General features: G+C 45.4%; 2 protein-coding genes and 1 pseudogene across 3 annotated transcripts in view; 1 reads left to right on the forward strand and 2 right to left on the reverse strand.

Annotated features, from left to right (window-relative positions):
- The window catches only part of TSTD2 (thiosulfate sulfurtransferase like domain containing 2), a 210792-nt gene extending 183477 nt beyond the window's left edge, over positions 1–27315 (forward strand). Inside the window, exons 8-10 of the mRNA XM_086961849.1 lie at positions 11505–11663; positions 25656–25794; positions 26856–27315. Coding sequence (XP_086817975.1) covers positions 11505–11663; positions 25656–25794; positions 26856–27091 — 534 coding nt within the window. The 3' untranslated portion in view covers positions 27092–27315. The remainder of the gene's footprint in view (positions 1–11504; positions 11664–25655; positions 25795–26855) is intronic.
- Positions 27316–92230: 64915 nt separating this feature from the next.
- On the reverse strand, positions 92231–93528 carry LOC147727937 (protein lin-7 homolog B pseudogene; annotated as a pseudogene).
- Positions 93529–151339: 57811 nt separating this feature from the next.
- On the reverse strand, positions 151340–877009 carry TMOD1 (tropomodulin 1). Of its 2 annotated transcripts, XM_086961851.1 has the most exons (11): positions 876455–877009; positions 666325–666496; positions 449804–449960; positions 326022–326141; positions 280621–280710; positions 274598–274728; positions 271158–271265; positions 268286–268429; positions 215644–215788; positions 167017–167075; positions 151340–152360 (listed from the first exon to the last, which is right to left on the reverse strand). In XM_086961851.1, exons 2-11 carry the CDS (start codon positions 666442–666444, stop codon positions 152358–152360), a joined length of 1077 nt encoding a protein of 358 aa, XP_086817977.1. In that variant the 5' UTR covers positions 666445–666496; positions 876455–877009; the 3' UTR covers positions 151340–152357. The 2 variants fall into 2 exon arrangements, with proteins under 2 accessions (XP_086817977.1, XP_086817976.1); XM_086961850.1 differs by lacking the exon at positions 167017–167075 and having other exon boundaries at positions 152153–152360; positions 876455–876568.
- Positions 877010–1153433: the final 276424 nt, after the last annotated feature.

The raw sequence follows: 1153433 nt of genomic DNA on the forward strand, positions 1-1153433 counted from the left end.
AATCCAGCACTCCCGGGAATATTTCATGAGTGGGGTGGGAAACAATGGGCCAATCTAGGTATTGTAAACCTAGGAGACTTATACAATTCCAATGGTCTTTTAACATTTGAGAGACTGAAGCTTATATATGATTTAGTAGAGGGTATGCGATGGAAGTATTACCAGATTCGTGATTATTTAGTACGAAAGCTGAAACTTATATCTGAAAGAGACACGTTAGTGATAGATTCCTTACCTTAGAATATCCCCAGGCGTCAGACTGGATCCGGAAAATTTTGCGTAGCAGTACCCTTGCGCGTCGGTAGGCGCCGTCTGCGGCTCCGCGTCCGTCGTCGGCGTCGTGGGCGCCGTGATGACGTCGTCGGAGTACTTAGACGCCGCCTCCGCGTGCTGACGTCAGTTCTTCTTTTTTCCGCGCCAGCCAGCGCAGATCTGGAAAAAGCAGTTCCCTAGTCATTTTTTGACTAACTTTTTGGATCTTTTGATCTATTTCGAAGTCTTCACGACTCCGACGGTGCCGTTAGGGATGCCCGGCTTCAAGCACTGCGATGAGTGCGAACGCCTCATGTCGATTACGGATCCGCACCGCCTGTGCCTGACGTGTTTGGGCGTCGACCATGACGACGAGGCCTGCTTCGACTGTCGAGCCCTCTCGAGGAAGGCCAGGCGGGAGCGGTCCCGCAGGCGTCTCGAGATCCGCCAGTGGGCCCCGCGCCGTGTGAGGTCCCGGTCCCACGGGAGGTCGAGGGACAGGTCGCGGGGGCGGAGCCGTCACAGCTCCGGGAGTCGCGCCACTCCTCTGGGCCCAAGTCGTCAGGTAAGAAGCATAAGAAGTCGAAGAGACATCATCGCTCTTCCGACTCCCCCCGACGCTCGCGCGATGCGGCCGGGGGTTCGGGTGACACCGCCCACGCGGCTCCTCAGGAGTCGCGGGCGCCGCGTTCGGCTCCATACCCCCGGTCCCTGGGCTGAACGCGACGCCGGAGGAGATAGAGTGCTTCCTCATGGCCATGAGGTCCCTTTCTTCTCCGACGGGTTCCGCGGCGCCTTCGGGCCCAGCGAACCCGTCTGGGGGCCCTAGTGGGTCGGGGGCTGCGACCCCGACGCCGTCGGGTGCTTCGGCCTCGACGCCGCCGGCGTCTTCGGCGCCGGCGCCGCAGGGCTCCACGATCCCGACGCCGCCGCTGCCCTCGGGCTCGGCGCCGCAGGGTTCAGCGGTCCCGGCGTTGTCGGTGCCTTCGGGCCCGACGCCGCAGGGTGCCGTTCGGCCCTCGTCGGGCGCTGGAACGTCCCCGGTGGACCTTACGACCCCCCCCGGGGTCGGTCCGTGTGGTGTCCCCTCCGGCGTCGGCCTCGGCCGACGCCGTCCCCAATGCCTCCTCTGTATGGGTTCCGGCGTCGGGACGGGGCCTGTCGGCGCCGATCTCGACGCCGGTCGGGGAATTCCATCCCTATGAACCATCCTCATTCACTTACGACCCTGAGTCTCAGGAGATGGGGGAAGAGGAGGATTGGGAGGGGTCTGAGGACCCTCTGACAAGGGAATGTCAGTCTAACATGGACTGGACAGGAGACCTTGGGGAGGCCAGTGGCCTGGACACTTCTCCAGACACTGGATTCGTCTCTCCTCCTTCCGTGGCTTCGGAGGAGGGCGCAACATATAGTGTGGTGTTGATGAGGGCTGCTAAGGCGTTGGGCCTTGAGCTCCCGGTCGTGGCCGTGAGGACTAACCTCCTCACTGAGGTCCTTAAGCCGCAGTCATGCTCCATGGAGCCTATGCTGCCGTTTAATGAGGCCTTGTCGGACGTTCTTTTGGGCACTTGGTCCAGGCCCGCTACAGGTTCGCCTGTAGATAGGAACGTGGCCAGACGCCACCGTCCGGCTCCGGGCGACCCATGTTTCCTGTCCACCCACCCCACCCCGAGAGTCTGGTTATCCAGGCCTCTAACTCCCAGACCGCCTTCCCGTCGGCTCCCCCTGACCGGGAATCCAAGAGGTACGAGGCCTTTGGCAAAAAGGTATTCTCGTCCCTTAGCTTAGGACTGCGGTCTTCCAACACCGCATGCCTCTTGGGCCGTTACACCCATTCTATATGGGAAACGGTGGCGGAATTGCTGCCAGAGTGTCCGTTGGAGGTACGGGCCAAACTCGGCCAAGCCCTAGTGGAGGGCCGGGACGCAGCGAAGTATTCAATCAGGTGCGGACTGGATACAACTGACTCGCTGGGCAGAGCGATGGCTACGACGGTGGCGATTCGACGCCACGCCTGGCTCAGATCCGCCAACTTCTCGGCTGATGTCCAGAATACCCTCATGGACATGCCGTTCGATGGCCGTCGCCTCTTTGGCGACAAGGCAGACCACGCGCTCGAGCGCTTTAAGGACTCCAGGGCTACGGCCAAGTCCTTGGGCCTCTCGGCCCCGCGCCAGCAAGTGGGTGCCTTTCGCTCCTTTCGTGGCCAAGGAAGGGGCGTCCCCACGCGTGCCGCCAGCCACTCGCCGCAAACTGTCGTCCAGCGCGGCGGCGGCCGTGGAAACCGCCGTGGAGGCGGTCGGGGAGGCAAGCGGAGCCAGTCCACACCTTCCCCCGCAGCATCCGCCTCTAAACCCTCCTAGTCCGTGCTTTTCGGCCCATGTGACGCCAGTGGGGGGCAGGGTTCGCCATCACCACTCTCACTGGCGCACAGTCACTTCGGACAGGTGGGTGCTGCAGATCGTCCGAAGGGGCTACTCCCTCCCCTTCGAGACGACCCCTCAAGCCATGCCACCGCAACACCACCCCGTATTGGGGGATCATTTGCGGCTCCTGCAGGAGGAAGTTTCGGCCCTCTTGGCCAAGGGGGCCATCGAGCGCGTTCCTGGGCCAGAAGTAGGTCGTGGTTGCTACTCCCACTACTTCCTGGTACCCAAGAAGGGCAAAGGGGGCCTACGCCCTATCTTGGATCTGAGGAACGTCAACGGCTTCCTCCGGAAGGAGAAGTTCAAAATGCTGACACTGGCTCAGGTCTTGGCTGCCCTAGACCCAGGAGACTGGATGGTAGCGTTGGACTTGCAGGATGCGTATTTCCACATCCCCGTCCTGCCGGCCCACCGGCGTTACCTGCGGTCACGGTAGGCCTCGAGCACTTTCAGTTTACCGTGCTCCCCTTCGGCCTTACCAGCGCCCCACGGGTGTTCACGAAGGTGATGGCGGTGGTCGCAGCTCACCTGCGCAGGTTAGGGGTTTCAGTCTTCCCCTACCTAGACGACTGGTTGTTGAAGGCGGGCTCGCCCCAGGCAGTCGTCAACCACCTCCAGACTACGGCGGATCTCCTGCACAGGCTGGGATTTTCCATCAATGTGCCGAAGTCCCACCTGTGCCCCTCTCAGAAGCTCCTTTTCATCGGAGCGGTTCTCGACTCGGCGCAGTTTCGGGTTTACCCGCCCGAACAGCGAGTCCGGGATATTCAGGCCCTGATTCCGATCTTCGGGCCGTTATCCCGGGTTTCGGTCAGGCTGACGCTGCGGCTTCTGGGGCTGATGGCCTCCTGCATCCTTCTGGTGCATCACGCACGGTGGCGGATGCGGGCTCTGCAGTGGGACCTGAAGTTTCAGTGGGCCCAGCACCGGGGCAACCTTTCCGACCATGTCCTGATCTCGGAGGGCACTGCGAGACAGCTGCAGTGGTGGCTCATGGACCGCGATTGGGTCAACGGCAGATCCCTCTCCCTTCCCCAACCGGAGCACGTAGTTGTGACGGACGCGTCCCTCCAGGGCTGGGGTGGCCACTTGGGAGAGGCGGAGATCAGAGGACTCTGGTCTCCGGCGGAGTCCCGGCTCCATATCAATCTGTTGGAGCTGCGGGCGATTCGTCTGGCACTGAAAGCATTCCTCCCGTCTGTCCGAGGGAGTGCAGTGCAGGTGTTCACGGACAACACCACCGCCATGTGGTACTGCAACAAACAGGGCGGTGTGGGGTCGTGGACCCTATGCCAGGAGGCTCTGCGCCTCTGGCAATGGCTGGAACATCAGGGCGTGACTCTGGTGGTTCAACACCTGGCAGGTTCTCTGAACGCCAGGGCGGACGAACTCAGCCGTCGGTGCTCGATGGATCACGAATGGCGTCTGAACTCGGACGTGGCGCAAGGCCTCTTTCTGCGTTGGGGAGAGCCTTGGTTAGATCTATTCGCCACTGAAGAGAACGCGCAATGTCATCAGTTCTGCGCGTTGGAATTTCCAAGGCGGCACTCGCTCGGAGACGCTTTTCGTCGCGAGTGGAGCTGCGGTCTGTTGTACGCTTTTCCGCCTATACCTCTTCTGCCCAGAGTGCTGAAGAAGATCAAGCGCGACCGAGCACAAGTCATCCTTGTGGCTCCGGACTGGGCACGAAGGTACTGGTATCCCGAGCTACTCAGTATGTCAGTCGATCCCCCGGTTCGTCTGCCTCTTCAGGAGGACCTTCTGTCGCAGCAGCAGGGGACGGTCCTCCACCCGAACCTGTCCAGTCTCCACCTCCATGCATGGAGATTGAGCGGCGACAGTTGAGGCCATTTGACTTGCCTCCTAAAGTTTGCAACATCATTCTGGCAGCCAGGCGTCCCTCCACAAAAACGGTATACGCCTGCAGGTGGAACAGATTTGTGGCATGGTGCACAGCAAAGGCTGTGGATCCTCTCAATGCCCCTCTCTCTGAGATTCTTCTCTTCCTTCTTTCTCTTGCCCAGCAGGGCTCTGCTCTGGGCACTATCAAGGGCTATCTTTCGGCTCTTTCAGCCTTTCTGAGGCTGCCTGACCAACCCTCTTTGTTCAAGTCCCCTATAGTAAACAGATTTCTGAAAGGCATCACTCATACCTTTCCTCCTGTTCCTTTCGTGATGCCTCAGTGGGACTTGAACCTGGTTCTAACATTTCTGATGTGCGCTCCCTTTGAGCCACTTCATAACTGTCCACTTCGCCTTCTTTCTTTGAAGACTGCCTTCCTGGTAGCCATCACCTCTGCCAGGAGAGTGAGTGAGCTCCAGGCCCTCTCTTGTAAGCCTCCTTTCCTTTCAGTCCATCCGGACAAGGTTGTTTTGAGGACTAGGCCCTCCTTCTTGCCTAAAGTGGTCACGGCCTTCCACATGGGGCAGTCCATCACATTGCCCACCTTCTTTCCGCCTCCGCACCCCTCGAGAGAGGAGGAGAGGCTCCACCGTCTGGACCCAAAACGTGCGCTCTCGTTCTATCTGGATCGCACAAGCCAGTTCCGGGTGGATGATCAACTCTTTGTTGGGTACGCGGGCGCTAAGAAAGGGAAAGCGGTGCACAAGAGGACCAGTTCTCGATGGATTATCATGTGCATCCAGGCGTGTTACTCCTTGGCTAAGAAGGAACCACCTGTTGGGCTGCGGGCTCATTCCACTCGAGCCACGGCCACTACAACTGCCTTGGGCCGAGGTGTGCCCTTGCAGGACATTTGCCACACTGCTACGTGGGCTTCGTTGCACACGTTTGCGAGGCACTACTGCCTGGACAGTCAAGTCCGGAGGGATGGCTACTTCGGCCGTTCCGTTCTCCAGGACTTTCTGGTGTGAATATTGGTTCGCAGACCCACCACCACGGGGATGGTATTGCTGGGGTATCTATTCTAAGGTAAGGAATCTATCACTAACGTGTCTCTTTCAGATGCACAAGTTACTACATGTGTAACGATATATCTGTAAGAGACATTAGTTAGTGATAGATTCCTTACCGACCCACCCATCCTCCCCGTTCTGCGAACCGATATCTAGGGTTAAGGTCATCCCCTTTCAGGGCCCTAGTTTCTTGGCACCAGTGTCGGTTTTTGTCATGGCTCTGCGCTTCTGGCGCGGAAAAGCTGTTGCTAAGAACTGACGTCAGCACGCGGAGGCGGCGTCTAAGTACTCCGACGACGTCATCACGGCGCCCACGACGCCGACGACGGACGCGGAGCCGCAGACGACGCCTACCGACGCACAAGGGTACTGCTACGCAAAATTTTCCGGATCCAGTCTGACGCCTGGGGATATTCTAAGGTAAGGAATCTATCACTAACTAATGTCTCTTACAGATATATCGTTACACAAGTAGTAACTTGTGCGATAATACTGGACTCCAGTATATGGGATTGTATATATCAAAGGGAGAATAAATTGATGGTTAGCATTGGTTATAAAAGCTTTAACTCTCATAAGGAAAGTGATTGTGGAAGAATAGCTGCACGTTGGAGTCAGAAAATGAGGTATAATATATCGGCCAGTACTGTGTCATCTGCACTCAGCGGTATTTGTAAAGCGGTGCATTCATATAATCTAAGATTACAGCAATATAGAACTATCTGTTTTTTATATTATACTCCTGAAAGAATATCCAAGTGGGCATCAAATACGACTACTAGCGATCGGACTAAGTGCCCGAAATGTGATCTGGTGGCAGCTGATCTGCAACATATGTTTTGTCTTGCCCAATGTTGGGAGAATTCTGGCAGGTGGTGGTTAAAGTTTTATCACAAAAATTAGATGGACCCATCTTGTTTACAGCAGTGGATGTATTAATGGGGGGACAGAATAGAGACTCTAACCAGATGGATTTAATAACTATACTACTGACTTGTGCTAGATTAACCATAGCCCGGGCTGGATCTCAAAATTACCACCTGTGGTGCTGGAATGGTGGGGTATGGTCAAAGATATACTTAATATGGAGCTTTTACTCGCTAAAGCTAGGGGGATTCGATCACTTTGCAAGATGAAAAAATCTAGGGAACTTTTATGTAAAGCTTGGCCTCATCTTGTATTTTATTATTTTGTATTATTACTCTTTTGTTGTATCTTACCCATCGATGTTGGATAAGAAGAATTTGTATCATTAATGCTTATTATGCTATACTCAATTTTTGTTCATGATAAATGACCTCATGTTAATAAAAATATTAAATAAATAAATAAAAACAAATGAGTGGTGAATTGGACTATAAGGCCATGTTCTAAATAACAGATATTGAGCAACAGTGTTTCTGGATGTTCTAGGTCAGAGAGATTTTTATAATTTACAATTATATATTGTTTTGTAGGAATGAATCCAAGGTTCCTGTGTTATTCGCTCACTTGATGGGAGTCACAGGATATGGTAGGCTGTATCGCACCAACCATTTAAGTTGTTGAGCACTATATTTCACATTATTGCAGTAGCGTTGTTGTACTGACCCTGACGAAAGCATGGATAGAAGTAATCCATGTGGCTGAAACATGTAGACCTGCCATTTCACCGCATATGACAGTTATTTTTTCAAACTGTCAGCGCTCTGTTTTTAGACTTGACACTAGGATAGTGTTTATTAAAGTTTCCGCAATATCCTAGTAGCCAATTTTAACATTTGCACTATATTTTTTTCACTTTATTGCACTGCAAACCTTCAGCACCATTGATCAAAACTGGCTAGTGGCTGTACCTATCACTGGGGTACAAAGCAAGCATAGTTTTGATATCATTTCTTGCTGGCTGCACAAATGGTGCAACCAATCACAAATCCCAGATGATGAAGTGTCGCCACTTATGTGGGCTGATGGAATTCTTTTCTACTTAATGAATGCTCTCTCTTCTCTTTGACTTAGGCATTTTAGTTTCTCTGTTAATCTGTCTTATGGTTTCCAGACCGGTAGGTTCATTGCGTTTTTTCGGTTGTAGAATGGGGATAGAACACTACCTGGTCTTTAAAAATAGATATTCCCTAGGACCCTCTGATTAAGTTTTTGTGTAGGTGTACACACGTTCCACCTTATTATGGCATGCATTGTACTCCAAGGTGTATAAGAGCATTTTTATTGCATCTTTACTCACATGTATATTTCGTCATGTTTCCTTATTGTTGTATGTGCCCCTTTAGAGGGGGTTTGCATTTGAGCATGCACGTATATAAACTGATTACCGTTGTCTGCCTACTGTGAGTGGTTTAATGTATTAAGAATGGAATCTAGCTAAACAAATACAACAGACGTATTATGTATTTTTATTGCACACAGAATTTGTTGAAAATAACATATTTTCCAGTACCGTGACTTTTTGCGTATGAAGTTGGACAATTCCTCCAGCATAGAATTCGCAGAGCCTAAATCACACTTTAGTGGCTGTTAATGTGTCTGTGATAAATGCTGCTGCTGTCCGAGTCCTTCTGATGTGTAGTGGTCTTCAAATGCTTGTGGTACCTGTTTGTTGCTGACAGCAGGCTTGTGATGGGCACACGTTTCATCTTTTTTAATATTTTGATACCTGCCATTTGTAGGGGGATCAATTAATTTTTTCTATGTTATCTTTTTTGATGACGCTCAGTTTCACTATTACTCAAAAACAATAAAAAAACCATGCAATGCGGGTTAGTAACAAAGCCACATCATAATCATTCTTTACTGAATCTTATATAGTGTGCCCCATTCCCAATAACGTTTTTTGATTACTTGCTTGCTTTTTATTGTTCAGCAACTTAATGAAATTGAATGTAGTAAAACCACACAATAGGTGCATATGACATTAAGCAAAAACAGTTTCCACTGAGAACACATCTTTTAATATGTATACATTTATTATTGCTTCTAGCTGTTTTAGTTTTAAAAGAGCACTATAACATGAAGTATACCATATCATTTCCAGTGAAATTAATTGGAACACCTGTGTTGTCCAAGTTAGTGTACAATTGATTGGTTCCTGAATTGTTACTTTTATAGTTGAGATTTAACGTCTGAAGCCTCAAGTTGAGAGAGGATCATTGTCCCATCTCATTTTTAGGGCTCGCCTGCTGTACGCATGCGCATAGCTGGCAAGCTCTTTAGGGGCTTAAATAAGCTTTATCTAGACTGGCGATTGACTGGCGATTTGATGCTGTGCCCGTGCGCTTTTAGGTCAATGCGCAAGCGTATTGACCTAAAATGCGCGTGCACATCATCAAATCGCCAGTCAATCGCCAGCAGCACTCCTCTCCTGCTGCTTCACACCCTCATGCCGCTCTCCCCGCTCCGCCCCCTCCCCTGCCCGCCGTGTCGCATTTCTCATCCCCCCTCCCCACAGTAATGCCCTCAGCCGGCCGTACTTTCACTTTGACGGCCGTGTTTCTCCTTGTCTCTCGTGTCACCAGGCTGTGTGTGCTGCCTCCGCGGGCACCATGATGTAACCCCACTCTCACAAATTACATTATCAAGGACGTTTGTTACGGTGCAGAAAGTGTGCATATAACAAGTACAACACTCTCACAAATTATAGAAGCAACTAATTAACTAATGTTGCACAATTTTATTAAGAGCTTTAGAAGAGTGTTTACTAACGAAGTTTAGGTATGTCACTTTTGTGTAGAGACCATTTTATTCAAATGGATGCTATTTTTGTTCTGTTCAAATTACTCTTGCTCATTACCCCCTCCCAAGCAATGTCCTGGGAGTTTTCTCTCCCCACAGTTTTCACGGGCACAGGACACTGTAAAGGAATTGGTTATTTTCTTAAAGAGCATGTATTGTTAACGAAACTTTTCAGTGTTCCTTATGTAACTTTCTAAAGGGAGTTCCGCTGGAAGTTCAGATGCAGGGTTACTAGCTCACTAGTTAGTCTTTGTTAGAAAATGCTTCCTATTATTTATATTCTTATCCATTCTGAATCTGTAAAGGGCTGTTATTAAAGTTTTGTTTTTTAATTGTATTTTAACTTATTTATTGAGTTTATATTTGTCTGTCATGTGCTTTTATGGTTGCAAAATACCGAATAAAGTATTTTGAAATGAAAAGGTTGAAAAAATAAATAGGCAGTCCAGAGAAATGTAGTAGATGTAATGAAGGCTTAGATACAGAGTTAAACAGACAGAGACCTTAGCTAGTGGATGTTGAGGGAGCCACCACCACATCCACCACCTCATCTACCACCTCATCCACCACCTCATCCACCACCTCATCCACCACCTCATCCACCACCTCATCCACCAACGCATCCACCACAACCACCATATCCACAACCAACACATCCACCACAACACCACCACATCCACCATCACCACCACCACATCCACCATCACCACCACATCCACCATCACATCCACCACCACATCCACCACCACATCCACCACATCCACCATCACATCCATCACCTTCACATCCACCATGACATCCACCACCACATCCACCACCACATGCACCACTTCCACCGCATCCACCGCATCCACCACCACCACCACATCCACCACCACCACATCCACCACCACCACCACATCCACCACCACCACCACATCCATCACCGCATCCACCACCACCTCATCCACCACCTCATCCACCACCTCATCCACCACCTCATCCACCACCTCATCCACCACCGCATCCACCACCACCGCATCCACCACCGCATCCACCACACCCACCACCATCACTTCCACCACCACATCCACCACCACTTTCACCACATCCACAACCACCACATCCACCACCACCACATCCACCACATCAACACCACATCGACCACCTCCACCACCACCACCACACCCACCACCACCTCCACCACCCCCACCCCCACCACCACCACCTCCACCACCACCACCACATCCACCACCACCCCCACATCCACCCCCACATCCACCACCATCACCACCACATCCACCACCACCACATCCACCACCACATCCACCACCACCACCACATCCACCACCACCATATCCCCCAGATCCACCACCACCACATCTACATGTGTGTGGCTCTGTGTGTGTAGGTGCAAATGCAATGTTCTTGGATTGTCGTCACAATAAAATACACTGAACATAATCTTCACAAAAGTTATTTACAAACGTTTAAGCTATTGCCATTATAAATTACAATAACTTTTATTTAAGTATTAATTATTTACAAAATTAAAAGCCATTGTTATTTGTTATATCAATTCATCTAAGTCACGTAAATACAACACACATTGCATTACAAATGCTATAGGTGTCACATTTGCAAAAGTTAAAACTATTGACATTGTAACTGACAAAGCTATTAATTTTGCTACTTTCAAAACCAACACATAAATAAAAAAAGTGTCATTTACAATACCAATAGCTCAAACTTTCCTAATGCGAGACCTATTGCATTTCCAATGCTTGTTTTTTTTGCTGTAGGCACCACACGTTTCCATGTGTGCTGGGAGAAAGGGTGAAGGTCAAGGAGGTGTTTGCGGCGTGCCACTTGGATTGACTTTAAAAGCAGCACTGTAGTGTGTTGGAAAGATACCATGTAATGTGGAAGCTCATTCAGTGGAGGTGGAAATTGTAGTGCCTCCTTAAACAGAAAGTGTTTCTCGTTGACCCGACTCAGAAGATGGATGTATCCTGATAATAGTTGCTCAAACTGAAGAATCATCTCCCGGATCAGTTTGAGAACAAATAATCCTATCTACTTGAGTTTTTGCCGTCACATTAATTCACAATGAGGCAAAGGTCTCAAATTTTCTTCTGTGTTAGCAGTTTTATTTCGCCACCAGTGCTTTTTTCAGAACACTGTTTTTGCTTATTTGCACTAGGGAAAGTTCCAGAACTGCATAGCTCCAGACATCAGAAAATTCAGCTACTTTCCCAACTATGTCAACCAAAACTTGGATCTCTTCAAGAACAAGAAGGTGCTGATGTATTGCACTGGAGGGATCCGCTGCGAGCGGGCCTCCTCCTATCTGCGGTCTAAGGTGAGACATGTTCTCTGGACTAGTACAAAGGAGAAAAGTAATTTTTTTAATTCTTGAGATTTTCTGCATTTATCACGCCATTCGGGTAGGTCGCTTTAGCAGGCACTTTGTAAATGACACCGAAAGTTTTAAATAAGCATTCTGTTTCTTTATTTCTAGTTAAAGTTTGCAATGTCTTCCCAGTGTGGTTCCACATATTAGGACTGTGCGGAGTTCACGGAGTTTCTTTTTTTTTTTTTGAAAAACTTTATTGTGCAAACATTGCATTACAGGTATGGGCCTACAACCACAAGGGTCGGCCGCTAGAACATGTGAGGCATTTATGTAATTCACAAAGCAGCGACCGCTCTTTCGTGGTCCAACTTAACACACTATACCTTTTCGGCAACGCTGGAGGTAGGCAGGATATAGAGATTTTTAATTTTTTAGAAATAAAAACGAGAAAGAAAAAAAGACTCAAGGCGAAAGATGTTATAAACAATGTCAAGTTCTGATGGGGGGGACCCACAGTACCAAATAACGAATCAGGAGGCATGAAAAATACTCGGGGTGGGGGCAGTGGGGAAGTCAGACAATGGGAGAAAAGGAATAAATCATTCCAGGAACCTCCCGATCAGGGGGAAGGTGGAATGTCCAAAGTGTCTTCGAGAGGGGGTGTGCAAATGTTCCCTCTGTAGGCGTTCCACTGACCCCAGATTTTACTCCGCGCCCTAGGCTTGCCCCTAGCCAGATATACCGTCTTCTCTCTAAACATGCACCAGTCCATATTCTCCTTCCATGCCGACACAGTGGGAGGCCGTGGGGAACCCCACAACTGCGCAATATCTCTTTTCGCAATCATGTTCCCCAGTGCCGCCAACCGGGCCTGGGCAATGTTGTAATCATTCGGCTCCCACACATTCAACAGACATCTACGAGCCTCAGGCAGCAGAACAACCCCGGTAACACACTCCATGACCGCGTGCACCCGCTGCCAATACGCCGCCACCTCCCGGCACTCCCAGAGGATGTGGAGAAAGGTAGCACTCATACCACATCCACGCCTACACAACCCATCCAAGGAAAAACCCATCGCAACCAAACGAGGACTCGTAACATATATACGATGAAGAATCTTGAGCTGGACGAGACGGAGACGGGCCGGAATGGCGACTTCTTTTGGGGAGGATAAGGCGGCCTGCCAGTCCTCGTCGTCCAACTCCAACCCGTTTTCGGACCAGACCTCTCTGAGACGCACAAGAAGGTCTGCTTGATTGTTGATTAGTTTCTTATAGATCAGGGAGATTGTACTATCGGGCAAATGACCATCAAGTATACGGTCCTCAAGTGGGGATGAATCAGGAACCGACTCACCAGCTGTGATGACAGACAGTAAAGCGTGGCGGACCTGCACATACCTGAAGAACTCTCGATCCCCCAACTCGTACTCACTTTTAAGTATCGCAAAGGTCTTCACCGTGCCTTTCACCCAAAGATCACCCACTCTGCTGATACCAATCATGTCCTAGTTCTCAAAACCTTTCGTTGTCCAGAGGCATCCCAATTGTTCCGATGCATACAATGGGGTCGCTTGCGTCAATCGATCATTCCATCCCATAGCCGCATTTGCATCCTTCCACACACGCACCGCAATCTTAGTGGGTCCCGTGAGGTTTCTCCCCGCGGTCCGAGAGTAGAGTGCTCTATTGAAGTTACCACCAGGCAACTGATGTTTGTCGATCTCGAATGCAGGAGCCTGACCGGGTTCATACGTGGCATGGTTGATGGCGGACAACTGAGAGGCCCAGTAATACCTCCTGATGTCTGGGAGCGCGATGCCCCAGTCATACCAGGGGAGAGTGAGCTTTGCAAGAGCGATGCGAGCACGACCGTCCCAAACGAGCCTCCTCTGCAAACCTTCCACTTCCCGAAAGTACGCCGCCGGAATGGCGTCAAAAGAATTTTGAAGCGCATAGAGAAAGCGAGGCAGAGACATCATTTTAAAGAGTGCCGCTCGACCAAGTGGCGACAACGGCAGTTTACGCCACCGAGCCACGTCCACCTTCAATCGTCGGAGAGGAGGGAGGAGATTGTGCTCATAGCGGGCAACCGGGTCCAACGATATATAGACTCCCAAGTACTTGAAGCCTGATTGCGAGATTTGAATGGGAAACCTACTCGGTAAGGGGGGAAGGCCGCCCGAGATAACATACACACACGATTTTGACCAATTGATAACCAGGCCGGAGTTCTTGCCAACAGAAGTGAGAACATCGAACAGGACATTAAGGGATTTACGAGGGGAGGTAAGGTATAAAAGGATATCGTCGGCGTACAACGAAACACGATCTTCAAAATCGGGGGACCACTGGATGCCCTTTATCGACGGCTCCCAACGAAGCCAGGCTGCGAGCGGTTCGAGAGCAAGAGCAAAAAGCAAGGGGGACAGCGGGCATCCCTGCCGCGTACCCCTCCCGAGAGCAAAGGACCAGGACACTCTGCCATTGACGACGACCTGAGCCAACGGATCCAAATACAAAAGTTTAACCAAACTAATAAAGTCCGCACCGAAACCAAACTTCGCCAGAGTGGCCCAAAGATATGGCCATTCAATCGTATCAAAGGCCATCGTGGCGTCCAAGGAAGCCAAGATGGCCGGCTCTGATAGAGACTCCGCCCTAGCGAGAACACCGTGTAAGCACCGTAAGTTAAGAGCAGTGTTTCGGTGCGGAATGAAACCGGATTGCTCCGGGTGGATCAGGTCACAAATTACAGTGATTAAACGATTGGCAAGGACCTTGGCAAGGATCTTAGGCTCGGCATTCAGCAAGGAAATAGGCCGATATGACGCACAGCGATCACGAGGCTTGCCCTCCTTAGGAATCACAACTATAGTAGCCAAACGCTGATCATAAGGGAGGGCGCCGAGGTCACGTGACTCCCTGAACATTGCGCGAAGGTAGGGCGCAACTTTGTCCGGGCGCAGTTTATACAGTTCGATAGGGAGGCCATTAGGGCCCATGGCCTTACCAGAACGGAGGGAACGGATTGTGGTGGCAACCTCATCCACCGACAACGGGGCCTCCATGCGCTCTCGGTCCTCCTCAGACAAACAAGGCAAAGCAATGTCCCGCAGTAGCAAACGAGAGTCATCTTCATCTCTGTCGGACACCGGGGAGTAAACCACACGAAAATAATCAGCAAAGCATTCCACAATCTCGCCAGGGTCAGTCACGTACACACCATCCGAAGTCTGTATCACGGGAACCACACGATTCGCTCTTTCCTTTCTATCAAGCCATGCGGTCAATTTGCCCGCCTTATCACCAACATCGTACAATCTACCCTGCTGTTCCCTAAACATTGTCTTGGAGGCATCCGTAACATGGGATTTATAATCAAACTGCTTCAAACTAAGGGCGTGGAGTTTCTCCCGGGTGACGCCTAATTCCAGGTCGGCCTCCAACTCAAGTATTTCTGCCTCCAGACTCTCAACCTCCATATGTCGGGCCTTCTTGGTCTCAGCTATTAAAGATAAGGCCTGACCACGAATGACAGTTTTGAATGCCTCCCACAGGGACACAGAGGACGAGACCGACCCCTCATTTTCCAGGAAGTAAGAATCTAGAGACTTTATCAGGCTACTACGGGTCTTGGGGTTGCGCAAATACCATGGATTGATAGGGGCGATCCGCCCCGCAGCGTGTATCCCCGTGTCAAAACTAAGCCACAAAGGAGAATGATCAGAAATGCCTCGGGCCAAATGTCTGATCTCCTTGATGTAGGAAGACTGGACCGCGGGCATAAGGACATAGTCGAGCCTGGATAGACTCCCATGAGCTCCGGAGTGAAAGGTGTACTGACATTGCGTCAGGTGCATTAACCTCCAGCAGTCCACCAGGCCGAAAGTGTCTATGAACCCCCCGAGCCAAGATTGGGAAGTGGGAAGTGTCCTGGGAGGGTGGCGATCCGTACTGCCTGAAAGCACAGAATTAAAATCCCCACCCATAAGGAGGAGACTGTCAGGGAGGCCCAGCATCATTCGGCCAACATCAGAGAAAGTAGAGGTCTGGAGACCCGGGGGAATGTATACAGTAGCCAAAGAAAGAGTTTTACCCTCCCACCTACCGGTGATAGCGGCGTAGCGCCCTCTGTCATCAAGGATAACATTATCTATATCAATGGGGAGAGAAGACCGGATCAGAATACCAACCCCTCTGGAACCAGTGGTAAACCCCGAATGAGCAACCAGTCGGTAACCCCACCTGTTTAAAGCATGACACACGTTTCCCACCAAATGCGTTTCCTGCAGGAGCACCACATCAGCAGACAAACGACTCAAATATTGCAACACAACACCCCGTTTGATACGATCCCCCAATCCATTGACGTTCCATGAGATCAACCTCGACCCATTACCCCCCATCCCCACAAGTAATGCATAGGTCACCCCACCAAGAGCCGGACCCCTGAAGCAAGGAAAAAAGCAATTTGTCGGCTTGAGAGAAAAAAACACACACCGAACACCCCATCCCACCCCCCAACTAACTATCGTTACAACTCCCCCTCCCTGCACCCCTGCAGTAGACCAAAAAGCCACCCCAACATGCAGTGTGCCTGTCGCCCTAGGAACCCCACTCTACAAAAAGACCCCGGAGGAGGAAAGAGGCCCGTCGCCACCCGCCACCCAGACGTGGACCGCAATGAAACATATTAGGAAAAGAAATAGAACCCAGCTGAGAAATGTCTAATGTTCGGAGGTCAGGGACCGAAAAGTCACTTCCGCGTAGGCTCACCACCTTCGGCACCGCCAGGGTGCTCCGTCCGATCACCTCGGCCAGGTAGGGTGTCCAGCCAGTCACTTGCAATGTCCGGCCGATCAAAAAAGAAAGTCCGCTCCTCATACTCCACTCGAAGCCTAGTTGGGAAAAGCATCGCATACTTCAAACCAAGGTCCCGAAGACGTCTTTTTACCCCCTGGAAAGCCATCCTTTGTCTCTGGACATGCTGAGTAAAATCCAGAAAGAAGTTGACAGAGGAGTTCTCAAAGTTTACCGGGCCATGAACTCTCGAAGCCTGCAGGATAGCATCTCGATCTCTGAAGTGGAAGAGTTTCGCAATGATGGGCCGTGGATGAGCGCCCGGCTTGGGCTTTCCACCCGGCACACGATGTGCACGCTCCACTGCAAAAAACTTACTGAGTCCAGAGGGAGAAAGATGGTTCAGGACAAGATCCTCGACCAGTAGATCTACCGAGTGAGGCTCGGGATTTTCCACCACACCTATGACGCAAATGTTGTTGCGTCGCGCCCTGTTCTCAAAATCTTCTAGCCGATGGGACATCAAGTCATTGGCAGATTTCAAGTTACCGACCTCTGTCTGAAGTTCCGACACATCGGTCGTGAGGCTGGAAGTCTTCAGATCCAATGACTTCAGCCCTGATCAAGGTGACATCGATGGTGACTGTGTCGATTTTACGAGCCAGTGCCTCATATTGCTGACCGATGGTCTCCTTCATATTGGAGATGGCGCCCATGATGTCTTGCAGGGACAGATCAACAGGAGCGGACGGGTCCTCTTTGGCATCCTCTGGGGTGCGACTGGAGAGTCCAGGGGATCCTTTTGGCTGAGTGTAGCGGTCGATGACATTTGTCTGGACCAGTCCCCCACGAAGAGATGTCTTTGTCTTTCGCTTCTCAGCGTCACCCTTACCAGCCATGTGGAAGATGCGCCCCAGAGGGGCCCGCGAGACCTGGTAAAAATGGCCGCCGTCAGGCCGGGCACAAATAGACCACAGAAGCCAGCACGTATTGCCAAAACAAAAGCACAAGAGTGATCCAGACAACTGCGGAGTTAAGGCCGTGGTTGCATTAGATGGAAGCTGGAATGGCCCCAAGCCGAGGGATACGGTCTCACAATCAAACCGTGTCGGGATCCAGAAACGAAACCGAAAGTGGTGATGGTGCTACTGAGGAGACCCCACTGCCGTTGTTGTTCGACTCCGTCCCGGATCCAAGAGTCGCCCGGTCCCCGGCTCGCCTCCCGGTGGGCCCAAGAAATTCAGATCAATGCAGTTTTGGTTACCCAGGTCCGATAAAAGTTCTGAAAAGGGTTAGGAACTCAGCCGAGGTTCATCTCAAAGAATCCGTCCGAGAAATCAGGATAACATCAGGATAGATTGCGAAGGGTGGCGAGGGTCCGGGGAGCCCTGTGCTCACGCGACCATCTTGGATGCGCGCTAAGTTACTCCTCCGAGTTCACGGAGTTTCGCTACGTGGAACTCCGCAAAGTGACCAAAAAACCCACAGCGCTACGTGGCGTTCCGCAAACGCCGGGGTGCATTTGGTCATGCCGTTCACGTTGATTTTCAGTGCCGGGAATTTGTCCCACCCTGTAAAATCAGTGCGAACGGCACCATGTTCAGCGCAAGAGGGCGCTGCATCTTTTCTGCCTCTCGAGTAGATTTTCTACCCGAGTAGCAGCTTTCTCAATGCGAATGGAAGGTTTGTCAAAGCGGCCATCCGCAACTGCCCGCGTTGAGAAATCCGACTGCCCACGTTGAGACGGGGGGTGGATTTTCCTCGCTCTCCAACTTGACGTTGGCGAGCACGAGCAAAGAAAAAATTGAAGCAGAGTTTTTGGGAACTCCAAGTGCTTTAACTGGTCGAAGCCCATAATTGGCGAATGCGCAGACTTTATGAAACATGATTATGAAGTACATGCATGCGTCAGAAATGTAAGTAAAATATATTTCACCATGGAAATCACAATATTCAGAACAATAGCATGTGTATGACTCAGGTCTTTCTACTTTATGAAAATATCTGTAAATTCTAGTTTTTTGTAAAGTGGGACTGTCAGCCAGAAGGGAAGGCTGGCACTGAAGTGATATTTGTTCTTCTCCTAATTTGAGTGTGTTTTAATCCAGAAGGGGAGATGCGTTTGCTCTCCATCCATTTCATGCCTGGTGATCCCAGGTTAATCATGTCGACTTTATATTTGTATGTCGTTGACTGCACTGTAAACTGAGAGCCCTGAGTATTTTCGATGGGATAGCATGATATGCCAATAAATTCAATTATTGTTTCTAACTTCTTTAGAAGTGCCCATATTCATCTGCTTTTCTTTCACTTGGAGATGATTAACTGATTTAAATTGGTGAACAGAGATTGTAAGTGGATAAACCTCGACCTATCCTGTAGCCAATCCCTTTTTCTTTAATTCTTCTTGTTTTAGTTTTATATTCATTTACATGGCTCAGTGATCTGTTTTGGTCCTCTAGCAAGTAAATACGATCTTGGCCCACAGCTTTATTGCTCCACAGATGGAGATAATGTAAAGTCACGCTGAGGAAAATAATGTCTAGCTACCATATAGGTTCACTGAGCTTTATGGTTACAACAAACCAAATACTTGAGTATCCATCTACTGTTAGGAATACATTTTTACTGCCCAGGCCATGATTTATGCTTGAAGGATTTGCTTGGTAATATACTATGTGTAAAATGAATGGGCTAATATTCCCAAATGGCTGATAGATGAATCATTTCCACTCACATAAAAACGTTCCCCACTGAAACTCAGGTTTTTGCCTTGTGTACTACTGTTTAGACTCCTGTGGTAAAATTCTGTGCAATTGCAGTCTGATCCATGCAGTGAGCTGATTTCCTGTTAACCATTTTTGGTATTTATTACTCTAAATGTACCTTATGTTGCTGACATCCTTGACACCTACTGTACTTCATGTTAATAATGGCATTTCAGAAACTGTAAAGGAGGGCAAGGCGCATTGCGCAAGTGTTTCTTAGAAGGTTGATGTATGATTATTTGAGTTTTTTGATGAGTTTTTTGAAGATTTTTTGGGTGCTCCAACAAGTGGCGTAACCGTCCCAATACGCCGTGGATTGATGGCTGGTTGAGTGCGTTACGGGGTATGTAAACGCATCCTTGTATTTGGGCACACCGTCTGGTTTGTCATGAACACGACAGACTCCTTTGAGTTTCAAGATAGGTTGCTTTTATTTTCAATTCAAGTTTTTCATTGTTCACTTGGTTAGGTTTTGCAAGTTCATTTTATCCATATTGATGCTTATGATAAAGTTGATTCAAAACTGTTGTTTCACACAAAACAAATGCTCCAATGCATTTCGGGCAAGAGAAGCCCTTTTTCAAGGAGCGCTGAAAACATAATGGTAAACGCCTTTAGAATGTAGAACTAACTCAAAAAAACACATGTATGCTCAAACATTACATTTTGGTATTTCTTCTGGTGTACAACCCATAAGTAAACATGCTGGCTTGGTTATCTGGTGGCGTGTGAAAAATGTACCTTATAAACCATTGGGACTGTTTTTGGGGTGCGATTATTAGAAAAAAAAGGGAAAGGTAATGAACTACATAAGGGTTGTGCAAGGGGATGTAAAAGAACACTTACGTCCGGGTCGTTGGTTTGTTTAGTGAAAACCTAAGCGAAAAAATGACAGAGGGGTATTATCAATATTTGTTTCAAGCCAGACGTGGCGAAACAGCATTTTGATACCCATCGGGGCCCCGACTTACTTGTAGGTTAGCTGGGTGCGTACGAAACGTCACAGATGAATCGTCGGCAGCTAGGATGACAGGAATCTATTGCGGAGTTACCGCGGAGTTGGATATGAAGTATCCACTGGCGGAGTGAAACGGAGCCATGTGACGAGTCATGTGGCTCGGAGATAAACATGGTGAAAGGACTGAAGGGTGAAGGGGATTATAGGTGGCCATGTTGGAGTGGGGTAAAAAACCGAAGTTGATGACGAAAGAAAGGATTAATATGAAGGATCATGTGTGAGGAGAGAACCAATTTTATAATACCTAGGGTTAACAGAAAGCATACAGAAGCAAATATTTTTACACAGACAGTAATAATGCTCAAGGTAATGCTGCCAAGGGGCAATGTGTGGAAAAAGTACCTAACAGGGTACTATAGAAATGCACTTAGTTCAATTCGGTCATTCAGACCGTGTGGCTTCATCGCCTGAAGCCTGTAGATCCAGGCGGTTTCACGTTGAAGGAGAACTTTATTGTTGTCTTTACCTTCATTTTTGCAAATAGTCTCAAGTACCATGTATTTTAGTTGAGCCACGTTATGGTTGAAGTCATTGAAATGGATTGCTACATTTGATTTCTGATTATTTGTATGGATATTTGATTTGTGTTCGTTGAGACGAACTTTGATTTTCCGGGTAGTTTTTCCCACGTAGATCATACCACATGGGCATTTGAGAAGGTAGATGAGGTTGGAGGAGTCACACGTGGCATCTGCATTGAGTTTAATTTTGAAACCTCTCATCTGGTGATTTATACTGTTTCCACGGATGACATTGTTGCACCTATTGCAATTATGACACGGACGTTTGCCAGTGTGTGACACCTGTTCAGATGGTGGTTTGGATAGTAATTCTTTAAGGTTTTCCGTCCTTGTGTAGGCAAAAAGCGGAGGTTCTTTAAAAAGATTTCCAAAGTCAGGCTCCGACGACAAAATGCGCCAATGTTTCTAAATGATGCTTTTGAAGGTTTTACTAGCTGTGGAGTATCTTGATACTAGTACTGTTCTTTTGTTATCTTTTTTGGTAGTGGATCCTCTGAGGGCTTCCTCTCGTGAAATGTTGGAAACTTTGGTAATAGCCTCATTGAGAGTTTCTTGTGGATACCCCCTGCTTTGGAATCTTTTGCCCATTTCTTTCATTTGGCTGATGCACACATCTGGATTTGATACGATTCTTTTGACTCTTAGCATTTGACTAAAAGGTAAGCGTCTTTTCAACTAGTCCTGGTGGAAGCTAGTGTGATGGAGGGTGTTGTTGCGGTCAGTTGTTTTTCGGAAAAGATCAGTTTCTAGACCTGTTTCTGTGATTTTTATCTTGACGTCAAGGAAAGTGATTTCTTTGTCGCTCATGTTCCATGTGAGTATGATGCGATTGTCTTTGGTGTTTAATGAGTTTAAGGCCTTCTCGAGGGTATGTTGCGTGTTCTTCCAAATGAAGAAGAGATCGTCAATGTAGCGAACATATAGTAGGAGGTTGTCAGACCAGTTCGTATCGGTATATATGTATTTTGATTCAAATTCACCCATGTACAGGTTCGCATATGTCGGTGCTGCACAATTGCCCATTGACATTCCGGACATTTGTAGGTACCATTGTTGCTCATATACAAAGTAGCTGTGGTAAAGTGTGTATACCATTAGTTCCATGAGAAAAGTTTGAAGGGATTCCGTGATGTCGCTGTTCAGTAAGGCGTTTTCAATAGCCTCAATTCCACCGCCATGAGGAATGGAGGTGTAGAGGCTTTTGACATCTGCGGTGCAGAGGATCAATTGTTCATCGTTGGTGATGGTAATTTCAGAAAGTTTTTTTAAGAAATCAGTTGTATCTTTGATATAACTTTTAAGCTTGGTGACAGATGGTTGTAGGTAACTGTCAAGAAATTTCCCTATTGGTTCATGGAGGGACCCTCTCGTGGATACGATGGGTCGGAATGGGGGTTTCGTCAGATTTTTATGGATCTTTGGTAACATGGTTATCGTTGAGCTTCTGGGATGTTCAACTACCAGGAATTTTTTGGTGCGATCATCGATAATGCCGTCTTCATGCGCTTTGGTAACTAATCCTGTAAGTTCCATTTTATATTGGATGGCGGGGTTTCCTCCAAGGGGCATGTATGTTTCAAGGTCAGAAATATGTTCGTTAACTTTGTACTCATACATGCTGGTGTTGAGGATGACAAGAGCACCCCCGTTATCAGCTTTGAGGCATTTTATGGTGCTGTTGCCAGCGATTTTCTTTAGGGTGTCTTTGTCTTTCATCGTGATGTTTTGTCGAGTTTTTTTGTTGAGATTCAGTTTTGAGATGTCTTGCCTTACAAGGGTTTCAAAAGTGTCTATACTTTTGTAGCTACATGGAGGCATATTGGAACTTGTCGGCCGTAGGCTCAGCAATTGATCCATTTTGGTGTCAGTGGCAGGTGGTATGATGTTTTCAAAGAAATGTTTTAAGCATAGTTTGCGAGTTAGCTTAAAGGTGCTGACTTCCAGCTCTAGTAAATTTGTGTTACTTGTGGGGATGAACGATGTACCTCTTTGGAGGAGTCTGATTTCATTGAATCCCTTCAAACTTTTCTCATGGAACTAATGGTATACACACTTTACCACAGCTACTATGTATATGAGCAACAATGGTACCTACAAATGTCCGGAATGTCAATGGGCAATTGTGCAGCACCGACATATGCGAACCTGTACATGGGTGAATTTGAGTCAAAATACATATATACCGAAGCAACTGGACTGACAACCTCCTACTATATGTTCGCTACATTGACGATCTCTTCTTCATTTGGAAGAACACGCAACATACCCTTGAGAAGGCCTTAAACTCATTAAACACCAAAGACAATCGCATCATACTCACGTGGAACATGAGTGACAAAGAAATCACATTCCTTGACGTCAAGATAAAAATCACAGAAACAGGTCTAGAAACTGATCTTTTCCGAAAAACAACTGACCGCAACAACACCCTCCATCACACTAGCTTCCACCAGGACTCGTTGAAAAGACACTTACCTTTTAGTCAAATGCTAAGAGTCAAAAGAATCGTATCAAATCCAGATGTGTGCATCAGCCAAATGAAAGAAATGGGCAAAAGATTCCAAAGCAGGGGGTATCCACAAGAAACTCTCAATGAGGCTATTACCAAAGTTTCCAACTTTACACGAGAGGAAGCCCTCAGAGGATCCACTACCAAAAAAGATAACAAAAGAACAGTACTAGTATCAAGATACTCCACAGCCAGTAAAACCTTCAAAAGCATCATTTTGAAACATTGGCGCATTTTGTCGTCGGAGCCTGACTTTGGAAATCTTTTTAAAGAACCTCCGCTTTTTGCCTACACAAGGACGGAAAACCTTAAAGAATTACTATCCAAACCACCATCTGAACAGGTGTCACACACTGGCACACGTCCGTGTCATAATTGCAATAGCTGCAACAATGTCATCCGTGGAAACAGTATAAGTCACCCGATGAGAGGTTTCAAAATTAAACTCAATGTAGATGCCAAGTGCGATTTCTCCAACCTCATCTACCTTCTCAAATGCCCATGTGGTATGATCTACGTGGGAAAAACTACCCGGAAAATCAAAGTTCGTCTCAACGAACCCAAATCAAATATCCGTACAAACAATCAGAAATCAAATGTAGCAATCCATTTCAATGACTTCAACCATAACGTGGCTCAACTAAAATACATGGTACTTGAGACTATTTGCAAAAATGAAGGTAAAGACAACAATAAAGTTCTCCTTCAACGTGAAACCGCCTGGATCTACAGGCTTCAGGCGATGAAGCCACACGGTCTGAATGACCGAATTGAACTAAGTGCATTTCTATAGTACCCCGTTAGGTACTTTTTCCACACATTGCCCCTTGGCAGCATTACCCTGAGCGTTATTACTGTCTGTGTAAAAATATTTGCTTCTGTATGCTTTCTGTTAACCCTAGGTATTATAAAATTGGTTCTCTCCTCACACATGATCCTTCATATTAATCCTTTCTTTCGTCATCAACTTCAGTTTTTTACCCCACTCCAACATGGCCACCTATAATCCCCTTCACCCTTCAGTCCTTTCACCATGTTTATCTCCGAGCCACATGACTCGTCACATGGCTCCGTTTCACTCCGCCAGTGGATACTTCATATCCAACTCCGCGGTAACTCCGCACCAGATTTCTGTCATCCTAGCTGCCGACGATTCATCTGTAACGTTTCGTACGCACCCAGCTAACCTACAAGTAAGTCGGGGGCCCGATGGGTATCAAAATGCTGTTTCGCCACGTCTGGCTTGAAACAAATATTGATAATACCCCTCTGTAATTTTTTCGCTTAGGTTTTCACTAAACAAACCAACGACCCGGACGTAAGTGTTCTTTTACATCCCCTTGCGCAACCCTTACGTAGTTCATTACCTTTCCTTTTTTTTTCTAATAATCGCACCCACAAAAAGAGTCCCAATGGTTTATAAGGTACATTTTTCACACGCCACCAGATAACCAAGCCAGCATGTTTACTTATGGGTTGTACACCAGAAGAAATACCAAAATGTAATGTTTGAGCACACATGTGTTTTTTTGAGTTAGTTCTACATTCTAAAGGCGTTTGCCATTATGTTTTCAGCGCTCCTTGAAAAAGGGCTTCTCTTGCCCGAAATGCATTTAGCATTTGTTTTCTGTGAAACATAACAGTTTTGAATCAACTTTATCATATGCATCAATATGGATTAAAAGAACTTGCAAAACCTAACCAAGTGAACAATGAAAAACTTGAATTGAAAATAAAAGCAACCTATCTTGAAACTCAAAGGAGTCTGTCGTGTTCATGACAAACCAGACGGTGTGCCCAAATACAAGGATGCGTTTACATACCCCGTAACGCACTCAACCAGCCAATAATGGCATTTCAACATGCTCGGCATGTTCTTCAGCGGCTCACAGTATCAGTATTTATGATTCGTTTCGGAGCCTCTTAAATTCTGGGTTCAAGGTCATATCTTGTTTTTTATTATTCTTTACAGTCTGTCTTAAACTCTGAATTATTATGAATAATGCCATCTTGACAAAGATTCCTAAGCCTACCTAACCTACAGGAGTTGTTGATTTATTTGTCATACCATGGAGGCGCGCCTGTTGTTCAAAAGTATGCGTTGTTGCACTCTGGAATGTTTATCAAACTGTAGAGTCAAATGCCTTTTTACCAACAGTAACTGAAATAAATTGTTTTACTCCATTATAAAACCCCCTGAGAGAAGAATGCTCATTTAAAAATGTACATCTGTTCTCTCTGGACCTTCACTAGTGTCCGCTTCCATTTTAAATTGTGTAATACTCCAGAAGTGCATAGATCGTTTTAAGCCTGAGGACTTTATTTTGCTGTACAAAATGTAACCGTGCTATTGGGGTTCCCCCCCTTTGTCAAATAGGCAGAGTGCCAGGAAGTGTACCAGCTAAAGGGCGGCATCCACAAGTACCTTGAACAGTTCCCTGATGGTTACTACAGGGGCAAGCTCTTTGTTTTTGACGGGAGATACTCTATCTGTTCAAATGGGGACATCATTTCAGGTATGTTTTTCCAGTCGGACACTAGTCCTTTTCCAATTCTCAGGCTGTTAGTCGGTTTTTAACGGCAGTCTTTGTAGTATGAGTCCAGTGAAACATCTCCGAGTTTGCTAGTTATGTAATAAAAAATCAAAGTGTACATTGTTTTGTAAGGATTTCATTCTAACTGGTCTGCACCCTCACGTGGTAATTTCACACCCACCAAATATTGTACACCACCAGGTGTCCAATTACTACTCCATTCTGGGTTGCTCCTCTAGTAATGAAACATGACCTGCATAACCGTCATTTGTGCATCCGATTTGTGCAAGTCTACCCCTTTGATCCGTTTTTCCCTTTCATATTACATCCGTGTTTTACTTGCACGGTATGGACAAAACACTATAGGCATGTGCTAAATAGATTGAAACTCCAAATCCCGATTTGGGCAAAACATGAGTTTGTGTCCGAATTGGGGCATATCGCCCTGTCAAAATGAATTTCTCATAAAACAGTTGTTGGGAGGTTAATCATCAAGAAATATTTAGTAAACCTGTCTTTTCCTGTGAGAAAGTTCAACAAAGCTATTTAAAAGAAAGTTAAAAAATAAATATGGCTCCTGAATTCATAAAGTAAAAACATGAATCCATGGTGGGTGTCAAACGGCAAGAGCGAGGCAGCTGTCAAGCTCCCGTGATTTTCATGGAGTACATTTAAGGAAAACAATTGCAATATAGGTGAACATGAATACTCTTGTCCTCAATATGAGATTCCACCTTTTTGACCGGATAATTGTTTACAGTGTATTGTTATTTGTATAGTTATAATGCCAAGTTTTATATTTAGAATGTATTATTTTATTATCATATCCCTTCCTCCTCCTTAAATCTTTAATTTCTTCCTCGGTACTTCTTTAGTATGTCTTTGACAATACTATTTCTATTTATTATCTGGATTACATATAATATATATACTAAATTGTGTACATATTACATTTATGACTTTAGAAATGCTCAGTACCTGCAGTTTAACCTGCTCATCTGGTTGTGTTTTTTGTGTGTTCTATCGCTTTCTCTCTTTCCCAGAATGTCGATACTGCAGAAGGCCGTGGGACCAGTATACACTTTGTTCGACATCACGCTGCTGTCAGCTGGTGCTGGCCTGCTCCTCCTGCCAAGATAGAGGTTTCACAGCATGCTGCCGAGTCTGTCAGAAAAAAACAACCCTTTTGTCTTCCACTCGCAATGTACCTGATCAAGTATTGAAGGAGCAATGCGAATGCACTGACTTGCGGCCACAGGTGCCTATCGAACCTCTATAATCAGAAGCTGTATCACAGAGTTTAAGATCCCAAGAGCACTAAACTCTAATGACTTTGATAACCATGAGGCCCTTTGAGTCTCCCAGAAGAAATCTTGGTTCCAGGGCGCAACATTATGTGACATTATCCTTGACATATTTTATTGGTTCAAGTGTTTTACCATCTTTGATGTTTCTTAAAAAATAAATATTGCTATGTTCTGAAATAAACAGATTCCTCACGTTCTTTTTGAAATATTATTTTCTTCTTGAAGAGATACAGTCAATCAATGCTGCCAAAGTCCAGTTACCGGGAATCAGAATTGAAGGCTGCATGGTCTTTGCTGCAGTTGGTTATTTGCCTGCAGCACTTTTCATGATCACACACAAGTGATAATTTCATCAGCCTCTTCTTTGGTGTATATTCTGGGACGAATGCTGTCACAGGTGTATTGATGAACATAATTAAAGGTTCTCATCTCTTGTTCTGCTTCAGTCTCAGAGATAGTAAGTTTCGTATCTGAACACAGAGAGTTGGTTGCAGAGATACAGTTAAGGTCTATCTTTCTAACAGTTACAAATAGATGCAAGACTTTCATGGCAGGTTACTAAGATATCTGCTGCTGCCTTTAGATAACCACTTCGACCTGCAGACGTCCATGCCAAGCAGAAGTAACGAGTTGGATTGGTAGTGAGTGTCCAGTGTCTTTTTTAGGGCTTGCCTGCTGTGCGCATGCGCACAGCTGGAAGCTCTATAGGGGCTTATCCAGTGTTTAAACACCACTGGCGATTCCACTGGCGATTCCTTTGAGTGCATGTGCTTTTTAGGTCATTGCGCAAGCGCAAGCCCTAAAAAGCACGTGCACAATGCCACCAGCCATCTGCCTGCCTGCCTCGCATTACCACATCAAAGGCAGCCGTCCCAGGTCATTTGTCACCTCCTAATTATTCACTGCGTGCCGGCCGTATTTCCAGTTTCGTCTCCTAATCTTCCCGCCCCTTGCTGCAACAACTGTTTATGCTCTGCTTGAAAAGAAACATGGAATGCATGCTGTATCCAGGACCACGAATTCCATGCTTCTTAAGAGGGCTTTTTTGAGTTTTAGTTTAAGTACTGAGTGCACTGTGTAGTAGCTAGCTAAGGAGCAGTTATGTTGCCATGTGCTGTTGCCGTGCCCAGACAACATTCATATATATTTTCTTTCCTTTCTGCACACATTGTTGCGATTTATTTTGCCCTGCTACTTATCATTTTCTAAGCAGACCTTCAAATTCGTCATTCCTTAAAATATAGTGTAGCTTCGGTATTAATTAAACACCGACAGGTTTAACAAAACCTTCTCTCAATGCAGATGTTAACAAACAAACCTCTCTCATTTACGGTTCGTACTCTTTTCTTTTCTGTGATTTAGTTTTCCTGCCAGAATAACGTCCTACATATTTTTCTGCATGTATCTGTTGGAACAGTAGCAAGCACTTGTCATAATTTATCCAGCATCGTTAAAGGATAGATTTTTTTTGTTTTGAGAGTTGTAATTTCCGTTAAGGCTCCCACCACACAGCTTCACCTACACAGCTCCACCAAGGCACCCACCACACAGCTCCACCGAGGCACCCACCACACAGCTCCACTGATGCACCCACCACACAGCTCCACCGACACAGCTCCACCGATGCACCCACCACCCAACTCCACCTACACAGCTCCACCGATGCACCCACCACACAGCTCCACCGATGCACCCACCACACAGCTTCACCGAGGCACCCACCACACAGCTCCACCGAGGCACCCACCACACAGCTCCACCGAGGCACCCACCACACAGCTCCACAGATGCACCCACCACACAGCTCCCCAGATGCACCCACCACACAGCTCCACCGATGCACCCACCTCACACCTCCACCGATGCACCCACCACACACCTCCACCGATGCACCCACCACACATGCCCCCACTACACATGCCCCTACCACGCAGCTCCACAGATGCCCCCACCACACAGCTCCACAGATGCCCCCACCACACAGCTCCACCGATGCACCCACCACACAGCTCCACCGATGCACCCACCACACAGCTCCACCGATGCACACAGCTCCACCGATGCACCCACCACACAGCTCCACCGATGCACCCACCATACAGCTCCACCTATACAGCTCCACCGATGCACCCACCACACAGCTCCACTGATGCACCCACCACACAGCTCCACCGACACAGCTCCACCGATGCACCCACCACACAGCTCCACCGACACAGCTCCACCGATGCACCCACCACACAGCTCCACCGATGCACCCACCACACAGCTCCACCTACACAGCTGCAGCGATGCACCCATCACACAGCTCCAGCGATGCAGCCACCACACAGCTCCACCGACACAGCTCCACCGATGCACCCACCATACAGCTCCACCGTTGCACCCACCATACAGCTCCACCGATGCACCCACCACACAGCTCCGCCGAGGCAACCACCACACAGCTCCGCCGAGGCACCCACCACACAGCTCCGCCGAGGCACCCACCACACAGCTTCGCCGAGGCGCCCACCACACAGCTCCGCCGATGCACACACCACACAGCTCCGCCAATGCACCCACCACACAGCTCCACAGCTGCACCCACCACACAGCTCCACCGATGCACCCACCACATAGCTCCACAGATGCACCCACCACACAGCTCCACCAATGCACCCACCAAACACCTCCACCGATGCACCCACCACACACCTCCACCGATGCACCCACAACACACCTCCACCGATGCACCCACCACACACCTCCACCGATGCACCCACCACACATGCCCCCACCACACATGCCCCAACCACACAGCTCCACAGATGCCCCACCACACAGCTCCACCGATGCACCCACCACACAGCTCCACCGATGCACCCACCACACAGCTCCACCGATGCACCCACCACACAGCTCCACCGATGCACCCTCCACACAGCTCCACCTACACAGCTCCACCGATGCACCCACCACACAGCTCCACCGATGCACCCACCATAAAGCTCCAACTACACAGCTCCACCGATGCACCCACCACACAGCTCCACCGGTGCACCCACCACACAGCTCCACCTACACAGCTCCAGCGATGCACCCACCACACAGCTCCCCCTACACAGCTCCACCGATGCACCCTCCACCCAACTCCACCGATGCACCCACCACACAGCTCCACTGACACAGCTCCACCGATGCACCCACCACACAGCTCCACCTACACAGCTCCACCGATGCACCCACCACACAGCTCCACTGATGCACCCACCACACAGCTCCACCGACACAGCTCCACCGATACACCATCACACAGCTCCACCTACACAGCTCCAGCGATGCACCCATCACACAGCTCCAGCGATGCAGCCACCACACAGCTCCACCGACACAGCTCCACCGATGCACCCACCACACAGCTCCGCCGATGCACCCACCACACAGCTCCGCTGAGGCACCCACCACACAGCTCCGCCGAGGCACCCACCACACAGCTCCGCCGAGGCACCCACCACACAGCTCCGCCGAGGCACCCACCACACAGCTCAGCCGTGGCACCCACCACACAGCTCCGCTGTGGCACCCACCACACAGCTCCGCCGTGGCACCCACCATACAGCTCCACCGATGCTCCAACTAAGCTCCACCAATGCACCCACCAAACAGCTACACCGATGCACACACCACTCAGCGCAACCACAGCATCACTGGTTCAAATATGTTCTTTCAATTTTTCAAGCTTTCACGCTTTATTACAAATCACAAAAAGATGTTAATATTTCACTTCTGTTCTTGGATTTTCGTCACAATAAAAAACACTGAACATAATCTTCACAAATGTTATTTACAAAAGTTTAAGCTATTGCCATTACAAATTAAATAAATAATTAAGTATTAATTATTTAAAAAAATTAAAAGCCATTGTTATTTGTAATATCAATACATCTAAGTCACGTAAATACAAAACATGGTGCATTGCAAATGCTATAGGTGTCACATTTGCGAAAGTTATAACTATTGGCATTGTAAATGATAAAGCTATTAATTTAGCTATTTTAAAAAAAACACATAAATAAAAATAGTTCATTTATAACACCAATAGCTCAAACTTTCCTAATGCGAGCCCTATTGCATTTCCAATGCTTGTTTCCCTTTTATCACCTTCCCCTATTTCAAATACTGGTCCCCATTTTCTCGTTGTATGTGAAGAGAGCACCACTCCTACTGGATTCCGAGTACATGGTTAGTGGTTTCTGACAGATATGTTATCATTCAACCTCAGCAACATATTCTTATTTCACTATGTCTTGGATATTAGATGTTGTAATGTTAGAGCCGGAGATCTATTCACTGAAGTTTGAGAAAAAGGTTCTACAGTCAGAATTAAAAGTAGCGAACCAAGATATTGTTAATATATTTAAAACAGAGAAGAAAGACACTAGTTAAATGCCATTTTTTGCAGAATCCAAGAGCACTCATTATTAAACATTACTGACTCCCTTACAAGAAGGCAAGCTTTTTTGTACTTTTGAGTTAAAAAAAAAAAGAATAATATCTTTTTATTGTTTGACAAAAAAGAAAAAAAAATCGACATGGCATAAATGACAATCGGCAAGAAAGACAGTCATAGTGTGAGAACACATTAGTGACGATAGCAAAATAATATACATTACACAAATAATGACAATTTATCCCTTGAGTTGGGTCAGGGGGATAACAGCTCCTCCTCCTCTATATGCGTTCCACCCAGACCACACTGCGGACCACTTTTTGGGCATCTTCCTGCCGTGTATACCATCTTTTCTCTGAACGTGCACCAGTCCAGACTTCTCTCCCAGGAGGCCAAGGTAGGTGGGGCCTCTGCTCTCCACTGCCGGACTATCTCTCGTTAGGCCACCATAGTCCCCAATGTGGCCACGGTCCTCTTCATGGTTGTTAAACCAGTGGGATCCCACATGTTCAAGAGGCATCACTTTGCCTCCGGACGAATGGTCTTATGTAACATTACCTCATGTATCTCCCGCCAATACTGTTGTATCCGGTCGCATTCCCAAATTATGTCGATGAAGGCACAATGGAGCCTGCAGTCGCCCCCGTCACCCCTCCCCATATGAACTAGTTGTGGCCCAGTGATGTATGTTCGGTGGAGTACCTTGAGTTGGACCAGTCTCAGACATGCCGGAATGGCAACCTCCCTGGGTGAGGCAACCGCCTCCCGCTACTCCTCGTCATCAAATTCTAGGCCATCACTCTCCCAACACTCACGCAGACGCCCAAGAGGATCTGGGGCATTGGTAATCAATTTCTTGTATGTTAGGGAGATCGCTTTTTGGGGAAGGTAGCCGTCCAGTAAACGGTCCTCTAGTGGTGATGATTCTGGGGGGGTCGTGCCTGTCTGTAGGTTATTGGTTATTACGTGCCGAATCTGTGTGTACCGGAATAATTCTGTGGTGGAGAGTTCATACTGTTGCTGGAGCGTGGCAAAGGGGATCATGGTGCCCATAATCCACAGGTCACCCAGACGAGATATGCCGATCAAGTCCCACTTATTAAAACCCTTCGTGGACCAGAGGCTACCCAGCAGTTCCGAGTCCCACAGCGGCGTAGCCAGTGTGAGCTTACGGTCCCAACCAAGGCTCTTAGTAATGGAATGCCAAATAGCCACAGAATGTTTGGTGGGGTCTGTGAGGGAGAGTCCCCGGGGGTTGGAATATAAGGATCTGATAAAATTCCCCTCAGGTAGTAGCCACCTCTCCATCTTAAACGCAGGGTCTTCTGGTCAGCGATACATGCACTGATTGATGGGCACTAGATGGGACGCCCAATAATACTTACGAATGTCAGGGAGACTGATGCCTCCATCATACCAGTTAAGGACCAGTTTGTTAAGCGCTATTGTGCTGGGACTGGATCTGGATAATTTTGTAGGGTGTAGAGTAGCCGCGGCAGTGACAGCATTTTAAATTGTGCCGCTCTGCCCAAAAGCAAAAGCGGTAAGGCCTTCCAACAGGACACATCTCTCCTAAGGCGCTGCAGGGGCGGGACAAGGTTACGTTCCTCCCTGAGTTTAGGGTCCGTGGTAACAAAGACCCCTAGATAGCGGAAGCCATTCCTCACTGTATGCATTGTGCAGTTTTTCGGTGTACTTGCCGAATGGTGTGAAAATATCCAGCACACATATTAGGGATTTTTTGCGGGATGTTAAATAGAGGAGGATGTAATCCGCGTAGAGCGAGATTCGGTCCTCCCAGCCGGCCAACAATCTCCCTGCCTCCTGGCAGGTCGCTCCACGCACCGCGTAGCTTCACCTGTTCGGCGCAAGTGCTCCCAGCCAGCTCCTGCCACTGCGTCAGGGTTCGAAGCCCGCTTAGGCTCTGCTCATCGTTGGTTCTTTTTTTGTGATTGTTACTATACTGTACTGTATATTTGTCCTGCATTGTGTGGGTTTTAGCTCATTCACGTTTTGTTCCCCCACTGTCCCCCTGACCTCTGCTCTCCCTCGCCCCCCTCCCATCCCCGGTTCCCGCCGCTGCATCCCCTGCCCCCGCCCCCTCGTTCCCCCATTGGCAACCCCGCTCCAGCCTCCCAGCTGCACCTCCCTCCCACCTCTCCAGCTATGGGGGCCGTTGGCGCGCCTTCGGCAAGCCCGTCTGCGCCCATCCGCGCCCAGCGCCAGAACCCCTGGCCCCCGCGAACGCCACGCTGCCCGACTCCGCTACGATGCTAACACCCGCCAAGCACTCAACCCCGGACGAAAACACACCTGCTTCCGGGTCTCCCCGAAGCGCACCCACGGACCCTTCTCCTGCCGGAATCGCAGCTTCACCAGCATCCGGCCCATCAAACCTCCAACAAAAGAACCCAACTACCTCAGATGCATCCTCCTCAACACCCGCTCCGCCCGCAAAGATGCCGTCGAACTCTGGGACCTTCTCGACTCTACCTCCCCAGACGTCGCCTTCCTGATGGAGACCTGGCTGAATCCCACCTCAGCCCCCGACATCGCCATAGCCATCCCGGAAGGCTTCAAGATCACCAGCAGGGACCGTACCAACGGTATTGGAGGAGGAATCGCCATAGTCCACAAAAACACCCTCAGAGTCTTGACCAACACCGACGACGCCCTCAGAACCGCCGAACACATGTACTTCCAGATCCACACCGACCCCCACACCACCCTCAGAGGAACCCTCGTCTACAGACCCCCCAGACCCCGACCACAGTTCAGCGACTCCATCGCCGACTTCATCAGCATACACGCCCTCGCCTCCACAGACTACATCCTCCTCGGGGACCTGAACTTCCACCTAGACAACAACAACGACACCAACTCCACCACCCTGATCGCCAACCTCAGACTTAGACAGCTCTTGACAACACCAACCTACGCCGCCAGCCACACGCTGGACCCCATCTTCATCGCAAGCCCCCACGTCTCCTTCGACCACACCACCGAACCCCACTGGACTGACCACCACTGCATCCACTTCACCTTCAGGAAGCCCACCACACACCACCGCACCCAACAAATGCCCTGACGCTGCTGGAGCAATGTCACAGAAGACCAGCTAACCAACACCCTCGCCCAGAGCCCACCGGCCGACCCCGCAGACCCAAACACCGCCGCCCGCAACCTTAGACAGTGGATCGACGACTGCGCCAACACCCTCGTCCCGCTCAAGACACCCTCCAACAACCACACCAGCAAGAAAGCCATCTGGTTCACCGAAGACCTCCAGGCCTCCAAACGAACCTGCCGAAAACTGGAGAAGAACTGCTCCGCGAACGAACACTGGACAGCTACGCAGCCCACAAGAGCGCCACACGCAGACACCATCAACACCGACAAGAGGGCCTCCTTCAAAAACCGCCTGGATAACAACGCACACAACATCAAAGAGCTCTTCAACATCGTGAAGGAACTGTCTAACCCCAGCTCCAACACCAACGATGTCCTGCCTTCGCAAGACCTGTGCTATTCACTGGCCACCTTCTTCCACCGCAAGATCGCCGACATCCACAACAGCTTCAACGCCACGATCGCCCCGACAACCACCGCCCCCACGACCACCACCTGCACCAACCCCTTGCTATTCTGGACCAGCGTTGATGACGAGGAAACCAGCGAGACCATAAACACCATACACTCCGGATCACCACTGGACCCATGCCCCCACCACATCTTCACCAAAGCCAGCCCAGCCATCACACCCCATCTTCGGAAAGTAATCAACACCTCCTTCGAGACAGCAACCTTCCCAAAAAGCTGGAAGCATGCCGAGATCAACTCCTTACTCAAGAAACCCAAGGCAGACCCAAAGGACCTCAAGAACTTCCGACCCATCTCCCTGCTCCCGTTCCCGGCGAAGGTCACAGAGAAAATCGTCAGCAAACAACTGACCTGCTTCCTCGAGGAGACTGGGTTCCGCAGCAACCACAGCACCGAGACCGCCGTCACGGATGACATCAGGACCCTGCTTGACAACGAGAAACAGCAGCCCTCATCCTCCTGGACCTGTCTGCCGCCTTCGACACGGTCTGCCACCACACACTTCGCATACGCCTACATGACGCCGGGATCCAAGAGAAGGCCCTGGACTAGACAACATCCTTCCTCTCCGGCAGAACTCAGAGCGTTCGCCTCCCCCTTCCGCTCAACGGCCACCGAAATCATCTCCGGCGTACCCCAGGACTCTTCCCTCAGCCCGACGCTGTTCAACATCAACATGACACCCCTCGCCTACGTCGCCCGACAGCACAACCTCAACATCCTCTCCTATGCCAACGACACCCTCACCAAAGACCCTCACACCTCCAAGACCAACCTCCACGAAGGAATGAAGGCCGTCGCCGAATGGCTGAGGAACAGCTGACTGAAGCTGAACTCGGACAAGACAGAGGTCCTCATCCTCGGCACCACCCCTTCAGCCTGGGATGACTCCTGGTGGCCTGCAACCCTAGGAACAGCCCAGACACCCACCGACCATGCACGCAACCTAGTTGTCATCCTCAACTCCACCCTTTCCATGACCAAGCAGGTCAACGCCGTCTCCTCATCCTGCTTCAACACTCTCCGAATGCTCCGCAGGATCTTCAAGTGGATCCCCACAGAGACAAGAAGAACAGTCACCCAGGCCCTCGTCACCAGTAGGCTGGACTACGGAAACGCCCTCTACGCAGGACCGTCGGCCAAGCTCCTGAGGCGATTGCAACGCATCCAGAACGAGTCAGCATGTCTGATCCTCTACATCCCCCGCCGCAGCCACATCGCACCCCACCTGAGAGACCTGCACTGGCTCCCCGTCAACAAGAGGATAACCTTCAAGCTCCTCATCCATGCACACAAAGCTCTCCACAAGACCGGCCCAGCATACCTCAAAACTCGACTCAACTTCTACACCCCCACCCGCCAGCTCCGCTCCGCCAGACTCGCCCTCGCCACAGTCCCCCTCATCCGAGGAACGACCACCGGCGGCAGATCCTTCTCCCACCTCACCGTGAAGACCTGGAACACCCTCCCCACCAACCTACGACAGACCCAGGACCTACTGGCCTTCAGGAGACTCCTCAAGACCTGGCTCTTCGATCACTAGCAGGACCCCCCACACCCCCAGTGCCTTGAGACCCTCACGGGTTTGTAGTGCGCTTTACAAGTGTTATGATTGATTGATTGATTAATAGATTGATTGATTGATTGATTCCACGAATCATTGGGTCCGCGCGGATCCAGGCCGCCAATGGCTCAAGGGCGAGGGCAAAGAGCAGGGGGGACAGGGGGCACCCTTGTCTGGCCCCGCGGTGCAGCTGAAAAGTGGCAGATCGCTTATTATTAACTACCACCTGAGCCATGGGTGTCGAATAAAGAAGTCTAATCCATGACATGAAGACCGGCCATACTTTTGTGTTTTGTGGTGACTCCAATCATCTCCCTAGTAACTCCAAAGAGGTTTTTTGAGATCCAAAGAAGTTTATATTGTCTTAATCAATGTCAGTTATGTTTCTTCTGTCGACCTTTGCCTCTCCTTGATGATCAAACTGAAGAATCTTTTGTTTTCCTATGCTTAGGTGTGAATGCAGCAAATTGTATTATTCAGTTAGTAAAGAGAAACAATCCTGTGGTATATACTTTTCTCCCTAAGCAATTAGGCAGTATATGAGGACCTAAATCAAAAAATGAGAAAGAAGACGTGGACAGAGCTTGTTTATGTTGTGGCAGGTTCTGTCATTTTGTCAAAGATTGTAGAAGTAAAGATAGATTGTTTTAGAATCAAGAGTCTGTGACATTAACCACAGAGAGGTAACAGATGTCAGTAGTAGTAGTAAATATCTTTATTCGATTTTGCATTAAAACCATAAAAGCACATCATATACAATTCATAAAAGAGAAGAGAAAAACATTTTGAGAAGAACAATTGGTTGAGGAAACTGAGACTATCTGTCTTAAAGGTCTGGGTTAAGTTGCTGAAATATATGTGGTGACTAGCAGCTTAGTCCTGGATGTAAATCCGGGGGCATCCCCAGGACTATATCATTTCACTCGGATGACAACCATATATATATTGAAGTTTGGTAAAATGCATAATACTAATACCATTTAAAATCAGATAAAATGTATGCTAAAATTAAGATATTCACAAGTATAAAAACAAGTTAATTTGTACTATTTTGCAATGACAGTTTGACCTACGCACGCCATACACCTATAAGCGGTTTGTGTTACACCTCTTGCACATTTAATCAAGTTAATGATAATAGCATTTGCATGATATAGATTCCATCAAGTATAAAACATGTAAGATGCCTTCTACAATATTGTCTTTGTCTTCCTATCGCTATAGATCCTTTAGCCTGACCTAATTGGTTTTATTTGTGAGTTTTACTGTCCTGCTTCTTATGGTCCATAGATGGAGCAGGTATCTAGATAGGGCGAAGACCAAGTATTCTGAAGTATCACTTTTCAGGATTCTAGTAATCTCATTTAAGCAGGTTGCTGCTAGAATCCGGCAAATCGGGATTCGCCATGTACTTCTTGTCTCTTGGTACATGGGACAGAAGTAAAAAAAAAAAATTCTGACTTGAGTGCTGAATCACACACAGGGCAACTGGGTGAAATATCAACCCCGTTCCAGTTGCTAACTAAACTATCAATTGGTAGAATACCATACCTAGATTTTAGGTATAATATTTTAGCAAGGGGCGGCTCTATTCGATTTAAAAATTCCTCGTGTAGCATGTTATCTTTGAAATTGAAGAACCTACATGTCAATTTACCTGCAGAACTTTTATTGAGCCAACTATCCATGACGTGATTCTAGTAATTCTTTTTAAGGTGATTTACCGATCTTCTTTCAATTTATCTGAGGGTAAGCCACAAATCAAACATGCCAAGTTTATTCAACCATGTCTTGATGTGGTTGAACCACTCGATACTCCCTTTCGTGTCTAATAATAGTAAACCTTGAATTGACTCTTTCAAGGGTAGTGTTGAATCATTTGCCCATATGCGGATCCAATAGACTAATGGTCGGAGAGCAATTACATGAGTAATGCTCCTCATTCCTAAATCTAGGCGCATGGGTGTGAGTGGTGCATTTCGGGGAAGTTCCATTATTTATCTGATGAAATTATTTTCAACCTTCTTAATGGCTGCTACATTTACATGCCCCCATAGCTCTGCGCCGTACAGCGCTGCCCCTAGTCCCAGTGCCTGATACACTTGGGTGACTGGGATCGGTATTGCACCGTTACATCGCAACTTTTACAACGGGAGTCTATTACAACGCAACTTTTACAACGCTGGTTCCATTACATCGCATGCCTTTACAACGCATGACATTACATAGCAGACGCTATTACAACGCATACCATTACAACGTAAGTATATGTAAGTATATAATTTTTTTATTTTATTTAATATTTTATTAATTTAATTATTATTAATTATAAATAAATATATTTATTTGTTTTTTTATATTATAAATTAAATTTATTAATTTAAGTAATTTTAAAAATAAGTATGAGTATAGGAGTATATGTTTTGGGGTACTGAGGTATATGTTTTGGGGTGTTTGGGTATTTTTAGGTTTCAGGGCTGGGTGTGGGTTTTGGGGTACAGGGGTATTTTTAGGTATTAGGGCTGGGTTTGGGTTTTTGGGTACAGGGGTATTTTTAGGTTTTAGGGCTGGGTTTGGGTTTTGGGGTACAGGGGTATTTTTAGGTTTTAGGGCTGGGTTTGGGTTTTGGGGTACAGGGGTATTTTTAGGTTTCAGGGCTGGGTTTGGGTTTTGGGGTACAGGGGTATTTTTAGGTTTTAGGGCTGGGTTTGGGTTTTGGGGTACAGGGGTATTTTTAGGTTTTAGGGTTGGGTTTGGGTTTTGGGGTACAGGGGTATTTTTAGGTTTTAGGGCTGGGTTTGGGTTTTGGGGTACAGGGGTATTTTTAGGTTTTAGGGCTGGGTTTAGGTTTTGGGGTACAGGGGTATTTTTAGGTTTTAGGGCTGGGTTTGGGTTTTGGGGTACAGGGGTATTTTTAGGTTTTAGGGTTGGGTTTGGGTTTTGGGGTACAGGGGTATTTTTAGGTTTTAGGGCTGGGTTTGGGTTTTGGGGTACAGGGGTATTTTTAGGTTTTAGGGCTGGGTTTGGGTTTTGGGGTACAGGGGTATTTTTAGGTTTTAGGGTTGGGTTTGGGTTTTGGGGTACAGGGGTATTTTTAGGTTTTAGGGCTGGGTTTGGGTTTTGGGGTACAGGGGTATTTTTAGGTTTCAGGGCTGGGTTTGGGTTTTGGGGTACAGGGGTATTTTTAGGTTTTAGGGCTGGGTTTGGGTTTTGGGGTACAGGGGTATTTTTAGGTTTTAGGGCTGGGTTTGGGTTTTGGGGTACAGGGGTATTTTTAGGTTTCAGGGCTGGGTTTGGGTTTTGGGGTACAGGGGTATTTTTAGGTTTTAGGGCTGGGTTTGGGTTTTGGGGTACAGGGGTATTTTTAGGGTTCAGTTTTTTAAAAAAAACCGACTTTAAATAAATTAAATAAATTAAATTAATTAAATGAAATTAATTACATTATATTATTTACAATTTATAAATTAATTAAATTACATTAATTAAATTAAATTAATTACATTAAATTAATGTCAATTTTAAAATTAATTAAATTAATAAAATAAAATTAAATTAATTAATTTATATTATTTACAATTTATAAATTAATTAAATTACATTAATTAATTTAAATTAATTAATTTAAATTAAATACAATTTTAAAATTAATTAAATTACATTCATTATAATAAATTAAATTAATTTAATTATATTAATTCCATGTTTTAATGTAATTTAATTCAAATTAATTAAATTATTTTAAATAATTTAATTTAATTACAATTTATAAATTAATTAAATTACATTAATTAAATTAACTTAATTACATTTTTAAATAAAGATATACTTATCTATACTTACGTTGTAATGGCATGCGTTGTAATAGTATCTGCTATGTAATGACATGCGTTGTAAAGGCATGCATTGTAATGGATCCTGCGTTGTAAACATTGCGATGTAACGGTCTGCGTTGTAAAATAACGCGTTGTAACGTCATACATCCCTGGGATCAATGGTCTGAAGCTTGACTTTTTTAACTTTTTGCATAAGGCCGATCCCACGTGTTATAGTGAGAATTGGCTTTTTTGTATTTGGGGTGACCACGATAGTGTGTTAAAAAACCTCACCGCCAGATAGTCGAATTGTTTAACTTCCTCCAGCACAGTTGAGCCCAGTTTTATACTTCAGTTAAAAGACTTATAACTATTAAAAACCATGAATTTCGTTTTTAGGTGCTTGAGTTCCAGCCCCTGTTCTTCGCAGCCCCTCCCAAATTGGTCCACTAAGTTTTGAAGCCCCATCGAGGACCTTGAAATAAGCAGGGGTGTCTTAGTGAAGTAGTGTGGCTCACTGGTTAGAGGCGGCAGACCCGAGAGCAGAGGACGGCCCGGGACCAGGGTTCGATTCCCGGCGCGGCAGGTTTCTGGACCAGGGTCAGCGGACTCGATAATTCTCTCGCCTCGGTGCCCACTCTGATCAGCGATCACACTCGGCAACTCTGGGCATTAGCTTGCCTCATCTTCACTAACGGCCCCACCAGACCGCCGGGGATGCCTGGTCTCACCCTGGAGATACCCATTAAGGGACCATCTCTCAGGGAAGCCAGGAAGGGTTTCGCAGCGGTCGAAGCGCCTTGGGACCCTACGGGTAAGTAGTGCGCTATTTAAATGCCTATACATTTACATTTACACATTCTGCAAAGAGTAGTGCAGGCGCCTCACATCCTGCAAGCTTGGGGGGGGGGATCGCCCCTGAAATTTCTTAGCTGATCAGTCAGGCCATTTATGTAAAGTGTAAATATTGTTGGTGCCAAAACGCATCCCTGCCTTACTCCACGGCTCACCCCTATCCGGTTAGTTAAACCTCTGTTGTTACCCCATCTTATTTGGGAATAGTTGTTTGTGTGGAGTCTAATAAGGATCTTCAAAAGGTTTGATGGCATCCCAAGGTTAGTCAAAGCTGTCCAGCGTTTTCCCCGTGGTACTAAATCAAACGAGGCCCTTAGATCTACAAACACCATGTATAGAGAGCCAGCCTTTACGTATTTTTGCATATTTCCACAGGATTAAGAGGAAGCGAAGCATTTGCGATATATAAAACTTTATAAATAAATAAACTGATCAACAGTGCTTGTCTTCTATCGAAATCCTACCTGCAGGGGTGATAATAAATCCCCCTCACAGATCCATTCATTAACTCTCTTCAGCAATTACAGACAGAATATTTTCTGTGCTATATCGATAAGACTATTCGGCTTGTAATTTATCGGATCGCTTTTATCTCCTTTTTCGTGGAAGGGCACGACTTCCGCGCCCAGCCATGTATCTGGTATCTCTGCTCCTCCCAGTATGAAATTGAAAGCGTAATTTAGGATCACACTCCATATTTGAGGTTCAGAGAGATAAAGGTCGCTCAGTATTAGATCTATGCCTGGGGCTTTCCCCCACTTCATGGTAATGATTGCCTCATGAGTTTCATCTCCTGAAAATGAAAGACAGGCAGTGTCAGCTCCCTGGAAAGAAGAGTCCTTCGGTGCTGCCTCACTTTCCTCTGGTCCTGCATATAGTCTTGACAAGTGATCCTCCCAAACCTGTGGGAGGATGTGAAAACTGTCTTCCAGAACAAAGCTTTTTGTCCCTTTTGCAAAAAGGTGGCAAAAATCTGAATACTTTCTAGTTTGAGCCACAGCAAGTAGGTCTTCCCACTGCCCTTTATGCCAATTCCTGTGTGCCTCGTGTTGGGCCTTTTTGTAGGCTCTTCTACATGAGCCCCCTCGCGGCCATCGTACGCAAACACAACCTCAGCATAATCTCCTACGCCGACGACACCCAGCTGATCCTCTCCCTGACCAACGACCCGCCTCCGCCAGAGCCAACCTGCATGAAGGGATGAAAGAGGTAGCCGAGTGGATGACGACCAGCCGCCTGAAACTGAACTCTGACAAGACGGAGGTCCTCATCCTGGGCTCTTCACCCTCCGCCTGGGACGACTCCTGGTGGCCTCCCGCCCTGGGCACCGCACCCAAACCGACAGACCATGCACGCAACCTGGGCTTCATCCTGGACTCCTCCCTCTCCATGACCAGGCAAGTCAACAACGTCTCCTCGGCGTGCTTCAACATCCTACGCATGCTACGGAAGATCTTCTGGTGGATCCCCACCGAGACCAGGAAGACCGTCACCCAGGCCCTCGTCACCAGCTGACTGGACTACGGCAACGCCCTCTACGCCGGTACCACCGCCAAGCTCCAGAAGAGACTCCAGCGGATCCAGAACGCCTCAGCCAGACTCATCCTCGACATCCCACGAACCAGCCACATCACCGGACATCTGAGAGACCTTCACTGGCTCCCCGTCAACAAAAGAATCACCTTCCGCCTCCTCACCCACGCACACAAAGCCCTACACGACCAAGGCCCGAGCTACCTCAACAGCCGGATCAACTTCTACGCTCCCAAACGCCACCTTCGATCAGCCAACCACGCCCTCGCCGCCGTCCCCTGCATCCGAAGAGCGACTACAGGAGGAAGGTCCTTCTCCTACCTGGCCGCCAAGACCTGGAACTCCCTCCCGACCGACCTGCGCCTGACCCAAGACCACCTCTCCTTCAGGAAGAAGCTGAAGACCTGGCTGTTCGAGCAGTAGCGCCCCCCCCCCCCCCCCCCCCCCCAGCGCCTTGAGACCCTACGGGTATGTAGCGTGCTCTATAAGTGTCACTGATTGATTGATTGATTCTATAAGTAACAATGGGTTCTCTGTGGCCAGACTTTATTGCATCCATCAAGGACAGACGCGCTGATTTACAATTACCATTAAACCACACATTTGAATTAGACCTTGTGGTTCGATTCTTACTAGAGGTTTTATTAAAAAAAATATTGATATTATTTAATAAAATCCTGAAAGCATCTACAGTCGCCTGCAACTCCATGTTACTAGGCCCTAAGGACACCAAGAAGTTGGCAACAATGGTGTACATTTTTGACAGGGACTCAGCATTGTTCTTTATTTGTGGCCATTTAATCCTTTTTTGTTGTTACTAGTAACAATATAATCAGGAGGTTTGGCTCCCCAGATGGACAACGGGAGCAAAATACCTCTTTTAATTCTAGAGAGAGGGCATTGTGGTCACTATCATCCCTCTCTAGAACCTGCATATCAACAAGGCTTGACCATAGTTGTATGTCCATCAGGAAATAATCTAATCTTGTTTTAAAATTCACCCACTTATAAGTATGGTGTAGACCGAGAACTGAGATCGAGCGGCCATTCACAGCTCGTAACCCATGTTTGTAGGTAAGGGAAGCGACTTCGAGAGCCACTTTAACGTTCTTAGCTAGCTTCTCGTGGCCCAAGGATGGAATGCCCAGTTCCATGTCTTCTTCATCGGTGATATTTTTGGTAACTTCTAAGGGCTTGAATGTTACATTGAAGTCCCCTGCTATTACTATATGATGGAGTGCCCTTCCTTCTCAATTATTTTATCTAGGTGCGCAATAGTTGTAGAATCTTGATGTTGTGAGGCAAACCTATTGTAGATATTCACCAGTAGAAAGGACCTCTTCGAGCGGGTGTCTTTCAGGATCAGGGTCATTAAGTTAGAATTATCAAAATCAAGCTTGCTGATATGAATCCCAAAATCAATTTTAATCCAAATTATTAGACCACCAGCTGGACAACCCTTTTTTGATGGAATGACTTCTACACTGTAATTGGTGAATCCTACTCTGTAAAATTGGTCGACTGCCCATGTCTCCTGGAAGAGGCAGATATCATAGCTGTCTATCAACCTCCCCCAGTCGTCACAGGCAATCTTCGACCTTAATCCCGCTAGGTTCTAGGACAACTACCTGAGTTCCCCACAATTCTCTCTGGTTGATTGCTGAACCCTTCCGTTGTTAAATGCCAATTGGTTTGTTAAATGGGGTTGTATAGTTACTACATTCAGGGACTGTCTCCCCTCAACGCTAGCTGTATTAACCCCTGATGGTTTGTTCGGGATAGAGGGGAAATTATGATGCGTGGTTGAGATAGCGCTGTGTGGAAACAATCACTCAACCCGTCAGATGTGCCTGTTCGTAGGGGCTGCGTTGGTAATGGCTTGGGCATTGCTGTTGGTGATGTTAGTTAATGAGTGCATCTGACTTTGGCCAATGCCGGGAACCTTTCCTGGGGATGAGAACCTGATCTGGATTCACGAATTGGTTAAAGGCAGGGAGCGTTGCTCCAGATTAACCAATCCCATGACCAGGTCGTTAGAGACCAGATCCAATTCAATGTGGTCAAAATCTAAGTTTGTGGGATTCTGGATATCGGATCTTATGATAGAGTGACAATGCCTCACCTGCCTAAACCAGTGGATGGCTTTGTTCTACAAGGCGTCCCTTGACTCTCTCTGGTCATTGGTCAATTTTGGTACGTTTGTCAGGTACACTCGCTACTAGCCTCCTTAGGGTTACTTTTAAGAGATCCACCTCCCGTGACCAATCCCTCACCTTCTCTGTGTGAATAGTTAGGGACAGGATCCCTTGGCCCAATGTTACCAAATAGAGAAGCTCTTTAGTTGGTCAATTCTCCAGAAATGCCTACCACGGGGCCCACTTTGCCTCTAGTCCCTCCCACTCCATAGTAGCAACCCGCCTTGGTTGAGTTGTAATCCATTTTTGAATAATCTAAGATATTTCCTTTGGTGGGCAACAAGGACATGGGTGCTTGTTGGTGTGTTTGGAGGTTGTAATTCATAGTCATGTGCTTCTGACAATTTGAGGCTCTAGAATGCGAAATGTGGCCCCTACTCCTGCTTCTTGCACGACTGGTCTCCTCATTATTGTTATGATGAGGCATACATCTGTACTCAACACCCTCACCTACCCCTTGAGTTATGCTGCGGGGGTCGTACTTGAATAGATTGTGCTGGGGTGCGTGCTGTTAAGCTGATCTATCAGGCCCCTTATGAGTCCTCTAAGTACAGACACTTCAGATGTTAAGTCCTTGACATTTATCTTGAGCTCATATATTTCGGAATGTAGGACTTCAATGCCTCCATTCAGCAGGACTTCCACTCCCCCTCCAACAGACCTAACCGCAAAACAATCCAAGCGGGGACTGGTGACCTTTTTATTGTTGATGTCAATATAATCTATGTCTTTAGTGGCCAGGGGGTCAATGCGGTTAGATCATGCAATATTTCCTCCGCCATATTCTTGGGAGCAGCGGCAGATGGAGACTGGGTCTCTCGACTTACTTCCTGGTGCTCTTGGTTGTTTGTGTCGCTGGTCGGTGCTTGGCATGTTACAATATCCTTTGGTAATGGACCTGAATGTGTGACTTTCCTCTTAGAATTCTTTTGTGAAAAGATAAATGCCATTTTGGGGCCCGCTAGAAGATTCTTGTCTTGGCCACTTAACAGGCTCTCTCTACTTCCTCAATTAACAAGTCAATATCGTCTACTACACAGTTAGCAGCAGCGCTTACTGGTGGTCTTTTAGCCTCCTTTATTGCTCCATTTGGACTTCCTTTGGCCTTGCGTTACCCCATCCTGCTGTGCTCTACCCACTTATCGGTACATACACTTCCAGTTCATTAACAAAAAGAATAATAAGACAGGGTACCTGGATGGTGTCACAGTGCTTGTTTTTCTTGGTCCAACTCGTGAACGACACCTCAGAGGGGTTGCCAAGCCCTGCCTCGTCCTGTCTTCGCCTGGCCCCGAATTGCACGTCACGCACTGCAGGACTCCTGGCGATTATTTAGGCCCCTTTGTCATTTAGGTTTCCCACAATACCTCATATTGTAATGAGGATAGCTCCCAACATGAGGCAAGTACAAGCAGACTTACTATTCCTGCTGAAGAAAAGATGGACATTGGTACTCCTATGCACCCAACTTTGCAAACACCAGCTTACTTACCAACCAAAAACACTATTTTTACTGAAAGTATTGCCCTTGGTCCTACACCTCACCAACAACTGAAGATTTTGTCATGGAATGTGGCAGGGCTAAATAGCAAAATACCACTTCCCCACTGGAACCAATTTGTGGAAGGATTTGAGTCTGGTCCCACTATACAAAACCGGTTATGCTTGATTTTACTCACCTGCAACCTCCATAGGGAGGGGGCACCCGTCTGGGGGTCTGATTACTTGGGTAAATATCATCCTCGATTGCCGAACTATCTTCCAAACAAGCTTGAGCTTAGATATTCTGTGGCTAAGCATTAGGGGGCCAAGGGGTGGATCTATAATTTAACTCTTCAATGTTTATTCAAGAGGGACAAAAGGGGGCAGGCCCTCACCTACTATCTCAGTACTGGAGGAATGCCTAGTTAATTGCTCACCCCACGCCAGAGTGGTGGTTGCAGGAGATATCAACTGCCCATTTGAACCCCTGGCTAAAGAAGATCTAACAGGAACTGAAGAACATGTTAATAGATGGGCAGTCCCCCAACTAGACCAGCCTCCAGTCAAGAGATGGACAAAACAGGCACTCCAACTCAATGCCATCACTATAGGCTATGGTTTGAAGGCAGTTAATGGCAGATCACCATCAGATAAACATGATGCTAACACCTACAACAGAGTCTATTGCCGTCCCGATTACATTTTCCTTGACGTGAAACTGTGGGGAGAACTGGTTGACATGATAGTGGGTACAACCGAAGAGAGCGATCACAACCCTTTATGTTTAACTTTGAAACCTCTGTGGGAGGCACCTTATTACAAGTTGAGCAACTTACCACTGACAACTACCAGGGAGGCAATCCCCTCAAACTGCAAAAAGTTTTTGAAATAGCGGAAGGTAACCCTGCACGACACAAAGATTGCTGGTAATAAACACGACTTCGCTACAGGTACACTAGAGCTTCAGGCTGCAACTCCTAGCGTAACCAGATTGGAGCAAGTTCCTAGGGTCCACTTACACCCTGCCAATCAAATTAGCGCATACTTCCAAGTCCCTAGCCCAGGCAAAAAATCTAGCAACAACATTAAGAAGCCATATTCGTGGTATACCAAAAATTGTGGGCAAGAAAGATCGATCCTTGCTGCAGCTATTAAAGATAAGAACCAGTCCCTTATAAAAACTGCTATTAAATCTTACAGAGCAGCTCAGCGAAAGGCAAAGTTAGAATGGGAAGAATCGCTCTGGCAACAGCTTAAGGAAGCATGTTCATCCAAAGATGCTGATCTGTTTTGGAAACTAGTCATCTGGGGGAGTAAATCACGTGCATGTTCACCTGTAAACCATATCTTGGGCCAGGCATGGCACAATCACTTGAGAAAGCTCTATTCAATGCCAGAGGTTACCCCGCTGGTGGAACCGGACTATTTAAACAGGCCCTTTGTAGAAGTTGAGTGTTTTAATCTAGTGGAGATAGAAGTTGCAATAAGCAAAATAGTGCCCTCTAAAGCAGCTGGACCTGATGGCTTGCCAGGTGAACTCTTTCTGGCCGACCCTCCTAACTGGGCATTTTACATCTTACTTCTAGTAAATGCAATAGCTAATTATGCCCCAGTCCCTTAGTCATGGAGGGCCGCTGAGGTGGTCCCTGTTTATAAAAAGGGAGTTAGGGACGACCCTTCCAATTACAGACCCATCAGCCTGATTGATGCTATGCAGAAGGTCTTCAAACGAGTCCTTCTCCATAAGATACAGTCATAGACTCAGGATTAAGCCATCCTCTCCCAGTACCAGGCCAGCTTTAGACCAAAGACTGGGACGATGGATATGGTATTTAGACTCCTTCTTATATATTGGACGGTAGTAGTGATAGGCAAGGGCAGCCTTTATCTTGCATTCATCGATTTAAAAACTGCCTTTGACCTGGTCCTTAGAACCGAGTTGTGGACAACACTTTGAGAGATGTGCATCCCCCCTTTGTCCTTAAACTGTTGATTCGGCTACACGAGGGCAATTTTGCCCAGGTCTGATGAGGAGTGCAAGGACAACTAACAGAACGCATCCCTGTCGATAGAGGAGTTTGACAGGGCTGTTTTCTAGCCCCAACCCTATTCTCCCGGTATGTGAATGGGGTGGCTAGCTGTCCAACTCTGGGGGGCAACAAGGTACCAACCTTGTTGTTCGCTGATGACACCCTGTTGATATCTAAGACCCCAGCCGGGTTACAACGCCTACTCAATAGGTTCCAACTTTTTTGTGACAACCTGGGGCTGGTCATAAATAGCTAAAAAACTAAAATGATGGCCTTTAATTGTCACAAGTGGTATAGGAGCAGGCCTCTGCTGGGCGGGGCATCCCTAGAAAGGGTAGACACCTTTAATTACTTAGGTGTCAGACCCTCCGATAAAATGTCTTGGAGGCCCCACTTAGCAAAGATGCTGTTGGTACATAAACAAGTGGCTGGAGCAATAGGGAAATAACACTGTTTTTCACACACTAGGCCAGTAGCTCCTGCCCTTTAAGTTCATGACGCCAAAGCAGTCCGCTCTGCTGTTTACAGAGCAAAGGTTTGGGGATTTGACAAGCTCAATGACCTATGTAGATCCGAGCATACATTTTTTAGAGATCTGGTGATGTTACCCAAAAACGTCCCTCTTATTCCTCTACTGTTGGATATGGGCAGGCTGTCGATTGGGGCTGTAGCTAGGTTACGCCCATTGCTCTTCTGGGACCGTATTAGGCAGACTCCAGAACTTCATCCCTATGCCAAAGCTCTTACCGAGATTACCCGCCTAGATACTGGCTGCAAAATAGGTTGGATTTCCAATGCTAGAAAAATGCTGCCAGCTATAGGGCTCCAAGCTCATTGGGAAAAGCATGAACCCCCAAGGAGAGACGCAACTCTATTGAGAATGGGTGGACCAACAGGAAAGCCGTGAACCTAATGTGGGCAATATAACAATGGAATTTTATTCACATAAACAAACTAGATGTCTTGAGCCCTTTCTTGACATAATCCAGGTCGCTAGGGACAGGATGTTGTATGTACATTTTAGGTTTAGAACTCTCCCTGTCAGAGAGACCACCGCGAAATGGCACTCATGTAATGGGACATCAAAAGATTGTCCATGCTGCAGAGCCCCGATAGAAAGCATTGCCCATGTAATGTTCGCCTGCCCGGCATATAACACCTCGCGGGCCAAATGGCTAAAATTGATTTGTCAGCAATTGGGCACGCGGGATTACCTACATCCCTGCGCATTCTTAGGTCTGATTCTAGACCTCTTTTTGCTTGTTGCGTAGCAAAGTTTCTTGGCCTGGCATGGCTTACCAGATGGAAAGCCCTTTCAAGAGCGGCATAGCTTTAACTTGAATGAGGTTTTTACGAAATTGTATAACGATTCAAAGTCTGTCTGGGCAAATTACAAAAATACAATACTAGATTCCATGCACAAGCACTTTATTTGTTAATGTTTGCAGTTACTCCAGGAAAACACAAATTATCATCCGTTGAGCCTAGAAATGTGATTGATTTAATGTCTGTCGAGGTTTTCGAAGCTAGGGATGGAACCACCTGTATTAGTTTGAGAATGTTATAAAGGTGCAAGTACCATAAGTAAACAGCCACAGGGAGTCCCCGCAACAGCAGAACCTATACCTGCACAATTATAAAGGTGCAGTATTGATAGTAAACCTAAATAATAGTGATGGCTAGCCTAGATGAATCTGGGCCCAGTTAATACAAATTTAGAAACAATCCGACATACAATAGCCCCATCATCAAATATGTTGTTAACTTTGGAGGAAAAGGGAGATGCCTGTATATCTCAAATCCTTAGTACCCCTTGTAAAACATGTTTTGCCACAACATATCAATTTAGAAAGAGACATGATACACTTAACCTAGGTGTTAAAGCAATTTAGTCTGAATCTTCAGCGGGTTTGCGGTTTCTGCATTTGTTTTCTTCCCAGGTGGCCTGCTTGTGCATTATTATAAATCGGCAAGAGCTTTATATTTTTTCCTGAGATCTTATTATTGTTCTTATTTGATTCTGTCCTTATGTGTGATAATGGTTTCGTTGTTCCTCTGATTTTTGGTGGCCAGACCCTGCACCTTTATAATGTTTTCTCTTTGTTTGTTTCTTGCTTTATGCAATTTCTTCTGCTGTTATTTGACCTTTTAGATTGTAGAAAAGATTGGCTGATATCTTGGGATTCACTGATGTTCCATGCAGACTTTATGGCTTGGGAAGTTGTGCCATTAACATGTCCACCGTAGTTTGGGGTGGATATCCATCCTGCTGGGGCTCTTCCTTCTTTTTTCTGTCATCATATCCCTTTACTCGTTTAGGGGGTCATATAACCACCCATTTCAGGAACTTGCTCAATATTCAATTGGGGATCTTTATTGTACCAAGGTGACTTAATGTTTTTTAAGTTCTTTATATCAATGTGGACAGTGCATCGTGGATAGTAGCTAGTTTGTTTACCACCAGTGCACATGTACAGTCTATAATCATTGAAGTAGTATATGCTTGCACATGCATAATCAAATTAATCATTTAATCCAACTTCTGGTCAATTCCTAATACTGAGGCCACCATTTAGTTCAATAGATTGATTTGAACATCCATTTATTTGATTGATAAGTTAAGGCGTCACACGTTAGCTGCGATGTACTGAACAAAATGTCCCGTTCTGTCCTTGTGTCTTTCACTGCTGATGAGTCATGTTGTAAGGAATGGTTTGCAGGTTGACCCCCCTGCTCTTCTTGGGTTTTTGAGAGGTTAGCAGGATATCCTGTAGAGGTTCTGAGTTCACTAGATCAAGTTCTGTTGGACCAGGTCCTTAAGGAGTTAGTGGTTTGGGGCCCATTGCTCGTGTTCACTTCTTAAATTCTACTTTTACTTCAATTGGAAGAGGTTCCGTTCTTTAGTAAAATTGCTTTTGCTGTTAAGGTGACACTGATATTCACAACAGAAGTTCCAAATCAGTGACTGGACCCCCTGCAGGCTCTTTGTTCTCCTCAAGTTTAGACTCTGACATACACAATATTGGACCTTCCCCAGATTCTAAATTCATTTTGGAAGATTGAGCCTAGCTACTGGGGTTTCTTATCGGTAAAATAGGATCTGGAAGGGAGTTAGGGTCACGTGGAGTGGAAAAAATAATACCGCCTGGATCTTTTAAGAAGTCACATTTTTGTTTAACTTTTAAGGATTTCTTGAACATGTGGGCTACCGGTGAAATTATTGACTGATTTTCTCTTACTGGTTTAGCTTTTATGCAGTTGCGAAGGTTGACGCCTTTTTCTTCCTTTTTGTCAAGATGTCCGACACCCTTTAACGTACAGACCTCATGACCTAGTTGTTTCAGATTACACACAGAAAATTATTCCTTTATTCTTATAAGGTGTTAAGGCGAACACAATTGAGTATATTGTGGAATCCTATGGTGTGGATATCGTCACATACGCTGACGATACCCAATTAATAATCCAACTCGCCAACAACCAGCCTGAGGAAGCCGCTAACTTTTCCAATTGTATGCGGGCTGTGGCAGGATGGATGAACAGCAACTGCCTCCGCCTAAATGGCGATAAAACGGAGTTGTTGGTGGTCGGTAAGTCACCCTCTACCTGGTCGCAGGACTGGTGGCCAACGGAATTGGGGCCAATCCCCCGCCCAGCAGAGGTTGTCAAAAATTTGGGAATTATGATCGATGCGGAGCTTTCCTTCAAGCAACAGATTAATAAAATCACTGGAAAATGCTTCGGAATATTGAAAACCCTCCGCAAAGTTCTCGATCTGCTCCCCTTCGGTGCCAGGAAGAAACTTATCCATGCCCTGGTCACGCCACATTTGGATTATGGTAATGCCCTTCTTCTTGGCCTGAGCAAAAAAGGCATTCAACAGCTACAGGGTGTCCAAAATGCCGCGGCCCGCTTGGTACTCAATCTCCCACGCAGGGCATCCGGTAAGACAGCATTGCGTAAACTTCATTGGCTCCCTATTGTGGAGCGCATTAAATTTAAGGCATTATGCATGGCTCATCGCATTGCCCAGGGAAAAGGCCCCAACTATCTGCAAAGACTCCTCACTATCCATCGCCCCACCCGAAATCTCAGATCCGCCGGAGTGATGTTATTCCAACTTCCCCGTGTTCACAAAACCAGAATGGGAGGTAGCTCCTTCCGTTTCTTGGCTTGCAAACACTGGAATAGCCTTCCCCTAAACCTTCGTATGGAGCCCTCCGAAACAAGATTTAGACAATATTTAAAAACTTATTTCTTCCCCAAATAAATATTACCCGAGTACTTTCTGTCTCATCTGGGAGTAGTAGCATTTCAGCGCGGGGACACACCGTCATAGGTGTAACCAGGCGCTTTATAAATGGCCTTATTATTATTATTTTTATTATTATGTGTCTAGGGGAGCTCTCCTTAATGCAAGCCTCACTGAGTCTCACTGGGCTGCTACTGTAAGGTTGGAACTATGTCCTTGTGGTTAGAGCTAAATCACTGCTCCATCCCTTCATCGCCCAATCTTCCCCCTTAATCATTTTCGGTGGTAGCCTTTATGAAGGGAGCTGTGGAGGTGGCTTATCACTCACCAGTTTGCTGAGCGTCTTCTCCACTTCCCCCCAGAGCGAAATTCTCTATGTTGACTGCATTAGAGACCAGCCTCATAAAGTCAGGGGTAGATTCAAGCTGTATGAGGTATACTTTCAGAAATAATTTTCCAGTGACCTTACAGTGCCCCTTCAGGTTACAGAGACGCTATTGTGTTACCAATCCAATCGAAACAAGCTTTATTCAACACTTTAGTCATAAAAGCATGGTACATAGATATTTCGTTACACACAATACAAAGCATGATTATAGAGCCTGTTTGTTCAAATTAGGTCAGATAATCATAAAAAACTAGTTTTAAATAAAAACTTTAAAAAAAAACAATATATACTTAAAAACAGGAACATATATGGGATTCACGTCCAAAGGCACACGAAATTTTAGCCACAGATAATTAATCAAAACACTTTGATAGAACTAATAGCTACTTAAATAGTATATGGCTATAGATCCCCTGGTACATGTGCAAAACGAACTATGGGAAATACGCCCATATCATATAGATAAAAAATGCGACCTTATGGCCCATTGACCTCCCTAGGAATTTTGCGACTGCTATAGTAATAGGAGTGACGTGTCGGTGCGTAGTATTCTTTCAGCTTCTTCACTCCTTCTAGTGCCCCAGCAATTTACTAATAGGCACCACCCTTGCTCGTCGTGGGGCAGCATATGCTGGACAAACAAACAGTAAGTGTGCCAACGACTCCACATGGGCCACTTGTTATCACCTGATTTGGCCCATCTGGCAGTGAAAGCTCTTAGTGGTAATGAGCCCACCCTAAATTGGAAATATAACTTTTGATCATGTGGTTTAGGTATTGTGTCCCAATATTGTTCGAATCTCCGGGTTAATTTTATTTCCAAAGATATTCCTGTAAGCGAGGATGACTCACTATTACTCAGCGTTTTGTGCATTACCATCTCCCAGAAGTTTTCTTTTAAGATCTTTTTTTCGGTGGGGGAAGCGAGCACTACTTGGGTCATCCCATAGCGCTGTCAGGCCAATGCTTATTAAGGTATTGCTAACCTCTTATAGCCATTTGATTTGATGGAAGTTATCAGCCTTTATTATATCCATAAAGCTTGCAGCATATGATGCCAATTCAGGTGTACTCCATATTCTAAGCCAGTATAGCAAAGGACGTAATTTTGCAATACCAGCCAAGGGTTTTCTGCCAAGATCGTAGAGTAAGGGACACACTTGGGTACTTTGAGGGAGGTTGCTAATCTTGCGTAGGAACCTATTTTCTACTATGGTAAGTTTTGACAAATTCTCACACCCCCATAGTTCTGCTCCATAGAGGGCTTAGCTAACCTCTTCATATTGTATACCTGGAGCACCCGACTAATTTGTTTTGTGAGTGAGGTGTTATACTCCAATTGGAGCACTCCCGACAGTTGTCGATGCTTTAGTGTTTCCAGGTGATTTTGTTGGTTCCATTTTAAATCACTCTGTATATTAACCCCCAGGTAGGTAAACACTTTTACTTGCTCCAAAGGATGATTGTTCATTAAAATACTACCTTTAAATGCTCTATGTGGGTTAAAAGACATACATTTTGTTTTTCGACACATTAACTTCCAGACCCCGCGTGGAGCAAAACTCCTCACAAAATTAACAGGGCCCGCTGAAGACCACTTGGGGTCTTTGAGATAATCAATGTGTCGCCAGCGAACATTAAAATAGGGATTTTTTCACCTGCTAATGTCGGGGCATCAGTAGTGGTAGATTTCCTACAATTCACTATTCCGTTGATAAACAAGGAGAATAGTGTAGGTGCCATAACACAGCCCTGGCGCACACCTCTCTCCACTGGTAAATCACTAGTAACCATACCCTGAGAGCACCATCGAACTTTAGCATAATGCAATCTGATAATGAGTGTTAGCAGTTAGGGAGGCATCCCCAATTCCTGCAGGACCACCCATAATTTAGAGCGTGGAACAAGATCAAATGCTGACTTTAAATCGACAAAGGCAGCATACAAGCTGCCCAGGACCACCGTCTTCAAGTGCAACAAAATAAAACAAAACATCTGGTCGATGGTGCTAGTGTATGCCCGAAAGTCAGCCTGCAGGGGGGATAAAATACTATGATCATCTATCCACTCCTGGATCTTGTTAATAATTAACCGCCCCATTATATTTTGCAGGGAATCCATTAGACTCATGGGCCTATAGTTAGTTACCTGGTTGAGATTTGTCCCCCTTTTTAAAAACAGGGATCATTTCTGCCCCTTTCCACAAGTCAGGTACTGGAGCACCTTTGGCCACAGCGGTAGCCATCAAAAGAATGTACCAACACCATCTAGCTTTATCATAAAGAAACATGTCTGCAGGAACACCATTTGGTCCAGGTGCTCTGCCACCTGCTACTGACCTAAGTGTTGCATTGACGTCGGCACTACAAAAAGCCTCTTCTAGATAAAACAAGTAAGTAGGTTTGACCAAGTTTGTCTCAGTGGGGCTACGGGCATATGGGGTTTAAAATGATCAACCCGGGGGGCGTGGCCAAGATGGCAGAGTGAGCAGACGTGCTCTGTCGAAGCTCCCGCCGCCGGCCGCTATTTTTAGCATTTTCACAGCAATTGTCCCGACCCGAGCACTTCCCTGGCGGGCCTGAGGCCGGCGTTGCCGCGGGGGTGTGCAGGACAGTGGCGCTGCCGGTTCCCGGCGTGGAGCCCCGGCTGACCCGGCCCGGAGACTTGGCGGCTCCGACGGCCTAAGGAGAGCGGTGCTTTGAATCGAGGCCGCAGGGGGCGGAGCCCGAACGCCGACTCGAGTGCTCCTGTGCTCGGCGACTGCAGCGACAGCAAGCCCGGCCCGCGCTGCAGAGCGCGAGGCCCCCGTGGTCCCTTGTCGGGGGCTTCTGCGGGCTTGCTGCTCCACCCTGCCGCCCGACGGAGCGCCCTAACGGCTGTGGACAACAGCGGAGCCGACCTGGGGGACGGGCGGAGGAGCCCGAAGGAAGGAGGTGAGGAGCGGAGGTAGACGGGCGCCCCCCCCCCCCCCAGCCCAGCGGACCTACCCTACAGTGCGGGAGCGTCGGGGGGGCAGAGGAATCCAGCCGGACCCCCCCACGAGCGGGACCGCTGGCGGCGCGGCGAGGCAGTCGATAGGAGCGGGCGAGACCGCAACTCGCCTGCGCTGGACCTGGCCGCGTGGCCCTCCGCTGCCGCCGGTCACCGCTGGCGGCACTGCACCCATCCGTTGCCAGGACTGCGAGTTAGAACACCCGGTGGGGGAGGTGACGGCCTATCGGCCTGAGGGACAACGAGGAGACCCGCGGGGACCCTCGCACGTGGCGTGAGCCTGAGAAGACCTTCTGCTCTGTCCGCACCGGCGGCGCTGCCTCCGGGGCCACCAACGCCGACAGCCACATACCCAGCGAACTCGGCCCGCACCGGGGTGGGCGAGGCCCTTGTCTGGACGTGGCCTCTGCAGACCTGCCGCGCTCTCTCACCCCCTGGACAGTGCAACACTGAGAGCCGCGGGCGCCATCTTGGGCGGCTGCCCGCTCTGCCTGGTCCTCGCTCCCTCCCTCACCGCTGGTCCCGGCGACCCTGCTCCCATCACGCGGCCCCCGCCGAGCGCTGCTGCGGCTTCGGGGGGCAGTGACAACGCATCAGTCAACGGGGAGGCAGCAGGCTTGGAGAAATAAAGAGGCACAGCCCCGTGGTCCGGGCCCTGTGGGTCCTCTCGCCCCGACGGCCTCGCTGGTGGTCGCCTGGGTCCCCTAAGGGCGATCCCCCGCGCTGGGCCTGGCACCCGCCAGAACACGGCACCCACGCGTCACACAGGAAGCACTGGTCGTCCCGAGCCCGGAGAGACACCCGCGAGGCCTAGGGGACTACCCACGGCTGGCAGAGGAGGAGGTCGACGGACGCGGCTGGGGGCCCTGAGGGGGCATGTCTGGCGGGAGACCCAAGAAAGACCGCACTATAAAGGATCTTTTCACCCCCACCGCCATGGGGAAGCGGAATGGCCCCGCGGTGTCCAGCCCCCGTGGAGACACAGAAAAGAAAACGGTGGCCGCGTCGCCCCCCGGAGGATCGGACCCTGAGGGCCCGGTCACACGGTCTTTTCTGGAGTCCCTGTTCACCGGTCTGAGGGAAGACATCCATGCCCTAAAGAAGGAGCTCCAGGACGAGATCAAGGAGGTCCGCCGCGACACCGATGCCATAGGGGAGAGAGTGGCAGACCTGGAGACGAAAAGCGACGCACGAGACACCGAAATAGAGGCCCTACGGCAGGAACTGGCCCGCATACATGACCAACAGGTGGATCTCCAGACGCACGCCGAGGACCTGGAGAACCGCTCCCGGCGGCATAACATCAGGATCAGAGGAGTGAAACTGTCCCCGGACACGGAAGACCTCTTTCAGTTTACGCAGGGTCTCTTCAACCACATTCTGGGCCGACAGGCGGACGCCCCCTTGCGACTGGACAGGGCCCACCGGACGGGTCCGCCGAGGGCCGACGCGGCTCACCCAGCAGACATCCTGGTGTGTGTGCAGGACTTCAGGACAAAGGAGGAGATCCTGAGCAAGGCGCGCCAGTTGGAGAGGATCACCTTTAGCGACCACTCCCCGACGTTGTACCAGGACCTAGCCGCGCTTACACTGGAGAAGCGGCGCACCTTTCGACCAGTGACAGCGGAACTGAGAAAACGCAACATCTCCTACAGCTGGGGGCACCCCTTCCGTCTGGTGTTTCGGCTTGGCAATGTACTTCATCAGCCGCGTTCCCTCAGGGACGCCTGCCGCGTACTGGGCCTAGACAAGCCGGTGGTCGACGACGGATCACCGGGAGAAGGGGCCTCCAATGAGGCTGCCCCAGGACGCTGGCAACAACAACGGCGCAGACGCAAGCCGAGACGCCCCGCAGCTACTGAGATAGAGGAGGGACAGCGGGCTGCGGTGGAGACCGTGGCGCAGGGCCTGGCGCAGGCGAACAATGGCTGACCGCTGGGAGAGCGACACACTAGTTCCAGAGGACATGGTTGGGTCGGGCTAATCTAGTCCGGCGGCGGGGGCGAGGGCAGAGTGCTTTTTGGCCTTCCCGGATGGAGACTCTGACTCTTCGCCTACGGCGGAGTGCTAGGGGTGGGCCGACCTGCTCGCAATGTCGCCACTGCTCCCATTCCACGGACTTACTTTACCACGGGTCCAGTGGCCTCGTGACTGGACCTGGGACAATGTTGGACCAAATTTCTTTACCAGTTGGGGAGGAGGGTTGGGGGGTGATGCAGGAAGGGGGTATTGGGCGGGAAGGGGTTGCACCAAGGGAGAGGGGGATCCGGGAGGAGGGGGTTGCTCCAGTTGAGCTGGGGATGGGGGGGGGCAGTTGGGGATGGGGGGGAGTTGGGGGATGAGGGGGAGGGGCGGGGGGGCTCTCCTTGTCCAGGGGATTCTAACACCACGGACGGAGTCGGTAGGACTCCCAGCGCAGTATCTTCCACGGTCCGTTGGCCCGCAGCCACCGCCTCCGGGTGGGGATTGGCATCTTCCTTATTACCCCAGACATGACACGACACCTAACAGTGCTCTCGCTTAATGTGCGGGGTCTAAACAGTCCGAACAAGCGCAAGGCGATACTATCCTGTCTCGAGCGTTCCAAGGCAGATATCTGCCTACTCCAAGAAACACACCTTGTTCGCAGCGACCAGCACAGACTCAAATCGCGCGCCTTTCCCTGGCAGTTCTTCTCCTCATCCCTGAAGAAAGCAGCCGGGGGTGGCGATTCTAGTGGCTAAATCATTCGAGGGGAGGGTCCTCCAGAAAGAAGCTGAAATTAAAGGGCGGCTTCTGCTTTATAGCTTCCAGATTGCAGGCCATACCTTGCTGGTGGGTTCAGTCTATGGCCCGAATGAGGGGCAGGAAAGATTCTTACATACGGCACTAGAGACCGCTACGTCCACCACACACACTCACTTACTACTGGGTGGAGACCTCAACATTGTATTTCATAACACGGCAGACCGCTCAGGCCAGAGATCCGGGCAGGTGGGGGCACTCACAGCGGCAGGTCACGCACACATAGCAGACTTGGGCCTCATAGATTTATGGCGACACACACACCCCCAGACAACAGCCTACACGTATTACTCGGCGGCGCACAAGACGTATGCGAGGCTGGATTATTTTCTGTGCTCCTCTCAACTGGCGCTACAGGTCAAAGAGGTGGAGATACTGCCAGCCGCGCTATCGGATCACTCCCCAGTGGTAACGACACTTCGTGTGGGAGCCATGCCAGCTCCGCAACAACACTGGAGGCTGCGAGATGGCCTCTTGCAGTTGCCCGACACCCAAACCCGACTCACAGCCGCGATTGACCACTTTTTGGAACACAACGCCAATGATGACACCACAAAGGCCACTCAGTGGGCAGCCCTCAAAGCGGTCCTACGCGGGGAACTTATCTCCATAGCCACCGCCAACAACAGAGAAAGGGCGCTAAAGCGTGCCGAGCTTACCCAACGGGTGGCGGAACTGGAACAGATGCACCAACGCACAGGGGCAGCAAGGGCATGGCGCCAATTATGCGCCAAGCGGAAAATGTTGGCAGCTTTGGATCAAGACGTGGCGGAATACGCCGCTATGCGCCTCAAGCACGCCTATTACACCGGAGGCGACCGCTGCGGGAAGCTTCTGGCGAGCAGACTACGGGCGCAAACCCAACGGCAACAGGTGCGCTCTCTCCTGTCGGCTAATGGCGGCCAGATTACGGAGGACGCGGCGATTGCGGCAGCCTTCGGCAACTTTTATGCGGCGCTATACGACGCGGACCACCTGGACCCAATTGCCGGCCCGACCTACTTGCAGGGTGCGGAGCTCCCCACCCTCACCCAAGCCCAAGGGGACTTTCTGGAGCGGCCCATAGGCCTGGAGGAAGTCATCTCTGCTATTGCCCGCCTCAAAGTGGGGAAATCCCCGGGACCCGACGGCTATACTGCGGCCTTCTACAAGACCTTTTGCCAGCAGCTTGCCCCCCTCTTGCGCGACCTGTTTAACACCTTTGACACGCCTGGTGACATCCACCCGGACCTGCTAGAGGCGTCTATCTCTGTAATTCCCAAACCGGGACGTGACCCGGCGGCATGTGGCTCATACAGGCCCATCTCGCTGCTGAATGTAGACTTGAAGCTCTACACTGGCATACTAGCGGGCCGCATTGCACCATACATGCAGCAGCTGATAGACCCTGACCAGGCGGGCTTTATCCCCCAACGGCAGACCAGCGACAACACCAGGCGAGTGCTGCACCTCATTGAGGCCGGGTCGCGCACCAAACCGGGCTGCATGCTCCTCACCATCGATGCGGAGAAAGCATTCGACAGAGTGCACTGGCCCTACCTCGACCAGGTTCTCCGCCACTTCGGATTTGGGGAGAAACTCCGCCATCGCATCTTCAACTGCTACCGCCGGCCCAACGCCACGGTAAGGGTGAACGGTCATACCTCCCCGAGATTCGACATTGGCAGAGGCACGCGCCAAGGCTGCCCTCTATCGCCGCTCCTATTCGCACTGTATATGGAACCGATGGCTCAGAGGGTGCGGCAGCATGCGCTCATATCTGGTATCAAATTTGGTGCCGACACGCACAAGATCAGCCTGTACGCTGACGACGTTTTGCTGTCCCTCACTGACCCGATGCAATCCCTGCGTGCTCTCTTTGTGGAGCTTCACACCTTTGCCCTGGCCTCGGGTTTTAAAATCAATGAAGCGAAATCCGAAGCCCTGAACATCTCCCTAAGCCCGGACGTGGTGGCTGAGATTAAGTCCGAATTCAAAATACAATGGTCAGATGCAGCCGTCCCGTACCTGGGCGTTCGCCTGGCTCCCACTGTCCGGGGTACGGCGCAAGTCAATTATGAAGCACTCACAATCAAACTCCGGGAGCAGCTCCGGCGTTGGAAGCCGCTTACATTGTCGTGGCTAGGCAGAATTGCCGCAGTCAAAATGACACTGCTACCCCAGATCTTGTATCTGTTCCAGACGCTCCCCTTAAATCCCCCGACGGGTTGGCTTCAGCAAACCCAATCGGAGCTGTCGCGATTCATTTGGAATGGCCGGCGACCGAGGTTTAAGCATACTCTCGCCACTCTGCCCCCGGCGAACAGGGGGGTCGGTGTGCCCGACCTCACCCTGTACTTCCAGGCGGCGCAGCTGCGCACCTTCGTGGAATGGTTTCAACTGGAGTCCGGCAAGCACTGGCTCTTCCAGGACCAGGCGGTGGCCGGCCGCACCCTTCAAGGCGCGCCTTTCCTGCCACGCCGACACCGGCCCCCTAACCTGTACGCCTCTGAAATCACAAGCACCGCCCTGAGAGTGTGGGATAGAGTGGCAGTGGCCAGGGGACTGACCACCTTTCCCTCGCCTATGACCCCCATTTTTGAGAATCCGGACTTCACGCCGGGCTTAGACGTCGGAGCGTTTACGACGTGGCGGACGACGCCCTGTAGAGCGGCGGGACACATGTTCGACCTCAAGGGGGTCCTCCCGTTCCAGCAGGTCAAGGCGGACTACGGTGTGGCCGAATCGGAACGCCTACAGTACCTGCAGGTGCGGCATTGGGTGCTCCACCCCTCGATCCAGCCCGGGGCCCAACGGCACCTCACGCCCTACGAAAGGTGGCTGCTGACACGCACCTCGGACAAGAAATTGATTTCGGACCTCTATCAACAGCTACTTCTCACTCAGGCACACACGTACAACGCGGGTCAGGCCAGGTGGGAAAGGGATCTAGGGCGGCAGCTTACTAGGAAAGAATGGGAGGGGGTGTACCACAGGGCCAGACACTCGGCACACCACACCGGGCTCACCGAGACACTAACTAAAGTAGCCACATACTGGTACCACACCCCTGAGAGATTGCACCACTGGGATGCCCGAGTGAGCGACAGATGCTGGAGGGGTTGCGGGGAACTAGGGACACTGGAACACTTGCTATGGAGCTGTGAGGCGCTTCGCCCCTATTGGGACCCTATCCTGGCCCTCATAGACGCACATCTAGACACACAACTGCCGCGCTTCCCAGCATACATTATTCTAGGCCTCCCGAACGCCCTCATGTATCCTCTGAAGTCCTGGAGGGGACGACTGATCGCACTTGCGCTAGGGGCAGCGGTCCAAAACATTGTGGCCCACTGGAGAGCAGTTCAGGCTCCACAACAATTGGGGTGGCTCCACCGGCTCTGGGCGATCCTGGGAATGGAGAAACTGTCACTGGCAGCGGCGGGGAGGGGAGCGGACTTTGCGGAGCTCTGGCGACCGTTCCTCGCCCTACTTACCGGGGAATTTCGTGAGGTGAGCTGCCCACGCTACCTGCGTCTGCTACGCCTGGCGGAAACACCTCTCCCAGAACCCAAGACACGCGCCCACAAGCGTACAGGCACAGCGCGCGCAGCACCACTTGACGGTTAATAGACGACAATAGCTGACTGATTATCCCCGGAATTGGACAAGGAGAGGGGAGGGTAGGGGTGGAAAGGGTAGGGGGGTTGTTTACAGTTCTTTGTTTCTCTCAGGTTGCACTAGTACTACATAGCTTGCACCGCTGTAGCACCTCTTATGACGCGGCCGGCCCAGTTGGGTTGTAGGCGGCTTGCTGTGTTAACAGACAATGTGCCCGCTGGCCTTGTGATGGGTGTCAGTGGGGTCGCTGACTTAGGCCTCCCCGGTGTGGTGACGGCCCCTATAAATATCTCGGAGGTGCATATTGTTTGCCTATGCTCAATAAAAGATTTAATACATAAAATGATCAACCCAATCTTCCTGCGTTACCTGGTTTTGTGGCTGTTGCGGTGGCCCTCCTCTGTCCCACTTTACTATATTTCAAAAGCACTTGATATCACTCGAGGCACAAGCCTCCTGAAGGCCCTGCCATCTTTTCTCATCCCAAATTTTCTTAGCCTTTTTCTGGGTACTCCTATATATTTGTCTAGCTAATAGCCCTCCTGCGGGCTCACTTGCTTTAATAACTTTCCCTAATGATTCAATTGCCGTCTACATTCCTTATTTAACCAAAGGCAGACTTTCTGATTTATAACTTTTTTAAACTTGCACTGCTTTATAAAATATGTATGCAAAAGGGCAAAGAATGTATTAGGATTATGAGTAGTAAGCTCAGGTACTTTAATAGTAGCTACGCTAGTCTGTAGCTCAGTTAAGGCATGGTCGATATCCTTGGTAATACAAGCTATAGATTTGGGCTTCTCTACTATCTTCACCCATTTTAGGCGTCTCATATCATTATTGGGGAGAACATCGCAAGAGAGCAATTCGCTCCCAATTTGTATGGGTGCCTTCTGCCGCAATAATCCCAAAGTCGCACATAAGGGGTTATGGTCGCTCTCTATCCGGTCCCTGACAACCATGTCTCCAAGAGTGTGCCATAGTTTCAAGCTAATTAATATATAATCTATGCGACTGGCACTAGATCCATTATTAAATGTCAAATTCAAATTTCAAAGCTTTATTCGATTATTAAAAACAATCATAAAAGCGTACAGTGTTAAAATACAAAATAAGATGCAAAACATACGACAGATATTACAGTTGATGAAAACAGCTCAATTGGTAACAAGGTTAAAACACCAGGCTTTTCCTATGAGAGACAGCTTTTAGTATAAAGGTAGCGGTAAAAAAACAGATGTCCAATGAATCAAGTGCAAATAACAGTTTCAACGCTTGGGCAGTAGTAAACACAGAATATTTCTTAAAAACAGGTTTGAGGTAGTAGAGACGAAGGTGCAAGTAAAAAGGGCAAATGAGCATAAAGTGCAATGTGCTTTGCTTAGTTAGGCCATCACAGGGGCAGGCGGTTTGGCTATACATTTTCATCTGAGGAAAAGCCACCAGATTATGGGCAATGCCTAATCTCAACCTAGTGAGAACAAACTGGTGAGATTGCTTGGTAATAGCTTTTAAGTACATAGGCATGCCCCTGTCTTCCAACATGTTAGAATAATAAGATACATGAGTTGACATGAGGCTACATTGGACCCTACGCAAGTTAGATTTGGTCCCTAGAAACACATTTTTAAATTCCTTTTTAGGTACAGTGGCGGCACAATAGGGGTCATCGAAAATATCAAGATTAAAAATATCACTGTAACAGGATGAAACATAATTTAACCAGGGGATCTTACGGACATTGACCAACCAAAGACAATCTAAGATTATCTGCCTAGTAAAATCAGCCTCATCCTTAACCCAGATTGACCTCCAAACCATAAGAGGTCTCATTCCTGTTAGGTCTGTAAAATAGTCCAGAACCACCTCTCTATGGCTCAGATCAGTGGATGCCGAGGAGGGAAGGCAAAGGAGTCGTTTAAGGAACTGGTTCTCTGTAACTTGCAGATCCCTGTGGTTACAGTAGCCCCATATACCTGATCCATATAGAGCAATGGATACACATCTATGCCTATAGATATTTAACATGTCAGGAATGCGCCGACTACCTAGTTTGGATGCAAAGCGAAATACTCCGGAGGAGCTTTTGCCCATCTTAGCATTCACGTTTAAAATCTCGGGTGCCCAAGTCCCTCTATTATTAAAAGTTACACCGAGATAACAGAATTTGTCCACTACCTCTATTCTGTGATTGTTAAAATGAAATGATTTAGAAAGTTTCATCCGTTTCCCGCAGGCCATAATAAATTTCTTAGAATTGTTAATTTTCAGTTTTCTCCCCTTAATAAAATCATAAAAATAATTCATAAGGTTTTGGAGTCCATTCGGGGTGCGCGAGAGTAGAACCGTGTCATCAGCATATAGCAGGACCAGCACAGGATGACCACCAACCTGCGGGGAATCTGCCTGCACCCTCTTCAGTTCGGACTCCATAGAGTTTATAAAAAGGGAGAAAAGCAACGGGGCCAACACACAGCCTTGCCTTATGCCTGAGTTAACCCTGATTTTCCCAGTACATTCCCCGGCCTGGCCAAAGCGGATCTGGGCTGACAGTTTATTATAGAGTCTAGCCAGGAAGTATATAATTGCTGGAGGGGCTCCCATTTCCAATAAAGTGGACCATAACAGAGTATGATCCACTAGATCAAAGGCACTTGAGAGGTCAGCGAAACAGAGAAATAAAGAACCCTGTTTCGCTTTGGTGTATTTCCCGATGATAAGGTCGAGATTAATACACTGCTCTGTTGTCCCAAGGCCCTTACGGAAGCCATATTGGGATTCTGCTAGGATTTTGTTGTCCTTCGCCCATTCCTCAATTCGCATCAGTAGGACCCTGCTCATAATCTTGAGTGAGGAATCCAGAAGGGAGATAAGGCGGTAGTTCTTAGCCTCTCCTCTATATAAATCGGTAGGATTATGGATTCACTCCAGGTAGATGGTGTACTTTCCCTAGCTGAGGCATTAAACACCTGAGTCAGGAGCGGGCTCCAAAGTGCCAAGTTGGATTTTTACAGGTCAACCGGGACCCCATCTGGTCCCGGTGCCTTCCCCCCCTTACTCTGTCTAATGGCAGTTTCCACTTCATGAATAGTAATACCCAGGGATAACTTAGGTTCATACAGGGGGGAGGAGGAGCTAGCACAAACTTCCCTGGCCGGGTTAAAGATTTCTGTAAAATGTACAACCCAGTTCTCTTCGCTAACCTGAGCTGATAATATCGGGAAGTCTTCCTTTACAAGAAAAGAGTTGTTGACCGTATTCCAGAAGAGCTTACTGTCATGCAGTACTGCTGCTTTAGTCAAATCATCCCAGGCTTGCTCCCTTAGCTCATGTTTTCTGCGTATTAAGTGCTTTTTGTATGTCGTTCTGAGGGAAGTAATGGCCACCATATCTCTGGGTTGTTTAGAAAGTGCCCGCTTAAGTTCTTGGAGGGATTTGGTGCACGCACTATCAAACCAACCAACACTTTCCTTCTTTTTTAGGCCTTTGGTGATGGTAAGGGTTCTTTTTATGATAGAACCTAATTCCTCAAAATCGGCTATAATGCACTCAGAAGAAGCCTCTGGATCCAAACATTTGAGTATTGCCACAGACCCCGCTCCTACAATTTTATGCTGCAGCTTCTCAGAGTTATCCACACACCATTTGATACGGATGCCATTCTGCCTACAGGGGGTTATATCTTCTACTATTGTGCGCTGGATATTAACCGGGAGCCCCCAGACGGAAATCAACATGGTGATGGCATTATGATCACTACTTCCAAGATCTGCAACAATGGGAACCGTACAAAGTGGAACAATATGTACAGAAACTAATAAATGGTCGATAACAGAGGCCATATTCGATCCTACAAAAGTCGGTACTGAATTACCCTCATCGTCTGCGGCCGGGGAGTGTATCAAAAGATCCAGGTTTAACATAAGAGAATTGAGGGAGTCACCATATGGTGAGTGTACAAAATGTGCCCGATTTTCCCCGTTATCCCCATCATACCCGCAAATTGTAGTGAATGAGTGGGGGCAGGTACGAATATTAAAATCCCCTCCCCAGATTATGTCAAAGGGTTTATGAATGCCTTTACAGATATTACTCACAGCTAAACCCAACTCATCCACCACAGAGGTATTTGAAGCATCGAACAAGTTGTTGTAATGGTTAATCAACAAGGTTACATGACCTCTTTTGTGTTCCAGGCTTAAAATTTGCGAGTGGAAACCCACAGTCTGGTGCAATTTTACGAGAACAGGGAGATTCACAGAAAGTAAAATAACTAACCCCCCTTTGGCCCTACCCATATTTGACCTTTGTGCCGGGTTGTTATATGACACGAATCCATCGAGGATGAGATCAGTTGTTACCCATGTCTCTTGTAGACATAAGACATCAAACTCCGAAAGGATTTCGCTCCAGCAACAGGACGACTTTTGCCGGCTCCAGCCAGCAATATTCCAGCTGGCAAATTTGAAGCCCAGGGTACAGGGGGCTGGTTCAGAGGCATCGGGTACACTGGAGGGTGTCAGTGATGGAATAATGACAACAGAGGGGACCGTAGAAACGGGAAAATGGGGAGGGACAAGGGGGTTGACTCCCTGGGGAAATGAATGCACCGGAGTATGTATTTGCCCCAAGTCTGTCTGATGGGGACCTTCCATTTGCCTCCCGCAAACCCTTTTCCAGGCAGATGGAGTTAATTTGAATGGCTAGATCTGTCCATTTTTTATGGGTACAAGCTCCAGCTTTGGGATGCCCCACTGTGCATTTTCCTCTTCTGTGAGATGACATTCCTCATTAGCAAGGGGCTCAAACGTCCAATTAGAATCGCCTGCAATTATAACATTAGAATCTACTAAGTATAGATCAAGGAGATCGTCGAGAGCCACGCGAACTTCTGACTTCTTCCCTCTAGTTCCCCTCATATAAATGTTGTAGATATATACGTTCTCTTGTGGGCCCATATTCAATCTTAAGGCCTGAGTGTCATTACTCTTAGTTGAGAGCTCCTGAATAATGTAGCCTAATTCTTGGTGAACCCAGATTATCAGTCGCCCTGAAGTTTGGTCTTTTGCTCCTCTCATAGCTGGGATGTAATAATTTAGATAACCTGCACAGTGGTGAGGGTCCACTTGCCACGTTTCATGAAAGAGGCAGATATCATAGCAATCTATGAAAGCATACCACTCATGAGATGATAACTCAGAACTCATCCCTGCGATATTCCATGAAAAATAGTGTTCCCCTTTGGGAAACATGACAGGTTGACAATGGCTCATTTAAATCGTAAGGAGATGTACCACTAGCCTCCCGCTGGCTCTCTAAAAAAGTTGGAGTCGTGATTATGGTGCTTGAGAACCAACCAACATCTGTACTTGGAGGCTTAATGATAGGAGGGCTACCCCTAGTGTTTATTGGGACTCCACTGGGTCCTTGATGTATTATAGGGGCTCCTCTGAGTCAATTGTTACTCTCTAGTGTGAAGCGTCCTATCTATCTAATAGGCATCTGTCTGGGAAGATGTCTAGGCTGGCTACTCGTAGGAGATTGTCTACACTGAATAGAAGACGAATCAGGAGACCTGGGTTCGAAACTCGAGAGCAAAAAGATTTTCGACCCGATCCTCCCTTTATAAGGTAAGCTCAATGCAATCTAACTGATGAACGGGGAAGTAAGCCTGCATGCCTTGACAATGTCCTCCCTAATTACAGAACGGCATCCCCTTACATGCCGTATCCAATTAATGGCTTTATTGGTCAGGGAATCCGCATTTTCTGTGCCTCTGCTGGTGTCATAGTTAGGTACGTTCACCATATAAATTCAATGGGTATTAAGCGCATTGGTAGCATTCTGTTCCACCCGCCCAGTTTGGGTACTACACTGTGGATGTTGCGACTGGGAGGAGTGAGTGTATCTGTCATGTATTGACTGGTCCCTTGAGGTTTCTACACTACGGTGATTATTAGGATTATCTGAGTTAGAATAAGGCACATGCTTAAACATAGATGGTAATGGTGTAGGCTTTTGGGGCTTAGCCACCAGGGGAAGCAGCGAACCACCATTATGGTTACCAACCTTGGAAAAGGGGGGCTGTTACTCTTCCAGAATTAGTAGATTGACAAGGTAAAGAAGGATGGCTCGCCATGTTGTTAACACATTCTATGCATGAGGACGCCCTTTGCGATAAAAGTCTAACCATAGTGGAAGAATCCTCAATCGTTGCTTTCATAATCCCTATTTCAGACCGAAGCGTGTGAACCAAATGGATCATATCCTGAGAGTCTGTAATATGGCTTGCTGCTACCCCTATGCTACTAACTGGAGAAGACTCGGTGGCTGGGATCTCTCTTCCCCCTCAGTTTTAGGCAGTTCCGACAAAGCCAAGAATCTCCGTGTGCATGTGATTGTGGGGTCGATTTGTTGAGGATTCATGCCAGATGGATTAGTAGGGGTGTCACCTATCCTCAATAAGCCCTGTTTTCCCTCAGCGTTAGTGGTAGTGGGCCCTTTTTTACATGTTTTGAGAAACATAGCAGAATGGCGGTGTGGACTTCCATTAGTGAGTTGGGTAGATCTAGAGGGAGACTTATCTCTATCAGATTGCACACTTGGTTCGGCAACTAGTATATCCTCACACTCACCAATGAGAGTATCAATACGGTCCAAAACACAATTGCTACCTGCATGTTTAACTACCTTCCTAGCCTTTTTCCCTTTGCTACCCATACCAGTACCACCACCTCTACCACCGCCCCCACTTCCTTCCATGGTCTTCCTTTTCCCCATTCTTATAAGATATAAGACCAACTCTATATATCTGCAGATGCTCTCCCGTCTAGCCTGCAACCAAACTTAAAATCGAAATGTAATTTGGCATATAAACACTCCTTAAAATAGAAGCAATACAAGATGTTTTAGAGTTCGAGTTCCAGCACTTGTCCTCCGCTAAGAGCTACAATTTAAAACAAGAAGCAATTGGAGGAATACAAACGCTCAGTACCTCAACATCCGATGGAGTCCATAAAGCGATCTAGAACCCAGATGGCAGGTGAAAGAGAGGTGGCCCTGCCCTGCCTCTTCCTGTCAAAGACGGGCAAGGACAGTCCCAGGCTTTGCTCGGGCGCGTCCGAGCCCCCAGAGCTTTTTAAAGTGCCTCCAGGCGCTGACGGGCTGCTGATGGCGTCTGTGGGGCAGCAGTGCAGCCTGAAACCTGTGTAGGGTGACCAATGTCCGTAAATTTCACGGACGGTCCGTAATTTGGACCTCATGTCCTTTGTCCGTGAGGATCCTTTTTACGGACGCCTATTGTCCGTAATTTTGGGCCTTGCAGGGAACAGAGCTGTTCCCTGCGAAAGGCCTCAGCTCCCTGATGGGGCCGCCTCGCACTCCTCATCGGAGCAGAAGAGCAGGCCCCCCCGCCCATTGCCATTCTGTCTGCGGCTGATTGCCACATACAGAATGACAATGGGCCAGTTTAGGCTCTTACTGCATGTGGTGCCTCCTCCTGCCCTGGTCTAGGTCGGGGAATTCTACCTCTTCTGGGTTAGGTCTTGCATCATAGTTATTTTCCTGCAAGCCTGGAAAAGGTCGACTGCTCTCAGGACTACTGAATGGTAGGAGACAGAAGGAAGGCATTGCGTCTTAGCAGCCTGGAAGCGGCAGGTACAAGTGCTTCACAGGGCAGGCGCACCTTTTTCTTTAAGAAGAACGTCTAGACATTGGGGGTTTGTGCCCCATCTCACGGTGCTTTTTGTGCATTTCTTCCTATTACCCCTGGTTCAGCCACATGCTCATAGATGCCATGTCTACTCTGTATCTATGCCAATATTCTTTATGACACAGACCTGTCACGTGGAGTAGCCCTCTGAGTTGGGGAGCTGATGAAATGTATCTCTGGATGTTGTAACTCCATAGGTTAGGTCATGGCCTCACCTTCAAGGTGCGGTTTGATTCTGACTTAGGTGCTGGTTGAGAAGGCAGTGGTCTTGGGGCCTCCCGTGTTCCTGCTGGGGGCATGTACTGTGAAGTTATGGAGCACAATGTTGGGTGTTAATGGGCAGGCAATTATTCGAACTATGCGTGATTTAAAACAAATTCACACAGTCAATTGAACAAATATGCCTTGGTGACAACACAATGGGCATCCAGCTATATCGTGACTTGTTTTCTAACATGGTAAGATTATGACGAATCTGCTGTGAAAGTGATGGAAGTGGTGTTTATGCCCTATGATGAGTGCGTGTAGTTTTTATTCAAAGCTTACCTGGTAGTGGTGCATAGTGTGGCACACTATGCTAAGAACAGATTTTTAGCTTATGTGTTTTAAGCTTTCCCTTAATTACATCAAACACCCCCTTCGGAGAGACACCCCCAGGTTTTTCATCCCTCTTAAGGCTCTGGAAACAACACTGTCACAGTCACCTCGCGTCCTGGAACTGTGCATCATGCATGACTCATGACTGCCAAGTTTTCAGATTGCCTATGTGCAGAGGCATAGTAAACCTTTCCCCACCACACCCCACCTCAAACCTTGCTTTAGGAACTACAGCGAGGATGAAGTTCTTGATGGGCCTCTTCTGTCTGCAACTGGATGGGTGGGTGGATGGCTGAAGGATGGGTGGCTAAGTGAAAGGGGAATGGAGAGAGGGTGGATGGATGGATGGATGGATGGGCGGATGGGTGGATGGAAGGATGGATGGATGAGTAAAAGCATGGATGAATGATTGACAGAATGGATGGGCGATTGCATGCATGGATGAGTGAAAAGAAGAATGTAAAGAAGGATGAGTGAAAAGTGCATACATGAGTGAAAGGGAGAGTGGAGTGCTGGAAGAAAGGATGGATTGATAGATGAGTGAAAGGGTGAATGGGTTGGCGGATGAGTGACAGGGTGGATGAATGAGTAAGTGAAAGTATGGCTGAATGGATGGATGGGTGGAAGGGTGGATGGATGAGTGAAAGGATGGTTTGGCTGAAAGGGTAAATTGTTCGATGGATGAGTGAATTGGTGTATGGGTGCAAAAGTGGATGGATGAATGAAAGGATGGCTTGGGTCAAAGGATAAATGGATGGATGGTTGAAAGGATGGAAAGGTAGAAGAGTGGATGAATGAGTGAAAGGATGGATAGGGTGGATGGATGAATGGATGAGTGAAAGGGTGGATGGAGGGATGGATGAGAAAATTATGCAGGGAAGGATAGATGATGGATAGGTGTGCAAATGGTTGAACAAGTTTGGATATAGATGGGCACACAGATGGAAGGACAGAATGATTGGTGGAAGACTGAATGATGGATGAAATAATTAATAGATGAAATTTTGAGTGACACCCAACTGCTACTTGAATGTTACACTAGCAATTGTAAATGTTGCATGTTTTGTTTTAGTTGTAAGGTTTCAGGGAGAGCCTCATAGTGCCATAAGCTGTGCTTGAGATGTATATTGTGTTTGTAGCAATAGGCAAGGCGTCAAAAATAAACTATGTAATAGTGAATCAACAGTGCATTCTTTAAGAAAGCTGTATGAAAAAGCTCCTTAGTGACTTCCATCAGCTTGTGCAACTCTGCGAAGCCCCTAAAAGCAAAGTCAGATTCCATATTTTAAGTTCCACTTGCTGAGACACCCATAATGCGTTCCTTATAGTGGGTTCATCACAGCAATCCTCTCTTTAGTTCACCTATGCGTGCCACTTTACATCTCACAATGTCACTCAGATATGAGATGCTAGTGACAAAGTCTATCTGAGCAGATCTTCCTGACCACTTCTCTCACCAAACATGCCTGCTCAGGACCATGAGTTGTATACAAAATATCAGACTGGACATCCAAGTGCAGTAACTATATAAACAGATTATTATCATATGAAATACCACAAAAGACCTGCATAGTTGCTCAAAGCTGCGCACATACCGAAAAAACGTGAAGTGCATGATTGTCTCAACCTAATATAAAACTTATTTGGACTTACACTTAAGTGCTTGTCTATTTACTTACTTTTATGCTATTGCGCAACTTCCTCTGATGTGTCTGTAAAACTTACTTTTTGGCCTGAATTTTGACCTTCTGTCCTGAATTTTTACACTTACCGTCCTGAATTTTCACCCATGCCAGTCACCCCAAACCTTTGGTCCTGCAGCCTTTCCTGGCCCCCGGTCGCGGCAGTAATGATGGCAAGGAGTTGGGTTTCCCACGCAGCAGGAGCCCACAGTGCTTTTTAAAGTGCCTCCAGGCGCTGACGTGCTGCTGATGGCGTCCATGGAGCACCAGTGCAGCCTGGAACCTGTGGTCCTGCGGCCTTTCCTGGCCCCTGGTCGCGGCAGTAATGATGGCAAGGAGTCGGTTTCCAGTGCCACCTTCCAACACAATCCTGATGGACAAAGGGTGTCCCAGGGACGTCGTGCGGGGCACAAGCACACCAGAACTGGCAGTATCCATGTCCAGAGGGTGGACAGTTGAGCTGAACAGCAAAATGGCGGTGGATCCAGGTAAAGTGTGGTTGTTAACTCCAGTTTCCAGAGTGGGTACCCCCAAAGTCTTTGACGTAAGTGTAAAAACACACTTCTCGGAGCCACATCTGGTAAGTAATTAGAATTTATTTATGGAGCAGAGAAACAACATGCACCTCGCCAGCTGACCAGACCCTAACAGTCAAGTCTGGAATCTCGCTTGGTTGAGGTAAGATACTAGAACATACAGAGATTCTGGAAGACTACTTAAAGGTCAAGGAAAAGGGAAGACTTAATGCTAATGGTAATTTTGACGAAAAAATAATTTACAACCGTCTTCCAGAGAGGGCGTTAGAAAGTGCTAGCTGCCCTATGGGTCTATATTGCTCCAGCTACTATTCCCTGGCTTAACATGTAGTTGTAATTGAATGATGGCTGAGGCTATGTGGTGACTGGGGCTCCGGGTACTGTGTCAGCTTTGGGCATCTCAAAGTAAGTCCCACAGTGCTAGACGGAGCTGGCGCCGGCCATCTCACTGCGTGCATGCTGCACTGGTGTAATGCTGGCCACTTCTACATGAAACAGGAGATTATGCCTAGTGTTTCATTTGGCCAACCCTCACCATCTTCTTGCTGACAGCTGCGGGCGTGGGGTTGTCACTCTCCTGCAACCCCTGCCTCAGCACCGCTTCAGAATCAGCCTGTAATGCCTCTTGTGCCTCGTGTTAAGGGAGGTGAGCCCAGGATTGTAATGCCTCTTGTGTCTCGTGTTAAGGGAGGTGAGCCCAGGACTTCACCCCCAATTGGGGCTGGCTGCCCATGAGAAGGGTGTTGTCCCCAGAAGCAGCCTTGTGTAGCCTGGCATTGCCGCAAGGTCAAAAGCAGAACTGACCTCTGCTGCTCAAACCCCCTTCAACTAAACCAAGCGCAAATCGTGACCATGGGGCAGGAGCCGGGAGCGGCAGAAGCACTTCTTTGTAGCAGCAGTGTGTGGCGTTAGCATTTCTTGACTGTTTTCCAGCTAGCAATAGCAGAATACAGTAAATTGTGAGATTATTTTAGGGATTCAGTTTAAACGTTGTCAAGCACATCTTTGCATACCTCTGTTAGACAAAATTGCTCATTCTTCATTGACACTGCTTAAAACAATCTCTGAAACTGTATCTATATTTCATACAAGCTTCACCCTAAAATCTACATGCTGCCTGACCTTACAGAAAATGGTGGAGCTACCAAGTGTGGCAGTATATAGATTAGCAGATATAATTTCCCATGTTCTGTATTGTTCTTTCTCTGGTGCCATGGCTAGAGACAAGCACATGGTCATAATTCTATGTTTGCCTCAAAGGATTGTTTTGGGATATATATTGCTTCTTTTTGGTGTTTTCTGCATTACCCAAACAGGGATTTCTTCCCAAATTATTGGGAAGGTTCCCTAATAATGAGGTAAGGAGAGGCTCCCTTCAGCATAAGCACTTGGGAGTTCCTTACGATGGCGTAACGAGAAATACCCCCGCCATATTATGTTGGCGGTATCGTGGCGGACGCAAAATCCGTCCGCAGCTTTTCCCCAGGTCGGCAACCGTTCCAATTGCCGGCCGGGTGGTGCTAAGCCAGTAATACGGTGGCGGTGCCTAGCATATTACGATGTTGGAGGTATACAGGCCCTTGGGCTGGTGGGGATTGGCAGTTGGGGGCCTGTTGCGGGACCGCAGGGGGGGTGAGGGGGTACACTTGGGGGGTACCCATGGTACCCCCGGCAGTTCCCTGCATCAAGTGGCAGGCACTGCGTGGTGCCTGCCGCTTGGTGCAGGGAAATGCCAGGCATGCAACTTTGACATTGCGGTGGGTGCTGCTGTAAGCAGCACCAGCTGCAATGTTAAAATGAAGAATGCAACCACCATGGTGGCAGTCGCATCTTAATTTGCGATGCAGGACCACCGCATGTATAGTGGCCGGTCCTAACACTGCGAGGATGGCAGGCGGACTCAGGTCCGCCTGCCATCCTAATAGGCCCCTTAGTTCTGTTTTGTCCCCTTAGGGCCAATTGGATATACAGTTGCCAGAGGAGGTCCGGGAAAAGACTAAGAAGAGTCCTTTAAAAAAAAAAAAAAAGTTTTAGGTTGCTCGAGCGCGCCATTCAAGATAGCTGCCTCCCACTGAGCAGTGGCAAAATATGCTCATTATGGACAATTTTATGGTAATTTAAGTCTGGCATTTTAAACTGACAACAAGGTTCTGAGAGGGAGTTTTCTCTGCCCATTAGCTTTTGGTGCCTCTTCTTCAAGATTGGCTGCAGTTACAGAGGTGAGCTGCTCTCCGGTGTCCTGGGAGCTCGTGTTGCTGGAATTCCTGTCAGAAGGGTGGAGTGAAGGTCAGGAAAGGGCGCAGCTGAGACCTGGACCACTCCCACTGATGGTTATAGCTGCTGCACTGTGATGATTTCGGCAGCATTTCACTCCTGTAGTCATATTACTCATGTAATATTGTTCTAACTTGCTCCTTCATTGTTATTATTTTCTTTTAACCCCTTTGATGCTCAAGACGAGCTCAGCTAGTCATGAGGTATACCTCTAGGGTGCTCATGACGAGCTGAGCTGAATATCTTCAGCATCCATGGTGTTAAATATGGATGGCAAGCAGTCCCATAATATGTTTACCAAATGAAAACAAAACCTTTCTCCTCCACCTGTTAAGTTTAAATTAGTGGATATTAAGGAGCCTTCATTATCTACTTTGCTGGAGGAGTTACAAGCTGTACGTTCAAATACTGACAATACTGCGGCTGAGATTAAAAATGTAAGTAAAGATATGGCTGAGGGGCGGAGCTAGCCAGCGTCGATGGCGGACGCGTGAGCCTTCGGCTCCTCGCAAAACCCCAGAATTATCCTTCTTACCTATCCTTGCTATGCTCGAAAAAGCAGTAGCTGGCTCCAGAACATCTGCTGGCACCCCCGGCTGCGATTGAGAACCTCTTTAACCGACTGCGGGCGAGCTTTCCTGGTCATTTTGGGGTATTGTACCCGGAGGCGCGGCAGTGGCGGACTAGGCCGAAAGCAGCGCACTATCCTGGAACAGAGGCCGGGCGACGTCACTGGACGTGCGGCACCAGCACTGGCAGTTGTCGGGCTGCGTGCGAACTGTCTCGCAGTTGGGACATCTCTCGGATCGAACCGTCCTCTGCTTACTATTCGACAAACACCCCGTGAGAGAGGGGCCTGGAGACTTGGCGGAGCGGTGAAGCAAACAACTCCGGAGCCCTGCGCCACGAGGTGGGGCGGTCACTGGCTCGGTGCCGCAGCCTGATCGACACTCAGCGGTCCCGCACGGCTCTACCGACCGCACCTATCCTGTTGAGGGCTAGGTTGCTTGGGGCAGGCAGTGTGGACCTGGCCGTCTTTGGAACTGGGAGGTTTTGAGACTTGTGAACGGGAGGGTTCTGCCCGCCATTGCTGTCGCCATTTTCGGCGCACCGGACACTTGACTACTGGCAGCAGTGTATCGAGAGTCAGCGAAGATCCTGTCATTGCCTGATCGGTAAGCCTGCTGGTTCGGTACTATCACACGTCGGAGACTACAATGGGGAAGAACGATGCAACCCAGGGGAAGATCTCCTTTGAACAGCGCCGTCTGAAAGGATCGGAGGTGACGGCGCCGGACACGTCGCCGAAGGGAGCTGCCGCGACGTCGACCCCGGCGCCCACGGAGATCCGGGACATGTTGGCTGCAATGGAGAAAGGCATTCAGGATAGCATTGCAGCGGTGGGCACCAAGATAGACGCTCTGTCCTACCGCATGGATCGAATGAAGGAGCGAGTGGACAAGCACGCGGAGCGCCTAGACATGGCGGAGCGCCGGCTCACTGAGGCTGAGGAAGCCCAAATGGAGTGGGACAAGGAAAGAAAGCAGTTCGATAGACTCCTGACTGTTATCAGGGACAAAACGGAGGACTTGGAGGCGCGTTCCCGCAGATCCAACCTCCGTATCACAGGAGTGGCGGAATCCACGCAAACGGGGAAGATGGAATTGTACGTGGAGAAACTGCTGAAACTGCTACTGGGTGAAGAGGTCTTTTCCCCCATGTTCATTGTGGAACGCGCACACCGCACATTGGGCCCACATCCTCAACCTGGCGCACCACCTCGCCCCATAATCGCGAAACTGCTCAACTATCGCGACAGGGACACTGCATTGAGAGTGGCGAGGGAGAAGGGCAAACTCCAGCATGAGGGCATGAATATTTCCCTCTATCCGGACTTTACAGCCAGGGTGCAGGAAGAAAGACGACAGTTCGCGCCATACAAGAAGCAACTCCGTACTCTGGGCCTGTACTATGCGATGCTGTATCCCGCCAAACTCCGGATCAATACTGGTGGGAAGTCGTATTATTTCACGGACCCGAAAGAACTTCATAAGTCCCTCAAGAACTGGACACGGGAACGGAAGGAGACTCGACGTGGCCAAGAGGACGAGGCCGGCTCGACATCGAACCTGGAGGAACAGGACTAAGGGCTGTTGGGGTGAGGATTGGCACTCTACACTGCAGAAGGTTCATGGGTCCTGACAACATGTACGCTCCAGCTTTGCAGAGGCGTTTGCCTTATTGTTTGGGGATGACAAATTGGTTGAACAATGGACTCGTGCACTGCTGGTAAGGTGATGTGAGCATCGGGGGAGAGCACCTCGGACAAGCGGGGCAAGCCCGGGGGGGGCCAGTTTGGGTGGGAAAGGGTCATACCTCTTGACATGCTTTGAGCACTGACACTCGAATGGGGCTGGAGGGGGCGCTGTACAGACATTCTCTCGGAACAGTTCGTGGTGTACTATATTGGTGCGCTCTGCCCTGGTGCCTTTGGTTGTCTTACTCTCTGAGGGGTTAGTGTCGGACTGTTGAACACTACACCTGTTGAGGGTACATGGGGGGGGGGTGAGAGGGGTCTGTCTGACCAGGTTGGGGGAGGTCGGCTGTGGGTGGGTTGATGTCCTAGGGGTGGGAACTAGACTTTGGACGGTTGGGGAGTATGATTGCTTGGGGTTGTTTGTGGGGTTCGACTGCGAAGTGTGTGAATTGCAGTGTAATGCTGTGCCTGTTCGGAAGCGCCCACTGGCGACTTTGAGATTATGTGACCTGCTGTGTCCTGATTTGCCTATCCTCAATGACTATGCTCTGAAGAACTTTGGTAATGGCTGATACTACGCCAAGTTTGCATGCACGTGCCCCGAGTGACCTGAATCTAATGACCTGGAATGTACGGGGCCTGAACGACTTCCGTAAAGTGAGGAAGGTCCTTAACTATCTCAGTAGACACCATGTAGACATAGCTCTGCTGCAGGAGACACACCTGCCACTCTCCAGCAGAATGCTAAAGTCCAGGGGTCTGGCCGGGAACATAGTAGCTGCGGAATTCACTACACATGCCCGTGGGGTGTTAATTTGGGCCAATCCTTTGTCACAGCTGCGGCTCATTCCTGTGCACTCTGACCCGGAAGGTAGATACGTCCTGGCGAGATGTGTGAGTAGGGGGATGGACTTGCTGATAGTGAACGTTTATGGCCCTAACTATGATCACCCTGAATTTTACGCGACTCTGTCCGCTCTGGCTAGAACATATGCACAGCCTTGGATGTTGTGGGGCGGGGACTTTAACTTTGTGTTCGACCCAGCTTTGGACCGCTCTGCAGGCCCTAATCGGCGACCAGTGGCCTCGGCCGCGAACATGGCAGCTGAAATGGTCAAATCTGACTTGGTAGATGTCTGGAGGGAGAGACATCCAAAGAAGGGTGGGTTTACACATTACTCAGCATTTCACGATGTCCATACTAGGATAGACTACTGGTTGGCGCCTCCCCTGGTACTAGGTAACATTAGTGCATGCTCAGTCCTCCCACACACGCTTTCGGACCACTCCCCTATTCTTCTCCGCCTCGCTACGACCAGGAAGGGGATCCCAGCCTTCACGTGGCGGTTCCCGCCTTTTGCGTTGCTTGATGAGGCTTTCAGGGGGGAGCTTGCTGAAGATGTAGAACAGTACTTCGCGACGAACATAGGCACTGTGGACGACTTTTTCACGGTCTGGGAGGCGTTTAAGGTCTACATCAGGGGGGTGGCGATGTCGAAACATTCTAGTGTGTTAAGATCCATTCGGCGGGACCTCGCTACTCTGGAGACTAAGATAGCGGAGCTTGAGGCTAGGCGACTGCAGCTGGGCGGCGATGCGGAGGGACAGGAGATCTCCCACCTTCTGTCCGAGTTTCAGGTGCTGGCGGACAGGGAGGTCCTCTATATGGGCAAATACGCCACAGCTAGACAGTATGGGGAGGGGGAAAGGCCTGGAGCGTTGCTTGCACGCATGGTCCGCAGCACAAGACGCCCACTAGTCATTGAGGAGCTGAGGACTCCGGAGGGAGACACCGTGACGGACGAGGAGCAGATACTAAAGACGTTCAGGAGATATTACACAGATTTATACCAGTCCAAAACACAGGGAGTGGAGAGCGAGATGGATGACTACTTAGATCATATAGCCATGCCGTTCCTCAAGAACTCGGATAGGGAATTCTTGATGGCCCCCTTCCACCAAGATGAAATACTAGAGGCGCTGGCAGGTATGCGCTCGGGAAGCGCGCCGGGCTCGGATGGCCTCACGGTTGATTTCTATAAGGCCTTTAAGGACTTGCTGTTGCCACACTTGGTCACCCTGTTCGATGCCATCTGCGAGAACGGTGAAATGCCGACTACCATGGGTGAGGCGCTGCTCATCACTATACCTAAACCGGGAAAACCGCCCGATCTTTGTGGCTCGTATAGGCCGCTCAGCCTGCTCAATGTCGATGCCAAGATTTACGCTAAGGTTCTGGCCACTCGACTGGCCCTCTTGGTTCCTGGGTTGGTCGCTCCGGAGCAATCCGGATTTGTCCCGTGCAGGAATCTAACTTACAATATCCGCACAGTGTTAGGCGCGATGCAACATGTCAAGCAGGAGAACAGAGCGCTGGCTATCTTCCTTGACATGGAAAAGGCATTCGACTCGGTTGAGTGGCCCCTTATGGTCTGCGTGTTGCGTAAACTGGGCCTGGGCGAGCAGTTCCTGCAGCGGATTGGGGCGCTTTACCATCGGCCCTCTGCCAGGCTGCGTCTGGGTGATAGAGTGACAGACCCGATAAGCATTGGAAGGGGCACGCGACAGGGCTGCCCCCTGTCGCCGTTGCTTTATGCACTGGTGTCGGAGCCCTTGGCGTGTGCCATGCGGGAGTACCACAGCCTGGAGGGTATTAGCTTCCCCACTTATAAAATAGGGATATCGACTTATGCAGATGATACGTTGCTGTACGTTAGAGACCCGGAAGTCAACTTGCCCGCGGTGCTCCGCGAGGTGGTCCGCTTCGGCTCGCTGTCGGGCCTGAAGGTGAACTGGGATAAATCGATTGCATTCCCGCTCACCCCGGTGACACGACCGTTCGCTATGGAGTACCCATTGCAATGGTCCACCGACTCGGTTCGCTACCTGGGCATCCGCCTTCATACGGACCCTGAGGTCCTAGTCCCAGACAATTATGGGGTGGCTTATAACAACTTGGTCGATGATGTGGATAAGTGGATCAGACTCCCGCTCTCCCTTTCAGGTCGAATCGCTCTAATGAAAATGGTGGTACTTCCCCGTTTCCTGTTTCTCTTCCTGAATTTGCCTGTGGTGTTATCGAGGGCCTTCTTTCGGCAACTCACCTCGGTGTTGGTGAGACTGGCCTGGGGGGGCAAGCAGCCCAGAATTAGTTGGACGACTCTGATACTCCCTTGCGAAATGGGGGGACTGGGAGCACCAGACCTAGAACGCTATTATAGGGTCGCTCAAGCGTCGCATTTACACTCGTGGGTGCACGGTGAAACTCGGACCCCGCACCTCATATTGGAGCGGCTGTTTGCAGACCCGCTTCCTCTGCCGGCAACTGTTTGCCTGCCCACAGACCGCGCGATTGGCCGGTTGGACTCGCTGAAGGCGACCAATCATGCCTGGAACTGCTTGGTGAGTTCTCGTGGCTGCACATTGCTGTACTCCCCACTGCTGCCTGTGGAGTGGGCCCTTTGGCTTGATCCACTAGGTGAGAAAGGAGTGATTAAGGCCTTGCGATCTCTTGGTATAGTAAAAATGGAAGACTTGTTCGAGGGCGGCATACTTAAATCATGGGGCCAGTTGACTGTCGCTGAGGCAGACCACACCCTGCCACAAAAATTCCAATATCACAGGCTCCGCTCGGCATTTCGTGAAATACTGGGCCCAGACCTGGGGGAACCTGAGGAGATCCCGGAATTGACCTATATACTTAAGTCCACCTCTTCGGCGAGGCTCATCTCACAGCTTAACAAGCTGGGAGCGACGCATCAGCGACTGCAGCCGTCAAAGGCCAGGGAGGCCTGGCAAGCCGACCTCCAATCCCCCATAGATGACGGGATGTGGCGATACTGCTGCTCCAGCACGCGTAAGATATCCCTGAACGGCAGGCACCGCTTGGTGCATTTCAAATATTTACAGCGAGTGTACTATACTCCTGAGCGCCTTCATCGCTATGGTCTCTGTACTTCGGCTGACTGCGAACGTTGCCGTACATCGGTAGCAGATTTTTTCCATTTAGCATGGCAGTGTCCTGGAGTGCAGGCGTTCTGGGGAGAGGTCTTTGCGGAACTCGATCAAATACTAGGGGAACCCCTACCTCGCACTCCTGCCCTGGCGCTTCTCGGTTATTCAAAGCCACTAGCCCCGGGACTACGTCGCCTGGTGGACATGGCGCTACTTTTGGCAAGGCGGGTGGTTGCGACGTGCTGGATGCGAGGACCCCTCCCCACGAAAGCTAGATGGTTGAGGGACCTACAGTACTGTTGCACCCAGACAGAACTGTACAGCGACCTGCTCCCGCCCAGAAGTAGGCCCAAGTACTTCTGGGATCTTTACAAAGAGCATATACAGAAGGGAGAGGAGGACAGCTCTGACACCACAGAGGCGGTGGAACTGCAGGATAGAATAGAGGAGCTCGATGCTGACACTGTTCACTGTGGCACGGGGGAGGGAAGGAGTGGGGACGTTCCTGGTTAAATGGGGGCGGCTGTGAGAATCCGGGGATGCATTGGTGGGGGGCTACTGAGGAAGGGCTGTTCTTTAAAGGGGGATGGGCGCGGGTCACAGGGTAGGAACACTCGGGAACTTGTTAGTTGGGACAGGGTAGGCGGACACACAGACACACACTAGCGGGTGGGGGGGGAGTTTGGTGGGAACTGTTTATTTTCTTGTTGTCGCCTCGATGTTAGATCGCTGTATTGCACTTCCACAAGTTGATTGCCAGTTGCAGCACCACACCAGCATGTAGCTTGCGATATGATCTCCGAATTGGCACAGTTGTACTGCTTATACATTACCTCGCCGCCGGGCCCCCGGGATGCCGGCACAAAGGCTGTGTACGAATTACTATTGGCTGTTTACGAGAAGTTGGTACTGCATCTGAGGGTACACTGTGTTCAAGTGTTACAATTGGTGGTGTCAATGGCTTTGCTGTCAATAAAGGTCTTTTGAATATAAAAAAAAAAAAAGTAAAGATATGGCTGGTCTTTCCATGAAGGTCTCTGACAAAGCTATCAGAATTCAAGACAATTAAGTTAAAATTGACCATCTTCTACCTATTGCAGCCAAATTTCACCAATGAATAAATTACTGCTGGATTTGGAAAATCACAATAGACAATATAACCTTCTAATTTTTAATTTACCAGAAGATGTTGAGGGTAATTGCTGCAGGGTTTATTTAGAAAACCTACTTCCCAGTCTTTTACGTATTAAGCTTCCTGAACAAATTGTGATTGATAAGGCGCACAGAATCCCTTCTCATTGCAACCCAAGACAAGATAAGCCATGTCAAATGATTTACAAAGTTTTACGTCATCACCATTTAATTTTGATACGAAAGGCTTCCAGAGATATTCCTTCAATAGTGGTCAATGGGAATAACAATTTTATTCATCAACACTTTGCTAAAGATACGGTCAACATTTGTAAGGAATTTGCAGATCTTCCACCCAGGCTGAGAAATACTTGTTATAAATGTGGTTTATTTGATCCGTCCACTATGCAAATTTCGAAAGATGGGTCTTCTAAGTCTTTCCAACATCCTGAGGATCTTCGCCGCTTTTTGGATCTGCAGTCACAGTCATCTATAGAAACAAATAAGACTACTACCGGACTTTATTGTTGCTTGTATTTTTGTTGCTAGCATGTTTAATTGATTAGAGTATCTTTTAAGGGAATGTTGAGTAAGTCTTTCTTAGCATGCGTGTGTGCGATTCAGGGGTTCTATATATGTTTGTAAGGTGTAAAGTCATTATTTTTGTTGTTGGTTGGTGTCTTTTGTGTCTTATATATATTGATATTTAAGCTACTATTCTTTTTTCATTCTATCTTATCTATATTTTTTTCAAAACGTTGAGTGTTATTGTCTCATTTAATGTTAAGGGTTTACGGCACCCTGTTAAAAGCACTAAGGTTTTAGATTATTTAGCTAGGCATAAAGCAGATATTTGTTTAATTCAAGAGACTCATGTAGATGATAAAGTGTTATACTATATGAATAAAAAATGGGTAGGGGCTGTTATTTCATCTCCGGCTCTCAATAGGAAAAATGGGGTAGCATTTCTTTTTGCAAAACAATGACATGTTCAGATTTTACATAAACGTTCTGATTCTGATGGTCATTTCATTATAGCCAATATAAAAATTGACAATAAGGTTTTCCACCTATTTAATGTTTATGGGCCTACTAATGATGACCCTGATTTTTGGTCCAGATTTACTTCAAAGGTTCTAAAATTGTGTAATGTTCCTCTGATTATTGGAGGGGATTTTAATCTTGTATCTGACCCATTACTGGAAATAATATCCCAAGCTAAATTTCGTCCTCCAAAAGCGTTTTTCTCTCTCAATTTTTTTTAATACTACCGAAATGGTTGATGATATATGGCGTCTGCATAATCCCACTAATAAAAAGTTTACTTTTTTTTCTAATCCTCATGATTTCTATTCTAGGTTGAATTATTTTTTAATTGTGCGTAATCTAATTTCCTCAATTTCTAATCCCACTGTTCAGAATATAGATATTTCTGACCATGCTTTAATATCATGCATTTTATCTGACGACCAGTCAACATAAACAAGGTCAATGGCGTATAAATATTAATATTGTTCTTAATGACAATAACAAACCTAAGCTTTTATCTTCTATTCAAGAGTATTTTTCATTCAACACTGAAAACTCCAAGTCTACTACTAACTGATGGGACGCATTTAACACATATATTAGAGGTGAAGCTATTTCCATTATGGTACATGAAAATAAATGATTTAACACTAAAATTGAAGAATTGGGTAAACAGATAGCTAAATTTGAACATCTATATATGACCTACAACAACCTCGAAAATAAGGTAAAATTACAGAAACTTTGTCATGAACTGAACTCTATTTTAAGCAATAGAACTGGAATACAGATTTCTAACAACAAAGCTAAATTTTGTTTTAGTGCTAATAAATCTGGTAGGCTTATAGCTAATTACCTCCGTATGAAAAATGACAAAAATCAAATTAATGCTATTCCCTCTCCAAATGGTTCAATTGCTTTATCCCATGATGATACAATTAAGGAATTTATTAAATATTATTCAGATTTATATAATAAACCACCTTCTTCTGATACAGTTCTTATTGATAATTTTTTGGAAGGCTGTGGTCTACCTAAAATCTCACAAACCAATAGAACTAAATTGGATCTCCCTATTACGGTAGAGGAAATCATTTCAGCTATCAAATTGCTAAAATTAAAGAAATCGCTGGGTCCTGATAGTATTCCTGCAAAATTTTATAAAGAATTTTCATCTCACCTTTCATCACACCTGCTTTCTTTGTTTTCACATTTTAGTAATACAGGGTCTACTTCAGGGTCCCTTACTGAAGCTCTGATTATTGTCCACCCGAAACCAGATAAAGACCTTTCTCTGGTTACCAATTACCGTCCTATTTCTTTAATAAATGAAGACTGTAAACTGTATGCTAAAATTATTGCGACCAGGTTAGCTTGCATACTTCCTTGTATTATTCATGTGGAGCAATCTCGACCAACTCCGACGATACCCTCAGCACCGCCGAACACCTGCACTCCCAGATCCACACTGACCCCTACACCACCCTCAGAGGAACCCTCATCTACAGACCCCGACCACAGTTCAGCGACTCCATCGCTGACTTCGTCAGCACACACGCCCTCGCCTCCACGAACTACATCCTCGTTGGGGACCTGAACTTCCACCTCGGGAACAACAACGACACCAACTCCATCTCCCTGATCGACAACCTAGCCCAACCTCGGACTCAGAAAACTAGTCACAACACCCACCCACTCCGCCGGTCACACACTTGACCCCATCTTCTCCACAAGCCCCCACGTCTCCTTCAGCCACACCACCGAACTCCACTGGACCGACCATCGCTGCATCCACTTCACCTTCAAGAAACGCACCACCGCACCCAGCAGATGCCTCGCCGCTGCTGGAGCAAAGTCACCGAAGACCAGCTAACCACCACCCTTGCCCAGAGCCCACCCGTCGACCCCACCGACCCCGACACCCTGGCCCCCAACCTCAGACAGTGGATCAAAGACTGCGCAAACACCCTTGCCCTGATCAAGAAACCCTCCAACAGTCACACCAACAAGAAAGCCAGCTGGTTCACTGGAGACCTCCTGGCCTCCAAGCAAACCTGCTGAAAGCTGGAGAAGATCTGGCTCTGTGAACGAACACCAGACAGCCACGCAGCCCACAAGAACGACACCCGCAGACACCATCACCTCATCAGATCCGCCAAAGGGGCCTACTTCAAAGACCGCTTAGACAACAACGCGCACAACAGCAAAGAGCTCTTCAACATCGTTAAGGAACTCTCCAACCCCAGCTCCAACACCAACAATGTCCCACCCTCGCAAGACCTGTGCGACTCGCTGGCCACCTTCTTCCACCGCAAGATCGCAGACATCCCCGACAGCTTCAATGCCACGACCGCCCTGACACCCACTGAGACGTCCGCCCCCACGACCACCATCCGCACCAACCGCCTGCTCTCCTGGACCCACATCAACAACGACGACACCATCAAGATCATGAACACCATCCACTCCAGATCTCCGTCAGACCCATGCCCACACCATATCTTCAACAAAGCCAGCACATCCATTGCACCCCATCTCCGGAAAGTCATCAACACCTCCTTCGAGACAGCAACCTTCCCGGAGAGCTGGAAGCACGCCAGGATCAACGCCTTACTCAAGAAACCCAAGGCAGACCCCAAGAACTTCCGGCCCATCTCCCTGCTCCCATTCCCGGCAAAGGTCATCGAGAAGACCTTCAACGAACAACTGACCCGCTTCCTCGAGGAGAACAACATCCTGTACCCTTCCCAGTCCGGGTTCCGCAGCAACCACAGCGCCGAGACTGCCCTCATCACCGCCACCGATGACATCAAGTCCCTGCTGGACAATGGAGAAACGGCGGCCCTCATCCTCCTGGAACTGTCAGCCGCCTTTGACACAAGCTGCCACCACACACTACAAACATGTCTCCACAACGCCGGGATCCAAGGAAAGGCCCTGGACTGGACCACCTCCTTCCTCTCCGGCAGAACACAGAGCGTCCGCCTTCCCCCCTTCCGCTCCAAAGCCACCGAGATCATCTGCGGCGTATGCCATGGCTCATCCCTCAGCCCAACTCTGTTTAATGTCTACATGGCACCGCTTGTCTGCACGACCTCAATTTCATCTCCTACGCCGATGACACCCAGCTGTTCTTCTCCCTCACCAAGGACCCCCACACCACTAAAACCAACCTCACAAAGGAATGAAGGCCGCGCTGAATGGATGAGGAACAGCTGACTGAAGCTGAACTCTGACAATATGGAGGTCCTCATCCTCGGATCCACCCCTTCGGCCTGGTACGACTCCTGGTGGCCGACCGCACTGGGAACCGCTTCAACACCCACCGACCACGCACACAACCTAGGGGTCATCTTCGACTCCACCCTCTCCATGACTAAACAGGTCAACTCTGTCTCCTCCTCCTGCTTCAACACCCTCCGCATGCTCCGCAGGATCTACAAGTGGATCCCCACAGACACAAGAAGAACGGTCACCCAGGCCCTCGTCAGCAGCAGGTTGGACTTCGGAAACGCCCTCTACGCAGGAGCATTGGCCAAACTCCAGAGACAGCTCCAACACATCCAGAACGCCTCTGCACGCCTGATCCTCGACATCCCTCACCGCAGCCACATCACACCCGACCTGAGAGACCTGCACTGGCTCCCGGTCAACAAGAGGATAACCTTCAAGCTCCTCACCCACACACACAAGCACTCCACAACACCGGACCAACGTACCTCAACAGACGACTCAGCTTCTACACCCCCACCCGCCAGCTCCGCTCCGCCGACCTCGCCCTCGCCACAGTCCCCCGCTTCTGAAGAGCGACCTCCGTTGGCAGATCGCTCTCCTACCTCGCCGCCAAGACCTGGAACACCCTCCCCATCCACATACGGCAAACCCAAGACCTGCTGACCTTCAGAAAACTCCTCAAGACCTGGCTTTTCGAGCAGTAGCAGCATTCCCCACCCCAGCGCCTGGAGACCCTCACGGGTGAGTAGTGCGCTTTACAAATGATATGATTGATTTATAAAAAAGAGACGCTCGACAAATAATATTAGACTATTTTTTCGCGCATTAGATGCTGGAGCATTACTGCCTTTTCCTGCTGGAGTTCTAGCATTGGATGCAGAAAAGGCTTTTAATAAAATTCATTAGCAATACCATTATCGCACCCTGTTTGCTTTCAATTTTGGTTCCTTATTTATTAGTGTGCTTTCAGCACTCTACTTTAGTCCTTCTGCCAAACTTTTTATTAATGGTCAACTCTCACAGATGGTTTATCTTTTTAGAGGAACCAGGCAAGGCTAAAATTGTCTCCATTACTTACTTTTTCTTATTGCAATTGAACCCCTATTAATTGCTATTAGAAATTGCACAGAAATTGAAGGCCTTCAGCTAAGCAAAGTCCCTATTATAACGTCAGCATAGCCTGATGATAATCTTTTATATATTGCTAAATCTGAATCTTCCATTCCTCCATTATTGAATTTAATTGATGTTTACTCTAGGATTTCAGGTTAAAAACGTAAGACTAACAAAACAGATTATTTTTCCTTTATATATTCGCTGTTCAACTGATATGCTCACTAATAAAGATATTGTTTGGCAAAAAGATAAACTTAAATACTTAGGTTTTTTATTTGACTTTGAATTTTGAATCTACTTTGGCTTATATTAAGGTTAAACTTCAAGAGTGGTCCTCCTTGTGTTTATCCTGGTGGGGAAGAATAGATGCAGTTAAAATGATTTTGGCTCCTAAACTGTTCTATCTTTTTTCAGTGATACATATTCAATTCCCTCTTAAATGTTATACGACTATCGATAACTACTTGTATACATTTATTTGGAATAATAAATTGCCTCAGTTAAGTTACAAAACATTACAATTGTCTAAACTCAATGGAGGGTTTGATTTACCTGATTTTCTAAAGTATCATAAAGCCTTTATTTTAAAACAAAGTATTTATGTTTTCAGCATTTATATCTTAATATTTCACCTACATGGCTTCGTACTAGACAGAATTTAGTATCACCTTTTTCTCTAGCTACTTTGCTTACAATGTCCAATTCTTCTGCTTTTTTGAAGAAATCAGTAATGTTAAAATCTACTAGATTGATTTTACATGATTTAGATACTGTTTTCCAAGGTCCTATTTCTAACACTTTGAACTTAACGATGTTGTACAACCCATCATTAAAATGAGTTTGTCACACACATTTTTGGAATTCATGGAAAAGAGCGGGCATTTTTTATTTTAAAGATATTTGTTTTATAATAATGCCTTTTTAAGTTTTGAGGACTTGAAACAAAGATTTTATCTGCAACCATCAGATATTGTTAAATATTAATTGCTATATAACTCTATTCTGGACTCCTTAACAAATGGCTTTCCTTCCATTGTTTCTTCCGAGTTAGCAATGTATCTCCAAACAATGGTGTATTCTTCCCATGTAGTGTCATTATTATATAAAAAATAAATATTTCTGATGGAGGTAATATCAATTTTCTTTCTACCTTTTGGAATGCAGAATTAGATTTGTCTTTATCTTTGGACACATGGAGAAAGATTTGGTTGAGTACTTTTTCGGGTTGGTTGCTTGTATCATTATATCAAACTTCTATCATCCACTTCCAAATCAACACACCTCAAGTCAATACCCCTACCTGGTTCAGCATTCTAAGCCACAGTTAGGACAAAATCATAGCACCATGGAAGCAGACTGGCTCAGCGCCCTCAGCACAGATCAATCTCGCCCCACAGACAACCTCTATAAGGACATCAACAACTCAAACAACTAGATCAAGAACTGCACGGACTCCCTAATGCCCATCAAATCCAACTGGCATAGTATATTATGTTGTTATGTTATGTTAGTATGAATTTGTAGAGCGCACGTTCACCCCAGGGTTTCTTGGCGCTGTGTGCCGCTGGGGAACCCGTCCTGGTTTTCCCTGTGAGATGGTCCCTATTGGGCATCCCCAAGGTCAAGTCAGGCATCCCCGGCAGCGAGGGGGCTGTTGTGGAGATTAAGCAAGCTATTGCCCAGAGTTGCAGCGTGGGACCCATAGCTAGAGAGGCACCGAGGCGAGATTTATCGAGCCCGCTGACATTGGTTCCGTACCCTGCCGCGTCGGGAATTGAACCCTGGTCCCGGGCCGACCTCTGCTTCTGGGTCTGCCGCCTCTAACCGGTGAGCCACACTTCTCCACTTCTAGTAGATCAAATGAGCAGGTCAGCTGGTACACAGAACACCTCTGAGACGCCAAATGACACTATGCACAGCTAGAAAGGAAATGGAGAGCCAGCCACAACACCACCGGCAGTACTACCTACAAGGCTGCACTAAGAAGCTATCACCAGCAACTAAGAGACAACAAGATAAAAGCACTAGTGACATCGAAGGAAACTCCAACTGCTGCAAGGAGATCTTCTCGATCAGTAAGGATTTGATCTCGATCATCAAGGATTTCACCCTGCCCTCAGTCAATGTCAACAACATCGCTGCCTCCCAACATCTCTCCAACAACCTATCCAAATTCTTCCACATCAAAAACACAAGCATCTACAGCAAATTCACACAAGAACCCAGCCCCAGGGAACTCATTGCTAATCTACCCACCACCAACAAAGATGGCCACCTGACTGAATGAAAGACCCTCACCAGAAATGCAACAGCAGCAATCATGCAGACCCTCCACTCTGGGGCCCCACTGGACCCATGCTCCCATCCCATCTACAATCTGGGAACATTTCCAACCACCATGCTGACTGTTGGATCTGGAGGTCTCTAGTTGGCAATGGTTATCACCTTTGTCCAAATAGGGACCCTTACTTCTAAGTCAGGATAAGGGGATTACACTCCTTGATAACCCCTGCTCACCCCCTTGGTAGCTTGGCACGAGCAGCCAGGCTTATCTCAGAGGCAGTGTGTTAAGCATTTGTGAATATACACAGTAATACAGTGATAACACTACAGATGGACACAACACAGGTTTTATAAAAATAAGTATTCTTTATATAGACTTAAACACAAGACCACAAACGCCAAAAATCCACAATACTACACTTAAGAATACTTACAAGATGATTAAAGTCTCTTAGTTCAAGTTGATGGTAAATGCGACAAAGTTCTCAACAAAGTACCTGGATGCGTAACGCAAAGTGAACATAAGGCTCGCGAAAGGGGAGATGTGTCGGTTCCATGACCCGGGGTAATGCTTGCGCAGAGTAGGGGATTCGTCGTGAGCCTTACCGGTGTGGAGGTGATGCGTAGATTCTCGCCCTGCGGGCCCGTTGCTGTGCGGAAGATGGCACCTTGATGCGATGATCCGGTTGCGATGCGAGAAGATGGCGCCCTTGATGCGGCGATGCAATGACGATGCAATGACACCCTGGAAGCCTTGCGACGGCTCTGTACTTTGGAGCCGCGACAGGCCCTGCGACACACTTCTCCGGTGATACGATGGCGACTCTCACGATGGTGTCATGCTTCTCCAGTGATGAGACCGCAGACAGCTTCGATGAATACACACTTCCAGGGAGATGCGGCGACGGCTCGCTTCTCCGGCGTCGCGATGATTTCATCTGCGGCGGCAACACGCTTCTTCTCGATGCGTCGCGCTTCCAGCTCCCAGCGGCACGCAAGTGACTGCAGTCAGAATTCCCAGCAAGGAAATTCAGGAGGGAGCTGGAGGTGAAGTTTTTTGTCCCTGAGACTTCAGCAGGAGGCAATCACAGTTCAAGCCCTTGGAGAATATTCTGTAGATGAAAGTCCTTACAAAGTTCCTTCTCCTTTCCCTTGGCAATGAAGCAACCACTGCAGGCCAACCCAGCAAACAGCACACTGGCAGAGGGGCAGTCCAAACTCCTGCAGATTCTTTGGTTCTTCTCCTTGGCAGAAAGGTTTCTTGTTCCAGAAGTGATCTAATTTCTTGGGATCAGGGTCCCAATATTTATACCCCAAAATTCTTTGTTCTCTGAAGGCAGAGAGGCCTCTACCTAGTGCAAACCAGTTCCTGAGCACTTTGCTTACATGACTCTTCTCTTCCTTTCACTGTGCAGGGCAGAGACATCAGCCGCCCCACAGGAGGTGGAGCCAGCACAGGGGAGCGAAGATACAGCTCTGGAGCACTCTGTTGACATGATTCCTTCTCTCCTTTCACAGTGCAGGGCAGAGACCTCAGACTAGCCACAGGGGTGGAGCCAGCATTGTAGAGGGAAGGCCCAGCCCTATTCAGGTCCCAGGTGAAACTCCTCCCTCCCATCTAGATGCAGATCTCTCTATTCACCACTGGACTGCCCCAGCCTGTCTCCTGGAATTCCCCAGCCCTGCCACACACAAACCCTGACAAGGAATACACAACCCAGCAGAGGCAGGCTCGAATGGTTAGGCAAGCAAATACCTGCTTTCACACGCACGCGCACAGAAGCTGTAGTACAAGATACACTTCAGTATACTGAAGATAATATATTTACGATGATCAAAACATAGATGGTCAGAGGAAAACGGCATGTAAAAGAGGAGCAACTGAGGAAAGATGAAGGGAGGAAATAGCTGAGAGAAGGTTAGGAAGTGTGGAGAGATGGTGCAAAGGAGGCAATAAAGAAAGGATAAACAGGAAAAGGAGAAAAGAGAGACACAATAAGCAAAAGTGAAAGGAATGAAAAGAAGGAATAAAGAAGTAGAGAAAGGAGAGAAAACAAGGAGTAAGACAGAATTGGAGGAAAGAAGGGATGATAGAGGGAGTAATTCAATCAAGAGACAAAAATAAGGGGATAAGAGACATTGGAATGTTGAAATAGAGGGCCAGATAAAAGGAAGGAAGAACCAAAAATGATTTTAAAATAAGAGATACAAAAAAAAGAATGAAAAAAGTAAAAATAAAAAGTACATGAAATAAACAATTGGTGGCTTGAGAGAAAAATAAAAGCATGTATGTGGATGGAAGAACTATTGAAAAGTCAAGCAATAAACAAATACATTCCATCTTTATAAACCAGTCTTTTGCGTCCTGGAGGATGACAGAGTCGGCCCTCTTGACCTTCGGGCTGTAGGGTGGTGAAGGTTACCCCCTAGATTCCAGAGACGAGTAGCTGTTTTGCTGCTGCCGGCGTCGTGCGGTCCTCATCTTCTCAAAGCGTGCCTCCATCTCCTCCAGGACCTTGGGAGTATAGCGTACCACTAGCTTCACTGTGCCCTGCGCAGCCTTAAGTAGTTCCACTGCCTTCTCGTGCTGCTCTCCTTCCACACTCACGCCATTGACGGAGAGCAACTGGTCTCCTCTCTTCAACCCTCCGTGACGGTCGGCAACTCCTCCAGGAATGATGCGAGAGATGTAGATGGGGGAGTTCTGCTCTTTGCCTCCCATGATGTTAAACCCCAACCCTTCGTCGGTTTTGGGGAGCTCCACCACGCGCGGGTGGGCATGGCATTCACTGGCAGCAAAGGCGGCAACTGTAGCCTTGGCTGTAGCATGGGCACGTATCTCTGCATTGCCAGAGACATCCAGGGTGTCATACAGCTGCTCATAAACCTCCCTTATAGCTGAGCAGAACTTGCTCTGCAGGAGTCGCTGAAGGGCTTGCAGTTTTTGGGGGGGCACCTCTCCATTCCGCTGCAGTCGCTCCAGCAGATCTATGGCTCGGGCAACATCTGTCCCTTGCATCTTTCATCACCTCCAAGCCCTGGGTAGAGGCACCTCCAGGAAGAAGGGTCGTGACAAGAGCAATTCCCGCACATGTCATCATCCATTCATTCACCCATTCGCTTTGCCGCACCCCGCTCCCTCCTCCCCGACATACACCCACACCCTGCGATGCTCACCCCTCTCCAGATCTGCTTTCTAAAAGTGGTATTTGCAAACACAGAATATTAAAATAAACTTTACTAAAAGATGTATTTTATTTTTCTAAATTCAGGCATACTAAATTTGAATTTCTACCGTGTTCCCTGAGTCAGTTAGGATTATAAGTATGTAATAATATTAACTGCCCATTCTGGCCTATGAGAACAGGTAGCCTTCAATAGTGAAAAACTAAAATGGATGTAATTCACTATTAGAACATGCTACACACATCAGAGCATGGCCTACCTTATACTTGCAATGCACCCTGCCCTTGGGCCTACCATAGGGGTGTCTAATATGAAGCAATGGGAAGGTTTAGGGACTGGCAAGTGGATGCACTTGGCCAAGTCGACATGGCAGTGCTAGACTGCACACAAGCCTTACAATGGCAGGCCTGAGACACATTTTACAAGCGGCTTCTGTGGGTGGCACAACCAGTGCTGCAAGCCCACCAGCAGCATTTGACTTACAAGCCCTGGGCACACATGGTGCACTTTACTAGGGGCTGACAGATAAATCAAATACCCCAAACACAAAGAAAGTGGGTTTGCTCAATTTGATCCGCACATCTACTGACTCTCCATGTCCATAGACAAATTGTTTTCTTATATTCCACTTGGGGAGAGGTGCTCATAAATGGTGTTTTACACCCACCCACTGGGGTGTTAATCAATCTATGGATCTGAGGAATCCAGACTTAATATTATATACACTACACCCGAGCACACCCAATCATTATTTCTATAATCCAATTATAGCATGTATCACATGTTGGCACATAGCAAGGAGAATCCTTTTTCATCATAATACAAATTCCAGAGAAGTCCTTAGTCCAATTTCCTGAGATTCAACTCCAAAAAGTACTCTTTTTGGAGTTGAATCTCATCACCGTGGAGGCGGCGTCACATGGTTTTAATACATCAGGTAAATTAGTTAAAAATCCAAACGAATAAATAAAAGCAGAGAAGTGAAAAAATGTAATAGCCTGTTAATCACAAAACATCCCTTCCTTTCTATATATCCCTCAAAGGTTTATCTAATAACTGAGCACTAAATCAAAAAGTTGGATCAAAATAAAGAAAAAATAGATCAATGACGTATAAGAGATGAAAATTAAATAGATAATAGGTATGTTGAGACCTTGCTTTGGATAAATTCTCTTTCCCTTTTTTTCGATTTAATCAGATAATTAAAAGTTTTTCATATATTTTTTTCAAAAAATACAGATTCCTTTCATTATTTTAAACGAACCTTAAGGAAACCACCAGCTTCACAAGTCGTTTCTGAGCTGCTTTCAGCTATAGGTAAGCAGAACAAATGATGTTAAAAATTAGATACTATATCCTTCAAATAAAAAACAAAAAAAGAATAATAAAATTAAGAACAAGGATATTTCCACAAGGTTAGAATGTTTCAGGCAGCTCTACTAGGCCCATACCTTTCCTTCTATCAATCTCCATATCAACTTCCAAATCTACCTATCTCTCTGGCTACTCTGGAGCAAGTTGGCTGGTTATTCAAACAGCAATTAGGCTGAGATTGAAATGGAATTATTACACATCTCTTACCACAAGAGACAAAGCTACACTATCATGCATATGGTATATCATTTTCGTTATCAGTATACCCTTAATGCTTACAACCAAAAGATAGAAAGTAGTAGAAGATGTTTATTAAAATGTGTACTCTGTTTCCGTTATCAGTATATCCTTAGAACTTATAAACAAAGGATAGAAAGCAGTGGATGTTTTTTTGAAATGTGTATCGTTGTTTATATAGTATCATGTTTCTATTACCTGGATCCGCCTTAATGTATTACAGCAGTAAGTTTGAAGTAAATTATATGCCTCTCATATTTCTGCCTACCATTTGTCAATTTAGATGTATCTCAATAAGAAACAGTAATATGTTTGATGTAAATCATGTACTCTGCATATTTCTGTTTATCATCTTCCCGCGGACTACTGGGTTCGTGAGCTATAGTAGAGGCTATTATCAACCCTCGCTCTCATCCTCAGAGCGTTATTGTTGCCTGAAATAACAGGACAAAAAACCACCCCTTTTTTCCCCCTTCCTCTCTCGCGCAGTTTCCGCAGTTTTTAACCGTAGTATATCTGATGCAATAACTTGATACATGTAATAGGAAGTAGTTACAGCCTTGTTTATATTTATGTACTAAAGTATGTTTTTATTTCCAGGGAGTGTATTCTGTCTTGACAAAGGCGCTGGACGCCGAAACGCGTTGACATTCAACTTGACACACCACTTTTTCGGAATTTGTAAAAGAAATTTGTAATAGAAATTTATGTGTCTTTTATTACGTTCTCCTGTTTATGAATTGCATTTTTACTTTGTATTGAAATATATGCATTTTTACACTGTTTTGTTTAAAAATAAAATTTATTTAGTATATATATAAGTAGTATAATTTTTATTGGAAACTGCCCCCCCCCCCCCTTTTCACCGTTTTTTTGTCCTGTAACCATTGTGTAGGCACTTTAAGACTTCCGCCTAGGTTGTTTTTTCCATTGTCCCCGTGGAAGTAACCTCCTACTGATGAAGGCTACAGATTGGTCTAGGCCCTCTTCATTAATCTGTGATAGAACAGCTCCCACACCATGCTCTAAAGCGTCTGTCTGAACAATGAATTATTTTGAGAAGTTGGGTGCCTGAAGCAAGAGTCCCGTGCACATGGCAGTCTTCAGGGCGTCAAAAGCCTTCTGACAGGTGTCAGTCCAGTTCACTTTCTTAGGCTGCTTCCTGGAAGTCAGCTCAGTCAAGGGTGCAACAATGTTGCCATACCCCTTAACAAACCTCCTGTAGTACCCTGTGAGTCCTAAAAAGGCTCTCACCTGTGTCTGATTCTTTGGGGGTTCCCATGCCAGGATGGTATCAATCTTGGGTTGTAGGGGCGCCACCTGGCCGCTTCCTACCTGGTGGCCCAAGTACGCAACGGAGCCCTGCCCGATCTGACACTTACTTGCCTTGATCGTGAGGCCTGCCTTGCGCAGTGCCATCAACACTTCCCAGAGGTGCTGCAAGTGTTCTTCCCAACTGGCGCTGACCACTGCAATGTCATCCAGGTAGGCGGCACTGAAATCCTCCAGTCCAGCCAACACCTGGTTGACCAACCTCTGAAAGGTGGCAGGTGCATTCTTCATCCCAAAGGGCATAACCCAGAATTGGTAGTGCCCATCTGGTGTGGAGAATGCTGACCTCTCCTTAGCCCCATCAGTCAAGGCAATCTGCCAGTACCCAGACGTCAAATCAAACGTGCTGAGGTACCGTGCAGCCCCTAACCGATCAATGAGCTCATCAGCTCTGGGGATGGGGTGTGCATCAGTCCTGGTGACTGAATTGAGCCCTCTGTAGTCCACACAGAACCGGAGTTTGGGTGTGGCACCCGGCGAGGCAGCCTTTGGGACCAAGACCACTGGGCTGGCCCAAGGACTGTTTGAGGACCCAATGACCCAATTTCCTCCTTAATGTAAGCCCTAACCTTGTCAGGCACTCCGTAAGCCTTGTGCTTGACAGGAGGACTGTCGCCAGTGTCTGCATTATGGACGCACCACTCTGTGACACCATGAACCAAGGTAAATAGATCAGAGAATTTCCCCAACAGCTGGCGACAATCTTGCTGCTGATCAGGGGTCAGTGTGGCAGAGAGGCTGACACCATCCACTGACCCATCTTGTTAGGTTGCAGACAGGAGGTCAGGAAGTGGCTCAGTCTCCTCCTCCATCCCATCATATGTCGCTAGGAGCATGCCCACTTCAGACCTTTCTAAGTGGGGCTTTAAGCGGTTAACGTGCAGGACCCGCAAGGGGTTCCTGGGAGACCGCAAGTTCACCAAGTAGGCGACATCACTCTTGCGCTCCACCACCTCATATGGACCGGTCCACCTGTCCTGGAGCCACAAGGCTCCACAGGGGCCATGACTCAAACTTTCTGTCCAGGTTGAAGCTCAATCAGAGTGGCATTCTGATCGTACCACCGCTTCATTTCCTCCTGGCTGGCTTCCAGATTCGACTGAGCGAGATCCCTGAAACGCCAAGTCTGGTTCCTGAAGTCCAGCATGTAACTTTACACATTCTGGGGAGGTTTCCTGGGAGATTGCTCCCAGCCTTCCTTGACCAGACTCAAAGGTCCTCTTACTGGGTGACCATACAAAAGCTCAAAGGGGCTGAACCCTAGAGACTTTTGTGGCACCTCACGGTAGGCAAACAGAAGGCATGGCAAGAGGACGTCCCACTTACGAATCATTGGTTCTTCAAGACCCATGATCATGCCTTTAAGGGTCCGGTTGAATCTTTCAACCAGCCCATTTCCTTGTGGGTGGTAAGGAGTGGTGAACTTGTAGGTAACACCACACTCCTTCCACAGAGACTTCATATAATTGGAAATCAAGTTTGTACCTCGGTCAGACACAACCTCTCTGGGGAACCCCACAAGGGAGAAGATCCCCATCAGTGCACGTCCCACCAAGGGGGCCGTCACTGTCCTGAGCGGAATGGCTTCCGGGTACCGGGTAGCATGGTCCACCAAGACCAGGATAAACCTGTTGCCCATGGCTGTCTTGGGGTCCAGTGGCCCCACAATGTCAATGCCCACCCGTTCAAAGGGGGTACTGACTCAGGAAAAGGTTGGAGAGGGTCCTTGTGCCTCCTTCCACTTTTCCCACTTGCCTGGCAAGTTTGACCGGTCCTACAATGAGTATCTGAACTCTTCCGCATATGGGGCCAATAAAAGTGTGAGACAAGCCTTTCAAAGGTCTTGTTCTGCCCCAGATGACCAGCTAAAGGAACATCATGAGCCAAACCCAGTAGGAAGGCTCTGAAGCGCTGGGGTATCACCAGCACACGGGCTAACCCAGGCTCAGCAACCTTAGGCTCGCTATACAGGACACCATTCTCCCAGTAGATACAATGTGATCCAAACTGATCACCTGCTGCCTGGTTTGTGGCCTGTTGCCTCAACCCCACAAGAGAAGGGCACTTCTGCTGCTCTTCACAAAATTCCTCCCTGAAGGGACCCCCTTCTTGCTGCCAATGGGTCAGCTCAGGAAGGTTCCCCAGTTCAGAAACTTACTCCCCTGTAGGTTCCAGGGCATCCCCCTCAAGGTCTGCCTCCTCCTGGACCGTGGGAACATTGGGGGTTGGTTTCCCGCGCCCCCTACCTCTTCTCTTTAAGGCAGGTATCTGGGCCATACTTTCAGGCTCCAGGGTCTCTTGAACACCCTTAGCTGCCATAGACCGAGTGGTCACACATGCCCACTCAGGCAGACCCAATATCTCTAAATGCGCCTTCCTCTCCACCTTAGCCCAAGGGGAGCTTTCTAAATCATTGCCTAACAGACAATCAACAGGCATGGATGGCCTCCCGGGGCGTGGCTAGCAAGCCATGATGGCGGACGGAGTCTGCTAGAGCTCCGGTGCCGCCGGGAAGAAGAAATCCTGATAGACGCTCCTGGGGGGCAAAATACCGCTTCAGAGTAGAGACGCTGGCCCCGTGAAGCCCCCTGAAGACTCAGCGAAAATTTGGAGGTCCTGGGAGCCGTGGCCGCCGAGCGACAGAGAGAGAGGAGCCTGCGGCCTAAAGCCACGCTACGGGCCGGGACCTAGAGTGGCGGGCACGCCCGGACTGCTAGACGCCGCCCGCCGACCCTGACTGGAGCCGCCGCGGAGGAGCTGCCCGGGACACGTCCTTCCCCAGTGCAGAAGGCAACGACAGGTACGGGGGAGATCGCTCGAGTACAGGTGGAAGGACCGGGAGGATCTGTGGGCGATCTTTGGTGCCCCGCGACGTGGAGGGTAACACCGGTGCGGCTTGGGCGGAACTGGTCTGGGAACGGCGGCCGCAGATATCGACCTGGTGCAGCATCGGAGGGGTAGAACGCGGGGGTGCGGCGGAAGGAGTGAGACTGCTTCTTCCGCCTTCCCCCCCCCCACTTCCCCCCTCCCCCCACCTGGGGCGAGGATCGCCATGGGCTGCTGGGACTGGTGAGACGGGCCCGTGTGCCGTACCCTGAAGCATGGGAGATGGACACCGATGCCTGACGCCACGGGCCTGAATTGCCGCCGCGCTGCGGTGCAGGGTTGAGTGAGTGTAGACCGCACACGCACTGTGGGTGAGCCCCTCACGGTCACTCGAGGGGAAAGACACTGGACGCTCGCGGCGGCCCACAGAGAGAGGATCCGGCCAGATTTTACACTGGGAGACGCCTACTCACCGGTGGTGTCTGGGAACACGAAACAGTGGCGAGGGCCCGAGAAGGACAGACGCTGAGGGTGGAAGACACCCCGAACCGGGCCTGCTCTCGGACTCGACTCAAACCCAGAGTGAAGACACCATGGTCCAGAAGGGGGCAAAAGTGCTAGATGGCAAAGACGGAACATCGGCCGGACACACACTAGAGTCTGGTCCGGACGGATCCACACAAACGATGTTACACTCAGCCTTGCCTGGAGACCAGCAAATGGACAAACTAGACCTGATTCTGCAAGAAATCAGGGACTCCAGAACCGCAATAGAAACGCAGATGGGAACCCTTTCCACAAATCTCTCGCTACTAAAAGCTGATCATGACAAATTGGCGGACAGAGTCAAAGACCAAGGGGTAACACTAACGGACCTCACCCCGACGGTGGCAGAAAACACCACCTCCATCCAACAAATACAACAGCAAGTGAAGACCCTAATGGAACGCGTGGAGGATGCAGAAGGCCGCAATCGACGCAAAAACATCCGCGTCATTGGGCTTCCGGAACGGAGTGAGGGACCCCGCGCAACGGAATTCATGGAACAATGGTTCTGGAACAACTTGACCTCGGAAGAACTGTCGCCATTCTTCTGTGTGGAGAGAGCACACCGAATCCACACTGGACGGCCGAGACCGGGACAACCGCTACGACCACTGATTGTCAAAATCCTCATCTACCGGGACAGAGAGATACTATTGCAAAAGGCCCGGGAGAAGTCCCTCATTGAATATGAAAATAGGCGCATCTCTCTCTACCCGGACTACACTAACTTAGTGCAAAAGCAACGGTCATCCTATTTTGAGATAAAAAAGAGGCTCTAAAATGCTAACCTCCGATATCCCCTACTGTTTCCAGCCCGCCTCAAGATGATACATGACAATAAAACCCACTTTTTTGAGAGTCCCACTGACGTAGAGGAATGGCTGGAGGTGATGGAGATTGAGGAGAATCCGAGTTCAACCCAGAGATCGTCGTCTGGCGGCTCCAGGGACAGCAAAGATCATACAGGAGGCACTTCCACCACGCAAACTACGAGACAGAAGCAACAGAAACCCACTAAATCCCAACAGAAAGAAGGTCAGAAAGATGCAGTCGCAATGGTGGGCTCCTTTCGGGAAGAGCAGGAAATCATCAATACAGACACTGAAGACAGTACAATACACTCGGACTCGGAACACAGTATGGTACTGTTCCCGACTGTGACACCATGAGCAGCAGATGAAATCTTGGATGCTGCTCAGGAGTAACTGCATGGACGAAGGGGCCCGAGGCCCTGGGAACTACTAATATCCTTTCTAAGTTGTATTGATTGAAGCGCTGGGGGGGGTGGGTGGGGAGGAGGGAACCTGAGGCAGGAGCATTGGCCCTTGTTGCACCGTTTGTATGCTGAGGTCCAGCTTAAAATATGTTTTATTTACTACTTGGAAGGTGCGATTGGTGGACCTCACAACCCACACTCCTGCAGAAAGGTGAGACACAGAGAAACGGAGGCGGGAAAACAACCCCCTCGGAGGATACCAGCAACAGACACTTTTAGAAATGACTTCCCTGGCGGCACCGTAGAGCCGGCGGCGCAGAGCTGTGAGACTCTGTAAACAAGGCACATGCGTAGTCGCACCCCCAAAGGCGTATGCACCGCAAATTGTTTAGTTATGTTCTGCATTTTCTGGTTCGGCACAGCAACGTTCCTATGCTGCGCCTATAGAGTTCGAGTTTGGGGTGGGAGTGAAAACGTCTCCTGGCTAAGACTGATAACACACATACTACACTGCACAACACTGGCAGTTATGGCAGCTGTAGTCCAGTATGGCTGACACCAAAGGACAATATAGGCTGGCTACCTGGAATGTACGGAGACTAGGAGCAGTACAAAAACGACACAGAATACATGTCTTTTTACTTCGCCAACACGCCCAAATAGTATTTCTACAAGAATTGCACCTAACACAGGCTGAGGCACACTCATTACGGAAAAAGTGGAGAGGTACTATTTTCTCTACAACGTACTCCGCCTTTTCCAGGGGGGCCACCATATGGGTACGACACAGCACCCCATTTGTAGAACTGGAGAGGAGGGTAGATGACCAAGGGCGTTATATACTGGTGAAAGGCACACTAGACGGTACACTGCTGGTCCTGGGCAGCATCTACGCCCCGAACTTTGACCAGGACAAATTCTTAGCAAACGTGGGCTGGGTCTTACCTGATTGGATAGACATCCCCTGGATTCTAGGTGGGGATTGGAACATGATCCTAAATGTCGACCTGGACAGGTCACATCCCCCCCTCCAGACGACAGGAATACACAAGATGGCCGACTCCTTTAGAACCTGGACCCAGGGATGGGGACTGGAGGACGTATGGCGCACCCTGCACCCAACACACAAGGAATATTCTTACTACTCCCCCCGTTCATGCCCTGCATACCCGCTTGGATAGAGTCTTGTGTACCAAATCCCTATTGACTAAATGTATGTCCTCAGACTACCTGGCTAAAACCTTCTCAGACCACAGACCACTGACACTCTACCTACTCTGGGGGAGGGTACCACCACCAGTGCCCACCTGGAGACTTAACCCACTGCTACTGGAGGATGGCCCATTCCGCAAGCACCTGTCGGATACTCTAAATAACTACTTCAGGGAAAACTGGGACACTGCGTCCTCGAACCTACTGGTATGGGATGCCATGAAAGTTGTGATAAGGGGAGGCGCTATTGGAAGGATGGTAGGGGCCAGACGGGAAATCCCCAGGAAACTCTGTGAGATCGAAGACCACCTGAAAGATCAAGAGACGGCGGCAGGAGTAGACCCCGGACGCAAGGGAGACTTACAGTTATGTAACATAGAACACGCGGAAACTGAGAGTCATTGATCACAAGGACAATCTGAGGCGCCAGCAGGCGGAGGCAGACAGATCTGGAACCTTGCTAGCTCGCCTGGTCCGTGACAACCCCGAAACCCCAGTGATTACGAAAGTTAGGGACGGAGAGGGTAGAGAGGTGTCCACACAATCGGGAATTAATACTGCATTTAGGGTTCACCTGGAGAGGCTATATGCCCCTCCCCCAGAGGGGGGTGGAGATGAAACGATGGAATTTCTGAGAGACCTCCCGATCCCAACCCTGACCCGGGACGAACAGACTGAGCTGGACGGACCCATTACGCAGCAGGAAATTAAAATAGCTATTGGCTCTCTTAACCGGGGCAAGACCCCCGGCATGGATGGCCTACCGGTAGAATTTTATCAGACTTACTCTGCAACGCTAGTACCCATTTTAGAGAAAATTTATAAGACAGCTTACAAAGTGGGTCACCTGCCTGCCACGACGATGCAGGCCTCAGTGATCTCCATACCAAAAACCCGGTAGGGATACCCTTGACTTAAGTAATTACAGGCCCCTCTCAATGCTCTCCACAGAGTATAAAATACTTAGCAAAGCTATCGCTATGCGCCTACAGTCCCGTCTCCCTGCCCTAATACAACCAGACCAATGTGGTTTCCTCCCGGAGAGGAGCACTTCCCAGAACACGAGGAGGCTCCACGCCCTTATGTCGGCCACGCCAACAGACTTTCCCCAGGCCGGTTGCATCGCCTTAGATCTCAGACAGGCGTTTGATTCCCTGACATGGGATTTTATGTTCGAGGTCAAACGACGGTTTGGCTTCCCGGACTCCCTGATCAAATGGATTTGTCTGCTGTACACGAACCCAACGGCCAGAGGGCGCACAGGCAGGTACATTTCAGATAGCTACGACATCTATAGAGGCACCCGGCCGGGCTGTCCACTATCGCCTCTACTGTTTGTTCTGACACTCGAATCTCTAGCGATAGCGCTCCGGACCCGAGCGGGCGAGGTGGGTATCTCCATAGGGGGAGCACATAATTTGATATCAATATATGCCGATGATATTTTAGTGTATCTACGGGATCTGAACGGGAACCACTCAAACCTGGCGACTATCTTTGCCCAATTTGAGACCGTATCTGGCCTGGCCATTAACCCGACGAAATCCCTGGGCTTCTATTTCCGAGAAGGGCAACGACCCCCCCACATACAATTCGGCGACTGTCGGATTCACATAGAGCCGACTGCATTTAAATACCTAGGTATCAACGTATATAGACGACAGGAAGACCAGATTGAGAGTAACCTGAGGAGGGCCATTACTGGCCTCCGAAGTAGTGTAAACTTTTGGACATCCCTACCACTATCTGTCATGGGTCGGATAGCAGTCTCAAAAATGGTCATGCTCCCTCGTATACTGTATTACTTTGTCAACCTACCGGTCCTCCTCCCGCAGCACATATTCACTACACTGAACACGATCCTAATCACTCTCATCTGGGGCCCTGGGAGACGGCGAATAAGCCTCAAAAAACTACAACTGAGCACTAGACAGGGTGGCCTCGGTGTACCGGACCTACGAAGCTACTACTACGCAAGCCAATTGCAGTGGCTGTCACGATGGGTGGTGGGCAAGAATCTACATGAGATTGATTTCACTCAAGAACAACTAGCACGGGGAGAATTGCATTCCCTTCTGTTACCCAGAGCCAAGATTCCCCGAGACTGCCACCCCCTGCTACATACTGCCTTAATGTGCAGGAGGAAGGCATTGATATACACGGCAGGGACCACACCCTATGCAGATAACATTCCCCTGTTAGGGATAGCAACAGCGCAAGGACGTCTAACACAATGCAGGTTACAGCCCTGGGCGGAGGCGGGAGTGGATAGAGTGGGAGACCTGTTTGGAGACGACACTATACTAGACCACGCCCCCTTCGCACAGACAACGGGAGCCCCAATGAGACTGTACTTCCTACATGCCACAGTGACGCATTACGTACGCCGTACATGGGCCCCACAACGTAGGAAACCAGCACAACATGAACTAGTGCATCTCCTCCATTATATGGGGACAGGGGGACACTTAGTGAATGGCTCTATGTGGGCATTAGAGAACACGCTGCTCTGTCTCTCAATACGCTCAGGGACACCTGGACATTGGACACGGGAGAGGCTATGACAGACGGAGCCTGGAAGATTGTCCTAGAACATCACATAAGGGTATCCAGGAACGTAAAATTCAAATTCCTTCAGGCTATGATACTGCATAGAGCATATCTTACCCCGCAAAGACTTCATAGGATGTTCCCTGCTTCCTCCCATAGATGTCCCCGGTGTCAGGGAGAGGAGGCCAACCTTCTCCATATGCTGTGGGCGTGCCCGAGAATACACAGTTATTGGGGGACAGACCGACATACCCTACACACTATCACAACCCTGCAGATCCCGGAAGGGGCACTGCCTTGCCTGATAGGTCCCAGGAAAAGGACCAAGAACCACAAAGCGCAGCTGAAGTTCTTAGACTTAGCATTCCTGTTAGCAGCTAGGGTCATAACTATGAGGTGGAAATCAGCCAGACCCCCGAGTGTAGAGGTATGGCGGTCCGATCTGCTAAAGTGGGGCAGGGCAGAAAGTGTGGTCCTGCGCAGAGAGAAGGAGAAAGGTCTCCGGAAGCATCCGAACACACAGGACTGAGAGCGGATGCTGGTGGAGATAGAGGAAGAGGACCTAGAGATATCACAAGAGACTACCCCGTGACCAGAAATACAAGATGGGGGGAGAGCGGACCACTGAACGAGGATAGAAACGTCGGAAGTACAGGATAGACAGCCACTTAAAACTGCAGCACTGGATAGAACACGGCTGTCATGCCAAGAGTTACAGTGCCTAACTGATGGAAAAGCTAGGAGATGGGGAGGGTGGGGGGAGGTTGGGAGGGACAGAGTTTTGTTAAGAGGCGATAATGTAATACAAATGCAATGTATTTCTGGTTATAATAATGCTGAGACAACCTGCAATAATGTCAAAGGAGGGAAAGTTACTTGTCCAATTGCCGGAAGTTAAAGGGAGAAAATGTGAAAAGACTGATAAGTATAAGTGTAAAATGTAATAACTGTCACAGTCATGAATAAAGAGTTTTAAAAAAAGAAAAACAGGCATGTATGGCCTCAAAGCTACTTGAAGAGTACCAGAGACCCCTCCCCCCACTCAAAGGGAACCTGAGCCACTTTGCAATGGCTCTCTGTGTTGTCAGCGGCAACAACGGGGAAGAATGCATTGGGGAATACCTGCTCTTCAGAGACCAAGTGACACTTGACTTGCTCCTGTGTCTCTGAGAGCCTCCACTCTATGGCCATTGATGGTCACTCACTGCCTGTATTTTTTAGTGCTCTCAGGCAGCTGAGTTTTAGGGACCATTTCAAAATCTCCTAATGAGACAAGGGACATTTCTGTGGGACCCCACCCACCTTGGGAACCCATCTCCTCCCCACCCAGGGCTACACTGGCCATCTGACGGGGTGGTGCACGGGGTGGCACATACTGTCCTTTCTGAGGGCACTGGGGATCATACCAACAGTGTCCCACCTGCTTACACTGAAAGCAGGTAACAGGCCCCCTATGAACAGGTTTACCTGTCGGGGCTCCTGACTTCTTTTCAGGGGGAGGCTGGCAACCATTACCTTGGTTCACTTGGGAATTACTTTGGGGACCTTTTTGGAACTCCTTCTGTTTACCCTTGTCCCCCCCAATCTTATGCTAGGGACCCTGCCCACCTTTGGCGGAGTCTCCCACAATACCCTTATGGACCCTGGTACTGACCCAGCGGTCCGCCTCTTCAGCAAGCTTTCTAGGGTTAGTCAGCTTGCTATCAATAAGGTGCTAGCATAGCTCTGGAAAACAGTTAGCAGATAAGTGCTCCCTAGCAATCAAATCATAGAGCGCTTGAAAATTATCAACATTGCTACCCCTCACCCAACCATCCATAGCTCTGCAAAAGAAAGACACATATTCTACCCAAGTGGTTCCCTCCAGTTTCTTACAATTCCTGAACCTCTGTCTATAGAGCTCTAGAGTTAACCCATACCTTGTCATCAATGCTTCCTTCATGTGGTGATAAGACATCCTATGCTCACTAGGTAGGTCTAACAAAGTATCCCTCCCCTCAGTCAGAAAGCGGCCCCACAACCCCGCTCCCCAATCCTTCTCAGGGGCCCGGTGGGCCAACATTGCTATCTTATATGCTGCAAACCACTGACCAATGTCTTCACCTTTGTGAAAATCTTTGATGACATCCTTGGGAATATGTTAAGTATGGGCGGAAAATCCGTTTCGCTCGCGGATTTTGCGGATTTTCGGTAAATTCGCAATCCGCGAGATTCGCGAATCTCCCGCAAAATCCGCAAATCGGCGAGCAGCGGATTTTATGGCTTGCTCGCACTGTTCGCGTGAGTTCGCGGCTTCCCAGTACAACTTCGCGCCCCGCGAATAAGCGCTAAATTGCAGAAATACGATCTTAGCAAAACTGAAACTACTTACCAGGTTCAAAAGTTCAGGCTCATCATTAGTAGCCATTTCCTGTAGTGCTTCCTGAGGGGCCCCTCCAGAGTTCAGTTGCCTACTTGCAACTATTATGTGACCCTGCTCTGAACCTCAGAATAGTTACACATATGCCTCAAAGGTCCTGAATTACAGCTAAGGGAGACAAGCAGGAGCCAGGCTGGAAGTTCAAATCCATTAATCAGCCCCTAATTCATTATTGTCAGTTGGGGCCGGGCAGGTGTTGTAACTAATTTTGCAACAATGAAAGCACTTAGCAAGTGCAAAAGATCACTAATCAGGAAGCACTAAGGAAGCAGGTGCCAGCTAAAAAAATATTCTGTGACACATTAATCAGCCCCAAATTAATTCAGGTCACTTGAGGCAGGGAAGGTGTGCTTTGCTTTGCCACAATAATGTACACTGACTGGACAACCAGAGGGTGCTGTGATGAAACAGAGGGTGGCATGGGTGGGCCAGAGGGTGGCATGAGTAGTCAGAGAGTGGCAGTGGTGACAGAGAGTGGCAGTGATGAAGAAGAGTGTCCCAAACAGGCTGGACACGTAGAAACAACAAGTTCGCAAAACTTGCGACCCGACAGGTAAGTTCGCGTTTGCGAAATTGTACAAAACCCTCGCGAACTGGCAGAAACCCGCGCGAACACAAAAAAAAAATCCGCAAATTCGCGAGAATTCGCGGATTTTGCGAATTGCGAGTTCGCAAATCCGCAAAATTCGCGAACACGAGATTCGCAAAATTCGCCCATGCTTAGAATATGTACACTGCCTTCTGAAGGCACAGATGGTTAGCTGCCACGAGAGGGATTGATTTCTAAGCCCTTGGCCTTGATCTCTAACTCCCTCAACATTCTCTCATGCTCCATTCTCATTCTCTCCCTTTCCAAAGACAACCTGTTATTCTCTGTTTCCCTCTGACTCTCCATCTTAAGCTTAACCAACTCCAGCTTGTGCGCCCTATTTCTCTCCCTGTCTTCCAACTCTCTGGGGGACAGGTATTTGGAAGAGATGCTGCTGCCAGGTGGGGACAGCACCCCTCCCCTGGCTGGAAACACTGGCCTATCAATTTGCCCATCTGCATCACCAACAGGCTCCACCAAAAGATCAGGGACATTTCTGGCTACTACCCAGGCCCTCAGCGCCTTTTGGTAGTCTTCCTTTTTAGAAATGCCTGGTGTAGCAACTTTCAATTTCCTGCAGAGATACTTGAGCTGTTTCACAGTGTAGGTTTCCAACCTCTCTTCCTCAAAATCAAGATCCATAGATGCAACAGATGCTGGTATACTCATGGTAGTAAGAATTGTGAAAAATTAACAGTGCAAGGAAAAAGGATTCTAAAAAAAGGTATAGAGACAAAATATCGACTCCAAAATATCGACTGGACATAATATCGAGTTTTAAATATAGACTGGACAAAATATCGACTGGAAATAATATCGACTACAAAAATATCGTTTTTCAGGTAAGTGAAGTAATATCGACTGTATAAAATATAGATAGCAAAAATATCGATTTTTTAATAATATGTAATATTTTATAGTGTATTTTTATGTAATAATATGTGTGAATAGTGTGTATTAATGTTATAAAATATTTTATTAAATGAATTTTGTTTTTATAATAATTGCGTAATGTAATTCTGTAGCGGGTTGTGGGTTTATAGGGGAATAGGGTGGGAAGTAATTTAATAATAATTATTTAATTAATATATGTTTGTTAATATTTTTAATTAATAATTAATTGATAATTAATTAATATTAATTAGTTAATTAATTAATATAATTTTGAACATATTTTGTATTAGTAAATAATTGTTAATTAATTAATTGTAATTAGTTAATTACATTAATTAGAGTACATTTTTAATATATATAATTTTGTGTTATTTTTAAGTAATTAATTTGGAAAAAATAATATTAATTATTAAAATAATTACAGCTAATGTTCTAATATATTTACTTTATTGTTATTGTTAATTAATAATTAATTGGTAATTAAATAATATTGATAAATTTTGGCTAAAGGAGCATTTTTAGGGTTCAGGGTCAGTTTTCAGTTTTTGGGTAAAGGGGCATTTTTAGGGTTCAGGGTCAGTTTTCAGTTTTAGGGTAAAGGGGTATTTTTAGGGTTCAGGGTCAGTTTTCAGTTCATGGGTAAAGGGGTATTTTTAGGGTTCAGGGTCAGTTTTCAGTTTTAGGGTAAAGGGGTATTTTTAGGGTTCAGGGTCAGTTTTCAGTTCATGGGTAAAGGGGTATTTTTAGGGTTCAGGGTCAGTTTTCAGTTCATGGATAAAGGGGTATTTTTAGGGTTCAGGGTCAGTTTTCAGTTCATGGGTAAAGGGGTATTTTTAGGGTTCAGGGTCAGTTTTCAGTTCATGGGTAAAGGGGTATTTTTAGGGTTCAGGGTCAGTTTTCAGTTTTTGGGTAAAGGGGCATTTTTAGGGTTCAGGGTCAGTTTTCAGTTTTTGGGTAAAGGGGTATTTTTAGGGTTCAGGGTCAGTTTTGGGTTTTTGGGTAAAGGGGTATTTTTAGCGTTCAGGGTCAGTTTTGGGTTTTTGGGTAAAGGGGTATTTTTAGGGTTCAGGGTCAACAAATAAGATTGTAAAAAATTATTTTTATTATTTTCATTTATTATTTAATTATTATAATTTAATTTAAGTCGTTTTAAGTATATTTTAGTAATTAAAATTTAATATTAATTTAATTTAACACTGTTTTTAATAAAGTCGATATTTTTTACATCTATATTATTGTTAACGATATTTTGTACTCGATATTTTTGTACTTACCTGTTTGTAGATACAAACTCGATATTTTGACTGTCGATATTTTGTCCACGATATTTTGGCAAGTCGATATTTTGTCCCTCGATATTATTTCAGTGATCCCTAAAAAAAGTATGTGGTCGCGTTTGGTCTGCACTCACTAGTAGTGTACACCAATCAGTGTATATGAAACACAAATGCAAAGTCCAAATCCTCACAGTTGCCCACCAATGTTGATCTGGGGGTCTCTAGTTGGCAATGGTTATCACCTTTGTCCAAATAGGGACCCTTACTTCTAAGTCAGAATAAGGGGATTACACTCCTTAATAACCCCTGCTCCACCCCTTGGTAGCTTGGCACGAGCAGACAGGCTTATCTCAGAGGCAGTGTGTTAAGCATTTGTGAATATACACAGTAATACAGTGATAACACTACAGATGGACACAACACAGGTTTTATAAAAATAAGTATTCTTTATATAGACTTAAACACAAGACCACAAACAACAAAAATCCACAATACTACACTTAAGATTTTCTTACAAGATGATTAAAATCTCTTAGTTCAAGTTGATGGAAAATGCGACAAAGTTCTCAACAAAGTACTTGGATGCGTAACGCAAAGTGAACAAAAGGCTCGCAAAAGGGGAGATGTGTTGGTTCCGTGACCCGGGGGAATGGTTGCGTCCTTCCTCAATGCTTGCGCAGAGTAGGGGACTCGTCGTGAGCCTTACCGGTGTGGAGGTGATGCGTAGATTCTCGGCCTGCGGGCCCGTTGCGGTGCGCAAGATGGCACCTTGATGCGATGCGATGATCCGGTTGCGATGCGAGAAGATGGCGCCCTTGATGCGGCGATGCGATGACGCCCTGGAAGCCTTGTGACGACTCTGTACTTTGGAGCCGCGACAGGCCCTGTGACACGCTTCTCCGGTGATGCGATGGCGACTCTCACAATGGCGTCATGCTTCTCCGGTGATGCAATAGCAGACAGCTTCGATGAACACACGCTTCCAGGGAGATGCGGCGATGGCTCGCTTTTCCGGCGTTGCGATGATTTCAGCTGCGGCGGGGACATGCTTCTTCTCGATGCGTCGAGCTTCCAGCTCCCAGCGGCATGCAAGTGACTGGAGTCAGAATTCCCAGCAAGGAAATTCAGGAGGGAGCTGGCGGTGAAGTCTTTTGTCCCTGAGACTTCAGCAGGAGGCAAGCACAGTTCAAGCCCTTGGAGAATATTCTGTAGATGAAAGTCCTTACAAAGTTCCTTCTCCTTTCCCTTGGCAATGAAGCAACCACTGCAGGTCAACCCAGCAAACAGCACACTGGCAGAGGGGCAGTCCAAACTCCTGCAGCCTCCTTGGCTCTTCTCCTTGGCAGAAAGGTTTCTTGTTCCAGAAGTGATCTAATTTCTTGGGATCAGGGTCCCAATATTTATACCCCAAAATCCTTTGTTCTCTGAAGGCAGAGAGGCCTTTGCCTAGTCCAAACCAGTTCCTGAGCACTTTGTTCACATGACTCTCCTCTTCCTTTCACTGTGCAGGACAGAGACATCACCCGCCCCACAGGAGGTGGAGCCAGTACAGGGGAGGGAAGATACAGATCTGGAGTACTCTAATGACGTGAATTCTTCTCTCCTTTCACAGTGCAGGGCAGAGACATCAGACAAGACACAGGGGGTGGAGCCAGCAATGTAGAGGGAAGGCTCAGCCCTATTCAGGTCCCAGGTGAAACTCCTCCCTCCCATCTAGATGCAGATCTCTCTATTCACCACTGGGCTGTCCCAGCCTGTCTCCTGGAATTCCCCAGCCCTGTCACACACTAACCCAGACAAGAAATACACAACCCAGCAGAGGCAGGCTCAAATGGTTAGGCAAGCAAATGACTGCTTTCTAAACGTGGTATTTGCAAACACAGAATTTTAAAATAAACTTTACTAAAAGATGTATTTTGTTATTCTGAGTTCAGGCATACTAAATTCGAATTTCTACTGTGTTCCCTGAGTCATTTAGGATTATAAGGATATAATAATCTTAACTGCCCATTCTGGTCTACGAGCACAGGTAGCCTTCAATAGTGAAAAACGAAAATGGCTGTAATTCACTATTAGAACATACTACACACATCAGAGCATGTCCTACCTTATACTTACAATGCACCCTGCCCTTGGGCCTACCATAGGGGTGTCTAATATGAAGCAAAGGGAAGGTTTAGGGACTGGCAAGTGGGTGCACTTGGCCAAATCGACATGGCAGTGCTAGACTCCACACAGGCTTTGCAATGGCAGGCCAGAGACACATTTTACAAGCAGCTTCTGTGGGTGGAACAACCAGTGCTGCAAGCCCACCAGCAGCATTTTACTTACAAGCCCTGGGCACCCATGGTGCACTGTACTAGGGGCTGACAGATAAATCAAATAACCCAATCATGGAATCCAATCAGTATATGAATTTAACATGGGGACCACTTGCACTGTGGCACTGATTAGCAGTGGCACAGTGCCCAAAGCATAAATCCAGCAAAAACATATTAGAACCGTGGAGGGAATCCGTCAAAAATGGAAGGGAGACTCATGCCAATGATGCCAGGTATAACATTGACCCAAATCATCAACACCTTCATCACATCTGGCGCTATCCCAAATAGATGGAAAGTTCCAGAAACCAACACCCTTCTAAAGAAGCAGACAGCCAACCTGAATCAACAGAGCAACTTTCAACCCTTTTCCCCTCAGCCAAAGTGATTGAGATAGCCATCAACAAGCAATCCACAACCCACCTTGAACTTTACCATCTTCTAGACTGCACCCAATCAGGATTAGAAAGAACCACAGCTCTGAAACCGCACTCATCATGACCACGGATGACATTTGAATCCTCCTGTACTGAGAAGAAGCAGCGGCCCACATCCTGCTCGACCTCTCTGCGGCCATCAACACTGTCTCCCATAACACCCTCATCAGAAGACTATTAGATTGTCGTACAAGGATCAGCTCTCAAATGGATCTATTCTTTCATCACAGGAAGAACCCAAAGTGTCAGACTGCCACAATTCACATCAGAGATATGAAACTGAGATGTGGAGTTCCACATGGATCATCTCTCAGCCACCTCCTTTTTACCATATACATGACATCGCTCACCAACATTATCCAATCACAAGACCTCACTGTTATCTACACGGATGACACCCAACTCATCTTCCCCCGATGATCAAAGCAATTTTTAACCAACATACCCAATTGCATGACCATGGTAGCAGACTGGAGGCGAACCAATGCCTAAACCTCAACTCCGACAACACAGAAGTACTGGTCTTCGGAAAAAAAAACTCCCCATGATACTCCCCCTGGTGGCCCTCAGAGCTAGGACCAACACCCACACCCACAGACCATGCAAGAAATCTAGGGATCCTACTAGATGACGAGCTCAACATGACTGCTTAAGTCAAAATAGTGTGCATATCCTGCTATCACATCCTACGCAAGCTAAGAAAGGTCTTCAAATGGTAGTCTGAAAACACCAATCGGACCATCACACAAGCACTGTTCACCAGCAGGCTGTACTACAGCAACACTATGCCGGAATCTCCAAACTCCTACATGGACTCCTGATCATCCAGAACACTGCTGCATGACTCATACTCAACCTCCCACACCACACCACACCACACCCACATCACAGGAAACTTTACTGGCTCTCCATTGACAAGTGAAGCCAATTCTAACTTCTCATGGACACATAGAAAGCCCTCACAACACAGGGCCAGAATACCTGAATAGCCACATAAACTTTCAGCAACCAATCAGACATTCACGCTCTGCCTCACTATCACTTTCATACATTTCCTGCATCTGCAAAACGAAAACCGGAGGTCGCTCATTCTTCTACATTGCACCCACGACATGGAACGATCTTTCTCAACACAACAGAGCCTCCTCTTCATTTCTTGAATTACGCAACAAAGCACCTTGGAGACCACACACCTTTGCACCTACCCAAGTGCCTGGATACCCTCTTGGGTGATGAATGCACTATATGAATAAATATTGGTAATTCTTCTTCATCAGTTGATTTACAGGCCATATTTCCTTAGTTGAAATGTTATCCCTACTTCCAGGCAGCCCAACATCTGTACTATGGTTGTCATCTTGCCATTAGGATCCCAGCTCATGGAGTAGTAGAGGCAGTGTTAAGTGCAATAATCAGCAGTCCATATAGGCAAAGAGTGTAGCAGGTCCTTTTGAATAAGAACCTCTGGAAAATGTTATCTGTTTCCCATTGGGGTTGTCCCAAAGAAGAAATCAGGGGAGCTCACCTTCATTCATAACTTATCTGCACCAAAGGGACAATGTGTTACTGATCCCATTGACCCTGCTCTTTGCTCATTTAAACACGCCTCTCTAGAATAGGATATAGCTATGGTTAGGACTTTGTGGCTTGTGGCTCTCCTGAAAGTGGGCGACATTGAGTGATGGAAGTAGCAAAAAGGGATGCCAGGAGGCCTATTGACATTGGCAAGCTGGTGGACAGCCTTATACGGGGCATTTGGGGTTCAAAAGCTAGTTGCTAAAGCAAAGAACAACAAGGAGGAAGAATTTACATAGACCTCTGTAGAGTCTCTGAGTACCAGTGTAGCACAGTAATTACACTGTGGGAGTGCAAAAAGATTCACCCACTGGGTTTTGCTAAGTGACTATTTCCGCACACTATCAGGGTTCGACTATCAAGGTTCCAGTTTAGTAGGGTCCAAGCCTAAGTACTAGAGAATTTAGGGGTTGATCCTGATGATTTCAGCTCAGTCTTCTTTCAGATTGTGGCAGTCATGTCAGCAGCCAGATATATCATTGAGTCTGGGTTGGTACAAAGAATCTTTAGATGAAGGGACAATTTTTATAAAAGCTATGTACGCTTAGACATGATTTACTGGAGCTGGCCATGTTCCATTGTCTTCTGTGGTGCATTACTAGGTTTGATGCTAATCTTTGTTTTCCCTCCAATTTAGGTGTGATACCTATCCCCAAGGTCATGGTCACTGGGCATTCCTCGATCTGGTGAGCCCAAAAGGCATTTTTCTAGTTAGTTATGAAGCATGCACCTGGGAAGTGGGTTTTAAAATGAGATTGATTGATGAGGGAGGCTTCTGCATCGAAAAGGTGCAGCAGGCTGTGGAAAGGACTTTAGTAAGGGGACTTACGCCACTTGCCTTGGTGATTATACTTCTTATTATAATGACTTGCTCTAGCATGGTTTGTGTGACTTAAATGATCTGTTGACGGCTGAGATATCCTGGTTGCAGCGGACATATCCTGAAGCAACCATAGCATGGTACATAGGAGAATTTGGGGGGGGGTGGTTCCTCTTTTAAGGTACTTATGAATCAGCTAAGCATGTTCTGGTTTCTCAAAACAGACAGCCTGAAGTCCACTCCAACCAGATCCATGAAGGGAAGAGTCTTTTCACTCTGATTAGGTGCTCCTTTCACAAAAATCCAAAAAGATATTTACCCTTTCCCTGTTTTTGTTTGCAGCTCAATATCTAGCATTGTTCGGGGGAGGCCCAATGGTAGGGAAACAGTTGGCTGTGGCTGTGTGAACTTATAGTTTGCAGTGACACTTCTGATCACCTTGGCAACTCACATCAAATATTTCATATAATTGTCTATTCATTTGGACCTCAAGATGGGCGTTGGAGCTTTAACTCTTGAACGGGCACTTACATGGCTGTTTCTGGCCCTCGATGTAGCTCGGTGTTCCATTCCTGTGTCCTTGGGGTGGGGAGAGATGTGGTCTGTGCTCGAGGACAAAGTTATGGTCCGGTTGCCCGGGACTATCTCTCTGTCGGGTCCTCTAGTGGATACTTGTAGTATGGTTGTTTACGTATGCATCTGTGTGGGCCTTACTCTTCCTTCAGGTTAGCCGAGTAATCACGATTCTGCCGGGTCTTCATAGTCACAAGTGAGACCCAAAAAACATAAAAGAATGGGAATGGGTGATCGTCAGGATTTCTTATGTTTAGCTGACTTTGATGGGGAATTAATACTGTGTATGAATGTAAAATCTTTTGAAAAAAGGTTTTATGGATTATTTTGAAATGTTTTGCCCCTAAAACGTGTTTTAATCATATATGGCCTCAGATGTTTTTCTTAAACCATAAAAAGGTCTTGGATCAAGTTGTTGTGTTGATTGTCTTTGCTCTCGGTCACCTCTATGCTGAGAGAGGCCCCCTGCTTATTTTGAGTTGCTGAGCAGTGGTAATGTTTTCTGAATTCATGAGGAAACTTTGCAGTTGGACTAGATTTTATCAGAGAAGAGATATATATAGCTGTTCATAGCTGCCAAATATCAAACCCCAGCTCCTGCCAAATTTCATACAAACTCAAATATAACACCTCCATGCAACAGACTATCGCACATTATTCTATTTCGAAACTTCAAAAGCAGAGATCCCTTTCAATACCTTATGTCTGAAAATGCTCCAGTACAATCTAACTGCATCTTGAATTTCTTCTTTCTCCTCCTGCGGAAAGAATTGGTCAGTGTCCTCCTGGGCTAAAGTGAACGTTTTCCCCTTCTGCATTCAACTTGTTAGGCTGTGTGACCAAGGCCTGAAGTCCATTGTCAGCATTCTCCTACTGCCTCCCAATACGGAGGTTATGGAAGATCCATATAGTGTGTTTGATGTGAATCTGCTGCTGCTTTTTAGATGCTCTTTCTCTATCCTGCTTTAAGCTTTGCCAGAAATGTCACTCTTTTGCTCACTGCTTTGCCTGGGCCTCTCATAGTGAGAGTAACGACCTGCTAAAGCTCCACTTGCAAGGTCAGGTCCTCGAATTTCAATTTCTCTGTGCAGAAGATTCTGTACAAAGCCTCTCAGCTCATCACTCTCAAGGTCAGCGTGCGCCCCCCTCCTCGAGCCTTGAAAAGCCCCGGGGACCTATCCCACAGGGCCAAAATTTATTAAAAGGGGAGGGAACGTGTTGCCCCCTTCCCTCCCCAAGCCAATAGTGGCCCCAGGGACCCCATTCCTTGGGCCCCCTAAGGTGGGGCGCTCACAGTGCACAACTTTGGGTATCGCGAGGGGAGACTCATAGACTCTGCAGCCTGGAAGCTCCCATGCATGCACCCATCCTGGGTGCGGCAGGAGCAGTATTTTCCTCTGGTCCTGCCAGGTGGGATCAATCTTAGCTCTGCTGCCCACCTGATGGAAGCATTTTTGCAGCTCCTGCTAGGTGGAAGCATACAAGTCTTCCCTGTCTGCACTCTCATAGGTAGGGAAACAGTGTCCCTGGGGTGGGCTTCCCGGGACACAAGCATTGAGCTAGCCCTTGGGATGGGGTCCTTGGGGTCTTCCTAGGATCGGGAGGGAGGGGCAATGTGCCCTACCTTTTAGGTAAATACGGCCCTGGGGGATGGGGTCCCTGGGGCCTTTCGAGGCTTGAGAAAGGAGACCCCAAGTAACGGTAACCCCCTCTTTAATTATGTTAAGGCCCCAGTGGATAAGGCCTCTAGGCATTACAAGGCTCAGGTAGGGGGGTAGAACATGCCTTCCTGTTTATAAATGAGCGGCCCCCAGGATATGGAGTCTCTGGAACAATAATTGCTTCTGGGAGGGGGGGGGGGGGTCCCATGCACACCCTCCTCCCCATAATGTAAAAAAAATAGTTTGACCTCAGGCCCTGATCCAGCTTGGGGGTCATTTAGATATAAAAAAAACAGCTGCAATTTGTTTTTTTCTGTGCAGTAAAAAAGGAATATGCTACTTACCAGTATGCATCTGTTCTTGGCATAGAGGGCTGCAGAGTGGTACATTATGAATAGATCGCCATCTGGTGTTGGGCTCGGATGATTGCACTTTGTTTTTCTCTTGAAGAGTCTTTTGTATCTTGGTGACTCCTCCCTTGGTTGGTAGTGCGCATGGGCATCGGCTCCATCCTTAGATTGTTTTGCCATAGTAGGGTTAGATGGAGTAGTATAGTAGAATACAGATAAGAATGCCCATGTAAGTGTATCTAAATAAGATAATGTTGGAACAGACAAAGGTTTCCGGGGAGGCTGGGAGGGCATGTACCACTCTGCAGCCCTCTATGCCAAGAACAGATGCATACTGGTAAGTAGCATATTCCGTTCGAGGCATATGGGCTGCAGATGGTACATTATGAATAGACTATACAGCAGTTCTCTCCCTAGCGGTGGTCGCCCGTGTCTGTTGCAACTGTTTGAAACAAGGTTTTTAATACTGCTTGTCCCACTCTAGCTTGTTGTGTTGTGTGCACATCTACACAATAGTGTTTTGTGAAGGTGTGCGGTGTAACCCAGGTAGCTGCTTTGCATATGTCATCTAGTGGAATGTTTCCCAAAAATGCCATAGATGCTCCTAGTTTACGTGTAGAGTGAGCTCTAGGAGGAACAGTTAATGTTCTCTTTGCCTTTAAGTAGCATATTTGAATGCATTTTACAATCCATCTGGCAATGCCCGCTTTGGAGATGGGATTGCCTTTATGTGTAGGAGAAAACGCAACAAATAGTTGTTTTGTCTTTCTGAAAGTTTGTGTCCTTTCTATGTAGTACAATATGGCCCTTCTAACATCCAGTGTATGTAGGGCTCTTTCTGCTACCGTTTGTGGTTTTGGAAAGAAAACCGGTAATTCCACTGACTGATTGATGTGGAATGCTGAAATTACTTTTGGTAAGAATTTTGGGTTTGTTCTAAGAACCACTTTGTTTTGGTGTAACTGCATAAATGGTTCTTGAATCGTAAAAGCCTGCAGTTCACTTACTCTTCTAAGTGACGTGATAGCTATGAGGAATGCCACCTTCCATGTGAGGAATTGTATTTCACACCTATGCATAGGTTCAAATGGTGGCCCCATTAGTCTGGTAAGTACTATGTTGAGATTCCAGACTGGGGAAGGTGGTCTTCTTGGTGGAATGACTCTTTTGAGTCCTTCCATGAAAGCTTTAATTGCTGGTACTTTAAACAGTGAAAGATGTTGCCTGTTTTGTAGGTACGCCGCTATGGCTGCGAGATGAACTCTGATAGAGGTATATGCTAAGTTACATTGCTGCAAGTGTAGTAAATAGCAAATGATTTGTTTAGTGGATGCGTCCAGAGGGTTGATGTGCTTACTGTTACAGTGTATAGCAAACCTCTTCCATTTTGCTGCATAGCATGCTCTGGTGGTAGGACGTCTTGCTTGTTTAATGATTTCCATGCATTCTGGAGGTAAATCTAAATATCCAAACTCTATGACCTCAGGAGCCAGATCGCTAGGTTCAGTTGTTTGGGATCTGGGTGCATTATTTCTCCATGGTTCTGTGTAAGATGCATGGGTAATAATTGTAGCTTTTGATGTGGTACTTGTGAGAGTTGTAGCAGCGTGGTGAACCACGGCTGTCTTGCCCACGTGGGTGCCACTAGTATCATTGTCATTGAGTGTTGCTGCAGTTTCCGAACCAGTAACGGAATTAGTGGTAGAGGAGGGAACGCGTAAGCAAATTTGTTGGACCAATTTATCCATAGTGCATTGCCCTGGGACCGTTGGTGTGGGTACCTGGATGCGAAGTTTTTGCATTTTGCGTTCTGATGATTGGCAAACAGATCTATCTCTGGTTGCCCCCATTTTTGGAAGAATGGCTGCAGTATTTGGTCGTGCAGCTCCCATTCGTGTACCTGTTCTGACTGTCTGCTTAGGATGTCTGCTATCTGATTTTGAACTCCTGGTAGGTGTTCCGCTAACAGGTAGATCTTTTGAGGAATGGCCCATCTCCATATGTCCTGTGCTAGTTTGGATAGTTGGAGAGAGTGTGTCCCCCCCTGTTTTTGAATATAATACATTGCAGTCATGTTGTCTGTTCTGATCAGGACTGCTTTGCCTGTTATTTGTATTTGGAAAGCTTTTAGTGCTAGAAATACTGCTAATAATTCTAGGTAGTTGATGTGCAGTTTCTTTTGCTGCACACTCCACTTCCCCTGCACTGTGTATTTGTCCATATGCGCTCCCCATCCGGAGAGCGATGCGTCCGCTATTATTATCACTTGTGGAATTGGCTCTAGGAACGACCGTCCCTTGGAAATGTTTTCTGTGTTCCACCACTTCAGAGAGCGATACGTCCGGTCGTTTACCAACACCAGATCTGTAATCTGACCTTGAGCCTGATTCCACTGTGTCGCTAGACACTCCTGTAGTGGACGCATTTGTAGCCTTGCATGTGGTATTAGCAGTATGCAGGAGGACATCATGCCTAATAGTTGCATAAACACTCGTGCTGGTAGTGAGTGTTGTGGTTGAAATCTTTGTATTAACCCTACCATTGTCTGTATCCTGATTGGGTTGGGGTATGCTATTGCCTTTTCTGTGTCTATCGTAGCCCCCAGGTATTGCTGAATCTGGTTTGGTTGCAGGTGTGATTTCTTGTAGTTCACCGTAAACCCTAGGTGGTGCAGCAATTGGATTGTCTTCTGTGTGTTGTGAAGACATTCCTCTTTTGACTTGGCCTTTATTAGCCAGTCGTCCAAGTATGAGAAGACATGTATTTGTTGTCTTCTTAGGTGTGCTGCCACCACAGCTAGGCATTTTGTGAACACTCTCGGTGCTGTTGTGACACCGAACGGAAGGACTTTGAACTGATAGTGTTGTCCTTCTAAAACAAACCTTAGGTATTTTCTGTGGGCTTTGTGAATTGGGATATGAAAGTAAGCGTCTTTTAGATCCAGTGTAGAAAGAAAGTCCCCTTTCTTCAGTAAAGGGAGTACTTGTTGGAGCGTGACCATGTGGAAATGCTCCGAATTTATGTAAGCATTGAGAGGTCTGAGGTCTAATATTGGTCTTAGGGACCCGTCTTTTTTGGGGATTAGGAAGTATAGAGAGTATACTCCTGTTCCTTGTTGATCTTTTGGGACCTTCTCTATCGCATGCTTTTGTAGAAGTGCTAGTACTTCTTCTCTTAATAATGTCAGATGATCTTGACTCATTGGACGCTGTTTGGGGGGGATGTTTGGTGGGGTAGCTGTGAGTTCCAGGCAATAACCATGTTGGATAATTTGTCTCACCCACTTGTCTGATGTGATGTTTTCCCAGACAGGTAGGAACTGTGCTAGACGTCCCCCGACCGGTGTTTTGTGGTCTGGGGGGAGTTCTATGAAGTCACTGTTTTGGGGTTGAGGCGTTGCGGTTGTTATTATTTCCGCGGCCTCTACCCTTGTTGTTGTTACCTCTGTAACTTCCTCTTGAATTACCCCTGGGTGATGTTGGTGTGAAAGAGGTGGGTTGCTGATTTGTTCCTGTATTCTTTGAGCCCCCTCTATAGGTGGATCTACGAAAGGAACCTCTTTGTGTTGGCTGTTGCAATGCTCCCATTGACTTAGCCGTTTCTGTATCTTTTTTCATTTTCTCTAAGGTCTCATCTGTGCTTGAACCAAACAGTGTCTTTTGATCAAATGGTTTGTTCAGTAGTGCCGTTTGTACTTCCTGTTTGAATCCTGAGATTCTAAGCCATGCATGTCTCCTCAACATTACACTGGTGCTTATGGATCTTGCTGCAGTGTCTGCTGCGTCTAGGGCGCACTTAATGGAAGTATTAGTTATTATTTTACCTTCCTGTATTAACTGATCTGCCTTTTTCTGATGTCCCTTGGGGAGATGTGTGATGAGTTTTTCTAATTCATCATAATGTGCCCTGTCATAACGTGCGAGTAATGCCTGTGTATTGGCTATACGCCAGCTATTTGCCGCCTGTGATGCTACTCTTTTGCCTGATGCATCTATTAATTTTGACTCTTTATCAGGTGGAGGAGCCTTTCCTGTAGATAATGAGTTTGCTCTTTTACGAGCGTTTGAGACCACCAGCGAGTCCAGGAGTACATGTCCTTTATTAAAGATTGGGTCCTTTGGAGCCGCCTTATATTTTTTATCAATTCTTGGGTTTAACACCCTAGCCCTCACTGGGTCTTTGAATATTTCTTCTGTGTGACTGAGAAGACCCTTCAACATAGGAAGAGTACCTGATGTTCTTTGTGCATTAGGTAGCGTCTCTAACAGGAAATCCTCTATTTGGGGTTCTGTATATATATCTACCTTATGATATTTTGCTGCCCTATTAATGAGCTGCGCAAACCCTGTGTTATCATCAGGTGGTGAAGGCTTTGAGGGATATAACTCTGGGTCGTTGTCTTCATCTGACCCTACGTCATAATTTTCCCATGGGTCCTCCTCATCTGGGATGGTTTCGTCATCCCCTTGATGTTCTCCCTCCCCTAGATCACTGTCTACATCAGACTGAGGTGTAGATGGTCTTGGTGTGGAAGGTGTAGGAATATTTGGCATATTGTGAGGAATAGGAGAAGAGGGTGTGACTTTATGTCTAGGAGAAGTAGGAGGAGTTGTATTTGTCCCCAGTGTTCTCTTTTTTGAAGGAAGAGATTTATCTTCTGTCTGTTCATTCTTTCTCTTCTTCGTCACAACTTTGCCAGTTTGCGGATCGATAAACAAGATCTTTTGTTTGGGATCTTTCTGTTGCTCCTGAATCGGTACCGAAGGCCCTGGTTCCGAAAGGTGCTTATGTTTTCGATCGTCAGTGTTCGGTGCTTTCTGCACCGAGTGTCTACTCGATTCCGACTTCCTGGGTATCGAGTGAATCTTGGACGACGAACCATGTTTATGTTTCGACATGGAATGTTTCGGTACCGAGCTTTCCCTTGTATGTAGCCTCGGTGTCGAAGTCGATGTCGCCCTTTTCTCGGATCCGACATGGTGGGAGTCCGAGTGTTTCGGTTTCAGTTTCGGTTTCGTTGCCGGGCCCGAGGGCGGGGCGTCGGAAACTTTTTTCTGCGGTTTGACCGGGCTCGAAGGCGGGGTCGTTTTTTCGGTAAGGGGACGTCGTCACTCACGGTTTGTTGCTCGTTGAGTTCTTCAACCTCCGACTGGTCCCCTTCCGACCCCGACTGGTCCTCTTCTTCTTCCATTAGCTCGTCTCCGAACAGCTCCGGGATCGCCTCCGACTGCATTCTTGAAACCTCGTGTCTTCGAGCTCGACGATTTCTAATCGTTAGCTTGGAGGAGAATGCTGCGCAGGCTTCGCAGTCCCTGGATTCGTGTTCAGGCGATAGACAGAGGTTGCACACCTCGTGTAGGTCCTTGTGTGGGAACTTAGCACCACACGTTGGACATTTCTTGAATGGAGTCCTTTCCATGGACTCCGGGCTTGACTGCGTCGAGAAAGTTCTCCTGTTCGTCGACGTAGGTCTAAGTTTTTTCTTCGATTTTGAATTTGCAACGCGTCGGAATGGAAATGAAACGCGTTCGATAACAATACCGTCGAATTGGAAAGGGAATACGCGCCGATTAATCACTTTTCTCTGAAGTTGATCTGGAGCGTCTCGATCCTCATCCGAACCCGATGGCGGAAAAAAACAATCTAAGGATGGAGCCGATGCCCAACCAAGGGAGGAGTCACCAAGATACAAAAGACTCTCCAAGAGAAAAACAAAGTGCAATCATCCGAGCCCAACACCAGATGGCGATCTATTCATAATGTACCATCTGCAGCCCATATGCCTCGAACACAATTTTCCCCAGGACTGTGTCCCTCGAGGACCCCCTGCAAGGTCTATTGGGGCAGGGTATCATTACAGAGCTTCCTTCAATTGTCTTTTTGTAAACTTTTTCAGGACAGGTGACTAAGGGCCAGATGTAGGTAATCCCAGTTTACCGACTCTTAAATAACAAATCATACCGATTCGGTATTTAAGAACAGGTAAATGGGATGTATGTAATTTTTCTGTAAAAATTACCGAATCGGTAAGTTTGGGCAATTAACAAATCGGTATTTACCGATTGCACCCCTCAATTGGATATGGGTGCACATGTTGCAGACATACATGCCCTAAGGGCATGTATGTCTGCAAGATGGCACTGTTGGAAAAGCAAAAAAAATGCTTTTTCAAAGGTTTTCATTATTTACCACTAACTTCTAGTTGGTGGTAAATAACCAATCCTTAACTGAGGAATGCACTAACTTAAGTGCTCCCTACATCCTGGATTAGGTAATTTACCGAATTGGTATGTTAAGAATTCGGTATTTTACCGAATCCTTAAATTACCGATTCGGTAAAATACCGAATCCTACAAAAAATGCCACCTACATCTGGAAAGCCCAATACCAGTCGGTAACGACCGAAATTCGGTAATTTTGGCCTACCGACCGGTATTAGGCGACCTACATCTGGCCCTAAATCCCCAAGTCCTGTAATGGATCCTGCAACATTTCTTTTCATGTTGCAGCCAGCCAATCAGAACGCTTGTTATGAGAAAGCCCCCTCAGCCAATCAGAAGGCTTATATTTTTTTTAATTCAGCCCAACTGTCCAGATAAACAAAGTCTGTAAACCTCAATTTCTCAAAACTACTGTTTGGATTTACACCAAATCACAAAAAGCATGCTTTCGGGACCAAGATATTGCTTCCTGCCAAAAGTGGTGTAATTCCATTCAGCCAAGTTATAAGTGATGTAATATGTGAGGTTATAAGCAGGGCATTGCGAGGGGCATAAGTTATAGTTAGCTCAGGTAACTATAACTGCTGATTTTCTCTGCTTTTCTATGAATGAAATTTGAGCCTAACTATAACGTCCCTGTAACCTTTAGTATTTTCTGTGAATTTCTATGGTATTTATTATTCTATTTCCTAACTATAACGGCAGTGTAACCTTTAGTTTTTTTCAGTGAATTTCTCCATTTTTTTAAAAACTACTTCCAAATTATAACATCCTTGTAACCTTGGGTTTTTTCTCTGAATTTCTCTGGGTTTTTAACTACTAGGTGTGCTTTCCGAGTGGTGGAGAAAGGGGCGGGGCCTCCGACCAGCTCTCAGCGATCCCACTCCTTAGGACTTGTTGCTGGTAACAGGAGGGCTTTGTGGCCCCCAAGGGCCATCAGCATCCAAAGGGACTTCGGCCACCAACATTTGGGGCACCAGGAGTTGCGTTTGCAGAGTGGTGGAGAAAAAGGGCGGGGTCTACATTGAACTCTCTGCAATCCTGCTGTGTGAGACTTACTGAAGGTAAAAGGAGGGGTTGTTGACCCCTAAGGACCCTCAGCAGCCAAGGGGTCTTCATCCCCCAACAAGTCGTGCTCCAGGATGTGCATTTGCAGAGTGGTGAGGAAAGGGGGTGGGGCCTCCCACGAGCTCCCAGCAATCCTGCTGTGTGTGACATACTGCCAGTAACAGGAGGGGTTCTTGGCCCTGAAGACCCTCAGCATAAAAGAGGACTGCATCCGCCAATCAGTAGTGCACCTGGAGGCACTTTTGCAGAGTGGTGGAGAAAGGGGGCAGGGCCTCCGATGAGCTCCCAACAATCCCACCCTGTGGGACTTACTGCCAGTAACAGGAGGGGTTCTTGGCCCCCAAGGACCCTCAGCATACATGGGGACTTCATCCCCTAACCAGTAGTGTGTGAGGAGCTGCGTTTGCAGAGTGATGGAGAAAGGGGGCGGGTCACAGATGACCTCTCAGCAATCCTGCTGCGAGGGACTTACTGGAGGGGGCTCTTGGTCCCCAAGGACCCTCACTAGCTAAGGCAACTTCATCCCCCAACAAGATTGTGCCAGGAGGCCCATTTGCAGAGTGGTTAAGAAGGGGGGATGGGGCCCTCCGGCGATTTCTCCCGGGGATGGCTTTTTAAAAACAATTTTAGGGGGAAGGGGGCCACGTGGCCCCCCTTACTGGGCCAATTTCGACCCCATCCCCCGGGGCCGTGCTTTTTTTTTGTCAAAGGTGTGTTTATTGGCATTTTTAAAACTCAGAAAAACATGCGACAATCCCACACAGCTTCCCACGCAGGGGGAAGAGTAGGAATCCAAACTGTGTATAGTCCAGGACCTCTGGGTGTAACTTAGAACAAGGCCAGTGGCGGCCGGGTCATAGCAGGATCCACGGAGCATGGTTTGGACCATCTCTGATCAGGCATTTAGTAGAGTTTAAGACCCATTAGAAACGTGGATCGTCTCTGAGCAGAGGTCCCATGAGGCCTGGTCTGTCCTGCCGCCATGCCAACATAGAGCCATCTCAGCAAAGTGAAGGAACGCCAGTAACCATAGTCTAGGAAGAAACCCCCCCCCCCCTCCCTCTAAGCCCCCAAACTACCTCCCCACCCTCCCAGTGGTGGTAGCATTCCGATGGGTAAGAATTTGTCTGAATAGAGCACTAATCACATTTGGAACAGATGGAGGGATCGAACATTGGGTGGGCACACCGCAGACGGTAGCCCGGAGGAAAGAAACCGAACCAGAGGGCCCCAGCGAAATTCAAAGTTTTTAAAATCATCTAGAAAGATGTCAGCCATTCTTTCCATATTCAACAAGCGCCACAGTCTCGCATGCCAAAGGGAGCTCTCCGGGGCCTCTGTCTGCTTCCAAGCCGCAGCCAGGGTTGTCTTGGCTGCTCCTATGCAGAGCCACATTATCTTCTTATCCGCTTTCGTCTGGAACTTAAGGATTGGGTCTCTAAGGCCCAGGAGGATATGAGCCAGTGAATCTGCTATCGGGTACCCTAGGATCTCTTTGATGTGAGATAGTATCTCATCCCAGTATGGACGGACAATCGGGCAGTCCCACCAAATATGACAGAAGTCCCCCAGCAGGCCGCACCCCCTCCAGCACCTGTTGGTAGAACCAGGGAAGATCCGCTGTAGCTTGGATGGGTACATGTACCAGTCCATCATCGTTTTCAGATGGGCCTCCCGGAGTTCCACCGAGTGGTTGTGTTTTGCTATATCAGACCACAAGTGGGACCATTCAGAGTCAGTGATATCTCACCCCAGTAGCCCCTCCCAGAGGGACATGTAGCGGGGTCTAGGGGATATGGCAGTAGACAAGAGGAGACCATAGATAAAGGAGATGACTCCTCGCATCGCAGAGGTCTTTGATAAGAAAGTTTCAAAAGGCATGGGGGGCCTAGTAGCTAAGTCTCTCATCGACGGGGACAAAGCCCAGTGTAGGAGCTGGGTATGATGGTATTGTTCCGTCCTCTGTACCCCATAGTCCCTCATACAATTATCAAAAGTGAGTGTGGCAGAACCATGAAATAAGTGCGTAAGCGCTAGGCAGCCCCCCTCCCTCCAAGCATCGAAGGGGCCCTCGAGCGCCGCCAGTGCCGCCGGTGTGAAAGCAGGGTTAAAGTGTATAGGTGTAAAAGGGGAAGGGAATGTTGTCCATCGGTCATCCCCCGACACCGAGTCCCAGACTCTCAGGGTGTTGCGTGTTTATCTAGGTTCCTGATCGATACTGTGACCTTATGCCCCTATTCGGCTATACATCCATTTATTCCCTATATTGGCATAACCGTTCAAGTGCGATTTTCTGAAAAGTCATCTCTGGCCTCACACGAACAGAGCCACATTCCAGCATAGTTCTCTCTGCCACTTCCTTTGCGACCAATTAGTGCAATGACAGAGCAGTAGTCACTATCTGATATTCCTAGATAACACTCCGAGTTCTTCAACAAGATAAAAACTCAGCAAACCTGGAAATCCCCGCTTGCTATGTTTTGATTAGTAATGGAACTCTAATGAGCAACTGATAACTATCACTTCCTAGTGACATCTTTAATTGACGTCTTATGTCCAGCAAACTTGCGTCAAACCCGGCACCTGTCAGGTATAAATATTACCAACGTTGCCTTAAGCAATGCGAGCTACTGTTGCTGATGCCAGCTGCCTGCAAGACCCCGTGTTGGTAAATCTAGCACTCTGTCGCTGCAGCCTGCTGTCCCTGTGGTGGTGAAGCTGCTGATACCATTATCGCTGCTAAAGCGCGAACTATGGTGCAGTACGCTTAGGAGTTGAACAGTCGTCCCTCTGCGAAGACATCCAGCAGATTCCAGCTGCCCGCGGACGCTGTCCCCCCTCCTTCCTCGACGCGCTGAAGAGACCCGCTGCCTTTCTCGTGCAGAGAAATCCAGCTCCGGCGTTTCCGGTCTACCCTCGCGGGTGACTGGGATATCGAGAGAGACCCCTGAAGGAGATACCAATCCTCCATCATTCTATTCAGAGGTATGGTGTTGACTAAACCCTTAGACGAGAATTCTTGAAACAAACCTTGGCAAAACCAACTTAACTTAAAGCTACTTACTTACTCCCCTTTCACGTGTTAGGCTTAGGTCAGGCACACTGGGGTAGGCTTAGTTAGAAGCACCAGTTGAGTATGTTAGCCTAATGTATATATGACCGTATATATGTTTTATTACTTTTAAACCATTGTATGGCTAGGAAACCATATCAATGCTTTTACAGTTCTATTTCGCAATACTTATCTTACTGTACGTACTTTTTATAAATACAATTCTTGCAATTGTGGCAATACATTTCTCTTGTACGAGAAGAAAGACTGTTCAATAAATGTTAACCCTTTATTGACAAACGCCCGTCTCTCTATTCTCTACATCTCGTGAAAGTAAACTGCACTAGACTGACTGAGTGAAATACATGTCTATTGTTTCACACGACCCTAGAGATTGACTCTTGATCTGAGGAGCAAAGTTGTCATGTTGCACAGTTGTTGGAAAGCTGAATCCCTTCTTGTCTGTGCCAAGGAAGCTGATCACTTCCTATGCAGAGAAGAAAGTTTCCAGTGACCTCTGAGCTAGTTGGTAACACAACCCAATTAAGTTTAGCATAGTCAGTGGAGGCCTGGAATATCCGCAGTTCCACGTCGATACTACTGTTTATGTTATTCCAATGCGCAGGGCCTAGTGGGAAACTAGGAACTACACTACAAGGGTAGTGCTAGTGGGGGTACTAATGTAGGCGTTTTTGTGCCAGTCTCCTTTGGGCTTCCATAAGTCCCAGATTGTCCTCCCTGTCACGCTCCTGTCCATGTGTAGCCAGTGCTTTTCCGAGGTGGGCTAGGACCATTCTACTAAGACTCGGAGTTGAGCTGCCTTATAATATAGATGTATGTCGGGTAACCCTACCCCACCTTCCCTGCTCGGATGTCGCAATGTGGCAAAGGAGAACCGCGCTCGACCCCCTTGACGAATGGAGCGGAGCATCATCGTTTTAACTCACCGGAAAAAATCCCCTTCAAGGGCGATGGGTAAAGTCTGAAAAAGGTACAGTAGCTTGGGTAGAAGAGTCATCTTGCATGAATCCGACCCAGCCAAGAGATGAACATAGGCTTCCAGCGGGCCAGGGATCGTTGAATTTCGGCGAGCAGTGGGGGGAAGTTTGCAGAGTAAAGTTTGCCCACCGTGGGAGTTAACTGGATTCCCAAGTACGTTATGGAAGAGGTGGACCACGGAAGGGGCGTGAGCGGCTGGAGACGGGTGACGTCAGCCAAGGAAAGAGTAAGATTAAGGACAAAAGATTTCTCAAAATTGACCTTAAAGCCCGCCACCCCCTCGAAGTGGTCCAGGATCGTCTGTACTCGAGGTAGAGAGCGAGCAGGGTCCGCAAGCGATAGCAGGATGTCGTCCGCAAATAAGGTGAATTTGTGCTCCTCTCCAGTGAATGGGATCCCCTTAATAGCCGGGTCCTCCCGTATTGCCACAGCTAGCGGCTCAATGCTCAGGGCGACTAACAAAGGGGAGAGGGGACAGCCCTGTCGCGTACCCCGGGAGTGCGAAAAGAAGGCTGAGACAGCACTGTTATCTATGGTCGAGCACCTTCGGGTAGTTCTGGATGCAGGTCAAACGGCGGCGCTTGTTTTGTTAGACCTAAGCGCCGCCTTTGACACGGTCTCCCATGACATTCTCCTGCAACGTCTTGAGGAGATAGGGGTGATCGGCACTGCACACCAGTGGTTCCGTTCGTTTCTCAGGGATCGTTCCTTCTGTGTGGCATCCCCGCCCTACCAGTCCAAATGTCACCCTCTGTCTCTTGGGGTCCCACAGGGTTCCTCACTGAGCCCCACGTTGTTTAACATCTACGTGAGGCCGCTGGCTGAGGTTGTGAAGCTCTGTGGTATGACCATGGTGTCGTACGCAGATGACACCCAGCTAGCGGTCACGATCAGCGGGGACTCTGGGGTGGATGCCCCAAGATTCAGAGAAGGACTCAGGGCGGTGGCTGGTTGGATGACGTCCAACTGTCTCCAACTAAACGCCAAAAAAACGGAGGTGATGATCTTTGGGAAGCGGACGGACCTATGGGGAGATACTTGGTGGCCCTCTGAGCTGGGGCCGACCCCCACTCCGGTTGCGGAGATCAAAAACCTTGGTGTTTGGCTGGACCCTTCCCTCAACTTCGTTGGCCACACCAAAAGGACGGCGGCTTGCTGCTTCGGCATCCTGCGCAATCTGCGCCCTGCCCTTAAATACTTCGATGCCGCAACTCGTCAATTGGTGGTGCAAGCAACGGTTTTGGCGCGGTTGGACTATGCCAGCTCCCTTTTTATAGGATTAAGCCAGGCTGAGTTAACCCGACTTCAAAGAGTGCAGAACGCTGCGGCCAGAGCGATCGTAGGTCTTCCTAGGTTTTGCTCGGCCGGTCCATCTTTGCGAGCCTTGCATTGGTTACCCGTTAGGCAGCGGATCCACTTTAAAGTTTTGTGCCTTTCCTTCAAAATTCTGAAGGGCCTATCACCTCCCTTACTGCACCAACTCTTGCGCCCTTACATCCCGGGCCGCACTCTGCGCTCGCTAGACCAAGAATTAGCGGTAGCCCCTCGGTTCAAACTCAGTCGGGTGGGGGGTCGCTCTTTTAAGGTGCGGGCAGCCGCACTCTGGAACGCTCTCCCTTTGAAACTCCGGACCTTTGGTGACCTGCTCTCCTTCCGCAAGGCCGCTAAAACTCATTTATTTTCTGAGCTTTGTTAAATCCTTCACTCCCCAATTTCTTAATAATTATTTCTGTTCCCCAGTTGTGTTGTGTTCGCCACCTTGTCGGTGCGCCGGGACGCTCGTTCGCTGGAGCAGCCGTGCGCAATACAAATAGCACTAACATAACATAACAGAAGCGTCCATTGACAGCCAAGCTGTAGTTGGCTTTGAGCATCGTCAAAAATTTGGTTGAGAAGCCAAATGCAGTTAAGGTTTGGAACAGAAACCCCCAGTCCACCCTGTCGAATGCCTTCTCGACATCTAGGCCCACGAGTACCGCCGGGATTTTGAATTTGTTGGCCTTCTCAATCAGGTGTATTATTCTACTGGTGTTGTCGTGCGTCTGTCTGCCCTTTATAAAACCGGATAGGTCCGGGTGTATAAGCGCCGGCATTAAATCGTGGAGCCTAGTGGCGAGGATGGACGAGTAGAGTTTGGCGTCGAGATTTAGGAGGGCAATTGGCCTGTACGAGGAGCATTTAGAGGGGTCTTTCCCGGGTTTAGGGATGACCGATATGGTAGCCTCTGCCATGGAAACTGAGGTCACTCCCTTCTCCGCCATGCTATTAAATAGTTGCGTCAGAAAGCTGACCAGTTCAGAGGCGAAGGTCTTGTAAAATACGGCTGTATAGCCATCCGCCCCGGGGGCTTTGTGGGATTTCAAGGCCTTAATGGCAGCAAGGACCTCCTCTCTAGTGAAGGGGGCAGTGAGCGTCTCGTTCCACTCCTTTGATACCTGGAGCAGCGGTAACGTGGACAAGTAGTCCCCTTGCGTTTCGTAATTTAGAGTCTCTCCCACTTACAGTGCCTCATAGAAACCGCCAAATAGACCCGCTTTGACTTCATCATTGTGCGTTAGGACCCCATGTGCGTCCTTTATTCCCCCGATATATTCCTTCTCCCTTTTTTCTCGGAGCTGCCAGGCCAAGTGTTTCCCTACCTTGTTCCCTTGGGTGTAAGAGAGGCGCCGTAATTTCAGTAGTGTGTATTCCGCTCTATTGTTATAATGAGCCTTGAGTTAACCCCTCACTGCCGTCAGTTGTCGCAAGGTCAGTCTGGAGGGGGTTTGTTTATGAACCTGCTCAAGAGTAGAAAGCTCCTCTTCCAATTTCTCCCTGTCTTGTCTCCGTAGTTTGTTAAGGGCTGCATTAAGCGCTATACAGCTGCCGCGTATGGAAGCTTTGAAGGCATCCCATGTGTTAAGGACCGATGTATCGTTGGTGGGATTTAGGTCCAAGAATTCGTTAATGGCCCTTCGGAGCTCGACGCAGGAGGCCCTGTCCCGGACCAAGGGGGCCGGAAAGTACCATTTACGGTGGACCGTAGAGGCTATTTCCCATCGTAGGCAGATAGCGAGCAAACTGTGGTCAGAGACCGACAAGGGAAAGATCCTGGCCTCGCGCAGGTCTCCTCTAAGAGATTGGCTCAGGAAAAAATGATCTAGGCGCGAATAAGAGTGGTGGACGTGGGAAAAAAGGTATAGTCCCGTGAGTGTGGATAAAGAGAGCGCCAACCATCTACTAGCCCCATATCTGACATTATCTGCCGAGTATCAGCGGAGAACACGCCTGCGTCGGATCTCTGGTGAGGAGTACAATCGATATCCTTATTCCATACCAGGTTGAAATCTCCCATCGCTATCAGTGGCCCCTCGACAGTGTCTAACACCGTCCTCCACAGTTCCTGGAGAAATCTATTTTGACCCACATTGGGGGCATACAGAACCAGGAATGTGCATAACTTGCCCCTTAGCTTGCCTTTAACCAGGAGCCAACGCCCCTCTTTATCCCCCCGAACCTCAAGAGGCTGGAATTGTAGGGTTGATCGGAACAGAAGGGCAACTATCTTGTGTTTTGTAGTAGCTGAGGATTTGTAAATAAGGGGAAATTGCTTATGTTTGAGGCGCGACTCATCCGATCATGTGAGGTGAGTCTCCTGCAAACTCACTATGTCTAGGTGGTGGTCAAGTATGTATTTCCAGACCTTCTGATGTTTATGGGGGAAGTTCAACCCTTTCACATTCCAGGACACCAGTGTGATCGACATCAGGGACAGAATACCAGGTCGTGCTCAGCATTGGGGCGTGCGCTAGTGTCCTTCTCATGCGCGGGCCAGTCTCGCCCCATTCCAGTCTTGCCTCTCCCCAGTATGCATGCCCCATGCCGGCAAGTGTTCAGCCCCCTCATCAGCCAAACCGAATCGCTCCACATACATTCCCAGCTTGCATACCTGGCTACCTCCAATCCTCGAGGCGTGTTTGTAAACAACCCTTCGCTACCACCACTGCCCCACCTCCCCACCCCTCCCCCTCAACCACCCTCCCCTCCCCTCCCCCCCCAACTCCCACAAAAACTCAGGCTTAGCCAGAAACAGCAAATGAAGCCAACAGAAGGACCCCCAAAGGGGGGATCCGAGTGAGACCGTAAGGGTCGAAGTTTATGGACGTAGTCAATCTCCTCCCTTATCCCTCCATGGGGTCCCTCCTCTGGGGAGGGCATAGAGTACCTGTGAGATCTGGTGGGGTCGCGACCCTCCGGCGCCAGCGGTATCCACTCTCAGGGGTTCAATCAGCAGGGGAATCATCTTGTGTCGTCGCCTCAGTCACTAGTGCCACGGAGGCGACTGCCGTCCCCCTCTCATGAAGGCTTGTAGACGGGTCTGGCTTCTTTGATACCGTGTTCCGGCCCACCTTCTGCCAGGCCGGAGAGTGCTGTCGTCGTCTCTCAGGGGAGCATGTGTCCGTGGGTGCTGCAGCAGACTCTTCTAGGCCAAGGATCTCCATGGCCACAGCTAGGGACCTGACTTGGACCAGTTTGTTCTTCCAGCGAAAGATGATGCGAAAGGGGTGGCCCCAAGAGTAGGCCACATTCTGGTCACATAGGAAACTGGTGACTGGCCGGAACTCCCTTTGTTTTTGCAGAGTCGAAGCTGCTAGGTCTTGGAATAACTGAGGACGATGGTCTCGAAACTGCAGGGGGCCGGCTTCTCGCGCCTTCCTGAGTATGTGTTCTTTCAGTTGGAAATCATGGACGCAGACCAATATGTCTGGGGGAGGAGCCTTCGAGCCCCGCGGCAGCCCCACTCGGTGGACCCTGTCCAAGCGTATCTCTTGAAGTTCTTCCTTGCCCAGAACGTGTTTAAAGAGGTCCTGCACATACCCCACAGGTCCTTGCCTTCTCTGGCCCAAGGCACCGCCCGAATTCTAATGTTGTTGCGGCGCGACCGGTTTTCCAGGTCCTCGGCATGGGCCTGGAGGTCTAGGTTCTGCTCTATGAGTCGGAGGACATCTTGTTGCAGATGATGAACGTCTTCTGCCCTTCCCACGTCGTGTTCCTCTAGCGTCGCCACATGTTCTCCTACTTCGTCCAAGTCTCTCCTCACCTCACGCAGATCTGTCGTCAGCTGCGAGTGGAGCTCTGATATGTCCTCTTTAATGGCCTTGAACAATTCGACCATGAAGGCCGCGGTAGCCGGTGCGTTATCATCCCCTCGAGGGGGCGACTTGCTGGGCCCAGGTGGCGTCGTCGGTGGAGCTCCCTTGGGCAGGCCCTCCTTGCCGGGTTTGTCCTTACGCAGTCTGCCCGCCATGTTAGCAGCTCCAGAGTCCCTGCGATCCGGGCAAGGCCTCGCTGTATCCCTCTTTCCGGCCTTGTCTCTCTATGACCTAGACAGTGACTTCTCCGGCCTACCACAGCCCAGGTTCTGCGTCGGTGCTTCAGACCAAGTCACCCAGGTCCCGCTGCTCTTCCGCTCTCCCCTGTCCACCGCGCCGGCCTGCCGCTTCGCGCCTTCCCAGACTGCGTGGCTCGTTTCTCCAAGCAATGGGGCTTCGCAGTGTCAGGACGCCAAATTGGGCTTTAGTGGGGTCTAGCCCATCGGTCACCAATGCTCACTGTCGCGGGGATTAAACCAGTGCACCTGGGGACCGCTGCACCTCCTTGTAGGCCGCTCGGGATACGCTTCACTCAGCTGCTCATCTACGTGCCCTCGTCTAGGTAGGCTGCACGGGGACAGCTCACTCAGCCCACCGACCGTGCTAGGCCTCAGGCACGTCCAGGCCCCAGCCGTCTCGCGGCCCCCTTCAGGCAGATCTCTTCAGCAGGCACTCAGGTTGGATCGGGGCTCCCGCTCTGCACTCTCCCACCCGGCAGTGCTCGCCCGTTAGTTCCTGGTGGGGGCACAACTCTACCTCCGGCCGCCCTCGTAGGCCCCGAAGCCGTCGCCTCGGTTAGTTCCGGCCCCAGCCTTCCCTCGGTCTTGGGGCCGGCGCACTTTCCTCTTGTGGGCCGCTCCAGGTGCAGACACCGTGGCACCCGTCTCCCCCCGCCACAAGTCGCAGCAAGCGATGGTGTTCCGGCAGCCAGCAAACGGGCGGCAGTGCTCCGGGAGGCAGTCTGGTTCAGAGATCTCACCCGCCTCTTTTCGCGCCCAAGGGCAGTCCAGACCTCCGACTACTGGGCAGGCCGCGCCGCCAATCTCAGCACTCCGGGCACCGGAAGCGATGAGAAAGCCACCAGCGGGACATCCGCGGCAGCGTGGAATCAATCCGGACGGCCGTATGGGTGAAAGACGGCCCGAGAGGGTGCTTCTCAATGCTATGCAGGTTGTGGCGCCGGAGGAACTCGGATACACGTCCTACTCCGCCGCCATCTTGGCCACGCCCCTCAGCAGTGCTTTTTTGCAATGGGGAGGGGAGTGCCGCATCGCCTCCCTTCCCTGGCCGATTTCAGCCCTAAGGACCCATTCCCCGGGACCCGGCCTATTCGTACTAGAGGAGGGGGCCATGGGATACCACCCAAGGACCCCATCCCTGTCCTTTTTTTAAAACATATTCTTAATAGGGGCGGGGGCCATGGGGCCCTCATCCACCAGGACCTGACCATTTAGAAATGGGGTGAGGGGCTGCCCGGCCCCCTAATCGGCCCAGGGACCCCATCCCCCAGGGCCTGGACATCTTTCTGTGGGTGCCCCCAGGTGACCCACTCTCCACTGGGACTGCAGGGGAGACTGAAGGCTCTTGTGGCCCTTGCTGGCTCCCCACCTCCTGCGGGAGTCAACAGTGCTTTCACACATAGGAAACTGCTGGGAATTCAGACCCCTGTGTGTGAAAGCAATTAATCTGTTTCCCTGATTGCTTGACAGCGGGCAGAGAAACAGATGAATGCTCCGCTTCCAGCAAGCAACAGCATTTCTCTGCTCTCGCTTCCTGGAAGGGGAGTATTTGCTGTGACTTGGTAGGAGTGGTAAAGCTCCCACAAAGCAACAGCAAACACCCCAGGACAATACAAGAGTCAGCCCTGAGGGGTGGAGGTCCCAAGGGCAATGTATGTCTCTAGGAGGGGAGATGCACAGCCGCCCTCCTCTCTTGGATTTGACCATGGGTAGGTGGTGAACACGGGCTGCGGGTGGGCCAAGTGGCCCTGCCGGCATCCATATCCGAAAGATCACCAACATCCACGACAGCTTCAACGCCACAACCGCCCCAACAACCAACAGCCCCACGACCACCACCTGCACCAACCGCCTACTCTCATGGACCAGCGTCAACAACGAGGACACCAGCAAGATCATGAACACCATCCACTCTGGTTCACCGCTAGACCCATGCCCTCACCACATCTTCAACATGCCAGCACAGCCATCACACCCCATCTCCGGAAAGTAACCTTTGAGACCGCAACCTTCCCAGAAAGCTGGAAGCACGCCGAGATCCAAGCCTTACTCAAGAAACCCAAGGCGGACCCCAAGGACCTCAAGAACTTCCGACCCATCTCCCTGCTCCCTTTCCCGGCGAAGGTCACCGAGAAAATCGAAAACAAACAGCCGACCCGCTTCCTCGAGGAGAACAGCATCCTGGACCCGTCCCAGTCCGGGTTCTGCAGCAACCACAGCACCAAAACCGCCCTCCTCGCCGCCTCCGCCGTCATCAGGACCCTGCTTGACAACAGAGAAACAGCGGCCCTCATCCTCCTAGACGTATCGGCCGCCTTTGACACGGTCTGCCAGCCCACACTACGAACAGGCCTACACGACGCCGGTGTCCAAGAGAAGGCCCTGGACTGGACCACATCCTTCCTCTCCGGCAGAACTCAGAGCGTCCGCCTCCCCCCCTTCCACTCCACTGCCACCGGAATCATCTGCGGTGTACCCCAGGGCTCCTCCCTCAGCCCGACGCTGTTCAACATCTACATGACACCGCTCGCCCAAGTCGCCCGACAACACAACCTCAACATCATCTCTTACACCGATGACACCCAGCTGATCATCTCCCTCACCAAAGACCCTCACACCGCCAAAACCAACCTCCACGAAGGAATGAAGGCCGGCGCCGAATGGATGAGGAACATCCAGCTGAAGCTGAACTCGGACAAAATGGATGTCCTCATCCTCGGCTCCACCCCCTCAGCCTGGGACGACTCCTGGTGGCCGACAACCCTAAGAACAGCCCCAACACCCACCGACCACGCACGCAACCTGGGGATCATCCTCGACTCCACACTCTCCATGACTAATCAGGTCTCCGCCGTCTCCTCATCCTGCTTCAACACCCTCCGAATGCTCCGCAGGATCTTCAAGTGGATTCCCTCCGAGACGAGAAGAACAGTAACCCAGGCCCTCGTCACCAGCAGGGTGGACTACGGAAACACCCTCTACGCAGGAACGTCGGCCAAGCTCCTAAGACAATTGTAACTCACCCAGAACGCCTCGGCATGTCTGACCCTCGACATCCCCCACTGCAGCCACATCACACCCCACCTGAGAGACCTGCACTGGCTCCCCGTCAACAAGAGGATAACCTTCAAACTCTTCATCCACGCACACACAGCTCTCCACAACATTGTACCAGCATACCGCAACAGACGACTCAACTTCTACTCACCACCCGCCAGCTCCCCTCTGCCAGCTACACCCTTGCCACGCTTCCCCATATCCGAAGAACGACCGCCGGTGGCAGATCCTTTTCCCACCTCGCTGCTAAGACCTAGAACACCCTCCCCACCAACCTACGGCAGACCCAAGACCTACCGGCCTTCAGAAGACTCCTCAAGACCTGGCTCTTCGATCACTAGCAGCACCCTCCCCCCCAGCGCCTTGAAACCCTCACGGGTATGTAGTGCGCTTTATAAATGGCATGGTTGATTGATTGATTGATATTTTAAAGTGCCCCGGGGAGGTGGGGGTCTCCGGGACTTCGGGTAGGTCTGCCAGGCACCCACATTAATTTCAAATAAAGTCCCAGAGAGGAGGCAGTCCATGGGGCTACTGGGGGGCGTGCAGACCTCCTGCATTATTTAACTATTGTTTGCCCCAGGGAGGTGGCGGGCCCGGGGTGAGGGGGTGCCGCATAGGCACCACCCCACATAATTAAAAGCAGTGCCCTCGGGATTTTGCACACCCGGGGGCTTCTTTCAAAATCCATGGACCCACCCACAATCTCGTGGCAAAATTGACCCAAAAAATATTTTCTATCCCCCAATGGGGGCCCTAGGAGACCCCTTCACTAGTCCTAGGATGTCAAGGTATTCCTACCCTGTCCCTCTTACTATATTTTTATGTTTTTGTGGGATTCAGCTCAAGCAGAATCCCAAGATGGTTAACAAAACTTCCTGGTTCAATGTTGGCAGCCAATCAGATTTCAACACAGGGACTGCTGTATCCGCGGAGGATCGGTGACCCTATTATCAACAAATTTGAATTTCCCTTAATATTTCTACAACTACTGAACAGATTTACATCAAATCACACAAAGCACGATCTGTGGACCAAAAGCTAGCTTTCACCAAATTTGGTGTAATTCCATCCAGTAGTTCAGGCTGCAGTCGTGTCTAAAGGTCCTATGGGAATTGACATGGGGAAAACGCGTTTTGGGATCCCTTTTTTTCCCCAGACCCCCACTTGGCGAACCACCCCAAAACTTTCCAGACAGCAGCTGAAGCAATGGCAATTTTTTTTTAATTTCATGAAGATATATCAACAGACACCAAAGTCACCTTTTTGATAGAAACTAGGTTCTAATATATATATCTTTCTTTTTTTGAAAACATAATTTTATTGTCATATTTGTAATACAGCACAGGGCCCTGACGTCCAGGGGGCCTGTCACAATAAACAGCACATCAGCAGCAGCAAATGACATCTATTCTGTAATATAACCATAATAACAATGGGATGATCAGAAATCTCCACCACCCTCCCACTCAACTACCCCCACCCTCCCTCCCCTCCCCTCCCCGCCCCCCCAAACCCCAACCTCCCTTCCCCCCTCTCCCTACCCACCCCCACTCGTCGCACAGCTTTCACAAGGCCCAGAACGACACAAGAAAAGAAAAACCCACAATGAACATGTATTCTGCCACACACACGATCGGGCACTACCAAACCACTTAACTTGTCCTCTCCCTCCTCCAGTCACCCCAATACAGCCCCTCTCACACATCTTGAGGAAGGTCATCTTGTTCCACAGGCGGCTCCAGCCACACTCCCCTGTAATCCGCCCAGCGTTTCCAAATTTTAAAATGTTTCCGAGGGCAGCCCCTGGCCAGAAATATTGGACGCTCCAGACCCATGTAGAAATCCAATCCCCATTTCCAGACCATCAAGTTTGGAGGACCGGGGTCCTTCCACCCTTTGGCTATGTCTCTCTTGGCAGTGACCAAGCCCAGCATCAGCAGGTGTCGTTTATACACATTGGCCCCCACATTTTCCATAACATGTAGGAGAGCAACTAATATATATCTTTCTAAAAGAAAAAGAAAGGTGTTGAAGCCAATTCTGGGAACAGATGATTTTATTCCATAACTTTAAAGTGGCAGCGTGCATGTCAAGCCATTGTCCTTACTCGATTCAGCTCAATCGTGAGCCATGGTCAAAGGTGAGGCAGGTTGCAATTGTTGGGTTATGTTATGTTAATTTAACTTATTGAGTGCACGAATACCCGGAAGTGCCTTGGTGCTGAGACCAAAAGTATGCCTCGGTAATCAAGATCTAGTCCTGGAACAGCCAGATTTTAAGATTCTTGAGCTTGCTGACCTAAAATACATTGGGAGTGTATTCCATAACTTGGCCCTACCATTACCAATGCTAGGGCCCCCCATTCGGAGGTGCGAATTCTGGGAACCATCATGAGCCTAGCGTCAGTAGAGCATAGCTGTCTAGCAGGATGCTACCAATGAAAAATACTTTTTAAGAATACTGGTACCCTGTTATTCAAGGCTTTATAAGCTAAGCATAGCGTCTTAAACTTTACGCGACTTGCTACAGGTAGCCAATGAAGTTCCTGATTTTCATTAGAAAGTGACGCGTATCTGGGCCGATTCAATAGGAGTCTTGCGGCTCAATTTAGTACCATCTGCAACATTTTTAGATGTTGTAAAAAACATGTGACTTAAGTACTAGCTGCAATATGTCACTACAACAACCAGCATGCAAGTTGAAGCCGACCTGCATGGGCCTGTTGCTCCAACAATGGAGGAATCGTCTGAAAGTAATGTTTGCTGGAGTCTGGCCTGCTTGTCTCTATGCCACGAGTTGGATTTTCCCTGCACTTTGGCGAATTAAGGTGAGTATGGGAGAAAGAAGCAGCTTGTGGCTGCTGTCTTTTAGTTTGGGATCTTAATGTTTTGCAAAGAGACTATTTTTATTTGGCACATTGCCCACAAATTGGATTTAATGAAATGCACGCAATCACTTTATTTTACATCACTAGGTTTGTAAATGAAATTAAAAATACGTGTGGTGTCAAGGGTGGCATTTAACCTATATTTTGGAAGTACTGCAAGTATTCTGACATTGACAATCTATTTCAGAGGCCTGCTGGTTGTTGTAGTGACATATTGGGGAAGAGGTGTGGCACAGCAGCCACGGAAGAGGTGTGGCGCAGCGGCCATGGCAACTGACTTCGGAACCCGGTGGCTGGCGGGTCAATCCCTGGCACCGGTGACAGATTAGCCCAGAACCATGTGACTCTGGGCAGTAGCTCACTTTATCTTCCCGATGGCCCCCAACGCCTTGACACCCACGGATAATTGTTTGCGCTATACATATACTGGACATTTACATTTATGCTAGTACTTAAGTCACGTGGTTACCGAACAAATTGTAAACTGCTTCACCAGTGACCACGGCTCACGATTGAGCTGAAATAGTCTATGGCTTGACATGCACACTGCCACATTAAAGTTATGGAATAAAAGCATCTGTTCCCAGACCTGGCTTCAACACCTTTCATTCCGTTGAAATGACACGTGCGCTCCATTTCATGGCAAGTTGAAGCCACCCTGCAGGTTACCTTCCAGTGCAAAGTAAATCCCAGATCACCACTTTGCACCGGCTTGTGTCAGTTTTGGTGCGAAGTGCTGCTAAATTTGGCCACAAGTGCCGAATGCTTGCAGTACAGGTATTGCCTTTGATGGTAGTGAGCACCTGTGATGATTTGAGTTGTTAGATCTTCTATCGTAGCTCTGGCACTGACAGCACTTGGGTTACTAAGAATTCTACTAACTCACTGGTTGTGACAGTATGTAAGTTAAAAGGCTTTCGCTCCAATAATAACTAAGGGACTGATTTATATTTTGGAAGTCTGGTCGGCCTCCCCCAGGGCGACGGTCGAAATGACTCCATTGCCTTGAAGGAGGCCCCAATGACGAAATTTGTAAATGTCAGTCTAGCCGGTGGACATGAAGGAGCTGTACAGCGAAGTTATATTTGAAAAATAAGGCGAAGGGCAAAGGGAGAGAAGGGAGTGTGACAGGGACAAACATAAAAGGTGAAATTGACTGAGAAGTGTAAGGGAAGGGAACAGGGACAGGAACATGGGCATAATCAGAAGATTTGGAAATGGGATATTGTAACGACCGGATTTTCGGACCAGATGGAATCAGCTCCTAGGAGCCCCTCTAACCCAGTCGGAACGTAATCACCTCCCTCCTTAGAATATATTTACAATGGGTATAGCTATATGTATGTACATCTCGTACCTAAGGATGGGGCAAATAGCAATAAACATGCATGGATTTTCTACAATATCCTATTCATACCAGCTAGTCTCGCGGCCACTTAGGCCCAGACTAATCTACCCTGGGGCAGGTCTGATTATGTACCATTACACACTGATCTCTCTCAGTGCTCACTCGACACGCAATCCGGCGTGCCTACACACGGGCCTGCAGTCCCAGTGCTCTCATTCACTTATCCGGTCCACAATCTGGCGGACCTACACACCGTGTCCCCCTGGTGCTCTCATTCACTTACAACACGATCCACAATCTGGCGGATCTACACACCGTGTCCCCCCGGTGCTCTCATTAACGCCGCGTACCAACGACAATCACTTTCCTATGAACACCTATGGAAGAAATCTCTCATTGTCTACTCAGGATAATACTTCAACAATATAAGTTAGTGCGGCTTTCCAAATTGAAATATGTACCTTCTACTCTTGGCATCAAACGTTCCCTCTCTCCCTCATTGCTCAGTCACTTCTTACCTGATCGGGATTCGCATCCGTTCATGCAAACAATGTTTGACTAGAAGACCAGGTGACCCTGATTGAACAAGAATACAAGGCACATGTCGGTTCACTAAGAACTGGGGTATTTTTATTACAATGATTATAAACACAATACTATACGATAGCATATATATTCTGCAAAGAAAAGTGAAAGGTTAGAATGTGCACACTATAGGGGAAAGGGCGGAGGTCACCTTATTAACGTGAAGTCGGGGTTCAGCAGTCATCTAGGTTCCCTTCTCGTCTGTGTCTTGGCTCGTCTCGGAATCACACCTTAGCAGTCACGAGTACACGTCTGCACCGCTATGCTCGATCTCCTCTGCTTCCCTCCAAGTCACTGGAACCTCTCTCGTTATTAGCTGCTGTCTCTCTCTCTCTCTGTCTCTGATCGCTATGCGCTACTTCTCCCTCTTCTTCAATCTTTCTCAGAGAGTCTCAGTTTCATGATCTTTCTCAGACTTCAAAATGGCGACTGTCTGCCTGGAAATAATTAATAGCATAGATGCTGACGGCTAGCTGCCGCCTACGGACTGACTGACTCATTGCCTAACACTTTCGATAATATCGAAGCCTGTCCCTTCATGGAAAGTTACGGCCAGTAACCTGCCGCCCACCAAATTCTTGTACCTTCCCGTACCAAGGACACGTTCCCAGCCGGCCGGCCTGAAGTTGTGTCTTCGGAGTGGAGAAAAATACAGTCTTTCGATAAGGGCCAGCCTGAGCCGGTTCTCTCCAAGCGAACAACATTTCGAAACTAAAATATTACACTTGACCTAGAAAGCCTCTCAAGCTGCCGGGCAAAAAGCAAGATGGAGTCTCTCCTGTTTGAGGCCTACAAGGCCCGAAATAAGCATAACTCCATAGAAGGTATACTAACACTCTTGCAAAAGGACGGATCATCACTAATACTAATGAATCTATCCCCTAACTTAAGTTTATAAGCCCTGATCTAAGGAAAAGGGTACGAAAATGCACTACTGTGCCTTATGGATAAGTCCTGTTTATAGTTCTAATCCCTGTACTAGAAGGGTAATAGGCTGGAGTCATCTTCCATCATTCTCCCTCCAAAGAGGGCCGAAAAAGTCGGTCAGAACAGATATGTAAAGATGAACTGGAAAATCTAGATGTGGATGCTAAGATAAGACACAATGTTGACCATCCGCACCAACCGCCTGCTCTACTGGACCAACATAAACGACGATGACACCATCAAGATCATGAACACCATCCACTCCGGTTCTCCGTCAGACCCTTGCCTGCACCACCATTGCACCCCACCTCCGGAAGGCCATCACTATTTCCTTCGAGACAGACACCTTCCCGGAGAGCTGGAAGCACGCCGAGATCAACGACCTACTCAAGAAACCCAAGGCGGACCCCAGAGATCTCAAGAACTTCTGGCCCATCTCCCTGATCCCGTTCCTGGCGAAGGTCATCGAGAAGGCCGTCAACAAACAACTGACCCGCTACCTCGAGGAAAACAGTATCCTAGACCCATCCCAGTTCGGGTTCCGCGGTAACCACAGCACCAAAACCGCCCTCATCACCGCCACAGATGACTTCAGGACCCTGCTAGACAATGGAGAAACTGTGGCCCTCATCCTCCTGGACCTGTCAGCCGCATTCGACAAGGTCTGCCACCGCACACTACGCACACACCTCCATGACGCTGGGATCCAAGAGAAGGCCCTGGACTGGACCACCTCCTTCCTCTCCGGCAGAACACAGAGCGTCCACCTCCCCCCATTCTGCTCCGAAGCCACTGAGATCATCTGCGGCGTACCCCAGGGCTCATCCCTCAGCCCAAAGCTGTTTAACATCTACATGGCACTTCTCACCCACGTCGCCCGACTGCACGACCTCAACATCATCTCTTACGCTGATGACACCCAGCTGATCCTCTCCCTCACCAAGGACCCTCATACCATCAAAACCAACCTCCACTAAGGAATGAAGGCCGTCACCGAATGGATGAGAAACAGCTGGCTGAAGCTGAACTCAGAAAAGACAGAGGTCCCCCTCCTCGGCCTGGGACGACTCCTGCTGGCTGACCGCACTGAGAACAGCTCCAACACCCACCGACCACGCACGCACCTAGGGGTCATTCTGGACTCCACCCTTTTCTTGACCAAGCATGTCAACGCCATCTCTTCCTCCTGCTTCAACACCCTCCGCATGCTCCCCAAGATCTACAAGTGGATCCCCACCGAAACGAGAAGAACGGTCACCCAGTCCCACGTCAGCAGCAGGTTGGACTACGGAAACGCCCTCTACGCAGGAGCCTCTGCCAAACTCTTGAAACTGCTTCAACGCATCCAGAATGCCTCTGCACGCCTGATCCTCGACATCCCTCGCTGTAGCCACATCACACCCCATCTGAGAGACCTTCGCTGGCTCCCCGTCAACAAGAGGATAACCTTCAAGCTCCTCACCCACGCACACAAGGCACTCCACAACACCGGACCAGCGTACCTCAACAAACGACTCAGCTTCTACACCCCCACTCGTCAGCTCCACTCCGCCCACTCGCCCTCGCCACAGTCCCCCGCATCTGAAGAGCGACCTCCGGCGGCAGATCATTCTCCCACCTCGCCGCCAAGACCGGGAACACCCTCCTACGGCAGACCCAAGACCTGCTGACCTTCAGAAGACTCCTCAAGACCTGGCTTTTCGAGCAGTAGCAGCATCCCCCTCCCCCCAGTGCCTTGAGACCTTCAAGGGGAGGTAGTGCGCTTAATAAATGCTATGATTGATTGTTTGATTGATTGAAAGAAGATAGTCAAAGGAAGAAAGGGAAAAAGGCAGAGACAGAGCAAAGCAGAAGTAGGAGATACAGGGTATGGCAAAAGGTACACGGAGTTGGGAAATGTGAGACATGTGGCATAGTCCTGAATGCTGCTTGACTTACCTGTTCATGCAGCTATTTATTCTGTTTAGCTATTCCCTGAAACATCTACTTTTGGAAGATGTACGTGATGACTTCCTCTGGTAGGGCAAGTCTGGGATATGACTCAGAGGTGGCTCCAGTCGCCATATTTGACCATCTTAATACACATCAAATTCTGCCCCCAATTCCAGGCCTTGTCAGCTTTGGGTCGCTTCCCACCCAGTGTATTTGCTATGTGGGAGCTGGCTGGTTACTTGCTCCAATAATGCCTACTAAATAGTTACTCTGAGTTTCTGAGGGGCCTGAGTGCGCACTTCTAATAGTGCTCAAGCGCACAGATCAAGATGATCTCTGTCTCCTCCTCAATGAAATTAATTTCCGTCTTGAGCGCCTTAAAGACAGACCATTCAGTCACAAGCCTCCATTGCTCAATATTCGGTTAACTGCAGCTAGAGGGGAAAAGGCCCAGCTAAGGCTTCCTGTTATCTACTATCTCATGATTTCACCCGTTACCTGTTGCATGGTCTGCACATTTATTACCACAAAATAAAGATCCACATGTGACTAGATCAGTGTGGATTTTTCCTTTGTGTGTTACCTGTCACTGTGCATACATCTAGGTTGAAGTTCATAACCCTTTGTGACAGCCTTTTTTTATGGTAGTGAAATCTGTGCACAGCTTTCTGACTGAAAATGTACATACTTTGAAGTGCGAGTGTGCATCTTCGACGAAATATACGTGCACATATTCAAATAGTAGGCCTACAGGTGACTGGGGTCTATCATGAGAGCTGTTCCGCACTCATTCTTTTCTGAAATGTACATGCAATTACGCTTAGACTTTGGAAACAAAACGTAGATTTCAGCTAATCTGGCTTACTGAGCCTCTCACTAGGGTAGGTTCACTAACATTTTGTGCTGGTTTGCCTCACAAAAGTGGTGTAAACCTGAGCAAAATGTTTATTTGGAATGTACTTTCCAGATCAAAATTTGTTTTGCGCATGCAAGTGCTTGTAAGTAACTCAGCTTTACATTACTTTACGTCAAGGGGATGGTCAAAAGGCGTTACATGGGTGTTCTCATGCAAACAGCCATGTTTTTTTTTTACCTAAACCCATATATAACTAACAATAGTACGCAGGCTTTTGCACCAACACGTTTTTGAAGCAGGCCTTAAAAGGACAAATTGTGTTATTTCTGCAAAGGTTTCAGACGTGCAGCGTGCTGTACTGTACAGCACACATCCAAAGTGGGAAAAGTTTAAAAGTGTGTCTAGGTTTAGCATTTTGTGTTGGAAATGTACCCTTTCAGGACAAACCCTACACTAGACATGATACAGAAATCTTTGCACAATGGTGCCAAGGTGTGTGTTTGTGGAGCTAGGCAGCCTAATTGAGTGTCAGGGCTAGAGAGAAAGCGGGTCGGTGCCATATCTTAGCAAATATGGCATTCTACTACTCTCTCCCTAGTGCTGGCACACAATATGGCCACCTAAAGCCACACACACACACTTATGCACCACGGTGCAAAGGTGTCTACATTATGTCTAGCATAAGTTTGGTGCTGGAAGGGTACCCTTCCAGTACAAAATACTTTGCCTAGACAAAGTCGGAAAAGTTAGAAGAAATAAAAACACTTCTGCTTTTTCCACCTGCCTCAAATAGGTGTTATTTTTTGGTGCAAGACCCTTTTTTACTATAAACAGGGTTTTCCTTAAAAAAATCATGAGGGTTGCACGGGAAAGCCCATGTACCAATCATGGAATGACCTCATGATCCAAAGTAATGCAAAGCAGCGCAACATTCTAGCACAAAACATGCTTTGCGCTGGGAAGTAAATTCCAAATAAACATTTTGCGTCGGTTTGCATAAACCCGGTTTAAAATATTAATATATCTGCCCCAAAATGTTAAGTCCACAGCTGTAAAGTGTGAGAAACTCACTCACTGAGAAATAACTAACAATGTAACACGGAAAGTTCTAGGCACATGGATTTTATTTTATTTTGAGCGCCCCTGCATAGATACGTTTATCCTTAGAGGTAAATCAGATCTTTACAGCAGCACTGAATTCGCTTGTTCAGAATAGATGTCACTATATGTATGCTACCTTTCAAAAAAATAATTTTGTGGGGCGTGCAATGGTTTACGATCCATAAATGTTCTTTAAAAAAATCACCTACATTGCTAAAACTATATATATTTTTTCATTCTTCTGCACCTGATACATTTTTTGGATCTGGTGTTTTTCAAAGTATTGTGCAACCGTTAGGATTTTTTCTTGGTATTTGCCTTTAAAAGCGGTTGTTTTTTAACACTTGTTTACGTTCTATTGCCCACAGAAATGCTCCTTTTTCAGATTCTTAACGCTAAAATCTATTTCAAGTTTTTGAAATTCGGAAACTGCCAGTTGAATGATTACTTAAAATACATAATGTTCAATAAACACGAATGAGCACAAAAAGGCGCACCTTTGGTTTCTGCTAGAAATCATATACAGTTGAAACCAATGAAGATGAGAGTTTGTGAAAAATGATCTTTAAGTTTTGGAATTACTGCCAAGTGATGTGTATGTCCGTCTCCTTTAAGGTCAGAAGTGGCCAGCTGGGTTCTCCAGCACACCACGAAGAAACCGTTATATGCTTGCCGTACACGTTTAAAAAAAACAATACAAAACGAAAAGGTGGTGATGTCCAATCGTCGTGGTGAGGTTCATAAATAATATAGGATTTTAAAATGGCTAGAAACAGCTTTGAGGATTTTGTCTAGGAGGGTTATTGTGGTGCTCAAGCTACCTTTGATTTTACGTGTAGTATGTCTGTCACTCTAAAAGCAAGCGCTTAGAAACGCCTACAATAGCAGTTGAAAAACCATCAGGAAGTCCTGACGAAAGTGCTCGCATGTGCGTAGCCACCATCATCCGTCCACTTGCCCAGGACCCGTCTGCTCTTTGCTCTGCTTGATCTTCCCACTTCAGTTTCTTTTTTCCAGCACCATCTCTAGTGACCGCCACAGCACAACCCCTTGAACCGTGTCTGTTTTCATTTTTCTGTGGCTAGACCGTGGCTAGCTAGTTCTTTCTTGAGAGGCCCTAAGCATTGTGTACCATTTTATGCCCCATTGCGTCGTTTTTCGGATCTGCTGCTATGGTTTGGGGCCATGTGATCACATTTTTTTCTGAAGCACCCTTCGCTCCCTCTTTGGGAATACACTGAAGTGCCACTTCACTTGATGAGAATACCTTTAGGTCCGTCATCTCTGCATGCGTTTATAAGGAGAATTTGGAGTGTCAGAGCAGGCTTTTCCACTACTCCTTCATGGGCGAGAATCCCGAGCTGCTGTTCTTGGCCTTACATTTAGCATGTGTCTTAAAGCCGCTTTGTCCTTTCAGGGGCAATGTACTGAAACGTTAGAGCATTACAAGTCCATGGTCCCAGAGATTATTAATGCTCCAGCTTCCAGGAGCTCATCATTTGCATTGCCTTGAGCCCTGACAGAACCCTGTGTATTTGGGGCAGCACCGTTCTTCTAGGTCCAAGAGAGCTCAGTAGGAGGCAACAGGCTCCTCAGTGGTACCACAGAAGCCTTCAGCACTTTCAAACAGTCCAAGACTGGCTAGATCGGGTCTTGGAGTTCACCCCTTAAATTGGCCTTTTCTGTGGTTACATTGGCCTCTACATAAAGATAACTGTAGACTCTGAAAAGGCTAGAAGGGAAACCAGCTGACGGGGTTTGGCATTTATATTGTTCAGATTTCGCAGTAGTCCTTTCCTCCCATAAAATTTAGATGGTTCGAGGATGAGGCTTACAAAGGTAATCGTCTTTCGGAAGATTCCTGGATGAGCTTTTACAAAAGCCCCGATGCTCCATTCTCTTCATACCTCAGTGGGATGGCTCCAACAAGTTGAAGCCTCTGAAAGCTTTATTCATGTGGTCCAACCTTGACTGCCCTGACCTGTCCCAGGGGAGGTTCGGTCTCCAGGCTCCACCGGTCTCAGGCTCTTTCCTTGAGAAGAGAGGATTTGGAAACATGGTAACCAGAACCATAAGACAGAGCTGGGTGAGACAGTCATCCCTTCAGATATTTCAGTGGACAAGCTTCAATGTGAATTACGCAGTTGTGCGTGTGGACTTCAGTGTTTGACAGATCTTAGGAGGTGCCTTTGTTGCACCAGTTCCTTTTACATTAAGAGACCAAGTGAGCTGAGGAGGAAGGTTTAGCAGAATGCAACCCTTTGCCTCAACCAAGCTAATGCCACATTCATGCTAGTGCGATGCCACAAACACATGCAGCAAGGTGTGCGGACATCGCTAAATTAGAAACCTTAAGGCACCCCATCTCTGGAGCCCCATAAAGCAGCGCTAGTCCTTTCACTAGCGTAGTGTAGAACGAGAGGAAGTCTATGACGATGACTACAGTGCCTCTTTCCCTTATTTCTTCCAGGCCTTAGCTCAAAACGTCGTTGTGACTCCATGTTTTGTTCTGACATCCCCAGCAAAGGGCTTGACTTTAAAATGTCTTTCGTATCAGCATTCCCGCCAAGATAAATCCACAAAAGACAATAGCAGAAAATATCAGAGGGCCCTGAAAAAGTGATTTGTTTGTCATTGACCCAGTAATCCATGACTCAGCAGAAGCTGGTGACATCCCCACTCTTCAGATTGTGCTTTTCTGTGAAGGTGACAATATCCTCCACAGTGATATTGCACCAGACACAGTTTAAGACAGATGTGCTACTGGTCAAGGCTTACATTTCTCCTGATAGGATGTTCACAGGACTGTATTTTGGTCAAGCAAATAAATCTTTGTTGGTTGGAGAAATCCAACGGCTTGGGTCCCCTTCAATCAGCCGTACCCAGAAATGTCTCTTAACTCGGACTCCTTGAATGCATACGCAGGATACTTTGAGGTACTAACAGGTTCAGAACCTAAGGTACCCGGCACAAAGAGTGCACAATACGAATATAATGCCCATCTTCATAGTGCTGAAGGCATTCTTATGAAGGCAATAGGAAAAGAGGAACCTAGTCTTTATGGACCATGCCACTGTCATCGCATACATCAACAAACAGGATGGGACCTAATGCTAGTCTCATTGCAAATTCTCTATGGGATATGAACTTATATTTTCGCGCTACAGTGCAGAATTGTTTATCCAATCTATTTGTTTGAAGTGCAGAACAATCTGTCAGACAGGTTGTGCAGGCCTGAGTCTTAATCCCCATGAGCAAGTGTTTCACAAGGTGGTGGTGGACAGGATCTTAATAAGTGCTGCTGCCAGGTGGCTCCTCCGCTAAGGCGGATGAGCATCGCCCCATTGCTAATTCAACAGTGTACAAAAGAAAAAGAAAATGATAATAACATAACATTATTATAATTTCCTTTTTCTTTGTGGAGCACTGAGCCAGGTGGGGGTTCCCTGACGCCAAACAGACAGAGTGAGGAGTGGTTTACACTCCTCTAAGTGCACATGATAGTTTGGCACTTTAGGGCTGGTCAAACCATCATGCCCACTTGGCATGTTCTCCATTGGGCTGTGTTGCACAGCCCCGTGGAGAACATGCCCGGTCTCCACAGGCACAGCCTGAGCGTCCAAACAGGACCCTCAGAGCAATCACGACGCTGCTCCTGCAGCTTTGTGATCGGCTGGGAGAGCCCACATGCCTGGGTGATTCCGATGCTTCTTGCAGATCTTGAGGAAGAAGACGGAGGAGAGACGTGTGGCAGTGCGGTGGCGAAGGAAAAGGTAGGTTACTTTTTATTATCTTTTTTTAATCGCACCCCCATTCCCCCTGCCTCACCACCCCTGTTCCCAGGCGGCCGCCACTGTTTAGAGGACCTCAAGAAACGTGTGTCTGCACAGTTACAAAGGGACACTATCCCTATGAGAGGTATTCCTTTAGGACTCAATGGGAAGGTTCCTAAATGCCTGACTTCTTATTCCTAATATTGTCTTTCATCCACTAGTGTCTGAACAGAAATTCAGAATAATTCTCATTGGTTCCTAATGTCCAACCAGGTTCTGGAGGTCATGAGGTACGATTGTTGATTGAATGATTGATTGAAGTGGGGGAAGATCCTGCCAAGCTTGCTTACCCGTCAGGCCTTTTTTCTTTGCAGGCACCGTGTGGGCTGCCTTTTCTGTTGTTAATGAGAAGTATATGCAGAGAGGTATTGCCTGAAAAAATACTTCAGCACCTGAGCAACCCCCATGGTTTTGCTACTCTCTCCACCATCTGGTCCTGGCTATGCCTAGAGTAGGTTCTCCTTCCCACATATGGGCAAAAGGGGGCAGAGCACGCTGGAGTAGGACCACGTTATTCATTGGTATGACATATGTACCCCTAGTCCATCTACACAACCTTCATCTAAGAGACCAACTCACAACTCTTTCTGTGGCATGATGTTCCATCAAGTTAGTGGGAGAGAAAAGGCACAGAAGAGCTAAGATCAAGCAGTGGTTGTGGATTTATAGCCACTGATCTGCTCCACCTTCCTGACTGGCTTTCACTGCTGTAGCAGGTGCTTCCGGCACCCTCCTCTAATGGTGACAGAAATCCTTTGCTTATGAAGAATAGAATTGGCTAGAAGCACGGAGATCTACAGTAATTTGTACCCTTTTGTCATAGAAATGAATCCAGTTTTATAATTGGGAAAATAGTGTGGTGTTCCACAAAAGAGCTTATTTTGTAGATTGTTAAATAGTGTTGCATGATGGGTCTTTCCTTCAGCTCTCTCCCCACCTCTTAAAGCAAGGCACGCTAGACTGAGAAAAGACGAGTAGACAGATCCAGGAAAAAACTTTGTCTTCAAGGAAGGTATCATGAGCCATATTTTGAAATTTTCAGCTACATTTTCTAGTTAAGTTAAACCTCTGCAGTGCACAAGGATGACGCAAAAATGAACAGAGCCATGACAAATGTTTGGTGCTCCCACTTTGCTGCTAGGATTCCACAGTCTGGCACAAGCTATCGGTGCAAGGTGTCCTGTTCCAGGGCGCAGTCTCGTCACACCTCCACTCGGGGCTACACCCCAGTCCGGCACTTGGGATAGATGGGACCACTTAAGTCTGCAAGTCTTTTCTTCCTCACTGAAAAAAAGGAAGATCACTTAATTTTAATAAACAATCATATCAACTTGTAGTTTCATGCGTGTGTCTCAGTTTGTGTCTTCTGTGCCTATAGTGTTACATTTTCTGGTGCTCATATGAGGTGACTGACCTTAAAAACATCAATAATTTAGAGGGGCTACCAATTGAATCTTCCATTTTTTGGTCCTCGAATTGCTGGAGGACTGCCCAATGCTAATTATATAGAATAGAAACCTAATCTACTGAGCAATTTTACATTGATTGCTCCAACAGTTTTCTTTTTTTGCAATCATGCAATACAAAACCATGGTCAACACTACTATCGATAAGTGACATTAATCATTCTTAAATATGCATTTACACTAAAACACAGATGCAGAATATTAAGACCAGCACGGTAGAAGAACAGGAAGCAGTAATAGATAAAAACAGAAGACGAAAGACATTCAAGCACAAAAGGAATTGTGTTGAAAAGGAAATCCTCGCCATTCTAGAGCACACAGAGGAGAGTTTCTCCCAGAGGTCCCCCTTAGAAAGTGCAAGGCCAGACGTCAGCTGCGTGATTGGCATTGTGAGGACCATGGTTACATTTGACTAAAAGTATTCCACTCAAAGCAATCTGTCACATCAATTTAGTTGTTTCTCATCTATCTTTTGGAATATTTGCCAAGTCATGTTCACCTGTAGAAAATTTCTCCAATCGTCCACTTATCCATGATCTTCCCACACACATATCACTATAGAAGTGTTTTCTAGATAAGGACGCGCACCCTTTAGTCAACTTCTGTTTTAGATGTATCAAGTGCAAAGTCATCTCGAGTAACACTTTTTTTGAAAGTCTTCCTATGTGTGTGTTTCAGGAGCAAAACTTAGGCTTTGCCATTTAAAAGAAGCTATTAGTAAACATAGTAAGAACATTTAAATTGATGTGATGAAAATCTAGATAACTAAGCTGTAGTTGGTGGCTCTTCCCCAGAGGGTGGGACAAAGGAAATAATTGACCAGGGTGGTTACCAGTGAAATTCGTGGTGGGGTCCTCATGGCCACTGATGATGGAATTTCATTCCTGGCTTTTGGTGGCCATTCATGCTGGATTTCTAACTAACAACAGAGAAATTATGCACATATATCAGAACACCGTACGAGTGGGTGTATGTGCTTACTGTGATCGTTTCCTGTCTCAGCTACCATTACGCTGTTCGTAATCTGGGGTGGATCCCTCTATCTTTTTGTGTCTTGCTTTGCTGAACAATAACTAGTCAGAGTCCAACAAGTTTCGCTTTGGCATAAACTCCATTGGAAAAGAAGAATCTGATCTAATAGTTGTGTATAGAAGCCAGATTCTCATTTGTGCTGATTAGCAAAGTGGGTTCCTCAACCCTTCACATTTAAAAGCTCACTGCTACTCTCTGTTTTACAATGGTGTGTACACAAATATGGCATTTCTGCTCACAGTGCAAGAAATGCACTTGGCATTTTTACACTACCACTGGCTTTTCCATGAATGTCCAGAACATCTAACTACTAGAAACTCCATAAATGTTCCCTGCCGTAGTGCACTTTACAACATCGAGGTACCTTTGCTCAGCTATTGTGCGCTTCAAGCGAGACAGCGTCAGAAGTCCTTATAGTGCCCTTCCTAAGGCTCAATGGAGTGGAAATGTGGCAACAATGTCTCACAATCCTTTCACGTCCTGAAAGACTTGTACTGGTTGCCTGCTTATGTGCAAATGCAGAATATCACATCAACGCTGATTCATGCAATAGGTAGCCCAGGGAGAAACACCAGCCTCTTTATGGTTTCTCCACTTTTCAGAAAATAAAACATGTGGCAGGTGTTTTTTTCGTGGTATAAATATTTGTATTTATGCATCATAATTGTGCACAAAAACAATTCACCTCTGGTATTTCTAGGTGACTATGTTTGAGATACTCGAGCCATGAGACCATTGGAACCATAACACAATGTCTTCCACCTTTACCACTGCACATCCCAGCTCTAACCAACTTAGCATGTAGTTTGTAAAGTATCACATTAGTAAACATTAGGGTGAAGCCATCTTCACCCGAATGTTTCAGTTGCTTCCCATTTTTCTATTCCCATTAGCCACAAACTTAAAGTACAACTCTAGACCACATATGTTTTTAGAATGAATACATTAATTACCAAATATCACTCATACCCACCAAAGCATCACACTAACCCGCCTTCCAAGTGCTGTAACGTCCGTCTTGCATACAGGCCTTGGCACCTAACAGAGCGCTTCCTTCTGCAGATTCCGCTACTTCTTACAGGCCAAGGACCAAACATCTTTATTATTCTCAGTCTTGCACTACCTCTCCAGTGACTTCATTTAGGGGTCACCAGGGGTCGCTGTATGCCTCTTGGCCTTCCTTAATTGAAGTGGTCTGCAATATTGTGTTTTATTTTTTTAACTTGAGTGGGCTCACGGCATCCAATAAAGATGGCGTCTTTGCGAGTGAGTCCCAACTCATTTTAGCTTGGAGAAGTGGGTTTACCTTTTCTCTCACTATGGGGTTTGAGTGGGACAGTACACAACAAGCATGTGTTGTGCATCCTTTCATACATCACTGTTTGTTCCTTCTTTTCTTTTTCTACACCACCTAAAACTTATATTTGACACTTATTTAATTTTTTCACAGTCTTGAAAGTAACCAATGATGAAAAACGCGAGCAAAGTGGTGAGTACCTACCAGCAGCTCCCTTGGTGATGCTTACATGGGTTACTTTCAGACCTTTCACACATTTCTTTTGTATACACTAACATGTAGGGGTACAAGTGAGGTGGATTGACAAACATTTAAATTTGGACACTAAGGTCTGGCTCCTAGTGGCATTCTTCAGAAGCCAGCTTTGTTTTGGGTGGAGATTTCACTACCCTGCCCTTATGACCCTTGGAAAGATTACGTGTCCGTGTACAATCAGGTCTTTTTTGATATATTGATATATAGGAGTGGAGTGCCACCTGATTGGTAATTCCCTCTCATGCTCCTTATTGTGGATGACTTCCTTTGCGACCCCAAAATCCGTGCCAGGAACAGAAACAGCTCGTCCTTATGGTCAGTGGTCTGTAGGCTAGTGCTTGCTGTCCTTGATGTCTTCCTAAACTAGAATTGTTTTTTTAAAACTTTTTTAAAAAGCAGCACCAATCCCATTAATAAACATAAGCAGCTTTAAAAAAATATATATATATATGTTTTGAAATTTGGAATACAAATGTACAGACAGAGGTTTGCTGTTCCCTGCAGGCCTTCATTCCTGCATTTTTAGTCGATCTCAGAGATTTGGGGTCACAAATTGAGAATGGCCTAATATATATTGATAAGTCGGGTCATTTTGTGATCCCCCGTGAATGTACAACTCTCGATGCAACATATTAGTACATAGTAGGCATTGCAAATTGCAGCCCGTTCGCAAACCAGTTGGTGCGCAAATTGCACAGCTCTGGTATGTGAATAGGAACAGTTTAGCAGGGCCATGATCCGTTACCATACTGTGTTCATGAATGGTGTGATACTGTGCCTCTGAACAGAGCAGCGTGCTGCTGTTCAATATAATCCGGATTACACTGCAATGACACTGCGCTTTGAGCTATGCTTGACAGTGCCCATCCCACACACTTATGTCAAAGAAGTCATCAACTTTCCCTTTACCGACATTTAAAGGGCAAGAAGGAAGTTCGTTTTATAGGATTGAGTGTAGTAAACCATATTGTCTACCTAAAAGCCCTATTTAAAAAGAAAACCTAAAGGTGTGTGTAGGAGAGTAGGGTCTGCAATCCTATGATCACCCAGATTTTTTGCTTTTGTTTCACTGGTTTACGACTTTCTCTGGCTGTGGGCTTGCCAATCAGACCCACAGCCTGGCTGTTCTCTTTCTAAATTACGATATGTACCCTAGGTGCATTTACCAATTGGTACTGGGCCACCTTATCAGACCCCGTAACGCAGGGCATGGGTGTACCCAGGGCCGCCAGGGGCTGCAGCATGTATTATGCCACCCCTGGCTGGCCTCCTAAATTTGACACAACTGGCTGCATGACAGCTGGGGCAAAGTCGTGTAATCACCCTTTGCTTGGTATAGTAGCTCTATATCTAACCATACAATGGACACCCGAGTCCCTATCAGTCACTCCTATGGCAGGCCTTGACAATCCTGAAGGCAGAGTGCATGGGCTCGTGTGAACTAGGTTCTGGCCCGAGCCGAGCCCGGTTGCAGCTTGCGGAATCAAGACCCAATGGCTGTTCCATGATAACGCGTACCACATCGGTAACTTCGGTGTCGCGTTATCAAGGCATGTCGAGTAAGGTGTCATACGAATCGGGATGCTGCCCCCTCACCAATTCTGGCGACGAGGTTAGCATTCCGCCCTTCTAGAGGGACACGACATGTACGTAACTGTGAACCCCGGTTAAAGTTAACTAAAGCCTCAGCTCCACAAAATGGATGCTGCCACCACAGACACGAGTCTGACCTCCTGCTGCTGGGAGTCCTTCCAGCGAGGAGAGCTTGGACAAAGGGTTTCCTGTCGAGGGCGGTGTTCGCACCGTCCCAGACAGGGTTTGTGTATTCTGGGTAGGTAGGGCTTTTGCGAGAAGGTGACTGCGGAGTGGCACCCCGGTGCTCACTACGCATCTGCCGGTCAGAACCAGTTCCAGGGGCACCAGCCCTGGCCTGGGGAAAGTCCGGCAGGGGAGAGGGGTGTAACTACCCCCCTTCCTGGTCCCACCCTTAGGGCAGGACCTAGTCATGTACCCACCCCTTTCTTTAGGATAAAGACCGGAGCGGGGACCCTTCCAAATTAGATCATCTTTGAATCAAGAACTACTTTCTACGAAAGGACTTCGAGACTCTTCTCAAGATTTCTCCCTTGTGACTAAGGAGTAGTCACCCTGCATCAGCAGGCACCATCTAAGAACTCTGCGGTTTGCTGCAAGTCCTTCCTCAAGGATCCGACGGCCCAGCTCGACGAGAACCGGCTTCCCTGGCACCTCTGACCTCTACCCACGTCATCAGCTCAGCTGTGATCTGTGGGTGTGACGAGACCTCGAGGGACCGGCCATCATCAAAACCTGCACGCTTTCTTAACCAGCACGACCATCGAAGTAATTCCCTGGTGAGTGCTCTGGGGTCCGAGAAGCCCCGACCCTGAGCCGCTCCAGCACCGAAGTGCAGTCTCCCAGCATCTCCACGATCTGCGTGGGGCCCTTCTGCTCGCTGCTCAGCACGTTGTCTGGTCACTAGCCGCTGGCTTGTGCCCTTCTGTGACGACATCCGACAATCAACACTGCTGGTCTGGTTGCTCCAGACTGGCCCTTGCTTCCATCTTTGCGAGAAGCACCCCGGGCCCTCCTGGTCCACTCAAGATGCCATCTTAGGCCCACCACGTGGCCCTGAGATCTGCCAAGGCTTGTTGCCCCATCCTGGGCCCAGCGACGCCGACAGCATCATCCTTCGTGGGACAGCTCGCACCTCCACCGTGGTCGCCGACAACGCCTCCTGGTCCGTGAGACTGCAGAGCCTAGCGTCGCCCACTCGCCTGGTCGAGGTGACGGCCAACCGGTGCCTTCCTGGTACCCTCTGACTACTGGCTAGTAGTACGAACTTGGTCCCCTCTGCTTTCAGGTATCACCAATCTCTGATCCAGGCTTGGATCCCTACGAACTATTCATCACTGGTCGCCGGCCAGCAACTCCTTTTCTTCCGGCTCCTGGCTCGTCAGCGAAGACCCCGACGCCTGTAAGACTTGTGCAGCCGCAGCCCTCGTGGCTAGGTAACTCGGCATTTCGGTGCCTGCATAGCCTCTTTACTCTAGGGTCCCGAGTCCCTCGCCTCCGACTTGCCTTATCGGGTCCGCCCGAGACCTTAAACTTTCCGTGTCCTCGGACACTTGTTTTAATTGTGCACTTGAAGTATTTTCCTAAGAGATTTGGTTTGTGCTTAGTACCCTGTCCTCATAAAGAGTCCAGGGCTGTTGTGAATCTTAATAAATATCCTGTTTATTTTCATAACACTTGTGTGGTGTCCTTTCACTGGGTGTTCAAGGGGTACTTGTGTGGTAAACAGCTGGCTTAACGCGCCCTCTCGAGTCTTTAGCCTTAGACTGCTCGTATCCACGCTACTAGGATAGCTGGTCTATAGGTTGACTTACAACCAAACACCATAAGGGTCGTTGGAACGATACATAGCGGTCGCTAGAATAGCGAACGTTGCATATCGGGCCAACTTCTCACATTGGTGAGCAGCGGTTGGGATTTGAGCTTGCTGTTGTTTTACCACACGTATCCTAAGAATATCTTGTTGAAAGATCACATAAGTACTGTTAGTACATATAACTAAAGCTTAGAATACTCTGAGTTCTACTGAACCAGCTGTTGTAGCTCCTCAAGGCTTAGCACACCTTGGCTGCAACTCTTAGCAAGGGAATAGTAGGTAAACACATAGTGTAGGTAGGTGCATCACTTACACCACACTAGAAACAGTATGTCGGACAAAGGAGGAAACTCTGAGTCTCCCCTTGTGTCAGTTGACCCTCCACAGGTCATCCCTTCGAGATATACTGTGCTGAGCTTCAAGGAGTTAAGACAAGTGTGTCACTCCAGGAAGATCAAGCAGGGGTCTAACCCCACAACGTCCTTTCTGATTGGTCTCTTGGAGACTTATGATGCCAGAAAAGCTGAGATCCTTCCCAGCTCTTCTAATCCAGAAGGAGACATGCCTCCCCTCGAGGGAACCAGAGACGATCCTGACCTCATCCACCTCGCAACTGAGAACGAAGATGTGGAGGATGATGAGGATGAGGATCCCTCTGGGGATGAGGTAGATAAGGGACAGGTAGAAGTCGTTAGACTAAGCAGGTCCAACTTAAGCAAACATGACAGTGGTACTGGGGGACCCCTGGGGCCACTATCAGGTCAGCTTAACATTGGGAATGGACGAGCCCGATCTCTGTCAAGAGACTCTGGCAGATCCCTTCAAACCAATGGCTCTCACAACTCTTCTCAAAGAGGGATGACGTCCCCTCAGAGGAGAGTGTACGAAGCTAAGGAAAGGGCAGCTAATCTGAGGATTGAAAGGGAAGAACTTGCCCTGGCCAAAGAAAGGCTTGCCTTTGCTAGAGAGCAACAGTTAAGTGGGGTAGTCCCCACTGGTGGCAGCAATGTACCTAGCAATAGGGAAAGGAGTTTTGATACGAAACACCTTGGTAAGATAGTGCCCCCCTTTAAACAAGGGGACGACATCCACAAATGGATAACTGCTTTGGAGAGGGCCTGCACTGTGCAGGGTGTTCCCCAGAGTCAGTGGGCAGCTATCTTGTGGCTCTCCTTTGAAGGAAAAGGAAGAGACAAGCTCCTCACCACAAGGGTAGAGGACGCTAACGATTACCAAGTCTTGAAAAATACACTCGTTGAAGGGTTCGGCCTAACCACTGAGCAGTACAGGGTGCTGTTCAGGGATACCCAGAAAACGCAGTCTCAAGATTGGTCTGACTTTGTCGATTGTGCCACTAAGGCTTTTGAGGGCTGGTTGCTGGGCAGTAAGGTTACTGATTACAAAGGATTGTATAATTTGATGATGAGAGAACAAATTTTAAACAATTGTCAGAACCAGTTGTTGCATCAGCATCTTGTCGACTCGGATCTGACCTCTCCCCAAGAATTGGGAAAGAAGGCAGACAGATGGGTTCGTACAAGAGTTAAACAGAACCAGGGCCAGAATCAAGGTGGTCAGAAGAAAGCAGACCAGAAGGGTAAAGATTCTAAGGGGGAACAAAATGACCAGAAGTCTTCGACAGGTCCCCAACAACCCAAAGAGGGTGGGGGTCAGGCTCCCCAAAAGAAGAAAGAAGGCCAATCCAAAAGATGGTGCCAGTACTGCAAAAGTAAATCTCACTGGTTTAGTGAGTGCACCAAGAAAGGAGGAGGGCAGGCTCCTGCCACTGCAGCCCCTAAGGCACCTGTGCCCCCTAGTACAGCCAGCAGTGGTAGTGCACCTCCCAAGGGTTTAGTAGGGTTAACCCTGGGTTCTGAGGGGCGTGACAACTTAGTTGGCACACTCACTCAGGCTGTCCTTGTCAGTACAGGGGACGTGGACGTGTCCCCTGACGTAAGTCCCAATACTTTGGGCAAATACCGACAGACGCCTTTCATAAATGGAAAGATGGCTCAGGCCTATAGGGACACTTGTGCCAGCGTCACCATGGTGACGCCTAACTTTGTGGACCCTGGACAGATCATGCCAGGTACGGAATTCCTGGTGACCAATGCAAGCAATGTCACTACCAATCACAGTATGGCAATTGTAGCTTTCTCCTGGGGAGGGGTAACTGGCCAAAAGAAGGTTGTAGTTAGTTCAGACCTCCCAGTGGATTGTTTGTTGGGCAATGATTTGGAGTCATCACAATGGTCAGAAGTGGAGCACCGGACTCACATGGAAATGTTAGGCTTGCCAGCACATGTGTTCGCTGTGACCAGGTCACAGGTCAGGAAATGCCCCACTGAACAGGTGCTGGATCCTGGAACAACGGACCAGACACCTCCCAAGAAAAAGAGCGGTAGGGTTAAGGCTGCGCCTTCCCCCTTGCCCCAGGTCGTGGATCAAGTCTCAGAGGAGGCTGACCTACAGGAATTGAGGGAAACTGAGCCTAGGGAGTTCGAACTTGATCAAGTTGAATTCTTGGGTTCAGGGGGACCCTCAAGGGAAGACCTGGGGAGGGATCAGTTAGACTGCCCTTCTCTTGAACCCCTCAGACAGCAGGCTGCTGCTGAGGCTGCTGGGAACGCCACAGGTACCCACAAGGTATACTGGGAAGATGGACTCCTGTACACTGAGGCAAGAGACCCCAAGCCTGGCATGACCAGGAGGCTGGTTGTACCCTTGTCTCAGCGTGGTTTCCTACTTACCTTGGCCCACGAGATTCCCTTAGCAGGTCACTTAGGCCAGACGAAAACGTGGGACAGGCTTGTCTCACACTTTCACTGGCCTCATATGAACGAAGATACCAAGGAGTTTTGCCGCTCCTGTGTCACTTGCCAAGCCAGTGGTAAGTCAGGTGGCACGACAAAGGCCCCCCTTATACCAATGCCTGTGGTGGGGTGCCCTTTGAACGGGTGGGGATCGACATCGTCGGTCCCATGGAACCACCAACAGCATCAGGGCACAAGTTTATACTGGTGGTAGTGGATCATGCCACCAGGTATCCTGAAGCTATTCCCCTTAGGACCACTACAGCACCTGTTGTGGCAAGAGCCCTAGTTGGAGTATTCTCCAGAGTGGGCTTCCCTAAGGAGGTCGTCTCCGACAGAGGTGCAAACTTTATGTCGAGCTACTTAACTGCTATGTGGAAGGAGTGTGGTGTCAACTACAAGTTCACTACACCCTATCATCCACAATGCAATGGGCTTGTTGAGAGATTCAACAGGACCCTGAAAGGGATGATTCATGGACTACCGGAAAAGCTTCGGCGTAGATGGGACGTCCTGATCCCCTGCCTCTTGTTCGCCTACAGAGAAGTCCCACAGAAGGGGGTTGGCTACAGCCCTTTTGAACTTTTGTACGGGCATCCTGTGAGAGGACCCCTATGTTTGGTGAAGGAAGGATGGGAGAGACCTCTCAAAAAGCCTGCAGCCAACATAGTGGACTATGTGCTTGGCCTCCGCTCGCGGATGGCTGAATACATGGAGAAGGCATCTGAAAACCTTAAGGCCAGCCAAGAACTCCAAAAAGCTTGGCATGACCAAAAGGCTGTCTTGACTGTTTACCAGCCCGGACAGAAGGTGTGGGTGTTGGAGCCAGTGGCCCCAGCAGCACTCAAGGACAAATGGTCCGGGCCCTACACCATCCTGGAGAAAAAGGGAGAGGTCACCTACCTGGTCGACCTGGGAACTCCCCGGAGCCCCCACAGGGTGCTTCATGTCAACAGGCTCAAGGCATATGTCGACAGGAAGGACATGAGTTTGCTCATGGCCCTAAATGAGGGACAGGAGGAGGAGAGTGACCCTCTCCCCGACCTGCTCACTCAGAATCCTGACGATGGATCGGTAGATGGTGTTGTCTTTTGTGGCAGCCTCTCCGAACATCAACAGAAAGACTGTAAACAGGTTCTTCAGTCTTTCAGACATATGTTTTCTCTAACACCCAGTCAGACCGATTGGTGCACCCATGAGGTTGACACTGGTGACAGCTTGCCCGTCAAGAGTAAAATCTACCGGCAGCCTGATCACGTTAGAGACTGCATCAAGAGTGAAGTGCAGAAAATGTTGGAGCTGGGAGTCATTGAACCCTCGGATAGCCCTTGGGCTAGTCCCGTAGTTCTAGTGCCGAAATCTCACACCCCGGGCGGTAAGAAAGAGATGAGGTTCTGCGTAGACTACAGGGGTCTCAATGCAGTCACTAAGACTGACGCCCACCCAATACCAAGGGCAGACGAGCTTATCGATAGATTGGCTTCGGCCAACTACTTAAGTACGTTTGACCTGACAGCTGGGTATTGGCAAATCAGGTTAGCTGAGGACGCCAAGCCTAAAACCGCATTTTCAACCCCTGGTGGGCATTATCAGTTCGTGGTGATGCCCTTTGGTCTGAAAAATGCACCTGCCACCTTCCAAAGGTTGGTGAATCAAGTCCTTACTGGGCTGGATGACTTCTGTGCGGCGTATCTTGACGATATTGCTGTCTTTAGCTCCACCTGGGAGGATCACCTGGTCCACCTGCGGAAAGCGTTAGAGGCTCTGCAAGCAGCAGGCCTCACTATCAAGGCCACCAAGTGCCAGATAGGGCAGACACAGGTTGTATACCTGGGCCACCTTGTAGGTGGAGGCCAGGTTCAGCCACTGGAGAGCAAGATACAGTCAATCAGGGACTGGGCTCCTCCAACCACCCAGACTCAGGTTCGAGCTTTCTTGGGCCTGACTGGATACTACCGAAAGTTTGTCAGGAACTATGGTTCCATCGTGACACCATTAAATGAACTGACAAGTAAGAAAATGCCAAAAAAGGTTCAGTGGACAGCGAGCTGTCAAAAAGCATTCGATGACCTAAAGCAGGCCATGTGCACGGCGCCTATCCTCAAGAGTCCGGACTACTCCAAACCATTCATTGTCCAAACAGATGCTTCTGAGTTGGGTGTGGGAGCTGTTCTTTCTCAACTGAATTTTGATGGTCAAGACCAGCCCATTGCTTTTATAAGCAGAAGGCTGACCCCTAGAGAGAAGAATTGGTCAGCTATTGAGAGGGAGGCCTTTGCTGTGGTTTGGGCCCTGAAGAAGCTGAGGCCATACTTGTTTGGCACTCACTTCAAGATTCAGATCGACCATAAGCCCCTCTTATGGCTAAATCAGATGAAGGGTGAAAACCCCAAACTGCTTAGGTGGTCCATTTCCCTACAGGGGATGGACTTTACAGTGGAACATAGACCTGGTACTGATCATGGCAATGCCGATGGGCTCTCCAGATATTTCCACTTAGAACAAGAAGACTCACCTGGTCAAGGTTAGCTTATTGTTCCGACGTTTGGGGGGGGTCATGTAGGAGAGTAGGGTCTGCAATCCTATGATCACCCAGATTTTTTGCTTTTGTTTCACTGGTTTACGACTTTCTCTGGCTGTGGGCCTGCCAATCAGACCCACAGCCTGGCTGTTCTCTTTCTAAATTACGATATGTACCCTAGGTGCATTTACCAATTGGTACTGGGCCACCTTATCAGACCCCGTAACGCAGGGCATGGGTGTACCCAGGGCCGCCAGGGGCTGCAGCATGTATTATGCCACCCCTGGCTGGCCTCCTAAATTTGACACAACTGGCTGCATGACAGCTGGGGCAAAGTCGTGTAATCACCCTTTGCTTTAGGTATAGTAGCTATATATCTAACCATACAATGGACACCCGAGTCCCTATCAGTCACTCCTATGGCAGGCCTTGACAATCCTGAAGGCAGAGTGCGTGGGCTCGTGTGAACTAGGTTCTGGCCCGAGCCGAGCCCGGTTGCAGCTTGCGGAATCAAGACCCAATGGCTGTTCCATGATAACGCGTACCACATCGGTAACTTCGGTGTCGCGTTATCAAGGCATGTCGAGTAAGGTGTCATACGAATCGGGATGCTGCCCCCTCACCAATTCTGGCGACGAGGTTAGCATTCCGCCCTTCTAGAGGGACACGACATGTACGTAACTGTGAACCCCGGTTAAAGTTAACTAAAGCCTCAGCTCCACAAAATGGATGCTGCCACCACAGACACGAGTCTGACCTCCTGCTGCTGGGAGTCCTTCCAGCGAGGAGAGCTTGGACAAAGGGTTTCCTGTCGAGGGCGGTGTTCGCACCGTCCCAGACAGGGTTTGTGTATTCTGGGTAGGTAGGGCTTTTGCGAGAAGGTGACTGCGGAGTGGCACCCCGGTGCTCACTACGCATCTGCCGGTCAGAACCAGTTCCAGGGGCGCCAGCCCTGGCCTGGGGAAAGTCCGGCAGGGGAGAGGGGTGTAACTACCCCCCTTCCTGGTCCCACCCTTAGGGCAGGACCTAGTCATGTACCCACCCCTTTCTTTAGGATAAAGACCGGAGCGGGGACCCTTCCAAATTAGATCATCTTTGAATCAAGAACTACTTTCTACGAAAGGACTTCGAGACTCTTCTCAAGATTTCTCCCTTGTGACTAAGGAGTAGTCACCCTGCATCAGCAGGCACCATCTAAGAACTCTGCGGTTTGCTGCAAGTCCTTCCTCAAGGATCCGACGGCCCAGCTCGACGAGAACCGGCTTCCCTGGCACCTCTGACCTCTACCCACGTCATCAGCTCAGCTGTGATCTGTGGGTGTGACGAGACCTCGAGGGACCGGCCATCATCAAAACCTGCACGCTTTCTTAACCAGCACGACCATCGAAGTAATTCCCTGGTGAGTGCTCTGGGGTCCGAGAAGCCCCGACCCTGAGCCGCTCCAGCACCGAAGTGCAGTCTCCCAGCATCTCCACGATCTGCGTGGGGCCCTTCTGCTCGCTGCTCAGCACGTTGTCTGGTCACTAGCCGCTGGCTTGTGCCCTTCTGTGACGACATCCGACAATCAACACTGCTGGTCTGGTTGCTCCAGACTGGCCCTTGCTTCCATCTTTGCGAGAAGCACCCCGGGCCCTCCTGGTCCACTCAAGACGCCATCTTAGGCCCACCACGTGGCCCTGAGATCTGCCAAGGCTTGTTGCCCCATCCTGGGCCCAGCGACGCCGACAGCATCATCCTTCGTGGGACAGCTCGCACCTCCACCGTGGTCGCCGACAACGCCTCCTGGTCCGTGAGACTGCAGAGCCTAGCGTCGCCCACTCACCTGGTCGAGGTGACGGCCAACCGGTGCCTTCCTGGTACCCTCTGACTACTGGCTAGTAGTACGAACTTGGTCCCCTCTGCTTTCAGGTATCACCAATCTCTGATCCAGGCTTGGATCCCTACGAACTATTCATCACTGGTCGCCGGCCAGCAACTCCTTTTCTTCTGGCTCCTGGCTCGTCAGCGAAGACCCCGACGCCTGTAAGACTTGTGCAGCCGCAGCCCTCGTGGCTAGGTAACTCGGCATTTCGGTGCCTGCATAGCCTCTTTACTCTAGGGTCCCGAGTCCCTCGCTTCCGACTTGCCTTATCGGGTCCGCCCGAGACCTTAAACTTTCCGTGTCCTCGGACACTTGTTTTAATTGTGCACTTGAAGTATTTTCCTAAGAGATTTGGTTTGTGCTTAGTACCCTGTCCTCATAAAGAGTCCAGGGCTGTTGTGAATCTTAATAAATATCCTGTTTATTTTCATAACACTTGTGTGGTGTCCTTTCACTGGGTGTTCAAGGGGTACTTGTGTGGTAAACAGCTGGCTTAACGCGCCCTCTCGAGTCTTTAGCCTTAGACTGCTCGTATCCACGCTACTAGGATAGCTGGTCTATAGGTTGACTTACAACCAAACACCATAAGGGTCGTTGGAACGATACATAGCGGTCGCTAGAATAGCGAACGTTGCATATCGGGCCAACTTCTCACAGTGTGTTGATAACAAAATCAAAGGTTATTTTTGGGTTAATACGTAAACATGTTGGGGTGACTTTCCCCTTCAATTACCAGGTTCTGCCTTATTAACATGTTTAAATCATTTTTTTTAGATGGGGGAAAATATATTTTTGAATTCATGCCCATTAATATTGTGAGGTCTGAACATAATAGAAGAATACACTCTCATTTGTGAGAAAAGCATCTGATGTATTTGAACCGGAACTATCAAAAAATATATACACCACAAACTATGGCTGCTCGTAAGTGCTACTTTGAAAACAGATTTGTGGTTTGCGAAAATGTGCACCTCGTTAAATGTTACAATTCCATTAAGCCTATTTCAAGGTTTACTATCCTCACATCATGTTGACATTTCTGAACCATTGGCTAAGTGCTCTCGAGACTAAGCGATTTTAAAACAGAGCTGTATCAAGCCGAGAAAAAAAAGAAACGCCAAAACGTAGCCATAGAGAAGATTACACAAATCTGAAGGAGAAACAGGCAGAAGATACAGTAAAAAAACATAGAGCCAGGAGGTGGCAGTAGAGAGCACCGCCAGTGAGCCAAGACTTGGTAAGCTTGTGGTCAACAGACACGTAGAAAAATCTGTCTATACTTATACATCATCCCGTTGCAGAGTTGAAACTTTATGCCATGGACCGTCAGACCGGTGCATACGAGCTGTAAACAAGAACTAAATGAGAACACTTCTTGAACAAGGACGTGAATGCCAATGTACATTTTTAAACAAGAAAACAGTTTTTTTTAACACAGCACAAAACTGACACAAATACATATATGTGCATCTTATTTCGGACACTACCGTTATAAATCAGGCTAGCATCATTTATTTAGAGATCAAGATGGCCCGAAGCTGTGTCAGCTAATATAGTACCTGAGCTGTAGATCACCAGGCTGCTGGGCTCATACTACCTTCATTCTGCTTCAAAGGCAACATGCACGCACTGCGCTGGCCAATGAGGTCACACGGGTTAGCCCCAGGGCTACGTTAGTGAGGTCACCGTGGAAGCTGTTAGGAGTACCAGTGTCCGGGAGAGCAGCAGCACTGTCTGCTTGCCAGGAGCAGCCTGGGGTGCTTCCAGAAGCCCTGGCAGATGCCCTTGTTGCCCCTGCGCACTGTGAACATAAGCTATGCAGCAGTGCCTTTGAGAGGGGGCCATTTTATGTCGGATGCTGGCAGAGGGATAATTCAGGGGAAATACTTCATCCCTGTGGTCTTGGCGCTTCCACAGCGCATGCTGGAGTGATGATGGAAAGGGAACAAAGGGTTGTTTGGGCCTGATCTGGTGCTGGTATTTATACACCTACTGTGTGATGGCTTGGCAATGAGTACTTTATATCCTGAAGCAACATGAACATTGGCATCATGCAAACATCACTGTTAATTCAATCTTCTAAAGCCCGAGCCCTTAAAATCACAAAACCAAGGGTGATTTATTTCCTCTGGTTGGCATATGGTTGGCCCCTTTCTAACTGTATAGAAACAAATAGAGAGATAGGGAGATTGAGAAACTCTCTCTTATTCCCCGGTTTAAGGCTATATAACAACAAAAGAGAGGTTTACGTATGTCTCAGAAGCCACAGAGACGGAGTCAACTAAAGAATGTACCAACCAGCCCAATTTGGGAGGATAGGAAAGCCCTCACACACTGACCTAGTCAGTGTCATGCTTCATCATAGGGCCCCACCTCGGAGGTCGAATACCTCCTTGGTGTGCTACGACGCCAGGAGACTGCGGAGCAGGTTTGTGTGATTAGGCGTGTAGTGAAAGATAAATTAAAAGTGTCTAGTGGGTATCTCAAAAAACTTTATTGATAGATCCCTTTAGCACGATTTAAAATAGGACTTATGTGATTGAATTTAAAGCCAAGAGTAATGGGTTGGTTTAATTCAAGTTTAGATAGTCAGTCAACATGTTTCAGCCTTTAATTGGTTTGAATTTACCTCGGCATTCGTCAGGACTAGTGTAACCCCGGTGGTATGGATTCTCTAATCATCCACCCTACCTGAGGACGTGAAAGTGAAAAAGAAAAAAGGTGAAAAAGTGCAAACAAAAAAGGGGGTGGACATTTGTCACATCCCAAAAATCCTGAATTAGGATATATCTGCACCTGCGGGAGAGAAAAGACAGACACACACAGACATACAAAGATGGACATTTTTTTCAATAAAGGGTATGAATTCAATGATCTGTCTTAAGGTGCTCCGTAAAGTGGCGATGCAGTGTCTATTTAATTAACACTCAAGTTAACACCATCCATATAACCCCAAGGAGGATTATACCACTAACAGTAGGAAGTGAGGTGTCAAACAGTGCTGTACAGCAGTAAAAGACTGTGTAAAAATACACATAGGGAATGGGGGAGGTTAAAAATGGCTAGGTGATGGTAAACACTATGAGAAGTCAATGGACCAAAGGTCGGGTGACATACTCAAGTGTATAAAGCCATATTAGAAGTTATTCTCACTTTAAAATTTGGCGCTAAATGCACCATGGGTCTCGGGAGGGGGGTAGAAACGTCCCTGGCACATCCTGTAAACAGAAAATGAATCAGATAGAAGAGCCATCAGTTAGCTTGTTACTTACCTCAGATCTTCTAGTTACGTCTTCCACAAGTAAATTGGCGCGTTGCACGGGCAGACGTAGCTGACTTACGCCCTCAGCATTTGCTACCCTCTTCAGCACCTAGCTTTAGCTCTCGACCGGACCCCGACGATCTAGAGCCCGGTCGATCGATGTTTTTTAAAGGGCAGTTGTGTAATTGAGCCCGCTTCCTGGTGGGCATGGCCTGGTTGGAAGCGAGGCTCGGAGCGCATAAGATGCGTCCTGCGCATGCGCTAACCTAGCGGAAAAGAGGCTTGGATCACAGGTCCAATCCGAAGTGGTAATTGGATGTTGCCATGGATATCTGTTGCGAAGCGGCTGATAGTGTTGTCGAGCCCGCTTCCTGATTCAGATAGAGGCTTGGAGTGCGTGAGAGGTCTCACGCATGCGTTACCATGGTAGGAACGAGGTTTGGAAGATAGAACCAATCCGAGTAGGGCAAAAGAGTGTTACTATGGAAACCTGTTGAGTTACAGGACACTATTAGCAAACGGATTTACCGGATGTCAAATGCTGCAGAAATCCGCATATATTGTCAATTGCGGAAGTAAATAAGCGCATATAAATTGGGAAAGTGGTGTGCAGCAGTAAAGAAAAATTATGCAGTGTACAGATATCCGAAGACTAGCAAAGCGAACCAAAATGTACAACGTCCCCACTACTCAATGACTATCGATACCAGGTACGTCATCTTAGCAGGGTTTACTGAGCATACATGGTATTCAGTGTAGATAGACCACATCATCCTGTCTGTGCTTTATTTCTACAGGTCCGATAGATTGAGCAAAATCCCACGACAACTGGGTCATTAGTAGTATATTAATCTTTGCAATTGCGATAGATAGAAGATTAATCATTGATTATACATCCCAATTATAAATTAGATGTGTCATACCCTGTGTTATTGGTTGTGCATCGTTATTCATGGAGCTAATGTAACTGCCCCACGTATGGGTGAACACACATAGATTTACTGCAACCAATCAGTGTGGTGTCTCATATCTCAGGAGCGAGAGTGACAGCATATGATAGACTAAGTTTAAGGCTGGTTAGGTATTAGTGTCTAAGGACTGTATTCCAAGGAATATCATCATTCAGTCCTTCAACGTTAGTACCAAGACGGTAAATCCACCGTTGTTCTTTTTCAAACAACCTGTTCGTAATGTTGTTTGTGCCGGTGACTGTTTCAATGATCGTCCATCTCATGTCATTAGTCGTGTGATTACTGGAAAGAAAGTGTCTGCTGAGCTTTGTGGTTGTTTTTTTGCACCTAATATTGCTGCGGTGTTCACAAATCCGCTGTTTGATTTTGAGAGTGGTCATACCTATGTATCTGAGGGCACACGGACACGTGATTAGATACACCACGTTCATTGAGTTACAGTTAGTGTGTGACATCTGTCTCCATACTTTGCCTTCTTCCAGATTAAGTGTTCTTGAGGTCTCTGTCAAATGACATACACTACAATCTGTGCAAGGGTAATGTCCTGTGACTTGGGGTAAACCCCAAGCCTCTGTGATTGACGGGTCTTTAGGAGGGATTTTTTCTTTGGGACGAGTATGCACCAAGGCGTCCTTAAGGCTGCGACATTTCTTAAAAGAAAATAAAGGTTTTTCCCAATCTCTTTTGGTAGACTTGATGATCTTCCAGTGCTTATTGATTGTTTTTTTCATTATGTTTGACAGGCTATTAAAGGTTGTAACACACGTCAGAGGTATTTCGTCTGAGGCAATTGGTTTATCTTCCAATAGAGCACTTCTTGGTTGATTTCTTGCCCTTTTGAACCCTTTATTGAGAATTGCGTTGGGGTAGCCCCGATTTTGTAGTTTTACAGTTAGTTCCGAGGCTTGTTCCTTGAAATTGTCAAGGGTGCTGCAATTACGTCTCAGTCTGAGGTACTGTCCGCATGGAAGATTTTCTTTCAACGGGCGAGGGTGGAAGCTGGTGAATTCTAGTAAATTGTTTTTCGCAGTAGATTTGCAATGATTTCTTGTGATCAGGTTTGTACCAGCAACAGAGATTACCACATCCAAAAAAATGATTTCAGTTTGCTCGAAGTGTGAGTAAATCTTAGATTGTGATCAAGAGTATTTATCCAAACTAGGAATAGTTGGAGGTCTTTGTCACTACCAGTCCAAAGTAGTAAAATGTCATCAATGTAGCGCTTCCATAATAATATGGAAGCAGCAAAATTGGTGGAGGTTGGTAAAATATGTTTGGACTCAAAGTCTGTCACATAAAGTCCGGCCACACTGGGGGCAAATGTACTGCCCATAGATGTCCCCGAGCATTGAAGGAATAGTTGGTTTTTGAAGGAGAAAAAATTCTCTTTTAGTGCTATCGTTGCACCCTGGATGATGAACGTCTTCGGAGTTTGGTAGTTCCAATCTAGTGCATCCAGTGAGGCCTCTAGGACTTTGATGGTATTGTCCTGTGGGATACTGGTGTAGAGACTTTCAACATCTAATGTTACCAGTGTGATAGAGTTCTCAGCAAAGGTGACATCGGTTAGGAGTTGTAATAGACTTTTAGTGTCTTTCAAGTAAGTAGGTGTGGATTGCACAATTGGTTTTAGAAAATGATCACGGAATCTGGAGAGGGGTTCCAACAATGAACCAATTCCAGATACTATGGGACGACCAGGAGGTGGAAGCTTGTTCTTATGCATTTTAGGCAGTGTGTAGAAATACGGAATTACATCACTGCTGCTGTCTAAAAAGTCTGCTTCATTTTTGGAGATGTAGCCAAATTTTAAAGTGAGAATAACTTGTAATATGGCTTTATACACTTGAGTATGTCACCCGACCTTTGGTCCATTGATTTCTCATAGTGTTAACCATCACCTAGCCATTTTTAACCTCCCCCATTCCCTATGTGTATTTTTACACAGTCTTTTACTGCTGTACAGCACTGTTTGACACCTCACTTCCTACTGTTAGTGGTATAATCCTCCTTGGGGTTATATGGATGGTGTTAACTTGAGTGTTAATTAAATAGACACTGCACCGCCACTTTACGGAGCACCTTAAGACAGATCCTTGAATTCATACCCTTTATTGACAAAATGTCCATCTTTGTATGTCTGTGTGTGTCTGTCTTTTCTCTCTCGCAGGTGCAGATATATCCTAATTCAGGATTTTTGGGATGTGACAAATGTCCACCCCCTTTTTTGTTTGCACTTTTTCACCTTTTTTCTTTTTCACTTTCACGTCCTCAGGTAGGGTGGATGATTAGAGAATCCATACCACCGGGGTTACACTAGTCCTGACGAATGCCGAGGTAAATTCAAACCAATTAAAGGCTGAAAAATGTTGACTGACTATCTAAACATGAATTAAACCAACCCATTACTCTTGGCTTTAAATTCAATCACATAAGTCCTATTTTAAATCGTGCTAAAGGGATTTATCAATAAAGTTTTTTGAGATACCCACTAGACACTTTTAATTTATCTTTCACTACACGCCTAATCACACAAACCTGCTCCGCGGTCTCCTGGCGTCGTAGCACACCAAGGAGGTATTCGACCTCCGAGGTGGGGCCCTATGATGAAGCATGACACTGACTAGGTCAGTGTGTGAGGGCTTTCCTATCCTCCCAAATTGGGCTGGTTGGTACATTCTTTAGTTGACTCCGTCTCTGTGGCTTCTGAGACATATGTAAACCTCTCTTTTGTTGTTATATACCCTTTCTAACTGTACCTGTCAGATGAAACACTGAATTGCAATGTTACTCTGGGATCAACAGTGACTGATATTGTTTTAAGCATTTATAGCCATCATTTATATCCATCACCTTGTAAATGTCATATTTGAGTGTCCATACATTTTAAAAAAAACTTAAATAGCCACATAAGGGGGCAGCGTGGGCATATCCTGACCCCCAGGTGTAGGTGAGAGGACCCCAACTGCCCCCTACCATGTAGTTTAATAATGCAAAAAACTAGAATTGTGCTGCAGGGCCAGGATTCTCCTCTCATGCGCCCCAACAGGCACCAACTCCTGAGTTTTTGTGTTCCAAAGTCTGTGGTCTTGGTACTGAGGTTGCGGATTATGAAACTCGTTTACCTATGTTTGGTAAACCTCAATAGTCTGAGATCTTTGGGTACCAAGTTCAAGGACTATGGGTGCCATTTTTTGTGTGTCGAGTTCACTGCAGTAAACTCAAGACCTGAGACTATAAAACTTGTGGATCCACGATGGGTCCTCTTAGATGTCCGCGTTCACTGTTCCGAAAGCATGGACTCTAAAACTCTTGGATCGTTGTTGGGTCACCTTCGATTTCATTTGCTAGCCATTCTAGGTGTGTGAGGTCTACGGACTTGAACTCAAGAATGTAGACCACGTACTCGATATGCCTAGCAATGAGAGTGGGATTTGTTCTGATGTTTGCGGACTTCCAGCCAAATCCATGGACTTTTGGGAATTGTGTGCTACTGGTTGGTTGAAGTTGTTATATTCTTTCACCATATCGGAAAGTGCCCGTTGCTCAACCATTTTGTGAAAAACAGGACACTTGTTCAGTTCACATAAAAAAGCAGTGCTGCTTGGACACTTATGAATGGGTAACATGGCTGAAGAGCAGGCTCCTGGACCTTCTTTTGAAGGTCAGGATGAGAAAAATATCTGTACTGGAGGAAGGATGAAGGAGGAAAAATACCTAAAGGCTCATTGCAAGAATACATTTTACATATTCCCCTGGGAAAAATGAAAGAAAGGCCAGGAGGGTCACATGGAAGCAATGTGATCTAAAATCCTTATCTCAGCATATTTGCACTTTTTTTGCATGGAAGGCAGAACTAACATCTGATGTGGAGAGACCACTCCCAGGACTGGCAATCAGAAGACTGAAAATAATTACAAGAAATTCCCTCAGTGCAAACAAATGTTTAAAGTTTTTAGGTCGTAATGTGCCACAACAGTTGCAAAAATAGAAAAATACCCCCAAAACACTACCACCTCAAGAATATAAATAACAAAAGCCTAAAGCAACAACACGTTCTTTTAAACCACCAACAAAACTTTAAAGAAAGACTATCTCTGTTAACTTCAAGGACCCGCACGAGAGCCCACGACAGGTATGGCAGGCACCTATGACCAACCCTGCTGTGCAGTGGGGCTATCTCTCGTAATAGGTTGGGAGTGGGGTCTGGTCATAGGCACATAAAGGCTGCACCCTAGTGTATAATTGCACCATGGACATTTCATGCATTAACGGGAACCACCATTACAGCGCTCCTGCCAATGCATTGTCACTTTGCAGGACAAACACGACGGGCCGTATGTCAAAGTTATTTTTTTTTCCAGAAAGAAAATCCCAAAGCGGGATTTTCTTTTTGAAAAACAAAACAACACACATAGCCTACATTGCCATGAGAGTTTTCTTCCATGGTGAGTGCAGCATCCAGTACTTTTCAGTGTTCCTTTCTGGCCATGATTTTCCTGGCAGTGACAGGCATTGAAAAACATGTATGTGTCTGCCCAGCTAAACTAGGTGGGCAAACATATAGCCAAACCTCCACCGCACTTACTCCATCGAGCTGTTGTAGGAGTTTGACCACAAAATTTAAATCAGGCAGGTGGACCATAGCTTTGGCAGGAAGAGAACTCTGTCTCTATTGCCACGGAGTTCCCTCTCCGCAAAGAAAATCAGGTCTGATATGCCAATACACTTTAAATAGGGTGGTCAGGGCATCACAAATCCTCCAAACTATAAATGATGGCATTGGTTGGGCCATCTGTCTCTGACACCTGCACTAAATGTTTATGTAGCAAATTATCTGCTGTACTAACCACCCTTTAGAGAGCTTAGCTTGCCTAAAGTTTTCTAACTAACAAACATTTTTTTTATTGTTTCTTGTCCTTGTTATCAAGTAATAAGCATATGGCATACATTATCTTATGAGATTATACAGCTTCTATCTAGAATGGTTCCATACAATGGTATTGCAGGAACATGTCATCAAAGTCATTAATGCCAAAATGATAATTTGCTCCTAAAAGTTCTGTGCGCGACTCTGAATTGAAGTTTTAAAAGGTTTTAAATTGTTACAGTGATTGGATAAAAAAATTAGAGATTTAAGAAAAATGGTTTTAATTTTTTTTTTAAACGCACAAATATCTGTATCTTGTGGGCCTGCGAAGAAGAAAGTTATTTCATTTGTAATAATAGTTCTTGGAATTGTCCTCCAGCCGCTAGCACAAATGCACTTTACTTAAAAAAAAATCTTTGCACAATTGTACTTTAATTATTGATTAGCAAAGGTACTTTTAATTCTTGCTGCTAACTTTTCAGTATAAAACTGTATATGTGTTCTAATGGCAAAAATAATTTTCCTAACCTACTGTGTTTTATTTTTTATTGTAATGATTTTTCTTAATCAACAAATAAAGTAACTACTACTACTGCTTCCATACAATGAGTATCATCATCCTCGATAACTACCTGCAAAGCGTAAATAAACGTGCATGAAAAAAAGAGGGGGGGGGGTTACGTACACAGTATGCCTTCTACACGTCAGAATGCAAACCATTCCTAAATGTCATTATTTAACTAATACCCATTAACTCCACCCCACCTCCCCAGGCTCAGTTGTAATATTGCTACATACAGAACCAGTAGTGCCTAGCTACTCTTAACAATCTCAGTTTTCCATCTACTACTGAGTATGTGGAACATCAGAGGCATCATGGGGTATGTTGTTTTTACATGCTTTTACCCTCGTCCCAATCTAGGGAAATTGCATTTTTCCTTAGGCCGCGTGCCTCCTCTCTACTCAGCGCAGCGCTTTCAGCTTCTGCCCACCTGATCAGTTCGCTATGCCACATGCGTAATGTAGGAGCACTGGCTGACTTCCAGCGCATGGTAATGGCCCATTTTGCAACAATGAGCACCAAGTCCAAGAAGCGTAGCTGGACCTTTTGTGTCTTCTTACGTCTGCGGATACCCAATAAACACTCCAGTGCTGCGCCTTCCACCGAAAGGTGAGTAGCATCTTCAATCAATTTCTTAACTCCTTCCCAAAACCCACCTAGACGTGGGCACACCCATAATATATGAAGTGGACCTGCCTCTGGCATTTTACATCAGGGGCATTGATGGGCAGTGGCCGGATAAATTCTCTATGGCCTATGCGGTGTCAGGTAAGCTCTATGTACAATCATACATTGTATAAACTTAAACTTGGCATTGCGCGGTTTCTTCCGCGGGTATTCCAATATGTCAAACCATTCTCTGTCCGTTAATTCCCGTCCTATGTCCTCTGTCCACTGCGTTCGAGTGGAATCTAGAGGGATTCCTGCATGGGCACGAATACTAATATAGAACCATTTAATGAGATGGCTGCCTTGTCCCATATAATAAAGAGCTTTAACAAACTCATTCACTTGGGGTTCCTCTTGTTGTGGGGACCACTGTCTCTAAACATAGTGCAGCACAGCTGCATATGCTACATATAGCGTGTTAGGTGCTCCTGTGCCATGTGTAAAGGTATCATGATCCATAAGTGACCCTTCACCAAAAAGTGCCCCAACAGTCTCCACCCACGCCTCCAACCAGGGCCCAAGTGCCTGTGTCGTCAGCCTGCCACTCGCCAGCGGTATCCCCACTAGTGGGATGTTATCAGCATAAAGCGAACCACTAGCTGTGTATTTCAGGGCCTTCTTCCAACACTGCAATGCGGTATGTAGTAGAGTGGACAGTAAAGGGGGGGATGGTTTGTTATGGGGTAAGAGTGGAGCGTGGAGTACTCCCTGTTCTATGTGTCTGGATGTGTATCCGATCTCCTGCAGGTTACGACCTGCCATCCAATAGGATAACCACTGCAGCTGGCATGCATAATAATAAGCCTTAAAGGTAATTTTGTTGGGGCGTGTCTGGTGCGCTCCCACCTCCCTGAAAGTATCAAATTCCTGTGAGCTGACGAGCTCGGGAGCCTGCACCTTCATGCTGTGAGTGGAACTGGTCCTGAGAGATAAGGCAGCATGCCCTGCAATCTATTAACTTTGCTTTTTTTCCCTACTGACGATTGAGGAATCATGAAACACGTGTCTAGGGATACGAATTGAAACAAATAATACAGCACTGGCTATGAACACTTTGAATTGAACTGAGCGAGAAGTAATGAACTACATGAACCATCATGCTAAAGGTAATTTCGTTGGGGCGTGTCTGGTGCGCTCCCACCTCCCTGAAAGTATCAAATTCCTGTGAGCTGACGAGCTCGGGAGCCTGCACCTTCATGCTGTGAGTGGAACTGGTCCTGAGAGATAAGGCAGCATGCCCTGCAATCTATGAACTTTGCTTTTTTTCACTACTGACGATTGAGGAATCATGAAACACGTATCTAGGGATACGAATTGAAACTAATAATACAGCACTGGCTATGAACACTTTGAATTGAACTGAGCGAGAAGTAATGAACTACATGAACCATCATGCTAAAGGTAATTTCGTTGGGGCGTGTCTGGTGCGCTCCCACCTCCCTGAAAGTATCAAATTCCTGTGAGCTGACGAGCTCGGGAGCCTGCACCTTCATGCTGTGAGTGGAACTGGACCTGAGAGATAAGGCAGCATGCCCTGCAATCTATGAACTTTGCTTTTTTTCCCTACTGACGATTGAGGAATCATGAAACACGTGTCTAGGGATACGAATTGAAACTAATAATACAGCACTGGCTATGAACACTTTGAATTGAACTGAGCGAGAAGTAATGAACTACATGAACGATCATGCTAAAGGTAATTTCGTTGGGGCGTGTCTGGTGCGCTCCCACCTCCCTGAAAGTATCAAATTCCTGTGAGCTGACGAGCTCGGGAGCCTGCACCTTCATGCTGTGAGTGGAACTGGTCCTGAGAGATAAGGCAGCATGCCCTGCAATCTATGAACTTTGCTTTTTTTCCCTACTGACGATTGAGGAATCACGAAACACGTGTCTAGGGATACGAATTGAAACTAATAATACAGCACTGGCTATGAACACTTTGAATTGAACTGAGCGAGAAGTAATGAACTACATGAACCATCATGCTAAAGGTAATTTTGTTGGGGCGTGTCTGGTGCGCTCCCACCTAACTGAAAGTATCAAATTCTTGTTGTGTGCCCCTGTGAATGTAGAATTCTCTGGAAATATGTTTCCCGGATCTGACTCTTGCCGTTGGAGCTGCGTATAATAGCCTTATCCACTGGACATATTCGTGGGGTAAACCGAAGCGTGCTATAGCTTCGAACATGTATTCCCATTACAGTGTGTCCAGTGCCTGTCTCATGTCTAATGATATGCAGCCAGCACGTGGGTGTTGTGCAAGATCTGTAGAGATAATCTGATGTAATCTGCGTATATTTAGGGACGTGGTCCTAACTAGTATAAATCTGCATTGATCTATTTGGATCAGCTTATTGAGATATGGTTGAATTCTATTAGCTAACACTTTACTTAGGATTTTGTATTCAATGCATAGAAGAGACAGAGGGCGATAACCCGACATATCTGATATATCCCTACCGGGCTTGGGCAGCGATATCAACAGTGCTTGAGCAGTGGTACAGGGGAGATGTCCTAGTTCAAGCGACTTGTTATATATCACCTCCAGTTGTGGTATTAGTATTTCTGAAAATGTAGCGACAAATTCTACCGGCTGCCCATCCGGGCCCGGTGACTTATTACGCGTGAGCCCACCTATTGCTGCCCTGATTTCCAACCTAGTAATGGGTCCCGCCAGGACCTCCTGCATACCCCTCGGTGTCTGTGGGTATGGCAGTTCCATGAGGAATTTGTCTGTTTGGGACCCCTCCGAGCAGAGCGGTGCACTGTATAATTTTTCGTAGTTTGTACTGAAGGCTTCATTAATGTCATATTGCGTGTCTGCAGTGCCCCCCCGGAGGTTGATAGAGCTAATAATAGTAGTGGGAGGGTCTTTCCTTATTAGTTTCGCCAAAAGGGTTCCCGTTTTGTATGCGTCTGAATGCCGCATTTGAGTATATGACCTATAATCTATCAATCTGAGAGTTTCAAGCAGTTCTGCATGTAGAATACGTGCTTCCTGCAGTGGAACCTGCTTCGTGGGGTCGTCTGCTGCTTCCTGGTCAAATTTTGACATGGGGTCCTCAATGTCCTTCAGATTCCTTTGTGTCTCCTGCCTGGCTACCACCGTGGCACTAATTGCTGTTCCCCGTATAACCACTTTTACTGCGTCCCATTCGACTAAGACTGTGGAGACAGTGTTCCGGTTTTCTGTAAAATAATTTTGAAGTGTTGTGGAGAGCGTGCTGTGAAACACAGTGTCTTCGAGCTATTGGGTCCATAATCTCCATGTAGGAACCGGGGTGGGTATTCTGCCCCAGCTAAAGGACGTCTCCAAGGCGTTGTGGTCAGAGAAAGTTTTCACCAGGTTAGTAGTGTAAGTCACCTGGTCTGCTATGGAGTGGGAACACACAATCCTGTCTATCCTGATATGTAGGTGATGTACCGGGGAAAAGAAGGAGTATTCCTTATGTTGTGAGTTCCTAAGCTGTTGTGTCTCGGTTTAGATACAGTATATAGGTATGCCCTTATATAGGCACAATTCACATTGCCCTTATTTAGGCATAGAAATCCAATCCTTATTTAGGCATTATCCATGCTAACCAAATACAGGCATGCCACCTACATCCGTCCATCCATGTCACAACGAGTTCTTGGAAAACCAGACTCTTAAGCCTTTAGGACTTCCCCTTGCTTGAATTGTTGATTTCTCCAAGAACTCATTTATTATGCATGAACATCTATTCCTTAGGGGTTCATTCATGACGTTCCTCTGTCCGACTTTTACGTCAATACCGGCATTCCTAAACTCCTTCAAGGTATAAATATACTTTCACTTACCATGGCAAGTCACGGCTGCATACTTGCACGGCTCGCCACGGCAAGTTCGGAAGGAAGTTGAGTCCCCGCTTGATGCACTGACCAGACGCTGTCATCCTCCTCGCCGAGAATCCAGCTCCAGTGTTTCTGACTCCCCTTGCGGGGTGTTAGAGATCGAGACCTAGAAAGAGATTCCAAGCTCTCTCATTCTAAGACAGATGTCTTCAATCTGTGGGGCGCGACCCCCAGGGGGGCCGTGGAGCCCTGGGAAGGGGGCCGCACATTTCCCAGCCTCACTTTACCTGATTTAAAAAAACATTTGCTTGGAAAAGGAGAACGGTCCTGGGTCAGCTAATTTCGATTGTTTATAATGCTTCTGCGGAGTCTCCTGTTCTGTGAAAGGCTTTTGTATCAGGGTGCCTGGCCACCTGAAAGAAATGCAAATATGCCCCATTAGTTAGTCTGGAAATGTAAAGGGAGCTTGAGACCGGTGAATCACTCCAACCTTTGTGATGACAAAGAGTTCTTTTTTGAGAGGTAGTGCAGAGAGTTAACAACTGGGCTGTGAAGTGTTTGCTTTTAATCATAACTGAAGTTACACAGCCCTTAGTACCCCTAAGAAGGTGTTGAAGGGAAAGTTATTTGCTTTACATAAGCCCTGGTATTCCTAAAATCTAAATTTTGGAAGTACCATTATATTTAAAACTATTTATACATTTTGTATTAGTCTATATTTTACTGCGGGTAATGCAATGCAAGTATAAAATAACGACTTACATACTCACAGTGCTTTCTGTCACAGGCTGTGATCACGTAGCACTAAAAATTCACTACTCTCCACTGCACCAACCAAGATTGAATTCTGTGTCTCTCTGGTTACACACAGATCTATGCAGTGCATTAACTAATAGAGGTTTTATAATGTACTACAGCGCATTTCCCACTGAGTAACAACTTTGTACATTTATTTTTAATTTACACTGCCCATTAATTTTATATGTAGGTACCTGATGGTGAAAGACCTAAAAAACATACAGAATATTTGGGGGCTTATTTATGAGAGGCTTGCGCCACCAGAGCACCAGTTTCTTTTACGCTCTGGGGCGCAAGCGTCTCAACCATACCTATGAGGTGGCGCAAAGTCACCCTGCATGGCTTTGCATGGCCTCATAGATATGGAATAAGACAAAGCCGGGCAAGTTGCTGCCTGGCCTAACTCTGCATCAAAGAGGTGTTCCATGTGCGCTGCGTGGGTGTTCCATGTGCGCTGCGTGGGGGTTCCCACGCATCACTCATGGATTGTGATGCTGGCCCATGTTTACAAAGTCACTTAAACCTGGGGCGGCACCAAAAATGTAGGTATCCCCAGTGAAAACATTTCTCCTCTTGTTTTCCTCTTTCCATGTGTGCTGCATTCTGCACCTCACATAGAAAGAGGAAACTTCTCTCGGGATTACTTTTGTGAGGGAAGGTGCCCTTACTGCACAAAAACAATCCTGCTATGTTGGTGCTAGGCAGCAATTTGTGCGCCAACGCAAAGGGAAACGATAGGAATGCCCCGTATTTCATAAATATGATGCATTCCTGCCCTTCCACATTGGCATAGGGCAGTGCAGCAAGTGGATCTGCAGCGCTGACCAACCCCAATTCCTCATAAATTAGGCCCTTTTTTTAGCTACACCTTTGACCACGCCCCCACGCTCACTGACTTTTGGTTTGCCAAACACTGTTTAATATTTCCCCACTGTAAAAATTTATTTTGTGTGGGAATTGGGGGCGTTTACGATTGTCGATGATGAGGAGTACCAGTTTCTAGAAATTTTTATCAGGAGGGCGTCCTCACTCCTAAAAAAGTTTGACAAGTGGGTCTCAGCATCAGAAAGTTTGAAGACCCCTGTTCTAAGGTATGGAGCAGACTAGAACCTAGAGGGAGTTTTGGCAAATCTTGGCAACACCAATCTTAACTATACCTAAACTAGACTATAGATAAACAGCACCTACTTCTTACCTCATACTACACTTAGGTAAGGTACACTGGGGTAGAACTAGCTAAAAGCACCTGCGATTATTCACATTTTAGCCTGTGTTATTTATGTATGTATTTTTATGAATATATGTCATAGCTACAAACCATGCTATTGCAATATTATTTTATCTTACTGCTGACGCTGTACGTATTATACTTCGCATTATGTCTTACGATTGTAGCAGCTCATATCTCTTGCACGAGAAATAAGACTGTTCAATAAACCCTTTTTATTGGAACGCCCGTCTACCTATTTCTGTGTAAACTCTGTAAAAAGGAAGCATGCACAACTGACTGAGTTAAACTGTTATCTATTTTTTCCAAGATTCTGAGACTGTTCCGATTCTAAGGGAAACAAAGTTGTCATGTTTATGCGGTTGTCAGAAACGAATCCCTTCTTGTTTATTCGAGAAGTTTCTAGTGACCACTGAGTTAGCTGGCACACACAAGTAATTAAGTTTAATGTACTGGATAGAGACAAACTGACATCAGTCCTATGTCAAAACTATAGGGTATATTATTCCAATGTGCAGAGCATATCATGGATATAGGAACTACACTACAAAGCCTCCATGTATCACTAAGGGACCAGCCCTCCACCCAATTGCATAATGCTTCTGCCTGTTTACTGGCTCCTGTGTCTCCCAAGAGGGGGTGTGATCTGTCCATATTGACACCCATGACAGTATTACAATCCTCCCCTATTATCCATGGATAAGTTTCCCATCCAGCCAAAATCGAGTTCAAGCCTGCAAAGTATTTATGTTGATCGTGATTTGGAGCGTAATTATTCCCAAGGATGACCGGCACTCCATCTAATGTGCCATGTAGGAAGATGCATCTTCCCTGTGTAGCCACCCTCTTTTACTGTATGATGAATGACACCCCTCCCCTTGTCCAGATAGTCACCGCCCGGCAAAAGTAGAGTAGTTTGTGGAGATGACCTGCCCTCTCCATTTCGTCCTAATTTTTGTGGCTTCCACTTCCGTCAGGTGCAATTCTTGGAGAAAAAACACATTTGCTCCCCGACATAATAGTTGTGCGTGTCCTCTATGTTTTTAGGTTGAGCTGACCTAGCATTCAATGCGAAAGCATTGAATGCTGTCAGCAAGACAACTAATGTTACCCGTATTTGGGAATGTGGACACGAGAGGGTGCACGAGCGCAGAGCGCAGATTTCACCTCGTGGGCGCGCACATCGCTGTGCCCCTCTCGTGCCTCATTCCCATGCGCAAACACACTCCACACTCACGCATGTGCACATACACAGCCACACAACACTGCATACACACACGCAGACCCACGCGCACACACACAGACACATTCGAACACACGCGCGTACACCCCCCTCCCCTCCCACTCACCGGGCTCTTTCGGCGTGTTCCGTGTCTCCTCTGCAGCGCTGGTCGGGCACTCACCGGGCTGTTGCTGGGGATCGGGCTCCTCTCTGCGGCAGTCTCGTCTCGTCGCGGCACCAGGGGGCAGGACTTCACTTCCGGGGCTCCCTCCAGCACCTGGGAGCCCCGCAACACTCTGGCTGTTTTGCTGTTGGGAGCCCCGGGACTCTCCTCAACTCATGGGAGCCCCGGGCTGCGGAGAGGCCATCAGTCGGCCGGCTTCACTTCTTCCTCGGTGGCGGCGGGCGGGACTTCCTGCCGGATTGCAGGCCCCGCCCCCGTCTCAGCCAAAAGTGCCTGACTTCCGGTTTTCACGGAGCAGGGCTGCGGCGGTGATTTCTTTCGGGGGCAAGAGAGGTAGGCACCCTCGAATTAAAATATAATTATATATGCGAGGTGGGCACTCGCAAAGGACCTAAAAACGGGCCCCGTAAATAATTAGATAAAGTGCACTCGGGGCAAATGCCGGGTGGGCACCGTCTTGGTGACAAAGCGCTCTCAAGCGCACAAGCATTTTTTTTAATTTGAATTCAGTTTCTCTTACTGCAGGCACGATTTGCTTTGGCGTCTTTACCGCTCTCCCTCCCGTTGTTTTCCTTGTTTACCCCACCCTCCCTCCTCCCTCCCGTTGTCAGTGCCTTCTCACTTCGGTGGAGCATGTGCACTTTTTTTTTACAAATTATTTTGGAATATCTTCCGCTAAGCTTGACACGCTGTTAACTGTCGAGAAGTAGCGCTGCAAGGCCCTGTGGACACGGTTCATGTGCTTTGTACTGCTGACGCACATTCTGGATACCATGGCTCGCGGCTGCACGTGCCCAGCTTTACCGATCGGGACATACACATCTTTGGGTCACGTGGCTTCTGTGGGTGAGTTACCCCAGTTGGCGTCAGATATGTGGTGGCTTCTGAACATCTCCATGATAAATGACTGTTATTCTTTTTGGATTATTGAGAGCGTCATCCTGTCTTTAAAATGTGTTGGTGTCGCCCAAAGGGTGGGTTCTTTGAGACACTGCTGGGTGCCCAGAGCGTGGCATTGCTATGTATGAAGAGGTGTCTTGGTTGAGTCTCCTGGACTGACGTGACTCTCCCTTTTTAGCTCCTTTTCCATGAAGAACTGTTGGATCCCCGGACCGCATGGGACTGAGTGTTCAGTGATTGTGACACGTGATTGACAGAAGAGAGTCCAGTTAAGTCTCTTCAGTGAAATGGGGATTTTATGTCCCCAGTGATTGCATTAAACTTGTATAATTGAGGAAGCATTCAGTCTTTACATCTGGATTCTTTTTGGGAGAGTGCGCAGCAAGTCTGTACATCAGATGGACAGACAGCATGAGTGATCTTGGCAGAAGACGCTTTCACTTCAGCACCAGGAATAGAGAAGTACATGTTCTCAGTGCACATTCTCTCGGCTGGAATGAAGGTTGATTCAGAAGTGACAATTTTGAAACACTGTGTTAACAGGTCTCAGGTGTAATCCCCTGCTCCAGAGGCCCAGTGGTGAGCACTTTGCTGGATAACGAATGTTGCAGGAACCCTCTGCTTCCAGCCTATTTGTAATCCACGTTCATCCCTTGGTGACCGGTGATGTTAGTACAGACACGACAGAGACAGCCCTGTGGAGTGAGCAGCACAAGAGCCCCACTCAGGGGGAGTCAGAAGCCCCCCTGCCTCCCCCAGGCATCCTCTGTACAACCTCTGGTGTGGGCCTTGATGCACTGCCGACAATCCCAAAACTCAACCACTCCCCTGAGAGGGCGGTGTCTCTGGACATTGCAGACACACAGGCAATTTTCAAAGAGGGTGAGGCTGGGAGTTGTCATGAGTGTGAGGCTTCGCTGGCATTATTTTCTCCAGGTACGGCCATCCGACGTCAAACCAGACCGGGAAATGGGACGGTGGCGGCTGTGAGGACAAAGATTACAGAACAAGCATTTGCAAAGCAACAGGTCTCGTTTGTGTATGGAGCCCAACCCATGGACATTCCAAGTAACAAATGTATACTTGTCAAGTGCCTGCATCCTAAGTTAACCATACCTCCTTTCTTCTAGGTGGTGGACCTTGCAGCATTATGGGACATAACAATTCCATTGCGCCAGAGCCCTGTAACCCCAAAATTTAAACACAATAACAGGTCTCACTTATAAACTAAACCAGGCCAGACCAAACAAAACATCCGTTGAATTAATACATAATTAACTGTAGCCTTCGCAAAGTGGGGACTGGCAGCCACAGCCATCATGTAAAGAAACATGCAATCAAGACCTCCTGCGAGCCCGAACAAATACTGCCTAGCATTACATTTATCAGGAAACTTACATAAAACCAGAGCAAAAAAAGGGATATATTAGTCCTGGGGTGTGTACGTCTGCAGCACCTTCATCCACAGAATTTTCTAGCATTGCAGATTTCTCAAGAGGGTTACAGCCCCAGTAGGTCATCTGTCGTTTGAGGTGTCACTGAAGGAAAGAGTGTTAAACTGTTCTCAGAGTCTGAACTAACCGTACTGCGTTCCGATGATCCCAAGTTCCTGCAAGAGGAATTGTCTCTAAAAGTGTTTGCAGTTGCCAGCGCCAACTCCTTGCTTGCTTGGGCCTGTGTCTGTGTCGGGCCAGGAAATGACGATGTACCTGTGGGTCCGGCTGTCCATTGAGATCGTTGATATCTAATTTTCCCAGGACCACTTGGCGGGTTCGGAAGGGATTTACCTGAAAGCTGCGTAGGGTCCATAACCTCCAGCCATTCTTCCACATCTTCCGGACTTTCAAAGAAGTATGTCTTCTGATCAAATATGATCTTCAAACATGCAGGGAAAAGTAGAGCATATTTGAGGTTCATGGTGCCCAGCTTTCTCTTCACATCTTGGTATGAGGACCTCTGAGACTGGACCATTAGCTTGTAGTCGGGGTATAGTGAGATCTGACAATTTTAAAATTGAATCTCTGTCTTTTCTCATGCTTTTTGAAGTAACAGATCGCAGTCTCTATAGCTGAGGATTTTCACTTTCAAGGGTCTCAGTGGGGCCCCCATTCTCGGCTTCCCAAAGGTATGCGATGCGCCCTCTCAATGCAAAAGAAATCATAGAGACCCCCCGGGGCCACATGCGTGCAGAACCATTGCACCATGTAAGTGGTTGCCTCCGTTGCCTCAGTTCGCCCCGGTAGCCCAATGACACTGACATTATTACGCCTTGCTCCTCCCTCAGCATCTTCAACCTTGTCCATCAGTCCCGTGACTTGTTTTTGGAGGACCTGGATTTGTTTCATATTGTCTTTATGTTGTGGCACTAAGTCCTCTAGGGTGGAGTGAGATCCTTCACTGCGTCCGCTAGTTTGTTATGTTCTGCCTTGAGTAGGGTAAAACCTGTAGTGAGGGTGCCTATCTGCTGTTCTATGGCTCTCCGGGATTCTTGCACCTCTTTGAGTGGCAAGCCCAGTTTGTCCGGGGCTCCCGTGCCGCCTATAGGTGGGAGGGTATTAACTGATTGCATACTCACAGTTGAGACTCTCTCATCCATGTCCTGGGAGTTAGCGGTGGCTGCCTCCTGTATTTTCCCTTTTAAGAGACCCATGACTCTGTACGAGCACTGCTTGCCACACACCTCCACTGTAATGCGTAGCATTAACTATTATCCAAGCGGCTCCGCAGCAGCGAAGATGGCGGCCCGGTTCCAATGCGCAGCGTGCGCTCTCCTTCCCCCTGTCGCTGCCAGGGCCCTAGAGTAGATGGCTGGCGGAATCAATCCTACTGGCAGGCCCGTTGCATAGATGTAGTCTCGGTGGGACCCACCCTCAAGAAGCCAGTGCCAGTGTAATCCGCTGTAGGGGCTGAGGGTGCAGTAGGAGTTCATGATTATCTGGTCTCCCCATGGAATCGCCAGGATCTATGTTTCGGGTCCAACTTCAGCCAGTGATCAGCATACACCCGAGGATCACCTCCCATACCGGGGATATTGGCGGCTCTCCGGTCAGTTCTCAATGCAGGGGGGAGGGGGAGAGAAGAAGTCGTGGTGTAGTATCCCGCAGCAGTTTGCACTGCCCTTCTCCCAAAGTGCTGGTTGGTGCCCCCCAAAAGATCCCACCTGCAGGCCTTACCAGCGAGAAAATCAAATTCGGATCCTGCCTCTGCCCTCCGTATTTATGCCAGGCTCCAATCATCCCCCTGATATCCCCAAGATGAAATGGGAGCGTGCCGCTCTCTTTTTTAGGCTGTGCTGAGGGATACAGTCCGGTCTGCGCCCATGGGAGAATTCCCCGCTTGAACTTCCACCCCCTCTCCTTCAGGGCTGTTGGAAGGAACTGCAGAGGGAAATGGTCTTCAGTCCACAGTCGCCCTCTCCGTCACGGGCCACTGCGGTGTGAGCTGCCAATCTATGGGGGGAAAGGTGCTCCAACGTCTCTTGGAATCTCAGAAAGCGAGCAGCACCCACCAGCAAGGGGCTTGCCACTCGCATTCGCGGGCGATGCAGGCCCTCCCCCGATGCTCACCTCTCTCGCCGTGACGCAGCTCCGGCCGGTCGGGAGCACTCACAGGCTACACCACAGGATCCAGGCTCGAGAGCCAGAGAGCCGCCGCTGCTCCGCTCGGGGTCAGTCCTGCGCCATCAGGTCTTCCACATCCACCACTCGGATGATTCTCAGCAACCAAGTGGCAGCGCAAGGTTCGTCTCAGGTCTTGCCTCCTTAATGCGCAGCTACACCGATTCTCTGTAGCCAGCAGCCGTCCCCCAGATCTGCTTTTTTGCCAGAAATCAGCGCGGTTTCGACTTGCAGGGGTTGCCGCTAGTCGTTTTCCTCACTCCACCAACCTGGTACAGTGCAACCAGGTCTAAATTCTGTGTTTTATTCAGGATAATTATGCTTGGGCTCCGGAGCTTTTATAATCCGGGTCTGCCATCATCGGGGCTAGCCACGCCCCACCAAGGTTTCTAACTAAATACATTTCTTACTTTAGAAAAGAGAAGAGGAGTGGTTCTGATGTGTCTGTTGTGTTTGGAGGTATTGAATGAAGTATGCCTCTGATACAAGAGTGGCTGGCATCCTAGCAAACCAAAACCAGAGGGTAGAGTTGGTTTGGGTAACCGCTGGAAGTACCAACGCATTTTCTACAGGCAACTTTGATAACACTTTTCACCACAGATGTTTATTGGATGAATACTCAAGAAGGTTGGTTTAGACACCAACCTGGGACCACAGGAATTTAACCAAATCACGGATCAGTGGAGAGGAGGATTACAGATTCCCAAATCTGAAGGCATGCTACAGCAACTATCGGAGGCTGTGCAAAAAAGGATAATTTCTGCTTACTCTGGTGTACTTGGGGGAATGCAGTGGGTCCATGCCACAAAAAACACATGTCCACATAAGGGCTTCAAGGACCAAATAAAATAAGGATCAGAGATGAAAGGAGAAAACAAATGTCTGAGCTGGCCCTGGAAACTCAACCAGGAACCCATAGGGGAAAGTTATCAGCAGATATCTGGATCAAAAATGGCAGATCCCCTTCCCAAGGGATTATGAACTAGGAGGAGGCATTAACTGATAGCAACTCCACTAATAAACCAGACAGCTGACAGTTCAGAGTCACTTGCTTTTAAAAGAACTACTGGACAGTAAACTATATACTTGCCATAAATGCAACAGGCCACTTACAAACACTTTGACCACTGTAATGGAGGAGGAAAACCAATCCCTGATCTGATTCATCTAGGAATACAAGTATAAAATTACATACATGACTCATTTAGCTGATCCAGCTGTCTGGTGAATGACATATTATCCATCGGCCAAGTCAGGGAATTGATTGGGCAAAGTTATGTGGCATTACCTTAACCACTGGCTATTATGTTGAAGGCAAGGGCGGATTATGTGGCAGCTGCCATTCCATGTAGGCTACTGGCATACAAGCCTAGTAGATGGAGAACCAGCTGCTCAAGTTCAACAGTTGCAGACAGGGATGGGGAATCCTCCTCATCCATTGATAGAAGTTCTTGCCTGAGATACATGTACTTCCATTCAAGCATGTGAAGAAGGCCTGAGAACCACGACCATCTTTGCAAATGGAGGGATCAAGCTGGTTTGTCTACCAGAGTAGATAAACGAAAGGCATAAATAGATGGGTGGAGTTTGGCCACAAGCAAGATGGAAGACTCCGGTTGATGTGCTTGACCCGCCCAGCACCTTCCTGCTTATAACTGAAGACCTTCGGACTTCTGGTGTCAGCTGAGTAGCGGCTAAGCTTTGGAGTGTGTGTGGGCCTGAGCGGTGCCTTTTTCGAGGAAATTCGGCCGGCGAGCACCCCAAACTGTGAAGGTGTTGTATAGCTGGACGCAGCATAGTCTGCTTAAGGGCCCAGCCGCGGTTCAACATCACCCTTATAGCTGCTGCAGCGAGTGCCATTGGTTCTTCGATCTGCATTGCCTCTTAGACTCTGATAGATACGAGGTTTCAGCTGCAAGATGCATCCCAGCCGGCAGTCGCCTCGCACCACTAGTTTAGGCCTGGAGGCCCCTACTGTTCACAGTACTTACTCACTGATGACTAGAGGCGGATGCGGTTCCTCCATCTATCTGCTCCAGACCATAACCACCTATCACACATATTGAAAGCATGATGACAGGGCATCTTCCTAGCTGGTATGGCCAGTACCTGATTGTCTCTGGGGGCGAGGAAGGACTACATATCTTTTTCTGTGCCCCATCATATTTAGTGTACCTCATTACTGTGTTGGAGACTTCAGTGCCAGAACAAGCATTGATCTCGGTATACATGAGACAAGGTCATTGGCAGAATTCTACGCTGGTCCTGATACATACTATACTACAGTTAGGATCTTGGTCCTTATCACATGTGCTGGCCATTCTATCCCTTTTAGACAATTGTTATGGTCTAGGTCTTATGCCTGCCCTGTCCTGTTCGACTGGGCCTAGCAGCAGTTCTGAATGTCAAAGGGGAAAACAGTGCATCATCTCCTCTTTACAGACGTTGTGCCAGCAAGGAAAATCACCCTCCACCTTTCATGACTAACCTCATAATGGAGTAGATAATGAGAGAGCTCACGGATATCAAATCAACCGTGGACTTGGGGTGTGTCTTGGAAGCATAGCGAGCTAGACGCGGAGTAGAGCAGCTCCTGCCCACACGAGTTGAAATCCTTCCTAATCCTGGCAGACTGGTGATTATCCCCCACAAAAGGGGGTCGGAGCCCCCCCTGGTCCCGTGCCTTATTATCGTACGCGTAGTGAATTCGCAGCGGACCTGAACACCAATCTTTCTTCCTGGAGGAGCTGGCGGCCGGGCTGCGGACAACATGGCGCTCCCGAGATCAGCCTGACTCCCTGCTGTGGGCCGCCTGTGCTGGGTCGGCCCCTGCTGTGCGGTCCGGTGCAGCGGGGCTACCGGCGGCCCGACGATCCTGAATTGCTGCACTGGGCCCTCTGGGACTACGTAGGTGGAGGTCGGACCCTAAGTGAGCCTGAAAATAGCGGCCTGGGGCAGCCCCCGGGGCCGGATGCGGCGCGACCCCGGGGTTTCAGTGGGCCATGGTAGCCCCATGTTGTGGAACTCCTTTTTGGCGGCATCAGGACCCGTGGCGAGGCGCTCCTCAGACCGGATTGCACTCTTGGCGGCCCCCTTGTGAGAGACCTCTGCGGGGAGAAGCGACGGCCTTGTGCCTGGAGGCCCTCAGGATCGGGCTCAGACGGAGGTACCAGCACGGGGGGAGTGTGTGACTGACGGCGCCCGGGGACGTGCTAATTGAGGTCGGGAGGCTTGAGCAGGCTGCCTCTGGCCGACGCTGTTGGAAGGCTCGCTGAGGGAGGATGGCAGGTGACCCCAGGTGTTACGAGTGGCCTGGCTACTGGTTGTCTGGCAGTGGCCCTCGGAGGGTGGAGGAGCTGCTGGAAGGGGCTGATCCTGGACCCCTGAGATAGCCGGGGTGGGCGGACACCGCCTTGGAGGATGTGGTGAGGACCGCTATAGGGAGACAAGACAGAGACACGGGGACATAGTTAGATCCCCTGCGGGACAGCGACTCTTGCTGCGGCCTTGGGTGGCCTAGAGGCCTGAGAGGATGGGCCCCGTGGATTTTCCTTGGTTGAACACCGACATATTGCCTCGGGGGCTGAAAATGGTGAGTGGCATACACAAAGACTTCCCGGTTCTGGCCCGGCACACAGCAAAGCGCATTGCCAGGGACAGCGGTGCGGAACTCTGGTGAGGGCTTCCGACAGACCCGAGCTGACGATGGGGAGGGACAGATCCTTGCGTGGAGCGCAAATAAATAAAATGATGCAATACACAGTACCAGGACCTTCATCTATGGCGCGCAACAGGCCAGACCCTGAGCAGGGACTGCCGCGGGGAGCAGGGCCCAAGATAAGGCAGACATCCTGGAGGCCATCAGGGACTCACGAGTGGCACTAGAATCGAAAATGGACGGCATGGCGATGGACATAAACTACCTGCTCCTGGATCTGCGGAAGTTGGCAGACCGGGTCAGTACCACAGAGGGAGACCTGACCTCCCTGCAGACGGAGGTCCAACACCTGCAAGCGACGGTGTCTGCACTGCAAGAACATACCTCTTGTCTTGAGGATAGGGCAGAAGATGTGGAGGGACGCTCACGGAGGAACAACCTCCAGTTCTTGGGTTTTCCGGAGAAGGCGGAGGGACCGGCAGCGGACTTATTTCTGGAGGAGTGGACCGGCACCGCTCTGCCAGGCCTTCGACTCTCCAAGATGTTCGCGATAGAACGGGCCCACCAATCCCTGGGTCCCTCCTCACCAAAACCTGGGGCGCCGCCTCGAACCCTGATCACACGCTTGTTCAATTTCAAGGATCAGGATGCGATCCTGCAGTTCATCCGCAAGAATGGCCCCCGAGGTTCGAAAACCAGGAGATTCACATCTACTCGGATTACACCAAAAAAGTCCAAGACTTACGAAAGGACTTTCTAGGCATTAAGCAGAGGCTGCGAGAGCTGAATATCAAATATAGCCTAATGTTCCCGGCTCGCCTCTGAGTACAATATACTGACAAGGTCCACTTTTTCAATACCCCGCAGGAGGATGTGGAATGGATGGACTTGTTAGGTCAGGGGGGCAGGATATACAACACGGATGGCAGGAGCAGAGGAGGCGGAGCGGCAGACAGCGGAATTGTCCCACTGGAGAACACTGTCTCAAGTCGTAGGGGGAGTCGGATCAGGGTCGCATCCTGGTGGGGCCGGATGGCACCCTGAGGGAGGAGTTGGGGAGCATACCAACTCAGAATCAGTTCTCCCCCTTTACCTCATCCAAGAAACTCAGTCGGAACCTCAGGGCAAAGCTGAACCGAAAGCAGGTGGTTCCTGAGCCGCCTGCATCTGTTGAAATGGTCGGCAACTGTGGGATGGTGGGTCAATGAGTCTACGTGGGCCACTGTGAGTAGGGACCCCATCAGAGGATTGGCCCGGACTTGTTGTGAAATGGCAGGAGGAGATCTTCATCAAGGGGGACTGTATGAGGGGGGGGATGAGACCATCGGGGGTGAAATGCTATTCCGCCACTAAGCAGTCTAGGCACTCCGACTGCAGTGTGCTGTGTCGGCCTGGCAAGGTCGCTGGTCGGGCGGGGCCGCGCGGCACAAGGCAGTTTGGCTGTACGACGTAGACAGGGTAGTACTTCGACTGACTGTTAGTGTTGCCTACAAGGTTGTGGGGGGGTTTCAGGGGAGGGTGGTGGCCATGGGGCGGAGTCCTGTGTCTTCAGACCACCGTTGGACTGTGAGAATGAGGTTCTACTGCCTAGGGGTGGGGGGGATTGTTTCCACTGTTCTGTATTATTGCTATTGTTCTTTGTTGGGGATGTTTTTATGCCGGGTCACCGGAGGTCATGAGCGCTTTCGAAGGGAGGCGGAGGACCCCCGACGATACGCCTTCCAGCTCATTCCCTGTCTCCCCCCGGGGGACATGAGTGCCTAGTAATCACTATTTATGGCAGGCGATCAGCAGGCTTACAAGCTTATAACATGGAATGTTAGGGGGCTTAACAATAGAATTAAGAGAGTTTGGATTGCGACCTATCTCCGGCGATACAAGATAAGTGTGGCTTTTTTACAGGAGACACATCTCTGGGGGGATTGCCTGAAGTATGTTCAGAGGAGGTGGAGGGGCCAGTTTTTTGCAACCTCCTATTCGGGGTTCGCCAGGGGGGCACTGGCGTGGGTGGCACAGGGGGTCTCCTTCAAAATGTTGAACTGCTATCCGGACTCAGAGGGACAAAACGTAGTGGTGGAGGGGACATTGGATGGGAGACACCTGTGCCTAGTGAATGTTTATGCCCCAAACGCCGATGATGGGGAATTTCTGGGTAAGGTCCTGGGGAACCTGGAGTTGGCGCCTGATGTAGAACTGATTGTGGCTGGAGACTTCAACTGTGCCATTGATGGGGTTCGGGATAGACACCCTCCAAGACCAGACGCTAAACCCAAGACTCGCGCTGCCATGCAGCAAATGCTTAATAATTATCACTTGCTGGACATATGGCGACACCGTCACCCGGATAGCCGGGTGTATTCTTGTTATACCCCGGCGGCTAATACTTACAGTAGATTAGATTATTGTTTCGTACCAGAAGCGGCAGCCGATCGGATTTTAGACACGCAGTACCTATGCGCCCGATATCTGTCTGACAACCCCCCTATGCTGGTGGCCTATAATTTGGGCCACCCGAGCTCAAAAATACCATTGTCGAGACTTAATACAGAAGCGTTGACAGACCCGGTTTTCAAGGAAACACTCACGAAAGGGTTGGATGGCTACTTTGAAGAAAACTGGAACACGGCTAGTTTAAGAGCGTTTGAATGGGACGCAAAGAAAGTGTCCTGTGAAGAGGGGCGCTTCCTGCTTAAAACTGTGTCATTTCAATCGCCTGCTGTGCGCTTTGGCTGTGGTATCGTTGATTAGCGCTTCTTGCTTAAAACTGTATAATTTCAATTGCCTGCTGTGCGCTTTGGCTGTGGTATCGTTAATTAGCGCTTATTGCTTAAAACTGTGTCATTTCAATTGCCTGCCGTGCGCTTTGTGTTCCGCTTTGATTGTTGCACTGCTCTGATTCCCAGCGCGACTTTCCGACCTGTAAAGTGTATTCCCCCCAAGCGCCCTCCATTTTGTTGTTGTTGTGCTCCTACCTAGCCCGCCCCGCCTCCCAGCTGAGACGCCCTCGCCCCTCCCCCTCCACTATCCATATATGACAGTAGCTCCCGCGCGCAGCGTCCACGCGCAGCGACCGCGCCCAACCCGCGCCGAAGGTGCGCCAAAGGTAAGCCCGTCTACGCCCGTCCGCGCCTGGACCACGCCCAGCGCCAGACCCCCTGCCCCACGCGCTGCCCAGCCCCCCCGCATTACCTACGATGCCGCCACCCTCCTAGCCCTTAACTCCGGTCGCGCCCCAAACTGCGTCCAAGCCGCTCCCGGACACACCCATGGACCTTTCTCCTGCTACTCCTGCAAATTCATCGGCACCGACAACCTCTCCGCTACGACCACAACACAGACCCCTGACCCCAACCACCTACTATGCATCCTTCTCAACACCCGATCAGTCCACAGACACGCCATTGACCTATGGAATCTACTAGACACCATCTCTCCGGACGTCGCCTTCCTAACAGAAACTTGGATGAACGCCTCTTCCGCCCCAGACATCACCATTGCCATCCCAGAAGATTATAAGATCATACGCAAGGACCGTACCGGCCACACAGGAGGAGGAATCGCTATCGTCCATAAGAAGTCAATCCGCATCTCAACCAGCTCTGACGCCAATCTCACCAACTCAGAACACCTTCACTTCCAGATCCACATCGACCCCAAAACCACACTCAGAGGCACCCTCCTCTACAGACCACCAGGACCCCGCGCAAAATTCAGCGAAGACATCACGGACTTCATCACTCCTCACGCGCTCCCCTCCAAAGACTACATCCTTCTGGGAGACCTCAATTTTCACCTTGAAAAGATCAACGACCGCAACACCACCACCCTCTTGGACAATCTCGCCAACCTCGGACTTAACCAACTGGTCACATCCCCCACCCACATCGCAGGTCACACACTCGACCCCATCTTCACCTCCAGCAATCATGTCTCCTTCAGCCACACTACGGAGCTCCTCTGGACTGACCACAGCTGCGTTCACTTCACCTACAACAAACCAAAACCCACCAACCACCTCCAACCAACTCTGCAAAGAAACTGGAACAAAATCACCACGGACCAGATCTCCGCATCGCTCCTTCTAAACACCCCAGCCCACTCTTCTAACGCAAACGAAGCCGCCGCCAACCTCACCCTATGGTTATCCAACACCGCCGACACCTTAGCACCACTGAAGAAACGTCAAAACAAACCTGCCAGCAAAAAGGCCTCATGGTTTAACGATGACCTTAAGAAGTCCAAGAAACTCTGCCGCTCCCTCGAAAAGGCCTGGAAAAAAGACCCAACTACAAGCACCAAGGACGCCTTCAAAAACGCCACCCGCACTCACCACCAACTAATTCGAAAGGCCAAGAAAACAGCATTCAAGGACCGTCTTGACAACAACGCCCACAACAGCAAGGAACTTTTCAACATCGTCAAGGAATTTTCCAATCCCTCGGCCAACTCCAACGACATCACCCCCTCTCAAGCCCTCTGCGACTCCCTAGCCTCTTTCTTCCACAACAAGATTGCAGACATCCACAACAGCTTCGACAACCATCCCGGAGACCAACCCACCCAACCATTTGCTGAACATTCTCCCCCCGTGAACACCCTTAACGACTGGAACCCAATCTCCACTGAGGACACAATCCGCCTGATGAATTCCATCCACTCAGGATCCCCCACAGACCCATGTCCTCACCACATCTTCAACAAAGCAGACTCCATCATAGCACCGCACCTCCGAGACGTCATCAACAGCTCCCTCAACTCCGCCACCTTCCCGGAAGACTGGAAACACGCTGAACTCACCGCCCTTCTGAAGAAACCCACAGCGGACCCCACCGAACTCAAAAATTACCGCCCCATCTCGCTCCTTCCATTCCCGGCCAAAGTCATCGAGAAAGCTGTCAACAACCAGCTCGCCGCCTTCCTCGAAGCCAACAAATCCCTCGACTCCTCACAATCTGGCTTCCGAGCAAAACACAGCACTGAGACCGCCCTCATCGCAGCAACAGACGACATTCGAACTTTACTGGACAATGGAGACACAGTCGCCCTCATCCTCCTCGACCTCTCGGCAGCATTTGACACAGTCTGCCACAGCACCCTTTTACAACGCCTCAATAACATCGGAATCCAAGGAAAAGCACTTGAATGGATCACCTCATTCCTCACAGGAAGAACTCAGAAAGTCCGCCTCCCACCATTCAAGTCCGAAGCCACCGAAGTCATCTGTGGAGTACCTCAAGGTTCCTCACTCAGCCCCACCCTCTTCAACGTATACATGAGCCCCCTCGCGACCATCGCCCACCAACACAACCTCAACATCATCTCTTACGCGGATGACACTCAACTTATCCTTTCTCTCACCAATGACCCCAGCACCGCCAAAACTAACCTACACGAAGGAATGAAAGAAGTTGCCGAATGGATGAAACAAAACCGTCTGAAACTGAACTCAGACAAAACAGAAGTCCTCATCTTAGGTACTTCCCCCTCTGCATGGGACGACTCATGGTGGCCGGAAGCCCTCGGAAAGGCACCCATCCCGACAGACCACGCACGGAACTTGGGCATCATCCTGGACTCCTCACTCTCAATGAATAAACAAGTCAGCGCCGTATCCTCTTCCTGCTTCAACATTCTTCGCATGCTTAGAAAAACATTTCGCTGGATCCCCACCGAAACAAGGAAAACGGTCACCCATGCTCTGGTCACGAGCCGACTGGACTACGGAAACACACTCTACGCAGGCACTACCGCTAAACTCCAGAAGAAACTCCAACGAATCCAAAACGCCTCAGCCAGGATCATATTAGACATCCCACGCAACGAACACATCTCCGGTCACCTTAAAGACCTCCACTGGCTACCCGTCAATAAGAGGATCACTTTCCGACTGCTAACCCACGCACACAAATCACTCTCCGACATCGGACCAGAATGCCTCAACTCACGACTGTCCTTCTACACCCCCTCCCGCCAACTACGTTCTTCCAGCCAAGCCCTCGCCACTGTACCTCGCATCAACAAGACCACAATGGGAGGCAGATCCTTCTCATACCTGGCTGCTAAAACATGGAACTCACTCCCCGCTTACCTTCGCCTTACCCAGAACCACCTAGCATTCAGAAAGCAACTTAAAACGTGGATATTTGACAAGTAATCCTCCTCTCCTCTCTAAGCGCCTTGGGACCCTCTGGGTATGTAGTGCGCTATATAAATTCTCTGACTTGACTTGACTTGACAATATGTGTGGCCACGGAGGTGGGAGTGAGGAGAGTGTTGGAGCTGGACCTAGCGCATCAGGAGGACCGCTTCGAAGTTCTGGAGGCGGCCCACCCCACAGACCCAGAAGGACCGACTAAGTGGACGGAGCAAAGACAGAAGGTAGGGAAGCTATGGGAGATATTGGGCAAATATAACAGGTCCACTAGCAGACGTCGGTGGTACACTGAAGGGGACAAAGCAGGGCGCCTACTGGCACGCCTGATAGGGAGGAGACTCAGCCCTCCCAAATATTATCCCTTAGGTCCGCTCAGGGTCGGGTGGTCTACACCCAACATTAGATAAACACGGTCTTTGCCGCACACCTCAAGAAAATATATTCTGGCCCTGCTTTGATCCGGAAAGCCAGGAGTCCTTGAGGACGCCTTTCCGGGGCGAAGAGGTGAAGGCAGCGATCGCACATCTGAAAACAGCTAAGTCCCCTGGTGCAGAAGGCCTGGCGGTGGAACTTTTTAAGGAGTTTGGGGGGACCCTGGTTCCCCGGCTCATTGAAGTAGTCCTGGAGGCTGAAGAGACAGGTATGCTGCCCGCCTCCATGTGTGAAGCATTGATTGTGATGATCCCCAAGCCAGGGAAGGATCCCTGGCTCCCGGCCTCTTTTAGACCGATATCTATTCTTAATATCAACCTGAAGATTATTAGCCAGGTTTTAGCGAACAGACTGCTTCCGTATCTTCGACAACTGGTGCATGACGACCAGTCTGGTTTTATCCCAGGCAGGAACACGCTTCTGAATATCCGTCGCCTGGCCCACATCATGCAGTCCTGTGAAGAGGGGCGGGGAGAGCACTCAGGTATTTCTCGACATCGAACAGGCATTCTATTTGCTCCAGTGGGAATATCTATGGCAGGTGCTGTTAAAAATGGGGCTGGGCGAGGGATTTGTGAACTGGGTGAAACTCCTTTATACTGGGCCGACGGCTAGGGTCCGCATGGGCATTATGTCTCGGACACCTTTTCTATAGCTAGAGGGATGTGACAGGGGTGTCCACTGTCCTCCTTGCTGTTCGCCCAAACGACGGAGCCATTGGCGTGCCATCTTCGTGGGGTTCTACAGGGGAGGGGTATTCGGGTGGGGGCTGTGGAACATGTAATATCACTGTACGCGGACTATGTGCTGGTACACCTGCGGGAGCCAATGCATTTGATTCCGCTATTGATTACAGTGTTGGGCCAATTTACAGAGGTCTCTGTTCTGTATGTCAAAAACACCAAATCCCAACTATACCTAGTGGGGTCTGCGACTGAGCAAGGCAGAGTACAGCTCCCCGAGATGGGGATCCATTGTGTGCCCGATGTGTTACACTATCTTGGGATTTGGATAAGCAGGGACTGAGGCGTTTTTTATGAACATAATATGGGGAGGATCCTCAGAAGTCTCCGGGGCAGTACTGAGTTCTGGAACACACTTCCACTCTTGCTGATGGGGAAAATTGTCCTTATTAAAATGGTGATATTGCCACGATGTCTTTACACAATGCAAGACTCCTTCTTCGAAATCCCGCACCAGGTTTTCAAAGACCTTGATTCGCTGCTCCTGTACTTACTTTGGAATGTCAAACGCTGTTGGGTAAGCCTGGAGGTCATGAAAAGCACCTGGGGTAAAGGTGGCCTAGAAATCCCTCATCTTGAACTTTATTATTTTGCATCCCAATTACAGCACGCAGTGGCTTGGTTGGACACGGACCCCTCATGGGAGTGTTCGCTCCTAGCCTACACTTACGGGGACCGGCAGCTGGGCGCACCTTTGTGGCACTCAGATGGTCACCAGAAGCAAGGCCCCCCACTAGGTGGATTATTGGTGGCCGTCTGGGCCAGGGTGATTAAACAAATTATCAAAGTGAAAACATTCGCCCCGGAGGCAGATTTTTGGTTGATGCCTCCTTTTGCGCGTATTGAACGTGTAATGTCCGTAGACAAATGGAAGGCAGGAGGCTGTCTTATGCCGATGGATCTCTACCCAGAGCAGCAGTTCATTACGTACCAGGAAGCAGTGGAATCCTTTGAGTTAGGCACAGGGTAATTCCTACAGTACGCCAAGATAGCAGCAACGTCACAGCAAATATGGCCTACGTTTCCGGACGCCCCAGAGCACACACATATCCTGGTCACGTTGATTACCATGGTGGGCGGGCGGAAGCTGGTCACGCATCTGTATAGGGCTCTTAGGGAAGACAGGAACGGTGTACCTCTTAGGCTGGAGTGTAGATGGCAGGAAGTAAGCCAACAGGAGATAACGCCACGGGACTGGGAGAAGATTCACAAGGGAGTCTGAAAGGTGGCAGTCTCCAATAGATTTAAGCAGATCCAGTACAATGTGATCCACATGACGTATCTATCTCCCAAACGCTTACAAACCAATGACATTTCGAGGGCCTCATGTTGTCCCAGATGCCACTATGACCCGGCAGATTTCACACATATGGTATGGTCACGCCCGACGATCCAGGGATTTTGGGTAACAACCCTAGAGGACCTGCACAGGATCACAGGTTGGAGGGTGGCTCTGGAGGTATGCACCTGTATCCTGGGACTGATCCTCCGAGACCCTAAAAGCAAAATCAGTAGAAAATTCAATAGTATTAGGACTGGTGACGGCCAGACGACGAATAGCAATCCACTGGTTGACACAGCAGGGGCAACTACCAGCACGCTGGAAAGCGGATACGAAGGAATGGGCACTGGCGGAGGAGGGGCACATGCGTAGTACTAGGAGGGGCGCTAAACTCCCAGAGGTTTTACAGGCATGGGGGTTAATGGTCCAGGAGATAGACGGGGTCGCCCCCGGCTCTACACAGGCGACTGCCATGGGAGATAGTCCGGATGGAACAGAGTCCCCCAGACAACAGGAGAGGCGGGAGGATGCCCCGACCTGAATGTTTGTTCTCTAGGCCTTGGGATGGGGGGACCCGGTGGGAGGGGGGGGGGGGTTAAGTATGGGGGGAATTTGTTCACAAGTTATCAAATTACGAACGTGACACATGTTTTGTTTACATTTTTTTATTAGGGTTTTTTACATTTCCAAGATAGGTCACTGAACAATCAACATGGATGTTATCATTACATGACAATTACAACCAACGTGACACATGTTGATGATGCTTTCACTGATTTAGGGTTTGATGGACGCTTCAGTGGACACTCATATTGATTTATTAACCCCGGACCAGGGAATGTCTTGCTCACTGTATGGAGTGGTAAGTGTGATGTAACTATTTTCAGTTGTAAAGTATGTCAAGAAAATTGCAATAAAGACATTTTAAAAAAAACATATACTTGATGCATGCAGACAACAAATTTACATTTGCTGTCCTGAAAACTCCATGAAAGGATTTGAGCTCCTTCAATGCGCAACTGGATGGCACAGTTCATAAAATGGAGGCCACGGAGGAGTGGCTGACTGTTCTGGAGACCAATCCTAATGTTGGTAGTAAGGTGTGGAAGTGAAGGATCGCAGTTGAAGGAGCAACATTTGTTTTCTCTGAGTGCTGGAGGAGATAGAAGAGAAGACCATGGACGGCTTTCTCACCACTTTTCTTCCAGAGCTCATGGGTCTTACCTGTATGCCCTAATTGGAATTCCAGAGAGTGCACAGAGTTCATATCAGGGGACACACATGACAAAATACCCCTAGACCGATCGTCGCATGCTTTCATTGGCATCAACAAACCCGCCAACTAATTAAGCACTGCAGCATATGTCATAACGCCCTATATAAAAAGATACCAGGATCCATATTGCAGCTGTCTTTTCTCTTGAAGTGCATCAGAAGAAATTCCTAACATGAGACTAAACCTTTGGAAGCTAGGCACGAGCAATGGCCTTCTGGAGCTGTCTCCCATGTTGCTCATCATTGATAACAGACACAGAGAATTTGAGGACCCAGATGAAATGGAGCATTCTCTGTTCTCTCTTGACACAAATGCTATGGACTCCTCAGCACTAGTGAATAAACCACACATCATGGAGGGACAAAATCTGGCCTTTCCTCAAAATCAACACCCTATCATTATTGACGCTTCCTCGGGGGGAGAGAATGCTCAGAGATGGCATGAGCCAGGTCACCAGTGGCCGCAACAAATTGCACTCCCCCATTAAACCCTAAGCATTTCAACCTCTACCTGATGTTTCTTGATGTTTACCTCTTATAATGGCCCTATATCATGTGTTATACCTTAGGGACTTTATGAGAAGCTGGCCTGGTATATAATGTCCACTAATGTAAGTGGGCACCTTGCACCAGTCCAGACAACCCTTATGGTGATTTAAGGGGTCTTAGACAACCTTAGAAAGCTCCGTATATGGTAGCTGTGGAAAGCAGTCTTCAGGCTTAGTCCAGAAGGAGTGTAAAGCAGATTGTTTTACCAGAAAGCAATCTTGTAGTATAGATTAAGTGAAAAAAACACACCAAGTATTTGTAAAAATATGTATTTACTATATAATACTCTCTAGTACGTTCCAATATCCCCAACACAGAGATAAACACAATGCACAAAATACTTCAGCAAAGAAACACAGTAAATAGCACAAAATACACAGTAGACCCTGGAGGGGAACAAACCATATACTAAGAAAGTAGTATAAGAACCACGACTCAGATCAAGACAGGGTCGAGAGAACACAGAAGTGTTGGGACCCCAAGGAACCACCCAAGGTGAGTAGATAGAGACCCCTCGGAGAGCATGTGCTGTGTAGAAACACGACTGTGTGCTACGTACAACTCTATGTGCAAGTCGCGGTTGGATTTTTAAAGATTAAGGACCCTTCCCAGTGGACCCTGAAGAAACCACGTTGAAAACAGAAGGTTGGAGAGCCACCCCACCCGTGGATACCATGCTAACCACGTGACCACCAGGGAATCCGGGTGCATACGTGTGAGGTGGTGTAGGAAACCGTAGCCGAACCCAATGGAGGACTTGAGGAAAGTGCCGCTGTGGAAGAAGTGTCCGGTGGAATACCGGGATGGATTCTTGATGAGAAGTACCTGCAAGCAGAAGGGACAGAGTCCATGTCACTCAGGAGTGACCAGGAGACTTGGAAGATGAATGCCCTCCGATGTCTGGTGTTGCAAGATGGATGACAAGGATCTTGACTATGCAGCTGTGAGGACCAGGCGATGCTGAGGAGGACCAGGAGCCATGCACGAGCTGTCCGACAAAGGATGGTGAGTGCTGAGGGGTCAGTGTCCGGTGGGAGCACCAACAAGCCTTGGTAAATGCAACCAACGCCGGAATCAAAGAAGGAGCAACGTCAGGAATCAGCAAGGTCCAGGGGACACACCAACAGCACAGGAGTCAGGGCAGGCCTGAGCAATCAGGGGAGCCCAAAAGAAATAAGTGTTACCCTCGAGTGAACCCACAGGTCAGAGGGACTAGGATCGCGAAAGGACCTCAAGCAGCTCACCAAAAGATGCAGGCCAATGTGGTGTGGCTGAAGATTCTAGTCAATGGAGGTGCTCGAGGTTGGGGTTACATGGAGCCTGAAGATCTTCTTGGAAGGAAGCCAACAAGACTTTACAACTGCAAGTTGGACGCAGTGCACCGAGGTTCAGTTATTGCAAGCCCTACGAGTATAATGGCCTCAAACTTGGTGAGAGGGCAGGCCTTGAGATCTGTGGAAAACCACCACCTGTGTTGCAGAGCCTACGGAGTCCAGAGGCGCTCAGGATCTCCAGATCGGTCGACTCAGTTACGGTGCCAGCGAAAGCAGAGGAGTGACTCTTTCACTCCAAGGGAGATTTCTTTAGGTGTCTTTGATGCTTCACGGGCCTTGGAAGGTTCCTGTGTGATGCACAGGCACAGACGAAGCAGCAGACTGTAAGCAAGATGAAGTCAGGCCCACACGAAGTCCAGCGAAGTCCAGAGTGCCCAGACGGTAGAAGTACAAGTTGTGTCTGATTTGAATCTTATTCTACGACGAATTTGGGACTTACACCCAGGTAAGCCCTTAAGTACCCTAGAGAAAGGGTTGGAAAGATTCAGGGGACCCTAATAGGGGATGGTCTGGACAGGGGGGGGAGGTTACTCCCATGTCCTTGGTTCAGTTTCACACCAGAGCGGGAGCCAACGACTCCCAGAACAGGACTATGCACAGGGACACCAAATGTGCCCCTCATGCAGACTTTCTGGGGCTGGCAAGCACACCCACCGGGTCTCAATACACCTAATCCTGTCTGGGAGGTGGTCACACCTCCCTGTGACAGGATGCCTATTGTCCCACCTTCCTCTACTCGAGCTTGGCTCAGCAGCAGGGGGGCAGAAATATATCTCTGGTCGGCAGCAACCATTTTGTGCTGTCGGGGTCTAGAAAGTTGGCACCGGGAACACAGAGCCTAACGGAGGGCTCTTCTTGTGCTTGGAATCATACCTCCCACACCGTTGAAGGTGTGGGGGTATGATTACAACATGTTTGATACCAAACATGATAGGATTCGTTGCAGCTGTTTTCGAGATGGTCATCGCGTAATTAGGCTGTGCTCCTCTATAAAGTATATGGCTGCTTCACTGACAACCCATGAGAATGGACTCTGTAGGCTACAGGGGTGTCCCGCGTTATGCAGATGTACCCTCTAACTTATAACTAAGCACCCTGCCTTCAGGATTGCAAAGGCCTGCTATAGGGGTGAATTATAGGTTTTAAGTGCCTGTGACCCTTAGATATAGGAAACCTACTTACACAGGCTGTAATTGCAGACCTGTAATTCCATATTGCATGGTCTCCCATGGGTGTCATAATGCATGCTTCAGCCCATGGAAGGCCTCTGGGGAACCTATGCCCTGGGTACAAGGGTACCATATACTAGGGACTGATAAGAATACGATTCAGAAAAGGGGGTGGTGATGAACAGAGTATCTGAATTAAGCAGACCACTCTTACCCAGTCCAAAGATCAGGGCTTGATCCATCACCGTTATTTATCTCACTTCACCATCCCAGCTCAGAACCTGGCTATATGCAAATCAGTCTGTCCCTGGCCCAGTGCATCATGGGAACAGGGCAGACTAAACTACCAAGCCAATTCTTCACCAGAAAGGAGACAAGCTACCGGGGACCGGTTTCTGGCATTTCAGCCGTCGTCGGCCCGGCTTGCTTGAATCCTGATGGTGCAGTGAGAAAGGGACTCATGTCTGAGTATACCCTGCCACACCTATAGTGGCCAAAACGATTCAGAAAAGGGGGTGGTGATGAACAGAGTGTCTGAATTAAGCAGATCACTCTTACCCAGTCCAAAGATCAGGGCTTGATCCATCACCGTTATTTATCTCACTGCACCATCCCAGCTCAGAACCTGGCTATATGCAAATCAGTCTGTCCCTGGCCCAGTGAGTGCATCATGGGAACAGGGCAGACTAAACTACCAAGCCAATTCTTCACCAGAAAGGAGACAAGCTACCGGGGACCGGTTTCTGGCATTTCAGCCGTCGTCGGCCCGACTTGCTTGAATCCTGATGGTGCAGTGAGAAAGGGACTCATGTCTGAGTATACCCTGCCACACCTATAGTGGCCAAAAACGATTCAGAAAAGGGGGTGGTGATGAACAGAGTGTCTGAATTAAGCAGACCACTCTTACCCAGTCCAAAGATCAGGGCTTGATCCATCACCGTTATTTATCTCACTGCACCATCCCAGCTCAGAACCTGGCTATATGCAAATCAGTCTGTCCCTGGCCCAGTGCATCATGGGAACAGGGCAGACTAAATTACCAAGCCAATTCTTCACCAGAAAGGAGACAAGCTACCGGGGACCGGTTTCTGGCATTTCAGCCGTCGTCAGCCCGGCTTGCTTGAATCCTGATGGTGCAGTGAGAAAGGGACTCATGTCTGAGTATACCCTGCCACACCTATAGTGGCCAAAAACGATTCAGAAAAGGGGGTGGTGATGAACAGAGTGTCTGAATTAAGCAGACCACTCTTACCCAGTCCAAAGATCAGGGCTTGATCCATCACTGTTATTTATCTCACTGCACCATCCCAGCTCAGAACCTGGCTATATGCAAATCAGTCTGTCCCTGGCCCAGTGCATCATGGGAACAGGGCAGACTAAACTACCAAGCCAATTCTTCACCAGAAAGGAGACAAGCTACCGGGGACCGGTTTCTGGCATTTCAGCCGTCGTCGGCCCGGCTTGCTTGAATCCTGATGGTGCAGTTAGAAAGGGACTCATGTCTGAGTATACCCTGCCACACCTATAGTGGCCAAAAACGATTCAGAAAAGGGGGTGGTGATGAACAGAGTGTCTGAATTAAGCAGACCACTCTTACCCAGTCCAAAGATCAGGGCTTGATCCATCACCGTTATTTATCTCACTGCACCATCCCAGCTCAGAACCTGGCTATATGCAAATCAGTCTGTCCCTGGCCCAGTGCATCATGGGAACAGGCCAGACTAAATTACCAAGCCAATTCTTCACCAGAAAGGAGACAAGCTACCGGGGACCGGTTTCTGGCATTTCAGCCGTCGTCAGCCCGGCTTGCTTGAATCCTGATGGTGCAGTGAGAAAGGGACTCATGTCTGAGTATACCCTGCCACACCTATAGTGGCCAAAAACGATTCAGAAAAGGGGGTGGCGATGAACAGAGTGTCTGAATTAAGCAGACCACTCTTACCCAGTCCAAAGATCAGGGCTTGATCCATCACCGTTATTTATCTCACTGCACCATCCCAGCTCAGAACCTGGCTATATGCAAATCAGTCTGTCCCTGGCCCAGTGCATCATGGGAACAGGGCAGACTAAACTACCAAGCCAATTCTTCACCAGAAAGGAGACAAGCTACCGGGGACCGGTTTCTGGCATTTCAGCCGTCGTCGGCCCGGCTTGCTTGAATCCTGATGGTGCAGTTAGAAAGGGACTCATGTCTGAGTATACCCTGCCACAGCTATAGTGGCCAAAAACGATTCAGAAAAGGGGGTGGTGATGAACAGAGTGTCTGAATTAAGCAGACCACTCTTACCCAGTCCAAAGATCAGGGCTTGATCCATCACCGTTATTTATCTCACTGCACCATCCCAGCTCAGAACCTGGCTATATGCAAATCAGTCTGTCCCTGGCCCAGTGCATCATGGGAACAGGGCAGACTAAACTACCAAGCCAATTCTTCACCAGAAAGGAGACAAGCTACCGGGGACGGGTTTCTGGCATTTCAGCCGTCGTCGGCCCGGCTTGCTTGAATCCTGATGGTGCAGTGAGAAAGGGACTCATGTCTGAGTATACCCTGCCACACCTATAGTGGCCAAAAACGATTCAGAAAAGGGGGTGGTGATGGTTGCATATAGCCAGGTTCTGAGCTGGGATGGTGCAGTGAGCTAAAAAACGGTGTTGGATCTAGCCCTGATCTCTTGACTGGGTGAGAGTATTCTGCTTAATTCAGAAACGCTGTCCATCACCACCCCTTGTTGTTAAATATTTTGTCCACCCTAAGCGTGGAAGGGTATACTCAGATGTGAGTCCCTTGATCATTGCACCATCAGGATTCAAGAAAGCCGGGCCGACGACGGCTGATATGCCAGAAACCGGTCCCCGGAAGCTTGTTTCCTTCCCAGTGTAAGAATTGGCTTGGTAGTTTGGTTTGCCCTGTTCCCATCATGCACTGGGACAGCAACAGACTAATTTGCATATAGCCAGGTTCTGAGCTTTGATGGTGCAGTGAGCTAAAAAGCGGTGTTGGATCTAGCCCTGATCTCTTGACTGGGTGAGAGTATTCTGCTTAATTCAGAAACTCTGTCCATCACCACCCCTTGTTGTTAAATACTGATAAGAATACCCCAGTATCCAATCTGGGATTGTACATAGTTACTAACATAACTGTTTAGGGAGAAAGCAGATAGGCTGGGAGAGTGATGACCATGCCGTGGTGCTCCTTGAACTAGATTGAGGACATCTTACCTTCTTCCAAACGCTGGAGAATGAGTCTCTCACACTATAGAATGTCCGTGGATAGACAAACCTACGAACGACCTCCGTCAGTAATTAATGGTTCACTTCCTCATCTCAAGATCTTTGAGCAGCAGGGTAACCTATCTTAAGAGCGAACATTATAAGGGGCTCAGCAGTGTGAAAATGGGAGGTTTGCAAAAAACAGATACAACTGAAAGGAGAGTTGCGCAACATCATCAGGAGATATGAGAACCATCCCACACCCGGCCTAATACACCAAGTGGAGATGGCTAAGTATAACCCAAACTCCTATTTCACAGCACAGGCTCAATTTGCTTTGTTGTGTCTAAAATGGTGTCAATATGAGCAGGGATAAAAGGCATCCAGACCTCTGGCAGTGCTATTATGCCAGTGAGAGGCCAGTCAAGGCAATTCGGCCGTGCAAAATGAAAGCGGGAGACTAGTAACACAAACTTTGGAGATTGCGGAGAAATGTGCTTGTTTCCTTGGTAACCTTTACTGATCAGAGGCGCCCGATAATTTCCTATGTGAACAAGACTTCTTTAATGACCTCTGGCCATGTACTTTGTCAGAGGCAGGTAGGTTGCTCTTACAGGGGAGATAACAGATGATGAGATGTCAGAGCCCATTACCGATCTATCCAATAACAAAGCACTGGGGGACGACTACTTCCCAGTCGAATTTTATAAGATCAAAAAATAATTGATGCTGCCCCCACTTCATAAACTCTTTAAGTAGACTAAAGATTCTGGCACATTGCATTATAAAACCAGACAAGGACCCCACAAAGAGTGGAAGCTATTGTCTGATATCGCTTATCAACGCGGACATGAAGGTACTTGTAAATGTCTTAGTGACCCGACTTAAAAGGTCATACCGAGCCTGATTCATGCTTCACAAGAGGGCTTCGTACCAGGTTGCTCATCTCATAATTATTTGCGTCTCTTAACGAATATTCTGTGGTACATATGCAATGATCCTGAAAATCAGCTCTTTCTTTCATTGGATACAGACAAGGCCTTTGATCGGGTTGAATAGGGGTATCTGTTCCGCACGCTGAACAGAGCAGGAATTGGTCCCAACTTTCGAAAAAGATCTAATGACTTCTCCTACAACACAGACTTAGTGTGGGAGGCATGTATTGAGCACCTTACCTATTCACAGGTGATGCAAGACAATGTTATCCACAGTCCCTCTTATTTTTCCTATTGGCCTTAGAACCCTTAGCAACTCCCGTTCGCCAGTCTGCTCAAATTCAGGTCATTTTAACAACTGAGGGCTCCAGTAAAATACTGCTCTACGCTGATGATATCTTGTTGACCCTTAGTAACCTGGACACTTCAATACCACACCTAATTTCATTTGCTGATGCTGTCTATGTTTAGTATGTTATAGGCAGGGGAAAACCCAATAAACCCTTCTAGGCTTGGGCGCTATATGATTAAGGTCAGAGTATGCTGCAAGGGACTTATTTAGAAAATTGTCAGTATGATTCATGAGTTGTACAAGTGTAACACACTCAATTGTATCCACAGGATAACAGGCTTAGTACACAATCAAAATAAATTAATGTAAGGTAAAGAGAGAACACACAGAGAGAAAGGTATATTTGGCAAATTTATATTTACTAACACAAAATTGGGGAGATGAAAACAGACAAATGAATTGGAGCAAAAGTCATGAACAGAGATAGGTAATTTTTTGTATCTACAGCTCACAACTGAGAACATCAACTCCTCATGGATAAGACAGACAACCAAAGTTGATTAATAAATAATGGTTGTAAGTTTGTGCCAGAGCAACATTTCAGGAGATGATGAAGTGTCGACGTTTCGGTCTAGAGGGCAGTCGTCATATAGACCATCATCAGGACGGAATATTTTCAATGCTGAAAAGACTCCCTGGAATTTTCGAAGAATGGCCGTATTGAAATGGCAGAAAAAGGTTGTCTGTCTTATCCATGAGGAGTTGATGTTCTCAGTTGTGAGCTGTAGATACAAAAAAATTACCTATCTCTGTTCATGAGTTTTGCTCCAATTCATTTGTCTGTTTTCATCTCCCCAATTTTGTGTTAGTAAATATAATTTGCCAAATATACCTTTCTCTCTGTGTGTTCTCTCTTTACCTTCCATTAATTTATTTTGATTGTGTACTAAGCCTGTTATCCTGTGGATACAATTGAGTGTGTTACACTTGTACAACTCATAAATCATACTGACTATTTTCTAAATAAGTCCCTTGTAGCATACTCTGAGCTTAGTCTATGTTTAGTGGCTGAAGGTCCACACTTAATAACTTTTGCTTTACAAGGAAGACCTCGGGGTTAAAAGGCCTAGGTATCCTTATCAACAAAGGTCTTGAAAATATGGAGACTGATAATTTACAACCTCCGACGACAAAGATGGAGTGTACATTTTACGCTGGTATGTCCTCCAGATCTGTTTTTGGGGCAGAAGCTGGTCGATAAAGATGGTAACAGCAAACAGATTTAATTATGCTTTCGGCACATTGCCACTTACAGTCCACACAAATGTGTCCCGTACTTTAAACAAACGCATTAAATAAACGCATTGAGACGTTTGTATGGGCAGGCAAAATACCTCATCTCAAATCGGTACGAATATATGCAGATACTTGAACCGGAGGTCCGAGACTCCCTGACATGCACTAATTCTATCTCGTACATCATCTCTCACAACTGGTCCTTTTCTTGGCACCTGCTGATGACCAAGCAATCTTGGTGGCCTGGGAATGCACATCGCTGTAGGCCCCAAAGACCTGGAGATACCATATGATAGTAAGGCCTCTAAGTCTGATCTTTGCCCCCTACTCTGAAGGTTATGTGGGTGACGTAAAAAGATCCCATAGGTTATTGAGAATAGATGGCTTTATTCATAAGAATGCTCCACTTTGGTCCAATGAGGGCATGCCATCGGTCGAAAGATAGTAAGAGGGCCAGTCTGGGAAGAGAAGGGGATGCAGATGTTTGACTATCTCCTTATGGGAGATGCTTCAATTATACCTGGTGCTGCCTCAATCGCAATTATTGTGGTACTGGCAGATCGGCTACAGGGTAATTTGGGATGGGATCCTATTCTTCTTTCCGAGTCCCTCCTCTTAGAATATATCAGGAAGTGGGCACTCTGTAGGATTACTGTATCCAACCTATATCAGATTTTTATTGACAACTTATACTAGAATTATACACGTCTGCTGGTTAAATATTATTGGCAGGAATTACTCGGATTGCTTACAGAGAAGAGAACTGGAAGGAAATCATGGAGTAGCCAATTAAAATATTCCTTTTTCAAGTTTATACATACCTGGTACCGGTCCCCTTATAAACGCAGGGCTAACCTACTACTGACTGATGCATATTAGAGGTGCCCTTGAGAGGGCTGTGCACTCTATCATATACTGTGGTCGTGACACCACCTGCCCCCATATTAGCTAGCTATCTGGAGGATGCTCTGCAATACTAACTCTATCCCTTTGATAGCTTCTTCCAACATAGCCCTTTTACATGACTTCATGGACATTGAGGACATCACCTCCCACTGGCAGAGATGGATGTTGAGAGCCTTAATGACTGCTATGATAGTACATTGCACCATCGGCACTCCCAGCAGGTGCCTACACACCAGTAATGGGTGACCGAATTGTACTGGCTGGCCACTAATGAAAGGCACATATATATGATTCAGGATCAAATTGAATCATTTGATAATGTCTGCCAGCCTTTTCTGCGTCTTTAGGAACCTTAGAGTGATATATCAATGACGGATCTTACATACAGTATAATCATAAACAAGGAATTCTGCATCCAAAGATGTATTTACCCCGCAGGTGTCTCTGGGGGTTGGGCTGGATGGGCTATACCTGGGATATTTATTCACTGTCCTATTGATCTCACCTATTGCGGGTTTATGCTCATTGTTTGGTTGATGTCTGGTGGGAGGAGATGGAGACAGGATATGACCTGGAATGGAGGGACTACATAAAGCACAGTGTCAATTATAGGTGCTGATATTAAGCTAATGCCCTACTGTGTTACCTTTGTTATTGTTCCATTCATTCTACTATATCCTGTACACTTTAGGCTAGTGTGCATGTGCTAGCTCTGCTACTCTATTTCGTATGTAAACCTGTTTTCGCTTATACGATGGAATTGTATACACTTATATGGAGAACCAATAAAGAAATTATCAAAAAACGAAAAAAAGTCATGAATAAATCTCCCAAAACAAACCAGGATGAGACCACCACCAAGTGTACTCCATGTGGGTGGAGGAGCGTCGCCCCACTGCTTTCTCGCAGTGCGAGAAGCAGAAACATAAAATGGTATTATAAATATCATTTTATGGTTTCTAAGCCGTTCTGTCTGGGGAGGGGTACGAGGCAGGGTTGTCCCTTGTCGCCGCTACTATTCGCCCTGGCCCTTGAGCCCCTTGCTGCATGGATATGGTGGGAGCCTTCGATGAAGGGTATTCGGTGGTCCCCTGACTTCGAGGATCGTATCTCGCTCTACGCGGATGATATCCTGCTTTATCTAACATCTCCCCGGAAATCGCTGATAGTTCTATTCGATGTACTGACCTCCTTTGGTAAGAATTCTGGTTTGGTTATAAATTGGACCAAATCTTGTCTTTATGTACTGTGGGGTGAGGTCCCTCCTCTCCCACTGGCTTGTCCCATCCAGGTGACGTCTTCGGGGTTCAGGTATCTCGGAACTGACATATCGTTAGACCCGGTGGCTCGTTATGAGCATAATTTGATCCCCCCGTTGAATAGGTTGAAATTGTACGTGGCGGGCTGGGGTAAGCTCCCGCTTTCGCCGCTCGGCCGGGCTGCGCTCTTCAAAATGATGTCTCTGCCACGGTTCCTCTATGCACTCCAAAATACCCTTGATAGAGTTCCGGCTAGTTATTTTCGTGCAGTGGAGGGCCTCCAGAGGAAGTTGATTTGGGATGGTAGACCCCGTATTGCGCTTGCGAAGCTGACACTCCCTTGGTATGATGGGGGTATTGCTCTCCCTGACATTAAGCGCCATTATTGGGCGTCTCAACTGAGTGCTATTAATCATGGCATGTATGGTCCATCTAACCCTGCGTTCACTATGGATAGGTGGTTGTTGCCGGGGGGTGATTATAATAGAGCTCTTTACTCAAGGTCAGCTGGTAGGGATCTGTCGGGCCCTACGAAGACCACTGTGCGTCTGTGGTATCATGCAAATAATGCGATGGGATGGAAAGACCGCATGACGTTGGCTACCCCGCTTTTTGCCTCTGAGAGACTTGGCAACTTGTGGAAGACCAAGGGGTTTGAGAAGTGGGACCTGATAGGGATCAGTAAGGTGGGCGACCTCTGGGTGAAGGACCGTATTTGAGGCACTGAAGACAGAGTTCCAATTGAATGATAGGGAAGACTTTCGATATCTTCAGATACGTCATGCCTTGAAGTCTGTTTTTTCAGAGGGTGAGAAGATCCCGGAGTCGTCCCTGCTCGAGGATAGGGTGCTGGACGCTCATGTGCCGGACAGTACTATCTCCTTGATCTATAAAAAACTAATAAACAATAAGGCGGACCTACTGGTTCAGCTCCGGGACTTATGGACCCAAAATGGCTTAGAATTGGACGATGAGGACTGGCAGTCGGCGATCTCTTCTCCTAAGGAGGTTGCGATTCCGGCACGTCTCAGATTAGTGCAGCTCAAGATACTCCACAGGACCTACGTTACAGGCCCCCGTCTGGTTAGAATGGGATTTTCTGAAGGTGGTTTGTGTAAGCGGGGTTGCGGGCTCGTTGGGACATTTCTCCACATTCTCTGGGAGTGCCGTGATGTAAATGTTTTCTGGAATGAGGTGCATAAAATTATGGAGGAGGCCACGGGTATTGGCCACCTACAGTTGAAGCATGGAGGGAGAATATGGATTGGGCGATGTTTAGGGAGAAAACTGTTTACGTGGCCCGGGGGCGACCCCGGAAGTGGAACAAGATATGGGGTCCCTGGAACAGTTACCGTGGTGGCATCTGCACTCCCCCCGTGTCAACTAACACTGATGTTTCATTCTCCCCTTCACCCCACGTTCCTACCAAAGTATCATCTTAATGACGCACTGACTTGTTTCTACCCATCTCCCCCCCCATCCCATTGCCGATTGCATATGATTCTGTATACCCTGTTCCTCCCTCGCTTGAATTGGTATTCTGTAAATGTTCCTTATTGCCTTGTTTGTTTATAATTTTCAATAAAAAGAAACAAAAAAAATAAATAAATATCGTTTTATGTTTTTGCTTCTCGCACTGCGAGAAAGTAGAAGGGTTTGGTTGGTTGGGCAGTCCTGCTCGAGGGTAGGAGTGGCTTGCCCACTCCGAGGGCGCTGACAGTTTGGTCGGCCCCAGGGCCGACCAAACCAGTCATATGTACGCTCCCTTTTCTCCATGTAGGTTTCATGCAGCCTACCTATTTTGACTTTGATATTTTGGTAATTCTATATTTTGAATTCGATATTTTGTGTAGTTACCAGCATGGTATGGGACCTGCCCTACAAGGGAGGCCTGTGGTCTCAGAAGCATCTCAAACCACCTAACAACAAACTGCATCGTAGAAAGAGGATCCAATCTCCTTGATGGATATCCCTGTTTCTAGTGAAGAGAAGGCACTCATCAGGCTTGTGTCCAGAGTCCCTCCCTTCATTTGATGGTATTGTAGAGGACTAAGGGAAGTTCCATCAGAACCTACAATTGAAGAGGGCCCTGAGAAATTGATGACACAGTCACATCCCTGGAAATAACTCTTTACCTTGCAGTTATTCGGATAGCAGCAATGGGCCATGTGCAGCTGCTGAAGTACCCTAATGGAGCTAAAATGTTGGCAAACTCTCAGACAGCTACACTTTCGACAGCCATCTGCACTGATAATGCTTGTCCACCACGTTGAACCGGAGGAAGTTCAAGTGTTCCCGAAGGATAGGCATATGACAGTAAGCGTCTTGCAGACCACAGAACATAAACTATTGTTTTTTTGAAAAAAAAACCTGCTAGGACCTGCATTAGATTTAGGGCCATATGTAGGTAATCCCTATTTACCGATTCTTAAATACCGAATTTTACCTATTCGGTGTTTAAGAATCGGTAAATAGTATGTAGGTAATAATTCGATAAAATGAACCGAATCGGTAATATTCAGTATTACCAATTCGGTATTTACTGATTCGGTAATTCCCATTCATTCCTATGGTCCTGGAGGCCCATAGGAATGAATAGGAAGCCATTCACTATTACCAATTCGGTAAATACCGAATCGGCAATAGGGGGAACATATTCAAGGGTGGCAGGGTGTCACATTGACACCCCGTTGCACCCCTGAATCGCGCATGTGTGCATATGTGGCGCACATACATGCCCTAAGGGCCACATGGCACTGAAAAAAAAGCATAAAATTGCTTTTTAAAGGGTATTCAGTATTTACCACCAACTTATAGTTGTTGGTAAATAACGAATCCTGAATGCAAAAATGCACTCACTTGAGTGCCTCCTACATAGGATTTTAGGATTCAGTAATTTACCGATTCGCTATTTTAAGAATTCGATAATTTACCGATTCCTTAAATTACCGATTCAGTAAATTACAGAATCCTTGAAACCTGCCTCCTACATCTTAAATCCCTAAATACCGGTAAGTAACGGTGAAATTTACTGAATTTAACCATTACCGACCAGTATTGCCCCACCTACATATGGCCTTAAGTGTCTTGATTGTTTTAAAATGGGAGAATGCGATTAAACAATATGAGTTTACATTTTTTATTAATTGAGGTTTGGTTTCATGTTGTTAGACAGTAAAAATAACAAAGAGAAATAAAACAACCATGTGTGCAGAGCCTTTTCCCAAAAATGTGGCGCCTAGCTTCACTGCAGATACTTGTTATCTATTTTTTATCTCGGAGCCAGATTAAATAATCTTAGATATGTTTTTATGCCTACTTACCCAAGTCATTGTTATTCATCATTGCATTTGATGCCCGAAGTCGTGGGCCTTGCTGTGTAAAATGATATCCAAATTTGAGGAGTGATGTGTTTTTTTCCAGCATGCTTGCAATTTCCATTTCAACCTTGTTGCCCAGAGGTTGGCTCTTTGTGAAGAAACAGAAAAAAAAAGTTACATGAGTCATCATGCAGTGTATTTTGAATCGAGGCAGATGACAGGACATGGAGTGTGCTCAGGGCCGGACTGGCCGTACAAGGCATCGGTGTTTTCTCTGAGATCCTGGAAGGGTGGGGGGCGGTTTTGTTACAGGGGACGAGTTTTGCAGCTGTGCTGTAACATCAGCCCCAGGAACAAAGGCAGCAGGCGAGCATGATCCACTCACTTTCGTTTCCAGCCCTGGGGCCACAAAGTGTTTCACACTTGCACTACCCCCTCCCCCAACAACCCTTGTAGTGGTCAGCCTCGCTCACTACACTCCGTGCGGGGGCTAGTCTGACAACATTGCCAGGGCTACTTTGTGTTCTCAGTTTGGCCCTGAGTGTGCTCAGTCAGAACACCATGTGTTTGGAATGAGATGGTTTGAGTGGTGCCTACTTTCATTTTCACAGTTATTAGAAAGATTAACATCTTCTTGGAGACGAATAATGTACCGTGAATTATATGAGTTAAAGAACTCCCTGCGGTACATTATAAGGATATTTCAAGTCACCAATGAGTTCCATAACCATATAGAGGAACAAGGCTGAAGGCTGAGTTCCTTTATAAGGTTATGGAACCCCGAGGGGACATGCAGTAGTATCATATACGCCAGTGGGTCAGACCATCACCTTTCCCACAGACCTCTTAAAACCTTGGTGTGTAGTTCTGCCATATAAAAGAGCGAGCATGTTTGCAAACATGAAGACTAAAAATAAAGCCTCTAGTGAAAAATTGAACACATCAAAAACCTGTTAGATATTTGTTGCTAACAGATACTCGAAACAGTTTAATACAAGTCAGATTAAAACAAAAAAACTGCAATAGCTCGGTATATGTAGAAACATGCAGAATGATTTCTCTAAGGATTCCAAAAAATAAACATGCTCTCTCTGCTTGTCATTGTAAGCTATTAAAATAAAGCAGAAGAAAGAATACCAATATTCCCTTTTATGCAGCGGCCTTGACCTGCCTTTCACCTCGGCTGATGTTGCTGGCAGCATGGCCAGCAGGCATTGTGACTGTAGAACTCAACCGAAATAATTTAAAATAGTAGCACTCTGATGTCTCAGTGACTGAGTGTCACAAGTCGCTGATTATTAAGAAATTAAAGACTGCTGTTCACACAGGGATTATAGAATCCAATGTATTATAGCATCACAGCATGTTGGAATCAAATGAGTAATCCAAGTATTGTGTTATACTGTAATTTGTAGCATAAAAAGTGCTATGTAATTTCTATTGTATACAATTCTTAATTTGATTGTGATGCTTTGCAGCTCATATGAGTTTACGTTTGTACAGCCTCTTCCATTCCATCAGCTGCTGACCCTGTGTTCCAGAGCCTTGTTTTAGAGAACATTGGGAGTTGCTGGAGTGGAAGGACCAAGTCACGAAGCGATCCATTATGCTGCACTTAGGTGTTTCAATTTAGAAGAAATACTTATTGGATTACTATGGATTCGTACTTTACACCAAAGAGCTTATCGTGAACAAGGGAATATGGCTCACAACAGAGCTCTTCATGTTTTCAAACACATCTCGATTTCTCTAAGCTCACGCACAGCATCGTAACTGTAGGAGGTAGTTGCATAGGCTGTGCTGTCTGCATTTCATGCACTAATTAAGAGATTTTCGGAACTAATGTTTGTGCTGTAGACAGTGGCGTAACGAAACTTGAGGGGGCCCTCCTGCAAAGTACACGGAGGGGGCCCCCTCCCCAACACCTACCACTTTTGCTGAGGGGGCCCCCTGGAGCTCTGCACTCTGGGGGCTTATGCTACTTCACTGCTGAAGAAAAATAATCACTGAAGTATTGCCTAATATACATACAAACGTTGCAGAAAAAAGAAATAGGGCATGCACAATTTACTCTGAATGTGGGATGCGAAGCACGATTGGGTATTTTCAACAAAGTGAAAAATTAACATTGCCATGTTAACAGAACACTGCTCCTCCAAAGGAAGCATGGGATTGAAGACATTTGGGTCTTGCCGTTTGTCTGCTTTCATAGTTCCCAGCAAGCTGTAATGGAGAATGACTTTTGCAAAAGCCATTTGTCAAGTTTTATATGTGTCGCACACCATCCGGAGACACCGGACCCTCCAATAAAGAAGCATTAATAAATCAAATACCCTTGTAGGCCCCAGGCTGACATATGCAAAATGTTGCGAAAGTAAGGCTTATTTTATGATGGGTGTAAGGTTCGTGGTGGCTAGAGTCTCGCAAATGGAATGCAAGCAAACTCGGGGCCCAGGTCCCTGAATAAAAGCAGCACCCACTACAGAGAACTGAAGAGAAAACATAACTGAACTGTTGTAAATAAAGGTAGCGTAGTCCTTGTAGTTCCTGTAAGCTCTTTATTCATGTAAGATGGCAAGTTAAGAATAAGAAAGGGAAACCCCACCAGGAGCAGCCTCCTGCCGCTCAGCCCCTCATCCAACTGACAGTCTTACACACTCAACATTCCAACAAGCTCTCACACCAACATCCTATGCTGAGCAGCAGGAATAAATATAACATGAATTCAACCAGTGGTCGAAGTGGGGGAAAAAAAGTAGGGGAACTGTGGGGCAGAGAATCAAAGGGCGGGAATAACCCAAGGTTTGGGCCAGTGGACGGAGTCAGAGGTGTAGCCAGAAAGAGAAGGCCAACCCAATTTCTAATATTTGTTTAGCATTTCACTGACCAGTTACAGCTTATTACATTGTTTAATCCAACCAATGGATGCATTATGTTTATTAAAGGTTTAATATGAGATATTGACATTAAAATACATTCACAAAGTGGGATACATTTCCAATGTCCCACATACACTCAAAAGAGGAATCACAAGCTATCCGTCATGCCAGAACTTAGCAAGCAACGTGCACAAATTAAGCACTCAGGGACGGAGAAGTGAAAGGCATTGGCAGCGAAGGGGGGGCATGTAAGGAAGAAAGGCTGAGAGCGGTGATGCAGTGAAAGGGGGAGAAATGGTGACAGCATGGAAATGAATGAATGAGAAAGTATGATGGAGAGAGGAGTGAGTGGAGATACGGCAAAGGAGAATGAGGGGAAATGAACAGGGAGGGCGTGAAAGAGGGTGGAACATCGTCCTTATAGAAGAAACCCGATGAGGCTAGGGTGACCAACTGGCATTGGTGCGAATTCAGGACGGTGAGTGTAAAAATTCAGGACAAAGGGTCAAAATTCAGGACACAAATTCAGGACAGGAGGTCAAAATTCAGGACAAAACTTTAGGACAATAGGTACGTTTTACAGACACATCAGAGGTCGCGCAATAGTATATAAGTAAGCCCAGCCATTTCCAAACATATTCAACCATTTGCAAACCTATCCATCATGCATCCTTCCATCTATCATTTCACTCATCCATCCCTTCATCCATCCCCTCATCCATCCTTTCACTCATCCTCCATTATCCATCCATCCATCCACCCTTTCACCCTATCCATCTGTACACTTATCCATCCACTCTTCATCCCATCCATCCATTCACTCATCCATTCAGTCATTTACCCTTTCACCAATCCAGCCATCCTTTCACTTACTAATCCTTCCACCCATCCACTCTTTTAGTCATCCATCCATCCACCCTTTCTCTCTCCATCGACCCTTTCACTTAGCCTTCCTTCCATCCATCCATCCATCCATCCATCCATCCATCCATCCATCCATCCACCCATCCATCCACCCACCCATCCATCCATCTACTCATCCACTCATGAATCCATCCATTGCCCCTATCACTCATCCATCTATCATTTCACTCCTTCACACATCTATTCATCCTTTTGTCCATCTACCCTCCCTTTCACTCACTCATCCATCCTTACACCCACCCTTTCACTCATATGTCCATTCATTCACCCTTGCACTTATCAATCACTCAATCCATCCATCATTTCACTCATCCACCTACCCCCATCATCCACCCACCCACCATCCACCCACCCACTCATCCATCCTTTCACCCACCCACCATCCAATCCACTGATCCATCCTTTCACCCACCCACCATCCACCCACCCACTTATCCATCCATCCTTTCACCCACCCACTCTTCATCCATCCATCCATCCTTTCACCCACCCACTTATCCATCCATCCATCCTTTCACCCACTCTCCATCCATCCATCCTTTCACCCACCCATCATCCACCCATCATCCATCCATCCATCCATCCATCTGTCCTTTCCCTCATCAACCATCCATCCCCTCATCATCCATCCATCCTTCCCCTCATCATCCATCCATCCTTTTCCCTCATCATCCATCCATCCATCCTTCCCCTCATCATCCATCCATCCTTTTCCCTCATCATCCATACATCCATCTGTCCTTCCCCTCATCATCCATCCATCCTTCCCCTCATTATCCATCCATCCTTTTCCCTCATCATCCATCCATCCTTTTCCCTCATCATCCATCCATCCTTTTCCCTCATCATCCATCCATCCATTCATCCTTCCCCTCATCATCCATCCATCCATCCTTCCCCTCATCATCCATCCTTCCCCTCATCATCCATCCATTCCCTCATCATCCATCCATCCATCCTTTCACCCACCCCCTCATCATCCATCCATCCACCCTTCCCCTCATCATCCATCCTTTTACCCATCCCATCATCCATCCATCCATCCTTCCCCTCATCATCCATCCATCCATCCTTCCCCTCATCATCCATCCATCCATCCTTCCCCTCATCATCCATCCTTTCCCGTCATCCATCCATCCTTCCCCTCATCCATCTTTCCTTTCATCCATCCTTCCCCTCACCCATCCATCCATCCCATCCATTTATCCAGCCCCTCATCCATCCATCCTTCCCCTCCATCCATCCATCCATCCTTCCCCTCATCCATCCATCCTTCCCCTCATCATCCATCCATCCTTCCCCTCATCATCCATCCATTCCCTCATCATCCATCCATCCATCCATCCTTTCACCCACCCCCTCATCATCCATCCATCCACCCTTCCCCTCATCATCCATCCTTTCACCCACACCATCATCCATCCATCCATCCATCCGTCCTTCCCCTCATCATCCATCCATCCATCCATCCTTCCCCTCATCATCCATCCTTTCCCGTCATCCATCCATCCTTCCCCTCATCCATCCTTCCTTTCATCCTTCCTTCCCCTCACCCATCCATCCATCCCATCCATTTATCCAGCCCCTCATCCATCCATCCTTCCCCTCCATCCATCCATCCGTCCTTCTCATCCATCATCCTTCCCCTCACCCATCCATCCACCCCATCCATTTATCCTGCCCCTCATTCATCCATCCTTCCCCTCCATCCATCATCCTTCCACTCATCCATCCTTCCTTTCATCCATCCATCCTTCCCCTCACCCATCCATCCATCCCATCCATGTATCTTTCCCCTCATCCATCCATCCTTCCCCTCCATCATCCTTCCCCTCATCCATCTTTCCCCTCATCCATCTTTCCCCTCATCCATCATCCAGCTACCCTTCCACCCATACATCCAGCTATTTACATTTTCTCTCCATCCTTCCCCTCACTCATCAATCCATCTATCCTCTCTCATTATCCATGTATTCAATCTTTCATTCATCCATTCACCCTTTCACTAATTCATCCAGCCATTCACACATCCCTTCACTTACTTACTCACCCACCTTTCCATATTAATTTTGAGCTGAGCCCTTTTGAGAAGAGGCCCATCAAGAACTTCACCCTCGCTGCAGGGGCCGTTCCAGGACTGGGACAGAAGCCACCCAGGGCGGAGACAGGATCCACCACAGGGGGGGACAAGAGCCATCACAGGCGGGGGTGGACTGGAGCCACCACATGGGGGGACAGGAGCAGGAGTCATCAAAGGAGAGGGAACGTGATCTACCAGGGTGGGCACAGGGGTGGGCATGCAGTATTCTAGTATCATCTTGGGCTTCTCGCCCCCTCCTGCACAAGACAACGAGAAGACAGACTCTCTGACCAAAATGCCATCCCCACTGTGATATACTTTATACAGTACTTACAGGAGATACTCTAAGAGAACTGATTGAACTGATTGTCCTCCATACTTTGTTAATCAGTGTGGTTGCGATTGTGCCATTTCTTTATTGTATTACATTATGCATGTTTGAAGAACCGAGGTTTGCTTACAAATTAGTGACAGTAATTAAGCTCGGTGAAGAGAAGCAGGTGCTGCCTCGGTGTAATCAGGGGTGTAATCTGGCCGAGTCTCGGATGTTTGGGGCCCTGGGTAGAAATGGAATGTGTGAGCCCCCGTCTAAATAACAGATACCAGACGCATTCAGGGCTGTTTGCATGTGAATGGATGCCCCCTGCTCCTGAAGCTGCAGCCCCTCCCTCTGTCACCTTCAAGCACCTCTTAACAGCTCCTCAAGGGCTGGAGGTGTGAGGGTTGCCATCCCGCTGTGCCTCTACAGTGCTGCTGGGGGTCTGAGCTTTGGAACAGCCTCGGAGTCAAGAAGGGAGGTGGGGGCAAGCTGTGCCCGGTTAAAATTATGGACAAATGGCGTCCGTTAAAGAATCCTTCACGGACAACGGACAGACAGCCAAAATTACGGACTGTCCGTGAAATTTACGGACGGTTGGTCACCCTAGATGAGGCAGGATCGGGAATGGATGAAGTACAGCGGGTGGGGGCTGGCTTGGGAATCCTGATCCTGGTGGGGTATGGGGCAGCTGGAGCTTGGCAGGAAGCTGGGGCGGGGTGAAGCACGCACTGAGGTAAAGGGAGTGAAGGAGAATGAGGCGGGAAAAAACATTTCATGGAGGGAGGGAGGCAAGAGGCTATTAATGAGGGGAGCGCCTGGCAGAAAAGAGGAAGCATAACACAGAAGAAGCATGGTAGGGGTTGGAGAGCATGTCAAGAGGTATGGAGGAAGGCGTCACAGACTGTAGAAGGGTGTGGGAGCATGACATGAAAGGGCAGGGAGGGACTGAAATGCAGGGTGCGCTACGAAATTCGTTTTATTTATTAAATTGTTTACTTACCTTCAATTATCCATACTGCAGTTTTTAGCACCCCCCACCCTCCCCTCCCCCGCCCCACCTCTCCACCCCACCGAAACTCCCTCCACGGGCCGTGGCTGGGTGTACCTTCCTGAACAAAAACAATCCCGCAATGTTTTCCTCTTTTATGTGTGCTGCAGAATGCGGCACACATGGAAAGAGGAAAAAACGAGGAGAAATACAAATATTTCTCTTCATTACACCTGTTCTGGGGAGTTGTAAGGTTTTGGCACTGCCCCAGGCTTATGTAATTAAGTATATCTATGGCAGCGTGAAAATCCATGGGTGTTGCCTGGGAAAACCCACCGCAACTTCCATGGAACGCCTCCTTGGCACAGATTAAGGCAATGTAGTGACTTGCGCTGTCTTACTTCATATCTATTAGGCTATGCAAAGCCACACAAAGTGGATTTGCTTGGCCTCATAGTTTTGATTGAGAGGCTTGCACGCCGGAATGTCAAAAAAAGCGATGCTACTGCGGGGCAAGCCTCTCATTAATAAGCCCCTCTTAGTGTTAGGGGAGCCAGTGGGTAAAGTGGGCTGACCCATTGTATATGCTGTGGTGGGTGTAACCAAAATGTGATTGTCAATTTAACAGAACAATGGATAGAGCCTGCAGACCAATAGCCCCTCTATGTATGTATATTATATATAATGTTGGAAAAATAATAATCTGGCAAGGCAGGTAAAGCTATCTCAAAGGCCAGACCTAAAATTTGTAAAACATGGTTCATCACCAGTGCCGACATTCTTGGTAAAGCAGAAGTCAGTGCATATACTTCTGTGTGCGGTCTTATGCTCACTCTAAGAAATGCACCACAGCATTGAGTAGTGGGACGGATGCACCATTTGAAGGGATCATTCTGTTGATTTTAGTTGCATTTTAGAAAAATGTGGAATAAATAATTTCTTGTCATAGAGGATGCTGATGGAAGACTCTTTCAAGCTCTTACGGTCTGTACATATCATATGTCTTATTTTTTTAGAACAAAATGTCCTTACAAAGTTATGAAGGAAGTTAAGGAATAACATGTATCCACATTTGGTTTTTACAATTAGGAAAGCTCATAAAATGTCCCACAAAAAAGAAAGAAGAAGCATATGTGTTCTGTGTACATTTTGCAAAATTTGATATGAGATAGATATGGGCCTTTCATATTTTATTAAAAAATGTCAATCAACATAATTAAAATATGGACCTGTCATGTTCAGGGTACAATTTTTCCCAACCACAGATTCCAATTCCTTACTTCAAACTTGTAACTACAAAATCTACAAAAACACCTACCTTCGAAAATTAGAACTACTCTGGCCAACGAGTTTGTGCCCATCTAGCGGCACTCTAATGATGAAAGGAGTGGATTTAGCTATGTACAAAAAACAATCTTTAAGATGACTACCTGTCCCAAGGGATTAGCATTAGCGTAGCCATACATCGACCACAAAAACATGTCTGTACTTTTAAAATGCTCTCTTCTCGTCTTGCACCGCAGTGAGGTTATGCCTTCTTAACAGTATGTCCCAGCTTTGAATTACATTTTTTATCAACTGTATTGTCGTTTTGTATGCATGGAAATCGCAATCTGGCGGTAAGCAGTGAGTGTGAAATTAACTTTCCCATGGTTGTGGTCAAACAGAAGATATTTTCACCTTGAGCACCCAACAAGAATACTAGCATTTGAAGCAGCAGGGTGCCTCTGAGTATGGCTGTTTTATGTCACAAGTTTTCTCGCCATAACTTCGGTTGTGGGTTCAGGACCACCAGGCATGAAGCAATGGGCCACTCCCCCTATATCCCTTCCAGCAGGAGTTGGGACCTCCAAACACCACCTTTAGCCTATTGAGGGAAAGGTACTATCTAGTCATGACCCCATAGGCATTTTCTCTATGGTGTATACAGACAGAAGACGCAGCAACCCTCTTCCAAATTGCCAGCCAGGTCTCGTTCGTCATTTCCATCTCTAGATCTTTTTACCAATTCAGAGTATATGTGTGTTTTGTTGGAGGCCTAAGTTCCTGGACATAGTGACATTGCCATGTAATGCCCTTACACCTTAGTCTATTAGTGACTAGAGGCTTTGTGAGGAATAAGAAAAGGGAAAGTTATATGAGTCCTCATGTAGTCAATTTTGGACTCATTCAAATGATAGCACATGGATTAGGCTCAGTCAGAGCACTGTGTGCTGAGGGTGTTGGGAATAGGATGGTTTGAGTGGAGCCTACTTTTATTTTCGACATTATTAGAAACATTAAAGTCTTTATGGACATGAATAATGGCCCATGAATTATAGCATGGTAGCATGTAGAAATTAAGGGAGTAATCCAAGCAGCCTATCCTGAAAGAGGGAAACAGGCCCGCAATAGTGCACATTTTGATAGAAATCGGGCTAGCTCCATGCACATAATCGCTAACTATACGAGTTACTTGCATAGGCTGTGCTGTCTGAATTTCCCGCAATAACTCAGAGATTTTCTGAGCTAATATATGAGAGAGAGCATGCTAATGTGGAGAGGTTTTTTTTCTTGTATTTCTCGTTTGTTAACCCAATGTAACACCTGAATTAGATGATGGTCATCTTCCCTAGTCAAGTCAAAACTGACGCTGATTGCTTCCCATGTAAAAAGATTGTTTTCAAAGAGATCATCTAGCAGTGGTAGACTAGTCTGGTTCCGGTTGTAGAAACCAGGATCTATCAAACCTGGTTGTAAATCAGTGTTATGTGTTAATGGAGTCATTGAGGAGGGATAGGATGTGAAGCCCTCACTAGCTGTTGCAGAATTGTAACACGTTTGATGCAGTCTTAAGCAATGTGTGTGTTTTAGGTCGGGCTCTGGAGGGGGCCATAGCATGCAGTGGCCATTTTCGGAGCGGCTGCATGGTGTTGCGAGCTCCGCTTATGAATCAGCGCTTGTTGTGACATATTCCAGTCAATTGACCCCTATCACTGTCTGTTCCACTCCTGGGGCTTCTCTATATTTATTCTCGCTCCTGTTGGCAGACTCCTGACGGCATTGTGGGCTTTGGTGGAGTCCCGCTCCAGGAGCCCAGTGGGGATCTGCCATCATGGGTCCCAACCTTGGCCATTTCCACTTGAATTATGTTTTTATTTACACAATAACAGGCATTTCTGGAGTGCCTTGGTCCTCAAACATCTTGGAGAAAGTGGTGCTGACGCAACTTCAGATGTTCCTTTAGAGACATGAAGCAGTAGAACGGCACCTGTGTATTGTATATCTAGGTTCAATCCTTCGGGATTTCATCGTTTAACTGGAGCAACAAAACAATCTTTTTGAGGTATTTTATTGACAATGGGTATATGGAAGGTACTCTGATGGAAAGTCAAACGTTAGTTCCCAAACCTTTAGTCCACATGCTTTTACTCTGTTGACTTTACTCCTCAAGCATTTACTCCACAGTTTCATTTAAAATAACAGTAAGTGTCTTTACAACCAGAGTCTTTACTCCTCAGACATTTATTTTTAGTTCTGCGTTTTTTTGCTTTCTTAATACTATATCTCTATGTATATATTCACTGGAAAAATCAAAGGCTAAAGTAACTTTATTGTTAGGAATTGTGATAATATCTTACTTTACATTAAAAACACCCTGGAAACTCACTGAAAAAAACAAAGGTTAAAGTGATATTAAACTTAGGTAAAAAGGCCAAATAAAACATACCATTTTAAATTAAGAAAATCAGCGAAATTCAACCGTTATCTCAAGTAACTATAACTCATGCCCTAAAGTAAATATAGCTCACTCCCCGACAATTCATTTCAGATGTTGCAGCGATGTTATCAATGATGTCATAGAAGATGTCATGAATTACGCAATGTATGAAATAGTTTGCAGTGCACGGCGAGGGCACTAAATTCTACAGTCCAGTGTGGCGTGAGGTTTGGTGCAGGGCTTGGCCTTGGGTTTAGGGCGGGGTGTTGCTCTCCTGAGCAGGATGTACGTGGTTGCTGTGCTCAGACTTCCTGCATTTCAAAGGGTATCCTCAGTGCTTGCCCACCTCCTTCCTGACCTCTAAGGGCATCATGCCCTGTAAATGCAGTCAAACATAGGAAAGGGGGGATGTTAGGCAAAGGGGGCACTCCCCACCCAGAGGCTGGCACTGGGAATAAAAGTGACACCTTCAGGACCTTTTATCAGAATACTCCTGTCCCTGTGGGAAATTCAGAAGAAGGACTGTTCTGCTGTTTGACAAGGAAGATTGGCTCTCTAGAACTGGCTTCAAGGGTCAGGTGGGTGACAGCGACACAACAAGTTCCAGAGGCCCACCTGCTTCTGTCCAGTTAACCAGCACCAACATGACCTACCTGGACCTGCCTGAGCCCTGCTGCTGGCCTCTGCTGGAGAGGCACCAGGAGGTGCCCTGCAGGTTCTGGAGCCTTAACTGACATCAGAGTGTACTCTTCCTGAACACCAGGTGAAAAATACAGCAGTTTGGGCTCCTCACAACCGCGTCATGAACTCTTTGTGCTGAACAACTGAGACAACTGCCAATGCGAAGCTCCTGCGAGACCTCTATGTTGTGTCAGCAGTGACTGCCTGTGACAACCTCCAACATGAAGCTCCAGCCATGGCCGTCTCTCAGCGCCAAAACAGTGACCATCTGTGACAGCTGACCTATTCATCACACTGACAATGACCTCCGTGGGGCCCCCGCCAACATAAATAGCAGCTCCTTGCATGGACTTATGAAGGTAACTCTTTAGTAAGATGAACCTAGTCCCTGTATCCAACCTGCATCCCACTACTGTTGGCCTGAGCTTGTAACTTTCGCCAGAAGAATCTACACCAGGCCATAAACATTGAAAACGTAATGCAATAAATAAAACAAATCCAAAATGACAAAAATCCAAGAAGTAGAACTTGAGATATGATGTTTTAAAGAATAAACTGTAAAAAAGCGCTTGCAAGCAATAATCGCTTACTTGGGTTATCTGGTCGCGCTGGACTGTGAAAAAGTCCAAAGTTCAGGCTGATTGTGATGGAGCGCAGACCGGATACAGAGACCCAGTTGGGCCTGCTGAACAAAAGTAACTTAATCCTGATTGCGTTGACGAAGGTGCAGCTGAGCGATGCATCAGTGTTCCCAGGTAGTAGGGGTGATGCGTCAATTTTCTCCAAGCAACAGCGTTGATTTCAAAGGTGATGCGCTGGTTCCAGCATGTGTCCGGTCTGTGACGAGGTGCTCGGTTTCTTTACGCAGTAGAGGTCATATGTCGATCTTCTCCAGGCAGGTGGGCCAATGCTTTGGATCCAAAGCAGCGGTTCTGAAGGGTATGCACTGGTACCAAGGGTGATGTGTCGGTCCTGTTTCTGTAACAGCGGCGATGCGGAGATTCTGCTCATGCAGCAGAGGATACGTATGATGGAGCAAACACCTTAGGCCAACATCTAAGGGTTCAGGACTGGGGTGGCACCACATGGCAGGGCAGATTCACAGATTGCAAAGTCCAGGAGGGATGAAAGTCTTTTATGTCCCTGAGACTTCAAATCAGGAGGCAAGTCAGCAAGCCAGACTCACAACAGGGGGGGTATGCAATCCTTTGTGTGTGGACAGGACTCCGCCTATTCATGTGTAAGTGTGAGACTGTGCCCAGTTCCTCCCTCCCATCTCCCAGGATGTCCCACCAAGTCACTCCTAAGCTCCTTGTAGCTTTCTAGAGGGAATACACAAGCCCAAGTGTCACTCAACCCAGACTGAACAGAGACAGGCAGCAGGCACCAAATGGCTAAAGTAAGAAAATGCCAACTTTCTTAAAGTGGTATTTTTAGAATTGCAATTTAAAATCCGACTTCACCATAAGTTCTGATTTTAAATTGTGATTTCAGAGACACCAGACTAGGAGGTCCTCTCTCTTACCAATTGGAAATCACACTTATAAAATGTAATATATAATCCCAATGTTATCATACGGGAGAGATCGGCCTTACAGTAATACAAAATTAATTTAAAAGTTTTTCACTACCAGGACATGTAAACCTTAAAAGTGCATGACCTACTTTTAAATACACTGCATCCTGCTGTTGGTCTGTCCAGGGCCTACCTTAGGGGTAAGTTATGTTTATAAAAAGGGAAGGTTTAGGCCTGGCAAGAGGGGTATCTTACCAGATTGAAATGGCAGTATAGCTGCACACACAGCTGCGCACACAGGCTCTGCAATGGCAGACCTGAGACTACAGTCGCTCTCCCTGGTGAGGGAAACTGGGGCTGCGAGCGAGAGAGGAATTGTAAAAACGGAATAGGCGAGCTGTGTTCCGAAAATCAGCGCGTTTGTAGCGTCTTGTAATAATTTTAAAAATGGTCTCATTTTATCTTTGGGGGTTTTAGCTAAAGGGGAATTGATTTTATCAGGCACTCTGACACCCCTACCACATTTTACTTACTTATTCTTCTGCTTCAGCCCAGCGGTGGGCGCCATCTTGAGTGTGGCAGGTGGGGACAGTGCTCAAGTCGGGCCGTCCTTCCCGCCCTTCTGGTGTACTTAACAGAGCCCTTTGCAGCGCTCGGTGCCCTACAGTCGCTCTCCCTGGTGAGGGAAACTGGGGCTGCGAGCGAGAGAGGAATTGTAAAAACGGAATAGGCGAGCTGTGTTCCGAAAATCAGCGCGTTTGTAGCGTCTTGTAATAATTTTAAAAACTGTCTCATTTTATCTTTGGGGGTTTTAGCTAAAGGGGAATTGATTTTATCAGGCACTCTGACACCCCTACCACATTTTACTTACTTATTCTTCTGCTTCAGCCCAGCGGTGGGCGCCATCTTGAGTGTGGCAGGTGGGGACAGTGCTCAAGTCGGGCCGTCCTTCCCGCCCTCCTTCCTCCCTATAAAATGTGTAAGCCAACCAGACGGCGCAGCGGGCTGGCGCAGCGGGCGCGCCGGACGCGTGCCGAAGCCGCGCCTAAGCCAAGCCCGTCTGCGCCCGTCTGCGCCAAGATCGCGCCAGGCGCAGGACACGATGCCCTCTTTCCCGCTACCATTAGGTATGGCTTTGATGAGCTACGCGTACTGCAAGATACAGCGGGAGTTCATCCATGCAAAGGTAGGGTCCCTACTGATCTTTTGTGGGGCCCATTTTCATGCCGACATTGTAAGTGGACGTCTTTGGTCACCACCCCCAGAGCACCCAAACCACTGCCCATACCAAAGAATAAGCCCACTACTTTCAAGGGAGGACTTATTAATGCCAGGTCCCTAGCGTGCCACGGTCAGGACATCCATGACCTAATCCTACATCATGGCTTGGATGCCCTTTTTATAACCGAAACCTGGCTCAATGACTCCTCTAACCCAGATCTGGTTACTGCCCTCCCCCCAGATTTCACCATCTTCAGGCGGGACAGACCCATCGGGAGAGGAGGAGGAGTTGCCTTTATTATTAAAAAATCTTTTGCCTGTCATACCTTTGATCTGGGTTATCTTAAGAACGGTGAGGGCCTAGGTTTTTCGATTAGAATTAATGCCTCCACCTCCTTCTCTGGAGGACTTATTTACCGCCCTCCAGGTAATGCTACCCCTTTCCTTGACTCTCTTGATGAGGCCCTTGGGTCATTCGTGACTCATTATCCCACTTTTACTCTCCTTGGCGACCTGAATCTCTACTTGGAATCCTGCATGGACCCCCACAACATTAGCTTTCAACAGTCGCTAAGCATTTTTGGTCTCTCCCAACTTATTTCTTCCCCAACACACCTGGCTGGCCATATGTTAGATGGTATTTGCTCCAATCTGACAACCTTAACCACGTCCCCCCCGATTCCTCAAATCTGGACCGATCATTATTTTATCCCTTTTTCCATAATGGAAAAATCCTCCACGTCTTCCAACGCCAAGCACTCCTCCCCTTCTTTCTCCACCAAGTGGAAGAAAGTGATCGAACGCATCAAGTCAGATCCCCAACCCTTGGAACCTGCCCCTATACTAGTCGGAGATGTAATGTCCGACTCTCGTAATTTCCATATCTGGATTGACCAAATTGTCTCTGACAACTCGGGTCCAAACGCCCATCATCCAGACCACCGCCAAAGAAAGCCCAATGCTCCTTGGTACACCCAGTCCCTCACGGAAGACCATCTCCTTTGCAGAATCCAAGAAAGGAAATGGAGAAAAACATATGATGAAGCCTCTAGACCACTTTACATACAGCAGAGGAAATTATATCTCTCCAACATCAAGGCTGCTAAAAAAGAATACTTCACCAAAGCCATAGAGGATGCACAACAAAAACAGCAAACCATCTTTTCCATAGTCAAGTCCTTTACCCATCCTAAAGCCCTTGTACCCGAAATTCCCCCATCCCAAACTTTATGCAATCAAATTGCTGACTTTTTCACAGATAAAATCACCAATATTCAGAAGGATTTCCCCAAACCCACAATTACTACCCATGAAGCTGCCACAAATTTATTCACCCTGGCCAATTTTCCGCAAATTTCTCTTCAACAAACTCAGAAGGCAATTCTCGCCTGCAAATCTGGAGCTCCTACAGACTCATGCCCCCCTAGTATTCTTCATCATCTCATTGAAGCTGTAAACCCCACAATTAATGCCATCATTAATGAATCTTTCACTTCAGGCATTGTACCTGATGATTGGAAAAAGGCCATTGTAAAACCCTTAATGAAGAAGCAGAACAAATCCCCCACTGATCTCACTAATATGCGTCCGATCTCGTTATTACCCGCCTTAGGTAAAATTGCTGAGCAATTAGTGTACGGGGAGTTAAAAACCTATGTAGAAAACAACCAGGTTCTGCACCCACAACAATCAGGCTTCCGCCCTGGCCACTCCACCGAGACTGCCTTGATAGAATTATCAGACTCTATTAAGTTCTTGCAGGATGAGGGGAGACAGGTTGTACTCATCCTGCTTGACCTAACAGCCGCGTTTGACACCATCTCGCACGCCATTCTTATCAATAGAATGCGGGAGATTGGTGTGGCAGACACTGTGCTGGCATGGTTAGTTTCGTTCTTATCCAACAGATCACAAACGATTGCATTAGGCCCCTATAAATCCAGCGAGAGATCTATCACATCAGGAGTTCCCCAGGGGTCCATACTCAGTCCTCTTTTTTTTAATATCTACATGGCCCCTCTCCTTGCAGTGAGCGAATCCCATGGAATCCTCGCCACATCGTACGCTGACGACACTCAATTGGTCGTCACTATTGATAGGAAATGTCCTGATGCAGAACTTAGATTCCAGAATTGCCTCTCAGAGGTCTTTTTGTGGCTGAACAAAAATCATCTCAGATGCAACAGTGCAAAGACTGAAATAATACCTCTAGGAAAAGATGTTTCCTTCTGTCCAAAAGACTGGTGGCCTAAAAATTCAGAAGCCCCTCCGAGCGCTGTCTCTTCGGCACGCAACCTTGGTATTCAATTTGATACATCCCTTTCTTTTGATGATCATGTTCGTATCACTGCTGGATGCTGTTTCAGTCTTATTAGATCATTGAAGAAATTCTTCGACTTCCTCCCCATTACAGCCAGAAAATCAGTCGTGGTTGCTTTAATTCTCTCCCGACTCGATTATTGTAATGGATTGATGGCAGGAGTGAAGAAGTCCACCCTTAGAAAACTTCAAAGCATCCAACACGCCGCTGCCAGACTTGTGCTCAGACTTCCCAGAAGGTCCTCTGCCTCAGCAGCCCTCAACGTCCTTCATTGGCTACCACTCCACAAAAGAATCTTGTTCAAACTTTTACTGACTGTATACAAAGCTACCAGGAAAACTGGTCCCCTCTACTTCTCCAAGCGTTTCACTTACTACAATCCCTCACGCTGTTTAAGATCCTCAGGAACCAATCTTGTTACAATTCCAAGATTCAAGTTAAAAACCAAGGGGGGAAAAACCTTTTCCTTCCTGGCTGCCAGAGCCTGGAACAGCCTCCCTGTTAATCTCAGGCAAGTTGAAACTGAATCTCATTTCAGGAAACTTCTGAAAACCTGGGTGTTCCAGCAATCTGATACCTCAGTCCTAGCAGCTATATGATCTATTTTACTTCCTCGTTTCCACTATCTTCTGCTTGCTCAGCGCCAAGATGCTCCTCCCGGAGCGATAGTCGCGCTTTCCAAAATTCCATAAATATCAAATTCCATAAATATCAAATGGTTTGAGGGCTACTTATTTGGGTGGCACAAGCAATACTGCAGGCCCACAAATAGCATTTAATTTACAGCCCCTCGGCACATGTACTGCCCTTTACTAGGGACTTGTAAGTGAATTAAATTGACCTCTGGGCGATGCGCCAATGTTACCATGTTTAGAGGAGAGAGCACATGCAATTTAGTACTGGTTAGCAGTGGTAAAGAGCTCAGAGTTCTAAGGCCAGATAAAACGAAGTCAGCCAAAAGTAGGAGGAAGGCAAAAGGTTTGGGAGTGACCCTGCAAAGAGGGCCATTTTCCATCAGTGCTGTTTTAAAATTTAATTTTTGTCATTTTGGTGTAATTTAATTTATTAAATTATGCTCTATTTTTCTAAATTGGTTTGGAATATTTCTTGTGTGGTGTTTTCACTTTATTACTAGTTGAGTCCTGCATGAAAACTTGGCACATTGCCACTAATTTAAGCCTGCTGCTGCTCAGGGCCGTTTCTAGGTGTTTTGCCGCCCTAGGCGAGAATTGAAAAATGTCGCCCCCTCCCTTTTTCTACCATCACTCTCTTCCCCTGTCATCCAGGCTAGAAGAATAAATGCATTAGATATAAAATAACTTGTATTCAACATTAAATAATAAAACACATCAAACATTGAATACCTAAATAAGCACTATTCATGATATTTGCAGGGGTGTGGAATTTAATAAAATATCTACTTGTCCATGGGACAGGTTGCTTCATAAATCTACTTGTCCTGTAACAAAATTCACTTGTCCCTTTGGTGTCATGTAGTGCAGCGACAAATTATGGCTGCAATCTCATTATATATAGCCTCTCTGATTATGCCAGGGCTCATACCATAGTAGTGTTTGAATACTTGCAATCCCCTTATGTTACCATGTTTCTGCAGATCAACATACTGGGGCTGAAGGTAGCGGAAAGCAATATTTTCAGGGTTAGAATGCCCCTTTGAGTCTGTGCAAAGCAACTAACTTGCACGTTTTAAGGGTTTTCAACAACTCTTCTCTAATATTTTCCCTTACTGAGAAATGCTGGAAATGTATTTAGTATTTCTTACCCTACTCCTGCAAATTCTTGAGAATTCACGAAAGCCGTATAGCTGCACTTAATGCAAGGACATATACCAAGGGTGCACTTTTGAAACTTTAATATTTGAGCCCCTGATTTGGTCTGGCGTTGACCGTTGACCTTTTACGTTTATTAAAATTCTGTCTCTCTATCGGCTGGCTTCACGAGGAGCATATTGGCACAAAAAGTAATTTTGTTCAGTGCCAGTAACTGTGTCAGTGTGTGCTTTTTGAGACCAAAAACAGTTTTTCCTTTTGCCAATGTTTGTTATAATGGTGAGGACCTGGTAGCTCCCACACCAATAAGGTTTTCCAAAACCATGCCAAAACAATTCACACATTGACAAAACTAAAAAGCTGACCACCAATTTCAGACCCTACTGGCATTGCCAATGCTGGTTTATTTTTGTTTCCCATAATCTTATTGAAACTGGTTACACTGATTTTCCATTGTGAATATTTTTGGGAAATACTAGCCTGCCTCAACACATGTTATTAAATGATGCGGCAAAGAAATGGTACCTGAAATTTTGCAGTAGTTTAGTGAAATGTTTTTTTCTTGCTTTCATTTTTTAATGAACATTTTATTTTGAAAGCAAAGAATCCTCAATCTTGCTTTCAAGCTTCTGTAAATATTTGCATCAAATCAGAGAACATTCTGGGAGCATCATACATAGCCTAATATTTCTAAACTTTGAAAACATGTGTATACATTTTTATACTGGAACCACTGTCAGTAGTGCAGTCTAAGCTTACAACATTTACTCAGAGCGCTAGATTTTAGTACTCAACTGTGGGGGCAAGAGAGGGCATTTTTTCTTGCAAGCAATAGGATCCAAGGCACCCTTGATATGCCACATCTAAGAGGAACAAAGGCTAAACTTTTATTCAAATAAATGTTGCACCAAGCTATCCAGGGGACTGACAACGCAGTCACCAAAACATTAAGCCACTCTACGGTTGTTTGCGCTATGGATTGTGGTCACATCTCCAGCCGAGCCACCAGCCCTGCCTCTGTATACTTATCTGTTCTATGGTCTGTGATCAGAACTCTAGGCTGGCCACTGTATGCTTGTTTGTGCTCAGGCCTGTGGTCACAACACCAGGACGGCCACTGTATGCTTGTTTGTGCTGTGGTCACAACAGTAGGCTGGGTAAAAGCAAGCAAACCCCTCATACCAAGTGGACATGGTTGTGCATACAAACAGCTACAAATTCCCCAGGGCTAAAATTAAAACTGCTGTCTGCAAACCAACATCAGCCCTTACCTCTTCATTCTACACCCAAACCTAGCACAGTATGTAGACGTCTGCTCTCTTGTGGCTACATCAACTGAAATTATTTGGGATGGGAGAATCTGTAGGGATGGCTGTACTTTTGCATACAGTGGAGTTTAGGAAATGGGGTCAAAAGAGAAACAGGGGTACTTACCAAGGAGACAAAGGCTTTACACAAATACTGAAAAGTGAACAGCGCCTTCCATCATTTACACTAGTGTCTACTGCAAGACGTTATTGGACTTAGCTTAATGCTGTTTAATACATGGACATAATTTGGGTGGGGGGGCTCAAATACAATGTGGGTGTTGTTCTGCCTGTGCTATGAATCTGTTGAGGAGTTTTGGTCAAAGATGGGTGAAGGTTGGTGAATGTTTGTTGGAAGTGTGCATACTAGCCCCCCCTATCATCGACCATACGACCATCTGATTGTCAGTCTATTCATTTCAACACACTGAGTGTAAGACGAGTGAAGTTAGGTGTTTAGGGTGGGTGATCCCATTGAAGCTAAAAGAGGTGACTTTAGGGGGGTGACACAGGTTTGCGGAATGGCTAACCCCTTCCGAAGTCTGCAGGAAGTACTAGGAAAGAGTGACGATAATTCAAAGTCAGAGGGCTCCCTTCAATTCAGGGCCTGTTGTGTGGAGTGCCAATACCCTGTATGTCCTTTGTAGGGTGTCCCACCCAAGCACAGTCTAAGACCTTTCCTTCAGGGATACAGGCTAGACCACAGTGGAGTGATGACTGCTCCACAAAGTAGAGGCCTCGGGAGGCCGAAGCAAAGGATCTCTTCCTCCTAAAAGGGATAAGATGATGATAGGCGATGTTTGAAGTATGTTGGCAGACCTGTTTGCATCAACCTGCGGGTGCACCTTAAGTTTCTACCATGCACTGTCCCTGAAAATATTGAAAACGGAATATGTACCACCTATGGCGTTTGCATCGAAATCAGATTGGAAACCACGAGAGGCCACCAAGAAACAGCAGGTCTACAACCACCAATGGGAAACTACCTAGAAAACAAAATGCCTAGTTGTTTATGCAGCTTCAAAGTTCACTAGTTTTTAAGCGCCCTCAGATTCTGCCTACCCTTCCAGGATCCAAGCCAACATTACACAACAACATGGCCGGTCACCAGACCGCATTATCAAGGGCTTACCTTTGCACTTACAACCAAGAGGCTGCTGCCCAAGAGAACACAGTAAGTAAAGCGCCGTACTGCCAGCTTCACCCTCACTGGATGCTGCCCATCAACATGCCACCAGCCTGCACTATGCAGACAAAGCTATCTCCAGCCAAGAAGCCCCTCCGGACATTTCATAAACACTCTCCCAGCATCATCACACACATGTTCACAAGTCTCACTAGGAGTGCAGAAACTAAAGCCACGGTCCTTCCTTCCTCCACCTCGGGCCTCTACCCCAAACTTGCCAATGGTTTGGAACCAAGGGCCTAGGCGAGGGCAGAGCAGTTGAGATTAATTTCACAAAAGTATACCCACTACCAGTGCTTAATTTGTACACAAAATAAGTGCCAGGGCCCTCGCCGATGCAGATGGAAGTTGGAAGATGTATCCACAATGGGCAGTGCCATTCCCCATTATGGAGGTGAACAATTTTTGTCTGAAAGGTCAGTCTTGCTGTGTCTTCCCAAGTGTGATGAGAAACGTGTTCCGCTGTATCTAAACTGTTAGGTTCTGTAGTGGGTAGGATCGATAGCAGTCCTCTAGTAGTTATTCCATTCACTCACCTAAGAGATGGTGCAATCACAATTGGTGGAATTTCCACCTGTAAATGCCCTGCGCTGGTGTTACCTCAAAATATTAATTCTCTCTCAGTGCATGGCCTTATGTCTGGCGGTCACAGATGGTCAGCTACGAAAATCCCTTATGTACGGAAAATTCCCAGGACTTCCTGTATTCACTAGCAAGACCCTTGCCTCCTGCCTTTTTCCAGATGCACTCACTGTGCTATCTTGGATCGCCAGAAGTTGGGGAGCCTACAGCTCTGCGTTGCTGAGGCGTGTCTTTTCTTTGAATTCTGTACTAAGACGCCGCGTGGATGCAATTTGACACATTACTATTTAATAGCATGCCTATGTTGTGAAGATTTCTACGATTCTACGATTTACATGTACTTTTACTTTATGTGTTGTAATTCTGACAGTTACTTTAAGCAAATAAACCATATGTCTAATAGAGAGGAATTCTGAGATGATACTGTCAACGTAGATCCTCGTTCTGGTATCAGGGTGATTGGATTGGAGGATGCCACATTTGCTTTGATAGCTTGAATTACCTGAAGCAATATCTGCCTTGCCTGTTTAAATGTATGCCTGCATTCTGATCGTTGCTGTTTTGTGGTGGGGGGGGGGCTATTATATTGAAGTCAGCAAGTGCTAATCTGTTCCGGACGAAGAGTTCTGGTAGCCCCTCCTTCCCTTTTTTGTTTTGCTCTGAAGCATGAAGGGGTGACCCTCAGGGGCCCCTCAGTTTTGGGGGTGAAGAAAGGAGAGGAGGTCGTGGTCATATTATTTATGTTTGCTAACAGTTATTTTTCTTCAGTACACGAGGCATTGACTTGGGTGTGTGTTCTTGTGCGGACAATGAGAGGCATCATACCGACTTTGCCCTCGACGATCTGGCCCACGGTGATTAAGGAGGCAAGAGACATTTGCTGTTCCCGTCTGCCACTACTATAGGGTGCGCTCTAAGCTGCGCTGCGCAGCAGCATGTACAAGCAGCAGGTGCGCATGCACAGTGCACTCCACTCAGTGCTACTGCATGCATGATTTTTGCCGCCCTCCCAATTGTGCCGCCCTAGGCAGCCGCCTAGTCCTGCCTAATGGCAGAAACGGCCCTGCTGCTGCTGTACCAAGCTACCAGAAGATTAAACACAGCTCATTTAGTGACTTTTGGGGTTCACCATGATAAGAATTGCTTATTATTTAAATGGGACTTCCCTCCCTTTCAACTGTCCAAAATGGCCGAAGGGGAAGGAGCTCTTCTTACGAGCTCCTGAGGTAAGGGATAGCCATCAGCTTTAAATCCCTGTTTAACCCAGCCCATCGTCACTATCGATTGACACGGGCGACGTGACAAGAATCTACACAAAGAATGCATGCAAAAATCTAAATGATTAAGGGCTCACTGATCGATCCTGTACCTTTACAGCGTGAAGAACCTTGGTCTCAGCATCCCTCATCGCTAGCCTCGCTCGGAGGATCCTGGCCTGCGGGGCAAGACAGATTTCATCTGGTAAATCCCCCGTAAGTGTAAGCTGATGGTTACAGGGGAAATGGAAACTGGAATGCAAGAAAAAAACTAGAGGTTGCTGGAAGGAATCGATATATTGCAGTACTCGTTGTCCCGCGGTGCTGGGCCCTCGCTGGCGATCCTGGACCGATGCGCAGAGCAGACCATTGTGGTGGAATCTACTAGCAGAGACTGCTTCACGTCCTCGAGTGGTCTCCCTGACTGCGAGAGACGAGGATTGGTAATGACACCGTCGGCGGAGACCTTGTGGTAAACTGGTCGGCCAATACCCTTTGTGCGGCCCCCTGCACCTGGGTCCCAAGACGGAAGCACCCCGCAGTGGATGTTTGCGAGGTGAGTCAAAGGTATTGATATCTGCAGGAACGGGGCTGCCAGAGTCTTGTGGTGCGGCCTCCTGATCCATTGTTCCAGGCCTGAAGGCCTGAAGCACCCCGCAACAGCTGCCGTACAGTTGTGTGGCCCCCTACACCCTGGTCCCAAGACTGAAGCACCCCGCAGTGGATGTTTGCGAGGTGAGCCGAAGGTGTTGATGTCCGCGGTAACGGGGCTGCCAGAGTCTTGTGGTACGGCCGCCTGATCCATTGTTCCAGGCCTGAAGCGCCCCGCAACAGCTGCCGTTCACACGCATATCGTAGGAACGGCTCTCCTCAGCCCCTGCTGGGTCCTCGCTGCCGGCCCTGGCCTCGCTCGCCTCAGCATCTGGATCCAGGGAGGAAGATGCTTGTTTTGGACCGGCTGTGATTGACGGAGTTCTGCCGGCTCACTTGGGACCTCAGCATTTTTCGCGTTGCCTGGATCCCTGGAGGGAGGCTTTGTTTGTTTGTTTCCCGGGCAGGCTTTGAGCACCGGAAGACTGCCGGCTCTCCCGCGGAAACCACTGTGACACCTGACTTGGCTCCTGACCCATGCTAACTGTGAGTAGACACGCTCTAGTGGTGCTGTTTGTGAGCACAAAAATCGCAGGTTTTTATATTCTAACTCTAATCTTAGGGAATCGTGACTCTAAAGAAAGTGTCCTTTAAATGCAGAGGGAAGCCATTTAACCTCAAACCACTACCCCTCGTTACTTTACCCCTCGTTACTTTACAACTTTTAAAATTACTGAACTCCTGAATCCAGCTACCCACTGTTTACATTGGTGAGGTCTCCCACAACCCTGGCAGCCATCTTGTAATGGCTACTACCCCTCTCGCAGCAACCTCTATAGTCAGCTCTCTACTACAGTGGTCATCTTGTAATGTTCCCTAACAATTTGGGCAGCCATCTTGTAACGGCTAACCTATACATATTCACAATCTTACAATAGATCCACCCAATTTGATTGTCAATTGCTAACACCCACTAACAGGCACCAAGCAGCGGACATCTTGTAACGGCCCTAACTAACCTGGCAGCCATCTTGTAATGGCTAATGTATGTATATTTTCAATCTGACATAAGTTTCACTTACGTTGAATGTCAAGTGCCAACACCCTCTTAGATGTCACAATAACCAATTGATGACAGCTCTCATTCCTTTACTTTATTTTACTGTTGCTCCTCACTTCCCAAAGGAATCTCACATCATGACTGGACCAGTCATGATACAGGAAAGAAACAGCACCTACTCGATTCAATACCCTCATAAACTTTCAAAAAATGCCTTGAAAACCTTCAAACACAACCTCCTCAGAAAAAAACCCTGATACCTTATCCCTGGATCACTCCTACAATGTCAAAAAGGCATTATAATCAATAACCTCTTATTTTTCACAAGAAAAATAGCCAAATGGCGATCAGCCTTTCATCAGCTACTAGCCATTCAAGACCATAAAAACATTCCCTACGGAACTAGGATTACAACAAGTCCCACACAGAACCTCAGAGCCTCATTGAATATAACATCCTACAAAAATTGCACTGTTCTTATTCAAGCAGCTAACAAGGACCTAGAACTTTTCGACAAATACTTCTCCACCCTAAAAACCCACACCCTCAGCACACTCACTCCCTCTCAGGTACTTACTACACCCACCACCCCTTCCTCTACTGAAGTTCAGAGACCACCCTCTTCACCCAGGCATGAGGATAGAGACACCACCAACTCTCCGCCTCAGCACACATTGCATTGACACCCTCTGCTACCTCACGCTGCACTTCTCTTCCACCCCTTCCTTCACATAGATCTGTGGAAAGAAGCAATGTTAACTCTCCCTCCTTTCCACGCTGCAAGGACACCTCCATATACCGCAAGCTGCACTTCTCTGGACCTTAACATTACCCCCTCCGCACCTTCCACTCCGGAAGAACATTGACCCCTATTACTCAGAACTGATGATAGAAGCAAGAACTCCATCTCCCTATCATGTACTGCACCGACACCCTCAACATCTTCAATATCAGGCAGCACGTCTAGGAATCCTACTACTACCCTTACTGCCCATTCTTCTCTGGAAGAAAATCGACCACATCCATCACCTAGAACCAATGAACGAGGTAACAACTCTCTCTCCTTAGCATGCACTACTCCGATATCCTCATCATTTTTTCGCAACACTATTCCAGACCCTACTACTACTACCCCCACCACCCTTCCCTCTCCTGAAGAAAACCGACCCCGTCGTGCACCCAGATCCAGTGAAAGAATAATTAACAATTCGCCCTCATTAGTACGCACTGCACTACCACCCTCAACTAGAACTACCATGAGAACCAACATTTATTCTACTCCCTCTACACCCTTTATCCTGTCTTCCCCACAACATCAACAGACGGAACAAGACTGTCTCAAGACCTCATACTGCACCACTAGAAACCTTCAAAACATTACCCTAGAAATCAAAACGATCTTACAATTTGCTGAAAAATCTCTTACTAAAGTTAAGTATCTTCAAAACTTGCTAAAGACCGCCGACAACGTGACAAAACATATCCCCCTGCCTCTAGACAATCGATACTTGCTCACGCCCAACCTCTCCAATTCCATTGCAGACCAGGAAATACAAACCTTATTACGGCTGTACGAATCTCCTCCAGACCATGTCTTAGACAATGAGGAATACGCGATTCGCATAGTCTCCATCAACCCTTGCAGAACATCACATCCAATCCATAGAGGAATAAACTGGAATAATCTTCACTGTATAACCCCAAACCAAGATAACCAGGAGCCTAGTCTAATGAAGCCCTCAAACAAGATTTCTTGCCTTCTACTAAAGTGCCGCTCAGCCCCTAAACACGCCTCTGACATTGCCGACCTCATCCTTAGTCTTGTACCTGGCCATTTTTGGCTGGTTCACCCCGAAACTTTTTGCTTTTTCCTAGCCTATTTCTGTAACCTGGTGTTGGTGATTTTAGGTCTCTGCGCACTTTTTCACTGTGGTTCAGTGTAAAGTGCGTGCGCTCTCTGTGTGTGTGGTGAGAGTGACCTGCCCTCCCATAGGAATGCATGGGGAATATGTGTGACCATGATAGTTCCTGAGGCGTGGGGAGTGCAGGTCCGAGTTTGGTATGTGGGGACTCGTGTGATTAAATGCTGCTCAATGATGTATGCGGCGTGATTGTGTCTAGTGTGGAAGTGCCACTTCGAGAAGTTGGCATGGTTGTGAAATTTGTTTCTGGCGTGTGATTGGCTGGAGCTGGCTGGTGAGCCTGGCTCCAGGAGTCAGGATGGGTCTGCCCCGGTGGTGAGTGTTGAGATTAGCATGCTGGTGTGAGGGGGGAGTGCACCTGGGACCTGAATAGGGCTGAGCTTTCCCCATACAATGCTGGCTCCACCCCCTGTGGTGCGTCTGATGTTCCTAGCCTTGCCAGTGAAAGGAGTTCCCCATAACCAGTTGTAGCTGGTTCTCACATTGCCTGCACCCTGCTAGACAAAGGATTTTGCTGTATAAAAGAGGGGCTGTGACCCCATGTTAGTGTTCTTGTTTCAGACTTGATTCCTGCCAGGGGCGTGCTGCTGCTTGGGCCCAGGTTAAGGCTTGCCTCCCTGGGCCCTGCCTAGCCCCTGGATACCTGATGGACCTGGATGCCTGGAGGATCTCTGTTTGCCTGGGGTCCCCTGTGCTTCACTTTGCTCCCAGGACCTTTGTTTTTGAGATCCAGGACTTAGTGGGACCCTTCTGGTGGTAGGGGTCATTCCCTGGGGGGCCTGTTGGTCTCTGTGCCCCCCCTAGCGCCTGGTGAGCACTTTATTCTCCATTTATAGGCAGAGCGCTGTGGTATTCCCTCGGGTGGAAGCGCTCCTGCCCTTGTGTGTGCCTCGCAGGTGCCTACCCTGCATTGCGCCCGATTCGCGTTATATTTTAATTTAAGGGTGCCACCCGGTTTATTTAATTAATTAACGGGTGTCCACCCCGTTTATGCTTTTATTTTATTCCACGAGGATGCCCACCCCTCATTGTCCCCTGTTTTAAAACACCGCCGCAGCACCGGGATTGAGGACGCCGGCAAACAGGAAGTCAGGCAATGTTCAGCCTGACGGCGGGCGGGACTTCCGTTTTTGCTAAGAAAGTCTCGCGCCCGCCACCGGCACCAGGGAAGAGAAGGAGGAAGTCCAGCGAGTTGGCCATTGCGGGGCTCCCGGGAGCCGGGGAGAGCCCCGCAGCTATGGTGAGCAGAGGCGGAGGGGGCACGAGACTACCTCCACCACGGGCGAAGAAAAGAAACGGCAGAGCGATGCTGCTGCCCCGCCAGAGACGTGCTGCCGCCTGCCAGAAGGAGCCTCGCCGGAGGAGAGCAGCCGGTAAGTGAAGACTGGCTGGGGGGCTCCGGGCTTGTGTGGCAACGTGTGGATCAGGCACAGCATTGGGTGCATTTAGGGCGGCCCCGGATGGCAGTGGGCAGCCCCAGCGTTGTGCTGGCCATCTTCCGGGGCCGAAGGCTCCACGATGGCCCATAATTGTTTTAAAGAGTTCCTGTGAGGTGCTTGCGAGGGCCATGTTTATTTGAAAGGCCCCAAAAGTGTCCGTGCTGAGCCTGTGGCTCCAACTCGTGGCATACACTTTTCTTTAGGAGCCAGTGTGCTCCCTGGGGGCAATGTTATTTGTAGAGCCTGTGGGCTCCAACGATGGGTATGTTTTGTGTCAGAGCCTGTGTGGCTCCAGCAGTGGGCGCAGTTTGCTCCTAAGGGCCAGTGAGGGCCCCTGTTGCAGTTTGCTGTTTTCCAGCTGCCCATCAATTAGTGGGCAGCTGCACCGTTTAGGCGCCAAGGGAGAGAGAGTCCTTGAGAGGGACAGAGATGGCACAGTGGTGCCAGGCCTGCTACAGCTGCACAGGACTTAGTGCCAGCTGCAACGTTTAGGCCCTGTTGTTGTTTCCAGATGCCCAGCACTTAGTGGGCAGCTGCAACGTTTAGGTTTGCACCTGTGGCGCACCCCTGACTGGCGTTGCGTGGCAGCGCGCCCTGACATTCTGGACACAGGGCATTTGAGCCCCTTCTTGGATGGCCAGTTGGCCAGGGGGCTGATATGTGATTTCTGCGCAATGTGATTTTACTATGTTTAGAATGGTAATTGCCTAATGTGATTTTTGCGCAATGTGATGTTACTGTGATTGTGAGGTTATTTTACCTGTGTAGGTTTATGTTAGTGAGAGTTTACTTCACTGTGAGTCACGCCCCTAAATGTGAGTTATGCTTAGGGGGAGAGTCTAATGCAGCGGTCTTCATTCTGTGGGGCGCGACCCCGAGGGGGGTCGTGGAGTCCTGGGAAGGGGGTCGCAGATTCTTCAGAGTGCAGTTCCTGGCATTGGGCTGATCGAGGGTGCTCACGGGGAGGCCTAATTCCCACCGAGGTGTGAAAAACACCAACGCCTCATTAACAAGTAAAAGGTCTTTTAAAGACCTGTCAAGTACTTGGGTGTGACTGTGTGTGTGTCCCAGCTGGGCTCACATACACGAGCTGGGGGGAGCTGGAGAGGCGGGGGGGGAGGGCTGGGGGAGTGGCTGTAGTTTAGCCCTTTGAGTTCAATGGATGTTGCGCACCTGGAGCTGTGGGTCCCGTGACACGTCCCCCGCCCCCAGCAGGGAGGCACAGAGATGCCCTCCCATGAGCGGGAAAGAAGAAGGAAGACGACACAGAGAGATACTGATACCCCCCCCCCCCCCCGCCATGAGAGAGGCACAGAAAAGGTGGGTGGATGAATGATGGGTGGATGGATGGATGAAAGGCTGAAGGATGGATGGATGTGTGAAAAAGTGGGTGGATGAATGATGAGTGGATGGATGGATGAAAGGCTAAAGGATGGATGGATGGATGTGTGAAAAGGTGGGTGGATGAATGATGAGTGGATGGATGAATGAAAGGGTGGATGAATGATGGATGGATGTATGGATGGAAGATGAAAGGGTGGATGGATGAAGGATAGATTGATGAAGGATAGATGTATGGATGGAAGAATGAAATGGTGGACGGATGAAGGATGGATTGATGAAAGGGTGGATGGATGGATGGATGTGTAAATAGATGGGTGGATGAATGATGGGTGAATGGATGGATGAAAGGGTGGATGGATGGATGAATGAAGGATGTATGGATGGAAGGATGAAAGGGTGGGTGGATGAAGGATGTTTGGATGGATGTGTGAAAAGGTGGGGGGGATGAATGATGGGTAGATGGATGGATGAAAGGGTGGGTGGATGGATGGATGATGAAAGGGTGGATGGATGATGGATGTATGGATGGGAGGATAAAAGGGTGGATGGATGAAGGATGGATGTATGGATGGGAAGATGAAATGGTGGATGGATGTATGAATGGATAAAAGGTTGCATGGATGAATGATGGATGGATGTGTGAAAAGGTGGGTGGATGAATGATGGGTGGATGGAAGGAAGGGTGGATGGGTAAAGGATATATGGAAGGATGAAAGGGTGGAAGGATGAAGGATGGATGTATAGATGGAAGGATGAAAGGGTGGATGGATGGATGTGTGAAAGTGTGGGTGGATGAATGATGGAGGGATGTGATGAGGTCTAACAGGCGCATTTATGGTTGTCAAAAGTTGATGATGAGGAGTACCAGTTTCTAGAAACTTTTGTCGGAAGGGGGTCCTTACGCCTAAAAAGGTTTTACAAGGGGGTCTCGGCATCAAAAAGTTTGAAGACCTCTGGTCTAATGTGTTTAGACTAGTGAGAGATTGCCTACTGTATTTTTACCGGTTAGGCCCAAATGTGAGTTATGCGTAATGTGCTAAGCCATTATGCCTGTGACACCTCTGAATGTGTTTTTATGCATTATGTGTCTTACCTACACCTCTGAATGTTTCTATGCATCATGTGTAATGCTTCTGATCTATACCCCTAAATGTATTTTATTCTTAGGTGGTTGTGTTTTGCCTAGTATAGTTTATACTAGAGAGGCTATGTGTCCATGCGTGATCTAGGCCTATGGTTATTAGTATTGCGTAGTGTGTACCTACCTGTTACCAGTGGTTACTGGATGTGATCTTTAATTGTTATTTGGTAATACAGTTATTCTAAGTGCTATTTCTACTAAGTGCTGATTCTGACAGTGGCCCACGTGGCCCTGTCCTGATGTAAATAATCCCGTGTGAATATTGCCCGTGCCAGTTGGCACAATGTATATTGTGTGATTACTATCTGATGTGTTTTGACAATACAAAAGTTATTTTTATATAACCTTGTGTGGAGTTCCTTTTGTGGTGTGCCTAGTATGTTGTTGCTGTTGTGTGCGTGCAGAAATGCTTTACACATTGCCTCTGGGATAAGCCTGTCTGCTCGTGCCAAGCTACCAAGGGGGTGAGCAGGGGTTATCTTGGCGTGTGACTCCCTTGCCCTGACTAGAATGGTGCTTTCTGCCTGGCTTTGGCATAAGCCTAAGCCAACCAAAAATAGCCAGATCTAACATTGTTGGCCAGCGGTGAGGATTAGGACTTGTGTTTGCTCAGTACCACAGCGACAACTGGCTACATTACAAAACTCTGCATTTAGATAGTCACATGTTTGGGATTATTGTTTTTGATTTTGTTTTTCCTCAAGAGTGTCATTTTCAAATGGTGTTCCTGCGCTTTTATGTTTAGTGGCAGAAGAGAGAAAATGACAGGGTGGGACGCCAGTACAGTGGGAGGTTCCCATAGGTAAGGAGTCCCTTGCTGGGTCCAGTGCCCAATCCCTGTTCCTGTCCCCAGAGGTGTGGGTAGATGGAAGAGAGGGAGTGTGGAGGAGAAATGGCTAGCTCGGGAGGGTGGTTATCCCCTGAGTGTAGTGTGTGTGTCTGGATTCCCCAGTATGGTAGGATCCAGTGGTGGCAGCTAAAATGTGTCCAATGCGTGAAGTCCCATTCCCAGTTCCCAGAGTATGGTGCCTGGTGCTCAGTAAGAGGGGTACAGGTTGAGAGTCAGGGGCATTGAGGAACGGTCTCACCAGTCTGGAGGGGGAGTGTGTGGATGAGTGGTGTGTTGAACTGGAGGAGTTGGTGTGAGTTTTTTTTGGTGATAAAAGGAGCTTGCACTGGATGAGTACCTCTGGTGGTGTGCAGGAGGTCCTGCAGAGGCACTGGACGAGAAGGTGGACGTCTGGCGGTGTGCTAGATGTCTTGCAGAGGCATTGGGGAGTGATTCTAAAAGTAGTGGCTTGTGTATCTGATGATCCTGTGTAGGGGAAGAGGTTCATGTGTAGCCCAGCTAGGTCCCAGTAGAATGGTAGGAGTGTAGGGGCTCACGTCCTGTCTCAGTGGAGGCGGAGTGAGTGTGGGACGGTGTGTCCCACGTTGGCCCGAAACCCTGTCTCAGGGCCTGGAGGATTCCCTAAGAGAGCGCCAGGTCAGAGGCCTAGGCTGTGCTTACAGGTCATTTGAGGAGGATCTTCCTGTGTCTAGAGGACGGGGAGTGTCTGTAACCAGAACTCCGGCGGTCCTGGTGTTGGGCAGTACCACTCCTAGTGGAGGGTGCAGAAGTCCTGGTTCGCTGGGCATTTGACCGTCTAGAGTGCTTGACCATTTGTGGGGCCTCTGGAGGTCGTTCCCCGAGGAGGGGGAGGCCAGGTTCAGGTTCAGCATGACCTGGAGGGAAGGGCATCTGTAATCCGTGTTCTGACCGGTTTTGGCTTCCAGGGGTACCGCTCCAAGGTGGGAGGGTGCAGAACTCTGGAAGGGGGTGCAGAGGGATGGTGTCCTTACCTCTGACCCCGGTGCAACCTGAGGGTTTAGATCCTAGGTTGGGAGATTGGGAAACTTCCAGGTCAAGAAGGAATCTCTGCCAAAGTAGATCAGCTGAAGAGACTGAGGGGGCTGCCCTTGCTGTGTGATTTGGGGCTCACATGCAGTTTGTTGTTTCCACTAAGGTAGAAGAAAGGGGATTTTGCTGTGTGCTATGTCCCCCCCACCTGCTTGAAGAGGGACTGTGCTGTGTGATTTGTACCTCCGAAGTGAAATAGTTTCCAGATCCCAGGTAGTAGACCAGTTGATGGAGAGAGGTCCTGAACTGGTGGGAGAGTTATGTTCTGGTGGGTGCTTCCCTGGGAGGGTGCGGAACCCCAGAAGTAGAGGTAGGGTGGGGCATTCTTGCCCGTGACCTCTGGTCAGCCTGAGGGTGTGGACTCTAGGTTGAAGGATCGGTGGTAGTTTGGAGCTACACTGAGAAGGAGAGTGGAGAATGGCTATTGTGTGCCAGGGTTTACTGCCCCCCACTCTGTGAAGTGGTAAGGACCTGTGACATCTGGATGGCCTACAGCCTGGTCCTGGCCGTGGACGACTAGAGAGTACCAGTGGGGTATCCTAGTTGGACCAGAGAGCTCTTGTTGAGAGAAATCTTTGTGGGTTCAGAGTGGCGTAGAACCGGAGGGTGTCCCTGCCGTGCGGGCCCGTGTCCGTGTTTTGTCGCCCAAAGCAGGGAAGCACATCAGTGGAGTGATTGGTCTACCCTGCGTTTTGGCTGGAAGGGGTTTGTGTTGGACCTGGCCCTTTTTGGCAGGCTCACCCCAAAACGTTTTGCTTTTTCCTAGCCTATTTCTGTAACCTGGCGTTGGTGATTTTAAGTCTCTGCGCACTTTTTCACTGTGGTTCAGTGTAAAGTGCGTGCGCTCTCTGTGTGTATGGTGAGCGTGACCTGCATTCCCATAGGAATACATGGGGAATCTGTGTGACCATGGTAGTTCCTGAGGCGTGGGGAGTGCAGGTGCGAGTTTGGTATGTGCGGACTTGTGTGATTAAATGCTGCGCAATTATGTATGCGGCGTGATTGTGTCTAGTGTGGAAGTGCCACTTCTAGAATTTGGCATGGTTGTGAAATTTGTTTCTGGTGTGTGATTGGCTGGAGCTGGCTGGTGAGCCTGGCTCCAGGAGTCAGGATGGGTCTGCCCCAGTGGTGAGTGTTGAGATTAGCATGCTGGTGTGAGGGAGGAGTGCACCTGGGAACTGAATAGGGCTGAGCTTTCCCCACACAATGCTGGCTCCATCCCCTGTGGTGCATCTGATGTCCCTAGCCTGGCCATGAAAGGAGTTTCCCATAACCAGTTGTAGCTGGTTCTCACATTGCTTGCACCCTGCTAGACAAAGGATTTTGCTGTATAAAAGAGGGGCTGTGACCCCATGTTAGTGTTCTTGTTTCTGACTTGAATCCTGCTTGGACCCAGGGGAAGGCCTGCCTCCCTGGGCCCTGCCGAGCCCCTAGATACCTGATGGACCTGGATGCCTGGAGGATCTCTGTTTGCCTGGGGTCCCCTTTGCTTCACTTTGCCCCCAGGACCTTTGTTTTTGAGATCCAGGACTTAGTGGGACCCTTCTGGTGGTAGGGGTCATTCCCTGGGGGGCCTGTTGGTCTCTGTGCCCCCCTAGTGCCTGGTGAGCGCTTTGTTCTGCATTTATAGGCAGAGCGCTGTGGTATTCCCTCGGGGAAAAGCGCTCCTGCCCTGGTGTGTGCCTCGCAGGTGCCTACCCTGCATTGCGCCCGATTTGCGTTATATTTTAATTTAAAGGCGCCACCCCATTCATTTAATTAATTAACGGGTACCCACCCTGTTTCTGCTTTTATTTTATTCCACGATGGTGCCCACCCCTCATTGTCCGCTGTTTTAAATCACCGCTGCAGCACCGGGATTGAGGACGCCGGCAAACAGGAAGTCAGGCGATGTTCAGCCTTACGGCGGGCGGGACTTCCGTTTTTGCTAAGAAAGTCTTGCGCCTGCCGCCGGCACCAGGGAAGAGAAGGAGGAAGTCCAGCGAGTTGACCATTGCGGGGCTCCCGGGAGCCGTGGAGAGCCCCGCAGGTATGGTGAGCAGAGGCAGAGGGGGCACGAGACTACCCCCACCACGGGCGAAGAAAAGAAACGGCAGCATGATGCTGCTGCCCCGCCAGAGACGTGCTGCCACCTGCCAGAAGGAGCCCCGCCGGAGGAGAGCAGCTGGTAAGTGAAGACTGGCTGGGGGGCTCTGGGCGTGTGTGGCAACATGTGGATCAGGCACAGCATTGGGTGCATTTAGGGCGGCCCCGGATGGAAGCGGACCGCCCCACCGTTCTATTGAGAAAGATACAGAGCCAGAGGGCTCCAACGATGTGCGCAGTGCCAGGGGGCATGTAGGGCGGCCCCGGATGGCAGTTGGCCGCCCCAGAGTTGTGCTGGCCATCGCCGGGCCCGAAGGCTCCACGATGGGCCCATAATTATTTTAAAGAGTCCCTGTGAGGTGCTTGCGAGGGCCATGTTTATTTGAAAGGCCCCAAAAGTGTCCGTGCTGAGCCTGTGGCTCCAACTCGTGGCATGCACTTTTCTTTAGGAGGCAGTGAGCTCCCTGGGGGCAATGTTATTTGTAGAGCCTGTGGGCTCCAACGATGGGTATGTTTTGTGTCAGAGCCTGTGTGGCTCCAGCAGTGGGCGCAGTTTGCTCCTAAGGGCCAGTGAGGGCCCCTGTCGCAGTTTGCTGTTTTCCAGCTGCCCATCAATTAGTGGGCAGCTGCACCGTTTAGGCACCAAGGGAGAGAGAGTCCTTGAGAGGGACAGAGATGGCACAGTGGTGCCAGGCCTGCTACAGCTGCGCAGCACTTAGTGCCAGCTGCAACGTTTAGGCCCTGTTGTTGTTTACAGCTGCCCAGCACTTAGTGGGCAGCTGCAACGTTTAGGTTTGCGCCTGTGGTGCACCCCTGACTGGCGCTGCGTGGCAGCGCGCCCTGACATTCTGGGCACAGGGCATTTGAGCCCCTTCTTGGATGGCCAGTTGGCCAGGGGGCTGATATGTGATTTCTGCGCAATGTGATTTTACTATGTTTAGAATGGTAGTTGCCTAATGTGATTTTTGCGCAATGTGATGTTAATGTGATTGTGAGGTTATTTTACCTGTGTAGGTTTATGTTAGTTAAAGTTTACTTCACTGTGAGTCACACCCCTAAATGTGAGTTATGCTTAGGGGGAGAGTCTAATGTGTTTAGACTAGTGAGAGATGCCTACTGTATTTTTACCAGTTAGGCCCATATGTGTGTACCTACCTGTTACCAGTGGTTACTGGACGTGATCTTTAATTGTTATTTGGTATTACAGTTATTCTAAGTGCTATTTCTACTAAGTGCTGATTCTGACAGTGGCCCACGTAGCCCTGTCCTGATGTAAATAATCCCGTGTGAATATTGCCCGTGCCAGTTGGCACAATGTATATTGTGTGATTACTATCTGATGTGTTTTGACAATACAAAAGTTATTTTTATATAACCTTGTGTGGAGTTCCTTTTGTGGTGTGCCTAGGATGTTGTTGCTGTTGTGTGCGCAAATGCTTTACACATTGCCTCCGGGATAAGCCTGTCTGCTCGTGCCAAGCTACCAAGGGGGTGAGAAGGGGTTATCTTGGCGTGTGACTCCCTTGCCCTGACTAGAATGGTGGTTTCTGCCTGGCTTTGGCGTAAGCCTTAGCCAACCAAAAATAGCCAGTTCTAACACTTAGCATGAACATCGACATAGTTATCCTCACTGAAACATGGCTCAAGGAATCATCTTCAACATATCTTGACCTTCTGGTCCCCCATATTTCAACATCATTAGATTAGACTTAACCCACAAAATAGGCGGAGGCTTAGCCTGCATACATCGATCTGACCTCACCATCTCAAAATTTCACTTGGAACTCCTGAACTCTTGTGAATACCTTTGGATCTTTGTGAACTCACCAAGTAACCACTCTCTTAAATTACATATATCCTACCATCCTCCAGGACAAAACATAATTTTCACAGAACAACTTATGGAAATCATCAAGGCAAACTCGTCCCCTCACTCGAATGACATATTCGTTGGTGATTTCAATCTCCACTGGGAGAACACACTGGACAAGCAGATCAACACCCTTAAAACCTTCCTTGCTGACCGCTCCCTGATCCAAGCTGTCTCTGAGCCCATTCACTCAAAAGGTGCCACGCTAGACTGGCTCATTTCTAAACTAAATACTATTGAATCAATCTCAATTACCCCCTGTGACTGGTCAGACCATCACATTATCACCTTCCAAATCCCTTCCTGTAACAAGAAAATCCTCCCACAACAAATTAAACCTAAGCAATGGATAAGATACACAAAGAACATCAACTGGAACAAGCTTGCCTCCCAATGTGAGAAGGCTCTTATCCCCCCCCCACAACATAGGAGACGTCACTGCCCTCACTGATCACTATAACTCCACGATGACCAAAATATTCGACCAAGCCGCACCGCCAAAACTCAAAAGAATTCCTGACAAAGATTAAAACCCATAGTTCAGCGAAGCCCGAAATGAGGAGAGATGCAAACTCAGATCAACTGAATGGAAATGGAGGCAACACCCCTCCCCCTAGCTGAAACTACTCCGAAAAGCAAGAAAATCATACAATAAAAGTATTCTAAAATAAAAAAAAGACTTCTTCAAATCAGAACTAGACAATGCAAAAAACAGGCCCAAAAAACTCTTCGAAATTCTGAATCAACAATCAAACACATTGGCCAAATCTTCACTCTTAAGATCAACCTCACAGCTAAGTAGTGACAGCTTTTCCACTTTCTTCACATCAAAAACAAATTCTCTCCAACTTGAACTCAATATGGCAGCAATCAACTTAGCGACCCCAGAGATCATTCAAACCACTAACCTGGTACCACTTAAGCGATCTCTACCCAGGAATAACTCTCACTGGTCCAACTTCAAATGTTATGATATCAATGATATCACCAAAATTCTAGCAACTACCAAACTCAACAACCACTTTAATAACCCTGTCCCAGCAAAGTGCCTACCCCACATCTATCATATCATATACCCTCTCTGGATCAAGATCATTAATGCCTCGCTATCACAAGGTCACATCCCAGACTGCCTGAAATCTGGTCAAGTTACTCATATCCTAAAAAAACCGACAGCTAGCAACTCTGACCCCAACAACTTCCGACCAATAACAAATATTTCCCATGCTAGCAAAGGTCTTGAAAAAATGTGTTCAGCAACAACTGAATTTACACATCACAAACTTCAACTTATTGAACATCCACCAATCAGGCTTTAGACCCGGTTATAGCACTGAAACAGCCATCCTACATACAGTAGAGAACGCTCTGTTAGCTCTTGACTGCAATGAAACATGCTTGGTAGTCTTGCTCGACCTCTCATCAGCCTTTGATACGGTCAACCAAGACAAACTTCTAAGAAGACTAGAAGACAGGATGGGCTTCTCGGGCACAGTCCTTCTATGGTTCAAATCCTTTCTGGAAAATAGAACACAATCATTCATGACCGACAATATCCTTTCTCTTTCTTCACATAACCTACTAGGAGTACCTCAAGGTTCTACCTTGTCACCCACACTATTCTGTCGATCCACTCACTGATCTACTACAGCAGGCGAACATCTCCTACCACATGTCATGGACGACACCCAACTTTACATTAAAATCACCTCCATTGAAATGATAAAGTTAATTAATCTTGCTCTCGAAAAAAACGTACAATGGCTAACGACTAACTTCCTCAAGCTAAATTCACCAAAAAAAAAATTCTTTTAATCCCCCCCCCCCAATAACTCACAAGAAATAAAGGAATGGACCAAAAGGATCACTGCTCTGAAATGCACGCCAACGTTGGTAGATTCCACAATATCACTTGGAATCACACTAGATAAGAACCCTAACATGCAAGCTCACATTAACTTGATGGTGAAAAATGCCCGCTTTCACCTCAACTATCTCAGAAAAATGAAGCCATTTATCGAGATCCAGGACCTCAAATCTGCAGTTCAGGCCTTAGTCATTTCAAGGCTGGAGTACGGTTGTTCCACCCTCTCAGGGCTTCCCAAAATCTCTACCGCACCCCTAAAAGCCTGCCTCAAAGCCACAGCAAGACTCATTGCAGGATCAAGGAAATTTGACCACATATCGCCACTCCTGAAGGCACTCAACTGGTTACCCTATGAAGCTCGTATTCACTTACAGAGTGCTTGCATTACTCACAAAGCGCTACACCACAACACCCGCAGTACCTAGCCCAAAAACGTACAGTATCTGGAGGAAACAGACATTATAGGAGCACAGATAATCTACTCTGAAACCCGCAAGGTTCAACAAGACTAAAACCTCAAACAGAGCATTTTCGGGTGCGGTGCCAAGAATTTGAAACTCTCTTTCGCCATTCGTCAGAAAAATCACCTCGACGCCCCTCTTCAAAAAGGAAACAAACAAAACAGGTGATGGACCGAATGTGGATCAATGTCACACATTCACCCCAGTCCAAAGATCTGGGCCCAAATCCATCGTTTTTTTGCACTCCACACCACCCTGGGTTAGAAAATGGCGATATGCAAATCAGCTCTGACCCTGTGCCCCATGGGAACAGTCTAGTCCGAACTACAAAAGCCATGTCCTTCCCAGAACGGAATCAAGCATCCGAGGACCGGACCGGTTTCGAGGTAACACCTCTCATCAGCCTGGCTAGCTTGACTCCAGTGGTGTGGAGTGCCTGGGACCCACGTCTGAGCATCCCCAGCGCACTTATGGCGGTATTTGCAAACAAAACAGGTGATGGACCGAATGTGGATCAATGTCACACATTCACCCCAGTCCAAAGATCTGGGCCCAAATCCATCGTTTTTTTGCACTCCACACCACCCTGGGTTAGACAATGGCGATATGCAAATCAACTCTGACCATGTGCCCCATGGGAACAGTCCAGTCCGAACTACAAAAGCCATGTCCTTCCCAGAACGGAATCAAACATCCGAGGACCGGACCGGTTTCGAGGTAACACCTCTCATCAGCCCGGCTAGCTTGACTCCCGTGGTGTGGAGTGCCTGGGACCCACGTCTGAGCATCCCCAGCGCACTTATGGCGGTATTTGCAAACAAAACAGGTGATGGACCGAATGTGGATCAATGTCACACATTCACCCCAGTCCAAAGATCTGGGCCCAAATCCATCATTTTTTTGCACTCCACACCACCCTGGGTTAGACAATGGCGATATGCAAATCAGCTCTGACCCTGTGCCCCATGGGAACAGTCAAGTCCGAACTACAAAAGCCATGTCCTTCCCAGAACGGAATCAAGCATCCGAGGACCGGACCGGTTTCGAGGTAACACCTCTCATCAGCCCGGCTAGCTTGACTCCAGTGGTGTGGAGTGCCTGGGACCCATGTCTGAGCATCCCCAGCGCACTTATGGCGGTATTTGCAAACAAAACAGGTGATGGACCGAATGTGGATCAATGTCACACATTCACCCCAGTCCAAAGATCTGGGCCCAAATCCATCATTTTTTTGCACTCCACACCACCCTGGGTTAGACAATGGCGATATGCAAATGAGCTCTGACCCTGTGCCCCATGGGAACAGTCCAGTCCGAACTACAAAAGCCATGTCCTTCCCAGAACGGAATCAAGCATCCGAGGACCGGACTGGTTTCGAGGTAACACCTCTCATCAGCCCGGCTAGCTTGACTCCAGTGGTGTGGAGTGCCTGGGACCCACGTCTGAGCATCCCCAGCGCACTTATGGCGGTATTTGCAAACAAAACAGGTGATGGACCGAATGTGGATCAATGTCACACATTCACCCCAGTGCAAAGATCTGGGCCCAAATCCATCGCTTTTTTGCACTCCACACCACCCTGGGTTAGACAATGGCGATATGCAAATCAGCTCTGACCCTGTGCCCCATGGGAACAGTCCAGTCCGAACTACAAAAGCCATGTCCTTCCCGGAACGGAATCAAACATCCGAGGACCGGACCGGTTTCGAGGTAACACCTCTCATCAGCCTGGCTAGCTTGACTCCAGTGGTGTGGAGTGCCTGGGACCCACGTCTGAGCATCCCCAGCGCACTTATGGCGGTATTTGCAAACAAAACAGGTGATGGACCGAATGTGGATCAATGTCACACATTCACCCCAGTCCAAAGATCTGGGCCCAAATCCATCGTTTTTTTGCACTCCACACCACCCTGGGTTAGACAATGGCGATATGCAAATCAGCTCTGACCCTGTGCCCCATGGGAACAGTCCCGTCCGAACTACAAAAGCCATGTCCTTCCCAGAACGGAATCAAGCATCCGAGGACCGGACCGGTTTCAAGGTAACACCTCTCATCAGCCCGGCTAGCTTGACTCCAGTGGTGTGGAGTGCCTGGGACCCACGTCTGAGCATCCCCAGCGCACTTATGGCGGTATTTGCAAACAAAACAGGTGATGGACCGAATGTGGATCAATGTCACACATTCACCCCAGTCCAAAGATCTGGGCCCAAATCCATCGTTTTTTTGCACTCCACACCACCCTGGGCTAGACAATGGCGATATGCAAATCAGCTCTGACCCTGTGCCCCATGGGAACAGTCCAGTCCGAACTACAAAAGCCATGTCCTTCCCAGAACGGAATCAAGCATCCGAGGACCGGACCGGTTTCGAGGTAACACCTCTCATCAGCCCGGCTAGCTTGACTCCAGTGGTGTGGAGTGCCTGGGACCCACGTCTGAGCATCCCCAGCGCACTTATGGCGGTATTTGCAAACAAAACAGGTGATGGACCGAATGTGGATCAATGTCACACATTCACCCCAGTCCAAAGATCAGGCCCAAATCCATCGTTTTTTTGGACTCCACACCACCCTGGGTTAGACAATGGCGATATGCAAATCAGCTCTGACCCTGTGCCCCATGGGAACAGTCCAGTCCGAACTACAAAAGCCATGTCCTTCCCGGAACGGAATCAAACATCCGAGGACCGGACCGGTTTCGAGGTAACACCTCTCATCAGCCCGGCTAGCTTGACTCCCGTGGTGTGGAGTGCCTGGGACCCACGTCTGAGCATCCCCAGCGCACTTATGGCGGTATTTGCAAACAAAACAGGTGATGGACCGAATGTGGATCAATGTCACACATTCACCCCAGTCCAAAGATCTGGGCCCAAATCCATCATTTTTTTGCACTCCACACCACCGTGGGTTAGACAATGGCGATATGCAAATCAGCTCTGACCCTGTGCCCCATGGGAACAGTCCAGTCCGAACTACAAAAGCCATGTCCTTCCCAGAACGGAATCAAGCATCCGAGGACCGGACCGGTTTCGAGGTAACACCTCTCATCAGCCCGGCTAGCTTGACTCCAGTGGTGTGGAGTGCCTGGGACCCACGTCTGAGCATCCCCAGTGCACTATTATAGTTCGGACTGGACTGTTCCCATTGGGCACAGGGTCAGAGCTGATTTGCATATCGCCATTGTCTAACCCAGGGTGGGGTGGAGTGCAAAAAAACGATGGATTTGGGCCCAGATCTTTGGACCGGGGTGAATGTGTGACATTGATCCACATTCGGTCCATCACAAGTTTTGTTTGCAAATTCGCCATAAGTGCGCTGGGGATGCTCAGACGTGGGTCCCAGGCACTCCACACCACTGGAGTCAAGCTAGCCGGGCTGATGAGAGGTGTTACCTCGAAACCGGTCCGGTCCTCGGATGCTTGATTCCGTTCTGGGAAGGACATGGCTTTTGTAGTTCGGACTGGACTGTTCCCATGGGGCACAGGGTCAGAGCTGATTTGCATATCGCCATTGTCTAACCCAGGGTGGTGTGGAGTGCAAAAAAACGATGGATTTGGGCCCAGATCTCTGGACTGGGGTGAATGTATGACATTGATCCACATTCGGTCCATCACCTGTTTTGTTTGCAAATTCGCCATAAGTGCGCTGGGGATGCTCAGACGTGGGTCACAGGCACTCCACACCACTGGAGTCAAGCTAGCCGGGCTGATGAGAGGTGTTACCTCGAAACCGGTCCGGTCCTCGGATGCTTGATTCCGTTCTGGGAAGGACATGGCTTTTGTAGTTCGGACTGGACTGTTCCCATGGGGCACAGGGTCAGAGCTGATTTGCATATCGCCATTGTCTAACCCAGGGTGGTGTGGAGTGCAAAAAACGATGGATTTGGGCCCAGATCTTTGGACTGGGGTGAATGTGTGACATAGATCCACATTCGGTCCATCACCTGTTTTGTTTGCCTCTTCAAAAAGGAAGCAAAAGCATTCCTGATGAGCAAATTCCTCCCGTAAAATCCGCATAAACACCAGGCCAGCTTCAACATCTAACTCGTCTATACTCCTCCTCCTATGATATCTTGAAGATAAGACTTGCACAAGCTCCATTTGACTCCTTATCGCGGAGCTGTTCTCTACCCTACCTTTATCCCCCGAACTTTAGCATGTTTTTTGATGTCTTATTTGCGTTGTTTCTGTTTGTTTTATGGGTATCAAATGTTTTTTTCATCCCTTGATCACTTTGTAAAGCGCTCTGTTACCCTACATTGGGTCTGGTTCGCGCTATAGAAAACTTTATAAATAAAATAAAACTAATAACCAAATTTCTTACTCTGCCACAAAAGCACCCTAACCACTTTACTAAAAACCCAGCCCTTAACCTGAAATCACCCTTACACACCATTTAGCCCTAAAATAATCCATACCCCCTTTACCTCTCCCCAGTCCTTATAGCCAAAAGAAAATTGTGAAGTAAAGCATGCGAAGTAGAAACTGCAGAGTAAAGGTCACATACCAATGTGATGTATGAAAGCAAAGCACCTACCTGTGAGGCTCAAACGGACACAGGGAGAAGACTCCCCTCTGGCTGGTTATACAGCGGCTTCAATTTCCCAAGGACTTCTTTTTTGTTAGTAATGTACCCTTTCGGACGTCCCATTTTTGAGGAGGAGCAGCCCTTTGCGGCTCCTCGTCCTAATTTCTATGACCCTGTGTGGTCCTCTTGGTCCCTTGGAGCCAGGATTGTTTTTGTAATAATATGTCTGACTGCTTTAATATTTGCATTAGTTATAATGTTTATTCTGCACCAAAAACGTTTTTCTGAGCAATTGACTACTATTACTTTGCCCTTTCCTTGAAAATATTAATAGATACTCTAGCCCGTATAAAAGGAACACTGGAAAAGTCTATTGAAAATGTTCTTTACATAGAATTGGACTAGATGGTTCTAGGATTTGCTTTTTGCTTAGGGATAGAAAAACATTGATAATTCTGTTTGTGATAATAATCATTACTCTCTTATGACCCAATGCTTTGTTCCCTTTGTACTCCTGCTTATACTTTATATATACCCGCTTAATGAAATATTTAGAATGAAAAATGCCCACCTAGCAATTGATTAGAATATTGATGAATTTATGAAAATAAATGTGCAACATATTTTCTATTTTCCTACTAAATCATAGGAATATCTTTAGCTCATGCTAAAAGGACTATCTGTTAAAGATTGCAAGAATCGCTGTTAGCATGAGCTGAAAGCCATTTTGTACTTGGCAGCCACCTTACTTAGCCATGTGCTTGCTATGTGCTTTCTCCGTCTTCCAGAGCCTTGCAAATGCTCAGAAAGGCCTAGCTGATAGAATGCACCTGCTCCTAGGATAGAACTGTCAGGCTGTTCTTGCTTATGTAAGGAGAAATGTCTCTCCTCCAACTTTTTTGAGCAAGCACATTTTGTATACCCATATTAGTCAATTTGCATGCTGGTGTGTGCCAGGACCTCCCCTTTGTTTTATGCTGACCAATGCAACCTATGCATATATAAGGTCCCTGTTCTCTGTACTCCTTAGAATGCCTCCTTCAGTGGGCAGAGGGAACCGTATGACGCAGTCTCCCTCACCTGAGGTTAATAAATGCATTATTTTTATATTACAGCTTCTGTGCCAATCTCTTCTTTGTTGGTTAAAACGACTAGGTGTATCAGTGAACCCCTTAGGAGGTTTATATTTCTTCAAGATGGTCGCCATACTGTTTGTAAAAATATTAGAAATACGAACTAGCGGACCTTCGACACATACAGTATTGGGTATGCCTGATAATTGGAATATTTGAGGGCTAATATGAGATTAAGTTCAGAGAACATACCATGATTATATATAATTAGTTACGAACTCACGGTGTCTTGTGAAAGCATATTGTTTCCCTCTATAAGATGGCCGCCACGGTTTTTTATAATAAACGCAGCTATACTGCAGGCGAAACTTTGCAATTTTTTTTATGGTTTTGTAACATTAGGAAGTCCAATCCAGGTCATAGATAAAAAGAGATCAGTGAACTTGGTGTTCAAAAACGTGGTTCCGATATGCTAAGCCCCTTTAATATTAAGTGTTCTCACTTTACAAGATGGCTGTTCCGTTTTCAACCCATACAAGGGATGGAATTGCGGCAATTGCGGCAGGTCACCACAGGTGTATTCAGTTATGATATGCCGTCAGAACCTGGCGATGTAGGCATAGGGGCTTGAGAAGAAGCCCAGAACAAGTCCCTTTGTCAAACCTTGATGGAGGGATAGCGATACGGGCGGTCGTATCCATTTCTGCTTTTAAAGGTAAGTAACCCGCTAAATGCAGGATGGGTGTTTAGCCTTAAGATAATTTATAGATGTACTCTATATTTTAATAGAATATAAATTAAGGGAAATTAAAGAATTAAAATTTGGTTAACATGAAACCAGCCGGGGTGACAGTGATTTTAAAAATTAACAAGTTGCAATCACTGAGTCCCTGAGGAAGAATGTACAGTCCTCTACAATATCCAAAATAAAACGGAGAGATACAAAGATGTAAGTAAAGGATTTATTAACACTCATCCTTCCATTTCCCTTTAGAATCCAATAGATTTTTACGGTCGTCTCACTATTTGGAGACAGCAGAGTTCCAAAACAAAGGCAGGAAATCTAATACGTTTGCATTATGAGGTATACTTCAAAATTCACTTTGCATTTTGCACACTGAATACTAACTATACATGTTCTCCACAGTAATAGTTGTTTTATTTTTCATAAATAAAAAGCTATCCAAAAGCATACCCTCCTGGACTTTGCGAAACAACACATATTGCGTTTTGCATTCTCATAAACTTCAATCAAGGTGAGAGATTGTAAATAGCTCCATCAAGGTAATTTGTTTATAAAACCCTTATATGAAATTCTTAAGCTGAGGTTTTTATGTTACAGTACAGCCGCCACACTGATTAAGTCTCCAAGAGTACGCCTTGATAAAGTGACAGGATACTGCACAGGTGGGCTCATGTATTTTTATTTTGAGTTCTTTATCACACGCAGGGTGAACATATCATTAAAGTTCTAATATATCTCTTGTAGTACAATATTCTGTACCAATACTGTAAAGGAGAACGACAATTCAGTAGTACATGTCTTTGCAATTAAGAAATACAGACGGTACTGGTGGGTTTATAAAATCTAGAATTTTGTTTATCCATTTTGGATATAATAACACGGAATGATTAGTGGTTTTGATTCAAGTGTAATTATGCTCCATTTTTAGAATCAACTACAGTGTCCTCGAGATTAATTAAGAAGACACTTGGGAAGCTGATCCCCTCTGAAAACCTAATAAAATGATTCAGGGGCTTCCGGATTATGGCTAAAGGTATGCCGCAATTATGTTCACTTTTAACTGTCCAAAAGGGACATGTTAACTGTGTGGCACAATGATGTATAGTGCTGTTTATTTTTTTTTTAAAAAGCTGAATTAGTAGATATTGTGAATAACCATAAATTAGCTTATTAAGGTTATGTTTCTGAGTTGCTAAAATGGTATCTTGTAAAAAGGGAATGTTACTTGTTTATAATTTTGTCTCTAATATAGTTTTTCATATTGTTCATTAAGATTAGCGCTGCCACACTCTGTGCCTGACTGTACCCCCGAGCTCGCCTCCTGTGGTATCGTATTGCCTGCTGATCGCTGCTAAAATAATTTGTGTGCCAGCCTGTGCATCGCGTATTGCTGATGATCGCATTTGCTGCTGCTAAAATTGATTAATTTGTGTGCCAGACTGTGCTTCACGTTTCTGCTGCCTGGATTATTTTCTGTGCCCCGATCTCGCCCTGCATCACCTTGTTGTTGTTTGGTGCCATTTTGTTGTCCCAGGCCGTCTCCCCTCCCCGCTCCCAGCCGCTGCTCCCCCGCGGCCCCACCCCCGTACCCTACAGCACCTAGTATCGATCCCCTCGCCACTCGCCACCCCGCTCCCGCCTCCCAGCTGCTCCTCCCTCGCTCCGCCCCCCTCCACTATCCACTTATGTCAGAACAGCCTACACGCAGCGGACGCGCCCCATGCACGCCGAAGGTGCGCCAAAGGTAAGCCCGTCTACGCCCGTCCGCGCCTGGACCACGCCCAGCGCCAGACCCCCTGGCCCCCGCAAAGCCCACTCCACCCGCATAACGTACGACTCCGCTACCCTCCCAGCACTCAACCCCGGTCGTCTCCCAGACTGCTACCAAGCTGCCCCAGGACACACACATAGACCCTTCACCTGCCACTCCTGCAAGTTCGACTGCATCAGGACCCACACCAAATCCACATACTCCAAACAGAGCTCCGACACTAACCACCTGAAGTGCATCCTACTCAACACCCGCTCGGTCCACAGACACGCCATTGAACTTTGGAACCTACTCGACACCACATCGCTGGATGTCGCCTTTCTTACAGAAACCTGGATGAACGCCTCATCAGCGCCCGACATCGCCATAGCCATCCTGGCCAGCTACAAGATCATCCGAAAGGACCGCATCAACCAAACAGGAGGAGGAATCGCCATCGTTCATAAGAACACCTTCCGCATCACGACCAGTTCCGATGACAACCTCACAACCGCCCGATGACTCTCTCACAACCGCCGAACACCTTCACTTCCAGATTCACACCAACCCTAAGACCACACTCAGAGGCACCCTCATCTATAGACCCCCCGGACCCTGCACACAATTCAGCAAAGACATCAATGACTTCATCAGCCCTCACGCCCTCCCCTCCGAGGACTTTATTCTACTGGGAGACCTCAACTTCCACCTGGAAAAGAACAACAACAACAACTCCACCACCCTTCTGGACAATCTCGCCAATCTCGGACTCAAACAACTCGTTGACACCCCCACCCACTTTGCTGGGCACACGCTCGACCCAATCTTCACCTCCAGCAAGCACATCTCCTTTAATCACACCACAGCTCTCCATTGGACGGACCACAGCTGCGTTCACTTCAACTACAAAAAGACTACGACCCACAACCACCCACAACCAATTCCCCGGAGAAACTGGAATAAAATTACCACCGACCAGCTCTTCACATCGCTTCACCAAAACCCTCCTGCAAAATCATCGGACCCAAACCAAGCAGCCACCAATCTCACACAATGGATCACCCTCAGCGCTGACGAATTAGCACCCCTGAAAAACCATCAAATCAAGCAAGACAGCAAAAAAGCCCCCTGGTTTAATGATGACCTTAAGAAATCCAAGAAGATCTGTCGCACCCTCGAGAAAGCCTGGCGAAAAAACCCAATCACTGACAACCTGGCCACCTTCAAGAACGACACCCGCAAACACCACCAACTGATCCGATCCACCAAGAAATCAGCATTCAAGGATCGACTCGACAACAACGCCCACAACAGCAAAGAACTATTAAACATCGTCAAAGAGTTTACCAACCCCACCGCCGGCACCAACGACATCACTCCATCCCAAGACCTCTGCTACTCTCTAGCCTCGTTCTTCCACAACAAAATCGCTGACATACATAACAGCTTTGGAGACCAGCCCACCCCACCTACGTCCGAACCAAAACCCCCCTCCAACAACGTTTACGCCTGGAACCCAATCACCACTGAAGACACCATCCGCCTGACGAACACCATTCACTCAGGATCGCCAACCGACCCATGTCCCCACCACATTTTCAACAAAGCAGACTCCACTATCGCACCCCATCTTCGAGACGTCATCAACTGCTCCCTCAACTCCGCTACCTTCCCGGAAAGCTGGAAACACGCCAAACTAAGCGCCCTCTTGAAGAAACCTACAGCAGACCCCACTGAACTTAAGAACTACCGCCCCATTTCGCTCCTCCCATTCCCTGCCAAAGTCATTGAGAAAGCCGTCAACAATGAACTCGCCGCCTTCCTCGAATCCGACAAATCCCTCGACCCTTCACAGTCCGGCTTCCGAGCCAAACACAGCACCGAGACCGCCCTCATCGCAGCAACAATTCAAACATTCAAACTCTACTGGACAACGGAGAAACTGCTGCCCTCATCCTACTCGACCTCTCCGCAGCCTTCGACATAGTCTGTCATAACACCCTTATACAACGCCTCAGCAACGTCGGAATACAAGGAAAAGCATTGGACTGGATAATCTTGTTCCTCGTCGGAAGAACCCAGAGAGTCCGCCTCCCCCCTTTTAAATCAGAGGCCACCAAAGTCATCTGCGGCGTACCCCAAGGATCTTCACTCAGTCCCACCCTCTTCAACGTATACATGAGTCCCCTCGCACCCATTGCACGCCAACACAACCTCAATATTATCTCCTATGCAGACGACACTCAGCTGATCCTATCCCTCACCAAAGACCCAAACACCGCCAAAACCAACCTACACGAAGGGATGAAAGAAGTAGCCGAGTGGATGAAGAACAGCCGTTTAAAACTTAACTCGGACAAAACGGAGGTCCTGATCTTAGGATCATCCCCCTCCGCTTGGGACGACTCCTGGTGGCCACCGGCCCTGGGAACCGCACCCATACCAACGGACCACGCACGTAACCTGGGCTTCATCCTGGACTCCTCCCTCTCGATGACCAGACAAGTCAACGCCGTCTCATCATCATGCTTCAACATCCTACGTATGCTCAACAAAATCTTCAGTTGGATCCCCACCGAAACAAGAAAGACGGTCACCCATGCACTGGTCACAAGCCGACTAGACTACGGAAACACCCTTTACGCCGGAACCACAGCCAAACTACAGAAAAAACTCCAACGCATCCAAAACGCTTCAGCCAGACTCATCTTAGACATCCCCCGCCAAGCTCACATTTCCGGCCACCTGAAAGACCTCCACTGGCTCCCCATCAACAAGAGAATAATGTTCCGCCTCCTCACCCACGCACACAAAGCCCTCAACGACCTAGGACCCGAATACCTCAACACGCGCCTGTCCTTCTACACCCCCACCCGCCAACTTCGTTCGTCCAATCAAGCCCTCGCCGCCATTCCACGCATCCAAAGATCCACCATGGGAGGAAGATCCTTCTCCTACTTAGCGGCCAAGACCTGGAATTCCCTCCCCACCCACCTCCGCCTCACACAGAACCACCTCACCTTCAGAAAACAACTAAAAACTTGGATATTTGATAAGTAAAACTCCCCCCTCCCTCAAGCGCCTTGAGACCCACTGGGTGAGTAGTGCGCTATACAAATTTAAACTTGACTTGACTTGACTAACATCGAAACGCTGTGTCGACAGTTTGTTCTTTCTTTTTTAACAATGTATTTTATTAAAATGTTTATAAATTGATGAATGTTTTTAAAGGTATGCAGAAACACTGTGATCTGGTTAATTGTTTGTGGTAAATTGTCCAATACTATTGAATAAAAATTATTTTTGTTAATAACAATAAAAAAATGTTTTTTTACATAGCATTCCCTTTCAGATTGTATGATTTACTTTTATATATATTCTTAATTTTGTGTTTCTTAGATATAGGTTTGTAATTTAGCAACCTGAAAATTTAGTAAATTTTGTCTAGATCACATATTATTGTATAATATCTCATTTCGAGCACATTCACCAGCCTTTCCACACAACTACAGAGTTAGTGATATTCTTGGTGGACTCCATTTGAATTAATGAAGCCTGCACAAGGGTGCCATATGGGCATGACGGCCACCATTTTAAAACCATAGATTCTGTCTTAGGATGCTACACGCACGAGGCATACACCATCTTGAAATTACATATATTCACAGAAGAGCATTTTTTTACTCTTTTCTGATCATACTGGGGGTCAAATAAATTGGGACACTATGACTAGTTTTTAGAAAATGGGATGCTCTTTAATTACTAGTACGCCATTTTTCTTTTTTTTCTTATCTCTGTGGATTGATTGCATTTATTTGTTTTTTAATTATAGAGAAAACATTATATTGTAAATGAAAGCATCAAAGAGATTACGAAATGCATATTGTCCAATTTAAATGTTTGCGTAAAAATCATCAATGGAAAACAATGACATATACTGAATTTACATTGATTTTCTTTGGAGAAAGTTAACTAGAATATATCCTATTTTGTCACCCTTAAAGCAATTAGTTTTGTAGCTGCATAAGAAGACATGAAGTGTACAACCCATTGCAGATTCATATAATCACAGCAGCTTCTCATGCTCAATCAATTAAAGGTGGTTGTTTGTGTTCACACTACCAATACTTCATATCTGAATATATGGAACAACAGTAGTTATTACACCCTTCCCAATCTGGTTTTAGAACATGTGTCAGCACAAAATCAACTCTTGTTGAGGTTTTGAATACCATTAAACTGGCAATAGATCAGGGTAAGCAGGTTGCTTTGCTGCTCCTCGATCTACACGCAGGTTTTCACACTATGTCCCACCCCATTCTGTTACAACAATTAGGAAATATTGCTGTCTGTGGCTCCGCATTGGCCTGGATGCACATATTCTTACTGGACCATAGCCAAGCAGTTTGGATGGCTCCCCATTCCTCTGAACCCTAGTCATTTGAGTTTGGAGTCCCCCAGGGCTCGGTATTGAGTCCTACATTATTCAATGTGTATATGACACCTCTTGCGGCGTGCAGGTGGTGTCGTACACACATGACACTCAAATTATCCTCAAGCTTGATTGGAACACTCTTGATGCTTTGAATAATTTCTAGACTTGCCTTTCAGCTGTGTTCCGTTGGATGCACCTGAGCAATCTTCAGTGCAACACCAGCAAAACGGAGATTCGGTTATTTGGTTCTCCTCCCCTGGTGTAGGATGGCTTATGCTAATCTAGTCAGGTTCCCCTAGGGGTGAAATTAAAAAACTTGACCTCATTTGTGGCTCAGTTCAATAGCGTTGTGGCCGTCTGCCATGGTCTTCTAAACTCACTAAAGAAACTTTTGTATCTGCTACGTGTGCAGTATCAGAAAAGTATTGTCCTTGAAATTGTCACACCCCAATTGGTCTGCTTTGGGGTCTTCCTGCATACCCATTGCAGTTAGTTCAGAACACCGTAGTTCGGCTTGTATTGAATATCCAGCCGCATTGGAAAGAGCAGCATTGACATCCCATAAAGGAGATAGTCCTGTTTGAAGGGCTCATGCTGACTCGCAGAGACTTTCACCAAAAGGGGCCATGCTATCTGAGGAACAGGATCAGACCATATATTCTGACTCTATCCTTACGCTCCTCAGACGCTTTGCTGGCGGTGGTCCCCAGAACTAAATGGAAAAAATTAGGTGGTTCCTCCTTTTTCATTCTTTGCTGCCTCCGCATGGAATTCAACCCCTTGCAACTGCAGGAGTTGAAAAATTAACAGACCTTTAAGCGCCTTCTTAAGACCTGGTTATTTAACAAAGCATTTAAGTAATTGTGTCAGCTCTGATAATCAGCAAACTTAGAAGCGGCGGGATACTCTGCGAGTAGCTGTGCCTTCTATAAACTTGATGAATAATTGAATGATTGATTGAATACCAAAGGCCTCCTTTCATTATTATTGTGGCTTGAACATGTGCTCAGCAAAGTCACAACATTTCGATCTGACAATCCATTCACCTGAATGTGTACCTTTGCCTAGATCATAATCAACAAAATGATCATGTATACCAGGATAATTGATTTCTTTTGTTTATTCAAATAATTAAACTTCCGGTGCCGTACAATTTATAATGAAAGCTGTCATCATGCGTTATTTTCCATCGACCACAACACAAGTCAATACTGTGCACTGTAGACTGGCAATTGTTTATGATATTGGAAAGTGTCGGATATCACTGAAGCGTATATTTCTGCCACCCATAGCATCAAATGTAATCACACACAACTAAGACCTAAGCAGATGGTACGCCCTATGTAGGTGAACTAATTTAGTCATTCTTAGAATATGCTATCAGTGACATAATGCATAGATCTATGGGAAAAGAAATATTGTTATAAATGTTCTCAATCTGAATATATAAATTGTTTTCCAACTGGATCAGAAACTCCATTGTGAGTGCAGCCTTCTCCATCAGATTATATATTTTCCATATTTTATGTTTTTTGTTGAATGGGACTGTGGTATGTTTACCAGAAGATTGTTAGTTCATTGAAAACTGATTGTTTTCGATATCTAATTTGTGCTGGCTATCAATCTGAAGATGATAGCGAGCACAGTGTTGGTTCGGTTATGCACGGTGTATCAGTCTGCACCTCACCTGGTTGTCGATTCTCAGTTCTTCCAGCGATGTGTTGTACTGAAGAGCCTCAATCAACGCCAGAACACCCATCCCGCTGATGAAGTTTGACTCAACATTCAGGCTTTTCAATGAGCTGTTAACTTTTAGCATGTCTGCCAGTGCCTTAAATGACATAAGGAAAATGCAGTGATGACATTGTCAACAAATCTAGACATCTATATCTTTTAGAAAGCGATAGGCCTCTCAGAACTTTGACAAATTCAGTTTTGTACAACTTTTCATGTCACAATGGGAGTACAAACCATTCTCTGAAAACAGTGGACTGCAGCGGTTCAAGTAGCACACTCTGTAAATTGCATAAGAGCCACTTGTTTTCTTTGAACTCTTTACTCCGGCAGGATTGCAACTCTGCTGCTGCATTTTATCTTTTTGTAAATGTAGATGGAGTTAGTCTCCTTGCAGCATTGACTTCATACATTTCTCCTCTACTGGGACCATACCGCTCTTCATACCTTTACTGGCTCTCTTCACTTTACAACGAATCAATGTAGTTTATTGCTTAGTTTAAAACATACTGTGTACTGATTATAACAGTATATTGACGTTTTGAAACTAAGTAGCTGGAATAAAATTCAAAACATGCCAATTATGACTTGTATAGTTTTACATTTAGTTAACATTATTGTGGTATGCTTCTGAATTGTAAAATCAGGTAAATAGATCGACAAACACTATCACAATTTCGTTAAATAAATGTTTATACTTCATCACATTTAAAATGACTTTTATATGAATCTTGCAACAAGCGCTCTGAATTTCTGGACGCAGTGCACTCTAAACATCTAATTTATATTTCATCATTAATGCTATTTCATATGTCATATTTTTTTTTTAATAAACACACATAATGCCACAAACGTAACAAGTAAACAGATTTCTTCAATCCTCAATGAAATATTTACATGTGCACCTGTTAACATGTCTTCCCAACTGCTTTAATATGTAGGACCGATAAGCATCTCATCAACATAAACTGTGGCTGAGAGAGCCCACCTCTCACTAGGCCAGGGGTACTCACAAACAGTTTCCCAGGGGCCGCAAAGTTTGGTCTATGGTGTGCCCGACGGTCGCACTGATGCCAGCGGGGTGTGTATGGGAAACAAGCACACATGTGTGGACATACCCACATGCATCCTCCGTACGCACATACTGCTATCCATTCAGAAGCACACATGTACTCATACTCATACCCCTGTGACAAGTAAATAAGTGCACACTCGTGTGCCTGGCATACATTGGCTCAGGAAGCGCGGCGCCTGTGCATTAGCGCATATAAAGCGACTGGCTGCCTGACCCTGACATGGTGGTGAGTGTCTGTCAAACTGACCTCTGCTCAGCCTGCAAGACACTCATCATGCGTTTGGAAAAGAGGGTGTCCCGCGGAGGCACTGACAAGCCTCCACAGTTGTGTGTACTCCTATTATTCATACTGAAAAAAATAACTGCATCAATAATTGTGTCTTTGCCAAGTCACTTTAAATCATCACTTTGATTTGAGCTACTTCTACCCTTAAATTATCAAATGTTGTCAACAAAAAAAAACGATCTTCCTGCTACGAACTTCGCTTCTGATTGGCCCTTTTCTCTCCTGGCACCTTTTGCTCTATTTCTCTGCCTTTCAAAATAGGTTTCTTAGCCCATTAGCTCAGTCTGACAATATGCATATATGCCCTGACCAGTTTCCCTTTACGATTTCGCTCAACTCATTTCAGTTCCATTAGCGATGTTTAGCTCTTTTTAACTCATTTGTCTACAGAAGTAGCTATTTTTGATTTTTTGATTTTGCCTGTTTGTCATTAATGTTATCCTGACGCAATGCTGGCTGCGCAAGAAATTCTCGAAATAATACCACATCTTTTCAAACCTGGCACTCTTGAAGTGTTGTCTGTGATGTGCTATGTGCTGACCCGAGTGGTGTTCTTTCTGTGAAATGGATGCTTCTGTTTTGGCCAGCTTACAGATAGCGTCCATATCTCATGATTCTGTTTGACCCTGTTACAGCACTGGGCTGAGCGCCTCAATACACGTCTGCTGTTAACTCCTTCACAACCGGCAGCTTGATGTAACTACCGAGGGCCCAATTCACACAGAGCCTCCGCAGTCGAGGCGGAATCTCCGCGATGAGACACTGCAGAGATTCAGCCCCACGAGTGTGTAGGCTACTCCACAACTGCGGAGGGTCTTTGTGAATCGTGCCACCAGTTTTTTTTGTCCCGATGAAGACATTGGCTGGAAATATGGTAGTGTTAAAATGTGTTAACCCTCCGAGATTTGGCACAGAATTTGTTGGAATTATCTTTGGATACGAAGAGGTTGAAAGGGAATTGGCTAGTCTGTTTACGGGTTTCTATGTCAGACAACAATAATACACTTGTGCCACCATTAACACATTTGATGGTGTTAATATGGTAATTGTGTTGCATCAGACTCACTTACATTAACAATAAATAAAGTTTGTGAAGGGGCACAATTATCCGTGAAATGTATTTCCACTTAGTTTGGGCTTCAGTTACATATGTTAAAATATTTGGTGTGGACTTCTGATACTAAACTAATTGATAAACATCCTTCCCTTCTCAGCAAATCTGCAACACACAGCTTTAACCCTAAAACCCCATTCCCAAGAAATGACCCTGGTGGCGTAGAGCCATATACACGTTTCACAAAACTGGTGCTTTCGGGAGAGTATTTGTGACTGCACTTGCAAAGTAATTACATGTTTGCCAATCACTGTAAATATATAAATTTCTACTTCTATAAGTAAATATGGACACCCGATGAACGCATACTCTTCACATTAAAAGTGATTATTTAGGCACACACGACTTACAAAAGCAACAGGATCATTGCTCCTTGTTCCTACTAAGCTTAATTTTTTAACATAGCTGTTTTTCTTCATTGATTCTGCATAGGCTTTTAACGTTGGTATTGGAATGTTCTGTAAGAAGAGACAGGAAATAGAGAATAACGACAGCATATCAAAATGTGTAATAACGTTTCACACCGTACAGTCACATCAAAACAATCTGTTTTCTTCAAACGGAGGAAATTTTGATTATCGGTGTATAACCCATGCGGCACCTAAGTAGCTTTTTAAAAATGAGCTGTGCACATATTTTAGCTAGGTCTAGGGTGCGAGTATGTCATTACCCAGTCTTTCTGGGACCGTTTTGGGACTTAACGCAGCACAAATGATTAATTGGAAGATTTTTTACAAAAAATCTTTTATTGTGTTTTTCAGAAAGACATAGAAAATGAAATGTACAATGACTGTTTCTCACTCGTTGCCCCATTTTCTGCATTACATAGCGGTATTAACTTATCTTAGTCACAAAATCTATATGAAAAAGTGAAAAAAGGACTTAAATTATTGAACCAAGCGGGCATATTTTTGACCATGTGATAATATGCCTAGTGACTTTATGAACTAAAGGAGCTATGGGAAAATCCAATATTCCTAGGTCACTTCAGAATCGTTCAAGAATTTTATACTGATTTTAGGAAACAATTAATGGGAGAGCCCATGAGCATTAGCATCAATATGAACATTAAACGATAAGCTGAGCAGAAAATGATGACTGAATGCAATTAAAAAGATTTAGGGCCTTATTAAAAGTTAGGCTTGGAGGTTCAACTACTGTATTACGAGTAGGTCGGTTTGGCTTTGCGAAGACCGCCGCTTGACCACCGGGACTGCAGACCGCTGGGTTTGCGATCAGGGGCAGGCATCCACCATAGGTCAGTACAGGGGAGCTGCATCGCCTTCTGTATTATGAGTTGCCTGTCCACAAGCGGACTGTGGGGATCGGACCGCCTGTTTCAAGGAGGCGGTAATTAAGGATTTTAGGTGCATACTCACCTCTTTATTCTTCTTCCAGGTAGATTCCTTCATGGATCCATTTCTCTGGGTTCCCCTTTCACGACAGGATCTTCAAGCCGAGGATTAAGACCCTGTTTGCGGTGATGTACATGTGAGTCCTTTACAAACCATATACCCTTTGCTAGGACTGCCCACATATGAGCATATCCCCAGTAATAGGTATATGGAATTTTCCACCCGAATCATGAATATGTGTGCATCCGACACATCTGCAGTCGAAATGCACACCCAGGCATTAATATATTTGTGAAAAGTACTCACAACCACTGCAAGATCCCTGCCTCCACATCGCCGGCCCCATGGCCAACTCATAATACGACAGTCTTTAGACTGTCAGCACAATGGGCTGCTGGCAGGTACGGATGCGTTCCTGCGGCGGTCGGCCCGCCAAACTGGTAATAAGGCAATAGTCAAATTAAGTGGATAGCGGGGCAGTGCAAATCTGGGGACAAAAAGTGCAGATATAAATATTTCTTACCCAGGCTCTTGGTTACAATCTGAACAAAATTCAGTCCAAAATGTTAATTACCCCAACATTTAGAGCCAGATTCCCATTTAGGCAGGGTCTTCATCAGGACTATTGTAAACAAGCATAATGATACAACATGCCATATAGTCTGCCAGAAAACAGATTTTGTCTAACGGCAGCCTCTAAAATGGTATATGAACAAAACATCTGATAAAAAAATTCAGGAGGCAGAAATATCAGAGAATAAATATTGTGATACACAAATATTGTGATGCACAAATATCATTGACAAGAATATCATTTTTGAGGTAAGTAAATATTTTTGAATAATATCAATGTCTTTAATATCTTTTTCTACAATATAGTGGTAAAAATATAGTTTTTTATTATTTGAATGCATTTTAGATGGTACATTTATTTTATGTGTAACTATTGTTATATAAAGAATATTTTTTTAAATATAGCTTGTAATTTTAAGTGTTTTTAATAGCAATTTATAGTGTTGCGGTTTGTTGGGTTTGTAGGGGGATAGGGTGGGAAGTAATAATTACTTAACGCTTAATATTGATTAATTATTTAATTGATTTCTATTATGTAATTTATGGAATACTTCCTTATTTTGCTTGTATTTTAGTTGTGGGCTGCTAGGTTTGTAGGGGTCTAGGGTGGGAACATAAATAATAAATAATTAATAATTTAATAACAATTTCTAAATAATTATTTAATGCATTTTTAACTATGTAAAATATGGAATACTGGATTATTGGGCCTCACATTTTTGTTGCAGGATGCTGGGTTTGTAGGGATATAGAGTGAGAAGTTATTTAATCAGTAATTAAGTTATGATTCATTATTATTTGTAAATCCGTTATTTAACTGAATTTTAAGTATTTAAATTATGGACTTTTAAATTATTTTGATTTTATTGTAGTTGCAGGCTGTTAGGTGTGTAGGGGTCTAGGCTGGAAAGTTAATTAAGTAATAGCTAATTAACAATTAATTATTAATTGCTAACTCATTTATTTGATTTTAAATATGGGAAATATGTAATACTTATTTTTAAAGTTATGTTTTAGGTGCAGGCATGATGCACATGCATGATGCACAAACTTGTGTTGAAACGTTGTAGTTTATGTTATTGTAGTGAGAAAAATGTTACCAGACATGTTTTATTGGCAACCAACATTCAGAAACAATACCACACCCCCAAACATACCTCCCAACCACTCACACTGTGTTCTCCACCTAATAGTGTAGATACACACCATTTCTCAACCTAGTTGAGCCGCTTGTAAGAGCTAAGTGTAGATTGCACTGCGAAGCATATGCCATCCCTTGCCACCTGCATATGTCCACAGAAATGTCAGCCAATGAGGAGACACATTTTGCAGGTTTGTCCTGCAGTTATGCTTCTGTCCGGCTGCTCATTCAGAGACACTGAGGGACGCCCATTGTCAGCACTTTAGCGCCCCATAGGTTTAACTCTCAGTCCCCACTCAATTCTCACACCTTCAGACCGAAATGGGCTGTAAAAGAGGTGCTTGTAGGTGGCTGAGAGGAGGAGCTGTGGCCCAGGAGAAGTCTGAACAAAGCAGCTTCTGGGGCCCTGAATAGGACACGTTGCAAACTAGAGGGGCCTCGCACATTCCTTTTCGGTCCAGGGACCCAAAAATCCCAGAACCGACCTTGCTCCCATCCAACTGAAGGGGTAGACTCCGCTGGAAGGCAGATATATCTGCTATTGGTGTGTTCTCATTGTGAGACTTTTATGGTCAATGGCGGCGATTTGGGCAGGGGCAAGAGCCTTACGCCGCAATCTTGGCTTGTGGGAGACCACCCACCTCACTGAAGTCATCTTTAAGCTACATTTCTCTATGTGTGTTGTTCTGTTCATTCATCATACTCACAAAAAATACATTACCTTGATATTATTGAGATTGACTTCCTCGAGGTCAGGCTCATTGTTCTTTACTTGTTCGAGTGTTTCATCTACGTCTGTGGAATTAGGTTCTTCGTCAGGAACATGTTTATATTGAGTAGGCTGAATAACACCTGAAAGACAAAAGCGGGTGTGCACAATTGAGCAGTACTCAACAGACACAAGCTTTTCACATGCCACATCCCAGAGTTTTTGTATGTAATGCCTTTTGCTGATGCCCTCCAAACCTTTAGAATGACGCAGTATGTTTTTAAAAGCGATGCGCACTTCCACTGCAAAAACATGTTGAGACTCAGGAACATTCTATTTTTTTCATTTTGGAACTTTCCTCAACTACAAGTAGGGTCAAAGTTGACAGAGGTTCAGTTGAATGGCAGGAAGCTGTTTGGACACATTTAGATCAAAGCTAAAGTTTATGTCATTTTATGAAGTTTATTTCAGTACTTTGGTTGCAATCTCCTGTCTCCTTGTGGGAGTACACAACAGTGCTGCCTAGAATCATCTCAGCTTGTCGCTGGCCCCGTGGTTGTCACAGATTTGAGGCCTCACTCTCTTGGTATACTAAAGGAATGTCGATCTAAGTCCTTTCTTTTAGTGTGTAAAAACCAGTATTCAGGTACTTATTCTACCCAATACAATAAGTGTTTGTGAATCAATATCCATCTCAATTTAACAGTCTCTAAGCTTGTGCCTCAGTTGCCCTCAGTATATTACTAAGCGTAATGAGTGTCAGTTAATAGTGAAATGTCATAACTATAAATAACAGTATAACACATATAAAAATGATGAGTACATAATGTATGCACAGTCATTAGTATTAAAACAAATATGTTACTTAATAAATATCTGCATACATTCTTCCCTGTAACTCCCTAAATTAATAAATAATTAATGCATTCCTAAGAGTTGTTTAAAAATGATCGATAATCCTCTCGTAATACTCGAAATTGCTTAAATTAATAATGTATTCAGTGTAAAACCAGAGTTCTATATTTAGCCTCAGGCTAAATAAAGGCAAGTTTATCCTGTTTCTTACCAAGACATTTGTAAGCGCTTTTTGCAACAGAGATGTCCGTGCAGAAAGCATCGAGGAGGGAAATGTTTGCGCATGTAGTGCTTAAGTTGAGCGGTAGTTGCAGGTCAGGCCCACTGGCACAATTTATTGGAAACTGGGAACTATTTTTAATCACCAGATTTGACCCAGAGTAATAGAGACAAACGCAGCAAAGGGGAGAAAGGAAGTGGAAGAGTAAGATGGAAAAATGGTAACTAAAGAAGTAAGCAAGGATATAAAAGAGTGAGATAAAGGGGCAAGGAGAGTATATTGGTGGAAGAAAGGGGCATGAGGTGAAATCAAGACTATGTGGCCTTGGGGCTCGATTCACAAAGGTAAATGTGGCATCCTACTGTTGCTAGGTGCCTCAGAATGTACTTGATCAGAATGTTATCCTATGAGTTAGAGGTAAGTCAGTTGAAGCCTGCCCTTGCTGCTGTTTAGACTGACTTCATGGATGAGATCCTTATACTACAATAAACTTATATTTCTTGGAATCTTACTTCTGAGTCAACCCTCTATCTTACAGTAAACTTAGACCCGAAGTCTAAGTTTAGACATAAAATTAGACCTGAATTCTAAGTTTAGACCTGAAGTCTAAATTTAGTTCTAAAGTCTCTCTTTAGACCTGAAGTCTAACCTTTGACCTGAAGTGTAAACTTAAACTTCAGGTCTAAAAAGTTTAGACTTCAGGGCTAAATTTATACTTCAGGTCTAAACTCAGAGTTTAGGTCTAAACTTACACTTCAGGTCTAAACTTAGATTTTTTTCCGGTATAAACCTAGACTTCAGGTCTAAAGTTAGACTTCAGGTCTAAAGTTAGACGTTAGGTCTAAACGTAGAGTTCAGGTCTAAACTTAGACTTCAAGTCTAAGTATACCTTTGAGAATTGGGCCCTTGGTATTCATCACCCGAACATTTGACACCAGTGCGATTTTGGGCCCCGGCACATATTCTTTCACAAATGAAACACTCCCTTCATCACTTGTAATCCCAATGGAGCCAGTAATTTGCATCGCAGGCTGCATCAAGATTGCCAGCCCACTTGTAATCAGACCACACAATGGTATTTCCTAGGATCCAAGAAGATAAGAACCCGTCTGTCTAATAGGAAGAGTCTTTATGTAATCAAACTGCTTTAAATATCCAAGACCGTCTAATATTAAATTTGTGAAAGAGTCACCAGTGAAAATTAGGTTAATAAATGACACCCAAAGCACTTAAAAAATATATTCTTGGTCTGCTACGCGAGTCTAATAAGCAAGTAATACTTATTTCCAAGAGTGCTTAGTTTAACACGAAAACACCAGAATACCTCACAAAACCAGCTTCAAATTTTGGTGAGTGCTGAATTTTTACCTTCCAAAATCAACTCTGTAGTCACCAGCCTCAGCCTCTTTTATATTCTAGTCACTGTTTTTAACTTACAAGAAGACAGAGCCTGTCTCGCTTAGATTACCTTACATGGTACATAGAGGTGCCTCAAAAAATGGTCATATATGCCCACATCCTCACTGCATTCCAACGTGGTCACTGAGATCTAGCACTGCTAAACTGATTATACAACACCTATTTAAGACAAACACAAAGATAAAGCCACTGATCCATGAGCCATGAGCGCGCATCCAGAATCACCTAAACTTGAACTCAGAAGGCTACCCAAGGAAAATAATTTTATTTTTTCACTTGATCTCAATTTAAACTGTAGTTTGGAACACAAAGGATCCCAGCTCCACACAGGGTGTGTATAAGTGGATTGAGGTGGAAAACTTACATCAAACAATTTTATCATTGTGTAAGTATTGTGAGCCAGTTAGAACCTAGCCATTGTACAATAATATGCAAGGGAAACGTTACAATCTATTCGTGCTTTTGCACAAAAAGGCCAATACGTACTGAAGAAAAATGGTTTAAGGATTTTATGGAGTTGTGTGCTAACATAATGAATAATGGACACTTTAAGAAGGCTTTGAAAGACAGGCCAGTATGTTTCTTTTACAAGAGAGTATTCCAGTTTAATGTTCTGGCACTACCTTTTGTTTGACAATAACAATATATTTTACTTGACTTTACTTTTCAAGCATTTGATTTTAAATTGGTTGTCAAATGACATGCACGTGATCCTTGATATGGATAGCCTTCTGGTTGGCTGATGACAAATAGTTGTCTGATTACACACCACTTGACAGTGGGCCCCACAAGCAACAACGGCTCAAATTAAACACTGTGCGTAGGGCATGCTGTGGTAGGGCACAGTACAAGCATTGATTAAAAATATTATTATTTAACAGTATTGGTGTAGAATCTGTCTGTCAATTCATTATAAGTTAATATGGCTAAAACAAAAGTACTAACGGAACATACATCACAATGAAGGACTCAATAGGAGCACAGGGGTGCAAATTAACTCAAAAGCAAATTGTTTAAGACGTAGGAGCCAGGCTCATGGTCTTTGATCTTCATTATATTCTTTGTTGAGTATTGCTGAGTAGGGAGAGTATATTACAATTTTGATCTACTTGTTCGCTGCTCCTAGAGATCAAAGATTCACCTCATGCACATCTGATTGGGGATGTCTTATACCTTGTAGGTGCATTTATTACATTCAGTGCGGTTTCATCCCAAGTAATGGAATGTTCAATTTATCATTGGAGGGTACATAGTGTGGCATCTGCTGAAGAAGTCCCTTTCTTGATGTCTCAATAAATCCTTTATGTGTGATCGTTCTTTGCTCCTAGATAACACTATATTTCAGATTGCTTATTGTTTTGTCCAGATGGGACTTGCTATACCAGGTTTGGCTGGAATGCTCCTTTTGGTATATTGTTGAAATTATTTGCATATGGTTCCACCTTCTTAGTAATGGCACAGACAAGCTAAAACCATGTACTTCTGCTTTCAGCACATATTTGTAATGGTCCATGTCTTAAAATTGTTGGATACAACAATAAGGCTTGTGCTGCTCAAAGACTTTATCTTCTGACTTTAGTCCTTTAAATCCCAATCCATTACAAGCGTACACTTCTGACACCTCGCAGGACCTTAGGGGAGGTACTTAGAAACTCACAGGGTTTCAGGCAGAGGCCAACAACAGGGTGCATTCATGGGTCAATTGTCATTGACCAGCTGGGCAGTTGCAGGAATGGCCTCTTGTAGCTTTTTGTATTCCTGTAGCTTGAACAGGAGGTCAACCTTCTGACTCGTGAAGTCCACTTCTTTGTCCTGGGTACACAAGGAAGCATGTCCAGTCCTTCAGGGTTCCTCTCAGGTCACAAACACCAGGTCCAGTTCCTAACTATTCTCCTGAAGTCCAGGAGTGTTCTGAAGTGGGTGCTTGGAAGTGCCATTTTATGTCTAGCATGTGCTAGTGGGTGGGAATGACTCTTGGGCAATAGGATAATTGTTCTGACCCACACAAAAACGTAGGCTCTGGGGACTATGACGAGTGTAGGGAGTGCATTATGGTAATTCTAGTGTCCTCCCACATCTAACTCTAAAACCCAGTTTGCATCAGCCATGATACCCACAATAAACCAGGAGACAGACGCTGGGTAGAACAAAAGTAGGGTGTTAGAACAACCTCAAAGCGTATACATAAATATTGTTTTAGTATCCTGTCTCCCTTCCTTCCTTGTGCACCCCCAGTGTTATACGTAAAACCCAGAGAAAGAAGTCTGGTAGAACAAAAGTAGGGGTTTCCAGCAACCAGACCATGGATACACATGAATTGTTTTGTCTTCCTGTTTCCCTTCCTTTCAAGTGCATCACAAAGAGTTATATGTAAACCCAGCAGACCTGTCCAGCAGGATTTGACATTGGAGCAGGATGTGACACAGTATGTCAAAAAGGAAGCTCAAAACCCCACCTTGCATTTTTGTGAAGGTCCATAGGAGTAATTTCTGCCCATTCACATCAACCTACTGGTTGCTCCTGTGAGGTATTCCACACCTTTCTTACACCTATTCAAATGCTATTTACTGGATGGTAGAAATTTGCGAGCAAATGCAAATTAGCCTCCAGGAGCTTCAGGCCGGGTAAAAGTAACCTTATGAAAGTTACCTTTCCTAAATATTTATTAAAAAACAGAGTTTACCATTCAATTGGATTCTTAATCACTATTCAAATAGTTGTTTAATTATGTTTATAGCTAGTCCCATTCCTGAGATACAGAATTAGGATGTTAATCTATACTCTGGTTTTCTACATAGGACAACTAGACCTGTTACATTGAAAAATAGCGTTTGGGTGCTAGTCACTGTAAGGATATGTTAACATAGCATTTCTATGTGTCAGACTTTAGAATAACATGCAGCGTGCCTTGTGGACTTCAAAGTCTACACGGTGTCACTTAATAATATTTAAAAGAGAGGTTCTTACCTGTCAAAATGGTTTAAATTTAACTGGTCGATTTACAGTATTTAAACTTCAGCAGCCAAGCTACATTAGTAGGCCTGAAGCCATGTTTGCAGTTCCACTGTAGTGGTGGCACAATAGGTGCCGCAGACCACTAGTGACATTTAACTTACAGACCTTGGGTAAATATCATACCTGTACTAGGTATGTCTTTGTCAGCAAATATACCTAATAGGAATATGACAATCCAACCATCTGTAAAGGGAGAGCAAAGGCAGTTTACCACTAGTTAGGAGGGTTAAAGTGCAGAGTTCCAAAAAGCCAGCAAAAATATTGGGTCTGACAAAAGGCAAAAAAATATGGGGCAACTACCGCGAAAAAAAAGAAATAGAGAATTTCCTACATTCCTCATATATATTAATGCTTATGTTGTTTGACTTATTTTCTGAGGGTTTAGCATTCAAGTCAGTTTGTGAACATTGTCATTCGTCTACTCGAAGGTCAAGTCATACATAAGGTGCATTGTCACTGTTTACTCTTGCAGAATAACTAAAAAAACATTGTTACTCACGTAAAGGTGACTATTTTTAGTACTCACTGTGTAGACCTTCTTTGTTGACTATAGTGCTGCTTGCCAGAGCCTCGTAATACTGTTGGTTGCTCATCAAAGTATGCATGCCAAGAATAGCTTGGGAAAGAGAAAGAAGAGGGTTAGGGCAGAGTTAGGAGAAATGTAACTACTACTAAAAAAAAGATAGCCTTTGAAAACAATATGTACATGTAGAATAGGCTATTAAATACCAGCAGCACCTCATCTTTTCGGGCATGTGGGGCTCCACCCTCTTTATTTTTTGCCCCATGACATATTCAAATTTGTTCACCGCAGGCTTACTAATGCACTGAATGTGCAAATTTGCCTTACACCTGCAAAAAACATTTGCCGGGCTGACCATCTCACAGCTCTGAAGTCTGTGAGGTCATCAGCCTGGCAAAACCATAACCGTGGGGCAAAACTCCACCCCGAGAACGTGATGCTAAAGTAAACCCCGGGCTCAGAAGCGTGAAGCCCTGCAGCACCAGGTGCTACTCGTCTATCAGGGACTGGAGAGCGATCTCACTGTAATGTTGTGGGGTCTGGGCCCACACACTATGGGAATAAGGTACACAGACACATCGGTATAGTACTGGAAACTTGCCCAGGGCACGCATGCCTCGCCTCTTTTATTGGCAGGGTCACCTGGCCGGTGTTGCCTGTGATGGATGGGTGTGAGGTGAGTGTAGAAATTAGCCCTCAGAGAGTGGCTGGAGGCACAGTCCTTGGCAAACACTAGACCGAGTGCAGCAGGGCTGTACATCCTTTCTAAACATTATTGGGAAAAAAACAATTAGTCAAACTTTTGGAAAACGGAAAACAACACAACAAAACACCATAGAATCTCTTCAGGCAGTCTGTAGGACATCATGAATGGCCAGGTGCAGCTGGGAGCATCTGGCATCACAGCATGCATCCAGAGTTTAAACAGAGGACTCTGGGAACAAAATGCGGTGTGGATGGAGTCCGGATCTCGCAATCACATGTCTGTGGGGTTACAGTACACCTGGGCGATGATGTTCGGTCCTGCCTGGTCTCACTGTGTAAGAGTCTATTTAGATAGTTCACTTCGGGGCTGCATCAGGAATGTTGAGGGAGTGTGCTGCAGAGGTTACTTTAGAGGTTCCCTGGCTTCATTAAAGGCAAACCCGCCAAGACTGGGATGACAGTGCTGTAGAACGTCGCCTCCCTCTGAGACTTCGGTGCCTCCCGGTACCTGTAGTTGGAGCAGCTTCATACTCATCTCTCTTGCCAGGATCCCTCACATAGAAATTCCCTTGAGGCCCTTGCCCCTTGGTTGCCACGGGACTGTGTGGGCTATGCAGGGCCTCACTTAGGCCAAGCAAAGGGGGTCGCTGTGAAACTCCCAACAGAGCCACATCTGAATCACTAGTACAATCCCAAGGTTAGGAGATGCAATGGTCGGGTGAGCTCTGTTCAGCAGGACTCAGGTGCACACGGGGTCTAACAGATGGTCTCTGAGTGATGAGTCTCTCATGGTGCCAGGAATGCTTCACTGGTCTCCCGATGTTTTGCAGGCGTCCGGCTCCACTCTGGTGGTGAGATGCTCCTTCGGTGGTTTTGGTAATGCACCTGGTAATAATGACAATTTTTCCATCTAACAACTTGGGCTACATGTGGCGATGTCTTGCTTGGAGTGAGTATGACTGGAGGGACTCTGTAGCTGCTTTCAGTTCTTCTTCTTCTTCTTTGGCATGTGTAGTTGCTAGGAAGGAAGCCATCTATGTCAAGCAGCTGGTGGCAGGTGGCTGGACAGTCGCACTGTGAAACGTGGGACAGATATGCGTTGGCGCATGCAGGCAGCTTATGTTCAGTACTCCCACTGAGCTGCTTCCAGTGACAACGCTGCACCCCATTGTCTGGCTTGCATTGATGGATGCCCTCTCTGATAGTGACACAAGTCCTCGGTCTTGTCGCTCTTCTCCCTTTCTCCTGTACACCTGTGGTCGTCGAGATCTTCTGCGTGACGGGTCTGTCACATACCTTTCTCTACTCTTCTCCTTCACACTGTGGCATCCTGCCACTCTCTTCTTCTCTTTAAATCTTTCTCAATGTGATGTCAAGCCAAGTGCTTCTCTACTTCTGACCAGTTTCCTCACATTGATGTGGCGTCATGCCACATGTCGCATGCTTGATCCACATAGACATCTCACTGGTTGTGTCCGGTTCATAGGACTGTATCTCTTCTTTGCTGCGGACCTGTTGCAGGTCTGTCCTGTCAGTAGGATTTGACTCTCCTCTCTTAGCGGAATTCTCACAGTTACAGTCCCTTCCTTTGGGATCGTCTTGGTGCGCCACTCCCTCAAAGGAGGGTCATCTTCTTTCCACCTCCACTCAAGGGTGTAGTGCTTGCGCCTCGAGGCTGCACCATAGTGGTGATAGGTCCTGTCGAAGTTCAGGCGGGCTTGGCAGGATCGGTTACTCCATGTCACATTCGTACAGATGAGGCAATGGTGGCCATTCGGTGCTGGGGTGGCCAGTTGTTGGGGCCTCTGTTCAACTTTACTTCTCGTTTCTCAAGGGCTCCTGCCCGTGCTATCCGATTTTTAGTGAAGGCCCTCTGTGCATCTCTGACCTCATGCTCTTGGTCTCTCGCCTTACGCAGGACACAGGATGCGTTCTTGTTAGCGTGTGACCCATCATACAGTGGTGGGGCTAATAGTTTTTCTGTGGGCGCCCTCTGCTTTCACCTTGCATGCTCGTTCTTCTCTCTTGTAGTTGTGGCCGTTCACCACTAGGGGGCATGCAGCACTGTCTTCTCACTTGCGGTGGTGGCTGACAGGGGCTCAGGGTGTGCGCCTCTCCCATCAGGGACTTTCCTGCATCACATGTGGCCTCTGCTCTCTGGCCAATGCACAATCAACCTTATTAGGGGGTAATGGAACTCAGGGCCTTGTGTAGGGTCTGCACCTTCTTTGCTGCTGTGCTTTTATCTTCTTTTTTGGGCACTGCTTTCTTAGGCTTTGCTGCCCTTGGCCTCACTGTACTTTTGGCAGTTTCATTGGCTGAGTTGATTTGTGCTTCTTGGGGCTCTCTCTCTGCAGGGGTTCACAGTCTTTCTCCTTCAAAAGAATAGGCAGCTTAAAGGGACAATCTCTTTCTGTGGTGCCTTGCCAAAACACAAATGACTCTTATTATCCAGTGGTGGCACTAGCAGCACATGCCCGCTAGGTGGCGCTGCAGCCACCTCTACTCTGAGGTCGTGGCAGCTTTTCTCATTTGTGGGCCGTGCGGCACTCACTTGCTGATAGGGGAGGCTACCCTCTGGCGTATGTGGAACTAAGCAAAGTGAGAAGGGCTTTGAGGCACTGTCACTCATGCTGGGTGACTTTGTCATTTGCAGCAACTGTCTTTTTTTCTAATTTTAAAACTGCTGGTATGCAAAGCTTCTCTTCCAGGCACTCAGAGCCGGTTGTGGCGGCAGTACATGACTGCTACATGGCACTTCAGGCATTGCAGGACTCCAGGGAGCTGTGTTGCGCCGAGTGAGGTTGCTCCCTCCAATTAGGGTGTTGCTCTCACAGCAAGAGAGCAACACCCTGGTTGGTCAAAGGAATTCCAGGCTCCAGCTTCCTTTTTCTGTGGAGGTCCGTAGTGGAGGACATGGCATTCGCCCGTAAGATCTTATTGTTTTTTTTTTCACATGCCCGCACCCCTCTCCCTATGGATGCCAGGTGCTACTGACTGCAGAGTGAGACAGCGAGGGCAATGGGCACTCTGGGCGCTGTGCGCGGCACAACAGGTTAGTTTTCAGCACATTAAACACCCTCACCCACGCAACACCCCCTCCTTTTAAACCATGTGCACTAGAAATATTTTTGTTAACATTTGCAAACAATGCAGCAGATGATGGATTGTGCTGTGAGTGTGCAGATTCACTTGTGTGCAGAAAATGCAGCTTCCGCTCACTTTGTCTCGCTTCTGTTCCAAATCCTCTGAGTCCATGGGCTGTTTCCATTTTATGTATTCCAAGTCAAAACGGTTGGCCAAAAAGACATGCACACTTTAAACATATGTGCATAGACAGCCCACCCTCCTCCCTGCTGCTGTCACTCCACCACACCTGCAGCGACAGTAAAGCTGCTGTGGCACCTGGACAATGTAACCCCTAGAAAAATAAATGGGCATGCCAACACATTGAATACTCAGTGTATAAATCATGTGAACCTGCCACGTCCCACTCCTGCCCCGGCCAATGCAGTGCCCACAAGGACTGTTGTGGTGTTGGCAGGTGCACTCTTGATGCGTCTCTCATTAGGGCATTGTAGGAGGCAGACCGGTCTCTATGAATTCCCCACACTCATCGTTTGAAATTTGTTCTACTGTGTCCAGTCTTACAATAAATATCTCCACTATTGAGGCCAGAATGGGTTTAGAGATTCAAAAGGTTGCACAATAGTGGCAGAGCTGAAAAAAGGATTGGAGTATTTTTTGTGTGCCAGTACTAGGGCTTTTAGTTCTGCCAGCTGTGCTATGCAATCTCCTAGAGACTGCATCTGAGTATTGCTAGGACAGAACTTGCCAGCCCACATACGTCCTTTTACAGTCGTAGATGCAGCGCTGTATTGCTGTTTACTTCCTACGGCAGGCTGAGCAGATCCGTCTGTGTAAATTATGTATTCATATTGATCTAAAGGCATTATTTAATTTGGAAGAGGATATTCTTGTTCGTACTGCAGGAATGCTTGTGTTTTTAAGCACATCCATGCTACAGCAATTCCTCCTCTGTGCTGCAGATCCATGATTTCCATTGTTCATGACGAGCTGAGCTCGTCATGAGCACACAAGCAGTGTACTGCATGACGAGCTGAGCTCGTCATGAGCATGGAAGGGGTTAATGTAAAGTCAAACTTGTAGTCTACATCTGTTGCAGTGAGAGAATTAGCCTTATGTGTCCATGTTGGATGCAGTGCTTTTGCATTAGGAACGCTTGCTTTCGTAGCAGCCTCTAAAGTTGGTTCTAGAGTCACTACAATTATTTGTTTCCCCTGAGCTAGTGCCCTTTCTCTCACTATATAGGTCTGTACTGCTGTCAGTATCTTTTCAGTTGATGCAAAGTGCATTTCAACGTTTGTGTACAAATGAGATTTTTATGCAATGGGTACAGTTTAGCCTTCATTGAAGGTTAGGTAAGTGTTCCCGGAGTGACCCGCGATTACACTGCTCACCAAGTTTGTGGTGTTTACATGTGTGTAAATGTTTGGAGGTTGGAGAAACGCTTGATAACTCATATCCCAAAAATAGAACATTGAAGTGGGCAATTTTATTTTTTTTTAAGTTACATTTGAAGCTCATGGTGATGAACCCCAAGATTATGTTGTTCACCCTGTGCAAGGGATCTAATTATTAATCGTCCGCCAGATAAATATCATCTACATAGGACAAGGCCTTCTCATCACAATTTTGAAGTAACTCTGTTAATCTTGCTGAGAATAACCCAGGGCTATTTAGATACCTTTGGGACAGTCTGCAGAATTGGCTCTGAGAGCCGAGCACTGAAAATAATGTAAAATGTCTGCTTTTAGGCACTATTTTTTGGCAGAAAAATCATTTGAGATATCTAATGCTGTTTTGTATTTTTTCCGTATAATGTTATTCATTAATGCAGCACTGTGTGCATTCTGTACTGCAAATGTCTTTGTGCATGTGTTTAAATACATATAGTCTAAAACTAGATGGTATGAATTGTCGGATTTCATTACAGGAAACAAAGGGATTATTCCTAGGGGAGGTGCAATTCTCAATAACACCTTAGTATTCAAGTTGATCTAAGATCTTCCTGACTTGTTTCTTTGCCTCATGTTTTTTGGGTACTGCCTCTGTGGTGTAGGAGTATTTTTGGCTGGGATTTCATGGTGAGGTGACTCTGAATCCCACCCTACATGATTGCGGTAAAGTGTGAGAGCTAGCGCTAATGCCCACTCCTGCGCATATGTATGTTTGAGTGAGTCTGGAACGAGGTCGGAGAAAGCTGGTAAAATACCTCTTCCCCTTTGGGCAATCCATGATAAACTCAGGAGGCCAATCTCTTTCAGCCAAAAGGATATCGTATCTAAAAGTCAGGTTCTCCCAAAAAAGACCCTTCACTTTTCTGGGTATGCCCCTCTCCATTTGAAGTTTTATTTTGTATAACTGATGTGGGACACTTACCCTAGTATTAGGTGTTTCCACTGTGATACGTTAATTCAACGCTGCTGTCACCAGAAATACCATCAGGATCTGGCAAGCTATTGTTACTTCTGCTGCGCTGATAGCATCATCAGAGCCCATTCCCCGTTCAGTAGTAGAGTTCTTAGTAGCCTGAGCATTTGGTATTTTAAGGCCAGCTACTTTCTTCTTTTTAAATTGAGGTTTACTTTTAGGTTTATCATCCTGTTGGATAATGTAGTCTGAAGTGCAATGTGTGTCTCTTGGCTTTGCCCGCTATTTTGATCTGCGTTCTGACCGTCCTTCCCTCTCTGAGTTTTTTGATGAACCCTAAAAGGAACGTGTATCAGTATCCTGATACCTGTCAGGTTTTTAATATTATCACGGTTCCTAAGATTATATTTTCTATAGAGGGCTCCTTTTGAGGAGACCCACCCCGTTATTGTGATGCATTCTGCGTATTATTTTTTGATTGTTTGTTGTCCCATTTCTTTTTAGAAGAATCAGGAGCTTGCTATGAGTTGTCCTTTTCCAGATTACTCATCAATTGTGATTTCACAGGTCTAGCTCCCAAATTTCTCTACCCAGTAAAGCTTAGGTGTTTTTGATAATATTAGGCAGTTTTCGCTTCTGATGTGCAGGAGTGCATTCCCTCAGGTGTTGGCATATAGCCACTGCTGCTGCCTCTCCTTTTGTGTTGGCTAACATAATTGTCGATACCTGGGCAAAATTGCATATCAATTTAATTCCTAATTCCAGGGCAGGTTCTGCCCCATACTCATTCTGTATTTGTTTCAATACTACTTGCATGACCATTATTGAGGGGGTACCATGAGTTCTGGTGTAAACGGCAGCGAAAACTGTACCCAAGTGGTACAATCCTCTATCGGGGAAGCTATTCCAATTAGCAAGCAAATAGTCAGTTGTTACATTTACTTAGGCTTGATATTTCAAAGTGTTTTCTTTTACTCATAGTTCTAATTCTTTAGGAATGTTCTAGTAGAATGTCAAGCTGCATCTTGGGCAATTGGACTAGAAACTTTGTACAGGCTCAGTGCATGTTGCTGTGCTGCATACTATATACATTAAAATGTTAATATTAATTATTTGAATTTGGAGTTCTTTTATCAGTATTCTGTGTTTTTCTTGTGGGCCCTTATGTAGAAATACAGTCTCAAGCTGAGGTATTTTCTGTGCTATCCAGAATGGCATTTGCTCATGTCTAATGGGCATTCTTCCAATAATCATGTTTAGAGTTTGGCGGATGGTTTTTGCTGCGGTCCCTTGTGGTTGACCAGCTTGAGTGACCCTTGAAGATTGAATTGTAAGTGTTCGCATTACGAACTGTGTAAGATTTCTGTATAATTTTTATTATTTCTCTGTGAAGTGGACATAAGTCTGCTGCCAGCAATGTATCAATCTCTGGATATGGTGTGTAAGAAACTAGGACCAGCCAAGTTGCCCCATCTTTGCTGAGCGGACCGAGTCTCACTTTATCTGTGGTATGGAAGAGGGTGCCTTTAAACCAATTTATATGATCTTGATAAGTTTATTTATTTGCTTATATAGCGCCGGACTCGACCCCCGAAGGGGTATCTCCACGCTTGAATTGCTGATGTTGCCAGAGTCGCTGATGGTGCCAGATTTAGTGCCTTTAGAAGGTGCAAATGGGGAGCTATGTCTCACAGAAGAGATATGTCTTGAGTGCTTTCCGGAATGATAGAAGATTGGCATTTTGTCTCATACCAAAAGGGAGTTTATTCCAGATGGAGGGTCCTATGTATGAGAGTGCTCGGCCGCCCTGCCTGGCCTTCTTAATGGGGGGAATTTTTAGTAAGGATTGGTTGCTTGATCGCAAGAGACGTTCCGGTTTATGGATTTGGAATTTCTGAGTCAGGTATTGGTGACCTGATCCGTGGAGACTCTTATGTATGATGCAGCAAATCTTAAAGTTGATTCGCTGACGTATGGGCAACCAATGGAGCTGTTCCAGTAGGGGCCTAGAAGGTGTTCTCGAAGGAACATTGAGGACCAGCCTGGCCGCAGTGTTTTGGGCCACTTGAAGACGGTTGAGCACGTATTCATTTGCTGAGATGAAAAGACCATTGCAATAGTCCAATCGACTTATTACAAGGACCTGGACAAGGGTATTTCTGTAGGCGTCTGATAAGAGGGGAAACACCCTTCTTAGGAGACCGATTGTCCGGAAACAGGATCCTGTCACTAGGCTCACGTGTTCTTTTAGAACCAGGTCTTGATCCAGTCTTACTCCCAGATTTTTCACTGATTGCTTTGGGCAGGGAACAGGTCCTAGCTCTAAGGGCCACCAAACCGGTGACCATAGGAGATTGGCTTTCCCGAAGAGCATGACTTCTGTCTTGCCGACATTACACTGGAGGCAGTTGGAAGCCATCCAGGTGGATACCACTCTCATGCCCTCGGCAAAGGAGTTCTTAATTTCCGGGGTGAGAGTCTGGAAGGGAAACAAGAGCTGGGTGTCGTCGGCATACGACACAGGAGTGAACCCGTATGCTCTCACAATGTCAGCAAGGGGGGCCACGTACACATTAAATAATGTGGGGCTTAGACATGAGCCCTGTGGAACCCCCTTGGTGAGCTCCCTAAAGGTGGAACATTAGGAGCCCAGGCTGACGCTTTGTGAGCGGCCAGTGAGAAAACTCTCCAGCCAGGACAGAGCTACGCCTCCAATTCCAGCTCTCTGCAAACGGCCAAGAAGGATCTCATGTGACACAGTGTCGAAGGCTGCAGACAGGTCTAACAGCACCAGAATCATAGAGCCTCCTCTATCCAGTGTCATCTTGATGTTATCTGCCACGGAGAGGAGCGCAGATTCGGTGCTGTAGTTGGGTCTGAACCCAGATTGAGAATGGTCCAGACCCCCTGTGGCCTCGATGAATTTTGACACATGTGTGTTCACATGCTTCTTGGCCAGTTTGCTTAAGAGCGGCAAAAGGGAAATGGGGCGAAGATTGGAAAGGTCTGTCCATGGCAAGGCCGTGTTTTTTTACGGATAGGGTTAACTATTGCTTTTTTCCAGTCTTGTGATATTTGTCCTTCTTTAAAGGAGAGATTAATAATTGTTTGTATCATCGGGCAAAGTAAACTGCTAAGTGAAGTCATTATTTTGGCCGGGATGAAATCTGACGGAGAGCCTGTTTTGATGCTACTTATCAATGACAGGATTTCCGTATGATTGGCTTCAGGAAAGACGGTCAGCTTAACTTGACTATTGCTGGAGGGTGTCAAGATGCATTCGGCACTGTCCCTAGAGTTATTGGCCATAGTAATTTTGTCATAGATAGCATCTATTTTATTTTCGAAGAAAAGAGAAATGTCGTTACATAGGGTTTGGGAGAATTCATCAGGACTCTCACAGGCTGAGGGTTTCACAAAAGTCTGTAGGATCCTGTACAACTCTCTTGAGGAGTTCCCGGCTTCTGCTAGCTGTGATGTCAGGTTATTTTTCCTGGCTAGTCTGATGTTTTTATAATAGGAAGATAGATCTTCAGAATGATTTTTCCTACTGTCTTCAGTATGGGATTTACTCCATACTTTTTCTAGCCTCCTACAGTTCTGCTTTTCTATTCTGAGCTCTTCCGTATACCATTTCTCCTGCTTCGATGTGGGGTGCTGTTTCATAAGTTTCAGCGGTGCTAGGAGGTCTACTGATTCTTTTAGTGCAAGATTATATTTAGAAAGAGCAGATTCTACATCATCTGTAGCTATTATGTGAGGTTCTTTCCAAACTTTCTGGATCTCATCTAAGGTGACCCTATGCCATTGTCTGCGCAATATGGGGGGAGCAGGGGGTTGTTTAGCAGGTTTGGCTAAGCCGGGGAGGGTGAATGCAATTAGATAATGGTCTGACCAGTTGACTCGGGTCGGAGGGTGACTACATATAGTAGGGCCGTTTGAAAAAATTAGGTCTAGAGTGTGTCCCCCTGTATGAGTGGACCCATTATTCTGCAAGTATGAGTGGACCCATTATTCTGCAACTGAAATCCTATCTGGGCAAGGTCCGATAGCAGGGACAGGGTGTCTGGGTGGTCAGAGATATCGGCATGAAAATTAAAGTCCCCTAGTAGGAGAAAGTTTTCTTTAGCTTTAAGATGTTGTGCTATAAGCTCGGTTTGTAAAGTTAACAGGACTTCAACGTCCTCGTAAGGGAATAGTCTTCTGGTGGTTCATCTGGAGTATAAGTATGAAACATATGTGTAAGTGCATGTGCAGTTGGAAATTTAACCCAAGAATAGAATACCTCTGTTCTGAATGCCTCATGTGCCTCAATCACGAAGGTTACGGTCCCACTCAATGATGTGACCCCATAGTCTAATCATTTCATAGAAAGTGCATGTCTGCAATTTTCTGGAATGTTAATAGCACATTCCTGCTCGGCTTCCTCTGCACTAGTACCACTCGTACTAGAGTCTCTAGTCAGACATTATGAGAGGACATTTTTATGAAAAAGAGATAAGGTTTATTCACAATGTAGGGAACTATAATCCTTCAAGCTTGAACAAACCAACAGCTAATACATAGCATATACCTACTCAACTGCGGCAGATTTTTCCCTTCCCACTCCAGATGTCGCTGGGTAAATGTGAGTAGGGGTCTCTTTGAAAGCACTACAGAACTACTCAGATTTGACTGTTAAATAATAACCAAACCAATGTTGGTGGCGCTATGTCGAGTAGTTCCTAAAAATACATAGGATTATAACGTTTAGACAACATAAACTAAGGGTGTGGTGTCCAGACTGATTCCAGACACCCCCAAAGGATATGTTAGCCTTATGACCAGCTAGAGCTCACAGTGCCACCATAAGCCCCCTAATTTTACTAAGAAGTAAATCGTTTCTGGCAAGTATCAAACATGACAACACTTGATCCTTCAGGGATCGTGGAAACAGTGCAGTATTTTTCGCTCAGTCAATTGTGCTCACTTAGGGGCTCATTACGATGGTAGAATGATCACCACTGCTGGGCCTGTGGTGGCGATCGTTCTGCCACCACAATGAGATTTACCCACGTCATTTCAGGATGGCGGTGGGTATCGCGGTGGATGCAAAGTCCGTCCGCGCTTTTCCGCCGGTGGCAATCGTAACGATTGCCTGGTGGGCAGAGCAGGGCCCCTAATATGGTGGTGGTGCCTAGCAGGCACCGTCCGCCATATTATGATATGGGAAATGGAAGGCCTTTCCATGGCGGTGCTGCCGCCATGAAAAGGCTGGCGGGGATTGGATCTAGGGGCTCGTTGCGGGCCCCCCTTGTGTCTGGGGGAGGTGGGGTGCACTTATTTCACTGCACCAAGTGGCAGGCACTGTGTGGTGCCTGCCATGTGGTGCAGTGAAATGCTAAACATGCGATTTTAACATCGCTGCGGGTGCTGCTATCAGCAGCACCCGCCGCAATGTTTAATTGCAGAATGCGACCCCCATGGTGGCGGTCGCATCCTAATTCATGGTGCGGGACCGCCGCATGTCTGGCAGCCGGTCCAAACACGGCAGGGATGGCGGGCAGACTCAGGTCCGCCCTTCATCCTAATGAGCCCCTTAGTCTCAGAGAGATATACAGAATAAACAATGGGGACATTTTCAATAAGCATTTATTGAGCCAGTGTCATTCTATTATAAAACATGTTTGCTGCAAAAATTATTAGACAGAAACAGACATATAAGATTACAAGCACCAACAGAGTAAATAAAAGGTAGAATTCTACCATGGTGCTAAAACAGTAAATATATGCAGGCATTACGATCGAGTTATAAATATCTATATCAAAAATATTGGTAATTACAAAAATATAGAGAAAAAACATATTGATGTAATTAAAATAGTTGTACAAAATATCGTTTTAATATATATATATATATATATATATATATATATATATATATATATATATATATAAATAAAATAATTATTAAATATATTAAAAAATAACATGAATTTAAAAAAAATTGATTTAATACACATTTTAACAAATTTAACAAATAAACTTAATTTGAAAAAGTTAAACACACATATATAATAACAAATAGATAAATATATATGTATATATATACCAATAAAATAAACTCTATAAAAACATTCTAATTAAATTAAAACAAACTATTTAACCATTTTAAGCTTAGTAAACATTATTTTTCAATTAACAAATATTAATAATTGAAAATATTATAATTTCAAATAAACAAAACATGATTTAAATTATAACTCTACAAAATTAATTATAATATTTAATACGCATACTATTCTCACTACAATTTGAACAAAACTATGCAAACTATTAAAATAAATATATAAACAATTTACCACTACCATTTAGCACAACACATACATATTAACACTAGATAAAAATAAAAATTACCAATCTTCCTCCAATAAATGCAACAGTAGTAAAAGTGATAAATTACACATAGAAAATATTTACAGCATCCATTCCAGCTAATACAACACCAAGGACTCTATTAAAGAGCAGATGGTTAAAATTAAATAATCCCACTCCAGTCAGTGCAACAGCAGGGACAGTGTTGGATTGCCGAGGGGTAAAAATTACTATTCCCACTCCAATGATTGCAACACAAGGGAAAGTGTTGGATTGCAGAGGGGTAAAAATTACTATTCACTCTCCAAGGAGTCCAACAGTTGTGAAAGTGTAGGATAGCCGAGGGATTTAAATTACTATTCCCACTTCAATGAGTGCAACAGTAGGGAAAGTGTTGGATAGCGGAGGGGTGAAGATTTCTATTCCCACTCCAGTGAGTGCAATCGTAGGGAATGTGTAGTAAGGCGAAGGGATAAAGTGTACTATTCCCACTCCAGTCAGTGCAACAGTAGGGAAAGTGTTGGATAGCGGAAGGGTACAAATTGCTATTCCCACTCTGTGAGTGCCACAGCAGGGCAAGTGTTGGATTGAGGCGGGGTAAAATTTACTATGCCCACTCCAGTCAGTTCAAAATTAAAAACAAACAAAATATCATCAACAAAATAAAAATATTTTAAAACAAAATAAATAAAGATATATATAACTATGCAAGTACCCACATAGACCTTTTGAAATTTATAAGGATTCTGAAGCTAAAAGACTATTTCGCCAATAGACCACATGATTCAAGGCAGAGGATAGATCAACCTAGCGTAAGTTCCCATACAATAGGGGAGGTACATGGGGTACACTGTCTCAAGACTCTGAATGATGGTAAAAGTCTGGATATTCCCATGCTGCCAGGGGTTCTGAACATTTCACAGACCAGTACCATAGATAATGGCCTTCGTCCACAATCTAAATTTGTTCCAACACACTCATACCATCGGAATACTGATCTTTTATGATAAAATCACTCAGGACCTCTACGATTTAGAGAAACCTAAAAGGTTCACTCCTAAGATGATTTACAATATCACACCGGCAGAGAAGCAGGCACTTAGGAGATTGAATGAAGACAAAAATATCGTAATTAGGGAGGCCGATAAAGGCGGGAACATCGTCATAATGAACCTCAGTGATTACATGAAAGAAATCACGCGACAACTAGAAAACAAGTCCTTTTATGGGGAAATGCCCCACAACCCTATTGCAGAAAGTAATAAGTTGATTAATGCCCACATTAGTGAATGGAAGGAAACAGGACTCCTCACCGAAGACAAATTTAGGTTCCTTTGGGTAGAATGTCCATCTTTCCCCTGTATCTACGTACTTCCGAAAGGTACATAAGGGTGGACAGTTCCCACCTGGAAGGCCCATAATATCGGGGGTGGGGTCTCCCACAGAAAAATTGTCACAATTTGTGGATGCGAAGTTACAGGGTTATGTTGCCAACCTGCCTTCCTATGTGAGGGACAGTAAAGATATCCTCTCCAAACTAAAGGACTTTGAATGGTCTGATGACCTGTTTTTTGTAACTCTCGATGTGGAAAGTCTTTATACTTGCATCGACAAGGACCACGGCATCAGGGCAATTCGATCATTTCTGGACAGAGATGATGCTGCATTATTTGACTTTGATGAGATGATTATCTCTATGATTATGATCATCCTCACCAATAACTATTTTTTGTTTGACAAGCGGTGGTTCCACCAATTACGTGGGACCGCGATGGGCTCCAACTTTGCTCCTTCGTACGCCTGCCTCTTTATGGGGTGGTTTGAGAAGGAGCATGCTTGGAGCAGAGGTGCCTCCCCCTGGACCAATAACATCGTGTACTGGGGGAGGTACATAGACAATGTTATCTATCTATGGTCTGGAACAGTGGGCCAGCTTAATCAATATGTCACTTTCCTTAATAACAACAAGTACAGCGTCAAATTCACAATGACATATCATAAAGACCATATTAACTTTCTTGATATTCAATTTTACATCAAATCAGGGAAAATAGAAAGTACGCTCTTTCGGAAGGAAAGTGCGTGCAATGCAGTATTACATGCCACAAGCGCACATCCTAAATCCGTGATCAATAACATCCCTTATGGTGAAATTACTAGAATCAGACATAATTGTAGTGAGGATCTGACTTTTAGCACTCACATCAAGGAAACTGTTGAAAGATTTACCAGACGGGGCTATGAACATAAGATTCTCAAAAAAGCTGAGAATAGAATCTGCAATATGACTAGGGAAGTGTCCCTACAGGATAAGACCAAAAGGGATAGTGGGAACCCTAAAGCCAGGTTTATCACTCAATACAATGCACACAGTGGGGATATCTTTAACATATTTCGCAGGCACTGGCATCTACTGACCGAGATACTTGGCCTCAGGAAATCAATTGAGAACAAACCCTCTATTACATATAGGAGAGGTAAGGCCTTGAGAAACACACTCTGTCCTAGCTATGTTACAACCCCTAAGACTGGTGATACTTGACTACCGGCGAAACCTAAAGGTTTCTTTACTTGTGGCACTTGTAATATCTGCCCAATAGGTAAGAACAAAACCCTCACTTTCAGTTATAACACTGACAAGCAATATAACATTGGTTATTTTATCAATTGGAATACAACTCATGTAGTGTATGTACTAGGCTGTAAATCCGGGATCATCTATGTGGGTAGTACGATTCGCTGTCTCAAATTCCGAATACAAGAACACAGACGTGCCATTAAAACCAGGGATACTCGATATCCAATCACGGAACACTACATGAAGGAACATCCAGACGATCTTTCTTTCCGGTTCCATGCAATTGACCATGTCCAAATACCCATAAGAGGAGGAAACAGGGAGTTGCTTTTGAGGCAGAAAGAATCACAGTGGATTTGTAATCTGAGGGCGATTGACCTAGGACACAATACGGATGGGGAGATGCATTATTTCCTATGATATGATACGTTGTTTTCTTTTTGGGCCATCACAAACTTGATATGTTGAATCTGTACGTTCATTTTTCAGTTTCATGGGAGATATAAGAAAAGACAGTGTTGTAAAATAATCTGGCCCTGAACTTTGGAATAACTCCCCTCCCTCTAGAGTAACCTTTTTTGATACTGAAGACCTATAAGGACAAGAACTGCGCTGGGCTCAGCTCTGTTTGGTCTTTATTTAGAAAAAACTATGTTTAGTAAACCAGATTAAACATGTGAAATCGCATATATGAAGTTGAGATGTGTATGTCTCACTTGGACTTTAACCCTTTTGGAGACTTAAAACCTATTAGGATAGGAACTGTGCTGGGCTCAGCACTGTTTGGTCTCCATTTAAGAAAAACATATGCTTAGTAAATCAAATTCACAATGTGATATCTCTCATATGAAGTTGAGATATGCATGCCTTATTAGGATTTTAATGCGTTTTTTGTTCATACCTGTTTATTATTATTGTTTATTGATTATTTATTGTTTGATCTTTTGTTATTTGTCAGCTATGTTGGGTACATATGTTTGTTGTTACCTAACGTGCTTTACATTATGGTTTCCTATTCCTCTTGTTGCTGGAACTGTTTTTCTGTTCTTCTTCAATCATCTATTCCTAACTCTCACTAGATGCTTGGGCCATACACTTAACATGAAATGCGGTTCATCATATTCAGCATTGGCTGCTACGTTTTCAGGCTTTGTGTTTTAATTGCTTTTTCACAGTATTTCTTTTCTTTTTGTGGCTTATTGTGGGACCCTATACATTCTTTTGAAATTAGTGTGGATATTACACTTTCTTTTGCTTTGATGCAATGTGTATACTGGAGAAGCAATCGTGTCCTTTTAAAAAAAATGTAAATAGTGCACCCGTTTTATTACGGAGATTTCTTAATTGGTTCCCCATTTATTGTTGGCCTTATTCTCATCAGGGCCTGGTTACACATCCTAATAGCGCTAGCATACAATGTCTAGACGCTTCGGGAACATTACACGTTCCGTTCTTTGCCGCGCTACATTTAGAACTTTCGTTTTTTCTGCACATTCCAATATGGCGCAGGCGGTGGGGACGACATCCTTGCATATGTTGCGGAACCAGGATCATAACGGAGGCGTCACGTGAGTACTGTGAGTATATTTTAACCAGCGAGGCGGCAATGGCGGTTTCTTCAAATTACCGCTTTTCCGGACGTGACCGCGTAGAAATCAGGTAAGATGACTGTATTGGGTCTTTTCGGCTCGTTGCATCTTTCTTTGTAAACGGCAGATATTAAGTGCGGGGTCACTGCTGGCTCTCCGATTGCCTAGCCGCTTTGTAACTTTTAAACACATAGGCAGAATGGGCCCCCAGGGGCACTTGGCAAAGCCAATGTCCCCCTGGGGGATTTCGCGCGAGGGACGACCTCACGCGACCTGATTGGGTGGTGGGAGGGGTTAGGGTCAAGTGAAGGGTGGGGAGGGAGGGGACGTCACTCTGAGCGAGTGAGAGGAACGGTGGAGTCGCTTTTTGAGGCGCTGCTGTCTTCTATTCTGTCAGAGCTGTCAGTCACTGTTGCGAGTGATTTTCGACGGAATTTCCTGTCAGTTACCGAAGCATGTCGTCTGAGGAGATTGCCCTTGAGGCAGTGCGAGCTTTGGTGGCGGTAGGGCGGAGCGACTTACTGAGGCCCGGCGCTTTCGACGATACATCTGTGGTGAAGCGTCCACGTCGATTGGCAGCAGAAGGGGTGTCTCGAGCGGTGGCGGCTTGTCAGTCAGCTCGCAGCGATCGCCATGAGGAGGACAGCGTCATGAGGACGCCATCGGCGAGGATCAGGAGAGCGCGCTCGACGAGCCGAGGAGGTCGGGGTAAGAAGCAGCCGCCCCCGCGCTCGTCATCAGCCCCAAGTGAGTTCAGGGGGGGCCGTAATGTCAGTGTGGCATCCCTTCGTCGTAGAGCTGGCAGGCGAGGAGGCAGCGCTGGTGGGAGTTTTGACACGCGCGTGTCTCAGGTCCAGCTGATAGAAGGAGAGGCTGACAGGGAGTTTGAAGTGCAGATAGCGTCGACATCCCAGGAGCCTTGCGAGGCGGCGCCACGTCCCAGCATGAGGGCTGCATCAAGTCAACATGTGGGGGCAGCAGGGCAGCAGGCGAGGGGCAAGAAAATCGAAATAGCGCCAGATTTAGATGCTGCCAGGCGGAGTCAAATGTTAGTGGACTATTCCAGCGATAGCGAGGCTGAGGAGTATGAGCTTTCTGGAGTTGAGGAAGGCGAGGAAGTCGAGGGAGGCGCATCTGACGTCGATGAGCAACACCAGCTGGTTGAGTTCGAGGACTGCCAGAACATTCTTGTTCCTCGGCCTAGGGGCCCCCCGAGACAATTGGTGGAGGAGGATTCTAATGTTGATTTAACATGTGATTTTCAGTTTTTACAGGAGGAGCAGGGGTTGGGTGGTGTGAGATGGAAACCACCAGCAAGGAAGTTCAAGGGTGGGAGGTGGGGGGGCATGGGTGACAGGGGTGAGGGCAGGCAGGTGCAGGAAGCCACTTCAATGTTCCCAAATGCCAGGCCCCCGCCTGGGTGTCCTGAGGTGATTCATAGCATGGGGTCTGCGATTCCACAAGGCCAATGGGTGTGGGTGGAACATACAGAGCTGCCTGTGCCAGACAGGGCGGGTACTTCATCTACTCAGGTGGCAGGTAAGTATGGTGTGGGCCCTCGCTCGAGCGGCGAGTACCTTTCTGAAGCTGCTGGTCTGGTACCAGATGAGCAGTTCTGCTATTCTCAGGCGGCGCCGCAGAGCGCTGTGTTTAGGGGGGGGGGCGAATTTGAGAGGCGGATCTGGTGCGGATTTATCATCAGCGACTGGGTGCTTTGCACGGAGGCCTGAGTCTGAGTTTCAAAGTGCTTTTACTAACTTGGCGTCTGGCAATAGGCCAGGTAGGAGTTTGGTAAGGTCGGAAAGTGAACAGCACCTGGAAGGTGATGATGGTGATTATGATAAAGAGAATGATTATGGGACAAGAGGTGGTCTGTCTCATGGTGGTAGAGCTGGGGCTGGGAGGGGGGAGAGGAGATTAACTTCTGCCAGTGTGTTACAGAGTTCTGGAGCGGTTCTCTCACCGGCACACGGGATGCAAGGCGGACGTCATCGGCGTGACGGTCTGGAAGACTTTCGACAACGGGCTGCGCAGTTACAAGCAGGTAAGACAGACTGGTGGGCTGCGTGGACACGGCCGTTGGCTGGTGTTTCAGGTGGGGCGCCTGCAGAGGGTGGTCAAGTGAAGGTGGAGGTTGGGGACGGCTCGGGTTCAAAGCAAAGTGAAAATATAAAGGCAGTGTCAGGGAATGGGGGGAGGCCGGGATATGACAGCCCAGGTTCATCGGTTACTGGTTCAGAACAGAGTGATTTGCCTAGAGTGAGTGGTACGAGACTGCCTTACATGGGAGTATCAATGCCATTGGGCATACATTTGTCAACCAGAACTAGGCAGCGTATTTGGGATCATGAATATGTAGATGTGTTCAGGCTCCTTCATAGGGAATTGCAAGCAAAGGAAGGTTCTAAAGAGGAGGAGGCTGAATTGTCCCGCCGTCCCAAAGTGCCTAAAACAATAGAAAACTGGACAGCGGCCTTTTTGATATATGCCAGCGTATACAGTGAACGATACCCTGAGAGGGCGGTTTCGCTGTTCAAATATTTAGATGTCATAAGAAAGGCACATTTGCAGGCAGGGGGTTACGCGTGGCTGAACTATGATGAAGAGTTTCGGGCGCGAATGAGTTTATTCCACGATAAGCCATGGGGGGAGGTTGATCAGGAGTTGTGGTTGCAGTGGATGTCAGGTCATTCTTCTGCCAACACGATCCACACAGCCAGTGGGTTGCCGATTCCTTACCGGCCCTTTTCTCAGCGTCCCGCCACACAAGGGGCAAATGGCGTCGGACGTGGACAGTTGCCCACAACTGGAGCATGTTGGAGCTTCAACAGAGGTTCCTGCGTGCGCCAGTATTGTAAATTTAAACATGAATGCTCCCAGTGTGGGGGCAGACATGCTGTCTTCCAATGCTTCCCCAACCAACACCCGGGAGATCACGGGAGGGGTCAGAGGGGGGGGAGAGGATCTGTGCCGCCTCTTATGCCAAAAGGCGCCTACTCCAATTAGGTTACAGGCCATGTTGAGCGCATTGGAAGCTTACCCTGATGTGGAAGGAGCGGCCAAGTTGTTTTGGGGGTTTCGGCTCGGCTTTAGGATTGGTTATCAAGGCCCCAGAGTTTCACGTTGGGCTGATAACTTGAAGTCAGCAAAGGAGATGGCGTCGGTGGTAGAGGTGAAGTTGTTGAAGGAAGTGGAATTAGGCAGAGTAGTTGGCCCTTTCGAATTTTGCCCCTTGCCAAATCTAATTGTGTCGCCACTTGGTGTTATCCCGAAGAAGGCAAAGGGTGAGTTCCGCCTGATACATCATCTGTCTTGGCCGGAGGGGCTTTCAGTTAACGACTTCATTTCCACTTCCGATTCGGCAGTGACATATGCGTCAGTGGATGACGCTTTGGAATTGGTGCGCAAGGCAGGGGTAAGAGCTGACCTTGCAAAATGTGACATACAGGCCGCTTTTCGCCTTTTGCCTATTCATCCAGCCGATTTTGGTTTGCTGGGTATGTACTTTGCAGGAGAATATTACGTGGACCGGGTATTACCCATGGGCTGTGCTATCTCTTGCTCACTTTTCGAAACGTTTAGTACATTTTTGGAGTGGTGTGTAGTCCAGCGCTCAGATCACGCAGCTGTATGCCATTACCTGGATGATTTTTTGTTTGTGGGCAAAGCGGATACGGAGCAATGTACTAAAGTCTTGGCTTGTTTCCAGGACTTGGCTAAAGAGTTTGGTGTGCCTTTGGCGGAGGACAAAACGGAAGGGCCAACGCCTAGGTTGACCTTCCTGGGCATAGAAATAGACACAATAGAGATGGTGGCCCGTTTGCCCAGAACAAAAGTACAAGAGATCAGGTCTTTTTTGCAAGAAATCCTGGGAGCCAAAAGAGTGCAGCTGAGGCAAGTCCAGAGGCTTCTGGGCTATTTAAACTTTGCTTGTCGAGTTGTCAGGGCAGGCAGGACGTTCTGCAGGCGGCTAGGCTTTGCTATGGCTGGGGCGTACGGATATATGATGTTACAACGCGGACTTTTACTCCGCATACCGTTACAACGTGGTTTTTACAACGCGGATCATGTAACAACGCATGTATTTACAACGCATTTTTTTACAACGCAGGCACCTTTACAACGCAGACCATTACAACGTAAGTATTGGTAAGTATATATTAATAAGAATAATATAATAGTAACTTAATTTTAAAAGTATAATTTAAGTGTAATTTAATGTAATTTTAAATAATTTAATTTCCGTTAATTAATTTAAATTTAAATTAATGTTACTTTATTTTTACCATGTACCCCTGTACCCCAGAAACTCTAAACTGACCCTAAACACCCCAAAAAAAATAAAGTAATTTTTTTAAATATAATTAAAATTAATTGTTGTAAATTTAAAAAATTATAACTTTATTTTTACCCTGTACCCCTGTACCCCAAAAACTCAAAACTGACCCTCAACCCCAAAAATAATGCAAAGTAATTTAATTTAATTTATTTACTATTAAATAATTTAATTTAAAATTAAATTTAATTTATTTTTACCCTGTTCCCCAAAAACTAAAAACTGACCCTGAACCCTAAAAATACCCCTTTACCCAAAAACTAAAAACTGACCCTGAACCCTAAAAATACCCCTTTACCCAAAAACTGAAAACTGACCCTGAACCCTAAAAATACCCCTTTACCCAAAAACTAAAAACTGACCCTGAACCCTAAAAATACCCCTTTACCCAAAAACTAAAAACTGACCCTGAACCCTAAAAATACCCCTTTACCCAAAAACTGAAAACTGACCCTGAACCCTAAAAATACCCCTTTACCCAAAAACTAAAAACTGACCCTGAACCCTAAAAATACCCCTTTACCCAAAAACTAAAAACTGACCCTGAACCCTAAAAATACCCCTTTACCCAAAAACTAAAAACTGACCCTGAACCCTAAAAATACCCCTTTACCCAAAAACTAAAAACTGACCCTGAACCCTAAAAATACCCCTTTACCCAAAAACTAAAAACTGACCCTGAACCCTAAAAATACCCCTTTACCCAAAAACTGAAAACTGACTCTGAACCCTAAAAATACCCCTTTACCCAAAAACTAAAAACTGACCCTGAACCCTAAAAATACCCCTTTACCCAAAAACTAAAAACTGACCCTGAACCCTAAAAATACCCCTTTACCCAAAAACTGAAAACTGACCCTGAACCCTAAAAATACCCCTTTACCCTAAAACCCAAAACTGACCCTAACCCCTAAAAATACCCCTTTACCCTAAAACCCAAAACTGACCCTAACCCCTAAAAATACCCCTTAACCCCAAACATATAACATTTAAAATTTAACTATATACTTACCAATACTTACGTTGTAATGGTATGCGTTGTAAAGGTACCTGCGTTGTAAAAAAATGCGTTGTAAAAACATGAGTTGTAACAGTATCCGCGTTGTAATGGATGCGTTGTAACAGTAGTGCGTTGTAAAAAATGCGTTGTAACAAGTGCACACCGGGGCGTACTTGCCACACCATCACATACGTTTGACAGCAAAAATCAAGGAGGATTTGAGCATTTGGCTACGATTTTTGGACGATTTCAATGGCGTGTCCATCAATTTTGTGTCAGAGGACACGGTCTGGCCAGTGCAGATATTCTCGGACGCGGCTGGGGCCTTAGGTTTCGGCGTGTTCTGGGACGGAAGGTGGTGCGCAGAGCAGTGGCCGGCACAGTGGTTGCAGCAGGGCCGCAGCATTGCTTTTTTAGAATTCTTTCCCTTGTTGGTGGCGCTGCAGATTTGGGGTGAAGAGTTCAGGGACCGCTGCGTGTTGTTTCATATCGACAACATGGCGGTGGTTTTTCTGGTGAACGGGCAGCGGGCAAAGGATTTAAAGGTGTTACAATTGTTACGGGCCTTCATGTTGCGTGTTCTGCAGCTGAATATTGTGTTTAAAGCCCAACACATCCCTGGTGTCAACAATTCAATTGCCGACGCTTTGTCTCGTTGCCAGTGGCAGAGGTTTCGGGATTTGGCACCTGGAGCGGACCAATGCAGAACACCGATTCCGCCGAACATGTGGGACCTGGGGAATTGAGAATGGCAGAGTTTGCGGAGCAGTCCTTATCAGAATCCACGCGACGCAGCTATCAGCTGGCATGGTCTGGTTTTTTGAGTTACACTGCACAGCACGGCAGGGATGGTATGGCAGTGCGGGATGAAAAGTTTATGTGGTGTTTTGTTCTGAATTTAATAGACAAAGGTTTGTCGCCTTCAACCATTTCAGGCAAGTTGGCAGGCATTTCATTTTATAGTCAACTAGAATTGGGGTGTGAGGTGCAGAAAGGCTTTCGTTTGCAGAAAATGCTGAAGGGTTTTGGGAGATCCTTTGGGCAGGCAAAGAAGTTGAGGGACCCCATTACGTTCGACTTGTTACAAAAATTATTGGGTGTGTTGCCCTCCTGCTGTTATGATGAGTGGGAATGGTTTCGGTTCAAGTTATGCATGATATGGTTATTTTTCGGTGCATTTCGGATATCAGAATTATTGGGGTTACGAAATCAGGAAGGGATCCGTTCATCTGATATTGTTCTTTTGGGCAATGGTGTGTTGCAAATCACATTGAGAAGGTCAAAGACAGACCAGGCAGGAAAAGGGATGTTGGTGCGCCTGGGCAGGAGTGGGGTGAAGGGTTGCTGCCCGGTTGGGGAATGGGAGGCATTTGTGGTTTCAGGGGTATTTCGAGAGGGTGGGATATTTTGCCATAAAAACAAAACACAGTTAACTTGTTTCCAATTCTTAGCGGTCTTACGGAAGGCATTGACTTTTGTGGGTGAAAATTCGCACTGTTTTGGGACGCATTCGTTCAGAATAGGTGCGGCTACAGAAGCGGCAAAGTTGGGTTGAGGGGCAGAGGAGTTGCAGCGAATTGGTAGATGGAAATCAAATTGTTGTTTTAAATATGTTCGGTTATAAAAAAAAAAAAAAAAAAAAGTTAGACTCATTGCAGAAGTTAGTTAGTTAATGTTACTTTTTCCATCACAGGTCGAGTGGCGGATTTTCCTCGAAAAAAGAGGACCTGGATTGTCGGCCATTCTATAGTGAAGTGGGCTGCGAACTTTGCCGAACAGCAGCTGTGTGGGAGAGGGCTGGGACTATATGGCAATGACCATGAGGTGATTTGGAAGGGCTTAGGGGGGATGAAATGGGGAGAGTTGTTTTCGGTGCTAAACAAAATGGCTGAAGTGTGGGGCATCCCAGATCTGTTGATCCTACATTTGGGTGAAAATGACTTGGTGGAGTGTTCAGGTCTTGCTTTAATCAAACAGATGAAGCTGGATTTGGCTGTGATTAAGGATAGATGGCACGGGGCCAGGGTGGTGTGGACAGAATTTCTGTACAGGAGCCAGTGGAAGGGTGCTAGGGTTCATGCAGCTGTTGAGAGGGCCCGCAAGAAAGTTAATAAAGCATTGAAGACATACTGCGTGGCAATGGGAATTACGGTCATTGCCCACGAGCATTTTAATGGCGAAATGCTGCACTTGTTGAGGGAGGACGGGGTTCATCTCTCTCAAATGGGGCAGTCATATTACTTGATGGAACTCAGAGATACTTTGGCCAATCTTTGGTGTGTCGATTTGTGGTGCTCCAAACCAAAGAAGTGAAGGGAAGAATTTGAGGATGAAAGTTTTCCTTCACAGACATTAGGTATTGTCTTGAGCGGACTATTTCTGCATTAGGGGAGGTTTTTTTTGGGTGGGGCAGGAAAACTCAAGGGTTTTCCTGGGTGGCGTGTGTGATGGGGATTGGATAATCTAGAGCGGATTCATCCTTTCTCTAAGGGGGAGGGCTTGGGAGGGTAGGTGGGGAAGAGATGGAAAAAGAAGAAGGAAAGCTCAAGGATGGTATCAAAACAAGTTATGTTATCGGAAAAGAAAGAATTGGGAAAAGGAAATGGTTATATGAAAAAAGGTTTGGAGAAATAAATAAAGATAAAGTTTGTTGGAAAAGTTATGTTGCGGGTCTGTCTTTGGCTGTCCTGGTAATAAAGGTGACCTTTTATACTATATTCAGAGTTGTGTGAGAGTCCTTATTTGCGCGATGGGCCCCCAGGGGCACTTGGCAAAGCCAATGTCCCCCTGGGGGATTTCGCGCGAGGGACGACCTCACGCGACCTGATTGGGTGGTGGGAGGGGTTAGGGTCAAGTGAAGGGTGGGGAGGGAGGGGACGTCACTCTGAGCGAGTGAGAGGAACGGTGGAGTCGCTTTTTGACCCACCCACCCGCCCTGATTTCAACAAATCAAGGGTAGGTGTTTTTTGTTGTCTGTCGTGTCTTTGTGTTGTTCAGATAAAAAAAAAAAAAAAAATAACAAGCTGCAATGGAAGGTTTTCACAGCTTGATAATAAGTCAAGCATGCATGTTTACCTCTTGATTCAGGTCAAAGTGTCAAGATGTCACCTCAGGACAACTCGGGCAGATTCTTTTGTTGTCTTGTCGGCGTGTGTGATGGGGATTGGATAATCTAGAGCGGATTCATCCTTTCTCTAAGGGGGAGGGCTTGGGAGGGTAGGTGGGGAAGAGATGGAAAAAGAAGAAGGAAAACTCAAGGATGGTATCAAAACAAGTTATGTTATCGGAAAAGAAAGAATTGGGAAAAGGAAATGGTTATATGAAAAAAGGTTTGGAGAAATAAATAAAGATAAAGTTTGTTGGAAAAGTTATGTTGCGGGTCTGTCTTTGGCTGTCCTGGTAATAAAGGTGACCTTTTATACTATATTCAGAGTTGTGTGAGAGTCCTTATTTGCGCGATGCTCATGCGTACGTATTTGTCGTACAATGAGATATTGTTGGCAAAAGGCTAAGGGAACTGTTTTGTCCACTTAGTCTTTTCACTAGTTAAATGTCAGCTCCCAGGTGTTTTATTAATGCTAGCTATCCAATGGCCGTGCCGCTTTTTATATTTATTTTTCCAACTTGGAGCCAGTCTGCTTGCATTACAGAGCAGCGCTGTTACTGTGTTAACAAGGCTTTGATACTCGTGGTCCGACTTACATATGGTTCGGTTTATATTCTATTTCAGCCTTGTTTACTTCTCTAACAAGCCTTTTCTATAAACATGGGTATCCCGCAACGAGGCACTTATTTGTGTGCCTGATCCCCATATGTCCACGTCTACATATTGAAATATATGGGGGCACAAGGGTCAGGATACATTATCTGGCACCTTTGAATTCTATATGGCGCTATTTTCCCGGTCCGTCATATTGATAACAGGGCACTCTGGGCATAGGATATATATGACTTCTGTACACCAGCAGACTGTACTTGGTGTGACAGTATCTATCTCAGATTGTATACTGCTTATGTAATTCGCATGATTTCGTGCTTTTTTTCTTAATAGTAAATACCCACAAGACGGGGAGGACCTTACCCGCATGGTGATAAGGGGTTATACATGCCCTATCCCACTTTGATCTTTGCTTATTTGCAGGTAATGAATTTATATTTTTTATATTTATTGTATCAAGATGAATGAATATGACATAAGGGCTATATGGTCATTTATATGGAATATCAAACTTTTGTCTGCCCTTTCTCTGTTACTAGTGCTTACCCCCAGTTTTATTGTACTGATCCTTTCGTGTTTGATATGGTTGCAGTCCATGCTGAGGATCCACTTTACTAAACAGGTTTGTTTGCAACTATTGACATCATATGTGTATGTACCCCTTTAGTGTTATGTCGCCCTTATTTGTCCAGGTTAATATTTTTTCTTATGCTTCTATATGATGTCTCCATTTTTGTTTTTTGGCACTTGTGCCCTCAGTATATGGCCCACTGATCAACCTAACTACTATCTTGATTTAACGACTAGCAGCTTTGGGTGAGCACGACTATGTGGCATTTTTTAGATATTTTGCTGATATTTGTACTTTTTAGGTCGAGCCTGGAATTAGCATCCGAAGGATGCGTCCAGGTGGAGACTTCTAGCTAGCTGACTCAGGGGAATGAAGGACAAGAAAGTGCCACGCGCTTCTCTTCGGCTGGATTTAACTGCGTGCACGTGCACCCACATTCACGCATGCGCACAGCCACACACATACACAGCCACACGCATACACAGGCACACACACATCCCCCCGTCGCCGCCGCACCTACACACACACCCCCTCCCCCCCACAGTCACACACACACACGCATACACACAGACTTCAAGACACATACACACACGCACGCTCACACACATACACAGCCCCCCGCCGCCGCACGCGCGCGCACACACACATGCCCCCCGCCCTCGCAGCTTAGCAACAAGGCAAAGCCCCACTCACCGGCTTCCTTGGTGCGGCAGCTCTCCTCATCGGCAGCTGCAGGGCCCGGCAGCAGGACTCTTCCTCCCTCCTTCGGCACCGGGGCGCAGGGTAGGCTCCTGCCTGCTCCGGTGCTCCAAACAGCCGCGGCTCTTCCGTGGGAGGCGGGGTAGGCTCCCGCCCTCCTACTTCCTGTTTCCGGTTGTCCCGCCCGGCCTGCCTGACTTCCTGGTTGCAGGCCGGCGGCGATGTTCCGTTTGTACCGGGCTCAGGCCCGCACCATCACGCTGCCTGCTGCAGCTTGCCACGGCCCCTGTGCTGTCAGCTGAGCTGCCTGCCTTCCGCCTCTGCACTCAATTAATCATTGCACCGGGGTGCAGGCAGCTACTGGACGGCCCCGCCGAGCAGCCCTTAAGCCCTGAAGTTCCACCGCGTCGTCTGCAGTAGTCATCTCGAGTCGCCTATAGTTGAAACCTTCTTAGGATGTCAAATACTGCGCAGCGGGAGGAGCAGCTGAGTGCACAGCTAGCTGAGGTACATCATACACTTTGCGCTTGGAGCACCGCCATAATCTACCAAGCCGCTCTGATCCTCACGTGAAAGGCTGTTTTGATGAGAGAGGGACCGGTATGAGGGCTGATAGAGCCAGAAGTAAGTGACCAATGTGAAGCTGGAGGTGTCATAAAGTGGGGGGCTCCCCTACTGAGGTTGGGTCAGAGGGAGGGGCAGCCAAGGTGAGACAATTAAAACGAGACAACCTGGGGCAGCATACAGGCCTGTAGGGCTGCGGGGGAATACCAAAGTGCTCTGTGGAAATGCACCAAGAAATAGGCATAACCTCCTAATGAGCACGCTAAAGCTGCGTGGGGCCTGGGAGCACTGAAGTTAAAGCATCCTGAAGGTGCCCCTGCAAGGCATGTATATAAATTACCTGCAGTTTCCGGACAGCACCGTTCCCCATTTGTGTGTGTTAGTTATTGTCTGCATATGCTTTTATTATTAGTTTGAAATCCTTCACTCCTTCAAGGTGCTCATTTTTATACAAACAAAACTTAACTACTGCATAAAAAAAACATTGCCATTTACAATACTAAAAGCTCAAACTTTTCTAATGCGAGACCTATTGCATTGCAAATGCTTGTTTGATAATGTGTCTGGATATGTTTTGCCTGTTACTGAGGCGGGTCCTACCTGGCACCACTTCCACTTGTATTTGGCCCTTGTATTCTATCTGAGTGGCATTTAACTTGATGGGGTGGTTAGATTTTCTCTCCCCCCTTGGGCTAGTCTGAGGACCGCTAGGGAAGGGGTTTTGGTTCCTATGTGCATTGCGGAACCTCCCAAAAATTATTTTTTCTTTTTCCCATGTTTTGTTTATATATAGAATATTATTTTTCTCTTTACCTACTTGGACTGTGACTCCCTCTACCCTTATTTGATGCCTTTTTGACTCGCTGCTACCTGGCTGACCACGTCTCCCTCAATAGCTAGAAAGTGAGGGGACAGATTGTCTTTCAGCTCGTAACCGGTCATGTATCTGTTTTATCTATTTGTGTATGCCATTGCTATGTGGGATTAAGAATGTTTGTCGTTTTCTATCAATCTATTCAGAAGTTTACTTACCCACAACGTGGATGGTATTAGTGACTTGCGTTTCCTTGACTACTCCATGGGAGGCTGCTAAGCAATATAGGTGAGTCCAGTGATTGACTTTGCCGCGTGGTTTTGTGGTGCTTTGCAAAGAGGCGGATTTGATGTTTTTTTTCTCTGTCGACATGAGGTTCCTGGAGACCCTCTAGTTCAGAGGTCTTCAAACTTTTGAAGGTTGAGCCCCCCCAGCTGATTTTTTTTAAATGCCGGGCCCTCCCACCACCTGACAGAAATTTCTGGAATCTGGTACACTACATAATCGACCGCCACCCACATATCCCGGACCATATCTGGCAAATAATGTTCAAAACAATGAGTGTTTCCTCCTCCATGAATTCCCTCACTACCACTCACCAACAATGCACCTCATCTCTCTATAGCACCTTTCTGGCAAACATATAATTTTTTTATAGTGCTACTCATAGTTTCATCAATCTCAGGAGCATATGTACAAGCCCCTATAGACACCACACCGTCACCTTTTACGATGTTGTGGTGGCGATAGGGGCATTGCCGTATTTACAAGGCAGAGTTAAGCCACTTAACTTGGCTTAACGCTGCCTTGTAAATAAGGCCCCCTTTCATGCTATGCTTAGCGTGAAAGGGTGGGCAGTGGGTGTTGCGGTGGGCGTTCCACTGCAACAGGCACTGATTTTGATGTTGCGCCCTATTTACAAGGGCAGCGTAAAAGTGAGGCAGCGTTAAAAGTAAGAACAGGGAAAACCTGGTCTTAAACTGGCGAAACTAGGAGAAATGCATTATTTCTCCGCATTTTTGCTTCATACATGTGTGCTGCCTTGTGCAGCACACATGGAAAAAGCAAAATGCCTTGTATTTGTAATGTTTAAGAAAACAAATCCATTTTGTGATTTCTGTGTGTGCTGCATTAAGCAGCACACATGGAAGTGGGACAAATGGCATTTAAAGATTGTTTATGTACAGGAAGGTCCCCCTCCTGTACATAAACAATCTTTTCCCTGCACCCAGACACCCTTGCACTATGGTGCAAGGGTGTCTACGTTGGCGCTACACTGCTAAGTATAGCTCCAGCGCAGGGGAAATGCAAGGCTGCACCATATTGTTGTAAATATGGTGCAGCCTTCTTTTTCTGAAGTGGCGGAGAGAGGCATTAACCAATGACTGCTAACGCCTCACTCCACAACTTCCTTGAACATATGCCCCTCAGTTCTTTGATCTGCATGGTACACCTGCTTTGTAGCAGGCACATTAACCCTCTGTGCTGTGAGGGTGGAAGGAGTGCTCATGTGAGTGCACAGTGAGGTATGCGACAGTGTGAGAGTAGGGTAAGTGGAGTGACTGCAGGGTGAGGTGACCATATGAATTTGTGTGTGCATGTTAGTGCAGAGTGGGACTAATGAATGCATGGGGGATTGTTTAAGTGAGATTGCAGATGGAGCAGTGAGGGGGACAGGTGAGTGAAGTGTCACATGAGTTCAGGGTTGGTAGTGTGCTTGTGTGGCTGCAGGTTGAGGTTTAGGGAAAACCGCGCAAGTGCATTGTGAGAGCAGAGTGATCACTGAGTGCATGGGGGTCAGTGTGAGGGAATTGTGATCGCTGTGTGTGCAGAGTGAGCATGAAAGTGAAGGGCGAGATGAGGAGCAAGTTGTCTGAATGCAGCGTGCATTCCCAGACACTTGCAGTAACTCAGCACGCTATTGAAGGCAGCACAGGGTTTCAGATATGTTAAACTATTGCTATTGCAATTATGGCATTAACCAGGGATCAAGGGTGGAGGAAATAAATACTGGGCTGATCTTGCAACAATAATTCCAGTTTTATGATTAGGGTTGCCAGCTAATTAATTTGATGTCCCTCATGGTACAAAAAAAAGAAGTCACCTAAAGCTCTATTTTCAGCCTTTCTCTGTGCCTACTCTGAATAGCAAATATAAATAGAAAGCACTTTGAAATGTGTTTTAGGGCTGATTGAATGATATGACTGATAATAAAAGGGAATAAAGACAGAAAAGTAACATAAATGAATGCATAATTCTTTATAACTCATATTTAGTGTCAAGAGAACCAATTTGCAGGCTGTTTAAACACCTGACTGGGATTTGTCTTTTGGCAACTTAAAACCCTTTTAGCCCTGTGGTCATTGCTCCTGCTGGTGTAATTTAAAAAGCAACATTGTCACCTTTCTGGGAAGAGCTGTCCCTCCCTGGACGGGCTTAAATTCCTAGAGCTGAAATGCTTCAGCTGCAGTGGGAGGCAGGAAGCCTTCCCTGCTAAAACTGAAAGCAAGTAACAGACATTCATTTCATATGCAGTGTGAGGTAAGGAGTCTCCTCTGCTATGAAATCTTCGCTTTCAGTTTTAGCAAAGGGGGCTCCTTGCCTCCCACTGCAGCTAAAGCATTTCAGCTGTAGGAATTAACCAGGATAGCCCCCCCCCCCTAACCCCGTGTGTGGCAGCCTGATGAGACAGCTTCCCGGCACGCACACAGCCCACCTGAGTATTTCACAGGTCTTTAAAATACTTTTTTCTTGTTAATGAGGCTTTGATGGATTTCACCCCTGCTTAGGGCCCCTGCAGCTCCACTCTGGTTTGTTCAAATCAGGACAAAGGTGAGATTTTAGTGTGGAGTGCGTGCCCCCCCTAAGACGGTGTCACGACCCCCAGGGGGCCCGCCCCACAGATTGAAGAACTCTGCTGTAGTTCTATACATATAACTGAATGATGTACTAACTTGCCAGTTATTAGTCGAGTAGTTGTGCTCCCTGGTTGTCTCTTCTCTTTTTTTCTATTACCTTCCCCCCTCCCTCCCTTTTCCTCTTCTTCCTCCCCTTTTCCCTCACCCCTTCCCCCCGTTTCCTCTTTCTTTGTTCTTTTTTCTCTTTTTTCATGACTGATATAGTCTCTATCCTTTTCTCTGTAGTTGCAGCCTAGTGGTGGTTATTGTACTGACCTCTCCCATGTTACTACAATAACCAATGATAACAGATTTGATCTCCTGTGTTGTCCAGTTTTTGTATATTTTGTACAGTTTGTATATAGCTATCAATGTATTTTACCTGTAGTTTTGTCACAAATTCTGAACTTGTTTTCGTATGTATGTATGTACTTTGTACTTAGTGGTTTTATCTCTGTTTTTTCAGCCCTGACGAAGTTCCTACGGGAACGAAACGCGTTGGCTGAGGCCTTTAAAGATTCACAATAATAAAGGAACTTGTTCTAAATACCACAACTTCTCCGGACTTCTTAATTTGGTGCACCATCCTTTTGATATACAACAGTAGGGAAAGTGTTGGATAGCGGAAGGGTACAAATTGCTATTCCCACTCCATGAGTGCCACAGTAGGGAAAGTGTTGCGGCGGGGTAAAATTTACTATGCCCGCTCCAGTCAGTTCAAAATTAAAAACAAACAAAATAAAAATATTTTAAAACAAAATAAATAAAGATATATACAACTATGTTAAAAATTAAAAAAAACAAAAACATATTATAATGTTAAATACACATCACAAATAGCACCAAATACTATATTAAATAAAATCAAAAATACTTTTCAAACAAATAAATATTTTTTAATTAGACATGTATTAACAAAAACATTAATTATATCAATTTAGTTTCTTTACTTCCTATCCTATAACACCACACAATTCACAAACCACATCTAAAATTGAAAAAATGTACTTGCATAATTAACATAATTATCAATTAAAGAAATATTATTAATTAAAAAACGAATTTCAACACATAAACATGAATTGACTTCCCACCCTTTATCTCTATAATCCACACAACTCACTCCTGAAATGAAACTGTAAAACATTTAATTACACAATAAAATGTTATTTTCAATTAAATAACTGATAGTATTTAACAACTAATTATAAAGTAAGTACAATTAATGTACTTCCCACTCTTTACCTCTATAAACACAAAACCTAAACACCCAAAATAATAAACAATTACCAAAATTATTTGTCAATTAATTAATTGATAATATTTATCAACTAATTATTAATTCATAAAAAATAAATGACTTTCCACCACTTACCCTTAAAAACCCCACAACCCACACTTAAAATTAATTACACAATTTCCATATTTAATTTTCAATTAATTAATTAATATTAATTTCCAACTAATTATTAATTAAAAATAAATACCTTCCCACCTTTTACCTTTATAAACCCAAAACCCACATCCCAAAAAATATAATTAAACAATTAACAACATTAATTATCAATTATTTATTAACTAATTATTAGTTAATTAAAAATACATTACTTGCCACCCTTTGCCCTTTTAAACCCCAGAACCCGCACCTAAAAGCAAAGTACACAATTACCATAATTATTTATCAATTAAATAATTATTATTAATTAACAACCAATTAATAATTCATTAAAAATAAATTACTTTCCACCTTATACCCCTATAAACCCCACAACCCACACATAACATTTACCCCCCAAAAGTAAAAACACAATAAAATCTCAATTAAACAAATATGAATGAATAAAAAATAATAATTAATTTATTATAATTAAATTACTTCCCAACCTATTCCCCTATAAACCCACAACCCTCTACAGAACTAAAAAATGCAAAATCTAATTAAATACAATTACTAACTACTAAAAATGTAACACATATATTAAAAATCAAACAATACAAAACAAATGCATCACATGCATTTAAAATATACACTAAAATACATAACACTAATTAAAAACATCGATATTTCAAACAACTATATTTTTGCAAACGATATTTCTTACCTTAAATTCGATATTCTTGACCATGATATTCTTGCAGTCAATATTTCTGTGTCGCAATATTTACATCTCGATATTTGTGTAAGTCTACATTTCCAAATCGATATTCTGTCTGAATACCGATACATTGCAGTAATCAAGCGCACTCCTATGATGCAAACCCGGTCTATGGGGTCGATTACGATCCAGTTCGGAAGATCTCTGAATCAGATTCGGGTTTGCAGAATCTGATTCGGAACTCTTGTTGCCGACCGAATCATACACAGTTCCCAACGACCGATTAGGATGCCCATAAACCAGCAGGGCTATCCGAATCGGTTCCGAAAGGCATTTGGCTAGGTCGAGTCTTCCGGAGCCGAATCGTACAGCTCTATGGACTCGTTTTCCGAGCAAGCGATTACAATGACCGGTTTGGACAGCCGTTCCGAAACGGCTTCTCTGGAAGGAATCGGCTGCCAGAATCTGCCTTTTGGGGCCCGTAGTAGGCCCTCCTTCACCTGAGGCCCTTCGAATCTGATGCATATAGGGTACCCAAGGAATCCCCCCTTCTAACCATGCAGAGTGTGGCAGGCACCATGGGGTGTCTGCCACAGGGTGCAAGGTTTTCCCCAACCACCTCTAACTTCAATGGGAGCCTGTGTTCTCCTTCGGAACACAGGCTCCCATTGAAGTCAATGTGAGTCCGACCGAATCGTATTCGGAAGCAAACGGATACATTCAAATTGCTCATTCAGACTCACCCGTCTGAGTCGTATAGAAATCCTTCCGGGACCGATTTGGTAGGAATGCTCTCCGGACAAGATCGTAATCGGCCCCTAAGTGTACCTTAGAGTACCTAGCATACATGTGGGTGTAAAACCAAGAATACCATAAAAAAGAGCCAACCCCAATACCTGCTGGGAGAAAACAACGGACCCCGTCTTGGCCTCGCAAGGTATGTCAGACCACTGAGTACTGGAGCTTCTGCAGGCTGGGACCTCAGCATCTAGTGTCCGTGTGGAAGCTTCTGCTCTAGTTCCCCAGTGAAGATGTGGTTCTTTTGTACCCACAAAATACAGTCAGGGGTTCTACCTAGACATTATGTATAGTGAACATTTCGTCCAAGGATGACGTTAGCGGTGACTTTTGTACAGAGTTATTATACAGAAGATGGTAATCCTCCTGTGTACGTCCTTAACAGGGGATTGGTGCTTGAGATATGATTCTAGAAATCCTCATGCATAATAAATTAGACTAGTTTCGGAGAAAACGGATCAACATTTATTCAGCACATAACCAGGTAAAAGGTCAGTGCCAGAACCGTTATGTAGTGCACGGTAGGAGGAATGTAGATAAAAGGTTGTGTAGCTACCTAGGCCTATATTGGGCTACATTGGGGTTCATAACACTTTGTTTAAAAATGTGTATTTTTATATTATTTTTCAAATGCATTCAGCAGAGTATACACTACACTACACTCCTGTATAGTAATTTAACTGAGCTAATTTGAAGCCTTAGCTGCAGAAACGAAATAGTGAACATCACAGCACCATTTAACTTCTGTTCTTGGCATTGCCTTTGCCACCTCTGAGGCCAGGGATCATGAAGGCAGTGCCAGAGATCACAAGGAGCATGCCAGTAATATCCATGTCCACAGCCTCTTAATCCACTACTCCCTGACGCGTCAGCCCCATCCCCCATTTACCAACTGCTAAGAAAAGGTCGCAAATGCTATCAGAATAGTCCCTCGGATCAAGGATAGCCATGCTGAAAAGGATATGGTAATTGTGGGTCTGCATGGTTAGTCGTTATTTTGGTGACCCCCTCCCCTTGAAACAGCACAGTCCAGGGGAGGAATTGTTGACCCTTGTAATTCCACGACCCCAGGATTATGCAATGCTTAATCAGCCCTACACTGGCTAATCTGCTCTGATTGTCTTCATATGAAGACAAAGTTGGCACACAGGCCCTCGTTTACAGAAGACAGAGAGAGTGTAATACACATTTTGTTAACTATGTGATGAGCGCATTTCCTTTCATTTAATAGATATGATTTAAAGTCATGTGGCAATATTGCATTGTAAAATGTGATAATGCCACTCCCTGTTAGCAACAGCAGAACGCTAGCGCTAACTTTGTAACTTTAAATGCTGTAAAACATGTGGAATCACAACTTTTGCACATTTTTCCCGAAGTAATGCTAAATTTGCTGTACTATCACGCTTACCAGTTGAGGTAATTACTAAATTGTGGTCATACTGTGAATATACCAACGTTCTCTAGATCAGAGCCACCCTGTGAATATGTTCTGCCCAATGGAGGCAGTAGTATGGTACCTGAATATCAAATTTCATTTAACCATAATATCATGGCCAAAGTATTATGACTGACTGTGAATAAGAAAATGTGGAATATAATATTGATGGAAGGTATGCCATTTTTGTATGTATTTAAACATTATTTAAAATATTGTTTAGCAGAATATAGTTGTATTTGCTATAGTTAGTTTTAAGGTTGTATAGTGATTGTTTATTAATAGAATATGAATTAAAAATATATATCTTTAATTATTTGTTATGTTATCATTTTTTTGGTTGTCACATTTATTTATTTCTATTTCGATGGGTTATGGTTTATTTGGAAATTAGGATGGTAGGTCTTTTATATAAATGTGTCTGGGGAATGTAATAATTTACTTCAATTTTTGAAAATTATTACATTTTATTTGTTAAATTAGATTTTAATATGCCTTATTTTGTACATAAACAATTATTTTGAGGTTTGTAATTATTTTATTAATTTCTTGGGTTATGGAGTTTATTCGAGGGTTCAGTTGATAGTGTTTTAATGATATGTAATTTCTTTACGTTTTTAGAGGTACAAATGTAATTTTAGTATTTTTTTATATTAAATAGGGCTACGTTTTTATGCATGTATATTTGGGTGGTCAGTGTTTTCAGTTTTAAAAATAATAAGCCACTTTTCAAAGAAACTGGCAAGCTTCATGACAAAACCGCTTTAGGGTAATGATAGGCCAACTGTCTCACTCCCTATACTGAAACTGCCATTTGAGAAACATGGGCTTTGTCTGCTTGATTGCAAATTGCCATGCTAAGGAACACGTCACTGCTCTGCAGTTCAAAGGTAATGTGCAGGTAATGTTGACCACGGGTGCAGCTGAATCTCAAAGATGGGGTGCTTATTGGGGAGAAGCTGCTGCCTCACCAATATTTCCAGGTCAGCCGAGTAGATCCCAGTGTTATGTGTGACACCTTCAGCCAAAGCATGTTTTACATCAACCACATTTCACGGTCTGCGATTCTTACCTTGGATTTTTATTTGCACCCTCATATTTGTAGGGTTTTTTCCAATTTGAAATCCAGTAGGCTCATCTTGTCTCATTACCTGATTTAACTTTGCAAGCCGGGACCAGTAGTTTCTTCTTTCCCGTTATATGTATAGGTGTTGCTGTTTCACTTTTCTAATGTGCATGCATTTAAATGACCCAACGTGCAACATGACATTTGTTGCAAATGCCAGGAATGTCAGAAAGAGTGTATGTGACATGGGAACAGTTGCTAACTGCAACACCTTCAGCCGCCACCGTGGGCATGTATTGAATGGAAATAATCCCTGGGACAATCATTTTGTTTTCCTGGCATCACAATTATAGCAGCTATCGTGCCCAGGGTCATGTGTGACCGCTTCATCTTTTCCTGGATTTTTTGGCCAACACCAACAGTACTTTGTATACCTGGTCTTTTAACACATACAATCAATGTAAAAAGTGAAATTACAACTCCCAGAATGTAAGGCTTTAATTTCAGGACTGACTGAAGGGTATTGCATATCACACAGGCCCACTCAGATGTGATGAAGTGACGAAGTTGAGATTAATTTCTAGACTTCTTCTGTACCCAGTCACCAGTGTAGCAACTAGGCCACTCTGCTTTATAATAAAATACGAGGATTTATTAATGCACTTCCTGTTTTCATTTAAAAGTCTATAATCCAGTTATTTCTCAAATATCACAATAGGGGAAAAGTAATTCGAACTGGGCCCGGGTCATATGAGACGCATTTTTTCCAGCTCAGCTTTGAAGACTTAGGGGCCTATTAGGATGGCGGTCGGACTTTTTCCATAGCGGAGATTGAGTCTGACCGCCATGCGTGCGGCAGTCCCGCACATGGCATTATGATGTGACTGCCGCACGCAAGGCGGTGATTGGGTCAGACCTCCATGGTTCCAGGGGTCCTGGCCATTAAATTATGATGGGCCTGTTACCGCAGCGGTCGCATTCCGCAGCGTTAACATTGTGGCGGGCAGTGCTGGCAGCAGCACTGCTGCGTTGCGAAAACAAGCATGTTGTGCATTTCACTGCACTACGTGGCAGGCATTGCACTGTACCTGACACTTGGTGCAGTCCCAGTACACTCACACCCCCCAAACACAATCCCACCAGCCTTTCCATAGCAGAGTGACCGCAGCGGAAAAGCTGGCTTCTGCATGCATCCTAATCCAGACGGCAGAAAAAACTAGGCACCAACACCATTTTAGTGGTCCAGCTCCGCCCGCCAGGCCAGCGGGTGGATTGCTACCGACGGAAAAGTGGCGGATGGATTTTCACACAGCCACGGTCACCACAGCCATCATAATCTGACCAGCAGTTTTCAAGGTTAAGGTCGCGGTGCAGAGGCCACGCCGACCCGCGGTGGCGATCTGCCCACCATCGTAACAGGCCCCTTACTATTTTAAAAGTGGAACTGTTTGAGACATTGGGATGTAGATTGACTGGGATATGACCTCTAGTCAAGCAGCAACCGCAATCCTAGTCAAGGTAAGGAGCAGGCAAACCATAAATTAACCTGTGCTCACTCTCTGGTCGCATGGTACTGAGCAGTCAGGCTTCACTTAGAAAGTAGCAAAATAATGGGGCACCCTGTATTCAAACAAGGGTAAATAAACTACGGATAAACAAGTTTCCTACAAGGAAATCATTTTGAGAATGATTTGACAAAAACAGGTTCAGTCATGGATTTCAAAGGTATGAAAGAATACATCAAACATTTTGGTAACAACTGAAGAAACACGTACAACCAAAGATGCAGATGTTTCGGTTTTGTATTTGAACAATTGGATTCAAGAGACTGATCATCGTGCTGTAGGTGCTCCAAGTGACTGTGTAGTGAGAAGTGGAAATCAGTGAGCCTTAACAAATAATGGAAAAAGTACAAGGATAGATAAGTATTTACAATATGTACAAATAGCCAATACTCATGGACTTTAAGACTGAAACAATAACAAACACAATGATCAGAGCATTTGAGTTTGAGTATCCAACAGTGAATGATATGGGTAGGCCTATGAAATGTTGATGATTCAACCCCTACTTAGACAAATCATCTCAGGTTTTCATCAGGGCAGACATTTGGTAGTCACCTACAGAGCAAGATTTACAGAAGGTCGGTCTCAACTCAGTGGGAAGTCTGACTGGGCAAATGGAAGACACAGGGCAAAGATTTCTTGATCTCACCATCAAAACAGGGAATGGGGTACTGTACACATCGCTATTCAGGAAACTGACCGATAGGAATTCCCTTTTGATGCACTCTAGCCACCATCACATAGGACTATGCAATAACCTTACCTATCGCCAGTTTCTTAGGGTACGTAGGAATTGCTACAAGAAGGAGGATTTCTTCTGAGAATCTGATTTTCTTATTTCCTGCCTAGTTGAAAGGAGATACCCCTCATGGTTATTAAAAAGGACCAAAACACGAGCATGGTATACCCAAAAGAAAACATTTACTCAACCCCAAAACACACACTGAGACTGAAGGTCACATGGTCTTTGTAAGCACTTCAACACTGATAGCAATGCCATACACAGCATAAGTTTTAAACATTGGCACTTGGTGTTGATCCTTGCAGTGGGGGAATGCTCCGGTCCTGATCCACACAGAAGCGATGATGCGTCATTTCTGGCGAGTGAAGAGCTGTGGTGCAGAGATTTGTCATCACAGTTGAGGATGCCGTCAACTGAGATGCAGAGACTTGTGCAGTAGTGGACATGAAAGTGAAAAGTTCTTGTCTCGCAACAGGAGCGATGCACTGGTTCCAATCCACGCAATGGGGGTGGTGCGCCGGTTCAACAGAGGATGCGTGGGTTGTGGTGAATCAAGCACCTTAGGCCTCACTTCCAAGGGTCGAGCACTGGGGTGGAGCCACTGGCAGGGCAGACTCACAGATGGCAGAGTCCAGGTGCAGAAGCAGGTAAATTGTAAGTCTTTTATGTCACTGAAACCTCAGATCAGGAAGCCAGCCAGCTATCCCTTGGAGTCACTCTGGGATCAAGTGATGCAGGTCCAGTACCTCTCACCCAGGCAGGGGTGCAACAGGCCAGCAGGTCAGCACAGCAAAGCAGAAGTCGAACAAAGAAGCGGTCCAGCAGAGTGGCAGTCCGTTCCGCAGCATAGCAGTTCTTCTTCCTGGCAGAGTCTTCACAGGTACAGAAGTGTACTGAAGTGGTAGTGTTGGAGATCCAGTACATATACCCAGTTGTGCCTTTAAAGTAGGGGAGACTTCAAAGACATGTCTTTGAATTTCACAGAGGTCTCCTTTCCTGCCATTGCTCCTGACTCACCACAGGGGAGTATGCAGCCCTTTGGGTGGGATGGGTATGCCCTGACGTGGGTCCCTTGCTCACTATGCCACTGGATTCAAGCTAGCTTGGCTGATGAGGGGTAATACCCAAAAACCGGCCCCTGGATTCTTGTTTCCTGAGGACCTGGCTTGGCAGTTCGGCTGGACTGTTCCTATGAGGAGCAGGGTCAAGACTGATTTGCATATGGCTGGGTCAAAACTGGGGTGGCATGGTGAGCAAAAGAACAATATATTTAACCCAGATCTCTTGATAGGGTGAATGTATGATTTATTCAGCATTTCATTCATCATTTGTGTGGGGACAGGACACAGCCTATTCATGTGTGAGTGAGACTGAGTCCAGCTTCTTCCTCCTATCCTGCCATGGTAGCCCATCAAGTCAGGCCTAATCTCCCATTGCCTGTGGCTATCTAGGGGGAATACACAAAGTCCAGCTGTCATGCTTCCTAGACATGCATCAGAGACCAAATGGCTAAAGTAAAAAAAACACCAACTTTCTAAAAGAGGCATTTTCGGGATTGCAAATAAAAATCTAACTTCACCATAAATTGCGAATTTAATTTGTGATTCCAGAGACACCAAGTTTGAAAAGGCCGTCTCTTCAATTGGGAATTACACTTAAAATATTTAAAAAGGCAATCGCAATGTTATCCTATGGGGAGATACGCCTCGCAGTAGTGACAAACAAATTTGAGAGTTTTTCACTACCAGGACATGTAAAATGTAAAAGTAAATGTACTGCCTTTTAAATACATTGAACTCTGCCCAGTAGGTTGTCTAGGGCCTACATTAGGGGTGACTTATATGTACAAAAAGGAATAGTTTGGCCTGGCTAGATGTCTATCTTGCCAGGCCGTAATGGCAGTGTAAACTGCATACACAGACTTTGCAATGGTAAGCCTGAACCATGTTTAGAGGAAAACTTAAGTGAGTGGCACAATAAGTGGTGCAGTCCTACTAGTAGCATTTGATTTACAGGCACTAGGCACATGTAGTGTACTTCACTAGGGGCTTATACATAATTTAAATAGGCCAATTAGGGATGAGTCAACATTACCTTGTTAAAGAGAGAGAGCGCAAGCACTTTATCACTGGTTAGCAGTGGTAGGTTTTATGATGGAACAATGACTCCCTAAATCATGCATGCCTTAACAATACGGTCTTAACAACGATCGCATCTTTAACACGCATGCCTTTACAACGAATTTCATTGTAAAGGCATGATTGGTAAAGACGTATGCAAGATTAAGAGCTCACCCAGCCCCCCCTGCCCTGAGCCCTAAAGCCGGCACACAGGCCTGAAATCTACCCGCCCCAGCCCTAATAACTACCTGACCCCCTACCCTGAGTCCTAAAAGCCTTCCCCATCCCAAATAACTACCCCAACCCCTGCCCCTCCCCCACCCTGAGACCTAAAACTGTCCCTCCAGCCCTGAAAACTGCCCTTACACCCCGCCCTGAGCCTAAAACTCACTCATCAGCCCTAAAAACTACCACGACACAAGCCCACCACCCTGAGCCATAAAACCTGCACCCAGCCCTAAAAACTACCCTTACCTACCACCTCCCGGCCCCAGCCTTACTTTCCAAGCCGCGTTCTGGTCCTTCCTGTCCCAATCCTTCCTGTTCCTCTCCCTCCCTACTTGCGTGAAAACGGCAGGCGTGCTTAAGCTTGCATTGTAAATGCCGTTTCCTGCAGAGGTAGAGTGCACAGTGTTCTAAAGCCACCAAAAACGAGGTCAGAAAAGTGGAGGAGGTAGGCAAAATGTTAGGGGAGAGGAAGACAACCCTGAGGTACAGGTTCCTCACAGGAGCAGGTTCCTCACAGGAGCTGGAGCAAGATCACCGCCAGGGCCGGACTGGCTACTGGGCAGTTTGGAATGCTGCTGAGCTGGGGCTAATTCGTTGAGGGGAACCTGTGTGTACTAAACGAAATTCGTTTTGTTTTCATTATTTCGAAGTACACCCAAGTCTCCATGTATGACACCAGCCCCCACTGCAGTAAAATCTTCCAGCAGTGCGTCAGCATTCCAAACTGCCCGGTAGCCAATCCGGCCCTGATCACCGCCGACCAGCTCACCGCCTCCCTCAGCCAGAACCCACCTACCAGCACACCGGACCCCAACGAAGCAGCCCGCAACTTCACGCAATGGCTGACCGCCTGCGCCGACGACCTCGCACCACTGAAGAACCCCCCAGCAAACCCAGAAGCAAGAAGGCCCCCTGGTTCACCGACGAACTCAAGGACTCTAAGAAGACCTACCGCACCCTCGAGAAATCCTGGCTCCTCGACCGGACCACTGACAACATGACCACCTTAAACACGCGACCCGCAAGCACCACCAGCTCATCCGCACCACCAAGAAGAAATCACTGAAAGATCGACTGGATAACAACGCCCACGACAGCAAGGAACTCTTCAGCATTGTCAAGGAGTTCTCCAACCCCAGAACTAGCAACAATGACATCACCCCTTCACAAGATCTCTGCGACTCCCTCGCCTCGTTCTTCCACCGCAAGATTGCCGACATCCACAACAGCTTCGGCACACCATCCTCGCACCCAACCGTCGAACCAACGCACCCCACTGCCACCCTCCCACCTGGACCGCAGTGACCACCGAAGACACAGCCCGCACGATGAACACCATCCACTCCGGATCTCCGACTGACCCCTGCCCCCACCACATCTTCAACAAGGCCGACTCCAAAATCGCACCCCAACTCCGAGACATCATCAACACCTCCTTCAACACCGCCACCTTCCCGGAGAGCTGGAAGCATGCCGAGCTCAGCGCCCTACTGAAAAAACCAACAGTGGACCCCACCGACCTCAATAACTTCCGCCCCATCTCGTTCCTCCCTTTTCCTGCCAAAGTCATCGAGAAGATCGCCAACAGACAGCTTGCCACCTTCCTCGAGACGAACCGATCCCTCGACCCCTTGCAGTCCGATTTCAGAGCCAACCACAGCACCGAGACCGCCCTCATCGCAGCCACCAACGACATCCGAGCCCTTCTCGACAACGGGGAAACAGCGGCACTCATCCTCCTGGACCTCTCCGTCGCGTTCGACACTGTCTGCCACTGCACCCTAGTCCAGCGCCTCAGCATCACCGGCATCCAAGAGAAGGCACTAAAGTGGATCATCTCATTCCTAGCTGGAAGAACACAGAGTCCGCCTCCCCCCGTTTCGTTCCGAGGCCACCGAAGTCATCTGCGGCGTCCCGCAAGGATCATCACTCAGCCCCACCCTCTTCAACGTCTACATGAGACCCCTCGCAGCCATCGCACGCCGACACAAACTCAACATCATCTCCTATGCCGACGACACCCAGCTGATCCTCTCCCTCACCAGAGACCCCGACACTGCCAGAACCAGCCTCCACGAAGGGATGAAAGACGTCGCCGAGTGGATGAAGAACAGCCGCTTGAAACTGAACTCAGACAAGACGGAAGTCCTCATCCTTGGACCATCACCCTCTGCCTGGGACAACTCCTGGTGGCCCCCTGCCCTGGGCACCGCCCCCAAGCCGACAGACCACGCACACAACCTGGGCTTCATCCTGGACTCCTCCCTCTCCATGACCAGACAAGTCAACGCCGTCTCCTCTTCATGCTTTCACACCCTCCGCATGCTCAGCAAGATCTTCCGATGGATCCCAATCGAAACCAGGAAGACGGTCACCCAGGCCCTCGTCACCAGCCGGCTAGAGTACGGAAACACCCTCTACGCCGGATCCACAGCCAAGCTACAGAAAAGACTACAACGCATCCAGAACGCCTCCGCCCGACTCATCCTAGACATCCCTAGACGCAGCCACATCTCCGGCCACCTGAGGAACCTGCACTGGCTCCCCGTCAACAAGAGGATCACATTCAGGCTCCTCACCCACGCACACAAGTCTCTCCACAACCTGTGCCCCAAGTACCTCAACGACCGCCTGACCTTCCACACGCCCACCCGCCAGCTACGATCCGCTAGCCTCGCCCTTGCCGCCGTACCACGCATCCGAAGAGCCACCGCCGGAGGCAGATCTTTCTCCTACCTGGCGGCCAAGACATGGAACTCCCTCCCCATCCACCTTCGGCTGACCCAGGACCACCTCGCCTTCAGGAGACAACTCAAGACCTGGCTGATCGAGCAGTAGCGGCCCCCTTCCCCCAAGCGCCTTGAGACCCTTCCGGGTGAGTAGCGTGCTATACAAGTGATATGATTGATTGATTGATTGAAGGTTGTCAGGTCTAACAAACTGCATGTCCAAGAATGCCAAAATGTGTTGGCTAAAATGCTAGGACCAGTCAGGATACGACCTTGTGCCTTTTTTGGAGCAGGTTCCATAGGCTGCCATTTGTTCAATCTCCTCCCAATTCCTGACTATCACACAACTGATTGGTAAATCATGCCCCCCTTAGAAAAGCGTCTGTTCTAGCAATTGCCGGGGTAGGAATGTAGTCGTTTATTTGCCTTGAATCTGACAACTTAAGCTTATTTGCCAGGTGTCCCAGTATCAAGTGTGGCCACCATCAGCAAGTACAGGCTTTATAGCCACCAACCCTGTGCATGCTGGGGACATTTAACCCCTTACTCTTGGTAAGAAAAGTGAAAATACAAGACTCTGCACTACAGGATGAACTGAAGAGATTAGTGAAGACTAGCCGAATGTGTCACAAGTGACATATGGAAAATTGGCAGCTCAGCTTGATTTACTGATTTAGCTTGGCTTGTACACTATCTGAAATTAAATACATTGCTTGTAGGCAAAAAACACTTGTCGGGGCTTTTGCATTGATAACCAGTAAGAAATTATGCTCAGTAGCACTTTTAAATGTTCGCATTTATCTCCGAATTGTAACTATTCCAAGCCTGCACAAACATTAAGCTAAACAATGCCTTGCAGATTTCTGAATCATTGTATTACTTTTATGTACTATCTATTTTATCCTCATTAAAGAATACTACAAATGGTAATTGTGTTAATGTTCTGATTATACTTTGTAACAAGGAGTACCATAGTATAGATTGGACCTTAATCGTCTGGTTATTGTCACTGAATGTTTTTGTCAAAGAATGGTTCTGTTTGCCAAAATGCCTTTTCATTTTGAAACGTCAACAGAAAGGCGTCCTCATTCACAGCAGTGGAACAGAAGCGCATGCGTAGTCAGGCCGAAGAGGAGGATGACCTTCTTTGAAGCCTTGTCGTGGGAGGAGGGCACGAGGCTCTCACAAGAATGAGGACTGGAGCCGACTCAACTACTTCATAAGTCCATTTCACATTTAACAGCATTTTTCCCTAAGTACTTGGACAAATTGCTGTTATCTGCTTTAAAAAACGGGCACAGCGTTGTAAAAGCATGATGGAAAGTGGATGTAAAGAATCCTACCTGCAATGTCACAGAGCTCAGCGTCGGACGCATTGGCCAGGGCTTCCTCCAGTTCTGGCTCCAGAGTCACATTTTCAAACACTGGGTCGACTGGCTGCTGCTTGGGGATCCAGGCTTTACCTGAAAACAGAACCAAAAGGTCAGGGTAAACCACAACTTCCTCCTGGTTAGTGGCGACTAGTACCCAGGCCACTCCAGGGAAACGAGCTGGACTAGTCTTGAGTAGTGGGCACATAACTACTCCTGCATTTATCTACATACTTGCATGAAATTGTAAATTTGCAATTTTACATTTACAGGGTAATTTAGACTCAAGCGTTAGGCATAGAATGAAAACAATGGGTGTTTGTGCAGATTTTACCAATAGTACTAATTTACTAACAGTCGCAATGACTAAAATGTTACAATTAAGAGTTAAAACCAGTTTAAATGTTGCCCCAAATAACCTATTCTTGTAAGCAAAGAGATTTCTCCACATACAAATAGTATTTTATACATGGAGACAAAAATAAGAAAAGTTAAGGTATGTTCGGACCATATGACTAACCGATCGCCTGGAAATCCTGCAGTTAAGCGCAAACAATTCCCTGTAATTTTTTCCTACCTTTCCAAGAACAATACAAAAGGGACTTCTATCAATCCCTAAATAAATTGAGTAGCTGTATGGAAAACTTAGAGGTAAACCTATGACATGTAAAATTTTAAATTCCTCGGTGAAGTATGTTTTTGTTCTACCAGGCGGAGACACCGAGAGCTATGATATCCATGGTGCGGTCTTAAAAGATGCAACAGTTTGTAGCCAGTAAGTCTTATTTTCAGATTCAGATCCGGTAGCTAACCTTATACAACGCCAAAACTCACCTTGGAGCTCCTCGACGCAGGCGTTAACCACACAGTTATGCTTAGATCCTGCGGGAATGTTTGGCTACGCTACCTCCACTGTACCCTATTACAATTGGGACCTAGTGGTAACCCGGAAACAATGATAGACTATATGAGAGATTTATTATAACATTTATAAGCATGTTCAACCCTACATCAGATAACGCATGGCAGGACACTTCAGAGCACATTCTTCGCCGGAAACACATTTTAAACTCTTAACTTCTACCCTTTAAAAAAAGTAAAAAAACAAAAACTCCACAGTAAAAGAAGTTGTATTTGGCGTTGCACCAGAAGCAAATACTATTCTGCTTTAGCCAGCGTTGGAACAGCACCAGCAGGCGATGCTTCAACCGTCCATCCGGCGGGCCTTTTGCCAATCACACAGCTTCCCATACTTTCAGATACATGCAATAAATGTTTCAATGGAAGACAGTTTCTAAGTGTCTTGAAATCCTACTCCAGAAGAAACACGCAGGTTATGAGCAATGTCTGGTCTCTAATAAATATTTTCAGATTATTCATGTACACTTCCACACAAAGAAGCCGATACACAACAAGTTTTGTACACCTACATTGATGCTCAAAAGGTGAAGTTTGTAAACACAAAAGGTCATTAGTGATTCACAGAATCTAGATCTATGGACATTTACTCCTGCGGATAAAACCTGGCTGTACAGGATCTGCAAGTTTGGAGTTTTTTCCGTACAAGGTGTTTGTAGGGTAGAGGTAGGCAGGGCTCGAGTCGGGGTACCACGCGGGTGGACGGCATACCCCCACTTATTTTACCCGGGGGACGCCATCCCCCCTGCCAAACAGCTGGACTTCACTCTTTGGCCTCTCTGGGACGAGGAGCTTGGCACCTTTCGTGATGTCACTTCCTGTTGTGACGTCACTTCCGGTGACAGCGTCCCCCCACTTCTTATTTTACGACTTGTGCCCTGGAGGTAGTTACCTGGTTGTTCTCAGCAGATGGCCAGGAGGGTTGTCATTGAGAAGGCAGTGAATGCCCACAGATACCCTGTTGTACCTGCTGCTCAGCCAGTGTGTGTGTGGTGTGGAATATTGGTGTGGATAACACTGTGGAATGTTGGATGAGTGATGCTGTGAGTTGCTGAGCAGCAGGAAGGCTGCTCCTGGTGGGGCTCTCTGTACCTTTTATCTTGAACCCACTATCTGCATAAACACCATCTTAAGTGACCCTGGAATTGTATTCTTGTTTCATTGCAACTTTTGGCAACGAGTGTGGGATACGATGTACCTTTCATCTTGAACCTACTATCTGAATAAATAGCATCTTAAGTTACCCTGGAATTGGATCCTCATTTCATTGCAACATACCCCCATTTAGTGTGTGGTCTAAATCTAAATAAAATACCATGAAGTGGCCTCTGCAGGAACCAAAGGCTCAAATTAAGCCCTGCACTTATGCCTCCATGAGATCCTGCAAAAACCACAGTTGATGGACAGAATGCAGAACAATGTCATACATTCACCCCAGTACAGAGATCTGGGCCTACATCCATCGTTTTTCTGCACTGCACACCACCCCAGTTCAGACATGGCCATATGCAAATCAGTCTGACCCTGTGCCTCATTGGAACAGTCCAGCCCGAACTGCCAAGCCATGCCTTCCCTGGACCGGAAACAAGCTTCCGAGGACCGGTTTCTGGCATTCCAGCCGTCTTCAGCCCGGCTTGCTTGAATCCAGTGGTGTGGAGAGCATGGGACTCACGTCTGAGCATACCCATCCCACTCGGGGTGACAAATGCAAAACCACAGTTGATGGACAGAATGCAGAACAATGTCATACATTCACCCCAGTACAGAGATCCTGGGTCCGAATCACAAAGGTAAACTAACACGTTTTTCCAAGTTTACGATTTTTCCTGCTCACCAAGGTATTTTGCGAGTAGTATCTTTGCCGTGTGGAATCTCTGCACTCACGGCGGACAAAAAGATTGGAATGTCCTATCTATCTATGTGTGGCGCCTCCACCATGAGTGAGACTATGCAGACGAAAAAATACTACTTGTAAAATACCTTTTGTAAATAGGAAAACATCGTAAACTCACACAAAAGCCTGTTTTCCCTTTTTGAATCAGACCCTTTGTCTTCAATTGTCCACAGTGCATCACCCCATAGTGTGTTATGCAATATTGTATACGTTGGTAGGCAGAAAATTTACATTTTCTGCCAGGGTGGTTTCAGAGTGATGGGAGTTATTTTACATATGTGATTTGCAAGGTTATTCCAGTCAGCCTTTAGATGTCTGTAAGAACATACATGTATAGTGCAGTCCTGTCCTGTGGAAGGGAGCCGGTGTTTTTTGTTCCGGTCGTGAAACAGTACACATGAAACTCGAATTTACACGCCTGGATAGCACTCCTTTTTTTATTTCATACGCTGTTGGGTGTGTTGCTGCTGCTGCGCCGCTCCTTAAGGGACTCCAAGCCCCACAAGCCATCTGCCTCCCAGAAGGGAGGAGTCACCATCCTGCTTAAAAACACTAAAGTCATCCCACGGTGCAGGACGCTTTTGGATGTGTTGGATGTGTTGTTGCAGCCGTGCCGTGCCGCTCCTGAGGGGACTTCAAACCCCACAAGCCATCTGCCTCCTAGGAAGGAGGAGTCACCATCGTGCTTAAAAGCGCTAAAGTCATCCCATGGTGCGGGACGCTGTTGGGTGTGTTGCTTCTGATGTGCCACTCCTGAGGGGACTTTAAGCCCCACAAGCCTTCTGCCTCCCAGGAGGGAGGAGTCACCATCACGCTTAAAAGCGATAAAGTCTTCCCGCGGCATGGGATGCTGTTGGGTGTGTTGCTGCTGCCGCTCCTGAGGGGACTTTAAAGCCCCACAAGCCATCTACCTCCCAGGAGGGAGGAGTCACTATCGCGTTTAAAAGTTCTAAAGACACCCGCAACACGGGACACGTGCGGGCCGCGCCCAGGCCAAACCTAGGCCAAGGGCTGGAGGAAAAAGGAAGTCTGTTGATAAAGAGGGGGATGGGAAGAGTGAAGGTCCACGCAGGAAAGTTAGCAAATACAAAGCGACCCGAAAACTCAGTGCTTACCAATTGTGTTCTTAACTGTATTGATGATCTTCTGGTAGAAAGCCATGATATATTAGACCCGGTTCTAATTCCAGCTGTCTCAGATACTCAGCATCTACCTAGCGTTTCCAACCCTCCCCTCTCCCCAGCCTTACTTCTAACCTGATTAAAAGAATCCCGTCCATTTTTTTTAAGCACATTACTCGTAGCGCAACGTCAATGGCATCGGTGCTAGATAATTGCCCCCGTCTTGATTCAGCAAAAGCCATTAGTGATAAAGGGTTATCGTTTTCACCCAATGAGGTGACAGATAAAAGCTCAAGGGAAGACCGTATAGATGTAGCAGAGATGGCCAATAGTGGTTCAAGCAATACCATCTTTAACGTTTCTACTACTAACTGTTATTCTCTGCTATAAGGTCTATCTGAAAGCCCAACAAGAGGTCAGGAAGAAGGTAGGATACCCTCACTGGTATCCCAAGTTACAGTACATCTGGTCCCTGCGATAGAGGCTCAAGACAAGAGAGGGGAGGGAGTTTTAACTGAGGTTCCATCAGTAGGACTGGAAACACATTGGATCATCTCTGATTTTAGGGATAAAGTTACCCTAGCCAACTTACTTGTAGCACTTACCAAACAAGTTAAGACACTGATGGCCAAAGAACAACTTAGAGAAGCCTCTCACACCAAGCCATCGAGCCCTCAACGCAGACCGGATACTTTGCAAGGTACCAATGTTCCACCTAAACTTTCTTATAACTCAGCACCTCCTGCCCTCTTATGTCCATACAAACGTGGCACTCAAGACAAGTAGAGGCAAAGGTTCGGAAGCCAGCAGGATCAAATGAAACTCAGTCAGCTGAGTTAGAGTATCCTCACAGCCCAGGGTATGATCGACACCGACCTCTCTCTAAAAGTATTTTCTTGATCAATGTACCAAAAGTTCCACCATCCCTAGCTAAATACGGAGACAAACATTCTTTGATTAACAAAGCAATAAATTGGACCCGGAAAACAAGAGAGTGTAGGTTGGTAATTAGAGAAGGCATCTCCTGGGCAAGACGGCTAAATTTTAACACCTCACCGACCGATTCAATTGAATTACATCTGAAAGATGAGACCCTGGTTTTTATAGCATTGGAGGTAAGATCATGCCCACCCACTTCCACTAACATACAGATGAAGTATAACCCCCCCCGCCATGTTCTAGACTCAAGCAAATAGAAGGCATGACACCCAGTAGGGGATGGATTTACCTTTGGTCCTAATTGATTGACAGGTGGAGACCGGTCTTTGAAACCCCCTCCATTTTGTGCCACTCAACCAATATATTGCCATATTTCATTGAGTGCAATCAGGCCGGGCCCCGACATAGTGTCTTGCCACTGAAGCTCAAGCTAACCACCAGGGAGCTGCCAGATTCTTGGTCAGCTAATATCAGCATTACTCCACTGCTAAGTTTAAGCCAGAAAGTATGCTCTACCCCACCACGGATGTTCAATATAATGGAGGATTTCCAGGCAACTCGAACCGGCCCAGTAGAATCGATGTCTAAACTCTGTATACTTACATGGAATGTGGCAGGTTTAAGATCTAAGGTGGAACTCCCCCACTGGGTACAGTACATTTTGATATCTGCATCCTGCAAGAAACGTGGGCAAGTGCACCGATCTTTATCCCGGGTTATGTTACGGTAAGCTGCCCAGCTTTGAAAAGTAGACTGGGGCGGCTGCTTGGGGGACTGCTGATCTGGATAAAGATCAAATTACAATGCCCCATCAGAGTGATCAAGACCAATAGCCCGGATATACTTGCGATCAACCTGAGGGGCAAGAACGGCAAGGGGCTGGACATTTATGACGTTGATGCCCATGGCACCAAAGAGGGCTCAATATCACCAACCATACAGGCCTTGGAAGATTGCCTTGAAGAAAGAGAGTCCTTATCAGCTTTACTGAAAGCAGGAGACTTTAATACTACGTTTGAACCACTGGGTATAGATGATCCTACAGACACCAACATGGTAGATGAGATGTGGCATGTTCCTCTACTTGATCTTCAACCAATCAAAAAATGGACCCAAACTACCCTACAGCTTCAAGTCCTCACTCTTGAGTACGGTCTCCGGGCAGCCAATGGCCGCACCGTATCTGATAGGAAGGGGGCAAATACATTCAATAGAACGGACAATGTGAGTCATACTACTGATCTGAGACTGTGGCCTGATGTATTGGATATGATTGTTGGAGAAACCACAGATAGCGATCATAACCCCCTTGCCCTTACAATGAACAGTAGTTGGGTGGAGAACTCGTGCTCTATTGCTGCGAAGCTTGCAACTAAGGAGGTATGCCCCACAAATAACAATAGGCGTCTTAAGTGGGCATGAGTAGCTATTGATGAACGTAAGCTGGAAGCTATTAATCAAGCACTTTTGAACAGTATTAACATTCTTAGTGATCTACTACTGAAACAAGATGAGCTTTCAGCAATAAGGACCACCCACAGTCCTTGTTTTCTGAGCTTCTTCTCATTTTATTCTTCCAATGTCTCCCGGCAGGAAGATAACAGACAATAATCACTTCTCCTATTTCACCACAAAATGTAAAAAGCTGCAGCTTGAGCTGGCAGCCGTGATAAGAGCAATTCAAGTAGAGGGATACGACTGGTGAGGAAATAATACAAACAAGCTCATGCCTAAGCAAAAAGGAGTGGACTGAAAACTGCTGGGTTAAAATTCGTGAAGCCTGTCAAAGGAAAGATTCCCAGCTCTTCTGGCTGCTTCTTACGAGGGGCTTTGCTGAAAAATCTAAACCACCTACAAGTAATATTTGAAGCTGCGTGGTACAAACATTTTTTTTTCTTAACCCCCCCCAAACTCCCCCCCCCCCCAACAACGTGACTGGTTCCCAGGTCTACATGGTCCCTAACTCGCTCGCTACGTGATGCATCTATCCATGTGAAGTACCGCTATATGAGCGCTCACCCCAAAATCCCCTAAGTGTACTCTTCCCTACCTGTCCGCTACACAGTGTCCCTGGTCGGCCCTACAGCCAAGGCATTCGGGTGCTTCCCAAAATGTATGTGCGTAGAAACTTGATGTGCGTAACACTAGTCTGCCTCCGCCTGTCCAGAAGGTTGGGTATCAGCAGTGTCCTCTCTGGTGCGTCTAAAGGTATTGTATAGCCCCCAGAAGTTCTTTGGGCAGCTCGAGGGGGGGAGTAGCTTGCTGTAATGTTCCGCCTGTGTGCAGCAATACAGCATGTCGCTAGCCCACAGTTTCTTCGTCGGGGAGGGACCCCTCATCCAGCAGCGTGCTACAGCGCGTCGGGCCACCAACAAGCCCATGTAAGCCAAGCGTCGCATTGCCATTCATAAGACCCTAGAGTGTCCCAGCAACGCAAGGGCCGGGTCCATGGGCAGTTCATAGTCGAGTATTTCCCCCAATTCTGCCATTACCGCTTCCCAGAACTCGTATATCCTGGAGCAACCCCACGCCAGATGGAAAAAGTCCGCGATGGGCGCGTGACACCTCTCACACTCAGGAGATTGTCTGAGACCATATCGGTGCAACCGTTCTGGAGTGTAATACACTCTCTGCAGAAATTTAAAATTGATCAGGCGGTGCCTCCCATTTAAGGACACCCTCCTGGTGCTCGTACAGCAGTACTTCCACATGGAGTCATCTATGTCGATCTGTAGATCCCTCTGCCATGCCAGCCTGGCCTTCGAGGGTTATTGGGCCCTGTGGGAGGCGATAGCCTTGTATAGATGAGTCGTCATTTTGCGTGGTTGCTCAGTTTGTATAACATAGGTAAGTTCTCTAAGCTCCGGTGACTCCTCCATATCCGAGCCTAGGGCGTCCCTCAGAGCGCACCGGATTCTATGAAACTGGAACCTCTGTAGCTGCGAAGAGGCCTCCGTTGCCTGTGTCACCTGTTCCCAAGTTCTCACGCCCCATCCGTAAACAACTCACCGGCGGTCTTTATTCCCAGTTTATGCAGAGACTGTACTACGCTCTTCTCCGCCATCAGCGGTAGCCACAGCAGCCATTCTACGGCCATCAGGGGGGAGTATATCAAGTTGCCTCCCCTTGCCCTCAGCAACGAGTACCACGCATGTTTGGTAGCTGTAATGGAGTCCAACACTCCTATCCGGTGGTCCTCAGGGGTACATATTGTGGCCGGAAGTGGCAGGGGGTCAGCGAACAGCCGTTCCATCCTCACATGTGGAATGGTTTCTGCACCGTGTAGCCATGTATGCAGGTGGGCGGCCTGTGCCACCCTATAATAGCGCTCCAGATCCGGGGCACCCAGGCCTCCCAGTTCGTACGGGAGCATAATGGTGTTCCATCGTACCCTCAGTTGTTTCCCGCCCCAGGCTAGACGCACCATAAGGCTCGTCAGGTTTCTGAAGAAGGCCCTCGACAGTATGATGGGTAAGGTATTAAATAGAAACAGAAACCAGGGTAGCACCACCATCTTCATGATGGCAATACGTCCCGTCAATGATAGCGGGTGTCTACACCACTTCTCGACGTCTTCCTCGCACTTGCTAAAGGCAACACCATAGTTCTCGCGGAACAGCACTTCTGAGTCAGAATGGACCATTATTCCCAGGTAACGTACCGGATCTGTGGACCAATGCAGCGGGTACTCCATCTCGAATCGGTGTGTCACCGGAGTTAGTGGGAACACCACCGACTTGTTCCAGTTGATCTTAAGTCTGGAAAGTGCCCCGAAGCGGACCACCTCCCGCAGCACTGGAGCCAGGTTAGCCTCAGGGTTGCGAACATAGAGAAGAGTATCGTCAGCATAGGTTGAGATTACGATTTTATATGTTGGGAAGCTAACTCCCCGATGCCAGTGGTACTCCCGAAGCGCACAGGCCAGTGGCTCTGTGACCAGTGCATACAGCAATGGAGAAAGAGGGCAGCCCTGCCTGGTTCCCCTGCTAATGTCAAATGGGTCGGATACGCGTTCACCTAGACGAAGTCTGGCCATCGGTTTCCAGTATAAAGCTCCGATCATTTGCAAGAACGGTTCCCCAAGGCCGAACCGTCGCAGAACCCTCAGCATAAAAGGCCACTCCACGGAGTCAAAGGCCTTCTCCATGTCCAAAAAGATGGCGACAGCTTTCGAGTCCTGTCTGACGTGCTGGGCGGTCCCCAATACCGTGCGGATGTTGTAGGCGAGGTTCCTACCAGGCATAAAGCCGGATTGCTCCGGAGCCACTATTTCCGGAGCTATTAGAGCAAGTCTCGTAGCTAGAACCTTAGCGTACAGCTTCGCATCGACATTCAGCAGCGATAGTGGCATATACGAGCTGCAAGCACTAGGGGGCCTGCCAGGTTTAAGAATGGTGACTATTAAGGCCTCTCTCATAGACGGTGGCATGTATCCTTCCTCGCACACCTCATCAAAGAGGGAGGAGAGATGCGGTATTAATTTATCTTTGAACGCCTTGTAGAACCCCACTGTTAGGCCATCCGCCTCAGGGACGCTGTGGTCTCGCATGCTAGCTAACGCTTCCGATATTTCGTCTGCCTGTATGGGGGACATTAGAGAATTCCCGATCCGATTGTGACAAGAATGGCATTTGTATATGTTCTAGGTAATCATCCATGTCCGACTCCAGGTTACCGGTCCTAGAAGTATACAGATCCGAGTAGAAGTCTCTGAACTCACTCATGATCTCATCATCCGACGTGAGAACTGCCCCCGCAGCCGTGACAAGTTCTGTTATTTTCGGGGACCGTTTGCTGTTGCGCAGCAGTCTAGCCAGGAGTGAACTTGGACGCTCGCTTTCCCCATAAGTTCTTGCTGTAGCGTATTTACACATATGGCAAACCTCCCTGTCTGCCTCCTTGTTGAAGTTTGAGACCAGGGCTCTGATCTGGACCTCTATAGAGGGGTCCGAGTCAGACAGTTGACGCTTCTCCAGATCTAATAGTTGTGACTCCAGGTAACTCAAGCATTGGCGTATAGCCTTTAGAACGCTGGAATGTTTGACCATTGCTACCCTACGTATGAAAACTTTAAACGCTTCCCACACTGTTTGAAATCTATTGACTGAGCCAATATTTTTCTCAAAGAAAATATTGATTTCCTCTGCCAGTTCCCCTCTAAAGGCGTCGTCAAGCAATGAGTGCGGGGGGAAGCGCCAAGTGAAGGGAGGGATCCTACGTATTGGTGTCTCCAAGACCAGCAGTATCGGTGAATGATCAGAGAGAGTACGTGCTAAAACCGTGCAGGACAATATGTGACCATAGACTGAATAGGAGGCTAGCCAATAATCAATCCTAGTGTGAATGTCGTGGTATGCCGAATAGTGCATTTCTCTCTCTCCACACATCTACCAAATCCAACGACAGTAGTTCGACCTGAAGCGTCACAGCTGCCGCGGGCGGTCTACGCTGTGGACCCGCAGATCTATCAAGTTCCGGGTCCATCACAAGGTTGAAGTCGCCTCCCCAAATCATTTGCGTGTTAGAGTACTCTCTGCAGCATTGCGCTAGCTTTTCATAGAACTCTGGAGAGTCATAGTTTGGACCATAAACATTAACTACTATTAAATCGTGACCTTTCCCAGTACATCGAGATATGAGATATCTGCCCTCCGGGTCCGCTAATACTAATCTCAGCTCCAACTTTGCCCTCGGGTTAACCCATGTCAGGACTCCCCCGGAATGTGTGGTGAAACCCGATGCCGTGATATTGCCTGCCAAGCTCTTATGGTCAAGTCAAGTCAAGTCAAATGATTTATATAGCGCACTACATACCCAGAGGGTCTCAAGGCGCTTGAAGAAGGGTGGGGGAATTACTTGTCGAATATCTAAGTTTTAAGTTGCTTTCTGAATGCTAGGTGGTTCTGAGTGAGGCGAATGTGAGTGGGAAGTGAGTTCCAGGTTTTAGCTGCCAGGTAGGAGAAGGATCTACCTCCCATGGTGGTTTTGTTGATGCGAGGTACAGTAGCAAGGGCTTGGTTGGAGGATCGTAGCTGGCGGGAGGGGGTGTAGAAGGAGAGTCGTGTGTTAAGGCAATCGGGTCCAAGTTCGTAGAGTGCTTTGTGAGCGTGGGTTAGGAGGCGGAAAATAATCCTTTTATTGACGGGGAGCCAGTGGAGGTTTTTCAGGTGACCAGAGATGTGGTCTACGCGGGATGTCTAGTATGAGTCTGGCTGAAGCGTTCTGAATGCGTTGGAGTTTTTTCTGGAGTTTTGCGGTGGTACCGGCGTATAGGGTGTTTCCGTAGTCCAGGCGGCTCGTGACCAGAGCGTGGGTGACAGTTTTTCTAGTTTCGGTGGGGATCCAGCGAAATGTTTTTTTGAGCATGCGAAGAATATTGAAGCAGGAGGATGAAACGGCGTTGACTTGTCTGTACATGGAGAGTGAAGAATCCAGGATGACGCCCAGGTTCCGTGCGTGGTCCGTCGGGATGGGTGCTTTTCCAAGGGCCTCTGGCCACCAAGAGTCTTCCCAGGCGGAGGGGGAGGTACCTAGGATAAGGACTTCTGTTTTGTCTGAGTTCAGTTTTAGTTGGCTGTGCTTCATCCACTCGGCTACTTCTTTCATTCCTTCATGTAGGTTGGTTTTGGCCGTGTTCGGGTCTTTGGTGAGTGATAGGATCAGTTGAGTGTCATCAGCGTATGAGATGATGTTGAGGTTGTGTTGGCGTGCGATGACCGCGAGGGGGCTCATGTATACGTTGAAGAGGGTGGGGCTGAGTGAAGATCCTTGTGGCACGCCGCAGATGACTTCAGTGGCTTCAGACTTGAATGGTGGGAGACGGACTCTTTGGGTTCTTCCGGTGAGGAACGAGGTGATCCAATCCAGTGCTTTTCCTTGGATTCCGATGTTTCTGAGGCGCTGTAATAGGGTGCTATGACAGACTGTGTCGAAGGCTGCGGAGAGGTCGAGGAGGATGAGGGCGACTGTGTCTCCATTGTCCAGTAGAGTTCGAATGTCGTCTGTGGCTGCGATGAGGGCGGTCTCAGTGCTGTGTTTGGCTCGGAAGCCGGACTGTGAGGAGTCGAGGGATTTGTTGGTTTCGAGGAATGCGGCGAGCTGGTTGTTGACAGCTTTCTCGATGACTTTGGCCGGGAATGGAAGGAGCGAGATGGGGCGGTAGTTTTTGAGTTCGGTGGCGTCAGCTGTGGGTTTTTTCAGAAGGGCGCTGAGTTCGGCATGTTTCCAGCTTTCCGGGAAGGTGGCGGAGTTGAAGGAGCAGTTGATGACGTCTCGGAGGTGTGGTGCTATGATGGAGTCTGCTTTGTTGAAGATGTGGTGAGGGCATGGGTCTGTGGGGGATCCTGAGTGGATGGAGTTCATCAGGCGGATGGTGTCCTCAGTGGAGATTGGGTTCCAGTCATTAAGGATGTTCAAGGGGGGTGAAGGTCCTGCAGAGGGTTGGGTGGGTTGGTCTCCGGGTCGGTTGTCGAAGCTGTTGTGGATGTCTGCGATTTTGTTGTGGAAAAATGAAGCTAGGGAGTTGCAGAGGGCTTGAGAGGGGGTGATGTCGTTGGAGTTGGCTGAGGGGTTGGTAAACTCTTTGACGATGTTGAATAATTCCTTGCTGTTGTGGGCGTTGTTATCTAGTCGGTCTTTGAGTGCGGCTTTCTTGGCAGACCGGATTAGTTGGTGGTGTGTGCGGGTGGCATTTTTGAAGGCGTCCCTGGTGCTGGTGTTTGGGTCTTTTTTCCAGGCCTTTTCGAGGGAGCGACAGAGTTTCTTAGATTTCTTAAGATCGTCGATGAACCAGGAGGCATTCTTGCTGCCTAGCTTGATTTGGCGTTTTTTCAACGGTGCTAGGACGTCGGCGCTGTTGGATAGCCATTGGGTGAGGTTAATGGCTGCTTGGTTGGGGTTTGAGGAGTGGACAGGGGGGTTTTGAAGAAGCGATGAGGAGATGTGGTCGATGGTGATTTTGTTCCAGTTTCTTCGCAGAGTAGGTTGAGGATGGTAGTGAGTTGTGGTCTTATTGTAGCTAAAGTGAACGCAGCTGTGGTCCGTCCAATGTAGAGTTGTGGTGTGACTGAAGGAGACATGTTTGCTGGAGGTGAAGATAGGGTCGAGTATGTGACCTGCGATGTGGGTGGGGGTAGTGACAAGTTGTTTGAGTCCGAGGTTGGCGAGATTATCCAGAAGGGTGGTGGCGTTGCTGTCATTGCTCTTTTCCAGGTGAAAGTTGAGGTCTCCCAGTAGAATGTATTCCTCGGAGGGGAGGGCGTGTGGGGTGATAAAATCAGTGATGTCTTCAGTGAATTGTGCACGGGGTCCTGGTGGTCGGTAGAGGAGGGTGCCTCTGAGTGTGGTCTTGGGATCGGTGTGGATCTGGAAGTGAAGGTGTTCGGCGCTGGTAAGGTTGACGTCTGAGCTGGTTGAGATGCGGATGGAGTTCTTATGGACGATAGCGATGCCTCCTCCTGTTTGGTCGGTGCGGTCATTACGGATGATCTTGTAGCCTTCCGGGATGGCAATGGTGATGTCTGGGGCAGAAGAGGCGTTCATCCATGTTTCTGTTAGGAAGGCGACGTCCGGAGAGATGGTGTCTAGTAGATTCCAAAGGTCGATGGCGTGTCTGTGGACCGAGCGGGTGTTGAGCAGGATGCATTTTAGGTGGTTGGTGTCAGATCTCTGTTTGGTGTTAGTGGGTGAAGAGTTGGTCTTGGTGCCGTCATACTTGCAGGAGTTGCAGGAGAAGGGTCCATGGGTGTGTCTAGGAGCGGCTTGGACGCAGTTGGGGAGACGGCCGGGGTTTAGGGCTAAGAGGGTGGTGGCGTCGTTTGTAATCCGGATGGGGTAGGTGGTACAAGGGCCAGGGGGTCTGGCGCTGGGCGCGGTCCAGGGGCGGACGGGCGTAGACGGGCTTACCTTTGGCGCACCTTCGGCGCGCATGGGGCGCGACCGCTGCGCGTGAACGCTGCGCGCAAGAGCATCTGTCATAAGTGGGAGGGGCGAGGGAGGAGCAGCTGGGAGGCGGGTGCGTGGTGGAGGGGGCGGGCTCTGGGCAACAACAACAACAACAGCAATGGCGGCTGGGGCGGAAGCGCCGACCGGGTCGGGTGAAACCGACCAAATAACTACGCGGGGCAGCCACACAAATGCCAATGCAGGGAGCAAAAATAAACAGACAATGAAGCAATTAACAACAAACATGGGCACACGATCGCAAGGCAGCTAATGCAGGGGTATAAACAAACAGATAAAGAATGCAGCAATTAACAACAAACACGGGCACACGATCTCAAGGCAGCTAATGCAGGGGTATAAACAAACAGATAAATAATGCAGCAATTAACAACACGATCTCAAGGCAGGACAATACAGGTGAAAAATACACAAATAATGCAGCGAATGACAATTTCTGTGGTTAGCAGCGGATCTGCGCAAACGATACCCAGCTTGAGGCAGGAGAGAGCAGGGGCAGGAGGGAGCGACCGTAACTGACGAAGTCAGGACGGTCATTGCGCTAGTAACAGGGAGATGTGTTTCCTGTATGAGGGCTAAGTCAATGTGGTGTCTCTGCAAATAGTGTACCACTTTCCGCAATTTCCTGTGATCATTCAACCCACGTACATTCCAGGTTATGGCCCTGAGGGTCACCATAGTGTCTACAGTGTGCTCTCCAGCAGTACCAGACATCTGAGCCATTGGAGTAGGCTGTAGTAGCGAGTTGTTATGATATAACTTTTGTACTTTTTGCCCACTCGAGGAACCAGCAACCAGTCAATCAACTTAAACACCCATTCTCCAGATCTCCACCCCCCCTCCCACAGCAGACCCACCCCAACCTGGTCCGACAGCAGCCTATCACCCACCCCACACCCCAGTAACACCACCCCAACTCTAAACAACAACCACAGAAGTGTGCTTAACGCGCGGGGGCCTAGGTAGCCTGGAGTCATAGTCTCTACCTAAGTCTCAGAACACTTGTGTAGCCCTCCACCCGCTCCCGCCATGCACAGTAACTGTAAATAGAGCAACATGTTCTCAACCACAATATTGTCTATTGTATGCGCCTCCTCTGCAATCTGCGCGCACATCACTGCCTGATTAATGTCCCCAGGTCTGGGTGAATCATCGCATAAGCCCAGAAATGAAACTCGTGTGATAGAGTGTAGTAAGAGCGGGAATCAGCTGTGTGCAGTTATGCAACCAGATCATTTGACATCGCCATGCATTCCTCGCCTCCCAAACCACTTATCTGAATAGTCAGTAGTCTTCCGAAGTCGGGACGGCTGTCCCCCTCGTGTCTCCGGGGGGAGCTTTCAAGAGTCTCCCCGGAACATCACGGCGCATTGCGGTGAAAGAAAAAATCAGTCCTGGTCGTCCAGTCGACTATCACTCCCCTCATACTCAGGATTTCCCTCTTTGTTCGCTGTCTGCTCCTTCGACCAATGCTTCATCGCTTGCTGTAGTGCTTTGGGATCCGTGAAGATATGTGAATGACCTCCTCTGTTGACTCGCAGCTTGGCCGGGTATAGCAAGGCGGAATCCAGGCCCATCTCTCGGAGGCGCTTTTCGTGCGGAATGAATTGTTTACGCTCTTCCTGCACCTTCGCGGTGAAATCCGGATATAGCGATATAGTGGACCCTTCATACTGCAATTGTTGTTTTGATCTTGCCAATCTAAGCGCAGTATCTCTGTCCATATAGTTAAGTAGCTTCGCTATTATGGGGCGAGGAGGCGTGCCAGGCTGCGGGCGCAGGGCCAACGACCTGTGTGCTCTCTCCACCGTGAACATGGCAGAGAAGACTCCGTCACCCAGAAGCTTCGTGAGCAGTTGTTCCACAAAACGCTCCATAGGGCTAGTTGATGTGCTTTCCGGAAGGCCCGTGATGCGTAGGTTGCACCGTCGAGAGCGCGCCTCCAAGTCCTCAGTCTTGTCCTGTAGGGACTGCATCAATCTCTCCATTCTTTTGTGCGCCGTGTCCAGGTCCGTTTGCGCCTCTTCGACGTCAGTCATCCTCCTTTCGGCCATATCGTGTCGCTCGGCATGTTTATCTAGCCGTTCCGCCATCCGGTCCATTCTGTACGACATAGCGTCCATTTTAGTGCCCAAGGCGGAGATGCTGGTCTGTATGCTTTGCTCCATGGAGAGCAGCATGACTTTAATGTCTGAGTCTGTGCCCCGAGCCTCCTCAGAGTGCGGCGCAGGGCCTTCTTCTGTTGTTGGACTCTGCTGTACTAATCGTTTCTGTGAAAAGGGCAGCTTGCTTTGCGTTTTATCGCCTTTGCCCATCTCGCCGCTGGTATTGCACTGTTCTTGCGAGGAAACGTTCGTTTCGCAAGGTAGGCCACGAAGCAAACAGCTGCTGGCCCTAGCACTTTGGCGTTTGTCGCTGCGTCTCAAGCTGTGTTAGAAAAGGAATCTCAGAGGGGGACAATGCCTGACCCGTCAAGCCCTCATGCAGCCACCGCGGGATCTCAGGAGCCAAGCGGGTCGTCAGCCCAGGGCAGCCATGGCGTGAGCCACGAATCAGGAGTAGTTTAGGCCGCTACACGGAAGATTCCTCAAATAGCAGCTCGACCCCAAGTGTGGTCTCAACCGGAGGGGGGGACTCGAGCACGGGCCCCTTTCCAATCGTCCCTGCGATGAACAGGCCAGGGGCACGCCGCGCTCCGGGCGCGATTCCGCCCTCCACTCCGAGAGCGCAATGTCTCACAGGTCCGCCTCCCCCAGTGGAAAATGGCGCGAAACTGCTCTGGCCAGGGGTTCGCCTCCTTACTTGAATTTACCCCGAATCAATGTAATCCAGGCCGGCATCTGCTGTGTTCGGTCCCCCAAGGCGTCCCCCGGGCTGCAGTGAGCAGACTGCACTGGTCCGACTTACTCACAGGAGTCAGGGCCAACCACCGCCCGCCGGCGAGTTGGGCAGGGAGTAGGAGCTGCGCCGGGGGGATCTGCGTCAATAGTCAATGGTGTGTGGTGCTCCCCCTGCCTGCCGGAGCACACTCAGCAAGTTCCGAGCTCCGGGGTAAGATGTCACTGGATGGCCGGCACAGAGCGCCATCCGCAGCCGCACGCCGTGCGGCGTTGCCCAGGCACCGGGCGCACTCGAGTCCGCTGCTTTCCGGCCCACCACCACGGGGCCGCCGCCGGAGCTCCGCGACGTCCAAACACCGCACACTCGCCGCCGCCGAGGCGTCCGCTCGATCTCCACGACCCAGGCAGTGCAGGGAAGCAGGAATCCGTCTTCAATAGTTGCTCTGCATGTATTTAGGAAGGATAATTAATAAGTGCATGGCGGAGCCGCGGGATCAGGCAGCCATCTCGCTTGCCGGCTAGCTCCGCCCCCGTGGTACGAACATTTCTCGGCATTTTATACAGGACAGGATCAGAAGTGGAAGATTTAGAAGGTCCCCTCATGGATCATAGAAGTAACCAACTTAGTATCAATATTTTCTCGTAAGCGGAGATAGCGCAAAGTATTTGCACTACAATTGATAACAAATCGTCTGGCCCTGATGGCATACCTGGAGATGTTTTCCTGAGCGACATCCCAAACTGGACTAACTATATTCTGACATTAGCAAATGGAATTGCCGCAGGGGCTCCGATACCGCCGTCCTGGAGGGGCGGCGAAGTTATCCCAGTATTTAAGAAGGGGGATTGTTCGCTACCCCCCAACTATAGGCCAATCAGCTTACTTGATGCCGCTCAGAAGGTTTTCTCCTGTGCTCTATTAAACAAAATCACAGATTTGATGGAGGAAAACAACATACTATCACCCTACCAAGCCCGGTTCAGGAAGAAAGTGAGCACCGTTGATCAAGTTTTTTGTTTTTCCATGCTGGCCTGGAAGACAGTTCTACTAGAACAGGGTAGTCTGTATACTGCCTTAATTGATCTAAAGTCAGCTTTTGATCTTATACCCAGGCCTAAACTATGGCAGGTTTTACATGATCAGGGGCTCCCACATGACATTTTGACTCTTCTTATACGGCTACATGAGGGAAACTATGCCATAGTGAGGTGGAGAGACCAAAGGCAGTTGACAGATCCAATCAAAGTTGCTAGAGGGTACGCAGGGTTGCGTCCTGGTGCCCACTATTTTTTCACTGTTCATAAACGGAGTGGTGAAGTACCTAGCTGAGGTTCAAGCGGAAGCCTCCAAATTGGGAGGAGTGAAAATTACAACCTTACTGTTTGCGGATGATACCCTCCTGGTCTCAAAAAACCCCAGTGGCCTTCAAAGGCTGCTTGATTGCTTTATGTCCTTCTGTAAATCAAGAGGATTAGAGATTAACTGCTCAAAAACAAAGCTCATGAGGTTAAATCCACATAAATCATTCAAGGGCAAACTATTGCTGGATGGGACCCCCCCCTAGAGAGAGTTGACACTTTCGATTACTTGGGCGTAACGTTTGAGGAGAAAATGTCCTGGAAACATCACATCTTGAAACAGTCCCTCCAGCAGAGGAAAACTACAGGGGCATTACTGAAGGAACACAGGGCTTCACAAACTATGACGATAGCTAGCAGCATTACTTTAAATCTATGATCAGAAAGTGGTAAGCTCTGCTCTTTACGGGGCTGAACTTTGGGGGTTTGATAACCTTGATGGTCTTCTCCGCACTAAAAATAAATTCCTGCGGTCACTTTGCACCCTCTTGCAGAGCACTCCAATGCTCCCTCTTTGACACGATATGGGTAGATCCACAATAGTGGACAAAGCCAGATTACACTCCATTCTTATTTGGTTACATCTGAAAAAAACACATGAGCTTATCCACTATGTGGCAACTTGAAGAAGCTTGTAGTGTAGACCGCTCGAATAAAATTGTGTGGTTTAGTAACATAAAAAAATTCCTCACTGCGGTTGGTTTGGGGAATCTGTGGGCTGAGTCTGATATTAGTTAGCTACCTAGTAGGGACTGCATCAAGACCTGCTATTGGAATTGGGTAGACCCGAGAAATTTATCACTAGCAGGTGGCCGCCATACAAAAGAAGTTCTTCAATTCAAGCTATTTAGTATGTATGAGCAGTATATGGAGGTAATCACCATCCCAAATGATAGAAAACTATACATACAGTTCAGATTTGCTCCCACTGAATTCATTTACAGCTGAATGGCAGCGGGGATCTGATGACACACTACGCTGCTGTCTCCATTGCTCAGGAGCTCATGAGACGATTAACCATGTTTTTGTGCATGCCCACTGTACAAATCCCCAAGGCTCAAGTGGTTAGCCCCCGTCTGTAGGTTGATGGGTACCCAATGCCATCAAGAGGCACTGCGTATTCTAAAAACAGACTCTAGGCCACTGTTTTGTGCAGTGGCCAAATGTCTGGGGAAAATGTGGCTTATAAGAAGACTCAGGGCCCGATGTAGGTAAATCCCATTTACCGATTTTGAAATACCGAATCCTACCGATTCGGTATTCAAAAATCGGTAAATGGGATGTAGGTCCCAACATCTGGATTCGTTACCGAATCCTTAACAATTCTTAAATTACCGATTTGGTAAATACCGAATCGGTAATGCCCATTCATTCCTATGGGCTTTGAAGCCCATAGGAATGATTAGGCATTACCGAATCGGTATTTACCAAATCGGTAATTTAAGAATTCACAAGGGTGCAGGGGGTGTCACTTTGACACCCTCTAGCACCCCCAAAACGGCCATGTGTGCAATGTGGCACACAGACATGCCCTAAGGGCACGTCTGTCTGTCACATGGCACATGTGTACATGCACAGATGTGCATGTACACAGGAATCGTTTTTTTACCATGGATTTGTATTCCATGGTAAAATACCGATTCTGTAAGCCATGTGCTGCCGGAACATAGGCTACCTACATTGCATTTTCGGTAATTTTACCGAATCGTTATCATTACCGAATCGGTAAATATTACCGACTCGGTAAATTTACCGATTCGGTAATGATAACGATTCGGTAAAATTACCGAAAATGTGCCCCTACATCTCCATAGCCCTTTACCGATCAGAAACGGCCGAAAATCGGTATTTTCGGCCGATTCCGATCGGTAAAGGGCTACCTACATCGGGCCCTAAGACTGAAGAAAGCCTAACCTACTTACTGTAGCTCTCTAACTTCATCCAGCCCTTTTAGTTTACAGATATAGTTAGAGCATGTTACACCATTATCACTAGTATCTGTAGTTTTTTTTATCTTGGCTGTGGTCTCGAAAGTAAATGTTCACAAATTGTACTACGGGCTCGAAATGCTATGGAAACGAAGCAGACTTTTTTATTATGTGTATATGCCCTATTTATTTGCGCATTTGTTTCCCCTTTATTAGGGTAAAACACTGTAAGCTGCATTTGTACTAGCTAAATAACAAGTATGTACAGTGGTATTCCTGTGTTATAAGCACTAGCTCTTTTCTTCTACAGCTTCCACTCTTATGTTTTATGTCTGAGATCACTGTTTGAAGCTCATTTTTGCGCTTAACTTTATCAATATGAAGCTTCTTTTTATTATGATATTTGTAAGCTTAGTCGACTCATCTAAAGGAGCTACTCAAATGAACCAAGGAAACTGCACCTATTAGACATTAGTTGCATGTTTTTAATAATTGTTTATTGCTAATGTATGTTTTTTATCGACAAGTTTAAATTTCTCTTTTCTCTTTTTAAACTCACAATGCTTTATCTATTTTTAACCTTCTTATGAAGATGTATTTATTGTCAGCTAATGTTGTATATAGTAACATATGTAATCATTGTAAGTGTTGGTGAATTTACTATCCTGTACCCATTATACTTCGAGGGTCAAATCGACCGAATAAAGTTTCTTGATTGACTGACATACAGGTGTAGCAGGAAGCAGAGGAATTCATGGACATGAAGAACATAAAAGTAAATGTGAAAATATGAGAGTTCAAAAATGGAGAAACACTGAATCTTAGATTACCCTTTAGCCTGGTAGGCCTTCAATGATGTAGAGAACAAGATTGGCCTGTATATGTACACGAAAGTGGCGGAGCAAAGATGGCATCAGAATAACAGCAAGTCTGCAGACCTCTAATGAATGGTCTCCTGGATGAAGGTATCTGAGAATGGCAAGTAAAAGACTACGGAGGCCTGTGAAGGACAGTGCGGCACCTGGCTACACGAGCAGAGCTGCGGCCACCTATGGTGCTTGCAGGTATTGTTAAGGCTGACGGCCCTAGAACTGAGTAGTAACCAAGCCTTGAGCAATCTGGAGCCTGCCTGGGATGATTATTGGTGGAAAACACGGTCGCCATATACAACTAATACACTGTAGGTACTCTTGAAAGACAACAGGGCCCAGGGTAGGGCGAAGACTTGAGTTTAGTTATTCATCTGATACGCGCACCATATGGCTAAACAATGGCCATTTTGTGAGGGTGTGGGAGCAACATTGTGCATACCTGTTTTCTACCTGTTAACCTAAGGAAATCAGCATTCGGAGATACTGAGGGCGCCAACGGTGCTTCGTTTTATGTGATGCTCTGGTGGCTCAGGAGCCTGCTCCGTATTTACCCGGCAGCACTGAGCCACTTTTTTTGCGTAATGCTGCTTTATAAATCTCGTTCCCTTTAAAGCAGTTTTCTGCATTAAAGGGGTGTGCAATGGGTATTGCTGTTGGCGTTCCCTGTAACATACATGGCTTTTTGACACTGCCCCAGATTTACGAGAAATCTTAACTCTGAGGCAGAGAAAAAAAACATACGCCTCCCCAGGAGAGGCATAAGAGAAGCAACACCGAAAAAAAAAATATCAGAATGCAGCACACATAGAAAGAAGAAAAGGCCTTTTGTGATTGTTTTTGTGCAGGCAGGCTTCCATTCCTGCACAAAAATAATCATCCCCGCAAAGCAGGCACCTTTGCACAATTGGTGCAAAGGTGCCTGCGTTGGCGCACAGCTCTAGAGGGGAAAAAAGACAGGAATTTGCCGATACATCGCATTCCTGCCCTTTTCTTGTGTCGTAGAGCAGCACAGCTGGAAGGAACGCAAAGCTGCCTTACGGCAAAAACTCATAAATGAGGTTCCTGAACCCTTCAATAAATCCCAGAAAGAAGGGGTCAAGGCAGATTTCTTTGCACTTACGAAAACCACTTGAAGCTGGCATAAAGATGCTCTCTTTTAGAAGCAGAGTGACGCATCTACCTGGAACTAACAGCTAGAGCGGTCAACCTCGAAGGTGGAGAACCAGGTTCTAGTCTCGGCAGGGACGTTTAACAACCTGTGATCCTGGACAAACCACTTAATCTACCTGTGCCTAACAAAAACAAATGAATGCATCTATCTGTAAGGCAACTAGTGCTCATGTAAAGCGCTCTGATACCTTCAGGTCAAGTTTGCACTATATAAACCCCCCCCCCCCCCAAAAAAAAACTTTATGTTTGACTTTAAGAGAGACAATCCTGGCACTAGAGGCTCTCTGGAGAAACGTATGCCGACTGCAGCTGACAGTGGCAAACAGAGATGGAAGGTGATCAGGGACCTCCAGGACGACTTGCGGCTCCTCCGCTAAGGCGAGGAACGTGGCCCATTGCTTTGTAGCAGTGATATAAAGGAAAAATAAAATGATAATAACTTGGTGTCATTATCATTTTATTTTCTCCTGCTGCTATGTTTTTGTTTTTGCTGGGCAGGTGGGGCTGCTCACCGAGCAGGGGGAGGATTGGTGAGCACACACTAAGTACACATGACTGTTTGGCCGGCGGTTGCAGGCCGGCCAAACAGTCATGCGCACTTTGCATGTTCTCTACTCAGGCTGCATTACAGCCTTGGTGGAAAACATGCCCAGCCTCCCATTCCTTGGCTGAGCACCGAACCTCGGAGCTTAGGCCATTCACAAAGCTGCATTGAAGCATTTTGATTGGTCAGGGGAGTCTGGGTGCTTCCTGTTCCAGTCTGAGTCTGTCACAGCAGAGAGACACCACGATAAGGTACATTTTTTTATGTGTTACACTCCCTTACGCCCTCCGTCTTACCACCCCCAATCCATGCTGGCCGCCACTGCTTGCGACAGGACCAAAACCAACAGAGTGTAATAGATAGGAGAGTGGAAATCCTGTATATAGGCCATTTAAAAAGATCTTCGCCTACCAGGTGACATGAAGGGTAATGATCAAAGCAATTATATGAAGTTAGACATTCCTTTGTAGGTAACCGTTCAAGATTTAAAGAGATGTTACAGCCTCTTTAATTTTTGAGGGTGGGCGGTGGGATGTGATATCTAGTGGCTTTTTTTCATGGATAGCTCTGGCATTCACATTCTGAGGTCTGACATGGAGAAATGGTATGGGACTGATTGTGACCCAAGTAGACAAATTGACATGTTAGTAAACTGTGAATTACTCTTGATATTTTTTAGAACGTTATGCAATGTTTTAAGCTTTTGATGCATCTTGTGATGCTTGCCGAACTGGTCAGCTTTTCAAAATTCGAATAAAATTCTAGCATCAAAAAGGAGTACAAAAATAAATTGAAATTGCATACTTTTGAAAATTAAATTGCACCTAAAGAATGTACAATAATGAGTAATAATTTATCACAATTCTGGAAGAGGAAGAAGGGAAGACTTTACAAACAGTAATGGAATTGAAAACAGAAATTAAAATGGGTAATTTTGTACAGGGTCCAATTGATGAACAAGAATTAGAATCAATGTAAAAGAGAAAGAATATGATAGACTAGAAATGAGTTAGCTGCAACCTCTCCAATTATTGACAAAATTAAAAACAAATGCACATTGGAAACTTTGAATGGAGATCTAACGGGACAATTTGAACAGAACAGACTGCAATAACACCACAGAGAACAGTTTGATTGTGCATTTGCACATAACCAGCAATAAAACAGTGAAAACACTACAAAAGGACATCACACCAGTTTTAGAAAAATTGCCAATTTTTATCTGTGTAAAACTAGACCAAAACGATAACAATCCAACATACAATTACTCAAAATACTCATAAAGCAAAAATAGACTCTAAAAACAGTTCTTTGAAGTCGACAGCTCTGCCCTGGTCCAGAAGACCTTCAAAACAGTACCTTTAGAAATGCCGACGTCTGCAGGTGTTGGTTTTGGGGGTCAGTGCAGGAGTCTTTGGGCCCTTGAAGTCACACGTGTTTCAGATCGTACTCCTTGTGGGTAAAGTCACTAGCGCAGACGGGTTTGAGGCTGCGGAGCGAAGTGCAGGGGTGCGGTGTGCAGTGCCCTCAGGTCATAGGGAAAGCAGTGGCTTGGCGCCGGCGTCCAGCGGTGTTGGTGAGACCAGGGCTGTGGTGCGAAGTGGGGCGGTGCTCTTTGCGGTGCTAGCAGGTCACGGTGCAGCAGCAGAATTGTCACTGCAGAACCGCTGTCGTCGGCTAATGAAATGGAGTTGATGGTGCCGATGTCAGTGGCCCAAGGCTGCGGTGTGGGACGGGGCGATGCATCACGGAACTTACGAGCGGTGCCCCCAAACCACAGTGCAGGCAGCGGCGTCAATTTAAATTTGAATTTAAAATTATTTGTTCAGCGCACTTTTACCCAGCGGATTCATGGCGCTATGTGTGATGCAGTGGACGGTAGCAGCTGGGAGAGGTTTAGTCAGTATAGGCTTGAGCGAATAGGAAGGTTTTAAGATCCTTCCGGAACTGAGGGTAGGAGGGAGATGTTCGGAGGACAACAGGGAGGGAGTTCCAAAAAGTTGGAGCAAGGACAGCGAACTTCGCTCCACCCGCCCTCTGTTTTTTAAATCGAGGAATGGCTAGGAGGGCCAAATGAGAGGAGCGGAGTTCTCTGCCTGGGATATAAGGCTTAATAGCAGAGCATATGAACGCTGGGGCGGTGCCCGACCTTGCCTGGAAGGCGAGGCAACCAAGTTTAAAAAGGGCGCGCTCTTTCACCGGCAGCCAGTGCAGTGCTTTAAGTAATGGAGTGGCCCGGTGAAATTTAGGTAGGCCATAAATCAGGCGAGCTGCCTGGTTCTGCACCAGCTGCAGGTGGTGGATCGCATAGGCGGGGGCCCCGTTGTAGATTATGTTGCCATAATCAATCCGCGACAGTACCATGGCCAGCATAATAATTTTTAGAGCAGAAGGGAGAAAAAAACGTGAGACTTTCCTGATTACTCTGAGGGAGAAAAAACAGGAGGAGACCACTGAACCAACTTGTGAATGGACAGAGAGTTGTGGGTTTAAGAGAATCCCAAGGGTTTTAACTTTGGGTACCGGGAGTGGGGGGACACCAAGGGACGGGGGCCAAAAGGATGGGGACCACGGACTGCAACCACCTCCGGTCAAGACCAACTCGGTCTTGTCCGGGTTGTGTTTAAGGTGGTTGCAGTTCATCCAGTCCTGGATGAGCTTCATGGTTGTCTCAACATTTTGGGCAGATGAAGGTGAGTGGGAGAGGTTAAAGATTAGCTGAAGGTCATCGGCGTAATTAAACACTGTGACCTCCAGCTGCTGTAACATAAAAATGAGGGGGTATATGTATAAATTAAACAAAAGAGGGGAGAGCGACGATCCTTGGGGGACCCCGCACTCTGCCTTGCGGGAGGCCGCGGCGAAGCCAGCCAGATGGACCGCTTGAGCTCTCTCAGCTAGAAAGGACTCGAGCCATGAGAAGGCCAAGCCCTCTATGTCCGCCGCCCTGACACGGTTGAGGAGGATGGAGTGGTCCACCGTGTCAAAAGTGGACAAGTCCAGGAGTATCAGAGCTTGCGGAAGTTTGATGTCAATACCTTCTCGCAGTGTGTCCATTACTGAGATCACCACCTTCCCCGTAGAGTGCAGGGGGCGGAAGCCAGCTTGACAGGGAGAGAGGGAATGATTTGCCTCTACGTGAGTGCTAAGGGTGGACGTGATATGGGTTTCAATGATTTTTGCTAGATAGGGCAGAAGGGAAATGGGACGGTAGTTGGAAGGGGCAGATGGGTCGGCGTCAGGTTTTTTTATGATGGGGATGACAACCGCCGATTTATGAAAGCTGGGGACTGTGCCGTGTTTGAGTGAATCATTAAGCAAGGTCAAAGGAGGGATAGGGCAAGCCAGATAGATTTCCCTAAGGATATGAGCTGGGGCAAAATCCAGGGGGGAGCCTGATTTTACCCGACGGAGCAGTGAAGCGGTGTTGTTGGTGAGACCAGGACTGCGGTGCAAAGTGGGAGGGTGCTGCGTGTTCTCCATAAGCTGTGCCTGCAGGTCATGGTGCAGTTAGTGGCATTTGGTGACAGCGTTGCCTCGTCATCGGGAATACCATGGCTGTGGTGGTAAGGGAGGGGGTTCAGTGTGTGGTGCCCATAGGTCATGGTGCAAGCAGCGGCTCAGTGATGTCGTCGAACAGCTTCGTCGGTGAGAGCAGGGTTACGCTGCCAAGTGCAGCAGTGCCATCTGTGGTGCCTTCAGGTCACGGAGTCAGCAGTGTCGTAGTTGACGGCGTTGGGTTGCTTTTTTTCTGTTGCAGCACAACACACACAGTTCCCAGTGCTGGTAGCGCAGAAGAACATGGAGTCTTTACTTTTCCTAAGACTTCTTTAACAGGGGGTACGCTCTACCTCAAGTCCTTGGAGAAACTCAGGCAAATAGGAGGCAGAAAGTCCAGTCAGGTCCTTTTATTGCCCAAGATAGAAGCCTCTGCAGGCCCACCCAGCAAAGTGCTAGTCTCTCTTACAGATTCTCCAGCTCTTCTTCTCGGCAGGTTTCTTGATCCAAAAGAGTTCTACATTTCTGGGGTCTGGGCCCCAATATTTATAGCACATTTCCCTTTGAAGTTGGCACAAGCAAAATTCCAGTGGTATACATAAACCAGATCTGCCTGGCTCTGGCCAGGTTCACTCCAGAAGGGGGAAACAGCGTTGTGGAAGGAAGCCACAGTTCATTCAGGTGCAAGTGGCAACTCCTCCCACTACTCTACATGCAGCCAGGTAAATTGAGCCTCAATATGAGTCACCCAGGAAACGCAGGGCACACCTCAACACCTGCCCCCCCCCCCCCCACCCCTGTGTCTGTCTAGTGTGAATGCACATCCCGGCTCCTGCTACTCTGAACTCAGACAGGGAATAGACAAAAGGCAGAGGCCCACAGGATGGTTAGACACGAAAATACCCACTTTCTAAAAGTGGATTTGCAAACACATAATATTAAAATCCTCTTTACTAACAGATCTATTTTTAAATCCGGTGTTCAGGAATACTAAACTCTATTTTCCTATCAGCTCTCACTGGAAAGCTACCTTGGTAAAGTGTCACCATGCAGCTGACATGTTAACCTATTGGAGAGATAGCCTTTGAACAGTAAAAACCAAATACACAGTATTTCAATATAAGGACATGCATAAATACACCACTGCATGTCCTACCTTGTAAATACACTGCACCTTGCCCATGGGGATATTTTGGGCCTACCTTAGCCGTGAATTAGATGTAAGAAAAGGGAAGGGCCTGATAAGTGGATGCACTTGCCAGGTTGACATGACGGTAAAAAACTGTGCGTAAACACTGCAGTGGCAGGTCTAAGACACCTTTGAAAAGCTCCTTTTGAGGGGGGCACAACCAGGGCTGCAGGCCCACTAGCGGCATTTCATTTACAGGCCCTGGCCATACACAGTGCACTGTACTAGGGACATAGTAGTAAATCAAAAAAGCCAATTATGGAAACAGCAATCCATAAATACAATTTCCATGGAGAGCGTATGCACTTTAGTCAAGTCAAGTCAAGTCAGGATATTTGTATTGCGCACATATCACGTCCAACAGAGTCTCATGGCACATGCAGACGATTCTGACCAAAAGGGTAGGAGCATGATTAGCAGAAAAGCCAGGTCTTAAGCTTCTTTCGGAAACTAGTGTGATTGGAGGTTGTGCGAAGGGTGAGAGGCATTTTGTTCCAAAGAGATGGAGCCAAAAAGGAGAAAGCGCGACCTCCATTTCTGGCCGTTTGGATTCTCAAAGGAGTGAGTAATGACTCAGTGCTTGATCTCAGCTGTCTCCTTGGCATGTACCATGTAAGTTTCATAGTCCAATATTTTGGGCCCCTTCTATACATATGTTGGTGTACCATACATAATGTTTTGAACGTGATCCGTTTTTTCACAGGAAGCCAGTGTAAGGTTTTTAGGCAGGGCACAGAGGGGGATCTACGAGGCAGGTCCAGGACAAGGCGTGCTGCCGTATTCTGCAGAACCTGCAGCTTCCTGATGTGACATTCATTTGTGGCGAGTAACAGTGAATTGCCATAATCAAGTCTGTTTATGATAAGGCCTTGTACTAAGGGCTTACGGGCTTCAGCTGGTATCCCCTTAAAGATTTTTCGTAAGCTACGCATGATGCCAAAGCAGGTACCGACAATGTGGTTCACCTGAGCTTTCATGGAGAGCTTATTGTCCATGTGGAGACCTAGGTTACGGACTGGTTCCTTTGGGACTGGGCATTCGCCCAGTTGTGTAGGCCACCAGTCCTGGGCCCAGTATCCAATGGCTTTACCGAACAACATGACCTCTGATTTGCTGCCATTTAGCTGTAAGTGATTTTGACCCATCCAGTTTTTCACCTCCATCAGACAGTTCTTAAAACGGTCTTTAGTCTCGTTAATGTCCGGGCCAAGAGTAGCTAGAATTTGAGTATCGTCGGCATACGATATAACATCGAAGCCGAACGCTCTGATTACTTTGGCCAGGGGAGCCATATAAATATTAAAAAGCGTGGGGCTCAGGATGGAGCCCTGTGGCACCCCCCTTTTGACAGGCCGAGTACTGGCCAAGATATTGTCTATCTGAACTGTGGTCGTCCGGTTAGAGAGGTAACTCTTGAACCATTTCAATACCTGCCCTCTGACACAAATCTCCCATAGTCTCTGAATCAGAATACGATGGGAGATGGTGTCGAAGGCCGCAGACAGATCTAAAAGGACAAGAATGGAAGATTGATGTTTGTCCAAGGCAATTCTTATGTTGTCTGCGACCTCAACCAGTGCTGTCTCCGTACTGTGAGCAGCACGGAAACCTGACTGTGAAGGGTCTAGTAGGTCATTAGTTTCAAGATATTTAACCAGCTGTCTGTTGACCGAAGCTTCCAATATTTTCCCTGAATAGCAGTGGTAAAGTGACCTGAGTCCTAAAACCAACTAAAACAAGGTCAAAAACAGGAGGCCAAAAATCAAAAAGTCTGGGGGTAAACCCACTGGAAAAGCCAAGTCTAACAGTCAGTTCTAAGTGGATTTCTACGAGAGAACGCCTACCCTGCACACATTAAACACAGCACCCAATGCGTCAGTTTGTGAACATGGGGCAATGTGCAGCACTGAATACACTGTCGATGCATTAAAAACAAGCACTGGCGTTGCCAATAGGTTTCGCATTTGGAAAGTTGGAGCTATTGGTTTTGTAAATGACATTGTATATTTATATATTGTTAGTGACAATGCCAATAACGATATATAAATATAAAATGTCATTTACAAAACCAATAGCTCCAACTTTCCAAATGCGAAACCTATTGGCAACGCCAGTGCTTGTTTTTCATTCTTCGGTTCTGCTCACTGGCGTTCTCGTGTACAGCGTCACTTCCCTTTGCCTCCTGGCAGCATGACTAGTAACAACAAGTGCGCACAAGGCATAAATTAGTCAGCGACAACGAGCAAGGCAGGCCTGCCTCAAAGGCAGAAACACATGAATAGTGCTGCCTATTAATCACGTGTTTTGATGTCTTGATGTTCCAGTTTTAAGACTCTATGAAGCAGGATCCCCTGCTCCGCCGTCTGACAGCACATTTAACAAAAAAGCACTTCACATTTAACAAAAAAGCACTTCAAAGTTGGTAATTTACCTTCGCCTTATTTCATTAAAGCGCCCTGCCCAGTTTTGAATGACAGCTAACATCAAAGGGCCCTCTCCCTATAGATTTGTTACAGACACAATTACAGACAAAAATACATGCCGGGGGTGTCTTTTTCTCCCGTCCTCGACTCTCAGAAGTAAAGACCTGATGTGCTTTTGAAAGCGTAATTAGAAGTCATTCAACTAATTGCAAGAGCTTTTCTGAAGACTGTTTAGGAGGAAATTTGACATGGATTCCTGCCCTTTATTGCCTTTGCAAACAGACAAATAAAGCTCTCTTTTCTTCGGGAGTTGCAGTTGTGGAAAAAAGAGATTGATGTGGCTTAACGGCCAGACCTTCCGATTTTGGAACTGGGGAAGCAGGTTTGTGTCTGGCGTTGGCTCTGCACCCTGTGATTCTGGGCAATTAAGTTAATTTCCCAGTGCCTATCAAAAATTAATTTGTTCTGGTGTAACGTAATTGGTGCTCAGGTAAAGCGCTTCAATATCTTCCGGTCGAGTTCGCGCTACATAACATTTTACGGTTTTGGAAAGAAAACTTAGGATCTGCCATAGGGCGTCAAGTTGAACTGTGTCAGGTGTAAGTAGTTCTGGCAGTCCTGTTTTCGACTTGTACTATGATGATTGTACAATGGAGCCATTACAAATTGAACCCAGCACCTGGAGACTCTTACGGGTGAGCGCTTTACAAGCATTTGATTGATTGAGGACTACAACTACCAGTATGCAAAGGGAAAACATCATGAGATTTGTTGTTAGTAGGAAAATAGGAATGAGTTCTTTGTTTTGAATCCAAATAACGTGTCTAATACAGCCTGAAGTGGGTGCCTGCCCTTAGTACATGATTATTCCAATCTCCTGCGAGTTCCACATGACACGCCTATAAAGACCCCTCATGGTGGCGGCGCACCGGGGACGGGGCACCTCTAGGGTACTAAATGTCCCTCTCAACACAATAGCGGTCACCCAAGTTGCTACGAACTGAGCACACTAGTGCGTCTAAAAGAACCCCTGTCTTCCTGTTATTCTGCATTTGCCGCCAGCACTTCATAGGCGATGCACACACGCTGCTGCCGAGCAGCAACACTGAGCTTGAAACATCCGACTCGGCACAGCTACAGCTCTCACCAAAACGAACTGGTCTCGCGAGAGTTTGCACACCGCAGTCACTCCAGCTGAACACATACAGGAAGTGGAAGGTAGGAGGCGTTTATGAACACAAAAGAAGGACGACAAAAGCACCACGGATAAAGGCTACCGATGAACTAAAATGAAACCAAGAATAAAACAACAAAAACAAACAAACAATGTCAAAGGAAGTACGTCTGAGTACAATGTTCTAAAGCATGTAAAGACAAGTAGGCAAGCAAAGGGGGCGGGTAAGTCTTACGGATGGGTGCGGGAGAGCCTGGTGGGGGGGCGGGATGCGGATTAGCGAGATGCTCGTTTCTAAAGCATGTAAAGACAAGTAGGCAAGCAAAGGGGGCGGGTAAGTTTTACGGATGGGGGCGGGAGAGCCTGGTGGGGGGGCGGGAGGCGGATTAGCGAGATGCTCGTTTCTAAAGCATGTAAACACAAGTAGGCAAGCAAAGGGGGCGGGTAAGTTTTACGGATGTGGGCGGGAGAGCCTGGTGGGGGGGCGGGAGGCGGATTAGCGAGATGCGCCTATAAAGACCCCTCATGGTGGCGGCGCACCGGGGACGGGGCACCTCTAGGGTACTAAATGTCCCTCTCAACACAATAGCGGTCACCCAAGTTGCTACGAACTGAGCACACTAGTGCGTCTAAAAGAACCCCTGTCTTCCTGTTATTCTGCATTTGCCGCCAGCACTTCATAGGCGATGCACACACGCTGCTGCCGAGCAGCAACACTGAGCTTGAAACATCCGACTCGGCACAGCTACAGCTCTCACCAAAACGAACTGCTCTCGCGAGAGTTTGCACACCGCAGTCACTCCAGCTGAACACATACAGGAAGTGGAAGGTAGGAGGCGTTTATGAACACAAAAGAAGGACGACAAAAGCACCACGGATAAAGGCTACCGATGAACTAAAATGAAACCAAGAATAAAACAACAAAAACAAACAAACAATGTCAAAGGAAGTACGTCTGAGTACAATGTTCTAAAGCATGTAAAGACAAGTAGGCAAGCAAAGGGGGCGGGTAAGTCTTACGGATGGGTGCGGGAGAGCCTGGTGGGGGGGCGGGATGCGGATTAGCGAGATGCTCGTTTCTAAAGCATGTAAAGACAAGTAGGCAAGCAAAGGGGCGGGTAAGTTTTACGGATGGGGGCGGGAGAGCCTGGTGGGGGGGCGGGAGGCGGATTAGCGAGATGCTCGTTTCTAAAGCATGTAAACACAAGTAGGCAAGCAAAGGGGGCGGGTAAGTTTTACGGATGTGGGCGGGAGAGCCTGGTGGGGGGGCGGGAGGCGGATTAGCGAGATGCTCGTTTCTAAAGCATGTAAACACAAGTAGGCAAGCAAAGGGGGCGGGTAAGTTTTACGGATGGGGGCGGGAGAGCCTGGTGGGGGCAGGCGGATTAGGGAGATGCTCGTGCGTGTGTGGTCACGTGACCCGCTTTTGTGGTCACGTGACCTCACATGCACTGTAAAGAAACCGCAGTGGAAACCGCAGTGGTTTGACTATTCGATCGAGCCCATGAATTTTCGCCATTCCATTCGCAAGCGAATGGTAATAGGCGAAACCTAAAAAATGACACAGTGGCAGTTCAAGCTTCTTCTGAATATGCCTTCCACTTTGTAGAAGAGCTGATGACATACGGTCAAGTGCCTAAGCTGTCTATAGCAAGACCTAAAAAAGCAAAATAAAACATATGCAGTTGGCTAATCTAATGGTTGAACTATGTGAGTTGGCAGGAAGTGTGGTGTGACTTCATAACGGGTGCTTCAAGGTGAGCTAAGAAGAAGCAGAAACGCTGTGAGAATCACGTTCAGATTGGATGATGCAGCATTGTTAAGGCACACGTATCACATTTATATTTAGCTCCTCTAATGGCGCAAACTGCAGTTTTAAGAGCTATTTAAAGAGTAAGCTATTGTTGTTTTTAGTATTACTGTTAACCAGCAGAACCCGAACACAGATTGCATGTCCTCATAAAATGTTTTTCTTTAACCGAGCTTAAAATGAGTTTGTGTTATTAAACTACTGTTACATATTACAGGTGTCAGTGTTTTCGTACCAGCTGTTTATGCACGGCACCAGTGCAACAGACACCCTCACATTGGAATGCTACAAAACATCCTAAGTCCAGCCTTTGACACGGGTAAGATCACCACCACCAAAGCAACAAAAAGAACTGCCAGAGCTGCTGACTTTGAAAACTGGGTCAGCTTGAGTAAACTGGGAAGTCAGGTTGGCATCTGCTAAACACCCTGTGATTCTGGTAAAATCACTTGATTTCCTCTTGGCAAACACCCCACCCCCCCAAAAAAACAACTGACTTTGTGTAATGTAATCTGGTAGTTATGTAAAGTGCTCTATTGCCTTTGGGCCAAGTTTGTGCTATATAAAACTGCAACAAACAAAAACAATGCTGAACATGAAATGAAGCTAAAAGTGGGCATCAAATCTCTCCACATATGGAACTTATGTTCTTTCAAGCACATTGACACCAGAAAAAAGCATTGTGAATGCCCATAGGTCTGGTTTATAAATTAAAGTGCCTTTTGTATCACTGATGGGTTTGGGAACTCAATAAGTCATCATAAATACACTCTGTCACTCATCTTTGCACTCATGCATCCATTCACCAATTCACTTACTCATTCTTGCATTTACCTTCTGACAAAACTACAATGAAATATACATAAACTCAACAACATTAGCAAGATAAATTAAAAGAATACAAGGAGAAAAAATTAAATATGCTGCCATCTAAACACCATACTCCTCAAAAAACACAAGGGAACCCTACTCACAGAGAACCAGGGTACATATCTATATCAAGAAACAGCAGTTTTTGTGGAAACAATATCAGGGTAAGCTGGATAAAAAATGCGCAATGACAATGTAAATAGGTTGCACGGAGTTCAGACAAAGAGGCAGCCGAGTAAACTGTAGTTACAATTCGTTCGGTTTATAACAAATATTGATGTCAAAATCACATGTACAAAAAGGATTGGTGCTTAGTGTCCCCAGTGCAAGGTAGGAACCAAACAAAGAAAATGTAGTGACATTCGTGACATTTATAATCTGGTTTCCATTATTTCAAACAAACGATCATTCATTTTTTCAGCAATTATTAACAGCACTGTAAACAATGGTCAGTGTTGATATAATGATTCGTTCTCTTTAAAGTCAACGGCGTTTCGACCCTTCAAAGAATACAGGGACTCTTCAAGGACCTAATAATATAGGGACATCTGTGAATTAAAAAGGAGAGTGGCGTAAGCTAAAATCAGGTGGGAACATTGTGTATAAATCAGTTCCTCCAATGGCCAATTGGCGAGAAGTACCTCAAACAAAAACAATAGGTATGCGCAGCAACATGAAGTGCAAACACCGGTTGAGTGAGAAAAAAGGAAAGGTACTCACACTGGACCCAGCCGGGTACTACAGAAGTGAGAGAGAAAGGAATAGTGAGATACAGAAGATGGCATTGTGGATGGACGTGTAATGAATGAATGTTATCCAAGCTTACCTCAGTGTGAGACAAGCAGGAGAAGTAAGGGAAGGACTGGCGCTAGTGGATGAGGACTGGAGTGTGTCGTGGCCTGTGTTGCAGCAAGGAGGTGTGTGCTGTAAAGAGACAATTCCATTATCAGTGCCATGTGAGATACAAGGAATACGTTACCACATATTTGTAATGAAAGATGACCTTACTCAGAATAAATCTTTTTAATAAGCGCAATGAGGCAATGCTTTATAGGCAGGAACTGGATGTGTCCCCGCGAATGGTGTCCTGCAAAAATATAAGGGTCAATGAGGAAACAGGCCTTTCTTAAATGCTACTGCTGGCACTTATATGACTGTGGCCTGGTGCCCAATGCAGGAACTGCAGGGTGCGTTTACTATTACTTAGAATAATGCTGCTCCAATGGTGCCGGGGCATTGGTTATTGTTGCGGTCCCCTATATCGTGACTAAAATAGCCCGATTCCGTAGTGGTACGAGTATCCAGTACTCGCAAGAATTACTCACTTCAGGAATATTCAAGGATCAATTAAGGCTAGGGGGTGCGGACATGTCACCAGTCGAATAGTTTAGAGGCAGCTCCCGCTCATGAGTGGCAATGGCTCACCTTAGGTACTGATCACAGGACGACACGTGCTGCTGCTACGCGTCCCTCCCTCGACGGCTGTCTCGGTGCAATGGCAGCGAATACGTGGATACAGCCTAGTCAGGTACCGGCGCGGACCGGACTGCGCTGACGGAGCACCTCATCGCAGTCGTTCGTGACGGGAAGAACGCGGGAGAAGAAAGAAAAGGGTAGAAAGCCCGGGTTTGCAACAATGGCATAGCATTACGGGCACATCAAATTCCTTTCCTACAAAGGTAGCCTGTGACAATTGAGGTAAAAAAAGACCCATCTGTGGGCTTTAATAGAGAGAAATAACATTCCAGTCTTAAATGTCTTTTGACTTTAACATATGCTTTTCACAATCAAAATGTCAGACCTAGTGTGTTTATCATGACAGTTCATAGTAAACAGATCAGCCTTAAGGCATACAAAATATTCTTTTTTCCTAGTGAACCAATTAAGTCTCGTATTGTTATCATGAGTTGTCACCATTACCAACTGAGGGCACTGGTACTGAATAACAATATACCCTTAAATACCTATTGACTTTAACATATGCTTTTCACAATCAATATATCAGGCCTTTTTTCCTTTATCGTAACTTTTTATAATAAAAAGATCAGGCCTGCAGCAATGCTCATTTGCCATAACCAACTGAGTCCAGGGCTGCCTTTAGCGCTGCACTCTGAAGGTTAACATTAATGGCTGCCCCTCCTATTATTTGTGCTGCCAGAGAAAAACAAACACTGTAAATGATCTATTTATCTAAGCCACTTTAATAGTATTGTGTCATGTGTGTGCAGCTGAAAATTCAAGGTATGGAAGCTGGATGAATAAACAGAATGATCACAGCTGTGTGGAGGACAAGCACTTTTTGTAGCAGCGCACAACTTCTGCCCAATCAAACGTATAGTCCTAGCTACCAATATGTGGGTGGTGCCGCACCCCTTCTTCTGGTAGTGATTCTTAAAGTCCTTCTTTAATCGGATCACATAATGTCTGGCGACAGCTGCACTGTCAAGATAGACCTGTAAATGTCCTGAATTCAATTTCATTAAATAGAAACCCTTCTTGGACGCTGAACTGCCCTAAATTATGCCATGCTGAATTTGAAAAAAGAAAAGGCCCAAAGTCTTTCAAAGCAGCCTGACGCTGATATGGCTAAATATCTAGGTTGCCTAGCTTTGATTCCACTTCATGCCTCTTTCTTCTACCACCCTACACTTTGTGGCTCTTTATATCACCAGTCTTGCAGGCTCTATTTTATTCCTGCTGCCTACCTTTTCAATGTTTTCTACCTTTCTCTTCATTCTTTCTCACTTTGCTTTCCTCCTGATCTCGCACAAGTTTGATGATGAAAAAGAAGTCCTGGTGTCTAAAAGGGAGCCCTAGTGATGATTACTTGTAGAAAATGAGCAATTACTTAATTGCTGCATTCAAAGAAGTCTGTGCTGCCTTCAAATGTAGTGTAGCATGAACACCAAGGACCCTAGGGCTATCAAGAATATTCCTCCTTCCTCCTCAGTTTCGGTACTAAAAGTCATAATGTGGTATGGTGGACGCCTCATTCCCTAGTTTTCGATGCCACTTCACCTGCTGAACTAATAATTATTACCCCTTTGCCCCTCCCCTTAACTTTAAAGGAACGTTATACACTAAAAAGTGAAGGGGGATATTCACAAGGAAGTGGCGGATAGAGGCGTTAGCCTTCTTGGCCTAACGCCTCTCTCCGCCACTTCGGAAAAGCAAGGCTGCACCATATTCACAAGGATATGGTGCAGCCTTGCAGTTCCCCCTGCGATGGCACTGTTTTACAACTCAGCGCTATTGCAGGCACCCTTGCACCAGAGTGCAAGGGTGTCTGTGTGCAGGGAAGGATTGTTTTTGTGTAGGAAGGTATCCCTTCCTGCACATAAACAATCCTAAATGCAATTATCTCCCTTTCATGTGTGCTGCTTTATGCAGCACACATGAAAGTAACAGAATGGCATTTTAAAAAAAAGGTTTGTTATGTACAGGAAGGGACACGTTCCTGTACATACACAAACCATGGCAATTTGCTTTTTTCCATGTGTGTTGCATGAGGCAGGACAGATGGCAAAAGCTAAACCGAGGAGAAATAAAGCATTTCTCCTCGTTTTGCCTGTTCAAGACCAGGATTTTCCTGGTCTTCATTTTGGCACTGCCTCCTATTTACGCTGCCCTTGTGAATCAATGGATGTTGTGGTGGAACGCCCACCGCAACACCCACTGCACGCCCCTTTCACGCTAAATACAGCGTGAAAAAGGTGCATTATTCACAAGGCAGCGTTAAGCCACTTTAAGCGGCCTAACACTGCCTTGTGAAAAAGGTTAGGCCTGTATCACCATCACAACGTCACTGAAAGTGGCGTTGTGGTGGAGATAGGGGCTTGTGAATATGCCCCTTACTGTGCTAGCTTATTTTGTGACATGCTACAAGCTGGGCTTCTTTTCTTCCTGCCATAATTGTGAAGATGAGTGGGGACTTCATTGCAGTTATTATGGAGGCTTGAGAACCCAGTGTCCTGGTTTGGAGGCAAGGGATTGGTCTAGGGAGTGCAGAAATGCTAATATTTTGGAACACTCAAGAGGATAGTTTACAGTCCGGAATCAGGAGAAATGTATTTTCTCGCATATGAGTAGAGAAATGGAACACTAAAATATCTTCACTTTGTCTTAAAAACCTTCAATCTCTCGCCAAAATCAGGAGTGTTGGCATCATAGGTATTAGTTCAACAAAATGACAGGTATAGCGGAAGTGACATCACCTAACCTCACTTGGGCCCAATCAAGTTGCAGAAACTGACATCATATGACATTTGACACCGAAGCGTCGCAGAGAGTGGTGCCACCTTACCTTAACTCTAATGACATCACAATAACTATCATTACTGAAGGTAATAGACTCTTAAGAGAACAATAATATAATAACAAAGTCATGAATACAGATAAATGTCCTTTTTATATATTTTAAATGGGATGTAGACATGATAGGAATATCACACATTTCTATTTTTTATTGCATGAAAAATTATGCGTTTATTGGAAGAGGAAAAAATAATGCCATAAAAACACAAAATAACACTAGGAAGCAAAATTATGTAGTTCTCAAACTGTCATGATTTAATATCTTCAGCATAAATGTATTGGAAAAGTACAGAATGACACACAAAAATATTATAAAAATATTAGTGGTTCTATCCGACTATATTTCTTTATGTATACTGATGTGAAAGATGTTATTGCATTGTTAATATATCTTAGTTAGCAGCACTTGTAAGGCAATTTGATTCAAAACTTTATTCAGCATATTTAAACAGCCATAAAAGTGGATACAGGAAAACAGATAACATTAAAACCGGTAGTCACAATCCTAAACCCTACCTAATATAAATAAATAATGTCTTCCTTATTAATTGTTTACAGGTACTAAACATTGAATCAAGTTAATAATTCTACAGTCCTCCAACATTTAAGACATGATACTTTTTGGAGCCTTTATTGATTTTAGGATAAAAAGTGCAACGTTAAAACAGACCCTGCATTCATTCTAGTCAAGCATAAATTTCAGGGCGGCAATATGTGATCTGATGTTCTGTGCTACCAAAAGGGGTTTTAGATAAAAACTTCTAAAATTCGAATAGAAATCATAAAATACCTTAAAATGAGCTGTACTTTGCTTGCTCTGCCCATCACAGGGACAGGGAATCATATCTGGAGGTTAGGATTTCATTGTAGGGAAGGCCACCAAAAAGATGGACGGTCCCAAATCAGAATTTAGTTAATACAAAACAATACGATAAATTATTAATCCTAGATAAATTGACAACCCTCTTCCAGCAAAAGCAACATGTAAAACATATCAGTTGCATTTTCCTGCTTCAGATCTCATACAAGTTTCCCTTCGATAATTCATAAAGGTATCTTTAATAGACAATTTGGTTAAAGAGTTCACCTGCGAGGGATTGTACCGGATTGGCATCTTAAACAGACTGCTTAAAATGGAATTGATGTAGCCTAATTAAGGAATGCTCAGCGCTTTGTCCAAGGACAATCAAATATAATTGTATTGGTAACGCTGGTCTCATCTTTAATACAAATAGAGTGCCAGAGAAGCATGGGACGTAGCACGAGCAAGTCCTCTAAATACTGAAGCCGAACCTCCCGGTGAGCAATCTCCGTAGAGACTGAGATACATAAACATAGTAAACGTTTTAAAAAACAGTTTTGTTCGACCTGCAATGATTTGTTATTAAAAAGAAATTCCAGCCCCATAGGTAGTGGTAGCAACTACTCTAGCCTTATAAATCGCTACCATAGCTCTGGTTGGGTGACTGGCCAATTTTGCTGATAACCTAAAAATCCCTTGGGCCCTTCTACTTATTTTAGCTCAAACATTAGTTAGCTCATGCAGCCATGACCCATTGCTTGCATATATAATGCTTAAATAGCAGAAAGTGTTAACAGTGGCTACTGGGGTATTGTCAATATAGAAGGAACTACATTTTGAGGTCTCGCCTACGCAGCACGCAAGCGCTGCATAGGAGAACTTTAGCCGTCGTACAGCTCTTTTTCCAAGCACATACTCATGCTTGTGGCAGCATACAGCTTGCAGGAGTGCCCAGCGGCGTGCCACAAGCACAAGTGTGTGCTTAAAAAAAAAGCAAACTGCTGCTGCTTTGCGCGTGCAGATGCACTCCCTCCACCCCTCCCACTTGTTTACTTTTTCAAGCCTCAAACATTCTTTGAAAGAGTATCTCAACGCCCCTTCCGCTCACCCCCCTTTCCCACCTGAAGTCTGGTTTTAGGTGCGCATCTGCTGACTTTAATTGGCTCAGCTAGGCACCACTTCCGGGCTTGTTTAAGCACGCTCCACGGAGCTCGTGCTGAGGGGATTCATTTTTTCTGCCCCGTGTGTGACATTTCCTTTCCCAATGAAAGCCCCGCCACCCTCCTCCCCACTGTGAGATGCCCTGTTAATCAAACCACGGGATTTATGCTGGTTGCACCCCAGCAGTTTACCCTCTCACCTCAAAGGCGACCTGCACACCCGCACCTCTTTACTTTTCCCCCTGCAGCCTCCTGTGCCCCCCCTTTAGAAATGTCACACACTAGGAGTCTTTTCTTTATTATAACATATCATGTCTACCACCACTATCCAGAGTTTAGAATGTGTCTGCGTGATTTTGGGTGTGTCTGTGTGAGTGTGTGTCTCTGTGTGAGTGTGTCTGTGTGTGTTCGCTTGAGTGTGTGTATGTGTGTCTGCGTGCGAGCTAGTGCGAGTGAGTGCATGCATGTGTGTATGTGTGTGTGTGTACGATGTTTCTACAATGATTAGCTTTCTTTCTTACTGAAAACTGGGTCTTTCACAAACAGAAGCCAAACCTGGGAACAATCTGCAGCTGTATTTCTGCCAGGTAAACATATGGTCCATTATTACTCTGCATGAATCCTCCATACACTGTTATGCAAAACCAAACACTTGCCTCATACCTTGAGTGATTTACTCCAAAGGTAAGTAACTGCACCAGTCCCCCGGCCTCATACATAAAGCACTCTCTGCCTCCAACAGCTGTAATATTTCACGGAGCGGGCCGTACTTCCTTATGACTCCGCCAAGTCGGACCCTTTTAGTTGTTACAGAAACCGAATGCGCATAACGTGCACGGCGGTGCGCAGACATTGCTTTAAAAAGTTGACTCACTTAACCTGTTCAGTCGAAAGTCAACATGCAGATAAAGACCCTTTCAGCAGCAGGAAGTCCGGCTCTGAATCTGTGACAAACTTTGCCCTTTAATTATAATGAAATACTCCAGCTGCCACCAACGTGTTATTAATGTTCTCTGCATCTAGGAACATGACTTTCAGCACAGCACTCATATGCTGGCTGAGTGGGGGCAGTACATCAGCCGCGTGGGGGCTCACCCGTACATTATCATCAGCGGCAGCTGTGAATATATATAGAATGTCACTAGAGCAATGTCAACCGCAAGGCAGAGCGCCACTGTACTGTAGTGCATCTAATACTGCAGCCATGTTGCCGCAGATCATCGCCTGACCAAAGTCATACAGGCCACAGGTCCAGGTACAGTCAGGGCTTTAAGTGGCCCGGGTCCTGCCGGGGCTCTGCACAAGCAGTTCTAACAAGCATTGGCATAGCCAATAGGTCTTGCCTTTGGGATCCTATAAGTGTTTAGCCATGCAACAGTTAATGTTGTTGCAGTAAGGATACTGTGCTGCATAACTAAATACTTATAAGGTCCCAAAGGTGAGACCTATTGGCTATTCCAATGCATGTTTGCATGTCACCGCATATCATGGTAAAAGTTTTAGTTTTACTAACCACTAATTTCCTTGCAGAGAAACATTTTCCAAATGTGTTCATTAATCTTTGTAAGCCAACCGGTGTCCTAGAAATTAAAACTGGTGTCTGCATATAATAGCACTGGTATAGGACTCCCCAGTGACTTGTAGGCCATCTGCTTGGACCACCTGAAGGGCCTTGTCTGCCTCATTAATAAACAAGGAGAACAATAGGGGGCAAGGATGCAACCTTGCCGGATGGTTCTTTTCACATTGAAATTCAGGGTGTTCTCACCAGGGTGTCAAAACCGAACCCTATTTGTTAATGTCTAGTACAGCTTGGCCAAGAAACAAATAATTGGTCTAGGGACACCAAGGGCAAGCAAGGTTGGCCAATTGATGGAATGATCAACTAAGTCAAATGTGCTGCGTAGATCTGCAAAGCAAAGGTACAATGTGCCACCTTTAACACAAGAAAATTTACCGATTAGCAGATCCAAGGTCACGCATTGATTTAGAGTCCCCAGCCCTTGTCTGAAACCAAATTGTGCCAGTGAAAGGATCGATCGTTCAGATGTCTAATCCCTTTAGAAATACCTTGTTCAGTGGCGGCTGGTGGATTTTATATATGGTAGGGCGTAAACTGTAGGCAGAATGAAAACGTGTGAACCAGCCAAACTCAAAAGAGTTATGCAGGGGTACTGATGCAGGGGCAGGCTCTTAGTACAGAATATGATCAGCTATGTTTTTATCTGACAAGTTACAGTCAGCTTTGTTTTGTTTTAACCCTGTAGCTGCTGCATGCGCACATATTTCTGGGGTTAACTGTTTATAATTAGCGTTTGCGCACACGCCTACTTATATTTCCCAAATGTTTATGCACTATCTTGTTATGTCCCTCCTTAGCATCTGTTTGCCTTTTAATGTGTGTATATTTGGATTGGGGACTGTTTGCTAAAGAAGACAAAGCACCAATAAACGGAAGTGTCTTAAATCCAGTATATAAAGCAGTACATATCAAGTCGTCCTCAGATTGCAGGGTAGAGTCTCTAATCTCGTATTCACCCCACATAGTGTAAATTGTGGCTGTTAACCTATTGAGCGAGCTGGGATAGGGTCCAGATATATTCCCCGATAATATGCGCACCTCTTTCAGATTCTCCTCTGGACTTTTAAATTTTTTTATTTATCTTACATTTGGTATCGTGCACGACTCACCCGGAGGAATATCTCGGCGCGGTGCTGAGCTGCTTAGAAAAAGGATAGGGTAAGCACGTATGAAAGCTATTTTATTGCAACTTGAAGGACACTGTTTGAATGTTAGCATGTAGGTTTAAACTGTGCGTTTCAAAATACGTTACGTTACGTATTTCGGTAAACTTTTTACAAAACTTACTATTACAGCGTGAAAACTATAAAAATCTCTTGTGCAATGTTTTTACGCAACCCCAAATGAAACTGCATCAAAGTCACATTTGCATCTGCTACCGCTGATAACGGATCTTTACAAGGTGCAAAAAAACTCTTTATTGTGCCAGGGAAGAGTCCCAATTCAAACACATTTAGTAACTCTTGGAACCTTTCACAACACTACAGACTTGTTGGCGGCTACACTTGGTAATCTTTTAGAAGCAATTTATTTGCAATAATAAAACTATAAAAGTCAAAATAAAAACTTAACTTACCTTCCCGCCTTCAAGTCCTGACTCCTGCGGCGCCGTCCTCCTGTTCTTTTTTTAATTCCCATGGTGCTCCGTGCTCGTCGTCACGCAGGAAGGCTGCAGGAAGCCTCCCTCCCCTCCCCTCCCCTCCACCACAGCAAAGCGGTGTGATTGGTTCTGCTGGCTGCCCCAACACTACGTCATTTCTCTGTATGCTGCAGCATACAGAGAACAGGGAGAGTGGGAGGGGTTACTCGAGGGCAGGGGGGAGCGGCTTGCCCACTGTTAGTATTACAGTTACTACTGTCTGTTTGGCAGCCTCTCAGGCTGCCCAAACAGACAGTATTAACAACAGTGGGAAAGCCACTCCCCCCTGCCCTCGAGTAACGCCTTCCACTCTCTCAAGCAGGAACTTCTGCTTTCTCGCCGTGCGAGAAGGCAGAAACAAATGGTAGTTATTCTACTATTTGTTTCTGCCTTCTCGCACGGCGAGAAAGCAGTGGGGCGGCGCCCAAACGCCCCCATGGAGGATCCGCCACTGACCTTGTTCATCACTTTCACTGAGGAATCTAAAAGTGATATCAGGTAATAGTTTTTCGGTTCAGATTTACAACCATTTTCGAAAATAGGTGTAATGGTGGAGGTACCCCATGATGATGGAATCATTTTGGTTGCAGCTGCGTTAAATACCCTGGTAATAATGTTGCCCCACAAGTCTATGGCTGTTTTAAAGACGTCCACTGGGATTTCACCAGGGCCTGGTACTTTCACCCCTACACTTTCTTTCAGGGCTAACAAAACCTCATTGTTGGTAATATTCAATGGAAGAGGAGTCCAGCAAAACGGCACCTCACTGTGTTTATGCACATGAGCCAAAGCTGGCTGTTTGGAAATATCTGGAAAGTGGGCCACCCCAGGCATTAAAAGGAACATGAGAGATAACCTCTGGGATTGAGTCACTCTTTAGGAATGATGAATTAACTGTATCACAGAAACCTTTATTATCTGAGGTTTCTGCAGCTTGAGACAATGTAAGCCAAACTTCCTCTTGAAGCTCTTTTTGTCTGGGCAGAAAGGGGCAGTTTATAATTAAAGAGAAGGGTTTTAATCAACTCAAAATCTATGGGTTAACATCGAACAGCCAGTTTCAATTCCTGGTATGGGGTAACTTTTCAAAAAGACGGTAAGTGATATCAACATGAGTCCTAGAAACTATATCATGAAATATCCTGGGGGATAATTGCCAGCCCACTTAATACGTACCCCATTTGGTATAGTAGGGATAATATTATTAACAATTCTAAATGGGACTTCATATTTCTTCCTCCAGAAGAAAAATATATGATAAAGTTATGGTTGCTTAATACCGACTGAACGACACTAGGGGTACCACACAAGTTACTAGCATAGGCTCAATTCATAACTAGGTTGGCTATTAGTGTCCATGTTTCTACAAACTTGTGGTGTTCTACAAACATGCCTGGTTCATTCGTAACCAGAGAAGCAGGCAGTCCCTGATGGAACAGCAGTGATATACGCCCATGCGCCACAGGGACATGACGAAAGCGCCTCTGGTACTTTTTTAAGAAAACCCCCTAGAACCAGGGAAGTAAGCAGTCCCTCTGCGCCACAGTGTGAAACATTAATTCACAACGCAAGGACACGACTTAAGCGCCTCTGGGGCCCGATGTAGGTAAATCTACATTTACCACTTCATAAATACAGAATCATACCGAATCTGTATTTATGAAGTGGTAAATTAGAGGGGGGGAGATGTAGGTATTTCAGATTCGGTAAATACCGATTCGGTATCCCCCATTGCTTCCTATGGGCCTTGAAGCCCATAGGAATCAATGGGCATTACCGAATCGGTAATTACCGATTCGGTAATTACCGATTTGTGCAAGGGTGCAGGGGGTGTCACTTTGACACCCTCCAGCACCCCAAAAAAAGGCATGTGAGCCATGTGGCACACAGACATGCCCTAAGGGCATGTCTGTCTGTCACATGGCATAGGTGTGCATGCACACATGTGCATGCACACCTGGATTCGGTATTTTAACACCCAATTGGATTGGGTGTTAAAATACCGAATCTGAAGGGCCTGTGGGACTGAAAGTAGTCCCACCTACATCCCAAATTTAAAAAATCGGTAAAATTACCGATTCTGTATTTTTGCGATTCGGTAATTTTACCGAATCGGTAAAATACCGAATCGGACAAAAAAAGGTCCCCTACATCTCAGTAGGCCAAATACCGGTCGGAAACGGCCGAAATCGGCCGTTTCCGACCGGTATTTGGTACCTACATCGGGCCCCTGGTCTTTTAATAAATAAAAGAAAACGCATCACAAGGCCTAAATACTAGACAATAGCTAAAGTCAACGCCTTCAAGTTCTAATATCAGGAGTCTATTGTATATGACTTTTTTAACCAAACAGGGGAATACATAAAGCCCAAATCTTTACTCAAACACGCTCCGATGTGATTAATAACGAAAATCGGACCACAGTCAAAAGAGAATCATAAGGGAGATCATATTGACCTATGCACTACGACAGATACCAAATGTTGTCTTGACAAAGGTGGATAAAAACGTGGAAACCCACCGAAACGCGTCGACGCACCATCGCAGTATAATTCATGACTCATACACCTTTGTTGATATGCAATTCTATGGTGTGCACAACATAGGTGTTGGAAATAGAGTTGGAATATACATTTAGTACTGTACAAGTTTCATGTCTCACTGTGTTCTGTCTTTATGTTTCAATCTTGCTGGTCAATATTGAATGTTAAACAGTTTTATTGTTTTTTAAATTCTGCCATAGTGGTTCTTGTATGTCCACTTTTTTAACATTTGTATTTTCAATAAATTGTTAAGAATTCTTTTTATATAATCAAATCTTTTTATTGTTCTTTTGACCTTTGTGCCTTGTTTATCTAGTTCTGTTCAAGGGAATTATTTCTTTGTACATCAAGTCATAACTGGTCAATGACGATTAATGCATTTCTTCCAGTAAAAGTTGGAATCTGAACTCCATTGTCATCACACTCACATTTAGGTAACTGTAAATCAAACTTGGTGATCATAAGAATCAATGTACCTCATACTCATTATGACAAACGTGTGTATATCCGGCCTCATCCTGGTTGGTTACCCCATAGACCCTGGTAGCCGGCATTGGGAATGCTTTGATATTAAAATCACATGCCCATGTGAGAACAAAACTAGTACGAATAGTAGGCAAAAGCGTATTCAGACCACATTCAAGTGCAGAGACCACTTTGCTACAGGAGGAGTCAAGTACATTATCACTCACTACATCAAATAGGTGAGATTTGTATTCCCAACAATTATTTTTTGTGTGTTTCAAAATATAAAAAATCAGCAACAACTTGTTTAGAAATGTTTTTTATTTTTTATTTTACTCGGAAGAGCATATATTTCATTGCTCTTTACTTATTTGTTTTACTGATCTAAGAGTTGGACGCCTCAGGTTGAATCCTGAGCAGCAGAAAGTAAACACTGCACATCTCAACACAATTTAACTTCTGTTCTGCTTTTGGCATTGTCTTTGTCACCTCTGATGCAAGGAGCCGCAAAAGGCAGTGCTAGTGGTCGCAAAGGGCAAGACTGGTCGCTGCTTCGATCCCTGGACATCCCAAAATGACATCCATGGTTGGTATATATGGGGGTGTGCACTGGATGAACCAGGTTTGAGTGGCATACTGTTTGGCTGCCTGATCAGAGTTGTGCCTGCAGGGGTGTAGTTATGGATCTGGGTGACTTACTTAGATTCATTGGAGTTTCTCAATATTTTTAACAGTGGCAGCTGCAAGACTGGGGTCATGTAGGGTACAGATGCTTGAGTTTTCGAAATCCACTAAGAGACAGGGATGCTTATTGTAATGTGGAAGTAAGGCATGTGTCTAATGAATGCAGTTATCTGTAAGTTGGCTTTGATGCTCCAAATATCATGCCTTACTTTAGGCTTACACTTGAACAACAAAACTAAAGCCATAGATGAAAAACTGGGCATAAACAGCCAGCTTCATAAACAGTGATTGGTTTCCAGGTGTAACTCTAATGGAGACTGTTCCAGTGTTTGTCTGCCAAATAAAAGAAGGACATTGATACACTTTCCTGATAGCTGGAATACATACTAATGAGGCTGTAGAACATAGGAGGGTACGGGTAGGGGTATAAGGCGTGATTTGCTCTTGAATAAAAAGATGGCCTTTTTTCTGTATCAATCAATCAATCAATCATAGGCATTTGTAGAGTGCACTACTTACCCAGGAGGGTCTCAAGGCGCTAGGGGGGGGGGGGGTGCTGCTACTGCTCGAACAGCCAGGTCTTGAGCTTCTTCCTGAAGGCGAGGTGGTCTTGGGTCAGGCGCAGGTCGGGAGGGAGGGAGTTCCAGGTCTTGGCGGCCAGGTAGGAGAAGGACCTTCCTCCTGTCGTCGCTCTTCGGATGCGGGGGACGGCGGCGAGGGCGTGACTGGCTGATCGGAGGTGTCGTTTGGGAGCGTAGTAGTTGATGCGGTTGTTGAGGTAGCTCGGGCCTTGGTCGTGAAGGGCTTTGTGAGCGTGGGTGAGGAGACGGAAGGTGATTCTCTTGTTGACCGGGAGCCAGTGCAGGTCTTTCAGGTGTTCGGAGATGTGGCTGTGTCGTGGGACGTTGAGGATGAGTCTGGCTGAGGCGTTCTGGATCCGTTGGAGTCTCTTCTGGAGCTTGGCGGTGGTTCCGGCGTAGAGGGCGTTGCCGTTGCCGTAGTCCAGTCGGCTGGTGACGAGGGCCTGGGTGACCGTCTTCCTGGTCTCAATGGGGATCCACCGGAAGATCTTCCGTAGCATGCGCAGGATGTTGAAGCACGACGAGGATACGGCGTTGACTTGCCTGGTCATGGAGAGGGAGGAGTCCAGGATGAAGCCCAGGTTGCGTGCGTGGTCTGTCGGTTTGGGTGCGGTGCCCAGGGCGGGGGGCCACCAGGAGTCGTCCCAGGCGGAGGGCGAGGATCCCAGGATGAGGACTTCCGTCTTGTCCGAGTTCAGCTTCAGGCGGCTGGTCGACATCCACTCGGCTACCTCTTTCATTCCTTCGTGAAGGTTGGCTCTGGTGGCGGCGGGGTCGTTGGTCAGGGAGAGGATCAGCTGGGTGTCGTCGGCGTAGGAGATGATGTTAAGATTGTGTTGGCGTGCGATGGTCGCGAGGGGGCTCATGTAGACGTTGAAGAGGGTTGGGCTCAGCGAGGAACCTTGGGGTACGCCGCAGATGAGTTCAGTGGCCTCTGACTTGTACGGTGGTAGGCGGACTCTCTGAGTCCTTCCGCTGAGGAAGGAGACGATCCATTCCAGTGCCTTCTCCTGGATTCCGACGTTGCTGAGGCGCTGCACTAGGGTGCGGTGGCAGACGGTGTCGAAGGCCGCGGAGAGGTCTAGGAGGATGAGGGCCGCTGTTTCTCCGTTGTCCATCAGGGCTCGAATGTCATCGGTGGCAGCGATGAGGGCGGTCTCGGTGCTGTGGTTGGCCCGGAAGCCCGACTGCGAGGGGTCGAGGGATCCATTCGTCTCGAGGAAGGTGGTCAGCTGCTTGTTGACGGTCTTCTCGATGACTTTGGCCGGAAACGGGAGCAGCGAGATGGGACGGTAATTCTTGAGTTCGGTGGGGTCCGCTGTTGGTTTCTTGAGTAGAGCGCTGAGTTCGGCATGCTTCCAGCTCTCTGGGAAGGTGGCGGTGGTGAAGGAGGTGTTGATGATGTCCCGTAGGTGGGGTGCGATGACATCGTCGGCTTTGTTGAAGATGTGGTGAGGGCAAGGGTCGGTCGGAGATCCGGAGTGGATGGAGTTCATCATGCGGACGGTGTCTTCAGTGCTGATGTGGGTCCAGGCGCGGAGGGTGGTGGTGGGGGGCGTTGGTTCGGTCGTGTCGGTCGTGGCGTTCGTCGGTTGGGTGCTGAAGCTGTCGTGTATGTCCACGATCTTGTTGTGGAAGTAGGAGGCGAGGGAGTTGCAGAGTTCTTACGAAGGGGTGATGTTGTTGTTTCCGGCGTTGGGGTTGGAGAGCTCTTTCACGATGTTGAAGAGTTCCTTGCTGTTGTGTGCGTTGTTGTCCAGCCGTTCCTTGAAGGCAGTTTTCTTGGTGGCGCGGAGCAGCTGGTGGTGTTTCCGGGTGGCAAGCTTGAGGGTGGTCATGTTGTCCGGTGTTGGTTCTCTTCTCCAGGCTTTCTCGAGGACTCGGCAGTTCTTATTGGAGCTCTTGAGTTCGTCGGTGAACCATGGGGCCTTCTTGCTGCCGGGTCTGCTGGACGGGGTCCTCAGTGGGGCGAGTTCGTCCGCGCAGTTGCTGATCCACTTCGTGAGGTTGTCGGCGGCCAGGCTGGGGTTCGCTGAGCTGGCGGGAGGGTGCTGGCTCAGGGAAGCGGCGAGCTGGTCGGCTGTGATCTTGTTCCAGCTTCTACGGGCAACCTGTTGCTGGTGGTGGTGGGTTGTCGTTCTTCTGAAGGTGAAGTGGACGCAGCTGTGGTCCGTCCAGTGAAGTCCAGTGGCGTGGGTGAAGGCGATGTCTTTGCTGGATGAGAAGATGGCGTCGAGTGTGTGACCGGCGAGGTGGATGGGGGTGGTCACCATCTGCTTGAGACCAAGGTTGGCGAGGTTGTCGAGCAGGGTGGAGGTGTTGTGATCGTTGTTGTTCTCCAGGTGGAAGTTGAGGTCCCCCAGAAGGATGTAGTCAGCGGAAGGGAGGGCATGCGGGCTGACGAAGTCAGCGATGTCCTCGCTGAAGTGTGTGCGTGGTCCCGGGGGTCGGTAGATCAGGGTGCCTCTGAGGGTGGTTCTCGGGTCGGTGTGGATCTGGAAGTGTAGGTGTTCGGCGGTGGTCAGGATGCCGTCGGTGTTGGTCGTGATGCGAATGGTGTCCCTGTGGATGATGGCGATGCCTCCTCCCGTTTGGTTGGCGGTGCGGTCCCTCCGGGTGATCTTGTATCCCTCTGGGATGGCGATGGCGATGTCGGGAGCGGAGGAGGCGTTCATCCAGGTTTCGGTGAGGAAGGCAACGTCAGGAGCTGTGGTGTTGATGAGGTTCCAGAGTTCGATGGCGTGTCTGTGGACGGAGCGGGTGTTGAGCAGGATGCACTTGAGGTGGTTGCTGCTGGTGTTCGTCTTGGCGGGTGCTGGTGCGTGGCAGGTCCGGATGCAGGTGAACTTGCAGGCGTTGCAGCCGAAGGGTCTGTGGGTGCGTCTCGGGGTGGCTCGGTAGCATCCCGGGAAGCGGCCGTCGTTGAGTGCGTTGAGGGTGGCGGCGTCGTACGTCCGGCGGGCGGGATGGGATCTGTGGGGGCCAGGGGTCCTGGTGCTGGGCGCGGTCCGGTCGCGGACGGGCGCAGACGGGCTTACCTTTGGCGCGCCTTCGGCGCGCCCGCTGCGCGTGACCGCTGCGCGTTGGCCACTCTGCCATAAGAGGAGAGTGGAGGGGGCGGAGCGAGGGAGGGGCAGCTGGGAGGCGGGAGCGGGGCGGTGAATGGGAAGGCTCCAGGTGGAGGGGGGCGGGGCCGCAGGGGAACAGCGGCGGGGAGCGGGGAGGTGACGGGGGCACAGCGGGAAGAAAGAAACGGCGGTAAAAACAGCGGGAAAACGGCGGACTGGGCAAGGGACAGGCAGGCAGAAAGAAAGGCTGGGCAAAGCGGGGAAAGGCAGCCCTAACACAGGGGGGACAGACGATAGAGCAGCGGCAGGAGCAGAATGGTCACGCAGGCAGCAGGAGTGGCGCTGCGCTCCAGAAGCGGAGACCACGCCTCGTGGTCAGGGGCACAGCTGCGAGCAGCGGCGGGAACGGGCCAGCAGGGGCACACCCACGGGGAGTGTGCGCAGTGCGTGGAGGAGTGACCGGCCAAGGGCACCAAGGAAAGGGCCTTGAAGAAGGATGTTTTTCTTACCAGTAGTCAATGCAGGGCACATAAATGAAAAGGTCTGTAAGATTGCAGTTGTAGGCTCAGTAGTGATCTAGCCGCAATATTGTTAATAAATTGCAGTTCTTACTAGTAGAAACGTTGGATAACCTTGATAGAATTAGGTGCAATAGTGCAAACAGGAAGTGATGGGAGCTTGAATAACTGCTTTTTGACAGTTTACTGGAAGTGGAATGATCTTATGCACCATGCTAATGGACGCAGTGGAATACTTTTTTGATTTGATCCGCAATGGAAAGTTTGCTGTCAAAGATAATTCCAAGGGGCCTCATTTATGAGGTTTTAGCGCAGGGCAGTGCCACAAGAAATCTTCCTGCACTGTCCTATGTTAAAACAAAAGGGCAGGAATGTGCTGTTTCTATGAGATATGGCGCATTCCTGTCCTTTTTTCCCTGCGCTGGCGCACAATGGAGTGGCTTTACGTGGCCTTTAAATATGCCGCGGCACATACTGGAATGTCAGAAATTTGATGAACCGGCAGCGCTAAAGTGGCGCAAGGGGCCTCAATTGAAGTCGGTATCATGACAAGTTCTGTTGCCACCTCCAGGGTTTTCACAGATTGAAAAATCGTAATATAAATGGGACTTTCTTTTATCACCTTTTAGCTTCAGTGAGTTGCCTTTCATCCAATGGGCAGCTGCTGACATACAGAAGCTAAAATTATTTGCCAAATGGCCAGGTTATCACTGAAAGATGTAACAATCTGGGTGTCATCTGCATAAGATACCAGTGTAAATCTAAAGGATTGAATGATCTCAGGTAAAAGAGATAAGTAGGAGTTATATTATATGGGATTCAAGGAAGAATCTAAAGGCACCTCAATTTTGACTGATTTAAGGGATGACCAATAAGGAGGTAGATGGCCTGCTTGTGTTCTATTCTGAAGAAAACACACAAGCCAGTCAAGTGCCTTTTTACAGGCAGCAGCATTATAAAGATTCCCCATAAGAGTAGGGTGGGAGCCAAAGTCAAAAGCTATATTAAGATCTAGCAGAATCATCACTGCTCTGCTGCCTTGATGCTGGATGGCATGCAGAGCCCTTGAGACAGATAAAGCTGCTGAAGCTATTCCATGAAGGGGTCTGAATCCAGCTTGACTACGAACAAGAATATTACGTGATTCCACAAATCAGAAATGTGCTTCTTAATCTCCCTTTCAAGGATATTTGCAAGAAAGGGGAGATGAAAAATAGGTTTATATTACTGAGAATTGAAGAGTCATCTGAAGACTGTTTTAAACTACGCAACCACAAGCGACATCTTTTGGGCTTGTGGGACAGACACAGAAGAGAGCAATAAGCTACTTAGTGTAGAGATGACTGTGACAAAAGTGTCCGAAGCTCAGTGTAGAATATGGTCTGGACATAGATCAGGTACAGACCGAAACTTAGCCTTGGTCACCAAGTGGTAAGGAGTCAAAGGCATATTGAATTAGTTGTGTAGATCTTGGCTAATTAAAAAGTATGCTTCAGAGTTGTCATTCTTTAATGAATTGAGAGATTTATGAATATCATCATCAAAACAGTTGATACTGAATTGCAACGATTTACTGTGTCCATCAAAAGTTGAGCAGATTGGATATTAGCAAGAAATTGTCCTTGGAGTAAGACCAAAATATTATGAAGATATACAATTTCTTCTTCTGTCTCTACATATAATGGCACTCCGAGCCAGATGCCTCACTTGAATCCCTTTAAATGACAATATAATCCCTGCATGACGGTAAACAGTTTTTCCTTAAGAAACCAAGCTATGTTTCTTCCACATTACAAAGAGGGATAATACTGAGGTTAAACAACATGAATTACCTATTTCCATAGGAAATCATAAAACTCATATACCATGGAATGGTCTCCTAATTGTAAGGAACATTATACTCAACAAAATGTTAAAGTTTCATTTTCAATTGGAGCACATTGTGACAAAGTTACCGCAAGCAGTTTGATGCATCCTGAGGAATATCAGCAACTCATTATAAGTCAAGAAGCCCATCACAGCCAGCCAGGAGGGGACTTCATCCCCAGTCACGCCCTGCGGCGGCCGCCGCCAACATTGTGTGTTTGCGCCAGGAGGCGCTTAAACACTGCTCGGGGCTCGCGCAGTGCGGGAGCCCGTCACAGCCAGCCAGATACACTCTGCAACCTGTGACCGGCGGCCATTGCCGCCAACATTGTGTGTTTGCGCCAGGAGGTGCTTAAAAACTGCTCGGGGCTCCCGAAGCCCGGGCCGAGGGCAGGCCCGTCCATGCCCGCTGGAGCCTAGAGGTGGCTTGGCTAGGCCATCCCTCTAATATCCGAATTCTGGGAGGTACACAATCAAGACTTTGTTGCTCTATTTATTTCACACTGTTGCTGGGTGATTTATACAAGATCCTCTTGACTGTTTAACTTATCAGGACTTGGGGACTTCACGGGGGAGGGGTGCCACTGATACCATTGTTGTTTAATGTTTTTCTCAACGTAACTATTTCGAGGCGTTCTCTTTCCTGTATTGGGGTTGCCCAACAGTACTTCACCCTAATTATTACTATGGGAAAGAGGAAGGCAACTGAGGGGTCCACTGCCACTACAACATCTAAAAGATTACTCAAATCTGCCAGTGGGAACTGTGTGATTGATCGAATTGATAACCTCATTGTTGAATGTGATGACTTGCTACACTCTGACACACAGGTATTGTGGAATACTTTATCTACCCTGGACTCTACCACACAACTGCAAATACCCAGGATGTTTGAAAAGACAGCGAAACAGCCTACGTCCATGGCCATTACCCAGAGTAAATCCCTTAGTACGGATGTGCCAGATCTTTCTTTTCCATCCAATATAACCGATAATGTCCACTGCAGCAATCAATTCTCCCCTTTACTTAACACTGCAGATGATTGTACTATCCCTGTTCCCCACCCAAATCCCGCTTTGGAGGCTATGTTACCAGAATCCTCAATTCAACCAAGTGGGGAATGTATTGTTTTAATTAAATAGTTAAGACCCGAAGTGAAAGAGTTAAAAACTGTTATATCTAGATTGGTTTTCACGATAAACAAATTAAAATGTGTAAAATATATTGATAAATCTATTTCAAATAGCCAGTCTACTCAGACTATCCAGTCTATTCAACAGTCTGATGCACAACAGCTAGTATCCCCACCTAATACCCCCTATCCATTGGGGACTTATGGGGCACAAGAGGCGGCAGGCAGGAGTTGCTGGTCCCTAAGTTTCCATCTACACTCCAAGCACCCACAGCACAATATTAGAGCCAATTCTTTACAACACTGGAGTAACAGTGCTCTAAGCAACTCTAGTTTGCCTAAATTCCCGTCAGTTGCAGTTCCTGAATCCTTCATGGATTTCCAACTCCCCGTATGATATAACCAACAGAGAGTGGAACTATTCGCTCGCCCCCTGTCTTAGAAGTAGGCCTAAGGACTTAAAAAACAAAGTTGCTATGATAAAGGTACCCAAACTACAAACCCACTTAAAGTTTGAATCTGAAGATTTCCTTATGGAACAATACCAATGAACCGCACACCGCTAGCCCCTCCTTCGGATCGCCCCCAGGGACTCTGGCACATGGAGTTCCCGAGTGGTTCACCCCAGTGGGTGCAAGTAGGCACTTGTAGAACTGATGATCTCTAGACCCGATACATGTCCCGGGTTTTTGGATATCACCCGAGACATGGCTCGGGTTTTGGGATAACTTCCATCATCAGTAGAGAAAACAGTGTGGGGTGGAAGAGAAGGCTGCCAAGCAACCGTCAAGGGCCTCGATGCCCAAACCGGCACGCAGGTGCGTCGCCCAGGAGATCGTCAGCTCAAAGCTCAAAGGAGCCAACCAGCAGGAACAATCGCAATGGACCGCACACCGCTAGCCCCTCCTCCGGATCGCCCCCAGAGACTCTGGCTCATGGAGTTCCCGAGTGGTTCACCCCAGTGGGTGCAAGTAGGCACTTGTAGAACTGAGGATCTTTAGACCTGATACATGTCCCGGGTTTTTGGATATCACCCGAGACATGGCTCGGGTTTCGGGATAACTTCCCTCATCAGTAGAGAAAACAGTGTGGGGTGGAAGAGAAGGCACCAAAGCAACCTTCAAAGGCCTCAATGCCAAAACCGGCATGCAGGTGCGTCATCCAGGAGCTCGTCAGCTCAAAGCTCAAGGGAGCCAACCAGCAGGAACAATCGCAATGGACCGCACACCGCTAGCCCCTCCTCCGGATCGCCCCCAGGGACTCTGGCACATGGAGTTCCCGAGTGGTTCACCCCAGTGGGTGCAAGTAGGCACTTGTAGAACTGATGATCTCTAGACCCGATACATGTCCCGGGTTTTTGGATATTGCCCGAGACATGGCTCGGGTTCCGGGATAACTTCCCTCATCAGTAGAGAAAACAGTGTGGGGTGGAAGAGAAGGCCGCCAAGTAACCGTCAAAGGCCTCGATGCCTGAACCGACACGTAGGTGCGTCATCCAGGAGCTCGTCAGCTCAAAGCTCAAGGGAGCCAACCAGCAGGAACAATCGCAATGGACCGCACACCGCTAGCCCCTCCTCCGGATCACCCCCAGGGACTCTGGCACATGAAGTTCCTGAGTGGTTCACCCCAGTGGGTGCAAGTAGGCACTTGTAGAACTGATGATCTCTAGACCCGATACATGTCCCGGGTTTTTGGATATCGCCCGAGACATGGCTCGGGTTTCGGGATAACTTCCCTCATCAGTAGAGAAAACATTAAAGATTTCCTTATAACTAAAACCATCCACTGGGACACAGCAGCGCTTACCGGGGTTGCCGCATTGCCTGAGAAGGACTTTTCCAGCCTGTCTGCAGCCGCAGCGCTCTCTGCCACCGAGCGCCGCTGCAGAGCAGAGACCGGGACTCGGGGACTCGGGGACTCAAGGACTACAACCCCTAGCATCCCTAGCGGTCGGAAGCCGCGCACCGCGATTTGGCGCCAGGCGGCGCATAAACAGCAGCACCACCCCCGGCAGAGCGGGGGACACAGCAGCGCTTACCAGGGTTGCCGCATTGCCTGAGAAGGACTTTTCCAGCCTGCCTGCAGCCGCGGCGCTCTCTGCCACCGAGCGCCCCCGCAGAGCAGAGACCGGGACTCGGGGACTCAAGGACTACAACCCCCAGCATCCCTAGCGGCCGGAAGCCGCGCACCTCGATTTGGCGCCAGGCGGCGCATAAACAGCAGCACCACCCCCGGCAGAGCGAGGGACACAGCAGCGCTTACCAGGGTTGCCGCATTGCCTGAGAAGGACTTTTCCAGCCTGCCTGCAGCCGCGGCGCTCTCTGCCACCGAGCGCCGCCGCAGAGCAGAGACCGGGACTCGGGGACTCAAGGACTACAACCCCCAGCATCCCTAGCGCCCGGAAGCCGCGCACCGCGATTTGGCGCCAGGCGGCACATAAACAGCAGCACCACCCCTGGCAGAGGGGGGGACACAGCAGCACTTACCAGGGTTGCCGCATTGCCTGAGAAGGACTTTTCCAGCCTGCCTGCAGCCGCGGCGCTCTCTGCCACCGAGCGCCGCCGCAGAGCAGAAACCGGGAATCGGGGACTCAAGGACTACAACCCCCAGCATCCCTAGCGGCCGGAAGCCGCGCACCGCGATTTGGCGCAAGGTGGCACATAAACAGCAGCACCACCCCCGGCAGAGCGGGGGACACAGCAGCGCTTACCAGGGTTGCCGCATTGCCTGAGAAGGACTTTTCCAGCCTGCCTGCAGCCGCGGTGCTCTCTGCCACCGAGCGCCGCCGCAGAGCAGAGACCGGGACCGGGACTCGGGGACTCAAGGACTACAACCCCCAGCATCCCTAGCGGCCGGAAGCGGCGCACCGCGATTTGGCGCCAGGCGGCGCATAAACAGCAGCACCAACCCCGGCAGAGCGGGGGACACAGCAGCGCTTACCAGGGTTGCCGCATTGCCTGAGAAGGACTTTTCCAGCCTGCCTGCAGCCGCCGCGCTCTCTGCCACCGAGCGCCGCCGCAGAGCAGAGACCGGGACTCGGGGACTCAAGGACTACAACCCCCAGCATCCCTAGCGGCCGGAAGCCGCGCACCGCGATTTGGCGCCAGGCGGCGCATAAACAGCAGCACCACCCTCGGCAGAGCGGGGGACACAGCAGCGCTTACCAGGGTTGCCGCATTGCCTGAAAAGGACTTTTCCAGCCTGCCTGCAGCCGCGGCACTCTCTGCCACCGAGTGCCGCCCCAGAGCAGAGACCGGGACTCGGGGACTCAGGGACTACAACCCCCAGCATCCCTAGCGGCCGGAAGCCGGGCACCGTGATTTGGCGCCAGGTGGCGCATAAACAGCAGCACCACCCCCGCGACGCGGGAGCAGCCCGGGAGAAGCCCGGGACAAGGGCGGGACAGTCTACGGCAGTCCACGGCAGGAACAGGCAGGGCTGGGCCACCCATCGTACATCTGCTGCTAAAATGGGTAAGCGCAAAAATGGAGCCACAGCGGATGATGGTGGGAAGAAGGCAAAGGTTGCCAAACAATCTGACTCCATTATGTCTTACCTTACCTCCGCGGTTGGGGCCTTATCTAAAGAAATTGCTACAGCACAGCAAGAACTGGGCTTATTAGCCGAGTCTCCCACTACAACCGTACTAACCCCAGCGCAAGTCATCCCCTTAGAGCCTGATGTTATTATCATGAAACCCGCTACTGCTACTGCTCCTAGTCTGCCTCAAACTTGCGCACCCAAAACTCTGCTACCCATAGTGACTTTGGACCCACCTGGTAATCCAAAACCAACCTCGAAAAAGAGAAAGAAGGGTGAGGGAGACTCAGAAGCTAGAAAAAGGGTGGAGGAGACTTTGAAGGGCCACCTTGAGGCTCTCTTCGAGGAACGAAGTGAACCCCTTTTAGTGGGTATTGCGAAGGACATAGTTGATACTATGAATACATGCCTCGAAGGATTGTTAAAAAAATGTGTCCTGACAGACGAACTAGTGAAAAAACGTGATAGTACGTCTAAGGGTGAAATACCGGGCCCAGAACGCCAAAGTAAACGGCAGACAACATCACCATTATTAGTGCCTACTAATGACCCCATGGCAGAAAACAGTGTAGGGCCAGGAAAACCCCAGCCACTTATATCTACCATCCCACAGGAGGTTCCCCCATCACTACGGGAGCCTACGCATTTAGAAAGTAAGATCCATCTAAACTTGCCCCCAGCAGTAGTACCTTTTGTGGCAGTTTTTATAGGGGTGCCCCCGCTAAGGAAAGGTGAGGTTGAATCCACTGCTACACTCATAGGAAAGGCAAAAAAATGGTGTGATGACTCTAGTAGTGGCGAATCTAACACGTCTTCCAGTATTATTTTAGCGAGAAGGGTGGGGTGGGTGGGGAAGCGAGCCAAAACTGTGAAAGGTGACTGTGTGGTGATAAATTTCGATAATTCTCATTGCCCGATTAGTCTGTTTTGATATGGATCAGACATACGGGAGAATGATAGTCTCAGGGCGGTTCCCTTAGGGTTCTTTTATCCCCCGCAAACCCGTTTTAACTCATATATGAATGTACCCCCCAATATAGAGCCAGTGGGAAAGGGGTGGCAAACAGTAACCAGGAAAGCGAGACCAAATAGACCTACACATTATAGTGAAGGCCTAAGCCTGGATCTGGTAAACCGCTTCAATCCCTTAACTGATCTAAACACAAATGACTGACTATCAGCCCCAATAGCGACACCAATACAAGTAATTTCTGAGATGGCGGCTCCATCCCCATGTACATTCCTGACCTGGAATGTCGCAGGGACGAGAGCTAAAAAGACAGACCCAACTTGGGTAAAATATATCTCTAAACACAAGGTGATAGCTATTCAAGAAACTTGGGACACCTCACCAACCTTCTTCCTAGATGGTTTCTTAAGTTTCACAACACCAGCAAGCTCTAGCAATGCTGGGAGAGCGAAAGGGGGGCTTACTATACTTTTTTCTTTAGACTTAGTAGGGACTTTTAATCAGCTGGACTCAGGCTCTCCAAATATCTTGGCAATAGAATGGACAGTTTCCCCAGGGTGTATTATACTCGTAATCAACTTTTATAATGCCTGGGGAGGACAAACCGAAACTGACCATGTGGATCATTTGGAGAACTTTATTAACAACTACAGTCAAAATACACATATTCCTTTTGAAATCCTTTTAATGGGCGACTTCAATAGTCATAAATGTAAACTACCGTGCCACTCAGGTGATGCAGAGGCCCCAAATGGAGCTGGCATCCCTCACTTTGAACATACCAAAACAGGGGAGGCACTTGAATTACTGCTTGCTAGTTTTAATATGTATGAACCATATAAAACTGTAATAAATGAGATGGTACCCACTTTCAAAGGCTCAATCAATGGGGCAATAATTGATTACATATATAATTCTGGGACATTATTAATCATTCTTTCTTTTCGGGGGATGATAATATGGTTACAGATTGTGTAACCATATGCACATTTTTTCACCCCGTCAGTTACATCACTAATACATATCTTTCCAACTTAAAGCGACTGCGCCCTGACCAGCAGGAAGGTCAGTCCTTTCCTGCTAGAGACAAGATCAGGTGCAGTGTTGGCCCTCGGAGCCCCAAATGATGAAGGGCGGTTCCGAGTGGTGACTGATGGGTGCCAGAGACCAGACACTGACCTGACCTGGCTCTTGTGACTTTCACTGAAAAAACCTTTTGTATGGCTAGTGGTAATAACTCACTACTACTGTCCCCAATAATCACCTGTAGGAATCCTGACCCTCTGATACCCTTTTTGTAGTATGGGGTGTGGCCAAATAGGGAAATTAAAAACGCCTTTATATCTATCACTAGATCATACACCAGTGACAGCTGGTGACATTGAAGGTGGTAGGGCGTAAAAGTCATGGATGAATGTTATGTTGCATGTTAAGCGAGGTAGCTTGACTATCATAAGGGAGGTTCTGGGGAGTTTTTTTTAAGAGTGGGCAAATAATTGGTTTATAAAATTATCAGGAGAAGAGGATGATTGTTAAAATGAAATGCCCATTCCAGTGAAAATGTGCATTATGTGAAAGGAGGTGAGCTATTGCACCATCATTTAGTAATATATTTGCACACCATCCTTTAGTAATAAATTTGCACACAATTGTTTAGTAATATATTTGCGACAGCATGCTCAAAACAGCATGACCACCTATGCATCACCCGTAAACAAGACTAATGTCACAGAATATTCTTTGCAGTTCTCTACAGGCCCTGCACTGCTCCTGGCTGCAACAGGGAAATCAATGCCAGGTACAGGTGGGCTTATGGGGTGTTGCCAGTTATATGATACCAACACTATCCCTACATACCAGGACACATTTCAGACCACTTCCATAACACAGGGTTTTGCCTTGTGCTGTGCTGAACATGCCAGGAAGCCAGAAGGCTGATAAATTGATCTCATTCCTGGTGTTCTGACATAAAACCCAATCAGCTTCATAGGACACAATCTTAACACTGCCCCAGCCCTTCCGGCTCCTCACTAGCAACTTCCTATTGAAAATCTAATTTTACAAAAGTCTGGCCCAGCTCTGTTAGCAGGTGGCAATGTGTTCTTTGGCAGTGACAGTGAAATGTCAATAAAAATAAACGCCCAGACACCCTCACCCACCTCCTACCGTGCTTCGACGCTACAGGGATAAGTGCTGAAGCGGGGTCACCACTACCTCTTGGGAATGGTTTTCAAAACACCTTTCCTTTTCTCTGCATGTGCCTTTGAGTCACCACTCAAAGAGACTGCGAAGTGCTGATTACAAGCAACTGCCCGCATAAGATGACAGGGAAAGCTGAAGCAATAAAACTGACAATTATGAATCAAAACAGAGAACGAAATACCACATTTTAGCAGGGTGACGGTTCAAGTCAGAAGAAAGACCGGAAACAAGTCACTAATACAAACAAATTAAAGCGAGAATATTCAAATCCACAAAAAAATGTGTGCAGACCAATACAAGTAGACATTTTACCTGCGCAGTCTGAGGCATTCCGTAATACTACGAGGACTGATCTCGTCACACATGCATGTAACACAACTTGCGAGTCATTACAGGTCATTGTACTACCCTGTTGTCAGAGCCCAGCCTGACAATAATCTGCAGTGCTATGCTGTGACTCCAGCCGGTGCCAGTGTCCATCCCGAGCAATAAACACAGCACAACACATGCAATCTGCTGCGTGCAGAGCAGTACTTGTGCCGATTATGCCGAAATCAGAGCTGCGCAGCCAAACTCTTCCACAGCCCACTCCCTCAGCTCCCATTATTCAATCAGGAGGCCTAAAAGTAGGGCGAAGGCAAGGGAGTGCTCCAATTGTTGCCATCCACTACTCTGTCTTGAGAATGGCCAGCCCTGCCCTTTACCATTCATTTCAATAGTGCACTGCTAAAATCGCCTGGGCCACAGCATAAGCGCTCCATTTAAAACTAACCATTTTCCGCTTTCTCTGGCCACTCCCTTCAGGCTGACATCACTCTTTTTGCATGTGCTTTGAGGGCGAGCAATAGTCCTCGCCCCGGCCAGCACATGCGCAGGAGGTCTCTGACCTCATCACTTCCTAAAAAAAAAACTGCATTTTTATTCAACACGAAGCAGTGAGCACTTCATTTGAAGCTTCTTCATTTATCTCCTCCTCGATCCTAGTCCCAAAGCTAGTAGGGCATCGTGAATTGAAGAGCTGAGCAGAGGTGGGGAACGCAGGCATCTTTATTGGGACTGCAAGTCCCAGGGACCCAGCCAGCAACTGCCCGCACCTGTGCCTGCTGGACGGTACTTGCCGCTTCGCGGGAGCCGCATCATGAATTGAGGAACTGAGCAGAGGTGGAGAACGCACGCATCTTTGTTGGGACTGCAAGTCCCGGGGACCCACGCAACAACTGCCCGCACCTGTGCCTGCTGGATGGTACTTGGCGCCTCGCGGCACCCGCTTTGCCAAGGGCGGGCCCGTTTTAGCCTGTTAGAGACGGGACGAGGCCGGGCCGGGCCCATTGTCTGAGCTTGATGTCTCCATAAGTTCAGTCTAACTTGACACATGGTGGAATTCAGAAGAGGTGTTGTTAATTAGGAAGGCTGAAGCCATTAAACCGTTATTTCTATTTCTTATTACTTCAGAAGTACAGTCAGGATGAATTTGCGTGAGGACAAGGGGAGAACTGTGCAGCCCTCTGGTAGCTTGGTGGGGATTTTGGATCAGTTCTTGATTAGAGCCAGTTCGGTCCTTGCTCATGAGATAGCTTTGACAGAGCGCTGTTTATCTCTTGATCCACAAATGGCCAAATGTTCATCTCTGGGTGCCTTGGCTCTTGCTCGTACTCCTGACTGTTCCCTTGTTGCAGATATCGACCCTTCTGTTAAAGCAAGTGACCTTGGACAATCCTTAAATGAACCATCGGGGTCACAATGTGGACTGGGCTATCCGGGTGGGACCCGGGACCCCGATGATGAAGCATGTCGGGGTCCGGTATCGAGGCTTTCTGAAGGTTTAAAAGCGGGCTGTGAGCGCTGAGGGCGATGTGCCAGGTGCGCTCCAACCCTCCTCCCGAGACCCATGGTGCAAGTAGCGCCCTATTTTAAAGTGCTGAGACACTCCTGAGTTTGGAGTTCTTTTTCTTTAGAATGAGCTACCCGCTCTTCTAATTTTTTAAGCACTTTTTTCACCTTTTTATTTTTTCACTTTCACGCCCCCAGGTTAGGGTGGACGATTAGAGAGTCCATACCCCCGGGGTATAGTCCTGAAGAATGCCTTGGTAAATTTAAACCACTAGTATGGCAGAAACATGTTGACTGACTTTGTTTGTATTTAGCTGAATTTAACCAATCCTAAAACCTTGGCATGTAAATTCAGACACATAAATACCACTCACCTGTGTCTTAGGGATCACTCATTAAAACATATAGTTTTTTGATACCCTCTTAGGCACTTTTAATTATAGTTACTCTCACATCACGCCCTCCCCACACAACCAGCTCCGCAGTCTTTCTGGCGTCGCAGCACACCGAAGAGGCACTGGGCATCTTTGGTGGGGCCCGATGATGAAGCATGACACTGACTAGGTCGGTGTGTGAGGGCCTTCCTACTCAACTTGAGTGATTGTGTGACTCTTCTAAACTTTGCTCCAATTTTGGGGCAGTTCTTAGACTGACCTGACCTCTCTTTTTTTGTTGAAGTACATTTAACCGGGGACTGAGAGAGTGTCCTTGATTCTCCCTACCTCTCCCTTTGTTGTAATGAAGCATGTCACCAACCAGGTTGGTGAGTGAGGGGTCTTCTAAGGACAAAGGATTGTCCCAGATTGGGTCGCAGGGCATGCACCTCAAATACCGCAGTAAATGTGCAGGTATTCAGTACCCATAGTGGTTACTCCTTCATTTGTTTAACTATTAAATCCAAGGGGACCAGGAGTTCCTACTAGACCTCTAAAGGTCTAACCACCCTTTCTCTCCCAATTGTTTATAGTAGGAACTGCATCACTGCCATCTCCAATAACGGTGGACTCATTGCCTGGTGACCTGATTTTAGATCTTTCAGGCGATCCCTCTGTCAAAGCTAACAATGCTATGTGGTCTAAATTGGGTCATTTAATTGTATCATCTCTGTCCCCTATTATCCACAGGCTGTCAAAAATCAAGGAAAGATTAACTAATTTTGAATTGAAGGTTATGAAGAACATTTGCAATTTAGAGGGTTCTCTAGTTTACAGTGACAGGCTAATGACAAATAAATCTAATGAGCTGAGTAATGCGGTAGCTAGAAACCCCATGCCTCCTAAACCCCCCGTAGTTAGGCAAATACCATCAATGCCAACAGTATCAGGGAGGATTGGGGATGTTGTTAGTACTCATGAGGCTGGTTTAGCGTATGTGAGAGGTAAAATGGGTGAGTCGGGGGCTATCTCTAGTAGTCCTGTTCAGGCCAACTCCTGTACTCAGAAGGGGAGCAAAGTAGACCATGCACAGGGATTGTGGGTGATAACATATCCAGCTTGTTACTGGGGCCGCAACGCTGAGAATCCCCACAGATGTACAAGGGAGTGGATCAAAGCTTAGCCTTAGAGAGCTCTCAGGTCCTGCACCTCCCTCCAGCCGCTGCCCCCTTGGTAGTGGTCTTGCGGAATGTCCCAGTTTTACAGGATGGGCAGACTGAAACCGCCGATCAGTTGATGACCAAAACTATGCACTGGCTTACAACTCAGTTGAAGGATGTTGGGGTTTGGGAATGGGACATTTTTAACCAGATGATTATGGCCAGACCTTCCGCTTGGATAGGACACTCTAGGAAGGGCGGGAGAGGGGATTGTGTGGTTGCTAATTTTAATAATGAGCAAGTTGTGAGATTTTTGTTAGACCACATAGGGAATATTAACTTAGAGCATTACTCTGGTAACATCTCCCTTTTTCCATTAGGGTTCTTTCATAGTTCCCGTCATTTCACTTTGAAAGGGTGGTCAATGCCTCGTGTATCAAATCATCCGAGAGCATTGTATAGAACCACACAGAGACCATCCTATCTAAACCTAGCTAATAGATTTGCCCCTCTGTCCGGTTTAGATGGTTGTGACTACATATAATCTGTAAGTCCTCCTTCGCTGGAGAACATCAATGTTTGGTCTTCCTTATCTCCTGTGATTAAGCCAGCTATTCAGCTAGACACATTAAATTATGCAGGGAGGAGAATGAGCCGGATAACTTCTGTTAGGGAGGATAGTACTGCTAGTTGTAAGAAAGAGTCTATCATGGTGGCTGAGCCACACTTTGTTAGCGACTCACAGCAGGAACACCTACATATAATGACATGGAATGTAGCTGGGGCAAGAAACAATCTGTGGGACGTAAACTGTCTCAAAAGCATCCAACAATGCAATGTGGTTTTAATACAAGAGACTTGGCTCACAGATAATTTCTTCGCAAATGGGTTCAAGACGATTTCAACAAATGCTATTCCTCAAAGGCAGGTAGGGCCAGTGGGGGTCTAGCAGCACTTATATCTTTGTCTTCCAGGCTGACTTTTGAAAAATCCTATACAAAGGCGCCAAATTTCCAGTTTTTATTTTTTTCAGCAAAGGGACTACAGGACATTATAGTGATAAACTTTTATAATAATATTCTTAATGCTTCGAGACATGTCAAAATATTGTCAATAGTGTGTGTGGTTTTATGAATCCAAAGAATTAGATTGTTACTCATTTTAAGCATGCAGTCTATTGTGAGGCACCAAACACTCTTTTTTTAAGTATAATTTATTTTTGCCAGCGAGATGTTATGTGGGAATAATGCCCATATCCCAACATTCTTGGGTAACACTCAGGGAGCACTATCAATTATATTGTTATATCGGCTGAGCTTTCTCCCGTACTCCTAGATTTTTAAGTGGTTGGTAAATGTGCAAGTGACCATAGTCCTCTCATTATCAGACTGAATTCCTACACAATATCTAAATGCCCTAAAAATAAGGACTGGATAGCTTACTAAAAGAATAAAGGATTACGGATAAAATGGAAAGTGACTGAGTAACTGTGCCTCTTTTACTGCCAGCTATTAGTACAAAGTGCATGTTTGCGGACCGCTTGCAGGTTTTCAAAACACAAAACACAATGACAATAGCTCGGACTCTCACAAGGGTGAGACCTATTGCATTGCAAATGCTTGTTATATTAAGGGGTCTGGGTGAATATCTCCTCTTGTTTTTTTATGTTGGCCTATCTCTTCTATGATAATTTTGTTTTCTAAGTTTCATTTCAATCATTGGTTTTCTTGATTGGTCCTTATAGTTTCTAAGATAAGCCTTGTGCTCGGACTTCTGTAAGTTTATGAACCCCCTGTTTATTTACTGAGTGGATAAACTCAACCAGCTTGAGTCAATATTCTGGTCTGAAAAACATCCTGTGTCTCCAAGCACGCAGGTAGGTACCTGACAAGGGGAAAGAATCATCACTGAAAACAATATTTATTATTTCAAATAAATTGGGTTGTCTTCGATGGTAATATTGGTTTTGGTAGAATGTTAGTACGGACATTCTTTCAGATGAGCTTCAGGAAGCAAGAAGCATTACTGATAATGTTGATTAGGGTTTATGGTTATGAAAGGTATTGCAATCTTAGCCGCTCAGTTCAGAATAGACCTTTCCTTCCATGGAAGAGGCAAGCTGGTGTACACATGCCTGTTACCCTTGTACAATAGTACAGATGCATTACAGAATGACCGAATTCTGCCCAAGGTTAATAATGTTATATTTTCAAGAGTTAACAGCCATATGCCATATTATCAGGTATATTGTAGGGATCAAAACCTTGTGTTTTTGTACTGATCGACCTCCAGACAGAGAAATGCACTTAAACATCAGGCATATGACATTAAAAGCTGGTATTATTTTCACTGGAAACAAATAAAAGCCATTGATGTAAATCAACTTTGCTGCATGCACCCAGATGTGTGCTGTCTACCATGCTCAAACACCAATTTGCCAATGTGATGAAACAAAGAGGTATGGTGTCAATTGGTGTTCTTGTATATGATCATTGTTTTTGGTTTTGGTTGTTGTTCCTGTACATGATTGTTGAGTTTTGCTCCCCTTGAGTCATTGTGCTCCATCGTCTAGCACATACTTCGTTCACCCAGGTGTATGTTAGATTCCCCATGTTAGACTAATGTTCTGATTTGTTACCTTTGCCTCAAATTGTAAAGCGCTCTGATATCCTTCGGGATCAAGTTCGTGCTATGTAAAACTTTATAAACAAATAATTAAATAAATGAGGTTATCACATCTTTAGATGAAGAGCTGATGGACATCATGAAGAGTGTAGGCCGAGATTGTTCCTTAATTTGGGCGGGAGACTTTAATATTGAACCATGTAATCTTATACCGGGGATTTAATGTGGTTATGAAGAGGAATTAGGTAGCGCACCTGCACATTTTCCGTGTAATAACTATGGGGAAAGAATTAACTTTGTCATGTCTAAGTATAATTTAGAAATCACAGAGAAGGATATAAAGGGGAGTGAATGTGAGGATAGGGGTACTATTTATACCTAGGAAGGAGTAAGATCATCCTCATGTATTGATCATTTTATTATTACAATAAATCTTAGGTCTCCAATATCTGAATGTTCTGTCTCTCCAAGTTTATTGAGTGATCACCATCTCCTGTCAATAACTTTAAACTCTCCTTTAAAAAAATAATCTGTATCAAGCGTTCACGCTGTGGATATAAAAGCACCCGGTAAAAATGGGCTTTCGATTTAATGAGAAGGTGTTGATCCAGAAGTTTTTACAAATAGGATCCTACAAAAAATCAATCATCATTTTATAACCTGCCTTGATAAATATTCAACTAGCATAGACATAGTTACAGCCTTCCTAAGTATCTCCAATGTAATCTCTGATAACTTGGGAAGGAATCCTAAGACAAATGTATCGCACTCCCCAAGATGGTTCGATAACCAATGCTCTAGAGATTTAAAGTCTGCATTAAAAACTACCCCGCGTAATAGGGAGGAGATTTATATTCTTCGGAACAAATATATAGAATCTCTTACCCAAAGAAAATCGGAGATCAGGGAAAATGCTTGGGAGAACCTGATTAAAGCTGCAGAGACCAAAGACTCAACACTTTTTTGGAAAACCCTGGATCAACCATTCTTCAAAGATGTCCAATCAGTAAAAATTGATACGGTAGTTACTCCAGAAGACTGGTTAACCCATTTCAAAGCAATTTGTGATGAAACAAGTCAGGGTATTGTAAATAATGAGGATAAAACTGCTTTAACACCATCGCTGCTAGAGATATTTTTCTCCTGTGCTGAGGACCACTATAAATGGGTGTGGTCATGACGAGCTCAGCTCGTCATGAGCACACGAGCACTGTGCTTCATGACCAGCTGAGCTCGTCATGAGCACCGAAGGGGTTAATTTAAAAAAACACCAAAATAGGAAGCATAAGTCTATATAAAATCAGAACAGCCCTTAAGAACAGCGCTAGTGGTAAAGCAGCTGGCCCCGATGGGGTCCAAGTTGATGTATTTAAATATAATATGGATCTTTGGGTACCCGTTTTGCATACATTTTTTAATGCTACTATTGACAGGGTGTACCTGCCACCTGGGCGGAGAGTCTGATAGTCCCCATTAAAAAAAAAGGGAATAGGGGTAGTGCTAGTTGCTATCGCCCAATATGTTTGTTTGACTCAACATCTAAAGTCATGGGTAGAATGTTATTGGCCAGGCTGGAGCAATGGGTAGAAGACAAAAGTATCTTATCTGTAGCTCAGTATGGCTTTAGACGAGGTGTTGGAACAATTGAACAGTGTTTGAACTTAGAACCACTAATAGGAAAATACACTTTGCAAGGGAGGGCTGCCTTCACCTTTGCTTTGTATTTGTGTCAAGCGCTTTTGACTTGGTAAATCATTCAAAGCTATGGGAGACGTTGGGAGGAATGGGTGCCCCCGAGGACATTATTAGCTTCTTATCTCAAATTTACGCTTGTCTGTCTGCAAAGATACACCATGGGAAACATGGGGAATGCACAAAGCACTGTAATATTACACATGGGATAAGACAGGGCTGTACTCTTGCGCCTCTTCTGTTTTCACTTTATGTAAATGGTGTTGATGTTTTATTACAGAATTTGGGGGCAGATGTTCCTAAGGTCGGTAATCGGCCTACACCCCTATTATTGTACGCTGCCGATGACACTGTCCTAATTTCAAGGACAGTGAATGGCCTACAAACCTTGATGGACAATTTTACTAGTTTTATGACAGAATTTTTTTTTTAATTAACCTGAGCAAGACTTTGGCTATGTCCTGTGGCAAAAGGAATATTAAAACAAAAACACATTATATTAACAGGACATTGATAGAGAGAACATTTACATTTTCCTATTTAGGGATTCTTTTTAATAGTAAGGGCACTTGGAATACACATATAACTCTATGCAAGTTGACATTTGTGAAATTATTGGAGGCTATTTTTAGATTCTCCCAAAAAAGTGGCAAGAAACCTGTACGGGAGACTCTGAGTTATACAGAGCAAATTGCATCACAGGGAATTGTTACGGGGGAGACCTTTGGGGCCAGGCAGATACTATGCAGATACAAACCCTTGAAAATAACTTTTTAAGACGCTTGCTAGCGGTACCTGCCTCTACCCCTTCCATTATTTTGCATAGAGAAACTGGAACATCATATATACATGATTTGATGAGTATGGCCGCTTTAAATCTGTGGCACCATGTCTGGACTGGGGAGGAGACACATTTTACGAGGGATATTATATTAGACTGTTTGTCCCAAGACCGATGTAAGAAAATACCTTGGTTAAGTTACATCAGTGGTCTCTTAGAAGAATGCAATTTGGCCCTGAACTGGAATCAACCTGAAGATATACTAAAAAATAGTAAAGTTGAATTGAAAAGGAACCTCTTGAATGCTAGGATAGCTTCAAGAGACTAGGTTTCAAGTACCAAGATAACTGTTGTATCTTATCTTGAGGGGCCAATTGCTACAGGTATACAGCCATATCTCGTTTTTATAACTAATGTTCAGCATAGATTCTACTTAACCAGACAACGGATGAACACATTACATTATCTTTTTGCTTTCCCTAAGAGGGGCAAGTGGTGTGCTAATCTCCCTAATTGCCCATGCGATGGCAGGTCCAAACAAAGCACCCTTCACTTTTCACTTCTCTGTACATTTTATATAGAAATTAGAAAAAAAATTCTCCATCCAATTTTTTAAGATAATTGACTGTACTCCTATAAAGCTGGTTTTAATCATTTACTAAATGTGGAAAAAATATCAGTCTGTAATGCAGTAATTTGCTATATAATGTCGGCAATTAAACAAAGGAATGAACTCGTTTACTTAGACAATCTGAACTATGAACAAATATAAAGTGTATATTCTTTATGACATGTACAACTGTATAAGGATTATGTGTATTTTAAATATATTAAGATGTTGTTTTTTCTTGACATTTTTTGGTTATAAATGGATTTTATAGTACTTTATAGTATGCTTTTATGGACATTTTGTATGATCAGAATAAAGCTTGATTCGATTGATTGATTGATTGATAGTAGGGCAATGACCTTTTGCCCATTAACACCAGCAGCCCCTGTCATACACCTTTTAGTAGCGGTCTCCTTCCCAAACCCCTGGCAGTCAGTCACACTGTTGAGCCACAGACTATTAACTCACATTTCAACGCACATAATGATGTACCATCTACCAGTGATATTGGTAAAGCCATGGTTGCACAACCGATGTCATTTACTTCTCCTACCCGATCTGTCTATTCGACCACTGATAATATGCCGCCTAGCAAAGCAGAGACCCATAGATGCGTGCCCACACCCAATAGTAGGAAAATAACAGACTAACCTTAATCTCCTGGAATCTGGAGGGGATCCACTTAAAACTTGAAGATCCAGAATGGCCCTCCTTTATAGGCAAACATTATATCTATATTCTCCAGGAGACTTGGTCTGTGGATAGGATATACATAAACGGATACACGACATATAGTGTGGAAGCCAACGTACCAAAAAAACTGGGTAGAACAAGTGGGGGGCAAATAATTCTGGTGAGGAATACTCTAGTCTGCAAGTATAAATAACTAATAATACAATCACAAGATATACTGGGGATTCAGCTTGCCTTTCCTACAGGTCTAAACCTGATCGTGTTCCATGTCCATGCTAGGCCTGAACCTTATAGCAGCGGGTCTCCAGTATTATCGCTGTTAGATGATCTGGTCAGAATACATCAAAGCAACTCTAAAATCATAGTAGCTGGCAACTTCAATGCCTCTTTTGAACCCACTCCCCTACTAAGTATCTTACTAAAGGAGGAGGATGAGATATGGGACATACCTAACCTGGCAACGACTAAACGCTGCCATCGCCAAACATCTGTTTCCCTGTAGATTGCATCATTAGTTACAGGAAGGAGCTTGAGGGCATGTAACGGGAGGACCATATCTGATTTAAACAGGAAGGTTACTTTTAAACGGGGTGTCGGCACTAATGTCATCGACTACTTTTTAGTTGACGTTAGAATCTGGTCACTAGTTGAGGATATGATAATCGCACCGAGGTCGGACAGTGATCACAACCCCTTGCTGTTAAGAATGATGAGTACTGCCCTGGATATGAACTCATCCAGCTGCATCTCTAGGGTGGACGGGCCACTTGTAACTAACAACTGCAAAAGATTCACCTGGCCCAATGTCCTTGACAACCCAGTCTTATATACTAGGATTTACAAATTATTTGTACAATATCTGTCTGGCTTGAGTAGCAGTTTGGACCATGTGCATTCTCCTGGGCCAACCTTCCTGCTACGAGTGCATAGGGAATTCTATGGAGCCCTGCAAACTGTTTTTGCTGAAAATAACTCTGGCAGTTGGCCTGCTGGCATAACAAATAACAAATGGTTTAATTATGAATGCAAAGTGGCAAAGGGGGCATCACAGCTAGCGTAGTCAGCCTGGGGTAGTCCTGGCACGTAAGCGATACAAAGCTGCACTTGCCAAAGCCAAGCGTGATTATGCAGATAAAAATTGGCAAGATCTGGTACTAGCTGACAAACCAATGACAATCGCCTGTTCTGGAATATTATTGCAAAGGGAAAATTCAGAAAATGCAAATACACTCAGTTATCATATCCAGCCAGAGGTATGGGTTGAGCACTTTTCCACTCTATATCCCAGGAACGAGGATACTTGCTGTAGAGACAACCTTAGAGTTGACCAGAACATTTCTAATATCCTCCCAGTCACACAGACTACTGGACCTGCATTGGTTTTCAGCCTCAATGAGACATTGTCAGCAATTAATAGACTTAAGGCAGGAAAAGCCCCTGGCCCTGACCAGATACCAGGTGACTTATACAAATCAGAACCAATGATATGGGCTCTGTACATAAATCTCTTGACAAATTGTATAACTGCCGGTGGGGATATTCCGACAACCTGGCGGGGAGCAGAGATAACTACAATACATAAAAAGGGAGACGTTTCCATCCACTCCAATTTTAGACCCATCCGCTTGATTGACAATTTGCACTTTGCAGGACAAGTCTTGGACAAACTCATAACTGGATAGACGATAAGGCAATATTGTCCCGATATCAAGCAAGCTTTCGATCCAAAATAAGTACATGCGACCAGGCCTTCAGATTTACCTTATTAGCATGGAAATACGTGCTGCTAAAAAACATGGAACTCGATGTAGCATTTGTCGATCTGAGACCCTTGACCCAGGAGAACCAAATCGATCTGGTAATTTTGATAGCCAGACTTTGTGAGGACAACTATGTCCAGGTAAGATGGGGAAAAAGCAGTGAATTGACTGATAGGATACCCATACAGCAGGGGATGCTCCAGGGGTGCGTGCTCGCTCTCACTCTATTTTCATTGTTTATCAATGATATGGCTAGCAGACTACTGGACTGCATGAGTGACTCTCCCATTACGAATATTTACAACAAGGGGTGGTGAGGGACAGAGTCTCTGAATTAAACAGAATACTCTCACCCAGTCAAGAGATCAGGGCTAGATCCAACACCGTTTTTTAGCTCACTGCACCATCCCAGTTTCAGAACCTGGCTGTATGCAAATTAGTCTGTTCTTGTCCCAGTGCATGATGGGAACAGGGCAAACCAAACTACAAAAGCCAATTCTTACACTGGGAAGGAAACAAGCTACCGGGGACCGGTTTCTGGCATTTCAGCCGTCTTCGGCCCGGCTTGCTTGAATCCTGATGGTGCAATGAGCAAGGGACTCACATCTGAGTATACCCTTCCACGCTAAGGGTGGACAAAAATACGAATGGCATCAAAGTCCCAATCCTGCTCTTTGCTGATGACTCTTTACTCATTTCCACAACACCTATGGCCCTGAAAATCTTAGCGGATACATTTTTAGATTTCTGCAGGGACAAGAGTTTGGAGCTTAATATTACCAAAACAAAATATATGGTGTTCAGGAAAGCGAAGGGGAAATCACGTGAGATTAGGATTGCATGTGAACCTCTTGAGAGGGTTAAAAATGTTGACAACCTTGGGATAAGATTAAGCGACTCACTTGGCTGGGAACAACAATTAAATTAGAGTTATCTTACTCTATGCCACAGGTCAAAATCAATGCTGATATATCACAGACAGTCATACATTCGATCACTGACCTCTGCATTAGAAGTCTAGCATGCTAAAGCCCAGAGTGGTGCTTTGTATGGAGCAGAGATATGGGGCCATACAAACACAAACAAACTGACGACTTGCGAAAATATCTTTGTAGGAACACTTATCTCGGTACCCATCACTACTCCACTAATCCCATTGTTCTTTGACCTAGGGATGAAAAGAATAGGAGATATGGCCTCACTGAAACCGTTAATGTATTTGGAACGTATCTGGAAAACGCCCCAACTCTCTAATTACTGTAATTCCCAGAGGGAGGTTCTGCTGATCAGTGGCACAAAAAAACTACAGTGATTCAAACATATTGCAAGCCGGTACAAATCACTGGGCATGTCGGAACTGTAGGAATATTTTGGAAAGGAGGGGACCCCTATATATAAAAATGATACACTTGCTATACATAGGGAAACTAAACTATTTGGTAAAGGTCTATAGTCAAGTGAAAACACAAATATAATAAACCACAAAAAATATATTTACCAATATATACTACCAAATGAACTCACCACTCACCAAATTATAAGCGTTATTATATATATATTTATTTCATCCTGAAAATTTTATGTTTTCATTTTTTTGATTTTTTTGAAAATATTCATTGTATACAAATATATCTTTTACATGGAATTACTTATAATGCATAGACAATTAAAACCATTGTGAGACAAACATATGACACAACAAGTGATTTATGCAATATGGCAAGGTGAGTTCATTTGGTAGTATATATTGGGAACTGTAGGAATACCCAGAGGGGGCAACTAGAGGGGACCTACCGAGACTGAAATCCAAGTACTGGGTGGTTGTCGGAGAGCGCTATGCTACCAGACCAGTAAATGGTAATTTAACAACACAATTTATAAGTGTCAAACCCTGCCCCTAATTTGAACTCTTCTTGGATCAAATCACACCCCCACTTGCTAGAAGTCTATATGTAAGATTTAGATATGCCAACCAGCTCCTAAGGTTTTCCAATAATCAGGTTACTGGGTTATCACCAGAACTATGCCCTGCCTGTGCTAGAGTACAAGAGACAGAAGAACACATACTTTTTTTTGCATTAAAAACCAACTGATTCACAGGAGATGGATACTGCCGATCTGTTTGTACCTTGGTGCCAGGCAATATCAGGTTGCCAACAGAATCCTAAGAACATATACATCCGGGCCAGTAGTTTTTGCAGTTAGTCGCTTTTTACACTCATTCTGGATTAATCGACAGAAGCTTTTATCCTAGGCTGCACTGACTTATCAAAATGAATTGTTGTGTTTTTGAATTGTTGGCTACTGGAACAAATGAACTGTGTATTGTATATAAGATTACATTTCAACATTTTTAAGCAACGTTGTTTTTAACTGCAAGGCTATTAACTAGAAGCTCGCCTGTTATAATGCTTTTATCCTGTTTTTAGGTCTCGACTATTATATTCCGCAAGGAATAAATAGACAAGAGTATTGTGGGCAAGCGAAGCTCTGAAACCAGCGGATTTCGGACCGTTCGTGTGGCTTACTGAAGCGGAAAGCGCGTCCACATCAAAGCCATCAGCCTCCCTCCCACAGGCCTCTGAAGCTTCCCCCAGCGTGCGCTCGGCCTCAGGCTGTTTCACTTTCATGGCCGAGTCACCATCGATCACTTTCACGGCCGTGCGGACGTGTTTTCCCATGTTTGTTGACATCGCGTTTTTTTTTCTTTCCTTTCTATCCCTCATTTCAAGCTTGTTACAACTTCTGTTGCTGAGCCCTGGGTGCTATAAATTGTATCTGATAATTTCCATACCCTGCAATCAGGGATTTTTTTCAAGTGAGATAAGTATCGGCACCCCTTCGGGTCAGTCCTAATGAGGGCCTCAGCCAAACCCTCGCAGAGCTTGTCTACATATACATTAAACGGAGACTCATATTAAAGGATAGTGAACAATTACAGTGCAATTAACTCTCTGGGTCCGGCTTGTGTGTAGTACTGCCGCATTCCAAAGCTAATTAAAAAGCTGAGCTGGCTGCAACAAACCTAGCGCCACCTGCAGGCACTCGCTGCCCCTCTCATCCTTCGAAGGGCTGCAGAGTGAGCTGTGATGACGTATCCATAATTGTTTACAGGGGTCGCAGAAGCTATATTACACCTGCCACATGCTCACTCCTGTTAATGACGTGGTTCTTTAGGTAGACGTTCGTGTCCTACTTTAAATTGACATTTTGGGAGCAGCGACGAAGACGCTTTAGACTTGTCTAGCTACACGTTTTCGGCTAATTTAACCATTTTGCAGCCTTCTCAGTACCCTTTTCTAAGTCTACAGTTCCGTGACGATAGTGATGTTAATGTAGGAAATATAGATTTTTCCAGAGGCCCACTAGGCCCCTGATGCGCGCACCTTCTGTTTGCCAGGAAAAATGCGCGCGCGCACACACATACAACATCCAATTAACCCCACCCGATTTGTAGTCGATTTTGAAAGTCACATATTTAGCAAATAATGGATCTCACGCTGCCTTCCCTGCATTATTTAGCTGTGGCTTTAAGCTGTTTGTTGTACCTGACGTCGGTAATGAATATATTTGCATCCTTGTAAAACTAGAAAACTTGCTTTGCACATTTTGTGTGGACGTGTGCAGGAATTTTTCAGCTGCCAGTGGAGCCATGTGGATGTAATGCACAGAAGATGTTTATATTCACTATTTCTACATATCGCATCCGAATTCAGAATTACATTGATGCTGTTTTGTGTTCAACTTCTTTTTTCATGCTCGCACGTGCAGATAAAGCCTGTGTGTTTCTTTCTGTCGCACTGTTTAGCGGCAGGGTGTTAAATCGCAATTGTCATGATGATGGTATTCACACACAGGTACTAAATGTGCCAATGAGGTGGAAAAATGGTCATGGCGCTCTCTCACGATAGTAGTCTGAATTTGCCAGAGTCATTGCATTGTATTGCATTTATATAGCGCTTACTAGCCCTGACGAGGCGTCGAAGTCGCCAAAAAGGCGAACTGTAGAAGCTATGTGCATTCAAATTAAAATAGGAAAGCAACAGTTGTAATGGCGCCTTTATGCTCCCAGTGCTCGTCCATTGCTTATCCCTATTGAAGCATCTCCTCTACTCGCCACTCTCCCTTTCCATTTACTCCCAAAGCCTTCCATTGCCCCCGTATTACCTCTCACTCACTGGCACTCACTACAATGGACACAATTTCAAACTGGGTGGAATTACACTCTTTTCCCCACTCTCTCCTACTTCCCTTGCAACATCTTTCTATCCTTAATTTCTCTTTTCTCGACGAATGTTTTTCCCTCTCTTCCACAATCTACCCTGCATCACTCATTCCATTGACAGTCTTCCCACCTTCAACCCCCCCTTCGCTCCCTACCTTACTGTTGCCCTTTATTCACGCACATCTCTCCTCTTCCTCGCACAACTCGTTTTTTTTTATTATTTCATATTGCCAATGCTGGTTTTCCCTTCGCTTGCCCCGCAATCACTTTAGCAGCACCCCTTTGATGTTCTCCTTTAAAGAACATCCTTATAGGGCTGCGACAACCTGCCTGCCTCCCTTCCCCTCCCCCTCCCCCCCTCCCTCTCCCTCTCCCTCTCCCCTCTTCCTTGCACAACTTGCGTTAATTTTTTTTAAATGATTTCATATTGCCAATGCTTGTTTGGCATGCTCCTATGTGGCCCTTTCCCGCGGCACACATCCAGCTTTGTACTGTTGCAAGGGCTTGCCAGAGAAGCAGTTTGCACCGCTGCTCCATTTGTGAACCCTTTTCAAGGTAATAGCCTGGTGTTTCCTTGCTGACCACCATGACGCAAACTACTGACCGCCTTCCTTTCCCCGTATCTTTTCACCTCTTTTGGCGTCCCTCCTGTCTAGCACTCCACTATTTGAGCACATTCAGGCATTTTGTAATATGTTAATTATAAATTGAACATTTAATTCTGGAATCTTGCAAATAAAACGAGCAACCGGGAAGCAAGCCGCCACCTCCCCGACCCCCATCGCTCAGAAACAGGGGCTCTGCTAGCACGTGCACAGATAACGCCAGTAGTGAGGCCTTGATACTCATATCTCAGCTGGCAGCGCACCTTCCAGTCAAGCTGATGGACTAGGCTGTCGGGGGGGGTGCAGTTGTGGGTGTAGACAGCAGAGCAGGAAAAGTGCACTGGTCAAATGCAAAAGGATGGCCCCAATGTGGTTGGTTACAGTGCTTAAATTGAGTCGGTGGTTTCCGGGGCTCGGCACCGGCTCTTGTGACAGTCTGCCGCAAGGGGGCACTGTCTTGCTAATTTAAAGATGACCACAGCAACATGTAATCAATAATGTAATCTAAATTCAAAAAATTACTAATAGCCGTTCTTCTACCTTTGGGGGCCTGAAATAGTCCGAATGACCACACTTGTTGGAGTGTGATGGTTAGTAGTCGTGTTGTTACTATCACCCCTGATGAAAACGTGTGCTGTACCTGAAAACAGGGTCAGTAATAAACCAAGGAAGATGTTTACAATTTTGAAGGTCCTCATTTGACAGGAAGCCACCCCCAAACATGGCTTTGCAGTCACAGCTCAGCAGTACCAATGACATTTAAGCTCTGTGGTGGAGCAGGCGATTGTATTGAAAGACCCAGTGCCTCGTTGAGAGAGTGATAGTCTGTTTATTTCTCAGGCAGCTGGCCATTATAGTTGCCTGGTGGCAATGGGCTTCCCAGAGGCCCTTAACTATTTGCCCTGCTGTGGGCACATTGTTGGACAAAAGGAAATCTTACTTTTCTAGTACTTGGCTCAGACTTTGCACCTCAGTCCAGCCAGGGGGCAGTGGTTCTCTGATCCTGCAGTACTTGATTCTGCTCTGCTCTCTGGTCTTTACATACATATTCTTGAATTATTTCAATAGTGTTTTAATACTGGATTAAAACCTACAGGTAGGTGCATTAAATACTTTGTGGATGCTTAATTGAATGGCAGAAGTGTTTCTGTGAAAGCAAGATAGAATCACTAAATATTTGCAAAGGAGCATACATTTGGATAGTCGAAATCTTGCCTCAAGAGAAATCTCCGGACATTTATGATTGAAACCATTTCCCTGTTCTCTTCTCTTCTCCCGTGCTGATCTGCTGCTCTCTTCCACCCCGCCTCCTTCTTTAACTCCCAGTTTTCTTCTCCTGTGCTAATCTGCTGTTCTCTTCCACTCGCCTCCTTTTTAACTCCCTGTTCCCTTCTCCTATGCTGATCTGCTGTTCTCTTCCACCCGCCTCCTTTTTAACTCCCTGTTCTCTTCTCCTGTGCCGATCTGCAGCTCTCTTCCACCCGCCTCCTTCTTTAACTTCCTCTTCTCTTCTCCTGTGATGATCTGCTGTTCTTTTCCACCGCCTCCTTTTTAACTCCCTGTTCTCTTCTCCTGTGCCGATCTGCTGCTCTCTTCCACCCCATCTCCTTCTTTAACTCCCTGTTCTCTTCTCCTGTGCTGTTATGCTGCTCTCTTCCACCCACCCACCTCCTTCTGCAACTCCCTGTTCTCTTCTCTTCTCCCGAGCTGATCTGCTGCTCTCTTTCACCCGCCTCCTTCTCTAACTCCCGGTTCTCATTTCCTGTGCTGATCTGCTGCTCTCTTCCACCCGCCTCCTTCTTTAGCTTCCTGTTCTCTTCTCCCATGCTGATCTGCTGCTCACTTCCACCCGCCCCCTTCTCCAACTCCCTGTTTTCTTCTCCCGTGCTGATCTGCTGCTCTCTTCCACCCGCCTCCTTCTTTAACTCCCTGTTCTCTTCTGCTGTGCTGGTCTGCTGCTCTCTTCCACATACATCCTTCTCAAGCCGCACACACGCAAACATACAACCACGCACACACACACACAAACAACCACGCACACACACACACACACATACAACCACACACACACAACCACACACAACCACAACACACACACAATCTCACACACAATCACACCCAACCACACACACAACCACACATACAACCACACACACACACAGCCACACATAACCACACCCAACCACACACACATCACCACACACACAACCACACACACAACCACAAACACAACTGCCTCACTCTATCTATCTGTCTATCTATCTATCGCCCTCACTCTATCGCCCTCACTCTATCTATCCCCCTCACTCTATCTATCTGTCTGTCTATCCCCCTAACTCTATCTATCTATCGCCCTCTATCTATCTATCGCCCTCTATCTATCACCCTCTATCTATCTATCGCCCTCACTCTATCTATCTATCTATCTCCCTCACTCTATCTATCTAGCTATCTATATATCGCCCTCACTCTATCTATCGTCCTCTCTCTAACTATCTGTCTATCTATTGCCCTCACTCTATCTGTCTATCGCACTCACTCTATCTATCGCCATCATTCTATCTATTGATCACCCTTACTCTGTCTATCTATCTATCTATCTATCTATCTATCTATCTATCTATCTATCTATCTATCTATCTATCTATCTATCTATCTATCTATCGCCGTCCCTCTATTTATCTATCTATCGCCGTCACTCTATTTATCTATCTATCTATAGCCCTCACTCTATTTATCTATCTATGTATCGCCCTCCCTCTATCTATATTTTGCACCACCACAGCATCACTCAGGGGCACCACAGCATCACTCAGGGGCACCACAACATCACAATTTGCTACCACAGCATCACTGAGCGCCACAGCATTACTCATCGCCACCACAACATCACTCAGCGCCACCACAGCATCAATCTGTGCAACCATTCAGCAACAACTGGTATATATGTTCTCTCAATGTTTCAGGCTTTATTACAAATGTCACAAAAAGATGTTAATATTTCACTTCTGTTCTTGGATTTTCGTCACAATAAAATACACTGAACATAATCTTCACAAAAGTTATTTACAAAAGTTTAAGCTATTGCCATTATAAATTACAATAACTTTTATTTAAGTATTAATTATTTAAAAAAATTGATAGCCATTGTTATTTGTAATATCAATACATCTAAGTCAAGTAAATACAAAACATGTTGCATTACAAATGCTATAGATGTCACATTTGCAAAAGTTAAAAGTATTGGCATTGTAAATGACAAAGCTATTAATTTCGCTATTTTCAAAACCAACACATAAATAAAAATGGTGTCATTTACAAGACCAATAGCTCAAACCTTCCTAATGCGAGACCTATTACATTGCAAATGTTTGTTTATTATATATTTTATATTTAATTTAAGAACCCTATTTCTTTGTTTTAGATTGCAAATGATGGATCTTTTGTATACTTCGATGGTTCAAAGCAAAACAAACTAATAAAGTTATTTATGAATGAAGTCAAGAATTACTTATTCCTAGGTATTCATTAACAGATCCCATATCAGGGACAACCAGGTAGAGCAGGCCATCTAAACTAGAAATATTAGCTACATTAAAGCGTACATCAAGGAAATGACCCAAAGAGATCCTAAGCCTAATTCAAGGTGCTTTCGCTCAAGCAGAGGAGCAATTCTCAGTGGAAAGGGCTCTCCCATATAGAGGATCTTTGATGGTGTGGGTGATTTTGTTTCAGTGCACAATCATATTGAGGCCATCTAGCGCAAAAAGAGGAAGGACTTTTGCTTTACATGCCTTCTTCATGTGCATCACTCAGTTATCACTGTACTTACTGACTCAGCAGCCTATTTTAGCAGGTTATATGCCGAAATTAACCTTGTCTGAAATAAAGAGTTCCACGAGAGGTACCTGTCTATCAGCACACACAAGTTTCTTTTTTGAGTTGGCTCTGAAGAAATTACTGAAAGAGAATGAGCTTTAGTCGGTGGGCATTCAGAATGCCCACCAGGGATTTAAAAGTAGCAAATGTATGTATTTGGGGGCAACTGTGTGTTTGAAAGATATGGAAGTCTCCAGTATTTGATGTTCAAATGCACCCCAGACTAAGAAAATCCTCCCTGGAGTTGGAAAAGGCTACTCTTGTTTGGTATCCAATACCATTCTAATGGCTGTTCTTAAGAGTATCAAAGATCCAGGGAGATTAAATGATAATCCTAGGAGGAAAAGGTTAGTCTACGTAAATACATGGTAGCCTCATCCATACACCAGCGGCAGCGTTCTATACAGGACCACAGCCATCATCAGTGGTGGTCAAGAAACCTATGGACTGTGCCAATAAGTCTGATTTCCAGTGAGTCTTGAATCCTATTGATTAGTGCTTTAGCAAAATAGGATAACTCCATCAAGGCAAAGAGAACTTTGGAGAAGACGTTTGGTGCTGCATTCAAGATGAAGGCTAATCTTTTATTGAGGCTTTAGCCGCTTTAGTAGATAGTCATCATGATTTGAGAAGAATTAGTGGTGTTCATTGTCAGTTTTTTGAGAATTACTCTTTCCTTCTGACTGAGACCTGCATCAGACAGGCGTTGGGTCTTTAGCCCTGCTAATAATTAGTTCATGGGCCTTTAATCTCAAACAAGGAATATTACATAAGTGGAGAAATTAAGGACCTGATCTACTATCCCCATTCACAAACCAGTGAGGAGCTTACAAATGAGAATGCAACAGTTACATGAACTAAGTATGAATAGGTCGCCTCACATATTGTCCATTTGCAGGGCACCTAAAACAAAATGAATGTTAGGCAGGTCCCTGTTTGTAATCCCCAAAGATGGACTGCAAATGCAGGGATGGAGACCTGCAAGGGACAGCAGGCCCCTGTCCCCGCATTCCAAAATGGGAAAAAAATGTTGGCAGTGGGACAGCAGCCCGTGTCCATTGAAGTGACCTGCGCTACTTAAAAAATCATGTTTAGGAAGACATCAGAGAGAGGAGCAGCGGTCTGCTGGGCACTCGCCCCAAGGATACCATCACGATTCCCAAAGGGGAAACTGTTCCACTAGGAGAGCTTCACCTCTACGAATCAGACACCAGCATTTTTGAGGTCGCAAACCATTGATGCATTTCTGTTTCGAATTTAAGAAAAGGGGGGAGACACCGCTTTCTTGGCTCCTCCTATTTGCAATTCGAACAGGGACAAAAAAGTCCTTTTACAAGTCGGAAATACTTTTCAGAACCGTAAAAAAACTTTTGTAAATACTAAAAGGTATTTTGTATTTGCAAAACCTGTGACTTTGTGAATCGCAGAGTCTGTGACCACAAAATACCTTTGTACATCAGGCCCTTAAGGCTACATTAATGGTTGTATGACAGAACCCTACATGCATTTACCTCCCATGCCTTTACAGCGCAGTTACTACCTTGACTGTGACGTTATCACGCTTTACTTTACCACACAAGTCATTACAATGACCTGCCTTAGGGGGGCACTGTATAATTAGTATAAACTGGAATAGTATAAATTACTAATACAACTCCAGTCTAGGCAACAGTAGGGAAGGTGTTGGACTTAAAATCCAACACCAGCCCAACAACTCATCCCCCGAAAGCAAGTCTTTATAAGGACCTGCGGGTTAAGGAATGCGTTGTAAAGGCAGGTCGTTGTTCTCACTGAGGGGTAAAGGATGTTTACCTACAATTATATGTCTGTGCTATTTCCTGCCCTCTGGTTGGTGACAAATTTCCAACAAACCCAAATTTGGTTAGGCAGTGGTCACAAAGTGTGCTTTTCTTCCTTCGTTTATTTAATCTACATCATCTTCCAAGATGATGTAAGCGAACTGTACATAGAACAACTTGAGGGATGGGTTATCTCTTCAAAAATATATGCAAAGAACAATTGAACACTAAACAAGAAACAAGGAAATTGTCAGGTCTGAGAAAGCAAAACAAAGAGTGGTGAGAGGCCACAAACAAATATATGGGGCAGAATACAAAGCGCAGAACTGTGGATGGGTTAAAGGACAGATGGGATCGGCAGTGTAGAATGGGAAGGAAGAAGGAGAGGGAAAGAAAACATCGGAAATAAAGATTGAAAAATGAAATGAATTTGTGTGTGAGGTAGCTGCACTGAGGCTGGGAAGCGCAAGACGCTGATGGGTTAAGCTTGAAAAGAAGACTTACTAATCGAAATACAGGACTATAAACATGGGTTTTTACGTTTGTAAGGTGCAGAGCCAAGTTCAATGCCTATTATTTCATCTAGCAAAGAGTTCCATGGAGTGAGGACAGCTCGATGGAATGATTGCACTATTGTATCATGATATTTGATTTGTTTTATCTCCAGTCAGAGTATTTTTGCTCCTGCACTCCTTTACACCAACGGACATCGTGAAGGAAGAGTGAAGTAGTTGTCTGGTGCTTAGTTCTGATGGCTATAAATACAACACAACCTGGATGTAATTTTCGTGCCCAGGGAGAGCCAACATAGTTTTCCAAGGACAGGAGTGATGGGGTCTATTATTTTAGATTGAGCCGAGCTTGGCTGTGGAGCGTGGAAACACTTTGAGTGGCTCTAGACCAATTTTTGTCACTGACCTTCCAATAGGTGATGCAGGGGGTATGCGTGCACCACAAGGCTGACGTCTGAAGGGTGAGAAGTGGGTCTGGATTATTTTTAGAGATTGAAGCAACAGTCTCCATGCAAACACCACAAGCTTTGGGGATTACCTGGCGTCCCTTGTAATGTTTTAGGTAAACAGGTCACCTAGAATTCACCTATATGAAGGAACAACCGGAAATGTGCAACTCTCAACCATTTAAGGTTGTTTTTGTGCACCCACGCACTCTTCTTCACCGGATTATGAATAGTGTAGTAATTGTTTGAAAAATAATGAAACGAAGAACATTTATCACAAAGCTTGAGTTGTTTTAAACAGAACAGTCAGGCCCAGATCTCAACACCACTTGCTGCTTCTCTGAAAACATTTACGTATCTGACAACAAAGAGTGTAATTCCCCGTAGGAATCTTTCACATCTGTGGTGTATGAAATGTTTCTGGGTGCATTTTGTTATCCTACCACATGAAGGGTATAAATGTACTCACGGGATGTAATTTTCATTTATGCAGTCAGAGTAGTGGCACCAGAGCCGAAAGACCTGAGGGGCCCACTCAACCCTGAATATTGCTGCATTTTATCATTCAAGTAGCAGCCAGGGTCCATTCCCTTCCTTGCACTGAGACCCATGAAATTCTAACAACACTACTGTTTACTAATACCGTTTTTGATACCCATGGTAGGGTCTGGTGGAGTCTGAGAACAGTGTTCTGTGTATGCAGTGCTTAATTTGAGCTGGTGGTTGGTGGTGGGGGTCAGCGGTACTAATTTTTGGGGACTAGCACTTATTTTTCCTCATCAGACATTTAACAAGAGCAAGAGAGGGAAATATACACAATGGAAGGAGAGGTTAAGGCAAAAATCCGTCAACAAGTGAGGAAGCAATAACCTGCATGAGTGATAGGGCATAAGTGGACTCTGCACCATGTCCAGGGTTTATTGTTCTGTACCAGAGTCAGGTGCAAAGCAGTGGGATCTGAGGCAGGATCCAGGGCATGCCCAATCGGGTGTATGCCAGACGATCGTTGCCAAAAATATAAATATTGCATCCTAAATATTGTTTCCAAAAATATTATCCTATTGGGTTCAGATTTTAAATTTCTTAATTCCAATAGGGTGAAAATTCCACTGCAAATAGATTTACTAACATTAATTCCAGAAAGGGTGATCATTTTGTAAACAATTGTTGGAACATAAGATTGTTAGTTCATGATAGTTTTTTTCTAAAAGGGACACGGAGTGTCTTGTTGTGGATTAAAGAGACATGAGATTGCTCTACAACTATACAGCTTTGGTATTTGCCGTGCTTCCGCCGCAGTCCGTGCAGGTAACATCAGTGGGGCCGGGTAAGGGGGGATTTCGAGGGATGATGCAGAGGGAAAATTAAACAAATAATTAATTTTCTCTCTACATCGTTCCTCGAAATCCCCCTACCGTTACCTGCACGGACCGCGGCTGGCGGGATGACATTTAATAGTAGATGCTGCAGGCTGCTGAGGAATGCTTTGGGCACCGGTCCTCATTCTTCAACAAATTGATTAAGCTCTGTAGGGGCCTGGTTTCAGCGCCATTCAAGATGGCCGCCTGATCGAGAGGATCCGCTGCATCGGGACGAATTTCGGAATGCAGATGCGTTTTTGCGCATCTTTCTTTGTAGAACAATGACCTCCCTGCAAGCGAAATACTTCGTCAGCATGGTGAGCTGTCTGCAACTTTGAAGCGCGTTCCGCTTCACCTTCATTTCTGTGCGGCTTCATTCACCTCAGCGGGACCGCCATTTTATGATCATTGTTCCTGTCAGAGTCTATCCTGCAATGCGCGCGGCACGCTTTTCGTTCTCTCACAGACTTTTCATGATTTTTCTGCATGGATGCTTCTACTTCCTATATGCTATACCACGCCTTTGACTTTATTAGTAATTTGAATACACTCTTTATGGCATTTTATTCTTAGAGGAGCTTCATTTTTTCTCTTCTTCACCAAGTGCCTCCTTCTACATAATTAGCATATCCTGTTACTTTTATCAAGGCTCTCCTACTTGGATGCCACTATTTCAGGCCATGTAGCTCTTTCTCATCTTTTGTTTCATTGTTGGTCATACCCTTAATGTACCTGTCAGAACATTGCAACTGATGCCATACATTACCTTTCTCGGGAAGTTTGCTACCACGACAGCTGTATAGCGTTCCTCTTGTCCTTCCTGTACAACAGACACTGTTCTACCTGCTTGGCTTCCTTCTATGGGAAACTACACAAGCCAAAATGTATATTTGTTCCTAAAGGGTGCACTTCTACGTCATCTCATCTCCATTGTCAGTGGTGCCACCATCTCCTATTGCTGGAGAGATGGCCGGGGTCGCCTCTACTCGCACCCCCTCATCTCAGGCTACAACTAATAAACCTTTTCCACCATCTTCAACTTCTAAGCGACTGAAGCATGATCCTCCCTCTCCGGACAGGACATCTCCTCCCATTTCCCTGGAACTACTGCTGGAGGAGATCCGTGCTTTATGTCAGTTGGTAGAGGAAACCAATAGCAAAATGCAATCCCTGAAGGAAAAGTGTCTCTCAATGGAGAATAGAGTATCTACAATGGAGCAGCAAATCTCAGTTGTCCAAGGTGACTCTCATAGACTTTCTTCTCTGGAGAATGAGGTACACAGGATCCAACAGCATACTGAAGATTTAGAAAATTGAAACAGGAGGAATAATCTATGTATTTATGGCCTGTCTGAAGCTTTCGAGGGGGGTGACCCTGTCTCCTTCTTATCCTCCTTTTTGCCAAAACTGTTGGACATGCCTTCTGCAATGTCCCTTAGAATTCAGAGAGCTCATAGACTTGGCCCTCGCCCTCCACTTTCTGCTTCTTCAGTCAGACCTAGTGGAGTCATCATCCTCTTCTTGAAATTTACTGACCTGCTTTCAGTCCTCTCTGCAGCTAGAGCTAAACGTCAACTTTCTTGGCTAGGTCAAAGGGTTTTCCTATGTCAGGACATTTCCAATGCTACTGCAGCCAGAAGGAAGGAATTTCATAATCTTCGACTACCTCTCCGTTGTCTTGGAGCTCATTATGGCCTTTTTCATCCCTGCATTTTCAAGGTGACTTTCCAAAACCGGACATCGTCATTTGAAGACCCTGCGGAACTTAAGAAATTGATCCATTCTCACATTACAAGTAACATGGACACTGCGGGACCTTCTAATGGTTGATTAACTATACACTTATTTATATTTCTTTACAGTTCTACATATGATTGACGTATGATTCAAAGACGTATTCCATATGTGTTTTTTCCCGTTTCTCATGTTTCTTAGAAAAGTTACTTTTTTTTTTATTTTTTATTTTATCCTGGTAGCATCATAGCTGTTGTTAGTATTTCTAATGGTTGACTAGTTCGTTTCGTTTCAAAATGCTTTATTCGGTTTGTACAGGTACAACCATATAGCAACATTCATGAATACAATTGAAGTCACTTTTATAAAGGATTAAAGAATGATGAAACTTGCTAAAACAGTTACATTAATACAGCCAATCAAGTTAAAAACCTGAAAAATAGAAAATAATCACTGAATATAGCGTCAATTTAAACGTTTGGTGCAAGGCATGCCAAGTGGGATAGTACTAAACAAGAGGCCTATGCTGGACGTAAAGTGCAGTAATATGTGCAAAATAAGCAAAAATTGGACATAGTATTTAGCAGCAATTTAGCAAATTAATGCAAAACATATCACATTAATATACCATAGAATAATCACTTATATGTAGCAGCCATTTTAAACGTTTGATGCAGCATGCAAATAAGATGGTACTAGACAAGAGACCTATCCTAGGCGTAAAGTGCAATAATATGTGCAAAGTATGCAAAAATTGACCGTTGTATTTAGCAGCAATTTTAAAATCTAGTGCGAAACATGCCAAGTGAGGTAGTACCAGTCAGGGAGAGGCCTAAACTGAGCATAAAGTGCAATAGTATGTGCAAAAATATGCAAGGATAACTAAAGTACAATGTCTATAAAATCTCTTACGTATTTTAGCAGCAATTATGTACAAGTCAAAGAGAGGCCTGAACTGGGCATAAAGTGCAATAGTATGTGCAAAAATATGCAAGGTTAACTAAAGTGCAATGTCTATAAAATCTCTTACGTATTTTAGCAACAATTATATACAAGCAGTTTTAAAAGTATAAATCCAGAGGGGTACAGAACCAAGGGAACAGTTGATACGGGATCTAAAAACATAATAATAACCAAAGTTCATGTATAAGAGAAATGCAAAAGGTTTGGCAGTAGCTCACAGTTGGTCAATGGGTGTCTTTTCCAACGGAGATCATATAATGATTGATTTCCTGTGCCCGATGCATTTAAGAACATAGGTGGCTACACGGTAACATACATTAGGGGACGACAGGTCAAACAACAGTTGCATTGCAGCTCTTATGTCACACGTACTGTATTCTAAAAATAGTTGCTTTAGATAAAACTTTCTAAAACCAGTATAAAAGTTGCAAAGTAGTAAAAAGTGGCAGATACTCTGTTTCGATTTCCCATCGCATGGGCACGGGCAGGACCCCGGCTTCTTCACAGTAGGGAAGGCCACCAGATGGTGGACTATACCCAGCCTCAGGCGTGCCAGAACGAAGCGATGGGAGTTAATACTGACGAATGTAAGGTATGGTGGGAATCCTGTGCTTAAATTGTATTCCAGGTACAATTTAAAAGTACTTTGTGTAGCATACCCCTTCATTCTAATCCCTTTTGCATGATCCATGTAGGTGGATTTAAGGTCACGCTTCGTTAAAACTGATTCTGTTGGGGTGTCTTTAAAAATATCTTGACCAAAGAGGGAATTATACCAGTGAAAAATGTGTTTTAGCCAGGGGATTTTTAAGTGCTGGTCCAATTTAATGCAGTCTAAAATTAATTCCTGGGTAAACTTGGTTTCATCTTTAGCCCAAATGGATCGCCAGAGGGAGAGGGGGCGTAGTGCAATCAAGTCTGTGGCATGGTGTATGCCCAGCTCCCTATGAATGATTTCGTTGGAGGCTGAAGCAGGAAGACATAATAAGCGTTTAAGGTACTTGTTTTCTTCCTGCTGAATGGAGAGGGCAATCTGCGAGTTATATCCCCATATCCCTGCTCCGTATAGAGCAGAGGACATGCACCTGGAATTATAAATGGAAATCATCTCCCTTATTCTACGCCCCCCTAGTTTGGAAGCGAATCTGAAGATGCAGTTTGTATTTCTAATCATCTTCATGCCTATACAGGATTGCTCGTTTACCCATCTCCCATCCCCTGAGAAAGTAATGCCTAAGTAACAAAAATGTTGCACAGACTCAAGTTTATCCCCATCAAGGAAGAATGACTTACTTTTCTTTAGTTTCTTCCCACAGGTCATAGTCATAGTCTTGCCCTTATTAATTTTAAGCTTTCTGCCCTTAATAAAAACATTAAATTTGTCGATTAGCTTTTGGAAATGCCAGAAACCGGTCCCCGGTAGCTTGTCTCCTTTCTGGTAAAGAATTGGCTTGGTAGTTTAGTCTGCCCTGTTCCCATGATGCACTGGGCCAGGGACAGACTGATTTGCATATAGCCAGGTTCTGAGCTGGGATGGGGCAGTGAGATAAATAACGGTGATGGATCAAGCCCTGATCTTTGGACTGGGTAAGAGTGGTCTGCTCAATTCAGACACTCTGTTCATCACCACCCCCTTTTGTAAACTTATTAATTTTAAGCTTTCTGCCCTTAATAAAAACATTAAATTTGTCGATTAGCTTTTGGAGCCCGTTCGCGGTCCTGGAAATCAGGACCGCGTCGTCCGCGTATAAGAGGACGGGTATTTGTTTACCATTTATCATAGGGGCATCAGCAAAAGACTCTTGTAGGGACTGATCGACCTGGTTTATAAAAAGGGAGAACAGCAAGGGTGCGAGAACACACCCTTGCCTAATCCCTCTGCCTATTTTAAAAAAGGGAGTGCATTCTCCGTTTGGTCCGAATCTAACTTTACTTGATAAGCTGCTATACATTCTGGCCAGCAAATGAATGATTTCGGGGGGTGCGCCCATTGCAAGTAATGTTGGCCAGAGCAATGTGTGTTCCACTAGATCGAACGCCGAGCTTAGATCGGCAAAACACATGAACAAATTCCCTTCCTTTGCTCTTGTGTACTTGCCGATGATAAGCTCAAGGTTCACACACTGCTCCATGGTTCCTATGCCCCTACGGAACCCGTACTGGATTGGTGACAGGACATTATTGTCCTCAACCCAGGACTCTAATCTTCCCAGAAGCACGCGACTCAGTATTTTTAGTGACGAGTCCAAAAGGGAAATTGGGCGATAATTACGTGCTTCAGCCCTTGAACCTTTTTTGAAAAGTGGCACCAAAATAGATTGACCCCATGAGGTAGGTAGTTCGTCCTCAATAGCAGCATTGAAATAGCGTGTTAAAATAGGCGCCCATAGATCAATCTTGGATTTAAAAAAGTCCACAGGGACCCCATCTGGGCCCGGGGCTTTCCCCCCCTTGCTTTTCTCTATAGCATCCCGCACCTCATTTAAAGATACTGAAAACAATAATTTCTCCCATTTAAAATTGATTGGCATTACAGTTAGAACATTAGGATCTGGGGCCAAAGTACAATTAAAGGAACAATCAGAGTTAAAAATCCCAGTGAAGTGTATAATCCAATCTTGACAGCTGACATGCGAAGTAAGTTCGGGAATGTTGTCATTCTTTAAGAACGGGCTGTTTACAGTGTCCCAGAAGAGTTTATGGTCTTTTGTTTCCGCAGCCTGATCTAATTTAGCCCATGCCTCGTCCTGTAGTTCTCTCTTCCGAGTGGCTAGTGCGATTTTGTAATTGTAACGCTCTTCCCTTATCTTACATGGGTCTCTCGGTTTTGTATCTAGCGAGATTTTTAGCCTTTTTAGTGACTGGGCACAATTGTCATCAAACCACACTGTCTTAATTTTTCTTGGCTCCCGTGATTTGCGTGTCAGTGATTTCTCGACAGTTTGTGTAATGATTAGAAATTTAGACAGCAAAGTTTCTGGGCTTGGTGTTGGGGATAGACAGTACTCCACTTCTCCATAGCAGTTAATAATTACATTGGTGACAAATTTAGCAGGGTCAACTTTTGTCCATTTCACCCTCATCCCATTTGGCCTTCCTACGGAGATGTCCTGAATAGGTTGACCATAGGAGTTCCTCTTTGACCCCCAGCCCAGTAATTCGACAGATACACTGTTGTGGTCACTGACCGTTTGTTCAATTACCCAAACATTTATATATATTGCAGAGCTGGATACGATGATGTGGTCTATAAAGGATTGGCTATTCCTTCCATGGAATGTTGGACATCTGACATTGTTTGCATTCGTATTGCATTCAAGAAGTTCCAGATCATATTTGGCCAGTAGGTTATTCAAGGCACTGCCTAGGATGTTGTGCGGAAAATGATTGAAAACACAGGTAGTTTCCCTTCCTGAGTATTCCTCCCTATGGCCACAAGCCCCCTTAAGTGCATAAGTGCACGTTTTGATGTTAAAATCTCCGGCCCACAAGATTACAGCTGGTTTAGAGGAGCTTAATAACATTGCATCAATTGCCTGCTCGATATCAGAGATGAACAACCCCTGTCTATGGCTGGCGATGTTGTTGTAGAAGTTCACAATTATTAAGTCTTTATGTCCATTATGGGCCACGCGCAAAACGGATGCATAATCTCCCAAGACTGCATGGTTACTGACCCAGAACTCGGTCAATGTTGTGGATAGCAGGGTCACTAACCCCCCCTTGGCGCGGCCAGCCTGCGAAGCCACAGCCAGCACGTTGACTAGTTATATTCCCACTGTTATTTCTTTGCATTTTTCATTCTTGTTGAATTTTGGTTCAACTGTATATTTCATATTCGTTCTTTCCATGTCCTATGTCTACGGTTAAAGTCGCTTTCCTCGTATTCATGATGTTTGTTTAAACTTTCTTCTATTTCCCTACAGGTTTGTATGTTCTTTTATCTTGTTTGATTCATCTCTCTTATCCTTTTCCTGTCCTGGTGTGGTCCGGACTTCCCGGGTTCAGGCGCTTCATCTTTTTGTGTGTCGCCATTGCCTCATTGTTATCTCGATTTTCTTCCTTTCAGGGATGCTTCTTCAGCCGTCCTTTTTGGATGTGTACTGTCTCTTCTTCGTCTGGCCCTCCTTTCTTTTTCCTCTTCCCTCTGTTCCTTCTCTTTCACCTACTTTTTGAGGGTAGACACTATCTTCTGCCTCCTTTCTTTTATATTTCTCAGCATCATTCCAGTTTCTATTTTTTCACTCTACATTATCCTTCTTTTCTTTCAGAAGTTCATTGTGGAACATATTGTTCTTTATTTTTCTTCTCTTCTTACATCTGTTTTCCTTCCTTTGTTTTCTTTCCTTTTTCCCATTTGTTTCTTGTTTCATTCTTTTATTAATGCATATTTTCTTCTCTATGTATTGTTAATGGTTTTACATTCAGGGTTATCTCTTGGAATGTGAAAGGTTTTGTTAACCCAATTAAAAGACAAAGAATAGTTTCCCATCTTGCCTCTTATAATCCTGATTTGGTTCTCTTACAAGAAACTCACCTCACAGAAATTGAGGCGTTAAAATTAAAAAGAGGCTGGGTGGTTCAGTTTTATTCTCCACTTCCACCAACAAGAAAAATGGTGTTATAATTCTATGTCACAAGAAATTGAATTGTAAAGTTATATTGCAAGAGATTGACACAGAAGGTAGATGGTTATTAGCTAAGTTGTTAATTAATATTGTTTCTTTAACTGTTTTTAATGTGTATGGACCTACTCCTCCTGATTGTTCCTTTTGGCCTTTGATTACACAGCAATGTATTCAATTTAGAGATGATCTCTTTATATTACGAGGCAATTGTAGTCAAGTTGTAGACCCATTTCTTGATCGCCAATCTCAAGTTAATTTTAGCCCTCACAAAACACATAAACATTTTCTCAACACTATCTTTCAAACACACCTTGTAGATTCTTGGAGACTTTCCCACCCCGATACTCTTGACTTTTCTTTTTTCTCTCCCCCTCATAACTCCTTAACCCGTCTAGATTATATTTTTCTTTCTCCGTCTTTATCTCAAAATCTGCTTTCCTCCTCTATTGAACCTATCATCATCTCTGATCATGCCCCAATTGTAACAGATCTTGATTTGCTCCCTCCACATCCCAGGTCCTCCCGCTGGCATTTTAATAACTCTCTTCTTCTAGATCCTCTTTTCTCTTCTTCTTTTCGCACTTTTGCGAAATAATTTTTTGATCTCAACAGCGATTCCAATTCCTCCCCCATAAGATGGGATTCCTTTAAAGCTACTGCGAGAGGCTTCATTATAGACTTTGTCTCAAAAAAAAAAAAACGTTACTTCCAACAACGGAAAACCGCATTGGCACATATTACGTTTTTAGAACATAAATTCTATACTTCTTCGATGAATACGATTTCATCAGAATTGATACCTGCTAAACTGGCATTCAATAAAACTACTACCGATAATGCATCTTCAATACTTCTCCGAAGTAGTGCTCGTTATTACGGTGGTCGTAATAAAGCAGGTAAACTCTTAGCAAATTACCTCAAAGCACGTAAAGATCGTACTATAATTGACTCTAACTATTCTCCAAATGGTTCTCTCATACACAAAGATCAGGACATTCTCAATGAATGTAAGCTTTTTTATAAGGAACTTTATACCCCAGACTCGCCTCCTTCCTGTTCTCTTATCCAAGCGTATCTCAGTACAATTCCAACTCCTTCCAATTCTCATCTTAATCTCTCTGCTCTTGAAACAGACTTATCCCTTAATGAATTATCTACTGCCTTAAATACCTTAACGAAAGGGAAGACTCCTGGTCCGGATTGTCTTTCTGTTGAATTTTATTTACATTTTTCTAGTTTACTACTACCTAACCTCTTAAACCTTTTCAACTCATTTTTTCTAACCGGTAAACCAGAGGGTACCTTTCAAGAAGCCACTATTTGCCTCATACTTAAAGAAGATCGAGATCCCATGTATTGTAAAAATTATTGCCCGATTTCTTTGGTCAATTTTGATTATAAACTTTTTGCTAAAACTCTTGCTTTACGTCTAGATCCTCTTATGCCTCACTTGATTGGTAAAGAGCAATGTGGTTTTGTCAAGGATGGGCTAACTTTAGATAATTCTCGTCTTTTTCTTAATGTTTTAAACAAAATCCCCTCTCTTTCCACATCCTTAGTGCCATTTCTGTTGATGCTGTAAAAGCTTCTGACAGAGTTGATTGGTTCTTTTTATTTGCATCGTTGAAGTGGCACGGTTTTGGTCCCAAATTGATGTCACTCATCTCTCTATTGTGTTCTGCCCCTAGAGCCTCGGTATTAGTTAATGGCTGTGTTTCATCTTATTTTCCTCTTCAACGCGGAGTTTGCCAAGGCTGCCCTCTTTCCTCTCTCCTTTTCGTCTTAGCTCTTGAACCCTTCCTATCCTCTATCCGTAATAATAATTCCATTTCCAGGTTTTCTTATGGTGACCATCATTTAAAACTATCCGCTGATGCGGATGATATCCTACTTTTTATATCTGCACCCGAAACTTCTATTCCCCCTTATTACAGGAATTTGCTTCCTTTTCCCTTGTTTCTGGTTACAAAATCAATTCAGACAAAACAGAAATTCTCCCCCTCACTAAGATTTGTCTTCCTCATTCTTTCTCCCCTAAGGTTTTGCTTGGAATAGTTCAAAAATCAAATATTTGGGTATGTGGTTTCTCCAATTCCATCGCTTCTTCTATTAAATTAAATATGTCTGAAGCCTTATCCCGAATTCAAAAGCTACTTTCCTCTTGGAATCCCCTTTTTCTTTCTTGGTAGGGCCGGCTAGACTCAATCAAAATGATGATTACCCCTATTTTGATTTATACATTCTCCATGCTCCCCATTCATATTCCTGCTTATTATTTCAAGCGTATTGATTCTTGTCTTTCTAAATTTCTTTGGAAGAACAAGAAAGCCAGGATCTCCTTATCTTCTCTTCGCAAGACAAAGTCTAATGGAGGTGTGAATTTTCCAGACTTTTGTCTCTATCATAAGTACGTTTCCCTTCGTCATGCCTCGAAATGGCTCCTTTCCGAGCCTTCCCCTTTCACTCCTCTTTGGCTAGCCATTGAACAAACCTTATTGTTACCCTTCTCGTTAAAGGAAGTTATACATTTTTCTACCAAAACCCCTTATGCATCTCTTCCTTTGTTTAAACACACCTGTTTTCTTTTGAAGCCTTAATCGAATCCCATCTCTAAAGTATAATTTCTAGATTCTCCAATTTGGTATAGTTCCCTTATCTCATTATTAACAGACCCATTTTTTGGAAAGCTTGGAGGTTAAAGGGCTTACTTTGGGTCAAGCACCTTTTTGATGGATTATCTCCATGTTCCTTTCCCGAGTTTAAAAATGTATTTCATGGTCCCTAGTCCTTTTTACAGAAATTCACTACTCTCATGGCGGTTATTCTTGATACTTACTACTCTCTTCCCTCTTCACCTCTTCCTATTGTCCAAAATTCTCTTCTTAAAATACTTCTTTCTCTACCCAAAGCTTCTCTCATCTATAAATACTTCTTCACTCCTAACCCAGACGTACAAAATCCAAATTGGAACTCTCTTGGGAATCCGACCTGGGATGTGAATGGACTATCATCTTTTGGGACAAACTCTGGTACCACTCTCTAAAAATCTCTTGCTCTGCTTCTCTTACCCAATCTATGTGTAAAACCTATCAGGACTTTGCCAAGAAGCCTCTGCTGCTGTGTGAGAGGAACAGCTGGAATCAATCCTCCTGGCCATGAGGGGAACGACCCAAATCCACAACTCCCAACAGCCTTTGCCCCATTGACACTGCGAACGCCCCAGGAGGCGCGATAAAATCGCTGTGGCTCCCCCGCAGCGCGGGAAGTGTAAAACCTACCAGGACTTTGCCAAGCAGCCTCCGCTACTGCAGTGAGGGGAACGGCTGGACTCAATCCTTCCTCGCCGTGAGGGGAATGGCCCGAATCCACAACTCCAAGCAGCCTTTGCCCCATTGACGCCGCAAACACGCCCGGAGGTGTGATAAAATTGCTGTGGCTCCTCCGCAGCGCGGGAAGTGTAAAACCTACCGGTACTTTGCCAAACAGCCTCCGCTGCTGCCGTGAGGGAAACGGCTGGAATCAATCCTTCTTAGTAGTGAGGGAAACGGCCCGAATCCACAACTCCCAGTAGCCTTTGCCCCATTGACGTCGCAAATATGCCCGGAGGCGTGATAAAATCGCTGCGGCTCCCTCACAGCGCGGGACGCATGCGGGTCAAGCCTGGGCCAAGGGTGGGCCCGTCCGAGCCCCTCAAAGACTGGAAGAGGCCGGGCTGGGCCACCCCTCTTTCACTTGGGGTCCCAACTCTGGACTGTTATTCGCCCCCGAAATAAGGTACTGATTATATCTGTGTTCCCAATCTGAGGCCTTATATAACTAAAGAGAAGTCCTGTGTCGAAACTTGCAGTTCTTGTAGGTGGCTACATTGGTAGAGGTCACCTCATGTTGGAAAATACTCTTAAATCAATCAAAATCTGACCAAGAACATCAATGGGAATTCGGGTGGGCTGGGGCATTGTTTAGTATAGGATCATGGGTAAAAGAAAATCTATGGAAGGATGTTGGAGGGGGGGCAGTGGCACAAGCAAGGGTAACAAGGGGAAAAAAGCCAGGAAAGTGCTTAAACATGCAGGTAGCTATTGTGTTCTCGACAGCATTGACACTTATTAGCGATTGCAAGAACATATTAGAGTCAGAACCTAATACACAAGTTGGTAGTGACAAATCCCCAGAGAGAAATACCCAAACCATTAATCGAAGCCCTAACCGCAATCCCACCAACCCAGCAATGTTTCTTAAAACAGGTAAAAAGGGGCCCACTGACACAATTTTTGAGAGGAAACTTGATTAAACAAGGGAAGATCATCCCCAATGGTTTAACTTGTACCAGCCTGTCACGACTAGACCCCATTATTAATTGTACAAATAGGTTCTCTCCCTTGCTGACAGTACATGATGGCGACAAGAAAGCAAGCCCCCAACCACCGCAAGCCCCATCACTCAGCTATGCCAGGATCGTAGGTGGGAACAATGATGCCAAGGACATGCCCCAACTGGTTAATTTGCTTCAGCTTGAAATTGTCACGATGAAAACAATGATCGAGGACCTAACTAAAACAGTTACGCTTTTACTTCAAAGGGACTTCACCTATACAGAGCATAGCCACCCCATGCCTAGTCCTCCACTCGAAACTGGTCAGTCCATCACCAGGAGGAGTTAAATAGTTCCTGGGGCAAAAAGCACCGGTTTGCCTGGTCATATAACTGTGCCTACCGCAGTCCTAAGCCAGAAATCAAAGGTAAAACCCTCCCCAGCTAGGAGCTTACTCTATCGAAGAGAAGGGAATCCCAATGGGCATTGTAGACCATCAAATATGAAGGATCAGATTCCTCAGGGCAGACAGGCCTACTGCTCCCAAATCAAACAGCTTCAGTACAGTGCACAAACTGACTTGGTAGACTTGAAAGCGCCCCACCCATATAGGGTTTACATGGTGAACGCACCAAATTATGACTTTAGTAAAGGTTTGGAAACTGCGGACTTCCTAACAAACAAATCCATTCATTGGATTCGGTATGTTAGAGGATGCCGTTCAGTGATTAGGGAAGACATTACCAAGGTGCGCAGGCTTACCTCTCCAACTTATCTGTTGGATTGTATTGAACTCATACTAGTAAAGGCTGATTTTGCTGAAAACCTCATAGCTCTAGAGTTTAGAACTAGCTCTCCAGATTCGTCCTCTATTCAGTTTAGACAATCTCCACCAAATATCCAGGGCAGGGAATATTCTAGTCAGATCCTCACTAGACAGATGAATTATTCTTCACTGGAGGCCAATTATTGACTCATGTATGTGCCCCATAGGCATCAAGAACCACAAAATGGTTGTACAGCTATAAGGGACGATTCCACTAGTCCTGAGTGTTTAAGTATAGACCCTGATCGTATGATAGGAAGAGTGGTAAAACCCATGCATTCCGAGGATGGCCCGAGGAAGCCTAGAAGTACATTAACCGAGAGACTGAATGGGTCATTAATAGCGGGGCACTCCTCCCAAAAGGTAACCCTGTTGTCATGGAACATTGCAGGACTGAACTCAAAGATTGTATCTTATTGAGGGTTATAACATTTGCCTATCTCAAGAAACCTGGATGGTGGCTCCCCTCCACTGTTCAGGTTACTTGAATTAATATGTTCCAGCTATAAGAGGTGCAAGGTGCCGTCCATCAGGGGGAATGACAATTTGGGTTAGACAGGAATTAGGCTATGATATCCAGGTACTCAAGACCCAAAGTAATGATATCTTGGCCATAAGATTGAACATGGGTTCCCATGGGAATATGGACATTTATAACGTTCATGTTAGAGGAACAAGAGGAAAGAAGTCAGGCGTTTTAGCGGCCTTTGACGATTTCCTCGATCATCACTCTGGGGAATCCTGTATTCTAATAGAAGGCGATTTTAATTCACCGTTCGAGCCCCTAGGTAATGATGATGAGCATTGCCTCACGGAAGAGGAAGATGCCCAGTGGGGCAGTCCAAAGCTCGAGCTTGCACCCATAAAAATATGGACAGATGTGGCCATCTAAATTAATTCTATTTGTTTGGAGAAAGGTCTAAGGGCGGCAAATGACAGGTCAGTTTCTGACAGAGGTGGGGCGAACACATTTGATAATGGATCTTGCGCCAGTCGGATTGACTCTTTACTAATTAGTCTAAATCAATGGCATATTTTTGACAATATGACAGTGAGGGACAGGGTAGAGAGTGACCATAATCCACCGTGTACTTCATTTAGGCTATCGCAACAGAAGGCACAAACACCGATAGGCGATGAAGTGCTAGCCCTTAATGTTGTCCCTACCAACAACATGAGACGCCTAAAAGGGGTGAAAATATTAGAGAAGCCCAAACTCATATCCAATATCAGTAAGGATACTGATGATGCTATAGCTGAGTTAGAGGCTTGCACAGGTAAATTTGATGCCCTTGAGGCCACCATCTCCACTCATGAGGAATTCTTTGCCCTCCTGCATACACATTTTATTAAACAGGGTAAGATACCAAGTAAATAAAGTCTGAAAGCTAGTCGTTGGTTTAATAAGACATGTAGAATGGCGTGCACATCTTTAGCACAAGTGATTTGAGTAGGTGATCCCGCTGCTGTCCGATTAGGTAGGCAAACATATAGGAGCACTCAGAAAAAGGCTAAGAGAGACTGGGACGAGGAGAGATGGCAGTACCTTAAGTTAGGCTTGTGCCACGGGTAACTCCAAGCGCTTCTGGAACATCATAAAATGGAATCGAGGTGGCCAGCCGCAACAGCCACAAAACCATGTGACCCAGGAAGACTAGGCCAAACACTTTAAACCCCAATACGCTCGTAGCAGAGAAAGATCATGGGGTGTTGAGCTCCTCATTCTATCTTGGAAGAGCTTTTTGCAGGGCTGATGTTGAAGTAGCACTTAGATCGGTATCAGGGGGTAGAGCCCCAGGTTCCGATGGTATTCCGGCGGATATATTTTTGTATGATATCGCCAGATGGAGCCAATCTATCCTCCTGCTGGTCAATGCGGTTGCTAGTGGTGCACCTGTGCCTGAATCCTGGAAAGGGGCAGAAATTAACCCTGTGTTTAAAAAAGGGGATACATCACTCCCAGGTAACTACAGACCTATTAGTTTAATAGATTCTTTACAGAAGGTAATGGGGTGACTTGTTTTAAACAAGTTACAAGACTGGATAGATGAGAATGATATTTTATCCCCGCTACATCTGAAGGTAATGGGGCGACTTGCTTTAAACAAGTTACAAGACTGGATAGATGAGAATGATATTATATCCCTGCTACATCTGGCATTTGGGCATTTACCAGCACCATTGAGCAGGTGTTTCGGTTTAACATGATTTATTGGAAGACAGTGGTGCTGGGCAAGGGCAGCCTATATGCTGCTTTTGTTGACCTTAAGTCAGCTTTTGATCTGGTCCCCCGTGCCAAACTCTGGGCGGTTCTGAAAACTATGGGGATGTCACTTGAATTACTAACTCTTGTTGTGAGACTTCATGAGGATAACTACGCTAAAATCCACTGGGGCTCACAAGGAAAAGTTACTAGTCCCTTCCCTGTCGAGAGAGGTGTTAGAAAGGGCTACGTTATGGCACCTACATTGTTTTCCCTGTTTATCAACGGAATTGTGAATAGTATGGAATCTATTGCCACCGATGCCCCAACACTATCGGGTGATAAACTCCCTATTTTAATGTTTGCAGATGATACATTAATTATCTCAAAAACCCTGAGGGGGTTCCAATGAGCCCTAGTGATATTCGAGGAGTTTTGTTGTACAAGGGGCTTGGAAGTTAATGTATCTAAAACAAAAAGCATGGCTTTTAACCCACACAGATCATTCAAAGGGGGCATTTTAACGAACAATCATCACTTAGATCAAGTCAAAGCCTTTACATACTTGGGGATTAACATACAGAATGATTTTAAATGGAACCAACAGATTGACTTGGCAACCCTAAAGCATCAGCAATTAGCAGGAGTACTTCATCTTGAGTATAACACCTCACTCACGAAACCTATAAGCCCAGTACTTCAGATATATAATATGAAGGTGGTTAGCTCAGTCTTGAATGGGGCAGAACTCTGGGGCTGTGAGAACCTGTCAAAGCTCAATGTAGCAGAAAATAGGTTCTTACGCAAGATTACGACTCTTCCACAAAGTACCCCCGTGTGCCCCCTACTTTATGATCTTGGAAGGAATCCACTGGCGGATTTAGCCAAATTACGCCCCCTATTATACTGGCGGAGAATCTGGAGTACACCTGAATTAGCTTTGTATGCTGCAGGTCTTATAGACGTATTAAAGGCTGATAAATTTCACCGAATCCAACGGCTGCGGGAGGTTAGAGCCACCCTAGCATCCATTGGCATGTCAGCACTCTGGGATGATCCACTAGGCTTCCCATTCCCTCCAAAAGAGACCCTAAAGGAAAAGTATTGGGAAATGGTAGCACACAATACATGGAGAAGCAATAAGTCATCCTCACTAACCGGTGGCTGGGATTTAATCACAAAGCTGCATGACCGGAAACTAGTTTTTCAGTTCAGGGTTGACTCACTACCAATTAGAGTGTTTGCTACCAGATGGGGACTAGGAGGCGATACCATCTGCCCTGCCTGTCAGGCCAAAGAGGAAACACTCGCCCATCTAGTGTTTGCATGCCGCGCCTATGCTGGCTCTCGAAGTGTTTGGCTGGGGCCAATCTGTAAACGATTAGGCACCAGAAGGAGCAATGAAGCAATAAGAATTTTACGCTCCGACACGTCTTCTACTATTGTTGTCACAGTAGAAATATTCCTAGAGTGGTCATGGGTCATAAGATCAAGATCAAGCTTAATTGCGGTATAAAAAGGGTGTGTCTATAATTGCTCATTTGCACATCTACAAAGAAAGAAAGCTAATGAAGTTGCTTTGTGAGGTAGAGAGTAATTTTAGTTATTTGATGGACTTTTTTATCTTTCGACAACTAATCTAAGATAAGGTTGTGCTTTTTAAAGAAGGTTTTAAACTGTTTTAATGTCATTAGCTATTTCTAACATTTACCGATCAAACAGGCTCTTCAACTAGATTTGTAAATCACATATATTCTGTGTTTTATAATATGTTTTGTATGATGCTTTTATGACTAATATGTCGACTAAAGCTTTTTTTGTTTGAATTGGATTGGTTTTTCCTTTATCATAAACTATATCTTACCCCTGCTTCTATTGCTCGATTTTCTCATTCTGCTGATTCTAATTGTTGGACCTCTGGCTCTTCTAATGCTAATCCTATACATCTTCTTTTCCTTTGACCTTCGGTTTCTAACTTTTGGGGGAACATCTGCTCCTATATTTCTCGCTTATTTAATATTTCTATTTCTTAATCCATTTCTCTTCTTTTTTCTGGAAGTCTTTCTGATTCCTTGGATCTACCCTCTCATAACCATGGTCTCTTCGACCTTATGCTTGCCCTAGCTTTCTAACATATCGCTCTCAAATGAAAAACACTTACAAAACTCTCTGTTCAACACTGGTGGAATAGTCTTTGACATTTTCATCGACTTGACATTGCTTTCGCCTCCTCCTGTAAACCAAGATCTTTTTTGGTTACCTCCTACTACTTATTTAGACCAGCTAGTTTTAACAGATAAATCTCGTTTAAATTCTGAAAACTTTAAACCTCCTTGAATATTTATTCTCTCTGTTCTTCACTTTTTTATCCTTGTGGCTTTTTGTTTGTATTGATTAATTACGAGTTTTTTCACATTCCTTTATAATATGCATTATCCTATTACAACAATGTGTAAGTAATTATTCTTTTCTCACCTCCCCTCTCTTTTCCCCTCCCCTCTTTCCCTTCTTATCCCCTAAAAATGTTTCAAAAAGCTTTCATTTTTCTTAGTGCACTAGCCAATTCTTTTGTCATACTTCTATTTTTAAGATGTTAACTCTGTACTGCTGGTCCTTTGTGTATCCTGTCATTTTTCAAATAAAGCTTTTTAAACATAAAAAATAAATTACGCCCTTTAGTGTATGTTAGGAGCTCACAGTACTTCCTCTGGGCGTCACTGTGAACAAATGGCCGCTCAGTGAAGTGGCACAAGTATGAACACAGCGGGTGGACCCTGAGTATCTAAAGCCCTTTCAACTATCATCCTCTCATTAAACACGTCCTCAGGACGCAAAGGGTAAAGGTCACTCTTTAAATTATGGAAGTTACCATGAATGTTTGCCTTTGTATGTCACGATTGGAAATTGGCACAGATGCTCTAGTTGGCTGATCTTAGATCACCCACATTTTATTTTAATTAGTATCGAGTTTGTGTGAAAAAAAACTGCAAAAAAACTACCATGAACTAACAATATTGTATTCCAACAATTTTATATTAGAAAATCTATACACAGTGGGAATATCACCCTATTGGAATTAATAATAGAAAATCTAAACCCAATAGGATGATGTTTTTGGAAACAATATTTAGGATGCAATGTTTATATTTTTGGCAGTGATATTCTGACAAACAACCTATTGGACACGCCCTGGATCCTGACTCAGATCCACTGCTGTGCACCTAGAGCAGGAACAGAACTATAAACCCTGGACATGGTGCTGGGTCCCACTTATGCCCTATCATGCCTATCCAGGTCAGTACCTTTAATAGCTAGAAGCAACAAGTTGTCATCTACTGCACCCGAGGAGAACCAGGGATCTTAGTACCAATTAACTCCTTTTTATCTCCAGCATTGGTCTGCATTGCAGGGCTCGGGAAAGGGAATCTGACCCAGTGGAAGCCCTTCAAGCCATTGGATCCAAATTAGTGTTGTCCATTCTCCTGGGTAGCGCCATCCAAGGCTAGGGTCCTCCAAGCAAAATATTCCTTTCTTAAATGGGGCAAACAGGAGCCCAACTTGCCGCCTACTCATCTTCAGCCCTACTCTGCAGCTCTGCAGATTCAATAACATGCCTACTTACTCTGTTGCTTCTGGTGGTACAGTTTTACATCCTACGCACACAGCCAGTCTCCTGCAGGTGCACAACTAATCACCCCCTTTTGCAGGCATTGTCGCTTACACTCAGACTTTGGCATGCATTCTGCAGTCATCTCTCCCTTGTCACTCATAGACATGGTGATGTTCCTCAATCCATCTGCGTACACATGCTGTGGCACCCCTTGGAGCATCTGTAGGAATCCATACACTTAAGCTATCGTCCCTAGAATTATAATCTCTCTAAGCTTTCAAGAAGAGGGTGCTACAGACAAAAAGGTCCATTTACCCTGTCTAATATGTAAACAAGGCCAACATCATAGGGTCTGAGACAATAACTCCATAATAGCAGTCTGTTTAGTCTAGATGTAGTTAATATATCATGCTACGCTTCAGAATTGAGTTACGGCTCATGCCGGACAAGGTTTAGAAATCCTTTTTAGTTATATTTATTTTATAAGTTTCAAGCAGAAATCAAGTAAATTAAGAAATGGCACTCAATGGCATTATTTCATACAGCTTCTATTCGCAGAATGCCAGTTGATATTTAACATACAGTAATAGAGTTATACAGCATTGTACTATTAATATACATTCATTGGGTTATATTGATCATAGAACATATTACATAATTGGAGTTACATTGTCCTTACTGACGTCTGTTCACTTCTAGGTCTAATTCACATGGATTAAGTATCGACATTTTCAATGATCAGTTCCACACCAACTCCAATAACACATCCCGCCATTATATTCTACTCATTCTGTATTGCATTGTAATTGTATTTATATACCGCTTACTACCCCTGACAAGTGGTCAAAGTTCTTTTCGGCGAATAGCATGCTACTCTGGAACAAAATAAGGATAAGTGGGGGATTAGTATAGTGAAATCTGAGTTAATTTGAGCGGTGGATATCTGAGTCTGTTAGTTGGATTGAAAAGGATAATGAGGGGATAGGAAAGGTAAGAGTCTAGGTGTTTACTGGAAGATCATAGTAGTAAGATGAGGTTTGGGATGAGTATAAGGAGCGATGGAGGAGGGAAGATTCTCTAGAAATGGATTAGGAAGATCATAGTAGTAAAATTAGTTTTCGCATGAGTCAAAGGAGGGATAGGTGAGGGAATAATTTAGATGGGTTGTTTGGGAGATCATAGTATTAAAATGGGGTTTGGGGCGATCCAAGGAGGGATAGAGAAGGGAAGAGTATAGCAAGGGTTATTTTGGATAGCATAGTAGTGAAATGAGGCTTGGGATAAGTCAGAGAGTGGAGGCAAAAGAACTTTTGAGAGAGGTATAGTGTGAAAAATAGGGTAATGAATTGGAGACAATGGCTAACACACATTGTCACAAAGACAATATCTCTTGCATAGGCGAGCCCTATTGGCTTTGCCAGTGCTTGTTTTAATTTAACTTTATGGTCTTCTTGTATTACGGCGAATGCATTGCCCATTTTTACTTCACTCTCAATTGTGCCATTTTAGAGGTGCCATATGGAATTGCGCTCTCCGGTCTGTAGTTATATATCCTAACCCTGCACTCAGTTGTGATCCATTTAACAAGTTTAATTCACACAATTTCATCTCTCACACACTGGGCCTCTTCTGTTGACATGCAATTCTTTTTTTGCCAGAGTTAAACAAAGCTCTATTAACTTATACATATTTATTCATTTTATTTATAAAGTTTTATATAGTGCAAACTTGACCCTAGAGGGTATCCGAGCGCTCTACAGATTAGTTAAATAAGTCAAAAATAGATAACCAAGAAACATACATGAGGACTATGTCCGTTGCAATCAGGAGTGAGACAGTGAGTTATAAACCAGTACTAAGACGGCGTGCAAGCCCTGGTTGGAGAACAGCTGGTCAGATCAGTATACAGAGAATGAGTTTTTGGGTTCAGGGTAGAGATTTGTTCATTAAGAGAAGTTTGACTTCTTTTTTGAATGAAGTGATTGAAGGGATCAGTCTGATTTCAGGGGGCAAGGAATTCCAGATACTAGGGGCCAATCCGGAGAAGGCTTGTTTGTAGGTTTTCTTTTTATGAAATCTTTGAGGTTTCAACAGTAAATGTAAATGTAAATGTGTTTCGATTTATATAGCGCACTTTAACCCCGGGGTCCCAAGGCGCTTGCTTAGGGAACCCGTCCTGGTATTCCCCTGTGAGATATCCCGGCTGGGTATCCACAAGGTGAAAGCCAGGCATCCCGCCGCGAGGGGCCGTAGTGGAGATTAAGCAAGCTATTGCCCAGAGTTGCAGAGTGTGACCCCGTGAGTCGAGTAGGCACCGGAGCGAGAATTGTCGACTCCGTGGAATTTTTGAGCCCGAGACCCGCCGAGGCGTGGAATCGAACCCTGGTCCACGGCCGATCTCAGCTTCCGGGTCTGCCGCCTCTAACCACTGAGCCACGCTTCTCCAGTAAAGTGCTGGAGCTTCTAGATCTGCCATCGCCGGACAGTTCCAGTTTGTCAGCTACGTACTTCGGTGTATTGAAATGTAGAGCTTTGTGGATCATGCAAGCAATTTTCATCTGAATCCTTGCCTCATAAGGGAGCCAGTTTAGTGCTTTCAGATCTGGAGTGATGTGGCTGTACCTTTTCGATCCAGTGATAACCCTTGCAGCAGAGTTAAAGGATGCCCTTAGTGGAGTCAACCTGGATCTTGGCAGATCACATAGGGTAGCACTCCCATATTCTAATCTGGGGATAACTAGCGCTTGCACCCCTGATTTAAGGTCGTCGCAGGGGAGGAAGGGTTGTATTTTTCTTAGAATACTCATTTGAGAGTTTGCTCCTCTGGTGGGTGAGTTGATGTGCTCTTGCATTTTGAGATTTTTGTCAAGTGTAATTCCTAGTGATCTTGTGGAATCTATAATGTGTGAAATGCAGTTGAAAACTGTTAGATGTTTCATCCAATCTTCGATGTCGAGGGATCGTTTTGGTAGGGCAATTAAGAGGAATTCGGTTTTGAGCGAGTTGAGTTTAAGGTGGTTTCTGGTTAACGAGGTTTTGGTTTTTTGGAGAGCAGTGATGAGTAGCCGAATATCCTCAGGGGAGGGAATTTTAAGGTATAGTTGGGTGTCGTCTGCATACATCTGCTATTGTACATTGGAAAATCTCAGAATTTCGGTTAGAGGCTCCATGAACAGGTTAAAGAGAGTAGGTGATAAGGTGGACCTCTGGGGGACCCCTAAAGTGAAAGGAGTGTCAGTGGAAAAGGATTGGTTAACCCTAATTCTTTGAGTTCTGTTGTGTAGAAATGAGGCAAACTAATTTAGGACAATCCCTAATAATCCCATTCTGTGTTCAAGTAATTCAAGGAGGCTATCATGTTTGACCGTGTCGAAGGCTGAGGATAGGTCTAGGAGGATTAGGAGGCACGATTTGTTCTGATCTATATTTCAATCTTATTGCCTGCATGCTACTGGCCTGAGCAAACATAGACTCAGGCTTGGGACGAGTGTAAGTCCTGATAGTTTGGATATTTTTTGTACCATAACTTGCCAAAATCTATGGATGTTCCTGCAGGCCCAACACATGCATAAGTATGTACCAACTGATGTTTTACATTTGGAGTAGTTAGCACTGTTTTCTCTTGCACTGTTGCTTGTGCATGCGTTGGGAGTCAGATACGTTCCGTGAATGCATTCATAATTAAATCATTTAATCCTAACATTTCTGGTTATTATTTAATGTGAGCCTAGCATTTCTGGTCACCTTTCACGTAGATTGTAAGCGAGTCCCACTTCTTCATTTTACCACCTAGTTCAAATTTCACCATGCCTCTTTCAGAAGGGAAATCCTAGTAGTGTCAATCAATCAATCAATCAATACAACCTTTATTCGGCTGAAGCCATAACAACAAAACATAGATACACAGTACATGGAAAGAGACAAAGTATAAAATATAAACAGAACAAAAACCAGCAACAGAAAATAAAATCTTCATAATTAGTGCACAAAGAATGCCGGCATTACAGACATAAAAGTTCATAGTGTTTCCTGATAATAAAAGCCTCTCTTATGAAATTTAAAATTGAAAAAGAAATCTCTATTGAACCAAGACACTGCAAAAACACAAGCCCCTCCTCATGCTGGATCAGGTTTGTGTTGTATAAAATAGGGATCAGAAAGGAGAACCGCGGAGCTGAGTAAAAAGTGCAAAACAAGGTAAGGTGACTTGTTCTTTGCCTAGAGACATTATCACAGCAAACATGAGGTACATTATTTTGCCAAGGACCTTGCAGGGGGAAAGCAAACTTAAAGTGCAGCATGCGTAATCTAAAAAGGATCATATAAAAAGATGGGTAAGGCTCACCATCCAGGCTACTTAAGGTTACAGACTCCTTGTTGCTGATACTGATCAGTATCTTATCATTAATTCTCTTCATCGGGCCCTCACCAAACTCAAATTCGTACAGTAACTTAGATAACGCTGTTTGACTACTTCTTTATGTTTAACCGTGATCTTGTGTGTATTTCTGTTGAGTCCTAGGATCTCAAACATTTTCCTCAAATAGGAGAACCAAGGAATCTAGTCTACCCTATCAACAGGTAGGCAATCAGAAATACAAGTCTGACAAAGCTCCCGGGATCCCTAACTCTATCCACATTAATAAGGGGGTGACCCCATTTGAATCCTCCAAGCATGGAATCCCTAGTTTCTTGTGACACATAAAGGTTGCTGTACTACCAGTGACTATATTTACAACAAGGGGTGGTGAGGGACAGAGTCTCTGAATTAAGCAGAAAGCTCTCACCCAGTCAAGAGATCAGGGCTAGATCCAACACCGTTTTTTAGCTCACTGCACCATCCCAGTTTCAGAACCTGGCTGTATGCAAATTAGTCTGTTCCTGTCCCAGTGCATGATGGGAACAGGGCAAACCAAACTACAAAAGCCAATTCTTACACTGGGAAGGAAACAAACTCCCGGGGACCGGTTTCTGGCATTACAGCCGTCTTCGGCCCGGTTTGCTTGAATCCTGATGGTGCAATGAGCAAGGGTCTCACATCTGAGAATATCCTTCCACGCTTAGGGTGGACAAAAATATTTACAACAAGGGGTGGTGAGGGACAGAGTCTCTGAATTAAGCAGAAAGCTCTCACCCAGTCAAGAGATCAGGGCTAGATCCAACACCGTTTTTTAGCTCACTGCACCATCCCAGTTTCAGAACCTGGCTGTATGCAAATTAGTCTGTTCCTGTCCCAGTGCATGATGGGAACAGGGCAAACCAAACTACAAAAGCCAATTCTTACACTGGGAAGGAAACAAACTCCCGGGGACCGGTTTCTGGCATTACAGCCGTCTTCGGCCCGGTTTGCTTGAATCCTGATGGTGCAATGAGCAAGGGTCTCACATCTGAGAATACCCTTCCACGCTTTCTCCTTTCTGGTGAAGAATTGGCTTGGTAGTTTAGTCTGCCCTGTTCCCATGATGCACTGGGCCAGGGACAGACTGATTTGCAAGTAGCCAGGTTCTGAGCTGGGATGGGGCAGTGAGATAAATAACGGTGATGGATCGAGCCCTGATCTTTGGACTGGGTAAGAGTGGTCTGTTTATCTCAGACACTCTGTTCATCACCACCCCCTTTTTGTAAATCGTTTTTGGCCACTATAGGTGTGGCAGGGTATACTCAGACATGAGTCCCTTTCTCACTGCTCCATCAGGATTCAAGCAAGCCGGGCCGAAGAAGGCTAAAATGCCAGAAACCGGTCCCCGGTAGCTTGTCTCCTTTCTGGTGAAGAATTGGCTTGGTAGTTTAGTCTGCCCTGTTCCCATGATGCACTGGGCCAGGGACAGACTGATTTGCAAGTAGCCAGGTTCTGAGCTGGGATGGGGCAGTGAGATAAATAACGGTGATGGATCAAGCCCTGATCTTTGGACTGGGTAAGAGTGGTCTGTTTAACTCAGACACTCTGTTCATCACCACCCCCTTTTTGTAAATCGTACTACCAGTGACTGACAATAGTCTACGAGTAAAATGGTTTTCAACACGCACGAAGATCCCCGCAATACAGTAACCCTATAGCCCTGCACCATATACCCCTGTCGCTCAGCATTTACTTTTGTATAGGCTAAACCATCTCTTTGATTGGTTTGTGTCTTAGTCTGTGTGCAAATCTAAAAATAGCCTCAATGTTCATGCTAAAATGTTGGGATCTTAGGGTTAATAACGAGGTTCAGCTTAAAGATGAGCTAAAAAGAATTCCAAAATAATTAAAAGATTATTTTTTTTCTAAATGTGTTCCCCCCCCCCTAACAAAACACATAGACTCTGTGCTTGTGCAGCCACAGGTCGTAATGTAAGACTTTGAATTGTTTCCCTGCAGATCCAGGTCTTCCATAAAAAATAAAATAATAAATCTAATAAGATCTGTAGGCCGTTTGCTATGCCGGCAAGAAGCACCACAGTTTTGCCAGATAATAAAATGGGTCTTGATTGTGTTTCCATACGGTGCAAATCCTTCCTTTTATCCACTAAATAGTTATTGATATCATTATATAAAGAAGTAAAAGAAAGTAAGTCAAAATACACACCTGTCTAATAACCTGTGTGGAGCTACTACAGGGGGAACAATCCCCTGAGGGGCCATAACGGACCCTTAGCATTAGATCCTGATGAAAACGCCTTATGAGGAGGGGGAGTTCTTTTTCAATGCCCATCTTTTCCATTAAGTCCCATAACTTCGGGCGGTTCACTTAATTGAATGCCCTTGATAGATCAATAAGGGCCAGATGTATAGTGCCCCCTTTGGCCCTAACATATGTCTTTGCTGTGAAGTAGAGGTTTAGGCACTAATCAACAGTGCCGATGCCTGGGCTAAACCTATATTGAACTTGTGTTAGGTTATTATTATTATCAGCCGAGCTCTCCAAATGGGAAAAAAGGACATGGCTCAGAATCTTAATACTAGAGTCCAATAGCGAAAATGGCGTGTAGCAGGATGGCAGGGATCTATCGCCCTTTTCAAAAATAGGGACAACTGTACCTGTCCGCCAGGATACTTGAATAGTGCCTGAAACAGTGGATCTAAAAACATTTGTTAGCAAGGAAGCCCACAGATTAGTGTTTGATTAAAAAAATATCCTCTCGGACACAGTCAGGGCCAGGTGCCTTCCTCAGAAACACATTTGCCAATGGCTAGAGTCACTTCTTGTTTGTCAATCGGGATCTGTAGACTTTGTGGGTTTTGGGAAATCAAACTGTGACCCATTACTGTATTAAAGGAGTTTTAAAAAAAATTGAAAATGGGAGACCCAGGAATCAACAGTGATTAGGGATTCAAATTTTGGGGCATCTAGCTCTGAAAAGAAGGGCTGATTTGCTACTTCACAGAACTTTGTATTGTCCCTGGTTTTCCCCCGCCACTACCAGATCATCCCATGCTTTATTCCTTATTTCACTTTTCCTCCCCTCTAAGATGGTTTTACATAGCCTCCGTGCATCCTTAACCTATTGTACTGAGCGTGGGTAGGATTTCAGAGCCACCATAAACTGTTTATTGGTAGCTGCACAGGCTGCATAAAACCATCATTGGGGGGGTCCCTGTGGGTCCTAATGGAGGTTAAATTGTGCAATATAGACCTACAAATGTCCTAAGACTCAACTTCTATGGTATCAAGCCTAATCACCACTGTTAGACAGATTAAAATAGAGGCCATGTTCTCAACCACAATATCTTAGTTAAATACGATAGGATCAGTCACATTCCATTTTATCCGTAATCCTTTATTCTTTTAGTAAGCCATCCAGTCTTTATTTTTAGGGCCTTTAGATATTGTGTAGGAATTCAGTCTGATAATGAGAGGATTATGGTAACGTGCACATTTACCAACCACTTAAAAATCTAGGAGTACGGGAGAAAGTTCAGCCAATATAACAATATAATTGATAGTGCTCTCTGAGTGTTACCCAAGAATGTTGGGATATGGGCATTATTCCCACATAACATCTCGCTGGCAAAAATAAATTATACTTAAAAAAGAGTGTTTAGTGCCTCACAATAGACTGCATGCTTAAAATGAGTAACAATATAATTCTTCGGATTCATAAAACCACAGACACTATTGGCAATATTTTGACATAAAGTAGTATGAAAATCCTCAACCAATATTATATAGAGATGCGATTTTTAGTCTGGTAAAAGTCTTCTAAAAACCCTTCAAAGTGGTCTATGGCATCACTTGAGTTCTGATTAAAGATATTCTTTTAGAAATGAATCAGCATAATGTCAGTTTCCGCTGGGAAAGATACAAGAGTAATACATGAATAAGAAGGACACCAGAGTTCTGAGGCTTAAAATGCCATCATTTGAACCGAGAAAAAACTAGCAATGCCACATGTTGCTCTGCCTGCCTTTGACAGTTTTAGGTAAACAAGGGAACCCTATAGGTAGTCAAGTATCTAGGGTATCAATTTAGAAAACAACAGTGGTCCTTAATGTATTTGGTACAGAAAAGGTCATAAAATATAGTCAACAATGTGTGCTATATTCAAAAAACGTGTCCAGCCGGACACAGCATTTAATCAATGTAGGGTAGATAGGAATTTTCAAGAACAAATATACAGTGAGATACACTCCTGTAATCCAATACATGAAGACATAGCAACAAACAAAAGAATACAAAGAAAGGTTTTTCAGGCAACGGCAAAGAGGATGCTTAAAATCAGTAATAATGCTCATCTAAGCTATCCAGAAATAGTTAACACACGAATAACACACAATGGTAAGCTGTGTGTAACTATATTATTGGTCGACGGCGTTTCGATCCCAAACAATAAATAACGGGATCATCATCAGGACTTATGAATATTGTGTGCCTGAATGTAGTAAGCAAGCCTGTGGAGAAATGGGGGAGAAAAGGAAGGGACGGCTTTAGAAGAGAGCAAGCAGCTAGGTTTCAACACATATATAGTGTGACCATGCACGTTGGGGCTACTTTGTCTAAGGCGGTCAATCAGAGTTATGTGCCAAATGGCGATGAACACAGCAAAAACAGAAATGCCATAAAAAGTGGCGAAAAATAGACAAGCGCCGGCTCGGGCCATGCAGAAAGTGAAGCGAAGCAGTGATTCCGTTGGTGAGCAGTAGCGCGATACTACTCGTGAGAGAGGATGACCAGTGACTAAGGGGCCGATTATGATGGCGGACGGACCTGAGTCCGTCCGCCACCATAGAGTAGGAGGGAACCTCCGCATTGCCTGCGGAGTTCCCTCCTGTGCAATTAGGATGTGACCGCCACCCTGGCGGTCACATCCTCAATCTTTAACATTGCGGCGGGTGCAGCTTCAAGCTGCACCTGCCGAAATGTTAAAAATGCATGCACGGCATTTGCGTGCACAAAGCAGCAGGCACCGCGCGGTGCCTGCCGCTTTGTCCACACAAATGCAGGGGTGTACCATAGGTACCCCCCATGTGCACCCCCCTCCTCCCCTTCACCCAGGGGGCCCGCAACGGGCCCCCGAAGTGAAGCTCCGTATGCTTTTCCACGGCGGAAAAGCCGCCGTGGAAAAGCATACTTTGTACTCCATCCTAATATGGATGGCGGTGTCTGATAGACACCGCCAGCAATGTTAATGCTTTTCCGCCGTGGTCGCCTTCCGACCGCGGCGGAAAAGCGGAGGACAGATTGTGAGACCCACCAGCCATCCTAATTTGGCGGTGGGTCTTTCAAGCCTCTGCGGCGGATTTCCTGCATCCTCCGGGCCGGCGGTGGCTTCCGCCGGCCCGGAGGATGCGGGAAATCCGCCATCGTAATGACCCCCTAAGTACGGTCGTGATTTAGCGAAGAGAAGGATGACCAGTAATTAATTGTGGTCGTGATTTGAGATTCGCGGTGAAGAATGGTGAACGGTTCCGTTGCAACTGAAGGGCATGAGTCGGTGAGTGCTGGCCCGGGGATCTGGCGCGGTAATGTCAATGATCACATCATGACAACTAACTCTGTACGGTGATGATATTTATACAAGGCGGGTGGCGAAATGGTGATAGGTTGTGTGATAGCAACATGTGCTAAGTGATAATGCACGGCGGGTGAGATACGTGAAAATATGGGGACAGAGTTTAACCTGTAATGGTGGAAATTGCGGGGGATCTGGCCTGCGGAATGGATGGAACACTGTGGGTTCACTTCTGCTAGGAAACGATAATCTCTGTGCGTCAATGGATTACCTGGGAGCGCCAGTGAGGGAAGGAGGAAAAAAGTGAATTCATTATTGCCGAATGTGGAGGCGGCGTGAGAAGAGTGCAGGCAGCCACGAGTTTACCTTGGGTTGGAGATGAGGTTTCGATTTTTAGGCAGGTAATTGAAATAATAAAGGAGAATATTTACCAGCTTTGGGTCTCTTACGTTTATGACCTCGCATTCATCATTTGATTTTTTGTTAGGTCGTCCTGTAACACTATTCAGCGGGTGAAAAGAATGTCATTGTGCAAGCCCCATGAAGGTCAAATATACAGCGTAACCAATGAGCAGTCTTGCGTTTTAAAGCTTCACTATCCTCCTCCATCCCATGGGTAATTGGAGGAACATCTTCTAACACAATCACACAAGGGATGCAGCCAGGTGGGAACTGCACGCACTATGTATGCGTATAGTTGGAATTTTGATTAGAGTTCAGTTTTATAGTATACACATCTTTTGTACATAGCAAGTTGTGCAATCTCTTTTGTCCCCCTGGTCTCCGTTGCATGTCTGCACCTCCTGGTGGGTGATCATTTGCGACGGCGCTATCCTGAGCAATAATACCCATATTGATGCTCCCTTCGGCTTTGTGGGTGGCCCGCCCCTCAATGGTTAGCATTGTGCTGTTGATAATAGATTACTCACTTCTTCGGGACAAGCAATTACCCGATCTCTTCTATTCACTATGGGAATCAGGGGCATGAGTGCTTGCTCCAGCTGATGTTTCACCAGGGCCTTAATCTTGGATTCAAGCTTAATGGAAAAGCCATTCATTAATGCTTCAATTTTGATTTGAAACTGGTTTCAAACAGCCAAGACGGAGTGGTGGGTGTCTTTTGTAATCCCATCCTGACCACTGCTTAGTTTGGACCTACCAGCATATCAACCCTATTTCCTTTTCCATTTGCTCTTCCTAACACAGGAGCACTTTCTACTGGAGGTGATTTCCTAAATAGTCTGGCCTCAGTGTCCCTTCTCTTTTTTGGTGGTGGAGGGCTTGCTATTATCGATGAATTTCCTCCTTGTGCTTCTTCCGTGCCGTGCCCGATATATGTAAAGGCAGAGCTCACCTCTCTCAATAATTCAGACCCCGCCCTGGCAACCTGGGGCCCCCCACTTTCCTTAGGCAAAGAGATCTTAGTATTGGGCTTCCCTTTGTTAACTATGATGACATCTGGTTTTAGTGGAGTCTTTTGGACTTGCCGCTGTGCAACATCAACCCTTTCCTCTAAATTCTCTATTTCCAATGTTATTACGCCCATTACTCTGCTCAAATAGTTTACAATGGAGAACTGAGGTGCAGAAAAAACACATTTCCTCTCCTTTACGGGTGCAGCTCTTCTCTTCCCCATGGCTTAAAATGGATGGCAAGAAGAAACTGAGGCCTACCTTACAAGCAAATGCTGGAGTGCTGGGCATCTTATAGCAGGACCAAGTGAGGTGGCCTGGCCCCTTTCGGGTGATGACAGACGAAGACGGGCATTCTTGCCCTGAACTTGGCCAGGGCGCATGCTGGGCCCATCCCAAGCACTTCCTTTTGTGCTCACAACTGGCGAAGTGTGCTATGTCCGCCTCCCTGCTTCAAAGGAAGCTGAGAGACGTAGCCCTGGACCCAGCTCCTGCTGGTGACTTGACAAAGTGCTGCTGCTTTGGTGCGTCCCACGCTGCAGGGCGGGGTGCTTCCTTTTGTGCGCCGGACTGCAACTGTGTCCCAGTCCACCCCTGTGCCTCAAGGGAAGCTGGGTGATGTAGTCCTAGTCCCAGCTCCTGCTGGTGGCAAAGTGCTAGTGTTTTTGCGCGTCCAGCTCAGCGGTGCCAAACTCTTCCTTTTGTGTGCCCATCGCGGTCAACTCCTTGACTCCAGGGAAGCTGGGAGACGTGACTCTTGCTGGTAATAAAGTTCTATTGTTTGGGCATGTCCTTTATAGTGTCAATGGACATGCATGCTATCTACAGTATTGTAGTGAATTTACCTCCTTCTCCCAGTTGGCAATTTCAATTGGTTTAGCATATGATTTTCTTTCTGTTTTGGGAAGTCTCGCCTTATTTTCTGAACTGTAGTTTCTAGTCATGCAAGGGTAAGAAAATTAACATTCCCTATATCCCATTTATTGCAAAATTCTGCAAACCCCCACAACTGTTCTTCTTCATAAAAATGTTTTGTAAGATGTGGTGCTGTTCTCTCTTGTGTTTACAAAATGAATTTAGGCATATCAGGGCAGATTATCTTTCATAAGATCAACTGCATCCTATACATATGGCTGTGCACTTGTCTAACAGCCGCAGCCCAGGTTGTCAGTATTAATTGTTTATGTGCTGATGTTGTGAGAAAGTGGTTTATTAGTTGGGTTGACTGAAGTCCACCACAAGTGATAAAGATACTATTGTATTAGATCCCGAAAAAAGGTTTCAGTAATTTAAACTTGAGATCAAACCTTGACAGCTACAGCACAGAGCAGAGAGGCTTAACTTAGAGAAAATGTGTAGAGCATTTACTAATGCCAATGCTGAAAAAAATCAAAAACACAACACAATCCTAATCAAATCCGACTTCAATAAAGAAAATAGAGAATAATGTATTGAGCAAAATTACACCAAAATGATGAAAATACAATAAGGGGACGCAGAGATATGAATTTTAGAAGGTTTAAGTAAAAATAGCACCCAGAGGCACTAAGCGTCAATGTTGGTCAACTGGTCGCAGTAGTTCGGGATCTAAGCACGATTTCAGGCCAACCATGTTGCAGCATGGGTTCCATACATCAACCAGGTTTGATCCAATCGGAGCTTTTGCTGTAGGGCCTGATTTATAATTTGGCAGATAGGATACTCTGGTGCAAAAGTGATAGATATCCTGTCCGCTGATTGACAAATGCCATTAGATATAATGTAATTGTAATCATTTGGATTGGATATCTGTCACGTTTGTGATGGAATATTTTATTCGCCAAAGTATAAATCAGGACCATAGTCTCAAAAATTGAGTCAAAATTCTTCAGCGGGGCAAGTCAGCAGACTGTATCCACAGAATGCTCCACAACGTCGGATAAGCATTGGATGAGGTCCCAGTGACGTTGTTGGTTTTGATGGGAAAAGCTCAGAGTGAGAAAATTCGAATTTCACACCAAGGGAAGTCCTCTCACAGGCCAGATACTTTTGGCACCTGCACCCAGTCAAGATTTTTACCTTCAGGCGTAGTCTTTTTTTCTGTTGCTCGGAATCCTCCAGCAGGGCAAAGCTGTGGACTGTGTCCGACGAAACCTCCACAAAGCCAAATACCTTCTCACTGAGGTCCCGCTAAACAGATTTGCTGATGCTTAAAAGTTCCAAGTAGGTTGAACCTGTTTTTAACCACTATCACTGATTGCAGCAGTAGCAAAAACAAACCACATCAACCCACCCTATGTGTGAAGCAATGACCAAGTGAAAATAGATGGGTGCCAACACAGGTTACACTCCTGCTGCAGCAAAGTGAGAAACATGTAAACTACAATGTAATTACCAAGTATAATATGCTACACTAACCTGGATCACCCCACACTAAACAAGTGTTTACACAAGATTAGCTAAAAGTTTAATACCTTCGAAAATATCAATATTTATTCTATTACTTTGTTGCATAGAGAATGTTATCCTTATTAAAAGTTTGGAAAGCAACTATACCATTCAATAACATTGAACAAAAAAAGAGAGTCATATGAATAGGTAAGAACACATGCCTATAATCATGGCAACAAAGTGCCAAATTACAGAGTGCCAGGCAACATATATATAATTCAAACAAAAAAATACACAGTAGGCAATAGTTGGTTATTTCTTATATGACATTAGACGGGTAATGTAGCCATGGGTAATGCAACCAACACTTTTTGTCTATAAGAGACTTCTTCAGGGATTATGGTTGTAATGTTTATACAACTTAGAAGAGCTGATGGAGTAGTAACCAAGGTACAATAAAACTACACAAATTAATAAGGGTATAAGTGTTACTCCTCATTTTCAAATAACGTCGCCCAACAGAATAACTAGTTGCCCCTTTATATCTATGTGCTACTGCTCTGCCAGCCATAGGTGAAGTTTATTGAAGGTGCCAATGCCGGAATCCACAAACGGTTGTGCTGCAATTCAACAGGAGTTTCTTAAGCCTAGCGAGTTCGAGCCTTGGGTGAATCGGCTTGAGAGCGTGGTTCCTGTCCTCCAGAATTCTTGAAGTTCAAATAGTTTTTAAGTCCCAGGTTTTTAGAGGTGATAGGAGAGGCCCAGTTAGACACAGCCAAGTATCTCAATACCGCAGGAACAGCACTTGGGGCTAAGACTCCCTTCAAACAGAGACCACAAGCAGGGTCCACGTCAGGTCCATTTGGTACTGGTTAGCTAGGCACTTCTGGAAAAAAGACTCCTGCAGCTTGTTGTGTCACTGTAGCTTACAAAGAAGATAAGTCAAACTGATCCTTGGAGTCCACTGCTTTGTCCTGGGTACAAGTGAGAGCAGGTCTCCTCCCAAGTAACAAACAGCAGTTGTAATCCTTCTTTTGTTTTTCCACATCTCCAGAGTATTCTGGAAAAGGTGTCTTGGTGTGACACATTTATGCCTAGCATAGCTTGTGTGTGGGGGTGGCTCCTGACCCCACTCTAAGCATTAGGAAAATAGTTCCCAGGGGTAACCGTACCCACCTTTGCATCAGTTTTTGTGTTCCCTTCTGAAAACAATCCCACAGTGCCCTTCATACACTAAACACAAGTTGTAGAAACTCTTCTCCCCTTGTGCAGATCTTTCATGCTTACCCAGAGGTGTGGTCAGCATAATGAGCAGCTCTTCCTCTGCGGTAACTCCAAACCAGTTTTGGGCAACTTTCCTCCAACTGGGTTTGGTGTCTGCCTGACCAGGAGAACAAAAGAAGTGGCTTTTCCAGATGTCTTCTGTTATCTGCTTGTGAAAGGGTAGGACCCTTTGACATTTTATCTTTAAATGTGTACATATCCTACCATACAGCTTGACTTGTGGACAACAAGGCCTACATGGGGTGACTTATTAACATGTTAAAGGGAGGTTTTCTCCTAGCAAAATGGTTTATTTTGACAGGTCGGGCTGCAGGTTTAAACTGAACCTGCCAGAATGCAGTGAGAGGCCTGAAGTTTTGTTTGCCTGCTCACACTAGTAAATGGCACAGGAGTCCTGTGATCTATAGGTGACATTTAACTTTCCATGCCATAGGTGTATTTTTGGACACCATATACCATGGCCTTATTGGAAAGTTAAACAAGCCAATTAGGGTTTAGCCGATTTCAACATGCTTTAAGTGGTCAGAGCACATACACTGGGTACTGGACAGCATTGTTCCTGTGTGGAGATTCTTAAAAGCAAATTCAGCAGAAAATGTGGTGACCATACAAAAATAACCATTTTCTCACAGAAATAGTCTTAATTCCTTTCTGTGGAAGCAATGATAGTGCATTTAATACAATAGGGTATATATCAATTGTATTTTCAATGTATCTTAATCCTCCTCGGGTTGATCAAAGAATTGTTTCTTCCCTTTTACATCAATAGGTCGTCGAGCTGGGGGTAGTAGTGAGTAAAGGCTATTTTTACTCATTTCCGCTTGACTTTGTGGAAGTTTTTAATTAGTTTACATTTGGGAGGAAATCAACAGTTAGGGTAAAATTAAATCTGGTTTGCATTATATTAAATGTCTTCCTACCTACCCGGCTTAGACAACAGTTTAAGTTTGTCATTGTACTTTTATAGTCAGATCATAATCATTTTGGTGGTGCTTCCAAAGACAAGCGCTGGCTTAGTTTTTTGTATGCTCTGTCAACTCTCTTTGTGTTTCGACTGGTAAACAAGCTGAAAATAACGTTTTCAAGGAAAAGGTCTATGGGGTGCATCTCTGGTTTCCTCTGATAGTCCTGGCAGGCATATATCACTGCTTCTAGGCATAATTTTGACGACTTTGAGTTTCTCCAGTTTCTTTTTCACTATTTATCTTGAGTGATCCAGGAGGCATCTTCTTCCCCTTATACATTGTTTATCACATCAGATATTCGCTCCCATAATTTTGTCTTTATCTTGCCTTAAATAGGGTGGGGGGATAGCAGTTTAGCGGACAGAGATCTCCTTGGTGTTAGCTAAAGTAAACTCTGCCCATTGAACTCTACAGCAACTCCCTAGTCTGGGCCCAGCAGAAAATGAGGAAGGCTCTACATGTTTATAACTACCTTCACACAAACATAAAGTTATTCTTTGTTGGCTTCTCATTTTAATCCCACTGCCTCTCTTCAGAGAAAGAAAGATTCAGTCAGGATTAACATCTTTAAATTGTTCTATAATGAACACATGCCTCTAGATTACGAGTAAATCTGAAGCAATAAAGAAAATTATTTCAGAATCCTCCTACCATGCACCTCATTCCAAAACTTTGAATGATATGTAAGTGCTGTCCTCCTCTTACAGATAGGCGCATCCTTCTCCTGATTGCTATGTAAAAACATATTCTTTCATCCTGAACCCATACCATTAACTCACCTGCTTCCCAGGATCTTATTTGATAGAGCGTGCCAATCCTAAACTCTTCCTAGGTATTTTTTCGGTCTGCCCAAGAAATGGGTATGAAAGAAGAATATTGTGGTCAGAACATCATTTGAAATACATTTTATTTCCTAAATATTGTTTACATAAATATCACTGCATTGGAGTTAATAGTAGAATATCTAAACCCAATGGGTCAATATGTTTGTAAATTATATTATATTTATATCTACCGCGCCAGGATACCCCGTGGTAGCAGAGCGCGCTACAAAAGTTTTAATAAACATAAACATAAACATAAACATACTCGAGTAATATTATTCTTCATTAGACAACATTTTGTAATACAATCCCATGGAATTGTCTGCTTTGACAGAGCTCAATATGATAGATTCCTTCCAGTGGGAGCACAGCAGGGGCACCTGGTGTTAATGGGTAAAAGGGGTGTTGCCCTGCAACCCTTGGGGGAGAGGCAGGAACAAGGAAATACACACAGAGCAGCTAAAAAGAAATTACTGCTCTGAGACAGTGCTGAATCTCCTCGGTGAACTCTAGTGAACTTTGCAGATTTCCTACTGCCCAAGTGCCAGGTGTGTTACGTATCAATGGGGAGACCCAAAAGACTACCAGACCCGGGTCAATAGTACAGTATAGTAACAAAGTGGTCAGGTAGTATACAATAGATTGAATACACACAGTGAATCACATCCACAGTACCAAGTTATTCAGAGTCCGAAGGATTGGATCTACGAATTATTATGCTGTTTTTGTTAATTGCAACGCAGTTGCACAATACTCATCAACTGGTACTAGTATATATACAAATATTTACACGATTTGGTGCTCAGGATAAGGAAATGGGAGTAGGAGTACTTGTGAACATTGTGGACTTGTGACGGTAGTTGACATGGACAAGGTGGTGTGACATATACCCATCACATTTGCATTGAAATACTGATCCGGCCTTAAACATAGGTCAGTTGTTCCACATAAATTACATAGCTTCACATGGACACTGTTAATAATATACAATTGCCTTGCTAGTAATCTGATAGGACGTTTTGACCCTTGTATATAGAACTAGGTGAGTCCAGCCTTAGGGTGGGGTCTTCTTCAGGACTGTGGTAGAGCACCTAGAGGTAATGGAATATTATGTGTTAGGGTGGTGATTTTGTTTAGTGGGGAAGGATGTCAGAGTGATCTGTAAAATCAATTAGCTTCTTAAGTTCTATATACAGGGGTCTTAAGTTCTATACACAGGAGTCGAAACGTTGACAACTACCTATCAGATTACAAGCAAGGACAATTGTATATTATTAACAGTGCCCAAAGCAAATGTGATGGGTATATGTCACACCACCTTGTCTATGTCCACTACCCTCACAATTCCACAATGTTCACAAGCACTCCTTCTCCCATTTCCTTATCCTGAGCACCAAATCGCGTAAATATTTGTATATATACTAGTAACAATTGATGAGTATTGTGCAACTGCGTTGCAATTAACAAAAACAGCATAATAAATCAGAGATACAATCCATCGGACTCTGAATAACTTGGTACTGTGGATGTGATTCACTGTGTGTATTCAAGTGCCAGGTGGGCAAGGCTTTCTTTGACCTGCATGCACAAGCTACAGCAGTGACATCATAACAGAGGAAGTGCTGAATTAGAAGTCATGGATCCGGCTGCATTTGTTGCGTATAAACAGTGCCCCAAGGAGGAATTACAAAGTTCCATTCACTTCAATGGCTGGGGGTGGGCTAGGCCATGAAGACAAGGAGGGAGTGGGTGGCAACAATTTGTTGTTTGTACAGCGGGGAGGGCTGTAGCAGGGATGCAGGGGGCTGCTCGCCTGACTGTAACACGTGTTTAGTACTGCATTTGCTTTCACTTTGAAATTTTTTTTATGGAGCTGAGCATGACAGAGTGCTCTTTATCTCGATGGTAGAGGCCCAAGGGAGGGAGGGAACCACCTGTGGACAACAATTGAACTAGTGGGCTAAGAGGTACTTATGCAGTTCAGCTTCTGCCTGCATCAGGGGCATAGTCAACCTCCGCCCAACCCCGCTTTAGCAGCTACAGTGGGGTGGGGTTCTCGATGGGCCTCTTCTATGTTCAGCTCAGCAGACAAAGGCTCCTAACTAACTTGTGAGGGTGAGTGGGTGAAAGGAAGGATGGGTGGATGGATGAAATGGTGGATGGAGAGATGTACGGATGAATGAGTGAAAGAATGGATGTAAGAATGGAGGAGTGAAAGGGAGAGAGCGTGTATGAGTGAAAGTTAGGGTGGATGGATGGAGTGAAAGGATCGGTAGATGGGTGATTGAAATGAAAGAATGGATGGTAGAATGAGTGAAAAGATGGATGGATGGATGAGTGGTAGGGTAAATGGATGGATGGAGTGAAATTATGGATGGATGAGCGAAAAGATGGATATATGGAAAGAAAGATCAGTAAAACAATGGATAGATGGGAGAAAGGCAGGGTAGATGGATGTCTGGATGAAAGGATGGATGGATGAGTAAAAGGGTGAATTGTTGGAAGAATGAATAGATGAATGAGTGAGTGAAAGGATGGATGGCTGACTGAAAAGGCAAATGGAGGTATGTATGAATGGATGGATGGATTGGACAAGAAGGTGGATGGATGGAGTGAAAGGAGGGATAGATGGAGTAAAATGGTGGATGTTTGAGCGAAAGGATGGATGAATGATTGACAGGATGGATGAATGAATGGATGGCATAGGGTATGGATAAGTGAAAGGATGAATGATTGAGTGGATGGATAGATTTGATGGATAGGGGTCCCCGGACTAGTGGCGCCTCTCCTATATGGGCTCCACAGCTACACTACACCATCCTTGTTTTGTGGTCCAGTTTTATTGTAGCAAGAGTAAATTAGTATTCACTCTTGATATAATCAAAATACAATAAAGATCTGCTTCTGGTCCAGCAACAAACTGAGGCAGCTAGTGACATTGTTTGATTGCTGACACAGGTGCATGAAGGTGCCTGCACCTGCCACCAGAAACACTGTTCAGAGCTGATGGAATTCCAGCACTTTGAGCATGTCTGTGTGACTATGTGTGTGAGTTAAAGCGAGAGAGAGTGACAGAGTGAGTCCGAATCCAACCTGCTATGTCCCTGAGAGGATTGTTTTAATCATATTTTAACATGTGCTTTTAAGGTTTTAATATATTTAAAACCCAATAAAGATATTTTGCACTTGAAATTGAGTCAGAATGAGTGAGAATGATGAGTGACAGTAAGAATGAGTATGTGTGAGAATGAATTGAGTGAGTGAGGGAGAATGACAGTGAGTGTAAATGAGTGTTACTGTGCGTAAGACATAGTAAGACTGTGCCATTCAGAATGAGTAAGAATGAGTGGGAATGAGTGAGAAAGAAGGATTCAGAGTAGAATAAGTGAGACTGCATGAATTAGTGAGACCAAGTGAGACTGAGTGAGGCAGAGTGAGACACTAAACTTAGTGTAAGAAAGAAAGAAAGTGTGAGAGAATCCTTCAAGAAAAAGCTCTTTGGAATTTGAATCAAGCATTCTGTCTCACCTCTTCTAAAAGTTACCAGCTACCACTGGAGAACAGATGGATATGGCCAGCCCAGAGTAATGAAGATTAGCAGTAACTAGTCCAAACATTTTGGATATGGATTTAGGTTTAATCCTTTTGTTTACATTTTCTTTTCCAATCAATTTCTTCAGAAAACTCACCCTAAGTTTAAAAATGTGAACAGTAGAGCCAACTTACCAGAAACGTTACACCTGAAAGCAGAAAAGTGGTACACTACCTCTTTTTTCTCCTGTATAGGGCACCAAGTCTTCTTTATCTTTCACTTCGTTGGCTTGTTTTTCTAAGTGGTCCAAGAGGTCATCGCGTTTAAACGGGCCTGTTGGTGTTTTCTGTGTCTGATCCTTTTGCCTCATTCCAGCAGGCAATAAAGCATTCTAAGAAAGAACATAGACAAAGTCAATGATAATAGCAAAATGATTTTTAAAATGGATATGGTAATCACGATTACTTTAAATTATTTCTTATCTGCACCTTAATTTGGAAAGAATTTTAAGTACTATTTTTTGTGTTATTAAGCAAAACACTTCCCGTGTTTGAGTAAGCAGTAGCCCAAGGGATAGGAACAAAAGCAGCAGCAACAAGCGTTTTTCCTCCATGGGCCTGGTTTACATGGTACACAGTAAGTAAATGTTATTGCTCAATTTATTAAATCATTACAAGTTCACATCATTTTTGTAATACGGTAAATTATTTAAAAATCTTATTAAAATAGAAAAAAGTAAATATGCCATTTAAATAGTGGCAGTTTGTTTTTCGTCAGCTAATCTGGCCTTTCCAGTTGCGAATAAAATGATTCTACAATAAGGCAATTATCAATCTGAGGCGCACTGTCCGGTGATGATTAGCCCATCGATTCAAGCTTATAAATTGCTCTGCACATACATTTTACAAGCTTGGAGTGTACCTCCATTGTTTTTAGGTATGGTCATAGAAGTAATTTTCATGCTTCTAGTATCTACAGAAAGGCACATAGAATATAAAATATGTAATATTAATTCAATTTTTCATTTGGAGGCTACAGGCTTTGAGTAACCAACTCTGTTCCCATTTTGGGGTTAGGTATTTAGTAGGGAAACCATGCATTCTGTGAGATCGAAACTTCAGTTTCAGATATTCAGAAAAATGAATGCCGAAGTAAGGGCCTCATTATAAAGGCGGGCAGACATCAGTCCGCCCGCCCACCATCATAACGGGGATGAGACCGACCGTCAGGCTTGCAGAGGTCCCACCGGCCCAATAAGGATGCTCCCACCATACTGGCGGGCGCATCCTACCCTTTTACCATTGAGGAGGGTGCTGCTGGTTGCAGCACCATCCACAATGGTAAAAGGGCATGCACAGCATTTCTCTTCACCACGTGGCAGGCACCACGCAGTGCCTGCCACCTGGTTTAGGGACCTGCAGGGGTTACCATGGCTACCCCACAAGTGCACCCCCCACACCTCCGGGGACTCGCAACAGGCCCCCAAAGCCAATCCCCGCCAGTCTTTGCCGCCATGGAAAGGCCTTGAAAACGTCCACATCATAATATGGCTGACTGTGCCTGCTAGGCACCACCACCATATTATTGGCCCAGCTCCGCCCGGCCGGCAATCGTAACAATTTCCGACCGGCGGAAAAGTGGCAGACGGACTTTGCGTCCGCCGGGATACCCACCCCCATCATAATATGGCGGGGGTATTTCTTGTTACAATGGCGTAACGGTCACCACCGCCAGCTCGGCAGTGGCGATCGTTACGCCATCATAATGAGCACCTAAGTTTGCTGCCATTTACACGGTTAACCCCCTGCGAAAAAAAATATATACATTTGCGATAGAAAATCCTAATCACAGTATCAGATTTGGATTTTTACCCGTGCAAATGCAATTTGTGAATTTGGAAATTTTTCCAATAAGACATTTTGGCAAAAGTAGATGAATATTCAAGAACAATAGGTTTGTGGGGTTACACGTTCCCCTTTACAGATGCTGTACTAATCTGAAAATGCTCCCAAATGTATTCCTCTCAAATGCAAGAGGATACATGTTTCTAAGGTGGAAATGGGGAAGGACCCATATTTAAGAGAGATGGTGCAAAGTGGGTTCTCCATTGGGAAATATATTTTCCGGATGGAGAAACATATAGAGTTGGAATGTGATAAAGCACATGTATTATACATCTCTACATGCTGAAATGAGGTGCACATGAGAACTTCTAGAAGAATTAGATTGGAAAGATTCCTAGGTACATCACAGAAGATTATGAATCCCTAAGAGGAACACTATGTGAGCAAACAGCTGCGTTTTGTCACTGCCCTTTGTGGATGAGAACTTTGCCTATGGTTCAAGCCAAGTCCTATTTAGTATAGACAAACTATCTGGATCAGTTAGCAACCATGCAGAGTTCAGTAGGAAATGAGTTGGTGGATTACGTTCAAAAGTGATTGTCGACCTAACCAAAGAAGCACTGAAAATGCAATACCTTTGTTGTAAAGTATAAGCTTTATTGGGGACACTTGCACAGCCACATGTGGGTCGATGAGAGGTAAGTGGAGGGTGCAGAGAGAAAAGTGAGTGCTGTAACTGTTCTTTGGTACTAGGAAGTTAGGGGGTGAAGAACAGGAGGATGAAAAACAGAATGTACGAGGAGAAGGGCCTGAGAAGAGGGGACTAAACAGACCTGCGTATATGTAAATCCCACATCATTCCACAATTCCGAGTCTGGAGTAATATCTGTGTAATCATGGAATTGCTGCACTTGCCACATTACCATTATCTGCTACACAATTTGCAGAAATTAATTTTTGAATGCTTCTAGAACACATAGATCAAATGTGACCACATACTATGGCCACAATTGCTCTTTTGATTAGTGTGGTCAGGAATTTACAAGAGGTGAGAGCATGCATCTGCTATGTTTTATCTTCGCTTGCAGAACATTTCGTTTTAAATCTTAAAGATGCACCCATGTTTGTTGCTGAAGCACTGAAACCACTTCTGCTAGTGAGACACATACACAATTAATATTCAATCCACTACACTATTCTGTCTTGATTTTTCTGGACATAAGTGCTCTCTGAGATCTTAAAGTTTGAACACAGTGTAAACCCAAAATTGAAGACAGGTTTTAAAGCGTGCTTGAGAACCGTAAAATAAAAGACGGACATCTAGTACTCCAATAAACTGTGTGCATGTAGACTTCCTTTTGCTGAATGCAAAATTGCAAATGTTAGGATAGTAAATACATTGATCATCATGCACTTTCACGAATGACAAGAAAACTACAATGGTTGGTGAATAACATTTGGTATAGGTATTGTTTACTTAAAGTGCTACAATCCATGTTGCATCATTGTCTATTAAAATGTAAAAATAATATGATAGTACCACAAAATATGCCACATAATTTTTCTTTATTGCATGATAATTTGCTTAATTTTCCCCTTGCTGCTGCATAATTTGCCTTTCAATTGCCGTATGATTTACTTACCTTGGCCGAATAAATTGATTCCCTGTTGACGCATATTTTTAGAGTGAAGAAATGTCTGTAGCAGTAGCAAGGGAGGGTGAGGGTAAAGGAGGAGAGAGCCAGTGCAGTTGGAAAGAGAGAGGGGAAGCGTGCATAGTAGGAGCCAGGTTGAGATAGAGGGAGCACAGTAGTAGGGAATCATAGAAATACATAACCATTATGGGGGAAAGTAATGAAGAAAAGGGGTTTTTCTATCTTTAGCAGAAGTGGTGTTTTGCTAAAATATCGGGTCATCAAGCTGCATTTGCATTAACTATCAGTATCTGTCATGATGGTCAGTAGATAAAAACAGCACATCTACTCTTCTCTGTTTAGGCTCACTTTTAACAATATGTTGGTAATCGCTATTCTGAATTTAATATGCGATTAGGTTGATATTCTTAATCTCAGTATTTTGACATTCAACCACAGAGGCAGGAAAACAGAATTAACTACCACTACCATACACAACAAGGTGGTTCATATGGTAATCTACTTCAATTTAATTAATTGCACCAAGAGAGCTACTTTAGTGCCTTTTATCCACAAAATATACCACAAAAAGATGGCTGCTGCAATTATTTACGTCAGCTTAAAGCACCAAACAGGTGGTAGTTTTACAGGCCTCCTTTTACTGAAGGCAACACAACTGTTATTTACCTTCCAAAACGCCTCTCAGGTGCCAGTACTTCTCTTTCTCCAGGTATGGGTTTATTTGGGAGCTACAAATATAGTCGTTGTTTTATGTCGAACGCAGTCTCTGGCGTGAGTCACGAGCACCTATGTAAATCCAAGTAATTTCAATTTAAGTTCAGACCAATGGTCTCTTGCATGCTGTGGAGATAATGAGAGCCTGGGTGTGGGAACCCACTTCAACATTTATCTCTTCACCACAATATACCTTTCTGATGAACACTAAAATACCCAGGTAGATATCCCCCACATCTGTTATGGCAGTCTCTTAAAATCCCTGGCCTAGATATACAACATTTTGCACTAGGTGTGTGTCACAAAAGATATGCAAATATTCACAAAATGTTATTTTTGGATGTACTTTACAGCGCAGAGCTTGTTTTCTGCTGGAAAGTTGCTCCAAAGTAAAACAAAGTGACGCTGCTTTGAGATACTCTGCGTAAAGCAGGTGTTCCATGCGTGGTACATGAGCATTCCAATGCAACCACACATTGTTTTTATGCAAGTCCCTATCTACTAACAATAGTAGACAGGGTTTTGCACCAAAAATAATACCACTATTAAGCAGCTGTAAAAAGGAGAAATGCTTTTATTTCGCCTAACTTTTCTCACTTTCAATGAGTAATGCACTGTGCAGCACACATCCAAAGTGGGAAAAGTTTTAAAGACAGTCTAAGCATAGTATTTGGTACTGTAAGGGCACGCATCCAGTTCTAAACCCACGCTAGATGTGAATCGATGGTGAAAAGGAGTGTGCTTGGTGCTAGGCATCCTGCTTGAGCGCCGTTAGTATGGAGAGAGCAGGATAGTGCCATATACTAGGAAATGTGTCACTTTCCTGCTCTCTGTCTCACACACCGCAGCCCAGCAACATTTGGTTGCTGTGCTGCGTTGTGTGACACTTTTGTAAACCTGTGCCTCTGTGTGATATCACCAGTGAGATGGTATAAGCCTCATTCCATGCAGGAGTTAAATATAGGACACATTTGCTGCCATTCAGGGATGAAAACATTACATGAATTAAGCCGTAGGTTGCACATTTGAAGCTAAAAATACACCAACCACGTTTCACCCATCAAAGCATGCAAACCAAGTAAGAAAACATTGAGGCCCAGATTTGCTATGCACTTGCATTGCCGTTGCATCATGCAAGTCAATGCAAGGCACTGCAAATGCTTAAGTGACATTTACAAAGTCACTCCAATCGAGATTTGCATGGCTTTGCATTGCATACCACCGTGAAGGGCATGGTGAGGGACGCAGCAGCATCACTAATTCTTCAGCGGACTTACGGTCTGATTTAGATTTTGGTGGACGGGTTACTCCTTCACAACAGTGATGGATATTCTGTCCACCGAAATTTAAATCTCCTAATGTCCTATGGGATTTATATTTTGGAATACCGGATATCTGACACTGTTGTGACAGAGTAACCCATCCGCAGAGGTCTAGCCCGGGACCAGGGTTCAATTCCCCGCCTCGGTGGGTCTTGGGCTCAAAAATTCCATGGACCTGATAATTCTCGCCTCGGTGCCTATTCCAATCAAGGAGTCCCACTCTGCAACTCTGGGCAATAGCTTGCTTAATCTCCACAACGGCCCCCACAACGCTAAGGATGCCTGGTCTCCACCTTGGGGGTGCCCAGGAGTGGACGCCTCACAGGGAAAGCCAGGATGGGTTCCACAGCGGTATTCGCACAAGCGTCTTGAGACCCTTGCGGGTGAGTAGTGCGCTATACAAGTATCAATTTACATTTTTTTTTACATTTTAATACGGCCCTTAACCTTTTATACTGCTATAATAACCGCTATGCAGAAGCCATAAAGACATGCATACCAGGCACATGCTCCAAATACCAGAAGGGAATATCAAAGGGAACACTGGCAACCAACACAGAGATCTCTCATGAACTTATTTAGATGAACAGTGACACGTCACCTGTGCCGATGGCGTGTTCATGCAGCGTGAGGCATCTGGTACCGAAGTGAGTAACCGCTGAACTGCTCTTGCATGACTAAAAGGAAAACTACCAAAACACAGCAACAAGTTGCAGCATTATTATTCATTAAGATACACGATTTATGTGTATTTTTTTGTAGATGTTACCTAAAACCTACAGAAGAGAAATAATGGCTCATTTCCCCTTGCATTAAAATGCCTCTTATGCACGTAACATTAAAGCCTAGACCTCATATCAGCAAACTGTGAATCTGGGAGTGCCAATGAACTGCTATAGAACTAGTTTTATGACCTGAAGCTGCACTCGGAGAATATTTCAGCCATCTTTCATTCATGTTGCAGTCTCTGTGGTATATCTCGGTGGGCGAAAGACAGCTGATGATATTCATGCAAGTTATAACAAAAAGATTAATAGGCTTTTGCAGCAGACTAACCACAATCTGTGCATACTGAGAAAACTGAATCTTGTTTTCCCACTGACTTAGTAGAAACAAAAAACGACATATACAATTTCATACAAAGGCTAAAAACATACTCCTTTTCAAACACAAACCTAGTACAACCACTACAGTGTGCAGGGGAACAATCCATCCCGAGGATTCTACAGCCATGATTATCCCCACTTCTCGTAAAGATGAAAGAATAAAGCAAATGAACACAGCATCACATAAAATCCTTGTTTTTTTTTATTTCTACACATATATTGAGGCCTGTTCATCGGTTACATGTCGAAAAAGGTTCAAATAAGCCATTGTGCTAAAACAGTCATATTAAGGAGGAAGGTGATACAAACTAATCGCAAGGACTTAGTGAAAACATAAGTCCAGGTAAGATATACGCTAGCCTGCATAAATAGTTTTTCAGTAAACTTCGGAAAGCAGGCTGGAGGATGAAGAATGGAGACTTAACAATGATAATTCATCCAGTGGCCTTGTCTGATTATGATGGGGGTGAGGTAGGAAGCGCCTCTCAGGAGCTACTGATAACAATTTAACATCAATTTCCTCGGTCTCAAATAACCCTCAATCTAATTCATAAGCCCATCGCAGGATACATGTTTGGAACGGGATCTGTGGCAGTGGTTTGCACCCTGTACAAGTAGGGACCCTCACTCTAGTCGGAGTCACACATCTAGGATAACCCCTGCTCACCTCCTTGGTAGCTTGGCACAAGCAGTCAGGCTTGTCTCAGAGTCAATGTGTAAAGTGTTTGTACACACACATCATACAGGAACACATTGAAAACACTACAAAAGGAGTCCACACCAGTTTAGAGAACTTAAACTAGCCAATATTTATCTGAATAAAACAAGACCAAAACGACAAAATCTAACTCACACAAGTGAAGATATCACTTTAAAAGGTTAAGCAAGTTTAGTCCATAGAAATCAATGGATGCATTAGTTTTAGCACAAGCTTCTTAGATGCGTCAAAATCAAAGATGGTGCTAGGCACAGGGGAGTTGAGGTACTGGAAAAGCAAAGTGATGAGTTAGTTCCTTTACTGACAGGGGAGGCAATGCATCAGTTCCTTACTGACAGGGGAGGTGATGCGTTGGTTCCTTACTGCAAGGTAGTGGAGGTGATTCATTGGTTCCTTACTGGCAGGGGAGGTGAGGCATCAGATCCTTAATTGCAGGGGAGGTGATGCGTTGGGTTCCGGACATGTGTCCTCGGTTCCTTACTGCGTGTGGTGTCGAAGAATCGGTGTTGACAGACTATGCTTCAAAAATCCAGATGCGATAGGGGTGATGCAGCTGTACGTCGATTCCACAGCTGTGAAGCCGGTGCTGCATCAATTCCTCAGCCATGAAGCAGGCACTGCGTCAGTCTTTTGTAGCAATACATCGATAAAACAGATGCTGGGAGTTGGTGCATGGATTTTCTCCTTAAGAACACCAGGTTACGCTTCCAAGGGCCCTGGAACTGGATTTGGCTCCACTTGGCAAGTCAGGAACAGTCCAGGTACTGGTAGGTGAAGTCTTCGATGGCCCTGATACTTCTTAACAGGAAGCACGCGTGCACAAGCCCTTGGAGAACCTTGGAAGCAGGATGTAGAAAGCAAAGTCCAGTCTTTTTACTCCGAGGACAGAAGCAGCAGGGCATCACAACAAAGCAACAGGCAGAGTGGCAGTCCCTCCTACAGCATCAATTTCTTCTTCCTGGCAGAATGTCCTCAGTCCAGAAGTTTTCTGATTTTGGGATGTCAGAGGTCCAATACCTTTCTGCCTTTGAAGTAGGCAAATTTCAAAAGGAAAGTCTTTGTACTGCACAACACACTGCCTTTACCTGACCTAACTCAAGACACACTACAGGGGTGTGGAGACAGCTTTGTGTGAGGACAGGCACAGCTCTGTTCAGGTGTCCGTGACAACTCCTCCCACCAATCTAGATCAGGGAGGTCTGTCAGGATATGCAAGGCACACCTCAGGTCCCTTTGTGTGACTGTCTAGAGTGAATGCAAAAGAGCCCAACTGTCATCCGAACCCAGATGTGTATTCTACAGACAGACAGAGGCACAGAATGGTTAAGCAAGAATATGTCCAGTTTCTGAAAGTGGCATTTTTAAACACGCAATTTAAAAACCAACTTCACCAAAAGATATGTTTTTAAATTGTGAGTTCATGGACCCCATTTTCCAAATCTCTATATTCTCCCAATGGGAAATTACACTTAAAAGATATTTTAAGGCAATGCGCATTTTACCCTATGGGTGAAATAAGCCTTTCAACAGTGAAAAATGAAGTTCGCAGTATTTCACTATTAGAACATGTTAAACACATTATTGGCCGTATTATGGATGAGGTGCATTTTCCTTCATTGCGCTTGTTAAAAGGTGCGCCAGGCGCAATGAAGATAAATGCACCACATTATGGTGAATGTGCAGTCCCCAAGGCAGCCGCAAAAGTGCGCTGTCCTGGAGGTAGCGCACTTACGTGAAAAACAGAGTGGCTGCTTTAAAGCGGCTCCGTGTTTTCATAGTGGAGGCGGCAACCAGCCTGCACTTTTAGAGGGGATTAGAGATCCCCTTCAGGTGGATGCAGCCAGTGACTGCACCCACCTACAAGTGGATGTCTGGGGGTCCATGGGTCCCCCTTCCCCCTCCAGAGGGCTGCCATCAGGGGGCACACTGACAGTGCTATATTTATTTATTTATTTATTTTCATTTTTTGTCCTCATTACGCAACAGTTTAAAGTAAGGAAAGTTCCAGGGACCCTTCTCAACTTCGGGCAACTCTGAGAAAGGGAACCTCATACCTCAATATACTTGTAAGGAGAAGGATCCTTGTATCGGAATTGGGATGAGCTAGCCATTGTGGCTTCTCTAACAAGCCTTCCTTGATAATGTTGCGGTAGCGTAATCATTGGACAATACAGCGGGGTATAATGAAGAATCCAGATATATTCCCCCATACGGTATAACCTATATATACACATCACAAATTTAAGATTTTAAATCACCCTTTATGAAACTCTTCCCAGATGTCCCAAAATGTATATTTTTTAGAGCTAAGCTTCTTATTTTTATCAAGGTTATACACTTTTAAGATTGACGCCAGCCATTCGTTATGGGTCGGTGGGGCTGGATTTATCCATTTTACACAGATCTCTCTCCTTGCCAAAAGAATAAAAATGAAAATTAAATTCTCTTGAGCTCTAGACAAGGGGCTTATTACATTTATATTGGTGCCCCCAAAAATAACTAAGTTCATACTTACAGGTAGTTGTCTTCCCAATACCCCTTCTAAGGTATTACCCACATCTTTCCAGAAGTTATCCAAACTGGGACAACGCCAAAACATATGGAGGTCGTCAGCCATCTGTAGGGCACATTTTGGATAGCTCTTCACTGTGGCTCCGTTCATTTTGGATAACCTTTTCGGAGTCCAGTAGGCTCTGTGTATAGTAAGCAAATGATTCCTTTTGAGAGCAGCAGACGTTACAATCGACCAGCATTTGTTCATAGATAGTTGCCATAGGTTGCTTGTATCCATCGTCGGCAGGTCCTTTCCCCAGGTCCTTTCCGGGATTAGGAAATCATCCTCCCCGGCCGAAATTAAGGCCCAGTACCAAAGGATGTTTCTTTCAAAAATGGATTTCTCGTCTGCATCTTTGTTTCCAGGGAGATGTTACCTTTCCTAGTTTCTTTGAGGGTCTTACTCCAACTCAATAGCTGGTAATATTTGAATTTCGAAAGAATAGAGTTTGTACATTGAGATAATATTTCCCATTCAAGAAGTTTATTTTGAAAGAGAAGCTGTCCCCATTCTGTTATTCCTGCAGATATTAGAGGGATCGCTAAACTGTCCTTAAGGCATTCTGGTGTCGTCTGGGAATCCCAAATCGGGGCCTTATCACTATAGAAGGGGATATCTACTGTAGATCTCACACAATACCACAATCTAGCAGCTGATTTCAGGACCTTCAATTTAATTTTTTTGAAGAACTTCGGGTGGCCGAATTTGTACAAAAAGTGGCTGGTGTTGTTCGTTAGATTTTGTAGGAATAGTGGATAATTTTCGTAAGGGCCCAACAGCACTCTACTGCTTTTAAATTGGAAGGCTCTGCAGTATTCTAGGAGGTCTAGACTAGCTATACCTCCCTGTTCTTTCTTTCTCCTTAGTTTATGCCAAGCAATTCTTGGTTTCTTTGAAGACCATATAAAACTGGATAACTCACCCTGCATCTTTTTTATCTTTTCGCTATTAAATTCGAGCGGGATAGCGAGAAATATATAAGGGTGAAATTTGGCAGAATAGCCATTTTTATGATGTTAGATTTACCCAAGAATGTTAAGGGCAAACTCCTCCATACTTTCAGGAGCTTTTTTACTTCAAGTTCTACCCTATGGAAGTTTATTTGGGTTATTCTGTCAATATCTTTTACTAAGTGAATACCCAAATACCTTATTTTTTCTTTACAAAAAGGGGAGACAAAATTTTCATTCCAGCTTATAATTTCAGTTTTAGTTTGGTTTATCTGGTATCCAGATATCCTCCCAAAAGATGTTAGGGTCTCTTCTGTTGTTTTAAGAGCCTCTTCCAGATCTGAGGTAAGAATCATGAGATCGTCTGCGTAGAGCGCTACTTTCTTATGCCACCCTTGATAACAAAATGGGGAGATTGAGGGAAGATTCCTAAGACATTCTGCGATCGGCTCAATATAGAAGTTGAAAAGCAAGGGGGAGAGGGGACACCCTTGGCGTGTTCCCCTACCTATTAAAATATTGTTTGTTAGGTTGCCATTGATTAGGATTTTAGCTCTAGGAGAGTTATAAATGTTTTTTACAGCTTTTACAATGTTATCCCCCAACGTAAAGTGAAGTAGTGTGGCTCCACTAGTTAGAGGCGGCAGACCCGAGAGCAGAGGACGGCCCGGGACCAGGGTTCGATTCCCGGCGCGGCAGGTTTCTGGACCAGGGTCAGCGGACTCGATAATTCTCTCGCCTCGGTGCCCACTCTGATCAGCGATCACACTCGGCAACTCTGGGCATTAGCTTGCCTCATCTTCACTAACGGCCCCACCAGACCGCCGGGGATGCCTGGTCTCACCCTGGAGATACCCATTAAGGGACCATCTCTCAGGGAAGCCAGGAAGGGTTTCGCAGCGGTCGAAGCGCCTTGGGACCCTACGGGTAAGTAGTGCGCTATATAAATGCCTATACATTTACATATACACTTAAACTTTTTTAATACCTCACTTAAGTAACACCAATTAACTCTGTCAAACGCTTTGGCAGCGTCAATCGTGATTATTGAAAGTGGGATTTTCTCTATGATGGCAATGTCAATTGGCCCGATCAACTCTTGTGTGAGGTCTTGAAGGTGCCTTCCTGCCACGAAGCCCTTTTGGTTAGGATTTATTAAAGAGCCCGCGATTTTCCCTAGTCTTTTTGCCAAAATTTGGGTGAAGATCTTATAATCACAATTTAAGATGGATATTGGGCGGTAAGATTCACATCTTTTCGGGTTTTTACCTGGTTTCAAAATGACAGAGATGGTAGCATCATTCCATGACTCAGGGATTTTCTCGTTATTTATAAAAAATCTTATTAAATAGCACTGTTAATTGGGGAGCCAGAGTGTCTTTTAGCCTTATGTAAAACTCATTAGGAAGGGCATCCGGACCTGCTGCTTTACCTCTTTTTAGTTTCTTTATAGCTTGATCTACCTCCTCTATTTTTATTTCGCTGTTTAAGATTTCTTCTTCTTCAGGGGTTAGAGCTGGGATATTTTGTGCGTCTAAAACTTTGGTAATTTCCTCGATTTTAGGATTACAGTCCTCCGTATAAAGATTAGAATAGAAGACTGAAAATTCTTCCTTTATTACTTTTTCTTCTGACCCATTTTGAGAACTGTCTGTTGGAATTATACTGTTTATTTTATTTCTAGCTTGGTCAGTTTTAAGCTTCCACGCTAGCATTTTTCCACAACCCTCTCCATATTCGTAATGGGCGAGTTTACTACTTTCCCATCTTTCTTTGATTTTACCTTCTAGTAATGTCAATAAGTCTTCCTTAAGTTTAAGCCTTTCCTTAAGTCTGTCTAGGCGTCTCTGGGATGATGTATCTATCAAGATCTGTCGATCCAGTGTTTTTATATTCTCTTCTATTCTCTGAATCTCTTTTTTTTGCCTCCCTTGATTTATATATAGTTAGGCTACAGATCTTGCCCCTTATTACTGCCTTATATGCTTCCCAGACTGTTTGGGGTAAGGCACTTCCATTATTGACCTGGAAATATAAGTCAGTCTCCTGTATAAGTTGTTCAATTGATACAGGGTCTAGGAGAGCTGAACGATCCAGTGTCCATCTCGGGATCGTTACATCACTAGTTATTTTTAGTGTCACTTGGACAGCCGAATGGTCTGAAAGGTGCGCTGGAAGGTGAATCACGTTATCAATTTTTTCTACTAGCCCCTGATCTATTAAGAAGTAGTCGATTCTCGATTGTATACCTAGCTTTTTATTATTAAAGGTGTACCTATCCTGTTTGATGCCCTTCTCTTTCCATACGTCAGTAAGGCTTAAGTCTCTTTTATATGCTCCCAACCACTCTCTCATTTTTGGCAGACTATCCTGTTTTCCTCTAGGGTTTCGGTCTGTTTCTGGATCTGGAATAATGTTAAAGTCACCGCCCAAGATCACAGGAAAATTTACCAAAATCAGTTGGGAGTATAAAGATTGAAGTGGGGTAGGATCGTCTGTATTAGGTCCGTAGTACCCTGCTAAAATAAGAGTGTTGTTAAGTATACTAATCTTAGCTAGGGCCCATCTACCCTTAGAGTCTGTCTCAGATGTTAAGATTCTCGCTTTCAAAGATTTTTTTATGAGAATAACAACGCCTTTTATAACGCACTGTTGGTCAGTACATACATAATCATCGACCCAGTGGAGCGTTTTAATTATCTCCTCCCATTCTTTTTTAAGTAAGTGTGTCTCTTGTAAGATTAAGATTTCGCTATCAATGGATTTTAGATATTCAAAGATTTTCCGTCTCCTGCTCTTGGTTCTTAACCCATTAACATTCCAAGAAGTTATTTTTATACTCTTTAGATTCCTTCTCATCTCTGTCTGTTAAGTGGTTGGATTCCATTTTTAACCTGCTGGGTCCTGATTATCTCCTTTCTTTTAAGATGAGGACTTTTTTTTGTATTTTTCCCTATTTTGCTCCCATCCCCGTGTGCTCCTCACCCTCCTCCCTTCTTAAGAGTACATAAAACCAATTGTGGTTGTGATTGTAATTATATACAATAAACAGAAAAAGAAAGAAGAATACACAGGAGACACACTCCCTCCCTGGGACAGCCTCCCTTTCCTTTGGGCCTTAATTATAGCCCACTTTGAGCCCCGTGCCTGGTTCGCAAAAAAAACACTATTTTGAAGTTGCTACTGCTATTACTGTTACAGCGTTCTGCTGCATAATTTTTGAGAGTTTAAAGTGTGTGTAGATGTGTGTAGATGTTTTCAATCTAAGAGTGGGATTGTATTTGTATTTGATCGTGCATCAGCACTAAAAGAGAGTCAACTTCTAGAGGATCTTTGATATTGTACATCTTATTCCTCCACATAATCCTAAGTGAGGCTGGGAATTTAATTTGTACTATTGCCCGAGAGATTTTAGTTCGGGCATTTTTTGGCCTAGTTCCCATTGCCTATCTTGGGTCACTTTCGCAATGTCGGATCTAATCCTAAAAGACCAGTCATCTCTGGTATATGTCCCACTTTTTAAAGCTTCGCTCAGAATCCTCTCTTTAAGATTGTAGGACCTGAAATTCACCAGAATCTTTCTTGGGTTTTTTCTTTCTTTAGGTTTCCCGAAAGGATCACGATGTACCCGCTGGATATCGTTTTCCAGGTCTAGGGTTTTACTCCAAGGGAAGTGTTCTTCTATTAGCGATAATATAAATTTCTTTATATCTGTCCCTTCCCGACCTTCCGGAACATTAAGAAATCTCAAATTGGACCTCTTGGACTGGATTTCTTAATGTTCCGGAAGGTCGGGAAGGGACAGATATACTGACAGTGCTATATTGTGTGAATGTCTGTATCATTCAAATTCAAATTGAAATACAGCTTTATTCGATTTTGATAGTAAAAATTATAAAAGCACAATAAAAACAATAAATAAACATTTACATCTTAATTCACGTAAGTATAATAAAAAACGAAGAATAAAAAACATTTGAGAGGGAGGTTTCCATTGAATTCAAGATTTATATTCGATCAATTCATTGAGATCCTAGATCTAATTATGGTTTTTAGGCATGATGACACAGGGTACATAATCAAATCACCTTCCAACATTTTCAATCTCATTAGCGCTGTCCTGCATGGTCTTAAACCCACTTTCTCAAGAAGGGCATTAAAAATCTTTTCCTTTGCAAGGTATAAAATTTGCAAAAGAGTATGCAATGTAAGGTGGACTGTACGGAAACATCATCACAGGGACATAATGTCAGATTATTGGACCAACTGTTTAAATCGGGAAATGTAACCAATCTAAAAAAGTCCCCCCCTGAATCGTGTGAGTAGCATGCGGGAGTAACAGCTTTGCACCTGAGTCAAATATGGCTGGATGCCCTGTCCTTGGAGGATCAAATGGTTCTCCATGACTGAGATCTTACATTTCTCTACCATCCATCGTTTATTCTCTAAAAAGTGCAAGCAAGTTTGTTTCAGATTCTTCCTTGAAACGGTCGCTAGGCAACTCGGGGAGTCAAAATATTCTGCATGTCCAATGTCAGCTAAGAATCTTTTTACATACATAATCCAGGGGATCCTTGAGACCCCCTCTAGCTTAAGACAGTCCAGAATTACATCTCTATTCAGACCTGTCTCATCAGTTGACCACACCTTATCCGCAATAAGATGGGATCAACTTTAATAAGGTCTGAAACATAATGTATACCTAGTTCTTGATGGCACACACAAGTGGAAGTGGACTGCGGGACAGCTAATAAGTAACAGAGGATTGCATTCTCGCAAAGCTGTAAGGTGTGAGTTTCTTTTATCCCCCATATTCCTGCACCATATGTCGCTGTGGACACACATTTAGATTTATATATGTCCAGTAGTACTGAGACTGGACGCCCCCCAGCTTATTAGCGAAGTTTCGTACAGCCCCTATAGCTCGTGAAAAAGCCAATTTTCAAGCCTGGGCTGCTGAAGACCAGGTACCCCTTTTGTCAAAGTTAATACCCAGTTAATAAAATGTGTCAGTCATATCTATTTTTGTATCTGAAAGAAAGATTTTACATGTTGGGGGTCTTCTTCGTAGTACAGCACATAGTGAAAGTCTTACTTATGTTTATCTTTAGACCTCTATTACTCATGTACTGTGAAAATTTAGTGAGCGATCTTTGGAGGCCGACTTGGGTCCATGCCATAATCACTGCATCGTCTGCATATAGTAAAATGGGGACTGGGGTATTCCTAATTTTGGGGTAATCCTGCTGGTCTTCCCTGAGATGAGAGGCTACACTGTTTATATCTACATTAAACAGGAATGGTGCAAGTATGCACCCCTGTCTCACTCCCTTTTTTATATCAAATTTGGAAGTACATTCGCCCTTATTCCCATACCGTACCCTTGCCCAAGCCCCCGATATACTTCCTTTATAAAATTTAGCAGATTTGGTTCAACACCCAGTCGCAGTAATATGGTCCAGAGTTTGTCATGGTTCAAACAGTCAAAGGCCGAACTTAGGTCTACAAAAGTTAAAAATAAGTTTTCTATTTTGGCCGCTACATACTTGGCTGTTATCAGCGCTAAGTTCAAGCCTTGCTCCGTTGTGCCAAGTCCTGCTCTAAACCCATATTGATACTGTGAAAGTATACCTTGATCTTCCACCCAAAGTTGCAATCTATTATGTATGACCCTCCCAGCAACCTTCATGAGTGAGTCCAATAAATAAATATGTCTGTAACATTTTGGTTCACTACGGTCACCTTTCTTAAAAATGGGAATCACATTGGCCTCTTGCCATGTATTGAAAACCCCATGTTTATTGCAGCTGTTTAAGATGTTAGTTAAAAGTGGGGCCCATAACTCTGTGTTGGATTTATATACGTCTACTGGCACCCCATCCGGTCCTGGCGCTTTCCCTGTAGCACTGTTATTAATAGCCGTTTCAACTTCTATCAGTGTAAATTCAATATTAATAGGGAAGGTTTCTTGAGCCACGTCAGATGCTCCATCAGTTTGTTCTGATCTCGCAGCCTCATTTAAAACATCTGCCTGATAGAGCTCACTAAAGTAGGTGACCCATATGTCTTCAGTAATTGCCACTTCTAATGTGTCAGTTTCGTTATCTGTGAAAAAAGGGGCATTTACAGCCTTCCAGAACCCAGTGTTGTCTTTAGTCATACAGGCTTGATGTAACGCCTGCCAGGCTTCCTGTTTCAGCTCTCTTTTGCAATTTTTTTACTGCGTGTTGATAGGCAGTTCTGGCTGATCTTATTTCACCCGGGTTTCTTGGTTCCCTCTTTAGTGTTACCATTAAATGCGCGTGTGTCTTACTGCACTCCGAGTTGAACAATCTCAGCGTTTTTGCTTTGCCATGTGTCTGTGATCTTGTGAGAAGCTGTCTGATTTCCTCTGTAATTATGAGGAAAGCCTCACTAACTATGGCATCACCATTTTCCGCAGTGAGACATAGTTCGAATTCCCTATGTTTATTTTTGATGAGACTTGCAAAGAAGGCAACTGGCTCTACTTTATTCCACTTTATGGCATATCCGTTCTTCTTTGCAAGGCTTAGTTTATAACTATATACATTTTCAATTAAGTTATCTACTTTTCCTTGACACCTTGCAAAAGAGAGGGATAGGCTATTTGGGAAATGATCGCTCATTGCTATCTCACATGTGTTATAAGTGAGAACGTGACTAGAATGCCGCTTAGATATAAGGGCAAAGTCTATGACAGAATTACATCCCCTCCCAATATATGTTGGCCTAAAGGGGACCGGAGGAGAGCATAATTCATTTATGAAACCCAGGTCTAATTGAAAAATTAAATCATTAAAAAGGTTACCCAGGGTTGTATGGGAGAAATGTGCACAAGTATCTTCTCTGCCTGAGCCCAAACCACAGATGTTCAAGTCGCTATATGGGCATAAAAAACAATTAAAATCGCCCACCCATATAACGCAACTGTCCGCTGTCTGTTTTTCTTCAATACTCTTTATGATTTGGGACATATCCTCTGAAATCTTGCTTCTCTCTGCTTTTGAAATATTATTATAAAAATGTATCAGGACTACTTTTTGGTTTCCCCCATCCATCATCTGCAATATCTGGTAGTATTCAGAGGTGGGTTCAAATTTGACTGTTATGCCATTTAAAAGATTTGATACATAGGTGCAAATACCCCCCTTGTTTCTTCCCCTTGCCATGCGAGTAGCGGGGGTATGGAACGTGCGATAGCCATTTATATGGATAGGCTCCATTACCCAACATACCTGTACGCAAATAATGGAATATTCTTGGATAAATGATAGGCAGCCAGGATCCCTTGTCCTGGCTGATAGCCCCGTGATGTTCCAAGACATCAGTCTGATGTTATCTACTATATCTGAGTTGGTAGCCTTTGTCCTATCAATTTTCTGTAAAGGTATATCAGCTGTTATGCTTCCAGTTTTACTTTGGCACATCAGTTGATGCTCACAATGGGCCCTGACCTGTTCGTTAAGTACCAGAGGTACTTCCCTTGCTATTGAATTTGTGATTGAATGAGGCTTGAATGAAGTATCAGCTTTGTTCTGTATGTATTGATTATTTTCTAAAATAATGTCGGGATAAGGCCCTTTATCCATTTCATTTCTTTTGCTCTGAGCAGAAGGGATTTCCAGCTCATCCAAGATCCTATAAAGAGATTGTTTTTTAGGATTATTCCCGCTAACTTTTGTTTCTTTTGTTTTTTGCCCAAAGTTATTTGGTATGGCGATATTTGTGATCAGTCAGTCAACTATATCGAGTGAGCTATATCTATTATTAGTTGGAAAGCCCATTTCCAGCCCATAGCCCTCAAAGGCTATTCTGTTTCTGGGATATTTTACTCCTGTGCTCCCCTCCATAATTTTTCCCTGCGAAACATAATTTGATCTATTTGTTTTAGGGCTTTAGAAGTGAGTAAGATCAAATGGCTGTATTCTTGTCTTTGTCATATGGGGCCACCCATCGCAAATGTACTGGGGAGCTTGCGTGTCTCTAAAGTTCATAATAATGCAATCTCCGGGATGTTTTTCCTGCTCCTCCCCACCCAGCTAACCCTCCGTACAAGCAAAATCTTACTATAAATGTGTGGGGGGAGGGGTCTGTTAGCATTAAGCCAATGTATGGTCTTGTTTTTCAATTCTGCAAAAGATTCCGAGGTACCTTTCCCTAGTTCGGGGACCCCTGTCAGGACAATGACATAGGGGGTAGATTCTGGGGGCAGGTCTATGCTTGGTAGCAAACATCCTTGTTCATCATTTGTATCAGTTCTATTCCTCCCCTCCTTCATGGTTTTAGTTAAACCCCCATCCACCGTATAATTTGAGTCAATTTTTCCAGGAGCGTTTTCAGGGTTCTTTGTACACAATATGCCTTCAGCGTGTCTCCGTTATGATCCTGTCGTTAGATCAAAACCAGGTGTCTGAGGTGTGGAAGATGACGCCAGGGCATTCCTTATCCTTTTAATGGGAGAGGTTTCTCTTGGATCGCTGTTGACATTATCTGGTGTGTCTTTTTGTTAAGCTCGAGATTCGATAGGGTCAATTGGTCGAGTTTTTTTAGTCTTTCTTCCATGTATTTCAGTCTGTCCGTAATGGGCCGGATAGAGGATGTTAAAATTTCACCTCGTTTTGCCCAGAAGCCCTCACCCAGAAGCGTTGAGGGGCAGACCAGCATATTAGCAGAAGTAGAACTCATTCCCAGTACATGTATATCAGGGGTAATTTGTACGACTGGTGGCGCAATATCTTTACTAGCTTTTACAGCTTTTTGTTGCCTTCCTCTTTTAGTGTCCGCCACCTTCTTCTGTTTAGGTATTGCTCCTGGTGTATGTCCCGACAAGAGAGGAATACCCCCTTTCTCAGCCAGCGTTTGTGCACAAGTGGATACTCCATCAGGCAAGATTATCACTGTATCTGTTGTGTTTGAGATCTGTATTTTAATGATTTCACCAGCCATAGTGGTTGTAGTATCTGCGATTGTATCGCTATTTAAACTTGTGGCTGCTAAGTCATTGATGGTATTGATATTTGCACTTCCTACTGGGCTGATAGTCAATGCCATGTTATCAAAGGAAGATCGTTTGTTAAATGCTGGATCTAGTGAGAGGCGGCGTTCAGTTATGTCAATTTCACGGGCTAATACCGAAGCAGCTTTTATGATGAATTTGTCTAGTGTTCCTGCAACAGAGCCTCCAGATATAACGGTCTTCCCTCTTCCTTTACAGGTTTATATGGATACTGCTACAATGTATCTATGCAAATAAATGCACTTACTGTTTTTGGTCAGCCTCCGATGTTAGGGGGGTAGCCCAGCCCAGCCTCTCTAGCCTCGAACGTGCTCAAATGGGCCCGCCCTTGGCCCGGCGCGGCCCGCGCGTGTTCCCGCGACGCGGGGGCTTTCCTCTGTTTTAAGCGCTTCCGGGCGCGGAATGGGCGGTGGCGGCTTCCGCCGCGAAGGCTCCCGGGGAGTGTAGCCCCCCCCCCTCACTGCAGCCGCGCTGTGATGGCAAGGAGCTGCGGCGGCGGGAGGGAGACCAGCAGCGAGATCAGGGAAGCAGGTAGGAGGTAGCTGCAGAGAAGTGAATTGTTTGCCCCCAAAAGTCCATTGAGCGCCCGCTCCACCGGGGCTCTCCTCTGTTTTAAGCACCTCCGGGCGCGGAATGGGCGGTGGCAGCTTCCGCCGCAAAGGCTCCCGGGGAGTGTAGTCCCCCCTCACTGCGGCCGTGCTGTGATGGCAAGGAGCTGCGGCGGCGGGAGGGAGACCAGCAGCGAGATCAGGGAAGCAGGTAGGAGGTAGCTGCAGAGAAGTGAATTGTTTGCCCGCAAAAGTCCATAGAGTGCCCCTGTATCAGTTAGTCAGCTGGTGTTAAAGCGGCTGTATGGGTGTGCGAGTACATACGTGAGTGACTGCATGTGTGAGTGATTGGTTGTCTGAGTAACTGTATGGGTATCTGAGTGTTTGTCTGTGTGGGTGGGTGAGGGTGTGTGTGAATGAGTCAGTCTGTGAGTTTGTACATGAGTGCCCGAGTGGTTCTGTGTGTCTCTAAGTGGGTCTGTGAGTGGGTGTGTGAGTCTCTCAATGGGTCTGTGAGTGGGTGAATGAATGTCTGTCTGAGTGGGTGTGTGATTGTCTGTGTGGGTTTGTGACTGCCCCATAAGTGTGTGATTCAGTCTGTGAGGGAGTGCATGAGTGTCTAAGTGGGTCTGTAAGTGGGAGCATGAGTCTCTAAGTGAGTCTGTGAGTGAGTGTGTGAGTCTGTGAGTGGGTCTGTGAGTGAGAACATGAGTCTCTGAGTGGGTCTGTGAATGGGCACATGAGTCTCTGAGCTAGTCTGTGAGTGAGTTAATAAGTCTCGGAGTGGGTCTGTGAGTGAGTGAATGAGTCTCTGAGTAGGTCTGTGAGTGGGTGTGTAAGTCTCTGAATGGGTCGGTGAGTGGATATATGAGAGTCTGAATAGGTCTGTGATTGGGTGCATGAGTCTCTGAGTGGGTTTGTGAGGGGGGTATGAATGTCTCATCAGGTCTGTGAGTGGGTGCGTGAATCTCTGAGTGGGTCTGTGCATGGGTGTCTGAGTGCTCTCTGTTTAGCTGTCTTCTGCTCTGTTTGCTTTTTCTGCTTGTTTTTCTGCCCTTTGTTTTGCCTTTCCAGCTCTTTTTTCTGCCCTCTGTTTTGCCCTCTTCTCCTCTGCTTTGTCTTTCCTGCTCGCTTTTCTACCCTTTATTTTGCCTTTCCTGTGCATTCCTCTGCCCTCTGCTTTGCCCTTGTCTGCTCTGTTTTGCCGTTCCTGCTAATTTTTCTACCCTCTGTTTTACCTTTTCCGCTTGTTTATTTGCCTTGTTTTGCCTTTCCTGCTTATTTGTCTGTCCTCTGTTTTACCTTTTCTACTAGGTTTCCTGCCCTCTGTTTTGACTTTTGCTTTTCCCTCTAAAATAGGTGAGGGGGCTGTAGTAATTTCAATTGGGGAGGGGCTGGCCCGCTCCCCAGGTCAATTTTGGCCTTGGGGACCCATCCCCCAGGCTCTGGCCATGTTCCTGTGGGTGCGTGCTGTGGAACCTACCCAAGGCACCCAGTGTGCATTTTGGGGACCACGGGGTGCCTCAAGACCCCCGCTGTCCCTGCCAGCTCCCCGCCTCAGGTGGGAGTCAGCATTGCTATTGCACACAGGGAGCTGCTTGAAATGCAGCCCCCTGTGTGCAAGAGCAATAGTTTCACCCATAGTTTTACCCTGCCCACTTGCCTGTAGGCAGGAAAAGATATAAACCCTTGGCTACCAGCGGGCAAGAATACTTTGACAGCTCCGGCCCACTCAAACTGGAGAGTTAGCTTTTGCTTGGCGGGATCTGTCAAAGCTACCATCAAGAAAAAGAAAACAGCTATCTCCCAAGGGTGGGCACCACAGGATATAGCTGAAGCTGGCCCTGGGGTATGGAGGTCCCCAGGGCCATAAATGACTTCAGGAGACGGGGCGCAAAAGACACACAATTGATGGTCAGAATGCGTGACAACTCAAATCATTCACTCCCAGTCAAGAGATCTGGGTTAAATCCATCATTCTTTTGCTCACCATGCCACCCCAGTTTAGACTTGCCCCTATTCGAATCAGTTTTGACCCTGTGCCTCATGGGAACAGTCCAGCCCGAACTGCCATGCCAGGTCTTCACTGGACCGGAAACAAGCTTCCTAGGACCAATTTCGGGATTTCTCCCCTCATCAGCCAGTATAGGTTGAATCCAGTGGCACAGTGAGCCCGGGCTGTTAGCCCGAAACTGTTCCCAAGAGGCTTGTTTCCGGGCCAGGGAAGACATGGCTTGTCTGAACTGTGGTAGCGGAGCTAAAGAACGATGATATATTTGACCTAGATCTGTGAATAGGGTGAGTGTCTGAAACTTTTCAGCGCTCTGTCCATCATCTCCTTGTGTTTGCTCAGGAGGGGGATTGGGCTGCTCCTACTTTAATTTAGAAGGGCATGCTAATGGGGGGGTTCCCAAAAATGGCCCAGGTTTTGGGACGCGTGCCCCCCTCCTTCAAAAAAAGAAAGCCCCGGGGAGGGGTGGTCCCCAGGGCACGGAGAGGTCCGCTCAGACCCGCTACCATTTAAAAATATCCCCTGGGAAGTGTTGGTCCCGGGGCTTGGGGAGGGGGGGGGGGTGGGGGGGGTGCACACCACCCTACATTTTTGTTAAATGTAGCACAGGAAGGTGGTGTTTCCCGGGGCTCGTGGTGGTTTGCGCATCCCCCTGCATATTTGTAAAATGTAGCCCCAGGGAGGTAATGGTCCCTGGGGATTTTAAATATTAATTATTAAAGAGAGCATGCCCCCGGGACCTGGTCTACCCAGGGACAGTATTAAAAGCAAGCGCGGGAGACTGTGCTTGTGTTTTTTTTCATTTACTCTGAAATTCACAAATAGTTAATGAAAATTGCTGTGAATTGTTTAAAAAAATGCTTTTGTCCTGCCATGGGGTATTTATTCCTTGTAAACTTTTCTTTTTTTTACGTTTTATTTGTTACTCAGCTTCAGCCAAGTTCCAAGATGGCTGTAAACACTTCCTAGTTAAAGTGTTGCCAGCCAATCGGAGGTCTGCAGATCTCTGCACAAGCTTGTCATTATTTGTGAAATTGTAGCAATCGTAGATACACAAATTTGGATTTCCTTTAATTTCTCAACAACTACTGAACTAATTTACACAAAATAACTGAAAGCATTATCTGCGTAACCAAATCTCACTTTCTGCAAAATCGGGCTCCGATTAACAGCAATACTTAAACAAAATGCCACAGTCTGCCCCGCGCTTTACTAACAAAAGCGTAGAGACAGTTTCCAAACACAGCGAGTACTTTAGCACATGCTGTGTTTGGAAAGTGTCTGCTGTTAATCGGAGTCCGTGAAGGGGCTCTGATTATCAGCAATACTTATACGAGAGGCCAGCGCGGGTGGGGAATGAGCGGAACTGAAGGCGAAAGGGAAGGCACACAAAACGAGTGGGAGAGAGGGCATAAAGGCACAAAAACGAGTGGAACACAGGACAGAAAGGCACAAAAAACGAGTGGGAGAGAGGGCATAAAGGCACAAAATCGAGTGGAACACAGGACAGAAAGGCACAAAAAACGAGTGGGAGAGAGGGCATAAAAGCACAAAAATGAGTGGGAGAGAGGGCATGAAGGCACAAAAAACGAGTGTGACAGAGGGCAGAAAGAGTGGGACAGAGGGCATAAATGCACCAAAACGAGTGGGACAGAGGGCAGAAAGTCACACAAAACGAGTGGGACAGAGGGCAGAAGGTTGACAAAAACAAGTGGGACAGAGGGCAGAAAGGCACAAAAAAACGAGTGGGACAGAGGGCAGAAGGGCACCAAAAACGAGTGGGACAGAGGGCACAAAGGCGCAAAAAACGAGTGGTACAGAGGGCAGAAGGGCACCAAAAACAAGTGGGGCAGAGGGCAGAAGGTCAACAAAAATGAGTGGGACAGAGGGCACAAAAAAACGAGTGGGACAGAGGGCAGAAAGGCACAAAAAACGAGTGGGACAGAGGGAAGAAGGGCACCAAAAACGAGTGGGACAAAAGGCAGAAGGTCAACAAAAACGAGTGGGACAGAGGGCAGAAAGGCATAAAAAACAAGTGGGACAGAGGGCAGTAGGGCAAAAAAAACGAGTGGAACAGAGGGCAGAAGGGCACCAAAAACGACCGCAGACACGCGCGGTCCGTTTCCTGGCGCACATAGCCATAGTTCCAGCACACAGAGACCCTTCACTGCCGCACACAGAGGAAAAAAATTAGAGGGAACATTGCAGAGGCAGTCTATTCGTGGATAGTCTTCCCTGAAGCAGATCCAGTAACACGTATGTTTCACTTCTACAAAGAAGATGATCCACCAGAGGAATATATCCCTTTCGAGGATATTGAAATTCCACTCACATACCAGGAGCATGAGCTCTGGTTTAACGGCGCCCTAAAACATTTAAATCACATTACCAGGCTCGGTCCACTAGGTAGACCAGGAGCAACATGGCCGGTTTTAGCCGGCTATACACCACATCCTGACATTAACAACATGTCAGACGTAGAGTTACAAGCTCAACTCAAAGAGTTAATAAAAATCTACAGACAATTGGTCCAATATGTCATGCGGACTCTTACAGTACAACCTACAATAGTTATTCCACAAAAAAACTTTTCACCAAGGGGAATACACTAACAATTTCACCACAGACTTTACACGCAGGCATGGGTAAATTACCCAGAAAACGTGAACAAATTCCATTCTGGATAGCTCAAAAAATTACTCAGATCAAAGCAGTATTTCCTAATACTAGCCCTCATGAAAAACACAGAATTTTAACAATCTGTTTACCAATGGGGATCACACCACTTTCTGGAGGACTGCACCACTTGGGGTATAGTCTTCGCTGCAATCTACACTAAAACACACGCTGTTCCGTCTATGGTGATAATACCTGATGTCCTGAAACAGATTCAAAATGAATACGGGTCAGAGCCTGCTCTAAATTTAGGTATGAAACTACTGAAAGATTTTAAACAGGTCTCTACAATAATATTATCAAATATTAAAGGAGAAGCAGCATCAGTGGCGATCCGCCAGAAGTTGAGGGAATTTAATGTAACAGAGCAACCACAAGAACTAGCCAGAATAATTGAAAAATCCTATGAAGAATCAGGAAGAGACAGTTTGGTTGGGAAACCAGTGAAACCACAACTGTTTGAAAGTCCTAAAAAGGTCTTTTCTAAAAACACTCCTACCTCTTCTAAAAAGAAGTGGGAAAAAAGCAAACAAACTTCAAAAGAGAAGCGTTCTCATTCCTGAGGTAGGTCTCCTCAAAAGGAGCCCTCTGAAAAGAGGTACAACCTCAGGAATAGGGATAATTTGAGAAAACCTGATAGATATCAAGATACTGATACACGTTCCTCTAGTACCCTTCAGACTTTGTCACAGAAATCTGAAAGAAGAGGACGGTCAGAAAACAATGAAAGAACGCGTGAAGTCCAAAGACGATCAACATGTTCAGAAAAACAAAAAAACTCAATTCATCAAAAAGAAGGTAGCAGGTCTAAAAATCAGACATGCGGAGGATCTTGAGGACACAACTCAAGAACGGAGAATGGGCTCAGACAATGTTGGACAGCGCAGCAGAAGTAACAATAGCTCGCCAGAACCTGAAGGGACTTCTGGAGTCAGTGGACTTGAATGAGGATATTGAAGTTGAAACTGCAGATACCAGGGTTATTTCTCCACATAGGTTATATGAAATAACACTTCGGATGGAGGGAGACATACCAAGAAAAATGAAAGCACTCTTTTGGAGCAACTTTCTAAAGGCTATGATATACTTCTAGCTTAACAAGACTGGCCACCAGAATGTGTCACGGAGTACCCACATGGAGAAGACATCATTATGCCAGCCTTCTCTAATCATATTCCAATACATTTAAAATATACTTATGCCAGGATATGGGCAGTCGCCCAAATCCCAGCATTATACAAAAATCATGTAGGATGGGATGAGGATTCTCCTCACCATAAAATCCAGTTGAAAAATCAATCAACTGCGCAAAGGCAGTACCCAGTTAAGCAAGAAGCTAAAAAACAGGTCAGGGAGATCTTAGATCAACTTGAATATCAAGGGGTGATTGAAACATGCACCTCATCAATGAACAATCCTTTGTTTCCTGTCTCCAAACCAGACAATACATATCGTCTAGTATTGGATTACAGACATCTAAACTCTTGTTGCAAAACATTTGCAGTGCAAAATGCACACAGTACAGCATTAATGAAAAACATTGTGCATAAAAATATAAAAACACATTAGACATATCAAATGGTATCTTTGGTCAAAACATTGCAACAGAAAGTAGGTATTTGACTGCTTTCTCAATAATGGGGACACAGCGTCACTTCTGTGACAAACTTATGATGACGAGGCTAAGCATGGGCGAATTTTGCGAATCTCGCGTTCGCGAATTTTGCGGATTTGCGAACTCGCAATCTGCAAAATCCGCGAATTCTCGCGAATTTGCGGATTTTGTGTTTGCGCGGGTTTCTGCCAGGTCGCGAGGGTTTTTGTACAATTTCGCAAACGCAAACTTACCTGTCGGGTCGCAAGTTTTGCGAACTTGTTGTTTCTACGTGTCCAGACTGTTTGGGACACTCTTCTTCATCACTGCCACCCTCTGTCACCACTGCCACTCTCTGGTTTTCCCATGCCACCCTCTGGCTCACCCATGCCACCCTCTGTTTCATCACAGCACCCTCTGGTTGTCCAGTGTACATTATTGTGGCAAAGCAAAGCACACCTTCCCTGCCTCAAGTGACCTGAATTAATTTGGGGCTGATTAATGTGTCACAGAATATTTTTTTTTAGCTGGCACCTGCTTCCTTAGTGCTTCCTGATTAGTGATTTTGCACTTGCTAAGTGCTTTCATTGTTGCAAAATTAGTTACAACACCTGCCCTGCCCCAACTGACAATAATGAATTAGGGGCTGATTAATGTGTCACTGGATTTGAACTTCCAGCCTGGCTCCTGCTTGTCTCCCTTAGCTGTAATTCAGGACCTTTGTGGCATATGTGTAACTATTCTGAGGGTCAGAGCAGGGTCACATAATAGTTGCAAGTAGGCAACTGAACTCTGGAGGGGCCCCTCAGGAAGCACTACAGGAAATGGCTACTAATGATGAGCTTGAACTTTTGAACCTGGTAAGTAGTTTCAGTTTTGCTAAGATCGTATTTCTGCAATTTAGCGCTTATTTGCGGGGCGCGAAGTTGAACTGGGAAGCCGCGAACTCACGCGAACAGTGCGAGCAAGCCATAAAATCCGCTGCTCGCGGATTTGCGGATTTTGCGGGAAATTCGCGAATCTCGCGGATTGCGAATTTACTGAAAATCCGCAAAATCCGCGAGCGGAACGGATTTTCCGCCCATACTTAGACGAGGCATTGTCATATGTCAATGATATATATCTGACTGAAGATGACCTAGATAGGCACTTGAACAGGGTGAACACCATTATACTTCGCTTCGCCTCTGAAGGGTATGAATTCAATTTAAAAAAATCGAGAATTGCTCATCTCAACATCTTCTTTCTAGGATATGAACTATCAAGTGAAGGCAAAAGCCTGGCAGCCAACTTTTTAGAAAAGTGTGTGCTGCTCCAACCTCCAAAACGCTGAAAAAACTTGCAGTCGATTATAGGTTTCCTGAATTTCTGAGGAACTTACATTCTGAACTACGCAGAAAGGGTTAATTAATCAAACCTGATTTCAAAACCATTCATTGGAAAAAAGAACACACAGAAATTTTGCGTTCACTCCAAACAGAAATGTTAGCAACCAAACATTTACAAACATGCGTAAACGTATGACATCTAGTGATTCAAATCATTCCGGGTCAATGCGGATTCACCTACTTAACTTTTAATGAAGGTGAAAATGTACCATTAGCATACAAATCACATTTGTACACACAAGCAGAAATGAAATTCACTTCTACAGAAAAAATTCTGACAGCTGTTCAAACCGCTGTAGCAAGAGAAAGAGCTCTAGCACAAGAGAAACACATTATAGTCGTAACTCCGGTACCTGCCTTAGAGGCCGTGACATAAGCGAGCATTCTAAATGCTAAAGCTTTACATCCGAGATGGATACAATGGGTTAATTCTCTTACTGCAACTGATGTTGAATACGTTTTTGATCCTTATTTGGAAACACAAGCATTTCTACAATACGAACAAGAATGTCCTTGCCTACTGAAATTCTGCCTCTAGACCAGTATGAATGTATAATTTATACTGACAGATCAGCACAACCCGCTACGGAGGGTAAACAATTTATAGTGCTGCATGTGCGATCGTTAAAGGTCATATGCGCGGTGGCAAAGTCAGACCTATGGTCACAAAAATGCAATCTCTAGGAGACTGTACAGCTCAGCGAGCTGAACTACAAGCATTCAAAATGGCACTTGAAAATATGGATTGCAAATTCCCCACACTCATAGTGTGCGATTCTTTCTATTGTGTCCAATTACAATGAATATTTACAGAACTGGCTTCAAAACGGTTTCAAAGATGCAAAAGGTGGCACAATCAAGCATAAAATGCTTTGGGAACAAGTAGTTCGGTTACGAGAAGGACTACAAAACACTCACGTGATACAAACACTTAGTCATCAACGTGATGGCGTTCACGCTGAAGGGAATTCATTGGCTGATGAAGCTGCAAAGGCAGCTGTGCAAACGGCTTCTGTAGCTGCAATCACTTGTTCAAAAACAAAAATAGACAGTGAAATAATGCTGGCTGTCAATGCTACAAGCAAAGGCAGCGGTGCAGTGTTACCTAAAAATGTTCTCTCAAATACTCATATATAATTGATGTGAACAGCGTTCCATTTGCTCGACTTCCTGGAGTGGGGGATAGGGTCATTCCAAACATGGAACGAAGAGAGGCTTTGATTTACAAAGCACATTTGGGAGAGGGTCTGATACATCAGGGGATCTCTAAAACAATATTAACTTTGAAAGGAATGGACTGGTGGCCAGGGATGAATGGACATATTCACATCTTTGTCATTTACTGCATAGACTGCAATAGAGATCGCAGCACATAACGGCACCAGATACCTGAAAACATAGCCAGCCCAGTACAGACACCTTATTAGACAGCATTAGACTTTCTACACGCAGACTTCCCTCTGGATACATGCGGTTCCACAAATGTTAAGACAAGGTTACTTTGGATATGGCCTCCGCGCTCGGCTGACGCTCGAACTGTTATAAAAGATTTGCGAGTCTTTATCGGCACATACGCAATTGGCACGCTACATTCTGACCAGGATCCTGCGTTTAGCTCTCGAGCTTACAAAGAGGCCATGGCCAGTTTGGGCGTTGCATTGCGGTATTCTAGTCCATTCCATCCTGAGGGAAATTCGGTTGTGGAAAGAAAAAACCGGGACATAAAGCCGTCTATAACAGCTAGGGTATTAGGTACGGGTGATCGGTGGGTCAAGCATCTAATAAGTGTCTAATGTAGTCTTACCAACTTGCCAAGAAGTTCTCTAGGGGGCATCACTCCATATGAGGTGCTCTTTGGGACAAGAATCTTGGTCTCGGACCTTGATTGTCACACATCAGTGGTGGAACAAAAGAAATTTGATATCAGAGTTCGTTTGGCTGTTCTGCAGGACTTAAATGAACTAAGAACAAAACAAAGCAACGTGTTCCTGAAGCCAACCACCACTGGGGAAAAACCAAAGCTTGGTGATCTAGTCAGAGAAAACATCGTAGACATGAAGGAATTTGGGCCTTACAGACAACCAGTACCTGTCCTAGCAATCCACGGATCAAGAACAGTTTTGCTGCCGCCGCTGGCTGGTAAAAAGGAGAACAGGTTTGTGTCTATCGACCTGATAAAACCACACTATGTGGCCGATACTAAGCAGTAGGCCATGTGGACTCCGACCAAGTAGCAGACGCACTCCTCTAGCTACAATCCAAGAGGATCAAAGTGAGAGACTTATCACCTTGAAGAATCTTCAGTGAGAAAAGAAAGAATAAGCAATAAAGCTATGGAACTCATTCCTCTTGAGACCCAAATAACAGTTTGTTGTGAAACACCTGTCTACAACGACGTAACAAGTGATCAAGTGGTTCCAGTGATTTCAACAAATCCGGATGGTATCCCAACTATTGACAGAACTGCCTCTGGCTATTTCATTAAACTGGATACGTTTTCTGAGGATCCCAGTGAACCTGAAACAACGCCAGCGAAATGAACTTTCAAAGAACAAGCAACTGAACTTTTTCATCACCTGGAAAAGACTTATCTGGTTATCTGGTTTCACCATGTATTAAACTTTAATTGTGTTGGGAATATTTTATCTTCTACTTTGATTGACTCAAGTAATAACTCTGGGTATGCTGATAAATGGAAGATATGTCAAAATGGACACCGCAAGTAAGAATGTAAACTTACTCCTCAAGCCACACAAATCATCCCATCGTGAACAAAGAGACTTGTCAGCAGTATACATCACAGCCATTCCTATACCTGATGGTATAGCCTGGGACAAAACAGAATATGACATTTTTGGCCGGTCAGAGCTGTTGAAGATTCCACACTTATTCAAGATTTCACTAAAGTGACTTTGTTTCATCTAGTACCTTTTCGGATGATTGGGACTTCAAGACTATTAATAATAAGATGTCAGATTTAGAAATGTCTGCAGTATTCACAAATCATGAATATTTAGAAGGTTCTTCAGACTATGAACAAATGTATTGTTATAACCATTATGGTAGAAATGTATTAATGTATAACCAATGGGAACATTGTCCTACGTCATGAAAGGGTAGCTCAAAAACATTTGCTATGAAATTTCCATACTTTTCAGGGTTCAATGTATCCAATCCAGAAACATTTTACTTTTGAAATGTTATCAGAACAGGAAGGTAAAGTATGTTGACCAATACCAAACAGATTTTTTCTGCAGCCTTTTTTGCCCAACTGTCTAGACTAGGTTTCAACTTTTGGAAAGACAACATTAATACAAAAACTGTCTGGGGTACAAAAGATTGGCAGGTACAGGGTGTAGAAGCTATGTTTGGAAAGGGGCAACCACTCGGTCCCCCCGAACGTATGGTAGGGTGCCCTGACCCCCCCGGGAAACCATTTTGGGCGGGAGGCGTGTCCCGGCTGGTATGCCCGAAGCGGCGTAGCCGGGGCGCGCCCTTTTCCCGCCCAAGAGGGGTTGTCCTAGACACCTACACCATTGGTCACGCCCCGTAGGCGGATCGGACGAGGGTACACGCCCTCCCGAGGAAGAATAAAAGAGCAACAATCTAAGGAAGCATCCTCTTGTTCCTGTGGTTGGAAGCTGCACCTCCTCGTTGCACGTGAGCCCAAGACGGAACAAGGAGCCAATTTTGAGAACTTGTAATTTTTGTGTTTCTCATTTCAGTGATTCCGAAGCTTTGGATCCAGGACCTCGAATCGAATAGCTGTGAACGATGCCTGGCAAGAAGGTCGGAAAGAAGGTCGGGACCGAACAAATGCTTCGCATGCTGGTGAAAGACATGGCGAACATGAAGAAGCAGATGGCGGCAATGAATGGTACGGGTAGACCGAAGAAAGTCATTGGGCCAGCATTGCCGGGAGTAGTCCCTGCCGGGAGAGGTAAAAGGGCCAGGAATAGGGCGGCAGGGGGGGAGGCCCCGGTGCCCGAGTCACCTCCGGCGAGCCCGCTCAGTCCAGTTGAGGCCCCAGTTCCGATCCCGAACGTGGGACAGCCGATCCCTGTGGTAGTTACACCCGTGAACGAGGGGGATATGCCTTCCGAACTGGCCGCCCAGTTGGCGGCGTGGTTAGGCAAGAGCAACGAGGGTGCTGTGGCACCGGGAGACACGGCCGAGGAGGCCAGATTAATAATGAAGCAGTTGCGGCAATCGAGAGATGCTGCGAAGGCACCTTGTCCTCTTGTTTCCCCGCAGAATCCCTCGGAACACCCGGCGTCGAGCGTTGGAACAGCAGCAACAACAAATCCAGCTACTGGTTCGGGTAAGCAGCCGTTGCCAATGGTGGGGGAGGGATCATTACCCTCAAGGAGGGAAAAGGTGGTCCAACATATCCCGATGGATGTGAAAGAAAGGATTTGGGCGGATAAAATGTGAACATGTTTTCGCTGTTGACCGATCACTATGAGATAGAGCACGTTAGAAATCAGAAGGAGTTGTTGCATCCGAGTGTATGGCGTGAAAAAATGGCGGGTTTCAGAGTAGATGAAACGATCGCTAATTGGGCCAGAGCGTTTGGAATGTTCACTGCAATCATGGGGGAACGTAGGCCTGAAGTATTGTCGGGATTAGCCTGTTACCAGACACGTATAATGGAATTTTATGAAACGTATGAAGGCAATCAATGGATGGGTTATGATAACAAATTTCGTAAGGCCAAGGAGCACGACTCATCCCTGACGTGGGATTGTTTCGACTCCATTTCTTGGCAGAAGCAGGTTATGCCGAACACGACGAAGTCGTCTTCTTTCGGCGGGAATGGGGCGGAGCCTTCCCGCCATTATGTGGTGGCGCTCTTTCGGGCGGGTGCCAACAGCGATCAGCACAAAAAGAGTAACGGGAACTCGAGTAGAAAAGGGGTCTGTTGGAGCTTTAACAGGGGCAATTGCACTAGGCCACAAGGGACATGCAAGTTCAGGCATGAGTGTGCAGGGTGCGGACAGTCTTCACACCCCGAGAGTTCGTGTAGAGCCAAGAATGGTGATACAGGAGGTAGAGGGGGGGCCAAACAGGTCTAACATTGACCGAGGGGCACCGTTACCTACTCCCGTTGATATCATGGCAATGATCCCTTGGCTGAACGAATATCCTGATCATATCTCTGCCGGGGTGTTGCGAGACGGTTTTTCATATGGTTTCCGCATCCCGGTGGGGGATTTTCGGGGGGAAGCACAGTGTAAGAACCAACTATCGGTTCAACAAAATACGGCGGTGGTACAGGCAAAGATTGCAAAGGAGGTGGCCCGAGGTCGGGTTACGGGTCCATATGAAAACCCGCCGATTGTTAACTTTGTTTGTTCACCGTTGGGAGTGGTCCCCAAGAAGGACCCGGGTGAGTTCAGGTTAATCCATAATTTGTCCGCTCCTAGGGGTCTTTCGGTGAACGATGCGATTGACCCGGGAGTTTGTTCGGTGCGGTATGCATCCTTTGATGAGGCCGTCGCCATGTTGAATCGCCTGGGGCCCGGAGCGCTGATGGCTAAATCAGATATCGAGTCAGCGTTCCGGTTGCTCCCGGTACACCCACACGACCAGCGTCTTTTAGGTTTTGTGTTTCAGGGACGCTACTACATGGATAAATGTATGCCGATGGGTTGCTCCATCTCTTGTGCGTATTTTGAGAAGTTCAGTACTTTTTTGCAATGGGCGTTCACCAGAGCCACGGGCTTTACGCAGGTTATGCATTACCTTGATGACTTTCTGTTTCTGGGGGCAGCTGGGGACAAGGAATGTGCACAGGCTTTGAGGGAGTTCTGTAATCTCATGAAACGTTTTGGCGTGCCACTGGCACCAGGCAAGACGGTAGGGCCATCTACTTCACTCGAGTTTCTGGGAATTGAGCTCGATTCTGTAGAGGGGTGCTTCCGTTTGCCCAAGGAGAAGGTAATGAAATTTAAAGCCTCACTTGAAATGTGCCTCGGCGAGAAAAAAGTAACTCTCCATCAGTTGCAACAAGTGGTGGGTCAGCTTAACTTTGCCCTTAGAGTGATACCGATGGCACGCCCCTTTTCCCGCTCTATCGCACAAGCCATGGTTGGCCTCAAGGAAGGGCACCACCGCACACGACTGTCAGCAGAGGTTCGCCAGGATATGTGCATATGGCTGGCATTTCTGGCGGATTTCAACGGTCGCGTCGTGTGGAACAAACCGCCAGCTTCCTCCGAGGAGCTGGGGTTGTGGACCGACTCGGCAGGGAGTGTGGGCTTTGGCGCCATCTTTGGTAATCAATGGTCGGCACGAACATGGCCGGCGTGGTGGCACGATGGTGGGCTCACAGGTAACATTGGGTTTCTCGAGCTGTTCCCCATTCTGGTGGCCTTGAAAACATGGCCAGAGGGGTTTCGTGATCGCACTGTGGTGTTCTGGTCTGATAATATGACCGTTGTTGAATGTATCAATAATCAGGCAGCACGCTGGAAATGGATTTTGAGATTGCTGAAAGAAATTGTCCTGCTATGTATGAGACTAAACGTCCACTTTAGGGCAAGACACGTGCCTGGGGTACTGAACCAGGCGGCTGATGCGCTCTCTCATTCCCACATGCAGGCCTTCCGGGGTTTTCTGCCCTCAGCGGACTTGGTGGCGGCACCATTTCACGAAGCTCTCTGGTCTCTCGGTGCCCCGGATTACAAAACCTTGTGGGAGAGAGTCTAGCACCCAGGACAAGGAAGGCATATGAAGGGGCGTTCCGTTCCTATTGGGAATTTTTGGGTTCAGCTAGGGGGGAGCATTGGGGGCAGGAGAAGTATGTCCTGAAATTTCTGGTATCACTACATCAGGCAGGCTGATCACTGGCAACAGCCAATAGGCACAGGGCCGCCATTGCCTTCATGGCTCAGGCTCATGGCATCCAGGACCCCACATCGTCCTTTCTCGTAAAGAAGGCTCTGCGTGGGTGGCAACGCCTTGAGGGTCGTAGGGTGGATGAGAGGCACCCGATAGGTCTAGAAAAGTTGTCCCTGTTAATGTCCGTACTCCCTGCGACATGTTCATCTCAATCAGAGACAGTGCTGTTCCGGGCCACTTTTGCATTAGCATTCCATGGGGCTCTGCGGGTAAGCGAACTGGTGGCGAGGAATAAGCAGGATACGGGGGAGGTCTGTGTCGAGAACACATTCAAATTAAGGGGGAGACGATGGTAGTCTCAATAGCCAGGTCCAAGACTGATCAGGGAGCGATCGGGGACTGTGTGGTAGTCCAGCGGATTCCAGGATCTCCCATGTGCCCGGTAAAATGCGTGGAGGAGTATTTAGCGCAGAGGGCGGCATCATGGGGGGGAAGCTTGCTGAGGCACACCGACGCCACCCCACTGACTAGGTTTCAGTTCCAGCGGGTGTTAACAATGGCAATCGCAGCAGCGGGCTTGAACCCGAGCGATTTTGGGACCCATTCCTTCCGGATAGGGGCTGCTACAGAGGCTACAGCCAGGGGTCTGAGTGTTGAAAAGGTGAAACAGTTGGGGCGTTGATCCTCGAATTGTTACAAAAGGTATGTGCGGTTGCACATGTTGTGAAGCTAATATCATGCACTCACGCTTCTTGTTTTCTGTTTGGTTTACAGTTTCGCGAGCAGGCTTTGCGGGGCGGACTGTGCAGTTGACCCGACACCTGGGGACCAGCGGTCAAAGATCACCGGCTGAGGGAAGAGTGGTGTGGGTCGTTAGCCACTCATACGTGAGGCGAGCCGCGGACGTATTCAAAGCAGGTGACATGATTCACGTGGCTGGGGAATACGGGTGCAGGGTGACCTTCCACGGAAAGGGCGGACTCTGTATTGACCACTTTCAAACTTTTATGGAGGGACTGCTAGGGCGGACGAGGTCACCGCCATCTGTAATCATAGTACATCTTGGGGGCAATGATTTGGTAACCATTGGTCGACGAGTACTTCTCGAGTTAATTTTATCCACAGTGAGTTGGTTGGCGAGAAGGGTTCCGGGGTGCACGATTGCATGGTCACACATGATTCCTAGAGGGGTGTGGCGGGGGGCCCTCTCTGTGTCAGCTTTGAATCAGTCGGTAAAGAAAGTTAATAACAAACTTAGTAGGTTGTTTCGTTCAGGCCAGTTGCATTGTATTCCACATGGATGTATTCGGGGGGACCATATGTATCTTGAAGATGGGGTCCATTTGTCCCGGGAGGGGAATGTCTTACTCATAGGAGACTTCATAGCTTGGTTAAAGAGTTTGTGTAGCCATGACCTTTAGTAGGAGTTTGTGGGGGGTCCGGATAGCCGGTCAACTATCTGGCCTGTGGCGGTAAGGTCATGATCGGTGAGCAGTAATTGGAAGATCCCTAGAGGTGGGGCGCCACCCATTATGGATGGGAGCGCCCGGGGGGAGGCGGCCATTGGCCCCTCACACGGGGAGGCGGTACCCCTCTAAGGATGGGGCCGCCGAAAGGGAAGGCGGTCATAGGCCCCTCCCTGGGGAGGAGGGGCTACAGGCCCCTCCTGGGAATTTCCCGGGGCCAGGACATCCGCGACGGCGGATGTGGTAAGCAGTGTGGGGTGGGAGGGGGGTCTACGCTACCTTCTAGACACCTCACACGAGTCCTCGGACGACCACTAAGATGGCGTCGAGTAAATATGGGGCCCCCGTTAAGACAAGGGAAATTGGAAGTTGGCACAGAGGTACAGTCCTCTGTGCGCCCGCCCCTTACAAGTAAGGGGGGAGTTCTGGATTAGGGATCTGACACCGGTTACGACCTTGCCGTTGGCCTGTAATGTTAGGATGTACAATTTAATTTTGAGTATATGCATTCGCAGGATGTTTAGAATAGGCTAGGAGAACCTTTGTATTAGAGCTGTGTTAAGGTTAGCCAATAAACATCGTAATGTGAAAATGAAATTGTACATGATATGAAACTGTTATTTTAATGTTTTGATTTTGTTTCATATTTTAATAAATACGGCCGGGAGGGTAACTCCCTCCCACCTTCCAAAAGTCAAGAACTGTGTCCGTCTTCCCATCCTTGGGGATTTTGTTGGGAGGGGGTGACGGGTATCCCGGCCATATGGAAAGGGGCGACCACTCAGTCCCCCCGAACGTATGGTAGGGTGCCCTGACCCCCCCGGGAAACCATTTTGGGCGGGGGGCGTGTCCCGGCTGGTATGCCCGAAGCGGCGTAGCCGGGGCGCGCCTTTTCCCGCCCAAGAGGGGTTGTCCTAGACACCTACACCGTTGGTCACGCCCCGTAGGCAGATCGGACAAGGGTACACGCCCTCCCGAGGAAGAATAAAATAGCAACAATCTAAGGAAGCATCCTCTTGTTCCTGTGCTTGGAAGCTGCACCTCCTCGTTGCACGTGAGCCCGAGACGGAACAAGGAGCCAATTTTGACCCACCCACCAGCCCCTTATGGCAACGATTAGTACTGCAATAAAGTCGATTAACGGTGATATTATCTCTTTTACAGGTTGTTTTAATAAAGTCTGGATTGTCTTTTTTTTTTGAGGATAATAAAATGGTTGCTATTTAGCATGTTCTTAGGCGAAGTATCACAGCCTAGTTGAATGATGTGTTACTTGTGTAAATAAAGGTCATTGTGTAATATCCATTCTAACCGTTTATACCGTCCTCATTAGGTTCAAAATGTCGTATTTATTTTGGTCGGGCGGTAAGGTCATGATCGGTGAGCAGTAATTGGAAAATCCCTAGAGGTGGGGCGCCACCCATTATGGATGGGAGCGCCCGGGGGGAGGCGGCCATTGGCCCCTCACACGTGGAGGCGGTACCCCTCTAAGGATGGGGCCGCCAAAAGGGAAGGCGGTCATAGGCCCCTCCTGGGAATTTCCCGGGGCCAGGACATCCGCGACGGCAGATGTGGTAAGCAGTGTGGGGTGGGAGGGGGGTCTACGCTACCTTCTAGACAACTCACACGAGTCCTCGGACGACCACTAAGATGGCGTCGAGTAAATATGGGGCCCTCGTTAAGACAAGGGAAATTGGAAGTTGGCACAGAGGTACAGTCCTCTGTGCGCCCGCCCCTTACAAGTAAGGGGGGAGTTCTGCATTAGGGATCTGACACCGGTTACGACCTTGCCGTTGGCCCGTAATGTTAGGATGTACAATTTAATTTTGAGTATATGCATTTGCAGGATGTTTAGAATCGGCTAGGAGAACCTTTGTATTAGAGCTGTGTTAAGGTTAGCCAATAAACATCGTAATGTGAAAATGAAATTGTACATGATATGAAACTGTTATTTTAATGTTTTGATTGTGTTTCATATTTTAATAAATACGGCCGGGAGGGTAACTCCCTCCCGCCTTCCAAAAGTCAAGAACTGTGTCCGTCTTCCCATCCTTGGGGATTGTGTTGGGAGGGGGTGACGGGTATCCCGGCCATATAGAGCCTGTATCATCCCTGAGCAAATAATGATTTTGAATGACACTGTCCAACAGACGTCTTGCCTTGGGTTAGCCAAGATCTAAGACATGAACAATCCGTTTATACCTACACCTACACCCGAGAGTGATAACACTTCAGAGGGGGAGGTCGACGTACATACTATTTTACATCACAATAGAACAGATCCAGATTGGAATAAATGGTTGATCTAGCCCACAGACACAAACAACTGTCAAGATAGATTCCTGAACAAAACACAAGTATTTAAAATCAATAGGCCAGACCCAAGATATGTTCAAAGACAGCATCCTGGAATAGTAATAACATAGAGTGTAGGGAAACTCTGCCTTGATTGACTACAAAGATCTATACTTAAGGATGTAAAGCAACACTTATCTTTACTCAAAGATGGTGCAGACCTTAGGGAATTCTTGCTAGGACCAAGAAACCCGCATGAAAAACGTTTCATATATGCTGGTATATATGCTGCATATAACGAAATATGGAAGATTACGCAAGCAGAGACTGCAGAACGAATATGAGAAATTGATCGTATTAATTTAGAGAAATCTCGCTCTGTGGTTGACAATGGATTACCGACTCTGTCATCCAGGGTATATTCATTGGACAGCATAGGGTCTTCTGCCATAGACATCATGAAACAGGACTTGGTCATGTTGCAATATGGTCATTCGCAACTACGTTCTATCATGCTATTAGGCTGGACGTTACAAAACCTTCATTCAGGCTATGTGCCTTGGCGTTTAATCAATACTAAGTCACTGTTTTCAGAATTCAATCCCACTGATAAACAGATCAAATTGGCACAAAGGGGAGCAGACTATACGGTGCTGAGCATTGAAAACCTGGAAAGATTACCATTTACAGTGGCAGAAAAAACAGCTACTGAATGGATTATACATGGAACAATCACTCTGTCTGTTACAATTTTCCATTTTCAGTATTGCCTACAACACATACCAGCAGGCAAATATGAAGGGTTGGGTAAAGAATACATCAAGACATCCTGGGATTTACCATACACACACAGATGTTGGAGTGGGGGGCGTGAGGTGTTTCTTAGCGGTTCAAACTGTGAAAATGCACTAAGCGGTTCTCTCCTTTGTGAGGGTATTAATTTACACGGGGCTTGTGATGGTTCCTCTAACAACTTATCCTGTCACCTGCAAGGTTCTCCAGCTGCAGTGATTGATCCAATTTTTGTTGACAACTTTAGAATGGGAGTTACCTCATGTTGAACGATCACAGCTGCTGTGGCATGTTGCCAGGTATTCCATATCTAGTAACTGTGTCATCCAGGGTCACTTGCTGTATGCAAGTATTGTTTCCAGAAACCAAGACAGTCAGGGAGTCGCCTATCTGTCCTTCACTGAACATCTCTTCTATACGAATTGATACTTTAAGCTGAATAAAAGCCATTCTTTTGCAAAAAACTGTGCCACTGACCTCGGCCAAAGAAACGTATGAGCTACAAGTCACAAGGACTTCTGCCGAGATACATGTCCTTTTGAATACAAACTGCCCTATACCTTTCTCAGAAATGTTAAGTCGTATCTTAAACATCTCTGATACGAGCAGTATTGTACTTCTATTTAAGAACGTATTTTACGGACTGTTAGCACCTTTTCAAGCAGTCCTCTGAATATTTCCAAACTTCGTGCACTCTATTTGGCGGACTGCCCCTCCTTTTGGGACTTGCTGCAAGGATACTATTTTTGCTCCTACTGCTGCGATATGGCAAGCCAAATCACCAGCGACACCCAATTCTCCATGGAGACAACTCTACTGGCGATAAAGTGTTGTGAGTGCATTGTTCAAATTCTGAGTTTAACTCGTCTTCGAGAATTAAATACCACATGGTTTCTGTCACTCAGACCAATCTGGCAAGATTGCATCTTACCTGTTCTACGCTGCCTGCTATGCAGAGAAGAATGCATGCTGGACACCTGCCTGACACTTCCATCAGTCATGCCAATGGATGTTGATACTTTGCTGGACCCCGAAATGGCCCATGCTCTGTGTTGTCCCCAGCGGCTACCAATTCTGATGACGGCATACATTGAGATCTCACAGACACAAAATGCCGATGCTGAGGTACGAGAGGAATTAATAGGCACGCAGGTACCATCCAATTCGAACATTGCTGATGCGCCCAATGCTGAAGGCGATGCTTCACATCTACGTGTGGTTAATCTTCTAAACGAGGTAATCCAACTTTCGCCTACGATGGTATATGACTTTTTGTCAACAGACATAGAAGATTTCATGTTTTCTCCAAGCCCTAACACAGACTTTGATTTAGGCACACAGTGTTCTGAGAGACTTTGCATTTGACCTTCATTTTTTCAAAGAAGGTACTAACTTTGGAATTTTTTCCTATGATTAATTTTTGTCCGCCAAATTTGTATGTTTCACTTTTTGGCACAAGTAATCTGCTTACAGTAGAACTATTCATAGAGAACAAGAATTCTTTGAATACTTTTAGAGACAATATATGACCTTGTCCACAAACAAACACTTTTATGTAATCTGACATGAAATGGTTTCGGCACTTTTTCTTCTGTATTTATGAGCCATTTCATAAATGTATATTTTTATGATTCATTCATGTTTGCATTTCAAAATGTCGAAAATATTCTATGAATGAATACTTGCTTTAATGTGTACAGCACCAATGCAATAGTTTGAATACAATATTTACAATGTGTTTGTAACATGCTTTACGCACTTCGTGTGTAGATACATTTTTAGATATGTTATCATGTTTAGAATTTAGTAACATCATACATACGAAAGTGGAGTGGGTATTGTGTATCGATTTAGATTCCGTATTTATTTCCTGATTCATGCCCTTATAAAGGTACAATCCACATTGCCCTTATATAGGCATAGAAATCCAGTCCTTATTTAGGCATAGCCCATGCTACCCAAATACAGGCATGGCTACTTACATCCGTTCATCTACGTCACAACGATTTCTTGAAAAACCAGACTCTTAAGCCGTTAGGGACATCCCCTTGTTTGAGTATTGATTTCTTCAAGAAACTCATTATTATGCATGAACATCTATTCCTTAGAGGTTCATTCATGACGTTCATATGCCCGACTCCTACGTCAATACTGGCATTCCTAAACACCTTCTAGGTATAAATATACCTTCACTTGCTATGGCAAAGCATGGTGTGGTTCGGTGCGATTTGACTACCTACTAGCACAACGCAGTACGCCACAGCAAGTACTGAAGGAAGCCAACTCCCCAGCTGACGCACTGACCAGAAGCTTTCATCCTCCTGCCGAAAATCCAGCTCCAGTGTTTCTGACTCCCCTTGCGGGGTGTTGGGAAATCGAGTCCCGGGAAAGAGATACCAACCTCTCTCATTCTAAGGTATGGAGCTGATTAGAACCTAGAGAAACCTTTGACAATTCTTGGCAAAACTAAACGTATGCTAAACCAGCACCTACTTCTTCCCTCATACTAGACCTAGGTTAGTTTCACTGGGGTAGGCGTATTTTAGAAGCACCAGTTGAGTATTTTAGCCTGTGTTATTTATGTATGTATTTTTATATATGTCATAGCAACAGACCATGCTTTACAGTATTATTTTATATTACTGTTTACGCTGTACGCATTATACTTTGCATTCTGTCCTACGATTGTAGCAGTTCATATTGGTTGCATGAGAAAGAAGACTGTTCAATAAACCCTTTTTATTGAAACGCCCGTCTCTCTATTTCTGTGCAACTCTGTAGAAAAGAAGTATGCACGATTGACTAAATGAAATAGTTATCTATTGTTTCCACAACTCTGAAGATATTGTTCCGGCTCGAAGGGAAACAAAGTTGTCATGTTTATGTGGTTGTCAGAGACTAATCCCTTCTTGTTCGTACAAGAAAGTTTCTAGTGACCTCTGAGTTAGCTGGCACACACAAGTAAGTTTAATGTACTCGATAGAGACATACTGACCTCAGTCCTATGTCAAATCTATTGTGTATATTATTCCAATGCGCAGAGCCTATTAGGAATATAGGAACTACACTACAGTGCTGGTAGGAGCACAATCCATGGTAATCCCTTTAAAATATTACGCCAATGTGCATAATGACCTAGAAGCTCGCCTATATGGACCCACCCTGTCCATCAGCTTACCAAAAGGCCCCCCCCAGCGCATATATGAGGACATCTCCACCAAACAAAGAAGCACTTACTTCATATAGTTAAGTGGAAGTACCCTTGTTTGGTAGAGACTCACCTCTTTGTAGTCTCATTGTCTTCTCTAAACACAGTTTCATGTTATCACAGATTTCAGGAAGAAAACACTTGAGGAACAATCACATCGCTAAAATAGAACACACACAAGGTCACTGGATCATTTCCTAATGTTCCATTACGCAGCTGTAGTGTATAATATACACTAGACATTTATCCAAGGTAGCATTTAGTATTCAATCAGTAGAAAGTACTCAAGTTGGATAGACATTTTGTACAAAACTATGGAATCTTGTTGGATTAAAAGGCAGGTGTGGTTCTGATCTGGCCCTGATTCTCATTTCACGGAAATTAATCCTCAATGGGATACACCAACAAATATAAACATAGAAGCTCCACTTCTGTAAAGAACAAATGACTGAAATTCTTGGGCTTAACTAAGGCAAAGCAAGGGTATTTTCTCAGCAATTCTGAGGAATGGGGGGACATATACACCTAACAAAGAAGAACTTATTTCATACAGTTAAGAGGAATTACTCTTGTGTTGTGGAGATTCACAATTTTGTAGTCTTGTCATCTTCTCTATGCAAGGATTCATGTTATCACAGATTTCTGGAAGACGCTCAAGGAAATCAATAGAGGAGGGGGGCTGCATGTGGGAGGTTGGCTACAGGCCCTGCGGCCAACCCCCCATGATGGTTGGAATAACTTATGGTATTTAAATATTACTTTACATTTAAAACAAACAGACATTCACTGAAAAAAACAAAGGTTACAGGAACATTATAGTTAGGAAATACCATTAAACATTTGTAGAAATCACTAAAAAGACAAAGGTTACAGGGATGTTATAGTTAGGAAATTAAATTTAAAAAACCTTAGAAATTCACTAAAAACAAAAGTTACAGGGACGTTATAGTTAGATTCACATTTTACACACACAAAACTAAAGAAATTCAGCAGTTATGATTAGAATTATCTTGAGTAACTATAACTCATGCCCTTACCATGCACTTCTAGTTACCCCACATATTACATCACTCATAACATCTTCTATGACATCATTGATAATATCTCTGCAACATTTGCTGTGAAATAATTGATTATAAAACTGTTTGTGGCAGAGGAGTGAATTATAGTTACATTAGCAAAAGAAACAATTGATGGACGGAATGCTGGACAATGCAAACATTCACCCCCAGTCACAAGGATCTGAGTTAAATCCATCATTCTTTTGCTCACCACACCCCCTCAGTTTGGACCCAGCCATATGCAAATCAGTCTTGACCGTGTTCCTTGTGGAAACAGTCCAGCCCGAACTGCCAAGCCAGGTCCTACCTGGACCGGAAACAAGCATCCTGGGAACGGTTTAAGGCATCATCCTTCAACAGTCAGACTACCTGAAATCCAGTGGTGTAGTGAGCAATGCGACACACGTCTGGGCATACCCTTCCCACTTAGGGCAACATAGGCAAAAGAAACAATTGATGGACAGAATGCCGGACAGTGCACACATTTACCCCCAGTCACAAGGATCTGGGTTAAATCCATCATTCTTTTGCTCATCACCCCAGTTTGGACCCAGCCATATACCAATCAGTCTTGACCCTGTTCCTTGTCGGAGTAGTCCAGCCCGAACTGCCAAGCCAGGTCCTCCCTGGACCGGAAATAAGAATCCTGAGACCGGTTTCAGGGCATCACCCTTCATCAGCATATGATTAAGCCCCACTTGGCAGTCGAAACGCATAATGCTTTGCCTGTTGAAGATTAAAACTTTCTTACCTAACGTTTAACTGGAGGGCTTGATTTCGCGCTTTGGAGGATGCGCTGTGTTATGGTGGTGACGTTGCTCACAAGCCCTGGCCCGCTTGTATGGGCCTCCCTTTCATCGCATTGGGATTTGGATCTACATGTAAAGGGCGGCCAGCCAGCTGCTCTAATTTTGGAAAGAAGGATTTTGCCATGATGGTGCCACTCCAAACACAGGAGCCTCCACCACTGTTTTGTTATGATGCATGCAGGCTGGAGATTTCTCGATATTTGCTAGGCAGCCAGGGTTTGCGTGAGTTGTTGGACTCATGCACAATCAGACCGAGTGAAACAATTCACAGGCAGCTACTATGAAAATCGGAACAATGAGCACACGAGGGACAGTGCCTTACAGGTAAAATGAGATTGACTGACACTCGGCACGACATGGAACTGTTTCTTTTGAAGCTAGCATGTGGCAGTTTGCTTTCATTGAGGCCTAATAAGGCATCCAAGGTTTTTACAGAATAAAGGACATTACGAGGCTTTGTAAGACAATCGCTATGCATTATAGACATGGTAGTCCGTTGAAAGACAGGATTTCTATCCAGGACAATTAAAACTCGAAGATTATTTAATAGTGGCCATTAGCTATGTTATTGAAAGAGTACTAAATAAGTAAAAATGTTGCCTGGCTCCTGATACTTGAAAAAAACAATCTTTTTTGGAAATGACATGTGGTGCACTTGCTGTCCTTCTTCACTGTTGAAGACCTAAGTGCATTTAAATCCCAATCCCACTGACCCTCACATTAGCACAAGATTAAGACCCACTTGGCAGTCGGAGCGCATAATGCTCTGCCTGTTGAAGATTAAAACTTTCTTACCTGGTGTCTGGCTGGGTGGCTAAATTTCGCGCTTTGGATGTTGCATGAAGGTAGTGCTGTGTTATGGCGGTGACGTCGCCCACAAGCCCCGGCCCGCTTGGATGGGCTCCCCTTAGTCACATATATATATATATATATATATATATATATATATATATATATATATATATATATATATATATATATATATATATATATATATATATATATATATATATATATATATATATATTTGGCGTTTGTGGACGGAATTGGCTGAAATTTTCAAGAAAATGGCACAATTTGTTTCTGAGCAGCCCCTGAAAATTTGGGGGGGTTCGTCAAGGGGGGCCGAGAAAAAAGGGGGTCCCAAAACGCGTTTTTCCCATGTTAATTTCCATAGGGCGGTTGGCCTCACTTTTAGCTCGAACGGCTGAATGGATTTGCACGAAACTTGGCAAAATTGTAGGGACTGTTAGCCCGATGTGCCTTTGCTAGGTATTAATATATGTGCTCCAGTGGATTTTGAGAAATTAACGTTAAAAAAATATATTTATCTGTGACAGCGCTCCGGGTAGCGCTCCGGTTCGCGTAATTGACGCGAAACGGAACTTCGTGAAGCGAAGCTGATTGGCTCTCCGGTGTCTGTCAACATTCTAAACAGTCCGGAGCAGCCGCCATCTTGTCTCTCGGTAGGATCGAGAGACAAGAGAAGGCCAAAACGAAGGGGGAAATGACCATAAGGGGGCATAGTAGATCCTCCCTGACCCCCTAGGTTTGATGTGGACGTTTTTTTGCGTGGGGTGCGGCCGGTACGCGCACCGGAAAGCGGTCCGGGGAGCGTACTATGAGGACAGAGAATGATAGACTTTTTAAATATTGTATGTTTATTGATTGTTCGTTTTGTTGTTTTTTTTGTTTTTTTTATTTAAGTAGCAAAATGTAGGTACCAATGCAGTAACATAAAAAAGTTGCACAGTATACTATAAGTCTGACTTTACATTATAATCAATTTGGTACTAGTTTATGAATTACATATAAAAATGATTAAAGACTCGAACAATTTTTGATTATTAAATATAAATTTATTCTTCTGATTCTTTTTCAAAATTTAATAGACTGTCTACCATTTGACTGTCCGAAATGTCCTCTTGTTGAGTGAACATAACTTCCCACATTTTATCGTCCTCATAATGAAGTAACAAATCCACAGATTTTACACATTGTAGAAGTTCTTGGTCTCGTGATTCGTCCATGAATTCCAAGTCAATGTGTTCAATGATTTCCTCATTGTTCATCTCTAGGGCAATTTCAAAGGAAACGTTCTGTTCTCCTTCCATTTTTGTGCTGAAATTTGCATAAAAAATAAATATATCAGTAGAGATAGGGCAATGTTGGGTTTAAGTTCAGACAGGTACTTGTGAGTTTATAACAGAGAAGTTATCTATGGGCACTGTATGGTTTCAGGCGTGAAGTAGTACTATTAAAAAGTGCCTGCGAAAAAGCCTAAGTAAATTCATAATTATAACACAGAAACGTAAATCAATCCATAATTATAATAAACAAGCCTTTCTCAATGTCTAACTCTTACAGAGGGATAGTATATAACTATCTGAAAATGTTTTCCAAATTAATTTAAATTGTATAACATAGTTCTCCGGTCAAATTTATAAAATAACATCTTACCTTTTAAAAACAAGTTTAAGTTGTCAGTGAAAATGTTCTTGCAATGTACTTCAGGAAGTAGTAGTCAAAATGGCTGTGTTTTTCTCTCCTTCTTTATATATATTCAGGTACATAATCAATCAAATGTCAGGTAAAAAAAGTAGAAAATGAAAGTAACATTTTAATTGGTTGTCAATTCCAACACTTCAGATGTGTTTTGTGAAGTAATTTACCTCAGGGAATTTAGAGAGGTCTACATGCTAAATGGCTAAATGGAATTCCAACCAAATTTGTGAAAATGGTAGGGATTGTTATGTAGTATGAGCTAATGTATATTTGGTGAAAGTGTTTCCAGTGGTTTTTCTGTAAATTACTTTCCCATCTTTTTTAAGAGAGCGCTTCTCAGTGCGTGCCCCGGTACGCGAACCTGCAGCGTTACGGGAGTCCTCCATTTTGTGTTTCGGTAGAATTGAGATACAAGATGGAGGGTAAATAATGTTCAGAATGGGTAGAAGGGGGCACGGTAGACGTATCCTGCCCCCTAGGTTTTCTGAGTGTGGCTGAGGAGTCCCATATGTGCGAGAAAAAAGACATTTTTTTTTAAATTTTTCGCGCGGTTAGCTGCCGGTACGCGAACCGGGTAGCGAACCGGGAAGCGAACATAAGTGAAAATTAGTGAAAAAATGTACATTTGAAATTTTTAAAGAGTAATTATAGTTAAGGTAGCTCTGAAAAGAGCTTTTGGGTTCTGTGTAAGTTCTAGGTACTTATAAGTAGGTACCAATACACAGTCTTAAATTTTGTATGAAAACTCTGTTCCCCTCATCTGAGAAGTGCACACCATCTCCTCTGTAGATATCTTGCATGTAGTAACGCAAGTTATTGTTGTAGATGGAGCCCATTCCATGGTCTCTCATGTAAGCTGAAACAGACTTATTTACATGCTTCCTCGATTTCTCAATTTGTGGACAAAATTGATTGGACCACCTCCATTTTTGTCTTTGGCATATATTGGAATATACCAAGGCAGTTTGAGGAAAAAGTGCCATCAATTGCTCAAAGGTGTCCTTTAAGAGCATTTCCAGACCTATCCCAGTCAAAGTGCCCAAATCATTTCCTCCACAGTGCCCTATTATGAGGTCAGGGTTTGGCAAATGCAAAAAGGTTTTCACCAATGGTATCAATTGGTGACATCTCAATCCTCTTTGTCCAATCCATTTGATTTCCACATTTTGTAAATTGAGGTTGTGTAAATTTCTGTTATCAGCATACCTGTGAGCCCAGTGGATGTAGCTATGTCCAAGAATCCAGACAGAAAACATGGCGAGAGGAGGTTCTCGTGCATTCAGATGAAGTGTGGGAATGAAATGGCAGTTGAAACAGTGGAGTTTGTAAAGAAAAAAACTGTGGAGTTTGAGTGCTAATGATTCATTAGCAGTGATTGGTGGATTTCCATTGCTGAAAACAGAAAGTTAGGGTGCATGGATGTGTTCTTTGAAAGATGTAATTTGAATGGTTAATAAAAAATGATTTTAAGAAAGACTGCAGTGGATTAGCAGGTGTAGTGAGAGTTCAGAGTTCATTTGAAACATTATTGTGTGAACTTGTAAACATGAGAGGTCTGTCAGGAGGTAGTCGCTATGGAAAAAGGGCAGAAAGGGCAGAGGGGGGAAGGGTGTTGATTTGAAAAAAGTGAGGGAAGCGTTTTGATTGGGTGACATGAGAGATATGTGTCATGAATATCAGCATTTCTGTGCCTTTGTTGGTTCCAGCCTCTGGAGTGCATACCTTTTGCTCTGCTTTTGTAAAATTGGTGTGTTTCTGAGACTGTTTTGAAATTCAAAAAGCTTTTGCTAAGGTGAGATATGGTTCCTTTACTTTAGAAAGAGACTAGTATGCTTTTTGGAGAAAATAAGGAAGCCAACTGTGCATTTAAAATAATGTTTTGTGTCAAGTGTTTGCGTTATGTTTTCCAAGAAGATTTTGCTTCTTTTACAAATTGTAATTGGTGATAATGTGAAATATTAGTACTGACAAGGTGTGGTTGTACATAGGAGCTGTGCTGTGTTTTCAAATTATGACCAGAAAATCGTTTTTAAGGAAAAGGAATGCTTTTTAAATTTATGAGAATTTATTTACTTGTGATGTGACTCCTGCAATGCGTCGCTTTTGCGGAACAGATGCATGATGCATCTGTGTTGTTTTTGCCCCATGGTGCTCCACAGTGTACATGTTAAAAGTGATGCATAAGTAATGTAGTTTCTTATATAGCGCACGTATCACAACAAAGGGTATCTCGGCACTTGCTTTGGGAACCCGTCCTGGTTTTTCCCTATGGGATAGCCCAGCTGGGCACCCCCAAGGTGAAAGCCAGGCATCCCGCCGCGGGGCCGTAGTGGAGATTGAGCAAGCTATTGCCCAGAGTTGCAGAGCGTGAACCCCTGATTCAAGTAGGCACCGAAGCGAGAATTATCAGGTCCGTGGACATTTTGGGCTCCAAACCCTGCCGCGTCGGGAATTGAACCCTGGTCCCGGGCCGACCTCTGCTTCTGGGTCTGCCTCCTCTAATCGGTGAGCCACATTGAGGACCTTGTAAATACACCCCTATGTGTGCTTGGTCATTTTAAGTCACTTCCCCCTGGGGAAAGGGTCTTCTAAATATGTCCTCATGTGTGCTTTGCAATTTTAAGTCACTTCTCTCTGGTGCAAGTTCTTTGTAAATAAGCCGTTATGTGTGCTTGGCCATTTCAAGTCACTTCCCTCTGGTGCAAGGCCAGGGCCTTGTAAATACGCTCTCATGTGTGCTTGGCCATTTCAAGTCACTTCCCCCTGGTGCAAGGTCCTTGTAAATACGTTCCCATGTGTGCTTGGCCATTTCAAGTCACTTCCCCCTGGTGCAAGGGCCTTGTAAATACGTCCCCATGTGTGTTTGGCCATTTCAAGTCACTTCCCCTTGGTGCAAGGGCCTTGTAAATACGCCCCCATGTGTGCTTGGCAAATTTTGATTTTGATTGTTTGAGTTACATAGCCATGTTAAAAGTGATGGAAAAAAAGGTGCAAGGGCCTTAAAAAACGCTTTCATGTGTATTAGGGCATTTTAAGTCAGTTCCCCATGAATGTAGGTATATAATTGTTTTACATAAAAGGTTTAAACACGTTTTTTGAAATCAATTACGTTTCTTGATATGTACTGCTAGTGTTTCATAGGCTGTTTGGGGCATATTTACAAAGCCTTTGAGTCCCTTTGATGTTATTTTTCCCATTTTAATTTAAGACATTTTCCCGTGGTGCAAGGTCCTTGTAAATACACCCCCATGTGTGCTTGGCTAATTTAAGTATTGATAGGGTGTGCTTCTACATAGGATCTAGACTACATCTGCACAATGAGATAACTAAGCTGAAGAAATACAGGTGATGTGATTGTTAAATGTGTAAAAATATTTGCACGTTTTTCAATTATATCACCTGTGTTTCCTAACATTACGAATCACATTGTGCAGTTGATGTTTAGGCGTGTTCAGGGAGATAGAGGTGGTCTGGCCTTTGTTCAAGAGTGCAGTGGAAATGATTCACTTCATTGGTAGGCCTGTACATGTATTATCACCTCTGTACTCTTCAACAAGCCTAAATTTCATCTGCAACCCTGAGTAGGCCTCACCTTAGACAAACCTCTGGATAGGCCACACCTTATCGCCATCCTGAACCAATCATTTAAAATGTTAGGGGCAGATTTATGATGGCTGTGCGCCTCTTTTGTGCTGTTGCGTCACTTTTATAATGCAGCAGTGATTTACAAGATGTACCATGTTGCAAAATAGCAGCCGCGGGCAGTGGAGGGAGTTACGGTGGGGCAGGGAGGCGGGGAGGGGGAGGGGCAGGGTGTAGGGACCTAAACACTGGCATATGGATTATTGCAGGAGGGTACACAATTTAACATGCGTCAGGTTTCATGTGGGCGTTTTGTTGCAGGGTGGGCAGTCATTTGCATGAAAGCCCTGTAAAACTAACACTAATTAAGAAGATTTCACTGAATCATCTTTATGGCATTGCTGAATCAAATCCTTACTGTTATTGATTTACTGTTTGGTAATAGTGGTTAATAACATTTTTTATTATATTTTACCACAGATTCAACTGCAGATCATTTCGAAATTAGACAATGCCGTCTAAGGATAGAATCCGAAAGGCTACAAAACGTCAAAGACAGCAGATTACGAAATGCTTGCAGCAGTCCTCTACAATAAAATCTCGTCAAGTCACGAAGAAAGCTCCGGGTAAGAGAACGAAATCATTCCTTAGAAACATTTGTAGAAACAAAAGTATAACTACAGAACAAGTATTAGTCCAGAAAAAGAGAGCCAATTTAAACGGAAAGGAAAGGCCAATCAAAAATGTTACTGGTAGAGCAGGAGATAACTCTGTGCATGGCAGTAGTAGGAAAAATCAGTTTAGGGACATTCGTAGACGAATGTCCCGCAACAGGATAATTGGCAATTTGTTAAAAAATTTAAAGAAAGGTCAACAGAAAGTGGCTTTTTATAAGAGAAAGAAAAATGTAGAGAAAATTATTGATCAGGCTTTTGAAATTAAGCGAAAGTTATTTATTTTGGTAATCAATAGAATTAGGAAACTAAACAAGGTAATTTATGATTTTAAATCAAATAGTAGATGGAAGAGAGTAGTTAATCGAAGTAATTTTTGTGAAGTTTTCTCAGGAGAATGGATGCATAGTTAAAGTTGTGAGGCATTTTTCAATGAGGAGAGTTACTTCCAGGACAATGATTTGGTGCATGCAGTTGACACCAGTGGTCGAGCATATGAGGTGAAAGACGGTTGTCCGGTTGAAAAAGAAAAACTTGTGTCAACAGAGGCAGAAGAGGTGTTAGGTAATGAAGTTTTAGGGAGACGTCCTAAGGGACCAGTGTATACCTGGAAGTGTAGTTCTATTTGCAGTGTGCGACAGGATTCCATCAATTTTCTTTGTGATTTTGTACGGACATTTAATAAGAAAAGTTTAAAACAGAAAATAAAATTGTTGCAAGAATTAGATCCTTGCAGAGTGAGAGAAGTGACAGGTTTGCATGGTCATTCACTGGCTTGTCTTTCCAGGAGAGTATGCCAGAGTGTTTTTCATCATTTCAGGATGCTAGCAGTGCATCATAGTAAAGTGAGGAAATTAGTTAGAATGTTGTATTATGGTGAGAGTCCAGCAATTATGCTTAAACAATTATGCACTGCTCTTTTGCATGGTTCTGAAGTAGATGTGAAAAATATTTGTGAAGAAATTGAGTTTTGTTACTTTACAGGTAAAGAGGAGAATGTTGAAATTGACCCAGAAGAAGAAGGTAATGTGGAAGCTAGTTTACAGGTTTCCAGTACAGATAATTTTCAAAAGGAAATTGCCACGTTTCAGGTCAAATCAAATGAGAGGCCTAATTTCACTTGTGTGTGTTGTCGACGCACTTATTATAAGAATCAGACTAAGTTAGTGGATTTATATGCGAAAAGTGAAAGGGAAAATAATAGTGAATGGAAGGATTTTGCAACATACTTGATGATAGAAAATTGTTTTGATTTGGGTTTGGATCAACGTGTGTGTACTTATTGTTGTAATAAATTAAATCAAAACCGGATGCCTGCTAGAGCGGTTCATAATAATCTGGAATTGGTTGACATTCCTTCTGAATTGAAGGATTTAAATACTTATGAATCTATTTTGATTCAAAGTGTGCATCCCTTATAGGCTATTGTAAGAATGGAGCCGAAGACAGGGAAATTGCCTCCATCAGATTTACAGAGAGGATTAAAGGGAAGAGTTGTTTATTTGCCTTCAGATTTGAAGAAAAACATTAATACAATTGGATTGGAGAAAGTGGAAGAGGAACCTCTGGTTATCTTACTTAATGGGGTTCCGACAAAGAGTAAGAAAATATGGCAAGATTTAGTGGATGTTAGGAAAGTCAAAAAGGCAACATTGTATTTGAAGAAAAACAATAAGTACTACAAGAATGTATATGTTGCAGAAGAGGAAGTAAGTGAAGAAGAGGATAGCGATTTGTGTGCTGGTCAAATTGAAAAAGTAGAACCCTCTAAAAATGAAGAAATATATGAACATTATAGTGTTCATCCTTTGCATTCTAAGGAAGTCATGGGGAATGCTATTGAGTTGTTTCAAATGAAACAAGCCAAATGGAGTCCCATTAGTGTTTGGGCGGAAAGTTTGGAAGCTCGGTGTTTCCCACAGCTATTTCCAACAGGTCAAGGAGGAAGATATGATGAGCGACCTGATCAAATTCCTGCTTCTGAATACCGGACTTTACGATTGTATGCAGAAGATCCTAGGTTTCGTCAATGCATTCCCTATTTGTTTCATCTACTGTTTGAAAGCGATCTGTCTGGACTGTCATATGCAGTGAACCACATCTTGAAAAGTGGTGTACAGATGCAAAACATCTCGGCAAGTGACTTTATGGATAAAGTCAATGTGCAAGATAGTATTTTGGATTCTCACCTGATTAATCTCATGGCGTGTCAGCGTGGTACTAATGAGTACTGGTACCGTCGTCATGGTGATTTAAAATGTATGCCGAGGAACTTAGGAACTCCCACATGGTTCCTCACTCTCAGCTGTGCCGAGTATGGCTGGGAAGACTTACTTGAATTTCTACGAGAGGCAAACGGAAACATTGAAAATATCGAATTGAAGACACCCGGAGAACTGTGCTCTTTGGATCCAGTGAATGTATGCAGGTACTTCAATCATAGATTTGAAGCTATGATATCTTTCATCATGAACAAGAAAAACCCACCTCTTGGAGAGGTGTTGGATTTCTTCTGGAGAAAGGAGTACCAAGCAAGAGGTGCTCCTCATATACATATGCTGCTGTGGATCAAAGATGCTCCCAAATTTGGAACAGATCCAGATGACTTAGTGATGAGTTTCATAGAACAGTATTCTACATGTGCTGTTCCAAAGACAAAGGTTGACAAAAGTATAAGAGAACAGGTTTTACGGTTTCAAAGCCATCGTTGTGGAAAGTACTGTCGTCGTAAATTCAGAAACAAGAACAAGTACTATACAAAATGTCGTTTTGGATTTCCACGATCGGTGATATCTAAAGGAAGAGTGAACAATTTGATGTCTTCTCTGCGACATAATGTGACGAAGAAATCACCCAAAAATACATACAATTTGAAAAGGAACGAAGAGTCCAAGTATATCAACGACTACAACCCAGTGATTTTGTCCATGTGGAATGCTAACATGGATATACAGTTTGTGGCTGATAACTGTATGGCTGTGGCTCGGTATGTGACATCTTACATCACCAAAAAAGAAAATACAGAATTGAAGGATATGTGGGAGGACATTTCCCATGAAAAGAGCCTCAGTAAGAAGTTGTACAGTTTCAGTCTGAAGATGTTGACGCATCGAGAAATCGGAGCTTACGAATGTTCTGACCGGTTGTCTTCAGCAAGTCTTTATGCCAAATCCAGGAGTATCATCTGGGCGAGTCTTGGTCTTGCTGCAACGCGCAATCGAGTTCTGAAACCTGTACGGGAAATTGAGTATTTGGCAGAAAAGGAGCCAAACAGTACAGATATTTTGAAGACCAACATGTTGGATACATATTATCCAAATAGAAGCAGTCACCTCGAGAATGCTTGTCTGTATGAGGTTCTGCAAAATTACATATTCAAAAGGAACATCAAAGAAGATATTGATAAAGGAGTGTATGCTGTAATTGGAAGTGAGGGATGTCTGGTCAAGCAAAGAAAATGCCAATTGGTAAATCATCGAAAATTGAGTGGTGAATCTCCTGAAAGAAAAGAGTTTTTCTATTTAGCTCTTTTGCAACTTTTCAAGCCTTGGCGTGCAGAAGAGGAACTGCTTGGAGATTTCCTCTGTTACGAAGACTCTTTCAATGCAGCCAAAGAGACCATAGAATGTCCTGTTTTTCCCAAATATCTAGAAATGTTGAATGCGAAAATCGAGCAGGAAGCAACAATTGCAGCCGAGATTGCTAGAGACAGTTCTCAGGACAGTCAGAGTTCTGTTTCATTGAGTCAGGATCCACTAGGAGGACCAGTTATCGAAAATGAAGCGGCCACTGCTATGATTTAAGTGGAAAGAGCCATGGAACATGCTCAGGAGGATGCGGTTAACTTAGAAGATTTAGAAAGACAACTCAACGTTGAGCAGAGGAAGTTACCAACCAAATTGATCATGGATTAAGTCTTGAGAAGAAAGAGTGCTCATGTACGTCGTTGAAGACTGTCCGACTGTACGTGAGTGGAGAAGCGGGAACTGGAAAAAGTTTCCTCATTAAAGCAATTTCATGTTATTTGCAGAAAAGGACTGAGTCATCGCTGTCTTGTGTTGTCACCGCTCCAACTGGACTGGCAGCACATAACATTAAAGGTATTACTTTGCATCGTCTACTGATGCTGCCAGTGGAGCATGATAACAAATGACAATACCACAAGTTATCTGGAGATGCTTGTTGTGAAGTTTCAAGAGTCTTGAGGAAAATGAAACTTCTTATCATTGACGAAGTAAGCATGGTTTCCAATGTCATGCTTGCCTTTGTGCATTTGAGAATGCAAGAAGTTCTTAAAACAGAGTATGATGTGTTATTTGGTGGCAAACACATCATTGTTTTCGGTGATCTTCTGCAGCTGACACCAGTGAAAGGACAACCTGTGTTCAAAATGCTAAAACATGAAGATACCAGGAAGTGTCTAGGGAGTATTGGCAACGTTAATATATTTTTAAACTTCAATTATGCTGAACTGCGTGAAAATATGCGTCAGGCGAAGGATGAAGATTATAAGAATATTCTACAAGATGTTAGATTTGGAAAAGTGACCGAGCATGGGAAAGAAGCTTTACATGCATGATTACTGTCAAATTTGTATTCAGAAGAAGACGTTGTACCTGAGAATATTTTTCGGAAAATTACTGAGAAGAAATCTGGAATATGTTTGATGCCAACTCCTGCAGAATGTGCCATCTTCAACAACAAAATGTTGCATTTAGAAAACCAAGACATTTTGTGAAACTTGAAGCTATTGACAGAGTAGAGCATATGGGAGCAACAATTATTTTGTCTGAGAATTTGAAATCTAAATTGGATTCATTAGAGAAGACTATATCTAAAACTGCAGGTTTTGAAAAGACTCTGAATGTGTACTTAAATTGTCGTATAATTTTAAGAAGGAATTTACATGTTGAAAGAGGTCTGGTAAATGGATCAATGGGTAATGTTGTTGATTTTGAGAAATACAGAAATAAGGGTGGAATTGAATTTTTAAAAATTAAATTTGATGGCATTGAGGAAGTACAGCTAATTGGTCGTTGCACAGCTAGGTTTCTGCTTGTAAAAGTCTTATATGTTCGCCGTAAGCAGTTTCCTGTTTGCTTGGCATATGCGGTGACAATCCATAAATCGCAAGGTATAAGTGTAGACAGTGCATTGGTGAATATTGGCAGTTCTGTGTTCAAGGAGGGTATGGCATATGTGGCATTGTCACGAGTCAGAACTTTATCGGGATTGTACTTGATTGAGTGTGATGTCACAAACATTTGTGCGGATCTAGATTGTGTTAAGGAATACAATAGGTTAAGAAAAGAGTATGCGCCACATTTGCCTTAATATCCTTTGTTTGAGAAACGTGTGGTAGGCCAGGAGGGAAGAAATGTGACCAATAGTCGGGAGGTTGTAGCAAAAAGACAAAAAGTCGATGAACCTGAAATTATAAGCAGAAAGAAAAAGGATTCTGTTGAAGATGTTGTTAGTTTTCAATTTGAAAACAGTTCTGGTGTCAACTGCTATGCTAATGTAGTGGTTAATGTTGTCTTTTCTCTAGAAACTTTAAAAGAACAGATTGTGATCAATTCGGATCAAAGTTTTTGCTGCTTGCTGAATTCTGTGTTAGAGAAATGTAGCACTGATAGAACAAAAATCAAAAGTGTGTCTGAAATTCGAAATCTGTTAGACATATGTTCAGGTCAAACGCAATTCTCTCAAAATATTCAGCAAGATTGTCAAGAGTTTTTAATGTATATGCTTGATGTATTAGAAGATGAAGGTGTAGATGTAGATCACCTGTTTGGCCTTTCTTATCAATGGCAGCATGACTGCGAGAACTGTAGGCTATCAAGTACTAGTAGTGTAGACTCAGAAAGATTTATATATTTAACTTTGCCAGACAGTAAATCAGTGTTGTTAGACCTGGCACCTTGGCGTGAGTTTCCCTTCCACTTTTTGCTGGTGTGCCTCCGATGTTTTGCTGGTTTTCCGATACTCAGGGCACTGCGCCACGGCCGACCCGTGCCGCAGTGCAAGTGCTCCCTACTGTAAATTGTACATGTGATTGGTATCCATGATTGGTTCATTGGATTTACTGTTAGTCCCTAGTAAAGTGCACTAGGAGTGCCAGGGCTTGTAGATGCCAATACTGCTAGTGGGCCTGCAGCGCTGGTTGCGCCACCCACAGAAGCAGCCGTAAGATGTGTCTGGGGACTGCCACCGCAGAACCCGCGTGCAGTCTCGTACTGTCATGCCGGCTGGGCGAGTGCACCCACTCGCCAGCCCCTGAACCTTCCCTTGACTGCATATTAGTCACCCCTATGGTAGGCCTGCGGGCAGGGCGCATTGTACGTGTAAGGTAGGACAAGCCCTGATGTGTGTGGCATGTCCTAGTAGTGACTTACAACTAAATTCGTATTTCACTATTGAAGGCTACCTGCTCCCGTTAGGCCAGACTGAGCTGCTGGAATTATTACACCCTATAATCCCAGCAGGCTCAGGGAGCATGGTAGAGAGTCGTGTTTAGTATGCCTGAACTCAGGATGATAAAATACTTCTTTTAGTAAAGTTTATTTTAGTATCCTGTGTTTGCAAATGCTACTTTTAGAAAGTTAGCATTTGCTTGCCTAACCATTTCAGCCCGCCTCTGCTGGTATGTGTATCTGACTGTCTGGGATGTGTGAGTGACAGGGCTGGGGGATGACAGGTGGTGAATGCGCAGATTACACCTTAGTGGGAGGTAGGAGTGCCTCTTGACTCTGAATCTTGCTGTGCTCTGCCACCACAATGCTGGCTCCACCCTCCTGGGGAGCGACTGATGACTCAGCCGACACCTGGCCCAGGAAGAGCGAAGCCCCATCAACAAGGTACTCTGGCTGCCCCTGTCCGCACAATGCTGGCTCCACCTCCTGTGGGGCGTCTGATGCGCCTGCCCCTCACACTGAAAGCAGAAGCCGGAGTACACCCACCAGAGTACTCAAGGACTGAAAGTGGCTATGCAAAGGCCCCCCTGGCCTGCGAGAACAAAAGAAATGCAGTATAAAAGAAGGAGCCCTGCTCCTTGTAAATTAGATCCTGTTTGGGCTACAGAAGGAATTCTACCCGACGAGAAGGACCGGGAAGGACAAGGAAGAGTGCTGTCTCTTGCCTGTGTCTGGTGCCTTGCTGCAGAAGGAGAGGAAAAGGAAAGACTACAAGAAGACTTTTGCTTTGAGAAACTTTGTGCCAAACGCTGCTGAAAGATCTCCAAGGGCCTGCTGTTGAACTTGCCCCCTGACCAGCGCCCCAGGATCAGTGGGCGCTACATCCTGAAGAAAGCGACTGTGTGTGCTGCTTATCGCTGCAGTACTGACAGAGGGGTTTGGGAGCGCTGGGCAAGCCTGCCACGCTCCCCGTAATCCAAGGCATCGACATCCCCCCAAGCACCGTGACCGGGGCCCAAAGCAACAGCGAGAGCAACGTGAGGTCCAGCCGCCGCTGGCCCGAACACCGTGACCGCAACTGCACCGGGAGCCCGAGAGCAAAGTGAAGGAGGACCCGTCCGGTCCAAGCTCCCGAATTGACTGCGCCTCGAGCCGTCAATCCACCTGCAAAGACGGACAGCCGCCCTGTGATAACCCCCCTCTGGTCAGTAGCCTGCCCGACAGCTCAGCTGTGAGCGCACAGCTGCAACCGGTACTTTGGCTGGGTACGTCCTGCACTTGGGGACCGTACTGCCACTTGCCGCCACCACACAGCCGCCGCCCCCAGGGTCGGAGCGAACGACGATCAAAGGACCCTGCCGCCACAGCGCCCCGCCGCCCCGGATGACCCGTGACCTGCCCGGCTGAGAGCCGCAGCGAACAGCGACCCCGGAAAAGCAACGCGCCGTGGGACAGCTCCCCTGGAAGCCGCCCGCTCCACAAGAATTTGAAAGGTACTGTGTTGTATCCTCCCGGTGCGAGCGACCTGCAACTCGAGCTTGCACCGCGCTATCTGCTCCCAACGCGAGCCGCCTCTGAAACCGAGGCTCATACAGGTCCTGGTCCTCGAGGCCCACGCAGAGAGCGCATTGAGGCGCTACGAGACACTGAACCTTGTCGAACCTGGGCAGAAGGCCCGAAAGATTGCTTATTGCTAAAAGAGAACTGTGGCAACCTGAACTTAAGTAAACTGGAACCGTTATTGAAAGTTTTACAACTGTATTTACAAGCCTGCTTGAAATCTATATAAAGATATATATTTTTACAAATACAGTTTGGTGTCATTGTGTGGTGGGTTGGTTGTGATGGTGTAATATTGCAAATGTTTAACCCTATGTGCCCCAAAGATTAGCCTAAGACTGCTTAAGCCACACTACCTAGAGGGTAAGCAGAGGTTGTCTGGAAGGTAACCCTCAGCCCTGACGAGGAAGAGAGAGTCCCTGCTTGTCGCTAGTGCTACACTGCGCCAACTAGAGCCTCCCCCTTCCTACAAGTGTCCTTTAATAAGCTAGTAAAATCAGCCGATCACAACATGGAGTGTAGCCAATGTAAGTCAGCAATGCTGTCTACATTATTTATATGAACATATGGCCAGTATGTCATTTTAATGTTCCAACGATGTAGGCCTGATGGAACAAAATTGACAACTTTAATTAAAAATGTTGTGGCTTCGCAGTTGTCAATATCAGGAAGAACTTTTGTAACTGCAGCAATTATATATCATGACGGTCCTTCAACAACATCAGCTTATTTAAAGTCTAGAAACGGCTGGTCATTCTGCAATGATTCTGTTTTAATTTGCAAAAAAAAATTGCCTTTTGACCTTAAAAATTCTTACCTGGTGTTTTTAAAACCAAAAGTTTAGGGAAAGAATCTCGGGATTTGTTCTGAGGAATTTCAAGAGGTTATAATGGCTCCTACTCTATATGGCCTTGTGGATAATTGTAGTACACAGCGAAAACTGTTTGTGTTAATAAGCTAATTCAAGCAGTAGATCAAAACAAGGAGTAAAGGAAATGTAAGTCTGCAATGCTGTCCACATTATTTATAGAAACGTATGGGTGAAATGTCATTTTACAATTTCAACTACATAAACTGGATGAAAATAAGTTGTCAAGTCTAATTAAAAATGTTTTGGCTACATAGTCATCGATTTCAGGAAGAACATTTGTAACTGCAGCTATTATATGTTATGATGGTCCTTTGACAACATCAGGATATTACACAGCTTATTTGAAATATAAAAAAAAATAGTCTTTCGTCAATGATTACCATTTTAGTATGAAGCAATGTTGCCTTTTGACTTGTTTTCAGAAGTGAGAATTTAGGGTAGGTAACTGGATTATAATGATTGTAGGTTTTGCTGTAATTTAGTGTGCTGTTTTAAATTGCTTTGTATGTCTCATTTTTCTTTAAACGATGGAGCTTATCTTTCAGAAAGTGTCGGGCAGAAAATAGTAACAGCACAACAGAGTATAAGCTGTTCATAGGACATCCTTTGACGTCAGAGAAAGTAAGTTACTTTTGAGGAGTTCTGATTTCAGATTGATTATATTTTATGGGTTTTTTAAACACAATCATTTTGATTGTGCTTCTTTTTCCCCGCTGTTCTTTTTTTTTTTAACATCATTTTTATTGCATCACCAATATAATTGTACAGACAGAATAATCAGCAATGTAGATACACCATGTACAAGATTATTATGATCTAGTTCGTTCTTCTCTGGGAGGTCCACCCTCCTTCTGGTGCGGGCGGCCGTATCCATGAATGCTTCTCGTATCATCTTACAGTGTCTGACAGTATCAGTCGGCAAATATTGCTGGGTTGCTTTTGTGGTTTTCACCCCTCCCCCTCCCCCAATTTTGGTTCCCCAACAGCCCGCCAATTCCAGCTTCCTACCCACCCTCCCCCGTGGTCGCTCTGCGTCGAACATCAGTGTAAAAGTGTCTGGTGTGTTGTAGGAGGAATCGACTTTCGCTAAGGTGTGCTCTCCTGCATAGTGACAGGGCCTGCCCCATCCAGCTCACTCCTGCCCTCCAGCTCCTCAGCGTCCACATCCCGGAGCGCCTGCACCATCACTTCCCATGCAGTAGCCCTCTCCAGAGCCTTCTCATCGTTCATCCTCCAGGCCATCTGGTACCTCAGTGCACTTTCACATGCAGCCCACCTCAGGCATTCCCCATACCATCTTTTATATGTGGGCCCCACTCTCGACTTCCAGTTCCTCGTAATCTCTCGCTTGGCCAGAATAAGTCCCAAGTCTATAAATTTGCTAGTGTTCTTGTTCCTAGGCGTGTGTGGGAACCAATGGAGGATGCTAACCGCCTTAGTGTACTGGACATCCCTGTCTGTCGCGCTGTTAAGGGCCCGCCCAACATCCTGCCAGTATTCTCCTAGAGAAGGACAGTCCCACAGCATGTGACCCAGGTCCGCCCCTACAGTATTACATCTGGGGCAAGCAGCGTTGTCTACCCCAAAATACTGTTGTATCTTCCCAGGTGTAAGGTATGCCCTGTGAATCACATAAAAGTGGATTAATTGAAACCTGGCGTTTCTCGAGCTCTTCCGTGCTCGCCTTAGCAACTGGCCCCAGGTCGTGTCAGGTATCTCCACTTGAAGGTCCAGCTCCCACTTGGTCTTCAGGGCCGTCAATGGCTGCAAGGCCACCCGCTGCATTCTAGAGTACAAGCAAGTGACCGCCTTAAAGGTCCCCGCTGCCATCATCACGTATTGACAGGCCATAGAGGTGCCCGGCTCCTGCAACCCTTCCCCCCAGTGGGCCTGCATAGCGCCTGTGACCGCTGCATGTAACAAGTAGTCGCCCCTCGGCAAGTCGAAACGCTCCTGCAAATCTTGGAACGGCAGCAACATCCCATCCTCATAAAGATCACCCAACATTTGTATCCCCGCCTCCTCCCAACCTAGCAAGCGAGACCAGTCCCCTCCATGTGGGAGGGCCGTGACCATCCCTAACGGGATTTCAGGGGCATACATAAGGCGGACTCCCGCCCGTTTACGGGCCCGGTCCCAGCAAAGCCGGAGCATCTGCTCCTCGACTGTCAGGTCTCCTACCCGGAGCTTCTGGTGTAGCGCGATGTATGCCAAAACATGCCGCGGGGTGCCTTCTCCTCTGGCGTCCTCAGGGCCTCTATACACTCTCGCTATCTCCTGGGTAAAAATCTGCAGCTGCGCAGACAGGTAGTACCCTTCAAAATCTGGCACCGCCATTCCTCCTTCGTCCTTGGGGCGCAGCAGGGTGTCGAGCGCTATGCGCCTCCTTCCCGTGCCCCATAAGAACGCTATGACCAAGGATCTCAGGCGTTTAAAGATAGAGCTCGGGATCCACACCGGGAGTGTCCTAAAATAATACAAAAGCCTGGGTAGGGCCACCATTTTGAGCAGGGAAATCCTACCAGCCAGGGATAACGGCAGAGTCGACCAAAAGTCCATGGACCCCCGTAGGGCGTTAATACAGCGGGTGATGTTACCTTCCAACAAATCAGCTGGGGTGTGATAAACATAGACCCCCAGATAATGCAGACATCGCGGCTTCCATCTAAGTTCTTGCGCGGTGAGTGGGCACGGTTCTCCTGATCTCAGGGGGAACAAGCAGGATTTAGGCCAGTTAACCCTCAGGCCCGACAACCGGCCGAACCGCCCTAGTAGCCGCCGCGCTCCTTCGAGCTCGGGGCCCGCATTGGCCAGAAACATCAGCAGGTCATCTGCGTACAAAGAAATGAAATGCGGCCTGCCCCTAAATGATAATCCAGCATAGTGGCGGCCTAGCCTGGCCTCCGCAGCGAAGGGTTCCATCGCCAAGGCGAACAAGAGTGGAGATAGGGAACATCCCTGTCTGGTGCCACGCCTGACCGGGTATTGCTTCGAGATCAGAGTACCCACTCGAACTCTTGCTATCGCGTCAGTGTACAGGACCTTGGTCCAGTTTATGTATCCGTCCCCCAGTCCGAAGCGTCGCATCACCTCATACAGGTATCCCCACTCGAGGCTGTCAAAGGCCTTCTCGATGTCTATGGAAAGGACGAATGGGGAATCGGCAATCGGCCAGTCCGCCCCCATCAGTCTCGTCAGTCTACGAATATTATGGGTAGTGTTGCGTGTTGGAATAAAACCACACTGGTCCTTATGAACAAGGCTCGTCATATGCACCAGCAGTCTGTTAGCAAGGATTTTACTAAGGATCTTGTAGTCCGTCGTCAACATGGACAACGGACGGTACGAGGACAAAGCCGCACCCTCTCTGCCCGGTTTTAAGAGCGGGATCATGAGGGCCTCACTCATAGAGCTCGGGAGCCGGCCCTTCGTTTGCGCTTCATTGTATACCTCGCGCAGCCGAGGGGCAAGGCGCTCTATATATTTGCTGTAGAATTCGATCGGGAGCCCGTCAAGTCCCGGGGTCTTGTTTCTGGCCATTTGCTTTACTGCACACCCTATCTCTCCGAGTGTGATGGGCCGACCCAACTCTTCTGCCTCTGAGTCCTCCACCTTTGGCAGTTGCAAGCCGTCTAAGAACTCTCCTAGCTCATCTGCCCCTCCTGTTTCACCACTCTCATAGAGCCCCTCGTAATAAGTACGAAACTTATTCAGGATCCCGGGTTGAGTATGGCAGGGCTCCTCCCCTATCTCCTGAATCAGCATGATCGGCATGCCCCTCCTGACTGGGTTAGCGAGCCATGCCAGCATAGATCCCGCCTTGTCGCCCTCCGCATGCGCCCTCGTCAAGTATGCCTTATGGTCAAAGCTGCGCAGCCGTTCCAACTCTACAGCCAGCCCCTCCCGCGCCCCACTAAGCCCCTCCTGCAATTCTGGGTGATTCGGGCGACTCTTCTCCAGTTCCCTCAGCCGTGTATCAGCCTTATCCAAATCGTCTATCAAAGTCTTGCGAGCCCCAGCCGTGTGTCCAATACAATGCCCCCGCACCACCACCTTAAACGCATCCCATTCTACCGCCCTCGTGGAGGCCGAACCACTGTTCTCCTCAAAGTAACTCTCAATGCGGTCTCCCAGAGCCTCCCTGAACAACAGATCATCCAGGGTGTCAGGTTGCAGGCGCCATGTTGGCACGCAGTTAGCCGTTACCATCCAGTTCAGAGAGATCAACAAGGGGTTGTGGTCCGATATCGTCCTGGCCAAGTATTCCGCCCCACCCACCTCAGGGAGCACGCATGACGAACAAAGAAACGCGTCTAGCCTTACATGCAAATCATGCAGGTGTGAGTGAAAAGAGTAGTCCCTAGTAGTGGGGTGCAACGCCCTCCATGCATCTGTAAGGGCCCAGCTCTCCTGCCATTCCAACCTACGCTTGGCGACTCTATGCACTGGGGACGCGCGCAGTGGGGGATGGGATCTATCCAATAACACATCCGCGACCGAGTTGAAGTCTCCCCCCAAGAGAACAGGCCCTGCCAAATAACCCACCAGTTTGCCCGAGATCGTAGACAAGAATGCGGGCAAATCTACATTAGGGGCGTATACATTGCAGAAAGATATCACCCTGCCTCTCAGCCTCCCTTCCACCGCCACATACCTGCCTTCCGGGTCCACCAATGTTTTTGTCACCTGGAAGGGGACCCCCGCCCGTACCCAGATCAATGTCCCCCTTGCAAAGGCTGAGAATGTCGTGTAAAACAGCTGCCCCCTCCAGCGTCTCTGCAGAGCAGCCCCTTCTTGCTTATTGAGATGTGTCTCTTGTAGAAACGCTACATGAACCCCTCTACGCTTGAGGTACGCCTGAACTTTATGCCTACGCGTCATGGATTGCATGCCCCTCACATTCCAGGACACACATTTCAATGCCCCATTACTAGCCATCCCCTCCCACACAACCGGACCATACAACAAAGAACAATGTCCTCACGTGTCCCGCGACCACGGGCCAACCCACCCACCCTCTCCAAACAGGAAGCCAAACCCCTCCAACAACAACTACCCCCCGAGCAACCCCAACCGCTCGCAACGCCCACCCCCCCAGGACAGGCCCCCCCGCAACTGGAAGTACCCCCATCCAAACCAACACTTCCAACCACCTCTCAAAGAAAGGCAGTAATGGCCGCAGTCTCCACTGCGGTGACCTTAGGGGCCAGTAAGGCGCGGCTCGGTGCGATAGATCCTCAAAGCAAATCAACCCCGCGCACTCCACCCCACAATCCCCACATCATTACGCCCCAAAACCTCAAGTAACAGCATTCCACTGCCATGGGCCCAGTGCCCCGGTGTCCAACCAGCGAGTCCACGCCACTAGTTCAGGTCAACACGCCTCAAGTATCTCTTCCGAAGTCTGTGGCGTCACAATAGGGCCCCGGGCTCCACCAAATTCCGATTGTCCCGTCTCCAAGCCCGTGCCCGGGTCCTCTGTGTCCGTGCCTTTCCCGGATTGACTTCTGGTGGTCCTGGATAAGTCCACCACCGCCTGTAGGGCCGCCTGCCTCTCCGCCTCCGTCTGCGACACCGAAGGTCTGCCGGTCCTCCTGCGGTTCTTCCTGATCCGTTGGGATTTCCTGACCGGTTGGGCCACCTTAGCCTCCTCCTCCCTGGCCTTAGCACCATCCGTTCCCGCTTTATATGTGTCCCACCAGGTCCAAGCGTCCGCAGAGGACGTGAAGAAGAGCGATTGTTCATCCACCACCACTCTCAGCTTGGCGGGGAACAACAGAGAGTATTTGATGCCTTCATCGCGGAGCTCCCGCTTAAGGGACAGAAAGTTTGCCCTAAGCCGCTGCGTCTCATATGTATAGTCCGGGAACATAGTGACCCTGCTGTTGTCCACTTGAAAGGGTCCTGTCTCCCTCGCCCTCTGCAAAAGCCAGTCTATGTCTCGGTAATGGAGCAATTTGAACACCACTGGGCGAGGGGGGAGGCCCGAGGCCGGCGGGCGCGCCGGAACTCTATGCGCCCGTTCCAGGGAGAAGAAGGGGGACAGCCCCTCCGGTGCCACCTCCGTCCGTAACCAGTTATCGAGGTAGCCCACCATATCATCGCCTTCAATTTTTTCCGGCAGGCCCACAAGGCGTATGTTGTTGCACCTGTTCCGGTTTTCCGCATCTTTGGCCCTCCGTTCCAGCACCTTCAAGCGGTCCATCACCTCCGTCATCTGCGCCTTCACCGCTGCGTGGCCCGGGGCTAATTCCTTAATTGTGATCTCCACGGATTTCACTCTGTCCTTAAGTTTATCATGGTCGGCCTTCAGGAGGCCCAGGCCCGTTGCCACCTGAGCTATATCTTGGTGCAGAGCGTCCTTGGTGGTGGCGATGGCCTCCAGGATACGGTCCTGCATCCGCTGTAACGCCGACTGGTCTCGATCCGCTCCCTCCGCAGCCTCCGTATCAGTCGCACCATCTCCCTTCCCTTTCGTCTTCCCCATCTGTGCCGGCCTGGGTGGGTCCGTCCTCGCTCTGCCACCGTACTTCGCCGGGCTTTGCCCGCAGGAAGATTCCCCGCGGCCACATCGGAGAAGCCTGCTCCTTTCGTTTCCAGGGCGCCGCTCAGGTCCCCGGATCCAAGGCCGTCTCTAGGGATCAGAGTCTGCAATAGGCCGTTAGCCCGGATGGCGCCAGTCGTGCTCAGAGGCCCGGGGCTTTCGTCACTGGGTCACAGCCGCGCTATCGTCGCCACCACCATGGGGCGGCACCCAACCATCGCCCGAGGTGCGCCCAGGGTCCACTCCAACATCCAGGGATGGGTGCTATGCAGCCACTAACACCTCCGCACTGTAGAGGTAGCAGCTCTTAGTGTGGCTCCGGGCCGGCGACTCCGTCGTCTCTGTGTCTCATGCCACCGCCGCCATTTTAGGTCGAAGACTTCGTGCCTGAGTTCGACTATCAAAGCCGAAAAACTGGCCTGGAATGGCCCGGCGTCGTCCTCCGTGGGCACCGGACCCTCCGTGGTGCCTTCCCTTGTCGGATGAGATTAATTACGTCGAGGTCCGATCAGATTTTCAGGATATTTTCCGGGATCGGGCGCGGAGCTCCGAGCTCACGCTGCCTACCTCCTCGGCATCCAAGCCACGCCCCCTTTTTCCCCGCTGTTATATGATGAATACCTTCAACTCACTGTTTTCAGTGAAATTTGATATATTCTGAGAACAGCAAAAATAAACCATTAAATATGTTTAACCACATGGCTGCTGGGCGTTCCCCCCCCCCTGTGCTGGAAAATGCCATTTTAGTGGCACCATGACGAGCTCAGCTCGTCATCAGCACACGACACCCGTGGGTGATGACGAGCTGAGCTCGTCATCAGCATCGAAAGGGTTAATTAATTTTGTACTTTGAATTGTGATTTTTAATATGTATTCATCTTGTCTCATGCTCACTCATCTTTTACTACCTTCTATTAATTTAAAATGTTTTGTTCTTTCTTACACAGATTAAAAGTATAAAAATAACAAGTGACTAAATTAACGAATTATAAGGTAAGAGTTTAGTACTGTTTACGTTACATCTCTATCACATTTAACTTTTATTAGTTCCACTGCTTCATTTTTTTAACCCTCAGTTTCCTGCCTTTGCTACTTCCCCTATTTCTTTTTCTATTACTTACTTATACTACTCTTTCAACTCCTTTTCTCAGTTCCTCTTTCAACAGTATCTGTGTGTTACTCCCTCTATTTGTCTTTCTTTTAACATTACTCTCTGTTTACTTACTCTTCTTTTTTTTTTTTAATTATTTTTTTAGTTTGCTTCCGGTTCGCGTACCGGCGCGCGAACCGGGAAGCGAATCAAAAGAAATAGAGGTTGCCAGAATGCTAAACATTCTAGCAATTTCTTATAAAGGGGAGGTAGTACTGAAAAGAACTTTTTTTTAATTATTTTTGTTGTTTTATATGTTTTTTATTATTTTTCAGAACATTTTTATAGTTTTTTTGTATTTTTTGAAAGGTTTATATATATATTACCTACTGGCGATAGCCAGTAGGTATATATAGTTAGGATTTTTTCTCTATGGAACTTTTGAAAATTCTATGTCTAATAACTTTGGCGTTTGTGGACGGAATCGGCTGAAAATTTCAGGAAAATGGCACATTGTGTTTCTGAGCAGCCCCTGAAAATTTGGGGGGGGTTCCGTCAAGGGGGGGCTGAGAAAAAAGGGGGGTCCCAAAACGCGTTTTTCCCATTCATTTTTCCATAGGGAGTTTGGCCTCACTTTTAGCTCGAACGGCTGAATGGATTTGCACGAAACTTGGCAAAATTGTAGGGACTGTTAGCCCGATGTGCCTTTGCTGGGTCTCAATATATGTGCTCCAGTGGATTTTGAGAAATTAACGTTTAAAAAAACAGATATATCTGTGACAGCGTACCGGATAGCGCACCAGTTCGCGTACTTTTCGCGTAACGTAGCTTTGCGAAGCGAAGCTGATTGGCTTTCCGGTGTCTGTCAACATTCTAAACAGTCCGGAGCGGCCGCCATCTTGTCTCTCGGTAGGATCGAGCGACAAGAGGAGGCCAAAACGAAGGGGGAAATAAAGGAAAGGGGGTAAGATAGACCCCTTCTGACCCCCTAGGATTGATGAGGGGGATATTAAAGTGCATCGCGGGGCCAAACAAAAAAAAAAAATTGCGATTTTTTGTCGTAGAGGCGCAAATCGGTACGTGAACCGGGCAGCTAACTGGGCAGCTAACCGGCAGCGTAACGGGAGTCTGAGGAGAAGCTGATTGGCTGTCAACATTGTAAAGAGTCTGGAGTGGCCGCCATCTTGTCTCTCGGTAGGATCGAGAGACAAGAGGTGGTGAAAAACGAAGGGGGAAATGAAGGAAAGGGGGCAAGGTAGACCCCTCCTGACCCCCTAGGATTGATGAGGGGGATATTAAAGTGCCCCGCGGGTCAAAAAAAAAAAAAAAACGATTTTTCGCCGTAGAGGCGCGTCCCGGTACGCGAACCGGGCAGCTAACTGGGCAGCTAACCGGCAGCATAACGGGAGTCTGAGGAGAAGCTGATTGGCTGTCAACATTGAAAACAGTCCGGAGCGGCCGCCATCTTGTCTCTCGGTAGGATCGAGAGACAAGAGGTGGTGAAAAACGAAGGGGGAAATGAAGGAAAGGGGGCAAGGTAGACCCCTTTTGACCCCCTAGGATTGATGAGGGGGATATTAAAGTGCCCCGCGGGGCAAAAGAAAAAAAACGAAAATTGCGATTTTTCACGGTAGAGGCGCTTCCCGGTACGCCAACCGGGCAGCTAACCGGCAGCGTACCGGGAGTCCGACATCTTGTGTTTTTGGAGCGTCCGGTTTGCGTACCGGGTAGCGTTCCGGTAAGCGTAACAAGGGGAAAACCAAGAGAAACAGTAAAATAAAATTTAAAGGAATAGATTTCCACCAAACTTGGCAAAATTGTAGGGACTGTTTGTTTGATGTGCCTTTGCAAGGCCTCAAGATATGTGCACGTGTGGATTTTGTCTAATTAAGGTTAAAAAAATATATATATATCTGTAAGCGTGCTCTGGCGCGCTTACGTTACGGGTTTTGTTTGCGCTGCAGAGACGATACGTCACGTTTATGCGACGTGTATTGAGGCGTCTCACGTGGCTACGTGATACGTCACGTAATAAAGAATATATTTTACAGCTATAGATATTAGCTTTTAAAAAACCAATGAAATTCACTGAAAAAACCATACGTTATAGACCATATATAGTTAGGAATTTGCATTTACAAAACCTTCAAAATTCACTGAAAAAACCATTGGTTATAGACCATATATAGTTAGGGATTAGCATTTACAAAACCTTAATTTACTCGCACAAAACCATAGAAATTCGCATATATAGTTAGTTGCAATAACTATATATCGCGCACCCGCAACCCACTGCTGATGATGTCACATATTACATCATTCATGACATGGTCAGTGACATCACTGATGACATCACTGATGACATCTCAAATGATATCACTGATGACATCTCAAATGACATCACTGATGAAATCACTGATAACATCTCATTTGACATTACTGATCACATCACTGATGATATCATTCATGTGATAATACGATGAACCTCTTCAGACTCTAATATAACCTTAGATACAATCAGTGTAAACAGACACTCACAGACTGTCACTCATCCATTGAGTTACTCACACACCTAGTCAGTCATGCAAAGAATCAATCACACCTCCATTTCCTCAACTATACAGTTATACACACCTTACTTAATCAAACATATACTAACACATATTTACTCTCTTATACAATCACTGATACAAGTTCACAATGATCCATACAGCCACTCACACATTCACTGGCTCTTATGCACAGTTATTTATATATGTCAACTCTTACTTGTACTGTGTTTTACATATGTACTTACTTTGACATGTAGCACTGAGAAATCCAATCACTCACCAATACACTCATGCAGACAGTCAACCGCCCATACAGCTGTTTCCACATGCACTTTTGAACCCATACATCTACTGAATCAACTGCTCACACATCTATGCACAGAGTCACATACCTCCCAGCCACCCCCACACACACACTCACTCTCCCATACAAATATTTGGGCAACCAATCAATAACCCATATAGTTACTCATATAGCTACTGATCAACACATGCAGCAGTTTACAGAACTACAGAAATAATGATGCACAAATTAAGACAGTTTAGTCACTAACCCATGCACTCAGTGAGACACATTTAATCATTCTCTCATACAGTCAGTCATGCACCTACTAAATCCTTCATCCAAACACTTATACATCCACTCATTCTTCAGTATGTAAGACATATTTTAACTTTACAGAAACATACAGTCACTGGATGTTGTCATCAGTGATGTCATCAGTGATGTCATCTGTGATGTCATTTGAGATGTCATCAGTGATGTCATCAGTGATGTCACTGACCATGTCATGAATGATGTAATATGTGACATCATCAGCAGTGAGTTGCGGGTGCGCGATATCTAGTTATTGCAACTAACTATATATGCGAATTTCTATGGTTTTGTGCGAGTAAATTAAGGTTTTGTAAATGCTAATCCCTAACTATATATGGTCTATAACCAATGGTTTTTTCAGTGAATTTTGAAGGTTTTGTAAATGCAAATTCCTAACTATATATGGTCTATATCCTATGGTTTTTTCAGTGAATATATATATATATATATATATATATATATATATATATATATATATATATATATATATATATATATATATATATATATATATATATATATATATATATATATATATACGCAAATGTCCCTTGCAGGAGAGCGGCAATTAGCTGGTGCCGGTGGCGAGGTAAGGACAGCCTCGCAAAAATTTGTATCAGCAAAGAACAAAAAAATACGGCGCACTCTTCCTGAATAGTCTCAAACAGGTTTATTGACCCAATATCTTTCTCTTACTCCTTGGAGTAAGGGGGATATATATATTACCTACTGGCGGTCGCCAGTAGGTATATATAGTTAGGATTTTTTCTCTATGGGATTTTTGAAAATTCTATGTCTAATAACTTTGGCGTTTGTGGACGGAATTGGCTGAAATTTTCAGGAAAATGGAACATTTTGTTTCTGAGCAGCTCCTGACAATTTGAGGGGGTTTCATCAAGGGGGGGCCGAGAAAAAAGGGGGGTCCCAAAACGCATTTTTCCCATGTTAATTTCCATAGGGCGGTTGGCCTCACTTTTAGCTCGAACGGCTGAATGGATTTGCACGAAACTTGGCAAAATTGTAGGGACTGTTAGCCCGATGTGCCTTTGCTAGGTCTCAATATATGTGCTCCAGTGGATTTTGAGTAATTTAGGTTCAAAAAAAGATATATATCTGGGCGGAGCCTAACCACACATCTGATCTGATTGGCTGTCAGCACTTCATCCAAGAAGTGTTGGTAGCCATCTTGGGACCAATATACATGATAGCACCTCATTAAAAAGCATTGTAGTTAATAGAGGGTTTTGGGACTTTAGTTACATTATAAATCATTTGTTGATGGTCCAATACTCGTTTTAGGAATTGTGGTGGGTTCTAAGGTGATTTTACCATATGAAAAAACCTTCTGCTGTGATATCATGAATATTGTTTGAAAGAAAACTAATATCTCATGATTTTCCCACAGTGGTTTGGAAGGGGATCTATAAGCTAAACTGAAAGCATATTTTCTGTAAATTCACATTATCTTTCTCAGTCATGTGAAAATGAAGTCTGACATTCTCAGTAAAACATGTACATGCAACAAGGACAGAGACTGTCAGTTGATTCCTTTGTGTTCTACTGCAGCCTCCTAGAGTGTTCTAAAGAACAACTAGAGCGCTAACAGTCCTACTTATTACAAAGGTATGGCACACCTGAAGCCATCTTGATTGGAATAAAGTGGTAACTCTTAAAACATTTAATTTAAAAAGAAACAACATGAGGGGGTATATTTTGCCATAGAAAGTATGATTAGTGCTGCAGAATGAAAAATTAGGGCACATTTTGAGTGACTTCTCAAATCCTTTTCTATTTCATTAAAACATTCTGACATGCAGTCTCCCAAAATGGCCACCAGAGACAAAAGAGCCCAAATGTAGCCCAAATATCACCCAGATGTAGCCCAAGTATAGCCCAATGACAGAATGTACCAGTGTGTTCTAAAGAACAACTAGAGCGCTAACAGTCCTACTTATTACAAAGGTATGGCACACCTGAAGCCATCTTGATTGGAATAAAGTGGTAACTCTTAAAACATTTAATTTAAAAAGAAACAACATGAGGGGGTATATTTTGCCATAGAAAGTATGATTAGTGCTGCAGAATGAAAAATTAGGGCACATTTTGAGAGACTTCTCAAATCCTTTTCTATTTCATTAAAACATTCTGACATGCAGTCTCCCAAAATGGCCACCAGAGACAAAAGAGCCCAAATGTAGCCCAAATATCACCCAGATGTAGCCCAAGTATAGCCCAATGACAGAATGTCCCAGAGTGTTCTAAAGAACAACTAGAGCGCTAACAGTCCTACTTATTACAAAGGTATAGCACACCTGGAGCCATCGTGATGGGAATAAAGTGGTAACTCTTAAAACATTTAATTTAAAAAGGAACACAATGAGGGGGTATATTATGCAACAGAAGGTATTATTAGTGCTGCAGAAAGAAAAATTAGGGCACATTTTGAGTGACTTTTCAAATCCTCTTCTATTTCATTAAAAAATTCTGACATGCAGTCTCCCAAAATGGCCACCAGAGACAAAAGAGCCCAAATGTAGCCCAAATATCACCCAGATGTAGCCCAAGTATAGCCCAATGACAGAATGTCCCAGAGTGTTCTAAAGAACAACTAGAGCACTAACAGTGTTACTTATTACAAAGGTATGGCACACCTGAAGCCATCTTGATTGGAATAAAGTGGTAACTCTTAAAACATTTAATTTAAAAAGAAACAACATGAGGGGGTATATTTTGCCATAGAAAGTATGATTAGTGCTGCAGAATGAAAAATTAGGGCACATTTTGAGTGACTTCTCAAATCCTTTTTTATTTCATTAAAACATTCTGACATGCAGTCTCCCAAAATGGCCACCAGAGACAAAAGAGCCCAAATGTAGCCCAAATATCACCCAGATGTAGCCATCGTGATGGGAATAAAGTGGTAACTCTTAAAACATTTAATTTAAAAAGGAACAAAATGAGGGGGTATATTATGCAATAGAAGGTAATATTAGTGCTGCAGAAAGAAAAATTTGGGCACATTTTGAGTGACTTTTCAAATCCTCTTCAATTTCATTAAAAAATTCTGACATACAGTCTCCCAAGATGGCCACCAGAGACAACAGAGCCTAAATGTAGCCCAAATATCACCCAGATGTACCCCAAGTATAGCCCAATGACAGAATGTCACAGAGTGTTCTAAAGAACAACTAGAGCGCTAACAGTCTTACTTATGACAAAAGTATGGCACACCAGAAGCCATCTTGATTGAAATGAAGTGGTAAGTCTGAAAACACTCAATTTAAAAAGGAACAACATGAGGGGGTTAATTCTGCCATAGAAAGTATGATTAGTGCTTCAGAAAGAAAAATTAGGGATCATTTTGAGTGACTTCTCAAATCCTCTTCTATTTCATTAAAAAAATTCTGACATGCAGACTGAAACATGCACTTTGAATACCAGCAGCAGACGTCCCTGGTGAGCAGTAGCTTTACTACAGTGATCTAATGTGCAACTAGAGTGCTAACATTCAGAATTTATGGCAAATGTGTGACACATCTGAATGCCTTCTTGATGGAACCAAAGTAAACAAGCATTGAAAATGCAATAGATCTCGCCCTCGTTTAAGTTAAAGCCATTCTGTTTGTATTGAGGTGGCTTTTTAGCTTTGCTTTTATTAGTGTTTTTTCAACTTTCATGTAAATACCATGCATCTGTATGCATATAAGTATATGTATGCATGCATTTATGTTTGTATTTATATAGATATACAGATGATATATGTTTATATATGTATGTATATATATATATTCACTGAAAAAACCATAGGCTATAGACCATATATAGTTAGGAATTAGCATTTACAAAACCTTGAAAATTCACTGAAAAAACCATAGGTTATAGACCATATATAGTTAGGAATTAGCATTTACAAAACCTTGAAAATTCACTCAAAAAACCATAGGTTATAGACCATATATAGTTAGGAATTCGCATTTACAAAACCTTATTTTACTCACACAAAACCATTGAAATTCCATATATAGTTAGTTGCACTAACTATATATCGCGCACCCGCAATCCACTGCTGATGATGTCACATATTACATAATTCATGACATGGTCAGTGACATCACTGATGACAACATCCAGTGACTGTATGTTTCTGTAAAGTTAAAATATGTCTTACATATTGAAGAATGAGTGGATGTATAAGTGTCTGGATGAAGGATTTAGTAGGTGCATGACTGACTGTATGAGTGAGTGATTAAATGTGTCTCACTGAGTGCATGGGTTAGTGACTAAACTGTCTTAATTTGTGCATCATTATGTCTGTTGTTCTGTAAACTGTTGCATGTGTTGATAAGTAGCTATATGAGTAACTATATGGGTTATTGATTGGTTGCCCAAGTATTTGTATGGGAGACTGAGTGTGTGTGTGGGTGGCTGGGAGGTGTATGACTCTGTGCATAGATGTGTGAGCAGTTGATTCACTAGATGTATGGTTTCAAAAGTGCATGTGGAAACAGCTGTATGGCGGTTGACTGTGTGCATGAGTGTATTGGTGAGTGAATGGATATCTCAGTGCTACATGTCAAAGTAAGTACATATGTAAAACACAGTACATGTGAGAGTTGACATATATAAATAACTGTGCATAAGAGCCAGTGAATGTGTGAGTGGCTGTATGGATCATTGTGAACTTGTATCAGGGATTGTATAAGAGAGTAAATATGTGTTAGTATATGTGTGAATAAGTAAAGTTTGTATAACTGTATAGTTGAGGAAATGGAGGTGTGATTGATTCTTTGCATGACTGACTAGGTGTGTGAGTAACTCCATGGATGAGTGACAGTCTGTGAGTGTCTGTTTACACTGATTGTATCTAAGGTTATATTAGAGTCTGAAGAGGTTCATCGTATTATCACATGAATGATATCATCAGTGATGTGATCAGTAATGTCAAATGAGATGTCATCAGTGATGTCATCAGTGATGTAATTTGAGATGTCATCAGTGATGTCATTTGAGATGTCATCAGTGATGTCATCAGTGATGTCACTGACCATGTCATGAATGATGTAATATGTGACATCATCAGCAGTGGATGGCGGGTGCGCGATATATAGTTAGTGCAACTAACTATATATGGAATTTCATTGGTTTTGTGTGAGTAAAATAAGGTTTTGTAAATGCGAATTCCTAACTATATATGGTCTATAACCTATGGTTTTTTCAGTGAATTTTCAAGGTTTTGTAAATGCTAATTCCTAACTATATATGGTCTATAACCTATGGTTTTTTCAGTGAATATATATATATATATATATATATATATATATATATATATATATATATATATATATATATATATATATATATATATATATATATCCACGGTTTCCTCTTGTGAATCAACCAAAAGGAAGACAAGCCACACCATCCAGGTACCGGAAAGTTTGTTTATTTGGGCATAAACAGACGCGTTTCGAGCTCACGGGCTCTTGGTCACATGACCACCATTTTTTTAGACTTTGTTTATATAGTGTTTTAAAACAATAGAAAGGAAAGAAAGTGTCCGTGTTTACAAACATCACACGGAGACTTTAATAGTGCAGTTTCTAAATTAAAGAAAAAAAGGCTTTTTTATGTAATATATATATATATATTCGCTTGCAATTTCCCAATCACCTCCACTTTAGGTTTCCAAGGAAAAACGGCACACCAGGTAGGTCCAGGCACAATTAATGCTTAATGTGCACTCACCAAACAAAGACAAACAAAGACAACGCAATGCCTGAAAGAACAATTAAAAAGCCAGACCCCTTTGGGTGTGTCAAACCATTAAATTATGGAAACAAGTGAGGTGAGCTCTCGATGTTTGTCTTCCTTGCCTTAGATGAAGGGGTGTGGTGCGCCTCGAAAAGCGTCGGCATTCAGAAAAAAACAATGGCAATGCGAGGCAAGCTGCAGTGAGGCACAGGATAACCGGATGGTTGGAAGCACGGTCGTGTTCACCTCCAATGCTTCAGGGCGTTTTGCGAGGAATATATATATCACCCACCCATACAGCTGTCCATCCAAGCGGCCCGACCTTGTGTCTATATATATATGAACCAAATGCGGATTTTAAAAATCCTCAAAAAACAGCAAGCCGTGGCACAATCTTTGCAAAAGCGTTTTTTTATTCAGAAGCTTGACACACAGAAGAATTGGCCATGGCATGCTGTTTTTTGAGGATCTTTTAAATCAGCATTTGGTTCGTGTTTTGAAATTCACCGTTCCGCCGTAGAACGCTGTCGGAATGCACGTTCGCAAAGTGATGCAGGGAGGGGGCGGGGCCTCCAGCCCAATTCTGTTTTTTTTGGGGTGGTGTTTCAGAAGGGCCCCCTTCTTTTCCCATTTTTGAAGCCCTGGGGACCCCATTCCCCAGGGTCTAACCCCTATTTTTTTATTTAAATAAATAAATGGGAAAGGGGCTGCGTGGCCAATATCGGCCCCGGGTACCCCATCCCCCGGGGCATGGCCATAAATGTAATTATTTTATATTTAAAAAAATTAGGGGGGGCTGCGTGGCCCCCCTCCTGAGTCCTCTATTAGCCCTGGGGGCTGCGCCTCTTTTTTTGTTGTTATTGAGGGAGGGGACCTCATCCTCCGGGGACTGGCCTTTTCGTTGGGGACCCTCAGAATTCAAAGGGAATTAATCCCCCAACTTAAACTAGCCATGGGGCGCGTTTGCACAGTGGTGAAGGGAGGGGGAGGGACTGATGGGACATGTTTGTATTTATCAAATCACTCTACCAATACCCAAGCACTTATAAATTCATTCAGGCACTCTCCTTGCAGTATTCTAATCTTTCAGTCAGTAGCTATGTACTCATGCAATGATCCAGGCACTAACTGATCACTGTTACAATCCCATATTCCCTACCCATACAGTCCTGTACCCACTTACACACCTCATTTGCTCCTTCAATTCCCCAGGTAGTGCCCATGCAATCCCGCAATTACACTGTCACTCCCTGTGCACTCCTCCAGTCACCCAGCCACTACCATGTACTAATCAAAACACTCCTCCAATACCCAAGCACTTATAAATTCACCACGCACTCTCCTTGCAGTACTCTAATTATCCACTCAGTACTCATGTACTCATGCAATGACCTAGGCATTAACTCGTGGCAAATACAGAACAGGTCATGCTAACCAATGGGGTACCCCAACGCATAGTGTTCCCTAGTGTATGTAGGTGTTTTCACTGTATTCTAAGTGTCTTTTAGTATAGCACTGGCTCTAGGCCTGGTTAGTCAGAGTCAGTTACCACCAGTACCCATCAGCAAAAAGTTTGGGGCACAGGAGGACTTTCTGCTCCTCTGTAGGTTCTTTCTGCACATCTCTTCTTCTTCCTGCACTTTTCTACGTCTCTCTGGACTTCTGTTGCCTCTTTCTGCATTTGTCTTGCTTCTTTCTGCGCTTTTCTTCCTCTTTCTTCACATGTCCTACCTTTGTAGGCATAGTTAGGAATTAGCATTTAAAAAACTGTTGAAATTCACTGAAAAAAGTTATAGTTAAAAATTTTCATTTAAAAACTTTTGAAATTCACTGAAAAAAACATAGGTTTCAGGGACGTTATAGTTAGTTGGAGATTTCACTTGTACAAAACCATAGAAATTCGCCGTTATAGTTAGAAGACCTAACTTTAACTTGCGCCCCCGCAATGCACTGCTGATGACGTCACATATTACATCACTCATGACATGCTCAGTGACATCACTGATGAAATCACTCATGACATCATCCATATGATCATCTGATGCACCTCCTCATACCCTAATAAAACCTTTCATACACCCACTCTAAAATACAGACCACCAATATCGAAACCATACACAGACCAATAGCAGTTAGTACATACCTGCTCAGTGATGCATACGTCTACACACACATTCACCTACTAACCCATACAGTCACTCATACACACAGTCATTCATCTATACAGCCACAGATGTATCCACTCATACACCCATATAGACACTCACACACTGCCACTCACCCAAAGAGTGACTTACACACCTGGTCAGTCATGCAAAGAAACTATCACACACCCATTTCCTTGTTTATACAGTCGTACACACACCACCGCACTTATTTATACAGATATTAACACATACTCTCTTAAACAATCACTCATAGAAACACACACTCATCCATATTCTTGCAATCACTCACTCTAACATATAGTCATTTATATACTCCAACACTCACATATACTGCTTTAAAACATATGTAGTTACTCACACATGCACCACTGAGACATCCATTCACTCACCAACACACCCATACACACACTCACCCACCCATACAGCTGTTTATGTATGCACTCTTGAACCCATACATCCAGTGAAACAACTCACATATCTATGCAGAGGGTCACACCCCCCCCACCCACCAACAAAGACACTCAGGTACCCATACAGATACTCAGACAACCAATAAATAACCCATACAGACACTCATGTAGCTACTCACCTAATAAAGACATTCAAACAGTTTAGTCACTAACCCATGCATTCAGTAAGACACGTTTAATCATTCACTTATACAGTCATTCACACACCTACTAAATCATCCATTCAGACACTCATACTTCCATACACCTTGGTGTATATATTTATATATATATATAAAACATATTTTTATACTTTACAGAAACACATTCACTAAATGATGTCATCAGTGATGTCATTTGAGAGGTTATCAGTGATGTCACTGAGCATGTCATGAGTGATGTAATATGTGAGGTCATCAGCAGTGCATTGCGGGGACGCAAATTATAGTTAGGTCTACTAACTATAACGGCAGAATTTCTATGGTTTTGTATGAGTCAAAACTCCAACTAACTATAACGTCCCTGAAACCTATGGTTTTTTCAATTAATTTCTAAGGTTTTCTAAATGCTAATTTCTAATATATATATATATATATATATATATATATATATATATATATATATATATATATATATTCTGTTTCACCACACGCTAACCAACGTGTAAATGCACTCGACCTCCAAACAGTATTCACCAATGAATTAAGCCATCCAGCAAAGTTCGTAAGTGTATCCTTTATTCCAGCATGGAACACAGTTCATAGAACTAAACCCCCAACGCGTTTCAGCGACAACTCGCCTTGGTCACGGGTGAATAGTAAACACAAAGGTGAACATTAAATAAAGTTTTCAAAACTTCAAATGTAAACATAAACAACAGACATAGTGCTCAAAGTAAAACCACAGCGGCCATCTTGGCATGGTCATTTGTTACATGGTGATGTGCCCAAATGTCAAAAAGCATAATTAAACGCCTGATTTTTGCATGCAATCATACGTTAGATTCGAAATTTAAACAGCGTCCAAAGTGGGTAAATAAATTGTCCTATTTGTCATGGCTAGACATATCCTCAAAAACATAACTAAGGAAAGCGCATGATTTACAAGGGCTTATGAGGTTTGTAAGTGACACATTAGACCGGCTACCAAACTCCCAAGTGGGAAAACAAAATTCTATATAAGGGTATTTATATATTAAGCCCAAGGGAAACCAGAATGCGAATTGATATCTGCACGGCAGTCTCTCATTCATTAATCAATTATCAGACAGGTACTATCACCATTTAACCAATCTTCAAATCCCAAGTGGGAAAATTCTAAACATACCCATAAGGTAGTCAATGATACTGCGCAATCCTGTACATAATAAATATTCGCATTTCAAATTCAAGTTATATCAACATATATATTAAACAGTCTTAAGCTTCCAAGTGGGAAATTTTAAGCATGACCCATCGGATGATCAGTTCTTCTGGCCGGTCTACTCTCCACAGCTATGTGTCACCTAAAAAAACAAACAAAGACGGCACATCAGAGCTATTCATGCCATTGACGAGCGGCCTACACTGCTAGTGTCAATAAAAGACAAATTCTACTGTGAAGTGATTAAAAACATTCGAATCATTGCTAGGAGATCGATATATAGCACAATACATTCTATAGCTGAATTGCAATGATCTTAACCTCACCTTTGAGGGTAAGATCAGTAATTGTGCGATGGAGTTTTTGGATCTACAAATTGAGGTGGAGAAGAACAAGCTCGTCACTAAGCTTTACCGCAAAGCGACGGCAGGCAACACCCTGCTCCACGCTGACAGCAGCCACCCCAAATCACTCATACGCAGCATCCCCTTTGGAGAGTTTCTCCGGGCTCGGAGAAACTGTAGTAAGGATGAGGACTTTGTGAAGGAAGGTGACATTATGACAGAACGTTTCAAAGAGCGAGGCTATAACCCACAGGTTATTCAAGCAGCGTTTACTAAGGCTAGAAACATCAGCCATGACTCCCTACTGGTACCTAAGACTGACATACCTGAGGAGCAGGAAGTTGTCAGGTTTATTTCTACCTACCACGCCAGTTCGTGGCAGGTAAGAAAAAGTTTCAAAAAGAACTGGAACGTGTTACTTACCGAACAGACACTCAAAGAAGTCTTAGGCAGTAACCCTAGTATCACCTGCAGGAAGGCTGACTCTCTCAAAGATAAACTGAGCAAGAATGAGATTAGGTTGACACCCAAGAAAACCCAGGAAATAAAGGGATTTTACACTTGCTTAAAGTGCAAAGCTTGCAAATTTAGCAACAATGTAAAGTCAGTTTACTATCCTATAGAAGACAGAGAAAAACCAATCACACAACATCTGAACTGTCTCTCTGATCATGCCATATATGTACTGATGTGTCCATGCGCAAAAAAGTATGTAGGGAGTACCATGTTCCCTGCAAAAAAACGTATTCTGGAACACATGAGGGCGATTGATAACAGGGACCAAAGTTCGCCAGTCGCCCGGCACTTTGAAGAAAAACATAAAAGCAATCGCAATCTTCTGAAATTCTTTGTGATTGACAGAGTTCCAGGCATGAGGAGGGGTGGTGACAGAATCCGTAGGTTGCGCCAGTTGGAGAGTAAGTATATTCTTGATCTCGACACACGTATCCCAGGAGGCTTGAATTCTAAAGAAGAACTCAAATGGTACCTAGGAGAGTAAATGTAAAGTATGCTGCCTGCAATTTAGTTCAGCTATAGAATGTATTGTGCTATATATCGATCTCCTAGCAATGATTCGAATGTTTTTAATCACTTCACAGTAGAATTTGTCTTTTATTGACACTAGCAGTGTAGGCCGCTCGTCAATGGCATGAATAGCTCTGATGTGCCGTCTTTGTTGTTTTTTTAGGTGACACATAGCTGTGGAGAGTAGACCGGCCAGAAGAACTGATCATCCGATGGGTCATGCTTAAAATTTCCCACTTGGAAGCTTAAGACTGTTTAATATATATGTTGATATAACTTGAATTTGAAATGCGAATATTTATTATGTACAGGATTGCGCAGTATCATTGACTACCTTATGGGTATGTTTAGAATTTTCCCACTTGGGATTTGAAGATTGGTTAAATGGTGATAGTACCTGTCTGATAATCGATTAATGAATGAGAGACTGCCGTGCAGATATCAATTCGCATTCTGGTTTCCCTTGGGCTTGATATATAAATACCCTTATATAGAATTTTGTTTTCCCACTTGGGAGTTTGGTAGCCGGTCTAATGTGTCACTTACAAACCTCATAAGCCCTTGTAAATCATGCGCTTTCCTTAGTTATGTTTTTGAGGATATGTCTAGCCATGACAAATAGGACAATTTATTTACCCACTTGGGACGCTGTTTAAATTTCGAATCTAACGTATGATTGCATGCAAAAATCAGGCGTTTAATTATGCTTTTTGACATTTGGGCACATCACCATGTAACAAATGACCATGCCAAGATGGCCGCTGTGGTTTTACTTTGAGCACTATGTCTGTTGTTTATGTTTACATTTGAAGTTTTGAAAACTTTATTTAATGTTCACCTTTGTGTTTACTATTCACCCGTGACCAAGGCGAGTTGTCGCTGAAACGCGTTGGGGGTTTAGTTCTATGAACTGTGTTCCATGCTGGAATAAAGGATACACTTACGAACTTTGCTGGATGGCTTAATTCATTGGTGAATATTGTTTGGAGGTCGAGTGCATTTACACGTTGGTTAGCGTGTGGTGAAACAGAATACGAACAGGGTGCCTTTGACCCTGGTTTGCACCGCAGCCCGAGGGTCCTGGTTTTTCAAAGGATGTGAACTGGTATATATATATATATATATATATATATATATATATATATATATATATATATATATATATATATATATATATATATACACCAACCTCCGTTCTCCTCTCGCAATCGCCTTAACTCTCGATCGCGCTGGAAACAGACACGGACCAAACATGAGATGCTGGTTTTCAAAATGTATTCAGCTGTCGCTGTCGCCATAACGTTTCGGCACAAAGCCTTGATCACATGACAGCGTAACCATTTTTTCAAAGCGTATTTAAAGTGCACAGTGCTATTTAGTGATTGGTTCATTTAAAATTACCACAATTGGGTCATTGACATAGTAGGCAGACTAAGCATATTTTAGAACTTTTTAGAAATAGTGCGTTATTTAGAATCATTCACAGCAACATTTGTAATTATTGCATTTTGCCGACCACTGTATATATATATAACTCTTGTGCCCGCAATCCACTGGTGATGATGTCACATATTACATCATTCATTGACACCACTGATGACATCACTGATGACATCTCAAATGACATCACTGATGACATCTTCCAGTGAATGTGGTTTGGTTTGTTATTTGAATTTGTATTATATATATAGCAATCTGCAATTAAGAATCAGTGGATATATACCTATCTTGATGGAGGATTTAGTAGCAGTGTGATTGACTGTTTACTTGACTAATTTATAGTGTCTCACTAAATATATTGGACAGTGACTAAACAGTGTGAATATCTCTATTACTTTGTCAGTTGTTGTGTAAACTGCTGCACTAGTTGGGTACTAGCTATGTTAAAGTCTATATTAGTTATTGATTAGTTAACTGACTATTAGTATGGGAGAGTGAATGTGTGTGTGGTTCGGTGGGGGATCTGTGACTGCCCAAAGATATGTGAATAGTTAATTCAGTAGGTATATGATGACATGTTATAACAGGTGTTTGGGTGAGTGAATATCTTTATGGGTGTGGTGATGAGCAAATATATTTCTCAATGGTACATGTCCAACAAAGTAGAAAAATAAAAGGCAGTGTATGTGACAGTTGTTGATTATAAATAAGTATACATAAGACTCATTGATTGCCTGCGTGACTGTATAGATAAATGTATACCTGTAATAGTGATTTCATAACATACTAAGTATGAGTTACTATCTATGTGAATAAATGAAATGCTATTTGTATAAGTGTGTAGCTGAGTAAATGTAAATATGACACATTGTTTGCAAAAGTGAGTAGGATGACTGCATAACTGAATAGGATGTGTGCTGGTGTGTAATGTCAATATAGGTGTATAAGTATATTTGATAGTGTTCTATTGAGCATTGACAACATGTATGAGTGCATCTATAGGTAATTGATTAGATGTGTGTGTAGATCTAGGAATCACTGAGTAGGTTTTTAGATACTTGTATTGCTGTGTTAATGGATTCAAATGTGTACTCTGTATTTTACAGTGAGTGATGAGAGGTTATACTAATATATGATGAGGTGTATCTGATTGTCATGTGGATGATGCCATCAGTGATGTCATTTGAGATGTCATCCGTGATGTCACTGACCATGTCAAGAATTATGTAATATGTGACATCATCACCAGTGCATTGCGGGCGCGAGAATTACAGTTAGTACAACTAACTATAACAGAGGAATTTCAATGGTTTTGTATGAGTGAAATGTCCAGCTAACTATAACACCCCTGAAACCTATGTTTTTTTCAGTGAATTTCTAAGGTTTTTTAAATGATAATTCCTAACTATAACCTGCCTGAAACCTATGGTTTTTTCAGTGAATTTTAAAGGTTTTTTAAATAATAATTCCTAACTATAACCTGCCTGAAACCTATGTTTTTTTCAGTGAATTTCAAAGATTTTTTAAATGATAATTCATAATTATAATGTTCATTAAGCATATCTGTTTTTTTCTATCTTTTTTAATTATCATCCCGTTCTCAACGTAGTAAAAACTGCAATTTTTACCACTCTTCAAGTTATTCCTTCCTCCAAGAAAATCGCTACAAACCAGAACCACAACTAACGTTAATAATACACAAACTAGGCGTTCCCGTAGAAAACCCCCCAAAAAACACCACTTCCCCATACTTTCAACAACAAACCAAATCTACATTGCTACCTAAAAAAATAGGCGATTGTTCCATTTACCACTAACAAATGAATATCAACATTTAAATAATGTAAGGACGTCGACTATGTACTGTGTGAATTACATCCAACTCACACCCATATCTAAAGACGAATATGTAATAGAGGTACTAATTATGCACTTCCAACACCCAACAAAATCACAACACCTAGCGCCACCACCACTACAACCACCCCTACTGACCCCTCCCCCTCTACTACCTCAGAGACAGCGCAAAACTGGACAGCAGACCTTCCCAAAATAATATATCCCCTCAACAGCACACTAGCTCAATGTTCAGAGATGTGGCAATCAACTATGTATAAGGGAGGGAACTCGCACATCAACAATAATGTACACAATGCTAACACTACAGGTGATATGCTATACACAACTCACTATACAAACCAAAAACTTTTCCGTGTGTAGATATACTATTGATTCGTGTTGTGTACTGCACAGTGGACGCAACCATATTATCTCAGACACGGGGGAAAATCTCGGTCATGCAGCTGCGTTGTCCCCCCACCCCTTGAAGCAGAAGCAGAGTGGGCTGGTCCAACGTACGTAACTCCAGCGTCAGATTATAAATAATTAGGGGCCAGATGTAGGAGAGAAAATACCGGTCGGTAACGGCCGTTTTCGGCCGCTACCGACCGGTATTTAGGATTTGACATGTAGGGGCCATCATTTTACAGAATCGGTAAATTTACAGATTCTGTAAATTTACTGATTCTGTAAAATACCGAATCGGTAATTTTACCGATTCGTAATCCACATGTAGGTGACACTCCTAAGAGTGTACTAATTGATGCGTGAGACCAGAAGGATTCCGATGTCATCCCTTATCAGCACACACTTATGTCGTGTCTCCTTAGTTGAAGAAAACTCTTTCAAACCATATTCATTGTGTTCATCATTTATTTCATGATTATCATTTTAGTTTCTATTGTTTCTTATCACATCTCTTCATGATTATCATCATTCATAAATCAGGCAATATCAAAAGCATATCCAATGCATTTCGGGCATTGAGGTGGCATGCCCTTCATCAAAACAAGATCTGAATAAACTCAAAAACACCAAACCCAAACACAAAAACATCACACAGAAAGACTTGGATACAATCAGAAGAATAGCGACCAATGATCAAATAATCTTCACCAAAGCCGACAAGGGAGGAGCAATCGTCATTATGAACATTTCAATGTATAACGACAAAGTAACTGAACATGTCATGGACAGATTAACATACCACGAATTGGATTCAAATCCCACTATGGAATACGCCAAAACGTTAAAAAACATCATTGACCAGGCACACAAACAGGGAACTATCACGGAAAAGACCAAGAACTTTCTCACAACTAGTAACCCTAAGAGTCCCACATTAAGAATGGTGCCCAAAATCCATAAAAACCTCAGGAACCCTCCTATGAGACCAATTGTCTCCACCAGAGGCAGCATACATCAACCAATAGGACAACTCATTGACAAGTATCTCCAACCTTCGGTACAATCTACCCTAACATACATAAAGGACACGTCGCATTTCTTGCTTAAACTACGACAAATCCAACTCAACCCCAACGACAAAATACTGCTATGTACTGCTGACGTTAGCAGTTTAAACACAAACATACCACACAATATGGGTATTGAAGCAATTGAATCAGCCATTCTCAACACAAATATAGACCATGACTTTCAACTGTTCTTGATGGAGCTTATGCAATTTACCTTGTACCACAGCTACTTCAGAATAAATGACAAATGGTACCAACAGCTCACCGGGATGGCAATGGGCAATTCAGCCGCGCCTGTATACGCTAATACTGTCATGCACTGGTATGAGACCCAGCACATTCTAAATGATACGAACTGGACAAATCATTTGAAAATGATAACAAGATACATTGATGACTTCTTCATCATATGGACAGACTCCGAGGAGAAATTAAGATCACAACTAAACAAATTCAACTCCATTGACCAAAGGATCCAACTAACTTGGGAGATCTCCAGCACAGCAGTTAACTTTTTGGATGTTAAAGTCACCATAACACAAAATGGATTCATCACCGACCTCTACGTTAAACCTACAGACAGGAATAACATGCTATTGCACTCTAGCTTTCACGAACCGAACCTGATCAGAAATTTACCGTACTCACAAATGGCAAGGGTCAAAAGAATTGTGTCAGATCAGACCACTCTCAACTTAAGACTAGAAGAGATGTCAAACAAATTCTTACAAAGAGGTTATCCCAAGAACCTAGTGGAAGAAACCAAAATGAGAATCGAGAACTTGGACAGAACTAAACTCATGACACCAACTGTGAAATCTGAACAAAACCAAACAGTAGTGGTTTCCAAATATTCAACCAACAGCAGAAAATGTAAACAAATAATAATGAAACATTGGACTATCCTTAACCTTGAACCAGATTTCAATAGAGCTTTCAGCCAACCTCGGTTATTTGCCTACACCAGAGCCAAGAATTTAGGTGAAATTCTACAAAGTAAGTCCAATGATCCCATCACATATCTTGGAACAAGACCCTGCTTAAATTGCGGCAATTGCAATAGCATTATCAGAGGACACATTTTCAACCATCCAACAAAGGGTTACCCAATAAAACTTAGAGTCAATGCCACCTGTGACTCCAGCAACTTAATATACGGGATCAAATGCCCGTGCGGAAAAACTTATGTTGGGAAAACTGAGAGACGCATCAAGGTGCGCCTGAATGAACATAAATCTAACATCAGATTGAAGAACTCGAAGTCAGCCCTTTCGGCTCATTTCACAGAACTACAACATAATGTTTCCCAAGTCAAGTTCATTGTTCTAGAGACTGTTCCCAAATATGAAGGGGTTAACAATAACAAATTATTGTTAAGACGTGAGAATTACTGGATCCATAAGTTGTCAACCCAGAAACCCATAGGTTTAAACGAAAGAATAGAATTTTCTTGTTACCTATGATGAATTGCTCTGTAAATCGATCTTACTGTTAATGTGCATGTTCCCAACACTCTTGACACTAAACATTCCAACTTGCCATCCGATGTTATCATCCTGATAGCGTCAGTTATTAAACAGCACAACATCCCCCCCCAACGGCAGTTCGATCCTGTGGATCACACGTTTTTGTCACCCACGTTTAGGTCATTTCATTTTAAACTGTATATTTTTATTTTTATTTTTCTTTTCGACTTTTTTCACCCCTTCAATATGAAAGGCTATATATATACCCTTTTTAACACATTCACCTTTTTGCAACTCAAGATCGCGTACGATCACAACACGGAAGTCTTTTTTCGGTTCTTTTACCATGTGACCGGTCACATGACCGCAGGAACTTTTTTTGAACTTTTTTTGATCTTAAAGAACGCCGGAAGCGGTTTTGCTTCACCGGCGTAATCAAGATACGAGCACCGGACAAGACGCGAGTCACATAACCTCCAGGTTAGTCCCCACGATCACCTTGGAACCAATTATAGCGTACTGCTACTTGCGGGCGCTCACGAAACCAAATGCATTCCGCTGACGATTTTTTTACATCCTTTTAGATTATCCCATCAACGTTTCACTACAGGCATGTAAGTGAACGTCAGACTCAGCCTTTTGAGCTTTACTTTGATCACAAACCCTGACCCACTTCCCCACATCATTATTTACACTAAACTGCATGACACGCATGTGATAATTACATTGTAATCCTGGGAGCACCATTAATACGATATTGTTTACCATGTTAACGATGTACAAAACATGCAAAATCGTTGATTCTAATGTTAGTTTATATCATTATTCCCTAGTGTCAATTCCCTGATGAAGGGCATGCCACCTCAATGCCCGAAATGCATTGGATATGCTTTTGATATTGCCTGATTTATGAATGATGATAATCATGAAGAGATGTGATAAGAAACAATAGAAACTAAAATGATAATCATGAAATAAATGATGAACACAATGAATATGGTTTGAAAGAGTTTTCTTCAACTAAGGAGACACAACATAAGTGTGTGCTGATAAGGGATGACACCGGAATCCTTCTGGTCTCACGCATCAATTAGTACACTCTTATCTTACCGAATCGGTATTGCCCATTGATTCCTATGGGCTTCAAGGCCCATAGGAATCAATGGGCAATACCGATTCGGTATTTACCGAATCGGTAAATACCGAAAGTTACCGATTCGGTAATTCCAGATTAAAATATACCTACATCTCCCTGCTTCATAATTACCAATTCATAAATACCGAATCGGTAAAATTCGGTAATTATGAGTCGGTAAATAGAAGTTACCTACATCTAGCCCTAGGTTACGCCTTGGTTCACTTGTGCAAAGACAAAAGACTCTGCCACAGTGAATGTCCTCACCCTGCCAGGTGGCAGCGGCCATGACCACTTGCCTCCTCGATACAGACTCATTGCGAACTCCGCGCCACAGCACCACAGACTTATGTCTGTATCGACTACTGCCTTCGATCTACACTGCGGACAGCAGGGTTCACAAATTGAATTCAGCTTTGGATCTACACTACGGACAGCATTGAATTTAGCCTTGATTTATTTAAGCCAGAGACAATAAGTCCAGCAAAATGCTGCATTGGCTCTGTCAGGGGACCTTCCATGCGCAGACATTGCTGGGGATCATCGCATAGTCCTGCCTCTTCTTCCTCCAATATCAAGGAAGTTGCTTATTCAGGGGCTTATCACATCAAGACTAGACTATAGCAATGCTATCTTTCTGGGTGCCCCTGAAGCAACGTTCAATAAACTTCAGCAGGTCCAAAACGCGGCTGCTAGGCTGCTTATGAACGTGCCAAGGATGCAGTCAGCTAAACCGGCCTTAAAGGCACTGCATTGGCTCCCGGTGCGGGAAAGGGTCAAATTTAAGGCTCTTTGCACAGCACATAAAATTCTTCAGGGGAGGGGACCTCCTATCCTGAGGAATTTAGCTGTGCCTTACAAAGCTAATAGAGCGTTGCGCTCGGACCAGAAACATCTGCTCCAAATTCCCAGAGTGAAAAGGGCCCGTACCGGTGGGAGAAGATTTTCGGTCAATACAGCCATCTTGTTGAACGCGCTTCCTTTGAAGTTGCGCTCAGAGACCTGTACTCTTCGGTTTCGTAAACTCCTTAAAACTCATTTGTTTCCTGCTTGATGGTACTGAACCGGCCTTTTGTTAACTGTTGGCGTCTGGACAAGCCCTGGGATGCCCGAGGATAACTGTGTGCTATATAAAACTTCAAATAAATAAATAAATAATAAGATTGATGGACCGGGTGCCCTGCTGACGGACCCAGGGGACTTGGCGGAGAGTTTTGCTGCGTACTATGCAGACCTATATGCCCCACAGGAGTGCCTACCAGAATATATGGTGGACAAGTTCATAGCTAACTTGCCTCCTAGAGCGGTATCAGACGAGGTGCGGGATCGGTTAGAGCTCCCTCTGACTGATGAGGAACTGGGCATGGCCCTGGGTGAGCTCAATTTGGGGAAGACCCCGGGTCCGAATGGGTTCCCCAGCGAGTTTTTCAAGAAATATAATCTACAATTAGCCCCTCACTACCGGTCGGCGTTGGAGGAGGCCAGGGACTGGGGCAGACACACTCCGGACTGGCGCCTTGCAGAAGTGGTGGTGTTAAACAAGCCGGGTCGACCCCCAAAGCTCCATGCCTACTATTGCCCGATTTTGCTCTTAAATGTCGAGGCCAAGGTCTTGACCTAGGCATTGGCCAACCGGCTTCTTCCTCATATCTCGGAGCTTGTCCGCCCTGACCAGGCTGGCTTTATGACTCATAGGGCGACCAGGTACAATATTAGACGGGCTCACATGGCGTTGGAAGCGATCTGCCGTATGGGCGGCAGGCTGCACTCCTCCTTGCAGATATGGCGAGGGCATTGGATTTGTTAAGCTGGGTCTATCTGTTCGAGCTGCTGACCCGGCTCAATCTTGGGCCTCACTTCCTGTCCTATCTGCGTCTTCTCTACACTGACTTGACGGCCTCAGTTCGAGTGGCGGGGGCGGTATCGTCCAGGTTTCAGATTCGGCGAGGTACCCGGCAGGGGTGCCCCCTCTCGCCCTACCTATTCGTCCTGGCTATGGAGCCTCTGGCGGCATGGGCACGCATGGATGCGCAGCTGAGCGGGTTTGAGTGGACACAGGGGCCGACTGACAGGATTGCATTATTCGCAGATGATGTCCTCTTTTTTCTTACAGATCTTAATAGATCAGGGCTGGGTCTTCTGTGAATAATGCAGATCTTTGGAGAGTCATCTGGGCTCTATATGAACCCTCGCAAGTCCACACTATGGGTGCTGGGGGAGCGGACACCAAAGGTGGGCAATTGGGCATCTTCACTCCAGGTGGCAGTGGGGGGGTCTCAAGTATCTTCGGGTTTTCCTGTCGGAGGTCCCGGCTGTGTCCCGGGAGCGAAATCTGGCGCCGGTTTGGGAACGTGTGCGGGCTGACCTAAGAACCTGGTCGCGTATGCCGCTTACTATTTATGGTAGGTGGGACATTTTTAAAATGATAGCGCTCCACCGCCTGCTTTATCAACCGCAAAATCACCCGTATCTGATATTGCCGGGTTGGTTCCGTCAAGTGAACTCCGCCCTGGGGCAGTTTTTGTGGGGGGGAGGCGCGGTGCGCATTGCATTGCGCACGTGTTTCCTATCCATCTATTGTGGGGGACTGGCATCCTCTGATATTCTTTCCTACTATCAGGCCTCCCTTCTTTTGGTGTTGAACGAGTGGTGGTATGGCGACAGTGGTGACCCGGCCTACGCCATGGAACGCTACTTGATGGGCTCCCACACGTTACACACTCTCCTTTACACAGCGTCGTTACGGAATGTGTTGCCGGCGGCCACTCGAGTGGTATTTCGTATCTGGCGACAGGCATTGCACCAGATGGGGTGGTGGAATACCCTGACAGCGGAGACCCGCCTGTGGAACAATGGGCGGTTTCCCAGCCTGGCGAAGTTACAGGGCTTTAGGGGATGGGACAGCATAGGCATTTCGACCCTGGGGGATGTACTACGGGGTACGACACTTAAGTCCTTCCAGGGTCTAAGGGAGGAATTTGCTATGCCTCGGTCCCAGTTCTTTAGGTACCTCCAATTTCGCCATGCATTGTCCTTCAGTCTGGAGGGGTTGGAGTCCCTCCCTGAGTTCAGCCCGCTAGAGGCAAAAGTGTTCATGGGTGACCTGGAGAAAAAGAAAATTTCCTGCATCTACCAGACACTAGTCACACACTGTTCCCCTACCCTACAGAGGCTCCGGGAGCAATGGGAGTAAGATGTGGGCGAGTTAGAGGAGGAGGACTGGAGGGAGGCTCTGGCTGCTCCCAGGGGTGCCGCCATAGCCATGCGTCTCCGCCTCATCCAATTTAAGTATCTACACAGAGTCTACTTTACCAGGGCTCGGCCCTGGAGGGCGGGACTGATTGCTTCACCGGACTGCCTCTGCTGCAATAGGGGGAGGAAGGGTCCTTCATACACACCGTTTGGAGCTGTGGATCCCTTGATCGGTTCTGGAGGGGGGTCCTGGCCTGTTTGTCGGAGGTACTGGGATGGGTGCTCCCGCGCACGCAACAGTTTGGACCTGATGCATGTCATGGAAGGGGTGGGGGGTAACCTCTACAAAAGGAACCTGATGTTACTCAGCCTTACACCGGCCAAAAGAGACATCGCTAAGGGCTGGAAGGACTCACAGCCCCCCCCCCCCGTGGCCGTCTGGAAGAGGGGGCTGGACTTTTGTATGGGGCTGGAGCAGCCGATATTTGTGGCCAGGGGGTGCCCACTGAAACATTATAAAACCTGGAAGCACTGGGCAGATTTTAGGGGTCTGTGGCTTGAAACCCCTGTGAAGCAGGAGGACCTGTAGCAGGGATTTCTGCTCATCTACAGAACTGTGCATAGAGACTTGGAACCTCAGTGAATTAGGGTGTGCCAAAACTCACCTCAGTATCCAAAATCCCCTACCAGACTAGCTATCAGTGTCTCATTGGTTCTTACCGACCCCCAATGATTTAGACAATCCAGAACTCAGACTTAGAACACCTCAGGTAACGTGGAACACATGAACACTTTTTCGTTATACTAACATATCAATCCAGAACGAGGAGTCAATGAGGACACGTACGAGTTTGAAATGTTTATTTCTAATGTAGTGTTCTCAAACGTAGTATCTTAGCTATTACAAGCAAACCTATTATAAGGAACAAGGTTAACAGCATGGTTACTATCCATAAAATACAAAGGGTGAAAGCATGTTAAAATGCTAAAGGAAACAGGTCCAAATAGAACCTCAGTTTACCCTCCCTAGCTAGTATATTATATTATATCTACAGAATGTCTCTTTGGGTTTAGAAGGGTGGGCCCATACCTTTGGGTTCAGCAGAAATGGATCACATCATCTCCTGCACCAACTCTCTGCATACGGATATTCATCAAGTGTGTGTCTCCTACCTTGTGCAGTGCATTATTAATCGCGCCTAAACCCAAAGTTGGCCACAGCTGCATCCATATTATGTCTACTCTGTGCGCTGATCAATCCAAACAATAAGCGCTGTGTTGAAACAACCTTGAAGGCCTCAGCACTCACTGTACAGACATAGCTTACCAAGCAAAATCTGATATTATAAGCAAACATGTTATTCTCGTGTAAAGCAAAATACCTAACTAGGCGAAAAGCTGTAATAACAAAATGTGTCGTGTGCAGAGGCAACAGAAAAGGAAAAATGGCATTTAAACTTCTAACCAGTACATGCTAACTTAACACTGTGCAAATGTGAAACCAATACACAAGACACACTCCCTTTGATCCGAGCACTGATATGACAACTATGAAGGGACAAATTTAGGAACGCAGAGTTCAAGTTCGATAGTTCAAACACAAGTCTCTTAATTTGGCACTTAAAAAATCTAAGAGAAAAAATATAATAGTTGTGAAAAAACTCAGTATTGGACATTGAAAAAGTCAATAGGCAAGCCTTTCAAAAAATTCTGAGAGTCCAAAAAAAAATCCAACAATCCAACGAGATGTTTAGGTCAAAAAACCGACACTGCAAACACAGTACATCCTAATAATGAATATGCAAAATATGCAGCAACAGCCTCCAACAGGAAGTCACTGTTATCATCTGAAAATAGATCAGCCATCCAATTTAACAAAGGGAAAGGACAAACATGCTCTTCGATTACCGGAGCCTCTTGCACCATCAGAAGACAACTCGGTGGGATCTCAAGGAAACTGCGATCCAAGAAATCTTGCGCCGCTGCAAACACATTCTAACGACCCAGTATACCATGCATCGCTGCAAAGGCCATAATCCCTCCATCAGAACAAAGCAATTCATGAGTAACTAAGGGACTCATAAATTGATTATAATCCGCATCAGGAGACACCGTATTGCAGAGACACAAATCCAGGGCCCATTCGAAGTCGCAACTCAGGCAATGGAAAACGATAATCCATAAGCTGCACTCAGTGTAGCAAGAGGCAGTGCACCATAGTACTCAAGCATCCGGACGCGAAGGAGCCCTAGCTGAGACAGCTCGTCTTGTAACACAGAATGTGCATCCATTTTTAAATAAACAAAACGGTAATAGCACGCCAGCAGCAAGAGCTATTAGCAAGGGAAATCAACCAAACAAGCTGGAGAAAATAGAATGGAAGAAAGCTGGAATCTTTTGGAAGGAAGTCACTAAGCCACTGCTTACAACTTTAAAAAAGTGAGCCAGCCCCGAAGTGGAGGACGCATTGAAGATAGTGTGAATTAGCTCACCGAAGTGCAAGGGCAAATCAAAACTTAATAAGGCATGCACTTCTGTGCGGGTGTTAGCCACGTGAAGGACAAATGTTTCACGAGCAGATGTGAGGGCAATTTCTTTTTGGGACAATAGAGCTCTTATGTCCTTTAAAGTCCCGGAAAGACAGGCAATGCTGCGCATTGCAAATAGCATCCACTCAGGTTCTCCGAATGATGCTGCCCCGCCCAAGAGTTTCAGGAGCATTCTTGATGGGGTGATAGATCACATCAGTCAGATGACCTCTTTGTCTTTTCAGGAATGCCATGTGCCAGACGCATGGAAAAGGGCGCAGGTGATTCCTCTGAAAAAGAAATCTAATTTGTATATCTCCCAGTTACAGAATTCACGCACTATCTCTCTCCTTCCGTTCTGCATGAAAGTGGTAGAGAAAGTAGTCAATTTGCAGCTTATGGAATATCTGGAAGAAGGCCATCTCCTGCATCCAACTCAATCTGGATTCAGAGCTAGATATTCTACGGAAACAGCCATCCTATACTCCACGGAACTTCTGAGACAAACAGCGGATGAGGGGTGCACAGCAGCATTGGTACTATTAGACCTAAGTGCGGCGTTTGACACTGTATCGCACACCACTCTGCTAGCACGTATGTCAGAAATGGGAGTAGAAGGGCCGGCCCATAAGTGGATAGGAACCCTCTTAGCGAACAGAAGTTTTCAAGTGCATTGCCCCCCGTTCAAATCCTCCCCTCGAGAGCTGAGGCATGGGATTCCACTGGGCTCTAGTCTGAGCCCAACGTTATTCAATCTTTATATGGAACCCCTTGCCCGCATTGTGGAATCATTTGGAGTAGACATTGTCACATACACCGATGATACTCAATTAATGATTACCCTTGCGCAGGGTCAGAGTGAGGCGGCAGCAAACTTTTTCGCCTGCCTGGCGGGTGTGGCCAGTTGGATGAATAACAACTGTCTGCGTCTTAACGGGGACAAGACAGAGGTGTTGGTAATTGGGAGAACTCCATCAATTTAGCCATCGGCGTGGTGGCCGATCGAATTAGGACAAGACACCTGCCCCTTCAGAGACAGTGAAGAACTTAGGGGTCCTGCTGGACTCCGGTCTGTCTTTTGGGCAACATATTGCTAAGGTGACGGGCAAGTGTTACGGAATCCTTAAAACCTTACGGAAAGTACTAGACCTCCTGCCTATCAGTACTAGGAAATCCTTGATACACGCTCTAGTTACCCCTCACTTAGATTATGGAAATTCCCTGTTTATTGGTCTAAGTCAAAAAGGGCTAAAGCAGTTGCAGTGTGCTCAAAACGCTGCTGCCCGCCTGGTGCTGAACCTGTCGAGAAGAGCATCTGGGAAGCAAGCGTTGGCGACACTTCACTGGCTGCCAATTAAGGAGCGTATTATGTTCAAAGCATTATGCATCTCCCATCGTATTGCCCATGAGAATGTGCTGGCATATTTGCAAAAGCTTTTAACCATCAATCGCCCTAAACGCAACTTGAGATCGCTAGGGAGTATGTTGTTCAAAGTGCCTCGCATCTTTAAGGTAAGAATGGGAGGCCCCTCATTTAGATATCTTGCGGGTAATTATTGGAACAAACTCCCTATCGAACTTCGAATGGAACCATCTGAGGCGATATTTCGCCTCAAGCTCAAAACTCACCTTTTTCCACGTATCTGAAATAAATCTTCGTTAAATCTAGTCCCGCTCTTAGTGACTCTTTATTAATGGCTGGCTCACGGGGTGGACTGTATCCATAGCACGGGGACACACTGTCTGAGTATAACCAGGCACTTTACAAATGGTTGTATTATTATTATTATTATTATTATTATTATTATGCGACTCATCTAATTCAACTCTGCTTTCAAGGTCGGAATCTTAGGCCAGATGGAAACATCAAGTTTCCCATGCGGGGGTGGATACATTACATTTTTGCAACAAACTACACGTTCACTGACTGTAACAACATAAGCAATCCCTTTTATTAACCCACAACAATCCTCATTGTTTAAAAGTAAATAACTCCCGTTAGCCAGCAATGTGAATGTGGGAACTATTGCAGGCACGGGTGTACCTTTCAAAACACAGGCTTAATTAGGCTTGTTTTGGTTGCAAGAGCCATGTAATTGGATATGTCGACACATTAAGGAATGATCCGGTGTTTCAGTGCATTCTTCACCATTCAAATAAACTTCTCTACCCTCCCTAAGGCATCTGTATGTAAAAGGAAGCGACCAGGCTTCATGGAGATAAGAACTTCCAAGAGGCTCGTATCTGCCGATGGCAAAGTACTTCACACAATTTTTAAATTCGAATAAAGGAAACGGCAGAGTTATTAAACCATGAATAAGCCATGTAGCAGCATTGGCTTCTGCAACAGAAAAAGGTAAAGGTTCTAACCTCTCAATGTGTAACATGGAAAAAGAAGCATCATTCATTGATAGTAAGCGTTGCTTGTCAGTCAAATTAAAAAGGGCAAATAAGGATGACAAATTCATGTAATGCCACTGCACTTTTCCTGCCTTAAGGGTCTGCAATGTCCATGCAAATTGCACAATGGAACGCAACTGATTCTGACCGTGGTACAAAGCAGACACTTCATCTTGCACAATATCTACAACCAATGACACAATATTATCTAATGTGTAAATGCGAGAAGAGAGTGTGTTAATGCTGTTATCTACAACTGCTAGCACTTTCTCTAAATTAGCTTGATCTATAGCCCCAAGGCGGGTAGCCGCCTCAACCTGGGAAGCTTTCCAGAATTTGTTATAAACAGCATATATCCATCTTTTAAATCTACCTTTAGCCGGGCATTTAATAAAATCATTCAGATCAACATCATCAGTCAGTTTAGATAAATGCAGTTTAACTGATGCCAAGGTAGAATGTCTGAGTGACACAATTTGCCTACAGAATAGGTAGTCACAGAATGGCCACTTTCAAAACGAGGATCTACCCTAACCTGTGTAAAGCCATGAGCTAAACCCAGAAAACAATGCTGGCATGAATCAGCACCTCTGTGCCAGAGCAACCATCCTTCAGGATCCAAACTGGATATGTTAAAGGAGGAATTCAATAATAGAGTTTGTAACTCTCTTATGGAAAATTTAGTAATATTACCCCAACCGGAATATTCCTCTAAATCAGGAAAAATAGGAGCATTTAACTTTTTAGGAGTAGCCAATCCAAAGCATGTTGTCTGTGAAATAGTAGAATTCAAAAACAACATATGGTTCGGGATGAGGCATGCATGGTGCAAAGCCTCAGTGCCTTGCACTTGCCAGCTTTTAGAACCCCAAACTGATTTAAGGTCAATTGTATCCTTCCAGAACTCGTAGCCCCCAACAGCCAACTGGTCTAGAAAGGATTTCGAATACAATAATTTAGTATCGGTAAGTCTAACTTTGGACATGGATTTTTCACTCATTTTAAAATAAAAGGAATTTGGATTAGATTGATTAAAATCTGTAAAGTAAGTGAACCTTTTCAAAAAGGTAGCAGAACTGCCTTGTATACGAGCTGGACAGTGTTCCCACTGGGTGTAATTTACAGTGAGCCTCCTGGTATTAGCTTTATGCAGGTAGTGATTGCCAAAATGTTGATAACAATACAAATCACCGTAATTAGCAGACTCCAAGTACAAATGTTCAGCATCAAAGGCAGCATAATATTTTAAATCAGAAAACAATGAATCAACAACCTGAACATCCCAATCATCAGATCGTATATTTTGTTTAACTACATCCCCCATAGACACTCTTAGCACATTAGGGACATTTATAACCTCAGTGGGCACATGAATTTGAAATCGAACCGCATCCCATACAATCTCATCTAAGACAGGCCAAGCAGTGATGTTAACAAAAGCCAAGTCTCTCTGCACTATGTGTGATGAGGAATGGGGAGCCAAAGTTCCATTGATATGTCGAATGCTAGTTCTCTTCTCGACATAGTGTCCATTGACGAGACGGAAAAAATAAAACACAAAACCAATTGACATAAAAAGGTAAATTGAAAAAAGCACCATCCAAATATAAGTCCAAGGGGAATCAAAAATGCTTTTTAAATAGTCTTGCCAAAACAGAAATCTTCGAGTGCTTTTTAGATGTGTGGGAAAAAGTGTCAAATGAAATCTGGATTCTGTAGCCAAGCGAGTTTGCAAATCAGGCATCGATAAGTCAGTAGGATAAGTATAGTCATTTTCTTCATGTTGAGTACCAGGCAGTATACTCAATAAAGGACTGGAAATCGCAGGCAACTCGAGAGCAACATCAGGCACAGGATTGCAAACCGGGGCCAAAACAGAATTTATCAAAATTGAAGGACATGAGACTGCCGGTGTCATACTAAGAAGAATGGGCCACTCTGTGTATCTTGACATTGTCAATGGAGATATACCTGTTCTCCTTAAGACCTGGAAGTGGTGGTAAAATGACTGTTCTTGTGCCCTTCACTCCAAGCACTGGAACTGGAGCTCGATAAGAGGGACCAAATTCTTTCTTGTTATCGATCTTCTCACAAACTAGTTCTCCAACTTGGGGTAGCCAGCCAACTACCGGGATCTCCAACGCATCATCCGAGGTGGAGGGCAAATGTTCCTTTGCAAGACTGTCTCTTGTCTTTTGTAGATCCTGTAAAACATTGCAATGTTCATCTATGTCAAAGGAGGCAGCTTGAGCCACCGAGACTAGACCGTCAAGATCCGGTACATGCATCTTGCTACCAAAGAGCATTTCGTACGGGGTCCGCCCACCCAGAGACCTTCTAGGGAGATTATTAAGAGCATGCTGCAAGCCGTTGGGATGAGCCAGCAAGTTCCTGCCAGTGCAAATAACTTGAGCCGTCAAAGACTGCTTTAAATCTCGGTTCATCCATTCCACAACACTATTACCCTCAGGTCTGTATGGAGACGAAAACTTGACTTGGACCCCCAACGAAGTCATGGCATCCTTATACACCTTAGAGGCGAAAGCCGGACCCTTATCCGAATGGAAGGTACCACAGGCAAAAATCCCTACAAAGATACGCAAGTCTCTTATGACAGTCCGTGAATCAGCGCGACCGCAGTGATCTAAATAAACACACCCAAGGGGTTTATTAGAAATGTACAACTGTGTCTGGGGCGGATGTGCAGCAGTTGAAGGCTTAATCTGCTAGCAAATGTCACATTGAAGGACATAATCATGCGTCTGTTTGTACAGCCCCCGCCACCAGAAACGTTGTTGTAACTGAGCTACAGTAGCCGAAGCGCCTGCATGTGCAGACGCCATACCTTCATGGGTTGCGGTAATCAGAGTAGGCCTGCGGTCAGCGTTGGGAAGTAACCTCTCACCAACGTCAGGAATTTTCACATAAAGAACTTTATCAGGACTTAAGTGGTATGAATACTTCGAAGGGAATCCTTTTGGATATTTACCTCCTTTCTCCGTTGCAGCAACAGCTGCCAACATATCATCATCAATCTTACTTTTGGAACGTGCAACCGCTGCAACCAAATATGTCGATACCGCTGGTTTTGCTGCCTTATCGGCAAGCGAAGTGCCAACAGCGGGGACTTCCACATGCTGATGACCGAGAGTATGAATCACAAACACAAGGGGCAATTGCTCTTTAAGCTCAGCCACTAGGACCCAGATCATTTTATGTTTTATTGTGCAACCCTTGGAATCCCGAAAATCATTCTGAATCCAAAAGAACAGGTTTTCATTGTAAGACTGGACACAGTAGTAAGAATCACTCACAATAAGAGTTGTCACACCAGGTTCAGCGTACTCCAATGCAATCATCAGAGCACGAAGCTCTGCCAATTGTGCGGTGCAGTCACCTAGAGTCTGCGTGTGCACGACTCTGGACTTGAACTCATCATTCACCATGGCACCTACCACAATAGCGCAAGCGGAAACGTATGCCTGCTTAGACCCATGCGCAACCTGCGTAGAACCATCAGTGTATATGATGCAATGGAAGTCCTCCAAAGGCCACATAGCCAAAGGGACAGGATGAACAAATTCATACTGCAAAAACTCCTGCGACTGTAAGGAGGCATAAAAAATAAACGTGACATCCGGAGACATCAATGATGCTGGCCATTGTATCCACCGAGGGTGCAAAGCTTTAGAATTTGGCACACTGGCTTTCGTTACTGCCTCTAATGCAGGAAACGGGGTTACAACCAACATGCGTTTTCCCTGCGACAGCGCACATTCCTTAAGATTCGCCATTTGCACTGCAGTCAAAACTTTTTCCACAGAGGAAAACCGCATTTCAGCCGAAGTGTACAAGTGTGACTTGTAAGCAATAGGTACTGTGTCTCCTGCGTTAAAAGTAAGGTACGTGAAACCCACCACCCCAGGGATGATTCTTATCACCAGGTTGGAGTGGTTATCACGGGTCAGTAAGAATTTAGATTCTAGAAGAGCAGCCTGCAAAGATTGCAAAACAGCTGAATGTTCCGACAGCCAGCAAGATTTGGTAAAAGTAGGTTGTATCACAGCATACAAAGGCTTGATACGCTGGGCATATTCGGGAATATAAGTATGCCCAAAATTTAAAAATCCCAGCAAGGACTGTAATTTTTTCAGAGTTGTAGGAGCACGCAGTTGTGCGCATTTCACCAAGAAGTGAGGAGCCAATCCTCTACCTTCATTGTTGAGCTCGTAGCCCAGGAACAACACTGTATACTCTGCAATTTGGGACTTTGCAAAGTAAAATTTGTAACCGAAGTCCGCAAAGTTACAAATTATGCGGTCAACGCGACACAGATGCGCCCAAAGCTCCTCGTCTGTGAGATAAATGTCATCCACATACGAACACGCATCAGTGTCTATCCTCTCTAAAAGAGAGACAATACGGGCAGCAAACACGCCTGGACAATTCTTATAGCCCATAGGTAAACTATTATAGTGGAGTTGTTTGCCGCCACAGGTAAAACTGGTCCACTGGGAACTCAGTCCGTCCAAATTGTGGGCAAAAAAAAGTTGGATATGTCAAGTGTGGTTTTAAAATGCTTACGCACAAGACCATCCACAAGAGCAGAGCCGTGGGTATGCTGTACTGCACAGGTACGGCAATGCAAGTTCAAATGCTCTTAATCCAATATCAAACCGTACGAGCCGTCAGGCTTGGTCACAGTAAAAAGAGGGTTATTCATCGGTGACACACAAGTTTCAATCACACCTTAATATTCCAATTGTTCAAGGATTCCCGCGACGGAAGCCTTAGCTTCAAGTCGGATGGGATATTGAGGTTGAGGCTGTGGCATAGACCGTAAAGGATTCTCGTGGTGTGGGGAAAATGTATCCCAACCACACTTTGTACGGTGTAAAGGCGGCGCAAGAGCCTTAGCCCACTCTTCTGCAAAATTCAGCGCATGCTCCTTCGAGACCGTGTGTGCGAAACTAGGGAGGATCACCCCCTTACCTCTTGGAGCTGCGAGCACAAAAGGTGGGGGCCAGTCAGCCTCCGCTAACAAAATGTCATATGTAGTCGTAAGATTTTCCCAAAATACCCCCTTGATTGTACGTTTGATGTCACCTTCAATTAAAAGGACTATTTCATGAAGCCTATCAGGGGGAGTTACTCTAGTATCAGCTGTCTCCACAACAACATATCGATCAGTCGCTGTCACCTTCAGTAGCGGACGCAGGGCCTCTCGCACAATGGTAATCTCCGCCGCGCTGTCCAGCAAGGTCAGAGCCCAAGTCTGATTCCGAAGCTGCGTTCTCACTATCTGCGGCATATCTCGCTGTTAAAGCGGCAACTTTCTTTTTCTGAAACTGGGGTCTCTTCGGTGTTGAATCGTCCTGCTTGCTTTTACCGTCTTTCGGGCGGGTAAGTCGCGTCCCTGGTGGCCACCCCGACCTCTGGCGCCACCTCCACCACCGGTCGATGAGGCCAATGAGTCCTGAAAAGAATGAGGAGAGCGTTGTTCAGAAACCTGAAAACGATCAGGTGATTTTATCGAAGCGCGATCGCGCAAGTCATAAATACGTTCTGTAGGCGCAGGCACTGGTGATGCAGGACGAGACTGGTGTTTCTGCTGTTGTTGTTTACCCTGTTTTTTGGTCTTGGGCTGTTCGTCATTCTCTGACTTCGGCCCATGGGGCTGCGTTTTCTCTTTAGTGGAAAATGGCTTGACTCCCACGCTATTGCGGCCCACGGTCTTATAAGCAGCCAAAATAATCCTCGGTAACTGTCGGGGTTTGTCAGCATCGGGAACCACCTGCAATGCATTGGACACCTGAAAGTTCACCGCATCTCCCTTGACATTCGCAAGTATGAGATCGGAAACTACCAGATAGATTCATGAAGCAAAATTGCGATTGCAATTGCTGCGAAATCGCAAAATCGAGCGGAAATTGAGTGAAAGCCATTCATGAAAGAGAAAATCGCAAAATTGCGCAATCGCTAAATAAAAATTGCGAAATCGCTAATAAAATCGCAGAATCCTGAAACCTGCCATTTTGCGATTCGGAAATAGCAAGAAACCAATGATTCTGCAAAAAAAGTTGCGAAGTCGCTAAATATTCGCTATTGGCATTCAAGAAAAATCGCAGTTTGCGAAAAACACGAAAATCACTAATAGCGACGCACAATTTAAGGAGAAATCAAACCAGGTGGTAACCAGCAAAGAAAAAAAAAACAATTCTTAGTTAATTGCATATAGGTGCTGGCCTGACCAAACACACTTAAGGACATGCAGCTGGAGACTGTGGACTCTCACAATGCCAGGACTCTACATGGTGGTCAGGCGGCGTAGGCACAAGCGAGCAGCACAGAACAGGCGTAGGATCCAGGAGCGGATATTCCGGCAGCGGGTCACCCTTCTGGGCCAAACCAGGGAGCAAATCTATGCCAAGTACCGGCTAAGTGGCCCAATGATCATCAAGCTGATCCAGGACCTAGACCCCCTGCTGCAGCATCCAACAAGGAGAACCAATGCCGTCCCCACCCATGTACAGGTATTGTGCTGCCTGCACCTACTGGCTTCCGGAAGCTTCCAGGGGATAGTTGCTGTCGCTGGGGGCATATCCCAGCCCACCATGTCCCGCTGCCTCAGTAGTTTTCTGGATGCAATGCTGACCAGGCTACACCACTACATTTCATTCCCAACCACCCAGCAGGACTTAAATGACACCAAGCAGAAATTCTACAACATTGCACATTTTCCGCATGTAATTGGATGCATTGACTGTACCCATATCCACATCTGCCCACCAGCACAAACGGAGTACATGTACCGCAACCGCAAATCCTACCACTCCCTCAATATCCAGATGGTGTGCAACGCCAAGAATATCATAACGGACATAGTGGCACAATATCCGGGCAGCACACATGACTCCTTCATCTTCCGGCACAGCGGCATTCACACACGACTGGCAAGGGGAGACTTTGGCGAAGGACACCTACTGGGTAAGTACATATGTCCCCATATACTATACTTTGGATCTATGACAGAATTTCGACTACAAAAATATCGACCTACAAGAATATCGAGTCAACAATATCGAGGGCAAAAATATCGACATCCTATCTACAACATGGTAAGTACAAAAATATCGAAAAAATAATATCGTTGTAAAAAATATCGATGTTAAAAATATCGATTTTTTTTAATATATATAAATGTAAAAGTAAGTATATAACACTAATAAATAAAATATACATATTTAAAAGTATCTAATAATGTTTAAAATTAATAAATAAAACATATATATTAATAATACATTAATTAAATATATACAGTAAAGATATATATATGTACTGAACAATAAGTATTAATAATTAATTTACTAATTTATAAATTAATGAAATATATTCTAATTTACTAATACATGTACAAACATAAAACAATAACATACATAAAATGTAAGTAATATAAAAAATAAAATAAACATGTGATATTTTAACAATGAATTATATAAAACGTTGGATAGCGTAAGGGTAAAAATTACTATTCCTACTCCAGAGAGTGGAACAGTAGGGAAAGCGTTTGATAGCGTAGGGATAAAATTACTATTCCCACTCCAGAGAGTGCAACAGTCGAGAAAACTGACCCTGAACCCAAAAACCACCCCTTTACCCACGAACTGAAAACTGACCCTGAACCCTAAAAATACCCCTTTACCCAAAAACTGAAAACTGACCCTGAACCCTAAAAATACCCCTTTACCCAAAAACTGAAAACTGACCCTGAACCCTAAAAATACCCCTTTAACCAAAAACTGAAAACTGACCCTGAACCCTAAAAATACCCCTTTACCCAAGAACTCAAAACTGAACCTGAACCCTAAAAATACCCCTTTACCCAAAAACTGAAAACTGACCCTGAACCCTAAAAATACCCCTTTACCCAAGAACTGAAAACTGACCCTGAACCCTAAAAATACCCCTTTACCCAAAAACTGAAAACTGACCCTGAACCCTAAAATACCGCTTTAACCAAAAACTGAAAACTGACCCTGAACCCTAAAAATACCCCTTTACACAAGAACTGAAAACTGACCCTGAACCCTAAAAATACCCCTTTACCCATGAACTGAAAACTGACCCTGAACCCTAAAAATACCCCTTTACCCATGAACTGAAAACTGACCTTGAACCCTAAAAATACCCCTTTACTCATGAACTGAAAACTGACCCTGAACCCTAAAAATACCCCTTTACCCAAAAACTGAAAACTGACCCTGAACCCTAAAAATACCCCTTTACCCAAAAACTGAAAACTGACCCTGAACCCTAAAAATACCCCTTTACCCATGAACTGAAAACTGACCCTGAACCCTAAAAATACCCCTTTACCCATGAACTGAAAACTGACCCTGAACCCTAAAAATACCCCTTTACCCAAAAACTGAAAACTGACCCTGAACCCAAAAATACCCCTTTACCCAAAAACTGAAAACTGACCCTAAACACTCAAAATACCCCTTTACCCAAAAACCCAAAAATGACCCTGAACCCTAAAAATACTCCTTACCCCAAAGTTAAATAATATTATTTAATTAGCAATTAATAATTAATTAACAATAACAATAAAGTAAATATATTAGCACATAAGCTGTAATTAATATAATTTAATAATTAATATCATTTTTCCCCAATTAATTAATTAACAGTAACTAAAAATTATATATATAAATAAATTACTCTAATAATGTAATTAACTAACTATTATTATTTAATTACCAATTAATTACTAATTTAAAATATGTACAAAATTATATTAATTAATTAACTAATTAATATTAATTATTTGCCAATTATTTAGTTATAAATATTTAAAAACATATATTAATTAATTAATTATTATTAAATTACTCCCCACCCTATTCCCCTATAAACCCACATCCCGCTACAGAAAATATATATCAATTAATCAATTAATTATTTCCCAATTAATCAATATTAATTAGCAAATAATTATAATTAATTAATTAATCCTACTAATTATTAATCAACTTACCATAATTAAATTACTTCCCACCCTATTCCCCTATAAACCCACAACCCGCTCCGGTACTAAAACATCAAATTTCCTTATAAATGTCTATATTATTATAGAAAATGTATACACATATAATAGTAATTATTTTAAATACTTAAATTAAACATATAACACATACATAATAAAAAACTATAAAATAATACAAATATCGATATTAGTGTCATAGAAATTATTAACATCGATATATATGCTATCGATATTACTAACTTCGATATTACTTACATCGATATTAAGTATTTCGATATTACTTACCTTGGGTCGATATTCTGTCCTACGATATTCTTGCCTTCGATATTATGCTCCTTCGATATTTCAGACTCGATATTATGGTAGGTCGATATTTCCAACTCGATATTTTGACTGTCTACCCTATACTTTCTTCATGTATCTGCGCAGAATAGGCACTCACCCTGTGCTCATTACCCGCAGGTGACGGCGCCTACGGGAGTACCTCCTCACCCCATACCTCAACCCAGTCACACCGCAGCAACGGCGTTACAATGCTGCACACATACGTCCAAGAAATTGCATAGAGAGGACATTTGGCCTATTGAAGAGCCGTTTCCACATACTGCACAAGACTGGTAGGGCCATCAAATACACACCTGAGGTCTGCTGCCGCATCGTGGCCGTGTGTGCAATACTCCACAACATTGCTACCAAGCGCAGGATACCAGTGGAGATATCAGGCAGTGAGTCTGAAGGTGACAACCGGCCACCTCCACATGTACGTCATGTACGCGGACAAGATCCTGCTGAAGGACACAGGCGCCGCAACCACATCACTACGAACTGTTTCTAGTGCACACATTCCACTATCACAACACTGCACCCATGCATGACGAATGTAATAATGACATGAGTGTGTATCAAGTTTGACCATTCTTCTTTAATGTTACATCACAATAAATTGGCCTTCAAGTATTAAATTGTCTGATGGGGAGAGTATTGCTCCATACATCTCCATGCTGGGGTAGGGGGTTTGCAGGCGTCGACTGCATGGCCTCCCTCATAGTGTTACAGTCCTCACCGACGGTGACGACGAGACGCCCCAAGTCGTCTATCCGCATCCTGAGGGACGGTGTTGGCCCTACTTCCTGATGTTGGCCTGCTGCTGTGGCGAGGTGCAGGCAACGGTGGTAAGAAGGCGCTGCTGTTGGTCGACGCAGCCTCACTTGCGTCGTCAGCCCCCTCTGCTTCTTCCTGGCCAGTGGCTTGTCTGCCAAGCACAGCTGCAGTGAGTAGGTCGAGTGACCTGGCCACATCCTGGCAACACTGCACCATCTGTGCCTGCATGGCAAGTGACCGTCGTGCCAGCTGAGATGTGGCGTTGCCAACAACATGATTTGACCTAGTGTAGGCCGATAGGCGGGTCAGTAGTTGGCGGTGGCGTCGACGGGTCATGTCCTGCTGGGATACAAGCAGCTGGTTGTTTTCTCTCACAGCTGCTGTCATCTGGGCAATATGTTGGCCGTTTGCCTGCATCTGTGCAAGCATTGCTGCCATGTGGCGTGCCAGCGTGCGATGCACCGCCATGCATGCGTCGTTCGATGACCAGGCCTGGGTCGGGTGTTTCTAGTGCCCTGGCGGTGCCTGCTGGGCCCTGGCGCTGCTGGCGCCTCAGTGTGCTGGTCTGTGACCTGGTACCAGGTGTGCGCCTCGTCTGCCTCCGAGGCACTGGTGGTGGAGCCTGTACCACTGCTGTGGCGGCACGGGGTGGTGGTGGTGTTGGTGGTGGTGGCTGCACTACAGTGGCTGCAGGGGTGGCCCTGTCAGCACAGGGTGATGGTGGTGGCTGCACTGCAGTGGCTGCAGGGTTGGCCTGCAGGGTTGGCCCTGTCGGCACAGGGTGGTGGTGGTGGCTGCACTGCAGTGGCTGCAGGGGTGGCCCTGTCGGCACAGGGTGGTGGTGGTGGCTGCACTGCTGCTGGCTGTGATGTGCCGGGTTGTTGGGAGGACTGACCCTCACCCTCAGTGTCCTCCTGGCTCTCAGCGATGTGTAGCGCCTCGCTGTCCGTGCTGGCTTGATCACCCGCACCTGTAATGTGAAAGGGTGCATGATTAAAGTGATGTGTCTTGCGCAGGCAATGTTGATACATGCATGCAGCCTTGCTTTCCCTGACTGGGTTTTGGTTTGACTTTGCATTGAGTGCTCTGGCAGTGTTGGGCTGACTGCGGCCAAATGATTACACTACAACTACCACAATGCAATTGGGCTTTTTTGGTGAGCATGGTCTGCATTGTTGGGGATGTCATGTTGCTAGTTCAGGACTTAAGGGCATTGTTAGGGGACTGGGTCACAGTCGCATGGCACTTACCTTCAGTTTGTTGTTGACTGGGTCGAGAAGAGTCCAGCTGAAGGACCCCCACGCAGGCTGCTGGCACTATGGTGTCCTCGATCAGGTCCTCCAATGGGGTGTTAGCTATGGCTAAATGTTCCCCTCCACCGGTGGCCAGTTGATCCCCAAGCCTCACAGCAATCCGCTCCTTGGAACGTCCTCTCAGGTCGTACCAGCGCTTTTTGATGTCGTCAATGGAGCGCTGGGTGACACCGACAGAATTGACCTTGGCGCGGATGTGCTGCCAGATCCTGCGCTTCTCGGGCTCTGGAACCCTCCGGGAGTCTTTCCCAAACAGCTTGCCATAGTCCTTGCACACCCCCTCAATTACGTGCTCCAATTCAGCTTCAGAAAATTTAAGTTTCCTCTTCCTCTCCAGCCCACTGCTCCCTGCTGCTTCCTGGGACATCTTTGAAAACTTTCCTTCAGGCTGGGGTGCTGCAGAGTGTTGCTTTTGGTGCTCCTCACTTTCCTGCTGCCACTCCCTGGCTCTGTGTTCTGTTTGTGGGTGTGGTGAGCCTACTTCCTGGTTGTGATGTCATCAGTGGGCTCGAAATGCGACTTCCCGTTTTTGCGATCTCGCAGTTAGCGAGATCGCAATTTGCGATATCGCTATTAGCGATATCGCAATTTCGGCATGGGAAATTGCCGAAACTGCGATTATTTAGCGATTGCGGCAAGATCGCAATTGCCAATTGCGATCGATATCGATTCGCTTTTTTTCCTCGTATTTCTTCATGAATGCCATTCTGCGATTCTCAAATAGCGATTCGCAATTTTTCGCTATGTGCTAATCGCAGAATGGTAGCTTCATGAATCTGGCTGTACGTCAAAGGAGCTGCATAGGCGCATACCCAATTCAATCGCTGCCTCAGGTCTGTGCTCATCATGAACACGTATAATGACCGTTGGAAGGACAGTCATGGACGGAGTGCCGAAGCACCTCGCATAAACTGCTGCAAAGATCTTTCCCCAAGACTCACAGTCACCAATTTCTGGGGTCAAGTCCTTTGGCATGTTAATTGTCAGAATGCTGTGTTTATCACCAGGAATCGTATTAGGAAATACTGCTTCCAGCTGGTCAAACTTCTCAGCAAGCCAGAAAGGAAATTCATCCTTATCCTGGGGGCGCTTGCCCATCACAGTGTTGACCATTACAGGACTAAGCTTCATTCCGCCCTGTCCAGCAGGAAGCGCTGCAGCTCCTGGGGACCCGCCCGGGAGATTGCAGGTAATGTATTGCACTAACGACCTAATCACGCTAATCGCGACTATATGTAGTCGTTTTAATTCAGCAACGGTACACGCTCCGTGCCGAGGATGAGGTGTAAATCCAGCCAAAACAGGCCAAGTCACGCTTGGAATGGACAAGGGACCTAACCTCGGAGCTGTTAAAGAGTGGGGTAGGACGACATTAAACCAAACTCGGTGCTGCCATGCATCAATCGGAACTTCCTGTGTCCTATATGGAGCATAGTCCTGTGGTACTGCAGTGGGAGTGTACGTGTCGAACACATTGGTATTTGCGTTCACAGCCGGGAAAGTCACCCACGAGTAAAAAATCTTGTACGGGTAAGCCACCTCTGCACTCACCACCATAATCACGGCCATGCCATCCATGTGGACATGATAATTCTGCAAGTGATTGCGCACCGCAATGCGACTATGTTGTGGAATGTCCACGGCGGCCATAGCGACACAGAAAGAAAGGTACAACAAAAAGTACGTAGCACAACAGGGTAGTACTTCAAGGAAACCTTTTTGAAAGAATCAAGCTTGAAAAGACCTACATTGATATAGGCAGGTTTGTCTGACACCACTGTTTTCCGGAAACAATAGCAAAGGGTGTTAAGGACCGATATAAGTACTACTCAAGTGTCATGTAATAAGACCACCAACGAATGGCCGCCATGTAGCAGGGATTTCTGTTCATATACAGAACTGTGCATAAAGACTTGGAACCTCAGTGAATTAGGGTGTGCCAAAACTCACCTCAGTATCCAAAATCCCCTACCAAACTAGCTATCAGTGGCTCATTGGTTCTTACCGACCCCCAATAAATTAGACAACCCAGAACATGGACTTCCAACACCTCAGGTAACGTGGAACACATGAACACTCTTTTGTTATACTAACATATCAATCTAGAACGAGGAGTCAATGAGGACACGTATGAGTTTGAAATGTTTATTTCTGATGTAGTGTTCTCAAACGCAGTATCTTAGCTATTGTAAGCAAACATATTATAAGGAACAAGGTTAACAGCATGTTTACTATTCCATAAAATACAAAGGGTGAAAGCATGTTCGAATGCTAAAGGAAACAGGTCCAAATAGAACCTCAGTTTACCCTCCCTAGCTAGTATATTATATTATATCTACAGAATGTCTCTTTGGGTTTAGAAGGGCGAGCCCATACCTTTGGGTTCAGCAGAAATGGATCACATCATCTCCTGCACCAACTCTCTGCATATGTATATTCATCAAGTGTGTGTCTCCTGCCTTGCGCAGTGCATTAATAATCGCGCCTAAACCCAAAGTTGGCCACAGCTGCATCCATATTATGTTTACTCTGTGCGCTGATCAATACAAACAATAAGTGCTGTGTTGAAACAACCTTGAAGGCCTCGGCACTCACTGTACAGACATAGCTTTCCAAGCTAAATCTGATATTATAAGCAAACATGTTATTCTCGTGTAAAGCAAAATACATAACTAGGCGAAAAGCTGTAATAACAAAATGTGTCGTGTGCAGAGGCAACAGAAAAGGAAAAATGGTGTTTAAACTTCAAACCAGTACATGCTAACTTAACACAGTGCAAAGGTGAAACCAATACACAAGAGAGACCTTCCCTGGGAGGGGTGATGGGGCAGGTGCTGTGGACCTAAGGGACTTGGGGCTAGGGAGGCGGGTGTGCTTGTGCATGTTTTACCTTTTCTTGATGTGTGTTGCTCGATATGGGTGGGTAGGGCCTGGTGGTGGATGTGCGACTCGGGGGGGGGGGGAGTTGGGGTGGGGGGAGGTGGGGGAGCCGGGGTTTGGGGGAGTAGGGAGGGAAGTGGTGTTGTTCAAAGAGTGTTGATTATCCACTCGTTATTTCGCGCATGTAAAGTGAAAAGTCGATTGCTCTTTGACACTGTCATGTTTGCGATCTGCAGCCGTCACTGGGTTACAGGGCCCTGCACAGTGTGTGCAGTCTGACAATAAAATTTGTTTAAAAAATAAAATAAGTGACAAAAATCATTCCTTCATGTCTGTGCCGACTACTGCCTTCGATCTACACTGCGGACATCAGAATTCACAACTTGAATTCAGCTTTGCATCTACACTACAGACAGTAGGGAATTCAGCCTTAATTTATTTAATGCAGAGACAATTGTACTGTATGTGTTGAGATTTTGTTAAAATAAGTGACAAAAATCATTTGTCGATATCTGTGCTGACTACTGCCTTCTATCTACAGTGCGGACAGCAGGGTTCACAACTTGAATTCAGCTTTTGATCTACACTACGGACAGCATGAAATTCAGCCTTGATGTATTTAAAGCAGAGATAATTTTACTCTATGTCCTCAGATTTTGTTAAAGGATGCGACAAAAACATTCCTCAATGTCTGTACTGAGTATTGCCTTCGATCTACATTGTGACGGCTCACTATTCACGTGGAATGTCGATTGCACATGAAGCATTTCAGTAGGAAAGAGAAATTGCACCAGTGCGACTCACCCAAACCACGAATCATTGCAGGATGCACACATGTTGAGTTCTTTAGGTACCACTAACTCACTGCACCACAAGTCATCTCCCCGTGGCCTTATTAAGGGAGAATTCACTAGGCAAAAAACATTGCTCCCAGTGAGGCCTGCCCGAACCAGGCATCATCGCAGGTTACGTTAAGCATGGGCGAATTTTGCGAATCTCGCATTCGCGAATTTTGCGGATTTGCGAACTCGCAATCCGCAAAATCCGCGGATTTTTTTTTGTGTTTGCGCGGGTTTCTGCCAGTTCGCGAGGGTTTTGTACAATTTCGCAAATTGCGAACTTACCTGTCGGGTCGCAAGTTTCGCGAACTTGTTGTTTCTACGTGTCCAGCCTGTTTGGGACACTCTTCTTCATCACTGCCACTCTCTGTCACCACTGCCACTCTCTGACTACTCATGCCACCCTCTGGCCCACCCATGCCACCCTCTGTTTCATCACAGCACCCTCTGGATGTCCAGGCAGTGTACATTATTGTGGCAACGCAAGCACACCTTCCCTGCCTCAAGTGACCTGAATTAATTTGGGGCTGATTAATGTGTCACAGAATATTTTTTTAGCTGGCACCTGCTTCCTTAGTGCTTCCTGATTAGTGATCTTTTGCACTTGCTAAGTGCTTTCATTGTTGCAAAATTAGTTACAACACCTGCCCTGCCCCAACTGACAATAATGAATTAGGGGCTGATTAATGGATTTGAACTTCCAGCCTGGCTCCTGCTTGTCTCCCTTAGCTGTAATTCAGGACCTTTGTGGCATATGTGTAACTATTCTGAGGTTCAGAGCAGGGTCACATAATAGTTGCAACTGGCAACTGAACTCTATATATAGTATATATAGTTAGGATTTTTTCTCTATGGGATTTTTGAAAATTCTATGTCTAATAACTTTGGCGTTTGTGGACGGAATTGGCTGAAATTTTCAGGAAAATGGAACATTTTGTTTCTGAGCTGCCCCTGACAATTTGAGGGGGTTTCATCAAGGGGGGGCCGAGAAAAAAGGGGGGTCCCAAAACGCGTTTTTCCCATGTTAATTTCCATAGGGCGGTTGGCCTCACTTTTAGCTCGAACGGCTGAATGGATTTGCACAAAACTTGGCAAAATTGTAGGGACTGTTAGCCCGATGTGCCTTTGCTAGGTCTCAATATATGTGCTCCAGTGGATTTTGAGTAATTTAGGTTCAAAAAAAGATATATATCTGGGCGGACCCTAACCACACATCTGATCTGATTGGCTGTCAGCACTTCATCCAAGAAGTGTTGGCAGCCATCTTGGGACCAATATACATGATAGCACCTCATTAAAAAGCATTGTAGTTAATAGAGGGTTTTGGGACTTTAGTTACATTATAAATCATTTGTTGATGGTCCAATACTCGTTTTAAGAATTGTGGTGGGTTCTAAGGTGATTTTACCATATGAAAAAACCTTCTGCTGTGATATCATGAATATTGTTTGAAAGAAAACTAATATCTCATGATTTTCCCACAGTGGTTTGGAAGGGGATCTATAAGCTAAACTGAAAGCATATTTTCTGTAAATTCTCACTATCTTTCTCAGTCATGTGAAAATGAAGTCTGACATTCTCAGTAAAACATGTACATCCAACAAGGACAGAGACTGTCAGTTGATTCCTTTGTGTTCTACTGCAGCCTCCTAGAGTGTTCTAAAGAACAACTAGAGCGCTAACAGTCCTACTTATTACAAAGGTATGGCACACCTGAAGCCATCTTGATTGGAATAAAGTGGTAACTCTTAAAACCTTTAATTTAAAAAGAAACAACATGAGGGGGTATATTTTGCCATAGAAAGTACGATTAGTGCTGCAGAATGAAAAATTAGGGCACATTTTGAGTGACTTCTCAAATCCTTTTCTATTTCATTAAAACATTCTGACATGCAGTCTCCCAAAATGGCCACCAGAGACAAAAGAGCCCAAATGTAGCCCAAATATCACCCAGATGTAGCCCAAGTATAGCCCAATGACAGAATGTCCCAGAGTGTTCTAAAGAACAACTAGAGCGCTAACAGTCCTACTTATTACAAAGGTATAGCACACCTGGAGCCATCGTGATGGGAATAAAGTGGTAACTCTTAAAACATTTAATTTAAAAAGGAACACAATGAGGGGGTATATTATGCAATAGAAGGTATTATTAGTGCTGCAGAAAGAAAAATTAGGGCACATTTTGAGTGACTTTTCAAATCCTCTTCTATTTCATTAAAAAATTCTGACATGCAGTCTCCCAAAATGGCCACCAGAGACAAAAGAGCCCAAATGTAGCCCAAATATCACCCAGATGTAGCCCAAGTATAGCCCAATGACAGAATGTCCCAGAGTGTTCTAAAGAACAACTAGAGCGCTAACAGTGTTACTTATTACAAAGGTATGGCACACCTGAAGCCATCTTGATTGGAATAAAGTGGTAACTCTTAAAACATTTAATTTAAAAAGAAACAACATGAGGGGGTATATTTTGCCATAGAAAGTATGATTAGTGCTGCAGAATGAAAAATTAGGGCACATTTTGAGTGACTTCTCAAATCCTTTTCTGTTTCATTAAAACATTCTGACATGCAGTCTCCCAAAATGGCCACCAGAGACAAAAGAGCCCAAATGTAGCCCAAATATCACCCAGATGTAGCCCATGTATAGCCCAATGACAGAATGTCCCAGAGTGTTCTAAAGAACAACTAGAGCGCTAACAGTCCTACTTATTACAAAGGTATGGCACACCTGAAGCCATCTTGATTGGAATAAAGTGGTAACTCTTAAAACATTTAATTTAAAAAGAAACAACATGAGGGGGTATATTTTGCCATAGAAAGTATGATTAGTGCTGCAGAATGAAAAATTAGGGCACATTTTGAGCGACTTCTCAAATCCTTTTCTATTTCATAAAGAAATTCTGACATGCAGTCTCCCAAAATGGCCACCAGAGACAAAAGAGCCCAAATGTAGCCCAAATATCACCCAGATGTAGCCCATGTATAGCCCAATGACAGAATGTCCCAGAGTGTTCTAAAGAACAACTAGAGCGCTAACAGTCCTACTTATTACAAAGGTATGGCACACCTGAAGCCATCTTGATTGGAATAAAGTGGTAACTCTTAAAACATTTAATTTAAAAAGAAACAACATGAGGGGGTATATTTTGCCATAGAAAGTATGATTAGTGCTGCAGAATGAAAAATTAGGGCACATTTTGAGCGACTTCTCAAATCCTTTTCTATTTCATAAAGAAATTCTGACATGCAGTCTCCCAAAATGGCCACCAGAGACAAAAGAGCCCAAATGTAGCCCAAATATCACCTAGATGTAGCCCAAGTATAGCCCAATGACAGAATGTCCCAGAGTGTTCTAAAGAACAACTAGAGCGCTAACAGTCCTACTTATTACAAAGGTATGGCACACCTGAAGCCATCTTGATTGGAATAAAGTGGTAACTCTTAAAACATTTAATTTAAAAAGGAACAAAATGAGGGGGTATATTTTGCCATATGAATTATGATTAGTGCTGCAGAAAGAAAAATTAGGGCACATTTTGAGTGACTTCTCAAACCCTCTTCAATTTCATTAAAAAATTCTGACATACAGTCTCCCAAGATGGCCACCAGAGACAAAAGAGCCTAAATGTAGCCCAAATATCACCCAGATGTACCCCAAGTATAGCCCAATGACAGAATGTCCCAGAGTGTTCTAAAGAACAACTAGAGCGCTAACAGTCTTACTTATGACAAAAGTATGGCACACCAGAAGCCATCTTGATTGAAATGAAGTGGTAAGTCTGAAAACACTCAATTTAAAAAGGAACAACATGAGGGGGTTAATTCTGCCATAGAAAGTATGATTAGTGCTTCAGAAAGAAAAATTAGGGATCATTTTGAGTGACTTCTCAAATCCTCTTCTATTTCATTAAAAAAATTCTGACATGCAGACTGAAACATGCACTTTGAATACCAGCAGCAGACGTACCTGGTGAGCAGTAGCTTTACTACAGTGATCTAATGTGCAACTAGAGTGCTAACATTCAGAATTTATGGCAAATGTGTGACACATCTGAATGCCTTCTTGATGGAACCAAAGTAAACAAGCATTGAAAATGCAATAGATCTCGCCCTCGTTTAAGTTAAAGCCATTCTGTTTGTATTGAGGTGGCTTTTTAGCTTTGCTTTTATTAGTGTTTTTTCAACTTTCATGTAAATAACATGCATCTGTATGCATATAAGTATATGTATGCATGCATTTATGTTTGTATTTATATAGATATACAGATGATATATGTTTATATATGTTTGTATATATATATATTCACTGAAAAAACCATAGGCTATAGACCATATTTAGTTAGGAATTAGCATTTACAAAACCTTGAAAATTCACTGAAAAAACCATAGGTTATAGACCATATATAGTTAGGAATTAGCATTTACAAAACCTTGAAAATTCACTCAAAAAACCATAGGTTATAGACCATATATAGTTAGGAATTCGCATTTACAAAACCTTATTTTACTCACACAAAACCATTGAAATTCCATATATAGTTAGTTGCACTAACTATATATCGCGCACCCTTAATCCACTGCTGATGATGTCACATATTACATAATTCATGACATGGTCAGTGACATCACTGATGACATCACTGATGACATCTCAAATGACATCACTGATGACATCACTGATGACAACATCCAGTGACTGTATGTTTCTGTAAAGTTAAAATATGTCTTACATATTGAAGAATGAGTGGATGTATAAGTGTCTGGATGAAGGATTTAGTAGGTGCATGACTGACTGTATGAGTGAGTGATTAAATGTGTCTCACTGAGTGCATGGGTTAGTGACTAAACTGTCTTAATTTGTGCATCATTATGTCTGTTGTTCTGTAAACTGTTGCATGTATTGATAAGTAGCTATATGAGTAACTATATGGGTTATTGATTGGTTGCCCAAGTATTTGTATGGGAGACTGAGTGTGTGTGTGGGTGGCTGGGAGGTGTATGACTCTGTGCATAGATGTGTGAGCAGTTGATTCACTAGATGTATGGTTTCAAAAGTGCATGTGGAAACAGCTGTATGGGTGGTTGACTGTGTGCATGAGTGTATTGGTGAGTGAATGGATATCTCAGTGCTACATGTCAAAGTAAGTACATATGTAAAACACAGTACATGTGAGAGTTGACATATATAAATAACTGTGCATAAGAGCCAGTGAATGTGTGAGTGGCTGTATGGATCATTGTGAACTTGTATCAGGGATTGTATAAGAGAGTAAATATGTGTTAGTATATGTGTGAATAAGTAAAGTTTGTATAACTGTATAGTTGAGGAAATGGAGGTGTGATTGATTCTTTGCATGACTGACTAGGTGTGTGAGTAACTCCATGGATGAGTGACAGTATGTGAGTGTCTGTTTACACTGATTGTATCTAAGGTTATATTAGAGTCTGAAGAGGTTCATCGTATTATCACATGAATGATATCATCAGTGATGTGATCAGTAATGTCAAATGAGATGTCATCAGTGATGTCATCAGTGATGTAATTTGAGATGTCATCAGTGATGTCATTTGAGATGTCATCAGTGATGTCATCAGTGATGTCACTGACCATGTCATGAATGATGTAATATGTGACATCATCAGCAGTGGATTACGGGTGCGCGATATATAGTTAGTGCAACTAACTATATATGGAATTTCATTGGTTTTGTGTGAGTAAAATAAGGTTTTGTAAATGCGAATTCCTAACTATATATGGTCTATAACCTATCGTTTTTTCAGTGAATTTTCAAGGTTTTGTAAATGCTAATTCCTAACTATATATGGTCTATAACCTATGGTTTTTTCAGTGAATATATATATATATATATATATATATATATATATATATATATATATATATATATATTACCTACTGGCGGTCGCCAGTAGGTAGTTATAGTTAGGATTTTTTTCAATGTTAAATCTCAAAATTCTATTTGGAATAACTTTGGCACCGGTTGACGAATCTGCCTGAAAATTTCCTGAAAATGGCCTCTTCGAGTTCCGGTTCTTCCTTGAAAGTTTGGGGGGGATTCGTCAAGCGGGGGCCGAGATAAAAGGGGGGTCCCAAAACGCGTTTTCCCCATGTTAATTTCCATAGGGCGGTCGATTTCACTTTTAGCCCGAACGGCTGAATGGATTTCCACGAAACGTGGCAAAATTGTAGGGACTGGTAGCCCGATGTGCCTTTGCTATGTCTCAAGATATGTGCTCCAGTGGATTTTGAGTAATTTAGGTTCAAAAAAATATATATATCTATAGGCGCTCTCCGGTGCGCGCACCGGAGTGCGCTCCAGGCGCGACACGCGACTTGCGCGCAGAAAGCTGATTGGTTATCGGGTGTCTGTAAACATTCTAAACAGTCCGGTGCGGCCGCCATCTTGTGTCTCGGTAGGATCGAGACACGAGAGGTGGCCAAAACAAAAGGGGAAATGACCATAAGGGGGCAGAGTAGACACTCCCTGTACCCCTAGGTTTGATGTGGGGGCCATTAAAGGGCCCCGCGGGGTCTCACCCCCTTTTTTTTTTTTTCGATTTTCGCGGGGGAAGCGCCTGGTGCGCGCACGGGGGAGCGTATCGAGGAGGGTACTATTGAAAAATAATCACTTTAAAACATTGTATGTTTATTAATTGTTTTTTTTAATTTTTTTATTTTATGTAAGTACCTACATGTAGGTACTAATGAAGAGACTTAAATTTAATGTTCACCATCTTCTTTGTAGACATCTTGCATGTTGTTATTGTATTTTTTGTGGTATATGGAATTCATAACATAGTCTGTCTGGAAAGGAGAAACAGATCTTTTAAGCACTCCCTGAGAATTTCTAGGGGATCATGAGTAGTCTATCCTGCTCACTTATGAAAATGAGGTGTAAAATATTCATATGAGATAATATAGTGGGAGAAAGGTAGTAACTATGAGTAAACTTACTATGTAACAGAAAAATAGTTGAACAGTATACTATAAGTCTCACTTTATATTTTAAACATTTTTGGTAATACTTTATGAATTACATATAAAAAAGAATATTGTCTGAAACAATTGAAATTATTAAAGATAAATTTATTCCTCTGATTCTTTTTCATAATTTAATAAAATTTCTAACATAATATTGTCTGGAATTTCCTCATAATTATATGTACATGATTCCATTTCTTCCAAACATTCTATAAACTGTTCATCCAAAGAGTCATCCATGAAATCAACTTCTTTTTTTTGATCTTCTGGTTTTTCCACCTTTACTTTGATAGAAGTATCATTTGCCTGATTTTCTCCTTCCATTTTCTTTCTGAAAATTGCATACAAATTAACTATATTAGTAGAGTTAGGGTACTGTATACCAGAGAAGCCTAACTCAATCCATAACTATTACAGAGAAGTCTATCTCTATCTCTAACTATTAAAGAGGGATAGCATATCACTAACAGAATATTTTTTCAGAAATAAACTTAAAGTGTACAATATACTTCCATACTTAGAAGTTACCTTAGAGAAATTAGTTGAAGTTGTCAGTGAAATTTGTTTTCAAGTGTACTTCTGGAAGCAGTAGTCAAAATGGCTGTGTTTCCCTCTCTTCTTTTATATATATTCTTGTACTTAACCAATCAAACGTCAGGAAATAATTGTAGAAAATGAAAGATACTTTTTAATTGGTTGTAAATTCTAACATTACAAGTGTGTTTTTGTCATGTAATTTACCTCAGGATATTTAGACAGGCCTGTAGCCTAAATGTCTCAATGGAATTTCACCAAATTTGGGCAAATGGTAGGGACTGCTATGTAGTAGGGCCTATTCTATATTTGATGAAAGTGTCTCCAGTGGTTTTTTTGTAAATTGCTTTCCCACCTTTTTTTATCGAGCGCTTAGCGGTGCGCGCTCCATTACGCGCACTGGCAGCGTTACGGGAGTCCTCCATTTTGTGTTTCGGTACAATCGAGATACAAGATGGAGGGTAAACAATGTTCAGAATGGATAGAAGGGGGAACTGTAGAGACTTCTTGACCCTCTAGGTTTTCTGAGGGGGGCTTAGGATGCTCATAAACGTAAAAAAAAAAAAAAAAAATTCTTTAATTTTCCACGGGGGTAGCGCCTGGTGCGCGCACCTTTAAGCGTACCCGAAAGCGTACTTTGGTGAAAAATAGTGAAAAAAGTTAGAAAAAAATAAACGCTTTGAATGATCAGAGTTAGGGTAGCTCTGAAAAGAGCTTTTGGGTTCTGTGGTTGATTTAGGTACCTACAAGTAGGTTCCAATACACATTCTTAAATTCAGGAGGAATATTCTATTCCCCTCATCTGAGAAGTGCACTCCATCTCCTCTGTAGATGTCTTGCATGTTGTAACGCAAGTTATTATTGTATATTGAACCCATTCCATAGTCTCTCATGTAAGCAGAAACAGATTTATTCACATGTTTCCGTGCTTTCTCAAATTGTGGACAAAATTGGTTGGACCAGTTCCATTTCTGTCTTTGGCATATATTGGAATATACCAAGGCAGTGTGGGGAAAAAGTATCATCAATTGATGAAAGGTGTCCTTTAAAAGCATTTCCAGACCTACCCCAGTCAATGTGCCTAGATCGTTTCCACCACAGTGCACAATTATAAGGTCAGGTTCTGGCAGATGCAAAAAGGTTTTCACCAATGGTATCAATTGGTGACATTTTAATCCTCTGTGGCCAATCCACTTGATTTCCACATTTGATAAATCAAGGTTATGAAAATTTCTGCTAGCTGCATACCTTTGAGCCCAGTGGATGTAGCTATGTCCAATAATCCAAACAGAGTACATGATGTGAGAAGGTTCTGGTCCAGTCAGATGAAGTGTGGGAATGAAATGGCAGTTGGAATAGTAGGAGTTTACAAAAAAATAATTGTGGAGTTTCTCTGCTCTTGAATCACAAGCAATGATTGGTGGATTCAGATAGTTGATATCTGAAAGTTAGGGTGCATGGTTATGTTGTGTGAAAGAAGCAATTTGAATGGTTTAAAAAAAGTCACCAAAAGCAAAAATACCCTGTATAGGCTGCTGAATTGAGAGGTCAAACATCCTTGCTGAGTTAATTTGCAACATTGTAAAATAAACTTTTGAACCTTAGAGTTCAGTTAGGAGGGAGTTGCTATGGTAACAGATAGAAAGGTCTGAGAGGGGGATGGGTGTTGGTTTGAAAATAGTGAGGGAAGACTTTTGATTGGTTGAATTAAGGCATATGTGTACAAAGATAGAGATTTTCTATGCCAGTCTTGGTTTCAGTGTATTGAGAGCACACCTTTTGCTCTGCTAAAGAAAAATTGGTGTGTGTGTCTGACACTGTTCTCAATCTCCAAAAGCATTTGTAAAGGTAAGTAATGATTCATTTAATTTAGATAGAGACTTATTTGCTCTATGGAGAATATTTGGAAGCAGATAGTTATGTTTTAGAAGTGAAATTGTATGTTAGTATATAAGTCCTGCGCAGTGTTTCTTACATGTTATTCAAAAATCGATTTTGGGTGCAAATGAATGGTATTTTTATTTGGCCTTTTTTATGATTTCCATGTGCAGCTGATGCATGACTTTAAACATGGGTAATAAGTGACGCACTGGTGGCGCAAGGCTTTCATAAATAAGGCCCTGACTTTGTTTGATGATATTGAGTGGTTGTACATAGGTTCTGTGCAGTGTTTCTTACATGTTATTCAAAAATCGATTTTTGGGTGCAATTGATTGGTATTTGCATTTGGCCCTTATTTATGAATGCCATGTGCAGCTGATGCATCACTTTAAACATGGGTAATAAGTGATGCACTGGTGGCGCAAGGCCTTTATAAATGAGATCCTGACTTTGTTTGATGATATTGAGTGGTTGTACTTAGGTTCTGCGCAGTGTTTCTTACATGTTATTCAAAAATCGATTTTTGGATGCAATTGATTGGTATATGTATTTGGCCCTTATTTATGATTGCCATGTGCAGCAGATGCATGACTTTAAACATGGGTAATAAGTGACGCACTGGTGGCGCAAGGCTTTCATAAATAAGGCCCTGACTTTGTTTGATGATATTGAGTGGTTGTACTTAGGTTCTGCGCAGTGTTTCTTACATGTTATTTAAAAATCGATTTTTGGGTGCAATTGATTGGTATTTTCATTTGGCCCTTTTTTATGATTGCCTTGTGCAGCTGATGCATGACTTGAAACATGGGTAATAAGTGATGCACTGGTGGCGCAAGGCCTTTATAAATTAGACCCTGACTTTGTTTGATGATATTGAGTGGTTGTACTTAGGTTCTGCGCAGTGTTTCTTACATGTTATTCAAAAATCGATTTTTGGGTGCAATTGATTGGTATATGTATTTTGCCCTTATTTATGATTGCCATGTGCAGCTGATGCATGACTTTAAACATGGGTAATAAGTGACGCACTGGTGGCGCAAGGCTTTCATAAATAAGGCCCTGACTTTGTTTGATGATATTGAGTGGTTGTACTTAGGTTCTGCGCAGTGTTTCTTACATGTTATTTAAAAATCGATTTTTGGGTGCAATTGATTGGTATTTTCATTTGGCCCTTTTTTATGATTGCCTTGTGCAGCTGATGCATGACTTGAAACATGGGTAATAAGTGACGCACTGGTGGCGCAAGGCTTTCATAAATAAGGCCCTGACTTTGTTTGATGATATTGAGTGGTTGTACTTAGGTTCTGCGCCGTGTTTCTTACATGTTATTCAAAAATCGATTTTTGGGTGCAATTGATTGGTATTTGCATTTGGCCCTTATTTATGATTGCCATGTGCAGCTGATGAATCACTTTAAACATGGGTAATAAGTGATGCACTGGTGGCGCAAGGCCTTTATAAATCAGACCCTGACTTTGTTTGATGATATTGAGTGGTTGTACTTAGGTTCTGCGCAGTGTTTCTTACATGTTATTCAAAAATCGATTTTTGGGTGCAATTGATTGGTATTTGCATTTGGCCCTTATTTATGAATGCCATGTGCAGCTGATGCATCACTTTAAACATGGGTAATAAGTGATGCACTGGTGGCGCAAGGCCTTTATAAATCAGACCCTGACTTTGTTTGATGATATTGAGTGGTTGTACTTAGGTTCTGCGCAGTGTTTCTTACATGTTATTCAAAAATCGATTTTTGGGTGCAATTGATTGGTATTTGCATTTGGCCCTTATTTATGAATGCCATGTGCAGCTGATGCATCACTTTAAACATGGGTAATAAGTGATGTATTGGTGGCGCAAGGCCTTTATAAGTAAGGCCCTGACTTTGTTTGCTGATATTGAATGGTTGTACATAGGTTCTGCGCAGTGATTCTTACATGTTATTCAAAAATCGATTTTTGGGTGCAATTGATTGGTATTTTCATTTGGCCCTTTTTTATGATTGCCTTGTGCAGCTGATGCATGACTTTAAACATGGGTAATAAGTGACGCACTGGTGGCGCAAGGCCTTTATAAATCAGACCCTGACTTTGTTTGCTGATATTGAATGGTTGTACATAGGTTCTGCGCAGTGATTCTTACATGTTATTCAAAAATCGATTTTTGGGTGCAATTGATTGGTATTTTCATTTGGCCCTTTTTTATGATTGCCTTGTGCAGCTGATGCATGACTTTAAACATGGGTAATAAGTGACGCACTGGTGGCGCAAGGCTTTCATAAATAAGGCCCTGACTTTGTTTGATGATATTGAGTGGTTGTACTTAGGGTTTGCGCAGTGTTTCTTACATGTTATTCAAAAATCGATTTTTGGGTGCAATTGATTGGTATTTGCATTTGGGCCTTATTTATGAATGCCATGTGCAGCTGATGTATCACTTTAAACATGGGTAATAAGTGATGTATTGGTGGCGCAAGGCCTTTATAAATTAGACCCTGACTTTGTTTGATGATATTGAGTGGTTGTACTTAGGTTCTGCGCAGTGTTTCTTACATGTTATTCAAAAATCGATTTTTGGGTGTAATTGATTGGTATATGTATTTGGCCCTTATTTATGATTGCCATGTGCAGCTGATGCATGACTTTAAACATGGGTAATAAGTGACGCACTGGTGGCGCAAGGCTTTCATAAATAAGGCCCTGACTTTGTTTGATGATATTGAGTGGTTGTACATATGTTCTGTGCAGTGTTTCTTACATGTTATTCAAAAATCGATTTTTGGGTGCAATTGATTGGTATTTGCATTTGGCCCTTATTTATGAATGCCATGTGCAGCTGATGCATCACTTTAAACATGGGTAATAAGTGATGCACTGGTGGCGCAAGGCCTTTATAAATGAGATCCTGACTTTGTTTGATGATATTGAGTGGTTGTACTTAGGTTCTGCGCAGTGTTTCTTACATGTTATTCAAAAATCGATTTTTGGATGCAATTGATTGGTATATGTATTTGGCCCTTATTTATGATTGCCATGTGCAGCTGGTGCATTACTTTAAACATGGGTAAAAAGTGACGCACTGGTGTCGCAAGGCCTTTAAAAATAAAGCCATGAGTTGCTATTGTATAAACTTAAATATGTTGCAATTTATTGTATATATTGTTTGCTTTTTAACATTACTTTGTTGTTTGCTAATAGTGGTCTTTCATGTGTTTTTTTAACAGAGCAACAGATTCAAATCAACTTCTGAAAAGGAAGCAAAAATGCCTTCAAAGCAAAGAAATATCAAAAATAACATACGGAAAAGGAGAACATCAACAACAGAGTTTATGGAATCCTCTTCAACAAGTACTTCCAAAAACACCAGAAAAGCTTCTGGTAAGCCAATTAAGTCTTTTCTTCGCAACATATGTCGTAGAAAAAAAAATGATATTGCTAATGTGAATATACAGAAAAAGTCAACAAATCTAAAAAGGAAAGAGAAGCCCACAAAAAATGTTTCCATTGGAGCAGGAGAGAAGAGAATGGATAGCAATAGAAGGGTAAATGTTTTTAGGGACATTCGTAGGCGAATGTTTCGCAATAGGGTAGTTTTAAATTTGCTAAAAAATGATAAGAAAAGTAAACTAAAAGCTGCTTTTTACAAGAAAAAGAAAAGTGTAGAAAAGATTGTTGATCAGGCTTTTGAAGTTAAGAAAAAATTATTTATTTTAATAATCAATAGAATTAGGATACTTAATAAGGCAATTGATGTTTTCAAATCGAACAGTAGATGGAAAAGAATTATTAATCGGAGTAATTTTTGTCAAGTATTTTCTGGTGAATGGATGCATAGTTCAAGTTCTGAGCCTTTTTTCAATGAGGAGAGTTACTTTCAGGAAAATGATTTGGTGCATGCAGTTGACACCAGTGGTCGTGCATATGAGGTGAAAGATAGTTGTGTGATGGAAAAAGAGAAACTTGTATCTAGAGATGCAGAAGAGGTGTTAGCTGATGAAGTTTTAGGGAGACGTACTAAGGGTCCAGTGTACACATGGAAATGCAGTAGTATTTGTAGTGTGCGACAGGAATCAATCGATTTGCTTCGAAATTTCTTACGTACATATAGTAAAAAAAGTCTCAAACAAAAAATGAAGATCCTGCAAGAGTTAGATCCTTGCAGAGTGAGAGAAAGCACAGGTTTGCAAGGGCATTCACTAGCTTGTCTTTCTAGAAAAGTTTGTCGGAGTGTTTTTCATCATTTTAGGATGTTAGCAGAGCATCATAATAATGTAAGGAAATTAGTGAGGAAGTTGTATTATGCAAAAAGTCCTGCACTTAAGCTTAAACAGTTAAATAGTGCTCTTTTGCATGGATCTGAAGTGGATGTGAAGACTATTTGTGAAGAAATTGAGTTTTGTTATTTTGGGAACAAAGAGGACAGTGTAGAAATAGATATAGTAATGGATGGTAATGCAGAAGATAATGGACAAATTTCAAGTATTGAAAAGTTTGATGAGGAAATTATCAAGTTTAAGGTGAAATCAAGTGAGAGGCCTAATTTAACTTGTGTGTGTTGTCGACGGACTCATTATAAAATTCAGACCAGGTTAGTTGATTTATATGCAAAAAGTGAATTGGAAAATAATAGTCAATGGGAGGATTTTGTAAGTTATTTGTTGGTGGAGAATTCTTTTGATTTGAGTTTGGATCAGCGTATTTGTAATTATTGTTTGAAAAAATTAAATGAAAATAGAATGCCTGCTAGAGCAGTTTATAATAATCTTCAGTTGATAGATATTCCTTCTGAATTGATGGATCTAAATACTTATGAATCTATTTTGATTCAATGTGTCCATCCTTTTCAGGCTATTGTACGCATGGAGCCTAAGACAGGGAAATTGCCTCCATCAGATTTACTGAGAGGATTAAAGGGAAGAGTTGTTTATTTGCCGCTAGATGTAAAGAAAAATATTGATACAATTGGTGTAGAAAGAGTAGAAGAAGATCCTTTATTTATTCTAGTTACTGGGGTTCCAACAAAGAGTAAGAAAATTTGGCAAGATTTAGTGGATGTTAAAAAAGTCAAGAAGGCAACGTTGTATTTGGTCAAAAACAATGAGTACTACAAAGATGTAAGTGTTGGAGCAGAGGAAACAGCTATAGAAGAAGATAGTGATTCTTCAGTTGGTCAAATTGAAAAAGTTGATGTGTCTAGAACTGAAGAAATATATGAACATTATACTGTTCATCCTTTGCATTTCAAAGAAGTAATGGGAAATGCAATTGACTTGTTTCAAATGAAAGCAGCAAAAGGAAGTACCATTAGTGTATGGGAAGAAAGTTTGGAAGCTCGTTGTTTTCCACAATTATTTCCAACAGGTTGTGGTGGACGATATGATGATCGACCAGTTCAAATTCCTGCAGCTGAATACCGGACTCTAAGATTATATGCAGAAGATCCAAGGTTTCGTCAATGCATTCCATATTTATTTCATCTACTATTTGAAAGTGATTTGTCTGGGCTTTCTTATGCAGTTAATCATATATTAAAAAGTGGACCTCATTCGCAGAATGTTTGTGCAAGGGACTTTATGGAGAAAGTTAATCTGCAAGCCAGTATTTTGGAATCTCAGCTAATCAATCTCATGGCATGTCAACGTGGAACCAATGAGTATTGGTTTCGTCGTCATGGAGAATTGAAATGTATGCTAAGAAACTTAGGAACTCCTACATGGTTCCTCACTCTTAGCTGTGCTGAGTATGCATGGGACGATTTACTTCAATTTCTACGAGAGGCAAATGAAAACATACCAAATATAGAATTGAAAACACCAGGAGAACTGTGTTCTTTAGATCCAGTGAATGTTTGCAGATATTTTAATCATAGATTTGAAGCTATGATGTCTTTTATTACCAACAAAAAAAATCCTCCCCTTGGAGAAGTTTTGGATTTCTTTTGGAGGAAGGAATATCAAGCGAGAGGTGCTCCTCATATACATATGTTGTTGTGGATTAAAGATGCACCCAAATTTGGATCCGATTCAGATGAAACAGTGATGAGTTTCATTGAAGAGTATTCAACATGTGCTGTTCCAAAATCTACTGAAGAAAACAATTTAAGGCAACAAGTTTTACGTTTTCAATCTCATCGTTGTGGAAAGTACTGTCGTCGAAAATTTAAAAACAAGGAAAAGTACTACACGAAATGTCGTTTTGCATTTCCTCGACCAGTGATTTCTAAGGGAAGAGTAAATAATTTGATGTCATCTCTACGACATACTGTGACGAGGAAATCTCCCAAAAATACATACAATTTGAAAAGAAATGAAGAATCTAAGTACATCAATGATTACAACCCAGTGATTTTGTCCATGTGGAATGCTAACATGGATATTCAGTTCGTTGCTGACAACTCTATTGCTGTGGCTCGATATGTGACATCTTACATCACCAAAAAAGAAAAGACAGAATTGAAGGAAATGTGGGAGGATATTTCACATGAAAAGAGTCTAAGCAAGAAATTATACAGTTTCAGTCTGAAGATGTTGTCGCATCGAGAAATTGGAGCATATGAATGTTCTGATCAGCAAGTCTCTATGCCAAATCAAGAACAATCATTTGGGTGAGTCTTGGTCTTGCTGCAACACGAAACCGAGTTTTCAAATCTGTACAAGAAATTGAATATTTGGCGGAAAAAGAACCAAACAGTACAGATATTTTGAAGACAAATATGTTGGATACATACTATCCAAATAGAAGTACTCACCTTGAGAACACATGTTTGTATGAAGTTCTTCAAAACTACAGTTATAAGAGGAACATCACAGAAGATATCAATAATGGAAAATATGCACTCATTGGCTATGAAGGATGTCTAGTGAAGCAGAAAAAAGGCCATTTGATTAATCATCGAAAATTGAGTTGTGAAGTTCCAGACAAAAGAGAATTTTACTATTTAGCTCTTTTGCAACTCTTTAAGCCATGGCGTACAGAAGAGGAACTACTTGGAGATTTTCTCTGTTATGAAGACTCTTTTAATGCAACTAAGGATACCATAGAATGTCCTATTTTTCTAAATTATCTGCAAATGTTGAATGAAGAAATGGAGCAAGAAACTACAATTGCTGAAGAGATAGCTAGAAACAGTTCTCAAGATAGTCAGAGTTCTACTTCATTGAGCCAGGATCCACTAGGAGGACCAATTATCCAAAATGAAGCTGCCACTGCCATGGATGAGGTGGAAAGAGCTATGGAACAAGCTCAAGAGGATGGAGTTAACTTAGAAGATTTGGTAAAGCAACTAAACATTGAGCAGAAAAAGATATATGATGAAGTCACAGAGCAGATTGAACATGGATTCAGACATGAGAAAAAAGAGTGCTCATGTATATTATTTGACCCTGTCCGATTGTACGTAAGTGGAGAAGCGGGGACAGGAAAAGGTTTCTAATTAAAGCCGTTGCAAGTTATCTGCAGAAAAGGACTGATTCACCACTGTCTTGTGTTGTAACTGCTCCAACTGGTCTGGCAGCACATAACATTAAAGGGATTACTCTACATCGTTTATTGATGCTGCCAGTTGAACATGATAATAAATTGCATTACAACAAGCTATCTGGAGATGCGTGTTCTGAAGTTTCAAGAGTCTTGAAGAAAATGAAACTTCTTATCATAGATGAAGTAAGCATGGTCTCAAATCTAATGCTTGCTTTTGTGCATTTGAGAATGCAAGAAATTCTTAAAACAGACTATGATGTGTTATTTGGAGGAAAACACATTATTGTTTTTGGAGATCTATTGCAGTTGACTCCAGTAAAAGGACAACCAGTGTTTAAAATGCTCATGCATGAAGATACCAGGAAGTCCCTTGGAAGCATTGGAAATGTTAATATATGGCTAAATTTTAAATATGCTGAACTGCTTCAAAATATGCGACAGGCCAAGGATGAAGATTATAAAAATATTCTACAAGATGTAAGAATTGGAAAAGTGACTGAGAAAGGGAAAAAAGCTTTGCATAGTCGATTAATTTCAAATTTGTATCCAAATGAAAACATTCTTCCAGAGAATATTTTTAAAAAAATGACTGAGAAGAAATCTGGGATATGTTTGATGCCAACTCTGCAAGAATGTTCCATCTTCAACCAAAAAATGTTAGACTTAGAAAATGAAGAGATTGTGAAACTGGAAGCAATAGATAAAATAGAGCATATGGGTGCAACAATTGTTTTGTCAGAAAATTTGAAAACTAAATTGGATTCATTGGAGAAAAGTATTTCAAAAACAGCTGGTTTTGAAAAGACTCTGAATGTGTGTTTAAATTGTCGTATCATTTTGAGAAGGAATTTAAATGTTGAAAGCGGTCTGGTAAATGGAGCAATGGGTTATGTTGTTGATTTTGTGAATTACAGAAATAGAGATGGAATTGAATTTTTAAAAATAAAATTTGATGGGATTGAACAAGTACAACAAATAAGTCGTTGTTCTGCTAGATTTTTACTTGTAAAAGACTTATATGTTCGCCGAAAACAGTTTCCTGTTTGTTTGGCGTATGCGGTGACAATTCATAAATCTCAAGGTTTAAGTGTAGATAGTGCTTTGGTGAACATTGGAAGATCTGTGTTTAAAGAGGGTATGGCATATGTGGCATTATCTCGAGTCAGAACTTTATCAGGATTGTACTTGATTGCGTGTGATGAGACAAAGATTTCTGCAGATCTAGATTGTGTTAAAGAATACAATAGGTTAAGAAGAGAGTATGCTCCACACTTGCCTCAATATCCTCTGTTTGAAAAACGTGTGGTAGGCCGAAAAAGAAGAAATGAGGATAATTGTAGTGAGGTAGTTGCAAAAAGACAAAAAGTAGAGAAAACTGTAATTGAAAACAGGAAGAAAAAGAATTGTGGAGAAAATGTTGTTGGATTTCAGTTTGAAAATAGTTCTGGTGTCAACTGCTATGCTAATGTAGTGGTTAATGTTGTTTTTTTTCTTAAAAGTTTACAAGAACAGATTGTTGAAAATCGGGATCAAAGATTGTGTGGTTTATTGAATTCTGTGTTTCAGAAATGTAGCAGTGGTACAGCACAAATAGAAACTGTAACAGAAATTCGAAATATTTTAGATTTGTGTTCTGGTCAAGATAAATTTTCACAGAACATTCAGCAGGATTGTCAGGAATTTTTAATGTATATGTTTGGTGTTTTGGAAGATGAAGGTGTAGATGTAGATAATCTTTTCAGTCTTTCTTATCAATGGCAGCATGACTGCCGCAATTGTAGTTTATCAAGTACTACTAGAATAGACACTGAAAGATTTATATATTTGAGTTTACCAGACTGTAAATCAGTGTCTTTTAAAAATCTAGTTAAAGCAGCAGATCATAATATGGTGTGTACCCAATGTAACTGTACAATGCTGTCCACATTATTTATACAAAGGTATGGGCAGTATATCATTTTAGTTTTCCAACGATGTAGACCTGATGGAACTAAATTGACAACTTCTATCAAAAATTTTGTGGCTTCTCAGTTATCAATTTCTGGAAGGACCTTTACAACTGAAGCTATTATTTATCATGATGGATCTTCGACAACCTCAGGACATTATACATGCTACTTAAAATCTGAAAATGGATGGAGTTACTGCAATGATTCTCATTTAACTTATAAACAACGTTTGCCTTATGACTCTACAAATTCTTATCTAGTGTTTTTAAAACCAAAGTTTTAGTAAAGGGAATTGGCCTTTGAAGACGGGAATAGATAATAAAAGTTAGTTAGTTAGTTAGTTAATCTAATATTTTAAATTATTAATCTCATGTAGATACTTTAAGTGGATCTCAAAGTAAAAAATACTGATATATCTGACACAAATTGGCCGTGAGGAAAATGTAAGATATGATGTTGTTAGATCTTTTTTCATAGGAAGTTGATGAAATCGAAGTTATAGAGCACAGCAGACTTTTTTTCACCAAAAGGACCTTCACTATCTGCAATCTCATGTAGATACTTTAAGTGGATCTCAAAGTAAAAAATACTGATATATCTGACACAAATTGGCCGTGAGGAAAGTGTAACATATGATGTTGTTAGATCTTTTTTCATAGGAAGTCGATGAAATGGAAGTTATAGAGCACAGCAGACTTTTTTCCACCAAAAGGACCTTCACTATCTGCAATTTGGTCTCACGGAAAAGTAAGTGAATCAAAGATTAGTGTACTTATATGAGATGTATGTTTGAATGGGTTTTTTTAAACACAATCTTTTAGATTGTTTTTTTTTTTCCCGCTGTTATATGATGAAGACTTTGATCTCACTAATTTAAGTGAAATTCAATATATTCTGAGAACAGCAAAAATAAATAATGTAACATATTGTAGAAGTTATTGTGTAGTTTGCATTGTGTAATTTATATTGTGTTCACATTGTCTTATACTCATTTTCTTTTTCACCCTTATTTACCTCTCTTTACTAATTTACACTCTTTTTTCATCGCTGTTTCTTTAGTGCACTTCATTCACAACTTCTTAATCTAATAGGAACTGTCTGCATTTCCTCTGTTCCTTCCACCATTTTTTATCTTTTTCATATTCTCACAGTACCACTGCTTTAGTTTCCTAACCCTCTCTTTCTTTTTCTCCATTTTTTTTCTTTCGCATCCATTGTACTGTAGTTCACTTAGTTCTTCCTTTTGTCTTTCTGTGTACTTACTCTCTCACTCCTGTTTTATCCATCGTTCTATACTAACTTCATTCCTTTCATCCCTTCACTCTGTTACTTTACTTCACTCACTCTCAATCATCTTCTATTCCTCTTTTTTATTTATAGTTTCTCAATCAGACTTCTCTCCTTTTCACTCATTTTTCTTTTATTTTCTTATCTTTACTGATTTTGATTTGATATCTTACATTCTTTTAGTATCTTATTTATCTTTAGGAATTTGTTTTCTTTCTATTTCTTTTTCCTTTTTTTTCTCTTTCTACATTACTTTCTTTCTGTTTTTGTATCCTTCACTATTGCATCATTTCTTAGTAAACTTTTGTAGATTTTTAAACCTCATGAACTGTTGCTTCTATTTTATTATATATTTTTAAGAAATTATAACGTGTTTTTTCTTTTATCTTTCATAGATACAAGTTTGCATTGATTATATGGTAAGTGTGTTTACAAAATCTTTTTTGTTATCATCTTTGGTTTTATTTTCACTATTTTTCTCTCACCCTACCTCACCCCTGTTTCCTTACTTTGCTTTTCTCACTTATTCTTTTCTTCCATGTTTACTTCCTACCACATTCAACTTCTTTCAGTACCTCTGTCTATGCACACTCCTTCACTTACCTTTTTTACTGGTTCACTTAGTTCCTTTGTGACACTCCTTCTTTTACTCTCTTTCTTCTTTCGCTGTATTATTCCCCATGTCTTACCCTTATTCACTTACATGTACCCTTTCACCCCTCTTTGCTTATATTCACTGCTATTTACTATCCCTCCATCACTACTATTCCTTTTCTTTCATTCCGTCACTACCTGTCATTCACATGCTTAACTGTCCTTCCTTTTACTTTCATCATCCATTTACATTCTCCCGGAACCTCTGCTTTTGTCTTCTTCCTATTTCTTCTTTTCTTTTGCTCCCTTATTAATTTTTTTTTCTCAGTTATTTCCTCTTACACTTTTTATCTGTCTTACTATCTATTACACAGTCCCTCTGTGTTCCTCCCTTTAGCTCTCTTTCTCTTAACACCACTCTCTCTGTCCCCATTTCTTATGGTCACTCCTTCATTATTTTTTTTTCTTTTTTTTGTTGATGCGCTGACGGTGCGCGCACCCGGGCGTTTATCGGTATGCGCACCGGGAGCGCTCCAGAGTCAAATATAAAAAAAAAGGAAAAAACTATTTTAAAATAAAAATAGTATCTTAATATACATTATAGGGTTCATTTTTAGAAAAACATACCTTTCTCAGGTAAAGACATTTGCGAAAAAATAAGCTTAGAAATTCAATAAAACGTACATAGGTATGAAGCCCTACAAAAAGTTAAAAATTAGTATTAAAAAAACCTATGAAATTCACTGAAAAAACCATAGGTTTCACACCAGTTATAGTTAGGAATTAGCATTTAAAAAACCTATGAAATTCACTGAAAAAACCATAGGTTTCACACCAGTTATAGTTAGGAATTAGCATTTAAAAAACCTATTAAATTCACTGAAAAAACCATAGGTTTCACACCAGTTATAGTTAGCTGGAAATTTTACTGATATAAAACCATTGAAATTCCCACGTTATAGTTAGTCGGACTCACTATAACTTGCGCGTGCAATGCACTGCTGATGACATCACATATTACATCACTCATGACATGGTGAGTGACATCACTCATGACATCACTGATGACACCATCCTTGTGACACAGTGACAGACCTCCTCTCAGTGTAAAGTAACCCTTGAGACACATATTCAAAAATAGAAACTGAAATTTTTAAAAAATGGACATACCTATATCAGTTACAACAAGCAATTCTGTACTTCCACTATCTATATACACATCCACTCATTCACCAACAGTTCTATATAGTCACTCATACATATACTCACTCATCATATGAAGAGATACACCTATACATCCTGTTACACACCGACATTCATCCAAAAGTTATTCACACAGATATTCACACGTGCAAATAAACTATTGAACAACCATTTATTTGAATATAGAGTTATACACACACTTCCACCTTACTTCTATTGAAAATTACACATATTTATTCTCTTAAACAATCACTTATAGAAACACATACTTATTTAAACAGGAACTCTTACAATCTCTTACTCTCACATATACTCACTTATATACATCAATATTCATATATACTAGATTAAAACATATGTAGTTACTGATAAAGACACTAGTGAGACAGTCATTCACTCACTAACAAACACATATAGACACTCATCCACCCATACAGTCCTGTACATATGCTGTCTTCAAAACACATACAAACAAAGAGTCAGTCACTCATGCATCTATGTGCTAAGTAATACCCCCACCAAACCATATAGACACTCAAACTGATACTAATAAAAATATCAAATAACCCATATACATACGCATGTAGCTACTTATCAGCACATGTAGCCACTTATACACAAAGTGAAACACTAATATATGTATTTAAATATTTAAACATAACTCACTAATATTTATTTTTCAGAAAGACACATATTCACTGGATGGTGTCATCAGTGATGTCATGAGTGATGTCACTCACCATGTCATGAGTGATGTAATATGTGATGTCATCAGCAGTGCATTGCACGCGCAAGTTATAGTGAGTCCGACTAACTATAACGTGGGAATTTCAATGGTTTTATATCAGTAAAATTTCCAGCTAACTATAACTGGTGTGAAACCTATGGTTTTTTCAGTGAATTTAATAGGTTTTTTAAATGCTAATTCCTAACTATAACTGGTGTGAAACCTATGGTTTTTTCAGTGAATATATATATATATATATATATATATATATATATATATATATCTCCACGGTTTCCTCTTGTGAATCAACCAAAAGGAAGACAAGCCACACCATCCAGGTACCGGAAAGTTTGTTTATTTGGGCATAAACAGACGCGTTTCGAGCTCACGGGCTCTTGGTCACATGACCACCATTTTGTTAGACTTTGTTTATATAGTGTTTTAAAACAATAGAAAGGAAAGAAAGTGTCCGTGTTTACAAACATCACACAGAGACTTTAATAGTGCAGTTTCTAAATTAAAGAAAAAAAGGCTTTTTTATGTAATATATATATATATATTCGCTTGCAATTTCCCAATCACCTCCACTTTAGGTTTCCAAGGAAAAACGGCACACCAGGTAGGTCCAGGCACAATTAATGTTTAATGTGCACTCACCAAACAAAGACAAACAAAGACAACGCAATGCCTGAAAGAACAATTAAAAAGCCAGACCCCTTTGGGTGTGTCAAACCATTAAATTATGGAAACAAGTGAGGTGAGCTCTCGATGTTTGTCTTCCTTGCCTTAGATGAAGGGGTGTGGTGCGCCTCGAAAAGCGTCGGCATTCAGAAAAAAACAATGGCAATGCGAGGCAAGCTGCAGTGAGGCACAGGATAACCGGATGGTTGGAAGCACGGTCGTGTTCACCTCCAATGCTTCAGGGCGTTTTGCGAGGAATATATATATCACCCACCCATACAGCTGTCCATCCAAGCGGCCCGACCTTGTGTCTATATATATATGAACCAAATGCGAATTTAAAAAATCCTCAAAAAACAGCAAGCCGTGGCACAATCTTTGCAAAAGCGTTTTTTTATTCAGAAGCTTGACACACAGAAGAATTGGCCATGGCATGCTGTTTTTTGAGGATCTTTTAAATCAGCATTTGGTTCGTGTTTTGAAATTCACCGTTCCACCGTGGAACGCTGTCGGAACGCACGTTCGCAAAGTGATGCAGGGAGGGGGCGGGGCCTCCAGCCCGATTCTGTTTTTTTTGGGGGGGTGTTTCAGAAGGGCCCCCTTCTTTTCCCATTTTTGAAGCCCTGGGGACCCCATTACCCAGGGTCTAAGCCCTATTTTTTTATTTAAATAAATAAATGGGAAAGGGGCTGCGTGGCCAATATCGGCCCCGGGTACCCCATCCCCCGGGGCATGGCCATAAATGTAATTATTTTATATTTAAAAAAATTAGGGGGGGCTGCATGGCCCCCCTCCTGAGTCCTCTATTAGCCCTGGGGGCTGCGCCTCTTTTTGTTGTTGTTATTGAGGGAGGGGACCTCATCCTCCGGGGACTGGCCTTTCCGTTTGGGACCCTCAGAATTCAAAGGGAATTAATCCCCCAACTTAAACTAGCCATGGGGCGCGTTTGCACAGTGGTGAAGGGAGGGGGAGGGACTGATGGGACATGTTTGTATTTATCAAATCACTCTACCAATACCCAAGCACTTATAAATTCATTCAGGCACTCTCCTTGCAGTATTCTAATCTTTCAGTCAGTAGCTATGTACTCATGCAATGATCCAGGCACTAACTGATCACTGTTACAATCCCATATTCCCTACCCATACAGTCCTGTACCCACTTACACACCTCATTTGCTCCTTCAATTCCCCAGGTAGTGCCCATGCAATCCCGCAATTACACTGTCACTCCCTGTGCACTCCTCCAGTCACCCAGCCACTACCATGTACTAATCAAAACACTCCTCCAATACCCAAGCACTTATAAATTCACCACGCACTCTCCTTGCAGTACTCTAATTATCCACTCAGTACTCATGTACTCATGCAATGACCTAGGCATTAACTCGTGGCAAATACAGAACACGTCATGCTAACCAATGGGGTACCCCAACGCATAGTGTTCCCTAGTGTATGTAGGTGTTTTCACTGTATTCTAAGTGTCTTTTAGTATAGCACTGGCTCTAGGCCTGGTTAGTCAGAGTCAGTTACCACCAGTACCCATCAGCAAAAAGTTTGGGGCACAGGAGGACTTTCTGCTCCTCTGTAGGTTCTTTCTGCACATCTCTTCTTCTTCCTGCACTTTTCTACGTCTCTCTGGACTTCTGTTGCCTCTTTCTGCATTTGTCTTGCTTCTTTCTGCGCTTTTCTTCCTCTTTCTTCACATGTCCTACCTTTGTAGGCATAGTTAAGAATTAGCATTTAAAAAACTGTTGAAATTCACTGAAAAAAGTTATAGTTAAAAATTTTCATTTAAAAACTTTTGAAATTCAGTGAAAAAACCATAGGTTTCAGGGACGTTATAGTTAGTTGGAGATTTCACTTGTACAAAACCATAGAAATTCGCCGTTATAGTTAGAAGACCTAACTTTAACTCGCGCCCCCGCAATGCACTGCTGATGACGTCACATATTACATCACTCATGACATGCTCAGTGACATCACTGATGAAATCACTGATGACATCATCCATATGATCATCTGATGCACCTCCTCATACCCTAATAAAACCTTTCATACACCCACTCTAAAATACAGACCACCAATATCGAAACCATACACAGACCAATAGCAGTTAGTACATACCTGCTCAGTGATGCATACGTCTACACACACATTCACCTACTAACCCATACAGTCACTCATACACACAGTCATTCATCTATACAGCCACAGATATATCCACTCATACACCCATATAGACACTCACCCACTGCCACTCACCCAAAGAGTGACTTACACACCTGGTCAGTCATGCAAAGAAACTATCACACACCCATTTCCTTGCTTATACAGTCGTACACACACCACCGCACTTATTTATACAGATATTAACACATACTCTCTTAAACAATCACTCATAGAAACACGCACTCATCCATATTCTTGCAATCACTCACTCTAACATATAGTCATTTATATACTCCAACACTCACATATACTGCTTTAAAACATATGTAGTTACTCACACATGCACCACTGAGACATCCATTCACTCACCAACACACCCATACACACACTCAACCACCCATACAGCTGTTTATGTATGCACTCTTGAACCCATACATCCAGTGAAACAACTCACATATCTATGCAGAGGGTCACACCCCCCCCACCCACCAACAAAGACACTCAGGTACCCATACAGATACTCAGACAACCAATAAATAACCCATACAGACACTCATGTAGCTACTCACCTAATAAAGACATTCAAACAGTTTAGTCACTAACCCATGCATTCAGTAAGACACGTTTAATCATTCACTTATACAGTCATTCACACACCTACTAAATCATCCATTCAGACACTCATACTTCCATACACCTTGGTGTATATATTTATATATATATATAAAACATATTTTTATACTTTACAGAAACACATTCACTGGATGATGTCATCAGTGATGTCATTTGAGAGGTCATCAGTGATGTCACTGAGCATGTCATGAGTGATGTAATATGTGAGGTCATCAGCAGTGCATTGCGGGGACGCAAATTATAGTTAGGTCTACTAACTATAACGGCAGAATTTCTATGGTTGTGTATGAGTCAAAACTCCAACTAACTATAACGTCCCTGAAACCTATGGTTTTTTTCAATTAATTTCTAAGGTTTTCTAAATGCTAATTTCTAATATATATATATATATATATATATATATATATATATATATATATATATATATATATATATATATATATATATATATATATATATATATACACCAACCTCCGTTCTCCTCTCGCAATCGCCTTAGCTCTCGATCGCGCTGGAAACAGACACGGACCAAACATGAGATGCTTGTTTTCAAAATGTATTCAGCTGTCGCTGTCGCCATAACGTTTCGGCACAAAGCCTTGATCACATGACAGCGTAACCATTTTTTCAAAGCGTATTTAAAGTGCACAGTGCTATTTAGTGATTGGTTCATTTAAAATTACCACAATTGGGTCATTGACATAGTAGGCAGACTAAGCATATTTTAGAACTTTTTAGAAATAGTGTGTTATTTATAATCATTCACAGCAACATTTGTAATTATTGCATTTTGCCGACCACTGTATATATATATAACTCTTGTGCCCGCAATCCACTGGTGATGATGTCACATATTACATCATTCATGACATGGTCATTGACACCACTGATGACATCACTGATGACATCTCAAATGACATCACTGATGACATCTTCCAGTGAATGTGGTTTGGTTTGTTATTTGAATTTGTATTATATATATAGCAATCTGCAATTAAGAATCAGTGGATATATACCTATCTTGATGGAGGATTTAGTAGCAGTGTGATTGACTGTTTACTTGACTAATTTATAGTGTCTCACTAAATATATTGGACAGTGACTAAACAGTGTGAATATCTCTATTATTTTGTCAGTTGTTGTGTAAACTGCTGCACTAGTTGGGTATTACCTATTTTAAAGTCTATATTAGTTATTGATTATAACTGACTATTAGTATGGGAGAGTGAATGTGTGTGTGGTTCGGTGGGGGATCTGTGACTGCCCAAAGATATGTGAATAGTTAATTCAGTAGGTATATGATGACATGTTATAACAGGTGTTTGGGTGAGTGAATATCTTTATGGGTGTGGTGATGAGCAAATATATTTCTCAATGGTACATGTCCAACAAAGTAGAAAAATAAAAGGCAGTGTATGTGACAGTTGTTGATTATAAATAAGTATACATAAGACTCATTGATTGCCTGCGTGACTGTATAGATAAATGTATACCTGTAATAGTGATTTCATAACATACTAAGTATGAGTTACTATCTATATGAATAAATGAAATGCTATTTGTATAAGTGTGTAGCTGAGTAAATGTAAATATGACACATTGTTTGCAAAAGTGAGTAGGATGACTGCATAACTGAATAGGATGTGTGCTGGTGTGTAATGTCAATATAGGTGTATAAGTATATTTGATAGTGTTCTATTGAGCATTGACAACATGTATGAGTGCATCTATAGGTAATTGATTAGATGTGTGTGTAGATCTAGGAATCACTGAGTAGGTTTTTAGATACTTGTATTGCTGTGTTAATGGATTCAAATGTGTACTCTGTATTTTACAGTGAGTGATGAAAGGTTATACTAGTATATGATGAGGTGTATCTGATTGTCATGTGGATGATGCCATCAGTGATGTCATTTGAGATGTCATCCGTGATGTCACTGACCATGTCAAGAATTATGTAATATGTGACATCATCACCAGTGCATTGCGGGCGCGAGAATTACAGTTAGTACAACTAACTATAACAGAGGAATTTCAATGGTTTTGTATGAGTGAAATGTCCAGCTAACTATAACACCCCTGAAACCTATGTTTTTTTCAGTGAATTTCTAAGGTTTTTTAAATGATAATTCCTAACTATAACCTGCCTGAAACCTATGGTTTTTTCAGTGAATTTCAAAGGTTTTTTAAATAATAATTCCTAACTATAACCTGCCTGAAACCTATGTTTTTTTCAGTGAATTTCAAAGGTTTTTTAAATGATAATTCATAATTATAATGTTCATTAAGCATATCTGTTTTTTTCTATCTTTTTTAATTATCATCCCGTTCTCAACGTAGTAAAAACTGCAATTTTTACCACTCTTCAAGTTATTCCTTCCTCCAAGAAAATCGCTACAAACCAGAACCACAACTAACGTTAATAATACACAAACTAGGCGTTCCCGTAGAAAAAACCCCAAAAAACACCACTTCCCCATACTTTCAACAACAAACCAAATCTACATTGCTACCTAAAAAAATAGGCGATAGTTCCATTTACCACTAACAAATGAATATCAACATTTAAATAATGTAAGGACGTCGACTATGTACTGTGTGAATTACATCCAACTCACACCCATATCTAAAGACGAATATGCAATAGAGGTACTAATTATGCACTTCCAACACCCAACAAAATCACAACACCTAGCGCCACCACCACTACAACCACCCCTACTGACCCCTCCCCCTCTACTACCTCAGAGACAGCGCAAAACTGGACAGCAGACCTTCCCAAAATAATATATCCCCTCAACAGCACACTAGCTCAATGTTCAGAGATGTGGCAATCAACTATGTATAAGGGAGGGAACTCGCACATCAACAATAATGTACACAATGCTAACACTACAGGTGATATGCTATACACAACTCACTATACAAACCAAAAACTTTTCCGTGTGTAGATATACTATTGATTTGTGTTGTGTACTGCACAGTGGACGCAACCATATTATCTCAGACACGGGGGAAAATCTCGGTCATGCAGCTGCGTTGTCCCCCCACCCCTTGAAGCAGAAGCAGAGTGGGCTGGTCCAACGTACGTAACTCCAGCGTCAGATTATAAATAATTAGGGGCCAGATGTAGGAGAGAAAATACCGGTCGGTAACGGCCGATTTCGGCCACTACCGACCGGTATTTAGGATTTGGCATGTAGGGGCCATCATTTTACAGAATCGGTAAATTTACAGATTCTGTAAATTTACCGATTCTGTAAAATACCGAATCGGTAATTTTACCGATTCGGTAAATCCACATGTAGGTGACACTCCTAAGAGTGTCACAGGCCCTTAAGAATCAGTGTTTTACCACCCAATCCAATTGGGTGGTAAAATACCGAATTCAGGTGGGCATGCACATCTGTGCATGCACACCTGTGCCATGTGACACACAGACATGCCCTTAGGGCATGTATGTGTGCCATATGTCACACATGCCTGTATTTGGGATGCTGGAGGGTGTCAAAGTGACACCCCCTGCACCCTTGCAGGATTCGATATTTACCGATTCGGTAAATACCGAATCGGTATTGCCCATTGATTCCTATGGGCTTCAAGGCCCATAGGAATCAATGGGCAATACTGATTCGGTATTTACCAAATCGGTAAATACCGAAAGTTACCGATTCGGTAATTCCAGATTAAAATATACCTACATCTCCCTGCTTCATAATTACCAATTCATAAATACCGAATCGGTAAAATTCGGTAATTATGAGTCGGTAAATAGAAGTTACCTACATCTAGCCCTAGGTTACGCCTTGGGCGTGGTTCACTTGTGCAAAGACAAAAGACTCTGCCACAGTGAATGTCCTCACCCTGCCAGGTGGCAGCGGCCATGACCACTTGCCTCCTCGATACAGACTCATTGCGAACTCCGCGCCACAGCACCACAGACTTATGTCTGTATCGACTACTGCCTTCGATCTACACTGCGGACAGCAGGGTTCACAAATTGAATTCAGCTTTGGATCTACACTACGGACAGCATTGAATTTAGCCTTGATTTATTTAAGGCAGAGACAATAAGTCCAGCAAAATGCTGCATTGGCTCTGTCAGGGGACCTTCCATGCGCAGACATTGCTGGGGATCATCGCATAGTCCTGCCTCTTCTTCCTCCAATATCAAGGAAGTTGCTTATTCAGGGGCTTATCACATCAAGACTAGACTATAGCAATGCTATCTTTCTGGGTGCCCCTGAAGCAACGTTCAATAAACTTCAGCAGGTCCAAAACGCGGCTGCTAGGCTGCTTATGAACGTGCCAAGGATGCAGTCAGCTAAACCGGCCTTAAAGGCACTGCATTGGCTCCCGGTGCGTGAAAGGGTCAAATTTAAGGCTCTTTGCACAGCACATAACATTCTTCAGGGGAGGGGACCTCCTATCCTGAGGAATTTAGCTGTGCCTTACAAAGCTAATAGAGCGTTGCGCTCGGACCAGAAACATCTGCTCCAAATTCCCAGAGTGAAAAGGGCCCGTACCGGTGGGAGAAGATTTTTGGTCAATACAGCCATCTTGTTGAACGCGCTTCCTTTGAAGTTGCGCTCAGAGACCTGTACTCTTCGGTTTCGTAAACTCCTTAAAACTCATTTGTTTCCTGCTTGATGGTACTGAACCGGCCTTTTGTTAACTGTTGGCGTCTGGACAAGCCCTGGGATGCCCGAGGATAACTGTGCGCTATATAAAACTTCAAATAAATAAATAAATAATAAGATTGATGGACCGGGTGCCCTGCTGACGGATCCAGGGGACTTGGCGGAGAGTTTTGCTGCGTACTATGCAGACCTATATGCCCCACAGGAGTGCCTACCAGAATATATGGTGGACAAGTTCGTAGCTAACTTGCCTCCTAGAGCGGTATCAGACGAGGTGCGGGATCGGTTAGAGCTCCCTCTGACTGATGAGGAACTGGGCATGGCCCTGGGTGAGCTCAATTTGGGGAAGACCCCGGGTCCGAATGGGTTCCCCAGCGAGTTTTTCAAGAAATATAATCTACAATTAGCCCCTCACTACCGGTCGGCGTTGGAGGAGGCCAGGGACTGGGGCAGGCACACTCCGGACTGGCGCCTTGCAGAAGTGGTGGTGTTAAACAAGCCGGGTCGACCCCCAAAGCTCCATGCCTACTATTGCCCGATTTTGCTCTTAAATGTCGAGGCCAAGGTCTTGACCTAGGCATTGGCCAACCGGCTTCTTCCTCATATCTCGGAGCTTGTCCACCCTGACCAGGCTGGCTTTATGCCTCATAGGGCGACCAGGCACAATATTAGACGGGCTCACATGGCGTTGGAAGCGATCTGCCGTATGGGCGGCAGGCTGCACTCCTCCTTGCAGATATGGCGAGGGCATTTGATTTGTTAAGCTGGGTCTATCTGTTCGAGCTGCTGACCCGGCTCAATCTTGGGCCTCACTTCCTGTCCTATCTGCGTCTTCTCTACACTGACTTGACGGCCTCAGTTCGAGTGGCGGGGGCGGTATCGTCCAGGTTTCAGATTCGGCGAGGTACCCGGCAGGGGTGCCCCCTCTCGCCCTACCTATTCGTCCTGGCTATGGAGCCTCTGGCGGCATGGGCACGCATGGATGCCCAGCTGAGCGGGTTTGAGTGTACACAGGGGCCGACTGACAGGATTGCATTATTCGCAGATGATGTCCTCTTTTTTCTTACAGATCTTAATAGATCAGGGCTGGGTCTTCTGTGAATAATGCAGATCTTTGGAGAGTCATCTGGGCTCTATATGAACCCTCGCAAGTCCACACTATGGGTGCTGGGGGAGCGGACACCAAAGGTGGGCAATTGGGCATCTTCACTCCAGGTGGCAGTGGGGGGGTCTCAAGTATCTTCGGGTTTTCCTGTCGGAGGTCCCGGCTGTGTCCCGGGAGCGAAATCTGGCGCCGGTTTGGGAACGTGTGCGGGCTGACCTAAGAACCTGGTCGCGTATGCCGCTTACTATTTATGGTAGGTGGGACATTTTTAAAATGATAGCGCTCCACCGCCTGCTTTATCAACCGCAAAATCACCCGTATCTGATATTGCCGGGTTGGTTCCGTCAAGTGAACTCCGCCCTGGGGCAGTTTTTGTGGGGGGGAGGCGCGGTGCGCATTGCATTGCGCACGTGTTTCCTATCCATCTATTGTGGGGGACTGGCATCCTCTGATATTCTTTCCTACTATCAGGCCTCCCTTCTTTTGGTGTTGAACGAGTGGTGGTATGGCGACAGAGGTGACCCGGCCTACGCCATGGAACGCTACTTGATGGGCTCCCACACGTTACACGCTCTCCTTTACACAGCGTCGTTACGGAATGTGTTGCCGGCGGCCACTCGAGTGGTGTTTCGTATCTGGCGACAGGCATTGCACCAGATGGGGTGGTGGAATACCCTGACAGCGGAGACCCGCCTGTGGAACAATGGGCGGTTTCCCAGCCTGGCGAAGTTACAGGGCTTTAGGGGATGGGACAGCATAGGCATTTCGACCCTGGGGGATGTACTACGGGGTACGACACTTAAGTCCTTCCAGGGTCTAAGGGAGGAATTTGCTATGCCTCGGTCCCAGTTCTTTAGGTACCTCCAATTTCGCCATGCATTGTCCTTCAGTCTGGAGGGGTTGGAGTCCCTCCCTGAGTTCAGCCCGCTAGAGGCAAAAGTGTTCATGGGTGACCTGGAGAAAAAGAAAATTTCCTGCATCTACCAGACACTAGTCACACACTGTTCCCCTACCCTACAGAGGCTCCGGGAGCAATGGGAGTAAGATGTGGGCGAGTTAGAGGAGGAGGACTGGAGGGAGGCTCTGGCTGCTCCCAGGGGTGCCGCCATAGCCATGCGTCTCCGCCTCATCCAATTTAAGTATCTCCACAGAGTCTACTTTACCAGGGCTCGGCCCTGGAGGGCGGGACTGATTGCTTCACCGGACTGCCTCTGCTGCAATAGGGGGAGGAAGGGTCCTTCATACACACCGTTTGGAGCTGTGGATCCCTTGATCGGTTCTGGAGGGGGGTCCTGGCCTGTTTGTCGGAGGTACTGGGATGGGTGCTCCCGCGCACGCAACAGTTTGGATCTGATGCATGTCATGGAAGGGGTGGGGGGTAACCTCTACAAAAGGAACCTGATGTTACTCGGCCTTACACCGGCCAAAAGAGACATCGCTAAGGGCTGGAAGGACTCACAGCCCCCCCCCCCGTGGCCGTCTGGAAGAGGGGGCTGGACTTTTGTATGGGGCTGGAGCAGCCGATATTTGTGGCCAGGGGGTGCCCACTGGGCATTATAAAACCTGGAAGCACTGGGCAGATTTTAGGGGTCTGTGGCTTGAAACCCCTGTGAAGCAGGAGGACCTGTAGCAGGGATTTCTGCTCATCTACAGAACTGTGCATAGAGACTTGGAACCTCAGTGAATTAGGGTGTGCCAAAACTCACCTCAGTATCCAAAATCCCCTACCAGACTAGCTATCAGTGTCTCATTGGTTCTTACCGACCCCCAATGATTTAGACAACCCAGAACTCGGACTTAGAACACCTCAGGTAACGTGGAACACATGAACACTTTTTCGTTATACTAACATATCAATCCAGAACGAGGAGTCAATGAGGACACGTACGAGTTTGAAATGTTTATTTCTAATGTAGTGTTCTCAAACGTAGTATCTTAGCTATTACAAGCAAACCTATTATAAGGAACAAGGTTAACAGCATGGTTACTATCCATAAAATACAAAGGGTGAAAGCATGTTAAAATGCTAAAGGAAACAGGTCCAAATAGAACCTCAGTTTACCCTCCCTAGCTAGTATATTATATTATATGTACAGAATGTCTCTTTGGGTTTAGAAGGGTGGGCCCATACCTTTGGGTTAAGCAGAAATGGATCACATCATCTCCTGCACCAACTCTCTGCATACGGATATTCATCAAGTGTGTGTCTCCTACCTTGCGCAGTGCATTATTAATCGCGCCTAAACCCAAAGTTGGCCACAGCTGCATCCATATTATGTCTACTCTGTGCGCTGATCAATCCAAACAATAAGCGCTGTGTTGAAACAACCTTGAAGGCCTCAGCACTCACTGTACAGACATAGCTTACCAAGCAAAATCTGATATTATAAGCAAACATGTTATTCTCGTGTAAAGCAAAATACCTAACTAGGCGAAAAGCTGTAATAACAAAATACGTCGTGTGCAGAGGCAACAGAAAAGGAAAAATGGCATTTAAACTTCTAACCAGCACATGCTAACTTAACACTGTGCAAATGTGAAACCAATACACAAGACACACTCCCTTTGATCCGAGCACTGATATGACAACTATGAAGGGACAAATTTAGGAATGCAGAGTTCAAGTTCGATAGTTCAAACACAAGTCTCTTAATTTGGCACTTAAAAAATCTAAGAGAAAAAATATAATAGTTGTGAAAAAACTCAGTATTGGACATTGAAAAAGTCAATAGGCAAGCCTTTCAAAAAATTCTGAGAGTCCAAAAAAAAATCCAACAATCCAACGAGATGTTTAGGTCAAAAAACCGACACTGCAAACACAGTACATCCTAATAATGAATATGCAAAATATGCAGCAACAGCCTCCAACAGGAAGTCACTGTTATCATCTGAAAATAGATCAGCCATCCAATTTAACAAAGGGAAAGGACAAACATGCTCTTCGATTACCGGAGCCTCTTGCACCATCAGAAGACAACTCGGTGGGATCTCAAGGAAACTGCGATCCAAGAAATCTTGCGCCGCTGCAAACACATTCTAACGACCCAGTATACCATGCATCGCTGCAAAGGCCATAATCCCTCCATCAGAACAAAGCAATTCATGAGTAACTAAGGGACTCATAAATTGATTATAATCCGCATCAGGAGACACCGTATTGCAGAGACACAAATCCAGGGCCCATTCGCAACTCAGGCAATGGAAAACGATAATCCATAAGCTGCACTCAGTGTAGCAAGAGGCAGTGCACCATAGTACTCAAGCATCCGGACGCGAAGGAGCCCTAGCTGAGACAGCTCGTCTTGTAACACAGAATGTGCATCCATTTTGAAATAAACAAAACGGTAATAGCACGCCAGCAGCAAGAGCTATTAGCAAGGGAAATCAACCAAACAAGCTGGAGAAAATAGAATGGAAGAAAGCTGGAATCTTTTGGAAGGAAGTCACTAAGCCACTGCTTACAACTTTAAAAAAGTGAGCCAGCCCCGAAGTGGAGGACGCATTGAAGATAGTGTGAATTAGCTCACCGAAGTGCAAGGGCAAATCAAAACTTAATAAGGCATGCACTTCTGTGCGGGTGTTAGCCACGTGAAGGACAAATGTTTCACGAGCAGATGTGAGGGCAATTTCTTTTTGGGACAATAGAGCTCTTATGTCCTTTAAAGTCCCGGAAAGACAGGCAATGCTGCGCATTGCAAATAGCATCCACTCAGGTTCTCCGAATGATGCTGCCCCGCCCAAGAGTTTCAGGAGCATTCTTGATGGGGTGATAGATCACATCAGTCAGATGACCTCTTTGTCTTTTCAGGAATGCCATGTGCCAGACGCATGGAAAAGGGCGCAGGTGATTCCTCTGAAAAAGAAATCTAATTTGTATATCTCCCAGTTACAGAATTTACGCACTATCTCTCTCCTTCCGTTCTGCATGAAAGTGGTAGAGAAAGTAGTCAATTTGCAGCTTATGGAATATCTGGAAGAAGGCCATCTCCTGCATCCAACTCAATCTGGATTCAGAGCTAGATATTCTACGGAAACAGCCATCCTATACTCCACGGAACTTCTGAGACAAACAGCGGATGAGGGGTGCACAGCAGCATTGGTACTATTAGACCTAAGTGCGGCGTTTGACACTGTATCGCACACCACTCTGCTAGCACGTATGTCAGAAATGGGAGTAGAGGGGCCGGCCCATAAGTGGATAGGAACCCTCTTAGCGAACAGAAGTTTTCAAGTGCATTGCCCCCCGTTCAAATCCTCCCCTCGAGAGCTGAGGCATGGGGTTCCACTGGGCTCTAGTCTGAGCCCAATGTTATTCAATCTTTATATGGAACCCCTTGCCCGCATTGTGGAATCATTTGGAGTAGACATTGTCACATACACCGATGATACTCAATTAATGATTACCCTTGCGCAGGGTCAGAGTGAGGCGGCAGCAAACTTTTTCGCCTGCCTGGCGGGTGTGGCCAGTTGGATGAATAACAACTGTCTGCGTCTTAACGGGGACAAGACAGAGGTGTTGGTAATTGGGAGAACTCAATCAATTTAGTCATCGGCGTGGTGGCCGATCGAATTAGGACAAGACACCTGCCCCTTCAGAGACAGTGAAGAACTTAGGGGTCCTGCTGGACTCCGGTCTGTCTTTTGGGCAACATATTGCTAAGGTGAGGGGCAAGTGTTACGGAATCCTTAAAACCTTACGGAAAGTACTAGACCTCCTGCCTATCAGTACTAGGAAATACTTGATACACGCTCTAGTTACCCCTCACTTAGATTATGGAAATTCCCTGTTTATTGGTCTAAGTCAAAAAGGGCTAAAGCAGTTGCAGTGTGCTCAAAACGCTGCTGCCCGCCTGGTGCTGAACCTGTCGAGAAAAGCATCTGGGAAGCAAGCATTGGCAACACTTCACTGGCTGCCAATTAAGGAGCGTATTATGTTCAAAGCATTATGCATCTCCCATCGTATTGCCCATGGGAATGTGCTGGCATATTTGCAAAAGCTTTTAACTATCAATCGCCCTAAACGCAACTTGAGATCGCTAGGGAGTATGTTGTTCAAAGTGCCTCGCATCTTTAAGGTAAGAATGGGAGGCCCCTCATTTAGATATCTTGCGGGTAATTATTGGAACAAACTCCCTATCGAACTTCGAATGGAACCATCTGAGGCGATATTTCGCCTCAAGCTCAAAACTCACCTTTTTCCACGTATCTGAAATAAATCTTCGTTAAATCTAGTCCCGCTCTTAGTGACTCTTTATTAATGGCTGGCTCACGGGGTGGACTGTATCCATAGCACGGGGACACACTGTCTGAGTATAACCAGGCACTTTACAAATGGTTGTATTATTATTATTATTATTATTATTATTATTATTATTATTATTATTATGCGACTCATCTAATTCAACTCTGCTTTCAAGGTTGGAATCTTAGGCCAGATGGAAACATCAAGTTTCCCATGCGGGGGTGGATACATTACATTTTTGCAACAAACTACACGTTCACTGACTGTAACAACATAAGCAATCCCTTTTATTAACCCACAACAATCCTCATTGTTTAAAAGTAAATAACTCCCGTTAGCCAGCAATGTGAATGTGGGAACTATTGCAGGCACGGGTGTACCTTTCAAAACACAGGCTTAATTAGGCTCGTTTTGGTTGCAAGAGCCATGTAATTGGATATGTCGACACATTAAGGAATGATCCGGTGTTTCAGTGCATTCTTCACCATTCAAATAAACTTCTCTACCCTCCCTAAGGCATCTGTATGTAAAAAGAAGCGACCAGGCTTCATGGAGATAAGAACTTCCAAGAGGCTCGTATCTGCCGATGGCAAAGTACTTCACACAATTTTTAAATTCGAATAAAGGAAACGGCAGAGTTATTAAACCATGAATAAGCCATGTAGCAGCATTGGCTTCTGCAACAGAAAACGGTAAAGGTTCTAACCTCTCAATGTGTAACATGGAAAAAGAAGCATCATTCATTGATAGTAAGAGTTGCTTGTCAGTCAAATTAAAAAGGGCAAATAAGGATGACAAATTCATGTAATGCCACTGCACTTTTCCTGCCTTAAGGGTCTGCAATGTCCATGCAAATTGCACAATGGAACGCAACTGATTCTGACCGTGGTACAAAGCAGACACTTCATCTTGCACAATATCTACAACCAATGACACAATATTATCTAATGTGTAAATGCGAGAAGAGAGTGTGTTAATGCTGTTATCTACAACTGCTAGCACTTTCTCTAAATTAGCTTGATCTATAGCCCCAAGGCGGGTAGCCGCCTCAACCTGGGAAGCTTTCCAGAATTTGTTATAAACAGCATATATACATCTTTTAAATCTACCTTTAGCCGGGCATTTAATAAAATCATTCAGATCAACATCATCAGTCAGTTTAGATAAATGCAGTTTAACTGATGCCAAGGTAGAATGTCTGAGTGACACAATTTGCCTACAGAATAGGTAGTCACAGAATGGCCACTTTCAAAACGAGGATCTACCCTAACCTGTGTAAAGCCATGAGCTAAACCCAGAAAACAATGCTGGCATGAATCAGCACCTCTGTGCCAGAGCAACCATCCTTCAGGATCCAAACTGGATATGTTAAAGGAGGAATTCAATAATAGAGTTTGTAACTCTCTTATGGAAAATTTAGTAATATTACCCCAACCGGAATATTCCTCTAAATCAGGAAAAGAAGGAGCATTTAACTTTTTAGGAGTAGCCAATCCAAAGCATGTTGTCTGTGAAATAGTAGAATTCAAAAACAACATATGGTTCGGGATGAGGCATGCATGGTGCAAAGCCTCAGTGCCTTGCACTTGCCAGCTTTTAGAACCTCAAACTGATTTAAGGTCAATTGTATCCTTCCAGAACTCGTAGCCCCCAACAGCCAACTGGTCTAGAAAGGATTTCGAATACAATAATTTAGTATCGGTAAGTCTAACTTTGGACATGGATTTTTCACTCATTTTAAAATAAAAGGAATTTGGATTAGATTAATTAAAATCTGTAAAGTAAGTGAACCTTTTCAAAAAGGTAGCAGAACTGCCTTGTATACGAGCTGGACAGTGTTCCCACTGGGTGTAATTTACAGTGAGCCTCCTGGTATTAGCTTTATGCAGGTAGTGATTGCCAAAATGTTGATAACAATACAAATCACCGTAATTAGCAGACTCCAAGTACAAATGTTCAGCATCAAAGGCAGCATAATATTTTAAATCAGAAAACAATGAATCAACAACCTGAACATCCCAATCATCAGATCGTATATTTTGTTTAACTACATCCCCCATAGACACTCTTAGCACATTAGGGACATTTATAACCTCAGTGGGCACATGAATTTGAAATCGAACCGCATCCCATACAATCTCATCTAAGACAGGCCAAGCAGTGATGTTAACAAAAGCCAAGTCTCTCTGCACTCTGTGTGATGAGAAATGGGGAGCCAAAGTTCCATTGATATGTCGAATGCTAGTTCTCTTCTCGACATAGTGTCCATTGACGAGACGGAAAAAATAAAACACAAAACCAATTGACATAAAAAGGTAAATTGAAAAAAGCACCATCCAAATATAAGTCCAAGGGGAATCAAAAATGCTTTTTAAATAGTCTTGCCAAAACAGAAATCTTCGAGTGCTTTTTAGATGTGTGGGAAAAAGTGTCAAATGAAATCTGGATTCTGTAGCCAAGCGAGTTTGCAAATCAGGCATCGATAAGTCAGTAGGATAAGTATAGTCATTTTCTTCATGTTGAGTACCAGGCAGTATACTCAATAAAGGACTGGAAATCGCAGGCAACTCGAGAGCAACATCAGGCACAGGATTGCAAACCGGGGCCAAAACAGAATTTATCAAAATTGAAGGACATGAGACTGCCGGTGTCATACTAAGAAGAATGGGCCACTCTGTGTATCTTGACATTGTCAATGGAGATATACCTGTTCTCCTTAAGACCTGGAAGTGGTGGTAAAATGACTGTTCTTGTGCCCTTCACTCCAAGCACTGGAACTGGAGCTCGATAAGAGGGACCAAATTCTTTCTTGTTATCGATCTTCTCACAAACTAGTTCTCCAACTTGGGGTAGCCAGCCAACTACCGGGATCTCCAACGCATCATCCGAGGTGGAGGGCAAATGTTCCTTTGCAAGACTGTCTCTTGTCTTTTGTAGATCCTGTAAAACATTGCAATGTTCATCTATGTCAAAGGAGGCAGCTTGAGCCACCGAGTCTAGACCGTCAAGATCCGGTACATGCATCTTGCTACCAAAGAGCATTTCGTACGGGGTCCGCCCACCCAGAGACCTTCTAGGGAGATTATTAAGAGCACGCTGCAAGCCGTTGGGATGAGCCAGCAAGTTCCTGCCAGTGCAAATAACTTGAGCCGTCAAAGACTGCTTTAAATCTCGGTTCATCCATTCCACAACACTATTACCCTCAGGTCTGTATGGAGACGAAAACTTGACTTGGACCCCCAACAAAGTCATGGCATCCTTATACACCTTAGAGGCGAAAGCCGGACCCTTATCCGAATGGAAGGTACCAAAGGCAAAAATCCCTACAAAGATACGCAAGTCTCTTATGACAGTCCGTGAATCAGCGCGACCGCAGTGATCTAAATAAACACACCCAAGGGGTTTATTAGAAATGTACAACTGTGTCTGGGGCGGATGTGCAGCAGTTGAAGGCTTAATCTGCTAGCAAATGTCACATTGAAGGACATAATCACGCGTCTGTTTGTACAGCCCCCGCCACCAGAAACGTTGTTGTAACTGAGCTACAGTAGCCGAAGCGCCCGCATGTGCAGACGCCATACCTTCATGGGTTGCGGTAATCAGAGTAGGCCTGCGGTCAGCGTTGGGAAGTAACCTCTCACCAACGTCAGGAATTTTCACATAAAGAACTTTATCAGGACTTAAGTGGTATGAATACTTCGAAGGGAATCCTTTTGGATATTTACCTCCTTTCTCCGTTGCAGCAACAGCTGCCAACATATCATCATCAATCTTACTTTTGGAACGTGCAACCGCTGCAACCAAATATGTCGATACCGCTGGTTTTGCTGCCTCATCGGCAAGCGAAGTGCCAACAGCGGGGACTTCCACATGCTGATGACCGAGAGTATGAATCACAAACACAAGGGGCAATTGCTCTTTAAGCTCAGCCACTAGGACCCAGATCATTTTATGTTTTATTGTGCAACCCTTGGAATCCCGAAAATCATTCTGAATCCAAAAGAACAGGTTTTCATTGTAAGACTGGACACAGTAGTAAGAATCACTCACAATAAGAGTTGTCACACCAGGTTCAGCGTACTCCAATGCAATCATCAGAGCACGAAGCTCTGCCAATTGTGCGGTGCAGTCACCTAGAGTCTGCGTGTGCACGACTCTGGACTTGAACTCATCATTCACCATGGCACCTACCACAATAGCGCAAGCGGAAACGTATGCCTGCTTAGACCCATGCGCAACCTGCGTAGAACCATCAGTGTATATGATGCAATGGAAGTCCTCCAAAGGCCACATAGCCAAAGGGACAGGATGAACAAATTCATACTGCAAAAACTCCTGCGACTGTAAGGAGGCATAAAAAATAAACGTGACATCCGGAGACATCAATGATGCTGGCCATTGTATCCACCGAGGGTGCAAAGCTTTAGAATTTGGCACACTGGCTTTCGTTACTGCCTCTAATGCAGGAAACGGGGTTACAACCAACATGCGTTTTCCCTGCGACAGCGCACATTCCTTATGATTCGCCATTTGCACTGCAGTCAAAACTTTTTCCACAGAGGAAAACCGCATTTCAGCCGAAGTGTACAAGTGTGACTTGTAAGCAATAGGTACTGTGTCTCCTGCATTAAAAGTAAGGTACGTGAAACCCACCACCCCAGGGATGATTCTTATCACCAGGTTGGAGTGGTTATCACGGGTCAGTAAGAATTTAGATTCTAGAAGAGCAGCCTGCAAAGATTGCAAAACAGCTGAATGTTCCGACAGCCAGCAAGATTTGGTAAAAGTAGGTTGTATCACAGCATACAAAGGCTTGATACGCTGGGCATATTCGGGAATATAAGTATGCCCAAAATTTAAAAATCCCAGCAAGGACTGTAATTTTTTCAGAGTTGTAGGAGCACGCAGTTGTGCGCATTTCACCAAGAAGTGAGGAGCCAATCCTCTACCTTCATTGTTGAGCTTGTAGCCCAGGAACAACACTGTATACTCTGCAATGTGGGACTTTGCAAAGTAAAATTTGTAACCGAAGTCCGCAAAGTTACAAATTATGCGGTCAACGCGACACAGATGCGCCCAAAGCTCGTCGTCTGTGAGATAAATGTCATCCACATACGAACACGCATCAGTGTCTATCCTCTCTAAAAGAGAGACAATACGGGCAGCAAACACGCCTGGACAATTCTTATAGCCCATAGGTAAACTATTATAGTGGAGTTGTTTGCCGCCACAGGTAAAACTGGTCCACTGGGAACTCAGTCCGTCCAAATTGTGGGCAAAAAAAAGTTGGATATGTCAAGTGTGGTTTTAAAATGCTTACGCACAAGACCATCCACAAGAGCAGAGCCGTGGGTATGCTGTACTGCACAGGTACGGCAATGCAAGTTCAAATGCTGGTAATCCAATATCAAACCGTACGAGCCGTCAGGCTTGGTCACAGTAAAAAGAGGGTTATTCATCGGTGACACACAAGTTTCAATCACACCTTAATATTCCAATTGTTCAAGGATTCCCGCGACGGAAGCCTTAGCTTCAAGTCGGATGGGATATTGAGGTTGAGGCTGTGGCATAGACCGTAAAGGATTCTCGTGGTGTGGGGAAAATGTATCCCAACCACACTTTGTACGGTGCAAAGGCGGCGCAAGAGCCTTAGCCCACTCTTCTGCAAAATTCAGCGCATGCTCCTTCGAGACCGTGTGTGCGAAACTAGGGAGGATAACCCCCTTACCTCTTGGAGCTGCGAGCACAAAAGGTGGGGGCCAGTCAGCCTCCGCTAACAAAATGTCATATGTAGTCGTAAGATTTTCCCAAAATACCCCCTTGATTGTACGTTTGATGTCACCTTCAATTAAAAGGACTATTTCATGAAGCCTATCAGGGGGAGTTACTCTAGTATCAGCTGTCTCCACAACAACATATCGATCAGTCGCTGTCACCTTCAGTAGCGGACGCAGGGCCTCTCGCACAATGGTAATCTCCGCCGCGCTGTCCAGCAAGGTCAGAGCCCAAGTCTGATTCCGAAGCTGCGTTCTCACTATCTGCGGCATATCTCGCTGTTAAAGCGGCAACTTTCTTTTTCTGAAACTGGGGTCTCTTCGGTGTTGAATCGTCCTGCTTGCTTTTACCGTCTTTCGGGCGGGTAAGTCGCGTCCCTGCTGGCCACCCCGACCTCTGGCGCCACCTCCACCACCGGTCGATGAGGCCAATGAGTCCTGAAAAGAATGAGGAGAGCGTTGTTCAGAAACCTGAAAACGATCAGGTGATTTTATCGAAGCGCGATCGCGCAAGTCATAAATACGTTCTGTAGGCGCAGGCACTGGTGATGCAGGACGAGACTGCTGTTTCTGCTGTTGTTGTTTACCCTGTTTTTTGGTCTTGGGCTGTTCGTCATTCTCTGACTTCGGCCCATGGGGCTGCGTTTTCTCTTTAGTGGAAAATGGCTTGACTCCCACGCTATTGCGGCCCACGGTCTTATAAGCAGCCACAATAATCCTCGGTAACTGTCGGGGTTATTCAGCATCGGGAACCACCTGCAATGCATTGGACACCTGAAAGTTCACCGCATCTCCCTTGACATTCGCAAGTATGAGATCGGAAACTACCAGATAGATTCATGAAGCAAAATTGCGATTGCAATTGCTGCGAAATCGCAAAATCGAGCGGAAATTGAGTGAAAGCCATTCATGAAAGAGAAAATCGCAAAATTGCGCAATCGCTAAATAAAAATTGCGAAATCGCTAATAAAATCGCAGAATCCTGAAACCTGCCATTTTGCGATTCGGAAATAGCAAGAAACCAATGATTCTGCAAAAAAAGTTGCGAAGTCGCTAAATATTCGCTATTGGCATTCAAGAAAAATAGCAGTTTGCGAAAAACACGAAAATCACTAATAGCGACGCACAATTTAAGGAGAAATCAAACCAGGTGGTAACCAGCAAAGAAAAAAAAAACAATTCTTAGTTAATTGCATATAGGTGCTGGCCTGACCAAACACACTTAAGGACATGCAGCTGGAGACTGTGGACTCTCACAATGCCAGGACTCTACATGGTGGTCAGGCGGCGTAGGCACAAGTGAGCAGCACAGAACAGGCGTAGGATCCAGGAGCGGATATTCCGGCAGCGGGTCACCCTTCTGGGCCAAACCAGGGAGCAAATCTATGCCAAGTACCGGCTAAGTGGCCCAATGATCATCAAGCTGATCCAGGACCTAGACCCCCTGCTGCAGCATCCAACAAGGAGAACCAATGCCGTCCCCACCCATGTACAGGTATTGTGCTGCCTGCACCTACTGGCTTCCGGAAGCTTCCAGGGGATAGTAGCTGTCGCTGGGGGCATATCCCAGCCCACCATGTCCCGCTGCCTCAGTAGTTTTCTGGATGCAATGCTAACCAGGCTACACCACTACATTTCATTCCCAACCACCCAGCAGGACTTAAATGACACCAAGCTGAAATTCTACAACATTGCACATTTTCCGCATGTAATTGGATGCATTGACTGTACCCATATCCACATCTGCCCACCAGCACAAACGGAGTACATGTACCGCAACCGCAAATCCTACCACTCCCTCAATATCCAGATGGTGTGCAACGCCAAGAATATCATCACGGACATAGTGGCACAATATCCGGGCAGCACACATGACTCCTTCATCTTCCGGCACAGCGGCATTCACACACGACTGGCAAGGGGAGACTTTGGCGAAGGACACCTACTGGGTAAGTACATATGTCCCCATATACTATACTTTCTTCATGTATCTGCGCAGAATAGGCACTCACCCTGTGCTCATTACCCGCAGGTGACGGCGCCTACGGGAGTACCTCCTCACCCCATACCTCAACCCAGCCACACCGCAGCAACGGCGTTACAATGCTGCACACATACGAAATAATAAGAAATTGCATAGAGAGGACATTTGGCCTATTGAAGAGCCGTTTCCGCATACTGCACAAGACTGGTAGGGCCATCAAATACACACCTGAGGTCTGCTGCCGCATCGTGGCCGTGTGTGCAATACTCCACAACATTGCTACCAAGCGCAGGATACCAGTGGAGATATCAGGCAGTGAGTCTGAAGGTGACAACCGGCCACCTCCACATGTACGTCATGTACGCGGACAAGATCCTGCTGAAGGACACAGGCGCCGCAACCACATCACTACGAACTGTTTCTAGTGCACACATTCCACTATCACAACACTGCACCCATGCATGACGAATGTAATAATGACATGAGTGTGTATCAAGTTTGACCATTCTTCTTTAATGTTACATCACAATAAATTGGCCTTCAAGTATTAAATTGTCTGATGGGGAGAGTATTGCTCCATACATCTCCATGCTGGGGTAGGGGGTTTGCAGGCGTCGACTGCATGGCCTCCCTCATAGTGTTACAGTCCTCACCGACGGTGACGACGAGACGCCCCAAGTCGTCTATCCGCATCCTGAGGGACGGTGTTGGCCCTACTTCCTGATGTTGGCCTGCTGCTGTGGCGAGGTGCAGGCAACGGTGGTAAGGAGGCGCTGCTGTTGGTCGACGCAGCCTCACTTGCGTCGTCAGCCCCCTCTGCTTCTTCCTGGCCAGTGGCTTGTCTGCCAAGCACAGCTGCAGTGAGTAGGTCGAGTGACCTGGCCACATCCTGGCAACACTGCACCATCTGTGCCTGCATGGCAAGTGACCGTCGTGCCAGCTGAGATGTGGCGTTGCCAACAACATGATTTGACCTAGTGTAGGCCGATAGGCGGGTCAGTAGTTGGCGGTGGCGTCGACGGGTCATGTCCTGCTGGGATACAAGCAGCTGGTTGTTTTCTCTCACAGCTGCTGTCATCTGGGCAATATGTTGGCCATTTGCCTGCATCTGTGCAAGCATTGCTGCCATGTGGCGTGCCTGCGTGCGATGCACCGCCATGCATGCGTCGTTCGATGACCAGGCCTGGGTCGGGTGTTTCTAGTGCCCTGGCGGTGCCTGCTGGGCCCTGGCGCTGCTGGCGCCTCAGTGTGCTGGTCTGTGACCTGGTACCAGGTGTGCGCCTCGTCTGCCTCCGAGGCGCTGGTGGTGGAGCCTGTACTACTGCTGTGGCGGCACGGGGTGGTGGTGGTGTTGGTGGTGGTGGCTGCACTGCAGTGGCTGCAGGGGTGGCCCTGTCAGCACAGGGTGATGGTGGTGGCTGCACTGCAGTGGCTGCAGGGTTGGCCTGCAGGGTTGGCCCTGTCGGCACAGGGTGGTGGTGGTGGCTGCACTGCAGTGGCTGCAGGGGTGGCCCTGTCGGCACAGGGTGGTGGTGGTGGCTGCACTGCTGCTGGCTGTGATGTGCCGGGTTTTTGGGAGGACTGACCCTCACCCTCAGTGTCCTCCTGGCTCTCAGCGATGTGTAGCGCCTCGCTGTCCGTGCTGGCTTGATCACCCGCACCTGTAATGTGAAAGGGTGCATGATTAAAGTGATGTGTCTTGCGCAGGCAATGTTGATACATGCATGCAGCCTTGCTTTCCCTGACTGGGTTTTGGTTTGACTTTGCATTGAGTGCTCTGGCAGTGTTGGGCTGACTGCGGGCAAATGATTACACTACAACTACCACAATGAAAGCAACAAAAACCCCTGCTCTAGGAAAATTGCAGTAAAGTCACAGTAGTTTCTGGTTGTGGAACCAGTAGTAAAATAAACACATCAACATATTTCAAAGTCAATAGATGGCGGTATGCCAGGAAAAAGTTTGAAATGGAGTAGAATCCTTGTTATGGAAAACAGTTTATTGTTTCTCTTGTTATGGCCAACACGTGTTTCATCGCAGACGGACCGTCTTCGAAAAACGGCGCCGGGAACTACAGGAGGGGGAACGAATGGTAACAGGTGCACCCGCCTGACTGCCCCCTTTTTCGAGCGTTACAGCTCTAACCTATTCTCCTCCCGGTCACAGTCACCCTGATGAGCCCGATAAGCCCTGAAGATTCGCAGTCTGGTTTCCCTGCGATGAAACACGTGTTGGCCATAACAAGAGAAACAATAAACTGTTTTCCATAACAAGGATTCTACTCCATTTCAAACTTTTTCCTGGCATACCGCCATCTATTGACTTTGAAATATGTTGATGTGTTTATTTTACTACTGTTTCCACAACCAGAAACTACTGTGACTTTACTGCAATTTTCCTAGAGCAGGGGTTTTTGTTGCTTTTGTGCCTACCTGTGTGGATTTATCCACCTTTGAGCGGTTACGAGGGATTACCGCCCGCCCTTTTGCCTGGAAACTGTTACTTGAGCCCACCTCAAAACCCTGCGATCACACGGCTGTGCGCCCGTCCTAATCTGGAATACCTGAAACCCTCCCAGTAGATCAATAACTACCACAATGAAATTGGGCTTTTTTGGTGAGCATGGTCTGCATTGTAGGGGATGTCATGTTGCTAGTTCAGGACTTAAGGGCATTGTTAGGGGACTGCGTCGCAGTCGCATGGCACTTACCTTCAGTTTGTTGTTGGCTGCGTCGAGAAGAGTCCAGCTGAAGGACCCCCACGCAGGCTGCTGGCACTATGGTGTCCTCGATCAGGTCCTCCAATGGGGTGTTAGCTATGGCTAAAGGTTCCCCTCCACCGGTGGCCAGTTGATCCCCAAGCCTCACAGCAATCCGCTCCTTGGAACGTCCTCTCAGGTCGTACCAGCGCTTTTTGATGTCGTCAATGGAGCGCTGGGTGACACCGACAGAATTGACCTTGGCGCGGATGTGCTGCCAGATCCTGTGCTTCTCGGGCTCTGGAACCCTCCGGGAGTCTTTCCCAAACAGCTTGCCATAGTCCTTGCACACCCCCTCAATTACGTGCTCCAATTCAGCTTCAGAAAATTTAAGTTTCCTCTTCCTCTCCAGCCCACTGCTCCCTGCGGCTTCCTGGGACATCTTTGAAAACTTTCCTTCAGGCTGGGGTGCTGCAGAGTGTTGCTTTTGGTGCTCCTCACTTTCCTGCTGCCACTCCCTGGCTCTGTGTTCTGTTTGTGGGTGTGGTGAGCCTACTTCCTGGTTGTGATGTCATCAGTGGGCTCGAAATGCGACTTCCCGTTTTTGCGATCTCGCAGTTAGCGAGATCGCAATTTGCGATATCGCTATTAGCGATATCGCAATTTCGGCATGGGAAATTGCCGAAACTGCGATTATTTAGCGATTGCGGCAAGATCGCAATTGCCAATTGCGATCGATATCGATTCGCTTTTTTTCCTCGTATTTCTTCATGAATGCCATTCTGCGATTCTCAAATAGCGATTCGCAATTTTTCGCTATGTGCTAATCGCAGAATGGTAGCTTCATGAATCTGGCTGTACGTCAAAGGAGCTGCATAGGCGAATACCCAATTCAATCGCTGCCTCAGGTCTGTGCTCATCCTGAACACGTTTAATGACCGTTGGAAGGACAGTCATGGACGGAGTGCCGAAGCACCTCGCATAAACTGCTGCAAAGATCTTTCCCCAAGACTCACAGTCACCAATTTCTGGGGTCAAGTCCTTTGGCATGTTAATTGTCAGAATCCTGTGTTTATCACCAGGAATCGTATTAGGAAATACTGCTTCCAGCTGGTCAAACTTCTCGGCAAGCCAGAAAGGAAATTCATCCTTATCCTGGGGGCGCTTGCCCATCACAGTGTTGACCATTACAGGACTAAGCTTCATTCCGCCCTGTCCAGCAGGAAGCGCTGCAGCTCCTGGGGACCCGCCCGGGAGATTGCAGGTAATGTATTGCACTAACGACCTAATCACGCTAATTGCGACTATATGTAGTCGTTTTAATTCAGCAACGGTACACGCTCCGTGCAGAGGATGAGGTGTAAATCCAGCCAAAACAGGCCAAGTCACGCTTGGAATGGACAAGGGACCTAACCTCGGAGCTGTTAAAGAGTGGGGTAGGACGACAATAAACCAAACTCGGTGCTGCCATGCATCAATCGGAACTTCCTGTGTCCTATATGGAGCATAGTCCTGTGGTACTGCAGTGGGAGTGTACGTGTCGAACACATTGGTATTTGCGTTCACAGCCGGGAAAGTCACCCACGAGTAAAAAATCTCGTACGGGTAAGCCACCTCTGCACTCACCACCATAATCACGGCCATGCCATCCATGTGAACATGATAATTCTGCAAGTGATTGCGCACCGCAATGCGACTATGTTGTGGAATGTCCACGGCGGCCATAGCGACACAGAAAGAAAGGTACAACAAAAAGTACGTAGCACAACCGGGTAGTACTTCAAGGAAACCTTTTTGAAAGAATCAAGCTTGAAAAGACCTACATTGATATAGGCAGGTTTGTCTGACACCACTGTTTTCCGGAAACAATTGCGAAGGGTGTTAAGGACCGATATAAGTACTACTCAAGTGTCATGTAATAAGACCACCAACGAATGGCCGCCATGTAGCAGGGATTTCTGTTCATATACAGAACTGTGCATAGAGACTTGGAACCTCAGTGAATTAGGGTGTGCCAAAACTCACCTCAGTATCCAAAATCCCCTACCAAACTAGCTATCAGTGGCTCATTGGTTCTTACCGACCCCCATAAATTAGACAACCCAGAACATGGACTTCCAACACCTCAGGTAACGTGGAACACATGAACACTCTTTTGTTATACTAACATATCAATCTAGAACGAGGAGTCAATGAGGACACGTATGAGTTTGAAATGTTTATTTCTGATGTAGTGTTCTCAAACGCAGTATCTTAGCTATTGTAAGCAAACATATTATAAGGAACAAGGTTAACAGCATGTTTACTATTCCATAAAATACAAAGGGTGAAAGCATGTTCGAATGCTAAAGGAAACAGGTCCAAATAGAACCTCAGTTTACCCTCCCTAGCTAGTATATTATATTATATCTACAGAATGTCTCTTTGGGTTTAGAAGGGCGAGCCCATACCTTTGGGTTCAGCAGAAATGGATCACATCATCTCCTGCACCAACTCTCTGCATATGTATATTCATCAAGTGTGTGTCTCCTGCCTTGCGCAGTGCATTAATAATCGCGCCTAAACCCAAAGTTGGCCACAGCTGCATCCATATTATGTTTACTCTGTGCGCTGATCAATACAAACAATAAGTGCTGCGTTGAAACAACCTTGAAGGCCTCGGCACTCACTGTACAGACATAGCTTTCCAAGCTAAATCTGATATTATAAGCAAACATGTTATTCTCGTGTAAAGCAAAATACATAACTAGGCGAAAAGCTGTAATAACAAAATGTGTTGTGTGCAGAGGCAACAGAAAAGGAAAAATGGTGTTTAAACTTCAAACCAGTACATGCTAACTTAACACAGTGCAAAGGTGAAACCAATACACAAGACAGACCTTCCCTGGGAGGGGTGATGGGGCAGGTGCTGTGGACCTAAGGGACTTGGGGCTAGGGAGGCGGGTGTGCTTGTGCATGTTTTACCTTTTCTTGATGTGTGTTGCTCGATATGGGTGGGTAGGGCCTGGTGGTGGATGTGCGACTCGGGGGGGGGGGGGGTAGTTGGGGTGGGGGGAGGTGGGGGAGCCGGGGTTTGGGGGGAGTAGGGAGGGAAGTGGTGTTGTTCAAAGAGTGTTTGGTTATCCACTCGTTATTTCGCGCATGTAAAGTGAAAAGTCGATTGCTCTTTGACACTGTCATGTTTGCGATCTGCAGCCGTCCCTGGGTTACAGGGCCCTGCACAGTGTGTGCAGTCTGACAATAAAATTTGTTAAAAAAATAAAATAAGTGACAAAAATCATTCCTTTATGTCTGTGCCGACTACTGCCTTCGATCTACACTGCGGACATCAGAATTCACAACTTGAATTCAGCTTTGCATCTACACTACAGACAGTAGGGAATTCAGCCTTAATTTATTTAATGCAGAGACAATTGTACTGTATGTGTTGAGATTTTGTTAAAATAAGTGACAAAAATCATTTGTCGATATCTGTGCTGACTACTGCCTTCTATCTACAGTGCGGACAGCAGGGTTCACAACTTGAATTCAGCTTTTGATCTACACTACGGACAGCATGAAATTCAGCCTTGATGTATTTAAAGCAGAGATAATTTTACTCTATGTCCTCAGATTTTGTTAAAGGATGCGACAAAAACATTCCTCAATGTCTGTACTGAGTATTGCCTTCGATCTACATTGTGACGGCTCACTATTCACGTGGAATGTCGATTGCACATGAAGCATTTCAGTAGGAAAGAGAAATTGCACCAGTGCGACTCACCCAAACCACGAATCATTGCAGGATGCACACACGTTGAGTTCTTTAGGTACCACTAACTCACTGCACCACAAGTCATCTCCCCGTGGCCTTATTAAGGGAGAATTCACTAGGCAAAACACATTGCTCCCAGTGAGGCCTGCCCGAACCAGGCATCATCGCAGGTTACGTTAAGCATGGGCGAATTTTGCGAATCTCGCGTTCGCGAATTTTGCAGATTTGCGAACTCGCAATCCGCAAAATCCGCGAATTCTCGCGAATTTGCGGATTTTTTTTGTGTGTTTGCGCGGGTTTCTGCCAGTTCGCGAGGGTTTTGTACAATTTCGCAAATTGCGAACTTACCTGTCGGGTCGCAAGTTTCGCGAACTTGTTGTTTCTACGTGTCCAGCCTGTTTGGGACACTCTTCTTCATCACTGCCACTCTCTGGCTACTCATGCCACCCTCTGGCCCACCCAAGCCACCCTCTGTTTCATCACAGCACCCTCTGGTTGTCCAGGCAGTGTACATTATTGTGGCAACGCAAGCACACCTTCCCTGCCTCAAGTGACCTGAATTAATTTGGGGCTGATTAATGTGTCACAGAATATTTTTTTAGCTGGCACCTGCTTCCTTAGTGCTTCCTGATTAGTGATCTTTTGCACTTGCTAAGTGCTTTCATTGTTGCAAAATTAGTTACAACACCTGCCCTGCCCCAACTGACAATAATGAATTAGGGGCTGATTAATGGATTTGAACTTCCAGCCTGGCTCCTGCTTGTCTCCCTTAGCTGTAATTCAGGACCTTTGTGGCATATGTGTAACTATTCTGAGGTTCAGAGCAGGGTCACATAATAGTTGCAACTGGCAACTGAACTCTGGCGGGGCCCCTCAGGAAGCACTACAGGAAATGGCTACTAATGATGAGCCTGAACTTTTGAACCTGGTAAGTAGTTTCAGTTTTGCTAAGATCGTATTTCTGCAATTTTGCACTTATTCGCGGGGCGCGAAGTTGTACTGGGAAGCCGCGAACTCACGCGAACAGTGCGAGCAGTGCGAGCAAAATCCGCTGCTCGCGGATTTGCGAATTTTGCGGGAGATTCGCGAATCTCGCGGATTGCGAATTTACCGAAAAGCCGCAAAATCCGCGAGCGAAACGGATTTTCCGCCCATGCTTAGGTTACGTACACGCTCAGTGCCAAAGGTACCAGTAACTCACTGCACCATAATTCATCACCACGTGGCCGTATTCAGGCAGAATTCAACAGACAAAAGACATTGGTCAGAATGCGGCCCCCATGGACCACGCATTATCACAGGGTACATACAAGCTCTGCGCAAAAGATACTACTAACTCAGTGCACCATACATCATCGCAAAGAAGAGTGAACAGTTTTATGTCAGCAATGAGGCATACTATCACTTTTAAATGGAATTTATGCAGAATTCAATCGACAAAAGACATTACTCCAATTACTGTGCCCCCCCCGACCACGCATCATCGCAGGGTACATACAGGCTAAGCGCCAAAGGTACTAATAACTCAGTGCACCAAAATTCATTGCCACATGGCCTTACTAAAGCAGAATTCACAAGACAAAAACTATGGCTATTAGTATGGCCTGCCGGACCACACATCATCGCAGCCTCCACAGAACCTTGTTGTTTCAGGTGCCACTAACTCAGTGCAACACTTATCATCGCTGGCTGCACACACGCTAAATTACCAATACTGTGCAGCTCTACTCAACCCCACGTGGACGTGGGCTCTTGCTAACCGCTGCCTCCTGTCTACACTGCGGTCATCAAAGCTCACAATTAAATAAACTGTTGATTAATTATTTGCAGTGTACAATACCAAACTAAGTATAACATCTATCAAACCTAAACAATATCCCTTTAGTATGCTTCCTTCAAGAACTTCTTTTATATCAGTTATAGATTTAGTTGAATAATAAAATTCACGCTGCAAGTGCAAAGGCACACCCCATGGCAGTTTACACTGCGGACAGCACAGGTCACAATTGGAACTATAATGTCCCTGAAACATACATATTTCGACAATGTATTCCATACATGTTTCATCTTTTATTTCAATCGTGATTACAGATGATGCAGTCCAGTAGGCAACAGACAATGCTCCCAGTGCAGACCGCTCGAACCACGCATCTACGCAGAGTGCGCACACGCTGAGCACCAGACGTACCACTAACTCAGTGCACCATAAATAATCACCACGTGGCCTTATTAAGGCAAAATTAAGTAGTCAAAAGACATTCTTACCAGTGTGGTCTGCCTGGACCACACATCATCGTAGGCTCCACACAAACTGACCCTACCTTAGTGCACCTCAACTCATGAACCCTTTACAATAGAATCTTCTGTGTATTATTTCACGTATAGTGCTCCTATCTTTGTACAGCAGAAGTCATAAACCGTTTATGATTGAATATCTGTGTATGATATCATGATTACTATTCTACTTGTTACCAACAGCAACGTAATAAAATGGAGTCGAGCACACGTGTCCGTACCCACTTCAACTATCTATCTGTGTCTGTGTATTTATTATGTTTGTAAAATGCTGCTCCTGCGCCCTACCACATTATATTGTGCTGTAAACCGCATATGCAACCATCTTACCTCTGCCAGTAAAACCTCTGCCAGTAACAAAAACTTTGAATATATAACTTTCTCTCGCTCATTTTACAAATACGAACGTACACACTGGATCATTACAATACTGCAAACAAAGTGTATAGTAAATTTATAAGTGTGTGCTATTGCTCGATTTATTTATTTTTTTAGTATATTTATATAGCGCGAAGTCGACCCAAAACTATATCAGCAATTTACATGAGCACCGTATTTACAATGCATTTTCAGGCACGTGTAGATTATGTAATTTCTCTACAATAACAGGATGTGGACGCGACTCCGAGCCTCGAACACAGAGTTCCAGCACCAAGTTAAACAGTATACCCGAACGACCACATACGTATATATATTAGCTGCCCTTCATGTGCCAAGAAACTGCAACCTAAAGCTTTCATAGCCCTGTATTACTACAGCTACAACACTCCACTGAATGTACAACAAACATTCATATTCGCAGAAATGCGTCATGTCCACCATCTTTTATGTGTGCAACTATGGATGAATATAGAGTCAGTGATACCCCGTACCTTCCATGTTGGCCATGTTGTGGAACTTTACAGACATAATGAGACATTTGCGTTTAAGACCCGGGTGACGGCAGCACTACAACACGGACACCCGAAACAGTTGATTTCTCATATAGCTCACGACGGAACCACGCCCATAGCTTCGGAGTCATCGTTCACAGCCTCGCGCAGCACTGGCATACGTCTGTACAGCCCACACCGCTTACGCTTCCAGGAAAACACAACCACGCTACATGGCCCAAATTTCCATTGTAGTGATTTCTTAGTTCCAGGTCTAGTTGTCAGAACGGCACACACACACACTCCCTCTTTGCTGGTATACACCCACACCCATCCAGTACAGACGTCAACACACGTGACCCTACTAATAAAAAAGACGGAGCGCACATGCTCTACGGCATTTTAGAGTTGCTCTCATCGCAAGCGTTGTGATGGCTCGTCCTTGTGGTTCGGTCGCCTCATGTAGGCCCGAACTACCGAACAGGTGGGCCCACTACCACGTGCGTAGCCTCTTTGGTCACTGAGTTAGTTATACCTCAAGGACTGAGTGGGTGAGAAACCTGCGATGATGGGTGCACGAGTATGTCATTTCCCATAGCGATATCAAGACTCAGCACCGAATGTGAGACTTTTTGGTGGGTGGAACTGCATGATGTAGAACGTACCCTGTCCGCGAAAAGGTGAGCAGTGAGGCCTGGGTATGCAGCGGAGGGAGTAGATGGGGTGCAGCAGACTGGAGACAAAAAGGCGACACAGCGATTTAGGCATACACAGTCCTATATACCGTATCTTATTGGATTTGTATTTTTTTTCCTATAGCAGGAAAGTTATTATAGTCGGTCAAAAGTCCGTCGCTTGTGATGATTGAAACCACGTGCATCACTGCGCACCACTTGTTTCTATAACTGGATGGAAAACATTACTAATTCTTCATAAATCGAAGCCCATTAAACAAGTTGGAACTGTACAAATAGTTGTATTTTTAATGCGGGAGGGAAGGTGTGTGAAAGGGCGATGTTATTAGACTCCAAATTAAGATAGTGGTAATTACCAATCATAACATCTTTCTTTTACTATCTTTCAGATGTAGAGCTTCAGGGTGCACTATGTCCTGGCACGTGGTGGAAGACACACCGGTGACAGAAAGGTGAGCTGCGAATATTCTTTTCAATCACTTTCTCCCTTCCTCTCTCCTTTGATAAACTAATGACACACAGTCTTATCTTGCTTTTTATCTAACAGGTTGTGTTTCACAAATTGGAGTCTCCCCCCCCCCCAACACCTCCAAAGCTCAAAGTTTGAGGATTCTGCGATGATGCGTGGCCATCGTAACAACGCATAAGAAGGCTGCTTCGACACGTGGTGGACCCTCTTTGAATCACGCCAATGGCACAAGATGAGCAAAGAAGCCTGTTTCCGAAGCAACGAGAAGTCACCTGTGGGCAGAGTGAGTGGATAGTGTCCAGCAACTTGACTGTGTACGAATGTACAATTACCTCCGGGCAGTGGGAGTGGACAGGTTGCAACAGTCTGGGTGCGCAAGAAAGGGCACTCACCTCTGGAAACTGGGAATCAATGGGGTGCAACAGTCTGGGTATGCAGTAATGAGAACTCACCACTATGCAGTGGGAGTGCATGGGTATAGTACTCTGGGAGAAAAAGAGCGCACAGACACCTCCTTGCAGTGGAACTTGATGTAATACAGTATCCTGAGTGTCCAAAGGCATAACGCAGAAATATGTGTGCAGTTGTATGTACTCTGCTATTACTAACTCTATACTATTTTTCAGATCACTAAACTTGAGGATGCACTATGCACCGGCACGTGCTTGGTCACACACTTGAACACCAGAACCCCACCATCCGCCACAGCGCCGCCGATTTCTGCATACCGAGCTATTACGCTCCCGATCCAGATGACTCTCCACGCTGGACAAGGCAGTACCGATTCCTCCTATGTTCATGGTATCTGCTGATCCGATGATTTGCCTGTTGTAATACGCAATTGCGTTAAAAGGCAGTGTAATATTTAAAGACAGCAATGACTATATTTTTCTCCTGATGATGATGCCCCTCATTTAACTTAGGCATCGAAACGTCATCGACCAAAAAAACCCCTCATGCAACATGACAATTAATATATTGTGAAATGCAATGGTGTGGTTATAACAATCTCTGTCTGTAACACTGTCTACAAGTACACAGACATATTTTTGCTTTGCTCCTTTTACCATTCTGTTCGTTGTTTTGTCTGAATGTTGAGGGTCACGGCTGTGCCCACTTGTTATTAATGTGTTCATTCAGTTTTATTAAGAAAATTGTTAAATAAATTCCTTGTCCGGCTGGACAAAAGACATAACACTTATCAGGTGTGTGATTATTAGCTCAGTAGACCATTGTGTCCACGAGTAGGGACCACTGTTTTTTGTAGCTGGACACACGCTGGAGGCAAAAAGGTGACCTACGAAGATTTTCTCCAGTATCAACACTACCTCTCCTGCTCCATCTATTACTTTCTCTCTCTCTCACTTTTTCAATGTCGTTTTTTCTCTCTTTCTCTCCCTCCCTCTCTCTCACATTGTTTCTCTTTCTCTTTTCAAGTTATAAACGCTGCTGTCCACTCTGCAGATAAATAAATCAAGGCTGAATTTAATACAGTTTGCAGTATAGAACCAAAGCAGAATTGAAGTTGTGAGCTCTGTTAAAAACAGTGTTTGCAAAAGGTAAGCAGAGCGACCTAGATACACAGTGCCTCCAATTAAACGCGCTGCAAATAAACGATATTGTCCTGCATAATAATATGATCGCTCACCTAATTCTGTCTCAACTCTGATTCATTTTAAAGACCTGCTGGACCATACTTTAGATCTGACCCAGCAGGCACTTCCCTACAGACACCTCTTCAGCGCAGGCCTATGAGAGGGGTGGGATGTATCAAGTACACTGCGATCTTTGACCTAATTCAGTCACATCTCTGTCTCATTTTAAATACCATCTATACCATAAGATAGGCCTAAGCCTACAAGCAGCGCTGCCCTACAGACTCCTGTTTAGGGTGATTCTATGGGAGGGGTAGGGTGCACTACCCTGAGTGTGCATGTGAGAAAAATCCATCTTGCCTTTCGTAAAGATGTAATCTCTCACCTCATTCAATCACATCGATCTAATTTTAAAGACTTATTTTCATTTTGTTTTGCAGGTTACCTACGCTCCTACCATTGGAGTCCATCTCACATTTTGTTCATTATACTGTTATGTTAAATTTACGTTTCTATTTATTTATTTTTGTTTTAATAAAAGTTAATTAAAAAACTGAGTGTATACGTCTTCTTTTTCTAACAACATTTCACTATTATTTTGTGTGATAATAATATCCTTAGAGAAGATTTAAAAATCAAAAGTAGAAATGATGTTTATAACTAGAAGTATAATACTGAGGCTAACTCTTTACCAGCTCTTTAACAGAGTCTATAGCTGCAATTAACGGTTCCTATGGAAAATGTTAAAAACTCCAGCACACTTGCTGTTTGGAATAGCAACATTGTGTGTTGAACTTGTGATCTGTTTGCTCAGTTAAGTGTTCCGTGAACTGCTACTATGGTAACAGGCAGTAAGCAGTTTGTTGGTAGGGTTGAAAGGTACTGACTGTACAGAAGACGTTATATTTACCCAGGATCCTCTACATGACAGAGGGGAAAGCAAACTGAGACGACAGAACACTATGTACATTACGAGCAAAAGAAGTACACAACTCTTCGAATTAACCTCAAGAGAGGCATCGAGGAATAGCCACTGACGTTACAAAACCCCATGTACAATTTGCATACTCTGTAATCAATAATGGGCAATTCTTTATCAAACACAATCAGACACTGTTGCTTCACGATTCAGTGTGCACTTCACTAAATACTTTGTGTCTATTTAAATGGGAGACGGGATTGTCGACATTCCAAAACTTAGGGGCATATTTACAAGGACAGCGTTAAAATTATCGCCACTTTAGCGGCAGCAAACTACAGCTAAAACGGCGATAATGGACTTCAAAATCCTTTGTTATCTTACCAGAAGATTTTTTCTACCCTGCTGTTTGCTATGGCAGGGTGAGAGCCAGGGCTCCCGCCCTGCCATAGCACACTTGGTTTGCATTTTGAAAGAGAGAACATGAAAACCTACTCTCTTTTTTAAAATGCAAAGCAGAAAGCTTTTCCCCACGGGGAGCTGCATATTAGCAGGTCCCCGTGTAGAAAAGTAATGGTGGCTTCCGAAGGACGCAGGGAGCTAATTGGCACCGGAGGGACATTGGGCCTCCACCCACAATCCCCAACGTTGAATATACGCCCATGGGATGGGATCCAGAGGAAGAATAAATATTAGTAGTAGGTGATATTTTTTTATGGTAAAATTAGGAGTCTGTAATTGGCATATTTACAAGGACAGGATTCAAATGTTCTGGTGTAAACCTGGGCTTCTATTGGAATTCTCACAAATTCTCAAAAGCCTATTATTAAGCCCATTATGGCTGCTTTACTGTCACTTTCCAAATGCTAAAGCTACGATAATTTTAACGCTGTCCTTGTAAATATGCCCCAAATATAGCGAGAAATACAGTGATAATTCATGTTGGCATGTGAAAAGCTTGTTAATATAAGACTGTGGACTTAACACATCAATCCACCTTGCATATTAACCATGCTTAAGTCTACTTCAGGACAAATGTTGAGCTCCCAACATAAACCACAATTACCAAGAGTTTTGCTATTGGTTCTCAAATCCAGGGCCGCCTTGTAAATACAACGCTGTTATCATACCTCCCTCTTCCATGTTATATTGTCATAGGAACACTTACCTTGCCACTGGGAACACCTACATTGCAGCTCATTGGAGATACGAGGCGAGCCGTTAGCAAACCGGCTGCTAACATGCGTTAATGCATCTTAGTGTCGCCTAGTAAATTGGGCGATATAATTTTCACGATCTGGTTGAAAGTGAACAAGTGCACAGCGGGTGCTTCGTAAGTTAGGTTTGTTTCAAATGGTTGGTAGGTGCTCCCGTGGTATTGTCTCCTGACCACGTGACGATTCGACCTTATGAGTTTAAGAAGTGCATCCAATTGAGAATTGGTTGCATGTTATGTTATGTTAAAATTATTTGTACCGCGCTCGGTCACCAGACGGTTTCATGGCGCTCATAACAAATGCGGAGGGCAGGAGCGGGGGTTACTCGAACGCTGACTGAAAGAGGAAGGTTTTCAACATCATACGGAAGCAATCATAGGTAGGGCAGTGTCGGAAAGCAGTCGGGAGGGAATTCCAGGTTTTGGGGGCGAGAAAAGAAAAACAGAGACCACCATGCTTTTTGCGTTTGATTTTAGGAAAGACTAAAAGATTGTGTGAGGTGGAGCGGAGATCTCTCAGGGGCACACATTGCTTCAGACTAGAAGAGATGAAGGCAGAAGCTTGGTCAGACAGAGCTTTGAATATCATACAGCCAAGTTTAAAGGAGCAACGCTTAGCCACCGGGAGCCAGTTCAGGCTCCGCAACAGCGGCGAAACGTGCTGGTGTTTAGGCTAATGGTGAACAAGGCGTGCTGCCTGATTTTGCACCAGCTGCAACCTGTGGAGATGGTAAGCAGGAATTCCCACATATAGAGTGTTGGCATAGTCAATTATGGACGTAACGAGAGCCATGATGACAAGTATATGTGCATCTCTGGTGAGGAACCTACTGATCTTACGTATCCTACGCAGATGGAAAAAGCAGGATGACGTGACAGCATTTATCTGAGGCCTCATGTGTAAATCACCAGAAATTACTACGCCAAGGCTCTTTACTGAGTTGACGGGGCAAGGTGGAGACCCTAGTGAGGGAGGCCAAAAGCTGGCATTCCATGGGTTGGCTGACCTGCCTACCAACACAAGCTCGGTCTTAGTGGGATTTAATTTAAGCTGACTGTGATACATCCATTCCGATATATCAAGCATGGTAGTTTGGAAACTAGTGCAAGAGGATAGGGAAGTGTCAATAGGAAAAATTAGCGGCAGATCATCCGCATAGTTAAAGATTGTAGCCGAGGATTTGCGGAGAGAGGATATTAGGGGCTGCATGTAAAGATTAAATAACAAAGGAGATAGGGCGGAGCCCTGTGGGACTCCGCAGGATAAGGGGGAGTAAGAAGCGGAGAAGGTAGACAGGTGAACTGCCTGGGATCGCTTATCCAAAAAAGATCTGACCCAATCGAGAGCTACGCCCTGGATGCCGGCATTATTGACACAGTCGATCAATATTGCATGATCGACCGTGTCAAAGGCCGCCGACAGGTCCAATAGGAAAAGTGCCTGGGAGATGTTATTGTCGGCGCCCTTTCTCAAGGCATCCATCACAGCCACAATGACCGCCTCGGAAGAATGGAGCGGCCGGAAACCGGCTTGCTGGGCATCTAAAAAAGACAAGCTCTCAATAAAAGCACTCAGGCAGCGAGTGACATGCGTCTCCAGAATTTTACCTAAATAAGGGAGAAGGGAGATGGGTCTGTAGTTGTTCAAGACCGTAGGATCAGCGTTGGTCTTTTTTAGTATCGGTATCACTACTGCCTGTTTAAAGGAGTCCGGGACTGAGGAAATATAAATTTTATGGTCAAGTTGTGTTCCCTAGCGCGTACCCCACCGTCTCCATGTACCAGCTTAAAGTGCATGTAACTTCCCTCCTGTGTCAGCTATGAAGACGCAAATACATTTGCGTCCAACGTTAACATGTCCTCTTTCAGATCCACCCTGAATGGATTAAATAGTCCGTTCCTAAGTATGCTATGCCAACGTCTTTTTGTAGTGTACCTTCCATGTTTTTCTGCTCTGGCAAGGTAGGCCCTGAATTTCTGCCATCGAGCCTCTTTTCTGGCTTCTGACTCTGAAAGCCTCAGCCCAGGCTGCCTCTGTACCCGTGAACTCTGACTTACTTCCAGCGCGGCCCACCGCGCTCAGCTCAGCCTGCTGCCTGCCAAGACTGACTATAACCTTCGAGTTATCTGTTCCGCTCCTCGAAAATGCATTCCTGCCTACTAGCTTCAGTAAACATCCCCCTCAGCTACAGGGCCAAAGGGCCGACCTGTCTCAGTGCAAGTAATTCATAGCCTCTGTTACCATGCTCCCATGGAAGGCCCATGCCCCCACGCTTCTCATGCAGACACTTAGGCGCTTATACACGCATCCACAGTTAGTATAGAATAGCTTCTGTCCCAGAGACCTTTCCGTCCAGATAATATGGTTCCCAAACATCAGATATCAGATATGATAGAAGTACAAGTTGATCTGACATGCCAGACTTCTGTCTCTTTCCGTCAGTGTAAATGTCAAGTCCCCTGCACCCTCCAGTTTCACGTCAATCACACGTCATGCAGCTGCGCGCGCATTCAAGCTTCCGATTTCTGCTGACATTGCAACATTTCTGTTTAGTGCCACCCCCTTGTGACACCTACCTGTGACGTTTCTAGCACACACCTCCAGTTCACGCCTAGTCCACGCCTTCTGATTACGTACTAGTAACACGTGGATTCTGTTATCTTGTCTTCTCTCAGCTGTTACGCCTACTGTACTGTTTCCTATGACATGAATTAAGTATATAAGCTATGTACTGTCAATAAAATGTAGCGCTCTATCCCTTCTTCCACCCCTGCGGTGGGAAGAACATGATATTCTGGTCTTGACCATTCCTTTTTGAGGAATAAAACCCCTAAGAACTCTAACACCACGGACTCTGGTTCTTTCTTTCCGATTTGAGTTATTATTGATTAAGTACTTACCTGCATAGAAATTAAGACGGTAAATTATATATTTACATCATTTTGGCGCCCGAATAGGGACCCCTCCCCCACCTCACGCGCCGGTTGGTGCGTTGCAAGCTCTGTCCCCTGCCATCAGTTAGAAGGAAACTACGCGTACCGGCAGGATTTCCTGCATCTCCCTCTGGCCCACGGAGGTGACGAAGACTGCGATCAGTACCCAGACGAGGCGGTGAGGAGTGCGGAGGATCCCGACCAGAGCCTAGCCGAAAGAAGCAAGGTCCGAGGTGTCAAGAGGCCCACCAGTTTTCCGAAGTTTTCCGAAGTTTTCCGAAGTCGAGCCGAGTCGAGTCCAGTCCAGTCGAGTTTTCCGAGGCCTTCTGTTTCCGTGCTTCCCGGTGAGTACCATTGCTGGGACGTATCAAGACGGGTTTGGGTACACAAGTCCGGTCTGCACTGTTTTTAGACAGTGTATCTGTACTGTTTAGCAGTATATCTAGTATTCTGAAGTTCTGCACTGTTTACCAGTGTATCTGTACTGTTTAGCAGTACATCCAGTATAGGGGGTAGTAATATATGTTTCAAAAATGTCTTTTTCGTGTGATTAATGTCGTGGTATGAATGTGACCGTTTTTAAATGTGCCTTATTGTGTTCTTGTATAGCTAGTTGTATTCAGTATTAAGCAGTAAGGATTGAGCATTCAGTATTAAGTAAACAAGATGCCGTTTTTTGACAAATTAAAGCAGATAGGAACTAGGAAAGGGATACTAGAGGAAGCAATTCCTATCCCCCCTAGGGACACTCCAGGAAACTTCATGTACCACAAGCATGGCATAGATGCCATATTATTTCTAGAGTTATGGGCCGACTATACCAAGCACCTAGACGAAAGACACAGATGGCCTGTTAACGGAACATGGGATGCTGAGTGCATCATGAAGGTGGAGGAAGTACTATGGAAAAAGAAAGCCAGACAATCCCAGAAAGACGCCATAGAGTTTTGGCGTAAGGAATCGCATAGGCGTGCTGAAAAAGCACTACGTAGAGAAGACAGACTTAAAGAATCAGAAAAGGCCCAAGAAAACGAGTTAGTTACCGAGGGGATTCGAGTAAAAACAGAACAAGTAGACCGCGCACGAAATAACCTCGTGAACGGTATGTATCTCGCGGCTGAGGGTTCGCCTGAGGCCATTTCTGAAATACCGAAAAACCTACCGCCACCATTAGTTCCAACTAAAGTAATGCATAAGACTACTAAAGACATATTCCTGAATTCCTATCTAGAGGATGTGGCACCCGCTTACACCAATCTGCCTGTCCGCGCCCTGCCTAACGACAGGGACGGGGGTGGTAATGCGCCCCAAGATCGAACCCCGCCAGTACCACAACAGAAAGCTCCTGTTCCTCCACCTCCACCACTTCCCGCACTTAAAGTTGACCTACCGAAACCACTTCTACCTGATCCTACCAAAAGACAAGTTCAAGTTCAGATACAGACTCCGCCGAGAGATGATACCCAAGCCTCCGCCTCAGGGGGTGCGGAAGGGGGTCTACACACCCCACCATTGACACGCAGGTTACAGCTAAGGGACTTTCGGAGTCCTTTTACGTTCAAGTCTCCCAGCCTTGATGTATTCAAGGAAAACCTTTCAGTTTGCAGATATGATCCAGTACCCGGTAAAGACAATGTAATGATGATGGCATCACTACGGTTAAGATCTGCTACTGATTTCCTGCTATGCTATGCAGGAATGAGGGAGCGCCTAGATAGAATATATGAGTTTGTTCAGACAGGGAAAGACCCTGACAGTATTCAGGAGGCCATGGAACGACAGAAAGTTGACGTTCAAGCACAGATACTACGTTTTTTCATAAATTGCCTAATAAGAGAACGAGACAGGCCTGGGACAGATCAGAGTGAATTAGATGCACTAAACAAGTGGGGTCAAAATATATCTGAAGGAAAACACAATAGAGGAAATTGCATAGCCAGTATGTACAAGAAAATTAGAAAGGCAGTAATAGATGTACACCAAAAAGAGAAAGAAAAGGCTTCCTCCGAGGAGGAAGAAGAACTTGAAGAACCAGAAAAGACTACAGATACTATAGCGTATGTAGGTAAGGGAACTTACCTTAGGAAAGGTATCCGTCCGGAAAGCAAGAGAGTTTTCCTCTCTGCCTTAACAAACCCGAATTCTTCTGAACACCAGTTCCAGGAGACTGATAAAAGACTCCGAGACCGAGTGGGGTACCACATACTCAATTCGATGGATGAACAAGAACTAGCCCGGTCAGCCATACTATGGGCTGAAAATCCGGATATGTATAATGATGATACATTAGCGCAGACATTCCTGAACCTCTCCCCAGACGAACAGAAACTAGCAGGTGTATACATGATTCAGCACCTCCTCACGAAATACAGAAACCAACATTCTGATCCAGGTCCCTTACATGAAACATTAGAAGCACTACTCATGGATAGATGGAGAGGTTTAAGTACCAAGTTAATACAAATAATTCTAGAACAACGACATAGATATAACACTTTCATAAGCTCTGAATATGTTCCCGCTCCGCCCCCAGAAAGGAAAACGTATCACATGCAATGCCTGAGTGGCATTGAAAGTCAGAACCCCTTACGAGAAGTACACCCAGTTATGGGTGCGGACCATCTCTTGAAACGTGTATATGTACACACGCCACTGACTAAGTTAGAACTGTTAGAAATGAAGAAATTAGTCCCAAGCCATGATAAAGACCCTGCAGGTTTTCACAGAGAACTTAAAGACATGTTACTGATGGGGGATTACACATCATGAAAATGTTAAAGGTACTGCTGCCCACGGGCATCTACGAGAAACTAAAGGAAAAGGAATGGGAGGTGGGAGAGAAAAAGATTGTATGGGCAGAAATAGAAGACGAAGAGAATAAACGTGTCCCAGGGGTAGGCCTTGGGGACAAAACTAAAGCATTACCAGGTTTAATAGTACAGGTTCTGCCAAGATTATTGGCAACTAGAAAAGAAGACTGGGATGCAATCTCAGCATGTAAACAGAAGCCCGACGAAGATACTAGTGAATTTTATTCAAGATTCGAGAAATGTTTTATTATTAATAGTGGTCTTAAACCAAGTAGCGAATCGTACCCGCATCTTTTTGTATCAAAGTTAGTTGATAACTCCCTGTTAGCAGTCAAGAATCGTGTGTACAAGGTTGAGAGTACATGGCAAGCAAATACGCCATCTCAGATGTTACAAATGTTACAATACCATCAGAATAGAATTAGAGAAGAACAGGATCAAGAACAGAAACGTATGAAAGACACGAAAATGAAAATGTTAGTAGCCCAGTCGGTCCATACCGACGGAAACCGAAAGGGTACGAACCAGACAGGTCACGTCGCAGGTCCCGTTAAAGGGACGTGCAATTATTGCAAGCAGCCAGGTCACTACGTACATGAATGTCCAGTTCTGAAACATAACATAGCGACAGGCAAGACTAAAGAGAGACCGCATCCACCTAGACAAGATCAGGTTCAGCAACAGACTTCACAGACTGTACAGCCCATGCAGAATACACAGCCTATGTATGCCTCATCTCACACAGCACAGACAGTAGCGGTACCACAGCCCACTGTCACGACTCAACAAGTTTCCCAACAGATGTACCAGTATGCCCAATCTGCTTACCCTGAGTATCAACGATACACATGAAACAGCCTAGAGAGGGAATTTGGCTTGCCTCTTATTGAAATTCCTGTAGATCAAGAAGGTCCTTATGTACACAGTCAAGTATTGGGAAAAGATAGAAAGTTTTTAATTGACACAGGGGCAAGCCGCACCACAATCAGTCATAATGAAGTCCCAGGGGCACCCCTCTCAGGCTCACAGAATGTTTCCCTTGGTTTTTCAGGACAGCCCATTGTAAACGAAGTATCGGAACCAGTACCCTTGGCTGTGGGTCCATTATCACGAGTTACAGACTTGTTACTTACGAACTCATGCCCAGAAAATCTGTTAGGAATTAAAATATTGAAGGCTCTAGGAGCTATAATCTGCTGTTCCCCGGAGGGAGTTAGACTCTTTCTACGGGATTTCAAGGGTCACTATGTGTTGCGAGAATTCGATGTCAGATTGAAAAATGTACCAGATCACCTGTGGGCAAAAGGCCCAACTGATGTAGGTTGTATGCATATCACACCATACCGTGTTACACTCAAGACAGGAGTTGTACTACCACGAATCAGACAATACAAGTTACCACCCGATGCTGTAGTGGCTTTACTGGAAATCATTGAAGAGCTCATAGCACAAGGAGTGGTCGTAGAGACTGACTCCAATATCTGTAATTCACCTATCATTCCAATTCTTAAACGTACCGACCCCAATGCACCGCCAGTATATCGGCTGGTGATTGATCTTCGAGAACTGAATAAATGTATTGTACCACAGTACCCTGTGGTCCCCGATATCTCTTCCCTATTGATTGCTATTGATTCAGAAGCAACGTTCTTTACTGTAATTGATCTCAAGAACGCTTTCTTCAGTGTACCTATTGATCCAGAGAGCCAATATCTCTTCGGATTCAGTTTAAATGGACGAAGCTTCAAATTTTCCCGCGCACCTCAAGGATTCACAGAAAGCCCCAGCATCTATAGTCAAGCACTGAAAAGACAACTAGATTGTATTCAAATGCCAGTTAACACCGCTTTACTGCAATACGTCGATGATCTGCTGATCACCGCACGAAGTGAGCCCGAATGTGAACAAGCATCACTGACAGTTCTACATTTTCTGGCAGACAAGGGACACAAGGTGTCTCCTTCGAAGCTACAATTCTGTGTTCAGCAAGTTGTGTACTTGGGTCACTTGCTGTCCAAAGTGGGGAGACAGCTCACTCCCGATCGCATTCAGTTAATTGTAAATATGCCACGACCCCAGACACAAAAGGAAGTGCGGGCCTTTATAGGCCTCACCTCGTACTGCAGACAATGGATTCCTCAATATGCATTTCTGGCTAAACCACTCATCCAGTTAACGACGCAGGAGGCAGCAACTTCGACTGCCCTCCCTTGGACTCAGGAACATACACAAGCCTTTGAGGAATTAAAGAAAGCATTATGTCAAGCACCAGTTTTAGCGACACCATGTTACAGCAAACCGTTTACACTTTTTGTTACAGAACGTGATGGTACAGCATTGTCTGTCCTCACTCAAGATCAAGCAGGTTCACATAAGCCTTGCGCTTATTTTTCAAGTACATTAGATTCAGTAGCCCAGGCACTCCCTGCGTGCTTAAAGTCAGTAGCAGCAACAGCGTTAGCAATAAGACAGAGCGATTCAATTGTTTTAGGCCATCAGTTAACAGTACAAGTTCCACACTCTGTAGAGGTTCTGTTAAATAGAACCCAGACTCAGCACTTGACTATAGCACGACTGACAGGTTACGAATTAACGCTATTCCAGCCACACATAGAGATCAGACGCTGCAGCATTCTGAACTCCGCAACACTGTTACCTACAATTATGACAGATCCAGCCCCGCATGATTGCATAGAGATCATTAATGCAGTAACAAAGCCCCGACGAGATCTAACAGATGTTCCACTGACAAATCCAGACCTGACACTTTATGTGGATGGTTCATGTATGCGAACAAGTACAGGAGAATTAGTGGCCGCATATGCCGTGACCACTGAAACCGAAGTTAAAGAAACACATCGTATTGACACACTGTCAGCTCAAGCAGCAGAGCTTATTGCTCTGACCCGAGCCTGTATTCTAGCCAAGAACAGAAATGTCAACATATACACTGATTCCCGTTATGCGTTCGGAGTTGTACACGACTTCGGTATGTTATGGCAAGAACGAGGTTTTCTGACCTCTCACGGTGCCAAGATCCAACATGGTCCCCTCATTCAAGCACTGTTAGAAGCAATACATCTGCCTTCAGGAATATCCGTCATGAAGTGTAAAGCACATACTAAGGTCACAGATTCTGTTTCCCAGGGTAACGACCTGGCAGACCAGACAGCAAAACATACAGCACTGACTCACACTCAGACAACTGACATGACAAAGACAACAGGACCGACACACTGTATGACAGTTAGGGATCCCACACTAGATGTTATCGATATTCAGACACATGCTACCCCAGAAGAAATAAAGAAATGGATTGAACTAGGAGGGATCCAGACAGATCAAGGTTGGGTGACGAAGGGAAAATCTACATGGTTTCTCCCTGACTCTATGGTTCAAGTCATGATTAATACAGCACATAGTCCAGCACATCTAGGAGAAAAAGCGATGCTAGACAGCTTACAAAACCTTTGGAACAATAAACACTTACGAGCAGCAGCAAAACAGAAAGTGCGTACTTGCATGATCTGTTGTCAGTTCAATCCAGGTAAAAGCGTCCCTGTAGAGCAAGGTGGATTTCATCCTCCCGATCACCCTTTTGAAGTCCTCCAGATGGATTATATCCAGATGGATCGTTGTCGAGGATTTAAATATGTTCTCGTAGTTGTTTGTGCTCTGTCCCGTTGGACCGAAGCATACCCAGTCCCAGATTACACTGCTCCGACCACTGCCAGGCAGTTGGTTCGTGAATTCTTCCCACGGTACGGCTTGCCTCGTGTCGTGTACTCAGATAACGGTCAGCCATTCTCATCCGAATTAATGAAAGAAGTTTCTTTATTGCTAGGATACCAGTGGAAATTCCATTGTGTCCGACATCCCGAAGCCGCAGGCCTTGTAGAGAGGCATAATCAGACATTAAAAACACGACTTGCTAAAATATGTAAAGAGAAAGGGGTCGACTGGATAGTCGCCCTGCCAGTGGCACTGTTCTATATGAGGATGGTTGCCCATTCGAGATCAGGACTATCCCCGTACGAAGTGGTCTTTGGTAGACCACCGAATATGTGGGGGACGCCCATTCCGAAGAAAATTACCGATGTTGATTGCAATATGTTGACAGATTACCTTGCCTCCTTGATGTCTGCACTCCAATCATGTCGTTCACAGGTTGCCGCAGCCTTCCCTGACAACACTGATGTAAAGCCACATGATGTCCGTCCAGGGGATCTGATCCTGATAAGGAACTTCGACCGGAAAAGTCCGTTGGAGCCCCGCTGGAAATCGCCGAAGACCGTTCTACTTACTACGAGGACAGCGGTGAAGGTTGAGGGCAGGAAGGGGTGGGTCCACATGAGCCATGTTAAGCTGTGTAATGAACTGAAATCCGACCCAGGCTCATCCACCCCTTCCAAAGACTGTATCGAGCCCAGTGACTTTAAAACTTCCGAACGAGAAAAAACTCCCCAAGAGGAGTACAGACTTAAACTCCGATCTAGCAAGTCAGACAGTTTAATTGTTTAAGTCCTCCCCTAGGTGAATCGGTTAAATAGTTTCTGACATGTATCCCCTAGATCGAGATAGAGAGAGAGAATTCAAGAAACGTACATACTGTAAATCACTGCGTAGTCACTGTATAGTGACATTGTTAATAATGTTTTTTCTAAGTCTTCTGATCATAGTTGCCAGTATACTTCTCCCTATCTACTACCCTATTTTCAGGCGTGAACAATCTGTTTACAATGTCTCTGCTGAACACACTTTTAGCGAGTTACCTCCACACGAACTCTCCTACAGACTTGCGCTGCGCAACAACACATTCATTAGTATGCTACACCATTCCCATCAAACTAACAATGCTACAGACTGCTGGATATGTGGCCGACTCCCTCCCTACCAGAATTTCAAGGGAGCTCTGCCCCTCTTTCCGTACCCGTTCACTCACAATGGCTCCTGTGGTGCATGGTTTAAAATAATTAATTCCTTAGATCCTGATATTGCTGTTTTCGACGGGGGCTGGGTTTGGGGAAACCTGAACTTGGTCCTGCTCGATGTCTGTTATCCTGACAAGGAGGGACTCCCCACTAGAATAGGAACTGATCTAGAAAATGAAGTATATGGATTAGGTAATTACACAATTAGCCTTATGATTCTTACTGTTGAATCCGAAGCCGCACCAGTTCTACCGGTTATGTCAGTATTACCAGTCACTGGTGAATTATGTATCAGGAAGAAAGGTTCAGTACACTTAGGTCATAGTAAATGCACTACTGTGATCGAATTCAGTGATCATGGTAAATCGTCCTTTAAAGCTATTCGTCATTCTTATTTTGTTTGTGGTCATACCGCATACATACGCCTACCTCCAGATTGGGATGGTACCTGTTACATTGCATTCCTTCTGCCACCTGTTTTCCTAGCTCCCCCTGATTACCACAGAAATACAAACCTAGTAAAGAATAGACCCAGAAGAGATATTCCACTTGTCGACTACACAGAAACGGCATGGGAACAGTACACTGATTTTAATAAAGGATTCTTTTTCTTTTTAGGACCTGTTCAAAATAGTAAACTAATACGCAGATTAACTAGAACACTTGAAGCAGTAGTGAATGAAACTGCCTCCGCCCTAGGTAACTTAACAGAAGAGCAGTCCGCCATGCGGGTTGTTGTCCTTCAGAACCGTCTTGTTATTGACGTCATCTTGGCAGATAGAGGTGGAGCTTGTAAGGTCATCGGGTCAAGTTGCTGTGTTTTCATTCCACAAAACGCACCATCTGTATATCAAGCTATTACACGTCTCCATAAAATTGCAAATCAGATACATCAGAATCCAGGCACCTGGACTTGGTCCGGTTGGTTCTGGACAACGTTAACTGCTTGGGGATGGAAGATCCTATCCTTCCTAGGCATTGGCCTAGTCCTAGTATTCAGTTGCTGCCTGTGCCTGCAGTGCGGGCCAGCGATTTGTGGACTGTGTGCCACATCTTGTATTGAACATTCCAGTTTTCTCTCAAAACGTAAAAGAAAGAAAGAAGAACAAATGATGTTACAAGAACAAACTGATCGATTCATGAGGATCGATATATCATGAAGGGTCCGTAGGGAACAAGGAGGGAATGAGGAAATATAAATTTTATGGTCAAGTTGTGTTCCCTAGCGCGTACCCCACCGTCTCCATGTACCAGCTTAAAGTGCATGTAACTTCCCTCCTGTGTCAGCTATGAAGACGCAAATACATTTGCGTCCAACGTTAACATGTCCTCTTTCAGATCCACCCTGAATGGATTAAATAGTCAGTTCCTAAGTATGCTATGCCAACGTCTTTTTGTAGTGTACCTTCCATGTTTTTCTGCTCTGGCAAGGTAGGCCCTGAATTTCTGCCATCGAGCCTCTTTTCTGGCTTCTGACTCTGAAAGCCTCAGCCCAGGCTGCCTCTGTACCCGTGAACTCTGACTTACTTCCAGCGCGGCCCACCGCGCTCAGCTCAGCCTGCTGCCTGCCAAGACTGACTATAACCTTCGAGTTATCTGTTCCGCTCCTCGAAAATGCATTCCTGCCTACTAGCTTCAGTAAACATCCCCCTCAGCTACAGGGCCAAAGGGCCGACCTGTCTCAGTGCAAGTAATTCATAGCCTCTGTTACCATGCTCCCATGGAAGGCCCATGCCCCCACGCTTCTCATGCAGACACTTAGGCGCTTATACACGCATCCACAGTTAGTATAGAATAGCTTCTGCCCCAGAGACCTTTCCGTCCAGATAATATGGTTCCCAAACATCAGATATCAGATATGATAGAAGTACAAGTTGATCTGACATGCCAGACTTCTGTCTCTTTCCGTCAGTGTAAATGTCAAGTCCCCTGCACCCTCCAGTTTCACGTCAATCACACGTCATGCAGCTGCGCGCGCATTCATGCTTCCGATTTCTGCTGACATTGCAACATTTCTGTTTAGTGCCACCCCCTTGTGACACCTACCTGTGACGTTTCTAGCACACACCTCCAGTTCACGCCTAGTCCACGCCTTCTGATTACGTACTAGTAACACGTGGATTCTGTTATCTTGTCTTCTCTCAGCTGTTACGCCTACTGTACTGTTTCCTATGACATGAATTAAGTATATAAGCTATGTACTGTCAATAAAATGTAGCGCTCTATCCCTTCTTCCACCCCTGCGGTGGGAAGAACATGATATTCTGGTCTTGACCATTCCTTTTTGAGGAATAAAACCCCTAAGAACTCTAACACCACGGACTCTGGTTCTTTCTTTCCGATTTGAGTTATTATTGATTAAGTACTTACCTGCATAGAAATTAAGACGGTAAATTATATATTTACATCAGGACCACCCCAGTAGCCAACGAGTTGTTAAATAGTGCCAATGGAGGGTCAAGGCAGGCCAGGAAGATTTCCTTAAGGACTTGGGCAGGGCAGCAATCATTGGGGGAGCCGGAGCTCACTTTATGTAGTAGCGAATAAAACTCCGTGAGGGAAATGGGAGGAAAAACGTTCAGACAACAGGGATTTTTGGGAGGTAAAGGAAGAGGAGAAGAGGATGAAGGCGAGGGGATATTGTTCTTAATGGTGATGATTTTGTCAAAGAAATAGGAATTGAGGGAATTGCACAGAGCTTGTGTCAGTTGGGGTTGGGGAGTAACACGGTCTGGCAGGGAGAGCTCATTTACTATGGAGAAGATATCCTTTGCCTTAGAGGCAGACTCCATAATTTTTAGGGAAAAGTAGGTTGTCTTAGCCAGCAAGATACATTTTTTATAGGCTTTCAGGCAATTCACAAACTCAATTTTGAGTTGTTGATCATAATTACGCCTCCAACGGCGCTCAGCTAGTTTATCCAGCTTTAGTTGATCCGTGAACCACCACTGGGCGTCATGGGAGCGCATGGTTTTTACAGTTTTCAGCGGGGCGACAATATTGCAGGCAGACAGCAGCCATTGTTCAAGAAGAGAAGCCTGGCGGGTCACCGAGGCAGAGGTCGGAGGGACTGTGGAAGCTAGTATAGATTGGAGTTCCACCAGATTGGCTCTCTTCCACCTCCGGGCTGAGAAACTGGTAGTAGGGAAGGGGCGACTGGGAATAGTCAGGTTGAGGGAAAAAGAAATAAAACAATGATATGACCAAGAGCAAGGGGACACTATAAGGGACGAAATTTCAAGATTGACCGTCCACACTTGGTCTAAGATGTGACCCTTGCAGTGTGTGGGTGTTTTGACATATTGACAACAATTCAAACCTGATAAAAGATCAGAGAATTCCTCCGAGAGGCGACTCTCCCGGGATTCATTACAACCTTTTCGTGAGTATTTCACCAAGCTCTAAACGCGAAACGCTCCTCGTAATCTTTATGGATCTTACCTGTTCTGCATTTTTGGTATTCATTACATATCTTTCATTTCATAGATATTTCAACACCCAGAGAGTACAAACTCATCATTTCAGTAAGTCTCTTTTACCGGATCACGGCGTATTTTTCACTGCACGTTCTGTGCACCTTAAGCATGCTTATTTCCTTTACCACACAAGACCAATACACAGTCATATCACAGTGTTTTCACTAAGCAGAGGTATTTGATGATGAGCTAACAGACTAAATATAGCTATGTTGTTTTGATTGTAGATATGCTCCCAGATGAAGGGCGGTGGCCCGAAATGCATTGGAGCCAATATCAACAATGTGTGACAATACCACAAGCAAATATGAAAAATGAAAAATGAGTTATAAACTAAAATAAGATGGAATAAATTGAATTTAACCACATCAATCACGTTTATGGAACTTTGTCTATGATTTGAACAAAAGATTTTCTATTTTCAGAGTGCCCCTTGGGATATAATTTTCATCTAATTTTTGGCTTTTTTTTTTAATTGCTGCGAAATGGCACTTGTTAATATGCTCTCAAGTTTGCAATGACAGAGCGGGAACTTTGACTCACACCCTGCCATAGCAAACAGCAGTGTCCCGGGGGTAGGCACCCCAAGACACAGCAGGAGCCGCTCCTGGGGGGTGGTGTGCCCCAAGGCTTTCGACTGCTCCAGAATGGGGATCACGCGCCCCCCCCCACAATATAAAAAAGACCTGAAGGGTGGTAATCCCCGGGGCTTAGACGGACCTATGAGCTCCCTCACCCATTAATTTTGTAGCACAGAGGAATGGCAGTCCCCGGGCTACAGGACCCCTCTGAACCCCTATCAAATGTAATATTTTAAACCCCGGGATTTGGCCCTCCCAGGTAGCTAATTTTTAAACAAGCACAGGAGGCTGCGCTTCTTCTTTTTTTTTTACAGCAGATCCATGCACCCAGAACACATTTCTCAGTTTTTCTGGGCTTTAGGGGTCCTTGTGGGACCCCCTAGGCAGGTCTAGAGGGTCAAAATATTTCTAACCTGCCCCCTTTATACTTTTTGAACACTTGTTCCACTAATTTCTAGATCCTCACTTCTACTGAGGCACAAAATGGCTGCCAACACTTCCTGGTTTCAAATGTTGACAACCACTTGACAGCCAATTAGCATTCAGCGCGTGATCGGCACGGTGCACTTAGGGTGCGCTCACAATGCGCGGATCCACCGCGGCCATTGATATATATGTACTTTTAAATGTGATTTTCTCAGGAACTACTGAACGAATTTACACCATTAGGGTAAAAGGCACGAGACTGAACCAAGGACTACCTCTTTGCCAAATTTGGTGTAATTCCGTTCAGCAGTTCGGGCTGTAGCCTCGATGAACGGTTCCTATGGAAAATTGCATGGGGAAAACACATTTTGGGACCCCCCATTTTTCTCGGCCACTGCTTCATGAATCGACCCAAGACTTTCAGGATAGGAGCGGACCGGAGCGCCCCACTAGTTTAGAAAATTTCGTAACATTCGTCTACCGGAGCGAAAGTTATTCCAAATAGAATGTTGCGGTTTTCCTATGGCAAATAGGTCCTAACTATAACTACCTACTGACGACCGCCAGAATGGTAATATATATATGTTAGAAATGGGGTTTCTGGTTGTAGATGTATGCACCTTGTCCAAGTAGGAACCACAATCCTAGTCAGGGTGCAAACCCTAGTCAGTGGCACAAATCAGATTCCCGATGGAGTGGAAAAAGGTTGATACGGCTAAGTAATGATCTTTTATTGACAACTACATAACACAGAAGCACAAGAGTCCCGCTTGCAATATTGGGCAAACTAAGGGGCCGATTGCAATGGCAGACAGACCGGAGTCCATCTGCCATGGTGGTGGAGAACCAGACCGTCCGCAATACCTGTAGCGGTTCCGCACACCAAATCAGGATGCGACTTCCACCGTGGTGGTCGCATCCTGCACCTTAAACACTACGGCGGGTGCTGATGACAGCAGCTCCGCCGAGGTGTCAAAAAAGGGATGTTGTGCATTTCACTGCACTACATGGCAGGTACCATGCAGTGACTGCCACTTGGTGCAGTGCAATGTCGGGGGGTACAATGGGTACCCCCCCAGTGCAACAACACCTCCCCCTAACACTGGCGACTCAGAAGGGGCCCCTGGAACCAATCTCCTCCACCCTTTCAGTGGTGGTTTACAAGCCGCAGAGAGGCTGGCGGAGGAGCGCATCGTAATTTGGAGGTCGGTGCCTGCTAGGCACCGCCTCCATTTTACGGACGCAGACTGCCCCGCCAGGCAATCAGAGCGATTGCCTGTGGCGTTTACCGAACGGACAGTCTTTACGTCCGCCACGGTCGGGGTCTGGATCCCACTTCCATTGCAATCTGGTGGTGGGAAATTTGCGGTCCGCAGTGGGATGGACTGCCACCACTGGGCCGCCGGTGACGGTCCTTCTGCAATGGTAATCAGCCCCTAAGTGTACAGAGGGGCCAACAACTTGCCCATTTACATTAATCCCGATTTTACTCCAGAAAACAACAAACACAAATTCCAGAAGTGGAGACAGAACAGATGAGTACTGGTCAGCTCCCTGTTTGCCACTAACAATTTTTGAGAAGTTGCTGTAAGATGGAATACACGACAAGCATATCATATCAAACCTATATGGACACATTCTCAACACAACCTTAGATGATTCCTGACAAAAAAGAATTAGAGAGAATCTGAGACAGACCAAGACTATCCATCCACTGCAAAGGAAGAGAGAAACACAATACATGTTTCATGCTTCTAATATATTTGTATAATACTCAGAGCAATTAGCAAGCTGCCATACATTCAGAAGGGAAATAGCTGGAGAGGCTATGGAGCGTCAGGCACACGGGCATGATTAGCTTGGCATTGCCTAAATGAAAAGCTACTGGGAGGAGGTTTTGTTTAATCAGAGAGGGCCTTTAAAGCCCAAATACCAAGGGAGCTTGGGGCGATCCTCCTGGGCCTCAAATGCAAAGGTGGAGATCCCACAAATCACTGAGGGGGACACAGTTGGTAGTCATACCAACAGTAGCAACCCAAGCACCCCCGGCGAGATGGAGTAAGCAAAAGTCAGTGACCAGGTTAATTGGCGTGTTAGATTATGGGACACAGTGGCCATGAAGACATGGGTGTCCGCATGTGAGTCAGGGGGCGCTTGGCCCCTCTGGATTTTTCACTTGCCCTTTGATGACTATGCCCCTGCCTTTTGACATTGTCAAATAGGGTTAGAGGATGGATGAGGGGCAGTTTCCGGCATAGGGCTTTTAGTCTTTGACATTTTGGCCCCGTAAGTGAATATATACAAACTACACAGTATTGTTGGAAACCAATTAGCGCAACTGTGAGCTAGCCTTCTCTGTGGGCACAATAACTGCTCTGAAGGGGCACCAATGCGATGTAAACATGCATGGATAGCTCAGACATCGCAGGGCGGATAGGCCACAAAGTGCGCCTGTCGGATTTAACGGCTGACTTTGTCCGGCCAGCCCGACATGGGCACTAGGGGCTTCTTCATATTGCACATTGATGAGTGGGGGTTACTGAAAGCTGCATACCCCAGTCTACTAATGAACGGGAAGTCTCCCCGCTCAAGCAAATCCTGGCTGATGCTGCTCTAATTCTGTATAGTTCTATAATTAAGGGGATGATTCTTTTAAGGAGGACAGGGACTTGAATCAACTAAACAATATCACAAAACATGATACCCCTGACACCAAAAATCACATTTCTTTTTCACACAGATGCAAATTTTATTGACTCTGTATGCTCACAACTCTCTCCTGAGGCGGAAGCAGGGAGATTTTATGCTGCGCTTTGATTGTATTTCACTTGTGTTTTAAAATACCTGAAACCACTTGACATCCGCTACGAGCACCCTACCGCCCAGCCGACTAAACGCTGACGCGGACCAGGGTTGCCATAGCAACGCCGCCCTTCGGCAACCGGCCACGCCCTACCGCGCTGACCACTTCCCCCCGCCAGCCTCCTTAAAAGCTTGCGCTGATCACTAGCGCTTGTTGCTCACAACTCTCTCCTGAGGCGGAAGCCGGGAGATTTTATGCTGCACTTTGATTGTATTTCACTTGTGTTTTTAAAATACCTGAAACCACTTGACATCCGCTGCGAGCACCCTACTGCCCAGCCGACTAAACGCTGACGCGGACCAGGGTTGCCATAGCAACGCCGCCCTTCGACAACCTGCCACGCCCTACCGCGCTGACCACGCCCCCCGCCAGCCTCCTTAAAAGCTCGCACTGACCACTAGCGATTGTTGCTCACAACTCTCTCCTGAGGCGGAAGCCGGGAGATTTTATGCTGCACTTTGATTGTATTTCACTTGTGGTTTTGAAATACCTGAAACCACTTGACACCCGCTACGAGCACCCTACCGCCCAGCCGACTAAACGCTGACGCGGACCAGGGTTGCCATAGCAACACCGCCCTTCGGCAACCGGCCACGCCCTACTGCGCTGACCACGCCCCCGCCAGCCTCCTTAAAAGCTCGCGCTGATCACTAGCGCTTGTTGCTCACTACTCTCTCCTGAGGCGGAAGCCGGGAGATTTTATGCTTCACTTTGATTGTATTTCACTTGTGTTTTTAAAATACCTGAAACCACTTGACATCCACTACGAGCACCCTACCGCCCAGCCGACTAAACGCTGACGCGGACCAGGGTTGCCATAGCAACGCCGCCCTTCGGCAACCGGCCACGCCCTACCGCGCTGACCACGCCCCCCCGCCAGCCTCCTTAAAAGCTTGCGCTGATCACTAGCGCTTGTTGCTCACTACTCTCTCCTGAGGCGGAAGCCGGGAGATTTTATGCTGCACTTTGATTGTATTTCACTTGTGTTTTTAAAATACCTGAAACCACTTGACATCCGCTACGAGCACCCTACCGCCCAGCCGACTAAACACTGACGCGGACCAGGGTTGCCATAGCAACACCGCCCTTCGGCAACCGGCCACGCCCTACCGCGCTGACCACGCCCCCCGCCAGCCTCCTTAAAAGCTCGTGCTGATCACTAGCGCTTGTTGCTCACTACTCTCTCCTGAGGCGGAAGCCGGGAGATTTTATGCTGCACTTTGATTGTATTTCACTTGTGTTTTTAAAATACCTGAAACCACTTGACATCCGCTACGAGCACCCTACTGCCCAGCCGACTAAACGCTGACGCGGACCAGGGTTGCCATAGCAACGCTGCCCTTCGGCAACCGGCCACGCCCTACCGCGCTGACCATGCCCCCCGCCAGCCTCCTTAAAAGCTTGCGCTGATCACTAGCGCTTGTTGCTCACTACTCTCTCCTGAGGCGGAAGCCGGGAGATTTTATGCTGCACTTTGATTGTATTTCACTTGTGTTTTTAAAATACCTGAAACCACTTGACATCCGCTACGAGCACCCTACCGCCCAGCCGACTAAACGCTGACGCGGACCAGGGTTGCCATAGCAACACCGCCCTTCGGCAACCGGCCACGCCCTACCGCGCTGACCACGCCCCCCGCCACACCCCATCTCACCACTATTTACAATGCACCGGATCCGGAAGCGCAGCGGACGAGCGCAGCGGGCGCGACGATTGCGCTCGTCCGGGCCGAGGACGGGCCCAGGGCCACCCCCCCTGTATCACTGCTTCCCTGGCCCACTCAAAACTCATTGCCACTAACCTACACCTCTGCCCAACTCTTAAGCATCAGACCTATAGCAGATGCAGCCCACACTCTACCTCACTTCAGCTATACTAACCCATGTATAGGACCACTCAAATGTCCCACTTGCACTGAGAATATGCCTGCTCCTCCCATAAACCCTTTCAGTAAAGTGTTAGCAGCACTCATAAATGTACAGTCCCTGCCGAAACACAAATTTGAAATTGCCGATTTCATAGACTCAAATAAACTGGATATATTATTTGTCACTGAGACATGGGGGGACGAGTCCTCCGGCCCCGATTTCAGAGATGCTACGCCCAGCAACTACTGCGTATGCAAACTAGACAGACCAAAATGAAAAGGTGGAGGAATAGCTATTATTTATAAAGACCATTTCAAAATAACTACAACAGAGTTAAACCACTCTTAGTGCGAGGCACTCCTCTTTACTATAGGCCTCTCCGGCAGATCATCATTCAAAGGCATGTTAATCTACCGCCCTCCAGGATCCAGATCCAAATTTCTCTCGTTTTTAGACAACATCATTGAAGCTTCAATAGGATCCCCACACTTCACCATCTTGGGTGACTTCAATTTTTATCTAGAAGCCACTGACGACCCCGATACCGCAACACTAATCAACGACCTAGAGGCAGCTGGTCTCTTACAAATTGCTAACTGCCCACCCACAAAGCGGGACACACTCTGGATGGACTCTTCACCAACAACCCAAAGATCTCCATCACCAGGGTCATCCCTTTAGTCTGGACAGATCATGTTGCCGTATGTTTTTCCATCCCAACCAACTATAGTACCCCCCATTCTACACCTCCTTCGCCTACCAATTTTAGAGACTGGAAAAACATTAATCTGGACCATCTGACACAGATAATGCGTGACAGCTCAATACCAAATGAACAGGATCCCATAGCAGCCTCTGCTAACTACCTGAACAATCTAAATGCAGCTTGTAATAAGCTAGCACCCATCAAAACCTCACACCGGACTAGAAAACTCCCCTCTGCTCCTTAGTTCTCCGAATCGCTCCGACTACAGAGACAATACTGCAGGAACCTAGAAAGGCAGTGGCGCCATTTCAATCCCCCTGACAAAATCACATACAAAAACGCTCTATCTAACTACAAAAACTTATAACGGCAGAGAAAACCATCTACTACACCAACCAAATTAATCAGGCCAAAAACTCGACAGGTAAACTATTTCAGGTGGTCAGTTACCTATCCAACCCCCTTGCACCTCGCCCAGAAGGATCACAGGCTCTTTCGGACGCGTTGGCCAAATTCTCTGAAGACAAAGTCAGAGCCATTTTTACCACTTTCTCCCCTGACCATTCTCCCACTTCCGCTCTGCAATCTACCGCCGACAATGCCCCAGCCTTTCTAGCCTTTGAAGCCACCACGCAAGAACCTATTCAACCCTTGATCGTCCAAACCAAATCAGGTTCACCTTTTGATCCTTGCCCTCCTCGCATTCTTAATCTCATCCCTGAATCCATAGCCCCGTCACTATCCACCATCTGTAATGCAATGTTCACAACTGGCATCTACCCTTCTGTCTGGAAGGAAGCTATTATTGAACCTCTTCTAAAAAAAGCCCACTCTAGACCCTCTCCTTCCTGCCAGCTACAGGCCCATCGCTTGTCTCCCTTTCCCTGCTAAGATTTTTGAAAAAATCATGAACACTCAGCTGTCAACCTACATACATAATAATAACCTGCTGGACGACACCCAGTTTGGGTTCCGACAGTGCCATGGAACAGAGACCGCGCTCCTAAAAGCAGCAGATGAGATAAGGTCCACAATGGATAATGGAGGATCCGTGATTCTGATACTTTTAGATCTCTCCGCAGCCTTCGACACGGTCGATCATGTCACTCTGATCGACCGTGTCGCGGCCATAGGAATAAAAGACAAAGCTAAAGATCTGATTGCTTCATTTCTGTCTAACCGCCCGCAAACAGTGAAAATAGGCAACTACATCTCTCAGACCTTCTCTCTGTCTTGTGGAGGACCGCAGGGATCCTCGCTAAGCCTGACACTTTTCAACATATATGTGTCCGACTTAGCGAGGGTCATAAAATCCTACGGAATCTCCCTCACTACATACGCTGATGACACCCAACTGGGGTTGTCCGTATACAACGACGGCACTTCTGTGGCAGCTAACTTCCAAAATGCAATGAAGGCAATAGTAGTAGTAAAAGCTTTTATTCGACATTTTTGTCATAAAGCCAACACACATATAATACACATACTTATCGTTAAAATAAAAATTTGTTACAATGAATAAAAACTTTACAAACATTCATATTGTGCAAAAAAGCGCTAATCGGTCGAAATGCAATTCTGGGCATATTCATTAATCGTGAGTTTTAAGGGGGATATACATGCCAGGGTTTTTTTCCTTTTTATACTAGACCAATTCAATTCAATTTTTTAAGAACAGTTATATACAATTATAATTATAAATAATTAAAAAGCCAAAGCTAAAATCAATTAATCCTACAATGGTAATCCAAGCTTCTTTCTAATTATACAAACACCATGAAGAAACCTACTCAGACCAAATACTATTAGCCTACTGTTCGAGGATCTAAATATGCGTTCTGCCTCTTTAAATGAACGTGTCCCCATATTTTTACATAGAGGTATGATCCATTTTTTTCGAGATGAAACAAACAGTGGACAAAAGAAGAGGATATGAGCCTCATCTTCTTTCAGTTTTAAGTCGCAAGAAGTACAATGGGGGTCTTTACTTACTCCTCCCCACCGGCAGGAATTTGATTTAATCTGTAAAACCCCGTATCTAAATTTGAGGAAGACAGATTTAGCCAGGGGTGGCTCAATTTCGTCCATAAAGGGTTCAAATGAGGGATGATCCTTAAATTGCAAAAATGTGGACGTTAAATGTCCGGTGGCACGTTCATAAACATGATTATTCACATAGTTCCAGTAGGCAGATTTTACTCGGGTCTTACAACTATTAGGCAAAGTAATAGATACAGCTGGTGTTTCCCAGAAATGTGATAGACCTATTTCTGTAAGCCAGTAAGATACATGTCTCAACCACTTAATTGTATTGAATGAATCCAACTCCCTAATTTCCAGTAAGCCTGCTCTATAGTTAGCTAGTTCCGGGGTGGACCATAATCGCACCCAATAAAGCAATGGTCGCAACTGGCATAAAAATTTGGTGCGCTTTACATCAATATCTAAGTAGACCGACACTAAAGGTGTTCTTAGGGGCAATCTTAATAAGTGTCTGAAAAACTTGTTTTCTACAACGTCAAAAGTTTTTTGGGAGTGAGGCCCCCAAATCTCGGCCCCATACAAGGCAGCGGATTGGGCTTTTGCTTTGAACACGTCAATCGCAGGAGTAATAGCTTTAGATGTACTCCCACCATGAATCTTTAAGATGGGCAATGAATTCTGTGTAAGTGTTAACCTGCTTTTGTCGAGTTGGTTGGCCCAAGACATTCTGCTATCCAGCCTGATGCCCAGATAGTCAAATGAGTCCACATACTCAAGTTTGTTATTATTTAGGGCCAGGTTCTTCTTAAAGGATTTGGAGGGATTAATTGCCATATATTTCGTTTTGGATGAATTAATTTCTAACCCCTTCATTACACAATAGCTGTTAAATTTATTTATTAAGTTTTGCAGGCCTTTCGGAGTTTGAGATATAAGGATGGTGTCATTTGCGAATAATAGTGCAGTGACTGCCTCGTTGCACAATTTGGGTGAATCATGAATGCATTGAGCTAAGTAGTGGGGAATATCATTTACGAACAATGAAAAGAGGGTTGGGGCTAGAACGCACCCTTGTCTCACACCTCTCTTCACTGGAATGGGTCGGGTGAGTTCTCCATTTCTACCCCACCTTACTTTAGCAAAGTTGTCTGTGTGCAATTTTATGAGATTACCCAACAGATCGTCCGGGACGCCCATCTTCTTTAAACAATCCCATAGTAAGTGGCGGGGAACAAGATCGAACGCAGAGCGTAGGTCCATAAATGCAACATATATGCTACTCTTCTTGATATTAACATATTTCCAGCATATACACAAAAATCTGTACACTTGGTCCACAGTACTAGTCTTCGATCTGAACCCTGCTTGGTATTTGGATAGGATTTCAGAGTCATCAATCCATATTAAAAGCCGATTTAAAATGTGTCTAGCAAAAATTTTCTGTAAAATGTCGATTAAACTAATCGGTCTGTAGTTCCCTGGGTTGTATCGATCCCCTTTTTTAAAGATAGTTATTATTTCTGCCCCTTTCCACGTTTCAGGGATCGGGGTACCCAGTAAAATTGAATTGCACAAATAATTTATATACGGGCACCATACCTCAATATTATGGGTGAATAGATCGCCAGGTAGTATGTCCGGACCTGGAGCTTTTCCTGCCTTTACTGCTTTTATAGCACAGAGAGTTTCATTAATACTAAATTGCACTGGATTAGTGCACTGGGTAAAAAGCCCGGGGTCATTATATTCACCAGGGGACCCTACTTGATCATACAACCCCACAAAATGGTCAAAGCAAACCTTTTCTTCCAGGAAGAAATCCCTATTGGAACAGCCTTTTTTGTTGTTTTTGGCTATTAAATTCCAGAAAGTGCATTGATCATGTCTCCTAGCTGCACTCAAAAGGTCATCCCAGATTCGATCGTCCCATTCCCTTTTTGCATTAAGCATAAGGATTTTGTAAGCTTTCCTACACTCTCTAACCCTCAACTGGTCTTTAGATTTCACAGCAGTAATTAAGTTGGATTTTGCTAGACTGCACTGTTTGTTGTACCAAGGCGTTTCTAACTCCAGATGCCTGTTTACATTAACTTTTTTAGTTGTACAACATTTGCTCAGGAGGGGAGTTAGAGATTCCACTAGGTGGTAATGCATTTCCAAAACCTCGTGGGATCCCAGCCTTATGTTTGCATATTGGGGGATGATATCTGAGAAAGTGTTGTAAATTCCCGTGAGTGTCTCTTCTTTTGATAGGATGTGGGGCCATTTAATTGCCTTCCTGTTGTTAGAGACAACAACCTCAGCTACCCCGCTCTCACTTTCCATCCCACAATCTTGAGCCAAAAAAGGGTCAGATAGTAATCCTAACTGTAGAGGAAAGTGGTCACTCTCGGGTCTGTTCACGACCTTAAAGTCCAACAGTAGGTACCAGAGGTTTGTTGAAATTAACATGAAGTCAATCTGGGATTTAGACAAACCTTTACTAAAGGTAAAGTTGGCCAGTTTGGCTGAGTCTAATCGACCATTACATGCCCGCAGTCCATGCGATACAGTCAGTTCATAAATTTGCATAGCAGCCACTGAACATTTTACATGCTTTACATTATCTAAGGGGGGGATGTCAAGCGCTCTATCTTCATTTTCCAATAGTTTTTCGAGCCCCATTATGGGTTTGAACTGGCAGTTGAAGTCCCCACCTATATATATTTTAGAATCCGGCTCTATGTTAACTAAATAAGAACTGAGTTGTTCAATAACCATTGATGCCTTGTTTTGTGGGGAGGGTCTGTTATAGACATTTATCATATGAACATCTCCCACATTTCTCGTGGTTAACTTAACACCTAGTAAATCTTTAGAAGAAAAATACAGTGATGATACAACAACATCCAGGGAGATACTTGTCCATATTATTAGGCCCCCGGAGGGTCTACCTCTTGGTGATGGAGTTGCCCCCTTGAAGAACGTTTTGAAACCAAGTCTATGTATAATATTAATGGCCCATGTTTCCTGCAAAAGTATGATGTCATGCTCCTCGATAAAGGAGCTCCAATTTCTGTCACACAGGTTCCTGGACAACCCTGCGATGTTCCATGACAAGATCTTTAAGTCACGCTTTGGCCTGAAGGCAATAAGCTCCTGGATGTCATCCAATTGTCTTAAACTGAATTCTGATAAGACAGAAGTGATGACATTCGGGAGGCTGCAACCTTCTTGGTCCCCACAATGGTGGCCACCTCAGATGGGACAACCTCCTGAACCAGTAACCAAGGAACGAAACCTAGGTGTCATCTTCGATAACAAGATGTCCTTCCAGCAGCATGCCAACTCGATGGTTTCCTCCTCCTTCCACATTTTAAAAAGGATCAAAAAGATAATCCCTTACCTACCTCCATCCGCAGGCAAAACCTTAGTCAGCACATTAGTCTTCTCCAAAACAGACTACTGTAATGCCTTGCTATTAAATGCACAACAAAAGGTCCTCAACAAATTGCAGACAGTGCAAAATGCAGCAGCAAGGACCCTGTTATCTATCCCCAAATTTGCATCTATCTCCCCTTACATTCGACAACTACACTGGCTGCCGGTGAGGAGTCGGATCAAATTTAAGGCTTTATGCATAGCATATAAAGCTATCCACAACCGAGGCCCTCTATTTCTAAGACAAGCCTTCTGCCCGCTCGAACACCCAAGAACATTACGTTCATCCTCAGCTCACTTATTAAGAGTCCCTCGAACAAGAAGAGCTAATTGGGGCGACAAACGCTTCTCTGTCGCCACAGCCAAATTGTGGAACACGCTCCCCCTCCACATCAAATCTGCTCCGACTCTGCTCAATTTCAGAAGAAAACTGAAAACTTGGTTGTTCCCAGCCTAAATCTCTCCTATCCACTTGAGAGTTCTGCAACTATAGCGCCGAGACACCCTCGGGTATTTGCGCGCTCTAAATATCGCTCAAATGAATAAATAAATAAATCTGATTATTTTTTATATTTTATGTTTTTCACATTCAAATATTCCTTTCACCTTACATATAATACATTTTCATTATTTTCGGTATTTTAACACAATATACATATATACACACACATTGTTCATCATATATAAAATTGAATACTGTACATCACTGAAACAGTGTTATAGTAGGGTTTAAAAACTTACAACTTATTTAGAGCATCCTACTTTACTTCGGGGGTGTCAAGATCGCATGATCTTGTCCACTCTCTTAATCTGTGGTCCTATCTCTAAGGTCTGAAAGGATTATGTACAATGTTTTTACTGGTACGGTGGATTTGAAATGATCTTATTCCACCCTATCTAACTGTCGAATAAAACAATGTTTTTTCTGTAGTTTTTAGACCATTCAGTATTGCCGACGCGTTTCGACCTTGCAGCTGTGGGACCAGCTCACTTGTTTGTATCGAGGTCTTCTTCAGGGCTGTATTAAATTGTGGTAGGACATTTTCAATCTATAAAGATAAATATACTGCTTTTAGTGTATATTGTTTATCTCAAGGCATATAACTACCAATATGTTTCTGCATTGTATACATACCCGCAGTGCGAGTGCTGTTGGGTACTTCTTTCTTGCTACCTGTTTAACAGGAATAATCAATAAGTTGTTTGGAATCCTATAAGTGCACCGTCAGGCTGAGATATTTTGGTATAAGGGCTAAGGGTACCTACCCTGTTTCGTTCGTCTTTGATGAGAAGGAGACTGAGTGAGGGGCGGGTGATACCTCTGATGTTCGCTACTTGTTTGTTTCTTTTTTCGATCAACTGCGGGACAAAAATATACATAAATCAATGCAGGGACACTATTGTATCTATTTTTCTTACACTGAATGCTCGTTTAAGTCTGGTTGCGTTCCCCATGTTGGTATGCGGACGTTGCATGCTCTTTTAATATTTCTATATACATGTGCCTTCATAATTGGTTGTTAATTACTTTAGGTACATGCGGTTTATTATTATTCGCTGTCAGATTGCTTAAAGCTGTTTTAGTGGCAATCAAGCTGATTTCTGATGGCTTGCGCAACGCTAAATTGAACGCATGAGTACACTCCTTCACTTAAACGTATAAGCGTGTTTGTGAATATTATTGCATTTTGTGCTCCTATTGCGTTGAGTTCTTAAGTCCATGTCGCCCGACTGTGCAACCAATGTTCCCGGCTTTTACGTTCCATACCTGTAATCTTTTCTTCCCTCTCGGAGATTTGTCACTTTATGACTCTGGCTCTGCACGGCGTTCTCTTGGCTTATACACGAAAGGCGGGTTTGCCGATTTTTCTTTTTTGCTTGCTTGGCGTCTGACGTAAGCTCTCCCCGTGTGTATTATTTTGGTCACGTGTGTGTCCTGGTTTCTTGGGACTTGTAGTCCTCTTTGTTTCTTTATAAACCAAACACCTTTTCTACATTCAGGGTCCTGTTGTTTTTTCGTCTAGATGTTCCGTGTTTTGAGAATAACTTTTTGTTATGTTTTTTCGTATCCCAGTTTTCCGATATTTAGCCTATAGCTTTCTTTGAGTCTCGCTGTCATCGGGTGTTTTTATAGTCGCTTTCTGTGCATGTAAATGACATGTTCTTGTTTACTGAGTCTGTACCTCATTTGTCCCTTATGGTATTCTTTTCCTTCAGTTGTATATATCAGGTTTATCTTTGCCTGACTGAAGCAACTTTCTGATTATTCTGTCATATTTCATGTTACCAACAATAGTTGGATAACTGTTAATTTCTTGATGATGTTATAGCTCTCCTTGGCTTCTTCATCTACAGTTTGTAAGTTCCGACATTTCATTAAGGCCATTTTCCCTTGTACCCAAGAATAGAATGAATTTGGCTTCAATTTTCGCCATGATGTTTTCTAAATTGTTGCCAACAATGTGTCTCAGTACGGTCCATTTTATGTCATTCGGGCCATGGCCCATGGTGATACAATGTGTTACCATTGGAGCGTGTTCTACATTTTATGTGAGACCGATGTGGTGTAATTCTTTTTTTCACTGGCTGACTTCTTTTTCCTATGTATGCCTTTGCGCAAGGGCATACTACACAGTAGATTACATTTTGGGTGTTACAATTAGTAAATTCTTCGTGGTTAATGTACTTCTTCACATATGTAAATTTTGTACCTTCTATTGTACTTTGGCACGAGATACAGTTGCCACATTTCTTATGTCCTTTTATTGGGGGTAAAGACAACATGGAGCGCAATGTTGTTTCTGTTATTTTTTACAGTTGTGTTGGCATTTACAAGTTTCTTTGATGCTGGAGTTCTTTTTGAGTGCAATAATAGGCACCTGTCTGAAAGGTTTCAGACTTTTCACCGTGGAACAGTTTTTCTTGATTATTTTTTGGACCTCATGTGTGACTCCAGAAAAAGGTGTGATACACACCATGGGCGTTGTTACCTCCTTGCTTCTCGGTGTCAATAGCGCTTCCCTTGGTGTGTACCATGCCCTCTTCATTGCTTTCTTCAGGAGTTTTTTTGGATAATTTCTAAACAGCAGTTTGTTGAGGAGCATCACGGCGTTATCGAAATAATCTTCCTTTCTCTTACAGTTACGACGGATTCTCATGATTTGGCTCAGTGGTAGATTTTCTCTTAAGTTTCTTTGATGGAAACTTCCAAAGTGGAGAAATGTATTTCTGTCCATTTCTTTGGTATATAGAGTCGTATAGATGTATTCTTGGTCGTGTTTGATCAAAAGATCTAAGAAATTAATTTCAACTTTACTCCAGTATCTGCAAGTGAAGGGCTCCGCGATGGGGTGTCCTTTTGCTCCAGAAATGGCCATGCAGAGCCAGAGTCGGAAAGTGACAAATCTCCGAGAGGAAAGAAAAGATTACAGGTATGGAACGTAAAAGCCGGGAACATTGGTTGCACAGTCGGGCGACATGGACTTAAGAGCTCAATGCAATAGGAGCACAAAATGCATTAATATTCACAAACACGCATATACGTTTAAGTGAAGGAGTGTACTCATGCGTTCAATTTAACGTTGTGCAAGCCATCCGAAATCAGCATGATTGCGACTAAAACAGCTTTAAGCAATCTGACAGCGAATAATATGAAACCGCATGTACCTAAAGTAATTAACAACCAATTATGAAGGCACATGTATATAGAAATATTTAAAGAGCATGCGAGGTCCGCATACCAACATGGGGAACGTAACCAGACTTAAACGAACATTCAGTGTAAGAAAAATAGATACAATAGTGTACCCGCATTGATTTATGTATATTTTTGTCCCGCAGTTGATCAAAAAAAGAAACAAACAAGTAGCCAACATCAGAGGTATCACCCGGCCCTCACTCAGTCCCCTCCTCATCAAAGACGAAGGAAACAGGGTAGGTACCCGTAGCCCTTATACCAAAATATCTCAGCCTGACGATGCACTTATAGGATTCCAAACAACTTACTGATTATTCCTGTTAAACAGGTAGCAAGAAAGAAGAAACCAACAGCACTCGCACTGCGGGTATGTATACAATGCAGAAACATATTGGTGGTTATATGCCTTGAGATAAACAATATACACTAAAAGCAGTATATTTATCTTTATAGATTGAAAATGTCCTACCACAATTTAAAACATCCCTGAAGAAGACCTTGATACTAACAAGTGTGCTGGTCCCACAGCTGCAAGGTCGAAACGCGTCGGCAATACTGAATGGTCTAAAAACTACAGAAGAAACATTGTTTTATTCGACAGTTAGATAGGGTAGAATAAGATCATTTCAAATCCACCATACAGGTAAAAACATTGTACATAATCCTTTTAGACCATAGAGATAGGACCACAGATTAAGAGAGTGGACAAGATCATGCGATCTTGACACCCCCGAAGTAAAGTAGGACGCTGTAAATAAGTTGTAAGTTTTTAAACCCTGCTATAACACTGTTTCAGTGATGTACAGTATTCTGTTTCATATATGATGAACAATGTGTGTGTATATATGTATATTGTGTTAAAATACCGAAAATAATTCAAATGTATTATATGTAAGGTGAAAGGAATATTTGAATGTGAAACACATAAAATATAAAAAATAATCAGATGAATACAGAGTCAACAAGCATTTACAATGCAATGGTCTCGGCATTGTTATAGTTAGAGCCATTGGCATTGCGCATGACATTATTTTTATTTATGTTTTTGTTTTGAAAACATAAATAAATGACATTGTCATTTACAATGCCAGCAGTTTAATTGCTCGCAAATGTGAGACCTATTGCATTTGCACCCACACAGAGTCATTAACATAGATCCACCCACACAGACCCACCCACGCACACACAGACAGAGCCACCCACGCACACACAGACAGAGCCACCCACGCACACACAGACAGACAGACAGAGCCACCCACACACACACAGACAGACAGAGCCACCCACACACACACAGACAGAGCCACCCGCGCACACACAGACAGAGCCACCCACGCACACACAGACAGACAGAGCCACCCACGGGCGCACACAGACAGAGCCACCCACGCGCACACAGACAGAGCCACCCACGTGCACACAGAGCCACCCACGCGCACACAGACGGACAGAGCCTCCCACGCGCACACAGACAGAGCCACCCACCCGCACACACACAGACAGACCAACCCACACGCACACAGACAGACCCACCCGCGCGCACACAGACAGAGCCACCCACGTGAACACAGAGCCACCCACGCGCACACAGACAGACAGACAGAGCCACCCACACACACACAGACAGACAGAGCCACCCACACACACACAGACAGAGCCACCCGCGCACACACAGACAGAGCCACCCACGCGCACACAGACAGACAGAGCCACCCACGCGCACACAGACAGAGCCACCCACGCGCACACAGACAGAGCCACCCACGCGCACACACACATACACACACACACAGACAGAGCCACCACGTGCACATAGACAGACAGAGCCACCCACGCGCACACAGACAGACAGAGCCACCCATGCGCACACAGACAGACTGTGCAACCCACGCGCACACAGACAGAGCCACCCACGCGCACACAGACAGAGCCACCCACGCGCACACAGACAGAGCCACCCATGCGCACACAGACAGACAGAGCCACCCACGCACACACAGACAGAGCCACCCACGCGCACACAGACAGAGCCACCCACGCGCACACAGACAGAGGCACCCACGTGCACACAGACAGACAGGGCCACCCACGCGCACACAGACAGACAGAGCCACCCACGTGCACACAGACAGACAGAGCCACCCACGCGCACACAGACAGAGCCACCCACGTGCACACAGACAGAGCCACCCACGCGCACACTGACAAGAGCCACCCACGCGCACACAGACAGACAGAGCCACCCACGCGCACACAGACAGAGCCACCCACGCGCACACACACATACACACACACACACAGAGCCTTCTGTGCATATCGCAGCAGGGGGAGCTGCGGTGGCCTGACGATATCTCGCCTGCGCCCGTCAATTCTATGGTACAACAAAGGAAAGGCAATGAAAGCCCGCAGAAAGCTGTGCAACACTGTCAACACTGCGCCTCTGCAGATTACCCCAAATGTTCCAACACAGATGCGTGCGCAAGCACTGTCCCTTTAATAGGAAAGTTCCTCGCTGTACAGTGTTGGGGGTCAAACTTTAAATATCATTAGTGCATTGTGCGGTGTCTGTACTGAGCGGGATTATGTAACCTGTGGAGGAGCAACAGATGGTCGCTTTGTCCAATGATGGAAGGGCCATCACTTCATTTTCACAGCCATGGCACTACCCAGCTGACATGCCATGCAGTGTCTGCAGAGAGCGGCAGGGTGAGAGCTGGGGAGGCGGGGCCATGCTGCCAGGCCTGGACCCGGGGACCCCCCCCCCCTCTCCCCTTCCCTCTCTGCCAGCCTCGGCTTCCCCGTCAGACACGAACCCACCTCCCCTTCAAGAAGGAGAAGAAAAAAAAATACCGGACTGACAAAAGGAGACACGGACAGTGGGAGGGGGGGGCGGAAACGGAGACACGGACAGCGGGAGGGGGGGCGGGAACCGGCACAATTGGAAGGCAAGACAAGCATGCTCCTCTGAGAACAGTTGGGAGCGAGGGGCTAGGGGGAATGGCGAGGATCGGCTGAAAGCACAAGTTGCAAGTGCTGGTGTTTTCAGCTGATCCTTGTTAGTTTGCAACCACGCTGAAACCACACAAACACAATTTAAATAAATAAACACACACCTTTTCCCCTGCCAGAGTCAAAGTGGTGAAGACGGGTCTGTGGTAGTTGCTGGAGCAATGAGTGCAACAGGAGGAGACGCAGCGCCATGTGTGCTGCAGAGGCGGGGACGGATTTCCCAACAGTGTTGTCACATTTCTTCATGAGGAAGTATCCAATGGGGGCTGTGCTCAAGAGGGGGAGGAAGACTGAAAGCGAGGGGGCCACTCAGGGAAGCTGTTATCAGCGCCGCGCGCCTCTCTGCAGACTCCCCTGCATTCCACAGAGGCGCGCGACGCGATCCGGCCTGCCATGCATGCCGTGAAGACAAGATCTGGCCGCGCGCACAACGTTATCCTATGGGAAAACGCTGCGCGCGGCCTGGTCTTGTCTCTCTTCGGCGTTCTCAGACTGCTGAGACGCCGACTATAGTTCTCTGGCGAGAACGCGCTTTTCAAGCGCATTATAGCCGAGAACTAATAAAAAGGGCATCTGTGTGAAAAAGAAATGTGATTTTTGGTGTCAGGGGTATCATGTTTTGTGATATTGCTCTCATTCTGTTTAACAGCAAGGGAGCAGCGCCAGGATTGACTGTGCGACGTGTGCTTGGCCAGCCTGTCTTTCCCTCTTCACCCTCTTAGCGAGCTGAGCCTGTCAGACCACACCTGTGACATATGCTGCTATGGTGAGTTGAGCAGCCTTTGACCAATCATCACGAAGATCAGAGTAGTACTGCAGAGTCAAGTGGACAATCAGACCCAGTAATTATGGCGCTATTCGCTAGTATCAAGAAGAGAATCACATGCCTCCTTTGGTGGCTCCTTTAATGAGTAGCAGTCGTGACTTTATTAAAAAGAATAACTCACTGTTGTCTCCCAAAAGGCTCAATTAGGGCATGTTGTGGCACAGATAATTCTGTGTTTCCATCTAAAGGCTACTGAGTAAACCTTGCACCATGCCACTAATTCTCATTAAGTGGTAAGTATTGGCAGCTAAACGTCAGAAAATTAATGATGTCTGTCCAGAGCTGTAAAGCGAGGGGCTTGCATAGAATAGCCACGTTATACAAAATGGAGTTGTCACTATACACAAATGTGTAGATAGTGTTACACAAGAGAGGTGAGTTATGAGAGGTGGCACAAGCGCCGTGTGCTGTTAGACCAGCAGATGTACCTCCTTAGTCCCACTGCTAAAGCTGACTATGCATTGCGCCCAAGATCTCATCTTGCCACTTCACTGTTTTGTCTAAAAATGACCAGAAAATGGCCTCTTAACTCCTCTGCCATTTAAAGCAAAAATGTTCACATCATTCACAGCTTACCCTGTGCACCTTAACATAAGTGAAACTGCTATTCTCATAACATAAATAACAAGAGAGTAACAAGAACCAACACATGATGTAGTCAAGATAACGTCACCTGCATGTGACCCTTTGTTTCACCCTGTGCAAGTTATATTTGCTGTTGGTTTGTATTGTGCTGTCATTTATAAAACACCTTGCTGTATATTATAGTAATCGTTCAAGTCGCAGCTTCTCTCAGTATCTTCCTTGCCCTATTTGGTGCAAGTCCTAGCACGGATGTGAGGGTCGTAGGATGAATTGCTGTGAGGCCCCCTATTTTGGAATCATTGTTTTAGGAATGAGGGGAACAGTGGGGCTCTGGTTATCTTGCTGCAACTTTATCCTGCCTGTGTGTGAGTGTGAATGACAAGGAAGGAGGAAAGCAATTTAATAAACAGTTAATGGTTCAATTGTTTTTTTCCGGTTCGCTTTAGAACAGAGGTGTGTCCAATGGTACAGTTCACTCTGTTTATACACAGGTATATATATAAGCAGCAGGAAAATGTCATGAATAATTTTTAGTTCCCGAAGTGACAGAAAATTAGGATGATTAAATGCATTATAATTTCAGCATCAGCATTAACAGTTTCATTGAGAATACAGACCATGAGTCTCCCCATCCCTTTTCTCCTCTATCGAGCGATGCTTTACAGGGAAAGGTCTTCAAGTATGCTGTATCATTTTAATATTAATGGTAAAATCCCATGCAGAGAGTGCGTTGGAATCTTTCACTACTGTATCTCATTTTGCATGTGAACACATATCTATTTCAAAGAAACACATAAAGCATACACAAGCTTCTATCTCTGCAGTTTAACAGTCATAGAAGGACTAGTGAAAATAATTAATTTCTTGTGAATATCTGCGGAAGAAAAGCTGCAAGAAGCCTGAAGTTCACACATGACATGTGTCCTTCTGTATCCAATAGGTTGTGATACTCAAACCAAGTGGGTTTTACTGTTGGACACCTAATTGTGCTGGTGAGCGTCCAACACTTTATTTAGTTGGAACTGACACCACAGTCATTAGCCTCATTTGACATTAAAAATGTTAATCCTGTGAGAAGAACCGTGGTGGTGGGTGGATGTAGTTTAAAAGATCCAGTATAGTGTGGGTAAGTGCTGGGGTTGTGGCAGGATAAGGAGGTGCAACTTGGAAGTAAAAGGCCGCTTGCGTTGGCAGCTGTGGTACCTGCCTTACTTGTCTAGGCATAAAATACTGGCCCGTGATTTGTCGGGGTCTTTGTGACAGATCTTAAGTTAACCCTCAATTTCAAAAACCTGGACAAGTGATAACTTTCATAAAGTGGCCTCCTACGGCATTTGCAGGGTACTGGAATTATGCGATTGTGCGACCGCTGTAGTTTTCGCATAGTTATAGATTTTCAGCATTTGCCACACTATCCATCAGCTGCTGCGTAATCTGTAGATTTAAATTAAAAAAGGTGTTTCTAGCTCACACAGTTAAAAAATTACTGAAAACGTAGCAATGTGTTGCCGTGCAGTGGAAGGATCTTTGAAAAAGTTGAATGGCCACCTTTCAGTTGCTTGTTGCTATATTTGGTTGTTAAACTGTTACTAATGAGGAGTAACGAAAGCACAGCCAGTGCTAACGTGTAAAAATTACAAATTATGAAGTAATGCTATCACAAAATGAGCCACATTTGAATAAGCAGCTACCTACATTATTATCACATGAAATCTCTCTATTGATGTCATAACTACACTTTCACAATTGCCTTATAACCTTCTTGCTTTTTCAAATTTGTTTGAAAATAGACCATTTGTCCACAATTTTTTTCAAAATGCTCTTGCGGGAGAACTGGGGTGGGGGTATATCGCTTGCTATGCTCACTTGCCACATTTCACTCATCCCGAACGTTTACACCCCACCACTTTCAAATGTGACCATCCACTGGATGACATTAAAATGATACCCCCTGAAAAAATATCTGTGGACCACCATGCACGGAAAAGATCACACTAATATGACATACTATTGGGACCCACACATCACAATATTTTCGCAATACAGGGAACTCGCATGCCCATGCTAATTGAGTGTGATGTGACTCATACTCGGAGAACAATCACAAATGCTACAATAGCCCACATAGAAATGGAAGAGAGTAAGATATTCTGCAGTTTCAAAATAATAAAGGACTTTGAGGTACATCAATCTAGAATGAGTAGAGTCTGTTGGTGCGGGGTGGGAAAATGTGGGGATTTGTTGGGTATAGTTTATATGTAGTTGTCCTGCGTTTAAGCAGGATCGGCTCATGGACATAGGCCCTGGTATGTGTGGCTACCAAAGCGAATAAAAACATTTATAGCTACATTTCATTTTCTTGTTTAATTTTCTAGAGTTTTTGTTAGCGGAATCCCAGTCCCTCTGGAGAGTTTGCTTTCTATGCTTAGTCACCTGGTGCAATGTCGAGTAGGATTTCAATTATTTCATTGAGATGAGGTTGGTTCCCATTCAAGCTCTCTAGATTTTGAAAACATTGGCAATGCTATCAGCTATATGTGATAAAATCAGTCATAAGCTTTTATTCGATATGCAAGATATCTTATAAGCACACATACAATTCAGCCATTTACAATGTACAAAAAGCATCACTTTAAGAAATCAGTATTGAAACTCATGTTAAAAAAGATAAAAGGACATGGAATGCCCATAATAATTTAGCTAAAAAAGAATTAAACCGCTACTGACAATCTCTTACAACGAATAAGCCAAAACTGTTTTAAAATTTTTGCTATTCCACATACAACTGGGGGAGATCCATCATTAGGATGCGTAGAGCTACTAGGTAGCTACGTGTACCCATGTTTCGGCAGAGAGGTTTCAACCAAAAGCTCCTGGGCTTTGCATAGTCCGGGCATTCAAACAGAACATGCGAGATGGACTCAATCCTACTCGGACAACAAGCACAGTTGGGGGACATATGAGCCGCTGATTTCCAGTTTGATACCACAGCCCCAAGCGGGAGGGAACCAACTCTAAATTTAAAATATAGGGCTCGGTCAAAAGGCAGGGTAATAAGGTCCAAGTAGGGCTCAAATACCACAATATCTTTAACTAGTAAAAAGGCAGCAGTAGACTTGCAATGGTTCGGATTTGTAATTAGATGCTCCGCAGCCCATTTCCAAAAAAGGGTCTTGGCAACCTCTTTTGGAGGGGCTGAACGTGATGACCAACAGTCCCCCAGTCCGATTTTCTCCAGAAGCTTTTTAGTGTCTCTCAGCCATCTTATTTTTGCCCAGCCACCCAAGCTCATTATTTCCCCCAGGCCATCAGCGTAGGATTTTAGCTCTTCACCCCTCCAAATTCGTGTCCATAAGAGGAGAGGGCGAAGTTGGGCTTGATCTTTGATGTTTTTGCAGCCTGTATCCAGCAACACTGGTACGGACGGTGTACTCAGGGGGATGGCGATAATGGATTTTAGTAGCTTACTCTCCACTGTCGCCAGGGTGTCCAATCGGCAGTGGCCCCACAGTTCTGCCCCGTACAAGGCTGATGTCACTACCTTGGCCTTGTAGATATCGATTACTGGGGTAAGCGATCTCCTAGGTGAAGCCCGGAACTCCCTCAAGAGAGCTCCTCCTACTCTCTTATGGTTAAGGACCATCTTGTCGATGTGAGGTGCCCAAGACATTCTGTCCGTTATCCGAATTCCAAGGTAATCGAATTTGGATACTTTCTCTAAGGCAACACAGTTAAGCGTAGGTGGGCGGCCCAGTTTCCTTGGGGGATTTAGGACTAGATATTTAGTTTTGTCCACGTTAATTACTAGACCCTTTGCAGCACAAAAATCCTGGAAACGGGTTAGCAATTTCTGGAGGCCTTGTGGAGTCTTCGAGATCAAAAGCGTGTCGTCCGCAAAAAGCAGGGTGGGGATCCGCACTCCTCCGAGACAGGGGGCATCGGCTGGTTCTAGTTGGAGATGTTCTACCACGCCATTCACATATAGTGAGAATAGGGTGGGCGCCAAGACGCAGCCCTGTCTTACGCCCCTGGACACCGGTATTTTCTCAGTGAGCTCTCCGTTTGTACCCCAGCGGACCTGTGCGAAGGTATGGGCATGGAGGCTAATGAGGAGGGACAGAATGTAAGGGGGTAATCCCAACTCATAAAGCACCCTCCATAACTCTTCCCGGGGGACTAGGTCAAAGGCAGTCTTCAGGTCTATAAAGGCCAAATAAAGACTGCCCTTGCGTAGCTCCACCACCTTCCACCCCAGAAGTGCCAACCTAAACACCTGCTCTATTGTCCCCATTCCTGCCCGAAAACCTGCCTGAAAGTCCGATAGTATTTTATTCTCCTCCACCCAATGGAGAATCCTCCCAAGTATAGCTTTGCCTGCTATCTTTTGGGTGGAGTCTATCAGGCTTATGGGGCGGTAGTTCCCCGGGGTTTCTCTACACCCTTTTTTGTAAATTGGGACCACCACCGCCCCTTTCCAGGATTCTGGCACTGGCCCTCCCATCATGATGTCATTGAGGAGAGCAGCAATAACCCTTCCCCACTCCACTGGGTATGCCCTCATAAGGTCCCCCGGGAGGCCGTCTGGGCCAGCTGCCTTACGAGGGGCTACCCACCCTATTACTTTTTCAATCTCTAAAGGGGTAAAGAGGTCATAGGCGTGAGGTTCAATTACTAGTGGGAAGTTCATCCTAACATTCGGATCCCCATCTGCCGGGAGGTATAGATCCCCAAAGTGTTTTACCCAACTTTGAGGCGGGATGTTACAGGGTCTCATAGCTGCCTCGGGCCTATTCCGTGTGCCTATAAGATTCCAAAAAGCCCTTGAGTCCCTACTTTTACTAGCTTGGAGCAGGTCTTCCCAGAATTTATCTTCCCACTCCCTCCTAGCAGTTTTGAGGGATCTATTGTAGGCCTTCCTTGCTTCCTGTATGTCACTGTGGGATTTGTACTTCACTGCCTGAACTAGCTTTGCCTTGTGTACCCTACATGCTTGAGTATACCAGCCATCATCTAGTTTTTTAGATCTCTTGTTACCCGACTTACTAGAGTGTGTGGTAAACACATTAGTCAAGGCCTCTACTAAGGAGACAAAAAGTCCACTCACTCCACCCACCCCTTCTAGGGGGGACCCCAGGGTTGTCACCGCATGATTTAAGAGGGATGAAATTTCCCCAACCCTTGCCTCGGAGAGGACCAGCTTGGCCCATTTTATTCGTCTACCACAGAGCGAGACTTCAGACTCGTCGGGGGGTGCAACTACCGGGTTATTATCGCCCTTTCTTACGGGTCGCCACCACTGATCCATGCTTAAGGAAAGTGAGTTGTGGTCGCTTTCAGTCGCGGGGACCACCAGCATGTCCCTCACATGGTTTCATAGGTATACATCTATTAGCAAGTAATCTATCCTGGAGGTGTGTCCTGGTCTGTTGTACGTATGGGCACCCCCCCTATCCGAGATTGTCCTCCCATTGGCTGCCCTTAGATTAAATTCAAGGCTCAGGGAGTATAACTGGAGCGCCACTTCTGACCACCTCCTGATGGATGGGATTTCCAATGCAGGGATCCCCAGCCTGGTATCCTCCTCATCTTGGTCAAGGGCAACGTCCGAGCCCAAGGGCTCGAACGTGCAGTTCATGTCGCCCGCAACCAGTGTGCGCATCTTGTATGGGGTTTTATTTAGGAGGGTCTCAAGGAGAGATATTACAGATGACTTTCTCCCACCCTTAGTCCCACGGGCATAAACATTATAAACATTTAAAACCAGTCTTCCCCTTTGATCTATTAAGGTGATGTTTTGGATATCTGGGCAGCCTGTGTAAAGCTCCTCTACACTACAGTCTAGGGAGGCTGCTACCCAAATGAGAAGGCCGCCCGAGGGTCGCCCTCTTCCTGTTTCCGAGGCTCGTGCAGGGACGGAATAGGAAGAGAATCCCACCCTGTGTACCGGCACCAAGCTCCATGTCTCTTGGAAGATACACAGGGAGTGCTCATCAACCCAAGCAGTGAAGTCAGGTAGAGCCAGCTTTCTTGCAATCCCTGCGACATTCCAGCTGAAAACCTTAAATACTAGGTCCGTCACAGCTGGAATGTCGCTGGACGCAAGAGTATCCCTGTCTGTGGCCCTCATCAAGGGTGCCTGAAGGGAGCAAGGATCTTGAATATCTTTAAAGGCTACCAGCCCGCTAGTATCTTCAATTGAGAGAGAGTCAATTTGGGAGGGTGATACTCCAATTGGATCTACTCTACTCACAGATTCTTTGTTCGTGCAAAACCTGGGGTCAACCTCCTCCAGTCAGTAGGACCCTGGTGCCCACAGAGGATTCACCCCTGTACCCCCAGTAACCCCTGCCCAACGTGTCTCCCAATTTTGGCAAAAATCAGGGGAGCTTAGACTTTCTCCAGTTAAGCTAACAATTTGCCTGGGGTAGAAGTAGGATAAATCTACTACTGTAACCCCTGGAGCCCCCATATTTTTAATTGGAGTGCAGATGGAAGGCACTACTCTAGGGTCTTGAAAATTTATTATTATGCAGTCCCCCTCCTGAGTTTTTTTACCCTGCCCTACCCACCCAACTCTACGGACACTTAGAATGATCCCATCCACACCCAACGGAATTGGCTTGTTTGACTTAAGCCAATGGATGCACTTATTCTTGAGGGATTGATGGTTTTCCATTTGGCCTTCATTTAGAGGGGGAACATTTACCAGAACAGCAACAAAGGGTTGACAGTCTGGCGGGAGGTTTACTGGGGGGATCCGACGTACTGGATTTCTAGGGACCGAAAGAGTGGTAGTTGGAGCTGTAGGTTGGGGGACAGGTCTAGTGGCTTTCCCTGTTACTAGTCCTTGGGCTTTGTCACGTGTGCCTGATGTTTGGATGTCTTTCGCTTTACCACTGGCTATCTGTGGCTGTTTTTGTGGGAGTGGCTTAGGCCTATTTATAGCAGCCTCTAAGTGTGCTGGTGGCCCCTTAGGTTTTGGCCCTGCTTTGGGAGGGGGAGAAGTTTTAGGAGCTGAGGTTTGTGCTCTGCTAGTGTCAACCTTGTTTAAGCATTTTGGGGGCTTGGGGTCTCTCTGTGGTGGTAGTTCATTCCCCTTTGCGCCCGTGTCCAGGTTTTCACTCACTCTGGCTAGTTGTTTAAATGTAGTTTTGAGTGAGTGGAACCCGTCGAGGGTTGATTGCTCTAATTTATCTATCCTCGCCCCCAAGCCCTTAACCTGTATTAGTAGAGGCATCAAGAGACTATTTACCTTCTCCAGGATATTTTCAATAGTTACACGGTCAGCGAGCTTGGAAACATTAGCGATGTTATAATTTGTAAGTGGTCCCTTGGGAGAGACCACAACATCCCCTTCTATGACGGCTTCATTCTCTGTGGACAGGCCCCTTACATTTTTCACACCAAGTCCAGAGGGCTTTCTTACTCTTTGGTAAAGAGCGGCCTGTCTCACTAGCCTACCCTTTTTACGTTTTCCTGCCTTTTTGCTTATGAGCCTCTTATCCTGCCTAGTTTCGGGAGTTTGAATGTTAGGGGACACCCCATCTGACACCTCATCTGATATTACTATGATTGGGGTGGGCGGTTTTGGTGATAGAGGCTGACTGATGGCTTCGTTTAGGGGTTTAGGTGATACTGGTGGAGATGATTTACTAAGACCACCATCTTCCTCAGTGGCACTAGGGAGAAGCGCGGCCAGGTGTTCCAGCCTATCTAAATTTTGCCCTATTTCAAGCAACTGGGGAGGGTCTATAGAATCACCAGAAACGCCAGCAGGGGGGCAGAGTGAACCCGCTCACTGGCCGGTGTAAGCGCCTGAGCAGCAGCCCCCAAGGATGAACGTCTTGAAGGGAGGTAGACCTCGGATAGGCGCCGCTCAGACATAGCAATCTCCTTTTCTATTACAGCCGCCACCCTGGTAATAAAGCGGTCCATGGTTCCAATAACAGGGCTCCCGGCAATGGCTCCCCTTTCACCTTCACTCCTGAGAGGTTTTCCAGAGCGGGTAGACATGGTTGTAGGGAACCCAAAGGGGCCTCACACAGGCCGTATGTGCACACTGCAGTTGGAGAGGAAAGGGACGTGGCCCAGCCCAGCCTTGACAGCCCCTGACTGCCACAGACTGCCCGCCCTTTGCTAGGGCTTTGCTCGGCGTCCCGCTCGCGTCCCGCTGAGCGTCGAGGAGTTCGTGAAGTAGGGGGCGTTGCAGGCGGGGGCGCGTCTGTAGGTGGGCGCGTCCGCTTGCGCACCTGGGGAAGCAGGGACTCCTGGTCTTCCGAGTCCCTGCTTAGCGCCGACGTGCTGGACCTTTCAGGCGCCTCCCAGTGTCCAGCGCTTGGACCTCGCCTCTCCCTCCTTCCAAGCCGCGAAGCGGCACCCGCAAACTGGGTGCGGCGAGAGGCAGCGGCAGCACAGGACAACCCAGCACAAGAGTCAGTCCCGAGGTCACCGGGACGAACAGCAGCCTTCACAACTTCCAGGTGGGTCCCGCCAAGTGGAGGAAACACGTGCCTTTTCTCTTGGTCAGGCGGGGGCGTGTCTGTAGGTGGGCGCGTCCGCTTGCGCACCTGGGGAAGCAGGGACTCCTGGTCTTCCGAGTCCCTGCTTAGCGCCGACGTGCTGGACCTTTCAGGCGCCTCCCAGTGTCCAGCGCTTGGACCTCGCCTCTCCCTCCTTCCAAGCCGCGAAGCCGCACCCGCTTCGCGGGTGCGGTGAGAGGCAGCGGCAGCACAGGACAACCCAGCACAAGAATCAGTCCCGAGGTCACAGGGATGAACAGCAGCCTTCACAACTTCCAGGTGGGTCCCGCCGGGTGGAGGAAACACGCGCCTTTTCTCTTGGTCAGGCGGGGGCGTGTCTGTAGGTGGGCGCGTCCGCTTGCGCACCTGGGGAAGCAGGGACTCCTGGTCTTCCGAGTCCCTGCTTAGCGCCGACGTGCTGGACCTTTCAGGCGCCTCCCAGTGTCCAGCGCTTGGACCTCGCCTCTCCCTCCTTCCAAGCCGCGAAGCGGCACCCGCGAAGCGGCACCCGCGAAGCAGCACCCACCCGCGAAGCGGGTGCGGCGAGAGGCAGTGGCAGCACCGAACAACCCAGCACAAGAGTCAGTCCCGAGGTCACAGGGACGAACAGCAGCCTTCACAACTTCCAGGTGGGTCCCGCTTCCAGGTCCAACTTCAAATGGGGAAGGAAGGAAATAGCTACTTTAAAAGAAAAAAGCTCAAATGTACTTTGACAGATTTCCATCCAAATATACAGAAAAGAAAAATCTGAAATAACAAAATACAATAATGCAATTTAACTTCGGTAGGATTTGGGAGTCATCTACCTAATTAAAGAATGATAGACACAATGGATAACTGGAATTCTTAGTTAGGTGTACGTATTAAAAATAAATTGACAACGGCATTCCTTGTGGAACAGCAGAACTCAAGAACTCAAGCCGAAATGAGAAAAGAGACGAAGCACCCAATTGAGAATCACGTGGCAAAAGAAATTGCAGCTATTCAGAGCTAAGTCCCTAGTGCCAGTCGCCAACCGGTAAGTGCAAGAATGCAACGAATAATTGGGTCATAAGGCTTTGGAAAGGTCCAAACAGGGCAACCACTTCCATAATATCAGCAGCCAGCGAATAACATCAGTTATGTCCAGAAAGACTGAATTACTTGGGATAAACCTTAATGTAGATTTTGGAGATCACCTGAAACTTTCCAGAACTTGTGGGTTCCTGAGCAGCTTTTTTAGCAACTGCATTTTTCAAAAGCAAATGGATCCTATAAGGATCCATAGACAGAATGGATCCCTTATTGAAACAACAGCTACAGAAGGACTGCTGAGTATTTGTTTGAAAATGCTCGCAGAATTGAAACAATTGGGATAGGCTTGCAGATGAAGCCCCTTTCATTCTGTCATTTTCCCGGTACTCTTAGCAGCCTCCGAATCACCCCACATTGGAGGCAGTCTTAACAGTGGCTACAGTAACTGCTCCCCCCACTTCCTTGCTGGCAATAGTTAACAATTATGATTCAGTGCACACCATTTCTACGCACAGGGCCCTAGTCTCCTCTTCGGTATGTACACAAGTCACCTCCTGACCATGGAAAATGCATTTGAAGTTAATTTCAAGTTTGGCAGGGGAGGAAAATTGCAGCAAAGGCAGAGGTTCTTCCACCTGCCAAGCTCACTGTTGTCCTGCCCAATTTAGAACTGGGAAACTGCTGAAAAACACGCGGAGTCCACTCAGCATGCAGCTCTGCCGCAAGTGCGCCCACCACACCGGTGTAGGCATTTTTGGCCTAGATGTCCCGCACAGTCAGGCATGGATCTGTAAAGATGGCAGGCTGTCCTTTGCAGAGGAATTCCGAGTCCAGGGCCTCTGCCAAACCGGGAGGCTGCAGTTTCACCCTCCAGACCTTAAATGACCCTGTTTTTCGTTTTCCGTTCATATCATCATTTTTGTAACTAAAAGTTGCAATTCCAGCTGTGCAAGTTTGAAAGTTACTTACATCAGGATCTAATTCGACCAGTTCATCTTCTAGCTTTCGGATCTCTTCTTCCGTTAGATTCCCTAGGATTTCGTCCTCATCTAGGTCACGGTATTTTTCTAATTCCTGTCTGTAAGACATGTTTAGAAAAATCTTCGTTTCAACTGCGATGTTTTTGAAATATCGAAGTGACCTAGAAAACAGAAAAGGGGTCGTGTGAGAATTACACATCTAGATCATAATCTAGAAAGCTTTGCTGCCCGGGGTTTTCAGGTCTGCAGAACTGAGTACAGAATGTACTACCTCATTTTGTGCCACTAACGTGCTGAAAACGCTTACAATTACACATATATAATTATTACAGAGAGCACAAGAAATAAAAAGAGGCAGTGATCTAGTTGTGATCTATTAGAAAGTTAAAGAAAATCCCCACTGCTAACCCTTAGTAATATTTTTTCAAACAAAGAAAGTGCACTATTTCAGGGCCAAAATAATATGAACCAAACAATTTCTTACAAGTGCTTCAAAATATTTCCAGCAAAAACCCTGAAGAAGAGGTAATCTTGATCACATCTGAGATTAATGTAGGAGTGCATCATGCTGAAGCATAGCCAGCACTCATATATTCTGTTGTAATTAATGGACTTCAAGAAGTGAAGTATTGCATACTGAAAGCATTTTATTCGAAATATATATGCTTAGAACGTGATTATTAAAGTTATGTGACAATATACATATTAACTTGACAGGAGAATTTCTGTTTACATAAACATCCCTGGACATCGGGCGCCCTGGGCCACTGCTTCTTTCTCCTCTCTCCTCCCCTCCTCCTCTGGCTCTCCCCTCCCCCGCACCCTTCCCCCCCCCCCTCCTCCCAGCGCATTCTCCACCAGGCGGACCACCGCACCCTATTAGCTACATATGTGATGCCCATTGACATGCTCAACCGACAAGTACACTTTGACTTGTGCCAACATACAGAGATCGACCTTTAGTTCTTCTTTTTAATGTTATTTCACTTTGTTATTCATGTATAATTCAATGATGGAATTGATCAGTGTAATAATGACGGGTTTTCATTTCGTTCCTATGATTCATGCAACTGTTAGTAAATGTACTATGTCACGGAAATGTGAGGCGGCATGGCTAATAGAGTGAACTTTCTTTCTTCTTACTTGGCATCCCACCTACGCCATTCAAATTATTGTCATTACAATGTCAGTCAGTCAGTCAGTCAAAACCACTTTATTCGATTAATTAAAATCATAAAAGTATACTAAAACAATGTTAGGTACATGATTAAAAACAGGATAAAAAGTCAAATTAATACAGTTAAATTCATGAAAAAAGTTTAAAAGACCAATTTTCTCTGCTTTTTTCCTCCTATTAAGAGGACATCTATTGCACGAATCCCATTCCTCACTGAAACTCACCAACAATAATTCATATACAAACTACAGTTTTAAAAAGGATGTTTTTACAGTATTACAAGTCCAATCTTTTTCTCCTGATTCTTACGGCAGCTGTTAAAAAACTAGCAATACAATACATAACGAAAGGGGTTTCCAACATTAATAAAAATAACAATGCAGGTTTATATTGAATAAAGCTCATCTCTTTCAGCAAAGGTTTGACATAGCGCTTCCGGGGTTCACTATACCACGGGCAAAAGAATAGAAAATGCGCAGTGTCCTGGACAGACTTATCATCACACTTACATGGGGTAGAATCCTCTAGCTTGCACCAATTTTTCATGTCCCATAAGACCGTATGGATTTGGTTGAAGCGGAATTTTGACAGTAGCCATCTATGGAAAAAATTTGTTACCACTGACAAATAAGGCGCCATTTCAGTAGTAGTGGTTATCATTATATGGCTCCTCACTGAGAGTTTACACAATTCCTCCGCTTCTCGTTCCGCATCACAGAGCTTGATGAAATTGGTTTTCACCCATACTAGATCTTCTTTGCATAGGGATTCTGGACTTCCAAAGATCTCAGGGCGTCCTAGCTTTTTAGCCACATTCTCTACATAAGACAACCACTGAATATCCCTCACATGATCCAATTTCATACAGTCTTTGATGATTTTATGGTTCAGACTAAGGTTCTGATTTAGCCAAAGTTTTATCCATAGCACAATGGGTGCTAATTTTAGCATATCAGAAATAAATCCCACCCCTAATTCAAGGTGTACGGGATAAGATGCTGTTTGCTGGGGCAAACCAAGCAATGATCTTAGGAATTTGTTTTCTTCCACTTGGATGCGGTCTGTTTTTGAATATCCCCAAATAGCTGCCCCATAACGTGCTATTGCAACTGATTTGGCTTTATAGATGGCCAGAATTGCCTCTATAGGTTTCCCCCCTAGTCTTTTTGCGAACCCCAAGACTGCAGATGCAGAGCTTCTAACTGCATTTGCCTTGGAGGTTAGCTGCGGTACCCATGTTCCCCTTTGGTCAAACACTACCCCTAAATAAGTGAAAACCTTTACTCCGGAGATAACTTCACTGCCACAAAAAAATGTTTTTTCTTTGCTTTTTGAACTACCCACTGACATTGTATGCGACTTGTCACTATTAATGACCAAATCCAGATTGGACATAAAAGATCCAAAAGAATCAAGGAGTTTTTGTAGGGCAATCGGGGTCCTGGCTATCAGGACCGCATCATCGGCATAGAGGAGCACCGGAATTGGCCTCCCCCCCATGCACGGGAGGTCATGAGTTACTGCTGTTAGATTGGCCTCCAATGAATTCACGTACAGCGTGAACAGCATGGGGGCCAAAATACAGCCCTGGCGTACCCCTCGTCGGGACCTAAAACTTGCTGTACACTTCCCATCGGTAGTCATCCTAATGGAGGCATTTAGATCTTTATGCAGCTCCGCCAGGAAGTGTACCAAAGAGATATCAAGGCCCATGTTCAGTAGCATAGTCCACAGCTTTGATCTATTAACTAGATCAAAAGCTGTGGATAAGTCCATAAAGCCTAGGAATATGGATCCCCTTTTAGCCCTCGTGTACTTTGCTATTATCAGGTGAAGGTTAGGACATTGGTCTTCTGTGCTCCTCCCCGCTCTGAAGCCGTATTGTACGTCCGTCAAGATGTTATTCCTAGTAGCCCAGGAAGTTATTCTGGCTAATACGACTTTGCCTAGGATCTTAACAGAGGAGTCCAATAATGATATGGGCCTATAGCATCTTGGATCTCCCCTCTGGCCTTTTTTGAACACGGGGATTATGGTAGCTCTGGACCAAGATTTCGGGAATCCCACAACAGTTGAAGCATTAAAAAGTTTAACTAAAATATCTGCCCAGAATAGTGAGTTAGCCTTGAACAAATCCGAGGGAACCCCGTCTGGACCCGGTGCCTTTTTGCCTGCGCTACTCTCAATTGCTTCAATGACTTCAATTATGTTGAAGTTTACTGGCCCTGGCGGGGATTCAGATGCAGGAAGCTCAAAGAGCTCCTGCTCCATATTACTTCCATAATTTTTTTCAAAATGGTTAAGCCAGTCAACCTCAGGGATATTAAGTTCCAGTTCCTCGTTCTGGTCACGAGCAAAGAGTGGGGTATTTATTATTGACCAGAACTTCGAGCTATTTTTTAAGGTAGCTTTATCCATAAGCTCAAGCCAAGCTTCTCATTTTAATGCATGTTTACGCGCCTTGGTTACCCTGGAATAATCCTTTCTCAGCTGTCGCACTAAGGATAAATCCCTAGGGCGGGTATTAAGTGCTTTTATTAGACGGTTGTGGGCTTTACTGCAGGTAGTATCAAACCAGCCTAATGCCTGTCTGTTCTTCCCTCCTTGACCTTTGGGTGTTAGGTTCTGGGATATTATATGGCAGATGCCTTCAAAAGAGGTTAAAACCTCCTCGCCTTTTGAGAGGGGGTTAGCACAGGAGTTCAATTGTTCGGTAGCCTCAGTGGTTATAGTGAGAAAAAAATCCTCCGGTACTACCTGTCCCCACTTGAGCCTCCTCCCCTGATCTTTAGTCTTAATGGGTAAAGCAACCCGAGGTACAGCACTGAAACTCATGAGGGAGAAGCCCTTTACTAACTCCATCCCCACGGGGTTATGATCGCTCCCAGGCATCGGTACGGCATTATAAAAAATCACAAATTTAAGAAGACCTAGCGATAGGAATATATAATCAATTATTGAATCACAATCCCTTCCAGTATACGTAGCTACCCTAGTATTTTTATCAAAAAATTCTGCCTCATATAAATCATTGGTCGCTAATAGATTTTCCATAGCCACCCCCTTCTGACTGTGTTCAAAGTGCGGGGGGGAAATACTGTCAGGGGCATCTGAATCGATAAGGTCACAGTTTACACATAAGTGTACATTAAAATCACCCAACAATATAAAATGACAATAAGTGGTTTGCTTCTCTTTATAAGTAGTTAAAAAGTCTGTTAGCCACACTAAATGTTCATTAACAGGGTAGCCATTCGGTGAATTATAACAATTCACAAAGAGTATTTTGTTGCCATCGACCAAAGTTACCTCTATAACTAAACAGTTATGGGAGTCGCAGACAACTTTCATAATTTTACCCTTTACATTCACCGAGACCAACATCAGCAGGCCCCCTCTGTTCCTTCCAGCAGGAGATGATAAAGCCGGGACAAAGTAAGAAGTAAATCCATCCAGCCAAAAGTCACAATCCATGTCCCAAGTTCACAATCCATGTCCCAAGTGTCACAATCCATGTCCCAAGTCATTACAATGTCAATGTTGGATTATGTCGTCATGCAGATGCTAAGGTTATTAATTTGTCAAAAACAATAAAAATCATTTATACAAAAAAGAATAAATTTGACAGGAGAATTTAACATCTAGGGCCAGATGTAGGTAATCCCAAATTACCGATTCTTAAATACCGAATCATACCGATTTGGTATTTAAGAACAGGCAAACGGGATGCAGGTAAAAAATTACCGAATCGCTGAGTTTCGGTAATTACCGAATCGGTATTTACCGATTCTGTAATTGCCATTGATTCCTATGGGCCTTGAGGCCCATAGGAATCAATGTCAATTACCGAAACGGTAAATACCGATTCAGTAAAATTACCAAAAAATCAAGGGTGGCAGGGTGACACTTTGACACCCTGTTGCACCCCAGATTAGTGCTTGTGTGCCATGTAAATGCACATATTAGCATTTACACAGGAATTCGTTATTTACCACCAACTAATAGTTGGTGGTAAATAACGAATCCTTAAGGTCCTGTGGCACTGTTTCCAGTGCCACCTACATCTCGATTTACCGATTCGGTAAATTTTCCCATTCGGTAATTTACAGAATCAGTAAATTTACAGAATCGGTAGATTTACCGAATTGGTAAATTTGCAGCCCCCTACATCTCAATCTCTATCTATCTATCTATCTATCTATCTATCTATCTATCTATCTATCTATCTATCTATCTATCTATCTATCTATCTATCAATATAGATAGGTGACTTTGACATTCAGTAGCCAAAGGATCTTCATCCCCCAACAAGTAGTGGTCCAGGAGGCGTGTTAGTGGAGTGGTAGAGAAAGGAGGCGGGCCAAGAAGACCTCTCCGCAATCCCGCAGTGTGGGACTTACTGAAGGTAACAGGGGGATAGATGGTCCTCAAGGACGATCTTGCGGCCCAACCACTCATCCTGTTATCTCCAGTAAGTCCCACACAGCGCAACTGCTTAGAGATCTGTGGAGGCCACGCCCCCTTTCTCCACCACACTGCAAACATGCCTCCTGGGGCGCTGATGGTTGGGGGATGAAGTCCCCTTGGCTCCAGAGGGTCCTTGGGGGCCATCAAGCCCTCCTGTTACCTCCAGTAAGGCCCACACAGCTTGATTGCTGAGAGGTCTTCAGAGGCCATGCCCTCTTTCTCCCCCACTCTACAAACGCGTCTTCTGGATCACTAATGGTTGGGGGATAAAGTCCCATTGGGTCCAGAGGGTCCTTGGGGGCCAACAAGCCCTCTTATTACATCCAGTAAGGCCCAAACAGTGGGATTGCTGAGAGGTCTTTAGAAGCCAAGCCCCCTTTCCCTACCATTCTGCAAACATGCCTCCTAGAGCACTACTGGATGGGGGAAGAAGTCCACTTTAGTCCTGAGGCCCTCAGGATGCAAGGGACTTCATCCCCGAACCAGCAGTGCTTCAAGCAAGACACATTTACGGAGTGATGGAGAAAGGGGGCAGGGCTCGCGAGACCTCTAGCAATCCCACTGTGTGGGATTTGCTGGAGGTAACAGGAGGGATTGTAGTCTCCCAAGGACCTTCAGCATCCAAGGGGACTTCATCTTCCAACTAGCAGTGGGCCAAGTGGCGTGTTTGCAGAATGTCTGACCCTGGCCCATGAGGCACAGGGTCAGACTGATTTGCATATGGCCATGTCTGAACTGGGGTGGCAGAGTGGGTTAAAGAACGGTGATGGATTAAACCCAGATCTGTTGACTGGGTGTGAGTATTTGATTGGTTCAGATGCTCCTTCCATCACCATCCCCTTTTGTACCGCTTTAAAATAGGAAACAGCTCTTCCCAAAAAACACAAAGACATGGACACTTGCTTTATATGTCACCAGTCCCCCCAATTAGTTATTAGAGCATGTAATGAGATTTTGTAGATAACTTTAGGAGTATAATACAGCTGCTACCTTGAAAATAACTCCACTCTTCTCAGGTTAGCTGCTTTAAAAATCGTATATCTAAGATCTCGCACCACTGATGTATTGTAATTCTGAGGCCGGATTCTTTTTCAACTCTGTTAAAATAGACGGCGTGCAAAGAGACGTGTGTTCTGATGTAAGCATCTATTTTAGAATAATATTTGCCTTTTCATCGAAGGTGGCTGGATATTTCTGAAATGTTTTTCTGCTCTTTAAAAGGTTAAAACAGAGCCCAACACAGTAATGTGTTTTTTTCTGTCGAATGCCTTTAGGGGCAACTGCTATTGCAGCAGGACACATGGTGCAAAACCAGCCCAACGCATCACATGGGGTTGATTTGCCCTGAAAATCAAGGGACTTGATCCAGAGGAAGTCATTAACAGAAATTAAGATTCGAAGAGTGGGATTCAAGAAAGAAAATGGTAAAACTACACCTGCGTGGGTGTAGTTTTACGACTGTATGGGATTCACAGATCATTTCTGGTTATGCTAAGAAAACTATCCAGTCGCAGAAAAGATTCGTGTAGTACTAGTTCCACTTTCACTACACCCACAGAAATTGGGGTTATTTGATTACCCTTCTCTTTATCGAGAGGGATTTACTCCTGCCCTTAACAGGCGTGAAATACTGACCACTTCCATTGTGGAAAGTGTTTTGCGAAGAGTTTTTGAAAACCCACCACTTCATGTTTGTGGGTGTTAATAAACTTTAAAGGCAAACAAAACTTTTGAAAGCCCACTCCCCACCAGTGGCGTAGGATGTAGTCCTGTGTAAGAATGCACCATTACGATTGAGTACAAGTGTTGCGATGGCAAAGCCCCTAGCAGCCGGAATCTCCGCCATCTGTGCAGGTGCGTCAGACTTACACACGGAAATAGCTTTTGGAACCCGCACGAAAGCGTGATACCCGGGCAGAATACTGACGTCTATCATGCCACACTTATTTTTTCAGTGCCTCTCTCCAGCCTGGATGTCAGGATGCCTTTGACAAACAGGTGAGCTGCACCACGCCACACCCAAATGGGTTATTTCGTTGCTCACTCTGTAAATTGCAAACTAAAGTCAACGGCCAATAGGATGGCTATTATGAAATACGGATTGGGTGGAGGGGGTTCCGGCTGCGAAATACATTCATGCTGCTACTTGGCAGCGTGAACGGTTTTCACAGCCACCCCTTCTCACTCCCTCAGTCCTTCTTCCACAATAGCCAACCTATTCCCGGCGATACATCACACTCCCTCAACCCTACATGAAGGACAAACAATTTCCGCAGCTGTCATACCAGTCACTGTGTTGTTCAATCACGTGTTAACGGATCACCTTTCAGAGAACGCAGCAGGTGCAGAGACATCATAACTCACCAATTGTTTGGATGCTAAGAAGACAGGTTATGACGCGTTAGATCTCAGTCAGAGTTTCCATACCAGCCAGAAGCCAGCTAATGGGGCTCGTGGAGGGACACCCGATAAATATAGTACTAATTTTATTCCACTAGTCTCCCCACACAAAGAAAAGCAAAGGGGGCGTCAGATCAATTGCACCGATGGATGAAACTTCCACAGCGTTTAGACTGCTTTTCCTAAAATAAAACGAATTTCTTACATCATTGTCTTGTATGAGCGGTACGTTAACGTTAAGGTAGAAGATAGCTCGCAGCTAAGGGAAAACGTCACTTCCTGGATATTTTGTTTTAATGAAGACAGCATTGCTCAGGAAAATCTCCTGGATTTCCAAGTGGAGCTGGTTCGATTAGGAGTCAAGAAGAAAACAAGCATTTACAATGCAATGGTTTTGCCTTTGTTAAAGTTAGAGCTATTGGCATTGCTCTTGACATTATTTTTATTTATGTTTTTTTTAACATAAATAAATGGCATTGTCATTTACAATGCCAATAGCTTAATCTCTCGCAAATGCCACACACAAACACCCACAGAGAGCCCCCCCACACACACACACAGCGCCCCCCCACACAACCACACAGCGCCCTCCACACATACACCCACACAGAGCCCCCCCCCACAAAGAGCAGAAGTATGCTACATTTAATGCGAGTCACAGGGCTGTGAACAGCATTGCGGCAGCGACACAATGATTTGAAGAGGAGTTTGTGAACAGGCTGCCAATGAAAAGCTTTCTTGTGAGGAGTAATGCGGGGACGGTGTCTTAGGCCATGTATCAGCCTGGCTGCTAGGTCTTGGATGCATTCGAGACTAGATATGGCGTGCCTAGGAAGTTGCTTCAATGTCACCCTAGGTTCACAATGTCAGCAGCAGCAGTCATGTGTACTGTGACTAACCAATGAATCTATATGATCAGACATAACGCCATCCTCTCCAGTACAATACAACAAATTCCAGGCAGCAGAGATCAGTGGCGACCGGCATAACTCGCCGGTGGCAAGGTAGGCGTGGGGTGGGGCGTCACAAGGGGGAGGGGGGGGGGGGGGGTTGGGTCGCACATGTTCAGAATTAAAAAAAAAAAAGTACCTTGATGCAGGGTTTCGCATCTTCTCTGCTCCCATGTCTTCTCAGCTCCTGCTCTCTGGCCTCCAGATCCGACAGGAACGGAATAAGGCAGCCAGCCTCCCTCCTGCAACTCCGGCAGCCGAGGCAGCGGTAGGGGGGCGGGAACGGGGCCGGGGAGACACGGAGAGCGAGGCAGCGGTAGGGGGGGGGAGGCGGGAACGGGGTCAGAGACACAGAGCGAGGCAGCAGTAGGGGGCGGGAACGGGGTAGACGAGTAGACGATAAGCCACCATGGCAACAAACATGGTTATCTGAGTTTAATATTTAGTAGGTGATCTGGAAAGTCACCTTGGTTTTTCATTCCCTGGGCCACCTAGATGTACTGAAAAGCTGAAGAGTGGGTCGGAAAAAATGTGTACCTCATTCACTTCTCACAATTGCAGTTTGTAGGCCTTTTAAAACCGACAGTCTAGGTGATGCTGGAAGCTCAGCTTTCCTTACAATGGGTGAAAGACCGCATTCTATAACTAGGGTTGGAAATGTCACGTCTTTAGCAAAGAAATACTATTTATAATGTTTCTGATCTGTTGCAGCAATTAAAAAATAGACTTCTTTGATTGGGATAAAGTCAGACTAACCAGGTTGGGAAGCACAGTGGCAATACAGATGACAGGGCTCCCCAGCTCCTGTTCTTAACACAGTTTCACTACAGCCCCTTAAGGATACGTTATCTCGCATTCAACAAAGTTTCAACAATTTTATGTTGTCAGGAAAACAACCCAGAGCTGCAGCCATAGACCTACAAACCAGATGACGAGTGAGGTCTGGACACCCCAGCCGTTATGCTCTTATATTATGCAGCCCAGCTAAGATACAGCAAGAATAACTGGTGATTCACGTATCAGAAAACTGCAGGTGCACAGACTTGGCAAGCACTTTGGCTCCCAAGAAACATACCATGGTGTCAGAACTCCTCTCCAGTGAAACGGGCCGTGTATTTGTCCTGGAATGGGGGGGGGGGGGGGGGGGGGGGGTGGGGGGGTTCATTGATAAAGCAGTGTTTACTCACTGTTGTGTCACGTATGACCCTGATAATCGGGAAGTCAGAATTCAACCCAGCATTTATGGAAGAGGGATCACATCTTTTTAACAGATCAAAATAGATTATCGGTGGGGGGCGTGCAGCTCCGTGGCTCCCGGCGAGCTGCTTTAATCCGACGTCTCAAACCTGCTCAAAGTCCCGTTTTCTCCACCAAAAGGACCGCGACAGACCCGAAACAACACTAGGGTCCTACATTGAAGCCCGCCGCAGCCGTAACCTGGAGAAACGCGGCTCAAGAGGTGCGCCGGTCCGGACCCTGGCCCAAGATGGCGGCGGGGCTCTGAGAGCTAAGTCCGGAGCCGGGAGGCCTGCCGAGTAGCGGAGGCAGCGGGTGGCCAGAGCCGCAGACCGGGACACAGCGCTCAACAGCCACTGGCCCAATACTCCTTCACTACAGGAATTGCCAGCAATAACAGAATTACTCGAACGGAAGCGCACCAGCGCTTCAACATGCACTGACTGCAGGCAAGTTTGGAATGCGTCTATGTAACTCAGAAACATGTGTAACAACATAAGTCCCCACACCCACCCTCATACATCCACACAACCACCAACATACACAAAAGCACCCACCACCATATATATGTAGAACTACACAAGGTCATACGTCCACAAAAGCAACATTGTAACCCAGCACACAAAAGTGAAAAAATATGCACAAAAAATTCCTAGATTCACAGAAAAATGTAAAGTCAGAAGGGAATTAAAGGTAGCTAATATGTTAACAATAGTGTCTTCTTAAAATGTAAGAAGTGATGAAATTATTGAGTTAAGGTTCTACCTTTGCTTTATATCACAGTTCTGTCATACTCAGTTAACCTTACCTCTCACAACTTCAATACAGTCTTGCTATGTTACCCACTTTTTCAAACAAAATGTAGCACACAACACAATATAAAACATGAATAACTTCATCATATGCCAAAACACTACTATAGTATGCCATCACACTCACTGTAGATGTGTCCACCTAACATCTTAGGACAGCACATTCACCATCATACAGCTGCCCACTAAAAGTTATATATGACCACTCAGGTTCCATTATGTGCTACTAGCCACAAGTATACGCCCACTCCCACCCTTCAGACAACCACTTTCATACACCCACAAACATATCCATACACACACCTGCGAATGCCGACACGTCCAGCCTCATCATAAACGCACACACTCATCATCATATGCCAGTACAATGATGGCCAGCAAGTTCCTGCACAGTTTTTATTTACCAGTGTTGACGCTTTACCTCTCTGAGACCACAGTCAAACAATCATACATTCTTTTACAAATGTATAAACATAATCAATGATTCCGTCAAACACGTCTCATTTTAAGGCTTCTCGAATAATAGAACACGTGGAAGTTAAGACTGAATTAGTACAACGGGCCATGACACCCCTAGTGCTCTTGCAATCTTCTTTCTAAAAATGATTTTGCTTCCTCTGTTGGGATACCCGATGTAAAACGTCTGTAGAAATGCAAAGTGTGCCTTTTGTTTATGCCACGTGGGAAGTCCCACTACCGAGCACTTCACAGCTCTTTTGAAATACCATTTGTATGTTAATGAGGCCTTGCTGTACTTAACCTCTTCTTAGGCCCCTGCAGCTCCACTATCCCTGGAATCACCCGGCGGCCGGCCCCCACAGAGCAGCAGAGTCTCTTAGACTCGCGCTGCAGCAACCAGCAGTGTTTGAAGGCACAATTTCCTTTTTTTTAAAAATACAACACGGGTACGATGTCTAGAAGGTCAGCGGGCCGCCAGGGAAGGCTTGCCGGGCCGCCACTGGCCCGCGGGCCGTACTATGAGTACCCGTGACCTACACAAATCCAGAGCCTTTGGAGGGGGTTGAGGATGGTTTGAGTGGGGTTCAGGCTGGCCCTGATGTCTCCCAGGGGTATGTGCTCTGGCTGTGATAAAGGAGTCCATGATGCCTGCACTAGGAGGGAACCACGCCAGCTTTACAAGTAAGCAAGCCAGGGAGGCCTGTTACAAATAGGAGTAACCTCTCCATGGCGCCTCCTACACTTCTCTGCTGACTGCCTACTACAAAGAGGATTGCACTGCCAGCTGCTTAGCATGGATGGTAGCTCTCACAAACAAGTGAAGGAGCAAAACCGCCAGTCCTCGGTATGAATGCAGACAGAAGCATGGACACAACACCCTGCTGACAGAGACCAAAGAGGAGGGGCCGAGCTCTGGCAGGCAGTGCTCTTTGGACATGTGCACCTGGTTTTACGATGAGAAACCCGTGCTGCTACCGCGCCTCCCCCCTCCTCCAATCACAGTGAATCATTCAGAAGAAGCAAATTGGCACCTGACACACCTCGAAAGGGGTGTACACTAATAGAAGCAAAGGTCAGTTTGCCAACGTGCTCTGCTAGTGTCACATAGATTGAAGACTGGACGGTCCAGGGGTTTTGGGAATGAGATATGGACCTGTCAGTTCCAGTCGCTGGTTCATCTGCATACTAAAACAGTACTAAGCTCGTTTCGTAAGACCTGTGGAATGACTGGGCAGTGTGAGTGAGCAAATGCCGGCTCAATAAAGGTATTACAACTGGGATAATTCCTTTCTCTGCCACCCGGTCTGGAACGCCATTGCTCCATACACAAATTACTGATCAAAAGGACAAAGCTTAATTAATTTACTTGATCATTTGAAGCCAAGAGTTCTGAATGGGAGGTTTGCTCCACAAACGTTCTACGCACCTTTTCTAAAATTGTAAGTCAATGACATATATCACTTTTCTGATGATTCTAGCCTTCCATCACTGTCACGGGTTTGAAATCCACCTTAGGATAAATAGTGACAACACTGCTCAAATAATCCAGATACATACTACATACAAGGCAACACATGTACAGCCCTCGGTGTGATCAGGGCTGGCAAGAAGTTAAAACAGATAAGATGCGGGCCACATCCATGTTGCAATTAGTGTCCCGGTCGGAGCGAACAGAGAGAGTGCAATCTGCAATAGGTTCTGTTCAAGGTATGGGCTCTGAGGGAAGAAAACAGTCAGCTTAGTACAAGGCACCCTAGATCCAGCAGGCGAGGTATCCATCCAACTGAAAGATATTTGTAATAGAAGTCACTAGTAAGACATAAGGGGCCCTAAAAAGCAAAAGCGCCTATTAAAAACGAAAAATTAGAGCTGTAGCTAAAATCTTAACCTCACCAGGAGCAATGCCCCGAATAGAGGAGAAACGGCACTGCGGGAACAGGGCGGCCCAGGCAGCGGTAGGGGGGCGGGAACGGGAGCCGAGGCAGCGGTAGGGGGCGGGAACGGGGCCGGGGAGACACGGAGAGCGGGAGAGGGGGTGGGAACCGGCAAACAAGCATTTAAAAAAGCAAGCACTCACCTGGACTTCTTCCGGGTGCCTTCAATGGCAGACCAGATTCGGGGGCGTTCCCGGCTTTCGCCTGACGTCGCGTGACGTCGGCAAAAGCCAAAGAATCTCGGGAACGCCCCCGTGTCTGGTCCGGCATTGACGGGCAGGCCCCTCGTCCAATGGCTAGGCTCCATTTATGGAGCCAGCCAATGAATGACGAGGGCCGACCCAAACCCACACACAGTACTCATTAGTTTTTGCCTGCGCAAAAAAGATGCGCAGAGCGCATCTTTTTGGCGAGGCAAAACCTAAAAAGGGCCTTTGAAATTACTTTCATATTTCACTATACTAATTCACCACTAATCCTTTATGTGTTCCAGAGGAGCGTGCAACTCGCTGAAAAAGCACTTCAACACCTCCTCAGGGGCAGCAAGCACTATATACGATGCCAGCACCCTCCACGCACTCAACGCCGGCTAAAACCACACCGGCTTCCAAGCCGCCCTGAAACGGACTCACTGACTTTTCTCCTGCCACACCTGCAGCTTCACCTGCGACAGAACGACCAAACCCCTAAGAACTGGACCCAACCACCTCCGCTGCATACTCCTCGACACCCGCTCCGCACGCAAACACGCCGTCGAGCTCTGGGATCTGCTCGACACCTCTGCCCCAGACGTGGCCTTCCTGACCAAGACCTGGTGGAACGACTCCTCGGCGCCCGACATCGCCATAGCCATCCCGGACGGCTACAAGATCACCCGTAGGGTTCGCGCCAATGGAATCGGAGGAGGAATAGCCATTGTCCACAAGTCCACCCTCAAGGCCGCTACCCACGCAGACGACACCCTCAACACTGCCGAACACCTGCACTTCCGGATCCACACCGACCCCAACACCACCCTCAGAGGAACACTCATCTACAGACCACCCGGACCCTGAGATCAATTCAGCGACTCCATCGCCGACCTCGCCAGCACCCGCGCACTCGCCTCCACGGACTACATCCTCCTCGGGGACCTCAATTTCCACCTCGAGGACAACAACGACCCCAACTCCACCACCCTGATCGACAACCTTGCCAACCTCGGCCTCAGACAACTCGTCACCGCACCCACCCACCCTGCCGGCCACACGCTGGACCCCATCTTCTCCTCGGGCACCCACGTCACCTTCAACCACACCACCGAACTCCACTGGACCGACCACCACTGCATCCATTTCACCTTCAACAAACCAACCACGCACCGCCGCACCCAACAGCTACCTCGCCGCTGCTGGAGCAAAGTCACTGAAGACCAGCTGATCACCACCCTCGCCAAAACCCACCCACCGACCCTACCCACCCAGACATCACAGCCCACAACCTGACAGTGGATCGACGACTGCGCCAACACCCTTGAGAAGCAAGGCTGGCAGTAACTGCACCTCTTTCTGCCAGCCGTGCTTCTCGTAAGCTAGAACTATCAGTACAAGTATGTTTTTATGAACCGCTAGCAGGTTTTCATAACGTATAAAAAAGAGACATTGTCATTTACAATGCAAATAGCCCAAACTCTTGCAAATAAGAGACCTATTGCATTGCAAATGCTTGTTTGTTTTTGTGGCATGGGGAGGTCAATCCCAGCGTCGGGTCAAATCACTTAATCTGCCCGTGCAATAAAAACTGAAAAGTATGCTTTCAAGTGTAAAACTTCTGCTTCATGTGTAAAGTGCTTCAATGCCCTCGGGCTAAGTTTGCACTATAAGCTGCAAAACACATACTAAGTTCGTCCACGCTTTACATGGTAGAAGAAAATGCTGATTTAAATGTCTGTCTCAAAGCCACACTATCACAGCAGATACTATCTGTTATATTAAAAATAACGGACAACTGTCCGTCCGTGTAAAATAAAGGCTAGATGGTCACCCTAGCTCCAAGCTACTTAACTGAAAACATGGCGCGGTTTCCGGTGTTTGATATAGAGGGCAGTACTGCTGCTGCTGGTATTCCTTAATCAACACGGACAGCAAGCGTTTCCAATCTAGAGGCACGCCTGGATGCGAGTACTGTGTTCTAGTAGTGATAGCTGTTGTTAAATTAAATACGGCGGCCATTACGGAGTGATTGTTTGCTCTGCAGGAGAAACGAACTTGAGCCCAGCTGAAGTAATTAGAAGAAAAAGGTCTAAGGGCCAGATGTAGGTAGCCCAATACCGGTCGGTAACGGCCCAAATTACCGAATTCCGGCTGTTACCGACCGGTATTAGGCATCTGAGATGTAAGGGCCATATTTAAGGATTCGGTAATTTACCGAATCAGTAATTTAAGGAATCTGTAAATTACTGAATTCTTAAAATACCGATTTGGTAAATTACCGATTCCTTAATGTAGGGAGCACTCAAGTGAGTGCATTTGTCAATTAAGGATTTGTTCTTTACCACCAACTACAAGTTGGTGGTAAATACCGAATACCTTTAAAAAAGCATTTTTTTTTTAAAGTGCCATGTGGCAGACATACATGCCCTTAGGGCATGTATGTGTGCCACATGTGCACCCATGCACTATTCAGGGGTGCAACAGGGTGTCAATGTGACACCCTGCCACCCTTGTAAATGGTCCCCCTGTTACAGATTCGGTAAATACTGAATCGGTATTTACCAATTCAGTATTTACCGAATCGGAAATTCACATTCATTCCTATGGGCCTTCAGGCCCATAGGAATGAACGGGAATTACAGATTCGGTAAATACTGAATCGGTAAATACCGATTCGGTATTTACAGAATCGGTAATACCGAATATTACAGATTAGGTAAAATGTCCGAATCTTTATCTACATCCCATTTACCGATTCTGAAATACCAAATAGGTAAAATTCGGTATTTTAGAATCGGTAAATGGGAATTACTTACATCTGGCCCTAAGTATCATATCACAAGTAAACTTCTTTTCATTTGAAGAACATTGTCATTAATGTAAAAAAAATGTGATAAGCTAATCAAAAATAAACATTACACTCAAAAATAAATGCTTTCAGCCCTGCAAAAGAAAAAGCCACTGCAGACTATATTAGTTTAAGAAAGCAGCGCACATGCCAGCCATTCGAAGATAGTCGCCAGGCAGGCGAACACTGAAGGGGTGGGTCTCCCTTGCCATGCTCATGGGTTTCAATGCTCTATTACCCCTTTGCTCGTTAGCTGATGCCCTGCTATCTGCTGTAACTTATTTATTCCAGTGTAGGGGCTCAACATGGCAGTGCCAGAAATGTGTGCGCTGGAGAAATCTTTGGGGCTGACGTAGGGTCACAAATATAGCTCGTAAGGGAGTGAGATTGTTCATAGGTTTCTGTGTTGGGTGGTTTGGAGGAAGAGCTCCCAAATCACAGTTATTATTATGCTTATGCATTCAGGCATGTGTTGGGGACAATGGGAAGTGGCAGGGCTGGGGGCTCAGGTCCAAAGGAGTAGGAGCTGTTGCTGGGGCAATCAAGAGCCAGGCAGTGGGACAGGATTTTTTTTAAACAGTGCTAGTAGCCAATAAACACACCAGCCCTCCTTACGTGTGGTGGACCGGTCACCGGTTAAAAAAAATATATAGTAGTCCCGAAATAGATGAAAATGGCTGCTGTACATGGTTAAAAAGTAGCTGGGCTGTGTGCTTGGGGTAGGGCCAAACACTGGAAGCGGCAAGACGTATGCATGCCTTTGACCTATTGGTAGACCTAAAATTGGAGCACCATGGTGCCAGCATATTTCAAGCTTGTGGGCAGGGCTAAAAGCACAGAAGTAGATACAGCATGTCGGAGTTTGAGACAGCACATGCACTTCTTCTAGAGCTGAGACCTAAAAAAGTATGGAACTGCTGTGCGCAATGGGGGCAGCGTGAGTGAGCAAGGGGGCGTGGTCAAAGGCGTGGCTGAAAAAACAACATATTGAGTAACTTTTTTAGGTTTTGCACCTTCAGGTAACTACATATAACACACACAATTTAAATGAAAATTAAATGCAAGTTATGTTAACCAGCTGGAAATGCACTATCATACAGTGTGAAACCTCTATTAGTTAATGCACTGTACCAGAGAGCCACATAATTCAATCCTAGGTGGCACAGTGGAGTACTGTGACTTGTGTACGTTTAACGCTACGAGGTCCCAGTCTGTGACAGAAAAGCACTGTGAACTCATAGGTCATTATTTTCAACTTGCATTGCATTACAGTATAAGATGGGCTGCTACAAAATACTCAAAATGGTTTAAGACAAAAACTGCTTCCAAAATATAGGTTTTAGTAATACCTAGACTGTACATTGTGCAATTTTTTCTTTATAACTGTATTTTTCAAAGCACACACTTCTTAACTTAGCTAGTAGCTACCTTACAAAACTTCTAAAAAAACATAAATGCATAAATGTGTGTCATCATGAAGCTTCAAGTGATTCCATCAATTAAAGCCAATACCAGTTTTAGAGCACCCTTTATGTTTGAAGATTGACCATTTGTGCAAATTTACATTTCTTTCAGGCAAGCAGACAGCCTTCCAAGAACGATGGTTTGGCTGTTTGCCCCTCCCTCAGTTTCACCACACATGGGACTCCTGTCCTACACTTTTTCTGAAGCATTTCAATTGTTGGAATTAACCTAACCATTTCACAAACAGTAGGGGAACCACTATAGTTTGTCTAAAATTACAAAAGTATGGGCACGTCGTGCCACTCAGACCCCTTCCACTTCGACCACTGGCCCTATCATAGAAATATCTGCTCTAGAAATCAGAACCATCCAAAGGTCTCGTGAACAAGTAGGCTGCTTGCAGCGCTATGCAAACTTTGCATTGTGCTCCAAGTAGCCCAGAGCCGTAATGCAGACCCCTGCACCCCCTTCTGTGCATGGGGACCCAGCCTTTTAGTGAACTCCAAACCTTCAGGAGGACCCCATTCAAACCAAGGGCAATGAACATCTGTGAGATATGGAAGATTCAGGGCCCCTCACCACATTATGCAAGGGAGCCCCATCATTTTACGTTATGCCACTGGAACAGCTTCACGTCACTTAAATTCACCCCAGTGCAAAGGGACTGTCTGCTGTGAGCATCAAACCACAAATCTCATTAATATTAATGGGATGAAATCTGCCTTGTGCCTCCTTGTCAACCATTGGCAATGCTCAAAGACCCTCACGAGTCATCAAACTTCCATCTCAGCATTCAAATTCACAATGTGCAGAAAATGCAAACCTTACTCCTTCAAATGAACATACCTTACTAAGCCACAAAAGGTGTACACGGTGATTGAAAAAACAAGGTGAGGGAGGGGAGCACGCAGCAGCTCATGCAATCAAAAGTGACTTTTGATATGTGCAAAAGTTATGTATGGGGTCAGATACTTGGTACCATGCTATCACTGGTACATCAGTGATGTAATTCCATCTCTGCCAGCACCATAACACCTCCTAACAGATCAAAACCCAATAGCGCCACCAGCACCATGTAACACCAGAAGCCCTAAAAGAGAAGAACAGCAGACAAGTAGCACAAGGAGGAGAGTAACATCATCTAACGCAAAGAATCAGTTCACAGAAGGAGGATACAGTAGGCCGAAGGACCAGCCAACAAAAAGGTCACCACAGCTGCAGGTCAAGCTAGCCAATAAGGACGATCACGTAGCTACACATTGGGATAAGACTGTGGGGCAGTATGTTTTTTTACGTCGCCTATCATATTATCACTAGTGTTGCTCTCTCTTTTTTTGTTTTTTTTCCCCAAGAAGCAGAGACTGTCTTAGACACTGGTTGCTTTTTAGTGAAGTAAAGAGAGTGTGCGGCTTCCGAACCTACCACTCTGGGCATCTAGGAAAGCAAGGGAAGTCCTGATTCACATCAAGCATTGGTAGTTGGCTACCAATTCACTCAGGTTTCAAGTCTTTATTTCGATTTTGATAAATCATAAAAGACAAATTATAATACATTAAAAAACAGTAATTTTAAAACTTTTTACAAGAAAAAAAGCTACAAAACATTAGTAAACAAGGGCTACGTACATATAAAGCAAACCATGTAATCCACACAATAATAATCCTAAAATAAGTTGGTTATGAAAAGGTTAAGAAAAAGTATTAAACATCTAAGGTCGGGAAACCTGAATAAAACATAAAGGTTAATAATTACATGGCAAGCCATGGCAATCAATGGGAAACCATTTCTTACTTAAAGTGCAAAAAGTGCAGACAATAGAATCGGATATTTAAGTAATAAACTGTATATGTCACCTTATGAAGCAATATTGGGGGGTTCTGGCAACTTTGACCTGTATTTTGCCCTGATGAGCCAAGCCCACCCCAAGTATTTGGCAAGGCTCACTACAAAGACCTCAGAGGTGTTAGTCTTTAGCGCCCAGATGGCATCAGCTGATTTTCTAAATGGTAGACGCTGAAACAGTGGTTTTAACCATTTGTTTCGCGGCGCCAGATAGCTGGGGCAGGCAAAGAGAAAATGGCCCTCTGATTCCTTCTGCCCCGGGCAGCTTTTGCAGAGATTTGATACACCAGTGGACCATTTGTTTACGAAGGTGTTCAAAGGCAAGGCACCCACCCTGAACTGGCGGTACAGTTTCTTGTCCAGCGGTTTGGTAATAACATCCCAATAGGGCTCGCGGGACAGGTCTAGCTTAAACGTAAGGAACATGCCCGTGAGGCTAATATGGCTGGAAAGCGAAACTCGATTTTGGCGGACGGAAGCCCAATACAAGGCTTTAAACTCTTGTTTGGAGGGAAAGGCATTGGAGGAAGGAGATGTCCAAAGCTGTTGTAGACCCATATCTATGAGGATGTTTTTTACAGCTTGGAGCCATGGGATTTTTCCAGATCCACTAATTGACCTGACTTCTGCTAGTTCTTTCGCGAATAGAGACAGGTCAGGTGAAGTCCATATTCGCCTCCACAGGGCCACCAACCTAAATCTGGCCATCTCACTGATCGGTTGGCAACCCAAATCCAAGCAAAGGGGGATTGAAGGAGTCGACTGCGGTAGACCTACCAGGTTCCGGAGGAACTTACATTGGGTTTTAAAGAGGTTAAGGAGATCCATGTAGCCCCAAAGATCTGCGCCATATAAGATTGCAGTGGTAATTTTGGCGTCATAGATCTTGAGAGCTGGGAGAACCCGCTTGGTGATGGATCTCTTTTGCTCTTTTATTAGACAGCCAGTTAACCGTGCTAGTTTGAGATGTTGTGCACCAATTTGATCTTTCTATCTCAAACGGCTGTCAAGGGTAACCCCCAGGTAGGTCATAGTCTCGACTTGCTCGAGGTTGACTCCATTCAAGCTCACAGAGCTCCGAACAGGATGATTTCTCGAAAAAACCATGAACTTTGTTTTACCCACGTTCACCGCAAGGTTGTTAATGGCACAGAACTCCTCAAAGCGGTCCAGGGCACGCTGCAGCCCGCTGTGTGTTCTGGAGAGGAGTAGGGTGTCATCGGCGAAGATGAGCAACAGGAATCGCGTCCCAGCCAGCATTGGGGCATCAGTGGGGGTATCCCTAAAAAATTTCACCACTTGATCGATAAAAAGGAGGAAGAGTGTTGGTGCCAGGACGCACCCCTGACGGACACCTCTAGTTACGGGAAATGTTTCCGTCACTTGTCCCTGGCCTCCCCACCTCACCCTCGCGTAGTTATCCTCATGGAATTTAATTATGAGGTCAAGTAGTTCTGATGGACAACCCAAGTTTTCCAAAACTCCCCACAGTTTGTCCCTTGGCACTAGGTCGAAGGCGGACTTCAGGTCAATGAATGCAGCAAAGATGGTACCGCCTCCAAGCAAGACCACTTTCCAGTAGATCAGACATAGTCTGAACAACTGGTCAATGGTGCTTATGCCTGATCTGAAGCCCGCCTGCATAGGGGATAATATGTCCTCAGATTCGATCCAGCCCTGAACCCTTCCCAAGACCATACGTGCGATAATTTTTTGTATGGAATCAATGAGACTGATAGGGCGGTAATTCCCTGGGTTGGACCTGTCGCCTTTTTTAAATATTGGTATTATCTCGGCTCCCTTCCATGATTTTGGGATACTAGCTCCTTTAGCTAATGAGTTAGCAATCATGGTTATGTAGGGGAGCCACAAGGCTGGGTTTGATTTAAACAGGTCCGCTGGGATGAGATCCATGCCAGGAGCTTTCCCTCGCAGGGTCAAGCCCAAGGCCAGCTCAGCCTCTGATACTGAGAAAGTGAGTTTCTCCCTGTGGGTGTATAACAGGGGTGTCTTTCCCAGAGTTTTTAAGGGTTCGGGATTTCCAGCTCTGAATTGGGCAGAGTAGAATGTTACCCATTCTTCTAGGGGAACATGATTTGCCGGGGTACACGAGTCTGAATCCTTCCCCCACTTGACTAAGTCCCAAAACTTTTTCGGATTATTCGAGGTGGAGGCATCCAAAAGATCTGACCAGAACCTGTCCTCCCAATCCTGTTTAGATTCCCACTGGGTTTTTCTATAACGTAGCCTAGCCACTTTGACTGCTCCCATATCACAAGATTTAATAGTTTTGATGAGATCCGAATGGGCCTCCCTACATTTTTTGTTGTACCATTTCTGGCGAAGGGGGTTGGCTTTGGTGGGAGCCCTCCAGCAAGGGAGAAAGAGTAGGGACTTTAGATGGTCAAAACAACTAATGTGTAAATTAATAACAGTGTTTGGCAAGTCCGGACTTCCCCCCAACAGATCAATTTTTAACATTTCATTGTACGCATTTTCAGCCACTGTGTTAACATTGTCCCATAAGGATTCGTCTTCCATAATCCTGGACCATTTCAACCTCCTCCTGTCGTTGGTTAACAAAACGTCCCCTGTTTGTGTAGTGGTAGGCTCCACTAGTCTCTTTATGTCTGGCAGTTTCAATGAAAGTGACAGTGGGTTATGGTCGCTCTCTGGGCGCTGTATTACTACCATGTCCACTAGTAAGGACCAATATTCCAATTTTAACAAAATGTAATCAATGCGGCTCCACCGTAGGCCATTATCAAAAGTACAGTGTGCTCCTTTATCCGATCTTGTACGGCCATTACAAGCCCGGAATCCCCTGTTTAGGCAAAGAGCCATCTAGTTCACTGCCGCCTCGGTTGCTTTAACCATTTTATCGACCATCAGGTCAGGGATGTCCCAGACGGCATCCTCAGCCGAGCTCCAACTGTCCCCTATATCAAACAATGGCTCAATGGTGCAATTTAAGTCTCCAGCTAAGAGGGTAACGTTCCCACTACCCATTTCAGCAAGCTTATGGTCGATGACGTTCAACAACGGGGGGCTACGGCCACCAGGCAGGCCTCTGGCATATATGTTGAAGATATACAGATCCCGTTGGTTGACTTTACTCAGTTTAATTAAGAGAAGATCCGGGTTCTGAACAGGTAGCTCTGTTGGATAAAGTCCCAATGACTGCTTAACCCATATCAATAAGCCACCTGAGGCACGCCCTTTCCCCCCTCTAATCGCAGGTTTGGAGAAATTACTATAGCCCAGCTTGAAGACTGGTTCAGTTGCCCAGGTTTCTTGGAGTAGGATAATGTCAAATTTTTCCACAAACTCCATCCAATCTACAGAAAGCATACAGGCCTTAATCCCTGCGATATTCCAGGATAAGATTTTCAGGTTGTCAAAGAATGAAACCGCAGGGGGTGGTGGCAAGGTTGAGACTGCAATAGGTACCTGGTTACACCCTCTATCCTTCTTTTTCTCCATGAGCTTAAGATTATCCATGGTATTCCCACTTGTCATAGCCTCTGGATCGTCTTTGGGTGCAGGAAAATTGTTCACCCTTGTAGCTAGGCCTCCCCCAACTGCATCTGGGTTATCGATTGGATGAGGGGTCTCCCTACTCCCCCTATCGGCTCATGGCCAGCTACTTTAGCAGTGGAAGACTCGCAAGATGTTATATGGAGTCAATCTATGGCCTCAAGGTCGGAGAGGGGGCCAAAGTGGTTAAAGAGAAATGGGCGTTGTCGGTCGAGAGGGGTTAATGCCAAGGGGTGTCTTATGGCTGGGGGCTGACAAAAGGTGGAATATGGTTGGATAGGTCTTTGCCTATGAGGATAAAAATACGATAGGCCCAAGGTTTGAACGTCCCCCTGTCTGGCAAACCTTGCTTCTCTTCGAATGGTATCTACCACCCATGGATCCTTGAATGAGATCAAGATGCAGTCTCCCTCCAGATCCTTAGTCCCATGGCCCACCCAGTCCACTCTCCTTACAAATAAAATTTCAGTAGGTGAGGAGGGGGGTAGGGGTCGGTTTTTATTTAACAAGAAGATTACTTTGTTACGGAGGTCCCCATACGACTCCTTACTGCCAGGTTTTAATGGAGCGACACCTGTCAAAACTATTGTGTGTTGTGTTGCTTCAGCCGGTAGATCAGCACGAGGGGTGGTAAACCTTTTGTGTCTCCCCTCCCTATGGTTGGTGTCACTGCGTTGGCCAGCTATATCTCCGTGTGGCGGGGGACGGGGGCGGGCAGGATTGGTTTTAACTTTGGGGGTGGCTCCATACTTTGATGCCCACAAGGATTGTGTTTGTCAGTAACCTTCGTCTTAAGTGCCTGTGTTAGGGTACTCACGGATGGCTTAGAAGATGTAGCTTTTTGCTTCTCCCCCCCTATGGTCGTATTGGTGTTTGGCCTTGGTGTTTTATTATGGGCAGAGTTGCTCGTTGGAATATTGTTCGTGCCTAGGGTTTTTTGGGCTGTTTGTGTTTTACTAGCTCCTATATGACTGGTGCCGGTTAGTGTTTGTAACATAGCATGGTTTGAGTTGATTACGGCCTCCATGCTGTCAATTTTTGTGGTCATTAACCTTGTCCGCTCCAAAACGGGTAGTAATAGAGTTTTGAACATGGCCTCCATTTTTACTAACAGGATTTCATCACTGTTAAGGCACATAGGGCAGGGGTTTGAAGAGCCTAAGGTAGTGAGGGAGGGGCACAACATGTTGGAAAATGCAGAGGGGTTTTGTGTGTCAAAAAGATGCTCAGGGCCCTGACTCCCTTTGGCTGTGGCATCCTTTATTTTTGGGATCTTTTGTTCTCTCCCCCCCGAAAGTCTTGAGTCTTGCTTTCTCTTTCTAGTATTAACATCAGTGCTTGGGGGATCTATGGTAGCAACGGTATTAGAGACGTTAAGGGGTAAGTAACCAGATATCTGACTAGGTTCAAGCCCCCCGCTAGTCTGTAAATCATCCCCCTGGCTAGCTTGAGAGTCATCTATACTGTACATATCTTCCTCCAGAATACGCACAGTTGGGCTCTCCCCCTCGCTTTCAAGATGGACAATGGCGTCCGTGGAAGAGATTTGGACACAGTTGAAAGCGGCATGTGCTACGGGGCTGGTGGTGGTAGCTAGTCCACCCAGCGATGAGCGCTTCCCGCTGATAAGGTCAAGCGAGAGTCTTTTTTCAACCATGGCAATTTCCTTCTCCAAAATCCCTGTGGCCCGTGTGATGAAAGCATCAAGTGGGCCTGATACGACTCCCTGGGTGGTTTGGATTTGGACTGTGCGTTCTTTACCTGACCTTAAGGGCATTGCGGGATGTAGGCAGTATACAAAATCACACAGTTACTTTTAGTCCGTCCTCACAATACCAAGAAGCAAAAGTTTGGATGGTAAGATGGGCCACCTACCTTAGGTACTTCCAAACGGCCAGGGGGGGTGGGCCCGGGCCGGACTCTGCCGTACTCGAACGGCCTCAAACGGCCCGCTCTTTGCCCGGTCTTCGCCCCGGTCGCTCCCGCGCGCTACCGCGCAGCGGTAACCCCGCCCAGTGAAATAGGGCTGGGACAGGGCAGGGGGCGTGTCCGGCAGGGAGAGCGGCCACAGGTGTAACACGCAGGGACTCCTGGTCAATGGAGTCCCTGCTAGGCTGCTCGCAGCCCTGCCGGTGCACAAGGGCTTTGTTGGTGTTCAGCTCCACTCCCCGCAGAGGCCACAGGCGCAGCGGGACCCTGTACCAATTCACTCACTTTTACTGAGACTCTCTCAGAGCAGTGTTGTAACTTTAGGTAGACCAGAACAGTTGTAATTTGCTGCACATCCTTGTATGTAATGGGTTTGCCTTTTTATCTAGAATACAAGGCCTCCGACACAGGTGCACGGTCCCACCAACTCTATATCCCTAGTTAAATGATTCATGTAAAGCTAATCTTGCAGCACTGCATGCTACATTCAATATGGAGATGACTGTACTTTTTTGGGTTGATGGCTGAAGTGGTGACAGCTAGATTAATAGAAGTACACTCAATCTATATTATATCTGCCAGAGGGGAAACATCCTTTAGAACGAAGCGAGAATCAGGCTGTGCCTTCACAACGTCCGCAATAGAACAAATGTGTCATTAGCACGCATTTGTTTAGCACACAAGTCTTTACAACTACTTGCTTTAAGAGGGCCCATAGGTGGAGTGGTGTTGGATTTTAAGTCCAACACCTTCTCTCCTGTTGTGCAGACTGGAGTTGAAATAGTAAAAGATACTATTCCAAAGTCCAGCGCCCCCCTAAGGCAAGTCCTTGTAATGATTTGCTCACTAAAGGAACACACCGTAACAACATGTTCGTCCCAATGTCAGCATTGTGAAGGCATGCGTGCTAAACGCTTGTGGCATAGCGCCATAGATAGCTGTAGCAGGTTGTCACATCTCTTGAACTCATTAGGTAATAAAATAATAATCTGAAAACAGAGGGGCAATGAGTCAGGCCTCTTCAGTTATTGCTTGTTGAAAGTGTCATTCACATTTTGGATCAGCCTACATTACAGTCATTTGCTTTTGGAACAGCAACTCAACATTTTGCTTGTTGGACCTGGGCCTCCCGGCAGGGTCATCCCTAAACTTTTTGCCTTCCTCCAATACTCTCTCTGACCTGTTTTTGTTGGTTTAATGACTCTGGGCACTTTACCACTGCTGACCAGTGCTAAAGTGCATATGCTCTCCCTGTACAAAGTGTAACTGTGATTGATATTCCTGATTGGTTCATTGGATTTACTGTCAGTCCCCAGTAAAGTGCACCAGGAGTGCCAGGGCTTGTAAATGCCAATACTGCTAGTGGGCCTGCAGCGCTGGTTGCGCCACCCACAGAAGCAGCCTTAAAATGTGTCTAGGGTCTGCCACTGCAGAACCTGCGTGCAGTCTGGTACTGTCATGCTGGCTGGGCAAGTGCACACACTTGCCCACCCCTAAACCTTCCCTTAACTTCATATAAGTCACCCCTATGGTAGGCCCAAGGGCAGGGTGCATTGTAAGTGTAAGGTAGGACATGCCCTGATGTGTGTGGCATGTTCTAATAGTGAATTACTGCCAAATTCGTTTTTCACTATTGTAAGGCTACCTGCTCCCTTTAGGCCAGAATGGGCTGCTGGAATTATTACACTCTATAATCCTAGCAGGCTCAGGGAACATGGTAGAAATTAATGTTTAGTATGCCTGAACTCAGAATAATAAAATACTTCTTTTAGTAAAGTTTATTTTAATATCCTGGGTTTGCAAATGCTACTTTTAGAAAGCTAGCATTTGCTTGTCTAACCATTTCAGCCCGCCTCTGCTTTTGTGTGCATCTGACTGTCTGAGTTGTGTGAGTGACAGGGCTGGGAGTTGACAGGTGGTGAATAGCAGGATGACACCTTAGTGGGAGGTGGGAGTTTCCCTGAATGAGGCATCAGGCTGTGCTCTGCCTCCACAATGCTGGCTCTGCCCTCCTGGGGAGCGACTGATGACTCAGCCTGCACCTGGCCCAGGAAGGACCGAAGCTTGTCAACAAAGTGCTCAGGCTGCCCCTGTCTTCACAGTGCTGGCTCCGCCCCCCTGGGGAGCGGCTGATGTGCCTGCCCTCACACTGAATGCAGAAGCAGAAGTACCCACCACAAGTGCTCAGGGACTGAGAGCAGTTATGCAAAGGCCCCCCTGGCCTGTAAGAACAAAAGAAACTGGGTATAAAAGTAGGAGCCCTGCTCCTTGTAAATTAGATCCTGTTTGCGCTACAGAAGAAACTCTGCCCGAAGAGAAGGACCTGGAAGGACAAGGAGGAGTGCTGTCTCTGGCCTGTGTCTGGGGCCTTGCTGCAGAAGGAGAGGAAAGAAAAGACTACAAGAGACTTTTGCTTTATTGAACTTTGTGCCAAACTCTGCTAAAAGATCTCCAAGGGCTTGCTGTGGAACTTGCCCCCTGACCAGCGCCCCAGGAACAGTGGGCACTACCCCCTGACAGAGGAACCGCTGTGAAACGCTGCTTTCCACCTGCACGCTTGTCCAGGAAAAGCGGAGCGCGCTGTAACCATCGCGCTCTTCAGCAAGCTCTGGGTGTTGCCATCCCTCTGAACACCGTGACTGCCGCCTGCCAGGCCCAGAAGCATCGCAAAGACCAGCCCAGCTGATCCGAGCACCGTGACTGGCCCCGAGCCGCAGCTCGCAACGTGAAAAAAGGCCGTGCCCGGTGCCTGCTTGCACCCCTTCGTGTCTTGTGCCCCTGAACTCGCCGGCCGCTGTCCGAGAAACAGCTGCGGCGTGTGGTGCAAGAACGCCGCATGGATTGCCTGTGGCGTGCTCTGCGGATCGCCGCCCAAGGCGTGTGCCACCTCTGTAAGGAAACCCCAAGGCGCTCTGTCCCTGTGGCCCGGCCCGCGCCGCAACGCCAACCTCCGAGCCAGAGCCGAGCCGCCGCTCGCTCCACCCCGGGAGGAAGACACCGCGACACGGATCGCCGCTCCGACCTGCGCCCTGACGACCTCAGCCAAGAAAAGGTACTGTTGATTGCCCCGCGGTGCGAGCATTTGACCTGCCTCGCTCGCACCACCCTCTGACCAGCGCAGCCCCCGGAGCCGCGTGTTGAGCGCTCCCAGGGCCCCCGCTCTCTCCCCCACCAGCCGCGCACAGCCGTGCAGCTCGCACTGGGAGGCAGACTCGAGCCGACCTGCCCCCGCTCCCGCCAGAAGCGTGAGCCCGGGCCGGGCGGGCCCCTTTAATTACCAGAGGTGCAGCGAGGCGTCAGCAGGCACCCCGCCTTCGTGAGAACGTCAAACAAGACAGCCCCAGATACTATCGTTTTGGGGAAATAGAGAAATAAGCTGAATAAGAACTACAATTGCTATTTGGAACGCTGAACAAAGATTGTGTATTGCTAATAAGATCTGTGGCATATGTAAAGAATCACTGGAACCGTTTTTGAATTGAACCAAGACTGTATTTACAAGCCTGCTTCTAAAAAGTATATAAAGAGAATATATTTTTACAAATACAGTTTGGTGTCATTGTGTGGTGGGTTGGTTGTGGTGGTACGGTATTGCAAATGTTTAGCCCCATGTGCCCCAGAGATTAGCCTAAACTGCTTGCGCCACACTACCTAGAGGGTAAGCAGAGGTTGTCTTGAAGGTAACCCTTAGCCCTGACGTGGAAGAGAGGGTCCCTGCTTGTCGCCAGTGCTGCACTGCCCCAACCAGAGACTCCCCTTTCCAACATTGCTCTTTTACTGCAGGAATCCACAGGGGTGCAGCTTGTTCAGTAAGATTAGGGGGTGAGCTTTAGATTTTATGACAATCAGGCTGGAATATAAAGTTTAAGAACATTTTAGGAAAGCAGGGCGCATGAGAGGGGCCTATGGGGCAGTGGAAAGGGAAAGGAATGCAGATTGGTAGGAGTACTAGTAAATAAAACATAATATTTTGTAAAATAACCAACACTTCGAGGACCCTTAAAAAAAGAGAGTGTGAGCATTTTGGCTCTTTGTAATTGTAATTGTATGTAAAAAATCCTGGTGCAATCCAATTGACATCTCACAATACCCGACTGTAAGCACATGTGCCCAACTATTAATCAGAAAAGACATTTATAAGGGGGGTCTAACACCCCAAACAACCCCGTAAAGCTACTCCCCTGGGAATCAGGAAGGAAAAGAAGACTGAATCAGAAATTATAGCGGAAGGTGTCGAGAGACCTGGACTGGCCAGTCGACAAAAGTTGAGACTTCAAATTCATTATGCAAATTTGAAGATCAATTTGAGATTAATGAGTGTGGGTGTAAATTTCACCATGAACTAATGATTACTAAATTATGAGATGAAACAAAGCATTCCGTCAGGGTTAAACCAAATCAAATTTCTTTATTCGGTTTCATGTTACATAAACCATAAAAGCGCAATGTGAAAACCAGAATAAAAATGGTGTAATACAATATATATTATCACAAGAGCAAGCCTCTGCAAGTTCATAATTCATCTTATATGTACAAATTGCATCTAAAATGTCAGACACCGATTATATTAGAATAAATCTACTAACAAAAGTACATAAAAGTCGATAGCTAGATCCACGACCTGTTAGCTATACAAGTACATGAAACCAAAAATAGTAATAAGGGTTGAGCCAGCTAGTCACAGCTCGCCCTAAACTTGATAGCAGGTTTAACCCCTTCGCTGCGGCGGGAATTCCGCCACAGCGCTAAGGGGGCGGGGGGGTCGAGCAGCGCTCGCATGCTCGTGACGGAGCCGCGGTTGAGCTGTGCTCGTGACGGAGCGGTTCCGTCACGAACGCGCCCGCTTAATAGAACGCGCCGCGCAGGCGCAAAATTCGCGCGGCGCAGGCGCGCCGAGCGGGCCATGACGGAACCGCTCCGTCATGAGCACAGCTCAGCCGATGCTCATGACGGAGCGGCTCCGTCATGAGCACACAAGGGGTTAAAAAAACGTAAATCATAAAATACAGTATTGCCCGTCAGCATCTGGAGAAATATAAATGAGGGCCGAACTTGTTTTTAAGTTGGCCTGTTTCAAGATGGGAATTAAATATGATTTTCCCATAAAATAGACAAAGCATGGTAAGATGTAGCATTTCCTGCGGAGATGTTCCATCCCAGCCGCAGGGCGGAATAGATTGCCCTCTGTTTGAGCCCCTAGGATAAGTAAGAAGTAAATAAAACAGATCAAAACGAAACCTGGTCAGAAGGAATCTATCATAACAGTTCACTAAACCAAGTATATACGGCTCAGCCTTCTCTGTGGACCTTAATATAACAAAGTGGTGAACACTTGGCTTCATGAGCTCCCTCGCCTCCCTTAATATAGTCTGGCACGTGCTAAACGCTGTCTTCAGAAGGGGTATATCTACTTTTCGGGTTCCCTCAGGGTTAGAAAAGAGGTCTCCTCTTCCCATGTTTGTTAGACTTCTTTTAATTTATTTCAGCCATGGTATCCTTAGTACTTGATCCAGGTCCAGGCAATCTTTAAGGATTGCCTTATTTAACGAGTTCGCCACCTTAACCCATGTTTTTAACCAAAGTGACAGCGGGCGAAAGGATATCTGATCTGTAATATAAGGCATTCATAGCTCTTCATGGGCAATAAAAGAGGGGATACCCTGGGGAACTGACAGCAAAAGTCTTATGAATTTGTTTTCCGATATTTGAACATCCTTTACTTCAGCATATCCCCAAATTTTGCTGCCATAAAGTACTTTTGACAGACACTTAGCCCTGTAGAGCTCCAAAAGAGCCCCCACCGGTCTTTTACCCAGTCTCACGGCAAAATAAAAAATTGCGGCAGATTCCCTATTAAGGTTGTTTCTCTTACTGGTAAGTTGTGGGCCCCAGTTCAGTTTGTCATCCAGGAGTACCCCCATATAGAAAAAAGCAGATGTTTTAGGAATCGGGGTAGGCCATACGTTAAGGATGTATGATCTGCTAGGCCGCGTCCCCAGCTGCACAAACTGGAGTCCTCGACGTCCGATCCGGGGATAATCAGCCTTAGTCTCCAGGAGGATTTTCTCCAAATTGTTAATGTAGAGATTAAAAAGAAACAGGGCCAATATACAGCCGAGACACCTCCCCTAATGGGGAAAGCACGAGATACGTTCAAGCTAGGTGAATATCGCACTACCACCTTGGTGTCCCGGTGGAGGTCTTAGAGAAAGGAGACCATCTCCCTGTCTACCCTGAAGGCTAAAGGGATCTGACATAATATGCCCCTATTTACACAGTTAAATGCGGATGACAGATCGATAAAAGCCAGGTAGATGGTACCCCTACGGGCAACTCTATATTTACTGGTTATTAGAAATAGGTTCAAAGATTGTTCGATTGTGGAACGGACAGGGCGAAACCCGTATTGGACGTCCGACAGAATGTTTTTGTCAGTAGCCCAGGTCGATAACCTATCCAGCAATGTCCTACCAACCCCCTTTACCACCGAATCTAATAGAGAGATGGGTCTATAACACACAGTGCTATCCCTATCCGTCTTTTTAAAAACTGGCACAATGATGGAAGTCACCCATGAAGACGATGTGCCAAGCCTAGCAACAGGGTTGATTACAGAAGTGAGTATTGGAGCCCAATGTGCCATATTCGACCAATAAAGATCAAGTGGCATTCCATTGGGGCCCAGTGCCTATTGCGTGTCGGGCAAGTAATACCACGCCTTATGGCCTAACACCCCAAACACCCCCCTAAAGCTACTACTCTGGGAATCAGGAAGGAAAAGAAGTCTTGATCAGAAATTATACCGGAAGGTGTAGAGAGACCTGGACTGGCAAGTCGACAAAAGTCAAGACTTCAAATTCATGGTGCAAATCTGAAGATCAATTTGAGATTAATGAGTGTGGGTGTAAATCTCACATGAACTGAGGATTACTAATTTATGAGATGAAACAAAGCATTCCGTCAGGGTTAAGGATGGATGATGAAAACTGGAAACCTGCATTAAGGATCAATAAACGCTGGCGGAAGTTGGGTCATGTATAACAGTGATAATTCTTGACATGGCATGTTAAGAACAATGGTATCCACTGCTGTATAATGCTTGCGCCGGCATGATTATGATAATTCTAATTTTTTATAGACACTCTTGGCCTACTATTTGAGGGGTGCGTGCATAGACATAACAATAATAATTCTTTATAATTTGTGGCCATTCTCAGCACATTGGGGCCCAGCCATGGTGCAGTGCTTACACAGAGATAACATTGGCATTTCTAGGTATTTTGATCACTTTATCAATACTGCTGTCTGAGGCCTCAGCATTCAAAGTTGGCGAAACCTTTTTGCATAAATCCATGTACTCACGTATTCAACCATTCATTAATCCATCCACTCACCTAGTTATCCATCCATCCATGAATTATCCATAAACTCGGCTAGTCATTCATCCATCCATCCATGCACACAATCATCCACTCAAACCATTGCTTAATTTTCCCTTTTATCCACCCATCCATCCACAAAACCACACACACAAACTCGCCAAATAAAGAAGAAGCGCTTTCACTTGCAGCAGTTGACTTAAGTCCGAACCTTAACAGAAGCTTTCCAATAGCACTTGGAGTCTAGTGTTAAATTCATGCTTATACATAGTGGTTGCTGTTTTCACATCTGATTACCTAACATTTTGGCAGAGTTGAGTGTGGTCTCTAATGTTTTCTTTTTAGGGGTACTACCAATGTACTTGCTTTTGAGCTATCTGCCCATGAGATTACCAGCCTGAGAACTCTCAAGAGAGATTTGAAGGTTCATATCTACCTCTTTTTTCACTGAAAGGCTGAGAAATTACAGCAAACTCTTCCGCAGCATCAACTGGGTGTGTTGGTGAGGAACAAAGGAGGGGTATTGTCCCTTTGTCTATGACGGCCGAAAAACATTGACTAATCCTAACAGGCCGGTGGTGTCTGCTTTGTGTCTGGACAGTAGGCAAAAGAGCAGAGAGTACAAGTTCACACGTTTCCCTCTTGCATTAGTGCACAAGATGAACTCAGAATAGGCACTGCCTCCGGCTGCCTTCACAACACAATCAGACTCATAATGCTGCGGAACAACAGTCACTGACAACCCCCATCGATTTCAAATGCCACACAAATACACTGACACACTGAAATCCCATGTAATTTTGAAATATAGCAGCACTGGATGGTATAAACGCCAAATAAGGGATTAGGCATGCTTCCCCCACACTCTACTAGATGATGGATAGAGATGCTAGCAATGACCACAATATTCCTGCTCATTTCAGAACCATGCTGTTACCTGTTTCCAGAGCCAGGGTGAAAGGCAGGACACATAGGATCATTACAGCTGCAGTTTAAACAATGAAACCAAGAATGTATTTTTCATTCTTCAGAACTGTTTTGCTTAATTGAGATATGTATGGCATTTCGATATATTTAGTACTGGCCACTTGATATACCTCTGTAACAAAACTGTTGTCCAGAGATTTTCATTTTTGATTTGTGTTTTTCTAACATTAGAGAAGTAATTTAGCTTGAATAGACATTAGTAATCCTGGCCAAATTTTTCGGGGCAACATCTTTAAAAATAACGGATGTCTTGCAGTGATGATGTAATATTTCAGATACCATGAGACCTATATACTTCATTTTAGTGTCAAAACATATGTTTTTGGGTTCAAGAAGTCTTATAGAGACAGAAAATAACACCTCAGAGCAACTCTTCCACCATTTTCCAAAATGGCGGCTCTATAATGATGTGTTTCAGCCATCATATTGGAAATGTATTTTAATATTGTTTTTGTTTCAGGTTTTCCATTGATTCAAATTCATAAACATAAGCAAAGCAGGTGGTAGGAGAGAATCATTACCTCCTGACAGAGTGTTGCTAACTACAAAATCTGAGGAATCCTTCAATAAAGAAAAATGTGTTATATGCCAAACTAATCTGAAAAGAAAGCTAACATAAACTTCCGCTGGACAGAAGAAAGTTTGAGATGCTGCAGCAATATGGCAAGACGTAATTCACAAAAGATTGAAACTGATGAGTGAAGAGGATCAAATATTTTATCATTGTAACAAGTGCTACAACTCGTATACAATAGAAAAAAGGCAGAAAAAATGTGTCAATAAATAGCAAAAACCAGTGAATAACAACAAGAATCCAAGTCTTCTGAGACAGCAATGACAACCAAACCCAGTGCTCATCTACTTTCAAGATCGATGGCTACCCCTTGTCCAACTCCAACAACTAATCACAAAGCAGAAGATCTTCAATGTGTTATCTGCGGTTGAGCCAGAGCACGGGCCAGAGGGATTGATGAAAGAACAAAGTACAGCGTATGTGAGTCTCTAAGGGAATACAAGTTTTTATCTGCCGCAAGTTTCTTCCAAGATGAAGTTTTCAGCCGAGTAGCTAATATAAACAGTGAGGTGATTGTATTTGCAGCAGATTTACATGCCCACCCGAACTGCATGTGTGCATACATTTGAAAATATGAATATGAGCTCCCAGCAATGTAACAGCTAGCCTTCAGTCAAGTCTGCACTCTTTGAAAATTCATTACGTTTTAAAGCCACTCTTGAGTGCTGGCTACAGGTTCACACTTAGTGAGATCAGAGAAATAATGGTCAACATTGATGACACTGTATTGATCCATAATAACGTAATTAAGAGTTTTCTGGTGAGAATTTACAATGACAGAATACATTTTTGTCAGTCTAACAAAAAGCATGATTCACTTATGGTGTTCTCAGCTAATTTAACTCCTGAAGTTCTCGCTGCCAAAAAAAGACCAAAGGTTTCAGTAATATCAGCTGGAACCATTTTAAGACATTTCCTGAAAGATTTTGATTTTGGACTTAATGACACAGTTTGTGATGCTCCGGAGGTCCGCAAATCATGGAAGTCAACAAGAATGCCTGTTGTTGTCTTAACATTTTTTACATCATTGTTTAATATCAGCAAAACAAAACTGTTACAAACTAAAGGTCTTGAGTTCAGAACAGATGCTGACCACATTGATGATGGCTTTGAAGATATAAGCGAAGAAGTGCAAGACAATCCCATGAAACAAGAGGTTTATGCTGTGCAAATGTGTTGTCTATTCTGAATCATGCTTTATGACTTACATCATGACAAAAAGAAAACTCCGCTACACATGATGATTGACCATGCAATCCATGACAAGTGCAAAAGTAGAGAGATAATCACTTCAATTAATAGGACTGGTGTATCAACAAGTTATAATGAAATAGTATGGAGCAGGAACTTGTTATAAGCTCATGCTGAAAAATCTTGTGAATCAACAGCACACCACTTCCAACTTTACCAGGAAACGATTTACAATTCTGCTCTTGATCATGTTTTCTGGAACATCTAGCACACATGATACCGCCATGGTGCTTTTTCAAGACTGTTCCAATGAAGTAGCTGCTGGAAAAACAAGCTATGGCATCTGTAGGCATAAACAAATGAAGCTGCAAACTTATAGCACAACTGCCTCGCCAATGTGTTTAAAATTTCTACAAGCTATCAACACGTCCCAGTCTACCAGAAAGTTTCAAAGTGGCTGAGGACATGGATCTTCTTTGACCTGATGCTGCGGTCCGTAAAGCTAATTTCACTCAATTTATCATATCACTTATTGACTGTGGATTGAAGCATGAAGAAAAGCCAGCAATAAACACTCTTATCTACCAGAATAACATCCCACTGAACCAGTTGTTACCAGTAATACCATCTCCAGTCACAAACTATGCAACAGTATACACAACTCAAAAAAAAATCCTAAATGTGTGTGCTCAGCTTGAAGAACAGACTATCCTGCCAATTTTCTGTGATGAAGGTTTTTTCTGTATTGTAATTGAAATTTTTATGAGCAATCCAGTTGAATTTCATGATCCATATCCAATGATGGGCGTTTTCCACATGACAAAAGTTGCGTTGAGGTGTGCAGGAAGTTAGCTCATTGGCAGTGGCATAGACAATGAGCTTATTGAGACTGAAATCTTTGGAAGCAAAACTGTCCAGTCAGTATTGAGTGGAACTCATTATGTTGATTTGTGACAAGTTATACTCATCATATCTGAGTCCATAGAAACATTGCGTTGGAATGCTTTCCGGAACAAGAATGACAAATTAAGTTTTGCATATCATCTCAGAAATGAACAAGGCACAGGGTGCATTTCATTCAAAAGACATAATATAAAGCCAGGCAATGTTCAATACACTTGGATCAAAATCAGAACACCACGTTTGTAGAGTTTGTCCAAGAATGTGAAGAAAAATCAGAACTTTGCAATACTGGGGAAATATTTTACACATGATAGCTCTAGTGAAAAACTTGCTACATGCTGATCTGGAAGGTGGTTGGGAGCTGCATGTGAAGACTGTGGAGTCACTGATTACTGTGTTTCGCAAATTTGATTGCTATCCGAGATATGGGTCTTGGAATTTGGAAAGAATGAAGAAGTTAGAGGTGGAAAAACCATACCACTACAGAAAGTCCATCCAAATACATTTTTTGGTGAAAGACAGAGAGGGAAGGATCAATGCTGTAGCTCCAGATACGAAATTGAAACAGATGATCCAGAGATCACGAAAAAGTGAATATGTAGCTCAATGGCAGCTAGTTTACTATGAAGTCCTTTCTATTTGCAATGTTTTCAGAGAGAGGACAAAGTCTAAATTAATGGACCATCGTGAAATTGTTCCTCACCACAAAGAGAGGGGAACATTTTAATAAACTTGTTGACAGCCTTCTTTATTTCATGCAGCATAAAGGAAACCAGCCACTAAAAAACTGGTTACAAAAAACAACTTTCACAAGCACACAGAGAGATGGATGTAGCAAAAGAAAGGCGTGAATTTATCAAGGACAATCTGCTGCATGAATTTCTTCCAACAAACGCATTATTTGATAGAGATGCTGCAACCAAACAAGTGAGGCACAAACTCATACAAAAGCTTTGAAAAAAACTTTCACCTGAAGAATTTCAATTAGAAAAGGTGTCCTCATTGAAACCTCATGTTGTTGTGGACTTTATGTCACAATTGCGAATGGTCAAGATTTCATCCATGCAAAACTTTGGAGAGATCGTTCAAACTGTTCTACAGATGTCAAAGTCAGTGTGCACCTTGTAAGAACTGCACATTGTCTTTCACAGTTATCTTAAACTATCTGTCAAATAATGTGAGAGAATCAGGCTAATGACTACAAGTGGAACAATTGACCTTGCCTGCATCAAAAATTTCACACCTATACCTGTGCAACTTGATAAATTCTGGCCATCAACATTGAACAAGATACACTTGGAAATGTTAACATGCCAAAATATAGCTGATGCTTCAGTAAACACTGAATTTCCAAATATTGCAAGTGCAATGATTGTCAATGAGGAGTTGGTGCCTGCAGAAATATGTAAAAAAAAGTACGGGCCATATTGTTCAAGAACTTAACAGGAAATTGGAGGAAGCTGACCTTTGTGTTGTGCCACATGTTGAGTGGGCTGTTTGAAATGGCTCTGATTGAGTCATTGTAGTGTCAAATGACACAAATGTTATTATTGTGCTACTTAGATTTGTTGCATTGCTCATAAGTCAAGGATTGTCACAGTTATGGATACGCTATGGAACAGGCGAGAAAAGACACTTAATCCCGTTTAATATTCTATACAAGAAACTTGACCAGGTGTTCTTATCAAGGCACATATTCTTACGAATGATGACACTATGAGCACAATTGGAGCCTGCTGAACCTGTGAAGTTTCTAAAAGGATTTGCTGAGACAGAAGAAGAATGTGACTTTAAAGACAGAAAAATACTTTGTGCATCTGTGAATAACGAGTTCTGAATTTCACACATTTGATGATCTTCTGTACGGTGAGTTCAGTGATCAGTCCTGCTAAGTGACCTTCCACTGTCGTCATATTCTTTGCATAAACACATTAAAAGAGCATTCTAGAAGATGTGTAAATGTTTTGGATAATGCATATGTAGAGAAAGACCTGTGTGAATTTGGTTGGGAAGATATTGATGGGATTCTAAAACCTACAAAATATCCAAAAGCCTCTACCCACAGTACTGTACTTAAATGAACTAGCAAAACCTGTGCTACAAAAAGATGTCCCTGTTGACATGCTCTTCTAAAATGTTCAACATTCTGCAAAGGTGCCATTTACGATTATCAAAACAAATAAAGTGAATTATGAAAATGTGTCTAAAAGGGGAGTGATAAACATTTCTTTTTTCATATGCAGGTCATAAACATTGTTTAGTGTATACATAAAAAAATTAAAAACCATTATTATTAATTTCATTTCTATATATGTCTTTTCTTCTACTATTATAGCCACCGAATGGAAAATGGCGGAAGGGTTGCTTCAACTACAGCTAAAGTACCTAAGGAATGGAAGTGTGCTTTAGTATCTCAATTGCTTTAAAAACCTACATTAAATTCACAGGCTCTTTCTAATTATAGACTAAGTTCACTGTTACCATCACTTGCGAAAGCTCTAGAAAGGTTTATTAATAAACAACTTTCAACCTTTCTTGAAGATAACCACATCTTGGACCCCTCACAATCAGATTTTAGAGCGCTCCACAGTACTGAGACAGGTTTGCTGGCTGTGGCTGATAGAATCAGGCTCTCCCTAGATTCAGGAACCCAGGTTAGATGTGTCAGCAGCTTTTGACACAGTATCCCATTCCATTCTAACCTGCAGGCTACATGAGGCCGGACTTTATGGCAGGGAGTTACACTAGCTCAGGAACTTCCTTGCCAGTTGTACTCAACGAGTCTGCATGGACTCGTATATGTCTCAACTGATGCATATGAACAAGGGAGTGCCTCAAGGATCGTGCATGAGCCCAACATTGTTTAACATCTATGTACCCCCAGTGGCCCATATCGTGAGAGCCTGTGGTGTGGAGATCGTGTTGTATGCTGATGATACTCAACTTCTTATCTCTGCCAGCCTGACCAAGATGAGGTGAAAGGCAAATTTGTAAATGGCAGGTGGGAAATTGCTGCCTGGATGATTAACAACTGTCTCCAGTTAAACAGCGATAAGACAGAGATCATGTTATTTGGCAAGGCGTCTGAGATATGGTATGCAGATGGTGGCCTTCAGAACTTGGCCCGCTCTCTCTCCTAAGCAGGATGGGAAAAAATCTTGAAGTGAAGTTAGATCATTCTCTTTCAATGAAAGATCAAGTTAATGTCACCTGTGGCCTCTGCTTTGCCACCAATAGGCTCTTTAAAAAAAATCCTCCCGTAGCTTCCAGACACTGCCAGGATAACTCTTGTCCAGGCCCTTATCACCAGCTGCCTAGAATATGGAAACGCCTTGCTGACATCAGTAAACAACACCTTGCTGCCCAAACTGCAGGTGGTCCTGAATATCGCTGCATGGCTAATAAGTAACCTTCTTCCATGCTCGCCTCTCTCTCAAATTCTCAGGAAGCTTTACTGGCTGCACAATTAAAAAGCGTGTTATTTTCAAACTATGTTGTCTGACACATAAGGCACTTCACAAGTTTCAACCTTCCTATTTGGCCACTCAACTATACCTCTACCTGCCTCCAAGATATTTAAGATTCTCAGATAAGGCATTTCTGGTGATCCCACGCATTTGCACTCCAAGATATGGAGCAGATCTTTCTCTTACACAGCTAAGCATCAACTGAATAAATTCCCTGAGTCTTCACTCTTGCTCTGACTTCACCACCTTGTAGAAGGGTTAGAAGACCTGGTTGTTTTAGAACGTTCTAGCCTTTTTTGAGCAGCACAGTACAGAGATACTCCTCCGGGAGTGAGTTGTGCGTGATACCAAATGTTCAAATATAATATATTATTTGAGGAGTTATTTTCTGTCTCTATAAGACTACTTTTCCGCAAAACCTATGTTGTGACACCAAAATGAAAGATATATTACATCATCACTGCAACACATCTGACATTTCATCAAGAAAAATTCAGGCCGGATCAGCAATGTCTACCCAAGCTGAATTAGTTCTCTAATGATCTAAAATCAGAAATCAAAAATGAAAATCTGTGAACAACAATTTTTTTCACGGAGGTATATCAGGGGGCCAGGATTAAGTTGAGGAGGAGTTCCACGCTATCAGTTATTACATAAAAGATAGAATCTTTCCCAATGTTTCTAAGCCTTTTAAGCTACAGCATTTTTTAAAATCTGATTTATATTACGCTGGTTCTAATATCTTTTACCAACACATCACTCACTGCTTTTTAGTGTGATTAATTTTGCACTAAACTTACTGCAATCATATTATCTCTTTCGTATGAAAGATTGAGGCACCAAGGATTTAAGCATGTTATGGGAAGGGTGATAGTGTGACCATGTATTATAAGGAATAAAATATGCTCATACATTAAAAGAAAATAGTAACTCACCTCGAAGTTCCACGCCCTTCTAAAGGAACCCAGCCTTCAACCTTGTTTGTCTATGTGGTCCTGTAACTCCTCAGTGATTTGCATTCCCCTTTAATGTACAAAAGTGGGTAACTTATCCTATATATCTTTACACTCTATTGTACAGTTGGAGCCTCAGAGTGACCTTATGCACCAGAAAAGGTTTAAGGTATGGGCAAAGTAGACCCCTGCCCAGCCTTATAAGAGCCTCCTGATATAGCCAGCTCTGTTCTGCAGAAAGTCTTTCCCTGATGACGTTTAATAATTCTTAAATAGATTAACTACCATTTTCCTTTAATTTATGTTTACACGGGTGATGTGCGAGAGTCTATTACAGACATTTTGCAGAAAAAGTGTGATATGTTTCATGCAACATCCATAATTATTTTTATTTTATATCAAAATTCAAAACTGGATCGCACATATGAAATTGGGAGGGTTATCACAGAGATTATTTGCATTCATATTATTGAGCAGCTGCTATGTTATGCTATGAGATTTAACCACATTTAGAATTTGGACTAGTGTGTCTGCGCACTGTCAGTGACCTGGATAAAGAGGGCATAAAAGAGCTAAAATTGGAATATAAATTCAAAGCTGTTCCGAGAAGGGGTCCTCAACATTCGTTTGGCCTGGGGCCCCCACAGTCCTTGAGATGTCCCTGTTACATCAACAAGCAATACACTTTTGAGAGTGTCCAAATTGCTAAACTAAAAGGAGGTGCGCCTCGTGTTGCTGCTAGCAGGAGGCTGAAATATTTCAGCACAACTGGGAACAACTTCTCTGCTGTCAACAATTTAGTGTAGAGAGAATTCCCACGATTTCAGAAAGGACAATAGTGTATATTCCTTTCACAGAGTGCGAGCCTCAAGGAGGTGCCCGAAAAGGCCTGGAATACTTTACCTGTGCCATGTCCGTCGATCTGTCACCACTGAGAAAGTTCGAGAAGGGCGGTACATTTATTGCAGTGGAGTGGTAGGGAGGAGAATGCCACTGGCCATTGGGATGAAGGTAGAAGCAAGGGGTAGTTCAGTTAGTTCCTACTCTAAGTAGAGTGTCTGCAGTTAGCTCTACCTAACTGCACCCCTAGGCAAGTTTTATATATAAACTTTGACAGAATTAGAATGGATTTCACATTAAGGGCCTATCTTTATTTCATCCTTTCTGAAGGGGCATTTGGATTCCTCAGCTGGCAGCTGCTAGCATTATATCAATGCTTTGAAGAGCTTAACACGTGCACATATGATGAAAGAACGTCTTGGATTATGTTTCCTCGCCTTGGACCGGTCTGGTCACATTAGGTAATATTAGTAGGAATGTCCACTTGTCTTCTCTACATTTGTATCCCTTCAGAAAGGTCGAGTCAATTAATTAGTATTTTCATCATGAGCACAGAGGCATTGCTACGTAAAACTACACACAGCGCAAAACCTCGTGAAGTGCTGTTTTTTGTCAAGATTTGGGCCAACGGTAATTTTGAAATTTCCGAAGGTGGCGCAAGTGGACAGATGAGTACCTTGGCAAGATGGAGCTGACTTGCAAATAGAGGAGCACACGCAAATTGCATCTCCCTCCTGGCAGCAGTTTAATTTATAATCCTACTGAAAGGAAAGGTAGTGGTCGATCATGGCATATTTCAATAATCAAGGTGCTTTTTCCAGGAGGGTTTCAAAAGTTATGACCCAACTTGGAGACTGATCAATACAGAGCTTGAATCCAGGTACTCAACCAGAGTTCCAATACCTGTATTCTTTTCAGAAAGCTGTTGAGCATGTTATCATTATTTCCTTCATAGTTTGTGTGCCCTTCGAATGCTTAAGATAATACTTTCCCTGTATGTTTCAGATGTTGAAATTGTGAGCTAGCCGAGGAGTTTTCAATCGCCATGAGTAGAATAGTGATAGATAAAGCCAAAGGGTTGGCAATGTGTGCAGCCCTGTTAGGTGCACCACTCAGCACCAGATTCAGAACTGGAGCGGTTTCCATAGCCCCTTGCAAGATTTGCACTAAAAGTTAGTGGGCCAGAACTTTAAACTTATAAAATTCTGCCACATTCATCTCAGCTTTATCACAGCTTTGTCTATGACTTTATACATTTCAGTGAGCTTAATCGTAAAACATGGGGACTCAGAGGTGTTGCCCATTCATTTTGATGACACTAACACCAATAAAAAAATCAGTAATAGCCGACACCAGTATCGATTTTTTATACTTTCTCGTGGTAGCACATTTTATAAAGCAGTTTTAAGTATCTGAAATGACTGAGGACCTATTCTTGTCTGATCTAAAATGCATTTGACTGATAATCTTTTGTCACGCGACATCATATTCTACCCGAGGACTGACTGCTTTGAAGTCAGACTGCCCCAGGAGGATACACCAAGAGAGCTATATACTGCAGCATCTAATCTCCTATAGTGAAGTTCTAATACGTTCTTAATTTTCAATGTATTTTTATTCCAGGTTCTAATGCATTGTCTAATGATACCCGGCTCAACTGTAATAAAATTACTTTTAAACCGATTATCTCTTCTAGAGGAAGCCCACCAGCGGGCGAATCCTGTCCGGAGATGGACATAGTTTTCCATCTGAAGTAATCGCACAGTATACTGAAGTTGTGACTATTCCTTTAGAGTCTGAAGAGCGTTCTTAATAGGATAAACTTGAGATCAGCCCTGAAAATAGCTTTCAAAGCATTTCACACTGAACATATCTTGATATTGCCTATATTTGTAGCAGCAGAGCGACTGAATTCTGTCCATATCCAACTAAGGGCCAGATGTAGGGGGCCAAATACCGGTTGGTAACGGCTGATTTCGGCCGTTATCGACTGGTATTTGGAGTTTGAGATGTAGGGGGCTTAAAAATTACTGATTCGGTAAATTTACCGAATCAGTAAATTTACCGATTCTGTAAATTGCCGAATCGGTAAATTTACCGAATCAGTAAATGTACCGAATCGGTAATTTGAGATGTAGGTGGCACTGAAAACAGTGCCACAGGGCCTTAAGGATTCGTTATTAACCACCAACTATTAGTTGGTGGTAAATAACGAATACCTGTGTACATGCAAATCTGTGCATGTACACCTGTGCCATGTGGCACACATACATGCCCTAAGGGCACACAAGCCTGAATCAGGGGTGTAACAGGGTGTCAAAGTGACACCCTGCCACCCTTGACTATTCGGTAATTTTACCGAATCGGTATTTACTGATTCGGTAATTGCCATTGATTCCTATGGGCCTCAAGGCCCATAGGAATCAATGGCAATTACCGAATCAGTAAATACCGATTCGGTAATTACCAAATCTTAACAATTCGGTAATTGTTAGCGAATATTTACCTATATCACTACATATATATTGGAGGGTCTAACACACAATGTATTCTCACAGGGTGCCCTAAAGCAACTTCAAACCAATTGTATCAAAGGTAAGAGAGTCATCCCCACAGTGATCAAGGAGGGATGCCCATCAGTCACCACACGGAACCGCCCTTCATCATTTGGGATTCCACCAAGGCCATTGCTGGGATAGCCCATCAACTATCACGGTCGGGGGTCCAGATGTTGAGAGGAGCTCCACCGCCGGGCAGTAGGGTCTAACTAGGGTCTTGCTTCTCAAGTTCTGAGGATGAAACTATCAAAACCTGGGGACTGATGTTGCAGTGCTCAAAAAGTGTGAAAAAAATATAGGAGAAAACTAGTGAATATAAAATAGGATAGGGGGGTACTTATAACTTTATTCAGGTGTTACCCTACCTTCCAATGTTAAAAAGTAGTAGTTAAATGACAGTCAGAAAATATATAAAGACCGTCTAGATGTAAAATGTGGTCGACATGTTTCAGCAAATAATAGACGTGTTTGTCATTGCTTTCTTCAGGACCATACTGATAATAGCTACTGCAAAATAAGTGATAGTGAATGCAATAAGTGCTCAAAATCAAAATAAGATACAGAGATCACCTGATATCACTAGGTGTTCTGCTCCCTCTTAACATGATTTCATTTCTGTAAGAGGTATAGACCTCACCGCACCACTCTGTCCGTCGGTACTGCAGCGTCGGCATCCAAGCCGATCGGGGTGTGTGTCACATGACACACAAGCCTGAATCAGGGGTGTAACAGGGTGTCAAAGTGACACCCTGCCACCCTTGACTATTCGGTAATTTTACCGAATTGGTATTTAACGATTCGGTAATTGCCATTGATTCCGATGGGCCTCAAGGCCCATAGGAATCAATGGCAATTACCGAATCGGTAAATACCGATTCGGTAATTACCAAATCTTAACAATTCGGTAATTGTTAGCGAATATTTACCTACATGGCATTTACCGATTTGTAAATACCGAATCGGTAAAATTCTGTATTTACGAATCGGTAAATACCATTTACCTACATCTAACCCTAGATCTTTTTTCAAATATGAACAAGTAGGATTAAATGTCCAGCATAAGGGAGTCACACTTGCATCTGTGTAGGAAAGCGGAAGATAAATTATTGCATGGTCAATAACCACGACTGGGCCAGTCTGAGAAGGACAATCCGTAGCACTTGAAAATAAGAAATAATCCATACATGGGTATATTTTATGGGGGTCAGAACATTTCTAAACTTTTATCTGTCAGAATTCAGACTCCATCAAATATTTGCAAGATCAAGAGATTTAATTTCTTGCAGAATAACTGTTCTCGCTGCTGTACAAAGTGAAGATTTACTTAGGACACTAAGGGCATATCACATGACAGATTTCATGTCATATGGAAATCCCTGTACCAGGTTATAGGACAACCGAAGGAAGCAAGTTCAGCTGCAATCCGAATGCGAGCATAACCATACTCTGTGTTCGGGTCATTAACAGAGCAGACTCAAAAAGTTAGATTATTGATAATACAGTGAATTATAACCATCTGCCTGAGGGATCAATGGTTGATCTAGACAATTGATCCCATTATTGTAAAAAATCTGGTATTGATCACCTTGGATGTAGTCTAGAACTTTACTATCCAAACTGCTTCAGTACTGCACTTTGTTGATATGGCATATGGGTCTCATGAATATATTTTACTTGACACATTTCAATATTGATTTGTAATATAACTGACCTTTTACTAAGATTGGGACATAATCAATTTCAGAATGGCTGGAGAATATTTTAATGTGGTGTATTTAACTTAAGAGGTACCATCCAACATCCCATATCATAGATTGAGCCAATGTTGGGGCAATTCAAGCAATCTCAAACACGTTCTGGATATTGGCATTGTTCAACCTACTGCTTTTCATGCAAAGGTATTGCACCAGAATACTGAGATTTTAATACGACCGGCCAAAATATTGTGGCCAAAAAATTGAGTACCAAGATGTCATATATAGTATACATCGTACATGTAGATAAACATAGATTAACTATCCTTAACCCAACATATATAAACCTTGACAAAGTGATGTATATAATTTTTAAAATACGTGGAGTTCAGAACAGTAAATCCATTCCTACCTATAAGTTCCTGCCGTCAAGATTATTGTTAGTAACTATTTTTCACCTCAAAATTCGGTTATAAAACGAGCTGGAGTTTTAGCTCAGTAGAAATCAAGAGAATAAGGACTACAGATATGTCAGATGTTCACTTATATGTGTTTTGTAGGACGGAGTGACACGTGCCATGCCTCAAGATTCATGTCACTACAGGTTCCGTCATGAGGTCTCCTTTGAAGCTAGACATGTGAACAAATCGGGGACGGGCTCTAATATTGTGTATCTACAGCCACACAGAGCACCAAGAAAGTATAGTGAGTGCATCCTGATCATGGCATGCAAATAAAAATAAATGTGTTCAAAAGCTGATTTTTTTTTAATTTAATTGCCTGCATAGCACCTATGAGCATATTGGCTCTGCTGCAGCAGCAGCAGCGCATATTTTAGGAGCCAACTGTACATTTCCTGTGCTTACTGTGCCTCGGTCTAGTCCTGAACCCATAGAAAGAAAGCCACGTGTGTGAAAAATGTCCTTCTTAGTTCACTCCAATCGAGGAGAAAACTTGCTAACACATGGACAGGAATATATCGAGGCACACTGAGGCCTAGCTACCCACACAGCTGGAAGCTTTTTATGAATGTAAAACAACAGCTAGACAGTATTTGACATTGTCTGATATTAGTGTTGATTAAACAATGCTGCTTATTTGCTTCAATGGCAAGGGGGAATACATGATAGCTGGCAACTTCCGAACAAAAAAAATGGAAATTAAATGGAAGACAAAATAAAGCACTAGCAAAGCCAATAGATTTCACTTATGCAAGAGAAATTGACTTTACCAATATGTTTTAGCAATGTTGTACTGTAGGATAGCTAAAAGTTACTGGGGTTAAAGAGAGTTGCATGAAGTGTCGTAAAGTGGAGTACAGTGGAGTGTTATGGAGTGGTGTACAGTAGAGTTTAGTTTCGTGGAGAAGAGTAAAGTGGAGTGTCATGGTGTAGCGTACAGTGTCGTAAAGTGAAATGGCATAAAACTGATTGTTGTAGAGTGGAGTATAGTGTCAGAATTGAGTAGAGTGTTGTAGAGTGGAGTGGCATAGAGTGTTGTGGAGTGGTGTAGATTAGAGCAGAGTATTGTAGAGAGTGTTGTGTAGAGTGGAGTAGAGTGTTGTAAAGTAGAGTGGTATAGACTGGAGTAGATTGTCATAGAGTGGAGTGACATAGAGTGGTATGAAGTGGCATGGAGTACTGTGTCATAGAATGGAGTGGAGGAAAGTGGCATTGAGTGGCATAGGAAGAGTTGTGTAGCGCGTCAGAGTGGTGTAGTGTTGTAGAATGGCATAGAGTGCTGTAGAGTGGAGTGACATAGAGTGGAGTAGAGTGTCAGTGGAGCACAATTTAATTGACTAAAGCATCATAATGTGGAGTATTGTGGAGCAGAGTGTCATAGAGGGAAGTGTAGGAGAGTGGCCTAGAGTAAAGAGGCGTACAGAACAGTGGTGCACAGTAAATTGGCGTAGAGTGCAGTGCCGTAGAATACATTGGTTTTGAGTAAAGTGGTGTAGAATGCATTGGCGTAGAGTACAGAGTCTTAGAGTAGCATAGAGTGCAGTGGTGTAGAGCAGTGCAGAGTAGGTTGCAGTGATGTAGAGTGAAGTAGCATAAAGTGTAGTGGTGCAGCGTAGAGTGCAGTGATGTAGAGTACAGTGGCATAGGGTGTAGTGGCATAGAGTGCGGTGGCATAGAGTGCAGTAGAGTGGCATAGAGTTTAGTGATGCAGAGTAGAGTGCAGTGGCATAGAGTGCAGTCATGCAGAATAGAGGGTCATTCCTCTTCTTCTATTCAAACTCAGTCTGCTTCGGTTATGACTTGCCCCAGAATTTCATACGAGAACAGACAGAGCCCCCTGTGCATATGCAGTATTCTTTAAAGAACATGAGAAATACACTTTGCCTGCATTATTGGAAGGTCCTGCTGCTTTTCCTGGCATCTCCTACAGGAAAATGGACTCAGCTAACTATTTCTATTTCCAGTCAGTTCCTAAGGATTGTATGATATCTAGACATGTTGTACGTAGGGACGCATTTAGTGGAAGGTTTCATTTCAATAGGATAGCTGTGCTTTACATGGTTGACGTGCCCAATCTAGGAGAACAGACAAGGGAAGACAGTGATTCTCTAAAGAATAAAATCAACTACAGGATTAGAAGGCCGTGAGGCTGCCTTTCACTTGTTCCCCCTGATATAGTAGATGTATCTAGAATATCAAAGGGGGTGAATTGTATGACACAATCAAGCTAACTCTAGTAGATCATAATTTAGTAGACTAATTTCACTGGATGCAGGTTATTACTCCCACTTTCCTTGAGAATTCAATTTAAATTACATCCTTCTCCTATTGTCACGTTACTACGCGCAGCCCGGGTAAAGAAACACCATTTTACAGGCTCACATTCTTAAGTTACCTTCCCTCCCTAAACACGATTACATTTTAACACACATTCATTCCTCGAACTCGGTGTTGCTTACACAATCACTTCGTAGGCACTCTATGGAAACATCTTGAACTTTCTGTACAAGAGATTGGTACATTTGGCAGTTTCGCGACAGAGCTATCACAAAAGAATAAACAATAGCAGCCTGGCTGGGGCTTCGGAATGGTAATATGGAGGATGTTAATTCCTTGGGGAGTCAGGGTTGCCATGTTCTGAGGCTACACAATCCATTTGTTAATTGAACCAGGTTAGGGGTACAGATGGTGCACTGTGAGCTAGCAGGTCTTAGGCCAACATATCCAGACAGTGTGAAGGGAATCAGTCTCACACAGTCCAGATGGTTATGTTGTCCAACAAATGCACAGTTTAACTTCAGAAAGTTTGAGCTGTACGACATGGCTCCACCAACTTTCTAGCTTGGATTCTTATTTAATTGATCGCCTGAGTAGTTATATTTTGAATACCCAAAGACCCCTACTCACCTCTTAACCGGAAACGTCCTTGATGTTAGGGAAACATCCTCCTCAGCTTAGTAGGTAAAATCTATTTATTGGCTGTAGGTTGTTCAAGCTCAAACCTTTCAAAGAATCTCCCCATAGAGATACCCTCTCTGATTCCACATATTCAAATGTCGGAAGATGAACCAGCAATTAACATATCAGCTAACTACAGATATGCGGTTATACAAAAGCTGTTACAACATTGTCTCCCCTAGACGGTTGAGACATCGCCTTCATGGTTGAGGCCCACAAAGCATTTAGGACAGAGGTATTCTATTCATGGGTTACAATACTAGCAGATAATACAACCACAAGACTGTTTCACACATACAGTATAGATACAGTTCCTAACTACGGATCTTATGAAGCACTAGAAATACCACTAACTTACCAAGAACATCAAAATTGGTTTGAGGTAGCCCTACCACATACTAGCAATAATGGTAGCCTAGGTCCAGCCGCCAGGAAGCCGTAGACGGGCTTGAACTCCTCACCTGAGACCCTCTCTCATCGGAGGGTACCGGGCTCCCTGACTCCCAGCGGCAAAAAATAAAGTGGGATTAATGCGGCAGGAGCTGCAGGGGGAGATGCGAAAGTCTGTCCAAGTCAGTTCAAGCTTGCACAAAGCAGCAGGAAACGCTCTATTAACGCGGCAGGAGCCGTAGGGGGAGCAGCAAAAGCTATCCGATGCGGCAGGCAGGAGCCGAGGTGATTAAAGCACCTGGATGTGCCCGAGCGCTGAGCACCGAACTCCAAGCAAAAGCTCCAAAGCTCCATGTAAAAGCATAAGTAAGCGAGTGAGCAACACAGTGGGGCTGGCAGGAGAATAACCGGCGAGTCTGGAAGAGAGTTGTGCAAAGAGGGGCTAAGATCAGGATTTTACACAAGGTTTTTGCTGATTAGCCAGCGCCTTGCCCCAACAACCTGGACACCCTAACAGCAATTAGGGACGTGCACTTGGTTGCCGCCTACTGCCGTGAGGGGGAACGACTCTTCTATTCACCCTCCTCCACTTACTGGTCATCCTCCTGGCTGCTTGGGACAGGGGCTGTGCGCGAGGCCCCTCTGGATCGAGACCGCCGTGAGGGAAGCGGCCATCGCTGAAACCACGCCGGGGGACTACAGATCCCAACAGCCCCTCAGAGGCCCTAATAGCATCATCAACAGGCGCCTGCGGCCCTCATTAGTGCTTCACGCTTGCCCGTCAGTGGCCGGAAGTGCCCTACCTGTCCCCAGGTTCATCATAGGGGGCTGACCGCTGCACCCTTATAACGCAGAGGGGGCTCTGCTGTCGCAACCCTCGCCTGCTGTGCTGTCATTGTGTGGGGGCTGTCCTGTGGCTAAAGAACTACCACTCCCAGGCTGCCTAGCGAGGCGCGCACCGACAGCGTCACTACTAAGTGCCCGGAGGTGCTTAAATTAACACCGCGCCTCCCACAGTGCGGGACGCGCCCGACGAAGCCAGGGCAGGGCCATCCCCCTTATCTTTTGTGATAGGGACTGTGGTTTCTTGAACTCTTGAAAGGTACTGTAGTGGTTAACAACTTTCTTTTCAGAGGACTTCTGACTTATTATAACATTATAACATTGTGATTACCCCTCTACCTTCCCATGTTCATGTGACTAATCGAGGAGCGGGATTAGTGCGTATTTAGGAACACCTGGAGTACACCTAATTTAATTTAGTAGCTGCTGTCCCGTGTGTGTTCGAGTGCCATGGGGAAAAGGAAAGCACAAGATGAGAGCGGGGAGGGAATTGAGGGTGTTCTAAAGAAGAATAGTAGGAAAAAGATAAAAAAAGTCCCCTAAGGCTGTCATTAACAACTGTGTCATTGATCGGATTGATAATCTGATCAGTGAGTGTAACGAAATCCTGGAATCGGCCCCCCTAATCGCCCCCACCCCTGCCTGCAGTAAATCCCCACCCCAGCAGAAGCCAAATACGGACTGTGTACAGCTAGCTATTCCAGATATGTTCTGCAAATCTAAAAAAGAGTAAATTACCAAATATAGCTAGTGAAATGAGGTCTGAAGGTGCATCCAATGATTGCATTAGAGCCCATAGCAGTGGGGGGGAGGGTGCTAGTATGGACCAGACCGCTCATATCAACCCTATTGTTATCTGTACCAATAGATATGCTGTATTGGGGAGGCTCACTAGCAAGCGGGGAGAATGATAAGGTTTTACAGAGTGTTATTTCCCCAACGCCAAGTGTCAGCCATGCCTGTGAATGTAACACTATAACTGGTGTATGAGAGCAATCTCTAGGCAAACTAACTCAGGAAGTGTTAACATTGAAGAGTGAAGTACAGGAACTGAAGGGCTTACTAGCTGAGATACTCACATTGGTTCGGTCCCTAACCATAAGAGCAGATTATCAAGCATGCCCGCCTGCTCAGATCTCTAAGAAGTCGAGAGTCCCGATGGAACCCCCAGTTATGGTTCCTGTGGGACCTCGGGCAAGCCCATGTCCCTTAGAGGTTATAACTGCAGGAGTGCCTCGATATATGGGCCCAAATAATGCAACTAGTTGAGGCCCTAATGGCATAATTGCTTATCCATCAAGGGTTACTGCTTTAAAGGAAACCTCTATCATCCGTGAACCTGTACACAGGAGAGACCCTAGTACTCACCCTCTCCTTAGGGCTAATGTATGTGCACCAAAGGGAAATGGCGTTGCAGAGAAGGGTTTGGGACAAGCGAGAGGGAATGGTTTATTTACAAATTAGCCTATTAAAATTTACATGGCTAATGTTCCAAAATTAACAAGTCACACTGCTAGCAAGAATGCAGACTCATTGATAAATAAAGCCATCCATTGGATCAGACATGTGAGGGGGTGTCGATCATTGATTAGGGAGGACATCTTGGCTGCACGTCGGATATCGTCACGGGATCAACCTTTAGATAGCATTGAACTGTCTTTGAAAAGTGCTGATCTCATTGAAAATCTGTTTACATTGGAATTCCGTACTACCGGCCCAGAACACTCAAGAATACAATTTAGGCGTTCTCCTTTTGGTTACGGGGCTGAGTTCTGTCAGGAATTCCGAAGGCTCCAAGGCTCATCAAGCCTTGAGGCAAATGATTGACTAAAACCATTGAGCACCCCAAGGGATTTGATTATCAAAACTTCTTTGCCTAACTCCCAGGGGCCTGTAGAGAGGCCACTGTCTAACTATATTTGTAATGGGGCTCCAAATAGAAACAGCAAAGGGGGATCCGCTTGAGTAACTATTTCCAAATCTATTCCATCCATGCCCCAGTTCTCAGCTGCTAGCCACCCTGAAAGTCCCATAAAGCTATTGAGCTGGAATATTGCAGGCCTTAGCTCGAAATTATCCTTACCAGAATGGAACACCTTTATCAAATCTTACGATATCTGTGCATTTCAAGAGACCTGGGCACTTATACCTATGTTCTGTGTAGGATATTTGAATTTTTCTATATCAGCTGTGAAGGCAGGAAAGGATAGGCCCTCTGGAGGCTTAACATATTGGGTTTGGCAAGAGCTCCAAGCAAACATACAGGCCATTCCAATTCAAAACAAGGATATCCAAGCGATAAAACTGACCACTAATACCGATATACTAATTGTGTTAGTCAACATTTACGTTGGAGGTACCAGGGGGAAGCATTCTGGGATTTTATCGGCTCTGGAAGAGCTACTCAATACACTACCAGGTAACACTAGTATAATGGTCATGGGTGATTTTAACACAACCTTTGAACCACTCACCTTAGAGGATGCCACCTGGATGGAGGCAGAAGATAGGAGCTGGTCTGTCCCTACGCTTGAGTTGTTACCCATTGGGAAGTGGTCTGACGTGATCATCCAGCTAAATAGCATTTGCATGGAACGAGGCCTAAGGGCCCTGAATGGGCGTACTAAGTCAGATAGATCAGGAGCTCCAACATTTAACAATGGACACTTTGCTAACAGGATTGATTATATCTTGGTGAGTCTGAGTCTCTGGTCCTTGGTGGGGGATATGATGATCACTGATAGGTTGGAAAGTGATCATAACCCGCTTTGTTGTTCCATGTTTTTAACTTGTTCCACAACAGATAGGCATCTGAGGGATAGTGATCCTATTGGGGAGGTTGTACCCGCAAATGACTTTAGGAGACTTAAATGGACTCAGGTAAAAGAGTCCCCTAATCTGCTTGATAACATAGAGCAAACCTTGCAACTTGCTATTAAGGAGCTCGAGGGCTGTGCTTCGCAGGTAGGAGCCGATGATAGATCAGGGTGTGTCCACACTGCTTTTTTTAATCTCTTACGTACATTCCATGAGAAGAAGGGAAGTAAGCCTAAAACGCCCATGCAGCCAGAGGGTCGATGGTATAATGATGATTGCCGGAGGGCACGGGAGGCTTTAGGGAAAGTTATCAAGGGGGGGTGTTCCTTCTAAGGTTTGTGAAGCTAGAGCACTCTACAAGGCTGCTCAACTCTAGGCCAAAAAAGCCTGGGAAGTACAAAGATGTCAGGACCTGAGGGAGGCGTGTATTTCCAAGGACCCTAAGCTATTCTGGAACACTTATAAATGGCCAAATGGGGGTCAGGCCGAGCGCCCACAGAATCATGTTAACAGCTTGGGTCAATCATTTTAAACCTCAATACTCTTTCTACCCCCCGGGCGGGGGACGTAGAAGTTATACATTTGATATATCAGGGGGAAACTTTTACCATGAGGGAGGCAGAGAAAGCGCTTAATTCTATCCTACCTGGGAAAGCGCCTGGGCCAGATGGGATACCGGTTGATACACTGTTATATGATAAATCTAGCTGGTGCCGTTATATTTTTCTGCTTTCTAACGCAATTGCACAAGGGGCTTCGATCCCTATATCTTGGAAAAACGCAGAAATCATCCCTGTCTTCAAGAAAGCGGACAAAGATTGCCCGGGGAACTAGAGGCCAATCAGCCTTATTGACTGCTCACAGAAAATAATTGGAAGGATGGTGCTAAATAGACTCCAAGGGTAGATTGAGGAGTTCGGAATTTTATCACCCCTACAAGCCGGATTTAGAGCAGCCACAAGCACCATGGATCAGGTCTTCCGTTTCATTTTAATATACTGGAAGCTAGTTACTTTGGGCAAGGGTAGCCTTTATGCCACCTTTGTAGATCTTAGGGCGGCGTTTGATTTAGACCCCCGTTGGAAATTATGGCTTGTTCTGAAACAACTAGGCCTTCCACTGGACCTCTTAACTCTGATCTGTAGACTTCACGAAGATAACATGGCCCAAATCAGATGGGGGCGTCATGGGGAAGTCACCGAATCATTTCCTGTGGAACGCAGCGTTAGACAAGGCTGTGTGATGGCTCCTACGCTGTTCACGTTATATATTAACGGAATAGTCGAACGCATGAGCAGTACATCTACAGACGCTCCCAGTTTAGCTGGGGTAAAGGTACCCATCCTGATGTTTGCCGACGACACGTTGATTCTCTCCAAGACCCCTAGTGGATTATGGAAAGCTCTAAAAATCTTTGAAGATTTTTGTTGTGAGAGGGGCTTGGAGGTCAAGGTGTCGAAGACTAAGTTAATGGCGTTCAATGCACGTAAGGAAAACACGAAAGGCTTTGCTATGAAGGAAGGGCCCCTAGAAGTTATTAAGGAGTTTACATATCTAGGAGTTAATTTCCAGGGTAGTATGAAATGGGACCGGCAAATTGACTTAGCCTCTCTCAAACTTAGACAGATATCCGGGGCTCTCTCTCAGGAGTATAACCGTTCCCTATTTAAGCCAATCAGTCCAGCCCTTGAAATTTATAATTTGAACGCTGTTAGCTCTGCATTGTATGGATCAGAGGTATGGGGTTGTGAGAGCTTTGTAGCCCTCTTAATAGTAGACATAGAGTGGGAAGAATCACTTCACACAAGGATGTGCGCTCAATTATACTATAAGTATAATTGAGCGCACATCCTTGTGTGAAGTGATTTTTCCCACTCTACGTCTACTATTAAGAAGGCAAGGTTTGACTACGTGCGTCAGACGTGGCGTCAACCCAAACTTTGTTTATCTCACCAGAGCATTAAATCAGAGAAAGTGAGTGCACAGGGATAATACAGTCTCATAGCCTTGTAGCCCACACCACAGCTGAAAACAGGTTTTTAAGAAACATCACAGGACTTCCTCAGAGGACCGCAATGTGTACACTGCTATTCGATCTGGGTAAGAAAACAATAGCAGCTGTAGCTAAACTGCGCCCCCTCCTGTACTGGAGAACATTATGGACTACTCCCGAAATATCTGGATACGCCCAGGGTTTTTTAGATGTTATCAAGGCAGACACACTGCACCGTATCAAATGGCTAGGGGCAGTCCGAACCCTTTTAGGGGAGCAAGGATTGACCGTGATGTGGACAGATCCTTAAATTCCATTTTTCCATCGAAATCTTTGCTAAAAGCTAAGTATTGGGAACTGTTCCTAGCGAAAGGTGCAAGACAGCAAGTGTCTACTTCTCTCACTAGCGGGTTTATGGATCACAAGGTGGCCCTCAGACAGGAATTATATTGGGATGCAATCACAAAACCCATGGATCAAAAACTGTACTTCCAGTTCAGGATGGGGACTTTGCCTCTAAGGTCCTTTACGATTAAATGGTCATCTCATTCGTTGGCTGGATGTCCGGTATGTAGTGCCACTATTGAGTCTTGGGCACACATCCTTTGGGTTTGTGATTCTTATGCAGGCCCACGTCGGGCTTGGCTGATACCAATCTGCAGGTCTCTAGGCAACAGAGAGGCTGCGGAGGCCGAACGTATATTGCATACTGATACATCACTGCCCATTGTAATAGCTCTGGCGAAATTCTTAGGCTGGGTCTGAATCCTGAGGGCGCGCCTAATTGCCCAGTGTCCTTGATCAGATTTATACATTTTTATACTGCAATATGTGCACATGTCTTAATATTTTATCATTGTATGTATTGGTTTTAATGTTTTAATGGATGTTTTTATTCTTGGGCCAGAGTAAATGTTACATTTCATAGCTGTTTTAACTCTGATGTATTTGCTGTTATATATGCTTTTATGATTGTAAAAATCGAATAAAGCTTTATGAAAGCGAAAGAGGTAGACTAGGTCCCCTTAGTAATGAAGGAGCAACACGGCTATGTCCAGAAATAGAAATTCTGACAGCTCCAGAGCTACGTGTGCTATATACAGATCTGGTTAAAACATACAGATGCCATGAGAACAATGACAATAAATCGTGCAAGGGCTTCTTAAGCTGCACAATAGTGGAAGACTGCACCACTTGAGGTATGGTGTTTGCTGCAGTATATACCAGACCACATGGTACACCGTCATTAGCTGTTTTGCCAGAGGTGCTTAAACAGATCCAGAATGAGCACCGGCACCTGCTGCCCAGGATTTGGGGATTAAACTGATGGGCAACTTTGCTGCAGCATCCATAATTATGTAAAGTAACATTAAAGGGGAAGCTACATCGTTGGTGGTACCCTTTGAGGGGTGTAGAAAGAAGGAAGAGAAGTACAGAAAGAAGCAAGAGAGGCGCAGGAAAAAAACAGAAGAAGTGCAGAAAGAGGGAACAGGATTGCAGAAAGAGGCAAGAGGAGTGCAGAAAGAGAAAAGAGGGGTGCAGAAAGGGGCACGAGGGGCGCAGAAAGAAGCAAGAAAGGTTCAGAAAGAAACAAAGAGAGTGCAGAAAGAAGCAACAGAGGTGCAGAAAGAGACAAGAAAGAAGCAAAAAGAGGGAAGAGCGGTTCAGAAAGAAACAGAAGGGTTGCAGAAAGGAGGGACAGACATGCAAAAAGAGGCAAGAGATGTGCAGAAAGAAGGAACAGCAAAGCAGAAAGGGGGAGGATGGGTGGAGGAAGAGACAAGAGGGGTGCAGAAAGAAGCAACAAAGGTGAAGAAAGAAACAAAAACAAAAGAGGTGCAGAAAGAACCAACGGAGGTGCACAAAGAGGCAAGAGGAGTGCAGAAAGAGGGAAGAGGGGTGCAGAAAGAGGCACAAGGGGTGCAGAAAGAAGTAAGAGAGGTGCAGAAAGAAGGAAGAGAAGTGCAGTAGGAAGAAATAGAGATGCAGAAAGAGAGAGGAGGGGTGGAGAAAGAGGCAAGAGAAGTACAGAAAGAAGCAAGAGAGGCACAGAAAAAAACAAAAGAAATGCAGAAAGAGGGAACAGAGGTGCAGAAAGAGGCAAGAGGAGTGCAGAAAGAGAGAAGAGGGGTGCAGAAAGGGGCACAAGGGGTGCAGAAAGAAGCAAGAAAGGTTCAGAAAGAAACAAAAAAAGTGCAGAAAGAAGCAACAGAGGTGCAGAAAGAGACAAGAGAGGAGCAAAAAGAGGGAAGAGCGGTTCAGAAAGAAACAGAAGGGTTGCAGAAAGGAGGGACAGACATGCAAAAAGAGGCAAGAGATGTGCAGAAAGAAGGAACAGCAAAGCAGAAAGGGGGAGGATGGGTGGAGGAAGAGACAGGAGGGGTGCAGAAAGAAGCAAGAAAGGTGAAGAAAGAAACAAAAACAAAAGAGGTGCAGAAAGAACCAACGGAGGTGCACAAAGAGGCAAGAGGAGTGCAGAAAGAGGGAAGAGGGGTGCAGAAAGAGGCACAAGGGGTGCAGAAAGAAGCAAGAGAGGTGCAGAAAGAAGCAAGAGAAGTGCAGTAGGAAACAGCAGAGATGCAGAAAGAGAGAGGTGGGGTGGAGAAAGGGGCACAAGGGATACAGAAAGAAGTAAGAGAGTTGCAGAAAGAAACAAAATAAGTGCAGAAAGAAGGAACAGAGGTGCAGAAAGAGGCAAGAGGGGAGCAGAAATAGGGAAGAGGGATGCAGAAAAAAGCACAAGGGTCACAGAAAGAAGGGACAGAGGTGCAGAAAGAAGCAAGAGAAGAGCAGAAAGAAGCTACAGAGGTGCAGAAAGAGGGGTGAGGGGTGAGAAAATAGGCAAGAGAAGTGCAGAAAGAAGCAACAAAGATTCAAGAAGGGTGAACATGGGTTGAGAAAGTGACAAGAGGGTGAAGAAAGAAACAAAAGAAGAGCAGAAAAGAAAGAAGGAGCAGGGGTGCAGAAAGAGGCAAGAGGGGTGCGGAAAGAGGGGTGCAGACAAAAGCCAGAGTGGTGCAGAAAGAAGCAAGAGAGGTGCAGAAAGAAGCAAGAATACTGCAAAAAGAAGCAACAGAGGCACAAAAAGAGGCCAGAGAGGGTCCGAAAGAGGCACAAGGGGTGCAGAACGAAGCGAGAGATGTGCAGAAACAAAAGAAGTGCAGAAAGAAAGATCAGAGGTGCAGAAAGAGGCAGCATGGGTGAAAAAGAGGGAAAAGGGATGGAGAAAGAGCCAAGGGGATGCAGAAAAAAACAAGAGAAGTGCAGAAAGAAGGAACAGATATGCAGAAAGAGGCAGGAAGGGTGCAGAAAGAGGCAAAAGAGGTACAGAATGAATCAAGAGGTGCAGAAAGAAATAAAAGAAGTACAGAAAGAAGGAACAGAGGTGCAGAAAGAAGCAAGAGGGGTGCAGAAAGAAACAAAAGAAGTGCAGAAAGAAGCAACAGAGGTGCACAAAGAGGCAAGAGGAGTGTAGAAAGAGGGAAGAGGGGTGCAGAAAGAACCGAGAGAAGTGCAGAAAGAAGGAACAGAGGTACAGAAAGAGATAAAAGGGATGCAGAGAGAAGGAAGAAGGGTGTGAAAGAGGCATGAGGGGGGGCAGAAAAAAGCAAGAGAGGTGTAAAAAGAAACAAAAGAAGTACAGAAATAAGGAACAGAGGTGCAGAAAGAGGCAAGAGGCGTTTGAAAGAGGGAAGAGGGATTTGAAAGAGAGAAGAGTGGTGTGAAAGAGGCACAAGGGGTGCAGAAAGAAGCAAGAGGGAAGCAGAAAGAAGCAACAGAAATGCAGAAAGAGGCAAGCGAGGTGTAGAAAGAAGCAAGAGTGGCTTGCACACCATAAGTACCAATTTAACATTCACATCTATTAATAAGTTACAGGGAACAATTCTAGGTTTACAAAGGACCTTCCACCACACTGTAACACTTGTTGCTGCATTTTTGTAACTTTTGAGCCGTTTGAGCTAAAAACAAGGCTTTTTTTGTTCCAATCTGCAGATTAGGCAGCAGATAATGGAATATGTGGCTAATGCAGAAAATGTATAATTGTGCGAAAGTCGCTGCATCCAAGCAGTCGCATAATTCCAGTGGCCCTGCTCATACCTCTGACTAGGTCCAGAAGGGCTACTCATTGAATCCTTCTTTTTTTGTCTCATTAAGTTCATAGTTTAGCTTTTATGGAAATGAGAAAGACTAAACCTGAGGTTACCATTCCACAACACAGCCTACCATACCACATAATTACTCTTCATAACACATAATCCCACTCTACATAATTCCTATGCACTAAATACCACATACTTTCTATTCACATAATTTCACTGCAAAACATACCACATAATTCCACTTCACACAACGTAAATCCACTCCATTTAAAAAAACATTAATAGACAACTTTTACATTTACAATGCCAATAGCTCTAATTCTGGAAAATGTGAAACCTAATATTTTGCAAATGCTTCTTTAACTAGTAGTCGCATTTGCAGAGTGATGGAGAAAAGGTGCTGGGCCTCCGACCAGCGCTCAGGAATTTCACTGCGTAGGACTTACAGGAGGTACCAGGAGGGCTTCCTGGTCCCAAAGTTCCTCAGGAGTAAAGTGGACTTCATCCCCCAACCTGCAGTGTGCCAAGAGGCACGTTTGCAGAGTGGTGGAGAAAGGGGTGTGTGGCCTCCGAAGACCTCTTAGCAATCCCACTGTGTGGGACTTACTAGAGGTAACAGGAGGGGTATTCGGCCCCCAAGGACATCTTTGGGGCTCAACTACCCCTTCTAGTATCTCCAATAAATCCCACACAACAGGATTGCTAAGTTCTCATAGCAGGCCACGCCCACTTTGCCCACCACTCTGCAAACGTGCCTCCTTGCACTCTCCTAGTTGGGGGATGAAGTACCCTTCGCTTGTGGGAGTCCTTAGGGGGCAACTAGCCTGCCTGTTACCTCCAGTAAGCCCCACACCGTGGGATTGCTGAGAGGTGGACACAGCTCACTCCTCCTTTCCCCACCACTCTGCAAAAGCGCCTCCTGTTGCGCTCTTGGTTGGGAGATGAAGTTGCCTTCCCTCCTGAGGGTCCCTGGAGGCCAACTAGCCCTCTATGTCTATTAAGCCCCACACAACTGGATTTCTGAGAGTGGTCTGAGGCCACGCCCCCTTTTTATACAACTTAGCAAATGTGCCTCCAGGCGCATAGCTGCTCGGGAGATGAAGTCCACTTTAGTCCTGCGGTCCTCAGGGCTCAAGAGGACCTCATCGCCCCAACAACAGTGCGCCAAGAGGCGTGTTTGCAGAGCGGGGAAAAAAGGGGCAGGGCCTCAGACCACCTCTCAGCAATCCCACCATGTGAGGATTACGGGAGGTACCTGGTGGTCTAGTTGGCCCCTAAGAACGTTTAGGATTGAAGGAGACTTAATCCCCTAATTCATAATGCACCAGGAGGCGCATTTGCACAGTGGTGCAGGGAGGGAGCGGGGCCTCCGGCGAGATGCCAGCTTTTTTTTTATTTGGGTTTTGGAAGGGGGGCTGTGTGGCTCCCCTCCCCTTAATTATTTTTTAGCCCTGGGGACCCCATACCCCAGGGCCTGGGCATTTTGCTCCCGGGCCAACTCTAGCCGTGGTGACCCCAATAAATGGAGTTGGCTCTCACGTTGGGGAGCCCGATGCACTGTGGTCGCAGCCAGCTCCCCGCCTCCTGCGGGAGCCGGTATTGCTTTTAGGGGAGCTGCTAACACGCAGCTCCCCTTGTCCAAAAGCAATCTGCTTCGCTTCATGGAAGCTAAAGCAGGTTTTCTGCTCTTGCTTCCATGAAGCAAAGCATAGTTTGCAATGACAGAGTGGGAACCGTGTTCCTGCCCTGTCATTTCCAGCTGCAATGTCCCAGGGGCGGGTACCCCCGGGATGTTGCCGGAGCTGGCCGTGGGGGTTGGCGGTGCCCAGGGCCATAGAGGTCTCCAGGAGGGGCCCCCATTCTCCCATCAGTAGTAAATCCCCGGGAAGGTGGTGGTCCCCAGGGGTCCGCACATTAATTAAACAATGCCCCCTGGACCTGGCCCACCAGGATGCTTAAAGAAACTTAGCACGGGAGCCCGCACTTCATTTTTATTTTTTTTATTTGTCCGAATTCAAGCACCCAGAGCGAAATTGGTAAAAAATATTTTTTGAAAAATTGGGGGGCCGTGGGGTTTGTTGTGGAACCCCTGAGCAGGCTTAGGGGTACCCTGCCCTTTTTTCTTGCTTTCTATCCTTTTTTTTACTGTATTCATGTGACTCGGTTTACCAAATCACAATATGGCTGCCAACACTTCCTTGTTTGGAGTGTTGACAGCCAATAAAAATTAAGCTCGTGCTGGGGATGGTTCGCGAAATTTTCCTCGGCGACCAGATATCGATATTTTTATTTTTTTAATTTCTAAGGAACTACGGAACAGATTTACACCTACCTTTTTGTTAAATTGGGTGTCATACTGTTCAGAAGTTCGAGCTGTAGCTTTGTCTAAAGTTTCCTATAGAAATTAACATGGAGAAAACGCGTTTTGGGTTGCCTCTTTTTCTCTGCCCCACTCAACGAATCAGCCCGAAACTTTTAAGACAGGGTTTGGCCTTAGTGAACTATTCGTTTTGAAAATTTTGCTAATGATATTGGCAAAAGAAAAAATGCTTTTTAAATAGAAACAAGGTCCTAACTATAACTACCTACTGGCGACCGCCAGCAGGTAATATATATATATATATATTCCGGCTCCCTGTACACCAGCCTGTTGCACTCGCACAGGGGTGCCTGTCAGGCAGGGGTGCCCCCCACCTCTATATCTTGCTACCAGTTTCACCGGGTAATAGTACCCTCAAAGGATGACAGCACTCACGGGGCAGATTTCAAAGTCTTTATTCACCAAATTAACTTGGGGCATACAGACCAGTTTCGGCAACCGCCTTCTTCGATGTTTGCAGGAAACGCCGGAGCCGCCATTTTTTTATGTTTGCATTTCCTGTACACAAACATTATCGGTTTCCGGGTAGTAGAAACAATGAAAGGACCAATTAAACGTAACAATGCTTACTGAGCATACAGACTTCCACCATTTCACAATATCTATAACAGAACCCGGTATGTTGGATATACATAATATTCACCCTCCCAATGACTTTATCTCATCACTATGCTTTTGTGAATTCATTAATCTAATTAAAGAGTCAATGATAATGCCCTATATGGTCTACAAATAATTCTGTAAACAAATGTGGTTTTCACACCTCTGTCCGTAATCTCGCCCTGAATGGGCTTTGGTTCTCAACATGATTATATATGTGTATAAAATCAATAACCAATAAATCAACAGTCAGCTAAAAAGGCTGTAGTGTAGTTCCTATTTTCCCAATAGGCTCTGCGCATTGGAATAACATAAAAAGCAGTGTAGACGTAGGACTGAGGTCATCTAGGTCTCTACTGACTATGTTAAACTTAATTTAGGTTTGCGCCAGCTAGCTCAGAGGTCACTGGAAACTTTCTTGAATGAATAGGGAGGGATGAACTTCCCTGGCTCAGACAAGAAGGGATTCAGTTTCCGACAACCGCATAAACATGACAACTTTGCTCCCTCAGAATAAGAGTGTATCTCTTGAGTCGTGTGAAAACAATAGACAGCTATTTCGCTGAGTCAATCGTGCATACTTAGTTTCACCAGAGTGCAGAGAAATAGAGAGACGGGCGTTTTCAATAAAAGGTGTTATTTATTGAGCATTCTTCTTTCTCATGCAAGAGAAATGAATTGCCACAATTGCAATACTTATCATAAAGTAAAGTGCATACAGTAAAAGTAGTATTAGGAAATAATACTGTAAAAGCATTGATATGGTTTCTTAGCCATATGATACTTTAAAATGGATAAAATATATACATACATAAATACTTGACTAACGTACTCAACTGGTGCTTCTAACTAAGCCTACCCCGGTGTACCTGACCTAAGCCTAATACTTGGGAAGGGATGAGTAAGTAGCAGTTTAAGTTAAGTTGTTTAAGATTGTTTTGCCAAGAATCTTCATCAAGAATTCTCTTAAGGGTTTAGTCAAATCCGTACCTTGGTAATAGAATGTGGGAGGTCTGGTATCTCTTTCCTCAGGACTTGATCTCCCAGCAACCCGCAAGGGTAGGCTGGAAACACCGGAGCTGGATTTTCTCGGCTGGAGAAAAAGACAGCGTCTCTCTCAGTGCGTCAAACGGGAGGGGCGGCTTCCGTGGGCTCTCGCATCAGCTGGGCTCTCGGACAAGTAGATGGCCGCTCTGCTCCAAACCACCTTGTGTTTGCTTAAGGCAACAGTTGGTATTTTATACCTGGAAGGTGCCGGGTTTGAGGTTAGGTTGGACATAAGACTTCACTAAGAACTAACAGTTCTTTCTGGACTTCAGGAGTTCTTGTTCAAATCAAAACAAAAGCAGGGGGGATTTCCCGGGCTGCTGGAGGCTTGGTTTGTTTAAAGAACGCGTTGTGCTTTCTAGGAGTCGATGGGAGTAGCCGTGCTGTGCTTTGGACTGCATGGGCTATTACTGAATATGGTTCTGATTCTTATGACTTTATCAGGATATTATTGATTATAACCTCACAGGGGCATAAATCGGGAATATCGAATTAGGGTCCTAGATATAAACACGACAAGGCAGTCTGAGCATAATGTATCCTAACCAAATAAGTGCTCATATACAGATTCATAGGATCGAACACAATTAATCAAACATATTAAATGCATAATGTAAAGGACCCGAAAAGGAGAAAGAAGAAAAGAGAAAGATAACAGGAAGGAAGAGAGCAACCAAGAGAATGCTCTGGAAAAGATTAAGGAGTTGGAAGAAGAAACATCAAAAGAAGAAGATCAAACAACATTGGAAGCAAAGCGGGAACTGATGAAAAAAAGATTAAAAATCTATGAGCAAAAGATAAAACAACGGAAGGAAGAGAAATGTTATAGTGACAAGAAAGACTACAGCCAAGGCAGGGTACTGACCTTTGCCAGGAAGTACGACAATCCAAGAAAATAATTACAACAGAAGACAACGCAGTCATCAGCGGATGCCCGGGATACCTCGGAATCTGAGGTGAAGGGGCGAGACTCGTCAAGTGAGGAAAGCGGTAGTGGACTGTCTGCTGGCAAAACTCCTTTTTACGAGGAGCTTAGATTGATACGGAAACAAGAATAGCAGGGAGGCAGAGGCAAGCCTCCGGAACGGGCAGTAAGAGGAAGACGAGGCAGGGGGCGGGGGCCACAAAAAGCGAACGCTCACCACCAGTCACTCGCAGCAAGAAGTCCTTCAACAAGAGAAAGGCAATGAGGAAGGCAATTTAACAATAATCAACTTAACACCTAAAATGTTGTCAGCTGATGAGGAATCAGTTTGTTTTAAAACTTGGTTTGTCCTTCTTCCCACAATAGAACATGAAATTCCCACAGACACGTGTTGACCTCTTCAAGTTTACTCGCAAGCTCAAGTACTTTAAGCTGAAGCCGTCAACAACCAGACCAAAACACTCGGGTCTCATGAGAACTGAGACAGACATTCTAACGGGCAAAAATCTTCAGACTTTAAAAACACTGGAAAGTTTACCAAATGAAACAATGGAGATGGTAGATGCAACTATGGGCCCAACTCAACCAATGGCCCAATTAGAAGTCTAGCAAAGCGTGGGTTTGAGTCCATTCAAATCATCCTCCGTATTTCTTCCACAGATGCCAACAGATGCAATCAGCACATTTTCGGAATCTGATGTAAAATATCTGGTATGCTTACGGGGTGACAATATCAGAAGAGAACAATTCATTTTTCTAAGCAACAACAACTAGCGCTGAATGACCTGTGCCAAGACAGCTCTCTTATCTGCAAACCATCGGATAAAGGGGGCAATATTGTTCTATTGACACAAGAACAGTATAAGGCGGAGGTGAATCATCAACTAGCAGATGTTCATTGCTATGAGAAGACAAATGAGCAAATGTATAACCAGAGCATTACTGATTATCATCTAATGATTTCCTCCTGGTCCAAAAGAAATATGCTGGCACTGGAGGAACATTTATTCTTAAAATGTCTGAATCCTGTTATTCCCACATTTTACTACCTGCCTAAGGTTCACAAAGACATCATGAACAATCCTGGGAGGCCTATTATCCACTCACAAGGCAGTTTAACCAAACATATGTCTATATACATAGCCTTTTTTTTCTCCCAACATGTGGTACAATTGAAATCCTATCTGAGGGATACCAAAGGATTTCCTTACACATATTGACAAAATCAAGTGGGCCGAGGGCTTCTCTTTGGTAGTGTTAGACATTGCTAGTCTTTACGCTTGCATAGCCCATGCAGATGGCTTGAAAGCTGTACAGTTCTTTTTAGAGTTCAGTCCAGTGAGGTTCTCTGAACACAACAGTATGTTGCTAAAGTTCATCCATTTCTGTCTTAATCACAATATGATCTTGTTTCAAAATCAACTATTCAGACAAGTCTCTGGAACTGCGATGTGCACCTGCTTCGCCCCCAGCTACGTGAATCTCTTCGTGGGCTGGTGGGAGGAGCAGGTAGCCTGGCCGGACCCAATCAGGCCTGGAATGACAGGATAATAGCATGGAATTGCTATATTGATGATCTTTTCATTGTTTTTAAGGGTCCACCAGAGCTGGCTAGATCATACATAGAGATACTGAATTCTAATATCATCAATTTGAGGTTTACAGGCGAAGTGAGCACCCAGGAAGTTAACTATTTAGATCTGGATGTATATGTGGCAGATGGACAGCTACATACCAGGCTTTATAGGAAATCTACAACAGGGAATTCCAGCCTTTATGAGACAAGTAGTCATCCTAAGAAACCTATCAACAGCATCCCCTATGGGGAATTGTTGAGATTAAAGAGGAACAACACCAGAGAGCTAGAATTTCAAAAGGCAGCTAAATCTAGCATGGAACGCTTCAGAGTGAGAGGTTATAGTGAAGCAGTCCCATGCACTCCACACCACTGGATTCAAGCAAGCCGGGCTAAAGACGGATGGAATGCCAGAAACCAGTCCTCGGAAGCTTGTTTCCAGTCCAGGGAAGGCATGGCTTGGTAGTTCGGGCTGGACTGTTCCCATGAGGCGCAGGGTCAGACTGATTTGCATATGGCCATGTCTGAACTGGGGTGGTGTGGAGTGCAAAAAACGATGGATTTAGGCCCAGATCTCTGTACTGGGGTGAATGTTTGACATTGTTCTGCATTCTGTCCATCAACTGTGTTTTTTGCATTTGTCACCCCGAGTGGGATGGGTATGCTCAGACGTGAGTCCCATGCACTCCACACCACTGGATTCAAGAAAGCCGGGCTGAAGACCGCTGAAATGCCAGAAACCGGTCCTCGGAAGCTTGTTTCCGGTCCAGGGAAGGAAAGGCTTGGCAGTTCGGGCTATACTGTTCCCATGAGGCACAGGGTCAGACTGATTTGCATATGGCCATGTATGAACTGGGGTCGTCTGGAGTGCAAAAAAACAATGGATTTAGGCCCAGATCTCTGTACTGGGGTGAATGTATGACATTGTTCTGCATTCTGTTCACCAACTGTGGTTTTTGCATTTGTCACCCAGAGTGGGATGGGTATGGTCAGACGTGAGTCCCATGCACTCCACACCACTGGATTCAAGCAAGCCGGGCTGAAGACGGCTGGAATGCCAGAAACCGGTCCTCGGAAGCTTGTTTCCGGTCCAGGGAAGGCATGGCTTGGCAGTTCGGGCTGGACTGTTCCCATGAGGCACAGGGTCAGACTCATTTGCAAATGGCCATGTCTGAACTGGGGTGGTGTGGAGTGCACAAAAAACTATGGATTTAGCCCCAGATCTCTGTACTGGGGTGAATGTATGACGTTGTTCTGCATTCTGTCCATCAACTGTGGTTTTTGCATTTGTCACCCCGAGTGGGATGGGTATGCTCAGACGTGAGTCCCATGCACTCCACACCACTGGATTCAAGCAAGCCGGGCTGAAGACGGCTGGAATGCCAGAAACCGGTCCTCGGAAGCTTGTTTCCGGTCCAGGGAAGGCATGGCTTGGCAGTTCGGGCTGGACTGTTCCCATGAGGCACAGGGTCAGACTGATTTGCATATGGCCATGTCTGAACTGGGGTGGTGTGGAGTGCAAAAAAACGATGGATTTAGGCCCAGATCTCTGTACTGGGGTGAATGTATGACATTGTTCTGCATTCTGTCCATCAACTGTGGTTTTTGCATTCGTCACCCCGAGTGGGATGGGTATGCTCAGACGTGAGTCCCATGTACTCCACACCACTGGATTCAAGCAAGCCGGGCTGAAGACGGCTGGAATGCCAGAAACCAGTCCTCAGAAGCTTGTTTCCGGTCCATGGAAGGCATGGCTTGGCAGTTCGGGCTGGACTGTTCCCATGAGGCACAGGGTCAGACTGATTTGCATATGGCCATGTCTGAACTGGGGTGGTGTTGAGTGCAAAAAAAAGATGGATTTAGGCCCAGATCGTTGTACTGGGGTGAATGTATGACATTGTTCTGCATTCTGTCCATCAACTGTGGTTTTTACATTTGTCACCCCGAGTGGGATGGGTATGCTCAGACGTGAGTCCCATGCAATCCACACCACTGGATTCAAGCAAGCCGGGCTGAAGACGGCTGGAATGCCAGAAACCAGTCCTCAGAAGCTTGTTTCCGGTCCAGGGAAGGCATGGCTTGGCAGTTCGGGCTGGACTGTTCCAATGAGGCACAGGGCAGACTGCTTTGCCTATGGCAATGTCTGAACTGGGGTGGTGTGGAGTGCAAAAAAACTATGGATTTAGGCCCAGATCTCTGTACTGGGTTGACCACCCTGCCTGTAATCCTGGATCTTCTAAACACATCCATATCCGCTTGCTCAGTCCCCACAGCTTGGAAGCAGGCCATGGTACGGGCGCTGTTGAAGAAACCCAGCCTAGACCCAGATGACCACTCCAGCTACCGCCCCATCTCACTTCTCCCTTGGGCTAGCAAGGTGTTAGAGAGGTATATAAACGCGCAGCTGGTCCAGTTCCTGGAGGACCACTCTCTATTACACACATCCCAGACAGGCTTCAGACCGAAGCATGGCACGGAAACCGCCTTGTTAGCAGTCACCGAAGAAACTAGAAGGATACTGGACCAGGGAGGATCAGTGGCAGTGATCCTCCTTGATCTAAGTGCCGCCTTCGATACGGTCAGCTATACCGCCTTGCTGGACCGTCTCTATAACATCGGAGTTTCAGGTGACGCTTTAAGGTGGTTTGACTCCTTTCTGTCTGGGAGGTCGTTTCAGATCTTCGACGGAGAGACAGTGTCCTCTAGCAAATCCCTGAGCTGCGGAGTACCACAGGGCTCCTCCCTGAGCCCTGTATTGTTCAACGTGTACATGAGGCCGCTGGCGGGTGTCGTCGAACCGTATGGCATTAAAATCGTGTCATACGCTGACGACACCCAGCTTGTGGTCTCGCTGGCCACGGAGAACAACAGGCATTCCCCAGCCGACCTGCTAAAATGCCTAGAGGACGTTAAGGGATGGATGACCAACTCCTCCCTAAAACTAAACGGAGAAAAGACGGAGCTTATGCTCCTAGGCCCAACCTCCCCTGTGTCTTTCACTTCCTTGTGGCCCAGGGCACTGGGCCCCCCACCCACCCCTAAGGAAAGTGTCAAAAGCCTGGGAGTGTGGCTGGACAACAAACTCTCCTTCTCCACCCAGGCTACAAAACTGTCCGCCACTTGCTTTGGCCTACTTAGAATCTTGAGGAAGGTTGTCCCGCTACTTCCCCTAGAGGCAAAAAAGGTGGTGGTACAAGGTCTCATCCAGTCTCGCCTGGACTCGAACAATGCCCTATACGTGGGGGCACTTGAGATGACCCTCCGAAAATTGCAGGTTGTTCAAAACTGTGCAGCACGCAACCTGCTGAAAATTCCGCGCACCCAGTCAGCCAGACCTGCTCTAAAAAGTCTCCACTTGTTGCCAGTTAGGCAGAGAGTGGCCTTCAAGGCGCTGTGCTTGGCGCATCGCGCCTTCTGGAAAACGGGCCCAGCCATTAACACCGACCTTATTACCCCCCTACCACCCTAACAGGAACCTTCGGTCGACAGAGGCGTTCCTCGCCATTGTTCCCAGAGTGAAGCGAGCCAGGTCTGGGGGTAGGCTGTTCTCTTTGAACACCGCCAGGCTCTGGAATGCTCTCCCCATCTCACTCCGGTCCAATCCAGACCTCCTCTCATTCCGCAAAAACCTAAAGACACTGCTGTTTGCCAAATCCTATGTACCCTAGCTCCTCTTCCCGTCACTTCCTGCTTCAACTTAGCGCTTGGACGCCTACGGGCAGCAACCGCGCTTAACAAGTATTTTTACAATTACAATTACAATTACAACGTATGACATTATTCTGCATCCTGTCCATCAACTGTGGTTTTTGCATTTGTCACCCCGAGTGGGATGGGTATGCTCAGACGTGAGTCCCATGCACTCCACACCACTGGATTCAAGCAAGCCGGGCTGAAGACGGCTGGAATGCCAGAAACCGGTCCTCGGAAGCTTGTTTCCGGTCCAGGGAAGGCATGGCTTGGCAGTTCGGGCTGGACTGTTCCCATGAGGCACAGGGTCAGACTGATTTGCATATGGCCATGTCTGAACTGGGGTGGTGTGGAGTGCAAAAAAACGATGGATTTAGGCCCAGATCTCTGTACTGGGGTGAATGTATGACATTGTTCTGCATTCTGTCCATCAACTGTGGTTTTTACATTTGTCACCCCGAGTGGGATGGGTATGCTCAGACGTGAGTCCCATGCAATCCACACCATTGGATTCAAGCAAGCCGGGCTGAAGACGGCTGGAATGCCAGAAACCAGTCCTCAGAAGCTTGTTTCCGGTCCAGGGAAGGCATGGCTTGGCAGTTCGGGCTGGACTGTTCCAATGAGGCACAGGGCACACTGATTTGCATATGGCAATGTCTGAACTGGGGTGGTGTGGAGTGCAAAAAAACGATGGATTTAGGCCCAGATCTCTGTACTCGGTTGACCACCCTGCCTGTAATCCTGGATCTTCTAAACACATCCATATCCGCTTGCTCAGTCCCCACAGCTTGGAAGCAGGCCATGGTACGGGCGCTGTTGAAGAAACCCAGCCTAGACCCAGATGACCACTCCAGCTACCGCCCCATCTCACTTCTCCCTTGGGCTAGCAAGGTGTTAGAGAAGTATATAAAAGCACAGCTGGTCCAGTTCCTGGAGGACCACTCTCTATTACACACATCCCAGACAGGCTTCAGACCGAAGCATGGCACGGAAACCGCCTTGTTAGCAGTCACCGAAGAAACTAGAAGGATACTGGACCAGGGAGGATCAGTGGCAGTGATCCTCCTTGATCTAAGTGCCGCCTTCGATACGGTCAGCTATACCACCTTGCTGGACCGTCTCTATAACATCGGAGTTTCAGGTGACGCTTTAAGGTGGTTTGACTCCTTTCTGTCTGGGAGGTCGTTTCAGATCTTCGACGGAGAGACAGTGTCCTCTAGCAAATCCCTGAGCTGCGGAGTACCACAGGGCTCCTCCCTGAGCCCTGTATTGTTCAACGTGTACATGAGGCCGCTGGCGGGTGTCGTCGAACCGTATGGCATTAAAATCGTGTCATACGCCGACGACACCCAGCTTGTGGTCTCGCTGGCCACGGAGAACAACAGGCATTCCCCAGCCGACCTGCTAAAATGCCTAGAGGACGTTAAGGGATGGATGACCAACTCCTCCCTAAAACTAAACGGAGAAAAGACGGAGCTTATGCTCCTAGGCCCAACCTCCCCTGTGTCTTTCACTTCCTTGTGGCCCAGGGCACTGGGCCCCCCACCCACCCCTAAGGAAAGTGTCAAAAGCCTGGGAGTGTGGCTGGACAACAAACTCTCCTTCTCCACCCAGGCTACAAAACTGTCCGCCACTTGCTTTGGCCTACTTAGAATCTTGAGGAAGGTTCTCCCGCTACTTCCCCTAGAGGCCAAAAAGGTGGCGGTACAAGGTCTCATCCAGTCTCGCCTGGACTCGAACAATGCCCTATACGTGGGGGCACTTGAGATGACCCTCCGAAAATTGCAGGTTGTTCAAAACTGTGCAGCACGCACCCTGCTGAAAATTCCGCGCACCCAGTCAGGCAGACCTGTTCTAAAAAGTCTCCACTGGTTGCCAGTTAGGCAGAGAGTGGCCTTCAAGGCGCTGTGCTTGGCGCACCGCGCCTTCTGGAAAACGGGCCCAGCCATTAACACCGACCTTATCACCCCCTACCACCCTAACAGGAACCTTCGGTCGACGGAGGCGTTCCTCGCCGTTGTTCCCAGAGTGAAGCGAGCCAGGTCTGGGGGTAGGCTGTTCTCTTTGAACACCGCCAGGCTCTGGAATGCTCTCCCCATCTCACTCCGGTCCAATCCAGACCTCCTCTCATTCCGCAAAAACCTAAAGACACTGCTGTTTGCCAAATCCTATGTACCCTAGCTCCTCTTCCCGTCACTTCCTGCTTCAACTTAGCGCTTGGACGCCTACGGGCAGCAACCGCGCTTAACAAGTATTTTTACAATTACAATTACAATTACAATGTATGACATTGTTCTGCATCCTGTCCATCAACTGTGGTTTTTGCATTTGTCACCCCGAGTGGGATGGGTATGCTCAAACGTGAGTCCCATACACTCCACACCACTGGATTCAAGCAAGCCGGACTGAAGACGGCTGGAATGCCAGAAACCGGTCCTCGGAAGCTTGTTTCCGGTCCAGGGAAGGCATGGCTTGGCAGTTCGGGCTGGACTGTTCCCATGAGGCACAGGGTCAGACTGATTTGCATATGTCCATGTCTGAACTGGGGTGGTGTGGAGTGCAAAAAAACTATGGATTTAGGCCCAGATCTCTGTACTGGGGTAAATGTATGACATTGTTCTGCATTCTGTCCATCAACTGTGGTTTTTGCATTTGTCACCCCGAGTGGGATGGGTATGCTCAGACATGAGTTCCATGCACTCCACACCACTGGATTCAAGCAAGCCGAGCTAAAGACGTCTGGAATTCCAGAAACCGGTCCTCTTAAGCTTGTTTCCGGTCCAGGGAAGGCATGGCTTGGCAGATCCGGCTGGACTGTTCCCATGAGGCACAGGGTCAGACTGATTTGCATATGGCCATGTCTGAACTGGGGTGGTGTAGAGTGCAAAAAACGATGGATTTAGGCCCAGATCTCTGTACTGGGGTGATTGTATGACATTGTTCTGCATTCTGTCCATCAACTGTGGTTTTGCATTTGTCACCCCGAGTGGGATGGGTATGCTTAGACGTGAGTCCCATGCACCTCACACCACTGGATTCAAGCAAGCCGGCTGAAGACGGCTGGAATGCCAGAATCCGGTCCTCTGAAGCTTGTTTCCGGTCCAGGGAAGGCATGGCTTGGCAGTTCGGGCTGGACTGTTTCCATGAGGCACAGGGTCAGACTGATTTGCATATGGCCATGTCTGAACTGGGGTGGTGTGGAGTGCAAAAAAACTATGGATTTAGGCCCAGATCTCTGTACTGGGGTGAATGTATGACATTGTTCTGCATCCTGTCCATCAACTGTGGTTTTTGCTGTCCTCTCTCATGCCTTACAAAGAGTAAACTCAACTCAAAGAGGGAAGCTACGTGCCGAGCAACATAGTCCTAGAGAGAAGGATGGTAGAAAGTCTAATAATGGGACCTTCAGGATGATTACCACTTTCTCTGACAATGCAGGGCAATTAAAGAGGATACTACAACGAAACTTGCATATTTAGCTCTCTGACAATGTTATAGGAGATGATCTATAATCAAACCCCTTGATCACGTTTAGAAAAGCCAGGTCTTTAAGAGACAATTTGGTCTACAGTTATCAAAACATTGAAACACCTAGATCAGCTTTAATAGCACTCAATTAATTTTATCCGTGTGGTAAGTTTAAGGCCTGTAAAAGAAGCAAACGAGTTTTGTCTTACACTGTCCCAGGACTCAGCAAACCTAAGAAATCATGATGTTCCTCACATGTACAACCCCGTACACTGTATATAGCCTAGTATGCCCGTGTGGGCTGAGATAGATCGGGAGCACCATTCACCCTGTGAAAGTTCACATACTAGAGCATATGAGGGCAATCGCTAATGCTGACGAGTCTTACCCTGTGAGGAGACATTTTAATAAAGAACATAACGCAACAGGCATCTCTTAACATACCACTGCTTGGACCATGTATCCGTTAACCCCAGGGGAGGGGATAGAATTCAGAGTCTGAGACGTTCGGAATCCAGCTTCATAACAGATCTACAAAGCAAGAGTCCCTTTGGTGTTAACAGTAGCAAGGAGGTGGCAGTGCATTTGGAGGAGTGATTATACCTCTCATGTTTGATTCTCGTATTCAGCAATTAATGTTGATTTCCTCTGTTTTAACTTGCTTCTCTTTCTCTCTTCCTTCCTTTTATCTTTTTTTCTTTTTGGGTCCTTTACATTATGACGTTACAAAGCCGCAAGGCGACACGCTTCTGTCATGGGGAGTGGGTCTTCCCATGACAAAGATCGAAGGTCTGAGATTCAGTCTTTCCACCTTCCTCAGTGCCAGTTCCAACAAACAGTGATAATACACCTGGGGCCTGTTTAAATATGTGGAGGTTCTCTTCTGATTGGATTGCGTTAATAGACCAATATTCACGGCCTCTGGCTGTGCTGCTCACCATAATCCATGCCGGGTTTTCATGTGCCCCCACTGCAAGTTAAAATACAATGATTTTTGTACTCGTACGTCACGTGGCGTCCCAGTCCTGCTGGCTAAGGTATGCACACTCACCCCAGCCTCTATCACAGGAAACAATGAGGGCAAGGACACTACTGTTGGCACCTTAATGCTGAAAACTGCCATATCCGCTTTCCCCATCCTTTGGTAACATCCAGGTAAGTGTCCTTGCCATGCGGGGGGGGGGGGGGGGGGTGACGCGCTGTACTTTTATACACAGTCCAAGAGTAGCAAGCTGTGCGCGTAGCTCCAAACCGAGAGGGCATGTCAGTAACCGGTGCTTGTTTTACCGGTGACACATCGTGTCCAACCCCATTCCAGCTCAGAAACGGGCTGACACATGCTCAGTGACAACTAGTAGATTTATTGCTAAAAGCGCAAAGAGTGAACCAAGTTCAGTGTTGTGAAACGCTCAGCATGCGCGTTTAGTCTTTCGACCTTCCTCAGTGCCAGTTCCAACAAACAGTGATAATACACCTGGGGGCCTGTTTAAATATGTGGAGGTTCTCTTCTGATTGGAGTGTGTTAATAGACCAATCTCCATGGCCTCTGGCTGCGCTGCTCACCATGATCCATGATTTTTGTACTTGTACGTCAAGTGGCGTCCCAATCCTGCTGGCTACGGTGTGCACACTCACCCCAGCCTCTATCACGGGAAACAATGATGGCAAGGGCACTACTGTTGGCACCTTAATGCTGCAAACTGCTGCATCCTCTCTCCCCATCCTTTGGTAACAATCAGATAAGTGTCCTTGCGAAGCGGGGGGGCGAAGCACTGTACTGTTATACACAGTCCAGGAGTAGCAAGCTATGCGCGTCGCTCCAAATCGAGAGGACGTGTCGTAACCGGTGCTTGATTTACCGGTGACACATCAGGTCCAACCCCATTCCAGCTCAGAAACGGGCCAACACATGCTCAGTGACAACTAGTAGATTTATATATACACACATATATATATATATAAACTCTAAATCCAGTTTCCCCAGTCAGAAACGGACACAGGGGCTAGATTAATAATCTGTTCCTTGCTCACACAATATATATATATATATATATATAAAGAAAAGTTCCTCCTCAGCTTGCTCTGCGCTCGCAGACACCGCCTCCACGCCAGCAAAGAACGAGGACCGGACCATCAAAGTCAGCAAGATGGAATTTTATTGAAACAAAAACAGAACCAGCGACGCGTTTCGGGCGGAAAGCCCTTGGTCACGCTGCAACATGTTTTAACTCGTTATGCTATTTTTATAAGTGTCTGCAGTGATGTTGACACCGCCCCCTGGTGGCGTCCACCATAATCACGTGACATTTAATAAACAGTGAAAAAACACACTATCGCTGATACAATGTTACATTTGCTTGCTTGTATACAGGAATTATGACTGGTTAAATCCAGAAATTAAATCATTTCTTTAAAAAGATTCAGTTCTAAAAATATATAAGACACATTTCCCCATTGTCAAGTATTAATGACATGTATACCAATTTTGTGCAAATACGCAAATTATTATGTATAGCAGCGAACATTTTAAAGTGCATGAATAAAAAAGTGCATAAGTGAAAAAGATGTAGTAAAGTGCAAAAATTGCGGGAACATACTAAACTACCATAAGAACAGTAATCTGTGATCGTACACATAGTATAAACGTTTGTATGAATAAATTCATCAAAACAATCCTATTCTACTGTAAGTTCTTTCAAAAAGTTCCAGGTAGAAAAAAGAAGTTATAATTCATGAAGCTAAAAAATGACAATATGTATAAATAAGACCATATTTCATATATATACACTCACACCACCCCACACATCTAACCCATTGTAACTATTAAATAAACCAGATTTAACTGAAATGCACATGCTGAAAACAAAAACACCAAGTGAGAAACCAAATAATGATTTCCCAAAATGTATATAACCCTACTTATCACTATATATACACATCATCAATTCCACACCCTCACACCAACCCTCACTGATATGTACAAATTAGAACAAATGTGCATCTCCATATATACACTCATTTTGCTAGTTAATCCACAATTCAATATATTTACAAATCTATAAATTGATCCTTTATCTGAAAAAAATCTATACAATCTAAAATATACCTTTGAAACGATTATCAAAGAACTTTTGCAATTGGTCACGGAATAGGATTGTATGAATATATTAAAATTGTGTGATCATCATATTTACAAAATAAAGTGCATGAAATGTGTCACCATTAGTGAGTATATATATATATATATATATATATATATATATATATATATATATATATATACATATATACATATATATTCCAACAATTTTCTCCCCCTCAAGGAAAGAATGGTGGAGTCGCAATTCAAACAAAGCCCAGCACCACGCTGCAAGTAGTTTTCTTCAAGTGATTTATTAATCCATAGGGTCAAAAGCAAATAAACCAACGCGTTTCGACAGTGTCCGGTCAGTTTGAGTGTGTGTGCTCACATATTTTGAAAAATTTCCTGAAACCCAGGTTCACGCCCTCTATGGGTGTGTCCTGATTGGCATTATGGGATTTGTAGTTTTTTTAAACATTTCAGCAATCCAAGGCATTTTTTAACATTTCAAAATGGGTAACCTTTTCAAAAATGATTATTAAACAAACAATTACCAAATTTGGGCCAATAAGGTTATTCAGGATTATTAAATGCATGATTAGTTTCATCATTAATCCTAAGCAAAACAAAACAAATACTGCCCTCCAGTGGGCTAATTATCATGTTTGACCATATTTCTTTGTGTGAGCACCCAGTCCAAAAGGTGAGGGCAGGTGAAGTGCAGGGATGATTAAAAAATAATAATAATAAGTGTGGTGATTAAAATCTGGATACGAGAGATGCCAAACATTTACAGCATTGTTTTTCTGTACATTCCAGTCCCCTACAGGTGAATATAAAGTTCTTCCGACTGGTTGAGGCCCAGTGGGGTCATTGTTCTGAAAGACAAAATGTGTCTGGATTCCTTACGTCTTAAAAGTTTTTCAGTATGGCCTCCCCTGTCCGAGAGAGCCATCGTTTCCAGACCCCAGAAGCGCAATTGCTTCTAGTCTCCGTTATGGTTGGCCTCCATGTGCTTGGCACCTTTTTTTCACCTTTTGGACTGGGTGCTCACACAAAGAAATGTGAGGGTCTCAAGGCGCCGAGGGGGGGGGGGGGGGGGGGGTAGCAGCTACTGCTCGAACAGCCAGGTCTTCAGGTGTCTCCTGAAGGTCATCAGGTCTTGGGTCAGACACAGATGGGTGGGGAGGGTATTCCACGTCTTGGCGGCAAGGTAGAAGAAGGATCTGCCGCCGGTGGTGGTTCCGTGTATGCATGGGACGGTGGCGATGGTAAGGTAGTTGGAGCAAAGCTGACAATTTGGGGCGTAGAAGGTGAGACGCTTGTTGAGGTATGCTGGTCCGGCGTTGTGGAGTGCTTTGTGTGCGTGGGTCAGGAGCTTGAAGGTGATCCTCTTGTTGACGGGGAGCCAGTGCAGGTCCTTCAGGTGGGCTGTGATGTGGGAGAGGTGGGGGATGCTGAGAACGAGGCGTGCAGAGGTGTTCTGTATGCTTTGCAGTCTTTTCTGCAGTTTGGCCGTGGTTCCAGCATTGAGGGTATTTCCGTAGTCCAGTCTGCTGTTGACGAGGACGTGCGTGACCATTTTTCTGGTTCCGGTGGGGATCCATCTGTAGATCTTGCGAAGCATGCGGAGGGTGTTGAAGCAGGAGGAGGAGACGGGCTGACTTGTTGGGTCATTGAGAGTGATGAGTCCAGGATGAATCCCAGGTTTCGTGCTTGTACGGTGTGTTTTGGTGCGGCTCCCAGTGCGGCCAGCCACCAGTAGTCGTCCCAGGTGGATGGGGAGGAGCCGAGCATGAGGACCTCCGTCTTGTCCGAGTTCAGTTTCAGGCAACTGTTCTCCATCCAGTCAGCGACGGCCTTCAGTCCTTCGTGGAGGTTCGTTTTGGCGGTGGCGGGGTCCTTGGTGAGTGAGAGGATCAGCTGGGTGTCGTTGGCGTAGGAGACGATGTTGAGGTTGTGGGAGCGGACAATATTGGCGAGTGGAGCCATGTAGACGTTGAAAAGGCTAATGCTGAGGGATGATCCTTGAGGCATGCTGCATATGATCTTGATGGCTTCCGAGCGGAATGGGGGAGCAACTTATGGTAGAACAAAGAATGTCGTCAAACTAAATCTTTTATTCACAATAGAGTGAGAGAAGCAGATCAGTTGCAATCTCCTAGGTACAATCGCATCACAAAACAGCAACTGATGTTGTCTGTATGTCCCTTACGGATGTCCAGACTGTCAAAACAAAGGGGGGGGGACAGAAAAGAAAGAAAGAAAAAGAGCAAGTGGTCCTACAGAGGTAGTCAGCTTTCCTTCAAAAAATCTTCGGGTATTGGGATATCCAAAGATATTGGAAAAGATGCCTCACTCACTTATCTTGACATGCTGCATCATAGGCATCTTTCCACACCCAGGTAAGATGGTACTACCTGGGTGGATTCAACCAAAGATGTTACAGGAGTTCCTATATAAAATGTTAACTGGCCATGCAGGGAACCAGATGAGTGATGTTAAAAATACCTACAGGTATACCCAAGCAATCCATTTATTTGTAGGGTACCTGGGGTATAGAATAAATCATGAATCAAATGGTTTTTTTTCTGAACACTATTAATTCAGTTTTACCCTTTTCAAAGTGCAACATGTTTCGGTCAGCAACGTGAGCCCTCATGGGTCTGGGGCCTTCTTCTGGGCTAGAATATCTACTCCTAGGTATTCCTGAGGACTACCTCTGTGGGACCACTTGCAATTTTTCTTTCTTTCTTTCCTCTCCTCCCCCTTTGTTTTGACAGTCTGGACATCCGTTAGGGACATACAGACAACAGGAGTCTCTTTTTTGTGATGCGTAAAGCTAAATCTTCCCTCATTCGAGCGATTAACTCTTGCATTCCACCTATTATCAGGAAAGCTAGATCAGATTATAGGTATGCCCATAATAAAAACAAAAGGGAGGCTATATGGATGGATCTCTTTGAGGCTTTGAGGGCCAAAGATGCAACATCTTTTTGGCATTTAATTTCTCTTGGCAGCAGACAGGGTAGTCGACCCATTGAGTACTCAATACAACCCACAGTATGTGTCTCCTATTTTGAGAATCTTTATTCCGCTGTCAGTGTATTGGAAGTCTCCCCAGCAACTGATTCAAATATTTTGTCCGGACTTTCGGTGCCTACATCGGAGATACTAAAATGTTTATCTATGGCTGATACTCAGGTTACCAAAGATACAGTGATGCCAGGAAAAGCCCCGGGCCTGATAAGATTCCTGAGGATCTCTTTCTTTATGAGCTGCAATTATGGTCCCCCTATAAAAATCTATTATCAAATGATATATTTGATGGGGCGGAGATCCCAGATTCTTGGTGCAGGGCTAAAATTGTCTATATACATAAAATAGGGAGCAGAGCAATACTGACACCCTTAGGGTGGTCTTCCCCCAACTTTTTGCCTGCCTCCCTCTATTTTTCTGGCCTTGGTTTTGCTGACTTAGGAGTCTGTGCACTTTACCACTGCTGACCAGTGATAAAGTGCTTGTGCTCTCTCCCCTAAACATAGTAACATTGGCTTAATCCCAATTGACATATTTAACTTATTTACAAATTCCTAGTAAAGTGCACTACCTCTGCCCAGGGTGTGTAGATTAAATGCTACTGGTGGGCTTGCAGCAGTCATTGTGCTACCCACCTAAGTAGCCCTCTAACCATGGCTCATGCCTGCAATTGTTGAGCCTGTATGTGCAGATTACACTACCACTTCCACCTAGTATGATAACCCGGCATCGCACATACTACACCAGAACGACACTATATGCCATAGGGAAAGCCCAACACCAATACTGCTTATGGAATTGTGGGGAGGAGGGTACATTTTTTCACACCTCATGGGAATATTCTCATGTGGCAGCATACTGAGCTAAGGTGATGCGCACTATCTTCCAGACTGTGAAAGTTTCGTTATTAATATTACCAGAACCAAGACGCTGTCTGTTAAACGTATGGGAGCCTAATGACCTTACCCACCAGGAACAGGACTGGGTGATGCTGGGGATGACATTTGCTAAGCGCAACATTGCTATGCTGTGGGGGTTGGTGACACACCTATGCTCTGGAAGTGGCTATGTTAGCCGAGAAGACGTTTTTTTTACATCGTGGTTGTCCCCGTAAATGGGAGAAGGTATGGGGAGCATGGAACAAGTTTCGAGGTTATAACTGTGACCCACCTCAAATTGAAGCGGATGATATATCCACATAATGTGATGGTGTTGTGTTCATTAGGGGTTTGCGGAACGAGTCAACAGTAATGTTTATTACGGATGGGGGTTGGGTAAGAATAGTGTTGCACTATTTGTAGCTCTACTTGCAGCCAATCATGACTATCTTTTGAATGTACTGTTTGCCCTTGATTTTCAATTCAATAAAAATAAATTTTAAAAAAAGTTACTTTTAGAAAGTTAGCCTTTACTTACTTTAGCCATTTGGTGCCAGTAGCCTGTCTCTGTGTAATATGGGTTGGGCTTTGGGAATTCCTTCTAGACAGCCACACACAAAGGGAGCTGAGGTGATTCATGATGCACATTTCCTGGGAAAGGGAGGGAAGAGCTGGGCACAGCCTCACACTTACACCTCAATAGGCTCTGCCCACACATAAAGGGCTGTATACCCCCTGTAGTGAGTTTCAATCCAGGTCAGGAAAGGAGGACTTCAGTGCATTTCAAAGCTTTCTTTGAAGTCTCCCCCTATTCAAAGGCACAACTAGGTGCATCCTCATTGGAACAGAGCATCTTCACTTTTGCGTGGGTCAGAACCGGCATATGTTCGCCTTTGCATCAACTGGAACTGGCGCATTCTTGTCGAAGTGGGGAAATGAGCTCACGCATTGCTCCCACAACCACTGTATCACCTTTGGAATTGATGCATCGTCTGCTGCTAGAGCAGTAGCTGTGCATTGTCTTCTAAACCGACGCCTCGCACGCAGAACCGATGCTTCGCCACCATTGCGTGGAAAATCTTGATGCATCTTACCCACTGGGTGGCTCGACACCTATGCATCACGTTGGCAGCACCTTACATCTTCTTTGACACTGACGCAAACCCGGATAATGGTACTTTCATTCAACGGGCCCAAGTGGGTCCTTTTACCCAGCCTGCCCTCCATCTCAACTCGAAAATTCAGGTCTTTAACTTCTTGTGGAATTCAAGATGTGACGAGGATGCTCTTATGTGTAGCAGCAGGTTGTTCCACACTTTAGGATGCATTTAGGATAATATCAGTGTTATGTAATGCCTTGAAAGTGTGCGTGAGGAGTGTGAAATGTGTTCGTTTGTGTATGGGGAGCAAGTGGAGCTCCTCCGGTGTGGTATGAAGTGGGAGTGGCGTGGAAGGTTCACTCAATAAATCAATCAAGTTTCTTTCGCAGACGACCATTCAAAAAAATACATATCACAAAATACAATAAAAGCTATAAAAATACATTGTGCAGTTAGTAAAAAATTGTTAAAGATACTAAAGTTATGTTTACCATGAAATCCATACTGCTATTAGGACACATACAGCCTATATATTTTCAAACATATAAAATGTGTAGGCACTTCCCCTGTACAGTCATTATCTACCTTGATAGATCCTGCAGCTGCTATAATTAAACCTGAAATGCAGTAGGGATCTTTATAGCTGGGGCCTGAACATTTCCTAATAAGCCACACCCATGTAACTATCTACCTATAGGATACATAATTGGCCGGGAGGTATTGAAAAAGAAAAGAACTCAGGCAAAGAGCCCCCTTGCAGGGCTCATTGGGCATTGCAGAGCCGGCCCAATGAGAAGCTACCCGTTTATGAAGCATGACACCCCTTGGGGTGTGTGAGGGCCATTACTCCTCAAAAGAGCACTCCCCCTCGTCTCCTCTTGGTAAAACCTTTATCTTCTCATCGGAACTGCATACCTATTTTTGACAAAGCTATGCACTTAGGCCTTGATTTATTCAGATTTCACTGCAACACAGCACAGCAAGGGAAATTGCGTGAAAGGGAGAGAGCATAACTGCCCCATATTCACAAAGATATAGTACCCTTTTGCACTCTACCAGCGCTGGTGCACTAGTGTCTGCCTAGCTCTAATCAATACCGTCCTGCACACAAACTATCCTTTGAGGCTATTTCCTCTGTGTTTGTGTGCTACAGAATGCAGCACACATGCAAAGAGGAAAAAATAAGACAAATAAAGATATTTCTCCTGGTTACACCAGCCTCAGATAGGCATGCCATTGTGGCGCAGGCCCATGTTTACTGGTTTTGTAAATATGGTTTGCACCAAAATACATAGGTGGATGCATATTAACGCCCTGACTCCACCCATGTAATGCCTACCTGTTGCACGATAATCCAAGACAGCACTATGCGCTGCGCTGCTCATACTACAGACCCCAACTCCAATTCTTACAAAAGGAAGCTGAGATCAAATGATGTAACCTTCTAAAGAGGTGTTCACATGGGAAAACCCAAAATTTGTTATCCTTATTCTACCACTGAGAAAATAAAAGTGACAAATGGATAGTTAATTTGTGAAAGGGAGAGAGCATAACTGCCCCATATTCACAAAGATATAGTACCCTTTTGCACTCTACCAGCGCTGGTGCACTAGTGTCTGCCTAGCTCTAATCAATACCGTCCTGCACACAAACTATCCTTTGAGGCTATTTCCTCTGTGTTTGTGTGCTACAGAATGCAGCACACATGCAAAGAGGAAAAAATAAGACAAATAAAGATATTTCTCCTGGTTACACCAGCCTCAGATAGGCATGCCATTGTGGCGCAGGCCCATGTTTACTGGTTTTGTAAATATGGTTTGCACCAAAATACATAGGTGGATGCATATTAACGCCCTGACTCCACCCATGTAATGCCTACCTGTTGCACGATAATCCAAGACAGCACTATGCGCTGCGCTGCTCATACTACAGACCCCAACTCCAATTCTTACAAAAGGAAGCTGAGATCAAATGATGTAACCTTCTAAAGAGGTGTTCACATGGGAAAACCCAAAATTTGTTATCCTTATTCTACCACTGAGAAAATAAAAGTGACAAATGGATAGTTAATTTGTGAATGCTGTGCTATATAAAAATGTGTTACATAACATAACATGCTCTAAAACAGTATGATGTTGAAACGTACAATGAAAACTAGGATGGCAATACTTGGACCCAGATTTACTAGTATTTTGCGTGGGTGCTCGTGTGAAGCTAAGCAGTACAAAGTGGCACAAAAGGCAACACCATTCAACTTTTACACACAAAAACATTTTTTGTGTGAAAGTTGATGCTCTGCACCTAATTGTTGCCACCAGCACTTATGACAGTGTGCCACATTAGCGCTGCTTGATTCATTTAGACATGATCACTAAAACAGTTGTTTATTAAAAATGACCAATGCCTGCTACCTAAGCCATCCTTACAGCTTTGGAGGCTTGGAATAGTTTGAATTAGCACACTTGTAGAGTGTGATGGTTAGTAGTCATGTTGGTACTGTCATTGGCACCACTGAAAAGGGCAATGGGTGATGCAAGCTGCAGTGACCTCCTGACAAGGGCCCTGGCAATTAGGGGCGTATTTACAAGAGGCCTGCGCCACTGGACCGTCACTTTTTTTACACTCCAGTGGCTCAGACCTCTCAGTTATATCTATGAGGTAACGCAAAGCCACCCTGCATGGATTTGCATGGCCTCATCGATATAGATTAAGGCAAGGAAGCGCAAAGCACTGCATTGCTTTACTCTGTGCCACTGAGACGTTCCATGGGCATTGCAGTAGGTGTGCCCATGCAACGTCCGTGGATTTTGATGCTGCCCCAGATTTACAAAATCCCTTAAACCTGGCACCAAAACCTTGCGCCTCCCCAGAGCAGGAGTAATGAGGATAAATATTTTCATTTCTCATTTTTTCCTCTTTCCATGTGTGCCCCTTCCTGCACCAAAACAATCCTGCCAACAATGCTGACACCCTTGCACCATGGATTAAGGGTATCTGCATTTGTGCGAGGCACCAAATTGCTCACCGGCACTGGCTGAAAGGTCAGGAATGCAGCGTACCTCGTAAATATGGTGCATTCCCGCCCTTTCAAATTGGTTTAGGGCAGTGCAGCAAAAAGAATTGCGCCACTGCCCCACGCCAGTTTTAGGTCTCGCCTACTCAGAGCACATGCGATGCTTAGGAGGACGTTTAGCCGTTGCTCTGGTCATTATCAAGCACACACTCGTGTTGGCATCCACCTTGCGGGGAGCGAGCAGGGGCGCACCACAAACATGAGTGCAGTGCTTGAAAATGAGCAGACTGCGTGTGAAGCACTCCCGGGCTCTCTCTCTCTCTCGCTCGTGCTCTCTCTCTCCTCTCGCTTTCTCTCTCTCTCTTTCTCTCTAGCTTCACCAGCAGAGCCAATGAAAGATTGAAGAAACCCAAAATAAATCAAGCAACAAAAGGCCGCAACAACAACATCCGGTGACCTTCAGATTTTACATCTGCCGTAATAAAGCACCTTCTCTTGGCTGGAGCACATCTTAAATCCTCTCTACTCCCAGAAGACTCCTGATGACCATACCCAATATGGAAGTCTTTCCAGATATGTCCTCCATTTCCCCCTGGCTATTATTGTCTTCCTCTTAAACTCCAAACCTGAAGGATATCATTTCTGAGTAACCCTAGTCAATAATACAATCCTCCACATGAACTGGCAGGTCATCTTTTCCATAGCCCACATCTTTAAAATCCTGAAGTCTTATGGTTAATTCCACTCTTTTATATGGTAATGTTTGAACCTATGTTCTTTATCATTTGATCCATGTTTTCCATTGACAATCTTTTTTGTTTTTAATGAATAGGTTTTGATATTATCATCAAAATAATTGCGTCTCCCAGTTCTTTTTCTGTTAACTGTATAGACTGTTTTTTTAAGTGACAACCCCACATACAATATCTCAAAGCAATAGTCTGTCAGCATGTCTAAGCTACTACAAAATATACCAGATAAAAACCTTAGGAGACAGATTTGGATTACCCCACAGGGATCCCCTAACAAGGATGTAGGGAAGCTCAATCACAGTACATATGAAGTCTGTGGTAGTTCTCGGTCTCAGGCTGCTACATCTCTAAAAGCTAGAATGTGGAAACATAGCTACTAAATCTAGCCCTCATAAACTTAAAGTTATTTAAACCAAATTAAAGGCAGTTAAAATTAAATCTCGGTTAAATGAATCAATGGGGGAAAGATCAGTAAGCCGGAGCACAAAACAGGAGTACATATCGTGACTTTTCAAACAATTTTGTCTCAGTGCCAAAAATACGACAACATGCTTTACTGTTTTAAAAAGCTCACTTAGAGTTAGAAAAATCAACAAATTGCCATGGGACCCACTGGTATAGTAGCTTAATTAACCCTGCAGGACCTCCAATTCACACAGATTTATTAAGAGGAAGATATACATTTATGGAATTTTGTTTTGTCCAAATTATTGCACACATAATACAGCAGTGCTGGAACAGGGCCAGTCAGATGTAAGAATGTGCTTGGGGTCTGACTGACTCTTCCCAAACACTAATGGGGCCATTAGGATGGCAGCCAGCCACCCTAGCGGAGCTGGGACCGACCGCATGTGGTGCAGCGGTCCCGCCCTGACGATTAGGATGCCACCGCCACCGTGGCGGTGGCATCCTCTATGCCCAGCATGGTGGCGGGCGGTGCTCAAGGTGACAGGCACCGCGAGGTGCCTGTCACCATGTACATGACAATGTAGGGGGTACCATAGGTACCACCCATGTGCACCCCCACCCCCCAGAGTCCCAGGGGGCCCACAATGGGCCACCGTAAGGAAACTCTGCATGCCATTGCCTCCATGGAAAGGCATGTTTCCCCCCCCATTCTAATATGGCTGACGGTGTCTAGCAGACACTGCCACCATATTAAACTCTTTTCCGCTGGGTCGACAAGTCGACCGGGCGGAAAAGCAGCGGACGGTCTTCCCTTCTGCTGCGGTACCCCCCGCCATACTAATGTGGTGGGGGGTAAATGGGTGGCGGGCGGGGAAGGATGTAGGGAGGATCGCCACCGCCATGCGGGCGGTGGCGATCCGCACTACATCCTAATGACCCCTAAGGCCCTTTCAGATGTAAACCTGACAAATGACTGACTCAAAACAAGTCAAGTCAGCCTCTCAGAGGTGATACTGAAATGTGAGTTTCTGCAGCTAGCACTACTAATCTTTCATAGTGACTTGTACGATATATGATTGAATGAAAACTAGCTATGCTAACATAAAGGCAAATTTTTCAACGGTTAGAGCCCTGCCTAGCCCCACTGGTCTTTTCCAGGTTTTTTTTCCAAGTTATCCTGAATTGTAAGTAACTATTGCCAGACATACCAGTCTTAGAGGGGCAACACTTGTTTCAAATCAACTAGTATTTACAAGATTATTCAGACATATGGAAGCAATGATGTCAAGCTGCTTATGTGATGTTTGACTAACTATGGGCTTTTTTAGGCAGACATACTCTGCCTTCGATGATTGTTCACAGGAAACAGTGACCCAAAATAATTTCAAAACACAAATACCTACTCAACAGAAAAAATGACTTCATTTAGTGGAATTGACCCTTATTTAATGGTGGGCAGAACGAAAAGCCACAATGACTTTAGCAAGGGAATTAGTCTAACTGCTACTGTAATAGATTACACAACATGCTTTCCAAATTTAAACAAGCATTGGCATAGTCAATAGGTCTCGCCTTTGGGACCTTATAAGTGTTTAGCCATGCAACAGTTAATGTTGTTGCAGTAAGGATATTGTGCTGCATAACTAAATACTTATAAGGTTCCAAAGGCGAGACCTATTGGCTATGCCAATGCTTGTTTGTAAATGAAGCCCTTGAGTTTTTTTTTCACACATCAAGCACTGTAGCTCACCTGGCTTTGAATGAAATCCTAATGCCAAATAAAAAACGACTCAAACAATGGACAAACAGAATAATAACATATATTCCCAAATGTAACGTGTAATTTCTGTAAAACTGCACACTTTCTATGCCTTGCCTTTGGCCTGTTGTCTGCGCGTTGAAATATGATTTTCAGTGGAGACATACCTCAAGTACAAATGCCATATAGGAAACCTGGGATGAAAAGCAAGCGTGCCCTGTGACATCATCTGCATGTTATTATTTGTGAATATGATGCTGTGTAATTTTACCCTAAATGTAGTAATGACTATTGATAAAAACTAAAAATAAAACCCCAGGAGCTGTACATGCTCTAACAAAAATCTTAGCTTGCATTGGGGATGATTTAGACCCTGGAGAACGTTCCACCATGGTCTCCGCCCCTTGTAAGAGGACAGTCCAGCCAATTTAGAGATCCCCGCTTTCCTGGCATGAATCTCTGTGCTGTGAAAGGAGATGCCACTTTGGCTATTACCGTCATAGCACTGTAGGTTAACCGAGCAGGAAGCACGTTCAAAGTGGAAGTGTTATGTATCATTTTAGGACCCTATTGTAAGTTTCCCGGTTCATGCCCTTATATAGGTATAAAACACTGTATCCTTATATAGGCATAGAAACATAACCATATTTAGGCATAGCTCATGCAGTCCAAATACGGCAGGGCTACTTCTACTAGTTCCGAAAATCCACAACGATTTCTTGGAAAACTCAGCTTTAGCAGCTGGGGACTTCCCCTTGCTTCAATATTAATTTGTCCAAGAACTATGACTCTTTGATGACGTTATTATGTCCAACTGTACGTCAAACTCAGCACCTTCAAGGTATAAATATGCCCACACTCGCCCAAGCAAACACACAGTGGACGCTCCCTGCTACAGCAAGTGCCGAAGGAAGCCGACCCTCCAGCAGACGCACTGAGAGAGACGCTGTCTTTTCTCCTACCGAGAAATCCAGCTCTAGTGTTTCCAAGCTACCCTTGAGGTTTGTTGGGAAATTGAGTCCTGAGCCTGACCTTCTCCATTCTAAAACTAAGGTACGGAGCTGATTAGACCCTTAGAGAAATCTTGAGCAGATTCTTGGCAAAAGAATACTACCTTTATGCTACACCTCACTTACTTCTTCCCTCGTACTAAGCTTAGGTTAGGTACACCGGGTTAGGCATATTTTAGAAGCACCAGTTGTATGCATTATATTTTACAAACCGTTTTACTATTGTAGCAGTTAATTTCTTATTCTTGAGAAAGAAGACTGTTCAATAAATCCTTTTATTGAAAACGCCTGTCTTTCTACTTTCTCTGCACCTCTAGTGAAACGAAGCATGCACGATTGACTGAGTGAAATATCTATCTATTGTTTCCAAGACTCTGAAGATACGTTTTATCTTGGGGAAACAAAGTTGTAACGTTTATGCGGTTGTCAGAGACTAATCCCTTCTTGTGAATTCGAGAAACTTTCTAGTGACCTCTGAGCTAGCTGGCACCCACAATTAAGTCTAGTATACCCGATAGAGACCTAGGCGACCTTAATCCTACGTCTAATCTATAGGATATACTATTCCAATGCGCAGAGCCTATTGGGAATATAGGAACTACGCTACAGAAGTTTAGGAATATTTGTCTTTACAGAAAACAGGCTTTTAGGACCTGATTCCGATACGGTTAGGAAGGCCTCCTAACAACATTTTCTCTGTCCGAATCGGATCGGGAGCATGTCTTACCGACTGAATCGGAAAGGTTTCCGACCGACCGAGTATGATGCGAGTTAGGCGTTAGGAATATCCCAATCCGAACCCGACAGCATTTGGAATGACCACGCTGATCGGAGCAGACTTGTACGTCTCTACGGACCGCATTTCTGAACGACCGATTACGATGCTGGATTCAGACAGCCTTTCCGAAACATGCCGTCCGACTTGAATCAGCAGTCAGAATCAGACTTTGGGGGCCCGTAGCGGGCCCTCTGCAACTGGAGCCTTCCCAATTGGGCCAGTGTGGGTACCCATGCATCCCCCCTTACCAGCCATGCACAGTGTGGCAGGCACCAGGCGGTGCCTGCCACAGGATGCCCAATTTTACCCAGCCATCCCTTTCTTCAATTGGAGCCTATGCATTCGGTCGGAACATAGGATCCCATTGAAGTCAATGGGAGTCCGACCGAATCGTATCTGGAAGCATCTGGATGCCTCGTACTTGGTCGGCCGGACTCTCCCAAACGGAGTCACTCAGCAACCATTTCAAAACCAATTTGGTCAGGAACATTTCCAAACTGCACCAGAATCAGGCCCAAAGTGTTCTTAGCAGGTAGCTCTCCTTCCAAAGAGTTTAAAATCGAAATGGGCTGCAAATTGCAGACCTGGTAAATTCTGAACCCCATTCTATCAGCTATTATTGGGGACACCACTTAAACCTGAGTTACCATGCTAATGGTGGGCATCTCAGAATGATGGTCAAGTCGACAGGTTGTTATATGTCTACCGGTGCAGTACCTATGGCACGTCACAGTACCTAGTGTTGAGCTTAGAGCCCTAACAGCCTCTAAAAGTACTGCACTTGAGCCCTGCAGTACTTCCTGACTCCTTTTAGACGAGCTATTTTGGACAGTCGATTGTTGTTTCTAAAGGACATTGCCCGGAATAAAAACGAATGATATGATTATCTTTGAAAGACATACTTAAATTGGAGTTTGAGTCACTTAAAAAAGATCCTTCGTAATTCTAAAAGGATTTTGTTTCCAATTTTCGGGTGTTGTACGATAACAGAAATTCTTATGAGGAAATATGACATTAAGCCAAAAACGAAAAGCAAAGCAATGGATTTTTTGCATAAACTATAAATCTGTCAATGTCCCTGTGTAGACACATACTTGGCCATGGGACCCTGCATTTGAAGGCTCGTGCGCTGCTTGCCAGTTCTTTTCTCTTTTTAGTCGTTAACGAAAACAATTCATTATTTTAAGACGTATGAAGTGAAAATGTTTTGCCGTCAGCCGAAGGCAGTACTTGACGGGTTCTTGGCCCTCCATTAAAGCGCAGCTCATGTGAGCAGAACATTTACCGAGCGGCCGTATTATTAGTAGTATGTATTGTGAAATGGCACCGGCTTGTTGGTAGCTCAACTGATTATTACTGTTTATTTGGGCTATTTGATGTAGGGCAGACCTATCTATAAGGAGCATATTGGAGCAGGAGCACATTAAAGCAAACAGTTTATTATATCAGAAGCATCTCAAACAGAAGGTGCTGTGCAGAGCACTGCAAGGTGTGTTCTGTGACTCGATTATAGAGAAAGGTGTTAGTTACAGGGAGGAAGCAGGAAAATGGGAATGTCGGATACTTACATTGCACATTCACACGTATTTATATTACATTACATGGGGGTTACTTACAAGCCCCTTGCGCCACAGCTGCATCACTTTTTGTGATGCACCGACGGCGGATTTTACTGCCCCATATTCACAAGGACAGGGAAAGCCACCCTCCGTGGCTTTTCCTGTCCTTGTAAATATTGCCCCTTTACACACAGCACTTTGCATGAAAGGGCATTCCATGGATGTAGCTGTGGGTGTTCCCAGGCAATACCCATAAAACCTGACTAATTTCCAGATTTATGAGAAATCGTCAACTTGGAAATGCGTTGAATACTATGCCTCCCCAGGGGAGGCTTAGGGAGGTGCACAGAGAAGAAACGTATTCATTTCTCCTCATTTTTTTCCTTTTTCTATGCGTGCTGCATTCTGCAAAACACATAGAACGAGGAAATCACATCTGTTGATTGCTTATGTACAGGAAGGTAAGCTTTCCTGCATCTAAACAATAATAATTTTTTTTACGATTTATGAGTTCTATGTGTGCTAATGCAGCACACATAGAAATTGAAAGACGCCAATCACCCTCGTGACGCAAGGGTGCCTGCACGGGCGCATGGCAGCCCATTTTGAGGCAGCGCAGGGGAGAGCACAGAAATGTGACATATCAATGTGAATATGTCGCATCCCTGTGCTTTGAAAGTGCTGCAGCATGGTGCTGCCAAGGAGCTTGTGGTGCTACGGCACTTTCTTGTAAATGAGGCCCCCCATGTTTAAAATTCTATGCACAGTAAGATAAAGGGATTTGCTTAAACGGACACATTTTGTAGTAAAGCGCCGAAGTCAAGATTAAAGCTTAAAGAAATTTAGGCCTCATGTACTATTATTTTGTTCGTAAAAGTGGTTGTCATTTGTAAAAGTACTTTTGTGAATGGAATAGTATTTTGTGAACAGACCTATGTACAAATAGGTCAGTTCATGAAATACCGAATCATAGTGGAACACAGAGGATCTTCCTAATTAATATTCATTAGGTAGGTCGCATCTTGTCATCCCTGCGATTGGCCTCAGTCACATGAATGGCAGCCTGCAAGGGTCAGCAGACAACCATGGCTGTGATCCGTTTATATATATATAGACTAGCAGCCAGCCCCGACATTGTCCGGGGCAGAAATACAATGTGTGTAAAGGGTTGTAAGGGGGCAGCACCGCTCCAGGAGACGCGCAGCAGATCGGCCAGCACCAGGAGCAGCAGAGCGAAGGAGCGGACTGTAATCCGGAAGAGCCGTGAGAGGCGGAGGAGGGAGCGCGGCTGAGAGCCGGGGGGAGCGAGCGGGGCCGAGGACAGGCACGGACGATGCAGCTGAAGGTGGGCTTCGTCCTGCGCAGTGTGCTAGTGATCGGCACGTACCTGGGGCTGGTGCTGCTCTGGGCTTCCATGTCCCCCAAGGTGACGGACGAGTCCGGGGCCCCTGTGGCCGGAGAGCGGGTGACTGCAGCATGGCGACGCAGTGAAGGGGGCTCTGGGAAACCGGATCTTGGACCGCCGGAGAGTGTGTGAGTGCAGCATGGCGACGCAGCGAAGGGGGCTCTGAGAAACCGGATCTTGGACTGCCAGAGAGCGTGTGAGTGTTGCATGGCGTCGCAGCGAAGGGTGCTCTGGGAAACAGGATGTTGGACCGCCGGGCACGCTGATGCCGCGCCCCCAGTGTTTGCACACGATATGATGGCATGAAGGGCGGAACGTACCACAAGCCCCCAGCGTTTGTCACGCCCCCAGCACACACGCACACACGCCCACAGCACAACGCATACCCGCCCACAAGGAACTTCTTTGCTGGCACGGGTCTTTTAGCTTTTAAATGTATATGGTGGCCGTCTGCATAGCCTATGTCCTTCTGCTGCAACTGCCCTTTCCAACACTGTATTGGGTGTTGTGATTGGTGCTGTGGTTACTGAGATTACCCGCCTCAAAGGTTTGGGCTCTCTCTCTTTATAATAGTACTAGCAGCCCGCCCCAGCGTTGCCTGGGGCAGAAGGGGGCTGGGGGCAGCATTTTGGGGCGGGAGTGCACCGAAGCCTGAAATGTTGCCCCCAGCCCCCTTCTGCCCCGGGCAACGCTGCCGCAATCCGGAAATGCTGCCCCCAGCACCCTTCTGCCCCAGGCAACGCTGGGGAGGGCTGCTATTTGTATCCTTATGTCACGGAAACTGGCTAGGGTATTTACATACGTTTATGTCTATACGTAGGCTTACACATGAGACCGTAGGCTTACACATGAGAAGGCAATATATTTGGTGAAATTTTGCTGTGGTAATTCAAAATACCCAACGTTTCCGTTTCTTTATGTAACCTTGCCCAGACCGCCTCCTGCCTGCCTCCCGCCTCCCGCCTCGCCTTTGCCTTTGCCTAACACGCCCGCCCCGACATTGCCCAGACCGCCTCCCGCCTCCCGGCCACTTCCCGCCTCCCGCCTCTCCTTGCCTTTGCCTTACCTGAGCCGCCGCTCTTCCCCTTGCTCCGGACTTCACCGCCACTCCTCGCTGCTCGTCAACGCTCCTCCCCGCCTGTCATCATGACGCACGTTGCGGACATTGCGAGGTTGCGGCCAGCGCTACGTCGCGGCCGGCGCTACTTTTAGGGGACTACTTTGTTTTTAAAGTTTAATTTTTTAATTTACGTTTTTTTTTTAATTTTATGCAGCCTATGTCCATCTACACACCCTGAGGATTACAACAATGTATTGGGTGTGTGGATTGGCGCTGTGGTTCCCGAGTTTACCTTGCCAAAAGGTTTCTGTTCTCTCTTTATAATAGTAGTATAGAAGTATAGATTTTTCTTTTTTAATGCAGCCCATTTTCCATAAAGAAAACGGAAGTGAATTTAGGACAGTACATTTTTCTGTTCTCACAAGGTTTCACTGAGAGTTGGCAGTGGTCTAGTGGATCACTGCCTAATCTCCCTGAAACGTTGTCCAAGATTCACAAAGAGGAGGGGGGCCAAATAGGGACCACTTCTCATTTCTGAATCAGTTTGCACCCCAACGGTTACGGGGGGAGGGGGAAAGGACGAGTGGTCACGCAAAGAGGGGGGTATCGTGGGGGGTTAAATAATAATAAGAAAACATACCTTTCCCTGGTCCCGCGTTTTCCAGGCTCCGGCTCCCGCCCCGGCACCTGATCCTGCTTTCCTGCCTCTGCAGGAACAGGAAGCAGGCAGCCTCCCCTCCACTAAGCCAATCACAATGCTGCAATGGCAGCGTTGTGATTGGCTGGGACGCTGACCGCACAGACGTCTATGGGGAGGCCATTTTCTCCATGTAGGTTGCATGCAGCCTGCATTGAGAAATTGGGGTGTGCATGACTGGTTTGGTCAGCCCCAGAGGGCCGACCAAACAGTCAGGGCCCGCAACATTGGGCTAGCCACTCCTCCCCTGCCATGTTGCAGGACAGCCCACCCTCCCACCACCAACCAAACACTTCTTCTGCTTTCTGGCAGTGTGAGAAATAGAAACATAAAATGGCATTTATAATACCATTTTATGTTTCTGCTTTTCGCACTCCGAGAAAGCAGTAGGGCGACGCTCCTCCGCCCACATGGAGAAGCCGCCCCTGCCTGTAACTTTTCAATGTTTTGGGATACATCGGGGTCTGAATCGCTATTTGGAAGCCATACCCAAAACACACCCCTTCCAAATAGTGACTCGGAAACTATTTCTAAACTCATTGAGTGATTCGGAAAACCTTTTCTGAATCGTTAAATGCGTTTAGTGCATTTGAAAAAGGTAGCTAGAGTTCACAAACTCTCTGATACACTAAATGAGATGGTTTGCGAAGGCTAAAATCATTTGTATGAGAGGCCCCTTTTTACTAAGTCAGTGACAAAACTACTATACCGTTTCACACAGAGGCTGTTGAATCTTTTAGATCTCTTCCTCCTTTTAGAACACTTAATTTAGAATAATTACTGAAATTTGGTTTGTCAGACTACAAATTTCTCTATTTTCTTGGCAATCTGTATGATGCCACACAAGCAATAGCTCTTTAATTCAGGTCAGTGTTTTTGCACAGGGTCAAATCAGTACAAGCTGCCACATCACAGTACCCATTCTGTACACTGCTTATCAATGAATTAATCAATCAGGATTTATAAAGCGTGGGTAATCACCCGATAGGGGTAGACTTATCAGGAGATTGTCTCCCAAGTAGAGCACAAGCTCAGTTCTGCCCCGTCACACCATGACTTACAAAGAAAGTGTATCTCAACAGAGTACCTACTGAATAACAGCGGCTACTTCCATCGCATTGGCACACTTAGACATGTTACTAATCTCATCCAGCAACTGAGAATCCCAAACTCACTTTCCACCTCAAACAATATCTCAGAGGCAATACAAAAAGTACCTTGAATCCAAATCTCAACGTTTACCTCTCCATGGCACATGAAAAATAACACATTAAAGTAGTTATCCTTCTGGAAACTAGACAAGCAAGAAATACTACAAATCATATCCTGATGCTCCAATACACGATACTCTAATAGAGGCTTATGTCCAAGGCATCCCCCCACTAAATATTTTAAAAAATCAACTCCTTGTTGGATGAGAGTAACTACAGTCCCTTACTCGAACCTCCAACCCCAGAGACCTACAGAATCTCAGAACAGTTGCCAGGGTTCCCTTCCTGGTGAACACTTTTGTGAAAGCAGTTTCAATGACCTACTAAACATATTTTAATTTGGATTACACCCTAAGTGCACCACTAAACTGGAAACACTACAACTACTGGACAGCATTACCCACATTCTAGAGGAAGACAACACCAGCCTCCTTGTGTTGCTTGAGCTGTTAGCGGCATTCCAAATATTTCACCACAACATTCTGTTTGATATCTTGGATGTGGTTGGGAGAACTGGCTCCAACCCTCCTCACATCAAGGCCCCCAAATAAGATGGACTCTTATACATCAACAACACTCATGTCTAAACCGTGGTCAATGCTTAGACCATTTCTATTCAGCCACTACATGGAACCACTAAGGGCCTGATTCTGATGCGGTTAGGAAAGCATTCCCACCTAGATCCTGATTCTAATGCGTTTAGGAAGGCCTCCTAATTGCATTTGCTCCTTCCAAATCGGATCGGGATCGTGTCTTCCTGACCCAGGGCCCAATTATGGTGTGGTTAGGAACATATGCTCCCATTGAAGTCAACGGGAGTCTAACCAAATCGTATCTGGAAGCGTTCGGATGCATCATACTCGGTCGGTCGGACTCTCCCGATCCGAGTGGGTTGGAAACCATTTCCAAACTGATTTGGTCAGGAAGCTTTCCAACCCGCATCAGAATCGGGCCCTCAGTGTCATGCTCAGATAAAATGGCATCAACAATTCTCATATACTGATAATAATTAGCTAAATGTCAGAGTCTCACCACTTTTAAACTTGTCATGTCTTGATAACTTTCTTTAAATCTAATTAATTGGATGATTCAGTTTCCTCTAAAATTGAATCAAACAGAATCAGAATTTCACTTACTTTAATGACTTTCCTTCTCCAGCACACAACTGGTTTAAAAAGTACTCAGTTAGATTTCACTCCCTCATTGGTCCCCTTTGACAAGACACTTTCATTCTGTATTGATAACAATCTATTATTCCACATGTCTCCAAACTTACAAAAACATATTCTATTGATTACATCTGCTTAAAAAGGTCAAAGATGTTGTTCCTTTTGCAGGTTTAAGGTTCCAAGTAAAACACCGCTGCTCTCTCATTTCAGCAGGGAAAATGCATGGCAATCCCACCTCTTTAAATCTATACTGCCTCCCCTTAGAGTCATTCTCATGTTGCTGCATGGCTCATCACTGGCTCTCAAAAGCCAGACCACATTGCCACACCTTAATCACCTTTAAAATAGCTTGCAGCACACAAAAGTCACTGCACATCGCGCATCCATCTATTTAAATTTCAGGAGGTGAAAGAGATACAAGAAGCAAACCAGTTTTAGGAAGTCCAAAAAGCATAAAAAAACAAACTCTCAATTAGATCTTCTCATGCCAAACTCTAGGGCTATGGAACCACTCACAAGAAAACCTCCTAAAGAATACCAACCGACAATCCTTCCCGAAAGGGCTGAAGATCAACCTCTTCTGAACCCTTTTAAAAGACCACTTTGTTACATACTAGGTTTTCTATGTAACACCCATTGCTATACCTATAAAGAAGCGTAAACTCATCATTTTGTTAGCGGTAAAGCTCTCTGGTGCCCATGGACTAAAGGCACTGATTAAACAGCCTAAACGGCCTTTAGAAACCGACAGTCACTTTGGGGAGACATCATATCATTTCAGCGCCAGGACACTGCTCGGTAACAGTGCGCTTTATAAATGGTATAAATAAATAAATAAAACATGTACATTAGTTCACATGGGATTACTCTTACAAATTAAAATAATTTCTCTATTTAATTGAATTCTCAAATAATCCTGTGGGTACTCCTGGAAAACAGCAAACATCCCCTTTTTTCAGCATTATTATTGACATGTGTAAAATGTAGGTGTCTAAACCCCTTTCAGAGGGTCACATGACACACAGGAGTTAATCAGCCAAACCATGGGGGTTGAGGCCTTCTAGTCCAGATGTCCCAGGGCCCGACCTCCTATGGATATTGAGCAACCGGGCCAATTACCCGTTCTGCACTTGTTTCTCAGTGGTAAATGTGAGGAGCAATCTAAGGCTCCCCTGGGGTTGGAGCGTGTATACCAATCAGAGAATATGGCTCATAACTCAAATCAATGTCCAATCAAATACTACTTATATAACTAAAAGAAGTATTTTATTTCTAACTTTACTCATTCAAAAGAATATTAAGCATTCACAGACAACAGCACATTTCCCCCTTGAAGTCAGGCCTCTAGTGCTCCATTGGAAGCCCCACCCATTCCTTACAAAATGATAATGGTTATTCCCCATTCACTGGTAGCTGCATCAAGAAAATGCTTACTAGCAGGCCTTATCTCAAGAGTCCACTCTCACTCTTTAAATACAGTCAAAAGTGTCATAGTGTCGAATCTCTTTCAGCAACAAATCCCTCAGCGCCCAGTAGGCCGGTAACAAGTCTTACCAGCTCAATCAGAGGAAGAGTGCATTTCCTCTGAGTGTCCCACATCTGCAGGAAATCTCAACAGTTAAAGGACTGCTCAGGTGAGTCAGCTGCATGTAGACTTAGTGGCGTCTCTCACTGACAGAATATCGATTCCTAAATGATCGCCAAACCACAATATCAAGTCGTAAATATCGATATAAAAAATATCGGCATCCTATATTCATAAAGGTAAGTACAAAAAATCGAAAAAAATATTGATGTCATAAATATAGTTGTACAAAATATTGCATATATACATATATATATTTATTTATGTATTTACTTTTCTACACATCTCCCCTCCCCACCCCCAGTATATTGGACTTCATACCTTGTCAACTTGGGCAAGAGGCAGATTCATGCCCATTCAGGGCGAGATAGATAAACATAAAACACCTGCCCATACAGGGCGGAATAATAATAATGTTCGGATATTGTATAACAATACAAGTGAAGGGCTTTAGATAACATGGCGTGTTATAATGTTGTGCATACACACAATAGAAGCAGCCTCGGTTAGATTCTCTGAAATTAAGTTGAGAGATCTAAGAAATACATAAATATGTAATCTCCATATAAAACTAACCTTGAGGCAATTCCAAATATGCACTTTTCCATCATTTACCGTGATTTCGAATTTTTTGAATGAATTGTCTTTGTTAATTAACTTTTGTCCTAACAAGCAATGTAATACACAATGAATTTTATGGGGTTCCCCCGTTTGTTTTTAACTGCACGAGCACTTTTTGAATGTCATTCTCCTGGTAAAGTTTATAAAATCGTAAACCAATGCACATTGTAAGATGTCTGCCAAAAAACCAACATGGCACTTTAGTCCTCTCTTGATGTTGATAGAGGGGTGGAGATAAAATGGCGTTCACTGTTATGCACTTTTGACACTGAGGAAGCCTTTACGGCGAAACGCGTTTGTCATCTTGGGGGCAGGGGGGTCTGCCAATAAATCGTTTTCAACATCTCAAGCTTGGAGTGCCAGCTACTTTCTTTTAAAAGAAGCAAGTGTTCGTCGATATATATATATATATATATATATATATACATATAAATAAAATAATAAGTATTAAATATATTAAATAATACAATTAAAGTAAAAAAGCTACATTTGATTTAATAAACATTTTAATAAATATAACAAATAAACTTAATTTAAAGAAGTTAAATACACATTTATATTAATATATTATATATATATATATATTTACTTCAAAACAATTATTGAACTAATTATAATGTCTTTTTTAATTTTAAAATAGTATAACAAAATTCATATACATATATATATATATATATATATATATATATATATATATATATCAATAACATAAAATCTATTTAAAAAACCTTGTAATTAAATCAAAACATTCAAATATTTAAAAATCTCAAATCTTAGTCAAAATCATTTTCAAATTAAGAAATATTAATAATTAAAAATATTAACATTTTAAATAAACAAAACATAATAATATGAATTATAACAATACAAAATTAATAACATTTAAAACACATATTCTTCCCACTACAATTTAAACAATACTACGCAAACTATTACAGTAAACACAAACAATTTACCACTCCCATTTAGCGCAAAACATAAATATTAATACTGGTTAAAAATTACATTTGCAAATCTCCTTTCAATAAATGCAACAGTAGTAAGAGAGATAAATTACACATAACTATTTACTGCACCTATTCCAGCCAATACAACACCAAAAAAACTGTCAAAGAGCAGAGGGGTAACATTTTATAATCCCATTCCAGTCAGTGCAACCGTGGGGAAAGTGTTTGATTGTGGAGGCGTAAATATTGCTATTCCCACTCCAATTAGCGCAACAGTAGGGAAAGTGTTGGATAGTGGAGGGGTAAAAATGACTATTTCCACTGCAATGAGTGCAACAGTAGAGAAAGTGTTGGATAGCAGAGGGGTAAAAATGACTATTTCCAATCCAGTGAGTGCAACAGTAGTGAAAGTATTGGATAGTGGAGGGATAACTTTTACTATTCCCACTCCAGTCAGTGCAACAGTAGAGAAAGTGTTGGAAGCGGAGGGATAAAATGTACTATTCCCACTCCAGTCAGTGCAACAGTAGGGAAAGTGCTGAATAGCGGAAGGGTACAAATGACTATTCCCACTCCAGTGAGTTCAACAGTAGGGAAAGTGTTGGATAGTGGAGGGATACAATTTACTATTCCCACTCCAGTCAGTGCAACAGTAGGGAAAGTGTTGGATAGCGAAGGGGTCAAAATTACTATGACCACTCCAGTGAGTGCAACACTAGGGAAAGCGTTGGATAGCAGAGGGATAAAATGTAATATTCCCACTCCAGTCAGTTCAAAATTAAAAGCAAACAAAATATCATCACCAAAATACAAATATTTTTTAAAGTAAAAAACATATCTATATAAATATGTTACACATTTAAATAAAAACATATTTAATATTATAAATTGAAAATAAAATAAAAACATATTAAAATGTTAAATACATATCACAAATACCTACAAATATTGTATTAAATAACATACAAAATATAATTTTCAAACAAATAAATATTTTTATTCAGAAATTATGCATTAACAAAAATGGTAATTATTACATACATTTAGTTTATATTCTTCCTACCCTCCAACACACAACTCACATCTAAAATACATTTAAACATTATTTACATAATTACCATAAATAATTATCAATTAAACAAATATTATTAATTAAAAAAAGACATAAAAATGTTTTACCTTCCCACCCTTTACTGCTATAATCCCCACAACCCACGAACAAAAAAATAAACAATTACCCAAATTAACCCTTTCGCTGTGGCGGCAATTCCGCCGCAGCGCTAAAGGGCGGGGGGTGCCGCGTGGCGCTCCGACGCTGGTGACGGAACCACTCCGTCACGCCCCTCGGGTGAGCTGTGCTTGTGACGGAGCGGTTTCATCATGGCCCCGCCCGCTCAATAGAACGCGCCGCGCAGGTGCGAAATCAGCGCCGCGCAGGTGCGGCGAGCAGGCAGTGACGGAACCGTTCCGTCACCAGCACAGCCCACCCGAGGGGCATGACGAAGCGGTTCCGTCACTAGCGTGGGAGGGGCTAATGATCAATTAGTTAATATTAATTAACTAATTAATTAAAAATACATTACTTCCCACCCTTTACACCTAAAACCCCACAACCCACAACTGAAATTAATTTCACAATTTCCATATTATAGTGTTAATTAATGAATTAATATTAATTAACAACTAATTATTAATTAATCAAAAATAAACAACTTCCCACCTTTTACTCCTATGAAACCGAACCTCCACCCCCCAAAAGTATAATTAAACAATTGAAAAAATTAATGATCAATTATTGATTATCAACTAATTATCACTTAATAAAAAAAAAAATACTTCCCACCCTTTACCCCTATATACCCCACAACCGGCACCTAAAATGAATTACACGAGTCCAATAATTAATTATCAATTAATTAACAACTAATTAACAATTCATTAAAAATAAATTACTTACCAACTTACACCCCTATAAATACCACAACCAGCACAAGTAGAAAGAGGAAAACGCCTCTAAGGGCTGTTTTTGTGCAAGAAGGTTAACCTTCCTGCGCAAAAACAATACAGCCTACAACGCACACACCATTCACCATGGCGCATGGATGCCTGCAGTGGGGCTAGGCAGCACACAGTGTGCCAGCGCAAACAGAGTGTAGAAATGAATCGAACACTTACAAAGCGCAAAAATGCCCAGGTGTGTCTAGGCGCTAATACCAGAAAATCCAGTAAGGTTGCTGATGAAACTGAAGATGAGAATTTTAGTTGGCAAAGAGCCAGGTTTTATGTGATTTTATGAATGATAACAGCGTTGGGCTGTTCTTTATGCCGGCTGGGAGCGAGTTCCATGTTTTAACCGTCGCTAACAAGAAGCTTTTTCACCCAATGCATTTCTTAAACCAGGGGGTTTGTAGGAGTTTGCTATGTGCGGATCTTAGGTTTCTGGAAGGCACATACCAGATCAGATGGTTCTCAGGTAATATAGGCCAGAACAGTGCAATGCCTCAAATTCTAGGCATTGGGATTTAAATTTGATCCTCTTGTCCACTGGGAGCCAGTGCAAGGTTCTCAAGCAGTGGGAGACTGGCTGAAACCTCTCGATATCCAGCAGCAGTCTAGCGGCCCCATTTTGGAGCTGTAGCTTTTGTAGATACAGTGTTTGGATACCCATGTACAAGGAGGACGAGGAAGCTTCAGACTCTACTGATTGAACCCTGTCAGAGTGAAAAGATGTCAGCAACTTAAGGACGGTGCCTCTGATTCCTAATTCTGATAGCCTGTTGGCTAGTATTACATGGTTCACTGTGTCAAAGGCCTCCAACAGATTTAGCAGAATCAGGGCGGCCCACCCATCAGCATCCAGAATTTCTCTTAGTTCTTCAGCAGCCATGATCAGAGCTGGGTCAGTACTATGCCCCTCCCGGAAACCGTATAGTGATGGATCAAGAAGTTCCGTCGAGGAAATGAACGCCGTGAGCTGTGAGTTGCACCATATTTTGGCAAAAATGCACCATACGTTGACAAATATGGTGCATTCCTGCTCTCTCCATTTGACACAGTGCAGCAAGTTGTCTTGCTGCCTTGCGCTGCTTCCAATAATGATAAATCTGGGCCCTTGTCACAAAATATTGGCTTCAAGTTGTGTGCTGGAAAATGTGCACTTACTTAGTCCAAAAAAAACTGAACCTAACAGTATGTAATAGCTGTGATTCACCTGAGTAATGTTAAAAAGAAACACTAGCTTTTATATAATGTCTAATCATAATGTTGTTGCACTACAACCAGCCAAAAAATACCAAATAATACTAATTTATAAAGAAGCTGAAAGGAAAGGTGTTCACTCTGCCATTTTAGAATGTATTTCTTAATTTAACAATCTCCAGAACAAATTTAAAATCATGAACTGAATATGTAAATTTCTTGATCCCAAACAGACTGAAACACATTCTTCCAACAATAGTCTAAACAGAAGAATCACGCAAACTTCCAAACTTTAAATCATTTGACCTGTAACGCAAATGAAGTCACATGCTCTTGCATGTATACTGAAGAAGACCTTCCAGACGCTAATCTTTGGCTGAAAGAATTGTAACCTTTTAGGCTGCAAACGATGGTCAGTATAACAGTTCCTAAAGGGCTTCTATCAGATCTGTCAAGGGCGTATTGCCTTTGATTCACGGTTTCTCTATAAATGAGCAGGTTCGACGCACGTCGGTTTCGGTGAGAAACTGCACACTCGAATCCTCAATGGCTATCGTGCACCCAAGGCTACGGTCCGGGTTATTGGCCATACGCCCTCTCGTTTTCCCATAGGAAGTGGCACCAGGCAGGGGTGCCCTCTTGCACCCCTTTTATTCACACTCTATATGGAGCCCTTAGCATAATGGATTAGACGCCATCCCCTCATTTCTGGCATCAAGTTGGGAGGAGACGTGCACACTATAAGTTTGTACGCAGATGACATCTTGCTTTCCCTCTCCAGCCCGATCCCTGCGCTGCGATCCCTGTTCATTGAAATGCATTGCTTCGCTCAGGCCTCAGGATTTAACATTAACATGGATAAGTCGATCGCACTAACACATCTCCTTATTCCCGCACACTTTAGCTCATCTACAGGAAGAACACCTCATACAATGGTCAACCTCCTTGATTCCGTACCTGGGAATTAAACTAGCACACTCCATACAGGCTACGGCTGAAATCAATTATTTAATGCTCCGCTCGCACATACGTAAGGAGTTAGGCCAGTGGAAACACTATATTCTATCCTGGCTAGGTAGGATAGTGGCTACCAAGATGACCATCCTGCCCCAGATCCTGTATTTTTTTCAGACCCTTCCCCTTCGCCCTCCCTCAGGCTGGATTCAACAGACCCAATCAGACCTAGCACACTTTATTTGGCAAGGCCGCAAGCCCCAGTTTAAACACGCGATAGCAATCCTTCCCCCGAGGAAAGGAGGCGTTGGGCTTCCTGATCTCCAGCTCTATTTTTATGCCTCACAGCTTCGATATTTAGCGGAATGGCACTGTCGAGAATTGGAGAAACATTGGTTGTTCCAGGACCAGGCAGTGGCGGCCATGCCTCTACAGGACATTCCCTTCCTCCGTACATCACATAGACCACCCAGTCTCTATGCATCATACATCACAAGCACGATTATCGAGTCCTGGGATCGCACTAACACTGCCCATAATCGGACTACCTATCCCTCCCCCTCACACCACTGTTCGGAAACCCAGAATTTCAACCTGGCATGGGTACTAGGGCATTTCCCGGCTGGCGCTCCACTCCATGTCGGTCTCTGGGCCACCTCTTCGACTTGGAGGGGATTATCCCATTCCCACAACTCAAGGTGGATTACGGCCTTCCTGAATCGGAACACCTGCCCTACTTACAGCTCCGACACTGGGCACTTCAGCCGCACATCAAACCTGAGGCTCAGTGCCTTCTGACCCCCTGCGAGAAATGGCTCATCACTCGCACATCCAATAAAAAAATCATTTCAACCCTGTATAAATCATTACTAACATAGACTACGCATACATACAATGCTGGTCGAGCACATTGGTTACGAGAATTAGGAAGGACACTTAGCCACAAGGAATGGGAACGCATATATCATAGGGCTAGCAGCTACACTATGGCTGTGAAGCCCAGGGCTTGAAATTCCCTCCCCTGGGCCTCACAGCACTTGGAGCAGTTTAATGGACCTGGGGGCCCGGTTACAAGTCCTGGTGTCAGTTCACAATCCTGTGATTATGGGCAAATCACTTAAATCTTCCCATGTTGTAAAAAAATCTGACCTTTTGTAATGTAATTGGTACTCGTGTAAAGTGCTCCAAAGCTGCTGTGCCGATTTTACGCTATAAAAAACTGAAACAACAGGAAACACAACAAAATGTCAGTCACCTCACATCTTAGCACTGAGCATCATGCATGTCTTCCAAGTTTTCAGATTGCCTATGTGTCTCCCTTTTCAACCCCCTCCCCCCCTACAACTTTAGAAACCACAGCAGGGGTGAGTTTTTATGGGTCTCTTTTGTGTGCAACTCACATAGGCTTATAATTAATATGAAAGGCTGAATGGGTGGATGGATTAGTGATAGGGTGGGTAAATGGATGATGAGAGAAAGGATGGATGGATGAGTGAGTGGAAGGATGGATAGATAAGTGAAATTGTAAAGGGATGGGTGGATGAATGGATGGGTCGATGGAGGAGTGGAAGTGTGGATGGATGTGTGAAACAATGGATGGATGTGTGAAACAATGGATGGCTGAGTGAAAGAGTGGATAACAGATGAGTGAAAGGCAGGATGGATGGAGTGAAAGGGTGGATGGAGGGAAGGAGTGAAATAATGGATTGATGAGTGAAATGATGGATGAGTGGCTGAACCGATAAATGGATGAGTGAAAGGGTGAATGGATGGACAAGTGGGTGAAAGGGTGGATGTAAGGATAGATGAGTGAAAGAATAAATGGATGACTGAAAGGGAGGGTGGATAGATGAAAGGTTGGATGAGTGATAGGGTGGGTAAATGGGTGATGAGAGAAAGGATGGATGGATGAATGAGTGGAAGGATGGATAGATAAGTGAAATTGTAAAGGGATGGATGGAGTGAAAGGGTGGATGGAGGGAAGGAGTGAAATAATGGATTGATGAGTGAAATGATGGATGAGTGGCTGGACCGATGAATGGATGAGTGAGAGGGTGAATAGATGGACAAGTGGGTGAAAGGGTGGATGTAAGGATAGATGAGTAAAAGAATAAATGGATGACTGAAAGGGAGGGTGGATAGATGAAAGGTTGGATGTACGAGTGAAAGGGTGTCTGGATAGATGGATACGTGAAAGGGTGGATAAATGATGAGAGAAAGGATGGCTGAGTGAAAGGGTCAATGCATGAATACATGGGTGGAAGGATGATGGATTAGTGAAAGGATGGATGGCTGAGTGAAAGGGTGGATAGATGAGTAAAAGAGTGGATGGATGAATGAATGAATGACAGGATCGATGGGTCTAAGGTTGAGTGAAAGGATGGATACATGGGTGGATGAATGCAAGTATGGATGAGTGAAAGTGGAGGGTGGAGAGATGGAAGAAATGATGTATGGATGAGTGAAAGGGTGACTGGGTGACTGGGTGGATGGATGAGTGAATGGGTGGGTAGATGAGTAAGTGAAAGGATGGCTGGATGGGAGAAAGGGTAAATTAATGGATGGGATGAGTGGATAGTTGGGTGGAAGATTGGATGGGTAAGTGAGAGGATGGGTGATGTACTGAAAGAGTGGATGGATAAGGGCAAGGATGGCTGGTTGATTGAAAGGATGTATGGATGATTGAGAGGATGTATGAATGAGTGAAACAGCGGAGGGATGTATGAGTAGATTTATGGATGATGGCTATATTTGGAGATGGATGGAAAGGTTTCGCTACAGCTGGGCAGACGGATGGATGGACAGACGGATTGAATGGTGAAAGACTGATTGATGGATGATAGAATGAATGGATGTCGGAATCTAAAAGTAAAATGGTAGATGGAAGTGTGACTGGACAGATGCTTGGATAGAATAGACAACAGAGGACTCTGGGAAGGGCCTCTATGACTTACTACACTTGCTTAGGCCATAAGAGCTTTGGTTCAAAGTGGGGTGCATTTTAATATTCTCGCTCCTTCCTAGCCTATGGGTGACGTTTCTGCATTTGCTGTGTGTTTATATATGACATCGCTACATCATTCATATGCCATTTTGAGTGACACCCAACTGCTACTTGAATGCAAGACTAGTTAGTAACTGTACATTTTAGCATGGTTTGTTTTAAGTGTAAGGCTCTAGAGTGATCCTCATAGTGCCATGAGCAGTGCTTGAGATGTATATTATGTTTGTAGCAATAGGTAAGATGCCCAAAACAAACTGTGTAATAGTGTGTGCCTTCTTTAAGAAGCTGCAGGGAGACACCTTTGTGACTTCTGTCAGCCAGTGCATCTCTCGGCAGCGCGTCTATGACCAAAGTCTGACTCCCTAGTTTAAGTCACTCTTGCTGACACGCCCATAATGCATTCCTACAGTGGATCTGTCACAGCAATCCCACCCTTTGTTCACCACCAAAACAAGAGCTCTTTGGTTACATCCCCGCAGCAGTGCGATGCAAGAACGTATTGACTCCAAGAGTATAAGACCAATTCTCCCTGGATATCTAAGGGGTCAGCCTCCAGTTTTTAGCTAGGAAAATGAGCTTTTCCCCAGTAGTCTTGAGGAAAAACTAATTGCTGATATGGTTTCTCAGTCCAGATGATACAAAGGCCTCAACTCCCATCTTATAGCATCAACAGGAATAAACAGCAATGGTATACTGCTGCAACAAACAAACACTTGCATGAATACGCTCACACCAAAGCTGTCCACTGCCTTATCCTCACAACTGGCTTCACTGATGTTTCCAAAATAAGTACATCATCAAACTTTCTTTTCCGGTCACAGTAAGAGGTAATTATATGAAAATTGCAACTTTCACAAGCCCAGATTTAAACCAGGGGAGGTCTCGAGTTGCTTCTTTATACCGCATCCTAAGTAGCTAATTCTGCTGTTATTTCCTTGCATTCTGGAACTTGCCTTTATATTTTCCATCCTAAATGCAGCAGTACACGTTCCAAATGAAAGGACTAAGTCACTTTAACAATGCCCAAGAAGATTATTAGTCCTGTGAAGCCACAGTCTGTGATGTCACTTCTTGTGTTGTGACATGCAAATTAGAGGGGCCTCACATTTTACCTTTCGCGGGGGCTCCAAAAGTCCTGGGACTAGCCCTGTGTGCAATATGCTAATAAACAACACTGCATTGTGCTTCATGTCACGTGTACAGAGGTAACAACGCAATCGGCATCTTCCTACTATCTAAGGGCAGAACTGTGGCATTCGGCATCCCTTGTATGTTGACAATGAGCATCATTCACCCTGAAATCACTGAGCGGCATTCTGTAACTGGGTAGCCTGAAAGTAAAATGAATCAGTGCACTGGCACAGGGCAGCTCACCCTTTTGAACGAATAAGAAAAACTTGGCACAGGGATGACCCAGTACCATTATATTTGTTCACCCTTCGGGCGTGAGGCAGGCACATTGCATAAATAGGTAGCAATTTGGCACTAGGCTGTGGGTTCTTCTAACTAGGATTTGACTTGACAGTGCATACCCCTTGCACAATTTTATATTTTCCAAAAATAACTAAGACATTTTACATAAATATGTAGCATCAGTGGCATTAATGAGCACCCGCAATGAAAAATTGCTCAGCACCGCTAGCATGATGAAGTAGCTGTCCCTGCAGTAACAGAGGAGCCATCTTTTATGAATTTAAAGCACGATTTAACGAAATTGGCCCGCCGCAGAGACATTTCTAAGCAACATTCCTGAAGTAAATCACAAGCCCGCTGTCACATTTTGTGAAACCACTGTCATGTACAGTAACATTGCCATACATTACCAATGTTACTGACATAACAGTGAAGCACAATGGCCATCTTTAAATGGCACACCCACCTGCCATGGAGAATTAATAAATAAACACCGATATTGACACAATCGAACAGAGTAATTGCCATAATCGAACGACTCAGTGGCATAGAATCCCCTCGCCCCAGTGCGATTAGAAGCCACAACATGTAACTGGGCCTGGACGGGCATTATTGATAGAAACGTGGAGCACCAAAGAATGTATTCGCCTAAAATCAGACATTTGACAGCAGCAATTCAGATTTCATTTTACTCTCTTTAACTGGCAGTGGTACAATGCTTAAAAATGAGGTTATTTGTTCTTGGCGTGGGATTTAAATATTGGAATTTTTCTGCAGGGTAGAAATACAAACTAGGCACTGTTTCTCCAGTAGCATAAACATTTGCCTACAGTACATCTTGTGCTTCTATGGGCAAAGACCCACACTTTTTATATTCACACATACAGGTTTTTGTTGCTGCAAATCATTAACTTGCCCGAGCACTATGGCAATAGATTATTTAATAAGATCCCCTTCAGCACTGTCTCTGAAAATACTGTTTTTTTGTCCACATAATTGTAACAAGCATTAGCAACACAATAGGTCTTGCATTTTTTAGAGTTAGAGCTATTGGCGTTGTAATGTAAATGTGTTTTGCTTCTGTGTTTTGGAGTGAAGTGGATGTATCTGGTGGCTATTGTGTGTGTTACAATGCATCTAAAATGAAGGAATCTGGGAAATTGAATGTGGCGAGATGTTCCAGGCTCAGATTGCAGCTCTCAGAGACACATTGATAAACACCTTTTGTATTTTGGAATACTTTTCCCAGTGTCTTTTATAATACCTTTCCAAAGGAAACAAAAAACGAATTAAAAAGAGAGACTTGTCAGCTGTAACAGATTGGTTTACTGTGCCACTTTTATTTTACTATTTAAGATGGCAGAGCTGTGGGTTTTAAAGTGCAGTGATATACAGATTCGAGCACCAAAATATAAGTTGATTACAGTTAAAGATGCAACAGTGATAACTTTTAAAAAGCATTAGCATGCGTTTAACAGTACAAAAATGCAACACAGTTCAATATGAACTATTAGGTTTTAAGCAGAACCTGAAAAAAATATGTTCACCCCTTTGGGGCCTCTTGGCACAATATAACAGCGGTTGGTAGTCATCCAATTCAATGGCACCCATTTTACTGAAAGGTGAGCGGACACGCCTGGATTCAAACTCGTGCCCTCAGGGTAAAACACAGATGACAGATGCAGGTGCATTCCTCTGATTCAGCGGCTAGGCCCACCAAAAGAGCAATTCCGCGAAGATAAAAAACAGAAGTAAAGTGAAACACGTCTAGATATGCACATAGACAACGGCATGTATGTAGCAAGCATTGAAAATGCAGTAGGTCTCGCCTTTGATTAAGTTAAAGCCATTTCCTTTGCTAATGATATTGTATAGCAAAGCAAATGGCTTTGACTTAATTAAAGGCGAGACCTATTGCATTTCCAATGCTTGTTGCTGTAGAAGCGGTTGCTGTTGCAGGTCAACGTCCAAGGCATTGTGGAGTCCGCCGCTTGGTATACCGCAGAGTAGTCACGAGCATCCATCCTCATCCACGGAGAGACACGCAGGGTGCTCAAGGTTTTCCTCACACCGTGGTGAGCATAGAGGGGATAGTTAAAGAGCACAGAGATAGCACTGTACTCGGAGGGAGGGAGGGAGAGTGGTAGGAGACAGATGGGGTGGGAGAGATTAGGAGAGCAAGGAAAGTGTACAAATGTGCTCTAGATGCAAAGGAGCCGAAGGCAGGAGCAGGAAATGCACTCCCATTGAGTGATCAATGAGAAATTAACCCCCAAAAATAGTTCTATGACATCAGCAGTGGAAGTATAAAACTGAGCCAATCCAAAGAGTGTAAAGAGGAAATACCCGGAGCCAGGACAAACAGAAGACTAGGAAGGACAACCATCCAATAAAGAACAGGAACCAAGACAGTCTGGAGCAATCACAAGCGATGAACTGTCCCACAGACAATATGTAGCTCTGTATGCAATGTAAATGTAAAGGCAAATGCAAATGCCAGCATTTGTAAAGCGCACAGCTAATTCCGACGGATGTGTCCTGGCGCTGTGGGCCATCGCGAAGATTAAGTAAGCTATTGCCCAGAGTCACATGGTGCTGGGCTAACCTGCCACTGGAGCCGGGGAGCCGAACCATGAACCCTGTGGTTCGGAGTCATGCACCCTGGCTGCTGCGCCACACCTCTTCCACAATGCTGTCCGAGACAACCACCTAAAGTTGTCTGAAATGAGACTGCAAAAATAATGTGAAACTGGACTAAAAAGAGAAGAAGAAAGGTCAGTTTTGGACAGCAGCAAGGCAGGAGAATGATGGGAGAGTTGGAGTAAGATTGCTGTAAGGGGAATAAAAAGGGAAAGACAGAGGGAGACATTAGTCACAGCGGATACAGAAGTAAAGAAGAGAGGACCGAGTGAAGAAGATAGTAGTACTGAATGAGAGAGGAGGCAAAAAAGGCGAGGGTGAGGAAGAGATACGGTGGAAAGAGGGGAGAAAAGGGAGGATAGAGGAAGTGAATGATAGAGAGAAAACTGAGTGAGCCAATCACAGAAGCCTGCAAGGTGGATGACGTAGGATCAGCCCAGTCTCTCTGTGGAAAGGAACATCAGACAGAGACGCCTGTGTGTAGTATGCAAGGCTGTGCAACCTAGAGCCCATTCATTGATCTCAGCACAAACATATGAAACACACATGCTCGTTAACATACAGTGAGCGCCTCTCAGGTACATTTACATTCATTGCCTACATAGCAAGGTATGTCAGCGCCACATCCAAAGGCTTCCTCTGCAGCCCAGAAACACTGCCCCTCGGCCAACCTATGGACAAGAACTAGCAACCTCCCACAGCACCCGCCGAAGAGGACGCCCTGTGTGGGCTTACTGAAAACCCGGTCACCTACTCTATGAATTGTAATCCTACATGTATTCCTCACAGCTTTCCATTATCGAAATGAGCTTCAATCCTTTGCCTTTCTGGGTGTGGCATGTGCTAGAAAGCACGAATAGTTAAATGAAGGGAGAGAACACACAGAGAGGAGATAGCATGTGCACCCAAGGAGAGAATACGCGCCTAGTGGGTAGTGTACTGCTGACGAGTGTGTACCACTGAGGAGTATGTACAGGAGAGAGTGCCGTCCAGGAGGGAGAAGAGAGTGCAGCTAAAGAGAGAGAGAGTGCAGCCAAGGGGTGAATGTGTCACAGAGGAGAGAGAGAGTGTATGTTGATGGGAAAGAGTAACAAACAATTAAATTAATGCTTGAATTAATATCAGACACTCTAGGACGTTCAGGGCTGCATTCCAGTCCATCATTTTTCACCCGCTAAGCTACTGCCTCTACTCGTTCTCTGTCTTTCTGGGCCCTTTCTACTTATGACCTCTCCTACATAGATAAGGGAAGGACACTGCTGAAAGTATGTGGCATATGAAAGGAAATTTTTAATCTAGCCTGTCGAGTTATGTTAGAGGATAATCCATTATGTGTGGTGACTACATTTGTCACGGTTTATATAGTGCTTAGAATCCTCAAATTCACACGCCAGTCGCGATACAACTAAGTGTGTGGCGCAGTCCTGGTCTCTCGCGCTCCTAACTGTCTGTATTCGGAGTTCGCTACCCCGAAATATAAATATCAGCCCGTGGGACATGCAGATATTAAAAGATAGAGCTACCGGCTGCTGGCAGTGCAATTGTTCATTCTAATTTTTGGATATTAAAAGAAAACTTCATGGACAACCTTCGCCTCAGAGGTGTTAAAAACGAATCATTCCGCTGCTGCTGCAAACTCCTGTACTTCATTTCCGCGAAACAAATAAGGTGCGCACTCTGGTTACCATAGAGACAGTAAGTCGTAGAATAGCTATAACCCGTTCCGTGCTCCCGTCGGCCAGCATACCTTGCGGGTGCTGCCGTCGGCCAGCGGCCAACGGAGCCCCCCCACTCAATAGAACGCCTGCACCGCGGCGGAAAAATCGATGCGGTTAAGGCGTTAAACCACAGTGCTTCCTCTGGGGGTTTATTATATTTGCAAATCTTCTATTTTACAGCGACCGTCAGAAGGAACTTCGAGACATGAGTGCACACGCATGGCCCCGTGTCCCCAGGGAGTCCCCCTTGCATGGCGCTGCCTCACTGCTGCTGCAGCGGGGAGGAGGGACAGTAACGTGAAGGCAGCGTGATTGCAATAGATGCCTATTCAGAGAGCCGGACTGGCGCATGCAAGGCAGAGTGATGAAGCTTCTGTAAAGAAACTTCGTCACAACAGCCGTATTGCTGGCGAGCCAGTCCAGGTGGGAAGGTACAAAAATCCAAAGGGAGGCAACCCAAACACCTCATTTCCAATGGCAGGCCACCTTTTAACGTGTGACGAAGCTTCTGATAAGAAACTTCATCACGACAGCCGTAATGCAGGCGAGCCAGTCCAGGTGGGCCGGCACAGAAAGCCAAAGGGAGGCAACCCAAACTCTTAATTTCCAATGGCAGGCCACCGTGTAACATAAACAGTGACGCCGGCCAATGGGAATGAGGGATGGGGCTTAAAGCCCTTTTAGAAAAGCACTCATCTGCATTAAATGTAACCGAGAGAGCTGTGCATGTGCGCAGCAACGCTAGGCAAGACCTAAAAATGGGATGCTAGAAACACACAAAGCTCCATTTCCCTTTTCTTAAAAAAACATGTTGTGAACAATATGAGGGAGGAGGGTGGTAAAGCCATGGGAGGGTGGCGGGGTGTAGAGTTAAATTACAGGGAATGGGAGGAGAGCGTAAGGGTGCTAAGCACAGCTAGTTCTGAAATTCCAAAGATTGAGCGTTTCTAGCTATCACTTAATTGTTGTACCAGGCTAGTTTTACACTTATTAAAAAATTTAAAAAAAGACACCCACACATCTCGCAATTACATGAAAACCAAAAAGCTTCCACCTAATCAAACATTTGTAACTTCCAATGTGCCAAAATCTGAGTATTGTACAATTAAATCTTCAGATCAGGCAAAGTAAATGTTGCTCTGACGCAAATCATAGACAAATGTTAATAATATTGATCATTCACATGCATAGCTCTGATTTAAATGTAGTTGTGAAAAGATGCACAAAAATATTTAAAATTCTGCTGTACCCGAAACTAAACTTTCTTTCCATCTTAAGTAGCAAACGTTACTACAAGCCGCTCATTTCAGAGCTCTACCTAGTGGGCGCTGGATCCATAGCAGCACAAACAGAAGTGTACACCACGCGAATCATCTGGAGACCCCAGACCTTGAACCATTCTACTCATGCCCAGGTTATCCATCACTGGAGTGCCCTTAACTAAAAAATTTTTTTTAAACCTTCATTAGTCGCGGTTAACAGAGATATATGAAAGTTACAGCATCAACAATCCAATAAAGCATGATACTCACGGTACATTCAGCAGAAAGGCATTAATCGTACATGGGCTGGTACATCACATTTAGGCCGGCCATCACCACATTCCCCAGTGATCTGATGTGTGAGGATATCCAAGTCAGAGCACACCCCCTACGCATTCATGGACATAAGGAGTGGGGAGTCCACCATACCCTCGTACATAGGTGTAGTGCCAATCAGGGAGAGGAGGTGCCCCGAAACCCCCCGACCTCCTGCCGTCTCAGTCCTCTCTAGTCCGCCAGTAACGGCACCGTATATAGTAGTGTGCCACATGTGTGTCAAGAAAAAAGGTGGTCTTACCCGCACCCCAATAAGCGTGTAGTGTATTGGCAATAGGAGTGCAATGCGTCTTGAAGGGTGTGCACAGTGTGCAACCATGCAAATGCCATCCCTACCGATACTCAGTCACAGGATCCAATGTGTACGTCCCCACCCATAGTGTGATATATAGTATGGTGAGTGTATTATACAACATCCACTCGCTCAGGGGCCAGTTAACAGACCTTCATCCCCAGAGGAGTCGCTGTGAGTCGCCTGGGACATCCAGTAAACCTGTAAGGGGGACCAAAAATCACTGGGTCTACAGCAAGCTGGTAGTAATTCCGCATAGATGCCATGCTGGTCTTGGCAGTACGTGAGGTCGTCCAGCCATTCCTTAAACTTTGGTGCCCTGCCTCTCCCCCACCTGCAAGCGATCCTCCTCTTAGCCAGCAGTAGCGCGATATCAACAAACCTACATTTTGGATGTACATGGGTACATCCTTGGTATAACCCAGCAACATCACCACTGGGTCCAGAGGAAGAGGGCCAGCAATCATGACTTGGAGCGCAGCTTGTACCTGCGTTCAGTATGCATGTATCGCTCCACACTCCCAGGCCAAATGAAGGAAACCCGCGCCTTCCGCACGGCAGCGGGTGCACCTGTCGTCCTCTGTGAGGTGAAAACGTAGCTTCCTGACTGGAGTGTAATAATATCTTTGTACAAACTTATAATAAATGATTTTCAACCGACAGCTGGAAGATATGTTAGCCGTGACCGAGCAGCAATACTTCCACTGCTCATCAGTGAGTTCGACATTTAGTTCAGAGCTCCAGTCAACTCGCGCTTTAGACAGAGCCGGTGGACGCTGCCCACGGATGGCAGCATACAGTTTGGACACCAAGTGCCTGCCATCTGACACCAGCAGCACATGCAAAGGCAGTACTGTCCCCGGCTCCTCTGGGAAGCTAGGGAGTATGTCCCGCATACCCCGACGAAGCCTAACATAATAAAACACCTCCATCGGTGTCGGGGGGTCAGTATGAAATATCTGATCTTTGGTACGGAACAACCCATCCTGGAACAGGTCACCCCATGTAGTAAGGTGAGCGCGTTTGCACATGGACCGAAACCCAGTCTCCAGCAACAGTGATAGCTTCGGGTGGTACGCAAGGGGCATTGCTGGTGAATAGAGCATGGGCGCTCCAAGCAGTTTAGTCACCCTCCTCCAGGAGTCAATAGTGCCAGTGACAGTGGTAGCAGGCGTCTCGACATCGCCAATCTGTCCCATAAGCATGCCCTTGAGCGGGAGTGGATAAACTATCCAATCCTCGGCAGCAACCTGTGGCATAAAGGGGGCGGGGCTGACCCAGTGATAAGCATGCTGTGCCTGAGCACTGAGGTAATACACTTCTAGATCAGGTACATCAAACCCGCCCCGGTCATATGGCTGTGTCAGAACAGTCCAGCTAAGGCGCGGTTGTTTGCCGCCCCAGACGAGTCGAAGCAGCTCAGTCCGAAGCCTCTTAAAAAAATAGACGCCCGGGTAGTAGGGAATGTGCTGGAATAGGTATAGGAAACGCGGAAGGATGACCATTTTTATCAGGGAGGCTCTGCCTGCCATCGAAAGCGGGAGGGCCAGCCAGCGGGTCACATTGTCAGTCAATTGCGAGATTGCCACTCCATAATTCAGTCGGATCGTGTCCTCCTTATTGAGTGATTCTCAATGCCTAAGTATCGCAGGTCAGAGCTACACCACTCTAAGGGGTAGTCTAATGGAAATTGGGCAACTGAGGTCGTGAGGGGGAAGAACTGCGACTTCCGCCAATTAATGTGCACTCCGGATATGCCGCCAAACACTATAAATTCTCTCAGAAGTGGGTTAAGGTGTTGTTGTGGGTGTCACACGTACAGTGTAACATCATCCGCATAAAGGGAAATCCCAATCTGCCGTTGGTTACAGTTAAAGGCGCTGGCCTTATGCAATTGCTGGATCCTGCATGCCAGTGGTTCAATTGCCAAGGCAAAAAGCAGGGGCGACAGGGGGCGGCCCTGTCTGGTCCCTCTCGTGATCGGCATTTGGGCAGAGAGCACCCCATTAATGATGACCCTGGCGACTGGAGAAGTGTAGAGTAGTTTCACCCAAGCAAAGAATATCTGAGGGAACCCCATTCTGCCTAAGATAGCCATGAGATAGCCCCACTCCACTGAATCGAACGCTTTGGTGGCGTCTAGAAACACAGCAGCGACCGGTAGCTCAGGCGCTATAGTGGGTATAAGAGAGAACAGTGTACGCAGGTTATGCAAAGTGGCTCGACCTGGGACAAACCCAGATTGGTCTGGTAGCACCAGTGTATGCATGAGCAGGAACAGCCTAGTCACCAGCACTTTAGCAAGTATTTTTGCGTCGCAATTTAACAGCGAAAGGGGTCTATAGGCGTCGGTATCAACCGGATTCTTCCCTGGTTTCAGAAGTGAGGTTATCGCTACCTCTCTCATTGAGCCTGGCAGTATCCCCACCTCAAGCGACTCTTCAAAGACCTCCTTCAGCACCGGTGCCATGATATCTATGTAGCACTTGTAGAATTCGGCCGGAAGGCCGTCTAGCCCCGCAGCCTTGCCATTGCTGAGGGACATTATCGCTTCCCTGATCTCATCCAGTTCGAAAGGACATCCCAGGAATGCCCTGTTGCCGTCACTCAGCCAGCATAGCGCTATGTCATCTAGGAAGTTTCCGAAGTCCACCTCGCCCTCCTGCTGTGTGGTATACAACCGTTTGTAGTGCTGCAGGAAGGTGTCCTGGATCCTCTTAGTATCCTGATAGGACCTGCCGTCTCCATCAGTGATTTCTAATACGTGGGTGGCATGGCGCTGGTGTCTCGTTAACGCCGCAAGTACTTTTCCCGGCCGGTCACCCTCGCAATAGCGCCTAGCCGTCCAGTACTTGCCTCGGAACTTCACCTCTCTAGCAGCTTCCTCCTCAAAGGACGAGAGTTTGGCTCTGAATTCCTTCGCCAGGTCAGGGCTAGGATTTCTGACCATCTCTGCCTCCAGCGCTTTAAGCTCCAACTCAATTTTAGACAACGTGCGCACTATGTCCCTGAGTATGCCACAGCTCTTAGAAATCGTGACGCCCCTTACAGTCACTTTAAAGGCTTCCCATATCGTTTCTACCTTATCAACCGACCCCTTATTTCTAGGGAAGAATGCTTCTATCTCCTCGCCAAGTTCATGTTTAAAGACAGGGTCAAGCAGGGCAGAGGGGAAGAGCCGCCACGGCGGACGCACTCTGGCGTATCCAGGCATCTCTAACACAGCCAGTACAGGGCAGTGGTCCGAATAAGTACGAGGTAGATGTTTCACCTGAACGACACCCCCAGCCAGCCCTCGCGAGATAAAGCAGTAGTCAATCCTCGCCCATGAGCGTGCGTGCGTCGTGAAATGTGTGCCCTCCCTAGACGCCGGGTGTGTGTGCCTCCAGCTATCTAATTGGCCTGCCTCCGTCAGTATACCCTGGAGAGTGTCTCGAGCTTTCGTGTTGTACTGCCCACTACCATCTGACCTATCTGCCCTAGGATTCAGTGACAGGTTGAAATCTCCCCCCCATATTATGTGTGCAGCCTCGACCTCCAACACATGACCCCACAAAGCTAGGAAGAAACCAGGTGTGTCAATATTGGGTGCGTAACAATTAACAAGCATGACCACATCAGCGCCCAGCCTGCCCCAAAGTATCACATACCTCCCCTCAGTGTCCACCCTCACACCCAACTTTTGGAAAGGTAGTGCTTTATTGACCAGAATAACCGTACCCCTTGAGTAAGTGGAATACGAGGAGAACTCCCTCACAGTTGCCCATCTACATGCAAACTTAGGGGTACTACGTGGGTTCAGGTGGGATTCCTGAAGCATCGCTATCTGCACATGATGCCTATCCAAATATGCAAGTACATTTCTGCATTTCCTGGGGTCATTAAGGCCTCGAACATTCCAGGACATTATTGAGACGTTACTCAAGACGGCATCACCCACGCTCAACATCGTATTCCTGAAAAAAGCCCATGGCCAGTGCTCCAGCCCTCATTCGGAACGTACCAATTACAAGTCTCTCTGCTGTTTGGAACCTCCGCATCACCCATCCATTAATGCATACGCACACTGTGACATCGATCCCTGCATACATGCCATGAACATCTCCCGCAAAACTGCCTCTAGGCTCAACAACACATACCCCAACAGTCAGACACCCCCCCACCCCCCACGTGCAGCACCCCAACCCCCACGCTCCAAGTCCGCCCCCCTCCCACTGAAGCAACCCAAACTTGCCAGTACCGTATTCCCCCCCCCCCAACCCGAACCCCGCACTCAAAAATCATAGAAGAACTGTATGGGGAATCCCCTTCTGGGGGCAGCTGAGGTACACACCAACACACCCCTACAATCCCCTCCCGCCCCGCACAGATCATACAGGAACAGTCAGAGAAGGGGGGGTGGTGCCTGGTATACATTACCCCTGCAGGTCAGAGCCTGACCATCATAACAACGTCTCTCGCGGCAACCCCTCCAGTTGGAGAAGATGCCAGGTAAGTAAAGTGAGCCGTCCATGCAACCGCTGCTGCTCATGCCTCCACCAATAGTGCCACTATCCTAGACATTCCAATAGCAATCCCAACCCTGGCGTACAGTGTACTATCTGTCCGGCATTCCATAGCCAGTCCACACAGTGATGATACTGCAATCCAGTTCCTCAACCCTGATCAGGACGACCAGGGCTAAGACAGGCCACAGGATCCAAACCGAATGCCAGTACAACAACGGGAGGCCACCCAGCTAGCAGCAAAGAGGCACTCTCAGTCTTCAGCTTGCTCCTCTGGGTCTCCGTCCGCATCTCCATGTTCCGCGTTTCGTCTGTCTCTCCTAGGAGCTCGGAGTTTCTTAATGTAGTCCTCCACTTGCTGCGGATTGGTGAAGAAATGTTGTTTGCCCTGATGGGTCACCCTAAGTCGTGCCGGGTACTGGAGTGCGTAATCCACTTGCATGTCCCTCAACTTTTTCTTTACCACCAAAAACTTCTTCCGCTGCTCCTGCACCAGAGGTGTAAAGTCCGGATACACTGAAAAGGGCACACCTTCGCAAGACAAGTTTTGATTCATCCGAGCTGCTCGTAGTGCCGCGTCGCGGTCGCGGTAGTTAAGCAACCGGGCGATGATAGGCCGCGGCTGCGCCCCTGGCTTGGGCACTGGACCCAGAGAACGGTGCGCTCTCTCGACAATAAATTGACCAGAGAAGGCCTCCCTGCCCACTGCAGCGACTAGGATTTTCTCTACATATTCCTCCATGCGACCAGTATTGGTGGACTCCGGCACACCCGTGACGCGAATGTTATTGCGCCTACTCCTCGCCTCCAACTCCTCATTCTTTGCCGCTATCACACGCAGTATGTTGTCCATTCTGGAGAGGCGCGCGTCGTGGGATGCCGATGAATCCTCCGAGGCAGAAATACGCCTCTCTGCTTCTGTCAGGCGTTCTTCATGGACCTCCAGCTTCTGTACGACCCCATCCATCCTGGAGGATAGGCGGTCCACCTTGTCCACTATCGTGGCGAAGTCCTGCCTCATCTCTTCCAGCATCACTCGCATCTCAGGGGCCATGGACGTGGAGGGGGGCTCAGAGCCCGATGGTTCATGGGCACCGCCAGCGCCAGCCGTGCCACGCAGCTGTTTCTTGGGGGGGGGCAGGCTCGAAAGAAAGCTTAGGTTGCTTATTGTCGTTTTTCTCCATTGTGCTCCGCCGGTAGGGGCCTGAGGTGCCCAGCGAGAGGCGATCAGTGTGGCGCTCACTACCCCTCGCCAATCCTTTGTGCATCCGCGCCCCCCTGTGAAGTGTTTGCGACGATGGCAGCACCCTCTGCGTGAGGAGCAAGTCAGCGGCAATAGGGCGACTCCCTCACCTCGATGTGGCCCAGTTCCAGTGACCAGGGCCAGCCGATAGCGCTCAGGAGGGGGACCAAGGTTCCAGCCGGTCACGTTGTGTGGGTGGCGGGGTCCCAGCCGGTCACGTTGTGTGGGTGGCGGGCAGCGCCGTGCCGGAGAGGAGTGAGAAAGGACCGCACTGTAGAAGCCCCTGAGGGCGGTGGGGGGGGGGGTAGGGGGAGGGAAGGCCCAGTGCGCCACCACCGGGCAGCAACTCTCGCAGTTCGGCCACAGCCTGTGGCCCCCAGTGGTCTCCCAATGTTCCTCAACCCCCAGGCCCCATAAGCAGCGAGCCCGCAAAAGGATCAGGGGGACCGCCGGCAATCCGCAGGAAGAGGCCGGGGTCCCGGTCAAACACCTCCCGGTTCAGGCGGCAGCTCCCGGCGTCATCCGCACTTCCAGTAGGGCTCAGGTCCTCCGTTCAGCTCCACCACACGGCGTTGCAGCCAGAGGAGAGGGAAGACTCACCGCAACCGCCGTCCTCCAGTCTCCGGCAGGTCTCGCACCCCCTGGGCAGGTTACTCCGTCCCCGAGGCCTACCCGCCTCGTGGCAAGCCCCGACCTCACGTGGCACGGCGCGCAGGCTCTCGCACCGCCCCTCCTCAGCAGTGCGTCCCGGCCAGAAGTCTTGGTCGGCTAAGTGCAGCACCGGGTGTCGGATCGTCCCCAAATTTGGACTAGAGCCGCAGGATAGGGAGGCTCACACTCGCTGAGATTTTCAGGCGGAAATCTGCAGGCAATCAGGATGAAAGCAGGATAAAGCTGACCAGGCAGCCAGAGCCTCACTAAAGTGCGGCCATTAGCTTGTGCGCCCTCTAGCGCCCCCTCGCCCTTAACTAAACTTGCTCTGTTTTAATTAACTTTCAATGTTACGGCAACCACTGCAAAAAAACAACTCGGTGTGCAGGTAATCATCCACCTCTGAAGCTAAGAGGCTTTGTGTTACAAGCACGTGAAACTTAGCAGGACTTTTTCATATGCTACGCATTTTCTACTTTTACAAGCGCCTATGGCAACCTCTGTAGTGTTTCCAGGCATCCCCCTTCTAAATATTTGATTTTAAAAATAGCTTTCATCACAGTCCATCAATGAAGGCTGCAACGCCCGATTTATACCACCCCCTGAAGAGTCTGAGATTGAGACAAATTTTATAGCGTGACAGCATTCTTTCTGGATATTTATCAGCATATTTAGTGGTATGCTCGGCATAGAGTGCTTAGACTCCTTGTCAGGAGTAGTAAGCTCTATATAAATGCAGTTAAAATGATAGTTTTGTAAGAAAAAGGGAATTTCCACATATGCCTTACAACTGCCAAATACAGTGAAGGCATGCAGGGAACACTTCATCAACTAATTCGTTTTTGACTGGTTTGGGAAGGAAACAGTGTCAAATCTTACTCCATAGTAAAACTAGAGGAAAGTCCTTTGTGCTGACATCTATGTTAGACGTGACACACACAGACAGAGTGCTGAATCTGGTGCAACATACAGAGCTGCCAACTTTAGGACTGGAGACACCAGTTTGAATCTCCGCATCAGCCCTCCCTGATCATACCAAATTAAATACTATCTAATATTAAACAATATCACAACAAAATAACAAATAAATACCATAGTAAATGGTTGAACTTGCTGTCAGGTACTGTACGAGTCGAGGATTGTGCCGTGTAATGATGAAGTGTTGCATAGTGATGTGATGACCAACCAAAGGGTAGGCTGCATGCTCAGAGGGGAAGGAGGGGCCATCTCATGCAGGAAGGAGCATCATCACGTTGAGATGGATTGCGGGCGACCAAAAAAAAACAATTTGTGAAATCACCATGGGGTGGGAACAGACACAGAAAGGAGGGACAAACACCAATTAAAAGCCAGCATTTCAGAATGCCACAGGTAACAACCAATGGCAACTGATGGGCATGCCAAAAGCCCACAGAATAGACAACAACATGACTTGCAGCAGCGCAAACGCCGTAAGCTCGACCTAAAAATAAGTTGGAAAACACACCATTTGAACACAAAGTCGGCTTCTCTATGGAAAAAACTAAGTATTCAGGCTTCTGTATAACATGTTTAATTTGAAGGTCTGACTCCTAAAAGTATAAAATACAGTGAAATAAATTAAAGTTTGTGTGCTGCTGGCATTTTGGAATTTGGTTCATGTGAGGATCTAGGTGTACTATATGATATGAATGAATGAATGAATGAATGAATGAATGAATGAATGAATGAATGAATGAATGAATGTTGGATTTATAGAGCGCGTGGTTACCCGGAAGCGTCCCAGCGCTGTACCACTGGGGAACCCGTCCTGGCTTTCCCTGTGAGATGGTCCCTTTACTGGGCATCCCCAAGGTGCAGCCAGGCATCCCCGGCGGTGATGGGGCCGGAGTGGAGATTAAGCAAGCTATTGCCCAGAGTTTCAGCGAGGGACCCCATGGTTAGAGTGGCACTGAGGCGAGATTTATCGGGCCCGCTGACATTTGTCCTGCACCCGGCCGCGTCGGGAATTGAACCCTGGTCCCGGGCCGACCTCTGCCTCTGATATAGCTGTGGGGACCTTATCCAGGAGTACGTTTGCAGAGACCTTTATGGGTCTAGTCAGGGTTATTTACTTAACTTTAAGCTCAACCTTTTGGTAGCTATGGCACAAAGCAGCAAGGCTTAGCAAATGAACAACGTGCAAATCATTTAACAGCAGCAAACAACAGAATAAGAACATCAATGAACAAGAAAAGACACAACAACAATTTTTTAAAATACAGCATATTTTAATTAATTTTTTGAGATCCTAATCATTAAAATCCACCAGAGGGAGATACAGATTTTTTGAACTTTTTTAAAACTTTTGAATACAATCACAAACAAGCATAGGCAAACCTAAAGTTCGAAAAAACTTGCAAAGTTTGTAAAAGTTAGTGAGTGTTCCAGCATGACTTGGGTGACCAAATTCAACAGGAATTAGATCTAAGGGGCTAGAAAGAATATGTGGGACAGTTAACAGCCCACAAGAGCATTTTTAGAGTGAGTTCCAAATTTTACAGGTCAACCGCAATTGACTTTAATGGAGTGGTCCTGATGCTGAGGGATGCAGGCTTAAAGATGCTCAATGATGCTCATGATGCTGTGCGGTCCTCAGGGTGAAGTCCGGTCGAGTCCTCAGTCCACAGGTGAGTGGGGGCGACTCCATCCACAGATCTCAGTGACCCACTAATTACTCTACGCAGGGTTCCAAAGGATGCCAATGAAGACCTTGCTCTGATGCAACACAGTGGTCACGGTGCAGATCTTTGGTGGTGGTCGGTGTCTACCTTGGGTGAAAAATCCAGACAGAACCAATACTCACAGGTACAGCAGACAGGGGTGCACATTTTAGTCATTTACAAATTGTTCTTTGGGGTGCCCGGCGTCCGGTAGCAGCAAAACATCTTCAGTGTATACCAGAGATGCGACTTGGGCTCTTTCAGCTTTAGTATTCCCAGTGCCGGTCTGGGAGGTCAGAAAACTGACCCTTGAAGTAGCAACTTTGGACTGGGGCTGTGAATCAACTTTTACCCAAGCAAGGCACACAAAACAGGTTCCAAACTTCCCTAGCCCAAAGGACAGCAGGTGCAATCGCTCTAATGTCACAGCCTCTCTTTGTGCACTTCCAACTGGTGCAAAGTTGTCTTCTTCTCATCCTTGGTCCAAATTGAGTTAGTACTGAAGTCTCGAGTGCCAGGGTGTCTATTATATCCCAGTGAAAGTGTCCAAGGGGACAATGCGGTCACTAGTCGATGGGCTAGTAGGTCCCTTCCTATCTGGTGACACAGTTCCAGTGATGTATGGCACTTGATTATCCCAGAGTGTAACTTGCACACCACAAAAAAACATGGCTGAAGTCTTCCTTGAGTGTAAGGACCTTGGTAACCCACTTCTGGAGGTATGGCTACAAGGGGCTGCATGCCCATGGAAAACTAATTCTGAAACCCGTTTTCCCTTCCTTGGGCCTGGCTCTACCTTGTCTTGGGGAAACGAAATGTGTTCTACGTGCGAGTGCTGTTGCAGTAGCCCTTCAAAGGCAGCATCACCCTTTGATGCTTGTCTTTTATGCTAACACCCTTTGCATCCCATTTTGTGGACGGTGGTCAGGGCACACCTATAATGTGGAAACAACTAGCCCTAGGCGTAGTGGGCGTAGTGGGGCTTCGCGGAGCTACGTGAAGTGGGCGAGACACCTCCGCACTCCGCGTAGCCCCACTACGCACCACAGGCCTCCCTCCCGCCCTCCCTAAATACGTTAAATTAAAAGTGTAAAATAATTAAAAGGCACTTACCTTGACCGCCGCGTCCCCGGGGCTCGCTATCTTCATTGCTGCCGTCTTGTTTACTAATGCGCATGCGCGGGCGGCCGCGCATGCGCATTTTCTCGTGAGAAATGCGCATGCGCGGCCGCCCGCGCATGCCCATTAGTACACAAGATGGCAGAGTGAAGATAGCGAGCCCGGGGACGCAGCGGGCAGCGGTGGGCAAGGTAAGTGCCTTTTAATTAATTTAAACTTTTAATTTAAAGTATTTAGGGAGGGCGGGAGGGAGGCGGGTGGCGGCCAGCTACGCTCCGTCTGCGGAGCGTGCGTAGTGCCGCCTGGCTACGCCCGCTACGCAAAATGCGGAGTAGGCGGCACTATGCACACTCCGTGCACGGAGCGTAGCTGGCCGCCCACCCCTAGAAACAACCTTTTTTCCTGTCCTGGGAGTTGTTCACATGTCCCACCAGGCAGGCAGAAGAAACATGTGCTTCTGCAATGTCACTGGACCAGCTGGGATAAGAAACTGCAAATTTCGTAAATGTGGCCAGCATTAAATTTGACATGAATGTCAACTGCACCATTGAGTCACATTTCATGTCTCTTTTCATTTGACATCTAACATGACATAGAATTTTTTATTTATTTTTATTGAATTTTCATGAAACATAACAATACATTAATAACAAACATTACCAGCATGATCTAACATGACATAGTTAGGTTGTCCCTGTCAGAAATTACATGCATTCGAATGCCAACCGTTAATCCTGGAATGACCTTATGAGGCTACTTAAATATCCCCAGCAGCCACCAACACTTTATGGTTTTGCCGTACTGAAAAATCCAAATGATATGTCTGTCTTAACAATATACAGCTCCTTGCCTTAGGGCTTCATAGGCTGGCCTTAGAGGAGACTTGTGTAGCTAGTTAAGGGGTTTGTGCACTTTGACAATAATGGTAATGGCAAAGTCATGTGTGCAATCATGCACAGCCTCTTCAGTCACTAATGGTCATGGTTTCACTTTGTTACACACAGAGTGGCACAACCAGTGGTGCAGCTCTTGTATGCACAGCCAGCCTTACATGCCCTGAGTACCTGATCCTAGTGATTTATAAGTAAGTCAGCACATGCCCAATTGGGTCATCCAATTAAAGATACCAATTTGAAAAGGAAAGAACACTGTCACTGTGGTCTCGAGAACAGGTCTCACTGCACTCTCAAAGTCGAAAACCAGCAGCTCTTAGTCCAAAATGGGAGGGAAAGTTGGGGGGAACCAGCAAAAAGCCTTTTTCTGACAGATCACATTCAGAAATGCATTTGCATGAATACATTAATATACGTAGCTATGCACAACAGAACGCTGCACAATGGCTGAGAACCCAGGTGTACGATTCAAGGTCATTAGGGGAGAGGGGCAGAGAACCTGATTGTTTCAAACCGCGGGTGGGTAGTGTCCATGAAGAGATAAAGCTTCTGATTATTTATTGAATTCAGGATTGTTGCCGTAATTCTGATATTGAGATTGTTGCAGTAATTCTGATATTGATTGAGATGCTGGTCTATATCCTCTGAGCTTACATGGAGCAAGCATGTATTTTGTTTTTCATTTCTTGCACAGTTTCCTCTCCAGTCTAACAATGTCTTGGCTCCTGATATGCTGCTATCCATCTAACAGGGTTTTTTGTTGGACAGGTAAGACTTTCTGATGACCTTCTAGTCAAAGATGTGGTTAAGTTTCTTCAAGCCCTTGATGAGACAAGCGGTGGAATGTAGGATGCCTTGGCGGGATGCCAGAGTGGTGTTGGTAAGGACTTTGAGCAAAGCATTGCATACATGCATCTATCAAGTCATGAGTGTCTATTGAGACTGGACATGAAGACCTGCATACATTCAACACCTATTTTTCAGCTTTTCTGTAAGTGGAGTTACTGCAACAGGTTTTAAACCATATCACAGATGACATCATTATGTTTTATTGGTGATTGAGACCATCACACCCATACAGGTGGATGTTGTATGCTCTGGCTTCTACCACTGTCTTCAATTCCAAAACTCGACAGGATCTAAAATTGTCTGTGTCAGACTTTAGACATGCCTTGGTCCAACTTAGTTAACTTCACAGCATCTCCACACTTAAAACCAGCACAATAGTTTCCATGACTAGTCCATCAGATGCCTCGCATCAGCTGCCCATATTGTTCACCAAAGAGATTCACTCATTCATCATCTGGCTCGAGCACATTACACTGCGCAAAACTATGTTGAATGTTGGTTTGAAAATGTTTAAACTTTCTTTCGGGTTATTGAATCGGAGCAACGCTCTTTGTTATGGAACGGGGGGTGCCCGAGAATCGCTCTTAAGAAACTACAGCGGGGGGCATATGAAGGCGGGCTCGCAGTCCCGGATGTCCGTCCGTATTATTGGGCGACGCAGCCGGTTAACGTCAATGGGTGGGTGTTTGCCCCCATGGAACAGCCGGCATACCGGGTGGACCGCATGGTCTTCGGATGCGATACCTATTTGGCTGCTCTTTATAGTAGAGGTAGACGCAACATGTCACTGCCACCTCAGACGGCTGCAGTGGTGGGGGGGGGGTGGAAACGAGCGACAAAGTTGCTGGGTTGGGAGGCGAAGCTTACAGCACAAACCCATCTGTGGACCGGGAACTTCCTCCCGGCGGTGGCGAAGCTACAGGGTCTTCGCCAATGGAGTCTCATAGGTATTGATGTGTTAGGGGACATATGGAAGAGAGGGGATATGGTGGGATTCGCATCCCTACAGACAGAATTTCAAATGGGGAATGGAGAGATCCTGCATTATCAACAGCTCAGACATGCCCTCTACCAACATTTACAATCTGGGGAGCAAGTACCAGAATACGCCCCACTGGAAGACAAGTTATTGCTGGATCCAATGATAGACAAAGCCACATCCCTCACGTACAAAAAACTAATTATTAACTTGACTGACCCCTTGGGACCTCTAAGGGAAAGATGGGAATCCGATATAGGGCTGTTAGAGGACGATGACTGGAGGGAGGCATTGCGAAGCCCACAGGAGGTGGCGATTCGAGCTAGATTCAGGCTGGTTCAACTCCGCATTCTACATCGCTCTTACACCCCACGCACAACACAGTACCGGGTAGGCTATGTGGATTCGCAATTTTGCTTGAGAGGGTGTGGGGAAGTGGGCACGTTTTTTCACATCTTGTGGGATTGCACCAGGGTCCAGGCTTACTGGCCCAGACTGTCAGACATCATGGCGGAGGTGGTGGGTGCAGAGGTCCCGCTAGAAGCTAGATGGCATATCCTGGGGGTCATGAGCAATACCACTTGGCCGAAGTGGGGCAAGATTTGGCTGGCACTAGCAAGTATGGTCGCACAGACGAATATACCGAGGCTATGGGGGAGCGAGGTCTTGCCAACAGTGGAGGACTGGGAACGGGACCTCGATTGGTGCCAAAGAGCTGAGAGAGTTATATACAAAAGTAGGAGGTGCCCCAAGAAATGGGAGAAAATTTGGGCCGCGTGGCGGCTGTATAGGGGGGAATCAGTGGATACCCAGGCAGCGTCTGATCCTAGTTAGCAGTCATGGTGCGCTATGATCCATAACGCTGGAGTTGGTGAAGGTGGTGATTCCATGGTTCGAGTGCCTCCGTCCAGCTTCGTAACATTTTGATGTTGCCTGATGTAGGTGGGGAGCGGGTGTGGGTGGGACATGGGGAGGGAGCTGTCAATAATGTTTGTCGGGTGACATTTCTCATGTGGATAGATTAGGAGTATCAACTGCTAGCGGTGGGGTGCATACCAAGGGCTTGATCTTTGTATGCGGGTCAAATTGTCAACAAGATATGTATATACTATGTTGTCTTCTATGTATCTATGAATTACCGATGCTGACTAATGTGCGATTTTATGGAGCCTGTTCTTACTATAAAGAGATTTTTTTTTTTAAAGAAAATGTTTAAACTTGAGTCTTGATCCATGTTTATGGGCTTTTAATACCACTTGCTCATATTTATCAAAGCAGTGCGTCATCCTTGCACCACACAGGGGGGGCGCAAGAGTCACACAAAACCAAACTGAATTAAATCAAGCCACGCTATGCCACCTTGCATTACTTGATAAATCTAGAGTAATGCAAGGCAATGTAAATCGCTACCTTGAGTTACTCCCTGGCAGGGAGGCGTTCCATGGGTAGAATGTGGGTGTTTGCAATCATCCACTCATGGATTTTGGCTCATTCCTAGATTTACCATTAGTGGTAGTCCTGGAAATGCCTCAAATGCTAGACTTTCCCAGATGAGGCGAACAAGGAAACATTTCTTTATTTCTACTTGTTTTTCCTCTTTCTGCATGTGCTGTGTTCTGCAGAACATGTAGGAAGAGAAAAATGCCTTTTAGGACTATTTTTGTGCAAGATGGTGTTCCTTCCTGCACAAAAACAGTGTTGGTTACAAAGCAGGCACCCTTGCAACATGACGTAAGTGGCTCGTGCTGGTGCTAGGCAGCAACATGTGCTCAAGGGTTTGGAAAGGACAGGATTGCTCCGAATACTAAATACGGCACATTCCTGCCTTTCACGCAGGAAGGGGGCTTGCAGCTTTGTGCTAAGTGAACGAATGATAAATCTGCCCCTTAGTTTGGCCCCTGTCATTTTTTGTATCTTTCCACTGGACTGTTGGTAAATTCACCACAAGCACTTTCTCCTGCAACACAGCATTTCTTCTCAAACCACCTTGCCAATGGGAACCCATGTTTGCCTCTGAAGGACTAGAGTGTGGGATTAGCCAAACTGAATGGCTCTTTACGAGCTGGGCTCGTCATAATGGCCGCTACCCGCCCACGCGTGATTGATTCCCCGCCTGTGTGGGAGAATTAATCAGTGGGTGGGGTCGTGACGAGCCCAGCTCGTCCTGAGCACAGCTCTACTGTGACTCATGACGAGCTGGGCTCGTCACAAGCACTGCGGCGCCGCTGCCCCCCTTCCCCCGAACGTGGGGAAATTAACCCGCAGCAGAGGGGTTATAGCAGGCTTTTTCAACCAGTAGCTCGTGAGCTACTGGTAGCTCTCCAGCTACTAAAGGGTATCTCTCTTGTGTCCAGCCCAGCTTACTAAAGTGGAACAATTTGTTTGGTTGAATTATTATCTTCATTTGAAAATGGAAATGCATATATTTGAGACAAAAATGTGTGTATTTTCACAACACGCAAGCTGGTGTTTGGAAAAAAATGGTTAGATTTTCTAAATATATTTAAACTGATATTTGAGTGATAAACTGAAAGGTTTTGGGAAGACTTTAGCATGATTAGTAACTTGGTACTAGAAGCATTGCGGGTAAGACAGAGCCAGAGCAGTATATACAATGCTGAAGCATTCCAAGTTTATAAAACATTTTTTACACTAATGCTGGCCACCTTGCCGAATGAACTGAGGTGATCACTGCTGGTACTATGTATGGAGTGGCCATCTTGTCAGATGTGGTGCCTATCTATACTACTATTATAAAGTAAGAACTTTGAACCTTTGAGGCGGGTAAACTCGGGAACCACAGCGCCAATCCACACACCTGATACATCATTGTAATCGTCAGGGTGTGCTGATGGACATAGGCTATATAAACTATACAAATATGCGTTATTTAAAAAATGTACATTAAAAAAAAAATAGTCCCTTCGAAGTAGCGCCGGCCGCGACCTGCGTGGTGACGTCAGGAGCGCCGGGAGGAGCGGCGTCCAGGAGCGCGAGGAGGAGCGGCAGACATGGCGTGGGGGAGGAGAGGTGAGGAGCGGCGGACAGGCGGTGAGGAGCGGCGGACAGGCGGGAGGAACAGTGAGGAGCGGCAGAGCGGTGAACTAAGGAGCGCGGGGGAGGAGCGGCGGCTGAGGTAAGGCTCCGGGGGACCCATGGACAATGTCGGGGCAGGCGGGGGTCGGGGCAGGCAGGGGTCGGGGCAGGCGGGGGACGGGGCAGGCGGGGGGCGGGCGGGGGCCCGCGCTGCTGGACAATGTCGGGGCGGGCGGGGTTCACGTCATGGATAGAGCCAAACAGCAGCAATGTCACATCGCTCCAAAAGAAAAGTACACTGTGCTCAATACCAAGAACCCCAAATAACAAAGGGCACTAATAATCGCAGCGGGGGCCCGGGCTGCTGGACAATGTTGGGGCGTCGGGGAAGCCTGATTGCTCCCGGACAAGGTCGGGACGAGCTGCTAGTTAGAAATATATGTTTGTGTCTGCCCTGTAGATTCAAAAGGACAGAGCCATTTCATTGTGAAGCAACCTTTTTTTTTAGCAAGGTACTGCTGAGAAGGTTCTGAAATGCACTGCAGAATTTAGAGTGTCTATATATAACAGTAATATTTAGCAGAAATGCAATTTGTTGATTACTTCTAAAATGCTTTGTTTGTTTGGTACAGCAAAATAGCCTGAAAGCATTTACAATGTTCTTCTCAGTACAGATTTAACTTTTAGTAATAAGTACTGAGAAAGCCACTAGGTCTAGCTTTTCAACAGTAAAAGTCCCTGCTAATGTATGGGTCTCTGTGTGTGTTGGTTGCATGGATTGGCAATATGGCTACCTTTGTTTAATTTTCTTTTCATACTTTATTTTTGGCGGTCAGGCTAAACTCATCTCTAGACAGATTTAGCTGCCTACTAAACCTTTTCTTACCAATTCCTTAAAATACACATGGAGTGGGCTTTGGCTATGGCCAGAGAACTATTTCTCTCTCACCACAGAGTGCTTGCATTGCAGTGCCTTTGTATGTAGATGCGTGCCTGCATGTACACATCCATTTCATATGTGCCAAATGGGTGATAAGGAATATAATGATCTTGGCTTTTCCTACTCTATTCCACAAACTGCACAAAAAAAACTGTTAGGGGACTGTTGACCTTTACCACAGTTCAGAATATGTAGAGTGCAAGTGTGACCATATACTTTGTAACCAAGAAGAAGAGGAGCCTAATATAAATACATTTCACTTTCTGCTTTGTTGCAACATGAGCAAGGAATAGTGGGGCATGTTTTCAAGCCCCTATCGCCACTGAAGCGTCACTTTTTTTGACGCTTCGGTTGCGTAGCGCTATTTTCAATATTTACAAGTTGGCGCTAAGCCACTTAGAATGGTTTAACGCCACCTTGTACATATGCCCCTTTCCACCACAGTCCTCTGCAGCAAAGGAGCCTGCAATGGGAGTTGCTGTGGGTGTTCCACCGCAACACCTATTGCTTTTTGACACTGTTCCAGATTTATAAGGACGTGTGAGTCTGTGGCAGTGCTAAAAACTAAAGCCATGCAAGAACAGGCGTTAGAAGGGTGCACAAGGAGAAATGCTTTTCTTTCTATTTGTTTTTGTTTTTTGATGTGTGCTGCATTCTGCAGCACACATAGAAATAGTAAAAAGTCATTAATGATTGATTATGTGCAGGGAGGTGTCCTTCAATTAAGTAATGATGATTTGCTACTTCTATGTGTGCAGCAAAATGCAGCACAAGTACAAGTAACAAACAACCATTATGGATTGTTTATGTGCAAAAATGGACAAAGCATTTTAAAAATGTCAGAGCGAAGCACTGCCAAATTTGGTGCGGCTCCGGGCTCCAACATTATTTTCCGAATATGCCCCAGTGTTTGCAGCCAGACTCAAAATCCACTGAGTGTGGTGCTTTTGTAGAGAATAGCAGTGCGCACTTATAATAGCACTTGCTCGGCAAAATATACACCGCTGTACTGCCTCAGAGCAGTACACAAGTATTTTAGAGTTCCTAATTTAGAGTACAATGCACATAGTTCATCACTGATCTAAAGTTTAGATGTATGAGGAACAGAAAGGTTTTCACCCCCATTTCCACCTGTTATTGAGTAGAAAGTGGTCCTAGGCACTTGGAGATTTGAGATAGTTCCCGGGGATCCTTTTGTCACCCCCTGGAAGGTAGGAGCAAGTATCAAACCACACAATGAGAGCGGAATACAGTGGGGGCGTGGCTTAGCACGCAACGCGAATGGACGCCTGCGGGTAGAGCTCCGTGCCGAGCTCCCCTTCCCGGCGCTTTTATCCTGTGAATCCCTCGGCAGAGCCCGCCGAAAACCACCGGTGCGTGACCCACACGTTCCGACACGGCGCCAGCCCAACTTTGGCGCTGATCGGAATCACCACACTGCACCGAGGGGGACTGAGCACCTGCAGCCGCGGACGTCGGCCCCAGCCCCGATGCGAACCCAGGCGACACCGGGGATCCGAGGACAGAGGTAGGCCCGGAGGCGCGGCCTACACCAAGTACTAGCGGACCGCGCGCTCCCACGGCATGGACCGCCCACAACTAGTCACCATCAACGGGCAGACACGACACCCCCCCGCACAGCGGCGATGAAAGGGTAGCTGAGCGAGGAAGAACGCTACGGCACGAATCGGGACCTCACTCCCATAAATAAAGAAAAGAAAGAAAGAACAACTGCAGAAGCCCGGGACAGGAGGCAGGCATCGGACACACACATAAGCTCGGAGTGGCCTCCCCATATCGGACGCCGCATAGCCCGATCGTAAGGAGGGACAGAAGGTGAGCAGCCTGGCCCTAAGCGTCTGGGGGCCTGCGGATTGTGAGGGTTGGTGCATTCGGAGCGGCGGGCTCCGGTGGAGGGCTGCGGGCATACAGCGCAAAGGATACGGCGCAAAGCGCGCGAAACCCTCACCAGCTCCAGTCCCGAGGGAACCCTAATGCCCGGGAGACGAACAACACGCCCTGCAGTTAACCACGGGGCCGCCCTCAGCTCAACAACAGGGCCTGAGGTCCATACCACGTGCGCAGCTCCGGCACGCCTAGGCACACGGAACCGGACCGGAAAAGGGGCCATAGCAAGACGCCCACAACCCTGCCCTAGAGAAAGAAGGTGATACTGCCCTCGGCACGGGAGAAGACGGGAGCCGGACCGCTGCCTCACGGGCGGAAGACGACGGAACTAGTCGGAGACTCAGCCTATTCCACTGGTGGCATTGAGAGGAATGGCACACCGAGGAGCACGCAGACGATGGACGGAGCCGGCCGGCCCATAGCGAGTGAATTGGGTGGAACGCGCCACAGCTGGCCAGTGGGAACGGGCCTACCGGGGTGCCCAACTGGACCCGGTCACCAGCATACGCCACCACAAAACCGAACACACGTCCCATAAGAGACTACTTGGAACACTCGGCCCCGGCCCCCCAGCCCTCTGCAGACCCGAGACCTGACCCACCCACCAGGTACCACCCCTCTGCGGGCCTCAGTAGGGGCACCGACAACTGATCTGGGCACTGATGTCTAACGGGACCAGGGCACGAACCGGCACTGGTGGCGCAATCAACAAGGGCAAGATGGACAAATCTGGCAAAAACACCGAACAGGACCAGACAGCAGCAAAGCTTGACACCATGCTCGCGGCCATGGAAAGACTAGAAGAATCTATCCAACTCACTCGCACTTCCCTGGCCACCAAGATTGACAGTGTGGCCATAGACCTTACGCACCTGCGGGTGGATCATAAAAAGCTTGCGGACCGCACCACGTCCATGGAAGGAACTGTGAAAGAGCTCCAACCCCAAGCTGGACAATCGCACAAGCAAATACAGGACTTGCTGAACCGGGTGGAGTTCCTGGAAGACAGGGCCGAGGACGCGGAAGGCAGGGCACGAAGAAATAACGTGCGACTAGTTGGAATTCCGGAGAAATGGGAAGGGAAGAAAGCGGAGGAGTACATGGAGCGCTGGCTGGCGTCCATCTTGCCAGAGGGTTCACTTTTGCCTCATTTTGTAGTGGAACGCGCCCACAGGGTCCCCACCAAACCCCTGGCGACAGGCTCTAACCCGAGGCCCATGCTTCTCTGCATACTGAACTACAGAGACAGAGACTCAATCCTCCGAGAGGCACGCAAACTCAACGAAGTGCGAATTTATAACGCACAGGTGACGTTTTTCCCGGACTACACCATACAAGTGCAGAGGCAGAGACACTCTTTCCTAGCGGTGAAAAGACGTCTGCGTCAACAAGGCCTGCAATACTCCTTGTTATTCCCGGCAAAACTGAGAGTAATAGCCAGCTCTTCCTATGCTAGAGGGACACTGGTGTGGATACGCCCGGGCACCCCATGGGCTACATCGGACACTCTAGTGGATCCCGGAGGGAGGCATGTAGTCATTAAGGGCAGGTTGGATGGGAACCCAATAGTGTTGGCATCAATCTATGCACCCAACACGGGGCTACCGGATTTCTTAGCGCATTTGTCAAACACTCTGGCACCTTGGCACGGCATCCCGTGGATTCTAGGCGGGGACTATAATTGCACTTTGGACCCCACCCTGGACCGCTCCCGCCCTCCACTACCCAATTCCCCAGCGAACCACGCGGCGCGAGCCCTTCAGGATTGGTCTACACAATGGGACCTGCGAGACGCGTGGCGCAGCCATAACCCTGACCCGAAGATCTACTCATATTACTCGGGGGCACACGACTTATATGTACGCCTTGATAGATACATGGTCACCAGGGACCTACTGCCAGTGGTCAGGGATACAAAATACATGGGCCGCACACACTCAGACCATAACCCCTACCTCATGGACCTGGCCTGGGAACAGCCGAGGCCACCGGCACCTACCTGGCGGCTACAACCCGACCTGTTGCTAGATGGCCCATTCAGGACCTCGATAGGGGCACAGTCGGCACAATACTTTGAGGAGAACAATGGTACTGCTACCACGCCCCAGCTGGAATGGGACGCATTCAAGGTGGTCCTCAGGGGATTGTGTCTCGGCACACAAGCACACACTAGGCGACGGTTGGAGGCAGACTTGAAACAGCTAGAAACAGACCTGCTGCGAGCGGAAAGGGAGGCATCCGAGGGTGACAACGCGGGACTCCTGGAAGCGAGAGCGGAACATGACAGATTAATGGGCAGGCTGAAACATGTCAACTACACTGCTCACTCGGCACGCACACACCGCTATAGCGATAAACCAGGCAAACTGTTAGCCTGGCTGATACGACGGGAAGACAGTTCTTCCCCGGTGACGGCAATAAGCCCTGCCGCCGGCGCAATGGTATACACACAGACGGACATACATGCCGCTTTTGTGACACACTACGAGGCGCTGTATCGGTCGCAACTACGGAATCCACAGCCGAACATCACGGCGTACCTAGACGACGTCACACTCCCCACTCCGACTGACAGCCAACGAGACGATCTTGGATCGCAGTTGGTGGCAGATGAGCTACGTGACGCCACCTTCGCCCTCTCCAATGGTAAGACCCCAAGCCCAGACGGGCTGCCTGCCGAATATTACAAGGCCTACTCGGATATTCTCATCCCGGAACTGCTCAGAACATACTCGGCGGTGTTAGAGGACTCATCCTTACCCGCATCCATGAATGAAGCAACACTGGTGTCTCTCCTCAAACCGGGCAGAGGCGACACACTCCTCGGCTCATACAGACCTCTGGCTCTGCTGAACACAGACTACAAGATCCTGGCGTCGACATTGGCCCGCAGGTTGGCGACCCTGGTGCCTACCTTAGTGCACAAGGATCAAAACGGGTTTGTCCCAACGAGATGCACCTCCCAGAACATACGGAGGCTGTTCCGAGTACAGGAGTACGCGGTCCGGACCTGGCCGAGATCGGGCTGCTTGGTTCTGGACCTTGAAAAAGCGTTCGACTCCGTAGAATGGCCTTATTTACTGGCAGTACTACGAAAGTTTGACTTAGGGGACGACTTCGTTGAGCTGGTGGGATTGCTGTACGGGAGGCCCGAGGTGAGAGTACGCACTGGCAAACTGATATCCGAGGCTATCAGAGTTAGGAGGGGCACCAGGCAAGGCTGCCCGCTCTCCCCACTACTGTTCTCGCTGGCGGTCGAGCCTTTAGCTCAACGACTGCGTAATAGCGGCACACAATGGGGGATTCCGCTGGCGGATGACACACACATTGTGTCGCTGTACGCGGACGACCTGCTTCTGTATGTCAGAGACCTCGAGCACATACCACCGGAACTGTCGGACATCTTCCATACGTTCGAACTGATGTCGGGCCTAAAGGTCAACTGGGCCAAATCGGGGGCTTACCCATTTGCGCCAGACACCCCAGACCCTGAGCTCAGTATCAACGGAGAGAGGTTGCCATGGCACCAAACCACGTTCAAATACCTGGGTATCCACATTTATAGGACCCCCCCAGATATATTAGATGGCAATCTGACGCGGGCCATAACATCCATCAGGGCACAGATCGCCTTTTGGAAAACCCTCCCCATTAATGTGCCGAGCAGGGTGACCTTAACAAAAATGATCGTGCTACCCAGACTCTTGTACTACTTTGCTAACATTCCGCTATACGTCCCCGCCCGCATATTCAGGGAGTTGGAGACCATGCTCAGAGACCTGATTTGGAACACGGGTAGACCGAGAGTGGCACTAACGAAATTGTACGCTCCGGTTAGCGAAGGTGGCCTGGCAGTCCCAAACCTGGAGCTCTACTATTTAGCAGCGCAGCTGCAATGGGTGGTGGCTTGGATCTCGGGCAGGAACCACGAAGACACGGCCACAGATACGGACACTCTCTCCCCGCTGCAAATACACACTTTATTCCACCCACTGGCGAGCACTAGGAAACACTCGCAACTACACGTAGCGGTGGCTGTGAAATGCTATTCTAGATGCCTCCTACTCACCAGGACCACTACACCATATGCCCCAGCACTACCGCTCCTAGGCACTCCCAAAGCCACAACCGTCGTAACGGAAGCGGCCCTGGAGCAGTGGACACGCTCGGGTATAGAGACCATGGTGGACCTGTATGTGGATGGCGCCCTGCTCCCTTTCGAGACACTGGCCGCCGACACGGGGTTACCTGCAGGACAGTTTTTACAACATGCTTCCATAGTCAGGGCGCTCACGCAGAAATGGGGAAACATCACTGACGAGCCTCCAGTGCACCAGTTGATCCAGTGCATGCACGTCATGGGTAATGGGACACATGTGGTACAATGGTTAACCCAGGCGCTGCTCTCTCACACGTAATGCACCTTACAGCCTCTGCGGGATACATTGGCGGCGGACAGAGGGAGGGCCTGGACAGACAAGGAATGGGCGGTGATACTGGCAGGCCCCCGAAACATTCCCCGTAACGCACGCTTTAAACAGATTCAGTTTTATATCCTACACCGAGCATACCTCTCCCCAGACAAGATAAACTCATACTTTCCAGGTGCGGCAGCTGGGTGCCCAAGATGCAGCACAGAGGGAGCAGACCTCCTACACGTGCTGTGGCAGTGTCCTCAGATCCAGACGTACTGGCAGTCGGTGTTACCGCTACTGGAGCGCAGCACAGCGATGCCGATGCCACTCACGTGGGAGGCGTGCCTACTGAGACTCTTCCACAGAACGAAACACAATAGGGTGCCCTCCCGCTTCTGGGACCTCGGCCTCATCACTGCAAAACGACTCATTACTAAACACTGGAAGCGTGCGGAACCACCCAGGGTAGAGCACTGGCTCACCTCACTAGACAACTGGGCAAAGGCAGAAAGCATATCCCTACATAATGAGGAAACGGCAGGGCTGCGTAAATTCCCAATCGTGGCGCTCTGGGACGAAATGCTACACTCCTTCCACAACGGACTCCAGACACCAGAAGCATCCGAGGGACAAGCCTCCCCAGGCGGAGAACACAGGGATAGATGCCCCACACCGGACACCGCAGAGACTGGACAGGTTGCCAATCCACCCGACGCATAGCGGAGAAGGGCACGGCCCCCTGCGCGCCCTCCCCCCCCTCTCCTCTCCCCCTGCTTCGCCTGCGCGCTGCGCCCACTGCTGGCCTCGCACTGCCCTCTCCGCCCTGGGGAGATGGGCACGGACCAATAAGGACACTACCACCGGGCCCCCCCCCCCTTTTTCCCCTCCCCCACCACTACAGGATCCAATGACCACCTCACTACACGCCATACACCCCCAAGTTTGGTAACCCTGTTTCTCCCCGTTCTTCTTATCCTTACATATCCGACACGATATGACGACAGGGACAGCATGATTGAGCAATGCTTTAGCCTTTGTATTTCTCTGTGCAAGTTTACACTATACTATATGTTCCGCTCCGTGATCCATGTACACACTTTCTCTTTTACTGAGCTTTACTGTAACAAACTACTGTATGATACATGCTTGTTTTATCCTGTGAACCGAATAAAGGATATATTTAAAAAAAAAAAGGAGAGCGGAATACAGTTCTGCTACAAAATGGTCGAGAAGAGAGGAGCTAGTTGGGTGTCCCAGAATTTGAATCCTGCTTATAAATAGCTGGTGGTATACCGCCTGGGCCTGGTGCCCCCTCTCTGCGGCCTTTGGCAAATTGTTTCTGGACTAGAGCATCTGCAATGAAGCAGCAGGGAGTAACCTGGTCAAAGCTCTTTGAAAGATGTTCCGAGGGTTAACTAGCCTCGAAACCTCCCCCCTGAGTAAGGAACCAATCAGGTTGCGACTATTTGTTAAAGTGGTCAGACATGAAATGATACCAGGGTGGCTCTGAGATTTTATAGGAAGTCACATTTGGAAGCATACCAGAGTCCATTATCAGTTCGCCAAAATTCACAGAGTTGTTTGACCTGATGTCATACAATATTTTTGTACAGAACGAGTTCCAAATCTCCCTTTGATTTTTCCTTTTCACCGCCTTTAGATGTCTTCTAGCCTCCCTTAAATTATATATTATTTTTTGATCCATGATGACCTTTTGAGGCTTCTCCACAACTGGTTGGTATTTTTTATGGCACTACTTACTAGACAATTGGTTCCCCCCTCTTAGTGTGGAATACAACTTTTGTGTCTTAAAGTTCGTTATGTTTCTTGGTACAGGCTTTGCGTAGTGGCTTGCCAATTTTTAAGTGAACCTTGCCCAGCAAGAAACTAAGTGTCCCTCTTGCTTGTAATTGTTGGCCAGTAGTAGTTTGGCTCTGAGACCAGGCTTGAAAGGAAGTCAGTGGCACACTTAATGCATTTGAGGTTGATCATGTGACCTTCAAATCCTAGTTTGGCTTCTGAGACCAGGCTTAGGGAGTCAGTGGTACAATTTATGCCTTTGAGGTTGATTCGCAGTCACCAACTGTGTGCCAAAGAACAGTATATACTCGCGCCTCAGACACAAATGTAAACATTAGGCCTGGGCAGTAAATTTCGTTACGCTCGCGGAATTTGCGATATTTTGACATTTGGCGTTCTGCGGAGAGCGCGAAAATTTCAAAACCTTCGCAATCTGCTGCAACAAGGAAGTTATTTCTTGTTCTCGCTTTAAAAATGCGTTCTTGCGTGCGCGGTAGCAACTTGCCGAGTCCCTGCGTTCGCCGAAAGGTTTTCCTATCCATTCCCGTGCGCCACAAGATGTTGGATTGTTAGTAACCGGTTGCGCTATCCCGCGTGGGTTTGAGATCGCGAACACGTCATTCGACCCGGAAGAGGAAATAAGCATCGCGAGCAAGATGAAACGACGGGGTTACCCAATGCACTCAAAACAGTGAAACATTTGTTAAGTAACAAAACACGATTCAGTACAAAAAGACAAAAGCGACAGAAGAAATCTAGGAATCTCCAGAGGGAGAGTGGTCCGTTGGAGTGCTTTATTGTGTAAAACAGCCAGCCGACACATGTTGCATCGCTATTGCGAATCCTCAGGGCTAATAAGGCTGTATTGAGATTAATAGGTCGCACAGCTGGTGATAATTCAAGGTCTCGCTAATAGCCTGTCTCCCCAATAGCCTGTCTCCCCAATGGATTCAGATGAAATTGGTCTGTTGTGTGCTGATCAATACTTCTGAAATTCCAGTTGTCAGCCAAATGTGTCTTCAGCTGGATCCAAGTAGGGCATCATGGGCCCCAACCAAGTGGTGTGTGTAATTGCAGGAGACATGAGGATGTAATCCAAACCCCGATACCAATACAATGCAACAGCCATCAAATAGTATTAAGAATCACACTGACATGCCTTAGGGATAGCAGCATTGGAATTTAAAGTCCAAAGCTTTCTCCACTGTTCCGTAGACTGAAGTTGGAATAGTAAATTATACCACTGCAAAGCCCAGCACTTTCCTAGGGCATGTCATTGTAACTATATGTGTGGTAAAGGAATGCGTGGTAAAAATGCATTTGCTGTAAAGACTTCGTAGAAACAGCATGCGAAGTAAAGTCATGTGTTGTTCCGACATACAACGGGGGCTGTGGGATAGGTAAGTGTGGTTTTGGGGTGAGATCAAGTAATGTTAAAGCCAGTGTCTATGGAGCTGCAGCCCTCTGTTCCTTTCTCCTTCAGCCCTGGGTGGCCATGATAAAGGTTTTTTCCGCTCTCCTTACTCTTTCCATGTGAGTAGGTGCATTAGCCATGGTACTGACTTTGTTAAGTCAGCCAAGAGGTTTGTTTAGATGATTTTGTTTACATTGCCTGTGGTAGGACTTGTGTGACTATTGATCAAGGCAACATGAGGCTTCATTTTACAGAGTATCTCGCAGGTTGGCTTTACCACGGAGGAGCTAAACCAGCTCCAAGGGGACTGAGCGAGAGCACAAACCTGTAAACTTGGTGAAGGAAGCAAATGGAGAGGAGTAAAAGGGCGGGAATACAAAGGGCAAAGTCAGGTGCCATTGAGGATGGGTAAATTCATCCAGGTTGGCATCAACAGGCAGAGAGTACTTACAGTGGGGTAAGGTTATTGTCAGGCGTTGTAAGGGTGGGAAGTGATAAGTTTGGTGTATCTATTATTGGGCTGGGGTTTCATATTTGCAGGATATCAGGCATTTTGCCAGGATTTTTATTTGATACATGCAGACCTGTTATTCTAAAGAAGTCTAACACACTTAGCCAAGTCTATCCTGATTTTTCGCCATGATGTGGAACCGTTGATAGCCATCCTTTCATTAAAGGGCTGGATACCTAAATAAACTGGTTCGACTAACCCCTCCTAGAACAAGCATTGGCATGGCTAATAGGTCTCGCCTTTGGGACCTTATAAGTGTTTAGTTATCCAGCACAATATCTTTGGTGCAACAACATAAAGTGTTGCATGGCTAAACAGTTATATGGTCCCAAAGGCGAGACCTATGGCTATGCCAATGCTTGTTTTGAGTGAGTGGCTCATGCAGGTATGCCACTGTGAGGTAGAAATGCTGCAAGGGCTTTTACAGGAGCCCCTGTGACATTGCACCTCTTTAAAATGTACCTTGGGTCTGGTGTAATACTTCTAGCACCTATTCCCGTCTTCTTGCACCCAATGCATCCTTAAATGTCCCATGTACAGCCAGGGTTGACACTCCTATAACCCCTGCCCTCCAGTGACACTTTACCCATCACCAGTGGTGGTTGTGGTGGTCGTGATGGTGGACGTGTGGTGCTGGTGGTGGTGGATGTGGTGGTAGTGGTGGTGTTGGATGTGGTGGTGGTGTATGTGGTGCTGGTGGAGGATTTTGTGGTGGTGGTGGATGTGGTGCTGTTGGTGGATGTGATGGTGGTGGTGGACATGGTGGTGGTGGATGTGGTGGATGTGGAGGTGGTGGTGGATGTGGTGGTGGACGTGGTGGTGGACATGGTGGTGGACGTGGTGGTGGACATGGTGGTGGTGGTGGTGGACATGGTGGTAGACGTGGTGGTGGACATGGTGGTGGTGGTGGTGGTGGACGTGCTGGTGGTGATAGATGTGGTGGTGGATGTGGTGGTGGACATGGTGAATGTGGTAGTGGTGGTGGTAGACATGGTGGTGGATGTGGTGACATGGTGGTGGACGTGGTGGTGATGGTGGACATGGTGGACGTGGTGGTGGATGTGGTGGACGAAGTGGTGAATGTGGTGGTGGTGGACATGGTGGTGGTGGCGGACGTGGTGGTGGTGGATGATGTGGTGGTGGTGGCGGACGTGGTGGTGGTGGATGATGTGGTGGTGGTGGATGTGGTGGTGGATGTGGTGGTGGTTGACATGGTGGTGGTGGACGTGGTGGTGGGTGTGGTGGGGGTGGACGTAGTGGTGCTGGTGGATGTGGTGGTGGTGGGGGATGTGGTGGTGGTGGATGAGGTGGTGGTGGATGTGGAGGTGGTGGACGTGGTGGTGGTGGACGTGGTGGATGTGGTGGTGGATGTGGTGAATGTGGTGGTGAATGTGGTGATTTGGTGGTGGACAAGGTAGTGGTGGTGGACGTGGTGGACGTGGTGGACGTGGTGGTGGTGTTGGTGGACATGGGGGTGGACGTGGAGGTGGTGGTGGATGTGGTGGTGGTGGACGTGGTGGTGTACGTGGTGGTGGTGGTGTACATGGTGGTGGTGGACGTCGTGGTGGTGGATGTGGTGATGGATGTGGTGGTGGTGGGCATGGTGGATGTGGTGCTGGAGGACGTAGTGGTGGTGGTGGACATGGGGGTGGTGATGGTGGACGTGGTGGTGGTGGCGGACATGGTGGTAGACAACTATTGGGTATGAGGGTGCTGGCAGAATGCGGAAGGAGAGGCAGATCTTTAAGGGGGGACACACAAGAGCGCGAAAGAGGCCGAATATTAGAAATAAAAAAACAGTGAGTAGATAGAACACAAAACAGATTTAAAAGGGTGGTCCCTTCTTATAGCGCATGTGAATGTTCCTTAGTACACTATTTTTAGTAAACAGGGGGACCTTGGGGAGATTAATTGATTAATCAATGATGATGACTGCATGCGATTAACTGATTAATCACGCATGATGAACGCGTGCGGAAGCAAGTGTTACCACATTTAGTAATCTAAATGTCAACAAATAAGGTACAAGGCTACATCTCACGGGAGGTGAGGTAAGACCACTGCTTTAACTTTTCAAGCACTTGTGGTGGCATCCACCTTGCGGACGGAGCAGTGGCACGGCCACATTAATTACAAACAGCAGGCCGCTGCTCGCTTGCCACAAGCACGTATGCGAGTGCTTGAAAAGTGAAGACCGATTGCCTAAGGCCCTCTCCTAGAGCAGTGCATACGCACTGCCTAGGCGAGACCTAAAAAAGTGAATCCTTCTTGAGACACACAGCGGTAACATTAAACAGTGTTTCTGATCCGCGTAGTGACGTCACAGTATTCCAGTTTTGCATTAGCAATAAAAGCTAAATCATACTTAATTGCAATTATTTTTAACAGTGTAAATATACCATAAATCATCAGCAGCCCAGTCACAATGCTCTTTTCCATTCCTCATATAAACAAGAACATGTTCTATTTAAAAAACAAACGAGTTAAGAGCTCTGGTCCCGAATCACGTTGCATGTATTGTCATAACACAACGCTATTCATAACAACTTAAAACAGTTTGTATGTTAGCTTGATGTCACATGCACCACTCTACTTTGGCTTGGTATTAATATGCACTAAAAATAACTTTAACTACGAAGGATTTCTCTTTAGTCTGTTTTATGAAGGCAATGGACACACAGAACGTTGACGCAAGCGTGTGTGTACTGTGTGCATGTTAATTATGAATAGGGCTCCCGGTGTTATGGTATCTATTTTTTAGACATTTCCGTCTGTATTGATCCATATTTATTTTGTGTCACCTTTATCTGTATTTATCCATATTTATTATGGGTTTTGTGAAAAAAATAAAGCTGAAATTGGTATATTTCCACATTTATTTAACGAATAAATATGCAGTCATGCTTGACTGCCTGCCAAGTTTCAGTGATATGAACACCTGCAGAAGATAAATCAGTGCTCTTTAATGAAAATATGCACATTTCAGTATCAGCCATGTGCATATCTACTGCTGTTTAAGCCTCTTTACTGAAAGTCATTTCTTTTTTAACCCCCTTACCAATCAATCCACACAGTTTTTGGCCTGGCACCCATGGAAAAGTGTATTTAGTAATCACTCAAAAAGCACCTAATTTATGTTTTATCCACATTTAAAAATAAATACAGACAAGAAAATAAATGGTTTTCTGTCTGTATTTAACTGTAAGAATCAGTAAAAATGGAAAACAGTGAGCCTTAATTATGAATGAATAGATTGTCAATATGAGGCTAATTCAACAGCATTAGTGCGTTTAAGAAAAAGCAAACTATATTGACTGTAGTTATCACATGGGATATAACCCCCCGGCTTTCCACTGCTAACCAACAGGCAGCCATTTTCGCTTTTGCTAGGACAAGTGCCAACAGGTTCAGGGGCCTATGAGAATGGCCACAGCAGAAGAGCAAAAGATGGCTTCTGTTGTTATCTTTTTTCTGGTGTTTTATCCAGGGACGGCTCTTCCATTAGGGCGGAGGAGTGTCGCCTCACTGCTTTCTCGCAGTGTGAGAAGCAGAAACATAAATTGATTAAACTACCATTTTATGTTTATGCTTCTTGCACTGTGAGAAATACAGAAGGGTATGCCTGGTTATGGGTGTGGGGGGGGGGGTGGGGGTTCCGGGCGGGTTGGGAGGAGCGGCTTTCCCAATGTTGTGGGTCCTGACTGTTTGGTCGGCCCCAGAGGCCGACCAAACTAGTCATGCACACTCTCCCTTTTCTCCATGAAGGCTGCAACCTACAAAAAGAAAACTGTTTCCCCATATGCCCCCAGCTGGGCCCTGTCCCCACCAATCACAACGCTGTCATTGTAGCATTGTGATTGACTGAGGGGAGGGGAGGGAGCCTGCCTGCTTCCTGTTCAGCAGGAGAGTAGGAAAACGGGACCCGGTCAGGAGACGCAACGTCGCAGGACCCAGGAAGGTAAGATTCTTTAAAGAAAAATATTATCCAACACTACCTTCCCCCGTGCAACCCCCCCCCACCTACGAGTCATGACTGGTTTTATCAAAGCTACCTGCTCATACATCTGGGCAGTCTTGGATCTACGTAGACTGACAATATGAAGTGTCTTGTGCTGATATTGCAGACTTTATCTTCCAAGACTGTCAGTCCACCAACTTCCTTGAGCTCTGAAATTCATGCCCTTAAAAGTGATTGAGCTCACAGTGAAGTGAGGTAAACAAACCTCACACAGAAGGTAGGATAAAGAGGGTGATGTGAATGGTTTCAACCCTGACAAGCCTCTCATACAGATTGGTATCGCTATGTGCACATGCTCACCCCCCCCCCCCCCGAGCCACTACCAGCACCATTCCAGAACATCTCAAACAATTTGCCTCCTTAACTGTAATATGTTGTTGGGATCCCTGTAACCTCTGGATTTTTAGTGAATATATATTATACACTTACCAGCGAAATACTTACATTTGCGTTGTTAAGGGCCATGCATGGTAAAGGCATTTGTGTGGTAAAATTTTGAGTGGTATAGACATTTGTGGTAAAGGCATATTCATTGTAATGAATGCATGGCAAAGGTATTGTATGGTAATGGCTGCGTTGTAATGGCTGTTTCCAGCCCTAAACATAAGTTAAGTATAAAATACTACCAAAGTATTAAGATCTAAATTTTCAAGGTACATAGATGTGGAATTAAAAATAGTAAATCAATATTTTTTTTATCGTTTATTCCACTTGATTTACAAACAAAACAAGCTAATACAGCTGGAATAAAGAGAAATCTCCAGTGAGCAGTAATTAAGTTGTGCAGGTGGTTTCCAGTGCTTCGCACCAGCGGTTAATTATCAGCACCAACACTTTTGACAGTCTGCCACATGATGGCACTGTTTATCTAATTTAGAGATGAGCGAAATTAAAGTTTTTTATTGATTCAATATACACTGAAGACATTCAGATATATTGAGTTGCAACAACAATTTTGCCTTGTGTGCATAATAAAACTAACAGGACGACAACCAACTATGATTGTACAATTGTAAATGTGGCCTCCTACTTAGGTATGCAAATTGTATTGAGTGTGCCGAGGACAGGGTTTAGAATATTAAGCATAAAGAGATACACTGATGCACAGGTAAAGTATGGCGCTGACCAGTGGGGGAAGGGAAAAAGGGAGAAGACGGTGCAGCAGTAGGTCTGATTGAGTCAACTGCATTCTCATTACTCCCATAACTACCAGTGCTATATTATAGGGCTTACCTGACATTCGGAGAAAAGGATTCAAAGAGATTTCCTATTATCTTTGCTAAGCAGGTTCAGTATCATTGTTACCCAGCTAGTTATTTGGGTACGACCATGTCGTAGGCTGTTGTTGGTTTGTTATCACAGAGCACTCTGCTTCCAACCATTTATGTAACTCCCTATTCCATTGTTCGCATGTAGGAGGATTGACAGCCTTTCACGTCTGAGTTAAGAGTCTTCTGCCCTGGGGGCTTGGTTTGGTGCCCTCGGAGAATGGGGGCGTCTAAGTGAGGCGCTCCCACAGGACCAGGAGTTTCCGCACTACACCACCGTCACCCGGGAAACCAAAACGTGGACAGAACGTCAGAAGATGCACTGAGCATCCTGAGATGTTTGGCGCTTCTTAAATCATCAGGATAACGCTGCCTTTTAACAAGTGAGTTTCTTCAGCGGAGACGCATTATCGCGGCCGCCATCTTAGGATCTGCATCACAGGCGGCATTCCTCAGGAGCACGGAGGTACCGGCTATGGAGTCCTTAACATCTTTCTGACTGATTTCTATAGCATGCTTTGCCTGTACGTGTTTTAATGCACATTTCCTGGATTTTCCTTAATTTTTTCTGAAGGCAGAAGGTTGTTTGGTGTTTTAATACTTAATTTTTCCTTACTAGAGGATACCTTGTCGGCCATTTTGCGCACCCTTCCCCATATGTATGGCGCAATCTACTTCTTAATCTTATGGAATGTTGGTCACTTTAATGACTCTTGCATTATATTTGCAGCCTCAGCTACTATGGTTACAACAACAATGACTCTTTATTTCTTGTTTTATACCAAGCACAGCCATAACTATGAAATTGTTTCTCTGACTTCAAGTTCAAAGGGCGCTCAGAATTTGACCTTCTCTGCCATTGCTGCATATTTTGTATAAATTTCACATGGTTCTTTCCTCCTATTTGCATAATAGTTCAGAGTCATACATTTTATACCTTTTTCTCACTGAAAGGTGTATTGTTGGCTCTATGAGCAGAACAAAAGGAGCTCTATCTATGAAGCTGCAACCAAAGCATATTTTTGTCAAAAATTCCAACATTTTCACTGCTTACTCTAAATTGGAGGACTCTCTGCTGGCTATGCCACATTCCTCGGTGGCAAATATGGATCCCTCACCGGTGTCCTCTGGGAAGACTGTTACTAAACACCTAAAGCAAAACCCTCCTTTTCCTCCTAAATCAATCTCACCAGTATCCATGGAGATGTTGCTGGATGAAATAAGGGCCCTTTGACTATTTATGTAGGAGACTAACTCTAAACTACAAATACTCATAGACAATTGGTCTCAACTTGACACAAGAGTCACTGCAGTTGAACAAAGTATGTCCTCATTTAGAGATACTAATGCAGACATAAACCAGCTCCAGTCTCAAGTTTCGACACTCCAAAAACAGATTGAGGACCGTGAAAATCGTAATGGGAGGAATAACCTGCAAATTTATGGTCAGGTGGAGGGAGGTGAGGGGTCGGATCCTCTCACCTTCTTTAAATCTTTTCTTCCCAAAGTACTAAACCTAGCAGAGAGCACAGTACTTCCAGATCCAGCGGCGTGGGTAGGTCGAGTAGAAGGGCACACGGCATCGTAACTCCATACTCTATGGAAGTTTGAACCCGTTGTGCAGTCCGCCGGGTACTGTTGATGCCTGGAGACTAAACACATTAGATCCACCGCAACACAGGTACATTAACACATGAAGCACGTTTTCTTTTTGTGAGATTTTAGAGTAGCACATCGGATACTCCTATAGATCCTTTAACGTAGAGAGTCACCAATAACAGATGATTTTTTCCTATGGTCCTGAAGAATCGTGAGTCACTGCACAATTACACGAGAAACATGTCGACCATTATGATCACACACTAACTGAGACTCATGTAGGAAACATTGAATTCCATCGAGTACCAGCTAGTATTCTTATTTTAACTAGAGCAGGCGATCCCCAGAATGAACTTGACACTGGTACTCCCAGCTTTATTTTAACTCACCTGCACGTCTACGCGCTGTTGGCCCCACTCCCGCACTTCACCATACGGCTGTTGGATAGAAGATCCCTGCTAAAGTGCCCCTCTTTGAGGTGTCGCCCGTTGGGTATTGCACCGCCGACCCAACGAGGAGCAGCCCAGATGATAAAGCATGACACCTGAAAGGGTGTGTGAGGGCATTACATCCAACAAAATGGATGCCCAACTGTAGGACTCCCTGAGACCAACAGTATCCAGACATTAGTGTGACACGTACATCCTCCCATTTGAGGAACAGCTCAGCTTTCTTTGTATACTTTGGTTGTGAAGCTGCCTTTTCAATCTTTTATCTATTTAGTGTTGGTTTTCTATATATACCATTCACAAGTTCTTTGGATTTTAACTTTTTACTTTGCAGGTTTCTTGATCATAAGGATTCATACCCAATTTAATTACGATATGTTTCTTGTTTTACTTCCAATTCGAATTGTGTTACTCTGTTGGTCTGTTACGTTTTTATTGTTCATTGTTGAATGTTCTCTTATTAGTATTACGTTTTTGTCTTCTTCCTTATTCATTGTTGTCCTCCGTTAACATGGATTACATATAGTTGCTTACCCAAACTAGTTAACTAGTCCAATGTTATTTATATTGTTTTGCCTTCAGTTTCTTTTTGTATCTAATTATTAGTTATTCCTTGGCTATTTTATAATTATATTATTCTTCACCTTTTACAGTTATGTTTATTTTCTGTCGTGGAGTCTCCCTGGCCCGGTTGGTCTTCCCGGGATGATTCGTCTGCTCCATGTGGTTCCACCCACCCCCACATTCATGTTTAATTTTTGTAGGTATGTTTTTTGTATTGTCTTTTGTTCTGTATTTGGTTTTACATTTCTTTTCCTTCTCTTCTCACGGTGTCTTTAATACTTCTATCTCTTTTCTCATCTCTAAATTGTTATCTTTATTTCTCATAACACATCCAAATATTTCTCTTTTGTATTTCTTTCGATATATAGGTATCTTATCTCGCCCTCATGGCTTTGTTCTACCAGAGCTTTTTCTCTGGAACCAACCTAATACTCCTTCCTGGCTCTGGATTAATCTGTTTGTGTACTTTTTTCCTCCTGTTTCTCACAATCTTTTCTTACGCTTTACTACATTGGACTGTCAATATTCCCTGTTATTTATGCTTTTCTTTAATTTCATATGCCATTGAAATTATTCTCATGGAACATTAGGGGATTAAACTCTCCTATAAAGAGACAGAGGGTTTTAACTCACTTGGCCAGGCTTACAGACCTTACAGAAATTGAATCTTTGAAATTAAAAAGAGGTTGGATAGGGGAAGTATATTTTTCTCAAGGTGATGGTAAACGAAATGGAGTAGCGATCTTATGTCGTAAATCTCTTCCAGTTACATTTATTTCACAAGAATCAGATACAGAGGATAGATGGCTAAATGTTACATTATCATTAAGAGGTGTTCCAGTGTCTTTCCTCAATGTCTGCACCCCCACTGGAGGTCATGCCTCTTTTTGGCCTACATTAGCTAAACATCTTTCTAACGGTATGGAAGATAATTTTATATTAGCTGGAGATTGTAATCAGGTGTTTGATCCTTTCATTGATCGGAATTCTAGGGTGCCTTTAGTTTCTAACAACCGCATTAAACTTTTATACAGACCATCAATATAAATTCCTTGATGCGTCGTGCCTATGCAATCTGACCACTAACAAATATACATTTTTCTCCCCTGTACATCAAACTCAATCCAGAATTGATTATGTATTTGTATCCCATAATATCTTGCAATCCCTTAAACATGCTAAAATTGGTCCCATTCTATTATCAGACCATGCACCTGTATCGATTGGATTTGATTTATTACCCAAAATGAATGCCCCAAGATAATGGCATTTTAATAACACACTTCTTTTAGACCCAAAGTTTACTACCTCTTTCATCTCTTTCTTTAATTATTACTTTGAGATAAACCAAACAGAATCCTTTTTTTTTATTTTTTATTTATTGAGTTTTCATTTGGCAGCAGTACATAAAGTAACAATACAATATCAGAAATTAAGTACTAAAACCTCTCACGTTCCAATCCATTTTGCTATTGGAGACCATAATTTACGACCAAATGTTTTCTTGATGATACCTTTCGTTTTATATAATGCAATTTCTAAATAATACATTGATAATAGCTTAGTTCGCCACATAATAAAGTTAGGTGGTTCTATATCAAGCCAGCCTGATGTTATGTAAAAACGGTATGCAGACATACAAACAAACATAAATCCTATGTCCGTTTCAGAGGTCACATTTGCCATATTTTCATCACATCCAAAAATTACCATTGATGCTGTTAGTTTGACTTGAATAAACAATTCTGCTGCCAGAAAATGCTCTATCTCCGCAATGAATCGCGCCAGTTTCAGGCAGTCAAAAAACATGTGTACAGCATCAGCCCCATGTAGATTACAGCAGCTGCAGTTTGTCCCACGCCCAACACTCTATTTTGCTAACTTCTCTGGTGTATAGTACAGCCCGAAAACAGACATATAATGCTGGCTAATGAGCGACCCATTCAATAAAACATTTTTGGCAATTACTAAGCTTCTCTCTATATTTATACTTTGAGTATTCATTTTGCTCTGCCATTTAATCACTATGGTCTCCAAATCATCCTCCCTTTGTTCCAAAATTAGTTGATATAGAGGTCCTATTCTTTGTCGCTTTTTAATTGCTTTAAGAATATCAATACTCCCCAAAAAGATTAAAGAATTTGAGACTTTCTGTAAACAGAAGCTGCGTACCTGAAGATATTTAAAAAAATCAGCACGGGGTATATGATAAGTATTCAATAGATAGTCAAATGGAACAAAATTGTTATCTATGAATAGATCTCCCAGTTTCCTAATACCTAAGATGTTCCAATTGTGCATTACCCCGTCATTAAATATCTCTGGGAGGATAGAACAGTTCTGTAAAGGAGTATACTAATTTAAGTTGGTGCTAAGCCGAAATTTCTTTTTAATAGATCGCCAAATCAGAAAAGCTGTTTCTACTGTCTTAAATTTAGTTTTATTATAGTAACTCGGCTCTATTATCCGATTTAGACACTGCTTAGCCTCTGTGCCCAAAAGCATTTCATAGATTGACGGAGATAAAAATTCCTCTATGGAGACGTCCGGTAATAAAAGAATATCCATATATTGCATTATTGCCATCCAGTGATACAATTGAAAGTTTGGAATGCCCCAACCCCCTCTGTCACGAGGTAGTTCACAGCTTTTCAGTGCTCTCCTAGCACGGTGATACCCCCATAAAAATCTGGAGCACATTCTCGCTATACGTGCAAAGTACCCTGAGGATATTAACAAAGGTATAGCACGAAAAATGTACAAAAACTTTGGAAAGATTAACATTTTAATCATGTTGCTACGACCAAGTAAAGACAGCTTCAAGTTGTTAATTCTTTCCAAAGTTCTGTTTGAGGATATAATTACAGGATCCATATTAGTAGGACTATTATCCCCAATGGTAGCTGTGATTTTGATCCCAAGATACGTGGCCTCTTCATCTATTTTCATATGCTCAGGGCGCCCTACCGTCGAATGTATAAGCTGAGTTTTATCAATATTCAGCCTATACCCTGATAGACGGCCAAATTCTTCCGCCGACTTTACAATAATAGGTAATGCCGTATTGAGTTCAGCTGTTACCACGGCGATATTGTCGGCATAGGCGCAAACTTTAACCTCCCAGCTGTTTAGCTGTACTGGTTTAATGCCGCATTCCCTTCCAAATTTCTTATAAATGGGTCAATATACAGAGCGAATAGCAAGGGGGAACAGGAGCAACCCTGTCTCGTCCCCCTCGCTATTCGCACCGGCCCGACAACCAAACAGAATCCTTACCAATCCCGACTATTTGGGATACTTTTAAAGCTGCAGCAAGCGATTTCATTATTAATTAATTTTATGCAAAAAAACGTAAAATCACACGTAAAAATACCAGAGATCTCCTCCAAGACATTAAGAAACTGGAACACTCATATTATGTCTCTAAATCGAAAGAATGTTTAACGGCTCTTATAAATGCTAAATTGTCATTTAACAAGAAATCAACACAGGACGCTTCACTTTACTTGTTAAAGTCCAGCGCACATTTTTTATGGTGGTAAAAACATGGCAGGTCAAATACTAGCAAACTATTTAAAAATTAAGCATAACAAATTAAATATTGAATCTGTAACCACGCGCTATAAAAAAACGCGTTCATGACGAGCACCAGGTTTTAAAACTTAAGGATGCTGAAATTTTGAATGAGTTCTCTCTTTTTTACAAACCCTTATATGCATCTGAAACCCATCTTACTGACCACACTTTATCACAGTTTTTTTCAAACATTCAAAAATCCCAACAGGACCAGCCGGATCTTACTTGCTTAGAAGCGGCTCTCAATCAGCAAGAGCTTTTAAAAGTTCTTCATATCTTGAAAAGAGACAAAGCACCTGGTCCAGACGGAATCACTGTTGAATTTTATCTACATTTCTCTACTCTTAATACCTAAATTGCATTCTTTGATAAATTTCTTTTATTCTTCAAAGAACTCATCTTGTTCTTTTTAAGAAGCATATATTTGCCTCATCCCTAAAGAGGGTAAAGACTCCAAACATTATAAAAATTATAGGCCCATTTCCCTGGTCAACTTTGACTATAAAATTTTTTCTAAAACCCTGGCCATATGATTAGAATCCTACTTACCGAAACTATTAGAAAAAGAACCATTCGGCTTCGTTAAGGGGAGGTTTAAAACAGATAACACAAGACTTGTCTTTAATGTCCTATCCAATTCAATTCAAAAATATCTTTATTTTGGTAAAATTTACCATAAAAGACGTTTATAAAGAACATTTCATTTAAATGATTTATACAGCAAATTGTAAAATTCATAAAAACACCACTAGAAAGAAATCCTTGTATGCTAAAAACAAGTCTGCACTCAAGTCTGTATTTTAAGACATTTCCTTCTGATAGACCAGAGGGCGCCCAAGTACTTGGCCATAGCAAACACAATATGGTCCGACAAATCAGTTTTTAAGACTCTAAAGGCGGCCAGACACCTCTTAAATCCCAGATTCCTACATAGGGGAACAATCCAGTACCTTCGGATCTCTCGATAAGCTGGACAGAAAAAAAGGATGTGGAGCTCACTTTCATCCGAAATTCTGCACGCTGGACAGGTGCTACTTGGATCATCACTCCATTTGGATGTGAGAGTTCTGATGGGGAGAGACCCATGTCTCCACTGGAGGTATAATTTTCTCAGTAAGGAGGGATAAATTTTATCCAGAGTTTGTTCCATGTTGTAGTTCACCTTGTGGGGCAAAAAGGAAGCTGTCAAGGTCCCGAGATGTTGATGGTTAAGTAGCAGGGAAAGTTTGCTTTCACGGTATGACCTGGCTAGTTCCTTTTTAGAGAGGATATGGCACGTGTTCAGAGGGTCAGACCACATTGTTGAGAGACCCAGGGCCTCCAATTCTAGTTTGATGGAATTGAGCCATTTAATTTTTCCAGCACCTGGGATAGCAAGAACCTCCCGGAGTCCTTCCCTGTAACTGGCCAATTCTGGAGTTGTCCATAGTCTATGCCAGAAGGCCAGTGGGCGTAGAGCCAGATCCTCATCAAGCGGGCATAGGCCTAAGTCCATCCTGAGGGGGACAAGGGGAGTGCTCGATGGTAACCCAACAAGGTTACGAATGAATTTATTTTCCACCTTCAGCAGCATTGATGTTTTTTCATAGCCCCAGAGTTCAGATCCATAAATGACAGCCCCCTTGGCCTGAGATTTGTATATCTGTAATGGAGGGCCAATGGGCCTGATTGAGGATTTGTTGTGTGCCAAGAGTTTCATTATGCCTCCCGAATGCTGGGTCAATTTAAGTGCAGCTTTCTCCAGATGTGAGCTCCAGGTAAATTTGTCATTTAGCACAATTCCCAAGTATTCGAAGGTTTTTACTCTTTCCAGCTTGATGTGTGCAATACTTGGACTAAAGTGGAATTTCTGTGGGGGGTTGAGGACCATGAATTTCGTTTTGATGGCGTTGATTTCTAATCCATGGGCCTCACAGAAGTCCACAAAGCCGTCGAGGATGCGCTGGATGCCTTTTGCCGACTTTGATAGTAGCAGTGTGTCGTCGGCAAACATGATGGCTGGGACCCTCTCAGCGGCCAGTTTTGGGGCGTCAGAGTTAGGTACACCCGCTAAGTGGGTGATTACCCCGTTGACATAGAGGCAAAACAGGGTTGGTGCAAGCACACAACCCTGCCTTACCCCCCTGCCAACGGGGAACCTCTCGGACAATTCACCCATCCTGCCGCATCTAACCTGGGCAAAGTTAGTGCTGTGGAGGCGGATTATCATATTCAAAAGACCTTTGGGGACCCCCAGTTTGGCAAGGACCTCCCACAGCTTGTTCCTCGGGACCAGGTCGAACGCTGCCCTCAGGTCCACGAATACAGTGTAGAGGCTGCCACCCTCCAACTGCACCGTTTTCCAGTATATGAGGACGAGAGGAAAGACCTGGTCCACAGTGGAAACCTTCTCCCTGAAGCCTGCTTGAAAGGGGCTAAGGATGTTGGAGTCCCTGATCCACTCATGTAGGCGATTTAACAAAAGCTTGGAGAATAGTTTCTGGGATACATCGATTAGGCTTATTGGCCTATAATTTGCCGGGAGGAGGGGGGGCCCCGTTTTAAAAATTGGCACTATTTCAGCCCCTGGCCAGGTGGAAGGGATTGGCAGACCTTTCAGGATGGAATTAAATAGCACCCCAAGATAGGGAGCCCAGACTTTAGGTTCGTGCTTGTAAAGATCGCCTGGAAGCCTGTCTAGGTCCTATCCAAATCCTCTCACTTAAACCACCCTTTAGCAGCAATTGTACTGGATGCCAAAAAGGCTTTGAATAGAGTTGAATCAAAATACTTATTTTATACCCTCAAATGGTTTGGCTTTGGCCCCAATTTTTTAAAAACTTAATTTCTCTCCTTTATCCTAACCCTTGGGCCGTTGTTTGCGCCAACGGGTTGATCTCTCCATTTTTTTATTTAGGCAGAGGGGTACTTCAAGGATGTCCTCTTTTCCCCTTTTTGTTTAATTTGGCTTTGTTACCATTTTTAACCAAAATACGTCAGAATCCAAATATACATGGATTTCAAACGTAAAACGCCCATATAAAACTAGCGGCCTACGCCGATGATATCTTACTTTTTTTGTCAAATCCAAATGACTCAGTTCCAGCTTTTTTACCAGAAGTTAAGTCTTACTCTCTTATCTCTGGGTACAAGTTAAATAATGACAAATGAAATTCTGCCCTTGACGAAATACACTTTTAGTTCCGATTTCATTGCCTCTAAATTCTCTTGGAGTCCAAATCATATTAAATATTTAGGTTTATATTTTTCACCTTCAATTTCAGGCACGGTACTATTATACATGAATAAATGCATTCAAAAACTTTCAGAACTAACCTCTAAATGGCATCCCCTTTATCTATCCTGGTGGGGCCGCTTAGATACCATAAAAATAATGTTGACACCCATTGTTTTATATTCTATTTATAATATACCTGTTCCAATTTCCGCCAAATTCTTTAAGAAAATTAATTCTATTTTATCCTCCTTTTTATGGAATAACAAGAAACCTCGAATGTCTATATTAAAATTAACAAGACCCAAAACAGAAGGAGGTGTAAATTTTCCGGACTTCCGAATCTACCCGAAATCTTTCCTTTTACGCCAAGCATCTCTTTGGTTGCCTAACTCTACGGACGACTGCCCTCTTTGGACTACATTAGAAGGCCGTTCCAAGAGTACCTTTCCGTCTCACGTAAGCCACAATCCATTTCCACTCCAATAAAAAAGCATACTTCCAAACTTCTTGATTTGCCTTCCGCTCACACTTCCATTACCATAGATTCTTTCCTTGACTCAATAATTTTGCGCAATAAAAACTTGATGATCCGAAATAAGCCCTTGTATTGGAAAACTTGGAGAAACAAAGGTTTAATATGGGTTCATCAATTATTTTTGGTCTCAAATTTTTTGTGTTTTGATACTCTTAGCCAATTATTTAACTTAACAATCTCCTTTTTGCATAAAGACAACTTGCTAAAAAAATGTGTTGGATACCTATGATCAACTCCAAGCGTCACATGATACCTTCTTTTACCCCACAGCCCTCGCCAAATCTTCATACATTATTAAAGACTATACCCAAAGCATTGACTATTTATAATTATTTACGAGATACTGATTTGGACAGACAAAAGACTAAAATAGAAGAGACATGAGAACGTGACCTCGATATATGCTGGCCCCTATATCTGGCCACCTATCCCTTTGGAAAGGCATATGGACTAAGATCCGTAAATCTTCTAGGGCAGCAAACACTACGCAAACCTTATTGTTTGTTTACAATAGACTCCTAATTACACCAGTTACCTTAAGTAAAAGATTCCCCACCACATCAGATTTATGCTGGACTTACTCGTCTCCCACTGCTGACTTATTCCATATGCTTTTTTCTTGGTCACATGTACACACTTTCTGGAAGCAAGTATGGTCTCAAATCAACTTAATTTTTAATATTACATTTCCTTTCTCTTTTTTCACAATTTCCTAGGCAGCCTCTCCCCTATTTGGAATGATGTCCGGCTCAATGTTAAAATTATTGACTTATTATTAGCAGTCGCTTTTCAGCAAATAACCATTAACTGGAAAGACTCTACAAAATTTTTTTACAAGGCCTGGTGGTACACTGTTTGCCATAATCATAGATTGGATACGGCATTTGTTTATCCTATTAATTTGGCAACGAAACAACTGGATTTATGGTCACCTGTTACAACATATATTGTGCCAAACGAAGTTCTATGTTAAAACCTTTTCAGCAGGAAGTTCTTAAACCACCTTGATTCTCCTAATGGCTCCGTTAATTTCTTCTTATCTCCCAATGGTATCTTTGTTCACATGTCCTGTTTTATCTTCTTTTTTATTTTGATGTTTTGAGTCCAATATCTCTACTTTATATGTAAAAGCTTCAATTGTATAGAATTATACTTCAGATTGTATGTTATACTCAGACACCTTATTTTCTTTCAATAAAATTATTTTTGAACTGAAGAGTCTTCTGACCCGTGCAAGAGATAAACCTGGTCGCATATTTTTGTGTATTAAGATGAGGCATTAAACCCAAGAAAACAGTTCTGGGGATTGCTCTACTTGTATATTGATTATGTTTTGAGCTGTGCTTTTAACATGCTCTCAGAATGGTTATATTTTAGTACATTACCAAAACGTGTAGGTCTGATTTCCTGACTCAACATCTTGGGCAACTATCTAGGACAATGCAAAATATTCTATTTAGCCAGGAGTCGGGTATGTGCGGCAGATGAGCTTGTGGTGTATTAATTTAAACCGGCATTTATTGATACTGTTTTAGGGTAGGCTGAACCTTTGCCCTATTTCTGCTCTGATATTTCGGTATTCAAAGGAAGCTTCTATGTAGATTTCAAGTCACAGAAGTCCGGTTTGGTCATTTCTATCAATGCGGTATATAATCTAGTGACACCTTCTTGGACTTGCCGATGTCAAGCAAGGTATTGAGCATTGCATGGCCAAATGATTTTAACAATGCTGCTGATTTCATTCAACAGCAGAAATTTCCTCGCTGGAATGAGAAATTTCTGCAAGAAAGTTTCGAAGGAGTGGCATGCTGTATCATCATATAAGTAATTACTTTTTTAGGTTTCGCCTGCCAGCGCTTGCACTGTGCTTGTAAAATCTATTGTATTTAAGATGAATATTAAAAGGGGTTTACATCCTGCCCTCTTGCTTATCATTGGTTCCTCCGCTTGCCACTTTTCCTGCGTTTCTATTGGTGGTAGCATACTATTTCCTGTTGTTCCTCATGTGTTTCTCTTATCAGTGTCTAGGGGCCCAAGTACTGTTTCCATCCAATTTTGTGGAACATTTTCTTATGTTTTGTCTTTGCTCCCCGCCCCTTCCTTTCACTATATATTAGAGGCCCATTACTGCTCTTGTCCGCGGGGTCCTGGGTTAAGTTAAGTTAAGTTAAAATTTGGTAGAGCGCAACAGCTGCCCCAGCAAAGGGGCGTCCCGGCGCTAAAGAACCACAGAATCATCCTCTGGGGGGGAGGGAGCCAGAAATCAAGGACCTAAAGGGGGGGAAACAGAAAGGTTTTGACAGCTCGCCGGAAGGCCAACAGGTTTTCCATAGAGCGAACGTTTGCTGGCAGACTGTTCCAGAGTTTGGCTCCTAGAACTCTAAAGGAACGTCCGCCAGTGCGAGCTAACTGTGTGCGGGGAACTGTCAAGAGATGTTGGCCAAGAGAGCGCAAATTGCGCTGTGGCACATAAGGGGAGAGGAGAGGGCAGAGAAGTTCAGGCCATCCAGTTTTGAGAATTTTGAAGATCATAACAAGAGCTTTAAACTGGATGCGGGACTCAATCGGCAGCCAATGCAGTTTCCGTATAGTGGCTCTAGCCGAACACCTACGGGGAAGTCCAACCAACGTTCTGGCAGCGGTATTCTGTATACGCTGCAGGCGCACAATCTCAGCTTTGTTGGCGCCCAGGAGTAACACGTTAGCGTAATCTAGGCGGGATAGAATAGTGGCTTGTATGATTGTTTGACGGACCTTGGAATCGAAGAAGCCAAGTATCGGATTAAGGCTCCTCATCAAGCCCACACAGGTGGCCGCTACTCTTTTTGTGTGGGTTTGGAAATTGAGTGAAGAATCCATCCAGACACCTAGGTTTTTGACCAGGGATTTGGGAGGAGGAATGGTGCCTAACGACAGAGGCCACCAGTGTTGGTTCCAGTAGTTGGTGTTCTTACCAAGGAGCAGTACCTCCGTTTTGCCTGCATTAAGCTGCAGGCAATTATCCGTCATCCATTGGGCTACGGCAGCCAGCCCATCCCTAAACCTTGCTGCAGAGATGGAGGGGCCTTCTGTAAGAGTGATAGCTAGCTGAGTGTCATCAGCGTATGACACCAGCGAGAGGCCCCATTCTCTGGCTACTGCTGCAAGCGGTTGAACATATAGGTTGAAAAGGGATGGGCTGAGTGCGGAGCCCTGGGGTACTCCCTGTCCGATGTAGTGGGACTGGGAGAGGAAGGGAGGGGCTGAGACCTGAAAAGACCTGTCCTCCAGAAAGGATCGGAACCAGTCCAGTGCACGGTCCGAAATACCTGCCATGTTCAGACGGTGAAGTAGAATGTTATGCGATACCGTGTCAAAGGCCGCGCTGAGATCTAGTAGGATCAGCGCAGCACTTTGACCGGCATCAAGTATCGTCCGAAGATGTTCTGATGTGGCTAGGAGAGCAGATTCGGTGCTATGGCCTGGTCTGAACCCGTTCTGGGATGGATCTAAGATGTTGTTTAGATCCATATGCTTGGACAGGATGGTGTTGACGTGAGCCTCTGCAAGTTTGGAGATCCAGGGGAGCAGCGAAATGGGTCTATAATTTTCTGGTTTGGTGGGATCGAGGGTCGGTTTTTTGATGATGGGAGAGACTCGTGCTTGCTTCCAAGCAGTCGGGACATTGGCCGAAGAAAAAGACAGATTTAATATGGATGCTAAGTAAGGTAGAAAGAGGTCCAAGGATTCTAAAAAATGAATTGGTCTCATGGGGTCTACTGGGGAACCAGATTTAACCTTCCTGCATAGTCCAGCTAATTCTTCATGAGAAATCTCTGGTATAAACTCCATTTTGGTGTTTAAACAAATTTTTAGTCGCTCGGACCTCCAAATTCAAGACAGGGCTGGAATTCTTGTTTCACTCAGCTTCCAGATCATTGGCTATATAGTAGGTGCACGCATGCTGAGGTGTCGATTTTTGTTTATTTACGTGTACTTCAGCTGTGTGATTAAACACATTTAACACATTTTTAGGCAGGTTCAATTGTGATATGGGTGTCTGGGCACCAAGGTTTGTTGCAGACATGACTGGAAATGGGGTTCAGGTCTTTACAAGTGGCAGGCTTCAGGTCTTTACAAATGCTGTGACTTTGTGATGGGCGTGACGTCTTTTCTTGACAAAAACGTTTACCAGATGGTACTGTTTTACTTTATGCGCATGTTTGCTATGCGAGGTGGATCACGCTCTAGTTGACTATCGGCATGGCTGATGAGTGCTTCTAGCATGAAAGACATGAAGTCAGATGCTTTTCATTACTGGACGCCGAACTTCATTGCCGTTGATGTCATGTACTCGGATGAACATGGGTAAGTGTCAGTATGTGTTTTCTTACATGCGTCCTGGGGCATAGATATGCCCCTGGGGCTCAGACATGCACCAGCTTCTTACCTTAGTGTCCGATATTATAGCTTCAGCTGCTTTAATGCTCACATTAACCCCTTAGAACAGGTAGAAAACAGCTCCTTGTCCACTCCCTACCGGTAACTCCTCTGCCTGCTCCCCTAAGCGGCACAAACATCTTCATCCTCTGGGCTTAGGATATCAGGTGGGACCGTTCATGTGCAACGCGCTGCACCTCCCGGTGCAATCTTATCTCACAGGCCTCAGTCAGTGCTATTTGATGTTGTGGGCGATTTCTCCCACAGGTCTGTTACATGAAGCTGTGGGTTGTTAGAGCGGTGACTTCCCTGAGCCCAATAAGCATTTTAAAGATTAGATGCCTGGGAACCGTGAAGCCTAAAGCTATGAACAGACCTACGCTTGTGAAGATACCAGCACATACTGTTCCACAGAGGAAGCGAATGCTCTGAACTTGTTTACTTGCAACTCTTAGATGCCCAGCTCTGTGCTTGAGTTTGTATCTTCAGCACTGCCAGACCAACTATCAAGAGGCACTGCAGCTATTCCATCTGTCCACTGTCACCGTCCCAGCCGTGCCATCCTTGATCTCGCAGCTTATCCTCAAACCAGCTGCCCCAGTGATTAGACACATTCAACTTCTTAGATCCCATTCAATTGCGGTTGTACTTTGAGATCACCATGTGTTATGTATGTATGTTTAGAGATTTATTTAGCAGGAACATACCTGGGTAGCAATGGAGTGCTATACATTCATTGAGGCACCCGAGAGGCAATGCCAGATTGTGTACATGAAAACGGGATTTGCATATTTGAAATGTAGGATTACATTACTTTTCACAGCATCGTTAAAATTGTACTGCTTCTCACACATTTAACTGTATTGTATCTAAAACTCTGAAGGTAACACAGGCCACTACCTAAATTAGTACCCACCATGCCTCTTGTGTTCATCACAGTGCAGGTGAACTTTTATTCTAACAGCTGTGAATAATCTTGTGATGAATGCACTCTTCAGCTTTATTTCTATGCCGTGCTGCAGCGGGATTTCTCTGAATTGTAAGTACACGCTTTACCCATTAACCATTCTACCTAACTACCAGATATGCTCAGGGAATGTATTTGCGCATGTGGTTGTTGTGTTTATATAAAATCTTACTCCCACCAAAATTGATTTAGGAATTAAACAAAGGGGAACTCCGGTGTATTTATTAATTCTGAAAACTCTTACCTCAGCATCCTCCACAGGGCTCTGTAGACAAAGATGAGGTGTAGATATGCAGTTTAGCACATGCTGGTGATGGAGAGAACTGCCCTCCTCACCCCACTGTCTTCTATGATAAGATGCAACCCTGAAGCCACGGGTCACCCATAACTGGGAGCATCAGTGGTAGGCCCTTCAGGTGTCCGATTTTTCGTGTTGCTTGCTGCTTGCACTGCACTCATAGCTACTCTGCAGCTTTGGTTGATTCATATACCTGGGACCGGCGTTTATTTATCTTGCTGGTAACTCATGATGTCTTAATCGTTGGGTTACGTGCTGTGTTTTATTTCTCTAGTTATGCAGTGGCCATTTTCTGAAGTGATACTCCCTTCAAGAACCTAATCTTGTTTGCTTCTGTGTACTGGAGTGATACAAGGCTGGTAGCCCGCTCTGAAATTTCTAATCACCTGAAAATGGACCATATTCAATTTTGTACTGAGCACAGTACTGCTGCAGAAGCAAATTCAGATTTTCTAGCACTCTTACAGGTCTTTAAATCTGATCCATGTCACATTTTTGGATAAAAAATGATTTATTAATAATCACATAGGTGAAACTTAATGTATTTGCCAATGCTTGTTTCCATTGTTTGCTCCACTTAACTTTTCTCTATCTAATCACTTGTTTTTCTCCCTCTAATCACTTGTTTTTCTCCATCTAATCACTTGTTATTCTCCATCAGTCACTCATTTTTCTCCTTCTAATCACTTGTTCTCCTTTTAATCATCGTTTTTAGGTCTTGCAGAGAGACCTATTGCAGTCAAACCACAAAGCTGACTTCACGATGCGGATTTGTAGAAGTGCACGTGCTCGTGAACGCGCTTCTATCCCCCTGTCTTGCTCTTCAAAGGCTCCCCTTACCATTTGCTCCTGCCTCCCTGTCCACTGCTTCACACTTCACGGCCGCCAGGCCGTGAATCGCATTTCTGCCCAGCCATCTGTTCCCCAGCTCCAGCACATCCCCTTTCTCTCCCCGCACACAGCCCTACTCGGATTTCTCCTCCCCCTCCCCAGCCAGCTTCCCCCAAGCAGTGTTCCCTCCCACCTTTCCTCCTCTCTGTCCCTCTCTCTTCGTACATCCAGCGCAGAATCCACGACTGCATGTGCCTTCTAGCTATCACCCTAATTGGCCTCCTCCCTCCCCCTTCGACTCCGGGTTGCTCTCTGCCATCCGTGTGCTTTCCCCGGCCCCCTCCTTGATGAACTCGCCCTTGTGTGCTTCCCCCACGTGTTGCTCTCTCCTGCACTCCTGGTTTTCCCACCTGCACTCAACATTGTCTCCTGCCTGGCTGTTTGCTTACTACCAAACTCTGTGGGGATCGACCTAGAAATAAATTGAACGCTGAGGCGGCCCTGCTGGAATCTGAATATGAGAACCTCATGCTCTGTTGCACGTGCATTATCCATCCGTGCTATCTTGCTTGTTACTTGATGGCCTACCTAGAAACAATGGACGGCTGAGGCGGCCCTGCTGGAATCTGAATCTGAGAACCTCATGCTCCGTTGCACGTGCATTATCCATCCGTGCATTATCCATCCGGCTATCTTGCTTGTTATTTGATGGTCTGTCTCTGCGTTTTGTCTGCATCTCCATCTCTCTCTCTGCCTTTGCAGAGCACACCTGCCCTCCAGCTCGCATCTTTATAATCATGATTGCTTCTATCGATTGCCTCTCCAGATCCAGCCTGCACACCTGAGCTCCCTGTCCCACCGCCTGGTAAAAGCCACTGACGTCAGATATTACCAGTAGCTATAGCCAACTGGCTCTCTTTGACTGCGGTTATGCATACTTAGTCACTAGAATGCACTTCTCAATGATCTAAGGATGACGCAGCACAAACAAACATTTTATAAAAGTGAATCTGATGGGCCTGTAGGCCTGGGTACACATTATGTCACACCTGTGTCTGAGGTTTGTATTTGGGAGAATAAAAGAATTCCTGAAATGATCATTATATGCTTTTACCAAGGAAGGATTTATTGTGAGCTGGGCACTGCAAGTTCCAATGAATTCTTGGACTGAGGCAATCTTCTCCCCTGTACTTCCACACCCCATGCAGCTGTTTCTCCGATTATTCGTATTAACCACAATGTCACTCAAAAATGACAGAGTTATTCCTTGATAATGGGTGTATTTGCTACCCAACACTCAAGGCCTTTCTTTTTACTGTGCTCGTAATGATGAAAGACTGAGCCAGCCCTGCTGCATGATCCACGCACGTGTGACCTGCAGTTCATACACAATTCTGCAGCACGTGCTCACTGGGCATCTTTTTTCTACGCTCCCAGGCCTGTTTCCACGAGGGGCTTTGTCTGGAGGGCTCCCCAGCGAAGGGAGCAATCATGTTTTAGATAGAGCAATTCACAAATCCCTCTATACCCACCACCCTCCCACTGTGCAGACCAACTCTGCAAGCAGGGACCACTTGTCTTTCTTCTTGGCAGCCTTGTTTACATTTTTCTTTGCTTCATTCAAATCACCCAGTTCCCCATGGCATCTGTTGATAAAGCAGGTAGATATTTATTAAAATAACGAGACGAGCAGATGTGCAAGCTGGACTAGGGCGCAAAAAGGTTACCCAAAGTCGCAGTAACCAGACGCTAATTTTAACTACCCTGTTGAGACTGCCCTGACTTAGAAGGAATTGTTTCATTCGCCCAGCTCCCCTGCTTTGCTTAAACCCTTTCTTTCTACTGCTACATTCAGGGCCTCTCATCGTGCCCTCTTTTCCCAGCTTGCCACCCTGCCCCCACCCTGCTGTTCACACCCTTTCTCACAAGAACCAGAGGAATTTGACAACTATGCGCACTCGACAAAGACTTTGTTTGAATGCCTAGCTCCTGCTGGTTCTCACCCCCAGTCTTTTAAACTGAACTTTATCTGGAAGAATATGTTTGCAAACTGGATCCGACATCTGACAGATGGAGTTTGTTCGAGTAAATTACGCCATTGTCTTGCCACTGGGCACATGTCTGGGCCTGCTTCAGTAAAGTATTTCACGTCACAGGGTTAATGAGCTTGAAACAAAACTCTATGTATGAGGTGAGGGTACGAGTTTAAATATGTTTAGTCAGTATTTATTATGCTCATTTACAGAGGACCCTGGCACTATCATACCTGTACCACCTCGGCATACACAGGGTGTCTGGCGGAAGCTTGGGGTGGCATTGGGTTGAGAAACCAGGCAAAGGGCAGCTGCAGTCACTGTCTGATTAACCAAGTCAAAGATCAATGTGTAAATGCAGAAAGGGCGTCCATAAATGAGAAAGCCTTCCTACTCGTCCACGTGATTTTGTATTTCCTGGCTTGTAGTTGCAAGCCTCCCTGTGTAATTGTTGGACTACAAGTCCCATAATGCAATTTGGTGTTTGGTGAAAGTCAGGCCTTGTTGGTGTTCTTACACATATTATGGGACACTTATCATCTTTGCATCTCATCAGTCCCACCCAACACTTTCCTTCTCCCACAAACTCTCTTTCTCTTCTTTTCTGTTTTCCTCTACCTTTCTGTCTTCCTCCTTCTTCCCCTCCCCATTAATTGACTCTTTCTCGCTCACTGGATTTTCTCCTATAGCCCTTCAATCTCTTGTTTTTCTATCTGTCTGTCTAATTCCTTTAACCTCATTCCCTGGCTCATGCTTTTTAAGTCAAGCACCCAGCACGGCCATCTGCCTTTCCTTTGTCATGGGTAATTAAGCGTCTCTCTCCGGGCACCCTTTCATGTCCGGTGAGCAGGCCAATGTCCCCATACTGTTGCAATAACAGGCTCATGTTTCACCCGGCCCTTGTACCACTACAGAGACACAACTTAACTTTTCCAGAGTCACCTTCATTTAAAATAAGACTTATTAAATATGCTGTTTGTGTGTGTGCATTTTTTTCCTCGATTTTTTCTGCTTGTGCAACAGGAAGTTAGCAAATGATATTCACTCCTGGGCAAAGCACAAGCTGAGTCAGTTTATATAACAATAAAATATATAATTAATAGGCAATAAGGCAAAACGTTTATTTTTTAATGCACCATTTTAAATATTCTATTATGTATCCCATAGTTGACCTTTGCGTGATGAGATTTTACCAGCCTTTTATTTTTAATTTAAAGTGAGAACAGTCAATATCTACAGTTTGTGCGCAGATCATGATACCTCATTGCATTTCCGCCTGCGCTATAAATGGCTAACGCTACCCCCGTCTCTGTGGGCTCTCCAACTTTTCATCCCACTGAAAGCACTAGGACTGCCAAAGAGACTCTTTTCCTCAGACCCTGCGCTTTGACCGCACCGGTGGTTGTGCTATAACATCTATGTATGCATAGGTTTCAAAGCTAGCATTTTGTGTTTTTTCATGTCAGATGATGCATTTGAAATGATTAGTTGGTGGCGTAGACTGGAGCTACTGTGTTTTCTCTTTCCCATAACAGTTTATTTTAAAAGTTCGGAACAGGCTCTTGTGACTTGGGGCCCAGCATAGTTAATTAAGGAAGTGCAATGAATAAGTCATCTTAGATAAAGGCCCTCCTTAACTCTCTCTACACCCCTCTCTCTCTACACCCCTCTCTCTCTACACCACTCTCTCTCTCTACACCACTCTCTCTCTACACCACTTTCTCTCTACACCCCCTCTCTCTACACCCCCCTCTCACTATACCCCCCTCTCTCTACACCCCCTTCTCTCTACACCCCTCTCTCTACACCCCTCTCTCTCTACACCCCTCTCTCTCTATACCCCTCTTTCTCTACACCCCTCTCTCTGCACCCCTCTCTCTGCACCCCTCTCTCTACACCTCCACCTATCTATCACCCTCACTCTATCTATCTATTGCCCTCACTCTATCTATCTATCTATCTATCTATCTATCGCCCCCACTCTATCTATCTATCGCCATCACTCTATCTATCACCCCCACTCTATCTATTGCCCTCACTCTATCTATCTATCGGCCTCATTCTATATATCGCCCTCACTCTATTGCCCTCACGCTGTCTATCTATCGCCTCACTCTGTCTAGCTATCTATCGCCCTCACTCTATCTGTTTATTGCCCTCATCCTATCTATCTATCGCCCTCACTCTATCTATCTGTCTATCTATCTATCTATCACCATCACTCTATCTATTGCCCTCACTCTATCTACCGCCCTCACTCTATCTATCTATCGCCCTCACTCTATCTATCTATCGCCCTCACTCTATCTATCTATCGCCCTCACTCTATCTATCTATCGCCCTCACTCTATTTATCTGTCTATCTATCTATCGCCCTCACTCTATCGCAATCACCCTATCTATCTATCTATCTATCTATCGGCCTCACTCTATCTATCGCCCTCACTCTATCTATCTGTCTATCTATCTATCACCCTCACTCTATCTATCGCCCTCACTCTATCTATCTGTCTATCTATCTATTGCCCTCACTCTATCTATCTATCTATCTATCTATCTATCTATCTATCTATCTATCTATCTATCTATCTCCCTCAATCTATCTGTCTATTGCACTCACTCTATCGCCATCACTCTATCTATCGATCGCCCTCACTCTATCTATCTATCTATCGCCCTCACTCTATCTGGCTATCTATCTATCGCCCTCACTCTATCTAACTATCGCCCTCACTCTATCTGTCTGTCTATCTATCTATCGCCCTCACTCTATCTGTCTATCTATCGCACTCACTCTATCTATCTATCGCCCTCACTCTATTTATCTGTCTATCTATCTATCGCCCTCACTCTATCGCAATCACCCTATCTATCTATCTATCTATCGGCCTCACTCTATCTATCGCCCTCACTCTATCTATCTGTCTATCTATCTATCACCCTCACTCTATCTATCGCCCTCACTCTATCTATCTGTCTATCTATCTATCGCCCTCACTCTATCTATCTATCTATCTATCTATCTCCCTCAATCTATCTGTCTATTGCACTCACTCTATCGCCATCACTCTATCTATCGATCGCCCTCACTCTATCTAGCTATCGCCCTCACTCTATCTGGCTATCTATCTATCGCCCTCACTCTATCTAACTATCGCCCTCACTCTATCTGTCTGTCTATCTATCTATCGCCCTCACTCTATCTGTCTATCTATCGCACTCACTCTATCGCCATCACTCTATCTATTGATCGCCCTCACTCTATCTATCGCCGTCACTCTATCTATTTATCGCCCTCACTCTGTCTATCTATCTATCTATCGCCCTCACTCTGTCTATCTATCGCCCTCACTCTATCTATCGCCCTCACTCTTCCTATCTATCGCTCTCACTCTATCTATCTATCGCCCTCACTCTATCTATCGCCCTCACTCTATCTATCTATCGCCCTCACTCTATCTATTGCCCTCCCTCACTCTATCACCCTCCCTCCATCTATTGCCCTCCCTCCATCTATCGCCCTCACTCTATCTATCGCATCACCACAGCATCACTCAGCACCACCACAACATCACTAAGCGCTACCACAATATCAATGAGCGCCACAGCATCACTCGTCGCCACCACAACATCACTCAGCGCCACCACTGCATCAATCTGTGCAACCATTCAACAACAACTGGTTCAAATATGTTCTCTCAATGTTTCAAGCTTTATTACAAATGTCACAAAAAGATGTTAATATTTCACTTCTGTTCTTGGATTTTCGTCACAATAAAATACACTGAACGTAATGTTCACAAAAGTTATTTACAAAAGTTTAAGCTATTACCATTATAAATTACAATAAATTTTATTTAAGTATTAATTATTAAAAAATAATTTTAAAAAAGCCATTGTTATTTGTAATAGCAATACATCTAATTCACGTAAATACAACACATATTGCATTACAAATGCTATAGGTGTCACATTTGCGAAAGTTAAAACTATTGGCATTGTAAATGACAAAGCTATTAATTTAGCTATTTTCAAAACCAACACATAAATACAAAATTTGTCATTTACAATACCAATAGCTCAAACTTTCCTAATGCGAGACCTATTGCATTGCAAATGCTTGTTCTCCATCTAGGCACTCGTTTTACCACTGTTTTAGTTCCACTTAATCTTAAATGCTCGTTTTCACACTGTATTATAGGCTTTCTTTAGTCACTCGTTTTTCTTGCCTCAATGCCGTTTCTCCCTCCCTCTTTCCACCTCTCCCCAATCCCGCTCAGTGCCCCGCCCCCTCCCAGGATCTACTTAATGGAAGCTGCAGCACGGCAGCGCTGAGGGTGCACCACAGGCAAGCCTATCTGTGCCCGTCCACACCTGGACCGCGCTCAGTATCAGGAAACCATGCTCTCCCACTACCCACATCTACACCAGAAATGAGTTGATAGCACTGAACCCCAGACCTTGAAACAACAACTGCAGTCACACCTCTCCTTTCTCAACAGTAGGACTGCTCGCCTGTCGTTATTGCCTCTTCTCCTGTGACTCCACACATGCACCCACCACCACCACCACGCTGAGTATGACTGGGTTAGGACAACTCCACTGCCTCCTGCTCAATGCCCGATTGCGGATCGGCGACCTCAATTTTCACCTCAATGACCCCAACAATGCCAACACAGCTAGCCTCCGTGAATGCATTAACAACCTCAGCCTCACCCAAATAGTCACCGACCCCACTCACAAAGCCAGATACACCCTCAACCCCATTTTCACAGCCAGAGTCAGGTAAAACCATGTCAACAAACTCACCTGGACAGACCATTTAATCATCCACTTCAGCATCACAGCAGCAACCACTACCGCCACCAACCCATATAGCACAGCACACAGGAGCTGCAACAAAATATATAGAACTCAATGGATAAAGCCTTCAACACCTTCCACCCCAACACCACTACTGACCTCGCAGAGGCTAGCAAGAACTTCAACACCTAGATCACTGACTGCACCAACAGAATCACCCCCCTCAAGTCTACCAAACTCAGGAGACCCACTAATCATGCCAGTGGTACACCACAGAACTGAGAATCATGAAACGTATTTGCAAGTGGCTAGAAAGGAATTGGCGTTCTAGCAAGGATCCAACTGACCGTGACACCCTCAAGACTGTACTCAACCACTACCACAAACTCCGGAAAGAGGCAAAAGAAAATGTCCTAGCCGGCCGCCTCAAAGCCAGCGCTAACAACACCAAAGAACTCTTCAGCACTGTCAAGGAGTTCTTCACCACCTCAGCAACCAAATACATCATCACCCCTTCCCAAGATCTCTACGACACCCTGGCAGACTTCTTCCGAAACAAGATCTCCACTATCTACAAACACATCGACCTCCATCCCTCCGCCACCAGCATCCTCAGCCTCCTTGCCTCCACAACGCATTCCCCAACCATTGGATCACCACATGGGACCAGCTCACCATGCAAAGCAGCACAGCCATCATGCACTCTGTCCACTCAGGAGCACCAATCACAAAGGAGGGACGGAGGGCTTCTTTGACAGGTCCAACATACATGCCCTAACAATAATGAAAATACAAAAGATATGCTGTTTCTAATATTGAGACATGGAAAAACTGGTTTTATGTGGTCACAATGTGTAGGAGGATGAGGATTCCTCCTCTTGGAAAATAGGGCCCATTGATTAAAATAGTCTTCGCTGGTATTCCCTTACCTGTTTTAAAATTTCTTTCAGGTTATACACCTCCACACTTTCATCAACACTAATTAGGCCCCTCAGCCCCAAGGCACCAATTGGCATTTGGAATAAAAGATCTTCGCCAAAGAGCTCCTCATAGGGAGCACGTCAAGTAATGAAGCAGTGCCGACCTGATGAGGAGCAGCCCATATAATGAAGCATGACACCTTGCCGGGTGTGTGAAGGCCCTATATTCCAAGAGGAGGAATCCTCATCCTCCTACACTTCATGACCACATAAAACCAGTTTTCCCTTGTCTTGATATTAGGAACAGCTTTCCTTTTGTATCTTCACTCAAGAGCACCAACTGACCTCTGTCCCCACCACATGTTTGACAGATGAAAGAAGACTATCAACAACGAGCTCACCACCATCTTCAACACAACCATTACAATAGCCACCTTCCCAAAGGATTGGAAATACGCTGAAGTCAACCCCCCCCCCCTCAAGAAACTGCCCACAGAGCAAAACAAGCTCAAGAACAACTGGTCCATCTCCCTTTTCGCGCCAATGTCCTCGAAAAGGCCATAAACCGCCAACTCATGGACTACCTGGAGAACAATTACTTTCTGGAACCATAGCAATCTGGATTGGGCTCAAACCACAGCACGGAAACTACCCTAATCGCAGCTACCGATTACATCAAGACTCTCCTAGATCAAGGAGAAATGGCCACACTGATCCTCCTCGACCACGGAGCAGCTTTCATCACCAAGTCACACCACACCCTGATCAAGAAGCTCCATCAGATCAGTATCCAAGAGGACACCTTCAAATGGATCACATCCTTCCTCACTGGAAGAACCCAGAGAGTCCACCTTCCACCTAGGATCCCAAGAACATCATCTGCTACTTCTCTCAAGGGTAATCCCTCAGTCCCACCCTATTTAACACCTACATTACCCCCCTGGCCAACATCATCAGGACCCATGGATTCAACATCATATCATATGCAGACGGTACCCAGCTTACCCTCTATCTCTCCACAAACCCATCTACCACGAGGGCCAACTTCTGCTTGTGCGAGACCAGCGCCATCCACTGGATGCAAAACAACTGCCTTAAACTTGACACTGACAAAATGGAAGTACTAATCTTCGGGAACAACTTCTCCCTGTGGAACTTCTCCTTGTGGCGTGCGGGACTAGGACCCACACCAACAATCCACGCCCATTACCTCAAAATCATACTAGACAGCAAGCTCACCATGAAAAACCAGATCAACGCAGTATCAGCAGTATGATTTCTCACCCTTCCCCTTATCCAGAAGATCTTTTAGTGGTTCCCAGTGAGCACCAGATCTTCTGTTACTCAACCCCTTGTCACCAGTCATCTGGACTTAGGCAACACTCTCTATGCAGAGATCACCACACACCTGCTGAAGAGACTACAGGCCATATAGAATATAGCAGCCAGACTTATCCTCAACCTTCCCAGGTGGACCCACATCATCTCACACCTCAGGAAACTCCTCTGGCTCCCTATCCACAAGAGGCACCTATTCAAGTTGCTAACCCACACCTACCAAGCCCTACACAATCATGGACCAGCATACATCAACCACCGCCTGATCTTCGACCAACCCACCAGACACCTGAGCTCTGCCTCCCTCTCCCTCATCCATAAGCCCTGCATCTGCTGAAGCAAGAGTGATGGACAGGCTTTCTCCAACCTGGCCGTGAAAATTTGGAACAGCTTTCACCTTCACCTCTGGGCCTCACTCTCCCTGCAGATTTTCAGAAGGGAACTCAAGACCTGTTTTTAGGTTTTGCCTGCAAATGCTCACGTAGTGAGCATTCGCTAAAAAACCTATTGAGTTCTATATATGATCGATGACCCGCCTCTGCCTCTCATTGGCTAGCTCCATAAATGGAGGCTAGCCATTGGGAGGCAGAGGCTGTCAATCGCGTTTTCTCTCGAAAACGCGATTCGGGGGCGTTTCTGGTGCTTTTTTTAAGCCCCGCCCCTTTGTCCCGGGCCGCGCTGCCATTGGCTGCCGGCCCGGGACACCCCGTGACGTCATTCCAGGGCCGCGCTGTGATTGGCTGCCGGCCCGGGACACCCCCGTGACGTCAGCCAATCACAGCGCGGCCCGGGACCTGACTTGTTCCCTTTTGTCACTGTTTTACCTTTGGTGTTTTAGTTTCTCCCATTTCCACTATTTGGTCGAAGCCTGGTAAAGCAAAAATAATTTATGGTCCCTACCACCTGCAAATATCGTCACAAAGTAGGCACTGGGGCTAACGCCGATGAGCGAGGGTTAGTCAGGAACAACTCTAGCCACTCGTGTTTAAAACGGTGTCTGCCGACAAGTCTCTTATATCACCCTATTTACTGTAACCATCTGACGTCTTGCCACATCAGGAACTTGAGAAACCTTGCTCAGGCACACAGGGCAGTCAGCGTTTTAGGTGTGACATTAGGTCGCCAAATGGACAGATGGGTCTGCATATTCACGCAATGACACTCGGCAAATTCATTCCCTTACTTTAATTTCTTTCAGGTTAGTTCTGCCCATCTGTCCCAAAGTTCCTGTCAAAACAGGTGTCTGAGGTATTTTCGTGCCAGCCCTTCCTCCGAGGCTGGCAAGTTCACTGACATCACGTGCCATATACCGGAAACCAAGCACTTACTGTCCGGAAAAGTGAGCATTCAGAAACTGACACACCGGAATGGAGGGAGGAAATCATCCGTCTCCGCAAACCGCTCTGTCGGGTGGCCTGCTCTACGCCTTTGCTCGAGCGCGAAATACTCTTACGTCACTCAACTCGTCAAGGGACAAAAGAGTCCCAGACACCTGTTTCCAGCCACCGGGAAAAATGTGCCTAGGAATTGTTTCAGGGCTATTGCTAAACGCCCTGGACTGCTACCATGACAGAAGATGACATTGGACGCAATTAATAATGTAATTGCATTCGTCCATTTGCAGCCGTCACCGCGTTCTGCCCGTCAGTGACCACAGCGTGCAACGTCCGCCTTAGCTGCAATTGCAGGTACGCATCCTGCCCACGGTGAGGACATTTCTCTCTGCCAGTCACCGGGTCAGACTGCTGTTTTCAACTTTCAGCTGCTGCCGCGTTCGCCTTGGATATCTGTTAAGTATGAGTTTATTTTGTGCATGATATTGTCAGCATGCTAAAACCGGACGTTCGCTTTTCGCTCTCTTAAAGGGTATTCTTGTTTAATCAGACTTTACTGTTCTCTATCCTCAGTTAAGCAGGTTCGTGATTTTTGTGGGCAGGGCTTGTTTTGTATTTTCTTTTGGTAGGGCGTGCGCTTGTTTTGGGCTTCTTTTCAAGGGGGAGTGTGCTTGTTTTGGATTTCAGACCTGGCAACACGAGTGGCGAGGTGAGACGCAGTCGTGGTATCTGTGCACAGACTCTGTCCATGGGACGGCTTGCCTGCCCCCTCCACTAGCTGCCCCGGTGTCCCCTTGCAGAGCCTGCGGGGGCTGGACGCCCTGCTGTTGTCGTTGGTGTGGCTGCAGCCTGTGGCCGGTAAGGAACTGCAGCTGTGTCTGCTTTGGGTGGAAGGAAGAGGATTGGGGGGGGGGGGGTAGATAATCGAGGCAGTATTGCAGAGTGTATTATTTTAGAGGATATACGGGTTATGGGCTTCTGTACGGGCATGGGAGACTTTGGCGGAGACTATGTGTTTTGGGGTATATGGTACTTGAGTAGTCAGTGTTCGTTCCTTTATGAGGGGGGTATGCGGTGGTTTTCTTTTGGGAAGTATTTTCGGTAGGTTGTGCTCTTGTGCATTGTCTACGTTTTTTCGGGATTTGTGTTGCTTTTTAAGGCTATGAGTTGTTTACTTAGAAGTAGTCTGTGTTTTTGTCCGTTTCCATTGGAGAGAGGGTATGCGCAATGTTTTCTTTGGTATGTTTCTGTTCGGGGTGTATGTTTTAAAAGTGTAGGCTTTTCTTTGAGTGCCGTTTTGTGTGTGTATGTGGGGTACGTGTCTTCGGGCGGGCATGAAGGGTATTGTTCTTGCATTACAAAAACCCGCGCACTAAAAATGTATTCTGGTTCAATGATGTGGAACTAAGGAGGGTGACTGCTTTGCAGGTATGGGATGTGGGAGGAGGGTTGAGTTTAGCAGGGTCCGTTATGCAGTAGTTCGTGGGTAAAAACAACTGTTATGGTTGGGCTGCGGCTAGCAGGAAAATAGATGGGCAAGCATGCATGGTATCGGCGGACCAGTCATTAGGGCTACATGTCTGGTTTCATTCGGAACAGTCTATTGATGTGGAGAAGTGTGGCTCAATGGTTAGAGCGGCAGACCCTGATGCAGAGGTCTGGCCCCGGACCAGGGTTCTATTCCCGCCTCGGCGGGTCTTGGGCTCAATCTCCCCGGACCTGATAATTCTCGCCTTGGTGCCTAGTCTAATCATGGGTCCCACTCTGTGACTCTGGGCAATAGCTTGCTTAATCTCCACAACGGCCCCAGCATGCACCACCTCGTTTTATTTTATTCTAATTGTAACAGATCTTTGTGTAGTGTGCAGAGTAGTGAGTGTGCAGAGTAGTGAGTGTGCAGAGTAGTGAGTAGCTAGGGAGTGCAGGGGGAGTGCAGGGGGAGTAGCTAGGGAGTGCAGGGGGAGTAGCTAGGGAGTGCAGGGGGAGTGCAGAGTGAGTAGCTAGGGAGTGCAGGGGGAGTGCAGAGTGAGTAGCTAGGGAGTGCAGGGGGAGTGCAGAGTGACTGCCGACATTAAGCTAATGGCAATGTAAATGACAATGCCATTTATTTATCTGTTTTCAAAACCAACACATAAATACAAATGTTGTCATTTACAATGCCAATAGCTCTAACTTTTCCAAAGGCGAAACCATTGCATTGTAAATGCTTGTTTTTAATTGATTCCACCCGAGCAGCAGAACCCCCAGCACCTGGATACCCATGCAGGTGATTAGCAGTGCTATAAAATTCTGTTTGATTGATTGATAAGTCACCTAACCTGATTACACCAGCAGCTGCCCAGATTCGTCTGTCAGCAGCCGAAATCACCCAGCTGAGCTCAGGAATACACTATATGTAAATTAGGGGTATATTCAACTTTTGTGTTTGTTTTCCTCAGAACTCCATGCCAGCACTAATATGGCACCTCTGGGAGAGTGTTACCCATCAGTTTGGGAGCCAAGATTGCAATCAGAGCAGTAAGAAGTGATTTGACTCACATGGCCTCTCAAACGTATGCAGCCTCTTCTGTGGCATGGTCCTTCATCTCGCGTGCCAGCCCTATAGATAAGGGAAGCTAAGTAATAAAACTATATCTTTCCCATAACTGATAATGGCAGTTTCCACCAGAAAGTTGCAGATGCAGTAGCACTTGAGAGGGGCGTGGCAACATTTCTATGTATAAAGCCTGAATTCTGGTGGTACAATATGACCCAACAGATTTATAAGCTGTGCACTACTTCAGGGGCAACTGGTAGCAGCCAATCTATGTCCCCATTTTCCAGAGATTTCAGCAGGAACAGACAGAATTTGGAATAATTGATCTGTAGTCCTGACACTACACCAAAGTTTTTCAAGGCCTATAGGTCGCAGGAAAGATGAGCTAGCCCTAGGTAACAGTGTAATTATGATCTCACAGATTGTACCACTCACAGCATGCCCAAGGACATCATTGATTACATCACTCATAACACCCCAAATAACATAATTGATACCAACGCAGGGCATGGTGGGGCAAAGTTGTAATTAGCTCGGTGAATTATAAATTGTGAATTTCAGTGTTTTTTTGTAGTGTAAAATGTTAAATTTTAGCTGACATTTTCAACTAACTATACAGTTACTTTAACCTTTATTGGTTCCAGTGAACGGTAAAAGGTGTGCATTGTGTGGGTTTGGCTGCCTTCAGGTGTGTTGGCTGCTTCTGGATGGGTTGGCCACAGGCAAGGCTCTTTTGCCAATCCCCTGCTGTGCATGGCCAAAGCATGAGCAAACACCTAGCTGACTCCCAGCAGGTGGGAGCTTTAAAAATGCTCCTGTCAGCCAGGAGTCAACTTTTGGTCTGTTTCTGTGCCCGCACTGATGTGGGCAGGGAAATAGAGCAAAATATTGCTCACAGTTGGAGGGAGCAGCATTAGTAGCTGCGAGTAATGCCTGCTTTCGCTGCTTGCAGAGAGCCGGTTGGGCCACGGGGTCCTTGGGGCTCCCCAGCATACCCTGACAAATGTATGGTGGGTACCCTGGGTGGGAACACACCTTTATTAATGCGGGCCCCAGGATCGGGTCCCTGAGGCCAGAAAAGGGGGTCACATGCCCCCTACCCATTTTGAATAATTATTCACTGGGGGTAGGTAGGCTCAAAGAGGGGAGCACCTGCCCCCTCCCAAATTTGACAATTTTTGTATCCTTGAGAGGATCCCCTCTCTTTTTATTTAAAAAAAAAAGAGACCTGGGGGATGGTAACCTCATGGCCCTACAATTCTCGGTGGGAAGGGCCACGTGACCCCCACCTCTTTCATCAAAAAAAGGCCCTGGGGAATGGGGTCCCCAAGGCCTAAGAAGGCTCTGGAGTGGGGCAATGCAGCCCATTGCCCCTTTAATTAAAATAAATGGCACTGGGGGATGGGGTATCCCAGGGCCTACAAGGCTAGGTGAGTAGGGCCAAATGGTTCCTTCTCTTGTCATTTTAACAATGGGCCATTTGTGATGGGGTCCCTAGGGCCTAACCAGGCTCAGGGAGGCTCAGGGGGAGCACGTGGCCCCACTCCCCTTTATTTCAAGTAGTGGTCCTGGGGGATGGAGTCCCCAGGGCCTAACAAGGCTCGAGGAGGGGAACCAAATGGTGCCCCTTCCCTTTCACTAAGAAAAGGTCATAGGGGATGTGGACCCCAGGCCCTAAGATGGCTAAGGGGTCCCAGGACTCAAAAAGGCTCGAGGAGGAGGCCACGTGCTCGCCTCCCCTTTAATTCAAAACAAAAAAGGTCCTGGGGGATGGTGTCCCCAGGACCTAAGAATGCTTGGGGAGTGGTGTCACATGGCCCTTCTCCTTTATGTTAAGTATTGGCCCTGGGGGATGGTATCCCCGAGGCCTAACAAGGCACAGAGTGGGGGCCACGCGGCCTGCCTCCACTTTCGGTAAAGAAAGGTCCTGGGGGATAGGGTCCCCAGGTCCCGATAAGGATCAGGAATGGGGAATGTGGATCCTCCCCCTTTAAAAAATATAAGGTCATGTAACCAACTCCGTGCAGCTAGGCTGTGTGTGTGGCAGGTGTTGGCTTTACGTATGGTAATAAAATATTACTTTACATTTAAAAAACTCTAGAAAGTTAGTGAAAAAATCAAAAGTTAATGAAACGTTATAGCTAGGTGTGATAAAAGGTTCTTTTTTTGTTTCTTTTTAAAACCTTTGAAATTCATAGAAAGAAATAAAGGTTAAAGTAACATTATAGTAAGGTGAATTGGTCAGTGACAACGTTAAACTTCTGAATTAAAAAAACACAGAAATTTACCAGTTATAGTTAGCAGAGATAACTATAACTTGATCCCTCGCCATGCATTACTTATGACCTTGCATATTAATTCAGTCATGATTCGTTCTATGACATAATCCACGACATCACTGATGGCATCATTCAAGCTTCTTTTGCACACATAGCTCTATAAACTGGTATAGCATTAGAGCTCTGAAAGTAAGTACAAAATAGCTCAAAGGATATGAGGCATCATTAATGTGTCATCACAGAAGTAACTCCCTTAGGTGCAGAAAGCATGGGTTATAAGCCACATTGACTCTATACCATACACTTCACAGGTAGCGTAGTTCGTTTTGACAATCAACCACAAATATATAGGAAGCCCTCATTGCAAGCGGTGTTCAATCTGTGTACAGCTGTTCAGAGAAAGCCAAGTCCCTAAAACTACTGAACATCTGTTCCAAAACTAATGCCCTACTATGGAGAGCTTTTATCTGTATCAAGCCTCAGACAGTCAACAAAGATAAACAAAGATGAAAGCTGATATGAGTAGAAAAGTGGGTACTGTAAACAGTATTCACAATATTTGCTTAAAATGACTATATATATACATATATTCATTCACTTATACAGTCAGACACGCACCTACTAAATTATCCATTCAGACACTTATACACCCACTCATATATATATATATATATATATAATTTAAACTTTACAGAAACACACAGTCACTGGATGATGTCATCAGTGATGTCATTTGAGATGCCGTCAGTGATGTCATGAGTGATGTCACTGACCATGCCATGAATGATGTAATATGTGACGTCATCAGCAGTACATTGCGGGGGCGCGAGTTATAGTCAGCTCAACTAACCATAACAGCCTAATTTCTCAGGTTTTGTATGAGTGAAATGTCCAACTAACTATAACGTCCCTGAATCGTATGTTTTTTTGGGTGAATTTCGATGTTTTTTCAAGTGTTAATTTCTAACTATAAAGTCCTGAAACCTATGTGTTGTTTCAGTGAATTTCAAAGGTTTTTTAAATGCTAATTTCTAACTATGCCTACAGAGTTAGGACATGTGCAGAAAGAGGAAGAAAGATGCAGAAAGAAGCGAGAGAAATGCAGAAAGAGGCAACAGAAGTCCAGAAAGACAAAGAAAGGTACAGAAAGAAGCAAGAGAAATGCAGAAAGAACTAACAGAGGTACAGAAATAGGCCTTGTTGCAAAGTCATCCTGTGCCCCCAACTTTTTGCTCACTGGTACTGGTGACTCTGACTAACCAGGCCCTGAGTCGGTGCTATGCTAAAAGACACTTAGAATACAGTGAAAACACCTACATACACTAGGGTACACCATGGGTTGGGGTACCCCCGTGATTGGCATAACCTCCCCTGTAAAGCCCTAGTATATAATAGGGCAAGGGGAGTAAAACTACCTCTAAGTCAGAGGTGCCGAAATATGCTTCTTTAAGTTGTAGTCACGTTTGCAGAGTGGTGGAAAAAGGGTTCTGGGCCTCCAACCAGCGCTCATGAATTCCACTGCATAGGACTTACAGGGAGTACCAAGAGGGCCAGGAATCGCATTTGCAGAGTGGTGGAGAAAAAGTGTCATGGCCTCCGAAGACGTCTCAGCAATCCCACAGTGTGGGATTTACTGGAGGTAACAAGAGGGGTAGTTGGTCCCCAAGGACATCCCCGGGGGCCAACTACCCCTCCTATTACCTCCATTAAGTCCTACACAGAAGGATTGCTAAATTCTTATGGCAGGCCACGCCCCCTTTGCCCACCACTGTGCAAATGCGCTCCCTTTCGCGCTCTTGGATGGGGATTGAAGTTCCCTTCGCTGCTGGGGGTCCTTTAGGGGCCAACTAGCCCGTGGCGCTTTGTAAGTTGGACAATTAATTCCCCTTGAATACTGAGGGTCCCTGATGGGCCAACTAGCCCACCAGGTATCTCCAGTATGCGCCACAGAGCTGTGTTGCAGAGAGGTGGTCCGGGGCCATGCCCCTTTTTACACCACCCTGTAAATGAACCTCCTGGCACACTGCTGGTGGGGCGATGAGGTCCTCTTGTGTCCTAGGGATCTCAGGACACAAGTGGACTTCATCCTCCGAGCAGCAGTGTGCCAGGAGCCGCGTTTGCAGAGTGGTGTAAAAAGGGGCGTCGCCTCAGACCACCTCTCTGCAATGCAGCGCTGTGGCGCTTACTGGAGATACCTGCTGGGTTAGTTGGCCCCCAGGGACCCTCAGGATTCAAGGAGACTTACTCCCCCAACCCAGAATGCACCAGGAGGTGCGTCTGCAGAGTAGTGGTGAAAGGGGGTGAGGCCAGTGTCCATCTCTCAGCAATCCCACTTTGTGGGGCTTACAGGAGGTAAGAGGTAGGCTAGTCGGTGTACATCTAATGGGGGAAACAGTAGCAAGAGTTTTTGCTGCACTGGGGGCCTTTCAATATAAGTCCCGCCCATGTGTTGCATTTGGATATATAGTGCTCAATGCCAGATCGCGAGATGCCCCGCTGCGGATGAGCAGCTCCTATACGCCGATGATGACGAGCGTCAAAAGAACAACGTGACCACCTTGGCGAGGTGAATATGAGCAGGGACCCAGCCGACCCTGTGCAGTAACCTACAATAGGGATTCAAGTTCACTGGGAGTCACCGCGGCATGCCACTTTGCTTTTGAGAACATTTTGATACTTTAAAGACCATAATGCAGTCAGGAGACACGCCCACAAGGGCGGGACTTATATTGAATTGACGAAAGTGCCGCGAAAAACTCTTTCTGCTGTTTCCCCCATTAGGTGCCAGTGAACAAGGGCTAAGGCAACCCGAAAAGCGTTTGGCCATTTATTAAAGCTAGAAGGGTGTGCTGTTTCCCTGCTATCCTGCTAAATAAAAGGTGAACAACACGACCATGTGTGGTGCCTCAATTGTGGAGTGTTACATTTGGATATATATGGGTTGATGCCAGATCACGAGACGCCCCGCTGCGGATGAGCAGCTCCTGTACGCCGATGACAACGGGGGTTAAGGGAACAACATGACCACTTTGGCGAGGTGAATATGAACAGGGAACCCACCTGACCCTGTGCAGTGACCTAATATAGGGATTCAAGTTTACTGGGAGTCACAGCGGCATGCCACTTTGGTTTTGAGAACATTTTGATACTTCAAAGACCATAATGCAGTGGGAGACACGCCCACAAGTGTGGGACTTATATTGAATCGCCGCAAGTGCCGCAAAAAACTATTGCTGTTGTTTCCCCCATTAGGTGCCAGTGAACAAGGGCCAAGGCAGCCCGAAATGCGTTTGGCCATTTATTAAAGCTGGAGTTTTGCTGTTTCCCTGCTATCCTGCCAAATAAAAGGTGAACAACACGACCGTGTGTGGCGTCGCACTTGTGGTGTGTTGCATTTGGAGATATATATATATATCACAAGAACTCATGACACTGTCTTCTCCGCTTGCATGCGAAATGACGAGGGCGACCTTCTTGGTGCAAAATTAATTTATTTTCTCCAGTGTACCATCTTGACGCGTTTCGGCCGTCCAAGCGGCCTTGATCACATGACAACGCTTAGTTCTTACCCGACATTTTTAAAGTGCTAGTGCAAGCCCAATTAAGAGACATAGAAAACATACTTCCATAGTTCTGGGGGTCTCATGTACAAAGTAGAATATCAAAGACATAAATGTGTACATATCTGCTTAAATGCTTTAAGAGTTGTACTGTACATTTTACAAACTTAATATACGTTTTTAAACATTATATTTGTACATGATTGACAACATTTCTTGCTTAAATGCATTTTGTAGACCCAATTTTTAATGACTCTCTATAAGGGCAGAAAAGAAAATTCGGTGATAAATAAAGTGTTTTAAAATTGCTAAAGCACCATAATGGCGGAAATGGACTGAGATCCCACTATGTACTTCTCGTTAATTGGGCAGGCACAAGTAGGTACCCCTATTCAAAGAAAAGGTGAAAACCTATTGTATGCGGATATCGGTCCCGATATTCACATTCCCAGAGACATGTATGCACAGTTTATTCAGAAACTTATATACTATAACTCTCACATTCGCCACTCCTTGTTAGGGTTGTTAGTTCAGAATACAGACCATAGCTCAGTGGCTGATACTACAAAGCGTACAATGAATATCTTAAATGCTGCCAACTAACAACAATCCCTATCTAAGTAAAGTGACTTTTTGCTACAATATTAAGGATAAAGTGACTTTGTGCTACAGTACTTGGTGATAATGTGCAAAACTATGCTGAAATTGTGCAAATTTCATATTTAAATCAGGTTTGGACAGATGTAAAGACAATGCTGTTATATATATATATATATATATATATATATATATATATATGTAGCAATCCCTGCTACCTCTCGCCCGGAGCCCAGTCCTGGAAACCGCTGCGCAGGAAGAAGAGAGGAGACCTCAGGTGCAGGTGAGCATAAATTTTATTTCCTCGCGGAGACGGCACACCTCAGCATGACGTTTCGGCCTTCAAAGAGGCCTTGATCACATGACGCACGCTAGGGAAGAGGCAATTTTTAAAGTGCTAGTGCTCAGTGAAGTGTAATAACATTGGTGGGTTTAGGTCACATGTCATACAAAAAGTATCATAGACATAAACAACAGATTGTGAGCACAACGCATCACGGGATAATCCCTGAGTTCCGCCCATGTTGCAAAATGCAGATACCGGTATTTAAAGTGCAAGTGCTGTCTAACCATTGTAAACAATACAGTACAGGAGTCACTGGCAAATCCAGTAAATAGACAGTGCAAAATTAGGCAACAGTGCAAAATATTGAGTAAAGTGCAAATAGTGTTATGCGCATAGTTGTTCTAGCTTTCAATATACACACAATACTTATCATGTACAATATCATGTTTAAAATCAGGTATAAAAGAACATATCCATAAATAACAAGTTCATAAATATATAAATATATATATAAAAACATGAATGTACAAGCGTCTTGCCAATAAATATATATACACCCAATAAACACTTTTTACACAGGATGAGACCTCAAGTGGACTAATAAAGTTTAACTGCATAAATGCATGTGAAGCCTTATCACTGATATATATATATATATCCAACAGACGACTTACTCCACCAGGGAATATATATATATATGCCACAAGCCTTGCTTAACTGTCTTCTCCAAAACAAACGAGCGTAACCCAGGTATATATATATCAAAACAATACCCTTTCAGGCTTAGAGTGATGCATAAAATATTTAAAAAAGAAGCAGAGAGCTCCGGGTAGTTCTCAAGTTTAGGTGGAAAGCAGATCCTGTATAGAACACCTTCAACACCAGCAACACTCTAAATTTGCTCACCTTAAATGTCTGCTTTTCTATCAAAGTCCTTAAGAGTAGGATTAGCATAGGGCCATCCACGCCGAGAGAGAAAGGGATAAAGTCTTTTGGCATTTCTACAGCAAAGTTTTTAAACATAGGACTATCACAGTGCTATCCATGCTCAGTTGTAAAATGACCAAGGCCATTTACCACTCCAAGCAGGTTGGGCAAAAGTAAATGCTAGGCCAAGAGTTATTTTCTCCATTTCACTTAGTTGTCTATCCGATAAGTTAATGATTGTTCTATTCACCATATTCATCATGCTGTTTCCTTGGAGCTTCTGGTGCAGGTTCCCCCATGTGAAGCTGAATAAATGGAGTACTGCCAGCATATATATATATATATATATATATATATATATATATATATATATATATATATATATATTGATGATATATTTGAGGACTCGCGTCCTCGCTTAAGCCCGCCACCATTTGAGGCAGAGAGACTCGCGAACTGAGTTTATATATATATATATATATATATATATATATATATATATATATATATATATATATAGAGAGAGATAGATCAGGGGCTGTGAGTTTACAGCAATCAGCAGTAATGAATGTTTCACTTGTTGATGAACTGAATTTTGTGAGCGAGGACCGGCAGTACTCCTTGCGCCCCCGCAGGCCTCTGTTCACGCAAGGAAATCAGCAAACAAAAGACAACACGAGAAGAGGGTCAGACACAGGCAAGCATTCCTCAAGAGGCAATGTAAGGTGGAACTGGAGAAAATAATAAATAGCACAGAGAACACTGTGATCAACGTGACTGACCTCACATTATCCAAAGCGGAGGAACAACTGCTATCTTTAGGATTATCATTTTTTTCCGGCTAATTATTTTTCTTACAACCAAATCCGGATAGACCTGTTTAAGTTTATAAGGAAAATCAAACTGATTAAACATTTTCAGCTGAACACATTTCAAGGTAAAATAACGGTACCTGCATCAATGTGTCCCAATAATGATGAGGCAATATAGGTCAAAGATAATCCTAAATTACAAGTTCTATACAATCTAGCTTATGAAGATGATGTTGGGCTGCGCCTACTGTCAGTCAAGTGCTCAATGTGGGGAAACCGATCTCTAGCCCATTCCATACTAACTCCACATTTTTGCCACTTATGCCCAAAGATGCGATCGACGTCTTTAGTGATCGAGTGATTATGGAATTGAAATCATTAAATAGAACTGTTTTGTCTCAATCACGCAAAACAGATTATCGCAACCAACAATACAATCTTCTCCCCAAAAAACTTCAAAGTAAATTGGATGTAATCATTAAAAAATTCGACAAAGGTGGGAACATTGTTCTGTGGTCAAAAAAAGACTATTGTATTGAGGCTGATCGCCATTTGAAAGATCAAAGTTGCTACAAAAAATCAACTAAACATGAAATGAGAAAAGCTGAAGAATCCACTAGCAAGAAAATTCATCAATGGCGGAGGATAGGATTGATCACAAAAGAGGAAACACATTTCTTAATGAATGAATACCCCATCACACCAGTCATCTACTTTCTTCCGAAAGTTCACAAGCTAACTCAACCAGTGCCTGGGAGGCCCATCATTTCTGCCCAGGGTAGCAACAATGAAAATCTTTCAAAGTACGTTGATTATTTTTTACAGCCGTATGTGAAAAGCCTGCCTTCCTTTTTGAAAGAAACTACAGACTTTCTTGACAAACTCAATGATGTAATTTGGAGGTCTGATTTTTTCTTAACTGTGATGGATATAGAGTCCATGTATACTAGCAGAAATCATTGCCATGGCTTAAGGGCTGCCAAACATTTTCTTGATGACCGTGATATCTCCATGAGGAAACATAATGAGATGCTTTTGAAAATTATTGAATTGTGTTTAACTACCAATTTTTTTCAGTTCAATGGCGAGATCTACCATCAGTTGCGTGGTGTTGCAATGGGCTCATGCTTCTCCCCCAGCTATTCATGTTTACATGTTGGTTGGTGGGAGAAGCATGTTCTCAGAACGGTCCACGCACGCTGGTGGAATCTCATAGCACACTACTGGAGATATATCGACGGCGTATGTCTCATATGGAAAGGGTCCAGGGATGAAGCTATGCAGTTTATCAGGGAAATTAACATCAATGATTTAAATTTGAGATTTACTGCGACTATTGACAAAGCTAAAGTTGAATTCTTGGACGTGTTGCTGTATGTCGATGAGGGGGTTCTGCAAACTATGTTACATCGTAAGCCTACCGCTGGCAATTCCATTCTCCATGCCCAGAGCTCACACCCTAGACATCTAATAAACAGCATACCATATGGTGAGTTTATTCGTATACGTCGTATTTGTAGCTCAGAACAGGTCTCTAGAAAATGTCAAAATGAGGCTTTCCAATGGTTCTTGAAGAAAGGATATACTGAAAAACAACTGACCAAAGCCCTTAATAAAGCCAATGCCAATCAAAGGGAAACTCTTCTCTATCCCAAGCCTGACCAAACATCTATGGTAGCTGTGAATAGTGTTCAACCGGTTAGGCTGATTACCACCTTCAATGTGCAGGAGCAGTCGATTCAGAGAATTATATATTCTGAATGGCCAATTGTTATGACGGATACCATCCTAAGGCCAATTCTCCTTGAACTGCCAGCCATTACCTTCAAGAGGGCGCCCTCAATGAGGGATGCCCTGGTGAAATCCATGCCTGAGGTGAAAGCTAAAGGTACTTGGTTGATGAAACCAAGCTTTTTCAGATGTACATCATGCCGAGCCTGCACATTTGCTAAAAATTCAACTCACTATGTCTCAGCTTTCAGTGATAAGTTGATTGCCATCAAGGAGCACCTGACATGCTGCTCTGAGTACGCCATATACAAAACTACGCTGTACATGCAATTTGGAGTATATAGGCAGCACTAAGCTTCCTGTGCACAAGCTTATACTCCAGCATGTCAGGGCGATTGTGAATTCAGATCCCAATTACTCAGTGGCAAGACATTTTAGATCTGTTCATGCCAACACACTTAAGGATCTCGAGTGGGATCGGTTCCAAACCCTGGACAGGGCGGAAACCGTGACAAGCTGCTTAGGCAAAGGGAATCCCAATTCATTTTATCATTGGATACTCTAGTTCCGAATGGGTTGAACATGAATGAGGATTTACACAATTTACTTTAAGATCCTTATCATCCTGCCGTATTTAATATTTACTTTGTGTTTCCCCATTTGAATCTAACTATCTCCAGTTTTATAATAATAATCAAAGATGAGGGAGAATTTCTGTACCTTTCATAAATGCTTGGGCTCAAGCATTTTTATGTAGTTATTAGTTTTTGCCTTCGCTGCCTTGCAGTTTAGTTTTTGCACTTTATAATTATTTTGTTTTCATTGCACTTTTTTAGCACTGATGAGACATTGGCAGATTTACTACTTGCATAAATCGGCTTCTTTAATTCCCAGTGTAACATTTATGAAGGGGAGGAGTAAGACATGATATAGATTTTTTTGGTGAAAAAATGTTTGACAAAAATTAAGTGGAGATTTAATTGGACCTTTTTTCTCTCATTACTATTGCTTTAAATGTGAAAGAGTTCATAGATACGCCGAGCCTACAGTATTATGTACTTACATTTTAATTGTTTTAGACTCGATCAGGTGGCATTGAACTTCTTTCCTGTTATGAATTTGCACTTGCACTTTTATAAATGTATTGACTTAGGCATTAGTAATGGTTTTAAAGAATCCCTTGTGTACAATTATTGAACTGTTTTACTCTCTCTGCTATACACCCACTACTGATAATAGTTATAATATGTGTCGATTTTTATGATTATCTTCTATCTGGGGGGACAAATTCTCATCAACTATGATCAAACCTAAGGACAAAAAACAGTAGATGGTTGATTGGATAATGCTGTGATTTAAACGCTGCTTTGAAGTTTTGCACTTGCACTTTATTAGCGAATTTTGCACTCGCAGACTATGGTGATATGATTCAATATGACTATGGTTGGAGAATCTTTATGGCTGCTTTGCACTTTGCACTTTATATAACAGCATATTTGTACATTCAAAACCTACTGTGAATTTGTTGAACTACGTATTAATTAAGGCTACGATTGAATTGATTAACATGTTTCCCCTCAAAATGAATTTCAGACTGTATTTGTACTGCCATTCGTCTATCTGCTATGTTTTTAAAAGGAAAACACTGTGCCTTGTTTCTAAAGGTCAGATGTGCACTTTATTCACTGCTAGCACTTTTAAAAAACGTCAGAGTAAAGGGACGCTTCATGTGAACAAGCTCCCACGAGGAGCGAAACGCGTCATGGAGGGCACTTGCCTTTGGCATTTTTTGCCGAAAATAAATGTCTTCACTGCTTTGCAACAATTCGTTGTGTGGAGGTCTTTCATTATTAGGAGTAATCAAGAGGTCCGTGCCTGCGTGTTGCTGTTCCTTGAAGGGGGACGGGCAGGAATTGTATATATATATATATATATATATATATATATATATATATATATCACAAATGGTGGCGGGCTTAAGCGAGGATGCGAGTCCTCAAATATATCATCACTTTTTTCCGTATTGACGAAAAAAGATGCTTCAGCCCAATTCCATTCACGCAAGTGATTTATTGCAGCATGTGGCAAGCCAAACGCCGGACGCGTTTTGGTGCAGCCGCACCTTGGTCACCGTTGCCAGTAGGTAGTTATAGTTAGGACCTAGTTGCCATAGGAAAAGCGTTTTCGTTTTCCCAATAACTTTGGCGTTGTTTGACGAATCTTCGTCAAAAAAGGGGGGTCCCAAAAACTGCTATTTTCCATAGGAAAACTTTAGACAAAGCTACAGCCCGAACTGCTGAATGGAATAACACCATACTTGGCAAAATGGTAGGTCTTGGTTCAGAAAGCGACCTTTTATCAAAATGGTGTAAATCCGTTCAGTAGTTCCTGAGAAATTAGAAAAAGTTTTCATATCTGGGGCAGGGATGGGTTTGCGAACCCTCCCGAGCACGAGCTTCACTGTGATTGGCTGCCAACACTCCAAACCAGGACGTGTTGGCAGCCATCTTGTGACTCGGTAGAACCGAGTCACAAGAAAACAGAAAAAAGAGGTTAAAAAATAATAAAAGGGGGCAGGGTAGAAACACCCTGACCCCCTAGGCCTGCTCAGGGAGTCCCACAAGGACCCCCAGGGACAAAATTGGCATGTTTTTAAAAATAGTTTCAGCAGAATTCGCGATGGGGTCGCGAATCCCGTTGAAATTATTTTAAAAATAGAAGCCTAGGCTCCCGCTCTTTGTTTTCAAAAAGCCCGCGGTGGGCCAGGCCCCGGGGGTACTGCCAATTAATTAGCAGGGAGCTGCGGGGCCCCTGCATCCCTGGGGACTGCCACATTCCCGGAGCTGTAAAAAAAATGCGTGGGGGGTGCCAATCCCCCTACGCTGCCCCGGGGACCGCCACCGCCCCGGGGCTTTCAGAAACAACAGCGGGGGGCACGCGCCCCCCCCCCCCACAGCTCCAGGGACCGCCATCTCCCCAGGGCTGTAAAAAAATGTGTGGGGGAGATCCCAATCCCCCACATGCTGCGTCACGGACCACCACCTCCCTGGGGCTCAATTTTTTTTTCTACCTGTTACCTGTGCGGGGGTGGGGCTCGAGCCCCCCACACGCCCCGGGGACCACCACCTCCTCAGGTAACTAATTATGGAAGCTCTGGGGACCACCTTTGCACTGGTAGGGAGGGGGGCAGCGCGCCCCCCCCTCCTGAAGCCCTTGATTGCACTGGGGACCACCACCCCCCAGGGCCTGTTTCTGCAGTGTCCCAGGATGCCCACCCCCGGGACATTGCTGTTTGCTATGGCAGGACCGGAGCTGTGTGGCTCTCATCCTGTCATAGCAAACACTGGTTTGGATTTTGGAAGCGAGAGCATGTTTCCTGCTCTCCCTTCCAAAATCCAAAGCAGATTGCTTTTCCACAAGGGGAGCTGCATGTTAGCAGCTCCCCTTGTGTAAAAGCAATGCCATCTCCCGCAGTAGGCGGGGAACCAGCGGGACCGTGGAGGCATTGGGGCTCCCCCCACGGTCCCCAATGGAGTGGCCAGGTCCCGGGGATGGGATCCCGGGGCTAGAAGTGGCCCGGGAGGGGGGCCATGCGGCGCCTCCCCCCAAAAAAGGAAAGTCCGGCCCCTGGGGATGGAGTCCCGGGGGCCATAAATGGTCTGAGGAGGGGGCACGCGACCCCCCCTCCAAATATTGTACATACAATTTTTAAATACTGGCTATGTCACGTGGCCACTGTCTTGTATTTTAACAAAATAGGGGTCAGGCTCTGGGGGATGGGGTCCCCAGGGCCCAAAAAATAGCAAAAAAAAGGGGGGCTACACAGCCCCCCTTCTATAAAATAAAATTTAAAAAAACGGCATTGTGCCGGAGTCCCCGTCCCCTCAATGCATCACTCTGCAAACGCGCCCCGTAGCGCGTTATAAGTTGGGGAATTAATTCCCCTTGAATACTGGTTGCAGAGAGGTGTCAAAAGGGGTGTGGCCTCGGACCACCTCTCTGCAACGCAGCTCTGTTGCGCTTACTAGCGGTACCTTAGCATATAAAAAACCTTAGAAATTCACTGAAAAAACCATAGGTTTCAGGGAAGTTATAGTTAGTTGGACATTTCATTTGTACAAAACCAGAGAAATTCCGCTGTTATAGTTAGTTCAGCTAACTATAACTCACGCCCCCGTAATGCACTTCTGATGACATCACATATTACATCATTCATGACATGGTCAATGACATTCCTGCAAGAACACCCCAGTTCAGCAATGTCCCAACCCCCCTCATGGAACAGCATACACCTGGGTACCCGAAACACAAGAAAGAGCGGCGCTGTGGGTTGCACGTGCCCCTCACCCGACTAAAGAGTTATTGGTTACTATGCTCCAATAGATACATGTCCCTTTTGATGCGCACTGATACCGAAACATGGCAATAACCACGCAGCATACTGACATCAGCATCCTCACACTCAATGACAGAGGACTCCATACACCGAGCAAACGTTATGCAGTATACTCATATACAAAACGCCACAACGTTCAGATCGCGTTCTTACAAGAGACACACCTCACCACTACCGAGGTAGGCAAATTACAGACTAAATGGCGTGGAACCATATGTGCCATGACATACTCCGCATGCGCACGCAGGCCACTGATATGGGTTCGGCCGGGAACTCCATTCCAGGAACTCAAGAGGGTGGTGGTCAAAGACGGTAGATACACCCTGCTATAGGGACTCCTAAATGGGCAATCAGTACTCCTGGGCAGCATATACACCCCAAATGTAGAGCAAGACAAATTCTGGGACCACATCACTGGGATCCTGGCCCAATTTACCTCCATTCCCTGGATTTTAGGAGGGGATTACAATTGCACATTGGACCTCGCCCTGGACCGTTCCCACCCCCCCCCACGCACTCTCCTGCCTTGAAGCAAATAGAACGATTCCGGGCCTGGATCACACCATGGGCACTCACAGACGCGTGGCGACTGAACCACCCACAGACCCAGCTGTATTTGTTTCACTCCATCCCGCATAACCTGCGAATCCGATTAGACAGATTCCTATGCTCAGCTGCGATTCTACCCAAAATTAAACACACAGTCTACATGGATAGGATAATTTCTGATCATGATGCCCATATCCTTCATTTAAATTGGAGACCCCACACCCCCCCGTTTCCACCTGCCGTCTGCCACAGGATTGTTTATCAGACCAGGTCTTTAAACAGGAAGAGGGACAAAACATCCAAGAATATTTTGCGCATAACGCAGGCACAGCCGGGGGAGGAGCCTAGCCCGCGACCATGATGGCCGCCTGATCCCTCGGCTCCGCCGACCCTTCCGTTCATCTCCCGAACTGCCGATCATCCTGCAAGTCATCCTGCCCATTTTTCGGCGTCCCGGATCCGTGAGGCGCTCCTGTATCCAGCGGTGTGTTTCCCGGCGCGATCCTGGTGGTAGAAACGGCGAGGTGCTCCGGTCTCTGCTACAGTGTTGCAGTGCTGAGATCGGGTCTTTGTTCTCCGGAGGCTGCAATCCCAAGCTGTAGCCACGGCCGACATTGTAACAGGACGAGGCCGGCTGACGGAGATTTATCGCCGCCTTGCTTTCCCTACTGCAGCGGGCCGCCCTGCCTTGCACGCCTTCGCACCGGACCCGTTTTGCCACCGTGGACGATAGACTTCGCCCTCTCCTCTGCCGGTGGACGGCGCCGGACATCTTCTTTTTCCCCAGAGCTGCATTGGGAGCCATTTTGAGCTGGGCGCTCGGCGGCCATCTGGCGTGTTCCCAGTGGATTGTGCGGTACTGATGCCGGGTAGCCGAGCGAAGGGTACCGTTCCGCAACTGTGTTCCCCGGAGAGGCAAAATTTGGGGATCAGCTACTGGCGAGGGGCTGAAGTGATGGCCGAAGGCAACCAACCTCGAGGGTTACAACGTGATCCTGCGCCCGGGGTGTGTGGGACGGTAGTTCTCTCTCATTCTGCGGCATCTCCCAGCCTGGCTGATGTAATGCATGCCCTGACAGACCTCCGTGTTGCTGTGCGTGACATGGTCCTGGACCTGCAATGCCAACCGGATGACTCTGTTAATGCGGAGCCCTCGGATGGACATGTCGAACCCCCTGTGCTGTGCACTTCGCCACACCCTGTGCTTGTCTGTGACTGCCACCCTGCACAGACGGTCTTGATGGCGCTGGACGTGTGCGATGTAGTTGCTGCCGAGCTTCCCAGTTCTGCTGCAGGGATGTGTGAAGATCTTGGTCCTTGGCGGACACCGGGGACTTGTGTCTGGGCGCCTTGCCTCACGACTGCTTCGGGGCTTCCTCGCGGGTCCCACCGGTCCATCCTGGAGTTGAGAATGCTGTATTTGTCGGCTGCCCTTCAAACATTGCTGCTATGCGTTGCCCCCTTTTGGGTGTACGTTCATCATCTGGCTCTGTGGTGGAGTGATTTTGGTGGCTGGCGCCGTGCGCTGCAGTGGACCTCACCTTCGCTTTCTCCGTCAACGGTGGCTGTTCTAGAGCTGGACTCCGTCGACATGCTGGATCGAAGGGGACAAGGATGAGGATGTTTCTTTCTTTTGGCTGTATCCGGTTGTGTGCTTTACTGGGACAGTAATGGACATTTTGGGAGTTAAATGTTGGTCAGGTACTGGGTCGGGGTCCGGGGATGGGTGGCCGTGGGTAACAATGCTGATTGTTTTGAACATCAAATTGGCCCTCCTCCGGTCTTATGTGATTTCTTTTCCTTCTTTCTCTCTCTTCTGAATTTCGGGTATTCTTGGGGCGACAGACACACTGCTTAGGGGGGGGGTAGGCCGTAGCCTTCGCATGCGTGTAGGGTGGGGGGTCCTTTTTTCTTCGATTGTTCAGTTACTATGGGCCTTATTTTTCTTCTTCTTCTTCTACTCTTTCTTCTTATTATTTCCCGGGGTCAAGGGGTGGATTGGCACGTTGTGGGTAGTGGCTGGGGTACATATGATGTTTGGTTGCTTTCTCTCCTGCTTTCTTCGCCACCAGCCTCTTGCTTAATGGATAACGCTTGCTGATGCTCCTGCATACTGATGCCCATTTCGGTCCTGGTACGGATTGTTTGGACTCTGATCCTTCTTGGCTCCTATTACTCTGGACCTCTTTAAAAATTTAAAATTAAACCTTCACTCCTCCTACCTCTCGGCGGCGCACTTAATTACAGTGTAACTTGGATTATTCGTGATCTGCTCGATATGCTGCTGAGAGCCCAATTGCTTGCTGATGTGCTTTAAACGATTTCGAGGCCGGCCGGTGGGTTGTAGGCCCGTATTTGTTTGCCTATGGCGTCTAATAAAGGTTTTCCAAAAATTAAAAAAAAAAAAAAAAACGCAGGAACAGCCACTTCAACGTTAGTGGAGTGGGACACATTCAAAATAGTGGCCCGGGGAGAATGTATTAAACAAATAACAGGGGTCAAACGGACGCTAGAACACGCACTCACCAAGGCCGAGCAACAACTCGCCACAGCTACTAAACGGAAAAACTGATGTAATCGTAACGAAGATGGATACTTCAAGATAGATTATTTAATATACTTTATTTAAATTAATATGTTAAGATATAATGATAACCCCATCAGGAACAGTTGTCCTGCTGCTCAGCCCACACCCAACTGACATTCACAAACCACTCGCATTCCACCCATCCAACATTCCACAACACAGACATTCTAGCTGAGCAGCAGGAAGACTCAAGATACAACAAAAACACATCCGCAGTAGGGGGAACACTCGTGGCCAAAGCCAAAAAAGAATACCAAGCTGCCTGCGCTGATCTCCGCTGTTACAATTTTAGATCGTATGCAACCCGGGTGCATAAAGAAAGGGATAAAACAAACACACTGTTGGCATGGTTAGCCAAACAGGACGCAGACATGAAACCCAAAACAGAAGTCCTTGACCCCCAAGGTAATCTAGTGCGATCCCAGGACGAGATCCTCCTACCATTTCACCCCTACTATGCGGAGGTTTACAGCAGTCCGGCTCTGACTAAACAGGCTATACTAGATCCCTTCCTCGACCCCTTGCCAATCCCCAAAGTCAAGAAGGCAGATTGGACGGCCCTAGATACGAAGATAACATCCACCGATATCACCCAAGCCCTGCATGCCCTAGTCCGCAACAAGGCACCGGGATTAGACGGGCTCCCACTGGAGTATTACACAACTTTCTCCCCACAATTGGTCTCTCAACCAGTAGCGATGTTTGCGATTGCGCTAGAACAGGGAGAGTTACCGAGATCGCTCCGGGAATCCGTAATCGTGGCCTTCTTAAAGCCAAACCGTGACCCGCAACAGATGGCCTCCTATCGCCCTATCACGCGCCTCTCCACTAACTGTTAACTCCATGGGAAGATATTAGCGGACAGATACACGCAAATTATAGGACCTCTGGTCCACTCAGATTAATGTGGATTCGGCCCTGGTAGAAACACATCCCAGAACATACGCCGAATATTCCACGTCCAAGATCAGGTGAGAGACAACCATCCCCGGTCAGCCTGTCTCATCCTAGACCTCAAGAAGACCTTCGATACCCTCACGTGGCAGTATCTCTTCTTAGTCCTGCAACGGACAGCACTCGGTCCCATCCTCTTAGCATACACACGACTCTTATATACCAAACTCACCTCACATGTCCGCATAGGGCGGTACGTCTCGGCGGAGTTCGCGCACTATCGCCCCTACTCTTTGACCTCGCAGTCGAACCCCTAGCTATACGATTGCGACAAGAAGGGAAACACTGGGGCATTCCCACAGCAGATACCATACATAGCGTCTCCATGTATGCCGAGACATCACCGAATATTTAACAACCATCTGGGCAACGCTAACAGAATTCACAGAGGCCTCCGGGCTAAAGGTGAATTAGGAGAAATCCACGGTATACCCACTACATCCAAGCCTACCCCCCCCCCCCCCCCCCCCCCCCGGACATATGGCTAGGCAACCAGAAGGTAGCCTGTAGCGCGGAAGCACCCCGTTACTTCGGGATCCGTCTCTACCATTCCCTGACTGACATATTTGAGGGTAATCACTGTAAGGTACTAGCTGGCATCAGATCGGCAATCGGATTCTGGAGGAGCCTCCCATTAGCCCCGATCAGCCGGGTGGCTTTAGCTAAAATGATAATGGTCCCGCGGTTGCTATATCACTTCACGAACTTACCAGTAATCCCGCCCAGAACCTTCTTTCGTGATCTAGACTCTCTTCTCAGCGTACTAATCTGGGGACCCACCAGACATAAAATAGCGTTGAAGAAACTACAATTATCTACCACGCAGGGAGGACTAGGCGCTCCATCATTTGAATCCTATTTCCTAGTGGCACAACTACAGTGGTTATCCTACTGGACGGCAGGTAGGCAAACAGACGAGATGCACACCGCTACTGATCAGGTGCCCATCTCGGAACTCCGTCGCCTATTACTACCTGGCACTAAACTAAGACGTACATATCCCTTACAAGTAGTAGTGGCACACAAATGTATGCAAAGAATACACCGTATGTCACCGGGGACACCCCCTTACTCCCCTTATTTCCCATTGGTCGGGTGGCCCAAGCGCGAAAACTATTACACAACTAACATGTTTACCACATGGATGAACTGTGGCATCACTGAGATGGAGTCCTTATTTGAGGACGGACAGCTCAGACCATTCCAATTCCTTATGGACGACTGTGGTCTTCCTCCGGGCCAGTTCCTACTTCACCGCCAACTCCTCGAGAGTTACCAACCGTATCATGACCTCTCGACAGAAGAACCAAACACACACCCAGTCATTCACACGGTCTTGCATATGGGAGTGGGACGACACTTAACCACATAGCTCTATAAAACCATACGAGAACTCACAAACAAACCATTAGTGACCTTACGAACCACCTGGAAGGAAGAAATTGGAGGTCCACTGCATGCGAAAGAATGGGAAACGGCTCTGGAATATCCCAAGAAGGTGTCTAGAAACACAGGCTTTAAAAATGTATAATTCTACATACTCCATAGAGCGTATTTGACACGGGCACGCCTTCAACGATTCTATCCAGAGACACAGTTCCTTTGCCCTAGATGCCAATCACAGGAAGCAGACTTTCACCATATGTTCTGGAGTTGCCCCACAATCCGACCCTACTGGCAAAACGTTCATGACTCTCTCAGGAACCTCACAGGGCTTACATACATGAACACATGGGAGGCCAATGCACTAGGTATTTTCAAAAACAGAAACAATACAAAGTGCACATTCGATTTATTTCACTACCCGATTTGCTAGCTAAGTAGAGTTTGGCCATGCACTGGCGTTCGCCCACAGGTTCCCCGCTCGCGGCATGGGTGGGAGCAATACACAAATGGGCTGCAGCAGAGGAAGAAGCGCTGTGAGAGACATCTATCAGATTGACCTAAATTTCTGTTCCACTACTTTCTCCAGCTTCCCATACTATTTTTTTAAACAAAAATGTACTCAACTCTGCCTCACATTGTACAGCGCTCTGATATCCTTCGGGATCAAGTTTGCCCTATATAAAACTTTATAAATAAATAAATAAAATAAATCAGTGTCAATGAGGGCACCAATCCATGGCATACAACTTGGAACTACCAGGGAGAGCAAGGAAGCAGCCTCCTGGGGCTCAGGTAAGAAGGTCTGCATTCCACTACTGTTAGCCAGCTGCTTCCAACCATTAGTGGGTCATGGTTTGATCACAGGTTCTAGCCACTCACATTAAAAGAAGCACCACTGTTGGCTGACATCAAGCATCCAACCGAGTCTGGCACTCTGTTTGAGAACACCATGCCCAAATCAGATACCAGCAGACTTGTGACATGAATCTCTATCATCAGAAAACATACCGGATCAAAAAACATTAAAGTGAGAAACAATTTGTCACCTAGACAAAGCGGTAGGGGCTTTCAAACCTACAGCCTTCTATATACCAAGCAGAATAGGAGAGAAGCAGCAAGAAGTGTTACATCAAAACAGCCCAAAACAGCACACAACATTGTTTCAACAAGCAAAAAAAAAAACACTTTAGTGCCAGAGTGTAAAGTTGAAGCTACACAAATTGGATTGAAAGTGTAGTTTATTGAAGGAACACAGGAGCAAGGTAGGGAACAACCTACACAGGACTTCTTCATCAGCAACTACCATAGTTGCTAGGGAGGGGAAACTAGGATACAGTAGAATACAGAAACATTCTGAGGGAATTAAAGGGGCAACATAACACATCTTCCCCTTTTATAAATGGGGAAAAGAAAAAAGAAAACAAATAAAACAATCAGCAAACAAAGTCTTCTAGCCACTTGGGTTTAGAGCAAATCCGTTTCCGGTTTACAAATACATCACTGCTACATGGAAGTTCATTAACAGATGTTGAATTGAGATCATGATTCGGTGGAATAGAATCAAAGGTAGCAGGAACACTAGAGGACGGAACTGACACATCTATATTGGAAGGAGGGTTTACTACATCTGCAATGGGAGGGACATTAATTACATCGGAAGGGGAAGGGTTTGAATTGGAGGAAAGATTCTTTCAGGATGATATTCTAGTTTACGGAAAAGATCCAAAATTGTAAAGTTGAAGCTACACAAATTGGATTGAAAGTGTAGTTTATTGAAGGAACACAGGAGCAAGGTAGGGAACAACCTACACAGGACTTCTTCATCAGCAACTACCATAGTTGCTAGGGAGGGGAAACTAGGATACAGTAGAATACAGAAACATTCTGAGGGAATTAAAGGGGCAACATAACACAGAGCTCTTGGACTTGTCACTACTTGTTACTTGCTTGTCTCTCATTTCCCTGAAGAACTGGTTTAAATTCGAAATACAATGAATTCCCTTTCACCCAACCTATTTGATGTTGCCACTTACTGTTGAGTTTATGGAGGTCCGTTGAGTGCGACACTTGCAAAAAAGTTATTATTTTGGTATTCCAAAATAACTTTTACATGGAATAAAATTGCCATAAAAGCACATACCTGCCATGCATTCTGATGATTGTGTAGGTAGGTGTAGAGCTTTTTGTTTAACGAGTTTACATCCCTGCTCTTCTAAGTGCTGTGGTTCTGGGTATTTTGGTGTCATTAGTGTTCTGTGTGTTGGCTCTATGAGGGTCATTTTGGGAAAGCTCAGTGTGCCAGGGCACCGAGCACAGCAACATCTTGATCCTAGAGGAGTATGCGTGATGTACCCCTGCCTCTTTTTGACTATAATAAACCAGTTTACCTTATAGCTCGAGTCACCCCTTTAGGCATTCCTGTCCACATCACGACATGAGACTCTTAAAAATACTCTTTTTGAATTGTTACTGTGCACTGTTGCAAAGTATTTTCTTAAACAATAAAGATACTGTAATGAGCAGTAATATATACACGTCTCTTGAAATTTCACAGATGGTGTTTTAAAGTTCCCTCACATCTAGAGTTTTTATGTGGATGCTTTCCAAAATATAGCGTGGGCTGTGAGGGACATGGTATCCCTGTGCTAAGTAAAACACTAAACGTACAGATCTTAATGTTTAAGAAGAACTGGAAATGTATTTCAATTTGGGCGACAACAAAAGTGCTTTTCTAAAATGTAAGAATACCCTTGTTTGGTACCGAGGGACAGATTTACAAGGAACTGACGCATCTGAATAGATGTGTCCGTTTCCTTGCGCCAGTACCAAATGTAATTGTGCCACCATGGATGCGCTGTATTTACAATACAGTACTTCATGGCGCAAGGATTAACAGATACGTCAGAAATATTGGCGCATCTGTTGGCACAAAAGTGATGCATTGCTGCAGTTGCTCATGAAAGTGACGCAACTCCAGCAATGTGCCACAACAGATAGGTGAGTCCCATACAAAAAGCACTGTGTCATTCCTTACGCCTGTTCTGAGCAGATGTAGGGATTTTGACGCAGTGAAGGTGTAGAGTGATGCAGTGAAATTTAAATTTCACTGCGTCAGTTCTACATTTTTTTGCGTGGGAATGCCCACCCTGCATACATTATACCTGGAGCAGGTATAATGTGACTCAGGGCTTTACAACGTGATGCAGCTCCCTAGATGCGTTACGTTGTAAATTAGCGGCATTATTTGTCCTCCCGTTGTGTTAAAAAAAGTCACCCAATGTTGGCACAAGGGGCTTGTAAATCTGCCTCGGAGTTGTTACACTTTGAGCCACGTTGATAAACACATTCATGTTGTTAAAACACCTGTAATGTGTTGTGGGGTTGGGACAGAATCTCACCTGTAGGAAATCAAATGGCAGTTTCAGTAGTACCATGTTGACATACCCTTGGCCCATGACCTAAGCACCCCACACAGGGACATGCCACACATGCCCTAGTGCTTCCAGTGTTTTGGATTTATTCTGTACTAGGGTCGGGCCGCCAAAGCCACTGACATTCAAAACACACAGGGTTTTCAGACGAACCCCCACACATGGAAATAATCTCCAATGAAATGCATCATATAGAAATTGACCTTATACGTATTCACTGGGGAAGTCTTGCAAAGTTGACTGGATTTTCATATTTGGGGTCTACACAACCCATCCCTAATGTGAGACCAACAACGACTGCGCCATGTATTTTAGGTCATACTTGCCAGCATAGCTGTGTGCAAGACCTGTTGTTTACAATATACAGAGAGCAAGCATTGTGTCAGCCCCCTTCAGTCATTGCTTTGAGATGTCAATCACATATTTGATCAATCCAGAGGAGTATACACGCCATAAGTCATGCTACTGGGTATTTGGTGGTCATTCTGCCTCCTATGTAGGGGTTGAATTGCAGAGCATGTTGGACTTTTACCAGAGCTGTAAATTACAGGCAATCACACCGTCTGTCACATTTGATTATTTATCTCATAAGTGCATTGCATGCAAAAAGCAATCACTTTTTATTAGGTCGAGGTCTATCAGACAGTGCTGCTGTCTGATTTGCATATACTTCTTGGGGACATTCTGAAAGCTTCCCTGGAAATGCATTCCACCCATTGCTTACCATTACCTTTGTGGTTTATTACTCACATTTGCTTATTTTCTATTTGCTGGCTTTGTGTGTTTAGGCTGTCCAAAATGCCCTTATCCCTCCCAAGAAGCACAGCCAGTTTACCATCACTCCTTGTATTCCTCCACGATTCCTCCCTTTCTATAAACTGACCTTTAAATGTTGTACTTATCTTGCCACATTTGCTGTGCATGCAAACATAGAGGTCAAAATTGAGGCTCTGTCCTCTGAGGGAGCTCTGCGTTTACTTTTCTTTCTCTGACTTCAAAGTGAGAGGATTTATGTGACAATCCTGTGGTGAGATTAAAGGGTGTAGGATGTTATTTTTTTTAGTACAACAAAATGTAAATGTCTGTAAAATATCTGTGCAAATATTCCAGAATATATTGGAATAAGGAAAGAAAAAATTAGGCAATTTTTGAAATTCAGAAGTTTGGTGTGAACTAATATTTTAAGACGATAAAAAAAATTCAATACACTTGCTGATTTCATTTCCACACATTATCATTTGTGCACTGCATAGTTTTGTCAGTAAAACTGTATTTCTGTGCAAATGTAACTGTCATTTCAATTGAAAATGTGTAATGGAAGCCCAATACCATACCACGCATACTCCATTCTACTCAACTCCACGCAAATCAGCCAGGAAATGGGTTTCTATTTGACTTTCATTATGTCAATAATTCGTTTTTACCTCTTTGTGCTTTTTTTTGCAGTTTTTATATAGCATGAACTCGACCAGAAGGTATTGGAGTGCTTTACATGAGCATTAGTTATATTACACAAGGTCACATTTATTTTGTACAGGCAGGGGAAGATTAAATGATTTGCCCAGAAACCCAGGATGTTGAGCTGAAACTGAGTCTCAAACTTGGTCGGCAGTTCTAGCTATAACACCACATACTGGGTAGAGGGAGGCAGGCAGACAGAAGACACATGAAATCTCGGCTTATTAAGGACTTGAGGTTCCAAACAGAACCTTAAGCTGAGCCAGAGACTGGCTTAAGGCTCGAGCCTGGCTCGAGCTTTTGAGTGGCACCTCCACCTCTACTCTATGCCTCTCCCCTCTTCGCACCTCCACTTCAATCCACGATACTCCACACCACTCTACTCCACTCTATGCCACTCTACTCCACTCCTCTCAACTCTACACTCAATCAATCAATCAATCTATCATATTATTTGTAAAGTGCACTACTCACCCGTGAGGGTCGCAAGGCGCTGGGGTGGGGAAGCTGCTACAGCTCAAAAAGCCAGGTCTTGAGAAGTTTTCTGAAGGTCAGCAGGTCTGGGGTCTGTGGTAGGTGGATGGGGAGGGTGTTCCAGGTCTTGACGGTGAGGTGGGAGAACGATCAGCTGTCGGAGGTCGCTCTTCGGAAGCAGGGGACTGTGGCGAGGGAGAGGTCGGCAGAGCGGAGCTGGCAGGTGGGGGTGTAGAAGCGGAGTTGTCTGTTGAGGTACGCTGGTCCGGTGTTGTCGAGTGCCTTGTGTGCGTGGGTGAGGAGCTTGAAGGTTATCTTCTTGTTGAACCGGGAACCAATGCAGGTCTCTCAGGTGGTGTGTGATGTGGCTGCGGCGAGGGTTGTCGAGGATCAGGCGTGCAGAGGTGTTCTGGATGCGTTGGAGCCGTCTCAGGAGTTTGGCCGAGGCTCCGGCGTAGAGGGCGTTTTTGTAGTCCTACCTGCTGCTGATGATGGACTGGGTGACCGTTCTTCTTGTTTCAGTGGGGATCCACTTGTAGATCCTGCGGAGCATGCGGAGGGCGTTGAAGCAGAAGGAGGAGACAGCGTTGACCTGTTTAGTCATGGAGAGGGTAGAGTTGAGGATGACCCCTAGGTTGCGTGCGTGGTCGGTGGGTGTTGGAGTGGTTCCCAGTGCGGTCGGCCACCAGGAGTCATCCCAGGCCGAAGGGGTGGACAGAGGATGAGGACCTCTGTCTTGTCCGAGTTCAGCTTCAGTCGTCTGTTCCTCATCCATTCAGTGACTGCCTTCATTCCTTCATAAAGTTTGGTTTGGGCGGTGTGGGGGTCCTAGGTGAGGGAGAGAATCAGCTAGGTGTCATCGGCGTAGGAGATGATGTTGAGGTCGTGTCGTCAGGCGACGTGGGCGAGCGGTGCCATGTAGATGTTAAACAGAGTTGGGCTGAGGGATGAGCCCAGGGGTATGATCTTGGTGACTTCGGAGCGGAAGGGGGGAACGGGGACACTCTGTGTTCTGCCGGAGAGGAAGGAGGTGGTCCAGTCCAGGGCCTTCTCTTGGATCCCGGCATTGTGGAGGCATGTTCGTAGTGTGTGGTGGCAGACCGTGTCGAAGGCAGCTGACAGGTCCAGGAGTATGAAGGTCGCAGTTTTTCCATTGTCCAGCAGGGACTTGATGCCATCGGTGGTGGCGATGAGGGCACTCTCGGTGCTGTGGTTGCTGCAGAACCCGGACTGGGAAGGGTCCAGGACGTTGTTCTCCTCGAGGTAGCGGGTCAGTTGTTAGTTGACGGTCTTCTCGATTACCTTTGCCGGAAACGGGAGCAGGGAGATAGACTGGAAGTTCTTGAGGTCCTTGGGGTCCGCCTTGGGTTTCTTGAGTAAGGCGTTGATCTCAGCGTGCTTCCAGCTCTCCGAGAAGGTTGCTGTCTCGAAGGAGGTGTTGATGACTTTCCGGAGATGGGGTGCAATGGATGTGCTGGCTTTGTTGAACATGTGGTGTGGGCATGGGTCTGACGGCGATCCGGAGTGGATGGTGTTCATGATCTTGATGGTGTCGTCGTCGTTGATGTTGGTCCAGGAGAGCAGGCGGTTGTGCGGATGGTGGTCGCAGGCGGAGGTCTTAGTGGTTGTTGGGGCGGTTGCGGTATTGAAGCTGTCATGGATGTCTGCGATCTTGCGGTGGAAGAAGGTGGCCAGCGAGTCGCACAGGTCTTGCGAGGGTGGGATGTCATTGGCTGGGGTTGGAGAGTTCCTTCACGATGTTGAAGAGCTCTTTGCTGTTGTGTGCGTTGTTATCTAGGTGGTTTTTGAAGGAGGCCCTTTTGGCGGATCTGATGAGGTGATGGTGTCTGCGGGTGGCGTTCTTGCGGGCTGCGTAGCTGTCCGGTGTTCGTTCGCGGAGCCAGATCTTCTCCAGCTTTCAGCAGGTATGCTTGGAGGCCCAGAGGTCTTCAGGGAAATAAAAACAAGTCTGGGCAAGAAAGCAAGTACAGGTACAGGGGAATAAAAACAAGTCTGGGCAAGAAAGCAAGTACAGGCACAGTGGAATAAAAACAAGTCTGGGCAAGAAAACAAGTTAGGCACAGGGGAAAAAACAAGTCTGGGCAAGAAAACAAGTACAGGCACAGGGGAAAAAAACAAGTCTGGGCAAGAAGCAAGTTAGGCACAGGGGAAAAATACAAGATTAGGCAAAAACAATGCAGGCAGAGCCGTGCAGCAGCGTGGGGAGCGACCTGCCTGCGAGCAGGGTCAGAGGTCACACTGTGCCACTCTACATCACTCCACTCTATGATACTCTGCTCTAGGATACTCAACTCCATTATATGCCACTCCACTCCACACTATGCCACTTTAGTCCACACTATGCCACTATACTCTATGATACTTTACTCCACTCTACGACACTTTCCTTCACTCTATTCAACTCCACTCTGACACATTACTCCACTTTACGCTGTGGCTCTCCGCTCTACGGCACTCCAATCTATGACACTGGTTTACAACTCTATGCCCCTCCACTCTTCATCACTCCACTCTATGACACTCTATACCATTTCACTCTAGGCCACTCTACTCGATACAACTCCACTTTACACCACTCTACTCCACTTTACAACTGTCTAAGCCACTCCATTCTATGACATTTCACTGTAGTCCACCCAACTCTACGGCACTTCTCTCCATGGCACTTTACTCTAACAACACATGTAACGACCTTGATACCAACAGCGCATTTGAGTGCACAGCAGCGATAGACGCAGTAGCGTTTTAATTGATCCCGTTTTGCATTTTATTTTGTTTTGGTTGCATTTTACCTTGCTTTTAGCCAGTAGCGTCGTCCCTCACTTGCACTCTAATTGTTTCTTTCACCGCGCTTTGGCGGGTCCCTGGGTTCCCCGGTTTCCTCCTAACTTTGGCCGCCATATTGGGGGTAGTTTCTTGGACGCCTGGCGGCGCCAGTTGTGCTAGCAGACCAGCTGTCACAAGGACACGCTGGCCTCCATATAAACGGAAACCTTTTACGCGCAGCGTTCCCGCGCAGTGTTCTCGCCGTAGTAACGCCGGAGTCACGCCAAAGTCCAGCCTGTCAGCGTCCCGGAGGCTACCGGTGCAACGGGTTGGGCTGGTCTACGTGTGTTATCTACTCCTGTCGTCACTATGCTCCGTTATACGTCGGTGGAGCTCCGGTCCCTGCAAAGGTTTGCGTGCTCCTGTCACAAAGTCTTCCCGGGTCGATATAGGGGTAAGAGGCGGTGTCCTGGCTGTGGGTGGTTGCCTGGCAATGCCCTGGCCACTATATCTGACAGGGAGGCTGACAGCGTGAAGAATCTTTGTCTGCTCTTAAATACTAGATCACTGAGCAGACATGCTATAAATATTTACGATCTCCTAGTCACGGAAAAGCCTCTATGCTTGATGTTGACAGAGACGTGGTTAGGGGAGCTTTCTAATCACGATATTGCCATGGCAATTCCCCCTGATTCTAATATCTTCAGGCAAGATAGATTGAAAGGGAGGGGAGGTGGTGTGGCACTTGTGGTGAATAAACTCGCCACCTGTTCCACTATTCCTATGGATGTTATCACTGGATGTGAATCTCTTGCCTTCTCCATAGCAATCTCGCCTCACCAATCCTTTAAAGGGCTCTTAGTCTACAGGCCCCCTCGATCAGTAGGCTCCTTTTTTGATGAGCTCCAGGCGGCAGTTTCTGCACTGGTGCTGAGATCCGAACACTGCATACTGGCTGGAGATTTTAATCTCCATATGGATGATGGTTTTGACCCAGACACAATCAAAATGCTTGATGTCACGGCTCCTTTGGGCCTCTCCCCGTATCTTTCTGGACCGACGCATGAAAAAGGCCATACCCTGGATCAGGTCTTCTCCACTATCTCTATTGAGATGCTGACACCTCTCCCGGTGCTCTGGTCGGATCACAGGCTGGTCAAATTTTATGTGTTGGGGGCAAAAAAAACATCTAGTGCTGCTCTTCGCCAATTGTGCCAAGCACCTAGGGCGTATCATCGGGTGACTCCAGAAATGCTGGCACATCCCTGCCCTATGACGGGAGACCTGGAGAGGGACTTAGACTCGCTGTAAGCGTGGCTGAAGGACAGGCTGGACGATCTTGCCCCTGTGATGGCCCCCCGAAAAACAGCCAAACGGGTTTCTGCCCCTTGGTTTACTGAAGCGCTAGCGGCATCGCGACGGCAGTGCAAGGTGGCAGAGAGGGCTTGGCGCTCACAGTATGACTCTGCGGCCAGTCTTGCTCACAGGACGTCTGTTAAAGCTTATCAGCGCAACATCCTCCTCGAGAAAAAAGGTTACTTTGCAAAGAGGATTGAGACTGCCTCGAATTCCTGTAAAGAGATCTTCACTATCGTGAGGGAATTCATGGCCCCTCACACTCTTTCAACTCAGGCAGCCCCTTCTGAGCCGTGGGTAAGTGCCCTTGCCAACTTTTTCACCACCAAGATACAATCGATCCAGGACTCTTTTCCCCTAAGGGTGGCTGTATCATCTTTCAGCATTGAGGGCGGGTCTGATTTAATAGCCTGCTCGGTTCCGGTTTTGGCAGACTTTCCGCCACTCTCAGCTCCCTCGTCCCTGGAACTTATGGCCAAACTTAAATCTGGACCGCCTCTTGACCCGTGCCCCGCCAAATTTTTGGCGAAAGTGGCGGAAGTCATTAATCCTATGGTTAATCCCATTCTGAACCTTTCCTTGAGTGGGGGGGGGGGTGGTCCCGCAGGCCTGGAAGCAGGCGATGATCATTCCTCTACTCAAGAAGCCTGGTCTGGATCCTGAGGTTTTGGCCAACTACAGGCCCATCTCTCTCCTGCCCGCGTTTGCTAAGATCTTGGAGAAGCATGCGCATATTGTGCTCTCCAATTTTTTAGAATCCCACAACTTGCTACATTCCACCCAATCCGGCTTCCGTACCAACTTAAGCACCGAAACGGCGCTCTTGGAAGTTTCTGAGGCAATCAAGGAGGTTCTGGATTCAGGAGGCAAAGCTATGCTTGTGATGCTTGACCTGTCGGCGGCGTTCGACACCGTCCCCCACGAGGGTCTCCTCGCCAGACTTCATGAGATCGGTCTGAGGGGGACGGTGCTCAGCTGGTTTAGATCTTTCTTGGCTGGCCGCCGACAAACGGTCTGGGCCTCTCCTTGCTCTGCCGTGATGCCGCCATTGGGAGTCGGAGTCCCTCAGGGCTCAGTGTTGAGCCCGACTCTTTTTAACATCTTCATGACCCCTTTGGCGGCACTGGCGGAGTCATTTGGGGCCCAGATCGTATCCTATGCCGATGACACCCAGCTCCTCTTTACCTGTGGGAAAGGAGCAGATTTTGATGGAGAGAGTATCCGCAGCTGCCTTGGGGCTGTTTTTAACTGGTTCCATCTTAACAGCCTCAAGTGTAACTCAGATAAATCTGAGGTACTCTTCTTCGGCTGCCGGTCGGACCCAGACTGGCAGGAATGGTGGCCTGTCAACATGTTCCCTCCAGCAGGCTCCTCTCAGCTAGCCAAGAATCTGGGGATTAAGATCGAATGGCCTGACGTTGAGATCACAGATCCTGAGCCTAACGGGTACTTGTTTTGGCCTCCTCAGGATGCTCCGCAAGTTTCTTCCTCTGCTCCCGGAAGATCATAGGAAGACCACGGTTCAGGCCTTAATTGGCTCGAGATTGGACTATTCTAATGTCCTTTATCTCGGCCTGCCGGAGTATCTCCTGCAACGGCTGCAGGTGGTCCAGAACTCGGCAGCACGGGCCATTTTTGGCCTCCGCGGGCGAGCGAGAACTTCTGGCCTCCTGCAGTCACTTCATTGGCTGCCTATCCGGAAGCGGATAGTTTTTACGGCCCTGACTCTGGCCCACAAGGCGCTTCATGCTTCTGGAGCGAAATATCTCCGAAAGCGGCTAGCCTTCTATCGTCCTATCCGTTCCCTAAGATCCGAGTCTCTGTTCCTTGCCGTGGTCCCTCGAGTAAAAAGGGCACGCATTGGGGGCCGGTCTTTCAGGTTGCTGGCGCCACAGCTCTGGAACACTCTGCCCGTGGCACTGCGCAGCACCTCCAATCTGTTGGCCTTCAGGAAGGGCCTTAAGACTTGGCTTTTTACTCTTTAGATATGCTCTCTTCCTTTAATTTCTGGCCCATTTTTTCTCTCGTTATGTTTTCTGCTACAGGTCTATAATAAAGCGCCGGGACACTCCTTGGAGTAGCCGTGCGCTATAGAAGTCCAATATAACATAACATAACATAACTCTGCTCTGTGCTAAGCCACTCTTCTCCACGCAATGCCACTGTTTGACATCCCAATACCAATGCATAGGCGAGACCTATTGGCTTTTACAATGCTTGTTGCTTTTTTTTCTTGCTGCAAGACACATTGCTTCCATTAAAGATACAACCTTTTGTCGTCCTTGGCAACGACCCAGCCACTGCTGAGGTTGAGTGCCCCCTCTCACTTCCAGCGGACTTTGCTGAAGTACAGACTCAAAGCAAGCGACAGCTTTGGCAAATCCAGCCGGTCTGGATTAAAACTGAAAATACAAGCCAAACCTATTGGCTTTGCTGATGCTTGTTATTAGATGACATCGAAAGTTCACTTAACCTTCCATATAGTGAGAAACTGGTGGACACAGACAAATAAATACACGGTTAGGCCGTAGTAGCGCAGGTCAAAGGTCTGGAACTAATTCTTTCACTTGTAAGGGGTCACACAGACACCCTTGAGCCGGGATGGTGCTACAGTGAAAGAAATGGTATTTGTCTTTGAAATGTAATGGATAAATGAATTGCTGTGTTATGCTAAGGGCTTATAATGTTCACAACATGGTGAGATTACATGAACTTTGTGCTCGTGCAAAAATGCAGTAAATGTTATTTTCCACCATTTAGGTCCTGACGAAATGGGTGAGAAGATAAAAAGGGCTTTATTTTATCACGTTCCCTGCACATCTTTCTACCACCACAAAAAGAGGCAACAAAGACTGAATCAATTGCTAAATATACACAACGTTCTGTGTGCTTATAGATTATTTTATGCATGTAAATAACTGTTTTTAACACAGAAGAATCTTAAATCATGAATAACATCCCCAAAAGATGCAAAATCATATGTTGCAGTATGCATGCTGAACTGGAAATGTACAGGAACATTTTTATTTCCCAAATCTAAATTCATCTTTCACATTTTTTAAAGTGGAGTAAACTGCATTTTTTCATTTCTTATACTAAATACGATATAGAAGAGATAGTTCAGTTTTGTTTGACTGATTGCAAAAAAGCACCTGCTCCATTTTGCACATTTGCAAAATATATGTAATGTGGCTTAAAAACTGAATTCAAGAGCACTCATAGTAAAAATCAGAAAGCTTTGTTCGATGGCTCTGAACAGGACTTTAAATTATATTACTTTGGTTTTCAAACATTATTTGAGTTTGTAGACTCCGGTAGAAAAACCATATTGTACTAGATCACTCCACCCGCGCACACCCTGCCTGCAGCCTGTTTATCGAGGAATTTAGCGCATTATCAGGGTAAAGAGAAAGACAGACTTGATTACTGGGAAACAGATACCTTTCTGCATCACAAATTCCAAGGACGAGACCAGAATAGCCATGCAATCTACATGCTGAGGTACTCAAAGCCAGAAAGAACACAGACTTCTCATAAACGTCAAGAATGGTGGGCATACACACTTATCCCCCTGTACGACGAAGGTCTAGAATCGGGTTTTAAAAGAGGGAAGTGGAGAAGAGTGATGGAGGGAGGTGGAAAACGACAGAGATGAGAGGGAGAGAGAGAAACATAAGTAGAGAAGAAGAGAAGGGGAATAAAGAGAGGAGGAGAGAAAAAGTGACGGGTTGGTGTTGTGTAGGGTGGGCTCTACTAGGTGCATACGATAAAACACCGAGATGAAGTTTGTTGGCAAAAACAGTAAACTGCATTAGACGTGTTACATGAAACTAATAGGAAGAGTGGAAAGAAGACAGGTGAGGCGAACTAGACCTGCCTGCCACGTATCTGGGGGTTGATCGAACAGTTCAAATTTGCGCTGGTTTATGCAGTCTTGGAGACCTGTGATGCGGTTCTTTATTTGTAGAAAAAAATGAAAAGGTAAGGGCAGTTGCCCAAATATTTTCTTAGGAGCTGAACTTGAAAGTTGGTGAATATTACAGCTGCTTAGTTTGAATTCCTTCTCATGCCTCTTTCTTCTACGACCCTACGCTTCCTATCTCTATGTCCCACTCCGTAAGTTTTTTTTAGCACTGCGTTCTCACTTTTTACAGTTTTCCTACATTTCTCTTCCTCTTCCCTTCTCCCTTTTCTACATTCATCTGACGATAAAAAATGACCCACCGTTCCCTAAACTGAGAGCTAGTGACAACCACCGGCACAAATTAAGCTCAGTTGTGGTGTGCCCGGCCCGGACCCATGTTTGCTCGCGACCCAGAGAGCAAATGCTCTCCTCGGGTATATATTTTTTTCTGTTTAGGGGCACTCGTGATTTTGACAGACAATGAGTTTATTCACGCCCCCGAAACTCAAATGATGTTGAACTTCTACCCATCGACTAAATAAAGGTAAGCTACATTTATCCCCCTCCCCCAGGCCAGTGGCCAAAGATGAGGGATTCTCACCAGCATCAACTGAGCATCGGACTTCAACATTGTGGATTCCGATAGCAGCACTATAGGGAGATGCTGGGTAAACACAACCCCCTGCCCTGACGGACCGATTTATGTGTGTGTTTATGGCTCGTTCCACACCCTAAACAGAAACAGGTCGGGTCGGGCTTGCCTTGTACCCCCTGAACAGCATCCCCATCGCGGCCTGCGGGTGGTTTGGACCTCAGCCCGCCGCTCCTCGGCGGGCTCCCTGCGCCCCTCCTCGCGCCATCCTCGCGCTCTCCCATCACCGCTCTATTTATAGAGGGAGCCGCCGAGCTTTGTCCCACTTGGTGACAGCTGAATATTTTGACCAGATATGGTTTCCATTCTGCGACCGAAGCGGCACCCCAGCATCACAAAAGATGCGTCCCGCAGACAGTGGGGTTGACAAACAGCAATAGAAAAACATGAAGGGGTAGAACCGGCACGACTTACCCCGGGAGCTCTGAGGTGGGGATGAGACCGGGCTGAGCGGACGAACTGTTGCACTGTCTCCTGGAGAAGTTGCTGCACGCGGAGTGCGGTGCTGCTGCTCCTGCAGTGCCAGCGCCGAGGGGATGGACTGTGCTGGGAGGGGCGGACGGGGCTCTCACTCACTCCCTCTCTTTCCATCTCTCTGGACAGCTCTCCTCTGGGCCCGGGCACAGCTGCTGCCACTCACTGCTGGAAAGTCCCACCCAGCTTCAGTATCTTTCTTCATACACCGTGGAAGGGCCACTTTACTACACAACTCGAACTACTTTACTAACAGTCGTATGCACTGATCCGTGCTGCTGCTGCTCCACCTCGTTCAACAGTTAGGATGACAGAGGCAGTGTGGGGCCAGGTGTGCAGGCGAGGCAGCGCGCGCAGTGTAGGCCTGGGGCTCTGCGTCGGTCTCTCGGCCGGGAGTAAGGGCTCTGTGTCGCTTCCACGGTTCTGCGTGGTTGCTTCGCAGAGCCCGGGAAAGAGAACAGCGGATGCACGAGACGAGAACGTCGGGTCTTGTTCGTGTGCAAGCACCAAGCTCGAGCTGAAGTGTCTGCCAATCAGCAGTGCCAGCGTTGACTGTTTAAATCGCCTTGAACAGCCATAAGGGCCTCACCTTGAAGTTTGTCTCGGTGCCCGGCACGCAACAACAAGTAGCTCTCTGAAACGTCACCGGATATGGATTCCTATACATTTATTTAACCCCAGACGCCAAGCTAGCCTGCTCATTTTCTCCATCTCCTTGAAAACGTTAGCTCTAATCGTTGTCTTTTTGTGTTCCATAGGAACAAGTCTAATTCCTTCGGTAACATTCTTTCTGGTGGCTACTGGATCAAACCACAAGCTATGTCAAGGTACACTTGAGGCCAGAACTAGAACTCAATTCCAAGCATCACACTCCAGGAGACTTCGGGATTTGCCACGCTCGGTGATCATTGGGGGGATGGGAGGGAGTGAAGATGGTGGGTATCTAGGCTGAGGCACTCTTTAAGCAGAAAACTATAAAGTCATAAGCTGCTTTTAAAGAGGGGAAAATACGGGGACGTTAGGGTGAAGTGCAGAATGGGGCAGAGGCCGTGGGCAAAAAAACAAACACTAAAGAAGTTATCAAACGCCAAACACTGATTTATTTGCACATAGTGCCAATATCGGCCCACTGACCATCCCTCCTACAGCAACATACATGCAGCATAAAATAAGCAGACAAGACAACTTTTTGTTGGGAAAAATTAGCTGCAGGTTTATTAGCATAACAAAATGCCAACAAGGTGGGTTATCTTACAGGCGATCCAAAGGCAAGCCGCCCCTTGCGGCCTACCACCTGATTGGCCAAACTCGCATTGTGGCCTTAGCCAATCGGTACTTAGCGGTTGTGGTAAGTGGGTAGCCACTCCCACTTCCGGTGAACCATCGGTCCACCCTCTTGCTCACGACCCCCCTTTCGAGGGGCGGAGCGTTCAAGCGACCCCCGGTTTTACAGGTTTCCAACCGCCCGTAGGATAACAAGGCGCCGTAGCACCCCAGGGTCCACCGCACAGACTTTCTGTGGATATTAGGCCTCAGCATCCTTTCTGCTCCTGAAGAGGGTACCCCTGAGTACCTTTCTGCCTCTGGATTGCCCTGTAACTCCGCCACAGCCCTGGGTGTGGCGACCGTCGCAGACAGGGCCCCCCACCAAGGCCGGCATTCCTATTTACACCCTGCTGTTTCCAGGGACACTCCCATAACCAGCAAGAATCGGGCCATGCTTATACTGGTGAAAACACCAGTGACCCTGATACCTACACCAAGACGGTGTCGAACTGCACAAAGTGTGCTCCAAGTACGCTTCAGTCTTTATGGTGAATCCACTGGGGCCCTTCCGTGTTAACGCAATATGCTGTGTCGGCGTTACAGCCCTCTAATGCCCTTGTTCGTCCTTCCAGGATACCTTCCAGCCCGAGGCCCCTCAAAGTCTATCCAACCTGTTAGATAAAGGTTGTGACGTTAATGTAGGTACACATTTAGAGCAACAAGCATAATAAAAAGCAGAGACCAAGTCAACTCATATGTATGGTAAAAGCATATCAAATCCAGGGGGGCAATCCTCCCTCTGTGTTCATTTTGCTCCAGTCAGAGAGTGCGTGCCTCAGTGTGTCTGATGTCCATGTTGGAGAGTATTTTAAAGTTAATTTAGAAATTGTGAAGCCCTCATTAAGAGTTAAGGATGATTCTTAGCCTCCTCCATGCTTCACTACAAAGAGTTAAAAGGGAAGCAGGGTGTAGTAATGTCCCTGGCTCACATGTGTGTGCTGTACTACAACAATCATACAACAACACACATGCCAATACTGATAATCATTACTCATCACTCTGCATGATCACACTTGACACATAGGGCCTGATTCTGATGCGGTTAGGAAAGCATTCCCACTTAGGGCCCAATTACGAGGTGGTTAGGAAGGCCTCCTAACAGCATTTGCTCCTTCCAAATCTGATCGGGAAAGTGTCTTCCCGACCGAGGGCCAGATTACGATGCGGTTAGGAACAAAGGCTCCCATAGAAGTCAATGGGAGTCCAACCAAATCGTATCTGGAAGCATCTGGATGCATCATACTCAGTCATTCAGCCATTTCCAAACCGATTAGATCGGGAAGATTTCCTAACCGCATCAGAATCGGGCCCTTAATGTGACCATTTGTTGACCTTTTTATTCATTTTTTGCATATAATTTTTTCTTTTCGAATTTTGCACACATTTTTTTCTTTTCATTATTATAATAAACAGTTAACCCACACGTCTTATGCCATGCCCCTTGGTGATTAAGTTACAAAGTGGGTTAGAGGCGGCAGACCCGAGAGCAGAGGACGGCCCGGGACCAGGGTTCGATTCCCGGCGCGGCAGGTTTCTGGACCAGGGTCAGCGGACTCGATAATTCTCTCGCCTCGGTGCCCACTCTGATCAGCGATCACACTCGGCAACTCTGGGCATTAGCTTGCCTCATCTTCACTAACGGCCCCACCAGACCGCCGGGGATGCCTGGTCTCACCCTGGAGATACCCATTAAGGGACCATCTCTCAGGGAAGCCAGGAAGGGTTTCGCAGCGGTCGAAGCGCCTTGGGACCCTACGGGTAAGTAGTGCGCTATATAAATGCCTATACATACATACATACAACATGAACTGAAACAGGCGCCAATAGAACGGCATACAACCCCCTCGTTCGTCAAAGAACATTTCTCAAACTAATATCTGCACACAATTAAGATTGGGTCAGAGTCTGAATACAGATAAACTAATAAAGAAGGATTTCTGGAAAAAAGAGCTCATTATGAGTTCTGTGTCCTGAGGAGAAACCTGTTAAGATATACTAGTGGGTTCGAAACTCGTCGACTGGTGTTTCACTAAACAAGTGGTTTGCACAAGGATTCACTAAGCTGGCTCAAGACATGACTGTTGAACCAAATTATTTATGAAATAAGTTTTTGATTTAGTAATAATCCACTGTTTAGTTTTGCCATGTTAAAAAGATTATTTGAGGCAGGCAAAAGCCGATCAAATGAGAAATAGGATCATTAATAACAGAACTTGAGCTTATTGTACCTGTGTGTTGTAAGTAGGTGTCTTGTCAATGTTTTGTTAATGTTTGGTTGGACAGTGTATGTAGTAGTGTAAAGAGCTGCAATTTAATTTACCATATTTGTTTTGTGTTCTTCTGTGGATTTTGTAGATTTTTGTGCTATTGTTATTATTGAAGAATTGAGGGTTTATGAAAAGAAAAAATTCAATCAAAATGCAAAAAGAACAACCATTGCCATAGCCAATAAGTCTCGCCTTTGAGACCTTATAAGTGTTTAGTTATCCAGCACAATATCCTTGGTGCAATAACATCAACTGTTGCATGGCTTAACACTTATAAGGTCCCAAAGGCAAGACCTATAGGCAATACCAATAGGCCTCGCCTTTGAGGACTAATGGTTTTGCTTTTGGCAAAGGTTGTATAGAATCGGCAACAGCATTTTTTGCCAATGTTGTGCCATCATTGGCCAAAAGAAAACTAGTCATGACTTGCCAAAAGCATATTTTCATAATCACAAGCTTATGTAATGAACTATGCGCAGATGTACGCACACTCGTATGACACCTTTTTTTTTGTGCCAAACCAGTATGAATCAGTAAATAAAAAAAGAAATTGGAGTAGTGTGAAAGCGATTTACCTACAATGACAACATCCAGCTGAAATTGTAAATAAATCAATGTGACATTATATAACAAAACATTTGAAAGGAATAATGATTAACACCTTGGCTGCTTGAGTTGATCTTCTGCTGTGCTGGGCCATAATAGAACTGGGTGTCGTCATGACGAGCTGAGCTCGTCATGAGCACAGGAGCACTGTGCTGCATGACGAGCTGAGCTCGTCATGAGCATAGAAGGGGTTAAAAGATTCGGTATAAACAAAACAACAGCATAATGTCAGAAATTCCACAACCAGACACTCCAGTTTGAAATAAAATGTTAAAGCATATAAATTGTGAAAATCGCAGAGTCAAAAGTTCATTTATTAAACCTTGAAACCATATGGCTTCTCTTGGAAGCCTGAAACGAGCAACACATTTAAAAGCAGTGCACGTTCTGTTATGTCTAGAGAACGTGCAAAAAGGTACATATGGAATCAATATATTAAGAATGCCTGGTACATGCAGGGATCAAATATTGTTCTTTGGTTGATTAAAATGCAAATAAAAATATTTTTAAAAAAAGAATGCCTGGTACAGGCGTCAGATAAAATGTCACTGCACATATAAACCTATCAGTCACCCCTATGGTAGGCCTTATCAATCCTGAAGGCAGGGTGCTGGGTTTTGTGTGAGAGGGTGCCTATGCATGAGCAGGGCCCCTCTGCAGCCTTTGGAATCTATTCTCCGGCGTTGTTCTGTGATGCAGCCAACCATACACTCTTAAGTGCATTATAACCTTGCGGTAAATGCTAACTATGAAATGGCTGCAATGAAATATATCGTGTTTGGTGTCAAACACCTTGGAATCATACCTCCTCACCAGTACTGGCGGGGGAAATATGACTACACCGGTACACCCGGTACCAGCTTCACAGAACCCTGGCATCACAAAATGGATGCTGCCAGCCACAGACGCGTGCGTGTCTGCCCTCCTGCTGCTGGACGAAACTTCGGCAGGGGGGGCTGGACAATAGGTTTCCTATCACAGGGAGGTGTGACCACCTCCCAGACAGGCTTTAGTGTATTGGGGCTGGGTGGATGCACTCTAAGAGTGCTTTGATGTCTGCACCAGGGGTACATTTGGTGTCCCTGTGCATAGTTCAGCTCAAACCAGATGCAGGGGCACTCGGCCCCTGCTCTGGAGCGAAACTGGACAAAGGACATGGGTGTAGCCACCCCTCTATCCTGACCCTCCCATAGGTGGGTCCCCAGAGTTTGTTCCACCCCTTACTTGGGTATAAAGTAGGAACCTCTGACTACAGGACTTTAGATTTACCTGGACGAAACTCTGTCATAGAATCCCAGAACTTCAACTATCTCCCTTGGAGTAAAGGAGTTACTCCCCTGCAAGGCAGGCACCAAAGACACATCTGTCTGGTTTGCAACTACACAGCTCCTGAAGGACTCAGAAGACTTTGCAACACAGGAGGTGGGTTTCCAAGCTTCCCTTAGGCCGATCCGTGCTCTCAGCAAACCTGAGATTCAAAGCCCTCGTGGGGACCGTGCAACCCGAGCCCCTGGACATGAGTATATTTGCAGCTGAATATGCTTTTTGGCGATCCCTGAGGCTGTGCTTTGGGCTACGTGAAGTCAACACCCAGAGCAGTGATTCCACTGAAGATTACTGGCCTACACTCCATGAGTGACCCGTGGGCTGGTAGTTAGTGATTCCTCTTGCGGTCCATTCGCGATCCCATGTCTGTCGACTTGTGGGTCCCTGAGAAGGGTACTGTAACTTTCAATTGGCTTACCTGGTTGCTCCAGATGGGCCCTGACTCTCCATCGCTTTGGCAGTCACCAGGCCCTTTCTGGTCCACACCGAAGCTTTTTACTCTCATCGCGTGGGTTGCTGTTGCCAAGGCTTGTTGGTCTCCGATCCGGACACCGATCCCCCAGCACTCAACATCCTTAGTGGGACAGCTCGCCTGCAGACTCTGGTCATCGTCGATGTCTCCTGGTCCCTGTGGCAGCGGAGTCAAGCTTCACCTGATCGCACCTGAAACACCCGATTGGTGAGCATTGGTCTACCGTGCCCCTGGTCACCCTGAAGTGACCCAGACTCTGTCCCCTCTGCCCTCAGGTTCTTCACAGCTCTGATCCAGGTTTGGATCACATCGGACACTTTTCCTTTCCACGGCAGCGGCACTTTGCAGCAACTCACCATTGAAAAAAGCAAAGATTCCCAACATCATTTGACACCTATGCACCCGGCTTCCCTGGGTGAGGTAACACGACTACTCCCATGCTCACATGGATGCTGGTCTTAGAACCGTCTAGGTCTAAAAGGGTTTGCTCCAAGTCCTCTCCGAAGTGTCCTTAAAAGCTAAAATTCCAACCGCGACTTTCCCATAGGATTGTACAGAGCTCGCGGCTGTGTTCTCACACTGCACGCATCCCCCGAGGGTTCCCTGTGTCACCACCTTGGGTGGTTCCTTGGGGTCCCAGTGATTCTACGTGTGCTAGGCACTGTGTCTAGTCAAGTCGGGTTTGTTATACCACTTTCTTAATATATGGTTTGGTCTCCCCCTGGGTCCCTTTGTATATTGTGCTATTTACTGTCGTTCTAGTGTTTTAATATTGTGTACCTTGCTCTCTAATCTCATAAAGAGATTAGAAGAGAGTTTTTAGTAATGAATACATATAATTTATATATACCTGGTGTGGTTCTCCTTTCATTAGGTCATTCAAGAGGTTATAATCTGGTAAACCAAGCTGCTTTACACTCCTTCAAGACTTAGCCTGAAGGCTGCTCTCCATAGCTACCACTAGGATAGCTTTCAATAAAGGTTGTCTTAAACCTATTAATCAATAAGGGTTGTTTGGACTGGTACAAGATGCCCACTGTAATTAGTGGACAGCATATACCAGGCCAATTTCTCATACCGGCTGCTCTGCTTCAAGCTCTTTCTACCTTCTAAACTGCTCGGTATGTTGTTTATGTCCCCCTACAGTTACCACGGGTGAACCCACCATCTTGTTTCCCTTGGGTCACTGGTTTTGTGTCATTATTCAATACACCGGCTCAATGCCTTGATGTATAATTTTTGCACACCCCTGTATATATTACTTTCACAGCAGTAGCTTATTTAAGATCCTGAAGAAAGCAGCAAGACTCTCTAGGTCATTGGCTGAAACATGTTGATCTAAGCCCGGTAAGGGACCACTGACATAATATCGAGCCCATTAATATTGAGTTACAAAAATATCGATGACAAAATATCGAGGGACAAAATATCGAGTTTCTATCTTCATACAGGTAAGTACAAAAATATTGACTCTAAAATATCGACTAAATAATATAGACTGTCAAAATATCGTTTTTTTTATATGTCTTTAAATTAGGTTAAAACTAATATAATAATAAATATATTTAATATAAACTTAGTTAAAATGATTAAATAAATGTAATCTTAATAAATAATTATTGTAAATTACAAAAATATATAACAAAAATAATAAATATATATATATATATATATATATATATATATATATATATATATATATATATATATATAAATACATATTATTAACTAAACATATATAATATTTTTACCGTAGCATAGCAAAATGGTTAAAATTTATTGTAACAACTATAGTGAATTCAACAGTAGAAAAACGCAGGATAGCGTAGGGGTAAAAAACTATTCCCACTCCAGTGGGTGCAACAGTAGGGAAAACGTTGGATAGCGTAGGGGTAAACATTACTATTCCCACTCCAGTGGGTGCAACAGTAGGGAAAGCGCTGGATAGCGTAGAGGTAAAAATTACTATTCCCACTCCTGTGGGTGCAACAGTAGGGAAAGCGATGGATAGCGTAGGGGTTAAAATTACTATTCCCACTCCAGTGGGTGCAACAGTAGGTAAAGCGTTGGATAGCGTAGGGGTAAAAATTACTGTTCCCACTCCAGTGGGTGCAACAGTAGGGAAAGCGTTGGATAGCTTAGGGGTAAAAATTACTATTCCCACTCCAGTGAGTGTAACAGTAGGGAAAGCGCTGGATAGCGTAGAGGTAAAAATTACTATTCCCACTCCAAAGAGTGCAACAGTAAGGAAAGCGTTGGATAGCGTAGGGGTTAAAATTACTATTCACACTCCAGTGTGTGCAACAGTAGGGAAAGCGTTGGATAGCGTAGGGGTAAAAATTACTATTCCCACTCCAGTGGGTGCAACAGTAGGGAAAGCGCTGGATAGCGTAGAGGTAAAAATTACTATTCCCACTCCAAAGAGTGTAACAGTAGGGAAAGCTCTGGATAGCATAGGGGTAAACATTACTATTCCCACTCTAAAGAGTGCAACAGTAGGGAAAACATTGGATAGCGTAAGGGTTAAAATTACTATTCCCACTCCAGTGGGTGCAACAGTGGGGAAAGCATTGGATAGCGTAGGGGTTAAAATTACTATTCCCACTCCAGTGGGTGCAACAGTAGGGAAAGCGTTGGATAGCTGTAACGACCGGATTTTCCGCCTAGATGGAATCAGCCCCTAGGGGCCCCTCTAACCCAGCCGGAACGTAATCACCTCCCACCTTAGAACGTATTTACAATGGGTATGGATATATATATGTATGTACGTCTTGTACCTAAGGATGGGGAAATAGCAATAAACATGCATAGGTCTTCTACAATATCCTATTCATACCAACTAGTCTCGCGGCCACTTGGGCCCAGACTAATCTACCCTGGGGCAGATCTGATTATATACCCTTACACACTGATCACTATCAGTGCTCACTTGACACACAATCCGGCGTGTCTACACACATGGGTCTGCAGCCCCATGTGCTCTCATTTACACACGGTTCACAATCTGGCGAACCTACGCACCGTATCCCCCCGGTGCTCTCATTTACACACGGTTTACAATCCGGCGAACCTACGCACCGTATCCCTCCGGTGCTCTCATTAACGCCGTATACTAACGACGATCACTTTCCTATGAATACTTAGGGAGGAAATCTCTCATTTGTCTACTCGGGATAAAACTACGATAATAGAAATCAGTACGACTTTCCAAATTGATATATGTGTACCTTCTGCTCTTGGCATCAAACGTTTCCTTCCTCCCTCATTTTCATTCATTTCTTACCTGATCGGGAGTCACATCCGTTCACGCAAACAATGTCTGACTAGAAGGCAAGGTTACCCCGATTGAACAAGAATACAAGGCACATGTCGGTTCACTAAGAACTGGGGTATTTATTTGCAATAAACATAAACACAATACTATGCAATGTATATTCTGCAAAGAAAAGGAAAAAGGTTAGAATGCGCGCTTAATATGGGAAAGGGCGGAGGTCACCTGGTTAATATGAAGTCGGGGCTCGGCAGTCATCGAGGTTCCCTTCTCGTCTCTGTGTCTTGGCTCGTCTCGGAATCACACCTCAGCCGTCACAGGTACACGTCTGCACCGCTAGGCTCAATCTCCTCTGCTTCCCTCCAAGTCACTGGAACCTTGCTCGCTATTAGCTACCGTCTCTCTCTCTCTCTGTCTCTGTGCACTCCGCGCTATTTCTCCTTCAGTCTTTCTCAGAGAGTCTCGGTTTCAGAATCTTTCTCGGACTTCAAAATGGCGACTGTCCGCCTCAGAAATAATTAATAGCATAGATGCTAACGGCTAGCTGCCGCCTACGAACTAACTGACTCATCGCCTAACACTTTTGCTAATATCAAAACCTGTCCCTTCATGGAAAGTTACGGCCAGTAACCTGCCGCCCACCAAATTCTTGTACCTCCCCGTACCAAGGACACGTTCCCAGCCGGCCGGCCTGAAGTTGTGTCTTCGGAGTGGAGAAAAATACAGTCTTTCGATAAGGGCCAGCCTGAACCGGTTCTCTCCAAGCGAACAACACCTTGAAACTAAAACATTACACTTGACCTAGAAAGCCTCTCAAGCTACCAGGCAGAAGGCAAGATGGAGTCTGTCCCGTTTAAGGCCTACAAGGCCCAAAATACGCATAACTCCATAGAAAATATACTAACACTCTTGCAAAAGGATGGATCATCACTAATACTTATATATCTATCCCCTAGCTTAAGTTTATAAGCCCTGATCTAAAGAAAAGGGTACGAAAATGCACTACTGTGCCTCATGGATAGGTCCTACTTATAGTCCTAATCCCTATACTATAAGGGTAATAGGCTGGAGTCATCCTCCATCATCCTCCCTCTAAAAAGGGCCGGAAAAAGTCGGTCATTACACTTCACCCTTGACTCCAGTCTATTAGCCATGTTCTACATAGAACTAACATCAGTGGAAGAATAATAAGAAACAAAATTAACTGATCTATGTCTCCCGCTAAATCTACAATATTGGAGTAGAGAAGGAATGCACTGAATAAAGCAGCAAATGGCCACTAAAACACAAACAGAAATCATAATACCCCCTAGAATCTGTCGTAAAGAATGTAAGTCAGGTAACCAATTAAAGAGCCAATCAAACCAGCCCTGATCAATATGTTGTCTAACTTCTGCAATCAAATCGTGGAGTTTGTCAATATGGGCTTGGATCGATTTAGAGTGGTCAGATAAGTTGAAGCAGCAAAGACCTTCAAAGTCAGAACATTCATGTCCATGTTTTAACAAGAGATAATCAATCGCAGCGCGGTTTTGCAAAATAGCTCGACATTCACCCTGGGCATCTAATAATAAGTCAGATAATACAGTAGAAGTCTGATTAATGGATTTGACCATCCAGCAGGCCATCTTGCCAATTGTTTTAGCGTTATAAACGGCTAAAGCCGGGACACCAATGATAGAAATAGCTAAACTAAGATACTCAGATTTAGAATAAAGATGTACGGAGGAATCACAGTCTTCATGTAACATCATAGAGTCTCGTACTACACGGGAATGGGAACCAGGGTGCGATGAAAACATTAACAAGCTTAATCTAGTGATAGCAAATGGACCTCCAGAAATATTAGCGGGAATATAGGGCCAGGAGGTATTCCCACAGGAGAACAGCCATCCAGCAGGCAGTAACATTGCACGGTAATAACTAGGAGCAACCAATATACGTTTACATGTCATATTGTTCTTAACGGAAATGCACGAACTTGGAAGTCTTTGTAAACACAATAATCGTTGATGAGCTGAAAAAGAAGTGGCAGCCTGCAATTTTAATTTAAGACATTCTGTGATGGCCTTGGGATCACATGTCAAAATGAAGCATAAATCACCCTGTGAAATATTGTAGGTAGTGATTTGGGAATGAATTGGGGGAATAGAGTCAGACAGGACCGTACACAAAGGGCAAAATTCGTGAGCCGAAAAATCGCCCAGAATAATATTTGGTCGGGCACTGGAAATATTGAAAATATGTCGCAAATTCTCAGTGGAAGCAGGGACAGCAACCAAACAGGTCGCCAGAATATCAGTCACAGACCTCATGGGAGTGAGGCAAAAATGTGGAGAGTTAGTAACTCTTTTGGCAAGAGTAATCCAGAAATTCGACGAAGAATCCCACGCAGCGAAGGAACGAGGAACTCGGGTTCTCCAATCAACCGAAGTCGGTGGGTTCTCTCCTCTCCCGGCGTAGCAGATCAAAAGGAGTCCAACGCCGGCACATCCTGCAGCAGCAGTCCAGAGAATGATCTGAAAGAATACAAACATAGGCCTTAATCATTCTCGTAAGTAACATTTGTCAGCTGGGACAGCTTCCCAGCTATCTTTCCCTGGCTTCATCACCAAAATGGTGTTGTCATGACCGGTCGCAATAACTTCAGCCTGTTCAGGGGGATGTTTAGGCGATTGCACCCATATTTTAGCACCAGGGTTATCGGAGGAGCCGAAGCCCTTTTGGCCACGTGTCATTAGCAAAGTCGGGGCAGTGCCTTAATCTCACCACAGAAGACAGGCATAATCAGCAACTGAGCAACACGGTCAGACTTTTTAAATGATACATCAACCTCACTGCTATTAAGCAGGAGGACCTTAATCTCTCCCTGATAATCGCTGTCAATCACTCCTCCAAGAACTTGAATACCTTTTAAGGCAAGGCCCGATCTAGGGGCAATCAGTCCAAAGCTACCGGCTGGTATACAGACACCAATGCCAGTTTCAACAATGATTCGGTCTCTACCTTTTAGGACAACGTCATTCATAGCATGCAGGTCCAAGCCTGCGGAACCTGGGGTTGCTCTGCATGGAGCCAAAGCTCTGGGGGTAATTTCCCAGTACATGACAGTATTAACAAGGGTATTGGGTTTCGCATCAACAGTTGGAGGAAACAAACGCATTAAAGGAGATTCAGCATGCAACAAGGGACGATTGTTTAAAATCAATAATGCCTGGAGTAAGAAGTCCCTCCAGTGTTTGTAATGTTCATCCGTTAACTTTCGTAATTGTTCCTTTAGCAAACCATTCATCCTCTCAATCAATCCCGAAGCCTGTGGATAATATGGAATGTGAAACACCCATTCAATGTTATTTTCCACACAGAATTCCTGCACCAATCTTCCACGGAAGTGGGATGCATTATCAGATTGAATTTGAAATGGAACACCATAATATAAAATGAGTAGTTCCAATGTTTTAATGGTATTGATTTGGGTAGCATTTTTACAAGGGAAAGCGACCAGAAGGCCACTATAAGTATCAACAGCGGTACAAATATACTGACAATTTCTGCTCATAGGGAGCGGGTCAATATAATCAATTTGCCAAATTTGAGCGGGCAACTTTCCTCGATGTAAATTGCCTCGAACAATATGAGGCACTTTTCTCTTTCTAGAATGCTGACAAATGGGACAATGCAGAATGACATCTTTAATCAAATTTAAAGGAATATAAATTCCTCGATCGGCAGCCCACCTGCTAGTGGCTCTCTCTCCAAAATGTCCCGCTTTCTGGTGGGCCCATTTCGCCAATCCCGCCAAATCAGAATCTTGCATGTCCACCACTGCCTCAGCAATTTTAGACTTTTCATCTGCAATATTATGAAAGAATTTGTCAAGGGAGTCTATCGGGGTGTGAGCATCTACGTGAAAGATTGTCACAGTACTCTGTGGGAGCTATTCCCAAATTTCTTGCCATAGTTCTTTTCCCCACAGTTCTTTTGAATGCAATTCCCAGTTATGAGAATGCCATGTTGGTAACCATACCACCAGTCCATTAGCAGTGGACCAGGAATCAGTGAAAATATGACATGTGCCAGGTAGTTCCTGTTTCAAAACTTGGTAAACTGCATACAATTCAGCATATTGACTACTTTTTCCATCACCAGTTGTACTCAATAATTTCTGCGTGATCGGATTATATGACACTGCTTTCCAATGCCATTTATCACCACGCTCACCAGCCTCAGGTAGCTTTTTAGTCCAAAAACCTAATGGCACTTTTTGTCTGCCCTGCTTTTGCCATAGACTCCAATTGGCATACGGACCTTCCACAGACACATTAAATCCACATCACCCTCGCCCACAGGCCACAAATCCAAGGCGTACTGAATCGCTTCTTTCGCCAAATTAAATGCATTCTGTTGTGGTTCACCCCATTCAAACGCATTCTTTTTACGAGTGACTCGATATAAGGGAGCCAAAATCTGACTCAAATGGGGAATATGCTGACGCCAAAAACCAAACAAACCAATGAAACTCTGAGCCTCTTTTCTATTCCTTGGAACCGCAAAATCTAACATTTTCCGCTTTACCTGTGGGATCACTTCTCTGTGACCTTCATGCCAGTTAATGCCTAAAAATTTAACATTTTGGGATGGGCCTTGTAATTTATCAGGATTGATTTCCCAACCTTTTGCTCGTAAACAATCAAGAATCTGATCTAAATGGGACTGGACCTGATCTTGCGTCTCACCTTGAATCAAAATGTCATCAATATAATGACACACCTGTATTTGTGGATGTACGGGCACCTCAGACAAATGTTCCGCCACCAGCCGGTGACAGATCGTAGGACTATGTACATAACCTTGAGGAAGACTCCTAAACGTCATTTGACGTCCATTCCAGGTAAAACTGAATTGTTCCTGACACTCGGGGGCAATTGGAATCGAAAAGAAAGCATTAGCAATATCAATGCACGCATACCATGTACCTGGATGCTTCTGAATTCTCTGAATCAAAGTAACAATGTCTGGTACAGCAGCAGTCAAACGAGGTGTGTGTTTGTTCAATTCTCGATAATCAACAGTCATGCGCCAAGAATTATCACTCTTGCTCACGGGCCAAACGGGATTATTCCAAGCAGAAGTGACCGGAGTTATAACTCCTGCATCAACCACATCCTGAATTGTGGCACTAATTTCTTCATGACCACCTGGAATACGATATTGTTTCTGAGAAACTACTTTCGTAGCTTGAGGAATTTTAATGGGAGGCATTCGTAAACGGCCAACCCGTACGGGTCTGGACGAAATGTAATGCTTGGTTCCAAATTGATAACAACCATCATCCAAATGCAAAGTCATTCCTTTCAAAATATCAATTCCAATTATATACTCCAAAAGTGGTACAACTAACACAGAATATTCTTTCCGGGGAATCCTACCAATTTTCATCTCTAGTGTAGTTTGTACTGCGGGGGTCTCTTTTCCACCTAAACCAGTAATTGTGAAGAATTGTCCTTTAAATTTCTTTGATTTACCATGAATTAAAGTGGCCTCCGCTCCTGTATCCACTAATGCTTGGGCCCTTTGGATATTACGATGTTTCCAAAAAATCTCAATATCTACATAGGGTCTGTTGTCTCTGTGAGCCCACCTGCGTACTGGAGCTTGACCTATTTCCTAGTCATTTTTACTGCGTTCTGTCAACTAAGACAAATCAGGATAAATACTCTCATGTTTCTCGGGTATCAAAATGTCCTGTTCATATCCATCTCCATTACGAAATGGATTTTTGTCATTTTCATAGTACTGTGAATTACGATCAGCAAGCCTGTGACGATCCTCCCTTCTCCTCAGCTCAGGGGAATAGTCTCTCTCATCTCTATATCGGTTGGAAGCACGATCATCTCTCCCCCTTTCTTTTTCCCCCTCTCTCTCTCTCACATTGTCACAACGAGGAGACACATCACGATCATAGCGCCGGTCACCACGGCGATCAGAATCCACACGGCGCCTCTCATCACCACTGTCATCAGAACCACGGCCACAATCATTCTTTCGCACACGACGGGCACCCTCCTTCCGATCCAAACCACGCTTACGGAATATCTCCCACAAGCGATTATTAGGTTCGCCGTCAATGTCCTCCCTTTTCACACCATCAGCCAAAAGTGCAAGAAACATATCACGTCTAGAGAACTTATAATCCCCAGCAGTACGACCCTCAGGTCGAGATTGTCTCTCAGGTTTAAACCATTCACCCAACTCACCAAGCTGACGAACAGATTCAAGCACCGTAGACAAAGGATTGCCAGTCTGATTAATCAATAAAGTCATCATGACCTGCTTGTAAGCAACAGGGGAAGAACGGATAATGCGATTTCATACAGAAGACGTCAAAAGACCGTCCAACAACCTGTCAGAAGTACTAAGAAAAATCGCGGTCTTCATCACTTCCTCCTTCAGACGTTGCGACGCATCACGCAAAGTGTACCACGGCTTGTCATTGACAGGCCAATCAGATTCAGTAGGGTATTTATGGTTACAGCCATCAGACGCAAGCTGGAGCAAACTAATCTGGCCAGCACCATTATAATTTCGAAAATGATCTTGTATAGTAGAATCGGAACTCAAAGAGCAAAATCGTAAACAATCAACAGCATCGAGCATGATACCGGCAGCGCCCAGTTCATAAAGGCGCACCATCCACGTAAGCAAAGCCTCACCGGGCCGTTGACGAAAGCGTTGTAAAATGTCACTAACCTCCTGTTGAGTAAAATCTTCAATACTATCCAGAGCAACACCACCCGGATTACCAGGAGCTTGTTGTAATTTGCGACGAAATACAGGATGAGCAGAAACCTCCGGAAGAGCTCCCAAAGAAGCCCTGTCCTTAGATTTAGAAGAACAATCAGGATGAGACACGTCATCAGGACGGGAAGAGCGACCACGGTCGCTAGACATGTCGTCTTTGTCACAAGAAGCAGATTTACAGTCACGTCCGGAGCGAGAAGACTCGCGCTTGTCACCCTCCTCAGCTGAGGAGTCAGAAGCATTAGAATCCCAGATATTACCATCCCACTCGTCAGGGTTCCAATCCAGTCCGGCTTTCGCCACGACCAGACGCACTTCCCGTGTAGACACACGACCACGACGGTGTTTGTATTTATATCTCGCAATGCGAACCGCAGCCCTTTCGGCTATAGTTTGATAAGTCTCAAGTTTGTCGGCAAGCAATTTATTTTGACACCGCAAAAGAGTATGCGCATTTTGCAATTCAACAACCTGTCCCTCCATATCTACACATTGCTTTCGCAACTGAACAAACCTCTCATGAAGAATTCTGTATGCATGCAGCACAATCCAACCTCTGCGTCCTAAAATAGGAAGCTCATCACCCTTCACTACTGGAGCTTTTTGCAAGCAAGAAACCACATCAGCAGGCTCCGCCTGCTCCAAACAAGAAGACCAATTCTCGCTCAAACCAGTAGAATCGGCCCACTCACGGGCCAAGGCCTCGTAAGGCGTAGATTCCCAGCCGGGAATTTGAACAGGCAATTTGAAAACAGATCCCGATTTTTTCGAAAACATTTTGACACACAAAAAATATATACAAAATTATCAACAAAGAAAACACGTACGAGCCGAGCGCAAACCAACAAGATGAAAACAATACAGCGCACACAGGCTTCGTAAACAGTTCGTGACGCCAGATGTAACGACCGGATTTTCCGCCTAGATGGAATCAGCCCCTAGGGGCCCCTCTAACCCAGCCGGAACGTAATCACCTCCCACCTTAGAACGTATTTACAATGGGTATGGATCTATATATGTATGTACGTCTTGTACCTAAGGATGGGGAAATAGCAATTAACATGCATAGGTCTTCTACAATATCCTATTCATACCAACTAGTCTTGCGGCCACTTAGGCCCAGACTAATCTACCCTGGGGCAGATCTGATTATATACCCTTACACACTGATCACTATCAGTGCTCACTTGACACACAATCCGGCGTGTCTACACACATGGGTCTGCAGCCCCAGTGCTCTCATTTACACACGGTTCACAATCTGGCGAACCTACGCACCGTATCCCCCCGGTGCTCTCATTTACACACGGTTCACAATCCGGCGAACCTACGCACCGTATCCCTCCGGTGCTCTCATTAACGCCGTATACTAACGACGATCACTTTCCTATGAATACTTAGGGAGGAAATCTCTCATTTGTCTACTCGGGATAAAACTACGATAATAGAAATCAGTACGACTTTCCAAATTGATATATATGTACCTTCTGCTCTTGGCATCAAACGTTTCCTTCCTCCCTCATTTTTCATTCATTTCTTACCTGATCGGGAGTCACATCCGTTCACGCAAACAATGTCTGACTAGAAGGCAAGGTTACCCCGATTGAACAAGAATACAAGGCACATGTCGGTTCACTAAGAACTGGGGTATTTATTTGCAATAAACATAAACACAATACTATGCAATGTATATTCTGCAAAGAAAAGGAAAAAGGTTAGAATGCGCGCTTAATATGGGAAAGGGCGGAGGTCACCTGGTTAATATGAAGTTGGGGCTCGGCAGTCATCGAGGTTCCCTTCTCGTCTCTGTGTCTTGGCTCGTCTCGGAATCACACCTCAGCCGTCACTGGTACACGTCTGCACCGCTAGGCTCAATCTCCTCTGCTTCCCTCCAAGTCACTGGAACCTTGCTCGCTATTAGCTACCGTCTCTCTCTCTCTCTGTCTCTGTGCACTCCGCGCTATTTCTCCTTCAGTCTTTCTCAGAGAGTCTCGGTTTCAGAATCTTTCTCGGACTTCAAAATGGCGACTGTCCGCCTCAGAAATAATTAATAGCATAGATGCTAACGGCTAGCTGCCGCCTACGAACTAACTGACTCATCGCCTAACACTTTTGCTAATATCAAAACCTGTCCCTTCATGGAAAGTTACGGCCAGTAACCTGCCGCCCACCAAATTCTTGTACCTCCCCGTACCAAGGACACGTTCCCAGCCGGCCGGCCTGAAGTTGTGTCTTCGGAGTGGAGAAAAATACAGTCTTTCGATAAGGGCCAGCCTGAACCGGTTCTCTCCAAGCGAACAACACCTTGAAACTAAAACATTACACTTGACCTAGAAAGCCTCTCAAGCTACCAGGCAGAAGGCAAGATGGAGTCTGTCCCGTTTAAGGCCTACAAGGCCCAAAATACGCATAACTCCATAGAAGATATACTAACACTCTTGCAAAAGGATGGATCATCACTAATACTTATATATCTATCCCCTAGCTTAAGTTTATAAGCCCTGATCTAAAGAAAAGGGTACGAAAATGCACTACTGTGCCTCATGGATAGGTCCTACTTATAGTCCTAATCCCTATACTATAAGGGTAATAGGCTGGAGTCATCCTCCCTCATCCTCCCTCTAAAAAGGGCCGGAAAAAGTCGGTCATTACAATAGCGTAGGGGTAAAAATTACTATTCCCACTCCAGTGGGTGCAACAGTAGGGAAAGCGTTGGATAGCGTAGGGGTTAAAATTACTATTCCTACTCCAGTGGGTGCAACAGTAGGGAAAGCGCTGGATAGCGTAGTGGTTAAAATGACTATTAATTAATTAACAATTAACAATTTAATTAATTTACATAATTAATAATTATTATTAAATTACTTCCCACCCGATCCCCCTATAAACTCACAACCCACCACAGAAAATAATTTACTAAATATTAATTATTTATCAATTAAATATTTATAATTAATTACCAATTATATTTTAATTAATTACCAATTAATAATTAATTACAATTATTATTAATTTACATAAATAATTAATTATTATTAAATTACTTCCCACCCTATCCCCCTATAAACCCACAACCCGCTACAGAAAATAATTTCCTAAATATTAATTATTAATCAATTAATATTTTTTACCAATTATATTTTAATTATTTACCAATTAATAATTTATTAACAATTATTATTAATTTACATAATTAATTAATTATAATTAAATTACTTCCCACCCTATTCCCCTATAAAGCCACAACCCGATACAGATTTATATTATGCAATTATTAAAAAATATTAAAAACTACCTTATTTTCGATTTTTTTTGTCTATATTCTATCTAGTCGATATTATGTCTAGTCTATATTTTTGATTCGATATTTTGGTTATTAATATCGATATTACTCGATATTTTTGTAGTCTATATTATGTCTGGTCGATATTTTGGCAAGTCTATATTTTTTACTCGATATTTTGTCCAAACGATATTTTGGATTCGATATTATGTCTGTTTACCCCCGGTAAGATAGGACTAAATGGTTTTTGTTGTACATCTTGTTTTTTAATCCTAGCACAAGGTAGCCAGAATAAAACTGATGTGGTAAACCCTATAGCTTGTTTTCTTCCACCTTTATACCAGCACTGCACCCCTCACAACACGCTGTTAGCTCGCATTGGGTTTTAGTAATAACCCCTCTTATACTAAAACATTCCTGAGCTCCTCCCTCGAGTGAGGGGGTTGTAGGCCGCATCATGACTAGGTCTCATGGTGCGAGGAGGATTCCCGAGGATGAAGCCTGCCACCGCTGGTGGGTGAGGGAAACAGTCCTTTAAAGGGATGCCTTCTTCCTAGTCAGCCTTTTTGTCTTCCTTCCTTCTCTCAATAGACCCGAGGGCTCTTGTGTGGTTTGTGATGAGGGCTACCCTTCTATGTGTACATGCTTAGTCCTCAACACCATGGTTTTGTCTACCTTTGTGGATTCTTCAAGAACAATATTCCTTCTATTCAGATAAACACAATTCTTACTACAGAATCAATTACTTTCTAATTTCACAATCACTCACCCATCAATCACATGTGATATGATATAAAGATGGAACAGAAGCTTCCAGCCAGGATGCCAAGATTGCTCTTCCAGAATACAAGGTCTCTACACCAGTGGCAAGCAAAAAACTCCATTATTCAGAGGAACTAACTATGGTTTGCGTCAAGAAAGCAGGAGAGCTCTACAAGACTGCCAGGAAAATTTGCCTTGAGACTGCTTTCAGGGAGAGATTGACTGACTGCTGATGGGGCCAATTGGAGGTGCCATTGCACGAGAAGGTTGCTGCTCAGAACAAGGAGGTCAAAAAAGGATACAAGGTGGAACAAATTGAGGATATTCTCTGCAATTCCAGGAGAGGTTATCCTCTGCTCCCCCCAGGGTGCTAAAGATCGCGTCTATGTGTAGCTTGCATCAAAGTGATCGACTGCAGAAAAGCATCAGAGTGATAGAATTACCCTAGGCACATTTGTCAGTCACTTCACAAAAGAATTAGCGTGCCAGAGGAGATGTGACACCTAGGGAGAGGGATTACACCAGTTGGAAGTACTTATCATTGTGACCCAGGGCAGGCGCCTTCCTTTTTATGGTGGTTGGTTTTGAGATTGGACCAAAGGAAATACCCAAGCAGAAAGAACCATCAGACTATGATCCAGTTGCAACCTCCTTCGCAACTGGTGCTGCCACTGTCTCTGCTCACCTGATCGAGTACACACTGACACTCTAGTTGGGGGCTGCAACCATATTTAGGTGGTCCAGGAGCAAGGCAATGCCATTCCTGCCTTTGTAGAGCGCACTGTCTTCCGCAGACCAACAGAGACAGTAGGAGCTACCTGCACCATTGAGACTAAACAAAATAAAAGGTGCTAAGCAAGGGAAAAATACGAAAGGGGAGAGGAACTCAACTTGCAGGGCAAGGAGTAGTCACTAGCATCAGCAAAGTCCATATCAGTCTCCACCGGCACCAGCTGTCCCATGACCAAGGTTCCTTTGCTTTGCACTAACGATACTATTAAGAAATGTTCCAAGGGAACGGCCAACTCTGTCTCCCAGTGACCTATATACGATTATTTGAGTACGGAGAAATAACTATTGCCTTCTAAAATCTATGTACACAAATATGTTGGGATTGAATAGTAACATACTTTCTTTTTACGACGAAGCAATGGCTAGATACCGACATTAAGTTGTACAGGCTGATTTATTGAGTTCCCAGCCTTTACCCCCACACCCCCTCTATGATCAGCCTTGGAATGCTGGGCTGCACTACCCTGGGGTCAAGTGCTAAAAGAGTGCCCTTGTTGCTAAAAGAGTGACCTTGGTGCTCAGTGAGTGTGCACAATAGTAAGGTAAAGCCCTAATATTAACAGTAGTACAAATACTTTGATTGTCATGATCTGAGCCCAGCAGCCCTCGATTGCCACGTGACTCTGAAAAAGTTCCCACACTAGCAGCAATAGATGCTAATAGAGTTTAACCAAACAAGTTTATTCGCACATAGTCTTGGCAAATGGGAGGAAGCAAACATGAAAATCTTGCCCCTATATAAGCTGAAGGAGTTGTGTTTGGGCAGGGGGTAGGGAAATCAAAGTTCCAAGGATAGGGAGATCCTTATAGATTTCATGAGAAACGCCCTTACAAACAAGAAGAAGGGTGGGGGGCATTGGGTAGGTGGCAGCACAAAATATAGGGACAGGCACTCAGAGTCCCCTGGTGCAGCCTTCCCCCAAACTGTCACCCTAGATTGCTCTACAGAGTTTCCTAGAGAGAGTGTCCTTGACCTTGTCTAGGCTAACCATGCACCCATGGCTTTAGTCCCTTAAATGTGTTCATGTTTGCTGAGACCCTGAAACTGGAGCTAGCACTCTAGAAGACTAGGAAAAAAGCAAGAGCAAAAGGATAGGGAGTTTAAGAGGAAGAAACACTGGCTGGCCCACCACAAAGGGAAGGCGATGTGACAGGATAGATAGAATGAGTGGTCTCTGAAAGAGAGGACAGGGGTACATGAGAGGCAGAAGAAAACAAGAGATTGGGAATCGGAGAAGGAGCAGATGTCCCTGAAAAAAGGAAACTCAGATCAGTAATGACAAAACAGTTAGCTCTAAAAAAAAGTAATCCCCTCCAAATCCAAGGAATCCACCCCTGACTTACCAAAGGAGCTGATAAATTCATATGTAACAGTTCTTATGTGGAACTGAGATTGCATGAAAAGCACAGTCTTAATGAAAATTTAGCAACTATACTGCATAGATTTCCTTTTGAAGGTACAGAGAACACTGGAAGAATGCCTGATACTGACAACTGAACTATAAATGTATTGAGGCAGCTCTAATTAGATAGGTCCGGCTGAAGCCAGTCCAGTACTTGCAGAGATTGTGGATGAATAAGAAGACAGATCAGTTTGAGAACTGGTTCTATGACATATTGTGTGACTGGGAAAAGTGGGTGAGAGGCATAGGAGCAAATGATTACCAGTTCCTTAGTCAACTGATGGAGCAGAGCGACTCAGGTAGTAGCGCTCTATCTTACTCCAACAGTACTTCTCTGACTAATCGAAAGAGATCCAGAGAAGCTTGCTGTGTTAGCTGATAAGTTGTTAGATAATTTGGTGCCCTTAATGGTCCCAACGTAAAAGGGAACAGCTAGAATGGTTATCATGGGTTCCTGATCAGATAAAAACCTAAGAAGAACTGTATTCCTACTCAAAGACAAAATTCAAATGGAGGGAAACAGACCATCTGCTGTCAAAGGTAGTGATCTGCTTTAGGTGATTCTGGAAATGCAATTACTAGAAGGATAGTCTGGTTAAGGATCCAAAATCAGCTACACCTTCATTGCAGTATTCTATTTTTAGGGATGAGTACCGGTGTGGGTCTAGTGCTTCTCAGCGAATTGCTATGGACATCTGGCAAAGGGATCTAGATGTGATTAGATGTATCACATTCAGTCGAACACCATAGTGTTTGTCAGTGATGTGGATAGTAATGGGAGGAAGATTGCCGGCTTGAGAGATATTGGCACTTAGATTACTGTGGTTGATAGAAAGAACCTCAGTCCCTAGGAGATTCCACCTGGTACCATTGGCAAAGGCCTGGTAGCCAGTAGGGACGGGGCAGAGCACCAGCTTTCCACAGTTAAGGGACAGTTCAATGGCAAGACGGCTATAAGACCACTGGTGCAAAGAAAGAGGCTGCTAATTGCCTGCTGGGCGATGACCGGATGGAGCCCAGACTAGAGCCAGGGACAGGGGCCTACAAAGACTGACAAATCCCCAGCTTGCATATCAGCCTTAGAAGAAAGCGGTTGTCACTTGTAGATTGGAAGAGCCAGGAGAGAGTAGCGTAGTATGGACCAGACCTGGATAGGTTTTGAGAATACATTGTGAAACCTGGAATTTGCCCGAGCACACAATCACAACTGTCCGCTAGATACTCTTGGAGCTGGGAGGGAGAGATTCTCTTCTAAGATTTTTTTTTAATTATGGCAAAAAGTACTTTTTCCAGGACAAATTTCCTTAATACGTGAACAAAAACAATAGTTTTCAAAACATTTATAAAAGAACACTATAATCATTTGAGGAAATTCCTGGTTTGCCAAGCAAGCCTGGCATCCCAATGGTTGGGCACACCAGGCAAGAGGGTTTGAGGCTGAGATCTCCCCAATGAAAAAGTTTGTCAAATTAGTACTTCTACCTCCATGTAAATGCAAATCAGGCTGACAGATTCAGGACAATTGGAGCTGGCCGGATAGACCAGGGCTAATAAGTCATCAGGGCTCAGGGAGGGAAGAGGCACACTAGACTCTTTTAATGGCTGTTTGCTTGCTACTACAAAATGTGGTGTAGAAGGCTCCTTTCCATTCCTTGCATTAGGGCTCTTTGCACCTTTATAACACCATTGCCTTGAACTGGTACACTGTGCCCATGGAGAAATTAAGCATTTTGTAAACCAAACCTACGGAAATGCTCAAGCACACGACCCACACCTTAGGGATGAGTTCTACTTGGAGGTTTCCGGCTTGCCTGAGCTCTACAAAAAGGACTATGTTATTCTTTAGAGTAAACTACAATGCAGTGCTATATCCTAGAGTACCTGCTGTTACTCAGAAGTGCCAACAATTCCCAAATTAAAGTTCTGCATTCCATATGAGCAGTGCTGGTTCTCTGCTTTTCAAATAAGGGAAGTGCTGGCACATGTGATCAGCAAAGCTAAATGCAAAAGAGCAGCAGGTTAATTTATAAATCAGGGCTATGCAACTTGGATGCAAAGCTACAAGCTTCAGGTTCCATGTCGACCACTGCAGGCAACAAATTAAACCTGCCAAACTACTTGATAACGATAAAATGATAACCTATGGCTTACATAGACTGCTGCATCAGGAACGTTAATTACCGTTACTATCTCATGTGCATTTAAACCTGTAACATACCAACATGTTCACAGATTTCTGCAGTCAATTTAGCAATTGTATAAATCGAGTTGTATGCGATGTCGTATGTTTACATAGGATTGGCGGGTCCTTGCATTTTTTAGCTTTTTAATTGTGCTGGACATTTACATCTTAGCAATTTTAAACAAAATCGAGTAGTAGGGATGATGTATGTTTATATAAGATTTGGTGGGCCCCTGCTCTTTCACTCTTTTCTTTTTTCTTTTTAATGTACTGTATAAATTGTACACTTTTATGATGAAAATTTTTATCGAATAAAGAAAAGGAGATTTCTGCAGTCAATGCATCATTTGGCTGAAATTTGTGCTTAATTAAAAAACACAAGCATGGGCAATGGCAATAGGTCTGGCTTTAAAGGAATGTTGTATGGCGCTGTGAAGCATGAAAAGCAAATAGCACAGGAATGAATATGCATTTGCATGGAAGAAAAGAACTGTACACTAATATTGGTGTAAGTTAAAAGGTCAGGTGATAGTTGCACTGTCAAGTCACATCTAAAAATCCATGTAGGTTAATGACTGCCTTTCTCCAATTTGTGCTGCTGCCCCCAAAATGTTTAAAGTAAAAGGTGCCAGCAAGGGATTTGTTTACAAATCAAAGTTGAACAGTGTAGTGAAGTCTATATTATTTAGACTAATCAACTGAGCAGAACAGCAACTGTTCTTCTTATTTATTATCTGTTTATGAACCTTAAAGAAGCTACCACACTAGCCCCATATAGGTAAAACAAATTAAACAGATTACCAACGCTACTATTTTTAAAAGAAGTCAATTTTATATATTTTGTTAGACTGGATTGTTTTCTTATGTATTAATGGTTTGTTTTGTCATCTCCATTTACTTAAGATATATATGCAATCAGCGACGGCTCGTGGAGGGAGTTACGGTGGGGCAGGAGGGCGGGGAGGGGGAGGGGCAGGGCGGAGGTTGCTAAAAACCGGCATATGGATAATTGCAGGTAAGTAAACAATTTAATTAATAAAACGAATTTCGCAGCTCGCACTGCATTGCATTTTGCGATGCAAGGCGCACTACGAAATTCGTTTTATTAATTAAATTGTTTACTTACCTGCAATTATCCATATGCCGGTTTTTAGCAACCTCCGCCCTGCCCCTCCCCCTCCCCGCCCTCCTGCCCCACCGTAACTCCCTCCACGAGCCGTCGCTGTATGCAATTACCATTGACTGTGTACCCTACTTAATTCGTCAATTTGAACTCAAAAGAATATAAATAATAATTTTCTTTGAAGAACAAACCTCTCTGTGTTGCTTTATCTTCTTTTCTGGTTCCAATAGTTCATTTTTTGAGCAAAATCATAAATAGTGTTGGTAATCTGTTTAATTTGTTTTACCTATATGGGGCTAGTGTGGTAGCTTCTTTAAGGTTCATAAACAGATAATAAATAAGAAGAACAGTTGCTGTTCTGCTCAGTTGATTAGTCTAAATAATATAGACTTCACTACACTGTTCAACTTTGATTTGTAAACAAATCCCTTGCTGGCACCTTTTACTTTAAACATATCTACTGCCCAAGCCCGCAAGGGTATATTGGGTTACCCACCCCTATAACCAGCTGCCCCCAAAACGCAACATAAATTATCCAGTCATCTAAGACATTTTAAAAGCATTCCAATGTAAGTTCAAGCATCGGCAGGTAGATAAATATACAAAATGTTCAAAGCTTTGTGGAGGGGAAGCACTTTTTTTGTGTGGAAGCACATAACTTCTACTCAAACTAAACATGTACTCTTGGCTCCCAACATCCCAACATATGGGAGGTGCCAAAGCCCCTCTACAGTGATGCTCACATAATTGTCTGGCGGCAGCTGCGCTGTCAAGCCAGACCATAAAAAAAAACACAACTCAAGTGCAGGGTCACAAGGTTTTCTTTGTAGCCCAGTGCCTTTGCTGCTGAATGCTAAGGTTGCCTGCTAAAATGGCTGCCCAATCTGGATTCCCCTTGGGGCAGGCAGAAAATTATTTACAACAGAAACCCTAAGTAGCAACATTTTAATAAACCTATTTTTCAATTGTACCGGATTTCTCACAATCAGTAAGCCAAAGTAGGTAGGTCAGTCCTCTGAAACATATCACCACTCCAAAAATCTTTCTTCTCCTCTCTTGTCTTACTGTTCCATGAGTGTTTTGAAGCTAAAGGTGTTTTATAAATGTAGGAAAGTCCTCTTTTTGCATGGTCGCCCCACACGCACTTTATTTGCTCAAGTGTTGATGGTTATGACTCTGAAAGTGCACTGCAACTTGCTCCCCAGGCCCCAGTGCCACTGCTCTCTCCTTAAAATTGATATGAGTGAATTGTTAACCCCAATTGGCGAAGACTTTAACCCCCTTATAACTCCCTAGTATATGGTACCAGTTAAAGGGGTCACCAGGGCCTGACGCACTGTTTGTGCCATCCTGAGTGACCCAAGTAAACTACTAACAGCAGGCCTTCCATTGCAGACTGCAGGAGCAGTGAAAAGTGCTCAAACTCAACTTTTCCCTCACCGTGTGTGGCAAAACCAAAGCAACATTTTTAATATATTCCAGTCACCCCTAAGGAAGGCCTTGTGAGCCCAGAAGGCAGGGTGCATTATATTAAAGGTATGGACACATAAGTGAAAGCTTATATGTCCATACAGTTGCCTTTACCATTAAAGGCTACTATAAGTGATATATGGTCCATAGGTTAACATGAGCTGGCACCCGCGCAAACCAGAGTGTTGGCAGCTTTATTATGGTACCACCTAAATATGTCATGTTGTTATCAAACATGCCTTATCACCCCCAGCTTGAATCTCTTGTTGAGGACGATGAGGCATGCACCCAGATGGCTACATAAGTAGCATACCTCAGAGGCAGCCCACCTGGTTGCCCCAGCCTTTCCTGTGCTTGTCTGCCAGCTATCAGCTGCTGTCGCCAAGACAGGAATCTGACCCTCTGCCAGGAGGTGTGAACTCCCAGGAGTCTGAAGCAGGAAGGAGGCCACACTTCCCTCTCTGACAGAATGGTTAGGAAGTGGCACATCAAAGCAGTGAGCTTCAAAGGCTGCAACTCCTGTAGATGCAGCCAGGCTGCTAACTAACAGAGGAAACAGGCCTCTCCCTGCAACCAGGGAGGTGAGAAAAGTAGGTATTTAGGAGGTGTACACCCCCAGAATGCTAGGCACAAATGTAAGGTGGGCTACCTGGTCTCTACAGCTAAGGAAGACCTCTGTCATTATTAAAAGTGGTAGAATAGAGGGTTCTGGGTAGAAAAGATGACCTATATCGGTGATGTGGTCACCTCAGGGGGTGATTAGCCGCTGGGGCTAGTAACCTATTGGCCACTTGCACCCACACCCCTAAAGCCCCTAAATCTAGGATGTACGGGCTACCCCTGACACCAAAACCTCAGTTCTCATCTGACTTGCAATAAAGGACACAAGAAGAGACCAGAGTCTGAGACAACAGTAGCGACACAAACCGAAAGCTTAATATTCTGCATTTGTGGCAACCTTCCTGGAACTGCCTGACTGCGACTCGTCCTGTGACAAAGATCAGTTCCCCGGACAGAGGGAACCCTTTGAGACCCAAAGGGATCACCAGACTCACAGGGACTAGTGGCACTAGTCCCCTGTACACCACGGGTAAAAACAATGTACAAAAACCAAAGAATCTCTGAACTTGGGACCCTCCGAAGGATTGCCCTGAAGTACATGGTCCAGTATATTGTGGTAAACAAAGTCCTGACCTCCACGACCTATCAGCTGGCTACCATGTTCCCCCAGACCTCCGGACGTCGAAATAACTTTCTTCTGTGCTTACCACTGCTCAGGCTTGTTGGTCACCAGTCTGCCAACCACCCTCTTTACTCAACGCTGCACCTCAATGGAACTCTGCATAACCTTCATCCAACGTCATCAGTAGCTTTGTTGTTGACTTTTTGCATCCTGTTCTCCACCAGCACCATGTAAATGGAAAAACCCTGCTCTCCTGCGGCTCCCACTTCAGCACCACAGACAGCCAGGACAACTCTGCACCCAGGCTTCTCGAGCCAGGTAAAACTGAACTGACTCTTGTGGCTTGGTCCTGGGACCCGCATCACCTTTCTCCTTCTTGAGTTCCATGCAACTCGACCTGCAAGTGACGATTGTCATTAGTGCTTTCTCCAATTTACCAAAATGATAACGTTTTGCAGTACTGTTTTGCACCAATTTAATATTGCTTCTAAAATCCATAATGCTGGTAAAACTTATAATGTTTACTTAATTTTGGTATCTAAAATTATATTAAAATCTGCTTTATTTTTATAAATTTCTGTCAGATTTCTTTCAAGTTGTGACAATTACTTATCATCCATGTTGGTACTCTGAAATGTTTAATACATGTTCCTCTAATAAAGCCTGATTGCTCTTTGCCACTCTAGCAGGACTGAGCTAAAGATTTATTATTGTGAATCCAAGGACCATCTTTGGGGTTTTGTGAGAGTATTGCATGGTAAAGCCTAAAAAGCATCACCAAATGATACTCCACCTTCCTACAATAAATGTACAGTATATGCTGACACTTAAATCTGTCATTGTTATGTGTTTTGAAAAAGAAATATGTAACTAAATCGTCAAGTCAAACAGTGTCGAGAAATGTGCAGTATTGCTTCATATCAAAATACTACATTGTAACATCTTAAATTTGGAATGAAAGAAACCTCCAAATTTGAAACTTGTAGGCAGAAAAAAGAGCAGATAATACAGGTTGGTCTCACAATGGCACCAACAGCAATTGTACAAGGGATGACTGCAGACCCTGCATCTTAGGATGGAGGGCATCTTAGCTACCATTTAGGATGAGGTGCCTCAGACACCCCTTCATATCAAATGCCTGACCCAAAGTCTCCACACTCAAGTAAGAGCAAGTTTCGAGGCAACAGGCAGAAGTGTCCTTTCCAGAACAGGACCTGTAGTAATAATACCATAGACCACACGACAAGTGGAGGTTTGGAAAAATGTAGCACCAGTGAACACCCACAGACATGAAACAGCTTTTTGGAGCAAAAAGGTCTCTAAAGTTAAGTATTAAGAGCATGGGGGGGCGTGGCCAAGCCGCCGACCAAAATGGCTGCACGACATTGAAGCTCCGGCGCCCGATGCCCTCAAAGTGAAGGAAGCGGCATGATCCAGTAGTTTTTGCCTTTGAAAATGCCACAGAAACCACACACAACATTGCGGTGCCGAAGCTGGGGGCAAAGAAATCCTGTGCAAACCCCCTGTAGACCTTGGATCATTGCAGGGGTGGAGGGTAGAGACGTGCGAAGCCCCAGCACGCCTCAGAGGCCCCATGGTGACAGGGTCAATGGGTGAGCCTGAGGCCGGAGCTGCGGTGCTCCGCTGGGCCCCCGCTGCGGTGGGTGGACTGACAGAGGGAGCATCAACCAACGCCGGGAGCCAGGTGAGTCTGGAGGGCCGGGTCACAGCACGCAGGACCCAAAAAACCTCATTGCTAGGGGTTAGAAGACCCACATAGCTTAAGGCTGCTGCCACTCCCCCCCAGGCTCGACGGATGGCTTTGTAGATTCCCTGCTGGCTGGAGAGCGCTGGAGAAGCAGCGAAAATAACCACGGCCAAGACCCAGCGAGCAGACTTGCGCATTTTAGAGGTGCCACCATCTTCCCCCACCACCAAGACTAGCAACACTCTTGAAGACCCTGCTATATTGGAGTTGTAGAGGCACACTTCACCGCCCTAGATGGTGAGACACGAGACCGGCACCGTAGGCACCTGCAGGTGGGGGCTACAAACATAACCCCATAATGTTGGGGGAGGGCCCCTACACGTTGCATAGCACCACAAAGTAGATCCACTAGGCCGGGGGTGTGATCCGAATGATAACGGGAGGACCAATAGCACCTTGAAATTGGGAGGATACCCCCGCCAATCCGGCATTACTGGTATGTGGCAAGAGCAGTAGGCCTGGTAGACTATATGCAGCTGGGCACTTCCACATGTGACCAGGCATGCAGCAATAATACAGGGGCCTAGCACATCGGCCCGATCCGACTAAATCAGGCACTACATCCTTGCATTTGACCCAGCGCCATCTCCGCCGGACTCTCCCCAGGATTACATCGATCAACCTGTACAAGCACATCTACACCTTTCTGAACAGCAACAGACTCACACAAATCTCAGGGGTAGGGTCCTCAGATAATAACTGCTGCGGACGCCTGCCCAGGAGAAACACTACTGTTTTCAACACCCTTGCCTGCTGCAGGAACTCTAACCGTATATTCATAACAATCCTGACTAACCACTCTTCCACACAATGCAAGAATGGGTCGTGGGGACCCCAAGCAGCGCAAAGTGACTTTTGATAAACAGGGCACGTTGGAACGTACGGACCATAGTCTTGATAGGGGAGATGTATCGGAAAGGGATTAACAGCCACATGCCATGGAGGGTGCTGCAGCCATAATGGCTGAGCTCCGTGCAGGATTCCACGCAATAGATTCTAGATTTGATTCTCTAACTGCCAGACTAGACAGAATGAGGGAGCGCCTGGAGGGGCACAGTACCAGCCTCGATGAGGTGGTGAGACGCTTCTCCCCCCCACGAGGACCAAGCAAGAGACTCAACGCACCAGTTAGAATGAGCTCTTCATAAATTTGTGGAGGCGAAAAGCCAGCTACAGGCACTGGGCTTGAAATAAGCCATGCTGGAGACAGCTATGTTACGGGTGATGGTACGCGATAAACCTTGCTTCTTTGATAGCTCTGCAGACATGCTGGCTTTGTGCAAACATATTTTGAAACAACAAGGGAACCCAATAAGTCTTCCGGGGACCTTGGGAGTTAATTATTATGAACAACAATGATCCCAGAAAGGGAAATGCGCAAGTAAATAATTAAATATGGACATAATCGTGGCTATATTTTACGGACGTGTCCAGCCGGACAGAGGTTACTTTTACTTGATAAGTGATGGTTAAGATACACAATTATACATAAAGTGGGACACACCTGTGCCCAACTTAGCCAATAGATTACAGAACAAGGGGGAGACAGAGACAACAGACAGGGCTCAGGCAAAACTGGGGTTTGTTGCACACATGGAATAGACAGTATCACAAGAACAAATCACCAATTACACCTTTACAGCAAAAATACATAGAGTTTCAGCATATACTGTGTTTTTATGGTGTCAACGACGTTTTGATCCAGCAAGGGGATACGCGGATCATCATCAGGGTAATTGATTGTGCCTGAGTAATCAGAGCCTCATATGCCATGGGCAACGGGTTTGCTCTGTGGAGAATTTGAAGGTGAATGCGGCTCCTCAGTCAAGAGAGTCGATTGAGCTTGATCGGTAGGGTATTGTTTAGGCGTACTCGGTCGGCACGATCACCGGTTCCGAGGACAGAGGCAGAATAGCAGTGTTCTGTCGATCCCAGGTTAGGTGTTGGCTGTGGTGGTCCTCGGAACCCGTGATCGTGCCGACCGAGTACGCTTAAACAACCCCCTACCGATCAAGCTCAATCGACTCTCTTTACTGAGGAGCCGCATTCACCTTCAAATTCAGGAGTTCTGCGCTCAATACGGAGCAGCCACGCTAGGATTGAGACAGATTTTACATGGTTGAACACATCCCCAATTACACCAAACACCTCAAATCGACGCAATGCCCTTATACTTGAGTTCAACAAGCACGAGGACAGGAAGGCAAACCTACTGGGGAAGCACCAAGCAGCACGTCAATATGGGGAGGGGGAGCGCCCCGGTAGGACATTGGTGCGGTCTCCTTGTGGAGCCGGGCATATAGCAGTAATACGGCGTACAGACGACTCCATGGCCACTGATGATGCGGACATACTGTCAGAGCTGGTCGCTTATGATCTGTCTTTGTATGCAGCCAAGCTCCCCAAAGATTCTACACAAAAATTAGCTTACCTGGAGGAGGTTGCAATGGTGTGGCTTGATATTGGACGGGCGCTATTCCTCGGTGAACCCTTCACTGTGGAGGAGATCACTCAGGCAATAGACACTTTGGAGGGAACAAAACCACCAGGCCTTAACGGATTATCAGGGATATTCTACAAAACATATAAAGAAGCTTTAGCACCACAATTACTCGAGGTGTATGCTGAAGCACTTGAAGATGGCGTACTCTCCCCTTCCATGAGAGAGGCAGCTGCAGCCCTCCTATTAAAACCCGGAAAAGAGCCGACTAACTGCGCCTCCTTCTGCCCCATTTCCCTCATAAAGCCTTCAACTCTTTGGAGTGGCATTTCTCATTGCCACACTTCGCAAACTTGCCATCCCAGCCAACTTTGTTGCCTTGGTCGCGCTGCTATACTCTTCTCCCATGGCCCGGCTCCGGGTGAATGGCTCAATGTCTCTCCAGATTTCACATGGCATTCTCCATGGTTGTCCTTTGTCCCCCGTACTTTTTATAGTGGGCATGGACCCCTTAATCCGGCATTTGCAAGAAAAACACGTTTTGAGGCATCCAGTTTCAATCAGGACCCCTGCTGATGTCTATGTATGCAAACAACATCCTGCTCTTTATTAGACAACCCAGCCTTAACCTACAACCGTTAATTGGTGAAATCTGTCATTTTGGTGACATTTCCGGGTTGTGAATTAACTGGGGCAAGTCAGAGATGTTCCCAATTACCGACTAGGCCACCTCAGGGGAGGCCGACCTGCCTCTCCGATTGATGGGGGACACCACCAAATATCTTGGCATTATTCTACATAGAAATAAGGAAGAAGTTATCCGCCTCAACTACTAACCAGCCATAGAGCAACTTACCTCGCAGACGGAAAGGTGGATTCAATTACCAATATCTATGGCTGGACGCATTGCCCTCATCAAAATGAATGTCCTCCCCCGGTTCTTATATTTATTTGTTAATATACCCATCCCGCTCACAAAAGCATTTTTTGCACAGCTGCGGGGCCTGCTTGCCCGCCTGGTCTGGGCGGGGCATAGACCACGAGTAGCATGGGACACCCTAACGCCTCCATATGAACGGGGAGGGTTTGCGGTCCCTGATTTCCATCTCTATTACCTGGTTTCTCAGGCTCAATTTGCCCGACATGGGTTTCATCCAGACGCCTGTATACCATACACTAAGCCTGAACAGGATTTGGCTGCCCCTACACCATTAGGGGCATTATTCTCCTTAGGTATACTGCTTGACCTAAATGACATACAGCCCCTGTCTACCACCTGCTGGGATTGGCAAAGACTTAGTCGACTATTAGGCACAGGCTCACTATATTTATCTGATCTCCCATTGCAACAAAACCCGATTCTGCCACTCACTTCTGAGACAGAGGTACAGTGCACTCTCAATAAACTGAAGCTATGCACCATCAGTTCCCTATTCCCCGACGGACGGGCTATAACACTGGCAGACATTTCCGCACACTCTGACATGTCCGTAATGGATACATGTGTTGCAACCAGATGACTCGGAGCACTTTGCTTGACCACCACTCCCTTCCTGTCTCCACCTGTTGAGTTCACACAACTTGCAATGCTTATAACCGACAAAGAGGGAAACCACTTAGGTCCATATGTAGGTGGCCCAATACCGGTCTGTAACAGTGAAATTCATTAAATTTCACCGTTACCGAACGGTATTTAGGTATTTGAGATGTAGGGAGGTTTCGATATTAAGGAATCGGTAAATGCCGATTCCTTAATACCAATTCCTTTTGGCCTTGCATTTAAGGAACAAAAAGGAGGAGTACTACCCGATGAGGGTATGTGAAGGCTCTTGTCTAAACTCAGGAAGAATTTTTCCTTTGTTAGGAAACCCCTCACTCACCACCTGGTGGTGACTTGCTTCATCATCGGGGCCCACCCAAGTGGCCTAGCGTCACTCGGGTGTGCTTCAACACCTGCAACTGCAGTGGAGCTGGTAGTGAAATGTGGGGTGCAAACAAAAAAGAATGTGAGTGTTAAAAATGTCCTGGTATTCTTTAGTATAGAGTTTTAATAAAAAAGATACTGGACAAAATTAAAAGATCGGGTTGAGATAAAGGTGGGGGAGTTACGGTCCACTTATCTCTTTTTTATGTGTTGGTCGACATGTTTCTACCATTAGGGGAAAATCCCCGGTATTCCTCAGGACCAAAAACCAAGGAAGTGGGTGGTATGTGCCCCCTAAAAGACACACCCAGTCCTAAATCCTTGGAAAACCAGAAGAAAAATCAACTTCTGGGACGCACACCTTAAATGGAGGGTGCTTTGAAAACCTGTAGGGAAGGAAAGGAAATGAATAAAATAATTACTATCCTGTTACGTAGTGTAGTGCTAGAGTGCAGGATTCGTGCAATTATTCTGGCTTCCCACAGTGGTGTTTTGCACAGTGCCTTCATCGGAGCTGAGCGTGTCTACATGTGTTTGTGCAAACGTGCTCTTAGCTATGGAGATAGAATATCTATGGAGTAAGGTCTGATATTGGCCTTAGTGCGTGCTATATGAGAAAGAGACATGCTGGCATCAAACTCAGGGGTGCACTATGTAGGAGTGCTCATATTGTGTACCGCCGTGGGTTGAGTAATGTGCCAGCTAGGTAACATTAAATTATTTCTGTATGACCTGATCACAGTATGTGGTCAACAAAAAAAGACAAACTGGACTGACATACACACACAACATAGAATGATACAAAACTTCAGATATGGCAGATAGAAACAGGGCTTACAGTGCTAAAGCTCAACTCGAGCTGCATCAGGCAGGAGGGGGGCGCTACGCCGGTACCAACATAATCTAACGAAAAAAAGAAGATATGTTGGATGTGAGGGGGGGTTCCCTTTTTAGGCGCTGGCGTAGGCCTCCGTTGTTGGTCCTGTCTGTGAGGAAAGAAAGGAATAACTTACAGTTTTCAGGGCGCGATCAGGCAGTTCACCTACTTCCCCGTGCTCGCTGCTCGGTAGGAATGAGACAGCGTGGGCGTGGTGTTTAAAAGCGTGAAGTTGCTTCCGGTCCAGGCAGGGAGAGTATGGGTGCCTTAGAGGGACAACGGTGGGCAAGGTTACTGGCAGGAGCCGCGCATGCGTGGTAGCGCGATAGCCGCGCATGCGTGGTAGCGCGAGGTTAGGATGCCGGTGGGCGGGGGAACGCTAGGCATGGTGATGGGCGGTTGGCTTGGCAACGGCCAAACGATGCGCCTGCGTAGAGGAGATGTAAACAGAGTTCGCCCGGGAGTAGCGGAGTGGGCTACCCGGAGCCTTGTATTATTGGCAATCAGATAGATCAAAGGGTACGTAAGGCACCAGTATAGCGCTGAGTCTGCGCAGATGTGTACATAAGTGGCCCTGGAGTGGCGGGGTATGTCGCCCGGCGCCATGTGTAGAATAATCACAGGGGAGTAAAGGGAAACTGGGTCAGAGAATCTCCTTGGGACCTAGTCGGAGATGACAAATTGCGTATCATATACAGACAGGAGTAGTTTCTGCAGTCTGTAGGGGGTATTTACGTGATGAAAGACACACAAAGGGGGGTGCCATTAGTGTCATTTGTGGAAAACACTAGAAAAGTATGGGGAACAGGACAAGAGTTATCCTGAGTAACTGGTTGGAGATGTTAAGGGGGTCTTGTAAACGAACTGAAGGGGTCTCTTCCGTCAGTGGGGCATGCTGCGCCAGGGTAGGAAGGAAGAGTGACCGACAGCCATAGGTGTAATCATAACTGTGGAAGCTGGTATTCCGGCAGATAAAAGGGGTTCATCTCAGCACAGAGTTCCAAGGGATATTATCATTAAGCCCATGGATATGAGTGGAAAGTCTATATATCCATCTCTGTTCCTTTTCAAATAAGCGGGCCTGGATGTTGGGGCCCGCTTGCAGCTGTTCGATGACCGTCCATTTCATGTCGTTTGTAGTGTGGTGAGCCGTTAGAAAATGATCTGTGAGTTTCGTTACGTTCTTTTTACATCTTATTGTACTTCTGTGTTCACAGATTCGTTGTTTGATTTTTCGCGTCGTCATGCCGACGTACGATTTGCCACAGGTGCAGATGATAAGGTAAATTACATTGGAGCTATTGCAGTTAGTGTGGGACCTCTGCTCCCATGTCTTTCCTGGTTCCAAAATGATGGTCTTGGTATTCTCAGTGAGATGGCATACGCTGCAGTCCCCACAGCGTGAATGTCCAGTGACTGGTGGTAAACCCCAAATCTGAGTCAGTGTTGGTTCGTTGGTATTGTGATTATTTTTGATTATTCTACACATGGCGCCGGGCGACATACCCCGCCACTCCAGGGCCACTTATGTACACATCTGCGCAGACTCAGCGCTATACTGGTGCCTTACGTACCCTTTGATCTATCTGATTGCCAATAATACAAGGCTCCGGGTAGCCCACTCCGCTACTCCCGGGCGAACTCTGTTTACATCTCCTCTACGCAGGCGCATCGTTTGGCCGTTGCCAAGCCAACCGCCCATCACCATGCCTAGCGTTCCCCCGCCCACCGGCATCCTAACCTCGCGCTACCACGCATGCGCGGCTATCGCGCTACCACGCATGCGCGGCTCCTGCCAGTAACCTTGCCCACCGTTGTCCCTCTAAGGCACCCATACTCTCCCTGCCTGGACCGGAAGCAACTTCACGCTTTTAAACACCACGCCCACGCTGTCTCATTCCTACCGAGCAGCGAGCACGGGGAAGTAGGTGAACTGCCTGATCGCGCCCTGAAAACTGTAAGTTATTCCTTTCTTTCCTCACAGACAGGACCAACAACGGAGGCCTACGCCAGCGCCTAAAAAGGGAACCCCCCCTCACATCCAACATATCTTCTTTTTTTCGTTAGATTATGTTGGTACCGGCGTAGCGCCCCCCTCCTGCCTGATGCAGCTCGAGTTGAGCTTTAGCACTGTAAGCCCTGTTTCTATCTGCCATATCTGAAGTTTTGTATCATTCTATGTTGTGTGTGTATGTCAGTCCAGTTTGTCTTTTTTTGTTGACCACATACTGTGATCAGGTCATACAGAAATAATTTAATGTTACCTAGCTGGCACATTACTCAACCCACGGCGGTACACAATATGAGCACTCCTACATAGTGCACCCCTGAGTTTGATGCCAGCATGTCTCTTTCTCATATAGCACGCACTAAGGCCAATATCAGACCTTACTCCATAGATATTCTATCTCCATAGCTAAGAGCACGTTTGCACAAACACATGTAGACACGCTCAGCTCCGATGAAGGCACTGTGCAAAACACCACTGTGGGAAGCCAGAATAATTGCACGAATCCTGCACTCTAGCACTACACTACGTAACAGGATAGTAATTATTTTATTCATTTCCTTTCCTTCCCTACAGGTTTTCAAAGCACCCTCCATTTAAGGTGTGCGTCCCAGAAGTTGATTTTTCTTCTGGTTTTCCAAGGATTTAGGACTGGGTGTGTCTTTTAGGGGGCACATACCACCCACTTCCTTGGTTTTTGGTCCTGAGGAATACCGGGGATTTTCCCCTAATGGTAGAAACATGTCGACCAACACATAAAAAAGAGATAAGTGGACCGTAACTCCCCCACCTTTATCTCAACCCGATCTTTTAATTTTGTCCAGTATCTTTTTTATTAAAACTCTATACTAAAGAATACCAGGACATTTTTAACACTCACATTCTTTTTTGTTTGCACCCCACATTTCACTACCAGCTCCACTGCAGTTGCAGGTGTTGAAGCACACCCGAGTGACGCTAGGCCACTTGGGTGGGCCCCGATGATGAAGCAAGTCACCACCAGGTGGTGAGTGAGGGGTTTCCTAACAAAGGAAAAATTCTTCCTGAGTTTAGACAAGAGCCTTCACATACCCTCATCGGGTAGTACTCCTCCTTTTTGTTTCTTTGATCCTTGACCAGGGAATCAGGAGTATTTCCCGTCCGACGTTCACGGACATAACTCCTTACTCTCCTATTTGTTTTCCACTTGCATTTAAGGATTCAGTAATACCGATTCCTTAAATGCAATGTAGGTAGTACTTAAAAGAGTGCTTTTGTGCCTTTAGGAATCGGTAATTACCACCAACTGCAAGTTGGTGGTAATTAACAAATTCCTTAAAAAAAGCACTTTCTTGCTTTTTTTAATGTGCCATGTGGCACACATCCATGCCCTTAGGGAATGCATATGTGCCACATGTGCACACATGCACATTTCAGGGGTGCAACAGGGTGTCCTTTGGACACCCTGGCACCCTTGAAATACCTCCCGGTATTACCGATTCGGTAATAATGAATCTCCCAATTAAGCCTCACTCCCCTGTCCCCGACCTGTTTAAGCGTCATACACGCCTGATACAGCTGGGTGACTAAGGGCTAGATGTAGGTAACTTGAAAATACCGAATCCTAAATACCGAATTTTACCGATTCCATATTTAGGAATCAGTATTTCAGATGTAGGTATGAATTCTGTAAAAAATACCGAATTCTTAATAGTCCTTATTACCGAATCGGTAATTGAGATTCGGTTATAACGAATACCTACCCATTCATTCCTATGGGCTTGGAGGCCCATAGGAATGAACGTGAATACAGAATGTCCAAACTACAAAAAAGACTCCAGCGCATACAGAACGCCTCTGCACGACTTATCCTGGACAGCCCCCGCCACAGCCACATCTCGCCTCAGCTGAGAGACCTGCACTGGCTCCCCATCAGCAAGAGGATCACGCTCAGACTCCTCACCCACGCACACAAGGCCCTCCACGACATGGGACCCAAAAACCTCAACAACTGCCTCACATTCTACACACCCACCCGCCAGCTCCGCTCTGCCAGCCTCGCCCTCGCCACCGTCCCAGGTATTCGCAGAACCACCGCCGGAGGAAGATCCTTCTCCTACCTGGCAGCCAAGACATGGAAACCCTCCCCACCCACCTACGACTGACCCAGGACCACCTCTCCTTCAGGAAACAGCTCAAGACCTGGCTCTTCAAGCAGTAGCGGCTCCCCCCCCCCCCCCCCACCCCAGCGCCTTGAGACCCTAACGGGTGAGTAGCGCGCTTTACAAATTCTCTGATTGATTGATTGATTGATTGCTGGCCCTGTCTCCTCAGATATTTCAGGAGATGACAGTTCCCTTCAGAACCCTATGGGTGGACATGTTTGCATCCCCACAGGATGCACCTTTACCTCTGTTTTGTTCCCCTCTTCAGTGCCAGGAGGCCTGGGGGTGGACACAATGAGTTTCAGATGGCCCAGGGCCCTCCTCTATGCCACCCCTACCTTTCCGCTAAACAGCAAAGTTCTCTCAAAGATCCAAAAAGAGGGCGGGATTGTCCTTCTGGTGTTCCCTTATTGGAGAGCACCACCTTGGTTCCCGTTGCAGTTGCAACTAGCGGTTCAGTCCCCTTGGATTTCCCCGATTTATACATCCCTTCTGCAGCTACTGGAGTCCTCCCTTCGCCGACTTTCTCTGGGGATTTGGACATTGAAAGGCAGAGATTGGATTCTTTAGGTTGTTCTTTAAAAATTGCAGCCTCAATTCAGAATTATAGGAAGGCAAGGCAAGAACGCTCAATGTCTATGAGAGACATGGGTCTAATTTTACTAAATGGTGTGCTGCTAATGGATCTATCCCTACGTCCTGTGAGACGGGTAAGGTACTTGAATTTCTTAGAGATGGATTTTATTAGGGTTACCTGTCTCCACTCTGAGGAGCAATTGGGCAGCAATCAAGGCTATTCATGGCCTTTCCCTTGAACTTTATGACACTTTAGCTAGTTGGCTTTTAAAAAGTTTAATCTCAGGAGCTGCGCGTGGGACCAAGATGGCCGCATGAGACCTTAGCTCCGTAGAGCCCGCTCCTCCTTTAAGTCTATACTGTCTTGATCCTGCCACCCAAGAGCGAAATTCGACGGTTGAGTCGGAAAGATAATAGTAGGCAAAAATTGGGACGAAAACTGATGTTTCTACCCCTCCGGAGCGGCATCGGAAGATTCGGGCCTGACACCTTCGGAGTCCGGGAGCTGTGTTGTGCCTCTGAGCCGGATGTTAATGCAACAACAGCGGCCTGCGACACCGGAAGCTCCGGCTCGGTACGGGCGTTGACCTCCCTATCGCCCATTTGAAAGTTGCGACATCGGAGATGACCGACGCTGCACTACCGACACAGACTGCGTATTTTATGCACGACTGAGGTGTGATACACGGTCCAAGGTGTGAAGTCCTGCTTTGGAACACAAAAGCGGCGGCCATTACGATCCCGCTAATGGCGTCAAAACCAGACAACGAAAAGCCCCACTCGCGGGGTGGAAGAGGGTTGAAAAATGTACAGTCCAATAAGATGGACAGATACGCACAGGTTAAAGGTTCGCCAGTGGAACGGAGGAAATCTCCGCTGCTTGGGGGAGACTCCTTGGGGGAGGCAGTGGAGCCCACGCTGGCCGATGTCATGGCCGCCATAAACAAAGTGCAAACGTCTATGGTGGAAAAAATGGACGCATTGGACAATAAGTTAGACACAGTGAAATTGGAGTTTAACGTACTGAGAGCTGACCATGCCAAGACGAGCGAAAAGGTTAAATCGCTAGACATTAAGACATCCAGCCTAGTGGACGACATGGCGGAGGTGCAGCGGGAGGTTCACCTAGCAAGCGGCCCATGAGGAAACGCGTCGGAAGCTGGACGAGTATGAAGGGCGTGATAGGAGGAATAATATCCGAATCCTTGGAATACTGGATAAATCGGAGGACCAGGCCCCAGATCTATTTGTAAAGAACATTGTGCTAAATCACTTAAAACCGAAGGGCCTCAGTAACTTTTTCTCGATTGAGCGTGCCCACAGAGTGCCGGGTGGCCAGCCGAGACCCGGGGCGCCTCCTCGCCCTATGATAGCTAGAGTGCTGAACTACAGAGACAGGGATGTGATCCTGCAGGCGGCACGTTCAGCGGACCCGCTTCGCTTTGAGAACACAACTTTGTCCTTTTTTCCAGACTTCACCTAGGCGGTACAATGGCAAAAACAGAGCTTCCTTCCTGTTAAAAGGAGACTGAGGGAAAAGGGACTACGCTATTCAATGCTTTTTCCAGCGAAGCTTCAGGTGGAGGTGGATGGGAGGGCATGGTTTTTTGATCATCCTGAGGCGGCATCGGACTGATTGGACAGCACCAAACAGCCTCAATCAGAGGAAAGACATGAGGAGGCTACAGAGGAACAGTGAGGCTGGAATTAGCTGATTCACGACTGCCGCAGGGGGAGAGGGGTTTTCGTATGAAACTTATACATGACCGTGAATCGGGTGGTCCTATTTGGAGGGGGGGTGAAAGGGCTGAGGGCTGAGTTCCCCCTCGTACTATCTTTAGTTAATTTGTTAGGGTCGGGCGACGGGCACACTGCGAGTTGGGGTTGGGCATTGTCCTTATGCAGGGGTGCAGGGAGGGGGGAGGGGGGATATATGTTTGTTAGCGTTTTTTTGACTCAGGTGACTATCCAGTTTTGATCTTTCTCACGTATGGGTTTGAAGGCACGTGAAAAAAGAGGATCGGGGATGAAAGTGCAGAGCTGGAACGTGAATGGTTTAGGAGATAAGATCAAGAGGGCGATGGTTAGTCAACTCATTAGGAGACATTCCCCGGATGTAGTGTTGCCACAGGAAACCCACCTAATTGGTAACAAATTCATGGCTTTACACAGAGGGGGATACAAAATGGTGGTGCATGCAGGTTTCACATCCGGTTCCAGGGGAGTAGGTATACTGATCAAAAACTCCCTCCCCTTCTCTGTACAGAAGACTTGGATTGATCAGCGGGGTAGATATACCGGTGTCACTCGCCAGCTTGGGGGACACACGTTTACTCTTCTGTCCATATATGTACCGCCAGCCCTTCAGTCCAAGACGTTTAGAGACTTGAGTAACATATTCCTTACGCTTCCCCTGGGTGGGCTAGTATTGGGTGGAGACTTTAATGCCGTGCTTGATGGTGAATTGGACCGCAGTCCGCCCCGGGTGCTGGCGCAATCACAGAGATGGCTTCCGGAGTTCCTATGTACTTTGGGATTGATTGATAGCTGGCGTGCGCGCAACCCGAGATCCGTGCAGAACTCCCATGTTTCGGCCGTGCATAGGTCCCTGTCCTGACTTGATTATGTCTTAATTCCAGCGGCAGCGGCGCCTTCGATTGTAGAGGTCAGATACTTGGGGAGAGGTATATCAGACCACTCCCCGCTATGGCTTAGTCTCACGCTGGAACTTCCGGCAGCAGGTAGAGTGGCTCCTATTGGGGCGTGGAGATTGAAGGACCACACGGTACGGAAAGAAATTCTTAAGGCGGCAGACAGATACTTCATGGATAATGAGGGATCGGTTTAATCTGCCGGATCACTTTGGAAAGCTTATAAAACCGTTGTGAGGGGCGAAGTGTTGTCTATTGTTTCGAGGCAGAAGAGGGAAGAGCAGGCGGTGATTCCCAGCAAGGAGGGAGAGGTCACACGTCTAGAGAGGCAGGTCGCAGAATCACCTACAGCGGCAGACCTCCACCTACTGAGGCTCGGGGAGGAAGAATATAGAGCTTTGGCTAGAGAGTGCGCCGTGGCGCAACATAATGCGACACAGAGCCGTATATATGAACATGGCGATAAGGCCGGGAAACTGATTGCATGGTTGGAGAAGGGGGAGCGAGCGTCTAGGTTAGTCTCGGAATTGGATAGTCAAAAGCGAGGTTTGATTAAAGACCCACAGGCGGTGGCAGACGAATTTGGAGAGTATTTTCGGGGGGTTTATGAGGCCGGGAATGATTTCACGGAACAAGACAATGGAGAAATGATTAAAGATATTGTCATGCCAAGCCTTTCCGACGAGGATAGGAGCTTTATTGACTCTGCTATTACAGATGATGAAGTCGCCCAGGCTATATGGCAAGTTAACTCCGGCAAGGCCTCTGGTCCGAACGGAATACCTATCGAGCTGTATAAGTTGAATGCCAATAGAGTAGCACCATATCTCCGTGCCATGTTTCTCAAGAGTCGAGAGAAAGGAGAGCTCCCATATGATCAGCGAGTGGCCAATATAGCTGTTATTCATAAGCAAGCTAAGTCTAAGACATGTTGCTCCTCCTACAGGCCCATATCGCTCCTCAATGTAGAGCCCAAGGTCCTGGCCAAGCTTCTTGCCACCAGATTAGTGAAGGTTATAACAACCCTGATCCATGCCGCGGCGCAGCACAGCGTTGAATCTGCGTCGGCTGCATGGAGTACTTGAAGGGGCTTCAAGGCTAGGGGAACCAGCGGTTCTGGTGTCCTTGGATGCCATGATGGCATTTGACAGAGTGGAATGGCCATACTTATTTGCGGTTTTGACCAAGCTGGGTTTCGGTGATGAGTTTGTGAACTGGGTGCGCTTACTGTATACTAAGCCACTGGCGAGGGTAGTGGTTAACAACTGCAAATCCCGGGACTTCTCCCTTGGAAGAGGTACCAGGCAGGGGTGCCTCTGTCGCCGCTGCTCTTTGCATTGGCAATGGAACCGTTGGCGGCGTGGGTTCGCTGGGACATCACTATACACGGATTGCGCTGGACGCCGGAATGGGAGGACAAAATATTGTTATATGTAGATGATGTTCTGCTCTATCTTACTAAACCTAAGACCTCCTTCCGATATTTTCTAGATGTGCTTACTATCTTTGGGAGATACTCCGGTCTAGCTATAAATTGGAGCAAATCAGTACTTTTTGTCCTTGCCGGAGATCCCCCAGAGGTCCCGCATACATGCCCCATCCGTATAGAGAAGGACAGATTTAAATACTTGGGAATTTATGTCTCCCTCGATCCGAAACGACGCTATGATAATAATCTTGTATCTCCTCTGACTCGATGCCGGGGGAATGTGGAGCGCTGGAAGACTCTCCCGCTGTCATTGCTCGGCAGAGCAACCCTGTTTAAGATGATGGCACTGCCGCGATTCTTATATACGTTACAGAATGCAATGGACCCCGTACCAGCGGTTTATTTCAGAGAGATAGAGGCCCTTCAGCGGTGCCTCTTGTGGGATGGTGGGGCTCGTATGGCTTTTAACAAATTGACTCGCTCCTGGTTTGATGGTGGTATAGGGCTGCCTGACTTGGGAAGGTATTACTGGGCATCACATTTGGCTGCGTTGAATCACGCTGTATATGGAATCCCCGGAGATCCAGGCTATGCTATGGATAGCGGTCAGGCACAGGGTGGCAGGATAGATAGAGCGTTATATTCTAGACTGGGTAGGTTTCCCCTTACGGGTCCAACGGCTCATTCCGTACGGGTGTAGCACACCACCACCAAAAGTTTGGGCTGGGAGGGCAAACTTACATTGGCCACTCCATTGCTTAATTCTGAAAAACTGGGTAGCCTATGGAAATCCAAAGGGTTTGATAAATGGGACCTCATTGGAATTACTCAGATTAAGGATGTGTGGGGGAAAAATTCGATACACACGTTTGACTCACTTGCAAATCAATATAGTCTCCACCAGTATGAATACTTTCGATATTTGCAGGTGAGGCACTCGTTAGGCTTAGGTCACAATGCTGTGCGGATGGCCTTGAAATGGATGATGAGGACTGGATGGAGGCGCTATCCTACCCCAAGGTAGTCGCTGTTCAGATGAGGCTTCGCCTGGTCCAACTGAAAGTGCTCCACAGAGTTTATGTTACCGGGCCACGGCTCGTGCGAATGAGCAGAGCGCGTAGCGCAGCATGCAGGAGAGAATGTGGACAAGTGGGCACATTGATGCATATTCTTTGGCACTGCACCTTCGTACAAAATTACTGGGAGAAGGTTCACGAGAAATTGAGAGTTGTGCTGGGGTTGGAAGTACATATAGAAGTCCGTAGATGCCTCTTGAATGTATGAGAACCGACGGATCTCAATGATTATCAGAAGCAATGGGTGACGTTGGCGTGCCTGGTGGCCAAGCGAAACATTGCGCAGTTGTGGGGCGCCCGCCAACCGCCTCAGGTGCATAAATGGGAAGAAGACCTCGACTGGTGTTTGATGAGAGAACGGGCGGTCTATGTTGCCAGGGGCTGCCCCCGGAAGTGGGGGAAGGTGTGGGGGGCTTGGAACCAGCATTGTGTAGGCCTTTGTGAAGCCCCAGGGGGAGATCCGGATATTGCAGCACAGGAATCCCCATGATCCTGATGTTTCTTTTTCTTTTAATTGCTTGATCCTGTACAGTGCCCAATGAACCGAAGTGTTGTAAATTGATTGCATTCACCTGGGACCTTATTATTTCTTTTGTTTTGCTTATTCCATAATAAAAAGAGTTTAAAAAAAAAAAAGTTTAATCTCAGAAGACCTGTGATATATTCCCCAGTTCCCCCATGGGGTCTCCTGTTGGTTCTCTCTGCTTTAAAATAACCTAATGTTGAATCACTTTCCTCAGTATCCTTGAGATATATAACTCTGAAAGTTTTTTTTCTTGTCGACATCACTTCAGGGCGTAGGTTGGGGGAAATTGGGGCTCTTCTTTGCACAAAACCTTTTTACATTTCTTTCCAGATAAGGTTGTGCTCAGGCCTGACCCTTCCTTTCTCTTAAACGTTTCTTCCACTTTTTATTTATCTCAAGACTTGGATCTAATTTCTTTCTTTCCTTTTTGATCCGCAGAGAAAGAAATTGCTTTGCCTTCCTTGGATTTGGTTTGAGCTCTTACAATGCACGGTCCCACAAATAATATTGGAAGAGTCGGAAATAAGCAAAATGTACAGCAGTACCCGTACGACTGATACTACTCTGGCCTTAATAACAGTGACAGCAGAAAGAAACAGCTCCCTTCATGTGGCAATCTGCTCATCACCCCCTCTGGCTTGCCAGTCTCTTTCCCATCTAAGCATTGCTGATATAGGCCCCAAAAGCCTTTTGGGCGACACTGCAGGGTAAGAAGTTTGTTATATGCATCAGATTGTGTATTGCAGTATAGCATATCCGAGTTCCAACCACAATTAAAAGTTATGGGGCCCTTAGCCCACCCCATTGCAACCCTTTGCTTGGCCAATAGCAATCCCATAGCAACTAGTTTCCTGCATTCGGCCTGGATATCCCTGTCGTATCCCAGTAACGCAACTAAAGGACTGGGGGTTAGGAGTTGTCCCCCAATCTCGCTCAGTACTGACAATACTTCCTCCCAAAAGGCCATGATCTCAGGACAGTCCCCCGCCACATGGAGGAATCCAGCGTCCAGCTCTGTGCAGCTGTCACATTAAGCATTCTCCCAGAGTCCATATCGCTCTAGCCTGCAGGGGGTAAAATACACTCTATTAAGACATTAGAAATGGATCAGATGGTGCCTACCAATCAGGGATATCCGCTTCCTGGCCTCGCAACAGTACGTCCCCCACCTATTGTCAATAACTGTGTCCAGATCACCTGGCCATTCCGTCCTGGCTCTGTGGGGCTGTCATTTCCGAGGTTTCTGGGCCAGGGAATAGAGAACAGTGATAAGTTTCACTGTAGAATTAGCTTTAATAATGTAAGTCAGAGATGGAAACTCCACTGGTTCCTGCATAGCTTCCTTCAGCTGTTGTCACCATGCATGTCGAACTTTAAGATATTGGGATTTATTCAGAAGAGAGAGTCCTTGCCAGCCCTCAGTGCAGTCCTCCGAGCCACGGAGAGTCTCATCCTGGTAAAAGTCGCCCAACGTGTATATTCCTATGTGTGCCATAGCTTTGAGGACAGCGCGCTTCCTGTACGTCGGAAGCCAACTGCACCAGTCTAAAGGAGTGAGCGTAGAGTACATCAGTGCTCCCGCCTGTAAATCTAGCAGTCTGCCTCATGCGTTTATTGTGGAGTTTAGGGGATCCACTACCCCGTGTCTACGGACGTGGTGGGGGGTAAAGTGGTACTGTAGGAGGGTCAAGGGGCCTGCTGCGTTCCGCTCCAGAAACAAATGTGGGTGATTGAAAGGGCTGTGCAGCCATCCGTATGCATGCGAAGCCTGTGCAACCCTGTAATAAAGTTCTAAGTCAGGCGCCCCCAGTCCACCAGCCACGTATGGAAGTGTAAATGTATCCCATTTGACTCTTGGCTGTTTTCCGGACCAGGCCAATGTAATCAATAGTTTGTGAAGGAAACCAAAGAGAGAGCATGGGAGTTATATCAAGATATTGAGGAATAGGAAGAGGAACCTGGGCAGGATGACCATCTTCATTAAGTAAATGCACCCTATCAGAGAGAGAGGTAGTTTGATCCACCTGTTAAACTAATTAAAACCTAATAGACTAAAATAAAGCATACCCTTCTGTGGATCACACTGCAGGGCAGATATCGCCCAGGTTCAATCCAAAAATGGTGCCAACCGTACCTCTGTCAAAATCATATCGTTCAGTCTATGATGCGTGTGCCCATCGATGAAGTCCAGCCGTCAACACACATCCCGCCAGTGCGCTGCAGGGGCTTATACACAGAAGGAGGGAGTAAAGTCCCCCTCTTTCCGGGTAGGGGCCAAAAACATGCAGTATAGTCCAACACCTTGAAAGCAGATAACTTCAGGTGCCACCACCGTACCACACAGACCCCGCCCTGGACTGGCGCAGCACCTGGGGTGGAAGAATGCTAATTAACAGTCCATGGGCTGGTGCAGCAGTCCGGTCTTCAATGCAGCCGACCCACACAATCTCCGCCTTGAGCCAGAGCAGATCCATCGCTGGTCCTCTCGGTCCCCACATTGGAAGCAGTGCATGCTAATGAGTCTCATCTTCACTACCAGCCTCAGAGACATTTTTGGAACCGGCAATTTTCCTGCATTTGATGAATTGCATCACTTGGTAGGCATCCATAAAGATATGTGTTGTGCCATCCGCCGTGACTCCTAACTTTGACGGGTACAGCATGTTATACTCTAAGTGGAGTTCACGCAGTTTCCTTTTGGCAGGTGACCGCCGTCTGCGTACTTCCTGGAGCTGAGGTGTAATATCCGGGTATAGAGACACCGCCATCTACTCATAGCACAGCACTTGCAATTCTCTCGATTTCTAAACTGCACTATCGCGGTCCCTATAGTTGAATAGTCTTGCTATTATTGGGCGCTCCGCCACCCCCAGACTGTCCTAGGGCCCAGCGACTGGTGCGCCCTCTCAACCACAAGCATTGCAGAAAAGCAATCCGAGCCCAGCAGTGTGGTAAGTAGGCGCTCTATGAACATTTCCATATTAGGGATGTCTGTGGACTCTGTAATCCCAATGATGCGGAGATTATTCCGCAGGGAGCGAGCCTCCAAATCCTCCGCCATGGCCTGCACCGCCTGCAGTGTTTTTCCACGGCTGCCTGTGATCTGGTCACTGAATTTATAGAGTCTTCTGCTTCAGATATACGTTGTTCAACACTGTCCAGCCTGACCCCTTGATTGTCCAATTTTTTCAGACATCCTATCCATTCTAAAGGATAGGGCATCTATCTTGCCGTCTATTTTATATAGAATGCGTTGAATGATACTCAGGAGCTGTTTGATATCTGGATCGGAGGCATGGTCGCTTCTTCACAGCCCAATTCTGAAGGGTTCTTATCTTGTTCCTGCTTCCTTTGCAATTTCCGTGGCTGAAATGACAGCCTTGACTTCAACTTGTCTGTCTTTCCACTGTTGTAGTGTCACTGCGGACGCCTTTTACCCCTAGCAACGATTATAGGCCTGAGGCAGACGCGGTACGGTGAAAGTAGCATTCAAGGTCGCCAAAACGAGCACAGGCGTCCATAGATGCCAGCACTCAGATTGTTGTATGGCCGAAGGCAGGCAAGGTACAGAGTATCCTCCACCCCAGCCCCACCAATGTCCTTGATACAGCACTGAAGTTTCACAGTCTGTCTGCACCAGCGCTCTCCCAGCCACTAGGTCCAACACTAGACCGCAGTGTAGGAGGTGTGCCCCTCCACTCTGTGCAATTTTCTTTGATGGGGGACCGGGCACTCTTCGCCACTGCTTCATATGTCGGTACCCCCTCAGCTCTGTGTCCAAACCCCCTGACTTGGGAAAGCTCAGTCTCAGATCCACCCCGGCCTTCCCCTGCCACAGTCCGCGAAACCCCACCATGGGAAACCACATCAACCACAGCAGAGACTACAGTACAACAGTGCACCAGATGCAGTACTCTGCCCATCCACAGTGCTACAGGCCAGCTCAGAATCTGCTTGTCTCTCCGGGCGCAAAGAGGTTCCAAAAGGGGCGTGGGAGGCAGCACGGAAAGTCATCCCAGCACAGGCCACAGCAAGGCCGTATTCATCAACATCGCAGCGCCTCCGTACCAATCCAGGCAGCCCTTGTCTCTCTGCCCCGGGGCAAGCAGGCAGGTCAGTCAATGCTCACCTCAGTGCTCTGTGAAGGGCCATCCCGCGACACAGCCCACACTCCAAAACCTCTGCACTGGGGCTGCGAGTTCTCAAAGGAACATGCAGGCCAGCTAGGTCACACTCAGGCCCCAAAGCAGCACAGGAGCGTGTATCAGCCCCCCAGGGCCCTGGGGAAGGCCCCACCGCACCCAACAAATCAGCCCCGGTTCGAGAGCTGGGGACTGTGGACTCAGCGATGAGGGCACCAGGGACTGCAGAGGATTGTGAAAGATAATGAGCTGGTAGTGGCGGAGCGGCGCTAGAGGCGCGGCCTTCTTGGAGCCCGGCAATTTCCGCCCTTCAAGTAGGAACTGCTTTTATGGTTACCCCCTCTGTTTGCCTTGTGTTTTGCTGTTACTGACTGGGATCCTGCTACTGAGGACCCCAGTCTCTGTGCTTTTCCCCCCAAATTGGCTATGGTAATTACTTAGGTACACCCCATATTGGCTACTTGTGCATCCTTATAAGTCCCTAGTATATGGTACCAAGTTACCCATGGCATAGGTACACCAGGGGTCCCCCATGGCTGAAGCATGTATTATGCCACCCATGGGAGACCAATCAGACTGTGACTACAGACCTGCCATTGCAGCCTGTGTAAGCTGGTGCTATTTGAGGTCACTGCACTTAAAACCTATGTCACCCCTCAGACAGACCTTTCAATCCTGAAGGCAGGGTGCTCGGTTCTAAGTGTGAGGGTGTCCCTACATGAGCGGGACACCCCTACAACTTTTGGTGTCCATTCTCCCAGATTGTAAGTGCATCAGCCAATATGATATATAGAGTGGCCATGCGTCATTATGCAATGGCCATATCTAAATTGGCTGTAACGAACCTTGTCATGTTTGGTATCATACATGTTGGAATCATACCTCCCACACCATAAACAGTGTGGTAGGTAGGATTCCATGCACTGTAAAGCTATTCCGTGAGCCCCTCAGTGCTCCTGGTACCAGTCGTCCAGAACCGGACAGCGAGCTAGGGCTGCTGCCGACCAGAGACATGTTTTTGCCCTCCTGCTGCTGATCCAAGCTCGAGCAGGGGAACACATAACAATAGATATCCGGGCACAGGGACATTGTGACCACCTCCCAGACAGGGTTTTGTGTATTGGGACAGGGTGGGGGCATTTGCCAGCTCCATTGAGACTGCTTGAAGGGCTCATTTGGTGCCCTCCTTGCATACTCTAGTTCAAACCAGTTCAGGGATCCGTTGGCTCCCACTCTGGGATGAAACTGGACAAAGGACATGGTAGTATCCTCCCCACTGTCAAGCCCCTCCTCTGTGAGGGACCCCTGAATCGTCCCAATCATTTCCCTAAGGTACTTAAGGGCTTACCTGTGGGTGGGTCCCTAGATTCGTCGTGGGAGAAGGTTCAGATCAAGACAACACTTCATCTTAGATTGTCTGGGAAGACTCTTGCTGCTTCTGATCTCGTTGTTCTGCTCGTCCTCTGCAATGTCTGTGCCTTTGCTCCATACAGGATTCTTCCGAAGCCTGTGGACATGCAAGACACCTGAAGGACTCTCCCTTGAAGTGAAGCAGTCACTTCCCTACATCTGCAGGCACTGCTACCAAGCTGACCGGTCTGCTGCTCCTGGGCCCAAATGGACTCCAAAAGGCTCAGCAACACAGGTGGTGGTTCTACAACTTTCTTAAGGCCTTCACTCTCTTCTCACTGTGTTTGAGGCCAGTATCCCTCATCGAAACTACAGGAACCAAACCCCTGGGCACCCCGTCAACTTGCCATTGCCAAGGCTTGTTGGCTATCTTCACAAGAGATCTTTGGGCTCCAAAAAGCTCCAGCCTCAAGAATCTTCTACAGGCAAGATCTTCATCCTCACCACATTCCTTCCACTGTGGGTCTGTATCTTTGTTGTGCTGCTCGAGGTCCTCTTGTCACTCGTGCCTCTGGCCTGTGGGTCCTCTCAAGGGTCTTCTTCGACTCCAGTGGGCTCCCCTGATTGCTCAGGGCCTACTCTGACTCCCCCTTTGTGATGAGTCCCTTGGACCTTGCTGGTCCTAACTCTGAACCTTTTTCACTTGCCATATTGTTTGCAGTCCCCAAGGCCTGTTGGTGATCCAGAAGTACACTGACCCCTGAATTCTCAACATCCGACGTGGGACCACTTGTGAACAGTTCCTTGTCTCCCTCAATGTCACCTGGTCCACACAGTTGCAGCTCCATGGTCATCAAGAACTCTACTGCATCAACCGACATCGGTGAGCATTCGTCTTCTGTGCCACCTTGTCACTCCTGAGTCAATCAATCAATCAATTAATCAAGGAATTGTAAGCGTGCTAGTCATCCGTGAGGGTTTCAAGGCGCAGATCTGTTTAGCCAAAGAGCCAGGTCTTGAGGGACTTCCTGAAGGTGTTCAGGGAGGGGGCGCGTCTGATGTCTGCTGATAGCTCGTTCCAGGTCTTGGCTGCAATGTGAGAGAAGGATCTTCCACCTGCCTTGGCTCTGTGGAAGCGCAGGGATTTGGCCAGAGTTAGGTTGGAAGATCAGAGGTTTCTTTTGGGTACGTGGAAGTTGATTCTGTCGTGGAGGTATTTGGGTCTGTTGTTGTGTAGGCATTTGTAGACGTGAGTGAGGATTTTGAAAGTGATGCTTTTCTCCACGAGGAGCCAGTGGAGACTTTTTAGGTGTTGGCTGATGTGTTTGTGTCAGGGGATGCCGAGGACAAGTCTGGTGGTGGTGTTCTGTGTTGTCTGGAGCTTGCGGAGTAGGGACTTGTTGATGCCGGCATAGAGTGCGTTACCATAGTCCAGTCTGCTGGTGATGAGTGTGTGGGTGACCGTCTTCCTTGACTAAAGGGGGATCCACTTGAAGGTCTTGCCGAGGATGCAGAGGGTGTTGAAGCAGCTGGAGGAGACGGCGTTGACCTGTCGGTTCATCGTGAGTGATGAGTTGAGTACAATGCCGAGGTTCTTGGCGTGGTCTGAGCGGGTAAGTGGGCTTCTGAAGGTGGTCGGCCACCAGGTGCTGTCCCATGCAGAAGGGGTGATACAGAGGACGAGGACTTCTGGCTTCTCGCTGTTGAGCTTCAGGCAGCTGTTGTTCATCCAGACTGCAATGTCTTGCATTCCTTTCTGGAAGTTGAGCTTGGCAGTGGTGGGGTCTTGGGTGAGGGAGAGGATGAGTTGGGTGTCGTCGGCGTAGGAAATTATGTTGAGGCCGTGTTGTCGGACAATGGCTGCCAGGGGGGCCATGTAAATGTTGAAGAGGCTGGGGCTCAGTGATGAACCCTGTGGGACTCCACAGGTGATTTTGGCTACGAAGGGGAGGAGCGAGATGGGCCGATAGTTCTTGAGGTCGGTGGGGTCAGCCGTGGGCTTCTTGAGCAAAGGTTTGACTTCTGTTGCTTCCAGTTATCTGAGAAGGTGCCTGTTTTGAAGGTGGTGTTCATGGTGTGTTGTAGTTTGGGTGCAATGGCAGCTGTGGCTCTGTGGTAGATGAGAGGGGCAGGGGTCGGTGGGGGCCCCCAAGTGGATGCTTTTCATGTTGAGGCAGTGTCTTCGGCCATGATCGGTGCTGAGTTGGAGATGGTGGGCTGGCTGGTTTTTTTGGGGGGTGGGGGGACATCTGTGGGGCCTGGTGGATGGTCGATGAAGTTGCCATAAATGTTTTTGATCTTGAGGTGGAAATAGGTTCCAAGCTTGTCACCAAGGTCTTGGGATGGGATGATGTCTGAGGCTTTGCTGCGTGAGTTGGTGAATTCTTGAGTGACACTGAAAAGTTCCTTGTAGTTGGCCAGGATTTTGTTGTGGCATAGACTCTGTCCCCTCTGCTTGCAGGTACTTCACATCTTGAATTTGCCTTTGGGTTCCACTGGACACTTTCACCTTCTTCACCAGCTGCATCTTACTGAAATCCCCCATTGAGTTTGACGGTGGTTTCCAACGCCACTTCGCACCTATGCACACAGCTTCCCTGGGGTAGGTATCCTGGTTTCTAGGGTATCCATGGGTGGGGTGGCTCTCCAACCTTCTGTCTTTCATAGGGTTTCTTCAGGGTCCACTGGGAGGGTCATTCTTCTTTAAAATTGCAACTGTGACTTACCCATTGACTTGAAATGAGCACGCAGTTGTGTTCCCACTCTGCACACGGCCTCCATAGGGTTCCTGGTTACTTACCTCGGGTGGTTCCTTGGGTCCCCAGCACTTCTACATCTTCTTGGTATAGTCTTAACTTGAGTCTTGGTTCGCATCCCACTATTGTAGTATATGGTGTGGTCTCCCCTGGAGGCGACTGTGTATTTGTGCTACTTACCTGTTTTATTTGCAAAGTATTGTATGCATTGTGTTATATCTCTGGATAGGAGATATGTGTATGTGTTAGTGAGTGTCTTATAATAAATACATATTTTTATAAATACACAGTGTGGTTCTTTTTTACTTAATCTTTACCAATAAGATTACGTTCTGGTAAAAGAAGCAGCTTTGCACTCCTTATGGAATAAGCCTGAAGGTTGTTCTCCACAGCTACCACTTAGAGAGCTTTTAAAGTTGTCTAAGGCCACTAAAATCCACTATAAGGGTTGTCTGGATTAGTGAAGGGTGCTACACTTACATAAGTGAGCACCATACATTAAGCCAGCCTCCTACATTGGTGGCAGCGGTGGGATTCAAGCCTGCATTATTTTAACAGCTAATATTATTGTTGATTAATTGAAAAACCATCACTGACATTAGGCATATATAATACAGCTTAAAATAAGTAAGTTCTACTGAACTTAGGGTTGGGTAGTTAATGGTCTAGAACAACCCTTCCTCCAAACTCAGAGAGTTTAGTTTCCACTAGGCTAGGTAGGTGCAAAACCTCACTATACCTAGAGCCATGTCTTTAGTCGGGGATGCCAGTGTACCCCAGCCTACTAAGTACAGTGGTCTAAAGTTCCAGGAACTAAGGACCCTGTGTAGCCTTAGCAAGACAAAGACAGGTGGTAACCCCACCATAAAGCTGCTCTTAGAGCTGCTGCACCGGGATTACAAAAATCCTGGAGGGGCAGAAGAACAAGATACTGTGAGTGGGGATACTCTTGAAGAGGGAACACCAGTGGTCCCCCCTAATAACCTCAATTCAGAGGAATGAAGATGGTGGATGGTTTTCGCGTCAAAGGATGCCTCTCCCGGAGACTTCCCTGGAGTAACCGCTGATCCTACCTCCCCACCCCCTCACTCATGTGGAATTTGTTGGCGAGCATAGTAGGAATACTGAACAGGCGACATATTTTGGATGTGCCGGTTTGAGCGGCTACGGGAACTGATACTTGCCGGACGTGCTGCACGCTGGATCGTGGCGTGGGTGCCAGTATCGGCAGCGGTGAGCTTATCTACGCAAAATATGTGGTGGGCCAATCAGAAGACTAATATGGCCCAAAACGTACCGGTAGTGGACGGGGGCGCCTGGAGGTCGCTCCTGTAGCTGGTAATGGAGATGGTGGCGGAAACTGCAGCAGCGGTGTCGGGGCTACGAACTCACCGCGACTCACAGAGGCAGCACTGGGGATAGGCTCAGACTCAGGTACACAAATTGCCAAACCAATTGTGCGGTTCTTGCGCTCTGGTAGAGCAGTAGGTGTGTTACGATCCTGTGGCTCAGAGGAGTCCATCCCTGGTTTTGTGATGGCAGAAATGCTGAATGCAACGGTTGAGGCATGCTGGGAAAATGAGAAAAGAAATACCGAGCTAGCATCACCTCTAACTCTTGAACCTGGCACTGTGCACATAGATATAAGTGAGACTTATGAGACTTATGACGAAAGAGAAATGGAAAATAGAATACAGGACAGTGTAACTAAGTCTGCGACTAGCCAGATAGATACGGGGGAAGATATTGGAGCAACTAAGGAGAATTACTGTGAATCAGATGTCTTTGAGGAACATGATGAAAGCGTAACACTGATGCAAATGCAATATGAGCAAAAAGGTGCAGTCACAAAGGTTAGCAAACAGCCTGATGGTAGTAATCTGGAAACAGCTGAGCAATCAGGTCTCATGAAACATCAGACTAAAGAGACTATAACTCTTACTATAACTCCTGGTGAATCTCTTGATACTGCAGACAAAGCAAATATAGAGGATGCCGAGGAATTGGAGACGGATACGAACAATGCACAGAATAATCAGAAGGGCAGAGATTTAATGCAGCAAACTACCCAGATCAGCCGATACACCATAGTGGGGGAACCCGGCGCCCAAAAACACAGCCCTATGGGGGGGGGGAAGGTACAGGCTCCGGCTTAAACGCGAAAGGCCCAAAAGTGGCTAAAGCACCTAAAGCAACTAAAAGAGGTAAGGGCCGAGGTGGTGGTGTCAAACCTCAAGTTGCTTCTGCTGTGGGAAGACTAAAGGACTCTGTTGCACAGAGTGCAAAGCCTGGTGTGGGGTCTGGAATTAGCCCCATACAGAAGTGGGTGGCTTTAAAGGGTGATGTGAAAGCAATTATCTCGAGACTTTCGAATACTGGTAATGTGGAGGTTGAGGGAAAGGCTGGAGCGGCTGCTGAAGCTGAACAAGTAAGCAACACATCAAACAGTCAGGGTTTTACACCACAGACAGAGGGCTCTGTTAGCTTTGGGTGAGCGGTTGAGGGTAGAGTAGTATGAATGGGGGTCTACAAGACATTCATCACTCCGTAGATGCACATGTAGCTTCGACAGCAAGAACGTTAACAACTTCAGTAACTCTGGAAGCCTCCCTAATCACAACTGTGTAGATGCAGCTTCAGAGGCTCCTTCCTCATACGCTAAGCAGGCTAGCAGCTCCAGACCTGGCTCTATATCTATATCTGGGATGATAGTGAGTACCGAAAGGGTCTCTCAGTCGATTGACTGTGAGGAACCATAATTGTCCATAATACTGCAGGCATTAACCAGTCAAAGAGCAGAGGCTCAAGAATATTATCAACAAGCCTGGCCGATAGTAGCGAGATAAAACAAGCACTAGGGAAGGTTATCTCAAAGGTTGCTCAGCTCTCGTCAGAAGTTGTGGAACTGCAGGAGCGCGTTGCAGCAGTGGAAGAGGCTAAAACACACACTACAAATATAACTAAGACATAGGAGTACCTAATCATGTTGATGCAGACCAACATTGAAGACTTGGAAAACTGCCAACAGCGCCAGAACTTAAGGATTTTTGGTATACCAGAAGGGGCCGAAGGGTCTGACCCCCAAGCCTATATTGTCAGTTTGTTTCAGAAAGCATTTCTTGTATTGGAGGACTGGGATATGGATACACAAGTACAGCGAGCACATAGATTGCCTTTGACAATAAAACCTGGGAAACAGATGGGCCTAGATATTCAAGACCAATACTGGTGTTTCTAGGGAACTTTTTGCTGCGACGCCCAGCAACTCCCGTCAAACTGGACAATATGTCTATATTTGCACTCTCGGATTTGTGCAAATTCACAATGGATAAGTGCTTGGGGCTGTGGCAACTAATGGATCCGCTTAAAACAATCTGTTCTCAAGTGTTTCTCCAGGAGCCGGCCCGTCTCAAGATTATTAGAAATGCCCAAGTACATTTTTTCTTTACTGAAGTAGAGGCAAAATCTGCTTTAGCCAAGTGGCAGTCGGATCCTAAAAAGTGATTGCTGATAGTGAATATTGTATAGCATGGGCAATAGAGGCGAAATGAATACTTAAATGTTTATCCATGTCTCTTGGTTATTTTTGCCTTGCCTGCTCTGTTACTCATATTTTGCATTATTAGGGATTTCTAAAACTGCATTAGTTTTCTTACATTAGCTTATTTCATTGGGGGGTGAGGGGGCAGGGATCGGGAGGGTTCAGGGAGGGGGGAAGGGCAAGGCGCCTTGTCAAGCTCTCAGTGCGGACAGCAGAGGCAGGGGTGATTTCTTCTGGTAGGCACAGGGTGGGGTTAGGAAGGGTGGATCACAGGCAGAGGAAGGCACCGGGCTGCTATCGGCCAGCTGGGTGGTGTGATCAGAAGGGAGGGGTTGGTGGGGTAGGGAGGAAGGGTTTAAATAGCCATGTTTTAATTTACTTAGCTAGAGTAATTTTGGGAAATATGAAAGGGAAAGGGTTAATAAATAAAAGAGGATGTATCTACCGCGAAGATACAATTAAGAGCTAATGTCTGATTTCAAATATATGTGTTGGAATGTAGCCGGGCTCAATCAGGCCAGGAAACAACGGTTAGTAATGGAGGAGCTTTGAGCATTTAAACCCCATATACTGGGTCTTACAGAGAACCATAAAGCGTTTATGGATAGATTTCAGCTTAAACAGTTAGGATTTGATGTAATAGTATGCTCGTCACAGGCCGTCTCTATACGAGGGGTAGCCATATTAAAGTAAAAAAATTGTAGAGCAACAGTAACACGCATATTAGCTGATTCTAAAGGTAGATGGGCAATTGCCCAAATGCTGAACAGGGGGCGTAAATATACGATATGTGTGATTTATGGTCCAAATACGGATTGTCCGGAGGTTATTAATTTTATATGTTCTGAATTGCTGGAATGGGATAATGCCATTATCAAAAAGAGGGTTACCCTATAAAGTCAAAATGACCTGGGTATCATATGGTACAAAACTACAGTGGTCCCAGACTGTCGTGGTTTTTAAAAATACTCTACTTAATAGATATTAAGGCACAAAAAGATCAAAGGCACACATATAAAGGTCACTACCAAACAATTCTTGGACTGAAAACAACGTTTATTCAGTCACAGAATGAATTTTACTTCAATTGGGTATAATTAAATTATTACAATATATCATATCGTCACGGTTATCGTCAGAGGAGAGGAGATAAGTGAAAAGTTGGTGTTCAGAGTGAAAGAAAAGGAAAAACAGGGAAATGATATACAAAAAAATTCAGTTGCTTTCGGAATTGAAAGGGGACTTATATTAGATAGAAGCTGTCTCCCTTCAGGTATCAAGGCCTACCCCTATAGCGACATTTTGAATATAACACATTAGTTAAACTGTTTTTAAATCACAATTTATCTTCATCTGTGGGTTGGGAAGGGGCAGTAGTAGGGTGTGGACCTGTCAAGGTGCGTCGACGTTTTGACCCTATTGCCTAAGGGTGGGTTTAGTCCTCAGCAGCGGCTCTTCTTCAGGACGGGTGTGGGGCGAGTGGGGGCTGATGGTGTCCGGATGCTGAGTAGGTGAGTAACAGGGGCAGAAGCCTCAAGTAATTGTAAGCATAGGGTCCTGTCGATCCATCAGGAGAAAAGGGGGAACGTGTCCCAGCACCGCTCAATCGGGATGCGGCGTGTGTGAGCTGAAAGGCTGTCAGTTTGTTCTAAAATCCGGTAGTGTGGTCTTTGATTGGACCAAGGGTCCGCAGTTAGTGGGGTCCCTGGCAACCTGTCGTGAATCAGTCACGCTGCATTAGTAGAGTCTTTTTAAAAACCATGACAGTCTGGGACCACTGTAGTTTTGTACGGAATGGGATGGTGACCTGATACTAATGGGTGATTTTAATTGTATAATCGATAAAAAGATTGACACTACTAATATAGCACAGCAGGCTAGAATGGGCAGAACTAGGGCGGCAATTCTGGAACTCCTGCATTTGCATCAGTTTGAGGATGCTTGGAGGAGGTTAAACCCAAAAGATCCAGGGTTTACATTTTACTCGTCCCCGCGTAAACATTATTCCCCAAAAGGTATGATTTTTACCACCAGGGCAACACTGGATAAAGCGACTATGGAAGTATGTACAAAGAGTACATCGGACCACAATCCGGTGATGTTAACTGTACAAATCAAGTCAGACGATAAGACGCCACTTAGGGAATTTACATTTCCTGGGCATCTTCTAAGCAATGTCAAAAAACACAAGAGGGAGGTAGAGCGAAGGGTAGGATTCTTGCTCCACAATGATACTTAAATAAACATAGAGAATCCAACTCAAGATAAGGAAGGGGGGGGAGAGTGATCAGCAAATGTTGAAGCACTCAGTGTTCTGTAGGATACCCCTCACACACCAAAAGGCCCCTTGGTGTCATGCTTCATCATCGGGGTCCTCGCACCCCTCTATCGGGATGCGGCGTGCTACGACCTGCGACTACGCCGGAGCACTTATAGGAATGACTATGTGTGGTGTGCGCCAGGGGTAAGACGGTGATCAAAGCGTCCCGATCATATTGCATATCAAGCAACACCCCTGACGTCCTTTTTCTGCTCATGAAGCCCACAAGCAAGCTTCACAAGTCATTGTACTTGTAGCAGACCGCTGTAGGCACACTTAGCCTAAATATTGTCACTTTTTTGTAAATACACTATTTTTTATTAAAACAAGACGTGAGTAAGGTGGGGAGGTTGTGCCCCCGTCCTGAAGAAGGAGCTTGTCTCCAAAACATGTCGACAACGCACACCAGAGGTCCTGTTCCTTAACTCAACAGGTTCGACCTCACACTGCACTTCTTTTAATAGTACCAGCCAGAGTTCAGAATATTTTTTTTTTCTTAAACACTCATGTGCCAGGTACTTTTTAATCTTTCACCACATCCCACCACTCACTTATGACAACATACCCCACACACCGCACACCACACATAGTCATTCCTATAAGTGCTCCCGCGTAGTCGCAGGTCGTAGCACGCCGCATCCCGATAGAGGGGTGCGAGGACCCCGATGATGAAGCATGACACCAAGGGGCCTTTTGGTGTGTGAGGGGTATCCTACAGAACACTGAGTGCTTCAACATTTGCTGATCACTCTCCCCCCCCCCCCCCCTTCCTTCTCTTGAGTTGGATTCTCTATGTTTATTTAAGCATCTTCTAAGCAATCCTGAGTATGGGAAATTTATGAAGGATACTTAACGGGAATATTTAGAAAATAACAGGGGTACTACGGCTATAGCAGTGGTATGGGATTGCCAGAAGGCGTATTTTAGAGGGGCTACATTGCAGAAAATGTTAAGGTAGAATCAGCAGGCTAACCAGGAGAAAGAACAGGAGTTCAAGTTGTTATTAGAGCTGGAGCAACAACATGCTAGAGCTATTATAGCTAAAGTTAAGGAGGAACAGCAAATGTATCTCCACCTGGTGGAAATTAGAGCTAAACTTAACGTGAGCTGGTGGATAAAGTAGCTACTAGATATAATAAATATAATGCTAATCAGTATGAATATGGAGAAAGAATAGAACATTTGTTAGCCACACAAATTGATGATCAGAGGGCTAGATCATATAATAAAACAATCAAAGGGGGGGGACGGCTTAGCTCATATGAAATCAGAAGATATAGTTGAATAATTTAGACTTTTCTATGCTGAACTATACAATGAGTCAGTGCTTAATAATACACAAGTAACTATGGATTATATCCAAGAATCTGAACTGCCGGTTCTGAATCTGATAGACTCTGGTTGACTGCAACAAGAAGTTGGGCCTGGGGAGGTTGAGTTAGCGCTGAGCTCTTTACCAAATGGTAGGGCGGTTGGTGAAGATGCTATCCCGCTGGAATTCTACAAATGCTTTAAAGACATCTTGGCACCGGTTTTTATTACATTGTTCAATAATATTATGAACAGGGATGATGTTCCTTCTACTTGGAAGATTACTAATATCATAGTATTCCCTAAAAAAGGGAAACCAGTAGAGGAAATAGGCTTGTATCACCCAATTTCACTGATTAATGCTGACGCAAAAATATTTTCTAAAATCTTAGCTTCCTGGTTAGCCCCAATAATACATCAGCCAGTATCAGAACAGCAACATGGATTTGTCCCGAGTAGAGACACAGCAGCACCTATAAATACAGCAATTGCTGCATTTGATGTATCTGGCCAATTAAATCAGCAAATGGGGATGATGATGTTGGATGCAGAGAAGGCCTTCGACCGAGTTGCCTGGGGAGCACTATGGTCGATTATGTAATCATTCGGCCTGGGTCAAAGGTTTATCTCAGCTGTTCAAAAACTGAATAACAACCGGGTAGCAGCATTGAAGATGACATCGGCTCACTTTTCTATCAGAAGGGGGACGCGGTAGGGATGTCCGCTATCCCTGCTATTGTTCGCATTATATATTGAGCCCTATATGAGACACTTGCTGCAAAATCCAAGGATAGAACCAGTTGTGCTTAGTGGCATGGAACTTAAATTAACTGCGTATGCAGACAACATTGCCATTTTTTCTTCTAATCCAGACGAGGCCATAATTGAAATCATGCAAGAAGCACAGCACTTTGGCACGTTTTCAAGCTATAAACTAAACGTGAATAGAACTCAGACAATTTTAAATTATCAGTCTGGTATGACTACGCAAGAGGTAGGAATAACAAAAACGGCAGTTTACTTGGGAATATGTTTAAGCAGTCGAGTGGAAGAAGTAGTCTTTTTAAATTATGAGCCACTGCTTAAAACTATTACGGCCAAACTCCGTAAATGGCATCGACTCGCTCTTTGCATCTACGGGAGGTGTAACATAGTTAAAATGAAAATTCTGCAGATATTTCTGTATCTGTTTCGGACAATTCCTTTAAGAGTTCCTGATACATTTTTTAAGAGGTTAGAAAGTGAAGTGTAGTAGGAAGTTGTATTTGGGGTTAGAGACGTGCTAGAAGAGCTCTTAGGTACATAAAACGATCTTACAAGTTAGGGGGTTTTAAGCTTACAGATTTTAAACTTTATTTTTGGGCTGCCTTTGCCGGTCGTATTTGAAGACACTAATTCAGTATGGCTCTCATATCAACTGGACTGCGGACTCAATACTGGATTCCTTCTATATAAAACAGCAGACCCGAGCTACTACAAACAGGTCAAGTTCAAGATAATAAGGGACATCACTAGGATTTGGCAGGATATCTGTAAGGAGTACTCAGCTCCAGGGTATCTATGGGGTAATCCTATTATGCCTGATATATTTCATGATGCTATCGGCGAAAATTGGCAGTGTAAGGGTGTCCTGCAACTCGGTCAACTTTTTGATAAACAGGGGTTTCGATTCTTTGCAACTTTGAAAGAGGAGTTTGGTTTGCAACAGAATACATTTTTTAAATATTTGCAAATAAGAGCTTATTTTATTTGGGGTCAGAGGCTTTTAGAGCTGACAAATACCCCAAAAGTAGTAGAAACACTGTTTATGACTGAATGTCGAGGAACTATTGGCAAGGTGTATAATAAGCTGATAGCAGCCGCTGAGGATGATGGGTTACAGGCCTCAGAGAAACTTAGTCGGATTTTTCAAACTGAGATAACTAAGGGGGAAGTGCAGGATTCACTGGAGTGCATAAATACAGCAATAACATCAGTTAATTTGAAACTCCAACAACATCGGACAATATTTATGTTATACTACACTCCTGAAGGTATATCAAAATGGTCTACCACTCAATCCCTGGCTAAAACACAGTGTCCCAAATGCCAACTGCACACTGCAGATTTAAAACATATGTTTGTGACATGTCCAAGTTTGAATTCATTATGGGCGGAGGTAACTTTAGCATTTGTAATGTTGATAGGGCATAATGTCCAGATCGGTGAGAAGGAAATAGTACCAGGGGTCATAAGAGATATGGGCAGTTATTTGAGACCTTTCGTTTCTATATTTATCATTTGTGCACGAGTATGTATCGCTAGAATGTGGATTTAAAATACGAGTCCAAGTATTAACACATTTTGGGTTTTACTTAGGCAAATATATGAACTGAAATTAGCTGTTGCGAGAGCAAGAGGTCTACGATCATGGCTCAAATTTTAAAAGATATGGGCTATCCTCCAATGGAATTGATTAATGAAATTTAATGCTGTCTGATATCCCGGCTTGTTTGGCATCCTTATTTCCATTTATATAAGCTTTAATTAATGATAGTGTTTTCTTATTTTATTTTATATTAAATTGCATTCTCTTAGGTTATGTACGTCTAAACATGTGATATGAGATGTGTCTTTTTCTTTTTTTGTTCTTTTTTTTGTTCTTTGTATCTAAATTGTTATCATGAAGTAACCGTATGGCTAAAAAAAATAATAAAGTATCCTCAGAGTATAGGCAGGAGGAATCAAATGAGTCCACCCTGCTGTCTTGCTTTCGCCCGACAGATAATACAGAATCTTCCACATGGTAGCTCAAACTCACAGGGCAAAGCAGGAGACATAACACAGCACCTTTAGAAAAGGATTTTATTTTACAAAATGCAAAGACTCTCTTTCTTTGAATAAGGCTTGGGGTTTTATTTTACGCAATGCTCTCTTACAGAAAGGCTTTCCCAGATGCTAAATGCACAACATTCAAATACACAGAGAGATATATATTTATTTTTATGCAAGCAATAATAACACACTTGTTGAATGCAACAGTTAAATACATGAGTAATACCATCAATAAACAAGCAGCAAATAATATGAGATAACACAGAAGAAATATAGTATACTGGACATCCTGCAAGAGATCAGAAAGATATATACACTGAATACATCAAATGATTACTTTGGATGTGCACCTCAACTCACTCACACATCACAAAGAAAACACCTCAGATGATCAAAGCCACTGGCCAAACAGCACAATGGCAATAATCAAAGCTCGCACACCTCAAATGACCATAGCCACTGGAACCACCGATCACAATGGCACTAGTCAAAACTCTATACTTCACCTGGTGCAAACACTGCATCTTAGCCCACTCCTGACCGGGGGAATTAAACAGCGGGGTTAAGAACTTCAGCAACCAGGGTTCCCCGCTCCGAAGTAGACGCTTCCGTCCCTGTTCGGATTCCAAAATCCCGGTTTCTAAGTCAACAACCCTCAGCTTTAAAATCTCAAAACTCACACTAGAAGGTTCGAGAGAAACCTTCCCCCGTGCCAGAGGAATCTTACCAGAACTGGCCAGCTTCCAAGCAAGCATTCCCTGGCTGGAAGGAGTTCCCACGTTCCCTTCTCCAATCTCGCATGTTCCAGCCTTTATTTTGACGAAGCTCACAAAGCCTTCCAGGTAAATTAAACAATCTCTCACAAACCAAACCTTGAACATGATTAACCCAAACAACTTGCAAGCGCTGCTGTGCACGCAGAAAAGCTCAAGCAAAGGCAGAGTCAGAAAACATGATGACATGAGGCCATGTCAAAACCAATAGTAAGAACTTCATAATTCTACCAATTTACAACACAATGCACTTTGTGAACACACTGCTTATAGATTCACATACTTCATCTCTCAATGTCCTATATCATCACTTACTTCATCTCTCAACTCTCTATAACACCAAGCACATTTGTGCATCACTGCACTTAGAGACAAAAAATGTACACTCCACACCTCTCTCTCCTCATGCTTTCAAATGCACATTCCACACGTTCTGATATTGGCAATGCTGTCCTACTCCATGACAGCTCCCACTGAAAGCAGCAAGATTAAAAGAAATACAATATTTAAGAGAGGTGGGGGCGCTAGGTGGCGCATGAGCAGCATTGCCGCACATTTGTGAGGCTCCTGCAGCCTGGCTAATTAATCTGTAATTTATCCTGCTCGTTAAACCATTTGGGGTGTTTATTGCTGCCCACTTGCTGCTGGCTGTAGCTCCGGTGCGAGTTTCTGCTTTCTGGACCATGCCCCGCTTACACCACAGCTCGGAGTGAGTTTGCCGACCAGAGGCGTGGAACCGCCGAGTGACTTGACTGGCGCAGCAACCTACGCGAGCCCGGGGCTTGCCACGCAGAAGATAGGCCTAGAGATCTGGCCTCCCAGCCTGCCGGGAAGAGCGGGCTTTGCCTGTGTTGTGTCTGCATCACTTGAGAAGTAAGTGCGGGGACTGGCCTGTGGGACGTGGACTAGGCACTACGGAGCTCTCTTAGAGCACTCTAGGTGGACGGAGAGGAGCGTCTGGTGAGATGGAGGCGCGATCCCTGTGGCAGCCGCCATTATCAATGCATCAGAGACTAGCGCTGCGGAGGGTAGCTCCCGCTGGAAGCACTACGTATCCGCCGCTGTCATCGACTTGTGGGGGCCCCTGTAGTGGTATTCTCCTCCCCCCTGCTGCCTCCTTACGATGAAGCACTGAACACGTTGGAGCAACGCCGAGTAATTACAGGCGCCCTTGTGGCCGGCTGCGGAGCTGGAGGGAGCGGCACTTCCGCGGCGGGGCTCCTTGGTGCGGTCGCAGTGCTGTGAGGGACAACCGCTCGGCACACGCTGAGAGAGTGGCTGCTCCCGGTGCCGACTGCATGAATCTGAGGGCCTATGCACCTGGAGGAGCGGAACGGACATTGGAGGAACTGCCTGACTCAGCGTGATGGGGACATTAAGGCTCTATTGAGGGGCCTGGGAGAGCTGCTACAGCATAGGGCACAGGAGCTTCTGGGGAGTACACCCACCTGAGAGCATGGTTTGGGATTCATCAACAGGAGGGCCCCCTGCATTGGATGGACACGGTAGTGGTGACCTTTGTGAGGGAGTTGGCAGACCAAGTGTAACTGGGCTGCATATACTTGGCTTCACTGCCGGGGAGTGTCACAGTGAGACACACTCCTCTGAAACGCAGACGCTGACTAAAGACCCCCCCCCCACTGCACGTGCCTACCTGCAGCGGGTGACTTTGGCGATGGCAATGTGATACTGGGGTCTGCAGTTTGGAAGTTCAAGCGGTTGGGACCTGGGGACACCACCCTCCGACCTTTAGCGGATGACAGGGATTCACGATAGTGCCTTTCGTTGCCTTCCTGGGAAGACAGCGGTGTACCTGTACATAACGCTTGCTGAACTGCGGTGCTCCTTCTTTTTTCTATCTTTCCACCTGCGTAGTTCTTGGGAACGTGTGCATTACAGTGAAGTAATGGGCAAACCAGACACCAGGCAGCCTAAATTGAACTTTGAAAAGGCGAAAAGAGGCCAACATGGTCAACAGGAGGCGCGAAAAGGCGACAAAGGAGATGAGGCACAGCAAGGGCAGGCAGACCAGGCGACAGATGTTCAAAGTATCCTGCAGGAAGTTTGTCATGGGTTCGCTACTATTGTAGATAAAGCTGACAAGATGTCTTCAAGAATGGATGCTATAGCACACAAACTGGAAGGGCATGACGACCGTCTGAAAGAAGCTGAACAAAGCATATCGGACAACGAGGACACGACAGCCAGGGCTACAGAGCAAATTGCTTGCATGGACAAGCTTCTGAGATTGATTGCCGCTAAAAATGACAACTTGGAAGCGCGCAGTAGGCGCAATAACATATGCATTATTGGCATTCCGGAGTCGACCAACACTGGCAGGATGGAGGAGTACGTAGAGCAGCTGTTGTTGACCTCGATAGGAGCGGAGTGTCTGTCGAAACAATTTCTAGTGGAACGGGCTCATCCCTCCTTGGTGCCAAGACCCCCCCTAGTGCTGCACAGCGACCAATTATAGCCCAGCTGTTGAATTACAGGGACCGAGATGTGGCATTACGTATAGCTCGGAGAAGGCAACAACTAACATATGACGGTAATAAGTTCTCCATATACCCGGATTTCACCCCCGTGGTACAAGAAGAACGGCGGAAATTCATGATTGTCAAGAATAAGCTGTGAGCGGCCCAAATTGATTATACACTATTGCATCCGGCGCGCCTCCGAGTCACCCATCGGCCGAAACAATGTTTTTTCACTAAACCACAGCAGGTGGAAGAGTTTCTTAAGCACATCAAACGTACCCAGCGTAGTGATGGGAAACAGGCGGCACCGCAGCAGGCCCTATTGGAAGAAGCGGAGGAGGAATCATAAAGAACGGACTGTCAATGGACAGATAAGTCTACGTATTTTAATGTGCTGTAAAAATGATGGGACAGTAAGACTTGTATTGTTGTATATGCCAATTGCCCAATGGTTTGAATGTAAGAGAAGAGCAAATTTGTTAATAAGTCAGGCACCTTTGACCCTCTAGTGCTCCTGCACACAAGCTGCGTTGGTCTCTGGAGGAAAGGGGATAACCATGCTGACACCTAGTAGTAAGTCCCCCAACGGGTGTTCCCCAACTGTTCAATATGGGGGGTTTTCTTCTTTTTTTTCTTTGTTGTTATTGCAGGTTAATCAACATGAGGACTGGATGCTGGTTACTGGCCACAGCAAGGCGAATGCATGATGGGCCTCTTTTTTCTCTTTGGTTGTTTTTGTTATTGGCTGGGAGGGGGGCGGGCGACAAATTCTGGCAAGTTGGGGCTGCTTCAGTGGGTGGTGGGGGGGAGGAAGGGCCAGTTGGAAAATGCACATGGTCATTAACATACAGGATTGTCTTTTGCGGGGCGTGGTCGGAGTGTTGAGTGATTTTGCCGTTTTCCAGTCACTACCGGATCTGATGATCCATCTGGGGTTGGACCGGGGCCTGACCTGTGCTATTGAGTTTATACCTGCATGGATGACACCTTTTCTGGGCTCATGAAGTCTACAGATGTGGATAAGCTAAATGTTGTCACGTGGAATGTGAAAGGGCTGGGAGATCCACGTAAAAAGCGCCAGATATTAGATATCTCGATAGACATCAGGTAAACATTACAATGTTGCAGGAGAGGCACCTTACCCCACAACACTCCAGTACTTTTGGATGCAAGTGGGCAGAGCACAGAATCTTCTTCTCTTATTCCTCATATGCGAGAGGTGCAGCGATCCTTATAAAAAAGCATACACCATTCACGCTAGTTGGAGCCACTTGGGATACACAAGGGAGGTACTGCTTGGCCTGGGGTAGGTTGGGACCTGATTCGGTCACTCTAGCTTGCTGTTATGGGCCGAAAATAGATGATCCCCAGTTTTATGTGGAACTGTGGGCGAAGATTATAGACATTTGTTCCAATTACATTATATGGGGTGATGATTTTAACGTCTCACGCGCGCCGAACATTGACAGATCTCACCCTGCCCCTCATCACTGCACCAAGGCACGTGCGGCACTGCAGGCCATACTCACTAAGTACCGTCTGATAGATGCCTGGAGACATATGCATCCCAATCAACTGGAGGGTACTCACTTTACCGCGCAGGCAGCATCCTGGGCGCGCCTGGACTACATATTCCTTTCCGAGGGGCTTGGCCCGGCAATCTCACAGATGCATCATTTAGCTCGTACCTATTCCGATCATGCACCTGTTAGGCTCTCCCTGTCCTCGATGGACTATGGCCCACAGAGAGGTAGTTAGAGGTTGCAACTTAACATCCTTTTAGACACGGTATTCCAAGAAGAGCTCAGAGAGGAGGTACGGGATTTCTTTGTGCGTTACAGAGACTATGTTGAAAGTGTGGAAACAGTTTGGGAAGCATTCAAAGTCACACTGAGGGGTTTTTGTATTGAGAAAGGAGCTGGCGTACTCAAAGACATTATGCACACTCTGTGTAAACTTGAGACCGAACTTAAAGCATTAGAGGCGACAGTTTCCACAACGCAGGATGGTGCCACACACTCGAAAATTAGGGAAAAGCTTACAGAATAGATGGACACAGCGCGCAGGGAATCGCATTTCAGGGGGAAGTATTGGGTGGCCCGCCGCTATGGAGAGGGGGAGAGAGCGGGCAAGGCATTGGCAGAATCTATACGACGGACACGAGGCTCTAATGTTGTTTTGGAACTGGAAGGGTTGGATGGCACTGTGTACAGGGATACTGCGAGCATGTTGAATGCTTTCATTGCACACTATTCAACACTCTACACCACTACACGGACTGACACGCTTGACTTAGATGCCTATTTAGGGGATGTAACCCTGGGGTGGCTGAGTGATGTGCAGCAGCAATTTCTCTGTGCCCCGTTTGAACTTGATGAGGTAAGGTATGCAATCATGCATATGCAATCTGGGAAAGCCAAGGGAACAGATGGCATCCCCATAGAGTTTTACAAAACCTACATAGATCTAATGGCCCCCATATTACGGGAAGTCTACGAAGATGCGTTGGAAGTGGGGCACCTACCTACCTCTATGAGAGAGGCCCTAATCACATCTCTTTTAAAACCCGGGAAACCACCACAAAAGTGTGATTCTTACAGACCGCTATCGCTGCTCAATTGTGACATGAAGATACTCGCTAAGCTCATCGCCACGCGTCTCAGTCTGCTCATGGAAAATGTAATCCTCCCGGATCAGTCGGGTTTTGACCCTGGCAGGCCGACTTCCCATAACTTACAGACGCTTTTCACAGTCTTGAACAATGTATCATCGGAATTGCCTTTGGCGGACGTTTTTTTTAGACTTTGAGGTGATGAGGCGCATGGGGTTCCCCCCTCTTTTTCTTTCATGGATACGATTACTATTTTGATTGCCAGTAGCCAAGGTGATTGTTAATGGTAGAGTCTCCCAAAGTTTCTCAATAACGAGGGGCACTCGGCAGGGCTGCCCCGTATCGCCCTTACTTTTTGCGATAGCAGTTGAGCCGCTGGCGGCAAAATTGAGACAGCATCATCGTGATAGATTGTAACGATGTAATATGAGGCAGATATTGGTCTCACTGTACGCCGATGATATCACGCTCAATGTACGTGACCCACAGCAAAACTTGAACCCCATCCTTATGGAATTCATTGTGTTCGGTAAGCTCTTGTGGGTTCAGATAAACTGGGGTAAATCCTGTATATTCCCCCTCACTGATGCTACTACTCGCATTAGATTATCCGATGGAATGGTGTGAGGACGAATTAAAATATTTGGGCATCCGCATAACAAGAGATAGGGACGAACTGATGCGTCTTAATTATGGGACCACTATGGTGCGCATAACAGACAATGTATCGCGTTGGATAACGCTCCCCCTGTCTATGGCGGGGAGAGTTTCACTGATAAAAATGATGATACTGCCCCAACTGCTATATTTGTTTTTGAATATTCCGTTCTACCCGGGACCATATTTTTTTAAGCAGCTGCAGTCCCAATTGACGCGTTTAGTTTAGGGTGGGAAGCACCCAAGACTGCAATGGAAAGTGCTTATTAGGCAGTATTCCCAGGAGGGGTTCGGAGTCACCAACTTCGAATTGTATTATCATAGCGCGCAGGCGCATTATGCCTATTTTTGGGTACATCAGCAACGTTACATGCCTCAGGTGGCTGCGGAGCACTGGCTCGCCCAGCCGGTTCCCATTGATGGTGCGTTGTATGGTCCACTTCCCGGCCGGGATGAGACACCAACAACTGTCACTTGCACTATCGCAGCATCGACTCACATAAGTAAGATGCTGGATGCGCCTATGCTGTATTCGCCACTGCTGCCGCTTGTGTACCATCCCGATCTGCCTCTTCTACAGGAAGTGCTCTTCCATAAATTTAAGGAGCACGCGCACATGAAACCTGGGGGACTTATACCATGAAGGGAAATTCCGCTAGCGTGATCATGTCTTCCAGGGTTTACAGTGTACACCTTTAGATACCTTTCTATATATCCGACTTAGGCACGGAATCAGTTCTATTACTCCATATTTCCCTGAGGAACCACTGATTCTTGCACCATTGCAACTGGCACTTCAAGGCGAGACGGCTAAACACCTGGTGTTGGTGATATACAGAACAGTACACACACAGGGGGAGGAACCAGCCGCATTTGCGAGAACGAAATGGGCTCAGGAACTGGGTGTGGACATCACAGATGAACAATGGGCATTTTGTTCACTACATACTGAGGGGTCTCTGCCACTAGTCGGCTGAGAATAATCCATTATAAGTTTCTGCACACACTGTATTATACTCCAGCTCGGATGCACAGATACAAACTAAGGGACACTGATACATGTGACAGGTGCCGAACCCCTGATGCTGACTTTCTGCATCTGGCATGGGAGTGTTGGGAGGTGTATGCGTATTGGCTGTTGGCCTTTGAACCTCTGTCCTCCATGGTGAATGAGCAGATTGAGGCAACACCGCTGATGGCCTTGTTGGGGTATGTTGTACCATAACAAGCGGAGCACCGTAAGTTGGTAGCCTTGGCACTGTTACGAGCTAAAAGGAGAGTGGCATGTCGGTGGGGCAGAGGCAGGGCGCCGAAATTCAAAGTGTGGCTTAATGATCTAATATATTGTCAGGAGCAACTTGTGATGTATGCGGAATTGCTGCCTGTTGCGCCCAGACCACGGGATATTTGGGCCCCACTGGAATGTTATTTATTATCGCGCTTTCAGACAGATCCATCACAGACGGATGAACTTACTCACACACCATAGGGCAGCTCGCGTGCTAGCGTTTATTATAGCTAATGATCCTGGTGGGGGTGCACTGTCGGGACGTTAAATTGGATGGGTGGTGATGGCAAGTGCACTTTTTGTATTCACATTTGACGGAGATGGGTTATGGCGCAGTACTGTGGCAAAGTGCATATTACTGTTGTATGATGTACATAATCCCTTTCCCTTCTCCTTTTTTTCTGTACCCTAATGATCTGTAGCATTTTTCTTGGATAATGTATCTGATTGGGGTAGAGTGATGTTGACATTATTGAAGGTGGCCTGATTATGGTCTTTGGGGAAGTTGCTGGAGACGACTGACTACGGCCCTGCAAACTGTTACATCACGATATTACGAGTATGTGTGACCAAATGTGCACTATGTTTGAGAAAATCAATAAAAAGAGTTTTTTTTTTTTTTAATGGAAAAAGAGAAACAGGCATATGCAGGACATCGTACATTCAGGCTAGGATAAAATAACACACCAAAGTCAATTAAAATAATGGTAGTCAAAGGTCATCACAGGGTGTCAGACCACAAGAGTGCCTCTAGCATTAAACCTGCCAACCTCTGACCCCTCAGAGCTTAGGGCAGATGGAACAGAGGACATTTACTTTGTTCCCCCTGGGAGGGTCCAGAGCAGACCAAGGAGGTCTAGGTCCTCCTCTGTAGAATCCAATGCTTCAGTCACTTCCATAGGGACCTCCATATCTAGTAAGAGGGACAACTCTTTGGAAAGGGAATGCCAAATGCTCAAACCTGAGAACGTCAGACTTAGGCTCAGAAGAGATCAGTTGGCCCTTGACAAAGAGTCCCTGGAAGTAGAGAAGACTAGGAAGAAATTGGAACTAGAGTCCCATGGTGGCAGCAACAGTGTCCCTAGAATCAGCGAAACTTCTATTTACAATAGGAGCCTGAGCAGAATAGTCCCTCCTTCCCAGGAGGGGATGCCATCCATAAATGGATCACTGCTTTGGAGAGGGCCTGCAAAGTTCAGATGGTCCCTCAAGAGCAGTGGGTAGCTATCCTGTGGCTCTCCTGTGCTAACAAAGGTAGAGATGAGCTTCTTGTTATTAGTGAAGAGGATGCTGACAATTACTCAGTACTTAAGAGTGCTCTCATGGATGTGTTTGGCTTAACCACTGAACAGTATAGGACTACGTTCGGAGACACCCAGAAGGCACACAGCCCATGACTGGGTCAACTTTGTAGACAGTGCTATCAAGGCTTTGGAAGGCAGGCTTCATTGAATCAAGGCACAGGACTATGAAGGAGTGTACAATTTGATAGTGAGGGACCACACCCTTAATAATTGCCAGAATCAACTTTGCACCAGTACCTGGTGGATTCTGATCTAACCTCTCCCCAAGAATTGGAAAGAAGGCAGACAAATGGGTCCAAACCAGTGTCAAGCAGAAAAACCATGGTAATGGGGGTGACCAGAAGAAGCAAGATTCTTCTAAATCCCAGGATAAGGCTGGGGACAAGGGTAAAGATTAAAAAGAGTCTTCACAGAGGCCAAAAAAAAACCTGCATCTGTGGGTGAGTCCCAAAATTCCAGAAAGGCAATAAGAAACATTGGTGTTATTTATGTAGGGTAAAGCCCCATTGAACAAGGGATGCTGATTGCCCAAAGGCCAAGGACACCTCTACTACCACTTGCCTACGGTACCTGCTCCCCCTAGCATACGTACAAGTGGTGGTACAGCAGCCAAAGGATTAGTGGGATTAACCTTGGGTTCTGAGATTGGTTTTGACTTAGTTAGAACTCCAGCTCAGGCTGTTCTAGTCTGTGAAGGTGGCATTGAACTTACCACCCTACTGGTAAGTCCCACTAACTTGGTCAAGTACGGACAACAGCCTTTAATCAATGGTAAAGAGGCAACGGCTTACAGAGACACAGGGGCCAGTGTTACCATGGTGACAGAGAAACTTGTCTACCCTGAACAGATAATACTTTGAAAGTGTACCAAGTCACCAATACTAGCAATGTCAGGACTGACCATTCCTTGGCAGTTGTGAATATCAGCTGGGGAGGGGTAAATGGACCTAAGAGGGTTGTGGTGTCTCAGGACCTACCTGTGGATTGTCTGTTGAGCAATGATCTAGAAACGTTAGCCTGGTCTGAAGTAGAGTTCAGGACTCATTCAGAGGTGATGGGCATCTCTGCCAGTGTCTTTTCTGTCACCAGGGCTCAGGGCAAACAGCTCAGAAGTGAAGGGGCACTGGACCCTGGAAAATGGACAAGGTGCCTACTAAGAGAAGGAGCAGGAACGGTAAAGCTTTAGCCTCCTCTCAAACTGTCAGTGAAGATCAGACTCCTGAGGGAGATGATCTCAGTCCCTGTAAAGGTACTCTCCCAGAGGAACTTGGGCCTGACCAGGCATAGTTTTTTGGGGGCAGGTGGGGCTTTCTAGGGCAGACTTGAGTTTGGAGCAGCAGACCTGCCCCTCTCTTTAACCCCTCAGACAGCAAGTTTCCACTAAGGATGCAGGGAGTATCAATGGAACCCATAGGATCTATTGGGAAGATGGGCTTCTGTACTCTGAGGGTAGAGACCCCAAGCCTGGTGACACGAGAAGGCTGGTGATACACCAGCAGTTCAGATGTTTTCTTCTCTCACTATCACATGATATTCCTCTGGCAGCACACTTGGGGCAAAGCAAGATTTGGGACAGACGTGCCCTTCATTATCACTGTCCAAAACGTTTTTTGCTCCTGTGACGCTTGCAAAGCCAGTGGTAAGTCAGGTGGAACTACAAAGGCTTCCTTAACCCCACTTCCAGTGGTTGGGGTCCCCTTTGAAAGGGTAGAGATTGACATTGTTGGTCTTTTGAACCCTCCAACGGCATGTGGGCACAGTTACATATTAGTGGTGGTGGATCATGCCACTAGGTACCCAGAGGCCATTCCCCTTAGAACCACAACAGCCCCTATAGTGGCCAGGGCCCTCCTGGGAATGTTTTCCAGGGTGGGCTTTCCTAAGGATGTCTTAACAGACAGAGGTACACACTTCATGTCTAGTTATATTACTGCTATGTGGAAAGAGTGTGGAGTAAACTACAAGTTCACCACACCCTACCACCCACAGTGCAATGGGCTTGTTGAAAGGTTCAACAAGACCCTAAAGGTATGATTATGGGACTTCTAGAAATGCTAAGGTGAAAATGTCTTACTAGCCTGCCTTCTCTTTGCCTACATTCAGGTTCCTTAGAAGGGGGTTGGCTACAGCCCATTGGAACTTCTGTTTGGACATCCAGTTAGGGGTCCATTGTGTCTAGTTAAGGAAGGCTGGGAGCAACCTCTCAAACCTCCTAAACAGGACATTGTGGACTATGTCCTTGGCCTGCGTTCACATATGGCTCAGTACAAGAAGTAGGCTAGCAAAACCCTAGAGGCATGCCAAGAACTCCAACAAGCTTGGCATAACAAAAAGGATGTCCTAACTGTTTACCAGCCAGGGCAGAAAGTGTGGGTGTTGGAGCCTGTGGCCCAGCAGCTCTCCAAGACAAGTGGAGTGGCTCCCACACTAGCCTTGAACAAAAAGGTTTAGTGGACATAGGTACTCCAAGAAGTCTCCACAGGGTACTTCATGTGAACCACAAGAAACCTTTTGTGGGCATGGCTGACATGGGCTGGCTCATGGAAACTGATGAGGGACAGGAGGAAGAGAGTGACCCTCTCCCTGATTTCCTCTCTCCGAACCCTTATGATGGGTTAGTAGAAAGAGTAGCCTTGGCAGGCAACCTCACTGACCAGCAGCAAGCAGATTGCAGGCACTTCCTCAATCAGTACAGACATATGTTCTCCCTGACACCCAGTCAGACCACCTGGTGTACCCATGAAGTAGACACAGGTGATAGCCTGCCTTTAAAGAGTAAAATCTACAGACAGTCTGACCATGTCAGAGATTGAACCGGGACAAAAGTCCAAAGGATGCTGGAACTGAGGGTCAATGAGCCTTCAGATAGCCCCTGGGCTAGCCCAGTAGTCTTTGTGACAAAACCTCATACCAAGGGTGGAAAACGAGAGATGAGGTTTTGTGTGGACTACAGAGACCTCAATGCAGTCACTAGCACTGATGCCAATTCTATTCCAAGAGCAGATGAGCTCATAGATACTTTGGCCTCAGCCACGTTGCTGAGTATATTTGACCTGACTGCTGGCTACTGGCAAATCAGACTAGCTGAGGATGCCAAGCCAAAAACAGCATTTCAACCCCTAGTTGGCATTAACAATTAATTGTGATGCCTTTTGGTCTGAAAAATGCACCGGACACATTTCCAAGGTTGGTGAACAAAATTATCACAGGTCTGGAAGACTATAGTGCAGCATATCTAGATGATATAGCTGTCTTTAGCTCCACCTGGGACAATCACCTGGTCTACCTCAGAAATGCTCTGGAGGCCCGGCAAAAGGGAGGCCTCACTATCAACGCCACCAAGTGCTAGATAGGGCAGAGCAAGGTTGAGTACTTGGGCCACCTGGTGGGTGGTGGCCAGGTTCAACCATTGGAGAGCAAAATCCAGACCATTGTGGATTGGATTACCCCCAAAACCCAGACTCAGGTCAGAGCTTTCTTGGGTCTGACTGGGTATTGCAGAAAATTTGTCAAGGTATATGGGTCCATTATAAATTAAGAAAAGTGATTGTGTAGTGTTAGCTGCGCGAGAGGACTTTCTCATTTTAATCCAAATTTGTCTTGAAGAGAAAGGCAAAGTGATATCAAGATCTTTTTCCCATGCTAATTCAATATTAGACTTTGGTCTGATACTGGAGACACCCCGTAAATGAGTGTAAATGAAGGGAGCCTTAGGGGATGTGTGTGTAAAAGAACAGTCAAAAATTTAAACAATAGAGTGGAAGGAAAGGAAAGTGCTTTGAAATGATTATACACTCAACAGATGGATTCCTGCAGTAGCGCACATCTGTTCCGAAAGGTAAATGGTAAGTTAAAAAGTATCTGAGCTTGAGGAAAGGGAATGATAGAATCCTTTTGAAACAATTATTTGACCCAAATTAGGCCTTTAAATCTCTAGGTTTGCCAGTAAATAGATATTTTTTTATTTGAATAAAACTATTGTTCCAGATAGTAGATCGGCAAACAAGAAATGATAGCAGCTATTAAGTTTCATGTGTTCTTACAGAGAGGAGTGGAGAATTTCTGAGGCTTTCGTGTAACGAATATTCTTGAAAAAAAAAAGGATATAGGAAAGCACGTTCCAAATCAACCCATAATGGAGTGTGGCATGGTGAGTAGTCAATCCAATGAGCAGTTTGACATGATAAGAAGGATTTGCGATACTGAACTAAATCTGGAAAATCTACTCCACCTTCGGTCTTGGCAAGCTTTAAATTACATAAGGACAGACAAGGTTTTTTTTATTGAAAAGAAACAAAGATAAGATAGAATACATTTTTGAGGAAAAATGTAATGGGAATCTTTAATGGGATGTTTGAAAGAGTAAAAAGAATAATGGAAACCAGCATCATCTTAATAGAGTCAAGCCAGCCCCACCAAGACAAGTAAAGAGGGTGCCATCTAGTAGTCAAAGAAGTTAATCTATGAATACAAGCATCCATATTAAGGGGGCTTGACACAGCAGTGAGTGCTGGATCCGCAGTGATACCAGCGGTGCTCAGAGTCACAGTCCAACCGTCACGGACGCTGAGATACGGGACCAGCCCGCCGTTTTCAGCGCCAACTCAAAATGCCGGCGCCCTTTATCCGACGTTGGTGAGCTGGGGGAGAGGATCCAACGGACCTGCGCACCACTGATGAAGAGGCAGGCACGGCGCCACTGTGGAAGAGGCGTCCGAGCAGGGATCCATGACGGGTTGAAGTCGCAGTGAGTATTCTCGGAGGAACTCTGAAGCCCCGCATGTACGCTTCTGCGACCACGGTCTGAGGCCAGGCCCGAGAATCCCCTGCATAGACGAGGGCCACCGGGCTGCCTGAACGCGGCGGCCGATGTGATTGGTACCGGGACCCGAGGTGCTGGGACCCAAGGTGCGAGGAGGGGTGAGTCTGGAGGGGTGCCCAGTGAGGGGCTACCACGGTGGGGCCGGGGTCCCCCCCAGCATCAAAAAGCAGCGCTGGCGCTACCCATGGTCCGGACACAACTGGAATCCCTGCAGGGCCACAAACCTGGTAACGGTGGAGAAGGGGAGCACTTAAAGCACCACTGAGGTGGGGGGAGCGCGAGCCCACCAGAACAAGAGGAAGTGGGTGCCCCGTGATTCATGACTGTAGCAGGCGCGGACCGCGCATAGAGGGAACCAGACCCAAGGGTTGTCGCCAAGAGAACTGAGGGGAGGGACGGACCTGAGGCCCCCAATGCATTGTTGGCATTTGATAGGATGGCAAAACAGCAGCAGTCGTGGAATGGCACAAGAGCTGGGACAAAAGGACACTTGCAGGAGGCAGCCAGCCCTGCTGACTGCCCCCAAACTCGGGGACTGAGCCCAGGAGTTACAGGGCACAGGAAAAGACTGACAAGGCACACACTCATAGTGGGGGGAACCCCTAGTTCGCTCCGGAGTCCTTTTGAGTCAGGAGACAACAGGGAAGGCCACGGGAGGAGGGTTACCAACACCATCCATTCACTAAACCCCCCCCCCTCCCGATGCAGTGTCTTTGCAGTCTGGCAGCCCTGGGACCCGACGGTGCGAGGAGACAGCTGAGCGAGCCGGCAGAGTAGACTTCTCGCCATTAATCGAACCATCGCATAGGAGCTCTCACGCTATACAAAACAGAAGGGTCCACTAAGAGAGGAACAAGAGGCTGCCATCTAAGAGATAATCACAAACTTGCTACGCAGGGACCACAACAAGGGATCAACATCCGACCAGTACAACCATGGGGAGGCACCGGATCACAGCACAATGCCAGGCCCAGGGGTGGGGAGACAATACTCCCCAGGCCCCACGGAGACAAGGCAGAATGGGGAGCCCCCGAACTCGGACTCCATGTCCGCTAAGCTTGACAAAGTCTTGGCAGTGATAGAACAATCCTGGGTGACCATGGAGTGCAAATTTGGTGAACTCGCCACGGACCTCAACCTGCTGCAGGACGACCATAGGAATACTGCCGGATAGAGTCAAGCAGGGAGAAAGGACATTACAGGCCGTGGAACCACAAATCCAGTCACATCAGGAGGCCATAAGAGATCTACAAGCCAAAGTGAAATCCTTGGAGTGCAAGACAGATGACCTGGAATGCCGCTCCCGCCGGATCAATATCCGGGTTCTTAATCTGCCGGAGGGAGTGGAAGGGACGGACCCCATCTGGTATGTAGAAGCATGGATCAGAACTTTCACCAAAGCACAGGACCTATCACCATTCTTCTCAGTAGAAAGGCCGCACAGGGTTCCGGCCCGGAAGCCACCTCCAGGTTCTCCACCCAGGCCATTTCTGCTCAAATTACTTCACTACCAGGACAGAGATGCCATGCTATGAGCTGCCAGGCAAGCAAAAACAGTCAGAGTCGAGGACAAACAGGTGATGCTGTTTCCGGACTACTCCCAAGCAGTTCAACGACAACGAGCCACGTTCCTCACGGTAAAAGGCACCTTACAAAACAACATACAATACACACTCCTATTCCCAGCCCATTTTAAGATCATTCATGGAAGATTAACGCGCTTTTTCACGGATCTGGCAGAGGCGAGGAGTTGGGTGGGACTACATATTGGAGAACTGATCGACCGCAAAGCCACGCAAAATCAACGACCCCCCCAACGGGCGGCGGCAGCAACCTAAACGGGTCACTCTTACGCAGCTGAGCCGTCCATCGGTCTCCAACACCAGGAGCTCCCCTGACCTGGAACAAATAATAGCGGAACGCAGAAGAGCCCTAGAAGCAGCGGCAGTGACCAGGCACACAGGAGACAGTTCGGAGGGCGAGTGGGGCCCACATATCTTCACATCAGAAGAGGAACTCAGCGATGCGCATACCTCCCAAGAGGGCTCGGTCAACCACCACTAGTGAACCCATAAACCTCAGACACACTGATATGATGAACATGACGAAATCGGAAGATACAGGGGCCCCCCTGTCCCTGCCCACACCATCGGGTCCACCAACGCATGCCAGACACGAGAGGTCATATCACGACAGTAACCAGGGCACCCCACGACGCCGCTGGAAGTCACCAAAGGCAGAAAAGAGGAACGGACATCAGCAGGCACATACACTTTTACTTACAACAAGGGGTGGTGAGGGACAGAGTCTCTGAATTAAGCAGAAAGCTCTTACCCAGTCAAGAGATCAGGGCTAGATCCAACACCGTTTTTTAGCTCACTGCACCATCCCAGTTTCAGAACCTGGCTGTATGCAAATTAGTCTGTTCCTGTCCCAGTGCATGATGGGAACAGGGCAAACCAAACTACAAAAGCCAATTCTTACACTGGGAAGGAAACAAGCTCCCGGGGACCGGTTTCTGGCATTACAGCCGTCTTCGGCCCGGTTTGCTTGAATCCTGATGGTGCAATGAGCAAGGGTCTCACATCTGAGAATACCCTTCCACGCTTAGGGTGGACAAAAATATTTACAACAAGGGGTGGTGAGGGACAGAGTCTCTGAATTAAGCAGAAAGCTCTTACCCAGTCAAGAGATCAGGGCTAGATCCAACACCGTTTTTTAGCTCACTGCACCATCCCAGTTTCAGAACCTGGCTGTATGCAAATTAGTCTGTTCCTGTCCCAGTGCATGATGGGAACAGGGCAAACCAAACTACAAAAGCCAATTCTTACACTGGGAAGGAAACAAGCTCCCGGGGACCGGTTTCTGGCATTACAGCCGTCTTCGGCCCGGTTTGCTTGAATCCTGATGGTGCAATGAGCAAGGGTCTCACATCTGAGAATACCCTTCCACGCTTAGGGTGGACAAAAATATTTACAACAAGGGGTGGTGAGGGACAGAGTCTCTGAATTAAGCAGAAAGCTCTTACCCAGTCAAGAGATCAGGGCTAGATCCAACACCGTTTTTTAGCTCACTGCACCATCCCAGTTTCAGAACCTGGCTGTATGAAAATTAGTCTGTTCCTGTCCCAGTGCATGATGGGAACAGGGCAAACCAAACTACAAAAGCCAATTCTTACACTGGGAAGGAAACAAGCTCCCGGGGACCGGTTTCTGGCATTACAGCCGTCTTCGGCCCGGTTTGCTTGAATCCTGATGGTGCAATGAGCAAGGGTCTCACATCTGAGAATACCCTTCCACGCTTAGGGTGGACAAAAATATTTACAACAAGGGGTGGTGAGGGACAGAGTCTCTGAATTAAGCAGAAAGCTCTTACCCAGTCAAGAGATCAGGGCTAGATCCAACACCGTTTTTTAGCTCACTGCACCATCCCAGTTTCAGAACCTGGCTGTATGCAAATTAGTCTGTTCCTGTCCCAGTGCATGATGGGAACAGGGCAAACCAAACTAGAAAAGCCAATTCTTACACTGGGAAGGAAACAAGCTCCCGGGGACCGGTTTCTGGCATTACAGCCGTCTTCGGCCCGGTTTGCTTGAATCCTGATGGTGCAATGAGCAAGGGTCTCACATCTGAGAATACCCTTCCACGCTTAGGGTGGACAAAAATATTTACAACAAGGGGTGGTGAGGGACAGAGTCTCTGAATTAAGCAGAAAGCTCTTACCCAGTCAAGAGATCAGGGCTAGATCCAACACCGTTTTTTAGCTCACTGCACCATCCCAGTTTCAGAACCTGGCTGTATGCAAATTAGTCTGTTCCTGTCCCAGTGCATGATGGGAACAGGGCAAACCAAACTACAAAAGCCAATTCTTACACTGCGAAGGAAACAAGCTCCCGGGGACCGGTTTCTGGCATTACAGCCGTCTTCGGCCCGGTTTGCTTGAATCCTGATGGTGCAATGAGCAAGGGTCTCACATCTGAGAATACCCTTCCACGCTTAGGGTGGACAAAAATATTTACAACAAGGGGTGGTGAGGGACAGAGTCTCTGAATTAAGCAGAAAGCTCTTACCCAGTCAAGAGATCAGGGCTAGATCCAACACCGTTTTTTAGCTCACTGCACCATCCCAGTTTCAGAACCTGGCTGTATGCAAATTAGTCTGTTCCTGTCCCAGTGCATGATGGGAACAGGGCAAACCAAACTACAAAAGCCAATTCTTACACTGGGAAGGAAACAAGCTCCCGGGGACCGGTTTCTGGCATTACAGCCGTCTTCGGCCCGGTTTGCTTGAATCCTGATGGTGCAATGAGCAAGGGTCTCACATCTGAGAATACCCTTCCACGCTTAGGGTGGACAAAAATATTTACAACAAGGGGTGGTGAGGGACAGAGTCTCTGAATTAAGCAGAAAGCTCTTACCCAGTCAAGAGATCAGGGCTAGATCCAACACCGTTTTTTAGCTCACTGCACCATCCCAGTTTCAGAACCTGGCTGTATGCAAATTAGTCTGTTCCTGTCCCAGTACATGATGGGAACAGGGCAAACCAAACTACAAAAGCCAATTCTTACACTGGGAAGGAAACAAGCTCCTGGGGACCGGTTTCTGGCATTACAGCCGTCTTCGGCCCGGTTTGCTTGAATCCTGATGGTGCAATGAGCAAGGGTCTCACATCTGAGAATACCCTTCCACGCTTAGGGTGGACAAAAATATTTACAACAAGGGGTGGTGAGGGACAGAGTCTCTGAATTAAGCAGAAAGCTCTTACCCAGTCAAGAGATCAGGGCTAGATCCAACACCGTTTTTTAGCTCACTGCACCATCCCAGTTTCAGAACCTGGCTGTATGCAAATTAGTCTGTTCCTGTCCCAGTGCATGATGGGAACAGGGCAAACCAAACTACAAAAGCCAATTCTTACACTGGGAAGGAAACAAGCTCCCGGGGACCGGTTTCTGGCATTACAGCCGTCTTCGGCCCGGTTTGCTTGAATCCTGATGGTGCCATGAGCAAGGGTCTCACATCTGAGAATACCCTTCCACGCTTAGGGTGGACAAAAATATTTACAACAAGGGGTGGTGAGGGACAGAGTCTCTGAATTAAGCAGAATTCTGGTGAAGAATTGGCTTGGTAGTTTAGTCTGCCCTGTTCCCATGATGCACTGGGCCAGGGACAGACTGATTTGCATATAGCCAGGTTCTGAGCTGGGATGGGGCAGTGAGATAAATAACGGTGATGGATCAAGCCCTGATCTTTGGACTGGGTAAGAGTGGTCTGTTTAATTCAGACACTCTGTTCATCACCACCCCCTTTTCTGAAACATACACTTTTACAACATGGAGTGGGCAGCTATGGCACTGATCTGCAGCGATGACGCCTAGCCACCCCCACAAGTAACGAACTAGAGACAGTACGAGATGTACAGTTTGGACTTATTGTCTCGAGCAATAGGCCCTTTATGTTGGGAATGTTTCCCGAAGTTTGATTTCAGGTTCCCCCTTTTAAACCACATCCCTAGAACCCCTGTAGGAGCGAACAACTGGGACAATACAAAGGTTGTGAAGGGTGACTGTGCGGACAGGTGGGGCCTTGGGGACAGGACACAACAGAGCAGAAGTGAGGTCTATATTAGCAACTACAGACATGACCACGAGGATCCCTAATACTGACATCAAGTTTATCACGCTAAATGTTCGGGGATGCACACGGCAAGCAAACGCTGCGCAGTATATGCCTACACAAAGAGACAACAGGCACATATAGCCATCCTGCAGGAGACTCATCTGACAGCGACGGAGGTAGAGCACCTGCATAGAAAATGGAGGGGTACCATCTGTTCGCCAGGGGGACTCTGGTCTGGATCAGGCCGGTGTGGAAAATCAGGGGTCCCTACCTCATCAGAAGGGCGGAACCGACAGGGGTCTCCCCCGCCGGCACAACCAGCATCCCTAGGTCATTGGACTTCCTCTCTTCACCTACAGGATCAGCTAACCATTGCCGACCCGGAACCCGACAAACCGGAAACCGGAAGTGCAGTCCCTACTGGTGACCCGGAACCCGAACCATCCGGGAGCGGAAGTGCGTCAACTACGCTCTACCCGGAACATAGAAAAGCCGGAAGAACAATCAAGACCTCGTTCAGCCCAGCGGACTCGTGGCAGGAGAAAGCGAACGGTGCGGAACCCCCGAAGGAGAGCGGAAGCGGAGAGGAGATCGTAGAGAAGGCGGAAAGCGGAGAGGAGGAGGAAGAAGACCTATGGTCGGAGGACTGGTGGCGACCTCCGGAGGTGGCTGGAGAGCGGCCGCAACTCGGATGAGAGTTGCGGCGGGGCACACCCATCACCCGACCTTCATCTGACGACAACAACCTACCGAGTACCCGGACAAGACACCATCCCTACAACAGAACCCACCCATTGCAACGTCAATATCCGGACTTCCTCCCCTATACCTCTGTGGAACACTACTGTTTACCTTCCTTCTGAATAAAATCCGATACCATAGCTCACTACATCCGGCCTCCCAGCCTGTTATTCCGGTCCGCCCAACCCACAACTCCACAGGTGGTGTCAGAAGTGGGATCTGCCGGAAGCATGGAGGCCGCGGTTAAACAGCTAGCGGAGAGCCAGGAGATACTTGGAAAAATGATGGAACGGTTCCTCAAGACCGCCGAGGATGACCGTGGCCAACTCCACGATGTCCTTAAAGGACAGGGGACTGCTCAGGACCAAGCCCTCGAGAAACTGACCACTGTCATGGGGCAGCAAAGGCCCACCACGTCCCTACCTTCAGTGGTCCTCCAAAAGTATGTGTCGGGGGAAGACCCCGACTATTTTTTTACAAATTTTGAGCGCTTGGCGCAGGCTGCTGCATGGCCTGCCGATCGCTGGAGTCACTATCTTGGGCCGCTGTTAACAGGTGAACTACAGGCCGCCTATCAACAGGCCAATATCCAAGGAACAACCCCCTACCAGGACGTCAAAACCTGTATTCTTGAGAGACTGGGAATCGATGACGAAACGTACAGGGTTCGTTTGCGCCAGGCCAAAGAGGGCCCTCAAGAAACGCCGCGTGCTCTCTCGTTTCGGATACAGGACTTGGCAAACAGATGGCTAAAACCGGCCACCGCCACGAAGGAAGAGATCCTTGCAAAGATATATTTGGAACAGTACCTGGCATCTCTTCATCCCGCCACCCAGAAATGGGTAAGACAACACGCCCGCCTAACTTTAGACAGCGCGGTGGAATTAGCCAGTGCTTACAGTAGAGCCCAAGAGTCCCAACGGGTCAAAGAAGAACAACATCCGCGCATTTCACATGGCAACCACTCACGGCCCCAAAGACCACCAACACCGGTCAGAAGACCGGAACCCGTTCCCCTGATGCCATATCCCGTTCTGCCTCGACCTCCCCCACCCGGTCCACAGTGCTATCACTGTGGAGGATACGGACACATAGCCCGGGTCTGTCCTCAAAAGGAGGAGCCTATGGACATTGGGGTGGCACGGAACTATGTTTGCCTCACCAACGAAGTCACCCCACCACCTTTCCGCTGCCCCGTGAGAATTGACGGACACCGTATGATGGCCTTAGCAGATACAGGGTGTCGACATAGCGTCCTAAGACCCCAGGAACTACCCCACCCTCTCGGACCCCATACTGGGACTGTCGCTATAAAATGTGTTCACGGCGATACCAAGAGCTATCCAACGGCCCAAGTACGGGTACAACAAAACGCGGATATGGGTAGCCTGCTAACAGTAGGGCTGGTTCCTAATCTCCCTGAACAAGCCATATTGGGCAGCGACTATAGCGGTCTTCCCCACCTCCTGAAAGACACTACAGACTCCCTAAAAAGATGGTGGGCGGAGGCCCCGTTTCCCCATGGATCTCCGACCACGGACTCTCCCTCAAAACCAGGAAAAACTAAGACCCAAAAGAAAAGAGAAAAGAGAACATTTACAGGTGCATTCCCTGCTCATGTCAACGATCATCCTTGGGAAACGGACCGCGAATTCCGAGCTGCCCAGCAAGAGGATCCCGTATTACAGGAAGCCTGGAATCGTGCCCTGGACAATGAGGACCCACTACACGTAGGTCCTTATTTTTTTCGCAAACATGGACTCCTCTATAGAAAAGGGGGGCCCCAGGAACCCACACAGTTAGTTATCCCCGGATTGTTTAGGGACAAGGTCCTATATCTGGCCCACAGTCATTTGCTGGGAGGACATTTCAGTGACCTGAAAACCGGCCAAACTATTCTCGAAAAGTTCTACTGGCCGGGTGTCCATGGCCAAATCAAACAATACTGTAGGGAGTGCCCGGTATGCCAGAGAAACAGCCGGTATAGACCCCCCCGAGTGCCTCTCCAACCCCTTCCTCTTATTGATGTCCCTTTTTCCCGAGTGGGTATGGATCTGATAGGACCCCTGTTACCCTCTAGGACGGGTTGTAGGTACGCCCTGGTGTTAGTAGATTACGCCACCCGGTTCCCGGAGGCCATCCCTTTGAAACAGCCCACTACACAAAACATTGCTAAAGCCCTTGTCTCCATCTTCAGTAGGGTAGGATTCCCTCGTGAGATCCTCACCGATCAGGGTACACCTTTTGTGTCCTCCCTCATGCGTCAAGTATGCACCACTTTGGGTATCAAACAGATAAGGACTTCGGCCTACCACCCCCAGACAGACGGGTTGGTAGAGAGATACAACGCCACCCTAAAAGCTACCCTGAAAAAGCTCCTGGGCCTGGAAAGTAAAAGGTGGGAGGAGATGCTTCCCCTCGCCCTCTTCGCCATTCGGTGCAAGGTACAAAGCAGCACTGGGTATTCCCCGTATGAATTGCTATATGGACGTGCCCCGAGGACCCTGTTAGACATGGCTCGCGAGGCATGGGAAGCTGAGCCAGACCGGACCCGCCCTCTCCCAGAGTATGTTGATAACCTCCGAACCCACCTGACCCAGATCCGAGAAATCGTGCGGCAGAATCTGACAGCCTCGCAGGTCACTCAAAAACAGCAGTATAATAAAGGAACGAAGGCCCGTTCTTTCAACCCAGGCGACCTGGTGTTGTTACTCCTGCCATCCTCTGACCATAAGTTGCTGGGACATTGGCAGGGCCCCTTCCCTATCTTGCGACAAGTGACTCCCGTCACCTATGAACTGGAGTTGGATGCTCACCGAGGGGTCACCCAGATCTACCACGTCAATCTGTTAAAGAAGTGGGAGGGACCCCTCCCTGTCCTGACGGGTTCACTCTCTCTGCCCTTTGAGGGCTGTATAGACCCTGACCTCCCTGAAACCAACAAACAGGAGCTTAAACGGGCCTTGTCCTCGGTCCAAGCAGTGTTTTCTTCCCTACCCGGACACTCCACCATAGTGGAACACGCAATCCACACAGAAGAAGGGAAAATCGTGCGACAAAGGCCATACCGGATCCCTGAAGCACGACGAACAGTTATAAAAGAAGAGACCAACCAAATGTTGAAGATGGGTATAATCGAACCATCCAACAGCAGTTGGAATTCCCCCATCGTGTTAGTACCCAAACCAGATGGCTCCACCCGTTTCTGCATAGATTTCAGGGAGGTGAATAAAATCTCGGCTTTCGATTCCTATCCCCTGCCTCGAGTGGACGAGATGGTGGAACGGATAGGCAAAGCTAAATATATCAGTACCCTTGACTTGTGTAAAGGGTACTGGCAGATCCCTTTAAAGGCCGAAGACAAACCCAAAACTGCATTTTCAACCCCTGAGGGTTTGTTTCAATTCAAAGTGATGCCCTTCGGGCTACATGGGGCCCCGGCGACATTCCAAAGGGCTATGAACTTGGTCTTACGACCCCACGCCAACTTTGCCGGGGCGTACTTAGATGACATAGTAATATACAGCGACAGCTGGGAACAACACCTACGCCATTTACTGGCCGTGGTGCACTCCTTGGGTATTCATGGTTTCACCATTAACCCCGCCAAGACGACCCTGGCGGCACAAAGCGTGAAGTATCTGGGGTATCTCTTGGGAGAGGGGGTCATCCGTCCCCAAAACAATAAGATACAAGCCATACACTCTATACCCTTCCCTCACACAAAGAGAGACCTCCGTGCCTTTCTCGGATTACTAGGGTATTACAGGAGGTTTATTCCCCGGTTCTCCCAGATAGCCGCTCCCTTGACCGACCTTTTGAAAAAAAGTGCCAGAACTGAAGAGAAGTTGCAACAACCCACTCCTATCCTGCTACAGGCCTTTAAACTCCTCAAACAGTCCCTGTTGTCGGAACCCGTGTTGGTCAGTCCAGACTATTCCCGACCTTTCATCCTGCAGACGGACGCCTCCGATCAGGGTTTGGGGGCGGTCTTGTCCCAGAAAAATGACAAAGGGGTCGAAAAACCGGTTCTGTATATCAGTCGAAAGCTCTTCCAGCGGGAGCAAAACTATGCAGTCGTGGAGAAAGAGGCTCTGGCGATTAAATGGGCAGTGGACAGCCTCAGGTATTATTTAGAGGGCCGGGAATTTGTCTTGTACACAGACCATGCACCTCTTGAGTGGATGGCCCGCAATCGGGGCCACAACGACAGGGTTCTTAGGTGGTTCCTGTCGTTACAGCCATTTCGTTTCAAAACGCTACATCGAAAGGGACTAGACCAGGGCAATGCTGATTACCTCTCTCGTTATCCAGCACCTTCCACCCCTACTAGTAAGACAGCTAGGGAAAGGGGATGTGGAAAATCAGGGGTCCCTACCTCATCAGAAGGGCGGAACCGACAGGGGTCTCCCCCGCCGGCACAACCAGCATCCCTAGGTCATTGGACTTCCTCTCTTCACCTACAGGATCAGCTAACCATTGCCGACCCGGAACCCGACAAACCGGAAACCGGAAGTGCAGTCCCTACTGGTGACCCGGAACCCGAACCATCCGGGAGCGGAAGTGCGTCAACTACGCTCTACCCGGAACATAGAAAAGCCGGAAGAACAATCAAGACCTCGTTCAGCCCAGCGGACTCGTGGCAGGAGAAAGCGAACGGTGCGGAACCCCCGAAGGAGAGCGGAAGCGGAGAGGAGATCGTAGAGAAGGCGGAAAGCGGAGAGGAGGAGGAAGAAGACCTATGGTCGGAGGACTGGTGGCGACCTCCGGAGGTGGCTGGAGAGCGGCCGCAACTCGGATGAGAGTTGCGGCGGGGCACACCCATCACCCGACCTTCATCTGACGACAACAACCTACCGAGTACCCGGACAAGACACCATCCCTACAACAGAACCCACCCATTGCAACGTCAATATCCGGACTTCCTCCCCTATACCTCTGTGGAACACTACTGTTTACCTTCCTTCTGAATAAAATCCGATACCATAGCTCACTACATCCGGCCTCCCAGCCTGTTATTCCGGTCCGCCCAACCCACAACTCCACAGCCGGTAACTCCCTTTAAAGAACAGACATGAGTATTAGATAAGGAAGAGCAATATGCGATGATAGAGAGGTTATTAGACGGGCAACCTGTGCAAATAGGTAGTATATATGCCCCTAATGTAGAGCAGGCCACATTTTGGGGCTGCCTCACAGGAATGTTATCTCAGCACACGCTCACCCTGTGGATACTCGGAGAGGATTACAACTGCGTTTTGGATACCGGCCTGGACAGATCCCACCCTCCACCAGCACATTCACCAGCGCACAGGCAAACAGAACTCTTTAACACATGGGTGAAACACTGGGCGCTGACAGATACGTGGAGAGCACGACACCCCACCACCAAACTGTACTCTTTTCACTCCATCCCCCGTAACCTACGAGTGCGTCTCGATAGATTTTTATGCTCTGCTGCCCTACTCCCCAAGGTTCAACACTCGGATTATTTAGGAAGGGTGCTTTCTGACCATGACGCACACACACTGACCCTCAGATGGAAACCACCTCACCCCCAGTACCCACATAGAAGTTGCCACGAGAGTGCCTCACAGACCAGGCGTTCAAGCAAGAGCACAGGGAACATATTCAGGAACACTTTACACTAAACGCAGGAACGGCCACCTCAAGGTTGATCGAATGGGATGCATTCAAGTTGTAACGAGGGGGCATTGCATACAACAAGTAGTTGGGGTGCGCAGAATACTAGAGAAGGCACTACAAGAAGCAGAGCATGCCTTAGCAAACCTCTTGAAAAAAGAGGACAGTGGCAAGGCCACCTTAGAACAAGTGGCCAGGGCCAAAACAACTCATGCGGAAACGCTGAGGGACCTCCGCAAATATAATTTTAGGGAATATGCCGCCAGGGTACACCAGGAGGACAACAGGGGAGGGACACTCCTGGCTCGCTAAACAGAACCCAGAGGTGAAACCAAACACAGAGGTGAGAGATCAGACAGGAATGCTCCGGCACTCACAAGCCAAGATATTACATGTCTTCCATACTTATTATTCTAACATTTACCAAGCTCCAAGACAGGGAGACCCTCAAGCAATCACTAGATTTTTGCACTCATTACCATTCCCCCAGGTCCCACAAGTGGATAAAAAACAGTTAGAGAAAAGGATAAAATACACGGATGTCAATCAAGCGATTAGAGCACTAGCGCGCAAACAAAGCCCTAAGAATTGGATGGCCTTCCACTTTAATATTATAGCACGTTCTCAGCCAATTGACCCCACACATGGTCGCCATGTACAGCGACGCACTAGATAGAAGTGAACTACCGGGATCCCTAAGGCAATCGATCATAGTCACATTCCTAAACCGCATAGAGACCCATCGCTCCCTTCATCATACAGACCAATTACCCTATTCAACGCGGATGGCAAGATACTAGGCAAAATACTGGCAGAAAGATTTGCCCAAATCCTGACGCCATTGGTTCATCCGGACCAATGCGGTTTTGTCCTGTGACGTAACACGTCGCAAAACATATGCAGGCTATTCCACATACAAGACACTTCAGGGGGGCGGTTCCCCAATTTGGCGTGCCTAATTTTAGATCTCAAAAAGGCATTTGATACCCTATTATGGCATATTTATTTGAGGTTCTTCAGAAAATCAATATCGGTCTGGGACTGATAGCCCACACAAAGCTCCTTTACACGTGCCTTACCTTGCGAGTCAGAATAGGCAAATACATCTCCCCTGGGTTCGCAGTAGAAAGAGGAACCAGACAGGGTTGCCCGTTGTCCCCTCTCCTGTTCGCCCTGGCGGTGGAACCCCTGGCAATGCGCCTGAGACAGGAGGGCGAGGAATGGGGAATTCCACTAGCGGACACAATGCATTGTGTGTCTTTGTACGTGGACGACCTAGTAATTTATGCCCGTGACGCCATTCGAGACCTAGTATCCATCTGTAGGGCACTAGGAGACTTCGCTGATGCCTCGGGCCTCAAGGTGAACTGGGAAAAGTTCACGGTATACCCGCTGAGCCCCCACTTGGCCCCATTTGAAGTACAGATTGGATCCCAGTCACTTAAGTGGAATGTGGAGGCGCCTAGATATCTGGGAGTGAGGTTGTATCACACCCCTGAGGATTTATATGAAGGGAATCATCGTAAGGCATTGGCAGGGATTCAATCGGCGATGGCATTCTGGAAAACATTGCCTCTATAGGACGAGTGGCACTAGCGAAAATGATAATGGTCCCCCGCCTGCTGTATCACTTCACCAACCTCCCAGTTATACTGCCACGTTCCTGCTTTAAGAAACTGGATAGTCTTCTTACAGAGCTGATATGGGGGGACGTCGACACAGGGTTGCGCTATCAACACTATACTTACCTATGACCGATGGGGGATTGGGAGCACCGTCATTTGAGGAGTACTTTCTGGCGGGCCAGCTACAGTGGCTGTCATACTGGACAGCAGGGCGCCATACGGGGAGACCGTCACCACGGGGGCCACACACCACTGCCAGCACTCCATAGACTGTTGCTGCCGGGCACTAAACCCATGCGTACTCGACCACTACAGGTGTCTATAGCCCGCACCTGCAAGCTGACAATACATTGCATGTCTAAGCATAGGCCTCCGTACTCACCCCTGCTACCACTGATGGGCTTCCCCAAAGGAGAAATATACTACATGGCGGGCGCCCTCCAAGTATGGACTGACCTGGCAGTCACAGAGGTGGAGTCCCTGTTTGAGGAGGGGCAGCTCAGGACGTACGCCCAGATGATTGAGCAATACGATCTACCGCCTGGGCAATTTTTAATGCATTAACAACTGATAGACAGTAGCTCCCGGTACTGGAACCCCAACGTAGGGGAACCTCCAAAGCACCCAGTGATACATACCATTTTGCACATGGGAGTGGGACGCCATCTGGTCACTTGGCCTAAAAATCTGTGCGGGAACTGATCCTCCTCTCCCTTCAGCCCTTACGTCAAAAGTGGGAAACAGACATAGAATGGGTAGTTAATGACAAAGAATGGAACACAGCCTTAGAATACCCCAAAAAGGTTTCCAGGAATGCGCGAATTCGGAACATATAGTTCAATATCCTTCACAGAGCTTATCTCACGCCGCACCCGCTCCATCAGTTCTTCCCAGACACACTTTGCATTCACTCGTTGTCAAGCCCCTGAAGCGAACTTCAAACACATGTTTTGGGACTGCCCTACTATTCACGATTACTGGGACAGGGTCCATCGGACACTCAAGGCAACAACCAACATCACAACTATGTCCACATGGGAGGCATGTGCTTTCGGGATCTTCTGCAGGTGGAAGACCAAAAAAGTGCAGTGTCGCTTTATGTCCCTAGCCATTCTTCTTGCAAAAAGGAGAATAGCTCTGCACTGGAGATCCCCCACGGGGCCCCCAGAAGCAGCCTGGATAGGAGCTATGAAAAAATGGGGGAAAGCAGAAGAAGAGACACTCAGGGAGGAAGAACTAAAGGGAACCAGTAAACACCCTATCACCTTAGAATGGGCGCAATTAATACATACGTTTACACATGAAACAAGCCCGCTGGAGACACCTGCAGCTTCACAGTCTCAGCCCCCACCGGTCCCTCCAGCTAGTTCTAACGCAGAAGTGCCACAAGAGAATCCATCACTCCAGAGTCAATCCTGGGTAGGGCCACGCAGAGAACTCCCCCGTAGACAACACAGGAAATACCGCAGAGGCTCACATCCCCGACCCGTCCTCTGCACACACACTACCATGCCTTCACATCCTACTGAAAGAATAATACCATCGACATGATCAATTCCATTAATCCTTGGTTGGAAAGCTCCCTCCCCTCTCTCCTCCCTATAGTTTACCCCAACAGTTGAAAAGTTTGCATGTTTGTGTTGGCGGACGACTCCGCCAACGATTTATTGGGAACGCATATAGGCACGATTAGATAAGATAACACCGGGAAGTCCACACAACAGTGAACAATTCATGTACACACAGGGGCGGCAAACTCCACCCGATCAGAACACAGAGTCGCTGACGAGTTAAGAACATTGTGTAGGCTCCCACATAACAGTTTGTCTTTTTCTCTTTTCTTTTTCTTCCACCAGCTATTTAGTACTGACATTGTGAAACAGCAGAATATACGTAGGTACGGACTAAAAAGTTATATATTGTCAAACATCAAAATGTATACTGATGATCACGAGTACTTGCACTTCCTTGTAACTGTGTTTTACAACATTGCACTAATGTACTGAGTCAAAATGTCATAACAAATGTTAAAACCCAATAAACAAATTAAAAAAAAAAAGCATCCATATTAAAAGAAGAAGAGAGAAGCTGAGTGAACTGAAGGCCGAGAAATTTAAGTTGTGTAGATTGCCATTCAAAATTTGACAGAGAGTACTCCTGCTTGAAAGTGAATTTATTGAGAGGTACAACTTCACATTTATCAATATTTAATTTATAGCTTGAAACAGACGCATAAGAAGAAACTTCTGAAGAGAAGGCAGGAAGAGAGGAAGGAGGTTGGAACAGAAATAATAACATATTTTCTGCATAGGTTGCTAATTTAACTTGCTGAGAATTATAAGTAAACACATGAATATTTATGTTTTCTCTAATTCTAGATGGAAAAGATTCTAGCACCAGGTGAAAAAGAAAGGGATACAAAGGAAATCATTGACGGACACCCCTATGAAGAGAGAAATAAGAAGTTGTCATCCTGTTAGCACTTATAGCTGCTTGAGGAGAGGTATATGAAAGGAAAATGAGGGCTATACTTTTTGGAGCAAAACCAAACAAGGCAAGCATATGAAACATGAAAGACAAATTCATACAGTCAAAAGTCTTCTCTGCATCTAAGGCAATCACTGTCATGGATTCAAACACACTAGATGATTTGGAAATGATTTAAGAAATAAGCAGGTGTTATCCGAGAGATACCTCCGCTTGACAAAACCTGATTGCTCTTTTCCTAGAAGGTCGAAGAGAAAAGGTTCTAACCTAAAAGCCAATGCTTTAGAGAAAGTCCTATAGTCCAAATTAACAAAATAAATGAGCCTATCATTTTTGAAGTCATGGGAATCTTTCCTTACTTTGGAATTAGACAAATAAGAGCATCTAAAAATAACCTGAAGAGGAGACAGATTTAACAAAAGAATGAATATGCATATTCAATTTAGGAAGGAGAGACTTAGAAAAATAAATATAGAATTCCGAAGTGAAGCTATCCAGTCCAGGAACTTTATTTTTTTTGAGAGAGAGTAGTGGAAGATGGAGTTCAGATTGCGGAACATCTGCTTCCAGAGAAGAAAAGTCAATCTGAGAAAAATTTGGCTGTTGAATAGAAGATATATAATCCAATATATCCTACTCAGAAAGATTAGACTCTAATAGAATGTCATCTGAGATTTTAAAAGCCACAGTTCTGCACAATCAGAGGGTTTTAACAACTTTTAAAATTCAACCTTACTTAACTTTTGTACAAGGTGCCTATGATAGGTTTTTATTGACCCGTTTTAGGTTGGAAGTCTTTCATCGACTAGTCACTTTTCCTACAACGAACAACTGGTCTCAAAACCTACAACCCTGCCCCTGTGATAATTTTTCCCCACAGTCCACGATTCGTGTCACCCTTTTTTGTAAATTTTACTCTAATGTTAGGGCCTTGTTTTTATTACCTATTCTTAAACAGTTTGGGCTACGAAAATGCGACCTGCCTTACTGACTTTACAATTTTTAGACAACGGGCATAGAGTTTTTAGGGTATCAATCTTTCTGAAAAAAGTTTTGTCCCATAGGAAACAGTTGTCTATTACCTGATTTATTGTGTCAAAAGCTTTGTCTAGTTTAATACTGTTTTAACTTCTTAGGACTGCAGCCTAAACTAACTCATGTGTGAATTTTTAACTGTATGAATAATAGTATTGTTTTTTAATGTGCTTTTATGATTGTCTGTTCAAACTATCGCATAAAGCTTTCTTGATGATGGTGATGATGACTCTGGTGTATACAGGGCCTTATGAAATTTCGGAAATTGAGCTAGAATATCAGAATCTCTATGACGATTAAGTTCATTTTCATCAATAATTGAATCAATAAATCATTTGCTTTGTTTAATTTTAACTAAACAACAAGAATGGTTCTGTTGGGGATAACACTTAGATTAAAAGACGTAATGAATACATAAATAGAACAATATATCCGGTGGAGGATATATTGGAAAACAAAACAAACACTGACCACTATAGATGATAAAGGTAAATCTTTAGTATTAACCTTTAAGCTGATCAATTCAAAATGCCTTGAGAAGCTGTTCAAAACAAACAACACATGGACTGGATATACATTGAGTGAGTGAGTCGTGACTAGTGACAGGGTGCTCAAAATAATTAAACAGAGTGCCAAAATATTCATACATATAGACGAAACATTACATCATAAGTATCCACTGTAAATTACAATAGTCTTCAGATGGATAAATTAATTCTTTAGTTCATTGAAACTCTGTGTGGATGAATACATATACAGAACGTCGATGTTTCGACCATAGATGAATGTGCTGATTTATGTGCATCTGTAGCGGGTCTTCATCCTGACTGCAAGGAGATAGGACAGCCTATGGATGTAAAATGGGGCAAGGTCAGGGCCTAGTGTGTGTCAGTGTTAAAAACATTAGGGGCATGATTACCCTATCAAGCTCACATTATTAAAGGTAGGTGTATCATCCAACAGTTCTTCAACTTTGGGGTGGAGACTGTCAGCCGACAAACTCCAAGGGCATGAATGGCGCAAGAATTTCAATGAAAACAACATTCAAGGTAAAACTGAGGCCGCTGCTCCGATAGAGTGATGTATGCCATATGGGCTGATGTAGTGGGGACTATGCATACCTTGTTTCTTTATTTGAAATTTTCAACACCAGCCGGTGGCAAGATCGTGTGGGGCGGTGCCGCCGTAGCGATCACCTAGAAAAAAGGAAGGAGGATCCGGTCTCAGTAATTGAAAACAGAAGGGGCAATGTCTATATCCTACAGTGACTTATGCTCGTATGTTACCGCTGCGTTTTGGCAATAAAAATGTGAGCTAGGGTGTTTAGTTTATATATAGTGACTCATGTGAAATAAAACTCAACTGTCTAAGGCGGGCTATTTGGGCTTTCACCGTGCTCGAATAATGTTATGCTTAAGGGACTCTGGCCGGCATGCACGCAGCGTTGAAAGTATAAAGGATACCATGCATAGCATGGGCGCGTTTTCAGTGCAGAAAAATTAGACTGGCCTAAATAATTGGAAAGGGAGACCGCGCGGTACTCCAATGTCTCGGATAGCCGTTATGCGGGACATTTGTGCAGACCCCTGTGAATCTGTAATGAAACTTATTCATAAGGACCGTAATAAAAACGAAATTCCTGCTTCTCTATTGTTAGTAACACCACCTGGGGTGATGCCAGAGGCTGTGGTGGCTTAAGGGCGATAATTTAACATTCAATCCGAGTTTAAGACATCATGTCCCTTGCTTGCTAATCTAAACGCCCAACAGCGGGGTGAAGGTAGACCCTAGAGGTCAAAGCATAGGCAAGGCGCGGGAGCGAAACTTACTTTGGCAGCAGCGGGGACGTCTCAATCCGTCTGTGTGATTCGGAGTCTGACAACCCAAGCATACGTGTGCCTCCTATTTGACATGCGCCGCCTGCGGCGTACGTGTCACATTGTGTGTGTGAGTGTAAGCTGACTCACCGACCTCCATTGGAGACCTAAATTTAACGTGAAATAAAGTGCATGATTGGTGCGCGTGTTCTACCACATATATGCAATACATGTTCTGTACAACTAGTATTTATTTGGAGTTTAATTATACAATATGTACAATATACCCGCATGAGGTGACGGTAGTCCTAATTCTATTGCTACATAGAAGGATCAAAATACAGAAAGGAAAACGGGCATTTTAATATCTTGTGTTACTGTGTAAAAGGGACACAATTCAATTGCGTGGGTCATATTGCAATTCAATAGCGTGGGTCATATTGTCACAAAAGTGACTAAATGCAACAAATGTATGCAGTCATAGGCACAGATTTCTAAGCAGAGTTATATGGCCTAGGCGAAAAACAATACTTATTGCGTAGGTTACATTGGCACAATAATGATGAAAGAAGATGGCAACATGGTTACAGTAATTCCGACATTTCTTAAGTAGAGTACACGTTTGCAAGATGGTGTTTATGTATTATCTTGCTACACTGGCTGAAGATACCATGTTAGGGCCTTGTGTTCGTGACACAACCTATATGATATGTTATACAGATATTCATGTAATGCATTACGGCTGTGGTTGATTACAAGGACCAGCATGGGCCTAGGTTAAAGTCGCGAACTGTAACAGCCAAAATGTAATATATGCGATAAGATGCCCATGCCCACTGATCTACATAGGCCAGATAACCCAAAAAGTGAAGAACAGAATTCTACAACATCAAAGTAGAATAAGATGCAAAGTACAAGGGGCACCCTTAGTGGACCATTACTCAACACTGGGACACACACACAGACAAATTGAATGGATAGTACTCGAAAAGGTGATCCTACATCAGAGAGGCAGCAACATTGCAAACCAACTTAACTTCAAAGAATGCCGCTGGATACACACCATTGAGGCAATAACCCATGGCTTCAATGAACAGGAGGAAACCTATGTACAGATGAGCCGACTCTAACCTAGGCCCATGCTGGTCCTTGTAATCAACCACGGCCGTAATGCATTACATGAATATCCATATAACACATCATATAGGTTGTGTCACCAACACAAGGCCCTAATATGGTACCTTCAGCCAGTGTAGCAAGAAAATACATAAACACCATCTTGCAAACGTGTACTCTACTTAAGAAATGTCGGCATTACTGTAACCATGTTGCCATCTTCTTTCATCATTATTGTGTCAATGTAACCTACGCAATAAGTATTGTTTTTCGCCTAGGCCATAAAACTCTGCTTAGAAATCTGTGCCTATGACAGCATACATTTGTTGCTTTTAGCCACTTTTGTGACAATATGACCCACGCTATTGAATTACAATATGACCCACGCAATTGAATTGTGTCCCTTTTAAACAGTAACACAAGATATTAAAACGCCAGTTTTCCTTTCTGTATTTTGCTCCTTCTATGTAGCAATAGAATTTGGACTACCGTCACCTCATGCAGGTATATTGTACATATTGTATAATTAAACTCCAAATAAGTACTAATTGGACAGAACATGTATTGCATATATGTGGTAGAACTCGCGCACCAATCACGCACATTATTTCAGGAAGAATTCAGGTCTCCAATGAAGGCGGGTGAGTCAACTTACACTCACACACATGATCTGACACGTACGCCGCGTCGCCGCAGGCAGCGCATTTCAAATAGGAGGCATACGTAGGCTCGGGTTGTCAGACTCCGAATCACACAGACGGATTGAGACGTCCCCGCTGCTGCCAAAGTAAGTTTCGCTCCCGCGCCTTGACTCTGCTTTGACCGCTAGGGTCTACCAACAACACGCGGTTGGGCTTTTAGATTAGCAAGCAAGGGACATGATGTCTTAAACTCGGATCGAATGTTTAATTATCGCCCTTACGCCACCACAGCCTCTGCCATCACCCCAGGTGGTGTTACTAACAACAGAGAGGCGGGAATTTAGTTTTTATTACGGTCCTTATGAATAAGTTTCACTACAGATTCATGGCGGTCTGCACAAATGTCCCGCATTACGGCTATCCGAGACATTGGAGTACCGCGCGGTCTCCCTTCCAATTATTTAGGCCAGTCTAATTTTTCTGCACTGAAAACGCGCCCATGCTACGCAAGGTATCCTTTATACTTTTATCGCTGCGTGCATGCCGGCCAGAGTGCGTTAAGCATAACATTATTCGAGCAAAGTGAAAGCCCAAATAGCCCGCCTTAGACAGTTGAGTTTTATTTCACATGAGTCACTATATATAAACTAAACACCCTAGCTCACATTTTTATTGCCAAAACACAGCGGTAACATACGAGCATAAGTCACCATAGGACATAGACATTGCCCATCCTGTTTTCAATTACTGAAACCGGATCCTCCTTCCCTTTTTTATAGGTGATCGCTACAGCAGCACCGCCCCACACGATCCTCCCACCGGCTGGTGTTGAAGATTGCAAATAAAAAAACAAGGTATGCATAGTCCCCACTACATCAGCCCATATGGCATACATCACTCTTTCGGAGCAGCGGCCTGAGTTTTACCTTGAATGTTGTTTTCATTGAAATTCTTGCGCCATTCATGCCCTTGGAGTTTGTCGGCTGACACTCTCCACCCCAAAGTTGAAGAACTGTCGGATGATAGACCTACCGTTAATAAGGTGAGCTTGATAGGGTAATCATGCCCCTATTGTTTTTAACACTGACACACACTAGGCCCTGACCTTGCCCGATTTTACATCCATAGGCTGGCCTATCTCCTTGCAGTCCTGATGAAGACCCGCTACAGATGCACATAAATCAGCGCAATCATCTAGGGTCGAAACGTCGACGTTCTGTTTATGTATTCGTCCACACAGAGTCTCAACGAACTAAAGAATTAATTTAGCCATATGAAGACTATTGTAATTTACAGTAAATACTTATGATGTAATTTTTCGTCTATATGTATGATTATTTTGGCACTCTGTTTCATTATTTTGAGCACCCTGTCACTGGTCACGACTCACTCATTCAATGTATATCGAGTCAATGTGTTGTTTATTTTGGACAGCTTCTCAAGGCATTTTGAATTGATCAGCTTAAAGGTTAATACTAAAGATTTACCTTTATCTTCTATTGTGGTCAGTGTTTGTTTTGTTTTTTGTTATATCCTCCACCGGATATATTGTTCTATTTATGTAATTAATACGTCTTTTAACTCCTTGGACGCTCATGACGAGCTCAGCTCGTCATGATGTACACCTCCATACACTCATGACGAGCTGAGCTCGTCATGAACAATGGGGAATCTCAAGTTCCAGCACAGGACGGGAAATCCTCAAGCAGCGATGGTGTTAATCTAAGTGAGATCCCCAACAGAGCCATGTTGTTGTTTAGTTTAATTACCCAGGTTCTGAGGGTTACTGGGTTACCCCATTACTTCTAATTGTTTATTTTTAAGGTAGTTTGCCAAAGGTTTTCAAGATTTGTTTTGGCCCCCTGTCACGATCCACTATGTTCCTCAGGAGCAGTACCCTCAAGAGGCCCACCTTCTGGCAGCTCCGACTCAGATTATGTAAACATAAAGTATCAGAATGGCCAGATAAGGGAAAGGTAATTAGGGAGGATACTGCCGGGAGGGAGTGCTGTAATAGAGGATTCACGATGTTGAGTTTTATATTTTACGAATAATGAATAGTACAGTCTCTTTTCCAAGTATCCAATTTAAACTCTTTTCCAAGTATCCAATTTAAATTGTTAACTAGAACAAAGATTTACCTGTAAAGAAACAATACATGATTCCAAACATATAAGCTGCTGACACTTTCGTAGACATCTTGACAATGGATGTATGACGGTACAACACGTGGTATTACCACGCGTACCGTTACAACGCAGGTTTTACAACGCAAGTCGTTACAACGACTTGCGTTGGTGGCGCTATATAGTGAATAGTTTAATTTACTATTCCAACTCCAGTCCCCGTGGATAGTAGGGAAGGCGTTGGACAGTAAATTTAACTATTCCCTATTCTAGAGCGCCCTCCAGCGAAAGTCGTTGTAACGACTTTCGTTGTAAAACCTGCGTTGTAATGGTACAGCGTTGTAATAGTTTCGTTGTAAAGGATGTTCCCCCTTGACAATCGTCTCAAAGATTTCTATGATTTCTAAATGTTCTAAAGTTTCAACAGAAAGGTATTAATCCAACCAGCTCTAACTTTTTTGATAGTTAAATGAAGGTAAGTGTTCAGTTTTTACCAAAAAGTGTTGGGAGGAAAATGCAGAGAATAATAAAGTCAAATGAGTCACAATCCGAGTTCAGAATCAGGACTCTGCTTTTACTCAATGAAACAGAACCTGCTGATCTCCACTGGATTCCGTGTGTCAACTAGGAAAAGTACCGAAGACTTCCACATGATCTCTATGACCACGGCAAGATTCTGTTGTTCAATCTGCAAATGAGAGTGGGAACTCTAGTGAAGACTCAAGACTTCCAGTCAATGCGACATCTGGAATAATCTGTGTTAGTAGTGAGGGAGTGGCCAGTTTTAATGGCTTGTGGCGGCCGACGGCATTTGCGCACGACTAGTGTTAACGCCTGAAACTGAACAATGACATGTTTAGAAACAAAAGTTAGCGCAAACCATAAAAAATACCCTGCGCTTCAGTTCAGGGATTTCTGAGAGTTTTAATATTCACTGCCACACCGTGCTATGCATCTTGTTGAGGGGCAATACAGTTCCATGATTTATTGTCTTACTGATTTTCCTTGGTACGGAGAGGTGTTCTTATTAAAGTATCATAACAACATATGTCTTTCACTTATTATACCAAAGGATGAAGGTTTTCTATGTGTCCCAATAATATAACATATTAAACGTGCATGGCAACCTGATAACTTATTTTCAGATTTGGGTGCACCACATCTTGGAAATAGGTGCCCAAGTTTTGTGTTGCAACCACTAGCTTTTATGACATCAGGGGACATCGATCATGACAGTCCTTCCCGTCAAAAATAGTACCAATGAATTTACACAGGTGCTGAAGGGTGAGACGTGTGAAATCCTTTGAGTAAACGAGGAGCATGTACGACTTCTTTTGGTTCTCAGGAGTTTTCTTCCGGACCATATCCTCTCCATGATACTAAATACCAAATGTTTCCTTTTTTCCGTTTGCTATCCAGAATTGCTCCTATTTCAATTTCTGTTTGATCACTGATTACAATTGCTGTTGCTTTGGGCTTGATCCTGGCTTTAGTTGGTTTCAATAATGAGGTGTGGAACACAGGATACATTTTCATGCTCTTCCATTTTCAGTTTGAAGGCAACTGAATTGATCTTTGTTAACACCTCAAAAGGCCCTATGAAACCTGAATGAAATGGCCATCTCTTTTTGAAATGTATATTTTTTGTAGATAACCAAACCTTGTTGCCTGGTTGGTAATTGGGACTTGGTATTCTTGTTTTATCTGCAAAATGTTTGTAAACAGTTTTGGCCTTCCTTTCATTAGTCCGAAGTTGGTGTAAGAGTTTGAAATTTTTTGCAGTTGCGTTTTTCACTTGTGGTAATGGAGATTCAGTTTTTGATATTCATAACATTACTCGCGCCGCCACCCCGGGACTACATTTCCCGGCAGGCTAAGCGGCGGCGCGCTCTTTGAACTCCCGAACTGAGCCAGGAGGCGCATTTAAGCAACACGCTCCCCGGCAGGAGCGGGAAACCACATACCTGTTTGTCTGTACTTGGCCCAGAGCAGCGGCGGAGGACACAGCCTGTGGAGCAGGGGCTGCAACACCGGGACAGAGAGATACCTGTTTGTCTGTACTTGGCTCAGAGCAGCAGTGGAGGACACAGCCTGTGGATCAGGGGCTGCAACACCGGGACAGAGAGAGCCGACACCGCCAAGAGTCAATTTTGGTACATTACTCGCGCCGCCGCCCCGGGACTACATTTCCCGGCAGGCTAAGCGGCGGCGCGCTCTTTGAACTCCCGAACGGCACCCGGAGGCGCATTTAAGCAACGCGCTCCCCGCGTCGCGAGACACCGGGCGAAGCCCGGGCAAAGGGCGGGCCCTCTGAGGTCCTCAGAGGCACGACGAGACCGGGCTGGGCCCATACCCTAACGTGTTGCTAAGGATTGTTTGTGTATATTCTTTGGTTGCCTATTCGCCATGGCTGCAACTTCTGACAAATCCACACCTGAAAGCATAGTTGGGATTAGTAAAGGCACAATAGACAATTACTTCACTAAGGTTGTTGATTTAGACAGGGAGAGTGTTTTGGCTGAGCGGCGTCACTCTATTGAAAGTTTGAAAAGTAGACCTCTCTTGGAAAGTTTACATCAAACTACTTTACTTAATGTAATTTCCCAAACTGAAAATGAGGATCCGCTATCTACTGATAGTGTGCCTATACTCTTGCGAGACACTCCCCCCCAAGGTAAAAATAAAACTAGTAAGCCTACGAATCCTAAAAAACAGAGGGCAACACCCCCTAAATCGGCTCAACAAACATTACCACATGCTGCTAGTGAAGTTCCGAAGGTAGGGAACAAACTATCTACAGGAAAAACGCAAGAGGAGAGGGGAACTACTAGTCCATTTAGGACAGAGAAATACAGGGGGCATCAAGTTGACCTACCCCCTGAAGCGGTTCCTTTTGTGGTTGTCCTCACGGGAGTCCCGAAACTGGAGGACGGCAGGAGGGAAGGGTTCTCTCAGTTAAAAAACAAAACCATCCATTGGCTTAGCCAAAACCGACCACTTCCCTTTAATATTAATGGAGAGATTTTGCATGTTCGGCGACTTCCCTGGTTGGGAAGTAGAGTGAAAAACATAAAGGGGGACCTAATTGTTATCAACTTCAGAGATCCTGGAGCTGTTAGATATATTCTAAATTGGACACCAGGGAACGTAGGTAATTCCATCGTTCCTTGTGACCTAACCTATTTCTATCCGAGATCTCTAGCGAACCCTACAATCTATCCCGGGGATACAGCATGCCCGCAGATTAAAACATCTATACCATTTAATAACCGTATATGATGCAGGCACCTAATCCTATGATTGCTGAAAATGTATTTGGGTGGGAAACCGTACCGTTCAGGAGCCACAGAAATGGAACTAGGAGGATGGACCATTTGCTAGGAAATAGGAGGATGGACCACCTGTTACCATTTACCCCGCTGGAAGTCGCAAATAGGTTCGATGCCTTCTCGGGCTTCGACGGTTGCGATTGACAAACGGGATCCCCTACCAATATGCGATTTGCCAATGAGAACCAATATGCAAATGCTAAACCTAGCCTCCTAGTGCAAGTCCTGACACCAGAACAAACTACCCAACCTGCAATTGTTATTTCTCCTGATGACCTAGTCCTACTGAATTGTGAGTCTGAGTTGGGGACAGCTCCTAGTACTTTTAGTATTAATGACCCTTCTGGTACCTTGGATTGTGAACCAACTAAGCAAGACTTGTCGGCTGCCCAGGTCAAAATCCTCTCCTGGAATGTGGCGGGTCTTAAGAATAAATTGCCCATCCCAGAATGGGGCTCTTTTATGGCCTCACATGACATCTGTATGTTGCAGGAAACCTGGGCGCTAAAAGAAAGTAGGGTCCAGGGTTTTGCAACATACGATGTCTTGGCAAGTATGGGTGAGAGGGGTAGGCCCTCGGGTGGGCTGTCTATATGGGTTGGTACACACCTAGGAGTCAAGGCATCCCAAATTCCAACTAATTCAATGGATGTCCAGTGTGTGTTGTTGAGCACGTTAAATGGGCCGGACATTGCCTTGATTAATGTATACTCCAGGCCAGGTAGGCGGGGCCTTGAATCAGAGGCTATTGAGACCTTGCTAACCCTCATTCAATCGATTGATTCCTCCCCCGTGCTAATCTTGGGTGGAGATTTTAACTGTCACTTTGAGCCACTCATGGACCCGAATTTGAGCAATCCGGATGAGGTTGATTTGTTGTGGGCTATTCCTGAGCCATTGACTACCCGGGTCAAGGCATGGACCCCTCTAGTTCTGCAATTGCAGTCTTTCGCTCTAGCGACATCATCACAAGCTTACAATGGGAGGGTGGAGCCTGATAGACCAGGGAAAGATATGTTTAATCTTTGAAAAACTAGTACCTCAGTAATCGATTATATTTTCATCTAGGCTAGGCACTGGGACAGGCTGCATGAGTTCAGGGTCATCGAAAGATCTGACAGTGACCATAACGCCTTGGTCCTGTCACTTAAACCGGGGAGCTTTGGGTTGAAATGCCAAACTCCGGCTGGACATTTGGCCACAGCGCCTCTAATAATAACAAATTGTAGGCGCAGGGTTAAATGGCCAGACCTCCAGATGTCCACCAGTAAACTTGCCAAATTATATGAGTCTGTTATTCCATTCATTGAGGATATGGGGAAATTCGGCCACCTAGGTAGGGCATCTGAAATACATATCCAATTGGTTGCCGCACTCAAAGATATTTTCTATCTTGTGAGAAAGTTAAATCAGCTACGAAGTACAATATCTAGATGGTACAACACCTCCTGTCGGAAGGCCAAGAAGGCCCTTCTTACAGCAATTAAAAACAATAACAGGGAGGAAATTAGGGCCCATCGCATCATGTATAAAACTGCAATTCGTGATGTCAAGAAGGAATAAGAGGCCTCTATGTGGGAGGAATTGGGATCCGCGCTTAGTACCAATGACTTCAAATCATTCTGGTCCATTGTTGCAACTGGACTTAGCGGGCATACCCCCACACTTGTACCTAATATTGCCCCTTCAATTTGGGAAAGCCACTTCTGTGCTCTTTATGGCATCACTGAGCCTGACGAAAAGCCTGTTAGTGCCCTTGAATTTCAGCAGCCTCAAAGTATTATTGGGGCTGACGAGCGGGGACAGTTATCTACAGTTCCTCCATGCCCCGCCCCAGTTGAACTCTTTGCCTTGGCTGAGGTAGAGACAGCTATAGGCAAATTGATTCCTAATAAGGCTCCAGGCTTGGATACATTGCCAGGGGATTTGTTTAGGATGCAACCGAAAATTTGGGCCCCCTACTCGGCTGCTCTATTTAACGGCATTCTACAGGGAGCTGACCCGCCACCTACCTGGTTAGGAGCTGAAATTGTGCCTATTCTAAAAAAGGGTTGCCCATTAACCCCTTCTAATTATAGACCGATCAGCCTAATTGATACATCCCAAAAGCTGATGGGGAGGGTTATCCTTGATAGGATTTTAGGGTGGATCGAGGATAATGGGATTTTGTCTATACTTCAGGCATGCTTTAGGTCCGGCACCTCCACTCTAGATCAAATATTTTGCCTCCAGGTCCTGTACTGGAAGACAGCTAAGGTGGAGGGTGGCAGCCTCTACCTTGTGTTCGTGGACCTGCGGGCAGCTTTTGATCTAGTTCCGTGTGAAAAATTGTGGAGAGTACTTGCAGAACTCGGCCTCCCGCCCTATTTGCTAGCCATTCTTTCCAGGCTCCATGCAAATAATTTTGCCCAGGTGAGGTGTGGTAGGCATGGCGAACTCACAGATCAATTCCTTGTTCAAAAAGGAGTTCGCCAAGGGTGCGTATTGGCACCAACGCTATTCAGCCTCTATATAAATGGCCTTGTGGAACACTTGAATGGTGTGGAAAATAACGAGGCCCCTAAATTGGTTACAGGTAGAGTGCCCGCTGTGATGTTCGCAGACGACACTCTGTGGTTGTCTAGAACATCATCGGGCATTCAGAGAATACTTGATGGCTTTGTGAAGTTTTGCGACCTTTGAGAGCTGGAAATCAATTTAGGAAAAACAAAGTTTATGATTTTTAACCCGCCTAAGCGCGTACGCCCAAACCCTGTTTTACATGGTACTCTAACAGAGAATTTTGGTTGGAACATGCAGGTCGCTAAATCCACACTCAAGTTATCCCAGCTTGCAGGGGGGAATAGGTAAAGTCTTTAGGGCGTCTACTTTTAGGCCGGTGTCCCCAGCCCTCGAGATATCCTGCCACCAGGCTAGGCCGGCAGCAACCTATGGGGCTGAACTCTGGGGGCACATGCAGATAACGAATCTTAAAAAGGGGGAGCAGTCTTTTGTTAGAAATTTTGTTGGGTTACCGTCCAGTACGCCTTTGATCCCCCTTAGATTTGATCTTGGCATGTTGCCAATAGAGGAGATCACTAGTGCTAGACCAACTATGTACTGGAAGAGGTTGTGGTCAGTCCCTGAATTGGTTGCATATAGAGCGGAATTTTCTGAGATCTGGCCTCTCCTTAAAAACAAAAAGATCCCTTGGCTCCAGCACATTAGTGCTGTTAGTACCCGTTTTGGTTTTCCTGAACTGTGGGAAACTCCTGAGATTTTCTGCCTCGGGATATCTAAGAATGAACCTCTTTTCCAGATACGTATGTTAAATTACCAAACATTAATGAGCTCTGCAGTTCCTCCTAATTAAACCAGAACCCAAAGTTGAGAAATTTATGGACCTAATTGAGCCCCCAGTTGCTCGAAAGCTATATTTACAGTTAAGGCACGGCACTCATCCTGTTAGGTCCTTTACATCTAAATGGTCAAACCCTAACAACGAAGTTTGCCCAGCATGTAGCTACAAAACCGAGAACGTAACCCATGTACTGTTTTTCTGCCCTGCCTATTCTGCAATTAGAACACGCTGGCTGATACCCATCTGCAAGAACTTGGGACTTTTGCACTTTACACAGGCCTGTAGGATACTGACTCATGATACCCATCCTCCAATTGTGTTTGCGGTCTCTCGTTATTTATTTATTTTTGTGGCGTAGGAGATATACCTTTTTAACTTGATTGCTGTACACATTGTTTTTAACATCTTGTACTGTGATAACTTCTAGTTTAATTCCTTTTTAAACATGTTACGATTATTTATTGTTTTATTGTATGTGCTGATGTATTTTATATGCACTTTTTATGGTCGCTCGACCGAAATAAAAGTTATCAAAGCAAAGATATTCATAACGGTGTAAAATGAGGATGAAAACCATGACTGCATAGAAAGGAGACATTTTAGTGGAAGTATGGATATTTATTTATTTATTTATTTATTTAAACTTTTACCGCGCACAGCTACCCACAGTGGGTTTCCCGGCGCTAGGGGATTGTTATAGGCAAATACTGCTTCCGATAAAAAGGCAACCCAAGAGTCATGACCTAAGTATTGTTTCAAATTATGATTTATTTGTTCAGTTTGTCAGTCTGACTCTGGGTGAAAGCTGGTATATAAATTACTACGTATTTTTAATGCATTACACCAAGCCTTCCATAATTGTGAAGTAAATTGTGAGACTTGATCTGACGTGATAGTACCAGGTAGTCAGTGGAGACGCACTATATGCTGACATAGAAGTTCTACCAATTCGGAAGCGGTCGGCAAAGATGGAAATGGTACAAAGTGGGCCATTTTTGAAAGCCGATCCACTATGACCAATATAATGTTTTTCGCTTGGTCTCTTGGTAGATCTGGAATGAAGTCAATGGAAATGTCTTCCCAAATTTGTTTTGGAGTTGATAATGGTACCAATTGTCTTTTCTTTTTTGAACGGTCAGACTTAGCTCTTGCACATGTTTCACAGTTTTGCACAAAGTTAAGAACATCCTGCTTCCATGTGGCCACCAGAAATTTCTACTGCTAATTCCAGAGTCTTTAAACGACTCAGATGTCCTGCCAAAGGTTGATCATGGCATCATCTTTACACTTGAGGTTGTAATTTTTTCGTATGGCTATACAATATATTGTCTTGGAAAGGTTATGCCTTGAGAATGGATCATGTTTTATCCCTTTGTTGCCATGCTTCCAGTCGCTTTAGTGGAAATTGTCTCCAAAAACTGAGTAGAGATAGTGCATCCGACAATTTGAGATGGTGGTATTATTGGTGGAGGATTTGTTTTAACTAAGAAGAAGGTATTTTCCATATATCGTGATAGGGTATCAGCTTTGGTGTTATTACTCCCTCGTCGATAAGTAATTGTAAAGTCAAATTCAGCAAAAAACTGTGTCCATCGTAATCGGTGAGGTGTTAAGGCTCTGGCACACAGTAATAATTGCTAATTTCTATGGTATGCATAGACTGTGATGGGAAATCTTGCACTCAATAATTAGTTTTGTCATTCCTTAAAGGCTAGGCGAATAGCTAGGAGCTCATTCTCAGCTACCGTATAATGAATCTCAGCAGGTAACAGCTTTTTCGACAAGTATGCCACAGGATGCAAAGAATTGTTGGCTGGATGTTTTTGGAATAGGACCCCACCAATGGCAGTTTCAGAAGCATCTGCTTCAACAATGAAGGGTTGAGTAACATCCAGATGTTTTAATACTAGGGCGGACATGAAGGCTTGCTTTAAAACTTTAAATGCTTGATCCGTATCCTCATTCCAGAGAAAACGCAAACCTTTTTGTGGTAAGCGGATTAATGGAGCTGCTTTGGAAGAAACTGGTTAAAGAAGAGCCTGTAAAAATTGGCAAACCCTAGGATTCGCTGGATGTCTTTTACAGAGGCTGGTTTTGGCCATTCTTGGATTGCTTGCACCTTTCGATCTGCCATAGTTATTCCTTGGGGTGATCATATGAATCCTAAAAATTCTACTGTGGATACATGGAATTCACACTTTGATAATTTACTAAATAAGCTGTGTTATTGTAAGGTCTCCAAAATAGTTTTTACAAGACGCTCATGTTCAGACTGTGATGGGGAATATATTAAAATATCGCCAATATAGACTACAGCAAATCTGTCCAGAAATTTGTGTAGTACATCATGAACAAAAAAGGGAAACGACGCAGGCGAGTTACACAGAATGAATGGCATTACACAATACACAAATAGACCATAACAGGTCTTGAAGGCTGTTTTCTATTCATCACCTGAACGGATACGTACAAGAAGATACACACTTCTCAGGTCCAATTTGGTATATATGGTGGCAGAACGATCCTGGTCAAGAAGCACTGGTGTTCATGGTAATGGGTACCGATTCTTAACAGTGATGGCATTTAAGGCTCTATAATCAATATAAGAGCGCATTTCACCATTCACTTTTGGAACAAAAAAGAGAGGCTATGAGGCTGGGGATTTAGAGGGGCGGATGAAGCCATTATTTAGGTACTTATCTAAATATTCAGGGAGATGTACATTTTCTTGCTCAGGTAAAGCATAAATTCTGCCACATGGAATCTTAGCCCCTGAAACAATTCGATTTCACAGTCATAGGTTGCTGTGGTGGTAATTTGTCTGCACTGGTTTCATTGAACACGTCCCGATAAGATTCATATCTCTGGGATAAAATGGTGTTTTGTTCTGCTGCCGTTGCTATAGAGTGCAAAACAGCATGTTGGTCGTTCTGAAGAGTATATGGAACTGGCTATAAAATGAGATGGAGTTTCCTGATTAGCATGTTTTTGGGCTATGCACTCTTGTTTATATTTTTCAGAATCAAATTAAATACTCCTTTTTACCCAATCTATGGTAGGATTGTGGGTGGTTAGCCATGGCATACCTAAAATTACTCCAAAAAGGGGGGCAACGATAGCGTCAAAGTGTATTAGTTCCACGTGTGACTGTTCCTGATTTTGACAAGTCATAACAATCGTTTTTGTTGTGTGGGTTATGGGCCCTGATGTTAATAAAGTGCCATTAATCACCCTCACTGTCTCTGGTCTTTTCTTAAATTGAATGGGTATTTTCATTTGTGCGCAAAAGGTAGATTCTGTTGTTCAATCCGGAAATGAGAGTCAGAACTCCAACGAAGACATGAGACCTCCTGTCACTGCGACACCAGGAATAATCTGCATTTGTAGAGCGGGTATGGCCGGTTTTAATGGCTAGATAGATACTCACAAATAACTTCGCCGGCATGAGGAAAATACGAGGAGCTAGGGAAGTGAGACAAAAGATAATAAGCCGGGGAAGACACGGAAATAATAGGTATACCTAGGGCTCTCCCGGGACTTACTTAAATAAGTGGCTCCAGGCTCGCTGCTGCGGCGGTCCGATGATCCCTCTACGGGATATCTGAGAAGGGAATTGGGCAAAGTTAAGCTTAGTGCTTTCGGCAATAGGCGTGCGGAAGACGGTCTAACGGCATGCAATACTCACATTGGCGTCTAGCTTGATGGCAGGACCGCCGCAGCAGCGAGCCTGGATATATGAATTAATATATAAAAAAACGGATAAATAAAATCCTGTCCGGCTGGACAGAGGTCATACATACTATTTAGTGTATGTCTATTATTCACATGATCCTTAATTACTAGGGTCCTCTGTTCTGTACAATAGATTACTGCCCAAGGACCCTAGTGCTAATCCTTTTGGGTTTCCCTTGTCCCTCTAAAACAACACCACTTTAGAAGAAGCACAAACTTTCGGTGAGAAATCCCATCCATTGCAGCATGAGATAAAAGTGCAGTTAAATGCGTAAAGGATTTGTCTGAAGAGCGCATAAGAGATTTTTTGATTTTACCCAATTTGCCCATAAACCTGATGAAATCAAAATAAGAAAAATACTGAAGGAGCCATGTTCCCTCTCCTGATTGCACTCCGGAACCCTCGGTCGATGGACCTTTTGTGCCTGCTTTAGAAGTGTAGACTGGAAAAATAACTCATTCAGTTGGAATCACCAGCTCAAAGAATCATGACTCCGAAGAATCACAGGTTGCAGGTTGTCAAGTTTAGTGGATTTATTACAAAGTCAAAAATAACTGGACATACAAACACCTCAAGACGAGGTCGTAGAAATACATTAAAACTGATACAGAGTCAAATCTACGACCAAAATGTAGATTATGGAACATGAAAAGAACGACAAATTCCAAGACCAGAACGCAGGCAATAAGATCCCCCACATCTAGATCGATCTTCATTAGAGATTTTCCATTTATTTTGAATACTCCCAGCTCCTGGTTCGATGACCGTGATTCCCAGGCCTTCTCCAGTGAGAAAGAACACCATCCCACGTTATCAGTGCCTTCTTGTGTAAATGCATTATTTCATCCCCCGAGCCTAGTTCCTAAAACAAAAACATTATTGTAACTAACAAAGACAGGTTTCTCCACCTGCAACAGAAACGTGAGAAAGGAACAAATCCAACAGGCACATGACATTCAACAATAATAAAAAAAAGTCAGAGCTTTGTGTAGCGCAAACTTGACCCGAAGGTATCGGGTATCAGATCGCTTTACATTAGCACCAGTCGAGTTACACAAGGACACATTTAAGGAAGAGGTGTGGAGCAGTGGCCAGGGTGACTGGCGCTGGAATCTGGGGCTCACGGTTCGATCCCCGGCACCGGTGGCAGGTCAGCCCAGCACCATATGACTCTGGGCAATGGCTTGCTTAATCTTCCTGACGGCCTCCCAGCGCCGGGATGCCTTCGGGTAACTCTCTGCGCTTTACACATACTGGATTTAAATTTGTTTACATTCATTTGTTTTTTGTTAGGTGCAGGGAAATTAAGTGATTTACCCAGAATCACAGGATGTTGAGCGTCATTGCCATTGCAGAGACTCGAACCCCGTTTCCAGATTTGAGGTCGATTGTACCAGCCGCTAGACCATTACCTCTATAACTCGAGAGCATCAGGGAGAATGCATTTCAGGCCTACAGAGATCGGCCAACATAAGAGAATAATACAGTACATAGGCCTCACAAATCTACATATGAAGGAGCTCTTTTAATCAGCATTTCCAAATCAACAGGTTACATGGGCACATCAAATACATGAATAAGTGCAAGTATTTAGCCTAAGTCTACACGTTAATGTTTTCAGCTAAACACACAAGTATTGCGACATTAATTTCTCCACATTTATGTGAAAAACATACCTACCACATCACATTCACATTATCACAGTACACATTCTACTGTCACATGTTAACACAGTAAAGAACAAATGTAGGTTTAAACTACTCATGATTATAATGCATCCCTACAAATGAAAGAGCACCAGAGCGCTCTATCAATCCAATGGTGCAAAAATACAGCACAAGCAAGCACAGTAGTCAAATAAAAAAATGATCAAAAATGGAAATAACATGTATGCAGGAGATTCAAAGACTGAAGAGTGGGGCAGTCATTAACAAAATTGATCCAGTCTCTCCAAAAATATGTTAATTAAAGGTCAGCATAAGTCATAAAATAGAGCAACAAGCCATTTGTGAAAAAATAAGGCAACAAAGCATTCTCCCCACATTTTGCTCGACACTCTATAACTCCAAAATGGCGGCCGCTGCTTGACAGGAATAAACACAGAGCCCTTAGCTCACCAAATAGTGCTCTAAACGGCTTGAAAAGGGCACATGGAGCTGTCGCTACATACCACCCATGGAAGACGAGCCTCAGCATGATCAAAGAGCCCGGAAAGCTGCTATAACACAGCTGCCACCTGCATCGTCCCTTGGAGCCCCACAGACATGCCGCCATCTCGGGTGCATATCAAGCCACGCCCCCCGTCACCTTACAAATTATGAATGGGTGAAGTTGACCCTGCTTCCTGTGGTTCAGCTGTGCTTTCTGCAGTGGAACGCCTTTTATTTTTGTATGTTTCCAATATTGTTCTAATATTTTTATTCAAACACTGGGTGCTGCGTTTTTTTCTGTCTCTTTCAATTTTTTTCATTATCGCTTGGGTATAGGCTCATGAAGTAAGGACTGTGGCAAGGAAGATGGATGAGACAGGTAATGACTCAGTTGCTTACTGGTAATCTTCACTACTCAGAGTCATAGTCTTCCTCGCTAAAGACCTGGATTCCCTCCTTCCCTCACTTTGAGTATGTGGGGGGGGAGGGGGGTTGTAGTAGGAATTTGCTTGGGTAGTACAGGAAGTGTTCTGTTTTTTAGTTTTGCAGGTGAATTCTGTGCATGAGACACAAAGGTGCTCATGAAGAAAGGACTGTGGTGAGAAAGACTATGACTCGGAGTAATGAAGATTACCGGTAAGAAAGCAAGTCATTATCCTTTATAAATCAAACGCTTACCTTTCCCTGCTTCCACGCCCTTCCCTGGCCTTGTACTGCAAACTGCCCTTTCTTAACCATTTTCCGATTAAATTAATATTGGAAGTAACCAATGCTAGCATTTAAGACTAGACACGTGGCCAAAGACTAGACTTTGAGTGGCATGAGAACTAACTTACTGCACACAGCCATTTTCAAGAGCTTTGTACACCTCCATCATCATGTTACAGTTAGGTGATTCTACTCAAAATGCAAATCTATTGATTTTCAGAGACCATATGCGCTTTCGTTCGACACGAAGGACTCAACGTGCAGCCTTCAGAATACCCACTGCCTCTTTGCGGTCACAGGTATATCTGCATGTGCCATTACCTCAAATTAAACCAAAAATAATCTGATTAATGCACATTTAAAGCAGCCTCTAGCTGATGGTAGCATGGTCTTTATGCCATCCGCATTCCCAGATTTCATTATAAATTATTACCAGCTATCATCCAGTGACTGAAACATATAATTAGTAATTTAAGTTGACTGGAGAGGTCCCAACATTCACCCACAGATTTCTATTTTCAACACACCATCATTTTTAGCTACTTTCTTCGACCCCTTATAGCTACACAGATGGGCGCTTTTTTTAATACATTGTAAGTTACTGATGTGTATCAATGACCTTTTGGAGATGTAAAATGCCTAGAAAGGGGCATAAGAAAATAGAAAATGTTTGAGGAGTGCATGTGCTTTTTAGGTCTCCCCTGAGACAGTGCACTTAATTTTGCTTGCAAGATTTTTTTATTAGCTTACAGTGAGCATAAAGCCCGCCCATTGTTTACCATTGGTTTGTTTAATCAACACCATCATTTGATTGCCTCTCATGGTCAGCACTTGACATCTTCGTTTCTTCTTTATCTGCCTGATCTTCCCTTGGCGCATGACCAAAGTACTTGTGTTCTTCCACTACTTGCCTATTAGGACCAAATATTTTAAAAACACAATAGGAGTGTATGTGTTTGTGACATATCTACTTCATGTGTCCACCTCTCCATGTATCTCTCACTCACGAGTATGCTTTGATTCCCCTTATGTGCTCATGTTCCCTTTTCTTCCCAATGTGCTTATGTTTCCGTTGATTGCAGTCCCGCTGTGTGTTGTTGCTTGCCCTGACCCTCCTGTCCAACTTCGCCCTTCAACCTCCTCTCCTTTTTATGTTGTTGTTTGCACCCATCAACCCTCCTGCTCTGTGTTGTTGATTGACCCACTCTCCATCCCAACCAACTCTGGGTTGTTGATTGACCCATTTCCCCCTCTTCCGGCTCTGTATTGTTGCTTGCTCCTACTCTCACTCCCATACCACTCTGTGTTGTTGCTTGCACTGTTGTATAGCATTTTAAGACCCTAGTGTAATTTTCCCGATTCATGCCCTTATATAGGTATGAATCACCTTGCCGTTATATAGGCATAGAAATCATAACCATATTTAGACATAGCCCATGCAGTCCAAATACGGCATGGCTACTTCCACTAGTTCCGAAAATCCACAATGATTTCTTGGAAAACTCGCCTTCAGCAGTCAGGGACTTCCCCTTGCTTGAAAATTGATTTGACCAAGAACTCACGGAGTTTTCAAAGAACTGCGAGTCTTTGATGACGTTATTATGTCCAACCTTAAGTGAAACTCGGCACCTTCAAGGTATAAATATGCCCACACTTGCCCTAGCAAACACACAGTGGTTTGGAGCAGTTCGACTATCTACTTGCCCGACACAGCTCGCTGCAGCAAGTGCCGAAGGAAGCCGACCCTCCAGCAGACGCACTGAGAGAGACGCTGTCTTTTCTCTTGCCGAGAAATCCAGCTCCAGTGTTTCCAAGCTTCCCTTGCGGGGTGATGGGAAATCGAGTCCTGAGAAAGAGATACCAGACCTCCTTCATTCTAAACCAAGGTACGTAGCTGATTAGACCCTAATAAAATCTTGGATAGATTCTTGGCAAAACCTATGCTACACCATACTTACTTCTTCCCTCGTACTAGACTTAGGTTAGGTACATTGGGGTAGGTGTATTTTAGAAGCGCCAGTTGAGAACTTTTAATATTTATTATTTATGTATGTATTATATGGCTTAGAAACCATACCATGCTTTTTCAGTATTATTTCATGATACTCTTCTTGCTGAACGCATTATACTTTGCAGTCAGTATTACGATTGTAGCAGTTCATTTCTTCTGCATGAGAAAGAAGACTGTTCAATAAATACTTTTTATTGAAAATGTCCGTCCCTCTATTTCTCTGCACCTCTGGTGAAACGAAGCATGCACGATGGACTCAGTGAAATATCTATCTATTGTTTTCACGACTCTGAAGATACGTTTTATCTGGGGGAAACACAGTTGTCATGTTTATGCGGTTGTCAGAAACGAATCCCTTCTTGTTTATTCGAGAAAGTTTCTAGTGACCTCTGAGCTAGCTGGCACTCACAATTAAGTCTAATATATTCAATAGAGACCTAGTCGACGTAAGTCCTACGTCAATTCTATAGGATATATTATTCCAATGAGCAGAGCCTATTGGGAATATAGGAACTACACTACATGGCACCCAACATTTGGTAAGGCACTAATTTAACGCTAGATACTAAAGTAACTCAGCCATGCTTTTCACAGAGACCCCTTTTTCCCGTAAAATGCTCCGATAACGTCTGGAGTGGGTGAAAGGATAATATCCGCCATAACTGAGTAGGCCGAAAATCCTATGTATTAGTTTTTGGTTTTAGTTCAACGTTGAAGGATACAGTGTTCCAAAATATTGTGCACCTTGTCTTTGTTTCCTTGAAATTTGTTCTGCAAACTTTCAGCCAACAAAATGAGTGACGACCAAAGAGGTGGACCTGCAGGCAATAATGCCATGCCAGGTCTTGACACTACAGGCTTTAATGAAGCCGACCCTGATGCTATAATCATCTCAATAAATGTAAGGAAAACCATCACTATGAAGTTAATAACAAATGGCCTATCATCGAGAGGTGGTAGGGTAATTTTTGTTACAGAGGCACACGAATATCGGCAGACAGAGGTATTCTATTCATGGATTGTCTTCCCGCAAGCAAATCCAGTAACACATGAGTTCCACTTCTTCAAAGTAGAGGAACCTCCAGTGGAGGTTCCTCTACTTTAAGTCCTTTCGAGGACATTGAAATTCCATTAACATACCAAGAGCATGCGCTCTGGTTTAAAGGCGCACTACAACATCAAAATCACATTACCAGGCTCGGTCCACTAGGTAGACCAGGAGCAACATGGCCGGTATTAGCCAGCTATACAGCACATCCTGACATTGAAAGAATGACAGATGTAGAACTATTAGCTCAGCTAAAACAATTAATTAAAATACATAGACAATTTGCTCAATATGTCATGCGGACTTTAACAGTCCAACCTGCTATAAGGATTTCACAGCACACCCCTCACCAAAGGAACACAAACAAAATTACACTACAAACTATACAATCAGTCATTGGTAAATTACCCGCAAAACGGGAACAAATTCCATTCTGGTTAGCTCAAAAAATTACTCAAATAGAGGCAGTATTTCCCAATAGTACACCTCAAGAGAAACACAGGATTCTAACAATCTGTTTACCAATGGGGATCGCACCACACTTGGAGGACTGTGACACTTGGGGTACAGTCTTTGCTGCAATCTACACAAAAACACATGGTGTTCCGTCTATGGCGGTAATACCAGACATCCTGAAACAGATTCAAAATGAATACGGGGCAGAGCCTGCTTTAAATCTAGGTATGACATTTCGAACAGGTTTCAGCTATAATATTAGCTAATATTAAAGGTGAAGCAGCCTCCGTGGCAATCGCCAAAAACTTAAAGAACTTGATGTAACCGAGTAATCATATGAACTGGCCAGAATTATTGAAAAATCCTATGCAGAACTAGGTAGAGATAGTTTGGGTGGGAAACCAGTAAAGCCCGAACTAACAGAAAATCCTGATTTTTTTTAATTAAAAACACTCTCACTACTCCTAAAAAGAAGTGGGAAAACACTAAACAGACAATTCCTAGAAAGAAGCGTTCACAGTCCAGAGGTAGGTCTCCTCAAAAGGAGCCCTCTGAAAAGAGGTATAACCTCAGGCTTCCTAGCAGAAATCCGAAAAAAGAGGCCGGTCAGAACACAAGGAAGAACGCATGAAGTTCAAAGACGATCAACACGTTCAGAAAAATAAGAAACCTCAATTCACCAAAAAGAAGGTAGCAGGTCTAAAAAACAGACATGCCGAGGATCTTGAGGACACAACTCAAGAATGGGGAGTGGGCTCAGACAATGCTGGACAGCGCAGCAGAAGTTACTATAGCTCGCAAGATCCTGAAGGATCATCTGGAGACTGTGGACTTGAATGAGTACATTCAAGTTGAAAATGCCAATACCAGGGTTAGTGTACCCCATAAATTATATGAAATAAAGCTCCGGATGGAGGTGGACATAACTAGGAAAATACAAGCACTCTTTTGGGAGAAGCTCTCTAAGGGTTATGACATTCTTCTAGCTGAAAAAGATTGGCCACCTCAAGTTGTCAGGGACTGCCCACATGGCGAAGACATCATTATGCCAGCCTTCTCAAATCATATTCCAATTCATAAAAAATACACCTATGCCAGAAAATGGGCAGTAGCCCAAGCTACAGCATTATATAAAAATCATGTGGGATGGGATGGGATGAGGATTCTCCTCACCATGAGATCCAGTCAAAAAATGAACCAACTGCTCAGAGGCAGTATCCAGTTAAGCAAGAAGCTAAAAAACAGGTCAGGGAGATCTTAGATCAACTTGAATACCAAGGGGTGATTGAGACATGCACCTCAGCCATGAACAATCCATTGTTCTTGTCCCCAAATCAGACAATACATATCGTCTAGTTTTGGACTACAGACATTTAAACTCTTGTTGTAAAACCTTTGCAGTACAAAATGCACACAGTGCAGCACTGATGAATAACATTGTGCGCAAAAAATATAAAACTACATTAGATATTTGTAGGAGAGTAGGGTCTGCAATCCTATGATCACCCAGATTTTTTTGCTTTTGTTTCACTGGTTTACGACTTTCTCTGGCTGTGGGCCTGCCAATCAGACCCACAGCCTGGCTGTTCTCTTTCTAAATTACCTCATGTACCCTAGGTGCATCTACCAATTGGTACTGGGCCACCTTATCAGACCCTGTAACTCAGGGCATAGGTGTACCCAGGGCTGCCAGGGGCTGCAGCACGTATTGTGCCACCCCTGGCTGGCCTCCTAAATTTGACACAACTGGCTGCATGACAGCTGGGGCAAAGTCGTGTAATCACCCTTTGCTGTAGGTGTAGTATACCTATACCTAACCCTAAAATGGACACACAGATTCCTATCAGTCACTCCTATGGCAGGCCTTGACAATCCTGAAGGCAGAGTGCTTGGAATCGTGTGAGATGGTGCTCTGGCATGAGCTGAGCCTGTCTGCAGCTTGCGGAATCAAGTCCTAATAGCTGTTCCATGATATCGCATACCATATACTCTTAAGTGCATTATAATCCTCGCGGTTAAATGCTATCTTTGGTATTGCTTTATCAAAACATGTCGAGTAAGGTGTCATACGAATTGGAATACTAACCCCTCGCCAATTCTGGCGACGGGGTTAGCATTCCACCCTTCTAGAGGGACACGACATGTATGTAACTGTGAACCCCGGTTAAAGTTAACTGAAGCCTCAGCTCCACAAAATGGATGCTGCCACCACAGACACGAGTCTGACCCCCTGCAGCTGGGAGTCCTTCCAGCGAGGGGAGCCTGGACAAAGGGTTTCCTGTCAGGGGCGGTGCTAGCACCGTCCCAGACATGGTTTTGTGTATCCTGGGTAGGCAGGGCTTTACAGGAAGGTGACTGCTGAGTGGCACCCCGGTGCTCACTACGCATAGGCCGGTCTGAACCAGTTCCAGGGGCACACCAGCCCCTGGCCTGGGGAAGTCCGGCATGGCTGAGGGGTGTAACCACCCCCCACCTAGTCCCACCCATAGGCAGGACCTAGTCACCGGGTCAGCCCCCTTTTTTAGTATAAAGATGGGAGCGGGCCCCCTGTTAAAATTAGATCATCTTTGGAATCAAGATACCACTTTCTTCGAAAGGACTTCACGATTTCTTCTTCAAGATTCTCCCTTGTGGCTAAGGAGTAGTCACCCTGCATCCGCAGGCACCATCCTAAAGAACACTGCGGTCTGCTGCAAGTCCTTCATCACGAATCCGACGACCCAGCTCGACGAGACCCGGCTTCCCTGGCACCTCTGACCTCTACTCACCTCTACAGCCCAGCTGAGAACCGTGAGTGCGACGAGACCTCAAGGGACCGACGATCGCCAAGACTGCACGACATCTTTACTGCAAGCCCACCGTGTCCTCCACTGGTGAGTGCTTTGGGGTCCGAGAAGCCCCGACCCTGCGCAGCTCCAGCACCCAAGATCAGCCCCCCTGCATCTCCACGATCTGCGTGGGGCCCTTCTGCTGTTTGCTGTGCACCGCGTTGTTTGGCTACTAGCCGGCTGGCTTGTGGCCCTCTGAACGACGCCCAACGACTTCACGACTGCTGGTCTGGTTGCTCCAGGCTGGCCTTTGCTTCCTTCTTCAAGAGAGGCACCCCGGACCCTCCTGGTCCACTCCAGACGCCATTTTAGGTCCACCGCGTGGGCTTGAATTTGCCAAGGCTTTGTTGCCCAATCCTGGGTCCAGCGACGCCGACAGCTTCTATCTTCGTGGGACAGCTCGATCCTCCATCCTGGTCGCCGACAACGCCTCCTGGTCCGTGAGATCTTCGAGTCAAGCGTCACCCACTCACCTAGTCGAGGTGGCTACCATCCGGTGCCCTCCTGGTGCCCACTGACTACTGGCTAGTAGTCTCGAACTTGGTCCCCTCTGCTTTCAGGTGTCATCTATCTTCAAGATCCAGGCTTGGATCCGACTGAACTTTCTTCACTGGTCACCGGCCAGCATCTTTTCTTCCGGCTCCTGGCCCGTCTACGAGGATTCCCGACGTCTTTTCAGACCTATGCAGCTGCAGCCCCTGGGCTAGGTAACTTCGGCATTTCGGTGCCCCAGCATAGCCTCACTATCCAAGGGTCAGAATCTACTTTCGTTTTCTCCCTACCAGGTCGGGTTCGCCCGAGAACACTAACTTTCTAATTCCTAGCTACCATAGACTTTTGTCCCGCATCTCGCGTGAGAGTGCACACACTGCACCCGAGTCCCCTAGGCCTCCTAGACATAATCTAACGATTCCCTAGTCAAGTCCTAGCGATTCCAAAAGCTATTAGTACTGTACTTACCTGCTAGGAATTTCGCATTCCACTTTCAGAGTATATGGTTTTCCGTGCCCCTCGGGCATTTGTATATACTGTGCTAACTTAAGTATTTTTGTAAGAGTTTTGGTTTGTGCTTAGTACCCTGTCCTCATAAAGAGTACAGGGCTGTTGTGATCTTTAAATAAATAACTGTTTATTTTCATAACACTTGTGTGGTGTCCTTTCACTTGGTATTCAAGGGGTATATGTGTGGTAAACAGCTGGCTTAACGCGCCCTCTCGAGTCTTTAGCCTTAGACTGCTCGTATCCACGCTACTAGGATAGCTGGTCTATAAGGTTGACTTACAACCAATCATCAATAAGGGTTGCTGGACTGATACATAGTGTTCACTAGAATAGTGAGCACTGCATATCAGGCCACCTTCTCACATTGGTGAGCAGCGGTTGGGATTTGAGCTTGCTGTTGTTTTACCACACGTATCCTAAGAATATCTTGTTGAAAGATCACATAAGTACTGTTAGGTACACATAACTAAAGCTTAGAATACTCTGAGTTCTACTGAACCAGCTGTTGTAGCTCCTCAAGGCTTAGCACACCTTGGCTGCAACTCTTAGCAAGGGATCAGTAGGTAAACACATAGTGTAGGTAGGTGCATCACTTACACCACACTAGAAACAGTATGTCGGACAAAGGAGGAAACACTGAGGTTCCCCTTGTGTCAGTTGACCCTCCACAGGTCATCCCTTCAAGATATACTGCGCTTAGCTTCCATGAGTTACGACAAGTGTGTACCTCTAGGAAGATTAAGCAGGGGTCTAACCCCACAACTGCCTTTCTGATTGGTCTCTTAGAGACTCATGATGCAAGGAGGGCTGGTAACCCAGACCCTTCTAATTCAGATGGCAACATGCCCTCCTTACAGGGTCCCTTTGATGCCCAGGACCATCCTCTTCAGGAAGCAGATGATGCTGATGATGAGGATGATGATTTGGTATCAGGGGATGAGGCAGAAAAGGAACAGGTAGAAGTCAGCAGACTAACCAGGTCCAACTTAAGCAGACATGAGATGGGCACTAGGGGACCCTTGGGGCCACTCTCAGGTCAGCTTAACATTGGGAATGGACGAGATAGATCTCTATCAAGAGGCTCTATCAGATCCCTTCATACCAATGGCTCTCAACGTTCCTCTCAAAGGGGAATGACATCTCCCCAGAGGAGAATGTATGAAGCTAAGGAAAAGGCAGCCAATCTGAGGATTGAAAGGGAAGAACTTGCCCTGGCCAAAGAGAGGCTTGCCTTTGCTAGAGAGCAACAATTGAGTGGGACAGTCCCCACTGGTGGCAGCATTGTACCTAGCAATAGGGAAAGGAGTTTTGATACAAAACACCTTGGTAAGATAGTGCCCCCCTTTAAACAAGGGGATGACATCCACAAATGGATTACTGCTTTGGAGAGGGCCTGCACTGTGCAAGGTGTTCCCCCAAGTCAGTGGGCAGCTATCTTGTGGCTCTCCTTTGAGGGTAAAGGAAGAGACAAGCTCCTCACCACAAGGGTGGAGGATGCTAATGATTACCAAGTCTTGAAAAATGCACTGGTTGATGGGTTTGGCCTAACCACTGAGCAGTACAGGGTGCTGTTCAGGGATACCCAGAAAACTCAGTCTCAAGATTGGGCTGACTTTGTAGATTGTGCCACTAAGGCTTTTGAGGGCTGGTTGCTGGGCAGTAAGGTTACTGATTATAAAGGATTGTACAATTTGATGATGAGAGAGCAAATTTTAAACAATTGTCAGAACCAGTTGTTGCATCAGCATCTTGTTGACTCAGATCTGACCTCTCCCCAAGAATTGGGAAAGAAGGCAGACAGATGGGTTAGAACAAGAGTTAAACAGAACCAGGGCCAGAATCAAGGTGGTCAGAAGAAAGCAGACCAGAAGGGTAAGGATTCGAAAGGGGAACAAAATGACCAGAAGTCTTCGACAGGTCCCCAACAACCCAAAGAGGGTGGGGGTCAGGCTCCCCAAAAGAAGAAAGAAGGCCAATCTAAAAGGTGGTGCCAATACTGCAAAAGTAAAACTCACTGGTTTAGTGAGTGCACCAAGAAAGGAGGAGGGCAGACTCCTGCCACTGCAGCCCCTAAGGCACCTGTGCCCCCTAGTACAGCCAGCAGTGGTAGTGCACCTCCCAAGGGTTTAGTAGGGTTAACCCTGGGTTCTGAGGGGAGTGACAACTTAGTTGGCACCCTCACTCAGGCTGTCCTTGTCAGTACAGGGGATATGGATATGTCCCCTGACATAAGTCCCAATACTTTGGGCAAATACAGACAGACACCTTTTATTAATGGAAAAATGGCTCAGGCCTATAGGGACACTTGTGCCAGTGTCACAATGGTGACACCTAGCTTTGTGGACCCTGGACAGATCATGCCAGGTACCGAATTCCTGGTGACCAATGCAAGCAATGTCACTACCAATCATAGTATGGCAATTGTAGCTTTCTCCTGGGGAGGGGTAACTGGCCAAAAGAAGGTTGTAGTTAGTTCAGACCTCCCAGTGGATTGTTTGTTGGGCAATGATTTGGAGTCATCACAATGGTCAGAAGTGGAGCAGAGGACTCATCTGGAAATGTTAGGTTTGCCAGCACATGTGTTTGCTGTGACTAGGTCACAGGCCAGAAGATGCCCCACTGAACAGGTGCTGGATCCTGGAACAATGGACCAGACACCTTCCAAGAAAAAGAGCAGTAGGGTTAAGGCTGTGCCTTCCCCCTTGCCCCAGGTTGTGGATCAAGTCTCAGAGGAGGCTGACCTGCAGGAATTGAGGGAAACTGAGCCTAGAGAGTTTGAACTTGATCAAGTTGAATTCTTGGGTTCAGGGGGACCCTCAAGGGAAGACCTGGGGAAGGACCAGTTAGGCTGCCCTTCTCTTGAACCCCTCAGACAGCAGGCTGCTGCTGAGGCTGCTGGGAACGCCACAGGTACCCACAAGGTATACTGGGAAGATGGACTCCTGTACACTGAGTCAAGAGACCCCAAGCCTGGCATGACCAGGAGGCTGGTTGTACCCTTGTCTCAGAGAGGTTTCCTACTTACCTTGGCCCATGAGATTCCCTTAGCAGGACACTTAGGCCAGACAAAGACTTGGGACAGGCTTGTCTCACACTTTCACTGGCCTCACATGAATGAGGATACCAAGGAGTTTTGTCGCTCCTGTGTCACTTGCCAAGCCAGTGGTAAGTCAGGTGGCACAACAAAGGCCCCCCTTATACCAATGCCTGTGGTGGGGGTGCCCTTTGAAAGAGTGGGGATTGACATTGTTGGTCCAATGGAACCCCAGACAGCATCAGGGCACAAGTTTATACTGGTGGTAGTGGATCATGCCACCAGGTATCCTGAAGCTATTCCACTTAGGACCACCACAGCCCCTGTGGTGGCAAGGGCCCTAGTTGGAGTGTTCTCCAGAGTGGGCTTCCCTAAGGAGGTTGTCTCTGACAGAGGTGCAAACTTCATGTCAAGCTATTTAACTGCTATGTGGAAGGAGTGTGGTGTCAATTACAAATTCACTACACCCTATCACCCACAATGCAATGGGCTTGTTGAAAGGTTCAACAGGACCCTAAAAGGGATGATTCATGGACTACCTGAAACACTCAGGCGTAGATGGGATGTCCTGATGCCCTGCCTTCTGTTTGCTTACAGAGAGGTCCCACAAAAGGGGGTTGGCTACAGCCCTTTTGAACTTTTGTATGGGCATCCTGTGAGAGGCCCCTTGTGTTTGGTGAAGGAAGGATGGGAGAGACCTCTCAAAAAGCCTGCAACCAACATAATGGACTATGTACTTGGTCTCCGCTCCAGGATGGCTGAGTATATGGAGAAGGCATCAGAAAACCTTAAGGCCAGTCAAGAACTTCAAAAAGCTTGGCATGACCAAAAGGCTGTCCTGACTGTTTATCAGCCTGGACAGAAGGTGTGGGTGCTGGAGCCAGTGGCCCCAGCAGCACTCAAAGACAAATGGTCTGGGCCCCACACAATCCTTGAGCAAAAGGGAGAGGTCACCTACCTGGTGGACCTTGGAACTCCCAGGAGTCCCCATAGGGTACTCCATGTCAACAGGCTCAAAGCATATGTCGACAGGAAGGACATGAGCTTGCTCATGGCCATAGATGAGGGACAGGAGGAAGAGAGTGACCCTCTCCCAGACCTGCTCACTCAGAATCCTGATGATGGGTCAGTAGATGGTGTTGTCTTTTGTGGCAGCCTCTCTGAACATCAGCAGAAAGACTGTAAACAGGTTCTTCAGTCTTTCAGACGTATGTTCTCTCTGACACCCAGTCAGACCAATTGGTGCACCCATGAGGTTGACACTGGTGACAGCCTGCCAGTCAAGAGTAAAATCTACAGGCAGCCTGATCATGTTAGAGACTGCATAAAAACTGAAGTGCAGAAAATGTTGGAATTGGGAGTCATTGAACCCTCAGATAGCCCTTGGGCTAGTCCAGTAGTTCTAGTGCCAAAGCCTCACACCCAAGATGGTAAGAGAGAGATGAGGTTTTGCGTAGACTACAGGGGTCTCAATGCAGTCACTAAGACTGATGCCCATCCAATACCAAGGGCAGATGAACTTATAGATAGATTGGCTTCTGCCAACTACTTAAGTACATTTGACTTAACAGCTGGGTATTGGCAAATCAGGTTAGCTGAGGATGCCAAGCCCAAAACAGCATTTTCAACCCCTGGTGGGCATTATCAATTTGTGGTAATGCCCTTTGGTCTGAAAAATGCACCTGCCACCTTCCAAAGGTTGGTGAATCAAGTCCTTACTGGGCTGGATGACTTCTGTGCAGCATATCTAGATGATATTGCTGTCTTTAGCTCCACCTGGGAGGATCACCTGGTCCACCTGAGGAAAGTGTTAGAGGCTCTGCAAGCAGCAGGCCTCACTATCAAGGCCACCAAGTGCCAGATAGGGCAGACACAGGTTGTATACCTGGGCCACCTTGTAGGTGGAGGCCAGGTTCAGCCACTGGAGAGCAAAATACAGTCAATCAGGGACTGGGCTCCTCCAACCACCCAGACTCAGGTTCGAGCTTTCTTGGGCCTGACTGGATACTACAGAAAATTTGTCAGGAACTATGGTTCCATTGTGACACCATTAAATGAACTGACAAGTAAAAAAATGCCAAAAAAGGTTCAGTGGACAGCAGGCTGTCAAAAAGCATTCGATGACCTAAAGCAGGCCATGTGCACAGCACCTATCCTTAAGAGTCCAGACTACTCCAAACCATTCATTGTCCAAACAGATGCTTCTGAGTTGGGTGTGGGAGCTGTTCTTTCTCAACTGAATTTTGATGGTCAGGATCAGCCCATTGCTTTTATAAGCAGAAGGCTGACCCCCAGAGAGAAGAATTGGTCAGCTATTGAGAGGGAGGCCTTTGCTGTGGTTTGGGCCCTGAAGAAGCTGAGGCCATACTTGTTTGGCACTCACTTCAAGATTCAGACCGACCATAAGCCCCTCTTGTGGCTAAATCAGATGAAGGGTGAAAACCCCAAACTGCTTAGGTGGTCCATTTCCCTACAGGGGATGGACTTTACAGTGGAACATAGACCTGGTACTGATCATGGCAATGCCGATGGGCTCTCCAGATATTTCCACTTAGAACAAGAAGACTCACCTGGTCAAGGTTAGCTTATTGTCCCAAAGTTTGGGGGGGGGTCATGTAGGAGAGTAGGGTCTGCAATCCTATGATCACCCAGATTTTTTTGCTTTTGTTTCACTGGTTTACGACTTTCTCTGGCTGTGGGCCTGCCAATCAGACCCACAGCCTGGCTGTTCTCTTTCTAAATTACCTCATGTACCCTAGGTGCATCTACCAATTGGTACTGGGCCACCTTATCAGACCCTGTAACTCAGGGCATAGGTGTACCCAGGGCTGCCAGGGGCTGCAGCACGTATTGTGCCACCCCTGGCTGGCCTCCTAAATTTGACACAACTGGCTGCATGACAGCTGGGGCAAAGTCGTGTAATCACCCTTTGCTGTAGGTGTAGTATACCTATACCTAACCCTAAAATGGACACACAGATTCCTATCAGTCACTCCTATGGCAGGCCTTGACAATCCTGAAGGCAGAGTGCTTGGAATCGTGTGAGATGGTGCTCTGGCATGAGCTGAGCCTGTCTGCAGCTTGCGGAATCAAGTCCTAATAGCTGTTCCATGATATCGCATACCATATACTCTTAAGTGCATTATAATCCTCGCGGTTAAATGCTATCTTTGGTATTGCTTTATCAAAACATGTCGAGTAAGGTGTCATACGAATTGGAATACTAACCCCTCGCCAATTCTGGCGACGGGGTTAGCATTCCACCCTTCTAGAGGGACACGACATGTATGTAACTGTGAACCCCGGTTAAAGTTAACTGAAGCCTCAGCTCCACAAAATGGATGCTGCCACCACAGACACGAGTCTGACCCCCTGCAGCTGGGAGTCCTTCCAGCGAGGGGAGCCTGGACAAAGGGTTTCCTGTCAGGGGCGGTGCTAGCACCGTCCCAGACATGGTTTTGTGTATCCTGGGTAGGCAGGGCTTTACAGGAAGGTGACTGCTGAGTGGCACCCCGGTGCTCACTACGCATAGGCCGGTCTGAACCAGTTCCAGGGGCACACCAGCCCCTGGCCTGGGGAAGTCCGGCATGGCTGAGGGGTGTAACCACCCCCCACCTAGTCCCACCCATAGGCAGGACCTAGTCACCGGGTCAGCCCCCTTTTTTAGTATAAAGATGGGAGCGGGCCCCCTGTTAAAATTAGATCATCTTTGGAATCAAGATACCACTTTCTTCGAAAGGACTTCACGATTTCTTCTTCAAGATTCTCCCTTGTGGCTAAGGAGTAGTCACCCTGCATCCGCAGGCACCATCCTAAAGAACACTGCGGTCTGCTGCAAGTCCTTCATCACGAATCCGACGACCCAGCTCGACGAGACCCGGCTTCCCTGGCACCTCTGACCTCTACTCACCTCTACAGCCCAGCTGAGAACCGTGAGTGCGACGAGACCTCAAGGGACCGACGATCGCCAAGACTGCACGACATCTTTACTGCAAGCCCACCGTGTCCTCCACTGGTGAGTGCTTTGGGGTCCGAGAAGCCCCGACCCTGCGCAGCTCCAGCACCCAAGATCAGCCCCCCTGCATCTCCACGATCTGCGTGGGGCCCTTCTGCTGTTTGCTGTGCACCGCGTTGTTTGGCTACTAGCCGGCTGGCTTGTGGCCCTCTGAACGACGCCCAACGACTTCACGACTGCTGGTCTGGTTGCTCCAGGCTGGCCTTTGCTTCCTTCTTCAAGAGAGGCACCCCGGACCCTCCTGGTCCACTCCAGACGCCATTTTAGGTCCACCGCGTGGGCTTGAATTTGCCAAGGCTTTGTTGCCCAATCCTGGGTCCAGCGACGCCGACAGCTTCTATCTTCGTGGGACAGCTCGATCCTCCATCCTGGTCGCCGACAACGCCTCCTGGTCCGTGAGATCTTCGAGTCAAGCGTCACCCACTCACCTAGTCGAGGTGGCTACCATCCGGTGCCCTCCTGGTGCCCACTGACTACTGGCTAGTAGTCTCGAACTTGGTCCCCTCTGCTTTCAGGTGTCATCTATCTTCAAGATCCAGGCTTGGATCCGACTGAACTTTCTTCACTGGTCACCGGCCAGCATCTTTTCTTCCGGCTCCTGGCCCGTCTACGAGGATTCCCGACGTCTTTTCAGACCTATGCAGCTGCAGCCCCTGGGCTAGGTAACTTCGGCATTTCGGTGCCCCAGCATAGCCTCACTATCCAAGGGTCAGAATCTACTTTCGTTTTCTCCCTACCAGGTCGGGTTCGCCCGAGAACACTAACTTTCTAATTCCTAGCTACCATAGACTTTTGTCCCGCATCTCGCGTGAGAGTGCACACACTGCACCCGAGTCCCCTAGGCCTCCTAGACATAATCTAACGATTCCCTAGTCAAGTCCTAGCGATTCCAAAAGCTATTAGTACTGTACTTACCTGCTAGGAATTTCGCATTCCACTTTCAGAGTATATGGTTTTCCGTGCCCCTCGGGCATTTGTATATACTGTGCTAACTTAAGTATTTTTGTAAGAGTTTTGGTTTGTGCTTAGTACCCTGTCCTCATAAAGAGTACAGGGCTGTTGTGATCTTTAAATAAATAACTGTTTATTTTCATAACACTTGTGTGGTGTCCTTTCACTTGGTATTCAAGGGGTATATGTGTGGTAAACAGCTGGCTTAACGCGCCCTCTCGAGTCTTTAGCCTTAGACTGCTCGTATCCACGCTACTAGGATAGCTGGTCTATAAGGTTGACTTACAACCAATCATCAATAAGGGTTGCTGGACTGATACATAGTGTTCACTAGAATAGTGAGCACTGCATATCAGGCCACCTTCTCACAATATTTCTAACAGTTTCTTTTGTCAAAACATTGCACCTGAAAGTAGGTACTTGACCGCTTTCTCAATAATGGGAACATAGCGTCAATTTTGCCGTCTCCCCAGGGATTCAAGAATAGTCCAGGTTTATTTTCAGCCAGAGTAACAGAGTTACTACAAACATATGATGATGAGGCATTATCTTATGTCGATGACATCTATCTTACAGACGATGACTTGGATAGGCACTTGAACAGAGTGAACACCATAATACTTGGTTTCGCATCTGAAGGGTATAAATTCAATTTTAAGAAATCATGAATTGCCCACCTCAACGTCCTATTCTTAGGATACAAGCTTTCAAGTGAAGGCAAAAGCCTGGAAGCCAACTTTTTTAGAAAAGTGTGTTCTGCTCGAACCTCCAAAAACGCTGAAAAACTTACAGTCAATTCTAGGTTTCCTGAATTTCGGAAGAACTTACATTCTAAATTACGCAGAAAGGGTTAAACCTCTCTATGAATTGATCAAACCTGACTTCAAATCAACTAATTGGACTCAAAAACACACAGAAAGGTTGCGTTCACTGCAAACAGACATGTTAGCAACAACACATTTACAGACACGCATAAACGTAAGAAAGCTTGTAATCCGAATCATCCCAGGGTGATGCGGATTCACGTACTTAACCTTTAATGAAGGTGAAAAAGAACCAATAGCTTATAAAGCACTCTTGTACACACAAACTGAAATGAAATTCCCTTCAACAGAAAAGATTCTGACAGCGGTTCAAACTGCAGTAGAAAAAGAGAGAGCCCTCGCACAGGGTAAGCACATAATTGTCGTTACACCTGTACCAGCCTTAGAGCAGTAACAAAAGCAAGCATTCCAAATGTTAAAGCTTTACATCCAAGATGAATACACTGAGTTAACTCTCTTGCTGCAACAGACGTTGAATACGTTTTTGACCCTTACTTGAAAACACAAGAATTTCTACAATACGAACAAGAATGTCCTCTGCCCACTGAGATTCTGCCTCAAGAACATCACAGATGTGTAATTTATACAGACGGATCAGCACAGCCCGCAAATAGGGGCAAACAAGCTTATAGTGCTGTGTGCGCGATTGTTAAAGGTCGTAGGTGCGATGGTAAATTCCGACCTATGGTCACAAAAACTCAATCTCTAAGAGACTGTACAGCTCAGCGAGCTAAACTACAGGCATTCAAGATGGTGCTTGAAAATACGGATCACGAATTCCCCACACTCATAGTGTGCGATTCGTATTACTGTGTTCAATCCTACAATGAATACTTGCAGAACTGGGTTCAAAACGGGTTCAAAGATGCAAAAGGTGGCAAAATTAAACATAAGTTGCTTTGGGAACAAGTAGTCCTATTACAGAAAAAACTACAAAAGTCATCAGCGTGATGGAGTTCACATTGCAGGGAATTCATTGGCTGATGAAGCCGTGAAGGCAGCTGTACAAACGGCTTCTGTAGCTGCAATAACTCGTTCAAAAACGAAAATAGACAGAAAAGTAATGCAAGCTGTCACTGCTTCAGTAAAAGACAGTGGTAAAACACTTCCAAAAGGCTTTCCACTCAAGTACTCATATATAACTGATACAAATAATGTTACTTTTGCTCAAATCCCTGGAGTGGAGGATAGAGTAATTCCAAACATGGAACATAGATTAGTACTTATCTTAGCAGCACATGAAGGGCTCGCCTCTGTACACGCAGGTGTTTCTGCCACAGTGTCGTTATTAAAACAGAGATACTGGTGGCCGCACATGAGGAAGCAGACCAGAAACTATGTTTTGGAATATGACATCTGCCAAAAAATGAAGGTTTCAACAGTGAAACGTCCTGCGCAGACGCCCCTTCTTATTTCAGATAAACCACTAGCATGCGTTTACCTGGACCACTGTGGTCCCCTACAGAGGGATGACAACTATAAATATATCATGGTCACCGTGGATACATGCTCAGGATTCATTTTGGATGTGGCCTCAGCTCTCGGCTGACGCTCGAACTGTTATAAAAGATTTACGAGTCTTTATCGGCATATACGCAATCGGCACGCTACATTCTGACCAGGATCCTGTGTTTAGCTCTTGAGCTTACAAAGAGGCCATGGCCAGTTTGGGCGTTGCATTGCGGTACTCAAGTCCATTCCATCCTGAGGGAAATTCGGTAGTGGAAAGAAAAAAACGGGACATAAAGCAATCTATAACAGCTAGAGTATTAGGCTCGGGTGATGGGTGGGTCAAACATCTAATAAGTGTCCAACGTAGTCTTAACAATCTGCCAAGAAATTCTCTGGGCGGAACCACTCCATATGAAATCCTTTTTGGTACTAGAATGCTTGTCCAGGATCTTGATCGTCACACTTCAGTGGAAGGACAAAACCCTTTGATATCAAAGACTCTTTGGCTGTTTTGAAGGACTGAAATGAAACAAGAAGAAGTCTAAGCAACACATTACAGAAGCCAACGACCACTGAAGAAAAACCACCTGTCATAGCAAGGCCTCTCTGGATTCCAAAGATTGGGGATCTATTCAGAGAAAAGATCGTGGACAAGAAGGAATTTGGGCCTTCTTACAGAAAACCAGTACCTGTCTTAGCAATTCACAGAACAAGATCAGTGTTACTGCCGCCCCTAGCTGGAAGAAAGGAGAAAAGGGTCGTGTCCATCGACCTGGTCGAACCACATCATGTGGCCGATAATTAGTAATAGGCCCAGTGGACTCCAAAGAAGTAGCAGACGACCAAATCTGGCTACTATCCAAGAGATTGAAACTGAGAGACTCATCACCTTTGAAGAATCTACAGTGAGAAAAGAAGGACTATGTAATAAAGCCATGGAACTTGTGCCTCTTGAGACCCAAATAACAGTTCGTCAAGACACTCCTGTCTACAATGATATAGCCTATGACTATACTAATATGACAAGGGATCAAGCAGTTCCAGCCATTCCAAGTAATCCGGATGCAATTCCAACAATTGACAGAACTGTCTCTGGCTATTTTATCAACTTTGATACGTTTTTTGAGGATCCCAGTGAACCCGAAACAAGGCCAGCAAATAAAACTTTCAAAGAAAAAATAACAGAACTCTTTCATCAACTTGAAAATACATATCTGGTTTCACCATGGGTTGAATTTTGGATTGTATTAGGTGTACTTTTTCTCCTACTTTGGCTCATTCTTGTTTTAAGTTTGAGAAAGCTGATAGATGAAAAATAGAGTAAAATGGACACAGCAAGTAAGAACATCAACTTGCAACTGAAACCTCACAAATCATCTCATCGTGAACAAAGAGACCTGTCATCAGTAAACATCACAGCCATTCCTATACCAGGTGGTATAGCATGGGACACAACTGATTATGACATTTATGGTCCTGTGGAGCTGTTAAAGATTCCACACCAATTTAAGGTTTCCTTGAGTGACTTTGTTTCACCCAGCACATTTTCTGATGATTGGGACTTTGAGACAGTTAATAACATGATGGCAGATTTAGAAATGTCAGCTAAATTCACAAAACATGAATACTTAGAAGGTTCATCAGATTATGAACAAATGTATTGTCTTAATCACTATGGTCATCATTATTTGCACAAATCTGCAAACCCTAGAAATATTTTTTATACAACAACGCTTTGGACAGTGGACCTATCAGTGAAAAGAAAGGCACCAGTCCTATGTTTACCAATCACATTAGTCTTAAGCCTTTTGCGTGCTATTTCCAAATGCTCTCTGTCCTAAGAGCATCACCCAAACCTGGGGTAAAATGTCAATTTATTTGTCCAATTTGGAAGAGCACCGCTTTGTAAATCAATCCAATCCAAATGGAAAACTAGATAACTCTCTTAGTGTCTTCACATACAGACGCTGAGTCTTGGTATACATTTTCAATGGTTGTTTAATGTTCCTTTTTTGGAAAAAAACAGCCAACGCGTTTCGTTCTGAGAACAGAACTTCTTCAGGGCGAAATAGTTGTTCCAGAGCACGATATTATCCAATCACAGGGAGGGGGAAGTCCTTTATATCCTTATAATCCTTTTTATTCCTCCTAATCCGAATTCCCCAAACAGAGCTCCAACTTAAAAATGCATTTGCTTAGCTCGAATATTAGTCATTTCATTGGGTCGCGAGTATGCCTCGACCCAGTTTACTTCGATGCAATTGTTTATCTAGATACAAAGATCTTAAGATACGAATCCGTCCTGTTTGGTGCAATATATATATTTTTTCGTATTCCACAGTCCCAGTCGATAGATATTATCCTGGTAGTCACCTAATGTGTTGATCACGATGAATCAACAACGCAGCGTTTTGCAATTTTGAAAAACCGCCGTCCCTGCTAGAAATATTTTTACTTACAACCAATGGGAACATTGTCATACGCCACCGAAGGGTAGCTCAAAAACATTCTATGAGAAATTTCCATACTTCTCAGGTTTTAATGTCACAAATCCAGAAACGTTTTACTTAAAAAAATTTAATAAGACAGGAATGAAAAGTATGTTGACTAATACCAAGCAAATTTATTATGCGGCCTTTTATCATCAACTGTCCACATTAGTTGTTTGACTTTTCGAAGGACAACATTGAGACAAAAACTGTCTGGGGCACAACAGACTGGCAGGTGCAAGGTTTAGAAGCCCTATTTAGAGCCTGCATCATCCAAGAACAAATAATGTTTTTAAATAACTCTGTTCAACAGACATCTTGTCTTGACCTGGCTAAGATAAAAGATTTAAACAAACCGTCCATACCTAAACCAAGTACTGATAGTAATGCCACTACGGATGAGGAGGTAGAAATAAAACATATTGTACAACAAAATAGAACTAATCCTGATTGGAAAAAATGATTAATCTGGCCCACAGACACTAATAACTGTGAAGATAGATTCCTGAACAAGACACAAGGGTTTACAGTAACTAGGCCAGAACCAAGATATGTCCAGAGACAACATCCAGGGATAATAACATCTTACAGTGTAGGAAAACTATGCCTTGGGTGGCTACAGAAATCCACACTTCCAGAAATAAAACAACACTTAACTTCACTTTAAGATGGTGTTGATTTGAGAGACTTCTTAGTAGGATCTCGTACACCACGTCATAACCGTTTCATATACTCCGGTATATACGCTGCTTATAATGAAGCATGGAAAATCACGCAAATAGAAACTGCAGAAAGAATATGAGAAATTGATCGTATTAATTTAGAGCAAGCTCTCTCTCTGTAGTTCACAATGGGTTAACGACTCTGTCATCCAGAAAGTATTCTTTGGACAGTATTGTATCCTCTGCCATAGACATAATGGAACAGGACTTGCTCATGTTACAAAATGGACAGTCTCAATTTCAATCTATAATGCTGCTAGGCTGGACGTTACAAAATCTCAGTTCAGGCTATGTGCCTTGGCGTCTAATCAACACCACGTCATTGTTTACTGGATTTAACCTTAAAGATAAACAAATCTCTTTGGCACAGAGGGGAGCAGACTATACGGTGCTGAGCATAGAAAAACTGGAAAGATTACCATTAACAGTTTCTGAGAAACCAGTTGTGGAATGGATAATACGTGGCACCATCACAATACCAGTGCCAATTTTCCAGTTTCAATATTGCTTGAAACACATACCAGCAGGCCTGTATGAAAGGTTGGGTAAAGAGTACATAAAGTTGAGCTAGGATTTACCATACACACACAAATATTGGAGTGGGGGAAAGGAGGTATGTGTGTCAAGGTATTAATTTACACAGAGCCTGCGATGGTTCTTCGACCAACCTATCTTCCCACCTGCAGGGTTCCCCGGCAGCAGTGATAGATCCAATTTTTAGGCAGCTTTCCAATGGAAGCTACATAATGTTGTGGAATGAAGCCAGGAATAGCCTATCTCGTTAGTGTGTCAGCCAGGGTAACTTAATGTATGCAAGTATTGTTTCCTGAAACTAAGACAGACCGGGAGTCACCGCTATGGCCTTCACTGAACATCTCTTCTATACGAATTGATATTTTAAGCAGAATGAAAGCCATTCTTTTACAAAAAACTGTGTACGATTGACCTACTTAATGAAGTGGTCCAACTTTCACCTACGGTGGTAGACGATTTCTTTGCCAGCTTAGAGGATTTGATGTTTCTCCTGACAACAGGAATAACTTTTGAAATTAGCACACAGCGTTCTAAGAACTCTGAATTCGACCTTCCCTTTTCCAAACAACACTTCTAACTTTGGAACTCTATTTTTCTACAATTTGATTTGACTTTTTTCCAAAATTAAACTTTCCTTTTTTGGCACAAAGTAATCTGCTTAAAGTAGAACTATTCTTAGAGTAGAAGAATTCTTTGAATACTTCCTAGAGACAATATTTAACCTTGTCCACAAACCAAAACGGTTTATATATTCTGCTATGGGATGGTCTCCACTTTTTCTTCTGTATTTTAGAGCCATTTGATAAATGTAATGTTCATGATTTATTCAGTTAACATTTCCAATGTCATACTATATGCTTATAATGAAATCAATGCTTTCAAATGCGTACAGTACAGATGCTCATTTTCGTGTGCAACCATTTTTAAAATGCATTCTTTTATTTTGGGTGGGATTGTAAACACATGCTTTAGATATGTTTAAATGCGTTGAATATAGTAATGTCGAACATAATAAAGTGGAGTGGGTGTTGTATAGCATTTTTGGACCCTAGTGTAATTTTCCCGATTCATGCCCTTATATAGGTATAAATCACCTTGACGTTATATAGCCATAGAAATCATAACCATATTTAGACATAGCCCGTGCAGTCCAAACACGGCATGGCTACTTCCACTAGTTCCATAAATCCACAACGATTTCTTGTATAACTCGCCTTCAGCAGTCAGGGACTTCCCCTTGCTTGAATATTGATTTGTCCAAGAACTCATGGAGTTTTCACAGAACTGTGAGTCTTTGATGACGTTATTATGTCCAACCTTATGTCAAACTCGGCACCTTCAAGGTATAAATATGCCCACACTTGTCCTAGCAAACACACAGTGGTTTGGAGCAGTTCGACTATCTACTTGTCCGACACAGCTTGCTGCAGCAAGTGCCGAAGGAAGCCGACCCTCCAGCACACGTACTGAGAGAGACGCTGTCTTTTTTTCTTGCCGAGAAATCCAGCTCCAGTGTTTCCAAGCTCCCCTTGCGGGGTGATGGGAAAACGAGTCGTGAGAAAGAGATACCAGACCTCCTTCATTCTAAACCAAGGTACGGAGCTGATTAGACCCTAAGAGAAATCTTGGATATATTCTTGGCAAAAAATACTAAACCTATGCTACACCATACTTACTTCTTCCCTTGTACTAGACTTAGGTTAGGTACATTGGGGTAGGCGTATTTTAGAAGCACCAGTTGAGTACTTTTAGGATTTATTATTTATGTATGTATTATATGGCTTACACCATGCTTTTTCAGCATTCTTTCATAATACTCTTCTTGCTGTACGCATTATACTTTGCAGCCAGTATTACGATTGTAGCAGTTCATTTCGTCTGCATGAGAAAGAAGACTGTTCAATAAATACTTTTTATTGAAAACGCTTGTCTCTCTATTTCTCTGCACCTCTGGTGAAACAAAGCATGTACGATGGACTGAGTGAAATATCGATCTATTGTTTCCACGACTCTGAAGATGCGTTTTATCTTGGGGAACAAAGTTGTCATGTTTATGCGGTTGTCAGAAACAAATCCCTTCTTGTTTATTCGAGAACGTTTCTAGTGACTTCTGAGCTAGCTGGCACTCACAATTAGGTCTAATATATTCGATAGAGACCTAGTCGACCTAAGTCCTACGTCAATTCTATAGGATATATTATTCCAATGCGCAGAACCTATTGGGAATAAAGGAACTACACTACAGCACCTCCCTCCCTCGCATCCCGCTCCATGTTGTTGCATGCCCCCACTCTCCCATCCTGTCCCACTCCACGTTATTGGTTGCCCACACTTTCCCATCCCTCTCTGCTCTGTGTTGTTGCTTAAGCCCCAACCAATGCTCATGTCCCTCTCCATGTTGCTCCTTGTCCACACCCACCCTCCCATCCTGCTCAGTGTTGTTGCTTGCCCCCACTCACTGTCTCATTCCGCTCTGCATTATTGCGGGCCCCGCTCGACCTCCTGGCCTAGTTTGTCACTGCTTCAGTAAAAGACAGTGGTAAAACACTTCCAAAAGGCTTTCCACTCAAGTACTCATATATAACTGATACAAATAATGTTACTTTTGCTCAAATCCCTGGAGTGGAGGATAGAGTAATTCCAAACATGGAACATAGATTAGGATTTATCTTAGCAGCACATGAAGGGCTCGCCTCTGTACACGCAGGTGTTTCTGCCACAGTGTCGTTATTAAAACAGAGATACTGGTGGCCGCACCTGAGGAAGCAGACCAGAAACTATGTTTTGGAATATGACATCTGCCAAAAAATGAAGGTTTCAACAGTGAAACATCCTGCGCAGACGCCCCTTCTTATTTCAGATAAACCACTAGCATGCGTTTACCTGGACCACTGTGGTCCCCTACAGAGGGATGACAACTATAAATATATCATGGTCACCGTGGATTCATGCTCAGGATTCATTTTGGATGTGGCCTCAGCTCTCGGCTGACGCTCGAACTGTTATAAAAGATTTACGAGTCTTTATCGGCATATACGCAATCGGCACACTACATTCTGACCAGGATCCTGTGTTTAGCTCTTGAGCTTACAAAGAGGCCATGGACAGTTTGGGCGTTGCATTGCGGTACTCAAGTCCATTCCATCCTGAGGGAAATTCGGTAGTGGAAAGAAAAAAACGGGACATAAAGCAATCTATAACAGCTCGAGTATTAGGCTCAGGTGATGGGTGGGTCAAACATCTAATAAGTGTCCAACGTAGTCTTAACAATCTGCCAAGAAATTCTCTGGGCGGAACCACTCCATATGAAATCCTTTTTGGTACTAGAATGCTTGTCCAGGATCTTGATCGTCACACTTCAGTGGAAGGACAAAACCCTTTGATATCAAAGACTCTTTGGCTGTTTTGAAGGACTGAAATGAAACAAGAAGAAGTCTAAGCAACACATTACAGAAGCCAACGACCACTGAAGAAAAACCACCTGTCACAGCAAGGCCTCTCTGGATTCCAAAGATTGGGGATCTATTCAGAGAAAAGATCGTGGACAAGAAGGAATTTGGGCCTTCTTACAGAAAACCAGTACCTGTCTTAGCAATTCACAGAACAAGATCAGTGTTACTGCCGCCCCTTGCTGGAAGAAAGGAGAAAAGGGTCGTGTCCATCGACCTGGTCAAACCACATCATGTGGCCGATAATTAGTAATAGGCCCAGTGGACTCCAAAGAAGTAGCAGACGACCAAATCTGGCTACTATCCAAGAGATTGAAACTGAGAGACTCATCACCTTTGAAGAATCTACAGTGAGAAAAGAAGGACTATGTAATAAAGCTATGGAACTTGTGCCTCTTGAGACCCAAATAACAGTTCGTCAAGACACTCCTGTCTACAATGATATAGCCTATGACTATACTAATATGACAAGGGATCAAGCAGTTCCAGCCATTCCAAGTAATCCGGATGCAATTCCAACAATTGACAGAACTGTCTCTGGCTATTTTATCAACTTTGATACGTTTTTTGAGGATCCCAGTGAACCCGAAACAAGGCCAGCAAATAAAACTTTCAAAGAAAAAATAACAGAACTCTTTCATCAACTTGAAAATACATATCTGGTTTCACCATGGGTTGAATTTTGGATTGTATTAGGTGTACTTTTTCTCCTACTTTGGCTCATTCTTGTTTTAAGTTTGAGAAAGCTGATAGATGAAAAATAGAGTAAAATGGACACAGCAAGTAAGAACATCAACTTGCAACTGAAACCTCACAAATCATCTCATCGTGAACAAAGAGACCTGTCATCCGTAAACATCACAGCCATTCCTATACCAGGTGGTATAGCATGGGACACAACTGATTATGACATTTATGGTCCTGTGGAGCTTTTAAAGATTCCACACCAATTTAAGGTTTCCTTGAGTGACTTTGTTTCACCCAGCACATTTTCTGATGATTGGGACTTTGAGACAGTTAATAACATGATGGTAGATTTAGAAATGTCAGCTAAATTCACAAAACATGAATACTTAGAAGGTTCATCAGATTATGAACAAATGTATTGTTTTAATCACTATGGTCATCATTATTTGCACAAATCTGCAAACCCTAGAAATATTTTGTATACAACAACGCTTTGGACAGTGGACCTATCAGTGAAAAGAAAGGCACCAGTCCTATGTTTACCAATCACATTAGTCTTAAGCCTTTTGTGTGCTATTTCCAAATGCTCTGTGTCCTAAGAGCATCACCCAAACCTGGGGTAAAATGTCATTTTTTTGTCCAATTTGGAAGAGCACCGCTTTGTAAATCAATCCAATCCAAATGGAAAACTAGATAACTCTCTTAGTGTCTTCACATACAGACGCTGAGTCTTGGTATACATTTTCAATGGTTGTTTAATGTTCCTTTTTTGGGAAAAAACAGCCAACGCTTTTCGTTCTGAGAACAGAACTTCTTCAGGGCGAAATAGTTGTTCTAGAGCACGATATTATCCAATCACAGGGAGGGGGAAGTCCTTTATATCCTTATAATCCTTTTTATTCCTCCTAATCCGAATTCCCCAAACAGAGCTCCAACTTAAAAATGCATTTGCTTAGCTCGAATATTAGTCATTTCATTGGGTCGCGAGTATGCCTCGACCCAGTTTACTCCAATGCAATTGTTTATCTAGATACAAAGATCTTAAGATACGAATCCGTCCTGTTTGGTGCAATATATATATTTTTTCGTATTCCACAGTCCCAATCGATAGATATTATCCTGGTAGTCACCTAATGTGTTGATCACGATGAATCAACAACGCAGCGTTTTGCAATTTCAAAGAACCGCCGTCCATGCTAGAAATATTTTTACTTACAACCAATGGGAACATTGTCATACGCCACCGAAGGGTAGCTCAAAAACATTCTATGAGAAATTTCCATACTTCTCAGGTTTTAATGTCACAAATCCAGAAACGTTTTACTTTAAAAATTTTAATAAGACAGGAATGAAAAGTATGTTGACTAATACCAAGCAAATTTATTATGCGGCCTTTTATCATCAACTGTCCACATTAGTTGTTTGACTTTTCGAAGGACAACATTGAGACAAAAACTGTCTGGGGCACAACAGACTGGCAGGTGCAAGGTTTAGAAGCCCTATTTAGAGCCTGCATCATCCAAGAACAAATAATGTTTTTAAATAACTCTGTTCAACAGACATCTTGTCTTGACCTGGCTAAGATAAAAGATTTAAACAAACCGTCCATACCTAAACCAAGTACTGATAGTAATGCCACTACGGATGAGGAGGTAGAAATAAAACATATTGTACAACAAAATAGAACTAATCCTGATTGGAAAAAATGATTAATCTGGCCCACAGACACTAATAACTGTGAAGATAGATTCCTGAACAAGACACAAGGGTTTACAGTAACTAGGCCAGATCCAAGATATGTCCAGAGACAACATCCAGGGATAATAACAACTTACAGTGTAGGAAAACTATGCCTTGGGTGGCTACAGAAATCCACACTTCCAGAAATAAAACAACACTTAACTTCACTTAAAGATGGTGTTGATTTGAGAGACTTCTTAGTAGGACCTCGTACACCACGTCATAACCGTTTCATATACTCCGGTATATACGCTGCTTATAATGAAGCATGGAAAATCACGCAAATAGAAACTGCAGAAAGAATATGAGAAATTGATCGTATTAATTTAGAGCAAGCTCTCTCTGTAGTTGACAATGGGTTAACGACTCTGTCATCCAGAAAGTATTATTTGGACAGTATTGTATCCTCTGCCATAGACATAATGGAACAGGACTTGCTCATGTTACAAAATGGACAGTCTCAATTTCAATCTATAATGCTGCTAGGCTGGACGTTACAAAATCTCAGTTCAGGCTATGTGCCTTGGCGTCTAATCAACACCACGTCATTGTTTACTGGATTTAACCTTAAAGATAAACAAATGTCTTTGGCACAGAGGGGAGCAGACTATACGGTGCTGAGCATAGAAAAACTGGAAAGATTACCATTAACTGTTTCTGAGAAACCAATCGTGGAATGGATAATACGTGGCACCATCACAATACCAGTGCACCAGTACACTGTTGTTTCCGGTGGCGCTAGTGAGCAACTGCAACCAGCGAGCCGCAGGTGTGGACGAAACCGTGAGGAGCCGTGAGGTGCCGCGAGGAGCCCAAGCAGGGGCGGGACAGCAGGGCTGAACAGCGGCAGCAGCCCCCGGGCACCCGGCAATCGGCAATCGGCAATCACCATCCTGCATCCAGCGCTTCGTGTGCAGCACCGGCGGCGGTCACTAGCGGCGGCGGAAGAGGAGAGGTGAGCAAGAGGTGAAGGCGGAGGTGGGAGAGAGGAGTGAGGAGTGAGTGCGGCCCTACGGCCCCCGCCTCGCCTCGCCTCGTCTTGCCGTTCATCGCATTGCCCGCATCGCCATGGGCCAGTGCCTGTGGTGAGCGTTTGTCAAACTGCCATCAAAGCCAATAGGTCACTGCTAGCTTTGATGCACAAGAACCTGTCAGCAGAGCGAGTTCAGAGGACGTTTGTGGAGTTCGGATCTCGGAGCTTGTGCCAGGCAGCGACACCGGTGAAGTAGAGAAACGCCGGTCAGAGGTGGCCGCTCCCCTCCCTCCCTTCCCTCCCTACAGGCACAGGCCAAAGCTAAGCACAGCTGGAAACAATCCTGGCTGGTGAAAAGCGGTCCAGTTTAGAAAGGAGGACGAATTGACAGGACCAGTAAAACAAACAAACAAAGACAAAACCAACAAACATACAGATATCTAACAAATCAGAAAATATAATTCAATACAATTTTTTTTTTCTCCTTAAAATTGGCAAAAAGACTAAAAACAATAAACGACCATCCCCAAAAAGAAAAAAAAAACTCATAGCTCCGCCCTAAGCAAAAAAAGGAAAAAAAACCTTCGCCACAGCATCAAGTCGCAAGGCGGGCGGGCAACAACCCAACAATGAGGTCTGGAAGAATAAGGGGGGATGAGTGTAAAGAGAAAAAATCACCATCTTACCCCAAAAAACCCAAAAAAGAAATGGAGATGGAACCAGAAATAGAAACGGAGGTCATAAAGGCGATGGTCACGGAGGACAACAGTATAGCACCAGGTTCTACGCAGGAAGAAATGTCACCTACGGAGTCGAGGCAAACAAATAGCGACAAGCAGTACGCGACGGAAGGCGTAACACAGGGCATTACAGCCATCTCCGGATCCGCAAGCTCAAAGTCAACTGTCAGCAAAAAGCGACTGAGACAGCCCCGCCTGTTACCAACGAAGGCGGCAAGAAGGGCATACCACCTGCACCAAAAAGGCACTATTCATGCCCAAACAGCAGTAAACGGGCATTGATCACCGACTTCCTAAAAGTGGCCACAAAAACTGCGAAAAACAACCAGGAATGCGACGACCATAAACAATTCGCACATTTACAAGATACCAGTCCTAGCATTGACACCTTTTACGGCCCAAGTGAAGCCGATACAAATATCCCCCTCGATAAGTGCATCAAGAGTCGCATTAATGAAAAAGCAAAACCTTGCGCGATAGGTCCAGACCTGGATCACGCATCAGAAGGCGAAACCCATGGCCCCCAAACTCTAAAAATCATACCCCTCTCAGAAGGTGGTCACATCCATAAAATCAACGCCATAGAAGCAGAAATACATCATCAGCCGCTCATCCCAGTATCACAGCGGAAGGGGCAACAACAACTGTTACCAAGCCATAATGGTCTTAACGGTAACAAAGAAGCTATCTCAACACATCAGACAAGCACGGGCCTTCTAAGCCCCTTCGGTACCACACACATGCTGTCGCCGGCCCTACTCACAGACGACCCGGTCAAAGCAATAACCAACAAGCATTATTCACCGGAATCTGTCTATCAAAGTAGTATAAAATCACCGCCCTCAAGGCAACAAGATGACATATTTCTTAGTCTAAAAAATCTCGAAAATTCTCCCATGATGCCGCAGTCGCAAAATAGGGAGATAGTACACGAAATTCCAGCCTCTCAGGTTTCCTTGCCTCCAGAGTATACACCTTCACCGGTACAGGCAGCCAGCTCACCACCCTCTGCAGTCTGGTCCCATTTGTTAAACACCTTGGACACTATCGGCAAAGCCATGACCTATCATGCAGACAAATTAGATACCCAAGTTGGCCTGTTAAACATTCTAGCTATCTACGTACAGGGGGTGGAACAAAAGCTGCAAAACCTAAATGAAATGATAGAGCGGGTGCAGCAAGACCGAGAAACATGCTACCTAACAAACCATTGCCATTGCACGCAAATCATAGACCAACTAGCCGTAGTTCCAAATTTAATGTCCGAACTACTGGGGGTCGTCAGGGACACCTCAGCACAGACTAATCCACCAACAAAGAAATTCAGAGAAGCCCAGCAGGAAATGGATCAGGTTTACCCAAGTCCCCCAAAAGAGCACAATGTAAAAGCAGGGGGGCTCAACAGTGCTCTAACACCCGAAAGCACAAAAACATTACAGTTAAAAACCGTTTCTGAAAATGTAGCCATCTCGATCAGCCCATCAGCTTATCCTTGCAACAATCCACTTGCAAAAGAAGCAATTACTAAAGCCCCACTATCAAAGCGGGAGAGGAAACGACTAAGAAAGTCAAGAAAGGGAAAACAAACAAGACATGCACCAACCATAATCAGTACCACAACGGAGCAAAATGTTACCCAAAGCGAAGACGATACACCAACAATAAACACAGAGAAAGCAAGCCTGGTGGTCGACACAGTTCTATCTACCAATAAGCCTACCAACACAACAATTCAAAAGCAACCAAAAATGGAACACTCGCAGCCAGCAAACGTATATAGCATATTCAAACCCAAAGAAAAGGTAGAGAATCGGCATGTAACATCACAGCCCACTCAAATCCCAACAAACACTACCAGACGCAACACATTAGTCACATTAGAACCCGTCAAAACCAGCTCAAATGACGTAATTTGGCCTAATGAGGGAGACAGCAAGGATGGGTGCACCGCCGACAAAATATACAGGATTCACAGGGAAAGCAGTGTTCCAACCACTGCAACAAACAATGATATACCTCCTCTAAACACCGCATGCAACACTCTGAATCCTCGCCCGTCCACTGCGGGACAACCCTCAGAGGGAAATGAACTTAAAAAAAGCCATCACACAGAGCTGGTCCTTTCCGACAGCAATAACTGTTACTATAAAAAGCTGCATTTCATCCCTCATTTCGAATCGAGGGGAACCCATGACATCCTTAATAGAAGTGTAATACTAAAACTGCTCAAAGCACTCCCGTCCCTGCGTCATATTGAGACGGAGAACCTTGAAAGCGTCGAATTCAGCCCTAATCCCGACCCATCCGGTCGAGAAATCACCATAGTAAGCTTTACTGATAACTCCATCACAGAGCAAATCTGGCAGCAGCAGGTTTTATTTGCCAAATGGGGTATAGAACTAACAAAACCAACGCCCGCCCGCTATCCTACCCCACTTCAACAACTAAAGTCATCAGAGAGCTTGTTGAGAGGTGTGAAAGGCCCAGAACACCAAAGCCCAAGAATTGGCAAAGATCAAGACGGGAGGAAAATAACCATAACCTTCGTTCATCCTGAAGCAGGAAAACACACAGGGCAAAGGAAACAGAACCCAGCTGGAACCCGCCAATGCACGGCATGAACAAACCCTTTCAAAGCAAAAATAACAGACCACGGGTGCAACATTTGCTCTTGGAACATAAATGGCCTGAGCTCAAAACTAGAAGATCCGGACTTCATGGAATTTCTCAAAAAACACGATTTAATTCTTCTCCAAGAGACATGGCAAACAAATCCTTCACCAATAGTAGGTTACAAAGAATATCTTAACCCGGCCCAGAAGGACTCAAAATATGGTAGAGCTAAAGGAGGGCTTTCAATCTATGTCTCGACCCACATCTCCTGGCAGGCCAGGGAAGTAGATTTAGATACAACATGGATGCTATGTATCAAATTAACAGCCCCGACCTTCGGTAGCCTACTAATATTGAATATATACATCCACCCATCATCCAAACAAAAGAGATTGAATATTGACACTCTAGCAGCAACACTGGATACATTAAAACTGGCTCACCCACACTCCAACATAATTTTATCAGGAGATTTCAACATGAAATTACAAAATCTAAGGAAAGATAGTCCAACAGGCCATGTTCCACCTAGCAAACAATGTGACACACATGGCAACAGATGTGCCTCTCTGTTGGAAGAAAGATCATTGGGCGTGTTAAACCGACAAGTGACATCAGAGAGCCACCAAGCATATACCCGAGTAACGCAGAGAACATGCTCCATCATTGACTATTCATTATCAAACCTAGACCTTCTTCCCCACATCACAAACTTTGAAATTAAAGATAGGTCAGAAAGCGATCATCACCCACAAACCTTCACTTTACTCGTAAATATGGCCGACCCCGCAAAAGACAAAGAGATGTCCCAATTCACAAAATGTTACAATTTGAAACGTCTAATTTGGAAAAAGGAAAATATCGGTGACATCATGGCCACATGCATAACCCTTTCGGAGAGTTTTAAAGTCAATCCATCATGCATAAAGGCTTGGGAAATCTTTGCTCAAGACCTAAACAAAGATTTCTCAAAAAATGGCCGCAAACCAGGCAGACCAGAAGGGATAGGGTGGTTCACCACCAGCTTAAGGAAACAAAAAAACCAATTGAATAAACATCTAAGGCATCTGCGAACTCGAGGCCCAGAATCTACTCAGGACATTCTCTCACTAATATCAAAAGCAAGAAAAGACCTCAAAAGAGACTCCAAGGCAGCCAAGAAAGCCTTCAGAGAAGAACTCTGGGCAAAACTCCTCCATGCCAGCAACCAAAAAGACTCTAAGCTCTTCTGGGATATAATCAACCAGCTATCGAACGGCAAGAACAGGCACTTCAACTCTGACGTAATGGAGGACACTTGGAAAGCACACATCGAGCAAACATATAATGACACCCTACCCTCAGGAGCCACAAATCAGGAAATCCCCACTGCAGAAACAGTTGATGACACACCAACAATCGAACTGTCAGAACCACCTCTGCAGATTTCCCAAGATCGGGTCCTTAAAACCATAAAAAATCTAAGGCCTGAAGGAGCCCCAGGACCTAACGGATTGCCTAACGCATTATTCCGGCATGATCCCTTATTCTGGTCTGATATCCTTACTCCATTATTCACACATGCACTATTGTCAGGTACGATCCCAGACTCCTGGAGAGGAAGCATCCTTAACCCTATACATAAATCTGGTCCACGTTCAGATCCTGCCAATTACAGATTGATCGCACTCATCGATGTTGAAGCCAAAATCTACGCCTCCAACCTGCTGGCAGAGTTAGAAGACTGGGTGAGCCACACAAACTTGATGCCAAACACACAAACAGGATTCCGGCCTGGAATGGGCACCCTCACCAACATCTCTGCGGTCACACTCCTTGCCAATCAAGCCATGGCCAAATCCCGCTCCCTCTATGCCTGCTTTATTGACCTTAAAGCAGCATTTGATAAAGTACAGAGGGCAAAGCTATGGGCCAAAATGCAAAGCTTGGGCGCACCAACAAAACTTTTGGAGGCAATTATCAACCTTTACTCGGATACATGGGTCCAAATCAAAAAAGGAGACGGGTGCAGCATAACAAGTAAGATCCAAACTAAAAACGGGCTGAAACAGGGGTGCGTGCTGGCCCCCTGCCTCTTTAACATCTACACCGCCGACCTCGAGAAATACCTTCAACAATTCCAAACCGACCCCCCAAAACTGGGCAAAATACCAATCACCAGCCTTCAATACGCAGATGATATTGTCCTTCTATCACAAACACCGATAGGCCTTCAACGATCAATGACCCAACTAGGAGCATACACCATTGTATCCCAATTAACAATCAATCGCAAGAAAACTAAGGTGCTGTGCTTCTCAAAACATCATAAAAAAGGGTCAAAAGGCAAATTCATCTGGAATCTGGGTGACAAACCAATAACCCAGGTGGAATCTTACAAATATCTAGGGTTTCAACTTGACCAAAACCTTAACTTCAAACACCAGCTGAATCAAGTGAGAACGAAAGCAAAACAACTTCTCTACGCCTTTAAAACTTTACAAAGGAAATTAAAAGGCAGCTCAACAGGCCATGTGTTGAAGGTAATCGCAGCCAAATTTATACCAACCATATCATACGGGTCAGAAATAATGCATACAATAGACGCAGCCGCCCTTAATCAAGCCCAATCAAGCTTCTTCAAGAGGTTGTTCTTAATCCCCCAGCACATTTCTCAAGCTCAGATTCGACTGGAATACGGGCTAAAAAATCAGAAACCAGCCAGACAAGGGGCGGTCATTAAATACTACTGGCGGATGAGGCAAGCAGAAGATAACACATTAGCCCACTCCTGCTGGGAAGAAATCGAAAAGCAAGCGATGTTAAATAATTCCATCGTCACGGTCCTAAAAGGTTCACTCAAGGACTTACACCTCGAAGGGGTATGGCACACAAACACCCCTTTTTCTGGCTTCAAAAAGGCAGTAAACAGCGCAACCAAACAAATTTCACAGCTAATGGATAAAACCGCATTCTCAAAGAAAAAACACGCTTGGGCAGTGATTAGTTCTTACCAGTCGCTCAAACCACAACCATACTTGTTAGACCATTTTTCACAACATAAAAAACACTATCTGACCATGTTACGGTTGGGGTCATTCCCTACGAAGGACCTAACCCCAAAATGGAAACAAGTATGGTCAACAAAAGAATGCCGGCTGTGTGGACAAGGAGAAGAGAGCCTCTTACATCTCCTATGCATCTGCCCTACACTACTAGAAATTCGGAAAAGGGTCCTCCGCAAGTTGCTGATAAAAATCAGCTACGGACATGCAGAGCGGCTGTCATACATTGTCTTGGAGGCCACTCCATTGAACTTTCTTGCAAAGCCATTATGCTTTGGAAAATGGCAGCCAAAGAATTAGACAACAAACAAGAATGAACTGGAGTGGTCCAGTTAAGACCGCTTGGACCCTTGTTCTTCTCCTGCATTAACACAAATTCTGGGCCTCCAGTGTACAGCACCGCCTCTCTCTGTTCAAAACTTCTTTTAACATGAAAGTTTTACTTAATGTATTTTCTATGGACGATTATTCAGGTCATGACAGCATTGTGTTTTCATTTCTTTTCTGTTAGCTCCTTTTTAACCCTCAACATTTTATCCAATTAATTAACCTTATTTCTTTTTTTTTTTTTACATGTTTGTATCATTGAACTTTCTCCATTCTTTTATGATTTTTAACGAGATCAAATAAAAGTATTTTTGACTGACTGACTGACAGTGTCAATTTTCCAGTTTCAATATTGCTTGAAACACATACCAGCAGGCCTGTATGAAAGGTTGGGTAAAGAGTACATAAAGTTGAGCTGGGATTTACCATACACACACAAATATTGGAGTGGGGGAAAGGAGGTATGTGTGTCAAGGTATTAATTTACACAGAGCCTGCGATGGTTCTTCGACCAACCTATCTTCCCACCTGCAGGGTTCCCCGGCAGCAGTGATAGATCCAATTTTTCGGCAGCTTTCCAATGGAAGCTACATAATGTTGTGGAATGAAGCCAGAAATAGCCTATCTCGTTAGTGTGTCAGCCAGGGTCACTTAATGTATGCAAGTATTGTTTCCTGAAACTAAGACAGACCGGGAGTCACCGCTATGGCCTTCACTGAACATCTCTTCTATACGAATTGATATTTTAAGCAGAATGAAAGCCATTCTTTTACAAAAAACTGTGTACGATTGACCTACTTAATGAAGTGGTCACACTTTCACCTACTGTGGTAGACGATTTCTTTGCCAGCTTAGAGGATTTGATGTTTCTCCTGACAACAGGAATAACTTTTGAAATTAGCACACAGAGTTCTATGAACTCTGAATTCGACCTTCCCTTTTCCAAACAACACTTCTAACTTTGGAACTCTATTTTTCTACAATTTGATTTGACTTTTTTCCAAAATTAAACTTTCCTTTTTTGGCACAAAGTAATCTGCTTAAAGTAGAACTATTCTTAGAGTAGAAGAATTCTTTGAATACTTCCTAGAGACAATATTTAACCTTGTCCACAAACCAAAACAGTTTATATATTCTGCTATGGGATGGTCTCCACTTTTTCTTCTGTATTTTAGAGCCATTTGATAAATGTAATGTTCATGATTCATTCAGTTAACATTTCCAATGTCATACTATATGCTTAAAATGAAATCAATGCTTTCAAATGCGTACAGTACAGATGCTCATTTTCGTGTGCAACCATTTTTAAAATGCATTCTTTTATTTTGGGTGGGATTGTAAACACATGCTTTAGATATGTTTAAATGCATTGAATATAGTAATGGCGAACATAATAAAGTGGAGTGGGTGTTGTATAGCATTTTTGGACCCTAGTGTAATTTTCCCGATTCATGCCCTTATATAGGTATAAATCACCTTGCCGTTATATAGCCATAGAAATCATAACCATATTTAGACATAGGCCGTGCAGTCCAAATACGGCATGGCTACTTCCACTAGTTCCGAAAATCCACAACGATTTCTTGTATAACTCGCCTTCAGCAGTCAGGGACTTCCCCTTGCTTGAATATTGATTTGTCCAAGAACTCATGGAGTTTTCATAGAACTGTGAGTCTTTGATGACGTTATTATGTCCAACCTTATGTCAAACTCGGCACCTTCAAGGTATAAATATGCCCACACTTGTCCTAGCAAACACACAGTGGTTTGGAGCAATTCGACTATCTACTTGTCCGACACAGCTTGCTACAGCAAGTGCCAAAGGAAGCCGACCCTCCAGCAGACGTACTGAGAGAGACGCTGTTTTTTCTCTTGCCGAGAAATCCAGCTCCAGTGTTTCCAAGCTCCCCTTGCGGGGTGTTGGGAAAACGAGTCGTGAGAAAGAGATACCGGACCTCCTTCATTCTTAACCAAGGTACGGAGCTGATTAGACCCTAAGAGAAATCTTGGATATATTCTTGGCAAAAAATACTAAACCTATGCTACACCATACTTACTTCTTCCCTCGTACTAGACTTAGGTTAGGTACATTGGGGTAGGCGTATTTTAGAAGCACCAGTTGAGTACTTTTAGGATTTATTATTTATGTATGTATTATATGGCTTAGACCATGCTTTTTCAGCATTCTTTCATAATACTCTTCTTGCTGTACGCATTATACTTTGCAGCCAGTATTACGATTGTAGCAGTTCATTTCGTCTGCATGAGAAAGAAGACTGTTCAATAAATACTTTTTATTGAAAACGCTCGTCTCTCTATTTCTCTGCACCTCTGGTGAAACAAAGCATGTACGATGGACTGAGTGAAATATCGATCTATTGTTTCCACGACTCTGAAGATGCGTTTTATCTTGGGGAAACAAAGTTGTCATGTTTATGCGGTTGTCAGAAACAAATCCCTTCTTGTTTATTGGAGAACGTTTCTAGTGACTTCTGAGCTAGCTGGCACTCACAATTAGGTCTAATATATTCGATAGAGACCTAGTCGACCTAAGTCCTACGTCAATTCTATAGGATATATTATTCCAATGCGCAGAGCCTATTGGGAATAAAGGAACTACACTACAGCACCTCCCTCCCTCGCATCCCGCTCCATGTTGTTGCATGCCCCCACTCTCCCATCCTGTCCCACTCCACGTTATTGGTTGCCCACACTTTCCCATCCCTCTCTGCTCTGTGTTGTTGCTTAAGCCCCAACCAATGCTTATGTCCCTCTCCATGTTGCTCCTTGTCCACACCCACCCTCCCATCCTGCTCAGTGTTGTTGCTTGCCCCCACTCACTGTCTCATTCCGCTCTGCATTATTGCGGGCCCCGCTCGACCTCCTGGCCTAGTTTGTCACTGCTTCAGTAAAAGACAGTGGTAAAACACTTCCAAAAGGCTTTCCACTCAAGTACTCATATATAACTGATACAAATAATGTTACTTTTGCTCAAATCCCTGGAGTGGAGGATAGAGTAATTCCAAACATGGAACATAGATTAGGATTTATCTTAGCAGCACATGAAGGGCTCGCCTCTGTACACGCAGGTGTTTCTGCCACAGTGTCGTTATTAAAACAGAGATACTGGTGGCCGCACATGAGGAAGCAGACCAGAAACTATGTTTTGGAATATGACATCTGCCAAAAAATGAAGGTTTCAACAGTGAAACATCCTGCGCAGACGCCCCTTCTTATTTCAGATAAACCACTAGCATGCGTTTACCTGGACCACTGTGGTCCCCTACAGAGGGATGACAACTATAAATATATCATGGTCACCGTGGATTCATGCTCAGGATTCATTTTGGATGTGGCCTCAGCTCTCGGCTGACGCTCGAACTGTTATAAAAGATTTACGAGTCTTTATCGGCATATACGCAATCGGCACGCTACATTCTGACCAGGATCCTGTGTTTAGCTCTTGAGCTTACAAAGAGGCCATGGCCAGTTTGGGCGTTGCATTGCGGTACTCAAGTCCATTCCATCCTGAGGAAAATTCGGTAGTGGAAAGAAGAAAACGGGACATAAAGCAATCTATAACAGCTCGAGTATTAGGCTCAGGTGATGGGTGGGTCAAACATCTAATAAGTGTCCAACGTAGTCGTAACAATCTGCCAAGAAATTCTCTGGGCGGAACCACTCCATATGAAATCCTTTTTGGTACTAGAATGCTTGTCCAGGATCTTGATCGTCACACTTCAGTGGAAGGACAAAACCCTTTGATATCAAAGACTCTTTGGCTGTTTTGAAGGACTGAAATGAAACAAGAAGAAGTCTAAGCAACACATTATAGAAGCCAACGACCACTGAAGAAAAACCACCTGTCACAGCAAGGCCTCTCTGGATTCCAAAGATTGGGGATCTATTCAGAGAAAAGATCGTGGACAAGAAGGAATTTGGGCCTTCTTACAGAAAACCAGTACCTGTCTTAGCAATTCACAGAACAAGATCAGTGTTACTGCCGCCCCTTGCTGGAAGAAAGGAGAAAAGGGTCGTGTCCATCGACCTGGTCAAACCACATCATGTGGCCGATAATTAGTAATAGGCCCAGTGGACTCCAAAGAAGTAGCAGACGACCAAATCTGGCTACTATCCAAGAGATTGAAACTGAGAGACTCATCACCTTTGAAGAATCTACAGTGAGAAAAGAAGGACTATGTAAAAAAGCTATGGAACTTGTGCCTCTTGAGACCCAAATGACAGTTCGTCAAGACACTCCTGTCTACAATGATATAGCCTATGACTATACTAATATGACAAGGGATCAAGCAGTTCCAGCCATTCCAAGTAATCCGGATGCAATTCCAACAATTGGCAGAACTGTCTCTGGCTATTTTATCAACTTTGATACGTTTTTTGAGGATCCCAGTGAACCCGAAACAAGGCCAGCAAATAAAACTTTCAAAGAAAAAATAACAGAACTCTTTCATCAACTTGAAAATACATATCTGGTTTCACCATGGGTTGAATTTTGGATTGTATTAGGTGTACTTTTTCTCCTACTTTGGCTCATTCTTGTTTTAAGTTTGAGAAAGCTGATAGATGAAAAATAGAGTAAAATGGACACAGCAAGTAAGAACATCAACTTGCAACTGAAACCTCACAAATCATCTCATCGTGAACAAAGAGACCTGTCATCAGTAAACATCACAGCCATTCCTATACCAGGTGGTATAGCATGGGACACAACTGATTATGACATTTATGGTCCTGTGGAGCTTTTAAAGATTCCACACCAATTTAAGGTTTCCTTGAGTGACTTTGTTTCACCCAGCACATTTTCTGATGATTGGGACTTTGAGACAGTTAATAACATGATGGCAGATTTAGAAATGTCAGCTAAATTCACAAAACATGAATACTTAGAAGGTTCATCAGATTATGAACAAATGTATTGTTTTAATCACTATGGTCATCATAATTTGCACAAATCTGCAAACCCTAGAAATATTTTGTATACAACAACGCTTTGGACAGTGGACCTATCAGTGAAAAGAAAGGCACCAGTCCTATGTTTACCAATCACATTAGTCTTAAGCCTTTTGCGTGCTATTTCCAAATGCTCTCTGTCCTAAGAGCATCACCCAAACCTGGGCTAAAATGTCATTTTTTTGTCCAATTTGGAAGAGCACCGCTTTGTAAATCAATCCAATCCAAATGGAAAACTAGATAACTCTCTTAGTGTCTTCACATACAGACGCTGAGTCTTGGTATACATTTTCAATGGTTGTTTAATGTTCCTTTTTTGGAAAAAAACAGCCAACGCGTTTCGTTCTGAGAACAGAACTTCTTCAGGGCGAAATAGTTGTTCCAGAGCACGATATTATCCAATCACAGGGAGGGGGAAGTGCTTTATATCCTTATAATCCTTTTTATTCCTCCTAATACGAATTCCCCAAACAGAGCTCCAACTTAAAAATGCATTTGCTTAGCTCGAATATTAGTCATTTCATTGGGTCGCGAGTATGCCTCGACCCAGTTTACTCCAATGCAATTGTTTATCTAGATACAAAGATCTTAAGATACAAATCCGTCCTGTTTGGTGCAATATATATATTTTTTCGTATTCCACAGTCCCAATCGATAGATATTATCCTGGTAGTCACCTAATGTGTTGATCACGATGAATCAACAACGCAGCGTTTTGCAATTTCAAAAAACCGCCGTCCCTGCTAGAAATATTTTTACTTACAACCAATGGGAACATTGTCATACGCCACCGAAGGGTAGCTCAAAAACATTCTATGAGAAATTTCCATACTTCTCAGGTTTTAATGTCACAAATCCAGAAACGTTTTACTTTAAAAATTTTAATAAGACAGGAATGAAAAGTATGTTGACTAATACCAAGCAAATTTATTATGCGGCCTTTTATCATCAACTGTCCACATTAGTTGTTTGACTTTTCGAAGGACAACATTGAGACAAAAACTGTCTGGGGCACAACAGACTGGCAGGTGCAAGGTTTAGAAGCCCTATTTAGAGCCTGCATCATCCAAGAACAAATAATGTTTTTAAATAACTCTGTTCAACAGACATCTTGTCTTGACCTGGCTAAGATAAAAGATTTAAACAAACCGTCCATACCTAAACCAAGTACTGATAGTAATGCCACTGCGGATGAGGAGGTAGAAATAAAACATATTGTACAACAAAATAGAACTAATCCTGATTGGAAAAAATGATTAATCTGGCCCACAGACACTAATAACTGTGAAAGTAGATTCCTGAACAAGACACAAGGGTTTACAGTAACTAGGCCTGATCCAAGATATGTCCAGAGACAACATCCAGGGATAATCACAACTTACAGTGTAGGAAAACTATGCCTTGGGTGGCTACAGAAATCCACACTTCCAGAAATAAAACAACACTTAACTTCACTTAAAGATGGTGTTGATTTGAGAGACTTCTTAGTAGGACCTCGTACACCACATCATAACCGTTTCATATACTCCGGTATATACGCTGCTTATAATGAAGCATGGAAAATCACGCAAATAGAAACTGCAGAAAGAATATGAGAAATTGATCGTATTAATTTAGAGCAAGCTCTCTCTGTAGTTGACAATGGGTTAACGACTCTGTCATCCAGAAAGTATTCTTTGGACAGTCTTGTATCCTCTGCCATAGACATAATGGAACAGGACTTGCTCATGTTACAAAATGGACAGTCTCAATTTCAATCTATAATGCTGCTAGGCTGGACGTTACAAAATCTCAGTTCAGGCTATGTGCCTTGGCGTCTAATCAACACCACGTCCTTGTTTACTGGATTTAACCTTAAAGATAAACAAATCTCTTTGGCACAGAGGGGAGCAGACTATACGGTGCTGAGCATAGAAAAACTGGAAAGATTACCATTAACTGTTTCTGAGAAACCAGTCGTGGAATGGATAATACGTGGCACCATCACAATACCAGTGCCAATTTTCCAGTTTCAATATTGCTTGAAACACATACCAGCAGGCCTGTATGAAAGGTTGGGTAAAGAGTACATAAAGTTGAGCTGGGATTTACCATACACACACAAATATTGGAGTGGGGGAAAGGAGGTATGTGTGTCAAGGTATTAATTTACACAGAGCCTGCGATGGTTCTTTGACCAACCTATCTTCCCACCTGCAGGGTTCCCCGGCAGCAGTGATAGATCCAATTTTTCGGCAGCTTTCCAATGGAAGCTACATAATGTTGTGGAATGAAGCCAGGAATAGCCTATCTCGTTAGTGTGTCAGCCAGGGTCAGTTAATGTATGCAAGTATTGTTTCCTGAAACTAAGACAGACCGGGAGTCACCGCTATGGCCTTCACTGAACATCTCTTCTATACGAATTGATATTTTAAGCAGAATGAAAGCCATTCTTTTACAAAAAACTGTGTACGATTGACCTACTTAATGAAGTGGTCACACTTTCACCTACTGTGGTAGACGATTTCTTTGCCAGCTTAGAGGATTTGATGTTTCTCCTGACAACAGGAATAACTTTTGAAATTAGCACACAGAGTTCTATGAACTCTGAATTCGACCTTCCCTTTTCCAAACAACACTTCTAACTTTGGAACTCTATTTTTGTACAATTTGATTTGACTTTTTCCCAAAATTAAACTTTCCTTTTTTGGCACAAAGTAATCTGCTTAAAGTAGAACTATTCTTAGAGTAGAAGAATTCTTTGAATACTTCCTAGAGACAATATTTAACCTTGTCCACAAACCAAAACAGTTTATATATTCTGCTATGGGATGGTCTCCACTTTTTCTTCTGTATTTTTGAGCCATTTGATAAATGTAATGTTCATGATTTATTCAGTTAACATTTCCAATGTCATACTATATGCTTAAAATGAAATCAATGCTTTCAAATGCGTACAGTACAGATGCTCATTTTCATGTGCAACCATTTTTAAAATGCATTCTTTTATTTTGGGTGGGATTGTAAACACATGCTTTAGATATGTTTAAATGCGTTGAATATAGTAATGGCGAACATAATAAAGTGGAGTGGGTGTTGTATAGCATTTTTGGACCCTAGTGTAATTTTCCCGATTCATGCCCTTATATAGGTATAAATCACCTTGCCGTTATATAGCCATAGAAATCATAACCATATTTAGACATAGGCCGTGCAGTCCAAATACAGCATGGCTACTTCCACTAGTTCCGAAAATCCACAACGATTTCTTGTATAACTCGCCTTCAGCAGTCAGGGACTTCCCCTTGCTTGAATATTGATTTGTCCAAGAACTCATGGAGTTTTCACAGAACTGTGAGTCTTTGATGACGTTATTATGTCCAACCTTATGTCAAACTCGGCACCTTCAAGGTATAAATATGCCCACACTTGTCCTAGCAAACACACAGTGGTTTGGAGCAGTTAGACTATCTACTTGTCCGACACAGCTTGCTGCAGCAAGTGCTGAAGGAAGCCGACCCTCGAGCAGACGTACTGAGAGAGACGCTGTCTTTTCTCTTGCCGAGAAATCCAGCTCCAGTGTTTCCAAGCTCCCCTTGCGGGGTGTTGGGAAAACGGGTCGTGAGAAAGAGATACCAGACCTCCTTCATTCTAAACCAAGGTACGGAGCTGATTAGACCCTAAGAGAAATCTTGGATATATTCTTGGCAAAAAATACTAAACCTATGCTACACCATACTTACTTCTTCCCTCGTACTAGACTTAGGTTAGGTACATTGGGGTAGGCGTATTTTAGAAGCACCAGTTGGGTACTTTTAGGATTTATTATTCATGTATGTATTATATGGCTTAGACCATGCTTTTTCAGCATTCTTTCATAATACTCTTCTTGCTGTACGCATTATACTTTGCAGCCAGTATTACGATTGTAGCAGTTCATTTCGTCTGCATGAGAAAGAAGACTGTTCAATAAATACTTTTTATTGAAAACGCTCGTCTCTCTATTTCTCTGCACCTCTGGTGAAACAAAGCATGTACGATGGACTGAGTGAAATATCGATCTATTGTTTCCACGACTCTGAAGATGCGTTTTATCTTGGGGAAACAAAGTTGTCATGTTTATGCGGTTGTCAGAAACAAATCCCTTCTTGTTTATTGGAGAACGTTTCTAGTGACTTCTGAGCTAGCTGGCACTCACAATTAGGTCTAATATATTCGATAGAGACCTAGTCGACCTAAGTCCTACGTCAATTCTATAGGATATATTATTCCAATGCGCAGAGCCTATTGGGAATAAAGGAACTACACTACAGCACCTCCCTCCCTCGCATCCCGCTCCATGTTGTTGCATGCCCCCACTCTCCCATCCTGTCCCACTCCACGTTATTGGTTGCCCACACTTTCCCATCCCTCTCTGCTCTGTGTTGTTGCTTAAGCCCCAACCAATGCTTATGTCCCTCTCCATGTTGCTCCTTGTCCACACCCACCCTCCCATCCTGCTCAGTGTTGTTGCTTGCCCCCACTCACTGTCTCATTCCGCTCTGCATTATTGCGGGCCCCGCTCGACCTCCTGGCCTAGTTTGTCACTGCTTCAGTAAAAGACAGTGGTAAAACACTTCCAAAAGGCTTTCCACTCAAGTACTCATATATAACTGATACAAATAATGTTACTTTTGCTCAAATCCCTGGAGTGGAGGATAGAGTAATTCCAAACATGGAACATAGATTAGGATTTATCTTAGCAGCACATGAAGGGCTCGCCTCTGTACACGCAGGTGTTTCTGCCACAGTGTCGTTATTAAAACAGAGATACTGGTGGCCGCACATGAGGAAGCAGACCAGAAACTATGTTTTGGAATATGACATCTGCCAAAAAATGAAGGTTTCAACAGTGAAACATCCTGCGCAGACGCCCCTTCTTATTTCAGATAAACCACTAGCATGCGTTTACCTGGACCACTGTGGTCCCCTACAGAGGGATGACAACTATAAATATATCATGGTCACCGTGGATTCATGCTCAGGATTCATTTTGGATGTGGCCTCAGCTCTCGGCTGACGCTCGAACTGTTATAAAAGATTTACGAGTCTTTATCGGCATATACGCAATCGGCACGCTACATTCTGACCAGGATCCTGTGTTTAGCTCTTGAGCTTACAAAGAGGCCATGGCCAGTTTGGGCGTTGCATTGCGGTACTCAAGTCCATTCCATCCTGAGGAAAATTCGGTAGTGGAAAGAAGAAAACGGGACATAAAGCAATCTATAACAGCTCGAGTATTAGGCTCAGGTGATGGGTGGGTCAAACATCTAATAAGTGTCCAACGTAGTCGTAACAATCTGCCAAGAAATTCTCTGGGCGGAACCACTCCATATGAAATCCTTTTTGGTACTAGAATGCTTGTCCAGGATCTTGATCGTCACACTTCAGTGGAAGGACAAAACCCTTTGATATCAAAGACTCTTTGGCTGTTTTGAAGGACTGAAATGAAACAAGAAGAAGTCTAAGCAACACATTATAGAAGCCAACGACCACTGAAGAAAAACCACCTGTCACAGCAAGGCCTCTCTGGATTCCAAAGATTGGGGATCTATTCAGAGAAAAGATCGTGGACAAGAAGGAATTTGGGCCTTCTTACAGAAAACCAGTACCTGTCTTAGCAATTCACAGAACAAGATCAGTGTTACTGCCGCCCCTTGCTGGAAGAAAGGAGAAAAGGGTCGTGTCCATCGACCTGGTCAAACCACATCATGTGGCCGATAATTAGTAATAGGCCCAGTGGACTCCAAAGAAGTAGCAGACGACCAAATCTGGCTACTATCCAAGAGATTGAAACTGAGAGACTCATCACCTTTGAAGAATCTACAGTGAGAAAAGAAGGACTATGTAATAAAGCTATGGAACTTGTGCCTCTTGAGACCCAAATGACAGTTCGTCAAGACACTCCTGTCTACAATGATATAGCCTATGACTATACTAATATGACAAGGGATCAAGCAGTTCCAGCCATTCCAAGTAATCCGGATGCAATTCCAACAATTGACAGAACTGTCTCTGGCTATTTTATCAACTTTGATACGTTTTTTGAGGATCCCAGTGAACCCGAAACAAGGCCAGCAAATAAAACTTTCAAAGAAAAAATAACAGAACTCTTTCATCAACTTGAAAATACATATCTGGTTTCACCATGGGTTGAATTTTGGATTGTATTAGGTGTACTTTTTCTCCTACTTTGGCTCATTCTTGTTTTAAGTTTGAGAAAGCTGATAGATGAAAAATAGAGTAAAATGGACACAGCAAGTAAGAACATCAACTTGCAACTGAAACCTCACAAATCATCTCATCGTGAACAAAGAGACCTGTCATCAGTAAACATCACAGCCATTCCTATACCAGGTGGTATAGCATGGGACACAACTGATTATGACATTTATGGTCCTGTGGAGCTTTTAAAGATTCCACACCAATTTAAGGTTTCCTTGAGTGACTTTGTTTCACCCAGCACATTTTCTGATGATTGGGACTTTGAGACAGTTAATAACATGATGGCAGATTTAGAAATGTCAGCTAAATTCACAAAACATGAATACTTAGAAGGTTCATCAGATTATGAACAAATGTATTGTTTTAATCACTATGGTCATCATAATTTGCACAAATCTGCAAACCCTAGAAATATTTTGTATACAACAACGCTTTGGACAGTGGACCTATCAATGAAAAGAAAGGCACCAGTCCTATGTTTACCAATCACATTAGTCTTAAGCCTTTTGCGTGCTATTTCCAAATGCTCTCTGTCCTAAGAGCATCACCCAAACCTGGGGTAAAATGTCATTTTTTTGTCCAATTTGGAAGAGCACCGCTTTGTAAATCAATCCAATCCAAATGGAAAACTAGATAACTCTCTTAGTGTCTTCACATACAGACGCTGAGTCTTGGTATACATTTTCAATGGTTGTTTAATGTTCCTTTTTTGGAAAAAAACAGCCAACGCGTTTCGTTCTGAGAACAGAACTTCTTCAGGGCGAAATAGTTGTTCCAGAACACGATATTATCCAATCACAGGGAGGGGGAAGTCCTTTATTTCCTTATAATCCTTTTTATTCCTCCTAATCCGAATTCCCCAAACAGAGCTCCAACTTAAAAATGCATTTGCTTAGCTCGAATATTAGTCATTTCATTGGGTCGCGAGTATGCCTCGACCCAGTTTACTCCAAAGCAATTGTTTATCTAGATACAAAGATCTTAAGATACGAATCCGTCCTGTTTGGTGCAATATATATATTTTTTCGTATTCCACAGTCCCAATCGATAGATATTATCCTGGTAGTCACCTAATGTGTTGATCACGATGAATCAACAACGCAGCGTTTTGCAATTTCGAAAAACCGCCGTCCCTGCTAGAAATATTTTTACTTACAACCAATGGGAACATTGTCATACGCCACCGAAGGGTAGCTCAAAAACATTCTATGAGAAATTTCCATACTTCTCAGGTTTTAATGTCATAAATCCAGAAACGTTTTACTTTAAAAATTTTAATAAGACAGGAATGAAAAGTATGTTGACTAATACCAAGCAAATTTATTATGCGGCCTTTTATCATCAACTGTCCACATTAGTTGTTTGACTTTTCGAAGGACAACATTGAGACAAAAACTGTCTGGGGCACAACAGACTGGCAGGTGCAAGGTTTAGAAGCCCTATTTAGAGCCTGCATCATCCAAGAACAAATAATGTTTTTAAATAACTGTTCAACAGACATCTTGTCTTGACCTGGCTAAGATAAAAGATTTAAACAAACCGTCCATACCTAAACCAAGTACTGATAGTAATGCCACTACGGATGAGGAGGTAGAAATAAAACATATTGTACAACAAAATAGAACTAATCCTGATTGGAAAAAATGATTATTCTGGCCCACAGACACTAATAACTGTGAAGATAGATTCCTGAACAAGACACAAGGGTTTACAGTAACTAGGCCAGATCCAAGATATGTCCAGAGACAACATCCAGGGATAATAACAACTTACAGTGTAGGAAAACTATGCCTTGGGTGGCTACAGAAATCCACACTTCCAGAAATAAAACAACACTTAACTTCACTTAAAGATGGTGTTGATTTGAGAGACTTCTTAGTATGACCTCGTACACCACGTCATAACCGTTTCATATACTCCGGTATATACGCTGCTTATAATGAAGCATGGAAAATCACGCAAATAGAAACTGCAGAAAGAATATGAGAAATTGATCGTATTAATTTAGAGCAAGCTCTCTCTGTAGTTGACAATGGGTTAACGACTCTGTCATCCAGAAAGTATTCTTTGGACAGTATTGTATCCTCTGCCCTAGACATAATGGAACAGGACTTGCTCATGTTACAAAATGGACAGTCTCAATTTCAATCTATAATGCTGCTAGGCTGGACGTTACAAAATCTCAGTTCAGGCTATGTGCCTTGGTGTCTAATCAACACCACGTCATTGTTTACTGGATTTAACCTTAAAGATAAACAAATCTCTTTGGCACAGAGGGGAGCAGACTATACGGTGCTGAGCATAGAAAAACTGGAAAGATTACCATTAACTGTTTCTGAGAAACCAGTCGTGGAATGGATAATACGTGGCACCATCACAATACCAGTGCCAATTTTCCAGTTTCAATATTGCTTGAAACACATACCAGCAGGCCTGTATGAAAGGTTGGGTAAAGAGTACATAAAGTTGAGCTGGGATTTACCATACACACACAAATATTGGAGTGGGGGAAAGGAGGTATGTATGTCAAGGTATTAATTTACACAGAGCCTGCGATGGTTCTTCGACCAACCTATCTTCCCACCTGCAGGGTTCCCCGGCAGCAGTGATAGATCCAATTTTTCGGCAGCTTTCCAATGGAAACTACATAATGTTGTGGAATGAAGACAGAAATAGCCTATCTCGTTAGTGTGTCAGCCAGGGTCACTTAATGTATGCAAGTATTGTTTCCTGAAACTAAGACAGACCGGGAGTCACCGCTATGGCCTTCACTGAACATCTCTTCTATACGAATTGATATTTTAAGCAGAATGAAAGCCATTCTTTTACAAAAAACTGTGTACAATTGACCTACTTAATGAAGTGGTCACACTTTCACCTACTGTGGTAGACGATTTCTTTGCCAGCTTAGAGGATTTGATGTTTCTCCTGACAACAGGAATAACTTTTGAAATTAGCACACAGAGTTCTATGAACTCTGAATTCGACCTTCCCTTTTCCAAACAACACTTCTAACTTTGGAACTCTAATTTTCTACAATTTGATTTGACTTTTTTCCAAAATTAAACTTTCCTTTTTTGGCACAAAGTAATCTGCTTAAAGTAGAACTATTCTTAGAGTAGAAGAATTCTTTGAATACTTCCTAGAGACAATATTTAACCTTGTCCACAAACCAAAACAGTTTATATATTCTGCTATGGGATGGTCTCCACTTTTTCTTCTGTATTTTAGAGCTATTTGATAAATGTAATGTTCATGATTTATTCAGTTAACATTTCCAATGTCATACTATATGCTTAAAATGAAATCAATGCTTTCAAATGCGTACAGTACAGATGCTCATTTTCGTGTGCAACCATTTTTAAAATGCATTCTTTTATTTTGGGTGGGATTGTAAACACATGCTTTAGATATGTTTAAATGCGTTGAATATAGTAATGGCGAACATAATAAAGTGGAGTGGGTGTTGTATAGCATTTTTGGACCCTAGTGTAATTTTCCCGATTCATGCCCTTATATAGGTATAAATCACCTTGCCGTTATATAGCCATAGAAATCATAACAATATTTAGACATAGGCCGTGCAGTCCAAATACGGCATGGCTACTTCCACTAGTTCCGAAAATCCACAACGATTTCTTGTATAACTCGCCTTCAGCAGTCAGGGACTTCCCCTTGCTTGAATATTGATTTGTCCAAGAACTCATGGAGTTTTCATAGAACTGTGAGTCTTTGATGACGTTATTATGTCCAACCTTATGTCAAACTCGGCACCTTCAAGGTATAAATATGCCCACACTTGTCCTAGCAAACACACAGTGGTTTGGAGCAGTTCGACTATCTACTTGTCCGACACAGCTTGCTACAGCAAGTGCCAAAGGAAGCCGACCCTCCAGCAGACGTACTGAGAGAGACGCTGTCTTTTCTCTTGCCGAGAAATCCAGCTCCAGTGTTTCCAAGCTCCCCTTGCGGGGTGTTGGGAAAACGAGTCGTGAGAAAGAGATACCAGACCTCCTTCATTCTTAACCAAGGTACGGAGCTGATTAGACCCTAAGAGAAATCTTGAATATATTCTTGGCAAAAAATACTAAACCTATGCTACACCATAATTACTTCTTCCCTCGTACTAGACTTAGGTTAGGTACATTGGGGTAGGCGTATTTTAGAAGCACCAGTTGAGTACTTTTAGGATTTATTATTTATGTATGTATTATATGGCTTAGACCATGCTTTTTCAGCATTCTTTCATAATACTCTTCTTGCTGTACGCATTACACTTTGCAGCCAGTATTACGATTGTAGCAGTTCATTTCATCTGCATGAGAAAGAAGACTGTTTAATAAATACTTTTTATTGAAAACGCTCGTCTCTCTATTTCTCTGCACCTCTGGTGAAACAAAGCATGTACGATGGACTGAGTGAAATATCTATCTATTGTTTCCACGACTCTGAAGATGCGTTTTATCTTGGGGAAACAAAGTTGTCATGTTTATGCGGTTGTCAGAAACAAATCCCTTCTTGTTTATTCGAGAACGTTTCTAGTGACTTCTGAGCTAGCTGGCACTCACAATTAGGTCTAATATATTCAATAGAGACCTAGTTGACCTAAGTCCTACGTCAATTCTATAGGATATATTATTCCAATGCGCAGAGCCTATTGGGAATAAAGGAACTACACTACAGCACCTCCCTCCCTCGCATCCCGCTCCATGTTGTTGCATGCCCCCACTCTCCCATCCTGTCCCACTCCACGTTATGGGTTGCCCACACTTTCCCATCCCTCTCTGCTCTGTGTTGTTGCTTAAGCCCCAACCAATGCTCATGTCCCTCTCCATGTTGCTCCTTGTCCACACCCACCCTCCCATCCTGCTCAGTGTTGTTGCTTGCCCCCACTCACTGTCTCATTCCGCTCTGCATTATTGCGGGACCCGCTCGACCTCCTGGCCTAGTTTGTCACTGCTTCAGTAAAAGACAGTGGTAAAACACTTCCAAAAGGCTTTCCTCTCAAGTACTCATATATAACTGATACAAATAATGTTACTTTTGCTCAAATCCCTGGAGTGGAGGATAGAGTAATTCCAAACATGGAACATAGATTAGGATTTATCTTAGCAGCACATGAAGGGCTCGCCTCTGTACACGCAGGTGTTTCTGCCACAGTGTCGTTATTAAAACAGAGATACTGGTGGCCGCACATGAGGAAGCAGACCAGAAACTATGTTTTGGAATATGACATCTGCCAAAAAATGAAGGTTTCAACAGTGAAACGTCCTGCGCAGACGCCCCTTCTTATTTCAGATAAACCACTAGCATGCGTTTACCTGGACCACTGTGGTCCCCTACAGAGGGATGACAACTATAAATATATCATGGTCACCGTGGATTCATGCTCAGGATTCATTTTGGATGTGGCCTCAGCTCTCAGCTGACGCTCGAACTGTTATAAAAGATTTACGAGTCTTTATCGGCATATATTCGCAATCGGCACGCTACATTCTGACCAGGATCCTGTGTTTAGCTCTTGAGCTTACAAAGAGGCCATGGCCAGTTTGGGCGTTGCATTGCGGTACTCAAGTCCATTCCATCCTGAGGTAAATTCAGTAGTGGAAAGAAAAAAACGGGACATAAAGCAATCTATAACAGCTCGAGTATTAGGCTCAGGTGATGGGTGGGTCAAACATCTAATAAGTGTCCAACGTAGTCTTAACAATCTGCCAAGAAATTCTCTGGACGGAACCACTCCATATGAAATCCTTTTTGGTACTAGAATGCTTGTCCAGGATCTTGATCGTCACACTTCAGTAGAAGGACAAAACCCTTTGATATCAAAGACTCTTTGGCTGCTTTGAAGGACTGAAATGAAACAAGAAGAAGTCTAAGCAACACATTACAGAAGCCAACGACCACTGAAGAAAAACCACCTGTCACAGCAAGGCCTCTCTGGATTCCAAAGATTGGGGATCTATTCAGAGAAAAGATCGTGGACAAGAAGGAATTTGGGCCTTCTTACAGAAAACCAGTACCTGTCTTAGCAATTCACAGAACAAGATCAGTGTTACTGCTGCCCCTTGCTGGAAGAAAGGAGAAAAGGGTCGTGTCCATCGACCTGGTCAAACCACATCATTTGGCCGATAATTAGTAATAGGCCCAGTGGACTCCAAAGAAGTAGCAGACGACCAAATCTGGCTACTATTCAAGAGATTGAAACTGAGAGACTCATCACCTTTGAAGAATCTACAGTGAGAAAAGAAGGACTATGTAATAAAGCCATGGAACTTGTGCCTCTTGAAACCCAAATAACAGTTCGTCAAGACACTCCTGTCTACAATGATATAGCCTATGACTATACTAATATGACAAGGGATCAAGCAGTTCCAGCCATTCCAAGTAATCCGGATGCAATTCCAACAATTGACAGAACTGTCTCTGGCTATTTTATCAACTTTGATACGTTTTTTGAGGATCCCAGTGAACCCGAAACAGGGCCAGCAAATAAAACTTTCAAAGAAAAAATAACAGAACTCTTTCATCAACTTGAAAATACATATCTGGTTTCACCATGGGTTGAATTTTGGATTGTATTAGGTGTACTTTTTCTCCTACTTTGGCTCATTCTTGTTTTAAGTTTGAGAAAGCTGATAGATGAAAAATAGAGTAAAATGGACACAGCAAGTAAGAATATCAACTTGCAACTGAAACCTCACAAATCATCTCATCGTGAACAAAGAGACCTGTCATCAGTAAACATCACAGCCATTCCTATACCAGCTGGTATAGCATGGGACACAACTGATTATGACATTTATGGTCCTGTGGAGCTTTTAAAGATTCCACACCAATTTAAGGTTTCCTTGATTGACTTTGTTTCACCCAGCACATTTTCTGATGATTGGGACTTTGAGACAGTTAATAACATGATGGCAGATTTAGAAATGTCAGCTAAATTCACAAAACATGAATACTTAGAAGGTTCATCAGATTATGAACAAATGTATTGTTTTAATCACTATGGTCATCATAATTTGCAAAAATCTGCAAACCCTAGAAATATTTTGTATACAACAACGCTTTGGACAGTGGACCTATCAGTGAAAAGAAAGGCACCAGTCCTATGTTTACCAATCACATTAGTCTTAAGCCTTTTGCGTGCTATTTCCAAATGCTCTCTGTCCTAAGAGCATCACCCAAGCCTGGGGTAAAATGTTATTTTTTGGTCCAATTTGGAAGAGCACCGCTTTGTAAATCAATCCAATCCAAATGGAAAACTAGATAACTCTCTTAGTGTCTTCACATACAGACGCTGAGTCTTGGTATACATTTTCAATGGTTGTTTAATGTTCCTTTTTTGGAAAAAAACAGCCACCGCGTTTCGTTTTGAGAACAGAACTTCTTCAGGGCGAAATAGTTGTTCCAGAGCACGATATTATCCAATCACAGGGAGGGGGAAGTCCTTTATATCCTTATAATCCTTTTTATTCCTCCTAATCCGAATTCCCCAAACAGAGCTCCAACTTAAAAATGCATTTGCTTAGCTCGAATATTAGTCATTTCATTGGGTCGCGAGTATGCCTCGACCCAGTTTACTCCAATGCAATTGTTTATCTAGATACAAAGATCTTAAGATACGAATCCGTCCTGTTTGGTGCAATATATATATTTTTTCGTATTCCACAGTCCCAATCGATAGATATTATCCTGGTAGTCACCTAATGTGTTGATCACGATGAATCAACAACGCAGCGTTTTGCAATTTCGAAAAACCGCCGTCCCTGCTAGAAATATTTTTACTTACAACCAATGGGAACATTGTCATACGCCACCGAAGGGTAGCTCAAAAACATTCTATGAGAAATTTCCATACTTCTCAGGTTTTAATGTCACAAATCCAGAAACGTTTTACTTTAAAAATTTTAATAAGACAGGAATGAAAAGTATGTTGTCTAATACCAAGCAAATTTATTATGCGGCCTTTTATCATCAACTGTCCACATTAGTTGTTTGACTTTTCGAAGAACAACATTGAGACAAAAACTGTCTGGGGCACAACAGACTGGCAGGTGCAAGGTTTAGAAGCCCTATTTAGAGCCTGCATCATCCAAGAACAAATAATGTTTTTAAATAACTCTGTTCAACAGACATCTTGTCTTGACCTGGCTAAGATAAAAGATTTAAACAAACCGTCCATACCTAAACCAAGTACTGATAGTAATGCCACTACGGATGAGGAGGTAGAAATAAAACATATTGTACAACAAAATAGAACTAATCCTGATTGGAAAAAATGATTAATCTGGCCCACAGACACTAATAACTGTGAAGGTAGATTCCTGAACAAGACACAAGGGTTTACAGTGACTAGGCCAGATCCAAGATATGTCCAGAGACAACATCCAGGGATAATAACAACTTACAGTGTAGGAAAACTATGCCTTGGGTGGCTACAGAAATCCACACTTCCAGAAATAAAACAACACTTAACTCCACTTAAAGATGGTGTTGATTTGAGAGACTTCTTAGTAGGACCTCGTACACCACGTCATAACCGTTTCATATACTCCGATATATACGCTGCTTATAATGAAGCATGGAAAATCACGCAAATAGAAACTGCAGAAAGAATATGAGAAATTGATCGTATTAATTCAGAGCAAGCTCTCTCTGTAGTTGACAATGGGTTAACGACTCTGTCATCCAGAAAGTATTCTTTGGACAGTATTGTATCCTCTGCCATAGACATAATGGAACAGGACTTGCTCATGTTACAAAATGGACAGTCTCAATTTCAATCTATATTGCTGCTAGGCTGGACTTTACAAAATCTCAGTTCAGGCTATGTGCCTTGGCGTCTAATCAACACCACGTCATTGTTTACTGGATTTAACATTAAAGATAAACAAATCTCTTTGGCACAGAGGGGAGCAGACTATACGGTGCTGAGCATAGAAAAACTGGAAAGATTACCATTAACTGTTTCTGAGAAACCAGTCGTGGAATGGATAATACGTGGCACCATCACAATACCAGTGCCAATTTTCCAGTTTCAATATTGCTTGAAACACATACCAGCAGGCCTGTATGAAAGGTTGGGTAAAGAGTACATAAAGTTGAGCTGGGATTTACCATACACACACAAATATTGGAGTGGGGGAAAGGAGGTATGTGTGTCAAGGTATTAATTTACCCAGAGCCTGCGATGGTTCTTCGACCAACCTATCTTCCCACCTGCAGGGTTCCCCGGCAGCAGTGATAGATCCAATTTTTCGGCAGCTTTCCAATGGAAGCTACATAATGTTGTGGAATGAAGCCAGGAATAGCCTATCTCATTAGTGTGTCAGCCAGGGTCACTTAATGTATGCAAGTATTGTTTACTGAAACTAAGACAGACCGGGAGTCACCGCTATGGCCTTCACTGAACATCTCTTCTATACGAATTGATATTTTAAGCAGAATGAAAGCCATTCTTTTACAAAAAAATAGAACTAATCCTGATTGGAAAAAATGATTAATCTGGCCCACAGACACTAATAACTGTGAAGGTAGATTCCTGAACAAGACACAAGGGTTTACAGTAACTAGGCCAGATCCAAGATATGTCCAGAGAGAACATCCAGGGATAATAACAACTTACAGTGTAGGAAAACTATGCCTTGGGTGGCTACAGAAATCCATACTTCCAGAAATAAAACAACACTTAACTCCACTTAAAGATGGTGTTGATTTGAGAGACTTCTTAGTAGGACCTCGTACACCACGTCATAACCGTTTCATATACTCCGATATATACGCTGCTTATAATGAAGCATGGAAAATCACGCAAATAGAAACTGCAGAAAGAATATGAGAAATTGATCGTATTAATTTAGAGCAAGCTCTCTCTGTAGTTGACAATGGGTTAACGACTCTGTCATCCAGAAAGTATTCTTTGGACAGTATTGTATCCTCTGCCATAGACATAATGGAACAGGACTTGCTCATGTTACAAAATGGACAGTCTCAATTTCAATCTATAATGCTGCTAGGCTGGACGTTACAAAATCTCAGTTCAGGCTATGTGCCTTGGCGTCTAATCAACACCACGTCATTGTTTACTGGATTTAACCTTAAAGATAAACAAATCTCTTTGGCACAGAGGGGAGCAGACTATACGGTGCTGAGCATAGAAAAACTGGAAAGATTACCATTAACTGTTTCTGAGAAACCAGTCGTGGAATGGATAATACGTGGCACCATCACAATACCAGTGCCAATTTTCCAGTTTCAATATTGCTTGAAACACATACCAGCAGGCCTGTATGAAAGGTTGGGTAAAGAGTACATAAAGTTGAGCTGGGATTTACCATACACACACAAATATTGGAGTGGGGGAAAGGAGGTATGTGTGTCAAGGTATTAATTTACACAGAGCCTGCGATGGTTCTTCGACCAACCTATCTTCCCACCTGCAGGGTTCCCCGGCAGCAGTGATAGATCCAATTTTTCGGCAGCTTTCCAATGGAAGCTACATAATGTTGTGGAATGAAGCCAGAAATAGCCTATCTCGTTAGTGTGTCAGCCAGGGTCACTTAATGTATGCAAGTATTGTTTCCTGAAACTAAGACAGACCGGGAGTCACCGCTATGGCCTTCACTGAACATCTCTTCTATACGAATTGATATTTTAAGCAGAATGAAAGCCATTCTTTTACAAAAAACTGTGTACGATTGACCTACTTAATGAAGTGGACACACTTTCACCTACTGTGGTAGACGATTTCTTTGCCAGCTTAGAGGATTTGATGTTTCTCCTGACAACAGGAATAACTTTTGAAATTAGCACACAGAGTTCTATGAACTCTGAATTCGACCTTCCCTTTTCCAAACAACACTTCTAACTTAGGAACTCTATTTTTCTACAATTTGATTTGACTTTTTTCCAAAATTAAACTTTCCTTTTTTGGCACAAAGTAATCTGCTTAAAGTAGAACTATTCTTAGAGTAGAAGAATTCTTTGAATACTTCCTAGAGACAATATTTAACCTTGTCCACAAACCAAAACAGTTTATATATTCTGCTATGGGATGGTCTCCACTTTTTCTTCTGTAAATAAATGTAATGTTCATGATTTATTCAGTTAACATTTCCAATGTCATACTATATGCTTAAAATGAAATCAATGCTTTCAAATGCGTACAGTACAGATGCTCATTTTCGTGTGCAACCATTTTTAAAATGCATTCTTTTATTTTGGGTGGGATTGTAAACACATGCTTTAGATATGTTTAAATGCGTTGAATATAGTAATGGCGAACATAATAAAGTGGAGTGGGTGTTGTATAGCATTTTTGGACCCTAGTGTAATTTACCCGATTCATGCCCTTATATAGGTATAAATCACCTTGCCGTTATATAGCCATAGAAATCATAACCATATTTAGACATAGCCCGTGCAGTCCAAACACGGCATGGCTACTTCCACTGGTTCCGAAAATCCACAACGATTTCTTGTATAACTCGCCTTCAGCAGTCAGGGACTTCCCCTTGCTTGAATATGGATTTGTCCAAGAACTCATGGAGTTTTCATAGAACTGTGAGTCTTTGATGACGTTATTATGTCCAACCTTATGTCAAACTCGGCACCTTCAAGGTATAAATATGCCCACACTTGTCCTAGCAAACACACAGTGGTTTGGAGCAGTTAGACTATCTACTTGTCCGACACAGCTTGCTGCAGCAAGTGTCGAAGGAAGCCGACCCTCGAGCAGACGTACTGAGAGAGACGCTGTCTTTTCTCTTGCCGAGAAATCCAGCTCCAGTGTTTCCAAGCTCCCCTTGCGGGGTGTTGGGAAAACGAGTCGTGAGAAAGAGATACCAGACCTCCTTCATTCTAAACCAAGGTACGGAGCTGATTAGACCCGAAGAGAAATCTTGGATATATTCTTGGCAAAAAATACTAAACCTATGCTACACCATACTTACTTCTTCCCTCGTACTAGACTTAGGTTAGGTACATTGGGGTAGGCGTATTTTAGAAGCACCAGTTGAGTACTTTTAGGATTTATTATTTATGTATGTATTATATGGCTTAGACCATGCTTTTTCAGCATTCTTTCATAATACTCTTCTTGCTGTACGCATTATACTTTGCAGCCAGTATTACGATTGTAGCAGTTCATTTCGTCTGCATGAGAAAGAAGACTGTTCAATAAATACTTTTTATTGAAAACGCTCGTCTCTCTATTTCTCTGCACCTCTGGTGAAACAAAGCATGTACGATGGACTGAGTGAAATATCGATCTATTGTTTCCACGACTCTGAAGATGCGTTTTATCTTGGGGAAACAAAGTTGTCATGTTTATGCGGTTGTCAGAAACAAATCCCTTCTTGTTTATTCGAGAACGTTTCTAGTGACTTCTGAGCTAGCTGGCACTCACAATTAGGTCTAATATATTCGATAGAGACCTAGTCGACCTAAGTCCTACGTCAATTCTATAGGATATATTATTCCAATGCGCAGAGCCTATTGGGAATAAAGGAACTACACTACAGCACCTCCCTCTCTCGCATCCCGCTCCATGTTGTTGCATGCCCCCACTCTCCCATCCTGTCCCACTCCACGTTATTGGTTGCCCACACTTTCCCATCCCTCTCTGCTCTGTGTTGTTGCTTAAGCCCCAACCAATGCTCATGTCCCTCTCCATGTTGCTCCTTGTCCACACCCACCCTCCCATCCTGCTCAGTGTTGTTGCTTGCCCCCACTCACTGTCTCATTCCGCTCTGCATTATTGTGGGCCCCGCTCGACCTCCTGGCCTAGTTTGTTTGCCACCTCCATCCTTCTCTGGTTTGTCTGCCCCTACCTACTCATCCTCTTGTCCCACTCCACTCACTGTAGTTTGCCCCATGCACTCCTGTGCCACTTCATTGTATTTGCCCCATCCTCCAAACAGATATTTCACTGTGTTGTTGTTTGCCCCATCACCCCCATTAATACTCCCATTCCACTCTGTTGTTGGTGCTTGCTCCCCTCCTTTCTTTTCGGCCCTGTGTTGTTGATTGCCCCCACCCTCCTCCCATACTGCTTGATGTATTTCCTTGCCCCTCTCTCCATACCATTCCACACAGTGTTGCTGCTGGCCCCCACCCTCCCGTCCTGTACCACCCCATGTTAGTGCTTGCCCACCAACTCCTGTCCCTCTCTGCTCCATGTTGTTGCTTAAGTCCCCGGCGACTATCCCGTCACATTCCAAGTTGCTGCTTTCCCACACCCACCCTCCCATCCCTCTCTGTATTGTTGCTTGCACACACCCACCCTCCCATCCTGCGCTGTTGTTTGTCAGCATCCACCCTCCAATCCTGCACCATGTTGGTATCTGCCCCTACTCACCCTCTGATCCCACTCCGCTCACTTGTTGTTTGCCTCATCGCACTGTCCTGCAATATATTGCTCACCCTAAGCTCTCTCCTGCCCTGCCCGGTGTTGCCCTCACACTCCCTCCCTGCTCCATATATGTTGCTGCTTCCCCCTCCCTTCCCCTGAACCTTGTTGTTGCTTGCCCCCAATCCATCTAGCTGTGTTGTTGCTTGACCTGTACCCTCCCATGCCCTCTGTTGTTTTTAGGTCTCGTCCTATTCTGTCACGTAAGCGATAAAGAGGACGAGAGTATTGAGGGCCAAATAAGCTTTGAAACCATCGCGGATTTCGTCGAGTGCATGTGCACATGCACGCGCTTTTTACCATTTGCTCCCCCAGCCACCTGCCTCCAAGAGCTTCACTTCAAAGGCATCCGCTCCCCCGCCTCACACTTTTCACGGCCGCTAGGCCATGGCTTGCATTTCTCATCCTCCCTCCCTGTTTCTGTTCTGTTTCATGCGTCTATCCCTTACGTTTCTGCTCTTCCTCTTACCCTCCCCTTCCCCACACCCCTCTCTCTGTATTTCCCTCTCCCTCTTACTCCTCTCTGACTCTCTCTTTCTTCTCTCCCGGGCTCTCTCTCTCCAATTCTCTGGCTTGCGCTTCTGGCTGAGATCTATTCCTGGGGCCTACCTTGCTGAATAGCCCTGGAAGACTAAACAGGTGTTATCTACTTTTGATTTCAGTGCATTTAAATTAATCCTGTCAGCTCAGCTGTTAAAACAACTGTCATCTCCAGCTGTTGGTAATTTTCGACTGGGCTTTTTTACAGGTTGCCAATTTCTAAGGCCGCATTGTAAGCCTCCCTGGAAGCACTATAGTAACAGTGGATTTTTTTTTAAGGAGGCAGGCATTGTTGTATTATGGATCGCCGTAGTTATCAGATCGCGAGACACAAAGGCTGGTCATGGAAATGAAGGATGGGCACACAAAGCTTACAGGCAAGCAATACATGTAAATGGCGCGCCGGCCCCCGCTCGCTCCTGCTGCGCTGTGGCCGATGGTATCACGAGAGCTCGCCTCAGGCGTCCTCGTGTGACAAAAAAAGCGGCAGAGTAGGAAATATGTTCTCCATTTGGGCACTCAACTCCTCTTCAAAAACTAGCATATTATCTGGATGATGGCGCAGTCGTTTGTCAAGCGCAGCAGCGTTTTCCATCTGAGGATGATTGTTTTGGAGCACAGTAGATTTTAGGACAGTGCTTAATTTGTAAATAAATGTAAGTGCCGGGGCCCTCGTCAGGAGGCCACTGCAGTTTGCACCACACATGGCCACCATCACACTGCTACAAGTGTGCCAATTCCGACTGTTCGAGGCCACCAAAGCTTTAAGAATGGCTCTGGGTGCAAGGTATTAGTTGCTTTTTTAATGTATATTAAATTAACAAGCAACTGTGTTTTTCTTTGCTCTTCCTTAAATTACACAAACAGCACCACCATGTGGCAACTGTTATAAGGCAGGTTCTGGCAATCAAGTGACGCCAACTAAGTGCCAGTGCCTAACACTGGAAACCGCAGGCTCAAATTAAACACTGTTCTAGGGTGATCACCTGTCAAGGAGGCTAATTCTGGGCAGCGACAGTAAAAATCCAGGAGAAGGAGGCAAAATTCGGGACCGAAATTCAAAGGCAAAATGAACATTTTAGGGACACATCTTAGGTGTTAAAGCAATAATATAAAACTGCATCAAGCCTACCAAAGATGTAAACCCACTGAGCTATCTACAAAAAAAAGTATATGTTAAGCTCTGTCTGTGCTTTGTAGTAGACACATCATGGTCACCTGATCCACAGAGCCACCGATGGAAAGACCCACCAATAATAATCATCCACATTTGTAATAATCCACCACTCTGCCCTCTCATCACTCTACCCTTTCACCACTCTCCCCTCTCACCACTCTCCCCTCTCACTACTCTCCCCTCTCACCACTCTCCCCTCGCCACTCTCCCCTATAACAACTGTCTTCTCTCATCCCACCTCACCAGTATGCACTCTCACCACTCTCCCCTCTCACCATCACTCTCCCCTCCCCTCCCCTCTCTGTTTCCCCTCTCTCCTCACTCTCCCATCACTTTCCACTCCCCCTCTATCCCCACTCTACCCTCCCTCTCACCACTCTCCTTCCTCTCACCACTCTCCACCCTCTCACCACTCTCCACCCTCTCACCACTCTCACCAGTCTCCCCTCTCACCACTCTCCTGTCTCCTGTCTCCTATCTCTCTCTCCCCCTCTCCTCACTCTCCCCTCCCCTCTACCATCTCCCATCTCTCTCCACACTCTCCCTTCTCTCTCCACACTCTCCCTTCTCTCCTCTCTTCTCTCTCCTCTCTCTCCCTACTCTCCCCACTCGCCTCCATTTCTCCCCTCTTTCCTCACTTTCCCTTCTCTCCCCTCCCCTCTCCCATCTCTCCTCAAGGTACACACAATTGTCAATGAGCACTAACACAGCATCATTTATACCATTTCGGCATTATTCAACACCACTAGAGCATCACTCAGCACACCAAATCATTAAACAGCATCAACACAGCATCATTCACCACAACTACACCATCTTTGATCACCAGCACTGCATTAGGCATTACTAATACAGCATAAATCTGCAGAACTCACACTATAATTTTAATATGCCCCTCAAGCTGGGCACAAATTCATCACCACAGCATCACTGAACGCCACAGCATCACTCGTCACCACCACAACATCACTCTGCACCACCACAGCATCAATCTGTGAAACCATTCAACAACAACTGGTTCAAATATGTTCTCTCAATGTTTCAAGCTTAAGTATTAATTATTAAAAAAAATAAAAGCCAATGTTATTTGTTATATCAATACATGTAAGTCACGAAAATACAACACATTGCACTACAAATGCTAAAAGTGTCACATTTGCAAAAGTTATAACTAGTGCCAATGTAAATGACAAAGCTATTAATTTCGCAAGTTTTAAAACCAACACATAAATAAAAAAATTGACATTTAGCGCTGGGATACTCGAGGGTGACTACGCGCTCTATAAAAACCTAAAATAAATAAATAAATAAATAAATAAATTTACAATACCAATAGCTCAAACTTTCTTAATGCCAGACCTATTACATTGCAAATGCTTGTTTGCTCTACTCACCCTCCCGTTCCATTGCATGTTGTTGTTTGTCCCCACCTATCTCCCGTTCCGCTCCTTCCAGCTTTCTGTTGTTGCTTGCCCCCACCCAACCTCCAGTCCTGCTCCATGTTGTTGTTTGCCCCACCCTCCTTCCCATCCTGCTGCATGCTGTTGCTTGCCCGACCCTTCCTCCATCCTACCACGTCTTGTTGCTGGCCCCCACCCACTCCATAATTTTGCTGTGAATACATGTGGCAATATAATGATATTTCTTGCAAAATGATCAATAAAAAAAAAATCATGTTGCCATTATTTATTAAATGCCTCAACCCATGCCCAGATACAAGAAACATTTACGTAATTTCTAAGAGCATAACAATGATCCGTCTGAAGACTTTGAGTCATCTTTTTAACACAAACTGCAGAGAAGGATGCTTGATTTGCAGCTCAGCCTGATCAGCAAACCTCTGATGGAGCGAGTTTCAGAATTCATTTTATTCTGACTCGCGAAGTTAATTCTCTGTAACATGAACTAATTTATTAATGAATTGTTGTATGATTTGTATTATTAATTCAACCTAGAGTAAAATTACATTCACTTACACGTGGGACTAACATTATGTGCTCATGTTGCATTTGCGAGTTTGTCATGTAATACATGATTAATATTGTCTTGTTCGTCCTATTGTCCTTGTCACAATTAATGTGGCTGATCATTTTATGGCATGAGCTTTTATTATGTGTGCTTATGTGTTTGTCTTATGTTGTGACTGTTTATCCATGTTTTGTTTGTCAATCTTTTTACTCTTTCAGATATATAAAGAATCCAGCTGGACATTAAGAAGAATGGTAGATATTAAATGTGCTGCTTTATTTGTTTGCTTCTGCTAGGTGACATTTATTAATGGGTTAAAATATTAGCAATGAAGGGTGGGTAACAGAAGGGTTTATTTTGCTTAAATTAATTACCTTTTTGTGTTTGTTTAAATACTAGCTCGAGTGAAAGGTTTGAGGCCTAGTTCTACTGAAAAGTTGGTTGGCCTGACAAAAAGGAGCTGAGCACGGCACAGTGTTGTCATTGAAAAACTTCCATGGAAACATGCAGAAGCTCAAACAATGGACGATCTGTACATCAAGCTCCGAAAGCAAAAGCGTCAAGGCCAAGGAAGCGTGTAGAGGCAGCTTGGCTAAAATCCTAGAGGAAATAAATTTGAACATTTAGTTAAATGTTGCGACTCTGGGAAGTCAGTGTTGCTTCGTGTCAATGGACAATGACATAATGATGTCACTGAGACTGATGCGATGGCCTCTCAGTGGTCTGATGGATGACAACCAATTAGGTTGCTGCTTTTCTGTAAAAATATCGTTTTTTAGTTAGATTAGTGAGTAAGAAAGGTATAAAAAACTTGGCCTCTTGAGGGGAGCGGGGCTGACTGTTTCCTGAGGGCGAAGTGCTGTCCGTTTTCCTTTGGACACGTAAGACATGTTTGCTTAATAAATTATTTTTCTCTTTCAGGTCAGAAAGCTTAACAATAGGGTTTAGGGTTGATGTTTTCTTTAATTAATTATTTCTGTGCAATGTTGAAGTGTCAGACCTTTTGAGCCAATAATCAAATGATTTAAACTGATTTAAATAAATGCTTGAATTTAATAAATGAGCTAATAAAGATTTGAATTTTTGAAACTTTAAAAATAAAAGACTTTAAACGTCAAGCTGGTCTTGATTATTTAGTCGTTACCATTAGCTTATTTCCATTGGCCTCATGGTCTAATTAAATGTTTTCTTGGTAATCTATGAATATAAATGTTATACTGCAGTTGTAAATATGTACATATGAGTTTGATAGTGTGATTAATTAGGCCACATGATTCAGCTTCATGATTTTCTGTCCCGGTTGCATGGGCCTTGGTATTGATTAGTTTGGTGAGTATTAGGTAGTGAATGGTGACGCATGTGAGACAGAATTTCTATAGTGACGCTGGATTAATTCTTTTGGTAGCAGATTCCGGTTGCTATGGTAACATACATGTTACATGTAAGTTACATAGGATACATGTCTAAAAAATGTTGTTAGGTTTGTTCAATTGTTGCATGTAGTCGAAAGGATTTTTTCCAGCAGTGTGAAAAATTCCTGGTTATTTGCCGGCAAAGAGTAGTGTGACTAGAAGAGTTACACAGTGCATTTGTTCTGTTTCAAAATTTGTGGTATAGAATATATCACGTGTTGTGGACGTACAACACAAGTTTAGGGACATTAGACATGACTGGTTGAATGTAATAGTGAGGATTGTCTATGAAATCGTAGCATTAAGCATAGGGTCCTGGTGAGCCTGTTTTAAAACTTTTTGCGAAAAGAGTAATAGGATTTATCCAAGCTTGAGAGAAGGGAGAGATAGCGTTGTCTATTCTTATTAACGTTTGACGTTTTCTGTGGTTGGTTCAAGTCCTGCCAAGATCTTGTGTGTGTATGATTAGGGTTTTCGTATGAATGCGCGAATGAGCGTATAGAATTAGTGTTGTCTATTTTATGCGGAGAGAGAGTTCTGAATGTTTGTAAAACTATCACTTAATTAGCGAAACAGACAAGTGGTTTGTTTATTTGTAGTTACTAATTAAAATTAATTGGAAAGCATTGTTTAAAATGGTGCCGTGAAAAAGTTTTGTAAAGGAGGGGTGAGTTTACGGAGTAACACGCAGAGAAACTGCAGCAGCAGTGTACGTCATTTCGGTTCGCGCTGTGATTGGATAACATACGTCACAGAAAGCGCACTGATTGGTTCACGTGACAGTGACGAGCTGGTACCAGATTGGTCAGTTCTGAATACTGTATTTCTATTGGTTGAGCAAGGTGGTGACGTGGCTTAACCTGATTGGCTTGTTGGTGTCTTTCGCGCATGGATTGGTTGGAATAGCGGAACACCAAGAGAACATTTCGAAGCTTACGGAATAAACGATTTTGATTTAAAACATGAGTTATTGGAATGATAATGAGATAAAGAAGCCTTCATGGTTTCAGAAAGTAAAGAATTTATTTAAACCTGACAAGAAAATTGAAACTCGTGGTGGTAAATTACTTCATAAGTACAAAACACCCGCAGCCTATATGGAAGGTGAATATGGCTATCATACTGTAATTTGGTTAGAAAATTGGATGCATTACACTAAAAATTATGGCGTATTAGCCTGGCCAGAAGATGGATCATTTAATATGAAAGTTTTGAGAAACCTGAGAGGAAAAATGATGGATCTTGTGCCAAAGCCTAGACCTACACAATTTGAGGCAATGGTTGAATGGGAAGTTGAGATGATGGAACTTGAGCGTGAAAGCAAATGTTTGGCACCTAGAAATTCAAAATATATTTTAAATAGAAAAACACATGAAGACAAAGTGAGATGTTGGAGAAAGGCAGACATGAATGATGGTCTGTATCCAGTGAGACTAATGATTACTGAAGATCTAGAACAAAAGAAAGCTCAAAAGAAACTTGATGAGGAATTAGATGATACAGTTTTAGAAGACATTTATGCTACTAAACGCAAACCGCCACCTTATCAAGTAGATTCTCAATCTACCCCGAGAGTTTCTACAGGAACTTCTCCAAGTGCACCTCCTAGGGAAACTGAGGAAGGTTCTCCCAGATTTTTAAAATTACCTGAAAGAGTAGGGTCAATAAATAATTGTAGTACACCTAGAGAAAATAGATTTTCTCAACAGGAAAATAATTTTGTGAGAAATCAGGAAAGAATACTTGCAGACATGCCACACATTTCTAGTTACAATAAAGCGAAGGAAGATTTAATTCAGCAATTGACAAAAAGCATGGAAGCAGTGACAGTACCAGTAACTATTGGTCCTGTTGTACCAGTTTTCGATCAAGGAGAATATAGACATTCGGCTTTGACAGTTCCATTAAATGCAGAAATTCAAAAAGTAGCTGAAAGATTTTATTCAGAACTTTCAGAGATACATAGAGAAAAATCTATGATGCCAAATTTAACTCTAAATGGGAGTCTGTCAGGTTCACAAACACCATCTGTTGCAGAATCAGATCCAGGTCCGTCAGAGAGAAGCTTAAACAGAATAGATTTAACACAAATTGCATTGTCCCCAGAAGCTCCTGATTATAAAAAGCTTGATGTTGCAAAATTAAAAGCTGATTTAGAAGAATTAATTATTGGCATAATTGGTACTGACAATTTGAAATTGTATCAGGATGATGAACGTCTTTTTATTTGCAAGAGTATTCAGTGGAAAACGAAAAACAGGTATGAACAACTGGAAGAAATGGCTGCTGAATTAGAAATTGATTTGAGTAAACGGAAACATTTGCAGAAACACTACAGAGTGGATTTTTCTGAAAGGGATATTGACAATCTCAATGCTGCTGGAAGAATGGCCCATATAAAAGAATTAATAAGTTTTCCCAGAAAACTAGGTGAATTAGGTAAATGGAGAATAAAATGGTCAAAGAATAAAGAACAGGATAAAAGGTTGAGAAACTAAGTGGTTTCCGAATTTCCAATGAGGGAAATAGCAGGAGGAGGGTATGTGCATGTTCCTTGGTCCAGACAGGATATTCTGCTGTTTACTAATGATTTCCCTCGTTTGAGAGAGAAGCCAGTTGAATGGTATCAACAGGTAGACAGATTTATAAAAGTGTCAAAAGTTCTGTGGATTGATCTGAATGGATTTTTGACATTGTTGTCCCATCAGATCTTTGGACAGAATGCAAAATTTTTGTGGATTGGCCAAAAGAAGAACCTGCCCGAGACACAATTACAGGTGCCCCATCAAAAGATGTCATGGACATTTATAATAAAGTAATTTATTGGCTAAAAGGAAAAATTCCCCCGAAAGAAGTGGACTGGGTTAAAATTAACAGGACAAATCAGGAACCTAAGGAATCAGTTCACTCATTTTATGAAAGGTTACTGTTAGTCTTCAAACAGTACAGTGGCTATGAAAAATTAAGTGAAAAGGACATGAGCCACTTTATTTACAGATTTGTTTATGGCCTGAGACCTGAAATAGGTGAAATGATTAGAAATGGAATTGTGTGCTGGCAATCACTTTCAGTTGATGACATCCTGAGAAAGGCAAAATATTGCAGTGATGAGATAGATGCACAACAGAAAAATCTCAAGGAAAAAGCAATGTGGGCACAGGTGAAGGTAGCGGAGCAACAGCAACAGCAGTTAGCTTCTATGCAGCAGAATTCAGGCAAATTCAAGAATAATTTTAATATTAATAACAAGCCTAAATTTAATGTAAATGTTGAAGAGCTAAAACAAAAGCTCCCTTGTTTTAATTGCGGCGAAATTGGACACTGGAAACGTGAGTGTAAAAACCCGCCCATAAATTTCAAAAATAATTCATTGAATCCACAGGTGCAGTGTGAGTTAAATCAGCAGCAACAGCAACAGCAACAGCTACAGCAACAGTTAAACGAGTTAAGTCAGCAGCGACAGGTACAGCGACAGATAGCAAATCAGCAGAGCCAGATTCAGCAGAGCCAGATACAGCAGAGTCAAATTCAGCAGAGTCAGGTACCACAAGCACCATTCCCTAATAGTGCTAATGCTCAGAGGTTTTCACCTGAAACAGGTTTCTGTGGAATTAATCAGGTAAATAATGTGTCAAGAGTTAATATGTCAACCGCTTCTCAATTTTGGCTGAAGGATAAAGAAGAGAGTGATTCATCAGAAGATTATTCATGACGGTGCCTGAGAGAGGAAGAAGAGTGTGTGCTTGGACCCACTCTTGAGGTAGATCAGTCTGGTCCATTTGTGAATGGTAAAGTGAACGATGTTGATATCACTTTCCTTGTGGATACAGGTGCTACCCGTTCTACTGTTAGATCAGCAGGAATAGAAAACCTTCCTCTCTCTGGTGAGTCCATCCAAGTTGTAGGTGTAGCTAATCAGCAAATTAAAACAAATATGACAGAACCAGTTAAGGTAGAAATTGGAAATTACAAAGATAAACACAGGTTTCTAGTTTGTGACAGCAGTCCTGTGAATCTGTTGGGTCGTGATATATTATGCAAAATGAATTGCAAGATATATTGCTCACCAGATGGCATTGAAATGCAAACATCAGAAGAAGATGGGCTTTATAAATTGACAATGTTAATGGTTGATGAAGAAAAGACATTACTGTTTCCTGTTTTTGATAAAAATGATTTGCCAGAAGAGCTCAAAAAGTCAGTTAATCCAGAAATGTGGGACCTAACTGGGAATGACATGGGTCTTATGAAAAATGTAGATCCAATAAAAATTACTGAAAAGCAGGGAATAGATTTTCCAAATGTTCCTCAATACAAAATGAAAGCTGAGACAATTGAAGGTGTCATTCCAGTGATTGAAAAATTCATAAGTCAAGGTGTGCTAAAAGAAATTGAAAGCAGTCCATGTAATTCACCGATTATGGGTATTAAAAAGCCAAACGGAACATATAGAATTGTTCAGGACCTGAGAAAAATTAACCAGATTGTTGTTCCATGTTGCCCAATTGTTCCAAACCCTGCGGTAATTCTTTATCAGATTCCGCATGACGCAGAATGGTACACAGTCATTGACCTGTGTAATGCCTTCTTTACAGTTCCATTACATCCAGAAAGCCAGCAAATCTTTGCATTCAGGTTCCAGAATCGTATTTTAGCATGGTGTTATATCCCACAAGGGTATACTGAGAGCCCATCTATCTTTAATCAGTTTTTAAAGAAATCTCTGGAAGAGCTGATATTGCCTGGAAATTCTACATTGGTTCAGTATATTGATGATTTGCTCGTGGCAGCAAAAACACGAGAAAATTGTGTAACTGATACAATTACTTTTTTAAATTGATTGGCAGATGAGGGACATAAAGTGTCACCAGCAAAATTGCCGTTTTGTAAACAAGAAGTAAAGTATCTTGGTCACAGAATTGCAAAAGGAACAAGACAAGTGACAATTGAAAGAATTAAAATGATTCGAGCAATTCAGCCTCCGACAACACAAAGGCAGGTCAGAAGGTTTCTGGGAATGGTTGGTTACTGTCGACAATGGATTAGTGGATTTTCAGTAATTGCAAAACCACTTCAAAGACTAACAAAAGCTGAAATAAAAGATCCAATCAGATTGTCAAAAATTGAACTGGAAGCTTTTGAACAATTAAAAAGAAGCTTATGTGAAGCTCCAGCTCTGGGTATGCCAGATTATGAAAATGAATTTGAACTGTACTGCAGCGAAAAGGGAAGGATGTGCATTGTCTGTTTTGATACAGAGACATGGAAAACTGAGAAAGCCAATTGCATATTTCTCAGCTGTTTTGGATCCTGTTGCAAAAGCTTTGCCAGGTTGCTTAAAAGCAGTGGCTGCAACAAGTGTAAGTCTTGAACAGAGTGAGGGTATCATTATGGGATTTCCTGTAAAAGTATATGTACCTCATTCAGTTGAAATTCTTCTTACTAGAAGTAAAACTCAACATTTGACAAGTAGCAGACTGACAAAATATGAGAAAACAATTCTGGGATCAGATGACGTTTTCAATTGCAAGATGCGTGAACTTAAATCCTTCAACACTATTGCCAGATGGAGTTGTTACTGAGGTAAATAATGAAAATGGCATTGATCATGAATGCCTGGATGTTGTAGATTACTGTACAAAACCACGACAGGATATAAAAGATGTTCCTTTACCTGAATCAGATCTGGTGTATTTTGTGGATGGTTCCTGCTTGAGAACTGATGAAGGGATTCTGAGAGCAGCATATTCTGTGTGTACAGTTTCAGATGTTGTTGAGGGTTCACCTCTTGATGGAATTCGTTCTGCTCAAATTGCAGAGCTAATTGGTTTAATTAGAGCTTGTGAAAAAGCAGCCGGCAAAAAGGTAACAATAGTGACTGATAGTCAGTATGGATATGGCGTAGTTCATGACTATGGACAGCTATGGTCTCAAAGAGGTTATTTGACCTCTGTGGGTACCCCAATTAGAAATGCAAAACTGATCAAGAGATTGATCGATGGCATTAAGTTACCAGAGCAAATTGCTGTTGTCAAGTGTGCAGCTCACAAGAAAGGTGATGATTACATCACTAAAGGAAATGCATACGCAGACGAAATTGCAAGATACTGCGCAAAAAATAATTATTCAATCAATCTGGAAAAAGACAAAAGTCACATGTTGAATTCTCTCGTGCTAATTTCTGTAGTTGAAACATGGCAGGAGGTAAAAGAATTACAAGATGAGGCAGAAGATGAAGAGAAAAACTCATGGTTAAAAGCAGAATGCAGACAGCGAGAGGAAGATGGAGTTTGGGTTTACAAAGATGGAAGGCCTGTAATGCCAAACTGCATGATTGCTGACATGGCACGGATGTACCATGGTCCAGGGCATTTAGGGAGAGATTCAATGATTAGACTATTCAGAGAAACATGGTTCAGTCCAAAGTTTAGGATCATTGCAGAGTCACTTTGCCAAAGATGTTTGACCTGTCAACAGATGAATCCAAATAGGAAAACTGTTGTAAGCATGGGAACCATAGGACGGGAAGGTGGTCCATTTACCAGATTGCAGATGGATTTCATTGAAATGCCGTTGCACAACAGGCTAAAATATGTGCTTGTGTTTGTTTGTCTGTTTTCAAGATGGGTGGAAGCTTTCCCAACTCGTCACAATGACTCAGTCACTGTGGCAAAATTGCTTTTGATTGAGATCATACCTAGGTACGGATTTCCGGTAACCATTGAAAGTGATTGCGGAACCCATTTTGAAAACAGATTGATGAAATTGATTTGTGAAGCTCTAAACATTGAGCAAAAGCTGCATTGTGCATACAGACCAGAAGCATCAGGTGTTGTTGAACAAATAAATGGAACTATCAAAAACAGGATTTCAAAAATGTGTCTAGCCACAGGAGTGAAGTGGACAGTTGCTCTTCCACTTGTTCTGATGTCATTGAGAAGCACTCAAACTGGTGAAAAAATCAAAAGAGCAGATCAACAAAGTATCTAGTCAGGGAGGTGACTCTGATAAGAAAAACGAGAATAATAAGAAAATTGAAGTGCTCACTCGTAAGACGAAAAGAGTGATAAAGCCAAATCAAAAATATAAGTCCCCGGAGTGGACATATATTATAATCCCGCCAATTGTTGATGTTGAGAGCAGTAGTCAAGAAGATTTGGAAGAAGCTAGTGATAATGACTGATGCTGTTTAGTTTAAGATAAGGGTTTTGATTCCTGGCATAAGGCTGAAGAAAATGTGTTAGGTGACTTTAGGTCGAAGAAATTGTGTTTAGCTGAAAAGCACATATTCATGTGACGCAAGGTCAAAGAAAAGCTGTTTAGGGTTTCTTTTGAAAAAAAAATTTTTTAAAGGGGGGGAATATAGTTTAGTTTTAGTTTACATTGACATTTAGGTTAACTTACATTATTTTAAAAAAAAATTGTTTTTCAATTTATTTTTCAATTTTGATCTTTTTACAAAATGCCTAGTTCAGATACTTCAAGGTGTTCAATATTGAGAAGATGTTGCAAAATGTCTTCAATCTGTGTGGTTTTATTAACTTTAGTTTGGTTAATTTTAGCTGTAGTGTACCCTTTTGGTATTGATAAACAGAAACTCAAGACTAACATAACAAGTAAGGTTGAGACTAAACATGAGAAGCATGCTGGCAAGTCTAGCAGAGTTATTGAGCATAATCCAGAGATCCATCAAGATAGATCTGTTGGAGATTTCTCTATTAATTCATTTTCAAGGCTTCTGTCTGAATATGTTAAAGTAATGAACGTTAAAGATTGTTATGTCTGTGTGAAGCTGCCTGCTTCTGTTTCAGAGGGGGTTACCTACAATATGTTACCTCTCACTTATGGCATTACTTGCATTGTAATTGCTAGCCTGTTTTATCAAACTGGTCATCTGGAGTATTATTACTCAGATTTTAATGAGGTTTTTGCAAATCTCAAAGTTGTAAATAGCTTAAATAAAGTTAGGCCTGCGAAACAGATGAGGGAATTCTTTTTAGTTACTAATGAACTCAATTACGAGTATGCATATAGAAATAATTTAACATGCAAAATGAGAGCAGAAGAAAAGACTTTCCTGAACATGGTTGAGGAGAGGAGGGCTGTTTATAAGAGAAATGAGATGCTCAAACATGCTAAGTCCAAGTACTGGCAAATGGAGGATGCTAAATTAAATGGTTTTAACACAAATGCAGCTATTCATATAGATGAACCAGTTAGTGGTAAATTTTGCATTAGAAGAGATAACACACTCTATGATAACTTTTTTGTGGGTGCTAGTCAATGTGAGGATACCTATCGTATCGTAGGGGGATGGGGATTTAAAGGTGGAAAAGATCCAATTTTTCATGGAATTTATTTTATTTGTGGCAATAAGGCATATTTTAGCCTCCCAGACCATTGGTATGGGACATGTTATCTTGGATTAGTTTTTCCAATTTTTTTTCATGTTGACAGAAATGAAAAGGGTAACTTTGAATTTGGTGAACACCTGAATAGGTACAAAAGAGAAAGTTTTACAGAAGTCCTGGGAGACATCTTTGGTGCTGTCATTCCTATGGTGGGAATTACTATGAATTCAATCAAAATCAGAAAGGTTTCTACAATTGTAGATAGATTGTCAACAGATACTGCAAGTGGTTTCCAATTAGTCAATACAGAACTTGTTGCTACCGGAAGCATGGTTACGCAGAATCGTCTTGCATTAGACATTCTGCTTGCAAAAGAGGGAGGAGTCTGTGGGGTCTTACATGTCCAGCATTGCTGTACTTATATTCCTGACAAGAGTCGGAATATAGAGTCGCTTATTAAGAATATTACACAGTTTCATGAAGAAATAGAACCCCTGGAAGAAGAAAGTTTCGCAGAACGAATAGGCAAAAGAATGGAGGCAATAAAAGAATGGTTTTCAGAAATTGGTGGCTCCATCATTGGCAAAGTGCTCTATCCAGTAATTGTCATCATTATAGTGATATTGCTGCCAAAAATTAGTTGCATGATTCACAAAAGAAAGAAGCATCAGAAGGAAAAGAGGAGGATTTATAAACTCAGAAAGGAACAGGAGAAGGAATATGAGTTAGAAGAGATGCGAAGGGCTCAGTTTGAAAGTGTTGACCAGACAGCAGAAACAGGGGTTTAGGGAAACTAATACTGAGAGAATTCAAGGTGTGATGTCTCTAAATTGGGTTCCAAATTTTCCTGAAATTTTTGGGTGTTGTTTGGTGATTTTTAAATCACCAGATGAGGGAGTTGATGGAGCGAGTTTCAGAATTCATTTTATTCTGACTCGTGAAGTTAATTCTCTGTAACATGAACTAATTTATTAATGAATTGTTGTATGATTTGTATTATTAATTCAACCTAGAGTAAAATTACATTCACAAACACGTGGGACTAACATTATGTGCTCATGTTGCATTTGCGAGTTTGTCATGTAACACATGATTAATATCGTCTTGTTCGTCCTATTGTCCTTGTCACAATTAATGCGGCTGATCATTTTATGGCATGTGCTTTTATTATGTGTGCTTATGTGTTTGTCTTATGTTGTGACTGTTTATCCATGTTTTGTTTGTCAATCTTTTTACTCTTTCAGATATATAAAGAATCCAGCTGGACATTAAGAAGAATGGTAGATATTAAATGTGCTGCTTTATTTGTTTGCTTCTGCTAGGTGACATTTATTAATGGGTTAAAATATTAGCAATGAAGGGTGGGTAACAGAAGGGTTTATTTTGCTTAAATTAATTACCTTTTTGTGTTTGTTTAAATACTAGCTCGAGTGAAAGGTTTGAGGCCTAGTTCTAATGAAAAGTTGGTTGGCCTGACAAAAAGGAGCTGAGCACGGCAGTGTCGGTGTTGTCATTGAAAAACGTCCACAGAAACGTGCAGAAGCTCAAACAATGAACGATCTGTACATCAAGCTCCGAAAGCAAAAGCGTCAAGGCCAAGGAAGCGTGTAGAGGCAGCTTGGATAAAATCCTGGAGGAAATAAATTTGAACATTTAGTTAAATGTTGCGACTCTGGAAAGTCAGTGTTGCTTCGTGTCAATGGACAATGACATAATGATGTCACTGAGACTGATGCGTTGGCCTCTCGGTGGTCTGATGGATGACAACCAATTAGGTTGCTGCTTTTCTGTAAAAATATCGTTTTTTAGTTAGATTAGTGAGTAAGAAAGGTATAAAAACTTGGCCTCTTGAGGGGGGCGGGGCTGACTGTTTCCTGAGGGCGAAGTGCTGTCCGTTTTCCTTTGGACACGTAAGACATGTTTGCTTAATAAATGATTTTTCTCTTTCAGGTCAGAAAGCTTAACAATAGGGTTTAGGGTTGATGTTTTCTTTAATTAATTATTTCTGTGCAATGTTGAAGTGTCAGACCTTTTGAGCCAATAATCAAATGATTTAAACTGATTTAAATAAATGCTTTAATTTAATAAATGAGCTAATAAAGATTTGAATTTTTGAAACTTTAAAAATAAAAGACTTTAAACGTCAAGCTGGTCTTGATTATTTAGTCTTTACCATTAGCTTATTTCCATTGGCCTCATGGTCTAATTAAATGTTTTCTTGTTAATCTATGAATATAAATGTTATACTGCAGTTGTAAATATGTACATATGAGTTTGATAGTGTGATTAATTAGGCCACATGATTCAGCTTCATGATTTTCTGTCCCGGTTGCATGGGCCTTGGTATTGATTAGTTTGGTGAGTATTAGGTAGTGAATGGTGACGCATGTGAGACAGAATTTCTATAGTGACGTTGGATCACCTCCAATCAACATAGCTACAAAAATGAATTTCCACCCTCCTAATAAGAGAACCTCCAACTCTAGTTAATAGCTGAGGAGGATTGTTTAGATGACAGTAAAAATGGCACCCACAACAATGGCTAAAATGTAAGGTGTTCTTCGTACACAAAATGCATGACATTTGTTGTTTCTTTCCCTCACCCTTCCGTCTTGCTTTAAGTTATTGCATGCCCCCCACCCTCCCGCTCCATGTTGTTTGCCTCAAGCACCTCCCATCCAGCTCCATGTTGTTTGCCATCACCTACCTTCCTGTCCTGCTCATTGTTTGTTGTCCGCCAAGCACCCTCCCATCTGCTTCCTGTTGTATTACTCCACCCACCTTCCCGTCCCACTATGTGTTTTGTTTAGCCCAACTACCCTCCATGTTATTTCCCTTCACCCCCTCCATCCTGCTCTGGTTCTTGCCCCACCCACCCATTTGCTCCCACCCACACTCCTGTCACGCTCTGCAGTCTTGTTTACCACCACCCACCCTCCTGTGTAGCTCTGGATTGTTGCTTGCCACCATGGGGGACATGAACTCCCACTATAGAAGCTACAGCAGGGGTGAGGTTCTTTATGGGCCTCTTCTGTCAGCAACTCAGAAGACAGAAGCTTATCATTTATGCGATAAGGAAGGTTGAAAGACGGTGTGATAGAAAAAGGAAAGAAGGAATGAAAGGTGAAAGTAAAAAAGGGTGAAAGAAAGGCAGGGAGGCTAATAGGAAGGATGTACGGATGAGTGGGTGGATGGAGTTAAAAGTGGACTTTAAAAATTAGTTTAAAGCACTTAATTCCAATTCTCGTCAATTACCCATCCAGGATCCTCTACACATATTTTATCTCTCCCTTTCGTTTTTAAAAATTCTTCTTGCGGTGGCAGTGGGCCACTCTGACTTCTCCTTCCTTCTTCTTCCAGTGGCGGTGGCCACTCTGATTTCTCCTTCCTTCTTCATGCAGTGGCAGTGGCCACTCTTCTTCTCTTCGCGACATAACCTTGCTTGATCTTCTTCGTCTTTCCTGGCCAGGCTTCCCCATGCAGCGCGCGCACTCTGCACGTGTCTTCCTGGTCTTGTCCTATTCCTAGGATACTTATCTTCTTGTCACTCAACTCCCAGAGTTAGAGTCGCGACCTTCACTTCCTCTTACTGTGGTCTCCATTAATTGTGAAGTTGAAGTTCGTTGGTCCATGTCCACGGACTGCACCTTGGCTGAACTTCTTGGACCCCGTGCTGGTCCCTTCTACCGATGTCCGGCAGGTATGATTTGTGGTGCTGAGCTTCTTGGACCTCGTGCTGGTCCCTTCTACCGACGTCCGGCAGGTAGGCTTTGTGGTGCGACCATCTGGCTGGTCGGATTTGTGCTTTGTGACCAGGCCGAGTGGTCAGGTTGCTCTTGAGCTGAGTCTTCCATGCTGCGGGTTGTCGGCGCAACCATTTTTCTTTCATCGCGGTTTGATTGCTTTGGTGCACAACTGGGTGCGCTCTTCTGGTGTCCCCTTGTGACTTGCTGCTTTGGGCTAGTGCAGTCTGCACTAGTGCGCATTTGTGTCATGCGCTTTCGCACTTCTTGTTGCCGGGTTCCAGAATCACCGGCGGTTCATGTGGGGGTTCTCCTACTTTTGCCATACTGCTGCAGCGATGGCCTGTGGCCACCAGGCATCGCTGTACTCTTTTCCCCACAGAGTTTTGGACATTTTCGGTTTGGTTTGTTTTTCACCAATTTTGGGAGGGATGTAAGGAATCGGAGTCGGTCAGCATTCTAGTGCTGAGTATGTATTTACACTAAGCACCCACCCCCCACTGATGTCACTGGTCAGGTGACACAGGCTTAATAAAAGTGGCCGAGCGCACGTGCTCTGGGCCAGTTGCACTATGGAAAAAAAAAAGAAAACATTCTTTTTATTAACATTGTTCACATCATAATACAGTACAGGACAGTTTTCATAATGAAAGTGGTAGAATTGCAGTTTAGAATACAGTGTAAGGCATTCGAAGGCACAAGCGGGACATTCAACTGTTAAAATCACAACCCTGACCTACCCCCAGCGCCGTGTATTTTCGCCAAGGCCCCACATTTTCTTCCATTTCTTAGTGCAGCCTCTACTCTTATAGATAGTTTCCTAGGCCCTTTGGCACCAATCCAAGTTACGCATCCATTGGTCCCACTGTGGAGGTGTCTGCGATCCCCAGCTACTCGCTATGTTCCCTTTTGCCACCCCGGCTGCCAATGCCAGCCAGATCTCATTATATCTAGACCAGTCCAAGGCGGTCTTGATCATTAGCAACAACCACCTGGGCTCCAGCGGGACCGATGAACCCTCCGCCGTTGACATCGTGTCCACGACCTTAGTCCAAAAGGGCACGACCTTAGTCCAAAAGGGCACTATCTCTGGGCATTCCCACAATATATGGTAGAAGGTGCCCTCCTCCCGACATCTCCGTGCACAGAGGGCCGACTGACTTCTTCCCTAGGCATATAGGTGGGTACAGGGGTAGTATACGCGATGTAAGATTTTAAGCTGCACTAACCAGAACCGGCATCGGATTGCTATCTCACGCGGGCTTTGCAGGGTGTCCTGTCAGTCGTCGTCTTCCAAGTCCCCTATGTGCCCCACCCACCCTGCCCGCAGTGACGTCAGTGGGTCCGGCATGTTGTTTATGAGTTTACGGTATATTGTAGAAGTAGGTTTCTCCGATATTGGGTCTAGGATCAGCCTATCCTCCATAGGGGAATACTACGGGATTGACGTGCCACTTCTTATTTGAGCGCGCAGGGCATGGGAGAGGCGTATGTAGTGGTAATGTTGTGAGTCATGGAGGTCATATTCTTTTTTAAGGTAGACGAAGGATCGAGACAGCCCCCAAATATTCAATGCCTGTGAGTTTCCATCCCCGAAACCCAGTCAAACGAGTTACTTCTACTATCTGGTCTCCATGCCATAGAGGCGTTCTACCCGCCAGGGTGCCCGACCACCCGAAGAACTTATTGGCCTCCCTCTAGCACTGAACAACCACCCCTGTGTGGGACGTCTAATCTCTTCCTGGCTTCCGAGCATAGAGCAATGTCTTGCAACATCAACCAGGCATGACCATCTGGTCGACTCTATAGGCCGGTTCCGACCGATCCGCATATACCCAATCGTTAACCACCTGTAGTTGTTAAGCCCAATAATAAAACTTAACGTCTGGAAGGGCCAGCCCCCCATCGTACACCCCTCTCATCAGCTTATGCAACGCTATCCTTGGGTTGCCACCATCCCAGAGCAACATCCGTAGTGCTTGTGCTATTTGAGCGGATACCCCATGTGGAACTGGATACGGAGTGTTTTGCAAAATGTAGAGCAGTTGCGGAAGTGCTAGCATCTTGAACATTGCTGCTCGGCCCATGAGGGAGACAGGCAGCGACCTCAAAAGGCTCATGTCGATCCCCAGGCGCAACAGTTGGGGTAGGGCAGGTTCCTAGCAAGGAACTCTGCCCTATCTCTAGTGATGTATACCCCCAGATACTTAAATCCAGTTATTGCGATTGAAGAGGGACACCTAGTCAGAATCCGTGAGGGAGGACCCGAGAGCAGAAAAATCTATTACTTCGCCCAATTAATGGTATAGCCCGAGTAGCTATCGAATAATTCAAAGAGGTGTAGCACCTGCGCTATCGAGTGGTACGGTCTGGCCATATATAACATAATATTGTTCACGTACAGGGAGATACGCTCTTCCCACTCATCAGATACTGCCAAGCCCCAGAATGACCTGTCCCTCCTGATCCAATGAGCCAACGGCTCTAAGGACAAGGCAAACAGGAGGGGGTACAGAGGGCAACTCTGTCTGGTACCCCTCTGTAGAGGGATGGTCCTGGACACAGAGCTGTTAACTCTCACCCGTGTTACCGGCTGCTCGTATAAGAGTCGCACCCAGCTTCAGAATGTTGGACCGAAGCCCAGTCGCTGGAGCACAATGAACAGGTAGAGCCATTCGATACTGTCAAATGCCATTGATGCGTCCAGCGCCATCAATGCTGTCTGGGTATCCCCCACGGGGTCTCGGTGTATAACTACGCAGATGACCTCCAGCTCGTCTTTGATCTTTCCTCTTCTGCTGATTCTCTCCCTAAATTCAGTTCCACCTTAATTTTCATTTCCGAGTGGATGAGCGCCAACCATCTTAAGCTCAACCCCGATAAGACGGAACTTGTCCTCACGGGTGGTCCATCTAACCCTTGGTCCCCAGCACACTGGCCCCTTTCTTTTGGTCCCCCTCCCACACCTTCCTCCTCTGTTCGCACTCTTGGCATCAAAGTTAGTTCTGACCTAACAATGCACAGTCAGATTAGCTCTGTTGTGTCGTCCTGCTTCCTGTCCCTCCGCCTCATCCGGAAAATCTCACGTTTTTTCACGACTGATGCACTCAAAACCATAGTCCTGGCCTTAGTCATCTCCCGACTTGACTATGGGAATGGCCTGTACGTGGGCATTCCAGCCTACGAGCCCCGACGTCTACAGGCCATTCAAAATCAAGCTGCTCGTCTCATTCTCTCCCTTCCTAAATCCTCCCATATCACTCCTGTTCTCAAATCTCTGCACTGGCTCCCTATTCGCTTCAGATCTCTCTTTAAGTTAGCCTGCTTTGCCTTTCGAGCTCATTCCCGCTCTGCCCCTGTCTACATCTCCTCCCTAATTACATCTCACGCCCCCAGCCGCATCCTTCGCTCTTCCTCTCTCTCTCTCTTGCACATCCCCCGCTTCCGTAAATCCAGAACTGGTGGCACCCGCCTCTCTGTTTTGGCCCCCCAGTTCTGGAACAGCCTCCCACTTCACATTCGTTCCATCCCCATCTACACCCATTTCCGAAAAGCCCTTAAAACCTTTCTTTTCACCCAGGCCTTTCCTTCTTAGGTTCCCCAGATTCCCTCTGTGAGCCCTGACCAGGTCCCCAGCGCCAGGAAGCCGCTTGGCCGCAGTGCGCTTTATTAAATATTTTTTTTCATTTTCATTTCATTTCACATTCTCTGTCATATACAATACTCCATAGAGACAGTGTAGATTGTTACAGGTACTCCTGCGCGGCATAAACCCGGTTTGATCGACATGCACAAGATCCAGCAGAACCGATAGCAGCCTATCCATCAAGGCCTTAGCCAAGACCTTGGCTTTCACATTAATAAGCGAGATTGGGCGGTCGGAAGAGCATTGATCCGCCGGCTTTCCTGGTTTGTGGATGACGTCAATCGTGGCCTCTCGTTGATCAGGTGGAAGCCTTCCCACCTCTCGCGCTTCTAAGTACATCTGGAGGAGAGGGTCAATGATGACATTTGCCTACCGCTTGTATAGTTCCACTGGGAGCCCATTCGGTCCCTGCGCCTTCCCGAATTGCAGGGAGTTGAGGGCTCCACCTATTTCCTCCCCAGTAAAATCTGCTTCCATGCGGTCTCCTTGCTCCTGGGATAATGTTTGCAATACGAAGTCTTGAAGGAACTCCGGGCAGTTCTGTTCAGTCCTGGTGCAGACGGGGGTGTATACCCCTTCAAAATAGGACGCAAAGGCTTCCTCTATGGCTGTGCTATTAGAGGCTAATGAGCCTGTCCGATCACGTACCTCGGCTACCCATGAGTCCCGCTGCTCAAGCCACGCTAGTAGCTTAAGAGCCTTATCTCCCACATCATAGATCTGATGGTGCGTGGCAAGGGAGTAAGCGTGCACCTCGCTCTCAGCCAGAGCCCGGAGCTCCTTTTGTTTAAGAGCCACGGTATGGCGGAGATCCTCTGACGGCGCAATGCTGGCTTCCTGTATGAGCCTCTCTATCTCTCTTTCCAGTGGGCTGACCTGGAGGGACTCCTCTTTCTTTTGTGCCTCAATCAGTGCCTGGACCTGCCCCCTAAGAACAGTCTTATAGGCTACCCATAACATGATATGGGACTCAACCGAAACCCGATTTTCTACAAAATATAGCTGGGAACCCTCCCGGAGTTTGTCACCTATGGTTTCATCCCGGAGGCGCCATGCATTTATCCTCGGGAAAGATGCCCTCTTTATCACCGGACCCTTAAGTGTGACAGAAATTCCCCGGGCCAGGATGTGAGGCTCTGCAAATTCGCCCAGTTAATCAGTGCGCGTGAAGACGTGATCCAGCTGGGAAAAGGACCCGTGTCTAGCCGAATAGAATGTGCAGTGTCGTTGTGAAGGGTGGTGTGTGCGCCATATGTCTCTAAGCCCCAGGGCTGAAATGAAGCCTCGTAGCCCACATTCTCCCCTGGATCCCTGTCCCTCACCCGATCTGTCCAAGTCAGAGTCCATTACGGCATTGGCATCACCACCTAGCAGGGGAAAACCCCAGGGAAGATCTGCCAGGAAAAAACCCAGTTGTGTAAATGTCATAGAGTGTAGACCAGGCGGGATGTAAAAGGAGCCAAAAACTGTGGTTCGCACCTCCCACCTACCTGCCACGCGACCATACAGCCCGTATCTTCTGTCCATGTGCCAGAGATTACCATAGGCAAGGTGTTATGAATTAGAATACCCACCCCCCTTGACCCCGACGTGAACCCTGAATGGGCCACCTTTTTATAGCCAAATCTGTCAAGGGCCTTACATCTATTGCCTCGCAAATGCATCTCCTGGAGGAGTACCACATCTGGGGAATGCCTTTTCAGGTGCTGCAGCTCCAACGTGTGCTTAATCTTGTTGCCCAACCCATTCACGTTCCACGTCCATATTTTAATATGTGTCTGCTCACCCATTTGTGTACTCGGGCCTTCCCCTCCTCGGATAGTCAGTGCCCCACTGTGCCATGTTAGACCAATTCCCACATGCAGAAGAGCTATACTGATATTGAGCTAAACATACCCTCCTCCGGAAATCAACCCCCATCCCCCCAACCAACTCCCCACTCCCTTCCTCCCTGCTTGTTGGGTCCCCAAACTCCCACCTTCCAAACTTGCAGAGTGCCTGTCGTCACATCCGCCCCAAATCAACTTTGAAGAGGGAACGTGAGCTTGCAGTCAGCAAAAGCGGCTATACATGACTAACCGAAGTCTCACCCATTATGGTAGGTATATACAAGCAACCCTCTACCAACTCCCCGGTTCCACCTCACCACCCCTTAGACCATAATAAATCAACAGTGTGGATGTTGCAGCCAATTATCAAAACAGAACATAACAGAGATGATTAGGTTCAGTATCCCGGATTATCCGAATGCGCCTTTATGCAGCAACAGGTCTCAGCAGCCCCTGCAGACCCTTTAATCACTAAGGACAGGAGTCACTTCAAGTAGCACTGCCGTCAATAGTTACTTGAACACACTTTGAACACGTTCTTAGCTGTCCGATGCTTGTCTGTCCACACCCATTGTGTCTCGTCCTGGTGGGCGCTCTTTGGCTCTGCGCGGGCCTGCGTTTCTGCCCACTATCTGCCATCCCTCCAGCCAGTCACTGGCCTCCTCAGGTGACTCGAAGAAGTATGTCTTGCTGCCGTCCAGGATCTTGAGGTGAGCTGGAAAGAGCATCATGTATTTCACTCCCTGTTCCTGAAGGGCCCTTTTATCCCTTCAAAGGACTTCTGCTGACAATGAACATGGAGATTAAAGTCTGGGAAGAAACAGACGGTGGCATTTTTGAGCAGGAGATCACCGGCCACCCGTGACGCCTGAAGGATGGCATTGCGATCCCTAAAGTTCAAGATTCGGGCAATGATAGTTCGTGGAGGGGGCCCTTGGTTTAGGCTTCCCCCCAGTGCGCGATGGGCCCTCTCACCCGAGAAGAAGTTGGTCAGACATTTCAGTTTCAAGTGGTTGAGTATCAAATCTTCTACAAACCAGTCTGTGGACAGCCTCTCCATACCTTCTGAGACCCCCACTAAGCGAATGTTGTTGCGTCTTGCCCACCCCTCCTGATCCTCCAGCCGGGCAAAGATGTAAGTTTGGTTTTTGGTTAGGGCGGCTACCTGATCTTTGAGCCTCTTTGCTTTGGATTGAAGACTAACCAATCTCTGTCTCTGCCACAGCCACCGTCTCAGACATCTTCCTGAAGTCCGCGCTCAGTAGGTTGACATCCTCTGTCACTGAGTCCAGCTTAGGTTCCAGGGTTCCACATAGCTCTCTGATTGCCACCATGATGTCTCTGAGCGAGAGGTCTGGGCCATTGTCCACGGGTTCCCCCTGTTGGCTTCCACCCGGATTTCCGTCGTCCCTTCCCATGGCCACTGTGTACTTATCTATTTGGTTGGACTGTCCTTGTCCTAGCTGTCTGTTGCGGCCCATTTCTGGATGCACAGGCCTATCACACATGTCGTGAAGAGTGTCTGGCTGTGTTGCAGTACGCCTGTGGGGCCCTCAATCATTCACCAGGGGGCCTTGTTAGCTGCTTACAATAGGCCGGCGAGGTCACTTTGCTATTTGGTGCTGCCACCCCACACACCTTCCATCCGGGTCCCCCAGTTGTCAATCAAGGTCTTCCCCACTCCTGGCCCCGTGCTTGCCAGTGGCTAATGACTGCTGGAATCCAATCTCGTGTCACTTTAGAAGTAGGCCCATCCGAGTCCACGGGCCGCTATGCGTGGAGACCTCGCTCCCTTCCCGCTCTCCACACTCCTCTCATGCCACGGTCTGCCCCTACCTTTGCCGTTCCTGATGCCCTCTCACCAAACTCCTGGCAGGGATCACGCCGCCTTGATCGGGCCTCCGCTCCTGGTAATCCCCAAAAGTTGTAGGGTCATTAGGGCGCCGCTGGAGCAGGTCTCAGCTCATGTGTAGTCTGTCCCGCCCCACTCATATACTAGCAGGACCCACACTACTTTCGGCAAAATGTTCACTGGCAGTCCGTGCCAGCTCCTATCTGGGCCCAGTTTGTGCCAGAGCCAAATCTTGCCAACCTCACAAGTCTCCCCTCATGGAAACCGCTCACACACACTGTCTCTAGCACAGATCTCACCGCCTTTAAACTCACCGCCTTGAGGCTTCACCCGTGGGGGTTTCGCCGCTCTGATCATCTCTCCGTCCCCCAGCGGGCACAGTTAACTCCGGGACTGTGGGAAGTGAGCCGGAGCAGGTCAATGCATCTCTCTCCTCTCACGCCGCCGCCTACTACCTTCGCAGGAGCCGGATGAAATCGCTCCCGGTACCACGCTCAGCTTCCTCAGGCAAAGGGTCTCCCAGTCACCGCACTCCTAACTGGCAGGCGCCATTTTGTTCTAACGGCTCCACTGCACCCCACCCCCTCCAGACATCTTCAGGCGCCGTTGGGTGCCTCAGTCGATCAGGATGATGTCAGATTTGGGTTTATACACGCCGACTGCTAGCACTGCTCTCCTAGCTTGCGGCCATCTTCGGCGGCTGAAAGCCACGCCCCCACTCTCTCCCTTTCTTGAGTTTTAGACGCAACCCTTTCAACTGAAATGTAGTGGTTCTCAGGTCTCTTAGGGTAGAGAATATGAAGTCATAGTTGCTAAATTTAGTTCTTAAAAGAACAATTGATGGTCAGAATGAGGCACAATGTCAAACATTCACCCCAATACAGAGATCTGGGCCTAACCTCACCTTTGCTTATGAAACAGTTAGAGTCTCCTTCAATTCCTTAACAACATGTTAATTTATATACTTGTTTTGATTGAAACTATTAGTTGATATGATTTTATTCCATTTAGATTTTGTGTGAATTCCTGATCTAATATGAAATAACCAGGCTAATGCTGACCTTCCTTCTTGTACTAAGGAATTGAAGGTGACCAACTGTTTCATAAGCAAAGGTGAGGCTCTAATTAAAATCTTGTTATGGTGAGTTAAGATGCCATTGTAATACAATTTCAACTAATGGAAGGTTGTTTTTCAAATTTGTAGATTGACACCTAGGCTTTTTAAATGCTGTGTGAACTTCTGGTCGAATAAGAAGTATTCCCTTCCACGCTGACCTCCATGTGTTAAGACGGTTCTTAATACTTCATAAGCAAAGGTGGGATTTGAGAAGAGTCTTGTCAAATGCAGTTAGAACGTGTTTGGTGATATTTTTTGAATGGGGATATCTAATGGGTGGTTGCTCTTTTGAATTTACAGATTGATACCAAGGTTTTTTGACAGCTTTTTGATTATCTTCTCAATAGTACATGAGAGTCAATTGTCCCCTAATCAGGTGAGAGTATGTATTTGTTGAATACAGATATCTGACGTCATTTCAAGATCGGACTTGGCTCTATATATTCTGCCTTAAAAAGGGAGGATATATCCGTTAACAGGTCAAGCTTTGTAGAGGGGAGAGATAAAATTATTGGCATATAAGAATTTTGTCGTTTCATGATCCGATTTAGGAATCTATATCATACAATGTTTCTTTGCATAATTCTGACACTATGATTTGCTTTGAATTGTTCAAGTATTGTAATGTTCTACAATGTAATGTTGGTGGATTCTCAAGACAAAGTCTGTCTTTTAAAAAAATAAGCAATATACACTTGATGAATGTGACTAAACTAGAGAGAACAATTGATCAAATGACTAGAATGTAATAGTTAGCTTTGTACTATTATGTTTAGAATAATATTTGATTTTGATATATTGTTTTGTTATCTTTACAGCCCTTAAGATGTCCCGTTAGGGACGAAACGTGTAGGCTGTTCATTGTTTTGTTGAGACAACATATATTCAAGACTGAATTTGGAACATTGGACTAAAGTGTTTACTTGTGATATACTGAACGCTTTTGTTGGAAACTGAATAATTATCATTGAATAAATCAATATGGACTTCAACATGGACTGTTAATTGTGAGGTCATCGATTTGGGTGCTCCTTTCATCAATTTTTCTTTTGGTTCATGTGTGGGGTTTTGACTGTGGACCCAAGAAAGAAGAGCATCCGCCACACTAACAAAAGACCATTAGAACTGCAATTAATGTCATACTCTTCTCCCTGGTGCATGCGAAATTTTGCCCCCACCGTTGTTTCTTCTCTTGCTCACGGAGTTGCAAAGGCTGCTGTCATAGGTCATTGTTGCTGATGGTGTTAGCACCCAGGGGTTGGCAGATATAGTGTTTTAAATCAAATGCACCAACTTATAGCTTGGATCCTTGAAATCCGTGGCAATGGACCGGTCAAATTGACCTTTGCCACCATATTGCGAATGGAGCTAGAAAAAAGTACGAGCATGAAGAAAAGAGCAAGATTTATGGAGCATAGCTGGAGTCTTGAACTTCCCATAAAGAGTTGTTCTGGAACCACAGACAAGTTCCCAACAGCTGCAGTAGCAACTGTTGAAATAAATCAGTGATACAGGAATTATCATTGCAGTAGCATTGATCAAGAGTCAGGGTAAAGTCACTGTCAGCAGTAGCATCCAGCAACGAGGAGCAAGGTAAAAGAAGCTTCCATAGAGCGACTCTCTCCGTAAAGGGTGAAAGGGGCCTTCTCTCTTTAACTAGGAACACTCAATGATATAAAAACAAACAATGCAATGAAAATTAGTAGGTGTTTGTCAACATCCATTGGTTATTCTTCTCCTGATTCCCACAGTAGACATTTACGCAGGTTCATAGGTAAAACAAATGTTTCAAATATGGAAACATGGAGAAAACTTCTCATGAGAACCTTCTTACCTAAACAATTGGCTGCATTTAATGTCCATTGTGAATACAAAGGGCTAATCAAATGCAGTGAAACAAATCTGTGGACAATGTACTGGTTAAGCATACATGAAATATATCTAAATTATTCTTCATCATGAGTCCACAGCAAAGTTAATTGTTTTAAAGCAAGGTGATCTAATATGGTGTGATGAAGCAAAGGAACATAATCTTGAAGTGAGCACATTCTTTAGGAGGATGCTAGTGCTAGGGAAAATGTTCTGATAAAAAGTCTATTTAGCTATGAGCAAGAGTTGAAAGAAAATGTGGGTTAGGCCTAATTCCAGAAGCTCATTAGAAATGATAGCCTACTAGAAAAAAATATCTTCACATTATTTTCCTACACATTTAAAGCAAGCACATTTTGCCTTGGTGTGATTTATTTTTCTTTCAGCAGAATTTAAATGCATTCTAAGTGATTCTTACATGTTTAAAGCAAGCACATTTGTCCTATGTGCTATTTTTCTATGTCAAATTATTTTTTCAAAGGCTTATGTGCAGTTTACAGTGAAATTCTAATGAACAAGTTAGTTACCTTCAGTAACGCATTATATGATAGAGACAATATTTGCCTGCAAATTTCTTACATTAGAATTTACCAGGCATCAGGCTGGATGCAGAACTTTTGCTCGAGCAATACCCCTTGCGTGTGCCATTAGGCGGCTCCGTTCGGCTCAGCATGGCATCCTTGGCTTGGTTAATGTCGGTTTTGACGTTGACTCACCTATAAAGGTACCACCTAGGTGTGCGGACATCAGTACTTTTCACTTTTCCACACCAGAAGAGCAGATCCATGAAGTGACTGACAAAAATGTGTGCCAAAACTATGGCCCTGAAAAAGTGAGTAATCCTAGCCCTAACGAATATGTCCGCAGAGCAGGGAGGCATGGGTGGGTCTGTAAAGAATCTGCTGCTAGATATTGTCTCTACCAGATAATGCATTACTGAAGGTAAGTAACTTGTTCATCTGGTTGAGACTTCTAGCTGAAGATTCCTTACCTTAGAATAGATAACCAAGCCATACACTCCTGGCAGTGGGGTGCAGACAAATTGCTCACATTGGAAAATTCTGCAGGACTAAACAAGAAAAATGCCTGTCCCTGCAGACCTGACTGTCCAGGAAGTATTGCTTGGCAATCATTTGCAAAGATGCCCATGTTGCTACCTGGCAGATATCCAGGACTGGGACAACCCGAGCCAAGGCCATAGTCGCAGCCTGGTGGAATGGACTATTAATCCCACAGGGGGCTTCTTGTTTGCTAAAGCATAAGACACACAATGATGGACGGGATGCAGAACAAATCAAAACATTCACCCCCAGTCAAGAGATCTGGGTTAAATCCATTATTCTTTTGCTCACCATGCCACCCGAGTTTGGTGGCATGGTGAGCAAAAGCATAGCAGATCTTTGTGCAGAGAAATAGTCCTTTTACGCACTGCCCAACCTTTCTTAGCTCTGCTCTCCACAAAGAGTTGGTCATCCACCCAGAACTCTTTGTGCAGTCAAGGTAGACCGACAATGCTATTTTTAGTTCCAGATGGTGGAGACGCTCCTCTTCTTTAGAGGGATCTGGAGGAGCAACAAAGGTAGGCAGGGTGATTGACTGGCCCAGATGGAATTGGGTCTCTACCTTTGGCTAGAATGAAGCACAGGTGCGGAGCACCACTTTATCTGAAAAAATCATAAATGAGGGGCCTTACATGATAGTGTCTGCAACTCACTCACCCACCGGGCAGATGTTCTTGCCACCAGAAAGGCTGTCTTGATGGTAAGAAGCCAGAGGTGACAGTTGTGCAAAGGCTCAAAGGGAGAAAACAAGAAGAGACAGGACCAAATTAAGGTCTTTCTGTGGCATTATAAAGGGCGTGGGTGGGAACAAATGACCCAGCCCTTTCAAGAACCTATTTACAATTAGGGATTTATAGAGAGAGGGTTGGTCTGGCAGCCGCAAAAAAGAGGATAGAGCAAAAATATAAAGGGCAGAAGGGGTTCAACGGTGAAAGCCCAGGCTGAAGCACTTCAGTAAGGAGATTAGTCCTGACCTGCACAAAGGGCACCTCCAGTCCAAGAACTCAGCTCACCTCCTCACCACCAATGTATAAGATGCACCCTCCTCTATAGTCACAGTTGGTGGAGAAAACATGCCAGTATCTGGGGATGTATCCAGTTTACTGGCTTCCCCAAGTTCCTCATACCAGTCTATCTGCTCTGTAGAGATATTCTGGCATTCTGAAGGGATCATAGACTCCTCCCAGGTTAGGGGAGGAAGCTGAAAGATTGTGGTTGATCAAGTAGGATTGCGTTCTGTTTTCCAGGAAGGATTTGAACCACTGAAAGACTTTACCAGAAAAACCCATCCTGTACTCTAGTCTTCTTAGTAGTTTGTCGTGGTTGACCATATCGAAGGCTGGGGAGAGGTCGAGTAAAACTAGCAGGTAGGTTTTGGTGCGGTCAAGGGCTTGCAGGGCGTTATCTACTATATGTAAGGTGGCTGTTTCTGTGCTATGCCCGGGTCTGAAACCCGATTGGTGAATGTTCAGTAGATTGAAGTTCGAAATGTGTTGGTTTAGTTGCTGCTGAACACATTTTTTCAGGACCTTGGCTAGCATGGGAACATTAGTTATTGGTCGGAAGTTGTTGGGGTCTGAATTATCTGAAGTAGGTTTTTTAAGGATAGGGGTGACTTGTCCTGTTTTTAAGCAATCTGGGATGTGACCTTGTGCTAGAGAGGCATTGATGATATTGGTCCAAAGAGGAGAGATGATATGGAAGAGGTGGGGTAAACATTTTGGGGGGACAGGGTTGTTGAAGTGGTTGTTAAGTTTGGTCATTGCAATAATATTGGTGATTTCATTGAGAAGGTACAGTTTAAAAGTGGCCCAGAGAGAGTTATTTTTGGGCCGTGGTAACTCAAGCATTGCAGGCATAATGACTTGATTGACCTTAGGGGTGGCTGAGTTGAGTGCTGCTACACTAAGTTTGAGTTGAAGAGAGTTAGTTTTAGCAGAGAAAAATGAGGAGAATTCTACACTACTCAACTGTGATTTCGATGTTAGGAGTGAAGATTTAGCGAATTTATTAGATTGTTGTTTCAGAATTTCAAAGAGTATCTTTGGTCTATTTTTGGCCTTGTCTAGTTCTGCTCTGAAAAATACTTTTTTTGATTGTAGGATACTTTTATTGTAGTAGTTTCTCGATTTCCGGAGAAGTTTGAGATGATTGGGGGAGGGATGTTGCCTCCATTTCCGTTCCGCTGATCTGAGTTTGCGTCTCTCTTCATTTAAGGCTTCGCTGAACCATGGGTTATTGTCTTTTTCCCGAATTCTTTTGAGTTTTGGTGGAGCGGTTTGCTCGAAGACTTTGGTCGTTACAGAGTTGTAGTGAGCTGTGAGGTCATTGACGTCTAACCCGTTATTGGGGGGAGTGAGAGCCTTCTCACAGTGAGAGGCTAGGCTGTTCAAATCTGAGACTGAGACTGAGAAGCATGAAAGTTAGATGGAATCTTAGGTGTGTATCCCAGGAAAGGGCACAGAAAAACCTGCTCAACAAAATAAAGAAGCTAGGGGGGAAACAGATTATCATGGGCCTATTTCAACGACAATGTGGATCAAGTTGATAGTCTCCAGAAAGGTCACCATACCCGTAAGCCAAGAGTGAGGTGCCAAAGCCAATTAGGGAGTACCCTGAAGACCTCATAAGACTAATGTAAGATCCAAGGAAGGGAGAGGAGATGACCGCACAAAAGAGCCAATAAGTAGCTCTTAACAGTGCCCAAAGCAAGTCCTAACTGGGCAAAAGAGAGAACAAGCACCAATGCACAAACTTGTCCCAATGGCTTGCATAGGCCGATTATGTGGAGGGATGCCTTTTTACCAAAATGACATCCTAAAAAGAACCAGAAATGGAAGGGGTCTAAGCAACAATAAGGGATTGTCAATCATTCACCACTCGAGAGTTGGTTCCTGCAACAACAAACAGCCTGCTAATCCTTCCTCTCCAGAACCTAGTTAGATAAGAGACGAAGAACCAAGGACTTAAAATGAACAGAAACTCAATGAAACACCACTGTCAATGTCACCATGATGCGCTGCATCCTGAACCAATAACAGGCGGAGAAGGACGGATGACAGTATTCTCAGATGGAGAAGAGGCAGTGTCTATCCTCTCCTCTACAGACCCTAGATGTGTTCTGAAGAGAACCTCAATAAAAATTTCACTTGAACAGAAGCAGCCAAGATTTTTTCAAAGAAAGCAGAGTTTCTCTAAATAAGCACAGACTCTCCTGGTGTTTGACTATCCCTTAGAAAGAGTAGGAGCAAAAATTGGCTTACCAATTAAAAACACAGTTTCCATAGGAATAGAGCTTTTTGTATTGTCAATAACTTTGGCACTGTTTGACAAATCTTCACATACTTTTTAAAACTCATACACTAATTTGGTCAGCTTTAGTTTTGAAAGTTTCGAGGTGATTTGTAAAGCGGAGGCTGAGAAAGAAGGATGGGGTCCAAAAACAGCTTTTCCCTAGTAATTTGTTTTACTGATTTTTTACACGACTTCAGCCCGGACCGCTGGATGGAATTACACCAAATTTGGCAGAAAGCTAGCTCTTGGTCCAAAAAGCATACTTTTTGTGATTTGGTATGAATCTGTTCAGTAGTCTTTGAGATATTAACTGTGAAGTAAATTTGTATATCTACGGACGCAGTTCCTCCGCTGATTCACCCACAGTAAATCTGCTACACCATGTGCCAAAACAAGGTCCTGGATTGCCTGACCGCTACTTGACAGAAAAGTTGCGGCCACCATTTTATATATCGTCAAATGTGAGCAGCTCCTCGGTCTCTCACCTTTCCCGGTGAAACTGTGGCGGCGGGGCAGCAGCGAGAACGAGTTCTCTCCTAAAAATTACACAACGCCACTGTGGAAAACTGTGGAGGATTATAGACATTGGTAAAAAACCTCAGCCGACATAGCGAGCAGGGTGTATGCAGGCAAGCGGCTTGGAACGGCTTGGAACAGCAACAAGCGGCAGTTTTGAATTAAGGCACACCTGAGCTGGGTCTGCAGAGGACGGGTTCACTCTATAGTGAATGATAAGTTCTTAAATCCAAAAATGGAGGTCGGGGTACGCACTCCTGAAGTGATCTTAGTGTAATTGATAAATTCTTTAAAGGTGGGTGGTGCCCGTGGGGTTGAACCCTCTGTACTTGGGTAAAGTATAAATCTGTAATGCACAGTTCTGTCAAGAAAAGTGTCTCCCCAGAGCACTCAAAATCAAAACAGTTCAAATAAAGGTTCAAAACGTGTAAATCAGTTTCAATGTTTTTCTTTACTTGTGCATCATTTCATGATTCTTCTCATTATATACACATATTCAACTCATTGGCCCAATGCATTTCGGGCTAAGCCCTTCTTCGGGGGCCCTGTGAAATCTTGTAATGGTAATGATAAAGTACAGTTTCAAAAAGCAAATCTTTAAACATTTGTTCATGTGAAATCAAACAGTATTCAACATATTACCACTTGCAACGGGGGTAGAAAATCAGTGTCCGAGGTCTAACATTAGGCTAATGTTGCGAGAATAAGTGTGCTCGTGAATCGTTACTGGGAAAGTGCAAGAAATTGGGGGTGTCTAGGGAGTGGCAGAGGACGCCACGTTTAAAAAAAGTGCTCGTGAAATCGTGCTCATCAAACCTGTTCAGGCGATTAAGGTAGCCGCGCTGATATAAAAAAGATGTCTGTAAACAAACAAAAAAGTAACAGACGTTAGAAAGCAATCCTCTGTCAAAAATTCATTCGTAAAGAGTGCTCTGGGGAGACACTTTTCTTGACAGAACAGTGCATTACAGATTCACTCTATAGTGCTCACGGCAGGCTCTGGAGACACACGCTGAGCGGAATTATTCTCTGCGGTCAGACTGCTTTCGATCTGCTTTTCCCTCGGCTTTTTGTTCAACCACACCAGCACCGCAATACTTCTGAGTACAACGAATCTGGTGAGTGCTTGGGGTAAAACCCAGAGCTGGGAGACAGACACTGTTAGCTGAAAGGTGGGAGATGTGCTGTACGTTTTCAAGACTGTTTCAAGGAAAAAGCGACTGCAGGTGGAGATTTTGAATCCTTTCTTGCCGGTAAGACTTTTAAGTCTAATTTCATTCCGAACTACAGAGCTGGAAGAAGCTCCAACTCATTGTGCTCAGTAGAAACATTCAATTAGAGCTTTTCTGAGAAAAACGATGAAACCGGAGGGGTTATGAAAGACAAGGGTAAATCTGTCGTACCGCTCAGGAACTCATTAAAAAAGGCGTTTTCTCAGGACTACTCAATGCTTACTTGTGTGAAGAGACATTAATGTGCCGCTCGGGGAGGAGTTACTGTTTTCTCCTGGGCTGAGTGATTTTTTGAGGGACTGCGAGGACCAGCAGACTTCCAACATTGATGCTGGTGCCTCTTCCCGCCCCCCCAGGCAGTCTGTAGTCAGCATATAGCTACACTATGGCCGCTCGTGAGTCAAGGAGCAAATCCTCTGCTGCAAGGGGTCACTTGACAGGAACTTTGGCTAATTTTATTACAAGAGCAAATCTAGTCATTGACCAGGGGATAACTCTTATGGAGCGTCGTGTGTCGCAGGATCTTACTCTGGCCAAACGCTTCTCAATGGGTCCCTTTGCTAATGCTCGGACACCTGAGCACGATAATCGTGCTAACACAACTTTTGTTCCTGCAATTCTAGACACTCCACTTGCTTCCCAGGAGCACAAGCGTACCTCACTAATTACTTGTCCACTAACTCCAGAGGCTTCTCAAATTATTGTCAACTCAACCCTGGCCAATTCCCCTGAGAAAACCTCTACTGGAAACCTCCGGGGCAGACAAGAGGGTGTCAAACCAAAGAGAAAGCGCGCTGCCGCGACCACTGCTGGCGGATGAAAGCCGAAAGTTGCAAAAAGGCCAGGGGATAGTGATAAAACTTCAAAAGAGAAGGGGTGCCAGCCTCTGATTGATTTGACTAGCCAGGGGTTACTGTCATCAACTGGACTGGACCCAGGGTTAATCCCTGAGGATGCGGCTCAGTTCTCTGGCGGCTTGAGGACCACTGAAGATTCCTTTCTTACAAAATTGGGCAATCTCCTAAGATCTTCGCTAGGGCCGATAGAAGACAGACTTGGGCACATCGAATACCAGCTTGCCCAGCTGGAACTTGTTACAAGGGGCATTATGGATAAGACAAAGCCTTGCAGCTCGGGACTGGGTAATGCTCAAGCGAACCTTGTGTGTGATGGCTCTGTAACAGATAATTCTCTCCCTTGTGTGGTTCCATCTATTCCAAATGCCACTAAACCCTCTATACTGTTTCCAGCCGATGCTCGGCTCCGACTTTCTGTTAATTCGAGCAGGATCGCTTCCATCACTGCAGCAAAATCTAAAGATAGTGGCCAGATGTTAGGTGCAGCAGTAGTTCAGGGGGCTTCTACAATCGATCTACCCCCTGAAACCAGCCCCTATCTGGTAGTACTAACAGGCATCCCTGAAATAAGCAACCCTGGCCAGGAATCATTTGCGTCTTTAAAAAACAAAGTGACGCACTGGCTTAATAACAACAGACCACTACCCTCTTATATCACCAGTGAAATTTTGATGGTACGTAGGCTCTCCTGGGTGGGACGCAGCCCCAAAACTATTACTGGTGACTGCGTCCTGGTAAACTTTAGGGATCCCCGCACTGTGGAGCACATTTGTAATTGGAACTTTAACAGTACTGGAACAACTATCCAATCCCACCCCTTGTCATTTTTCTATCCTTTGACAGATTTTGCAGAGCGTGCAAGTGATTGGACCATAGTATCCCACCGAAGGGGGGGAAGGCCAGATAGGGGTAGGCAGGGGCAACCAATTGTCCAGAGCTATACAATTACTCACAACAGGTTTAGCAGTCTGGAAATGGTGGACTGACTACAGAACAGCAAGCTGGATATTGCCCGCAACAGTCAACTAAGGTACCATACCGAATCTAGCAGAGTGGCGGAGCTGTATAGTGGCGGTCCACCTAGTCCATCCAGTAATACTCCGGATCCACATAATCCCACATCCATGGGTCTAACATGGATGTGGCTATTGATGGTTTGGTGAGCTCAGCTCTTCCATGCATGGCTCTCCCTCCTCAAGCAGCCACTGGCGTTGTACTGCCATCGGCCAGTGTGGTCTTCCCAAACCCTCTGTTACAACTGAAGACGCTGAAACTTTTATCCTGGAATGTGGCGGGTCTTTCGCACAATTTAAACTGCGTAGAGTGGGGATCTTTGGTGGACCAATATGATGTTTGCCTTTTTCAAGAGACCTGGGCCAGGGATGAACACTCTAGAGCGGGATTCGCCACATTCCATGTACCTGCTAGGTGGGGAGGGAAAGGTCGACCGTCAGGCGAAGGGCTGATACTTTCAAATAACAGACGCAGGGTAAAGTGGGGTAAAATAGCAGATTCCCAGGATGAACTAGCTAAACTGTACAGTTTGGTTCTCCCTCGACTCCTGCAGGTAGACAACTTAATTACCCAGCCAATATCCCCAGATTTTAATATGGATCTGCAGCACGTCCACTTGGATTTAGTTTCCTGCCTACAAGAGGTTTTTAATCCCCGGGGTCCAAACAGGAAAAAGAGAACACTAGTTTCATCCTGGTACAACCCAGCCTGCAGAAAGCTTAAGTTCGAGCTGATTGAGGCAGTCAAGTCTGGGACAAATAAAATTAGAATTCGTGAACTCCGACTGCATTATAAAAAAGTAATGGCTCATGCAAGGAGCGAGTGGGATCTGGATAGGTGGTCTAACTTAACCACTGCTCTGGAAACTAGGGACGCCCGCAGATTCTGGTCACTGGTAAATATAGGCTCGGGGGAACCAAAATCAGCAATAGAGCCCAACATTGATGCCTCAGTCTGGGAATCTCATTTTAAAGCCTTATACTCAGTTGAACCTGCGGAGGATAATACAGCAGCACCTCTACTTTTAAATATTGAGCATGAGGTTTTAGAGTTCACATTGGGGGAGGTGTCCCACGCTATAGGAAAACTTGCAGTGGGTAAGGCCCCAGGACTTGATAAACTCCCTGGGGACCTATTTAGGCATCAACCAGGGATCTGGGCCCCCAACCTGCTTATCGTTTTTAATGCAATCTTGAGGGGTATGGAGGTTCCTTCGACTTGGCTGGGAGCGGAGATAGTGCCAATTTATAAGAAGGGTTCACCCCTGCTCCCAGCCAACTACAGGCCTATTAGTCTGTAACAGAGTGCCAGTACAGGACGACCCGCATACTTTAAAGAGACATTGCAGGACATTGTTCCCCCTTCAACTCCCCTCTTCTACCCTTCACAGAACGTCGAGACCACAGACAGCATGCCAGAGAGCGAGGAGAGACACTGGCCCTTTAACGAGGAAACAGCAGAGGAATGGGCGGGCTGAATGGTGAGGCGGAGACGTCTTATACGGAGGAACGCCAGCACCAGGTGTGCTTGTTCACCCGGAGGGAAGAAGACGTGTGGAGAGAAGCTGACGAGGAGCGGAGAAGTACGGACGCCGATGCAGAAAGGAAGGAAGACTCGGAGTGTGAAGAAGCTGTGACCTCAAGAACGGCCGAGAAGCCAGGAGGCCAATGACTTCACGAGTCGCCCCGCCACACACCCAGGGGAGGTGTGTGGCTAACTCAAGTACGCAATACTATCCGGAGCTGGGTGGGACGTAAGGGCGGTTCGCCTAATTTATCCTGATCCCTCCTTGACCCGGTGTACCTTTCCCCGAGCACTATCCTGCACTGCCATTAGTCCGACGCTAAGAGAGTTACACGGGTTAATGTGTCCTCACTCCCTTTCCCCTTCACATGTATATATGTAAAGCACCCCTCTCACGAAAGACTATTTCTGTCTGTTTAATCAGAGAGCCAGACGTAAAGCCTCAACGGAGTCCGGAGGTGTTTCGACGACTCGACCCATCTGAACGTCATCACAGGAGGCCGAGTAGAAGTAGATCTCCACGACGGAATACGTCTTTAAGGAAGAAGTGTACTGACCACTTGTACAACACAATAAAACCTGTTAAAACTAAAACCCGCCTGTTGCCGATTCCTCTTGACCCCGTCACATAGTCTTATCGACGTCCCCCCAAAAATTTTTGCGCGGCTTGTCCTCGACCATCTACTGGCATGGATGGAGGACCATGAAGTACTAAGTCCGCTGCAGGCAGGGTTCCGGAGGAACACATCCACCATGGATCAGATCTTTCGCCTGATTCTCCTGTATTGGAAAACGGCTAGGATTGAGGGTGGCAGCCTCTACATGGTGTTTGTGGACATCCGGTCCGCTTTCGATCTAGTGCATGGGGGAAATTGTGGGGGGGGGTCCTCCAGGATCTGGGCGTTCCGCCCGGAATTCTGGATGTACTGATGAGATTGCATGAGGGTAACTTTGCCCAGGTCAGATGCGGGAGGAATGGGGCATTGTCATAAAGGTTTCCGGTCAACAGAGGGGTGAGGCAGGGTTGTGTTTTGGCCCAACCCTGTTTTGCCTCTATGTAAATGGTGTAATCTCCCATCTGGATAATGTCCCCAACAACGACGCACCAAGGTTGGCTGGCAGGAGGGTTCCAACGATTATGTTCGCCGATGATATCCTCCTGCTTTCCAAATCCCCAATGGGGATTCAACTAATTTTGAATGGTTTTGGGGACTTCTGTCGAAGCCGCGGTCTTGAGGTCAATGCCGATAAAACAAAATTCATGATATTTAATCCTTCGGCATCTACACGTTCCAATCCGACTCTGGGCAGTGTGAGGTTGGAAAGGGTCACTACATTTCAATATCTTGGGGTCACACTCCATGAAAATCTTTCCTGGGGACCTCAACATGTAAAATCCCAACTTAAACTATCACAGTTGGTGGGTGCCATCTACAAAATCTCAAACTCATCAACTCTTAAGCCAGTGAGCCCTGCCCTAGAGATCTACAAGACCCAAGCAAGGGCTACAGCTCTCTATGGCGGAGAGCTGTGGGGACACTCTCACGTGGCAGAGATTACCAAGATTGAATCAAAATTTATTAGATGTTTGCTGAATCTCCCCCAAAGCACCCCGCTCCTTCCCCTTAGGCTAGACCTGGGACTGACTTCTATTGAAGCTTTGAAACCGCCAAGGTTTTGGCGCCGAATATGGGTAACAACAGATCTGCTCCATTACAGGCAAGAGCTGAAGTAGATCCTAACTCTCAATGGTGCAGCCAAAATTCCCTCGTTGGCGTTTATAAAGCGGGAATTTTTAAGCTTAGGCCTGCCTGAAATGTGAGATCATCCGGAAAGGGGCTGTCTTGCGGCATCACGTAAGTCCCTTACCAGGATCTACAAGGAAAGGAAACTGAACTTTTATCTCTGCACCCCTAATGCTGGCTCTCTGACCGATTCTTTTTTAGCTTTCAGAAATTCTTATTTGTTCGAGGATTTTATGGATGTCGTTTTCCCAATTTTAGCGAGGAAACTTTTTATTCAATGGCGATATGGCACCTTACCAATTAAAGCTTTCACAAGCAAATGGTCCAATGCTACCAACAAGTCTTGTCCGGGTTGCAGTAGTAATGTAGAGGACGAACTCCATGTCCTCTTCTTCTGCCCCGCTTATTTAAGTCCAGGAAGTATTGGCTTGTACCACTTTGCAGAAACTTAGGTGTTAGAATTTGTTTACATGCTTTTAGAATTTTAAAGACAGATACTTCAAGTCTTATCGTATTTGCACTTTCTAAGTATTTATTAGACATGTGGATAAAGAGGCGTCAACTAGTAGATATTGAATGTTAAGCATAAAACACCTTGATCCCTTTTATACGGTAAATACGTTTTCTATGCATGCAATGAATTCTATGGTGTCTATGCAACGGATTTTATATTTATTTCCTCTGTATTATGTATTTATTACTGCTCTTTTATGGCCTCAAAGGGCCGAAATAAAGATTTTTTTTAATTGAATATCGTCAAATGGTCCCCAGGGCTCAAAAGCAGCAGTGAACTAAATAAAAGGGTCAGGTTTTAGATTTCCTGACCTCATGTGTGTGTTCTAGATATGGGTAAAGAATGGCCATTGGGCTGCAAAATGCAAAAATAAAAATTGTTTTGCCATGTGTGAAATCCGCGGATCTGTCGTGACCCCAGTTAAAATCTATAAATCAAAAAAAATATATGCATTTTCACACACCCACTCTGATAATCATACAGATACTCTTACACCCACTGTGACCCCCAGACAGATAGATGCTCTTACACCCACTGTGACACATAGACACTCACAAATCAATTCAGACACCAATACCAACACTAACACTCAGAAAGACACTGACACCCACTCACACACACAGTTATACACCCTCACACAGACTGACCATCAGATATCCACTCACAAACCTACTTAGATTCTCACACACCCACTCAGACCCAGATGCACAGACACTTATATTCACTTACACCCCTACTGTTAGAGAGATGAAACACTAGAAATCCAATAAGAAATTCAGTAGTATTATTGGTGTGTATTTGGGGAGTGCTTTTGGTTTGTGGATCAGCATGAGATTTAAGGAATTGGAATTCAAAAGAAAAAAAACTGTCTTTAGTTTAAGAGTTGGCTCTGAAAAGAGTCTGTGTTTACAATGTGTAGGTAATAAATACACATAATACAGGATGCAGTCTTTGAAGTTCTTGCGGAACACCCTGTTGCCTACTCTGTGAAGTCATTGCTATCATTTCTATATATACCCTCCGTGTCAAAGCGTAAATTGTGGTTGTAGATGGAGGCCATGTTGTGGTCTTTGAGGAATGCAGAAACAGTTTTATTGACACATTTCCTGGCTTTGTCTATCTGTGGACAGAATTAATGTGGTCATTTCTGCCTTTGGCAAATGTTACCGAACACCAAGGCAGTGTGAGGATAAAGTGTAATTAAGTGAGCAAAAGTATACTTCATTAGGAGTTCCAGTCCAACCCTAGTAATTGTGCCTAGGTCATTGCCACCACAAGGCACAATCATGAGGTATTTATGAGGTCTGGATGTTGGCAATCCACTTTGCTTTCAACCAAAGGCAGCAATTGATGCCGCTTTAACCCTCTCTGGCCAAACCAAGCAATGTCCACATTAGGCAAACCAAAGTCCTTGTCAATCCCACTCTTTCTAGCACTCGCTAGCCTAAAAAACAGAGCTATGACCCACAATCGACACACAACCATTTTGAAGGCAAGGAGGTGTAGCACACAAGAAAAGACTGGAGCTGAATGAAGCAGTTTTTAATATGAAAGGCAGTTAAAAAGGAGGCCAGCACCTAATTAAAAAAAAATATTGATTGGATGCTGTATATATGCAGGTAGGTAAAACTAGGTAGTGATCTTGTGAAAAAAGTAACTAAATCTGTGATTGGCTCCAAACAAGCAACTACTCCAGCTGCGGCTGAATTTGAAGCTAGTATGCTGCTCACAGAAAGCGTTGTGATCTTTTGAGCTACTGTTACGAGAGAGAGTTCCAAAGGCGATTGCTATGGAAACTGAGCTAGGGTATTGTGGGGAGAAGGGTTCTGAAGAGACTGTACTTTCAATCGTAAAAGTAGAGTGGTTTAGAAGCATTCCTTATTATGGAGGAGTTCTTTTATAAATCAGTATGATCTTATGAATTTAAGGGTAGATGTTCAATGGTTTAACTGACTCCAGCATAGATTCGCAAATCCACCCCAAAGTTAAGTGTTGCAGAGGGTTCACAGATTCATGGAAAAAAACACAACCAAATTGGGCTAGTTCGCAGGAAACATGGAAAGGGTTAAAGAAATACTCACCATTTAGAAGTGGTAAACAAAAAAGAAGGATAAAAGGAGGCCTCTGATTTGTTAACTAGAGTACCATAAGTGAGAGCACATGATAAGGGGTAGCCATTCTACCTGCTATTCTACTGAGAGAGGAGGTGGTTTGCAGAAGTTCTGACTGGAGATTTCACATGAAAACAGATGTTACCAGACATAGAAATAAAACTGAGAGAACAACAAAGAGCTTTCACAGGTATGTTAATTAGGTTCTAGAATATAAAAGTAAATAAAAAAATAGAGAGTAAATGTTAGCTGAAACAAAATGTGTAGATTCTAGACACTTTACTATAAGGGAAAATAGAAGGATGCTCAGACGAGAACATTAACTAAAAATACAGTGAGTAGGTAAGGAGAAAGAGGAGTTGGTATACTGAATGAATATTAATTGTACTATGCTAGTATAAATGAATGTGTCTGAAATTAGATGTGGGTGCTTGCTTATAGTATGTAATATGCATACAGTCAGGCAGGCACTTACAGACCCAGTACACTCCTAAAAAAGCACATATGTACCATTCACAAATATAACCAGATAAGGAATGTCACACTCACTCACACACGCATAAAACCATTCACATACCCAGGTACTCACCTGTAGGTCCAAGTGTGAGTATTAGTTTGCCCTTACAGTCTGGGAAGACATCTTCATCACAGGAAAACTACTTCAGCAATCTTGAGAAGGAATGATTGTAGTTGACCTTCGAATCAAGGTCCTAAGGGTACTGACTGAGAACGAGGAAAGGGAGTAGAGAAATGACTGGGCAAAGGTTCCGGAGGAGAGGGGATCCCTCACACTGAGAGAGAGTTCCCTACTGGATTCGAATCAGGAAGTACTGTCTCCTCCGAAAACTAGTCTCCTGGGGAGCTCAAGGACAGACAGGCTGAGAAGGACCTGAGGCGGCAGTTGGCTATGGAGTAGAGAAAGGCTGAGAGAGGCGTGGAGGGGAAAAGGGTCTTGCTGGCTCCAAGAAAATGACTGTCAAGGAGGTGGACGTGAAGGCTAGATAGCTGTTTGAGTCTAGCAAAAATGGTGGGAGCAAACTACTGTGTCCAGTGCACAACAAAGAGTTTATATACCCAGAGACCGGTTGCATGACTGAAGGAGTCATAAAGACAGGTTGTTTCAGGCAAATAGCTCTAGAGCTACAGAGGATCTCTGAGGAGGATTAGGGAGCTGGCCTTTAGTCATATTTCTGGTTATGGGAGGCACACTCTAGGGGCCCTATAGAAGGGGGAAGAGGTTGAGGTATCCCATTATGAAGAAGGCCCTTGTCAGTAAGTATGAATTTACCACAGAGGAATGCAGGTTGAAATACAGGGTCAGTCAGAAAGTGTGTCATCAGTCCTGGGAGGATTTTGTGGGGTACTTTTAAAACGTTTGTAAAAAGTACTGTTGTTTTTTTAAGACTTTTTCTAACAGTTTGACATTTTTTCCAGCTGTGTAATGGCAGTTCCAAAGTTAGCCTGTATAACTGTCTGTTGATCCCTGTGTAGCCATTTTCCTAAATATTTTACAGTGTCCATACACCACGTTAGGGGGTAGTCCATGTCAAATGGATGGGTTCTGTCAGTGAGAGGCAGTATAGTGGATCCCCAGGCCGGAGAAGCGCTTGAACCGGATGTATTCTCGTATGAGTTCCGCACCGGCTCCCGGACATATAGCACCATGTCATCTGCATACATGGAGACTGCAAGCAGCATTACGCTGTCTTAGAATACATGCTAAGGGCTCCGGCACAAGAGCAAATAGCAGGGGGGGCAGTGGGCAGCACTGCCGTGTGCCACGTTGAATGGGAATTTTCTCAGATAATTGCCCATTGATTCAAATCCGTGCCTAATGCCCGGAGTATAACAGCTTAATCCAGTTTGTGAAAACAAATGGAACACCCTTGCGGTGGAGGACAGTAAGCATGTAGAACCATGAGATCGAATCAAACACTTTTGCAGCATCTAGCAAAACTGCTACCGCCGGTAACTTGGGTTCCAATACATGCAATGTTGCAAAAATCGCGCGCAAATTGTGGGACGTAGATCAAGTAGGGATGAATCCCGACTGATCTGGAAGGACTATAACAGGAAGGAGCAGTTGTATTCTCCTGGCTAAAACCTTTGCTAGAATTTTGACATCAGTGTTTATGAGAGATAACGGGCGAAACAAGTCTGATTGATCAGGTGGCTTATCAGGTTTTAAAAGCGCGACCACTAGTGCCTCACGTAGGGTCGGCGGCAAGCACTGGGTATCGTATGCCTCCTCGTAGAGCTGTAGTAGGCATGGGGCCAACTGGTCAACATATGCTTTTTAAAATTCGGCTGGCAGCCCATCAGTGCCTGCAGCTTTCCCGTTGGGCAAAGCGGCTACAGCATCCTGCACCTCACCTAATGTAAGCTGATGCATTAAGAAATCTTGTAACCCCTGTGAAAGCCATACCAAAGCAACGTCATCAAGATACTTTTCAAGCTCAGCAGTGTCAGCCGTGGGTCGGTGAGCGTACATCCTAGCGTAATATTCAGTGAACGCATTGAGAATAGCTGGCGTGTCATAATGTGTGTCACTATCAACATTAACCGCCTGAATTAGGTGTGCCCTGGTCTGTGGTTCCAGTATACGGGGCGCAAGCGTCCTACCCGGTCGGCCACCTACACCATAATATCGGCGGGAGAGATGCCTGACCTCTTGGTCAGCCGTCTCAGTGTATTGTATAATTTTCTCCTTGATGTGTGCTAATGTGCTGCGGTCAGATCGGGTCACCCAACTCCCGCTCCAATGTCGCCATAGTTCGGCGTAGTGATTTTAAAACCCCGGCTTGGAGGCCTATACATTTCCCACGATTGGTCACTTTAAAGGCTTCCCACAGTGTTTCCATAGTTTGGACTGACCCAGTATTTATTGTGAAGTAATCTGCTATAGCCTCGCGGATATCTTCACTAAACGCAGGATCGAGTAACGAAGAGGATTGAAGTTGCCATTGGAAGAGAGGTGGAGCATGGGATGGTAGTGCTATATCTAAAGCTACTGGGGAATGATCAGACAATGTTCTAGGCAGGTGCCGCACCTGTGCAACCCATGTACAGACATCTTTCGTTACCAACCAATAGTAAATACGCAACCAGGATTGCCTTGCATTTGAGTGACATTTACCTTCCATGGTTAGCGGATGTCGTAACTTCCAGATATCAGTAAGGTTCAGCAACCTCGTCCCATCATGCACAGCACCAGTGGCCCTATGGGGGAGGGGATCTGCTGTAGTCATTCTATCCATTGCAGGATCTAGCACCACATTAAAATCACCGCCACAAATAAGCGTCTCAGGGGATATTTTATAAAGCTTACACCACAGGGTATCGAAAAAGGCGGGATCATCCGTGTTCGGACCATAGTTTAGTTTAGTTTAAAGGGGTTTATAAAGCGCCTGGTGATGCCTCCCGGCGTGTCCCCGCGCTGTGGAGAGAGCATGTTAGGAGGAGGGAAGCAAGACCACTACGAAGTGAATAAAAAGGTTTTCAGCATCTTTCTAAAGGAGGCCTCATTAGTTTCTAGCCTAATGTTCGTGGGAAGGAGATTCCAGTGCTTGGCTGCCAGTGAGCGGAAGGACCTGCCTCCCATTCTGGCTTTTTTGGGGCGTGATGTTCTGAGCAGGCCCACTCCTTTAGATCTAAGGGATCTGTTAGGTTCAAACAGGGATGCCAGATCCGACATGTAAGCCGGCGCTTTTTGGTGAATTATCCTATGGCACCATAGTAGAGCTTTGAAAGCAATCCTCTTGCTAATAGGTAGCCAGTGGAGGGAGGCCAGAGAGGGTCCCGAGGGGGCTCTACGGGGAAGTCTTAACACCAGGCGTGCTGCAGAATTTTGCAGGACCTGTAACCTCTTGATGTTTTTAGCAGATGTGCCCAGGAGCAACACATTCCCATAATCAATACGGGATGTGATAAGGGCCTGCGTCATGGTACGCCTGGAATTCAGTGGAAGCAAATCCAAGGTGCGATTGAGCGTTTTCATTACTCCAAAACATTTGCCTACTGTTTTCTTGATGTGGCTATCAAAAGACAGCTTGTTGTCTACCCAGACACCTAGGTTTTTTGCTTCCCGGTTAGGAGTAGGCAAGGGACCCAGACAGTTGGGCCACCATTCTTTCGTCCATTTTGTCTCATTGCCCCCAATTATAAGAACCTCCGTTTTTGTGCCATTTAATTTAAGACAGTGCTCTGTCATCCAAGTGGCAAGCTTACACATGCAAGCATTGAAATTGTCTGCTTCCAGGGAGGGGGCTTGTGATAGTGATATTAGAAGTTGCGTATCGTCGGCGTAAGAGACAAGCTCTACGCCGAACGATTGCACCACTTCTGCCAGGGGAGCCATGTACAAATTAAACAGGGTGGGACTCAGGGCAGAGCCCTGAGGCACCCCCTGTTCTAGCATCACACTGTCAGAGAGAAAAGTCCCTCTTTGGACTTGAAAGCTCCTGTTGATAAGAAAGGCTTTCAACCATCCCCATGCCTTTTTGGTGACCCCCGCTCTGTTTAGACACTGTAGCAGGATGGAATGCGCTACAGTGTCAAATGCGGCACTGAGGTCCAGCATGATGAGAGCCATGGTCTTCCCCTCATCAGCTCCCTCCCGTAGGGTTTCAATAGCCCTCAGGAGAGCCGTCTCTGTGGAAAATTTTGATCTGAACCCCGATTGAGATTTATGAAAAGCATTATGGGCTTCTAGATGGACCATGAGTTGGGCATTAGCAATTTTCTCAGCTAGCTTTGCAAGGTAAGGTAGCAAAGAGATTGGGCGAAGATTCTCCAGTATGTCATGACTCATGTTCGGCTTTTTTTTAATTGGTAGCACTACAGCTTGTTTCCATTCCATAGGTAAGCAAGCCGTGGAGAAGGAGACTTGAAGCAGGTGTCTGAAATGTGGTTCTAGTGCAAAGAAAGCTTCAGCTAGAATTTTAGGAGGCGCAGGGTCTCGAGGAGAGCCTGATTTGATGTTTTTGCACATTTTGGCCAGTGCTTCAAAGGGAGGAACATAGAATGAGCCTAGGCACACTGGGGTACTTATGAGATCTTCATTTTCAATAAATTCAGTTCCCGACTTTATATTGGTGGAAAAACTGGCATAGATGTTAGTAATCTTTCCTGAGAAATATTTAGCAATGTTATTACAAGTTTCCACAGAGTCATTTTGGGAGGAAGGATTGGCGTCCACTATAGAAATTTCTTTGTAGATTTGATAAAGTTCCTTAGAGGAGTTTTCTGCTTCCAAAATGCGGATGTTGTAATGAGCTGCCTTGGACAGGCGTATTTTTTTGTTATATTCTCTTTGCGCTACTTTGTACTGGGCTTTAATTTCTGGGCAAACTTTTTGGCGCCATGCTCTTTCAAGCTTTTTACAAGCCGTCTTCATGGTTTGAAGTTCTTGACTAAACCAGGGAGCAGCTTTTTTTGTTCTCCTGGCGTTGGTCGTGGTGCGAATTGGGGCAGTGATGTCAAGGGCCTTGGTGATGCAGTTAAGTAAGTGCTTATTAGCTGTCTCGCAATCATCCCCCCTAGGAGGGCCTTCATCCTGGACAATTTTAATGAAAGACTCTACTGAGAAATTCTTCCATTTCCTGCGTTTATAACGTAGAGATTGATGACGATAGTGTTCAGTTCTATCAAGTTGAATTGTTATGGGGATGATGTAATGATCAGACCAAGGTATGGGTTGGGGAGATGAGGTATGAACTCCCTTCCAGTTGCCAAAAACAGGGTCTAATAAGTGTCCTAATTGATGTGACAGCTCATGATTTTTTATTTCCAGCTGTACAGAAAGTAGCTTAGATATAATATCAGTCGCATCATTATCGGAGGGGTCTTCAAAGTGGGCATTTAGATCTCCTAGCACTAATAAGCGAGACTTCCTTAGTGCTAGGTGGGTTATGGCTTCCATGAGGGTGGAAGTAAAATCAAATAGCCTTCCAGGAGGCCGATATATCAGGATGCCAGATATAGAGTGATTGGGACCGGTGTTAATCGTAAAAGAGCCAGCTTCACTATGATCAACCAAGATAGGAGATAAGGTGCATACTAGAGGGGCTTTAGTAGCGATGGCAATGCCACCACCTCTGCCGTCTTTCCTATCCAGTCTGGAAAGGGCATATCCGGAGGGGAGGGCCTGGATGATATCAGGGTCTGAATAGTCATCCAGCCAAGTTTCCGTAAGGAATAGGATGTTGAGGTTCTGGTCCTCAAGTAAATGGAAAATTTCTATGCAGTGCTTACGTAAGGATCTACAGTTAAGCAAGGCTGCTTTAATGGTGTAACCCGTACTGGTGGCGGGGACAGGACTGATCGGGACAAAAGTACATAAGGTGCACTTTTTTAGCGACAGGGCATTCATGGAGTGTTTGCAGCCTGCTGGCGTGTCAAGTTGGAGGTCGAGCAATTCCTGTCTACCATACCTAATAGTGATTGTTGAAGGCGAGCCAGGGTTTGTGGCCCCGCGCTCCGTCCTGCCGCGGACGGGCGCAGAAGGGCTTGACTTTGGCTGCGCGGTCGCTGACCAAAGCACATTTATAGTGATGGAAGGGGTCGCTAGAGCGCTGACCTGTGCTCCCTGAGCCCGGAAGTGCAAGGCTCCTCCTCGCCCTCCGCATCAAACGCCCATGATTGGACGCGGCGGGCCGGGGCGGGAGTGGGAGAAAGACTGAGCAGCTGAGGTGAATAACAGTGATTAACAGGAGGTTTACCAGCTATAACCCACACTGAACGTTTTAAAATAGCCTACAATCGCTACATAAAAACATTCGCTATAACAACAGCGCGAGCAGTGCAGTTATATAAGGTTAAAAGCGCTAAGTGAATGGAGGCTGCCTCTGCCACCGGCAACACTCTTCTCCACAGCGCGTTACAATCCCAGCTGACCTTAAATAAACTTTTGCCTTCAGCGTCGCTAGAGCGCTGACCTGTGCTCCCTGAGCCCGGAAGTGCAAGGCTCCTCCTCGCCCTCTGCATCAAACGCCCATGATTGGACGCGGCGGACCGGGGCGGGAGTGGGAGAAAGACTGAGCAGCTGAGGTGAATAACAGTGATTAACAGGAGGTTTACCAGCTATAACCCACACTGAACGTTTTAAAATAGCCTACAATCGCTACATAAAAACATTCACTATAACAACAGCGCGAGCAGTGCAGTTATATAAGGTTAAAAGCGCTAAGTGAATGGAGGCTGCCTCTGCCACCGGCAACACTCTTCTCCACAGCGCGTTACAATCCCAGCTGACCTTAAATAAACTTTTGCCTTCAGCGTCGCTAGAGCGCTGACCTGTGCTCCCTGAGCCCGGGAGTGCAAGGCTCCTCCTCGCCCTCCGCATCAAACGCCCATGATTGGACGCGGCGGACCGGGGCGGGAGTGGGAGAAAGACTGAGCAGCTGAGGTGAATAACAGTGATTAACAGGAGGTTTACCAGCTATAACCCACACTGAACGTTTTAAAATAGCCTACAATCGAACATTCGCTATAACAACAGCGCGAGCAGTGCAGTTATATAAGGTTAAAAGCGCTAAGTGAATGGAGGCTGCCTCTGCCACCGGCAACACTCTTCTCCATAGACATTCACAATAGTGAAACGTGTGCTATAGAGCGTATCTTGCACTATTATATACCTCCCGTTCATGTCTTCGTCAACATGTATGGGCACAAATGGAACATTTTTCCAATTTTTGGACGTGCAATAGTAATCTGTTGCGCTAGTTGCTGCAGGAGGTGATTTGTTTTTTACGCTACTCTGTTTTTTAAAATTAAATCGTTGTTGACAAACCTACCTTGTGTATGTATGTGCCCAGAACTGGAAGTCTGCCCACTTGTAACGCCATCAATTTCCAACTTCCCCGCCCCTACCCCGGTCCACCACGGGTTTGTCCCGATTGATGTGGAGGGTAGGGCGGCCAATTAACATTCCGAATGCTGGGAGGGTGGACTCAGGGGCCAGGGCGTTTGTGCATTTAAGGCAAGGTTTCTGACTGCTCGCTGTGGACGCGTGATATTATTTTGTTGCGCTAGCTGCTGCAGGAGGTGATTTGTTTTTTACGCTGCTCTGTTTTTTAAAATTAAATCGTTGTTGACAAACCTACCTTGTGTATGTATGTGCCTGGAACTGGAACTCCGCCCACTCGTAACACCAGCAATTTCCAACTTCCCCGCCCCTACCTCGGTCCACCACGGGCTTGTCCCGATTGATGTGGAGGGTAGGGCGGCCAATTAACATTCCGAACGCTGGGAGGGTGGAGTCAGGGACCAGGGCGTTTGTGCACTTAAGGAGATGCACTTCCGGATGCGCAGCCCGTCTGCGCCTGTGCCGCATCCAGCGCCAGCCCCGCTGCTTGAGTCCACCCATCAAAGCGACTCAGCTGGTCGAGATCAAAACTTCTTGCGCTGCAACCTGGAACTGAGTGTAGCCACAACAGGTGCAATCCCTCGTGGCTGCTCAGCAAGCAGTTTACATGTAAGGATTGCTCCTTTTCCCTCGCTCTGTCTCTTCCACGCTTGCGAGTGGATAGGGCAGAAGGCCAATGCCAAGCACCCCCGCGAGAACTTAAAGCCTGCCTTCTTAACTGTCGGTCCCTTCCAAAGCATGCAAGTGAGATCTGGCTATCACTTACTTCTTATTCCTGGGACCTGATGTTTCTAACGGAGACATGGATAAAAGACACTTCCAATCAGACGTCACACTGGCTATTCCCGCTGACTATCAATTAGTAGGGATTAACAGACCTGGCACTAAAATGGGAGGGGGAATTGCCATAGTACTCAGGTCGCATTGGAAGATAATATCTAGGAAATTAATTAAAAGTGGGCCGATTGAAACAATGTATTTCAGCATCTCAGATTCATCGCACTTAATTTTAGCAGGGGTGCTGATCGACAACCCGCCTAATACTCAGCCCATATACGTTGCAGAGCTATTAGTGACCTTGGCTGACTTATCCTTAAAAGACCCCCACTTCACTATTTTAGGTGATTTTAATCTACATATTGATGACTGCACCTGTGCAAAGGCAAGGTCCCTGGTGGAAACTATGGCGGGTATAAATCTCGACCAGAAAGTAATTGGCCCTACCCACATAGCGGGTCATACCCTGGACCTTATATTCTCTACCAGGCCTTTCTACCCTAATACCACTCCCTCCGACCAGGTCAGATCACTTCGTAATCCCATTCAAGCTAAATTTGCTTCCTTCCCCTACTCTTCATTGTAGGACGAAGAACTTAGGGAGAGTGGTATAAAGTCACGTGCGACACGCTCGAACCTGCACTGACCACTTTAAATTGGCAACCCTCAAACGACTTGAATGCCAACGTCGAGAAATTCAACCTGCACCTCACCACAGCTGTAGAGACCATTGTCCCCTTAATTACATTTGCCTCGGCCCGGACCAAACCCTCTGCGCCTTGGTTTTCTCCGACTCTGCGGGAAGAAAAAAGTAAATGTAAAAGGCTTGAACGCCTATGGCGTCGTACTTATGACCCTGCTGCAAAAATAGTATACAAAGATGCTCTAAAAATGTTTCATAAGATTAAACAAATTACTATGAAAGAATATTTTACTAATAAAATCGACACCGCTGATAACTCTGCAGAAGCTTTATACCAAATCGTGAAAGACTTCACAAAACCGGCGGCTCTCACTTACTCTACTAAACCTAGCCAAGAGCTATGTGATGGTCTGTCCGACTTTTTTCATGAGAAAGTTATTGACATCTTCTCTTCCTTTAATGCTGTTGTAAGGTCCAGCGAGGAGATTGCACCTCAAAGCCTCGCCCCCACTAGTGATAAGAGGTTGTGTACGTTTAAAACTATCTCACGGGATATGGCCTTGCAAAAAATACAGCAGTGTAAGTCAGGTTCCCCGTTAGACCCTGTGCCCGCTCAGGTGTTCACAGCTGTGGCACCGATTGTCATGCAACCTCTGACAGCATTATGGAGTGCCTCCCTTCTTTCGGGTCATTTCCCGGAGGCATGGAAACAAGCCATATTGATCCCTCTTTTAAAAAGTCAGAGGCGCACTCGGCAGTATATAGTAACTATTGTCCCATATCTCTTCTCCCCAAACCAGCAAAGATTTTAGAAAAATTCGACCAAGAACAACTCTCCGACAATCTAGAGTCAAATGATCTTCTTCATGACTCACAATCAGAATTTAGGTCCGTATATAGCACGGAGACGGCACTATTGAAAGTCACGGAGACCATAAGGGAGAATGTGGACAGAGGAGAGGTAGCCATGCTGGTGCTCCTCGATCTGTCCATGGCTTTCGATACAGTCTCCCACTCCATACTGCTGGATAGACTCCACGATATAGGGATCTGTGACACCCCTCTCGCCTGGATCAAGTAATTTCTTACGGACAGAACACAACAGGTGTGGTGTCATCCCTTCAAGTCTAAAGATAAAAAAACCCTCAGCTGTGGAGTCCCTCAAGGGTCGGCTCCCAGTCCTCTTTTTTTAATGTCTACCTCGCACCCCTGGCAAAGGTGATAGAGGCATATGGAGTCAGAGTGATCTCATATGCTGATGATACACAGCTAATTTTCTCTTTTAGAGACCACTCTGACCACGGATTTGTGAATTTCTAAAACATGTCTCTCCAACATTGTATCCTGGATGACTAATAACACTTTGAGAAAACAACAGTGGTCCCAAGCACAAGAAAAATAGTAGCACAAAAGAAATATAGACACAATGGAAACTATATTAAATAGTGACTTGTCCAGCCGGACAGAGGTCAAATTTTTTACTTTTAGCAATGAATATTCTGAAGGAATACCTTCAATATTTCCATAGAGAAGGGCACAAGCCTGTACCCAAACATATACAATTTGGCATAAAGAGGAAAAAACTCAGAGAATAGAACAGAATGTTTAGGCAGAAGCTGTTATTTCCTGTAAATATTTCAATGACAGAAATTCCATTAAACACCATTACTTGCCAAACATGGCAATTTGTAAATTTTTCAGTATATGGTGTTTTAAGAGTCGAGGTCTTTTCAATTCAATTTTTTTTAACTACCTTTATTCCTTCTCAACCCTGAATGTTATTGCATGTTATCACTCACTTTGCTCCACCTCCTCGCTGTTGCCTAGTTCCCTGGGTGCATATGGACCCACTCCCAATATGGCCGCAGCTTAGTCCTACAACTATTTCCTTTTTGGCATGTGACTCACACGCCAGCCTATCACAAACATTAATATAACCAGGTTCTCCTGGTCTGTCACAGTAACGGCCAGGGAAGATATCGGAGTCCATTTCGAAGGTAGGCACTTTGTACATGCCCGTTTTTTCTAGACACTACCGTACTAAGGTGGGTTTAGCCTCTAATCCCCCTTGTCTTGTTGCAGGCTCCTTCTCCATGCGACCGAGCAAACCGCTGGCACACCGCAAAGCAATACCTGCCGTTCCGCGGGTAAGCTTTTATTTCCTCATAGTAACAGTAATGCCATGCAATCTCTCTTCACAGCTCTAATAATCCTTTGCGCACGTTTCCTTTCAGGAGACTGATCCCCGTCCACCTTACCCTACGGAACTCTACATCCTTCGAGTTCCCTTCTGGGTAAGACACCACTGTTTTGCATATCGGAATTTGCCGTAACTGAGCGGTATCCACGTTTCTTAACGTACCGCTTCTGTTATCTCCAGATTTGTAAACTTGGCTTCTACCCCTTGTGGCCAGCCCCGGTAAGCCCTTGATTTCCGTAGTTTGGTCGCACCATTCACTCAGCGATCACGATTATGTTTCACCAACTATTCACAGTGCTTGCGGCATGAACGTATCGCTTTCATGGAACTCGTTCTATCCCGAATAGCTTCACAGTGCTTGCGGCATGTACGTATCGCTTTCACAGCACTCGGTCAATCCCCCATAGCTTCACCCCTTCAAGCAATTCTTAGTTGCACAATGCGTCGTTGAAACTACCCTTTCGAAGAATTTCTTAGTTGCACAATGCGTCGTTACTACTAAGCTCACCACTGTACCAGTCTATACAACGACTATTGCACTGTTCCTGAAGGTTATCGCTGTATATAGCGTTGTACCTACGAACACATACGCCCGTCTACGATTACGGTTCACCATTAGTGTCACCAATACTTCATAGCTTCTGCGGCATGTACGTATCGCTTTCACTGGACTTGTTCCCTCCATCATTAGCCTCAGGATTTTTCCGCCATTTATCGTCGCCAACCGATCACTTTTCTGCACTCACGACTGTAAAATCACGAAACCATCATCACCATCATGTTTTTTTTAAAGCAACAGCCCTTTTCACTGTCCTGTGAGGGTATAATCACGGCACCTTATAGTTTTTTCACAAATGCGCCTCTTTCTCTCTATATTACTTTTTACTGTGCCTTGTATGATTTCTTTATTTCTCTCTCTTCCTTAGGCTATCATGGCTTGTAAAAATTAGGCAATATCTAGTCCTGATGATAATCTCTATGATTCTGTAAATGGGATCGAAACGCCGTCGACTCTTAAAACACCATATACTGAAAAATGTACAAATTGCCATGTTTGACAAGTAATGGTGTTTAATGGAATTTCTGTCATTGAAATATTTACAGGAAATAACAGCTTCTGCCTAAAAATTCTGTTCTATTCTCTGACTTTTTTCCTCTTTATGTCAAATTGTATATGTTTGGGTACAGGCTTGTGCCCCTCTCTATGGAAATGTTGAAGGTATTCCTTCAGAATATTCATTGCTAAAATTAAAAAATTTGACCTCTGTCCGGCTGGACAAGTCACTATTTAATATAGTTTCCATTGTGTCTGTATTCATTTTGTGCTACTATTTTTCTTGTGCTTGGGACCGCTGTTGTTTTCTCAAATATGTTCCCCGAGGTCCCGTGCTGAATCGATTGGGTGCCCTTGTTGTTATATATAATTAGACTGCGCAATCGATTGATTGCAAGGGCTTTCTATGTCCTTCCACTTCTAGGAGTAGGGCCTTGCCCTTACTACCCCCACGTAGGTCATTTTGACATACACTTTTCCTTTTCCCTCCTTTTGCAAAACCTACAATACTATCTAACTGAAATGTCTGACCCACCCCCACTGTATTCTGATGAATATATTGATAAGATCTGTGCTGGACGCTCTCTGTTTACGGACCAAGACGATATTACGGTCTCAGGGAGTCCCAACCTTCTTGATGACCTTGAAAAAAAAAAAAAAAGAAATGTGTACGCCTTGAGCTTATGACCCTTATGCTAACTGAATATTTGAGATCTAAAACCATACCACTGGGTTTACAGGTACGAACTATACCAGGGGTCTTCACGGATAATCCCAAATATATCACCGGTTTCAGCCACATTGGAACTACCTGTTCCAGACATTGGCTAGTACTGGGCATAGAAACTGCTGGCGAAGAACTTAAGAAACTAGCTGACATTATCAAAGATTTAGAGAAGCAGATCTCTGAAAACGATACTATTACTGATGCTAAAAAATTGCTAGAGAAAATTGAGAAGAATATAACTGAATTTCACCGCATAGAACAGAATAAGAAATCTGTAAAAGTTAAAAAAGACATTAAATCTTTCACTCAGGAGAGGACATATCCCTACCTCCAAAAAGACAACTACACGAATGGCAATTTTAATCAGAACCCATAAAACCCTAGGCCCTGGGGTAGGTATAACAGGAGGAATACGGTGGTTGGTTTTACCGACTCTTCTGCTGATTCCTCTGATAATTCTGATTCCTGTGAAGGCCCAAGCACTTCCAATCGTAACCCCAACCCACATTTTTTAGGGCGAGGACGGGGGGAGGCACCCAAAAGGGGCCGGGTAAAACAACAAGCGAGATGGCACAATCCCCTAGGAGAGAGGCAAACGAGGAGCAAGTTCTACCAGTGGTAACAGACACTACCCCTCCAGATATGACTATCCCTGTATTCAATTTATCAGAACACAAACTCTCATCACAGGAGATATCCATCCTAAGTAAAGGACTCTCGTTTGTGCCCACTGTCTATCCTGACTTCCTGAACCTTCAATCTGAACTTATGGGATTTTTCCGTAAGATAAGACTCCGTGCATTTTTTTACCTCAATCCTGCACAACTAAAAGCTGCCCTGACCCCCTTTAGACCTCCATCAACTTTCTCCCCAACGTCCTCTATGATATCCAAAGAGATAATCACCTTTGAGAAGGTCATCCTCAAGGAAACCACCTCTCTGGCGAAAGCCCACACGTTCATCCCTTACAACATCACCCTTGATGAGAAAATGGCCATTTCCTCGCTACGTGATAAAAGTGACCTGATTATTAAGCCTGCTGATAAGGGGGGTGGCATTGTGTTGCAAAGCATAGACAATTACAAAATCGAATTGTTACGACAGGTTTCCAACACAGACCACTACTGCAGACTTAACACCAATCCTACCAGAGAACTCCAAAATCTCATAAAACATGTGACGACAGAGGCATTCGAAACTGGATTCCTCAGTAAAAATGAATTGAATTTCCTAAATGTTGACCACCCCAGAACCCGGGTGTAGGCGTGGGAGTAGGGACGACCGTGACACTTGATACTGGGGTTAAAGATGGTTTTATTTTTATGGCTCGAGCAGGTTTAGACATCAACGTCTTTCTGTTTCTAAGTGTCAGTCTCTCTCGGGCGAACACGCTGGGGTCCGTGGCGGTGGTCTTCTCTTTCTTCTAAGCGGGTGACGATTGCTTGTTCTCCCAGGTGTCTCCGGTATGAGAAGTTCTCTCTGCTGCCTCAGGCTCAGGCTCGGGTGCATGAAAGAAACCAACAGAAAAGGGAGCCGTTAGTGTCCAGCCCTCTATGGGGTTGCACCAGGGGGGTCCGGGGTAAGTGAGGGAAACCCAGTGTCTCGTGCTTCCGACTATTTACAGTGCTTGTTGTGCAGGAGAGGTGGGGTAGAAAAGGTAGGAACAGGAAAGGGGGGGAATGGAGGGGTCAGGAAAACAACACAGGGTAGGAACGTACAGGGACTATTTGCACTATTCACACGCTTTCGCGTCTCCTCCCCAACCAAGCTGCCCAACGCCGCCGTACCTGTGACAGCCACACTCCTCCCTCGGGAGCGTGGCACGGCGGTCCGCAGGGTCGTTGGCCTCCTGGCTTCACTCCAATTTCCGCTTCTCCGTCTTCTCCACATTGTTCCTCCGGGTTGGTTTTCTCCGCGTTCTCTTCGGTTTCGCCTCCGTCCTCCGTTCCTCTTGCTTCCGCCTGTCTCTCCTCCTCCGGGGTGCTTGCACACCCAACGAACGTCACTTCCCTGCTTTTGACCAATCGGGATGCTCTGACGTCCATCGGGGGTGTGTCCTCCTCCTCTGCGGCGAACGCCCAGTTAAAGGAGCCGCTGTTGCTGTCGGTGTCTTCCGGATCGCGTCGCCCTTCGTCCCACCGTCCTGACTGAAAAGAAGGAGTCGGTGGATGGTCAGCAGGGTGAGGGTTTCACCAATCATGCGAGGTAGGCGCCCCTACCTCGTTACACACCTCCCCCCCTGGATTCGCCCGTTCGGGGCGAATAGGCATCCTGGAAAGGAAGTCAGCGTTCCCATTGTCCCTTCCCTTCCTGTGTACTACTGTGAAAGAGAATGGCTGCAGAAACAGGAACCACCTTAGAATCCTCGCATTCTGAGACCTATTTTTCTGCATCCAGTGCAGTGGGGCATGATCGGAGAAGAGTATGAAGGCTTTACCCTCCAAGTAGTATCGCAGTTTGTCCACTGCCCAGCGAATGGCCAGGCATTCCTTTTCCACCGTGGGGTATTTACGTTCCCTCGGGTGGAGCTTCCTACTCACGTAGAGTATAGGGTGTTCAATACCATCCTCTCCTTCCTGGGACAACACAGCACCGATTCCACTGTCTGAGGCATCAGTAGCCAGGGAAAACGTCTTATCAAAGTTTGGAGGTATGAGGACCGGGCTCGTTGTGATTGCAGTTTTCAGAGCCTGGAAGGCGTCTTGGGCCTTTTCGGAGGGAGGCATAGGAAGGGTGTTTTTGACATTTTTTGGAGTAGATCGGTAAGGGGGCTGGATAGGTCAGCAAAATCCTTAACGAAGCGTCTATAGTAACCGATTAGGCCTAGAAACGCTCGCAACTCCCTTTTAGTCGATGGGAAGGGAGTCAGGGTGATGGCTTTGATTTTCTCCTCTTGTGGAGCAATCACTCCCTCACCAAGCATGAACCCCAGGTACTTTACTTTCGGGAACGCAGCTCGTGATTTTTTTGCATTCACATGCAACCCTGCTTCCTGTAGAGCCCTCAGGACATTAGTTAGATGTTCTAGGTGGTCCTCCCAGGTGGTACTGAAAATGACTATATCGTCTAGATATACCGAACTATATTGGGTATGGGGTGCTAGTACCTTGTTCATTAGTCTTTGAAATGTTGCCGGGGCTCCGTGGAGTCCAAAGGGGAGTACATTAAACTCAAAGAGTCCATCCTCTGTGACAAAGGCAGTTTTGTGGCGGTCCTCCTCCCTCAGTGGGACCTGCCAATATCCCTTGGTGAGGTCAAGGGTCGTGATGTAACGGGCCTCCCCAATACGTTTGATTAATTCGTCCACCCTGGGTATGGGGAAGGCATCGAAGGACGAAATAGCATTCAAGGCACGGAAGTCCATACAAAAACGGGTAGACCCGTCGGGCTTCGGGACCATGGCTATAGGCGATGCCCAGTTACTCCTGGAAGGCCTTATCACCCTTAATCTTAACATGTCCTGTACCTCTTTTCTCACAGCGGCCCTTTTTGCTGCTGGTATTCGGTATGCCCTCTGTTTTACCACTTGACCTTCCTTCGTTTTGATCTGGTGCTCTGCCAAATGGGTACACCCCGGGGTGTCTGAAAATATTGTGGAAAAAGGAGTCAGGGCTTTGATCAACTCCTTTCTTGCTAAATCAGTCAGCTCGGTATTGATGGGAAGATCCACCAAGGTGGAAGTAGAGTTGCTGGATGGCAACACCAGATGGGCGGATCGAGGAGGTGGTCCTATCCATCGTTTTAGGAGGTTAATGTGGAAGGTCTGCTTCCGTGTAGGGGACATTTGCAGTTGTAGGTTGTTCGCCCATAGGAGTTGAGGACTTTATAGGGCCCCTTCCATTCACTTTTGAACTTTTGTGACGAGGATGGAAGGAGTACAAGGGCCCAATCCCCTACATCTAGGGTCCTCCACTTCTTGCCCTTGTCATAGTACTGTTTTTGGCTTCGTTGGGTTTTCTCTAGGTTCGAGTACGCCAAATCTCTGAGCTTCCCCAGTCTAGACCTCAACTGTTGGGTGTACTCTAGGAGACTTCTTTGTTCCGCTGCCTCCTCTTTTTCCCAGGCCTCTCTTGTGATTTCAAGGAGGGATCTTGGCTGCCTTCCATTGAGTAGCTCGAATGGTGAAAACCCTAAACTACTCTGCACCTGGGCTCTCACTACGTATAGGGCTAGGGGTAACATCCTATCCCAGTCCTTATTTTCTGCACTCAACAATTTTTTTAGGGTGGCCTTTAGCGTCCTATTGTACCTCTCTACGAGGCCGTCCGTTTGGGGATGGTAGGCGGACGTTTTGATATGGCGGAGGTCCACCAACTTGCATACTTCTACCATCATCCTAGAAACAAAGGGGGTTCCTTGATCCGTTAGGATCTCCCTCGGAAACCCCACCCGGGAAAATAACTCTACCAGTTTTTCCGCTACATTCTTGGTAGTCGGGGCGCTGAGGGCGAAGGCTTCCGGGAACCTGGTGTTGTAATCAACCACCACGAGGGCGTATGTGTGTCCTCTGGAGGTCCGAGGTAGCGGACCAATGAGATCCATCCCGACTCCATCCCATGGGTTTCCTATGATGGGTAGGAGCTGCAGGGGAACTGCAGGCGGACGTGTCAGATTCTTTTTTCGACACACTTCGCATTGTTTGCAGTACATCTCCGCTTCCTTATAAATCCCTGGCCAAAAGAATAGCCGTACTATATTCTGGGTTGTTTTCTCGGCCCCACTGTGTCCTGCTGTAAGGTGGGTGTGGGCGTAGAACAGTATCTGCTCCCTGAAGTCTTTTGGAACCAGTAGCTGAGATGGATCTCCAGCTTTCCCTTCTCTATACAACAATTCGTTCACTATCGTGAACCTGGGGTACCCTTGAGTAGGTGTGTTTTGCGCGATGTGAGCTGCTTCCCAAGCATTAAGTAGGGAAGGATCGTTGGATTGGGCGAACTTAAAACCCCTATCTAATACCCATGGTTCGACCGACAAGTATGCCCCTGCCGGGAGGTCTTTAAGTTCCCTCTTAAAAAGGGACAGGAAATTGGGGTTGTCTACTCCTAGTATGGGTTCTTCAGGTAAGGACTCCACCACCCCCACCTTCACTAAACAGGGCTCTCTGCCTATCGGATGTATGGTTATGCGTGCTAGGGGGTATGTCTTAACATCACCGTGAACGCATCTGATGTGCACGTTGCCATCACGGCCTATCTGGTCAGGACGCAGCAGTTTCCCCTGAATGACAGATTGCCTACACCCTGAATCAAGGAGGGCCTTTACTGGTTTGCAGTTTACCCGCACCCTTACATAGAATGAAGGTCCCATTTCGGCGGTGTACATCACGGCTTTAGGGATGTAGCCAACTTCCATGGGCTCCTCGGTGGTTCTTCTGTGGGGACACATTCGGGCTATATGTCCCCATTCCAAACACTCATAGCATTGTGGACCCTTCATAAAGGGGGGTCCTTCAGGTCGATATGGTCGGGGTTTGAGTGGCTCGGAGACCGGTTTCTTTTTATCCTTATCCTGTTTTGCAGGAGTCGGGACAGGCTTGCTGTTTTTGTCTGAATCCCATGTAAATGTCCTGGGAGCAGCCCTGTTGTAATTTGAGGCCATTTCAATGGCTTGTGCTGCCGTCAGACCTGGATGTTGTCTCAACCATCTTTGGGTGCCATAGGGCAATACATCCATGAACTGTTCCAGGATAATGCTAGACATTATTTCCTCCTTAGTGCGTGTGTCAGGTCTTAGCCACTTCTCGGCGGCCATCTTAATTCTCAAGTACATGGTTTTAGGGTTCTCCCCAGTGATACCTTTTTCTTTTCGGAAGCGAAGTCTGTATGCCTCCGCATCCATTCCCAAATGGTCTAATATCACTGTTTTGATGTCCATATAAGAGGTAGTACCAGAATGGTTGGCCACTTGGTAGGCAGCCTGGGCCTCTCCTGTCAACAGGGGAGCAAGGAAGAACGGCCATTTGTCCTCAGGCCACCCACAAGCCCTAGCTGCCCGTTCAAAATTCAACAGAAATGCATCTGGGTCTTCTCCTGTCACATATTTTTGCAGGGCCACTCCCGAGGGATGTGGTCCGCCTAGTCTCGGTATTGTTGCACTAGGGGCCTGTACGACTTTGTGGAGATTGTCCATCTGCTGGGTCATGGAGGTTCTGAACAGTTCTCTGTCGGCATCTGCAGTGTTGATCTGCTGGCTGATCGCCCATTCCAACTTTTGCTGCCCGTCTATGAGGGTCTGGATTACTTGTTCCATGGCCATGGTCGTATCCGAAGGGGTAGATCCCACTTCTGACACTAGTGTAGGCGTGGGAGTAGGGACGACCGTGACACTAGATACTGGGGTTAAAGATGGTTTTATTTTTATGGCTCGAGCAGGTTTAGACATCAACGTCTTTCTGTTTCTAAGTGTCAGTCTCTCTCGGGCGAACACGCTGGGGTCCGTGGCGGTGGTCTTCTCTTTCTTCTAAGCGGGTGACGATTGCTTGTTCTCCCAGATGTCTCCGGTATGAGAAGTTCTCTCTGCTGCCTCAGGCTCGGGTGCATGAAAGAAACCAACAGAAAAGGGAGCCGTTAGTGTCCAGCCCTCTATGGGGTTGCACCAGGGGGGTCCGGGGTAAGTGAGGGAAACCCAGTGTCTCGTGCTTCCGACTATTTACAGTGCTTGTTGTGCCGGAGAGGTGGGGTAGAAAAGGTAGGAACAGGAAAGGGGGGGGAATGGAGGGATCAGGAAAACAACACAGGGTAGGAACGTACAGGGGCTATTTGCACTATTCACACGCTTTCGCTTCTCCTCCCCAACCAAGCTGCCCAACGCCGCCGTACCTGTGACAGCCACACTCCTCCCTCGGGAGCGTGGCACGGCGGTCCGCAGGGTTGTTGGCCTCCTGGCTTCACTCCAATTTCCGCTTCTCCGTCTTCTCCACGTTGTTCCTCCGGGTTGGTTTTCTCCGCGTTCTCTTCGGTTTCGCCTCCGTCCTCCGTTCCTCTTGCTTCCGCCTGTCTCTCCTCCTCCGGGGTGCTTGCACACCCAACGAACGTCACTTCCCTGCTTTTGACCAATCAGGATGCTCTGACGTCCATTGGGGTGTGTCCTCCTCCTCTGCGGCGAACGCCCAGTTAAAGGAGCCGCTGTTGCTGTCGGTGTCTTCCGGATCGCGTCGCCCTTCGTCCCACCGTCCTGACTGAAAAGAAGGAGTCGGTGGATGGTCAGCAGGGTGAGGGTTCCACCAATCATTCGAGGTAGGCGCCCCTACCTCGTTACACCCGGTTATTTATACCCTTCCAAAGATACACAAGCGGCTTGAAAATCCCCCTGGCCGGCCAATAGTCTCTGGTTGTGGTTCTGTGTTGGAACCCCTTGGACATTATGTAAACCACTTTCTGAAAGATTTTGTACCCAATACACATTGCTTTGTTCGTGATAGCATGTATATGATTAATCTTATCGATAACCATCCCTTCGACCCTGCCAGCGAAACTCTATGCACTCTAGATGTCGAATCGCTTTACATGAACATTCCCCAAAAAGACTCCCTTATTGTCATGGAGAGAATTCTGAACACCCGACCACGTCCCCATACTGTACCAACCTTGTTCATCATTCAATTGTTGGAAATTTGCCTTACCCGTAATTTCTTTATGTATGACAACGAATATTATCAACAGGTGAAGGGCACTTCGATGGGGGCAATTTTTGCTCCCACGTTGGCTATTCTTTACATGGACTGGCTTGAATGTGACATCATTCTACCATCTACCAACCCATTCCATCTAGGGTTGGTTGAATGGAAACGATATATAGACAATGTCTTTACGATCTGGGGTGGCCCTGTTGAAGCCTTGCCATTATTCCAACACTGGTTGAACAACAACTGTAATGGTCTAACCTTTACACTAACCCACAGCAAAACCGACATCCCTTTTCTAGACCTTTGTATACAACATAAGTAGGCTGTCCGGAATTCGGTTAAAACCGAATCTGCCTGAATGTACACTACTGAATGAAAATCAGCTGACTCGATTGAAACCAAGTGTCACTGATTTTCATTGCTGTTGCACCACTTGTCCACCTGATGGAGCCAAAGCACTGCAGATCAAACTGCAATTTAGGCCCGAGAAGGAAGCACCTCCGAACCTGCGTCACCCCCATTAAATTCAGGGGAGAAACATTGGTTGGCACGATTGTTGGGTGTGGCCAGGTGCCATTGAAAATACTCTCCGGAGTTTGTCTAGCCCCACACTCCTCACCATACTTCAGGCAACAGGACGAGACGACGACCAGACGACGACCGCCAGTGTTCCAAGGCCTATTTTATTTTGAGCCATCTAAGATAAATGCTGGGAGTGTTGTGCAGTTCTATAAAGCGTTAGCCATCTGTAATGTATGTGATGCTGTTGTTCTTACACCCCTTCGTAGAGCCCCTGCAATGTTTTAAGTAGGCAGGAAATTATTGGGCGACTGGGGGAGTGGGCACCTGGGAAAGCGGTGGCAGGCTTAAGTGTTCTGCGTAGTTTGCTTGAAACGCTTAATGCGGCCCGTGAGCAAGGGCCCCCTGCCTGGTTAACGCTGGGGAGAGGAGCTGTTATAATCTGCCAATTGTCTGCCTACCAGCCCGCACCCACTTAATTTACAGGTCTTTGAAATGATTATGCACATACGAGGCTTTGTTGGTATTGCACCCCTTCGTGGAGCCACTGCAATGTTGAAGTAGGCAGGAAATTCACAAATTATTGGGCGACTGGGGGAGTAGGCGCCGGGGAAAGCAGTGGCAGGCTCAAGTGTTCTGCGTAGTTTGCTTGAAACGCTTAATGCGGCCCGTGAGCAAGGGCCCACTGCCTGGTTAACCTTGGGGAGAGGAGCTGTTATAATCTGCCAATTGTCTGCCTACCGGCCCGCACCCAGTTAATTTACAGGTCTTTGAAATGATTATGCACATACAAGGCTTTGTTGGTATTGCACCCTTTCGTGGAGCCCCTGCAATGTTTTAAGTAGGCAGGAAATTCATAAATTATTGGGTGACTGGGGGGGTGGGTACCGGGGAAAGCGGCAGCAGGCTCAAGTGCGTACTTTTTAAAATGTCTTTGAAACTTTTAATGCGGGCCGTGAGCAAGGGCCCCCTGCCTGGCTAACGTGGGGGAGAGGAGCTGTTGTAATCTGCCATTTGTCTGCCTGCAGCCCCCACCCAGTTAATTCACAGGTCCTTCAAATGACCATGCACGTAACGAGGCTTTGTTGTTGGATGGCGTGTTCTGAGATTACGAGGGTAGGAAGAAGTTGGACTTCAGTGAAGAATACTGAGCTGACAGAATGCATTACCTATTTCTTAAAAAAATATTTTACTTTTTTTAAATGAACCTTAACCATGTTCTGTTGTCTCTATATATATGTGTCTTCGGCTCCAAAAACTGTAAAACAAATTTTTGGCATGTCTCCCACTGCGCCCCCCAGCACCCTCTCCCGCCCTGGAGTGTGCATCTAATTGTGTGAAATTATGGTAAAGGGCTTCGCTGTTTATTTGTCGAGTATTCTCGAAGGTAGATCTTTAGCTGTTTGCTCTCCCTCCAGCCTGTTTACTTTATTGGCTGCCAGGGCACATTTTAACCCTCTCCACCCCGCACACCCTTGAAGATCAGCCTGGGGTGTTTTACGTCAGAGGGCTGCTGGACTGCGACACCCTTCAGCCCTAAAATATTGTAACCCAGCTTCAGTATTGGAAAGCCCAGAATACTTTTTTATTTTTTATCAAAGACCAAGTTATTTGTAATGTAAGTGCATAACGTGATGCCTACGCATTGCCAGGTACTTCAGAATGAAAAGCGGAGCACATATCAGAGCCATTCATTGCCTTGGCTCAGAGGCTGTAAAATCGGCAAAGAGGGGGCGGGTGTTCAGCCTTACAAATGCTGAACAGGCATGAATCGTCCCTAGCATCCATTGTACTAGAGTTTCAGAATGAATATTTTGAAGGGTTGCTTTGTAACTTGGCATGTTTTCACTAAACAAAGAGTCCATCACGGGCCAAGACAATTACCATTTCTTCTTATTGGTTGATTTTATTTGTTGATTTTTTTGACCTGAGATCTCTCTGCTGTGAAGGGAGCCGATGTTATGGTAGCTCTCTTCACATGAATGAAGTTTGCGGTGCGTGCACCTTGTTTAAAGTGTCGGCGCTGTAATCATTTTTGCTTGTAGAAAGCAAACTCCCAAGGTAGTTAAATTGAGAGTTTTCGCCCTAGTTTCTGTACTGAGCAAAATGAGCAGTTTTAAGTGAAGTTCAAACCCTTCAGTCCATTCTGCACGTAAATTACAGAAAAGGTGAGTACTCAGTAGATTGTTTGAATTGTATTCTACATTAGTATTATGCAGCCTCGTGGGGGAGAGGAGCTGTTGTAATCTGCCATTTGTCTGCCTACCAGCCCGCACCCAGTTAATTCACATGTCTTTGAAATGACTATGCACGTAACCAGGCTCTGTTGTTATTGCACCCATTTGTGGAGCCCCTGCAATGTTTTAAGTAGGCAGGAAATGCATAAATTATTGGGTGACTGGGGGTTGGGTACCGGGGAAAGCGGCAGCACGCTCAAGTGTTTTGCCTACTTTTTAAGATGTCCTTGAAACTCTTAATGCGGCCCGTGAGCAAGGGCCCCCGGCCTGGCTAACGTGGGGGAGAGGAGCGCAGCCCATCAGCAGGATGGTGTACTTCAGGGCTCTGGCCAAATGGCTGCCCTGTGCCGCACTAACAGAGTAATTGCAAATGCAGAGTCTGTAATTAAGCTGATCAGCATGCAGGATGGAAAGATAATGGGAAGTGGAATGCAGAAGAGCAATAAGCAGCATAACCATCAAGACCAAAACAGTGGCATTGTTTGGCTAATTGGAAAGATTTCAACTTCACAAACTCCAAGACTTAAAGCATAGACTCTCCCATAAACTTTGAAAATAACAGCAGGAGAGGATGTAGTCTAATGGTCAGGGCAGTTGACCCCACATCTAGCGGGGTTTGAATATCAGCAATGATGCTCAACATCCTGTGATTCTGGGCAAATCACAAATCACATCTACCCGTCCCTAACAAAAACAAAAAGGAATGTGCTCTTGTGTAACGCAACAGGTGCTCATGTAAAGTGCTTCAATACCTTCAGGTCGAGTTAGCACCATATAAATCTCTAAGGGGAAAAAAACCGCAGTGAAAACAAACCTAGCTTTACTCAGAGCCGTGCCATCATGCTCACTTTCTTCAACTGACAACACATTGACTCTAAAATGAAAGATGAGAACTGCAACACAAGTGCACTTTTCCCTGTTTGCACAGCAGTCACCTGACCATGAAAATGTTGTCTTTCTCATTTTCTCAACAGTACGCAACAGGTTTCTAAGTGTTTTTTTTGTATTGATCTAGTTTGCCCAGAACAACATGCCCTCCAGAATAAAGACGGCAGAAGATTATGTGCTGGAAAACAAAGATTTCATGGTTGAAGAAGTGCGTGGGCAAAAGATGTTAATCTGCAGGTTTTGCAGAGTGACTGTCCCAATAGTAACTGGGAAGACTGCAAGCCGAATTGCTGAACATCTTGTCACCAAGACCCACTTGAAATTGAAAGAGCCACCCAATAGCGACAGCCTATGCCAGATGTCTCTTGCTGAAACAATAATTGAATGGTTGGTGGTATTGCACTCTAAATAATCAAGTTGGGTAATCACTTTTTTCGATATGTGTGCTGCACTAGATTGGTGCCTGCCTACACCTAGAACACTGTATATAGCCAAGGATCATCAGATCACAAGGACTCTAGTGCGCATCAACTCAAGTACAAGTATTTCAAATTTTCATATGTCTTGTATTTTAATTCAACCATATGTTTTGACTTATTTCATTTTAAATTCAAATGAACATGGTGCAATTCATTACAATATATACATGTAAACAATATACAGTTAATGTCATTGACAATACATTTTTTTGCTCAAAATTTTAAACACAACACAGTTTTAGTACACAACCCAATGCATTTCGGGGTTTTGAACCCCTTCGTCAGGGGCCTATAAAAGAAAAGAAGAAAAGAAAAAGAAAGCCTAATTAGTTTCGATGCTAAAGTCAGTGTTACTGGTTGCACAGCTGTTAGGGACTTTGTTCTTACCGAACTGACTGGTTGGTCTATGGGTCTTAGGTGGTTAGAAATTTCTTTTGTTGGTTCTGAAAAACATTTTTAATTCTACCATGAAATTTCTAAGCTAAACAGCTTGTAGGAGACAATGTATGATAATATAAGTCACCATGTTACCTTTATGTCAGGATAACAAAAATTGCCGCCTGTAGGAAGTTATATAAGAAATTAGGGATTAGGACACTGTCCATTTATTACTGTCGACAACAAACCAACAATGCTTGGCATGGGTTGAAACAATGCTCACCTGTTGGCCATGAGCGTTAGAGTTGTGAAGCTGAAAAAATCTAATAAGAAAAAATAATACCGAGTTGAATATCGAGGTCATCTAAGCCCTCTATCTTTTAACGTGTATTAAAGTAATTACAGTATGCAAGTTACCCCAAGGGTCAAAAATTACCTGCGAGCCTTGTGTTGTCTAGAATAGGAACTCGCTTAAAAGTCCGCGTTTTTTTGCTGAAACAATGACACGCTTCAAAGGAAAACGTGAGGAAGAAAAGGATGTGGCACATGAATTTGTACGTGCCCTAGTGCAATCTGGAACCAGCTTACACCAAGCCGATGGACCGATTGGGAATCTGCTCCGCAAGGGTGCACCAGCATGCAAAACATTACCAAAAGCAACACAGATGTATGAGAAATACCTACCAGAGGTGTTCCTTACAGATATTAAACATATTTCAGAGTTACTCCAAGGTGATGAGAAGATTTCTGTTACCATTGATGAAACCCCAGAGATGCGGACTTTGAAAAATACAGCTTCATTTTTGACCGCTTTAATACCTCTGAGGCCATATGCACCCATTTCAATGCATATGTCGCAGAACCTGGCCCAGAGAATGTCAACATTGAGGTGCACCAGTATTGGCATGGAAAGCTACGTCAGTGGCAAGAGTTGGCAAATTGTGTACTGGCTGTTTTGGCGTTGCCAGTCTCAAGGGCCAATGTCGAGAGGGCCTTTTCACAAATAAAAGTGTACATGGGAAGGAAAGAGAGAGCGCGAATGACCAAAGAATCACTAAAGAAATATTGTATGGTGTACTACAATAAATTTGACTTGTAAACATTTATTTGAGCTTCATATACACTGTACGTACACTGTCTATATACCATGCATCATTGAAGAAAGCCAGCAATAATAAAAGCAAAGTGTTCCATAAACACTGATTAAACACTGTTTCAGTCGTTTTTTACGGCGCGAAAATGAGTAACCACTGAAAAGCACTGTTTTTTCCAGGTATTGAAATCACTGGAAAACACTGACAAAACACCACCAGAATTTACCAAAAATGGAAACCGAAAACAGGAAAGCCTAATCATAAGGATGGTCTACTATTCACCTCCCTGTTTCGCAAGCCCACGGAGAGAAATACGCGCTTAAGTTATAGCAGTTGTCGCCCTCGAGCTCTCAAAAATAGCCTGCCCTACTCCCAGTTTTTGAGGTTAAGACGTAACTGTTTCCTCAAGGTGGACTATTTTAAGGAAGCGAATACACTTGCAGAGAAACTGAGAACTAGGGGTTACCCACGCCGCCTAGTATAAAATGCCATGAAAAGGGCCTGGTATTGTCCACGGGAAACATTACTGGAACTCAAAGAGAAAAAGCAATCTGATAAACTAGTTTGTGTCACTGCTTTTTCCCCGGTGTCTAACAAAATTCGTAATAGCATCAAAAAGAACTGGCGCATTCTCAACTCTGGGGATCTAGATCTGGATAGACCCTTGTTTGCTTTTAAGAGAAGTAAAAACCTGAAAGACCACCTGGTAAGGGCCGCTCTCCCCCTCCTACCCCCATCTAGGTCCACCCTTATTGATCTATGGTCACTCCCCCCACTGAAAGGACACTCTAAATGTGGATGCTGTGTTGTATGTGACTTCTGTATTGAAGGGAAAGAATTTGTCTTTGGTGAGATCAAAAATGTGTTGAGAACTTTAACTAACTGTAACAGTTGTAATTTGGTTTAAGCAATTCTGTGCCCGTGTGACTTGATCTACGTGGGACAGACTAAATAGAAAATCAAATTAAGGATTTCACAGCACCGGAGCCGAATTAGGTGTAAAACCGAGAAAGCACCCCTTGTGGAACACTTTGTTGACAAAGGACACACAGAAAATGATATAAGATGGACTGTGATCAGCCAAGTGACCTTACCACCAAGAGGGGGTGACCTCTCTAAACTACTAAACAAAGAGGAACTCAAATGGATTCTGCGTACTGACAGTCTGAATTCAGGACTAAACCAGCAAGAGGACTGGACTATCCTGACTTAGGGGGTCATTAGGATCGCGGACTGACTTGAGTCCGTCCGTGACCCCTGAGTAGGAGGGAACCTCCGCATGGGCTGCGGAGTTCCCTCCTGTGCAATTAGGATGTGACCGCCTCCCTGGCGGTCACATCCTCTATTATTAACATTGCGGCGGGTGCGGCTTCAAGCTGCACGCGCAGCAATGTTAAAAATGCACGCATTGCATTTGTATGTAGAAAGTGGCAGGCACTGCACGGTGCCTGCCGCTTTCTACATACAAATGCAGGGGGGTACCATAGGTACCCCCCATGTGCACCCCCGCCCCCCTTCACCTAGGGGGCCCGCAACGGGCCCCCGCAGTGAAGTTACACATGCTTTTCCACGGCAGAAAAGCCACTGCGGAAAAGCATGTTTCCGAGCACATCCTAATCTGGCTGACGGTGTCTGGGAGACACCGTCACCATATTAGTGCTTTTCCACCGTGGTTGTAAGTCAGCCGTGGCGGAAAAGCTGCGGACAGAAACCAGGACCCACCAGCCATCCTAATGTGGCGGTGGGTCTTGGTGGGTCCGCAGAGGATTTTCTGCATCCTCCAGGCCGGCGGTGGCTTCCGCAGGCCCGGAGGATGCGGAAAATCCTCCATCCTAATCAGCCCCATAGTCTGTTAAATTATTGGGTTGGACATGTCCATCAGTCTGTATATTTTGTAGGTCTTTTAAATTCAAAAAAATATTTAACTACCTTTATTCCTTCTCAACCCTGAATGTTATTGCACGTTATTGCATGTTATCACTCACTTTGCTCCACCTCCTCGCTGTTGCCTAGTTCCCTGGGTGCATATGGACCCACTCCCAATATGGCCGCCGCTTAGTCCTACAACTATTTCCTTTTTGGCGTGACTCACACGCCAGCCTATCACAAACATTAATATAACCATGTTCTCCTGGTCTGTCACAGTAACGGCCAGGGAAGATATCTGAGTCCATTTCGAAGGTAGGCACTTTGTACATGCCCGTTTTTTCTAGACACTACCGTACTAAGGTGGGTTTAGCCTCTAATCCCCCTTGTCTTGTTGCAGGCTCCTTCCCCGTGCGACCGAGCAAACCGCTGGTGCACCGCAAAGCAATACCTGCCGTTCCGCGGGTAAGCTTTTATTTCCTCATAGTAACGGTAATGCCATGCAATCTCTCTTCACAGCTCTAATAATCCTGTGCAAACGTTTCCTTTCAGGAGACTGATCCCCGTCCACCTGACCCTACGGAACTCTACATCCTTCGAGTTCCCTTCTGGGTAAGACACCACTGTTTTGCATATCGTAATTTGCTGTAACTGAGCGGTATCCACGTTTCTTAACGTACCGCTTCTGTTATCCCCAGATTTGTAAACCCGGCTTCTACCCCTTGTGGCCAGCCCCGGTAAGCCCTTGATTTCTGTAGCATGGTCTTACCATTCACTCAGCGATCACGATTATGTTTCACCAACTATTCACAGTGCTTGCGGCATAAACGTATTGCTTTCACGGAACTCGTTCTATCCCGAATAGCTTCACAGTGCTTGCGGCATGTACGTATCGCTTTCACGGCACTCGGTCAATCCCCCATAGCTTCACCCCTTCAAGCAATTCTTAGTTGCACAATGCGTTGTTGAAACTACCCTTTCGAAGAATTTCTTAGTTGCACAATGCGTCGTTACTACTAAGCTCACCACTCTACCAGTCTATACAACGACTATTGCACTGTTCCTGAAGGTTATCGCTGTATATAGCGTTGTAAAATGTAAATGTAAATGTAAATGTAGGTATACTTATATAGCGCGACCTGTCACCACAAAGGGCATCCTGGCGCTTGCCTAGGGAACCCGTCCTGGTATTCCCCTGTGAGAGGCCCCGGCAGGGTATCCACAAGGTGAAAGCCAGGCATCCCGCCGCAAGGGGCCGTTGTGGAGATTAAGCAAGCTATTGCCCAGAGTCGCAGAGCGTGAACCCGTGAGTCGAGAAGGCACCGAGGCGAGAATTATCGAGACCGTGGAATTTTTAGCCCAAGACCCGCCGAGGCGGGGAATTGAACCCTGGTCCAGGGCCGATCTCAGCTTCCGGGTCTGCCGCCTCTAACCCCTGAGCCACACTGTACCTACAAACACATACGCCCGTCTATGATTACGGTTCACCATAAGTGTCACCAATACTTCATAGCTTCTGCGGCATGTGCGTATCGCTTTCACTGGACTTGTTCCCTCCATCATTAGCCTCACGATTTTTCCGCCATTTATCGTCGCCAACCGATCACTTTTCTGCACTCATGACTGTAAAATCACGAAACCATCATCACCATCATGTTTTTTTAAAAGCAACAGCCCTTTTCACTGTCGTGTGAGGATATAATCACGGCACCTTATAGTTTTTTCACAAATGCGCCTCTTTCTCTCCATATTGCTTTTTACTGTGCCTTGTATGATTTCTTTATTTCTCTCTCTTCCTTAGGCTATCATGGCTTGTAAAAATTAGGCAATATCTTGTCCTGATGATGATCCCTATGATTCTGTAAATGGGATTGAAACGCCGTCGACTCTTAAAACACCATATACTGAAAAATGTACAAATTGCCATGTTTGGCAAGTAATGGTGTTTAATGGAATTTCTGTCATTGAAATATTTACAGGAAATAACAGCTTCTGCCTAAAAGTTCTGTTCTACTCTCTGACTTTTTTCCTCTTTATGCCAAATTGTATATGTTTGGGTATAGGCTTGTGCCCCTCTCTATGGAAATGTTGAAGGTATTCCTTCAGAATATTCATTGCTAAAAGTAAAAAATTTGACCTCTGTCCGGCTGGACAAGTCACTATTTATTATAGTTTCCATTGTGTCTATATTTATTTTGTGCTACTATTTTTCTTGTGCTTGGGACCACTGTTGTTTTCTCAAATATGTTCCCCGAGGTCCCGTGCTGACTCGATTGGGTGCCCTTGTTGTTATATATAATAACACTTTGAAGCTTAATGCCGATAAAACAGAGGTGCTATGTTTTAATCAAGCAACCCCCCTACAGCCTGCCAAGTGGTGGCCGTCAGAGCTGACCCCCCCCCTTCCCCTGTTAAAGTTGCGCGCAATCTGGGCGTTCAAATTGATAATGAATTATCCTACAAGACCCAAATTCACAAAGTAACTTCTGCCTGTTTCGGTAAACTGCGCATGATAAAAAAGATCTCCCCCTACCTGCCCATGGATTCAATGAAAACTGTAGACCATGCCTTAATTTCTCCCACAACAGCTTATGTGGCAGTGCCAGCCTGCCTCTTACAACGGTTGCAGATCGTGCAGAATGCTGTGGCCAGGCTGATCTGCAAGGTCCCTTACCGCCACTCTATCTCCCCTCATCTGAAGAACATTCATTGGTTGCCAATATCCTCCCGTATCCAGTTTAAAGCCCTGGTACTTATTTTCAGGGCTCTGAACGGAAAGGGCCCTCGATATCTCAGATGAAGGTTGAAGCTAGTCCATTCATCACGTGCTCTTAGATCTAATCACCTCCGTCTTCTGCTCCCCCCAGATTCCATCGAGCTAGAAAAGGTGGTAGAGCCTTTGCGGTGGTTGCCTCCAGACTCTGGAATGCCCTGCTGGTAAATCTTCGTCTGACTGATTCAGAATCACAGTTCAGAAGTAAACTGAAGACATTCCTATTCTCCAGCTGCTACCCTTAGGTTCCTCTGCATTGCTGTCTTCAGCGCCGCGACAACCCCATTGGGGGTAGCCGCGCGCTTAATAAATATCAGAATAAATAAATAAATAAATAATTTTTCTTCACTAAAATCATAATCCTACGGGCGTATGATGAATACGATGCAGCGAGCTTTAGCCCTGCCCACCTCATGGCAATGTGTGAGACTGTCTGCTTCGTAAGGTGCGTTTCCTGCAACTGGGAAATTTGAATATGGTGTCTGTCAAGGTAAGCCAACACCTATCGCACCTTCTTGGCAATGTTGAGCCCCCGCATATTGCAACTCACCCAAGAAATGTTAGATCAGTTTGTGTCAGCCATGCCCGTGAAATCTGAGTTTTAAGGTTGCAACACCGTCATATTCACATGCGATATATAGCTCAATACCTTCTGATGTATCGTATGTAATGCCATTATAATGTTAGTGGAGAAATGCCATTTGCCAAGTGAAGCTTGAAGAATATCGCCTAAATTTCCATCAGGAAGTCATAACCTGTTAAGAAGAGCCAGAAATCTTCTGAAAAAGGATTACAACATTCACAAGGTGGAATGTAAAGCCCTCAATGAAGTATTTTGGCTCAATTTAAATCGCAAATAAGGATACAAGGTGGGAGTCATCGCAAGTGAACACAAAGACTCCAGTGTCTAAGAGGATACTATTAGGAGATTGAATTTCAGCAAAGAAGATAAGATTACACCGTGGTCTAAGCCCTGATGATAATCCCCTGAGGCAGAGGGGGATTGGAAACGCGTCGGCACGCTAATATTTTGCCTGCGAGGGATCCACATTAATTGAAGCTCTAGAGAGGGTACCACTACATGAAATATACCCCGAGAGCAAATCATTTCCAGAGATAGTTGTCCCCGCAGTATACCTGTTTGAAACGCTCAACGAACTGAACAATACTCAAAGTCATAGCGCCTACAGGCATTGTTTAAATCACCGACTGGTGTAATTGTTTGAATTAATCGTTAGAGTTGAATTTATTGTCGTCATGTTTAAGTTTTTTAATTGTCCAGTTTTTTATGTGTTTATTAACATTTATTCATGAGGATTGTATAAATGAATGAAATGTGTATTCTTTTCATGTTTCAAAAAAATGAAAGGATGTTTGAAATTAAGTTGAATCAATACAACTGTGAAAGTAAATTGCAATGGAGTGATGCATTGTATTTCCAAATCTGCATGATTAACTAGCAGTTCCAAAACTGGTGGCCAGGAAATTATTTTTGAAAAAATATTGCACGTCCTACCGGGCCCCCGAAACGGACGTAACCCCTATAGTTTAAAATGAAAATGAGACAGTGTTCCCCAACCACCCCACCCACCTACAGTGGTTGCAAAAACTAACCGCAAATTGACCCCCCAGAAAACATAACAGAAAGAAAACCATTGTAATCTCACAGTACATAGCATGTATGGAGTAAACGTATACAGTAACCCAATAAAGGCGCCCAAGGGGCCCCAACTCAGAACCAAAACTTTGTGGGGAATTTGCATTCTGTGGGGCCCAAGTAGCCCATGGCCCCCCCCATAAGCGGGTTGGGTCGAGCCAAGGCGAGACCAGCTAACCAACTCATGGATATTCGTAATCCGCAAAGTAGTGCAATTATTATCTATTACTAGGATAACAGCAGGTATGGAGCGTATTACTGAACAGGTGATTATGCCAGCATACATCAGAACAATAAAGAGAGTATATCCATTTAGAAACTTACCAAGTTAATCATTACATTTCTAGTATTAAGTCTGGGTCAAAAGCCATGTAAGAAAAGCACATACAAGCGCCCTTAGAGAATGCGGTCAACATCATAGACAAAAACAGATTCAGCAATGTCTCGCGAGCTCATCCTTCAGAGTCTGAGTGTCCACTTTTATCACGTCATGCTTTCTGCCGCTCCAGCTGTCGAGTGTACTGGAGCGCTTCCTTCAGTGTTGAGAATATTTGCGCCTTTCCATCATGTTGTATCCGCAGCCGGGCAGGATAGAGCATAGCGTAGGAAATTTTGAGAGTTTGCAACTTCTTCTTGACAGCGTGGAATTCTCGACGAGCTTGTTGCACTGCAACAGTGAAGTCTGGGAATAGCTCTATCTTCATCCCTTGATAGTCTAGCTTCCCTTTTTCCCTAGCTAGACGCAGCGCCGTATCATATCCCTGTCTCTATAGTTCAGGAGTCTGGCAATTATAGGCCTCGGTGGGGCCCTCAGGATCGATGCTCAACTATAAGTGTTCAGCTCCCAGCAGTGTCGTGAGCAGTGCTTCAACATATGTTTCCATGGGCCCGGTGTTGGTGGTTTCAGAAATTCCAAAGATACAAGGGTATTTCTACCGGACCGGGCTTCTATGTCCTCTTTTTTGGCTTTGAAAACCTCCATGGTGGTGCATGAGGTCCAGACTGCTTCCACTCGATCTTCTGCAGCTGAGATGCGCTTCCCCACTTCCGCAATTTGAGCGCCACGCTTGTCTATTTTCGAGGCCATGGTGTCCATATGTAGTTCGAGGTTATCGATTTTGGCATCGATAATTTGCAGGACTTTGTTGCATGCTGAGCATCATGTGCTCCAGTTTTGTGTTCGCACCTGCTCTGAGTCCGGCTCCGTGTCGGAGGCAGTGGGCGTGGAGGATTTGGTATGCTTTTTCGCTTCGAAGTGCAGCTTACTCTGCTGTTTATCCGTACGACCAATATTTAAGCAGTACTGGTCGCTGCACGTGGTTTTGTTGCTGCGTGGATGATGAAAACAGTGTCAGCGCACAGCCTATGTACTAGGAGCGATGTCCAGGATTGGGCCCCACGTCTAGCAGTCCCACGCCAGCCACAGTCAGGCCGCAAGAAGTTGTAGCAGCGCTATTGCCACTTACGTTGTAGTCAGCCACAAGGAATCAGTAATACTGAGGGGAGAGTGTAGCGATTCTCGGCGGTGTTAGGCGAAATCAGGGACAGGTGGCGTTGCTCGAGGAGGTTGATGGCTCGCGGTGGAAGACTGGTATACAAATCAGTGTACAATCTGGAGGTAAGGCACTTTATATAGCAGTGTTATGTGCACTAGGCTGGTCTGACTCAGGGGAACCCACTTTGTTGATTGTCCCAGAAGTCACAACGGGTGCAGTGGAGCACTGAGCGCCGCATGCCGATTCCACCAGTAATGTGGGGCATAAATAACTCGGTATTCAGCTCTATGATGCGCAATGTCTAAAAATGGTCAGCCGCGCCACTCACGAGTGCATCCGCTGTCGGGTGCGCCTTGCACACCGATGTCTCAAGCAGTCTGCCCGACCGGCTCTAGTGCACCGGGCAGGCCGCGTCCAATTCACGGAGCACAAAATGGCGGTGCTGCGGGCACAGAGGTGGCCAGACACAGGTCCTCAGGATAGTGATGTCGGGGAAGGGACGCCAGGTGATGAACTTCAGGCAGCACCCCATGCCCCCGCACAGCAGCAGCAGAATGTATGACACTACAACGCATGCTTTTACAACGCATGCCATTACAACGCATTTTTTACAACGCAAATACCATTACAACGAAAGTTTCTACAACGCATACCATTACAACGCAAAGTAATGTAAAAGATTTAAAAGTACCATTACAACGAAAAACTATACAAGGCAAACCATTACAACGCAAATAATATAATTATTTTAAAACAATTTTGTAAAATACCTCCTGGGACGGGATGCAGGGAAAATAGGGATTTTGGGTGGGGAAGTGTATTAAAATGTGGTAAGCAACTAAGCAAATATTTTTTATAAAAACGAGCATCTTAATAAAATTAATACTCGGGTATTTAATGTAGTACTTGAATATTAATCTAGTAACAAACAGTATTTAAATTTTAAAATATTTTATTTAAATAAAAAATAATAATATGGAAACAGAAATAAACCACATACACATAACTAATCCGGAAAACAGTCACTAAAACATAAACAGATCTGCCATTTTAAAACCAAAGGTAAAAACAAGTCCTACAACAGTTTTCATGACCCGAACACCAAGCCACTGAAAACAAAATGGAGGAATAAACACTGTTGAATCGATAAAACACTAACTTTTAAGGATTATATTTAAAATATAAGTTCTCACATCAAACGATTCAGAAAAAAACATATTTAAAAGCCAAACTTTTACCGAAATTTATAGTGACACCCACAAAAACCTATAAATACTAGTAAGACACCATTTTGAAGCCAGTAGTTACCTGACTACCAGTGAGAGTAGACGGGTTTTCCTGACACTCCTACGTTTACCGGGAACAAAAACTCGACAAATAGAATACTTCAACTCAGCAAAATTCAATAAGTATAACATATAGCAAATAAATACATATCATTATTTAATATAATTTTCCACATTTTAAAAAAAATATTTCAATACATTTTACAGTTTTCAACACCCTTGAAAATCGAACCAACAAATTTGAAAAAACTGATATTCATTTAACGATATTAGTAGTAAGTACATTTTTTTATAAGCAATATATTTAAAATGCTATTTCATACCTAATAATTCTATCAGGTTTGAATTAATCATTGAAATAAATAATATGTATCATGTTTGTAAGTTTTCGAGAAACACTGAAAAAAATTAATTTTCATAATAAAATTAAAAATGAAACAGCCAAAAATGTTATTATTTCTAAAACACGAAAAAATATTTAGTAAGCTAAACAGTTTAATATTTTTGAATTTTCAGCTTACTAAATAATTTTTTGTGAAGAAATCTTACGTTACAAATTGTGGTGTAGTTCCTATTTTCCCTATAGGCCCTGCGCATTGGAATAACATAAACAGCAGTGTAGACGTAGGACTGCGGTCTTCTAGGTCTCTACTGACTATGTTAGACTTAATTTAGGTTTGCGCCAGCTAGCTCAGAGGTCACTGGAAACTTTCTTGACTGAATAGGAAGTGATCAGCTTCCCTGGCTCAGACAAGAAGGGATTCAGCTTCCGACAACCGCATAAACATGGCAACTTTGCTCCTCAGAATAAGAGTCAATCTCTAGAGTCGTGTGAAACAATAGACAGCTATTTCACTCAGTCAGTTGTGCAGATTTTACTTTCAACAGGATGCAGAGAATAGAGAGACGGGCGTTTTCAATAAAAGATATTATTTATTGAGCAGTCTTTCTTCTCATCAAGAGAAATGATTTGCCACAATTGCAAAACTTGTTATTATGAAAAGTGCGTACAGTAAAAGGAGTATTACGAAATAATACTGTAAAAGCATTGATATGGTTTCTTAGCCATAAGATGGTTAAAATGAATAAAATATATACATTCATATATACATTGGCTAACGACCTCAACAGGTGCTTCTAACTACGCCTACCCCGGTGTACCTGACCTAAGCCTAATACATGGGAGGGAGTAAGTAAGTAGCAGTTAAGTTGGTTTTGACAAGAGTTTGTTTCAAGAATTCTCTATAAGGGTTTAGTCAGCACCGTACCTCTGGAATAGAATGCAGGAGGTCTGGTATCTCCTCTCAGGACCCGATATCCCAGTTACCCGCAAGGGTAGGCTGGAAACGCCGGAGCTGGATTTTCTCGGCAGGAGAAAAGACAGCATCTTTCTCAGCGCGTCAAGGAGGAGGAGGGGCAGCGTCCGTGGGCTTCTCGCATCTGCTGGGCTCTGCAAGGGACAGCTGTTCTGCTCCAGTATTCACCAACACTGTGTGCTTGCTTAAGGCAACGTTGGTATATTTATACCTGAAAGGTGCCGAGTTTGACGTAAGTTTTTGGACATAAGACGTCAATAAAGATGTCACTAAGAACTGGTCGTTCTTACAGTGCTCGCAGGAGTTCTATTACTAATCAAAACAAAGCAAGCGGGGCTTTCTCAGGTTGCTGGGGGGTTTGAGATGTCGAAAGAACTTGGTGTGTTATCTAGGAATCTAAGGAAGTGGCTTCTGCTGTGTCATGGACTGTCATGAGCTGCAGAGACGAGTTACTGAAATATGGCTCTGATCGTTTATGCCATTTTAGGGATATGTATTGATTATAGCCGTATAGGGGAATGAGGTCACAATATTGATCGGGGTCCTAGATAGAACACAACAAAATAAGATTGAAGAAAGGACACGAAGAACTTATACAAATTACTTTTTCAAAGGTAAACAAAGTGAACTGTGATGCATTAAATCTTTTAAAAATGTATGTTTTATATAAACCAATTTAAATGTTTGCAAAACTGATTTTTATACTGCATACAAATGATAGAATCATATAAGTTGAATAAAAAAATGATATTCATGTTTAAAAGCGATACAAAAGGGGATGATGGACGGAGTGTTTGAGCAAATCAAACACTCCCCCGCAGTCAACTGATCTGGGTTTAATCCATCACCATTCTTTAGCTCACTCAGCCACCCCAGTTCATACATGGCCTTATGCAAATCAGTCTGACCCTGTGCCTCATGGGAACAGTCCAGCCCGAACTGCCAAGCCATGTTTTCCCTGGACCGGAAACAAGCATCCTGGGATCGGGCTGGACTGTTCCCATGAGGCACAGGGTCAGACTGATTTGCATATGGCCATGTCTGAACTGGGATGGTGTGGAGTGCAAAAAAACGGCCCAGATCTCTGTACTGGGGTGAATGTATGACATTGTTCTGCATTCTGTCCATCAACTGTGGTTTTTGCATTTGTCACCCCGAGTGGGATGGGTATGCTCAGACGTGAGTCCCATGCTTTTCACACCACTGGATTCGAACAAGCCGGGCTGAAGACGGCTTGAATGCCAGAAACCGGTCCTCTGAAGCTTGTTTCCGGTCCAGGGAAGGCATGGCTTGGCAGTTCGGGCTAGACTGTTCCCATGAGGACCATCTTCTTCAAATTAAGAAACCATCCACAATTCATCAAAAATAGAAAAAAGGTAAAAAAGTAAAGAAAAATGAACAAAGAAAGCAATTAACCACTTTAAAATCCTCTTAAATTTATTCAAGACAGATGCAACCAAAAAATAAAAATGTGAACAAGAGATACATTATATTAAATTACATAGTGTTAAAAAAAATTAACTTTACACACTATAAGGCAGGGGTACTCATAGTACGGCCCGACAAGCCTTCCTGGGCGGCCCGCGGACATTGCAGACACCTGTGTTTAAAATTAAATAAATTAAATAGTGTTCGCAAATACAGCCTCAGCAGCTCGGACTCAGACTGTGCTCTGTGGGGGCCCGGGTGATTCCAGTGATTGTCAGAGGGGAGCTGGAGGGGCCAAAGAGTTGAAATTCAACAAAGCCTAATTAACAGGTAAATGGTCGTTTAAAGACCCATTAAGTACTTGGAGCGGCTGTGTGCGCGCGGCCGGGGAAGCTGTCTCAGCCCGGGCACCGGTGAGAGGACAGAGAGGGAGGGAGGGAGACACAGATGGAGGGAGAAGGGAAACACAGAGAGAGGGCAGTAGGGAGGGAAACAGAGAGTGGGAGACAGGGAGGGAGACACAGAGGGAGAGTGGGAAACAGAGAGTGGGAGACAGGGAGGGAGACACAGAGGGAGGGAGGACGACGGGGAGGGAGACACAGAGGGAGGGAGGGAGGGAGGGAGAAGGGAAACAAAGAGAGGGAGACAGGCAAGGGAGACACAGTGGGAGGGAGGGAGACACAGAGGGAGGGAGGGAGAGAGTGGGAGACAGGGAGGGAGACACAGAGGGAGGGAGGGAGACACAGAGGGAGGGAGGGAGACCGAGAGAAGGAGGGAGACAGGGAGAGAGGAGGGAGACACAGAGGGAGGGAGGGAAACAGAGTGGGAGACAGGGAGGGAGACACAGTGGGAGGGAGAAGGGAGATACAGAGAGAGGGCAGGAGGGAGGGAAACAGGGTGGGAGACAGGGAGGGAGACACAGAGGGAGAGTGGGAGACAGTGGGAGGGAGGGAGACACAGAGGGAGGGAGGGAAGGAGACACGGAGGGAGGGAGACACGGAGGGAGGGAGACATGGAGGGAGGGAGACATGGAGGGAGGGAGACACAGAGGAAGGGAGGGAAACAGAGAGTGGGAGACAGGGAGGGAGACAGAGAATGTGAGGGAGACACAGAGGGAGTGAGGGAGACACAGAGGGAGGGAGGGAGACAGAGAGAGGGAGGGAGACAGGGAGGGAGGAGGGAGACACAGAGGGAGGGAGGGAAACAGAGTGGGAGACAGGGAGGGAGACACAGTGGGAGAGAGGGAGACAGAGGGAAGGAGGGAGACACAGAGGGAGGGAGGGAGACACAGAGTGGGAGACAGGGAGGGAGACACAGAGGGAGGGAGGGAGGGAGAGACAGAGGGAGGGAAACAGAGTGGGAGACAGGGTGTCAGAGACGTAATTTTTATGTCTCTGTTTACGTTCCTCAGGAGCAGTACCCAAAAGCCCACCTTCCAGCAGCTTCGGCTCTGCACTTAAAAAGTTCCACAGAGGATCGAAGTGGCTAGACGAGGGGAGATAAGGGAGGGTACTGCGGGGAGGGAGATCTGGAACGAGAAGAAATGAACAACAGGAACACGTGAGTGATGATCCACAGAAGTAAACACCTTTGGACCCACGACACTGAATTCCTTATACCTAAAAGAAAAACTGTTAATTAAGACACAATAGCAAGACCTTACTCCTTGTGTGACTAATACTTATATTCAGTATTCTAATGTTGTGGATAAGAGTATTCTGTAATACAGTTCAATAAATCAACAATATAGGTTTATGCAATAGGTAACACAAACATCCGTCTTGAAGTTCCAAAATAACCGAATGAGTTAAAAGAGATAAATCTGTCCCCTTCCTTCGGTTCTTTATCATGTATATGCTATTCAACTGTCTTTGTTAAGTAAAGGACTTTACTAAAACCTATCTGCACAGAACACCTCAAGAGAATAAATATTATTCAGTAAAAGGACTTTTTCAAGAAGTAAATATTGTTAGCAAAAATATTATTCAGCAAAATAACTATTTCAAAGAAGCAAGTATTGTTAGCAAAAGATCGTTTTTTAAACTGAGCATCAAAATGATGTTGTATTGTCTCCGTTAAAACCTTCAAAAAGAATTAGTTCGTAAGAGTGGTGACCTTTCAGATCTCAAATAGTTAAATGTTGAAGCTTTCAGCCGAAAGACTCCCTGTACAAACAAGACGCTTGTAATGAAATAATTGCTGCACCAAAACACGCAAAAAGAAGGTCTTCAATTTAGATTGCACCAAGACACGCAGAGTTAAAGGTTCCTTCCACGATGCAGAATAATAAACAGTGGATGGATCCTACCTGCGGCGTCTTCATTCAAAACTCTGTGGTAGGAAACCACCAATGAACAGGAAACTGCAAGGAAGTCTTCAAGAGATGACCGGAGCCTCAGGACACGGAGCGGAGCATCTTCTCTCATCAGCAAAACAGACTAGAATAATCCGCACGGTTCCTTGGGCGTGGTCCTATTTATAGTCCCAGGATCACAGCTATGGTGGCTGGGAAAGAACAAAAAGTCCTCAGCAGTATCTAGATTCAAACAAGCATTGGTCTAGAAATAACTACAAGTAGTGTACTGAAAATAACAAGCACTGGTACCTGAAACGAAATTCTCTGAATGTATAAGATAACAAGGCATAATTGGTACAGAGGACCAAAAGACATAAGTAAAGGCAAAAGGAAGGCATACATTAGGCATAAAGAAGGCACGGAACCTGTGAATCCTGACACAGGGAGGGAGACACAGAGGGAGAGTGGGAGACCAAGAGGGAGACACAGACGGAGAGTGGGAGACTGGAAGGGAGAGTGGGAGACAGGGAGGGAGACACAGAGGGAGAGTAGGAGACAGGGAGGGAGACACAGAGGGAGAGTGGAAGACACAGAGGGAGACACACTGGGAGGGAGGGAGACACAGAGGGAGGGAGGGAGACACAGAGGGAGGGAGAGAGAGGGAGGGAGACACAGAGGGAGAGAGAGAGAGAGAGAGAGAGAGAGAGAGGGAGAGAGAGAAAGATGTGTGTATGCTGGGTCTGGTGGCTCAGTGGACGAAGGTGTCTGCTGCAGGGACATGTGTTTAACCTCATGGTCACAATTTTTGTTTGCTTTAGCCCCACCCCCGCCCCCTCCCCCTCTGACCCTGCCCCTACCAGTGTGGCCCTCAGCCACAAACCACACTGTAAATTTGGACCCCGAGAGAAAGTTTGTGAGTACCCATGCTCTAAGGTAACGTAAAAGTAGGGAAAGAGCTGGATTGTGCATGTGTATAACTTACTATTCTAACTCCAGGGGGTGTAGCAGTAGGGTAAGTGCTGGATAGTGCAGCTGTATAACTTAATATTCTAAATACAGAGTGGTGTAGCAGTAGAGTAAGTGCTGGACAGTGCACCTGTATAACTTACTATTCAAACTCCAGAGGGATATAGCAGTAGGATAAGTGTTGGATAGGGTAGGGGTAACATTTACTATTCTAACTCCAGGAGGTTGTTGAAGTTGGGTAAGCATTGGAAAGTGTGGTGATAAAAATTACTATTCTGTAGTGCAGGTGTATAACTTATTATTCTAATTCCAGGGGTATGTAGCAGTAGGGTAAGTGTTGGATAGTGTAGGGGTACAAATTACTGTTCTAACTCCAAGGGGGTGTTGAAGTAGGGTAAGTGCTGGATAGTGTAGAGGTAAAAAATAATATTCTAACTCCAGGGGGTGTAGAAGTAGATTAAGTGTTGGATAGTGTAGAGGTTAAAATTACTATTCTAACTCCAGGGGGGTGTTGTAGTAGGGTAACTGCTGGATAGTGTAGAGGTTAAAATTACTATTCTAACTCCAGGGGGGTGTTGAAGTAGGGTAAGTGCTGGATAGTGTAGAGGTTAAAATTACTATTCTAACTCCAGGGGGGTGTTAAAGTAGGGTAAGTACTGGATAGTGTAGAGGTTAAAATTACTATTCCAACTCCAGGGGGTGTTGAAGTAGGGTAAGTGCTGGATAGTGTAGAGGTTAAAATTGCTATTCGAACTCCAAGAGGGTGTTGTAGTAGGGTAAGTGCTGGATAGTGTAGAGGTTAAAATTACTGTTCTAACTCCAGAGGGGTGTTAAAGTAGGGTAAGTGCTGGATGGTGTACAGGTTAAAATTACTATTCTAATTCCAGGGGGGTGTTGATGTAGGGCAAGTGCTGGATAGTGTAGGGGTAAAAAATACTATTCTAGCTCCAGGGGGGTGTTGAAGTAGGGTAAGTGCTGGATAGTGTAGAGGTTAAAATTACTATTCTAACTCCAGGGGGGTGTTGAAGTAGGGTAAGTGCTGGATAGTGTAGGGGTAAACAATACTATTCTAACTCCAGGGAGGTGTTGAAGTAGGGTAATGTTGGATAGTGTAGGGGTAAAAATTACTATTCTAACTCCAGGGGGGTGTTAAAGTAGGGTAAGTGCTGGCTAGTTTAGGGGTAAAAAATACTATTCTAACTCCAGGGGGGTGTTGAAGTAGGGTAAGTGCTGGATAAAGTAGAGGTAAAAATGTATATTCTAACTCCAGGGACTAAGGAAGTAAAAAAAAGAGTAGCATAGGCAACAAAGTTTTAAAAATTACAGAATTTTGAAACTAACTCTTTAAATGCAAAAACATTTTTTAACAAAATCTTTTTTTTATATTTTAGATAATTTCAGCAGATAAAACAGCCAAATACATCAGGTCAAACAAAGGAAACGGACTTTTAATACATGCAGGGTAAATATATGCTGGCATTTGGAACTGAAGATAAGTATTGCAGCAGCGCTTTGCTGCTGGCTGTGTGTGTTGCTGGAGTGCGATAGCGTTGTACGCTATTTTTAAAGTCCACTTTTTTATTTTATTTCTTATTGTTTATATTTCCCCTGATTTTAGCAGAGGGTCCTCTGGCCACTCACTTGCACCGTAATTGGATCCCCCACCGCTATTTAGCGGGTTCGGTTTCCGGGGAGGCAGGGGGCAGTGAGCGCCATCTTTGTGAGGGAGTGCAACTGTGGGCGCCAACTTTGAGCGTTCTAGCGCTCAGGGACACTGGGACATGCCTATTTAAAGCTCCACTTTTAACGCGCAGCGGTGACGCGCAGCGATAGCGCCTTCTCTGCGCCTGAGTCGCGCCAGAGTCCCGCCCGTCTGCGCTCGTCCGCGTCTCGGAAGGCGGCGAGGTAGGCGGGGGATTTCTGTTGGCTGGCGGTCTGCCGTCTGATGGTCAAGATATCTTAGTAGCAACGATGCTCTCTTATTCTCCCACAGAGCTTCTAGCACTACGTGGACCTTATTTGTTATGTCATCATGTTTTTCCTGGAGGTCGTCTGCTCAGGAAGGGCTGTGCCGAGTGCGGCTAGGTTATGCCGAGGCAGCAAGTGGCTTGGCCTGTACACCCGACACCATATTTTTCCTGTCAGTTGCTTAGTACCAGATCTCTAGGTAAGCACTCTACTGACATTTGGAACTTGATATCTGATGCAAAAACTTCCTGCTTATTCCTGACGGAGACCTGGCTTAATGAATGCTCTGGTCCCGACATCGCCTCTGCAGTCCCTCCTAATTATACCATCCATAGGAAGGATAGAGAGGTGGGTCGTGGCGGCGGGGTGGCATTAATTGCCAACAAGAGTCTGTCCTGTTCAACCTTCCCGGTGGACAACATTAAGGGCAGTGAAGTCTTGGGCTTCACTCTTAAACTATCTTCTCGCCATACTTGTACTGGGATCATTATCTATAGAGCACCTGGCCCTTTGGGCTCATTCTTTGAGGACCTACAGGCGGCACTCTCTGTAATGTGTTTAAGATCTGAGCATTGTCTCCTATTGGGAGACTTTAATCTCCACATGGACAAAGCGGCTGACCCTGACACTATTAAGCTTCTTGATATAGTCTGTCCGTTGGGCTTATCTCCTTTCATCAGCAGCCCAACTCATACTAAAGGCCACACGATCGATCAGATCTTTTCGACCGGATCTTTAGAAGCCTTTCCACCGCGTCCCGTTCTTTGGTCTGACCATTTTTTAATTGATTTCTGGATCTCTATTATGGTCAAGCCCAATGTCAGAGGAGCGGAGGATACTAAGAGACTGTGGCGGCCTTTCCACCGAGTGACGGCAGAAATGTTTTCGGCCGCCCTTGATCAATATCCCTACCCCCTAGCAGGGAACCTGGAGTTAGATTTAGAAACTGTCCAGAAATGGCTTGAAACTAGATTTGAGGAATTAGCTCCTGGTAAAACAGGCAAACCGGAGAGAAAACAACTCTCGGCCCACTGGTTCACTCCCCTCCTTGGCAAGCTGTGCCAGGATTGCAAGAGGGCGGAACGAGTTTGGAGGCGTCGATACGATTTGGAAGATAAAATTAAATACAGGGGACTAATTTGTCTCTACCATAAGAAAATTTCGGAGGCAAAAAAAAGTTATCTCGAACATAGAATTGATGTAGCAGATAACAGGAGTAAGGAAATCTTTAGAATTGTTCAGGAATTCATTTCCCCTGCTGCAAGCTCTCCAAATCATTCTCATACGGGAGCATGGATCTGTCAGCTTAGTGAATTCTTCACTAATAAAATCAAGCTCATCCAAGATTCCTTTCTTCGTTTAGGACCTAGTGCTGGAGCCTGTCATCCGAGCTGTCCACCTTCACTTTTAACGGAATCAGGTCTGTTGCTTTTGGACCTCCCGGCTATGTCTTTGGCCTCCTCCCTTGAACTACTAACCCGTCTTAAATCAGGCTCGCCGCTGGACCCTTGTCCTGCTACCTGCCTTGGAAGGGTTGCCCCGGCAATTAACACTCTCCTAAACCCACTGCTTAATGCCTCCCTTACATCTGGTGAGGTACCTGCGGCCTGGAAGCACGCCCTAATCCTACCGCTGCTAAAAAAAACAACAGCAGATCCCCTTGAACATGCAAATTACAGACCAATCTCCCTTCTCCCAGCCATGGCTAAGGTGATTGAGAAACACGTGCATTCCTCTATTACCAGCTTTATAAAGAATAACAACTTGCTTCACGATTCTCAATCAGGTTTCCGTGCGAATTACAGCACGGAGACAGCCTTGCTAGAGATAACTGATGCCATTCGAGAGACTCTGGATGGTGGAGGAAAGGCAATTTTGGTCATGTTGGACTTGTCGGCTGCTTTCGACACCGTCCCCCATGTCGGTCTCCTATCAAGATTATGGGGGATCGGATTGCGGGGGACGGTGTTGGAATGGTTTAAGTCATTTCTTACCAACCGCCGACAAGTGGTCTGGGCACCTCCGTTTTCCGCTGAAATGCCTCCGCTGGAGGTAGGGGTCCCGCAAGGGTCCATTCTTAGCCCCTGCCTGTTTAATATCTAATGGGGGTGGGGTCGCACACTACTCACACACCGGCGGTGTTGCCCCTAAGGACTCTGGTCAATGTAGTGAAGTGTTCGCGATGCATCATCTTTCGATCTTCTGCTATCTTCGCTGTCTTCGCCATCCCTGGACACGTGTTTCGGGGTATCACCCCTCGTCAGCAGGGATAGGCTGTGTACTGGGGTTGCCGATGGCTGCCAATATCTGCCAGGTATAGTACCACTCAGGCGCGTAGGTGCGGGATCCCAGGCTCGTCAGCCCGCTGCTCAAGGGAGCTTTAAAGTTACAAATGGGGGTGGGGTCGCACACTACTCACACACCGGCGGTGTCGCCCCTAAGGACTCTGGTCAATGTAGTGAAGTGTTCGCGATGCATCATCTTTCGATCTTCTGCTATCTTCGCTGTCTTCGCCATCCCTGGACACGTGTTTCGGGGTATCACCCCTCGTCAGCAGGGATAGGCTGTGTACTGGGGTTGCTGATGGCTGCTATTATCTGCCAGGTATAGTACCACTCAGGCGCGTAGGTGCGGGATCCCAGGCTCGTCAGACCGCTGCTCAATGGAGCTTTAAAGTTACAAATGGGGGTGGGGTCGCACACTACTCACACACCGGCGGTGTCACCCCTAAGGACTCTGGTCAATGTAGTGAAGTGTTCGCGATGCATCATCTTTCGATCTTCTGCTATCTTCGTTGTCTTCGCCATCGACGGACACGTGTTTCGGGGTATCACCCCTCGTCAGCAGGGATAGGCTGTGTACTGGGGTTGCCGATGGCTGCCAATATCTGCCAGGTATAGTACCACTCAGGCGCGTAGGTGCGGGATCCCAGGCTCGTCAGCCCGCTGCTCAAGGGAGCTTTAAAGTTACAAATGGGGGTGGGGTCGCACACTACTCACACACCGGCGGTGTCACCCCTAAGGACTCTGGTCAATGTAGTGAAGTGTTCGCGATGCATTATCTTTCGATCTTCTGCTATCTTCGCTGTCTTCGCCATCCCTGGACACGTGTTTCGGGGTATCACCCCTCGTCAGCAGGGATAGGCTGTGTACTGGGGTTGCCGATGGCTGCCAATATCTGCCAGGTATAGTACCACTCAGGCGCGTAGGTGCGGGATCCCAGGCTCGTCAGCCCGCTGCTCAAGGGAGCTTTAAAGTTACAAATGGGGGGTGGGGTCGCACACTACTCACACACCGGCAGTGTCGCCCCTAAGGACTCTGGTCAATGTAGTGAAGTGTTCACGATGCATCATCTTTCGATCTTCTGCTATCTTCGCTGTCTTCGCCATCCCTGGACATGTGTTTCGGGGTATCACCCCTCGTCAGCAGGGATAGGCTGTGTACTGGGGTTGCCGAGGGCTGCCAATATCTGCCAGGTATAGTATCACTCAGGCGCGTAGGTGCGGGATCCCAGGCTCGTCAGCCCGCTGCTCAAGGGAGCTTTAAAGTTACAAATGGGGGTGGGGTCGCACACTACTCACACACCGGCGGTGTCGCCCCTAAGGACTCTGGTCAATGTAGTGAAGTGTTCGCGATGCATCATCTTTCGATCTTCTGCTATCTTCGCTGTCTTCGCCATCCCTGGACACGTGTTTCGGGGTATCACCCCTCGTCAGCAGGGATAGGCTGTGTACTGGGGTTGCCGATGGCTGCCAATATCTGCCAGGTATAGTACCACTCAGGCGCGTAGGTGCAGGATCCCAGGTTCGTCAGCCCGCTGCTCAAAGGAGCTTTAAAATTACAAATGGGGGTGGGGTCGCACACTACTCACACACCGGCGGTGTCGCCCCTAAGGACTCTGGTCAATGTAGTGAAGTGTTCGCGATGCATCATCTTTCGATCTTCTGCTATCTTCGCTGTCTTCGCCATCCCTGGACACGTGTTTCGGGGTATCACCCCTCGTCAGCATGGATAGGCTGTGTACTGGGGTTGCCGATGGCTGCCAATATCTGCCAGGTATAGTACCACTCAGGCGCGTAGGTGCGGGATCCCAGGCTTGTCAGCCCGCTGCTCAAGGGAGCTTTAAAGTTACAAATGGGGGTGGGGTCGCACACTACTCACACACCGGCGGTGTTGCCCCTAAGGACTCTGGTCAATGTAGTGAAGTGTTCGCGATGCATCATCTTTCGATCTTCTGCTATCTTCGCTGTCTTCGCCATCCCTTGACACGTGTTTCGGGGTATTACTCCTCGTCAGCAGGGATAGGCTGTGTACTGGGGTTGCCGATGGCTGCCAATATCTGCCAGGTATAGTACCACTCAGGCGCGTAGGTGCGGGATCCCAGGCTCGTCAGCCCGCTGCTCAAGGGTGCTTTAAAGTTACAAATGGGGGTGGGGTCGCACACTACTCACACACTGGCGGTGTCGCCCCTAAGGACTCTGGTCAATGTAGTGAAGTGTTCGCGATGCATCATCTTTCGATCTTCTGCTATCTTCGCTGTCTTCGCCATCCCTGGACACGTGTTTCGGGGTATCACCCCTCGTCAGCAGGGATAGGCTGTGTACTGGGGTTGCCAATGGCTGCCAATATCTGCCAGGTATAGTACCACTCAGGCGCGTAGGTGCGGGATCCCAGGATCGCCAGCCCGCTGCTCAAGGGAGCTTTAAAGTTACAAATGGGGGTGGGGTCGCACACTACTCACACACCGGCGGTGTCGCCCCTAAGGACTCTGGTCAATGTAGTGAAGTGTTCGCGATGCATCATCTTTCGATCTTCTGCTATCTTCGCTGTCTTCGCCATCCCTGGACACGTGTTTCGGGGTATCACCCCTCGTCAGCAGGGATAGGCTGTGTACTGGGGTTGCCGATGGCTGCCAATATCTGCCAGGTATAGTACCACTCAGGCGCGTAGGTGCAGGATCCCAGGCTCGTCAGCCCGCTGCTCAAGGGAGCTTTAAAATTACAAATGGGGGTGGGGTCGCACACTACTCACACACCGGCGGTGTCGCCCCTAAGGACTCTGGTCAATGTAGTGAAGTGTTCGCGATGCATCATCTTTCGATCTTCTGCTATCTTCGCTGTCTTCGCCATCCCTGGACACGTGTTTCGGGGTATCACCCCTCGTCAGCATGGATAGGCTGTGTACTGGGGTTGCCGATGGCTGCCAATATCTGCCAGGTATAGTACCACTCAGGCGCGTAGGTGCGGGATCCCAGGCTCGTCAGCCCGCTGCTCAAGGGAGCTTTAAAGTTACAAATGGGGGTGGGGTCGCACACTACTCACACACCGGCGGTGTTGCCCCTAAGGACTCTGGTCAATGTAGTGAAGTGTTCGCGATGCATCATCTTTCGATCTTCTGCTATCTTCGCTGTCTTCGCCATCCCTGGACACGTGTTTCGGGGTATTACTCCTCGTCAGCAGGGATAGGCTGTGTACTGGGGTTGCCGATGGCTGCCAATATCTGCCAGGTATAGTACCACTCAGGCGCGTAGGTGCGGGATCCCAGGCTCGTCAGCCCGCTGCTCAAGGGTGCTTTAAAGTTACAAATGGGGGTGGGGTCGCACACTACTCACACACCGGCGGTGTCGCCCCTAAGGACTCTGGTCAATGTAGTGAAGTGTTCGCGATGCATCATCTTTCGATCTTCTGCTATCTTCGCTGTCTTCGCCATCCCTGGACACGTGTTTCGGGGTATCACCCCTCGTCAGCAGGAATAGGCTGTGTACTGGGGTTGTCAATGGCTGCCAATATCTGCCAGGTATAGTACCACTCAGGCGCGTAGGTGCGGGATCCCAGGATCGCCAGCCCGCTGCTCAAGGGAGCTTTAAAGTTACAAATGGGGGTGGGGTCGCACACTACTCACACACCGGCGGTGTCGCCCCTAAGGACTCTGGTCAATGTAGTGAAGTGTTCGCGATGCATCATCTTTCGATCTTCTGCTATCTTCGCTGTCTTCGCCATCCCTGGACACGTGTTTCGGGGTATCACCCCTCGTCAGCAGGGATAGGCTGTGTACTGGGGTTGCCGATGGCTGCCAATATCTGCCAGGTATAGTACCACTCAGGCGCGTAAGTGCGGGATCCCAGGCTCGTCAGCCCGCTGCTCAAGGGAGCTTTAAAGTTACAAATGGGGGTGGGGTCGCACACTACTCACACACCGGCGGTGTCGCCCCTAAGGACTCTGGTCAATGTAGTGAAGTGTTCGCGATGCATCATCTTTCGATCTTCTGCTATCTTCGCTGTCTTCGCCATCCCTGGACACGTATTTCGGGGTATCACCCCTCGTCAGCAGGGATAGGCTGTGTACTGGGGTTGCCGATGGCTGCCAATATCTGCCAGGTATAGTACCACTCAGGCGCGTAGGTGCGGGATCCCAGGCTCGTCAGCCCGCTGCTCAAGGGAGCTTTAAAGTTACAAATGGGGGTGGGGTCGCACACTACTCACACACCGGCAGTGTAGCCCCTAAGGACTCAGGTCAATGTAGTGAAGGGTTCGCGATGCATCATCTTTCGATCTTCTGCTATGTTCGCTGTCTTCGCCATCCCTGGACACGTGTTTCGGGGTATCACCCCTCGTCAGCAGGGATAGGCTGTGTACTGGGGTTGCCGATGGCTGCCAATATCTGCCAGGTATAGTACCACTCAGGCGCATAGGTGCGGGATCCCAGGCTCGTCAGCCCACTGCTCAAGGGAGCTTTAAAGTTACAAATGGGGGTGGGGTCGCACACTACTCACCCACCGGGGGTGTCGCCCCTAAGGACTCTGGTCAATGTAGTGAAGTGTTCGCGATGCATCATCTTTCGATCTTCTGCTATCTTCGCTGTCTTTGCCATCCCTGGACACGTGTTTCGGGGTATCACCCCTCGTCAGCAGGGATAAGCTGTGTACTGGGGTTGCCGATGGCTGCCAATATGCTGACGAGGGAAACTGTCCCGAAACCCGGGCCATGTCTCGGGTCCAGAGAACTTGGGGATAATGAGTAACTACTCGCACCAACTGTGGTGAACTACTTTTTACTCGTCCATCTACATGCACTACATGTACCAGAGTGCCAAGGGGCGACCCGGAGGAGAGGCTAGTGGTGTGCGATCCATCTTGGTTGTACTTAAATGGCTCCCGTGAGCCCTGAGCTGACGAGCTCTTGGAGACGCACCTGCGCGCCGGAGAGGCATCAGGGCCTGTGACGGTTACTTGGCGGCCTTCTCATCCACCCCAAACACTGCTCTGCTGACGAGGGAAACTGTCCCGAAACCCGGGCCATGTCTCGGGTCCAGAGAACTTGGGGATAATGAGTAACTACTCGCACCAACTGTGGTGAACTACTTTTTACTCGTCCATCTACATGCACTACATGTACCAGAGTGCCAAGGGGCGACCCAGAGGAGAGGCTAGTGGTGTGCGATCCATCTTGGTTCTGTTTAATATCTACATGGCTCCTCTGGCGGAGGTAGCGGAGTCTTTTGGTGCCAAGATCATATCCTATGCTGACGACACCCAGCTACTTTTCACATGTAACAAGGGAGAGGATTTTGACAGCAATCAGATTGGGGAGTGTCTAGAAGCCGTGTTTGAGTGGTTTCAGAGACACAGCCTAAAATGCAACTCTGATAAGTCAGAGTTGCTTTTCCTTTGGAAGCCCACCAAATCCTGAGTGGAGGTCCTGGTGGCCACAGGATATGGCACCGCCTAGAGAAACCTCGTTAAAAGCCAAAAATCTGGGCGTCCTATGTGATATAGATCTTTCTTTTAGACCTCAAATCATAGGATTGACTGGAAAATGCTTTGGCATGTTGAAGATGATGCGGAAATTCCTCCCCCTAATATCTCTTCAACATAAAAAAATCATAGTTCAAGCCCTGATAGGCTCGAGGCTTGACTATGCAAATGCCCTCTACCTAGGCCTCCCCAAATATCTCTTAGCTCGCCTGCAGGTTGTGCAAAACTCGGCCGCAAGAGCTATCTTTGGACTGCCGCGAAGGGCACGTGTGTCAGAGCTGCTGGAGAAATTGCATTGGCTCCCCATTGCCAAGAGAGTCAAGTTCAAGAAATACTTTATTCGGTTCAGTTACAAAAACCATAAAAGTACAGAACATACAATAATTGGTCCACGAGTCACCCGACAGCTTAAGAATAAAAAGAAGGGAATACCCATTAAAAATGCAACACATAGTGCCAGGGTGTAAAAACAACAATATGTACATCAATACAAAACATTTACATTAAGACTTGATTCAATTTGCAATGGTCAGTATTTACAGTAAATCATCTAGGACCAGTTGATCTTTTTACTGAGTCTCACCGCTATGGTTAAAAATGTAGCTACATTGTAAATTTCCCATATGTCTGCTAATAGTTGAAGATGCAGTAAGGCTGGCTTAACTTGTCTAAATCCTTTCCCCTTTAACAGGGGTATGATACACTTTTTCCTAATGTCCTTAAAGTGTTCACAGAAAAACAGAAAGTGAGCGGTATCCATAATTGAGCAACCGTCACAATTGCACAGGTCTAGGTCCGGTTGTTTGGTCCAGCCAGGGCGGCTTGAAATTATTAAATGGAGAGTCACTTTTAAAGTTTTGACTCTGGCCTTTAAAGCCCTTCATCACATCGGCCCTAAGTATCTCCGGAAACGGATGGCTTTTTATGTCCCAAAGAGAACCTTGGGGTCTGCACAACAAGCAAAAGCTATTGTCCCTATAATTAAGCGAGCCCGTACTGGAGGCCGCTCTTTTCGTTATCTGGCCCCTTGCTGTTGGAACGAGCTCCCAATTGCTGTGCGATCATTGTCCAATTTGTTCGCCTTTCGAAAAGAGCTGAAGACGTGGCTTTTCACCCAGTAATATCTTTGCCTCCTGCGTAGAGCACTGTGTTATGTACTGATTTTTTTCTCTTTGCCAAAGCGCCGGGACACTCTTGTGAGTAGCCGTGCGCTATAGAAGAGCTTTATAACATAACATAACATAACAACAACATAACATATTGCAAGGAGAGAATTACTGAACCAAGAAGACATTGGAGGTGCGTGCAATATTACTCAAGCCATTGCAAAGGAAGAGCGGTTACACTAGGTGACACAGTTATTAAAACATCAGAACATAACCACTCTGCCTCTGCAATGGACATTGAAGTTAGAGAAACAATTAACAAAATGAAGGATATTGCAAGCACCTCCAATGACACTTCTGGATCAATTTTAAGGGAGTTTGCTCAGCATGTCACTAGTCATGTAGCTAGCAGTATGCCAATAATACCTAATCTGAGAAGAATAATTCAAAGAAAAAAACAGGCAAGTAACCCACAAAGATCTACTCCTCAAACCTATTCTGATATTCATATTCCTCCTGAACTCAAATTTTCTATATCTAACGAACTTTCCTCCTGCATGATAACGAAAACCCTCAAAAACGTATTCTTATCTTCAGTACACCCCGTAACCTTGTCAAGTTAGAGAATAGTGAAATTTGGATGATGGATTGGACATTTAAAAGCATGCCCCACCCATTCACTCAAGTTTACAGTATTCATGCAAAAAATAACAACACAGTTGTCCCCTTAGTGTACAGTTTGAAACCTGACAAAGAATCCACAACCTACACTGAACTTTTGACAGTGATTAGATCCAAAACATCAAACAAAAGTCCTAGGAAAATAATTATCGATTTTGAATTTGCAGTGATAAATGTAATTACAAAAACGTACACGGATACCCAAATTCAGGGATGTTTTTTCCATTTTTCCCAGGCATTTTGGCGTAAATTACGAAAAACATCCCTAATTGTGGATTATTCTTCAGATAGCAAACTGCATTTCTAATTAAAAAAACTAACTGCACATTGCTTTGTTCCTCCTGAAAGTGTAGACGAATACTACACTGCAATTACAGAATCAGAATTTTACACAGAAAACGAAGAAAAAGTGGCACCCTTACTAAATTATTCTGAGGACACATGGATTGAGCATCTAAGCAGGTCGGGTCGCAGGCGGAAGCCACGTTTCCATGTGGAGTGGTGGAACTGCTACACGAGCTGCTTAGAAGGAGAAGCAAAGAAACAATGCCATAGAGGGATGGCATAACTCCTTCAATCACACAATTGGAAAACCTCATCCCAACTTTTATCATTTTTTGGAAATTTTGAGGAAGGAGCAAAGTTTTCAAGAAATGAGAATGTCACAAGCATCAACAGGTAGTCTAAATCCACACATCTCTAAAAGATCAAAAGAAATGTCTGAATTACTATTGGGTACCTTACAACAATTTTTGTTGTGTGTGGCTTTAGACTACCTAGATAATGTTGCTCACATACTACATTATTAACTCTATCTACACCATTACTTTCCTGTTTTGCCCTAATTTAATTAAACATTTCAATTCAATTGGCAATTTTTTTTAAACATTTTTACGAAATTAAAATGTCGGGTCACCTTACCTTAGAAGTTTTCTTTCTTCTTCTCTTTACTTTTAAAATCCCAAACAAATCCATGTTTTTTGTAATCCATCAACATATCCACTCCAGAGCCAAAGAAAAGGAAATATTTTTTTCTCCTTTTGAAATTAGCATTCCCCCCCAAAAAAAGTACAAATCCATTCTCCAAAGAAGGAAATCCAATCAGAATTTTTAGGAACTGGACCAAAAAGAACGAATCACAGTATTCCATAAGATTTCTAATTCGAATTCCCAGAAACAAAATCTTCAATAAATCCATACATTTTCGAACTCCTCCTCCAAAAGAAACATCGATCCATCTTCTTTCTTCTCTTTCAATTCCAAAGTTTGAAAAACCACAATCCAAAGAATCTCCAAAAAAAGCAACGACTTACAAGATTCCAAAAAAAACCCCAATGTTTTCAAATATATACTCCTTAGTAAATCAATTCTTCGGAATTGACCTTCTTCTTGGTCCGCTTTTCCCCAAAAAATGTTAAAGTTAAAAAAAAAACATACATATACAAATTTATACAGTACTATAACAATAATTTACATTAAAAAATAACATTTACTTAATTTAAAGTAATAACAGGTGACCCGACAATGGCATACTCTAACTACACAATCGGCGACATACTAAAAGGGCGATATTAACTAGAATACATTAAATAAACTATTCCTCCCTATTCTCTCCTTGCAATATATTTACATTAAAACATCTGTTTCTAAATAAAGTTATTAAACTTTCCTACCTGAGCGCAGGTCTGCTTGCTGCTGCTTTGTCCATCAACGCTCCTCAAAATGGCCACGATGAAGCACGTCTACCCGTATACGTCATCAGGAGCTATGAAGAGGAAAAAAGGACAATTTATTTTCGATTTACTGTAATGTTCAATAAATACATTTTAAAAATGTATTTATAATGTAATAAATACATATGAAATTATTTAAAAAATATGTAAAAAATGAAATAAATGTTTCTTTATTTATTAAATATTTTTTAAATAAAAGACAATATAAACAATTTCGCATTCTGTTGTAATTATTATTATTATATGTTTAATATACTTCTATTATCTAAACTATGTTTTGAATATTAACTAAATAATGTACTTACCTCTATACTAGTCCCATTTGCTTCTGATCTGTCCCGCATCAGTCTACTAATGAACTTGAAAAAGATACCTGCGGCAAACACATAGCCTGCTATTGATATAAAAAAAGGACAAAACATTACATTGTAGTCAATGGAAAAGCGTGATAAAAGATTTTCCTTTTTAAAAAAAATTAATTCGCACTTATCAATTCTTACTAAAATATTTTTAATAAATAAAAAAAATCTTCAGTATTCATAATTTAAATTTTTTATAATTCTTTTTAAAAGACATTTTTTTAAAAATATTTTTTAATATTGATCCTTTTTTTATAAACATTTTTATTTATTTTTTAAATTAGAATATTTTATTTTTATAATTTATAATATATATATTTTCACTATTTAAAAAACAGTTTTTATTTTTAAATAATTAAGACAATTAATATTTTGAATAATTAAAAATAATTAAACAATATATATTTTTTAAATTCTTAAAATATTTAATCATTAATAATTCATAAAACAAATACTTTTTAAAATTTAAATTCCCAAAAATAATGTATTAATTAATAAAACTAATATTAAATCAAAATGACTAATCACATTTTTTTATTTTAATTTTTTTTAAACCTAGCAAGGAGTATTTGTTGAATATATAAAATATTTAAAGAGTATTCATTAATAATACTGAATAATTTTCAATAATTACTATATTATTACTTTTTGTAAAATTATTTATTATATTATGCTAATTTAAAAATATATTTACTACAAGAAAGTACTAGTTAGATTTTTTCAAATAACGAGTATTAATTATAATAAATCTTTTTTTAAAACATTACACATTACACTTAAAAAATTAAAGAATTATTTTTAACTATACGATACATACTAATGAGTAAATAAATACTAATGAGTATTAATTTAATAATACAAATTATTAACAAAAATAATGTAAATTTTAAATAATTTTATTAGTATTAACTTAGCTACAAGGAAGTACTAGTTTGTTTTTTTAAACATTAAATTTAATTATTTTTTTGTAAACATTACACGTTAAAAATTACTGGAGTATTAATTTAAAAAATCTATAACTACTATTGTGTATTATTTTGGTATTACAAATATAAAATAGTTAAAAAAAATAGAAAAAAAAATAACAATACTTACGTTGTAATAGCATGCGTTGTAATAGCATCTGCGTTGTAATAGCATGCGTTGTAAAGGCACTTGCGTTGTAATCGAATCATTGTAAAGGTAGTGCGTTGAAAAAGTTGCGTTGTAATGGATGTTCCCCCAGCAACAACTCAGTCACTACAAGAGCTGTAGTTTCAGCACAGACTTTCCAGATCTTTGGCGCGGAACCCAGTGCCACGGGGCCGTCAGCAGGCGTACCACACCAAGGACAGAGCCGCGAGAGGGCTGGTCACTCCGTCGTCTATCAGGTAACATGCACCCAGCATCTTCTCCTCTCACGCCGAGTGTCAGGCAGCAGGTCATGTAGTAACCAGCATCCGGCTCAGCGCTTGCAAGGAACGCAGTCCGCAGCCCGGGAAGATCAGCAGCTCGCAGACGTGGAGGTCGCCATTTTACCTTCAGCGTGGTTCAGCAGGTCGCAGCCGAGCAGAGGGTGTTAGAGGCGGCCAATTTTAGATATGAAAGCAACAGAGTACTCCTCAGCAGTGTCAGAGTAGGGATCAATCTTTACCAGCCATGGATGGTGCTGAATTTTGACGGATATTAGGTGGATTGGTGGCTCGACCAGCAGAGCAGCACTAAAGCGCAGCCATCTTGCTCCGGGCTCACTAGCGCCCCCCACCCAGACACAGACATTGATACAACTACTGATACACACAGCCACACTCCATTACAGAAACTGACACATCCAGGCACACACATACAGGCACTGACACTCCCAGGCACATAATACACCAGGCACACTACGAGGCATACACTAACACAACCAGGCATACACTGATGCAGAAACTGTCACTGCCAGGCATACAGCAAAGCAGACACTGACACACCCAGCCAAACAGTCATGCATCCAATAATACATTGAGGCACACACTAATGCATATACTGAGACAGCCAGGCAGACACTCACCCATACAGTAGCACACCCAAACCCACACTAATGCAGATGCTCATGCACCCAGGCAGACAGTGATGCATGCACTGACACAGCAAGACACACATTGATACATACACTGACACACAGAGGGAAACATTGATGCATACACTGACACACTCAGCGACACACTATTGCAGACACTGATACACCCAGGCATATAGCACTGCAGACATTGATACAGCCAAACACTAATGCATCCAATACCAAAGCCATGCATTTATCGATGCATAGACTGACGCACACTGGCATAGAGCAATTCAGGCACTGACACACCCAGCCAAACACTAATGCAACCAATAACACATTTAGGCATACACTGATACAGACACTGGCACACACAGGCATACAGCAAAGCAGATACTCACACAGCCAGCTCCATAGTAATGCATGCAATAGCACACCCAGGCAACACTTTTTAAAGATTTTATTTATAAAGTTGGATATAGCTCGAACTTGATCCCGAAGGATATCAGAGAGCTTTACAATTTGAGGGAAAGGTAACAAATCAAAACATGAGTCTAACATGGGGAATCTAATAGGCATTGAATCAAATAGAGCACACATAACAGCTCATTTGAAAATCTGAGTGAACGAGGAATGGGCTAAACGATGGAGCATAGTGACATACATTGACGCACCCAGGCAGACACAAATGCATCCACTAACACAGCCAGGTATACACTTGTGCACACACTGACACATCCACTATCACACCGATACAGTCACTGACACATTAAAACCACAGAGTAAGAGGGGCGTGGCCGGGCATGATGGGCGATTGGACATAGACCGTCTCGGCTCCCGGTCCACGTGCTATTCCGAGTACGATTCTGACGGCTGACTGAGGCTAAAATCGCCACCAACAGAGCCTACCTGCAGCGAAGGATGTGCGGCAGCGGCTGATCCCATCCTATTGTCCCAGGAGTGCCTGAACAGGCCCTATTCGACCCACGCAGCCTCGCGGGATCAGTTGTAATTCCTAAGATGGCGGCCGGAGCTCTGCCGCGACTGGAGGTGCGCCGGTCCCCTTCCTAAAGCTATGGGCACCGGCTTTGCTATAAATGCGGCAGCGACTTGACCCCCACAGTGGTATGCCATGGGATGCTTACGGCGGCTATTCCTGGGGGCGGAGAGGATTGCGGTACCTTCCAGCCCATATGCCTGACCCTAACATGGCAGTCGCACTTCACTAAATGGCGGCGATCTCTATTGCATCTGGCTTATTGGACGGCGTCAATGAAAGGGGTGGTATGCACACCATTATTTTTCTTAATACTCCATATTTTCAGCTTTGTCAGTTGCGTGCGAAACTGGGCGTTTGCCTTGCCCATGGCACCTCATGATAAACAGTCAATGTGGGGAGCGTGGTGACGCTCCACTCCCAGACGCACTGCTAAAATGTATGAAATATCCCGTTTAGCGATTCCACTCAATGCTTTCTCCATATTCAACCAAGATAATCCACTGTTCATATTCAAAGATTCTGATGTTTTCCTTTTATAATCCACATGTATGGCATCTTGCATTTTGCATTTTTGACGCTTCCCATGTTCAAGTGTGCCCATCCGGACCCCTTCTTAAACACGAACAAAATTGCAAAGAAACATTCAGAGCAGCTTGTCTTTTATTCAACCCAATGCATTTCGGGCTTATCCGAGCCCTTCATCAGGGGTAACTGTAAGTTAATACATTGAGAAAACCACCATTACTACATTTCCTCCGTATAACATGAAAAAGCATTGAAACAATATCTTTTCTCCAAATTAAAAGATTGCAAAATAAAAAAATTACAAAACCTTTATGCCCATTACGCCCCATCACAAATTTTGCTGTTAATCACTAGCACGCATTATCCTTTCACATCTAAATTGTGGCTTCATGCTGGTCCTGAAGGGCCTCCACCACTCTTGATAGAACTACATGGGCTCGGGTGGCCTCATCCTTATGCCGCTGAAGAAGGTGATGAGCAAAACGCCAAGTAAGGTATCTGACTTCTTCATAACTGCATCTAAACGCCAGACGTTGCAAGGGGACGCCGGAATTGCAGCCAAGGCCCTCACGAAGGCAGACCTACTGAATATGTTTAAGGACTTTAAAACTGAATTGTGCAACAAACTCAGCCAAGACATCAAATCCTCAATGGAACAATTGTGGACAGACCTAACGGACCGTCTGACCTCCCTCCAACAAGATGTGGACTCTGTGGGCACTAGAGTGCTGTACCTGGAGGCACAGCATCAGGAGCAAGAAGAAAACAAGTTACTTACCTGTAACTTTGGTTCCCCAGTATTGGTAACTTTCATAGATTCCCATGCTTTGTATCATTCCCCGTCGTCGGAATGGGAGTCTCGGTAATAAAAAATACCATAGTAGTAGGTACAAAAGAGATAGGAAAGGCCTAGGCCTCATTCCCTTTTGTAGCATATCAGCCTCTTTTTGTAAAAGAGACCAAACTGTAGGCATCAGCCAATCAGAAGAGCCTCACCCTTGGAACCTTCCTGAAGGAACCTCAGAGCCTCAGATTTTCGTAGCCGTTGTGTGCTAGACACCCTACTTGCTGAAGGCTGAGCTTTCCCCGGGGAGGTGGGTGGGCGCATGGGAATCTATGAAAGTTACCAATACTGGGGAACCAAAGTTACAGGTAAGTAACTTGTTTTCTTGCCCCAGTATTGGAACTTTCATAGATTCCCATGCTTTGTATCAGAATAGCAAGCAGTAAACACCATGAACACATTTTGCAAATAAGATCTTATAACATTATAAATGAGAGCACAAAATGTGTTACCAATGGAAGGTGGGATAGAAAGGAAAGCTCACCAATCACTTGAAGAGGTTCCTCAGGACAGCCTGGCCCACCGCCGTCTCATCCTGCTGTAATGACTCTAAGCAGTAATGCTCAGTGAACGTGTGCACGCTGCTCCAGGTAGCAGCCCTGCAAATGTCTTTGATATGTACCCCCGCAAAGAGGGCTGTTGAAGACGCCACTGATCTCGTTGAGTGAGCACGGATCCTGCCCACCAGAGGTTTTCCTGCTATCTTGTGGCAATGCAGAATAGCACTCGAAATCCATCTTGAGATCCCCTGTTTGGACAGATGGAGACCTTTGCTCGGACCACCAAAGGCAATGAACAATTGCAAAGTCTTTCTAAATTCCTTGGTACGGTCTAAGTAGAATTTTAGACATCGCTGCAAATCCAGAGTGTGCAATGTCTTCTCCGCTGGAGTGACTGGGTTTGGAAAAAAGGACTTTAAAATTACTGGTTCATTTAAGTGAAAGTCTGTAGGAACTTTAGGAATGAATCTTGGGTTCGTCCGTAAGATGACCGTGTTCTTTTGAACTGTAAAAACGGCTCTTGGATAGTAAGGGCCTGCAACTCCCCCACTCGCCTATCCGAGGTCAGGGCTAAGAGTAGAGCCAATTTCCATGACAAGTATTTCAAGTCTGAGCAGTGAATCAGCTCAAATGGTTCCTTCATCAGTTGAGCCAGGACCAGGTTTAAATGCCAAGTTGGAGGAGGTGGTCTCACTGGTGGATAGACCCTGAAAAGGCCTTTGAGGAATTGCTTGACAATCCTTGAGGACCACAATGAAGGACCAGAGTCAGATCTCCTGAATCTTGAAATTGATGCCAAATGGGCCTTGATCGTGGAATGGGTCAGATTAGACTTTGCTAGCGAGAGTAGATAAGGCAGGATTTGATGAGGTTTCGAAGTAAAAGGATCAACCTTTTCCTTTCTACACCAAACACAGAACCTTTTCCATTTCAATTTGCATGTCTTGTTCGTTGAAGGTGCTCTTGCCTGGGAAAGGATGTCCTTGATCTCCTTGGAAAGAGGGACATTCATGAATTCTCGCTGGTCAGGAGCCATGCAGTCAGGTGCAATGATCTTGGGTCTGGATGCCAAACCTGTCCTCCGGACATTGTCAGAAGATCCGGAACCTCCTCCAGCAGCAATGGAGGAACTAGCGACAGCAGATGTAGTTCTGTATACCAAAATTGTCTCGGCAATGCTGGAGCTATTAGGATTGGTTTGCATGGTTCTGTCTTCATCTTCCTGATGAGGCGTGGAATCAGGGGAATTGGTGGAAACGCATAAAGAAACCTCTCCGTCCAGGCTATCGACAGGGCATTGCCCAATTAGCCTTGATGGTGGAACCTGCTGGCGTATGACTGGCATTTTCTGTTGGTCGGCGTTGCAAATAGGTCCACCTCTGGTGTGCCCCATGTCTGAAATAGTAGATCCAGAACCTGCTGTTTTAGTTCCCACTCGTGACTGACTGAGGATAACCTGCTCAGTCTGTCGGCGCCTTCGTTCAGCACTCCTGGTAAGTGCTCCGCCCTTAGTGAGATTCTCTGAAGAATTGACCATTCCCATATCTGTTGAGCTTCTCGCGACAGGAGGAGTGATCTCGCTCCTCCTTCTTTGTTCACATAATGCATAGCTGTGGTGTTGTCCGTCCTGATGAGCACATGTGAACCGTGGAGTCGTGGAAGAAAAGCTTGAAGAGCTAGCCTGATCGCTCTCAGCTCCAACAGATTGATATGCAGTTTCCGTTCGCGAGGAGACCAATGGCCGCTGACTTGCAGATCCTGCATCACTGCTCCCCATCCCTCCAATGACGCATCCGTCGTCAGTATCTGAGGCGATGGTACGCTTGCGAAGGATAGACCTTGGCACAAATTTTCTTCATGTGAGCACCAAATCACTGCTTCTTTCATCTCTCGAGTGACAACCACCTTGTCCTCGAACGAGCCGTTGACTTGTTTCCATTGGAGGTCCAGTTGTTCCTGCAAGGG

The sequence above is a fragment of the Lissotriton vulgaris genome, chromosome 3_1, assembly GCF_964263255.1.
Source record: "Lissotriton vulgaris chromosome 3_1, aLisVul1.2, whole genome shotgun sequence".
Taxonomy (NCBI): domain Eukaryota; kingdom Metazoa; phylum Chordata; class Amphibia; order Caudata; family Salamandridae; genus Lissotriton; species Lissotriton vulgaris.

What these genes read in the sequence shown, in the direction of transcription:
- TMOD1 (XM_086961850.1), bottom strand. Translation starts at nt 666,444, where the DNA reads ATGTCTTACAGACAGGAATTAGAAAAATACCGTGACCTAGATGAGGAC. An exon ending in TGAGCTCTGTGACATTGCAG is followed by an intron (nt 280,711 to 326,021) that starts GTAGGATTCTTT and finishes CTCTTTCCCAAG; the next exon opens with CTATTCTTGGCATGCATACT. An exon ending in CAACAAAGAAGGTCTACACA is followed by an intron (nt 274,729 to 280,620) that starts GTGAGTACTAAA and finishes TTTGTCTTTCAG; the next exon opens with GTGTTATTCAGCCTACTCAA.